The 1153433-nt window shown below is 42.4% G+C and overlaps 9 protein-coding genes, 9 long non-coding RNA genes, 2 other non-coding genes and 1 pseudogene across 78 annotated transcripts; 10 read left to right on the plus strand and 11 right to left on the minus strand.

The window, feature by feature from the left end:
* Positions 1-82102: 82102 nt before the first annotated feature.
* Positions 82103-91522, minus strand: LOC134472613 (uncharacterized). Its single transcript, XR_010042502.1, has 3 exons — positions 91428-91522; positions 83543-83794; positions 82103-83102 (listed from the first exon to the last, which is right to left on the minus strand). It is a non-coding gene; the product is annotated as an uncharacterized LOC134472613 (long non-coding RNA).
* A 25598-nt stretch (positions 91523-117120) lies between these two features.
* LOC101789310 (uncharacterized) lies at positions 117121-136929 on the plus strand. Of its 13 annotated transcripts, XR_010042692.1 has the most exons (8): positions 117125-117423; positions 118151-118282; positions 128179-128306; positions 128982-131250; positions 131781-132000; positions 132509-132597; positions 132921-133026; positions 133326-136929. It is a non-coding gene; the product is annotated as an uncharacterized LOC101789310 (long non-coding RNA). The 13 variants fall into 13 exon arrangements; XR_010042693.1 differs by lacking the exon at positions 132509-132597 and having other exon boundaries at positions 117121-117423; XR_010042686.1 differs by having other exon boundaries at positions 117138-117423; positions 132509-133026.
* A 12099-nt stretch (positions 136930-149028) lies between these two features.
* LOC111754477 (uncharacterized) lies at positions 149029-158459 on the plus strand. Its single transcript, XR_002789155.2, has 5 exons — positions 149029-151906; positions 152885-153165; positions 153416-153497; positions 156874-157012; positions 157937-158459. It is a non-coding gene; the product is annotated as an uncharacterized LOC111754477 (long non-coding RNA).
* LOC134472744 (uncharacterized) lies at positions 154797-156935 on the minus strand. The gene is made up of 2 exons (XR_010042694.1): positions 156387-156935; positions 154797-155775 (listed from the first exon to the last, which is right to left on the minus strand). It is a non-coding gene; the product is annotated as an uncharacterized LOC134472744 (long non-coding RNA).
* A 2837-nt stretch (positions 158460-161296) lies between the features above and the next one.
* On the minus strand, positions 161297-161436 carry LOC111754568 (small nucleolar RNA SNORA2/SNORA34 family). Its single transcript, XR_002789243.1, has one exon. It is a non-coding gene; the product is annotated as a small nucleolar RNA SNORA2/SNORA34 family (small nucleolar RNA).
* Positions 161437-185818: 24382 nt separating this feature from the next.
* On the plus strand, positions 185819-364799 carry Kif13b (kinesin family member 13B). 4 transcript variants are annotated; one of them, XM_063234516.1, is made up of 40 exons: positions 185819-185973; positions 203569-203662; positions 254082-254094; positions 258236-258296; positions 259985-260077; positions 261652-261832; positions 265570-265657; positions 267216-267350; positions 269456-269568; positions 270650-270761; positions 276625-276837; positions 278199-278309; positions 282455-282589; positions 287034-287164; positions 288043-288129; positions 289801-289991; positions 290294-290504; positions 291448-291610; positions 293899-294045; positions 295518-295667; positions 296126-296254; positions 299573-299746; positions 301181-301338; positions 302367-302499; positions 305017-305163; positions 305750-305779; positions 307161-307260; positions 307676-307802; positions 308489-308544; positions 309967-310091; positions 311369-311545; positions 313971-314063; positions 316694-316846; positions 317051-317128; positions 318125-318178; positions 326466-326577; positions 331912-332039; positions 355744-355806; positions 357964-358693; positions 361731-364799. In XM_063234516.1, exons 1-40 carry the CDS (start codon positions 185919-185921, stop codon positions 361994-361996), a joined length of 5517 nt encoding a protein of 1838 aa, XP_063090586.1. In that variant the 5' UTR covers positions 185819-185918; the 3' UTR covers positions 361997-364799. The 4 variants fall into 4 exon arrangements, with proteins under 4 accessions (XP_063090586.1, XP_063090587.1, XP_063090589.1 ...); XM_063234517.1 differs by lacking the exon at positions 355744-355806; XM_063234519.1 differs by lacking the exons at positions 357964-358693; positions 361731-364799 and adding an exon at positions 356928-357326.
* Positions 364800-366494: 1695 nt separating this feature from the next.
* Positions 366495-550282, minus strand: Hmbox1 (homeobox containing 1). 19 transcript variants are annotated; one of them, XM_063234526.1, is made up of 13 exons: positions 550007-550282; positions 520349-520478; positions 475011-475090; positions 473223-473318; positions 465951-466427; positions 457486-457571; positions 428021-428131; positions 417674-417827; positions 381975-382057; positions 380469-380564; positions 379108-379202; positions 378792-378863; positions 366495-377273 (listed from the first exon to the last, which is right to left on the minus strand). In XM_063234526.1, the coding sequence occupies exons 5-13, from the start codon at positions 466412-466414 to the stop codon at positions 377136-377138; spliced, it is 1299 nt and encodes a 432-aa protein (XP_063090596.1). In that variant the 5' UTR covers positions 466415-466427; positions 473223-473318; positions 475011-475090; positions 520349-520478; positions 550007-550282; the 3' UTR covers positions 366495-377135. The 19 variants fall into 19 exon arrangements, 16 of the variants coding, with proteins under 16 accessions (XP_063090596.1, XP_063090597.1, XP_063090598.1 ...); XM_063234527.1 differs by having other exon boundaries at positions 520345-520478; XM_063234528.1 differs by lacking the exon at positions 520349-520478.
* Positions 550283-550331: 49 nt separating this feature from the next.
* On the plus strand, positions 550332-646094 carry Ints9 (integrator complex subunit 9). 4 transcript variants are annotated; one of them, XM_003479703.5, is made up of 17 exons: positions 550332-550801; positions 573843-573970; positions 582015-582075; positions 585109-585171; positions 589491-589630; positions 591382-591468; positions 602054-602174; positions 602887-603021; positions 614989-615100; positions 617775-617955; positions 623649-623709; positions 628269-628440; positions 630553-630677; positions 632173-632340; positions 638829-638927; positions 639794-639931; positions 641079-646094. In XM_003479703.5, the coding sequence occupies exons 1-17, from the start codon at positions 550793-550795 to the stop codon at positions 641253-641255; spliced, it is 1977 nt and encodes a 658-aa protein (XP_003479751.3). In that variant the 5' UTR covers positions 550332-550792; the 3' UTR covers positions 641256-646094. The 4 variants fall into 4 exon arrangements, with proteins under 4 accessions (XP_003479751.3, XP_063090595.1, XP_023417366.1 ...); XM_063234525.1 differs by lacking the exon at positions 641079-646094 and adding an exon at positions 633535-633592; XM_023561598.2 differs by lacking the exon at positions 638829-638927.
* Positions 646095-647552: 1458 nt separating this feature from the next.
* On the minus strand, positions 647553-740690 carry Extl3 (exostosin like glycosyltransferase 3). Of its 8 annotated transcripts, none has more exons than XM_013143404.3 (11): positions 740609-740690; positions 706257-706393; positions 705430-705530; positions 703143-703204; positions 702625-702789; positions 674721-674810; positions 670041-672707; positions 660281-660408; positions 655560-655704; positions 651313-651441; positions 647553-650122 (listed from the first exon to the last, which is right to left on the minus strand). In XM_013143404.3, exons 7-11 carry the CDS (start codon positions 672186-672188, stop codon positions 649913-649915), a joined length of 2760 nt encoding a protein of 919 aa, XP_012998858.1. In that variant the 5' UTR covers positions 672189-672707; positions 674721-674810; positions 702625-702789; positions 703143-703204; positions 705430-705530; positions 706257-706393; positions 740609-740690; the 3' UTR covers positions 647553-649912. The 8 variants fall into 8 exon arrangements, with proteins under 8 accessions (XP_012998858.1, XP_063090590.1, XP_012998859.1 ...); XM_063234520.1 differs by having other exon boundaries at positions 703143-703210; XM_013143405.3 differs by lacking the exon at positions 705430-705530.
* Positions 740691-764083: 23393 nt separating this feature from the next.
* Positions 764084-764185, minus strand: LOC111754523 (small nucleolar RNA U13). Its single transcript, XR_002789201.1, has one exon. It is a non-coding gene; the product is annotated as a small nucleolar RNA U13 (small nucleolar RNA).
* Positions 764186-780056: 15871 nt separating this feature from the next.
* On the minus strand, positions 780057-865241 carry Fzd3 (frizzled class receptor 3). Of its 4 annotated transcripts, none has more exons than XM_063234971.1 (8): positions 865102-865233; positions 860786-860855; positions 855900-856418; positions 843220-843416; positions 835823-836840; positions 796502-796650; positions 794562-794795; positions 780057-790834 (listed from the first exon to the last, which is right to left on the minus strand). In XM_063234971.1, exons 3-8 carry the CDS (start codon positions 856086-856088, stop codon positions 790621-790623), a joined length of 2001 nt encoding a protein of 666 aa, XP_063091041.1. In that variant the 5' UTR covers positions 856089-856418; positions 860786-860855; positions 865102-865233; the 3' UTR covers positions 780057-790620. The 4 variants fall into 4 exon arrangements, with proteins under 4 accessions (XP_063091041.1, XP_023417235.2, XP_063091040.1 ...); XM_023561467.2 differs by having other exon boundaries at positions 860773-860855; XM_063234970.1 differs by lacking the exon at positions 860786-860855 and having other exon boundaries at positions 865102-865241.
* On the minus strand, positions 825108-834772 carry LOC134472577 (ragulator complex protein LAMTOR5-like; annotated as a pseudogene).
* Positions 865242-868596: 3355 nt separating the features above from the next.
* Positions 868597-925023, plus strand: Fbxo16 (F-box protein 16). Of its 6 annotated transcripts, none has more exons than XM_063234976.1 (9): positions 868597-868731; positions 880596-880631; positions 888589-888795; positions 889106-889180; positions 893142-893306; positions 898566-898786; positions 900186-900288; positions 912092-912120; positions 912525-912712. In XM_063234976.1, the coding sequence occupies exons 1-9, from the start codon at positions 868609-868611 to the stop codon at positions 912532-912534; spliced, it is 969 nt and encodes a 322-aa protein (XP_063091046.1). In that variant the 5' UTR covers positions 868597-868608; the 3' UTR covers positions 912535-912712. The 6 variants fall into 6 exon arrangements, with proteins under 6 accessions (XP_063091046.1, XP_063091047.1, XP_063091043.1 ...); XM_063234977.1 differs by having other exon boundaries at positions 912092-912131; positions 912525-912664; XM_063234974.1 differs by lacking the exon at positions 912092-912120 and adding an exon at positions 873104-873239 and having other exon boundaries at positions 868603-868731; positions 912525-925023.
* Positions 925024-953164: 28141 nt separating this feature from the next.
* On the plus strand, positions 953165-968998 carry LOC134472746 (uncharacterized). 6 transcript variants are annotated; one of them, XR_010042700.1, is made up of 6 exons: positions 953165-953214; positions 959764-959846; positions 960537-961206; positions 961881-962012; positions 962435-962685; positions 965397-968998. It is a non-coding gene; the product is annotated as an uncharacterized LOC134472746 (long non-coding RNA). The 6 variants fall into 6 exon arrangements; XR_010042698.1 differs by lacking the exon at positions 953165-953214 and adding an exon at positions 953316-954205; XR_010042699.1 differs by lacking the exon at positions 953165-953214 and adding an exon at positions 953316-954055.
* Positions 968999-1011529: 42531 nt separating this feature from the next.
* On the plus strand, positions 1011530-1013818 carry LOC134472614 (uncharacterized). The gene is made up of 3 exons (XM_063234545.1): positions 1011530-1011854; positions 1012212-1012528; positions 1013603-1013818. Exons 1-3 carry the CDS (start codon positions 1011680-1011682, stop codon positions 1013618-1013620), a joined length of 510 nt encoding a protein of 169 aa, XP_063090615.1. The 5' UTR covers positions 1011530-1011679; the 3' UTR covers positions 1013621-1013818.
* An 8288-nt stretch (positions 1013819-1022106) lies between these two features.
* Positions 1022107-1024147, plus strand: LOC134472615 (uncharacterized). Of its 2 annotated transcripts, none has more exons than XR_010042504.1 (3): positions 1022107-1022213; positions 1023194-1023377; positions 1023945-1024147. It is a non-coding gene; the product is annotated as an uncharacterized LOC134472615 (long non-coding RNA). The 2 variants fall into 2 exon arrangements; XR_010042503.1 differs by having other exon boundaries at positions 1023194-1023373.
* Positions 1024148-1031304: 7157 nt separating this feature from the next.
* LOC134472616 (neutrophil antibiotic peptide NP-3B-like) lies at positions 1031305-1035667 on the plus strand. The gene is made up of 2 exons (XM_063234546.1): positions 1031305-1031503; positions 1035443-1035667. Exons 1-2 carry the CDS (start codon positions 1031338-1031340, stop codon positions 1035547-1035549), a joined length of 273 nt encoding a protein of 90 aa, XP_063090616.1. The 5' UTR covers positions 1031305-1031337; the 3' UTR covers positions 1035550-1035667.
* A 42251-nt stretch (positions 1035668-1077918) lies between these two features.
* On the minus strand, positions 1077919-1086195 carry LOC134472747 (uncharacterized). Of its 2 annotated transcripts, XR_010042702.1 has the most exons (3): positions 1085772-1086195; positions 1079837-1079898; positions 1077919-1079512 (listed from the first exon to the last, which is right to left on the minus strand). It is a non-coding gene; the product is annotated as an uncharacterized LOC134472747 (long non-coding RNA). The 2 variants fall into 2 exon arrangements; XR_010042701.1 differs by having other exon boundaries at positions 1077919-1079898.
* On the plus strand, positions 1085721-1094006 carry Defb1 (defensin beta 1). The gene is made up of 2 exons (XM_003479705.5): positions 1085721-1085917; positions 1093797-1094006. Exons 1-2 carry the CDS (start codon positions 1085857-1085859, stop codon positions 1093937-1093939), a joined length of 204 nt encoding a protein of 67 aa, XP_003479753.1. The 5' UTR covers positions 1085721-1085856; the 3' UTR covers positions 1093940-1094006.
* Positions 1094007-1113749: 19743 nt separating this feature from the next.
* LOC106025577 (uncharacterized) lies at positions 1113750-1119216 on the minus strand. Its single transcript, XR_001199177.3, has 2 exons — positions 1118981-1119216; positions 1113750-1113985 (listed from the first exon to the last, which is right to left on the minus strand). It is a non-coding gene; the product is annotated as an uncharacterized LOC106025577 (long non-coding RNA).
* Positions 1119217-1126877: 7661 nt separating this feature from the next.
* On the minus strand, positions 1126878-1129028 carry LOC106025659 (uncharacterized). Its single transcript, XR_001199203.3, has 2 exons — positions 1128431-1129028; positions 1126878-1127118 (listed from the first exon to the last, which is right to left on the minus strand). It is a non-coding gene; the product is annotated as an uncharacterized LOC106025659 (long non-coding RNA).
* Positions 1129029-1153433: the final 24405 nt, after the last annotated feature.

The raw sequence follows: 1153433 nt of genomic DNA on the forward strand, positions 1-1153433 counted from the left end.
AATCCTCACACATGATCTCTGTCCTGGGTCCTTGGGACTCTGTACTGCCTGCCATCTCGTGTATCTTAGCCCAGCGAAGAGGCAGAGAGAAGAGGTCACATGTCAGTGCTTTTAAGAGTGTCCCAAAGAACCAGTATTGTGAAAATGGCAATACTCTCTGTTGTGGTTTATTTAAATGTCCCCCCACAAATCCTCATCCAGTCATGGAGGCAACTGAATCTAGCATTTGTGATTGGTTCATTGTCTAGTGCTGGGATTTGATGACGTGTTTCATCTGCCCAGGGGTGAAGCCAGTGCAGTGGCAGGAAGAAGGCAGATCTCTCTCTTTTGCTTTTGCTTTTGCTTTCACTTTTGCTATTTGCAGCAGCCATGAAGGGCTGCCCACCACACCATGCTGCCTTGGAGCCAACTGAGTGTGGACTGAAATCCCCAAGAACTAGAAGAAATAAACCTTTCTTTCCCTAATTTGGGGCATCAGGTATTTTGTTTCAGTGGGTGAGTGAAAAATAATTAAAACACCACCAAAACTGTTATACAGATTTACTGCAATTCTGATCAAAATACCATCAGCATACCACACAGAACTAGAGAAAACATTCCTAAAATTCATTTGGAAACAGAGGAGACCTGGAATGCAAAGGCAATCCTAGGCAACAAAGGCAAGGCAGGAGGCATCTCAATCCCTGATGTGAAATTATTCTACAAAGCTACTGGTATAAATCAGCATGGTGCTGGCAAAGAAATAGACCTGAAGATTAATGGAACAGAATAGAAGATGCAGACACAACTACAAAGACACTGAGCCACCTTATCTTTCACAAAGGGGCCAAACAGATTCATAGGAAGAAAGATGGCCTTTTTAATAAATGGTGCTAGAAAAATTGGCTTTTGCCATGCCAAAGACTGAAACTAGACCTATGTCTATCACTATGCGCTAACCTAAAATCAAAATGAATCAAAGATCTAAATATTAAACAATCTACTGGAAGACAAAGGTAGAAATCTTGATAACATAGGGATAAGTAAAGAGTTCATGAACAAAATGAAAACTGCATGGGAAGTACTTCAAAGAATCAACAACTAGGATGTCATCTTATTAAAGTTTTTGAATATGAAAAGAATCACCAACACAGTGAAAAAGAAATCCCACAGAATCAGAAAAAAAAAATTTAGCCAACTGTCCCTCAGAAAAAAGACTTATCTCTAGAACATACAAAGAATTGAAAAAAAAAATCATACCCCTCAAATTCAAAGAGCCAGTCCAAAAATGGGCATCTGAGATGAATATATAACTTTTCAGATGAAGAAATACAAATGTCAAATAAATATATGAAAAAATATTCAACAGCACTGATCATTCAAGAAATGCAAATTAGAACAACATTGACATTCCATTTCCAGGAAGAATGACTGTCATCAAGAAATCAAATGGTAATAAATGCTAATGGCACGGCTGGGAAACAGGAACCCTTCTCCATTGTTGGTGGGAATGTAGACTAGTGAAACCACTGTGGAAACCAGTGTGAGGATTCCTCGAAAAATGAGATTGGAGGGGCTGGGGATTTAGCTCAGTGGCATAAACACCTGCCTTGCAAGCATGCGGTCATGAGTTCAATCACTGGAATCAGTTTTCTAAAATGGGATTGGAGGTCCCATTCAATCCAGCTATTCCCTTTCTGGATTTTTTTTCCCAGAAGAATTGAAAATATCATACCACAGCAATATATGTGCACCCACATTTATAGCAGCACAATTTGTAATAGCTAAATCTTGGAAACAACCCAAGTGCCCATCAATCGAGGAAAGGATAAAAAAGATGTGGTATTTTTATACAATGGAGTATTACTCAGCTATAAACTTGAGGCTTTCATAGGTAAATGGATGCAACTTGATGCCATACTCATAAGTGAAATAAATCAGACTCGCATGAATAAATATATTGTCTCCCTAATTGTATTGAAAGAGTAAATAAGATCCAAAATATACAATAAATATTGTAAAAGTGAAATGGAAAGAAACTGCCCAAAACAACAACTGGGATGGGGAAGAAGAAAAAAGAAGGAAAGATATGTGAAATATATATACATATATTCATATATGTGTGTGTGTGTGTGTGTGTGTGTGTGTATATATATATATATATACATACAAGAGGCATAACTATACTAATCTCTATTAGTTCATCAAAAAAAAGTTCATAACAGTTTGTGCTTTCATTGTTCAATTGTTTGATCTTCTTTTATGCCTATATCTCATAATCTGAAAAACTACTTTAAAGATAACAATACACAATAGGTGTATCCTATTTTATTTTGAAATTCTGTATCATCATTTTTGTTTTTAAAAAAATAGTGTCCCAGAGCCAGGTGTAGTGGTGCATAGCTGTAATCCCAGCTCTCAGGAGGCTGAGGCAGGTCAAGACCCTTTGTAGTCTTGGCTGCAAAGTGAGCTCAAGTCCAGCCTGAACTGTATAGCAAGACCCTGTCTCAAAAAGACAAAGAAAAACATAAGTGTCCCAGAAGGGGCACGTGTCATTTTGACTCTTTCCTTTTACCTAATGAGACACTTACCCATCTCTTTACTGGACAATGAGGTTCTGTAGCTGAGCAATCGGCAGTTTGGCAGTTCTGGTAATGAAGAAGGTGTGTGACCATTCTTCATGATGCATCTACTTGACTGGATTAAGTGCCTAACAGATTAGTAAAGCACAGTTCTGCTGTGTCTGTGAAAGACTGGCATGTGGGCCAGCACACTCAAAGGGGAGGGCTCACCCTTTGGATGGCACCAACCACAAGGTTTGTACCTGACACAGAATAAAAAAAGAGAAAGAAGGAAGCATGCCAGTCTTTGCTGCCTGGTCTTTGCCATCACCACCTGGCATCCATCTTTCGTTTCATCATCCTTCTAACACAAGCTTGCACTGGTAACCATAATGAGCTTCCAGACCTTCATCCTTGGCCTACTGCTGCATCTTGAGCCCTTCTGTTCCAGGGCTTCCATCTGCTTGAGTTGAGTGGCTACTGGATGCTCCAGTTCTGCAGTATGCAGATGGCTATTATGTATTCTTTCACCTCTGATTTCACAGACATTCACTGTGGGCTTTCCCACATCTGGTCACGAAGCCTGAATAATAAATCCCCTTGCATAATTATACATTTATTTTCTATTGACTCTGTTCCTCAAGCACCCTAATATGGTATGAATGAACTTTGGTGGATAGTTGTCATAATCCACTTACATGGCCACCCAAATATCCATGTACTCTCTTATGACATAGAACACACTGTCTTCCAAGGGTTGGGGGACAACGTCCCAAGCAGTTATTATATCCAGCTCAAAGTCTGGAGATGTACGGTTCCATAGATATAACTATTCTGGTCCTGTGGCCTACGAAGTATTCCTTTCTCCACCCAAACCCCTAATGTATAATGACAAAATAGAAATATAAAAACCAATTTGAAAAAAAAAGTGAGGACAGAAGAGTACTCCATAAGCTAATCAATTGTTCCAAAGGGGAAACTTCAAAGATCACCTGCCCTGACCTTACTCCAGTTTATATTAACTGGAGTGTTTGCCTGGCTCTCTGGTTTTCTAGACTTACCATTCTTTACTACTCAGATCAAAATTCACCTTGCTATGATGTGGGGATGATCTAACTGGGTCTTCATTAAGCAGCATGTGTTGGGGGCTTTCCTCCAAGGATGGCATTACTGAGAGGTAGCTCCTCCAAGAAATCAGGCCTGAAAGAATTAATCTGGGTCAGTCGGGGTCTGCTCTCCCAAAAAGTAGCCCTTGCCTCAGCTCTTAGTTGAAGATATAATTGCTACTGTCTGTCCCAGGAGATGATGTGCAAGGGAAGCCCTCTCCCTGCAGCCCAGTTACACTTACAGACTTTGAACCTCTGAATCTGAGAGCTAAATTAAACTTCCTCTTCATAAGTAGCACCCGTGCCAGGTATTTCATGAAGTGATGGAAAGACTTACACACATCTTCTTTGCACAACCTTTCCTGATTGCATAAGAAAACTGGTCTTTCATTCCTTCTTCGGTTGGCCTCTAGCACACACTCAGGTGGTACATAACATACACTGTCTTGTGTTATTAGTTATCCAAAAAGATATACCAGCTATTGTGAATGCTTTATAATGTGTCCTTGAATTCCTTGACACTCCCAAAGGTGAATCCTGATTCCTCTTCTCTTACATTTTAGTTGGACTTTGTTTGCTCTCAGTGGATAGAATAAAGTGAGGGGGTATGTGGGTATGAGTGTGTGTGTGTATGACCTCTGAGGCTAAGTCATAAACGGTAGCACCATTCCTCCTTGTTTGCTCTTGGGTCACTCTTTCTGAGTGGTCATAGCATGAGATTTTTGGCCCTATGGAGCAATCTTGGAAGCTGACCTTCCAGCCCTAGACAAACTGATAACACTGTGATAACACTGATAACACTGATAACACTGATAACAACTTCACAAGAAATCTTGAGCCAAGTCCACCCGGCTAAGCTGCTCCCAAATTTCTGACCCACAGGAGCACAGTTATTCATTGTTTTTTTGAACTTCTTTTTAAATCTATAGCTAAATAATGAGATAATATTCTTTTGGAGTTCAAACAGCTTTCTTAGAACTCTCACAACTGATTTTACATAATAAAAACCAAAGTGTAGCTGAGAACAATGTTGCACCCCTATCATCCCAGCCACTTGGGAGACTAAGGCAAGAAAATCACAAGACCAGCCCAGTCTGGGCAACTAGTGAGATTCTACCTTAAAATGTAAATATTAAAAGGGCTAGGGATGAAGCTTAATGGTAAAGCCTTGCCTAGAATGTGGAAAGCCCTGGGTTCAAGCCCTATTACTACAAAAATAAAAATTAAAAAGTACACGGAACTGGCATTAGAATAGACCCCAGATTAGAATGGAAAGAGCATGATTTAGGGATGAAAGAGGAGACTAAACATTCTCATCCCTCCTTTGCCCCTGAGGTCAAGACATCCACATGGACTAGGGAACAGTCTGAAGATTTGGGAGCTAGGGCTGTACTTCCTGGAGTCTATCCCAGGACAATGTCTTTTTTTTTTTTTTTTGTCTATAATTTTTTTTATTTAAGGAGAAAAGAAAAAAAAACAGTGAAGGGGTACAAGTTATACAGATTTACAGAAGAAAAAAATAGGAAATCACTAGTTAATGGATTACATATTGCCATCTTAGAAATAATTGTTCAAGTCACAAAATTAAAGCTTGTAGAGTGGACATTCCAACAATGATACTGCAAACAGTTCTGTTCAATGATCCAATAAAACTCTGTGATATCATTTTCTATCTTATACACTTAAATATACATGCAGTTATATAGTTTAGAGCACTTTCTTTTCCTCTCTTTTGTACAATGACTATTACACATTTTGGGTTTCATTGCTCCCGTGGTTCTTATTGCTTTTTTGGAAGAGAGTAAAACCAAATGTGACATAACAGAACAGAATCGGTCAAGTCAAAAGGGTGGACATAATAGATAATGTGAAAACATAATACAAGGTGATCAACAATGGTTACCATAATGCCTCCCGCTATCTCTAATAGAATTGCCTATATCATTAGTTGTAATACAATTGAACAAAACAGTAAAGAACAAAACCGACAAAACCAAAACATTGGAGACATTGTAGGTCTTCAAAAGTAGATAAAAGTCAACGAGAATGGGCGTTATAATGAATCTCATTATCTTCTCAGCTGATGCCTAAACTTTCGAACCTGATACTATCCAGCAAAACAGAATAGAGGAACCTCAGTCAAAAACAAGATGGTGAGAGTAATACAGGGCTTCAAATCGAGATAATAGAAAGTCAAAGTGGGTTACTATATTATATCCTGCTATTTTTTTCCCTTTAATTAAACGGATAAAAATAAAAAAGTAAATAATGGAGTGGAGATTGAGAAAAAAGAGGGCATAACAGCGAAACAGGGCAGATCAAAACATAACCATTTAAGCAGAATAGTGTTTCACCACCAGATAATTCCGACCCAAAAGTAGTTACCATATAGACTCTTTCCTTGAAGTCCTTGAGTACAACTTCGTATACTGTAGCATTAAGTATATCAAAACAATGTAAAACCATTTAAGAGAATGACAGCATTATAGAGTATTTAGAATCCACTAACATGTCGATGTCGCTCCCGGCCGGCAGGAAGGACACACGACAAAGCCTGGCAGTGGACAACCTTTTCTTTTATTTTCCTTCTCCGTACAGCCTGCCCTGGGATCGCTCCCAGCCGAAGCCTCCTTTGGTCCGCTCCCCGCGGCTCCTTCTGGGCTTCTACTTCCAGGCTTCTCTTTCCCCCCCAGGGGTGGCACCAGTATATATACGGATACAGTGTCCAATCATGTTAAAGTAAGCAAGGCAAGCTGATTGGCTAACATCATCAGTTGCCAGGCAGACTATATTGTTGAGCGGGTTGCTTACGCGGTAAGCAGGAAACTAACGTGCTCGATGGGAGGGGTAATCTACCTCAGGCTTTACTCTTTACTACAGGCCTCACGTCCGCCAAGTGAGGCGACCGGGCTCGGGGCTGCGGCTCCCAACACTAACAGAAAATGAACAATGGTTTCTGTATATTCTCCTTGTCTTTAAAAGGTTTTTGTTTATACTATCGTACATAATAAAATCCAATAAGATACAACCTGTTTAGACCATTGGAGACAGAAGAACAAAAGCTAGATGAGACTTCAAAACAAGATGGTACTAAATCAGTATTACCTATTAAGATGTCATTTTCTCCAAAATAGCTGTTCCTATCATCCAATCTTCTCTGTCTCATTTCTGTTGAGCTCTTTTTCTGTCAGTAGCTGTCAGTTTGTCTTCTTCATTTTGTTCTCTGCTCCATTCGTTGTGGCCTCCCCACCACTATTTCTGGGTTCTTTGTATTTTTCTTTTTTTAGAATATCCTGCAATACTTTCTGTAGGGTTGAATTGGTGGTTGCAAATTTCCCCAGTTCCTCTTTATCCTGGAAGCACCTCGTTTTTCCATCAATTTCCAGGGACAGTTGTGCAGGATATCTCAATCTTGGCTGGAGATTATTATCTTTCAAAGCTTGAATTATTTCCCCCCATGCTCTTCATGATTTGATGGTTTGTGCAGAGAAATCTGCTGTAATTCTGATGGGTGTTCCCTTGTAAGTGGTCTGTTTCTTGTCTCTTACAGCTTTTAATATTCTGTTCTTGTATTGAATTTCTGGACTTTTTATTATTATATGCCTGGGTGTTTCTCTGTTAGGGTTGTAGGTAGCTGGGGTCCTGTATGCCTCATACATCTGAGTATCTTTACCTTTTGCTAAATTAGGAAAATTCTCCTGGATTATTTCTGTGAGTAGCTTTTGTAGTTCACTTGTTTGTGTCCCTACTTCTTCTTTTATGTTCTTAATCCTTAAGTTATGGCTCCTCTTATCATCTTCTTGTCTTTGTATTATTGCTGTTTGTTTCTTTGTTATTTTTAAGAAGTTTTTCATTTCATTCTCCCATATTACAAGTCTGCCCTCCAGTTCAGATAGTCTGTCCTTAGTTTCTTTCAAGCTGTTATGCCAGTCTTGAATAGACTTCTTAATTTCTTGATAGTCCCTTTGAACCTGCTTCACATACTCAATGCTTTCTCTGTTTTCTCCATCAAGCAATTCTCCCCTCTTTTTCTGTTCTTCCATTCTACCATCTGTTTTTTCCTGGGTGGTGCTTAGCATTTCTCTAACTATTCTGCATACTTCTAGCTTCAGGTCGTTGATAAAGTCATTCCTGAATTGGTCTATGAGGCTCTCTATATGGCGCTTAATGTATATTGGTGCAGTGTCCACTATTGCCTGTTTCTCAGAATTGGGGGCCGAGGAGCCTTTCTTGTTGCTTCCCTTCCCCATATTTTCTGTTCCTTATAAAATGCAAGCTTACATAGGAGGCCCGGCTTCCCTGCCTGTCAGCCACAGCCTGATCAAATTGCGCTGGCTATGTGTTCCCGCCCACCGCTGCGCACCAGGGAGTTGTGGAGGAGGCAGTCTACGCGGGAGTCAGTCGCTCCTCTGGGCCACCGTCAGGCTCTGGGATCTGGGTTAGGCCAGCCTACCGAGTCCGCCCGCAGCGTCATGCAGGCCAGGCACTTTTCACCAATCCCGTCCAAGAGGGGAATGTGTGGCTGGAGTCGCCACCGCGCCCTGCTCTTACAGGACTGCCCGAGCCCAGAAAGTCCTCCGCTGGAGTCAAACTGTGGTAGGGGGTCAGTTTCTCTCACTCACCTCGCCACCAGTCAGTTTTCGTGTATGCCTCCTTGTCCATCCTGTTTTCGACTCCGTTCGCAGACTCCCGTTCCCAGAGGTTCTGCGCGTCTCTCTTTGCCGAGCCGCTGTGGAGGCAGCCAGCCGCCAGGCGGCGGGAAACCCAAATCGCGGTTTCTAATGGCGCGGGGTCGAGCCTCCACACCGAGTCATTTCTGTTCCTATTTTAGCGCCAGGACTGTATTCTAAGTTGGTTTCTCTCAGCCCAGTTCGTTCCTGAGTCAGCAGAGCATATCTCTACCGGTTCATGTCTCCTTAGTCCGCATCATTCCTGGCCTCTGAGCCGAGCCTTTCAGAGAGCCTCCGGTAGTTGCTGTTGTCTGTCCGCCATGTTCTCCCAGAAGTCCCAGGACAATGTCTTAGACAGCATAGGTAAAAATATCACAGCATAATAAAATACCACAGACTGGCTGCCTTAAGAAAAAGAATTTATTTCTCACAGCTCTGGAGGCTGAAAGGACAAGATCAAAGCACATGCAGATTTGCTATTTCTCTATTTTCTGCTTCCTTCTGCACAGATGGCCATCTTTTCACTATATCCTCATATGACACAATGAGAGATCATCTCTCTTGGGTCTGTTCTTGTAAGGGCACAAATCCCATTCATAAGGGCTTCACCTTTATGACCTAGTTACTTCCTAATGGCTCTATCCCCAACGGCATCTCATTGGGTTAGCACTTCATGATAGCAATTTAACAAAAATACTTGGTCCATAGTCTCAGAGAGTAGCCCACGAGTTTGTAATGAAGTCAGCCTATTGAATTGGACCAACATGTTTTTATATAGAAATGGATAGAGTACTAAATTTCTGAATGTAGCTTTTGGTAAAAATAAAAGTTCAAGAGCCTTAATCTAGAGAGATTATGTGCCTTTCCCAAGATTCTTGCACTTGTTGGGACATGCAGTGTGGCATGTGAGCTGCAGGAGATGGAAATGGAGACACAACGGCTAAGATCCAGGTCAAGGCCAGGAACCTGAGTGTAGCCTCACAGGACCCTGAGTGACCAGTGTGGAGAAAGCCAGAAAGCACTCCCGAGCACTCCATAAGGTTTGGGGACATGGAAGAAACGAGAGAACCAATGTGCCCAGTAAAGCAGGAATTGGGGCCAGGAGACTCAGTTTTATAATTGATCTTAGCCGAAAGGCCAAGAAGTGAGAGGAGACGCAGTCTTGAGACCATGTGACCAGACACAGTGTCATAGGCCCCAGTGCGTAATAGCTGAAGCCAGCATGATGGCCCAGGGACTCACGTGAAGATATAGTAAGAACAGGGCTAAGCCAAGACACTCAGTGAGAATCCATGAGACCTCACTGGAGGCCATTTCTCCCAGGTCCCAGAGGCCATCTAGGAAAAGACAAAAGGATAGAGGCAGCCCTGAAGTTAATCCTAAAAGACTGAGCAGTTACCAAGGGGGTCTTTATTTTAATCCTGGAAGACACCAATAAATCTTGAGTGATTTTTTTTCTTCATTCTTAGAAAGGAGGGCCAAAGAGCAAGAAGAGGGATATCTCAATTTCTAATCTCTCTCTTAATGTCAAATTGTAGGCATCACTGATCTGATGAGCCTAGTCACACACAGAAACATTTCTATACGCTTAGAACCTTCAGTGCCAATTAATTTCTTTCACAGAATAAAATAAAAACTCCAGGGAAGAAAAACATGCTCCTTAAAGTCAAATGAAGACATTTTCATCTGTAAGAATTGGGACATCGATTGTTATATGAAATAGGAATATAACATTTAACTGAACTAATGAGGACATACTTGCTTCTCCATCCCAAATGTTAAACAATTTTTGCTGTGTTACTTTAATGTGTTAATTGCCCTTACATATAGAATGCGTTGAGATCATTTCCTCAGTAGGTAATTATTGCATTCATGCCATGTGCCAGGCACCAACGGGATCATGTGCCTGGAAGAGTCAGGTCTTCTCAAAAGCTCACATACAGAAAAGACGCAGCCTGAGCCAAGCCAGCAACAAACCATGCAAGGTGGCCCCTGGGCTCTCTGTAGCACAGTCAAGGAGCGGAGGGGTACAGAACAAGAAAACCAGGACCCCAGCCTCAGGGCTACAGGTCAGGGACATGGAGGGTCGCACACCAGGACTGAAACAGTGAAAAAGAGCACCAAGGCACAGGAGAGGAACTTGAGGACCAACTGTGTGAAAGAGTTGCTTTTATTATCCTGTGTGAAAAGGTAGTGGTTTCTGTCCCTCTAACAAGTGTTGAACAGCTACCTCTATTCTCTACTAAAACACAACCACTGCAAGAGTTCCCTGAAATGGAAATCAGGTTCTTTTGGCCTTTTTCATTAAAAAAAAAAAAAAAAAAAAAAAAAAAAAAAGACCACTTAACTAGTTAGAGAGACACTGATATAAGCAAGTAAACAAGCAGCTCACTGTGATGTTTTACATTTAAATACTTAAAGTCAAGTGACTTCGTGGATGGTCTATCTGTAAAAGATGCAGAGCTACTTAGAGCATTTTAATTAATCACATGGATTATTTTAAAAGGGAAATAGGAATAAGAATAACCATCATTAAGAATTGTTGAGCACGTATTTGATTGACATTAGTCATTTCTAACCTCCACTGGGACCCATTTTTACAGTTTTATAGGTGAGGAAACATAAGTGCAAAACAGCTACTAAAAAGAACCCGAATTCAAATTCAAATTTTCATGATTCCCAAGTTCAAGATCATTCTTTTACAGAAAAATAAATTGATTAAATCTCACTTTGCAAATTCTTCAACCCTTAAATATTTACTTATTAATTTACATATGAATGGAAAACAGAAAGGAATGATGTGGGCTAAAGGTAGAGCTTCAAGCTCAAGATCCCTCCTAAGAGATGACCAGCCATGCGCTAGCACCTATTTGCCCTTTCTTTGGTTAACAGTAGAGCCACCAAGTTGTAACTGGCCATGTGATGAGGTGACAGTCACTGAATGGGAACAATGGTACTGTGGACTGTTCCCAGATCACAATCCTAGTTAACACACTCTCTTTCTGACCCTTCTCCCATCCCATTGGCTGATACATGTTTATGACAGCCAAACTCATTAGCCACCGCAGACCATGGGATGGGAGCTACATTCTGAAGGTAGCAGAGTGACTGGGTAGAGAGACAGTCCCCAACATCATGACACTGCCTAGACTTGATGTATGAACTAATTCATTAGTGCCATAGATTGAAAGTCTGTGAGCCCCAAAACTCATATGTTGAAATCTTAACCCTCAATAAAATATCATTAGGAATGGGCATAGTGGTGCATGCCTATAATCCCAGCACTCAGGAGACTGAGGCAAGAGGATCATTGCAAGTTTGAGGACAACTGAGCTACAAAGTCAGCTCAAGGCCAGCCTGAACTGCATAGTGGACCCTGTCTCAAAAAGACCAAAAAAAAGATGGCATTGGGCGGTGTAGGTCATGAAAGTGGAGCCCCCATGATGGCGATTAATGCCCTTATTAAAGAGTTTATCTCTTTCATAAGATCTCATCTCCTCCATCCCTTCCACCTTGGAAAGTCATAGCAAAGAAATAGTCATTTATAATCCGGAAAGTGAACACTTAGCAATAATCTATCACCTTTAGGAATTACAAAATCAGGGTCCAGGCCTAAGACCACCAATTTCCTGCTCAGAGGTACAATGACAGAATAAAACACAGACAGAATATACATTTTCGTTACGAAGAGCACCACGATGATTAAAGCCCACAACAGGCTAAGATCATGAGGCATGGTGTCTTTGGCTTTTATTAGGTGTACAGCTTGATGGGGGGTGTGCTGGTGGGTTGCAGGAAGCAGTGGGGATGAACTGCTGATGTGGTCAAGGTTCAAGAATTGAGGAAGAATGCATTTTTGGGTAATTGCACAGGAAGAGATCTTGGTTAACTGGTAACCTGATTGTCTGCTAACTGGATTGCTGAGTCAGACAGAATTTGTACAAGTCAAAGTCTTCAGCTGCTGTATTATCTTGCTCTGAGGCACCAGAATTTCACAAGCCTCAAACCATTGGCTTAAAGATTAATCCATCCCTAAGCCAGTGAGGGCCTTGCCACAAGCCGTGTAGGCCTAGGCTCAGTTTATTTTTATGCCAACTTGTTACTGTTAGTTATTGCCTGCTTGTACCAAGTCAGGCTGGTCCTTGGCATTACAACTAGAATTTTTTTAAAAAATTTTTTTCTTAAATTGACATGGGTTCATTGTCACATTACACTGTGATTTCTAGGATTTCCTCTTCCTAAACAAAGTGTGTCATTGCAACAGATCCAAAACTACAGCCGTGCAGTTGAAAAATAGAAGACGAAAACTCCAAGGGGGAATCTTGAAATGGTGAGTGGCAGTAGTGGTCAGAGGTGACATAGGCAGGGGAGAGCTAAATACTGAATTCGGAAACCAGAAAACACACAAGAAGACGCTGTAAGAGAATGCGCAGGAGATGTTCACATGTGTGATTTACACTTCCCCAAGCCAGGCCCCTCGGAGGTGTCTGGTAAGAGACAGCTCTGCCCTTTGTCCCTTGACGGGGACCTGGGTAACTCACAAGCTTGCCTCAGCTGTCACCGACGCCCTCCCCCTCACTGCCACCACAGATGCCACACTTTGCAGCCACCATCAGAACATCTGACACTGCTGTCCTTTTGCTGTTGCCACGCCCTGGGCTCAGGGCTTAGCTTCCTCCACAGGGAGCCTCGGGCACTTTGAATCCCCGTGGAGGACCTGGGAGGGGTCAGAACCAGGCAGAGAACAGCTCAAGGACGGTGCTGGGCACAGCAGAGACTGAGGCAGACAGGCAACAGTGAGTGCTTTTCATGTCCTTGCCTACCACGTTAATATGGGCAGTGGTAGGATAGCTCCTGACACCTAGGAAGCCTTCAAAAAACATTCTCATCATTTAACAATTGTTTGCATTCAGCTCTTGATGTTTCATGCTTCTATGGACAAGAATATTTGAAACCTATATGTATAATCGACACCTGTCACTTTGGCAAATGTTTTACCAAACTGGTGATTTAAAAAGTAAATTTTAAAATATTAGCTGTGTTTATAATACACATCTAATTATATGGTCTTTGAAATCCGTCTCCTTCACCAGACCGTAAACTTTCCGAAGGCAGGGATTGTGTCCTTATTCTGCTGATCGCTGTGTCCCAAGTGCCTGCTAAGTGTCAGTCACACGGCAAGCATCCAGTCAACGCATGGACCAATCACGACATCCCCCAAGCCAGTCACGTGCCTCCCTAGGTTTTCCTCATCACTACTCCAGGATGCTTCGTGGGCTCCTCACAAGTAGGACTCTGGAGTCTTATTATCTGAATGCCTGCGGATTAGAATGCAGATTTAACTCCATCATACAGACACACACACCACCACAAAACCCAATCCCCAAGGATGAAGGTAAAATGTATTTTTGTACAATTGTAACTTGTCAGCACGGTTTCTTCTTTACTTACAAAAAATGTATGCGCATGACACAGATGAGACAAGCGAAGGTATCTAGCATACTGCCTAGCACCTGCAATAGCTGAGACTATTAACCAGCTTCGGTATGAAGGCATGGCAAGCCCAGAGCACTGACCTACCTCCTTAGGGACCAGGAACATAATAGCCATTTGTTGGCTACGTAAAAACAACTGGCAAGGTGAATAAGCACACAAGATGGGCCCTGGAGTAAAGTTTGTGATTAACCAATTCGGTGACCTTTGACATGTACGGTGCCTTCATTTGTCTCACCTGTGTAGTTGAGAGACAGGAAGGAGAAATCATACATTCCCTAATTTCACTGGATCACAAACTTTGTGAGCTCGGAGGACACTTGGCAGCCTTATCAGCTAGCAGAGAGTTCAACAAAATCACCCGGGGTCTAAAGGATAGGATGGCAAAGTCACCCAGTTTTAATAAATCAGGCTGTCTGTGCATCAGTGAACAAAATAACACCTTTGGGCAGTTGGTAGGATCTCAGAAAAGTGGATGTTGAATGAATGAAATTGTGACTGATAAAGTATTATCTCATTTAAAGCTGCTTTAAATAGGTTCTGTCAAACCTTATAAGGTAACTTGTTTATTTGGGACTTAGTTACAGTGATAATTCAGCTGACTACATTCACAAAGGTAGCTATTAACTTTGTTCACAGTACAGTCCCATTTTTCTTCAGTGGTACTTTAACAAAACACAGTTATTTTAGGCTTACTATTTTAAGTGTGTGGAAGTACATGGGGATGGGTGTGCCTGTGTGAGTAAAAGAAAGAGAATTGTTTAAAGCCCAGAAGAGTATATCCACGATAATATTAACTGTAAGGATCTCTGGGGATGGGACTATAGATAGCTTTCATTTTTTTCCTTCCTTCTTTTACAGTGAGCTTGCTTTTTCTTAATTCGGAAAGAGATAATAATCTGCTCGGTAAATATCAAATGGGCTGCACTCAGAGCATGTCATAAACACAGCTAACAAAGTTCCCTTTCTTTTTGGTTATAACTAAAAGATGTCCTCCTCTGAGCGAGTTGGAAGAGGAGCAGAGAGAGCACCAACTGCTTCGTACCTGGTAGGTCAGGGCTCCCCATCCAGCCTCAGGTGCCAGGGCTTCCCTGAGCTTTGTGCCCGCCTCCGGCTGTGAACCCAGCCAGTTTTCTCCATGCTGAGGGAGACTTCATTCACCACTACTGCAGCGTTCACTCCTTCCCCTCTCCGGCTCAACCAGACCCGGCTTCCCTCCAATAAGCGTGGAAAGGGAGGGAACCCACTTTTCTTCCTTTTTTCCCCTTTTCTGGGCTCAACACTTTAAAGACTGAAGACAGGGAGGAAGAATGAAGAGACAGACTGGCCTTTCACAGGTTCCTTGGATGGCCTCCCAGTTCTTGGCCACGGGCGCAGAACCCCTCAGTGGCAATGTAACTTGCAGACTCCGGGTTGTTCGCTCCAGAAAAACTTGTCCCAAGGCATGTAACTTGATGTGGGAGTTCGTCACCAGAAACTCCCGTGACTGCTATAACTGCTGTCCCCAGGAACCCTGAGCTCGAGAGCCTCAAGGCCAAGACGATCCAGCTAAGTGTCCTTCCAACATGTCCACAGTCCAGGAGCAGGGCACCAGGCTCCCCAACCCAGCAGTGGGACGTGCCCCTCCACCTCACCATCCTCCTGCTTCTTTCCACTTGCTGGAAGAACAGATGCGGGGTCGCCGGGCAACTCCCCTCATGCAGATCTGCCCCAGGCTTGGGCAAGCCCGATTCCTTCACCTTTGGAGATGGGAAGGGTCACAGGGCCTCCCCAGCAGACCATGTTCTCAGGACACTGGGGAGGTTTGGCCACTTTTTGACAAATTCTGAATACGCAGTCGGAGCCCAACTGTTTGAAGGCCTTTCTCCCACTCCCCGTGTGGGGTCTTGCAGCCATGTCTTTTGCACTGAGGTACATTTTCAGCCTTCTTTTTACTTTTTATTTTGAAGTTTCGCTAAGTCACTCCATAGCTCTGGCTGGACTCACACTTGTGACCCTCCTCCTCCGCCCCCTAGTGACAGCCCTTTTTTAAAATTTTATTTAAAGAGAAAAAAAAAAGCAGAGAAAGGGTACAAGTTATACAGATTTACAGAAAAAAATAAACAGTAGGAAATCACTAGTTAATGGATTACATATTGTCATCTTAGAAATAATTGCTCAAGTCACAAAATTAAAGCTTGTAAAGTGGACATTCCAACAATGATACTGCAAACAGTTTTGTTCAATGATCCAATAAAACTCAGTGATATCATTTTCTATCTTATACACTTAAATATACATGCAGTTATATCATTTAGAGCACTTTCTTTTCCTCTCTTTTGTACAATGACTATTACACATTTTGGGTTTCATTGCTCCCACAGTTCTTATTGCTTTGTTGGAAGAGAGTAAAACCAAATGAGACATAACAGAACAGAGTCGGTCAAATCAAAAGGGTGGACATAATAGATAATGTAAAAACATAATACAAGGTGATCAACAATGGTTACCATAATGCCTCCCGCTATCTCTAATAGAATTGCGTATATCATCAATTATAATAAAATTGAACAAAACAGTAAAGAACAAAACCGACAAAACCAAAACATTGGAGATGTTGTAGGTCTTCAAAAGTAGATAAAAGTCAACGAGAATGGCTGTCATAATGAATCTCACTATCTTCACAGCTGTTGCCTAAACTTTCAAACCTGGTACTATCCAGCAAAACAGAATAGGGGGACATCAGTCAAAAACAAGATGGTGAGAGTAATACAGGGCTAGTGACAGCCCTTTTTGACTGCTGAGGTCTCTGTTCCCAGGCCTGGGTCAGCTCGGCCAACTCCAAGGAAATGGGTGGGACCCCCTCAGCATCCAAGTCCACAATGTCCCAGCATATTCATGGGGGAAAAAATGAGAGAGAAATCACTCAAAAGACCAACCATGGTTATCTCTCTTTGATGGGACTGTAATTTTTATTTTTCCACTGTAGCATTCTATTGTAACATTTTCTAGTGTGAACAAATAGCACTTTTATAATCAGGAAGTACTTTATTTTACAAAAATAATTAGTACAGAGATGAGCTGTAGATTAATTTTTGAAAAGTAAGCAAACTATTTCCAACAGTTAAATTTTTTCTTTTAATTACAAATACTGGGTTACCTTGTTAATCTGCATTTTTATCTCCTTCGCTTTATTCATAGCCTGAAGAGAATGATACAATTTCTGCTTAATCAAAGAAAACTTTCTTCCCACACCTTCAGAAGAAATCAATGCTGTAAATAGCTGTCTACTTTTATTTTACTTTATTTGAATATGAGCTGTTTCTCTACTACGGAGAGTTTCTTTATTTGAATGAGAAATTATCTGCAGCAAATAAATATTTTTAAGTTGCTAACGAATAATTATATAATGTGTTATGACTTCAGCATAATGAGGGAATCTTTTCTGAATTCCTTTAGACCTACTTCAACTTTTATTGCCTACTTTCAACTTTTATTTAGAATTGTAAAAACGATCTGATGCTGAAGATTTCTAAAGGACGACTTTACTATATTTTTTTAAAGTAGGCATTGCAGAATGATCTAATTATTTAAATTTCCAAAACAGGTTAATGAAGTTTACTGTTTGGATGCTAATAGAATTAAAAATTAATATCACTAATTCATGTCTCTCTCTTTGAGCTCTGTTTCCTTTACCAGTTCCTACCCCATAACATATTTGGCAAATAAATTAAAGGAATTGCCTTTAACAAAGTTTGTATTTTATTCCTTACACCCTAAAATAATACAGAAACATGAGCTTGTTCCCAAAACTTTATACAATGCCAGCATCCATAGTACAAAAGAGCCACTTGAATGCATTCTACTGATGATGTGGATCTTCTTGGATCTTTGTCTATACTGATTTATTTTTAAATCACTATCTTAACTCTAATAATTTCAACTCTAGTTTTGACATGTAAATACCGTATGAAATGCATCTCAACTTATAAATCCTGAAGCTGTTTCAGTTTTTGCTTTTGTTTTATTTTGTATTTTACCCATTCTCCCATAGATAGTATGGAGAAAATTTCTAGGTCACAACTGTTTTTCCACAGCACATTTTAAAATTGTAACCAGTGATAAGATGCACAAAGGAAAAAGAAATGCATTCTGCCTTTGAGTCTGCCATACATTCTCTATGTCTGGTAAACCTGGCTTTGTGTGATACCTGCTTTGATAGGCTGCTATTAGGTAGAATGGACACTTACACACTCAATAAATATTTGTGAACTAAATTACATTTCAGTAACTATTCTGCAATTCTTACAACATGTGTTTCCACCATGAATTCTAAGAAAGCTCCACAAACCCATTGCTGATGTCGAGAGATACTGTGTAGCTTTTGTTGGTGGTTTGGGGTTCACTACAGAGAGCCTTTCCATTCCTCGCCAATCATTATGTATTTTTCCACACCAGATTTCTAAGCTAAAAGTCTCGACTGGGAATAGATTCATTTCCTTCAGCCATCTGGTGGCTCTCACTTGTAACTACAACGTCCATGGTGGCCCATCACCGAATTACCAGACCTGCCAGAGTACAGCAAGTTCTGTCATTTTGTCACTTTGTCTTTTACTTATGATGAACAGGTACCTCCCTTGCCCCAAGTAATGGTTAGATATTAAAAAATAAGGGAATTCTTTGTGGTTCTAGCCTTAGGGCCACTTTAACATCAAGAGAAACACAGTACAGTCCATGGATGACAGGACAAGAGAAAACACGAATTTATATAATCAGGCAAGGTTTGTTGGGCATCTTTTAATGTGCTAGGAATATGTCCAGACTTTAATGCTACAAAAACTATTAGGAGAGAGCTTGTGTTCTCTCAGAATATAGGCAAAATCGTAGTATATCAGAGTATTAAAATACCCATGATTTTCTTTACCCCAGACTGAACAGCAGAGAAGGGCTGCCATTCTTCCTAGAATAGGTAATACAAAAGTAAAATTGAAATTCCTTTTAGAATCAGCACATAGCATGATGGTGCTGCAACTGTATTGCACACGTTAATGTTTCGCCATCTACAAAGCCAAGCAAATGTGTATCTTTGTGCCATGCACGACCCTCAAAGTCATGTGACTCTAAGTTGGGTCCTAACTTGGGAGCCAAGGACTTAAGGCAGGTGCAAATCCAACCTGGCCAAGCCCCACCTCCACCCCAGCTCTCAGAGGAGAGAGAACAGCAAACAGAATCCGCAGCCTGCCCAGAAGGCTCTACATGTGCCACTTGGGCTATACCCATTCCCCTGAACAAGCAAGGGTTACTGGACAAGAGAGGGAGGAGCTCATCCTATCAGGTCACTCTGCCTGAGAGGCTGGGAAGTCTGAGCTGCACGTGGAAGTAGATAAGATTTCACAGGATAGAACAAGGGTACAACAACTCACTTAACAGGGACAAGTGCCAAATATAAGACATTGAGGTGCATTTGGTGACCTGCAGGTAACTCAGGACGTCCAGAAAGGAGGTTGTCAATGACAAGCAGTGCCAGCTACAGCTGCAAAGATGGGCAAGAGCCTCCTCCTGGGGAGAAGGGGAAGATGCCAAGGGATGAGACATCTTCCCACATTGATAATAGGGCCTCCGGAGGACTTTAAACAGGACAATGATATACTCATTTGCATTTTAAGAAGAACACTCAGGAAACAAGATTGATATTAGATAGAAAGAACTCACAACAAAGAACTGGAAGCCCTGTTAGATGACTCCAGGTCAGACATAAAGTTATTTTCCAGAAGCAGCTAGTGGGATTTGAGATACTAAAGCAGAGATGAGATTTGAGCAATACCAAGCAGGCAGAGTAAACAGGCCTTTGTGACTTGGATATAAGAGATGATGTATAAAGCTGAGAGAGTAGCTCAGTCATAGTATACTTGCTGAGCAGGCACACAGCCCTAGGATTCATTCCTTGGGAGGAAGGGAAGATTGACTTCTGGTCTATAAACCTCGAGAGGGAAGTATTTCACTGAGGTTCACTGGGCCCGTCCTGAAATAAACAAGGGGGTGGATGCAGCTTAGGGAGCAGGGAACAGGATGAGTTTTGTGCAGGAGGGGTTCACATCAGTGTTCCAGTAGAATACTGATGGCCCACAGGCAGTTGGCTGCACAGGTCTTAAACACCACATTACAAAAGATGCAAATCCGGAACTGCTCAGAATCAATGCAATGGGAAAGGAAGAGATGAATCCTGACCAAGAGACAGTTAAATAAATGGCAAGAGAGTAAGCGTGCATTCTTACATACACCTGAATCTACAGAGACCACCAAGCAGGACGGAGAGGAAGGATCCAGCCCAGTATTTTCTGCATCGTCCAGAAATGGGCTCCTGGTGTAAGGTACAGACCTGATGTTATGAAGATGCTATAGATAGTTCTAGCACCAAGGACTTCCATCAAGTGTGTATCTAACCAAATGAGCACCTAACGGTTAAAGTCAGAGTGCTAGGACATCTTTGTCCAGGGCTGGCTGTGGCTCCTTATCCTCAGCTGTGATTGGAGCTCTAAGCCCTGACCCAAGCCAGCACTAGGATGGCAGGCGAGCAGAGATCAAGGATCCTGCAGGAGTCAAGTCACAAACAATGTGCCTGTGCCTCTCCCAGCTTACTCAGCCTGGGCAGAAACTCCAGTCAAAGTTACCCTTGGGAAACACCAGCATCATTCATGGGCTGGAATTTTAAATTAAAAGACGGCCTAATGCTTGCAGGGGGGAGGGGATGTTTCCCTTTCCATCAATAAGTCAATTTTTTCCCTCTCATCTTCCATCTTATTATATTTTAGAAGAAATTCATTCCAGTTTTAATATGAAAATGAGAAGCCAGAAATGAAGGATGTGGAAGGAGGCTGTGCTAGTGATTCAATGAATCTGTCTGTTTCTTGAGGTATCAATAATACTGTCATTTAGATGTTGACCATATCCATTTGCTTGTGGAACAAGTCTGAACATCCTAGTATTATAAAGGATTTTAAAAACTCCATGTCACTTTTAGGGCCTCAGCAAAGACTGTCTGAAAGAGTAGAATGATATCCACACAGGACTGGTATTGGAATCAGTCTGATTCTTGTGGAAAATAATCTCAGCCTAACAAGAAATAAGCTATATAATCGGTTTATTGCTGCCCAAAAGTTCATCGTAGTTGTTCCCTAACCCTGGATGTTAGGTTAAACAAAACACTGAAATGTCCCAAATAATGCTGGATGCTGTGATGCATACATACCTGTAATGCCAATAATCTGGAGGCTGGGGCAGGAAGACCCCAAGTTCAAGACCTCTGGTCAACTTAGCAAGACCCCGTCTCAAAATAAAAAAATTTGAAAGTCCTGAGAATATAATTCATGGACAGAGTCATAATTTAAGTCACAGTACCACAAGGGAAAAAAGAAAATAAAGGAAGGAAGAAAGAAATTTCCCAAATAAGACTAGGCACTTTGTATAAAAATGCCTAATAAGCATTTTTAAAAAATTATTTTTCAAAATCGTCTTGGTTCTTCTTTACTGTTGATTCTTCTTGCTAGATTATTTAAATGAGTTTGGTCAATTTCCCTCAAAAATTGTTTGGGGGCTTTGATTACAATTATTTTGTATACCTTTTGCAATCTGGAGAAAACAGACATCTTTAGTCTCCTTATCCATGAATGTGATGCTTCTCTTCACTTAAATCTTTTGCCTTAGTGAATTTCAGCATTTTCTCTGTGCATGTTTACATATTTCAGTGAAGCTCATCCATTGATATTTTACACAGCTTGCAGAACTTACAAATGTGTCCAAAGGTGTAAGCCAAGGTGTCATACTTACCAGGACACTTAAGGAACAGAAGTAGTTCCAATATGGCATTTTAACAAATCATTGAAAATGCAACAGTCATCTTTTATTACAAAGAAACAGCTCATCTTAGGAATTTGCTGTGGTTGCTTTATGGAAATACCTATAAAATCACAGTGTGACCACAGCAAATGCAGTATTTTTGAAGAGCACAGCCTATTAGACCCATCTAATTTCCTTCTGGAGCAACCCAGCTGATTTTTAGATAAGGGCAAAGAATTATATGTGACATTCAAGAAGTCTTCAAGCTTTATTCTCACACAAAGAACATAGCGGACGTAGTCTGAAGCTGGCTGTGTTGGTGGTGCTCGTGTATATGAAAGGAGGCTGTCTTTTCAAATCTATGTTTATTTTTGATAAAATTAAAAGAAAAACAGCCTTTCTGGCAAACACGCATCTTTTAAGAGAGCCAAAATAGCTTTTTTTTTTTTAAAGAGGTGTTGTTGGTTGTGGATAAAAGCAGTGTCATCCTCTCAGTCTATTAGCTTAGAAAGCTGTCGCCTGAGTGCCTAACGTACAATTGTAGGTAGCAGACAGCATGACAACGTCAGTGGAGAACAAAGAGAACACCGTAATTATTTGACTTCATGTTTAGTCTCTTACAGATGCAAGAAACCCCAAATCCAAAGGAGGGATAGAAAACGGTGAGAGGCAAACACCTGGGGCAGAACACCCAACACCTGCAGCGTAAAGGTCTACTTTGGCTCATAGTTTCAGTCCATGGTCACCTAGCCCCAGTGCAGAAACAGCATGGCAGAGGGGCCTGGCAAGGGAAAAGGTGCTCACCCAGCAGCCAGGAAGCAGAGGGAGAAAAGAGGAGCCAGCAACCAGAAAACATCCTTTCAGATCACACCCCAGTGAGTCGCCTCCAGCCAGGTTCCACTCCTAACAGTGCATTCATCCATGAACCCATCGATGGATGGTGCCTCTGCTAAGCATAGCATCTCATCTGTCACCTTCCACACACATGAGGCTTTCGGGGGAGGTTTCAGATCTAAACCATAACAGGAAGGAAGGGATGTTCATAGATGAGCATTTAGACCCTCACAACATAGGAATGCTAATCTTTCCTCTAGTTTTTTGTAGAAAGCAACCGAAATGTATGAGGAACAGGTGGAATTTTTGTACACTGCTGGTAAGGATGCAAAATAGTGCAACCACTTTGGAAAACTTGGAAGTGTGTAACGTGTTTGGTTTCATAATTTCACAGGTAGCAGGAGTTTTCCTTGAGTCTGGCTCACATCTGATTTAAGTGATAGTTAGATGAAGCTCTGGATTTTTAGACTCAAGTTGATTCTGCAGCAGCTTGGGATATATGGGGCTGTTGAGACGAAATGATTGTAGTTTTCATGTAACAAGGACATAAAGTTTGGGGGGCTATGCACAAAATACCTTGGTCTGAATGTTTTTGTTCCCTGAAAATTCACACACTGTAATTCGAACCCCCAAGATGATAATAGGAGTTGAGGCTTTGGGAGGTGAACCCCTAGGATGAGATAAGTTTCCTTACCCAAGAGAGCTGTTTCAACCAGGGATATAGCTCAGTAGCATAAGCATCTGCCTGGCAATTTACAAGGTCCTAAGTTCAATTCCCAGTACCAGAGAGAGAGAAAGAGAGAGAGACAGAGACAAAGAGACAGAGAGAGCGCTGCTTTACCCTTCCATCACATGAAGACCAGCAAAAAGAAGCTATCTCTGACCCAAAAGCAGACTCTCACCAGGGACCAAATCTGCTGGTTTCTTAATCCTGGACTTCCCAGCCTCTGTAACTGTAAGAAGTAAATTTTTATTGTTTATAAACCACCTTTTCTACAGTTTTTTTTGTTTGTTTGTTTTGTTTTGTTTTGTTTTGTTTTGTTTTTTGTATATCAACCCAAACAGATTAAGACAATGTATATATCTGCCTTAATCATGGTAGCCAAACTTTGGAAACAATTCAAACATCTACCTGCTAATAAATAGATAAATACATCATAGTACAACTATACAAGAGAGTAGTGCTTGGCAGGAAAAAATATCAAATCATACAACATGAATGAGTCTCATGGAAACTTTACTTGATAAAACAGTCACAGTCATTAAATACTGAATAACTCTAATGATATGAAGTTCTAGAAAAAGCAAAACTATAATGACAGAAAATAGTTCAGTGGTTTCTTTAGCCAGGAATTGAAAGGGGGCTTGGCCACAGAGGAACACAAGGAAACAGTTTGGGTAATGAAATTGCTCTCTGTATTGGAGACTCCTCATATATGTAGGTTATACCTCAATGAATCTAGGAAAATATTAAATAACAGCAGAAAGTTGAATAGACGTATGTGAAGCATAACCCATGTTACACTGAAAATAAAAATATAATATTGAAAGCATAAAATTATAATGCTATATAGTACCATGGTGTAACTGGAATGATTTCATGTAAATAGCTGAGAGAGACTTTTCCCAATGAGCATACATTTTAAACAATTGTCATCTCCTTCCTTCATTGCAACAGAGTCAGCATCAACTTGAGAACTTTTTCTCACGTGAGGTACAGTATTCTCCCCTGCATGTTGTGGCCTCGGACTTGCTCAGACTGAAGCTCTTTCTGTAGCCTCATCCATCTTATTGCCTGAGGATGTTCACGGGTAGCAGAGTCAGCAGCCTTCTGGTTCCTGTCTGTGAGTACACAGGGCTTGGGACAGCAGAAACTTGGAACCCTGAGGTGCATGGATGCCCCACCCATCCCACCTCCAAAACTGCAGGTACTGTTACCAGGCTTCTGCAGTGTAGCGAGAGAGGACACTTCCAGAAAAGATCATATGAAATTTCACAATCAGAGAGGCTGGAGATATTACAGAAGGAAGGGAGCTCAGGTAGACACAGGGACTGAGGCTCCAGGCCACCAAAAATGCAACTCAGTCTGAGGGGCAGATGAAGACCACCTGCTAGCGTGTGAATGTTTGTTGCATCAAAAATTTGTGTGGAAATTAGTTGCTGTTGTGGTGGTACTAAGAGGGGTGACCTCTGGAAGATGCCAGCCCTTGGCAAAGCTAATGCCATGACAAAACGGTGAGTTCGGTCCACTTTTGTCCTTCTTCCTTCTAGCATGTGAAGATGCAATAAGAAGGCCTTTACTAGATGCTTGCACTATGATCTTGGACTTCTCAGTCTCAGATCTCTAAGCCAATAAATCTGTGCCCTTCATGAATTACTCAGTCCATTCTGAGTAATTCAGATATTCAGCTACTATAACACACCTCCTACCTAATTCTGAATGTCCGAATAGGTTTAAGTCAGGCCTAACTTCAGGCTTCTCTGATGATCATCATTAAGATAAATGATATTTGGGGCTGGGGATTTAGCTCAGCGCCATAAGTGCCTGCCTTGCAAGTGTGCAGTCATGAGTTCGATTCCTGGTACCGATAAAAATGAAAAAAAAAATTAAGATAAATGACATTCCTGTTCACTTGCAGTCACTTTAAATTTCTTCAAGAAGAGATAGTGTTTTACTTTCATATCCTTCATGCTCAAGTTTGATCAACAATTCTAAACAACTGGACCAATGTGTGTGTGGGTTCTGAGTTAAGATTGGAAGGCAAGTTTTATAAGTACCATAATTGTTTCTCAAAGGTGAGCACCATTGGCCTTCCATTAGCAAATCAACTCCCTGATGCTGTAATTCTGCTGTGCACACCGAGGCCTGGCTCAGGAGCTCAGCAAGATTCTCAGAATGTGAGCAGACAGGAGACCTAAGAGCAGGAGGCTCACTTCACTGTGCAAACACAGGTCCAAGAGTGAGGTGGAATCTTCCCAACTCCACTGCCATGCTCTTTCCATCTATAGCATGCTCTTTCCATCCACTGATGAAGCCCAATAGAACATGCTGAGGGAACTCTCCAAGAAAGAGAGGGAAGTCCCCACCCCTGTCCTCCACGTTCACATCTCTGAGTTCCTAGAAATGGCTACAGAAATGCATTTGGAGAGTTTGCTGAAAACTGCTCGATGGCTGTCCCAAACTCCAGGCGCGGGGGACCCGTCCCTTCTGAAGAGCACATGATCTCCTCTTCCTCCTCCCACCAATCTCTGCACATCTTCCCAGGACTTGAAAACACACTACTTCCTTTGAAAACAGGAAAAAATGGAACTTCCGTGGTTTGCCTCTCCCTGCCCTAAGAATCTCTCTGTTGGAAGTTGGGCCCTCTTATGTGGCAGTGTTGGAAGATGGGGGACTCTTTAAGAAGTGAGGCTCAGTGGAAGGGAATGAGGTCACTGGAGATGCTGCCCTTGGAAGGAGATAATATAATTCTCATGGTATCCCAGTTTGTTCCTATGAAGGGTGTGGTTATAAAAGATAGCCCCCGCCAACAATTCTCTACTTTTGTGTATCACCTTGGGATCTTTTTCTCCTCTTCCTCCCCTTCCTCCTCCTTCTCCTCTTCCTTCTACTTCTCTTTGGTACTGGGGATCAAACTTATGACCTCATGCTTGCCAGGCAGACACTTATGCCACTGAGCTAAATCCCTGGCTCTAGGATCCTTTTTTCATGTGTTCCCATTATGACATCATTCATCATGAGGCCCTTACCAGAGGCTACACAGATAGGGCTATCCGCTTACTGTCAGTCAAGGAGATTTTAACGTAAGTTTTTCTGTTTCTGTGTTTATAGATGTTATTATCCCTATTCGTCAGCCTGACTGCTTCATCCACCTATCAGGTATAAACTCCCAGGCAAAGCCACTGGACGCAAAAATACACTGAGGTTAGGGAAGAAACAGACAGAGAAGGGAAAGGAAGACTTCCCATTTGTACATTCATCTGGCTTTGCCATTATGGTTTGAACTTCTCCCTGAAAAAAAGAAAATGTATGGAAGTCCTAACCTTCAGGGTCTCGGAATATGACCTTTAGAAACAGAGTTGGTGCAAATGTATGTAAGGAGCTCAGATTAGCATACACTGGGATAGGGTGAACCTTTGAACCAACAGGCCCCAGAAAGACAAGTGAAATGTAGGGAACCAGCGATGTGACAATGGAAGCAAAGATGGAGAAGAGGATGACAGCAAGCCAAGGACCCCCAGGACTGCCACCACCACCACCTCAAACAGAAGAGAGGTACAAAGGACTCTGCCAGACTCTCAGAGGGATTGTGGCCTTGCTGACTTTTTGATTTTGAACTTGTGTCCTCTAGAACTGTGAAAAAATCCCTTGCTCCTATTTTAAGGTATCCAGTGTGTGGCAATTAGTGATAGTAACCTTGGGGAGCCTCACGTGACAATAAGCTGAAGGTTCTAGAAAACACAGACCATACCATGCTAATGTGCTCCCATTGGTATCTGCTCAAACCTATAGGGCTAGTAGAAGTGAGGCACTTATTGGGTACATACCCCAGAGCTGCTCCCTGGCCCTGGGTGGGGTTGGCACCTCCTTTGACACATAAATAGGGTGTGGTAAACTCCCTGAAGAAAGACTCCATAGCTTGTCATCCTGTATACATAAGATCCTTGAAGTGGCTTAGAGCTTTTCTGGGGTTGCATGGCTGTGGATGATTTCCATGTTCATCAGACCTTCCTCTGTGTGGGAACCAGAAGAATGATCTCCCACAGTACCCTGGGCAGAGTTCCACCCAAACTCTGCCACAGAGCGCCGAGAGCCAGGCAATGGAGTGCGGGTGAGTGTTATTCATTTCTGTATCTTACCTATTTCAGAAGCCCCAATACCCAGTGTCCAGTGCATAGTAAGATTCATGTGCAAGAATTCAAACGAGCAAGTCTAGTGATCTTAAAGTCTAGCTATGAATTCAGAGTAATCCTTGGTACTACGTCCTCCACCAGAGCAGCACTAGGGCTCAAAGAAGATTTTGTGTATTTTATAGCACCGGCTCTTAATAGAGGGCTGGAGAGCTGGCCCTGCTCATTTCTTCACAGTTTATTATGCGGAAAAATATAAGCCTTCTGTTTTCCTGGGTTGTTAACTTGGCACTTCATTGCATATATAGAACTTGCATTAAAAGACACTACCTCTGTGAGTTAATCAACCATTTAAAGAGCAAAAGTCCTATGCAGTCTGAGGATGCTCAGAGCTCATCCTCTGGGAAGGCTGATACTGAGGATGGGTGACACAGAGAGACTTGGGAGCTGGTGCCTGATCATCTAAGCCTCAAAACAATTTCCTGAAGCTGGTAGCAGACTCACTTCAGAGACGGTAAAATTGAGACTCAAAAAGTCAAGGGACAAGTCTAAGGTCCCAGGGGTAGTAAGGGACAGAGTCCAAACCAAGACAGGGGTTTTCTACACTTAATTCCTATATAAATTCACTCATTCATTTTAACTGTGACAAAATCAAGCTAATTAACATCTGTATTACCTCACATGCTTATATGTTGTGAGAAGAACACATTTAAAACCCCAGGACTTTTAAAGAACTCTATTCAGACTCTCAAAGAGATGGAATTTTAAGGAGAATTGCTTTTTTTCACAAAATGACTCAGAACTTTTTGTGCTAATGGATGATGTCCTTTAGAGCCTTCCAGTGAAGGGCTAAACAACAGCAGATTCTGCTGCTGATGATGAGGATGAGGATGAGGATGAGGATGAGGATGATGATTCCATTTTCGGAATGCCTCATCTAAGAGTCAGGTCCTCAGGGCCCAAGTGCAGGGCGTTCTGGGCTCTGGCGGCAATGCTTCCCCTCTGCAGACTTTCTGAACAAGCGCAGAGAATAAAGGCTGGGATGCACTCAGGCACGCATGATTGAGTGCAAGGACCTGGGGGGCTGTAAAATGGTGGGCAGACTTTCGGTGTAGATCTGCAGACAGCACGTATGAGTTCCTGGCCAGATTTGGAGCCAGGAAGAAAGGTCCTAAAAACCGTCTTGTGTGGGAAGCCGCCTATGAATGGCGCCCATTTCCTGCTTCCGGGTTCTTCCCGGCCTGAACAAGCCCGCCAAATTGTCATATCTGCCCAGTTACCCGTGACGCTAGCCTATCAGCTTGTTAGGCGCGCTTCTCTGTGATTGGATACTGCTTCCCCTTATAAGAGGTTGTTCCTGCCCCCAACGGCGGAAGAGGAACCAACGTTGAGGGTGGCGGACCTTGTCAGGTCCGGTTCGCTGTACGTAATAAAGTTTGAGAGCTGATCCTGCTCGAGTTTGGTCTCCTGTCTCCCGCGGCTCCGGTCATCTGGTGGCCGCCCGTTCGGGGAAAAAGGTAAAAGACTCAGCGACGTGCCTCTTCGGCTGGGAGGTGCGATTGCTGTCGCCTGCGGTACGACGGAGGACCTGGCCCAATAACAACGGAAGGCCGCGAGCACCTCTTCTCTTCACCCTGATCAGCTACGTGAGATACAGCGGTTCCCGGGACAGGTGAGTACTGGGTCACCTGGGTTGGGTGGACGCACCTAACAGATTTTGAGCGCCACACGAGTGGACGCTGGGTTTTTTTTTTTCTTTTCTTTTCCCTTTGCATCTGTTTTGCCTTCGCTTCGCTAATACAGCCTGACAGGCTTTTGATAGAGCTCGATTGGAATGCTCAGAGGAGCCCGGAGCCACTGCCGATTGTGGGTCTCCGGAGGACCCTCAGGGCTCTAATTCTGATTCTGATTCGGAAGGTTCAGAAGAGGAGGTTGTCTTCGCTAAACAGGACCCTCCTGCACAGCTTAAAGAGGAATTCAGGGCTCGGGAAGATAAAAAGGGGAACCAAACACCCACGATCACCCCCTTCAGGGCGCCAGGCCCCACTAAGCCCTTCCGCCCTTTGGCAAGTTCGCGAATTCAGGGCTCGGGAAGATAGCACCGCTGTGGCCGGAAGAGGAGTTGCTCCCTGGGCTGCCACCACAACCTATGGCACCGCCCTGGTTAGAGGGAGAGCTACTTCCTGGGTTGCCTTCTGCGCCCCCATCTGGGGAGGGAGGAGGACGTTCCTTCCACCAGAGGGTATGGTCGCGGCTTCCCTTTGAGTGTTCCGGTCTCCATGCATTCCCGGTACAAGTAGGAGGCAGGGGAGGAGGAGGATATTATGAGCCCTTAGAAATTAAACAACTTAAAACTATCAAGGACGCAGTTTCAGCTTATGGGCCCAATGCGCCATTTACCATGGCGCTTTTAGAGGCATTGGCAGGTCTGCTTTTAACTCCTGGAGATTGGACCCAGCTGGCACGCGCCTGCCTCTCCCCCGGACAATATTTAGATTGGAAGTCCTGGAATGAGGAATTCTGTGTAGGGCAGGCGGCAGCCAACAGGGAAAATAACCAGAGAGAGTGGAACAGGGATATGCTATTAGGGCGAGGAGCCTTTGAGGAAGATCAAACTCAATACCCTCGCCAGGTTTATGAACAAATTAGCCGCTGTGGCCTCCAGGCCTGGAGACGGCTGGCTGGAAAGGGAGAACATACGGGTCACCTTACAAAAATTATACAAGGGCAGGGAGAGCCATTTTCAGACTTTGTGGCCCGCATGCTTGAGGCCGCTAACAGGATTTTTCCAGATGCTGAGGCGGCTCACCCTCTCATAAAACAATTGATTTTTGAACAGTGCACTAAGGAGTGCCGTGATGTCCTAAGAACTAACAAAAATAGGTCCTTAGAAGAGTGGACACGCCTGTGCCGTGAATTGGGTGGCCACGGCCTAACGCCCAAAGGAAGAATATCATTGGCACTCTTTACCATAAATTTTTTAAACCTTAATCACAATAATCATTCCCCTGCCATGGAGCACAATAACCCGTCCCCGGCCGACAAAGGGCTGGTGAGATGGAAAGATGTCCTTACAGGACAATGGATGGGCCCGGATCCAGTGGTTAGTTGGACCCGAGGTGCGGTTTGTGTCTTCCCACAGGAACCAGGCTGCGAACCGCTGTGGGTCCCGGAAAGATTGACGCGAGCAGTAAACTCCCCACCAGTTCCTGATAAAGCACAGGAGGATAAGCCCACGGACACAAGTCAACTCGATGTCTGGTTTGGAGCTTTTTCTATTCTGTGGGTTCCTATTAATCACCCCTGTTCGCACAAATTTGACCAACACTGTTAAAAATATGACAGCTTGGCTGCAAGACACCTACCTACCTAAGTTTCACAATTTGTCCCTGACCGACTGGTCAGGAACTTGACAATATGGACGGTATCCAACTAGGTCCAGTCAGGTTCGATTTATCAACTTTAGGCAGTGTTATAGCCAGTTTGTGGGAACGCGTCACCTCCTGGTTCTCCTGGCCCAACCTGACTACTTGGATCCTAATTGCCACGGCTATCCTAGTAGGGCTTGTGGTTATCAAATGCTTGTTAGATCGCCTCATACAAACTCAGCAGCAGGTTAAGATCACAGCTATGGCAGCCATGCAAATGGCAGCAGGTGGTCCATCAGGCCAGCAGGCCGCCGCATATCTCCTTCACATTGCAGAACATCAGCTATAAGAGCTGAGTGGGCAAGCCAATGACGGGTAAGACGGGAAAAGCCCTCCCGGTCAACCTAAGACAGGCTCCACTCAGATATACATGGCCTTTAAGGCCAGGGGTCCCTCCCGGAGTCAAATTATTGGCATTGAGATGCGAGACCAAGGGTACTGCAGTGCCATCCGCCTCAAAGGTTGGGGGGAAGGCAGGAATGAATGTCTATATGCATCCAGGTTCGGTTCACAAAAGCCTGGCCCTGCGAAAAAATGAACCACTCACCTTGAGCATGGTCCTGGCGCAAGGATATGCACAAAACAGGGTGATGCACAGCAGGGTATAGACCTCTACATTCTCTCATGCCTCGGCCTACAAGGTAGGCCCACTCCTAGGTGTCTAACAGCAACAACGTCATAGACACCTTGGAGGGACATACAGACCATCCTATTTTAATAAATAAAAAAGGGGGAGATGTGGGAAGCCGCCTATGAATGGCGCCCATTTCCTGCTTCCGGGTTCTTCCCGGCCTGAACAAGCCCGCCAAATTGTCATATCTGCCCAGTTACCCGTGACGCTAGCCTATCAGCTTGTTAGGCGCGCTTCTCTGTGATTGGATACTGCTTCCCCTTATAAGAGGTTGTTCCTGCCCCCAACGGCGGAAGAGGAATCAACACTGAGGGTGGCGGACCTTGTCAGGTCCGGTTCGCTGTACGTAATAAAGTTTGAGAGCTGATCCTGCTCGAGTTTGGTCTCCTGTCTCCCGCGGCTCCGGTCAGTCTTGCCTCTGGCAGCTGGCCTTGCATGAACTCTCCATGCCTGTCTCCTCTCTGTGAACTCAGACTGTCACCCGTCCATAGAGTGGATGTAAGGTTTAAAATGAGACAATGCATATGGAGTAGTCACTAGGGTCACAACCAACCAAACCAGGCTTCTCAAAAAGTTACGAATAATATAAATAATATCATTGAACATATAGCTCATGGGTTAAAGGTATTCCAGTGATTTGCAGTGAGGTTCCCTTACATAGCTGCAGCAGAAAAACAATGCCACATTCAAGGCCTTACCATTCCAGCAAAAGAAACACACTTCTATTAAAATAAAAATAAAGCCTGTCTCTCTTTTTTTTTTAACCTTTTGCTGATACGGAGAATTGAACCCACACTGAACTTCATCCCTGACCCAGTTTTTACTTTTTATTTTGAGACACTGTCTCACCAAGTTGCCCAGGCTGGGCTCAACCTTGCAATCCTCCTGCCTCAGCCTCTCAGAGTGCTGGAATTAGAATCTATCTTTAGAAAGGACCAGTAAGTAAGAGGTCAGGCTACCTTCCTGGCAGAAGAACTGACACAACCAAGAGGACTGATTGGATCTAGTGTAATGAAAGAGAAACATGCTGTACAGAAAAATTCTCTTGGGATATGAATCCCAGCTGGCTAGTTGACTGCATGCAACTGGGGATCCACTGGGGGGTTCTACAATATCTGTAAACATGACCTGACAGAACTGTGTTATCAAGTCCTTGTGCGTACACCCACGCGCGTGCACGCGCACACACACGCACACACGCACACACAACCAGGTGTCACTGAGCCTCTCCATCATCCAGGGAAGGTGTAATTCAAGACTGACACTGCAGTCTCCAGCTACTTTCTGGAAATTCAAGTAGAATGTAATTGCCAGTTGTGATGAGTGTAATGAGAAGACAGTGCAATAGAGCGCACACATTTCCTGAACAGGAAACCCTTATGCTGGCCATACAGGACAAACAGAAATACAATTGAAACTACAATAATATATCTCTTAAGTCCCATCCGATCCAAAAGTTATAAAAGTGAGACATACCAAGTCCTGGCAAAGAGAGGGTGCAGAAGGAGTTCTTGCCTCCTGCTGGGGTTGGGAACTGTTTCTTTCTAACCTGATGCCTTGCTTGCTGCCTCTTGTCACAATCAGCTCTGAATTGCTAAGGTTTAGAGTCTGCAAACTGCATTCCCCAGGGAGCCCTGCTAGCACTAACTTCCTGTCAGTGCTACTGTGAAAGGCACTGCTGGAGATCAGAAGGCAGGAGCAAGAAAGAAGCCTTCTGCTTCTGGCTTTGACCTTCAGCACCAGGCTCTTGTGACACTGGCAGGGAAGGGAAGAGTAGCTGGGTGAAAAAGCAGCTCTTTCTCCAGTCCCTACCCTGCCTGAGGTGGGCGCAGGACCCAGCACAAGGTCAGGCCCTAGGCTTCTGGTTTCTGGTTTCTGGATTCTGGTGACCATCACCTCTTCCTTTGCAGCCCCCCACTTCTGCCTCCGTCCTGAGTCCTCCCACCCTGCCAGTGCTTTCTAAAGCAGTTCTGCATGTTTCCTTTCATGAATGTCTTTAGTTGGCAGCACGATGACTGCTTCAAATTTAAAACCTTTACCTTTCCTGGCCACTTTGACTTTGGGGAGGACCCAGGAGTCCCAGAGTGTCAGATAGTTGAGGACTCAGCATCATGCTTTTATTTGCAGAAATTGCTGTGAATGTTTAATCAAGCAGGAGTTATGAAAAAGTAGTGAACATTGCGATTAAAAATTTTATTATCATAAAAGACATTATTGCCATTAATACCCTCAAAATACTCCCCCTTGCTTCTAAACGCTCATCCCATCATTCTTGGCAATGTCTCCTTCTGTGGTAGATTTTTAATTTAAACATTCACTTTCAATCACCCTTTATATCCTCCATCAACACTTTGCCATGTTTGCCTTTTCCCTCTCTTCTTCTTTCTCCTCCTCCTCTTTCCCCTCTCTTGTTCTTCTGTCTCTCTGTGTGTGTCTGTCTGTATGACTCTTTCTCTTTCTCTCTCCAAATTGACACACTTTGCTCCATTTGCTTTCTGGTTTCCAAGTGCTCCCAGTTGCTATCTGCAATAGCTCAAAATGAACTATGGATATCTTGGCAGTTCATTCCTAAATACTCTAAAGAACAAAAAAGGAAAGGACATTTTCATACATAACTCTAATACCATTCACATTATTTTTCACTAACAATAATTCCAAAGCCAGGTGTAGTGGTGCAGACTGTAATCCCAGCACTCTTGGAGGCTGAGGCAGAAGGATTGCAAATTCAAGCCCAGTCCGGGCAATTTAGCAAGACCATGACTCAAAATGTAAAAAGGCTGAAGGCCCTGGGTTCAATTCCAGTGGGCAAGGGGTGTGAGAGGGTACACACTCTAATCAATATTCATGCCATATTCAAATTTCCCCAATTGTCCCAAATATGTCTTTTATCATTTTTTTCCTAATTAAAGATTCATGCATTGTGCCTGCTTGTTATGTTGGCTCAATCTCTTCTGAAACAACTTGGCATTATCTTCCAGAAATTCTTCCCCATTGCACCAGGAGACATGTAAAATCATCCATAGCAACATTTCTTGCGAGCATAAACATGGAAACAACCCCTTTGGGTGGCAGGGGAGGAAATGCAGAGTCAGAGATGGTCTCACAGGGTCTGGCTTGGGCAGCTGGGTGGACAGAGGTCATTCTACTTCCTGCTTTCCCTGAATGTCCCACATGCTCCATTTGCTTTCTGGTTTTAAAGTGCTCCCGGTTGCTATCTGCAATAGCTCAAAATTCACTCTCCCTACTTTGTGCCTCAAAAACATTAAGAGCATTTTTATTGCTCTGGTGATTTCTGTCTCTGTTTGCTTTTCAGAAAACCAAGAAAAGTAGCAAATACTGTGGCAGTAATTCCCTGGCAATACCAAAGGCCTTTTACCACGCTCACACTGCATAGCCCCAGAGCATTCTTGGATGGCGTAAGGGCCTTTGATTCCAAGGGCAGCTGAAAGACTCCCACATCATACAGAAGTCAGTTTGCTATGGTTCTGCCCTGTCTCTCACTATGAACCATCCTGCTCCCCATTCCCACTCTTTCCCTTGCAGCAGTGGGGGTTAAAAGCCACCTGCCTTTTCTCTTTTCTGTCTTTTTCCCTCTGTCAGTTACATCCTCAGTGGCAGGATGTTTGCTTGGTTTTTAGGTCCACCTCTGCACTGACAGGCAGTGAATGTAAACACTTGAGCCATGGACGGTGGAATGGCTTGTATCATGTCACCTCCAAAGGTCCTTCTGCTCTTTGGCTTGATGCAAGATTAACAAAGAGGAATCACATATTGATGGATGCCTTACGAGAAGTCGCTTAAGGAAATTAAACCCAGTGCAAGCTTTCTGCGTGACCTCTCAACGATTGCCTTGTATGAGCTGATCTTGCTGTCAGCCCTAAAAACCATTCTGTGATCCTGCTGACACTACCCATGTAAAGCATGACTGTGATGACTCTAATGGAATCAAAGGCTGGACACTGTGCAGTGTGCTCTGAGGCTGGCTCTGATCACTGAAAGACTAAGCACAAAGGTAGGGTCTGTTAAACTCATACTTGGCATAATAATTGATGGCCATGGACCCCTTTACTGGACTTCATACCAAAATCTTGGTCCAAGTATTTTCTAAGACTAGAAGTCTTTTCAAGTCTATCATAGTCTTCTAATAACTCAAATTGTTGCTAGTTTCATTTCTTTTGAAGGAAGTAGCAAATCTTTCTCTGGTCATGGAAGAAGAACAAATGGAATCTTCTAGCATTTCTGTACCAAGCATGTGAGAACAGGGAGATGGACCCCAAAAGTGATAACCCCCTGCCGATTAAAGTCTGCCCTCAGTAAAGGAAGAGGAAAGCTATGGATGAGTGACTCTTTTCTGTTTCCCAAATCACATATCACTGAGGTGACATCAGCTTTCTTAAGTTAAATCAGATTAGGATGATCAGGGACCACATTCACAGACATTGTTTTTACTTCTTTTCTTCTCCCTCTGTTGTAAACCTCCAATATTTCTCAAAACTTCCTTGCTTATTTCTAGATGCCTCATATATGCTAATAAAAGTACTTCCCTGCTATGATTGTTTCGATCCTCCAGAATTCATGTGTTGGAACTGTAGCCCTCAGGTCACGGTATTAGGAGATATGAACATTACAAAGTGATTAATGAGATAAATTTCCTTTTAAGGAGAGACACAGAGAGATTCCCGCACCTTTTCTCCACACGACAGTGAGAAGACCGCAGCTGTAAAGAAACAGTCCTGACCAGAACCAAATCTGCTGGCACTTTGGTCTTGGAATTCCTAGCCTCCGGGACTGTAAGAAATAAGCTTCTGTTTTTTATAAGCTACCCAACCTGTGGCATTTTGCTACAGCATCCTGAACAGACCAAGGTAATCTCAACACCAGTGAAGAAACTGCCGCTGGCATGCCAGCAGCTGTATCTGCCACACCCACCGCTCTCTGCTCACAAGCCCACGTGGAACTGCTCTAACTCCATTGCTGCTGCTTTTCCTCCTCCAGACCTATGGAGAAATCATGGATGTCAATGCCACTCCAGTCCTCGTCCAATGCCAGCCTTACCTCTGTCACTGGTCATGCAGTACTACCTTTACCACAGAATTCACAGTGAAGATGCCAACAGGACTCAAGGGCAAAAGGAGCAAACTGGGTTCCACTCTGAAAAGCAGGTTTGCCCTGAGTCTCATGTTCTGAGACCAAACCAGGGAGCCTGTCTGCTGCTGCTTTAGGACCATTCCATCTGGAGAGTTTATTAATTAATTCTCTTTTAAAATGGCCTTTAAAAAAAAGGAAAGGAAGAAATTTACTTCTGGGAGTCCACCCCAGCTCTCTGCATGTGTCCAGATGTGGCTGCTTCTCGGGGCTGAGCTCAAGTTAGATCTCCAGCAGCATCCACATATACGATGGGACTCCCTACCACCATAGCCATAAAATACTGTCTTATTGAAGCATTAAGGCTCATTATCTCCTACCAGTATTTTCATACAGAAATTTCTTGGAAAATTTATATTTCTCTGAACCTGCCCCGACCAAAGTCAAGAAAGTAGGAAAACATACTGTAATTCTCCGGTGAGAATTGATGCTTAATAATCAATAGATGGTACTGGTTTGAAAGATTCACAGGCACCAAGTTCAGAGCAAGGTCAGGTGGTGTTAGGGTTGACCAATAGAGCTCACGATGTAGCGGCATGCAGGAGGAAAGAGATCCCATTATTGGAATTGTTTACAGGCACCCTGGGTGACCGTGGGCTAGCAAGCTGCTAGCTGCAAATCATTCTTGCAAATAAATAAATATTACTAAATTTGCACACTTAAAATAAATTATATAATCCTATGAGTGGTTTCCTAAGAAATAACAGGCTTAGCAAACAAAGTAAGTCCTTAATTTCCTTCATATAGTACTGTTAAACTTCCTGCTAAGGAGACCCAAACCTTAGAGTATTCAAATGCTGGAGTTTTCCAGGGTGTGGCTATTCTCTATGGACTATGGTTTCTCATAAATATTTATCAGAAACAAATACGGAGAGCATAACATGTGAGTGTCGTTATGAAATGGTTCAAAAATCAAAATAGAAATTGATCTAAAAATTTGTCATCAAAAGCCAAATTAAGCTTAATAGCAAAACCAAAACTGGGAAAAGCAAATGAAATATTTTTATTATCAAAAAAAGAAATGAACTTAAGTTGAGCAGTATGAGGCCTGAAATCCAACTTAAAGATTATTTGAGACGTGCTCTTGACATTTCCACCAACATCAACACAAAATGAAAGAAATTTTTGTACATCTGAAATATTTGTCATGAAACACAGATTAAAACTATTGGAGAGAACAATAAATATTCAGTGTACTCTAAATTTTGCATTTGAGTTGAGAATAACAACTTCCAAATATTTGTGATATCTTTCACATTTTTAAATGGTTTCAATTTGATGTTTATTTAGTGCTAGTTTCCTTCTTCCTGTGGTACTTTTTAACCATCAAATGTTTATGTCAAATAAGTATCATTTTTATATATTATCAAAATATATAATCCATTGGATCAGTTACTATAAAAAAAAAAGCCATTTATTACATGGGATACTTTTTTCCACAGGGAAAACCTCTGAATAATCCCATAACAGGAATTCTGTTATGTAGTTTCATGGTCACTCATTATTACTTTTAAATTCACAAATTATATATAAAATGTTATACCAATTACAGAGACATGATTTTGGGAACTCCTGAGGATTCTTAGGGATTCCAATTTCTAATTCTCAAATCCTAAAAGTTAGTATCCGTCAAGAGTTTAGAAAAAAAAAAAAAAGCAATTATAAATCTATTTCCTGGCCATTTTTTAATGTTACTCAGCACGTCAGAAAGCGGCACCAAGTAGAGTGCATTAGTCAACTGAATGATATTTGCATATAGGTAAATAAGTAGGCTCTGGTCTTAATAGACTGTGTATTAACATATTCTGGTATTGGGAAATCCCTCTTTGCAAACTAGAATTTACAGAAAAATTGTTTTGAGGGATGTAGTGTCAGTGCTACACAGTAATTTTACAAACTTATCAGACTTTATATTCCAACATTTGAGATTTTGAAGACGGCAACATTTCCCAATGAGTCTTTACTTAAATGATTCAACAGATTCTACACATGGATTCCCTTTGTGATGAGATGGTCTCATGGTCAACAACATGGAGTCTGCTAGAAGAAGAGTGCACTCTTTGTAAGAGATTATAGTTCAAGAAATAATTCGATTCGGTTACACACATTTTGTTATAAAAAGTAAAATAAAAACTTATTTAGCATTGCAGAGGAGTCCATTTGAATCCTTATTAGTCTAGGGACGCTGTTGGATTAATATTCATTAATGTTTGCAGCAGTTTGTCATGACTTTATTGTCCCTCCCTTACTAGTAATAACTTGAATGACTGAGAGCTCTATAATAAATTTTGAAGAATAATACTTACCTAATGTGCCTATTATTCTGTATACCTATTATTCAAATATATTACTACATCTCTAATTAAGGCAAAAATTCTAAGGGTAAAATACTGTGTGAGCTTGAATACTCTAAACAGCAGAGCTTGAGGCAAACATTAAGCTCACTAGGCAGATGCAATCCCACAGAATTGTGAGGGGATGAAAGGAGAAGTGAGGCCAGGAGCGATGGATGGAAGCGGTGTTAGAGCCCACATGCTACAGTTCTGCCATGTGTCACAACAAGCTGTGGAGACTGAGACCTGGGTTTGTGATAGGCACGTCCGAGAACCACACGTCTCTTGTCAGGCTATTCAGAGAAACTCTGGGGTGCTGTGGGAGAACAGGGACTGAGTATCTATCTGCCTGGCTCCTACCTGGTTCCTGTTTTCACTGATAGAATCTGCCTTGAGGAGAATTAGTACCTCTGAACTTCTGAACTGTTCATCTGGTCCCTTTGCCTCCCGCTGGACAAGTAGGTAGCTCAGCCCACCACAGGAGTCTCATCCAAGCCCTAAAGGAGGGGAGAGGTCAAAGTTCTGCACCGGAGGGTGATTTGTAGGGCAATACAGCAGGCCCTGGTGCCTAGTCAGGAGCATTGACTTTAGCCTCAAACACTGCTTTTGCCAGGGTGTCAAGGACTGTATTATGCCCCCGTCACAGTTCCTGCACTGAAGGAACCCATCCTGAAGACACCTTCATCTCAGACTTCCATGCTCCAGAACTACAAGAAAATTAATTCCTATTGTTTAAAATGTCTGGGCTGTGCTACCTTGTTATGGCATGCGTCCCAAATACGCAGAGTGGAGCAGAAATGAACCAAATCAAATCCCACCCTGGCTTATTTTCAAGTTTGTCACTCATTTACTTCCCTTGAGGTCAATTCCTAGAGTGGCCAAATTATTAACTCTCTGCCTCTGCCAGAATTTCATTTTTTAAATCAAAATGAAAGTCTCCAATAAAGCATGAGATGTTTTTGCTGGTAGAAGGCAGCAACATATTCAAATTGGCACTATATGTTTTAATGAATAATTTATGGATTGTACTGGTATTAGCTCTGCAATTACCTTACTACCACTTGCTGAGAGCTAGTAACAATTATTAATATATTAGTGCACTGATTATTGAGATTGCAGAGCAACTTCAATCAAGTCAATAAAATAAAGGGAAAAATAATAGAAAATATAATGTGTTCTACAAAAAAAACTAGAATACGCCTAGGTTTTATTGGTCTTGTTTTCTACTGTTTTGTTCAACTTTATAATATCTAATGAGATAGGCAATTCTTTTTAAGGAAACAAGAGACATCGTTGATAACCATTGTTGATAACCTTATACTGTGTTTTTACATCATGTGCTATGTCTTTCCTTGGTTTTGACTGACAGCTTTGTTTTGCCATATTTGACTTTATTCTCTCCCCCCCCCCAAAAAAAGTAATAAGAACTAAGGAGTAATAAAACCCAAAATGTGTAAATTTTGTTGTAAAAAAGAGAGGGAAAAAAAAAGAGCTCTAAAGGCTACAGCAGCAAGTGTGTTTAGGGGTGTTAAATAGCCGACCATATTAATGTTTTTGGTTGAATCATTGAACACAACTGTTTGCAGTCTCACTGTTTGAATGTCCACTTTGTATTCTTTGATACTGTGATTTGAGCAACTATTTCTAAGATGACAATATGTAATCTATTAACTGGTGATGTCTTACTGTTGTTTTTTTTTTTTTTTTTGTAGTTCTGTATTTCTTGTACCCTTACACCGCTTTGTTTTGTTTTGTGTTTTTCTCTTTTCCTTTTAAATAAAATAAAAAAAAAAAAAACTAGAATACGTGGGATCCACAGTGAAGACTGATACCAAAAACTAAAAACCTAGAAAAGCTGAACTATCAAACATTTACATGGCTGCGATGAATGCGACTTTTGTACAATTATTGGTTTGTTCAGTTGCTGTTTTAAGCACAGAAAAACATCATGCAAACTGAACAAAATACATTTAAAATGATCAAAGGCAGGAGACCAAGGGAAGTACCAAAGGAGCAAGAAAACAGCAAACCAAAGCACGGCTCTGCTTTGACGCCTGAGCAGAGGATTTAGTAAGGCCCTACTCATGCGATTTAATTAGGCTCATTTATGTGATAGCAAGATAAGTAAGTATTGTTTGGTCTGCTGTCAGACCATATCGGCCTTCATTTGAGCACCATTGAAGGAGTAGGAAGGAGAAGATAAACAAAACCAGTCCCTGTCCTCAAGGTATTTCCTATCTAGGTTGCACAAGCATTTAGAGGGAAGGGCTGAGTGTCTTTCTCTCTCTGCAATGCCTGTGAACAGCAAATTGGTGCAGGATTTAAAATGTAGACCTTTGATGCCTAGCTCTCAGGACCTTCTCCCCATGGCCCTACCATGCTTTTTAAAAATAGAACCGAAAAATAAACTGTGGCACAGTCATACAATAGAAAACCACGAAGAATAAAGAATTTATAATCCACAACTACACTCGACAATATGAATGAACCTTACATAACGCTGCACGAAAGAAGGCAGACATTAAAGGGTGCACGCTGTGTAATTCATGTATAATGCAGCGATGCACAAAAGCAGGCAGAGCACAGCTCCATGGGAAGAAGTCAAGAAAGAGGTGACTCTGGGGGCAGGTAGGGGGAAGTACGGCTGGGGGAAGGGTGGCTAGGGTACCCACCACGATTCCTTCCTTCATCTGAGCACTGGTTTAAACAGGCGTGTTCATTTGTGAAAATTCACTGAGCTTTACACTTTAAAATGTGCACTTTCTCTATGTATGTTACATTTTAATGCAGTTTTTTAAAGTGCTATTCAAGTGTAGCCACCAGTACAAAGCTTTTCTAACACTGATAATAACTGTGCTCCCAATTTTCCTCATTTTCATAGATGCGGATAAGAATAATGTTATTTGGTGACCAGTGTCAAACAGAGGCATTACTTCAATCACAGTGTTGGCCAGGGTCTCTATAGCTCACACCGGGGTTCAAAGAGGTTGTGTAGCATAATTGATTTGGTTTTGTATCCAGCACCCATTTTGAATGGAAAGTTAAAAGCCACAGGAAATTAGGCTAATGTAACAAAAACAGTGAAGTTTGTCCTTAAAGGCAGTAAAGGGTGTGGGGATGACAAGAACTCCAAAGAGTGATAGCTGAGTGAAGAAAATGTCTTTTTAAATTATATATATTGCTTAGTGAAGAAAGTTACTCTTTAAAAATCATTTTTGTCTATTCTAGTACCCATAAAGAGAGAGAGATCTAATGATGCACACCTCTAAGTGGGAAGTCTACAACTTTTGAACACACACACACACACAAAAAGACAGCAAAGTACCTTGTTTAACCCATCAACACCAAAAAAAATACATGAGTCAATTGTGCCAAAAGAGCTTTTTTAAAAAAGGCCCCTTAAGGAACAAGACAAAAAGGGAAATCAATTGAATTTTATAGAAGAATGCATTTCATAAGTTAAGAACCATATTTAACTGGTAGGATTAAAAGCCTTTCTACCTGCTCTCACATTTATAGAGGCAGCATACTGTATTTAAAAGTCATTCCACAGGTCCGAGTTGCAAACATATAGCCACAGTGAAAAAAAAAATGATGATGATGATAATGTTTATCAATCAGAAGTAGACATCTTATAATCTGATTAGATACATACTAAATCATGGCATGACAGATATGAAATAAATCCATAGTATTTCCGTGATTTCAAAGAAGGACTTAGGAACATGGTTCTGAATATAAAATTATGGAAAACATTCTAGTACATCAAAGCAAAGCAAGTTTAATTAGGCTTAGTTTGATAATTGCTGAAAACAAAGAACCTGCCTCACAGCACGGCTGGTGTAAAAATCCAGCAGTAAGTCCAGTTGATCCAAATTAAAACCGCCCTATCTACCATCCCACATGGATCCTTTTATCTGAAGGCTACAGAGAACAAAGAATTACAATTCTGCCCAGAATTACACAGGGTCAGTCGTTTTCTCATCAGGATTTGTGCTTTGGTTATAACCTGGGTATGTATGTTTCATTTCTCTGTTTTTAAAATATGACATGGAAAGGCTAAGGGAAAATCCTAGAGACTAATCAATACTAGCAAAAGCTGATACTAGACTAGTATGTTTCTTTAGCATATTTGGCTTCCTAGACTCCATTTCTACTTTTCCCTATGTAGGAAGGGAAGAAAATCACAGTGTGGCAGCCAAATGCTTCTCTACAATGTTGATTCTCTTGACAGTAAAGATAGAAACTGACCTTGTGAGAGAATTGTGAAATATTCTCCAGATTTAAATAGCTTAGGAACATCATGCAATTAACTGGGGCAAAATGTGGTTGCTACGCTGATTTTTCAAAGTGGAAAACTGTAACAGAGAAGCCAGAAGCCAGGAAGGAAGCCAAAGGTGGAATGGAATGTGCTCGATCTCAGGTCCTGTCCTCTGCCCATTTCAGGCCCTCCCCATTTATCGCCGAGTCACCAAGGTGTCCTCTCTTGCTCCTCATGTCAGCCCCCCTGCAGTCACTCACTTCTGCATTCTCACCTGAATCACAGTTTTTAAAAATAAATATCATCAGGTCATTTGCCCACTTACAAATTCTACCGAAAATTCTAAAATTCAATACTTCCATGAGAAACATTCCACCGCACTAATAATAAAAATGCTAATTAAAACAGCCATTAAATATCATTTTCCCTTGTTAGATAGACACAAATGTCAAACAAAAAATGATTGGTACTGGCAAGAGAGTTACGGAAAAAGTACTTTCATAAATACTGTTAGTGAAAGTACTCATTAGAATTGGCTTTTTGCAAATCAATTTGACCAGATAAAATTATGAGAATTTTAAAAAGTCATACACTTAGACCCTATGTCTAAGAATTTATCTTAAAAAGTAATCCAATGCATGGACAAAGATTTATATAAAAGAGCTGCCGTGGCAGGATAAAACTGCTACCTTTAGTGGAGACATTAAAGATTAATGTTGAAAGATTAGATAAGATTAAATCATCTTTTGATTAAAGGGCACTTTGATAAGTTGGCCTAATTCCTCTTGTCCTTTGTACCAAAAGTTCAACTTTAGGAAAATGTGGCCATAAGCTCACCCAGGGCAGGCTGAGTATCCTAGGGCAGAACTCTGAGGGCAGGCTGTGCCACAGCTAGCTGCAGCCATGTAGATGGTCACTGTCAGCTCTCGGGGGACAATCAGACGCAAAGCTGACGGCTGCAGCCGTGGGCACAGAGCGGATAAGAAGGAGAGAGTTCTCCCATCTGCAGCGCCTTGCCAAGTTGCTGACACTGCACTCAAAAAATATATTGACTTTTTAATACTACGTACATATAATAAAGAATTCAAGTGATATAGAAAATACAAAATGAGGTTAAAATTTGAACATGAAATAAATCATTATCAATATTAAAGTACACATCATTCCAGGCAGTTCTCCATGCATAGATAAATACTTTTATAAAACTAGGATTATAATATAACTGCTATTCTTATTAAAAATATTACATTTAATTTTATTTTAACAGAAGGAATAGAAAATAAAGTGAAACTACAGAGATTGCTGAAGTCTAGACAAATATTTTTTTACCACTACATATTATTTCATAAAATAGTCCTCCAAGGTTAAGGGAAAGAGAGGCTGGTGTCATTTTGTTTAAGATCTGCATGTTTTAGGGCAGCATGTGGTGGCTCAGGCCCATAATCTCAGCTCCCCGAAAGCTGAGAGAGAAGGACTCCAGTCTTGGGTACATACTGAGTTTAAGACCAGCCTGATCCACTTGTGAAGACCCTGTCTCTGAAATATAATTATACAAATAAATAAATAAATAAATAACAGCATATGTTTTAAAATCTTAGACAATGCTAACACTGCCTACAAGAAAGAAATGAGCACCGTTAAATTTCCTTTTACTTTCTTAATTTTTAAAGCTATATTCTTCTTTTAATCGGAAATATATGTGATAATATTTACACTCTGTTCTGTCATCCTAATTGTTACAGTTGCGTGTTCATCATTTTATATTCAAGGTTATCACTCAAAGAAGCAAACTTAGGTGGTAAAACTTTTAAGAATCAAATAATACTACACATACGTGTCAAGAAACTGTCCTCTGTGTGAGGCTATAAATCATCCAACTGAGTTGCACGGTGATAGGTTCACACTGCTAGGGTGTTTATTTCTAGTATGTTTCTATGCAGCATTTAAAAAACTGGAGCCATATCATATTCAAAGTTGGACATGATTGATATAAACTTAGAACTAGATACCAAGCCAAACTTTCTTGCCAGGCATGGTGGCACACACCTGTAACCCCAGCACTCTGGAGGCTGAAGCAGGAAGATCACCACAAGTTGGAAGCCAGCCTAGATACATAGTGAGTTCAAGCCAGCCTGAATTACAAAGTGAACTTTGTCTCCAAAAACAAAGGAAAAACAAAAGCTAAAGCAAGAAAGAAAGAGGGAAAGAGGACCTATATGTCAGAAAGGACTGAAACAATGTTTTCATTAAAAAAAAAAGAAGACACTATAGCAGCAGTCCTTTTTTAAAGGCACTTCTAAAATATGTATATTTTAGGAAGAAGGAAAATTAACCCCAGAAACAAGATCTGAAAAAAAAAAAAATAGGAAAGCAAAGAAATTAATAAGCAGAGAGGCAAGTCTAAGCCAATCATTTCTGTTGAAAATGAGAGATTTCCCATTTCTTCTGTGAGGCCTGGTATGGCTTTGATATCAATGCCAAAATAAGGGAAATGTAAAGAATAAAATTTTATAAAAATCCCAATAGCATTTGTTGCAGAAATAGAAAAATCCATCCTCAAAGTCATATGGAATCTCAGGTGACCCCAGATGGACATAACAATTTTGAAATGAAGTGAAATTGAAAGTCTCATATGTCCTGATTTCAAATATATTCCCATGTCACACTTATTACACAATGGTGTCCTGCCGTATAGACAGGCATAGAGGCCAATGGGACAGAACAGAGATTCTTGAAATTAACTCCCAGGTAAATGGTCAGATGGTCTTTTCTTCTTTTTCCTTACCTTTACTGGTTCATTATAAATGCATTTAAAAGGGTATCGCTGAGTATCAGCTAAAAAGATGCACATGGTAAGGTACAGGAGAGGGGTAGAGAGGTTCTATGCCCTTTCCTGACCTGCCACCTCCTAATAATTTTCACACATTCTTCCTAACTCACCCAGACTCTATTCTGTGGGACTTCAAGACACAGGCCGTACCACCTGTTATTTTGAAGTTACTTAAAGGCTGCCAGCCACCAATCAACTCATTGTCATACAAGAAGACACATCGTTTGAAGATCTCAAACATTTTAGGAGTTGTGCACCAGGAAACAGGAAGAAGGGCAAAAATTTCACAGTATTGCAGCCCACCTCAGGTCTGCAAACACAGCTACTCCCATCAGAGGGGACAGCTAGGGTAGGGTCCTGTTCTGTAATTAGTGACGGGTGCAGTCTATCGTCATATTAAACGAAGCTGTCTCCCAGAGTGAGGCCAAGCAGGTCTGTAGCTTCCCATTGGACCTTGGCGAAGGCAGGCATGGCCTCAGCAAAGCTCCAATTCCACCCTTTCAGGCCTCTAGTGTGACTAGGAGATGGTGTCAGTCAGCTCTTGCTCTGTCCTTTCAAGGTGCTGCTGTAACACTAGACTCACCCCTAGCTCATTCATGACCTCCTTGGTCCTCCCCTTACCCTCCACTATTCCTTTATTTACACCCAAATGTTTCCTCCTCAAGAAGAGACATTGGGGGGCTGGGGATTTAGCTCAGCGGCATAAGCGCCTACCTTGCAAGCAGGCAGTCGTGAGTTCGATCCCCGGTACCGATGAAAAGGAAAAAGACAAAAAAAAAAAAAAAAAAGAAGAGACATTGGGTTTGACCACCATGCTCCTCTGAAGCAGTGTTGTAGCAGGTGCCTCCCTGCCGTTCCTTCAGACAGCGTAAGGTGACATAAGCACAGACTCATGGCCTATATTTACCACCAGGCAACACAGCTGCCTTCACTATGAATCCCAATTTTTCCAGAGTGGGTGGAAACACAACCACCCTCTAGCCAGCCTCCAGAAATTCTGACATGAGTTTTAAAAACATTCAGTTTCATGCTTAGGAATCATGCCTACTTCCTGCACTGATCCTGAGGCCATTGCATCACACAGGAGGAAAAAAAATTGAATATCAGGAAGAAAGAAAAATGACAGTCTTATTCTCCTTTTCTGGCGAGAGCTGCATAGTCATATCAGTCTCCTTCTGCACTCTTCTTCCCCACAGCCACAGAGGAAAAGAAGTACTCCACGGGGGTACTCGTCATGTCCCAGACTTGGTGACAAAAAACGCGTGTAAGTCAGCCCCTCATGCCGTAATCTCTCCCCACTCTGATGACCAATGTTTCAATTTGCCATTCACTGCGTCCCATGGAGGAAGGGCAGGGGAGATGGAGGGGCAGAACAAGAAGAGGCCACGCTCATTCTTCTAATCCGAAACCACTTCCGCAGCAAAGGTTCATTCCTGAAGGCTCCACCCCCATGACCCAACACCTCCCATTAGGCCCCAACTCCCAACACAGCTCCAGTGAATGTCAGTTTCCAACACAAGAACTTTGGGAGCAAGTGCCAACCTTAGGGTTAGGGTTAGGGTAGCAGTCACACAAAGAAACAGTATTTTCTTTTTTAATGAAATGTTCAAAAACAGTCAAAACTAACCATACATTTAAGTTTTTCTTGTAATATATCTTTCGCTAATTTTTCTGTTCCATTTGTTGAATTCATTGAAGTAAACAATTACACTGACTGGGAGAATCTTTGTCCTCTAATTATCTTCTCTCTAATTACCTTGATTTCTGACTCTTTCTTCCATGCACTGTGATTACAGTGTGCTCTGTATCAGTTATTTCACCTTTTAGTAACTTACTGCTGTCAATATTTTGTTTTGTTATAATTCTGTCTTATTTAATAATCCATTTTCTGCTTCTAAAACCTCTTGATTTTCTGTTTTCATCTTCCTTTGAGCTCTTCTTTTATTGAAGTCATATCCTTAAATTCTTCTATTATGTGAAGGCTTCTTAACAAATGTATTTGTGTTTTGGGGATTTTGTTGGTTATATTTACTTCAACTACATTTTCTTATTCTGCATTCTCTCTCTTATTCATATGTTTAGATGGCATAGGTGTCATGTCTTATCATTTTCACGCTTAATACAGACTTCTGCAAAACTACCTTGTCTACACAACACTTTTGAGTCCTTTCCCAGTATCTCTCTGGTATATATTTCTACTTTTTCCTTCCCACACATCTAATAACTTAAGGTGAGGGATGGGGACAGGCAGGGCTCAGCTGATTCTGAATAGAGACTTCCCAAGGTAATCCTGAGTGCAGTGTTTCCTCTGTCTAATTAGAGATGTGAAAGAAACTTTGAGGCTTCACTTCCAACAGTTAGCCCTGAATGCTCACTTCTTCCTATCTTACTTGCCCTTATCCCAGTAATAGAGCGAAAGGATAAAGGGATCCTCTTAATTCGATTGTCTCCAGATCTGGGCATATTTCAATTTATAGCACCACCTTCAGGAGGATGTGTACAGGGCTAGGATTAGGTGCTATGCCAGAATCCTTTTCCTGAGCTATGATGTTTTGATGCTTGAGGTATTGGGTGTTATCCTTTTTCGTACTTTCATGATGCTAATATTTTTAATTGTTTTTTTTTAATTTTTGATGTTGCTCATTTCATTAGCTTTGCTAGCGGACAATTCTGGGATTCGTTTCACTCTGCCCTCTTTTCTTATTTCTCTCCCATCGTCCCACTATTAGAATTTTGATGCTGGATCACATATGTTTAGAACATGCTAACGCTGATTTAGAGCTTCTAACGCATGAAACTCCACTAGGGACAGGCACATTCCTCTGTCATACTTTTTTCAGATTTAAATCCAGACTAGAATCAGAGCTGGGAAAGGAGGTCTATTCAGTTGTGTAGTCCGTCCTTAATAACCACACTGACAAATGTAGCAGTAAGTGTTGCCTGTGGGGCTTCGCTGAGGAGTCCATACAATTCATTTTTTTAAATTTTGGTAGGAATTTTTCATTTTAAGAACAAAACAGAAAGAGGATAAAAAATGATACAGAATTTCAAAAAATAGGAAATTAACACTAGTTAATATATTGCATATATTGAAAATAGTTGCTCATATTACAAGATTTAGGCATGAAAAAATGATCAGTCAGACAATAAAAATATAAACTGTTCTTTTTGATGAACTAACAGATCAGTAGTATAGGTATGCATCTTGTATATAATTACATACACATGCATACAGATGTATACGTATGTACATACATAATCTTTTCCTTTCTTTCTTTTCTCCTATCCCCTATCCACAATCCCTTTTGCAATGGTACCAAAGGGTCATTATTTAGAGTTCTTTGTGATCTGATCCGACTTTAAGTGTCCTTGTATTATAAGCACCTCGAGTTACAAGACCTTGAATTGATCAATCAGTTAGTGTTTGCTGAGTACCTACTATGTGCTCGACTGTGTTCCCAGAACTGCAGGAGACTAATGAAAAGCCTTAAACAACCTCTGACCTTAGAGAAACTACCAGTCAGGGAGAGAAGATGTGTGCCCCAAACAATGGTAAACCAGTTCAAACGGGAGATAAGTGCTCCTCTCTGGGTTCGCGCTCCTGTGCAAAGGTTTGATTAGACTGATTAAACCCATTGGCAAGGCTCTGAGAGGTCATTTTGTCCAACTTCTCACACTGAAGCACTCATCATAAATGCCTATTTGTTGAGCAGCCATTGCCGGCTGTTAACTGATAACTGCAACTGACACTTTAAAAATGGGAAATTATTGAGCCCTTTGTTGTAAAAGGTTTTTGAGCTAGCTATTAGTCCACCAGTCTTCCTTTCAAAGCACACAAAACTATCATTTTGAGTCACAGAGGGTCAGCCACTGGCCCGTCAACACTTCACAGGTGCAGGAGGCCAAAAGTAACCACATGCATGCACCCAGCTCTGCTGGCGTCTGATTTCCCTAAAACCCTGATGTGTACCTTCATGTGTGAATGAAAGTATTTTTAAACACAAATTTCAACTTGGGTAGAATCTAATATAAAAGGAAATGTGGAACCAATCCTGAGTTCAAATTCTACTATGCCATTTCTCTGCCTTTTATGATGAGTCCCCCAACTGCAAAGCAGATCTAAGAAGACCTACCTGTGGGATTGTCCTAGGGGTTAACACAGTGACAGAAGGAAAACACAGGGCACTGAGTAGGACCCAGTAACTGTGAATGTTCTTCCCATCTTTATGGGATAAGTGTCCTACATCGATGGTCTTATTGGAGCCACAAATTTGAGTGTTCTGGGATTCTGTGTATTCAGTCTTCACTAAACCTGTGATGAGTCCACAATAGTGTAGCAATCTAGAAGGTACAGGGAGAAATGAGATCCATGAGGACTTCATGAAGAATATGAACATCTAGAGCCAAACCTTAAGTATCCATACGGGCAGAAAAGGCCAGGATGAGGCAGAAGCAGGGCCTCCAGGAGCAAAGCTGAGGAGGCAGGAGTGAAAGCAGCACTGTGTTGTTCAAGGACACCAACAGCCTGATTCTGGCAAGAAGGAAGGCAAAGAAAGGAGGATGGTCTGGAGAACCTGCCAAGCACCTGCATGTACACGGTCCTCCCAACAAGCCTACGAAGGGGAGGCATTGGTTCATCCTGTAATTATCTATCCAGTGGCTATAATTTTATTTGTAAGGAGTTAGAAGTTAAGAAACCTGGGAAGCTGGGAATGTAGCTCGAGGGTAAACATTTCCCTACCTTGCACAAGGCCCCGGTTCCATCCCAGCACTGCAAACAAAGAAACTTGCTAAAGAACCTGCAGCCAACAGGCGGAAGTACTCCCCCAGCTGCCTGCACCAAGCTTATTTTTGTCCTACAAGTTGTTATCTCCATGGGAGGAGCAGTACAGATAATCCAAGTGAGAGAATGTGTTGGTCAGGATTCTCCAGAGAGTAAGAGCAGCATAGATAGAGAGAAGTAAGGAGACATACATAGACATAAATATCTGCTCAGAGCAGGAGAATTGTTCTAAGGTTTGTGCTCACACAGTTATGGAGGCTGAAAAGTCTGCACTCTGCCAACTGCAAGCCACCCACCCAGGAACTCGTGATGCAGTGTGGAGACCTGAGAGCCAAGGAGCTAAGGATGTAGGTTCCAGTTCAAGTCAGACAGCCTAAGAAGCGTGAGTGCTGAAGGTACGGGCAGACGGGTGTTCCATCTTCAGCGGTCAAGCTCAGAAGGAAATTTACTTTGTCAGCCTTTCTGACCTCTTCAAGCCTTGGACAGTGTGGATGAGGCCATTCTTACTGGGAGGGTCATGGGTTTTACTCAGGCTGCCAAGGCAAATGATAGATCTCTCCTGGAAACACTTTCGCAGACACACAGAAGTGATGTTTAACCAGATAGCTGGGCATCCTATGGCCAGGCAAGAAAAATTAGCCATCATAGGGTATACGACAGGGACCAGAAATCCAGGCAAATGCATCTATAATTCTTGCTGTGGACAGTCACAAGCCATCGTGTCGCTGGTGAGCTCAGTCAGAGGCCTGAAACATGGGACCTATCTGGCTTCATTTGATCACTCGATATCAACAGTGCAAGGAGAGGTCATGAAAATGGAAAAATGACCTCCCCTGGAGAGCACAAAAGTACTCCAATTTATACACCAAGAAGCACAAAAGCCAGGAAATACACATGTGCAAATTTAGACAGGCTGGCCCCCTAGACGACTGGGGGCAGGGGGTTTGGGGGCTCTACTCTCATCATGTTGGACCTGGAGAAATAACTTATATTGTTTTAAATCTAATTTTGGAGATCCATAATAACTTCTCAGTTACAATCAGAACATTCAGACAAATAGTAGGTGGTTATTCCAATACCCTCTTAGGTGAATTTTAAATACATAGCTAACCATGTATAGATGTATAACTTATTAGTACTTTTTTAAAAAAAATGGTAAACTATAGTGTCTATTAGCCCAGGTCAAAGGATACATGGCAACTGAATGCAATACCCAATCCTACACTGGATCCTGTACTTACAGAAAAAGAAATGTTTTGTGAAGGACATTATTCTGCTGATTGACAAAACTGTAATAAGAATGGTAGATTATATAAAAATATTCTATCAATGTTCAATTAGCTGAATTTGATGACTATTATGTAAAAGCAAGAGAAGAACTTATATTATTAAATATTATGAAATATTAAAGGATAAGGGATAGACTGTATGTCACTCACTCTTAATTGGTTCAGAAAAATTCATATGCACACATATATTTAGAAGAGAAAGAAAGAGGGAGGGAGGGAGAAAGAGACAGAAAACCAATGAGGTAAAATGTTAACTACAAGTAACTCTAGATAAAATACACTCAGATTCTCTTTGTACTATTCCTCACTTTTCTACAAATTTTTCCAAACAAAATTTCAAAGAAGAATGATGTGATATTTGTGGTCACTTTTATTTTTAAGACCTGAGAATATGTGCCTTGGTCAAATATAAGGTCTGATAATCAATTACTTTTAAAATAAAAATATAAAATAACACATTTTTCTTTTTTTAAAAAAATAGTAAATCTAGAGGCTGAGGCAGGAGGGTCACAAGTTAAACCCCAGCCAGGGCAACTTAGCAAGACCTGTTTCAAAACAAAAAAAGATTTAAAGGACAGAGGGTGTAACTCAGTGCAAAAGTCCTGGACTCAACTCCAGTACTAAGAGAGGAAAGTAAAATTTGTCTAGAATACAGGAAGAAAGGAGGAAACTTAATGAGTGTCTAATGTCTTCTGGGTCTTTGTTATTTAACCTTCAAAACAAAACTTGAAAGTGGATTTAATTCTCTTTTCCCAAATCATGAAACTGAGCTCAAAGAACTCAAAGGTCCTATGTAAGTGGCAAAAACTGGATTTGTATCCAGGACTACTCAATATTTATGGTGCCAAACCAAACACTCATAACTAAATATTTATTTGGTATCAAAATACCAAAATAATCTCATTATTTATATGTAAAATAAAAATGCATTTATATAAAACACATTACACCTGACATTAACCAATGCCTGGATTATCATAAAATCATCACTGGGATTACTTGTCATTAAATGCACTGACTAACAAATGTCCTCTGGGCCCTTCAAAGAATGAAAGCCAAATCACCAACTAACGATGCTGAATTATGGAGCCAAGAGAAGAGGACCTGCCACAGAAACTCGGGGCCAGAACCACAACTGACTGCATGTGTTCTCCTCAATCGTCAGTTCCCTAGCCTCACCCCACATGCACATGTGAACACACATGCATCCACATAGACACACTTACATGTACATCTATGCACATGCTCATATAGGCCCCACCTATGATTGAACTTAGTCCCTTCCTGTTTGAGTGAAGCTTCTTCAGAGAGACAGAACAAACGAGATATGCTATATGCAGAGAAAAATGTACTAGGAAGGTTGGCTCCCAGGGTTACAGAAGCCAAGAAGTCCCACAATCTGCTCTCTGCAAACCGTAAGTCCAAGAAAGCCCATAATATAATTCAGACTCAAACCCTCACACTGGCGACCAGGGAAGCCGATGAAGTACATCTCAGTCTGGGGTTAAAAACCAGAGAACCAGGAGCAGTGATATTTGAGGCAGAAGTTGGACACCCAGGCTCCAGAAGTTGGACACTACCCACACTCGCCAGTTGATCTCTGTTTAACCTAACAGATGATAATTTCTTTCAGAAACAGGATTATGAAAAATATCTGGGAAAAAATCTCCACACACATTCCAGAAATAATGTGTTACCAGCACCTGAGCAACACTTAGGCCAGTAACCCAGACACATAAAATTAACCATTACACTCCCCACCCGCTCAGAGCCACACACTCTCAACCTGAGCACTGTGCTTCCCATCCTGTCAGTGTGTGTCATCAGGTGCTTAGGGCCCACAGCAAATCAGGACCACGCAATGACCTCTCCACAGGTAATTTCACCCAACAATGCACCTCGCTGACTTGATTTCCTTTGTCACATTCCCTACTGTGATTCCAAACACAGTTAAAATGATGCTAAACTACCCTGAGAGTATGTTTGGAGATCATACAGAATAGATGGATGTAAGAAACATCAATTATTATAGACTTGACTTCATATTTTCCCTGCCATGATGGCATTTGAAATTTTTTTATTACTCATTTAAATTCCAATCTCTGAGCTTCCCTTTGCTTTCTTCCAGCTTCTAAGTCAAACAGATTTTTCTTAGCAAAATAACCCTTCAGTTACTACCAGGGACAGACTGGTATGTGGGCTACAACAGATGTACAAGACAAGCTCTACAGGCATTTTAAAGGGCTCAGTGTCAAGATAAAATTTATCTAATGTAGCATTTCCTCTCAAGTGCAATTTATCATCCTTTAGATGTTGAACCCCTTATAAATATTAGATTTTCTTTTTTCACAAACCTAGTTTGTTATTTTACCCTTGGTTCAGGACAAGCTTTGAAATTAGATTGACTCATTTCATTTCTGCTTGTCAACTCGCTTTCTTCCAATTCTAATTTTTTTTCCTTTTGCCTTGAAATTCAATGTATATTCTAACACTTTGAAAAACAATGTCAATTAGAATTTGGCACTTTTATGGAAGCTGTTTGTTCTAAAATGCCTTTTAGCACATTTATATTAATGAAATGTCTCTTGGTGCACCCACATCTAGGAAATTGATGTTGACTATAAAGACACCCTGTTTGTGCCTCTGGTGTGACAGTATCTCTGATGTCATGAAGCCTTTGCTTGGACTGAGCAAAGAGACCAGTAGCGTCTAAAGTCAAGAAGTCCAATAATCATAGATTGTGAAACTGTCACCTGTGCCAGCTGATTTGCTGGTGGTAAGACCCAAGAAAGCAGCAGTGCTCAAACAGCAGGAGCACAGAAAGTGGCTATGGAGTCTTGACCCACAGAGCCAACTGCATCTGAGCCAACTGTTAGGACCCCCATCATAGTAGGCCAACAAGGCCAGCACCTAAGACTTGGGAATACCAGTGCATAACCAATGAATTGCAGAGAGCAGAGAAGTTTCACTTGATGCCCTATAGGTCAGAAAAGCATACAAGATGGCCAGTAAGGTAAATGCTACATGCTGGCCAATGTCTTCTTTTGGTTCTGCTTCTTTTATGAGGACTTAGAGGGGGCAGAATACAGAAACTGACCAGCTGAGGCCTGCAGACAGGCAAGAGTATTTGGTGGTTTTCACAAAAGAAATTAATCACTGGCTCCAAAACTCCCACTGCACTATATTACCTTATTTACTGCCCTTGAAATAATGGATGTGAAAGTGCTTTGTAAACTGAAAACACTGTGCAAATATCAGATGCTGGGGGTTTGGCAGGGGAGCAATAGATAATGCATCTCTTCCATTCCTGAGTCAGGAACCAATTGAGAGAGTCGGGAGCCAGCCAGCCGGAGAGTGACAGACTTATTGCAGATAACAGTTGGCTCAGATGCAAGGTATGGTTAATTCCCTCATGCTTTGCCCAGAAATTAACCTTGTCCACCCAGTCAAGGTGACTGAGTTCATGCTGAAGACATGCTGACCAAGGAACCCACGCTTGTAGGAAGACCCATTCCTACTCTGCCCCAAGGTCTAAGCAAGCGGAAGTGCCAAGCCGGAAGTGTTACCCTGAATTCTTCCGGTGCGGAAGCGCCCAAGGAGAAACTAAAGGTCCTTGCACACAGAGAACTGTCTGGCCTTCATGCTTTGGTCCCATGTGTCTCCTTGGCAATCTCAGCGACACAGGCCGGCAATCGAGGGATAAATAGAACCTCATGGAATTTATAATCTAGTGGAAACTAGTTAGTGGTAATTCAAATGTGATGACCATACAATCACTAGGCAGGGCGGAGTTCATTTCACCTGGGTGAGCTAGGGAAGAGCAGATGATAATTAAGTTGACTTTGGAGTTTGCACAGAAGCTCACTAGATGGGGAAGAAAAGAAAGGGAATTGTTCTGAGGAAAAGAGGCAGCAGGGCAAAGCCACAAAAGCTCAAATCCTTTAGAAAAAGCAGTGAGACACAAACACACCAAGGCATTTGAGAATACAAAAATGTATACTACCATATCTTACTTTTCTCTATACTAAAATTGAAGATCAAATCAGATTAAATCAGATTAATATCTATGCTTTCTTAAATAGTGATTTTTCTTTATAATTTTATTTATTATATGTAATGAAAGCATTTTTGGAATTTGCTCTTCTTTCTTTTTCAAAAAGATAAGTCTTGAATAAGATGCAACCTATACAAATCAGAGACAGTCTTGGGACTCTTTACCAAAAACTGTAATTCAATAGACAATAGATAATAAGAAGGGATACCATTATTTACATTTCTTAAAACATTAAAGGAATTCTATGTAGTCTATAGCAACTCTTAATAAAATCCCTTTCTTATCCTATTTAATTCTGTCCTATTCCAAATGTCATCAGAGGCCCTCTTCTCAACAGTCTCTTCCAAAACAAAGCCCTCAGATAGGTGATGCAACATTCCCTCAATTATGTCCAAACTTTTATATTTGTTATACATAGATGATATGATATGCATGACCTACCTGGGTGAGCATATAAATTCCTATTCAATATGTAGAGAATGTATTGGTTCTGCAAGAATAAAATCCATATCCAGATATATTTCCCCATATGCATTGTATCTCATACATTGAAAACCAAAGTTAAAATACTGCTTTCTCCAATACTGCTTTATCTTTAGGATTCTCTTACGTGCATTTGTCAAAATTATGTTTCTGAATAGTATTCTTTATTTTAGGGAATAAAATTGCATCCATTGATTATCTAATTTTTTTTTCAAATAAGCTTACCCAAAGTCTAAGGATAGTCCTTCCTTATAAACTGAGACATCAGCCACTTTCCCTAACAGCTCCCATTTCATCCACTTTCATCAGGTTCTTTTCTGGCTTCCAATGAGACCTAGCTTTGTCTTCTCTCACTGTTCACCTGGCCTTGGTCATCTGCTCATGAGTTACCAGTTAAACCTCATGACTCAGCTGGGCTTCACATCAGCATCCTCAACAAACACTAACTGGAACTCTTGACCAGAATATTTCTAAATGTCAGCTTGTCCTCACCCTCCACATGGCTGTCACTTATGTTTCCAGGAGCCCATTGTTCTATGGCTATGACTCAGAACACTGAATTGTTCAAGGAAAAAAAATGCATTTGTGACAAAATGATAAGGAGTTGGTGATATATTTAATAGAGTGAAAGATGATACAAAAAGTTAAGACACTAGATTGATAAGTGGATAAACAAGCAGCCACCAGAATTACATATCAATGATTAACAAATTCAGGTGAAATTTGCAACTTTTCAAGTAATCAAGCAATACAAATGGAAACAAGAACAAGATAAAATTTGATAAGAAAAATATTTAAAAGATAATATCCTATTCTGTAAAGATTTAGGAAAACAAATATTTTCACATAGTATCTGGTAAATAGATATAATCTTTGGTGAATGCAATTTCAGAATATATGCTTCCAATTTTAAGGTTCTAATATAGAGTAAAATGAGATTTAAAATATAAATTCAAGGACACTCATCAATATTTGTTTTTCTCAAATTCAAAAAATTAGGGCTGGGGATATAGCTCAGTGGCACAGTGCCTACCTGGCAAGCATGAGGACTTGAATTTGATTCCTGGTACAAAAAAAAAGATTAGAAATAACTTTAAACAAACAAATAATTATTAATTCTTATAAAGATTTAATGCATAAGAAAATATTTGCGAGGCTGGGGATTTAGCTCAGCAGCATAAGCACCTGACTTGCAAGCAGGCAGTCATGAGTTCAATCCCCAGTACCGATAAAAAAAGAAAAGAAAATATTTGCATGCATGTGTAATACAGTTACAAAACTATAGATAGATAGATACAGAAAAATGAAAGGCAATGTAATAAAATTTTAACAATTGAGTTTACAGACAAAACTATGGGTGTCATTTTATCTTAATTTTTCCATGTTGCTTGAAATCTTCTTTAATAAGAACGGACTTTAGCTATAGTAAAAAGAGAAACTTTTAAAAAGATATTTGAATTGGGAATCAAGATTCCTGGCTTCTAGTCAAATTTCTGCCACCGAAAGAATTATGAAGTTTTGTATAATGTGTGCCACCTCTCTGAGCCTTATTTTTTCTATTCTGGAAGTGTGGTAGCTTTGCCATATGCCAACCTGACCCGACTGAACTGACTGCTAAAATCCCTTTCTGGGAGCTCCTGACTGGAGCTGGTCTGAGGTGGGGATGGGGGAGGAAAAGCTGTACTTGTGCTCTTGTGTTCAGCATGTTGGTGCAGGGAACCAGTCAGGTCACACTCAGTATCACTCACTCACCCAGTAACTAGTCCTGATGCTGCCCTGCCTCGACTCAGACCTTTAGTGGGCTCCTCCCAGTCCTGGACCAGTGGCATGTTTAGCTCTGTGATGAAGGGTGCTGGCTTCTCTGGGCAGGCAGACACCTGTATCTCAAGGTCCAGAGCCATATGTGACAGAGGCCCTGTCCATCCTCACTGGCACCTGCTCATGCCTCCGGGTTCCTGGAATTTTCATTTATCTACCCTGCCTGCTTTGAAAAATCCAAATCCCAAATCAAATACAAAAAATAACAACCCTAGAAAGACTTTTGATCACCACCCACCATTGCACAAAGCCGAATTCCTATAATAAGTAGACATATACACTCTGGCAGCTAGACCCCTCTGGTTAAATATGACTGACTGAAGTAAGGGTGGGATTTATACACTGAAGTCCAAATTTCTCTCCAGCGCAGAAGCAAGCTATGGGGATTTATTTATCTGAAAGTTGAAGATTCCTTCCAGCCCTAAACCAGGGGGTTTCAAGGTAAACTCGAAGTATTTCCAACTGATAAGCAATTGAAAATTTGAGGAGTCATCTCTACACGAAATTAACACTTATGCTGGTTTGACAGTTAAAGGAAAGGTTCTGAGCACAGCTGGGCATCCCCTCTCCTCTCAGAGTCATGGAGCCAGGAGCATACACCTGTAATCCCAGCTACTTGGGAGGCTGAGGCAGGAAAAGTACAAGCTCCAGTACAAGCCTGGGAAATGTACTGAGAACTGGTCTCAAAATTAAAACAAAAAAGGAGCTGGAGATTGCAGCTCCGTGGTAGAACACCCCTGGGATCAATCCCCAGTACTGCAATACATAAATGAAGAAACAAAATTTAAAATTTTTTAAATCTCCTGGGAACTATGGTAAAAAGAACTTAAAAGGTATAAATACAAAAGCCAAGAAAATGGAAGGTGTGCCAACAGTAGATGGATATTTTTTCCACAAATAGCTGGAAAGCACACTGTCATGGTTTATGTTTGTGTCCCCCAGGCTTCATGAGTTTGCATTGTTCATATGTGATGGTTCATTGTATAGTGCTTGGATTGATGGTGTCAGTGCTCCACCCACATAGGGGTGGAGCCAGGCTGTGATGTAATGGCAGGAAGAAGGTATGTCTTTCTCTTTGCTGGTTCGAGTTTGCTGTTGGCAGCTGCCATGAACTGTAGCCCAGCCATGCCTGCCTTTCTTGGAGCCAACTGAGTGTGGACTGAAACCTCCAAAAACTGTAAGAAATAAACCTTTCCTTTCCCAACTTTGGGCTTCAGGTATTTTGTCTCAGCGACGAGTAAAAAGTAACTAAGACACACACCCAGATGGAAGGACAGTGAAGAAGGAAGGATTTTGCAGGGCCTGCTGACTCCCCCGTCTGGACTCTGAAACAGAGCCCCATGTGATGGACATGGAGCCCTCAAATCCTGGCTGTCCCTTACCACAATGAGAGTAATCTGCTGCCACCAGGTGCTTCTCCCCCAGTAAAAACTGAGGAGAGACCTTGCTTGCTAGCTTTCAATTTTTTTATTATGTTAAAATGTTCCTAACATAAACATTTACCATCTTAGCTATTGTCAAGTGTGCATCCAATGTATTTAAATACACTCCTAGTGTTATGCAGCCCTCACCCAACCCTTCTTCCTACCTCCTTTTGTCTTATGAAATCCAAACTCCCTACTCTTTAAACAAAAGCTCCTTCCCCCAGATTCTGGCCTCCTCTTTTCTTCTTTTCGGCTGAGATTTTGACTAAGCATCTCACAAGCGTGGAATCACACGGCATGTGTCCTTCACACAGTGTTCCCCCTCCAAGCCCATCCATGTTGTTCTCTGTGGTTGGATTATCTTCATTTTTAAGTCTCACTGATACCCCATTGCATGTACATATAGTCCAAGACTTAGGCTTTTCTGACTTTACCATGGTGAGACAGTGACATACACTGAATAGAAACTTTTTGGAACTCGGTTTCGAACTGTAGTTTTTCCCCCCAGAACAGCGACGTGCAACCCAATATTCTCTTGCCGTGCTGGGCAGCGAGCTGAAGATTCCAGCCAGCCATGCAATCACAGGAGTGAGCAACTGGTACAGTACAGTGCATGGTGCTGCTAAGCTCCAGTGTTTGGAAAGTTTGCTGTACCAATTTCAGTTTTGATTTCTGATATTTTAGTTGATACTGGGTTTACTGAGACATGGTGCCTCCATTACAACCCAAGGAGTGCCTGTCTTCTCCCCATTTTGCTTAGCCATTCACCTATGGGTGAGTATGTGGACTGTTCGGTGTTTAAGCTGTTGAGAATGATGCTACTATGAAAACGTGTGCACAAATGTCTCCTCCAGAACCCGACTTCAGTGGGTCTTGCTAGATCACATGGTAACTCTATTTTCAGTACTTTGGAAACTGCCATCCTGGTTACCACGAGTGCTGTACCATTTCACATTCCTCCAATCACGCACATATTTCCAGTTTCTCACATCCTCACCTCCACCTATTATTCTATTTTTTAATGGCATGTACCCTAATGAATGGAGGGGAATTGTTCTTAATTTTAAAAACAAAAAGAAATAAAAAAATGTAAGTGGCTCCATGTGAGGAAAATAAGGACAGTGAATAAATAGAACCAGCCTAGAGCTAAAGCTTGGGGGGAGGGGGGGCCCGGGGAGGTGCCTCAGCGTAACACCCGCTCCCACCTGCCCTTCAAAGTCACATACCCCACTTCTGCACAGGGGCCTCCAAATTCACTTTCCTTTTCACTTTGATATTAAAGATAAGGGGGAGGGAAGCACCAAATGCTTGCAATGCAAATTTAAAAATCAAGCAGAAAAGAAAAAAATGATCCACCCAAAGAACAAGGACAATTTAGGACACAGAAGAGAACTAGAAAGACAAGTAAAAAACAAGTTCTGTAAAACCAAGAATTATATTCTTTGACTAAATAATCCAGGAGGAAAGCAGAAAGGGTTCTCAGAATTCAAAAATCTGGCTGCACAATTGCAGAAATTTTAAAAGTGCATGGGAAGGACTGAAATATAAATTTGAGTGTTATTGCTCTAGATAGAAAAATATGGTTTGAAAAATATGAGAGAATTTTTAAGAGCAAGAGATAAATCCACAAAGTCCAATGTCAGAACATGTTCTAAGAAGAGATCACAAAGAAAATAAAGGGGAAAAATTATCAAGGAAATAATATAAGAGAACACAGGTGTTTTGGTAAGGAGAGCTCCTAAGCCATGGCGCACATCTGTAATTCCACCTCAGCCTACCAAGATCACAAATTTGAGGCCAGCCTGGACAATTTAGCAAGACTTTGTCCCTAAATAAATAGGTGCTCCAGATCTGAAGAAAGAAGATTGAGTGCCCAAGTTGAGTTTCTGGGTTTGCCACCAAGAACACTGCTAAATTGAGCCCCAGAGCCTGTACTAGAAGATCACAATTTACAGCTGTCATTTTCTTTTCTTTTTTGTCTTTTTAGTTTTTATCAGTACCGGGGATCAAACTCATGACCACACACTTGCAAGGCAGGCACTTATGCCGCTGAGCTAAATCCCCAGCCCCACAGATGCCATTTTCCAACCTTCCAATCATTTAGCTGTGGAACGTCAGGGACACAAGAGTCAAGGACCATGTCACTACCTCTGCCTGTGAGAAACTGGGACCCAGAAAGGTAGGTAGTTTGTTCAGAGGACACTCTGAGGGTTAGTGGTAAGCCAGGACTGGACCAGGCTCATGGTCCCTTGGCCTTTGTGTTAACTCTTTAGGAGAAGGAAGGGGCATAACACCAAAATGGTAGCTTCAAGCATATAGAGTCAAAAGAGGAGCACAGAGACAGGAAGGTATCCCAGAGGGCTGATGCAGCACTGCCCCTGGGGCCTCCTGCTAAGACCCTCCTGAGTGTGGCCGGCTCCAGGGGGGTTCTGAGGTCCTGCAGAGGTTGAGATCTTGGAGCCAGAAGACTCAGACTGCTGGGGCTGTCACATCCTCTCTGCATCTTCTGAGTGTGCAGATCACATTCAGGGACCCATTGGAGCCACCCCAGTGAGCTGTAGCATCCTGGCACAGAGCAGGGCTTTCTGGGTCATTCTGTTGGGTTTGGAACTCTTTCTGGTCAAAGGAATTTTTATTATTTTTAAAAACCTCATCAATAATCCATTTTAAGGGGAAATGATCACACAAAGTATTAAAAGATCATATTAAAGGACCTTCTCAAGGGGAGGGAGACTGACCCTTGGTTCCACCCGCACACAGTGACCACCTTCCTTTCTTCACCCTCTGTTCTAACTGTCACCCACATATGCATGTGGTCTTGCCCCATTGTAATCCAAAGGAGCATTCAATTTTGAACAAATTTTGTACAAAAGCAATAGAGTTTTAATTACATATATATACAGAAAATGGCTACAAAACAAAATTCATGCAGGTTTATAAGGATGAAATCCATTTTAAAGAGGGTATAGGATAATCTACATTCTGGTACAGTATCTTTCAGATGGTGCTTATAAAGATTTTAATAAAATTCCTCCTCTTTCCTCTTTGTATTGTCCCTTAGCCAAATCATAATGGAATTAATTTTATATATGTGCGGCCTAGTTTTTGTACCATTTGATTTTTTTAAACATTCTTGATGCTTAAGGAGGAAAAAATAAAAAAGCATTGCTCTGGGTGCTAGAAAGGCCCTTAGAGATAATATTCCTGATCCAGTGAAAAGCAAATTGGCCACTGCATTGGGAATTATACAATCAAGGCCCAGTTTCTGTATCCTCTGTTTTGTCATGAAAATTCAGATGACCTCAAGCTAAAAGCCACTAAGCATTTATCTGCAATTTACCTTGAGACTAGTGCTGGGCATTATGAGATTCCCTAAATGTCAGGCCCTTTGCCCACCTGGTACTTACAAATTCCTTGAAACATCGAGGCCAAACTACATTAAACTGTCAGGGAATTGACATGCTATACTGCATGTTTCATCATCAGCTTGTTTTCTGTCTGTGTTCCCCTTATCTGCAAAAGACTTTTATTCCTTCAGTTCTGAAATGTGTGTAAGTCCAAGATGCGGGAGCTGACAGAGACAGATATTGTGTGTGATGTAGGAGGGAGAAAGAAGGGGAAGGAGGGGCCGGCAGGGGAAAGCAGGAAATCAGCCTATTTATCATGCATAGACGACTAGCACATAGTAATAGAACTGAGCTAATAAACTGCTGATAATATCTAGGCACAGGAGCAAAAAGCCATCAAAAGATGCCATGTCCCATTCTGTCTCATCGCAATATCTTCTGGTCCAAGCCACACTCTCCTTTGACCCATACATAGAATCTCTCCCTCCAAGGATGGAGGGCTGCTCTTGGTTTGACCTCCAGAGAGCCCTTTGTCTGGACAGGCCCAGGGACTCTGGTACCGTGGACTGCCCAGAACCTGTAGCAGTGGGGCAGGGCTCTTCTCCAGGCTCTGTGGTGTCACTCTGGTTTCAGCCCTTAGTTCCTCTGATCTCATCCCTCAGTCTCCTCATCCATCAGTGCACTGTCCGACCTCTGTGATTCCTTCCTGCCCAGAATCCTGGGGTGTCCTACTCTGCAAGCTACCTGGCCCCTACTGAGGCAGGAGATTAGGGCAGGGCCACCTGCTACATAAGTGGGTGTGATCTGTTAGTCAAGGAGACCCAGGACACATGTGCAGAAAACTGGCTCCCAAAGCCTTGTACCTGAGATCAATCAGCAAGTGTTATCTTCAATTCTTCTCAAGAAATCAAGCATGATTTTGATAGGATGGCCTAGATCTGTCATCAGCCTGCAGAATGGGGAACACAAAAGACAGTGGCCATTAACTTTATGGCTACTGTCAGCTCTTTCAGTGGCCCAGTCTGCACTCTGCAGAACATGCTTCTTTTCCTACCTTTAACACCTTTCATAAATGTAAAACCTCACTAACTTTTGCACTTGTCTTGACCAATTATTTGTTCAGAACAACAAGAACCTGGAGAGCCCACAGCACTCCCCAGAACTCCAGTAACCATCTTAGGCTCTGGGCTCCATGGTGACAGAGAACTTGGCCTCCTCCCTAGCTGGTCACCAGCTCTCAGCTCTCCCACAGAGCAACCAGGGTCAATTCACTGGGTCACATGATTTCTGTCCCACTGAAGCAAACCCCAATCCTGGGTGGATACAGAGGTCACCTCTGTGGCTCCTCGCAGGAAGTGTACAATCCCACTGAATTCGTCCAGTCTGGGCCATCTGGTTCCACTCAAGGACCCTCCTGGCCTGGCACAGACATTAGCAAATCTGCTTCATCTCCATTGATGCCCCAGGAAGTCCTCTCCTATAAGAGGACCACTTTTAGTCCACTTATCTCTCCTCTGTTCCATTCCTCCCAACTCTGCTCCCTGCCTTCTCCTCATCTCCTCATGCTCAGCCTGAGCATGAAGGTCCCTTATCAGGGAGCAGAGTCCTTGTGTGTTCACCCTTTGCTCAGATACATCTGCTGCCTGGGATTGAAGGATGCTCCTCACCCACCCAAGGAGGCACAGGGCAGAGGAGCCCCAGGGAAGGAGAGGAGGGAGACTCCGGCAAGAGGTTTTCTCCAGGAATAATGAGGGCAGGAAGTCAGCCGATGCCAAGTGTCAAAAGCCCTGAGGTGAGTTCTGAGAAGGGGCCCAGGCTGAAGCTTCCCTACCCTGACCTCAAGGACCCTTCTGTCTAGAGAGAGAGATGGGGATGTGAGACAGAACCAGCATAAATCACCCTGAAAAAATGCCTAATGCAGCATTCTGAGGAAGCTCCAAGTAAGCAGTCATTGATTCGGTCTGCGGAAGAAGCAAGATAAACACTCAAAAGTAAGTAAAATTTAAAGTCTTTTAAGAAATTTTACTTTTTTATTTTTGGCTTTGTTTTTGCTTTTCAGTACTAGAGGTTGGCCCCAAGGCTTCACCCTGAACTACATTTCCTGCCTTTTTTTTTTAATGGAAAATTCTTAGTAAGTCACTAGATTGCCCAGGCTGGCTTCAAACTTGCCATCCTCCTGCCCTCCTGCCCCAGTCTCCCAGAGTGCTGGGATTTCAGGCATAAACCACTACACCTGGCATCAGCTGTGGTAAACAGTAGTGACAATGTTTTGTACCTTTGCCACATGCAGCTTTACAAAGCACCTGCACGGTCTTTATTCCATGTGACTCCATTCCGTGTGCTCATTCATTAACAGTGCACTTAGTGTAAATAAGGACTGAAATGTATAATAGATACCGGGAAATGGGAAGAAAATGCTCAAATGGGCAGGAGAACAAGGGACGAGGGAAGGGGAAGGAAAGGAGGGACAAGAAAAGAAAGGAAAAACTGGAAGCAAAGCTTTTGTAAATGTGGAGAAGAAGAAGGGTTGAAGGGAGAGAAGAAAACTGGGCAAAAAGAAGAATCAAGATCCATCATGTACGGGTACAAATTCCCTGTGAGGAATGTGATCCTTTTGTACATCTAAAATGTGTCCATTTAAAAAATAAGAATCTTGGGGGCTGGGGATTTAGCTCAGCGGCATAAGCACCTGCCTTGCAAGCAAGCAGTCCTGAGTTCGATCCCCAGTACCGATAAAAAGGAAAAAGACAAAAAAAAAAAAAAAAAAAAGAATCTCCAAAGCAAACAAACAAAATTAAACAAGCAAAAAAACACACAAAACAGAATAGAACAGAACAAAACAAAAAACAGTGCACTTAAAACTGTTTAAGTTTTAACTGAGCCTGCTGTGTGCCCCTCACGGCTGTGGCTCCACAGATGGAAAATCAATGGCCATGGAAGGGTTCACCCCATTAGGACAGAAACACAAAGAACTCAAGAGTCAGCGCTAGAAATAACGGAGACAAGCTGGGATGTGGCGGAAGGACAAGGTAGAAAAAGAACATTCCAGAACCACCCAGAAGAACACAGTCAGAATATAGTGAGGGACTGAGGAAGATGAGAATCCCCCTCAGGACAACCTCCACCTACGAGCTCCTCCATTTCCAGATCCTCAGGATTCTGAGGGTCAGGTTGTGAGTTGGGGTCCACGGACCTTCAACGTCCTTTTGAAAATAAGAAAGAAGAAGGTCAGCATCGCTCCTTATGCCCAGGTCCCCCTGGAGCAGGCACAGAGGTGGGCCCAGGGCCACTCTCTGTCTCTTGCATTGTTTATCAGGCCTCTGCTGGATGCCCTCTCATGACCCTCAGATTCCAACAAGATTGCAACTCAGTGGCAGCCTTTCTAGTGGGAGAAAAAGAGCTTCTTTCCCAATGTAAAAATTAGAGTCCGTGAAGGCGTTGAAAGTATACCAAACTGTAAAAAGACTGTGTGGAATTTGTCAAATTACAAAAAGCATTGCATGAGTTATACATGGTGGTGCACACCTGTAATTTCAGCACTCTAGGAGGCTGAGACAGAAAGACTGCAAGTTCAGGACCAGCCTAGGCACCTTAGTGAGCCCCTGTGTCAACATAAAGTAAAAAAAAGATTTAAAGAGTAGAGGATGGAGCTCAGAGCGAAGACTCTGGGTTTCAATGCCTAGTAGCCACCTCCCCACCAAGAAAAAAAGCATGGCACGGTTGCTGAACAAGGTGTGAGGTGGTAAGTATGAGGGCAGGGCCAGAAACCAGAGTGGGGTGAGCCCTGGAAGGCCTTTCTGTGAAATATAAAATACTCCTTGTACTTTGGGAATCACCAGTCAGCTCTGAATCATTGGGCTTCTGCATTCCTAGAAATTTCTGTAATACTAAAAGTGTCACTTAAAAATTAAGTTTGGGAGGGGCTGGGGATTTAGCTCAGCGGCATAAGCACCTGCCTTGAAAGCAGGAAGTCGTGAGTTCGATCCCTGGTACCGATAAAAACAAAAAAGCAAAAAAAAAAAAAAAAATTAAGTTTGGGAGCCAGGTGTGGTTGGTGCCTGCCTGTCATCCCTGCACTAAGGAGACTGATGCAGGAGGATCACTGTGAATTTAAGGCCAGTCTGGGCTACAAAGTGAGTTCAAAGCCACTCTAAACTGCATATAGTGAAACCCTATCTCAAAAAGAACATTTGTCCCAATGATTAAGATAAAGACTATCTAGTGAACCATCTAGTGACACTCCAGAGAGTACAAGAGAATGGATTTGAGATCTGTTACAGAAAAGGACACTGGGGGTGCTCAGAGAGGGTGCATTAGTTAAAGAAACCTTTGCTTGCCACCACATTCAGCAGAGTGAATGTGAACAGTGAGAGAAAGTGGCCCGTGAATGTAAGTGAAAAAGTCCAGCAGCAGAGCAAAATTAACTTAGCACGTCCAGTGTTCCCATGTGTGTGCCATCTCTTCCACCACAGGGCAAGGTGACCTGAACCAGCCTCAGGGCCCTAGGAGGGCCCCACTCTGAATAATGTGAGCCTCTCAGCCCATCTCTGGGAAGAAAGAATGAATTGTGTTCATGCTCATTAACTAGTCAGAGCCTATCCCTTGGGCCACAGGTGGGGCTGATTCTGCCCTAACCATAAACTAGACTCTTCAAGCTAACATGTGGGTGCCATGAGCAACAGGGAATGGGAATTGGGTAATAATGGATTATTGTTCATAATAGAGGATAAAGAAAGGGGAGAACAGGCTGGCCCCAGACCTCTGGCTCCCATGATGGTGCGATCATCCATCCCCACCAGGGACACCAGAGTACAGGAGGGATAAACTGGGGGGTGGCCACAGAGAGGAGGAGGACACAAGTGTGGCATTGGGTTTGAAGTCACTAAAACACATCTAAGTGGAGACGGTTGATGTCAGCTCTGGAGCTTTCCCGTAACCCTACACAAGGGGAACCACAACTAAGAGGTGCCCTGTTTTTCACACCCCATGCAGCCTCTTTAGAGCTCTGAAATGCTCCCCATTATTGATTAGCCATTAGTGATTCCCTCTGCCCCTGCCTAAGTATTTCCTCTTCCTCTTTAATGTGGCAGCCTCCAAATGACTGGAAATGGGGCTGAGCAGGTGCAGATGGGAATACAAAACATTCCTCTTAATGTGAGAAATTAATTTGTAGGTCTAATTGCCTCAGACTTCAGATGAAAAAAAAACTCCATTCTTCCAGAATTCAAAATACAACAGGGCTTTATCTGCATAAATAAAATAATCTGTGGGGGTGGTAGAGGACTTATGGTGTTAAAATGTCAATCTAACCACATTGCTAAGGAACTGTGGCAAGTTTAATTACATCCAATCTGCATAGAATCATTTTCAAGCATTGTGCATCTGAGCCTAAAGGTCTGAGATTTCAGACTTGACAAGATACGTTAAACAAAAACAACACGGAAATAACAGAGTGTGCCAGGAGGGCCGCGAGACACAGTGCTAGATGGCAGCTCCACCCAGGGAGCAGAGGGTGCCTTTCCTATCTACAAAACTGTCACAGGAAGTTGAACCAAGACTCTTTTCCTGAAAATACTTTTTTGAAATTTTATAAAATTTAGCCTTGTTGGTTGTTCTATATCCCTGTGATGTATCCGCAGGGAAATGACTTGGAATTTGCCAATTCACAGATGTCAAGACAGAGGCCAAAGAAAAGTCCCTGTCAGTAATGGTACCAGAAACCACAGGTGACACTGGACTTCATGAACCAGAGCTATCCTGTGTCCCAGAAGCCAAGCCCCTGAACCATTAATTAAAAAATAAAAGGCAATTAATGCTAACTCCATGGAAAGCAGCCTACTTCTACCCCTATCCCCTTCTGCATCCCTCTTCTCCTCACCAGAAAATAGATAAATTAACTAAGGAAAAGTAAAGTATCTGCATACAAGGAAGTCTGTTGCAAATTAATCCCCACCCCCCTCCCAGTCCTCGATGGCCTGGTGATAAAGGCAGTAACCAAACACGCTTGTTTGCCTTCTCTCTTCCCTTCCTTCTCTTTCCATTCGTAGGTAAACCACTGCAGGAACTGTGTTCTCAGTGCAGTCTCCATTCCTGTCTTATAGCCCGTGAACTCTTTAGGGGCATAAGAAAGAACTGGGGGAAAAGGGATGCTAAGACACAGAAATATCCTGAGGCAGCATGCTGACACTGAGCTATAAACCCCAAGAACAATAGCTGGACAGATGAACACCCAGGCTGAGTCCATGATCCGAATGTTGCCTGCAGAGGGTTCCAGCAGGATCACAGATCCGTAGGACCTCTGAAAGGGGTCTCTGACTCAGGGCATTAGAAAGAAAACACAGATGTGTTGCAAATCCGTGACTGTACGCTGTGGATTGAGAACCACGTACAACTTTTGTCAGTAGTCCCCGTGCCATCTGCAGCTTTCCATTCTCCAGTTTCAGTTACCAGTGATCAAACAGGTCCAAAATGATCAAATGGAAAATTGCAGAAATAATTCATCAGGTTTAAATCATGCTCTACACTGAGTAGTACGGTGAACTCTCGCGCTGTCTCACTCTGCGGTGTCTGGGACGTCAATCCTGCCTTTGTCTGGAGTATTTGTGCTGTATGTACTGCCCTCTCGTTAGTCAGTAGCCACGACACTAATCAGATCAGCTGTCTCCTTGTCAAGTACTGTGTTCAAGTCACCCTCATTTTATTCAGTAGTGTCCCCAAAGTGATTCTGGAAATTTTATTATACTAAATTCTTATAATTATCCTAATTTATTATTAGTTATTCCTGCTCACCTCTTGCTGCCCTAATGTATAAACTTTACTATAGATACATACAAAATGTGATTAATACAGTAGATGTTTAAGTTTTAAAAAGTATCATAATAAAAAACACACAACAGGGGCTGGGGATTTAGCTCAGCGGCATAAGCGCCTGCCCACAAGCAGGCAGTCGTGAGTTCGATCCCTGGTACCAATAAAAACGAAAAAGACAAAAAAAAAAAAAAAAAAAAAAACACAACATCCTGAAAATCTTCCCCCTTTGCTTAGAATACACTTTTCCCAACATTCCTGCCACTGTCTGAAGCAGCTCTGGAAGTCCTCTTACGTTGGTGTCTTTAGTCACACTGTCATGGCTGCCTCAATATCCTGAATCGATTCAAAACATTGACCTCTCGTGGTCAGGGTGACTTTGGGGAACAGCCACAAGTCACATGATGTCAGAGCTGGTCAATAGGGTGGATGAGGAAGCACTGTAATGTTGTTAGCAACCTGCCTTTCTGTTGGCTGGCAATCGCTGTATTTTTTATCGTGCCTTCTAAAAACACAAGAAGAGAACACCCAGAACTGCCTCACAAAGTGGCCAGAAGGATGGGATATGTGTGTTCAAAGCAAGGAAGACTTTGCAGGAGAACTCATGGCAATGTGTCTTTTTATTGTTTTAAATTTAAACATTTACCATTTATTTTGAGCACCATTTGCATGTTCGGGGAAAGCATAGTAGACCCAGAGTGCGGTGCTATTGAGTTTCGTGCATCCATAGCAGAGGACAGGGTCATCTGGGAACAAATCCTGTGGATAAAGAGGACCACCATGGGATGATGACTGTTTTTTTGTTTTGTTTTGGTTGTTTGGTACCAGGGATCAAACTCATGACCTCGCACTTGCCAGGCAGACACTTATTGAAAGGGTTGCTGACCCAGACCGGACACTGTAGCCAGAAAAAGCCTCAGCCGGAATTAGGGAGCTCCTGTCTCCCCCACCCCTAGAGATTTACCTGTAATCCTATACCCCCACCCTTAGAAACCTGCCCCTGGCGCCAAACGTGTGCCAATGAAATACCTGTGCATCTCTAATGGCCTTAGGGCACTGCCCTAAGCTTAGGCTACTTATATTCCCCCACGCCATGTGTCCGTGTTAGAGAGATCGCCAGATTCCAGCGGCCAGCACACAGTCCTCTCTCCCCGTGTTCCCAGAATAAAGGCCTCTTTTGTTTTATACTCCTCATCTTTTGGAAATATTTTTCATCTTCTGGAAATAATCCTGTCACTTATACTGCTGAGCTAAATCCCCAGCTCCTATATAGAGTTATTTAAACATAACCATGCAAACAACAGCATTAGGTTCTGATGTTCTGATAGGAACTTCCAATCCCCCTCTCAAAGGAACTGCAAAAGCTCTTAGTCAGATGTGACCAGGTGTTGCTTTTGTCTGGTCCTGCAGGGCTTTACTTTCTTTTTTTGCATTATCCTGGCTCAGTCCTTGTCTATGTCCCAGGATGTCCTTGGTCATGCATTCTGTTCCAGAATGGGTGCTGCCTGATGTCACCACCATTGTTATCAATTTCACGAAGTATCTACCTCTTGGGCTGGGATTTTTGAGAGTCTGCATCTGGTGTAGTTTAAAACAAACAAAACATCCCTCTCTTCTGTCTACACTCTCTGTCTGATGCTTGGCTGCCAATCTTCCTTAACCTCAGAACTGGAGTCAGGACTGGCTCTTTCTCCTTCATGACATTGGCTGAGCACCTCTACCTGCAGTCTCTGCACTGCCCAGAATTCTAAAAGAAGATTAGAAATGTATACATTTGCTCCATTTGACAAGTAGCATGATTTTCTAATCTCAACAGAAATTGTTTCCCTTCCCCACCACTGCAAAGATCCTGACATCTTGCACCCTTGGACGTATCCTCGCCTGCAGTGGCCTTGGCTCTGATTATTGGACCTTTGCACATTCTCTGTTGTATTAGAACACACTTTCCAGCTTGGCCTCACCTCCTAACAAGCTCTCCCTGCACTAGACTCTGGGAAAGCCATGAAACTGCATCAAACGCTAAACTAAGACTGTAAACATTTCAAGGATATATTTAATCGTACGTAGGTCATTAATTATATGCATATGCACCTTTTACTTTCTAGATATTTGTTGATAATCTATACTGACAGAATGCTTTAGCTTTGACTTGGTTTAGATCTAGAAATGATATCTAAATATGAACAACCTGACATTTCTTTGTGGAGTGTTTGGGTTCTGGATATGTAACCCAGAGTTGTTATATAAAAACATAATAAAGGCCCACATGCAAACTTAAAACGTCAACAAGCAATATCTGTTCTTGACAAAAACAGGACCACTGATTATCTTTTCCTCACTGCTACAGTTCTCTTCTCCTACCCACTTGCCAGTATTCTCTTTCTTTTCGTGTGGTATTATCTGAGATGCAAACATAAAAGATAAATAACAAGTTAAGTTTTTCTTTAATATAAGTCACTTTTGACATAGGAGATGAATTCACATTTTCAGAGGAATTTTTTTTTTTTTTTTGTCTTTTTCATTTTTATCAGTACCAGGGATTGAACTCACGACCGCCTGCTTGCAAGGCAGGTGCTTATGCCGCTGAGCTAAATCCCCAGCCCCTTTCAGAGGAAATTTAACACAGATGGTATGGCCTGATGTCCAAGTTTGGCATCTTTGTCCCTGGGTGTGGGCACAAACACAAAGGATACCAATGCACACTCATAAGAGACCTTAGTCAATTTGTCTTCTTGCGTTGCCCTTTCTCAGAATATCCTGTTGTAATTTTCCTGCTGAGTTGCAATGACAAATGACTTCATTCACTCAATCACAAGTGATTGGAATGACCACCTGGTCTAAGCTGGGCCAATCCAGATCTCTCTTACAAGAAGTAATCATTGAAATACAGAAATTCTAACTGGCCTTCCTTGAGTGCTTTAATTGGACCATGGTGGGGACTGGGTAGATTATGTTGGGCCCTCATGGAAGTAAGACTAAGAAATGTGGGCTACACAGATACTCAAGAGAAGCAGAATGGAATGTGCGGGGTTGGGGATTTAGCTCAGCAGCATAAGCACCTGCCTTGTAAGCAAGCGGTCGTGAGTTCGATCCCCGGTACCGGTAAAAATGAAAAAGACAAAAAAAAATTAAAAAAAAAAAATGTGCATAAGAAGAAGAGGGAGGGGAAAAAAAGAATGAAGGATGGAGACAGAGAAAAGTGGGAGGAGAAGAAGGAAAACAGAACCAGAAAGCCTTCCTTCCAGGGGGATTTCCAATTGCTGGTTCTCGTCCTTCAGGAGACCCAGGAGAGTTGCTCTTTCCTTGGGTTTTGAAGAAATATTTGTATCCTTCTCATTATTTTACTTTTTTAAGCCATTTTAAATCTTAGGGGTTTGATTTGGGCCCCAAAATTCTTGTGTTGAAAATTTAGCCCCAATGCAACAAAGTTGAGAGGTGAGACTTTTAAAAGTGGTCTGGTCATGAGGGCTCTGCCTTCCCCATTCTGTTATTTCAGGAGTGGGTCCCTGACAAAAGGATGAGTCCAGTCCCTTCCATCGCTCTCACACACACCTTCTCGTCCTTCTGCTTTCCACCATAGCATGAAACAGCAAGAAGGCCCTCACTGGATGTGGCTCCTTGACCTTAGACTTCACAGCCTCCAGAACTATAAGAAGTAAATCTCTATTGTTTATAAACAACCCAGTCTCAGGTATTCTGTTATAGCAGCACAAAGCAGACTGAGACAAATTTTGTTTCTTGAAAACAAAAGGTCCCTGAGGCAATGCTTCTCAGCCTCTCACCCCACTGGGGGATGCCACCACCATCACCCCTAGAAGTCCCCATAGAGACCATGAATCCAGGGTACTGGGCACCCCTTAAAGAATAGATCCAAATGTCATGTCACCTTAGCATTAGTTATACCTGCAATATGCTGTTAAATTTCTAACAACCAGCTTTCCTAGAAGAGAAAATTCTTAGGATTGAAGCATTTGCCAATTTCAGTGGTGTAAGTAGTACCCTATTTACTGCTTCCAACATGATATTACTGCTTCCAACACATTATTGATGAACACAGAGTTTGGAAAAGATACCCACCTGGCTCTTAGGAGTGAAGACAGGGGCTATCTTGCTACATTTCCTGATTTATAGTAAGTACTTCCTAGCTCCCTTTCATTAATCCATTCTTGTCATCTCACTCTTGAGTTCATGATTTGGAGTATTATTAGCTCTGTCATTTATTCTGAACTGGTTTAAATCTCTTTTGGAGATGGCATAGTAAATTTATTTTTAAAATACATCTCCATTCCTCTCTAAAATCCATAGTTTCACTCTTCCTCAAACACCAAAAGAATAATAATTATACTTACATAGTGATTTACAGCATCTAAATTACTCAAAGTGGACTAGAGCACAGCTCAAAGGTAGCATTTGCCTGGGTTTGACCCCAGCCCTGAAAAAAATTACAAGTAAAGGACCTCAGTCCTGGCAAGAGTGTGAGCTCTGCCATCATCCTGGCCTGCTTCAGAGGGCCCATGTCATGTATCAGGTTGCTTTTCACCAAGGCCTCTGTTCTCTGCCCCAGGTCAAGTGTTGGTCATGTGCATGACAACCAAAGCCAGTGAAGACCCCTGAGCAGAGGTCGCCCATTTTCCAGGCTCAGTTTCCCCTCTCCTCACAGGAGCGACACCCCAGCCAAGGAGGAAGCAGAGCACACCTGATCCAGCCTTGGGACACCTCACCTCCCCCATGCGAGGGGCCAGGAAGTCAGATAACACTTCCTGGCCTTCAGGCCTCCTCATGTTTTATTTTGAGCTGAGCTTTTGTCAGCTGTGGCTTTGCTTTTAAAACACAAGTGGGACAAGCATTGTCTAGAATCAGATCCTTCTGTGGACATTCAAAGTAGCATATCACCCTGTCAGTGGTCAAAAAAAGAAATGCCTTTTGCTAGTATACAGGGGGGACTCTAGACGGTTCCCCATCACGTACAACCTCAGCACAAACCATTTCCAGTTTTGTCTTTCTGGGACTTGACAATCAGCCTCCACGCAATGAACTCAGCTTGGCTGACTCTTCCCTCCATTCCCCTCTTCCCGTCATCTGTCACCCTTGGTTTGTAAGTAACCCAAATGTCCAGCACCCACTAGCCTTTGGGAACCATGGTCATGTTAGACTGAGTAAACGCCCCTCACAGACCACCTGGAAAAGCCTCAGCTCTTCTAAGACCCCTCCCCATAGCCCTTGCGGTGCTCTTATATTTTGGACAGTTTCTCAAATATCTGAGGAACAGATTTCTTTTTATATGTATTTTACAGATAAATAGTAATTGTACATATTTATAGATTACAGTGTGATATTTCAGTGCATATATACAAGGTGTAACAATGACCAAATCAGGCTAACTGGCACATCCATCCTCTCAAACATTTATCATTTCTTTGGGCTAAGAATATTCAAAATCTTCTCTACTGACTATTTTGAAATATTCAGTCATCTACCATAGCTCTCCTCATGTGCTCTAGGATGTTAGAAGTTATTCCTCTTTTGCAACTGCACCTCTCTACCCCTTCACTGTCCCTCTGCATCTTTCCTAACCTCGGTGACCACTATTCCACTCTCCACTCCTCAGAACCACTTTTTCAGCTCCAGCCTACAAGTAGGAACACACAGTGTTTGTCTCTCAGACTGGCTTATTTCACTTAACATAATGCCCTCCAGGTTCACCCATGAGCAACAGACTGAAGTGAAATCTCACACACAAAAGTATTATGACAGCTAAAAAGCTGTTCCTCTATGATTTTTAGAGTCTTCTTGATTTTTTCAGAGCTCTGAAAATACTTTAAATGAAAAGTTAGAATTGGTTGAATGGTAATGAGAGCCCAAGAGACTCCTGTAGACTTTGGTCCTCGCTTGTTGCCAAGGTCTTCACTAGGGTCTGTGCAGCCAGGGCTCTGGGGCACAAGCTGGAAACAGCTTCATCCAGAAGCTCTTCCTTGGCCCTAGTACAAGTCACAAAGTGCGTGCAGAGCTGGGGGCAGGAAGCCCAGTGAGGAGCTTCCTACCCTTGCTCAAAAGAGTAATAAGAAGACCTGCTAGTCTAGCAGACGCCTCAACCACAATGTCACTGAGACTGATTGCACGTGAGTCTCAAGACAGGACAAAGATACTTCTGATCTTTCAAGCTTTCAGGATGAAGGATTTGCCATCAGTGGAAATGACTCTCAGAAAGAGAAGGAAATTATCCTTTTGGTTTGGGATGTGCCACATGTTTTGTTGGGACTAGGTTATTCTGTCTTTGAAGCACCGTAGGCCCACTTTCCTCTCCCAGAAGGAGGAAGTGACTGGTAACTAGGATCAAGCTTGACACCCTCAAGCCTCACAGGCAAACACTCAGGAGACAGAAGGTACAAAAATACACCCCAGTTGTGAGGCTATTGGACTGCAGGCTGTGAGGTCTACTTACCTAAAAGGCATAGACAAATGGTCAAGTTCATTCTTCCAAATAAAAATGGTTTGCATTCTGCAGGCTCAGCCCTGGGGAGGATGTGAACTGGCAGCATTGCTATCAAGCTGGGTGCTGTCAGGTCAGATCATTGGCAGATGTTTACTGAGGGCCTACTATGTTGGGTGAGCCTGGAGAGGAGAAATGACCGACTGCCCTTAGGATTCAGCTGAAGCACACAGATGGGGTCAAACAAATGCTGTTGGTTCTCCAGTGAGTTCATGTGTTTATCTCGGAGAGCTCCACAGACAGTGACTTCATGCAGCTATGACCAGGGACTCAGTGCTCCATGACCCTGGCTGGATGCACTTGGCTGTCACAGCTAGAAAGCTGCCACAGAAAGTTCCACCAATGCCAATCTTCTTTCTCTCTCTGTTTGCTACTGGATCACCCAAGAAGGCAGATGGTGCACTGCAAACATCCATAAACCAGGCAAATGTGAACCATGTTGATAATGGAAAGCTGAGCATGGGCAAGAAATCGCCAGGGTAGCTACTGCGAGGGGACCATGGTGGGAAGGCGAGACAAAGTCCAGCTCAGCTCCAGGAGGGACATCCTCAGCCTACAGCTTTCCTCTTCTCCTTCTGCCTGGTATGCAGCCCTCTTGTGCCAGCCACCTGCTGCAGAACCTCCCTGTGCCTCAGTTTCCACATCTTTCAAAAGCAAATAATGATGAATCCTGCTTAAAATGGATTTAAGCCACAGAGAGCTTTCAGCACAGCAGCGGCCACATACCCAAAACATGTTGCCTGTCATTCAATCCCATTTTATGAAGAAGTGGAGGCCCCAGGATGAAGAGTTGCCTTGTTACACAAATTCCCACCCAGAATTCCAACACCTCTGTCAATAACAATGCACACAGACTTCAGTGAGGCTAGAAAGTGGGCTCTGTTTCGCATCCTCGACAGCCATCTTCATGACAGACCGAAATGGGGAGCCCAGCTATATCAGAGTCATGGACAGCATCCTGCAGCCAACCTACCAACATTCAAGGGGCTCTTCTATGTCCAAAGCACCATGCACTATGGTCATAGTGCTGGGCAGGTTAAGCCCAAATACAGCAAGCTTGTGTGCACTCAGCTGCTGTGACCAGAGCTCAAGGAAGTCAGCAGGACATGGACAGGCTGCAGGTGCTCTTCAAACAAGGACTTGTTTTCCATTCCTGCCTTCAGGATTATCTAAGAGACCGGCAGGTCTGTCAGTCCTCCAGGCTGCTTGCTTGACCACGTACAACACCAGCTCTGTTCCCCTGCCAAGCAGGATGCTATTTATCACAACAAGGTTTTAAGGGGGGAAAAAATCTTTTCTTTCCATTTCCATTCTATTTCCTAATCAAGCAATGTATAATCCCAAGAGAAAATCAGCTCTCATTTCTCTCCTATCTCTGTCTGTCTGTCTCCCCCTCAGTCTCCTCTGCCTCCCTCTGCCTCCCTGGGTCTCCTTCTCTCCCTTGGCTTCCCTTCTCCCCACCCCCTCCAGCTTTTATCATTTTAAGCAGTATGCATGCCATTCTTCAGGGGATTAAAGTCAAATTTAGTCCTGTGCAATTGTTATTACCTACCCCTTGGCTTATGAGATGCATTTGCCTGCATTTGTAATGCATCAATAATTTCCACTCTCTTCTACTTGTAAACAATGCATTATATTAAATAGCCTGTGTCTAGCCTTGTATTGAAACAGACGATAAATTAGGACTTCCAGTTCTTGGTTTTTACTGATTCCTAAACCTGCCAGTTACATGCCTGTCCGCCCCACTGAACATTCTCTCTGAAGCTAAGAATGCACAAAGCCCTCGTTCACCGTTCCTCCTGTCTCCATCACTGCTGCCGGCTGTCAGTTTCACACCACCAAGCAGATTGTAATTGGCAGGGCGAGGTGCAGAAATGGGGAATGGTTTGAATATGTGGTTTTTAACACACACACGATCTCTCTCTCTCTCTCTCTCTCTCTCTCTCTCTCTCTCTCTCTCATACATACACACACACACATACACACATGCACACATACACACCTCTTTTTTTTTCCTGGCTCAGAGTATTTTGCAAGTATTTTAAGTACTTGATCATGAAGCTTCAAATCAGAACTCAAAAGGGCTGCCCTCATTTCCTAGTCTGTGAAATCAGAACACGAAACATAATGCAATCATCACCCAGTTTGGCCTAATCTAGAGCTCAGCCTGCTGGTCTCCCTGGAGGTTGCTCTGGGCATGCACCCTGCTGGGAGCCACCCAGGTGCTTTGTTGGGAGCCTGCCCTGGGTTCTGAGATCTGCAGGTTCCCCAGGAGACACAGTGGTCCAGCCCAGCTGTGGTCAAGGATGTGGACTTCCTGAAGGAGAAGGCTGCTCACAGAATCTTGGGTAGTCCTTGAGGAAGTTTCCCCCAGAGAAATCAAAACTCAGCATCCATCTCACTTCCCAGAAATTGGATCACTAGGAGCAAAGTTTCTCAGCTTTGGAACTTCTGGTGTTTTAAACCAGATCACTCTTTGTCCTGGGGATTGTTCTGTGTGTTTGTAGGATGGTTAGCAGCATGCTTGGATCTACACACTAGATGCCAGTAACATCTCCTCCAAATTGTGACAAACATGTCTGCAGACAGTGCCAAATGGACCCTGCAGGGAAAGATTCCCTTGTTGAGAACCATAATAACAGGGTTACATTTCATTTTGATGTCCACCCAGAGTTACTGGATTTCAGACCCAGTAAGGACTAGAGAGCCCTCTCTGGTCTGTAGGTCTTAAAGTGGGGTCTCCGGGTCGGCACCAGCAACATCACTTTGAAACTTGCTAAAAACACAGATTACCAAGCACCACCCCAGGTAGACTGGGTCAGAAAGTTGGCGATGGACACCAATATGCTTTACTAAGCCTTCTAGATGATTCTGGTGCAGACCTATCTCCTAGAACCACTGTGCTATTCCAACATTCCTCCTTTCACAGATAGAAAAACAGACCAGGAAGGTAAAGTGAGTGCTGCCACCAAAGCCACGCAGCTGCTTTGAGACCCTTCGAGACCTTTTGCTGCCCAGACTGAAGCACTTAGCACTCCCCACTCCCACGTCCGCCGCCCTGGGTAATGTCCCAGGCGTGGACTTCAGCCTGCTGCTCTTCTGCCTCCCTGACTTGCCTCTCTTGCCACTTCTCTGATTTGTACAACTGCTCACTTTCCTAGTCTTTTTCCCTTTGAGTTACTGTCCACTGGTTAGTCTGAGCTGAGCTGAACAATTTCTGTTCATGATCCTTCTGCCTGGCAGCGAGATGTGGCAGGTGGTGTCAGGGTGGCTCGTGCTGCCCGTGTCACTGTTTCGGGCTGGTCTCTGTCTAGACCAGTGTGTGTGCATCTCTGTGAAGGTAGCCACATGCACCCATCTTTGCATGTGTGTCTGAGGCATGAACAAAAATTATGGTGAATGTTTAATATGTTTAATTATTATAGTAAAAGACACATTCCCATGAATCCTACTCCGAATCCTCCTCCTCGCTTCAAACTCACATCTCCCATCTTTCTTGCCACTTTCTGAAGCAGCTCTAGAAGTCCTCTTTCATGACTGTCTCTAGTTGCGCTGTCATGGCTACCTCAAATGCCCTGAATTGATTCAAAACATTGAGTTTTCATGGTCATTTGATTTTGGAGAAGAGCCAGAAGTCACAGAGTACCAGGTCCAGGGAATAAGATAGATGAGGACACACCATGATATTCTCATGGTCCTGCCTTTCTGTTGGATGGCACCAGTGGCAAAATTGACTGCATTTTTTATCACAACTCATAAAGACACTCACGCAAGAGGACTTCCAAGACTGCTTCGGAAAGTATCCAGAAGAATGCATGAATAAGCGTGTTCAAAGTGAGGAGCGTTTTGAGAGGGCAGAGTGACAATGTGTCTTTCACTGTGATAAATTTTTCTTATTTAAACACATACATTTTTTGATCAGCCTTGTATGTGTATTAGTCTGCTTGTGCTACCATCACAAAATGCCACAGATGGGGAGGTTTAAACAACAGAAATGCTTGTCTCGTAGTTCTGAAGATTGATTTAAGAGGGAAGAATCTACAGATTTGGCTTCCTCGGAAGCCTCTCCTGGCTGTCGCATCCCTACCTCTTCACCTCTTTAGGGTCCCTGCCTCCAAATACAGTCACATTCAGAGGCAGGTTGGCTTGTAACTCCAACATATGGATTTGGGGAAAGGGACACAATTCAGCCCATCACAGCACATCCGAAGGGGACACAAAAGACACTGGCAGAGGAGGAGACACAAAGGACACACTTTACCCTTGAGGGACCACACTCCTCCTCTCTCAGGCCCACACCTCAGAACGCAGAGTCAGTAACCTGTGACAGCCACTGGCAGCCTGTCCCCTAGGTTGAGGAGTGGTGGCATGCATCTTGTCAGGCTGATTTCAGGCAGAAGGAAACTGACATGTTCCACCTTTCAGAAAGAAAATCTCTAAAAATTCATCTCTTGGGGCTTTCTGAAAAATGCACATGCTAAGCCAGGGTCACTTGATTGACTATTTTTGACTAAAATTCGAGCTGCCCCAGAGTTGTTAGAATTAAAAACAATAATTTTCACATCAGGTGGACAGAGCCTCTGACCCCTCATCTTATGTGAATAATAATAGTTTAAAAATAAAGAGATTTTCCAACTCAGAAGAAGCTCTGAACTCCAATTTAGATTCTGATCTTAGTCAAGTGTAGATACACTTCAGTCCCTGTAGAAATGCAGTCAGAAACCCAAACGGCACACAACTGCCACGGGGCTTGGGAAAGGATCCCAAAAGTCCTGGCTTCAGTCTGCACGGTTGTGTTCAGCCAGGTTTATCCAGTTTCCTGGGATGGGAGGACATGGCCTCTTGGCCAGGTTTCAGCAGCAACTCTGAAAGGCCAGGACGCAGAGCAAAGGGGCACCCCTGGGTCATCCTTCCCACCAGCACTTGAGTTTCTGTGAGCTTCCGGAGATGGGAGGGCTCTGTTCCCTGGGAACTGTTTGACATATCTGTAGGGAGAGGCTGAGATAGACACAGCCTCAGATAGAACAGGTGCAACCTAAAAGCCGAAATACTGGATTGGATCCTTTGAAATTCCTTTTTTCACCATCAGAAGGGGTAGCGTGTTGGTAAATTCACAGGTTCAGCTTATACCAGCCATGTGTTTGCCCGCAGCTGTCCTGGGGGCCCCTCGAGCATCTATAGGGCTCAAGGCTCTGCTGGAGAAGAGAGGAGGGGAAACACAAACCTTCAACATGGTCTACTTCCGGACTTGGACAACTAGAGGTTCACTCTTGTCTTAATCCTGAGTCCGAAAAATCAGAATGCAGATCTGCATTTCTCCATGGCTGCTTATCTGGACAGAGGAGTTTCCTTAACAGCAGAAATTATTACTTGATAAAACACACACACCTCTCAGGTCTCTGTTGATAACTAGCACTTATTAAATGTGTGTTTATTTTAAAATCATTGGTATTTCTAGCAAATGTAAAGCAGTTTAAGATAAACAACTTCCAGAGGGCCACCCAGCAAACAGTTTATTTTCTGCAAAAGGAATAGGCCACTTGGAGGACTCAAAAAAAATCTGTGTGCAGAAATCTGAGACAGATCAACTAGGTGAACCTGTGAGTTGGTGAGAGGTATAGGCCGTTTACTTGACTCATGACAAGAAAGTACAGAAATCGAAAGTCATCACTTATAAACACAGCAGTCTGATATTGTAGTTTTATTTCTGTTGACTCTAACAATAAAAACTTGAATATCTGTGCTTTTTATTTCATCTTTTAAAATTAGCCAATGTTATTCTATTTTACCAGAGTATCAGACCACAATGGACTGGAAATGTCTCCTGAAAGCCCTTCACTAGACATTTGTGAACACTGTTCCACAGGAAAGCAGATTTCAGCATACGTACATGACAATAACTGCTATCATCATGGTGTTTATTACACACCAGGGCCTGTTAGAGAGGCTTGCACCAGAAACTCTATAAGGTAGCAACTACGCTTGCTCCCATTTCACAGGTGTGGGAACTGAGGCACATAGAAGCTGAATTCCTTTCCCACTACTGTACAGCTGGTCAGCTGTAAGGCTAAGGTAGAATCTAGGCAGCTCAGATTTAAGCCCTTAGGACCAACCTTGCCTTGAGTTAAATATAAGCAGTGTGACTCTTGTGTAAGTGGTAAATATTTGAAATAACAACAAAACTGGAGAAAGAAGGGGTAGGGAGGAAGGCTGGGCGTGTGCTCGTGTGCACATGCACCAGGCTTCTGAGGCCTATGTGTGCCCTGCAAGGGGTCGTATATGGTGTGCTCTGCTGTTATTCTTCGATTGTACACACACATCTTACACTCACTTTGACACGTAGGATACATTTTGCAATTTAAAAGTATTTTTCTTCAAAGGAGTAATGAGCTGTCAATGGCACCCATGGTCCCTGGAAGCTCGAGCTCCCCATAGTGGAGAGGACAAGGACAGTTGTTCTCCACAGCCACTTGTCTGTCATACCTGTTCTCCAGGGCAGGTGGGAAGAAGAAAGACCTCGGTTGCCTTCTGCTGTCCAGAGTCTCAGGTGCTTCCTTAAATCTCACTGTAGAATTCACTGGGGAAGCGAACCTGTATCACCCCAGATGTGAGCCATCACTTCCGTAGAGCGTTGAAGAGTTAATATTTAAGGCTGATGGAAACGCCACACCTGAGAGAATACACAAGAGCATAATTTACAGTGCTGAAGGGTATTCAGGAGCTCCACGCTTCCTTCCTTCAGAGAGCTTTCCTTGCCTGTGATTTTTCATTAATCCTAGAGAGAGTAACATGGGGAGGGAGCACTCCAGCAAATAGGTGAAGCTACTTACTTCAGAAGAGACTGCAGTGAAATGTGTACTCATCCCAATCAAGAATCTTCTTGATGTGTGATCAGCTCACATTACTACCTAGGAGAATGATTTTGAGGATCTCAACAAGAACCATGTGAGATGAAGATCCAGCTCTCTATAATCACCAAGAAAGCTGGGCTGACGTGCTCAGCCAAGCATGTACCTGAGAGGCTGGAGATTTCTGGAACCCACACCAAGCCAACTGAGTCAGGATCTCTAGAGAGTAGAACCCAGAAATCGGTGTTTCTACAAATCTCACCTGTTGTGGTTTGTATCCGGATGTCCCCTCAAAGCCTCGTGTGGACACCAGCAGGGCCTTTGGAAGGTGATGGGATTAGAGGGGTGTTATGGCTGACTTGCTGTTAGAAGCAGGGATCTGTTCAGAAGAGGTGAGTCGCTGTCGGTGTGACCTGGAGGTTATATCTCCCTTCCTGGGTCTTCCTGTGATTGTCCCTGCTTCCTGTCCACCATGTGGTAAGCAGATCTTCTGTGCCGTACTTGTCTGTCATACCTTTCAAATTGTGAGAGTCAAGTATTGTGTCTCAATGACAACGAAAGTGATAAGACTGCATCCCTCACCTTGTAGTTTTAGAGGCCTTCTAGAGTTATATTAAGACAACCAAATGAATTCAAACCAAAAGTTTGTAACCACACAAACCTGGGCCGAATACTAGCTGAATGACCTGGAACCATTTTCCACAGTCCCAGTTGCAAAACTGGGTACTGATTTTAGCACCCAGAGCTAATGGAAAGATTTAACAAGCGATTGTACATAAAGTACTTGGGTCTAATAAGCACTCAAAATATTTAGCTATATTTATTTACTGTCATTTATGAATATCTACAATCTGCAAGGCAAGGTGGGAAAGGTAGAGGGAAAAATCCAAAATTCAACAGAACAGCACCTACCTTCAAGTAAATTAGAGTGAATTTGCTTTTAAAGTTTTCCTATAAATCTCAGCTTTTTCTAGTGTCATCGAGGCATTGCTAACCTAGGTGAAAACCACTTTAAAGCCCATGATCATATCCAGGAAACATCTTTACAAGTTGGAGTAGAAAATCTACTGGAAATGTGTATCAGCTAAAAAGCAACCCTCTCCTGAACCATATTGGAAGTTACGAATGACTAAACTATCAGTTGACCAAAAGTTGGCCAGCCTATTCCTTCTTGTTTGTACTCTGGGTTTGGTACCAGAAAGCATTACAGCCTTCATGAGATGCTTTCAAATTTCCCTGCATTCGGTACCAATAAAAAGGAAAAAGACAAAAAAAAAAAAAAAAAAAAAAAATTCCCTGCATGAGATGTGGGCTCTCGAACTCTGCTGACCTACAATTACAAGGGAAGAGGGAGCCTTTGAATTTCTGTCCCATATGGGGAGAAAACTGGTCCACAATGAAAGCCCCTCTGGTTTTTCCAGGTTCTGAGGGATAAGGTTTTACAACTATTATTCTGTGTCAAGGAAGGGATGTCAATAGCAACTTGATTTCAAAATGATCATGAATCCACAAATCATGTCCAGGGTCCTCAGATTCTACAATGCTTCAAAGAAATTACTCCACCGAAACTGATACCAGGAAAGCTAAAAGACTGTACCGCTGACCTCATCTGAACTCCACTCCTGAGTTCACTGCAGAGCCAAGCAGACAAGCCCAAGGTTAATGGAGAGAAATTTAAAGTGGGCTTTCTCTCTCCATCTGCCTGGGATTGATGCCCCCAGGCTTTGGTTCAAAAGAACTCCGTAGTAAAATTACAGACTGCTTGGAAGCAGTAAATGAAAGCTAGTGAATACAAAGAAGTAAGAACTTTATCAAGAATTATGTTAATTATGTCAAGAAGAAATTTAAATCAAGATTTTGCAAAGAGGAACAATAGTTGAATAATCCATCATCAGATAAGTGGCAGCTGATTATTAGGATAGAGTAAAGATTGCTAGTTATGATGCTTAACTTGGTGCCATGAGTCCCAAGAATCTTCTCTGTTGTTCTTTAAACTATTGATGCCAGACTCACCATCCACACTGATTATGTGAGAATTGCTGGGGGCATCAGAATTTTTCAAAAGACCCTCAGGTGAGTCTAATGGACAACTTGGATTGAAAACCTCTGTCTTAGTTAGCAAAGCTTAGTCACCTGAAGAGGTAAATGTTGCTTTTAAAGCAATTTGACTTTTTCCCTCGAGCAGCAGAAGAATCATGTTGATTAATTAACATTTTCCAAACAACAGCAATGAATTAACTGCTGCTAATGTTCAGGCCATGGAATTAGACACGACTCCTGCACATCGGATTCATCTCCCCAGACAGAAGCTTGAACACAGATTTCTGCAAAGGAGAGCTTAGCAAACGACAATCACAGAAAGCCTGACCTCAGCTGAGCAAGCACTGTGTAAGGAGCAAAAAGCCAAAACGCAAGCTCATTTCCACATCCACTTGTGTATGTATTAATTATGCCAGGTACTGTGCTGAGGGCCAGTGGGTCTGAGCTTCAGAGATGATGATCCGGGATTAGGGGCTGGGGATTTAGTTTAGCGGCATAAGCACCTGCCTTGCAAGTGTGTGGTCGTGAGTTCGATCCCCGGTACCGATAAAAAAAAGAAAAAGACAAAAACAGAGATGATGATCCATGAGTCCGTGGGAACTGACACTAATGAGGAAAAGGAAAGGCAGGCATAGTTTTCCAGCCATGCAGTATGCAACTGAGGCTCACAGCAGATCTTTGGGGAACCCAGAGAAGAAACAAGAAGCCTCGGGGTGACAGGTAAGGATTCCCAGAAAAGGCAACATAGGAGTCCTGTCTAGAAGGCTGAGGGGAGTCCGCTGGGTCAATGAGGACTAAGGCCTGGGCAAGAGTAAGGAAGCGGCACTTGACAGGTAACACTGGACAGACAGGCAGGAGGCTGTTTGTAAAGACCCTTTAATGCATCTAAGGCTGTTGGGTTTAACCTTGGAGGAGGTGGGAGTTGTTGGTGGATTTCAAGTAGGGGCACAGCATGATCACAGCCACATTTAGGGATGCAATTTATGGGACCTTGCTACTCACAGTGTGATCCACAGCATCCTCAGCGTCATTCAGGAGCTTGTTGAAAATAAAAATTTTAGGCCCCATCCTCAACTTGCTAAATCAAAATCTATACTTTAACAGGTACCCTCAGGATTCACACCACATGAAAGTTTGAGACACACAGTTAAAGCAGAGAAGATTTTGCGAGGAAGGGGGTGACACTTTAGAAAAAACAACTATGAGATGATATGAATAAATTGATAAACCACCTTGTCTTTAGCAATTGCCTCTAGATAACCGACCCTGTGGATCCCAGGCATAACTTTCAAGCAACGCTGCATGGCAAGCTGAATTTTCTTGTTATATTGCCTGCATTTTTTACCAGATTAGCCAGAATCCTACCAGCATGAGTGTGGCATGAGGACCATGTGTCACACACACTAGAATATGTGGTGACAGCTGCTCTGGCTTGGATATGCTCTGAGTGCGGCCCTCAAAGTTCAGGGGTTGGAAGCTCAGTCCCCAGCAGGATGACATTAATGGTGACATTAAGAGATGATGTTTAGTGGGAAGTGATGGTAGGAACTACCCTCATAAGAAATTTTTATAATTCTTGTGAAAAGTTTGCTTGCTATAAAACAGTAAGAGTGGCCCTTTGCCACTCTCCTGTCTCACCATGTGGACTGTCATTCTCACAGAGGCCCACCAGATGCCATTTACCCTGATGTGACACTACCAGAGGTGTTCACGACAGCCAGTGAAATGTGTGACATTCCACCTCCCAAACAGTGAACTAAATAAGCTTCTTTCTCCATAAAGTATTCAGGCTCAGTTATTTTGTTATAGCAACAGAAAACAAGACTAATACAGTGTCTATTGTGAAATAGGAAGTACAGGTCAGCTAAAAAGAGGAGAGGTCCCTTTGCTGGTTTTGATGGTAGATACCAGCCATAAGACCATCTATTACGTCAAAAACCATGATTAGCATGAATGTCACCTAGTGTGAGCACCCAGAGACACAGTGACAATGACGTATGGATTTTGGAGTTGCTGATTCCATGGGGGGGGAGAGAGAGAGAGAGAGAGAGAGAGAGAGAGAGAGAGAGAGAGAGGTCTTTAAAAGAGAAGTGGAATGGAAGAGGCTGTGTATCTTGATATCTTGGGACAGCCTCTGGTGGAAAAGAATCCCCACTGAACTCGGGTAGTAGTGATGGGGGGAGCTGTCCAAAGGAGCACTTTCCATCAGGAAATAAATAACCATCTCCCTAAAGTGAGTCTGGAAGAATCTGAAAGAGGGAGTGTGGCCTACTAGGTAAGAAGTGGGGAGTTGAAAAGGACACACATGCAATTAGTCTATAAATAAGCACAAGTGTACCTCATCTTTAACAATCAGCGTGTTATTGAACAGGGTGTACAAATTGGACTTGGGTTAAATTAAACCTATTTTAAGCCCATTCTGGGAATTTTCTATTTAAAGGAATCCTTTGTAGAGTGGATAATCACACACTAATGAAGCCTTTGTTAAACCTAGATACAAAGCTGAAGTTTCCAAACTGACTGTGCTGGGAAGATCACCCCAAAGATATCTGGCAAAGTGCAACTTGTCTGTGTGCCAGAGAACTGGGTCCAGGGGTGAGGGAGCCCTCAAAAGGATGTAGAGTCTTACTCTTGGGAAAAATGGTTAGGCAAAACAGAGAAAAGGACATATGATCTCTGGCTGGAAGAGTATGTGAGACCCAGGGGTCCATCAAAGCAGGCGGGCCTCATACAGAGACAGCAGATGGGTGAAGGGCAGTGCCCAGGAGACGGACCGAAGACAGGGTGAGTGAGCACAGAGGGCAGGAGTTTGTGCCTACATCACAACTAAGTCCTTCTTCATTCATTTTAAGGTTCCAGATTTCTATGCTAATACCCAGAATGTTCCTCAATGCTGTTCATTCAATTACATGTAGGGAATTTCTCAGTTCTTAACTGGCTGACTGGCAACAATGGAAAACACAAGTAATTTAGCATTAATCAAATGATCTTGCATATCTTGACTCTGAGTGCCTAAACAGAGAGACTTCTGGGCTCAATTTCTTGGGATGCCTTCACAGAAAAGGAGGAGTCTAAAGGGGGACTCAAACAATGAGAAAAGCTAGGTAATTTGGAAAGGAAGGCAGGAAAGGCAATTGGAGTTAACTCCAGAAACATAGCAACTTAAAGAAATCCATTGCTCTCTGTCCAAGCACAAGTCATAGACTCAAAAATAGAAAGATCTGTTGAGCCATTGCCTGGTGGGGACTCTAAAACAGTCCAGCACAAGGAGCTGGGGACAAGAAAGTTCTATTAGCCATCTAGAATCATCACGTCCTCCTCTGTGACTTAACTTCCTAGAGAACAGAATGTACTCTCCCTAGCCCTTCTAGCCTAAGGTTGAGGGCTGAATAAGAAAGAAAGTGATTATTTGTTCAACAAATATTTATTGAGCCCACCATAATGTTGTAATGGGAGCTTGAGAATTGCTCCTTTGTTTTTATATGGGGTTTTCATGGAGTGGGAAGATAAGGAGAAATGCTCAGAAACAGGGCTGCAGGTCAGTAATCTTAAGGAAGCAAGGCTCTAGTGAAGTAAGCTGAACATTATAAAACAACATATTTGATCCAAGGTTATCCGGCATTGCAATGGGCTCCCTCCACATTGTGGAAACAGAGGTCTTTCCAAAGGGAACATCCAAGTAACATGAGGCATAGGACAGGGCCCCTTGCAGAGTAGATGGACCCTCCTTAGTCTGGCTTGTCACCTGCACCATGCTGCTGCTGCATCTGTCCCCATTTTCCCTGCCAGTTCCCATGGAAGAGAGAGCCTGGGGTCTTAAAAAGATAGGAGACACAGAAGCCCCAGACCAGGGAATCAGAAAAGAAATCAAGGGATGAAATAGAATCCACTAGATGGGGCAGTGAAAGGATCAGAAAGGGGTTAAATGGAGTTGGAAAAAAAGGGTTCCATTTAGATTTCAGCCAAGATCAGTACCAGCTATTTCTCAAAAGCTTTTAAGAGTTCATGTAACTTAGCAACTGGCCTATGTTTGTTTTTTGTTTTTGTTTTATCCATGGCAGTTTCTTAGTAGTTACTGTCGGGGGGCGGGGCTCAAGACTGTGCCCTTGCTGAGAAATGGGAAATAAGGGGTAGAAATGGTCTACATCCTGTCTGGCAGGGTTGGGATGAGACCGGACAGTAAAAAGGTGGAAGTTCTGATCTCTGGATGCTCAGAAAACAAAGCAAGATTTGGCAGCTGTGCCTGGAATCTGGAGGTGCCCTCAGAATTGTGTCATGAACAAAGGCCCAGGCGGGACACATCCCCGAGATGCTTCAGGAAAAGAGCAATAGCCGGCCTGCCTCCCCCTCCCTCTGAAAACCAGCACCACTCCCACTCTGTATCCCACAGTTCCCGGGTGAGTGCTGCCCCAGGACCAAAGGGGCTGGGAAATGAGCTCAGGCTCTTTTGTCCCTGACTCCAGATCCCTGCAAAGACCCCAGCCCCTCTCCTTCCAGACCTGCTGTTTCCTCTAGTGAAGATTATTTCGAAAGTGCAAGGCCAGTGAGCTTGCCCCGGTGGCAGGGGTGTCTCTCACTGGAATAGTAAAGTCGCCTTGCGTTCTAAGGGTCACAGACACACACATTGCTTGCATGCACACTAGTGCAGCACACACTTGCACACCCACGCATGCACACGCACACACTTTGGCCTCTCCTTGCTGCCGCCACAGAGTCAGCCGCAGCATCTGGGGTGGCCACAGCCTGGACGGTGCCCAAGTTTCTCAGCATAATGCGCAGATCAGCACCACCCCGGCGGACAGCTCACCGCAGGCGCTGTTCAAATCTCTGAGTCCAGCTAGCCCGTAATCGCAGCACTCAGGAGGCTGAAGCAGGAGCATCCTGAGATTGACTGAGGCCTACCTAGTTAGCTCAACACCAACCAGGAGTGCCTACTGTCTCTAAAAAACAGATAAGTAAACAAACAAAACTCAGTCTTATGAGGAAAGCAAATTTGCCTGCTTAAGCTCCCCTCCTGCCACACTAAGGAGCACATAGCCTTAAGGCACAGCAAAGTTCTGCGACTCTGCCGATGGAGGGCTCTCAGCTCACTGTCCCCAAGAATTGCCACATAACTTTTCACTGTTGAGGGGTGGGCATCTAGAGGTAGGTGGCTATTTTTACCAGTTTAGACCTCAAAGATGCCACCAGAAATTCCATGAGTGTCCTTTCCATTCAGCCATCCTTAGGTTGCTAGGTTTTATAATCTAATGGTCTCAAGACAGCTGCACCTGCTCCAGATATCACATCCATGGTCAAGACAAATTGAAGGGAGGTCACTACAGCAACATCTGCCCATTTATAGGAAAATGGATTTTTTTCCCTCAAAACAGCCAAAGATTTCCAATTAGATCTCATTGGACAATACCGTCAGATGACCACTTTTAGCTGCAAAGAAAGAAGGAAGGAAGGGAGGAAGGTATAAAGGAAAAAAAGTATATAGCTTTTCCAGTCTTCATCATTAAAGAGGGAAAAGAGAGAATTAACACAGTCGCCCAATGTGTCTGCTATCAATAAAAACATAGGCCTTATGAGGCCACTTCCTCATCTACAGAGCAGACTTACTCCAGCACCTAACCCTATTTAATAGGGATGAGGTGACACTACGTGACATGCCACTCACATAGAGGCTCACCAGATCCCAGGACAAGCACTGGGGAGATGACAGTCACTGCAGGAGATAAGCAGGCAAAGCTCAGGGTAACAATGCAGCGCCCATGTCTGTGAAGAGCTTGCTGAGCTGGAAAGGTGCACATCGGTGTAAAAGTCAAGAGGCTCGAGTCCCCAGGGAGGATGCAGATCTGAGAGGGTCAGAAGGCGGTGTCAGCATCTTACTCATCCACCTCGAGGTCTCCAGGGAAATACAGAGCCCATGTGAGAGTGGCAGATGTCATTCAGAGGACAGTTAGTGACACTCATGGTGACATCCAGATGAGCTCTCTCAGTCCTTGACTTCCCAGAGATAAGAAAATTACAGTGTCCTTTGCAAACACACAGCCCCTCACTGCCTGCCATGTGCTCCCACAAGTGACCATGCTGCTGTTTCCTAGGTAAAACAGTGCTCTTACCTGAGAGCCGCTTTCGAATAATGTGCTCCCTGGGACGTCCAAGGGAATGAAACTCCCTCCCTCAGTCCAAGGCTGAATCCACATCAACGTACTGCTAGGCACATGGGAGAGACACAGAAACTTAGACAAGAAAGATGCAGAAGACAAATTCTACGGAGCACCAGCTTCATTTCAGTGCCATTAAGGGACCCCATGAAGTGGGGGTAACCCCAATGTTACCCATTAGATTTCAGAGGTCACTATCACAAAGGGAAAAATAACACATGGCCACGAGAAATTCAGAAGTCAATGATGACGATAATTACCATGATGGCTAATGCATCTCGAGTGTCTGCCATGTACCTGGCACTGTTCTGGGTATTCTGCATGAATTATGGATAGCATGCAGGGGAAAAGCTCTCTTCACTTCCCCTCGTCTCTTTCTTTCCCTAATGCTGCCAGCTTGTTTCCTGAGTTTCTTCCTGCTGTGGAGACCCCTGAGCCTGTTTTGGCTCTCAGTCCATAAAGTGATCCTGCAAAAAGGATGTGGTTGGTGGGACCCTTGAGAAGCTGAGAGCCCCCAGAATGGTGCAGATCGGTGCCTTGATCCAAATGGAGCCATCCAGGGAGAAGCACCAGGAAAAGCAGCTCCCTGGAGAAGGGAGAGCGGATGCATTAAGACAGGGGCATCCCTCAGAAGTCATCCATCACCATGACAGCAGAATGGAGCTAAGAAGAGGACAGGGACAGACAGAGGGAGCTCTGTGACTAATGCCCGGAAAAAAAAACTGGCTGAGCTTCTTACAGTTCTGTCTCAGACTCCCCAGCTTTTACCCTCAGCCTAGCTCAGGGTGGGGACCCCGAGTTTCAAGCCCAGTTAGAGTCCCCATTTGCTGCCTGATCCTTAATATTTCAGTTAGGGTCCATACAACCCCTCGCCATCTCCTTAGTTGAATCAGAAAATTCACAGTCATTTACCTGGGGCTGGGGATTTAGCTGAGCGGCATAAGTGCCTGCCTTGGAAGCAGGCAGTCGTGAGTTCGATCCCCGGTACCGATAAAAAGGAAAAAAGACATAAAAAAAAAAAATACCATAATCATTTACCTAAAGGACTGAGCTCCAAATCTTTGGACCAAGTACAAAAGGATGCTTTTGGGTTGGTGAGATTGCCATCCTCACTGCAAGTCTTTCTGAGGTTGTCTTGGGAGCCAGATTTATTTCCTCTTGGGTGTGAGTCATCCAGAACCTCTGATCTTCTGACCCCAGAATTGAGTCTTATCACAGGGACTCTTTCCTTCTGATGCTTGGGATTGGACCCACAGCCTCCTGAGGTAAGGGCTCCAGTAAGGGCCCTACCCCTGCACTATAGACTTTTTACTTAGCTAAAACCTGAGGGAAGCAGTCTTTAGCAGGAAGGAAAAACTGATGCTTGGTTGTGAAATAAAAATAATGTCGTTGCAGTTGGATCACCTTGAAGTAGTAGACGTAGAAGAGCCTTGTAAACTGTCAAGCGCTTGTGAATTGCAGTTGTCACTAAAGAAGCGTCATCAACAGGGAGGAGCCACTTTGCACGCATGTGGCCAGTGGATTACACAGTGAGTTCAAGGCCAGCCTGAACTACATAGGGAGACTTTATCTCAAAAAATCATATGAAACAAAACAAATACAAACAAATGGAAGAGAAAAGCAAATAGGTGAGATTAAGCAGGATCACAGCTATGGCTGCTTGGTCCTGGGCCTGGTCCACCAGCAGCTGGGGACTCCACTGCTGTGACAGGGGGACTTGATGTGGTCTTCATGAGACTGAGAATCTCACCTGGGTTCCTCCAGAAGCCATAGCCTCTCCTTCCCCAGACCCCTGCTTTGCTCCAAAACAAATGTTTTAAAAGCTGCTGCTGAACCAGGCACAGTGGCCCAGACCTATAATACCAGCTCTCTGAGAGGCTGAGGCAGGAGGATGACAAACTCCAGTCCAGCTTAGGCAACTTAGCAACTTAGTGTCTTGAAATAAAAAAATAGAAAAGGCTGAGGATGCAGCTCAGGGTGAAGGCTCTGTGCCTAGCAACACACACACATACACAGCACACATGCACACACGGAAAGCGGGATTAGAAGGGAAATGAGGATATGCAGGAAATCTGTCCCTTCCACTTCATTTTGCTATGACTCAAAAACTGCCCTAGGCTGGGGATTTAGCTCAGTGGCTCAAGCATCTGCCTGGCAAGCATGAGGTTGTGAGTTTAATCCCCGATACCAATAAAATAAAATAAAATAAAACTGCTCCAAATAATCAAGTCTAATTTAAACACACAAACAATACTGCTCCCAAGTGCCTCGGGGCACCTGGGGTTGTGGGAGGACCTGGATGCTGGACTGCACCCAGGAGCTGGCCCAGCCTGGTGGTCAGAGCCTGCCCTGCCTTATTCCCAGCTGATGTGGGTGTGGGGCACTCACTCGTGGCTCCGGAACATGCATGATGGTCCCCAAATGTCTTTGTCGTGGTTACCTTCTGCAGCTATGGTTACTTATGAATAAACTCCACGTGGAGGACAGAGAACCCATCTCCCTCAGCTCACACTGCAGCTGTCCCTCACACACAACAGGTCACATGGAGTGACCGGTGCTGTGCTAAGTCCTTCTCTGCCTCTTTGCAAAGGCAAGATGGCTTTAGTAGCCTGGAACGCACAGTGCTTATTTCTCTGGCCCATCGCCTCCCCCTCAGGATGCTCCAGGATGACCTGTCCCTTTGCTGTTCCCAGAATCCACCCACCTCTGGGTCCATGTGAATGCCACACTTGTCCCAGCACTATGCAAAATCCTGTCACCAACAAAGCTGGGAGAATCAGGATGTTCAGATCCTGCACCACCGAAAACAAAAATAGCAAGAATTGTTCAGCTTTAGCTGAGTAATTGCTAGAATTGATGCAAGGGATGGTGGGATAACACGTGTGGGGACTGGGTGGGCAGCCTCAAAAATAACCCCTGCATTCACACCCTGTATGATCACCTCCCCCGAATGTAGGTGGATTTACTGACTCACTTCCGAAGAACAGAATTGGGTGCCTGGCATGGTGGGGCATGCCTGTAAACCCACCACTAAGGAGGCTGAGGCAGGAGAATTGCCTTAAAGTCCAGCCTGGGCTACCTAGTGAATTCAAAGCCAGCTTAAATTATATAACAAGACCTTGTCTCAAAAATAAAAGGATAGACTGTGGCAGAAATGGCAGGATGCCACTTCCAAGACTCAGTACACAAAAGCTACAGCTCCTCTTAGGGGCTCGCTCTTCCTGTACCTGGAGGAAGGCCACTGCCAAGTCACAAGGCTGCCTTGCATTGCCCACTGTGTGCCAGCACCAGCAGACTGATCCTAAGCAGTGCCCGCCCTTCAAACTGGGCCTTGAGCCTCCCCTATCCCTGTCACCTCCCTACACTGACCACGGCCTCCCAAGGCAGAATCACCAGCTACGTGAAAGTTCCTCGCAGGTTCCTGAGCCACCTACAAACTGGGAAATAATAAACAGGTGCTGTTCCCAGCCACAGCATTGTGTGGTCTTTTATAATGCAGCTGGAGAGGACAAATACATGTGTGTGTGTGTGTGTGTGTGTGTGTGTGTGTGTGTGTGTGTGGCTTTCGTGCTAAACTACATCCTCAGTCCTTTTTTATTCTTATTTTGAGACAGGGTTTTATCAGGTCACTAAATTGTCCAGGCTGGGCTCAAACTTGCAATCCTCCTGCCTCTGCCTCCCAGAGTGCTAGGATCACAGGTGTGCGCCACCACATTCAGCCAAGGCATTCACTTTAACATTGCATGGACTCCATGGCTCTGACCACCTCTCTAGATGTTTCCTCATCGGTTTATGTGTTTACATACAAATTCATTCAGTTCCACCACAACATGTGTGTTGGTATTTCCTACACATTTGGATGCTAAACACAAAATATCATTTAAACCTACACAAGAGCTCTCTCACATGCTATCTTGCTCCAGGTTCCTGGGAACACAGGGCCTGAAGCACATCTCAGGCACCGAAGCATTTATTGGTGATATAATCACTGGGCCTGAGAGAGGGAGAAGGCTAGCAATACAGCTGTACCTCGGTTCTCATGGGCTTCGGTACTCATCACATTTTGACGAGAAAATAATGTCTCAGTGCTGGGTGCACCCAGCAGTGGCAGTGTCAAGTAGCTCTGGACCAGCACAGAGGCCCTGCACATCTCTGCTTTGCTGCCCTATGTTGCAAGCCACACAAAGGTTAAAAGTGAGACCACTAAGCCTGAAAGGCTTGTTAGCCCAGAAAAAGGCTAAAATTAGTCCAGCAAAATGTGAGGGTTCTGAGCTGATTACACTCTTTGTTAGGCAGAAGAAAACTTGTTCAGCACTCACTGGTTTTGTCCCCGGTCTGGAAGGAAGTAACTGTGAATATACAGCCAGGTGTGACTATGTATAGAAGGGATACATTACCCAGCTTCACAAAATAGCACCACCGGTTGCTCAGTCACAAGGAAGTTTTCAGAGATTAAGCCACAGTCTAAATGTGTGCGTCCTCCAGAGCTCGTGCATTGAAACCCTAACCCTTAAGGCTGTGGAACTGGGAGTTGGGGCTTTAGGAAAGTGACAGGGTCAGGAGGGTAGAGGCCTTGTGGATGAAGCTGGTGTCCTGGTAGAAGAGACCACAGCGGGATCATTCTCTTCTGCCAGGAGAGGATACAAGGAGAAGGCAGTCACCTAGGAAGCCAGGAGACCCCCACTGACATACACACACACACACCCTAGTCCTGCCAGGGCCTTGATGCCTGACTCCCCAGGTGCCAACTCTGAAAGAAGCAATGTTTCTGGGTATCAGCCACTTGAGCTATGGTGTTTTGTTGTAGCAGCCTGGGTTGACACAGACAGACTACACAGGGTCCAGGGAAGGGCGGAGGACCATGTAACTCATTGGCTTGTTAGTTCTTTCCTAACTCCTGTAACTCACCAGCACACTTCGTCCAATGGGATAGTATAACCCCCACACTTCTAGGCTGCGTCATCCAGCAACTCCAAAGCCATTGGGGAAACCAAGGCCTCTGCCTGTGGTACATGTCAAGTCACCCGGGGATACCGGGGCTGCTGCAGCTGGCACAGCAGCAGACATCCTAGGGGCCTTGCCAAACCCTGGCCCTCAGCAAGGGAAGGCAGAGACAGATGGCTGTGTTAGAAAACAGGTGACAGAGGAAGCAGCTGGGTCCTTGGTGGAAGAGATAGTCAAGAACTGCAGGGTAAGTAAGGCTGAGCCAGTCAGGAGGAGGCCAGACTGCACCTGGGCAGATGTGCACACAGCTAAACACCCGCTCTCTGTGCTGCTGACTTTGTGTTTGAATTACAACACATGCATTCGGATATCCATCGATTGAATCAGACGTGATTGCTTGTCCCCTGAATACAGGGCTGAGTCATGCTGGATGGAAGGCTTCGAAGAGGAGTTCGGCAGCTCTTGCAGCTCTGTATAAAACAAGCCATAAAGGAGGCTCCCTTATTCCTCCAGGGAAATTCACTTTCCTGGAAACTTAATATTGCTTAATTCCATTGTCTGGTTTCATAGCATGATGTCACCAAGAATACAGAAATATGGGAGCTGGCCCAGGATACAGATTCAATTGAGTCCCGAACCAATTTTTCTGGGGTTGGGATGGCTTTTCAGAGTTATCCCAAATTAAGACAAGGGGGATTGGCCTTTGTATTCAGCAAGTCACTAAGAGAGAGAGAGAGAGTGAGAGAGAGAGACAGACAGACAGACAGACAGACAGGCAGGCAGAGACAGAAAGAGAGAGACAGAGGTGGAATCTTTCGAGAGGCAGATCCCTGCAGCCAAGAGCCTGTCCCAGTAAGGACAGCCCTGCACATTCACCATAGGAAGTAGGAAAGGGAGCTGTGGTCCCCAAAAGAGAACCTGGAGAGAACACCACAGAAGTCACTTCAGTTACCATCTTAACTAAACTTCTTATGGTAAATGACAACTTAGCCTAACTCTGGTTTTTCCCCAAAAACAAGGTACTAAGTCATCTAGACTATTCCCAGGGTGGGGTGCAGGGGTATTGGTTTAAGGCTGCCAATCATCCTTTTAAAATGATCACATGACATCTCTCTCTGCTCTCTGCTGGCTCCCTGATTCACCAAGGCCCCAGGGACAGGAGCCAGATCACAGCGATTCCCTCACCTGTCATCTAGATGCTTCTAGGGTTCCTGCTAGAGACTGGAGGACCTTTCACTGTGCCCACACTAGTTGCCAGGGCCCAGGAACTTTCTGGCTCCTTCAAATCAGAGCTCTCCAAGTGCAGTCTGGTACTTTGGGGTGAGACATCGTAGAGAATATACCTTTCCTGCCTGTCTTCCAGAGCAGCTATCTAGCTTTTCATATTACTGTTGCCACTGTTGTTAATCTGCTTTTTACCCGGTTTATGTAAGACATTTTCTAAACAGAAGTTAAGAAAATACATCTGAAACTCTCTCATCTTGTTCTATATTCAACGGCTTGTTATCAGCACTTTTTAATTGACCTCTATTTCAGTAGCTGGGCTTCCTTATTCTAAACACAATCTCCTGTCTCTGTCATACTTGCTAATTTCCCATTTTCCCCAGGAAACTGTAGCCAAGGCTCTTAGCTGTATTTTGCTGGCATTGTATAACATGTTCTCTCATTGCATTCCTTTACTAAAATTGCCTGCTAGTGTGGTAAGCAACATTTGCTTACCATCAACACTTACGGCATGAAGTTTTTGTTTTAAATACATATACTTATGATGTTTTATATCCAGATGTTCCCCTAAAACCTCATGTGATTCTAGGCAGGCCCTTAGGAAGATGATTAGATTATAGGGGCATAATAGCTGATTGGAAGAGTCGGGTCACTGTGGGTATGGCCTAGAAGCTTATAGTTTTCTTCCGGGTTCCTCCCTTCATGTCTGTAAGCAGCATTCTCCGCTTGCCCCTCTGCCATGCTGTCCCACCTTGGAGCCAGCCAGCTTCACACTGAAATGTAAACCAAAATAGATCTCTCTGCCTTTTCGTTGCATATGCTGAATATTTTAATTCCAGTGATGATTAAAGTAACTAAGACAATAATTCAGACCTTAGGTGTGCATGTTTAAAGAAAAGTACCAAGTAAATAATACAGCAGTTGTGGCCAAAATCATGGAGGTGGTAGAGAGATATGTGTACCCACCCTGGGGCAAGTGCTTATCCCTGGATAATCTATCTGTTCCATCCAAATACAACCTGGCAAGGCTTCTTTATTGTGCATAAGAACCAGAGAATCTGGGGCTGAGGACAGAGCACCTGCTCAGCATGTTTAAGGCCCTGAGTTCAATTACCAGTATCGAAAATAAAACGAACCCCAGAGATCCTAATTCTGTAAGTTGGAGGTGAGCGCCAGGACCTCAGGTTATTTTGATGCCTGCTTATCTGCCCCAGAGGATATCATTTCTTTTTTTTTTTTTTTTTTTTTGTCTTTTTTATCAGTACCAGGGATCGAACTCACAACTACCTGCTTGCAAGGCAGGCGCTTATGCCGCTGAGCTAAATCCCCAGCCCTGAGGATATCATTTCTTCAACTTGCTAGACCAAGAGTCCCTGAAGGGCAAAGATTGTGTCTTCATACTTAGCTGTATAATTAGCACTGAACAGTCATCAAATAAATGTTTGTGCAATAAAGTCAGACTGTTAAGACAGAAATATTATGGATCAGAGATGCCAAACTGGGAAAGACCTTCATGTTTGTACAAATGAAAAGTGAAGCTCAGAGATGTTAAAACACAGAACTGATAGCCAGGCATTGTGGTGCATACCTGTAATCCCAGCACTCAGGAGGCTGAGGCAGAAGGATCATTGCAAGTTTGAGACCAGCCTGGGCTACAAGATGAGTTCAAGGCCAGCCTGATTTGCATAGGGAGAATTTGGCTCAAAAAGACAAAAAAGAAAGAAAGAAAATGGCAGAACTGAGATTGAAGCTGAACTTCTGAGCTCCAGATCGGGATCCTTTCTTGCAGAGCCCAGTCCACTGCCTCTTGGCTTTGGTAGCCTCCTAGGGTTAGAGCAGGATAAGGACGTAGATGATAAGGACATTAGTTCAATTCACCATGGCATACATAATTTAAGGCCTGCTTTTGGCAAAATTATAAGGGAAACCTAGATAGATCCTCATGGCTAGAGGAAAAGAATAAGCAAATTTCCTCCCCTAAGGGGTCAGTAGTGATGCCTTCAAAATGCATGACCAGGCATGGAACACAGATCAGAACCAATGAATGAAGTGGCTTGGTGACATAACGAGGCTGCATCCCTCCCCAATTCAGACACCAGGAGGACCTGTGGTGTCCCTCATGTCCTCATTGTTTCCACCACGCAGGATTTCATTAAACCCACAAGAGACAGAACAGTGCAGTATTTTGTACCGAGGCTCTGCAACCAGATACCTAGGTTCAAGTCCTGACTCCACTTCCTCCTATGTATAACAACTTACTTGATTTCCTTGACATTCTTCTGTACATCCATTCTCGCAACTGCAAAACTTGGATAGCAGTTCCTTTGTCAAGGGTCAGTACAGTGTCACCTAACCTATTGTAAGCATTTGGTAAGTGCTAATTGTTTCAGGAATCGCCAGGTGCATGCATCTGATGGAGAGAAATGCAAATGTACAAAAATAACTAAGTCATGCAGGGGATTTAGCTCAGAGGCACAACCACCCGCCTGGCAAGCCTGAGGTCATAAATTCAATCCCTGGTACCAAAAAAATAAAATAAAAAATAACTAAGTCACAGAGATGTAGTAGGGGTCACAAGAGTCACAAGGGCTGTGCACATAACACACAAGGAGAGAGTGCTGAGCTGCGAAGGAGAGGCCCAGGAATTCCACTGGACAAGCGACAAACAAAAGCGTAGAGTAGGTCTTATACATCCCCACCATCCCAGCAGTGGGTGCTTCGGCCAGGCTCCACACACCGGCTTCTCCCGTACAGCCTGTCCCTGTAACCATCACACAGGACGCACCTTGCCTGACAGCTCACTATACTGCAGATGTGACGTGTGACAGAGTTCTCCATTGTCTCCACCAATAGACCAACACTCTTCACTGTTAACCTCAGCCTCGGGATGCTCTGGGAGACCTGTCTCCAGGGGACCTCACTGGGTCAAATAAATCCCCACTGGGTATGCTGAACAGTCATTCGTGTAGTTAATTAGTTAATTAGCTAGCACATTTACAAATATGCTAATATGCTAATAATGCCTAATTACACCTGTTAATACCAACCCAATACGAATATCATGAGGCTGGAAATGGGTCACAGGCACAATTCTTTCCCTGGTACCTAGAACAGAACCAGCACCTAGTATGCAGGCTGTGAGTATCTCTTGAATAAATAAACTTACCCCTGGTTTACATTCATTTTCATGTTCAAATATCTTTGACATTTTTATGATTAGTGTTGTATTTGGTGTGTCTTTAGGTGCCTGACCTCCAAAGGAAATACAACTCTCCTAACATTAATGCAATGTCTGCCCTTTCCATCCCTCCATCCATCAAAGAAGTCCAGAAATCACAAGGAAATCTTATTTGCTATGCAGCTTTACCAGGAGACTTTTCTACCAGGAGCCTCAGAAAACACCTTTCTCAGGCAAGGAATACTGGGGCGACCTCGAGGGGGTGTTAGAAAAGCTGATGGGCTCCGAACAGAACAAAAATTCTATAACAAAGAACATTTCAGCAGCCTAATTAAGGACAGTGGACCAGGGAATTACAGATGGAGACACCTCTTAAAGGAGAAATTAGAACAAGTCTGAAACCAATGACCCACTTTTCCTATGCTATGATCTTTAGTCATTGCAGTCACGATAGAACTGATGTACCTTTTAGCTGGTACGCTGCTGGGAGAAACTGTAACCATAAATCCTACTCTAAATTATGGTCTGGCCTGCCTCACTTGCAAGGAAGGGTCTGCCCCTCTACAGTCAGAGTCCTGGGGAGAAATGCAAACCAAGTAACCAAGGAGAGATAACAAGAGACTGTTCACAAGGGCATTAGCAGGACTGGAAGAAATTAACAAGAAATGGCTACATCAGTACCATCCTTGGACAAGGGGACAAGGGGAGGTATTGGTTGCCCCAACATGGAAAAATAGCTGAATGGAGGTAGGGCGTACTCCCTAATAGCAGCTGTGGTCTTTGGTCTTTTGATACAGGTTGCAGCAACCAGAAAGGAAGGAACCAGGGGAATCAACACCCTTCCAAGCTCCTGGTGGTGCCTCCTGCTGGCTGAACAGAAGCCAGAGAGCAAGGATGAGCTCAAAGCAAGGTGGAGAATGGATCAGCATGGCAGAGGACACAGATGTGATGAGGTCCTTGAGTCACACACATCCCAGGTACATTTTCACCTGTCTCCATCGCATTGTCTGCTCTTATGGACCATGTGGAGACTTCCCATGATCTCTGGCAGTCGGGTTCAGCCAATGACAAACATAAGAATGTAATGGTGGGGCTGGGGATTTAGCTCAGCGGCATAAGCACCTGCCTGGCAAGCAGGTGGTCGTGAGTTCGATCCCTGGTACCGATAAAAATGAAAAAGACAAAAAAAAAAAAAAAAAGAATGTAATGGTGATGTTTGTTTGTCTGGTTTTCTCTAGCTGGGAGGCTGACTACGCAACCCTACAAGCCTGGCCCAGGAATATGACTCTCCTGTGACTTTTCAGATTAGCTCATGATGACTTTTATAAGGTGCCACTTTGCTTTAATAAGGTGATTTTTTTATAGTAACGCATCCCTAACTTTAATAGAAGTTAATAAGAAACTAGAGTTTATTTCCAGAAATCCATTTTCACATTTTGCAAACCTGTTAGAATACAGAAATTCCTCTGCATAAAGGATACTGAGGCAAGGGACAGCTTGTGATAATACATGTTTGTGCTATTATATGAGGAAGAGAAATGTGAGTCCCAGAGGAGCTTCCTTTCTCTAAAACACTGGGACGCTGCCACTGAGCTTGGGTAAGTGTTTCTCAGTCCAAATGTTAAAGGCAAATTTACGGGCTAAGGTGTAGCTCAGTGGTAAAGCTCAACCTTGGCATGTGTGAGGCCTTACGTTCAATTCCTAGCACCACAAAAAATAAAAAATAAAATAAACCCTGATTGGGTTATTTAATAAATGCAGATTAAGCAGATGTTAATATTAATCCAAAGAAGGTTGGAATTCTTATCATGTCTTTTTCATCTTAACAGACATTGTCATGGGGCTGGAGATTTAGCTCAGTGGCATAAGCGCCTGCCTTGCAAGCAGGCAGTCGTGAGTTCGATCCCTGGTACTGATAAAAACGAAAAAGACAAAAAAAAAAAAAAGACATTGTAATGGTTGTTCTTTGTGTCTTGAATAAAAGAAAGCACTAAGCATGAACTCTAAAGCCTCCTGAGTTCAGACTCCAATCAGCTTCTCCCCTTATCCTGCTGCCAAGCACCCTCACCCCGGAGAATGATCCTTTCCATCCAGATCTTGGTCTTTTCTTCTCTCTGGCCACCTTCTCCCTCTGTCTGAACCATGCTTTTCTTTCTTTCTTTTTCTTTTTGGTACCGGGGATTGAACTCACAACTTCTTGCTTGCCAGGCAGGTGCTTATGCTGCTGAGCTAAATCCCCAGACCCCATGCTTTTGTTTCTACTTGATACCCAGAGACTTCACAGCAGTGCAGTCTTTCATAGCCAGCAACTTACAGCTGTTTTCAGCAAGCCCAATGTCCCTCCATGGGCAAAGGGATAAACTGTAGCTCAGCTGTGTAACAAAGAGCATTCTGCTGACATGAGCAACAAAAAACCACTTTCCTCAGGGAGAGGGGTAGAAATGCACCCACACACTGCTAATTCCATTTTAAAAATTCTAGAAAATGTAAGCTAACCTCTGATGGCACAAAGGACATGGGGGCTGTCTGGGAGTGAGGGGAGAAAAAGGGAGAAGTTGTCAAGATGTTTAAAGACTTTGGAGGGAGATGAGGCTATGTCTTCTTGAGCACAATGATGTTTTCAGCAGTGCATGTGCATTACTCCAAAACTCACAAAACTGGATACTGTCAATATGTAGTCCACCGGATACCAATTATGCCCAATAAAGTTGTAAAACACATTGTAAACAAAGTTAAGATAAACCATAAATGAGAACAACTACTCCAGCAGATAACTAAACAGTGTTGTGTACAAGATAATAAGGGCCCAAAAGTCAGTTTAAAAAAAGAACTCACAAAACTGTGGAGAACGAGTACAGTAACAAATATAAATGACAAATATGCTGGGAAAAACTCTTTCTACCCCCACAGAAGGTAAAAATATGCTCTGTTCACTGAGGAGTCTGGAGAATCAGCCGTACAGGTAATGACAGTCAATGAGGTGAGACAGAAAAGGACCTCCCCAAGGCTCCCAGCCAAACCCCAACCCTTCTACCCTCCTCATTCTGGGCCCTGCATCCCCATGCCAGCTGCTTGCTACCTGGCAGGTCAGGACATCAGATTCTACGCAGAAAGCCGAAGCCCCTCCCCATGCCCTTGAACTGTGTCTTTCCCGTCCAATCCTTAATAAGAATATTTGCATATTCTGATCAGTTCCATGTAGATGAGTCTAGCCCAATGCAGAGCCAGGGTTGTGACTAATCCTCAGGCCAGCATAGAGCTGAGATTGATCACAGTCTGCAGCCTGCTACGTGCCTGGCATACCTAGCTCTCCTCCCGGAGTGAAAGCACAAATTCCTGCAGCCCCAGGGCGCCTCTGTTGGGCCCTTAGAACTGAGCAGAAGACCCCGCCCCCGCCCCTGCCCCGCATCCGGAATCACATCCTGAGTTTCATTATGACACAGTCCACAGCACTTCCAAACACACCTTTATTCAACTCTCACAAGAAGCCTGAGCCGGTGCCGCGATGAATATTATTATTATTGGCCTTATCCCTAGTTAGAGGAAGCAGAGGCACGCAGCTGGGTGACTGACTGTCCTCGAGGTTGTCCAGCTCATCAGAAAGCGGATGTAAGCCCGCACCTCCCCTCGCAGCGTTTCCCCGCAGCCGGCCCACTTCAGGAAGGACAGCTGAAGACGCGTGCAGCCGGGGACCGAGCCAGGCCGGCCTGGGACTGGCGGGATGAGCGGCTTCTCCCTGGTCTCTGCTGCGGCTGTTCCGCTGTTCCGCACGGTTTGCCCGCAGCAGAGTGAAACTGACAGGGCTCGCGGGAAAACTGCAGCAGAACCGGGGGGGGGGGGGGGGGGGGGGGATGCAGGAAGGGGAATTGGGGGAGGGGTAGTGGGGGAGGGGCGGCGGGGGAGGGGCTGAGGCCCGTGGGGACAGGACCAAAGGGCAGCAGAAAAAAAGAAAGAGAAACAGGAATATCCACACAAAGAGGAAGACAAAGAAGACAGAAAAAGTTGGAAAGCCAAGGAGACACAAAACGCGTGTATGCTGGTACGAAAGGGAAGAAAATTCCATGAGCAGAGAATGGTTTGTTTATTAATTATTAACAAACAAGTAGCACTAATGAATAGCATCATTAAAGGGCATTTTGTGAATATTAATGTGTAGTTATATTCTAAACAAGGGCTCGGTTCTCTCCCTGGCCAGCAAAAGGGCTTTCGCTGTCTGCTTCCAAAGTCACCAGTTTAATTACAGCCACCTCTCCCACGAAAACCCCTCAGTCACAGCCGGCCCCCGCAGCCTCCTCGCCTCATAATTAACTAGTGCTGGTCACATTCTGTCTCCCTGAGCTGGAACATATGCTTTTCCAAAGATGTGGATTTTGTGTGTTTTGTACGCTGATATGAACAAGCACGCAAAGCCCCGTAAACGGGAATAAGGATTTATCAAAAATGAAATGAAACAAAACAGAATAATAGTACACCGAGAGGGAGAGGAGTCTCATCCCTACACCACCGCCTACCCCCTGGAGGATTCTGTCTCCATCCAAGCGCTCTCTCCACCCGGAGCTTGCAGAAGAAGCAAGTGGAAATTGGGTGCAGCTGTAAGTCTGCCTTCCCCTTGAGCAGGCCTGAAGGACCCCATCTTGATGCTCCTGGCTGCTCCTCCCTGGTACCCTGAATCTGGGCAGCATCTCCCACCCGGGCCCAGTGTCAGAGGGAAGAGAGTCCAACGCTACTGTTTTGGAGAATGAGACTTGAGGAACCGTGAGTCACCATCCCAAAGGGGTCCACAGTGAGCCCCCCAAGGGCATCAGTCACTCTACAGAGGCACAGAGACTCTGTGAGGAGGTGGCCAGTGGCCTGAACCTTGATCAAGTGCCCAAAGGTGGCAGCTGTACCGGAGTCTCCAAGCCCTGTGTTCCAATTTCTTTTCTTCTTGCAGGTCTTTCCTTCCCAAGCTTTCAAATTAATTACTGTGCAGTGATCGCACAGCCTAGAAGACCGGCCCCCTGTCTGAGTGACTCCTAAAGATAAGGCCCCAGGCTGGGGATTTCAATCCTTGGGGAGCTGGGTATTGCAGAGTAGGACAACCTTGTTCAAACTCTGTTGAATGCTTTTTACTGAGAGCTATCAACCTTTTTGGCCCTCAGGACAGAGCAGAAGTCTGAAACTAGCAGAGGGAAATGACTGGCCTGGGATCTTCCTGTGGGTCCAGCCTGTAGGCCTCCGGGCTCTCTGATTCCTGACTGTGCCTGTAAGTCTCTCTTCCCTTTACATCATCGCCACTTGGGGTGAGCAGAACTGCACAGAAGGGAAGTTTCAGGGGTTTTTTTCTGGGTCTTCCTGGACCTAAGACAGCCTGAGATAGGGGCACCATTCTCTCCTGGACTCTTCCAAATAGATGAACCTCATCGTTTAATAGAAGCTGTCAGTGGTGAACTTAGATAAAAGATAAGAAATTTAATTCTCAAAACAGATCACAATGCCTTTCATCTTTGAGCATCTAATAGGTGCCAAGCACTTCTAAATATTTGTGTTCCGGTATAATCTACACAGTAATCCTAGGTTTAGCTCAGTGGCACAAGCAACTGCCTGGCAAGTGTGAAGTTGTGAGCTCGATTCCCCATATCAGGAAAAAAAAAAAGTTACAGGCACAATAATCCTGCTCTGGGGGGCTCAGAAAGGTTCTGTAGCTTACTAAGTATCATGCAGTCATTCCAATATCAGAGCTGCTGTTCAACCGCAAAGCCCAGAGTTTGGTTCCTGGCTAGAATGGGAAATATCAGTCAGGATGGAGAAAGAAAGAAGCTTCAGGCGATGACTTTCTTCTCCTTCTGAGGATGCCCACTCCACGAGGTCCTTTGTACCCCACATTTCAGGGTTAAGATTTCTACAGCTCCCGTTGCTATGGCATTCAGGGCTCTTGTCACCATTTGAAAACCCAGAAGAGGAAAATAAGAGGATTCAGCTCTTTGATTCAAGAGCTGACCAGTTCTTTTAAAAGATAGACTCAATCTGGCCCTTGAATCAGGATTAGAAATTGGAGACAGATAATGACACTTGTAAGCTTCAGAATTATTTAGCTTCTTGCCCCAAGAAGTTGAGTTCACTTTTCAGACATGATCTCATTCTTCTCCAGGGGGATCTATCTTTGCAGGAGACCAGAGAAGATGTGGGGACAATTCTCTGTGGGGTAAGATTAGGAATGAGGCTGGTGGCCCCACCCCAGTGTTTGAATTCCTGTGTCACACCCTAGCATGGTCGTATCTAAGTGAGAATTTTCCTGTGGGCCTGGCTTTGCCCCATCAAATTTAAAAGATTAAGAAATCAACTGTCTTCAAAGTTTGGGGACTATTACAACTGAGAGGGACATTATAGTTCTAAGCCCTGTCCCCTGTCCTACAGCCACTCTCCCAAGGAGCAAACAAAAGCTCAGAAAAATCAGAAGAACAGAGTCTGTGACCCCTTTTCACAGTGGCTTGTGTTAGAGCTCTCTCTCCTGATGCCAGTAAGAGCATTTGCCATGGCCTCCATGAGATGCTCAAAGAGGAATGCATCTTGTTGAGTCTTTGATTTTTTTTCTGTCCTACAATCTGTTTGTGACCCTCAATAATATAACCCCTCAAGAAGATGGCATTAGGAGGTGGAGCATTTGCAGGTCATGTGGTCGGGGGGTAGAGCCCTCATGAGTGAAATTAGGGTCCTTATAAAAGTTGATTCCTCCACTGCCACTGTGGGAGGACATACAAGAAGCGCCATCTATGAGCCAAAAAGTGAATCTGCTGACCAGACAGCATGGCCAGGCATGCAATCTGCTGACATCTTGAACTTCTCAGCTCCAGAGCTGTGAGAAATCTGTTTGTTTTCTAGAAGCTATCTGGTTTATGTCCTTTTGTCCCCGCTGCCCAAGTGGACAAAGGCATACTGTGGTTCATCCTGCCTTAGAGCTGGCATAGAGGTAGCAAAATGCCCTTTGGAATCAGGCATGCTTGAGTTTAGAGCTCAGCTCTTCCTGCGCTGATTAGCTGTATGATTTAGGCAAGTTCCTTAACGTTCTCTGTCTCAGAGCTTTTACTTACAATAAGGCATCAGCTTCTTAGTCTTTGTTTTATGCTTCATCGTTCTAACGGTCACATTTTGAATATTTTTACATACAGTTTTGAACTCCACATCTCAAATTTATCAAGTTCTTGCACTTAGGAACCATGTCATGAGTCCTGTTGACTTGTTCTCAGTGCAAAGGGATCTGTCGGGAGATCTCTGATGGGGCTGGAACTGCCAGCCTGCCTGAACTACTCCATGACTCGAGAATTTGCATGCTTGCTGTGCAATACTCAACTTCCTGCCTGGAGGTGAGACCTGAAGGTGAGCTTAGTCATCCATGAGGCAGTACCCTAAGTTGTCAGCCCTAACTGGGGGGAAAATTTTATTTGAAATGGCCCTTGGCAGCATATAAGCCTGCAAGAGAGAAATTACACCACAAGTGCAATTCTCAAACTTCCAAGTCCAGCACTCAAACACCAAGCACAGAAGACACTAGTGCCCATCCAGGAACTCATCCACATGTTACTTACTTACCTTTCTCATTAGAATTGGTCTCAAAGCCAGTGGACATTGGAGATCTGAGAGATATTCTAATAATTCAGGACTGTAAGTGTCCCTCCTAACAAATCCTTCAGGGCCCTACAAGCTTGAGTCAAAACCTTCATGCAAAGGTATCAGAAAAATGAGGTTAACAAACTTGAGGTTTAGGGGGCAATGAAAGTATACATGGCTAAGAATGGCAGGAGTGGCTGAAAATAGTGTTAATGGAAGAAAATCCGTGGGGCTGGGGATTTAGCTCAGTGGCATAAGCGCCTGCCTTGCAAGCAGGCAGTCGTGAGTTCAATCCCTGGTACCGATAAAAACGAAAAAGACAAAAAAAAAAAGAAAATCCAGAGAGATTATGTTGGGGTGCTACATGTGGGGCTCAAGTTTGTATTATGTCATTGACAAATGGCCTGGCCCCATTGCAGCAATGGAATGATTAGATGACAAGTGATAGGAATCCCTGTTCAGTCAGTAAAGAACTTCGTCATCTCACACAGCGGGAGGGCCACAAGAAGCCCATGCTTCAGAATGGACTGACAGGATGGCTTGGGAGGATCGCTAAGGACCCAAGTTCTTTTCCTCTCTATTATCCTCCCCATGGCTCTCATCTTAGGTGACAGCAGTTCTCAGCATCTCGTTAGGGATAGAGCACCTCTAAGGGGTAGAGAAGCTTCTCCAGGAGACTTTATGGCATTAACCACCAGCACAATGGAGAAGCTAACGTCCCCAGTAGAACTGTTCTGAAGCTGGACATGAGGGCAGCTTCCAGGCATGTAGCTTCATGGGGAATGGAAGACACATGAATAAAACTGGCTTCCCGCAGGAGAGAGGAAAGAGGACACTGATCATAACACGAACTGTGCCCAGACATCGTGGATGGCTGATGAGGGGGTCAGTGCCTATCAGCATGCCACTGATGCCTTCCTCCCCAAAAACATAGCCCCTCCCTTTGAACATATGTATCCCACCATGCTTGCTACTTTCTGAAGCAGTTCTGAAAGTCCTCTTTCATGAGTGTCGTTAGTTGTGCTGTCATGGCCACTTCAATGTCCTGGATCAATTCAAAGTGTTTACCTTTTATGGGAAAGTGTGTTTGAAGCAAGGGGGAGGACTTTGAGAAAGATTCATGGCAATCTGTCTTTTAATGTAATGAAATTTTAAAATTTAGCCTCTCACCGTACACGCTGATCACGAGTTGTAGACAGAATTGCATCATCTATGCTGAGCGATGGTCAGGCTTGCCTCCCCCAGAGGCTATACCAAGCCATCTTTCCTATGAGCTCTAAAGGAAGGTCACCCACTCAACCGAAGGCCAGCGGTGAGTGAAAGTGGCGTGCAGGCGAAGGAGGTGGAAACACGTGGCAACTATGAACACCAACACACCCACAGGCTTCTGCAACCTCCAATCGAGATGTCTCTCTGCCAGTGGGGAATGGTGTGGGGAGAATGTGCCACCAGCTCTTGCCAGCAGCACTGTGACTGCCCAATAAACCAAGGATGTCAATGTGAACATCCTGAGCTTATTAAGTAAATGGGAAACAATACACACTATTTTCAGATACCAGAGGCGCCAATGCCAAGTTCACAGGCAAAAGCCAACTCAGAGCACAATGACAAATTTCCCTTTGATTTGGCCTGGCATCACTACCCACCAGTCTGTGATGGGCGTGAGTTGACACTTTCATAGCCCACAGTGATCAGGAAACCAGAAATGCCAATTCCTTCCCATCAGCGACTGTAAGACATTGTTATTTTTAGCTCTTGTGTCTTACTCTACAATCAACAATACAATTTCCCATAAATGATTCCATTAATATTTACATAGTATGGTATTTGCTCTTATCCCCATTCATCACTTAGAAAATCGGGGCTTGAGGAAATAAGTGAACTGCTCAAGGTTACACAGTGGGTAAACAGTTAGCACTACACCCAGGGAGGGTTTTCGTAGAGGTACAATATCAAGTTGTCTTTATTGCAGTGTTTGAATCGTACTGGAGGCCCTGGAGATTCTTAGCAGTCACATCCCCAGAGCTGGGGATTTAGCTCAGCGGCATAAGCGCCTGCCTTGCAAGCAGGCAGTCGTGAGTTCAATTCCTGGCACCGATAAAAACGAAAAAGACAAAAAAAAAAAAAGAAGTCGCATTCCCCCTTCCCCCAAAATTGACCTTGAAACTCCCACCAGTGAATGGGAACATCCTACTGAACTGAGGTATGGTATCTCCAAAATATCCCTGATGTGCAGGTATTTCCTGGAATCCAATCCTCTGCCGCCACACTTCAGGGTACTTGCACATTTTCCCTGAAAGTCCAGGCTATATAGCCAGCTCTTTGTGGAACCAGAGAACCAGGTCCGTGGAGAGAAGACAGACCTAAAAGAATAAGATTAGTCCTGGGGAGGGGAAAAAGAAACTACAGATTTCATCTTTCTGATAGAACCGGGCAGAAAGAGGTGGATCAGTGCCTCAGTCAGCTGGAAAAGCAGATTTTAAAAGGAAAGGATTGAACCTGCAGGAAAATCCCAAGGAATCTGAGTGAGACCCCCTTCCCCATGCTGAGCCTTTCTTGAGGCCTAAGCATTCCCATCAGCTTGGCTCAGCTTGTACAGGACAGAACTCAGCTGTCTAAACAGTCACCGACAGAGGTCCCAGCTCAGCCGCGGAGGGGATCCTGGGGCGCTGTCTTCGGTGCTGAAGCGCCACAGGTTGGCTTCTGGGACTGCGGCAGTCAGGAGGAGCTTAGGCCGCTCCTCTACTTAGCCTCAAGGTCACATCCACACTCAGCCCCGGACCTCAGGTGTCCACATTTCACAACTGGGACAAAACACCTTAGATTCCACCTTCCCTTTTGCTTCCACCACCCAAACCAGCTCCTGAAAGGCACAGGAAAGCAGTTTTTGAAGCTTCAAAAATGTATCAGCCAAGATACCACTAATATCCCAAAGACCCAATTTCCATGCCTCAGTTTCCCTCCTGATAGCTCTTCCTTGCCCTTTCTTTTTTTAAAGAGGATAAAATCAAGGAAAATAAAACAGAATAAAACCAATAGAAAGTAAACCAGTATAAATGATACAGGACTTCAAAGCTTACAAAACCAATAACGGTTATCATAATGCCTTTTGTTGTTTTCAAAATAGCTGCAGATAATTTTGGACATAGTAAAAATAGAATAGAATAGAAACAATAAAGCCAAAACAGTGAATGCAATAAAGGATTTCAAAACAAGCCACCAGTAAATCCAAAATGGTTACCATGTTTTGCTATCTTTGTTTTTTTTTTGTTTTGTTTTTTTTTTTTTTTTTTGTCTTTTTCATTTTTATCGGTCCTGGGGATTGAACTCATGACCGCCTGCTTGCAAGGCAGGTACTTATGCCACTGAGCTAAATCCCCAGCCCCATTTTGCTATCTTTGAAATAGCTGCTCCTGCCATCAGATTTAGCATACTCAAACAAAACAAAAGAAAATAAAACCCAACTCAACAAAACAATGAAAATGTTATGGTTTCCAAGCTGGGACCTCTTCTTGGTGAGGCCTCGTTCTCTCCCCCTACAGTCTGCAAATGGCTCAGCCACAGGGTGTGTGACTGTCCCCACTCCGGCGGTGGCCGGCACATGGACATAGAGCTGCTTTCCAGATGGAGATCATCTCCTGGTGAGGTCCCTGGCTTTCTCCTTATGCAGTCCTGGAATCTTCCTTGCCCTTTCTCAAGCACAGCTCTTCCACACTGATCCTCTTCCACACAATTCACTCCCCAAGCCCAGTCTTGGAAGAGGGTCTGAAAGAAAGAGGACTTTCATAAAGCAGAGAGAATTGAGACGAGAGTGGGACTCCAGCTGGAACATGGCATGCATGGGATGGAAGGGTTACTGCTATTATAAGAGGGAACTTGGATGGCAATAAAGCAGGAAAGATTGCTCAAGGATCACAGGCAGCTTCTTAATGTCCTCAAAGATACCCAAGACACAGCCTGCATCCTCAAAGTATCCCTGATCTAGTTTGAGGCAGGAGAGGTGTACTGGGAACTAATTGTATCTATGTTAAGATTTGAGCCAAGTTTCCTGGGAACCCAGAGACTTACATCCTGGAAGATCTAGGTGGGGCTGGGGATTTAGCTCAGCGGCATAAGCGCCTGCGTTCCAAGCAGGCAGTCGTGAGTTCGATCCCTGGTACCGATAAAAACGAAAAAGACCAAAAAAAAAAAAAAAAAAGAAGGGAAAAAAAAGATCTAGGTGTGGATCTTAAAAAGAATTGTATTGGGGCTGGGGATTTAGCTCAGTGGCATAAGCACCTGCCTTGCAAGCAGGCGGTCGTGAGTTTGATCCCTGGTACTGATAAAAATTTAAAAACTTAAAAAAATAATTTTATTAGTTTAACAAAAGGGAAAAGAAAAAATGGCAGGGTGTTTTATTTGTTTTTATTGCTTTTTTGTTTTTTTAATTGACATGGTGGTCAAACCCAGAACACATGTCAAAGAAGCACTGTACCACTGAGTTATACCCCAGCCAAAAGTACAGGCTTTGAGGTTAGAGATTAAGATTCTAACTCTAACTCAACCCACTATGCTATGATCTTAGGGTAGTCACTTTAGCTTCTCATTCTTTATCTGTACAGTGAGAATAATAAGACTTGCTGAGTTTCTTTTGGGGTGAATTGAGACAACTGAAAAACAAACATACAGGCCCATAAACTGCAAGGCAACGTTAAGTAAAGACTAACCATATTCTGGCTGTTCAAGTGACAAAATCTAGGCTCATACATAAGTGCCATGAGGGCAGGGCTGGGTCCTTCTAGCTGGGGACAGTGCCAAGTACGGGATCATTTTCCTGGACATAGGTATCAAAGGTGTTTTGATTCCAAAGGAGCTCCAGCTTGGGAAAGAAAACATACAATGTTTGTCCTCAGTGGCCAATTCTGCCCAGGCCACTCCCGGGGTGCAAGGCTGAGAGATGCAATGGGAAAAAGATGGCTTTCACAGGAGGAGTTGGCCCACAGCATTAGCTCCAGATGGAATTTCAGCTGGAGGCATACAGCAGCAGCTGGGCTCAAAGCAGTAACTGAGGTTTTCTGGACCTCCTCGCTGGATGCCGAATGCGATGCATCTGAGAGAGATGGAGGACAGGTGGTGGGGGCAGAAGGGAAAGCGATGGGACTAGAAGAAGTGGAAGAGAGGTCAGCGGGTAGGGTCACATTCCCAATCTTTTGCCTGGGTGGAAATTTTCAACTAATACTACTCCTACTCGATATCACTATATCTTCACGAAGAGATAAACAGTTTTTAGAACAAAGATAACAACAGATTATTAAAGTTGAATGAGGGGCTGGGGGTTTAGCTCAGCGGCATAAGCACCTGCCTTGCAAGCAGGCGGTCGTGAGTTCAATCCCCGGTACCGATAAAAATGAAAAAGACAAAAAAAAATAAAAAATAAAAAAAATAAAGTTGAATGAGACTTGGTAAAGGAGCTAGCCCAGCATTCCCATTTTATAGCTAAGACGAGGGCCCAGAGAGGTGACGTTCAAAGCCTGAAAAATGAATCCCTAGAAAAAGCAGAACTAGGATTCAAATCTCCTGATTCTCACTACTCCATAGAGCTACTCTAACAAATACACGCAACACTGCAGCGACTTAAGAAGTGAATAAGTTATTTCCCTTTTGTCCATGTAGCATACACAACATGAGTGGCACATGGTCTGGGTTCTCTGGGAAATGGATGCACAAGGAGAGGTGCATGGAGGGATTTGCTAGAGGTGCTTTCCAAGCAACATCGGAACAAAGGGTCATTGCGGGTGCAACAGAAACTATTTAACAGGGAGCTCCAATATCCTTTTAGAATTGCCCCAAATTGAGGCAGGAGAGCCAGGCCTATTTTGCTCAGCATTCCTAATTATTGTGGCATGTTTGGAGGAAGAAGGCGAGACAGCTCTCCTAGAAAAAGAGCAATTCCTAAAGAACTCAAATGCAAGCCATCAACAGCCCTGCTCTCAGCAGCTGGGAGAATAAAGAGTTCAGAACTGCAGGGGGACCCAGACACCTCACCTCAGCACCCACTATAGCCACGCAGGTTTTGGGTGGAGCAGGACCCACAGTCTTGCTCCACAGAGTCATTCAAGAACCCAAGCACTGCTCAACCATCCTTTGGAGACTCATCATCCCCATGTCCAAAGCTGGGTCACTTTCATGTCAGGATTATGTCATGGAAAGGAGAAGGACACCAGCACCAGTATTTTCGTGAACACACCCAGAAGTGGCTTGGTTCCATGGACAGGATTTCAGTAACACGGCCACACTTCACGGCCAGGGAAGCTGGGCACTGTGACCACAATCCTGCTTCCTTGAAAGAATGTGTTAAAAAAAGAAAGCCCTACCCACTATTTATTTTTCACTGAATAAATGTTTAAACTGGTCTCTTGGCATGGTGGGTCTTTGTTTGGGACTGGCTAAATCTCTTCTAGTCTATTTTGTCCCTGAAACCAAATTTTCCCCCAGAGAGAATCACCCAGAAAATGGTCCAAGAGCTATTCAGGGACTTTTGTTCTGTTCAGGAGAAAGCCTGGGTCCTTGAGTTTCTGGTGCCCAAGGAAGTCTGTGGGGCACAGTGACTTTGCATCTCCAGCCCACCCTACATGTGCCAGCGAGGGTGAGCTACACAGGCTCACCCTAGGAATATGGCTTAAATCTTAACTTGAGAAGCTTTTATCGCTCTCCTGAAGTCACCTGATTGGGAGTCATAAGCACATCTTTTCTGGCTCAGCACCCACTCTTCAGACCCCACCTATTTCATATTAGCACCCTATGATCTCACTGCTGCGGAAGAACTGAAGTTGGGGGGTAGGGAACTTCAGTGTTTTCCAACACAGAGGACTTTTGCGTTTTACAACTGTCCTGGCAGAGGTTTGGTCTCTGCCATTCAAAAAGCCTTCTGAGGCTGCCATGATGAAGCATTTTTCATTCTTCCCATTTATAACCTATAGTAATTCTCTAGAACAGAGCTGTAGTCCCTGAATGTCTCTGATTGCCTCCTAGATTTGTCCCAGAGCAGGTTCTATCAGAAAGCAGTCTCCACTGTCTTGGATAGGGTGATTCTTCCTGGGGTACAGTTGACTTTAGAATAGAATGGAAGAAGAGCATATGTTACCCAGCTCCTAACCCACAAAAGATTATTTCTTCCTCCTCTTGTTCCTCCTCCTCCTCTACCTCCTCCTCCTCTTCCTCCTTTTCCTCTTCTTCTTCTTCTCCAGACAATTGGAATCTATGCTCGTGATGCTCCTAACAGTCACACAGGAGTCATTGCTTGAGTCCACAAGGTCTAGGTATGACCATAGGACCCGCTGATCTTGCCTGGGACTCCAGTCACAAACAGGAACAACCAGACCTGTTCTTATGAGCATCCTGCAATGGATCCTGTTTAAAAACTGTTCAGATTTCCTTTGAGCTTTAGGGAAGCAAATTCCCTGAATCAGCATCCGTACTCAGGTTTAGTCAGGGATTTGTAATTTAAAAGGTAGATTTACATCTATGAACTCAATGTTTCCAAAAACTGGTGCAGGCAGCTACTTTGAGAACTGACAGAACCATCCATTGAAGAGCAAGAGAGAAAATATCAGAGCCTCTAAATTATCTTAAATATCCAGAATAAATGAAGCTCTATTGAAGTTTAATACATGAATGGTCAATGCATGCCACTCACAGGAAATGCAGCCTCCCAGGGAACAACAGGAGTTCCACATTCGTGGAGTGCCAGAGTATGCAATCTGGTTTTAACTGAAGTAATGCCTCACGAAGGGATGATACTGCATCTGAAAGTTTCCTGCAAGGAAATCCCAAATGGAAGAAGATAGTAATAACACAGGTAGAGAAGGCAGAGCTGACATGTTCGCTCTTTGCATCCACACTTCTGGACCGAAACAATGAGGACCCCTTCACATGCAATGCAAAGTTAGTCAGAATTCTTTGGAAGTATCACCATTGCTTGACATATCATTCAGCATCATTAATAATAAACCTGATCCTAAGTGTATAATGTGACTTGAGATACTAGCTTATCACATTCATGCACCATATAACTCACAAATATATAAACATATATACATGGCGCAAAGTTTGGTAGATGGAGAACATATTGAAAAAGATGACTGGGCCACTGTCACAGACATCTAAATGATCTTTCATGGCCGCACTGCAAGTGATTTTATTTTACAGATGAGAAAACTGAAACTCAGGATGATGAAAAACTTCCCAGAGACCATCAGCTAATAAGATTATGTGGAAGTGAAGACTGGCCACCAATGCAGCTGGCACCCCAAAGCTGACTGAGCAATTCAGGGTGACATCTGCGGAAATTAAAAAGCAAACTCCCCTCCCATAGCACATGAGTCTTATGCTCTGCCCCATTCTATTCTCAACAGATTATGCTGGGAAAGCCAGCAGTGCTACAAAGCATAGCTCATCCCATCAGCCTGAGCCATCTTGCCCTGAAAACTGTTAAATCCACAGAAACATCACCCCTGAAGGAAAAAGCCAGACATTTGCCCTTAGATGCTTTAAAGACCCTGTCACCCTTGCCATCAACAAACACTTAACAAATGTCACCTTAGTGGATAGGTCTGAAACAGGAAGCAAGCTCACAATCCCAGATGATTAAAGATGATTGCACAAAGAGGGTCTGCTCTTGGCAAATGCTAAGGCTTCTCAAATCCATCCCTTTGCAGGGAGCAATGTTTCAAAGACAGTTTCCCCCCAACACAAACCCTCGATGGGTGGAACTAGCCGTGTCAAGAATGGAAACCCATTTTCCTCTGCAGCAATCCTGCCTGCCTCCCAAAGCTCAGAAATGTGCTGTGCTCAGCGTTCCTGTGTGGATGCAGCTTCCATGGTAGAAAGGCAGGGGCGGCGGTAGCAGCCGCAGCAAAGGCTCTAGGGGGTGGGAATCAGATTGCACCATTTCAACCTCCTCTGGCAGCAGAAGCACCGAGTCACAAGGAGGATGAGGAGGTAGTCCAGAGGCTGCTGGGCTGTGTCACTCTGAAGGTGGTGAGTAAATTGCTGTTCACTGGGGCCTCTGGTTTATGTGCTGCTTTCCCCAGTGAAGATGCTGGGTCTGGGACGGGTGTGTAGAGGTATGTGTGTGTATGTGTGGTGGCTGAACACATGTATGGGCACTTACAGTTTCCCTCAAGAGCCATCTGCAAAGCCATGACTGCAATAAACAAATGGAATAAATAAATAGGATATAGTATTTTGCAGCTGGAGGGGAGAATGCAGAGAAATCATGTATTGTGAGCCCCTTGTTTCGTAGAAAAAGATCTGAGGTTCAAAGAGGTGAGATTACAGAGACTCCTGGGTTTGTAGAGCTGGTATGTAGCCAGGTCTAGAATGCAGTGCCCTGGTTTCTGCCATGAGATTCTTCCTATTGCTCTACATGGGGAGACAGAGACTTCCTCTGTCCCAAGTGACCTGTATCCCTGGGCATGAGACTGAATCCCACAGCTGCAGTGGGAAAGTCCCCGAGACACATCTTGATGTCTGCAGTAAACATGGGAAGCCAGCATGAATTAACTGCAACCAGGGGTGCAGAGCAAAGCAGCAGTGCGTGCTTGCCATAAATCGCTCTAGCCCTAACAGCTACGTCCTCCCCAGAGGTGTTCCCTGGGTCACTTTGCACAGTGTATGTGGCACCTGGAAATCTTCCCAGCAGAGGTGAGGGGCCATGGCTGGAGTCAGAGAGGGGGCTCCATCAATAGCATCCCTGCTTTTTCAGAACAAATATCTGCTGAACGCCATCCCTGTGCCAGACACAGAGTGAGGTACTAGGACATTCTTTATCTCAGGGCTCGTCGCAGCTCCCTACAGCACCGCTCCCCATACCTGACACGTCAGCAGGCTGAGACTGGTAAGGTTAAAAAGCATGAGCTATTTTGAATCTTTCAAAAGTCCTAGCTTCCCCCCACCCCAAGAATCATGATTTTCAAAGAGTTATTTTTCTATGATCCTCTCAGCAGTATGAGTTTGCCTCTGAAATGGAAGAGAATGTTCTCTCCCCCATGAAAAGCAATTATCTACACCACCCTGGATCACACGTGTCATCAGGGCAGGGGAGATGGTGTTGAACGTTCGCACATCTTGACTCTCAATTAGACAGCACCTGGGCCTTTGGGGGTTCTCGGGGTTTTTTTCCTATTTCTCTGGGGTTCTGTCATGTTAAGATTATGCAACGTGCTTCAGAAGTTTGGCTTCTGAAACCATCTTTTCCCCTGCCTGTTTGATCTAAAGTAAGTACCTTCTTCCTTTGGTCTCACTCGTGCTTTTTCACAGCACGCCGGATGTAGGGCTGGCAGTGGAAGGAATTTTTTTTTTTAATCGGTACCGGGAATCAAACTCATGACCCTGTGCTTGCAAGGCAGTCACTTATGCTGCTGAGCTAAATCCCCAGCCCGGAAGGAATGTTTTTCAAACCTGGAAAGGTCATTGGCTGACAGGGACAGTTCTTCTCAAACCCCTTCAATAGTGCCCAGCAACAGCACCCTGTCATCATGAGTTCAAATTATTTTGAGCCAAGAGGGAACCTGGGGGCTGTAATCCAGCACTCTGGGAGGGTGAGGCAGGAAAGTTGCAAGATCAAGTCTCACATAGGGAACTAAGTAAGACCCTGCCTCAAAATTAGACACTGTGGTGTCTAATCAGTCTTCCATATCACAGTAACCTGAAGCATTTGAGAAAAACTTAGACTTTTAGTTGATAGAGAGCCAACTGAAATATCATTAATAAAATTTTAGTTTTAGGAAAAATTGATTTGATGTCCAGCTTTGTTACTATTAGGCATATTAGCTTGGGCAAATCACTTCATCGCTGAGTTTGGTTTTCTCACAAAATGAAGGTGTTAGACTAAATAATTTTCAAGTTTCCAGTTGGTCCTAGAATTCTATATTTCTGCACAATTGAATTATATTTTACCATGCTGTTGCTGGGAAGTATCACTAATGCTTTTGAAGCTATTGACTTTTTGTTGAAAATCCATAATTATTATTTTCAGAAAATACTTGACCTGCAATATGTCCAAATCCATTTAAACAAATCACTATATAACAAGAAAAAAATGAAAAATCACACACATGCACATACACACACACACACACAACACACAACAAAAGGGCAGGGGACATGGCTCAGTGCAAAGAAAAGAAAGAAAGAAAGAAAGAAAGAAAGAGAAAGAAAGAAAGAAAGAAAGAGGAAACCTGGCAATTTAGCATGACCTAGTAAAACATACCAATAAGTAAGAAAGCAGAAAAGTCTTTGAACAAGGTTGCCAGCACTCAAGCAAATGCCGAGGTCCTGCAGGTGACTGCACTACGCAGGCCGCTGCCCAGAGCTCTGGCTCCACAGCCCTCAGGGGACTGAAGTTTGCCAAAGGCGCCACCTCCTCAAGGAAACAGTCCTGGTCCTGGGGTGGGTGGCACCGCAGCCCAGCCCACTATCCTCCGCCTGTCAGTTTTGTCTTCCTCCCTCCTTTCTTCGTTCTTACCCTATTTTTCCTTTTAACTTCTTGTGTTAGACACTTAGCTGTCTAACCTTTGGCCTTTCTTCTCTACTAACATCAGTATCCGAAAGCTTTGAGTGCCCCGTAAGTATCGCTGTAACTGCATGATGGCGTTGTGATACCTTGTTGTTTTCTTGTGTGGTTTAGTTTTGAGCTTTATCGAGGAGAGTAGAGCAGCAGTAAAAGCTTGAGCCCAGGGCCTTTCAGCGAGATACATCTCCATCCTTTTGTGAAACAGGGTCTGCTAAAGCACTGGGTTGCCCAAGGCTGGACTTCAGTTCCACGGTCTTCCTACCTCAGCCTCCCAGCGTGTTGGGATTACAGACGTGCCATCATGCCCAGCTGATACATAATGTTTTAATTATGAGGACATTATTTCTTTTTGAACTGACAAGTTATTTAACATGTCTTCCTCCCCAAAATGTATGGAGAGAAATGTGTGTGTTGTTTTTTGTTTTGTTTTGTTTTGGCAGGGGGCTGGTAATTCCAACTAAATTATGTTGCTATTAAACAACACAGTACATATGACGTCATGTCTTAGCATTTGCTGAGCTTTCTTTTGTGGCGAGGATACATTTGAGTTTTATAAACGTCCCCTGTGTACCTAAAAATGTCACTTTTGTAAGTACTAATAAGAGATTTCTCCAAACTTGTTTGGTTTCCAAATTTCTTGTTGTTTTGTTTTTGGTACCCAGGATCAAACTCATGACTTCATGCTTGCCAGGCAGAAGCTTATGCCACTGAGCTAAATCCCCGGCCCCAAACTTGTCTGTATCAGCATGTTGTTCCAATATTCCACAGCTTTTCTTTTTTTTTTTTTTCCTTTTCCTTATAGTCTTGTTTTGTTTTTGTGGCACCTACAACCTTCACACTGAGCTATAACCCCAGACTTTTTTCTTTTCTTGAAGGCAGGATTTCCTTAAGTTGCCCAAGTTGGGCTTGAATTTGTGATCCTCCTGTCTCAGCCTCCCAAAGTGTAATTTTTTTTTTTGTCTTTTTCGTTTTTTATCGGTACCAGGGATCGAACTCATGACCACCTGCTTGCAAGGCAGGTGCTTATGCTGCTGAGCTAAATCCCCAGCCCCTCAAAGTGCAATTTTTTTTTTTTGTCTTTTTCATTTTTATCTGTACCGGGGATCGAACTCACGACTGCCTGCTTGCAAGGCAGGCGCTTATGCCGCTGAGCTAAATCTCCAGCCCCCAAAGTGCAATTTTTAAAATGAATTACGAGAAGATAGACATTGAAATTTTTTTCATTTTCAGTGTGGCATTTCCTCCCCCCCCCACTTTTATATTTTAAAGCTATTTCTAACAGTGTATAAGTTTACAATTGTTCTTGTACTCAGTTCCTTTTCTATTGCCTTTTATGTACAGATTTTTTTTTTCTTTTTTGGTTCTGGGGATCAAAGTCACAGCCTCATGCTTTGCCAGGTAGGCACTTAACACCACTGAGCTAAATCCCTGGCCCTGTACAGATCATTTTTATCACCAATAATGTTTTTTTGCCTCCTAGACTATTATATCCACATTAATAAGCAACACCAATTTTATGTTGGTCTGTATTTAACTGTCATTACCTTCCTATCCTTTTCGTTTCATATTTTCGGTGCACTATACTTCTTATAAACAGCAGATAATTGCATTTTATTTCTGAGTGTGCTGTACTTATTTCCTTCAAGCTCTACTATGTAATGAAAAGAATGTCCTTATGTCTTCTCTAAAATGCTTAGGTCTTCATTTCCAGAAAGGTTTAGCTTTCTTATTAGCAGAAAGAAGGGTCTCAGGTGCTGTTATTTAAGAAGCTTCATAAGGACAGTTGTTAGGTTTTTGTCCACAGGATATTAAAAACTGGAAGTTTCTCTTCCTTGGCTTGCATTGTCCCATCACATCAAGCACGTCCTTAATTTCATCTTGTCTCTGCCTGGCATCTGCAGTCAAATTTTGCAGTTTCTCTGCTTGTCATGCTTTGTGCTAATCCACTGCACCAGAAACAAATCGATGATAAAATAGACATTGTGTCACTTCCTTGAAAACAGACTTTGAGAATCAGGTCTCCCAAACAGAGTTCCCTAGATCCTTGGAAAATGAAGTTACTATTGACCTCCTCTGCTGAACCATGGCTCTCACAGCTTTGGGGCGATTCTCTGATTTTCACCAACAGCACAGCCAATTACACTAACAGTCTTGGCTTGCTGGGGCTTCTTTTCTTCCTTTTTCCGCCTCTTCCCCACTTGAGGTAAAAAGGTCTTTAGCTAGTATTTATTGAATACTTACTATGCCATGGCCCTCTCTTAAGTGTTTGGTCTATTGTATAACTTCATCCTGACAAGTCTGTAAGACAGTTTGTTTGTTTTGGCACCAGGAATCAAACTCAAGACCTTGCGTTTGCTAGGCAGGCACTTTGTCACTGAGCTATGTCCCCAACCCATCATAAGATAGTTATAACTGTTCTCCCTCTACAAGGAACCTATAAGTTTGGGATTCTACTAGGGCTAGGCTGGAGTAGAGTGAAAAAAGTGGCCAAGTCTCCCTGATATAAAATCTCTCCTCATCTGGCCTGGGCTCTGTTTTCCCATGCAGTCCTACGGATGACTTGTCTTTGATTTCTAGTCACCCAATAAATAATTCTGTGACCTAATTAATCCTCTAGGATTCAACTGCCTCATCTTCCAGCAATAAGTTCTCTGAGCACCCTATACACAATGGGGTCATGACTGGTGGTCAGCTGGGGAGACAACGGCCCCCAGCTCTTAGAGCTTAACCTTTTTGGGCATCTCTGAAACTCTTAACCCCACACCCCAAGATGAGCTGGAAGCTTACCTGGCTCCCTGCTGGGTACCTTGTGACATGGCCCTTCCCAGCCTGTGCTGCTCAGACTAGGCCCACAGGGGTGGGAGACAGAGCATGGCATGAAGGTCACATACTGGCTCCTCTGCCTCTTTGTGTTCTGGGGGAAGGGAGGAATGACCAGTAGTCTTTAGGGTTCATCTTGGCCCATCTTTTGGAGAGAAGGCAGAAGGATAGAAGCAGGTGTTTTTGCAGTAAACAATAGCCCTATGCTGTGAGCATGACAACTGTCCCCATACTGCATAGTTGCAGTCGCCAACTAGCCACGGGAGAGGCAGCACCTTTCCCTTTTTTTTTTTTTAATAATCGGTACCGGGGATCGAACTTACAACCGCCTGCTTGCAAGGCAAGTGCTTATGCCACTGAGCTAAATCCCCAGCCCAGCAGCACCTTTCCCAAAGGGCCTGGGGAGCCACCCCCTGTCTCCCAGAGCATCCATCGCTCACTGGCCTACAGGTTCCCAAATTGTAGCTCACTGCTGTTTGGGCCTTTTCAAAATCCCCTTAAGAGAACAGACGTCACCTTCACGAGGTACCAGTTGCTGAGTGGAGACCCTGCCCTGCAAGCAGACTCCAGGAGAAATCAGGACGCTGCTCACAAAGGAGGGATGGATAAGAAAGCAAAGAGAAAGACTGGAGCCCCCGGGGGCAGAAAGCAGCTTCTGCCTCCGTGGATCTGTGAGGCGGGACCAAACCTCCCAGAGGAAAGTGATTGTCCAAGGACAGTCCAAGGTCTGTAGCAAATCTAGAACTAAAACCTGGGCCTCTCAGTTCCCCAGCTGGTGGCCCCACAGCACACAGCATTTTGGTACAATGCTGGTTCCTTTATTAGACTGGAGACTCTCTTGGTAAATACTGAGGTTGCTGGCATATGGCTAGCAAGGGATTCCAAGTGACACAACACCTTACCCTGTCCTGGGGAGCTCAATAAATTACAACTATAGACCAGGGTTTAGCTCACTGGTGGAGTGGATTCCATCTCCAGCACCCAAAAATAAAACTAAAGATACATATTAAACAGAGAAGAAATCCCATAAAAATAAAATCCCCATCTTTCATTACTTTTTATTCCCACATATCTTTTCTATCACTGATACATTTTTATTTGGCATTATATTGCATCAGCCTGCGGTGTCAGGCTAGGACACCAAAAAAAGAAAAAAGAAAAAACAGGGGGCGTCACTGCCAAACAGTGTCTTGCCTTATCAGCCCTGCTTTTTGGGGTGTCTTGTCTTATCAGCCCTGCTTTTGGGGTGTCTTATCTTATCAGCCCTGCTTTTTGGGAGCTCACCCAGAAAGAAATGAAGTACATTCACCTTGATTTACAGCCTGCAGGGCCAGAATTTCCCCGGGTGCTCTGCTCCCAAACTGGCTACTAAATTCTCAATTTGCTGACACCCCTCCCCTTCCCCACCCCAGGTGGTGAAACGCTATGAATGTTGTTAAGACGCTGTTTAAATGCAGAATGTTATTATCACTATATATCATTCCGATCAGCTTTCCGAGTCGTACCAAAGATGTCAGGATGATGCAAGCCAACATTTTTATTATTTAGGATACAGTATATGAAGTTTATGTTGATTACTCTGAGTATCATCTTTGAAAGATAACTAGCATGAAAATGTTGAAAATGCCCCACTTTTGCAATCATATTTGCATAGTGTACAACACAGTTGAGCAGGAAAAACTATCTTAAGTGGTGTTTTTCATCTGCTGTCAGCTTTGTCCTGCTTGCTTCAACTGGGTACATGCGGCAGGACAAACGCTTACTGTTGGTTTTTCTTTTTAATATCAGCTTTACATTATGTAATAACACTATTCGTGTTCCTTCTAGAAGGCTGCAGCACGCAGTTGTAAGGAGCTGGCCAGACTTGAATTCCAATTGCAGTTTGCACTTGATAAAGTCATTTAACCACTCTGCAAAACAGCCACCTCTTTGTACAGTGGGGTTGTCACAGCTGGGAGATTGTAGATCATACACAAAACCCATAACTAGCACTGTGCGTGGCTCAGGATTGCCAAGCCATGATCCCCTTTGTTTTCTGTGCAGTGTGTTGAAATGCCCATTAACTGCATTTGAAAATCCAAAATTGAAAGGAAGCCCGCATTCCCCACACTGTACTTGCAGCCTGTGATCCTTTGTACCACCCCCAGCAGTGTTATATATGCAGATAATCTGTTTGAGGCTGCTGAATGCAGAGGGGACACTGACTTTATTTTATGAACAATAGTTAAATATCTCCTGAGTGCTGGCTACTGGGAAATAAATATTCTAGATTTCATCTATTCATTCATTCATTACAAACAAGCTATCTTCCCACTGATCCACTCCTTCTCCCTTTTCCCCTGTTCCTTTAAAAAAAAATTTAAAAAAAAAAAAAAAGTCCCCCAGGCCTCGTACGGTCTTTTTGCCCAATTGGATGCTATTTTTCATTTTCGTCTTGTCACCACCTAATGTCCAAATTTATTTAAATCATCCTCAGACACAATCCTATAAGATATGAATCACATTCAAGGCTTCTTTTTTTCCCTTCTAACTTGTCAGCCGTCTCACTTATGATTGACAAGATTTCCATATCAGTCATTCCTACTAATTCTGCTTCAAATCTGTATATTTAATGAACACACCAATTGGCACCTCATTATCACTCAGGGCCATTTTTTTGAGCATGATGCACTGATTATAGAACTGACCTTGCTTCATGGCTGCCTCAGGTTTAAATTTCAAAGAAAGCCTTGTCCAGCGTGCCTTAAAACAATATCTAGCACGTGGATCCAATCATTAGATCCTCCCTCTGGCTTCCACCTATATGTGTAGGAGCAGTCTTCCTGCTCCTGGCAGACTTTTAACACTTTCCGCCGGTTTGAACCACTGGTGGTCCATGCATGACTGTCCCATCAGCTGGGTGTATTGCTGGGAGTAGAAGTGGGACAGTCATCCAGGGGACAGTCATGCATGTGGAGACCACAGCAAGATACACAGATCACGGCCCTGTCATGAACGTGTTAAACACAGACATGGTTCTTCTCCTTATAAAGGTATGTTGAATTGTATAACTGCACAAAGACTAGGAGAAAACCAGAGTTTGCCTGCACCGAAAAACAGTCCCAGCTCTCCAATGCCAACACAATCTGACATATGCTAAAAACTGCCTGAAGCACTGGTGAGTTATAGTTCTTCTCCCTGGGGCAGATAATTCATTAGGAAATAGCCTCATGCCCTGCGTAGCAATTGAACAAAAATATTTACTTGCAGTAATATCAGATGATAAAGGTACAGGGTTGCTTTCAGAATGAGAGGGGGAGGGGAGGCCTGCAGTGGATGCCCATCATAAGCATTGCAAATGAATCATTAGTCTTCATCTGCAATCTAGGTCAGGCTGGGAGGGGGACTTGTAAATCTGCTCTCTGCTCAGGTTGAATCTGCTTATGTGTAGACACAGGAGGCAGCAGTTATGCCGTTCGGGAGCAGCCTAGAGGGAACAGGAAGATGCTTTCGCCTGCTAAAGGAACCACTACCTGACCCAGAGAGTAATCAGAAATAAAGAGGGTCATACTTTCGACGTATGTTGTTTACAGACACTAGTTTCCACTATGTTTCTCTGGTTAACTTTTCCGGCCTCAAGCAGTGTCTACCAGATTTCAAAAGGGAGAGAATATCTTCCAGATTCAGAATCATGTAGATTCCTTAAAAAAAAAAAATCATTCTTGCTGTGGGAAAAGGACTTTAGAAATCACCTAGTCATATTAAAGGAGATCTGATTCCAGAAGGAAAGGATTTTCCTTGCCCAAGGTCATACAAGGGTTTTGTACCATGCCAGTTTATTTTTCTTTTGGCTTTTTAAAAAAATATTCCTCTTCTTGCACGATATGACCAATTTACTAAATAACACTGAAACAAAAGAAATTGACGGGATGACTGCCTCCCAATAGGCTGATTTGGGATTGGAGACCCTACCCACGCCCTATCCCTTCTCCCAAAATGACTTAAAAAAAAAAAAAAAAGGATGCTAAGGGGTGAGGTCTTTCCTCAAAGTCTCCTGTGATAGCTTTCACGTGATTATTCTGGGGATATATTGTGGCACTTGATTCACTTGATCAAAGGGCTCTGATACTTCCTGTGGCTCCCTTCCTAAGCCTGAAGGTCACATGAGGCTTGTTGGGTATGTTTTCCTAAAAAGGCTCTGAAACGGTGTTGCAAGCAGAGAAATTTAAGTAGAAAAATGTGAATTTAAAAATTCAATCCAAACTAAACTCCAAGTCAAGGTACTTAATAGGGTAAGCTATTTCATTCCCTGTAGTACACATTTTTATTTTTAATTGACACATAATTTCACATATTTATTGGGAACAGAATGATGATCTGATACATGTGTACAATATGTGGGGATCACACCTGGGTAATTAGCACTTCTATGTCCTCAACAGTTTATTATTTCTGTGTTGGGGACCTTCAGACTCTTCTAGATATTTAAAAATATACCATAAATTATTGACAAAATATAGATACCTTGGGCTATTCTTTTATTTGCCAAAGCCATAAGAAAACTTTTAAAGTTCAAATAGGATGTGAGGAAAAAATACACAGCAAGAAAGGAAGAGACCCAGGTTTGTTAACTTTCCCTGTGAATTCACTACAAGACATCTACACGGAGCGTGGAAGCCAGGCTTCCACCTGGCTGGGCCTTAATCTCCCCTGTTTAGGAGGAAGAGAGGAGGAAGAACCAAGCAGTGTTTAACTCCAGCAGCAGCAGCACCATTCAAGGAACACCTCCAAAATCGTTTGGTTCTTTTTTTTTTTTTTCTTTTGGAAAACATAATATCTACAGCACTCTCTGCAGTTATTTCCAAAGATGTAACTGAACTGACATTCAGAGAACTCAAAAATGCTTCTACGTCTATATAAAGCTTTCAAAGAAGTAGTTTCACTATTGAAATAATTTTCCAAAACAGTGTCACTGGGCGAAACAGGCTGTATATCTAACCAGTATTTTCCCTGTTCAGATTGACGGATAAAGCTCCCCTCCACCCACCACTGCTCCATCTCTTTTTCTATCTCTTCTGTCTCTCTCCCTTAATTTTAAAACTATTATGAAGGCCTAAAGAGCAAGCGAGTATGCGCACACACAGATAAGTAAGAACAAGATTGGTTTTATTTGGCTGCATATTTCACTGGGACTGGAGTTTCATATTCTGCAACTGGAAGGTGATAGAATGTTCTATTTCAGGACATCTTTAGAATGGAGGAGTCTGCTTCAACGTCCTGCAGAATGTTATTTTGATTTCTGCCACAGGAGGAACCACTTCTCCTGAATGCAAACACCAGCAAAGAATGCGTTAGAGAATCCGCCATCATATTAAAAATTAAATCCGGCTGCATTTCATAATGGGCTTTCCTTTTTAAAGCACAGCTTTATCTTCTCACGGTGGAAATTGCGCTCGGATGGATGTTGTCTACCGTTGACACTGAAACGCTGGCTGGGGTCAGAGCTCTGCTTCTCTGAACAGGGAGCCACAAATGTCACCCACACATGGTACGCTTGGCAAATAATATATTTCTTTCCAGACGCCTATCTCTTCGGTCTGCCTGACTCAGGTCTTCTGCTCCTCCTAAGCAGAAGAGTTTATTACTCTGGTCTTCCTACCTTGCTTTGGTGGGACCAGCAGGCAGCATGCACTTTACAATGAATTCAGAAGGGCACCTCTTTTGATTTTTGTTGTTGTCTTTATTTTAACCTCCAAGAAGAGAGAGAGATTTAACTCAGTCTTCACCCCAGGCTAAGCTAATACTTAGGTCATGTCTGAGCTCTCTGGGGAAGTGCCGCTTTATCCCATCCGAGGGGCAATGGTCTTTTTAGTGGAGCAGTACAGCTGTCCAGCCATATGGGCCTCAAACAGCCCAGTCAATCGGATTTGGGGAGGTTTTACAATGTAATTTCTTAGCGTGTTAGTATTTGGGGTGAGTTTGATCAGGAGCATAGACAGCTCTTAAGCCCAAGGGTTTAGGTTTTAAGAAGCCATCACAAACGTCCCAGCAGCATCCGATCAGACGAGTTAAAAACAAGAGATCTGGAGCTGGGGGAGGGGAAAGGACGCCTCACCCCCTGGTCGGAGAAAGCCCCAGGGGTATGCGCTAACTATTAATTCAGCATCAGCTGCTTTTATTCACCCCCTCCCCTTTCTTTTTTAACCCGGGCTCATCATTTAAGGCGTTCCCACTCGGGCCTGTGGAGCCTGTTACAAAACCATCGCTCTGCTTCCCTCCCCCGCTGCCGCAAGATGAGAGCGCGAGGATCCTGCATTGCAGGAAAGGCGCTGGAGCGACCGCATTGAAACCGTCCTCCAGCTAAACGAAACCAGGCCCGCAAGCAACGCCAAGCAGAGGCAATAGCCCTCCGTCCCTCTCTTGTCTGACCTTCAGTGGAGAGCAACGAAGACGCCTGTCACTAGCCCCATCCTTCCACGTAGCAGGGATTCAGAAACTACCTGGAATTCGTAATAAATAGAACACAGTGGTGAATCTAAAACCCTGCCCAAAATGGTGGCGGTCTTGAGCCAAGGCGCCACCAATACAGTTTTTCCATCAGAAAAGTATTTTAGTGGAAGGGAACGTTATCGCAATGATTTAAGTTTTCCTCTAGAGAGATGGCTTTTTTCCAACCAGCTACAGCCTTTACATTAAAAATCTAGTGCATGGATGTTTCACACACACACACACACCCATACAGATTTCCGCTTCTTGAAATTTACAAAAACTGCTTATTTTCTAAGCTCGAAAGCGGTCCAGCCGTGCATTGTTGGAAAAAAAGCCAGCGCTGAGAGGTTTTGAGCTCACTATTCTTCGTTTAGGGCAGACACTCAATAATGGAGTAGAGCCGAGGTGGCCTGGAAGCTAAAAGGGCAGCGCCCGGGGCCGCCACCCGTTGGGCCCATACCGGCTGGCAGGCGCCTCTGCGGCCTCCGGAACCTTTCGGCCGTGCGCTCGGGCAGCGAGGTTTCAGGAGAGCTGCTCTGAGCTGCCTGGGCCTGTTCTCGCATCACTTTCTGTCCTGTATCCAGAGCTGCCTAAGAAACCCTTGGAATTTTTTTTTTAACATACAAAAACAGAAAGAAGGAAGGAAAGAGACAGAGAAAGAGACTGACCCGAGTGGGGAAAGCAGATGGCCCTGTATGTGCCTAAATATCCCTTTGGAGAGACCGCGAAGATCTCTCCTCCGGCGTGCGGGGTGGGGAGGGGGGTGTTACTGGAGGGTCAGGCAGGGGTGTGCCGGTCTCTGGCTTTTGCTCTTTGGAGCGGATTTTGAGTCCTTTACTTAAAGCGCTCAGAAAAAGACACCCAAACACCCGTACAAGCACCACAATAAAAGGCACTTCCCCGAGGTGTGTCCACAAGTCTGCGGGACTGGTGGCCCAACCAGGAGATGCACTTCAGAGCCTCTCTAATCTCCGACGTCCATCTGGCCCAGGCGGGCGCGCGCGGGCCGGAGGGCGCGAGGAGGGGCGGGGCGCGCGCGTTGCCAGGGGCGCGGGCGCGCGCGCCCGCTCTCCTTCACGTTCACCTTGACTGCTGGGGTGGGGTGAGCCTTTATCTCCCTACACACCTTTCTCCCCACCCCCAGCCGCTGTCCCGCCCAGACGCCAGCCCCGGGCGGGGTGGGAGGGGGAGGCGGGAGGCTGCTCCCGCGCTCGCTAGGGTCGCCGCAGCGTCCCGGCAGCCACGCGCTCTCCGCAGTGATGTCAACAGCATCCGCTGCAGTGCCCCCCAAACCCACCCGCCCCCGCCTCGTCTGCGCCGCGGCCTGTGAGAACCCCAGCCCTGGGGCGAAGGGCAGGCGGCTGCGAGACCCTCCCCCCTTCTCCGTGTGCCGTAGTGCGAAGCCCGCATCGTAGACCAACCGCGGCGCGGCGACCACTGGGGCGCAGGCGGAAAGGGACAGAGAGGAGGGGGCCAGGGAGACAGGTGTAGATTTGACACCCTGAGCGCCAGGAGGGCCCTGCCCAGGCCTGGAGCCTCCAGGGTGGCATGAGGAGGCCGGATGGCGAGCAATGAGCACTGCAGATGCGGCGGGTGGGGCGCGCGAGGGGAAGGCGCCCCCTGCTCCCGGGATGGAAACGGATAAACGGAAGCGCATGCGGGGGGAGGGGGTGCGAATCGCCACCTCCGGCCTTGGCTTTCCCGCTCTTCCGAGCGCTCCCATTTCTCACTTTCCCCAAATCCGCATTTTCCTTGGCACAGTTCTCCCAAGCACCAAGGAGAGAGAGGGAGGTGCCCGGGGGCAGCGAGAATGACGTGCGCTGGTGCAGAGGGGGTGGGGGCTGCGGGCCGGTCTCTGAGCTCGGGCTCCTAATCCTCTTGTTTCGGAACCGTCAGCAGATGCGGCTCCTCTCAGCTGAATAATCCATTAAAGGAATAATAATTTTTTTTTAAAAAAGGGGATCGATCTCACCAACGAGGACTAGGAACCAGATCGGGGCTTGGTAAGGATACGGGGGAAAAGGTTCCAAATTGTCTCCCGTTCCTTTCTGCCTTCCTCTCTCACCCCCCTCCAGTTCCCTCCTCCTCGCTCTCCTCCCCTCCCCCCCCTCCCCCATCCCCTGCAATCCGCACTCGACGCGAGTTCACGCGCAGGGCTGGATTTCCAGGCTGCACCGCAACTTCGCTGCGCGTTATTATCATCTGAGAGCGCTGCCTCCACAACCTTTGCCTCCTGCGCTCGCATCCTTCCCCCCCGGTTCCCGCTGCACGCATGCTCTGGTTCACCAAAGGGAGAGTCTGAATTTTTTTTTTTAAATCATGATCATCACCACGATGCCCCTTCTCTTGGTTATCATTTCCTCCTGCCAGGTGGGGCGACCACCAGCGCCTCCTCTGCGGGCTTGGCCCTTCTCCGGGCAAGGGAGCGATTTGGGCTCGGACCCAGCAAGGCTTCCTGGATGCGGGCTCTGCCTCCGCATTCCTCCCTCGTCCATCTGCATGTATATCATTCTCTCCATCCCTTTTATTCCAGTAGATTCACCGCCTTTGGTTGGGCTGGCTCAGATGCTGCTACGAACCACAGTCTCTTAAAAAGGAGGAAAAAAAAACAGATGAAGACCTTGGGTGGATGCCGGAACAAAGCAGCGTGGGCTCTCGGGCGAGAAGCGACGCGCTGGAGCCGTAGCTCCAGACTCCGACAGGAGTGATCTCCGCCGCACAGCAACGCCCGCGGTGCGCGCGGATCTCTCAGGGTATTCGGGATGAATTTTCTTGATCTTTTTGACATAGCTTTAAGTGCCAGGGTTAGAACTAGGGTTGGGGTTGTTGGTTTTTTTCTGGAGGATCAGTCAATGGAGGACAATTCGGAAGGATCTAACTCGGCTTTCCTGGCCCCCCCCCCCCCGCTTTGCCTTCTTCAGAGGTGGGTACTGGGAAAGGGGAGCGGGGACCAGAAAGCTTTGAAAAGCTAAACAGCAGCCGGACGTTGCTGCTGCTGCTCTACAGGGCTCAGGGCTGGTTGGGCGAGGTAGAGATGAGTAGGACGGGCCAGCAGAAGGGTGGCGGTCCAGGGGGGGCCGAGGCTTGCCAGGGATGGGAATCTGGGTGTCCACGGAGAGGACCTGCCCATGAGAAACTGCCGTGTCCCTCTCCGCGCAAAAAGAGGCGGCGGCTGGGTTTGTGTGTAAACAGTGGAGAGGTAGAGGAGGAAAAGGGTGGTGGGGGCTTCCAATAACGTCTTATTGTCCCTTTGATTCTGAGGACTCTCCTCCGCTCCCTTTTTTTAAACTCTGGGATCCGGCCACATTTTATACCGGTGACCTTTGAAATCTACGCCCACCTTTAGCCCGGTAAAGCCCATTGGCAGCAAGGGTGGGGTGGAGAGAATGTAGGGGTGTCTGTCTCCCTCCTCCTCCCTCCCTTCCCTTCCCCCCTCTTTTCCTCTCCCTCCCTCTCTGTCTCCCTCGGCCCCCCCATCTCTCTCTTCCTCCCTCCCACCTCCCTCGCTCCCTCCCTCCCTGCTACATTTTGCATGAGCTATCTAGGTCATTAGCATTTTAGCGTATGCAAGACTTGACAAAGCTGATGAGGGGCCAGATGGGCCTCGCTCTTATGGCTTTTTTTTTTCTCCCTCTTTTCCTTTTTCTCCTACCACTTGGGACCTGAACGAGAGGACTGCATCAGCAAGGAGGCCGCTCCCCAGATCCTGGCCCCGGACCCAGGCAGCTCGCCCCTGCGGCAGAACTCGGCCCGGGCTGCGTCTGGACTCAGCCACTCAGGTAAAGGCGGCAGCCCTGCGCCTTGTGCCCTGCTCGGCGGCAGCCGCTGATCCCCTGCTGCCTCCTGGTCCCCTGCTCTCCTCTTATCCCTCCTGATCCCCCTCGGTGTCCTGATCCGAGCTGAAATGGGTGGGCAGGGTTTTCTGCTCGCCGGGGAAAGATGGGGAAGATGTTGTTTTTTCATTGTCTAGAGCTGCGCGCAGAGGAGGTGTAGCGCGCGGGGTGAGAGCTAGGGGAGCTGGGGTAATTAACACGGGGGAGGCACCCACACCCCCAACCCCCACCCCTCCGCTTTGCAGGAAAAGGCCTGGATGCGGGAGAACAAAGAGCCTTTGGAAGACGTCGCGGTTATCTCATTGTCTGCGCGACTAGGGGAGCTGCGGTAGGGAGGGTGCTGCGGTCCTTTCCTGCCGGCGCTCCCCGCCCCCACCCCTCCCGCTGTCAGCGCGCACGCACTCGCCCGCTTTTTATTCCTCTTTCCTCTTTCCCTCACTCCTGACTTCTCCCCGCCCCCTCCCTTTCTTTCATCTTCCCTTACTTCCTCCTTCCCTTCCTTCCTCAGGATAAAGGCCTCTCTCTCCGTGTTCACAGCGGACCTTGATTTAAATGTCCATACAATTAAGGCACGCGGTGAATGCCAAGAATGGGGCTGGCTGAGCACCATGGGCCGAGCGCCCACCGAGGAAGGAAGGAGCCGCTGAGCCTGGCCGGGCTTGCCCACCTGGTGGCCCTGCACCAGACCTGGACCTGAGCCGTGGGGCGGGGAGGTGTGTGGCTCAACACCGAAAAGGGTTTGGAGAGCGCAGGGACCTAGGGAGGGAAGCAGATCTGGTCACAGACAGACCTGTGCTGGTGCAGATGGGGGTGGGAGGAGTTCCGCGAGCCTTGGCCAAGGACTGCTGTGCTGTTTCTCTCTGGGCTCCTGTGCCTAGAACATGGATGGGCACCTTTTTCTGTGGCCATGTTTTTGTTCTGGATTTAGCCTTTAGTTTGCCTTTTAAAATAACAATAATAATAATAATAATTTGACATTCAGGAGACTGGCAGACTGCCCCAGGATTGGGCTGCAGTAGATTGTCTTCTGCTTGAGGTTTCGGATGGGGATTATTTGCAAGGCAAGGGAGCTGCTTGTCACCCTTTGCTGTAGGCTGTGGGTACCTGAGGACCCTAAGGACCTCACTGGGCTCTGCAGACAAGAAGAAATAAGCTCCTGGAGGTTTCACAAGCTGCATCAGGGCTGAAAGCCCAGCAGTCCAGGGGCTCCAAAGAGCCCTCCCACCCATCTTGCTGTTCCTCCAGTTCCAGGCACATATCCAGGAGCTACAGTGCAAGGGAGAGGTGCAATAACCCACGCCTACCAAAAGGAGGGCTGCAGTCCTCCTAGAATCTGAACAGAAGGAAAAACAGCGTGTGTACAAGTGGGGGTCTGAGGAAAGACTTGTTTTGAAAGAGGCTGTCAGGGCACAGAGGGGTTAATCTCCCCTCATCTTGAAGACCCTCATTACCAATTCCAGCCTTGCTCCCATTGCAGTCCCCAGGCTGCAGCTGGTTCTGCAGACCCCATCACAGTCCCATCCCACCCCCAGATCAGCCAGCTGCGGCGGATGGTGCAGGATCCGAACTCATTAATTTCCAGGTGGAGAGAATGGAGGAGGGGTTGGTCCCCACAGCAGAGGGAAGGGCAGGGAAAGGAGGCCAAGACCCAGGAAGCCTGCCGTAGCCCTTCCCCCCTGGTGTGGCCACAGGCTGTCTGCAAGGCCAGGGCCACAGCGGATGCCTAGGAGTTTAATTTGATTCCTGATAACGGTAATTGAGGCCTACCCAAGTGTCCATAAAAGCTTATTGAAGGTCTTCTCCCCAAAGCCTCAGTCTAGCCCAGGAAATAAACTAGTATTCCACGACACCCGAGGGTCAGAACCCCTGCTGGCTGTTGTCATCACAGGTATTCATTTGAGTGCCGATGTGCCTGTCTTTGTGCAATTATTACATCTTAGGTTCTCTTGGCCCTCCTAACGGAGTGCTTGGAGTCAGAGAGGCGGAGACTAAGTGTGCCACACCCTACCTAAGTACCTCCTGAACCTTCTCTGGGCCTCAGAAACACACCCCATCCTCCTCCTTGCCCCTGCAGAGGGAAGGCTGCAGTGTACATCATGCGACTGCGGCAGCTACACTGCCCCCAGTCCCAGAAGGCAATCTTGGCAGCAGGACAGGGAGAGAGCACTGCTCTCACTCGAGCCTCAGCACAGATGATCCCAAGTGACAGTACCCACTGGCTCTACAGTGCACATCCCTGGACACCAGTGGCCCCCTCATGCTAGGTGCCTTCTGCCCTTTCTGGCTGGGGAAAGCAGCCAGTGTGCTTTTCCTTCCTGGGGGTGCCTCCTCTGACTGACCCCTACCATGCTCATAGAGAAGGCTGATCTAAGCCTTTGATGCCCTCGCCCCACAAAAGTCTGTATTAGCAAGTCCCTGCTCTAGCTTCCCTAAAATTCCTTCAGATGTTGCTGTACCCTCACGGATGGGCCCTGGAGGTACAGTCTCCCCATGAGTTGCCCTTTTAGGTGGAAACCTGACCTGCTGCTCCCAAGAGCTTTCCCCCAGGCGCCATGGGTAAGGCCTGCCTGCCTTTCTACCTACCGGGGTTTCCAGCGCAATCTACCCTGACAGGCATGAAGTTTTATATTTATTCCTTACATAAACTCATTCCAGAAAGCAGGAGTGGTGTGGGTTTGCTGCGTCTGAGTGCAATGATAAGAGTATTTGCCTGTGTCCACCATGTGGTTTTTTGTGGAGCTTTAATGGCCCTCTCTGCCCCCTGTGTAATTTCAAGGTCCCTTTTTGTGTTGACCAAATGAAGGATCAGCAAAGGTCAACCAGATCTGCCTCCGTTCCTCTAAATTCAGGGCCTATTTATGCCTAGAATAATTAAGCAGAGAGCCTAAAGATTCTGCTCTTTGAAGTTATTTCATCCTCAACATCGTCTTTTCTCCTGTTTGAGCCCTCAATTTCATCATACAGCTAAGGCCAAGAGTGAAATATGTATCGTTGGAAATGTAGGGCAGAATTGACGCAGTGCGCTGACCAAGTACATTAAGAAGGTCCCCTGGGTTCAGGTACACCGCTGGTCCTGTCCTCATCAGCGTGGGAGCACCTGTGTTTCTCAAGGTAACTGTGACCATTACTGGATAGATTGTGCCAAAGGGAAAATTGCTAATCTTTCCGCCAGAGACAACCGAGATCTGTTTCAGAGGGAGGGGGTAAAAAATTGACCCTTTAGGGGCTGGGGATTTAGCTCAGCGGCATAAGCACCTGCCTTGGAAGCAGGCCTTCGTGAGTTCGATCCCCGGTACCAATAAAAAGGAAAAAAAAAATTGACCCTTTATCAGAAGCTACGCTAAAGCCTAATTATTTGGTATCAAAGGGGGGAGGAGCTTCTGTGACCCAGCCAGGAGCTTTAACTGGAGAAATTGACCTTTAGGGGAGACATGAGCCCTCCAACAGATGCATACCCCCATTTTTCCCACCGGCTCATATTTATAGTAAGATACTTAGACACACACAAAAAACCTGGCTGGTCATAGTCTCCACGGGGAAATTTTCTTTCCTAGTTGAACTTGTGCCCACCCCCCACTCCAGCCTCAGCACACAGTTCTTGCTCTGGGGGCAGCTGCATATCCTTTTCCCTGGGACAGATGGAGCTACCCTTCCTCACTGGCTCTGTGGGTGGCTTTGGAGCCCTGTGAGTCAACACGAGCTGACTGGGGAGTGTGCTGGTGTGGTGTGTGTGTGTGTACGCACGCGCGCATGCACTTAGCCTTGGCGGGCTGATTCACACTGAGGAGGATGTCAATATCCACGATGAGAATAATGGTTCTAATAAAGATTTTTTTTTTCCACTTCCAAGTTCCATCTACAGTTCTTTCATTGTTTTTTTTTGTTTGTTTGTTTGTTTTTGCCAAATCTTACTCAATTTGATTTTAAAAAACATTCAAAACTTAATGACATCTCAAATGTGGACCTAGAAAAAGAAAAAGGACCTCAGATGGAGTTACTGGAGGCCATGGCACAGTGTCACTCTGGCCCAGGGGTATGAGGGAGCCTGGAGAAGAGGTCTTGAAACCCCAATTTTGGGTAGCAGATGGGACTGGAGGAGCCGGTTCTCCTGAGAGCAAAGAATGGTCCAGGTCTCAAAGTGTCAGCAACTCTCCAATACCTTCACCATAGCACTTCCTGATCCTTCTTTTGTCTTGAAATGTAAACGCTACCTTGAAATGAGGGCCTGGGCCATGCCACAGAAGCCCCATGGGACGCATCCCAAAGGGCTTTTGCCCTCAGAATTACAGTACAGGTGCAGGGTCATTTTCAATTCTAATGCAATCTATTTGTTGTTCAAGCATATACCCAGGACAACAGTAGGACCTGGGACCCAGGGGGCAGTGCGACTTTTACTACTTGTGTCGCCTTTTCATTTTCCGGAGCCTCGGGGTGCAAGGTACAACCTGTCAGGGATTCGATTTCCACCGCAGGATCCTCTCCTTTTTCCCCTCATGCACCTACACATAGCAAGGCAAAGATAAACGGCCCTTGGCTTTCCCTTTTCTCCATTTTGATTTCTTTCTGGAACTAGGCACACTTGGGACCCCCTTCCCCAGACAGGTCACCAGCTTTTCCCAAGGCTTTGGACTGAGACCTGGCGTGCGTGAATGCGAGTTTCTTTCCATCGTGTTCCAGAATGTGCCCCATCCTAAAGTCCTAAAGCTCGAGGGGTGCAGAGGAGTCGGCTCCAGCCCCACGGGGCCACCGGCAGGAGAGAACCCGGGGCGCCTGCGCGTTCTTTCTACGCGCACCCCCGTCCCCCCAGCTTCACTCCGGAGCCACTCAGCCCTGACGGTGGACTTTATGAGAGGAAAGATCAGGGTGAGGACGGGGCGGGGCGCTTCGTCCTCAGCTCCGAGAAATGGGCCGCGCCAAAGCGGAAGCCATACCGGGCGCTGCCCAGCAAGCTAGCGACTACGGCCGCGGCCTGGACGCCGCGCGCCCGCCTGGCCTGTGGTCCTTCTTTGGGTCGCTAGGCCAGCACCCCACTGGAGAGGCCACTTGACGATCTGACCCTCAGACAAGGCCATGGAAACTCGCTTCCGGAAACACCCCTCTTCCCCACCCCCACAACACCCTCCAAAAAAAGCTAAAACAACAGAAATCCTCAATTTGCACGACACAGGACGTGCTCCACTTGGGGCCTTGGTGGGTTGGAAGGCAGCAGAAGGTCCTGTCCTCTCGAGCCCCTGACCAGAGCAGATCTTTTTAATGAAGGAGGGAAACCCCTTCCACTTTCTCACTATGGGGCCCTCTAGGGTGCCGCGTTGGTGCTTCGAGTCCTCTTTGGAGCAGCCTAAAATAACCTCTACAGCCCTGATTCAAGGTCAGGCATGGCCTGCAGGGATCCCAGAGGTCACAGGGCAGGGCAGGAAGACGCTGACTCAGGTGGTGGCCCCAAAGCTGAACCTGGGGAATGTCCACCGGGGCTTCACTGCCCCCCCCCTGCAACGACTAATGTGACGATGTTTATGCCCATTTAATTGAGACATTGGTTTAATTTCACATAGCTTCGGTTTAAGGCCCAAAGGGGTTATTGGCAGCGCTTTTCCCCAGTGCTTACACGGAAACTAATTGCTGTTAATATCCAATTTTGGCCTTATTATTCATTAACCAGTTACGTACCTGTAGCCCCAGCCTTGCTGCTGGTTTAGAAAACACCACACTGGAGGCTAGGGATTTAGCTCAGCAGCATAAGCACCTTGCCTTGCAAGCAGGCAGTCGTGAGTTTGATCCCTGGTACCGATAAAAATGAAAAAGACCAAAAAAAAAGAAAGAAAACACCACACTGCCCCCCCCACCCCGCCTCTGCCTTCACCCTGGCCTGCTTCCGGTCATCACACAGAGGTCATCTGTCTTTTTGTCTCCCCACTAGCTGCATTAGGGAGGTTGCTTAAAGGGCTCTTTTCCCTTTAGAGGAAAATTTCTTGGCAGCTGAAGTAAATAATTTTCATTATTTTCATAAAAGAAACGTAAGTTCCCCCACAATTCCCTCACTGCTTCCAGACTCCTCCGGAGCCATTTGTAGAGTAGGATTTTTCCACCCAAAAAACCCCCAGGTGTTTCTGCCTTGGGAGGCTTCCACCCCGCCCCCACTCGGCTCCTCTCCCCTGGGAACCCCAATCACAATGTCATAAAACCGCTGAACCATAGGATTCCCCAGATCCAAAGAGTGTACTCAGAGGACATCCGTCCACATTCAGAAGGAGGAAACCTGGAAAAGTGATTGGAAGGGCTCGGCCTCCTCACACAGCCCTGGGAATCCAGGATCCTGATGCAACTGGGTAGGGCAGCTTCAAAAAGAAAGCGCTTTCTTGCCCTGGAAGGAAGCAGGCAGTTCTCCTGGCTCCTGCTTCAGAAACCAAAATCACAATGACAGCAGAAGATACTCCTTTGTCTGCCTGCCCCACTTCCCCTGTTTGGAAATAAGGCTTTCCATGCCATCACGCACCCTCTTAGTTTCCTGAGCAGCCCTGTGGCTAGCAACTCCAAGTGTCCGCCTCATAACCAACCAGATGAGGAGGAAAGAAAATGTCAGAGCAGCTGGCTTCACTGCCCTCCCTCCCCAGGCCACCTGGAGACTTACCCACCAGCCTGGGAATCCTGTGGTCAGATTTGTCCTAGGGGGAAGTGGGTGGTGAGTGTTGGGGGGTTGGTCTGGGACATTGTTAAGAAGGTGCCTTACACATAAGGCTCAATGAATGCCACCCAAATTAGACATAATTAAATTAGCAGCAGCTGTCCTGCTTTTCCTGCAGAAAAACTACAATTATACACGAGGCCTCTTGGGCAAAGGCTAGATAAGAGTGCTCCCTCCACGCCAGCAAGGAGCTGAAAAACATTCCCAGTCCCTCTCGTAGTCTGCCGCCAGATATGTGGAGTTTTATTTTCAAACCGTTCACACGTGGCGAAGCAACTGCAGGCTATGCTGCTTCCAGGTGGAATTTCTAAAGGAACAAACTAGTCTCTAGAACCCTTCCCTTCCTTGGAGAAAGCATTGTCCCTTCTCAAATCTCACTCAGCACCACCTGGATTCACACCTCACCCAAGGCTTTCCCCCTGAAAGATAGATGTTAATAATAAGCATCTGCCTCCTTCTCTTTGCCCCCCGAACAAATCTATGCTGTCTGTATTCTCTAAGAGGTATCAGGACAAAGGAGGACGGGACTCCTTTATTTCCCACTAGGATGTGAACCCCTGGAAGTCACTTTCCCAGAGATAGTTTTTGCTGTTGTTGTTTATTTTAGTTTCAAAAAGGCGCTTACTAGTGGTGAAGTCTAATTGCAGGAGTTTTTTGTAATAGCACTCAGTAGGGGCAGGCAGAGTGCCCTCAGCCCTCAGCCTCTCGTTGTTCTGGGTGAGAATTACACGGTGTCCCCTTTGCTCCAGACACCGCTCTCCACACTCAGCCCTGCAAATGCATCCCCGAGAGGTAACTAATAAGTAAACACACTGGAAGGACTCAAAGCAGACCCTGGCAGTTTGGTCTCTCCGCTGCTTTTGCAATATCAGTGAGGCAGGGTAGGGCACCTCAAGCCTGTGACAGTGGCATCTGTGACTTCACCACGTTTAATGTGCCTCATCAGCACATGTGTTGTTAAAGCTCCCACATCCTAGCTGAGGGGACTCTCACCCTTTCACATTATTTTGTGTACTTCTGATTTCAATATTTCTATGAATCATGTTTAATTATTTGATTGAATCCAGGATCCAGTGACACAGTGAGTCCACTTCATCCCAGCAGCCCAAATGGGGCTCAGAGTGGCATCAGGCCAAAGTGGCAGCCGGGCAGGACTGGACTTCAGTGCTTTCTGGTTCTGGCTTAGTTCCCTTCCGCCCTCAGCTAGCCCTTGCCTTGTGGAACCAGAGCTTCCTCGCTACCCAAGCAGGAATGCCAGCCAGGGTCCCACTCTCACAGAGCACTAGCATGTCAAGCAACTGCAAGGCCAGGCCCTGGAGCCAGTGGTTGAGGGCAAGAGGCAGAGCGTATTGGGATTTTTAGCGGGCAACAGCAGGCAGCAGATGCAGCGACTGCTTCCCCAGCTCCCCAGCAGCCCTTGAAAAGACCGTGGCCTGGGAAGTATCCAGCGTGTCTCCCTCATCCCCGATTCCCCTCCTACCTCTGTGTCAGGCTGCATTCCTCCAGACCACTCATCAACAGCACCAGCCTGGCACACAAGGTGGCAGTGTGGCCCTGCTCCCAGCCCACATGGAGTCCCCATTGTGTCAAGCCTGTCTGGTCCAATTCCTAGATCACCTGCCACACTGCAGACGAAGACCTATCCAAAGCAGCACCCGGGGCAGCGAGGCAAGTGATTTACTGTGACCCTGGGTCTCTTAGAAGCCTCTAGCTTCATCTTGCATTTTTTGAGACTCCCAGGATACTAATAAATTAAGACATGCCAAAGCAGAGGCACCGGAATTGTGGTACATTTATAACACTTCTCAGTTCTGTTAGTAAGATAGTGCTACATGTACAGCACCTTTTAAAAACATTGCTAAAAAGTATAGATTGTGGTTTTTGGTGTTTTGTTTTGTTGTACGAGGGATCAAACTCATGACCTCACACCAGGAAGATAATTGTGCCACTGAGCTAAATCCCTAGCAATACCCTTCACAATTTCAGCAGAGAGGAGCATGTTCAGGCATCAGCCCCAAAAGGGTAATTAGTGTTCTGTGACTACAAACTCTGTAAGGAGACCACTGCTGCTTCCTCCCTAGCTCACCACCAGGCTATGCAATTTTCAATAAGTTACTAAACCTCTCTGAGCCATCTCAGTAAAAACATGGGGGAAAATAAGGATACATTCTTCATAATGTTGTTCCTGGAATGAAATGAGATCATGTTAAAACATTCAGCATCACACACAGTTCTGTTCAATAGAAATGTAATGCAAGCCATACATGGAGTTTTGAATTTTCTAGTGGCCACAACTTTAAAGATAAAAAGAAATATACAATATTAACTTTAATCCTATATTTTACTTAACCCAATATATATAACCAAAATACCCCTATTATAATGTATATGCAATATAAAAATGAGTAAAATGTTTAACATTCTTTTATTCATGTCAAATTTCCCAAATGTGTATATTTTATATATATATATCAGCTCAATTCAGATGCTGCATGCTCACCAAAAATATTTGCCTCAGGTTTACTTTGGGGGTGTTTTGTTTGTTTGTTTTGCTTTTGGGGGGGTTGGATTGCTAGTTTGTTTGGTTTTGGTTTTTGGGATAGGGTCTCACTTTGTAGTTTGAGTTGGTGTGGAACTATGTAATCCATGTTGGCCTTGAACTCAAGGTGATCTTCCAGCCTCAGCCTCCCTCATGATGAAATTACAGGTGTGGACACCATGCCCAGCTTGCCTTGTATTAGATTTCATAAGGTTTGTAATTGAGAAGTAAATTCATATACCCAAGTCAGTTCCAAGTGTTCTTAAATATTCTCTAATAACTGAACAGTGGATGTCTCTAAAATTTAAATTAAATTTAGAACCCTGCTCTCAAGTTGCACTAGCTGTCTCTCCATGGTCACGGGACACCTGTTTCTATACTAAGTTGTACAGGTTTCAGCTGAATGCATGGCATGAAATAAGTGCTCAGTGGATGTAGTCATGACCCTGAAGGCTGCAGCCCTCCCTCTCCTTCCTTCCATTCCTTTAAGTGACAAATTGAGGACCAGGCCTGTCATTTTCTCCACATCACCCTTGTGAGATGTTGAACCCTGTTGCAGGGTCTCTTGTGCCTCCGCTGGGATGTCTTAGTCCATTCAGGCCATTATTACAAAATACCATAGACTGGGTAAGAAACTTTTCCCACAATTTCAGAGACTGAGAAGCCCAAAATCAAGGCCAACCTGCTGTGAGCGAGCAAAGGAGTTCTCTGGGCCTAGTTTAGAGAGCACAAAACCCCTTCACAAGGGGTCCACCCTTCTGACTTAACCACCCATAAAAGAGGTCTCACCTTTGAGACCTCTTTGATTTGGGGCCACACAAGAATCCAGAGCATGCTAGGATAATTTGACCTTTACAATGAGGTCATTTGCCAGGAACATCTTCTTGGGTTTCCCTGGTGTGATTCTAGGAAGGCTCCAGGATTATCTGGTATGTGTTTACTGGGGAATGGAGAGGCCTGGGCAAAGGGTTATTCTTGGAAATAATAACAGTGCATCTGGGAGCAGAAATGAGGAGGCGAACACGGTCACACAGTGACTGTGGTTTGTTCCCATGTATAGATCGACTCATATATGGGAGAAAATAGACACGAGTGTGGGACCAATCCCTCCATTTAATCTTGTGCTAATCTCTAATATTATTAATAAACATCAGCCTCCCCTATATTCATGTTTTCAACTATTATTGAAATTTTGCTGTGCATCAAACACTGATGTCGACTAGAAGGAATCTTCAGGCCCCTAAGACTCCCTCACAAGGAAAGCGTGGGTCCAGATTGCAGGCGGGAATTGCTGGATCCTGTGATGGCTTTACTTTTAGTTTTTTGTGGAACTGCCATCCTATTTTCGCTGTAGCTGTTCTGTGTCTGTATATCCTTGCCAACGCTTGCAGGTGTCTGTGTGTGTTTGTAGCCATCTCAAACGGCCCTTAGGTGGTTTAGATTTTCCTTTCCCTGAGGCTTGATGATGCTGATCCCTTCCCATGTGCTTACTGGCCATTTATATCTTCTTTGGAGAAATGGCTATTCAAGTCTCTTTAATTGGGTTGTTCCATTTTGTTGAGTTGTTGCAATCATTACTTTGACAAATACCAAGGGACTTTGGTAAATGGAGTGTACTCTGCTGTCCCTTCCCCACTGAATAACGTCCTGCCATCCTCAGCCTCATAGTGGAAGCCACGTGCCTGTCTGTGGTGCCCCCTGACACTTGGTTTCTTTGCTTAAATCTTCATGCCTGCTTCCTTGGTTGGGTCTCAGAAACCCTTCCTACTCTCATCTCTAAATCCTAAGAGTGATGCTTAGCCTCTGGAGGCTTGCATTCCAAATCTAATGAAGCAGTGACAACAAAAGTACTTTCCATCCCCAGCTCTAACCTCCAGTGTATTATTCTGACTTGAAGCAACAGAAACCCAATCCAACGCCCTTAAATGCTAAAGAGAGGTTATTATCTCCTGGGCTCCTGTAAGAGGTTCTAGTGGTGTCTCAGTGATAGGTAGAAATAGCAACCCCAACCTCTTTTTCAGTCCCTCATCTCAGCTCCTGTCTGCATTCACTTCATTGTTCTCTCTGCTCTGCAAGCCAGCCTCTGCTTCCCAGGCCCACACAGCAGGAAGCATGGTCAAGCTTTGCACTTTATGATCCAGCTTGAGTCAAGTGCCCACTCCTGGTGCAATCAACTTGACCAACAGGATGGAAAGCTTCAGTTAATCAGGTAGGGGTTAGGCATATGCCTGGTGTAACCATGGCAACTATGGATGGGAAAGGATGAGTGTGCCCTAGAACAAGGTGCCAGCCAGTACCACTGCATCCACTGCTGCCACTCGTGTCCTGGGGAGGGTACTTTGGTGCCTCTGTGCACTAGCTTTGTGGCGCTGGTCTTGTCGAACATCTTGTGTCCTGATTCAAAGCCATCAGATCATCATCTATCTGCCTCTCACAGTCGTGCTTTCCTACAGGCTCCTCCATCCCTGAGCTGTCACGTCCTCCAGGGCCCCATCATTTGAAACACCATTTCTTTTAACCTTGGGGCCAAGGTCTCTGCATGCTTCAGCCTCTAGGGTTAGTTCATGTCAAACGCTGGCTGGTAATTTTTTTTAAACCTCCTGCATGGCAGTGAGGTCTCTTGGTGCTTTTCACATTAGCACAGTGCTTCTGTTGTACTGCAAGCCACCAAGATTTTCCCTCCTCCCAGGAAAAGAAAAGAAGAGAGTACAAAGTAAAGCTAGACTCTTCTCTCCCAGAGATTCCTGGGCATTGAGCAGGTTGGGACCTGAAGACAATCCCATCGGGGCACCGTTGTCCCCAAGTGCAGCTAATTCTGAACTGAATTCTCCCCTGTGGGCCAGATAGCAAATTAATGATCCACCCATACCTTGCATTTCTCATTGTCTCATCTAATAAATGTTCCAGATCTGAAACTGTCTGAAACCCTAACCCTAATCCAATTAAACCCTGCTACAGCAACTAGACTTGAGAAAGACAAAAAGGTGGAGAGGTTAATAGCAGACAGACCTCCACTGACAAGCTAAATTAGCCTTGCCCACCTCGGGAGAAATGTTAAAAGTAGATTACTGCGACTGCCGGTGGTGATTAACATTTGCTCAAAATTCTAAGTAGCTGCTTTTATTTTTTTCTTTCCAAGTTAAATGTTAAGCTGCAGAAAGAGGAACAGGAGCGACAGGGAGAAGAGCTAAGCAGCAAACAGAAGGACCCACCTGCTGGTTGGATGTCTTCTACCCAAAGTCACTGAGGCCAGGAACACCGAGGAACCATCTCCCACTCATCCTTGTTTTCTTCTCAGGGAGGAAAGATGGAAATTTGAAGAGCATCCTTAAAGAGGAGCTGGGTACCAGAGTGAGACGGGAGGAAGGGAGGCAGCTGCGACATCTGAGCTTGGAGACGAAGGTCAGGAGCTTCTTGCAGGCCTTCTGGGTTTATACGCCTATGAACTGGCCAGTGGGTGGGTTTGTTCTGACACCACAGCAGCTAAGGCTGAAAAAGCAGCATCACTACCCAAGGTACCTAGGCCTGTGGTGCAGCCAGGTGATATTCTCGGTGCAGATAAATACTGGGATTTTCCTGGACTTCCTGCATGTAAAAGCCTCATGTTGGAGACCGTTGAAGCTGAATACACATGCAAGGCTGTGGTGTGGCGTGGCCTGAGCCTGATTGAACTGAAAATGAGGAGATACCTCAGGGGGCAAGGTGGGCCACAGCTGAGGCCACCTAGAGGCTTCCTGGATAGTTTTCCTTAATTAGCATCTTCTGTTGCTCTGAGGGGTCCTTGAACCCCTCCCAGATCCTGCTGCGGTTTCCTCCATTGTCCACTCAACTCCTTGCTTGTTCTGATTATATATGGGCTGGCCAGGGTCAGGCAGCTGGCTGGTAGCAGAGTTACAAGCTTTGCTGAGGATTTCAGTCCCCTGATGCCCTAAAGATCATGCTGCTTGTCTTATTCCTTTGGGCCTTTGCCGTGCACGCATCTGGGGGATTGGGGATCTAGGCACAGACCCCAAAAGCCTCATTCCTCACTCCTAGTGCGCACTGTTGGTGAGACCTCAGTGTGAAAAGAAATTCAGTCCTCCAACAAATCGTGAGGAACAGCATTAGCACACAAAGACACTAAAGATCTACGATGAGACAAACAACAATGTGACACAGACCCTACCTTTCAGGAGCCCATAATACAGGAAAGAGGGCTGGAGATTTAGCTCAGTGGCATAAGCGCCTGCCTTGCAAGCTCTCGGTCGTGAGTTCTATCCCTAGTAAGGAAAAAAAAATACAGCATGGAGAAGGCTTGTATAAACAGTTAAAAACATACCAAGAAACAATAACACAGTGTTGTTTAAAGGTGATGCAGTCGGCTGGGCATAGTGGTACATGCCTATAATTCAAGGATTTGAGGAGGCTGAGGCAGGAGGATTGAAAGTTTGAGCTCAGCCTGGGCAGTTTAGTGGCTTAACAAGACCCCATCTCAGAAAAGAAATGAAAAGAAAAGAAGAAAGAAAAGTCATATGGTCTCAGAAACATTCATTGGTAAAGCTGCCATGGAATCTTTAATGGCAATTCCTCAGAAAGTTAAATATAGAATTATCACATAACCCAGAAATTCCATTTCTGGTACACATCCAGTTCCTGAAAACAGAAACTCAAATGCATGTGACCACACCTATGTCCACATGGGCATGTTAGAGATTTTTGACCAGGGTTATTCCTGGTTGGAGTCTGGCTTCAGTAAACTTGGTCAGACCACAGCTGGGTGAATGAGTTGGAGGACAGCGAGGAAAGACTAGAACTTGGACCGTGGGTCGTTAAGGAAGGGCCCAGGTAAGATTTCTAGCAAGCTCTTCTCTGGGCTTGAAATGGCTCCTTTGGCATTTAAGTTTGGAAAAATATCCAAAACATCAAAAAGACTTCTTTGGATTGTTTTGTTGTTGTTGTTGTTTTATAAACAGGGTCTCAGTATGTGTCCCAGCGAGCCTTGAATTCAGCGGTCCTTCTGCTTCCATGTTCCGAATGCTAGGATTCCATAAGCACACAGGAGCCACCTCACGAGATTTTTATTTTTTTGGACAAAGTCCCATTAAATTGCCCAAGCTGATCCAGGGATATAGCTCAGCAGCACAGCGCCTGTCCCGCAAGTGTGAGGTCCTGAGGTTCAATTCCTGATACAAAAGAAAAAAAAAGTATGGTCAAATTGCCCAAGCTGGTCTCATATTTACCATCCTCCAGCTTTGGCCTCCTGAGCTGATGGGATTCCAGTCCTCTACTACATTAGGCGGCCCAAAGAGACTTTAAGCATAAAGAAGACACAATCTGTCTTAATCTGCTTTATGTTAACATTGCACTAGCTCTCACCTATTGAGGTCCCACTGCCTCAAGACCACCACTCCGAAGCCCATGCTTCTAGCACATGAACATTTGGGAAACACAACACATCCTAACCCTGGCATCTCTTACTGAGGACAAATGCTGACAACCATATGCTTTCTCCTCTCTCACAAATTTTGACTAATCCCACTCTGAATGCAGCCTCCACGCATCCACCTACCTGTGCTCTCCACATCCTCAGCCCTAGGGGTAGGGGTGGGGGTATATTGGGGTGGTTTGCACCAGATCTTGAGAGCTACTTAGGAATTTTGTAAGAACTATGGGCAGAGGCCCCACTGGGGACTATTTATACAATGGACGTCAGCCCACGCTAGGAATGAAGGCTTTTGTTTCTGGAAACCCCATTGGCCTGCACATCACAGGTATTAAATGTGTAAGGGCTTTATTTGGGAAAGTGCTGGTGGGAAGGAAGGCAAAAAAGGTAGAAAAGAGTGCCAGAGAGCTAGGAAATGACAGTGGGAGAGGAGGTGCCCCAGTCTGGCCAAAGAAGGCTCAGCAATGCCGAGAGCCAGCCTGTCTTAGATTCTTGCAATGCTCCGTTACTTAGTTACTTACAGGGAGCAGTCTGCAGGAAGCACAGGCTCAGTAGGCATTTTGACAGTGGATCACTGAGCTCAGCAACCAGGGCCCTTGTTCATTTATGCTCCCTGGAGGTAGTGGTCCTTAAGGTACATTCTTGTTACCATCACCGTCCACCCCTTGCAGCACACACATCTTCTCTGAGCAGGAAGCAGCGCTCCCGGATTCCCCTGGACCTTTCTTCTGGGCACTGTGTGCCTCTAGTGGGATGCTTTCTTCCAAGCCTCCATCACTGCAGTTGATCTTGGATCTACAACTCAAGCATCTCCAGCTTTCCTCTGCTCCTGGCTATCAGGTCAGCAGGTATTGGTAGCTTACCTGGTATGGCTGCCATTCTTCATAGGTCTAAGTCCGTGAGAAACAGCCAAGCAGAGCAGTGTACACTGGTAACCCCAGCTCCTCTAAGGCTGATGGATTCCAGCCTGAGCAACATAATGAGACCACAATCAAAAAACCAATTAAAAAAAAGAAGAACCAGGCGTGGTGGCACATTCCTGTAATTCCAGCACTCAGGAGGCTGAGGTAGGAGGATCATTGCAAGTTTGAGATCATTCTGGGCTACAAGTGAGCCCAAGGCCAGCCTGAATCACATAGCAAGACCCTGTCTCAAAAAGACAGAAGAACATAAAGGAGGAGGAGGAGAAGGAGGAGGAGGAGGAAGAGGAGGAGGAGGAGGAGGAGGAGAAGACGATGGAGGCAGGGCTGATGGCATGCACCTGTAATCCCACTACTCTGTGAGACTGCAGTGGGAAGATATATGGAGAGTTCAAACCCAGCCTGAACAACCTAGCAACTTAACAAGACCCTGTCTCAAAAGGACTGGGGATATAGCTCAGGGCAAAGGCCTTGAGTCCAACCCCCAACACCACAAACAAAATAAAACAGAAAACATTAAATCAATTTGGGGTAGCTACACATGTCCATTCCCAGTTACAGTGAGGCCGAGAGAATACCAGGAGAACACGCCAGTGAACCCCTTGGTTACCCACTGCCCTCACTGGAGGGAAGCAACCTGACTCCTGCTAGTCAGTAACGCCTGCCAACACAGCTCTGCTGTCCACATGCTGGTTCTGTGTTCAAGGAGTCCTATGCGTAAGTGTCCTGGTGGTAGCTTTAACGGGATGCAGCTTTAACCTGGTGATGTGGCGAACCCTCTTTTGGGACCAGAACTGCACAGCAAGCAGTACAGAATCGCCCAGTGTGTCCTTTAGAGTGGTGATTAGCAAAGTGACTTCTGTGTCTCCCTTTTTTACAGACTCGTGCATCTTTCCTCCTGGGGACACAGCGCCACCCATATACACTGAAGGATGACACCTCATCTTCTCATGGTGCTGCCTCTGAGCTGATATCTCAGCTACTCCCTTAGAAGGACACTCCAGAGCTCCATGAGGCATCTGTCCCAGGGCAGTGCAGAATGTGACACGATTAGTGAATCCCATGTCACGGTGACAAACTGTGGTCCTTCCTTTCTTGGACGCCATGCTGGGGCTGTGGGTCGGGCATTCTGTAAGCCCTCAGATAGTGGTGCTGGCAGAGGGGCTATGGTCAGGTACAGCAAATCCATCCCCAGGACAAGTGTAGACCCCCATGAGGACAAGCCATGGCCCTCAGTGATATATCAGTAACAGTTCTGTCACTGACAGAGGTGTCTGTGGCTAGCCTGGCCTCAGCAAGTCAAAGTCCACTCTAGGACCCAAGTGCAGCCTCCACCTGTGCCAGCCTCCCATGCTGTTCATGTGCCTGTTGCTGCATTTCCAGCATGGACAGCGACAGTGACCATCGCTGACCCAGTCATCTCACGTGTCCCTCACCCCTCACTGGTCAGTATGTCCTGGGGACAGAAAGGTGTGTAACAAAAGCCCTGACACTTAGTGCACACTTACACATGCACAGGCCACCACCCCAAAGTCCCTGAGCCAGTGCCCAGGACTTGCATAAATTCTCACCTCGGGCCACTTTCCTTCCATTGTACAGCGGCCAACAGGGCACTCTGTTCATTGAAACTTCCCGCCCTCACTGTCTTCACAGAGCACTCTGAAGTGGCTGCCATTCATTTCTGCTTTGCTCCCACGTAGCAAACTAACCCATTCAAAAATTGAAGTTGTGATTTTTCATAAGCTCTGCATTGCGTTGCTTCCCAGCACTGACACCCGAAGTGCCAGAGGCGGCTAGAATTTACAGCCCACGGAGCAGAGCAATTGCACCAGGACATGGGCTTGCAGAAGCACCCTGCCCCTCTGGGACTTGCTCAAAACTAGCTATACTCAGTGTTCCCCAGCCTTGAACCACAGCCATCCTCTTTGGTGTGCCAAGCCCAAAGAGGCTGCCAGGGCTGGGCTCCCTTCACTGGGCAGAGGATGCAGGATACACAGCGTGTTCTTTGCTTTGGTGGCCCCTGACCACTGGAGCCCTGAGAACCTCACTGGAGAGCAAGGGACTTTCTCCCCACCCCCACCCCCTGGGGTGCACATGTCTCAGACAGGCTTCCAGCATTCTGGCCCCTCTTCTAGTCCTGACCAGGCTTCAGGGTGGCATCAACCTAATGACACAATACAGAGCTTTAGGGACTGTTTTATGATGGAGGCCAGAGACAAAACCATGAATGACTCTTGCTGTCCACCCCCACAGGAATGCAAACTGCTTCTGGCCCTCTTTTTTAGTTAGGATGGAGAACACACTTACCGAGTAAACAGCCGAACACCATGCACCCTGAAGCTCCAGAACCAAGACATCATGCTCAATTGAGGAGTGGAAATCAAGGCATGGCCTCATCTGTGGTTGTCTCTGTTCATCCTCCAGTGCCTGGTCAGCTTTGGCAGGGCCCAGGCGGACAAACTAAGTGGACCATCGCTGCGACATCTTGTGATGCAAGTTCTTATCAGCCCCCAAAAGGACGAGATACTGCTGTGCTGTTTTGTTTTTACTTTCTACTCCTGGGAGGGAGGGGATCAGTTTTTCAGTCTGTGTTCTGTTGCTATAATTAAATCCTACAGAATAGGTAATTTATAAAGAAGAGAAGGTTAGCTGGGGATGTAGCTCAGTGACATGCCTTTCTGCCTTCACAAATGCAAGTTCATGAGTTCAATCCCTGGTACCAAAAAATTTTTTAAAATAGAAGGTTAATAGCTCATAGTTAAGTGTGTGCTTAGCATGCACAAGGCCCTGGGTCCTATGCCCTGTACCAAAACAACCCCAAAACAAAAGGGAAATAAAAGAGAAGGGAGGGAAAGGAGGGGAAAGGGAAGAGAAAAGTTTTCTGTCCCATGGTTCTGGGAGCTGGGAAGCCCAGGGGCAGAGAGCAGCCAGGGCCCTTGGTGTTGCCTCATAACGTGGCACAGGGTTGTTATGGTTTTTATCTGGTTGTCCACCCAAAACCTCATTCACTCATAAGTGGAGACTGGGGAGGTGGCTGGATACTTCCCAGTGGGTTGGTCTACCTGTGGGTTGTGGCCACACGTGGTCTTGGGAAGTGAGGTGTGGTCAGGAAGCTGTGTCGCTAGGGGCCGGCCCTGAAAGGTCTGTCTCCTCCTCCTCCCTTCTCTCTCACTGCCTCCTGCCGCCATGCCATGGACTGCTCTTCCTCTGCCATGCACCCTGCCTTGGAGTCAGCCGATTACAGACGGAAACTGCTACAAACTGTGAGTCCAAATAGGCCTCCCCAACTCCAGGTTTTGGGCACTGTGTATTGCACCTCAGTGAGGAGAAAGCAACCAAGACAAACGCAGAAAGGCGGGTGGCTTCTTACATCCCGGCCGTTTCTTCTCCCTTCCTTTTTATACAATCCCTTAACTTGCTCAAAACCAGTTTCCAGCTCTGATGTCAGAGTCCCACAAGGTGCCTCTGGCCCAGACTCCCGGGATGAGAGCACAGTGGCCTGGTTGTCAGTCTGGCATTTCCTACTGAGCTTCTGCTGTATACACACAGCAGCTTCTGGGAGCAGAGGCTGTGACCCCGCCTGCTGTCCCCAACTCTGCTCCACCAAAGAGCCGGGTCTAAATTATTCAGCAAGAGTGAATGGTCTATTTGGGGTAATTCTCATCACACCTCATGGTGACTGCTTCCATTTTTTAAAATAGCCTCAAGTGTGACTATTAATCAGGATGCTATTAAAATATTACATGTCAGGATAACATTCATTTCTATCCCACAAATACTGTCACCAGCCCTGAATTCCTTAACAATGGGGCATTTGCAGGCTGTCCCTGTTCCAGAAGGTTCTGTCTGGCTCCTCCCAAGCTCTTCCCCCTGCAGGGGTCACCATGCCTCTGACCTCAGTATTGGCTCCTCTGTGGTTGGCTTCTTCTACTTGAGTATTTTTTTCTCCCGGTACTGGGGATTGAATCCAAGACCTTCACTGAGCTACATCTCCAGATCTTTTTTAAGTCACTAAATTGTCCAGGCGAGATTTAAATTTAAAACCTTCCTACCTCAGCCTCCCAGAGTGCTGATATAATAGGCGTGCATCACTGCAACCAACTGTGCTCTCGTCTCTTAACAGTATTCTTCAACTGTGAGACAAACTCTTTAATGATTATCTTCCCTGAGGCATTATAAACTTCACAAGGCAAAAAAGGGGCACATTCCATCCTGCACTTCAGCTTTCCTTTGTATTTTAGCCTGGAATAAGAATGTGATGCCTGGAGATATGGCAGCCATCTTCTGATAATGAGGACAAAAGCAAATGAAGGAGCAAGAAGGGGCTTCGGTCTTAGACAATGCCTTGGGCTGCCTGCCTTCAAACTGGTCTGCACAAAGAGAAGAAATCAGAAACTGACGCGGAGTAGAGCAGAGATGAAAGGCAGAGGAAGTCCCCCACCTGTGGCTGGCTCCCTCCTGCCCTCACCCTGTCCTCAAGCATCGCTAGGTCTCTGGACCCCATCAGGAGCCACCTGCCCAAGTGAGTGCTTCTGGAGCCGTGTCACCACTGACCCCGCTGACCCGTCCAGGGAAGGTTATCAGTATCCTCGATGGGCTCTCACTGGTAAAGAACAGAGTCATCTCAGGGCAGCCGCAAGCCTGGGTTTGGGTGTGGGACCCTCCTGCAGAGCACCCACCCACCCGCGGTGTCAGGGCGTCCACGTTGCCAAGTCCCTCAGCGGCTGCTGCCAGGCTGGCTAAGTGGTGACACATGCGCACTTCTGTCCTAGGTGACCACGCGTGGAGGATCCTTGGCCCGCGCTTCCCTGCGCGGTCAGAACAGTCACGCGTTAGCTGAGGGTTGTCGCCACGGTAAGACTTCTGGAATTCAGGGCACTGGGCATAGCCCGGCAGCCCAAGGCTCCTCGGAGCTGGACAGAGGCGGTGACACCTTCTGAGCCGCGTGCGACCCAGGCCCTGCTCCACCCCAGCGGCCCAGATGCTGGCTGGGCCCGGCCACATGCAAACCCAGGACACAGATTTCCCGAAGAAGCAGCAGCAGCCCAGCAGGGACCATGCAGTCCCTGTCACCAGGAGTCCCCCGGACCATTGTTTAAGAAGGCGGGGACCCCCACTGCTCCCTCTGCCCCCTGCCCAGCACCCGGGCCCAGTGCCCCCAACACGCTGCCTTTCAGCCCCCAATTGTGAGGCTCTCCCTGGCGGCCTCGGCCTGTCCCATGCTCTTCAGCTGGGCTGTCTCCCCCGAACCCCGTCCTGCACAGCGCCCCAGGGGGCCCACTGGACCACATACCTAGCGGCCCCTAAGCCGCGGATGCCTGAGTCCCTTCTGGGAAATAGCATAACGCTCCTTTAAATCATCTCCAAAAGGCTTCTAATATCTAGCACAAGCCGGGCAGGACGCCACAGGCCTGCGGTCCCAGCCCTGAGGGAGGCTGAGGCAGGAGGTGTGGCTCAGCATAAAGGTCCTGGGTTCAATCCCCAGTTCCAACCACGAAAGATAAATCTGCCTTGCCACCCCAAGTTCTCCCACAAAGCTCAGCAGCGTATATGTTTGTTTGTTTATTTATTTATAAAAATAGGATTACTCTATGGATACACCTGCAGCTGATTTGTGTCGGAGACATCCCAGAGCTAGACTCCTGGAGAACTTGGTTCCTTTTTAATAGCTGCATAGTATTCCATTTCCTGATGTTTTGTTTAATCGGTGACCATCTGGGTAATTTTCAGTTCCTTCCAATCGTCATGTTCCAACAAACTCATCTTGGGGTTTCCTTTTTACATATTTATTTAGAGAAGGAAAATTTATTGCAGAAAAAGAATGGAGAAATGGGGAACGGGACCAGCTATGAGAGACAGGTGGGGCCCTCAGTGGGTTACAAGGAGCCCACCTCTCAAAGGAAGTTTTAAAGAGCAAAATCATGAGGTGGGTGTGACGCAGGTCAAAATTACAGTCATCCAGTAGGATCGCAAGTAGAGTGGCTTAGGTACCACTGATCTCACAGTAGCAAGGGTGACATCTTAACCTTGGTGGGTAATCTACAGTCGAGGCCTTGTCTTTAGTCTTAGCAGCCTTCCTTATGATCTTAGTCTTAGTAGGTAGGAGAGTGTCGATGTCGCTCCCGGCCGGCAGGAAAGACACACGACAAGGTCTGGCGGTGGTCAGGCTTTTCTTTATTCTCTCCTTATACAGTCTGCCCCGAAGCCTCTACCGGTCCGCTCTCCGCGGCTCCTTCCGTGCTTCAGTCTGCCCCGAAGCCTCTACCGGTCCGCTCCCCGCGGCTCCTTTTGTGCTTCTCTCTCTCTCGGGGGTGGAGGCACTGGCTATATATAGGATTAATAGCTAGGCAGACTACCCTGTGAGGCGGGAACTTAGTGGGGTGATAAGAAACAGGTGCCACACAGGCGGGCTCGATGAGAGGGGTAATCTAGCTCAGGCTTTTGTACTTTCCCACAGGCCTCGCAATCACCGCGTCTGATGACTTGACAGTGCCACGGCTCCCAACATCTCCCCCTATTTTATTTTAAATGATGGCTACGCGCATCGCAGCCCGTCCTGGATAGAGTGCAGAGGCCTATGCCCCGAACTGAGGCCCACCGTAGGCCCTTAGCGTAGACCCTGGTCGGCCGTCCCAGGGTCCACCAAGGCCCTGAGGCCCTCGTCCTTTTTTCTAGGGCCAGGAATGAACCGGACGGAACCTGGTTGCACATAGGCATGCACTCATTTCTCTCCACGAATCCCCTCGGAGAGAAATTTATCTAACAATCCAGCGGCTTTCGAGCGGAACGGGGTAGGGCCTGGCTTAGGTTGAGTCGTGCTGGGGAGGCACGCTCTTACCCGTCATTGACTCACCCACCCTGCTACATGTTGTTGTCTAGGGAGGAGAATGTGGGAAGCCTGTCACTTTTAAACGCGGTCGTAGGCCATGCGAGCGAGCCATGCGTATACAAGGGTAGCACATAGGGGAGCAAGCCGTTCCAGGCCCCCAAAAAGGGATTGTCCTGCAGTTCTTTTAGGGCTCATCTTGTTGTTGGGTCTGCGGTTGGCCTCTGGTGGAACAGGCCTGATCTTTAGTCGAGGGACTTGTCGCGTCAACCTCTCTGGGACCCACATTGGTTCTCGTCCCGATTCCTGCGGAAAGACACAAACCGCGCCTCGGCTTCCTCTTTTGTATCTCTGCCCTCCTTGACGGACCCTTCTCGGGAGCTTCCTCACTGTGCCTGTTCAAACACCTCGCGTACTTCTACAAGTTCTTGAGAGCTCCCCCCGTAACTACCCTCACTCTTTAGGCACGTGTGTATCATTTCCCACAATGGACGAGCAGAGACTGAAGCTCTACCCTCCCGCTCTGCTAGGGAAAGGTCTCTGCCCAACTTTTCCCAGGAGGGCAGGTTTACATGCCCTGTAGGCAGAAACCAGGGAGCAAAGCTGTCAATCTCTGCAAGGAAATTTTCTAAAGTCTTACGCCCCACCTTGAGGTCCTTGGACTTTAGGAGTCTCCGAAGGACCAACACCAAGGCTGTGTATCTTTACTTGGCATGTTTCCCATTTTTAATATATCTTCTGTTATTTTTACTTCTATGTTTATGTTTTACACTCTTTTATTACCTTAAGTTCTGGTGTTATGTTTCATACTCACCGCGTGAGGCCCAAGAAACCCGCCACTTACGCGTGAGGTTGAGAGGAGTCTACAAACCCTGTAGGTGCGCGCCACCCAGGGCCCAGGCTTATCCTCTACTCACCTGTCCTGCAGCTGCAGCACTGTGTAGGAGAATGCAGTCCACCGCCGCGTCTCGGGGTTGATCAATCCCCGTGCGGGCCACCAAATGTCGATGTCGCTCCCGGCCGGCAGGAAAGACACACGACAAGGTCTGGCGGTGGTCAGGCTTTTCTTTATTCTCTCCTTATACAGTCTGCCCCGAAGCCTCTACCGGTCCGCTCTCCGCGGCTCCTTCCGTGCTTCAGTCTGCCCCGAAGCCTCTACCGGTCCGCTCTCCGCGGCTCCTTCCGTGCTTCAGTCTCTCCCGAAGCCTCTACCGGTCCGCTCCCCGCGGCTCCTTTTGTGCTTCTCTCTCTCTCGGGGGTGGAGGCACTGGCTATATATAGGATTAATAGCTAGGCAGACTACCCTGTGAGGCGGGAACTTAGTGGGGTGATAAGAAACAGGTGCCACACAGGCGGGCTCGATGAGAGGGGTAATCTAGCTCAGGCTTTTGTACTTTCCCACAGGCCTCGCAATCACCGCGTCTGATGACTTGACAGTGCCACGGCTCCCAACAGGAGAGGACGTTTTAAATGAGTTACATGCACCCACAGGACTCCTATGCAATTCAACAGGAATTCACAAAATTGCAGTGTGAGAGGAAAGGTAAAAAATCTCCCTTCTCTCCTGGGTGTCCCCATCCTCCCTCCCAAGCATTCAGGATCCTCTAAGAGGTGATTAAGATCAGTCACCAGTTTCTTTTCTGTTTTTCTTTGCACTTTATTTTTTTTTTTTTTCAGAACTAGGGATTGAACCCTTCAAGGCCTTTGTCTTGAGCTGCACCCCTAGACCCTTCCCCCTTTTATTTTATTTATTTATTTATTTATTTATTTATTGAGACAAGATCTGGCTCTATAGTTCAGGCTGGCCTCAAACTGCCAGCAACCCTCCTGACTCAGCCTCCTGGGTGCTGAGATTACAGGCCTTCGCCACCATGCCCAGCTCCCTTCCTCTTTTTGAAATTCTTCATTTTGAGATAAAAGGTCTTGCTAAATTGCTCGATCTGGGCTTGAATTTGTGATCCTCCTGCCCAGGCCTCCCAGGTGCTAGGGATTACAAGGGTGAGCCACTCCACCTGGCAGTGTCACTAATGTCTTACCTCTCACCCGGTATTGCCACCATTGAGTGAATAACTGAGGACTAAATTTCTAAATTGATTCAAATTGTTGAGCCAGAGAGGGTAATTTTTAAGTTGATATTGCCAACGTGCTTTCAGAAAGGTTGCACTGAGTAATTAGTAATTAGTGGAATACTAATTGGAAATTAATAAATAGTCATTTACATTCCTCTCGGCAGTAAACAATGTTTATTTCCCTGCACCCTCACCCTGCACCCACCGGCTATTTTCAAACCAGTCGCACAGGCGGGGGGTGGAGGGGGGTCCGGCCTCTGACCCGGAGGGCCGGAGCTGTGACCAGGTCCCCAGCTCTGAGTGTCGGGAGCCCTCAACTGCTGAGCTGTTCACATTTCTCTGCCCGTGCCTTGGTTGACTTGTTTATGGTTTTCTTATTGATCTGTTCATTTTTCTAGATAACATCTGCAAATGTTGTCCCCGCCCACGCGCTGGCCATGAAAGGACATCGCTCAGCTGCCAGCTTCCGGGCCTGGCGTCACTCTCTTTTGCCTTTTCCACCGTGACAGTGAATTCCTGGAAACCAGGGACGGAGAAGCCCCGGTGGCCCCGGGGGCCCGCGCCGGGAACTTGGCCGCCCAACCCAGCCCCATCCCGGGCCCGAAGTGGCCGGCGGTCATTGTAGAAAATGTCATCTCCGCGCCTCCCGGAGTCGCGCCCTGCGATCCGCGCGGACGGGAACCACGCGCGCTTGCGCCCCGGTGACCTCGCGTGGCCTCTCCTGCGCGCGTTCCCCTGAACGCCCCCTGCACGCGCTTCCGCGCCGGCGCGGGTCTGCAAGGCAGTGAGCGAGACCTTCCGTTTCCAGGCCGTCTGCCAGCTTCCGGGCCAGGAAGGCCGGGCTGACGCTGCGCGCGAGGAGTTCTCCGGCTGCGCTCCAGGTGCCTGTGAAAAACACATTAAAATAGAGTTAAAATAGTACCACGACGCTCCTCTCGTTAGTTCCCAAATCTGTTTCGGTGTTTGTTTGAGCTCCTAATTGTGTTTTAGCACATACCAGAAAAGACCAAAGAGGACACAATGTGTATTCTTTGCCCCGGGGATTGAACTCAGGACCTCACCTTTGCCAAGCAGGCACTTCCACCACTGAGCTACACCCTGGCCTGTGATGAGCAACTTTAAAGGTAGCAGCTGTGCCTGGTGTGAAGGAGGAGCATGAAAAGGTCCAGACCGGTAAAGGTCCCTTTCCCACCGCGGGAGTGTGAATGCCGCCCTTGCTGTTGAGACAGTCACAGGCTTGTGTTTCTTGTTTCTTTTTGTTCCATCATCAGTTGACACACTCCTACCTTCTTCGTATTTTCATTTGGCTGGGCTGTTTTGTTTTGTTTTTAGACAGTCGCCCAAATGGTCCAGGATGGCCTAGAACTCACTGGGTAGCTCAGGCTGGCCTTGAAGTCAAGGGGATCCTCCTGCTTCAGCCTCCCAGTGCTGGGATTACAGATGTTTGCCATCACACCCTGCTTTTTCGGGTAGTTTTGAATGTCATATAAATAGATTAATGCTGTATTTTTTTTTTTTTTTTTTTTTTTCTTTTTGAGGTAGGGTCTCACTGTGCAGTTCAGGCTGGCCTTGAGCTCACTTTGTAGTCCAGACTAGTCTCAAACTTGAAGCAGTCCGAATGCTGGGATTACAGGTTTGTGCCACAGTACCCAGGTTGTGGTTTTTGTATTATGTTCTTTTCCTCAACATTAAATTTCTAGCTTCATCCATGTTTATTCTAGGCAATTCTGCTTTATTTGCTTTCTCAGTAATCTTCCAGGATATGACCATGCTACTTCTTTTGATCGCACATTCTACGGATGATGGGTGCACCAGCCAGCTCCCTAAAGCTGGGTGGTGTAAGCTTTTTTTAAAAAAAAACAGTTTTATTGAGATGTGCTATGGGTTGAATTTGGTTTGTCCATGAGGATTCATGTGCCAGAGGCCTGATTGCTGACTGAGAAGTGCTGGGCCTTTGAGAGGAAAGGTCCAGTGGTCAGGTCAGCCAGGTGCTGCTGAGGAGGGAACTAATGTAGCTCTCCAGGGAGCCCCGTGAGTTCTCACCGGAGTGGGTCCTTAGAAAGCCCCTTCCCCTGTGGCCATTTCTTTCTCTGCTTCTCCATCTTATACAACACCAGCCCGAGGCGCCCTCCACCCAAGACAAGGGGATGTTTAGTCTCTTAAACTGAAAGCAGATGGACCTTTTCTTTATAAAGTACTGGGTCTCAGGCATTTTGTTACAGACACAGAAATGGAATGAATTATAAGACATAATTCACACACCAGACAATTTAACCTTTCAATTTGCACAAATTAGTGGTTGTTAGTATATTCACCCAGTGAGCCTATACTACCACAGTTGATTTAGAATATTATAATTACAAAAAAATGCCCTTAGAAAGCACTGCTCAACCACTTCACCCACCCCCGCCCCAGTCCCAGGCAGTGACTGTAGATTGCCTGTTTTGGATGTTTCTATAAGTCCATCACCTAGCATATCTTCAAGGTTCATCTTCTTTTATTTTTGTATTGGGAATCAAACTCACGACCTTGCACTTGCCAGGCAGATGCTAATGCTGCTGAGCTATATCCACAGCCCGATTTGTCTATTTTGTAGCAGGTATCAGAGCTTTATTTTTATTGCCAAATAATATTCCATTTTATCAATATGCTACATTTTATCCATCCACTCATCATTTAATGGATATTGGGATTTTTCCTCCTTTTTGATGATTATGAACTTCTGCATTAATGTTCAGGGACAAGTTTTCTGGGGGTATATTTTCATTTCTCTTGGGGATATACCTAGAGTGGAATGGACGGCCAGATAATATGGTAACCTTACAATTTAACCATCTGAGGAACTGCCACGCTGTTTTCTAAGCAAGTTTCTAAAGAAGTAAAGAAGTTTTAAAAACTCATCAGTAGTAAATCATGCTTCCAGATTCCTCTACCTATTATCTATCTAATCGTCTATCTTTGTGGTATTAGGAATCAAACCCAGGGCCTCACACATGCTAGACAAGCACTCCACCACTGAGTCACAATTGCTCACTTCTTAATTAGGTTATATCTTTTTGTTATTGAATTACAAGAGTCCTTACATGGTCTAGATAAATTCCTTATCAGATATATGATTAACAAGCATTCCCTTCTATTCTTTTTTTTAATTTTTATTTTAAAGGGGATAAAATTAAACAGAACAAAATAGGACATAAGAAAGCAATGTAAGAGATATAAATTTCCAAGCTAGATGACCTGAGATCTTCACTTCTATCATATTGTCTCTTGTTTTCTTCTAAACAGTTGTCCATGTCTTCGCATACAGAGAATTCACACAAAACAGCATAGTATAAAACTGATCTGACGGGGCTGGGGATTTAGCTCAGCGGCATAAGTGCCTGCCTTGTAAGCAGGCAGTTGTGAGTTCGATCCCTGGTACCGATAAAAAGGAAAAGGACAAAAAAAAAAAAAAAAAACCACAAAAAAATAAATAATTAAAACTGATCTGAACAGAATGAGGAAGACATTTTAGGTCTTCAAAACCAGACAATAGGGAAGTCACCAATGGCTGTCATAGAGTCTCTCGTTCTCTTCAAAATAGCTGTCCATACTTTCATGCATATTGAAGTTCAACAAAACAAAACGGGGAGAAGGGGAGGGGGAGGAGTTGCTTGGCTTCCTGGCACTCCAGGTCCCAGCATGGCGCGGGTCCCAGGCCGCTGCAGCCTGCCACACTCACAGCCGCTCACAAGGGCAGGGGTGGGGGGGTTGCTTCAAGCTTTTTCTTTCTAATGAATTGACCATTTCACTGCGTAAGTTCCGAAATGGTCAACAGACCATAGAAAGACAACTCTTTAGGCTCCTGCTTGATGAAACCAACAGTGTCCGGAAGCTGCCAGCCTTGATTCAGGGCCAGATTCCCTTCTATTGTATGGGTTCTCTTCTCTTCTCTCTTTCCTTTTTAATTATTTCTGGTAGTTTTACTGTATATTCTTTTGGTTTTTTGTTTTGGTTTGTTTACTTTAAGGAGAATAAAATAAAACAGAACAAAGCAAATCAGAAGAATGCAAACAACACAGAACTTCAAAACAAGGCAACAGAAAGTCAGCAGTGGCTACCATAATGTCTCTTGTTTTCTTAGAAATAGGTGACCATACCTTCACACACAATAACATCAAATATTAAAAAATAGTATAAAACCAATCAAAAGAAGAAAGCATTACAGGACTTCAAAACCAGACAACAGGAAATGAACAATGGTTACTATAATGTCTCAAGTTCTTCAAAACAGTTGTCCATACTATCACACATACTAAAATCAAATAAAACACAACAGAATAGAACCATTCAAAACAAAGAATAAAAGCATTATAGGACTTCAAAGCAAGATGATAGGAAACCAGCAATGGCCACCATAATGTCTCATTGTCTTCAAAATAGCTGTTCATACCATCGCACATAATAAAATCAAACAAAACAAAACAGAATAAAGCCAATTAAACAAAAGAATAAAAGCATAATGCTTAATGAACATCTTAATGATCTTTAAAGCACAAAAATTTAAATTTTGATGATGCTTTTATTTCTACATTTTCTACTGTTCTACGTTTCTTATTCCTCAAACTTTTGGTATTTTATCTAAAAACATCTACTGCTTAATCCAAGATTGCACAGGATTTATAGCTGTTTTAGGAGTTTTTACAATTTTAGCTCTTCCATTTTGGTTCTGGTCCATTTTGAGTTAATTTTGTACATGATGTGGAGATGAGTCCAACACAAAACCTTTCTGCATGTGGATACCCAGTTCCCACCATGCCACTGGTTAAAACCCTAATGCCTTCCCCATCAAATTATCTTGACACACTATTAAAAATCAATTGACAAAAGACAGAAATCTAGAATGTTCAAGAACTTCTGCAAGGAAATGAAATTAAGAAAACAGCTCCATTTATAGTAGTATCAAAAGTAATAAATGTGTGGGAATAAATTAATAAAAAGTATAAAACATAATCTAGGAATTACAAAACATCATTGAAGGAGGTTAAAGAAGATGTACACTGATGGAAATAAATGTCAGGATTTCAGTCCCATCCCATTCATGTCTCTACCTTTACAACAGTACCACACTGCTTTGGTTACTGAAGTTCTGTGTTATGTTTAGAAATCAGGAATTGTGAGTCCTTGTAATTTTCAAATGAAGCAAAATAATTCAGACACAGAAACTTAAATATCTCATTTTCTTTTATATGAGAAACTCAATACATTAATAATTTTAAAAACAAAGTAAATAATAGATAACAGGAAACAGAAAGATAAGTCTTCTGCAAATGGGAAGGGGATGAGAATGGAAGGAGGTCAAAGGGATGAGAAATAAATCATTCGAAAGAAAAAAGCAGCAGTGATCTTCTCAGTGCACAGCCTAAGCATAGTTCTACTGTCTCTGATTCCACTGTTGCCCTTGAAACATCAGCTGTATTTCTTGTTACCTCTGCTTGAAGATAGCTTTTGTCTCTGGTTGCTTTTAATTGTCACTGTCTTGGTCTTCTGAGCTTCACTCTAAACTCCGCATAAACTTTTTTGTGTTGAACCACTTTGTGATTCATGGTTTTATCGCTTCCAGAAATCTGTTAGCCTTAGATTCCTGCTGCCAATATTCCTTCTTCTGATGATAGAAATTCAACTAAACATAAGTCGGACTTTTCCACTCTGTTGTTGTTTTGTTTGTTTTAATTTTTCCTTCTGGAAACTTTCAGACTTTTTTTTTATACCAAAGATTGAACTCACAGCTTTGCCTTTGCCAGACAAGTGCTGTGCCACTGAGCTAAATCCCCAGCCCTTTCAGATTTATCTTTAAGGTGATTAATTCTCTCTTCAGCTGTATCTATTCTGTTGGTGAACTCAGCCAATCAGCTTTTAATTTCAGTAGTGTGTTTCATTTCAAGAATTTCCATTTGGTTCTTTTTCTATTAAATGTGATCTTTATATTTGAAAAATAATAAATTTGATCTTTATTATGTCTATTTCTTTTCCTGTTCATATATTCAGGCTTAGCTTCTTCCTGTTTAACCATAGCAAGCACAGTTGTTCAGCTGTGCCTGACCGGTCTCCTTTCCCCCGGAATCCCAGTCTCCAAGTGTATCTCCGTGGGGTTTACCTGCTATTTCTTTGGTTCCCAATCATTGCTTTGTTCTCCTTTTGCATTGATTATCTTTGTGTGCTGCTGCAGTGCTTGAACTGTTGTTTACAGGAAGCAGTTGGATGAAGCTTCTTTTTCCAGGATGATTGGCCCTTCTCCTGCCTCAGAGGTACTAGCATCCCAGGAATGGCTTGAGGCTCCTAATCACCACGTCCACATAAACCCGCGTCCAATCCCTTTGAAGCCCAGTTCACTCTCATCCTGAAGCTGTGGCCACTGGAGTTTCTGATTCTGGTCATCACTCGAACTCTTTCCATGGGGGCATTTTCATTTTAAAAGACAAAGATGGGCACCGTAGCGTGTGCCTCTAATCCTGGCACTCTGGGAGGCCGAGTCAGGATGCCTACTTCCCGCAGGTCGCAGGATCGAACAGGGTGAGGCTGCAGGGAGGCCCTGAGACTGCAGCCAGGCAGAGGCCTCAGTTGTGAAGGCTGCTGATTAGGGAACTGGTCAGCCAGAGAACTGCAGAGATGTCGTGGCTTCTGCGTGGAGAAGGTAGCTCCGAAGCTAAAGGGATGTTCGGACCCTGAGGAAAGCCTAGGAAGGCACAAGCAAAACAAAACAAAAACAGAAAAACTAAAACAGGGTGCTCTGCAGAAAGCCTTGGAAACTGCTACCATTTTCTCCGTGAGCCGCCTTCGCCGGCTGCAGTGTCGCCCGTGGCCACTAGAGGAAAGCATTTACACATCCTCCAGGACACAGCTCCAGCTTCCTGCACCTTTTTTTTTGTGTGTGTGACAAGGTTTTGCCATGCAGTCAGGCTGGCTTTTGAACTCACTTTGTAGCTCCCAGTAACCTCCAATTCACAGTGATCCTTCCTGTCTCAGCCTCACAAGTGCTAGGATTACAGGTATGCACCTCCACGGCTTTGAGTGTAGCTTTTGTCTGGCAGATCAACTGATTTTTTAAAAATTACTCATTTTAAAGGGAATAAAGCAGAACACAACAGCAAGAACAATATTGGATTTCAAAAACAGGACAGAAGGGAGCCCTCTCCCCATGGTTGCTGTATTGCATACTGCTACTCTCTAATAAGGGCTCAGACTGCTGGCTTTAGGCCTGCAAAGTCCGTCAAACAATATGAGCATTAAGTTGTTGTTTTTCTTCACTTGCTGTCCTCTCAGCCTGTGCCCGGGGCTGGGCTCCCTCTTCCCTCCTGACCCGCCGCTTGGCTTCTTGGTTTTCCTCCCTGTTGTCATGGCTGCGCAGGCTCACGGGAGGGCGTGGCTTTTGCCTGCCAGATCAACTGAATTTATTAAGAAAGGATCAATTTAGGCTCCTGGTTTCTTAGCAGCAAAACTATGTGGCTACTTTGGGTTTTCTTTTAATTTTTATTAGTACGTGCTTGCAGCACATACGATTACGTTTTTCCTGGGGCTGCTTATAAAGTCTCTTAATTCTCCTGTGTTGCCTTACCCTCATCTGGTTTGTATTTATAAAAGCACAAGAAGCCACACCCGTTAAGTTTCCTAAACTCTGAGATAACCAGTGGTATAAAAATTCCAATCTCGGCAGCCATGCAGAAGCCGAGCAGGAAAAGAACCTAGAAGTGAGTCCGCCCTTCCCGGGAGCCAGCCGGTGCGGGACTGGGAGATAGTAAGCGCCCCCTCCCATCCCCGTGTAGGCAACCAGCTGACTCGGAGGAACTCAGGCTGGGGTGATACCAACTGAGGTATAAAAACAACTTAATGCCTGTATTAATTGACTGACTTTGCAGGCCTGGGGCTGGTAGTAGTCTGAAGATCTATTTAGAGGCTAACAGTATGCAGTACCGCAGACTTGATTTTTTACTGTCAGTATTATTATTTGTCCTCCACTGAGGATTTTTCTTTCTTTTTGAGGCAGGACCTCACTGTGTAGTTCAGGAGGGCTTCAAGCGCCTGAGAGGCTGAGGCCAGAGGATCACCTCTTCGAGGCCACCCTGGGCTATGTAATGAGCTTCCATCCCAAGAAAACAAAATAATACATTAAATTAAATTTTTAGAAAATGTCAGTAAGCCGCCTAACGAATAAAGAGCACCAAGTTTTCCGTTCTGTGATTGTAAAGGTACATGTGGAAATGGCAGTGTACTTTATGCCCATGGTGTAGGAATATGACTCATATTTAGTTCTAAGGTTAACACTTTAACAACTGGAAAAGACTCAGAGGATTTGGGCGAAAATATGGACTTCTTCATGCACTGCTGAAAACCCACCGCTGGCCCAAGTTGGCGGCAGTTAAAATGTTGGCCACGAGGTGGCGCTGTCGCCTCAGTGTGGCCCTTTTCCCAGTCCTAGCCCGAGCTGGCCAAAGAGGCTGCATAATCCCCGGGTGTTTTAACGAGTAAATCTAAGAATTTAAAAATAAAATTAAAATTAAAAAAAAGATAAAATCACAATCTTATTCCCCAGCAGGCTCCTCCGACACGCGATCTGATTTCGGAGGAAGAGAGGCACTTTACACGAGCTTTGCTTGGCTTTGGACAGGGTCCCCCTGCTTGGGCTGCTATTCAGGGCTGAGGGTCCTGGGGGGCCCGGAGTTGCCGAACGAGGCCTTGCTCCTCTGGTCAGGGAGGAGGAAGGGAAACCGGGCCTGCAGAGGGGCAGCAAGAGACCATGTCCTGGAGTTGTCCCTGTGCTCCAGGGCCCCGTCTGCCCCGACACAGAATTTACCAGCTGGGGCCGCGAAGTCGACTGGGGTCACAAGTCTGGAGAGGCAGCAGCATCGCCCCGCACAGTCGGTGAGGTCACAGCTGCAATCGGTACAAAGTCTCCATTGGGTGCACCAGCAAGGCCCCACCTGCCACCTCCCAGCACTTGGCTCAGTCCACCCTGGCCGAGGCCCAGGAAGGGTGGCTGCGTGCTGAGAGCGAGGGAAGTCAGCTCTCTGAGCTCAGGGCCCGGAGCTAGGAAGTGGTCGCTGAAGGCAGGATTCAAACCTGTTGGGCAAGCACCAGAGGGAAGTTCCTGACAATCTAGGAGGCTGCCTGGGGGTGTGGGTGCGGTTGGAATTTGGTTTACAAAATATAAAGCAATCATGCATTTAAAAATAAAAAACTGTCTAGTAGGTCGTGGTAGCACATAACTGTAATTCCTGAACTCTGGGAATTTGAAACAGGAGGATCGCTGCAATTTTGAGGCAATCAGCTAGGCGTGGTAGCATAGGCCTGTAATCCGAGCACTTTGGAGGCTGAGGCAGGAGGAACGTTGTGAGCCAGGTGTCTCGCTTGGTTAATTTTCTCTCCTTGTTGAAATAAAATACCCGATACCCAAAATGAAGGAAGAAAAGGTTTATTTAACTCACCATTTGTGCAGGTTTTAGTCCATAATCAGCTGGCTCCCAGGCAAGGTGGCATGTCACCAAGACAACACTTCAAGGCAAGAGCCAGCAAAAGCAGCAAAAGCCAGAGCAAAGGAGCGGGCAAAGCAAGCCTCTTTTCCTCCCTTATATTGTACACAGGCCACCCCCAACCCCAGGGCAGGTGTAGCTCTCACAAAATCCCTGTGCCCTCCTCTTGCACAGAATGTATAACATGGGGTGAGTAGTCCCTTTTTTCTTGAAGCCTAGCCTGCCTGCAGTGAATGTGCCTCCAGCCACAGCGCTCTGACCTCTGGAGGGCCCAGCCCTGCCTCCTACGCTATTTCTACCTAACTTAACTTAGCTATCCTACGTACACTAAGGGGGCCAGGCATCTACACCCAAGGGCCAGAGGCCTAGAGGCCCCACTCCAGGCGCAGCCTGCGGGGACAGGGACCATCCATGCTGCAAACTGGGCCCAAACCAACCACAGCCACCAAGCACAACACTGTACAGCCAGCACGTGCAATGCTTCCTTCCCGGGCCAGAGCAGCCTAAGGCAGGAGGCAGAGGCAGAGAGGTCACCAATGGAAGGTCTTGGAACAGCAAGAATGGTTGTATCAAACTAGTAGAAACCAAGACAAAGGTCAGCCTGTTCCCCTAAGACACCCAGGCGTATGCAGGTCAGAGCAAGGGACCCTGGCCTGTGTCCAGCCTTATTTACATAATGGTTGTTTTGTTTTGTTCTGTTCTGTTTTGTTTTTTTGAGCTAGGGTGTAATTACATAGCCCAGAGTTTGAACTTATGGCAATCCTCCTGCCTCAGCTTCCTGAGTGCTGGGTGCCTGCTGCCCCCACCCAGGTCTCTTTTATACTTGAAATCTTTCTTTCTCTTTGTCCTTCCTGCCTGCCTGCCTCTGCATGTCCCCCACTCCTTGGTAGGGATGGAACCCAGGGCTCCACACATCCCAGGCAGCCACTCCCTGAGCTACCAAGTGACAACCCTGCCTATGAGCTCTGTCTTAAGTACAATAGTTTCTGTTTTGTCTCCCACCACCATACAGGATCAATCTCCACTGTCACCATGATTGGATTAAGTGACACCCAGAGACCACAGTTGGTCACTGAGGGACTCCAGGAGGGTGGTTGCCAAGGGAGCCAGTGGCACCATGCAGGGTACCCCTCGGGGAGGTCCTTTTTGGCTATGTCCTGGCTGCCTCAAGGGATGCAGCCTCGCCCCTCTGCACCTTGTCTGCTGCCCATAGTGACAGAGTCAGCGGATCATGGACTGAATCCCTGAAACCGTGAGCAGAAATAATCCTCTCCTCTTCTGAACTGTGTCAGCCATGAGAAACTGGACAGCAAAAGCAGGTGCTAGCCGAGCATGTGAAGGCACTGAGCTCTGTACCAACCCTGGCCAGAGGGCCAGGTGAGAGTCCCAGGAGCCGGGAGGGAGCGCTTGAACTTTCAATCCTCCTGCCTCAGCCTTCCAGGTGAGTGCTGTAATGATAAGTATGTGCCACCCTGCCGGGCCACTTCACCCTTTTCAAGATAAAAACACAGTGGCATTTTTGTGAAGCCATCGTTACCTTCTATCTGCAGAACTTTTTTGAACCGTAAAACACAAACCCCGGGTCCAGGTGCAGCCCAACAGGTATGCAGTCTGGGTTCAATCCCAGCATCATGGAGAACAGGAAAGGGGAGAGGGAACCTGACTCCCGGCTTCTGGTTCTCAACCCCCAGCGCAGGCAGTCACTCAGCGTCCCTGACTCAGTGGGGCCACTCAGCTGAAACGCAGGTACTGGCAGGGACCATGGCGCTAGCCTTGCCTCAGCAGACCGTGCGCGCCCCCTTGCGGCCACAGGCGGCCACTAAGTCCTAAACTTCTCATGGCCCTGTAGACAGTCTCTCTAAATCGGTTGTTGAATGAATATACTCGAAAATTACATTTTAGCCTTCATATCGAGCCCAGGAGAACACCAATAAAGCCGGACCTGATCACACACGCCTATGATCCCAGCTCTCAGGAGGCTGAGACAGGAGAATTTCCATGAGTATGAGGCCAGCCTGAACTATACGGGAGATCCTAACTCAAAAACCAAAACCAAAACACTGATAGGGACAGTGTTTGCTGTGGGGAGCAGAAAGCAGCATACAGTTGGTGCCTGAGGTATGCATTATCTCATTAATCAAATGAAAGAAGCTTCCTTGAAGCCACATCAAAGCCTAGGCCAAGTGGCTCACGGGATAGAGAGGTCTTGGTTTGTTCAGGGAAAATTAGAGTGTTATTTAAAAGAAAAAAATAACAAACGTCTGACCTAATTTAAAGCTTTCTCTGGTCTCACCTTTGCAGAAAACTTGAGTTGCCATCTGTTTCATTACCACTGTAACAAACAACACTACGGTTTGGGTTTTTTTTTTTTTTTTTTTTTTTTTTTTGTGAACAACAGCAAAGACACACTTTTTGACAAGGTGTGGCAGTACTATAGACAGCTAAATTAGGCGGGCGGGTTCTGTGTTATGCGCAGGCAGACCCAGCTGGACCCTGGAGAAGTCAATGCAGGAGAGAGCTGTGGCTGCCGCATCTAATGAAGGTCAGGCTTCGAGAAAAAGAACGGCTCACTCATATACTTCCCCCGGGGCTGCCCCCTACTCCCACTTCTCAAGGGTGTTTATGGAGTAAAGCCAGAAGGTGAGTTGGCTTTGAGGAGCGACAGAACTATAACCAATCAATAGGATTACATGTAGAGTCTTGTAGGTAACATTGAGCCAATGGGAAATCACAGGATGGGTGTGAGGCGGGACAAGACTACGGTCAACCAATAAGGTACAGCAAGTATAGTTTGAGTAATATTGATTAAACAGGGCTCCAATGGGGAAGCGAATCATGTAGCAAGCGCACCTGGGCAGACAAGGACTTTCCTGGGGGAGGTGGGATAAGGTTTGGTTTCCTGCCTCCGATGTGATAAGGCCCATTTAGAGTATCAATCTTTGCTGTTCAGACCCGGGGGAAGTATATGAGTGAGCGGTCCTTCTTTTTCTTGATTCCTGACCTTCAGTGGATGCCGCAGCCACAGCTGTCTTTAACACTGACTTCTGGAGGGCCCAGCCCTGTCTGCCTGCCCACAATATTTCTAAATAGCTTTGCAACAGCAAGCAGAAAACACCAAATGACACCTAGGATTTGGAGCCAGATTTATTTAACATCAGATGGGCGGTGACAGGGAATCAATTGTACTTCAAAATGTCAAGTCCCAAAGGTTCAGGGAGGGAGGGTTTTATGGGATTGGTTGCGAAGGGAAAGTATAGAAGCAGAATACTTGGCTCTTTGGTTCTTCCAATATGCATTGCAGCGACCAGCCATTCCCGGAGATAGAAGCAACCAGAACTGCAACAGGAACTGTCACCTGGGTAACAAACAGGCTGGCTGGGGGCATTTTCTGCTACAGCTTAGCTACCATTTTCCCCTATTGTTAACATCTTGTACACTTCCTACAATTGATGAACCCAACAGTTACATTACTGTTAGCTAAAATCCATAGTTTATATTAGGGTTCACTGAGCTGGGATTCACCAATGCTTTAAATGTTTTTTTTTTTTGTTGTTGTTGTTGTTGTTTGTTTGTTTGTTGGTCTTTTTCTTTTTTTGTCGGTACTGGGGATCGAACTTGCGACTGCCTGCTTGCTTGCAAGGCAGGCGCTTATGCCGCTGAGCTAAATCCCCAGCCCCCAATGCTTTAAATGTAAAACAATAGATCTGTTTTCACAGATGAGATGTCATAAATAGAGAATCAGCAGTTCCTATGGCGGCACATAATTCCCAAAAAGTGTGGAATCTCCTTCCCCGGGCAGCACAGGTGTCAAAAAATTTTAAAAACAAAACAAAAGAAAAAACACTTTCAGAGGCAGGATTTCGGTTCTATAAGGATTTGGCTCTCTCCTAACAATTTGGAACCATGTGCGTTGGTGCATGCCTGCAATCCCAGTATTTGGGAGACTAAAGCAAGAGGATCATGCAAATGTGAGGCCAGCCTGGGCTCACTTACTCAGGCCAGCTGGGCAACTTAGACCCTGTTTCAGACAAACAAACAAAAAAGGCTGGGCTGTAGCTCAGTGGTAGAGCCCTCTTGTTGAACCCCAGCACTACCAAAAAGCAAAATAGAACAAAAAAGAAAACTAAGGTTGTACTTAATGCCACTTACATGGTCAGTTTTATGTTATGTATATTTTGTCACATAAAAAAACAGTGAAGGAATAGTCATGCACCCTTGTAATCCCAGCACTGGGGAGGCTGACGCAGGAGGATCACTGTGAGTTCAAAGCCAGTCCTGGTTACATACTGAGTTTAAGGCCAACTGAACCACATAATGAAACCCTGCTTAAAAAACAAAACAAGAAAAAATAAGAGAGAGAAAGAAACACTGTGAAGGAAATAGTACTCGAGAGCCCAGCCACAGGGGCTGAAGCTGTGAAGAGCTTGGTTCCAGCCGAGGTAACTGCTCCGCTAGCTATGCTTAGATTTAGTCCCCCAAAACCTGGCGCAGGTAGAGTGGGGCATGGCAGAGGTGATTGGCTTTTAGGCCAACTGACCGTCGGAAGGTGGCATCTGATTGGAGGAGGTCGCTGGAGGTGTGGCCTGGAAGCGTTTATCTGGCTGTCCTCAGCTCCCTTGCACTTCACTTCCTGCTGTGCGGACTTTGCCTTCCTGGCTCCTCTGTCCTGCGTCCTGCCCTGGGGCTGGCAGTCTGGACTGAGTCATGAGCCAACAATAAACCTCTCCTCCTTAAATCGTAGGTATGGGGCGCTGCGTCCCATGCAGAGGTACAGTTCAGCCTCAGGGAAGGAAGCCATGCAGCTTGCCTGCGTTACAACGAGGAGACCCCAAGGGGTTGTTTTTAGGCACTTGGACTTGGGACTTTCTCCTCCTTAAGTCAGCCAGCCATCAGCGAGCTGACAACCAGCGGGATGTCACCCCTCACCACCTGGGTGATCACGGCAGCTCAGAGTCCATCTGTCAGAGATCACACTGTCTCAGTTCTTTTCCCCAAAAGGCCAACAATTTCCATGCTGTTGGTGTTGACAGTGACCCGAATGTGTTTGTGGCCCTCTTGTCCTCTCCACAGTCACATGCCCGAGGACAGAGTGACACCAATGCGGACTCTACCACTCACAGAGCCTTGCCAACCCTCACTACCTCTGCCCCCTCCAGCCCTGCCTTTCCAAGATGGGTTTCTCTTCCTCACATGCCAAGATTCAATCACAGGGGTGACTATTGTTAAACTAAATGAGAAAGTCAATCGTGGTGCCATAAGCCTGTAATTCTACCTGTCAGAAGGCTGAGGCAGGCGCATCACCAAGATGGTTCAAGGGCAGCCTGAGCTATGTAGGGAGACCTTGTCTCAAGAGATGTGTGGGTGGACAGATACCATGCAAGTGAGAGAGCCTCATAGGGCCGGTGATAACACTTAGCAGCACAGTGCCTACCTGGCAAGCTTAGAAAAATCACATGATCACAGTTTTTGTTTTTGTAGCCTTGGTTTTGGTTTGATGGGGGAACAAGTAAAAAACTGTTTATTATTGTTACTTGTTATTATAAGAAATACTCATATAAAGATATTGAAGATGAGCATGGTGGCACAGGATTATCCCACTGTTTGCAAGGCTGAGGCAGGAGGCTTGCTTAGGCAACTTAGTAAATCAGTGAGACCCTGTCTCAAAATAAAAACTACAGAAAGAACTGGGAATGTAGCTGAAATGCAAACACACACACACACACACACAGGATTCTTTCAGTGTTTCTTTAAACACTATTTTTGTAAGGCTTGTTCTATAATTACTAGCTGATCATAAAAACAAAGAGACCCATAGGAGCAGTCATGCATTCAAACCATCTGGGGAGCTCTAAACATAACCAGCACCACCACCCCCAAATTCCAGCGTAATTGGCCTAGGGTGGGGCCAAGGCTGGCATTTATTTGTAAAGTGCCCAGGTGAGCCAGAGGGACCTGGTGGGGTTCAGGGTGCCCCAGGCCCTCGCCTTGCTCTTGGTGCAGCCGTTCCAGCCCCAGGGGTTACAGGGAAACTTCCAGAGCCACAGAAAAGATTGCATAGAAACCTCAGGTCCCAAACACCTTGAGTCACCTCCCGACTTCCTGGACTCCTGGTTTGCTGAAGGCTTGCTGATAACATCCAGCAGATAGAGAACCGGTTTTGATCCTGCCTGGCCTTCTCACCCCTGGCTTCAGCCTGAGTTTCTGTTCTCTGGGCCCCTGACACGCTGGAGCAAGGGGGGTTGACATCCTCTCTAGTTCTTGGTGCTTCGCCCCAGGCTGCCCTGAGACAGGTCCCAGACTTGAGGTTGCACAGCCAGCAGCATCCAGCTCAGGTTCTCACCCTGTCCCTAAGCCCCCGCTTCTCTCAGCTGTCAGCGACTTTATGTGCTCCAGCCTCCACTTTCCCTTGCAGTGGAGAGTGAGATGCTAAACACATTGAACTACAATGAAGAGCAGCCCTGCATGGTGGCACATACTTGAAACCCCAGCACTTTGGGAGGCTGAGGCAACAGGATCCCAACATCAAGCCCAGCTTGGGCAACATAGAAACTTAGGAAAACTGTCTCCCATCAAGGGAAACAGTTACTCCCAGCAAGGGTTCAACATTTTTAAAAGTCTTTCTTAAAGTCTTCTTGTATTAGTAATCTGGGAAAGTTTTGCAATAGACCTCAGATTTGTGATTTTTGAACTGCGTATGATTTATTGGTTGGTTGGTTTGGGGTTTTTTCTGCCTTGTTTTGAAATAGAATTTCACTCTTGTAGTTCAGGCTGGCCTCAAACTCACTGTGATCCTCCTGCCTCAGCCTCCTGAGTACCTGAATAACAGATGTGTGCACCACTATACCTAGCTGTTTTAGCTCTGTTAACTAAAACGTAAGTATATGATTTGTAACGATAAACACAGTGAAGTACTGTTTTAATTTGAAGACCCTCTGCTCTGCATCTTGGTGAAACCTTACACAAAAACCTTTGAGACTTCTGTTTCCCTTGATTTACTTCATTAAAATTGAAGATAATTTAAACTTTTAGCAATTGCTAGTTCAACCTTTATATAAGGGTATTTGATCTGGGTTTTTTTTTAATTAGCAGGGGGAAAATCTGTTGATTACAAAAGACCACAAAAATTTGAAAAGTGTACTGAAACTTCTAAATTAACCATAATCTTCCCACTCATTGTCACATACTGGGTTATTTGCTTCTAGCTTTTCTTCCAGTGCCACTGATGTGAGGGTATTAGATGGACTGTTTGGATAAAAATGGGATCCCTGCCACCTGTAGCCTGCTTTTAAAGTGACATTTTTCCACGCCATCTAATAATCCTCAAAAACATGCACGTTAAGGACCACATGAAATGACTGCCTCCCACTGCGAACTACACATGCAATTATATGCATGGAAAATTTTTATTTTCTTAATGTGGAAAGTTTAAACTATTTTCAAATTTGCATAAATATTAAAGGAGAACCCATTGACTATCTCTCCTCAAAAATGCCTATGAACTTTTCTAACTATGGAAGCTAAGTTCCCTGGGACTAGTGGCCACATGGAAGGTGTCAACACCTTTAAGTCCTGAAGTGCCCCGCCCAGGCCACCCGTGGTGACACACAGGCTCTTCCCAGGTGACCCGCAAGGGTCCTCCCCCAAGGACAGGGACAGGCCTGGTGCCGGGGCCAGGACCAGGTGGCCTGTGTGCTGAAAGCTCACATTCCAGAGCCTGCTCCACACCCCGCCCCGGGACACAGAGTCCTGACTTGCAGGACGCACGGCTGCAGCAGAGATGGCCCAAGTGCAGAATCCAGAGGTGGCAGGTACCCCAGCTGGCAGAAGGCAGCGGAGGTTCCCAAAGAGCCTCTGGGCCCTTTGTTTGTGCCGAGGGAGGTAGTACTGGTTTAATTTTTTTTTCCCCCCTTGGGTCAATGTAACATGATACTGGTTTAATTTTTAACACTGAGAACGTCCTGGTCTAAGAGTTCAGGTTACAGGATCCACTGCAAAGAGCGCCCAGCCGCAGTGTCACCAGGGGGAAGGACACAGGTCCCCAGGGAAGGAGGCAAATTGCCAAGGCGGGGGCCCCTGACAGTGCAGAGAGTAACTTGGGGTCCAGCTCGGAGAACCCCAAGGGAGCCTGAATTTCTGAGTCCAGATTGGAACAGCTGCAGAGCTCTCAAGCAGTGTTGGGTCTGTTTGCTTATTTTTCTAGATACCCTCCGGCCGAGGGGCAAGCGGTGGCCACTGAATTGGCGGAGGCTTCTGCACCAGGGAACGCACTTATCACCTGGTTCCTTTCACTGTGCTGTGAAGCTGAGGCAGTTTTCACTTCCCAAGGAAAGTGTCCGGGAGGTTGAGAGGAGGACACACATTTAGTAACAGATATGCTGGACTGGGGCTAGGGATTTAGCTCAGTAGTGTAAGCACCTGCCTGGCAAGTGTAAGGTCATGAGTTCCACCCCTGATATAAAAAAAATTCTTTTTTTAAATTTAAAAAAATTAAAATAAAAATAGGGCAAGCAATTTAGCTCAGCAGCACAAGTGCCTGCCTGACAAGTGGAAAGTTGTAAGTTTGATCTCCCAGTACCAAAAACAAACAAAATAAATAAATAAATAAAATGAGCACTTGGAAGGCTGAGGCAGGAGGATTGCCAAGGTTTCAAGGCCAGCCTGGGCTACACAGTGAGCTTAGAGCAGCCTGAGCTACACAGCCAGCCCCCACGTCATGTGTGTTTCCTCCCGGGAGACACCTTCGCCTGCTGGAGTCATCTCCAAATGCCAACATGGCTGGCAGGTGTTACCGAGGTGAAAGTGACTACATCATTCTATGGGGAGAGAGGCTGGGGACAGAGCCAGGGCCACAGCTGTCTCTGTGGTGGGCACTGTGGCACTGGGGGACACTCACTCCTAACCTTCATCAGGGAGAACAGCAACCAGCTGGGTCCCCCAAACTGCACACAGGAGAGTGAAGCCTACAGTGTTGCCTGTAAGTGGCTGTTACCCGGCGCCCAGCCGCAGCTGGTCTGGACCTGTCTAAGCACTTGAGGCCCAGTGGCTGGGGTGTGGTGACCACAGGTGACCTAGGTCACCTCCCCACCCTCCTTCTCCCCTCATCAGGAAGTTGCGCCTACATGACACTGCTGGGTCTGAGATGGCTCTGAATGGAGCCTCCTCTACCTCCAGGCCACTCAGCCCACTGCCTGCAGCTGTCCTAGCTGACCCCGACCCTGGGAAACAGCTTCTTCATTACCGTCTGCTACCAAGGGAGGGACGCCAAGGACACTGCTTCCCGTTTTGGCAGTAATAGTGATCTTCAATTTTTCGTTTTGTTTTATTTTGAATTTTGATTTTGAGGCAAGGTCCTGCTATGCAGTTCAGGTTGGACTTTGCCTCAGCCTCCTGAGTACTGGGATTACAGGCACACACCATCATGAATTTCTTTTCTCTCAGTTCTTACTTAATCTAGTGTTGCTTGGAAGAGATTTTTTCCTTCTCCAAATAGCCTTTCTTGGGAAAAAAAATAAAGTCAGTCGTTTTTCCCTAGGCCAGGAGCTCTGGGGTAACTGCTAGCTTCTCTCCTGCCAGTCTGTCAGCAAATTCCAGTAAATTCTAAGTGTTCTTTGTTGATGGACTGCAGAGCCCTCAGCAACCACATCACATTGAATCCCCCGGGCCTTGGGTCCCCAAGACAGCTGATGCATTTGTGCCACAGCCTCTGAATATTTCATTTCTGTCTTTTGTGCTCATTAATGGGGCACGAGCTGTGCTGTTGGCCTGGGCTGACGCCAGGAGCTGCGTCTGTGACCCTACTATGACTGCTGTCCCTGGTGACTGATGGAGCTGGACCCAGCGTCCTGCTCTTTCCTGGTGTCCTTCTTCAGGGATACTCTCCGTTGGGTTTCAGCACTTCTATGATTAGCAGGGACTTCAGTCCCCTCTGCCCCAAGAGGGCAAAGGGACATTCTAAAGATATTTTCCTATACTATCCTGGTTTATTTCACTTTTTTGTTTGTTTTTGAGACAAGGTCTCACTATGCAGTCCAAGCTGGCCTTGAACATGCCGTGACTCTCCTGCCTCAGCCTCCCAAGTGCTGGGATTACAGCAGGTCACCACGCTTGGCTGGTCCTTTCCTGTCATTCTGTGATACCAGGTGAAACAGTGGTCTGGAAGCCCTTTCTGTCCCACGCTCTGACCAGCTCCAGGCTGCTTTAACTGGGCCCTTGCCACTTACTGCCTATCAAGGGGCAGCTGCTCCTCCGTCTAGTACTGCTGACAGTGGGAAGCCTGGTTCCAGCTGCAGAGAACCGGAGACCGCTCGTATGCATTATTGAAATCAGCTTGTAACTCAATGCGGACACGGCTCAGAGCTGGAAGTTTCCAGAAGGGAAATATGAAATGCGGGGAGTGGAGGCGAGAGGACACGACTGCTGAAGGCTGTGCTGGGGCGGGGGAGCCAGCTTGCAGGGAGCCAGGCCCAGGACAGGGAGCTTCAAAGCCTGGCCTCCCCGCCCCCCTCCTCTGCAGACTTCCTCTCTTTTCAACCTTTGCCCAAGTGTAGACAAAAGTCCCTTCCTCTGCTTCCCCTCAGCATAGGTCAAATAAACACAAACGTAAGAGACATTTTCTCCCCAGATGCAGTGGTGCCTGCCTGTAATCCTAGACTGCCAGGAAGCTGAAACAGGAGGATTGCAAGTTGGAGTGAGACTTTTTGACTCCAAATGAAATTAGAAAATAAAGGATAGAGGCTATAGCTCGGTGCAAAGGCCTTGTGGTCAAGCCTTAGTATCCTAGTACCAAAAAAAAAAAAGAAAAATCCAGCAAAGACATGTTGAAAGAGAACCACAAGGAAGCTGATACATCAACAGGCTAGTTTCCGAGGTACACCTTGTTCTCTGGGGCTCCCAAACCCCGGTCCCCTCCACATGCAGTCATGGGATAGAAGGCCTTGCTAAGATCCACCCTGCCCAGCCCTTTTCAGGGACACCTTTAACCTCCAGTACCTGAGGGCAAGTTTACAATCCTTTAAATCCCTTATGATTGGGCTGGGGATTTAGCTCAGCAGCACAAGCACCTGCCTGGCAAGTGTGAGGTTGAGTTTGATCCTGGGTCTAGAAAGAAAATTCCTTAAGATCCCAGGCTGTGCCACTGTCTGCCTCTTGAGCCCGTGGTGCAGGGACTTCACCCTTTCAATCTACTCTCAGTCTCGTCCTTACCAGCGGGGCTGCCCCACATCGCAGCCTCTCTCTGAGAAGAATCAGCAGTCTTTGCTGCGGCTGTGAGCTGAGGTTTGAGTTCACGATGGCAAAGCTGGCTTTGGGAGCCCTCAGCAAGCTGGGCCAGAACCTGCTCTGCATTCTTTTTCTCTCCCGCCTCCAGTTCTCTTCCCATTTGGAAAAGCTCTATCTCCCTGTTTCCTGTGATGGATCTTTCATTTGCTCTTTATTTGGATTTTTGCTCTTTATTTGGATATTTAGGCTGGTGTGACTGAACTGTCTCACTTCACGTGAGGGTCGCAAGGTGCATCTGTTTTCTCACAAATGACTTTAATTCTACCTCAGCAAATGGGGCTGGGAAAACTGCCTATCCACATGCAGAAAATTTCCAGAAAATTGGAGTTAGACTCATATCTCCACCATGTAGTAGACTAAAATCAAAATGAAACAAAATAGTAAGGGGAAAAAAACCTTCTGGATGACAAAATAGGTAATACTTGTTAAGACATGGGCATGGGCAAGCTTCCCTTCCTTCTCCTCCTCCTCCTCCTCCTCCTCCTTCTCGTCCTCCTCCTCTTCCTTCTCAAGCAGTTCAGGCTGGCCTTATTCTCACTGTGTAGTGCAGGCTGGCCTCAGACTCACAGCAATCCTCCTGCCTCAGCCTCCCAGGTGCTGGGATTACAGGCATGCAGCGCAATTCCAGGCACAAAGGACTCTTTGAACAGAACCCAACTGCACAAGAAGTAACATTAAGAATCAGCAGACAGGATGACATCTTGCACAATGTTTGACTGCACAAACCACTGAAGGCGTAGACTGAGGCAGCACAGGTGGGGTGTAGCTCAAGACTGGCCTGGCCAGCCCTCTGCAGATCTCTTTTCTGACTTATGGGAAGTCACGGGCTGGGGGTTTAGCTCAGCGGCATAAGCACCTGCCTTGCAAGCAGGCGGTCGTGAGTTCGATCCCCATACCGATAAAAATGAAAAAGACAAAAAGAAAAAAAAAAAAAAGAAAAGAAACAAGAAAAGAAAAGAAAGGAAAAGGGAAGTCACAGAGCCCTCAGCAAGCTGGGCCAGAACCTGCTCTGCATACGCAGGGCTGTTCTTTCGAATCTTCTCTGTCTCTTAGTGGCCCCTCTATCTCCCTGGATCCCCTGGGAGCTGGAGGCTTGCATGAGGATCCTCAGCTTTGTCTTCCTGTGTCTCCAAGGCCAGACCCACTGCACCTCCTATCCCCAGTGTGCTATCTCTGCAGATCCAGTGAGCCACTGAGAAACCAAGAGGCAGCAGAACAACTGGAAGAAGTTACAAAATTTCCAGAAATCTACCCAAAGCTCCTGTCCTTAAGGTCCACTAACAACCGTGGCATCCCTTACACTCCCAGACTGCTAGCCGAATGCCAAGCATGCGGTAGGGAGAGTAGTTTGTTGATTGCACTAATGAGTTCATTAAAACAGGAGGAGAAAAACCAGGGGGAACAGAGAAAGAGATGGATCTCATAGAAACCACGGGCACCCAGTGCTTGCAGGAGAGGATGGTCAGCAGTACTGGGTGTCACCCAAGGGTGAGGAAAAGCGGCTCTACTGGATCTGCAGGCAGAAGGCCAGTGACACACTTTGGCCAGGGCTGCATTCCCGGCAGGTAAAAGTGGGCTAAATTAATGGCTGGCTGATGATGGGGAGGAAAGAAGCATGCAGAGTATTATTTGGGGCGCTTGGCCTTGGTGGAGGATGGAGGGAAACTGGGAACCAGGAGTGGACTCTGGTTAGGGGAAATCACCTTTGTTTTTCTCCACAAGTGTTACTGTATAATCTTGTGTTTCCCTGGGAGATTCACAGCTGGTAGGGAAGGACAGGCTGGGCTAGCCAGGCTGGAACAACTGATGGGCAAACACCTCCTGGGATGAGGTAAAGTGTGTGGGACCAGACCTTTGTGCTGAGCAGAAGACACCCACTTGCCTCTGCTGCTAGAGGAGGGAGCTTGCACTGGATCGAGTCTGAGACAATGAGGCGGGTGCAGAAGTGTGGGGAAGTCCCAGCCAGAGGTCAGATTTTTGCAGAATGTAGGAGCAGGTGATTTGGGAGTGGGTGGCTGATGGGCTTGAAGACAATTGGTGAAAGCTGGTAAAGACTTGGAGGAATAGACATGGTGAGCAGGAAAATGGTATCAAGTAGCTGAGTGTGGTAGTGGTTGCCTGTAATCCCAGAACTCTGGAAGGCTGAGAAAGGAGGATCACAAGTTTGAGCAATTTAGCAACATTACAAGATCCTATCTGCAAAAAAGGGTTTAAAAATATGTGTGGGGAGGGAATCAAGTGCTACAGGTGATTATCCTGGATCCGTAAGAGAAACAGACTTGTAAAAGAGCCACTGTGCAAGGCTGGGGGACTTCCTCTGGTGGGGCTACTGGTGGCATGAAGAGACCTGAGGTAAAGGAAAGTGATAAGCAGTTTGAATTCTTTTCTGAGCTAGAGATGAGGACAGGGATCTCACTGTGTTTCCCAGGCTGCCCGCAAGTGTCCAATTCTCCTGCCTCGGCCTCCTTATAGCTGGGATTTCAGGCAGATGCCAGCTTGCTAGGCTTTTTTTTGGATCTTAAATGTCTCCCAAGGATATGGGGGCTTGGTCCCCAGCACAAGGTGCTACTGGGAAGCAGTGCAACTTTCAGGAGGTTGAGTGTCCTAAAAATGTTAGGTAGTTGGTTGGAGGTGGCCTCTTGAAGGGGACATTAGAACCCTGGCTACTCTATCTTGCTCCTCACTTCCTGGCTGCCCTGAGATGAGCAGGCTTCTGTGCTCTGTGCTCCCACCATGATGGAATCTGCCTCGAAGGCAACAGGGCCAAGCAGCCATGGCCTGACCTTTGAAGCCAGGACCTTCCTGAGTGGATTCTCTGTTATGTACCGTAGCTGGGGACAGCTGCCTCCCACACATGGCTTCAGGGGGCTCGCAGAGCATGAGTGATGTTGACAGCAATCAAGAGGGAGGTTCCAGCCAGAGATGGAAGCAGATGAGTGAGGAAAGGGTAAACTGAGGCATAGGAAGTATAAGAGTAGCATATTGGTACCTGGGAGGCAGAGGGAGCCAACTGGAAGAGGCCAAGGTTATGGGCAAGAATTGTGCATTTGCTTCCTGGGGAGACACCCCAAGGCACAGTTCCAATCAGAAAACAGCTGAGTCCCCAGAGCAGGGAACTCCTGTTGGAAGCTGAGAATAGTTTGCCTGAGGAAACAATTAGCTCACTGCTTCATTTTCAAAGACAAAATAAAACAGAACTTGGTAAACCGCTTGTGGGCTTGTCAATAATGGGGTTATGAAAGTGTTTTGGACTGAGCACGATGCCACACAGCTACACTCCAGGCACTCGGGAGGCTGAGGTAGAAGGATCGTCGTGAGTTCAAGGGTGGCCTGGGCTATGAATCAAGACCCTGCCTCAAAGCAAAAAATTGTTGCGAAGTGGAATGGCAAGCAGTGGCTCTTCTGGATTCCCGTGGATTGGACAATGAGCTTGTGCTCTGGTCCATGGTGCAGAGTTGCAGATCGTTGTGGGGAGAGGGGAGGTTGTGATGCAGCGGTACTGACAGGGCCTGCTTCAGGAGTGGCCAGGGACTAGCAGGGCTGTCCAGGTAACGTGCTTAGGATGGTGGCTGACACACAGTGAGACTCAACATAAGTGAACCACCGTGGTCAGGGTCAGCAATGACCTTAAAAGCAAGCAGGCCTAAAGGCTTCCTCCGCTTCTGCAGGGCCAACAGGGACCCTGTTGATGAGCAGATCAGTGCGAGGAGAGTAACCTAGAAGTCGCTTTCGCAGTGAGTAGATTTGCAAAGTGTTGAGGCAAAAATGAGAAACATCCGTTGTAGAGGTACAAAACAAAGGAATGGCTGGGCATGGTGGTGCATACCTGTAATCCCAGCACGCTGGGAGGCTGAGGCGAAAGGATTGCCCAGCCTGGGCAACTAAGTGATTGACTGAGACCCCATCTCAAAATAAAAACTAAAGAACGGCTGGGCACGTCGTCGCTCCACGTAAAGGTCCTAGATTCAGTCCCCAGTACTGGGAAAAATGCAAAGCAAGGGCAGGGCCTTCCTTGTTCTTTCTTTTTCCCTCCAATAGTCGGCAAGAGAGGCAGCAGGATTTTCCCTGCTCCCTTGGCAGCTCCCAGAGCCCCACTGATCTGTGGGTCCCCACCTCTGGACTGCAGGTTGTCACTCGAGGCTCTGGCCTTTCTCTCTCACCTATCCAGGTAAGATTTTCCTTGGAGCTAAGAATCTTCTCTTTTCACTTTCACAGCAGAAGTCAAAGGGTAGGGTAGGCGGACCTGGGAAGGGAGAACCCCCAACAGGGGTTTCCCCTGTTGTTCCTAGGACAGCAACTGCCGTTTCCTTCCAATCAAAGGTTTCTAGGCCCATTTAAAGGGGCCTGGAACTTTACAGAAAATCCTTGTCTCTGGGAAGAGACATTGTCGCCCACCTTCAGCTCCTCAGGGGCTTTTTTCTCTTAAGTTTTAGCTTGAATGCAATTTTGTCAGAGAAACCATGTCCCCTTTTCTTTTTTCTGCATGTAATCCTAACATACCGGGAGGATGAGGCAGGAGTATCACAAGTTAGAGCCCTACCTGGACAATGTAGCAACCTGGTGACACTTTGTCTCAACAATAAAAAATAAAAAGGGGCGAGGCATGCAGCTCAGCCGGAAGGCCCTAGGTTAAATCCTCAGTACCAAGAAAAAGATTCAAGCTAGTTAGCACTTGCTTAGCATGTGCAGGCCCTGGGTTTGACCCCTAACATTGTAAAAACAAAACAACAAAAACACAACCCAAACCCGACTATCCAATGTTGTTAAAAAAAAAAAAGAAAAATTTTTTTTAACACCAAGTAAGAACAAAAGTACAGAAGTGAGGTTTTATTAATAAAGCCAAGAATTTCATATAGTAAAAAGATGCTTCCCTGCCTTTTAAAAAAGAATGATAGTAATAGTAGAGAGCAATTGTTACCCATATTCTTTTTAAAAATAATTTATTTATTTAAGGGGCTGGGGATTTAGCTCAACGGCATAAGCACCTACCTGGCATGCAGGCGGTTGTGTTTTATCTCAAAAAAAAAATTTATTTGGTAAAAGTAAGAAATTTGCAATTTGTTTTTGTTTTGGTACCAGGAATTGAACTCAGGACTTTGCATTTGCCAGGCAGGCACCAACCAGTACCACTGAGCTCTATATTCCTGGCTCTCTCCCTCCCACCCACCCCTTCTTTTTTGGTAGTGTTGGAAATTGAACCTAGGACCTTCCCTAGGCAAGAACTCTGCCACTGCATTATACACCCAGCCCTAGTGATCTTAGGTTGATTTTGTTGGTGGTATGTGTTTACTGGACTGTGAAAAAAAGGACTCACTTTTAACCCTTTTCTTGACAATGGGACAAAATACCTGATACTCACAACTCAAAGAAGAGGTTCAGTTTGGATCACAGTTTCAGAAGTCTCACCCATGGTCAGCTGCTCCAGGGTAGGAACAGGAGGGTAGAGGGGCCTGGCTACTGTGGTGTCCAGGAAGCAGGGAGAGAGGGTGGAGCTGGGGACAAGAGTTCACTCATACAGGTCACACCCCAGAAATCCACCTTCTATCAGCACTCTCAGCCATGGACTCATAGATGGATGAATCCCCTGGCGAGAAGAGTGTCCTATGGTCCCATCACCCCACAGACATACATGAGGCTTTGGGGGCATTTTAGATCTAAACTGTGACAGACCTGCTTCACTAAACCTATATTTGCTCCAGCCCTTCTGCAGCTCAGAAGGCAATTTCTAAATCAAATAATAAAAAAGTAATAGTTACTGGGAAGGCCTTTTTTTTTTTTTTTTTTTTTTTGAGATAGAGTCTCACTATGTAGTTCATGCTGGCCTTGAACTAGAATTGATCCTGTTTTAGTTTTTCAGAGTTCTGGGATTATAGATGTGTGCCTGGTTCTGTAAATTTTCTTTTGCCATTGGATTATTTTGCTTAGGATGTCTTGTGTTCATCATTTTTTTTTTTTGGTTTTTTTGAAATAGGGTCTTGCTATGCAGTTCAGGTTGGCCTTGGGCTCACTTTGTAGCCCAGGCTGGTCTGGAACTTGCAAACAATTCTCTTGCCTCAGCCTCCCAAGTGCTGGGATTACAGGAGTGTGTTTTTTACCTTTTAAAACTGTTTAACTGTTTTTGAAGAGCATGATAGTTTATGTTTTAAAAAACTGTACCATACTGATCATGATGATCAGTATAGAGGGCTTTTCTTTTGGATATTAACATTGTAGTACTTTCATATACTGAATTGTAAAACTGCTTTTTTGAAGCAGGAAGGTCACTCTGAGTTCAAGGCCAGTCTGAACTACATAATGAGACCTCTTAAAAAAATAAAAGAAAATAAAAAAAAGATAAAAGTGTTTTTTTATCCTCTCAGGACAACTCTATCATTTGTACTGAAGATCTTAAAACAGCAGGATTGTTGGCAGAGCAGCAAGTCTGTCCAGTTCTCTGGACTCACTCAACTCTGAGTTCTGCAAAGTCATTTAAACAGTGGAGTCCTGACCACATGAGGGCCAGGCACATGGGCAAATCCACCTGGAGAGGCTCACCTCTTGTGAAGCTGCTCCCTGCTATTCAGTCTCAGCCCTCTATTTCCAATAGCATGTCCCAGAATGACCTTCATGTGCTGGCCTGTGATGTCGGGCCAAACAGAACCTAGCTGCAGACTAGATCTGGCCCAGGGGCCCCCAGTTGGCAGATGAAGTGCTATTTCAGTTTGGCTTTTATTCATTCATGCAACAAATGTTTCTTGGGTCTCTACAGGTTGTGGGCCACACATGTAAATAAATCTTATGGTTTTAAAAACTGCCTATTCGAATCCATGTGTGGCAGCACACACCTAGATCCCAGCACCCTGGGAAGCTGAGGCAGGAGGATGGCAAGTTGGTGCCCAGCCTGGGCAACTTAATCACGTAGGGCGAAACTTGTCTCAAAATAAAAAGTTTTTAAAAGGGTTGGAGCTGTAGCTTGATGAGAAGGTCCCCGGTTTGGTCTTCACAGTATCAGGAGGGGAAAGTACCCACTGAATTTCTGCATTTTACATTTGAAAAGGGTAGCACTGGAGAGGCAATAATTCGCTCAGGCTCAGGGTCACACAGCTGGGACTGCTGAGGTGCTTGTGAACTTGGGGTGCTTCCATAGTCCCAGTCCCAGGTTTGGTCCCAGAGGATGAGGACGTAGGCTAGAGTCGATGTCCTTCCTGGAAGGAGAGTCTAACCTGTGGATCCGAGAGCCGGCTGTAGCACGCAGGCAGAGAGCACAGTGTGGGGACGAGGTCTCCAAGGCCAGCGAATCAACAGGCTGCCTCGCCGAGCCTACGACGAAGAACTGTTAATTACCACAGGGAGAGATGGGGCTCACAGGAGCCTCAACACCCGGGACAGGCGGGAGCGAGCAACGCTTTGGCGCTCCTTCCTGCGAGACGCTCTGCCCCGCCTGTGTGTGACCCTGGGGCACTACAGTTCCCAGCATGCCGCGGGGCACACGGCCCCGCCCTCCAGCCCCGCCCTCCAGCCCCGCCCCTCGGCCCCCTCCCGCCGGGTCAGCCCCACAGTGTCGCCCGGTGGCCGCGGCAGACGGAAGCGGACCGCGAACCCGGGCGGCGGCGGCAGGATGGGGGACTCCAAAGTAAAAGTGGCGGTGCGGGTTCGGCCCATGAATCGACGAGGTGAGAGCCCGGCCGCGGTGCCACCGAGGGGGAGGCGGCAGGTGTCCGGCGCGCGTCGCCCCGCGCTGTGAGAGTCCGGCCCCCCCTTGGAGGGGGGCTCTGCGAAGGCCGGGACCTCGGAGCCCCGCGTGCGCCTTCCCGTCGACGCGCGACGCCCCCTCCCGGCCCTTGCGTTCTGGGGCGCTGGGGTGGCACCCTCCTCGGCCTGCGGCTTCTGCCGCCCGCCCGCGCCTTTCGCCCCCGTCCTGCGCCCCTCGTCCCTGGTCCCCGCCGGCTGTCACCGCACCCCCAGGAGCCGCGCCCCGCGCGGGACCCAGTCCTGCCGCACCCTGGTGGCCCGCGCCCGGGCCGGGTCCTCTGTTCGCCTTGCCACTTTATATTAACTTTGACCTGTGTGGCCCTGAGGGGTCGGGGTTACTGCACTTTGATAGGCATTGGGTGAAAGCTATGCCTTTTTCCTTCCAGCGTTTGGACTGTCGAGAAGTTTTTGCTTTTGCTTGAAGTCATATTCGTCATCTCTCAACAATAAATAGTTTAGGTGCCAAGAGTCTTGTGAAATTGTATCGTTCAGACATTCGCTGAAGTCTGTCGGGAGGGCAGAGAAAGCAGATAAATTGAGACCTCTTAAACCATCCTTCTGCAGCCCCATTGAGCGGAGTTCAGGGCAGGTTTCATTAAATGTGATAATGGGTTTGAGAACGGGAGGTCATGTTATTGGGATCGCTGTTACAGTTCCAGGAGATGATTTTGCAGGTGAAAGACTCTAGACTAATTTGAACCATTTTAAACACCAGAATCATTTTCTAAACTGTTCCAAATCATCTTTGTTCCAAACCAAGCATTTCCTTTTATGTAGGACTTATAAGTTGTTTTCCTTCTCTTTGCTCTTTTTTTTTTTTTTTTTTTTTTTTTGGATTTGTATAGATTGGAATCTGCAGATCAACCTGTTGCCCTAGACTTTGTCCTTTTGTGGGAGGTTAGTTTCTGTCTTTACTCTTAGACTTGTTTTGCCCACCTGTTGCTCCTTGGACTGCTTAAGGCTTTTCAGGTGAGTTTTTTTTCTGAAGGGCCAGGTTTTGAAAATATTGAAATAACTTTAGTGGAACTATGAAAAAAGAAGCCTCAGTTTTTAAAAATTCAGGCATCATTAAGTTCACTTTAAGTTAATTGTAATCATTCATGATTAAAAAAAAAAAAAAGCAACCCAGGCCAATTGGAACACAACTTAACTGATTCTGAAAGATGGATTCAGCACATTCTTAAAAGTTCCTTCACACACAAAATACTTGGAAATGTCAGTGCTAAAAAGAGGCAGCTCAATCAACCACCACAAAATGACTCGGATATTTAGAGCTTTTTACTTTTCCTATAGTGTTCACTATTGATTGTAGTGTTTTGGGGGGTGCTACTGTCATTTTAACTCCTCACCTCCATACTTGGACTTAACCCAGGGTCTTTTGTATGTGTATTTTTTATTCTGAGATATGCTCTACCTAAATTGCTCAGGCTGGCGGCCTCTAAGCGCTTGTCCTTCTGCCTTAACCTCCTAAGTACCTAAGATCACAGGTGTGCACCTTGCGTCCTGCTTCTTGTTATTTTTAAATTGCCATTGATAAGAGTGTAATAATGGCCAATGTTAAAAGTTTCAAGGCACAAGGGCTGGGGATTTAGCTTAGTGGCATAAGCGCCTGCCTGGCAAGTGCAAGGTCATGAGTCTATCCTTGGTACCAAAAAAAAAGGAAAAAAGTTTTGAGGTATACACAGAATAATAGTTTCAACTGTGGAGTAGAAGTTAGCTGTTCTTGGCTTGAACTCACTTTAAAATGGTTGTTTATACATAGGTTCCATTATTCTGTAAATAGGAATGTGTTATTTGTGATAAAGTTTCCTCCGTTCGTTTAGTGCCCTCTTAACCCTCATTTATATATCTTGACATGCACATGGACTTCTTTTTACAGTGATCACCACAGGTAGTTAAAGCACACAAAGTTGTTTACGTGAATCTAAAGGTATTATGAAATACAGTAGAATGTAGTGGAATCTTAAGGCCCGTGATCGTAGTCCTTTCCAATAATTTTGAAAAGGAGGATATTACTTTGCAGAGTTATTACTTCTGTGAAAATTAATGTATTACTAGCATATAATTATGACAAATCAACTTTATACCTGGTTGCTTCTGTCAGCCTAAGTACAAAAAGTAGCCTGATTAATCGCGCATGAAGACAAGGTGAGATTGAAACATGGGGTAAGATGTAGTTTTGCTTATGGACTATCCTATTTGGGGTCATATTAGCCATCTTTGTAGAAAAATCTGAGGATTTCCAGAAACCTTTGGTGTGTTATTAAGTTCTGGTTAGGTGTTTGAATCTTGAAGTGGATGGTTTTTATTTAACATTTGTTCTGAAAGTGTTTTTGTTTTTCTGCTAAACTGTAGATTTGGAAAATGTAGTTACTTGGATGTTGAAGTAGGCCCTACTTTAGTAATAGCAAGAGTTGCAAGGGCTATTTATCAAGAATATTTTTCTATTTATGCATTGTAACCTACTAACAAAACAATCAAAAAATAGAAAGGAAAACAGTCTCCTACACCCTTTGTTCCTAACAAGTTTTCTTATTTCCATTCTAATTTGTGTTCACATGCATATGTAATTTTACATAGTTCTCACATTACACATTTTATTTTTGCTTTTCTTCTGAAAGATGAAGCTAAAGAGGCAGAGTTCTTGTCACAAGGCCTTGAAGTTCTACCTGCAGATGTCATTCGCGTTGTCTTTGTTGTCTGTTGGTCAGTACAGCTCTGCAGAGAATCTTTGTCTCTCTCTGTATTCTATGCAGAACACCTATTCAGCACTGTTAACCAATCTAATCATTAAAAGCTGAAAGTTTTATGAGCGTAATTGACATTATTAGTTGGATCAGCAGCACAATCCTTTTCAGGAATTTGACATTTTATAACTTTAGGTGGTTTAAAAATATTTAATTGGCTCCCCCCAAAAATATATATTTAATCGGCAAGTGAACATTTATTGAGTGTCTGCCAGGTTTCTAGCCTTGTGTAGATGGCTTGAGATCTTCAATCAAGTGGCTGCCCTTGTTTTAATATGCATAATATTGACTGTCAAAATAAATAAGTTATATAAAAGGTGTTTGGAAGATACCTTTGCCTAAGGGAGTGAAACAGAAAATTACACAAGAAACTGAGAGAGAAAAGTGAAATGGATTATTTCAGGGGTTGGGGAACATGGACAACACACTGATTTTAGCAGGTAGTTCAGAGGAGTTTACTTGGTTTTTGAAATTCTTGGTGCAGGCCAGGTATGGTGGCCCATGCCTGTAATCCCAGCACTTGGGAGGCTGAGACAGGAAGGATTACTGTGAGTGTGAGGTCAGCCTGGGTTACAAAGTGAGTTAAAGGCCAGCCTGAACTGCATAGTGAAACTGTCTCAAAAAAGAAAAAACAACAAAACAAACAAATGAAATTCTTGATTCTGTGGAAGACACAGTGTATGTAATCATTTCAAATAGAGTCAGTGCTTTGGTAAATCATAGACTGGTATCTCAGTGGAGGAATTATGTTACAGCCATGAAAAGTGATGATCAAAACTATAACAACAGGGAAGACTTTTTCTTTTCTTTCTTTCTTTTTTTTTCCAAAAGAGAGGTTTGTTTTGACTTGTGAGGAAGTCTTTTCTATGTTGGTGGGAAAAGCAGAATGAAATTATATGTGTAACTATAATTGAATCTAGTGTGTCAGAGCTAGAAAGAATCCTGAAAAAATGAAGTTGATGAAGTTGTTCACAGGGTTTTATTTGCCAAGAGCCTGGTTAGTATTGCCTGCTGTTAGCATTTTCATTTTCTTAAGGTGTGCTTTAGGGCTGGGACTATGGCTCAGTGGTAGAGTTCTTGCTTTGCATGCACGAGGCCCTTGAGTTCCATCCCCAGCACCACCGGGGGGGAAAAAAAAAAAAAAACCCACAAAAAGTGTGCTTTAGGGCCCCTGCTCACAAGGAAGGGACTCTCGTGTGCAGAGATAAGATGGAAAGGTAAACAGCTGTAGCAGACTGCTAGTTATTAAAGTGCTAGGTGAGTGACAGGGAAATGTAAGAATTGGGGGCGGGGCTGGGGATTTAGCTTAGCAGCATAAGCACCTGCCTTGCAAGCAGGTGGTTGTGATTTCAATCCCTGGTACTGATAAAAAGTTTAAAAAAAAAAAAATTCCGGGGCAGGAAGGCTCTAGAGGCCAGATGATTAGGGAGGACTTTGCTGAGGGAAGATGCTGGGACGGAAGGTTCCAGGGAAGTGTTGATGTGAGCGGGTGTGTGGTGAGCCTGGAGGTGGACAAGTGGGCTGGGAGCAGAGCTCCTTTAGGTGGCAAAGACCAGATTCACCTGGCTGGAGTGAGGATTCTGTAAGGTTGCCTGGAGAAGGACAGGTTGTGAAAGGCTGGGCGAGCTGCAGGAAACTGGGATGCTCTTTAGGCCAACAGCGAGCTTCAGGTGGTTGGCTGGCTGGCTGGTCTGTGCAGTTTCTGTAGCTTTTTAGCAATCTGTGTGGACACATAAATGAAAAATTAACCACATCTGATTCCTGCCATCGCTGGGCCGGATTTAAAAGGTGCATGATAGACATGAAGTTGTATGAATAAAAAGTTGAAGGAAGCCTGACAAAATGAAGTAAACAGCCCTGAATCAAAAGATCTAGGTAACGGCACACATCTGTAATTCCAGTACTTGGGAGGCTGAGACAGGAGGATTACTGTGAGTTCAAGGCCAGTCTGGGCTACATAGTGAGACCCTGTCTCAAAAAAAAGTAAACTCGAGCAACTGGGAGGAGACTTAGGACCCTGATTTCAGTGAGGAAAAAGGCTGTCTTTAGGCAGTGAGGGGGCAGGGAAGGCATTTTTGACCTGGGGCCATGGGGGTTCTTCAGCACTTTTGGAGATGACCGAGATGTGGATGGAGCTAAGGTAACTGTGGATGGAAAATTTTGAGTGTTTGCTGAAACAGAAGATACTTGTTTTACTAGTGTCTGCTTCATATGCTAATAGTGAATGAGGCACACATCCATTGTGACATTGTTTCTGCTGTCAAGTCAGTGACTGAAATTTGGAGTTGTAGGTTTAGAGCCAGAGGCTTTCTGGGGAGGCAAATCATTATAAGACACAGTTTTGTTGAAACTGGCACTTTTACCTGACCACTTCTGTACACAAAGGACTAATGCCTGACTTTTCCATTCAAGTTCTCAAGTGGAAGAATCCACTGACAAACTGTTACTTAGAGGAAGGAATTGAGTTGTGTGTTCAAGTGGAAATGGGTTTATTGGTCTCTCTGCTTGTTGATTGGGTTCCCCTGTATGGAGCAGAGTGCGTTTTTCAAAAAGTACTTGGCAGACTGGGATTTATCTCATTGGCATAAGTGCCTGCCTGGCAAGCCCAAGGTCATGAGTTTGATCCCTGGTAAAAAACAAAACAAAAAAAAACTTGTCAAAGGTCAGTAGCAAACTCTTTGGGGAAGTATACAAGTGGGTCCGTGGGACACAGATTATGGCATGATGATGCTGGACTGTCTCTCTCAGAGGCTGCAGAAAGGTATAGAAAGTGATATGCATCAGCCTACCTACTCAACCATGTTGAATGAAAAAAAATGTTAACTACTTTCTTCTTTTTTTTCCATCCTTGGGATCAGACCCATGGATGATCCCAGGTCCTCCCACACGCTAGGCAGGTGCCCTACTACTCATCCTAATCCTCAGCCTCCGTAGCTACTTCTGTGGAGAACTTTGTTCCTTCCCCACTTTTTTGCTGGTGATTGAACCCAGGGCCTCTCTACCACTGAGCTGCCCAACCCAGCACCAAGAGCTTTCTATTTGTGAGCTACAAAGGTCAGTGCTTTTTTAATTTTACCTTATCTTATTCTTTGAACCACTCTTTGAAAGGTGGTTGTAGAATTTTTACTTACTACAATCTCAGAGAGGCTAATTAACATTCCTAAGATTGTATAACCAGTATTTTGGAGCCTGCATTCAAAGCCTGTGCTTTTACTACCATATTGGACATGATGATCTTTCGGGGGACCTGGCAGTCGTGAGAGGTGCTGAATGTCCTGATCTTTGACTGGAAGAGCTCAGAGTCATGTCAGTAGTAAGGATGTGTTGTAAGAACATACGCTCATGCTCACAGCTCTGTGCATTATGAGCTAAAGCAGTGGGCTAGTATTTGAGAATGGCACAGAAGGCAGTGTGAATGAACTTGCCTCAGGTCCCGCAGGGGTCATAGGGGTGATTGTCGACCCTCAAGTGAGGTGGGTTTGGGTTGCATTGGAGGAACATTGAACTTGCAGACTCTGTGATGGAGGTTCCAATTTATATGACAGTGAAGTGAATGCTGGTGTCATTGAAATGGGAAGTATAGGAGCGGTAGTTTTAGGGTAAAGATGTGGAAAATGATGAGTCTTGGATAATCCTCAGCACTCAGGTGCCATTCACTGTTACTTTAACCGTGAGTAAGACACAGTGTGTGCCTGGGGGAAGCTCAGGAGGTGATCTGGAAGGCTTTTGTGTATATGAATCTGAAACCGAGTGACTGGACATACGTGGGATTGGGGAGCCACTACATAGGGAGAAGATAGAACTTTCCAGGGAAGAGGGGCACCCTTGGGAAAATTAGGTGAAAGTAATGCTGTGGAAAGCCAGGGGTGCCAGTGTGTCAGTGAATGAATGAGTGCTTAGCACTCAGGTGTCACAGGTGTGGTGAGTGTGAGTAATATGGAACCACGTCCAGTAGACTTGGCTTCACAGCCTTTCGTGGTAATTTTCAGGATGCTCTTCCGTGAGTGAATGAATCAGTGTCAGCATTGGCAGTGGGCTGGTGATCTCCACGAATGCTCCTGCAGGAAGCTCCACTTGAAAGGTGAAAGGAGAAGTAGGTTCTAGAGGTGTGGGTAGCTAGCAACAGCTGCTTTTGCTTTTTAATTTTCTAAATGGTTTTTAAATCTGGGGTGATGGCTGAGCTTTGTTATACACAGAGTCAGTAGAAGGACATTACTGAATATACTAAGTGGAGAAGAATTGTAATGGGAAAGCCTTGGGCCACTTCATTTTCTCGATGAGGCAGAACGTGAGGTCATTGAAAGTAAGCAGGATTAGGAGAGCCAGGATCTTGAGAATAGTTGGTGTATAGACAAGTGGTTGAAGGGCTCTAAACATGTATCTATTAAGGGTAGAAGAGTCAGTTTTATTTTTTTTCTCTTTTTGCTTCTTCTTTTCCCTTGAGATTTTATTTTTTATTTTTTAATTTAAAAAAATTTTTTTGGTACTGGGGTTGAACTCATGACCGTACGCTTGGCAGACAGATGCTCACACTGCTGAGCTACATCTCCGGCTCTGAGATGGGGTTTTGATGTGTTGCCCAGACTGGTCCGAAACTCCTGGACTCCTGCCTTAACTCTGCAGGTAGCTAGGGCTATAAGTATGGCCCACTATGCCCAGCTCTTCTTTTATTAAATACATTCACATACCAAAATGGTGCATCCTGCCAAGCGTGGTGGTGCACGCCTATAATTTCAGCAGTCAGGAGGCTGAGGCAGGAGGATGGAGTTGGAGACCAGCCTGGACTACAAAGTGAGCTCAAGGCCAACCCAAACTGCATAGTAGTACCCTATCTCAAAAAGACAAACAAACAAACATAAAACTCAAAAAACAGAAACAAAAACGGTATGTCCAGGGCTTTGCTATACTCACAGAGTTGTACAGCCATCAGCACCATGGTATTCAGAGCATTTTCCTCACCTCAAGGAGGAAACCCTACACCTTTAGACAATCACTGTCCATCTCCCTTCCCTTCCCCCCGAGCAACCACTAACCTACTTTCTAGCTCTGGATTTACCTGTTTTGCGTTTCCTGGAAATGGAATCATACAGCCTGTAAACTTTTGCAACTGGCTTCTTTCACTTGGCATAGGACATTTAGGGTTTAATCCACACAGTGGTGAAGCAGTGCTACATTCTTTTTATGTTCGAATTACAGTGTTCCATTAATGGGTATATACTGTGTTTTGTTTTGTATCCATCCGTCAGTTGTTGGGTGTCTTGTTTCCAGCTTTTGGCCACAGTGAGTAATGCTGCTATAAACATTGTGTACAGCTCTTATCTAGACATTTGGTTTCATTTTTTCTTGGCTGTGTATATAGCTAGGAATGGAATTGCTGGGTCATAGTACCTCTAACTTTAGGAACTCTTAGACTATTTTCTATTAAAGTGACTTCTTCACTTTACATTCTCACCAGCAATGTCTGAAGGTTCATTTTTTACCAATCTTTGGCCACCTTTGTTATTATAATGGCCTACCCCCTGTTCTAGGGATTGAATTCTAGGGATTGAACTCAGTTCCACTGAGCCATACCTCCAAACTTTCCTTTTTGCTCCTTGCCAGCCTAGTGTGTATGAAGTGGCATTTCTCTGATGGTAAATAGTGTTGGGCATTTACTATTGAGTTGTATTATATATATATTTTTCTCAGTACTGGAAATTGAACCCAGGGCCATTACACTGAGCTGTATCCCCAGTTCTTTATTGTTTGTTTTGATTGTTTGTTTGATAGTGTCTTGCTAAGTTGTCCAGGCTGGGCTCAAACTTGTGATTCTCCTGCCTCAGCTTCCCAGAGTGGTGGGATTACAGGTGTGTGCCACTGTGCCTAGCTCTGGAGGTTTTGAATGTAATGGGAAGTTGAGGTCCAACTTTACTCTTTCGCTATGAGTATCCAGTTGTCCCAGAATTATTTGTTGAAATGATTGTTCTTTCCCTCATTGGATTATCTTGGCATGTTTATCAGCTGACCATAAATGTGACTCATATTTCCAAATTATTTTTTTGGGATCTGAATTTCTTTTATCTGTGTATCTTTCTATCCTTGTAATAGTGCTACATTCTCTTAGTTTCTGTGACTTGTGCTAAGTTTTGGAATTGAGGAATGTGAGTCCTCTAGCTTTTTCTGTTTAAGATATTTTTCTATTTTGGTTCTGTCTTATCAGTCTTTGATTTAACTTAGCTTTTTCTGCAGTGCTAGTGATCGTACTCTGTGCCCTGTGGGTACTAGGTAGGTGCCCTACCGCTGTGCTACATCCTAGGTCCTGCCCTGGGAGTTTCTGAATGCCTGTTTCCTAGCTCTCTGAGGTGATTAGTTTTGTGAATGCTTTACATTTGTGTTATTATGATTATTTTTAACACTCTGTCCTGTCTTCCTCTGATTTGGCACTCCATCCTGCGTGTCTTTTATTGCTTCATTTTTCAATTGTACTAGAATGTAAGTTTTTTTTTGTTTCGCTTTAGTTTTGACTTTTGAGACAATGTCTTGTTATGTAATTCAAACTGGCCTTGGACAAACTGTGTAACCCAGGCTGGCCTTGAACTCAAGGCAGTCCCTCTGCCTCAGCCTCCAAAGTGCTGGGATGACAGCTGTGAGCCACCCTGCCCGGCTCCTTAATTATAGATTTATATTTATTGAATAGATGTTCATGTTTACTGGTAAAGAATAAAGGTAATGGTTAGAGTGTATTTATCTCTGTAGAAAGCAAGAGACCAGCTTGCTCTTCACTTCCATGGCAACACATAGTTTTGTTTCCTCTTGAGTCAGTGGACCTGGGTAAGCAGAAGAATCTGAGGACTCTAACAAGTGAAGGGGTTGAGCCCTATTTCCTGTCCAGCTGGTGAGAACATTACAGTCCAGTTGGAGAAACGAGTCCTTTGCACATGAATGATTAGTGAGCATTTTACAGACCAGAGCACGCTTGGACATGAAAGTAAGGGATGTGTGACACAAGTTACTTGAAAAATAGGGTTGTCTAGGGATGCAAACTATGAAATTTAATTAAAAAATTAAACCTTCCCAATATAATTGATTATTGTCCTTTTAAAAATGGACCTTAGTGAATTAAAAATAATTACAGTTAGCCTTTAGGAACATGACTGTGGGTAGAGGAAGGTTACATCTATGTTTCTGGGTGGTAGATTTGGTTTGCAAATTACTAATCTGTGGAAAGCTGGAGGAGCCGATTACTAACTGGCAGCTCAGTTCCTTTGCTCACACTGTGGTGTGTCTTTCCCGGTGGAACAGAGTTACCCAAGGGGAGGCTCCCAGGCCCTGCCCTGTTTTACTATGAAGTCATTGGAGTGCAAGCCATAGCTGATTTGTACATCAGAGAAAGACTGGTTTCAAGTTATTGCTTACTTTATAAGGTGACTAATACGCTGAATAAGCTGAGTTGTTAGCTGTTGGTATTTTAATATTTATCATGAGAAATTTGACCTGGAAAGGCACCTTGTTTGGAATATAATATGGATCTTTACTGTGTTACTAAATTTCTTCTGTCTCTCCTTTTTTTTAAGGGCTCATAGATATAAAGCCATTCATAGTTCTGTAAAACTTGATGGTCATAACATAAATTTAAGAGTACTATTTAAGATCATTCTGGTTTTTAATTGATTTTCAGACATAGTATTAATTAAATCCCCATCTCATTATTTTAGGCCTTACTGTGAATAAACTGTTGTCCATGTGATACTTATTATAATAATAAGTACTTTCTGCTATTTTTATTGTGGTAAAACGTATATGACATAGCGTTTATGATTTTAACCATTTTTAAGTGTGCAGTTCTGTGGCATTAAGTAATTTCACATTATTGTGTCCCCATCACCACCATGGGTATCTGGAACTTTATCTACCTTGCAAAACTGAGGCACCGTGATCATTAGACACCAACTCCCCACGCATGCTCCCTTACCTGCGGCCACCGTTCACTTTCTTCCCTATGAATCTGGCTCCTCTGAGTGCCTCATGTAAGCACAGTTAGGCAGTATTCTTCTTTTCATGACTAGCTTAATTCACTCACCATCATGTCTTAAAGTTCTGTATTGTGGCAACTGCCAGAATTTCTTATCTTTTTTAATCTGACTAATGGTCCAGTGCATATATACACCAGATTTTGTTTATCCATTCATTCAGCGGTGGACAGTTGGGTCACTTCCATCTCTGAAAGTGTAAATAATGCTGCTGCAAACACGGGTGTACTCACACTGTTTTTACAAGGCAGTGAGTTAGGGCTAGGTTCTTATCTTTCTAATCTAGGTATTCTGAACTAACAGGAAGATGTTTATCTTTTGGATTTTTGCTAGGTGGTGGTTTTTGTTTTTGATGTTTTCTTCAGGTTAAATGTAAGGCCTAAATCTGTAAATCTCTTGCATCACCAGGCTGCTTTCTAGGCAGTATAGAATAAGTTTTGAATGGAGAGCGTGTTATGTTTAGAATATTGAAGCAGTAGAATTTTTTTTTTTTTTGGTCTTTTTCGTTTTTATTGGTACCAGGGATCGAACTCACGACTGCCTGCTTGCAAGGCAGGCGCTTATGCCGCTGAGCTAAATCCCGAGTCCCTGAAGCAGGATAATTTAATTCAGCCATCTAGTATGGTTTGAGGGTATACTAGCTATAGTATTAAAATGCTGTACATGTATGTCACCCTTACAGTGTTTTCAGAGCTGACTGTGTTTGTTTCTTTGTTTTGTGGTACTCCGCAGAGCTTTGGTCCCAGCCCTTTTATATTTTTTATTTTGAGATCAGGTCTCTCTAAATTGCCCAGGCTGAGTTTGAATTTTTCATCTTCCTGCATTGGCCTCCAGAGTGCCGGGATTACAGGTGTCCATTCTGATACACCTGGCTTGCCCATGTTTATTTGCTTTTACTGCATTCTTGGTGTTCTGCCTCTCTGTGTTCTATTTCTAAACTGTCTCGGTGGAGGGAAAAATCCTTTTCTAGATATCTACCCAGCAGTGACAGAGGGTGGGAATTTTGTTTCAAAACAGTGAGCTATAAGGTAGGCATGGTGGTACACACTTGTAATCCCAGCACTCCAGGAGGTTGAAGCAGGAGGATTGTTGCAAGTTTGAGACTAGCATGGGCTACAAAATGAGTTCAAGGCCAGCCTGAACTGTGTAGCAAGACCCTATCTCAAAAAGACAAAACAAGCAAACAGAAAACTCCCCCCAAAACCCCAAAAATCAACCAACCAACCACACAAACAACAAAACCAATGAGCTATGGTTGTTCGTATATGGTGGTTCATATAAGGTTCATCTTTGGTGGGGTGTTAGATGTAGCGGTATTCATAAGTTGTCATCTTGAGGACAAAATGAATTTGTTAGATGTATTATTGTGTGTGTGTGTGTGTGTGTGTGTGTGTGTGCAGGGTTTTCTAGAGGCTGGTATTCATACTATGTAACATGTCTAAATTATTAGCTGTATTGTATTTGATGACCACATGGTGGGGGTGGCCTGACATAGAGAGAAGCTATTAAAGATGGTACAGAAGAAATGGATGCATGTTGGTGGAAAATGTTCTTTTCAATTCAAGATATTTAGTTAACACCCACGTTTTCAGGCATACAGTCTTATGAAACTAAACTTTCAGCTCCTTTGCTTTAACTAAATGTTCTTGCATAAAACTAACAACTGGTTTTGTGGTGGCTAGCGAGATAATAGATTGTCAGTCACAGAATTTCCGGAGAATTGATAATGAATTTATGTATAACATAGATTTGCCTGTAAGGGGCCAGATAATACGTATGGTTAATATTAGCCAATTAAGATGATTGCACACTTTATTGGGCTCTGAGCCCAAGGAAGCAAGGAGGTAATTGCATGGTGCAAAGGAAGCTGTAGTGTGACTGAGACTTGTTGCAGCATTTCGGTATGGGTCTAAAGCTGATGTAAACACAGAGCATTAGGAGTAGATTTTAAAGCTGACTGATCACAGCAGAACATACTTTGTAGTAGTCTTTTGGGGTTGGTTAGTCTCCCCCAGCTAAGTGAAGCTCTAAAGGCTCCCTTTCAGCTCTTGGCCTGGGAGCATAGGTCAGTGGTAGAGCATTTACCTAGCATGCATGTGGCCCTTGCTAGAAAAAATTGGGTCTTGGTACATGCTTGCAATCTTAACTGCTGAGGAGGTTCAAGCAAGAGGGTCATATGTTCAAGACCAGCCTAGGCAATTTGGTGAAATCCTGACTCAAAGAAGAAAGACAAACAAACAAAAAAAAGGACTTGGGATAAAGTTCAGCGGTAAAGCTGCTCTGGGTTCCATCGCTATCACCACAAAAACAGAACAATGAAAAAATATTCCTGGGGCTGGGGATTTAGCTCAGTGGCATAAGTGCCTGCCTTGCAAGCAGGCAGTCGTGAGTTCGATCCCTGGTACCGATAAAAACGAAAAAGACCAAAAAAAAAAAAAAAAAAAAATTCCCTTTGGCCAGGTGTGGCGGCGCACTCCTGTAATCCCAGCACTTGGGAGACTGAAGTAGGAGAATCGTGCAAGTTCAAGACCAGCCTAGGCTACAAAGTGAGTTCAAGACCAACTTGAACCACATAGTGAGACCCTGTCTCAAAAAAGCAAAAAACCTGCCCCCAAAACAAAAAGCTCCCTTTGCTTAAAAATGTATTGGTTGAAAGAAATACTAACTTCTTTGTATTTCTAGAATGTATCTGGAGAATAAAGTAGAAAAACTGATAAAAGAAAAGTTAAGTTGTGGCCAGCAAAGGGAGGGACATTTTTATTTTTTTGTTTTGCTTTGCATTCGTTATTTAAGTTCAAACGGATTTTTAAATTACCTTTTCTGACAGTAGAAATACTTTATAGCGAATGTGACATTGACATTTGGCCAAGGTTCTTTGGGAAACACAAGTGACTCCTTTCCTCAGACCTTATCTTTTGGCAGTAGAGATAAGGTGAAAAGAAACAGTTTCATACTTTGGGTCAGACAAGTAGGATATGGAAGTATGAGAACATAAATATGCTTTCTTACATAGCTGCACTGAGATATAATTCAAATTCATGAACTGCGTCCAGTTTATTGTTTTTAAGCTCACAGTTGTGCAGCCAACAGCACAATCAGTTTTAGACCATTTTCATCACTTTCAAAAGAAAACTTCACCCTCTCCCAGCCATCCATCTTCTCTCCAGTTCTGTAGATTTCCCTTTTTGGGTTCTTTCAACTCAGAGGAATGACACGACTTAGGGTCTTTTGTGACTAGCTGTGCAAGCATCCTTAGTGCAAGCATCATCCAGGTTGTAGTTTGTATTGTTGTATCATTTATTTTTTGTGCTGCACAGTGTGTCATTCGACGGATATATCCTATTTGTCCATTCATTTCTTCTTCTTTTTTTTTTTTCTTGGTACTGGTAATTGAACTCAAGACATTGTGCTTGCCAGGCAGGCACTTACACCATATCCTGGCCCTGTTCATTCAATTCGTAGTAGAAATAGTCTGGATTATTTTAGCTTCTTTAGCTTTATCCTGAATTTTATATGGACATAGTTGTTATTTCTCTTGGATGCATGTCCGGGAGTGGAATTGCTCGATCCTATGGTAACTGTAAAATGATAGAAAAGCTTTTGGCTTACCTGGGCCACAGTGAGGGAACAATTGTCTTGGACTGCATGTAAAACACATAATTAATGTGTATAAGTAAGAAAACTTCCTTTTAAAATATTTTAATTGTAATCTTTTTAGTATCAGCAGTGCCCTGTATGTAATTGTGACAGTATCATAGGCAAAAAAGTATTTGATACACTTTTGTACGTCTTAGAGCAAAGCTGCTAAAAAAAGTATTTTAATTTATTAAATTATTTAATGAAATAATGTACCCCACATTTAATAATTCAGTAAGAGGGCTCTGGGAGTTTAGCTCAGTGGCACAAGCGCCTTGCTTGGCAAGCGCAAAGTCTTGAGTTCGATCCCAGGTACCAAAAAAACCCCAAAAAGCAATGTGGGTAATAATTCAGTAAGCAAATTTACATGTCCTACCTGTGGGAACAGGAAAGATCTGTCTTGCAGGCGTGCACAGACAGGCAGGCAGGAAGGCAGAGCTGCTGTCGGGGTGACTCTGGGTCCTCGCTGCCTGGCCCAGCGCCCTGGTACACGACGGTTTCTGTTTGTGTGTGGCAGGCACCAAAGGCAGCGTGAGCACCCCACTGTGCTCTGCTCGACGTGGTGCTCCTGTCACCTGCGCAGTCTGTGCTCAGGCATCCCACTGTGAACTCATGAAGACAATTGCTAAAAATCACATCATAATGTGAAGTTTCCTTTTTTTTTAGTACTCAAGAGTACATCCTAGGTCTTTGTCCTGAGCTGCATCCCCAGCCCTTATTTTTATTTTGAAACACAGTCTTGCTAAGTTACCCAGGTTAGGCTCAAACTTGCAGTCCTCCTGCCTCTGCCTCCCAGAATGCTGGGAATGCCTACTTTTTGAGGAACTGCCAAATAGTTTTACAAAGACATTTTATATTTCTAACAGTAGTGCACCAAGGAAATAATTTCCTCACAAATTGATGTTTGTGTTATACATACATATATATATATTCTTTCAGTTTTGGGGTGCTGGAAACTGAACCTAGGAAGTGCTGAGCTACAGTCCAACCCTTTTTATTCTTTATTTTTATTTTGAAATAAAGTTTTGGTAAGTTGCCCAGGCTGGCCTGGAACTTGTAATCGTCCGGCTTCAGCCTTCTGTGTATCTAGGATTACACGGTACCTGGTCTGTTCCCTAACTTTTTGATTATAGTTATCTTAGTGGGTGTGAGGTGGTATCTCACTGTGGTTTTATTTTGCCTTTTGCTGGTGTCTTAATGATGTTGTGCGTCATTTCCTGGGCGTATTGAGCAGTTTTATGTCATCTTTTGGAGAGATGACTGTTTTCATTCTTTGTCTATTTAAAAATTGGGTTGTCTTTGTTGAACTATAATCATTTCTTAAAAATGTATTTTGATATAAATCCTGTATAGATATGTGATTTGTAGATATTTCATCATTTCTGTTCTCCTTATGCTATCTTTTGAAGCATGGATTTTTAAATTTTGATGAGGTTCAATTTTTTTCTTTTGTGCTCTTACTTTTGCTGTTATATCTGAGAAATCATTACCTAACCCAAGGTCACCTAGATTTTTGGTGATTTTTTTTTTTTTTGTACTGGGAATCGAACTCAGGATCTCATTCTTGCTAGGCAAGCACTTACACCACTGAGCTGAATCCCTGGCCTTGTGATTTTTTTTTTTTTTTTTGTACCTGGAATTGAACTCAAGACCTTGCACTTGACAGACAGGTGCTTATACCACTGCACTATATCCCCAGCCCCTTGTTTATGTTTTCTCCTAAAAGGTTTTTGTTTCTTTTGTTTGAGACAGGGTCTTGCTGTGTATTCCAGGCTGACTTAAACTCACTCTGTAGCCTAGGCTGGCCTCATACTCACAGCAGTCCTCCTGCTTTAGCCTCCATAGGGCTGGGTGGGGTTATAGGCATGCACTACTACGGCATTTTCTAAATGTTTTATAGTTTTAGTTCTTACATTTAGACTTTTCATCGATTTAAGTCTTTTTTTTTTTTTTCTCCCAGTCTCTGTAGTTAGTTTTCGAGCGTGGAATGTGGCAGGGCTTCACCTTTATTTTACATGTGGGTAGCCAGTCTTCCAGCACCATCTGTTAAAAAGGCTGTTCTTTCCTCATTAGATTGTGTTGGCACCCTTGTCAAAAGCAGTTCATTATAAATGTGGGCATATTTTTCTGGACTCTCAGTTTGACTCTATTGATCTAGATACAGTATCTGTGGTGTTCTGTGGATCTATGTGTCTGTACTTAGGGTAGTGACACATTGTCTTGGCTACTGTAGATTTAGTTTTGAAACAGGAGACTGAGTTCTTTTTCAAGATTGTTTTGACTATGCTGAGTGGTTTTTTTTTTTTTTTTTTTTTTTGAAAGGGAGTGCCGTGTGTGCTTGTGTGCATGTGAGCATGACCGTGCGTTGCTGGCAAGCTTAGCTAGGCCCTGTGCATGCTGAACACATGCATGCTGAGCTCCAGCACCAGCTGCTGCCTCCAGTCTTGTAGATTTAGACTGTTGCTGTCTGGATGGTAGGAACTGGATGCATGGACGGAGGATGTCTTTCTGTTTATTTGAGTGTTTAGTTTCTTTCAACAATGTTTTGAAATTTTCAGGATACAAGTCTTGGCATTTCTTTTACCTTTATTCCTAAGTTGTTCATTCTTTTGATGGTATTATGAGTAAAATTAGTTTCTTAATTTTATTTCCATATTTTTTTCATTGCTAGTATTTAGAAACTCAGCTGATTTTTGTATTTTCTTATTTCTTTCAATCTTGTACAAGCTCTTTCTTCTAATAGTTTCTTAGATTTGGTGGGATTTTTTACACACAAGATCGTATCTTCAGAGATAGTTTGACTTCTTCCTTTCCAATCTGCATGCCTTTTGTTTGTTTTTCTTGCCTAACTGCCCTGACTAGAATTTCTGGTACAATGTTGGAGAGAAGAATAGTAAACAGCGTTGTCTTACTCCTGATGCTGGAGGTTGGCCTGTTCATTCCTTCACTATCAAGTGTAATGTTAGCTTGTGGGCTTTTCTACATGCCCATTATTAGGTTGGGAAAGTTTTCTATTCCTAATTTATTTTTATCATGAAGGAGTGTTGGATTTTTTTGGCAAATGCTTTTCCTAAAATAAATTGCTTCTTTTTAAAATGACTTTTTCTTGTTTTTTTATCTGCAGAAATTGACCTGCATACCAAATGTGTGGTGGATGTTGATGTAAACAAGGTTATTCTTAATCCTGTAAATACGAACCTTTCCAAAGGAGATGCCAGGTAAGTTAAGAAACAGTGTTACATTCAGTGGAGTTTTATTGGTCTTTTTTTTCTATTTATTTTTTTGGAATCAGGAATTGAACTCAGAGCCTTGCACTGCTGAGCTACATCTCTGGCCCCCCAATGGATTTTTTTTTTAGTACAGGGGATTGAACTCACGACCGTGTGCTTGTAAGGCAGGTGCTTCTGCTGCTGAGCTAAATCCCCAGTGGCTCCCCATGGATTTTTTAAATAACCAAAAGCAGAAATGGCTACTGAATTGAGTTTACTTGAATACATGTGACTAGTTGTTGTAGAGACTTTGCTGTCTTCCAGGACTCATTGGAAGGGCTGAGGTCTGCACCGCAGAAAAAGTTGCTAGAGTGAGTGATAGAGATAGTAATTCTGTTAGGGGCTCAGGGAAGAGAGAGTTAGGTTCTGAGTTAACTGAGGCAGGCTTCTTCAAGCAGGTAGTGCTGGCTGAAGGATAGGTAGGAGGTAAATAGGAAGAGGAGGAGGAAGGGAAGGCTGTCAGGTAATTCTTTCATGAGGGGACTTTGTCCTTCTGCAGGTTCAAATCCTACCTGTCACTCAGAGCCCTCTCCTAGTCCAGCAGCTCTCAGTGATTCCTGCCCTTTATATACCTGTCAGCTATTACGGTGCTGCTGAACTTAATGTTAAAGCTGAGAATCCTAGTTCTATAAGATGGTTCCAGTCTGAGGGAAGAGACTTGGTTGGGGCTGAGAATGAGTGCTTGAGTATCTCTAGATTTGGATGACAGGATGAGCCAAAGGAGGGGAAGTGAACTGGGAAAGACTGAAGAGACTCATTAGGTTTTTTCCATACATGGGAGCTGCATTTGACCAACTAAGCTGAGATCAGATTTCAGAAAACCTGAAGGCAAACAAAGAAATTTGGCCTGGACTTTTATCAGTTGGACAGTGTCTTTGACCGTTTTTAAGTACTATGAGGTAGGCATAGAAGTTGGTTGTCAGTGCAGAGGATGGGTCATCATTGGGAAAGGCATGTTTTTTAGAGGTTGTGTGTCAACTTAGGAGGTGCTTTTGTACTGAGCTTGGGTTTGGAGAGGGCAAAAAGGAGAGACTGTGCCTGGCGTGATGCTTTGCACAAAGTAGATAGTCCATAAACACTGTGGAGACAGTATGATCCAGGCAACTTGCAGATGCTCTGTAGAACTGAATTGAAAAGGACACCAGATTTAGAGTTAGAAATCTGAATCAAATCCTTCACTCAGTTACTGAGGCTAGTTATTTTCAGCTTTTTTGAACTTTATTTGTGTGATGCTTGCCTTCTTTATCTCTTAGAGGATTTCCCTCCAGGGATCAAATTAGTGATTGGTGAAGTACTTTATGAAGTGTTCTGTAAAGGTTTATTGTTATTGATGCACAGGTATTTCTTTCTTTTTTGTTTTTTTGTGATACTGGAGGTTGAAACCAGGCTTTTGCACTGAGAACTACATGCCTAGACCCTTTTTCAGGTTTTACTTGAGTGAAGGTTTCGCCAAGTTGCCAGACTGGGCTTGAACTTGTCCCCCTGCCTCATCTCTGCAGAGGGATGGGATTACAGATATGTGCTGCCATGCCTGGCCCAGATGTTGCTGGATTTCCTCCAATTATAAACAGACAGTTGTAAGGGCTATGGAATGCCATGACAATAGAATGTGAAGGGTACAGTTATGGCAGAAATGATGTTGGAGTTTTGAACCCACCAAAGGAATGAACTGTTGCCCTGGGTAATTTTAGTGTGGGGGCTATGTGTTGCTCTCACACTTTCACCTAGGCCTGGCTAGGTCTAAATGTAAGAACTAAAACTATAAAACATTTAGAAAATGCCAGATGTAGTAGTGCATGCCTATAACCCCACCCAGCCCTATGGAGGCTAAAGCAGGAGGACTGCTGCGAGTATGAGGCCAGCCTAGGCTACAGAGTGAGTTTAAGCCAGCCTGGAATACACAGCAAGACCCTGTCTCAAACAAAAGACCACCATCTTTCCTCTTGGCTTAAGCCATCTCTGGGGCTGCTTTTGGACACCTTTTCCCAGGCTAGTAGCAGTGTCCTAGGCCAGCGTCCTGAGGGAGACCAAGCTGGGGGAAGCTCTTCTGCTTTGTGTGTCAATTTGGGAGTCATATCAGTTACTTCTGTCATATTTTCTTGTTCAAGCTTGTATCAAGCTCTGCATGGTTTAGAGAAGAGGAAACACATTCATTTCTCAGTAAAGGAAAAGCATCGTAAGAAAAGCATTTGATAAGTGATAAGCATAGTGGCTACCTTTGGAAAACAAATCTGTCATAAGTGTATATTAATACCTTCCTGTTAAGTTCTTGTGATGATAAATTGAGCACATAAAAGCTAAAAAAAAGAATGTTTTTTTTTTCCCTTTGAGATCTTCAAATCTTGGGGATTTGTGGAACAATTGTGTAGCACTTTTTGGTTGTGTGGAAAATCTTGGATAATATCTTTTCCCATATCATGAAAATATAAATTCAACATTGCTCTGTGTTATCGAGTTCTCTCCTTAAAGTTCCAAGAAAGACAATCTGTAATATTTTGTTGGTGAAATAGGGTTAAGAAACACAGCTTTAAAAAAAAAACTTTATTTAAAAAAAAACTTTATTGAACTATGTATAATAGAGTATATAGCTTAATTTTTCTAAACTTTACATACTCTTGTAATTGGCACCCAGGGAAAGAGAATATTACTAGGATGGCAAAAGACTACTTCATGGAAAGTGCTATTTTCTTTATAGAAATTTTGTAATGTAGCAGTTCAATGCATATATTGACTTTAGTTTGAGGAAAAACAGGAAGGAAATCACATGTGTTTAACTGTTAATGATATGAGATGAATTACCATCTAATTTGTAAAATACTTTCTAATCCATAAAATTGTGCTGTTATGGGTGCTAAATTTATAACTAGAGAGCTAGGAATTTGAAGTTAACATGAAAGTGATTTGAATCTATTTAAATCACTAGCTAGACTCAATTTATTGTGTTTTCTTTAAAAAGCTGGGGTTACAATAACTGAGTGGCACGCCTCTTGCCTGGCAAATGCAAGGTCATAAGTTTGATTCTGGGTACCAAAAAAAAAAAAAGCTATATTATCTCTACTTCTATGGTAGTATCCAATTCTATTAATGTAAAGGTGATTTATTTTATTTTATTATTTATCTTTTGTGGTGCTAGGCATTGAGCCCAAGGCCTTGTGCATGTAAGGCAAGAACTCTACCACTGAGCCACATCCCGGGCCCATATTTTATACATGTACTTTGTAACTCAAGTTATGCTTTAAAAAGCTAGCATATTTAAATTTTAAAATAATAGTTTATATATTTTCTGATTTCTGCCTGGGCTTCTGAAACTGTCATGATTTGATGTTTATGAAGACTAGGTAAGCCATAATTAATAGGTAAATCACTTGTAGTGTAACCACTTACGGAGATCTGGGAGCATTTTCTTGTACTATATGTGTAATTTCAAAATTTTTGCAAAATAAGACTTTTTAAACCGAGAAAATTAGAGCCAGGAATAGTGGTACAAAACAAACAAACAAAAATCAAAAATGCCCTGCATATGTCATACTGAGATAATTGGCATACCAACAGAAATTAAGTATACTGATTTTGGGGACAGACATTCTGGATTGAATCTCAGCCCTTCCACTTAACATATGTGACCTCAGGCAAGTTGTACCTCATCTGCCTCAGTTTACTCATTTGTCAAATAGAGTTTATAGTAGTTCTTGCTTATAAGTTCTTATGGGATAAATGTCACCTGGTAGTGCTGATGTCTAGTGAACGTACAGAAATGTTAGCTGGTGTCATTAGCATTTACAATTACTGCTTTGATAGCTGTATTTAAGTTGTAGCCTGTGCTGTCTTCAGTGAGCTGTAATAGAACCTAAAAATGCAGTAAATTTTGTAAAAAATCAAAACAGCCCTTGAGTAGACATGCTTATGCAGAAATTACCTAGTTCTAGAAAACTTTTAACTTTGTAGGATCAGAAACATTATTTTAATGTTATTTTATTGAGTTTATCCAGTGTTGATTGGCACTTAAGGACTAATTCATCTCTGTGTGTGTGGATGTGTGTGCATGCATGCGCATCCACTACTGAGGACTGAACTCTGAACTTTTGGTACCCGGCTACATGCTCAGCCCTGCTTTTCTTTGAGATAGGATCTAACTCACTAAGTTACCCAGGCTGGGCTCCAACTGTGATCCTCCTGTTTCAAGCCCCTCCCCCCATGTGTTGTGATTACAAGTGTGCAACTACTTCTGTGAATTCTCCATTTCCTCAAGAGACAGGACCCTTAATTTTATGAATATAGAGAATAAAAGATTTAACTATTTAAGCTAGGCTTTTCCTTGGTAATTTGGGGAACCAAGTCCATACTTTGTGAATATAGGGTAAGAACAAAGGGATGTTTTATCAAGAATGAAAAAGATGGGGCTGGGGATATAGCTCAGCAGCACAGCGCCTGCTTGGCAAGTATAAGGTCATGAGTTCGATTTCTGGTACCCTCCCCAAAAAAAGAATGAAAAAGCTTAATGACAAATTTCTTATTCCACAACACTCAGGTTGAAATGTTCTAGTGACTAAATGCTTGCTTCCAGCAGCTCTGTCTGTTTCTTATCTGGTCACACTGAATACACACTGATACATTTTATCTGTTGTCTCATGCACCATTTAGGTGCATAGTACTATACTACTAGTACAACTGATTGTCTTTCTGGAGTCATCTTCTTGCCCTGAATCAATGTAGTTTTCTAGACTGGTCCTTGGAAGCTTTTTAGATTTTCATCAGCAAGATAGTTTACAAACTTTTTTTAGTTAATAGATGACTGATTCATTAGGCAGTCTTAAATTTTGTACAAGTAAAATTCTTTGGTGTGTAATTCTTAGCATTTTGGAGCATCTTGGTATGAATGCTTTGTGTACCTACTTACAATAATACAATGCACAGCAGCCCCCTTTTAAATAACTGAAGCAAATCTTTAGTCTTCATATTACATGAACATTTTACCCTGTACCAAAAATGTTAGTGCAGGTGTCTGACATCATGGTAAGACAGAATGGTTTCTTAGGTCCAGTTTAATCTTATGCCTTTTGCTTCTTGGCAAAGTAAGGTATTTTTTCATGGAGAGTGGCAGGTTCCACTTTAAATCACCTGGGGTATGGAAGCTAATCCCCCAGCTTCCATAGAAAATAGAATGTATGTTCCCATAGGAACTGTCAGTGGTTTCTAGTAAAAGTGGCAGTCTATAGGAGAGCCCCAGGGGTCAGTGTTATGGATTAAGAACTGGTGGTCAATTTAACGCCAGCTGGATTACATCAGCATGGCATTGAGTGAAGATGTTCCACCTGAGGAAAGTTGCCAGGATAAATAGGTGGAGAAGAAGGGAGGTGTTGAGGGTTGAGGTGTTCAGGCATTAACGAGGCATTGTGGGTTCTCCTACGAGTTGCTGTCTGAGCTGTTGGTTCTCCTGGAAAAGCCTTGGTCCTCACATCGAGCATTGCTTCCTGGCTCCGGAGGAGAAGACGTGTCCTGCTTGGCCTCCGGGATGAGCTCGTCACACTGCTTCCTGGCATGTACCCGACTGTGCTTGTTGTCGGAGGAGCTCGGGGCCTCCGTGTCGCTGAGGACAGCTGTGGTGCCTTTCAGGATAGCCCTGGTCTTTGTTGTGAGTGTGACTTCTCGGCTCCAGCATAGAACCCTCATCCCACTAGCAGAGCTCCTTCATCCTGCTGGCATAGACTTTCTGGTTTCCACCGCTGACCCTTGGGTCTTCCTGGCACGGATCCGTAAAAGAGACTGGTGTGAGTCCTTCTTGTGGGCTCTGGACTTCCAGTTGGAATTGTGAGAGGCACTGTCCTGAGCTCTGGGTTTTTATCTGGACTCATGTGGGACATGTGCTGTGGGGTTTAGGGTCTTGACTAATCTATGTCTTTGGTGTTGCAGATAGATTTCCTGCATTTTCCTGTGTTAACTCCCGGTGACGATTATAAAAATAATAGTATAAACTCCATGTCTTGATCTTGATTGTTCTCTGTGTACAATCTCTGACTATAATAGTCAGCTACTTTTTGGTATTGGGGATCGAGTTCATCACCTCGCTTGCCAGGCAGGCGCTTATTCTGCTGAGCTAAATCCCTGGCCTCAGTTACTTTTAGTAAGTGTGCAATACAGAGGATTGAGTCTAGGGCCTAAACAATAAGCTACATACCCAGCCTTTTTTATTTTTATTTCAGTTATTCAATGGGTTTTAAAACCCATCTTTACTGAGTAGTACCATTGTCTACTTTGTATCAGTTTTGTTACTTTATTATGATTTCTGTCTCTATACGAATTTGAGATTTACCTGTTTGGGAATTCTGTAAATGGCACCATACACTGTATGGCCTGATTAGCTTATTTTACTTGGCATTCTGTTTTTGAGGTTTGTCCTTGTTGCAGCATTTGTCAGTATTTCTTTCTTTCTTTCTTTCTTTCTTCTTCTTTTTTTTTTTAATGGTGGCACACTTTCTATCTTCCTTCCTTTTTTTTTTTTTTTTTTTTGAGACAGGGTCTCACTTTCTGGTGCAGGCTGGCCTTGAACTCACAGCAATCCTCTTGCCTCAGCCTCCAAGGCATGGGATTACAGGCATGAGCTACCATGCCCGTTTTTATGCATCCATCAGCTGATGGACATTTGGATCATTTGCACATTTTTAGCTTTATGAATAATGCTACTTGTGTACAAGCCCTTGTGTGGATATATGTTTTCATTTCTCTTAGATACCTACGCATGGAATTGCTATGTCAACTGGAAACTCTGTGTTTAAGTATTTGAGGAACTGCCAAACTGTTTCCCACAGGTGGCATTTATATGCCCACCAGCGATGCATGAGGGCTCCAGTTTCTTTGGTTTGTTATTTTAAAGAACTGTCATTTACCTTAAGGATAACGGTGATACCTCTGGCTAATTGGAAAGTGCATGTTCTGCCTGAAGGCATTCAAATTGCAACAAAAAACCAAAACAAAACATTGTGCTGTCCAAACAAAACAAGCCTGACCAGCTTCAGGCCTTGGCTACTGATTTGGGGCCCCAACTTCCGGTAAACTAGATTCTAGTCACTTTCCTACTAACCCCTACTTCTTTGTAAGGTTTAGAAATAGTGGAGCAAAATTGAAAGTTTGATACACATAAAAGTACTAAAGAATAAGACATTTCTGTACTTGTCACTGTTTCATAAGTCATTACCCATACATTATAAATCTTTTGATTTGCTTCCCCTAAGCACCACAGTTACCTGCTTTCCTAAATTTGATTTTTATGTTTCCCTTGACTTTCATTACATTTTTACTGTGTGTGTTTGTAGATTGCACACTGCTGTGTGTGTGAGAATGCCTTTTTTTTAACAAAACAATCAGATGGATAACTCAAAAAAATCAATTATCCTTTGTGGAGTTAATGCATGATTTTAAAGGCAAAAAGAAAAATATTAAAAGGAGTCAGAAATAATATGGCCAATTTACTCTTGAGCAGGAAACCTACAACTTCTTCATCAAATCCCATTTACCTTAAAGACCTACCTAGAACAAATTTTTCCTCCCTCATCCTTTGCTTGTGGTGCTTTCTGAGTCATTGTGACACTGGGAATTGTATTAACATGCCTCCAACTCTTCGAAGAAATCGTGGAACAAGGATTAAACAGTCACCACTGATACTGAGAAGAAAAGAAGCACCTGTGTCAACCCCACTGTTCTGTCCCATAGCTGGTTAGGCCAGTTTCTTCTTTAGCCTTCTGCTCTTTGTTCCAAGTGTGTGGCACATGTGTACACGTGTGTGCATGAACACTGTGGTATTCAATACATTAAATTGGAGTTTCTCCTGTCATTCCGTTACCCTTCCTCGCCAAGTGCTGGATTTTAAGACAAGACCTTTTTGCATTTGAAAGCATTGGAGATTTAGATTACAAGATCAAAATTAACGTAGACACTGATTTTCCAGTGTTTTTAGCAATGACCTGTTCTTAGTACTGTGGGAGGGGGGTAGTGACAACTCCCCAGCAAGGTGGAAATAGCTGAAAGGGCACAGACACACAGGAATGTCTCTCTCTTGTTTTAGGGTAAAACTAGGTGCCACCTTCTCCTTCCCCTGCATGTTCATATTTAAACTAATAACCAGCACACAGAATGAAGGTTGCAGCTGCCAGTCTAATGAGAAGAGGGTCTGAGATGTTGCTCCTACAACCACTTAGTAAGGTGGTTAAAAACCTTTTTGTTCCTTTTGATTTTTTTCTAGACATCGGTTTAGTCACGTTCATTAGGTAATTAATGAATGCTTAATGCTAGCAAAGCACACCCTGCCTTACTTTTGCAGATCAGAGTGCTGTGATCCTGTTAGGTGTGCAGTTTGGAACTTATAAAATAGATGTCAAATTAAGGGAGGATGACTTACCCGTCTCACAGAATAAATACATTGCTGATGCTGCAGTGGGGAGGGCCTTATGCCAGTAATTTCTTTGAAATATATGAAGTCATTTTCCAGCTGATTCCTTGTTAGTGAAAGGCATCATTAGGTCATATTAGATAATGACTTTTTAAATTTCTCTACTGCTATATGGATGCTAATTTAAATTAAGATTTTAATTGAAGGAAGTCATGGACAATGTAATTATGCTATGCACAATAGACTTGCTTGTTCTCTCTGCTGTGAAATGACTTGAGTAGGGCTAATAATTCTGCCCAAATAGAATCTGCTTCTCTGGAGAATTGTATGTGGTCTGTTTCAGTTTCATAAAGAGGCTTTTCCCCAGGGAACTTGTCTACTCTAATTATGTCAGAGCATGGTTCTATGCATTCAGGAGTTGTAGATGATTGATTACTCAATCTGTCTCCCTTTTAAGAAAAACACTCTGATCATTGAGTGTGTAACTCATTTACTATTTTTGATTATAGTTGTGAAAATGGATCAGGGACACTAATGGGATAAAATATGGGTAGTTGAATATATATCATTGCATAGTTAATAGAAACACATGATTAAATTGTAAGTATGCATTTTGCAAAGTTTTAGCAGTAAAGTCTAGCAGTTTGGTAAAATAACTGACAGCTATCTAGTAAAGCCATCTGGACAAAAATTATGATAGACTACTGCTGTAAAAATTATGATATTTTAGCATTGTCATTGGACTCCTGTGCTGTTTTTATTGATCTAGTAATAAGAAGGACTAGACATTAAGAATACTGCTTGGATGCTAATGTTTGATAAAACGAGACTTAGACGAGTATAAAGTTACTAGCTCGAGATAAAGTAAGTTATATTTAACAGGAAATCACATACTTTGACTCTCCTCTGAACTCTGGATTTACCATAAAAAGGTCAGATGGTCAGATCTAGTTATAGATAAATTTAGGGAATACCCACCCCACTGTTGAAGGATTTTTTTATTTGGCTTTGTTCTTTGTTTGGCATCTCCTTTCCTCCTCCTCCTCTTCCTCTTCTTCCTGTTCCTTCTCTTACTCTTCCCTTCTCCTCATCTTTATTTTGTGAATGGATTAATAAAGATTATCCTCTCTTCATCTTCATCTTCTGGCTCTTTGTCTTAATCCCTGTGGGTGGGAGTTAATTGTTCTGTTCTGTTCTGTTTTGTTTTGTTTTGTTTTGTTTAGACAGTCTTGCTGTATTTGCCAGCTGGTCTCTAACCTGTGTGCTCAGGATCCTCCAGCTCAGTCTTCTGAGTAGCTGGGACTATTGGGCCTGTGTGTGTGCCACTGCCTTTGGCTTAGATTTCTGCTTTGATGTGGAGTGGCGTCCTCCTAGAAGGAATGTGATACTAGAAACCCATCCAGTTGCCAAAGCTGCTATTTCACAATATCTTTGGAATTTTTTTTGATCCATTGAACATCTGAACATTGACAGCATGCCAAGTTGATACTTGAGTTAGGATAATCTTTATTAATCCTTAGTTCCATTCAGTGATGGTGTTAATCATTTTTTGCACAGCGTGTCAGTACAAAAACTAGTAGGGCAAAAGCAAAGCAAATCAGAGAGCTGGAAAGTAGAGAAGTGAAATTACTCTCTTGTGGACTTCCTAAGTTAGATTCTACAGACTCATATATTAATTTTGAGCATTGTCCATTTTTGTAATTTAGACTTCTAGAGTCCTAAAATTTTATCTATAAATTTCTTTTAGAAAATATAGCTGGATGTGGTGACACATGCTGTAATCCCGAGAGGCTGAGGCAGGAAGATCACCATGAGTTCAAGGCCAGCCCGGGCAACATAGTCAGTTTAGGGCTAGGCTGAACAACAAAGCAAGACTCTGTCTCAAAAAAAAAAAAAAACAAAACAAAACAAAACAAAAAAAAAAAGAACAGGAAAAACAGTATGAAGTATAGGCATGTTATATGGAAATTTTCTTTTTGCTTCTTTTTTTTTTTTTTTGGTACCTTGTGCTTGCCAAGTAGGCACTGCACTACTGAAGTGTATCCCTGGTCCTTTTGCTTCAGTTTTTATCAAACCTAATTTTATATATATTCATATAAAAGCTTATGCAAGATGGGTCATCATTACTAAAACTAAAATAAGTGTATTTTGATATGTAAGTCAGCAATCCTTTTGTTCTCCTAGAAAAACTGGAAAACAGAATCTTAAAAAGAATCAAGCATGTAAAAGTTATATTTGCTCTTTGATTTAAAGCACTTTGTTATGGAGAATTTAAAGGTATAGCAATATAGTGAGTTTCTTAGTCACTTTCTTGTTCCTGGGGCATGCTACCTAACACCCATAAATTAAAGGAGGAGAACTTTGTTTTGGCAGTTTGGTTCTTACAGTTTTAGTCCATCTGGTGGTCAGATGGCTCCAAGGCAGGAAGGCACGGTGGAAAGGCCTGGACAGAGGAGAGCTGTTCATATCCTGGGGCCAGGAAGCTAAGAGCCAGCAGAGGAGCAGGGAAGGGAGATGAACCCTTCCAGTTTAGGTCCCAAGTGATCACTTCTAACTAGGCCCTATCGGCTCCTGGCAAGTCCACCATAGTGTCACATAATCCAGTCACCTCCCGCAAACCCCTTCTTCCCCATCTGAGCTCTAAGGGACCATCAGATCCAAACCAGAACAGCGAGTGGTCCTCGTGGCTTTACTCATCCTCAGAAACCACTAGCCAGGGCTGATACTGTCCTAGGTGCAGGTGCCTTTCTTTCTTCCTTATATTTTTTGAAGGAAATTTCACTTACCTGCAAATAGTTTTAATATGTTATTAAATGTATCCACAATATCACACCCAATTAACAATAGTAGAATATCCCTGAAAACATGAAGGAACATCACAATAAAAATAGTTATTGGAAACCTAATTTGAAAACATGAAATCTGAAATCCTTCAAAATATAAAACTTCAAACTGTAAACCCCCATACCTGACCTCATGTGACAGGTTGTAGTCAGGATGCAAGAGCACTAAAAATACTGTGCAAAATTACCCTTAGGTTATGTGAATAAGTGTATGAAACAGAAACGAGTTTCATTTTCAGGCTGGGCCCCATCCCACAGTCTCTTGTGCATGTGCACATTCCGCCATTCAAAAACCCTGCCATCTGAAATGTTACAGACAAGGGATACTCAACCTGTAGCATCATATTTTCAGTCGGGATCCAGTATCCAGCTGTCTCAAAGGTTTTTTCTCCCATACTTCTGAGGTGTATCTATTCATTTCAATTGTCCACTTTTTGATTTGGTCTAACTTTTTGAGTTTTTTAAGTGTTCTAGATATTGATCCTCTGTCCAAGCAATAGCTGGAAAATTTTTTTCTCCCATTTCATAGATTGTCTTTCTATTTTTTTTTGGGGGGGGGAGTTACCAAGAATCAAACTCATGACCTTCCAATTGCCAGACGGGCACTAGTACCACTGAGCTAAATCCCTGGTCCCCTAGGTTGTCTCTTTATTCTGTTGGTAAACAACTTGATTTGATATGATCCTATTTGTAGGATTTTTTTTTCATTTGTCTTTTTGAGATTGAGTCTCTTTCTGAAGGTCAGGCTGGCCTTAAACCTCCTTTGTAGTCCAGACGGCCTTGAACTTGCAGCGATTCTCCAGCCTCAGCTTCCTCTTTTTTGTTTTGGAAACTAGTATTTCTTTTCCTTTCCCTTCCTGCCTGCCTGCCTGCCAGCCTGTCTGTGGTACTAGAGATTGAACCCAGCACCTTCACAGTGATCTGTTTCCTTTACCCTTTTTTTTTTCAGTTGGAGACAGGGTTTCTCTAAGTTACTAAATTGCCCAGATCAAGTTTGTACTTGTGATTCTCCTTCTTCAGCCTTCCTAGACTGCCGAGATTATAGGCATGCACTACCATGCAAGGCAAGAAACCTTTGAGAAATTAATATTCTGTTTACTTTCATTAAGATGGAATTATTTGAATATAAATTTGCCAAATTTATAGTTTAGCAAATTTTACAGTATTTCTAAGTGAAAAGACAGATAGTTTGTAATTTCAGTTGTCAGCGACTTCCGGGAGAACATGGCAGACAAATAACAGCAGCCATGGAGGCTCTCTGAGATTACCAGTTTAGAATCCAGGAGCAGTGCCATGTGAGGAGTCCTATGTGAGGGGAGATGTACCCTGCCGACCCAGGAATGAACTAAGCTGAGAGAAACCAACTGGAAATGCAATCCTGATGCTATAACAGGAACAGATAAAATATCAATGGGGAAGCTGGATCCTGCGCCATTGGAAGATGCGATTTGAATTTCCTGCTGCCGATACTGTGTTCCAATGCACACGGCAGGGAGAGAGACACGCAAAAGCTCTGAGAGCTGGAATCCGTGAACCAAACGGCATTGAGAGCGGGACTGGCAGGGAGCCCTGCATCAACCTGTGGTGAGTGAGAGAAATGGGGACCCTTTCATAGACTAGGAGGCTCCAACAGAGGACATTCTGGGAATGGGCAGACTAGCCGGAACAAGGCCCTGCAGTGACTTTAGTCGCATATTCCCCTCTCAAGCGGGATTGGTGGGGAACGCTTGACCTGGTGGCGCCGTGGACTGAGATCCAGTAGGCTAGCCCAAATCAGGTCCCTGTGCCTGGCGGTGCACTCTAGCAGTGAAGCATTCAGTAGGTTGACCTGGAGGGGCGGGCCCAGCAGAGGCTGCCCTGGTCTGTGTCTCCCTAGTACACTGCAGTGGACGGGAACACCTAGCCGGCGGATTCAAACAAACTGTAACTGACAAAGAGAAAAAAAAAACCTGGGCCTCCTACATACGCTTGTATGGAAGGAACAAAAAGTATGGGAAAAGGGAGCAACAAGAAAGGGTCCTCAGTCCCCAATCCTGAGAACACTGATCCAGGAAAGGTAAATGCAAAAGAGAATGAAGACAGAAAACATGCAATATCAGACACGGCATCTATAGCCACAAAGCATTATCTCCGGAGCCTCATAGACGAGTTCAAAAATGAAGTATTTAATGAAATAAAGCAAGAAATAAGTAGAATAGTTAGAGAAATGCTAAGCACCGCCCAAGAAAAAACAGATGGTAGAATGGAAGAACAGAAAAAAAGGGGAGAATTGTTTGATGGAGAAAATAGAGAAAACATAGAATACGTGAAGCAGGTTCAAAGAGATTACCAGGAAACTAAAAACTTTATTGAAAGCTGGCATAATAGCTTGAAAGAAACTAAGGATAGATTATCTGAACTGGAGGACAGATTTGTAAGGTGGGAGCATGAAATGAAAAACTTCTTAAAAATAACAGGAAAACAAACAGCAATAATACAAAGACTAGAAGATGATAAGAGGATCTATAACTTAAGAATTAAGAACATAAAAGAAGAAGTAGGGACTCAAACAAATGAACTACAAAAGCTATTCCCAGAAATAATCCAGGAGAATTTCCCTAATTTAGCAAAAGGTAAAGATACTCAGATGTATGAGGCATACAGGACCCCAGCCACCTACAACCCAAACAGAGCTACACCCAGGCATATAATAATCAAAATTCCAGAAATTCAATACAAGAACAGAATACTAAAAGCTGTCAGAGACAAGAAACAGATCACTTACAAGGGAACACCCATCAGAATTACAGCAGACTTCTCGGCACAAACCATCAAATCACAAAGAGTGTGGGGGGAAATAATTCAAGCTTTGAAAAACAATAACCTCCAGCCAAGATTGATATATCCTGCACAACTGTCCCTAGAAATTGATGGAAAAACAAGGTGCTTTCAGGATAAAGAGGAACTAGGAGAATTTGCAACCACCAATTCAACTCTACAGAGATTACTGCAGGATATTCTAAAAATGAAAAATACCAACATTCAAGAAACAGTGGCAGAGAGGCCACAATGAATGGAGCAGAAAGCGAAATGAAGAGGACAAACTGACAACTAATGACAGAAAAAGAGCTCAACAGAAATGAGATAGAGAAGGTTGGATGGTAGGAACAGCCATTTTGGAGAAAACAAGACATCATAATAGGTAGTGCTGATTTAATATCCACTTCTTTTGAAGTCCCATCAAGCTTTTGTTCTTCTGTCTCCATTGGTTTTAACGTGTTGTATCTTATTGGATTTTATTATATGTGATAATATAAACAAAAACTTTTATAGACAAGGAGATTATACAGAAACCAGTGTTCATTTTCTGTTAGTTGATTCTAAATACCCTGTAATACTGTCATTCTCTTGAATGGTTTGACATTGTCTTGATATGTTTGATGCTACAGTATACGAAGTTATACCCAAAGATTTTAAGGGAAGAGACACTATGGTAACTACTATTATGTTGAGATTATCTTGTGGTGAAACACTATTTTGCTTAAATGGCTATGTTTTGACCTTTGTTGTTATGCCCTCTTTTTTATCTCAATCTCCTTTTTGTTACCTACTTTTTCATTTTTATCCTTTTAATTAAGGGAAAAATAAATAAAAAATAGCAGGATATATTGTAGTAACCCACTTTGATTTCCTGTTAACTTGATTTGAAACTCTGTATTGCTCTCACCATCTTGTTTTGACTGATTTTCCTGTATTCTGTTATTCTTGATAGTACCAAGTTTGAAAGTATAGGCAACAACTATGAAGACAATAAGATTCATTGTGACACCCATTCTAGTTGACTATTATCTTCTTTTGAAGTCCTCTAATGTCTCCAATGTTTTGGTTTTATTGGTCTTATTCCTTATTGTTTTGTTCAATTTTATTATAACTGATGATATAGGCAATTCTTTTTAAGATAGCAAGAGGCAGTATGGTAACCATTGTTGATCACCTTGTATTTTGTTTTTACATTATGTATTATGTCCATCCTTTTGATTTGACTGACTCTGTCCTGGTATGTCACATTTGATTTTACTTTCTTCAAACAAAAAAAAGTAATAAGAACTGAGGGAGTAATAAAACCCAAAATGTGTAATTTCATTGTACAAAAGAAAGGAAAAGAAAGTTCTCTAAAAGATATAATTGCATATATATTTAAGTGTATAAGATAGATAACCATATTACTGAGTTTTGTTGGATCATTGAACAAAACAGTTTGCAGTCTCACTGTTTGAAAGTCCCCTCTATATGCTTTAATTTTGTAACTTCAACAACTATTTCTAAGATGACAATATGTAATTAAAAAAAAATTTCAGTTGTCAGCAGAAAGTGACCACTGTGAAAGGAAAAAGGGTAGCAAGACTAATTATATATACATATATATATGCATATATATATATGTATGTACACACACACATACACATATATCTATGTATTTACTGTTTTAAAAAGAAATTTTACCTTATTTTCATAAACTGCCATAAGAATTTGTGCCTAAGTGCTGCCATTTGTAATAATTGTTCTTCATTATTTTATGAGACTTAATATTTCATCACGAAGGAAATTGCTTGATTTCGAATCTGGGCGGTGGGTACAGCACAGAGTTTTCTTGCGTGTAACCAAAGACTTTGCCTGTGCATCTATGCCTCTTGTGTGGTCACAGGTCTAGTGGTGGCCAACCTTCCAACCTGCTTTAGCTCGAGGGTGTGGGTATAGTATAGTATCATGGGAGGAGCTGGACAGGTTGCACATGTTTGGTCCATTTTGTGACTAATTAAGCTTTGTAGGTAGTCTGGGAAAACCCCACCCTATGTCAAGCCTACTTTGAATGGTAGATGTACTAGGCTAACCCGGATGCCAGCATTCATCTGTTTACACCGGCAAGGATGTTGAAGTATGGATACTGGGACAGAGACTGGTTCAAGATTAAGTGATAACTTGGGGATGAACTGGGCCATATTCTTTCCAGAAGCTTCACTTGAGAAGCTTCAATGAGAAGTTTCAGACTCTCATTCCATCCTTGTCTTCTGTATCAGACAACAATATGTGCCGCTTCAGATCCTCTTGGTCTCATCTCTCCCCATAGCTTTTGTTCACTTTTCAGCCCAAGCCTGCACCCTGATAGCTTCACGTGACTGCTATCAGACACTTCTTCGTGCCTTTCTTCCTCTCCCCTAGTCGTGGAATGTGCACCCTAAAGAGCCTTAGGCTTTGCTGCCTGGGGACTCCATGCCGAGGCATCTCTTTTTGTGCTGTTGTCTGTGTGCTGATGGATTCTTCTGTGTATGTGTTGAGTGGCTCTCAGTTGAGTTGACCTGCCTGGTCCCTTTGTTTCCCACTACTTCATACTAATAATAAAGACTTGAACTGAAAAATTAGAATGAAGATAGGCCTGCTCTTCTTAGGGATGGCTGATATTTTAATTTATTAATTCCATAAGCATTAGAAGTCTCTGGAATTTAGATTCTGTAAGTGAAGTTTAAACCATTGTCATGACTTATGGGGCTAGGAAAAAGCTTGAATTGAGTGGAGAGAAATGAGAGTTAGAGCAGGGAATGAGTGGGTCTCCCATTCACCAGCTGTGTAAATCTGGAAGCTCATATCACCATCTCTGAGCCTCATTTTCTTTTTCTGTGAGAAGCAGGTGATGGATCTTGCAGGATTGCTGTGGGCATGAACCAGTTATTTATGTAAAATGCCTGGTCATGGAAGGTACTTAGTAGATGATAGCTGGTTTTATGCTTAGATTTATTTATTCTGATCAGCTTTATGAAAATTTGGTCAAAATATGTCATATTTTATGTAATATTCTTGTAAAACACTACTGGCACATGCTAGGTGCTCAGTAAATACTTGTTGACAGAATTGGACGTGCAGGAAAGATTTCTTGTAACAAATATGCCCTGTTCTTAGCTGGTAGTGATCACAAGTGACTTAAACTGTAGTAAGTACAGTTTTTTAATCCTCCAGATGTCAACTACAAGATGGATATTTCAGGGATTGTGGGTTTCCTCTGGAGAGCATCAGTTTGAATAATATTGCTCAGAATTGGTTTTTGGATTCTTGGCAAAGAACTTATTTTCATAGTAAAGGAACTCAGTGGTCAATGTCTTGCAACATGCAGAAAGTGGAAGGAAGTAAGGCAGAAATAGCCTATAGAATTCTTCGACCTTCAAGAGATGAATACAGACTATAGTTTTTTTTAAATCTTACTTCTTATAAGTAAGCATTTATTTTTGGGCATTATTATTTATGTTGTGTTGGAGTCTTTGTAAGCGTACAAGTTCTCATGAAACCCTTTCAGCAAACAATGTAGGTACTACTGTATTATTAGCTAAGACATTTCAGAAGGTGAATGAGACTCATAGGCATTATGGGATCGCCCAAGACCACATGATTTCTAAGTTGCAGAGGTGGGATTTGAACATAGGTCTGCCAGGGTACATCTTGCAAAGCCACGTAAGCTCACTGCTTCTCACTGCCTTCTACAATTTCATAGAATTTCTTTTGATCTTACACTTTTGGAAAAATGTAATTGTTGAATAAGATTGCAACAAAAAGTATAAGCATTCAACAGTTACTGATTGAAATGTAATTTATGAGATCCTGGTGAGGTACGTAATATGGGAAACATAAAAAATACATGCTTTTTTCTTTTTTTTTTTTTTTAAAAGGGGTTCGTACTCTGGACTTAGGGAAACCCAAACACAATGACTTGTATCATTCATTTAGCAGCTGTTCATTGAGTGCCTTCTGTGTATGTCAGGATGGTAAGCCCCCTAAGAAAACACTGAGGAATATGAAGCCAGGGAACCTTGGTCCCTGGCTTTGGTCCCTGGCTTCATGAAACTTGATGGTCTAGCCAAGTATTGTGAACTGGTCTAACCCATTTTTGTCATTTATAAGGAGATATTAGTAATTATGATTAGAGTTAGCTGAGAGATTGGTAGCCTTCTGTCTTACCACACCAGCAGGAGGTGTGTTACGGTGAACCCTGGTCTGAATTCTGCCATTTATCTATTAGCAGGCAGCCATAATATTAGAGGCAGCTTCTGAAGGTGCAGGGACTTGATAGCTCTCAGCTAGCACCTTGATGGGAACTTTACCTTGAGACAAGTGAAGCAGGATTTACCTGTTTATGTAACCAAATCTGAATTCAGGTCAAGATAGAGTACAGGCAGAGAACACTGCTTACGTCAGAATAGGATGCTGGGTTTGCTGGAGTCTTAGGCTTTGCTCTTCCTGGAATGGGGGCAACCTGTATCATGTTTCCTGTCGGTCTAGTTTTAACAACATGCTTTTTTCTAGTGAAAAATCACTCCTAACATTCCTTTCGTTGATCAGAAAAAGAGATAGCTGAAGGCATGCAAAAGCTGCTTCTAGAACAGAAATTCTTTTCTTTTTTTCTTTCTTTTTTTGGGGGGTGGCGTAAATCTGTAGACTTCTCTGAATAATCTTTCAGAAATTTAAAATGCGTAAGATTTTAAAGGAAATCAAATATAGTTTGAAATATAGTTATTAGAAGTATTTAGGGGTGTGTAATATTGTAATAAGTGCTTATTATTGTATCAATACAATATAGTGTTAGAAACCATTGCTTAAGCTTCAGAATTGTGTTGAATATAAACAGTATTTCAGGGAATAGCTGATTTTGTTGGTGACAGAGTCACAGACATTGCTAGCACTATAAGTCATTACCTATAGCTGAAGAAATTACTAAATTTCAGTTATAAATTTTGAGGAATAAAAGCTTCACTTTTTTCCATCCATATTAAGACCCTCTCATTCCTGGTGTGCAGGTTACCAGTGCACACGCTTTTTAGAGTTTTTCTTATGCTACCTAATCAAACTCAGAGTGTGCATTTATGACTAGGATGTCCAATGCTATCTAATTATTCCTCTGTGTGGGTCAGAGCTCGTGTTCCCTCTGCACTCCTTTGGGTGTAGGTTAGTAGGAATGAGAAGACCGTTGTACATAGCCAGTGAGGATTCGTGATGAGTCCTGCAGGTGTGGGCTATGAAGGGTTATGGGATGATGCAGAAGTATTTTAAAGTAAGTGAAGACACTCTGGTGAGAGGGTCTGGATGATAGGAGTGTGGCTCACGTATGTGGGACTGAAAGTTGTCATTGCTGTTAATCATTACTTCTTTTTTTTTTGGCACCGGAGATCAAACTCACGACCTCGTGCTTACCAGGCAGGTGCTTATGCCACTGAGCTAAATCCCTGGGCCTCTATTGTTAATCTTTAAGATCAAAGAAGACAGTGCAGAAAAATACAGTGCAGGTATTGCTCTCTCAGTTCACAGTCCAATCTGCTTCAGATCTAGAGAACAACATGACAGTGGGGCAAGAGGCAGAAAGGCAGAATGCACAGGAAGAGCCCTTTCATCAGCGAGGGACAAAGGAACCCAGCCATGTTCGGAACACTTCACAGGTATTAACCGATGTGATCTGCACGACAGCCCTGGGCTGTTTGTTATTTGCCATTTGCAGATAGAGAGACAGACATGGAGAGATTAACTTGCCTAGAGTCAAAACTAGGCCTGTCTGGCTCTGCTGGGCTCTACACTACTCCCAACAAGATGGCACCAATGACAGTGTGGGAGGATAGGCTAGGCAGGAATGTGCCGGAAGACAGGACAGGGAAATGGAGCCAGAGGCTGTTAACATGACACTGGCCAGAGGTGGTCAGGGGTCCCTGGGTGTGGCGCAACTAAGTACAGGTGGAGAATTGTCCAGCCTGAGAGTCTACGTGTCTGTTTTCAACCTATATGACATCCACACAATAGGAAATAGGACCCACAAAGTCCAGTGTTGCTACATAGAGGCTTTTTTTTGAGATTGAATCTTGCTTTATTACTCAGGTTGACCTGGTACTTTCGGGCTCAGGCAATTTTCCTGCGTCAGTCTTCCCAATGCTCCAGTAGCCAGGACTGCAATGTGTGTCACTATGTCAGGCTGAGTCGAAATTTTTACCAGCGGTTTTATTTGAATCTCTGCACCTGACTAGACCCATCGCTGGGTTGCACTGTTGCTCCCCAGCTGAAGAATGTTCATTTGGGCCAGGATCTTACTGTATTCACCAGTTTACTTTTACCACCACTGTGGTCACCTCACTAAGTAGGGACTCAGTGACATGATTTCCTAGTGTGCACTGATGACTCAGCTTATAGTCACAAGGTACTTATGCCACGTCACAGCAAAGGAAATCTTCCAGTCTGGCTCATGTGCGTACCAGTTTTGGAGAACTCAAGGAGAAGCGAGAGGGAAAGTTTCAGGTCAAGAGCAGACTAGCAGTGCAGGCAGTATTTGAAGAAGGATTTGTCTTTGGTATAAAATGCAACAAATACTCCAGTATGTCCTGACTTCCAGATCCAGGAAGAGGCTCCTGGCAGCACAGGGAGCTCTCCCATTCAGGAAGGCATATAAGTGATTTGAATTTTTTTAAAAAAGTATTTATTTATTTGGATACCAGGGATCGAACTCATTACCTTGTGCTTGCCAGGTAGGCACTTACACCACTGAGCTAAACCCCTGGCCCAAGTGATTTGAATTTGCATAGACTTGACTGATGAATAAGTAACCTGAGTTTGAAGTACTTTACCTCATGGATGGAGTTTTAGACTGGAGCTACATATAAATTTTATAAAAAACACTTAAACCATCTTCCATGTTGATAGGCTCAATCACCTGTTTCTGGCCCAATCATTTGTTGACTGAGCTCAGATTCAGCTCCTGGTCTTGTGACACAGGAGCCTCTTAGTTTCACATAGTACCAAGGAGCAAATCCAAGGACTTTGTACTAAACTGTATGCCCAAGGCTTTTTTATTTTTTATTTCTTATTTTGAGCAGGATCTTGGTTAAGTCACTGAATTGCCCATGCTGGGCTCCAAGCTATGCTCCTACTGCTTTAGCCTCCCGGAGCCTGGGATTACCAGTTGTGTGCTGTGAGGCCTGGCACATGCACCTTTCTTAGGCCTGTGGGTGTCCTTCCTTTGCACTCCCACACAGCCAGTTGCCTTCCCTGGCAACAAAGAAATGCCTTATTATCTCAGGCTCCCTGAGATTTATGGTTGGGGTGGATGTTTTAAATCCACCATAAAGCAGTGAGGATTTTCAGGTTGGTGAAAACTGAATGTTAACATTTACACCTGCATGGGCTCTCAGAATTCTCATCCTATGCTGCCATCTTACATTTCATTTCCGTATTTAAATTTTCCTTTCCTATTGACAGACTCATAGTCTCATTTAAACAATGGTTTCTTAGTAAACAGCTGTTTGTTTAAATATTAACTCCAGTTACCAAGTTATAGATTTCTAGGCTGAAAGAGATAAGCAGATCTTTTAATCCATCCTTACTCTTCATCCCTAGTACAGGCCATTAATTGAAAGGCAAAGCACTTTCAAGTGGCCAAAATGGAAAACTAGAATTACTCTTCAAATGCATGGATGAAACTTTGAACTTTCCCCCCCAGATTTTGATGTATCTTATTTAGTGATGTAGTTAAAAACCTATTGTGATTAAATCATGCCATAAGATTATTTTTCAGTTACAATCAATTTTCATCTCATTCCCATCTATAAAATACTTAATATTTTTTACCACATATTGATAAAAAGCATTTTATGCTGCTATAATGGTTTATAGTGGTATTTTTTCTTTCATTAAATGCAAAGTTTACTTTCATGTTTAAAAATTAATACTTTCCTTGTTTTTATTGTCAAAGGTACAAGGGGCTGGGGATTTACCTCAGCGGCATAAGCGCCTCCCTTGCAAGCACGCAGTCATGAGTTCGATCCCCGGTACCAATAAAAAGGAAAAAGACAAAAAAAAAAAAAAAAAAAAAAGGTACAATATACCATGGTTACATTAGCCGAAGAAATACTATATCTTTATCGTATGTCTTGTTTTATAAACAGTTCCTAATTTTAGTTAAATATTTTTTATTGCAGATTACTGAGAAATTTTAGATTGATTTATTTTTTTATTCATTTAAAATTATTAAATTCATACAATTTAATTTAAACTTTTTTCAAATCTATTTTATTTCAAAGAGAAAAAAGTAAAAATAAAATTTCAAAATACAACCATCAGGGACAACAATGGTATATACATTGCACATTGCCATCCCCAAATTAGTCACCAAGGGGCAAGACATCTACATTCAATTGTCTAAAAAACTTACAAAATGTATCCTATAACCTATTTCTCTTTGAAGTGGATCTCAACACCTTTGTTTGAATTAAATAAGGACAGGTTTTTTTTTTTTTTCCAAATCTATTTTATTTCAATGACAAAAAGGAAAAAAAAAACCCAAAATTTCAAAAGATATCAGTTGGGGCAACAATGGTACATACATTGTACATTATCATCCCCAAATCATTCACCCAGAGCACAAGACATCTGCATTCACTTCTCCAAAAAATACTAACACAAATCTTTCTTTTCAATGAACTCAGAGAAATCAGTAGTATGACTATCTTAACTATGTATGTCTGATTCTATATGTATCTCTCTATATATATATACACACATTATAGTTGGGGGCTGTAAGGAGAACAGTTACATACAGGACACATCATTTATAGTATTATTTTACGATGATTACCAAGGAGTTAAATACAAAGAAAGTGTGGGAAATCTCCCCACACACTAATACTGAAGGAAATCCAGCCAAGGGCCTGGATCCCACAGCAATGTCCTGTATGACTCTAGCTGAAGACCTAGAGCCCATGACAGTGTCACCCATGACAATGACTCATGGAAGTCTGTTTCATGGATCTGGTCTGGAAAGGCCCAGAGGTCAGCAGTGGAAGCTAAAAAGTCTATGCCAGCAGGCTAAAGGATCTGTGCCAACGGGCTGAGGGTTCTGTACCTGGAGCCAAGAAGCAATGATCAAAATAAGGACCAGGGTGCCTCTGAAAAGTACCACAGCCATCCTTAGTGACAGTGAGGTCTGAACTCCTCTTGACAGAACAGCCGAGTACATATCAGGAAGCCAATGTGGTAGTCTTCTCCTGGAGATTAAACCACACACATCTTCCCTTCCAGAGCCAGGAAGAGATGCTCACAGTAAGGACCAAGGTTCCCCCAAAGTGAACCTTGCCACTTTAAGCAGCTAGGTTTCGAGCTCCTCCAGGGATAACAGCCAAGTTCATATCTGAGGAGTTAACATGGCAAGTTCTTCCCGCAGAACCAATCACTAAACAACACCACCACTTTGGAGAACTAATAATGCTGTTCTTCCTCTCCAAGTCTCCTTTTCATGTTGGCTACAGTCCTCAGGTGAGCCATTCATGTTCAGCGCTACGGTGATTCAGTTCAGCTGGTGTTTAAACTGACCACCAGTTGTCTGTCCACTATACATATACATATGCATATACATATGCTGTTTCTTTCAGGTTCTCACACTAGTGAGATAATATGATGTTTATACATTTGTCTGATTTATTTCACTTATGAATGTGGTCTCAGATTGCATCCATTTACCTATAAAAGTACCCAGTTTATCCTTCTGAGTAGTACTCCTTTGTGTAAAAGTACCACATCTTTTTTTTTCCATTCTTCAGTCGATTGACATTTAGGTTGTTTCCAAGATCTAGCTATTACGGATTGTGCTGCAGTAAACATGGGTGCACATTGTGGTGTGATGTTTTTAATTCTTTTGGGAAGATATGCAGAAGGGGAACAGCTGGGTTGAATGGGATCTCTAGTCCTAGTTTTTTGAGGAGTCTCCACACTGATCTCCACAATGGTTGCACCAGTCTCCCACCAGCAATGAAGAAGGATTCATTTTCCCCCACAGCCCTGCCAGCATTTGTTATTGGTTGATTTCTTGATGATAGCCATTTTTTCTGGGGTGAGGTGGAACCTCAGTGTTGTTTTAGCTTACATTTTTCGAATGACCATTGATGTTGAACGTTTTTTCACATATTTATTTCCTGTTTTTATTTCTTCATCTGAGAAGTGTGTATTCATCTCAGATGGTCATTTGTGGATTGGGTCTTTAAATCTGGGAAGACTGATTTTGTTTTTTAGTTCTTTGTATATTATTGATAGTAATCCTTAGTCTGAGGAACAGCAGGCAAACGTTTTCTCCCACATTGTGGGTTGTTTCTTCATTCTGTTGGTGGTTTCTCTTGCAGTGCAAAAGCTTTTCAATAGGATGAGATCCCAGTAGTTGATTCTTTTTTTTTTTTTTGGTGATCTACCGTAGTTACTATGCTTTCTCTTGTTATTTTCAATAGACTTGTCCACATCATCAGGCTTAATATAGTTAAAGCATAGTATTTCATAGCTATTTTTATAAAAACACAACTTTGAAGACATTGTAGAACTTGAAAGTGGTTAACAATCAAAATGGGTATGGATATCTTTTACATCTTGTCATTTTCAGAGTAGTTGCCTCTACTTTTAGACTTGAAACTATCAAGCATACCAAATTCGAATAAAATCAGCCAAGACAAAACCGCGGTCTAACAAACCAGCTTCAAATAAGATCAGTCATAGTAAGAAAATGTAAGTAATGCAGGGTTTCAGTTTAAGTTAATAGGAAATTAAGGATAGTTACCATGGTATAACCTGCTGTTTTTGGGTTAGATGTCTGTGCCCTCGAATCTGATATGAGTGGACAGATCGGAACAAAATAAAATCAAACTAAACAGAGCAGTAAGACTTCTGTGACTTTTAAATCCTGATATACTATTAACAATGACCTCTGTCTTCCTTTTTTAGGCTATTTTTTACCTTTCCAGTAGTTGATTCTTTGTGATAGTTCCTATGCAGTCGGGGTTTTGTTCATAAAGTTTTTGCCCACACCAAAGTCTTCAAGAGTTTTACCTGCTCTATGTGCCAGCAGATTTCATGTTGCTGTTTTAATATTAAGATCTTTGATCCATTCTAATTTTAGGTTAGTGATGGTGAAAAATATGGGTCTAGTTTTAATCTTCAGAATGTGTAGAGCCAGTTTTTTCAGCACCATTTATTAAAGAGGCCATCTTTCTTTAAGTGAATGTGTTGGCACCTTTGTCAAAGATGAGGTGGCTTAGTGTGTCTGGAGCTGTTTCTGCACCTTCTAATCTGTCCCACTGATCTTTGGGTCTTGTTTTTTTTTTTTTCCTCACAGTAGTTTTATAGTATAATTTCAAGTCAGGGATTCTGATGCCCCTATGTTGTCTTTGTTGCCCAGGATTGCCTATGCTATGCTGGGTTTCTTCTGGTTCCAGATGAATTTTAGGATTGTTTTCTCTAATTCTGTGAGATATGCTATTGGAATTTTGATTGCAATTGCATTGAATCTATGTAACAGTTTTGGGAGTATGACCATTTTCACTATATTGGTTTCTTCTACCCAAGAGCATGGGATATCTCCATTTTTCAATATCCTCTTCAATCTCCTTTTTCAGAGTACTATAGTTTTCAATGTTGAGATCTTCTACATCCTTTGTTAGATTGATTCCTAGATATTTCATTTTTTTCGATGCTATTGTGAAAGGTGTTGTTTCCCTGATTTCTCTCTCAGTGAGTTTGTTATTGGTGTACAGGAGGGCTATTGCTTTTTGAGTATTGACTTTGTATCAATCTGCAATACTGAATTTGCTTGTAAAATCTAGTAATGTTTTGGTGGGATTTTGGGTCTTCTATGTGGATTATGTTTTCATCTGCAAATAACAATAGTTTTTTTTCCTTTCCTATCTTTATTCCTTTTATTTCTTTCTGTTGTCTAATTACTCCAGCTAAATTTTCCAAGACTATGTTGAATAAGAGTGGACATCCTTGTCATATTCCTGGTTTTAGAGAGTTTTCAGTTTTTGTCCATTTAGTGTGATGTTGGCTGTTGGCTTTTATAGATGGCTTTTATCAGACCGAGAAGAAGACCATCTCTTGTAATTTTTTGTAGAGTTTTTAAAATCATGTATGAGTGCTAGACTTTGTCAAAAGCTTATTCTGTTTCTGTTTATTTATTTTATTTTTTTGTCTTTTTCCTTTTTATCGGTACCGGGGATCGAACTCATGACTGCCTGCTTGCAAGGCAGGCACTTATGCCGCTGAGCTAAACCTTCAGCCCCTATTTTGTATCTGTTTAGATGATCATATGATTTTTGTCCTTGGCTCTGTTAATATGGTGTATTACATTTGTGGATTTACATATGTTGAACCATCCCTGCATCCCTGGGATGAATCCCACTTGATCATGGTATATGATATTATTGACAGTTTGCTGCATTCTATGTGCCAGTATCTTATTAAGAGTTTTTGCATCTGTGTTCATTAGGGAAATTGGTCTATAATTCTCTTTTTAAAAAATTTTTATTTAAGGAGAAAAAGAAAAAAAAAACAGACAAAAGGTACAAGTTATACAGAATTTCAAAAAAAATAAACAGTAGGAAATCACTAGTTAATAGATTACATATTGTCATCTTAGAAACAGTTGTTTAAGTTACAAAATTAAAGCATATAAAGTGGGCATTTAAACAGTGAGACTACAAACAGTTCTGTTTAATGATCCAACAAAAACTCAGTAATATGGTTATCTATCATATATGCTTAAATATACATGCAGTTATATCCTTTAGAGCACTTTTTTCCTCTTTTTTACAATGACAGTTACACATTTTGAGTTTTATTACTCCCACAGTTCTTATTACTTTTTTTTTTTGAAGAGAATAAAACCAGATGTGACATAACAAAACAGAGTCAGTCAAATCAAAAGGATGGACATAGTACATAATGTAAAAACAATACAGGGTGATCAACAATGGTTACCATAATGCCTCTTGCTATCTTAAAAAGATTGCCTATAGCATCAGTTATAATAAAATTGAACAAAACAGTAAAGAACAAAAGCAATAAAACCAAAACATTGGAGACATTACAGGACTTCAAAAGAAGATAATAGTCAAACCAGAATGGACATCGTAGTGAATCTTATTGTCTTCAAAATTGTTGCCTGTACTCTCACACTTGGTACTATCAAGCAAAACAAAATAGAGTAAAATCAGTCAAAACAAGATGGTGAGAGCAATACAGGGTTTCAAATTAAGTTAATAGGGAATCAAAGTGGGTTACTATAATATATCCTGCTATTTTTAATTTATTTTTTCCCTTAATTAAAAAGGTAAAAATAAAAAATAAATAAAAAAGGAGATTGAGATAAAAGAGGACATAATAACAAAACAGCACAAGTCAGAACATAACCATTTAAGCAAAAGGGTGTTTCACCACAAGATATCTGGACATAGAAGTAGTTACCATTGTATCTCTTTCCTTGAAATCTTTGAGTATAACTTCGTATACTGTAGCATCAAACATATCAAGACAATGTAAAACCATGTAAGAGAATGACAGTGTTACAGGGTATAAATAGAACCCTTCTAAAGAACCAACTAACAGAAAATGAACAATGGTTTCTGTATTATCTCCTTGTCTATAAAAGTTTTTGTTTATATTATCACATATAATAAAATCCAATAAGATATAACATGTTAAGACTGATGGAGACAGAAGAACAAAAGCTTGATGGGACTTCAAAACAAGATGATATTAAATCAGCACTAGCTATTATGAGGTCTTATTTTCTCCAAAATAGCTGTTCATAACTTCCAACCTTCTCTGCTTCATTTCTGTTGAGCTCTTTTTCTGTCATTAGTTATCAGTTTGTCTTCTTCATTTCGCTTTCTGCTCCATTCATTGTGGCTTCTCTGCCACTGTTTCTGGAATCTTGGTATTTTTCTCTTTTAGAATGTCCTGCAGTAATCTCTGTAGAGTTGAATTGGTGGTTGAAAATTCCCCTAGTTCCTCTTTATCCTGGAAACATCTTGTTTCTCCATTAATTTCTAGGGACAGTTGTGCAGGATATATCAATCTTGGCTGGAGGTTATTGTTTTTCAAAGCTTGAATTATTTCACCTCACGCTTTGTGATTTGATGGTTTGTGCTGAGAAGTCTGCTGTAATTCTGATGAGTGTTCCCTTCTGTAAGTGATTTGCTTCTTGTCTCTGACAGCTTTTAATAGTCTTGAATTTTGATTATTATATGCCTGGGTGTAGTTCTGTTTGAGTTGTAGGTGGTTGGAGTCCTGTATGCCTCATACATCTGAGTATCTTTACCTTTTCCCATATTAGGGAAGTTCTTGATTGTTTCTGTCAATAGCTTTTGCAGTTCATTTGTTTGTATCCCTGCTTCTTCCTTTACATTCTTAATTCTTAAGTTATAGATCCTCTTATCATCTTCTAGCCTTTATATTGTTACTGCTTGTTTCCTTGTTATTTTTAAGAAGTTTTTCCTTTCATACTCCCACATTACAAATCTGTCCTGCAGTTCAGATAATCTATCCTTAGTTTCCTACAAGGTATTATGCCAGCTTTCAATAGAGTTTTTAGTTTCCTGGTAAACTCTTTGAACCTGCTTCATGTATTCTACATTTTCTCTATTTTCTCCATCAAACAATTCTCCCCTTTTTTTCTGTTCTTCCATTCCACCATCTGTTTTTTCTTGGGAGGTGCTTAGCATTTCTTTAACTATCCTACTTATATCTTGCTTTATTTGGTTAAATACTTCACTTTTGAACTTGTCTGTGAGGTCCCAGAGATAGCGGTTTATGTCTATTGGTGCCGTGCCTGATATTGCATGTTTTCTGTCCTCATTCTCCTTTGCATTTACCTTTCCTGGATCAGTGTTCTCAGGATTGGGGACTGAGGACCCTTTCTTGTTGCTCCCTCTTCCCATACTTTTTGTTCCTTCCATATAAGCGTATATAGGAGGCCCAGTTTCTTTCTTTGTTGGTTACAGTTTGTTTGAATCTCACTGGCTAGGTGTTCCTGTCCACTGCAGTAGGGAGACATAGACCTGGGCAGCCTATGCTGGGCCCGCCCTCCAGGTCAGTCAACCTGTGAAGGCTTCACTGCATTAGGGTGCACTGCCAGGTGCAGGGACCTGGTGTGGGGTAGCCTACTGGGTCTTAGTCTGTGGGGTCACCCAGGTCAAGCACTTCCCACCAGTCCTGCTTGAGAGGGCAATATGTGACTGAAGTCACTGCAGCGTCCTGTTTCAACTAGTCTGCCTGATCCCAGAATATCCTCTGTTGGAGCCTCCTAGTCTATGGAAGTGTCCCTACTCCTCTCACTCTCCGCAGGTCGATGCAGGGCTCCCTGCCAACTCTGCTCTCAATTCGGTTCGCTGATTCCCGCTCTCAAAGCTTTCATGTCTCTATCCCTGTTGTGCCGAATCAGATGCAGCAGCGGTGGCAGGAAATTCAAGCCGTGGTTTCCTGAGGTGCAGGTTCCAGCTTTGGCACTGAGACTTTAGCTATTCCAGTCATAGCACTGGGACTGCATTTCTAGTTTCTCTCAGCTTAGTTGGTTCCTAGGTCAGCAGGGTATATCTCCCCCTGCTTAGGATTCCCCACGCTGCACCATTCCTGGAATCTAAGCTGGCTATCTCAGAGAGCCTCCGTAGCTGCTGTAATCTATCTGCCATGTTCTCCCGAAAATCCTAATTCTCATAGTTGGGTTCTTCTCTGGTTTTGGTGTCAGGGTAATGCCTACTTCCAGGAATGAATTTGGGAGCCTTGCTTCCATTTCAATTTCATTAGAGTTTGAGAAGTAGAGGTGTTAGGTCTTTTCTAAATGTTTATGTAGAATTCAGCAGTGAATCCATTAAGGCCTTGGCTTTCTTTGTTTATAGGTTTTTAGTTACATCTTCAATCTCATTGATATTGGGTTACTTAAGATTTTTATATCTTCTTGATTCAGCTTTGGTAATTCATATGTATCTAGGAATCTGTCCATTTTTTCTGTATTTTCAAAGTAGATATAGATGATTTTCTGGATTTCTGCAGGGTCTTTTGTGATTTCACCCTTTTTATTTCTTTTTTAAAATTCTTTTTAATTTTACACCCTTTTCATTTCTAATTGTGTGGATTTGAGTCTTTTCTTTCCACTTTTTGATACGGGTTTGTCAGTTTTATTTAATCTTTCAAAGAACCAAGTCTTCAATTCATTGATTCTTTGTATTGTTTGTTTAGTTTCCAGTGTGTTAATTTCTGCTCTAGTCTTTGTCTTTTTGGGACAGGGTCTCACTATGCAGTTCAGGCTGGGCTTGAGCTCACATTGTAACCCAGGCTGGCCTTGAATTTTCAGTGACTCTCCTGCCTTAGCCTCTGCAGTGCTGAGATTACAGGCATGCACCACCACACCTGGCTTCTATCTTTATAATTTCTTCCCTTGTACAAAATTTTGGCTTAGCCTGCTCTTCTTTTTCTAGAAGCTTGAGGTTCATCATTAAGTTATTTTATATATGGTTGCTCTGTTTTCCTGATATGGGTATTTATTGCTATAAATATCCCTCTTAAGACTGCTCTGTGTCCCATAAGTTCTGGTATGTTGTGTTGTCATTATCATGTAACTGTAAAAACTGTCTAATTTCTTCTTAATTTCATCTGTGACCTATTGGTTGTTCAGTAGGGCACTATTTAATTTTCATGTATTTATGAAGTTCTTGTTGTTTATTTTGCCATGCATTTCCAATTGTATTGTCCTGTGGTCTGTTAGTATGTGTAGAATAGTTTCCATTGCTTTGCATTTACTTAAGTGTTTCTATGAGTCATGGTCTATTTTGGAGAATGTCCTGTGTGCAACTGGGAAGAATGTGTATTCTGATGTTGTGGGATAGAACATGCTATAGACATGTGCTAAGTCAGTTTGCTCAAAAGTTCGATTTATTTCTAATATTTCATTAATGATTTTTTGTCAAGTTGATCTGTATTTTTGTGACAATGAGGTAGTGAGGTCTCTCAATACAATTGTATTTGGGCTTATTTGATTTTCATTTATATTACTAATTATTTTATATAGTTGAGTGCACTGGTATTTGTTATGCATATATTTGATTGTTATCTCTTCCTGTTGGATTGTTCCTTTTATGAGGATATAGTGACCTTTTTTTATGTCTCTTAATCAGTCTTGGCTTGAAATTCACTTTGTCTGCAAATACAATAGCTACCGCTGCTTTTTTCTGGATTCCTGTTGCATGGAGTATTGTTTTCCATCCTTTGACTTTCAGTCTGTGAATTTCTTTTTGAATTAAATGTGTTTCTTGTGTGCATATATTGGTGGGTCTTGCTTCTTAATCCATTCTGCTTCTCTGTGTCTTTTTATTGGCAATAGTTATAGGTGATATATATTGACTTATCCTTGTCGTGTTATTTTCCTGTTGTTGGCACCTCTCCTTTTTTCCATCCCTCTAACTTTGCCTTCCCTGACAGATTCCTTCTGTTGGAGTTCATGGAGCTGTAGATCTTAATCTCTTTTTAGAATACCCTTCAGAACATTTTGGAATGCTAGTTTGGTGGTCATAAATTTCCTCAGATGTTCTTTGTCATGGAAGTATCTTATTTCTCCATCAACTTTGAAAGATAGTTTTGTGGGGTACACCAATCTGGGTTGAAAATTGTGTTCCTGTAGAGCTTAGAGTGAAGTACTCTCTTTGACTTGAGAATCTGTGCTGAGAAATCAGCTATTTTCTGATGAGTTTTTCTTTATATGTGATTTGTTTCTTTTCTCTAGCAGCTTTTAAGATTCTATTCTTGTGTTGAATTTCTGGAATCTTGAGTATGATATGCCTGGCTGTAGATTTTCTTTTTTTTTTTGATCATGGCTAATGTGAGTTTTATATGCCTCATTTATCTGTATGTCAAATTCTTTTACATGATATCTGTGAACCTTTTTTTTTTTTTTGGTACCACAAATCAAACTCACAACCTCATGACCTGATGCTTGCCAGGGAGGTGCATATGTCACTGAGCTAAATCCCCAGCCCTCTATGAGCATTTTTAAATGTCATTTGTGGTATCTTCTGCTTTTTCATTGGCTTTAATCTTAAGTTATTCTTTGTCTCATCTAGCAGATGCTGGATTGATGTCTCATGGTCACTTGCTATTTTTGAGAAATCTTTCTCGTCCTGGTCATTCACTGCAAGCCTGTCTACAGTATCTTGAGATCCTCTTCTCACATTAGCCTAATCCACTTTGAATACTTTCAATGGAGTTTTTATTCTCTTGGATATCTGCTTGAATCTGCTTTATGGATTCTGTTTCTTTATTATGCTGAGCTTCCATCGTTTTCTTACGTTTGTCTCTTTTTTTTTGTCTTTACTTTTAGCATTGCTAAGCATGGTATGTATTTTGTTAATCTCTGTACTTATCTAAGAGATGATTTCTGATTTCATTTTTCTAGAGCCTCATCTAATTGCTTTGTTGTTACCACTTTAGAGGCCTAGTGGGAGCTTTCAGATTGTCCCACTTCATTGCCCCCTTGATTTGCCTTTGGTGAACTGGATGTTTGGGGTTGCATTTTGCTTAAGTGTCTTCTAATTTTCTTTTCTAAGTTTTTTTAGTTTAATTTCTGGGGTGATGCTTCTAAGTTGCCTATAGTGGGTTGCTTTATTGTTAGTATTTAGGAACCTTGGGTGATAAGTACTTCTATGAGGTGTTTTCCATAGCTGGTTTTTGGGTGTTGAGTCTGTTGGAAGATCTTACTTCTTCAGTTTGTTGGAGATGAGAAGTTGTTGCTTGTTTGGCCTAATCTCTGGTTCTTTGGTGGTGATACAGTATTTTCTGTGACCCTAGTCAGCTTCAGTTATGGAATACCAGGACCAACAGCTGTTTAGAACAATTATGTCAATTTTGACAATAGTGGTACAAATAGCATCAAACGTAGCCTAGAAAATGACAAACTGAGCTAGCCCTTAGTTTGCCACTTTTAACTGTATGAACTAGATTTGGATTATATAACAAAATGTAAAGCAAGCCAGAAAATTATATGCAGTATGTAATTCCTTAATGTGTCAATTTTGCCTTCAGAAGTTAAAATTTAAAATGTATTAAACAGAAAATAGAAAAGTGGAAGAAGAGGAAGAGGTTAGAAGTAAGATTGGAGGACAAAAGGGATCACATCAACTTTAGGAAACTGCTGCAGAAGACGGAAGGAAAAAGAGATGGAAGAGATAAAAGGAAGAAAAGAATAGATTCACAGCCACAAAGAGGCTAGGTATCACATTCACATTCATATACAAACAATGAAGGAAAAAGAGAAAAAGGAAAGAAAGAAAGACAGACAGACAGTCAGTCCACTGCCAGGATTGTCTCTGGTTTCACTAGTAGACAACCTGTGGAGACAGTTTCAAATCATGCTGATCTATGTCAGCAAGCCAGGAGTAGCTTTTTGGTTGGGTAGTGGGTAATCTCAGTGGCCTACCCTGAGACCAAACACATTAGGCTTGCTACCGTCCACTGCTAGATGAAGCCGGCAGCAGTTCTGGGTTCTGACAGCTGGCCTGTCTCCAAGATGGCTCTTGGCCAATTGCTCTATCCTGTGGAAAGACTAAGTCCTCTACACTCACCACTGCCTATTGCAGTCCACTACTCCCTCTAGTGCCATGTCTCTCTACAGAGGTCCCCAAGCTGTCACCATCACTGTGACCGTGCATCCACTGGTTCAAACTACTCCTCTTGCACAGTGAGACCCATCTCAGGGAGAAGGTGTGTCAGCTACTGCCTTCTTCTTTGAAGTGTTTGTCTTCACTCTCTCTGTGGGCTTCAGTCTGCACTTCAGATTTTTCCTGGGTCCAGCAGACCTACTTCACTCCTCCTTGTCTTCCTCAGGATGCTAAATTCTAGCTTCTAGACCACAACTCTCCGAGAGGCTGTTTTCTCTGCTGTGATAAACACCATCTTGGTCTCTACTGCCCAGGACGGTTATTTTTACAGAAAATGTTTGATAGCTGATTATTTTGATAATAATTAAGGTTTGATAATACATAAGATAAAGAGTTTGATAATAAAGCCACTTTCTAGTTAGACTACATGGCAAAATTTTCCCTAAATTAGATCAGAAAAATATGGAGCTTCAGTATATTCAAGAAAATGTATTTGAAACATACCATATGATGAAATCATTTTGACAAATATGTCGGAGGTATAATGGCATTAAAAGTATTACATATTCTAAACTTTCATATTAAGAGGTTAAGCAAAGTGCTATTAAAGGGAACCGAGGCTGGCAGAACTACTTATGGTGAAGTCCAAGGGAACTGAGAAAAAGAATGTCTTTTGTGACGTGGGCTACAGCTCCTTTTGTAAGCCAAAATACTTTGCTTTCAGGAAATGTAATTGTTTCATTAGCCGATAGATCATTAAAGATCACTCTACATTTGAGTTTGTTTTGTTTGTTTTGGCATGTACCCTTTCGAAAGGGCAAAGATTTTTGTGTCTATTACAAAATCCTTTGGTTCCTATTCCTTTATCAGCACCTTGGTCCTGGTAGAGCTGTGGGAAAAGATGGCATTGTCTGCACTGGCCAGGTCCACTTGCTCCTCTCTCCTGGAAGGAGATTTAGGCACCAGAGGGCAAACTACTGCAGGGTAGGACGCGGCCAGAGCTGTGTTCCACCTGTGGACTGGTCCCTGCTGCGACACTTCACTCTTCCCCTCCTCAGGAGACACACCGAGGCAGCCTGGGGACATCAGGAGGGCTGCCTTGAGTTCCTCCAGCACAGAAACATGAACAGTTATTCTCATTAGGATAGCCATTAGTATCATAGTTACCTGCAGTAACCTAATATTCTCTCCTTAACACTCCCTAATAAATTGCACTGTATGCAATCTGTTTACCTGTTTCTTTGCTCTCTTAGCACCTTATGCCTTTGGCAGCCAGTCTTGCATACTGGATTTTTCTGAAACAGAAACACTAATTGGGATGTTTTGTTTCTTTAGTTTGCACCCGTACCTCTTCTCAAAGGTAATGTGCAAGCATACTTCTTGCATATAACACCAGCTACTATTATGTCATGTACAGTTGGGTTTTTTCTTTTCTGTACTGAAGATTAAACCTGAGGCCTTTATATTGAGCTACATTTTCAGTACCCTCTTAAGTTCTTTTTTCTTTCTTTTTAGGTACTAGGACTCAAACTTGGGACCTCTTGCTTACGAGGCAGGTGTTGTGCTGCTGAGCTATTTCCTTTCCCCCTGCTTTTTAAAAAAATTTTATGACAGGGTCTTGCTAAACTACCCCAGCTACACTTCAGCTTGTGATTCTCCTGCTTCAACCTCCTATCAGATGTGCACCACAATGCCTGTTTGCAATTGAGTTTTAAAATTGGAATTTATATCTTCATTTATTTTTTTACCCCAAGACTCCAGACTCACTTGCAAAAGCATGCTACTTTCTTTAAAATATTTTAGCGTAAAGAATTTCATAAACTTTAAAGGCAGACAAAGAGTTGGCTAGGTCTTGGGACATGAAATAATTCAAAGATTTCATTTTTCTCCCACCCAAGTCATTTCCCATGTCTTCCCCTGATCCCAGGTGTTAACAAGAAAATTGCTACAATCTACTTGCTTGTTAGTTAGTTGGAAATGTCTTCTACATGTATCCTTACTCCCTACCCTTCTTCCCACATACCACTTCTCTGCCTGGATCCAGGGGCTCATTTCTTCAGGGCTTTTACCTGCTAGGAAATAGGGCTTTGTGAGGTCAGGAACATATGTGAAACTCACACAGCTTGCAATCACACAGCTTGCATAGCTTAGGATAAAATTTGATATGACAACATGGTTTGGAGAAAATACACTGGTAATTCCACAAGGCCTGCATAGTTCTGCTTATGTCCCTTCCAGACAGTATTTGCTAGAAATAAAGATGCCTCCTGCCTTGCTTTGGGTCTCCAACCTGCTATTTAGTTGTTGACATTGAACAAGTTACCTTGATCCTTCAAACTTCTATTCCCTTAACTACAAAGTGCAGATGACACTGGGATCTGTGCTTTATTTAGGTTGTTGTGAGGATTAATCAAGACGATACATGGGGTATACTGAGAGTAGTGCATGGGGTGGGCAAGCGCATAGGCATTTATTGAGCATACATTTGGACTTAGGGGTGCCTGGGTCCCATGTCATAGCCTTTGGACCCCCACTTGATTACTAAAGAGCAGGGTGGCTTAGTGAGGCTCAGTGACTGCCTAAGATCCTAAGACCATGACCACAGAGAGCGTAGACTGAATGAGGGGCTACTAGCTCCTAGTATAGCATGCTTTTCTTTACAGCACCATGCCACAAAGGCAGTTTAATACCTTAAATGGCCCAATAAGGTTTTTGTTTCATCAACTATGTAGTTTTTAAAAAAATTTTATTTAAGGAGAAAAAGAAAAAAAAAAAGCAGAAAAAGGGTACAAATTATACAGAATTTCAGAAAAAAACAGTAGGAAATCACTAGTTAATGGATTACATATTGTCATCTTAGAAATATTTGTTCAAGTTACAAAATTAAAGCTTATATAGTGAACATTCAAACAGTGAGACCAAACAGTTCTGTTCAATGATCCAACAAAACTCAGTAATATCATTGTCTATCTTATACATTTAAATATACACGCAGTTATATCGTTTAGAGCACTTTCTTTTCCTCTCTTTTGTACAATGACTATTACACATTTTGGGTTTTATTGCTCCCACAGTTCTTATTACTTTTTTTGAAAGAGAGTAAAACCAAATGTGACATAACAGCACAGAGTCGGTCAAATCAAAAGGGTGGACATAATAGATAATGTAAAAACATAATACAAGGTGATCAACAATGGTTACCATAATGCCTCCTCCTATCTCTAATAGAGTTGCCTATATCATCAGTTATAATAAAGTTGAACAAAACAGTAAAGAACGAAACCAACAAAACCAAAACATTGGAGACATTACAGGTCTTCAAAAGTAGATAATAGTAAACCAGAATGGGCATCATAATGAATCCGACTATCTTCACAGCTGTTGCCTAAACTTTCGAATCTGATACTATCAAGCAAAACAGAATAGAGGAACATTAGTCAAAACAAGATGGTGAGAGCAATACAGGGCTTCAAATCAAGTTAATAGTAAATCAAAGTAGGTTACTATAATATATCCTACTGTTTTTAAATTTATTTTTCCCTTAATTAAAAGGATAAAAATAAAAAAGTAAATAATAAAATGGAGATTGAGATAAAAGAGGGCATAACAACAAAACAGTGCAGATCAAAACATAACCATTTAAGCAAAATAGTGTTTCACCACAAGATAATCCCGACATAAAAGTAGTTACTATAGTGTCTCTTTCCTTGAAATCTTTGAGTATAACTTGGTATACTGTAGCATCAAATATATCAAAACAATGTAAAACCATTCAAGAGAATGACAGTATTACAGGGTATTTAGAATCAACTAACAGAAAATGAACAATGGTTTCTGTATAATCTCCTTGTCTATAAAAGTTTTTGTTTATACTATCACATATAATAAAATCCAATAAGATACCACATGTTAAGACCAATGGAGACAGAAGAACAAAAGCTTGATGAGACTTCAAAACAAGATGATACTAAATCAGCATTACCTATTATGACATCGTTTTCTCCAAAATAGCTGTTCCTATCATCCAATCTTCTCTGCCTCATTTCTGTTGAGCTCTTTTTCTTTCATTAGCTGTCAGTTTGTCTTCTTCATTTTGTTTTCTGCTCCATTTATTGTGGCCACTCTGCCACTATTTCTGGATTCTTCGTATTTTTCATTTTTAGAATATCCTGCAGTATTCTCTGTAGAGTTGAATTGGTGGTTGCATATTCCCCTTTATCCTGGAAGCACCTTGTTTTTCCATCAATTTCCAGGGATAGTTGTGCAGGATATACCAATCTTAGCTGGAGGTTATTATCTTTTTTTTTTTTGGTCTTTATCGTTTTTTTATTGGTACCAGGGATCGAACTCACAACTGCCTGCTTGCAAGGCAGGTGCTTATGCCGCCGAGCTAAATCCCTAGCCCTGGAGGTTATTTTCTTTCAAAGCTTGAATTATTTTGCCCCATGCTCTTCGTGATTTGATTGTTTGTGCCGAGAAGTCTGCTGTAATTCTGATGGGTGTTCCCTTGTAAGTGATGTTTCTTGTCTCTGACAGCTTTTAATATTCTGTTCTTATACTGGATTTCTGGTATTTTGATTATTATATGCCTGGGTGTAGCTCTGTTTGGGTTGTAGGTGGCTGGGGTCCTGAATGATTCATACATCTGAGCATCTTTACCTTTTGCTAAATTAGGAAAATTCTCCTGAATTATTTCTGCGAGTAACTTTTGTAGTTCATTTGTTTGTGTCCCTACCTCTTCTTTTATGTTCTTAATTCTTAAGTTATAGATCCTCTTATCATCTTCTAGTCTTTGTATTATTGCTGTTTGTTTATTTGTTATTTTTAAGAAGTTTTTCATTTCATGCTCCCATATTACAAATCTGTCCTCTAGTTCAGATAATCTATCCTTAGTTTCTTTCAAGCTGTTATGCCAGCTTTTGATAGAGTTTTTAGTTTCCTGGTGATCTCTTTGAACCTGCTTCATGTATTCTATGCTTTCTCTATTTTCTCCATCAAACAATTCTCCCCCTTTTTCTGTTCTTCCATTCCACCATCTGTTTTTTCTTGGGTGGTGCTTAGCATTTCTCTAACTATTCTACTTAAGTCTAGCTTCAGGTCATTATTAACTTCATTCCTGAACTCGTCTATGAGGCTCTGGAGATACCGCTTTATGTCTATTGGTGCTGTGTCTGCTATTGTCTGTTTCTCAGGGTTGGGGGCCGAGGAGCCTTTCTTGTTGCTCCCTCTTCCCATATTCTTTGTTCCTTATATACGCAAGCGTATATAGGAGGCCCAGCTTCCTTCCCTGTTGGCCACAGTCTGATTGAATTGCACCAGCTAGGTGTTCCCGTGCACCGCAGCGCACCAGGGAGTTATGGACAGGGCAGCCTATGTGGGGCCCACCCTTCCAGGTCACCTTCAGACGCTGGGACCTGGGTTGTGCTAGTCTACTGGGTCTCAGCCAGCAGCGTCACGTAGGCTAGGCACTGCTCACCACTCCCGCTTGAGAGGGGGATATGTGACTGAAGTCACTACAGCGTCCTGTTTTGGCAAGTCTGCCCGGTCCCAGAATGTCCTCTGTTAGAGCCTCTGGACCGTGGAAGAGTCCCAGTTTCCCTCACTCACCACAGGTCGATGCACGGCTCCCCACCTGTCCCACTCTTAACTCTATTCACCGATTCCCATTCTCAGAGCTTTCGTGTGTCTCTCTCCCCATGCCAAGCCGATTCAAAGGCAGCTGCAGCAGCAGGAAACCAAATTGTGGCTTCCAATGGTGTGGGCTCCAGCTTCCACGCTGAGGCTTTATCTGTTCCTGTTGTAGCACCAGGACTGCATTCCCAGTTGGTTTCTCTCAGCCCAGTTCATTCTTGGGTCAGCAGGACATATCTCCTCTTGCTTAGGATTCCTCACCCCACACCATTCCTGGATTTTAAGCTGGGTCTTTCAGAGAGTCTCTGTAGCTGCTGCTATCTGTCTGCCATGTTCTCCCGGAAGTCCTTTAATTTTATTTTGAAAGTAGTAAAAATGCAATAGCACAAGACAGACCAAAGCCAATCGAGACAGTACAGTAAAATTGGTATAAGATTTCACGGTAGGATACTGGGATAGTAGTAACAGGTACTATGGTATATCTCCTTAACTTCACAATAGTTGTCCAGTCAATTAGGTATAGCAAAATCAAACCAAAAATAGAACATTATAAAACCAATTGAAAGTACTGAATAGAGCAAAAGAAACATAACAAAACAGTGAAAACAACCTTTGCCTTCAAACAGAAGGTAGAAGGAAATCCCACATATTTGCTATACTGCATATGGCCATCCTCCCAAGAGATGCTGAGACATCTATCCCCAGTAGCTATGAGGGGGAGGGGAAGAGTGCTTGATTTTTAGCCTGCATGGCAGTAGGCTCACAGGTAATGGTTTTCCTCTTGGCCCATGCCTCAGGCCCTTACCAGGAGGGTGGGTGAATAAGCTGTTTGAGTTTTACCATGGCCAGATCTCAGGAGTTCTGGTTCTCCTCCTGGCCCATGCTGCAGGCACTTACCAAGAGGGTGGGTGAATAAGCTGCCTGAGTCCCACCATGGCCGGATCTCTAGAGTTCTTCAACTGTGTAGTTTCCTGGAGCTTGAACTGTTACGTTCTTTTTTTTTTTTTTTTTTTTTTTTTGTCTTTTTCTTTTTTATTGGTACTGGGGATCGAACTCATGACTGCCGGCTTGCAAGGCAGGTGCTTATGCCGCTGAGCTAAATCCCCAACCCCGAACTGTTATGTTCTTGGTGCCACCTAATTATAGACACTTCAGTATTATTTTAGTAAATTAGAAAACTTACTAGAACAATGACTACTTTCCTATAATGCTTGAAGAGCGTGTGTTGAGTCATTTTGTATGAGCAGTGGCAATCAAAATATAATTTACTAAAACAAACTAGTACATTGTGAGCCTGATCCAGAAAAGGTTGACCTGAGTGTCAGATGAGCAGTTTGCCATGAAACAAGTTTGTGAAGTGTACAAATATGTATTTCCCATGTGACTCAACAGTTCTACTTAAGTATCCCAGGGAAATAAAAATGAACATCTTGCATGAAGACTGTGAAAGTGGTTAAGAGATAAAGGAACAGTACAAAATAGAGAAATCATTATGAATGGTGATAAGAAAGTAGTCTGGATTTGGCTAATTAATCTCTATAATATGTCTGATGTGCATAGAAATTAAATTGTGAAAAGTTTTTTGTTCTTTAGAATAAACTGTAACACATTTTTACAAGGCTCTCAGCATCATTGGTCTTTAGAGAAATGCAGCTTAACGCTGTGGTGAGATGTCCCGGCACACAGCAGCGAATGTTTATAAGTCAGAAAGGCACAGCATTGTTGAGAAGACTTAGAGCAGTTGTACTCTCATATGTTGCATGTGGGAATGTGAAAGGGTATATATACTTTGGAAAACAGTTCGACTTTCCTGAACAGTTAAATATACTTGTGGATATGAACTATGTGACCTAGTAGTTCTACTCTTAGATATGTATTTGTTCAAGAGAAAGAATAAGAAGTGTGTACACAGGATTTACCCTTGCATGTTTCTAGCATTGCTGTTGGTATTAACCCCAAATGTGAAACAGCTTAAATTTCTATTAGCTGATCAGTGGATAAACAAAATTTTTCCTTTGCCAGAAGAAGCAGAGTACTATACTGATGATATGTTCTTCATGAATGAACCTTAAGAACATATTCAGTGAGCCAGGTACAACGGTGTGTGTCTCTGTCCTTGCTACGGCAGGCTGCGGTAGAAGGGTCACTTGGCCCAAGGAGTTTGAGGCCACCCTGAGCAATATAGTGAGACCCCGCCTCAGAACAAAAAGTAACCCTTCCCCCACCAAAATGGGGAGTGTTAAGGTTTAGGTCCAGAATGTCCCTCCAAGCGCTCATGTACCCACTGGTGGGGCATTTTGGAGGTGATTGGATCAGGAGGGTACCACGGCTAAATGTGCTGTTGGGAGGTGGGGCCTGTGAGGAAGAGGCCCTACTGGAACCATGACCTGGAAGGGCGCATCTCTCTCTCTGGCTCCTCCCTCTCTCTCTGCTTGCTTCTTGGCTGCCGTGACCTGAGCAGCTTTGTTCCACCAGCCACCTCTCTTCCGTGCTAGTTTCTGCCTTGGAGCCAGCTATGCGCTGAAACTGTGAGCCAGAATAGACCTCTCCTTTTAAGTTGCAGGGGTCAGTATTTTGTTCCAGTGGGAAGGAAAGTGACTAAGACAGGAAAGCACAGACAAAGGGAGCTTCTAGTCTTTCTGTAGTGCTTGAGGTTCGTAGTGCATCTTCTCTCTTAAGTTGATAGTTCCTGGTGCCCTCCCCTTCTTCCTCTTCTGTCCATTGCTTTCTAGTCTATTTTGAAAGTACTGATTTTAGAAACACAAATTTGCAAGTTGATGTTGTTTGACTGTTGTTTTTCATTTGTATTTATTTCCCAGAGGGTTATTTCTTTTCTAAAATGTTAGCTAATTAGCCTACTGAAGAATACCCGCAGGAGCACAAAGAGGCCTCCTAATCAGAGCTTGTGATAGCAAGGAGTGCCCATTTTGGGCAGGGGAGGGTGGGCTAGGTGGATGCCATAGAGTGGAGAAGAGGGAGACTTCAGCTATACTGAAGTAGGGGCTGTTGGCATGGGGAAACCGGAAACAGGATACCCATAATTGGTGTCGTAGGTGGTTGCTATGGGAGAGTATGTTCCACTTTCTCCGATTTGGCAAAAACAGAGAAGCTGGGTGTTGTTGACCAGGCCCTAGCTATTCTGAGCTGATGATAGAGGAAGTTGTAGTCAGGGTTTGGTCACATATGGTTGGCCATTGTCAGTGTCCCCATCACACTGTCCCCTGTATTAGAAAGCTGTGTGGTAGATGCAGCAGGGGACAAAGGGACAGGGCAGTGTGTGCCATGGTCAGCCACATGGAATCTCCTTAATTCCACTTGGATGACTGTGTTCAAAATGTCATCCCTACCTCCTCTTCTGTACGTCCTGTCCACTTAATAACTGCTTAACTTTTCTCCTTAGCTTTACTGTATTACAAATTCATTCATTCTTTCTGTTATGATAGAGTTTAAGCTTCTACGGTGCTGAGATTCGGCAGATTATTCAAGGTAGTTTCCCCAGGGCTTAGCTTGGTGCCTGGCACATACTAGACACACATAGTAAATATTTGCTTCCCAAATGACTGTGAGGCAGAAAAAGAGAAAATGAGATTGACCGACATTACGGAGATGCAATCCCTGTCTCAGGAAAGGGCTAAGCACAGTGGCATTTGCTGAACTAATCACTTTCTTTCCTCGTGAGGAGTGAAGTGAGTGGTTGGGAAATGCTTCGAAATTGGATATTTACTCGTGGAACCTAAGGGAAGTTTCTTACTGAGCAATAAATTTGGGGAGTAATTATAATAATGAGCTAGAAACTGAAGTTTTTCTCAACCTGCTACCTGAATTAGACTTCAGACAGCATTGCATCAAGAAACGCAGCCACACTGATGATGGCATGTCACATTCACCAAGTGTGGTGGGCGTCAGAGTGCAGGACACTTCCCCTGTGTCAGTGTTTTTCCCTTTGGTGTTCCCAGGCTTGCCACCCGAAGTCTGAATTCTAGACCTGTCGCTGCTTATACTGAATACAGTGGCTTAGCTTTAATTTGACTTCTCAGCTCCTAACTGTGATGACATTACTGCTATGAATGACATGTTTGGGAGCCCTGGTTTAGAGTTTGGTAGCCAGGAGTGTGTGTTGGCATCTTAAAGTAGATCATGCTATTTAAAGGGGTGGATGCAATCTGTAATGTGGTCCTAACAGTTACTGTGATGTCTGTGTCAGAGTGTCAGGTCTTGGATTTGGAAATGTCTTTATGGGTATGAATTTGTGAGCCATTGTGCTTTCTTCCAGTCTGAAGGAAAGCTTTTTTCTCCCCCTCCCCTTTCTGTAGCAGGACTGTGAAACTGGCTGCCTAGTTTTGTATGAGACAGTGGTGGCTCAGATGCAGCTGTGGTTGCTGTGTGGGAACTGAGGCCAGTTCTGTTTACAGGCGGATGTGGAATTCCAGATTTCCTCATGTGAAACCTTCTAATTTTCCACTTTTGGTCAGTACAGTGCTGTAGGACTAAACACAGTGGATCCATGGGCTATATGGGGCCTGTGGGTTGGAAACTGAAGTACAAAGGGATAGGAGACTGGGGCAGTTAGTTTATTCACTTATAATGAAAGCGCTTCCAGATAAGTGCAGTTCAATCAAGAAAAAAATATTAATCTAATGAAGGGAAAATAACACAAATTTTGAGAAAAGTAAGAATTAGACCTTTCTATTCTTGGAGTCTAAGAATGCTTCAGTGGTACATCCTACTCTCTGTATATAACTTCAAAGTGATTTTAATTGTCAGTTATTCAAATGAATGTATGTTACTCCGTTAATGTGCTATATATTTAATAGGAAGCCCCACAAGTAAACCAGTATTCTTTGGCCAAATTTAAATGTTCTTATGAAAATGGATGGTAAATTAAAAGCCCATTGGGCCAGTGTGTTTGGCAGATGAGAAAAGGCAGGTGAATTGCAAGTGATTGACTGAGTCAGTAATGAGTGTAGGTTTTGAATTATTTGCCCAGGGGCTGGGGATTTAGCTCAGTGGCATAAGCGCCTGCTTGCAAGCGTGTGGTCGTAAGTTCAATCCCTGGTACCGATAAAAAACAAAAGAATTATTTGCCCAGTAAAACAGTTTGAAGTTATGTAATTTATAGAGTAGGCTTTTAATATTTCTAAGGTTGCAGGGTTGTGAAATATTTAAGTTGTGGCTCAGTAGTTACAGTCTTTGGATCCCTTTCTATTCTTAACCAGCAGTGTTTGTATGAATGGATGATTCCAGTAGAACAGGGTTATCAAACTGTCTTCTTGAATTATAGAAGTTTCCCCAAGGACCATATGAGAAATAGTAACCTGATTGTTAAGACGAGCATTGGAACTGGAGGGCCACCTACTCCTTCCAGCATCCTCTCACTTTTTAGGTTCCTTCTTTACCTTCTGGGAGGATATTCGGCACAACTCTTTACTGATCTTTTTTTCTTTCTTTTTTTTTGCATTCTGTGGAAACATTCTGTCTTTATGTCATATGCTTCAGTTATAGCTCCTGGTTTCACTGAATGTAGTTCGTATTCTGATTCTCATTTGCTTTAATGTTTTTAGGTGATTTTGGAAAGAAGAACAAATTGTTTCATTCTGTGTACAATACTGTGATTAAGAGTTATATAAGGGATATTTAAGAAAGCTACAACTAGGAAAATAATGAGTAAATGGAGAAGTTATAAATGAATAGCAGTTATTCATTTCAGTGCTTCATATGAATGAAGAGTTCAAGGTAGAAAGAAAACATTGCATGAAAGCTGCAAGGGCAATGGATACACCAGACCAATTCGAAAACTTTTGCCAGGCATGGTGGCACTTGGGAGACTTAAGGCAGGCTTGCTGTGAGTTGGAGTCCAGCCTGGCTACATAATAAGTTTAAGCCCTGTCTGAAATACATAGTGAAACCCAGGCTCAAAAAAATCAATAAATAAAGTATTTATAAAAAAGGAAAAACTCTTACGTTGGGAGAAGAAAGATTGGTACAAGATGGAATTGGAGAGGTGTGTGTAGGGCTATCAACCTAAAGAGCCCCAAAAACATTTGCTAAGCAAACAGAAAGCCTTGTGTTGGTGTCTCAGACAAATGAACACTATGCTTCAGAGACATAGGTTCTCTGAGATGACAAATACGTAAAAAGGTTTGTATCAGCTGGGCATGGTAGTACACACCCATAATCCCAGCATTTTGGAAGACTGAGGCAGAAGGATCACAATTTTAAGCACAGCCTGGGCAACCTAGCTGGGAACTAGCTTAGGGAAAAGACCCTGAACTCACTCCTGTTTGGTTTTTACCTTCACTAGTAGAGTTTTCACACCTCTCTACCTCCTGAATGTTGTTCTCCATAAACAATATCAGTGATGCTGTTAAATTTTATGCTTCATATTCCAGATGTTGCAGAAATAATGAATGGGGCTTTTTATGTATCAGTAACTTCTCACTGAGTTAGTAGCTAGATAAACAAAAGTTGAGAACTTCGTTCCGAGAATCTAATTGGTGTGTAGGTTTTTGGTCAGGTCAGTCCTATGCCTTGTGTGAAAAGGACACTGGGGAAGGGCGACCAAGACAAAATAATGATGAGCACACAGATTGTTGTTTGGTTGCTGGTACTGCCAGCTAATTCCGAAAAAGCAGCAGTATCATTACGCAGTGTGGTTGTACTAGAATAAGCTCTTTGTGATCTATACATCCTTTTTAGACTGGGTTGGCAAGGAATCTTGTTATAGATTGCAGACTGAGTTGGAATAGCCTCTAATGAAAACAGATTCCAAATATTTCTAATTGTGAAGATTTCAGCAACTTAAATTTTTAGAAATAAAAGAGACGATGGTGTCTGGATTTAACGTTTGATTACAGTGTTTACCAGCAGTAACTGATTTACAGTACATCGCTTCACTGATACTACTTTATGTTTTATACATACAGGACACTGGGTGGTTTGTTTTTAGACCTATGTTAGTCACCTTTCTGTTGCTGGGACGCCACACCTGACACTAGTAATTTAAAGGAAGGAGGATTTATGTGGGCTTGTGGTTTCAGTCCATAGTCTGCTGGCTCGGAGGCAGAAACTTCAAGGAAGACGAATTTGGCTGAGGAGCAGTGTTCACCCACTGGCAGCCAGGAAGCAGAGTGAAGGGGAAGAGACCAAGAAAAGATACACCTTGGAAAGCACAGTCCCAGTGCCTACTTCCCCCAACCTGGCCCTGCCTCGTAACATCCTGTTCAGCTATGAACTCATCACTGGGTTAATCCACTGATGACATTAGTGTTCTGATGACTCAGTCACCTTTGTAGTCCCCACCTCTGAATATTGCAGCACTGGGGATCAAGCCCTCAACATGAATGTTGGGGTCATGCTTCATATCTAAACCATAACAGGATCCAGTAGCAGTTTGAGTTTTGAAATGGTCAAAAGTATGAATAAAAAATATTAAGATCATCAGTTTATTGTAAAGTCATCACTAAATTTTTTTTCTTCATATTTTGGCATGCTAGAGATTAGGAGTATTGTTCAACTTATTTTTATGGTGTGACTTACTGTATTTAAATGGAAAGCGGATATAACCCCTAAACCAGATCAGTAAAAAGGAGTGTGAGATAGTAGCTATTCACAGATAACAATTCTTATTCTAACTGTACACCATAACATTTATCATATCTATTTTATACAAGTACCTCCATACGTGTCAATCCTGTTAACATTTCCATCCCTAGTAACAAGACAGTAACTGTTTGGGAGATGTTAGTCATTGAGAGCAAAAATCATAAATGAATGTAAAATTTGTAGGTGAAAGTCTTGTGACTATTTACTCAGTCTTGAAATCTTCCGCACAAGGTGCTTATGAATTACAGAGGGAAAACTGCAGTGTTACAGTGGGAAATGTAACAGTCATACCCCTAACCAAGTGAGCAGAAGTTACTTGAGCAGTAATGCGATAGGGCTATCAACTGCCTTCTCGCAGGGTTATGCCTGCTAGAATGCTAGCCTGAATTTAGTCATTGGGAAGCCTTAAGCAAACCCAGATTGAGCGATAATGTACAAAACAAGTGGCCAGTACTCTTCAAATGTCCACGAGAGATAAACTGTACTGGTTTGCAGGGAGGCATGACAGGTATAGGCAGTGTGCAGTCTTGGACCAGAAAATAGGATGTGGATTAGGGACAGCTGATAAAGTTTAGATAAATCTGCCTGAAAATTACTTAATAAACTGTGTGTTGATGGTTAATTTGCAGATTTTGGCCATTGTAACTATGGTTATGGAAAAATGTTTGGGGAAGCTTGATGAAGAGTGTGTAGGAATGGTTTGTTTGCACCATTTTGGGAATTTTTTTTTTAATTTGAAAGCATTTCCAAATAAAGTAAACCAACAAAACAAGAAAAGTAATTCAGCTCAGCTGAGGAATGAAGACTGTAAGACACCTATTTTATAACATCTCTTCTGATTGGTCAGGAGCTGGATTTCTTTGCTTCCTGAGCATCCACAATGATGTGGATAGGCTGAGGTTTCTCAATAAGGAATCTTGAGATCAGTGGTACATGGCTGTATTGAATTGCAAATACACTTTGAAAAGGTGTACTTAATTAATTAACTTATTTATTTGTGTGCCGAGCTATAATTACATCTTTGAGTGTCCCATGGCAATACAGGTTATTTGAGCTTTGCTGTGCTAGTTACCAGAATCCCTACTTGGAAACTTAGCTCTGTAATTAATTTCCTGGTTTGTTTCTGTTTCTATTACACTGTTTTGAATTCCGGTTAGTCCTATAGATTCTTCTGGAATGTGTCATGTATTATTGAATTTCACATTTGTGTATTGTTGGTTAGGAAAAGCTTATTACATAAAATACATAAACTTGAAATATCACAAATAACTTCTTTTTTAAAAGAAAAGGCAATCTTTAGTTTCATACATAGTACATAATTAATAGAAATGTACACTGGCTAACATACTTGTGTTGGATACATGTGTTTTTATTGGGTAATTAGAATGGAGGAAATTAATACATTGAGAAATGTTAGTAGAGACAGTTGTTAATATGTGACTCATGGGTTCTTAAGTCCGTATTGTTCTGACAGCGTGGGAGGGGAAAGGACCAGAGACCTGAGAGTCAAAAGACTTTGTTTTGCATCTCAGATTCATGACTGGTTATTAGCTTTCTGAGATGTAGGTTTCTCATCTGCAAAACAAATCACAATAGCATCTTGCAGAATTACTGTGAGGCTTAAATGAGGTAGTGTGCAGTGCACTTGGCCTGCTTTGGGATTGCAGCTACAGCTGGGCTTTTAACACTGCGGAGAGTCTGTGTTGCATCCAAAGATGAATAAAAAGTTGGTAGCATATGCTAGTAGATCTCATGACTGTTTTGGTCAGGAAATTTTCCACATCTCTTATTACAGAGAAATTATTTTCTTTTATGTGTTAGACACATTGGGTGTTAATCTTAAATCCATCATGCATATGTCACTTGTTTGCTAGACATTCCATGTTTTCATGTTCTTACCTGAAATCACTTGGTACAAATAGATGTTAAATGTCTTTTTTTTTTTTTTTTTTTTTTTTTGAGACAGGGTCTCACTGTGCAGTTCAGGCTGTCCTTGAGCTCACTTTGTAGCCCAGGCTGGTCTCCAACTCGATTCTCCTGCCTCAGTCTCCCAAGTGCTGGGATTACAGGTGTGCGCCACCATGCCTGGCTTGTGATGTTTCTTGTGAGAGAAAATTCTGTGAGATGAAGGCACAAGATGTACAGAAAACAGTTGCATGTACAGTTTGCTTTAAAGTTTCAGGTTGTAGTTGGGGAGTTTTGATTCTCTGGGAAGGATCAGTTATTGTTTCTATTTTATGCCAATATCAAAAATACTTTATTATTGTCTGATTTTGATACTATTCTATGATTGTGGAAGTGGGCATTGTTGTTTTTAAGAATTAAACCCTGGGCTATTTAAGGTGGAAGGGACATTTCTGTAACTTCCAAGTGGTCAGAAAACAAAATATGTGTATGTGTACAGTTTCTGTGGAGGTGGAGAAGGAAAGGACATTAAAATACATGTGGCAAAGTTAACTGTAGGTGAAGATCTATGAGAACTAGTGAATTTGGGTGAAGGGTCTCCAAGAGTTCTTTGTACTTTTCTCATAATTTTTTTAAGTATTTTATATTTTTATTGGTACATGTGCAGTACATAATGATTACATTTATTGTATTGGTGTATGTACCTAACACATATCAATTTTTCCTCTTCTCTTCTACTCCTCCTTATTTTATTGCCAGCATCAGATTCATTTATAAGTCCTTAAAGTTAATTATCATACATACAGATTAACAGCCAGATGCAACTTTTTTCTGAGTTTGAGATAGTTATACTGGATACTCACGCTAAGTTTGCACCTGTACCCTGAGGAGATACAAGCTAGTGGTAGTTTCAGAGGGAAGGTCGGGGGAGGTTAGTAGTGCCTGGTAGGTACAGAGATATAAGTGATGAGTAATTCGGTAAACTGGCAGGGGATTGGTTGTCTCGCTAACCTTTTTTGTAACCTAGAGCACGATTCTTTTTTTTTTTATAGTGGGGATCAAACTCATGACATCACGCTTGGCAGGCAGGCACTTTAAGCCTCTGAGCTAAAGCCCCAGCCCCTCACAATTCATTTTTTATAGAAGTGTCTGTATAAATAAGCAAGTAGGCTGACAAGCAGTGAGAACAACTTGAAGTGACATCAGGTGTATGAAGTAAAGATTTTTAAAATCTTTAAAATATTTACAAGCCATATATAAGAATAAACAAAAGCACAAAAGGCAGATAGATAGGGGTTTTGAAATTACCTTGTATTCAAAGAATCTTTCTCCTATGCGAGAGACACGAGTTAGATTTTTATAATGAGCATCTTATCCTAAAAGTTAATTTACCTTTCAGTTACTCTTTGGTTTCACAGGTAATATTTTTTCTTTACAATGTAACATCATGTTTATTATCTTTGTACCTTTCAAAAGGAGTTTTCTAAACTATTTTTCAAACTTTGTTTTCTTTCATGTCCATGGCAACATTTCTCTTGGAAACCCAGGGGTCAGCCGAAGGTAAGCGATTTGGTTCATTACTTGGTGCTTGTAAAGCTCTTCTGTTGTGTAAGCCTGAAGTACTGGAAGTTTTTTCCTCAAAACTGAGAACGCTTTCCCTGTTTGTTTATAAAAGCCCTGTAAGCTCTCAGCCTTCTTCCAGACCTGAAGCTGCTGGTTGGCATAGCAGGGGGCCAGAGGTTTATGGAAAGCTGTTTGCACTCTGACCAGTTCTGCCCAGTCTCCTAGCAACTGTAACACAGATTCCCTGTGTGCCATATTTTGGCACAAAACTGGTCATTCCAAAGTGTGGTCCCTCCATGGCTGGCTGACTCATCCCCCTGGTTCCCAAGCAAGGCCCTCAGAAACCTGCGGTGCCACCAACTCCAACTGGAGCCCTATCCTAACGCAACTTCTGGGGTGTGGGAGCAGTTCCCTGTCTGCCAGGGGATGGATGAGTGTACTAAAGTGGGCGCAAGGGCTGTATTTCAGTTGACCATTCTCTGAAGTTACTTGGAACTTACAGGAAATTCAGTTTTATCTACATTTTTGGGGTTTTTGTTTCAGAGGCTGTGGTTAAATTGTAATTCTGTTCTCTGTTATTATTACTAAAATATGGATAGACTTGTTTGAAACTCTGCTTGACTTAAAATATAGTTGAATACGGCACTGATTTCTTTATAAAAATTTCTCTCCTCTTTCCTAAGTAGAAGGTGCTGGGTTATTTTTGGTTTTTTTGTTTTTTTGGTGGTACAGAGGCTGGAGATTGGTGTAAAGAACTATTTCATGAAAACTGTCCGTGCTGCATTAATTCAACTCTGTCTCAGTGTTTAGAGAAAATGTGTGGGCCGGAATGATGGAAGGGTGAACCTACAGTCTCAACACAGTGGTTCCTCTGGGGAGACGTGTACTTGACGACTAGGGAGATTCTGAGTTCACTTAATGCTTCTGTGTTACTTGAGTTTTTTACTGTGAATTTTTAGTCTGTTACTTGAAAAAGTTTTTTTTTTTCCAATTTTCAAGAAAAATGTGTAGAAAGAGAGGGGTTATCTGCTTTATGAAATCTTTGGCTGGAAGATACCTATAATAATTTACACAATTGCTCAAATTTAAAGAGGATCACTTAGGATTATTCAGTACCTGGCTTTGAGCCCCAGCTGTGGCGCCCAGCAGTTCACACCCAGCAGTTGCCACCTGCCTGTGGTTTCAGTTATTAGAGGCGAATTTTGTCAGATTTCAGTAGATATTTTTGGAGAAAGAAACCACGTCCACATAACTTTAATTATTACACTATATCATCATGGTTGTTTTTAATTGTTATTTCTTACTATGCCTACTTTGTAAATTAAACTTTACTTTAGGCTTCTATGTATAGAAAAATACCATAAGGTTCAGTACTACCCATGTTTTTAAATGGTTTTAAGATTCTTGAGGTGGGAGGGGTCAGTGCCTGTTTCAGTTGAATGAGGCCCTCACGTGGTCTCCAGCATTGCTGTGCTTACCTTAATGATAGCTTTTCTATTGGAATTGTAAGAAATCTGATTGTTAAAGAAATTTCCAGCCAAAGACTAGGAAAACCACAATAATATTGAGAGCGGAGTGCCCTGCAGACCTGATCTTTGATAAGTTTACACGCACGGCCTTTGGAAATGAGAGCTAAGCTTCCAAGAAAAGAATCAGGAAACTTTCAGCTTAGCCAGCCTTGGAACAGAATTAAATTATAAAGGAGAAAGTTGAAGGCTAGACCAGGAGATAGTCTGAACATCACATTTCATTTACTCTTACCCTGCTGTAGTGATTCTCACCATGGGTGACAGACCAGAGTGTGCCGGCTAGATGCTTTGATGCACAGTCCTGTGGGCCCTGCTTCCGCTTCCTCCTCCTGCTCCCTTCCCAGCCTGAGCGCTGCTAACAGTGAGCTGTGGGGGAGGTGAGGCCTAGCAGTGCATAGTACTGCTGCTGGATGGTTTTCTTCGGGGCTCTGGGGCTTCTGCCTTGTCTTGGGGCTTGGCAGCCCTGGTCTGCTCACCTTCCTGGCCTCGTCTCCCACCATGGCCCCACCCAGAGACCCCATGCCTCTCCTGGCTGCAGAGTTGTTTATCTTGCCTTCCTCTTGAGTGCTGCCAAGATCCTCTTCTGCCTCTCCAATTGGCCTCCTCAGACTCTCCCAAAATTGCTCCTGTCCTTTGCACCTGTCTTCTGCAGAGTTGTCAGCTTGACTTCTCTGTGATCCCACCCTGACGCCCACCAGTCTCATGGCAACTGCTGTACTGTTTTTGGATTTCTCAATTCTGATCCAGGTTCAAGCAAGCAATCATGCTTTCAAGAATTGTTCTCTTTCCCCCACTTGTTTCCTCTTTGAGCCTTTTCCTGTTTCCCCCTCATCCCTTTTTTTTGTTTTGTTTTGTTTTTTTTCTTTTTTTATCGGTACCGGGGATCGAACTCATGACCGCCTGCTTGCAAGGCAGGCGCTTATGCCGCTGAGCTAAATCCCTAGCCCCCCAACTCCTTGTCTTAAAAGAAAAATTTTTTAGACTTCTGATCAAGATAGCCTGTGAGTTCACAGAGAAACATTGTCCCTGCCTATTCCAAGCATGTAACGGGAACAAATAAAATACTTTAAATTTTATGAATCATCTTTGATCTTAAATTTTATGAATCAGTTTGTACACTTTTAGCAGCAGTGGGGAGAGCTGAAGTAGCATAGTTGCTTGGCCTTGGTATCAGATATGGGTGCCCAAGGTGATTGAAGTTTGGCTGTTGCTGATCAAAAGGCTCTAACTAAAGGACGGGAGCCAAATTCACATGAAAACTGATTTGGGGAAGGTTCCTCTGTGACTTGTTGAAGGCTTAAAAAAGCTGAAAACATATTGGCCACCATTGTTTGTGTTAATAGGAAGGAATAGAGGTCCTGGGCCTTGGGAAGACAAACGTTTGGGCTTATGTAATGGAAGTTTTGATGTGAACTGGCCTTGTAAAGATGGCCATCGGAAGAGAAAAGGCACGCATCATGTAAGCTGTGCCACACACTCCTGGTTAGGGTGCCCTTGAGCCACCTTGTAAAGGCTCTAGAGGGGGACCAGTCAGGAGGCACAGCAGCAACTCCAGAGCTGGCAGTACTTGGTAAAAGGTGAACAGGTGAATTTTAAAGCAATTACCCTTAAAAATCCTTAAAAAGATTAAATTATAAACTGTGAACAAGCATATAGCTGATAGGATTCTCCAAAAATTAAAGGTATCATCGGTGAAGCAAAACTTTTAAAAGGTTGCAAAGAATTGTGTGCCTATTTTAGAAAGTGGCAGTAAGGCAGATCAAAATGCAAATCATCTTTTTTTTCCCTAAGTAGCATTTTTTTTTTTTTTGTCTTTTTGAGACAGGGTCTCACTATGCATTTCAGGCTGGCCTTGAGCTCACTTTGTAGCCCAGGCTGGTCTCGAACTTACAACGATCCTCTTGCCTCAACCTCCCAAGTGCTGGGATTACAGGCATGAACCATCACGCTTGGCTTTAAGTAGCATTTTTAATATAGGTTCTTACACTTTTTAGTCAGATTATCTTTTATAGAGATTTCAGTATAAATACAGTCATATTTCAGATGTATATAAGTTTGTCTTTAACATCATTTTCTTGTCACTAGGTCTTCTAGACTCTTAAATCCTATACAGTATTGCATATGGTGTTATAATTTATTTTAAAAATCTGCTATTTTATAACTATTTTCTATATGCTGTTATAAGCCTCTTCAAAAATTTTTTTTGGGTACTGAGAATTGAACTTAGGACGTCACACTTGCCAGATAGGTGCTATGCCACCGAGCCATATACCTGGCCCAGCCTCTTTAAATTTTATTGTACAATTATTTTTTATTTTCATTGATTCTAAGGGTAAAAATACAGAAAATTTAGAAGAGCATAGAACTGCTGATATCACTATGTAAAATAAACCTTGTGTTTGTAACTGTGTGTAATAGCCATTATATTACAAATTTGTTTTATAAACTTCCTTTTTCCACTTAACATTACAGTTGTCTGTGTAAAATAGAAGTCTGTATCACTCATAGGGTACTTAACTAGACCTGTCGTTTGATACTAAGTTGCTTTAACTACACTCTTAGGAGCAGTTCTGTCAGTGTTATGCACACTTGTGTTCACTTTTCAACAGGTGTTTGCTTATGATCACTGTTTCTGGTCCATGGATGAATCTGTCCGAGACAAGTATGCAGGTAACAGAGCACAGGGTCCTTTCACTGGTACAGAAAAGATGGTGCAGTGTAGCCTCCAAACGCTATTAGGGTGTCATTGCATGTAACTTAGGAAGCCTACATAGAGATCTTGGTATGAGGTGATAAAATGGAGTGCCGACGATGGTGCCCAGTGGAGCTGGTTTCACGCACATGGCCTCAGGTCTCACGTGGACCAGGAGTAGGCCCTTAGGTTCCCTGGGGTGCTAGCAACGTGGTGGCCATTGGGGGCGGGGGCAGGCTTCTGGTGGAGGGAAAGGAGTGCAGTGGCCAGGAGTAAAGGAATCCTAGATGGCCTGACCTTGCTCCTCAGCACACCTTTGAAGTTCAGGAAACTGCTGCACCTGGCAGAGCCCCTGTTTTCTCTTGCTAATGGAGTGGGTTGGACCAGCTTCCCTCCAGATGTTGTCTGTGCTCTGGAAGACAGTTTGGTCTGGACTATAACCACCTCAAGCCCCATCTCCCCGCAGAGTCAGGACTACTGTGACAGCCTTTTCTTTTTTTCTTACTGCTCATGGCACCTATTTCTAGGCACTTCCTTTTATCTTCTCCTTTCCTTCCCTTCTTCTGCCTTTTTTTTTCTTTTTTCTCCTTTTCTTCTCCTCTCCTCTTCTTTTTCTTCTTCTTCTGTTTTTGTTGATGAGGCCAGGCTTCACTGTCTGTCCTAGGCTGGGTTTCAACTCCTGGCCTCAAGTGATTCTGCCCACCTCAGCCTCCCAAGTAGCTAGAACTACAGGCATGCACCACTATGCTTGGCCTCCCTTTTGGATATTGACCATCATATTTTATTGACCTCTATTATGAGAAAGTTAATAATATACCGGTTTCAAAAGTACATTTGGTTGGGGCTGGGGATTTAGTTCAGTGGTGTAAGCGCTTGCCTGGCAAATGCCAGGTCATGAGTTTGATTCCTAGTACCAAAAAACCCCCAAAATAAATAAAAGTACATTTGGTCTTGCTGACTCATTGATGGCTTTAAGGATCACTCCAAGTTCAAAAGGGCAAATTACCTGGTAAATTAATAGAAAATGAGACAAAGTGGAATGCCTTACTTGAAGATAACAGCATCTAGAGGTTCCCTGTTCTGTGTGAGACTCAGTGAGGTAGATGGTTTGTCAGTTTCCTGTTTTGATTATCAGCAAATCTCATTTGGCCTGTGGTAGGGAACTTGACTCTGCCACCTATGTCCATGATTGAAAGCTGAGAGAAATGGGTCTTACTCCTTGTCCTAACTCCTCTGAATTGTAGATTTTGTATCTGGAAATTATCATCTAGGAAAAGGGGAGAGAATATTGTTGTATATGACTTTTTTTAAACTCATCAATCCATTAGATAAAAGCATTGAATGAGTGGTATATAGTTAAATTCAGGTACACTTAGGTCTCATATATATGTTTCTGATATTTATAATCATTGACTATATAATAAGCAGCTCCTAGCTCTCTGCATTTTGCGAGCTATGCATTATAAGGGACATGTGGGATTTTCTCTTCATGTCTAAATAAAAATAATCTGAAGAACACATAAGTATTTTGTCATTTAAAAATGTGTTTGGAGATAAATAAGCTGGTTATACATTCTGAGATTTTTCTTCCTTGAATTGTTCACATGTGGTCTTTTTGTTTTTTGTCTTTTTTCGTTTTGAATTAAAACATCCTTTTTTCCCTCAGGTCAAGATGATGTTTTCAAGTGCCTTGGTGAGAATATCCTTCAGAATGCTTTTGATGGCTACAATGCATGTATCTTTGCTTACGGACAGACAGGTAATGTTAAATACTGTGGATGTACAAAATCAAATACCTTTCAATGAAAGAGAAAATAGAACCACATTTACTGAGTAACCTATTGCTGGTTCATTTGTTATCTTCCTTTTCAAGAATTACTACAGATGATGAAAGTAGGCTATAAACGGTTTTTTAAAGTAAGTGTAATAAAATCAGGATTAAGGTCCTCTTTCTTTACTGATTTTCTCACAAGGCACTGATTGTGTGTTGTATTTTTTTTACTATATTACAGAGCTATGACTGTTGAATGTATTGGTAACTATGCCTGTATGTCATAGTCTCTAAGGAGCCTCACAGAAGAAATGCCAAAAAGAATACACTTAGTAGTAGCTTATTGCTTGTGATTGATAAGGAACCTTTTGGCTGCTGCAGTTATGTGATTTAAAGAAAGAAAATCTAAATTGAACTAGTTACTTTTATAAGAGTGTATCATATAGCTGTTCAACTCTAAACCACTCTTGACCACAATGCTTATGATGGTTTCAAGAAGCATTATACATAGTGATTAAGAGAACAGAAACCTCAAGCCAGGCCATGCCAGCTCCACTGCTGCCCCTGCAACTTGCCACCTGGAGCTCTCTGCCCTCAGCTTCCTCCTCTTTAAGATGAGGATGATAGGGGGCTGGAGATTTAGCTCAGCGGCGTAAGTGCCTGCCTTGCAAGCAGGCAGTCGTGAGTTCCATCCCTGGTACCGATAAAAAGGAAAAAGAAAAAAAAAAAAAGATGAGGATGATAGGCCTCATCACAGTATGATCATGACGAATTATCGTATGCTCACTTTTCTGCCTGGGATATTGGAAGTGGTACATTAACACTGATATACTGATGAAGTATCAGACAACAAAAGCAGCCATTTGAATGGTTTAAGAGCATATTTGCAAAATCATTGCCACTAAAAAGGAAAAGATTATACTTCAGTGTCAAAAATTACTTGTTTTAGATGATAGGACTATAGTAATTTATTTTTCCCTGTTTTCTTGAATTTTCTTTCATTATATTTCTATTATAATGGGAAAATAATTTATATTACAAAAAGATGATACATGGTACACACACTATTCCAAGATGGTAGTAAATTTATTTGCTGTAGGGCTCATAGGGAGAGCCTATATATTTTGTGCTATGATTAGTGGTTGGGAACAGACATAATATTAATCATATGAATCTTCCCAGTTTATTTTAGTAAATATTTTCAAACCTATTTCAGTTAGTTTAGATTTTTTAAAAAATAAAATGATTAAAGTAGGCTTATTTTTCTTTCTAAAATATGTTTATTTTTGACTTTCACATTTGCAATAGGCAAGCTTTTGTGGTTTTTTTGGTCTTTTTCGTTTTTATTGGTACCAGGGATCGAACTCATGACTGCCTGCTTGCAAGGCAGGCGCTTATGCCGCTGAACTAAATCCCCAGCCCCGCTTCTGTGTTTTTTGCTATTTGGAACATTTCTTACTGTATTTTGGGCTTTTTGTTAAGTGCTAACAATTTAAGCAATGGAAAAAAGGTTATGTAAACTTCTCAAAGTGACAGTAATAACTCTGATTTCCAATTTTTAGGGTCTGGAAAATCTTATACTATGATGGGAACAGCTGACCAACCTGGATTAATCCCAAGACTGTGCAGTGGACTCTTTGAACGAACCCAGAAAGAGGAAAATGAAGAACAGAGTTTTAAAGTAGAAGTGTCCTACATGGAAATTTATAATGAAAAAGTTCGAGACCTTCTTGATCCCAAAGGGTAAAAAGACTGAAGTTTTACTGTTCTAGCTTTCTGGGCTAGCACAGATGTGATTAATTGGCATAAGTGCAGTTTTGGCATTGAATTCAGTAGAGAACCATTTAGTTGTGGTCTGTGTGATTTATTGTTGGTTACATGGAGTAGCCTTCTGCAGCCAGTTCTGGGCTTTTGAACTTACAAGAGAGGCAGGGAAGAGTGAGTGAGCAGGCATGTACTTGTATTGTACTGCCCTTCTGAGATTTGCCCAAAGCCAAAGATAAAAATAGGTACTGAAGAGGAGTCATTTAGCATCAGCATAACTGGTACTAATTTAAACAATTTTTATTTCTTTTTACCAATTAACTTCAGGTGAAATTCAGCAGTTGGGTTGCAGGATGTGAATTGCATGAGAGGCATAATCAGAGATAGGAAACCTGATCTTTAGGATAGTTAATTTTCAAGCTTCCCAGAAAACAATTTTTTTGCCTATGATTTCTTAACATTGACATTGAAGGAGGGGTGGCTCAAAGTATTGACAGAAGTGCTGCTTTGAGCCTGTAGCATAGCTGAACTTAATGAGGACAGCAGGAGGTATCTGAGGCAATCTGTTCATTACAGAGTCCTCAAGTTCAGGTTTTACAGAAGTGCTATAGCAGAGAAAGAAAGAGTCAGAGATGATGACCACAGCCCCCAGCTTCCTCTTTTTTTTTTTTAGGAGAACATGTGAGTGGCTTTTCATTTTAAGACTGTTTGAAAATGTGAACAGCTTAGATACAGTTTCAGGGTGCCCTGGACACTGCCACTCTGCTGTGGCAGTGACTCTTAGTGATGCTCAGTCAAGAAAAAACAAGTGCTGTTCCTCACCACTATCTGCTTTCTTTGACAAAGACAGTGATCTGCAGGACTTCCTTGGAGACTGAGTTGGCACTTTGTGTTTCTGTACAGACTTCATCTGACATACCATGAGAGCGAGAGGAAGAACTCACAGTGTAGACAGAGCAAGTTATAGCACAGTGCAGTTTGTCTTGCTTTTGCCCAGAGTGAAGGAATGATTCTATATGCATACATGCTGGATTTTCCCACTGAGTATGATTTGTCCAGTTAAAAATTAGGTGACAGCCAGTCATGCAAGTGTTAAGAGAATGCCTGTTTGAGGATACCCAGCTGTTTAGTGTGGTTGAGGGTGGTGTGGCCAGAATGAGACAGATCAGGAGGCAGCCAGAGGTGGGAAGTCCTGGACCAGGTGCCTCTCCGCAGTGTTCTGTATGTGCTGTCCTCTGCGTTGACTGTTCTTTCTGCACCTTCAGTCTGTGAGATCGTTACTTCCTCTGAGATCAGCTCAGATACACCCTTCCCAGACTTTTCAGCAGTGTGTCTTCATGCCACTCATTCTTGGGTTTGCATTCCACAGTGCTGCGTGGAATAACTTGAGCTAGTCAGACTTGTTCATAGTCTGTAGTGATTTCCTGTGCTTCCTGTGTGTGGCTTAGGTCTTATCAGCATGGACTTTAGATTCACGTAGCTCTGGTCCTCTCCTTGTTACCCATGGAGCAGGTGCCTTTCACTTTTGTGGCCTGGTTGATCTGGGAAATGATGCCGTCATCCAGTATCCCAGAGGAGAGCAATGATAGATTGGTCTCAGGCCACCTCTTGGCACGCAGTCAGCGCTCTCTGTGTGGTGGCTGCTATTCTGTCTTCTCAAAAGTTTCTCTGGGCTCTGCTCTACATTTTTCTTTTTTCTTTAACTTCCCTTCCCCCTCTCCCCTTCCCCTTTCTCTCTTCCTTTTCCTCTCCTTCTCCCTCTCTCTCTCCTCTCCATTTCTTTTCTTTGTTAGTGTTTCTGAAGTCAAAGTAAATGGATTAAAAAGTAAAAGCTCTAAAGATGTTCTCATTTCAACCAAACATGAAGAGAACTTTTTTTTATGTACTTGTTTTACTAACTAAGCTTCTGTTATGTGTAGTAATGTAATTAGGTTTCTTTTCTCAAGACATACTATATTATACATTATCTTTAGGAAAAGGAAAAGGTTGAAAGGACACAACTTACTAATAGAATATATCCTGCAGTGAGAAGTGAGAATTAAATCATTTTGTTCTATATTTACTTTGTCTGCAGTCATATCTGACTTTATCTATACTAGTCTACTAATAAGTTACATTATTAGCTGGTTTCAGGGCACTAGGAAAGTCCAAATCCTTAGGAAAATTAAGTTATAGTCATCATACTAGAAGATAATAACATTTTACATTTGAGTCATTTCCTCCTTCCTTAACTGTGGTGCCTACGTGAAGAGTTAGTCTATAATTATTCATTATGTCATGTCAGCTTCTCTTCGTATTTTCTTTATCATGTGTAACAGTTTCTGTGCTGGTTGTTCATGGTATATATTCTTCAGATCTTTCCTCCCTTTCTCCTCCTGTCTGTCTTTGTTACCAGCACTCTGTTTCCAAATCATGTGTACGACGCATTGGAGTCCTCAGTACCACCTCTTCTTATTTTCACTGTTTTAAGCTAAGTTGATTTATTCCTTGTGCTGGGCGTCATGGGCCTTCAAACTAGGAAGATGTTATTCTTCTTCTTCTGGAGCCCAAAGTCCACTAAAGAATGAATATATGTAAACAAATAGCATAAAGATGAGGAGAATTTGTAAGAGAAGGAGCAGATTGTAAAGGAGCTTATATATTGAGCCCAGGAATGTAGACTTGATTTCTCAGACATCAAAGAATCACCACAGAACTTCAAGCATTTTGATTCATTACTTATTTTTAAAAGGCAGTATTTTGTAGTCAAAATGAATACATTCATGGTACAAAAGATCATAAAGTAGGAATCACCTGAAATCTCACCATCCCCAATTATTCCTTTTTAAAAGTTTTATTTTCAATTGGAAAAAATTACATGTCTGTGAAGCACAGTGTAGTGTTCTGATACACATGTCATTGTGGGATGTAAACTAATTAATACATCTTTTGCTTACACACTTACCAGATTGTATCTTTGAAACTTTGTACCGTTCAGCAAACATATCAACAAATACTTAATATTTTTTATTAATTATACATTACGTGTGCCATACTTATACATTAAGTGTGCCATATAATCTAGGTTTTTGGCAAATACTCTTCACTGGGTTTCTAGGTTCCTTTTTTCTAAGAGGTTCATTTTTTAAAAAAGTTATGAGAGAATAGATTTAATTTTCATTTTATTAAATCTTTTTTCATGCATTAACTGAAAGGGTCATACTTTATTCTCTACTTGTACTCCACTAGTGTGGTAAAGTCTGTGGATTTTCCTCCCCTATGTTAAAACAACTTTGTAACAGAAGGATAAACCCAGTATTATGTTTTAAAACCATTAGATTCATTTTGCTGTATTTGCTTCTTTGTCTTTGTGATTGAGCTGGGTCTGTAATTTTCCTTTCTTGCACAGTTAACGTTTACTGAATTTCCATCTTTGTGCCACATTCTATGATTTGACAAGTAGATTGTTCATATTTATTTGACTCTGCATTCTTTGTGGTAGTAAATAGGCATCCCACAGTTTACCCTTTTGAGTGACATGATATTTTAGCACATTAGAGAGTTTTTCTTTCCAGTGAAGTTTTGAAAGTTTAGTTTAAATTCTTCAGGGATCAAGTCAGTTGGTTTTATTTATTTGGGTCTTTCTTGAATTAAATATATATCTTTCCATGAAGCACAGTTGAGTCCTTTGAAAACAGATCGTTGTTAACAAATATTTCTTTGTTTCTCATGAACAGAAGCCGCCAAACGTTGAAAGTCAGAGAGCACAGTGTATTGGGACCCTATGTGGATGGACTTTCTAAACTGGCTGTCACAAGTTACAAGGTAACAATGTGCTTTCTGTGAACTAACTTTTGTGCAGTTTTCTGTTGGATTTTTTTAAAAAAAAATTACAATAATAGCATCACTATATATATATATATATGGGATAGATGTAGAAAATCATAGACTTTACCTCTTGTTGCTTTTCAGTTTTAATTCTTTGTAACATTTTTCTTTTTTTTTTTTCAGTTAATTTTTGAGGCCTTTTATTTATCATGTTGAATTTTCCTTAAACACTATTGTTTTTCACTTCGAATTTTGTGATGTTCAAAATTTTTCACATATGTATATCATTTTAGGATTATGGTCAGCTGCACATAACATAAAAATATACTAAGATTAAGTGTATCTTCAAGTGTCTAGAAAGTACCTGGAATATGGTACATGCTCTCCATATACATTTGAGTGAATTAATGAAAGAATGGTGAATTAAACAAAGATTTTCATGGAAGCTATCTAGAGGAAACTGCTCTAGGACTGGCATGGTGGCTGTAAGCTGGGGTTCCTTTCCCGCTCTGCAGAGAAGATGGTAATGACAGTGTTCCCGTACCTCAGGATGCCTCTTACAGTGAATCTGTGATCGCAAGCCTACTCACTTTCAGGAATCTGTATTGTACCAGTGCTAAAATTTAGTCCTGTGGCCAGGCCTGTGCTGCAAGGGAATCTGGGAGGCGCAGTGTCTTATCTCTGCCACAGGATGCTTAGTCAAAGACAGGATTCTGTTACAGGAAAGAAAAGACTGGATCATAGTAGGGATCAACAAATCCATTTCACACATAACCATTTTTCTTGTTTCTCCTGAAAATGCTTATATGGTTGGTTATTTTATTTACTTGTTTATTTTTGTGGTGCTGGGGATTTAACCCAGGGCCTTGCACATGCTAAGCAAGCACTGTATCATTGAGCTACACCCACAGCCCAGACAGATGATGCTGTAGCTTTCTACTGTTAGTAATAAAACTAAAATTATATTGATTAAATAACCAATTTTAGAGCTTATAACATTTTTAAAATGAAAATTCCGTGATTTGTTATGTAATGCTGTCTCTTTTATTTAACAGTAATGTCAACAAGTAGCAAAATTAGTCTCTTGATGTTTTTATTTTTAAGTATAGATCTGCTAAGCTACAATGACAGGTAGTAATATACTTGGGTAGGGATTACAAGTTATTTTTATTTGCTTTTTCTTATTTTTATAATTTGATTTGTTTTTAACAGTAAACCTGTAGTGTCTTTATAATTAAAGAGACTTTTTTTCAAATTTCTGAGTGTTGAGATGGAATATCTGTCCATCGTGTATGACTCAGTAATATAGCTTCTAACCTTTCCTGAGTCAAAGCTGCCTCTTTCTTCTGTACATACAGAAAATATTACTTGAGTTTAGTTTTAGAGATACTGTTAGCTCTTTTATTCTGTGGGGCTTAACGTTCATTTAAAAATAAAGTGTAAACTGCAAATATTGTTGACTAGTAAAATTTGTGATGCATTTCACAGTACTGCTGAGTTTTAATGTTTATTACACAGATAATGAACTGTGCATCTGTGACTTATTTCCACTTAGGATATTGAGTCTTTGATGTCTGAGGGTAACAAATCTAGGACAGTTGCTGCAACCAACATGAATGAAGAGAGTAGCCGATCCCATGCGGTCTTCAAAATCACCCTGACACACACACTGTATGACGTGGAGTCTGGGGTAGGTGTTCATGTACATTGATCTCTTTTAGTTTCTGAAGTGTTCATGGTTTATGCTGTTCTCTTGAGATATTAGATGAATTCACATTATAGGCAGACTTACCTATCAATTGGGCCTTTAGACAAGAAGCAGTAGCCACTTTAGTGCTCAGAAAGGGATTCAAAGGAGGTGACTAGAGAGTTGTCAGAACACCTGATGAGGAGTGGGTCCTAGACAAATGTCTCTAGGAATGATTCCCAGAACCACACAGATTTGGTCCCTAGGATGATGTGAGCTTTGAGGACATCCTAGAGCTGTGCGTTTGAGGTGCACTCCATAGCTACGATGATCAGGAAGCAGGAGTAAAGTTGCCCCTGTCAATAAGACAGGGTCTTAGCACCCTAGAGATTGGAGCATGTGCTGGGAAACTCCAACTTCATCTTGCTGTGATCCTGCTTACCAGTGCAGACAGCCAAAAAAGGGCCACTTCACCTCGGTTGTCCAGGTCTTCAGCAAGAGGATCTGGTGGACAGAACTTGTGCCCTTCCCAGTCTCTGCCTATGTGGAGGTGCTGTAGAGACGTGGGCTTTCGTTCCCACCTTCTGGAAGTGAAAGAAGAAGGAAGCGAAGCCATGCAGCTGACGACCTGCAGTCCCAGCTCGGCAGCTTGGGCTCTGACTCTGCTGGCTGGCTGTGTGCACAATAATGCTCCGGCTGATTTAGCAGAGCTGCTTCTGCTAAACAGTCAGGATTGGAAAGAATAACTTGCACTGAGGAAATTATACTGTAAAGTTACTGGATTTGGTAGAAAATTCTTTTGAGTGTTTGGTTTGGAACCTGGTGAAGAACAAACTGAAACTGAGTCAGAGATGTAAATGCCTGTGCTACATTGAAGACTTCTTTGGGGACCTGTACATTTCTGTTTTCTCTCTTTGTGGGAAATTTTACATATTTTGTTAGGATGCCTATTCCTTAATACATCAGTTTCAAATACCAGAAGCTGAAATAATCACACTGGCAGAGTGCTGTATTTTGGCAAGATTTTCATTTGCAGAAAGCATATTTTTCTCTTTTTTTACCCATCACAGTAAGATTAGTGTAACAACAAAAAGTTCTTTGTTTTCTGTTTCCTTTTCAGAATAAGACAAAAAACATACTGAGGACATTTCTTTTTTAGCTGAGATTACTTTTTATTTGGGAAGTTGAGTATCTTTTTCATCAATGTGTTCACTTTATGGAGATAAATATAAATGTATATTTTAAAGGAAAGTTTAGGAAATGATCCAATGTATAAATTTTGTCATTGGCGTTCTCTTTTTTTTTTGTTGGTACCAGGGATCAAACTCATGACCTCGCACTTGCAAGGCAGGTGCTTATGCCACTGAGTTAAAACCCCAGCCCCTATTGTTTTTACATCAGTAAGAATATTAGTATTTTGCTTCAGAATTACTGGTAAAGATGGTGCACACCTCCAATCCCAGCACTTGGGAGGCAGAGGCAGGAAGATCACTGCAAATTCAAAGCCATCTGGGCTATATAGTTCAAGACCAGTGTAAACTACCTAGTGAGACCCTGTCTCAAAAAAAAAAAAAAAAAAAAAAATACTGATAAATACAAAAATTTAAACATAGTTTCAAATCATATTAAAATTCATATAAATACTTTGGTAGACATTTTTTTCTTTGCATTACTGGCTATTGAACCCAGGAAATACTGAGCTACATCCCTATTCCCTTTTATTACATTATTTTGAGACAGGATCTCTCTGAGTTGCTCAAATTGGCCTGGAACTTGTGATCTTCCTGCCTCAACTTCCTAAGCAGCTGGAGTTACAGGTGTATGCTGCCATGTCTGGCTCTTCTCTGAAAATTTGCATTGGGCTTCCTTCCAAATGTCTTTATTTTGAGGGTACTGTTTTTCTGAAATAACTGTCACACTGTCTGGATTAGTAGAAATCTGTGGTATCACTGCTAGATCGTACAGTTTTCTTATAGTGTTCTATAGCAGCACAAAATAATTTTGTAATAGCAAATTAATAAAGGACTTAGATAATGAAGCCGTGCATTCACGACAGCCTGCCCTCTGCATTTTTTGCGTTGTCTTATTAGTATATGTTTGCTTCACAGACATCTGGGGAAAAAGTGGGCAAGCTGAGCTTGGTAGATTTAGCTGGCAGTGAACGAGCAACAAAAACTGGAGCTGCTGGCGACAGGCTGAAGGAGGGCAGCAACATTAACAAGTAAGTTTCCTGGAGCTTAGCCCCTGCTTTGTTGACCTAATGGGGGGCCATGGAGGGGAGCATTGGGGGTTATTAACATAAGGTGACTCTGGACTGATTAAAGCTGTGCTGTAGTTTGGATTCGCCTTGCATGTTCCATTGGCCTGGCTCTCCTTAGCTCTTCACAGTGTTGTGATGGGGTGGAGGCTCACAGCCTCAGTCAAGTCAGGTCCTCAATAGTGGCCCTATTGACCTTTGGGTTGGTGGATACTTCCTCCTGGGGTGCAGTGTGCTGCTCATTGTAGGGTGTTCACAGTGTCCCTGACATCTGCCCACTAGATGGCATTAGTACTCTCCCCACCCTGGCTGTGACCACCAGAGAGATTTGCAGTTTCCTCTGGGGGCTGCCCCCCTCCAGGGTACAACCATTGGTCCAAGGTATAGAAAAGGACATCAGTTGGTCTGAGAGGCCAGGTGGTGACTGTGACCCCTGTTGCTGTCTAAACAGACACTGTACTAACCACATTGGGCTGGCCCTTTCATAACTACTGTTGTGTTTGTCCAAAAAGCAAGGATTTTGTGAAGTAATATTTTGGTCATCAGGTCCTTCATGTGGTTATATTTTGTCTCTCAAGCTAAACTAGAACCATCCTGTGGCCTGAAGCCTATCTGTACACAGGGTCCTATAAGGATGTGTACTGATTCATTAGTGGCCAACTAGAGATTACAGACACCTCATCCAGGTGCTGTGCTGTCATTGAATCACACAGATGTAAATTTCACTTACCCTGGGTTTTTATTATTATATTGTCTGTGGCTTCTTTCTTGAAGATACGGTGTTTGTTTTGATATATGGACTTAAGTTTTATAACTCACATTTTTATCTACAAATATGAAAGAAACTGGTTAAGCATTTTTATTGCTTTGGCTCAGTGTTAGAAGAATAGCAGGTCTTTATAGAGTTTGTGTTTTCAAACTGAGCAGCAAATTGCTGACCACAGTGCTGTTCGTGTGAACATCCAAGGGCATTCCATCTTTGTGCTAAAATGTGACATTCTGTATGCTCCAGTTTTTTAATATTCTGGTTTGTTGCACCATGCAGGTCCCTCACAACCCTTGGTCTGGTTATCTCAGCCTTAGCAGATCAGGGTGCTGGCAAAAACAAAAATAAATTTGTTCCATACCGTGACTCAGTTCTCACATGGCTGCTCAAAGTAAGTTTTTTCCTTCCTTTTCTGACATACCTTTGGTAGTTGGCAAAACAGAAGAATAAATAATAAACTGTTAATTAATCTTTTCTGGTTATAACTTCCTCCATCAGTGTTCAAGTTTATAATGATTAGCTGTTACACAATTTTCAAGGACTGAGTGTGCAAGTTTTCTTCCTGGTATAATCATCACATCCCCTGGAGCCTGCATGTGAGTGGGCTGCTTGGCACAGCTGAGTCACACAGTTGCTTCTCAAGATTTGTGGGGAGGAAGAGGAACAAGGGCTCATGTGACAGCTGAGCGAGCCACAGAAGGGGAGTGGGTGCTGCCTGGTACACTCTGCCGAGCTCTCCATCTCATAGGTCCTTTCATAGTTTGATCCTTCTCTTCTGTTTAACTTCACTCGTGATCATTTAATTGGCTTTCTCTTTCTTAGAGGTGTTGCTGGATATGAAGTAGGTACACACTCACCAATTAATTCACTAATATGCATGCACTAGAGGTAGAAATGAGAAAGTCGCCCCCACATGAAGTGCTTCTGAGGAGAGTGGAAGGACATGCAGCCACTCCTTAGTCTCCGTGGCTCAGGGTCCAGGACCCTGCAATAAAATTAGAAATTTATAATAAAAGGATAAATTATCTGTGATCATTAAGAAGCATTTGTGAGTGTATATTACAATCATTTTATTCCCAAGGATTGTGTTAGGCATTCGCCTCATCATCTCACTTTTTCCAAAAGAAATCTTGATACTTCTTCTTCTCCACAGACACATTTCCTCCTCGTACAGGACTATTCCTTTGGTCTGCCTGGTTTGAAAGAGAGAATATGCATTATCCATATTGTTGTACTGTTGCTACTTCAGTTTATTGAAAACAATAGGGGCTCTTTTGTTAGTTTAGTTGGTAATCATTAATGGCCTAGGTAGTTATTGAATGGCCACCCCCTCAGCTGGGTGCTAGGAGAGCCAGTTTGAGCAGAATCAGGCTCCTGCCAAGAGCTTCTGTCTAGAGGCATGGCATTGACTCCTCAGGAGGTGAATGGTAGTTTTCCCATTCATCAGATGAGCAAAGGCTGCAGAATCTGCAGATGGCAGGGTCAGGCCTAGACTCCAGAGTGAGTTCACTCACTGTCCACCTATCAGAAGATGCACCAGTGTTTGATAAGAAATAATGAAGAAAAACTGTTGGTAATATTTTAAAAATGGAGCAAAAAACATCTTCTAAAAAGCTCAGTTTTTATTTTTTTCCTCTACAAGTTAACTTTTCCTGTATAATTTAGGTTACTGGAATTTTCATGTGTTAAGCCTCAGCTTAAAAAATAAATTAAGGGTTTGTTTGGCTGTTGTTTTTTGCTTCAGTTCATCTGTGAACTTTTTAAGATCATGTTTTACTTTTGCATCAAGAGCATAAATAGGGACACTTCTACAAAAGGTTCCAGAGCTTTGAGGTTCTCGTTGCTTTTTTCTCCTCTAGCTGCTGCTCTAACTCTCCTGATCCTCATGCAGCACGAATGGAGTTCTCATACTCCTCAGTGTAACTTCCATTGTGCTTACAAACCCACTCATCTTTTATAAAACTTGCAATTTCTTTTACAGTTTTTGTATTGTATTTTCATAGTAATTATGCCCTGCTCTTGATATTTGCACCCTTCTAAACCTCAGATAATGGGTACCTTTCCAGTCAACCTGCTTTGTCCATTCTTACTGCCATCACCTTAATGGAAGCCACTTTCATTTCTTGCCTAGAGGACAACATTGCCCTCCAGCTTCTTTAGTCAAATTCATTCTCTGGAGTTAACTTGCAACTTCTTTCTGAGTTAATCTTCTTACCCTTAAATCTCTGTGGTAACTGTCCCCAGGCCCTGGGAATCAAGTCCAAATTCTTTAACCACATGTGGCCTACAGTACACTTCATACCAACCCTTTCTTACTGCTAGTTGTTCCTCTTTTGCTTCCTGGTGTTGTAAATTCTAACTTAGGGGGAGGAGTGCGGAGTGACTTGTAGGGCTTCCTCCTTCTGGTAGGCGCATTCCCCCTCTGTCTCCTCCTCCCCTGCATAGTGCTTACTCATCTGAGGTCTTAAAGGCTACCTTCTCTGGGAGCCTTTCTAACCTCAGAGCCGGCCTTTTGACCTGTCTTTGTTCTCCCTGGTCATATTGTATTTAGTCCTATTTTAGTTCTTTTCATAGAGCACTTGCCTCTTCCGCTAGATGGTAACCTTCAGGAAGAGTTGAGTGATGAGTAATTTTAGTTCTCCAAACCAGCTTTATGATTTTGATGAGTCTACCTATCTTCCTGGGTCTCAATTTCTCATCTGTGAATTGAAGTAATTTGATGACTTCAGAGTTCATTCAGCCTTAAAAAAATTCTCCCCAAATTAAATCTTTCCAATGTCCATTTAATTTGCAGATGCTACATTGAAACAAAGCTCCTCTGATTTGCCTAATTAGACAATTAAAGAGTAAACAAGAAGCTTTATACTTTCTCCTTGAATGAGTGCCAGCTCTTTTGTTGCTGTTTACTTGTGCTAATAGTACAAGACCTTTTTTAATATAAGCATATTGTTGCTCCATGAACATGAACTTTTCACATATTGAGCATTTGCTGTTTGCCAGGTTTCCTCTTCTCAGGATAAACTGCAGTGTGAGACACACTGTTTTCCTTGGTAGTTGCTATTAGAACTCTCCTTTACCTGTTCCTCTTTGCTGTTCATGTGGGCTGGTGTTCGCAGAAGGCATTGGTGCACCTGGGGAACAGAACTGGAATACGAGATTTAATCCATGTGATCTTTTTCCATCCCATGTGAGTCTCATTAATATATATGGGACTCTGGATGACATTTTTCTGGAAGTTACCAAATTTGGGGCATCAGGATTGTGAGATAATGTCTAGAAGTGAAAGAACACCACAAGCAATTGTGGCTTTTACTTTCTGAAGCCCAAATTAGTTATTATATTTCCTGCCTTTGCATACCTCGAAGAGTATTTTCTACAATTTTGTTTCCTCCAGGAAAACACAATTTCAGATAGTTGAGTAAACAGACATTGTGTGTGATTATGTAGAACTGCTAGTAATACCTAGAATTTCTGACACAAGGACAAATTAATTTAGAATTGTGTGGGGATCATCTGACTTAATCCTCAGGTCTGAACTTTCTATGTGTGTATTGTGGCTATTTGTGGAGAAGTGGAAATATTAATGAATTACAAGCAGAATACAGATGGGCAGTAGATTATTATTTAGTTTACCAGTTCTGAATTTTTAGGGAGAGTATTTAACATCATTTCTCAGAACAAATCTTTTCTCATTGACAAGATGGAATACTAATGATTGATTTCACAAAACCCCTAAAAACTAAGTAAATTGTGTGCACCAAGATTGTATAAATCAGATCACTATAGCCAATTTTATATAAATTGAAATTGGAATGACTTTATATATCTTCAAAACTAATAATTTTCTATAGGTTAATGTTTCCCAAAAGTAGAATAGCTTTTTTTTTTTTTTTAAATAATGTAGTGAATTATCTATTACTGGCCTCAGGCATTTTTTCCTTCATCTTAAAAAAAAAAACTCACTCTTGCAGCTAGCCTTGAAGTTACTGGTGTAGCCCAGACTGGCCCCCCAACTTGTGGCAGTCCTCTGCCTCAGCCTCCTGGGTTTATAAGTGTATGCCATCATGCCTAACTTTTTCCTTTAACTTAGGCTATATTATTCAGTGACATTCTGTCACTTAAAAAGAGTCCATCCATCTGTCCTTCTTTTCCTTCTCTTCCTCCTCTCTGTCTCTGTACCTACCCCTGTCCCTGTCCCTGTCCCTAACTTTGTATCTCTGTATAACTCTTGTCAGCCTAGGGCAATATGTTAGTGTGTAAGTAGTTCTATTGTTCTACAACACATTACTGGAAAACTTAGTTGTGGGGAATGACAGTTGTTTATCATCTTGCAGTTCCTCAGTCAGCTGTGAACTAAGTGGTCTGGCTGGGGTCTCAGGTGGCTGCTGTTTGGAGTCAGCATAGGCTGTGGGCATCTCAGGCCTGGACCGGGAAGGAGACATCTGCTTGCTTACACAGTTGTGGGCAGGTCATGTCTGCTTCCAAACCCATTCCTGTGTGTGTCCTCAAGGGGTCACCCTCACTCCTGATATCTGGTTTCCTTCAGAGCAGAGACAGAAACCATCATCTCATTTTAGTGGCATCTCACAAGGGACATGCCATCACCTGCACTGTATTCTTGCATTACAGGATGGTCAGTACAGGCTGGCTACACTCACAGCAAGGGAACAATACCAGCTGGCAAGTCGCAGGAGGCAGGGATGACTGGGGGCTGTGTTACGGGCTGCCTGCCTCAAACAGGCCATAGTAGGCCTCTCTTGTGTGGTCGGGTAGACAGTGGGGTGGGCTTAATAGCCCAAGTTCACTTTTGAATTCCTAAGTTGTATCTTTTTCCCTTTCTTTGACCTGCTTGCTCCCTCTCTTGTCTTCCTCTCGCCCTTTGTTCTCACCTTGTGTTCGTTGAATCTGGGGGTCTCGCTCATATTCAGCAAGCTTGCTCTATCAATGAGCTGCATTTCCAGCCTCTTATCTCAATTTTAATTTTTTTTTCTTCTGAAGTAAAAGTGTTGTGTTGTTATTGTTGTTGGAAGCTAGTTCCAAAGCTTACTTATCTGGACTTACCAGTTCCAGTACTATAAAGACAAGTAATGAGTATTTTGTCTTAGTGGCTTTGTTTGAATTGTGAAAGCCATTGTGTAGATAGATGAGGGATCTCTCCAACCCCTGGACCACAGACCACTGCAGATCTGTGGCCTACTGGGAACCAGGCTGACAGCAGGAGACGAGTGACTGGTGGGGAGGTGAGGGAGCAAAGCTTCATCTGTGTTTGCATGACTGGCATCATGGCCTGGGCTTTGCCCATGGTCAAATCAGCGAGACATTGGAGTCTCATAGGCGCTTGAACCCTCCCCTGAACCACATACTCGAGGGATCTTGGTCTTCTCTCCCCAGCCCCAGGTCTGGAAAAAAGTCTTCCAAGAAACCGTCCCTGGTACCAAAAAGGGGCAGGAACCATTGGAGTAGTTCTGAAGCCTTGGTTAGTAGTTTCTGCCAGATTACTAGCAGTGCTATTGAAGGGAAGAAATGCAGTTTCTGAACATGGCATTTGTCTTGGGAGACTATAATTCTACCTGTGTCTTAAAAGCATGAAAGGTTTTTAGGGGACAGTACCATCAGGTTCACAGCATGGGGAGGATCTCGGTTCAGAGGTCAAATAACACTGCTCATTGAATTTCTCTAAGGGAGATGTCATAGGCATTTAGAAGTTCTTTTCATTCTGAGTAGTCTGCTCACTAATGTATCAAACTGCCTGTTAAATGAGACAAGTTGGTTTAGAACTAATTAATTATTATTCAGTCTTGATAGTACTGGCGATTGAACATGCTGTGCAGGTGCTGTAGAGCTACACCCTCAGCTCTTTTTTGCTTTTTCATTTGAGACAGGATCATGGTAAATTTTTCAGGTTAGTTTTGAACTTGCTGCTCTCCTGCCTCAGCCTCCCAAGTGACTAGGATTATAGGGTTGTATTGCACCCAGGTTAGAATTAATTTTTATTAAAGTGAAATGAATCATTTGACTTTCCAGTCCTTTCTGAAAAAAACAAAAGAGTCCCCTTTTTTGAAAAGTAGCTTGGCAGAGAAGACTCAGAGCCAGAACATCAAGGACCGGGGTCCTTGTCCCTGCATGTGAGCCCCAGCTTTGCCTAGTAAATATGTGTTTGGTTTTGGCAGTTTTTCTCTTGCTGATTCAGCTTTCTCATGTGAGATCTTCTGACTTTAAACTATTACCTACTCGCTTTTTTCTCCTCCTGGCAGGACAGTCTGGGGGGCAACAGCAAAACAGCCATGGTGGCTACAGTGAGCCCAGCAGCTGATAACTATGATGAGACCCTCTCCACTCTGCGGTACGCAGATCGAGCCAAGCACATTGTTAACCATGCTGTGGTGAACGAGGATCCCAATGCCCGCATCATCCGGGATCTCCGAGAGGAGGTGGAAAAGCTCCGGGAGCAGTTGACCAAGGCAGAGGTATGAGGCATGCACAACCTCCTCCAGCTAGGGCTTGAATTGCCTTCTCTTTGGCCTGAAGTGAGAAAGACACTACTAAGAATCTTTGAATTTCTCATGGGAAGAAAATCTGAGCTGAGTGTTAAGCAAAAGAAAGTTGTCATATTTAAAATGTTAAATTTGGTGAGATTAAACGGGATTGTAGAAGAGATAAAGGGAGTTGAGGAAATGTTCTTTTCCATTTCTATTTGGGCAGCAGCTGTGAGAAAAGGAATACTGGAACAGGGAGAGAAAGAGGTACAGGGAAGAGAGTGCATGTCATTTAAGTTTTGTGCAGAAAATGAGATTGGGCACAGAAAAATTGAAAGAGGAGTCAGCAGTTACTGGTTTTTTTGGGGTTTTTTTTGGCACCGGGGATCAAACTCAACCGCACACTTGCAAGGAAGGTGCTTATGCCACTGAGCTAAATCCCCGGCAGTAGTTACTTTTTCTCTCATTTGTTAGCTGAAAGCCAAAATAAGGGTCTTGCTCACTTTAACCGTATTAATAATTATTCATACTAATCATTTTATATTGGCTAATTTTGTTTGTAGACAATACACTATAATTGAAGTACCCAAGTACTTTAATGTAGTAGCAATGTTTTATCTATCTTCTGGGTATTCTAGAATGGGTGACGCTCATGTTCCATTACTGAATTTGAAAACCTGCACAGTTCTAGCCTACAACCAAGTGCTCCACCAGTGTCAGATCAGGACCCTTGTGGTGTTTTTGTCATACAGTCATTTAGCACTGTGAGGACTTCTTGGCGTTGGCACCTAGTTTTTTGATCCTAAACCAGTAAAATACATAGTCAAAATAGTTGGTCATGGGTTTGGCTTTTTTTTTTTTAAACAGGCGTCCTTTTACAATTTTTCATGGCCCTTGGGAATTTTGTGTCTGTCTTTGTATTAATAACACCAGGTTTCAACATGTACACATTTTTTCCATTTGTGCTTGAATGAATTCTTGAAGTCATCAGTAGCAACTAAAGTAAGTCATGTGTATGAACCTAGATATGTAATGTATTGAATTTAGAGTGACAAGCCCTAATAGTTCTATGTGCTTACCTCCTTAAATAAAAGGAGATCTTTACAGGAAGATAGAGGAAAGGGAGAAGCAAAGTCTTCCTTCAGAAGGTACTTTGGGTGAGCTAGTGGTTTGATCCTCACAGTAACCAGGCACCAGGGTCAGTGCTGGCTCACCGTTTCAGGCAAATGGAGATCTCAAGTGTGTCACAGCCCTGAGCAGAGGCAAGGACTAGCTTTGTCCTCCTTGAGTTAGCTGATTGCTTTTCTAGGGCACTGCCCAGATCTTTCATGAAGTAAACATTTTGCTTATAGGCAATGAAATCTCCAGAGCTAAAAGACCGACTGGAAGAATCTGAGAAGCTGATCCAGGAAATGACTGTGACCTGGGAGGAAAAATTAAGAAAAACAGAAGAGATTGCACAGGTTCGTGTTTCCTAACTGATCCAGAGATGGTGTTTCTCTGGTTCCTTTTTGCTCTACAGCTTTGCTGTTGGCAAATCTAGCACCATGAATAGGAACCCATATCCAAGACAATCTGTGTGTTACAAAAATAATTCAAAGGATAAAGAAGGTGTAATTGCAATGGTTTATTTTTTTTGCTATGGTTTATTGTGTAAGAAATAATCAATGTTTAATATCAGTAATACTTTTTAAAAAGTAAAATAACTGCTTGTACCTTCTGACTCTGAGACCCTCATTCTTTTAACTAGACTTAAAAAAGCTACTGAAATTATAAAATTATTAGTAGTAGATAGTTGGTAATAGTTAATCAATGAGCCTTTTCCCTTTGTAACAACTTCAGTGAAAGTAATACGAAATAATCCAGATCTGTGGTGACTCATTCTTGAAAAACCTAAAGTAGAGGATTGTCAGCTTTTTGGTTAGGAACGTTAGCATTAGTTTAAGAACACCAAGTCAAGTTTAGCATTGGGGAAAGGTGCCGAAAAGTCTTGTCTCTTAGAAAAAGACTCTGGCTTTCCTGGTTTGTGGTCCTGTACCCTCTGATTTAGAAATATATATGGAGGTGTGGAGCTCAGAACCTGGGCTAGTAGTCTTCTCATGACTGGATGACTCTTTAATAGTGTCTATTTGATTAAAAGCTTTGTTTTTCCATTTCTACTCATCTGTCCTTTGTCCTGTTCATGTGTAGTGACTCATGACAGTAATGCCAACACTTGGTGGATAGACTTCTGTATTGGGCACTTTGCAAATAAGCACTTATAACTAAAGTATTTTATGTAATCCTCTCAGTAGCCCCACAAGATAGGGACTGTTGTTATCCAGTTCAGTTGTTTAGCTATTTATAGTCACTGATCTGTCTCTTGACCTTTTCTGATTTAAGCCAATGTTTTAGCTACTCCTCATTTTAGAGAATTCATAGAACGCATGACATCTTTCATCATCCAGTGCATTTCTTCTTTAAATGTGCAATCCAGAATTAATTTATACTTCACATGTTGGAGGAAGGTACTACTCTTTCTTAGCATAAAGTGGCTGTTACCTTAGTGTGAACTAGGTTTTAATTTGATTTCAAAAACATTTTATCAAAGATACTTTGAACTAGAGAAGAATATAGTAAGTACACTGGTAGCCAACACCTAGTTTCATTATATGTCAGTATATGGCCAATCTCATTTCATCTGTGTCCCTGCCTGGACCCAGGTTACAGACAAGAAAACATACCAGCATATAAACACTTTCTCATTACCCCTGTCACTATATTTTTCATGAATTAGAAGTCCTCCTAGAAATCGTACAGTTTGGAATTACTGTGTTGCACCTTTTTGAGTTACCCTGACAGTGACCCTCTGCCTTTGAAGTGCTGTTGTGATGATGGACACAAAGCAGTTTGAGTCTAAGTGAGATTAGTGTTTGGGGCTTACCCTTGGCGTCTTTTCCTTTTCTGCCCGCAGTGTACCAATGGAGGACTCTGCTGATTTTTGTTGTTTTTTGTTATGTTTTTTTGAGATAGGGTCTTCACTGTGAAATTTGGACTGGCCTTGATCTCACTGTGTAATACAGGCTGATCATCGTGCATTAGCTGTGTCAGCTATAAGACTGGGATCCCGGGTGTGTATGTACCATCATGCCAGACTGCAAGGGCTCTGCTGATTCTATCCAACACCTCCTTCAGTATCTCAGCTTCTGAGCCCCCAGGCCTTGCTGCTGCTGAGCTTTTCCTGTCTCTCACTGATAAAATCTGGTCTGTTGGTCGTTTACCTCTTCCCATTCCAGACTGGCATTTAAAAGAAAGCTTTTTCGGGGGCTGAGGATTTAGCTCAGCGGCATAAGCACCTGCCTTGCAAACAGGCGGTCGTGAGTTCGATCCCTGGTACTGATAAAAAGTTTAAAAAACAAAAAAAAAAAAAAAAAAAAAAAAAAAAAAAGAAGAAAGCTTTTTCTGACTGTAGTCACAAAATATTAGTAAGTGTCTGGTCAGATAAGTCTGGCAAATCACAGGTAAACTGAGCATGTGTCTTTTCTGAAGAACTTCTCACGTCGTATTTGGGGCTGTTGCAGGCCAGGCACGCTCTTTGTTCTGGTGCTGCAGTGTGCCAGCTCTCAGAGGTGACCTGCGCTGTTTGATCAAATACATGCATTATGTTACTGTTGTTTAATTGGTCAGGATACTTTTATTCTCTAATGAGTTTGTAAGATTCTCAAGAAGGGGTATCTTTTAATTTTTAAGGAATATATTTAAAATGGTTTTAAATAAACAAATCAAAATAACTTTTCTAATTTCAGTGCCATATCTACTGTGCCAAATTGTCTGTTGCTTTCATTTTTTATGTTCCCATTAAGAAATGCATGCTTATGTGAAATCAAAAGTTTGAGACCAGAGGTTGGCAGCTAATTCCTGGGGGCTGTGCCTAGTCTGACACTTGTTTTGTAAATAAAAGTTTATTAGACCAAAGCTATGCTCGTTTATATATTATCTGAGACATCAACAGCAAAATGAATAGTTTAAGACACACAGAATAAAATATTTAATATTTAAAAAATAATCCTTGATACCAGAAATAGTATTTCATATCAATAAACATAACTGTAGGGTTTACTATGACATACAGTAAGTTCCTGATTTATGAACAAGTTCTTTTCCAGGAGAATTATTTGCAAGTCAGATTCATTTGTAAGCCCACAAAGTGAGTTTCACACAGTACACCTGTCAAAGTTCACGACTCAAATGTTCATAAGTTGGGGATTTACTGTACTTTTTATGAACCGATTCCTAATGCTATTTATTTTTAATTTATTTTAACTTAAAAAATTTCCAGTTGACATTTATAGTTTTTTATAGGGTAGAATGTGCAGTTCTTTTTGTTAGAAAAGACCTTTGATTCAAAGACCCAAAACTAAGACACCCCTTCCCTACTTTTGTAACAGTGTCTTCATAGGTGGGTTGCAGCGGCCATGTGAAGTAGGATGGTTCTCCTAGAATGAGTGAAATTCTTTTTCTTTTAATCATGCTGCAGACTTGCTATAGGGCCTTAGTTAAATGCCCTAGTCTCCTTTGTTTTGTCCCAGAAGCACATGTCCTCAGTGTCTGTGACTTCTCACATGCTCTTTACTCATAGTCAAAGACGTACCACCTGCCTTGATTCACCAGAATGTCCTGCTGGGAGGCTCTCATGTGTGTTTACTCCTATGTGGCATGGCTTTCAGAGGCTGACGGTTTCAGGGGAAGGAAAGGCTGATATTCCTGTGAATCTGGGCTGGAATGCAGTGCATCAGGGTTTCTTTGATGAGGTGACAGCACTCATATTTTGAGTGCTTACTCTGTGTCCCGCACTGTGCACAAATAGTGACCCATACTTGCAAAGCTTGCAGACTGGCATGAGGCACATGGTCAGGTAAACAGATGGTCGTGGAGAATGAGAACAAGCCTGCTCCAGGCAGAAGGAAGAAATATGAAGTCCCTTACCTGAAAGCAAGCAGAGCCAACGTCATGGTGCCTTCAAGGATCTGGATCAATGTTCCATGTGACTGCTGGCAGGGTTTGTGTGTAGATGTGGCAAGACATGAAACAGAAGGGGCATGGGCCAGAATGAAGGGCCCTTGGAACTTTACTGTGGGGCTTGGGCCTTTATCTTGACTAGGGAGTGCTTAAGGTATCAAGTGAAAACTTGGCTTTTTGGAAAGTTTGTAGTTGAATAAAGCACTCTCTAGTTAGCTCACATATACAGAGTTAAATGAGCTAACTTGAAAGTGTTTGATATTTTTCAGAATGAAATTTGAGAACTCAACTAGTTTACTTGTTTGCTATTTGTAGTGGACTTTATTCTTTAAAAACTTTAATAAGCACAGTAAAACTAGATAGTTTGGAAAGAACACGATGCAAGAAACTGCAGTGGTATATTAAAGATACCTTATTTGAATTATAAAGGTTGAATAATTTTTCTTTCATGGGGGTGCTGGGGACAGAACCCAGGGCCTCTCTCTTGCTGGGCAAGCATTCCCCAACTCAGCCACAACCCTAGACCCAAAGAGTCGTTCTCATGTAGGATCTTCTGTGTCTTGCTGCCTCAGTAGCCCAGGGACTACACACACCTCCACTGTGTTTGCAGGAGCGACAGAAACAGCTGGAGAGTCTTGGGATATCGCTTCAGTCTTCAGGAATCAAAGTGGGGGATGATAAGTGCTTCCTGGTTAATCTGAACGCCGACCCTGCTCTGAACGAACTCCTAGTGTACTACTTAAAGGTGGGTGACCTGGCTTCCAGGGCATTGTATGCTGCACAGTGCTTTTATACTCAAGAAGGCATGCTTATTCAGAAAACAGAGTTATCAAGTGGTTTTTGTTTGGGTAAGCTGGAATATAGAATAGTCTTTGGTTTCTAGGATCAGTTTCCCTTTTTAGTTTTGAGTGATGTCATTCAGCTTAATCCTATATATATATATATATATTGGTATTATTTTCAACAAGATAAACAGCTTACCTAACATTTTTGATAACTTACACCAGGGAATGATTGTAAACTTAAAAGATGACTTTTAAGACCAAATGATTCATTTAGTCACTGGATGAAAGTGACTGATTTATATGAAGGTTTTTGTGAGCATTTTTTGTTAGCTCATGAGAAGAAATGTTCAAAGAAAGTAAAATTCTTAGGACCACTTACTTTGGAATTTATGTTTCCAGTAACTATTAGGAAAATAAAAAAAATTTTCAATTTATTATTTGCAAGAAAAGAGAGAATAGGTCTCTGAGAAACTGAGGGAGTCAGGGTGCAGAACAGGAAAAAAAATATAAATATTGATATGTTAGCTTTTCATTGCTATGACAAAATGAGAAAAGAAAGTTAAAGGAAGAAATGTTTATTTTGGCTCATGGCTTTAGGGGTCTCAGTCCATGGTCACTTGGCTCCGGGCTGTGTTGCTTCTGGGGTAGTGGTGAGGCAGAACGTTGGAGCAGACCGGACAGTGAAAGAGAGGGGTGGGTCTCATGTCCCCTTTGGAGGCACCCCATGACCTGCTTCCTCCAACCAGAGTTCTCTTCAAGGTTCCACCACCAGCCAGGGACCAAGAGTTCAGTATGTAGACACTTAGGGGACATTGTAGAACCAAAGCATAGTATTGGTATACACTGAAATTTGTAAACCATGGGTTATGTTAGGATGACAAGACAGCTTTAGGAAAAGCATGAATCCTGAGATATCATACAAATTATGAGGAGTAAATTGCCTTTGTCAGATTCAGAGCATAAGTTAGTTTTGTTGTGGATTTTATTCGGATGTACTTTCTTTGCTTCTCATGAAGGTGGAATTAACCAATGTAGCTAGGAATGCAAAGCAGATGAGCTGATTAGGTTGGAAATAGCTTTAAAAAGAGAGACTCATGTGATTTCATTTGTAAAAAAGCTCATGTTGGTTGGCTTCCCACTTTCTATTCAAAGATATCCTTGAATAATTATGTGTCATTCTGATAAGCCCTAATTGATAATAAGTGTCTTATACCATGCTTGGTAATGTTGTGAGCTAAGTTGTGTATCTGACGCCTGGCATGATGTGTGCACATCTCAGACACTGTAGTACTGGGGCAGCGCTGCAGGAGGAGGGAGGTGGCCTAGGTGGTGAGTTCATGGTCAAGGCCTCTGCCCCTTCTCTCCTTCCATCTCCAGGCTCTTCCTTTGCAAATGCATGGGAGTTACTCTGACTGCTATGCTGGGTTAATGCGGGGATTTAATATGTGGAATCAACTTTATAAGCAAACACTATTTGTGTGGATTTTCCACATCGTACTTTCATTTGATACTCTGGGGTCTGTGGTCCCTTACACAAGTAATAATCCTGTCTATTAAGAAGGATGTGTTGTTGTGCTTCTGACCAGCATTGGCAACTTTTTGAGCTAGAGAGTCAGCAGTAGACATTCATACTAGAATGGGACTTAGTAGACCCAGACCTAGGAATTTTTTCTTTCTGATATGATATACTTCAAGTTGGAACACAAAGACACAAGAAAAAACCCTGATCATAGCTGTTCCTTAACTGGAAACTTGAACAAAGAAACCATTCAGAGATTTTTGAGAAGTCAAAACATTTCTGGTCATTTGCGTGGAGGTGTCTGGTTCCACTTCAGACTGTGTGGTCAGCCCCGTGTGGCTAGTGTTGGAGGCAGTGTCAGTGCCTTGACTTTCCAGGCGAACCTCACAACAAGGCTATATTCATGACCAAGCACATTCAGAAGGGTGATCTCAGTTTAAGAACAGTTTTCACTTCAGTAAAGTGACTCCACGATGTGGGATGGTGGAATTTGGAGACCACTTTTTTCTTTCTTTGCCTTGGGCTCCATGAGTTCATTGAAATGCTGGACATGTAACTCCAGAGAGATGACCTCACTCCTTCAGATAGCTTTAGCCACACCATCTGCAAGGAAGTCAGAGTCCCTGGAGTTCCTTCCAATTCAAGTTCCACAGCTTCTTCCTCTTCCAGAACAGAATCTTACTGTGTCTCTTCTGGAATGCTTCGTGCTGGTACACTTTAGGGTCCTCATGCTCTTACAAGGAGGTTGAACTGTGTGCCATCCCCAGGTCACTTGGTCTCCTTTTGCTTGCTGTATACCTTGCCGGTATCAGATGCCCACTAGGTCATCTGCTATGAGAAATTTTGTCTTTTCCTTGTCAGTGTTTGTATAATATTACCTAGAGTATAAGATAAAAAGCTTACTGACTTAAACTACACTGAGGCATTAGCAGAATGAGCTTTTTGATGTCAGAGTTTGAGATTCCAGTGCATTGTCATCCAATTGAAACAGATTATACCCTGAAATGACAGACTTAAGTTGTCATTTAAAATGTAAACTCTAAGATTTTTTTTTTTTATTTCTTTCGTATCCAACTAAAGGTGCTCAGTACATTAGATGAAGAATGAAATTTTTCTTCTGGAATTTAGATTAGACCAATGCCCAGTATATTTGGTAAAAAAATAAAGTTCTTTTTCTAGAATTCGGATTAGACCTTTGCCTGTCTGAGTTAATGTCTTCTGTCCCGATGACATATGATCCATTCTATCAACAGATGCTTAGCCCCCACAGTGTATTTTATGCCACTGGTGCCAGATGCAAGAATCTTGTATAGTCTGCTACCCAAAGAAGGTGGAAAGAGCATTTGTGAAATAGTAGGTCACAGTGTTTCCTGACCCACATGCACTCAGGGGTGGAGAAGAGAGGAATTGGAGTTTGGCTGAGAGAATCCTTCAGAGATGAAGTTCGACGTAGCTGTTGTAAGACATTGTGTATGCTGGGCAAGAGTCTCGCAGGGAGAGGAACAGCGCCAGAGGGCAGCTTCTGAAGGGGGTGACCCCAGCCTAGGGACCAACTCCAGGACTTTCTCTCAGTCACTACCCCTCCCCAGGACAGGAAGGATCCCCAGGGCACAGTTAGTACTCTACCCTACAGTTGTTCAGAGCAGGAGGAGGAGAGTCTACAAGACCTGGCCCAGAGGGGTTTCCTTCTCCCACAGTGGCCTCGGGCCCTTTTCTCTCAGGCCTGCTTTCCCACTTGGAACATGACCCTGCGGTCATGCATGAGTGAGCACAGGCTGGAAGCGAGAGGTGGGCATGGGGGTGAGGGAGCCTTCACTTCACACAGACGACAGACTTGTCACCTGAGTTATGGTTATGTCCAGCAGACTTGCCTGCTTGCCACATGGAGTCCACCCTGGTTTGTGTGGCTGCGAGCTAAGAGTCGGCCTTTATATTTTTAGTGGTAGGAGAGGAGTAGGAGAGGAGAGGTAGGTAGAGGAGTAATACTTTGGACATGTGAGCCTTTATATGAAGTTCAAATTGCAGTGTTCTTAAATGACATTTTATTGGAATTTAGTTCACTTTAGTCATTTATATACTTCCTGTCTGGTTTTGTATGGCAAGGGCAGAAAAGCAGCCTGTGTAAGACTCTGGTGTTAGCACCTGCAGCATAGTACACAGTGTGTGGTGGGGCGGGTGACAAAGCCTACTGTGTCTTAACATCTGACCGCTGACTCAGGGGTCCCTTAGAAAGAGAAAAGAACAACAAGGGGGCCTAGGGACACTGCCTGTCCCTGTCAACAGTCACGTGCAGTTATCAGCAGTTGTGGTGTGTGCAAGGGAGCCCACTTCTTACACAGTTTCCTCCATCAAGGACAGGTGAGTTACCTGCCAAAAAGTGGGTTAGAGGTGAGCAGTTGGGGTTCTGAGACCAGAAGAACCTAATCTGTAATGTGTCTTCTGTGAGGTTCAGGGCACAATGAGATTCATGTATAACTTGAGTCTTTTCAAACCCTCACATGCCAGTGGCTGTTTTCTGTGTCATGTCTCACTCTGATTGAGATAAGGATGTCCAATTGAGAAACTGGTTTCCAGACCATGTTTTTGGTACATCACTGACACATGGCTCATTCTCTGAGAGCAGTAGGAAACACTTATAGTAGAGTATGAGGTTTATGTTATAGCCATGAATACAAAATAATTTTAAGCTAAAAGGCACAACTCGGCTGAGTGTTATTCTTTATAAAGAAATGTAACTTATGGACTGAATTTAGAGAAAGCCTCCATTTGCCTTAAAGATCTTTCACCTAAGATAGTAAGTTAATGTAAAAGGGCTCATTGCAGGTGATTTTAGTTGACACACATTTGAAAATACAATATCATGAGCAAATTTGATTCTCTCTTAGGAGCACACATTGATAGGTTCAGCAAATTCCCAGGACATCCAGCTGTGTGGAATGGGAATTCTTCCTGAACACTGCATTATAGACATCACCTCAGAAGGCCAGGTTATGCTGACTCCTCAGAAGAATACCAGGTAATGTACTAGGATTTGTGTTTAATATCACAGCACTTTTCAAGAAGGAGAAAATACATTAGTGGCGTCACTTGAGACATCCAGGTCGATGCCAGTCCCTTTCTGTTTAAATTCAGTAACCCCTCTCTCTGTGTTCGCATTCGTGGCCTTGTTTAGGCCTCCCCAGGGCTGATCAGAGCCCCTGGGAACACCCTGAGCAGCTGCTTGATTCACTCAGGCGCAGCTGGCGGTCTAAGAGTCCATTATACCCCCCACACCCCCCCACGCAGCTCCTGCTTCTCAGCACCGCCCTTCCTTTGGCCTGGCTATTCTGTGTGCCCTTCAGGCTTACATGCTGTTATGAATGTCCTTTGGGAGGTCCCTGTTTACTGACACTTTCCGATGGCATCTGAAGTCATCCAGTCAAAACTTGGGTCTCACACTCACTGGGACACCTGACCATCCCTCAGTGTGAGTACTGAACCGCCTTATTCACCTTGCTAAGTTTCCGGTAGCCTTTGATTGGAGGACATTGACATGAGATTTTCAAAATTTTAATTTTTATTTGAAAGGTTTAATGTTACCTTTGGCAACAAGTGCTACTGGTTGTTTTCCTCAAAGTGACAGGCTCGCTGTCACCTCTTATACTTAGTACTGTAAACATTTTAGGGAAGTATGGATATTAAAATTAACAATTATTAAATTATTAATAAACAATTAAATTATTTAATAAAATATTAAATTAACAATTTAGGGAAGCCATGAATATTAAAATTCACCAAGGGCATGTTTTCTGGAATTATCATTTTGTTTCCCCTAGGAACTAGACTGTTGTAGTACTAGAAAATTAAAACAAGATGAGGAAATCATCACTCATTGCTTTTCTCTTCTCTCCACAGAACATTTGTAAATGGGTCTTCTGTCTCCACTCCAATACAGCTGCACCACGGGGACAGGATCTTATGGGGAAATAACCATTTCTTCAGGTATGACACTGTACAGCTCTTTGGGGCTGGGGATTTAGCTCAGCAGCATAAGCACCTGCTTTGCAAGTGCACAGTCTTGAGTTCAATCCCCAGTACCAAAAAAATAAATAAAGAAAGAAAGAAAGAAAGAAAGAAAGAAAGACACTGTATGGCTCTCAAAAAGGAAAAGATTTGCTGATTATGCTCCAAAATAGAAGCATTATACAAATTATGCATTATTTTGTATATTTGTGTATATGTTTGTGTTTGCTGTATGCATGTTTTTATGTTTGTTCACTATATAAATATGTCAGAATCCTAGGAACGTGGGGCTGCATACTTGAGAAAAATTCTTATTTTATATACGTTTTCTCCTTTTTCTTTCCCACTGCGTATTTTGCCATCTGGTATAATACTACATTAATTCTTTTTTGGCATGCTTATTTTTTATTTGTGTGCATATGTACCTATCTATAGAGAGACATATATATGCTTTTCTTAAAAATAATGGTCATCATTTTCTGAGGCATGAAATCAGGTTAGTCTTACCTTTTTGGAGTGCTTTCAGCTGCAAGTAATAGCATTCTTGGCAGTGATGGCATAAATAGATCAGTGTTTTCTCTGACAGAGCAAGAAATCAGAGGGGAGGTGATGATTAGTGTTGAGTGACCCTCTTGGAAATTCCTGGCTGTCACCTACAACTGTCATGATGCTCCCTATGGTCTCTGGCTGAGCTCAAAGGAGAAAAGGAGTTACAGGGGCAGCACAGCATGACTGTCCTCTTGAGCTCAGCAATCTTCACTCACATCAGATTTGCCTCCTAGCTGCCAAGGAGGCTCGAAAGGGTAGGCTATAACCGAGCCTGCACATGAACTGTTCCCCAGGCAGACTGATGTCGTCAGGAGGGGCAATCAGAAAGGAATCTGTGTAACATTAATGGCATCCTGGCATCCTCTTTCCATCAGCTGTTCCACTGACTTTTCTTGTCAATTATAGAGACCCTTCTTTGTAGGCCAGCTGGTCCTGTATTTTGCTTCTGAGACAAGGGTAGAGGAGTATAAAGATTGTGGACAGTTTTTCTCCTTCCCAAAATAAATCAAGTATAAATTGCCAGACTCAGTCATCAAAACCATCAGTGTTTGGGTTAAGTTGACTTTTACTCTGTGGCTCAATTCATGTTGTCCAGATTCTGTGTATTGTGGCATTTGATGCTGAAGCGCTCTGGAGATGAGGAGCATTTCTATTTTCATGTCTCTTCCAACACTGCACGCATTGGCTGACATTCACTGTATCCCATGAGGTTCAATGTGGATGGTTTCCTTTGCTACTTTTCCTTTACCATTCAACTTCAAAGCAGCCTCAGCTTTTCTTCCCACTCACTCCTAGCAGTCAGGGGGCATGTGTCACACTTTCCATTATGATTATTTGTGTACATTTGATTGTTTTACTTCTACTACTAGAGTACAAAGATCTGAAAACAGCACTTGTCCTGTAGTTCATGGTATTCTCTTGGGGTCCAGCAAATACTTGTTTAGGAATGAAATGATGGGGCTGGGAATTTAGCTGAGTGGTACAGGGGCCTGCCTGGCAAGTGCGAGGTCATGAATTCGATCCCCAGCACTCTCCTCCCCCCCAAAAAAGACTAAGTACAGACCTTGATTTTTAAAAAAAAATCCTTTTGTGCACTCTAAGACTCAGTTTGCCTAAAAAGAAGAAGAAAGTGGACCGGGAGGATGAAGAGCAGGATCCCTCCCTGAAGAATGACAGCACTTATGAGCAACTGGATGTGGATGGGGACTCCTCCAGCGAGGTATCCAGTGAAATCAACTTCAATTTTGAGTATGCGCAGATGGAGGTGACCATGAAGGCACTGGGCAATAATGGTGAGCAAGTCTGCCACGCACTGTAGCGTCTTCTCAAGGTGGTAGATGAGACCTTTTAAATGTTAGCAAAGAAAGAAAGTCTTGATACTGCTGATCTTGGGAGGTTTCTTTTTTCCTGTAGTGAACTCTATTCTTTTGTGTGTCTGGTTATGGTAATTTATTATATTTATAAAAACATTCTTTTTGTCTTCACACACAATGAGGTACCTGCAGAATTTGGACAGACAAATAAAACAGTGTAGAACAGTATGTGAAGTGAGTTGTACCTTTTGCTCATTATCTTTCTACAAAACCATGTTCAGACCCAATGCAGTCAATACTCAACAGCCTGGAGCAGCAGCATGAAGAAGAGAAGCGATCTGCGCTCGAGCGCCAGAGGCTTATGTACGAGCATGAGTTGGAGCAACTCCGACGACGGCTGTCCCCTGAGAAGCAGAACTATCGCAGCATGGACAGGTTCTCCCTGCACTCGCCCAGTGCCCAGCAGCGCCTGCGACAGTGGGCAGAGGAGAGGTAGGGGAAGCTGGGGTCACCACTGTAACCATGCAGGGAATAGGGGGACACTTTGTCATTATTTGCAAAAGTTTTATAGTACAGTGCAAAGAACTACTTTGCATTGTTATTTTCTGTTTTTAAATGGGGAATTGCCAGTTTATTAAAACTTTCTTTAGGGCCAGGGACATAGCTCAGCAGCACAGTGCCTGTCTGGCTAGTGCAAGGTCCTGAGTTCAATTTTTGGTACAAAAAAAGAAAAAAAACTTTCTTTAAAACTGCCCATGTTAGATGCTGCTCCATTTTCAGTATATACAGCTTTTGGATTTGAATAAAGAAGTATACTTTATTATTGTATTATGCTTTAGGTTCTGAAGCTTGGGTAGATGCTTTTTTAAAAAGGAGAAAAAAAGAGAAAGTTGGTTGTCTGTACTGATTAGCTCAGGTAGGTAAACCTGTGAGATGAGATGCAGGTTGTAAGTTTGACCTCTGTGCCGGCTAATTAGCAGTGCACTGAAATCTCTGTTCCCTAGGTGCAGACAGCCTGTCGCTAAGCTCTTGCTATTCAGAGTCTGGTCTGCAGACAGCATCCAGTCAGCTGGAGATTGATAGAAGTGTAGTTTCCAGTTTCCACTTGAGACTTACTGAGTGAGAATCTTGAGTTTATCCAGAACCCTGGGTGACGCACAGGCGCAGTCAGGTTTGTGAAGTGCTGCCCTGGTCTCCAGCCAGCTTGCCACACAGGTGTGCCTGTGCTTGTGATGGAGCCCAGATACAAGCATGTGCATGGCCAGTGCCCGTGGTATGTTTCCTGCGTGCAAAAAGCACTGATACAGCTTGGTTTGCGGCTTGGCATTGCCATGTCCCGACTGTGTAGTTTTCTAAGTGCTACTTAGTGTGCTATGTCATCCCCACCTTCATCCTTCCTTTCTTCCTTCCTTCCTTTCTTTCTTTTTTTTAAAAGAGAAGCAACATTGAATAACAGCCTGATGAGGCTGAGGGAACAAATTGTTAAAGCTAATCTGTTGGTGAGAGAAGCTAATTACATCGCAGAGGAGCTGGATAAAAGAACCGAATATAAAGTGACCCTCCAGATCCCAGCCTCCAGCCTGGATGCCAACAGGAAGGTGAGGTGGTGGTTCGTGCCACCACAAAGATGCCTTGGGATGAGGTGGCTTCAGGGGTCACCATGTGATAGAGGCGTTGAAACACACTTTACCTTGCCAGGTCCTGCAGTTCACTCAGCTGTCTCAATTGTTTCTGAGCAGTGTCTCCTGATCAGTCTTCCCAGAGTGGCTCTCCCCTTCATTTTGTTACCATTCCACAGCCTGTCTCCCACCGTTTACTTAGTCATTTACTTACACTGTGTTGTTTTCCACTTGCTGGTAGATTGCTCTGTAAGGCTCTTCATTAGTTGTTTGCTGTAAGAGCACACATCTTTCTTATGTATGATGTAATAATTTCAGTAAGATTTTGTGGGAAATCCCTGCCACAGTTTTCTTGACATTCAGTCGTCTTCATCCTTCCCCTAGGAAGGATGTGGAAACCTTAGGTAGAATTTCCTGTTTGGGTGCCCACAGTGTTTACCACAGCAGAGCCTTGATCAGCCCATCTCAGAAACTCTCTTTTGACAGCGAGGATCACATCTTCTTTTGCTTATAACATCATAGCATTAAGGCCACTGTTTTGCACAGAGTAGATGTTTGGCAAACGTGGTATTGTCTTGAACATGGTGTCATCATTACTGTTCAGATAATTGTCTTCTGATGTAGACTCTGTAGTATGAAAAATTTCACTGGCTTAACAGTTTATTTTGTTTATTAGTATTTGAAGGGGAAAGTCTAGATACAGTGGGGTGCACAGACCAGAAATGGGAGGTCAGTCTTGGGCACACAGTCTGGGGCTCAGCTTCTTCTGGAAGGCAGAGAAATGCAAGATCTTTCATCCTGTGGAGTTTGAGTTGAAAGGGCAGAATTGTGAGCATTTTTCCTGTGAAGCCTGCCTGTTTCCCTTTTTGCTGTACCTTGCTGTGAGCTTTATTTGGAAGGAGAGCCGTCCATTTGGAAGTGGCCCATCACCGTGGGGCTTTGTCCTCCCGCCTACCTGCTCACACATTCCTAAGGCTGCTGTTGTGGCTGGCGAGACGTGGGGCACTGCCCGAGTGGACAGCTGCTCACTCACCTGTTCTCACTGCTATACAGATAGGCATTTCTAGATCCCGGCTGTTGGTCCTGACTAGTGTTCTCCCCGAGAGGACCAGCACCCGTTGGTCACTAATGGGCCTTTTGTACTTACTCACTGGCTGATGGGAGATAAGGTAGAAGGCCTTGTAGTATGTGGAAGAATTACAGTTTTTGACAAGAATTACTAAAGTCTTGCTTTACTATGTAAATTTTGTTTCTTTGAAATGATTATATGCAAGATACTATAAATAAATATAAATATCAGTGTATTTCACAATTTACTTATTTTGTTTTTATTTTTTACTTTATAATTTTAAAAAGTTTCATGAAATTTTTCCATTGAAAATATTTTGGTTTTGCTGATGTGGTGGTACATGCTACTCAGAAGGCAGAGCAGAAAGATTGTGAGCTCAAGGTTAGCCTATGCAAGATAGCAAGATTCTATCATAAAAGAAAAAAGTGCTGGGGTGTGGTTTAATGTGAATGCTCTGGGTTCAGTCCCAGGTACTACACAAACAAACACTCTGTGCTTTTATAAGTTAAAAGTACTTTAAAGCAGAATACTGCTTTTTGAGGTAAGAGCCATATAACTACCCTGTTTAAAACATTCATAATGTTACGCAACCAGCAACTGTGTCCAGATCTCTATTTAATAATAAATTCAAACTACAGACATTTGGAAACAGGTATCATTCATTGCTTACAAATGAGCAAATGAGACATTTTCATGGTTTCCTCTTTTAAGCACTTCATAGTTACTCTTTTAAGCATCAAACTAGTATGTATTCAAATAAGAAGTAAAATTTCACCCTTTTGAAAGTAAAAGATAGTTTCCAGACTGAGTTTCTAGCATCTTAGTAAATTTCACTTGTCTTTTGGAATGTATGACTCCCTGCTGATGTTCTGTGCTTGTATGATGGCTTCAATAAAACATTTTCATTTCATCTTCCTATAAGATATAGTATCAAATCTTTGGAGTTTAAATTTGTTTATGTCTAACTGCAATCAAAGTGTACAAGTAAATTGATGCTTAACCCTAAGTCACTACTGATGTTTCAGACTGTGCTTGCAGTTGGAGGTAAAGGATAAAGCTCGCAAGAGCTCTGGGAAACTTAGTCATGCTCAGCACAGCGCAGTGTGAGCCTCAGCTGGTGGCTCCAGATGCCAGTGCTAGCATCACCGCCAGCCGGTGTTCTGGCATCCCACATGGTTCCCTCCTCTTGTCTTTGCAGCGGGGCTCTCTTCTCAGTGAGCCTGCAATCCAGGTGAGAAGAAAAGGCAAAGGGAAGCAGATTTGGTCTCTGGAGAAACTGGACAACAGACTCTTGGACATGAGAGATCTTTACCAGGAGTGGAAGGAGTGCGAGGAAGACACCCCGGTGAGCTCCGGGGGGTGGGGGTGGGGGGCAGCCACCACCTGAACAGTCAAAAGGGAGAGTTCGCCTGCTCGTCTTGGGAAGTTGGTCCTTTTCCCAAAGTTGTTGGACTGTTTGTAGAGTTGAATTTTTAAGAGTCTTTCTGGTGTGTGTGTGTGTGTGTGAGTTTTTTTTTTTTTCCTTCTCCCCCATTCTCTTCTCCAAGTTTCTATCAGATTCTCCCCTTTCCATGAGGCCTTCTGTTGGCCCACATGCATCTGTGTTCTGTCCTGTCTGGGATTCTCTTTAGAACAGAGATCAGACTTATCATCCCTCTTCCCATCAACACCGAGCCTTGCAGATAACCTACAGTACACACTGTTCAAATTGAACATCACTGGTACCTTAGTGTTTGCACTATTAGCAACATTTCTTTTAAAGAAATTTTGACCCTAGAGTAGGTACCATTTTTGTGCTCCTCAATCTGAAGATCTCATTTAGTTCAGGCCTCTATATACTTGGACATATTTAAAATAGAAAGCTGGGGCTGGGGATTTAGCTCAGCGGCATAAGCACCTGCCTTGCAAGCAGACAGTCGTGAGTTCGATTCCTGGTACCGATAAAAAAAGGAAAAAGACAAAAAAATAAATAAATAAATAAAATAGAAAGCTGTGTCATGTATTTTCAGTGCTGCAGGTCTTGCTTCCACATGGAGTTCTTTATGTAGCTGCTTTTTGGTAAAAATGTTTATTTTTCTAGATTGTCATCCATAAAATTTTCATCAATTTATATACATATTGCTTAAAATTCTCTTTGCTGTTCTGTTTCTGTTTTAACTTAGAATTAAAACAACAAGAATAAATATAGATGCCAGCTGCTGTCCTGAGGGCCCAGTTCTCATTCGTAGCAGTGTACCTAATGATTTGGTAGGAGCAGTAGGTGTAGTGAAGAGAGCTTCGGTACCCTGACCACTTTCTAGGCAGTGTATGTTGTTCCTCTGTTTTTGTGGCAAGATTTCCACATGAAGTAGAAGCGATAAAGTTATTCGGATTGTTGATGGGATTTTCTCCTTGTAGGTAAAGGACACTGATTATCATTCTAAGTTTGTGTGTGTGTGTGTGAGAGAGAGAGAGAGAGAGAGAGAGAGAGAGAGAGAGAGAGAGAGAGAAAGAGAGAGAATAGTGAATAGTACAGTACAGTGCTGTGCTTGAAGTAGAACTCTATTTTAAGCCTGGGGTGGTGGTGCATATTTGTAATACCAGCATTCGGGAGGCTGAGGTAAGAGAATCTCCATAGGTTCAAGGCCAGCCAGCACTACAAAGTGAAATCCTGTCTCAGAGAAACAAAATAAAATAAAACGAAACTTTATTTTACCTGAAGAGATGCAAGACTCATGAAATACAGTGATGAAAGCTAAGTTTAATGACTTTGTTAGAGTGTACCTGAAAGCAGTCAGCTGAATGGCGGTGTTTGAGGTTGTGTGCCCTGTCTTTCAGGTAACCCGATCTTATTTCAAGCGTGCCGACCCATTCTACGATGAGCAGGAAAATCACAGTCTTATTGGGGTGGCCAATGTCTTCCTCGAGTCCCTTTTCTATGATGTGAAGTTACAATATGCTGTCCCGATCATCAACCAGAAGGGAGAGGTTGGCTTTCTCTCTGTGCCTCACTTTGGTGGAGAGCAGTTCTGGGAACAGTGGGTGGCAGCAGGATGTTGTTGTTACTGGCTTTTTATTAGCGGTGACAGTATGTATTTGTGTTATGGATATTGTGTTCCCATAGGGCTTTGTGGCGATTAATGCCAGTAGTCTGAGAGCAGAGCAACTCTTAGAAACTAACAATGGAAGAGCTGGGTATGGTGGCACAGTCCTGTAACTCCAGCACTTGGGAGGCTAAGGCAGAAGGATTAATTACCATGAGTTTGAGGCCTGCTTGGGCTACATAGTGAATTCAAGGCCAGCCTGAACTATTTAGTGAGACTCTCTCTGAAAAAACTAAAAAATAAAGCCTAATACCTGGTAGCTTTGCTTTAATGCAGAAGAGTTCTCTCAGGGCAGAGGAACCATACATATCCGGACAAGTGTCTGCTTTACCCTTGCTCCAGGTGGCAGGCCGACTGCATGTGGAGGTGATGAGAATCAGTGGGGCCATCGGGGAAAGGATCGCAGGAGGGGAGGACCCTGCAGAGGTCCTCTGTGAGAAGGAGACCCAGGAAAACAGACTGATCTGCATGGTGAGTCCCAGGGTCCTTCAGACGCAGCCCCAGTGGGGCTGTTCTGAAGATGGTGGTTATCTGGGTAAGAATTTCTAAGTTCTTTTTAAAATTTTGAAAATATCTCTCCAAATATCTGAGAGTGCCTGGTATTCTGGGGACCATATTTTGTCACAAGTCCCAAAGCATTGGCTCAACACTTCTAGCAGCTTCCTGTGAGATTTGAGTCAAGTCAGTGTTTTTTTCCTTGGGCCATTTAGCCCCACAATCATGTGAGTCCAAGCACCACACTGCTCTGTGAGAAGCCGGAGCTTCCATTTTCCCTCTTGCTGAAGGTTCGAGTCTGCCAGAGATGGAGACTGGAGACACTTACAGTGTGGCATCCACCCCAAGCTCTGCTGCAGCCACTCTTCAGCCTCCCTGCATGTTCTCTGTGCTCCTTACTGCGGCCCAGTTCCCCGTCCCTCAGCCCTCGGCCCTCACTGTGAGCTCACCCACAAATGCCATTCATGCCCGTGCTGAGTGTCACCAGCCAAATGGCATGTCTGATACAAGATGGGTGCAGCCAGGCTCCTGCTGTCCAGCAGCTCCACCCAGCCAGGCTCCTGCTGTCCAGCAGCTCCACCATTGGTACAAAACTGTAGGGGACACACAGAGTGAATGCAGGACTTCAGTGTTGGGTGACACAGCTCCTCTGAGAGTAGGCACCCGAGGTCATCCAGACAACAGGCTGGGAGGAAGATTCCTGGTACCCTAAGGGGAGAGGGGTTGGGTCTGTCCCACCTGTCTCTGGATGCTGAGTCTCAAGGGTAATTGTTGGCTTGATGGGCTCCTGACTCTGGCTTAGGTAGAGCTACCTGCCAGTTACCCAGCAGTGGGAGTAAGCACCCCTAGCTGGCCAACAGCTGTTGTTGGTTCAGACCTTGGCAGGAAGTAGTCAGAAAGGTTATGATGACAAGAAATCAGCAAGGACCAGTGAAATGCAAATGAAGAAGCCTCAAGCCTTCTTAGGTCCAGTCCTTTTCCGGCTCAGTGCATCTTTCTGGAGTTAAGGTTGGGAGTAGTCAGCTGCATTAGCTCAAGAGTGAAGGGGCTACTGCTGGTAGTGTTGGGCTCTTTTCCATGGGAACTCACTGTGACTCTAGTGAATTCTGACTCACTAAGAGATTTGTCTGCATTGTATTGTACTGAAGTTTAGAACCTCTCCTTTGAGGCGTAACAGGTCATTATTGTGAGGGACAAGTAGGTCTGATGACTCCATATGGCCCATTAAAGGTGGTGGACTAGTAAATGTGACTTGAAAGGTTGTCTTTTACCATCAGAATAAGGTCAGCCATTCTTTCTTCCTCCTTCCCTCTCTCCTCCTCTTTCCCTCCTGCTCTTTTTCCTTCTTCTCTTCTGCCTTCCTCCCCCCTCCCTCCCAACTATCCCTGCCTGTACTAGAAACTGGGTTTGGATTGTTGCCCTGAAGTTTCTCAGTCTTTCTTTGGAAATTTACCCTTTTTTGGTACTGGGAATTGAACTCATGACCTCAAGCTTGCCAGGCAAGCACTCTGTTCCCCTGAGCTATATCCCCGGCCCAGGAAATTTATCTTTTATCACTGAAAGAGTAGAGTATCTGAAATAACAACCTCTGTGGTAGACACTGGTCTCATTCCTGGCCCAGACTTGGAATCAGCCAATTCTCCATGGAGTCTGCTTGCTTCCAAGAGGAAGCACCTATCAGACACTGTGCTCTCCCACGTAACAGCCATTTGTGTAAAAAAAGACAAGGGCAAACAAACTCTATGACAGTAAACAAAGCGTTGGGAAAATGAGAGAAACCAGCCCAAAGACTGTTAAGATATGGGTGATGAGTCACTGGCTAGTAAAAGAATTCTGGATTTATTTTTCTGTATAAAAATACGCATGTAGCCGGGTGTGGTGGCTCATGCCTGTAATCCTAGCACTCTGGAAGCTGAGGCAGGAGAATCGTTGGAAGTTCGAGACCAGCCTGGGCAACAATAGTGAGCTCAAGGCCAGCCTAAACTGCTTAGAGAGACCCTGTCTCAAAAAAAAAAAAGACAAAAAAATATGCACATACTAATGTTTTCATTGATAGTAGGTCAAATCAGTGTTTGCAAGTCTCGGACACAGTGATGCCTGCTGCCCTCTGCTGGCTCCTGTCTCCAGCAGCCTAGGCTTGGACTGCGTGGTATTCTGACACCTTGTGGTGGTTTTGATTTTTGTACACAGAAACTGAAAAACCTAAACAACCAATATTCTGAAAATCTAAATATTCCTCCTTCCTGATACTCTTCTTTCTTACTTATTTCAACCTTAAAATTGAGATTAATTTCTATAGGAAAAAGTGGCTTCCAGGTGGAATTAAGTCACAAAGTGATGTGTGTTGAACATCTACTCAATTTCTGGTTCTGTTTCACTCATTTTCTCTCTTTTCATTGATGTGGTCAGTCCTACTCCGTATAGTAGGGTAGCTGTTAATACTCCTATTTCTTCCAGGAGAAAGCTAAGTCCAGGAAAACTGAGAATGTAACGTATTTGTACCGCATGCACACTAATAAGCCCCAGGTATTTTTATTACTCTATGTAACTCAAAATCTTGTCATCTTCCCATGTACCACATTGTCTCACCTTAAAGTGAAAACATTTTTTAAAATTTATTTATTTTATTTTGAAGGTAGTAAAATACAACAGAGCAAGGCAGAATAAAGCCAATCAAGACAATGCAGTGAAATTGGTACAGCACTTCCCAGCAGGTTGCCGGATAACAGTAATAGGTACCATAGTGTATCTCGTTACCTTCACAGTGGTTGTCCTTTCAGTTAGGTATAGCAAAATCAAACCAAATACAGAACATCCTAAAACCTATCCAGACAGAGTATTGAATAGAGCAATACAATTAATCAAATCAAAGCAAAATAGTGATAACAATATTTGCCTTCAGAGAGACAGTAGAAGGGGACCCCCCATATTTGCTATAACTTTTGTTCTTAAGCCTTAGCCATGTTAGCCAAATTCATGTCATGGAATGGTGTTGATGTACAAGAATGTTGTTCTTCTGAAATGATGGTGATACCCTCATATGTTTTAAGAGGGCAGAATTTAAGTGCACTTTTCATCCTCTAAGTGCTTTACAGCAGCACCTCATTATCATGTCATTGTCACCCCATGTCATGTCCCTCATTGAAAGGCAGAGTCCTGGTCACCATTCAGATGCAAGACTAAGGTTCTAGCAAGAAGGGGATGTGCCACCATAAACCAGCACTTAGTGCTGTAGTCAGCACAGAACTCCTCGGAATTTTCTAATTAAAACACAGAGCCTTGTTTTCCTTTCAGGTTAAAATCCTCCAAGCCACTGGGCTGCCCCAGCATCTGTCCCACTTTGTGTTCTGCAAATACAGCTTCTGGGATCAGCAGGAGCCGGTGATGGTGGCACCAGAAGTAGACACCTCTTCCTCCTCGCCCGTCAGCAAGGAGCCGCACTGTATGGTTGTCTTTGATCACTGCAGCGTGAGTTTGTTTTCTAGTCCAGGTCAACGTTCAAATTACTCATGTGTAACCAAAACCAAAAATACTTATTTCTTTGAATAATTGTGCCCATATGTCTGAAGCAGAGTTTCTTAGGGTAGAGATGGAGTCAAAAACTAAAGTGTCAGTGCAGTAATTCACCCATAATCAAAGGTAAATTTTGTGTTAAAATTAAGAGAAAAGATAAGAAATCACTTTATTGGCTGGGTGTGGTGGCAAACATATGTAATCCCAGCACTTGGGAGGCTGAGGCAAGAGGATTGCTACGAGTTTGAGGTCAGCCTGAACTCAAAAAGACCCTCCCTTCTGAAAGAAATTCACTTTACCTGCCACTATGTTACTGTTTCATTTAGTGATGGTGCCGCTCTTCATAGTGCTCCGTTTGCTTCAGAGAGTTACAGTCCTTTTCCCTGTACCTAGTAACCAGCAGACCCTGGAATGGGAGGTGTGGACAATCTGTTGTCTTAGACAATCTTTTCTGCTGCTATACAGCTGAGTGAGATTTCTTTCTCATTTGTTTAAAACAGAGAAATATTTTTAGTGCATTAAAGATGGACAGAGGGAAGTACTATTAGAGATGAGAAATTCCATGTTTTCATTAATAAATACAATCCTAATTGCAAAATGCTGTCTTGTAAAGATAGGTGGGAGAGTTTTTTTTTAATTAGGTGATTTTTTGCACTAGTATTATCTCCTATATCTCCTATTACGACAGATAGTTAACGTCTTAAAAACTGTTTTCACAACATACTACTACCTTATTACATGTATAGTAGTAACTTTTATATCAAGACATATGTCATTATAATACTTAATGAAGTTATTCTTTTAAAAATAGCTACCAAAATATTGCCAACAAAATAGATTATATTGCTAGTCTTACGTACTACACTTTCAAAGTGAAAAGTTCAAAATTGATAGAGTTACAGAGATAACCTGTGTTCACCAATTGAGTTCTTTCCAAGATTCTGGTCACAAACAATTAGATGAGAATTGAATTAAATTCAGTAGGTAAGTAGGTTCAGTAGGTGTTGACCTATGGGGAAATTTGGTTTAGTTTTTGTCTAATTTGGTTTGTGACCAGAATCGTGGAAAGAAGTTTGTAAATCAAGACACCACTGTATCTTTTTTTTTTTTTTTTGTACCAGGATCGAACTCACATCCATAGGCTTGCCCGGCAGGCACTTATGCTGCTGAGCTAAATCTCCGGCAGCCACTATATCTTTACAGGGAAGAAACTTAGACCATCTGAGCATTCCTTATGGGTTTTCGATGACAGCTCTGTTCCATATCAAAAATATTTTGTTTTCTATTTCTTTACTCTCTGATAGAATTAAGCACATGATGTCTGGTGTAAGTAATCATATGATTACCAGAAAGTGCTTGCTATTTTGTAATGAACTGTTGTGTTTCCAGGAGTTTTCTGTTAACATTACTGAAGACTTTATTGAGCACCTTTCGGAAGGGGCCTTGGCAATTGAAGTGTATGGACATAAGATGAATGATCCTCGGAAAAACCCAGCCCTGTGGGATTTGGGAATCATCCAAGCAAAAACACGGAGTCTTCGAGACAGGTGAGTTTTAGGAACTGATTGGATTATAGTTATAATTTCAAAAAAAATACTAGATTCCTACTGCCATTTTTAAGTCAAGGTTTCTATCTCCTGAGCAATTCCAGGTCCTAGGAATAGATAGTATCTCCAGAATATTAATCTCATAGTAAAACTTCCTTAGCAGAGTGAACTTTGAAAAGTGTTGAAAGAAAGTGAAGTGTGTAGCTGTTTCAAAAGAAATAGTTTGGCTGTGCTTTGGGCTGCATGCCTGTAATCCCAGCACTCTGGGAAGCTGAAGCAGGAGGATCATAAATTTGAGCCAAAACTGAGTAGTTTAGGAAGACACTGTTTCAAAACTAAAACTAAAAATAAATTGAGGACAGAGATGTAGCTCAGTGTGAAGGCCCTGGTGTAATGCCCAGTATGGCTAAAGGAAAAAGGGAGAGAAAGGTGGATGAAGATCTTTGGTAGCATTTATTTTCACTCTGCCTGTAACTCACAGTTCAGTGAGAAGAGAAGGTAGGCTGGTTTGTTGATTTAAAAGGGAATGACTGAAATAGAAGATGTTATCACTTTCACCTAATTATAGATGAGGACCAGATTTTCTTTTTCTTTTTTTGCATTTAGAATATTTTAGCAAACCCTAAATGAGGAGGTGAGATTTTTATCTTGATTCTCTTATTGGCCCGTTTGTGAAGCTGGCGAAGGGTATGGTGCTCCCTTTCTCTATCCGTGGGAAGATAATCCCTGCACTTGATTCTGTACATCTGATTAGAATGTTCCAATTTTTGAGTAACTGCTTTGAAGCAGATTAGTCATCGTATCTTTCTGAATGGAGTAAACCATCTCTAGTCCTGATGTTAAGTTAGTTTAACTTTGCTTTTCATTATATTTACTGGTATATGCATTGAATTACAACCCATTCCCCTGACTTACTGTTTGGAGGTCATTTTCATTGCTTCGTTTCATATGTAGGACCCTAAGACACCTGCAAACAAAATATATGAAACAAAAATATATGATTTTCAAGCACTACAACTATTTCCTAGGTGGAGTGAGGTTACCAGGAAGTTGGAATTCTGGGTTCAGATCTTGGAACAGAATGAGAATGGTGAATACTGCCCCGTGGAAGTGATTCCTGCAAAGGATGTCCCAACAGGAGGCATCTTCCAACTCCGACAGGTAATGAGGTTGCCAGTGTTCACATTAGATCTTTGGCACCTTAATATTTAATACTAGATTTTTTTTTTTTTGAATGTGCATGGAGTTGAACTCATTGCTTCACACATACTAGCCAAGTTCTCTACTACTGAGCTACTCTTTCATCCCTTAATATTGGACTTTTTTTTTTTTTTTGTACTTTTGAGGCAGGGTCTCACTATGCAGTTTAGGCTGGTCCTACACTTATCTTGTAGCCTAGGCTGACCTTGAACTCCCAGCCTTCTTTGCCACCAAAAGTGTTGGTGGCAAAGAAATCTAGACTGGCCAAGTTCATTCTCATATTACATTCTTGGGTTTATTAGCAAAAGCTTTTTTGAAGGATGTGTATTGTATCAGAAACACAACTTACCACTTTGCACTTGCCAGGCAGGCACTGTAACGCTGAGCTATCTATACTCTCAGCTCTTAAGGATGTGTGTCCGAATCAGCAGGCTGGAAAATATGCAAGGTCTGGAAAGGTTTTTCCTGTACAGATGGCAAGAAGAAAGACCCTGTGTCTGAGGACTGGGGATACAGCTTAGTGGCACAGTGCTTGCCTGGCAAGTGTCAGGTCCTGAGTTTGATTCCTGGTAACAAAACAAAACCCTGCGGTTGAAATTGGGTCCCTCTGAAGTCACATGTAGAAGGAATTGGGAAGTAGGAAAACAGTTGCAGAAGCGTGTGTCAGTGAGTTAAGAGGCCCTTGAGCACTGGGCTCAACTGGGCCTAGCATTTGAAAACTGGGACATTTTGCTTTTGAACATGAATGAGGCAGAAGGCAACTGATTAAATTTAATCATATGTAATCGAGATAGGTAGAATGATAAAATATCAGCAGTCACAGGAAGTTCACTGCAGTGGTTGAAGTAGACTTTTCAAAGCTTTTCTAGGAACAGAAATCCATTCCCAACCCTTACTTTTAGTCCCTTTCCATATTCCAAATCTTTACTCACTGTGCGTATGTTACTTTTCACACCTTCATAGAAGGTCACTTTCTGGCTTAGGCGAATTTAAAAAAAGATAGCTTATTGAAATAATGTTTTAAGACCATTGAAATATTTTCTGAGGGATTTTTTTTCCCCACAAAATCTCAAATGCATAGTCTTTGGAAAATATTGAATAAGAAGACATCTGTAACCCATCCATTGAAATGTAGCCTGATGGGATCAGTGACTACCTAAGTAGATTTTCCTGATTGTGCTGGGCTCTTGGGAGCTAAAACTGCTAGAAGAAGACAAGAGTAATTGACTTGAAATCAAATATTCAAATTTTAATTTTTAAATGCTGTTTTTTCTTCCTAACATTTATAAATCAAGTTCGAGGCCAGTAATTTGGGAATACAGGGAATTTATAATGTTCCTTCATTGTACATACACAGTCACACCAGATTTATTCTGAAAACTTGCTTAACTAGAAACAGCTTCTTTCTGGTCAGTTCATTTTGCAGCTTAGTTTAAAACAATGTGTAAGCAGCATTAGCCTTTATTTGTAACTTAAATTGCCTATTTTTAAAAGTAGATCACACTATACTGACTGGTCATCTGATCTTTAACTTAATATGTTATATATGTTTCTTAATATGTTATATATGCTTCTCTACAGAATGATTTAATAACTATGTAGTGTTTTATTATATATGTCACAGTTTAAACAGTCACCAATATTAAACATTTAACTTGTATCTGAATTTTTTGTTATTCAAAGTGCTTTTAGATTCTTTCCATGCATGTTTTGGTGTCTTATAAATAAATAAAATATATCTCTAGAAAGCTACATTGCAGAGACAAAGGATACTTATGTTTCCAAGTCATATTGCCCTGTAGAGAACTTATACCAGTTTAAATTCCTGCTCTGTAGTGTATGAAATTGCTTGTCTTGTAATGCTTACGTGGAAAAAGCATTATCCCTTTTCAAATATAATTGCTACTTTAGCATATGAAAATAAAGTTGTATTATGCTTAGTTTAATTTGCATGTATTTGATTATCAATAAATTGAACTCTTTTTGTTACATAGCTGTTTGCATTTCCTGTTAGAATGTTTTCTTTTAGTAATTATTTTTATTGAAGGATATAAACTCGGGCCAGGGATTTAGCTCAGCGGCATAAGCGCCTGCCTGGCAAGTGCAAAGTCATGAGTTCAATCCCCGGTACCGCAAAAAAAAAAAAAAAAAGAAATATATAAACTCTTTATTCTGTATATTTTTGTTTGCTTAAAAGGGAAATAACTAGTTTTTCTAACTACTTTTGAGGAATTTTTTTTGTTTTTTGGTTTTTTTTTTATACCATGGGTTGAACTTAAGACCATGGGCTTGCAAGACAGGTGCTTATGCCTCTGAGCTAAACCCCTGACCCTTGAGTTTGTATTTTAGTGTTTAATGTTTATAAGGTACAGTGAGAGGTCTCCAGACTTAGATGTTTTGCTCAACATGAGCCTGTAGGGGTCTCTCTAACCCAAAATTCAGAAATCAAGAGAGTAATTTTTAAGACTCTTGGTCCAGGGGCAGTCCCGTCGAGTTCGAGTTGAAGTGAAGTCTGTGCAGGAGTCTGGGACTTTACCACTGATCGAAGAATGCATCCTGTCTGTTGGCATTGGCTGTGTGAAAGTGAGGCCCCTCAGGACCCTAAAGACGTACGAGATCTTCCATGTAAGTCTCAGTGGCTTTTCCGTGCTTGTTGAAAGCCAAAGCCAGACCAGAGAGTCCTTTAGGAGTGGTCAGAACACTGATTCTATGACCCGTTCTGTATTTGCCTTGGACATCATTTGTAATGCAGTGCATTTGGGAGGATCACTGTGGCCTGTAACTTGCGTTGCCCTACAGGCAAGCAGAGGGTTAAAATTTCTCAGCCTCCACAAACACCCCAGTACCTACAGTGATTACCTCCCAGCACCAACCACCTGGGCAGAAACCCCCCACTGGCTTGTAAAGCCTATTTGCCAGCAGGTGTCTGATTTCCCCTGGTGAGTGGACTATGAGCCCAGCAGGGAGAGCATTGTACTAGCTTGGAAAAGGTCAGACAGTGCTCTTCACTTTCCTCTGAGAAGCTCATAGTTTTCCTGAACTTCCTGAGGACTGGAAAGCTCAAGAGTGCAGTGAGGGAAAGTGGTGGTGGGGGGGCATGGTAATTAAATTAAGCAAATAAATTCTGGAGGAAGAATTCAGATTATATAGCATAGCCTGATTATTGGATAAATACTTACTTTGCTTCTATATGATGTAATCTTTCGTTTAGGAGGAAGAAGAGGACATGGACAGCTACCAGGTAATTGAGCACCTGTTAATCTCATCAAATCAACTTGATTAAAGTACATAATTACACATTCCAGGATCTTGCTGTACGGTTACTTAATAATTAAGCAATTTGATTCAAATAGTGCTTTTTCTTGAAGAAAAACAGAACAAAGAACTATGAGTATTGTTTCTCAGGCCAGGAAGGAAGGTGTTGAGGTAGGACATACCCAAGATGGGTGTCCTTTCCACCAGGCTCCCCAGATCCCTTTCCCCAGCTGCACATCCAGGCCCAGGGTCAGCGCTTCACCCGCAGCGTGCATCACACCTAGATCTTTCCATACATGAAGTCAGAACCCCCTGAATGCCCTTTTTCTGGAGTTATGCAGGGTTTTTGTGGATTTTAAGTTTTCCCTTCCTTTTGTTTTTCTAATCTGCCAGATTTTGTTTATGTCTGTGAAGTTTCATTTTGTTAGTCATCACTTACGACTGTCCAAGCTCTTCGGAGCCTGATTATGTCATCCAGGCTAGTCACTCTCCTGGTTTTGCATCATTGTAATTTGATAGAAATGTCTGCCTTCCTATAAGTCACTGATAAAGACATTGTACCAGATGGGGTTAGATGCAGAGTCGTATGGCACAATAAGAGAGACTTCTTTCAAGCTGACATTATTCCATTAATCACTCTCTCTGGATGTGGTGTTTGAGTCCTCTGTGATTTCACCCAAGTAGATGCATTGCATGTTTCTCCATCTTGTCCACAAGAATGTCATAGGCTATTTGGTTAAGTGCCCTGGTGAAACCCAGACACTCGACATCTGCAGCATTCCACTGACCTACACAGTCTCGTAACCTCATTACAGAAGGAAATGAGGTAGGATGGGTCTGCTTGCAGGTGTTGACTGGTAGTTGTTAGTCTGTGGATAATATCCCATCCTCTCACTCATCCCCAGCCCCCCAAAATACACACAAAACAAGGGAGAGAAGTATTGATAAGTTGTTGTTTTCAGAAGCCTAGCGGATCACACACGTCACAGGAGGCAGGAGTCATGAGTTTTAAAGGGTTCTTTTGGTGGTTCTGGGTATATAAATCAGAAGACTGTTGCTGATGGCTTGTGAGTTCCATCCAGCAAAGAGAATAGGAAGATCTCTACTGTGAGTGCTTGGAGTTCTACCCCTAAGTCATTAGAAATGGGATACTCTTTGAAAAACATGGCCACTCAACAAAATAATACTTTTACTTCTAAGTGTTTCTGTTCTGAATTATAGTAGTGTCACCTGGCAGTGCTAGTGAGGAAATGACTGTACAATACTTAGGCTTTTAAATCATGTTAGAGGAAGATAAGATAGAGCATCTGTTTCAGATGTACCATCTCAACACTGTATTGAATATGGTTTCCCTTATTCTGTACCAGGATCGGGATTTAGAGAGACTACGTAGAAAATGGCTCAATGCATTAACAAAACGTCAGGAATACTTGGACCAGCAACTGCAGAAGCTTGTCAGCAAACCTGGTAGGAAGAGCAGGTTGCATCTCCCTCCCCAAGTCAGTATAGAGCTGACCCTATCTGGGGCCATTTAAGTGAAGAACCAGATGGATGTGCCAGCAGTGGGCATGGCAGGCCTTTTAAGAGAACATGTACCCTGTGGGAATAATGTTTTAGTATAGCCCCCAACCCTAAGCAAAGAGAGAATATAGTGGGTGAGCCAACACTGCCCTTCAGGATACCTTGAAGAAGGTGCTGATGTGGCCTGTCCGAGGGGTGTGAACACTGCGACTCTGGCCTGATGGCCTGTGCAGCCATTGCCTCAGCAACATTCCTTTCTTGCTGCTGGCTGTGTCATCAGCCAGGAGCCCACATAGGGCAGGTTCAGTCCTTACCAGGGTTGGTGGAGTTTCGGATCTCACACCCACTCCCGATGTTCTAGATAAATCGGAGGACGATGCTGACCGGGAAGCGCAGCTCCTGGAGATGCGGCTGACCCTGACCGAGGAGCGGAATGCCGGCATGGTCCCCTCTGCAGGCAGCGGCATCCCCGGTGCTCCTGCAGAATGGTAGGGTGTGCACCACGGGGCAGAGCGTTTGCCAGGCTCCTGCTTCCGTGAGGTTTCAGGGGCTGCAGTTAATGGAAGACTCAGGATAACATGAGGACAGGGTTGTTTGAGCTTAAGGAACTGTTAAATTACTTTCATGAGTTGAATAACTATGGCCTAAAACTGTTTTATTAAATAACATTTTTATTGGCCAAAGTAATTATGCTTTCTGAGAACCCAAATCAATATTTAGTACCACTGCATTTGGTATTAAAAATAGTTGGCATAGTAATTAGTGGGATCACTCATCCCTGCACAAGAATGCTTGGTTGCAAGAGAAGTGCCTCCCCACCAGTTTTCGGTTCTGGTGCTGGCTTAAACTTTTCTGTCAGCAGATGTCCTGTGCCTCTTCATAACAGAACTAGTAATTTAAACCACATGATCAGCATATCAGTCACCAAGAAAGTGTGTTGGGCCAGGGTTCACTCGAAACAGCGGATCCTCTGAGGCTAGGTTGTGGTGTCACACGCATGGGATAGCAGGTGTGGTTCAATCTCAAGCCATCTCTCCTGTTAAGTCATTGGGAAACTGTGTGCCAATCTGTTGCCTGGCCTATGGCAGCCCTGAAGGTTCTGGGGTGTGGCCCAGTGTCTGAGCTGCAGAGGGTCTGCTGTGTTTTGAGGTGCCACCTATCTTTCATGTTTCAGGACCCCAGTGCCTGGGATGGAAACCCACATTCCTGTTATATTCCTTGACTTAAATGGTGAGTTGGAGGGGGTTTCAAAGGCTCGCCCAATAGGTCAGTGTGTGGTAGTGCTTAGACAGTGACCAAGTATGTTGTTAATTACACTGTCACCCCGAGGTGACAGTTTTGTGAATGCCCATACTGTGTAGAGACTGGGAAGTTTGGAAGTCACCACTTAACAGCTTCATGGCTGTGTTCTCTGTCTTGTTGCTCCAGACTCTGGGCCATGGGTTTTCTATGCTAAAATTATTTTCTTCTATAATTCTCAGGGAAAGACTTTGCCCTGCAAAGGACTGATAACTGCCAATAACTACGTGGCACATTTTCATAGCATTATTTAGTGCATTTCTCACCTTTCCTGTGAGTCCTTGTGCATTCATAGCTGCACTGCCCATTTTTAGGAAAACAGCTTGTTTTACACACTCACCCCACGCATGCGCACGCACATGCACCCATAATGTCTGACTGTAGGAGGAAAATAGAAGTGGAAAAGTAGGTAAGGGATCTCAAGGTAAGGTGAGTGTCAGCAGTGAGGTTCCTAAGCTTCTGTGGGGGTCCTATGTATTAGAATGGATGCCCCTGAGCAGACAGCTTCTGTCCTTGGTTGGGAACTGAGTTGTGATGCCAAGGGGGCTTCACATCCACTGAGGTCATGATGGGTGCACAAAGTTAGAGAATAAGATGGGGCCTTTCCCCCTCTCTAGCCACCTGCCAGGTTGGGATGTTTTGCTTTTTAGATAATGCAGGACTCTGTCCTACTTCCTTGGAGACAGGGGTGACTCTGGCCTGTTCGTATGTTAGTCTTCCTAGATAGGGAAGGGAAGGGAGTGGTGCCTAAAAAAGTAGCCAAAATGAACCTGGGTGTTTGAAGAGATAATCAGGACTCTGTTGAGCACTACATACATCCTTGGTCCACCCATGCCCACTTACTTTTGATGCCCTGACAAACTTAGACAGATGAGGAAGTGGGTGGGACCGAATAGCCACAGGGCCATGGTGTAGTTTCTAACTAGGGCTGCCAGTTTCTGGCTCATGTGGCCAATTAATCTTTTTGTTGTACTTAACAGTCAGGTAACTGGAATCGGTCTCACTTATTCTTTTTTTCAGTGCACTCAAAGGTGGGAAATTTGGGTTGTACTCCCATCATTAACATTTATGAGCAGACCCTGGGTAACCACTTAGCTATCTTGGCTTCATTTGCCTTCCACATAAAGCAAGGCATCAAGGGAACAGCTTGGCTAAGATAATTGCTCAGTGTACTCTCTATCTCTAAGATCTATGAACTGTTAAATGGTCATCATCAGTATCATGTGAGATTGTGGAGCAAAAGCAAATGAAATTTGAAATGGAAGAATCTTGATAATACGGACAGGAAATTTAGCTGGTAGGAGTTATCCTTGGAAATGATCTCTGTATTCAATGGAATCTCTTTGCTCTCAGCTGATGATTTCAGCTCTCAGGATAACCTCGATGACCCAGAAGCTGGTGGATGGGATGCTACCCTGACTGGGGAAGAGGAGGAAGAGTTCTTTGAGCTGCAAGTTGTGAAACATCATGATGGGGAGGTAAATCAAGCAGAACTTGTGAGGATACAGTAACAGAAAGTTCCCTTGACCTCTCTAGAAGCCCTTGGAAACAGTCGGCAGGATAATCATTCCAGCGCTAGTGTTTCTCAACACATATACACTAAAGACTTTCACTGACTTCCAGAAAGAATAGAGCTCAAATGTCACATTCCACCACTCACCCCTTCTCCTCACCCCCTCCTGGTGGAGGATTTGAGCCTGTGTGGTTGCTCAGGAGCTCTGCTTTGTCCTCAGCACTCAAGGGTGGCAGGGCAGGGGATGCTGATGGCACCATGTTTGAGATATGCTTTGAAATTATTTTGCAAGGACTTCTTAAAAAGGTGGAAAAGCACAGAGACAGGCAAATGGCCATGTCTTGATTTTAATGGCTGAATCTGTGTGATGGTAAATCCAGGGCATTTATTCCCTTGACTTGCCTGTGTTTGAAAAGTGATACAACAAAGTATTTACGGAAAGAAAGCTGGCTTGCTGCTTTGATGATGGCACATCATCACTGGGTAGTGTTTCAAGGATGCAAAACTTGAATCTAACACAAGAATACACTGCCACCAGCCCTGCACCCCAGCAGAAAGGGCACATAGTGTGGCAACCAGGTTCCCACGATGCGGCAAGAAAGGCTATGTCTGTGTTTCGGGTTAAAGGGGTGTGGCAGCTGAATGCGGTTTATCGTCCTGGGCTGGGAAAATGGAAAAATTTGTTGGTATATATATTTTTTTGTCTTTTTCCTTTTTATCGGTACCAGGGATCGAACTCAGGACCACGCACTTGCAAAGCAAGCGCTTATGCCGCTGAGCTAAACCCCTAGCCCCATGGAAAAATTTGAATGTGGACTCTAATAAATAATAGTATTGGGTTGATGTTAAATTTCCTAAAAATGACAGTTACCTCTCCAGCTTACTCAAAAGTAGTTCAGGAAATCTAATTGTATGTGTGTGGCGAGAAAAAGAAGTAAAAGTAGCAATAAAAATTCATAGTGTGTGGGTCTTGAGGAAAAGTGTTGTAGAGTATGCTGCACTGAATTTTTGCAATATTTTTTGATGTTTGAGCATTTGTTTTTTAAAAAAAAATGAAAGCACGCAAACCAGCCAGTGGAGTGTCATGCTGTGTACTGCCAGACTAAGGTGGCTGAGGCCACATGCTCGCAGTCCATGTCTTTCCAGTGCGGCACTGGGTTCTAGCCCTTCCCGCGGTGGGTCTCTGGTGAGAGGTTTGGTGCTCGGAGAGGAAGGCAGAGCTGTCTCCTATCTCATCTACAGGCCAGAGCGGAGGCCTCCTGGGACTCCGCGGTACACAGCTGCCCGCAGCTCAGCAAAGGCACGCCGGCGGACGAGCGCGTGTTCCTGATTGTGCGCGTGACGGTGCAGCTCAGCCACCCTGCCGACATGCAGCTGGTCCTACGGAAGAGGATCTGCGTCCAGGTTCACAGCCGCCAGGTGGGGCTGGGGTTCTCACTTAGGCCATGACTTTAACCACAGTCCGACCTCTGGCAAACACAGGTGGCAGAGCACTGAGCTTCGCTTTCCAATGACTATTAACATCCCGTCACTGAATGTGTCATCGACTTTCTCCTAGACAGTACTGAGTTGGCACCCTGAGTTTCCTAGTGGACTCACGCTGCAGCCATTCTTTTGAGTGCCTCACGGCCCTGTCCAGGGCAAACTCAGTGGTGTGGTAGTTGCCTTTTTTCCAGGGTCCTGCAAGAGGAGGCGAATGTTGCTAGCAGGTCAACAGTTAGATCTCTGGCAGCTTCTACTTACTCTCCTCTTTACAGGGCTTTCAGTCCTCGAAGTCTTTGGTTCCTCTTCTTGGCTTTGGGATAAAAGACAAAGGAAGCAGTCTGGTTTTCAAGGAGCCAGAGTGTGTGTGCGCCTGAGGGCTCGCATGAGAATTGGACAGAAGGACAAAGTATTCAGTGCAGGTAGCCGTGTTCAACTACACTGTACAGACAGGGTGTGGACAGGAAGAGGAGGCGGCAGCTGTGTCACGGGGAGGGTGAAATGCATATGCAGAAGAGGGAGGAGGAGGATAGGCAGACTGGGGAGCTAGGTCGATGGTGGATACCCAAGAATGAGGCCCTTCATGTGGCTGTGGTTGGATTTTGAAGGCCCCTGTGCCGTGTGGAAGGGTTTAATAGGAGGTATTTAGGGAGGAACGTAAACTTCCACTGTTCCTGGTTTTGTCAGTGAAAGAGTTTGGGAAGTTGACTCTGAGGATCCTACTTAACTGTCTTCCTCCCTTTCATGAAGCATTATTAGTACTAAATCCAGGGCAGAGGAAAAGAAATCTTTTCATTTAAAAGAGCACAGTCTTGGTTGACAGAACCCTAGATGTAATCTCCACCCCTGAAAATTAATCTTTAGTTCTAAATGCCACACTAATATCAATCTCAGAAATGAAGCCTGGCGATAATGCTGTTAAAATTGCAGCTGTTTAGTTTGCTGGTCCAACATCAATAAAACCCAGGTCCCAGGGTTAGGTGCAGATGTCCATGGTGTGCCTTCTATTCCTTCTTGCTGTCTCCCTGTCTCGTAAGTCTGGAAGGGACTGAAACGGACACACTGCTCTTGGAACACACTTTGCAGCAAGAATTTCCATTTCTGAATCAGCTGTCCTGGCAGCTAGGCCCTGAGCCCTGCCTGGCACAGCCACCAGCCCTGCACCATCGCCACAGAGGGACACACTGGAGTGACCCATTCTCACTGTCTGTTTATTTTAATAGAAGGATAATAAATTGCCACATTTCATCATGGTTGAAGTGCTTTGGAAATATGTGAAAGTTTACCATTTTCTCTGTCTTAGACATCTCATTCTTAAAAAATTGCTGCTTTACTCTCAGCCTTAGATGTTTAATTCTTTAAAAATTGCTGCTTTATGGTAAGAAAAATTATTTCCACAGTATTCTAATACATGCCATTCTGCATTGTTAACTTTGTGCTGTTTACAGATAACAAAAAGCAAGGTAGCAGTGCCCTCCACGCTGCCCTCCACCACCCGTAAGGTTGTATAGCTCAGCCCTGACTCTGGCTCAGCATAAGGCCAAAGTCAAGGCAGCAAAGGATGAAATAAAATAGACACTCTTTACATTCTGAGGAGCTCAAAAAGTTAACTAAATGTAATTGAATGGGAAATAAATTATTGTTAAGTAGGCTTGTGAAATTATGTATTTTTAAGATCAAATGAATTGATTTTTCTGTTTCCTTGAGGGGTTTTTGCATGTTTCTGCTTTCCCTTGTGCACAGGGAAGAAGGCTCTGGACCTTTTTCTTTTTCCTCCTTATCTTTATTCACCAATTGCGTTCTGCCCCCACTGCTGCTTTCTTCAGCCTCCAGGATGTGCAATCTTAGCAGCATCTCCAAATGAGTCATCTATGCATTAATTCAACAGTTCAATTCCTAACTGTGCAAAGAGCACAGTCAGCATAAACAATGACCAGGCACTCTTAAATCATTCTTCATAACGATCCTGTGTTGGTCAAGAATTTAATGCCCAGACTTGTCAATATGCATAGTGCAAGCTATCATCGTGCTGGGGGAAGAAAGTGAGAACATCACCAGTCTTTGTGTCCATCCGAGTTGGAAGGTCATCGTGTTTCTTTTGGTAGCATGGAGGCAGAGTCTATCCAGATGCCTGGTGCCAGGTTTCAGGCTTAGGAGCTGTACTTTCCACGCGTCGGGAGCGATGCCTGTCTGTCACGTGTGGCACGCATGTGCTCAGTTGGTTCCGTGCACTGAGATATGTGTTGGAGAGACACGGTTGTCATTTGGCTGGAGTAAATGCAGTGTCCTTTATGCTGCCTTCTGTCAATGGAAACTCAGTTTGAGAGATGAAAAACTTTATCTTCTATTTTGTATTTTCTAGGGTTTTGCTCAAAGTCTCCTAAAAAAGATGTCTCATCGAAGCTCTATTCCTGGCTGTGGAGTGACCTTTGAAATTGTCTCCAATATTCCAGAGGTGATGGATCACATGTGTTTTGAATTCACTAAAAATAAGCACTTAAAAAGGGCTAACCCCCTGAAAAGTCACCTGTCTGAGAAGTATATTTTAATAAAAAATGAATACTTAAGGAAATGCTATTGATTTTTTTCATGAATTTCCTAATCTTAACACATAGTGCAGTATAGTTATGGCCTTAATGTTTCACTTCAGTATTTTGGTAGATAACTTTCTACTGGGAGAAGTCACACAGGGACCTGCTCATACACCACCATCCCTGCCCTGTAACTCTCATTCCAGGCCTTTGGATTTGTTAACTGACTCTGTTGAGTGAGCACTAAGTGGACAGTGTGTTTTAATACAGAGGCTAGGTTTTAAAAAGAAAGTAGGTTGATCACAGCATGTAGGTTTTGAATTAAATTTCTCATGTTGTAAGATACTTTCTTCTTTCCAGAAGGGTTAAATAATAACCCTATTTTTTTCCTGACTTTTCAGTCAGACTTACATAATAATGATTAACTAATTTTAATTTGGAGCCTCCTGAACATTTACAAATTAAGTTGTTTGCAGAGGGACTAACTGAAAACCTTGGTCGGTAATAATCTGTGTGCTTCATTCACTGGGAGGATTAAAGTGAGTGTATGCATGTTTAGCTGGAGACTTACTGTCTAGTCTCAGAATTTTTTTCCCCAGAATTTAAATATTTTGTTTTCCAGTTGTTTTTCATCTTAACTCTGTAGACTTTTTTTTTTTTTTTTTGTCTTTTTGAAACAGGGTCTCGCTACATAGTTCAGGCTGGCTGTGAGCTTTTTAGCCCAAGCTTGCCTCAAACTCACTGATCCTCCTGCTTCAGCCTCCTGAGTGCTGGGACTGCAGGCATGCGCCACTATGTCCATGTAGATTTTTAATTCTCTAAATTGCTTTTATTGTTCAGGTGGTCCACTTTCAGAAGAAAAGAAACATAGGGGAATCAGTTGAAGGGTAAACATACTCTCACATGTTTGGGCCTACATAAAAATTGTCAAGCTTTGTTTTTTCACATTATCAAACCCTGATGGTAAAAAAAGGAAAAAATGGAACTCAAAAGCATATTGTCTAAACACTAGACTTTAAATTAAAAGGTCCCTTAATAATCAAGGCATTGAATATTCCTTGTGTTCCATTTTCCTAATGCCATTAGGAAGAAGTGGCCCAGACCAGAGAGCGACAGACACAGTTTCTGTCTTTTTCCTCACAAAAGCAGATGGTTTCTGTGCCATCAGACATGGAAGGGATTCCCTGTTGGGGGTGGTGAGGACTGTCCTTCAGGAGCCCTGGACTCTCCCGTCATCTCCTTTGTTAGCTTCATGGCTCTTCTGTCAGCTCTGGCTCCTTCTGGTTGTGGTTAATCCAGTGCCCCAAGGGAGACACATTTTTGTGAACTTAAGCCATCTTATAAATCTACCGTGCCTGTTTTATTTCTTCTGAGGCTTATTTACATTTAAAATATATATTTGAAGTTAGAGTGTCCTATAATTGATGGCATTGTAAAATTAATTGGCAGTTGGGTATGGTGGCAAACACCTGTAATCCCAGCACCCAGGAGGCTATGGCTGGAGGATTATTGTAAATTCGAGTCCATCCTGGGCTACAAAGTGAATTCAAGGGCAGCCTGAACTGCATGGTGAGACCCAGTCTCAAAAGGACAAAAAACAAAACAAAACCAAAAACGTGGCAGTCTTTTTTTTTTTTTAGTTGTGTATAAAATGTTTTTCAGTTGGCATTTAAGATGCAGTGGTATACGGATGTACATTTTGTACTTTTTAATATGAAATCACAAGTAAATAAAAGATCTGCTTTTCCCCAAGAGGTCATTTGTAATGAAGCCATTTTCCCCAAAATAATTAAGTACATTAATAAAATGCTCCCTGACTTGGGAGTTTTCCATTTGTACTCATGAGGAAGGAGGGCTCTACCCAGTGCACATAAGTGTGGTTTGCCTGATTCTTGTTTCTTGGTTGGCTGTGTTGACCACAGCCACTCCCAGTTGAGGGTGAAGACCCAGGAGAGAAGCCCCACATCCTGATTTGGGGTCCCAAGTACTGACTGACACCCCACTGTCTCCCTGCCCATCTCTCCACTGCCTGCTCCCAAGAGGTCATCGAGTTCCCCTTCCCTTCCTTGCTCCCGGGGGGTCTCGGGGTGAGCTTTTCTGGCTCACCTGCAGCATTTTTTTTTTTTTTTTTTGTCTTTTTCGTTTTTATCGGTACCAGGGATCGAACTCACGACTGCCTGCTTGTAAGGCAGGCGCTTATGCTGCTGAGCTAAATCTCCAGCCCACCTGCAGCATTTTTTCTAACCAGTAATTTTGTATAGTTTATTTGGTTTTTGCCATGAAAGTTGAATAAGGAACAATTTAGCTAAGAATGTGATGCATACCCTCTGTTTGAACAGCCTCAACGTTAGTCCACTGCCCTAATCACTTTTCCTAATTTCTGTGAAAAAACGCATTTTGAGTTCCAAAAGCTGTTGTTAACACACAAAACTGAGGATGCATCCTCTTTGTCAACTCAGACCTCTGAGTGAGTGAGAGTGTGTGTGGATCAGGAAGCTTCTAGAGCATTTTCTCTGGCAGGGTGCTTAATTTGAACACAGTGCTTGTCCTGCAGGATGCCCAGGGTGTGGAGGAACGGGAAGCCTTAGCTAGGATGGCAGCTAATGTGGAAAACCCAGCATCTGCCGACTCAGAGGCACACATTGAGAAGTACCTCAGGAGTGTGTTGGCCGTGGAAAACCTCCTGACGCTGGATCGCCTTCGCCAGGTCAGTGCAGTCTAATGCCACAGCGGCATTAGTGGTGACTCCATGCCGCGCAGGCTTGTTGTGGCTGACATCTGAAAAGTTTCCTCTAAGTCTGAGTAACTCTGAGCCATTGAAATTGGGTCACTCTGTCCTGTAAAGTACGGCCGTTGTCTTCGGGCAGCACTGTCTGGGATGCGACTCTCATGTGACTTCCCTGACCCCCAGGAAGTGGCAGTGAAGGAGCAGCTGACAGGGAAGGGCAAGCTAAACCGCAGGAGCATCAGCTCCCCCAACGTGAACAGAGTGAGTAGCACCTTGCCTGGGCTCTGCTCCTGCTCCTCTCACCCTGCTCAGGTTCCTGCAGTCAGGGGCACTTTCCCCAGCACTGCTTTGGACACTCTGGTCCCACACTGTTGCATCCGTGCCCACCCCTGCCGCGGGGAGCCATCCCCAGGGAGCCTCAGGGATCCCTTCCTCCTCCCTGCCCTAAGACAGCACATCCAACAGCAGGTGGTGCCCAGGCTGGTCCCATACAGGCCAGTGAGGGGGCGGGATGAGTGGACAGGGAGGGCTTCAAAATAGGGCTTGTTTGATTTTTCATGTGCGCATTAAACATGAAAACAGTTCTTCAGAAAGAAATTTTCTTGTGGTGCCTAGATTTCACCTTTCCTCACTTTTGATAAAGATGCATGTATGAAAAAAATATACTTTTTGTCCTAGCTGCATAAGAAGAAAGATCACAGAATAAGAGGTGGGAAGGAGCGCTGTCCCGAGCTGTGGGGTGTGGGAGGGAGGTGGGGGGCCCCAGGGAGGTTGTCCCTCAGGATGGCACCGGTGACCTCAGACCAGAACACTGGAGCCACTCAGTGTTGTGTAGACATGCTGCCTTAGCTCAAGGTCAGTACCTTCCCATTCCTTCAGAAAATGGTGTATTAAAATGTTCTGTACGTGCAGAGGTTTGTTATCTGGGATCCTGTCCTTTAAAATAAGGTTGGCAAGTTTTCCCTTGGTCCTGGTACCCAGAGGAAGGCTCAGGCTGTGGTAGGAACCCAGGGTATCCTTTCAATAAAGGGGGCTCACAGCACAACAGCCCCTGCTCAAGGCTAGCTATTATTGCCTCCCTGAAAACTGATGCCTAGATCTGCTAGAAAGCTCAGTGTTTGTTGTGTCCTGGAGGCCTCTGGTCTGCAACCTCGGCCTTCACAACCCCGATGCTGGCCCTGGGTCTTGGTGGCCTCCCCTGTGACCCTGTGTCTGCTCCCCCGAGCCTGGAGGACTGATGCTCTCGTTTCTCCTCAGCTGTCCGGAAGCCGGCAGGATCTCATCCCTCCGCACACTCTGGGTGGCAACAAGGTTGGTACCAGTCACGTGTTAGGCCTGTTCCCTGCGCTCCTGTTGCCTTCTCAAGCAAGTTTTGTCATTTCCGAGCGCCGGTGTACAGCCTTCTCCCCTGTACCGGTGTGGTCTGTTGGGAACATTCACTGCTTTTCATCTGCCACTTGGAGTAAGGTTGGCTCTACCCTCATTACTGGGATTGAAAAATGATGTTTTTGGCTAGCGCTCACATTTCTGCCTATATTTTTCTTCTGTGAGAGAGGAACTTCGTATCAGATTTTTAATAGTGAAGTATTGACATATTGATTGAGAATTTATGAGGAATAGGAAAATTACATCTAAAAGTTAACACCATTTCTCAGAAAAAAGAAAAAGGCACAGCAATTTTATTCACTAGAATTTATTTCATTGTTAAACAGAGGCTTAGACAAGTCAAAGCTCATTACCTGAAGAAAGCTTAGCACTTCCTGCAGCTTTCTTACCTGGATATCACAGGTCACAGTGCGTGCCTGTCACTTTCTGAGGGGCCCTGGTGTGTGCCTTGTGCTCTGTGTGGAGGGGGACCTGCGAGGAGGTCAGGCGTGTGTGTCGCCCTGCGGGGCCACAGTGATGTCCCTGGGCTAGGATAGATAATTATGACCATCTGTAATTATCAAGGTCAAGCGAGGCTCACGGTACTGCTCTTTCTGGACTTGTTCACTGTCCTGTGCTCGTGTTTTTGTATATATCTGACATTTTCCTTATGAAAACTTAGGACCAGCGAAGATGAAATTGATGAATCAATTAGACTCATTTTAAGATTTGGGTTACTAGTAGCTGTCTGAAGAGAAGTCAGTCTCTTTCTGTCTCTGTTTCTCTGTGTTTCTCCTCTTTCTGTCCTGTCTGTCTCTGTGTCTGTCTGTCTGTCTGTCTGTCTGTCTCTATCTCTCGCTCTCACACACACACACACACACACACACACACACAGATTGCTTTCCGACTCATTGCTTCACTGATGCACCACACGCAGGGACGTGGGTCTGTGTGAGGGTGCTGCAGTGTACTTCTCGTTCACACAGGAGCAGTGATAGGTTTGCATAGCTCACCTTGGCCCAGGTTATGATTATCTGAAGAGTGTAGAGTTTTCAGAAGCTTGATTATATAGTGATATTTAAATGTGAATAAAATAAATGTCGTAGGGGAAATATATTTACAAGAAAGAACACAACTTGCTATGGTTTTTGGGAAATGTGTCTAACCAAAATCTAAAATTTTAAGTTTCTTGAAGAAAATAGAATCTCTTCTGTGTTTCTGTTTCCCCCAATTTTCCTTGTGTTAGACTGGAGATGGTGGCGGTCCCCGCTCCTGCAAATAATGTGCCAGTTCTTCACACCAGGCAGCAACATGAGGGACATAGGCCCTAGGAACCCCTGCTTTCTTGCTGTCCTGTGGGGGACTGGAAGGGGATTCAGAGAGGCGGTGACGCTCAGCAGAGCCCAAGGGTGGCTCTGAGGTGCACATGGGCAGATGAGGACATGAAACCCCCAAGTTCCAGGGAGCATGCAGGGTGGAGCCGGGTGTGCCAAGCAACCATGGGCCAGGTGGCCCCTGAGGACCAAAAGCCAGGTTGTGGGTGCTGACTTGGGGCAGGATATCATCTTTGCATCTCCTTCTCACTTGTGAGGTTGTCCCTCTCATCAGCCTCTGGTCGCTGTGGCTCCATCCAGATCAGCAGGTGACAGAAATGAATCATTGCCCCTGTACCAGGGCCAGGCAAAGGAGAAGTGTGGTGGCGGCTGCTTAGGTTTGGGCCTGCTTAATGAAAAGTTCACTCAGATGGTGGAGGGGAGGAGACTGTGGGCCAGAGGCATTTGGGTCCAGTTCGCTCAAGGGGGAGAACAGAGTCGCTCCCCTCTTTTCAGTTGATGGGCCCCAGTAGACTTATCGAAAGGAGAATATGTTAAAAGAGTATTGGGGGATTCAAGTCTGCTTTCCTTCCTTCTTCCCTTCTGCTTCCCCCTTCTTTCCTCCCCTTCTCCTTCCTACTCTTCCTTCCCTCCCTTTTTCCTTCCTCCTCTGTCTTTCTTTTTTTTTTTACTGTACTGGGGATTGAACCTAAGGCCTTTGCACTGAACTACATCCTTAGCCCTTTGTTTATTTTGAGACAGGATCTCACTGCGTTGTTAAGTTGCCCAGGCTAGTTTCGAACCTGTGATCATCCTGCTTCAGCTTCCTAGAGTACTGGAATTATAGGCATGCACCACCAGGGAACAGTATTTTCAAAGTCACATCTCCTCCTGAGTGAGAAGAGAAACTTTTTCTCTGTAATAACAAGGAACAGAGGAGCTGGGATTTAGCTCAGTGGCTCAAGCACTTACCTTGTATAAACACAAGGTTGTGAGTTTGTTTGAACAGAGACTCACCTTGGAGCATTTTAAAGGACACATGTCATTGCATTGAAATTAGAATTATGAGTGCACCAGTAAGAGTGTCCCTTTGGAATGGGTAGAGTTTAAACTAACTGACCTACAAAAGGCTGAAGTACTATTAACCCCTGAACACAGCACTGCTTACATACACAGGAGGTGGCATATGTACACTGTGCCATTCTTGTAATAGCAAAAGAATGGAAACAAACTAAATGCCTGTCAGTGCAGTCTGGTTAAATGTGTTTTACTCGCACACAAATGGGTTAGTATGCAGCTATGAAAATGAGAACCCTTGAAGGAACTAATTTGAGAACACTGCCAGGCATCTTCAGTGATGGTGAGAAGTGAGGGCAGTAGACTGCTGTGTATGCTGTAAAAGATGGGGACAAGCGGAACGCGTGGCTGTGTGCAGATACACTTAGCAGTACACAGGATACCGTAGAGAAGTGAATTCTGCACAGTACCTGCCTGGGGAGGAGACAGAAGAGGGCAGGTGGCCAGGCTGCATAGGTGGAGCTTCTCCCTGGGAGCTCTTTCCTCCATTTTTAAAATTTAAAAATGTTGTTCTCTAACCTTTTAATTTGCTATATTTAGTGGCATGATGTGGACTCCAGTTGCCCAATTCCTAATTGGCGATTATCAAAGGAGCAGTTGTTGAAGAAGTTGTTTTGGAAATGCCAGTGACTCATGTTTGGTTTTCCTTTTCTTTTGGAGACTTCTTGGGTGCCTCAGTTTTTGGAGATTAGGGGAGAGGCTGGTTTGAACCTTGGTGGTACGGGTGTGACTGTCCTGTTGAATCCTATTGGGTGGCTTGTCCCACCCAGCAGTTTGTCGCACCCAATGGGACAGTCATACATGTCCCACTGGTGTTTCAGAGCCACCCGACAGTGAGACGCACAAAATATGGTCCATTGTGAATGTGGCCCCTTGAGGCCCCGGTCAGTGGGTGGGATGTAGGTACGGTCCTGCCCTGTGAACTATTCATGTGCTGTTGCCTTCACAAGATAAGTGCAGGTTGTGTTGCCTTCACAACACAAGTGCACTTTTAAGTGCAGGTTCCATAGGTGCTCAAATTGAACCCTCTTTTTTGGAGCAATAACTTTGGTGGTCGGTATCTGATTCTTAGTATTGCTTGGTACCTGGGCCCATGACTGTGTAGCAGTCTAAGAGGTTCTGGAGAGTGATGAGTTAGAGTTAATTCACATTAAATGTATAGCGCAGGTATCTGGGGACCTGCAGGCCTGGGAACAGAAACCTGAGGACTGTGCTCTGATCATTCTTTGACCCCAAGGTTTTGCAGAGAAGGACCATCTTGGTTTCTTTGCTCAGAGTATTTAATGTTCAGGAGAATTGAGTCAAATATGATTTAAACCTGGATCTGTCAGTGCTGAAAATGCTAGAAAATACATTTTGAAATAATAGAAAGTTGTACTAATAGATGTTGCGTGTACCTTGCAGACTTACGTGGGGCTATCTCTGGGTTCTCTGTTTCTGTTAATATACAAGTCTCCCCTGTGATGTGAGTTACAGATCAAAAGTAAGGTTAGAACCTGGAGTGTTGTGTGTGGCACACTTGCCCTGGCACAAGAGCATGCTGGGTACCACAGAGATTCTTAGGAGCAGGGAGAGACCACCAGACAGGCTTGCACCGCTCGTGGCCAGAGTGAAGCATTGTCTCTGGGAGCATTAATAGCATTAGAAGGGTGGCAGAGGAGCAGGAAAGGAGTGGCCAGTAGGGTTTGGGCTTCGAGGCGGTGAGATGAAGTGGACAAGCACTGGAAACAGACTCAGCGTGGCTTAGTGACACCTTGAACCTGGCCGGCCTGTTTTGCATACCCTTCTTTATTGATTCTTCTCACATAGCAGACTTGGAATTGCTTTACTGGACTCTACTAAGATTGAATTGATGAACTAATTAATCTTTAAAAAATAAATTTGATTATTCCACATTTTAAATTTATCTTGGGGCTAAAAGAACTCACTGTTGGGATGAAACTTTCAATTAAAGATATAAAATATGAACCCTAATTGAAGGGATGTTACTATTTACTGTTGCTAGGTGTTTCACTATTTTATAAGGGGATTTTTGTTTAATCTTTTTTTTTAATCAGTACCGGGGATCGAACTCACGACTGCCTGCTTGCAAGGCAGGTGCTTATGCCGCTGAGCTAAATCCCCAGCCCCTTTATAAGGGGATTTAAAAATAGTTATAATGAAAACTTAGCAGGCTTTATATGACTGTCTACCAGCAGATATTTAGGTGCAAAATTAATTTCAGCCTGTGGTTGGTCTTTCCACTTCAGAGTTGGCTGTGCATTGAGGTCTTTTGCAGTGAAAGGAAAGCTATCAACCAGAACATTGTTATTTCTAAAGCCATTTTGTAGGAAAGTATATTTTTAGTAAATGAATAAGGTACGTAGTTCACTTGTAATCTGATTGGAGTTTTTGATGGAATTAAAATTAGTCTACAACTTGAGTGATACTCCCTTGACAGAATCACACTGTGTGCTTTGGTCGTATCTCTTTCCCGAAACTGTCATTACTCAGCGTGACCCTTGTGTGGGCCTTGCCAAGCATGAGTCACTTCTTCTTCAGCTGCATTAGGTGCTACCTTTGTGCCTGAAATGTCACTGGCACTTTTCTTTATTTACCCCTTTGTCACTTTCGTGATCAAATAGGACCCTTTTACGGAAAATCCAGGGAATGTGCAGCTGGCAGAGGAGTGGGGACAGGAAAGCCGGGACCTAACAGTGTCTCCAGTGAGGGCCCCCAGGCTCCTGCCTTGTTGCGTGTCCTCTGAGCATAGTGTCTGCTCCAAATGATTGCTGTCCCAGCCAAGGACTATGTTTCTTTGTGTTCTGCCTATGGAACAAACAGTCCCTAATAGTTGCAGGGCTTGTCAGGGACTCTAAACAAAGCCAGCGTTTCTTTCTCTCTTTTTTAATTTTTTTTTTATTTAAAGAAAAACAAAACAGAAAAAGTGTAGAAATAATACATAATTTTAAAAAATAAACAGTAAGAAATCACTAGATGGTAATTACATATTGTCCTCTTACTAATAGTTGTTCAAGTTACAAAAGTGAAGCATTCAAAGTGGACATTCAAACAGCGAGACTGCAAACAGTTCTGTTCAACTATCCAGCAAAAACTTAGTAATATGGTTACCAATCCTACACACTTAAACACACATGCAGTTGTATCCTTTAGAGCACTATCTTTTCCTCTCTTTTTTATAATAGCAATTACACATTTTGGGTTTTATTGCTCCTATATTTCTTATTACTTTTTACGCTAGAGACACAACATGATATTTACAAATATGATTCTTATTTATTTCACTAATGAGGATAGCCTCAAGTTGTCTCCATTTGCCTATGAAAGCTCAAGATCATCCTTTTTTATAACTGAGTAATATTTCATTTTACACATCCTTAATCCATTCCATTATACACATCCTTTTCTTCTACTCTGCGGTTGACGGGCATCTTGATTGTTTGCAAGATTTAGCTATTACAAATTGTGCTGCTATGAACTTGGATGCACATATATCACTGTGATATGACCTTTTCAGTTTTTCTGGGAAAATACCCAGGAGGGGAATAGCTGAGTTGAATGGAACTTCCAATCCTAGTCTTCTGAGAACTCTCCATGCTGATTTTCTTAGTGGCTGCACTAGTCTACACTCCCACCAACAGTGGAGCAGTGTTCCTTTTTCCCCCTGCAGCCTTGCCAACATTTGTTATCAGTTGATTTCTTGATGGCAGCCATTCTTTCCGGAATGAGGTGAAATCTCAATGCTGTTTTAATTTGCATTTCTTGAATGACCAGTGATGGTGAACATTTCTTCATGTATTTATTTGCCATTTGTATATCTTTATCCTAGAACTGTGTGTTCATCCTCTCTTCTCTTTTCTGCGACCAATGCTGCTGATGTGCAGAATGTTAGAAACAGACACAGACCAGAAATTGATGTTTGAGATTCTGGGTCATGTGGGTGCATATAACTGTGATGGAAATTAAAAGAACAAAAACCAAAAGCACATTCTTTTACCTTCTGAGGCTGAGTTATCAGGAGACCCCAAAGTTCAAAGTCTGTCTTTTTCCTAGTCCCTAACCTTCTGAACTGTTTTCACTGAGTGTTGATTCAAATTATTATTATTATTATTTTAGCATCTCAGTGAAGGGAGGAAAACCACAGAGCAGCCAAGCATCTCAGGTTTACTAGAAAGACAGTACTCACCCTGCCCCTGGGGAAAGCGCCCTGGGTGCAGAGTTTGTCTCTGGCCAGAGAACAGATGAGTAATGCAGGAATGGAGAATGATGAAGGGTTTCATCACAGTGGCTGTGGGCTTCAGGCATCTGCTGGGGGAGGCAGGGCACCTGCTCATTTTGTAATTGGATTTGTGGTTCCCTGGGAAGCTGAGCCCATTCCTCCCTGGAGTCTTGAGACCCCATCTTTGGGCAGTGAAACTGGGCACAGGAATCCATGGGCTTCCTCTGGGCTGGTTGGCTGGAGGACAGACGGACAGAAGTGCCAGGTGATTTAGCTCTCCTTAGCTGACAGGGCCAGTGGCACCTAGGCACTGTCTAACCCTGTTGTGAGTTCTTGCTGGGAAGACTTGGGAGCCAGGCAGCAGCCTGTCTCCTCAGTTCCAGCTTTGCAGCAGTGTTGGGGAGTGCCAGCTGGGCATCTGAGTATGCCTTTGGGAAGAGGTGACACCTCTATTATTTGTCACTGAATGTTCTGCATCAGACAGCCCAGGTGCTGACTCCAAATCAGCTATTTGGTTTTCCTAAGGGATAGCGTGTGATATTAGCCTCCAAACAAAGAATAGAATCTAAAATATGAAAGCACACATATTCTTTAATAAGTAAGTTGATTTCAAACCACCTTGTGTGAACTTGACACTAACCTGAGTCTCCCGAGAATCCTTGGAGATCAGTGACCTTAGTATTCAGGCACCTGATTGCCACATCCCAGGGTTGCAGACCAGCAGCCTCCCAGACAGATAATTAAATTTAAACGCAAAAACATTGACAAAATATTAAATTATGTAAATCATCACATGCTCCATAATAACGCAACTGTGCCTACAGTGCAGCGTTGCAGCATTTGTGTTTTGCTGATTGTGTGTTCATGCCTGCTTTGTCTCCCTGCTTCCTACTGAGCTCCGGCCAGCAAGTGCTAGGCGAGGTCCCTGGGTAGTGGCGTCCTCGGAGGTAAACATGATCCGGATCACTTAGAGCTTATTGATTTTATGATCAGTGCTTAGGTTGTTGCTGAAAGCAGACACGTTCCCAGTACACACAGAAGCCGCCGCCCACCTTGGGGAGCAGCAGAGGTTGCTGTTTCCGCTCCACCTTTCAGGCAGGTCCTCAGTGGTAGGGCTGTTCTATGCCGAACACTAGCAAAGCTAACACTGTCACACGCCAGTAAGAAAGAAGCCAGAGTGTCAAAAGAGTGTCAGAGGAAACTCAGGATTTACTCAAAACACAAGGCTGCACCGGCTGAGCATTCACACCTGGGTGAGCCCCATGCAGCACAGTCTGGGCGGGGAAGCAGACCCTGCCGACAGTGGCCGCCCGGCCTCATCTGGAGGCCAACTGAAAAGATGGGTGTCTCGAGGCAGAGTGTGTGCTGGGAGTAGCAGGATGCAGTAGAAAGAGGATTAGGGCGGATTTGCTGGGGATTGTCAGTATGAGGTGGAGGGACACCTGCATTTGAGGTGGTTCTGTCACTGTGAGGGGAACTCATACTGCCAGCACGGTGGTCAGACGTATGTTCTGGAAAGAGAAGAAAGCTGTGGTAATGCAGAACACTTTTTTGTATGAATATCTTTAATTTTTATGTTAGTTGATTAATTTGGAACAAAATGACTGATTCCATCCTATTACAGGGCCGGTGGGAAAGTCAGCAGGATGTGTCCCAAACACCAGCTTCCGGAGGAGTAGCTCCAGTCCCCCCAGCCCTCTCTGTTTGTTCCCAGAATAACCATTCTCCGGATCCAGGTGAGTGTCTTTTCATCTGTCAGTCAGGATTATGAATTTGAGCATCTTTTAGAAGAGTTTAAGTCAGGACTTCTACTAGGCAGATGCTATTCTGCTAACATCCACTTCAGTTTTTCCCTTTCTTGACTAGGCATGTTGAGTGACCTTGGTTTTGAAGTGTTGAGTTTATCCTGCATCCCTCTGATAAATACTCTACTCTTAATCCTGGCGTTTTATCCTTTATGTTACTTGGCTCTGTTTGCTAATATTTTGTACATGTTCCATGTTGAATATATGCCTATAATCTGTTATTTTTTCATACTCATGTTTTGGTAGGTTTTGGTATCACGATTGCATTGGTCTCATAAAATGACTAGAAAAATACTTCTCAGATTTTTCTGGAAGGTTTTATATACATGTGGTGCTACACCTTTCTTAAATGTTTGATAGAATTCCTCAGTGACATTATTTGGATCTGGAAGTCTCTTTGTGGGAAGATTTTAAATTAAAACTTATATTTCTTTAATACAGGGTTGCTTCAAGTTTTGTATTGTGAGTCAGCCTTTATAAGTTACGTTTTTTTGGTGAATTTTCTGTTTCATACAGATCAGTAAATTTCAGCTAGGCATGGTGGTGCACATGTGTAATCCCAGCACTCTGAAAAGCTGAGGCAGGAGAATCACAGGTTCAAGTCTAGCCTTGGAAATTTAGCAGTTTTTGGGAGCCTTGCTCAGAATAAAAATTAAAAAGTGCTGTAACATAGCTTGTTGCAAAGACCCTGTATTTAATCTTCAGTTCCAAAAAAATTTTTTCGTATGTGTCAGTGTTACTGTATTCTTTTAAGATTTGTAAAGGATCTCTTGTGCATTTTCTTCTTTAGATTCTGATAATTATTGAGATTTTTCTTGAGTATGTCTATAACAGATTTAATGCATATATTGATCTCATAGAACCAACTATTTTTATTTTAAAGAAGATGAAACAATAAAACCAATCAAAGCAAACCAGTGTAAAAGATACAGAACTTCAAAACATTATGAAATCAACAATACTTACCATAATGCCTTTTGATGTCTTCAAAATAGCTGCAGATAACTTTGGACATGGTAAAAATCAAACAGAACAGAATAGAAACAATAAAAACAAAATAATGCAGTAAAAGATTTCAAAACAAGCCAATAGTACATTCAAAATTGCTACCATAATATATTTTGCCATCTTTGAAATAGCTGCTCATGTCATCAGATTTAACATAAACAAAAGAAAAGAGAATAAAACCCAACCCAACAAAACAATGGACATGATATAGAAATTCAAAACAAGACAATAGGAAATCTGCAATAGCTACAACCCTCAGAAGGAGATCTCCTCTAGATGCCACACTGCATACCGACATCCTTTGAACCCAGAGCACTGGCCCTAGACCTGCAATGTTAGTGCAACACCAAAGCACCACAAGCGTCCAATCGCATTTCACCATATGCATTTCCATAGCTCTCATCACAGCCTGTATTTCTCTGGATAAGTTGGTTGCTTACAGATTGTAAGGGGAATAATTGGTACTTCTTGTTTGCCAGCCTGCACGCTGGATGGAGCTGGGATCTGGCTATTCCCAGTCTGGTGGCAGCTCGCACATGGTGCTGGTTCCCAGCCTGGGCTTGCTTGCTGGTGTGGCCTTGTTCTCTCTCAGAACCAACTTTTGATGTCAGTTTTCTTTGTCACTGTCTATTTCATTAATTTTGAGAATTTCTGCTTATCATGTATTTTGTCATGTTTTGCTGTCATTATATTTCTGTTTAGAATATGTTTAGATTTCTTTCTAATTTCTTTGACCCGTGTGTTATGTGGTAGTGTGCTAATTCATTCTTAGATATTTGGTTTTTAAAAATTTTTATTTGGGCTGGGGATTTAACTTAGCAGCGTAAGTGCCTGCCTTGTAAGCAGGCAGTCATGAGTTCGATCCCTGGTACCGATAAAAACGAAAAAGACAAAAAAAATTTTTTTATTTAATTTTATTATGGGCAGGGAACAGTTTCTTCCATATTTTAATCTCTAGACACTATAAAATTTACTTTATAAAGTCTTTTTGTTCTCAACTAGCTATTGTCTTTTAAGGAAATTAAGCAAATTAAGGTGGTACTTGTCTCTTAAGGAAATTAAGTGGATCATGTTTGATACTTTTCCTCATATTTCAGGCACTATTAGTCCTTCCTAAAGATCTTGTTTTCATCTGGTCTCACTCATTATGAAAAATGTTCTGAAGAATTTCTTACCGTGCAATTCTCCTGGAGTGAAGTACTCTCTTTTGGGAATATCTGCGTATCTCTGGTTTTGTTAATTTATTTTTTTTAAGGCTGTTTGGGGTACACGAAGATCCTGGGCTGCTGGCTTTTCCTTCTAGCTGCTCATTCATAGCCCAGCCTTGTCTGCCGTGATCTCCCCAGCACTGTAACGTGCCTTTGTGTAGTTGGAACACTTTCAAAATTTTCCCTTATCTTTTTTTTAGCAGTTGACTGTGAACAGTTTTCTTACTATTCATCTTGCTGATGGTCTTGGATCTGTAAGTTAACATTTTCAACAAATTTGAGAAATCTTCAGCCAGTTTTTATTAAATGTAATCTCTCACTTCTTCTTCTGCAGCTAGTAACTCGCAGGTCAGTTGCCTGGTGTGGCCACACGGGTCACAGAGGCTCTCTTTCTTTGTGCTTTTAACCTTTTTATGTCATTCTCTTTGGATCATTTCATTTCTTCTGCCATTTCCAGTGTTCCATTGGGTATATCCAAAGAATTTAAAAAATTTCTGTTGCTGTTCTTTTCAGTTCTAGAATTTCCATTTGCTGCTTGAATGGTTTTAATTTCTCTGCTGGTATTCTTTATCTGGGCATTTGTTAAGGCCACATTGTTTTCCTCCTTGAACTCATTTTTAAAAACTGTCTTAAAGTGTTTGTGAAATCACACAAAGATCCAGTTTTTTTTTACTCTTTTCGCGACCATGGGTCATATTTAATAAGCTTAGTCCAGTGGATTTATTTGTATGCATGGGTATGTATGTGTGGGAGGTGCACACACACCGGAGTCCTGTCCTGCTTCAGGTGTGGTACATTCCCATGGCCCCAGGTGGCCCCCACCGTCAGCACTGTGCTGCTATCTGTCCCATGAGGCCCTGTGCGGCTGAATGTACCATGAGTGTACCGTGGTGTATGTGCTCTCAGTGTTGGGCTCTTGCTAAGCACATATGTTTGCCTTGCATAATGTTGGTGCCATGTGTGTTCATCCTTTTTCCTCCTGAGAAATACTTCGCTGTCACAGTTGATCTTATCCCAGTCTTTAATTGGTTCTACTGCCTATGGATGTTTGGGTTTTTCCAGTTTGGGGTTACTGTGTGTAAAGCTTGTTTTTGGATAAATCTGTTTGTGGAGTAAACAGAAGTGAAATTACTGAGTTATAGGATACCACCTAGTTTTGAGTTCCCTGAATGTGGTGGTGCTGTTACACTTACATTCGGTGAGCGCTGACTCAATTCACACACTTGTCATTTGGATTTGCTCATCATTGTTCTTGCATTCCACTCTGTTTTTTTAGTTTCTTTTGTAGCAAGTCATAGCCATTATCAGTGCTTTTAGCAGTTGTCTGTTAGTGGCAAACGTTTGATTTCTTTTAGATGTTAAAAGCTTTAATTTGGTCCCTCACTTTTGGAAACCCTTTTATTATGGAAAATATCAAACATACAAAAGTAAAAAGAGCACTGTGATGCCTCCCCAGGCATCTCCTGGGGTTTGGAATGAGCCTTCCTGCCCAGCGTGCCTGACCCGTGCACCCCGCCTCTTTCCCACCTGCTGGTTCCCATGAGGTGGCTGGCACATGTAGCCTGTGGCTGGATAGCGACTGGGTTAGTGCAGTGAACCTGTTAGGGCTTTCAGTGATAACACATAGCCCTGTGCGGCACGCGTACACCTCTGGGCAAGGTCCTCATTCAGATTCGGGTCAGCCTGACAAGATACAGTACTCTGCATTGTTAGTTTTTCTCGGCATTGATGTGCTTACATTCTCTGACTCTACTCATCTTAAAGCTTTTTCTGCTCATGTCCTTTTTTTGTTTCTCCTCTCTACATTTGCATTCTTGTAAAATACTTGCCTTTCTGAGCTCAGTTGTAATGTGTCTTGGTAGTGGAGCCATCTCACTTCATCTTTTGAGTGGTCGCTCTTATGATGACAATAGACATCCTGAACTGTTCACAGTTGGGCTATCTTGCCTTTTGTGTAGCACAGAAACCTTGCAAAGTACCAGCTTCTCCTGTGCTTCTCGGGAGTCGGGAGTCCCCATGGGCTTCAGTAGAGTAGAGGGCCCATGTCGGTTGTGCCCTTCCTTAGGGGGAACCTACGTGTTCTTCAAGGTGACTTCAGTGTTCTCTCAGATATGGTGTTTTATCATTTATGATTTGAATTAGATTTTCCTATAATTTGGTAACGAGAAAGAAATACTACTGTACCAAACGTATCATCAACACATCTGATCCAAGTCTTTGGTGAATGACAGCAGGGAAGGATGTAGTTATATAGACACTGTCACTGTCTTTTAAACAATAGCTGAACACCCTGAGTGTGCTGGTGCACACCTATAATCCCAGCACTCAGGAAGCTGAGGCAGGTTGCTATGAGTTCAAGGCCAGCCTAGGCCACAAAGTGAGTTCAAGGCCTGGCTAAATAGCAAGACCCTGCCTCCAAAAAAACCCCCCAAATAAATAAATAAAATTAAAATAAATAGATAGATAGTAGCTGAACATACCCTTTCCCCAAAAGCTCAAGATCACTGTTTCTTTTAGTTAAGAGCTATGCAAAGTTATAGTTGAGGAAGAGCTTGACATCTATAAGAATGATGTAGAGTGGATTTTGTTGATTATGTGATTTAAAATCCAGGGCATTTTCTTTTTCTTTTTTTTTTTTTTTTGTCTTTTTTGTTTTTATCGGTACCAGGGATTGAACTCACGACTGCCTGCTTGCAAGGCAGGCGCTTATGCCGCTGAGCTAAATCCCCAGCCCCTAGCATTTTAATTCTAGAGCAGAAGTTAGTCCTTGTACCAGTAGTGGGCAAGAACTAGGGCAGAGTACATTTCTAAAGCTGATGGAAACACTGATACTACCACCCTGTAGAGGGTTATTTAGTTGGTTGAAGACGTACCATTGTATTGGAGGATACTTATGATGATGGTATATTTTTCTAATTTTAATTTTTTAAGGGTAGCTTTTTAAAATTTATGTTGTTGGCTTAGCTTATAAATGATGAATGGCAGGTTTACAGGAAAGAGGATGAGTCTGTGACTGGTTTTGTCCTTTTCCCTTTCAATGTCCACACAGGACTCAGTAACCTTGCAGCCTCCTACTTGGCTCCTGTGAAGTCCCTGGTGCCACAGATGCCGAAGCTGCTGAAGTCTCTCTTCCCCGTCCGTGACGACAGACGACAGCCGCTTCCCCCTGCACATCAGGTAAAAGGCACGGTGAAGGCAATGGCTGTTTTCTAACACTTCCTGGCACAAGGGCCTGGGTGTCAGTGCCAAGGGGCTGGCGGTGGAGGGATAGCAGCAAGGAGGGCGTCAGAACTGGGCTTTTAACCCTGCGAGAGCTTGCGATGATTTCTCTTCCACTCTTGAGAGATAACAGAGCTGTTCGAACTTATTGACACGCTCCATCCTTTCTGCTTTTAAGAAATGCCAAGCACGCTACTAATGTGATTTATGGTAATATCACTTAGAGCAACAATAGTAAAATTTATGAAGTGCACTTAGTGTTGTTTGTGTATTGCCAAATAGAAAATGTAATTCTATTTTTAATTCTTGATTTCATTTCTCATTTCAAACAATTTTGTATCATGCCTGTCCTTCCCTCTCAACCTCTGTTTCCTCTGCTGTGGATAATCTTTTTTTTTTCATTGAAAAGTGATCATTTGTCTTACTTCCTTTTTCCTTCAGACTTTCTCCCCAACCCTGGAATAGGTGTTAAAGAAAATGTAAAGGGTTTTCTAAACAATCAGGAGGCTGCTCTTATGCAGTGGTGAATGGGAACTCTGTAGGAAATGGAATTTCCAGCCGTATATAGGTGTTAACTCAGCAGAAAATGATAAATGAGGATTATTTATATTCATTCAAAAACACATACAGTGCAAGTGCAGTTGGTGAAATAAGTCTTTTGACACTGGCTTGTCCATATTCTTTTTAACGAGTTACTGAAATGCAGGTCAGTAGTTATCTGAGACTGAATTGTTTACAGGAACTGTGAGTTTATGAACGTGTGTTTAAGGGAGACAGAACTGGCTCTGAAAGCTGCTGTGAAATGCATAATTTCTCAGTCAGCCTGTATAAGCATATACACCATTATATAAGCATAGACACATGTGGATAAACTAAACAGTGAAGCTTTGGAAGTGTTCAGGCTGTGGGCACATAAGGGGTGCTGGTGGTTAGTGAAATGCATCTGGGACTGTGGGGCGATCAAGGGAAGCAAAACCTGTTTTTCCAGTGGTTTGTCATGGGATATGCCATTCTGTTTGTAATGTCTGTGTCATTGTTTCACAAAGTACAGTTGTGAGTTCATGATGTGAGTTACTAAGGTGGCTTTGGAAAAAAATAGCTTCTCAGTCTATCCTAGTGGCCCATAGCCCACTTGGGGATGCTTCCTAGGCTGCACTTATAAGCACCCATGGTGTTTCTTGTTCACATTTAAGTTTAATAACAACTGTTTTTCAATTGCTGTTCAGTGAAGACAGTTATCTAAATCAAAAGAAATTGAAATCACATTAAGTTCATTGACTCAGCCTAACATAGTTATAATTTTTTTAAAGCTATTTTCAGTTTTTGATGTAGCAAGTCAAAACACTGCCACACAGGAGGATTTATTTACACTCCCATTGTTGTTGGCAGTAAATGATCAGCTTTCTGGATGTGGCAGGAATGTGGTGTGTTTGATGCAAACCTGGAGGTGGAAGAGAACTATGACTTGTCACATCCTGGATAAAGGAGTTACTTGAAGTATTTAAGAGTTCTCTAGCACTTTTTGCTCACTTACTCATTTGTACTTTTTGAACATTCTGGGCAAAGGTTTTGGGGAGACCAGCCTTGCAGAAATATTTCATATTTTATAATATGTAAAACTGTAGGCCTAAAACTGTCTCTAGTGAAAGTGCCCGGTGGTCCAGTGAGCTTGTGGAAACACCTGCTTCCTTTTTCCCAAGTTCACAGTCTCTGTCCTCACTGCATTGCCTGTATCAGCACAGAACTTTCCCGGGCCTCTCCCGAGACCGCTGCAGCCATCAAGCCTCAGGTGTCCAGTGCCCTGTGCTGCATCCTAGGCCCTCTGTGTTCCCCCAGGGCTCTTTCCATGGGTGACCTTTCAACCCTTTGGCCAGCGAGATCTTCCAGTGCTTCCGTGACTCCATGGCTTAGAACCTTCCCTAATGGAATCAAAGCCAAATGTCTTATTGGGCCTTCTGATGCCTGCTAGGATCTGGTGCACTGACCTTTCCCTTCACGCCCTTCCTTTCTCAGCTCAGCATGTCTGTCTTTACTGCCTTTTTATGTCACAGATACACAAAGCACACTTAAGCCTCAGGCCTTCAGGATCTTGGCCCTTGTCTTTCCTGCTACTGAGAACACTTGCTCCATAGTCTTGGTATGGCCTCTCAGTCTCTTACAGGACGTCTGCTTCTCGAGGGGTCACAGAAGACCATTCATACTCAGGAAGAGCAGCTGAGTTTATAGTAATATGGTTACTGTTTCCCTCAGCCAAACATGCATGTGTGCCCATACACACTGGCATTAACATAATTAATCTTGGATTTTTTGGAGGGAGCCAAATACTCAGTGCTGAACCCAGGGCCTTCCCACTGACATACACTCTCAGCCCTGTTTTATTTTCAGATAGGGTTTCCCTAAGTTGCCCAGCCTGGGCTAGTTTGTGATGCTTCTGTTCAGCCTCCCAGAGTGCTGGATCTGTGATTAATCTTATGGGCATTATTGTTGGGTTTATAAACCATCACCCCAATGATGCTCAGTGCACAGGAGCTACAGAGTGGGCATCAGCTGGCTTGGATCCATGTGCTCAGCTTGCGCAGTTGGACTGTGGCTTGGGTCAGGCAGCAGTGGAAAGCAGTGCTTTAGGGTGGAGAGGAGGAAATCACATTGGAGTGGGATTTGCAGGATCTGGACCTGCGAGTGAATTTGCTTCCTTAAGCTGCTGGAATTCCTCTGAAGAGCGTTCCTAAGCATGAAGAAAACTCCAGCTTTTCCTTTGGGGCTTGACTGAGCATTCAGGCTCCTCTCATTGTTACTTTCTCTGCTAAAGTCCTGAGAGAGGTGAATTATAATTTTACAGGGCAGCATCAGCAGAAGCGTTTCTCCCACTTGGGCCCCTTCAGTATGCTTTAAATTGTTACATGGAGTAGGGTTTTGTCCTTGGGAATGGAGCACTTCAGTACTGGGGGAATGGGCAACAGCAGTAAGAAGAAAAAAGGTTGTGTATGGCGGTGCTTGCCTGTAACCCTGCACTCTGAGAGGCTGAGGCAGGAAGATCACAAGCTCCAGACCAGCCTGTGAAGTTTAATGACCTAATGAGACCCTGTCTTGGAAGAGTAGGATGGTCGTGGGATGCTGGTCAGTGGGAAGGGCCTGCCTTTGGCCTCGGCCCTGAGAAGCACAGTTGGTCTGCATTCCTCCTTGTATGTGGAAATCTTCACTGTAGCAGTTTCATTCTCTAGAGTCAGAGTCGGAGGCTGCAGTTTGAGCTCCTGATGTGAAAATGACGGTCTTCTCTCCTTTCCTGTGTGTCCTCTGAGGAAAAGACCTTGCTCCAGCCGTGGCCTCCAGGGCCCCTGGGAGGTGCAGGCAGGGCTAGCCCTTGACTCACAGTGCCTCCAGCCCAGTTCCCACAACCCTGTGCCTTGCCGCTTGGTGCCTCGTCTCCCCTTGCCTTGAAAGGGAGTAGTTGCCAGCCCAGAAGCAGAGGTACTGTATCCTCATCTCACTAGTTCCCCAGGAGGTGAGCAAATTGTGTGGCAAATGTTTAATTTAAAAATTATTCCAATAAGACCCATTGTCATTATTCTCCCTTGCCTTAAACAGCCTTCTCCTGTCTGTCTTGCCACTTTCTGAGGCAGTTTTGGAAGTTTTCTTTCGTGTGTCTAGGAGATGCGGTAAAAAGTTCATGTTCGGGGGGCTGGGGATTAAGAAAAAAAAAAAAGTTCATGTTGGCACTGGAAAAGCAGTCTTGTGAAAACAGGGTGTGACCAGGAATGGTGGCACATGCCTATAATCCTAACACTGGGGAGACTGAGGCAAGACAGTTGCCACAAGTTTGAGGCCAACCTGGGCTACCTAGTGAGCAAGGCCAGGTTGAACTATATATCTATATCTATATCTATATCTATATCTATATCTATATCTATATCTATATCTATATCAGGACCCAGTCTCAAACACAACCACAACAAAAGTCTCCAAACAAAAATATCACAGTGTGACCTCTTCCAAGGGATCTGGAACCATTGATTTGTGACTGTTCCTGGAATCAAAATGACTATGAAAAGTAAGTGTTTTGAACCGAGTATGTGCAGATAGCTATAACAGTACAACTCAGGACGAGAAAGAGACATCCAGAACTGCTTCTGTGTGGCCAGAACAGTGGGAACAGTTTGAAATGAGGGGGAGGATTTTGAAGAGGATTAAGGACAATGTGTCTTTTTTTTTTTAATTTAAAGAGAAAAAACAAAAAAAGGGTAGAAATAATACAGAATTACAGAAAAATAAACAGTAAGAAATCACCAGTTGATGTTACATATTGTCATCTTAGAAATAGTTATTCAGGTTACAAAAAGTATGTAAAGTGGCATTCAAATAGTGACACTGCCAACAGTTCTGCTCAATGATCCAAGAAAAACTTAGTAATATGGTTATCATCCTACACACTTGTTTTTATCTTAAAGAGGGTAAGGTTAAACATATCAGAACAGAACAAAACAGTTCAAAAAGAAACAGTTTAAAGAAGTACAGATTTCAAAGCAAGTCCACTGGAGATCTTCACTGTCTATCTTATTGTCTCTAGTTTTCTCCCACATAGTTGTCCCCATATTCACACACATTGAATACATACTGCTTGTTATAGAACCAATCAAATCATTACAGGATGATGAAGGCTTTTTAGGCCTTCAAGATCTGACACTGGGGAAGACAATAATGACTACTATAGTGTCCCTCATTCTCATTGTAGTAGCTGTCCTCATCTTTACCTATGCTGAAATTGAACTTAAGAGACTTAGACTAACATCACTCTGAACAGTGAATAATAGTATTGCTAGATTTTATATCATAATGCTACAGAATTAGCATTGGGTTTCTTAGTGTCTTCTATTTCAGAGTATCTATTCATTACATCTTGTATTATATAATCTGTTCCCGTAAGTAGTTTAAAAAATTCTTCCCATGTGTGAATTTCTACATGTGTATCTATCCTTTCTATATTATAGGGAAAAACAAATCATAACAAGACAGCAAAACAAATTCCTAGAAAAGCATGCAATGAGGGGTTGGGGATTTAGCTTAGCGGCGTAAGCGCCTGCCTTGCAAGCAGGCAGTCGTGGGTTCGATCCCTGGTACCGATAAAAAGGAAAAAGAAAAAAAAAAGAGAAGAAAAGAAAAGAAAAGCATGCAATGAAAAAGACACATAAGACCACATTATTAGGTGATCTACCGTAGTTACTATGCTTTCTCTTGTTATTTTCAATAGAATTGTCACATCATCAGGCATTATAATTATATAGTTAAACATAGTATTACTTAGCTATTTTTATAAAAACACACCTTTGAAAACATTGTAGGACTTGAGAGTGGTGGTTAATCGAAACTGGTATGGATATCTTTTACATCTTGTCATTTTCAGAGTAGTTGCCTCTACTCTTAGACTTGATACCATCAAGCATACCAAAGTCAAATAAAATCAGCCAAGGCAAAACCACAGTCGAACAAACCAGCTTCAAATAAGATCAGTCATACTAAGACAGTGTAAGTAATACAGGATTTCAGTTTAAGTTAATAGGAAATTAAGGATAGTTTACCATGGTATAACCTGCTATTTTGGGGTTAGATGTCTGTGTCCTCAAATCTGATGAGTGGACAGACCGGAACAAAATAAAATCAAGCTAAACAGAGTGATAAAGACTACTGTGACTTTTAAATCCTGAAACACTATTAACAATGACCTCTGCCTTCCCTTTTTAGGCTATTTGTCACCTTTCCCCTTCTCAGGATGCTTTGTATGTTTGGGGTCTCATTAGCCCCTTTAGTTTTTAGATTAGGGGCCAGCCTGTTGTCTATCTGAATATTGCTGAACCTTTCTACCCCTGAGCTTGATCTTGAGCTGTACTCCTTTACTCACTAAAGTCATAGGGTTTTCCTTCCTTCCAGCTGTGTAGTTCTACATGCCCAAAAGTGACATAGCTTTCCAATCTATCTGTGGACAAATTGTACCTATTTCTCTCTGGTTTCCTGTCGCATATAGCTTTGATTTCTCCTCTTTGACTTGCAGTTTATTAACCCTCATTTGAGTTGAGTCTATTTCCCATTCAGAGCATCTCGATGGAGCCTGCCTCCTAATCTACTCTGCCTGTTTTTTTATTATAGTGTACCAAGCCTATCTATATTAAAGATTATAGCTTACCTTCTCTGCCTCATGTCTGCTACTCTACTTTATTGCTATAATTTGTCCACTTTACTCCCTCATTCCACTATCTGCCCTGTTCATTGAGGCCTCTCTGCCACTGTTGCTAGAATCCTGGTATCCCTTCCTCTCTCTATCTGGAATGGCCTTCAGCACTCTCTGTAGAGTTGGGTTGATGGCCATAACTTCCACAGTTCCTCCTTGTCTTGGAAACATCTTATTTCTCCATTTATTTTGAGAGACAGTTTTTCTGGGTACATCAGTCTTGGTTGTAAATTATTTTCTTTCAGGGCTTGGATAATTTCCCCCAGGTTCTTCTCAATTTGAGAGTTTGTGTTGATAAATCTGTTGCTATTTTGATAATTTTCCTGTTGTAGGTTATCTGCTCCTTTTTCCTGGCTGCTTTTACAATTCTGTTCTTTTGGTAGAATTCTGGAATCTTGATTATTATATGTCTGGATGTAATTCTGTTTTGGTTGTAGATGGCTGGAGTTCTGTATGCCTCATTTATCTGGATATCATTTCTTTTTCCTATGTTTGGGAAGTCTTCCTTTAATATATCTGTGAATATTCTTTATAGTTCATTTTTGTTTACTCCTGCTTCCTCAATCACATGCTTTATTCTTAAGTTATGTATCCTTTTGTCTCTATGTATCCTTTAAGTTATGTATTCTTTTGTTGTCTTCTAGCCTTTGAATTGTTTCTTTCTGGTTCCTGGTTATTTTTAAGAGGTCTTTTCTTTTGCTATCATATGTCATAAATCTCTCTTCAAGTTTCAAAGGCTAACTTTAGTTTCTGTCAAGGCATTTGCCAGTTTTCAATGGAGTTTTTAGTTTCCTGGTAATCTCTTTGGATCTGTTTCATGTATTCTCGGTTATGTTTAAATTCTTCATCAGAGGTTTCTCTTTCTTTTCTGATTTCCTCCATTCTTCCATCTGTGTTCTCTTGCGAGGGTCTTATCATTTCTTTAATTAATCTCTTTATATCTTACCTCACTTGGATCAGAAGTACAGTTTTAAATTCATCTATGAGGTCATGAAGGTATTTCTTTATATCTGCTGATGCTGTGTCTAGTCTCCTGGGCTTATTATTTTCCCAGGTTCAGCAGCTGGAGATTTTTTTTTATTTCTATTTCTTGTCATGTTTCTGGTTTCTTTCAGGTTGGTGTGTCCTGGGGGTCTCTGGCCCTCTCCATATTGCTTAGGGTCTTTTCTGAAGTGTGCTGACTGGAGTTTTTGCTGCCCTCCCCAATTTGCTGTTAACTGAGGTATATGCAGGGATGCAGGGATGGTGCAGGCTAGTCCAGCCTCTGTGCCAGTCAATCTGCAAGTTAGGCTATACCTTGTGGACGTCACAGAGTCATGACAATTTTGTATCTGCTTATTGGGTCCTAACCAGAGGCGTAGTTCAGCTCCAGCAGATCCTACCAGTTCTCTCTGCGCCAGGGGCGGCTGACTGATGTCACTACGGCACCGGTCTCTGCCTAAATCCAAGCTGTCCTTCACCTGACCTCTCTGCACAAGGGGCGATTATCTGATGTCACCGCAGCGCCAGATTCTGCCTGACTCCAAGATGTACTCCACCAGACCTCTCTGTGTCACTGATGCTGCCACAGCGCCAGGCTCTGCCCAATTCCAAGATGTCCTTCAGCCAGCAACAGCAGCTGTGGGACCCAGTCTCTAGCACTCACCGAAAATCAATGTAGATCTTCCTCTTGGGTCCACTGCACACTGCACCGTATGTCTTCACTGGACAGCACAGATCAGTTAGAAAACTGTGCGGTGTTCAGCTTTGGAGCCCAGGAGCTTCACGCAGTCTCTTCTGGCACTGCCAGGTGGCTCCGGGTGCTCTGTGGTGCCCTAATACCCAATTTCCAGTACTCACCGAGAGCCAATAAACCTATCCACCTTGGCTCCACTCCACACTGCGCCGCGTCCTCCCGTCAAGGGCCTGAGATTCATCAGCTTCCGTTATCGGCAGCTGCGGCTTCAGCACAACTTTGGATCGTCTGACTCTAGGGTGCGCCCAACACAGCGCGGAACGGGTCTCAGTGAGCGTGTTGGGCTTCAGCCCTCCACCCGCACTTTTCCTTCCTCTTCCTAATTTTATTTTTCCCTTTGGTTTCCTCCTGGCTTAATAAGAGTCATTCTCCAATCGTCTGGCCCTCTCCATGTTGTCAAATTCTAGCATCTGAGTGATTTTCCCTGCAGAGGTTCTCTATCCCAGCTTCCTAGCAAGCTGCCATTTTTTCCCTCCGAACGATGTGTCTTTTTTTGAAGCACATTTAAAAAAAATTTAGACAGTCACTGAACATTTTGATAATTCCTCTTAATTAAAGGAAGAACTTCAAATTTTTTTTTTTTTTTCATCCCAGGAATCAAACTCAGGACCTTCTGCTTGCCAGGAAGGCAGATTCATTTCTAAAAATTTTGATTAACATTCTTGGGGTGTCAAGATCTTCTTGAATTTTTGATTTAAAAAAATATATATACACCTATGTATATACATATATAGATATTTATTTTAGAAACACATTTTAACTACCGCATGCATAGTTTTTAAAGTCAATGTCTGTGTTTGAGTTACAAACACAAAACGTCACGGGCCCAGAGTGGCGTCCCATCATCTGCAAGAAAGCCACTCTTCAAGCCATAGAGTGACCAGCATCGCAGTTCAGCTCTGCAAACCCGACAGCTCCCATTGCCAGCCCCATTTCCTCGCTTTCTACCCACGAGATCAGGGAGGCTGTGATAGAAAGTGAGCCCATCTTTCCTGTCTGGAAAGCCTAAAACGAAATGAAATCCACTGGTCCCTCTGGGTATCTCCATCGCTGCTGGCCCTCCCTGGCTCTGATGCAGGTGTCTCAGGTTCCTGTTTGCAGTGGCCTGAAGAGACACATGAGGACCCTGGGGTTCCTCTGCTTTGACCTTGCTGCCGTATCTGCGAGCACGTCCATGTGCATGGCCTGTGTGATGTCATTACATACATGCAACCCAGCATTTAGATGCTCAGAACAACAACTAGAAATCAGTGCATCTGCATGCCAGGAATCCAGGCTATAGGCAGGAGGGCTAAAGACTATTACTATTGCATGGGTGCTTAGATGCAGTAAAGAGACAGCAATGCTGCTGTAGGTTTTAATGTGAAACAGTACAACTGGTTCAAGAGTGCACTGTGACAGCGTGCCGTCACCACACAGCTCCTGTTTAGTCACGTGGCCCCCTCCGTCCTCACTCTTGCCTTCTCTTCTCACCATTTGAAACACCATTTCTGTCTCCATCTCTCACCTGTGAAGAAAGATTTAGCTAGGGACTCAAACCTCTGACTCTGAGATGGTCCTAGCCGTGAAGCTCTCACACTGCTGCCATCCCTCTCTTTGGGGTGAGTGGGCCATATGGGTGCTCAGTGCTGGGATCTGGATGTCACTTCTGACGCATGGTGACCCCATGAAATCATCTCAGAGGACAGCACCACCAGTGCACTGTGAGGAGGCCAAGCAGCACCCGACGGTGGCCGTGTCAGGAAAAGAAGCAGGGCCCCTGAAGGGCGCTTTTGCAGTAGTAAGATGACAGTCACGGAAAGATGGAATTAAAATTAACAGAGAATGGTGACAACGGGGAATGAGCACCATGATTTATAGACAGCAAGGCACTCTCTAAAGACATCCGTGATATTCCTGTCACTTCTGCTCTTTAAACACAGGGCATTCATAGGAATATGAAATAACGCAGCTGAGGACCGAGAATAGACGAGTTCTGTTTCTGCAGCCATCCCTCACACTTCCGCAGGTAGATTGGGAGAAGCACAGGTTGTATAATGACAGAGTGATTATTACCAAAAGACACTTTTAATCAGAGTGTCCTTGACATTTTCAGACAGCTTGATCGGTTCCTCCCAGGCCTGTGAGAAAGGAAAGTGTCTTAGCCAGGTCTTTGTAGTCAGCAGGCTCTTGGGCAAGTGTCACATTCAAGATTGAGTGTGGGGTGGATTGCAAAAGATCCTTGGGTCTTTTCTTGCAAGATGGAAGTTAAGACTCTTCTCCTAAAAACAAAGACTCTTGTAACTTAGAGACTGTTGGAAAGTTTGAACATATTCATAAAGAGTTAGGTTTCTTGTTTTTATGGAGATTGGTTCTGGTTGTAATCAATTTCTGTCTGAGTTCCAGAAATGCAAAGATACTGCCCTGAAAGAGGTGGCAGCTGACAAAATTGCTGTCTTTGACCTTCTGATGCAAATTTACTAATGAATCTGGAAAATAATGAACTGCAATTAAGGAAATCTGCGCTCATATTCAAGTGTATTTCTCAGACAGCACATAAAATAATGAAAGAACTTCCTGCTCTCCAATTAGTTAGATTGAATTAATTTGGTGTGATAGCTTTCTTCACATATCTGGAAGTCTGTGTTCAGATGAACTGTTTATGTGCTTCAAAGTTCAGGACTCCGAGTGGCAGCACTGATTAACCTGGGCAATTAAAGAGTTACAGTCAGATTTAATTTCCACCCTCAGAGGCACAGCCATGTTTTGGCCTTCTTTTGCATGTCTGTCCCTCTGGTCAGAGTGGCCTTATCTGCTTCAGGGTAATGTCTTTCCTCCTTCTAGACCCTCCAGTGTGACCGCCCAGCCTGGGATGAAGACCTGGGCCGCAGCCTCTGTGCAGAGGGCAGAGAGTTCGGAGATCTTCCGTGTGGGAATTGGCTTGTGAGCATGTGTGCTGCTCCCAGCGCCTTTTCTGCACAGTTGTGCTCTGTCATTGCACCAGGGCTTCCTTGGAGCAGTGAACTCCATAAACACCCTGTATCCTGAGAAGGGTCCCCATCTTACCAGCTGAAATAAGAAAACAGTGTGTTCCACATCTTGCGGCCTCTGTGTTCCTTGACCATGGAGTTTTTTCCAAAGTAACCCAGCTTTGTCTTTTTTCCCTCTAAACCGATCCCTGGATAAATGTATGTGTATACTTGGCTTGTTCTGGGTGTCACAAAGGAAGCATGCAGAGGTCTGTGAGCTTGGGCTTGATTTTTTTTTTTTTTTTTTAAATTTTCAAGTTTCTGTGCTGAGTATAGCACAGCAGAAGCGTACCCTAGGGTGTGATTTGCATGGCTTCTGTCCCTAGCATCACAAAATGACATTTAAATTTAAAAATTTAAGACTGATTTTCTTTCAGTTGCTGTAGTATGAATTTTTAAGCACTCTCACCACTGTTGGAACACTCTTCTAAAATCGGAACAGTTTGTAACCTATTTTTGCTCCAAGAGGATATAGCAATGGACTGAGGCACTGTGGGATACTGGTTACAAAGTTGCCTTCAGAATCAGGTGTAATGGCTAATCTGAGAGATGATGATTATAATGGAAAGGGAGAGTGTCCGAGGCCGTGGAGGAAAGCAGTTGGCAGCCTGTCTGCTGGGTACTCCTCAGAAGTGAATGTTGTATACTTCTGTTGCTGGATCCTCTAGGCCACAATTAGGTTTTGCAGGCCGTGGGCCTCTGAGAATTGGCCAGAGACAATAGTAAGTAAGTGAGGCCGGTTGTGTTCCAGTAAACCTGATAGTACAGTAATTTAAAATTTGAATTTCACACAGTTTTTACATCACCATATATAATTTTTCCCATGATGCATTCTTTTGATTTGTTTCAAACACTGAGAATATAAAGGCTGTAAAGGCTGTTTTTTAGCTCACAAGGCAAACAAACAGCTGTCAGGTTGGATTTAGAGCATATATTTTAAGGTTTGTGGATCAGCATTCTGTGATTAAGGTAAACATCCTTCAGGGACAGTTAAAAAACAACGTCAATTGAAGTGCATATTTTATCTTTTTTCAAAATACATGTAACTTTTTTCTTTTTTTTTTTTTCACTTGTGCTGGGAATTGAACCCAGGACTTTTCACTGAGCTACTTCCTTAGCCCTTTATTTTATTTTAAGACAGGTCTTGCTAATTTGTTCAGTTGCCCAGATTTGGTTCCTGCTTGTAATCCCCGTTTCAGCCTCTCAGATTGTTGGCATTATACATATAAATTAATAATTACCTTCTAAAAGTTTTAGAAATTACCTAACTGGATTCTAAAACTCGGAAGCTATATCCTTTACCAGAAATTCTAGAGATACTGGTGTTTACCATTTCACTTGTGTAAGTTATACTAATGTGTAATATAATGAAATATGCCTGTTGGGATGGAATTATTCACTTCTATCCATTTTAAAGTCATTTGAGTGATTAAAATTAAATAGGAATATTAGGTGCTAGACCCTGAGTGCCTAGATTTGGTTTTATGCACACTGTACCCCTAGCTCCTGGTACAATCCTGGGAACATGATTGGTGTCTAGTACAAATCTGTGAAGGAATAAAGTAATGAAATCTCAGATTATTTGCTTGAGGGGAAATAGAATTAATGTTGCATCCTGAATGGCTTTCAGACTAATAAACACAATTAGAAACTTTGGATTTCTAGATCAAATGTAATTATGGATTGCTTAAAAATATGTGAGGCAGTTAGAAATACCTTGAAAGGCAATACACACAACTCTAAGATTGTGAGATAACTGAGACTTTCCAAATGTGCCTGGGCCCGTGCCAGGGCTCCCTGTGCTGTTCTCCACATCGGTGCTTTGGGACCAAGTCTGCCCAGCACTGCGTAGTTGAAATGCAATGTGAGCCTTGTGAGTATTAAATTTAAAACACTGAAAAGAAAGTCGAATTAATTTCAATATTCTTTAAACTGGTGTTTTCAAAGTATTGTCATATCAACCTAAAGTCAATACCAAATAAAATAAATTGAGATGCATCCTTTTTCTGTACAGAGATCTTAAAATCATATGTGTGTCATATTTCTAGCACATTCCAATTCCAGTGTTAAATTTTCATTGGAAATACTTAACCCACCTCTAAAGTTAATGAAATTTATTGTTGAGAAGTAGGTCCATGTGCCCAAGCTGTTTCAAACATGCTGAAAAGCATTTCCCTTTTTCAGTATACATTTTATCAGTTAGCATCAAAGCAAATAAAACCCTGACTTTCTTCATCACGTGAGCTGTGTCCTGTGTGCTCAGTGGCCAGGTATGGCCAGTGGCTTCCATGTGGAATGATGACCTGGGACTTGGGTGGGTCAAGCGCTTCCATCCTGTTGTAGAGCCTGTGGGGCAGAGCTGAGGTTTATGTAGTGAGAAAGCAAGACTCATTGCACAAGCCAATTTTAAGAGACTCAGCTGAGTTTGATTAAAAATAGCAGAATGAATACATTGTAGAAGGAATGAATCAGTGATCCATTAGAAAGAGGGACTAGACAAGCCTCAAAAATGTACCCAGCAGGGCCTATCAGAGCCTTCTTGTCTCACCTGTTTCTTTCTAAAACATTCCCTGTGGGCAGAGGGAGTCATTCTCAGGCTGCAGCAGAGATGGCGAGGTCACATTTGTGAGTTGGAATGCTCCCCTGGTTGTAGTGTGGAAAGGGTTCATTTGAGGAAAAGGGAACCAAAGTCTCTTCAGTATGCATGGCCTGAAAATGCAGATCAGGGATCAGGAGTTGCCTCCCTCTGTTGTGACGACATGCTGACTGATGCAGGCACCTCTAGCAAGGACCAGCTAGTGGCCACCATTCTGCTCCCTCTGGGGTGATGTTGCTCTGAGACTGCACATGGACAGGAGTACCACTGTCCAATGTGCGTCCGGGCCACATCCTGTCCGATGTGGCCAGGTTTACACAAACGGGAGACTGGTGTACCCATCAGAATGCCAGGTTCTTGTTTAAAATAAACCCAGCTGCCAGATGGACAGAGTGCCAGCGTCATTATGGTCAGATCAGCCTGGCTCATGGAGTCGGAAGCAGCAGGCAGGGAGGAATGTGGGTGGGTGGTAGCCAGGCACACAGAGCATTAGGTGCCACCATGGTGCCACCTGGCTCTGGCCCAGGCTGGAAACTCCCCCCAACCACCTCCCCAGTTGGCCTCTTCTCTTTCTTCCTGATGAACATGCCTCCCTCCTCAGCAGCGGAGGGGAGAATGGCTGAGGCTGATGACTACCTGCAGAAGGGTTTTATGCACTGGGCCACTTCTGTTAGAGTGATTTGGAGGGTCAGGCAGAACTTGCTACATACATTGCTGCCGCTTGCTTGTGTTGCTTCTGTTTTTCCCACTTTGGCAGCAAGAAACTGAGAGGTTGGCTCTTGGTTACTTGTAACCAAAGATAAAACTTACATTTCCTGTCAAAATACTTTCTTGTACTTGGATTTATTCCATTGGTTAGTGTTGTTTTCCAAATGACCTCCAAGACTATATTTAGGTGCCCTTAAAAATGACATTTAATGCCCATCAACCACAGAGTGGATGAAAAAATGTGGTATTTTTATACAATGGAATACTATTCAGCTATAAAAAGGATGATTTTGAGGCCTTTAAAGGTAAATGGAGGCAACTGGAAAATATCCTCATTAGTGAAATAAAGAAGACTCACATAGTAAATGTCACATTGTCTCTCTAATGCAAAAAATAGTAACAGAGAATAATCAGATCCAAAAAGTATAATAGATATTGTAAAAGTGAAAGGGAAGGAAAGTGCTCTAAGGGATATTACGGTATGTATAGTATGTAAGATATATGAGCAAATTACTAAATTCCTATTAGATCATTGAACAGAAGAGATTGCACTGTCAAGATTTGAGTGTCTAGACATTTTTTGTGCTTTGATTTTGTAACTTTAACAATTATTGTTAAGATGACAATATGTAATCTATCAACTAGCGATTTTATGTTAATTTTTTTGAATCTATATCCTACTTTTTTTCTTGTTTTTACTATTTTGTTTTTTTAATTTTCTTTCTTTAAATAAAATTTTTAAAATGACATTTAAGAAATGTAGCGTGAGAGAAAAAATGGCAGCTTGCTAGGAAGCTGGATAGAGAACCTCTGCGGGGAAAACTGCTCAGATGCTAGAATTTAACAACATGGAGAAGGCCAGACGATTGGAGAATGACTCTTATTAAGCCGGAGGAAACTGAAGGGAAAAATAAAATTAGGAAGAGGAAGGAAAAGTGCAGGTGGAGGGCTGAAGCCCGACACGCTCACTGAGACCCGTTCCACATTGTTGGGCACACCCTAGAATCAGATGATTCAAAATTGTGCTGAAGTCGCAGCTGCCGATAATGGGAGCTGATGAATCCCAGGCCCTTGATGGGAGGACGAGGTGCAGTGTGGAGTGGAGCCAAGGTGGAGAGCTTTATTGACTCTTGGTGAATATTGGAAATTGGGTCTTGGGACCCTGCAGAGCAGCCGGAGCTGCCTGGCCGCGCTGGAGGCCGTGGAGAAGACCATGCACCTGGGTGCCAAAGCCGGGCGCTGCGCAGTTTTCTCAAGAGGCAGAATCTAGACGTGTTGATCTAGACGTGGAAAAACCATATCAAACTAGAATCTACCTCTGCGGAGGAAGGAAAAAAGCCAGTGGAGGGCTGGAACCCTACACGCTCACTGAGACTGGTCCACACTGTGCGGAGAATGACATGGAGACAGGCAATTCAAGGTTGAGCTGAAACCATGGCCGCTGAAAACAGGAATTGTTGTGTCCCGAGCCCTTGGCAGGAGGACCCGGTGCAGTGTGGAGTGGAGCCAAGATAGAGAACTGCATTGATTCCTGGGAAGTGCTGAGGATTGGGTCCCGTGGCTGCTGTCCCTGGCTGGAGGACATCTTGGACTTGGGCAGAGCCCAGCTCCAAGGTAGTGTCAGTCAGCTGCCCCTGGAGCAGAGAGGACTGGTAGGCTCTGCTGGGGCTGTCCCAGTAGCCAGAGACAAAACTGTCAGGACTCTGTGATGTCCAGAAGGTACAGCCTAAGTTGCTAAAGGAAATTGCGGGTCCACTGGTGCAGAGGCGCGAGGCTAGCCTGCATCATCCCTGCGTGTACCTCAGATAACAGCAAATTGGGGAGGGCAGCAAAACCCCAGTCAGCACGTTTTGGAAAGACCCTAAGCAATACGGAGAGGGCCAGAGACCCCCAGGATACACCTGTCTGAAAGAAACCAGAAACATGACAAGAGATAGAAATAAAGAAAACCTCCAGCTGCTGACCCTGGGAAAATAAGCCCAGGAGAGGTAAATACAGAAGAGAACCAGTGCAGTAATTGTGCAATATTAGACACAGCATCAGTGGACATAAAGAAATACTTTCACAACCTCATAGATGAATTTAAAACTGTACTTCTGATCCAAGTGAGGCAAGGTATAAAAAGATTAATTAAAGAAATGATGAGACCCTCCCAAGAGAACACAGATGGAAGAATGAAGAAACTCAGAAAAGGAAGAGAAACCTTTCATGAAGAATATAAACAAAACCTAGAATACATGAAACAGATCCAAAGAGATTACCAGGAAACTAAAAACTCCACTGACAAATAGAGGCACTCCACTGATAAATGGAAACTAAAAACTCCATTGACAGAGGCAAAATGCCTTGACAGAAACTAAAGTTAGCCTTTCGAAACTTGAAGAGAGATTTATGATTCGTGATCATAAAAGAAATGATCTCTTAAAAATAACAAGGAACCAGGAAGAAACAATTCAAAGGCTAGAAGACGAGAAGAGGATTTATAACTTAAGAATAAAAAACATGCGCGAAGAAGCAGGAGTAACCACAAATGAACTACAAAGACTATTCACAGATGTAATTCAGGAAAACTTCCCAAGCATAAGAAAAAGAAATGATATCCAGATAAATGAGGCAGACAGAACTCCAGCCACCTACAACCAAAACAGAACTATACCCAGACATATAATAATCAAGATTCCAGAAATCCACCACAAGAACAGAATATTAAAAGCAGCCAGAGGGGCTGGGGATTTAGCTCAGCGGCATAAGTACCTTCCTTGCAAGCAGGCGGCCGTGAGTTCCATCCCCGGTACCAAAAAAAAAAAATGAAAAAGATAAAAAAAAAAAAAAAAGCCAGAGATAAAAAGCAGATTACCTACAAAGGAAAAATTACCAAAATAATGACAGACTTATCAATACAAACTGTCAAATTGAGAAGAGCCTGGGGGGAAATAGTCCAAGCCCTAAAAGAAAATTACCTCCAACCACGACTAGAAAAACTCCACATCCACAACACGGAAAAACTCTCTCTCAAAATTAATGGAGAAACAAGATATTTCTAAGACAAGGAGGAACTGTGGGAGTACATGGCCACCAACTCAACCCTACAAAAAATACTGAAGGACATTCCAGAGAGAGGAAAAATACCAGGATTCCAGCCACAGTGGCAGAGAGGCCTCAGTGAACGGGGCAGACAGTGGAATGAAGGAGTAAAATGGACAAATAATAGCAGAAGAATAGCTTTGATACACTAACAAAAAAGAAACACAGGCAGAGTAGATTAGGAGGCAGGACCCATCGGGTTCTGCATAGGAAATACACTCGACCTGAAAGAGGGTTAGTAAACCGAGAGTCAAAGATGAGAAAACAATGCTCTATGTGACAGGAAACCAGAGAGAAATTGGGACAACTCATCCACAGGCCAGATAGACTGGAAAGCTATGTCACTTTTGGGCAGTGTAGAACTACACAGCTGGAAGGAAGGAAAACCTTGTGACTTTAGTAAGTAAAGGAGTACAGCTCAAGATCAAGCTCAGGGATAAAAAGGTTCCGCAACACTCAGCTAGATATCAGGTTGGCCCCCTAGTCTAAAAACTAAAGGAGCTAGTGGGACCCAAAATATACAAAGCACCCTGAGAAAGGGAAAGGAGAGGAATTGTCTAAAAAAGGAAGGCAGAGGACATTGTTAATAGTGTATCAGGATTTAAAAGTCACAGTAGTCTTATCGCTCTGTTTAGTTTGATTATATTTTGTTCCCGTCTGTCTACTCAGATTTGAGGGCACAGACGGCTAACCCCAAAATAGCAGGTTATACCACGGTAACTATTCTTAATTTCCTATTAACTTACTCTGAAACCCTGTATTACTTACATTGTCTTAGTATGACTGATCTTATTTGAAGCTGGTTTGTTAGACCGCTATTTTGCCTTGACTGATTTTATTCGAATTTGGTAGGCTTGATAGTATCAAGTCTAAGAGTAGAGGCAGCTACTCTGAAGATGACAAGATGTAAAAGATATCCATTCTGGTTTTGATTATTAACTGCTTTCAAGTCCTACAATGTCTTCAAAATTGTGTTTTTATAAAAATAGCTATGTAATGCTATGCTTAACTATATAATGCCTGATGATGTGGGCAATTCTATTGAAAATAACAAGAGAAAGCATAGTAACTATGGTAGATCACCTAATAATGTGGTCTTATGTGTCTTTTTCATTGCATGCTTTTCTAGGAATTTGTTTTGCTGTCTTGTTATGATTTGTTTTTCCTTATAATATAGAAAGGATAGATATACATGTAGAAATTCACACATGGGAAGAATTTTTTAAACTATTTACAGGAACAGATTATATAATACAAGAGGTAATGAACAGATACTCTGAAATAGAAGACACTAATTCTGTAGCATTATGATATAAAATCCAGCAATGCTATTATTCACTGTTCAGAGTGATATTAGCCTATTATGTACAGTTTCAGCATTCGTAAAGATAAAGACAGCTACTACGAAGAGAATGAGAGACATTATGGTAGTCATTAGTGACTTCCCCAAAATCAGGTCTTGAAGACCTAAAAAGCCTTCATCATCCTGTAATGATTTGATTAGTTCAGTATATATTCAATGTGTGTGAAGATGGGGACAACTATTTGGAAGAAAACTAGAGACAATAAGATAGACAGTGAAGATCTCCAGTGGACTTGCTTTGAAATCTGTGTTTCTTTAAATTGTTTCCTTATGAATTCTTTTGTTCTGTTTTGTCATGTTTAAGCTTACCTTCTTTACCTTCTTTAAAAAAATAAGTGTATAGGACTGATAACCCTATTACTAAGTTTTTGTTGGATCATTGAGCAGAACTGTTGGCAGTGTCATTATTTGAATGTCACTTTGTATGCTTTAATTTTGTCACTTGAACAAGTGTTTCTAAGATGACAATATGTAATTTAACTAGTGTTTTATTACTGCTTATTTTTCTGAAATTCTGTATTATTTCTACCTTTTTTCTGTTTTTTTTTCCTCTAAATTAAAAAAAAAAGAAACATAGCAGGTGATTATTAGGAAAACTTTATTTTTAAACAAAAAAAATGCACCTGAAAATTCAGTGTCGGGAAGAGTTTGGAATGATTATTTTATTCCTTCGATCAATTGCTTTTCTTCCCTTCACCTACCATTATTCTCAAATTTCAGTCTTGGGTTTTTTTCCCCCAAAATTAGATGTCTGTATATAAGTCAGTCGTCTTTGTGCTACTTGTTAAATAATTCATGTGGTTTTTATTCACTCAAGTAAGAAGCATGCCAGCATGATAGTGCACGTCTGTAGTCCCAGTATTTGGGAGGCTGTGGCAAGCAGATTGCTGGGAGTTTGAGGCCACCCTGGACTATATAATGAGACCCTGTCTTAAAAAATGCAATAGGTTAGTACTTTATGCATGTCTAATTGCTGACCTTCAGCACTGGCCTGTCTGGCTTCAAAAAGTTTCTTAAACCACAGGGCCAAAAGTTAACACACGTGTAGGATGGCATTGGCAAAGCCAGAGTGGGCATTCCTTTTAGGCTGGGAAGGTGGGCCTGTGTGCACTGAGACTGGGGGTGAAGAAGTGCTTGCCTGGTGGATGTGTTTTCTGAGGGCAGGAACAATGTGAGGAGGGGTCGGAGAGCCTTGTATTCTCATGGGCTGTGTTTCAGTTACTTTTTTTTTTTTCTGAGAAAAATACCCATCATCCACACATTAGGAGAGAAACGGTTGGTTGAGCTCACAGTTGGTAGTGAATTTAGTTCATAATCAACTGGCTCCAGGTAAGGGGGCATGGAGACCTCGCAGAGGAGTGAAGTTTATGGTAGGGAGAAGGTGGCAAAGCAAGGGGCCAGACCAGCCTCTCTCTGTCCCTCACAGTGTGCCCAGGCTCTGGGATTAGGACCAACTGGGATCAGTGCAGATGAGTCCTCACTCACCCTAATCCCAGCATTGCCAGGTCAGCCCCACAGCAGATCCGGCCCCTCTGAAAAGCCCTATCTATGCCTGCATGTGGCCTGGGAGGGGGCATTTAGGCTCAAATCACAACAGGAGGGAAACAAGCAGGATGCACACAGCCTCTGGGCCACGGCCCGTGCATGTCAAGGGGATAGTGTGCTCCAGGTGGAGGTGCTCCGGGAGGGCTTCTATGCTAGGCCCTGAATTCTGAGCCTGTCTCCCCATCACGTGGTGTGTCAAGGCCAGAGCAGCAGGTGTGCGATCCTCTGGCTCCCTGGAGCATGATGAGCTGTCCTCCTGCCTGGACCCTTGTGTGTTGTGCTTGGCAGTGCCCAGCCCTCTCCCGGTGCCCTCCTGCATCTGTCACTGCTTGGGGGCACCCTGAGAGGTAAGTGCGCTCTGGGCATTAGTTTCAGTGGTATGAAATGTGGGTAATTATATTCACTTGCCTCCTGGGACTTCTTAATATTTATAGCTGCAAACTACTTTGCAGTCATTTTTATTAATAGTTACCAGATGTGTCGTAAAGATTAATGAACTTAGGATCCGAAATGTTTAGAGCTCCTGAAAGAGGCGATGCCTGTACAGGGGGCGCGAAAGAGCATTGAAATGCAGACAGTATGCATTTGGAGATGGAGCTGTTATGTGTGAAGAAGTGGCACCGCTGAGGTCCAGCATTCTCCACGGATAGATCCGCGACCCTTGAACCACAGCTGTGTCCTACCTGGCAGTCGCTCACCTGGGTGACCTATATGCATGCGCACACACTCCCAAGAAGTGCGCCCGTGCCTCTGACAGCGCTTGCCCAGTTCTTGCGGCATCTTTGTTTTGTTTCCCCAGCCTCCGCAGCCGCTTGTGTTGCTCATGTCTCTGAACTTGCATCTCCATTTCCTGTCTTGTCCAAATTCAAGCTCTTCGGAGTTTTCCACAGAATCACTGAAGCTATTAATTGATCTCACTGTGTTTAGCGTCTCCTTCTCCTCAGAGTTCACCTTTGGGAGCCCAGATCTTACCAGAGCCTGCCCTGCAGCCTTCACCCACTCTGTTGCCTGTGAAGTTCACAGGAACTCTCAAGACCTCTGCCCTGCACCAGGTCTTCCTAAGACCTGCAAGGGGGGTAGCTTTTAGGGGGCAGAGGCACTTCTGCCTTGTGCTGCTGTGTGGCTTACCAGTCTCAATATACTATCACCCCATATGGGTATCCGTCTGTGATCATTTCTCCTCTGAACTTTCTCTGCTTTTAAAATGTCCATTCCAGAGCCAGATTGGTGGGGAGTACCTGCTGTGATCCCAGCACTTGGGAGCCAGAGGCAGGAGAATCACCATGAGTCTAAGTCTGGCCTGGGTTACCAGTGAGTTCAAGGCCAGCCTGAACTGCATAGTGAGACCCTGTCTCAGGAAGACGAAACCAAACAAAGAGAAACATCCGTTCCAGTACCCCTGCCTTTTCTCTGCTTTGTCATTTGTTCACGTGTCCCTTCCCGAGGCTGGACAGTTCCTCCAGAGCATAGGGCATACCTGGCTGGTCGCTGTGTAGCACAGGGCCCAGGGCTTAAGGCCTGGGCATGTGAGACCCTGGGAAATCTGTGCCAAACGGGGTTTGGTCCTGGGGAGTTAGAACCAGTGTTGCAGGCAGTCTGGTCCAGAAATTCATTTTAGCAAATACTTCTTGAGCATGTGCTGGACTTAATAACCATACAAGTCTACTTGAGGGAAGGACAGTGTCCTCCTAGAAAGGATTCCATCCTACACATCACCCTTCTGTCTCTGGTGGGGTTTCTGCCGTTTCGTGCTTGGGAAGGGTAAACTTCACCTTGGAGGGAATGATTGTCCCCTGGTCTTACCTAAGTCAGCTGTGACTGGGGTGTGAGCACGAGAAACTTCCCTGTCTTTATGCAGAGGTGTCCTCCTAGCAGCTTCCCGTCTGTGGGTGGTGTTAGACACAGGGGAAGAACACGGTGATGGCAGCCTCTGCCTGGTGCCTTGGGGCCAAGTGCCGGCGGCTGCGAGTGGCTGCACATCCTTGGGAAAGGGCCAGACTGCAAGGAAGGATCCCCGAGAGCTGCAGAGCCAGGTCCTTCCTGCTGAAGGGGCTCCTGCTGAGACCCTGATGTCCATAGTGGGCACGCTCCCTCCTGTTACCTTCGCCACCACAGTGCTTTCTGGAAGTGGCTGCTGCGGCAGCCCCCATGCTGGGTAGAGTGATGTTCCCTTATCTGGTCCTCCTCTCAGCTGGTTCTTCTGTGCTCTCCTTGAGTCTCTCTCCCTGGGCCTTGACCTCAGTCCTATCTCTCCACCCGCTCTGCTCCCCAGGATTTGTCTTCCAAGCAGCCCTAGGCATACATGGCCACACGGTTCCCTTTGTGGAAGGGGAACCCCATGCTTGCAGCTCTGACTGGCACCTGCATGCTTCTCCTCCAGGCAGGTCTGGGTTGTGGGCGGGAGGGACAGGAGAAAAAGCCATAGGCTGGACCATGCTGAGTCTAGACGGTGGACATTGTGTGGGAGCCTCAGGCCCAAGTGTACCCTGGAAGCTGCAGCAGTGGGATCCAGGGGCCTTCCGGATGTGAGGTCTCTGGTGGAGCAGCCACCACCCTCTGTCTGCTGTGGGCCCCATGAAGGGAGAGGAGCCCTTCCTATGTCCATTCTGCCAGGACAGGGCCTTGCTCCTGAGCTTACAGGATGGAGAAGGGTGCTGCAAGGAGCTGGAGCAGCCGGCAGGCAGAAAGTGGTAGCACTAGTGTGTCCCCGAGACCTTCACGCTGCACACGAGCTGCTGTATCGCATGGCCCAGTGGCTATAAACAGTTTCTGCTCCCTTCCCTTCTGATGGCCTTTCCTTACCCTGGTTCTCATCATTTTTGTCTTTTTAATCTTCCTTGAATCATGTGTCTGTAACTCCACCAGTCACGAAGTTCTTTGACATGACATTGTTTATACCCACTAATGCACATTGTCCCCACCTCCAGGCTGCTCAGTTGCCCTCGTGTCTCCTTGGACTTTATTTCTTCAGCCAGCTTGTGTTCTGCTGCCATCGCAGGCTGATTTTCAGCTGCTGTCTCTGCTCAGAAATCTGGTGATCCTTCTCCATTGCCAGTTAGGATGATTTCAGGCCCACAGCTTTCTCTGCACCTGGTGCTTGGCCCAGACGGCCTTCCTATGTTCTCCTTTCCTGTGGTTCACTGGCCAAGAGCCCTCATCCTTCTAGGGTTTCCTGGGAGTGCCGTGCAGCCCTTGAGGGCCATGCATTGTGGCTGGAGAGAAGGGGCTGAAATGCCAGCACCTGGCTGTGGCAGTGACCTGAGTGTGTGTCTTGTTTGCCTGGCTGGGTCCCTTGTTTCCCATGCGGCCTGGGCAGCAGGGGTGCTGGAGTCTGGGGCCCCTCTGATGCCTCTTGGTCTGTCCAGGCCTCTGTGACCCCTGACCGGCACACTTGTCTCCTCAGCCCGTGCCCCGAATCCTGGTGCAGGCCCTTCTCCCAGACACCCAGGCAGCCAGGACAGAGCAGGTGAGTTGCTGGGCTGGGGCTTTGCCCGGCATGGCGGTGCTGGTGCTGGATTGCTCTGTCTACATCTGTGCTGTTTTTTCCTTCGCACTCCTGTTTGATAATTAACTACGTACGATATAGGTCACTGTCTTCTTCCTCCATATTTTTCCATGTTACACTTTCTATTTTCAACGTGTTAATCATATGATTGCTAAACTTTGGATGCTTGACTGCTAATGTAGTCTGTGCTTTAATGGCCCACTGCTAGGCAGAGGGGATTTCTATAAACAGAATAATCTCGTTCTCCTAAGTGTTTGCTTAATTTTCAGTTTCACATTTCATTCTGATTCATGAGATCAGCGTGAAAAGACTGGCGCTAAGCTGGGGAGAACAGTCTCTCATGGCCTCCCGCGGCTCAGCAGCACTTCACACTTGTGAGCAGGGCATCCACTTTCCCCCACTGCGCCTCGTTCTCTTAGGAAATGCTGGGGCTTCATGGGAAGCTTTGTGTGTTAGGACAGTCTTGAAGTCTCCCCCTGGTCTGAGGAGCTGGTCACACCTCGCTGCCCCTTGTTTCTGAAAGAGCCTTGCGCCAGGTGTTTCCAAGGCTTGTGAGCTTCCTGTGGCCATTGTGCGGGTCCCTCCCTGATGCAGGCCGGGTGTCCAGCCACGAGTGGTGCTGGCAGGGACATCCATGTACCCAGGTTCTGGAATGGTGGCCAAGCTGCCACCTGGGTCTAGTGGCTTCCTCAACAGTGGCTTCCCAGAGCCCTCTGGAAACCTCTCCTAGTGACATCAAAGACAGCAGCCTGGTGTCAGCTGGCCCACCTGGTGCAGCGTGGGGTGCAGAACCAGAGTGCACTTCTGGTCCTCAGCTCTGGTTTTCTCCTTCCTGGGCCCTTGGATGAGTCCTTCAGCTTCCAGGGCCAAGATATAACGAGTATGCGGCCACCACTGGGAAGGGACAGACCTCGTTATGCATGCGAGGAGGGCTGTGTGCACAGAGCATTTCCCCTGGATGGAGTGACACTGACCCTAGGTAGAAAGGAATAAAGAAAAGGCACGTAGGGCCCGGGTGAGGGGGGACCGCCTGGTCTTACCGTGTTTACACTGACGGCAGTTACTGATCTATTGGAGAGCAGGTTCCACAGCCCAAGAGCCATCACGGAGGTGCTGTTCCTCTCAGCCCTGCAAGCAAGCCTCTCGGGGAGGGGAGGCCCTAAACTGGGGTAAATGACAGTTCGCTGGAAAATGGGTGATTTATCAGCCTGCGGCCTTGGGCCAAGGAACTGTGAGAGCCTCATAGATCTCAGCTGTTTCCCAGTTCAAATAAATCCTATATTTCAAATGGAAAATGACCATTCCTGTAATATAAATAATTTTCCGTAAATATTGGGAAACATATTTCTTCTGAGCAGCTCGCACTCATCTCATTCCTCGCGCTCGTCTCCCCCGACCCCGAGGGCAGGAGCGAAAGGAGAGCAGCCTTTGGGCTGGTTCAGCTGGAAGCCAGGAGCTCCTTCCCGGCACCTCTGGCACACTGGGATTTAGACAAGCAATGGCTGTCAGTGCCACCCTGGAATGTGGCTACTGTGTGTTCTCTGCTTGGTGACTCAGAGTGGCATGAGGGGCAAGCGCAGCCCTGCTGCCCCCATCTGTCCTCTGCCCAGTGGCTGTTCTGTCCTGGGGCCCCGAGGTGGCACCAGCCCTCTATGGCAGCCAGAGGACGCTGCTGCTCCCCAGAGGGCCGCGGTCCGCAGGTCCTTGACCCCTAGCCAGGAGCACCCAGCGGGGTCAGCTCCTCTGGGTGCCTGAGCATCTTCTCACCCTCTGATGAGATCGTCTTTTGATTTTTCTGGAGGAAAGCGCTCTTGAAGCCTTTCCAGTGAGCCACCCTGTGAACTCATGGTGGGCAGGGGAAGGTTTCCATGGGAACGGGTACTACACCCACAGCCCGCTCCCAGGGTGAGGCCTGTGTATCCCGCAGCCTCCGGCCCTGGCCCCAACTCCAACCCTGCTGGTGGGCATGAGTGCCTGTCAGTATGAAAAGGGAGAGGCAGACCCGGCACAGCCAGGATGCAAGCTCAGGCTGGACAGCGCCGGGCTCTGTGCCCCTCGGATGCGGTATCCCAATGTCCCGGTGCCACCCTTTCTCAGATGTGCTTCCTTCCACTGCAGGCTCAGCGAGGGAGCCCAGGGCTGGGTGTGGCCACAGAGACCACGGTGCCCACAGCAGCCCATGCACTGAAGGCATTGGACAGGCCAGCCCTGCCTCACACTGCTGCCATCACCCCAACTCTGGAGGGGCCAGATGGCCCCCCCAGCCCCCCGAGCGAGGCCTCCAGCGGCTACTTCTCACACAGTGTCTCCACTGCCACCCTGTCAGATGCACTTACCTTCAGCCTGGACACCACAGGCTCCAGCGGGCAGACGCCCAGCTCCCCTGCTGCGCCAGGCCAGGTCCCGGAGGTGGAGCTGACCTCTCCCTCGGGTGCACACAGCCCCCAGCCAGTCCAGGATAAGCATCCGGCACAGCCTGCCCCCCGAATGGAGCTCGAGTTCCCCAGGCCCATGCTGCCACCAGAGCCCCAGGCACCCGCATCCCCATTCCGGATCCGCAAGGTGCGCACCTCGGAGCTGAAGTCCTTCACGTGCATGCTGGGGGGCGGCTGCTCAGGGGTTGAAGAGGACCTGCCATCCGCCTCCGGGCCCAGCAACCCTGGCGAGCAGGCTGCCAGGAAGCCTGAAGTGGCATCTGACTCCGAGGAAGCCAGCGAAGTCCCCGAGTGGCTCAAAGAGGGGCTGTATGTCGCTGTGGGCACTAACAAAACGGGCGTGGTGCGGTACATCGGACCCACCGACTTCCAGGAGGGCACGTGGGTTGGCGTGGAGCTCGACCTGCCTTCTGGTGAGTGCTGGGGCGTGGGGTGCCGGGGCTTCAGGTTGGGTGGGACTAGCAGGTCGGGCTGTGCTCTGGACCCCCCAGCACTGCCATCCGCAATCAGGAATCACTACCAGGTGAGAATTTGCGTGTTTAATTCTGGAAACTCGAGGTGGGGGCCAAAAGTTACTAGACATTGATGGCTTTGTCTGTTTTTTGGAGCTGGGAATGAACCCAGGACCTCTGTACTGAGCTACATCACCAGGCCCTACGTCTCTACGCTGCCCATTGGGACCCACACTTGTGATCTTTGAGCCTCAGCTTCCCAGTGTGGTGGGACAGCAGGCCTGTGCCACTGTATCTAGTTTGATAGTTTTGTTAGACTAGACTTTATGTCCCCCCTTTTTGCAATTGGGGTCCTTCTATATTACCCAGTCTCCTCAAACTCCTAGGCTAATGAGAGCCGCCTGCCTCAGCCTCCTAAGCAGCTATGAGGACAAACCTGTGCCAGCACATCATCCTTAAATATACTTTTCATGTGTTTGGAATAGTACGGTAACTTAGTCTTGGGAGAAAGGTGGAGGCTGTTGTGATTTCAGATCTGCCATTCCTGCTCTGAGACTTTCTGGGCGCTTTGGCCCCATGTGGAGGAGCTTTGGCAGGAGACACAGGTGCTTTGTGGGCGCTGGTCTCCCAGTCACCAGAGCAAGGCTCCAGGCAGTGTTCCACCTCTCAGGCCTTTTGGGTGTTGGCTTAGCTCACTGGGCAGTCGTTCACACTGGGAAGTTCTGCCCAGGGTGTCTTGGTCCCCTGGTGGCCATGCCCTGTACAGCGCTGGGTGGCCCTGCTTGGCCGCATCCCCGGCTGCCGTGTGGATGTCTCCTGGGTGCCCATCAGGTGCAGTTCAGCAGTGTCAGGTCTGTCACTGGACAGGCTCCGCCCTCCCCTGGGCCGCTGTCCTTGGTGGCTGCGCCAGGCAGTGCAGGTAGGGAGCTCGGCTGGCTGGCTGGCTCTGTCAGGACCCCTGGGGCCTGGCTGTGGCCTGGGGGTGCAGCAGGAGCATGAGGCCCAAGCAGGGCTGAGCCAGGAGGCAGGGTTTGGGTCCTGGGAAGCCACCGTGGGCGGCGGCCATGCCAGCGGTGATGACACTGTGTCTCTGCGCCCTGTGCCCCTGTGAAGTCACTTGCCACTTCACAGAGTCATGACTTGGCATGGGATGGCTTGACTTGGAAGTGAATCTGGAAGATTAATGTCATACAGCTGGGAATCTGTTTTAAATCCGCTTCTGAAGTGTAAAGGGGAAGTGAGAAGAAAGTTTATGTCTGCAGCTGAACTTGAGAATTAAAGGGAGATTAGTAAATAATTTAATTGAGGCAGTAATTATATAGTGCGTTCCAGTTCTGGTCTAGATTCTGAAGACACTGCCAAGCCCCCATGTAACTAGACTAATTTTTGAGAGGAGAAATCACTGAGTAAACAGCTAAAGCCTTGACTGCAGCAGCGATGGAGAGGGATGAAGCATGGGGGAGGGGCAAGGAGGGAGGGAGGTACCGCTGGGCCAGCAGGGAGGCTGCAGGAGCCACGTCCTCAAGGGCCTTGTGACCTAGGTAAGGAGTCAGGTGAGCTAGAAAGCATCTGAAGGTTTAAAAGTACCTGTCTTGGAGAACAGGTGTTGGTGGAGAGAGATGGTGAGGAGGGTGCCCAGGAGTTGCTGCTGGTGTTTAGGGTGCCAGGTGAGGTGGGACACAGCTGTAAATCACAGCACTCAGGAGGCTGAGGCAGGAGGAGCACCAGGAGGTCAAGGCCAGCCTGGGATGTACAGCAAGAAGACTCTGCTTCAAAAGAAGGAAACCAATAAAATCAAAAATAACAAACTCCAGATACTCAAGTGGAAAGGAATCAAGGTTCAGTGGGTGGTAGCCGTGCAGGTTGTGGACATAGTTGGATGACAGGAGGCTACAGCTGGTGGACAGAGGGTTGGACAGGTCCTTGAGAAAGGAAGAAGCCAAGGACCAGGCCTGGGTACAAGATAGTACAAGGACAGGCTGAACTGCGTGGCCTGGCAGGTAAGCACCAGCGTGAGTCTTGTGCATATGGGGATCCCGTCAGCGAGGGGCCTCAGGTACCTGAACTGTCCTGTCACTGGTGCAAAATATCTGACATCCATAACTTAAAGGAGGCAAGGTGTAGTGTCAGTGGGTTCAATCCATGGCAGCTGGCTCCAGTCCTCCTGGAAGACAAGGTGCTCCACACCCTGGTTGCCAGGAAGCAGGACGAAATGGGGAGTGCTGGGGACAAGTGCATGTCCTCCCTGGTAACCCTAGTGGCTGCCTCCAGCCAAGCCCACTGCTTACAGCTCAATGGGCTGTGAACTCGCCCATGGATGAATCTGCCCATGAGTCAGTCATCACCTCCCTAGAGCCTGCCCCTGGGCGTGTGAGACTAGGGACACGGTAGGTCTGAACTGTGGCTTTCGTGGGGCCAGGAGAGCTAAGTCGTGGCCCTCCAGCAGCTGGCTCTGGACAGGCCAGGAGGGAGAGAACTCGGCAGTTGGAGTTCTTCCGCTCTGGATCAGGGGTGGCAGATCCAGGAGAGGTGAGGTCTGTTGCAGATGCTGCTGTGAGGGGGAGCTGGAGCTGCTGCTGCTGGAGCAGCTGCGTGCACCCCAGAGGGTGTGAGTTGCAGGGTGCAGGAGCTGGACGGTTTTGCTGCAGACTTTGGGCTGCGTCGCTGATGGCCTCTGGTACAGATGTCCGTGACTTTTCAGTGCTTCCCCTACAGCTGCACCTCGGTACCCAGCGCTACTGAGTAATTGGCCCACTACTCTATGGCAGGTTCACCGGTCGTTCCACCTGTGCCATCCATCTGGATGGAGTCATCCGTGTCACTAGAGGGCAGGAACTAGCACTGTTTCTGCATTTCCCTCCATGGGACCTCAGGACTCGGGGTGCCATCCCTGTGCCCATGTGCCCTGGTCCCAGGCAGCAGTGCCTGTGAAGCCCCAGGGAGGGAAGGGGCCAGTTAGCGGGTCACCTCCCTGACGTCCCTTCTCTGCTCCCTGCAGGAAAGAATGACGGCTCAATTGGCGGGAAGCAGTACTTCAAGTGCAACCCTGGCTATGGGCTGCTGGTGCGGCCAGCCCGGGTGCGCAGGGCCCAGGCTGCTGGGCGCAGGCGCAGCGCGGGGCTCCGGGCACAGGGGGCCCCCGAAGCCCGCCGGAGTGCCACTCTCTCCAGCTCAGCCACCAACCTGGCCTCGCTGACGGCTGCGCTGGCCAAGGATGACAGGAGCCCCAAGAACACGGAGAACCGGAAGTCCTGGGCCAGCTGAGTGCAGGCGCCTGGCAAGCAGGGAGGGGCCAAGGATGATTTTTGTATGACACAGGGCTGGTGACACCCCAGTTTCTGGCTCCCTGGGACTCCAAAAGCTTTGCTTTCTTCCTTTCCTCGGGTGGAAGAGGGCGGCTTGTGGAAGCCCAGAGGGGCTGTGGGACGGTGGCCGAGGCCCTAGCTGCACCACCTGGGCTGGGGCATCCCTGCTGGGTTCTATGATGCCCACCTGTTCTCCACTCTGTGACTCCACTAATGTCTTAATGTAAACCCCAGCCCTAGCCGTCCTCACTGTGCCGAGCGAGGCCTCTGCCCTCTTCCCCAAGTGCCAGCTCCTTAAATGCATCTGCTCATCCTGTCCCACAGGTCACTGATGTCCCGGCGTCATTTATTCCCTTTGCAGGACGCTTGGAACATATTTATTTGTATTTATTTTTCTGATTGAAATCCCTCTTGGGCCTTAGTCGTGTCCGCCCAGGCTTCTGCCTTTGTCCCTGGCCACAGCCTGAGGTGGTTCCCTTGTTGCAGACACCCAAGTGACCTTACAGTGAGGGGAGCTAACCCGGACAGGGTGGCCTGCCTGCTGGGGTGACAGTGGGGTATCTGATGCCCTGAGCCGCGCTGACCTCACCGTGGTTCCTGAGCTCTGACCGCAGCCTGGCAGGCAGTCATGTGGGGACAGCAGCTTGGCGACATCTCTGGGCCCAGGCCCAGCTTCGAGTCCTCCTGGCTTGGCTTCCGCCTCTGAGCCTGTGGTGTCAGCTTCATTGTGGGGAACAACATGTGTAATGGGGACCAGAGTCTGGCCTGGGCCCCCTCAGTGCCTGCTTCTGCTTTCTCTGCTTCCTGAACCTGCACAGAAAGCTCGAGTGGCAGGATCCCTGGTTCTCGGGAGTCTGAGCGGGTGGCAAGAAGTGGTGCCAGGCCCCTGGCTCTGCTGGGTATGACCCATGCAGTGGCTTCTCAGAGCACTGAGCCTCAGGTCCCTGGCCCAGCTGATAGCCTTGGCTTCCTTAGTGTCACTGACCCACGAGTGTCACCACCCCCGGGTGGGGTGGTTGCAGCCACCTTTGTCCTGCATGAGACCTAGGCTGTGGACACCAGCGTCTTCTGTTTCCTAGGCGCTGAGGCTGGACACCAGGGCTTTGGGCTTAGGAACCTGGAGGGAGACCATCCTGAGGGACAGTGGGGCCATCTGTGGGGAGCCCTTACTAGAAGCAGGAACTAACTTGGCTTCTGGCTTGTCCTCAGCTGGCAGTTAGGGGACAGCTGTGGTCAGTACCATCAGTGTGTGGGGCTTCGTGTGTGCCCCGCCCAACCAGCACAAGCCAGGACAAGTTGGATTTGGTCTTGTGCCAACTGTTCCTTGCATGGCGTTGGCCCACGGTCTTGGGAGGAATCAGCACCCCAAGAACTCCCCAGGAAGGCCAGGCCAGAGGCTGTGTGGAAGCATGATCATGGGGTGTCGCTCGTACCTGGTGATGGACTTGTGGAACTCGGCTGTGTGGTGCTGCGGGAGCAGTGCCAGTCACCAGGCAGGGTGGGGCCGTCATGCTGCATGGCCCGTTGGGGTGACTTCTTGGGGAGCAGGCCCTGAGGGGTGCTGGACCATGGCTGCTTGCAGTGCAACTTGTTGGTGCCTTAGGTGCAGGCTGCCTGGTCCTGGCCCAGTGGCGTGATCTGAGGGCCTTGGCCACCTCCGTTGCTCCCCCATCCCACAGTTGCCCCAAACCCAGCCCAGCCCTTGTCCTGCTATCCTCAGTGCCTAGGAACCTTCTTCACTTCCTGGGACACTGCTGCTTCAGGGTCCCATGGGTGCTCTGGACCCCTGAGAGCACCCAGGCCTGCAGACGCCCCTCATTGCCAGCAGCTCCCACAGGCTGTGCTCCACATTCTGAGGGTGGGCTGGGCTTTTTTCAGAAGCGTGGTGGGGGTTGACTGGTCCTGTCTGTGTCCTTGGAAGCAGCCCTGGGCTGGGGGAGGGGATCCTGTGAGGGCAGCGGCCCTGGTGCTCAAGGGCCTGCAGGCTTTGCTCCCACCCCTCAGGTCTTGCACCTTGATCTGTGCCCCCGCTTCTGCCTTTAAGGAGCACTTGTCATGCTGACCACAGTGGGCAGTGTCACTGCTGCCACCCTTGCCTTATGGATGGCCTTAGTGGTCTCAGCCCTGCCCGTGGCCCAGCCAGCAGCCATGGTGTCTATATGAAACCTGTCCAGGGGCGCAGGTGGACTCTGACTTGTATGAGGATGCAGTTGCTCAGTATGGGGCCAAGGGGCCCAGATGGGGACTCAGGTGAGACCAGGGAGGCCGAAGAGCCCTGGCCCAAATTCAGAGAGAGGGCAGCCCCGCCTTAGAAGGCGCCAAGGTCTTGCGCTCCCTGGTGACTTCGTGGTGGACAGAGCAGCCCTGGGCTGATGTCTCCTACGCCTGCCTGGGGCCACCTGTGTCCCAGCCCCGTAGCCCAGGCCTCTCGGCCAGATGGAGACCTGGCCCTTCACATCCTCCTGGGGCCAGGCACAGCCACTGTGCCTAAAGCAGCTGCTCAGGAAGTCCCAGGGCCTCCCCAGAGGCTGCAGACCTCGTGTGCTGGGGTGTGGATTTGTAAATACAGCGAGTTCGCATGTAAGGAAGTGGGGTTGGGGTGAGCCTGTTTGGTACACTTTAGGAGGCAAAGAAATCCAAAGACTAATGACTTGTAAAGACTTTGATGGACTAAACCTCTGTCATTTTGTACTGTGTGTGCCTTTCCACCAAATGACCAGCCGCTTCTAAATAAAACCAAATGATTTCTTGCCTCTTTCTGAGCTCTGCCTCACTGCTTCTCCTTCCCAACCCCAGCACGGCTCAGGCTCCAGGCAGACCCTGCCCCACACCCCACAGTGGCCAGGGGTTTTTCTGGATGGAGACCAGAAGGAGCAGGTGTGGGAACAGTGGCCCCTTGGGCACACCCCTGGGGCTGAGCTGACCAGGATGGAGCCCAGGGCCCGGGACACCCACAGTGTGGCTAGTCTGCAGCTCGTCACATGAATCAGCCTCAAATAGAAACCAGGAACTTTTGGAGGCTCAAGAGCCAGGAATCGGGAGCCAGCGTGTGAGAGTGACTGTCCCCAGCACACCCAGCCTGTGTGACAGACCCACTCCACACTGGGCCAGGCACAGAGACTGCAGAGAGTTCTGGGACAGGGAGTTTCGGGAATGGGGATGAAGCCTGTGGTGGTGGCCTGCTGGGAGGGCCTGGTCAAATCCCAGGGGACAGTGAAACTTGCCGTTTGTCTCGGTGGTCCTGTGTGCTGGTGAAGCCACCTCTTGCAGACCTCCAGCTACATGCCCAGCAGAGCACAGAAGAGTGGTGGGTGTGGCCTGTGGGCTGGGCAAAAGCCTCTTCTGTCAGGCCTTGCAGGGGGGCCCCCAGGCCAGCCCTGGACTTGATGTGGCTTCATGCAAAGGGCCCCTTTTGTCACAAGGTCCTTGCGGACGTGGGCCACAGCCCCCTGACAGAGGAGGCTGTGAGTGAGCGCGTCTATGCAGGGCTCATTTATATTCCCAAGTGCAGGACAGTTGTCTCAGTGCACAGCTGCCTGACAGGGACAGGTGTGGCAGCCAGGAGGGGCTCTGCTTGGAAGGAGCCAGGGCTGTGGATGGGGCCAAATGCTTCTGCTTCCACGTGTAGGATGTTGTGGCTTCCTCGTAACCCTGTGGCCTTCTGTTGTCAGCATCAGGCCCTGGGGTTTTTAGTTGTTCAGCCCCAGAGTGACATGGGTCACTGTCCACGTGCTGTACAGAAATGTCTGCACCTCTCCTGGCCTTGCCTTGTGCTTTGGGTATTCTAGATTGGGGACAGGGCGGGCTGTGGGATGAAGGTCAGAGCTCCTGCTTATGCCTAGATAGCAGTTTGGGGTCAAAGCAGAGTGGGGGTGGGGGCCACCCATTTTGTGCTCTGCTCCCAGTGCCAGTCCTTGCTGCCTCCACTTGGCAGCGGTTTATGGTCTTAAAGCGTGCACTGAGGGAAGAGAAAAGGCCCTTTACTTGGGGTTTGTTTGGGAGGGGATGGCGTTGGACTTTGGAGCTTTTCGCAGAGAGACTGATAGGGCAGGCAGAGCTTGGGGAGGGGCTGGGTGACAGCACTGGAAGCCTGTGAGAAGTGGGCGACAGCTGTTGCTGCTTTGGGTGAAGCCCCAGGAGGCTCCTGTAAAGGAGGATGGGGAGGAATCAAGGGAGGGTGCAGGTGGGCCATGCTCATGTAGAAATCAGTGGTTGCAGGCGCTGGGCAGGTGGCTTAGGGGCCCCTGAAGGGTCCCTGAGGGTTACCGTGGGTGGGGGTACAGACAGGAGGCAGGACTTCCCAGAGCCACCCACTCCACCGGCGGGACTTGGTGTCCTGATCCTTTCCTCACGACTCCGGGCTGGATGCCTAAGCCCAAAGGGACCTGCGTCCCCTGTGGTGTCGGACACTGCACACGAGCATTCATTCAGCCAGACCCAAAGAAATCCCAGGCAGCTTTGATTCCGTTATACATTTTATTCTCTAATAGGTACAATACTAAAATAAACACAAATTAAAAAAAAGTTTTATTAAAACAAAACTGTACAAAAAAGCAGTATACTACATTTTAATTACAGAACAGTCTACTGTCCAAAAGGCACTAATCCAGAATAGGAGATACAATGATACAGGACTCATTGGAACTATTTTAATCAATACAATGGAGCGCTTGTTTCTCTGACTGCTGCCACCCAGAAACAAGGGCTCCCCACTACAGTCATCCCGCACTGCCGAGGCCGAGTCCTATGGGCGAAGCTGCAGTATCGCTCTCCCTGGGGGAGCACCCGCCCCAGCCCGGCTGGTGGTCCTGGGCAGCCTCGTGGCCACGGTCCCCCTCTTGAGTTTAGCACCGGCAGAGTGGGTTTGGTGATGCTCCGGACCAGGCTGGGGTCTGGCGGAGGAGTGGCAGGAGGCCTGAGGCCCCTGATCGAGGAAGGCAGCGAGGGCTTGGGGGAGTGGGGTGCCATGCCAGGCAGAATCCCCTACTGCTCCCAGGGGCAGCAAGCAACCCTGTCTTGGTTGGGGACAGCCTGTGTCCCTCCTTCACAGACCCTGGGGAGTCTGCACAGGAGGGAGCCAGCGGCACCTGTCGGGAAGTCGTTTTCTATAGTGGTTTTGCTTCCCAGGGGCAGGCAGGACGCCAAGCCCACTGGGCCATGGGGGTCCCGGGCTGCCTCAGCGCCACCTCAGGACCACAAATGGTCCCCTCTCTGTGTCAAGTGGCCACAAGTCTCTAAGGTCCAGACTTGATTCTCTCCAGAATCTGGCCCTACAGAAGAGAGATACTGCAGCTTTCCAAACAGTGACATACACAGAAGACGGAGACAGGCATCTGATGTTAACAAAAATAAGTAACAAAGAAATAGGATTAAACCAAATCTCTTCTCACAGCATCCTATACTACGTCCTCCTTCTGCTTAGCAGAAAATTGTACGTACACAAAAATACAAATACACAATTTTGTAGAACAGTCTGATTTTAATATATTTATATATATTTATATTTATACGAGTGGCAGGTTAGTTCATTATATAGAGCTTTTTGCACTTTTGGCTCATATGCAACAAGGCTTATAAATTCAGCTTTAGCTTTCATTCAGATTTTATAGCTTTTGAACAATTGTTTTCACATTTAAAGCAGCATCCAATTTGCACTAGGATTTGTGGTGATTACAAGGAGACATGGGGTAGGCGGGCTACATTCCAGTGTGTGGCATGGAAGGAGGGTTCCGTGTGAGAGCTTACCATGGTGACCCTTGAGGTAGACTGAACACCTTACAGCAGACTCAGACACAGGTGTGACGCCCTCAGGGACACATGGTACACAAGGTGAGGACAGAGACCAGGGAAGACACCAGAGGGGAACCGAGACAAAGACAGGACAGCCACGGCCTCAGCTGAGAGCTACCCTATGCGACCTCAGGCACGCTGTGTCCTCTGTGCCAGCTGGGCCCAGGACCCAGCTGCACACAGAGCGAGATGGAGCCGTGGCTTGGCACTCTGCTCCCACTGTAGTGTGGCTGCAAGGAAGGGACAAGCAGCCAGGCCCTCTGCCGCTGCTGGGTCTGCCCCTAGCCAGGACCTCAGCTACATTCATCTCTGCTCAGTCGCACGGGACTGAGGGCCTGGCCACAGCAGTGCGCTCTCCACACTGCCCTGCTCTGAGGAATGTGCTCGCCCACGCGTGTCACAAGCAGATGCCATGTTTGGGCTATACCACTGTCTGAACAAAAATGCTGGATTAGTAATGAAAATAAAGTGCCGGGGTATGGATTGTTCCATTTTGCAAAACCTTTTAACATACCCACAAATCAGTGAGTTGCTGGCGATGGGATCTGAGCAAGCACGGTCGGAGTCATCTGTCCTGTGCTCCCCACATAACGAAGGCCCCAAATCTAGGTCACTTCTATGACCTTCAAAAGAAGCGAACAGCCACACACTCACCTGCACAGATTGCACATTGTATCTGGCTGACGCCTACTGGTGGCCCTGCCAGCAGGCACCCTGTCCCCTACGTCTAGAGCCAGAGGGGCAGGTGGCCCCAACTGGGGCGAGTCATGCTTTGCTGTGGAGTCTGGATACCACCCCACGGCTAAGACACAGACTTCTGGTTCCAGGCTGTCCCGCACTCCTGTCTGCAGTGGCCACTGAGCTCTAGCTAAGCGGATGCCTGAAAGGTGTCTACAACCTCAGAGGATCCACAGAACCAGCGGGACCAGTGACCAGTGACGGAGCCTCCTGATGAGCCCAAGAGCCCTCCCCACCCCCAGGCTGGGCCATTCTGCCTGCAGAACGGCAGGGAATCTGGGGGTGAGGTGCCTGCCCCAGGCTGAGCGGGGGTGGGCAGGGCAGCGCTAACTGGCAGGGTCCAGAGGTCTGTGGCTTACTTAGGCACTTAAACAAGAACTCGTCCTGGGAAGGGGCTGCTTTCCATGTGACTGTGGCGCAGGAGGATGGCAGGCTTGGCCAGGTAGGCCTCAGATGCCAGTGGGGGACAAGCTGGCTAAGGGCCACTGAGCTGGCAGGTGGGCCCTCAAAAGTATGGACAGGGTGGCAGGAGGTGCAGGTGATGCCTGGGTGCTATTGCACACTCAAGTGTGACGAAATAAATCGCTGGAAAAAGAACGGGCTTTACGTAGCTGGGTTTGGCAAAACTGGAGTGTGAGGGAGAAGCCCTGCCCACCCACTTTGATTTTGTCTCCTTGGTGCCCGCCTAGCCCAGTAGAGCACCTGGGGTCTCAAGGCTGGCCAGAAGCAGATACCCCCTGCCTGAAACGCCGGGCGTGGGGTAGCCACCCTAAGAGCATTCATGCTCGTTTTCCAGCATAACAGCTTCAGGGAACAGCAAAGCGGCACATGACTCCACAAGTGTGTGCAGGGCTCTTTCCTCCAGAAAGGCAAAACTGGGAACTCGTTCTGTGCACCACACAGGAGACTCAAATTCAGACGGCCTGAAGTGCTGGAAGACATCCTCAAGGGAGGCTGAACCTCACTGGCTGGCTGTGGCTCAATGCATCTTTTGTCCCTAACTCACCCCCAGAGGGTCCCTTGTGGCGACCGCTCCAAGCTGTGGCCTGTTCCTTTCTCGAACTTCACGGGCACCAGGCAAGGATAGAGAGGTTACAACACTACCAACTCCTGTTTCTGCAGTACCAGAAAGGTCAGAAGGAAGGCGTAGAGTGTTCACAGGCCTTCAGGTCAGCTTGGGGCCTACGTTCCTTGTCCAGTTCCCTGACCAGTAAATCTGAGCCGCCACATGGCCCAGGGCAGGGCCCAACCCCACCAGGGGGAGCCTGCTGTCCTGGACTCCGATCTTAGAGGTCCCTAGGCTGGACTTCAGCCTGCACTCCTGGTGAGGAGCAGCAGAAGCAGCCACGACAGGGCGGACACTGACACAGCACCAGGGGCACTGGAACCCACCTGGCCACTGTCACTACTGTGGCAAGGACAGCAGCACACTCTGCTCAAGCTTGAGAGCTCAAGCACCTGGGATGCCAGCAACTGCCCAGATGGGCGACTGCCACCTGCGATTTTCTCACGTCCTGACACAGCCAGCAGTTTATGTCCCTGTGTTCGTTACCTCGATGACCAAGCAGCAAGGCTCGGGAAGGTCTGTGGAGAAAGCCAGGCTGCAGGGTCTCTGTCCCCTTCTGGCTCCCCTGGGACAGTAATGAGTGCAATGTGCTGGCAATACCAGGCAGGCTGGGAGTGACTTCCTCGAAGCAGTGGCGAGTGAGCTGACTGCCTTCTTGCAAGGTGCCGCAGGCTTCAGCTGGGGTGGCACTGCTCAGGTGGGCCGTGCCTGGCTCCTATGACACTGACTGGGAATGGTGGCATCTGGACAGTTTGCTCCACATGCCCACAACTAGGTATTTCAGGGTAGCACGATGTATCTTTGTTGATTCCCTCAGGTGGTTTTTCCCTGGTGGGGCAGGGCTGCTGGTGGAAAAGGAAAATTGGCTGTAAGGAGGTTGGTTCACAGTGCCCTCTGGGGACACAAGGAGCAGGTGGCGTCTCCAGCACATCTGGTACTCCAAGCCTGAGATGGCACAAGTTGGGGCACCAACTACAGCATGGATCCTGCATCCTCTGAGCGGGAGCAGATCTCGGGTCATCTGCTGGCTTCCTTAAGAGTGTCTCATGGGCACCACATTACCACAGCTGCTCAGTTTTCCGTCTCTAGGTGGCCTTTTGGGGAGAGGATCTGCCCTAATCAGAGCCGTTACCCTTCCACTGCAGGTGTTGGGGAGGGCACAGCTACAATCCCAGGCCAGAAGCGCTTCCTGTACACCAGTTGTCTGGAGGTGGAGGTGAATAGGGCACTGTAACCGCGCATCCCACAGCCCAGGGCTCCTGCTGCTGGGGAAAGGAGAGACCTGCACAAGGGCAAGCAGCAAAACAGGAGCAAAAGCCAGAGCCACACTTTCCTCAGTGGCTGCCATCCAATCCCACGTGTAGCCCAGGGAAGGGCGGGGCCCGGCTCACCCACATGCCCCACAGGCCTGCTGGGCAGGAAGCGGGTAAAAAGTCCCTTGGCTGCTCCCGTAAGTGATGGGAAGACCCCACCACACTGCAGAAAAAGACTAGCGAGTGAGGAGGAGCTCCCCTGCCAGGGAGGCCTCGGGATGGGTTAGGCTTAGGCCAGGGACCCTGCAGGTGTCACAACCACACCACCTGACAGGCCAGGGTCACAGAAGAGTGGGGAGGCCGGAGTGAGAGAAGGGAGCTTGTAAATCGGGACACGGCACGGAGAGCACGGCTGAAGTGAGGCTGACGTGAGGAGGGTGGCGCCCGCTGGGCAAGCATGGTGTGAGGAAGGCCGGGCACACTCGAGTGCCCTTCGGCTTCCACGACGGCAGCACAGCGGTCCAGTCTATCACATCTGTGTCCCTGTCAGCTTGTCTGCTCTGGATCTTAAGATCCAACACTGCCATTTGGTGACCATGGTGGCGATGGTGACATCAAGTGACCAGAGGAGTCTGAAAAGCCCAGGTGTGTGGGGAGCGCATGACATGGCCGGCTGGCGGCCTCAGTTTGGGCCTCTGCCTGGTCGCTGCTCAGGGTGGAGCTGGCTGTGTCACGCTGAGTGGCCGGCAGGCTCACAAGTCCCATGGGGAGTGGGCATCGAGGCTCCTGGCCCTCTTTCACTTGGGAGATTAATGCTCCACCATTACCGAGGTCTACCATGCTGCCATTCCCAGTGTTCCCGGGAGCATCAGTGCTACAGGGAAACGGGGGAGGGGAGCGCTGCTATTTCAATCACACAAGGACAGAAATCCTCTTAATTAAGACCATGCCAATCTACATCCTGCTCAAACAGCTAATTACATGTCAGGAGGACACTCAGTCATTCAGAACAATCGCCATTATATTTTTATGCATTCATTCTGTGCCACCCCTTCAATTACCATGGTTACAATTTGCAAAGATTCAGCCAAAGCTCCCTTTGATCGCAGCACACCAGTGTGAATCTGAGTTAATTACAGCTATACACAGCCAGTCTTTTTAAAGGCGAGAAAGCAGCATGGAGTCCGGACGGGTTTCTCAGGTGCGGCACTTGGGGCAGCCCCGGGGCATGGCTGCGGCTGGAGGACAGACAGGGTAAACCCACCAGCGGGGACAGCAGAGAGCACTGGCCCTGGAGCCTGCCCGGTGCAGTCAGGCGGTGGAGAAGCACCAGGCAGCTTTCAGCGGCACGGCCTCCACCCGAAGGTGAAGAGTGCTGAAGACGTTAGCTTGGGGCACTCCCACAGCCTGACCTCCGTCCGCGCTGGCCGGTGAGCAGGGCGCCCCAGGCTGCCCTCCACTGCTCTCCTGCGCCCTCCCTTCCGACTAGAGATCCAGCACTACTGGCAGTGGGCTCGGCTTGGCTTGCTCCTCACTGTTCTCACTCCCCCCAAGAGTCACTGTTCTCACTCCACCCAAGAGTGACGAAGGCCACACGGAAACAGGAACCCTTTCCACCGCAAACCCGCGGGGCTGCGTTTCTGAGAGGAGTCAGACCTAGCGGGGGCTGAGGTGGTCCAGAAGTGGCGGCCAGCGGCCTGGGCACAGCACCTGCCGATGGCGGGAGGGGAGGCGCTTCCGCAGCCTGGGCCGGCTCCGCCATGAGAAGTCTGCAGCGAGTGGCGTCTCTACAGCCAAGCCAGGAAGGCGGGCGCCCGTACGGTGCCAACACCAGCCCGACGCTTTGGAACCAAGGGCCAGTGGCAGGGCTTCAGGGCACAAGGCTCCACTTGCCAGGTTCGGTGTGCCCGCAGCCAACCCCAAGGCCTGAGCGCGCGGCTTGCTAGTTAGGGAACATGCACAGGGAAGGCCAGCCCCACGGCACAGCTGCTGTGAGCCCCTCACCCGGAAAATCTGGACAAACAGATCCGGCTCAGTAAAGCTATCAATACATTTGGCTGGTCTCGATGCAGCCCCAAGAACACAGTAGTGAAACCAGCGATGATCACAACAACAAAATGACTGCTCTGGCTTAACATTTAAACCACAGAGGTGAACACAGAAACCAACGCACACCATGGGAGGTCAGGAGTACTTGTGTGGACAGACTTTACTGAGCACAAGATCATCACCACAAGAAAAATTATTGCCTACGAATCTGTTGAGGCTTACGGGGGGGAAAAACACTCTGGTTGTGCTCTGAACAAATGATAAAAAGCATTTTTAAGAGGCAGAGCCACGAGTTAGATGGGAAGACTCTTCTAACTAAACCCTTCTAAGGGCCAGAGAGGGGTTAGGGCTGGAAGTTCACATTCTCAGGACAGGGTGGTGAGCGTCTGTGTGGAAGGGGTCATCCCCGCAGCTGTGGGCCACACCAGGACTGCCGGCTGCTTGGGGAGCCAGGCCTCACGGGATGGGACAGCATGTTGTGTTCTCAGGCAGCTGAAGAGGGTGCTACCAAGCAGGAGCAGCACCCCTGCCTGCTGCACAAGACAGTCTCTAGCAAAGCCAACTCCAGACCAGGACACAGCAGCGGAGCCCAGAGAAACAGAGCACTGTTGGGAGATGGAGAGAAGCGATGGCAGGCTGCTGACTGAGTCTGATACTCGTTGCCTACCTTGGGTATCCAGGAGGTGCGTTTCTGACAGGAGTTCCTGAAAATGAAGGCCAAAGTGGGAGCGTGCAAACAGCTCTCAGCAGATTCTTCATGACTGACTCTTTGAGGTAAGAATCCACCCAGACATCGGGACTAAACAGGTCCTACTGAAAGCAAATCTGCTGCCCACTGGAGCACCAGGTTTGCCGACTCCAGCATGAACGAGCTGCTCCCTCCCCTCCACGCTGCTGGGGTGAAAGGGACCTTGGAAAGGCTGCCTCATCCTGTGCAGGGCACGTCAGGGGTCGAGGCCGAGGCAGTCTGCCTGATGGGGTACTCCAGTGTTCCAGCCCTGCTGGAATGGATCAGAATGTCTGTGTGGCACTGAGCAGCACTAGGCGCTGTCAGCGGTGTCCTTGCTGTGCTGCCCACCTACTTCTGCCCACTGTTGGCGCTGGCCGCATACAGGCTGAAAATGCCTTGGATGAGGACCTTTGTGAGAGGGTTAGGGGAAAGCTTGCATGTGACTACAGTAATTCAATTACAGTATCTTTAAATAAAAAGGACAGATGAATTACATGAATACACCCCACACTTTGAAAGAGTCTTTCTTGACTAGAAGGGAACAAGGCTCTAAGAGTCTTCTGGGGCCTGAAGGAGAAAAGCGACAGTGGGTTCAGAGCCACCAAGAAGCATGGGATGTGACTTTCTATTTTAATACTACACCTAAAACCTGAAAAGGCTCAGGGAAAAGATTTCCCACCCAAAATACTAGAAACCAAACAGTGGCAGCTGTATCTACCATTACAAGCACTAAGGTAGTCTGGACAAGACAGAGCAGAACTAAACCTGGTGATGACAAACAGAAAACCAAAGAAGAGAGTTAAATCTGGATCCCAAAAAAGCAGAACAGTTCAAGGTGTCACCAGTCACCAGAGCTGTGGGCGGACATCCTTCCACGCCCCCCCCCCCCCCACCAGCTTAGCAAATGACGTCCTGTCCTGCCCTGGCAGCACTGCTCCTGCGGGATCACCATGGCCAGCCCGCCCAGTGCACCCTGCAGATGCCAACCCCTCTTAACTCTCCCTTGTACTTTCCCTCCTCATAAGTCTTAAAACAGCAAAGCATTTCAGCTCTTCCCTGGCAATCACTGGATTTCTTTAGAAACTACAGCTGGCTTAGCAGTTTGCGTCTGTTCCTTTAAAGACTAGCAAACAAATGACACTAGGAATCCCATCCTAAAGAAGCTATCAATTATAATAATCTCCTGACGGACAATAAATCACGGATGCGGCTTGTCAGAGAATACACTTTCCCCCCCTCCGTGTTCTTTCTGATTCAACTGAGAATAAGCAGACAAAATTCCACCAAACTGGAGAGAAAGACATTTCTTCTAAGTAAAATAAGAGGAAAGGAAGATAACAGAATCTCACGACAGAAATAGAAGTACAATAAACAATCCGAGGAGTGTGTGGGGGACTCATTCCTGAGAATAACAAATGCTACTCTTGAATTCGTTGGTTCAAGTAATACAGTAACACAGAGAAGACGGCTTCATTTCACTTCGACTCTTGGAAGTTGGGGAAAACGTGTACATTTCCCCCCTGAAATCCAGGGACAGGGCAGGATCTGGCCTCGCCCTCATTCTTTTAAGTCACAGACATAGGAAGGTGGCACACTCATGCCCTCACAGAGACTTCCGCAGCTAAGGGAATGATCGCGTCAGTGTTGCCGTAAGTGCAGAGACCAGCTGAGAACTGGCAGGCGCGCAGCATCCCAACAAGGGAGGGAGACACAAGGAAGGTCAGGAGTCTCTCTCCAGTCAGGCTGAGCAGTGTGGGGAGGGCAGGTGGGGGTGAGGAAATGGCATCTCCCTTCTACCTCAGACTTTCCAGTAATGGACAAAGACAAAAGCCTCGTGTAACAGCGGCGCCCTCCCCCTCACCTGCGGCTTCCTCAGACACACACAGAAGGGGTGGAAGCAGGCAGGACAGGCGCGGCTGCCGGCCTCTTGCGCTGCCCCGAACCTCTGCACTGCAGGCTGCTGCTTCTGACCCACAGCGACGGTGTGTCATTCAGTCGGATATCAGGAGATCATTTTCATACAAGGCCAGCAGATGTAATTTTCTGGGATGCATGAATAGTTCATTTTGCTACCAGATGACAAGGTGATCACAGGGTGACTTTGTAACACAAGTTCACTGTTTGGTATTTTGAGTTCTCAAAATGAAAAAAAGATTTATCAAATATAAATATCTTTAAAAAGTAACAAAAGTGCTACATATGTGATCAAGGAAAAAAATTCCATTAGTTACTGCTGCTTAAAGTAGATTAAACTTTACAAATATTACCACATCCATTATCAATATGGCTTCCAATTATTAAATAAATTGCCTGTAGCAATATAGCTTTTCACACCTCTACAAGGACAGAGTAAAGAGAACAAGAAAGCAGTCACGTCCCACTGTGTCTCGCATACCCACAGTGAAGTGGGAATGTCCCCTGCTTTTTTCTGCTCCTATTTAGGCAAGTGTTTGCATCTGTGATAGTCAAGTCAGCAAAATCCCTTAAGTCCTCCGTCGATTCAGACTGAGGGGGCTTCTGCTAATGGATACAAAGACTGCGTTCTTTTACTCATTTTTGACCTTAGCTCCATCCTTGAAAGACTTTTTGGTAGCAGGGAAAGAGGACACCAGGACAACCTCCAAGACTTTTCCAGACAGGCATTGGTAACTGTGCCATGAAATGTACAGTGATTCTGAGGACTGGACTTAGCATCCATTAGACATTCAGCTCACACTTTTTCCAATGCTCTCAAGCTGGGTTTGTTTTTTCCATAACTTTTTTTTGTTTTGTTTTGAATCATGGTCCCAAAGGTTGAAGGCAGTATTTTATCTACTAGGTTACACACAGCTTGTGAGAGGAAAGGATATCTGTGTCAGGCATGTTAACACCAACCAGATCTGAGCTCAAGTTCGCATGGACATTCTTAGCACAGCACCCAAAGAAGTGTAGTCTAGCCACAGTGTGACTGTGAGGCACGGCTTATTGCAGCTGAAATCAGTGATTCTCACGCTGAGGTGGGGTTCTAGTGTTCTTTTCGCTCTGGATACTCCCCAAGTGGTGTCTGTCAATCCTGTGCCATTGCCTCAGCTTGCATCCTATCAGTCTGGGGAAGGAAAAGGGGTACAGACTAGTGTTACATGTATCTAAAGGTACCCAAGATTTTACACACAGCCTAATACTTGAGAACTGAGGTCTATCTAAATACCTGGAAGCACTTTTTTGGAATGCTAAGACGGAGCAGCAAGATTTTCTAGCCTCGGGGGCTGGGACAGGGAAGTTTGGTTGGTTGGTTATTATTTACTGGGAATTAATACTGAGAGAGTATATGCAAAGGCTGAGGGCACCATGCCATCTTCACAGAACAAGACCCTAACGGCTACCTGACATACAAGAAACTGCAAGTTATACTGTAAGAACACATGTTAAGGACCAAGGAAAGTCTGCTAAGGTGCTACGTCTAAACTAAGTTAACTGTGTCTGCCCTCCCTCATCAGTCATCATCCAGGGCCTCTGTCTTGATTTCGTTGGTTCCTTGTTGGGCCAATGCCAAGATAGTATGGTTGACTGCTGCCATTTCCACAGCTAACGAGATGGGGTCTTGGTGGTCACTATGGCTCGTGCTGTCATCCTAGATATGCAGAAAGAAGAAAGCCATGTTATTAGTGGATGGCACAGTCCTCCAGCTCACAGAGGCATGCAGGGCCACTGGGAGGAGAACCGCGTGGAAGAAGTGATGAGCACCTCATGGCAGAGTGCAGGTGAACTGTATTTAAGTAGACACTGAATGGATTTCGGTTCACAGACTCCTTGTTGACATTTTTATGACTGAACAGGTAAAGAGTAAAAATACTTTTTATCACCAAGTATTCATTCCATCAAAAGCATTGCTTGTGGTCATCAAACCTGGATTGACACATACAAAGCCAACAATTTGGATCTTCTGTTAAAACAAATATAGCACGAATCACTGAAGCTATTAAATCCTGGATTTATACTTATAAATAGGTTATGAGAATCTATGGTTATTTCTCTACTGAGCTGAGAAAGCTAGAGACAACTGCAGGCACCAACATCTTACAGAGAAGAGAAAAATGTGAGCTCTCAGTTGGGAGACAAGTGATGTCACCTAAATGGCTACGGGAAGCAGTGGTGCACTCCTGCCAAGGGTGCAAAGGAGTCTGACTGAGAGCCCAACCTCTTCCCTCAAGGTGCACTCGATAAACAATGAGGGTGTGAAGAAAGCTGGTGTCACACAAGGGGTGCGTTTCTCACCTGTCACATCTTCAAAGAGTTTTGGAAAGGGAAAGTCCCTTGGGGGAAAAGCACGGGATGTGCTACCCTCAGGGCATCTGCAAAAAAAGATGGAAATGATCCATCTGTAGTGGGTGATTGAAAACTAACAGGAATGTTGCCAACTAGAAAGACAAAACATTCTCTGAGTAAAGGTGGGCTATGACTTGGAGTCCTAAGGGGGCATGTGGACTACTGTTTCCCATTTTCACAGACTAGTCTTGAGGACTCAAAGGGGGATTTGCCTGGAATTCCACTCACTCACAGAACGGCTGAGTACCAGCTGATAAACAGGCTGTCAAGCAGCTGGGAGGCAGAAGAACACAGTGGGCTACATTTACAAACTAACTGGCTGAGGGGCCAGGAAAACGACCACAGGAAAGAGCAAAAGCTTTCTGGCTGGAGTCTGAGGAAGGGACCATATGTTGCCCATGCTTTCCAAATGGAAATGAAACTTAAACTCTATAAAAACTGTAATGAAATCTGTCAACATGTATGTGGGGGCAGAGCTCCCACAGGCTTAGTTACTGAATCACTCCATGCAGTGGCTACAGTTAAATACATTTTCCCCAAGCAATGCAGAATAGGACAGGCGAGATGAGCAGGCATGCGGGTGTCGTGTGTATGAGGATGCGAGGTGTCAAGGTGCCGGAGACTGGAGGAACCATGCCTCCGGGCACAGGGTTTTCGCTGCAATGGGGCCGAGTGGGTGGGCCTCCCATTGTGCCCTGCTCCAGTACATGTGTGGGCAGGGGTCACGGCTGCCCAGCTGCCCCTAGTGCTTCTCAAACACTGAGTGTGTGTGGTGAATGGTGTAACTTGCTTGTTTGGATCAGATCCTCCTCTCTTCTTCTACCTTCTCTGCTTCTCTGCCTCCCTCTGAACTTCTTCCCTCCTCCTCCTCCCCATTGCGTACTTGCCAAGTATCCTGTTGTATGACAATAAATCCATGTGGGTGGAATAGCAATTTCTCAAAGTCAGCAGGACAACTGAATCTTACCACATTCCTTTCAAATTACATGACAATCTAACTAGACACATGAGCAGAGAGAGGGACACTAACTGTTCTCCACCCCTCCCCACCCTGTCACCCACACCCCACGCCTTCACGGGGCTGTCACCCTGTCCCACCACTCAGTCCCAGGAACCTCGGCCCAAAGCCAGCCGCTCACCTGCTCAGAGTAGTCGTTCCCATCGACGTCATCACTGTTGGAATGGCCGCCTGGACTCTGTACGTCTATCCCATGACTCTCCAGGATTGCTGCTTCTTCGACAAAAGCAAAAGCAAAAGCGAATATGCCTTATCATAATGGCACCGCACAATTTCTGTGCTGAGGGAATTAGGATGTCATCACTCACACTGGGACATCTTGGTTCTGAGACTGCAGATGGGTGAAATTCTAATGCCTGCAACCTGGGGGGACACACACTCCCACTCTGGAGGCTCCATACGTGACACTGGCCGTCTCACTGTGAACTGTTTCATACAGTTTGCTAATAACTGAACGGCTCACCCATCTTGGTGTTCTGTAAAGTATTTGAGAACTACAGTGATGAACTGGAAGTGTGTTTATGAATGAAATGTATCTTTAGAAGCTTAAAACCAATGCTCTATCCCTATGTCAACAACTCAAATGTTTTTCATTTTTGTGTATCCTAAATGGGAAGAAAGGCTGTATTTTTTTCCAGTTTATATTCATAGTTCTTCTTTGTGTCAGCATTTTCTTCTTTTTCCTATTTTTCTATTATTAATGTATATATTACAAATAAAACTATATATTTAGTTGAGCATGGTGGCACACACCTCTAATCCCAGCACTCTAAGGAGGCTAAAACAGGAGGATCACCAGTTTTAGCCAACTTGGGTAACTTGGCAAAACCCTGTCACAAACAAACAGGGCAGGGAGGGCAGGGGATATAGCTCAGTGAGAAAGCCTCAGGTCCAATCCTCAGTTCTGAGGGGAGAGGTATATATTTATGGTGTACAATGAGACATTTTGAGATCTCTATACATTGTGAAAGGGTTAAATCCAGCATTCAAACCCCTTAATGTTCTTTTTTTCCTTTTTCAGTGTTGGGGATCAGACCCAGGGCCTTAAATGTGCAGGACAAGCATTCCTTACTGAGCCACACTCACAGCCTATCACTGCCTTTTGCTGTGTCCCTGTCTATTCCAATTTTGTTAGTCTGGTATTGGCTATATCTAAGCCAGCGCTGGGTAATAACAAACAGGTTTAGACCACATCACAATTCCTCTCTAAACCCTACCAGCATCTTTAATCTGTACCATGGGGCAATCAATTGCTCAGAATCTGTTTAATTCTACATTTTAGAATATTAAGAACAATGAATTTTATAAGTAACAATGTCATTATTATAATACAAATAATGTAAATAATACTAACTTTGGGTTATTAAAAAATGAAAACATAGGGTGATTTAAACCTACAGTTCCTAAATTGAAGTCACTCCTAAAATAAACATGATGTCCGGAATTTTCTCACACAAGAAAGCAACTGTTCTGATACATTACCGATATTGGCTCTCCTCTTGATCTCCTTCCGTCTATTAGCAAACCAATTATATACTTTCAGGGAGGTAACTCGTTCCAGATCAGACAGTTTTTTGCCTGTGAATGCATGCAATAAAATTCAGGTGATCTACATCTGGGACTCGAGAATGAACTAGTTTTAAAGAATAACATTTTAAAGTTGCTTTTGATTCTATTTATTAATGAAACAACAAATGCAGGGGGAATTTTTTGTATTATTTACTACTCTGTACATACCCACAGAAACGAATACCCAAAAAGCAACTAATAATATACTTCAATTTATACACAACAATTAAGAATTCCATATAGTCAGTTTTCTAGGGCGCTAGATCAAAGTTCCATGATAGTACCAGGGAGGCTTCATTCATTAGCACCATTCTAGAGGGACACACTGTTCTTTTTAAGGCCTTGTACTACTTTTCTGGGTCTTAAGACAGAAGCCATAAGACTTGTTTCCTGGAAGGCCAAAGGCCCCTGTGACCATCCTTACTGAGACTATGCTGGAATACAAGTACTGCTCAGGCCACATTAGCTTTGTCTTCTTAGATGTCAAAGGTGATTTCTTATGGAAAGCAACATGCGTGCCAGTAAGGATTCCCGGTAACATTCTCTCCTTTCCTGTCTTTTTCTGTTTCTCATCCATGGTGGAGAGAGAAACCAGAAACCAGATGTGTTAGAGTCTTGATATAGGGGTAAAAAGGGAGACTTCAAGTTCCAATGTGGCTTTTGGCTTGTGTAACATAGGATATAGATTCTTTTCCTATTATGTGTGGGTGAAGCTGGGTTTGTAGGGTCCACATGGCCAGAAAATCTGGCTTCTGGATAAGGGAAAATAAATATCTGCTTTGTTGTTATAGAACACATACTTCTGCAAAGTCTTTCAAATATTCAAAATAACTGGCCAAATAGAAATCAGCTGGATCATCTTAACTGAGAATGGTTTTTATCTTAACAAAATCTGTAAAATGTGAAACCGTATTTAAGTACATCAAATAAAATACACATGAACTACATAAATTGTTCTGCTGACTTGCACAGGAATACCCAGACTTCAAGATGCTATCAACGAACCCAAGTTTTTCCTGCTTAAGCAGAAGTTACCCCAATGTGAAGGGAACACAGAAGCCAAGTTCATAAAGAATTCTTTCCCCCAAAAGGAATATAGAATCACATAATTTACGGCAATTGGAAAAAAAATTCTATGTTAATCTTTTTCTTAAAAGAATTTGCTTAAATATCTCAAACTTTTTTTTGGGAACTCATACTAATTTTTTAGAAAAAAATTTCTACATGTAAAAAAAAAAAGCAATTTTAAGGTCTTATATGTTATGCAGAGCACATCTTAGGAAACTCACTGACTGTGAGTGTGCAGTAGTACCTCTCAGAAGCACTGTTTGGACAGCACAGCTGACCAGACACGAGTGGGAGATTTCATGTCCTGACTGCAAAATGACCTGAGCAGCATGCACAGCTAAGCCTCCTTACCTGGCTTCTGTATGACTGCATTGCAGGCATTTGCAATTTCTTCTCGCTTTGCTTCATCAGGGTACTGATTCCCATTGAAGTAACTGCAGAGGCAAACAATACAGACATACTTTTCACTTTTTAAAAGATATGCTTATTAGAACATCAACTCATTGAAAAGTAAGTTCCTTAAATGTAACATTTGACTGTCTAGTCCAGGTTACCCAACAGAATTTTCTGTAGGATAAAAAAGTCTCTTCTGTGCTGTTCACTATGGTAGCAACTACTCACATAGGGCACCAAGCACTTGAAATAAGAAGTAGATTTAAATTTAATTCACTAATTTAAATTTAAATAGTAACATGTAATTAGTGGCTGTTATAGACACTGCTGTACTTCATGAAAAAATGAGATAAAAATTATTTTTGGTATGTATGAGTGGTTAAAGTCAGAGTCATGTTATTGAGGCACCAATAACAACAGGATTTTTTTGGTTACACTGTTTATAGTAACTAAAATTGAAAATTACCCAATTGTCCAATAACAGGAGAATGGCAGAACAAATTATAGGACATCTATATTTATACACAACTATTTAAAAATGACTATGGGAAAAAAGCAAGTTAGAACCCTATCCATTGACTTGAGGGAATGTTTACGACCTATTCTAAAGTGAGAAAACAATATGCGGAATACATACACAAAAATGCCACTAACAAAATTAAAAATTCCTGTCTGTGTGAATACCAGTTTGTATGGTTAACAGTGGGAAGAGTATGTATCAGACTGATTACTGGTTGTGGGGGAAGGGATTTGGTGGTAAGATATTCAAACATTTTATTTTTCATATGTTAAAAAAGTAGTTATTACTCTTGTTCAATAGTACTTTTAAAAATTAGGGTTGCTGAACCTTTTCTTAGAATTATCAGATTCAGAATTATGAGTATTAGCAAGTATGCTTATTACTAGTGCTAGTGCTACTTGTTCAGTTATTTATGAGGTTAAAAAAAAAAAAGCCATGCACGGGGGCGCACACCTGTAATCCCGGAGCTTGGGAGGCCAAGGCAGCAGAATGGCCATGAGTTGGAGGCCAGCCTGAACTACGCAGCAAGACCCTGTCTCTAAACACCAAGAAAATTATTAAAAACAGTATGCCTCCAGCCTAGTGAATTAGGACTGAAGATTCCAACACTTGCCATTCTTTTGCTGTTCTCCCACCACCCCTGCCCTGCAGGTCCTGCCTTATCCAGGAGCCCCTGAGCCTGACTCCTGCTGCTGCTTCCTGCCAGGCTACTCCAAAGAACACGCTTGCATGGCGGTCCTCTCTCCTCCCACCTTCCCGTTTCTAAAACAGAAGCCATGAAGCTCTAGCCTCGCAGTCTTGTCAACAACAGCCCCCTTTCTACTGTGTCCCATGGTTAATTAAGCATGTCTTCCTATGTGACTTTCTGCTGTCATATTGAGGCTCCAGGGTTTACACCAAGGCTCTTTCTGAGCCACTCTCCTCATATCCACGAGTGTGGGCATCACGAAAAATTACTAGAAAGTCAGAACCTTGGACCTCATCTCGGGCTTAAGCAGAGTCCAAATGCTACGAAGACAGCTGGATGGGTCTGTGAACACAGAGGCCATCTGGGATGTGCCAGCTGCTTCATTCACTCTAACTTCAGCAAGCAGAAATTATCTACATAACGTACTTGGTGCTGTGGGGAAAGGAAGATTCCCTCTCACACTATGGAGTTCACAAGCTCCTTGGAGACCGCAAAAGGCCCAGGGCCGGTGGATGGTCATGTGCACATCCAGTGCCTGGGCAGGGGCTGGACAGGGCCCCAAGAAGTGCCATAGAGTTGGGTCCCAAGGGTGGGCAGGACATGGCAAGGTAGAGAAGACGAAGGAAGAGTATTCAGTGTGAAAGGGAGCAGCACTGGAAAGGAAAGATGGTAGACAACAACCTTGATTACTCTGGGCACTATAATGAGTCCCTGGGCGCTGCACATCTATAATCCTAACACTCTGGGAAGCTGAGGCAGGAGGATTGCAAGTTTAAGTCTAATCTGGACAACTGAGCAAGACCCTGTCTCAAAATAAAAAACACAAAGTGTTGGGGAGGTAGTTCAGTGTAGAGGCCTTGGTTCAATCCACAGCACAGAAAAACAAACCAAATCACACCACAACAAAACAAAATCACAAAACCACAGCAGTCATATAATCATACAAGGAAACAAGATAGGAGCTTGAAAATGTGACATGGGCCAGTTTGTAATGAGCCTTATCTGTCCTCTAATAAGTAAAGATTTCATCATGAAAGAAATGGGAACCCTGAGAAATTTTCAAGCCACACAGACACACTCTTATGCGTGCTTTAGAAAAACTCATCTTTAAGACATTGCTCAGAACTCTACCTCCCTCCATGACCCTAAATCCTGAAATTCCCCGTCAACTTAACTACTCCAGAACTTTTACCTTCTTTATAAAATTCTTTAATCATCAACCTCTCCACTACTACCTCCTAATTAAGAAAACTCACATTCGTCTATCATTCTGCTGGCCTCACAGCTCATTTCTTGCTGAACTCTCTGGCAGGCAGAAGCAACAACCTCCCCCAGCAGAAACTAGATTGCTGCCCTTTCCTGTCCTTCCCCATACCCGCCCAGGCAGTCTCTGCCCCTGCAGAAAGCACTTTCCACTTTTCTTCTGTCCTCCTCTCAGGGTACCAAGTGAGCCTGGACAAGGTCACAAGTAAGTCAACTGGCTTCTTTATAAATCGTCACTTTTTAATCTGTGCCCCTCATTTCTGACAATTCTTTTATGTCTCACTCACCTAAAATCATTTTACTCTTAAGTCTCAAGCCCTTAAACCCACCACTGTCAATCTTTTTTGCAGATGACCTTGCCTTCTATTTTATGAAGGCAGGTTATTTTATATCAGTTTACTTAATTTTTTAGTTTCTCAGCTTCTCTGCTCCATTATTGATTTGTCTAACACCATTATTTATTTGTCTTGTAACAGAGGTAAATGAATACCTTGTTCTTCTTTTCAAGTTCAACTTCGCTGCCACTGGTTTTGATCTTGTCCCCCATTCTTTTCCTTTTCTTCTCCCTTTTCCCTAGCATATGCCATCATTCTCTGTGCCTGTGCAATGGCCCCATTTCTCTGATTTCATGATGCACATCTTTCTTACTGTGATATTTGAAGTCAAGATACACAGCATAACTGATAATCTCTTAAACTTAATTGATGCTTGTTTCTCCCTACTGGCATGGAAAATATGGTAAGCCTTATAATCAAGGTCTTCTCAGATGTACGGAACACGGTAGCTGCTGAGATCGAAGGTTTCATTTAAGTAACAGCTCTATGACCAAGTGTGCTTCACTATGATAACTTTCCACGCAAGTGACTGCAAGGACCGTGACTGACACTAGACTCTTCCAATGTCCGATTAATATTTCTAACGCACACCTCCTGTTCAAAAAGTTTCCAAGGTTTTTTGTTAGAGGTATTCAGAGTCCTCCCACATACTACTTTTGCACCTTTATCTCCTGCTGCTCCCTGGGTGTGCTACAGCCCAGGACAATGAGATAACCTTGTAAAAGCTGTGTTATCTGCCTTTCAACTGCTATTTTGTCTTCTCCAGTGCTATCTTATCTGTCTTTCAAGGTAGAGCTCAAATATTACCTCTTGGCCTGTCAAATGTGTTTTCTCTACATTATAAATTCCGCAATACCTCATCTGTTCTTCTCTTACATCTCAGCTGCTCTTAGAAACATGTCTTTCCTACTACAAAGAAGGTCACCCGAGGTCAGGGTGCAAGTCTGACTCAACCACACCCGAACTCCTTTTTAGTGCTGGGCCAACAATAACAATGAATCAAATCATCACCAATCCAGTGTGGGGGCCTCCAAAAGACATGGATCCCATGGCATATGGACTACTGACAAGCAGGGGTGCAAAGTACTCCTGAACAGGCCTTGAAACATGTATACTGTGGTGTTAGAAATGCCTGTCTTGGGTAGCAATAATGCTGGGCAAAGGTAGGAAGCAGAAAAATGTTGCTGGTTTTAAGACTGACTTTCAGTTTGTTTTATGTACTTCTCTGTTGGACTGTTGAAATAAACACACACCATTTTTATAAATTTCTATGTAAGGAGACAGTGGAATAACCAATGATTAACATAATTCTGTAAATAGTTTAAGTGTTTCAAAAATGCACTAGGATCAGGTAGAAAACATTAGGATTGTTGTGAGTGCTCTCTAGTGAGTAATGATTTTTGGAAGCCAAATTATAATTCATAATTACTCACATATAATGTTGTGTCACTTTAATAGAAGTTTTAAATTTTATTATTAATCTCTTATAATCTAACAAAATAAAACATGAGGGAAAGTTAGTAACTTTAAAATCGAAAGCAAGAAAATAAGTATTCAATATTGTTTTAAATGATTAAGCCTAGTTTACAAAATAATCCTTTTTTTCTCTATTAAAGACCTCTTATTTACTTATTCATCTAACCATCTATTCATTTTTACAATACTGGAGACTGAACTCAAAGCCTTGCATTGAGCCATATCCCCTGTATGTTTTATTTTTTTAGTTTGAGACAATAAATCATTAAGTTGCCTAGGCTAGGCTAGAACTTATGATTCTCCTGTCTCAGCTTCCTGGAGTCTTGTATTACTAAGGAATTGGATACTAAGCCCAGCTGAACATCTACTATTTTTAATCACTAAAGCTCAGTTTAAATTCAGTTTTATTTGTATAGCTCAGTCTACCAAACATTAAAGAATTGGTAACAATTCTTAAATTATCCCAGAAATTGAAGAGGAAAGAACTTTTCCAAAATTATTCTATAAGGTTAGTATTATAGTGATACCAAAAACCAGCCAGGGACACAACAACAATAAAAATAAATACGTAAAGCTACTGCCCAATACCCTTATGAACACAGATGTAAAAATCTTCAATAAAATCTAATAGCACATTAAAAGGTTATTTACCATAGTCAAGTAAGATTCATTATAGAGACGCAAGCATGGTTCAACATGTGCACATCAATAAACTTGCTACACTACATCAACAGAATGAAGGACAAAAGTTATATGATCATCTTAATAGACGAAGAAACAGAATTTGATAAAACCCAACATTCCTTCACAATAAAAACTAGAAGAAGTCAGATATAGATGGAATGTAACTCATCGTAAGACCATATAAAAGAAGTTAGCAGAGAACACATCAGCTAAAATTCTGAGTCCCTTATACACTTTATGAAATGATAATTCATTTTTTAAAAAAAACTCAAGCAGTCTAGTTGGCACATAACAGGTAACACAAGGCATGGTCACAACATACAATGCTCAAGTTTAAAAAATTTATTACAGTAACATACACATTGCCTTAATCCCCCGCAAACACTTCCCCTTGCTTTGAACACATTCATCCCATCATTCTTGCCACTTTGGAAAGCGGATCTCGAAATCCTCCTTTACGAGGTTCTTTACAAGGTATAATCAAAAATACATTGCATTTTGCTGCCAAGTGCCACCCAATGAAAAGACAGGCTGGTAAAAACATTATGGTATTCCCAGTACCGAGAAGCCCAAACACAATACCACATTATGGTGTGTTACCATCCGCCTTGCTCATGGGACCTGGCAGCATACAATTTTCAGTTCTTCCTCAGAGTCAAAATGACCATGAAAGGGAAATGGTTTGAATCGTTCAGAACAGCAAAGCAGCTATGACAGTGCAACTAGAGACATGAAAGCTTTCAAAACTGTTTCCAAAAGTGGCAAGAATGATGGGAAAAGGGTGTTCAAAGCAAAAGGAATATTCTGTGGAGGATTAGTGGCAAAATGTCTTTTACTGTTATACACTTTAAAAAATTTAAACATTTACCATTTTTTTAGGTCATACAGAAATATGTTTGACTTATAAATAACTGAATAGGTGAGTACAAGGAATAGATGTATGAAAGAAGGAAACAAAAGTAAAACACAGAATATACTAGTTCCAGTGAATGAAGGCTTTTAGAGGAAACCTGTAATTATCTTTTTAGGGGAAAGATTATTAGTATTTCACTATTTTTTAGGGGAAAAGATTATTAGTATTTCACTATTTTTTCCTGGTACATTTGGTGGTTTTAGTCTACAATAAAGCTGAAAATAATTATATAAAAGTAGTATTTTTTAACTATATTAACCACTCTATATATATCCAAGGAAGTAGAGAAATAATTCATGATTTTTTATTTTGCATATAATTATTTAATCACCTACCCAAAAGTACAGTGTCCTACTTCATGCCAGGCAATTAACTTCAGATGAACTGGACAAAACTTTCCAGTAGAGTCACCCAGAGATACAGGTAGGCACAGGAACACATTATAAAGAACCACATTAGCTGTATAAATACAGTACTGTGGTAGAAGATAGGAATTAGTATTTGTGCAGGGTCTTCCAGAAAGAGCAAGGATTTTAAGGGCAGGGAAGGCAGGCATAGTAAAATTAATGTGAGACAGGAAATAATATGTACAAAGGAGTCACCAGAAATCTTAGAATTTTCTGACATTAGGAAGGAGTTCAATATGGCTAGAATTTATGGGGCATGAAATGGAGTAGTTGGGGATTGAACCAGAGAAAAGGACTGGGTGAAGATTTTAAGTAGAGGCAGTTAATTTTTAGGCATCCTGGCCCACGGTTTGATCCAGGGTTATTATTCTAGGGGTTAAACTTGTGTTACAGGGCAGCACAGTATCTGGTCACACTTGAGGTAGAAGCCAGGAAGGCAGCTGCAGCCATAGCTTAGGAGAGAGGCTGATGTAGGCTGAAGCATGGAGAGAGGGGATGAGACACCTTGGAATGATACTCAATGCCTTTAAGACCATCCTAGGAACAGCAAATAATATTTATTATTCACTTCCCAGCATTTTAACTTTTAGATTTATTTCAAAGGTAGACATATTTCTACTGTGTCTACCATGTGGGATATACTGCAGGAGAGCTGGCTGTTAGTTTCTACAAAGGACCTATTTCTAAAACGACACTGAAGCCCCAAATGTACTTCTATTCCATATAAGAATGTTAATGGCCCTAAAAGTTTTCTAATGCAAAAAAGAGAGAGAAATATAAACAGAAACTTACAGGTAGCAATAAAACAGTAATAAATCGTGAGGACACTACATTTTTACAGACAAAGGACAGTCAGCTGAATGATGGTGAATATCTTCACAAGAGGAAACTAAATGATTGTTTTGTTAGACAATGACAGAGAAGAATTAAAATGAAAAGTGGCAAAATAATTTACCTGAGATGAGAAACCATAAACTAGTAATAAATGGTAAAGTCCTTGAAGAACTTTCTTTTCAACAACACTGCAGCTGGAGAAGCCCTCCTTCTATGTCTTGGTGAGCACGCAGAAAGAACAGACTGGCCCTGAGCAAGGACACAGCCGCGTACACGAACACTTTCTTTACACAAGCTGTCTGAAGAAGAGACACTTCAGTCTCATTTTGGTTATTCACATAATCATTCAGGATTGCCAGACATTTCCTATTACCTACAATTCAGTGCCTGTTTCTTCATCACTAAGTACATTATTGGGCAGTGAACATCAATGGTCTGCTTTCAGAAGACGCAAAGAAGATGGCAATAAACTCACTTACTCTGGAACCTACTTGTCCATTTCCTGTTGGCATTATCTATGTGTAAACTGACCTTCAGCAACAAATAAAACAATTTAAGTTTCTACCATCCTTCTTTTGTTTTTACATTCCATGGGCTGAAGGCAGAGATGAAACAAATGGGAGAACCTTCTTTAAATAAGGCACTTATCTGTTGCTATTCCATAAAGGCCCAAGGAACACACTGTTTACTTATAGACCAGAATCTTTAATCCATGGATATCAAAGTCCCTATAATAGTAATTATACCTTAAAATACTCCTGTGAGACAATCAGGGGCCACAGAAAAATACAAAGAGCAGAGCTAGAAATAAGCTATGCACAAGACTTGTCATCGTTTAATCTGGAATTTCAGATAGCCAGGGACCATTACAATTAGTCCCTAATCAACTTCCTCATTTGAGAAATGAGGACAATGGCAAGTGGTCCCCAGGTGACAAGCTGGCTAGGATCAGAGCCTCTCGGCTTCAGGTACCATGTTTTCCACCACTACTGCTTGCTACGGGTATGCACAGAACGCAGACATGCCTTATATGAATAGGTAATTGTGGTAAGGATGAAGATGAAATCACACTGAGCCTTAAACCCATTGAGCATATCTTATAAAAAGGGGTTGGGAATGTAGCTCAGTGGTACAGATGTGTCCAGTAGGCAGGAGGCCCTGGGTTCTATCACTGGCACCACAGACATTAATGAAATGACAGTATTCATTAAGAGACAGAAACTAACACATAAACACAGAGAAGGCAATGAGGAGATGAAGAGTCATTGGAGTAATGTATCTTCCAGTCAAGGAACACCAAGAATGGTTACTAGTAGCTGTGAAAAGCTGGAGCAGAGGCATGAGAGGTAGGGGGTATTGTCTTCTCTCTCACAGTCTTCAGGAGGAAACGACCTTGATTTTAGATTTCTGGTCTCCAGAACTAAAGAATAATAAACTTCTGCTATTTTAGGCCACCCAACATGAAGCTTTGTTTTTTTCTTTTTCTTTTTGGTACTGGGAATCAAACTCAGCCTTGCGCTCACCAGGCAGGTGCTGTGCCGCTGAGCCATATCCCCCGGTGCTAGCATGTGTTAGTTAAATTTCTGTATCAGCCCCAGGAAATTAATATATTAGCTAAAAGGAGCTAGTATAAAAAGAATAGCATGGTCTTAAGATGCAAGGGGGTTCAACTACCACAGATGAACCTGATTCCCCACAGAAATAGATCTGACAAGTAGACTGGTATAAGCAGATATTTCTGTAAGTAGTCTGTCAAATACAGAAAAGGTCTGATGTTGGTTCCTTCTTCCTTCTGTAATCCAACTTTAAGTTCTATCACACAAAATTCTGATTTCAAAGCTTTACTGAGAATTTTTAGATTGGCTAAGATAATTTTAGTCAGCAATTGGTGCAGTAAAATCAGTGCACTAAAATTAAAATTAAGTGTTGATCTTAAAAATCACAGAAAACTAAGCACAAATGGGTATTTCTGTAAAACAACAAAGTTTACTGATACTAAAAATCTGCAAGGTGAGCTGAGGGTGTGGCTCAGTAGTAGAGCACCTGTCTAGCATGTGGGAAGACCATGGTTTTGATATGGGTTTGATTCTCAGCAATACAAGAAAATAAACAACAATAAGGCAACTGCTAGAAGATGTGTTTATGAAACAAGTATAGCAAACTATTAATGGTGTCTAGGTGGCTGACAGACAACTGTAAAAGGTTTTCAACTTTTCTATTTGTTTAAACATTTTCATAACCTACTGGGGAAAATAACTACTAATATCAATAATTAAAGATGGAAAGTTTGTCCTATGCTTCAAATTTTTGACAATAAAAACTAGAAAAACATAATTTGTAACATTAATAATAAATGGTAAATTAGCATTATCTTCATCAAATCAGAAACAAGGTAACAGAGTTTACTATTTTCATCACCAAGTTTTTTCAGTGGTACCATTTATCACTTCTAAAAGTACTACGTAGTCTCTAATAAAAGACATGAAACAATTAAAAAATAAATTTGGAAAGAGGGTCACAAAATTATCATTTGCATATTGCACAACACCAAGAATCAGAGATAAGCTACAAATGCCTCAGAAACAATCAGAGTAAGGTACTAAATAAGCAAAATAAAAAATCAAACCTGTTATGTTAATTAGCAAAGTTCAACCACTCCCTATACAGAAATAAACCACAAAAACCCACTTTCCTATGTATGACTAGTAACTGTTCAGTAAATTTAACAGAAAAAAAATTCATAAGAGGAAAAAAAAAAGAGAATTAAAATAAAAAAATCTAACCCATGAACAGTGGCACATGCCTGCAATCTCAGCTTTTCTGGGAGGCTGAGGAGGAGGGTTGAAAATCTTGAGGCCAGCTACTCTTTGCTGAGATTATTCTATAAAACTGTGCAAGTAAAAAAAAAAAAAAAAAAAAAAGCAAAAGAAAGCTAAAAATCTTTACTTACAATTATATAAAAAATGGAGGAAATGGACAAACATGTAACACATCCCTAGATAAGATTAAATAGTATAACAATATTTGTTTTCTCCCAAATTAAGTTTTTAGGTTTAATGTACTTCAACCAAATTAAACACACACAAAGTTTTTCTTAATAGATGTGTTTGGGGTTGACAATATAATTTTAATGTCTGCCTAGAACAACCATTTGAAAACAATTAATAATATCCTGAAAATAAATAGCAATAAATGAGCCTTATATCCTTGAATATTATAAAATTATAAAGTTATAATAGTCAAAAATAATTGTGGCTCGAGGACTGATAATTATCAAAGAGAACTAACAAATAACATTAGGAATGAGAAAGAAATTCAAGGGAGAGGGGAAAACTGGCTATGTAGAAAATGGCACTAAATTAGATCCCCACTTTATGAACAAAATATATATGGTTAACTACAAAAAGTAAAATCATTAAAAACAAAACAAACAACAGAAACAAAAGAAAATCTTCGAATGTGGAAGTATAAGTAATAGAGGCAGTCACATAATCTATTGGATTTATTTACATTTAAATGAAAAGTAAAATAAGTATAAATAAATGCAAGTATATTACACAGAAGGTTAATAATATCACTGAGTTACCATGCAAATTGGAAAGAATACATCAATATACAACAAAAAATAGTAATGAAAAAGAACACCAAAAGATGAAGTATAATAATTAATAAACATGTAGAAATGTTGAGCCTCATTTGTAAATCAAAAAAGCTTAAATGTAGGCAAAGACAAAACACTGCTTTTCACACACTGCAGAGGCAAAGCAGTCAATATTCACTTAACAAAAAGACAACTAAACAGGCATGGAAAGGTGCGCTGGGGGAGAGAGCTTTGTGTTCAAGGGCACTGTTGTGCCAAGGCTCTGTGGCAGTCCCATGTCAAAAGTATCATTATTCTTAAGACAAAGGTAAGTGCAGGGGTGGGGTGTCACATCAGTTCTGTGTAACAGTGCAAAACTGGGACGATCTTAGTGTGTAGTAAAATACTAATAGTTAAATAAACTGTGGTATAGTCATTTGAAGGGAAGAAAAAGGGCTATTAAAAAACACCACACTGGCTAGGGATTTAGTTCAGTGCGTAAGCACCTGCCTGGCAAGTGCAAGGTTCTGAGTTCGATCCTTGGTACCAAACAACAAAAACAACAACACAAAAAACCCCACCACACTTTCCATTTTAATGAGAAAGAAAAAACTGGTCACCAAAAACTGGTTACGTGTCCTCTGTTTATGAGAGAAAAAGGGAAGGGGAGCAGAGAGACAGACACACAGACACCAGGACCCTAAGTGTAAATGTACCAAAGTATTGTTTGGCATAGTATTTTCTATTTCTCTGTTTACAGATACACTGATTATTTCTAAATGAAAACAAAATTTTCTTCTGTTTTCCAAATCCTTTACAATTAGTAATATTAATTTTTTTAAAAAGTTACTTAAAATAAAAACTAAGTGGGTTATATTTATGAAAATATATTTTTATGAAAATATATATGATGGTTAATTTTAAAACTTTCTCGAAACATTTTCTTTTTCACCATTCTTTCACACAAACCAACAACTCTTAGCAATCCTCCTGCCTTAGCCTCCGGATTACGCATGCATCACCTCACACAGCAAGCAAGCCTCCTTTGATTACAAACTTGCAACACTCACAAAAACAAATGAAAAGTACACCAAATGTTAGTGATGATTATCAGTGATTAACATAATGAAAGGACATTCTGTAATTGTTTACTTTGTATTTTCTTGCATTATTTTATATATGAAGCAAGTGCTAACTTTGTAATTTAAAAAAAAACCTCTTATTTTATTGGAAAATAAAGTCTGCTGTCTCTAAGTATAAAAAAAAAGGACATTACATATTATTCTTAAAAATAACTGTCTTACTTTAATGTACTTTAGTAACAATGTACATTTTAAGTTTGTTTCACTAACACTCTACAGAACCAAAGGCTTTCCTATGTTAATTTTTTTATACAAATGAGTTCATTAACTTTGTAAACTCAATAAAATAAACAATGGCTCTCTCCACAATGGCCTTTTAAAAGGTGTGAGTGTAGGAAAAAGCTAAAATATAAATGAGTTCTATTATAAAGAAATTAGAAGTTTATATGACTTTGCAGTTAAATTTAAATTTTAAAATATGAAAGTTATAAAAAAAAGGAGCTATAAGAAGAAAAATTAGTTCTGGTATACATAGACTAAAGAATTTATGTAGGAGAAGTTGAATTTGCAAATCTTAATTTGTAGTTGTATACAGAAACCCATAACCCAGCTTAATACAGAGAGATTTAGAAAATCATACAGTACAGACTGACAGAGAATCAAAGCTGAAAGGGGAGACTGCAGTGAGCACATAAACCAGAGAGGAGAACTACCTCGTTCAGGATGCACAACCTGTACTCAGATCTCCTGACTCAGTTCACTGGCTTCAAGGTCTAACAGGAAGAGCCATTATTCAACTAAGATACAGTGTTGTTACCAATTTCATTTAAAATATGTAATTCAAGTCCCTTGGCAATGAATTGTCTAGACCAAGCTCCTGTTAATTTCATTAAGAGTTTCCAGAAGCCAAGATGTGATGGCATCAGAAAGAAACCCAGGATGATAACCCTAGGACCAGAGCCACCTCTCACCCAGATGCTGTTCTTTCTCGGGAAAGGAAATCTAGCTGTTCTGGGGCAAGAGTAAGACTGACCTACAGTTTTTAACTAAATACAGAGCCAAACCTTGGAACTTCTCACTTAAAGCATAACATCAATTTACACTGGAAGGCCCTTCCAAGGGCCTTCACTATAAAGATTATATGTTTAAATGTTTTATTTATTTGCAACATAATAAACGCTATTGGCCTCTACTTAGTACTCGATAAATAGGCATCAGTGATTAACACTGGATTTAAGAGCCACGTTTTATTTACTTATTTATTTTTCCAATTTTTGAGAGAGCATCATGTTATGTAGTTCAGGCTGGCCTTGACCTCACTATGTAGCCCAGGCTGGACACAAACTCATGAGGATCCTCTTGTGCTAGCTCCCCCGTGCTATGGACCTCAGGTACACACTACTATGTCAGGCTTAAGAGCTAAGTTTTGACCACATTTTATCCTATCATGAAGCTGCAGAAAGAGCACAGGCTATCATCTGTCCCATGGCCTGAATCTGGAAATGAAGGACCATATTAGACAGTGACAGTTTTAATTATGTGGCAACTGAAAAGCAAATTTTCTTTCTAATGTGTATTCTGTGTTAATACTATGTTTTTCTATGAAGACCATGACAAAAATGGAGACAATTTTCTGGAGTTGTCTGGAAAAAACAGTAAAACTGGTCAGTTCCAACTATATTAAAGAAAAACTCTAAGGAATAGTGCTTCTCTTAACTGAATGCCACTAGCTTTATCAAATATCTGTTCCACTCTTCGTTTTAGCATGAAGAAAAGCAACATGGTGAGAAGGCAGTACTTGGTATTGCTGCATCACGGAATTCCTGGGTCCCTAACAAAACTACAAATGTGGGTGCTAAGCTGGCGGCAGTGCAAACCGCAGCCCCTGGAAAAGGACCTGCGGTTAGGAGTTCACAGGCCCTGAGCACTGCAGAGCTGGTTCTTTCTTCCACTTGTTTCACGTCTGGCTGGTGGTAGCTGCATTGTCATCTATTTCATCAGCCTTTGCTGGTAGGAAGGAGGTTTATAAAAGGGATGTGCGAGGTGATCTGGAATTGTGAAGTTCCTTATACTTGGTTGACCAACAATTAATAGAAAGATCAACAGAGCAGGATAGATGGGGATCACTTCATTGTCTTCCTGCATGGTTTTTCTGAGGATTGATACTACGCCTCTCTGAAAAATGACTACCTCATGTTAAAAGGATATTGTCTGTATCTAAAATGAGAACTGGTTTTCCTAGGGATCCATCCAAATTCTTTTTTTTTGTCTTTTTCGTTTTTATCGGTACCGGGGATCGAACTCACGACTGCCTGCTTGCAAGGCAGGAGCTTATGCCGCTGAGCTAAATCCCCAGCCCCAATCCATCCAAATTCTTGACCTCAACAAGTAGCAAACTGAACACAGACAACAGCATACATTTGTTTCTTCTTTCTTTTTTTTTCTACCATGTAGTTCAGGCAGGCCTTAAACTCACTTTGTAGCTCAGGCTGACCTAGAACTCACAGTGATCCTCCTGCCTCAGCCTCCCGAGTGCTGGCAGCATATATTCCTGTAAGAATCAGGGATGCAGTAGTGGCCTGTGATTATCCTGGTAACTTCCCTGAAAATAAAGGGGAAAATATAGAAGTACTTGCTATTTCTTTTCTTTTTATTCTCTGTCTCTCTTTTCCTTTTTTTTTTTTTTTTAAAAGACAAGAGTGTTGTTACATAGTTCAGGCTGGCCTTGAAGTTGCTGTGTAGCCCAGGCCGGCCTTGAAATTGCAGTAATCCTGTTTTGTTCCTCCCAAGTGCTGGGATTACAGGTATGCACTACCACACCTGGCCTAGTGCTACTTTTTCTTAAACCTAGTCTTTTACTTCCTGTGTCTTGAGCTTGATACCATATGAGACAACTAGGAGTGACTCTTCAATTGTCTTTTTTTTTTTTTTTTTGGTGGTACCAGGGATTGAACTCACGACCTTGCACTTGCCAGGAAGGTGCTTATGCCGCTGAGCTAAATCCCCAGCCCTCAATTGTCTTTTAAAATGCCAAATTAATTCTGATGACATATGATAAAATACATACAACTTATGTTAGTAATTTCAGAGCTGAATAGTTATTTACGTCTTCAAAGTGACACTATCAAGCAAAAGTATTCTGATGACAAATCACGATTTTTATTCCCAGTAAGATGACAATTATATGACAGTCTCAAGATGATTAGAAACATAGCTTAATCTGGCCATTTAGTGGAGGGGCCAACTCTGCTCCTACAAAAGAATGAATAAAACAGAGCATCTGGATGAGACACTACCATGATCAGTATTTCTGTGGCACATCGGTTTTTAAGTATAGCTGAAAGACCATTTTTAGATGTTCTTCACCCCTGAAATACCACAGTCTACTGAAGCTTCAATTAAAAGAGGGCAGTGTAGGCTACTCACAAATTCATGTCCTACCAATTGGAATTTTCAAAAGGCAAACACATATGTAAACCTTTGTATACTTTGTGAACATTTTGTGTAATGACAACTTCTTAATGTACTACTGTAACAACCAAGATCTTATTTTATCTTATTAATTACTATATCCCCTAGACACTAACACAATGACAGATACAAAGGAGAAGGTTAACTATTTGAATTTAAAGAAGAAAACAGTCATGAGTGTTTTTGTAAAGATTTCCCCGTTATTTATTAAATTAATCTCCCTCATTGTTTACATTTATAACATGATGCTTATAATTCAGGTTCTAAAATGAACTTGTATACCTCACTGTGATACATTACATATGACACCAATATTTATCTAATGTCTTACTTTCTTAGTCCCGGTGACAAAATACCCAGCACCTACAAATCAGAGATTTATTTGGCTCAGGCTTTCAGTCCATAGTCCACTGACTCCAAGGCAGAATGGCACAGGGGAAAGACAGAGCAGAGAAGCTATTCATGTCACAGTAGCCAGAAAGTAGTGAAGAAAACCCAGGAGGGAGATAAACGCCAGCATGTCACGCCCCCAGTGACCACCTCATCTGACCAGGCCACTCCTAACATCAGTCACTATAGCACCCCCACAATTCAATCACCCTTCAAAGCCATGACTATGAGCCCATGAGGCTTTGGGGAAACATTCAAATATAAACCAAAACATATATGTTTCCTTTCTTTGCAGACTGTGGCTATAGAATGGCATGAGGAACATGGAGTCTTCTGACCTGCTTAACTGGCTCAGAGCCTAGAGAATAGGGGCATGCTGTGTATGCAAAGTGAAGCTGCTGGCACAGCAGCTATAAGAAAATGGGGAAAACTTTAAATCTGCCTCAAAAACATCATAATAATTTGTCTTTCAGCTATTTCTGTTTGACCAAAAAGGAACCAGGAAGTATAATTTGCCAATTTTAAAATGCATTTAAGGACGGTTCATCTTCTTACAGGCTATGAGAAATGGATTGGGATAACTTTACCTGTCAATAAGTGGGAAAGTTTTGTTGTTTTTTCCTCAAATAGTCTAATGGATTGAAATGAGGTCATGTCTAGGCTCCTGCTGTCTCATATAAATGTTAAGAACTTCCTTCTATTTACAGAGATACAGGAGGTATAGTTCATTATGTTCCACTCGAGTCATTTCACAAGGATATAGAGGAGGATAAGCTCTCTTTACAATTCAACTTCCTGTAACTATTAATTCCAAAACTTGCAATGTATTCTCCCATCATTTTCTATCTTACAACAGTAGTGACATCAGAAGAGAGGCAAAGACAGAGCAGCAGGCGAGGGCTGTAGTGACGGCAGAACAAACTGAGTCAGGGCAGATGTACATATCTCAGTCCTCATTTGCTGTAGAACAGGGCAAATACTACATTTTTGTTTTGTTTGAAACAAGGTGTTGCTATGTAGTCCAGGATCAACTTAAAAACTGCTATGTGGCCAAGGCTGGCCTCAAACTTGAGATCCTGTCCCAGCATTCTGAATGCCTGCATTATAAGCTTGTGCCATGATGCCCAGGAAAGATTACATTTAAAGGGCTGAACGCTGCTCCCACAAAATACTTTTTATGGATGAAAAAAAAGCACAACAACCTGGCTAAAAGAAAACAACCCTAAGGCACTTGAAAGCGAAGGGTTGGTAACTTTAACACAATTAGATACTGTACCGTACTACTCTACCCACATAGCTTTCCCAGGCCCCTGGCACCTAATACGTCTGGTAGGGGAAAAAAATGGGGCACTATTTTCTAATTTTGTTAGATTTGTAGTCTTGCCAAATATTTAGCTGTATCACACTGTAGCAATATCTGCTAACACACAGTATCACTGGCTTCATGCACAGCCCTATTCTAACCTGTATATAAACTGGGTACAACCAAATCCTAGCCTAGGAGCACAGAGCATATACCCCTTAAATACCAGGTAAAATTTTCTTAGCAGATGGTGAAATTCTGGCAAAGATGTTGCCTACATTCTCATACCAGTAGGAAAACTGAATTGTGTAATTTTTTTTGTCTTTTTTTTTTAAATCAGTACCAGGGATCAAACTCATGACCACACACTTGCAAGGCAGGTGCTTATGCTGCTGAGCTAAATCCCCAGCCCCAAATTGTGTAATTTTTATAAGAATGAACTTTTACAAGTCAGGAGAAAAAAAACATGATTTTTTAAAAAAATTGAAAATGGCTAGAATTTCAAGATATTTCCTTAAATGTGTAGAAAAGGGAATCTCAGGGTATGGTGGCACACGGCCACAATCCCAGTCACTTGGGAGGCTGTGGTAGAAGGCTCTTAAATTTGAGGCCAGCCTGGCAACTCAGATCTAGTCTTGGGGGTAAAAAAGGTTACATATGTAGTGGTATAATTCTTGCCTGTCATGTGCAAGGTCCTGGGTTCCATCTCTAAAACGTCTCTTTCCCCAAAGGGAATCTTACTTAGGTTCTTATCTTTAAAAACAAAGATCTAGAAGGATTTTCAACTCTCTTTCAAATTTTTAACTCCCAATATGTTTTAAAAGTACTAACATAAAATCCATCCTCACCTCAACAATAATGAGTCATAGGCATAAAGTGCCCATTATCTGGGCACTTTATCTACTTTATATATGGGAGGAAAGTGGCATAAATTACTTAGAAAACAAATCAGGAACTTTTTTCAATTATTACAACATCTTGTAGCATGAATACAAACAAAATTCCTTTGAGAAAAAACAAACATTACAACTGTGGTAAGGTCCTTTTCCACCTCGGGTACAATTTACTCTCCTGCTTCACCGACACATACAGTACTACACTCTTCAAGCCGCTGTGCCTTTGCACATACTGCTCCTACTGCCAGCCACATTCTTTTTTCTCTTCTCAACCTCTCAGAACCATTCTGCTCTATGGGCTCCAATGTACCACAATTTTTCCTTTCCCCATGTAATTTTTCTATTCCCCAATACAGCCTGGCCCCACTTCATTCTTTTAATTTTTAAACTTTGATTAGTACATGTTTGCAGAACATAATGATCACCACATTCATCATGGTGGGTTGGTACATGCAAATAACGCATCTTAGTTCTTTTTACTTCCTCTTCCCCACACTTCCTTCTCTAATTCATCCCGTCTTGGGAAATCCTGGTCCTTCCCTTGGACTGAGACCATGAGGACTAGAATTGTACAATGTTTGGCACTCAAAAAATGAGTGACTTTTTTTTTTAGATGGGGGTCTCACTATGATAGCTAAGCGACCCTCAAACCTACCGTGCCTAAGTGTCACCAGTGGCTGTGACTGTGGATCACCATGTCTGGCTTGAATGACTTTCTTTGAAGTAATGAAATGTGAAGGGACTTTCACTGGTTGAGGCTTAGAATGCAAAAAGCAACTCTCAGAAATCCAGAAGTCCTTCTGAAGGTTGCTACTTGTTTAATATTTTCATATTGAGCATTTAGTAATAGGCCATTATATGTGCACATGTGTCATGTACTGTGCTGAGCACCGTACTGTCATTAAGTCACAGTCCTTTCACAGACAGGCATGATTAAGGTGGCCATGTTATAGCAAGCAGCTTGATTTGGGATGTTTTGCTAGTAAGAGAGACAACAGTGAGGCTCCACTTGTTCTAACTCCAAAGTCTGCTCTCTTAACCATTATGTTATCAGACGCAAACTAACAACAAGTAGCACAAAAATGTATAAACTATTCAATATTTAAGACAACTTGTTTTAATACCTCTAATCTATATATTTATGGCTTTTTACTTTATTAAAATAATAGAATTTTTTTCTTAAACATTATTTCAATTTTTAAAAAATTTAATTAACAGATGTATCATTCCTGATTTAGTCACTTGTTAAATGTCTTTGTCAAAAGTTACTGTTACTGAGGTGGAGCAAAGATGGCAGATAGATAACAGCCTGCAACAGAGGCTCCCTGAGATAGTCAACTTAGAATTCAACATAATACAGCATGGGGAGTCCCAAAAAGAGGGAGATGAATTCTCTCGTCCCAAGAAGAAACTAAGGTTAGAAAAATCAATCAAGGGGCTGGGGATTTAGCTCAGCGGCATAAGTGCCTGCCTTGCAAGCAGGCAGTTGTGAGTTCAATCCCCGGTACCAATAAAAAGGTAAAAGACAAAAAAAAAAAAAAAAAAAAAAAGAAGAAGAAGAAAAAGAAAAATCAATCAAACAAACAGTCCCAGCTGGCCGTGCCACCAATACAGCCCTGAGCACCTCTGGGCCGCCAGCGAAACAGGCCATCCCGCGCGACCCCCGAAACTGTCGCTGTGGGCCCGTTGGAGGCTGGGGCAGTGGAGCGACTCAGCACCCAACAGCTGCTCCCACCTTCACTGCTTCCTCCCCAGACCCGGGCTGCGTCCCAGAGGGCGCGAGGAGGAGGGCGCCTTTCGGCATCCCAGATGGGGACCGGACTTGCTAGGACGCATCACCACCTTTGCCCTCCCTGCTCACTGTAAGGACTCGAGCCCATGGCGCCAGAGCTGAGTGGGCCCCTGCCGCTGGAGCAGCTCCGAGGTCCCGAGGTGGGTGACTGTGTCTTTGCTGCCCCAAAGCCTGCGCAGCTGGAGCCCCATGGAGCTGCCCCCGCAAATGAAGCCCAGAGAATCTGCTTATGAAAACACCTCGTCAGACAATAATTAAAAATACAGAACCAGAACCTTCGGATTTCCTGCCGTGCTTGACCAATTACGGGGAATTGGGCCTGCCTGCCTGCACCCTGAACTCTAGACTGGGCGGCCTGGGATGAGTGTCCCCACATGAGCCTGAGCCCCTAGGAGGGAGTTTAAGATACCTCAGATAGGGGCTGGGGATTTAGCTCAGCGGCATAAGCGCCTGCCTTGTAAGCAGGCAGTTGTGAGTTCAATCCTTGGTACCAATAAAAAGGAAAAAGACAAAAAAAAAAAAAAAAAAAAAAGATACCTCAGATAACAGCAAATGGGGAGGGCAGCAAAAACCCCAGTCAGCACACTTCTGAAAGACCCTAAGCAATACAGAGAGGGCCAGGAACCAACCCCCCCCCCCACTTGTCTGAAAGAAACTAGAAACATGAAAAGAGACAAAAAACAAACAAACAAACAAACAAACAAAAAACCTCCAGCTGCTGACCCTGGGAAAATAAGCCCAGGAGAGGTAAATGCAGAAGAGAACCAGAGCAGTTATCATGTAATATCAGATACAGCATCAGTGGACATAAAGAAATAACTTTGTGACCTCATAAACACATTTAAAACAGTACTTCTGATCCAAGTGAGGCAAGACATAAAAAGATTAATTAAAGAAATGATAAGCCCCTTCCCAGAGAACACAGATGGAAGAATACAGGAACTCAGAAAAAGAAGAGAAACTTTTCATGAAGAATATAAACAAAATCTAGAATACATGAAACACATCCAAAGAGATTGCCAGGAAACTAAAAACTCCATTGAAAGCTGGCAAAATGCCTTGATAGAAACTAAAGTTAGCCTTTTGAAACTTGAAGAGAGATTTATGGTGTGTGATCGTGAAAGAAAAGATCTCTTAAAAATAACAAGGAACCAGAAAGAAAAAATTCAAAGGCTTTAAGACAACAAGAGGATTTATAATTTAAGAATAAAAAACATGAGCGAAGAAGCAGGAATAACCACAAATGAACTACAAAGACTATTCACAGATATAATTAAGGAAAATTTCCTAAGCATAGGAAAAAGAAATGATATCCTGATAAATGAGGCATACAGAACTCCAGCCACCTACAACCAAAACAGAACTACACCCAGACATATAATAATCAAGATTCCAGAAATCCACCAAAAGAACAGAATATTAAAAGCAGCCAGAGAAAAGCAGCAGATTACCTACAAAGGAAAAATTATCAAAATAATGACAGACTTATCAACACAAACTCTCAATTGAGAAGAGACTGGGGGGAAATACTCCAAGCCCTGAAAGAAAATAACCTCCAACCACGACTGATGTACCCAGAAAAACTCTCTCAAAATGAATGGAGAAACAAGATATTTCCAAGACAAGGAGGAACTGTGGGAGTACATGGCTACCAACCCAACACTACAAAAAATACTGAAGGACATTCCAGAGAGAGATGAAAAAATACCACGATTCCAGCAACAGTGGCAGAGAGGCCTCAATGAACAAGGCAGACAATTAAATAAAGGACAAATAATAGCAGAAGAATAAAATAGCAGAGATGAGGCAGAGATGGTAAGCTATAATCTTTAATATAGATAGCCTTGATACACTTAACAAAAAAGAAACATAGGCAGAGTAGATTAGGAGGCAGGACCAATCGAGATGCTCTGCATAGGAAATACACTCAACCTGAAAGAGGGTTAATAAACTGAGAGTCAAAGATGAGAAAACAATGTTATATGTGAAAGGAAACCAGAGAGAAATAGGGATAACTCGTCCAGCAGCCACAGATAGATTAGAAAGCTATGTCACTTTTGGGCAGTGTAGAACTACACAGCTGGAAGGAAGGAAAACCTTGTGACTTTAGTAAGTAAAGGAGTACAGCTCAAGATCAAGCTCAGGGGTAAAAAGGTTCAGCAACACTCAGATAGATAACAGGTTGGCCCCCTAGTCTAAAAACTTAAAGGAGCTAGTGGGACCCAAAATATACAAAGCACCCTGAGAAAGGGAAAGGGGAGGAATTGTCTAAAAAAGGAAGGCAGAGGACATTGTTAATAGTGTTTCAGGATTTAAAAGTCACAGTAGTCTTATCGCTTTGTTTAGTTTGATTATATTTTGTTCTGGTCTGTCTACTCATATTAGATTTGAGGGCACAGACAGCTAACCCCAAAATAGCAGGTTATACAACAGTAACTATCCTTAATTTCCTATTAACTTACACTGAAACCCTGTATTACTTACACTGTCTTAGTATGACTGATCTTATTTGAAGCTGGTTTGTTAGACTGCTATTTTGCCTTGGCTGATTTTATTCGAATTTGGTATGCTTGATAGTATCAAGTCTAAGAGTAGAGGCCACTACTCTGAAGATGACAAGATGTAAAAGATATCCGTTCCTGTTTCGATTATTAACTGCTTTCAAGTCCTACAATGTCTTCAAAGTTGTGTTTTTATAAAAATAGCTATGTAATGCTATGCTTAACTGTATAATGCCTGATGATGTGGACAATTTCTATTGAAAATAACAAGAGAAAGCATAGTAAGTACTGTAGATCACCTAATATTGTGGTCTTACATGTCTTTTTCATTTCATGTTTATCTAGGAATTTGTTTTGTTGTCTTGTTTTAATCTGTTTTTCCCTATAATACAGAAAGGATAGATATAAATGTAGAGATTCACACATGGGAAGAATTTCTAAAGTATTTACGGGAACAGATTATATAATACATGATGTAATGAACAGATACTCCAAAGAAGAGACACTAAGAAACCCAATGCTAATTCTGCAGTGTTATGATATGAAATCTAGCAATACTATCATTTACTGTTCAGAGTGATATTAGTCTAGTCTCTTATGTTCAATTTCAGCATTCGTAAAGATAAAGACACCTCCTACGCAGAGAATGAGAGACATTATGGTAGTCATCATTGACTTCCCCAAAATCAGGTCTTGAAGACCTAAAAAGACTTCATCATCCTGTAATGATCTGATTAGTTCTATAATGTTCAGTATTTATTCAATGTGTGTGAATATGGGGACAACTATTTGGAAGAAAACTAGAGATAGTAAGATAGACAGTGAAGATCTCCAGTGGACTTGCTTTGAAATCTGTATTTCTTTAAATTATTTCCTTCTAAACTGTTTTGTTCTGTTTAATCTTACCCTCTTTAAGAGAAAAAACAAGCGTGTAGGACTGATAAACATATTGCTAAGTTCTTATTGGTTCGTTGAGCAGAACTGTTTGCAGTGTCATTATTTAAATGTCACTGTGTGCTTTAATTTTGTAACTCGAGCAACTATTTCTAAGATGACAGTATGTATCTTATTGACTATGATTTCTTACTATTTATTTTTCTGAAATTCTGTACTGTATCTACTTTTTTTTTTGTTTTTTTGTTTTTGTTTCTCTTTAAATAAAAAAAAAAAAGCTACTGTTACTAGTATCTAGTTGAGTATGGACTTGAAACCTCCATAAACTGGAAGGTAGCTGGGGATTTAGCTTAGCGGCATAAACACCTGCCTTGCAAGCAGGCGGTCGTGAGTTCAATCCCTGGTACTGATAAAAATGAAAAAGACAAAAAAAAAAAAAAAAAAAAAAAAAAAAGCCAGTTTAGCCATAAACTGGAAGGTAAATAATAACCTTTCCTTCTTTCATTTTGGGTGTTGGGTATTTTGTCCCAGGAACAAGAGAAAAATAACCAAGACAATTATCATACTTAAATGTAAAGAAGCTGAAAAAACATCATTGAATTTCGGACTCTGGGAGAACATGGCGGACAGACAACAGCAACTACTGAAGGCTCTCTGAAAGGCTCGGCTCAGAGGCCAGGAATGATGCGGACTAAGGAGACACGAACCAGTAGAGATATGCTCTGCTGACTCAGGAACGAACTGGGCTGAGAGAATCCAACTTAGAATACAGTCCTGGCGCTAAAATAGGAACAGAAAAGTCTCGGTGTGGAGGCTCGACCCCGCGCCATTGGAAACCGCGATTTGGGTTTCCCGCCGCCCGGGGGCTGGCTGCCTCCACAGCGGCTCGGCAAGGAGAGACGCGCCGAGCTCTGGGAACGGGAGTCTGCGAACGGAGTCGGAAACAGGACGGACAAGGAGGCGTATACGAAAACTGACTGGTGGCGAGGTGAGAGAGAAACTACCCCCTACCACAGTTTGACTCCAGCGGAGGTTTTTCTGGGCTCAGGCAGTCCTGTAAGAGCAGGGCGGGGTGGCAACTCCAGCCACACATTCCCCTCTCGGAAGGGATTGGTGAAAAGTGCCTGGCCTGAGTGACGCTGCTGGCGGACTCCCTAGGCTGGCCTAACCCAGATCCCAGAGCCTGACGGTGGCCCGGAGGAGCGACCGACTCCCGCGTAGGCTGCCTCTTCCGCAACTCCCTGGGGCGCAGCGGTGGGCGGGAACAACTAGCCAGCGCAATTTGATCAGGCTGTGGCTGACAGGCAGGGAAGCCGGGCCTCCTTTGTAAGATTGCATTTTATAAGAAACAGAAAATATGGGGAAGGAAAGCAACAAAAAAGGCTCCTCGGCCCCCAATCCTGAGAATAAGGCAATAGTGGACACCGCACCAATATACATTCAGCGCCATATAGAGAGCCTCATAGACCAATTCAGGAATGAAGTTATCAATGACCTGAAGCTAGAAGTATGCAGAATAGTTAGAGAAATGCTAAGCACCACCCAGGAAAAAGCAGATGGTGGAATGGAAGAACAGAAAAAGAGGGGAGAATTGCTTGATGGAGAAAACAGAGAAAGCATTGAGTATGTGAAGCAGGTTCAAAGGGACTATCAAGAAATTAAGAAGTCTATCCAAGACTGGCATAACAGCTTGAAAGAAACTAGGGACAGACTATCTGAACTGGAGGGCAGACTTGAAACATGGGAGAATGAAATGAAAAACTTCTTAAAAATAACAAAGAAACAAACAGCAATAATACAAAGACAAGAAGATGATAAGAGGAGTCATAACTTAAGGATTAAGAACATAAAAGAAGAAGTAGGGACACAAACAAGTGAACTACAAAAGCTACTCACAGAAATAATCCAGGAGAATTTTCCTAATTTAGCAAAAGGTAAAGATACTCAGATGTATGAGGCATACAGGACCCCAGCTACCTACAACCCTAACAGAGAAACACCCAGGCATATAATAATAAAAATTCCAGAAATTCAATACAAGAACAGAATATTAAAAGCTGTGAGAGACAAGAAACAGATCACTTACAAGGGAATACCCATCAGAATTACAGCAGATTTCTCTTCACAAACCATCAAATCACGAAGAGCATGGGGAGAAATAATTCAAGCTTTGAAAGATAATAATCTCCAGCCAAGATTGAGATATCCTGCACAACTGTCCCTGGAAATTGATGGAAAAACGAGGTGCTTCCAGGATAAAGAGGAACTGGGGGAATTTGCAACCACCAATTCAACCCTACAGAAAGTATTGCAGGATATTCTAAAAAAAGAAAAATACAAAGAACCCAGAAATAGTGGCGGGGAGGCCACAACGAATGGAGCAGAGAACAAAATGAAGAAGACAAACTGACAGCTACTGACAGCAAAAGAGCTCAACAGAAATGAGACAGAGAAGATTGGATGATAGTAACAGCTTTTTTTGGAGAAAATGACATCTTAATAGGTAATGCTGATTTAGTACCATCTTGTTTTGAAGTCTCATCTAGCTTTTGTTCTTCTGTCTCCAATGGTCTAAACAGGTTGTATCTTATTGGATTTTGTTATGTACGATAGTATAAGCAAAAACCTTTTAAAGACAAGGAGATTATACAGAGACCATTGTTCATTTTCTGTTAGTCGATTCTAAATACTCTATAATGCTGTCATTCTCTTAAATGGTTTTACATTGTTTTTATATGCTTAATGCTACAGTATATGAAGTTGTACTCAAGGACTTCAGGGAGGGAGTCAATATGGTAACTATTTTTGGGTCAGGATTATCTGGTGGTGAAACACTATTCTGCTTAAATGGTTATGTTTTGATCTGCCCTGTTTCGCTGTTATGCCCTCTTTTTTTCTCAATCTCCACTCCATTATTTACTTTTTTATTTTTATCCATTTAATTAAAGGGAAAATATAGCAGGATATAATATAGTAACCCACTTTGACTTTCTATTATCTCGATTTGAAGCCCTGTATTACTCTCACCATCTTGTTTTTGACTGAGGTTTCTCTATTCTGTTTTGCTGGATAGTATCAGGTTCGAAAGTTTAGGCATCAGCTGAGAAGATAATGAGATTTATTATAACGCCCATTCTCGTTGACTTTTATCTACTTTTGAAGACCAATGTTTTGGTTTTGTCGGTTTTATTCTTTACGGTTTTGTTCAATTGTATTACAACTATTGATATAGGCAATTCTATTAGAAATAGCGGGAGGCATTATGGTAACCATTGTTGATCACCTTGTATTATGTTTTTATATTATCTATTATATCCACCCTTTTGACTTGACCGATTCTGTTCTGTTATGTCACATTTGGTTTTACTCTCTTCCAAAAAAGTAATAAGAACCGTGGGAGCAATGAAACCCAAAATGTGTAATAGTCACTGTACAAAAGAGAGGAAAAGAAAGTGCTCTAAACTATATAACTGCATGTATATTTAAATGTATAAGATAGAAAATGATATCACAGAGTTTTGTTGGGTCATTGAACAGAACTGTTTGCAGTATCATTGTTGGAATGTCCACTCTACAAGCTTTAGCTTTAATTTTGTGACTTGAACAATTATTTCTAAGATGGCAATATGTAATCCATTAACTAGTGATTTCCTACTGCGCATTTTTTTCTTCTGTAAATCTGTATAACTTGTACCCCTTCACTGTTTTTTTTTTCTTTCTTTTCTTTTCTCCTTAAATAAAAATAAAATAAATAAATAAATAAATAAAAAAAACATCATTGAATTTCATATCCAAACATAATCAGTATCTTGGTCAGACACATATGAAGGAGATATTTTCTTCAGCAAAGTTCACTCAATTCAGCAGCACCACAGTAAAGAAGAAAATAAAATGTAAGTTTCTTTATAACTATAAAGCACTGAAGGAAATTTCAGAGATAATCTGAAAAACAAATCAATTTCTTTTAAAAATGTAAGTTTTCAATTTTCTTATTTTATAAGAAGTAAATTCTACCTGCCTACACTACACTAATATATTTTATGTTTATAGTATGGTTTTAGTTTTATATTATGATCAATTAAGCAACCAAGCACACAGGCTTAAAAGCAACATGTGAGAGGCAAAAAGAAAGAAATGTTTAGATGTTTTTCTGGCAAACTGAAGAACAGAAAGCAAAGAAGAAGATAAAAGTAAGCAGGTAAGGAGAGAAAAAATTATGGGGGCTTAAAAGTCAAGTGATGGCTGGTCCGATGGCAGTGGGTTATCAGAACTTATTATCATTAGTGTCACTAAAGTTGGTATACCACCCCCCTACTGCTAAATTTGACTGGCTTTAAAAAAAAAAAAAGTCAAGTGATGAAAAAGAATTCCATTTACCTACTGATGGTAGATAAACAATGGCTTCTTCATCTTTTCAGAGTATAAGACTTTCCAGGTATTTCATTAGTATGGAAACTGTACAACCATACAATAAGTAGACTGCTAGGCAAGACACCAAGATTATGAAACTATGCATAAAATATGACACCAAGATATGAAACTATGCATAAAAACCCAGTCCTGGGAAACTGATCTTCTAATACAGCTTTGTTATCACATGGATGATTTTGTTCTTTGAACAAAATTTGTTCATATTGTTATGCTAAGCACCAGTTATTTTTGAAAGATTTAATTCTAGGGTAGGAAATATTTTCCTATCCAAAGCCACAGAGTCTCAAAGGGAACAAAGGATCCACACAAACAAGAAATTATTTAGAATCACAGTGATACAGTTTTAGGAACATGAAGGACTGTTAGAATTATATAATATTTATTAGCTGTTAGAAAAAATATACATTGAACAATTTTGTTTTTAAAAATGAGATAGGAATATCATACTTTATTCAAGAAATTAAAAAAAAAAACCTATGGCCAGGTATAGTAGTGTACACCTATGACCCTAGCACTGTGGGAGGCTGAGGCAGGAGGACCGAAAGTTTGACGCCAACTTGGGCAACTCAGCAAAAACCTCTCAAAATAAAAAAGGCTAGGGTTGTAGCACAATGGTAGTGTTTGCCTGGTATGTAAGAGCCACTGGGTTCAATCCTCAATACTGCAAAGAAACAAGGGAGAAAAACCCACAACAGTAATATATTTTAGTTTTATATTATGGTTTTAGTTTTGTATTATGATCAACTAAGAAGCAACCAGGCACATAAGCTTAAAAGCAACATGTGAGAGGCAAAAAGAAAGAAATGTTTAGATGTTTTTCTGGCAAAATGAAGAACAGAAAGCAAAGAAAAAGATAAAAGTAAGGAATTAAGGAGACAGACTATGGGGGATTAAAAAATCAAGTGATGAAAAAAAACACAGAGGAAAGGAACTAAGAGTTAAGAAGGCCTTGTGCCTTATTCATATTTGCATTTCAATTCTTAGTATAAATCTTGGCACACACCAGACAATAACAATGAAAGGCTGGGTTCAATGGAATAGGCTCCATAAAAATTCTGTTTTTTGTTTTGTATGACTATAGTTTCAACAGCTTGGGATAAACAATGACCTGCTTGAACTAATATTTGGGGTTTCTTTCTTATTCCTAGCAATATTGTTGACAAGAAAAATATATATACTAAAAGAAAATGTGGCTTTAAGAAATGAAGGCAGAAGTGGAAAGGACCTCCCAGGTAAATTTTTTCTAAATGCCACAAGTGTAATTAAAAATAATAAAATAACAGGAACCAATATCCAGTCAACATTATTTGGAAACTGCTGTAGAAAGACCAAGAAGAAACCAATCTTCTAGAGGCACTTCAAGCTTGACTCTATGAGTCTCTTTTGTTTCTGTTTTAGTCACATATTTGTAAGTACAAACCATATATGTATCATCACAATTCAGCACATTTTCAGAGTCAGATGACTAGGAAAAGGAACCCTGTCCTTGTAGGTCAGAGTTTTGATGGCCAGCAAAGCACCAGGCAAGCTTACAGTTGTCTAAACCACACCCAGTCTGCAATTAAATATAGAATTTTGTTTCTGGAACTACTGGTCTTAACCTTCACAGTCCATGTATTCTCTAAAATAAATTAAAAGTAAAAAGGAGAAAGAAAAGAGGCTGAAACCAAAATCCAAGTACTAATAAACTATCCTGGGAAGAATTCCAAACTGCAGTAAAGACTGAGAGAATTAAATTATAGAAACCTCAAGCAACATTCTAGAAATGTGTTATAAGCCTATTTGTCTCTTCCATGCTATTTCTCCCAGGATGTACAACACACACTTGTATAATGCATATCTGTGTATCAGACACATGTCCTAATTCAGATTCCTCACCTGTCAGGTTAGTGGCAGGGACATTAACTTTGGAAGTATGATTTAACTATGGTTTGTTACAGTGCCGTGGTTGTGATGCTATTTTGTTCATTAAGACACACTTATTTTTTTTTTGGTCTTTTTCGTTTTTATCGGTACCAGGCGTCAAACTCACGACTGCTGCTTGCAAGGCAGGCACTTATGCTGCTGAGCTAAATCCCCAGCCCCAAGACATACTAAAAATAGGTTATTTTTATTTTTATATGCTTAAATTTTGGGGAAAAGACATATTTTCAAGCTACAGTTAGTTCTTAACTATGATTCCATGCCTGCTGGGGAGAATATATGGAATTAACTTTTAAAGCTAAAATTCTTAAAGCTGTTTGGAGATTACAAATGTAAAAACAGCAAAACCAAGGTTTATTAACGATTTAGTTATATATCTCTCACTGAAGATGAACATAAGAAAAATCTAAGAGCAAAGATAAATACTACATGTATGCTGTGCCATAAGAAAAATCAAACATGCAATAGTTTTAATTAGAAACACACAGAGATATTCACTTGTGCTCATTTGCATCTTCCTGGACACATCCCAAATACAGAGTCATCATTCAGTCACTTTGATTAATAACAACAGAAATTAAGTAATGTTTCTTCACAAGTCTGACTCCAAAGTGGTAATCTAACCATTCCATGCCAGTGTTTCCATCCACTACTGCTATATCTTCTCACACTTGTACCTTTATTTGGTCCAAGTTGCTCCTTTTTCATCTGGATTAACTGTGTTGAACAATCAGTACAAAGATTTGATTTCTACTAAAAGATCCTCTCTTGAGATAAGAATGGAGCGGTACAATAGTCAGGTCTCACTCTTCTGTGTGCTAGTCAGAAATCCTAACATTGCACAGACATACCTGTTTACTGAGCTCAAGGAACACTCAGCCCAAACTGCAGAAAGGTTAATTTCATCAAAGGAACACATCAGAAGCCTCCCCTTAGGGCATAAGGCCTCCTGAACTTCTGCAACAAACTCTGCTCAGGCCTAGTAGGCTCTAGAGAGATGACTCTGTTCCTTTCATCCTGAACTGTTGGATATAATATATTATATCTATCCGTAGCACTTCACTGCATAGCTTGGAGCTCCTTTACTGAACAAAAGGACAGTGTTTATGGACTAAAAGTCACAAAAGTAAAAAAAAGACTGTAGTGAGGATTGAACAAGGAGGGAAATTTATGAGAAGCTCTGATTAATGTGCTGAATGTTCCTTTTTTAAAGCAGCTTTATTGAGATACAATTTACATATCAAACAACTCATCTGTTTCACGTACACAGTTTAATAACTTTTAGTATAAAGTTGTGCAAGCATCACAATTGATTATAAAATTTTTCTTTAACCCTAAAAGAAGCCACACACTGCATAGCTGCTTCTCCTATTCCCACCCCCAGGAAACCACTAATCTACTTTCTGTTGCTACAGATTTGCTTATTCCGGATATTTCTTATAAATGGAATTCTACAATATTTCTTATAAATGGAATTACATAAAATTGTGCTTTGTGATAATAAATGTTTCTGGTACTGAATACTTTAAAAGTCAAACATGTGGAATAGACAATGCAGTAAGGTCAGAGAAGAGGAAAAAAAACAAGCAGCTATACACCATTCACCAAGATACATGCATATTATTGAAGTGCTTTGGATATGGCGAGAGGCAGGGAACAGTGTGTATTGCTGTGTATGTGTGTACATCTGAGCAAGTAGATAATTTGCAGATATTTTCCTTGTCCAAGTGCCTTACTTTCCTCATTCAAAAAGGAAGGAAGGTCATCAAGAGAGTGACAGGGAATTTGCAGAGAGAACACAGTATGAAATAATCATATGGAGAGAGGGAAAGAATGAGCCAGAAAGGCATAGTATGATTGCCTGGCAGTATTAAAGATCTAGTTGAGGTTCATGGTCATGAATTTTAAATAAGATAAGTCAGCAGGGTTTTAGGGTTTTTTCCACCCACATTTAGCTGTAAAAATGCAGAGATTATATAAGCAGAGAGATTTAACTGGTGTTCATTCACTAGCTTATGACTTTAACTACCTAATTTATTAATGACTCCCAAACCTGCATTTTCTACTGCTACTAAAAATCTCCGAATACAGAAACTTTAGGCAACTTCACAGTCAAAGCACTAAGCTGGACTGAAAAAGGAAACTGGTTCCACAATGGTTATGAAGAAGGCATTTTTATATATATTATCTCAAATAATTCTCCCAACTCTTTATAAACAACCATCCCTACACAACAGAAACCTGAAATCCCCAAAGTTGAACGTAAGGTGGTTGAGACTAAATTTTAAGCCTGTCAAACTCTGAAGTGATTCTATTTTTACTTTATTGATAGACTTAACTATTCTTTTTATCAATATGGCAATTGGAGTCCAGATGTGTTGAATAATTAGCCCAAGATCAAACAGTTTTCCAGTGGTACAAATGCCATTTCAGATGAATATTCTTTCACATTTTGATGTTAGGCTTTCTTGCACACTTACTGTTCTGTAATCCTATGTTCAACCTATAGCTAGCTGGGCGGTTTCTTTCTTGAAAATCTTCTCCAGGATACTTTGTGTGTCCCTCCCGTGCCTTCATACTACAGTGCAGCCTGCAATCAGTCATGCTGGGTTACTCCAACAGGCTCCTATACTGACCTTCATCTATTCCCTTCTCTAATCCCAATTTAGAGGTAATCACTTCCTTTCCCTGACTCTCATGAATAAAACATCTATAGTGCAGAAATATGAAGATTAAATATGATCAATTTCATATAATTATCAATAAGATCAATAATAACATACAAGTAAAATCCTACTTAAATGTCAGCCGTATCAAAGGATGCTCAACATCCTTTGTCAGGCAGACACGTAGCTGCAGTGACAGATCACCTACTAGGATGGTTATAACCAAAAGACATGACAGTTTTTAGTGAAAAACTGCAACTCTCGTACAGGGCAGGTAGAATGTGAAATGGTATAACTTTAGAAAGCAGTTTGGCATTTAATTATATTTGTAAGTATTTATATATTTATATGTATATACAAAATCACTCGGCAATTTCAATAGTATACATTTTGAATAGCACCATTATTCAAAATAATCAGAAAGTAAAACAAACTCAAGGGTTCATCAACCAATGAATGGGTGAATAAAATGTGGCATATCTATGTAATACAATATTATTTAACAACAAAAGGGAATATAATTACCAACATATGGTATTTGGTATAGACTTTGAAAGAAGTCACAAAAACATGTATGCATCATGCATAAAAACTGTAATGTCTACAGTGGGCAAATTTATACAGGGAGAAAGATTAATGGGTACATACGGGAAGAAGAGGGCAAGAGAAAACAAGAGGACTCTAACTGGGTACAAAGTTTTTTTGCTGCAGAGGTGGTAAGTATAATTGTGATGCCAAACATGGTGGTACGTGTCTGTAAGCCTAGCACTTGGGAGGCTGAAGCAGGAAGATCACTAGGTATTTTAAGTCATTCTAGGACTTATATCTAGAACATATAAAAATCTGAAAAAAAATCAGATCTCCCCAAATTCAAAGACACAATCCAAAAATGGGCACCTAAGATGAATACATACTTCTCAGATGAAGAAATACAATTGACAAACAAATACATGAAAAAATGTTCAACATCATTGGTCATTCAAGAAATGCAAATTAAAATAACACTGAGATTCTATCTCACTCCAGAGAAAATGGCTATGATCAAGAGGTCAACCAATAACAAATACTGGAGAGGCTATGGGGAAAAAGAAACCCTTCCGCACTGTTGGTGGGAGTGTAGACTGGTACATCCACTGTAGACATCAGTGTGGAGATTCTTTGAAAAAGTAGGATGGGAGGTCCCATTCAATCCAGCTATTCTCTTTCTGGTTATTATTCCAGAAGAATTAAAAACATCATACCCACAGCAATATATGTGCATCCATATTTATAGCAGTACAATTTATAACAGCTAAATCTTAGAAACAACCCAAATGCCCATCTACTACAGAATGAATTAAAAAAAGATGTGATATTTTTATACAATGGAGTATTACTCAGCTATAAAGAAGGATAAACTTGAGGCCAATTTTGGTATATGGTACAAAGAATGGAATAATTTTTGACTTTTATGTTATACCAACATATCTGAGTAAGGTTTTCTTTGATTTTACTATCTGTGCATTATGTATTTATTCATCCATTCAGTCTAGGCAAAAAACATTATGTGTTACTCTAAGACTAGACAATAGAAAATAAAAAAACACCACTTTCACAGAATGAAAATCCTACTGTGACCTTCTGTACTACTGCTATTAACTCTTTCGAAAAGATTTCTGTAATTTTCAACTGTTGGAATAAACCTTATCCTTTCTTTCTAGGTATGCCACATAAGATACAATTAAATAAATACAAAAAATCTCCCAATCCGTGGGTTAAAGATATTTATCAATTAAAATCAAGGTTAAAAATATAAATTACAAGGGGCTGGGGATTTAGCTCAGCGGCATAAGCACCTGCCTTGCAAGCAGGCGGTCGTGAGTCCGATCCCCAGTACCGATAAAAAGGAAAACAAAAACAAAAACAAATCTATAAATTACAGCTAAATGTAATATAAATGTTCACCTTTTTCTCTTGGTGGTACTGGGAATTGAACCCGGAATCTTTACACTGAGCTACATCATTTTTTTTTTAGTTTGTGACAGCATCTCACTAAGTTACCCAGGCTGGGACTAAGCTGACAATGTTCCTGCTTCAGCCTCTAAAGTGCAGGGATTACAAGTGTGCATCATCTTACTCGGCTCAACAACTTTTTAAAATGCAATTAAATTAGTATGACTCTGTGGCTTATTGTTATCTTAGGAAATCTAAAGTCTTTGAGGTTCCATTCTGAAAATGCATTAGAAAAAAATTTAAAAAGCATTTTTTTTGAGACCAAGTCTAACTATGAATTTCATGCTGGCCTTAAATTCACTATGTAGCCCAGGAACAAAAGTTTTGAATTCTTTCTCACATTTGACATTGCATGCTAAATAATGTTGGTATCTTCATGAAAAAAAAAATCAGTGGTTAAGGCAGCACCTTCAGTACTTACCCCAACTAGAAACTAATACCAAAGCTAGTTTTGTTACCTAGAGGAATATATACAGTATTACAAATAATTTAAGTTACTTATTATTTTAATTTTCAGCTCCTATGTGGTAAGTTCCAAATTTTCAAAAAGAACCAAAATTTCCACATAAGAAAAATAGAGTTGATTACTAATGCCAGGTCTCTATAGCAATGAAGTCTCATTTTTTTACTTCAACCACTTAAGCATAAAAAGATTCATTATTCAATAAATAGCTCCTGTTCGTATTTATAATAAAGAATGCAAGGAAAAGAATAGATGAAAATATCAATGGATAATCTATATAATCTCATTTTAGCTACTGGATCTAACATCCTATTAATTTCACCTATAGTACAAAACTAAAAACATGGTCTGAATCACAACACTATAAACCTCCCAATTTTTTAGGCAATAACTTTAATGAGCTGGCAAATAATAATAAACAAAAAGAGGTAGCAAAAGTCCTAGATGACATACTGGCTACTTAAAACTTCATTTCAGAGATGAGGAAGCTACATTTAAGAGTTTGAGAGCTGAACAGTTAAACAGGTCTCAGAGCCTGAGTCATACTATACCAAGTATACCAGTCTACCACTCTGAAATGGAAAAAAATGTACAGTTGAGAAATTGTTGTTTTTCTGTTTCTACCTCTCCACTGAAACAAAATCCTATAGGCACCACTTAAACGTAGGTGACTAAAAGGTTAATTGTACTATAGGAGCTATGGTAAATACAGCATCTGTACCATTTCAGATAGGAAAAATGGCACTAAGATTAAAAACATACTGAATACCTAGCATGGAATAAGTACTGGTGTTAGAGTAAGAGGATAAAGTTACTGAGTTAAAGTAAAAAATACTTAGTCAAGTCTCACTGGCTTATGTAATCCTTTAATATTTCTGATGAAAATATGATTTTAAAGATTGTCCTAAAGTATAATACAAAGATCTAAACTCAAAATACTTTTTCTACAGTTCCTTAGAACTTGGTAGATGTGAACTACAGTTTTGTGAATTCTCACTGTATAATCAATTTGTGTCAATAATACAGCACTTACAATACTCCATAATACTTTCAAGACAGAACTTAAATCCCAAATTACTTGTTGGAAACAAAAACTGTTCCAGTTTATTCCAAGTCTGTCTCCTTCTCATATGAAAAGAAGATGTCTACCTACCTTTCCATGACAGCCAGGCACTCCTTTCTCCAGGTAAATCGGCTCCCTCTCCGCAGTCGTAAGGTCCCAGGTGTGGCAGACACAGGGGGAGGCGTTTGTCTCCACTCAAGGTCCTCTATTGGAATGGGGGCTGGTCTCATACTCAGTGTTGCCCCTGAAATAAGACAGTATTTAGCAAACATCTTGTAATTTATTAAAACCAATACAACATAGAAACCACAAAAGTATGAACAATGAACATCAAGACAATGTATTTTTGTCCTATTGAATCTTGCAGGGCAATATATTTAGTATGTATATTTAATTTTTTCACCCAAATAAAGATGTAAAGAGGTAGAAATACCTCCTTTGAAAAGTCTATCATTAGTTACTTTATCACATCATTCTTCATCACTTTGTCTTTTATCTATTATGCCATTAAAAAAAAAAAAAGCACAGAATCCTCCTCCTTGTGGGAAGAAGGAAGTATGGTCTTTGACTTACTGATGACTTAGTGTAAATTCCTCTTAAAACCTCTCTTGGGCCAGGGATATAGCTCAGCAGCATAAATGCCTGCCTGGCAAGTGCAAGGTCCTGAGTTTGATTCACAGTACAAACAAACAAACAACTGCTCTTGAAATTCCTACACAACAGCTATAATCTTTGTGATCAATACATTCTAGCTATCCCGAATCTTTCATTAGTATTTAGATTTAGAAATCCTTATAGAATACATTCAATGAGATGAACTTAAAAATAACTCCAATTATTGTAAACTCTTAAAGAAAAAAGGCAGGCACAGCAGCACATGCAGGGAGGCTAAGGTAGGAGGCCAACATGGGCTACAATGACAGCCTGTTTCAAAAGAAGTCAAATCAAACAGTAAAGAAAACAAGATGGTATTTGATATGCATTGAGTGTACCACTAAATCAAGTCTTTAAAGATTTACTTACTGATACTACACTATATTCTCTTCTTCCTTCAATGTAATAAAACTTCAATAACACTGTATAATTCAGGTATTTTATTAATTCAGCCTAGCCTTTTCTCAAACACACTGAACTGATGGTCATTTATTTATTCATTCACCATTATCAGATCTCTTTCCTATGGCTTTATTCTATCTCAAAGCTAAAATAAAACAAGAAAAGTCACACTGACTTCTACAGACTTATTTCATATAATTTGAATAGAGCTTGGTATGCTGCCATAGCATTTAATCTCTGGATCGTCTATTATTCTTTAAATACTGTTAAATTCATCTTTCCAAGCGTAATTATGATCATATCACTTTTCTCACCAAAAACTTTAAAAAAATGTTGGGTACAGTGGCACACACCTATAATCCCAGTGCTCAGGCAGGCAGTTGTGCTTCAACTCTGAGCTCAACATGGGCAATTTAACAAGATCCTACTCAAAATATAAAATGGCTTGAGTTGTGGCTTGATGTGAAGGCTCTAGATTTAAGTCACAGTATCACCAAAGCGGGGGAGGGGGATCTCAAGAAATTCCCTCTGCCTGTAGTTTAATCCAAGCTCTTAATATAGCCCTAAAAAGAGCTCAGAGGTTGTATTACACACCTATTAATATATTAGACACAATAATCTTATATTACTAAGTATATTTCTCCATAATAGGAATTATATTCTATCATACCTTTAACGATACCAAGAAGTGTTTCTATTTCAGTACTTACAGGTACAAGTCCTCTCTCTTTCATTTGTAATTTTTTGAGACACAGTCTTGCTATGCTGTCCAGGCAGCTTCAGACTCTAGGCTTAAGTGATCCACCTGTATCAGTCTCCCAAGTAGCTGGGACTAAAGGTATATACCACCATGCTTAGCTCACTTCCATCCTTAAATGGTTACATTTTTATCTATGTAGTTTTTTACGTAGACATCTAGTATCCTAACTAATCCTGGTTTTTCTTTTCAACTGATTCTGATTTTCCTTTTCTAGAGTCTTTCTTTCCAATCTTAGTAAACAGAATCCTATTCTTAAAAATTATTCATCTCAAAAACCTCAGACTTCTCAAAAACCTTTGACTTCTCTTTCCAATCCATAGGCAGTTTTATAAATTTTATTTTTTAAAAATATATTTAGAGCTGGAGGTTTAGCTCAGTGGTATAAACGCCTCCCTTGCAAGCACAAGGTCATGAGTTTGATCCTCAGTACCCCCCAAAAAACATAGTAAGAGCCAGGCATGGTGGTGCACTCCTGTAATCCCAGCACTAGGGAGGCTGAAGCAGGAGGATTGTTTTGAGTTTGAGACCAGCCTGGGCTACAAAATGAGCTCAAGGCCAGCCCGAACTGCATAGTGAGACCTTGTCTCAAAACAAACAAAGAAAATACTATATATATATATTTTCAGTGTCAGACCAATTTTTATTATCCTCACTGTTACCAATTTAGAACAAGCTGGCATCATCCCTTACAATCATAACTTCCTAGCCTAGGTTAAAAAACCACATTTACAATTAGTCACCCCCACTCCCAGCAATCATGCCCTTAAATCTGGGTATTAAGTCTTGAGAAGAACATGTGAAAAGTTCAAGGCGAGATTATAAGAAGCTTGGCAGCTTCTTCACAGATTTCCTGGTGTGCTGGCTCCTTGCCTTATAAGAAATCTGACAAACAGAGGACATAATGCCCTAAGGAAACTCAAGCTAGCCATGTGGAGAGGCCACGGGAATGCAAGATATCTAGTCAGGCTCCAGGAGCTCTGTCACTTAGGTGTCAGCCAAGTGAGAGTAAAAGCCATCTTGCATATTCTAGTCACAACAGACATCTTGCAGAAAACTCTAGAACATCTAGAACCTACCTGACAGAGAAACAAGGCCTGAGACACACAATATGATATAGCCTTGTGGCATCCAGGAACCCTAGGGATCCCTGCCACCTAGTAGGCACCCTTGTCACTTTGTACACTGAATTGTAATTAGTCTACGACCAACAGCATGCGGTAGTAATGGTACATCACTTCTAGGATTAGATTAGGAAAGACAGTGGGGCATCTGTCTCTTGGGTCAGCCATCAAGGGAAAACTAGCTACCAGAAGTCTTTGAAGAACAGCTGTCTCTGGCAGGAAGTGGGACCTACCAGATTCCAGGTAAAACATCTTGCAAGCAGATCATTTAGTCCCAATACCCGCAGCCCTGATAACATTAAATGTAACCTCATGAGAACTCTGAGTCTGAACCACTAAGTCCCATCACTCCTGAGAAATAAATATCTGCTGTGTTAAGGTGCTAAATTGTGGGGTACTATGTTGTATAATGACAGAAAATCAGTAAAATCATCTCCAGTTGTTTATTTCCCCACAACTTTCAAAATACTAAATGATGAGTACTATTTATTTAAATTACAAATGTAGTATCAAAAGCTTTCTCTTTAAGAGAGATTATGTAAGAATGAGCACCTTTCCCTCTTTACTGACCATTCTATGTTTTCCGTACCTTTTATCCTTTTTTCTTTTGTGTTATCTTATTGATATGAAGAACCCACATAAAACTGCTAGTAACATAGATTACAATTATGTTTTCCAGTCTGTCATTTGTCTTTTTTTAAACCTGGCCCTATCTCATCTCAGCAGTGGTAGAAAAAATAAATAATAAATAAATAAACTTGGCCCTGTCTTACATCTTTATTCATATATATTATGTGATCTTACTTTTCATGCAGTCAAATATGTCAATCCTTCTTACATGGCCAGTAGGTTTGAATATCATTAGGATATTTTTTATAGTTTCTCTTAGTATTTTGGCCCTTCATATATATGTAATTCCATGTGAAATATTTCTTTTTTTCCCCTCAAATGATCAAATGTGTCATTTAGTGATTCATGGTTTAAAATAAGAGTTGGCAAACTAGGGCCTGCTTCCTATTTTTGTAAGGTTTTAATGGAATATAGTTATGCTCATTCATTTACATATTGTCTGGCTGCTTTTGCACTATAAAAACAGAGCTGAGTAGCTGCTACAGAGATCATATATCTACCAAACCTAAAATATCTGTTTTCTACAGCCCTTTAGAGGAAGAGCTTGCTGACATTAGCCTTCATGTATTTCTGGCCCGGTCAGTAAATACATGAAAAAATGTTCAATGTCTCTGGCCACTAGAGAAATGTAAATCAAAACTACACTGAGATACCAAGAAAAAATGGGTATGGTCAAAAAAATCATAGAACAACATATTCTGGGAAAGAGGTAGAGAAAAAGGAACTTTTTCTACATTGTTGGTGGGAATGTAAACTGGTACAATCACTATACAGATCAGAAAAACTAAAAACAGAAATTCTCTTTGACCCAACTTACTTTCTAAGTATCTTCCCAAAGGAGGTAAAGTCATCACATTCCATAGATACACACATGTGCATGTTCATAGCAGCATAAGTTATACCAGCCAGATCTTGGAAACAGTGTGCATGCCCATAAACAGATGAATAGATAAAGAAAACATATTTATACACAATGGAGTACTAGTCTGCCATAAAGAAAGACAAATGAGACATTCATAAGCAAATGGATGCAACTTGAGAACTCATTAAGTGAAATAAATCAGATATATAAGTTTAACTATTGCATGGTTTCTCTTATATGAAAAGTACCCTCGCTATCTCTCTCAGAAAAAAAAAAACCCTCCTGGCCTATCCACTTTGAAACTCTTTTTTTTTTTTGTCTTTTTCCTTTTTATTGGTACCGAAGATCGAACTCATGACTGTCTGCTTGCAAGGCAGGTGCTTGTGCCGCTGAGCTAAATCCCCAGCCCTCACTTTGAAACTCTTAAACTGACATTTTTCTTTAAGCAGTTCAAGAAAAGGGAATATCATTATGCTAAAATAACATGGGTACTTGTCTGGGCTTAATTCATTTAACAAAGTTTAGATTTAAGTGGGAATTAGGAGACAGATTATGGTTGATCAAGATGGTGTCAAAAATAGAGCGAATGAGAAAATAGGTTCTCTCATCCAATGTCTGCCTTTGATTAAGCGATGGGAGTTTCAGGATGCAGGGTATGCAAAAGGTCAGTGAATTCCAACTGACAGGCTATGACTCTAATTGCAGAATGCTTTGTTAGGTGAGCAGGAGGATGGACACACATAAATAGGATACAATTTTAAGATTAAGTAACCTTAACTGAGAATGAAATAAACTAGCTAATAATAATGGTTCTCAATATATTATTAAGCACTTAAAAATAGTATCTTGTAAAGATTTTCTATAAAAAGAAAATTTAGGTAAAATTGGTCACGAAGGAAAAAAAGGAAAAGATACGGAGAGAAACAGTGGTTTGGTTACTTAGAAAAAAATCAAGACAATTTGTATAAAGAAGGAAAAAACTGAATAATTCTAAAATTATAAACATAATTTGTATCACATTAAAAATTTATATCACATTGCTTTGGAGAATTTTTTTCTTGCTGACAATCAAGCAGTTCTTTAAAATAGCACAAGCAGCATTCAAGAAACACATCCAATAAACATAGATTTCTTCTAAGAATTTTTGTTCATCTTGCTTTGGTTAAAATAGGTGAGAGAGTAATGAAGAATCCAAGAACGGACCCAAAATTTTTGACTCTGACAGAAAAATACAAAGATACTTGAGTATAAGAGAGATGCAGATAAACCTAAGGCTACTCTGAAGATAAATACAGCAGTTTTGGGCTTGGCTGAAGGTTCATACAGGAAAAGGAGACTGTTTCCTTACAGAACCATTCCCCACATTACATCTGAGCTCTCATTAAAACAAAACTTCGTACTTTCACCTGGCAAATCTAACTAAACCCAATGCTTCTCCAGGTCATCTGTCACCTTCCCCCTGCCACACGTGTTACCCCAAGCTCTGCGTGTAAAGGAGTGGGCACCTCTTAGTTCTGCCTTTATCTCACACACTTGCTGTATTAGCCTCTTGGCAAACTTTTACTTGTTTAATTTAGAGGTATGCAGAATCAGTGCAATGAGCCAAGAGGTGCTCAGCAAATGTTATTTGCTGTAGTACTGTTTAAATTAGATAGGAGCAAAGACTTTTGAGCTTAATTCGATTAAATAAAGGCTATTTTATGTCCACTGTGCTCAGTTTAACACTTCTTTTTGAAGAATAGGGTTTTTTTGCAAATGTTTCCATAACAAACAAGAAAAAATGCATCTTATTAGTTTCTACCAGTCTGTTTTATTTGCAAGTCTTGGCAGGCTTTGAGTTAGGCTGGGAAATTCTGATGATTTTGTTTATCAGAGAACTACACTATATCTGTAGCCATTGTATTATCAGTAAAAATAATCTAAATATCTTTTTTTTTTCTTGATGAGTTCACAAAAAGAACTTTAGAAAAAAAGGAAGAAAAGAAGGAAAGAAATGACAGACAGCCAGGCACGTGGAACATGCCTATAATCCCAGCACTTGGGAGGCTGAGGTAGGGAGTGCTGTGAAGCCAGCTTGGGCTACATAGTGTGTTCAAGGACAGCCTGAACTACATGGCAAAGCCCTGTCTCAAAAAAACATATACAAAAACAAAAACAAAAAGGGAGAAAGAGAAAACCTTAATGTGATCTAGAATGAAGAGGATAAAAACTTTATTCAAGGTATACAAGGAATAGTGCTTTTAAGTCAAGAACAGAAACAGAATTTATAAACACATTTTTTTTTTTTACTTCGTTGGTTTTCTAAATCCTAAATTTGCAAAGGAGAAAAATTAGTTTTCTGTCTTGTGATTTTCCTTATTTTACAATTTTTTCTCAGAGCATATCTTCATTTCCCTTGTCCTGGACAGATAAAAACTTCTCAAGAATTACCTACTAATAAAAATTACTTACATTTTATTTTCTTTAAAACTGCTAAAGCAGGTCTGAAAAAAACAAAAACAAAGCAGCAGATCTAGATCATATGAACCTAGGTTCTTTTTAAATCCTGAAATTAACAAAGATGATTTTTTTCTTTTGGTCCTTCTTCTTTCCATAATGGTTTATGTATATTTTTACTATATTATTTTATTTTTACTTTTGTTTTGGTTTTGGGACAGGACCTTTGCTATGTAGTTCAGGCTGGCCTCAAACTCACTGAGATCCTCTTGCCTCAGCCTTCTGTATGCTGGTGTCGCAGGAGTGTGCTGCTTTGCCCACCTTCACATATATTTTTAAATGTACGACTAGATGGTACAAACTTAGAAAGCTACAGAAGACTGTGTGGTTAATGGCCTCCCCACCAGCCCTGTAGAACCATCACTCAGCTCCTTTCCACCAAGCCACCCTTGCCACTTCCTAAGCTTCCAGCGAGCTTCCACACTTACATGTGATATATGGTATGTGCATGTGGGTGTATTCCTATAGGTAAACAGTAATATGCCTTATCCTGTTTTGTGTCTTATTTTAAAACCTGAATTACGTATAACCACATAAAATTTTGCTTTATCCAGTGTCTATACAAATAGCTGCATCGTTCTATAGTACTATATTCCATTGTGTAGATATCCCATATTTAACCTGTTGGATGGATATTAATCATCTCTGCAATGACTTGCAAAGAATGTTATGTAGTAAAAGTGACTACTGACCAGCTAGAAAGGGGGTAAGCTGTATTTACATGGCACCCTCTTTTCTAAACAATAATAGTACCTCCAAAGTATCCACAAAGAAGAAACAATATTAGCCAAATTCGAAGGTTGTTTTAAAGTCAACAAAATAAAATAAAATTGCATTTATCTAAAAAGAGTTCTATGCCACATCAACTCTACAGAAATGCACAGAAAATTTTTTTAAAAAAAACTTTCAATTGCTAATATTCAATTATTGTAGACAAAAAAATTACTTGCTGGCAGTTATGAACTTACCTTTTACAGCTACTTTTAAATTACATCCTAAAGAAAACTTAAGAGAGTATATAAGAATTTGGTTTTCAAACAAAAAATAGAAAGTTAGGATGTGTTGCCGCACCACACTTTTTCCCCCTCAATAAATGACTAAGATTAGTCAAATCTTGGGTGGAATGGCAGGTCCTACATTTGGCAACTCTTAGCATCTGCTTTCAGCTCTGGTCTCAGAGAGTATAAGAAAGATACTATGGGCTCTTCTTTCCACCATCTATACATATTACTACTCTCCAATCCACATAATTTTCCCATTTTATAGTCAAAGTCCTGTTATTGGTGGGGTGAAATAGGGCCTATATGTTTCTTTTGTTCTATCAATGTATTTATTAGCAACAACACTGAAATTATTACAGTGGTAATAATAAGGCATGATCCAGTGACTAAAATGTGGGTGAGTCAAGGTTGTGGGGTTATCTGTATTAAAAGTCAAATTCTAGAGTTAAAAGTGAAAACAATGCAACTTCCTTGATACAAACACATGCAAGTAAGGGAACCTGTTGTTTTGTTGGTGGTGGTGGTATTTGGAAACAGAATCTCATTATGTTGTCCTGACCAGCTTTGACCTATGTGGTCACACTCTTGTGTCAGCTTTTTGAGTGTTGGGATTACAGGTTAAGCTACCACAATCAGCAAAGGGTACATTCTGGGGGTTGGGGAGTACTGGACATTAAGCCAGACCTTTTCACTGAACTAAATCCCCACTCTATTTTTCATTTTATTTTGAGATAGACTCTCACAAAGTTGCTCAGGCTAGGCTCAAATTGCAATCCTCCTGCCTCAGTCTTCCACACACTGGGATTATAGGGATGTGCTACCATGCCTATCTCAGGGAACTTATTCTTAAAAGGAAGCATTATCTCAGAGAAGGCAACTGTTAACCATCAAAGAGATGAATGTTCTTGGTCCTTTTCTATTTCCGCACCCTAGGTTCTACTTCCTTCAATTTCCCAATAATAGGTAGTTTAGTTCTAGTTCTGAGAATTTTAAATATAAAATAATGTAAAAGGCAAAACAATTTTAAAAAGCCAGCTCTAGAAAACTACTTCCAGCCTAGTGTTAAAAACTGGACTCTAAGAATAGAAATTCCTCATTCCTCAGTGTTACAGGTCAGCTCCAATAGTGCCACAGTCTGAAAGCAGCACTCAGTCCTTTTTCCAGTTTCCTAGTCCCTGCCAGATCCCAGAGTCTGCCCGAAACTCCAGTGCGGAACTCTGCCTCAACAACTATTATTACACTGTATGTCAGTTCTGTTCTAAATGCCAAATCAAGAGACAAAAGTCTCTTCTCTTGCAGACACTGGTTGCCTCAAACAGTTCATTTGTGCCTGTTCTTCAAATTCTTCACTCCTCCCCTCTACATATGGTGGGACACTCTGATCAGTCCCCTTGAGGTCACCAATCACTACTGGTTTCAATGACTTGTCTGGAACATAGCCAGATTTCTAAAACCTCTGGGCATGGTTCCTTGGTTACCCAACTGAACCCTTGATATCAGCCTAGCCTGTTAAACAGATTAGGTGCTAAGTCTGTGCCCCTGTCCATCTGACTCGCTCTGCTCTGAATCATGGGAGAAGTGATGTCTGTTATAAAGATTGCTTAGCACTGAGTTCACAGTATTGCTTCAACTGTACCTTTAAACTGTGCTGGCCTTGCACGAGCCCTTGAAATACGGCTGTTTGCTTCCAAAGTATGTTTTTTTTATCTTTTCAAAATTGTTTTTGAAAGGATTTTGCCCTAAATGGGACGATACAGAGGTGGGAGGCTGGGAGGTAGAACCAAGGGGCTCTATCTTGAGGTCACCTTCCCTGCCCCTAGGCAATTTACCTGTGGCTTGAAATGAATTCCAATGGGCTACCTGTGAATGCCCTTTAGGCACCACCCCAAACCTAAGCTATATGTATGTCCCCTCCACAACACATGCCTGGCAGAGAGAAAAGGCAGACCTCAGTGGTCGGGGTTCTCTCTCGGCGTTCTTAAAATAAAGGCCACTTTTATTTCATATTTCTATCTTTTTAGCTGCACCAAAAATTCTATCAGTTTTAATGACTTCAAGTCTTTTAGACTTTCATAGAAAATTGTTATTCTCACATGTTTCACCTTAAAATGTTTCCTGAAAATTTTAATTTCTCTGTAACATTTTCTAGTTTTCTGTATATAGGTCTTGTAAATTTTATGGTGAGATTTATTACTATCATACATTTTAATACATTTGTAACTGATGTGTTTTGTTTTGTTTGTTACCATGAGTGGAAGTACAGCTGCTTTTCAATAAACATTTACTAAAAAGAAAGAAATGTGGCTGTTTGAAAATACATTATAATATATACTGAATTTCAAAGAATCAAGACAAGCAAAGGATTAAAAGAAAGAAATCTCAATTTTTAAATATCGATCCAGTAATGAAGCAGCAATATACTTACTAAAATATATTATTAAACGTCAGTGAAATAATTAATTACATTTATTTTTCTTCAGACACAATAAGTAAAAAAGAAATTATGTTTACCAGGGTTTGTCTTCTCAAGTTGATACCATCGGTAAAATGCTCTTTTCTTCTGTTCACTCAGGTCTGATCCCAGCTGCAACAGCCAATGAGAGATCCGGCTCTGACTGATACCTATGTAAAAAAGAAAAAAAAAAAAAAAAAAAGCTTTTGTGGAGCACTGAAATGACAGTGAAGTTAGTGAAGGTTCTGATGGTTCTTGGTTAAAAGGTTTATTTTTTGTGTCACTCTGTAAGGACAATGCAACTTGTGGCAACGCCTTCATGGTAGCCTGACTATCCTGGCTACGCCATATTCAGAGATTATTTACTAGTGGACAAAGCATTTTATTAACCAAGATTTTACAGTGGCCTTTGAATTAAGCTCCAAACCAGATCCATGAATATGGGATAAGTGGTGAAATTCTGAAATAATTATTATTCGCCAAAAGCTTATCCTTCATGTACTGTAGATGGCTGCCACCTTTTACTGTTCATGCTGACAAAAAAAAGGAGCTAGTAAGCCTAGTATGGTGGTACACACCTGTAATCTCAGCATTTATGAGGCTAACCACAAGGACTGCTTTGAGTTCGAGGTTAATGGACTACACAGTGAGTTCAAGCAACCTGGACTACATAGTGAGACCCTGTCTCATAAATAAACACATTAAATTTTACAAAATTAGGAACTAAGGAGAGGTCACTGAAAATACTGTCTTTAAAGAAGGTTTTTGACATATTTGTCAAATCATTTAGGCATGTTTAAACTCTATCATTAGTATAAAAAGGAACTGGCAGACTTTTAGACTTATGCTGCACTATGAATTCTGAAGAAATGCCAGCAGCTAAAAATGTTCCTCTAACACATATACTCTCCCACAATGGAACAGAATATAGTTTTCTGCTGTCATTAAAAAGCTTTTGGTAACAATTAAAAATGTTAAGAATCTCTACATTGAAAATGAAAAAAAAAAAAAGCATGTCTAAAATTTAACTAGTATATGAAATCACTTTTTTTCCTGGTCATTATAGCTATTTCAAAAATGAATAATTTAGTACGAACTGGCAAAAGCAGAGAGTATGGGGAAAGTTCACAAAGTGCTTTCCAAAAGACCATTCAGCTATAGAAGAGAGCATTCAGCAATAACTTAAGCCCTCCAAAGCAGTTACTTATGGTAACTGGTTATTACTGAATACCACCTGGGCCAACACCTGTTTAAAGTTGTAATGTACAACAGGAAGAGTGGCTACCACAAAGTAATCACACTCCTAACAGGAGAAAAACCAGGAGGTTTGCTAATCACATTTAATTCATTAAAAACAAGCATTAAAGGTTCACACATTTACAGCTGCTTGTTAAAGAAAATTTGAGGAAATGGGGGAAGAGTGTTAAAAGGAAGACTGTAAAGTTCCCTGACAGGAACTTTCAAAGGGCAAATTTCAAATAGTTTTCTAATAGTTTTCAAATAGTTTTCTCAAGTAATTCACAGATCAGTTTTCCAGGGGATTAAGGATCTATGCAACACAGGTGATGGCAGCTAGAACTGTATACTTGTTCTAAGAGAATGCTAATTATTCCAGGCAATTAAATCATGTATTTTAAATCATGTATTAAGTCATGTATTTTTGTAATACTTTCACCAAAAGTATAGTTTAAGACATTAAGGCATTTTTAATATTACTTTTAAATAAGAATTTTAAAAAGCAATTATTTATTACTATGAAATCAAAATTGATTTTCGATCCCCAGTACCAACCCCCCCCCCAAAAAAAACAGCTATTTTAATGCATTCTTCATGTTGGTATCATATAACTAAAAAAAAAAAAAAAAAAAAAAAAAACAAAACCAGGGCATTTAAAGAAAGTATGTTAAGAGAAAAATATGTAGCAGTTGTTTGTATCAATATAAATGTTTGCTACACAGTGAGATCACACACAGAACAAACCACAGGGCCCAATAGCTATGAGAGCTCTCCAGGTTCTGCTATGTTGTGGAGAAAAGGTAGCAAAAATCCATGAAAAGGAAATTATGGTATCTTTAAATAACCAAAATTAATGTTTTAAAAAGCTATTAAATAACTAAAACAAAACCAAAAAACCATTAATACTAAGTATATGGAATATACAGAACTCCAAAATGGCTTTGGAAAACTGTTGGACCATATCAGCTAAAGCTAAACTTGCGTATACACTGTGACCTAGCAAAGTGTTTACTAGGTATACACACCCACAGAAACATTCACATATATAAGAGAAATGTGCAAGAAAGCATGTATGAGAAGGTTAACACAATGACTACTTTCCACACTAGTCTCCAATTAAAAAAACTAAGTGCCAGACCTGGGAAGATGGCGGAACACTATGTTGCAGAGTAAACAGCCTCTCTGAGAGAAACAGCCCAGATGCTGTAATAATAGCATTCTGGCGAAGACAAGAAGAAAAGAAGTGGGTCCCCTCAACCCAGGAAGAAACAAAAGTGAGAACTGAAGCCCACAGAGAGAATTAAAAAAAAGAAAAACTGAAGGCAGTAGCTGGCAGTGCTTTCACCAGAGCCATTTCCACTGTGCCAGAAGCATTGTTGGAACCCGGAGATGCACAGTCACAGTGAAGCTGGTGGCTGGCAAGCCCGAATGCCTCGGTGGGGAGATGGGGTGGTGGAGGGGTGCAGTGGACCAGAACTGAACTGGCTAACAGTGAGTGTGGGGGACTCAGTCTTCCCACAGGAGTGGGCTATTGGCCAGGTACCATTTTGGTGTTGGGCAGGATAAGCCTGGAACCAGAACTGCAGCTGGCTTCATTCAACTGCTCGGAGGAGACTGGTGGAAATTGCCTGGACTGTCTGGTCCAATAGCCATTGCTAAGGTTTCCCCTAAAGCTATCCTCAACCAGCTCCACCCACCCTGCTTGTACTTTATGCACTTTAACCTGCCCAACCCTTGGTGAAGGCTCCCTGCTGTTACCCACCCTGAGAGGGAGGAGGCAGCCTGCCCCACCTCTACTAGTACTCCAGTAGATACCACCATGGGTTCAAAAAGGCAAACAATCATAGTCAACAGCAGGAAGTGCAGGGGACCCCACTGCCCATTTGTCTGGAAACCAGAAACATGAAAAAAGAAAGAAGCAAAAGGCAGTCTCGGTTTCCAACCCAAGCAGTACTGATCCAGGAGATGTAAACACAGAAGAGACTGGGAATCGCATACCTGCAGTTTCTGAAGCAACAACAACTGAAGTAAAAAAACAACTTCAGGGGCTGGGTATTTAGCTCAGCGGCATAAACACCTGCCTTGCAAGCAGGCAGTCGTGAGTTTGATCCCTGGTACCGATAAAAATGAAAAAGACAAAAAAATAAAAACAAAAACAAAAACAAAAAACAACTTCATGAGGCTATTAAAGAACTTAAAATAGAAATACTATGCCAGGTACAAAAAAAAAAATCAGAAACCTAATAGAAGAATTGCTAAGCACCTCTAAAGAAGACACAAGTGGAAGAACAGAGGAGCACAGAGAAAGGAGGGAAACCTTCAATGAAGAATATAAAAAAAAAATTAGAATGCATGAAACAGATTCAAAGAGCATACCAGGAAATTAAAAACTCCATTGAAAGCTGGAAAAACTCCTTGAAAGAAACTAAAGATAGACTATCAAACTTTGAAGACAGGTTTACAGCTAATGAACGTGAAAGGAAAGATCTCTTAAAAATAACAAGGAACCAGGAAGTAACAAGGCTACAAGATGACAAGAGGAAGTATAACTTAGGAATAAAAAATGTGAGTGAAAAAGCAGGGTAAGGGGATTTAGCTCAGTGGCATAAGCGCCTGCCTTGCAAGCAGGCAGTCATGAGTTTGATCCCCGGTATCAATAAAAAGGAAAAAGACTTAAAAAAAAAAAAAAAAAAGCAGGGTAATCACAAATGAAATACAAAGGCTATTTATAGAAATAAAGAAAACTTTCCAAGCATAGGAAAAGGAAATGATATTCAGATAAGTGAAGCATACAGAACTCTACACAGCTATAACCAAAATAGATCTATACCCAGACAGAATAATCAAGATCCCAGAAATTCAACACAAGAACAGAATATTAAAAGCAGTCAGAGAAAAGAAACACATCACCTATAAAGGAAAACCCATTAGAATCACGACAGCCATCTCAGCACAAACTATCAAATCAAGAAGAGCTTGGAGTGAAGTATTCCAAGTCCTGAAAGAGAATAACCTCCAACCCAGATTGATGTACCCTGCAAAACTGTCTTGCAAAATTAATGGAGAAACAAGATTCTTCCACAACAAAGAGGAACTGGGGGAGTTCATGATCACCAAATCAACCCTACAAAAAATACTGAAGGACATTCTACAGAGAGAGAAAAATGACCACGATTTCAGGAACAGTGGCAGAGTGGGCTCACTGAATGGGACAGACATTGGAATGAAGGGGAAAAGTAGACAACCAAAGGCAGAAAAACAGCATAGCAGAGATCAGAGATAAGGCAGAGAAAGTTAGCCATAATCACTAAGATGGATGGCCAAGCAAAGTGGATCAGGAGATAGGATCCCTCAATATGCTCTATATAAGAAATACAATTAACCCAAAAGGGGGTTTATAGATGGAAATCAAAGATGAGAAAACAATGCTCTATATGACAAGGAAACAAAAAAGTGTGGGTAGCTTGCCCATCAGCTGCAGATTGGTTAGAATGCCATGACACTTTTATATAATGGAAAACTACTTAGCTATAAAGAAAGGAGGCTCTTGTAGGTAAATGGATACAACTAGAGATCATGCTCAGGGGTAAAATGGTTCAGAATCACTTAGGTGAATAATGGGTTGCCTCCGTAATATAAAAACTAAAGGAGTTAGTGTGATCCAAAATGTACAATACATTCTGTCAAAGTGAAAGGGGAAGAATTGGTCACTGTTAATTTATGATCATGATTTGAAATCCATATTGTTTTCATTGTTTTGTTTAGTTTGGTTTTATTCTGTTCCAGTTTGTTTAATTGTATTAGATTTGATGGCATGGACAGCTATTCCAAAGATAGCAGGATATATTATGGTAACCATTTTTGATTTCCTATTAACTTGATGTGAAGTCCTGTATTGCTTTCATTGTTTTGTTTTGACTGATTTTAGTCTATTCTGTTTTGTTTGATAGTACCAAGTCTGAGAGTATTGGCAACTACCTTGAAGATACTAAGATGCATTACAATACCCATTGTGATTTTACTATTGTTTTCTTTTGAAGTCCTATAATGTCTCCAATGTTTTGTTATCATTGGTTTTGTTCTGTACTGTTTTGTTCAGTTTTTATTATCCCTGATGATATGGGCAATTCTTTTGAAGATAACAAGATGCATTATGGTAAAAATAAAATAAAAACTTAAGTGCTCATCAGCTTAAATTGTGATACCCAGGGCTGGGGATTTAGCTCAGAGGCATAAGCGCCTCTTTGCAAGCAGGCAAAAAAAAAAAAAAAAAAAAAAATTGTGATACCCATATATTTTCCTTAGCCTACTCTACAACAACAAAAAAGCATAAATTACTGCTATATACAATGATCTGAATAAACTCACAGAACTAACGTTACCAGTCACACACAATAGTCATACATAAACATATGATTCATCTTTCAAAAAGTTACAAAAGTAAATAATTAATCGGGATAGAAATCAGAACTGACTGCTGATGCAGAAGGAAAAAGGCTGAGGACAAGGAGTTGAGGTGAGAAAAGGTAATATGGAGATAACAATGCTCTTTAACTTGATCTGAGGGTGGGTATGTAAGTGTCTTCGTAAGTTGAAGGTCATTAAAGCTACCCTATTCTGTGCAGTATCTTAAAATTTTTGAAGTTCCCCCCAAAGTTTTTAAAGCTCTATATGGTTTCAAAAAACTAAACAGAGATGTTATCATTACAGAAAGACATCTACAATATAAAATAATATTTTATATACTCTGTATTCTATCTTATAGAACAAAAACTTTTATATAGACATTAATATGTATTTATAATGCAAACTTTTCCTACATTTCTACCTCTATATGTTTTTAATCTTTCTATAAATATGCATTAATTTAATTTTTAGGTTTTCATCCTGAGTAGTACATATTTTATCGGTTGTTTTTATAAAAATTCCAACTAAATGAAAGAAATGAAAAAATAAAAAATTAATTTCTGCCTTTCCACAATAATTCTACACTCTGAGGAAAGTAATAAGAACTATTTATAAGGGGCTGGGGATTTAGCTCAGCGGCATAAGCGCCTGCCTTGCAAGCAGGCAGTCGTGAGTTCAATCCCTGGTACCGATAAAAACGAAAAAGACCAAAAAAAAAAAAAAAAAAAAAAAAAAAAAAGAACTATTTATACAAATGATGTTTCATAATTTATGTGCAATTATGAGTTTAATAAGATAGAGGAAGCTGATATATATTATGTCTTGTATCATCTTTTGCATGAAGAACAACTTTTTTGTTGGTTGTAGTTTTCATATAATTAACATAGAAAACAAGACAGTTTTTCCAGAAGATATACTATAACAAATAAAAATATAAAAGGAGATGTTTTAAAGTAATTTCTCTTAGCAACTTGATGTTAAAGTTCTATTAACTTATCATTCCAGGGCTAGTTTGAAATTTCAGTTCAGCTTGGTATTCAGAGTTCCTGTAGATTTTCTTTACCATCAGTTTTGCTTTGATTTTGCTACTTCCCTTTAGGAAATGAGCTTAGTATATTCCCTTCAGGAGCAAATTTCCCTGACTTTCTCCCTATGTTCCACTGCTGAAGAAATCTCTTTGTCCATAAGATTTAGCTCCTCAAAATCGCTTTTCCATTTTGAACAGGCAGAACAACAATTTACATATAACATACCTCAAGAGACTAAAACTGATCCTTGCTTCATTTCTCTCCAGTAAGAAAGTAATCACACTGAACTCTGCGGAGGAAAAGCCGTTAAGTCAGCACCATCTACATTGTTTTTTGAGTGTCAGCTTTATCAGACTTTTTCTAGTTTTTCAAATAACATGCTCCCCTCCACTAGAGGGCTCTCCACCATAATCCATTCTTCTCCAAGCCTCTTAAATTGCATTATAAATTCACGTTTCAGTTTCTCCCGCTTCCTAGGGAATGTGTCACTGCTGACTACTCACATCATCCTTGGAATACTGATGCAACTCCTGGTAGGCATTTGTTCAGTCCACTTCAGGGGCTGTTTTGCTGGCTTCCTACACATTAGTACAGTATTTTTTACTCATTGAATACAATGTCCTTGGGTTATCTCATCAACAATCATGGTGTAAAATGTCACCTAAATGCCAGAGTCTTTCAGGCACCAGACTCTTATTTCACATTTTTTACTAGATAGCATCAAAGAAGATTTCCCAGAAATTCTCAATATACTAAGCTTAATTCATTATCCTCCCTTAATCTGTACTTCTTCCTGGGTCCATATGTTCATTTTATCTTTCACTCTACACATTAACTCTTACAAGTTTACTAAATACAATCACTTTCACCTTCCTAAAATTTTATTCATGTTCATTCCAGTTCTCATTCCAGCAGGTGGATGCTCAGCTTCTTTTACCTATATAATTGCAATAATGTTGATGGAAAAAAGGCCATTTAAGAGCAACAAAATATAAAATCTTCATGATTAGCTCCTTTTTAATTAGGGTATCAATTTACAGTTGAAAAAGTGAAACATCCTTCTTCAAGCCAATTTTCTACTTGAAAACTGCTATCAACTATAATTTACCTTCCAGAATAGGAGCAAATTTATGTTTAAATGTCTTAAATTAAAACATAATGATTCTTTATAAAAGTTTAAATAAGTCATCAATGTAGAGAAAAATTCTTCCTTTTTCTCACTTTTCCTATTTTCTTGAGGTGTCTTTGTTTACTTAGTGTGTACTCACTTTTCCAATGTATTTAATACATAAATACATATATGTGTACATATACACACGTTTTTAGAAAATACATTTGAGATTCTATACATGCTAAAAATAATCTACTTTTCTCAAATAATGTCTGGGAATTTTCTCATGTAGAATATTATAAACTTTCCTCATTCCAATAACTACATGGCAGACATCACTTATTAAGGCACTAAGACACCTATTACTGGATATTCAATTGTTGCTGATACTGTGCAATTATAAATGATGAAGTAATGATACTACCTTATATAAAGATGCTTTCTTTATTCACATAAATATTTCTTTAGAGTTGATTTATAGGAATGTGATTTTTGAGGCACAGTACAGCAGCACCTTATGCCAAAGATGACACAAAATTGTCCCTTAGAAAATACCATATTCAGTTTTATACTCTAAGAAACAGTGATGAGAGTACTTCTTTACCTCTCACCATTACTGGATATTTTGTAATATTTTAAAATCTAATTTTCTTTTTGTGAATATAATACATATCACTATTTTTTTTTTTTGTCTTTTTCTTTTTTATTGGTACCAGGGATCGAACTCACGACTGCCTGCTTGCAAGGCAGGCGCTTATGCCGCTGAGCTAAATCCCCAGCCCCCATATCACTATTTTTAAAACCCCACAGAATTCACAGGAAAAGAGCAAAAATTAAGGAGAAAGCTTTAAACACACACACACACACACACACACACACACACACACACACACACATACACACACACACACGAAATCAAGACAGGCATGATATAGTTCACAACTATAATTCTAGCATGCTGAGGTCACCTTCGACAACCTAAGGAGACTCTGTTTCAAAGGCATGGTGGAATAGTATAGTTTAGTGCAAAGACCCTGAGTTCAATTCCCAGGACTGCCAAAGTAAATAAAAATACACACCCGAATTATCACCACTTTGAAATAAGCAACAGTCATCCCAATATCAACAGACACAAAAAAGAAAATATAAATCAGATCACACTATAGATAGAATTTGAAAATATAAAAACATTAAATTTTTAAAAAGTAAAAACAAAACCACAGCCTGGTGTGGTGGCCCATGCCTATAATCCCAGCTCTTGGGAGGCTGAGACACAGGAGGATGGCTGCAAGTTTGAGGTCAGCTTAGGTTACATAATGAGTTCAAGACTAGCCTGCACTACATAGCAAGATCCCTTCCAACTACCATAAAACCCTAGGATGAAAATGAAAGCTCCACCATGGTTTACTATGAGTCCTCTAAAGCACAGGAGATTATTAGACAAAAACCATACGTAACTAGGATGCATTTGTTTTAAACTTCTGGCAGCATAGTATGGCTACTCTTGGCTCCAAAAGCTGAGGACATGGCAGAGCACAATAAGCATCTGCAAGGTGATTCTTGGTCTTCCTTCTTTAGCATAACTCCAACACTATGGCAGGATTGGTTTAAGCAACCAAAATGAAGAAATGAAGGTTTGTGATTTCTGAGGTTACATCACGAAAGACGTTACAAGGTATGATTAATACCGTTATGTTTAAAGTTTTAAAACCTTATTACAGTAAAAGACACATTGTCACCAACCTTCCTCAAAATACTCCTGGCTTCCAACACAGCTATCCCACTATTCTTGTCACTCTCTGAAGCAGTTCCAGGAGTTCATTCTTAAAAATTTAGTTGTACAGTCCTGGCTGCTTTGATGTTCTGGATTCAAAATGCTTTATGTTACATTTTAACTTGACATGGGGTCCATCATAACAGCATCATAGCAGCCTTGAAACTCAACATTACTAAAGTTGCAGTGAAAACCAGGTGTCTTGGTTACTCTTTTTCTTGTTGTTGAGACAAAATACCCAACACCCAGAGTGAAGGAAGGAAGGGGTTATTTAGGTCACAGTCTGTGGAGCTTTCAGTCTGTAATCAGCTGCTTCCAAGGCAGAGTGGCACATGGCAGAGGACAACAGTTGATGGCAGTGGAAAACAGCACAAGCAACAATAAAAAGGGACGAGTGTGGAGAGGACTCTGTCCCTTATATCATATGTAGGCCACACCCACTTGGGTGTAGCACTCATACTCACAATCCCAGCATTGGACCATGAGTCATTTATAGACTCTAGAAGTCCACCTACATGACTGCATGAGGCTTTGAGGGGACATCTAGACATAAACCATAACACTACATAAAGCAATAAAGAGGAGAAAATAGCTTTGGAGTTTCCCAAACAGTATTCTATCTTTAATTGTTTTGACTCAAACATCACTCAAGTGTGAACATCCTTTTCCTTCTACAGGGTAGACAAAAGGAAGGTAATTTATTGTAAATAGTCTATGGCCAACTGTTTAACATTATCATTGCTTGAGATAACAACTGATGTGAGCAACAACCTGCCTAAAATACTTAAAAAGAAAAGCTGAGGAATGACCTGGTGTCCACATAGAACTTCGAACAGCTTTCCCAGGAATCTAGAAAGCCACATACATGCATAAGACTTTGTAGATGCCTAGGGTTATGTGGATGCATAGTAATGACCTCTGAAGATCACAAAATTTTAACTTCTCACTGGCTTTGCAACTCAGTACAAAAAGAAAATAAAGGTCTGGCAGATTTATATTATATACATAAACAATTACCTGAGTGTTAAAAGTGTATCCCAATAAACATATAAAGCACCTTAAAAAAAACCTGAGAGATACATTTGCTCCAGAGATTTACCGTAAACTTTGACTAAAAATTAGCTGGCCATTAGGCTAACGAGGAAAAGAGTCCAAGATGGGCACGGTGATGAATGCCTGTAACTACAGTGCTTGGGAGACTGAAACAAAAGGATCACCCTGACTTCAAGGTCAACCTGGCATACACACTGAGTTCAGGCCAAGTGAACTGTAAATTAAGACCCTATCTCAAAAATACCAATAAAAAGCCCCAACCCAAACAACAACAACAACAACAAGCCCCTAAAGAAATAAGTTCAGTACACATAGCCAGACTTAAAAGTCAAATGTAGTAGTACAAATCTATAATTCCAGTAGTATGAAGACTGAGGCAAGAAGATCATTACAGCTTTAGAGCAGCTTGGACTATATATGAGTTAAAGCCAGTCTGGACTAGAGTGAGACCTTGTCTCACAATAAACAAACAAACAAAAACACAAGAAGCAACAACAACCCATGAACTGACTTTAAATTCAGAATGCTTTGAGCAACTATCTCTAAGACGATAATATGTAATCTATTAACTGGTGATTTCTTACTGTTTTTTTTTTTTTTTTGTAGTTCTGTATTACTTGTACCCTTACACCGCTTTGTTTTGTTTTGTGTTTTTCTCTTTTTCCTTTTAAATAAAATTTAAAAAAAAATTCAGAATGCTGACTTAATTAAATTAAATCAAGAAATTGAGGGCCAGGGATTTAGCTCAGTGGCATAAGCACCTGCCTGGCAAGTATGAGGTCCTGAGTCAAATCCCTGGTAGAAAGAAAAAAAAAAAAAAAAGAAATTGACCTAATAAAATATTAGTCCAAAAGGAACACTCTCATTTCCAGAGTTATCATGTTATATTTAAAATATATAGTTTCAAAAACAAAAATTTATGAGACATATGAAGAAACAGGAAAATATGGACAATAGATCATAGATGAAATCAGTAAGAAATGTCCTTGAAGAAACTTAGACACTGGACTTCCTAGACAAAGATTCATTTTGTTTTGTTTTGTTCGGTTTTGTTTTGGAGAAAGGATCTCTATGTAGTTTTGGCTGGTCTTGAATTCAGTATGTAGCCCAGGCTGGCCTAGTAATTCACAGCAGTTCTTACTCAGCCTCCAAAATGCTGAGATTAGAAGTGTGACCCACCATACCTGGCCTAGGCAAAAATTTAAAACAAGTATCTTAAATGCCTAAAAGAAACATTTTAAGCAACTAAAGGAAGGTATGAGAAAAATATTTCACCAAAAATAAAGTATCAGTAAAGAGAATTAAAAGAAGGAGCCAAATAAAAATTCTGGAATTGTAAAATCCAAGAACAGAAATGAAAACTTATTATTAAAAAAAAGAAGAAGATGATGGATCAAGGCTTCAAAAACATGGGGGATAGTATCATACATGTCAAATCCACATAATGAGAATCTCAGAGAAAAATGAAGAAAGAATATCTTGAGAAAATAAGTGAAAACTTCCACAATTTGATGAAAAACAACAATCTATTATTTAAGATGCTCAAGGACCTTCAAGTAGGGTAACTCAAAGAGATCCACACCTAGAAACCAAAGGTAAGTAGAACATTTGAAAACAGAAGAAGTAAATGATTAGTTATTAGCAATACTCATAACATCTGATAAACTTGTACTCTGTTCTACACCATGTGCTACGTCTATCCTTGGTATTGACTGACAGCTTTGTTTTGCCATATTTGACTGTATTCTCCCCCCCCCCCCAAAGAAAGTAATAAGCACTAAGGAGTAATAAAATCCAAGATGTGTAAATTTTGTTGTAAAAAAGAGAGGGAAAAAAAAAAAAAAAGAAAAGGAGCTCTAACGGATATAACAGCAAGTGTGTTTGGGGGTGTTAAATAGCTGACTTTATCAATGTTTTTGGAACATTGAACACAGCTGTTTGCAGTCTCCCTGTTTGAATGTCCACCTTGTGTTCTTTGATACTGTGATTTGAGGAACTATTTTCAAGAAAATAGTGTGTAATCTACTAGCAGGTAATTTCTTACTGTTATGGTTTTTTGTTTTGTTTTGTTTTGTTTTGTTTTGTTTTGTAGTTCTGTATTGCGTGTACCCTTACGCCGCTTTGGTTTGTTTTGTGTTTTTCTCTTTTTCCTCTTAAATAAAAAAATTAAAAAAAAAATACTCATAACATCATCTCTCAGCAGAAGTCATGGGAAAAATACAACAAGACATGGCCTAATAAACAAAACTTCAGAGAACCTGCTGCAGCAGGCAGTAAGAAATACTAAAAGGAGTCTTTCAAGCTGAAATGCAAGAATGTTAAACAGTAATCTGAATATGCATGAAGAAATAAAGGTTCATAGTAAAAAAAAAACTTCATAAATACATAAAAGACAAGTAGGTATGTTTTAATCTATCTAGTAGGTGAGTTTTTAATGTCCTTTCTACCTCTATTTTATTTAAAAGAAAACTATATAATACAATAATTAGAAAACTAAGTTAAGAGTACACAATTTATTAACATGTAATTTGTATTACAATACTGTCACAAAAGAGAAGGAAGAAAATGAAGCTAAATTTATCTTTTGTATTGAAATTTTAAAAAGGCAAATGTAAACTCCATCACAATTACAATACATTTAAATGGACTAACACTCCATGGGAAGATAGACATTAGCTGAATGGGTGAAAAACATCTAAATGTATGATGTCTATAAGAGACAGAATTTTAGATTAAAAGATAGGGTAAAAGCTAAAGAATAGAAAAAGAAATGTTATGTAAACAATACCCAAATGAAAATTCAAGGGTCAGTAAAAACCAACACCAGAAAAAATAAACTTTTAAGATAAAACTTATTACTATATAAAAGATAATTGTTAATGACAAAGGATCAATTCATGATGAAGATAAGTGTTTCAAACATTATGAAGCAAAAACCGACAAGATTGAAGTGAGAACAGGTAATTCAACAACACCAGTTGGAGATGCCCATACTCCACTTTCAAGAGGAAAAACAACTAGGCAGAAATCAGCCAGGAGAGGAAACAGAAGACATCCACAACAGTAAACAAACCTGACCTAACAAACACCCTTAAAACATTCTACTCAACAACAGCAGAAAACTCATTATTCTTAAATGTATATGGAGGGAATATTCATTCTCTTTAAGGAATGAAATGTCACCCAATTCTTGAATAAAAACTAAAACTAATTAAGATCTTTAAACTACAGGAGGAAAAGCTGAACAGTCTCCAGAATATGTCAGCCCACAGAACCATCTCAAAAAAATTTTTAAAGGACTGAAATCACATAAATTTCATTCCTATTATAATGCAATGCCATTAGAAGTCAATAAGAGGGTTTGAGGTTATAGCTCGGTGGTAAAGTGCATGCCTACTACACACAAGGCTGGGGTTCAGTCCGCAGGAGGGGAAAGAAAAGAAAAGAAAGGAAAGGAAAAGAAAAGAGACAGTGAGAAAAAGAAAGAACGAGACAGAGAGAGGGAGAGAAAAGAGAGGGGGGATAAAAAGAAAATGTCTCAAAAGAAAAACCTTTAAAAAAAAGTGAAGATGCACCTCAGTATAAAGGACATGGATTCAACCCCCAGTTCCTCAAGAACAAAAGACAACAACAAAAAAGAGCAACAGTAACAAACAAAGAACAATGCTGGAGGAGCCACATTTCCTGATTTCAAAATTTACTATCAAGCTACAGTAACTAAAACTGCATACTGCCAAAATGATACAACACAGATCAGTGGGACAGACTGACAGTCAAGAAATAAATCTGCAAATTTATGGTCAGTTAGACTTCTACCAGCGTACAGTGATACTTCGGTTTATGAACTTAATTCTTTCCATGGTTCTGGTCACAGAACTGAGTTCATGAACTGAGGTACCACTATATTAGGAACAGGCAAGTAGCAGTCTTTTCAATAAAAGGGATTGAAACATATACTTCTAAAAGATTAACACTGGGGCTGGGTGTGGTGGTGCCTGCCTGTAATCCCAGCACTCAGGAGGCAGAGGCAGGAGGACAGCCTGGGCTGTAGAGTGACTTCAGCCAGACTGAACTGTCTTGTGAGACTCTGTCTCAAAATACCAAAGAGAAAAGAAGTTTAGAAGAATGATACTGGATTATTTCTTCACATATACCACACAAAAATTAATTCGAGTTGGCTCAAAGACAAATATAAAAGCTGAAAGTGTAAAATTCTTAAAAGAAAAGAAGGATATAAATCTACTCAATATGTATTAAGCAATGGTTTCTCAGCTGAGATACCATAAGCACAAAGAACACAAATACAGGCTTTATCAAAACCAAAAGCTTGTGTTCTTACAAAGACACTATCAGGAATATAAAATGAACACTCAGGGGGCTAATGTAAGAGGATTGTGAGCTGGTAGCCAGCCAGGCCTATGAAGGTAGATCATACATTCATACATCAAAACAAACAAAAACCAAATAACCAAAAATCTAAAACAAACTAATAAACAACAGAGTCGCCACTAAAACAAGTTAAAAGAGAAAAAGCAAAATAAACACCTGGCTACTTGTTAGGGCAAGACAGAGGGTCACAAGTTTTAGGCCAACCTTGGTAATATATTAAGAATCCATTTCAAAAAGGAAAAAAAAAAAAAGGTAGGGATGTAGAGGGCCAAGAATATAGGTCAGTAGTTGGCTGCTTCCCTAGCATGCATGAAACTCTGGGTTCAATCTCCAGTACCACCAAGAAAAAAAAAAAAAAAAAAAAAAGGTTTTAGAAGAAGATACATTGAGAATTGAAGGAAAATATCTGCAAATCTGAATCTAGCAAGAAACTATTTTCTTTGATTAATACAATTAAAAATGGACAAAGAATCCAACTAAACATTTCTCCAGAGAAAATAACAAAAACTCCTTATATGTCGATAGTGCATTTGTGAAATGGCAAACTATAGCACGGTATGGTGTCACATTGTAATGCGTGAGGCAGAGAATCCTGAGATTGAGCCCAGCCTGAGCAATTTAGTGAGATCCTTTCTCAAAATGATAATCAAAAAAAAATCCCCAAACCCAGAACAAACTATCAAAACCAAAGAAAGGGCTAGGGAGATAGCTAACTGTGTAGGCTGTGGGGTCAACCCCAAGTACTGTGGAAGGCAGGGAGCAGTTTTGGAAGTCCTTCTAAACATTAAACACAGAATAGTCTATAGGTTATGACCAACAATTCCATTCTTGAGTATATTTTCCTGAGAATTTGTCCACATGCACTTGAACACAAATATTCATAGCATTTACAATATCCAATAGGTGGGAACAATTCAAATGCCTATTATCTGCTAAACAGAGAACTAAAACAAAGCATATCCACATAATGGTGTATTATTCACTTACTTAAAGGAACGAAACATTAATGCAGACTTCAACATGGATGAACCTTGAAAACACACTAAATAGAAGTAAGCCATACATAAAAATTCACATCTTGTATAATGTCTAGATACCTATACATAAATCTACAGGCAAAAAGTAAATTAGTGCTTGTCAGGTGCTAGAGACAGGAGGAACAGGGAATGACTGCTGATGGGATTGGGATTTCTATACTAAAGTGCTTCTATACAGGAGTACTCCCATTGTTTTTCTTGGCCCACTTCTTCAAACTGTTAGCCTTCAAGCAAAAGATCACAGATCAGCCTTTCATAATTAAGATTCTTTCAGGGAATTAGTTCCTACCAGATGATGGAGGTGGCATTTGTCAGTCCCCATTATATTCCATTTTGAACTGGCATTCTTATTTGGTTTAATTTGTTTTAAGGTTTCACTATTGTTTCTCTGAAGAGAAGTTTTTCTTCTGTTTTTGTTGTATTGTTTTTTCAGATAAGAATGGCCAAAAGTGGACCAGAAGTGTTTCTCAGTCTTTAAATGTTTGTTGCTATGATGGTCAATCCCTCATTACCTTATAATTGAACTGCTATTTAATTTTCTAAGGGGCTTCAAATCCTTTCATATGTTTACTGCATGCAACCCTTCATGTTTACAGGCCATTTATATTTTGTCTTGTGTAAGTTATTCACTGATATCCTTTACAGACTTTTTAGGCAACTTGCTGCTTTCATAATAATTTTAAGAGCTCTTTTGACATATCTTAAATCCCAAGATTTTGCTACATGCTACAAACACCTTTCAGTATGACTCTTGCCTTGAGTATCATTTATTAGATATATGCTTAAATTTTTTATATAGTTAAATTTATATTTGGGATTATATATTAGAAAAGGCTTCCTTACTTCAAAATAATAAAAATATTGAGTATTTTCTAATAGTAGTGTAGAATCTTTTCTTTGTAGTATTAACACACATACACATGTATTTAGTTCTTTATACACAGAAACTGAGTTTAGTTTCTGTTTGGATTTTGATATGTATTTTTTTCAATAAATGAGAAAACATTATTTTCTGACATATCTGAAATGTTTCCTTTACTTAAGCTGAATTCTCTTATTTCCAAGGGTCTACTAATAAACCCTGCTCTGTATAACACACAGTACCATACATTTATCTATATGACAATGACCCTGTATTATCTACTCTCTGGAGGTAAAATTTTGTTCAAATTCTTTCCCCCAATTTCTTTAAAGATTCGCTTGGATACTCTTTTTTTTTTTTTTTGTCTTTTTCTTTTTTATTGGTATCGGGGATGGAACTCGCGACTGCCTGCTTGCAAGACAGGCGCTTATGCCGCTGAGCTAAATCCCCAGCCCCCCGCTTGGATACTCTTATTATGTATTTTTTTTTCTTACAGATAAATTTTTAGAAGTAAAATTAACGAATTCTTATTGTGGTTCTAATTGATATCAAAAATGGAGTATCACCTTAAACCTTAAAACAGATTAAACCAAATAAGAATGCCATTTCAAAACAGAGTATCAAAAAGACAGCAACAACCCCACTCCTGGTACCAAATTCTGTCTTAGTTACTTTTCTCTCATTGTTGAGACAAAACACCTGACTCCCAAAGTGAAACAAAGAAAGGTTTATTTCTTATGGCTTTGGAGGTTTCAGTCCATACTCAGCTGGCTGGAAGGCAGGTGGCATGGTAGGACAGCCACTCATGGCCACCACAAACAGCAAGAGCAAACAGAGCAAAAGAAAGAAAACATGCCTTCTTCTTGCCCTTAGACTGTATGCTGGTTCCCACCCTGGGCGAGTATAGCACTCACACCACCAGTCCCAGTGCTGGACAATGAATCAATCATTCAGCCATATTCATGACTGCATGAGACTTATGGAGAGGCCACCTAGACACAAACCATAACAAGAAGCATTAAAAAAAAATATGTTAGTCATACAAATGTTTGTGTATTTTCAAGAACAATAAAATTAGGGACTATAGGCATACTTCAGTGGTAGAGCACTTGATTAGCAATTCTGGGTTGTATTTGTAGTACCATTATCCCCCCCCCCCATATACACACATACACACAAAAGTCAAGTTAAAATCTCTATCTAAAAACACTATCTTTAATGTATTAAACAAGTATATTTAGCTCGTGCTTACTACATATAAAAAAAAATTTTTTTTTTTGTTATTGGGGATTGAATTCATGACCTCGTGCTTGCCAAGCAGGCACTTATGTTGCTGAGCTAAATCCCTGGCTAAATATAAAATTTTAAATATCTTAAATTACTAAATTGCTAAATGTTAATAGTTGATAGAAAATAGTATCTAAAAGATGGTTATACCATACACTTTTTTTAGAAAGCAGTAATACTAGGTAATTTCCAAGTTTAAAAAGGTATGGGTAGAATATAATACATGACATATCACCTACCTGGCACAAAATGAGAAAGGAACTATGCATATATTTATTTGCTGATAAATACATAAAATATCTCTGAAAAATTAATGTTCATCTCTTCTTGGAAGGAAAACTATGAGTGAGAGATTTAGCACCATTATAATCTTCTGAAGGTACTTCAGAATATGTATTTTCTCATATAAAAAATAATTTAAGCTGGGCATCATGATGTGCATCGTAGTCCCAGCTACATGGGAAGCTAGGCAGGAAGATTACTGAATCCAGTTTTTTTTTTTTTCAGATCCTGGGCAATATAGTGAGGTACACCTATAATCCTTGCACTAAGAAAGCTGATGCAGGAGGATAGCCATGAGTTCAAGGTCAGCCTGAATAGTATAGCAAGACAGTGTCTCAAAAACAAAAACTAAAGTAAAAACAAAAACAACAAAAAATATACTGTCATGGTTTATGTCTGTGGTCCCCAGGCCTCATGAGTTTGCATTGTGCATTTGTGATTGGCTCACTGTCTGGTGCTTGGATTGATGGTGTCAGTGCTACACCCACATAGGGGTGAAGCCAGGATGTAATATAATGGCAGGAAGAAGGTGTGTCTTGCTCTTTTGCCGGTTTTGGCCTTACTGTTTCCAGCTGCCACGAACTGCCACCCTGCCTTGCCAGCCTGCTTTGGAGCCAACTGAGTATGGACTGAATCCTCCAAAATCTGTAAGAAATAAACCTTTCCTTTCCCAACTTTGGGCTTCAGGTATTTTGTCTCAGTGACGAGTAAAAAGTAACTAAGACACATACATTTGTTAGCCAGACATGGGGTGCATGGAAGCTAAGGCCGAAGAAATGTGAGTTTGAGGACAGCCCAGGAGTACATAGTAAGTCTGAGGCCAGCTTGTACTACACAGTGAGATGCTGCCTCAAAAATAAAAACTAAATTAAGTGTATTTTAAAATTATTTTTCACAAGCTCACTGGTAAGCAGACAACAGCTTTAAAAAAATTGTTAACATAGTCTCAGGAAGCTTAGCTTTGCAAAAAAGTTTGAAGAAAGATGAATGAGAAATAAGTGAAAATTATGCAGTTGTAACAGTTACATAAATCACAAATAGGAAATTTTCTGTGGTGTTTACTATATGTCATTTGATACTGAGATAGCTCGGATCCTGGAATAAAATCCAAGGAAGCAAGGAATTAAGAAATTTGGAGCAAAGGCTTTTATTTCAGGCGTGGCGATACAGCCCCCTTAGGATGGACCCAGAGACTGCGCCTCACAGACTAAAGAAGGGATTAAGGCAAGAAAACAAAAACAAAAACAAAACCCCACAGAGCTGAGCTGTTAAGCTGTTGACTTAGTCCTGACAACATCTGGAAACCGTAAAGCTGTCGACTTAGTTCTGTATCATCTGGAGCTTTTGGTGCATTTAGTTACTCTCACCCTGCAACAGCACATCTGCAATAACATGCTGAAAAGAAAGTAGAGAGTTAATTATCTCAGAACAGCTTGTTAGCAATAACATGTGGAAGGGGGAGGAAGTTAATTATCTCAGGACAGCTAGTTAGCAATAATATGTGGAAAGGGGTAGAAAGTTACAAGAAGCCAGAAACTTAAGCTTTTACAAGGATTAGAAACTTAACCCTATCAGCGCATACAGCACAAAAGGAGGCGCATTGGTTAGAGTTAAGCCATAATAATACTTTACACTAACTCATTTAATCCACTCTAAAACCCTTTGGCCAACCATGCTGGTATACACCGGTAATCCCAGCTACTCAGGAAGCCGAGGCAGAAGGACTGTAAATTCTAACCCAGTTTAGGCAAATTAGCAAGATCTTCCATCAAAATTAAAAATTAAAAAAGAGCTGTAGATATAAATCTGCACTGACTGGGTTCAATCCTCCAAACTCCCCAAATCAAAAAGGAACTTTCTTTGACCCTGGCACAGTGGCATATGCCTGTGATCCCAGCTATGTGAGAGGTTGAGGCAGCAAGACTGCTATAGCACAGGACTTAGGGGCCAGACAGGGTAACATAGGAAGATCCCCCAACAAAACAACCAACCAAGCTGAACTCTTTTAGGTAGGTACTATTACTCCCATTTTTCTAGAGAAGAAAGCTAAAGATAAGGACATTTGTTCAATAATTTTTTTTCAGTTACATAACTAGTAAGGGTTGAAATCAGATTTTGAATCCAGTAGTACACTCTCAAAGTCCTGCTGTTGGCCACCATGCTATACTGTACTTCCTCTTCATACTGAATTACTACGTTAGGAACATTGGTTTTGCAGAAAAAGAAACAGTAAGCAGCTGCATGACTACTGGAAAATAAGTCAATCTCCTTGGTATTCTTATCTTTAACTGAGAAAGTTAACACCTGCTTCTCAGATCTGTAAAACAGTTAGCACAGCATCTAGCACTTAGTAAGTGTTAAATAAATTATAGCTAAAAATAAACCTCTGCAGAAAGAAGAGGTTCAGCTAAGATGATGCGCACTAGTAAAAAGCAGAGTCACTAACTATACACAGTTCGCTTTAGTGGCTTTATATATCCTGTTAGAGATTTAGAATGATAAATAAAGCTGAGCCAAAATAGAAAACAATGTGGTCAGACAATGGCTTACCAGGTATTCTTACTTAATGTTAATATTATGCATACTTATTTTAAAATCTAGCATTCAAACATTTTGAAGATACTATCTGTCTTCTGGAAAAAGTCAAGACAAATTAATAATAAATAAATCTTCCAAAAAGTATCAACAAAAGTCTTCATATCAAAGAACAATCTCCATTAAAATTGTCAAAGGAGAACACATAAGAAAATAGCATTAGTGGTGCATATCTGTAATCCTAGAATTGGGGGAGGTTGAGGCAAAAGGATACCAAGTTCAAACCCAGTCTATACAACTTAGTAAGACTGTGCTCAAAATAGAACATAAAACACAAACGCAGGGTGGAAAGAGGTTGGAGATATAGCTCAGTGCAAGAGCCCTGGGTTTAATCCCATACACCAAAAGGGGTACTGGGGTGGGGAAGGATGGATGTATCGTTTTCTAGTTCCTAAAAATGATTCAAAATATTAGACAGATGATCACTTTAGGAATGTTTCATAGAGTTTCTCTTCAAAAGAATAACGACAGTAAGCCTGAGGTAATGACATACTGTGACATAACTTTAAAACAAATAGGTTCAAAACCAATATATTTTCCACAGATGTGCTTGGGAGATCTAAAAACAGGTTACTCAATATTTTTTAAACTGCTACAGGAAGTAAAAATCTCATAGCTTAATAAGTAAACACTATGTTCTTTACTCAGCTGTCACCAGAGCAAAAGGAAAGGGCCACTACTGTATCTAAAGCTAATTCAATTTAGTTTGTGGTTTGTAATTCTGTTATTTTAAGAAACTGACAGGAGAAAAATATTGTTGCCAAAGGTAAAATCACTTAGGAAAGAGCTAGAAATTCAAGGTATTAAGAAGCCAATAAACTTGGTGTGGTGGCCCATGCCTGTAATTCCAGCTACTTAGGATGCTGAGGCAGGAAACAACAAATTGGAGGGTAGCCTGAGAAATTTAACAAGACTCTGTCTCAAAATAAAAAAGGAAAGGGTTAGGCATGTAGCTCAGTCAAAAAGCACTTGCCTGGCATGCCCAAAGGGAAAGAAAAAAAAAGGTCTAATGATGTCTACTGCTTTATATCTTATGCCGCTGACTTCAGTACAGGGAATAAGCTTTACAGGAATAGACTTAGGTAATAAGTCATGACCAGAGTAAGATATTCACCACAATAAAAAAGGCAGTCTCAAAGTAAAGAAGGAAGAAATCATACCAATTCTATTCTAACTAATTCAGAAAATACAACAGAAGTGAATACTTTCCAACTTCATAGATAATGTTCCCATGGATAACAATACTAGACATGGACAAACAAGAATACAAAAAAGCAAAACATTAATCCAAAACAATACCTCTCATGAACACAGATGCAGTAAGTCTTAAGAAAACAGCAGGGCCAGGGATGTAGCTCAGTGGCACAGTGCCTGACTGGCAAGCTAACCCTGAGTTGGATTGCCAGAACCAAAAAACAAAACAAAACAAAAGCTGTCAGAAAATTGAGTCAAACAATATAAAATGAGTACAGTATCATGACTGAAAGGGTTAGGGTTAGGGTTAGTCAATGTAGTTAAATATAAGTAAGAATGCAAAACACAAAATCACATATTCATCTCAGTAGGTGGGAAAATAAGCATCTGACAAAACACAACATCCAATCACAATTTTAAAACTCAAAATTAGAAACAGAAGGACACTTGCTTTAAAAGGCCTCCTGATAAAGGGCACTTATGGAAAGCCTACAGCTGTGATCGGAATGGTGAAAGACCGCTCCATTCCATGATGTCTGCTCTCATCATACTGGTCAAGACTGAACTGGATGGCCTGGTCAGTGCAATATGGCAAGAAAAAGAAATACACACCAAAAAGAAATTACATAAAATTATCTCTATTCACAGATGATTACATGAGCAAATTTCAAAAACATTTTTAAAAATGACTAGAACAAACACATAGATAACCAAGATCACAGAACTAAGATCAATATACCAAAATCAGTTGTTCTATGATAAACTGGGCATCAAAATTAAAACTATTAATATTACACCAAAAAATATAAAATACTTAGAGAGGAATTAAGGAAAATATGTGTAAGACCTAACAATGAAAAGTACTAACATGGATGAGAAAAAATAAAGAAAACTTACACAAGTGGAGAGATATACCATGTTCATAGATTGAAACTCAATACAGTCAAGATATCAATTCTTAATGCCAGAAAGACTACACTGTATGTTTAACACAAACCCAATCCCAAACTCACTACAAATATGCACTTTTGTAGAAACTAAGAAAGCTGGTTCTAAAATATATGCCGAAAGCCAAACATGGTGGCATGCGTATGTAATCCTAGCACTCAGAAGGATGAGGCAGGACTGCCACAAGTTAGAGGCCAGCCTGAGCTCCATAGTGAGTTTATGGCCAGTCTATACTATATGGCAAGACCATGTCTTAAAGCCAACAAACAAACCAACCAGTCAACCAAAAGTAAAGAAACAACAGAAATGCCAAAGACCTAGAATGCCAACAGTGATGCTAAAAAAGAAAAATAAAAGTTAGAAGGAAATGTACTTTAAGATTTCAATGCACTGTTATGTCTACAATAATCCATAGTTTTAGATTTCCATAAGGATAGAGATAAACATCAATGGAATAGACTAGAGAGCCCAGAAATAGACCACACACCACATTTTTATGTTCGATTTATTTTTCACAAACATGGTAATGTAATTGAAAGGGAAAAGGCTAGAGTTTTCAATAAATGGTGTCCCAATAATCAGACTTCCATATGGAAAAATAAAAAGCTTCAATCCTCACCTCACACATATATAACAGTCAACTTGAAATCATCCACAAAACCAAATGTAAGAACTATGGTAAAATAAAACGTCTAAAAGAAAATATAAGAAAAAAAATCTTTGAGACTTTGTTCATCATTTTTAGGACACAAAAAATATAAACCATAAAGAAACAAAAAAAGATAAATATAACTTCCTCAAAATTAACCTGGGTTAAAAATGGTGGGCAAGGCCAGGCACAGTGGTACATGCCTATAATGGCAGCACTTGGAAGGCTCAGGTAGGAGGATCACTGCAAGTTCCAGGCTACGCTGGGTTACAAATTGAGTTCAAGGCCAGCTTGAACTGCATAACAAAACCTTATTTCAAAAAGATAAAATAATAATAATAAAATAAATAAAATACAAATGGTGGGCAAAAGATTTGACATGCATGTCAAATAAAAAGATAAAAATAGCTAATAATCATATAATGAGCCACTGAGAAAATATAAGATAAAACTAGAATGAGTTACATTACATATGCACTAGACTGGCTAAACTTACAAAACAGCACAAACACCAAGCACTGAAGAAAGCATGGAGCACCTGGAACACTAATCCACTGTTGATGGGAATGCGAGATGGTATAGCCATATTTAGGAAAATAATTTGGCAGACCCTTAGAAAGTTAAATGTATACTTACCAAAACCCCATAATCCCAATTGTACGTTAACTAAAACATATCCCACATGAAAACTGGTAGATAAATGTTCATATCATCCAAGTGCTGGAAATAATCCAAATGTCTACTAACTGATAAATAATAGGCAAACTTTGTTCTACTCATTCAATGGAATAGGACTCAGTATTTAAAAGTTATGAACTAATAACATAAGAACAGTAATTAATCTCAAAAGCATCATGCTAAATGAAGCCAGAAATCAAAGGTATGTACTGTACAATCCCATTCACATAAAACTTCTCCAAAAATACAAAAGGCAAAACAATAGGGACAGAATGCAGGTAAGTGGTTGCCAGGGATTAGGAGGAAGGAAGCATTTGACCACACACAGGACCGAAACCACAGGATAGAATACGGAAGATGTTCTATGCCTTGATTTTGGTAATTACTATACCACTGTGTAAATGTGACATAACTCAGAGGTCTGTACTTGTAGGCAAATTTTATCTCAATAAAAGGTAAAGAAAAAAATCCACCGTTGACCTGTATACCTCTAAATTCATTTTGGGGATGAAGGTGTCAAATTATATAGTTGAATTTAACTGAGGTTGACATATTCTGATATTAAAAGCTTTTGTAATTTTATTAGTTCAAGAATCTGACTAGATTTGGTAACTGCTCAGCTGAAGACACTTGAAAACCACTATGTTCTGAGTGTTTATGTCTCCCTAAAATTCGCATCCTGAAACTGTTGTCCTCAAGGTGAGGCCACCTTAAGAGGGGCACCTTTAGGGAGTGATTAGGTTGTGTGGGCCAGAACCTCAAGAATGGATTTAGTGGTGAGGTGGGGATAGGGGAGAAGAGAGATCCTTCACCCTGCAGCAAGAAGGGGTGAAGCAAGCTCTCACTAACACTGAACTGGCTTTGATCTTGGTCTTTCCAGTTCCCAGAACTATGAGACTCTATCCAGTTGAGGTATTTTGCTATAGTTGCCAGGCCAAATGGACCAAGACAAAAGCTACTTGATCAAAGCATCTCTTCTTAGAAATAAGAAAATGAGAATCAGGTCATAAGGCAATCTAATGCCAGCAAGACAGAACCCTGGAATTCTGCTTTTCTACTACACTATCACAATTTTTAAAAATATAAAACTGTAATGTTTCTTAAAATCCAGAGGTGCTAAATGTTTTTTTTCTTCCATATATTTATTCTTTTCTAAGATATGAACTCAAATAGTATATTTCATGGGCTTAAAAGCATTCATCAAGTTCTTCCCAGTTACCCATTTATTCTTTGGGCCTGATTTTTTCCCAGAGGTTGTTTTCTAAAAATTACGTTTTAAGAATCCATAAACAGTCTAGGAACACAGTTTATCCTGAAAGCAAATATACAATACATGTGTTTATTACTAAAGTAAAGGTTATGCTCACCGCCCCATCATCATTGTTAGTGAAAATTTAGAATCTTGGCCAACCTCATACAGAGGTAAAAATTTACCCTGGGCAGGAGCAGCTGTAACTGTGAAGAAAGCTACAAATAACATGCTGGGAATTCAGCAGGCACTGTTATTATATCCTGTTTATACTGTCATTTTTCCTATCAGTAGGATATTATTTATACAGACCCCACCCATGAACTTCTTGTTTATCTTATTATAGAAATCCTCCAAATCTATAAAAAGAAATGTCTATTTGTTTCTGGAACGGCACATGTGTTATAATTTTGCACCTCAGTACACTTTGTTATTTAGCATTTTCTTTTGTTATGCACTATTAGTTCTCATTTTCATATCAAAGTTGATTTTCACATGTTAGAGTTGACCTTAAATGACTTTCGGGGGATTTGTTAAAGGACAAGATTCTAGAATACCACATTCTAAACTTTATTTTAGGGCTGATGTCATCACATAGATATTCTTTTAAGATATACTTGACTAACTTGTTTAAAGACAGAACACTGTGTTTATATACCAAGATACTTCAGGGAACAAGCTTTAGGTGACTAGATGGCTTTCTTATCCAGGAAAGTCCTTATCCTCACTGGATCAATTATGAGGCCAGACTTCATTTAGGTTCTCATTAATTCACTATTCTCTAACAAGACCTCATCTCTGCAATGAGCTCTGTTTCTCTTAGATTGAGAGCTGGACAGGCTAGATAAAAATCATAACATATTTAATAATACGCGAGAAACACATGAATTCAGTGAGATGACCCATATAACAAATAAAATGAATCTGTTACCAATTACCCTCGTTTTCCAGCTTTGCAGATAAAAGAAAATTGCAACTTCGTTATGGGTATAACTTCCTGCAGCATTTGTTGAGCAAATACTACTCCTGGATAAGTTATGTTGGACAACTCTTCACATGTATAGTTTGTGTACTCCTTGTTTGTGGTACAATACTCCTCTTGCATCATGAAGCAGTTCTACAAGGTAACTGGGTAAACGTGAAATGTTCATGGTACATGTGCACGGTACTCAGCACATGTAGGAAAAAGTCACAGCTTTGAAGAATATTTCACTAAAATGATAACTAAGAGAAGTACTAACCTCAAGTCAGTGAACTGGATCTAATTAATCATACTTACCATTACATTCAAACCAAATGAGGATAATAACTAAAGGTAATATTAGTTAAGAGGAATTGACAAAGCTGTGATGAGGCCTACTAGGTACAACTGAGGATTTAGAAATATTCAAGTGAACAGAATTCTAAAAATTTAAAGAAGCTGAACTCAGAAAGTATACTGAATAGATGGTAATAAAAAAGGAAGCCAGAATCACATTTTAAGGAACTTCTTTTTCAGTTCGTGCTTTGAAAAACAGATCAGTACATCACCAAGCAAGGCAATGTTAGGTAATTTCAGTTCACTGAAATTAAGGTCAGGAAAGTTTACCAGTCTCCTAGAAAAGTATTTTCAAACCTTGAGAGTTGGGATCTTACAAAGATGTAAATTCTATGTTTACAGGTATAGAGTACATTCTAATAAGCTTCTTGATAACACCAATCCTACTATTTCATGGACTACATTTTGAATAGCAAGATGTGAAAACATCTTCCAGTTTTCCTTTCCAAAATGACAACATTTGATGTAATATGTTCAGCTCATTATGGTACATCTAGTGCTTTTCAAAGGTAACTTATTATGACTTATGTCAATGCTGGATAGGTTTCAAAGCCACTGTTTGAAAACTCCAAGATGATTCAAGATTCAGTGCATTCAACCTACTCAGAAATATTTCCACCTGAATAAAGCAACTTTGTAATTCTGGTCTATAAGACTATAATTTTGTTTGTCTTTTTTTTAGGCTTGCAAACTTAGAAGACAGTATTGCTTCTAATCATGGAAGCTGAAATAAAAGTTCAAAAAAGGCACCATTCCATGTCTTTCATAGCCCAACATATCAGTGAGTTTCACTAAAATCTGTATAACTTGCCCTTATATGGTCTCTTAAACCCCATAATCCTTCAAGATGAAGATTAAGAATCTAAGCCAAGGGCTTGGAATTTAGCTGAGCAGCAGAAGTGCCTGCTTTGCAAACACGCAGTCATGAGTTCGATCCCCAGTAACAAAACAAAACAAAAAAAAAGGATTTAAGCCAAAATAAATCTTTCTTAAAAAACCTGGAGACTACAACAAGTTAAAATCATATATTCTTCTTTGGTTTTAAGACTCTTCTATGAAAGGGTATGTCTTAAAAGTCTTTTATCATGAACAAATGGCATTTATAAAACATATTACTAATGTAATACACATATAAAAGATTTTGAAACTGGGCATGGCAGTGCATCTCTCCATTCCCAGCACTTGGGAGGCTGAGGAAGGAGGATCACTGCAAGTTCAAGGCCTGCCTAGGCTACATAGTAAGTTTAAGGCCAATGTGAACTACATAGGGAGAATCTGTCTCAAAAACCAAAGCCAAGGGGCTGAAGATTTAGCTCAGTGGCATAAACACCTGCCTGGCCAAGTACAAGGTTGTGAGCTTGACCGCTTGTACCAAAAACAAAAACAAACAAACAAAAACATTAGGTGAGCTTAAATATTTGAAATGAAATTTAACACATCTAAATTTCAAGTTTCATTTTTAATGTAACTAATGGTCAGCAACATTACAGGTATGTAAGTTTCAACTATCAATGTGTACAGAAGAAAAAGAGTATCTTAAAATTGTAAGGTACTGTTGAAGACTAGATCCAACTGTTTTAATAATACAAGACAAATAAGGTATAGAGGCCAAAAATCCATTATATAACTTCTTAATGCATGGCATGTTTAAAAAGAAAGAGGGAGAAATCAGATTTTATATTTACCAATGTAAAAAGTACAATATAGTATCTACAAAATGGAGTTGAAAGAGTTTGTTTTCTCTAATGACTAAGGCACGCTTAATATTTTGGGATATCATTAAAATCCAAGAAAGGAAGACCACATACTAACAAAGAAAAGACATGCTACGCCCAAATTTAAGAACTTCATAAAAAAATGCAATCTGGATAGAGAGTGACATATATACACCACATACTAGGGATGGGGCTTGGACTAGGGTAGAGAATGGGATGTGATATAAAGAACAAAGAGAAGACAATGGTAACTCTCATCTTCTCAGCAATCGTTTGAGGAAAAGCATTCACATACAGAAAAGTGGTTAAAAAAACAACTTTCTTTACCTTCATGAATCACTTTTTAACTGGTAAAAATCAGGGATTAGATTTGAAGGACTGCAAAGCTTTTAAAAATATGAAATGCAAATAGCAGTTGGATATGCGTGTGTCATAAGCTGTTTCAATTAAAAGAAAACAAGAGAAATGCTGTTTTAGTCACTAAATAGGAAATTTTTTGCTTATTATGAATGCTATAAAATTTACCAGCACAAGAAAAAAATCACTGGGGAAGTTCCGTGATATGAGAGACAATGGTCTTAAATCACGGGCATACATTATGCCTAAATTGACAGATCTGCAGTGCGATGCAGAAATGCAAGCAATATTCAACATCTGCACCGAAGGCAGAGAATAGATATGACTCCAAAATAAAGGGCTCTTCAGCTCTTACCTGTTACCTGTGCAACAACTGCTTGGGAAATCCTCCGATTGGCAAGAAAGGCTTTGATTTCCTCTTTTATCACACTGCTGTCCCTCCTAACAAAAACAGAAGACAAGACCAACAATGTATGTTGAAGGCAGAAATCCTCATCTTTGCCAAAAGAAAGGTGTAGCAGAGAGGTGGGGAGAACACAGAAAGAAAAGACACAAAAATAAAAGGTAAACAGACCAAACTTGTATGAAAATATGAAATTACAACAAACCAAGAAACACCAAATATTCAAGTGCTAAACATCACACCACCAGACAGACATTTTAGTGAATGCCACCATAGATTTAAGTCTCATACCAGAGGATGGTTAAATACATGCTGTATTTAATTCACATTAGGAACAGGGCTGTGATAAGGAATAAATAAAGTTTATTACTGCGGAATGAATATATCTTACACAGAAATCCTAGAAAAATAAAAATCAGTTGTGAGAAGCTTGTGGGTTTGCATGTTAACTAAATAAAATTCATTTAAAATATTTTAAAAGTTACAGAAATAGAAATCATTACTCTCACAACTAAAAATATGAGCCATTTAATAAAAGGTTTATCATGTAACTCATTCCTCCCTCCCACTGTATAAACAAAAAAAGTGCAAAGTGGGATGGCTGAGTATTCAACTTCAAAACTGAAAAGTCATTTCATTTCCTGCTGTATATAATATACAGAATATTTAATACTCAAAGCTACACTAAGGTCTCTGTCCTCAGAATTACATATGGTAGATCCCAACCTTTCTCCAAGAGGTTGTTAAAGTTTTTTACTTCCTTAAAAATGTAACAAATTCTCAAAAGATCAGATACTGAAGATTGACAAGTGGCAAGACTTTTCTCTCCACAAGAACAGAATATTTAAATAAAAATTATATTTAAATCCTTAAAAATGACCAAATTTTCTCAAATACTTTATCTTCATAAAGAATACAACAATAGAACAGTTTTATTCAAACTCAGAAGTAATACAAACCAGTGATAATTTGTCATACAGGGTCAGCAAATTATGGCCGAGAGGCTAAATCTGTCCTGCCATCTGTTTTCATAACTTTTGAGATAAGAATCCTTTTCTCAGAGGGGCATTTATAAATAAGTAAAATATTATAACCTATGTAATTCTAACTATGGGCTTATATTTTAAAAATTTTTATTCAATTATTATTCTGTATATAACTTTGTCAATAAAATGTTGTGGCTATTTGTTTCTCTCCTGTATATAAGTATCTACACTTTGGTTTCAGTTTTGTCTCCTATCTGCAAAGTCTAGACTGATTACTATGTAGTTCTTTACAGAAAAACTTGGCTGATCTTTGATTTGAGAAAGGGATTACAAAACCTTCACAAACCTGGCAGAGTGCCACGTGCCTGCAATCCTGCTATGTGGGATGCTAAGGCAGAAGGACTCTAATTTCAAGGTCAACCAAGCAAAGTTGTAAGACTTTGTGTCTTAAAAATTAAGTCAAGTGCGATAATATATTCCTATAATCCCAGCAGTCTGGGAGGTGGAAGCAAGAAGATATCAAGTTTAAGCCTGTTTGGGCAACTCAGCTAGCTCCTATCTTGAAAAAGAACTGGGAATGTAGCTCAGGAGTAGAGGGGCCTCGAGTTCGATCTCCAGTACCATCAAAACAAAACATATCTTCACAAACTGTGAATGAACCATTAATTTTTTTTTTTTAATCGGTACCGGGGATCGAACTCACAACCACCTGCTTACAAGGCAGGTGCTTATGCTGCTAAGCTAAATCCCCAGCTCCAAACCATTAATTCTTTCTAGAGGTTTAAGTTGCTCTGTAGATTAACTGGAAAAAAATACCTAACCCCAAAAAATTGAACCATAATTTAGATAAGGTACTTCAGACCCCAATGAGGAGGAGTTACACACTCAGTGGACTCCATGCTCCTCTTTGGGAGGAGAGGTAATGGTGATGAATTTCCTCTCCATACCTTTACAGTACATCCTGATGTATTGGATGGAGACAAAAATGTGTTTTTGTGCAGAAAAATAAGCAAATGGTATTTTATTGACTATTGGCTTAAATTAGAATATAAATCAAACTATTTTAAATCAAATTCTCCTAACATAAGAGATTATTTCAGTAAGGAATAAAGAATATCTAGGTTGTAAATTATTCAGTCTTATAGTAAATTATGGACTGAAGTAAGGAATCCCAGGTCTATAAAATAGCAATTTCACCTACCATCTTATAGACTATATTTTCAGATATTCTAGAAGTTTCTAATGTACCTATAATAAGCTACACACACACACACACACACACACACACACACACACACACACACATACTGTCTCTCTCTTTGTCTCTCTCTCTCTGTTTTACCAGAGAGAAGTTTCAGTAATCAGACACAATCAGAAAAAGACTTAAAAGATAAGAGGAACCAGGGAGCATAGCTCAATGGTAGAAGGCTTGCCTACCATGTACAAGGTCCTGGGTTCAATCTCTGGCACTGTCTAAACAAATAAACAAGAATAAAAGCTATGCATGGGCAAGTGAATTAATAAAGTTGCACTCTGCTGTCCTCTGTAGGTAAAATATCCCCTTCAAAAAGTTTTTTAAAGCCTACCCAAGGCAATGAAGTTAAACAATGAATATTTTTAAAATGAATACATGTATGTGCATAATACATAAAATATTCTTCAATGTGAAACACTTCAAAATTGTAAAACTGCTTCATAAATGCTATTATTCAAAATAAAACTCAAAGGGCTGGTGATGTAGCTCAGTACAAAGGCCTTGGAGTGGCTGAGAGGGAAGGAAGGAAGGAAAGAAGGAAGAAAAGAAAGGTAAGAAAAGAAAGAATAAAAGACAAGTACAAGGTACTTTAAAGCACCATGCAAAGAGCTCTCTAAGGTCAATATAGACACAGGTAGTGATGTGTCATTTACTTAGTTTTACTAGATGTTTTCAAAACAGTAACAGTATTCAACTTTCATTGTATCTAAATCTCTTAAGTATTACAGAATCCATTCTACTTGGTTTTCTTTGTTCTTTAAACTTTCCCATATTTCTCTTTACTTTTGCCTCATCCAGTCTTCCTCAACCATGTGCCTCTTGCACTACCTCTGTATGATGACCTGACCCTTTGAAAAAATTTCTAGTTAGTATGAAAACTATTTATTCCAAATCTAATTCTTTCATTTTCCCCTTCAATGTCTTCCCTAGAAAGAATGAATCTCTTCTTTTTCCTTTCACTTATAAAACCTTAGACTACTCAAAATCTGTATTCAAGTCTACGAACTAAAGTGAAGAGCAGGCTGATTGCTTCTTTGATTTTATGGCTTAATTCCAAGTCAGCTATCCTGTGATTTGCATCTCACCACTTGTAGTCCATGCCATCTTTTCTTGCTACTTTTTCAAATACTCACCATGTCAGATTCATGTGGGGACTTCCACATCAAGATGAAATTCTTCCTTGCCATTCCCTATTGCCAACAATAATTTGTTAAACTTTTTAACTTGCTAAACTTTCCACTGTTACGTATACAACTTTCTCCATAACTGAGGAAATTCATGAGCAATGTCTCTGTCAAATCACCTTTAAGACACAATTTAACTAGGGGCTGGGGATTTAGCTTAGTGGCATAAGCGCCTGCCTTGCAAGCAGGCAGTCGTGAGTTCGATCCAAAAAAGACAAAAAAAAAGACAATTTAACTGTCATCTGTTCTGAGTTCTTCTCGATCTTTACAGCTAACAAAGACCTCATTTCAAATGGCTATTTTTAATATTTTAATTACACTATTCACATGCTAATATAGTAGTACACACTATTCTGTATTATATTATAGTTGTTTCTACTCTGTAACATCTTTCCTACTAGTCTGTAAAGTCCTTTAGCACAAAGATTATTTCTTATTCATCATGGGGCTTGCATATAATAAAAATTTGTGAAATGAGCAAACAAATCAAGAGACAAAAAGTTGTAAATGGAAAATCTGATCTAGATAATTTATAAAACAGCTTTAAATTCTTATTTTCAACTATCTTTAAATTTCTCAAGTAAAAATAGAAGGAGTTATTTATTTATGGCAGTTCAAAATGAAACTGCTTTACTTTCTCAAATAAAAGATACTAAAGTCCAGGGGCCGGGGATTTAGCTCAGCGGCATAAGTGCCTGCATGACAAGCGCAAAGTCATGAGTTCGATCCCCGGTACCAAAAAAACAAAACAAAACAAAAAAAGATACTAAAGTCCACATGTTTAAATATGGTATGTTTTAAGATCTGAGTCTCTTAGTTAATATAAACTAAAAATTCATTTAGGATTTTTAAAAGTTGTCACCTATTTCAAAAAACACCAAGACATGAAGCAATATTTATCAAGATGGTCTATTTCATAATCTGAAAAATACAATTACATACAAATGTCTTTCACACTTGAATGAAAACACTCCTGTAATTTTTCCCCCATGAAGATACACAAAGTGTAGTTTTAAAAGATAACACTACAAATTATCATCAACATGGTTCTTATATATCCTAACAGTTCATCTTGCTACCCATAGAACAGAAATATCCTACCCACACACATAAATACAGGCTGAGTATCCCTTTTCTGAAGTGCACAGAATGAGATGTGTTTTAGATATTGAATTTTGGGGTGTTTTGGAATGTGTAGATAGGTTTCAAGAATCTTCCACCGGTGGCATCATAAAAGTATTTACAAAGTTTTGAATTTGGAGCATTTCAGAGTCCAGGAATATTCAATCTATAGTCTATTGTTAAGTCTATACAACCAACTAGAAAACAGTCTCAGAATTTTGTAAGAAATACAAACATACTAGCTAGGGAGAACCACTTGGGAGGCCAAGGCAAGAGGATTGTAAGTTTGAGGTTATCCTGTGTACCTTAGCAAGGCCCTGTCTCAAAATAAAATAGAAAAGGGCTAGGATGTAGCTCAGTGGTAGAATATTTTCCTAGCATGTGCAAGGTTCTGGTTCAATTCCCAGAACAGCAAAACCAACACAAAAAACTCCAAGCCACTAACATAATTATAAAATTTAGTACAGAGGTAGAAAGAACATACTTTATGTATAGTACTATTCATTCTGATACACTTCATAATACATACATAATAGAGCAAACATTAAATGTATACTTATTATATGAGCAGATATAAACACACCCTCCTATACATATATTTATGTTAGTAAATATACTTTTTAAGAAATTAAAATGTGAAACAAGCCTTCATTCTAAATTTAAAGTCCTTCCTAAAATGTTGTATTCTATGACTTACTAACAAACGCCAAAATAAACCCCTTCTTTTTAAAACAAAACCAGAATTGGTTGGGAATTCATATGCTAGCTGGCCTTTCTTTTTATTTAATTCTTATTTTAAAAAATGGCAACATAGCAGTTCCTTGTTTCTTTGTGACTCTTTCTTAGCAAGCTGATGAGGCACAGTTATAACTTGATGAGGTTCTCCAAAGAAACCTCTGTTACATATCTTGAAATTATTGTAATTCACTAAAGAATTACTGGATTATGAGATTGGAAACATATGACTTATGGATAAATGCCTTGGAGGTTGGAGAATGTGAGCAAGAGGTAGATTTTATATACAAAAAAATGGAGGCAGGAAGGCATCCAGGGACCCATGTTTCCCACTAGAGATCACCAGTTCCACTTCATTCTAATATCACGGGTGTGGAGGGGTCAGCAAGGGCAGTATATCTGTAGGCGGGTAGAGAACATATATTGTTCAAAGAGTATCTCTAACATCCCATCAAATAAAAATTCTTCTGAGTAGTAAGTGATTTGAAGTGGTAAATTTATGGGGAAGGAAAGTTGCAAGGCTAATCTATTTATACTCTCAACTATTTTTCTAAAGTCTTATTAAAACCTATAAACACGAATAATTTATTAACAGAGAAAATACAGACAATAAAGCAATATACACAATAAAGATATAAGTTGTAATTCCGGCTATGGTACCTAATATCCAAGTTTACTTGGGCAAATAACTTATTTTTATGAATCTCAATTTTCCAGATTAAATTTACAACATGGTTATAATAATTAAAAGTAAGAACAGTCATTCCATAAACTTCTCTTTCTGACCTAAGAAGAATTATACTCAGAGGCTGTGGGGATTGGAAAGAGTGAAGAGGAGAGGCAAATTGGAGGAAAGCTTAAGTGCTGGAGTGGAGGAAGGTACAATGGCAGAGGGCCAGAAAGAAGGTCCAAGGAGACCCCTGTGTAATTAAAGGACACCAGAGGAGGAGCAGTCCTAAGAAAGCTGGGAAAAGGAAGAAGTAGTATCCTGATTATGAAGAAGGTAGCATCCTAATTGTACTACAAGCTGTCGTACACAAATTAAATATCAATTACAACATATAAACTATATACAGTAAATACTGAAACTCAAATGAGTGTAATTATAGGATTGAACTACAAATCTTAGTCACTGCTAACAGGTGTTCTGTCTGAGATATACAGAGATAACTTGGTTGTCAAACAGCTCCAAGCTCAAACTTTCTATTACTTGAACAGTAAAGTCTGGAAAACTTCTTGGTGTTCAAAATTTTGCTTCACAGTCAAACTGAAAATCTGACTTCAAAAGATCTGTACATCTGGTGTCTTGCCACAAACACAGAGGTGTGATGCTTCAGATAACATATAGTGCTTATGTTAGTGTGTTAAAACATTTATCAGTGTGCTTTTTTGTTTGTGCATTTTATTCACGTAAAATATCATAACCATGGCTCCAATGAAAGTTGATACCAGCAGTAAAGCTAAGAGAACTCTGAGAATCACAATAAAGAAAGAAATATTGTGAAATTTGGAAAAGTACTATAGAAATGAATTTGTAAGTGTAATTTGTGGGCCTTAAAACTAATTATTTCATTTTCCATTATTTCCTGTGGGAAAAATATGTTTAGTTCTTAAACTTTTTGGTGTCTGAACATGAATTTGAAACTAACTGAGTCTGACAACAAAGGTATTACTGTAGTTTAAATAACGCATCAGGCCCAACTACATGTTAAAAGTCAAGTATTTAAACTCTTATTAGACTTTTTAGCAAGTATTCTGTTAAAAAGACAACTTAATGGTAGCAAATGTTTGTAATCCAGTACTTAGGAGGCTGAGGCAGAAGGATCAAGAATTTGAGCAACACCTATGCTATTACATAAGGAGTTCAAGGTCAGCCTGGACTACCTAAAAATACCTTGTCTCACACACACACACATACACACACAAACACACACAAAAGATGAAGACAATTTTCTGTACTTTTTTTTTTTTTGTCTTTTTCCTTTTTATCGGTATTGGGGATTGAACTCACGACTGCCTGCTTGCAAGGCAGGAGCTTATGCCGCTGAGCTAAACCTCCAGCCCCTGTACTTCTTGTTAATGTAATACACATTTGGGGATTATTATATATAAGCTTATCAAAAATTAATAGCAACAACATATAATTGAAAAACTACTTCTTCTGCTTAAACACTCTATTCAGGACAATTTAAAAGCACGTCTTTCTATATTCCAATGAATGAAAAAACTTTCATTTGGCCAAATGGGCCTCCCTTTTAATTTCCACGATGACAGACTAAATTCAAAAACAAGCAACATCTGGGGCTGAGGAAGTAACTCAGCCTTTCATCAGGCTGAAAATATGCCTTGCCTTCTCTGACACCTTCTAGGAGTCTCTTAGCTTTAAACAAAGTTTCTATATTTCAAAACAGAGGCTACCTTTAACCTTAAGTCAAATTCATCCACTCAAAAAATTAAGTGGTAACTATGTGCTAAAGTAAGTTGTAGGTTCTAAACAAGCAACCATGAGAAACACAGGGCTGATACACTCAGTGTTGCAAATCTGGTATGAAGCTTTTCTTAATTCCTCTGTTGGAAACAGGTTTCTTTTCTCAGGTGTTTAAAACCCTCAAGTGTACACATGTGTGCATGCATGCCTGTGGGTGTTACAGCTATTGCAAAAATTAGAACTTTCGCTTCTTTGGGGCAGAAACACTAATTTTCATCTTAAAAATTATTTCTTAATGTAATACTTGCTCAAATTACTTTTTTATTGGAATGATAAAGAGAAAAAGGAAGTATAATACATAGCATGATAAAATTACCTTATCCCTCAGGAATGTACTCAGAAAGACTTAAAGAGTAGACTAACTTCTGTTAGTCACAACCTTGGTGCTAGAGCGATAAAGAGAAGGTTACTCTTTGATAAAAAGGCAAAATAGAAAAGGGTTATGAAGTAGTAAAAAGGGCTGAAGTAGAGAAGAGAAAATTTCAGTTAAAAACATAGAATTTATATTTTTTATTTCTTTTCCAAAGAAGTGAGGGAGAAATAACAGTTCTTAGAGGCAAGGTAAGTGACTAAAATACGGCTTACTACTCAAAAGCAATCTAATAATATAGTTATTTTGGAAACTCAGAATAAGCAAAGTTACTAACCTCATTAGTTCTTCTACTTTATCATCTACATCTAGGTCCTCTTCTGAGGCTTCAAAGCTGTATGTCCTCTGACCCATGCTATTTGCGTGGTAGCGAGTTGGTGACATCTTCCCATTGGATGTGGATAATCGCTCACTGTTCTCCCTTCCATTTTGATTGGTAGTGCAAGGCTGTGGGGAAGTATCATAACTGTTGCTCGGTGATGGGGACATTCCCGAATGCTGGGTCTGTGTAGAAGCTGTAGCTGTGGAGGAAGATGCTGGAACATTGTGGGTATTGTTCCCATACGAACTTCCTCCATAGCTGGACCTTCTTCCAAACTTGTCACTATGCTCTTGATCAAGACGGTCCAAAGTTTCCAAGGCATGGAGAATTTCATGTTTAGTCATTCCAGTACGCCGTAGGCGCTGAAGTAGATCTATTTGTTCTATGGTAAATCTGGGTTCATCTGTATAGTGAGACATGGTTTCCAGCAAACTAAAAACAAGAAGAAAAAAAGATAAAAAGGGGAAAGTCTCTTAACTGACATCTACCAAAGAACCTATTATAGAAAATATTTAGCAGATGCATTATTTCTATATCAACATTTTTATTAAAAATAGTAAGATATGTCCTATGCTAAACTTGTCATAATAGATTGGTGCAAACACTGAGTTTATTAGTAGAATGACATAAGACATAATATGAGGCAACAATTATAGCATATAATTTACACCGTCAACATTGGAACTAAAAGTTTAAACAGTGATAACCAAACAACAAATTATGTACATAAGGTGCAGTAGAGACTATCCATAATCTTTTTTAACTAAACTATACTCCAATACAGTATCAGTGGAAAGCTGCTAAAAAAACAGTATTTATTATCTTGCTTAAGAGTAAGCATGAGCAAAACTGACCTAAACTACTGTAACTCAATTCAGTAAAAACAAATGATTTGCTTGGCTAAGCCCAAGCAAATATTAATAACTAGCAAAGACATTTAAGTGAAAAAGACAGGTATAATAACAAAAAAACTTTAATAAGCACGACTTCATTCACTACTTAGCAATTTTCTAAATTTTAATCTATGCATCTTCTCTTAATGTTTACCCTGAAAATGGATCTTTTGTGGTTGTAGCCAAATGAAGCTACTCATTTTTCTTAGGAAATTGCTTCTACATTTCTGCTGTTAACTAATACAAGATACTGAAGCACACCAGAAAATGTCTTCTCAGAGTGAATGACAACATTTAGTTCAACAGAAATACTAAATCATAAAAATTTTTATTACTTAAGATACACTTTTAAATACAACCTGATTTTCTGAATACAAGATTTTAAAAGGTAGTAATCTTTTCTATTTTAATTTTTATTGCTCTAGCACCAAACAGGATTCATGGCATACAGCTGGCACTCAATAATTTTTTTTAATTTTAAAGAGAATAAAACTAAACAAAATAAAACAGAATAAAGCCAATCAGAACAGAACAATGAAAGCAATACATGGGCCAGGGAGATAGCTCAGCAGCCTGCCTGGCCAGTGAGAGTTTGCGAGTTTGACCCCCGAATACCAAGGGGAAAAAGAAAGGGATACAAGACTTCAGAACAAGATAATAGGAAATCAGTGACTACTATAGTGTCTCTTGATTTCTTTAAAATAGCTGTACATATTCAATAAATATTTGCTAAGAGAAACAGAAGTCAAGTAATACTCTCATGTGTGATCTAGGCCAAGCCCCTTAACCTGCTGTCGTTCTGTTTCTCCATTCCTCTATACTGTACTAAGAATTTACTGAATCTTCATTTCTAGGCTGAAATTAGAAAAGAATTTCATACAATATAGTATCATCTAATCTTCAGAGTAACTCCCTGTGGTACATATTAATTTTATTTCATTTCATGCTGATGTATTCACTGTAAGGAAACTTGAGGCTCAGAATATTTTCGAACCTTGCAAAAAATCAGAATCAAAAGCAGAAAAATGTATTTTAAGCTTACATCTTACTAACTCCAAAACTACATATTATTTTGCTTGCCAATACACTGTAGGACTTACTAGAATGAAAGGATTCAGGATATAGGCTGTTGTACTCCTTTAAGTCTTCAGTTAAAATAGTTTACATAAAGTCACTTGATTGAGGAACTAGCAGTCCTAACAATTAAAACATCAGTTCAATTTTAGAATTTACATTTACTTCATGAGTGCAAAAGGATTTAGAATTTATTTCTTTGCTAGTTGTCCAATATGCTTTATTGAATAATGCACTTCTTCCCTGATCTGAAATGCAATTTCTATCATATACAAAATTTCCATATGAATCTGTAACTTTTGGAATCTCTACTTCATTTCAATGATTGTTTTGGTTTCCAAATATTTTTTAAAATAAGCAGGCAGAATTTTTATGTGACATTCTTGTTTTAAAAATAGACTCAATAAAAATTAGACTTAAACACACATTTTAGGAATACAAACATGCAGCAGATCATCTGCACCTATGGGCCCCAATATCTGCTCTGCAATTAGACACATTATGATCTGCTTTCTTCCAATACTCATTTGTGTCAAATTATCCATTATAAAACAAAGACCTGTTTTCATGATTATTGTTTCAGTTTTGATTGCCTCAGTATAGTTTCCATTTTATGAGAAATTTTAAACATATAAAAAAGTTAAATTTATAGTGAACATCCCATATACTACCTAAAATTTATTTTTCTCTTTTTACAATTATTTGAACCAATACATATATATCCATTCATTTTTAGATGCACTGCAAAATCAGTTACAGACATTGGTACACTGTCCTCTAAACACTTCGGCATGTATGTCATTACTAGAGCTTACTATTTGGTCTGGTTGTTTTCTCTTAAACATATTTTAACCTATTTAATATATTTTATGCCTACCCTTTGAAGAGTTTTGAGAAGTACACACCAACTGAAACTGGAGTCCATCTGAAGATACGGAGTATTTTCCATCACTCAAGAAGTGCCCTCTGGCATCCTCCTTGTTAATCCCTGTTCCTTTCCCTCAGAAGCAATCACTGTTCAATATTTCCCACATGATAGTTTATCTTACAAACCCTTATCTATACTCTTATTTTAGTCAGGAGTTGCAAGGAGAACAACTACAAACAGGACACAGGATTTATAATATTTTTTTTATGATGGTCACCCAGAGTTAAATACAACAAAGTGCAAGAAATCTGTCCTCAACACTAAAGACCTAGAAAATCCAGCTGAGGGCCTGGATCCCGTAGCAATGTCCTGCATGAGTCTAGCTGAAAACCTAGAGTCCATGACAATGCCTCCCACAAGTCCACCTGGAGGTCTAGAGTCCACAACAATGACTCATGCTAGTCTATTTTATGGATCTGCAGTGGGAAGGCCCACAGGTCAACAGTGGAAGCTAGAAAGTCTATGCCAGCTGGGTGAATGCTCTATGCTAGTAAGGGTGGGGGGTCTACAATGGAGCCAAGTGACACTCAAAATAAGGACCAGAGCTGCCCTGAAAAGCACCACAGCAACAATGAGATCCCAAGTTCCTCCACAGACAAGAACAGTAGAGTACATGTCAGGAAGCCAGTGTGACAAGCTTCTCCTGGAGATTAAACAGCACACATCTTCCCCTTCAGAGCCAGGACGCATCTCAACGTAAGGAGCAGATCTCTCCCAACGTGAACCACAGCCACTCTCAGCGACAAGGTCCTGAGCTACTCCAATGATAATGGCTGGATTCATATTGGGGTTCTACACTGGAGCACGACAAGCTCCTCCAGGAGAACCAACAGCTCCAATCAACAACACTTAGGAGAATCCACAATGTCCTGTTCTTCCTCGCCACATCTTTTATGCTGGCAACTTTCCTCAGGTGGGCCATCTACATGCAGCATCATGCCAATTTAATTCAGCTGGTGTGAAGTTGATCACGTTTTCAATCCATAACCACCATTGACTAGCGTGTGTAAATCTCATCGAGCTTAAAGTATTTGAGATTCAGCGATGACATTGTAGGGCTGGGGATCTAGCTCAGCGGCATAAGCGCCTGCCTTGCAAGCAGGCAGTCGTGAGTTCGATCCCCGGTAGATAAAAAAAAAAGAGAGAGATGACGTACATTTTAGCATGCTTGTTCCTTTTTATGGCTATGGAGTATTTCACTGTGGAACTAGACCACAGGTTTACTTATACATTCTGCTGATGAACATAAGGATTGTATCCAGTAACTGTATTAGCTATTTTAAATGGTTATTATAACCACTGTCTCAAGATTTTCTTTTTAGCTCCCTCTCATAATATATCATCACCTCTCTGCAACAGGAAAAAAACTTGCAACCAGACTGACTCACTCATTTTCTCCTGACCAAGTTAAAAAAATTCTCTGTACTTTGTTTAATACCAAAAATTTCAGCCCAGTATGTAGCACACATCAGTAATCCCAGCATTCTGGGAGGCTAACTTACAAGTTTAAAACGAGCCTGGGTAACTTCAACTATGTTTCAAAATAAAAAATCAAAAGCGCTGAGGATGCAGCTCAGTGGTAGAGAATTTGTATAGCATGTGCAAGGCCCTGGACTCAGTGTAAACGTAAAATGTTATGTAGGGTTACTAGTTTTCTCTACCTTGATCTACATGCTCATTGTATTACACAGGTGTATTCTCTTTGGAATTTCATCAAAGTTAAGACGCTATTGATTTATGTACTTCAAAAGTGTATTTTACGTAAATGAAAAGTTTCTTGAAAAAGTTACGTGGACATTTTCTTAACAGCTTATATAAGACACTTAACACTTTAGTTTCTACTTAAAACCTTAGTCCTAGGGGCTGGGGATTTAGCTCAGCGGCATAAGCGCCTGCCTTGCAAGCAGGCAGTCATGAGTTCGATCCCCGGTACCAATACAAAGGAAAAAGACAAAAAAAAAAAAAAAAAAAAGAATTATCTTACAATATGGACAAAAAAGCAAGCATGATATTTTTCTATCCTATTTATATCAGAGCAGATAGTAATTTCTGTACAATTCTTCAAGTCTCTCCTTGTATGGAAGAGCACTGTGTATTAGCATAAAATAAAAGTAAATCATATGAATTCCATCAATTATTGAAAAGCACCCATCCTAATGTTTAAAATAGAAATGATAAAACTAAAGCATCTGAAACAATAATTTATATCATTTTGGAATCACAGACAATTGGAAGTTATTCTTATTCCAAAAGTCACAAAAGGAGAAATAGTGGTCATTTATTACTTTTTATTCCTAGAACAAGTTATTGTTTTAAAGAATATCTTCTGGGACTGGCACTCAGTAACATTCATCTTCTGTGAAATGTGTAGGCATACAAGAAGACCAAGTTTTACCCTCTTCAGATTTTGTTAGATTAGGGGTAAATGGGATTATCATTATAACTGTGCTCAGGTGCAAGAAGATGTTAAGTCTGGCCAATTCTTTGCTGTGTAAAAGCTAGTTTGTGAGAGAACAATGAAAGAAATATAGAATATTACCAAGGAGAAAATTCTCAATAGATGTTCCAGTAATTCCTAACCCTTATACATACCTGTTCTTCTATTCTGATAGAATAAACCTCCCTTTATGTTTACCTTGTTTAAATTATATGTTTATAACTTGTAAAGAGAGGTCCCTAATCCAAAGACACATGTAAAGCAAAAACACTCACAGATACTAAAATGGAATGGAATGGATGATCACTCTAGAGTGGAATGACAGCATAAAGAGCAGGATCAAAACATGCATGATACTGAAGATAACAATATCTTACTGAGAAAATACCAAGATTAGAAGCTGTCTTGGATATTGAGAATAATAATGCAATGTGCATTAACATCAGCAAAGGCATATACTGTGCCATTTTCAAATTTTCTTATGATAATGTACCTACATTAAGCACTTAATCAGAAAATTACAGTAGTAAATGACCTATAAAGGTCATCTAAGTTCAAAAATTTTTATACAAAAAGGAAAGATAGCATGAAAGAATTGAATTAATTTTTCTGTACACAAGGATTAATCACAGGACAAGCCACATTTTTCACTTTAAATTACTAACCTGAATGCAGGTTCAGTTCAACAATAATTGAAAACGAGAAGAATTTTAACACTGAAATAACAGACAATGTTTAAAAGTTAAAGAACAATTAAATTCAAGAATTATGGTTCAGTTCATAAACTAATGCCTTAGATTGTATCATGAGATTAATGATATTTTCCAATAAATTTTAACACTACTTCAGTCTTCTTGGATAAAGAATGAGGTCCTCAATATATGTACTTTATAAACCAAATCCCACAAACATGTAAAGCAAAGAGGTTAAAGCATTCACAAATGATCAACCCTGAAATTCCATGGGCAAAAAAGGTCATTACTACCTTACTTGTAAAGTACCAACAGTTAGTAAGGTTGTACTGGATAAGAAAGCTTTATTCTTAAACTAGATTCTGATGCTTCTATCTTTTTATGTAGAATGACTAGGCAAAAGTTTTTGTTTTGTACATGTGGTATTTACTGCAGGATGATTTAACACATTCTAGAGTCAATAATAATATTCATCAGCTGAAGAGGCACCCAGACCTTACTATTTATAGCATGCTGGTCTCTCAGTTATTACTACTGCCAAAAGAGTAGAACTTTTAAAATAAGAAAAAAGGTAAGAAGTGAAAAACAGTAAGAAATGAAGATTCATTAGGTACTGAGATTAACAGTGTAGAAAAAAGATTCTATAATTCAAATCAAGGCAGTACTAACTGAAGCATAAAGTAGAGACCATGAAACAGGTAAGGCCCATAATGTGTCAATCACACTTTAATAGTTTTACAATTATTGCTGATTGAGTTTTTTCCCTTTACTGTAGTCATCTTATGGACATTTGGGGGAAAAATCTGTTAGCATCTCTGAAATGGCTCCAAATACTGATTTTGCTCTATGAATAATACATGGTATATGTTCTGCTATAAGAATAAGTTCTGCTATAAGAAGTACTCCTTTATCCCTTCCAGCGTGTGATGTCTTACCAGATCTTACATGAGAACTTGGAGCTACTCCTTCTTATCTTGAAAATATTAAGTCTCATTACACCCTTATATGTGAGGTCTTGGAGTCTTATCTCTTTTTCCTTATCAACTCTCTCTTCTTTCAGGAATGTTGCTACCCACCCCAGCAAACCCCTTCATGTGAATTATGGATGACTCCCTAACTTCAAAAATACACATAAACTCGGGAGCTTGATAGATTCTTTTGATAATTCTAGCTGTCAGAGACCTCAGAGTGTTGAAGCCTCACCTGCCAACAACAGCAGTGCCCTCTACTATGGAGTGAACTTATGTGTCCTCCAGTCTTCTCTGATCTCCATTGTGGTGGTCAAGGTGAGAACCGCTCCTACAAAGGTATATCTCATCTTAGACTTTCCACAGAAGTCAATATCCATCCTAAATGAGCAACTAGACTTGGATAATTTTGGTACTCCCTTCACTAGTGGTTAAAAGTCCTTGTGTATTAGTGCATTTCCTATGAGTTTTGTTCTCATGAATCTCCCTCCACATGGTTAGGCACTGGGAATCTGAAGAAAAAATTCTCTTTCTATGCCAATAAGTAATGTGATTTATGAAATCAAACTTTGAACATCTCCATATTTCTACCTTACGTGACAAAATCCAAGTAGCAATATCTAAGTTTATAAAAGGAGATATAAATTTGTTGTGAAATCAGGGAACAGGAGACCACTTAGGTAAAAATTGTTTATTCAATTGAGTTTCAATTACATGTGAGGTCCTCTGGACTGTGTCACAGAGGACGCAATGAGAAACAAACCAGGCAAAAATTCTTGTCTTCATGATGCTTACAACATATTGGATATTGAGCACACCTACTGGTAAACAAATGATTTAAGAGCCAGGAGTGATAGTATACTCCTGTAATCCCAGCACTTAGGAGGCTGATGCAGGCAGATTGTGGCAAGTTTGAGACCAGCCTGGGCTACAAAGTGAGCCCAAGGCCAGCCTGAACTGCATAGTAAGACCCTATGTCAAAAAGATGGAAAAAAAAATTTTTTTTAAGAAAAGGGAACCGAGGCTCAAAAAGATTAAGTACTTTTTTTTTTTTTTGGTCTTTTTCCTTTTTATCGGTACCGGGGATCAACTCACGACTGCCTGCTTGCAAGGCAGGCACTTATGCCGCTGAGCTAAATCTCCAGCCCCAAGATTAAGTACTTTCTCAAGGACACAGCTACTTAGGAGAAACAGGCTTATTCCAGAAACTTTTCACTAAATCAAAGACTGAGTGTTGGGACTGACTTTAATGAGAACCTAAACAATATAGAAAACCTCTATCTCTTAATTGGATTATAGAAGTGTCAACCAAAATGGAAAAAATTTAAGTGAAGCAGATTCTACCAAATTTTAGAAAATATTTATGCTGAAGACACTCTGCACTAGACTCTAAAGATGTACTTAATGTAATATCTGAAGTTCCCAGAATACTTGTATTACGGAGTTACTTAACATGAACTGGTGGTTACAGTTCATATTCTAGCACAAAAATGCTCTTAGCATTATATTACCACCTTGTTTTGTATTTTTTTCTTTTGGTCTGACTTCAAAAAAAGGTTAGCAACTACATTAGCTAATAGGCTTAACTGTATTTCCAACCTTAGTAGCTAAAGAAAAATAAATAGGTTGTAAAGAGTTTGCATACAAAAAGGCAGCACTAAGCTAACAGGCTTCCAGCATTCTCTTTCTCATAGTCTACACTAGTGTTCTCTGACAGTTAGCTATCTATCTTACAAGGCCATTAAGCAGTTAAAAATGATAGTAATTTTATGTTGAATGGGAAATTAATATCAAAATCCAAAGCTGAAACCAGGAATGACAAACAGAGATTGATTTGAAAATTCATTCTTCACCATAGGATTATGACAGTTGTTCACTTCAGTATCAAATTGATACAACATTTGATTCTTTTTCTTAAAAATTCTTTCAACTCTACAAATGTCTGTTGTCAGATACTAATCATAACCATCATGATTTCTTTATTAACCCAATTGAGAGGATAAAAACAGGACTAGATACTTACGCCACTGGAAAGGAACTGAGCATACTTTACATGAGGCGGATCAATATCCTTTCCAGAGATGATCAACGTTTTTTAGCATTCTGTAGAAAAAAAAATAGAAAATTGAGAAAATTTAATGTTACTCAAGGGTTAAAAAAATATTTAACTGTATTAACTTACAGGTAGTAAGAGTTAATATTAGCTAATCATGTTTCTAAAATCATTTTGTAATTTTGAAATGGAATATTGGTTTGAAGCAGTTTAAAAAAAAGAAAATAATATTGGTAGCCTTTCAAATATTCCACTTTATTTATTTATTTTTTACCTCAACTTGTAAGAATGGAAAATATTCCCCTTTAAAAAAAAAGAAAATTATATCCTTGAAGTTTAATTCACTATCAACAACCACTCAGAGAAAGAGTTAAACATGCAGTAGAACACAGTGCTGACATTTAAGATAATGCTTCAATAATAACATCAGAGCATTCACAAAGAATCCTATAAACGATAAGCCCTGGTATGTCTCAATTTGGCAAATTTTGGGATCTAATTATAAGTACATTATTTTTTGTTCCTGTTAACATAATTGTGAATGACTACATTTCCCTAAACTTCAATTTCTGTATCTGTAAAACAGGGATAATGGTAATTACTTTTTAAAAAAAATTAAATAGGATGGTGAAGCACTTCACAAACTACCTTTAAACAGCCCTGTTACATTTCAGAGGACCAAATACAGTGCACATTAACAACAGAGGGGTCTAGTACTTCCACCTGCCACTGCTTCACTGGCAATGAAGACACTCTGACCCATTCCATTTATACACAGGTCTTTAAAACAAACAAACAAACTGAAATCTATTAATGGACTAGGAAACAAAAAATTGTAACAACTAAACTTATTAGTAGTTTCAAAGTATAATCTATATAGACAACTATTCCTATTAACTCTAAGTTAAGATTACAAATTAGACAAAAATTAGAGATGCTGGTGTAAAAAAAAACTCATTAAAATGTACATTTAGCAATGCAAAACCAAAATGTCTAACAGTGACTAATGATATATGTGAAATATACAAGGTAAAGTTAGAAATCTTTCACATTTATGTATCCTAAAATGTAGCATTAATGAAGTTCTTGCTGTAATTTCCCTGTTGATTTAAAAACAAAATCTGTCCCCCAAAATAGATGTAAAATATAAAGAAACTCCACTGAAAACACTACTGACTGAATTGTCTTCAATGTATTCACATTCCAGGCAGATGAAATATAAAGGTAAAAAACAAAACAAAACAAAAAACCCACACACATCAGCATATTTTATAACAAAATTTAGAAAACAGGTTATATACACATTCTTAAGGCCAGGAACAAACACACAAAAAAGATAAATGTAAAAAATTAAAATTTTCCTACTTTGGTAAAAACTAAACTAAGCAATTCAATCAGGAAAAATATATTTGACATGTCAAGAAGCAGAAAATCCAAGGAATTAAGTTTACAAAACATTCAAACATGCTAGAAGTATGGTCAGGCATGGTGGCGCACAGAGCATTTCAGAGGCTGAAGCAGGAGGACTGCTGCAAGTTCAAGGCTATCTTGGGCTACATAATGAGGTCAAGGATTGCCCATAACTACACTATGAGACTCTGTCTCAAAAAAACCATCCCCTCCCCAAAAAACACACTAAAAATCAATAAAACAACATTTTAACAATGCCAAATCACCTTAGAGGATATTGAAAAGATTGATATCTCTTTAAAAGATTATCATCACATTTTATTGGTCTAAATGTGACATTTCTTTGAAAAGGAAACTAGCAATATATTAAAATTTAAAGATTTTGCAACTTTTAACTTAGTAATTCTACTTTTGAGAATTTACTCTATAGAAATAAAATTACTTGTACATAAGGATATATATATAAATTGTTTATTTTCAATTTCTTGTCTCTACAAAGAAGTATTTCAATTATTACAAGAATGGCTGAATAAACCTACAATATATTTCAACCAATTAATACAATGCAATCATATTCTTAGGTGACTTGGTGGCATTTCTATAGTACATTATAAATTAGCAAAATGCAATTTAAAAATTATATAAATACTAGGCTTTTAAAAAACTACAACCAAAAATATCCCTTTATGACATGCTTATGTCAACATGTAACCGACATAGATATATACATACACATATACATACATATCCATGTACACGAGCACAGGAGAAAAACAGATGATCAATAGGCAACGGAAATAAGAGTAAAAAATGGTTGTATGTACAAAATGGATCAAAAAGGATATGTGAATGGTTTGGAGAGATAAAGAATAGAGGAAGTAAATAAAAAATACTGAGGGAATAAAAAAAGACAATGATATATGTGTATGTTAGGCCAGGGATTTAGCTCAGTGGTGTAAGTGCCTGCCTCACAAGCATGAGGTTGTGAGTTTGATCCTTGGTACCAAAATAAATAAATGTAGTGAGATATGTGTGTATATATAATAGATAAGTACATATATATTCTACAAAATATTCCACCAGCAGAAATGAGCTCTTAATTACTAAAGAATTAGTTAAGGTTACTAAAATATTACATAAAGTCAGACTCAGCAATGAAGAAGAAAGTTCAGCAATGAAGAAAAACATATTCAAGAAAATCCATTAGGAATAAGAATCTACACACACTATGTTACAAAGGTAGTAAGCAGGCTCTTTTCACTTTAGTTTATCTTTTTAAAATAAAAAGTACTAACTGAAGTAGAGATGCTCAATTTGTGTAAAATAAAGGTAAACATGAACTTCGGAAGACATAATAAAAGGTAGATGGGTCTCCCACTCTAAAATTTTTCTAACCAGACACCACTTTTTTTTAGCACTCTGCTTTTTGGATATGTGTTTGTACTGCTGCAGAACCAGGACAAAACTGGATGGAAGATATGCAGCACTGAGGCACTTGGAAGGCAACAGCTGTATTATGCCAGTGGGCTGGTGGGAACCCAGTTCAAAATCACTAGCCCCAACTTGGGGTTAAACAGACACTTATATATGTTGCAAGCAGGAAATACAAAAGCTGATAGTGGGTTATTTTATAACTGGTTACATATTTTGACATATTGTTTGGTAGATTCATTGCATGCGGGTTTAGTGTGTGGGGGTATTCTTATCATATAGTAGAAGGTCAAGGGCTTGGGCAAATCCGTAAACCAATCATGTCTTTGACTGAGTGAGTCTGTCCTGGGTGGTAAGTCCTTGAAACAAGTTAGCACTATAGGAAACGCTACCTGGCTGGGTAGTATAGCTGAGCTACATTATCTCACAAATTGCAGCTGGTGTAGTATGTCAAGACTAACTGAGTCCAACAGTCCAACTATGAGATGAGCTGGGCCTGCATATCTTGTCCTTAATAAAGCATCAGGCTGTGAGTTTTTAAAGTTTCTTTTACAGTACATGTATGAATCTATGTTTAGGATAAATTCCTAAGGAAGGAATACTGTAACAAAGTAAACATTTTTGTTTGTAGAGCTAGACATAAAAGTATATAATATAAATTATGATGGATTATTAACATCTGCCTAAGAGGCACTAATTTATTCCCCCACCTTTGAGAAATGCTGAATTGTGACAAGCAGTTACAAAAGAATTTACATTTTACAGCCTGGCATGTATCTGTTTCATCCAATAATAGTAAACACAGCCAGGTATAGTAGCACACATCTGTGATCCCTGCATTTAGGAGGCTCAGGCAGGAGGATCTTCACAAGTTTGAGGCCAGGCTGGCTACACAGTGAGTTCAAGGCCAGCCTAAACTAAATAGTGAGACTCTGCCTGAAAAAAAGTAAACACAAAAGGAGGAATATTTAAATCGAGAAAGATAGAAATTAGCAAAAAAGAGTGTAAAGCTTTAGAAGAGTATAAAGTATAAAACAGAGGTGGAAAAATAGGCTTACGTATAGCAGCAAGCAAGCTATCCTGAGAGAACTAATAGGAGACAAAGCAAGGTTCAAAAAAAGCAGAAACAACACAGAGTAGATTAGTTATTTCAAAGTTACTCTGTTAGGTCAGGCAATGGTAGTGCATACAAGATCACAGTTACTTGCGAGGCTGAGGTATAATCAGAATCACAAGTTCCAAGTCAGCCTGGGCAATTCAGAGATACCCTGTCTCAAAATAAAAAAAAAAGAACCAGGAATATATATCAGTGCTAGAGTGTTTGTCACTCTAGGTTCAGTCTCCAATAAAGCCTTTGTTTCATTCCCCAGAACAACAAAAACAAACCTCACTCTCCTTATAAAGCAGGGAGAGGAAGACAATGCAATAGAACAACTTATTGCTGCATTTCCCAGCATCTCCATCCTTCCCCCCCACCCTAATTTTGAGACAAGGTCACACTAAGTCCCTAAATTGGCCAGCCTGGCTCCAAAGTGGAATCTTCCTGCTGCAGCATCTGAGTGCTAAGATTATAGGCATTTGCCATGATGCCTGGCTTTATTTTTAATTTTTATTATTTCCTGGCAAGTAAATTTTAATCCTGACAGGTGTTGTGCAACAAGCTGAGCACAATTATGATTCATGCAGATCATGCAGCTTTTTATTACAAAAGAATAATTATACATATAACTTGCCAAAATTTTATAGATTTATGGATAAAAATGTATCTTTTCCCACAACTCTAGTGACAGAAATGTTTCATGGAAGGCTTTATGGATACAGATCTTCCTTTCATCAAATTTTTTCTTAGTATTGGGGACTGAAACCGGGCCTTCACACTCTGAGGTACAATCTTGGTCATTTTTTATTTTTTGTTCTGAGACAGGGTCCTCGCTTAGTCACTAAATCCTACACCCCTAGGTCCAGAAATTACAGATGTGGACCACCATGTCTGGCTTAAAAAACAGAAACTAGTATCTGTTTGAATTGCCCAGGTTGGTTTCAAACTCCTTTTTTCAAGGCACTCTCCTGTCTTAGCTTTCCCAGTAGCAGGAGCCACACACATACACAACGCCCAATTCCTTTCACAGACTCGAAAAACTTTCCTGTACATTCAACCTCTTCACCTGGCTTGATCAATAAAGACTAAATTTTCTTTTCCTGAGGAGCTTTTTAACTAAGTATCATGTTTCTAAATAGTCTCCCGATTGTAGTGTATATAGCCTCCTCATTTGTTGTTAACCTGGACTCTTTCCTTAGATGAATGCTTGTCAAAATTTCCTCAAAAAGTGACTCCCACATGGATGTGGTGGTGTGTGCCTCTGATCTCAGCACTTTGAGAGTCTGAGGCAGGACAACCTCAAATTCCAGCCTCCTTTAGGCAACCTAGTGAGACCTCGAGATCTGGTGAGCCAGAGAACCTCATTACAGCAGAAGGGATGGAAACTATTAATTTTCTTGCCCAGAAACTAAAATAACATTAGATTCTTCCACTTCTGATGTTTTGGTTTGTTTTGTTCTTTTTTTTTTCTTTATTTTTTAAAATTTTATTTAAGAAGAAAAAAAAACAGAAAAAGGGTAAAAGTTATACAGAATTTCAGAAAAAATAAACAGTAGAATATCACTAGTTACTTACATATTGTCATCTTAGAAATAGTTGTTCAAGTTACAAAATTAAAGCATATAGAGGAGACTTTCAAACAGTGAGACTGCAAGCAGTTTTGTTCAATGATCCAACAAAACTCAGTAATATGATTACCTATCTTATACATTTAAATATACATGCAGTTATATCCTTTAGAGCACTTTCTTTTCCTTTCTTTTGTACAATGACAATTACACATTTTGGGTTTTATTACTCCCACAGTTCTTATTACTTTTTTTTTTTGAAGAAAGTAAAACCAAATGTGACATAACAGGACAGAGTCAGTCAAATCAAAAGGATGGACATAATATATAATGTAAAAACAAACTACAAGATGATCAACAATGGTTACCATAATGCCTCGTTATCTTAAGAAGAATTGCCTGTATCATCAGTTATAATAAAATTGAACAAAACAGTAAAGAATAAGACCAATAAAACCAAAACATTGGAGACATTAGAGGACTTCAAAAGAAGATAATAGTCAACCAGAATGGGTGTCACAATGAATCTTATTGTCTTCATAGTTGTTGCTTATACTTTCGAACTTGGTACTACCAAGAATAACAGAATAGAGGAAAATTAGTCAAAACAAGATGGAGAGAGCAATACAGGGTTTCAAATCAAGTTAATAGGAAATCAAAGTGGGTTACTGTAATATATCCTGTTATTTTTTAAATTTTCCCTTAATTAAAAGGATAAAAATGAAAAAGTAGATAATAAAAAGGAGATTGAGATAAAAAAAAGAGGCCATAACAACAAAACAGTGCAGATCAAAACATAACCATTTAAGCAAAACAGTGTTTCACCACAAGATAATCTCGACATAATAGTAGTTACCATAGTGTCTCTTCCCTTAAAATCTTTGGGTATAACTTCGTATACTGTAGCATCAAACAAATCAAGACAATGTCAAACCGTTCAAGAGAATGACAGTATTACAGGGTATTTAGAATCAACTAACAGAAAATGAACAATGGTTTCTGTATAATCTCCTTGTCTATAAAAGTTTTTGTTTATATTATCACATATAATAAAATCCAATAAGATACAACACGTTAAAACCGATGGAGACAGAACAAAAGCTTGATGGGACTTCAAAACAAGAGGATATTAAATCAGCACTACCTATTATGATGTCTTGTTTTCTCCAAAATGGGTGTTCCTACCATCCAATCTTCTCTGCCTCATTTCTGTTGAGGTCTTTTTCTGTCATTAGCTGTCAGTTTGTCCTCTTCATTTCGCTTTCTGCTCCATTCATTGTGGCCTCTCTGCCACTGTTTCTGGAATCTTGGTATTTTTCATTTTTAGAATATCCTGCAGTAATCTCTGTAGAGTTGAATTGGTGGTTGCAAATTCCCCTAGTTCCTCTTTATCCTGAAAGCACCTTGTTTTTCCATCAATTTCTAGGGACAGTTGTGCAGGATATACATACTGTACCAAAATTCCATGGTAAATACTTACTTAACTAAATGAATTCAATTAGTTATTCCTCCTTTTCCTTCCTGCTATCTTCAGTGAACTCTTACTTACAAAACAGCAAGTACCCTTTACAAAATTCCCTGGTAGAACAGGATCAAAAATATTTCTATTACTCTGGATTATAATAATTCACATATATAATATGAATTATATAAGTAATCTTCTGTGCTAGAAATATGAGGTTCATAAGAGTTTATAAATTACTGCACTTTCACCCTTTCCCCTACTCGGATGGCAACATCATAAGCACTAAATACATTTTTAATTAAGAAATTTTAAAATGTCTATTTTCAAGTCTTAGTCAAATAAGGTATTGTAATCTTAAAGCTCCCAGCCTTAAAATTCAGCACCAAAACATTCCATACTACTAAATTTTTTAAAAAATGTACTGTAACATTTTTAAGAGACTTACCGTCTATGAAATAACTACTATAAGTCAAATGCTAAGGATATGAAGATAAATAGGCCTTGTTTTTCAGTCAGATAAAGAATATGTGTTCCCAGAATCAAAGATACCCTACTTGTCACTAGTTTATAATCTAAATACACAGTACCTTTATAGCCAAACTGTATTAAGATTATACGAATTCCAGAGGCTAGAAATACTATGCAGAGAATTCAGAAGTTTGACAACTCCATGTTCCTTAACCAATGACAGTTCTTCAGAATTTGCTACAACACAAAAACTTGAAAAGTATTAATAGTGTGGTCTCCTCTCACCATTATACATAATTTAAAAGGGACTCTTACCTGAAGGAAAACAAAGGACCATTTCTATCTGGATTGGTTTTGTTGTTTGTTTTTATAATAGGGCTGAACCTAGGGACTTCACACTGAGCTGCAAAACTCCAGCCTTTTTAAATTTTGAGACAATCTTAAATTGCTAAATTGCCCAGGTTGGGCTGGAATTTGCAATTTGCCTCAACCTCCCGGAGTGCTAGGATTACAGGCATGTACCACCACAGTGGTTTGAAATACTTTGATATTGGGGCTGGGGATTTAGCTCAGCGGCATAAGCGACTGCCTTGCAAGCAGGCGGTTGTGAAAAAAAAGAAATACTTTGATATTAAACTACTAAATTTACCCAAAAACCAATTCATATTTATTATTCAAACAGCTATTTGGAGCTTCTAAACTCTCTTTTTAAAGCAGTATGTAATATACAATAAACAGTTACTAGAGCAAAAAAAATTATCATCCTGAATTTCTAGAAGATGCAATATCTTCGTTCTCATTTTGTATTTCCCTTATCCTAGCAGTTTACCAATATTTAATAATAAAAATAATTATAGCATTAGACTAAAAGATTTCATTAAATTAGAATAAGGTTCATCAGCAGATCTTATAATGAGTTAGAAACTGATGTTAATGATCATGTTTTCTAATCACAACAGTTTACAGATTTAAAATAAAAATTTTGATACTGGTGAAATGTAGCTCTTGTTCTTTGCTTGGTGGGCTACAACCAAAAGGGCTTACAATTGTAACTATGTAATTTCTGCAGCTCAAGAGCTTGTCTCATGAATAAAACCACCAAAAGCATAAGATCTCAGTTTCCAAGATTTCATGGAAGGACAGAATTCTGTTAGTCCATGCAAACCCCAAATATCTACACCAACCAACCCTTTCTACTTCTTAATTCTCTGATTCTGAGCACCTGCTCCCCTTCATTTACTTGCTTTTAAATTGGTTTTCAGAATCACAGGACCTAATTCTGTAGGCCATGTAACTCAAGAGTTACTCTACCGGGGCTGGGGATTTAGCTCAGCGCATAAGTGCCTGCTTGCAAGCAGGCGGTTGTGAGTTGGATCCCTGGTACCAATAAAAACGGAAAAAAAAAAAAAAAAAAAAAAGAGTTACTCTATCAGGGATAAGCCTAAAAATAAAGAAAGAAACACAAATGGTGTTAAGAGCTGGTTCAAGTTCAACAGCTAGTTAAACTTGGAAATGCAAAAGTAAACAAAAGGAGGATTGACTACAGAAAGAAAAGAGATAAAGTCCGTGCCTTCCAGGAAAGAAATTTATTAGCACTTACAGACCATAAATTGACATGTATGTATAAATACTGCACTGTTTCTCTGGTGTAAGAAACTGTTGGTGTAAGAAACTGGAAGTGTAAATAAGGACCAAAATATACAATAGATACTGTGAAATGGAAAGAAAATGTTCAAATGGAACGCATAACTGGGGGGGGGGGAGGAAAGAAGGAAAGGGAAAGGCAAAAAATAGAAAAGAAGGAAAATGCAAACAAAGCTTTTGTAAATAAGGAGGGGAAGAGGGGTTAAAGGGCAAGTAGGGAAATGAAGAGAAAAAAGAATCAAGTTATGTCATGTACAGATACAAATTCCATATGTAATCCATATGATGATTGGTACTTATTGGTACTTATAATATACCAATAAACTTAAGTAATAAAAAAAAAGAAAAAAATGTTATCAGGCAGAGTATCTTTCCCTAGCCTCCAGGCTGGAGAAAGTTTGAAATGTTTAGGATCTAATCAAGTAACTGATTTTATTTATTTATTTATTTATTTATTTGTCTTTTTGAGACAGGGTCTCATTATGCAGTTCAGGCTGGCCTTGAGTTCCCTTTGTAGCCCAGGCTGGTCTCGAATTCACAAGGATCCTCCTGCCTCAGCCTCCAGAGAGCTGGGATCACAGGAGTGCGCTACCAGGCCCAGCTCAAGTAACTGATTTTAAACTCAACAAAGCTTCCTTAGCTTTTCTAGAAAATGGCAAAACACAGAAAACACATAAGACTTCTATCCTCTCTTGGTGGCTACCCACCAAGAACTTTTTTTCCTTATTATTGTTTCTAATAAACCCTTCTAAATGCCTTGTTCTTTGTGATTTTATTATTCAACTTTGAGACAATGAACCCAAATTTATATATAATTAACTTCTTCACTACTTCCTTTACTTAGTTATATTTATTAGTCCTCTGTCATATGGGTTTTTTTTTCTTTTTTTTTTTCCCCAGTACTGGGGTTCGAACTCACGACCACACAATTGTAAGGCAGGCGCTTTTGCCACTGAGCTAAATCCCCAGCCCCTGTTATAAGGGTTTTGATTTCAGGAATGTGAAGGCCATTTTTGCCAAAAAAACACCAATTCTTCAAATGGGCCTGTACAAGTGTAGTACAGGAGGCAAATAAGTCCACCCTCACATCATGCTAGCACCGTATTTTGAATAGTGCATCAAAGAGAGCCATGAAGAGTGACTACACAAGTGTAGACCACTGATTATTACACTTCCAATCACCTTTGGGCATATCTTAAGTCATTTTGCTTCTTTACTCCATAGAAATTTCCAAACCCTACCCTTGGGGAGGTAGAGTTGGGTTTCCTACCTCCCTGTCTGGCAGCTTTGTGAATAAACTCTTTCCTTTTGCAAAACTGGCATACAATGTGGCAGTCAAAATGGGCCTGATTCAGCAGTAACAGCAGAAACTGGAAACGTTATTCTCAACTTAGTACATGCACTGATTTATACAATGAATAAAAGCAAAAATTCCAGACATTCAGAAAGATAGGGTTTATTAAATGCCTGCTGTTGAAGGCTTTGTAGAGTTTAGAATTGTTACAAATGTGCAGTCTTTCACAGTTAAGGAAGGATTTTTCTGAAGAGGGGAAAGCAGTAAAGCCTGTTAATATATTTTCTAAACTACAATAAAAAGAAAATGGGGGCAACTGACATCACTTTTTTATAATAGCACTTTTTTAATGCCTCAAATCCTACAGGATCTTGTATTCATTCTTCAAATATTTACCGAGCACCTAATACAAATTAAGCACTTGGTGCAGTGAGCAAAATTCTTGCTCACAGAAAGCTTACATTCTTGTGGTAAAAGACAGGACAAAGAAAAAGTTCACAGGTACAGAATTCAGATCATAACGAGTACAATAAAAAAATCAAGTTATGAAAGAAGAGACTGAGGGAATAGGATTACAGTTTTAAGTAGGGTGCCCAGAAAGTCTTAGTGAGGAAATCAGATTTGAATGAAGACTTAAATGAAGTTAGGCAATAAATCAGATCTTGATTACTTTAAAATGTGGCAGTTTCTGCTGTTACTCAATATGTTGCCCTAGGTGAGACACACATTTTCAAATTTCAAAACCCAACTCAAAGCCCTAGTTCTTTCTCTCTGTTAGCTCTGACACTTTTCTCTCTCTGTGCCATTTTCTTATTTCTGCTAGCACAAACTGACTTGCTTTGAGCACACCTTCAACCTGTTAACTACAATAAGCTTTGCTGTTTTTTCTTTATCATCCTGTGATAACCTGTAGTTCTTACTCTTCTTGCACAACAATCTGGAATCGCCCCTGGGAATCCATCACCCACTACATCACTACTGCTTCTATTTTACTTGAGACCTTCGTCTTTGTTGCATTAACACAACTGTCCTCCTTCTAGTCATATTTTTAACAAAATAATCTTTCTAAAATGCAAAACCAAGAGGGAACAATGAAAGAGTTCATTTTAAATAAACTCAAGTTTTTTGTCTCATGAAATTGAAGAATAAAGTTGCATATAAAAGTAGGGAGACAGGAGAATGTTTATTGGAAATAAGCAAAAGAAAAAAAAAAAAGCTTAGGAAGTAGAAAATGCCAATAAGGTTTTTTTGTTTTTTGAGACAGGGTCTTGCTATGTAGTCCAGGGTGGCAATGGAGTCACTATGCAGTGATCCTCCTGCTCAGGCCCCCAAGTGCTGGCATTACAGGCATGTGAACACCACCTCACCAGGTCCAGTCAAGATGCTTTGTATTCACCTGACACTTTTCTTGTCTGTACCTTATACAGGTAAGTAGAGCCTGGGGAATTGTTTTAAACAGTCAGAGCTTTATGGGTTTAAGATTTAGGGGAATTAGTTATTTAGCTGGTTCACAGGAAACTGGGTTCAAAGAAAACTGGTTACTCTGCTTTTCTACGTATTCTCAAGTCCAGCCTGGAGGTTAGGGAGGTAGCAACTAACCTAGCATCTTTTTCCTGGAAGGAAAGATCCTTTTCTCTCCTCATATTTTAACCTTTATTCTTTTTTCCTCTGTGTGTGTGTGTGTGTGTGTGTGTTAAGGTTAACTAGCTGCTTAAATTACTCTAAACCTGAGCAGTCAGTTTCTTTTAGCTATTTATAGGCTCTTTCCTGAGATTTGGAGCAAGACTTTGATGTTTACAATCTGAGCTTCCCCTCTTGTTAATAGTTTGGTTTTGTATAAATTACTTAATCTTGTTAAGCACAGATTTCCTCTTCTGTGAGTTCTGACAATGATACCTACAAAAACACTACAAGGCCTAAACAAACTGGGCCTAGTAGCACATGCCTGTAATCCCAGCACCTAATAAAGTGAGGAAGGATGATCACTACTAACTAATTCAAGGCCAGCCTGAGCTACACTGTGAGTTCAACCCTGAACTACGTATTGAGACCCTGTTTTAAAACCAAATCGAAAAACAAACAAACAAGAAAGACTAAACAATATATGATACAAAAAAAATGTCTTCAAGGTGGCATCCACAAATGTTAGTTCCACAACCACCTTCCCTTGCAGGTTCCAACCATCAATCTTCCTCAGAAACTATGGCATGCTTACAAGGAAAAGTGATTTGAGCAATGTAAAATCACAAGACACTACAGTATCTGTATCAACACATACACACACACACACACACACACACACACACACAAAACACAGAAGGCTTGTAATGAGAGCACTCTCCTATTGGAGGTATTGGAAGACCAAGTTATGATAAGAAAGCTGAGAGTTTGCATAAACCCAGAGAGAGTCAGTTAGCTCTCAGCCAAGAACTGCTTGGACAAAGCCTGCTAGGACAAGGCTTTAAGTCCAGTAACTGCAGGACTCAATGTCCCCAATTTCTTTCCAAAACTCAGTTTTTCCGCAGTGCCTCTAACACACCTTTTATTATGAGTAAATGACTGTTGGGAAAAAACATTAAAGGCAGTAGTTTCTAACTACTCTGAAGAAAATATTTTTGCTCCCAAAAGATAAGCCACCACCTTTAATGAAGTGAGGACAGGGTTAGTGGAAGTCTCTGAAAAGCAGGGAATAGTGGCAACTACACATGCCTCTCCAGGAAGATTTTCTGAAAAATGGAACAAAATACAAATGCAGCAGAAGCACTAAAAACTGAAAATTGCTGAGGAAGCCACATCTGCACCGATTAAATATTGTGACTGTGAAGAGACCAAATTTTACAGATTAACAGCCAAAGTTATCTTCGGCAATCTTTAACCCCCTTTAATAGTCACTTACTATACATTTCTGGATCAGATCCAACATAACTCTGAATGTATCTGTAAGCTTGGCATACATCTAGTCTCCACCAGTCCCAGAGCTAAGAATGTTACAACACCTGAAAACTATGTAAGATTGTCCCACCTCACTGCAATTGCCTACCTAATGTTCCCACCAATATCAGGGCAAATATATTAACTTATGACTTTCATTTTATGGCTACAGAAGCTCGTGTATAGCCAGCCATGGTGGCACACAGCTGTAATCCCAGTTCTCTGGAAGGCTGAGGCAGAAGGATTACAAATTGAGCCCAGCCTGGGTAACGTAGTAATTTACCACTTGATGTTATTTTACATCAAAAAGGGCACCAAGTAAGAGTTTTTAAGTAGATGGGAACCATAATCCAAGGCTTGCAGACTTTGGCTCAATCTATTAATTCATTTTCTAATCATTTACAGAACCAACCACATTTTTAAAAATGCCATGAGTAATTTCAGAAAGAAAAATGTTTCCGGTCAAAATTTACTTTATTAATAGTCATAATCATGTGGAAAGTGCTTTGGTAGAGATCATGGAGACCAAATAATGAATATCAGTATTTCCTGCTCCTACCTAGAATAATTCTATCAGGCCACTCTTCCTAATGTTAAAACATGCTTTTTAGAGCCATAGGATAGAATAAACGTTAGAGATGTCATGAATAGAAATGTGATATTAAGATCTCATAATAATTCTGTGTGTTGTATGTTGCATGTTGTGGCTAGAAAACATAAAGGGTAAAGGGATCAGCTGGATGAGGAGGTAGGAAGATCTCAAGTTCAAAGCCAGCCTTGGGCATATAGTGAGTCTGAGGTCAGTTTGAACTACATAGTGAGAACTCTCCTCAGAAACCCAAATTACAATTAGCAAGGGAAATACAATCACTGGGATCTGAAATTGAGACATGAGGAAAACAACAGCTTGGTGAAATTTAAAAAAAAAAAAAAGAATTAAAAAGGATCTGATAGGAAAACTAGAAACTACAGAGAAACTGCAGAAACTGGCCACAACACAGACAAAAGAATGAAGCAGGCTAGAAACCTAACCCCAGTTCCTAGGGAGGGAGACATGTCTGCTGACATGAGTTAAGCCTGGAGAGGGCTGGCAGCTTCAGGAAAAAGGAACCGACCAGGCTGGCAGCCCTAGCTCTAAGAAAAGCCCAAAGTTACTCAAAACTGCAAAATACAGTGTGGGGTTTGCTCTGAAAATGACTCTTGGATAGCTAGCTAGGGTTGCACAAGAAATTCAGCGCAATGCCTGCCGTATTTGAGAGGGCATAATCAGGAGACATTTTGGGCTCAGCTACAGCACAATCATACTTCTGGGTTTCTGGAGGCACTCTACCACAGTGACTGGATGGAAGATGGTCACAAGAGACAGTCATGGAGTGGGTGTAGATTAGATATAGACCCCCTGAGAAGTCTAAGCTCCAGCTGAAAAGTGCATAGGGGACCTGCCCTCCACAGTGAGAAGCCAGGCTGGTTTTGAGTCACTTTTGGCGAGGGGCTGGGTCTGAAAATGTCAGCATTATGTCCAGAGGACTGCTTGACATTCCACCCCACTCCACTGTATATATCCAACACAGAGCTCAGTGGTCTGGTTGCTTTCTCCATCTGCCAACATGATCAGGGATTTGCCTCAGCTTGGAAGGGTACCATAGCTGAGGGTGTATGACCAAAGCAGCCTCTGGAGCAGGAGAGAACTTCACAAACCTACAGACTGTAAAGCTAGGCAGAGACAGCTATGACTTGGAGCACACAGTGACACAGAAACTGGGAGTACTTCAAGTGAATACAGTCTTAGTGTGGACATCACTGACCAGTCATGACCAGCAAGAAAGACAGAGCAGGATTTAATATTCACATATAAAAATGTGAATGTGGAAATAAAATAGGTCTTAGTGACTAACCATCCCTCTCCCACATCTGGTAAATTCCAATACTGAATACTCTGAGAAAAAATCACTCACAAACAGGAATTTGGGGGATTCACTTTTCCTTTTTTCCATTTGTTTTTTGGGATTTGCACATTTTCCCCCTTTTCTCCTCTTTCCTTTATTTTGCTCTGTTTTTTCTTTTCTGCTATTTTGATCTAATTCTGTTCATTGTCTTTTATTCATTAATTAGATCCTTAGGTAGACATGGTGTAATCCCAGCACTCAGGAGGCTGAGGTGGGAGATTCCACTGAATTTGAGGCCTGCCTGAGATACATAGTGAGTTCAAGGCCAGGCTGAACAACACAGTGAATTCAAGGTCAGACCCTGCCTCAAAACAAAAAAGACAAGACAAAATCTCACTTTTCTCCTCTCTCTCATCTTCATTTCTTTATTTTTCAAATTTTACTTCTTGCATTGGTACCCTTTCCCACTACCTTCATCTTTACAGTTAAGATGAATGGACAAAGAAAATGTAGTATTTACAAACAATGGAGTACTACTCTGGTATAAAGAAGTATAAATGGATCATCTGGAGGAAAATGAATACATCTTGCAACCATAATATTAAGTGAGATAAATCAGACACACAAGCTTAACTATTCCATGGTTTCATACAATAAACTCAAAGTATAAATAATTTAAAGAGCAAAATAAAAGACAAAAGGAAATAAGGCAATAGATCTTTTCCAAAAGTGAAAGGGATTTGGAAATGAAGGGAGGGGATGGGATTAGAGGGAAAGTAAAAAGAATAATGATGTGTTACGTACATATACCAGATCCTCACAATGAATGCAATTATTATATAGTGCAAACAGGTACTAATCAAATTTTTAAAAGAAAAAATAACCAAAACAAAGTGAAGGAAGGGTGGAGCAAAGGGAACTCCAAATAAATATTCAAGAAGATAGACAAGACTGACATGCAGATTTGAATATTTTAAAGTCAGTGGAACATCTAGAAGCAGTATTGAGATGACAACAGATGATGAGATACCAAGAAAGTGTGAGATGTCAAAAGCTAAAAAAAAAACAGATCAAGGAGCCGCTTCTACGTATGCAACAGAAAGAGCACAAACTGGCAGTTTGGAAATAAAAAAATAAAAATTATAAAAGGCCATTATGATTAAACTCCTGCACTGGGCCCCAACACATCAGGTGAAGAATCAAAATGGAGCCATTTACTCTTAAAGTTTTTGAAACTAAACTGTTTATCTGACTTTCTGAGAAACCAGAATTTGAAAGATAAACACTCAACTTTCCCAAATAGGACAATTTCTACTGGCATAATTAACTTCCTTCTTCAGTACTTTAACCCTTACACCAGAAAAAGGAAATCGTAAGGAGCTCGATGTTAACCAAGCAATTATTTTTTTGTCTCCCTGTCCTTGCCTGACAAGGAATAAGTTTGAAATGACCAATTTACTTTTCATTTTCTTTTGTCTGCCTTCTTCAATTCTTTTTCTGTCTACAAAACCAAACTCCTCTGCTTAGCTCCCTGGAACACTTACTCAATTTTATGGAATAAAAAGCTGTCAAAGTCTACACTCAAAATATAATACCAATCGATATCTTTAAACCAAACTGTCCTAACTTTTGCCTTTTGATAAGGGTTTGGATCAACCTTGTGGATGCATCTTATTGAACCACACAGTATTTAAAAATTGAGAGACTGAATGAAGTCCCCATGATACACCTCCTGCTCTAATATCAGATATTGAACACAACCTCTTCACACTGAGTTACATCCCCAGTTCTTTTTTTAACTTTTTACTTTGAGACAGTGTCTAATCAAGTTGCTAAATTATCTAGTCTGGTTTCAAATTTGCATTCTTCTATGCAGCCTCCAGAGAGGTGGGATGGATTGTAGGTATGTGTCACCACAACCCAGCTTGAGTGATTCCTTTTGCAAGAATTTGTAATTCCTCAGGTAATCTCTGTATCCAGAGCATGTACTTTCTAGTTTAGGACAGGACAGGGTATCAGCAATTATCAACTGACATTTCTCACTGAACTTATATTGTGCTTTGTCTCATAACAGAGAAGTAATTTTTTATACTTATGTGCCTATGAGAAGTGTTGATGCAGTGTAGGCATGCCACCTCAAAATACGCTGCTTTGACATACTAATTACTTTGAGTTAAGGGCACTTGAAAAGCGCAGATTCAAGAAGGCACTCTGACTTTTTTTCTTCCTGAAAGTAGGAGATAAAACTCACAGGAGAAAGATGTCCTCCCTGTACCAGGAAGAAGGAAGACATTCTTACCACCAGAGACAGAGAGCACAAGATGAGAGAATCTATACAGATAAACCTTGTTAAACCAACCCCTAGTCATTTTCCTAAGATTAACTGGTCTAGACCCTTTTGTTTTGTCACATTTTCACAATTTACTACAGTTTGCCAAACCCAGTAGATAAGCTTTTGGGCCCTATCTGCTTCTCAGGGTCTTTATTTTTCTTGTGGGGCTCATGAAAAAATTACTAAATAAAACATGTATGCTTCTGCGCTGATAATCTGTCTTCTATCAGTTTAATTATTAGGCTCAACAAGTGATTCTAAATACACAGGAGAAATTTTACCTCCTCTACATTGTGAAACAAAACCTTCATTTTTTTCCTCCTACTTGGTCTGCGTATGATGTTAAGCTAATTCTCCAAAATGAGAAGCAGAGAGTATACATGACAAGTAACAACAATAAATCCAAATCCCTCAGTTTGGTCATCGTAAAGATGGCAGGATCCAAATTGGAATGCACATAACCTTTAATCTAGCAGATTCAGTTCTACCGATACAATCATACAGGAGCTAAATAACTTATGTTCAATGTTGTTCTCTGTAGCTCTATTTGCTAAGAGCAAAAGATCAGTAATAACCTAAGTAGTCACCACTGGAGGACTACATAATAAATACATTATGGTATGAACATACAACACAGCAATAAAAAATAAAGAAGAGTACAGTGTTTAAATTATAGGAAGAGAAGTTGGTAACTTAGGGAAGAAGACAAAGACTTTTCATTGGCTATGGTTTTATAACTTGAATTCTGCAGCAGGTAATGACACCTACTCAAAAATTATTTTTCATATATGTAACAAGTTAGCTGAGCTGGTTTCAAGTATGATTAAGAATTCAGCAACTATTAGAAATAGCGTAGCAATGACCTTTCTCCTCTACATATGTGCTATTGTGCCTTAAGGTTTAAGGATACTGAAGATTTCAAGTTGAATCTAGAGGTAGTGCAGGGAAGAAGAGAAGAAAATGAGATGAAGGAGAATGAGACAGTGGAAGAAACAGCATGGTGTGCTTTTCCATCTGCCTCTTTGAATTGGTTGTAGGCCCAGAAAAAGTAAAGGGTAGATCCAAAAGATAAATCTTTTTGAGAGATTGTGAAACTGTGGGCACCAACTGCTGCTTTGGAACTTGGGAACAAAGGGTGGCATGGAGAGAAGAGGATGGCAGCTTTCTAATTCATCCTTCTACTCTAAAGGCCAGCAGCCCTGAAGCAGGATCCCCAGCACTGTTACATCCCTCACAGAGGACCCAAAAGCAGTGGCAGTGATGAGGTACCACATTGGCATAGCCATAGGGTGGATGGACTGCCTGAGGTGGCTGCAAGGAGAGAATATTCACTGTTCCTGAGTCATGCTACACTCCATTCAAGGACTCCCAGAAATACTTTGGAGGGTTCTGAAGGGGCTTGTGGGTCTTGTGTAAGCAGGAGAGAAATGTAAGTCAGATGTTCCATCTGTCTGCATTGACACAATTACAATACAAAAATATAGAGGTGCTATGAAGAGAAATGAAAGAACAGAAAACAACATTCTGCTAAGAGAGCCAAAAGGAAAATCTTATTGGATTTTTGAAACTTAGGCTATTGCTCACTGAACAGGAAGTAGAAGAGGAAAAAAAAAAACATGAGGATGGCTGGAAAGAGGTTACTCAAGGCTCTGCTGGGAACCAAACACACTTAGTTATGCAGCACCTATTTTCCAAAGTGAAATCTTTCAAATGCCTTAAAATGTTTCTTTTCCAAGCCATTGAAAGCAATGAGATCATGTTCTTGATTAAGTGCCAGCTTTTTATCCCCTGCAACCCAGATTGCTGAAGTTAAGAAAAAAAATTAGAAGAATAAAATAAAAATGTGTGAAGGTAGGAAAACTTAGGAACAGAAAACAGGGAAAAACAAATATATTTTAATAACCTGATGGTAAAACAATATGGGATAATTAGTTTGTTTTTAAAGTTAATAGCATCTTGCTTTTTTCTAAAAAATAACAAAGTACTCATCTCAATTCATTTAACTATTTTCCTATTCCATTTCACCCAGAGTTAAAGTAACATGTAGAGTTTCGTTATGCCCTCAGCACAAAAGTAATAGATATGAATATGCAGGTGAGTCATTTATGAGAGAATTTGCACTAAAGCACAGAGCTTGTTACACCATTAAAAAGATATTTAAGACTAGTCTTTGGTCATTTTGGTTCACATGCATTTCATAAGTGAAAACAAATGATATGCCCTACCCTAAACAAGTAATAGCAAGAGTTAATATTTCTAAGATAAGCAACTAGTCAAATATATAAGAACAAGAAATCAAGCTTTGTCTTGAAACAGTTGTAAGATAAAATGGTACCTATATCAGTAGCTATTTAATGTAATTTTATATTTCAATAGAGCCTTTATATTTTTCAAAGTACCTTATGTTTATCATTTGATATTTAAATGCTCAACATGGTAGACAGGCCTGATTTCATTTAGTTGTACAGATGCTCAAATAGACATATTAAAGTTGAGATAAATTAGAAGATAGAAACAGAATGCAAAGTTCAACAACTCCTGACTCAATATTGTCAAAAAGTTGTGTGCAGATCATTACTGATCTACCCCCTTTATATTTATTAAGCAAGAACTGTGTTCCAGGAACTATCTTAGCCCTTAGGAATATAGTTTCTACCTTTATGTAGCTTTCAGTTTAGCAAGAATCAATACGTAAATAGTAATAGTCATGCAAATAAATGCAAAGCTACACTTACAACAAATAGTATAATGGGGTAGTGAATGCTAAAAGAACATATACTGGGAGGAAACTTATCTTGTCAGAGGGCCCAGGGAACGATTCTCTTAGGATTTTATGAAGTTCAAATCTGAAATTCAGACATTACATAGACAAAGTAAACAACAAATCAGGGAAGGGAAACGTGCAAAAGACCTATTCTTGTGGGAGGAGCTGAACAAAATCCAAGAGACTAAGGGAAGAACAATATAGTTGACACAAAGATGACAACTTACTAGACTCAGAGCATCTAAGAGAGAGGCAAGGGTATTTTTATTTTGTTGCCATTTTTGTTTTTTAATAAGCTTCCTATGTAATCTTAGACAAGTTAAGGTTTGAGTGACTCTCTAAACTAAGAAGTTGCATCATATCTAGATGCTTCACTCAGAAACTGGGGGTAAAATGAAAACAATTCAAAAGTAAGAGAACTGTTTCATCTATTCCAAAGTCACAAATTATCTGTAATCAGGTCTTATATCACTTTTAATTTAGGGAATAAAGGAAGAAATCATAAGCTGGCAAATTTGACTTGGTTTTTCCAAGTGGATTTAATGTCTCTAAAGAAGATACTCTCCATAAAGAAATGAAGACATTGAAAAGATACATAGGAGTGTAAATATTTCATTTAATGTAGCCCTTCCTTAGTGGCATTTGTTTCTAAAAATATTCCCATACTATCTTAAAGTCACAGAAGTCTGGTAACTTATAAATCTTTATTTAATTTTATACTCACAACAAATTTTATTAGGCTGCAAGGGGAGATGATTTCTCTATTTTGTAGATAAAGGCAACTGAGAGAGACTGACCCACACAATCACATTTCAAGACAGCGCTTTGCTTTTAACATACAGATTACTGGCCATCATGATGTTCCACATGTATCTGTTTGTTATCTAAAATACGGGGAACTGAAGTAGTCCTGAGCCCTTAGATACATCAGAACTCTACTATAATAAGTTTACATAAAAGCCAATTATCTTGGCTGTAAGTAAAGGTAATGAGCAAGAGGTCTCAAGACCTCAGACAGATACAAAGAGAAAGTAACAGAAGGAGGGACACTGGCTGATGCATTCCAGGGGCACTGAGTAACTGTAATATGAAAGAGAACAACTTGTGGGGCGGGGTGGGGGACTAAACAAAGTAGGCAGCACAACAGAGTATAGAACAAAAATGAATACACGGAACATAGGCTTTGGTTCAAATAGCAGTTTCTAATGTTTTAAAGTGATTTTCAGTTTTATGCAAGATATTGCCTTCAGGAAAACTGCTGATCACAATTCTAAATCTATGGTGTTTTTAGCCATCAACAATATTTATCCCTTTTTTTCCAGTATCAATATGATATAGTCTTGCTTTTAGTAAATATTAATTTTCTACTTTGTGCAAAATATTATGGAAGATCAAAGTCAGGGTCCTCAACCTGAAGGTTTATATTTTAGCAACAGCAGCAGATACTATGAATACATCATAAAATAGATTCAAGAAAAATCTTTGGGACATACTATGTTCTTGACTGCTCTCTTTCCTTTTTTCCTCACTTCCTTTTTAATCCCCCCCCCCCCGTTTTGGTTGTTGTGACAGTGGTACTGCTGAGGACTGAATCTAGACCTTTCACCAAGGGCTCCAACCTCAAGGTTTATATTTTGGCAACATCAGTAGGTACTGTGAATACATGACAAGATTGATTCAAGGAAAATTCTTGGGATATCTTTCCTTTCTTCCTTGCTTCCTCCCTTCCTCCCATTTTTCCCTCTTTTCTTCTTCTTGTTTGGGGCTGTTGCGGAATAGGGATAGTAGTGCAGGGGATCAGGTAGGTGTTGTATCAGTGAGTTCTTGTTTCTTCATAAACAGTTCTTGTTTCTTCATAAACAGAAACTACTTTTTCTTTTGTTCTTGCATAGAAGAATAAAAACCTCAAAGCCATGAATAGGAGAATTCCATGGAATACAGAAATTGATTCAAGGAAATTAGACACTTCTGGTTTATGAATCTACCTGGCCTACAGGAAGTACTTTATGAAGTGATGTTACACATATAAAGATAATCTTCCTTAAAGATATCATAAAATTAGAAAGTACAGAATAAAAATAATGGCTAACTGCCAATGTGACAAACAAACGCTCAATGAGTATCGATAATAAATAATAACATTACTTACTAGACAGTAAAAGATTTAGGACAGCTGGGAATGGTGGCACACACCTGTAAATCCCAGCACTTGGGAGGCCTAAGCAGGAGGAATCCCTGTCTCAAGAATAAATAAATAAATACATACATACATACATAAGATTTAGATCATTGGTATAGAAATGCTTACACTCATTTAAAACTTGGGTGGGGGAAATAGCTCAGCAGCGCAGCACCTGCCTGGCAAGCACAAGGCCCTAAGTTCAATTCCTGGAACTAAAGGAAAAAGATCCCCCAAAATTTGCAGAGTCAGTTTATAAATCTCTTTCTAATTCATTATACCATCTTTAATGTTTTCCTTTCTATTTAGTTGGCTCAAAGGTGATACATCAAAAAAAAAAAAAAAAAAAGGTGATACATCAGTAACTCAAAAAACAAAAATAACTTTTTTTCCATCTTTCCTGTCTACTACCTCATATCCCACCTACCTAAAATGAAGAAAACTATATTAAGTAAAATTTTATATGGCTTTTTTTTGGGGTTAAAAGTAGAATAGATACAGTATTTTCTCTTTTCTTGCCCCCAAGCCCTTAATTTGACATTGTGAAAGTGGCCTAGGTTGCTGTTGTCTTTTAACTCACAGGTTCAGTGATCCTTCATAGAAAAAGATTCCTAACCTCTGTAATACAGAAACTTTAAATTGACTGAAAGGGAAAAACTGTGCAAGAGAAATTATTCTTTTTAAAACTTTGTTCTTTCGAAACTGCCTAGCTCTGTAACTGCTTCATAGTTTTATAATTATTTTCTTGGGTCCTATAACCAGGAGAGCATAACCAAACAGGCAGGATACCTGATGGTACCATTAAACCAAGCTTCACAAATTAACTGATGATCATTAATCTACCCTTGTAACTGATGATCTCACCCTGCTAGCTAATCAGAACTGCAAGGCTGTTCTATCTCGCCTTTGTAGTCCTTTATACCTACTGCTTGTGCATCATAAAAAGCCCTAGACCACCAGAGATCAGTGCCTGATATTCTGGGAATGATCCTTATCAGTGCCCATCAAGGTAAACAAATCTGCCTCCACCTCCTGGGTGTAGTTTCTGTATTTCTGCTTGCCATTGCATGATAATGAATGCATCTCCAATATTAAAACTCTTGGACATTAAAATAACTCATTTTCTTTGTACAAAGACAAGTGGATTTGTGAAGCCACAGTTTGTCTCATTTGGCATGAAATCATTCTTATTTTAGCTCAAAGCGCCTAGTATGTTCTCATAAAACACTTAACTATCTTTCATTTCTCACAGAGGATAATTATATGTTTTAAAGTGTAACTGAATTTTGTTAAAGCCAAGAAAGTTCATGGAGGAAGTTTCCAAGCAAAAAGTACACTCGTGACTAATCAGTTTTATTATTATACTTTTTATTCTCCTTGAGATAACTATAATTTGTGTGAAAAAAAAAGTTTTTTTCATACTTACCATTTATCAAGGGGAAAAACTAATTAGGATTAACTATGTCTAAATAACAATACACTAAATAATAATAACAATACTTTATATGTATTTTATATCTAATATCTTTCATAAATGTCACAGTTAGAATTATAGGAAAGGCTCCTGAATATAAGCTCTGCATTTTTTTCTACACTACACTAGGTTGATGGATTGCTAAATCAGGTTACAAATTACAACCATCTTAAAAGGCACAGCCATTTGTAATTGGGACCTTGTTGCTCTTCATCAATGCCTTTAGAAGAAAACTCAATTTGATTAAATGGAATTCATCGATATTCTCCAGTTTTTCATGCTTTTGGGTTCCTCCCTAAGAAATCTACCCTTAGGAAAGTTATGTTTCCTTCTGTTTCTTCTAAAATCTAGCTTCAGCTCTCAGTTTAGGGCTATAGGCCATTATCCATTCATGTTCACTGCTGTCAAGCCAAGTATCTGGGTCTTCTCCCCTTCCTCCTCACATTAGAATACTTGTCCTTCACCACCATTTGTTTAACAAATTACCTAGGCACCTTTGTCAAAAACCAGTTGACCATAAAGATGAAGACCTTGCTAGACTATATTCAGTGGATCGATCCTCATTTTAACACCACTCTCATCATTACCATCATTTTACATATGCCAAGTCAAAATCAAGTTGTGTAATCCCTCACAAATTGGTACTATAAAAAATTAGGTTATTGTGTATTTTCTGTATTTCATATATATATGGCTCAGCTTACCAAATCCAAAAAGGGTGTCCAGATTTTTTATTTACGGCACTGTGGCCTCCCATATACTTACAAATGTTGTGTCATTACATTCCTACTCCCACTCCACCCTTTTTTGTTCAGGATGTTTGGGATAAGATCTCAGTTGTACTTGAATTTTCAGTAATCCTCCTGCCTCAGCCTCCCATGGTGGAATTACAATGCGCCACCATGTCCTACAACCCCATTCCTTTTCAGATACTGGACAGTGCTGCTCAACTGTCAGGGATGACCTCAAATTCACAATCCTCCTGCCTCAGCCTCTGGAGTAGACATGCACTGTTTAGTCTATAGGTTAGTGTGAGAAAAACTAAAAACTAAAATGTCTGTATTATTGAATCTTCTAACTCACCAATATACTGTATTATATATCTCCATTTATTTAGATCTTCTTTAATTTATGTCAGCAGTGTACTGTAGTTTTTAGCATCAGGTCTTCGCATCAGGTCTTCGCATTTATTATTTATTCTTTATTTTTATTTATTTTTTTTTGTCTTTTTCCTTTTTATCGGTACCGGGGATTGAACTCACGACTGCCTGCTTGCAAGGCAGGCGCTTATGCCGCTGAGCTAAACCTCCAGCCCCTATTATTTATTCTTAAGTATTTCAGGTTTTTGGTGTTTTGTTACTGCTGTTTGCTAGTGCTGGAGATAAAACCCAGCAACTCTGGAATGTCCTCTACCTCTAAGTCACTCCCAGCCCCATTTTTTGATTCTATTATACATAGCATTGTTATACTTGTTTTTAAGTTCTGTTAGCATGAAATATGAGGATATAAAATTAAAACTGATTTCTGCATATTGATTTGATGTGTCCTGTTACTTTGCTAAACTGAATAGTTCTAGAAGCGTTTTTAATGGATTCTTTAGGGTTCTCCTCAAACACAATCAGATTCTTAATTATAGGAGGAAAGAGGAAAGCATTCAGTCTTTTGGTATGATAGTTTTAGGCATTTTACAATTTTTTTTTTTTTTTTTTTGGTCTTTTGAGACAGGGCCTCACAGGGACTGTATAGTGCAGGCCAGCCCCGATCGCATTATGAGGCCCCAGCTGGCCTCAAACTTGCAGCAATCCTTCTGCCTCAGTCTCCCAAGCACTGGGATTACAGGTCCGCACCACCACACCTGGGAATACTCATCATTTTAAGAAGCTCTTTTCCTATGCTTAGTTTGCTGAGTTTGGGCTCTTTGTTTTTAAAATGAATCATATTTTTCTGTATCTAGTGAAATAATCACATTATTTTTATTTACTTTGGGAAGTGCTAAACCAATCTTAGATTTTTTTGTCATTACATTTTTATGATATATTAAGCATTTATTGTATTGATGGATTTAATTGGTTTGTTAATAATTTCTTAATGTTTTAAGGATTTCTGAATATGTTCCTTAGGGATACTGGCCTATAGATTTCTTTGCTTGTTATGAACTTGATTTGCCATTAAAGTAATTCTGGCCCCACAAATTGCGTTACGTGCTCACCTCTATTCTTTCTTTTTGTCTTTCTGAGGTAAGGTTTCACTATGCAGTTCAGAAAGCTCTTGAACTCACTGTGTAGCCCAGGCTGGCCTCGAATTCATAGTAATCCTTCTGCCCCAGCCTCAAAATTGCTGGGATTACAGGCATGCACCACCATACCCAATCTCACTTTGATTTTCTAGAAGTTTATGACAATTTGTTATTTCCTGGGAAGCCACCTGATTTCAAATTTTCTTTGTGAAAAGGTTTTTAATTACAAATTCAATTTCTTTCTTTTTTGTCATTTTGAGATGGGGTTTTGCTGTGCAGTTCAGGTTAGCCTTGAACTCACTTTGTTGCCCAGTCTGGCCTCAAACTCAGAAAAATCCTCCTGCCTCAGCATAACAAGTGCTGAGATTACAGGCATATGCTACCACACCCAGTAACAAATTCAATTTTGTTAGTAGAAAAAAAGGTTTTCAGATTATCTATTTCTGCTAGAATGAGCCTTTATAATTTGTCTACTCAGAAATCTGACGATTTACTCATATTGTCAAATTTACTAGCAAAAAGTTGCTCATATTTCTGTCATTATTCTTTTGGAGGTTCTAACAGGAGAGCAGAGCTACTTGTACACCCTTGAAAAGAAAACTGTCCTTCTCTATCTACTGGGGATGGTCATCCTCTTCCATTGAGCATGCAGGAGGGACGCACATGGAGTGGTGAGGGAAGAAAGGGACACCCATGCAGGCAGAATCAACCCTGGCAATCCATGAGCTGACAGACTTCACAGCCAAATCGCCCTCACATCCTCTTATTATTCTTTTAATGTTTGTAGGATCTGTGGTGATATCCCCTCTGTTATTCTAAATATTGATGATTTTTATAAATATATTAACAGAAATATTAAGGATTACATCAGCATAATATATACAAAAGCTATAGAAATGTCTATATATTAATTTAACCACAAAACATTACATAATTATGAGGAAGACAAGAAAAAGAATATAAGAAAACAAAGATAATATACCACAGTAGCATTGGGGATGTAGCTCTGTCATACAGCACTTGCTTAGCATTCACAGGGTCCTGATTTCAGTCTCTAGCATCCTATTTCCAACTGAGTGGGGAGACAAGTTTGGTCCTATATCAAGCTAATCAGTGAATTCAGCTCTGAATCAGAATCAGAAGGAACTTAGTATCTACATCCTTTCTGTTTTTCTTAAGATGCTTTCAAACTACCTTCTTAATAAAATGGTGAAGATTCTCAGTAAGATGAGCAAGTCCTTTAGAACTAAGCATTACTGCCCATAACAAAACATACTTGTGCTTGTAAAATACTACTGAGTCCCTTTGGATCACACTGACTTGTAACAGAATTCCTAGTTGGCCAAGGTATAGTTTTCCTTCAGATGTCAGATATCCGTCAGCCTCAGCAAGAGTGGTCCTGCAGCAAATAAAGACTGGTAATTTGGGCCTTCTTTTTTTCAGTCAACCTAGATGTTTGTGGATATTATTTATGTTTTTCCCACAGCCTTTGGTTAAATTAACATTGTTTTCTATTTCACTGATTAACTTTCTTTTTTGCTTATTTTGGACTTCCTTTCATCTTTATCTAGTTTCCCAAACTAGAAACTTACATCAACATTTCAGCAATCTTTTTAGTTCACAGGTCTCTGCTACAATAGATGATTAAGTTTAAAGAGCCTGATTCACATGGGAACCTAAAACAGAGCAAGAGAACTTGAATTTGGGAAAGTATGAACATATTTTGCATACAGGAGTGTAGGAAGCCTTTGAAGCTGGAGATTGATCACATGTGTGGGGCTAAAGCAAGGCCAGCCCAGAAAAACAGAAAGACCAAAGTAAGCTATGTAATCAAGTTGTTCCAGCACCAGGAAGGCAAGGGGCCCAGGCCTGCCAAGCAATGGGCTGCTAGGCAGAGGGGCTGAAATTGACATAATCTTTCCCAGTATATAAGTACAGGTGCTACAGCAGTGAGCAGTTCCTTTCCTCCCAGCAGGAAGGTAAGGGCTCCAGATGACCCCAGCTTTGTCTTTTGTTTTTCTCATCCTCTTGCTGGTCCTTAACCCCAAGAACCTGAGGAGCCGCATTGGGTCCTGGCACAGGAGTAGTATGAAACACTCAGTCCACAAGGGGTGGACTGCGCTAATTATTTTCATAGAAGGTCTTAATAACTGCTTCCTTTTAACATAACTTTGATCTTCCTGCCATCCAAAAATAGGACTGGAACTTGGCTTTTACTCACTAGAAGTGAGGTTACATGACTTCAGAACATAAAGTCTAAACCTCTACTAACTTTAGTTTTCTACTTTAGAGAACTACTCTTAGGTCATCAAGTTAAGATAACGGTCTAGTTTACTGTGAGTTGTAGAGAAGGACCACAGTATTCTAAATGACAAACACGTAGTTAAGGTCACCCTGGGCATTCTAGCCTAGCCAAACCTCTAGTGGAGCCAAGTGCATAAGCCCAGGCAAAATCACAGAACAGCAACCCAGCCAATCCTCAAAATCATGACAAATAATAAATACTTGTGGTAAGTCACTAATTTTTGAAATGGTTGATTACTCTTACCCAAAAACTACCCAGCACTGACAGAAAAATAGATGAAAAAGTTTTTCCCTTGAAGGAGCTTATAATAAGGATACTATATATAAAGGATTAAACTCTACTGAAATACTGCTAAAGTTAGTTTTTAAAAAAAAATCACAAAAATAAAGGGGGAGGTTGAGGTAGAGAAACTTAAATAAGGCCTTCCTATAACTTATATGCTAGCTTTGCATTACTTGTCAATGTTTTCTAGTCCCTGCTCTGTTTAGAAAACAGAGCCTACAACTCATTCTCAGTGTTAATATTTTTAAACTATAACTCAAAACTTGTCATATTCCTATTAAAATCTTGCAATACTACATAAAGTAAAATTTAAATTTCCTTTTACAATGTACACTGTCTTACAAGATTTGGTCTCTACCCATTACTCATCAGACCCTAAGCACAAGATTCTTCTTTCTGATCCTTGAATACCCAAAGCTCATACCTATTTTAGAGACTGGTAATACTGTCTGAAACAAGCTGTTCATAGCCGGTTCCTTTTATTGCTGAAGTACCAAGTTTCTAAAGAAGACTTCTCTCAAGCACCCAATCTAAAATACTACCATAACTCTGAGTTATATTCTTCTAACATTTAACTACCATCAAAAGTTAGCTGTTTGTAGTACCTGTCTTCCTAGTTCTCTCAAAGGAGAGATTATCTCAAGCCTATTCACCATTATATCGCCAGGATCCACAGCGCCCAGCTCACTGGAAGTGGTTAAACATTTATTTTCTAATGAAGTATGTAAAGGCAAGACATTAATTTTGGACCTCTCACTCCTCTCCCACTGGAGAAGTAACATCAAGCTCTCCACTAATGGTAATTATTCTGAAAGTACAAGAAAAATATTACTTAATAACTTGTCATCCTTAACTAAATGGGCTCTAGGCCGGCGCAACCCCTGTATGTTGTGCTACAGGAACAGTTTACACTTTAGTTTTCTTTCTAGAAAAACTAAAAACACAACATAAACCTGAAAGCAAGTTTCAGGCTTACCTGGAGAAAAGGCAGTGAGATAGATGTGTTGAGTCCTAAAGGAATCTTTAGGTGTGAGACAATCACTTCTGTTGAAAACATAGAATCTAAGAGTGGGAACTCACTCTTTTTTAGTGGAATGCAGGAGAAACATACATGTTCATCAGTCTTACTAATCCTCAAACATAATCTCATCTTTGATCATGAGCTTTTTCCCATGAAAAAAAGTTACATGCCGCGTTTTTCATTTTTTAAAAATCAATTCCACTTCTAGAAGTTTTGCCAAAATGCTTTCAGAATCAAGTGTTAGAAAGTATTACACAAAATGGTGGCTGGTGGATGTCGCTCAGTGGCAGGGAACTTGCTTACTATAGGTAAGGCCCTGGGTTTGAACCTTAGTCACACACACACACACACACACACACACACACACACACACACAGAGGAGGCATTATTTAAAATAGTTTAAAATACAAAGACATTTATTTCACGCATTGAGAAGTTTGAGCTGGGAGTGGTGGCATATACCTATAATTTCAGCTACTGCTGAGGCTGACACAGAAGGCTCACCATTTGCAGCCCAGGCTGGACAACGTAGCAAGACCCTTTCTCAATGTAAAAATAAAAAAAGGGCTGAGAATGGAGCTTGTTCCAGATTCTTCATTGAATAAGGCAGCTTTGGAATAATCTAATTGAGAACTCTTATCGAAGACCCAATCTTTCCCTTTTCCCACTCTTGCTATACTCGTCAAAAAACAACAGCTTAAGTGTTGCTAGGGTATCGATAGAGTCATGCACAGGTATGCCAACCTACAGAATAAGAAAACAAGACTGTTGAAGGGCAAAAGGAGGAAACCATTGATTAGGCAGTTACTATTAGGAAGGTCCAACATAAATATTGGTATTTTAAAAGTCTTTCCTGCATATTCCTATCTTCTACAACATTTCATGATTAGTTTAGATAACTCACATTTTAAGCTATGCTTCTGATGTAAGATTAGAAATTATTTTTACTAATACTATACTGGAGGAATGCACCAAAGCAAGTTTATTTTACATATATACGAAGACACTCATGGGGCAAATATGAAAGTAAAACTATATATTTACATAAAAGCTGTTAAAATTTAGTATATATCTACATTTACACAAATATATGTAAATCTTAAGTCACAGGACTATTTAGAATAATGAGATAGTGGAAACAACCCACATGTTCAGTAAAAAATTACTGCTAAGTATACTACAACACAGTTACAGAATTCATTAATGTACATTTTTAGAAAAAATGTGAAAAATCAATCCAGTAACAAGAAAAATGTTCACAATATCATGTTAAAAAGAGAAAACAAACCATACGTTGCTTCTTGTTGACTTAGAGCATCTGAGCAAAATGACAGAATAATTACGTCACAATCGGTAAAATAGTCATTTGAATCTTAGTATCCTGGCCTTAAGGACGCAACTACAAATCAAGGTCAGATAAAGGAAGGCCTACAGTTACTATCAGTTGATTAATAAATGTTACAGTTATAAAAGGCTACTCTGACTTCCTGGCTTGATTCTTGATCAATAGCTGCTACTTGTCAGGTCCCTCTGTGTCAGCCTGGCACTATAAATTCCGAAAAGTGTAATAAATACAAGGAAAAAATCAGGATTGGAATATAGTCTGTAAAGCGCTTGTCTACCATATTTAAGTTCTTGCATTCAACCTTCAGTACATATATGCATAAACACAAAACAAAAACAAAAGCAGGTTAGTTATAGGTCCCATTTACAAGTTTATTTGAATTTTCTCCTGTTTGGTGCTTTAGGTGCACCTGGAAACTTTCTTTTTGTTACTCTGATGCTTTCTTTTGTCACACTTTAGTTTTCCCTGTCACTCACTTGTTAGTATCTTTCCTTCTCCCACCTCCGGCTTCTTTTCTGTAGTCTGTAGAAACTTGGTTTTGCCACTAACTGCAAAAATTACCTTAAATCCTAGACCTTAGTTGTAGAACTAAAAACCTATGCTCTGTTCTACATCTTGCCTACTATGACCCTGCCATTCAAAACAAAACTGCTTTAGTGGGGGAGTTCTTTATTCCCTCAATTCAGTGAGCCTTCACTATGCTTTGTGTACTTTCTCATGACTGAATGCAAACTAATTTCATAAAGCCATCTGTGAAAGTGTCCACTTAATATCACATATAAACATTTCTAGTGCCTTTCACAAAAGAAAAAATCATAAACAAACATGTCAGGTTCAAGGATTTTCAGTCTTAAAAAGTTGTTATAACTTCTTAGAATAGCCAGGTATGGAGTACTCAGGAGGATGAAGCAGGATGGTAAGTTCAGGCCAGCTGAGACTACATAGTGAGACCATCTTTTTCTTTTTCTTTTTTTTTTTTTTGATGGGAGGGGCACTGGGAATTGACCTCAGGATCTCACATTTAACAGGCAGGTGCTGAGACACTGAACTAATCAGACCCAGTGAGACCATCTCAAACAAATAAAAAGGGAGGTATGGTAGCAGATGCCTGAAATCCCAGCACAAACAAAGGCTGAGGTAGGGGATCAAAAGCTTGAGTCTCACATGGGCAACTTAGTGAGACCCTGTCTCAAAATAAAAAATATTTTAAGAAATGAAAAGGGTTGATAGACTTCTGGGAGACCATGGCGGACAGATAGCAGCAGCTACGGAGTCTCTCTGAGAGACCCAGCTTAGAATCCAGGAATGGTGCGGAGTGAGGAATCCTAAGCAAGAGGAGATATACCCTGCTGACCCAGGAACAAACGGAGCTGAGAGAAACCAACTGGGAATGCAATCCTGGTGCTATAACAGGAACAGATAAAGCCTCAGCGTGGAAGCTGGAGCCCATGCCATTGGCAGCCGCGATTTGGGTTTCCTGCCGCCGCTGCTGCGTCTGAATTGGCTCGGCAGGGAGAGAGACGAGCGAAAGCTCTGAGAACGGGAAGTGGTGAACGGAGTTGAGAGCAGGACGGGCGGGGAGCCGTGCATTGGAAACTGGAACTCTTCCACAGTCTAGGAGGCTCCAACAGAAGACATTCTGGGACCGGGCAGACTTGCCGGAACAGGGCGCTGTAGTGACTTCAGTCACATATCCCCCTCTCAAGTGGGATTGGTGAGCAGTGCTTAGCTTACGTGACGCTGCTGGCTGAGACCCAGTAGACTAGCACAACCCAGGCCCCAGCGCCTGGAGATGCACCCTAGCGGTGAAGCCTTCAGTAGGTTGACCTGGAGGGGCGGGCCCCGCATAGGCTGCCCAGTCTGTAACTCCCTGGTGCGCTGCGGGGGGCGGGAACACCTAGCCAGCGCAATTCAAACAGACTGTGGCCAACAGGGAAGGAAGCTGGGCCTCCTATATACACCTGTATATAAAGAACAAAGAATATGGGAAGAGGGAGCAATAAGAAAGGTTCCTCGGCCCCCAATCCTGAGAAACAGGCAACAGCAGACACGGCACCAACAGACATAAAGCGCTATCTCAGAGCCTCATAGATGAATTCAGGAATGAAGTTATTAATGACCTGAAGCAAGACATAAGCAGAATAGTTAGAGAAATGCTAAGCACCACCCAAGAAAAAACAGATGGTGGAATGGAAGAACAGAAAAAAAGGGGAGAATTGTTTGATGGAGAAAATAGAGAAAACATAGAATACGTGAAGCAGGTTCAAAGAGATCACCAGGAAACTAAAAACTCTATCGAAAACTGACATAACAGCTTGAAAGAAACTAAGGATAGATTATCAGAACTGGAGGACAGATTTGCAATATGGGAGCATGAAATGAAAAACTTCTTAAAAATAACAAAGAAACAAACAGCAATAATACAAAGACTAGAAGATGATAAGAGGATCTATAACTTAAGAATTAAGAACATAGAAGAAGAGGTAGGGACACAAACAAATGAACTACAAAAGCTACTCGCAGAAATAATCCAGGAGAATTTTCCTAATTTAGCAAAAGGTAAAGATACTCAGATGTATGAAGCATACAGGAACCCAGCTACCTACAACTCAAACAGAGCTAAACTCAGGCATATAATAATCAAAATTCCAGAAATCCAATATAAGAACAATATTAAAAGCTGTTAGAGACAAGAAACAGATCACTTACAAGGGAACACCCATCAGAATTACAGCAGACTTCTCGGCACAAACCATCAAATCATGAAGAACGTGGGGGGAAATAATTCAAGCTTTGAAAGATAATAACCTTCAGCCAAGACTGATATATCCTGCACAACTATTCCTGGAAATTGATGGAAAAACAAGGTGCTTCTAGGATAAAGAGGAACTAGGGGAATATGCAACCACCAATTCAACTTTACAGAGAATACTACAGGATATTCTAAAAATGAAAAATACGAAGAATCCAGAAATAGTGGCAGACAGGCCACAATGAATGGAGCAGAAAACAACATGCAAAGGACAAACTGACAACTAATGACAGAAAAAGAGCTCAAGAGAAATGAGGCAGAGAAGACTGGATGATAGGAACAGCTATCTTGGAGAAAACAACATCATAATAGGTAATGCTGATTTAATGTCCTCTTGTTTTGAAGTCCCATCAAGCTTTTGTTCTTCTGTCTCCATAGGTCTTAACATGTTGTATCTTATTGGATTTTATTGTATGTGATAGTATAAACAAAAACTTTATAGACAAGGAGATTATACAGAAACCATTGTTCATTTTCTGTTAGTTGATTCTAAATACCCTGTAATACTGTCATTCTCCTGAATGGTTTTACATTGTTTTGATATATTTGATGCTACAGTATAAGATTTCAAGGAAAGAGACAATATGGTAACTACTTTTATGTCGGGATTATCTTGTGGTGAAACAGTATTTTGCTTAAATGGTTATGTTTTGATCTGCACTGTTTGGTTGTTATGCCCTCTTTTTATCTCAATCTCCATTTTATTATTTACTTTTTTTTTTTTTTTTTTTGTCTTTTTCCTTTTAATCAGTACTGGGAATCGAACTCACGACTACCTGCTTGCAATGCAGGTGCTTATGCTGCTGAGCTAAACCTCCAGCCCCCAATTATTATTTACTTTTTTATTTTTATTCTTTTAATTAAGGGAAAAATAAATAAAAAAACAGCAGGATATATTATAGTAACCCACTTTGGTTTTCTGTTAACTTGATTTGAAGCCCTGTATTGCTCTCACCATCTTGTTTTGACTGATGTTCCTCTATTCTGTTTTGCTTGATAGTACCAGGTTCGAAAGTTTAGGCAACAGCTGTGAAGATAGTGGGATTCATTATGACGCCCATTCTGGTTGACTATTACTACTTTTGAAGATCTGTAATGTCTCCAATGTTTTGGTTTTGTTCTTTACTGTTTTGTTCAATTTTATTATAACTGATGATATAGGCAATTCTATTTGAGATATAGGGAGGCATTATGGTAACCATTGTTGATCACCTTGTATTATGTTTTTACATTATCTATTATGTCCACCCTTTTGATTTAACCGACTCTGTTCTGTTATGTCACACTTCGTTTTACTCTCTTCCAAAAAAGTAATAAGAACTGTGGGAGTAATAAAACCCAAAATGTATAATAGTCATTGTACAAAAGAGAGGAAAAGTGCTCTAAACGATGTAACTGCATGTATATTTAAGTGTATAAGATAGACAATGACATTACTGAATTTTGCTGGATCAATGAACAGAACTGTTTGCAGTCTCACTGTTTGAATATCCACTTTATATGCTTTAATTTTGTAACTTGAACAAATATTTCTAAGATGACAATATGTAATCCATTAACTAGTGATTTCCTACTGTTTTTTTTTCTGTAATTCTGTATAACTTGTACCCTTTTTCTGCTTTTTTCTTTTTCTCCTTAAATAAATTTTTAAAAAAAGAAAAGGTTTGGTAGAGTGCTCCAGAGTTTTGAACCTTGATCCTGAAAAAAAAAAAAAAAAAACTTAGAATAAACACTTCAGAGTATTGGCAGGCACTCAACACAGATTACATTTCTTGAATTTTGTTATGCCAGGAACAACAACAACAACAAAAACTGACAGTCACCATTACTTGCTCTGTTGGTATCACTTTTGTTATGGCTCTTTTAAGTAAGTAAAAAGAACACAGTAGTGTGGCTGAGTGGTCTAAGTAAAGAGATAATTATAGAAAATGTGGCATTTATCTTCATCCTGGCCAAAACTTAATGGAATGAGCAATACTTGAGTACTTAAACTGCAATGCACACACACAATACAACACTTTTCAAATGGAGGAAATTCTCTATGTATCGATATAAAATATCCACTATATAGTCATCAAATAAAGCATGTAGAATGTGGTACCTTTTCTAAAAAGGAAGTCAAAATAGAATATGTATGTGTTTCTTATAAGAAGGAATCTAGTGGCTACAAGGCAAATACGAGGAAGTTCTACTGTGGCTATATAATTTTATATATATATATATATATGTATGTTATTTTTTAATTCTGCTAAGTATTATCCAGTAAATAATAAAACTCGATAGCCTTAATTTTTTCACCTGAAACAAAATACAAATTAAACTGGGCACAGTGGCATGTGCCTTTAATCCCAACACCCTGAGAGGCTGAAGGAGGATTACAAACTCCAATCCAGCCTGTGCAACTTTGTGAGACCAAACCCCAAAATAAAAAATAAAAAGGGCTGGGAGACAGCTCAGTGTGAAGGCAGTGAGTTTAATCCCTAATATTGAAAGGAAAAACAGTGCAATAAGTTGTTTTATTTAAAATGTCACGCTGGAACTCAACATATTAACAAAAAAAAGTATATGGGGAGAAGCAGCTGCAAATTTTCCAAAAAAGGGTTTCTGGTGACCCTCTAGTATCACATTACATCATAATCATAAATCATTTAACAATCATTTATTTACATCCAGAACACAAAGACAGGTGCTGGCTGACATGTTCTCTATTGTATCCTCAAATTTCACAAATGTCAAGATAAGAAAGCAAAACAATTTAAGGAAGAACAGGCTAAATGCCAAATGGCATGAAAAATGATAGAATGGTTTTAGAGAATTTAAAGATCACAAAGACTCAAATAAACAAAGATTTCATTAAACCCATAGGAATTCGAAAAGGAAATAGAAAAGGAGAAGAGTCCAGAAAAGGAGGATTGCTTAAGAAAGATACTAAGTGAGAAAAACACAAAGTATGCTCAAGAGTACTGACCAGACAAGTTTGAATGAAGCCTGAGGCCAATAAAGGTAATAGTGACAGGAAAAAAAAAAAATAACTACAGTAACATTTGATGTTTGGACAGTATCACATTTACCTCATTTGAGAACTGTGTGAGAAGGGTAGTTGGAGAAAGTTTCTAGTGTCAGATTATGAACAGCTAGTAGCAGTATCTAAGTATCTAAAATGGACTATTCCATCAATAAAAGGATAAAGAAACTAGGGTTGGGGTACAGCTAAGATAGGGCACTTGCCTAGCATGTGGAAAGCCCTGGGGTTAATCTCCAGCACCAAAATATAAAAATAAACAAGAAAGAAAAGATGCCTGTAGGCCAAGCATAGTGGTGTATACCTATAGCCCCACGACTCAGTAAATCAGGTCAGCCTGGGCTACAGAGAGAGATTCTATCTTTAAAAAACCAAGAAAGAGGGGCTGGGGATTTAGCTCAGTGGCATAAGCACCTGCCTTGCAATCAGGCAGTCCTGAGTTGGATCCCTGGTACTGATAAAAAGGAAAAAGACAAAAAAACAAAACAAAAAACAAGAAAGAAATTAAAATAAGCCTATAATCCCAGCATGCTGGGAGGCTAAGGCAGAAGGACAGAAAATGTGAGTTAAGCCTGGGCAATTTAGTGAGTTTCAGTCTTTAAAAAAAAGGTCGGGGGAGAATGGGGATGTAGTTCAGTGATAATCACTCCTGGTTTCAATCTGCAGTTCCCCAGTATCAGAAAGATGATGTAGAGGAAGAGAAAAGGAAAGAATGTGAGAGAAAAGAAAAGACACTACAAGCAGGGGGATTTGTTAGGAAGAGAAATGCATAAACTAATGAGAACCTCAGAGGAAATGACAGCAGCAGGAACAGAAAGAGATTTGTACCTCTGTAACAGTAGCTATGGAAGAAGGTAAAAGGCTACTGCAGCTTAGTTCTCAGTTAACAGGAGAATGATGATGTAAGTATAATTGAGAGGATATGTAAGACCAGATGGGGAAAGAACTATTTTTATTATTACAGTCTGGTTCCAGAAGTATTGAAGTTTGAAACAAAAGCAACACATACAAGTTTCTGGAGTGTCTAATCCCTCATTTCAAGAATCTTTTATGCTTACTGTTGTCCTTAGCAAGACAGACATGTTTCCCCACTATTAGACCCAATGGCTGTCAGTCTCAAAAAGGACACCCAAAGAGTGACTGCCTAATGGCTTCAGGTTCTCCTTTGGAGATTATGGAGTCATTATGAAACTAGAAGTGATGGTTACACAAATTGTAAGCACACTAAGTGTAATGGGTGTACATTTAAAAATGGTTGATTGTATGTTGTGCGCATTTCACTTCAATTAAAAAACACAACAAGCCAGGGATAGTGGTGCACACCTGTAATCCCAGCTCTCAGGAGGCTGATGCAAGAGGATCACCACAAGCTTGAGGCCAGTCTTGGCTACAAAGTGAGTTCGAGATCAGCCTAGACTACTTAGTAAGACCTGTCTCAAAAGCAAGCAAACACACACACACCAGTAAAATGGGAGAGTGGCCTCAAACTAGGACCACCATGACTTGTGTCCTGCTGCTAAAAGTCCATCCCCAGAATGCCCTGTACCTTTCTGCCAATTCATTCTATTTATTCCTCTCTGCCTCCTAAACATTCCCAATGTGCCTTTACATTATCTCAGCAATAACTAGGAAAATTATATCTTCTAACCTTTTTCTGAGGTCTTTCTCCTTATTTTAAAACACACTATTCTTTCCTGAATACTGATGTCAACTGGTGGCTGCTTTTTTTCTCTCTTTCTTTATTTGGCCTTTCTTTCCTTTTTTCAGTACCAGGAATCGAACTCAGGACCTCACAGTTGCCAGGCAGGCACTTTCACCACTAAGCTATATGCTCAGCTCTGGTGTTTTCTTTTTTTTGTTGCCGTTTTCCATTTTTTCTCAAGTTGTCTTCATCTGAGGCCAAGAGAAAAAAAATTGATTTCTCTTATTACTGCTGCCATTTCTTTTTTTTTTTATTTTTAATTTTATTTAAAAGGAAAAAAAAGAAAAAACAAGACAAAACAGTGTAAGAGTACAAGTAATACAGGATTACAAAAAAAGTAAGAAATCACCAGTTAATGGATTACACATTGCCATCTTAGAAATAGTTGCTCAAGTCACAGGATCAAAGCATACAAAGTCAACATTCAAACAGTGAGACTGCAAACAGTTGTGTTCAATGATCCAACAAAAACTCTGTAATATGGTCATCTATCCTAACACACCTAAACACACTTACTGCTGCCATTTCTTACCAATATTCGTTGACCCCACTTTCCTTTAGCCTGCAACTTTGGTATCTAGTTTGTAATCTTCTTTCCCCAAAACTTCATCATACTATATAATTTTCAAATATTTTCACAATACTATGCCCTCAGGCCACCTCCAGCGACATTCTCCTTCAAGCCACTTCAGCTGTCAACCAGGTACTAAAGACTCTGATTACCATTCAAAACTGCTCTTCCACCAAAATTACTAATTTAGAAATCTTACCATAGTATTAACCACTTTTTCTATGTATGACTATACCTGAGCTGCCAAGTGCCTTCTAGAAAAAGTACTCCAAAAAGCAAGCTGGTTCCAGTACAAACTCACAACTGATTTCAAATGAGCACTCCACACAAGGTAACAATCTTGTGCCTCCCTGGTTATTTCATCCTTTCACACTGACCCATGGCTATTGCAAATCTCCTTTTCCTCATCCAAGTGCAAGCTGCCTTCATCTGTATTTGGTTGATCTTCCTTTTCACTTCCTTCCTCACAACAATCCTCTACAGAGCAACCAGAGTTAGATGTTTGAATATACCCTTCGTCTACTTAAAAATACTTCATATACTTCTAATGCCCTTAGAATAAGCACCAATTTCTTTGAAACATGTCACAAAAGGCCATGGGTTATCTGATCCCATCCTACTTTTCAAACCTCATTTTGGACTACATCTTTCAGATTATTTTATTCTTCAGCTTTAATAAGATATTGACATAAATTATATATTTCAGGCACATAGTAGGATGTTTTGATACACATACACTCTGTGAAATGATTATCGTAGTTAAGCTTATTAACTATTAACAATAATCACTTCACAGTCCAACTTGTGTGCACGTGCATGTACATGTGTTGAGATTACTTAAAATCTACTCTCTTGACAAATTCAACTATACAGCACATTATTGACTACTGTCATCATGTTGTATATTAGGGCTCTAACATTTATTCATCTTACTACTGAAATTTGTATACTCTTTGACCAACTTTCCAATGTTCCTGGCTCCTTATATCTTGTAACTACCCTTCTACTCTGTTTGTGTTTGATTTCTATAGATTCCATATGTAAGTTTAATGAATAGTGTATATCTGTCTTTCTATTCCTAGTTTACTTCACCCATGTCCTTCAGGGTGTTTATGTTGTCACAAACAGCAAGAAATCCTTTTCTAAGGCCAAATGGTATTCATCGTATATATCCACATTTTCTTTATCCATTCATCTGTTGAAGGACACTTAGGTTATTTCCATCTTGACTGCTATGGATAGTACTAAAGTGAACATGAAAGTGCAGATATCTCTTTGGGATAATGATGTCCATTAAATATGTCCCCAGAAGAAGGAATGCTGGATCATGTGATAGTTCTACTTTTAATTCACTGAGCAACTTGCATATTATTCTCTATAAGAATTGTAACCAACATACGCATCAGATTTATTGACAGTAATAATATCCTCTGATCTTTATACTTGTCAGACTTCAACTTACTAAGTGGCTTCTGTTTAGTAGTTTTCTTTTCTCTCAGAGGGGTTAACTTTCAGATCCCAGATCAAGGGCTACTTTCTCTGTTACTCTTCACTGACTTCCTAGATTAGGTCAAGGTGGCATGCATATAGCATTACCAACTTTTCTTTAGTTCTTTATAACAATTGTTCCAATCTGCCTTATAAAAAAGTAGTCACAAAAAATTTAATATTGTTGTACTTATAGTAGCAAAATTTTATTTTACAAAGTCTATCCCAGTAAATTACAAATTTAACTCTTTTTCTTAAGCTAGATCTGAACAAGTCACAAGGTTGCTAGAAGCACTTATTTTTCTCATCATCTGAAAGGTAAAATCTAAAAATTACAAAGATATTTAAAATAATTAGTTCACTGACCCTCTAAATGAATATGTATGTATATCTTTTATATATACCTACTATACACACAATGTATGGGTATCTATAAATCCTATGTATAAATATGTACTAAACCCCAATAAGGTCATATAATTCTTTCATACTTAAATTTAAATTAGCTAAGTATTTTAACAAACTTTAGAAGGCAAGCGACATATTTAGCTTCATGTTACTGTAATTCTTTATCAAAGAACTAAGGTGGATGAATTGTTTGTGTTTCATCTGAGTAAATAAATTACATTTTATCATCCAAATATGAGGCTTTAACTACCTCAACCTTCCATTTCTAAGAATCTGAAAGTAGGAGATTCAAGGTCACCCAAACTTAACATCTGAGAGAAAAGCCACTAGCTACAAAAATTATTGTAAATATACAAAATTATTGACTTTATAAGGGCTAAGTAAAAAGTTCTTTGACATAAAAAAAATGGCTCCCATTAAAAAATCTAGCAGTAGCATTATGAGAGAGAAATAAAATACATCGATACCTATAAAATAATGAGGTTTTCATTGTTAGGGTCAAACCATCAAGGCTAGTCAATATTTTCTGACAGGGTGAAATTGTTTTATCTGCAGCACTTCACTAATAAACAACGAATTTCATTTTCACCTATAGAATTCTGTGTACTTTCAAAATATTTTCCCTATCATGAGCACATAACTGAGAGCAACCAATAATAAACGTACTGTTTGGCAACAAACCAAAGAAAGAATTAAAACAGTATGTTATTCTATTTTTGAAAGAATGAACAAAGAATAAGAAGAATATCCTGAAGGGAAAAAAAAAAAGTCTACTTTGGCTTCTTCTATCTTTAAAGTATTTTTACTCAGGGGCTGAATTCTTAATCACTGATGCGGGGCCAGGGATATAGCTAAGCAGCATAAGTACCTCTCTGGCAAGTGCAAGGTCCCAAGTTTGATTCCTGGTAAGGACAGATTTATTCTTATTTATTTAGTAGCCCTAGCATATAGAAGACAACACATAATTCATACATTTCACGTGTCTTTTAGAAATTATAATCATAGGGCAGGGGATTTATCTCAGCAGCACAAGGGCCTGCCTAGCAAGTGTGAGATCATGAGTTCGATCCCTAGTACCAAAAAAAAAAAAAAAAAAAAGGAAAAAAAATTACAATCATGTTTTATTTAGATTAAAAAGTCATAATCCATCAAATGATGACAAAATTCATGACAATATAATTTAAAAAATTAAATGATTATGAATAGTTTCTTTGCATCACATTATAATTTCTCCACAGCCACTTACACAAATCATATTACAATCCATAGTTTTTGTCTATTTTTAGTCTAGTTTATCTAAAACTAAATTATTCTTTAATTGGAGACAGAAAATAAATCTCTACTTCAGATAGCAATATCACTTACCCAAGATTCTCTACTATTATTTCATCTGCTCATTACTTTATAGAAATGCCTGGCCTCTCAAAAGATGGATGATACCTTTTCTTGATATTCCTTTCAAAAATCACAGCAGATTAACCATTTTCATCCTTTTTTATCACCTTAAGAATATATCTTTTGGGGCTGGGGATTTAGCTCAGTGGCATAAGCAACTGCCTTGCAAGTGTGAGGTCATGAGTTGGATCCCTGGTACCAATAAAAACGAAAAAGACCAAAAAAAAGAATATATCTATTACAGTAAAAATCATAGTGCTTTGGTTCATTTATATTCCTATCTCTTTCATCAGACAGTAAACCTTTTAGAAGATTGTAGAATTGTGTTTCACACATATCATTTTTTCCTGAAACCTAAACACTGTGTCTAGAATAGTAGTTCAATAAATATTCATTCCTTAGCATCTTTATGTAAACACTGATGAATAAATATACCTATATAGAATCATTAAAATAAAGCTCATCAATGCCAGGTGTGGTGGTGCACCCCTGTAAATCCTAGCTCTCGGAATGCTGGGGCAGGAGGATTGCTGTGAGTTCCAGGCCAGCCTGGACTAGAAAGTGAGTTCAAGGCCAGCCTGAACTGCTTAGCTAAACTCTGTTTCAGAAAAAAAGAAAGTTAGTTAGTTCATTAAAATAAAAGATAAGTAATACTAAGTAGGGAGACAGATCTTTTCAAAGGGGAAGGGGATCAAGGGATGGAAAGGAGAGGGAAGGAGAGGAGATGAAAAGCAAAAATTAGGATGTACCAACTTCATACAAGTAATGTAAACATTATGTACTACAAATATATACCGATTTTTTTTAAAAAGGAAGAGGATTAAGGGAGGGAGGGAAGAGGGTTAAAAAAAGAATTAAGATATGTTATGTACATGTACCAACTTCTGCAGCTGGGGATTTAGCTCAGCAGTGTGTCTGCCTGGCAAGCGTGAGGTTGTGAGTTCGATCCCCGGTACCAAAACAAAACAAAACAACAACAACAAAAAACATGTGCCAATTTCCCACAAGGAATTTAAATGTTATATGCTACACAATAAAATAAAATACTAATAAAATAATTTTATTTAATACCAATAAAGTAATTTATTTTAATACCAATAAAGTAAAACCAGAAAATGAAAAAGCTACTAACTTAATCTAGTCATAGTAACTTATTTTAACAATTACTTCTTTTCCATTGAAGCAGCACAGTGATGGGATATATGTTCAGAAGTACCAAAGTAATTTATTTCCTTACAATATTTCAAATAAAAAGGACCATTATCTTTGCTCTCAAAAAAAAAAAAAAAAAAAAAGGAACATTGGAGTCAAAGTCATCTAATTATCTAGAAAAAAATAGCAACTAATTATTGTGTAAAATCACTATCATTTAAAGGGTAAATAAAGATGGGACATGACATATATGTAAAAAATACTAACTTTGTATCAACTCTTTATTGTTTTGTTTAGGAAGAAAGTTCCTGATACATACTACAAAAATAACAAGAAAAATAATTATGACAGACATTGTTAATTGCTTATTGAATATCTTTTTTTCTTTATTTTTACTAATAAAATTCTGAGTTTGCTTATGGTGGCAGTTGTTAGCCTCTTGAAATTCTGGTTTATGAGACGGAGGTACGGTGTGTTAAGTCAGAAAAAGAGGGGAAAAAAAAAAAACAGTCCAAATACAACTAAGATAGTAACACAGAAAATAGTTCAGTTGCAGTAAAAACACATTCTGTAGAATTATTCTTTTTAAAAATTAAAAACCAAAAATCACTTATTTTCTGACAATGTATTCACTAACATAGTAATTGCTAACAATAACAGAGTATCTTTAAGTTGTATTTAACATCAAGTAATTCATTTAACTGCAACTTTATGATGCAAGGATCTGCATAAACTTGCTAAATAAATATAGTATAGCTAAATATAGTATACAGTAGAACCAGAGTGGAAACTTAAGTAACTTAACTCCAAAGTTACTGTTTTATTGCTCCACTGCTCTATTCTAACAACAATCTTCCCAATATGCCAGTAAGTCAACAAGGATAAGTTTGAGACATTTCTAGGTAAATGCATACACCTTGAGACTGTTCTGTTAAGTGGAAAAAATCAGACACATGTGTGTAAATACTGCTTTATTTCTCCAGTGTAAGAAACTGGAAGTGTAAATAAGGACCAAAATGTATAATAGATATTGTGATACAGGAAGAAAATGTTCAAATGGAAGGGGAACTAGGGAGAGGGTAGAGAGGAATAACAGAGGAGAAAAGAAAAAAATAAAAATAAATCTTTTGCAAATAAAGAGGAGTAGGGTTGAGGGGAGAGGAATGGGAAAAAAGAATCAAGATATATTATATATAGGTACAAATTTTCTATGATGAAAGTGATCATTATGTGTATCTAAAATGTACCAATAACTAAGAAACTGCATACATGCTTCAGCAGTTTACCTACTAATAAATATCTGGAAGCTCTACAATTACAAGAGGTGTCTGAGCACCTCTGCTAATTGTAGAGGCCAAAGGTAACTTGTATGAATCATTATGATATTTCAATAAAGTTAGTATTAAAATATTTATACAAGTTTTTCTTTTCCTGATATGTACATTTTTTGGTGGACTCTATGTACAAAGAAATGAATATAAATTATTACTATATAGTGTATATCACTCATCAGAAAATATTGACACAAAAAATTTCATAGTAATAAAACTAGTAATATATTTAAACTTTAAGGAAATATTGCCTAATGTTTTATTTTACAGGTAAATATGAAGGACTTACTAACTTGGCATGACTGCTTCTGTATTATTAAGATTGTATTTTGAGGTGCTGCCACAGTCCACAGTCTTGCTTCACAAGAGCAACTCAATAGAGATTTGACGAATGAGTGCAGAGCTATAGTTTGTAAAAGGTATCTGGAGTCAATAAAAAAAGAATATAAATAAAAGGTTAATTAGATAAATGCGCAACTGGAGCTATTGTCAAGCTTATTTGCTTAAATTGTGGAAGAAATTTAGAAAAATGCTGAATTTGTCACAATAAATATAATTGCTATTGCTTCACATATCAAGTCTATATGCAGTATAACTTGCTTGTTCTTTATAATATTTAGTTTTTGAAAGATCTGATTAAGGTTTTCCTTTTAAAATTATGGTAAAATTAGCTGACAAAACTGTTATTTACCATTCTATTTTTAAAAAGATAAACAAAACTCACACTTTTTTTTTCAAAACTCACACTTTTATAAAACTGATCTGAGTGCTCATTTTGCAAAAGACTTAAAATAGGATATTTTTTTAGCAATAAAACTTTACTTGAAACTTTCGATTATATACTACATTCCCAAGAAAACATTTGTTTTCCTTAAGGAGTTTAAAAATGAATGGATGTGTCTATGCACAATTCTGACATCCAAATTACAAGCACATTATTCAGCTTGCGGGCTATCTTACATCTTCTGCCTGTAACTATTACCAGTTTTTATCCTTTACCATGAAAACTAAGTTGTTTATGACACAATAAAAGCAACCTACACTCTTGACAATTTCTTTTCTGTTAGGAGTTGGACCAAAAATGATTACCTCATTTATTGTTTAATTTTTCCGTTTACCATTCATAGCATAAGTATATGCCTTAAAGGTCAATATGTGAATAATGTCTTTAGAAGAAGTTCTTAAAGTTTAAGTTGCATTATCATGTCTGGAATACCCACTAGATGCAGGTACACAGGACTTTGATAGTATATCCTAAACATCAGAAGTAGACTTTTTGTAATGTGTTCATTCATGTTTTAGAAAATGATTGCTTCTGAATGAGCCTGATTCTACTATTTTTAGACACTTATGATAAATGAAAGGCTGGGAACATTTAAACTTGGTGTACTGGTAGTAAAATGATATTTGTATATTCAAATGAAGCACAAATCATTCAACAGTTACATTTTTTCTGACAATGAAAGAGGTATCGCTAGAGACTAAAAGGATCAGTCAATACTACAAGCAAGTCTTTGTATATAAATTTAAGAACTTAAATAAAATGAACCAAGCCCTTGAACACAGACTAAGAGAAATAGTCTAAATAGTCTTTATAGTTATTAAAGAAACTGTGTATAGTTATAATATACCTCACCTAAGAAAACTCCAAGCCTGGACGGTTTCACTGACCATTTTGACTATACATTCAATGCAGAAATACTGCCAATTCTATTCAATCTCTTGAAAAAATATACAAGAAAAATGTGTCAAATCATTTTGAGGTAAGAATTATCCTAACATGAAGCCAAAAAATTTACTGACAAGAAAACTACAGACTAACATTCCTTAGATTAAAAAAAATCCTCAGGGCTGGGAATTCAGCTCAGCAGCATAAGCACCTGCCTCGGCAAGTGTACAGACTTGAGTTCAATCCCCGGAACCAAAAAAAAAAAAAAAAAAAAAAATCCTCAATAAAAGAGTAACCATAGGATCCAGCAATATATTAAAGATAACATAGCATGCAAGCTTTATTCAATACTCAAAAGTTAATCAGTGTAAGTCACCATAATAACAGACAAGGATCATCTTAATAGATGCAGAAAAAGGATTTGATAAAAGTTGACATCATACTCATGATCAAACTTGGATCAAATAAATAGAAAAGAATTTTATAACCATTATGTATATGTAAAATGTATCAATAAACTCAATTAAAAATAAATTGAAAAGGAAATTTTTTACTTGATTCTATTGTTAGCATCATAATGAAAAATGGAATGGTTTTACCTTAAAACTAAAATCAAGGTGTCTGCTTTAACCATTACTAATTAACATCGTACCAGAAGTTCCGGTCAGTACAGTTCAGAGAGAAGAAAAAAGAAATTAAAGAGTATGAACATTGAAAGGAGAAAAGTAAAATGGTTTCTATCCACAGATATGGCTGTCATATAGAAAATCTGAAGGCTTCCACAAAATATTCTCTTCAAATACATGATTTTAGTAACGTTTGAAGATACAAAAACAATATAAAAATTAGTTATACTTTCACATATTAATGACAAACTAGAATTTCAAGAGGTTTTGTTTATTTTGTGTTTTTTCCTTTTGGTGGTGGTGGAGGGTGTGTATGTGTATATATTTGTATGTATGCGTGTATGTGTTATCAGGGACTGAAGCCAAGGTCTTTGCCCTGTGCTATATCTCTAGGCCTTTTAGTTCTTTTTTAAAACTTGAAACAGGGTCTCACTAAGTCACTAAATTGCTGAGGCTGTGCATAAAAATCAATTTGTGATACTGTAGAGCCAACAATGCTGGGATTATACCCATCACATGCAGTTAAAATCTAATTTTTTTCTTTTTCTTTTTTGTGAATAGTACCATTTATAATAGCACCAAAACTCTGAAATACCCAGATATAAATCTAACACAATAGATGTAGAATTTGTATACTAACAATAAATGGGGGAAAGCCAAAGATCATATAAATAGAGACACAGCATTCATGAATAAGATTAAACACTGTTACAATGTTACTTTTCTGCAAACTGTCAACACAATCCTAATCAAAACCCTAAAAAACTTTTGGTAATTGAAAAGCTACTTCTGAAGTCTGTACAAATAGATAAAAGATTGTGAACTGCTAAAACAATTTTGACAAAGTTGCAAAGGCAATTCAATGGACAAAAGATGATCTTTACCATAAGTGCAGCTTTAAAATATGGAAACCCATATGCAAACAATTTAACTTCAACATATACCTCAATATTTTATTAAAAAAATAACTCAAAATGGATCACAGACTTAAATGGTAAACCTAAAATAAAACTAAAATATCTAGAAGAAAATATAGGAGGAAAATGTTTGTGGTCTTAAGATTTTATCCCAGGTATGTTTCCTGACTAACATGTACCATTTGGTTTATCTTATCTCTGCCACATGACAGCACCCATGAATGGATCTTGGTGATATCTACTGAGGAATAAGAATTTTTCCCATAGAAAGGAGCAAGTGAAAATATTCTTTTCTTTCCCCCTAAGAACATGAACAAGAAAACCCGTATGTCTACTGAACACATGTGGGCAAACTGACAAAGAAAGCTAACTTTAAGATGAGGTAGAAACCAATACTGCTGTCCTACGCAATTACACAGTGGTTACTGTGTCTTTGAAATGTACCTCGTGCAAACTGAAATGTGCTGAAAGGATAAAATAATGATTTTGAAGACTTAGCTAAAAAAGAATGTCAAATATATGTATAATTTTTATACTAATTAAATGTTAAAATGGCTATGCCTTAGACATACTGAGCTAAATGAACAAGTTCACCTGTCTTTTTACTTTTTATTTTAAATGTTGAGTTACATTATATTTTTATTGGACAAAGTTGCTGCAGGAAGTTGAGAACACAAAATAACACAACAACAAAAACACAAGCTACTGAAGACATCTTAGAGCCTCCAGATTTACTGTTGCTAGATGTGTCCTGCCATTGGATTTTTCTACACATAAATATATTATTTTTAAAAGTTGTATTTTAGTTTCTCTAGAATTTATTATTTTGCAACTGAAAGTATCCTAACTCAAACTGTAGTCCAGCAGTGTTTCTTTTACAGTGGAACTTCCAATCATAATCAGCCTCACATATGAACAACCTGAGTTACAACCAGAAATTTATGTTTAATTTATGACCAAAGTCTTCAGTTACCACCCAAATGCTGGCTGCCTGTGAGGTTGTAAACAAAAACAAAGACTCACAATGCCAGAAAGCCTATGTAAGCCTCAGTAAGCCCCATCCGCTTGTTTATGGATGTGATTTTGGTCAGAATTTTATATAATCGCTGCAATTACTGCTATCAAAATGGCCCCCAAAAAGCTAGAAAAGAAGCTAAAGAAGGAAGGAAAGGTAACGAAATCACAACTGAAAAGAAGGAAAATGTGGAGAAATATGAGTGGCATTTGTGTGATCCATCGTGCTTATATATATAGCATTGTTGAAATCTATCATCATGACAATCTTACAGAGAAAAGATTGTATAAAGAAGCCAGTGTTTCTAAAGATGTTACTCAAATTAGTTAAGTCACAATCAAGAGTTTTAGACAAGGCAGAAGGCTATCAGTGTGCATAAATGAAAGGCAGATGGCCAGTTATATAGTCTGAGCCTATAATTGGTGAAAAAGCTGGGGCTAGCTATAAATGCAGATTTCACAAAGGATAATCCATTCATGAGTGATAATGGTGAAACATTTGGTGTCAGTAAGGGATGGTTTCACAATTTTAAAACGAGAACTGGGGTCTACAGCATAAGTAGGCATCGTTGTGCAGCCAGTGCTGATAAAAGGGCGGCTGAAAACTACACACACCACTTCAAAACAACAACACAGAAAAATGACTTTTGCTTGACTCATCAAGTTTTCAACTGTGATGAAACTGGCCTCTTCTGGAAGTGAATGCCCAGGCGAACATACAGTAAATTATTCAGGAAGAGAAGAAAAATGCCAGGCCATAAGCCTACGAAGGACAGGCTAGCCTTATTGCTACATGCCAATGCAAGCGCCTCAGGATAAAGCCTCTCTTGGTTGATTACCCTGAGACCCCAGGGGTGTTCAGAAAACATAAAGTCATGAAGAATTGGCTAGGGGTCACGTGGAGATCTAACACAAAAGCCTGGGTAACAGGAATACACATTCTCTTGAGCAGATCAGGGAGGCTTTCTGTCCTACTACTAAGCAATATCTAGAGGACAGAGGTTTACCATTCAAGGCTCTCCTTATCATGACAATGCTCCTGCTCACCCATGAGATCTGGAAGAGGAACTGGCTGAAGAATTCCCATGGCTCTCAGTCAAGTTCCTCCCACCTAATACAACTCCTCCACTGCAGCCTACGGACCAGCAGGTTATAGCGAGCTTTCAGAAGCGATCCACCAAGAAGCTGCTCCTGCAGTGCTTCCAGGTGGTCTCAGATACAGGTGTAACCTTTAAAGAGTTCTGGAAGGAAAATTACATCCTTTCCAGTGTGCGGTTAGTTGACAAATCCTGGGCCATTGTGTATCTAAGGACCCTGACATCTGCCTGGAACCACATGTAGCCTAAAATTACACAGGAGAGACTCTGAAGGGTATACAGAGGAGCTTGAGCCTTCAAGTGACCCTGTGGTAGACCACACTGTCATGACAGCAGAGCCCACAGGCTTGCAGGTGGACAGTGGTAATGTCGAGGAACTGGTGGAGGAACACTCTGGGAACTGCCTATGGAGGAACTGCACCAACTTCTGGCTGCCAGCAGAGAACGGCAGTGAGGAGCTTTCTGAAAGATGGGGGTGGGGGGCATTGACAACCAGTTCAGCGAAGTTCTTCTTCTAAAATAAGGGAAATCCTGAAAAAATGCACAGAGCTTTAAACATTTGTAGAGAAGACCCACCAGACAGAGAAAAAGCCAATCGCTTATTTACTTGTTAATAAGGTCATTTCATACTCCAGACCAAAAAGAAAAGAAAGACACAGGCCAGTTTTTAGCTCTGAAGAGGCTGAGACCTGATGAGCCAGAAGCAAGGCCTAGTAGGCTGCAGACTCTCCCAAAAGAGAAAAGACACCCGAGAGCAGATTCCTTTTTTTTTTTAAACTTTTTTTTTTTTTCGGTACCAGGGATCGAACTCACGACCGTCTGCTTGCAAGGCAGGTGCTTATGCCACTGAGCTAAATCCCCAGCCCCGAGAGCAGATTCCTGATGCTGTGGAAGAACTCTGCTTCCAAACAATGCCCACCTCCCATTTCATCCTCCCTTTCCGCCAGCCAAAAATGTCAACTTGAAGGTGAGTACAGTATGAAACTGCTGTTTCTGGTAAATTAGGCACATTTTATAACTTTGTGATGAATACATTAGGGAAATTGTTGGTGTTACTGGTAAATTACATATATTATACAATCCTCTATTATGAAATGGTTAGTTAAAGGTGTTTGGGAGGATTGAAACACACGTTGAGTATTTCCATTATTTCTTATTTGGAAATCAGTTGACTTACAACCAGCGTGAGTTACAACCAGTTCTTACGAATGAATTGAATTCATAAGAACCCACTGTAATCTCTGAAGAAATCAAAATCTGTTCAGTAGAAATTTCTTTATGATTCTTTCAGGTTTTTTTTTTTTTTTTTTTTTGTCTTTTTCCTTTTTATCGGTACCAGGGATCAAACTCATGACTGCCTGCTTGCAAGGCAGGCGGCTTATGCCGCTGAGCTAAATCCCCAGCCCCAAATCCTTTCAGTTTATCTGTATGTTTACAATGTACTCATTGGTTTTTATGAACTATTTCATTTTCATAATAGGTATTAAAATGTAACACTTTTCAAATTAAAAAGCAGTAAGTTATAATAATAAGAAATAAGATTAGAGGAAAAAAGTTTTCACTAAAATGAAAACCACATATTAACTGTGTTAGGTTTTCATTTCTGTGACAAAATACCTGCGAAAAACAATTATTAGGAAAAGAATTATTTTTTGATCATGGTTTCAGTCCACAGTCACTTGGATCTGTTGCTTCTGGACATGTGGTAAAGGAGAACATCATGCTGGGGAGCAAATGGTGGAAAACAACAACTCTGCCATGTCAGAGAGGAGGCAGCACGAGGAAGGGAAAAATACAAAACATACCCTTAAAAGGAAGGCCCTACTGACCTATCTTGCAAGTAGGCCCCACCTCTTAGAATCGCCACTTTCCAAAAGAGCCATCCATTAGGGACCATGCCTTCAACACATGGGTTTTTGGGGGGTCATTTAAGATTCAAACCAAAACAAATAACTAAAGCTGTCTGTAGGAAAGAAAAATATGGTACAATCTAGATAGGAAAGTAATATTGAGGGAGCTTATACTATCTTTTTCCTTTCCAAGACGAAAAACATTTGAACTTCTTTTAATACTTGTAGGAGATAGTACTGTTCCCATTTAGAAGCCTGTAAATGCTAGATATCCTTTTTAATTTAAAGAGAGGAAAAAAAAAAAAAACCAGAAAAAGGGTAGAAATAATACAGACTTTCAGAAAAATAAACGGTAAGAAATCACTAGTTGATAAGTTACATATTGTCAACTTAGAAATAGTTGTTCAGGGGCTGGGGATTTAGCTCAGCGGCATAAGCGCCTGCCTTGCAAGTGTGTGGTCGTGAGTTCGATCCCTGGTTCCGGTAAAAATACAAAAATACAAAAACAAAACAAAACAAAAAAAGAAATAGTTGTTCAAGTTACAAAATTAAAGCATACAAAGTGACATTGAAATAATGACACTGCAAACAGTTCTGCTCAACGATCCAACAAAAACTTAGTAATATGGTTATCAGTCCTACACACGTTTTTATCTTAAAGAGGGTAAGATTAAACATAACAAAACAGAACAAAACAGTTCATAAGGAAGCAATTTAGAGAAACACAGATTTCAAAGCAAGTCCACCGGAGATCTTCACTGTCTATCTTATTGTCTCTAGTTTTCTTCCAGTTATCCCCATCTTCACACACATTAAATATATACTAAACAATTTAGAACTAATCAGATCACTACAGGATGATGAAGGCTTTTTAGGTCTTCAAGACCTGATTTTGGGGAAGTCAATAATGACTACCATAATGTCTCTCATTCTTTTCGTAGTAGCTATCTTTATCTTTACGTATGCTGAAATTGAACATAAGAGACTAGACTAATATCACTCTGAACAGTGAATGATACTACTGCTAGATTTTATATCATAATGCTACAGAATTAGCATTGGGTTTCTTAGTGTCTCTTCTTCTTTGGAGTATCTGTTCATTACATTGTTTATATAATCTGTTCCTGTAAATAGTTTAGAAATTCTTCCCATGTGTGGATCTCTACATGTATATCTATCCTTTCTGTATTATAGGGAAAAACAGATCATAACAAGACAAAAAAAAAATTCCTAGAAAAACATGAAATGAAAAAGACATATAAGACCACAATATTAGGTGATCTACAGTACTTACTATGCTTTCTCTTGTTATTTTCAATAGAATTGTCCACATTATCAGGCTTTATATAGCTAAACATAGCACTGCATAGCTATTTTTATGAAAACACAACTTTGAAGACATTGTAGGACTTGAAAGCAGTTGATAATCAAAACCAGAATGGATATCTTTTACATGTTGTCATCTTCAGAGTAGTGGCCTCTACTCTTAGACTTGATACTATCAAGCATACCAAATTCGAATAAAATCAGTCAAGGCAAAATAGCAGTCTAACAAACCAGCTTCAAATAAGATCAGTCTTACTAAGACAATGTAAGTAATACAGGGTTTCAGTGTAAGTTAATAAGAAATTAAGGATAGTTACTGTGGTACAACCTGCTATTTTGGGGTTAGCTGTCTGTGCCCTCAAATCTAATATGAGTAGACAGACCAGAACAAAATATAATCAAACTAAACAGAGCGATAAAACTACTGTGACTTTTAAATCCTGATACATTATTAACAATGTTCTCTGCCTTCCTTTTTTAGACAATTCCTCCCCTTTCCCTTTCTCAGGGTGCTTTGTATATTTTGGGTCCCACTAGCTCCTTTAGTTTTTAGACTAGGGGGCCAACCTGTTATCTATCTGAGTGTTGCTGAACCTTTTTACCCATGATCTTGAGCTGTACTCCTTTACTTACTAAAATCACAAGCTTTTCCTTCCTTCCAGCTGTGTAGTTCTACACTGCCCAAAAGTGACATAGCTTTCCAATCTATCTGTGGCTGCTGGACGAGTTATCCCTATTTCTCTCTGGTTTCCTGTCACATGTAGCATTGTTTTTTCATCTTTGACTGTCAGTTTATTAACCCTCTTTCAGGTTGAGTGTATTTCCTATGCAGAGCATCTCGATGGGTACAAGCATGTACTAAAACAAAATAAGAATGACAAAAAAGTATCACATGGAAAAAAATTCAATAGCCAACAAATAGCTGACAGACTCATGACAAAGCAGAAGCAAAGTTGTAGAAGACCTTAGAGAGACTCTGAGCAGCCTATCCTGAGACACACAAATCACCCACTGGACTGACAATTTTTATATTACCTGATGAGACTGGGGTAATATAAACTATATAATGAAGTATAAAAACAAAGTAATAGAGTACATATAAAAAGTAATGAAAATAAAAGAAAGAATTACTGTCATAAATGAAGGCCTATTCACAACAAGGAAGTTATTGAAATTCCCCATGTCCATCACAAATTTGCAGAATTTAACCACAATGAATAACAGTTTCAGTTCTCCATGGAAACACTGGATAGAGTGAAAAACTAGGAGATTTCCGCCTTGGAAGTAACAACATCCTTTCTTCATTTTCTTATTGGACACAGATGATAATATGGATTATTTCTGATTCTTGCCGGTCAAGAATTCTGTACTACAGCTTGTTGACTGAAGCACCAACAGTACAAAACACCACTACCACATACATGCAATAAAATGTTTTAAGATGTTATTGTGGGGACTGGGGATTTAGCTCAGCGGCATAAGCACCCACAAAAAAAAAAAAAAAAAAAAAAAAGATGTTATTGTGCCTCTTCTAAATTGGACTCTATGCATGTAGTTCTTTGCAAAACAATCTTTCATTTAGATCTTTTAAAGAAATTAATTTCTCCCTAAAATCCATTTAATACTTCTTCCAAATAATGCTAACACTTTAAATGTATTTACTTCATTTAACTTACCATCCTGATCAATTTGAAATTATTGGATATTTATTTAAAAGCACCATTTTCTTTCTGTTTTTCTGGGTTTTTGAGATGCATAAACAGATAGGTTTATTAAGCAGAATTAAAGAAGGGGAATATGGGTTCCTAAGCAGTGAAGTGAATTATGGTCTGGCACTGAATGTATTTGTCTTCTTGGAGATACCTTTTAAGATAGGTGATCTAAGGTATTGTCCCTAAAAATTCTTGAACCCTCTGAATCTGTTTTTTCATGATAAGGTCACCTCCTTCTTGTTGTTTCCTTTTACCTTACCAACTAAATTAAAAGTCATCATTTTCAAAAAGCTTTTCCTAAGAATTATTACACGTACTATTATACTTGAAAAAGTGTTCTAATTCAGTGTCTGTCATGTAAAAAAAAAAACAAAAAACAAAAGTTCTAAATATTTTTATCTTATAGTTTCTCTAAATAGAGAAATCACCATTATTAGGAGAAAATGAATGAAAGAAAAGCAAACACTGTCCCTAATAACTATGGGAACAGTAATTAACAACTTTAACAGACCTACTTAGGTTAATTTACCTTAATCCTTAGCTTTGAGAACACAAGCCATTCTTTCAGGTTAGATTTCCTGCTAAGTGTTAGATTCTAGATAATTCATTAGGATTTCTAAAATGTCACTTTCTGGGCCTCTCTGATTAGTCTCTGATTAAATTCTAAATAACACTTTTTAATAGGTAATGAGTCAGCCTGCATAAATTCATTTAGTCAGGATTATGCATTTTTTATCAAATTGCATATAATCAAAACTGAAAACTATGCTAGTAAGACAAAGATTGGACAGAAGACAAAAACAATCCTTCAACTGGCAGGGCCAAACCTGATACCTTGAATCAAGTTGTTTTAAGAACTGAAAGTTGAGCTGCTGAGTGTATTTTAAAGAAAAAAAATATGATGATTAAAAGGCAGGACCCTGGCTGATAGGACTTTTACAAAGCTCTAAAAGCAGGTATTCCAGAATCAGACAACACTATGGAAATTAGCCTGTTTAAATAGAGTTTTTAAGCAGGATAAAACCAGCTGGTAGTAGCCACTGAAACGTGTGCACACGCACACACACACACACACACATGCACACACACAATTAAATACATTCTATGAACAGACTATGTGCTTAGCATGCAAGATACTGTAGGTCCAATCCCCAGCACTCCCTTCCTCTAGACAAATTTTATAAAAGGGACTGGCACCCAGCAAAATAACTGAATAACTTCTAGATAGGTAGAGATTTCTGATTATCTCAAATACTTAAAGATTCAACTAGGCATGGTAATACATACCTGTAATCTCAGGGTGGCTGAAGCAGAAGAATCTTAAATTCTGGCCCACCAGCATGGCAACTTAGTGAGACCTTGTCTTGAGATAAAAAATTAAAAAGGACTAGGGATGTAACTAGGCATGAAAGCCCTGAATTCCATCTCCTGTAACCTCCCCCAAAAGAAAATTCTCTAAAATTCCTATCACCAAAGCACATAATTTAAGAGTAAAGAGCATATTCTCTTTTAAAGAGTACAAATGGCACCTTTGCTGTCCTTTTTCTTCCCAAATTCCCTTTTAAATTCTACCAATTTGAGGCAGAACAAAATTTAAATGTAATCTAAAATTATGCTTATAAAGTTTTTTTTTTTTTAATTTTTGCTTTTCTATGTATGTGGGTTTGGAAGCTTGTTCATTTAAGTAAGCAACAGTTATCAGTAAACTTACCCTGAGAATAATTCTTTTCAATAAAATCCTTTGGTTCCCTTCAATGAAATCCTTTGGTTCCCTACAGACATGGTGAAAGAAGCTCTTGGCCATCCTCAACTTAACCATCTAGGTCAACCCATGCACTCTAGATTCCTCTTCTAAAGCAAAGTGAAGAAGGCATGCTAAGTAGACTGATACTGTTTATTCTTTGTGGTGTGCTAACCAAGAGTAGACTGGCTTATTCTCATTACATGCTAGTTGTTCTTGCAATTGTGGAATTTAAATATACAATATCTAAACTAACAAAATGAGTGTTAAGACTTGTATCTATAAAAAAAGTAGGCTGAACAAAAAAATGGCCTAAGTGTTTTGGTAGAATTTAAGATGATTTATTTAAAAAAGAAAACTGCTATTGAATTGCAAGTGACTGCTATTGAATTGCAAGAGACTACTGCAAACTTAACACTTAGAGAAAATAAAACACAATATTAAGACAAATCAGATTACGTATGTTTTTAAGGTCTCCCTTCATTTTAGATAAATCAAAAGTTGAAATCGTAAGTAACACAGTACAGGTATAGTTTATGCAAGACAACATGATGTTGAGTGACAATCCATGGATTCATAGATCAAGAAAAGGCCTTTGCCCAAAGATCAAGTTTCTTGATATCATCACTACTGACATTGTGCGTAAGGGAATTCACTGTTGGAGTTGGGAAGACACTGGCATGCATATTAAAGGACATGTAGCCACATCTTTGGCTTCTTTTTCACCCACCAGATGACAGTCCTCTGACTCCAGTAATGACCATCAAACATGTCTGCAAACACAGCTGAATCCCTTTGGAGGATCAAATTACTCCAGGTGGGAGGAATCAGCCCTGAATCAACTGCTGAGTCCATGAGTACCTCTATACTTTGATTAAAGTAAAACAATTTAAGTACTCAGTTCTTAGTGATTTATACAATATCAACTTTGTTTTTATTAACTGATGGTTACTATCTCAAATTAAGTCATTTACAATAGCTTTCCAAACCTTAACAGAAGACAAAAACAATCCTTCAACTGGCAGGGCCAAACCTGATACCTTTACTTGGTATACACTAATTTTCAGTTCTTTCTTACTTTTTCTGAGACCAAGACAGAAGCATAGGATTACTGAATAGGTCAGAGCAAGGAAAGAAAGAAAAAGCAAAAGAGAAAAAGATATAACAGTTTCCAGATGAAAGAATAACACATAAGCAAGCTTTTTATCTCTTGGCTACTTAGTCTCATTCATAGCAATATTTACTGCAAGCCCATTCAACAGTAGTCAAAAAAAAATTTCTACACATAAAAGCTAGAACATTTCAATGTCCACTAGCAGATAAACTGTAAATGATTCATTCATTTATGATCCTGAAAAAAAGATACGTGTTTAGGTGTAGACACCAGGGGTGCTTAATCAAATGGACTTGGACCTAATTACTATACATTTCCTAGTAAGTTGTAGCATTGTGCCACTATTAAATAAACATTAGGGAATACGATTTTTTTCATGCAAAGAAAAACACCTGAAAGTAAATGAAACTGTTAATTGTATAAACCTGTGATATGAAAGACTGCATTTTCTATAATTGCCACAATACTTCCATCATATACCCGCTTCAGGAATCTTTCCACTACCTCCTACCCTGCTACGGCTGAACCTGGGCAGGCCTCCATGATTGCATCCATGAGTAAAATGCTGTGGAAATAACACTGAAATTTCCAAGTCGAGGTCACAAAAACCAAGGAACCTGGCTTTTTTCCTCTCCCAGCCCATGTGCCTTTGGAGTTCTGAAATACAGTTCAAATACCCTCGCAGCCACTATAGTGGAGAAATCCTACAGAGACAGATGCCTAAGAAGATGCAGCTGTCCCTCTGCTCAGCTCTGACTTTCTCCCCCAGCTGAGCATTCACAGGTACACGTGTGAGCTAGATTGGGTGACTGGCCCTAGTACTATCAGATTGCCCATGCATGACAGACTCTGAATCGGAATCACCTAAGTGGGTCTCCTCAATCTCTAGAACCGTGATAGAAAATAATAAGATGATTATTGTTTTAAGCCACCCACTTTCAGGTGGTTTATTAGAGCCAAGGATGACAACACCTGGTATGTTGGGAAGAGAAATAGTTGACTACATCTGTTACTATAAAAACATTTTGGGGGGAGAGGTACATACTGGAGACTGAACCCAGGGCCTTCCCACGAGCTACATCCCCAGCTCTCTTTTGTTTTTTACTTTGAGACAGAATCTCACTAAATTGTTAAGTTGCCCAAGCTGGACTCAAACTTCTAATCTTCTTGCCGCAGTCTCTTAGAGGGTTGCAATTATAGGCACACACTACCACACCTCACATGTCTGAGTGTTAATGAATGCATGGTGAAAATAAAAGGAGGAAAAATAGAGGGGGCAACTTAATAGGAGATTAAAGAACCTAACCTCAATTTGAAATCCAATTAACAGATTCGATGAAAACCCCAATTATTTCAAATGTGACATACAAGTAAATACAAAAAAGTTAATAGTGCTGAGAAAATGTCTTCTCAGACAAAAATTACATCTTTCTGTCTGATGTAACAGAGTTTTAAGAAGAAAGTTTTAACTGGCAAGATAAAGATATACAAACATGGGTTGGGGATATAGCTCAGTGGCATAAGTGCCTTGCTGGCAAGTGCGAGGTCATACGAATCCCAGTACCAAACAAACAAACAAAAGATATGCAAACATGTAAGTGGGTAATGCAGTAAATACCAAGCAAAGAAAAACTGAAGACATACAGGAGGAGAGGTAAATTACTTGAATATAATATAGAAAACATTTTTAGGAAAAGAAAGCAGAAGGGAAAAAGGGAAGCAAGAAGAGAGGGAAGGATAAGAGAGGATAGAAAATGTTAGAGAAGCTTTAAAAGGCAGAAAAATTAAAAATAGCACCATGTACACTAAAGCATAGTAATTTCCTGCGTGGCTTGATGAAAAGTTTGATGAAGTCTTATGGGATGCCACATGTTTATAATCCCCCCAGTACTTGGGGAACGGAGGCAGGAGAATCACAAGTTCAAGACTGGCCTGAACAAGAGATAGCCTGACAAAGCCTTTTCACAAGACTTAGCACCACATAAAAAAATAAAAAAAGACGGAGATGCACTTCTGGGTGGAGCTTCTGAGTTTGATCCTTCATACCTACTAAATAAAAGAATAAATGAAGTGAGGTGGATAATGAAAAACATCCTGGGCACCCTGGAATAGAGCAGGTAAGAGGCAAGGAGGTCAGTTTTAAGTGTAGAATCATCACCAAGAGGTGGCAAGGATGGCAACTATAGAAATAAAAAGAAAAAGAAGCTGAGCGCAGTAGGATACACCTATAACTCCAGCACTCTGGAAGGCGGAGGCAGAAGAATCACAAGTTCAAGTCATACCTGGTCAGCTAAGAGACAGTTGCTCAAATTTCCAAAAAAACTGAGAACACAGCTAAGTGTGAAGGCTCTGGGTTCAATCCCAAGTACTACAAAAAAAAAAAAAATTAAAAGGAAAAGAATGATAGAAGAGATGTATATGAGGGTGAAAAGACACGAGTACAGATAGTTTTTCTTCCGGGAGAACATGGCGGACAGATAACAGCAGCTACGGAGGTTCTCTGAAAGACTCGGCTCAGAAGTCAGGAATGGTGCGGAGTAAGGAAACATAAGCCGGTGGAGATATGCTCTGCTGACCCAGGAACGAACTGGGCTGAGAGAAACCAACTTGGAATGCAGTCCTGGTGCTAGAACAGGAACAGAAAAGCCTCAGTGTGGAGGCTGGAGCCCGCGCCACTGGAAGCCGCGATTTGGGTTTCCCGACGCGCAGCGGCTACTTCTACATCAGCTCGGCAAGGAGAGAGACACGCGGAAGCTCTGAGAACGGGAATCTGCGAATGGAGTTGAAAACAGGTCGGACAGGGAGGCGTGCACTGACTTGTGGTGAGGTGAGTGAGAGAAACTGACACTCTACCACAGTTTGACTCCAGCAGAGGACATTCTGGGACTGGACAGACTTGCGGGAGCAGGGCGCTGTGGCGACTTCAGCCACAAATGCCCCTCTCAGGCGGGATTGGTGAGAAGTGCCTAGCCTACGTGATGCTGCTGGCAGACCCAGTAGGCTGGCCCTACCCAGATCCCAGGGCCTGACGGTGGCCTTGAGGGGCGGCCCAGCGTAGGCTGCCTGGTCTGGAACTTCCGGGTGCGCTGCAGTGGGCGGGAACACCTAACCTGCGCAATTCAATCAGACTGTGGCTGACAGGGAAGGAAGCTGGGCCTCCTATATACGCTTGCATATGTAAGGAACAGAGAATATGGGAAGAGGCAGCAACAAGCAAGGCTCCTCGGCCCCCAATCCTGAGAAACAGGTAATAGAGGACACCACACCAATAGGCATAAAGCACCATCTAGAGAGCCTCATAGATCAGTTCAGGAATGAAATTATCAATGACCTGAAGCTAGAAGTAAGCAGAACAGTTAGAGAAATGCTAAGCACCACCCAAGAAAAAACAGATGGTGGAATGGAAGAACAGAAAAAGAGGGGAGAATTGTTTGATAGAGAAAATAGAGAAAGCATAGAATACGTGAAGCAGGTTCAAAGGGACTACCAGAAAACTAAAAAGTATATCGAAAACTGACATAACAGCTTGAAAGAAACTAAAGACAGACTATCTAAACTGGAGGGCAGATTTGTAATATGGGAGAATGAAATGAAAAACTTCTTAAAAATAACAAAGAAACAAACAGCAATAATACAAAGACAAGAAGATGATAAGAGGATCCATAACATAAGAATTAAGAACATAAAAGAAGAAGTAGGGACACAATTAAATGAACTACAAAAGCTACTCACAGAAATAATCCAGGAGAATTTTCCTAATTTAGTAAAAGGTAAAGATACTCAGATGTATGAGGCATACAGGACCCCAGCCACCTACAACCCAAACAGAGCAACACCCAGGCATATAATAATAAAAATTCCAGAAATTCAATACAAGAACAGAATATTAAAAGCTGTAAGAGACAAGAAACAGACCACTTACAAGGGAACACCCATCAGAATTACAGCAGATTTCTCTGCACAAACCATCAAATCATGAAGAGCGTGGGGGGAAACAATTCAAGCTTTGAAAGATAATAATCTCCAGCCAAGATTGAGATATCCTGCACAACTGTCCCTGGAAATTGATGGAAAAACAAGGTGCTTCCAGGATAAAGAGGAACTAGGAGAATTTGCAACCACCAATTCAACTCTACAGAGAGTATTGCAGGATATTCTAAAAAAAAGAAAAATACAAAGAATCCAAAAATAGTGGCAGGGAGGCCACAACGAATGGAGCAGAGAACAAAATGAAGAAGACAAACTGACAGCTAATGACAGAAAAAGAGCTCAACAGACATGAGGCAGAGAAGATTGGATGATAGGAACAGCTATTTTGGAGAAAATGATGTCTTAATAGGTAATACCGATTTAGTATCATCTTGTTTTGAAGTCTCATCAAGCTTTTGTTCTTCTGTCTCCATTGGTCTAAACAGGTTGTATCTTATTGGATTTTATTATGTACGATAGTATAAGCAAAAACTTTTAAAGACAAGGAGATTATACAGAAACCATTGTTCATTTTCTGTTAGTTGATTCTAAATACCCTGTAATGCTGTCATTATCTTAAATGGTTTTACATTGTTTTGATATATTTAATGCTACAGTATATGAAGTTGTACTCAAGGATTTCAAGGAAAGAGACAATATGGTAAGTACTTTTATGTCAGGATTATCTTGTGGTGAAACACCATTCTGCTTAACTGGTTATGTTTTGATCTGCGCTGTTTGGCTGTTATGCCCTCTTTTATCTCAATCTCCACTCCATTATTTACTTTTTTATTTTTATCCTTTTAATTAAGGGAAAAATAAATAAAAATAGCAGGATATATTATAGTAACCCACTTTGACTTCCCATTATCTTGATTTAAAGTCCTGTACTACTCTCACCATCTTGTTTTTGACTGATGTTCCCCTATTCTGTTTTGCTGGATAGTACCAGGTTCGAAAGTTTAGGCAACAGCTGTGAAGATAGTGAGATTCATTATGACGCCCATTCTTGTTGACTTTTATCTACTTTTGAAGACCTGCAATGTCTCCAATGTTTTGGTTTTGTCGATTTTGTTCTTTACTGTTTTGTTCAATTTTATTATAACTGATGATATAGGCAATTCTATTAGAGATAGCAGGAGGCATTATGGTAACCATTGTTGATCACCTTGTATTATGTTTTTACATTATCTATTATGTCCACCCTTTTGATTTAACCGACTCTGTTCTGTTATGTCACATTTGGTTTTACTCTCTTCCAAAAAAGTAATAAGAATCGTGGGAGCAATAAAACCCAAAATGTGTAATAGTCATTGTACAAAAGAGAGGAAAAGAAAGTGCTCTAAATGATATAACTGCATGTATATTTAAGTGTATAAGATAGAAAATGATATCACTGAGTTTTATTGGATCATTGAACAGAACTGTTTGCAGTATCATTGTTGGAATGTCCACTTTACAAGCTTTAATTTTGTGACTTGAACAATTATTTCTAAGATGGCAATATGTAATCCATTAACTAGTGATTTCCTACTGTTTATTTTTTTCTTAAATCTGTATAACTTGTACCCTTTCTCTGCTTTTTTTTTCTCCTTAAATAAAATTAAAAAAAAAAAAAAGAAAGAAAGAAAAGACAGAGTACCAATTGGTGTTAAATCTAGGAACCAAGATCACATGTAATTTTAACAGGAAAGAATGATAAAAAGGCCTGAATGCAAAGAATTTTAACTACAGGACCTAGGCACTTACACCAAATGCAATTAAGATTTACAGAAGGAAAACTGGTAAGAAATACACACACATAAAAATAAATTAGCCCACTGTAGCAAAGCACATCTATAGAACAAACTATTCTGAAGGCTGAAGCAGGAGTGTCACTTGAACTATAGAGTTCAAGATAAGACTAGGCAACACAGCAAGAGCCCATCTAAACAAACAAAAGCAAGGAAGGAACTATTTGCAACTTAAGGAGACATGGAAGGATTAAAGAGGGGAACAGAAGAACAAGATAACCAATAACAAGATAGTAAGTACTATCTTTTTTTTATTGGTGCATATATTTAAGCAATCACATAACATACTTTGATCCTGTCTACCCACTATTTTCCTCTTTCCCCTTCCCTCCCTCTTTGGCCTATCCTCTGCCTCGTCTCTAATGGTGTGTCTTTTTAAATATGTGCCAACCGTGATTCTAATCACCTTGTAAATGTTACCGTGCATATTCACAAGAACTCTACTGTACAGATACTTTTATCCCCAGTTGACAGAAAAATTGAGACACTTTATAGAAAGTTACACAGTAAACCAGGCGTGGAAGTGCAAGACTGTAATCCCAGCATTCTGGGAGACCAAGATAGGAAGATACCAAGTTCAAGTCCACCATGGGCAACCTGGCAACTTAGCAAGACTCTGTATCAAAGTAAAAGATTAAAGTGCTGGCAATGCAGTTCTGTTTAAAGGCTTAGGAGTAGGGTTGGGAGGTAGTGGGGTATTACTGAGTAAGTAGTACAAATCAGATTTACACCAAAACAATCTAACTCCAAGGTCTAAACTGAGAACTGAATATTCTTGGGATAATTAAGACTCTGAGAAGAATGACAGGTCTTTAAAAAAAAAAAAAAAGACGAGAAATTAATTTGTGAGGGCTAAGGTTGAAGACAGTCAATATTCCAGGTTGAAGATAGTTAATATTCTGTATTTTAGTGTGCATGTTCATTTTTAAATGAACTGATGTGGGGCTGGGGATTTAGCTCAGCGGCATAAGTGCCTGCCTCGCAAGTGTGTGGTCATGAGTTCAATCCCAGGTACTGATAAAAAAAGAAAAAGACAAGAAAAAAATTAAAAAAAATAAAAAATAAATAAAAATGAACTGATGCTACCATAGAGACTAGATGTTTGGACATAATAGTGTTACACATAACATACTGAAAAATAACCATGTTTGCTGGACATAATGAAGCATGCCTATGATCCCAATTACTTGGGAAGCTATTGCAGGAGTATCATAAGCTTGAGGCTGGCCTGGGTCATTAAATGAATTTGCCTCAAATTTTTAACTTTACAAAAGTTATCGGGGCATGGTGGCATTCAGGAGGCTGAGGCAGGAGGATTACCACAAGTTCGAGGGCTGCACAATGAATTCAAAACTAGCCCAAACTACACAGTGAAACCCTGTCTCCAAAAAAAAAACAGGGAAGGGGCTTAGTTCAGGGCTATAGTGCCACCCAACATGCATGTGACTCTGGTAAAATCCTCAGTATCATAAAAACAATAAAAATAAACTCATGCTTATGTAAATCATATCTTATGCCATGTAGACCCATTATAATTATCTGGTTAAAATTATGAAGAAGGCCAGGTATAGTGGTACATGCCAGTAACCCTAGCACTTGGAAGGCTGGAGTATGAGAATCACTGTGAGTTCAAGGCCAGCCTGGGCTACAAACTGAGTTCCAGGTCACCCTGAACTGCACAGTGAAACCTTGTCTCAAAAAGCCCCCCCCCCCCCCCCCGCAAAAAAAAGTTATGAAGGAGGCACACTCCTGGGCCCATCTCAGATTTTTTTAGGAATCTGTGGCTAAAGCTCAGGACTCTAAAATTTCAATACATTTTTTAGATATTTCTTCTGCATAAGAGATACACTGCCTTCCTCCGTTATAGTTTACATGCTTGGAATTCTTTGATTTCCCAACTGTTTTATATCCTGTTTCTCCACAATGTGACTCAGATATCCTAGGTACTTTGGCTGCTCACCTTTGACTTGTGCTTATTTCTAAGTATCTCATCCCCAGGTAAGGTGTGGTGGCATGCACGGAGCCTATAACTCTCATCCCAGCTAAGAGGCCAAGGCAGGAGGATTGCAAATTAAAGCACAGCCTGGACAATTTAGTGACTTAACAATAACTTGTCTCAAAACAAACAAACAAACAGCACTCCAAAAACAAAATGAAATTTAAAAACACATCTCAGCCCCCGTTTGGCAACAAAATGAAGACTTGGCTTTGGAGCTGTTAGCCCTGAAACTCAATATTGACAAAGGAAAAAAAGTGTTAGTTTTTTTTTCCTTGACATTGTGGTGCTTCTGTTAAATACAACATAAGGCGCTGACTGGATGGACACTGGTTTGACTCAGTCAATTCTTGTGTCGCCAGATCTATGTAGAATAAGACACTCACTAACACAGAGTCTCTGAAGTGCTGTTTATTGACTCTAACATAGAATGCACAAATACACTGTTTTTGTCTTGACCTACTACAAAAGCTTATTTGGTATAAAGACATTTTCTAAGACAACAGTTATTACTATTTGGAGAGTGAGTATGAGAATGTTCTAGTTGCTAGAAAAGTAAAGAAATAAGCTCTAAAATCTCTTGAGCCCAATGATGGACTAAAAAAGCCTGTATACTTGAATGAGGTAGAACTGAAAAAAAGAGCCCCTTTATTAAAACAGGGAATGCTCCTTGACAGTAGCCACCAGGATCCTGAAAAATGACTTCCGGACACTTTTACGCTTTATTTAGTAAATCTGTGATCCAAATTGTAGACAGAATACATCCAAGTCTCTAAGGTTCCATCTGGTTATCGTTCCTCAACCCTTACAACCCTTTGTCGGCTTTTTGCTTGTCTGAGGTGACTAGCACAGAAAGCCAATGCTAAATTATAGAGGCTGTCTTTTGCCATTACCTGCAAATTATTTGACCCTTGAGGGAGAAAAGGGTTCAATACAACTCATTTTCTGATCCCAGAGTACTTCAACAGGCAATGCTTAGACTGATATTTTTAATTCAGTGCCCTATTCAACCCCTACAACAAACCTTGCACATACAGAGCACCCAAAAATATTAGATTACATAAAAGTTAACTTCTCTCCTGTGTTCCACTCTCCTCTACCAAAGTCATTTAATAGGGATAGACATCTGCTTCATAGTCATGCAGTGCATTTATTACTCTCTTATCAAATGAATTACAAGAAACACACTGTCAGAACTAAGGGATAAGCCTTAGCTGAAAGAACAGTTCAAATCAACATCATACCAAAACAAATTCATTCATGAGTCAAGATCATGAGGAAGCAGAGACTAGGAAAAACTAGAACAAGACAAACAGAAGTGGAAGAGAGAAGTGAGAAAGACAGATGTGGCAATATGGAAAAAGAACCTGAGACAAGAAAGCACATATCCCTGGAACAAGAGGCAGAGAAGCTAGCCTATCGGGTTACGGACACTTCTTCCTTTCACTCAAGGTCTGCTACTTCATCAACCCCAAAAGAGCTAGGTCCCCTCAAAAGCTCCTTAAAGCCAAATGATTCCTAATTAAAACATTAGTTTTTAGAACATATGCCAAGACAAATTAAAGCGGGAAACTGTTAACGTCAAGGAGAAAAAATATATATAGCAGAAAGAAACTGAAGTCACAGGAAGTCAAAAAGCTCAGTAAACATGAAACTGACTTAATTAGAAATACCACTAATATCTATCATATCTTGCCAGTAAAACAACTTAATCTTTGGTCTTTTTCCATAGCAAGTTATCACACTGTCTCAAATTCAGAGGAGATGGGGCTGGGGATTTAGCTCAGCGGCATAAGCGCCTGCTTTGCAAGCAGGCAGTCGTGAGTTCGATCCCCGGTCTTTATAAAAAGACCAAAAAAATTAAGAGGAGACAAAAATTAAATGACCTATGTTTTCTATGCTGATTCTTTACTCCATGGATGACACTGGGCGGTAAAGTGTAACCAGCCTGTAACTATTTTTTCACTTGTTGTCCTTTCTTGTACCCAAGTAAACAATAACAGCACCCAAATTTTCCCTTTTTCCTAAACATATCCTTTCTAAAGAACAACCTTTGAACCTTCTTTCTTTGAAGCTAATTCCCTTGTAGCAAGTCTTATAAGCTCACATCAATTCAGCTAACAAGTTGGAATCAACACTATCAAAGAGCAAACTAGTATCAGGATAGCCGTACTTCTGACGTATTTTCTCTTTGGTAAGAAATTTATCACTTAAGCCTTGAATTCATTTTAGTCTTACATACTTTATTTGCAGAATTTTTTTTTTTTATTGGTACCAGGATCGAACTCACAACTGTGTGTTTGCAAGGCAGGCGCTTATGCCACTGAGCTAAATCCCCAGCCCTATTTGCAGAAAATTTTAATGTTATTGTTAAATTTTACTAGAAAAGTTTAATGGGTACTAATGTTATAATTCTTAATTTAAACTGGTATGTGAGTGTGTATGTGATAGTACACACCTATGATCCCAGAACCTACACAGCTGAAACAGAAAGAATGCTGTTAAGTTTGAGACTAGTGTGAGCTACACACTACAGTGAGTTTAAGGCTAGCCTGAACTACACAGCAAGTCCCTGTCTAAAAAAAAAACAAAAAACAAAAAAAACAGGGGTTGGGGATTTAGCTCAGCAGCATAAATGCCTACCTGTCAAGCTTGAGGTTGTAAGTCTGATTCCCAGCACCAAAACAAAAACAGTGTTGGGTATGGTGATACACAGCAGAATATGACTGATAAAGCATGACAGCATTTGGTAGGCAAGAGGATCACCAGGAATCTGGGGCCAGTCTGGGCTACACAGTGAGTCCAAGGCAAACCTAGACTACACAACAGAACCCTCTCTCAACAAAATGTAACAACAACAAAACACAAAGACACAAAACAGTTCATTTAACAAATATTAAAGCTTGACAATATTTAAATTCTCATAAGAGTAATTCTGGATTGAAATTCTTCAGAAAATTTGCAAAGATTTCTGAAAGAAGAAGAAAAGGAGAGGGAAACATGGAAAAAAATCAAGACATTGTTAAATGTATAGTTTACCAAAATGAACTTTATCACTTTGTATTACCAATATGCACTAATGATAAATACATAAGAATTTCTTATATTACAAAAGGTAAGAGGGAACTTACTGCCCAAATAATTTGTATTCTTTTATAAATACTGATAAAACAATAGAATTTATGAAGAGGGGAAATACTCAATCTTTTTGCTGATAGGATAGTCCTGTACTGTGATGTTGGTTACATCATCTATATGTGATAAAATGGCATAGGACTATATATACACATTGTGCCAAGGTCAATTTCCATATGCACAACATAACCAATAGGGGAAACTGGGTGAAAAGTACAACATCCCCTCAAACAATTCTGCAGTTTCCTCCAAATCTATACAATTATATGCCAAATGTACTCACCAGCATTTTAAGGGTTCACAGTAATTCTATGAAGTAAGTACTCATTCCACAGGTGGGGAAACTGAAATAGTCATTTTAAAGTACTTGCTCAGGGTCACACAGTACCAGAATCATGATTTGGAAACAAATGAAATGATTCCTAAAGTTTGGATTATATGACTCAATTTTGGAATTTATTTGCAAGGTTGGGAAGCTACTGCAATATTATAACCGACAATCAAATTCACATTTCATTCTGCTAAGATTCTTCTGTGTATAGAATTAAAAATGGAAAAAAAAACATGAAAGCAACAAGATTACTTAAGAAATTGAATAATAAATCAGAAACAAAGCCTGAACTAAGGGAATAGTAACAGAATGAAAAGAAACAAATATAATGAGTGAAGTGAAAAAGAGAGCAAACCTACTTCATTTTATGACTGGATAAAGAATGAGTATGATTCCAAGCCTTGTCTAACTAGGTCCCAGGGCAATAGTTTCACATTTTAACAATATTATTACCTTATCCAAATCTTAAGGCAGATATGTTCAGTACTAAACCACTCTCATTTCAGTAGTACCCACAGCATTTGACTTTTCTATAAAGTTTATAGTTCTTCCTATAAAAACTCTCTATAAAAAACTATCACTATATATGTTCAAGTTTCTGTCACTTAGCAATTCCACAATTTAATGTGTATATTGGTTATAAGAGTTAGTAAATGTTTTCAGTACAGCATATATAGACCATCACTGGACATAAATTGGATAGAGAAGCTAGAGAATATATCCAGTATGTGGAATTTAGTAAATATTTCATTATAATCAGCACTGTAGGCTTACAAAAAACCTAAATCACCTTTGAGTAAATTAGAACCATTTTATCATTTAAAAAGAAGGGGTCTAGGGCCATCTGTTTATGAGACAAAACAAAACTTAAAATGATTATATAAAAGCTAAACCAAACTATTGTTATCTTTTTACCTTTTGTTCACAAATGTGAAAAACAAACAAAAACTCCACATACAACTTAAGAATCTATAAAAATAGTACATTAAGATTGTAACAACTGCTTGAAAAACAGTGTACCTTCCAGCTTATTACCACTGTGAGGGTAAAACTACTGTGAAAGCCAAGCCCTTCCAGTAACTGAATGCTCTTGGAAGGTGTTCAAAATAATGTTATAGTAAATTTCCAACTTGTTTCATCTAAGGTCAAAGAAAGTAAGTTTTCTAAAACACAAGATTATGTTTAAATAGATGTTAGGTAAAAGTTTTGTTGTGGTGATTTTTTTGTTTGTTTGCGTTTTGTGATGCTGCTGGGGATATAAGCACTCTATCACTAGCCTACACCTCAAGCCCAACTGAAAGTCTTACCGAATAATTACTTGGGAAAATCTTTACCCTGTGCCTCTAATGGACCATAAGTCTAGTAAGGGTCATCTAGGTACACATAGGATCCAACATCACACATTAATTACTAATGTTATTTTGAGAAAAATCTCAAACCAGTCACACTCATTCTGAATGTTGGCAGAATCTGCTAGAATGTTGCAGAACCCCTGCAGAAACTAAATGAAGATGCTTTGCACCAAGGAGTTGGAAGGCAATTGTTCATTATGTCTGTGGGGCTGGTGGGAATCAGCTCCAAATAACCAGCCCAAAGTCAGCTTTAGGGCTTGGTTATATAGATTTGCAAACAGGAAGTACAAAATCTTGAAAGAGTGGTTAATTTTCATTGGGTTGGGTTAGTCATTGTCTATTGCTGGGTAGAAAGTCCTTGAAATATGTTACCAAAAAAAGGATATATTTTTAGGAGGGAAAACACAGACACTGCAGCTGGACATGGTCAGGTTGACCTCGGTTGGGCTATGTATGAAAAGCAGCTAGATGTAGCTAGTCTAGGCTGACTGGGTTGAGCAGTCTAGTTACATGATGGGCAGCATAAGCATAGCTTGTCCCAATATGATATTAGGCTGCTAGTTAGTTTTAAAATTTCAAAATTTCTGTCATGAAAATAGAGGTTTATAATGATACTGAAAATCTCCAAGCTTCTACATTTTGGATAGCATGTGCTAGTGGTTACTGTTTGGTTCCTAGCTTAAGCAAATGTTTAGACTCCTGCAATTTTAGCTCAGCTTGGCTTGTATGTGCTGCATGTCTGATACACACATAAAAAAAGGTGCCTCAGATATATATGACCATGTGCAGATATACATATATGACACTCTAGAGAAGCTATGTTTCACTTACAATAATTTTTTAAACAAAGTTCTGCTAAATTGAAAAGGAAAAGCCAGCAGTTACCAGAAAAACCTACCAAAGAAAATAGTAAAGTGATTTTCTAGCTGCCAAAAAACTTAATAAAGCAGGTACAGAAAACAAAATCATCACATTTTCACTGAGTACTTTTATCTATAAATGTTCATGCTTTTAAAAAGTTGAGTAGTATGCCAACTTTCCTTTATGAAGAATAACATTCTAAGATAAATTTATAATTCTCAGGAGAAATAATTCAAGTTTAAAGAATTACATACAAAAATAATAAAAATGACAACTGCAATATAAAGAACAGAAAACAGATACAGTATGCTTTTATAGGAAACATGATAGCTGTCTGAAAATTTAAAACTGAGATGGACTGCATATAGCATATAAGAGACTCAAAAAGAACAAATTGAGATGAATATCCCCACTGCATCCAACATACACAGAAACAAGCAATAGAATTCCAATCAACACTTGCCACCAAAATTGCTAGCATGAAATGGTAAATTTGTTGCAATGTATCTTAAAACTTATGAATACTGAGTTATTAAGATTCTAGTATAAATGCTTTAAGGATTTGCCTGAAAGACTGAAATTTGCCCAGCAGCAAAAATAAAGCCTCACTGAAGGCACTTATTCAACAAAAAGCTAAAGATGCTTTTTCCCGATGCACATTTATGACCACAAAGTGTTCTCTATATGCTGTACACAAAACTAGCAGCAGATTGGTTTAAGACAGTTTGGATTTTCAACTTCCCATAATAAAGGCAACATTTTTAGAAGTAATCATATTAAAATAAATGTCTCTACAGTTATGAGACGAAATTTAAAGCTGGACAGGCCCCAATGCCCTGGTTTTCTACTTTTTCGTAAGCCATATGACTTCCACATGCTGAGAGTGTTTTATGCTTTAACCTGCAGTAAAGGCTTTACATCATTTTAATGCCTCAGTGCTTAAAATGTAACAGAATCAGCCCAATAGATGTAAGGAATATTTTGGTATACATAAAATGATTTTGATCAGAAAGTTTAATAAACATTTTTCCCAGTAAATATTTTGCATCTCCATAGATATAAACAAAAAGAAAGGGTAGGTAAACCAAACACTATTTTTTCTGCTCTTAACAAACATTTTATTTTTGAGATCATTGTTAAACATTTTTAAATGCAGTGACTATCACAGTGTTTCACAAAAACCAAAAATAAACACTATACAATATAGTTACATAGCATTTTTCTCCAGTTTTTGCAAAGTAATGTTTCAGTTTAAGGTGCAAGCTTAAAACAAGTAATTCTTGAAATCCTAACATCTAACAACTAAACAGCTTTGGAATAACATATTCTGTATATTAAAGTTGGGATTTAGAAGACACATACATGGTTTTTCTATTCAGGTCAATCTATATATGCTACCTGGTGCTTAGAGTCCCCTTATCTGTGTGAATACCAACTGCAGAAATGTCAAATCAAAGGTTACAAAGCCTACTATAAAATTATACAGCGTATCTATGTAACTTTCAGTTTTTACAGAAGCTAAACACCATTATTGATAGGTAGCAAATTTAAGAATTGGTAAATTCTCAACCAAATGACATAAATACATTAAATTCTCAACAGTAAAAATAGAAATTATGCCAATGCCTTCATTTAAAAGTCCACGACTCTAAAAACCGTCACATAAGAAAGGTTATTGAAGAACTTATATTCAGATTGAAGGAAGTACAAAATATATTATCTTAAATTCTCCTGGTGTAATGTTATTAAATATTAAAGACTGTGAGAAACAAGAGATGTTGCTCTCATTTTCCCTTTAACTCTAATTGAAAACTGAAAGAAAATCAAATTTTCTGGACTTATAAACATAATTCAGCTAGATCTAGCAATTTATTTGTGCAATTTTAACAAGTTCAATGCAAAACGCTACAGAACTGATTACCTGCAATAATTACCTATGGCATAAATGCAAAATAAAAACAAACACAGGTCCTTTTCACTTGATGCATTTTAGAGTAAAATCATTAAAAGCACAACCATATTAGTACAAACTAGAAAGAATGACACAGAAGGTATTCTATCAATCAGGAAGAGAAATATCTTGTACCTAGGAAGGAAGAGGGAAAGAGGGAAGAAGGAAGGATATAAGGCAAAGAGAGAAGGGAGAAAGAAGGTAAAGGTTTCTATACTTGCAGGATCCTAGAGAAATGAACCAGTCACAGCACTCTACCCTATCTGATACATGTGGATTTTTTCTTTTTTAAAGCTTCAATCTATACAAAAACAGCAATCACTTTATACTATTCAACTTCACATAGTGTAGTACCTTTTCTGCCAAGTGCATTCTTCCATTCACTCACCCAATGCTTCCTCACTCTTCCATAAGAGCTTTCAGGCAAATGCGAGACAGAACAGGGTGGGGTAGAAGAAAAACACCAGCAGCGCCTTTCGGTGCAACCCCTCTTTCCCGCTTATAATTTCCAATAGTTTTTAAAAAATTATTATTACTACAAAAAATAAGTCGCCCTATCTTAGCACACACACACACAAATTCAGTCTCTTTAGAAGACACAGACATGTATACAAACCACCACTCCCCGATTCTCACGTCTCTGAATTTTAAGTAATTATCTATTGAACACAAAAATGACAAGACACCCCTACCTACTGTTTCGGGGTAAAGAAGGGTGGAGGACGCCTTTCAAAGTAGCCCCAATCGTGTAACCAAAACACGGTTCCGGAATAAAATATTAAGAAACACTTTTCCTTTCCCACCTCTATCTACTTGAGGGTGCAGAGATCCATCTCCACATCACATCATCTTCATAATTCTCCCGCACGGAGTTTGGGGTGGAGATCTGTCTAGGGGAGGGGACGGAGGCGGGTGCCGGAGTGCGAGCGGGCGATGGGACACAAACGAGTTGCTGAGCCCAGACACCCCGCAACACGTCCCCAGCCCAAACGTCCAGCGCCTGGACAACACGCACGCCTCCAGCCCAGGCCCAGGCAAAGCTGGAACTCTGGCTATCTAACTTCCCATCTCTGCACCTTCCTCCAAGACCAGCCCGACATACGAGGACGCGTCACACAGTTTAAAACAGTTATACCCCCAACAAACCGACACCTCAAAACCACCTCATACTTTCCCAAACTCCACGCAGGAGACCCCATCTCCAGAATGCAAACCTTCTGCCCACAGTGAAGGAAACCAGAACCAAAGAGTAGGGGAGCAGTCGACGCCTTTCCATTACCGCCCCCACAAACTGCCCCACCCCACACCCTGCGTCCGGGTCACCCACTCCGAAGCCACCCCCCACCCCGCGCTTCCTCCCTCCTCTCTCGTCCGGCTGTTCAAGAGACCTATCCTGGCTCCTACTCACTTTCTCCCCAAGACCCCTCAATTTTTTTTTCTTTAAGTAAAGAGAAAGAAGAGACTTGAGGTAGTCTGGCTTCAAACCGCACGACTCACCTCAGAATCCTTGCTGAGTTCTCTCCGCCCGGCACAGCCCCCTCCCCAGCGTCCCAGCGCGAAGGGTTGAGGTAGGGAGGAGGGAAGCGGGAGGGGGAGGGGTGTCTTCCGCGCGGGGCACCCGACGGGAGGGGTTAGGGAGGACTTGAGGCCGGCGCAGGAAGAGGAGAAGGGGGAGGGGAGGTCTCTGTCTCCCAGTCTGCCCCTGAAAACCTCCCTTGTCTCAATCACATCAGACTGACTGTCTTTGTCTGGCTGACAACCGCCATATTGATATCAACAGCCCCGCTCCCACCTGCTGCAGCCAGGCATCTCTGGGAGTTGTAGTTTCTGCCTCCCTTGAGTAATCGCTCTGGTGCCTGCATCTAGAGACCACCGGGAACTACAACTCCCGGGAGGAATCGCGCGCAACCACCTTCCCACAGGGAGGAGGGGAAAGGCAGAGCCGGAGCTGCGGGGACTACACATCCCAGAATACCAGAAGACTCAGCCATATATGGGGGACGTGATATCATGCTGGGGTGGAGAGGGAAGATGAATTGGCGGCGGAGATAAATTTGAGTTGACGGAAGGAGGTGTTCAGAAAGGAAAAGGAGGAAAAGGAAAGACGACCACAGTTCCCATGGTGCCTGGAGGACTACACTTCCCATGATGCCTCGAGAAGGGGCGTGAGAAAAAAACTTCAAGTTCCGCGACGCTCTCCGCGGCTGACGGCGGAGATTGGACCGGAAGACGCTTCCTGAGTTTGAGAAGTGGAGACTGATATCAAATATCCTAAAGTCCGACATGAAACTGGTAAGTCTTTGATGCTCGGTTAGAAGGTGATCCCATAGCCTTGCGGAGTTCGTCGTTTCCACCTTGAGCAGGGACCCTTCGCAAAGGAAGGGTGGCAGCTGGAGATCTGGATAGAAACGTGGACTGAGGAAAGCTGCTTTTTATGGTTGAGGTTTGATTTTTGTCTCTCACTCTGCAGCCCTCAGCCCCCCAGAGATCTTAATCACTCTGGCGTTTCCATGAAGTCAGACGTGAGATTGACTGTCACATGTCTTCACCTGTGAGCTAAGGTTAGGTTCTGTGAATTGAACTTGGTTTTGGGTCTCAGCTTCCACGCAAGTGTTACAATAGGTTGTTAACAAACTTTCCAAAACCCAAGAAGCACTTGAGTAGCTTATTTCCCTGTAGTTGTTGAGAAAATGGATTCAATCAGCACAGAGCTGAAAATAATGGGCATTACGTGGTCACTTGTTCAAATTTCCAACTACAGACCCTCAACAGCCTTAGAATTCAGATAGCTGTGGCAAGGATGTGCTCTTGAGGGATTTGAGTCTTAAACTTTACTGAGGATTTGGATGGGCAGAGAGGAAAGTGTTGAAACATTCCATTTGAGGACTTTAGGGACCACATGAGACCAAGCTGGATGGAACATGTCTGTGTTCTTAGAAAAGAAAGTCTTTGTATCCCAAATACTTGGCTTATAGGAAGCTTTTCAGACCTATATGTTGAGCCATTTTATTCTCACTAAACTGAATTGTTAATCACTTAATTTATCCCAACCGTATTGAATTACTAGCAGTATACTTAGAAGAATAGAAAAATAGTTGTGAAATGCTGTGTCTCAGCCTTTGAAAGTCCATAGTATTCCAGCCAAATTATTGTTAAGCCTTCTTTTCTGTAATCGCTATATAAAAAGACTTTCTTTTTCCTATTTGTATAATTATTTAAATATGCTTTCACAAAACACACAACGTGGGGCTGGGAATTTAGCTTAGCGGCATAAGCACCTGCCTTGCAAGCAGGCGGTCGTGAGTTCGATCCCTGGTACCGATAAAAATGAAAAAGACCAAAAAAAACAAAAAACCCACACAACGTACTCATCCTCACTTGATAATCAATAGGTTTTTTTTTTCCTGAGAAGTCAGAGAAAGTACTAAAAAGTAGATTCAACTCTAAAACACTCCATTTAAGTCATTTATAACAGGAAGAATGTAGATCAGTAAACTGAGAATATCAGTTTGCCTTAGAATCTCTGTGCTATACATACAATGCAGAATTGAAATTTACAGTCTTTGATCCAAAGAAACAGCAATCTACAGAAGATGAGAGAAAAGCTAGCCAAAATTAGAATGAACTACTTTCATGGCAAAATAAAGGCATTTCAAGATTTTTGGAACTGAGACTACAGATAATTAGAGAAGTCAGGAAAGTGTCCTGGAAAGATAACTCTTGAACTGTTAAGTGTAAGTAGGGCCTTACAGAAACAGCTCAGTAGTAGAGTGCTTAGTTTGGTATACACAAGGCCCTAGGTTCAATCTCCAGTTTCAAAAAGAAAAAATAGGGCCTTCCATGACGAGAATTCAGCTTGTAGGATCAAAAGAGCTTGGCACCTTAAAAGCTGAACACAGATCCTGTGTCCTCAATAAAAAAAAATTATGTTTGGTATACACAGTTAAAGGAAGCAGGGTAGTATGGAAAGTCTTCTGTTGATGCTACCTCATTCCTTACCTTCAAACCATCTCTTATATATTTAAAGTCATTTGGTATTTAAAGAAGGATCTGTAATGCAGAATTCTTGTTACTGGTCATGATTGAAAAGGAGGCTAAGCTAAGTATTGCAAACACATAGACAGGAAGACTTTAATTCCAAACTAATTAAAAAAAAGAGGGATCAGGCTACTTTTATAACAAAGGGAACAGCAAACTTTTATTCATTTGTTTGGCTAGGCTAAAGTCTAGTAATGTTCCATAGGCCAGGAATTGCTGAATTACTTTTGTATCTTGTGCCATCATCTTGTGCAAACATCCTGGCCTTGTGATTTAGTCTGGGCCTTATGATGTGACTGAAGAACTTTAGATGCTCGGCTGTTGAAGCTACTAATAGAGCATACGGGTAGCAGTAGACAAAGAGAAAGAAAAGATCTATACCAGTTGTAATAGGCAATCAGCATGTCTGTGTATCGAGTGGCACAGAATGTGGCCCAAAGGTTAAAAGGTAGTTGAAGGAGCAGACACAATATGAAGACAGAGATGCTAAGGCTTTATCCCATTCCAGTCACCAAGCAAATATCTGTAGGCCAAAATGTGTCGTCTTTCTCAGCAAAAATTCTTAGATTCATGGGAAGTACCCTAGACAACTATTTATGATAGCACTGGTGTTATCTACAGCAAAGCTAGCGAGAAACTAGTAATTGATTACTAAGTTATATAACCTCTAAAACTAGTTATTATCTAAATCCAGCCACAGGATTTATTTAGGTTTTCTACAGTAACAGTTTTATCATCCTGTGTAAATATTCCGCTTTTGCAGTTTCATCATGGTCTCATGAAGGATCTATTGAAAAAAGCAGGGCTGAGAAGCAACATGCTATCCTTTAAAAGGTAGTTGTTTACTGTGTCAAGTCTTTTAACCCTCTATGGTAGTTCCTTACTGTTTCACTATCAGTACTCCAGAGTGATCTCAAAGCATTGTTGTGCAGTAAATTACATTTATGTGTTGTGCTTTCCAAACTGTTGGGATAAATCTTCCCAAGGCCTACTTTTTTCTATTTTAATATACTAGTATATATTAATAAAGGAAATATAAAGAAATACCCCTCTTTCTACAAAAAAATAAAATTTTGTAACAAAGTAATTTGAGAATGGCAATAGTTAATGTACTGTATCATAATCTTAAAATAATAGCCAAAATATTACTCAGAATACAAGTCATACACAAAAAAGATTCTTACAAAGAAGAAACAGATAAAAGCACAAAACTTTCTCTTCATTGAACTAAAGGAAACTAATAGTATAAACAAAGCAAATTAGCATATATATTAACTTTTTTTTTCCTTTTTATTAGTACCAGGGATCGAACTCACGACTGCCTGCTTGCAAGGCAAGCGCTTATGCCACTGAGCTAAATCCCCAGCCCTATTAACATATTTTTTAGACAATGGAATAGATGATTTGTGGAATTACTTGAACTTCTTCCTTTTTATCATTTATTGTGCATATATGTGTGTGTGTGTATGTTTCTCATGTAAGAGCAACCATATAGTATTTAAGCTTATTATATTCTTAAGCTGTATCCATTTGCCTGTGAATGCCTCAAAAGTTTATCTTTATGGCAGAGTGGTACTCCATTGTATATGCATACACTTTCTTTATCCATTCATCTGCTCATAGATATATAATATATATGCTGCTTCCTCTGTGTACTGCTAAGGGATATGAGGTAGAATGTGTTTAATTTTATGTCTAATTTTATGTCTTTAGGGTCTAAGGATGTACTTCAGTGATAGAGTCCTCAGCATGTGCAAGGCGCTGGGTTTTATCCCCACCACCACACACACACGCACATGCACACGTTTTGTATGATTATTGAGCACATTCTTATTTTTCAGATTGACTTTCGTATCTTTAAATTGTATAAAAACTTAAGTCAAACTTCTTAACAAGGTTGGCTTGGCCCTGAAGTATAAGGCCTTGCGTGTCTCTCCTCCCCATATCTAGCCCTCTCTTCTTTTACTATCTTTGCTCCAACTGTTTATCAGACAACTTCCATCCAGTTCCTTGAATCTCACCCTTTTGTTGTCGCTGGAAATCTGGATATGTTCTATTATCTGCTACATTCACTTTTTTTTTGTTCTGCAACCTGGCTAATGTCTTCATACATTTTAGGTCTCTGCTTAGGACTTTTTCAAGGTTTCTGTGAATTAGGTACCCTTATTAATATGCTTCCATAGCACCTTTGCTGTTTGTAGGACCCTTAGTGGGTTTTGTGTCTGTCCCTTTTTATAGACTATAGTCTGACACCTAGTGTGTTGGCTTTCCTAAATAGTTGAATAAATAATTTTGAAGGTTTGTCAAGGGAAGTGAATACTGTTGAGGAATGATCACAGAGTAAAATGAACAAAACTACAATAAGCAGTGACCTTGAGGAAAGGATACTTAGCTGAGCATTGTGGCACATATGTATAATCCTAGCACCCAGAAGGCTAAGGCAGAAAGATGGCCATGAATTCAAGGACAGTTTTGGCAACATAGTGAGTTCAAGACCAGCCTGAACTACATAGTGAGATCTTGTCTCAAAAAACCAAAATGAATAATAAGAATGATTGCTACCTATTATTGCACAGTCATTGTGTACCAGGCAGTATGCTAGACACCTGTTGGGCAGCATCCCATTTAATCTTTTCATCTACATGACAGTATTTCCATTTGAAGTTAGACTGCACTGTAATCTCAGCACTCCAAAGGCAGAGAAAGAAGAATCACAAATTTGAAGCCAGTGTGGGCTATGTATTGAGTTCAAGACCAGCCTGCTCCACATAGGTAGAGACCCTGTTTCTCATAACAACAAAAAGTATTCCCATTTGACAGATGAAAGATGTGTACTTTGGAAGGTTACATAGATTAAATAGTTACACAGATAAAAAGTGATGTCATTATCTGAACCCATATCTCCCTGATTGAAGTCTATTGTTGAGTGATGGCAGGGCCTGACCCAGTATTAAGATATCTTTTCAAGAAAGGAAGGTAGAATGAGTATTGAGAATTTGTATCCAAGGTTATTTTTAAAATAGCTCTAAATTTGTGTTTGGTTCAATTAAGATCTTTTTTATTTTATTTGGTACCAGGAATCAAACTCAGGACCTCGTGCTTGCCAAGCAGGCACTACACTGGTGAACTCTATCCCCAGCCCCTCAATTAAGATCTTAAAAAGGGTTATTGCCAAAGGGGAAAAAAAAAGTTTTTACTAGTTAAAAAAAAAAATCAAATGTGGAAATTTATAACCTAGTGGTGGTTCCCATGCAAGAGCATACCAGTCGGGCAAAATTAGATTTTTATTTATTTTTGATTTGTTTTGCTTTTTGAGACAGGATCTCACTATACAGTTGAGGCTAGCCTTAATCTTACTGCATAGCCTAGGCTGACCTAAAATTTGCAGTGATCCTCTTGCCTCAGTATCCTGAGTCCTGGGATGACAGGCATATACCACTATGCCCGGCCAAAATCAGACATTTTGCTTCCGTGTTACCATTTATAGTTCTCTTAACTCTGCACATCACTTTCATGGTGGCTTTTCACACACCTATGCAATGACTGCCTATATTTAGAATACGCAGTATTCTGGCAGGTTTATTTGACAGTATTCAGGCAAGAAACTTCATTTGGTATTTTCAATTAGAATCATTTTAGAAAGAACAAGAAAATTGGAGATATCGCTTCTAAATTAGCACAGTTTAGATCTTGGCTTGGGTATGCATGTAGGTTGAGCCTAAATGGGTACACTCTGATAGCCACTATAGGAAAGAAACTATAGAGTTCAAATAATCATGAAACAAAAAATACTAAGTGTACTGACAGTGAGTTTCAAACACCGTGGTCAGAAATCTAGTCATTCAAACATATGGAGATTAACCTGAACAAAATAGTAAGAAAGTCAGGAAGGCAGCATGTTCCAGAGAGTTCTAGAGATGGAGAAAACCTCTAGCTTACCCAGTCAATAAAGTTTCATATGCAACCATATGCAATAAAGTTTCATATGCTGTTCAAAGTTTCCTTTTTAAGTGTTACATCTGACCTCAAAGATCTGTGACAATGGAATTATTTATAGTGTGGCGGAAGCACAAATTTGAAAGCACAAATTTAAGATTAATGATAATCTTTTGCAAATGAGACTGATTGCCTCAGTGTCTGGGGCTTTTTACAGAGCTATTGTTACTCTTATTAAAGGTCTGAAAGAAAAAGCATCTAAGTCTGTATTATACTACATTTATTGATTTGATGGAAGAAATTTTATGCTGTAGTTGTATGTACACATTTAAAAACTTGAAGTATATTGTGTGTGCTCCTTTTTGTCAATCTGTTACATTTCTACTGGTGCAAGTTTTTAACTCATCATTAGTGTACACCTGGGAAAACAGATGGAGCAAAGAAACAAATTCATGGCCTAGTCCCAGTGCAGGACAAGGAGAATATCAAATGCAATGGTAGATTTTATAGAAGATCTCTGCCTGAAAGGGGTAGATCCTGCCCCAAAGTCAGTTTAGTAAATCATTAGAAAGAGATGTGTGGTTAGTCATTACCCTGAATTTGAAAGTGTTACATTCTTTCTCTCCAGTTTACAGAGCTGCACAATTCGCTTGGCTTGCTAGAATTTGGATCATGAACAAAAAATCTCTTGCAATAAATTATAAGCATTTAGATTTTTACCAGTCCTTGATGCAGTATGATTGTTAAAATGTCAGCCGGATTTCTCTTTCCTGTGTTTCTCCTTGCTAGTTGATTAGAGTGCCCTCATGTGTCTTTATGATGCAATGTCATTTCAAGCCTTTGAAAGGTCATATTTTATTGCACCCTCTGTATGACTAGTATTTTTCTTTCATGATTTCCTCCATCACTGAAAAGCTGTGTATCATGTAACGGCAAATTATTTAACTTGAGGGCCCTGTGGCAAAAATGGGTATTTTACTCTCAGACATTTCAGTCTTAAATCTTTACTCTGAACATTAAGGCTTTTTATATTTACTAATACAAAACAGGCAAACATAGAAGGTATAGTAATGATGATTTTTTTTTTCAGTAACAGTAGTTGAAGTGAAGAAATAAAGTTTGACCTACCTGTGGTTACTCAGCAAAGCCAGAATCTTTTCCACTAAAACAAGCATGATGCTTGCTTCAAGAGTAGTACAATTTTGTTACTAGTTTGCGCTGAGTATTCAAATCCCTCTGCCATTTGCTCTCATGATCAGCAATATGTATTTGACAAATAGTTCATAATACCTAGTAATACATAATGGCCAATGAACTCAGTGAAATCTAGCCAGCCACTCCAAATGAAAAATTCCCTCTTCGCTTGCTAAAAGCATCAATAGAGATCCAGGGATAAACCAGCTCCCAGCGCTCTATCATTCATTTATCTCCTGCCTATGTGGAACATAAAACTTAGTGAGTTTACAATTCAAATAATGGCATAATGTAGAGATATTGTTGGGTATTGGCTCAAGTATTTTTCTAATGTAATGGTAGAAAATGGTTTTAACTGTATCCAACCATATGCTGGCTTTAAATTTTAGGATATAACTGAGCTACATGTAATCCCAGGTACTTGGGAGGCTGAGGCAAGAAAATCACAAGTTCAAAGCCAGCCCGGGCAACTTAGCTAGATCCTGTCTGAAAATAAAAGACTGAGGGTGTAGCTTTTTGGTGTAAGAGCTTGCATAACATGCTCTTGGCTAGGTTCAACCCCCAGTAACAGAGGAAAAAACTTAACAGATAAAGGCATAGTGCCCACGGAGTTTCCATTGTACCAATAGTGTACAAGAAAACATTTCCCCACTTTTGTCAGCAATGCTGTTTGCTCTGTCTCACTAATGTAACTTCATTCTTTCACTCTCCTCACACCCTCTCCATCTACTTTTGTCATACTTAGTCAAATGTACTTATAGTGGTGATTGTGGATGTGGTAAATTTACCAGAAAAGGCAGTGAATTTCTTTGCTTGTAAGTGTAGGGCTATAAGGAATCTTTAAAAGGAATTTTGCTTTGAAAAATGTTGATGTGTTGAATTGGAGTGGTAGTGGATGGTAGAATTGTGGAATCCAGGAGCTGGCCAAGTTTGGAAAATAGCAGTGCAGATTTCTCCAGGAAAGGGCTGACCCATGAGATAAAGCTAGCAGGTGACTAAGAAAGGGGTACATGCCAGAATTTGCAGAGAACAAGAGAATAAGTCAGAATGGGAATAGAAAGTACAGGAAAGGGGGCTAGGGAAAAACCATAGAAGAAAAATGCCTGAAAACCCTAAAGCATTCAGTAATCAAGATTAAGAATTTACTGTGAAAAGATATTTAAGTTGTCTTTGACTGTATATAGTAGGTACCTTACAGTCCTAAAATATGTAAGTTTATTGAGTGAACAACTGAATGAATTTCAGCACTCTGAAGGATGGGTAATCATACAGATGATGTTCAAGATTCTTTAATAGGAATTATAAAACTAATGTCTTTTGCCTTTAAGTAGGTTTCTTTTTCATCATGCATGTTTATGAAGGGGTTGGCATTTATAATAAAATGTCTTGTATAATCTATTTCTCAGATTCATGGTTAAACAAAGATGTTCTTTTCCTAAATATAGTATTTTTTAGTTTTTTTTCTGTTAAAATAAAGATAAGTACATTAGATGTTCTAGTTTAAATCTTTCTTCCCATATTTTTTTCCCAATCCATGGAAATAGAAGTATAAGGCAGTAGCTTTAATATTTTTTTTTTTCTTTTTACCAGTACCGGGGATCGAACTCACAACTGCCTGCTTGCAAGGCAGGTGCTTATGCCGCTGAACTAAATCCCTAGCCTCCTAGCTTTAATATTGTCGAAGACATATCTGGGTGTGGTGGCACATGCCTATAATCCCATCACTTGGGAAGCTGAGGCAAGAGGACTGCCAAAAGTTCAGAGCCAGCCTGAATTATGTATGATACCCTGTCTCAAAAAACAAAAACAAAAAAATAATATAAAAAGACAATATTACTATGCTTACTTATTTAATGGTACTTGGGATTGAACACAGGGCCTTCATACTGAGCTACATCCCTACCTCAATTTTATATATATATGGCAGGCGCTTGTGCCACTGAGCTAAACCCCTGGCCCTATATTTTATTTTGAGACATGGTTTCATCAAAATGTCCTCTCTAGACTCCAATTTAAGAAGCTCCAAATTCAGCCTCCCAGAGTGCTGGGATTATGGACATGTGCTACTATGCCCAATTTTTTCCCCCTGCTAATAACTTTATTGGGTATAATTTATATACTGTAAAATGCATGCATTTAAAGGGTCAATGCAATGACTGTTAATAAACTTGAAGCTATACAGAAGTTGTCACACTCCAGTTTTAGAATATGTCTATCTCCACAAAGATTCTTCATGACCATTAGCATTCAGTATCCATTAGTACACCTAAACCTAGGCAGCTACTAATCTGCTTCAGTCTCTGTAGATTTGCCTTCTTGGTCTTTTCATGTAAATTAATTTATATGCTATGCCAGATGTTCCAACCCATGGTACTGCACAGCTAGCAATATGGCCCCATGATATTGTAAACTATTATCTTTAGTGTATGGTATTTTTAATGCTGGATTGTGTCTTGCTGGAGCGTACACTGGATAGGAAGCAAGGGAGTATAAGGAAGGGCACCAGGGTAGTGCTAACCCTACCTCTCCTGCATGAAACTTACATGTGTCCAGTGCTGAGGCAAAATACCAGACACTCACAATTTAAAATTTGGCTCTGGCTCTCAGTCAGAAATGGCATGGTGGCCGGGCCTAATGGAAGAAAACTGCTCATCCCGTGGTGGCCAGGAAGCAGAGAAAAAAGGGGGAAGAAATAAGAATGCTCCCTTCCAGGTGATGCCCAACGACCTACTTCTTATCTTCACCTAAGAGCTCATTCATCTCATTAGTGGATGAATCCAGTGATGAGTGTAGCACCTCATGATCCAGTCACCTTTCAGGAGCCCCACTTCTAAGCACTCAAGGCTTTAGGAAACATTCTGGGAATAGAAGATAGAATCCAAGACCTCTGCACAGAGTGGAGGCCCAAGCTCCTGTTTGACACTGGATCTCACAAAACTGCTGAAGCCAAGTTTAAATTTGTAATCCCCTGCCTCAGCCTCTCAGAGTGCTGGGATTGCAGACCTGAACCACCATGCTTGATAAATCCATACCTTAAATTTACAAAATCTAGGGAGAGAATTTACTAATTTCTTTCCATATGTCTTTAAGAACAGGAAATGTCTTTTTCTTTACTTAAAACATGTTTTAATGTCTCATTTTAGAACTTAGTATAAATAACTTTCCTATTAAATATATAGCTAAGTAACTTTATCTTCCTGTTACTGGGCTAGAATCTTTCCCCATGTAGTTAATATATAAAACACTGTTTATTTCTTGCATTCTCAACCTAGCCCCTTGTTGAATTTTGTTTTTAGTAAGTTTTCCAGATGAGTTTTCTTTTTTTTTTTTTTTGGTCTTTTTCCTTTTTATCGGTACCGGGGATCGAACTCACGACTGCCTGCTCACAAGGCAGGCACTTATGCCGCTGAGCTAAATCCCCAGCCCCCAGATGAGTTTTCTAAGAATATAACTCTGCAGATAATTTTCTCAAACTCCATTCTTTCTGTGGTGTAATTGCCTTGGCTCATGCGTGCAGAGCAGTTAGAAATAGGGGTGGTGGTGAATGGCATCTCAGTTCTATTTCTGGTGTGAGTGGATGTGCTCTTTGAACTCAGCCTATCACTGTGATGCTTTTGACTTGAAATTTTTGTATATTTTAATTTACTGCTATAGCTAGCTGCTTTTTTGTTCAAAAATATTCTAGTCATCAGTGCAATGAAATTATTTTACATGGCCCAACAATAGGTTATTTTCTAAGGGGAAGATCTATTTCTGTTTGTTTGTCTTAGGCAGTTAATTATATCTTGTATGCCATTTCCAGACTTTTGAGTAAACAATGGGTTTTATAACTTAAAGTCTTAGGTGGCACAAAGTAGACTCATAGAAGTAATAGAATTCTGTGACCTTAAAAGAAATTGCAAGGTTTCCTTGGGAAACAGAACAGCCAGAAATAGTTTCTCTGTACTTCAGAGACAGGCCTGATAAAGCCAAGAAATGTAAACAAATCAGTCTCTTAAAATAAACATAATTACCACACAGCCCCCCCAAATCATTGTAAAAACAAAAGGACCCAGAACTTTAGGTGGTGGCTTGTTTATTTTTAAGGTTATTTAGTTCAAGCTATGTAGATCCAATAGGAAAGAGCCACTGATAAACAATGATATGATAACTCTAACAGATAAAGAAAAGCAACAACAAAATTCCATTTTTTGGTTATACAGTTCAACAAACGATATTAAATGTTTGTGTTATACAAAACATCTTTAGTGCTGCAAGATATTCTAAAGATGAGTAAGATATAGATCTTACTTATTACTGACTCACTTTAATAAATTAGAGACACAGCATTTTGGTGATAGACTATGGATATCTCTAAAATTAGTTTCGTGAAAGAGAAGTTCCAACTGGAGAATGATAATTTTTCCAGAAGTCCCCAGCTGGCTTTAAAATGTGCTTTGAGGGCAGGGATCTAGCTCAGTGATAGAGCACTTCCCTAACATGCCTGAGGCCTACCGCAGAAAATAAATAAATGGCCTTTGGCTGACAAATATGTCTGAATAAAAGAGTTATGTCTTATTCGTGGCAGAAAGAGCAGGTAAAAAGGATTTGACAATTGAGGTGCTGCTTCTCCACTGGTAGGTAAGTACAGTCTGTGTTCTACTGTGTTCTACTGTGCAGCAGTGTGTACAGAAGTGGGCGCGCTGCTGCCCTTAGGATTTTATTACTCATTTATTACTTGAAAATGTCAATATTCTCATTATACATGTGTTATAAATATCTGAGAGATTTGCATTTAATTGGAACAGCAGATCTTTTTACGTGGAGCAGGACCAGACTTGCTAAATATTTTAGGGGGGAACCATGGAAAATTAAATGCAAGCCATCACAGCTGGACTCTCACACAAGACTTAGTGGTTTGAACAATTTACAGCCTTAAGATTTTTTTTTCAAGGAGTGTCAAGAAAATCTATGAGTTTAAGAATTTGGAACATATGGAGCCAGTAAATTTGTACTTATGGAAATCTAGGACAAAGAATAAAAAGATCTATATTTTATACAACTAAAAACTTTTGGAATGAGAGGTGAAAAGAATATGACTTCACTGATTTTACAAAATATTTTGCAAAATACTATGTAATCAAAAGAAGGATTAGTATAACACTGTGTGAACTCAGTCTCCTCTTGAACAGTTTGATTTCTGTTTCTCAGTGACCCACACAGTGCTAACGAGAGCAATACTGTGTTCGTAGGCGTTTTGCACCCAATATTTCCTTAATGTGAATTTCCAAGTAGAATTGCTAGTTCAGAGACTATGCAAACACATTTTAAATTGTGATCCAGTATTGCTTGTAAGAAGTGCTTTCTTTTGTTTGGAGTTGGCTTGTTTGTTTGTATGTTTGTTTCTTTGTAGTTTTTAATTAGTTTTTATATTTACCAATGGAGCAACCAAACATTTAATCTTAATGTAATTTTATTTTTGCATTTTTATTTCTACCAATTCTGTATTTTTATCTTTTGTCTCTTTATATTTGTTTGTTTTATTTTATTTATTTTTTATTGTGATGCTAGGGATCGAACTCACAACCTTGCACTTGGCAGACAGGTGCTTATGCTGCTGAGTTAAATCCCCGACCCCCTTTTATATTTATTTTGTCCCTTTATAGTCCATGAATTACTAGTTTGTGTTTTGCCCATTTTTTTCCATTAGAATCTGTCTTAGTCATTTGTTAGAGCTCTTTATATATTAAGGATATCAGTTATTTGTCCTGGTTTAACGAATATTTTTTAATTTATCTTTTGTCATGGTTGAAGTAGTCATATAAAAGTTCTCAGAGTAAATCAAATCTATTGGCATTTTCTCCCAAGATCATAGGTTTAGGACTGTACTATAAAAATTGTATGTGAGTATGGTGGAAATGATTTCTTTTGTTCACAATCCATAATAAAGATTTTCAGAGAACTGCCTCATCATGAGCCATGGCAAATTGAAGACCAAAATTTAACTACTCGTTCTGATAATTTTTTTTTTCCTTTCTCCTCTTACTAATTAGAGTTAATTAGTAAAGAAGCTGTTTCTTTAATTCTCTCCCAAGGTTCCCACCAAAATCTCTATTGTTTACTAACCCTTGTCTTGAAAAAAGTTTCGCCTTGGTTACTTTTCTTATTGCTGAGACAAAATACTCAAAGGAGAGAAGGTTTATTTAGCTCACAGATTGTAGAGATTTCAGTTCATAGTTGGTTGGCTCCAAGAGAGAGTGGCATGGCAGAGGAATTGCAGAGGAGAAACAGTTCATGGGAAGGCAGCAAAGCCGTGAGGAAGCAAGCAGCAAGGGGCCACAGCAGCCCTCTTTCTGTCCATTACCTTATACCCAGGCTATTCATACCCTTAGGGCAGGCAACACTCACACCCAGGCTGCCTTCCCATTATCCACACTCTGAATTATGCCAAACCAATCAGGGGACTAATCTAGTGATCTCACACCCTTAATCCCAGCATCACAGACTCTAGATTCAGCCAGCTCTGAAAAAGCTCCGCCTATGACAGGATCAGGCTGTGGGGAGACATCTAGACACAACCTATAAAGCCTTTTCCAATCACCAGAACATTATCAGTAAGCTTGGTTCTTGTCCTTATGTAAATTCATGTGACAAACCCAGCATGAGTTAAATGCTCAGTAAATGCTAGCTGTTTATAGAAACTTCTCATCAAAACCTATAAATTCATTTCTTGAAACTTTGCAGTTACTGATCAGGTTTTAGTTTTTCCTCTGATCCACCCAGAAATGTATTCATTCAAGATTTAAATTACAACTGCTTGCTGATATGTTTTACATCTGGGTACCTTCTCCCTAAGTAGAACACTTTTGTCTTCCTGGCTTTCACTTGAATTAATATTAGGCTAATAAGTTTCTTTCATTGGTGCTGTTCCTTTACTCAGAAGTTTTAACCATTTAGTTAACTGTTTTACTTCTTTCCTGTACTTTGTCATTCCTGCAAATTTTTGGCAGTGTATAAATTAATAAATTCCTTTCTTTAAATTTTGGGTTGTCAGTAGAAACTTCTGTGGTAATGATTACTTAGTCCAAAGGTGAAAAATATTTTACTGATTCTTTTAAAATGTGTTTAATATAGTAGTCAAGCATACAGACATACCTAAAATAATAGAAAAAGTTCCAGTCTTGCAGCTGTCCTCTCCATTGAGGTGACCACTTTGACTAGTTTGGTGAATGTCTTATTTTTTTTAACATACATATAAATTTTGTTAGGGTTTGTTTTTTTGTGTAAACCAGTCACATACATAGTGAACTTTTCTCATCAACTATAATTACTTTTTCACATTTATCAAATGCTGGTGCCAGATAGCCAACAATGTTGGTTTCCAAGCCACCCCCAACCTATCTTCCTTCCTTCCTTCCTCCCTCACTCTTAATTGTTTACTATCAACATTTCCACCCTTCCTGTGCTTCCGCTGAAGACAGTTTGCTTTGTGTGTGTGCTCTTGCTTCTTTACTCATTTTCATAGGAATGCGAGGCAGTGGATAAGCATGGGGAGCAGCCTGTAAGTGTCAGTCACTCCCCAGCCCCAAAGTGGTTCTGTATTTCTGGATCTTGTGCGTTAGATTTTCTGCACAAGAAGAAAAGTATCCCTCTGCTTTATTCAGCTGTGTAGTCTCTGTGACAGAGCACATTTAACAGCTCTCTGCAAGATAGGATCAAGATGCAAGGCAGAAGAAAGTGAGACATTACCAAATAAAATTGAAATACATTTATGTAAGTACCTGAATGTTAGAGGGGCTGGCCCAAAAATCTTAGCAGAGGGAACAGTTCCTAATTGGGCAGTTGGCTAAGTACAGACTAGTAACTCAAGACTACGGTATAGAATAAGTCAGGGATTCTCAACAAATTGCACGCTAGATGTCTTCTTATGAGCCACAGTTAATTGATGGTAGTGTACAGGCAAAGAATGCTTCACAAGCTGGGAAAGAACTAAATTCCCTCATTTTTAAACATTTTGCATTAGACAATCTAATTTTCCCCACCTCATACACTGTGTAATTTCTACATTTTTAAAAAGTCAGTTTTAAAAGAACACAGTGATACAGACATGTTTAGACAACAGGCTATATAAAAAACAAAGAGGTTTTAGTCAACCCAGTAACCAGTTGAGGGATGAGAAATCTCATTTGTCAGATGAGCAATTTGAGGCCCAAAGAATTTAGGGTTTTATTCATGCTTAATAATACTTAATAGACAAAGTTTCAACAAAACTTTATGCCTAGGTAAAAAGTGATATTGGACACTATGGCATGGAAACCAGGAAATAAAAACTGATGCTGGTTTTTTAAGCCAAAAATAAATTTCCACTTTGGAACAGTTTGGTAGTTTCTTATAAAGGTAAACATATACTTAACCATATAAGGCAACAATTCTTAAATACTTACCCTAGGGAAACAAAATGGTATGCCCCTTTAAAAACTTGTATGTAAATGTTTATAGCAGTTTGATTCATAATCATCGATAACTGGAAACAACCCAAATGTTCATAACATGGTAATGGATAAGCAAATTAAGGTACATCCTTACAATGGAATAGATAGCAGTTACAGTAGAATGGGATAGCAGTAGACAGGAGCAAACATCGATACATACAACAACCATAATGAATATTAAATTGTGCCAGTAGTGCATGAGATTTCTGAGTGCTCAGCATCCCTGTCCATACTTGTTGTTCTTTTTAATCAGAGTGCAGTGGTATCTTGCTGTGATTTTGATTTGCATTCCCAAAGGATTAATGTTGAGCATCATCTCATTTGCTATCCATGTCTCCCCTTCCGTGTGTGCCTGTTCAAGTGCTTTGCTTGCTGCTATTGAATTGTGCTTTTAAGTGAGTTATAAAACAGTCCCCCCCCCCATATTCAAGTTTTCTGTCAGATAAGTATCTTAAAAATACTTGCCTTCAATTTGTGGGTGATCTCTCATTTTCCTAAGAGTATCTTGTTAGTTTTTTTTTGTCAAGATAAGATCTCACCTCATCACTAAATTGCCAATTCTGGGCTCAAACTTGTACTACTCCTGTCTCAGCTTCCCAGAGTGCTGGGATTACAGGTGTGTGCCACCACAGCTGGCTAGAACTGGTCTTTTGAAGACCAAAGTTTTAAATTTTAAGTAAGGTTAATTAAATTTTTATGGTGCTTTATGTGTCTGAGTCTAAGAAATCTTTGCCTTACTCTTTTTGTATCTTTTGTAGGAAATCTTTGCTTGAATCTGCATACAAAGATTTAATTGATTAAAATTAAAATTTAAGGGCTAATACTGAGGATTGGGGATGTAACTCTGTGGGATAGTAGATGCCTAGCACACTCAAGGCTGGATTGAATCTACAACAGAAACAAAGCTTATTCACTTAGAGAATTTTAAACATGTTTGGAAGAACTTAAGTGAGTATGTGGATCTACTTTTTATACTAAATTTTATGGAATCAGGTATATCTCAGGTTATTTCCCAGATGGAGATTTAGCATTTGAATTAAAATGCCCTATAAGGGTCACATCAGATTTTTAAGGCTGTATAAATAATATAAAATGTCTCTATTTTAGTATTGATTATATGTTGAAGTGATAATACAGAATTAAAGTTAATTTCACTTGTTCCTTTTTCTTTAATTTGGCAATTAGAAATGTTAAAATTGTATACCTAGTGTGCAATGTATTTTTATTGAACAGTGTTTTTCTAGACTTTCATTATTTTAGCTCTTCCATTTAGTTGTGATTCATTTGTGAGATCAAAGTTCCAATATCCAAATATTTTATCCAAATATTAGGTAAAAAGTCTGATGAGCATAAGTAACGCTGCAACTAAGTAAAACAATTTGTGGTTTTATCGTTAGGAAATACCATGTTTAAAAGTTTTAAAATATGCTCTTGTACAGTGTCTCAGGTATACAGAAATGACTGTCAGCAGGCTTTACTCACTGAATACACTCCCTTCTTTGTCTATTCCAGCTCTCTTCTGTGTAGCGGAAATTAGATAGCAGCACTATAGCAGGAATATGATATTAGGGAGAACTTAGATGATTAGGAAACTCTGTTACTTTTATTTATGAGAGTTTAAATATTTTTCTAATCATGCTCTCCAAATTAAACCTTTTACTCTTTGTATAGTACACAATTATAGTTTTTCTTCCTCGTATATCATATAGAACTCGTCCAAGTACAAGCTAAGTCTGTTATTGCTGTGTGATCTTAGCTAGCTCTCCATCATTAAGATAATATCAAGATTATTTACATAATTCAGTTGTTTTAAAAGATGAAATGAAGGGATATGAATTTTTCAGTTCCTATTCCTTTTTTGAACCCAGGGACAGTGCTGGGCTATAGCCCCAGGCTAATTGTCTCTGTCCCTCTTCCCCCTTCCTGTTTTTTAACATTTTGAGACAGTATCTCTAAATCACCTAGTTTGGCCTGAAACTGCATTTCTTCTGTCTCAGCCTCCTGATGGCTGGTATTGCAGGTGCATGCCACCACGCCCAGCTCTGTTCCTATCCTTTCTAAGCTAGGATTTACTTTTATTTTTAGAATTCCTTTTCCAGTATTATAGTGGTTGCTTTCCTGTCATTTAGACAAAATACCTGACACCCACAATGCGAAGTAGGAGAGATTTATTTTGGCTTACAAATTTTGAAGACTCCATACATAGTTGGCTGGCTTCATGACAGGAACATGGTGGAAGGGCATGATGGAAGAATGCTGCTCAGCCCTGTGACAGCCAGGAAATGGAGAAAGAAAGAGCCTGAGAAAAGAATATACGCTTCTGACTTATGCCCCAAGAAACTCACCCTTTCCAACAAGCTGCACCTCTGAACACAAGATTTTTAGGTGACGTTTTAAATGTCGTAATATGCCAGCCATGTACATTTCCACTGTAAAATATGTTTAGTCCATCCTTACGAGATGCAAAAGTCTTAACAGTTTCAGCATTGTGGAAAAGCCCAAGTACAAAGTCTCCATTGAGACTTAAATGTTTACCTGTGAACCCCTTAAACATTAAAAAAAAAAAGTTACATGCTTCCAATGTACAGTAGCAGAGTACACATTTTTCCAAAAGGGAATAGAAGGGAATCAGACCAAAGTAAGACCAAAACCCAATATGATAAGCATTAATTCCTATAGTTCCATATCTGGCATCCAAGGCACTGAGGGTAGAATGTGAGTTCCAAAGGGTTTGGGTAATCTTATCCTATGGCTTTGCAGATTGTAGCCCACATGGCCTCTCTCTTGGGCTGATTTCACTCACTTCCTGTGACTTTCTGCAGTAGATGATCCACATTCCTGGCATCTCCAAATTCCTAGAGTCTCTATTGCTCCTTCACTCTCACAGCTTCACTGTTCTCTTGAGCACATTGCTTGGTGTCCCTGACCTTCCTCTGAAATCTAGGTGGGCACTTTCATGACCCTGTAACACTTGGATTCTGCATTCCTGAAAAACCTGTACCACGTGAATGATGCCAGAGTTTCCTACCAGTGAGAACAGTAGCCTAAGCCCCCTTGGACCATGGCTGCAAAAACCTTTGAATACCTGCATGGCCGAACTTGAGGAGAAACTTCTCTTATCACTGAATGAGCCGTACATCCTGAGACTCCTTTTTCTTTCTTTCTTTCTTTTTGTCTTTTTCCTTTTTATCGGTACCGGGGATTGAACTTGCAAGGCAGGCACTTATGCCGCTGAGCTAAATCCCCAGCCCGAGACTCCTTTTTCAAAGCAAAATCTTACAAAGGAATTTTCCATTTTCCATTCTTCAGTCTGTAATGAGTGGAGTCTGACTATTTCCAGAAATGCCCTTAAGTCATCTTTCCTATTGTTCTCATGTAAAGTAAGTGACTCCTTTTCAGCAGTTCTGATTTCTTTAGCACTCATATCTACCTTTGCCCCAACTTTATACATGACCCCATCGGAGACAAAATTTAAATCTTTCAATTTTTTTCCTCTGCTTGTGTGTGTGTGTGGGGGGGGATATGTTTGAGACAGGGTCTTGCTGTGCAGTTCAGGCTGACCTTGAGCTCACTTTGTAACCCAGGCTGCTCTCAAACTTGCAGTAATCCTCCTGCCTCCGCCACTCCAGTGCTGGGATTATAGGTATGTACTACAGTGCCCTGCTTTCCTCTGCCTTTTGCCTCAACTTATCCATGTCATAGACTAAATGTTAGGCTGTCTTGAAGTTTTCTCCAGATTAGTCAGCCACCCTTAATCTTAAGTCTTTTACAAATTCTCAAGACATGGTCAAAGTGTAGACAACTTTTCTGCTAAGAGTGTAAGCTTCTAGGCCAACTGTCAGTAGAGTCCTTGTTCGCAACCAAAACCTCTTGAGTGTGGCCTTTACTATCTGAATTCCTGTCATCATCCTGATCTTCTGAGGCCCAAATGAATCATCCGTCTAATTTAGAATCACCCATCAAGTTCTGTTTATAACATTCTTGTGCTTCTTCATCTCCTAATTTTTCCAAATTCCGCTAACAAACTGCCTACCTTGATAACTCTCAGTGACAGTGAGAAGTGGTCTCCAAAAAAAATTTTAAAAGTTGAAAAGGATCTTAGTCCCATGCTTTGAGTGTGTTGAAGTCTGATTCGTATGCTCCCTTACATGTTCAGGCTATGAAATCAACATAGAAATTGGTCTCAAAATGGTGACATTTGGGGAAGGAACTCCCTAGCCCATTCTTCAGAGAATTTCCAGAGATAAAACCCCACTAAAGAGGAGCTTGCTATCTGCAATATTAAAACAACGGTAAATAATGAAATGGATCATGAGTTAGAATCAGTAGTTGTAGCAAGATTCCCAGGACCATCATACAATTATACAATCCAACAGAAACTCTAAAATTAATGCATAGTCAGGCATGGTGGTACATGCCTATAATGCCAGCACTTGGGAGGCTGAGGCAGAAGGACACTACAAATTTCAGGCCAGCCTGGACTACATAGTAAATTCAAGGCTAATCTAAACTACATAGTGAGACCCTACTCAGAAAAACCTAAATAAATAAATAAATAAAAGTAATGTGTGAGAATGATTAAAGGGATATCTAAAGGGACCAAATCTTTCAAGATAACAAAGCAGCATACTCACAAAGGAAGGAGAAATTTTAGAAATAAAAGACATGGTCATTGGAAAGGAATTTCAAATCAGGTCAAGTGACACATACCTGTTATCCCAGCTACTCAAAAGGCAGAATGATAGTTTAAGCGCAAGTGATTAAAGTCCGTCTCAACAACATAGTAAGACCCTGTCTCTTGCAAAAATAAAATGAAAGGCAAGAAAATTTCATCAATTTAATCCATAGACTGCTAGCAGATATGATGCTACTAAACAAAGAATTAGCAAAATAAAAGATAAATCTGAGGAAAATACCCCAAATGTACTGTATAGCGCTAAAAACTAAAATTATAAGAGGAGAATTTAGTTGAGAGGGTAGGAGAGTAAAAGACAGTATTACAACATTTCATTTAATAGGTATTCCTGAAGTAAAAGCTACAAATGGGAAAGAGACAATATTCAAAAGGGACAGTGGCTGACAGTTCATTTTAAAATTGTGAAAAAAGCAAGAATCCTCATATGTTAGAAACATAAATCAAGAATATCTTACCTAACTCTAAGATATACATACATCTTAAGGTACTAGTAGATGTCCACTGTAGAATGTAAATTACTCCCCAGACTTAGGGGATCTCTTCTGCCCCTCGACGATACTATAGCAAAAGCAACTAAAAGTGAACACACACAACTCTTAAGAGGATAGGTTATAGTCCTGTGTCTCACAGATGAAGAAATTGAGTCTCTGCAAAATCACACATTAAAGATGAGTGTGACGGGGCTGGGGATTTAGCTCAGCGGCATAAGCGCCTGCCTTGCAAGCAGGCAGTCGTGAGTTCGATCCCTGGTACCGATAAAAAAGAAAAGACAAAAAAATTTTTTTAAAAAAGTGAGTGTGACAAGGATTTAAGGTCAGGCAAACTCTGTCTTTTTATAATTTTACCATACTGCCTCTCAAAACTAAATCTGTTTATCAGATAAGTGACTTTCCTTGCCTTGGGCAATTTAATTACCTCCATATAGCTATTGCTAAGGTTATTGCCGCATTTTGGTGAGGATGTAGACGGTTTTGAAGGTAATGTATGAGCAGCAGAACAGATCTGATACATTACCAACAATGTAAATAGGTACAGCCTCTTTTGGAAAGCATTTTGGCAGCAGGTTTCAAGAGCCATAAAACACTCATATTTTTTGACCTAGTTAATGCTACTTCTGGGAATCCTCTAAAGAAATAGTCCAATATGGAAAAAGCCTCAGCACTGAAGTGATGACCACAGTTGTGTTATACAGTGACTGGAGGCCACCTACATGTTCAGCAGTAAGGTGATAACCGAATTTTTAAAAAGGGACATTAACTTAGCCAAAAATGTGACATATGATACAACATAGGTGAAACACAGTCATGAGTTTCAAAGGCAGCACACAAAACTGTATGTGTCCAAAATTAATGTATTACAAAAATGAAAGGAAATACAAAAACAAGTGGATTGCTGTGATTATAACTTTACTATTTGTACTAGTATTGAAGGTTTTCTTAATGGTAGGCTTATTTCTAGCTTTTAAAATTAAAGTCACATGGTAGGATTTTGTGCATTAGCTTTATAACTCTCACTAGATGGTTGGCTGCCTATTGAGAAAAAGCAGCGTATTGGACTTAGCGAGAGCATTGTTGGAGGCAGCCAGGCTGTCTCTGGATGTCTCCTTGACAATTGTGTGAACCAGGCAGTCACTATACCTGTGGACCTTTTCAGACCATGAGTTACGAATTTTGGCTTGGTAAAATAATCCTCCTGCATTAACTTTGAAGAAATAAGCTTGCAAAGCACCCACAGATTCTTGGCTCTGTGGTCTTATCAGTTTTAAGAACATGCAATTTAAAAGAAACCATCAATTTTTGTAATGTCCTCTGGAGAAAAGTAGAAAAATCCATGCCATACAGAGAAAGAACCAACAGAGCAACAAATGTCTAAAAGACTTGACCAAGCAATGGAGCTAGATGATATTATAGCAGTGCTCTGTCTTATCCTGTCCTACTTACATCAAAAAAAAAAAAAAAAAAGCGGGGGGTACCTGCTGGGAGTTGAAAACATTGATCATTCCATTTTCTGGGCTTTGCAGCGTAAGGGAATCATCTGTGGAATGACTTGCCAGTATCTGTGATGGTGGGTGTCTTGGCTTTTTTTCCCCACAGTACCAGTGGAATTACTTTTTTTTTTTTTTTTTTGTCTTTTTCGTATTTTATCGGTACCAGGGATCGAACTCACGACTGCCTGCTTGCAAGGCAGGCGCTTGTGCCGCTGAGCTAAATCCCCAGCCCCACCAGTGGAATTACTGAAGGTGACAGGGTATCTCCCGTAGAGAAATTTTCAGTGTGGCATGTCTGTCATCTCTAGTGCATTGAGGAGGACATGAGAAATGTTTCAGACCAATATATTGTTTTGCCTCAACATTCCCCTTTTTTACCCACTTTAGGGATTGTGTCCTTGGACTTCTGAGACTCACTGGCACAAATGAGAAACTTCTGATTGGTTGGCAACAAGATAATTGCACCCTCATGCTTACTATGTGCACATCAGGGAACCCATTCTTTTGAGCTATTTCACCTGAGCCATAAATCTTTACTTGTGTATTGGTTAACCTTTCCAAGCATTTCCTCTTTTGGGGGAGTCACTTGACTTGTCTACAGAAGAGAGAAACCAAACCTAGGACAGAATCTTGAGGATTCAGCCTAGAGTTTCATTGACTGCCACCAATTTAGGCAATGACCATATTTACATGCTGCTGGGACAGTAGGAATTTGGAACTAGCACATAAAAGCCATAACCTTGAAGCTTTCTATTTTGAACAGCTGTGGCCCCCCCTTAAAGTAGCATATAACTTGGTGTCCTACAAGAAGCCAGGTGTGCTCTGAGACTTCTGAGTATTTTGCACTGCTAATGGAAGTAACAGCCAAGCAGTAAAAGGAAGGAAGTCACATGGTAGAACATTAACTGAATTTACATGCTATTATGAGAAAAGATCATCAGTTTTATATAGTTCACTTCTTGAGCATTTTCTGTAATTGATTATTGATAAAGTGATTTCATTTTTTTTCAGTATTGCCTGTCAGGGCACCCAACTTTACCGTGCAACATACTCAAGTTCAAATCAACCACCATTATGCTGGACTGTGGACTGGACATGACTTCCACCCTCAATTTCCTTCCTTTGCCACTTGTTCAAAGGTAAATGCTGATGCATCCTGAGACAGATGAGATTCAGTGTGCTGAAAATGGTATCCATTAATACCAAAATCATCAGTGCTTGTGTATTGTCCCTTTAGTTTACTTTGTCCCCTTGAAAATGTTCTTTATCAAAATAATTTTCTTTGGCTGTGTTGGTAGAAAGTGTTCTATTGATTTATTGATTGACTTCTTTATTATAACTTCTTCTAAGCTTCTGTAAAATGTTCCTGCAACTACTTAGTGCAGCTGAGGTCATGTATATTTCATCTGTATTGGTAGTTCGTAAGAACTAATAAATGGCCAGCTGATGAGCCCAAAAATTGAATTCTAGGATCACTTAACTGTCTTTGCAAGGACTTTCTATCATAGAGTCGGACTTTTTTTTTGATAGGTATCTGGCATTATTTTCATATTTGTCAACTGTAGAACTCATATAACCATATAATGTAGCCCAAATACGTATGTTACATCAGATAGATTGCCTTGGGCCTACAGACAGCACTGTTGATATTTAAGATTTTGTTTTAAGAAACTGGTTTCCCAGATTGCGCCTGCTTAGAAGCACAAGTTTATAAGAAAAGGGACTAAGTTTTAGAAATAAGTATATTCACAGGAGCAAAAACATAATGCCACATAAAGTAAGGAGCTGAAAGAACTATCTAAAGCAGATTGAAAAGCTTAAAAGCCTAGCCTGCTGAGTAAACCATCTAATGTATCTCAGTCATTCCTGAAGACATCTGAGTACCATGATTATTCACAGTGATAACCCCATGAATCATCCAGAAAAATTAAAATCAACTATTGATTTTTCTGAGCTAAAGGATACAATAAGGTGGTATAGTGATAAGGCCAGAGATAATTCCAGATTGCATTTACTGCAGAGCTGATGGGATTCAGTTATGATCACATCCAGCTCTTGGAAATCCATTTTCCATCCATTGGTATTAATCAACATGGGGGAAGGGGTGGTGTTTAACATGGCCAACAGATTATTGCTTATTAAAATAACCTAATACTATTTTTGATTTCCCCACAAAGAACAAATTACTTATTCATTTGGTGTTTACTAATAATCTATCCTGTGCTGGATGGAAATACTAATATTAATAAGACTGCTTTCTTGCTCTCATAATACTTGTCTTTCAGGGGAGAAAGACAGTATACAGCTGAAGACTTAACTGTGCTTGTGATAATTACTTTTAAAAATAAAGTAAAGGATGTTATGAGAGGACCCAGTCTGCTGTGGAATTGGAGTCCAGAGATGTAGCTCAATTACAGAGCACTTACCGAGCATGTGCCAGACCCTGTGTTCAGTCCCTGGCACTGCAAGGGAAAAATAGAGAACTGGAATTGATCAGACAATCCCTGCTACATGCTTTCCTCTTACTGTTCATTCTTTTCGTTCTTCTGTGCTCACAACACTGACTCAAAAGTAGAATCTACTTCTGCTGTCTCCTTTCTTGCAATTCTTTTACTCTCAGAGGAAAGTTATACTAGTGGCATGGATGCTAATTTGTGTAGTTCCTCAGAAAATGTCTTGTTGAGCTCTGGCCAGAAACCTTGGAGACTTACTTGTTCAAAATGGTTTCCTCTGCCCTTCTCCATTCCCTTCTCCTGCTTTAGTTGTCTCCATTGCACTTGTCATTACATTATACATACATATTTAATATATTGTTTTTCTTCTCCACAAAAGTTATTTCCTAAGGGCAGGGATTTTGTTTGTCCTCCACTATATTCCCAGAACCTAAAACAGTTTTTGCAGTGTAGTAAATATTTACTGTATGATTGAATGGCTTTATCTTCTCTGATTCCATCTGTCCTTTCATTAATATAATTCATCAATTATGTTATTCAGTTATTTATCTTTCCATCATGACAGTCTTTTCCATTTAATTATGGTCAGTCATATCTAATCTCAAAATTTTTATTTTTGTGGTCCTAGGGATTGAACACAGGGCCTTCTCATATAGCTGCATCTCCAGCCCTTTTTTGCTTTTGTTTTTATTTTTGTTTTTCATTTTGAGACAGGATTTATATTGCCCAGGGTAGCCTCAAATTTGTGATCCTCGTGTCTCAGTCTCCCAGAATACTGGGATTACAGGCGTGCACCACATTATCTGGCTTAACTTAAAATTTAAGGCAGAATTTTAATCTTTTCAACTCCACTTTCTCCACCAGCAGTCTTTACTCTGCCTGTATCCTTCACTGCAAGGAGTTCACCAAGGTCACCAATGACTTGACATCCAGCAGCACTGGCCTCCACACTAATGCATTCCTGGCTTTCTTTTTACCTGTATGACTTCCTTTTTTATATTTAGGAGACTCCTCTTCCTCCTAACTGGCCATCATACACTACATTGGAATTCTTCAGTGTTTAGTGCTTGACTATTGTGAGCTCCACCAAGGAAATTTACCAAGACCCAGGGCTTCAGTGACCATCCCAAACAATAACTAAGCAATGTGAGTCTTTAGATAACCTCTTTTCCCTCTGGATTCATGTGCTCTTCACAGTTTCTCTGTTTGGATGTGCCTTTGTTTGACAGCACCTAGAAGTCAATGTGTCCTAAAATACATTTATGATCAAACTTGCTCCAGAAAAGAGCATACTCTTTCACACCTGGTTGTTTTCCCCAAGTTCTCTATCTTAGCAGTATTCTGTTAGAAAAGAAAAGAAAACAAAACAAAACCAAAAACCAGGAGTTCACATGGATACACCCCACTTTCTCTCATTAAGTTTTGACATTTTTACCTTCCAAATAGTTCAAGGACCTAGGCACCTCTCTTCACTGTTCCTGCAGTCATGATTGCCTTTCATAGGGGTGCTGAAGACTCCTAACCAGATTTTTCAAGTTTGACCTCGCCTGTCTGCATCCAGAGTCATATTTTGGTATAACTTTTTTATTTGGAAATCTTACAGATTTTCAGGAAATTGGCAAAAATAGCACAAATTTCTAGTTACTCTAGCAATTGCTGGCATTTTAACAAATTTATATTCTTTTATATGTATGCATATTTTTTCTGACCCATGTAAGAGTATGATGTAGACGTGATGCTCCTTAACCCTTAAACATTTGAGTACATATTTCCTAAGAACAAGGACATTCTCTTACCTAACTATGATATAATCAAAATTTAGAAATTTATCGTGTAGCAGTATTATATGCTTCATTCATATTTTCAGTTTCACCTTTCATACTTCACTAAGAAACAGAAAAAAAGAAAAACATTTCTGGCCCACCGTCATATTTCAGACTACATGTTGCATTTAGTTACCATGTTTTTAGGCTCCTTTAATTTGGAAGAGTTTCTCAGTCTTCTTAATGGCCTTCACATTTTTAAGAGTACAAGCCAATTATTTAAGGTAATATTTTGTAATATGGTCTGTCTGTTTCTTCATGAAGTGGATCAAGATTTATTATTTTCAGTAGAAATCTAATCTTACCTCTCATTTGTTTAAAATCTCTCAGTGGTTTTTCATTGCTCTTAGGAGACAACAAACACATCTTAATATATTAGGTGATGCCTGCCATTTTGTATCGGCTTTTCACTCTACCTCTTGCTCTTTGTTTCCTTCTAGAATTTCAAAGAAATCTTGTCTCCTGCCTCAGAGCCAGCACATGCATTGTTCGTCAGCCTGGAAGACTCTTCTCTTCCTCTTTCATGCCGCCTTCCACAAACTGCTTAGCAGGAGCTCTTCTCTTAGAGCTTTTAAGATAGCAGTTCCTGGGCCAGGGACATAGCTTAGTGGTACAAGTGCCAGGCTGGCAAGCACAAGGTGTTGAGTTCAACTCCTGACACCAAAAAAAAAAAAAAAGACAGCAATTCCTATTTTAAAAGGATGTGGAAAAGGTACCATGATAGTTGGATGAGGAGTTAGAAGAGAATGTATGGGATTCTTTACTGAAAGGTGGCCCTGCCAAGGACTGATGAAAAGGACAGGAAGAAATCACTGGGACGGGTAATGTCGTTTTTTCTCTGCCCATCTTGCCCTGCCCTTTGAACAAGTCTTCTCCTGACTCTGCTGTGTCCAGATCTCAGCTCAGGTGTATCCCTAGGAGGGGTGTTTTGTTTTATTTGTTTGTTTGTTTGTTTTTTGGTCTTTTTGAGACAGGGTCTCACTATACAGTTCAGGAGGCTGGCCTTGAGCTCACTTTGTAGTCCAGGCTGGTCTCGAACTTGCAACGAACCTCCTGCCTCAGTGTCCCGAATGCTGGGATTACAGGCATGAGCCACCACGCCTGGTGGAGGGTCTTTTTCTTTGCCTCTAGTACTGGGAATTGAACCCAGGGCCTTGTGCATGTTTGGAAGGAGCTCCACCTCTGGGCCACATTTCCCAGGCACCCCAGGGAAGTCTTTAAAGCTGTCTGGGTTGGTCCCTCCTTACCTTTTGTGGTACAGTACTTGTTACTACTGTAGCACTTTATCATTTTGGACAGCTTGCTCCTGTTCATTTGTGTGATTGCTTTATCCGTCTGTCTTGCCTGCCTTCTCAGAAAGACAGGTACATTTTGCTCACAGATATATCACCAGCAGCTAGCCAAGTACTGGACTCAGTAAAGACTCCTAAGTGAGTATACTTAACACTCCTTCACCCATTCAACACTGCACCATGTAATGCGGCTCACTTGTGTGTTCTTTTTCAGGAAAGACCTTCTTTATGTTCACCTCCTAACTCCTGTTCACTGCTCACTGCCACACTGTAAACTATCAAAAATGCTTCTTACTCTGTTCTATTGTAGTTTCTGTGTACTCTCTCCTTGTATTAGGTTGTATTTCCTAAAGCATAGATGGTTTCTTTATTGTTACCTCAGCACTTTGCTCAGAGTAACTAGCTATTGTAAATATTTTTTAAGTGAATAAATGAATGTAGTCCTACCTCCTCTGTTATTATTTTTTGACTATAAATTTAATATATTTCAGGCTAGAAAGATTTTTTTTTTTTTTTTTTTGTGGTACCAGGTATTGAACTTACAACTTCGTCTTACCAGCAGGCACTTATGCTGCTGAGCCAAATCCCTGGCCCAGGCTAGGAAATTATTAAAGTGAAAAGAGTAAAGAGCCAGGCATGGTGACACATTCCTGTGATCCCAGCACTCTGGGAAGCTGAGGCAGGAAGATGGTGCATTTGAACCTATCCTGGGCAACCTGGTGACTTAGTGAGACCCTGTCCCAAATGAAAAATAAAAAAGGGTATAGCTCACCACTCCCTCCCAGGTTCAATACCCAAGGACCCAGCCCTAAAACATTTGAAGAAAAAATAAATTGCATATTATGGGCCAGGTGTGGTGGTACACACCTGTAATCCCAGCACTTGGGAGGCTGAGGCAGGAGGATCACTGTAAGGTCTGGGCTAGCTTGGGCTACCAAGTGAGCTCAAGGACAGCCTGAACTGCATAGTGAGGCCCTGTCCAAAAAAAAAAAAAAAATGCATGTTATGTTCAATCCACCTTTCAGTATTTTTATAGGCAAGAGATTACTTAGAGAGCTTTATGTTACGTACTTGTTTATACAAAGTTTACATATTTTTCCAAAATAAATACCCACTAGAAAAGTAAATTTTGTATACATGTTTTTTTCTTTGTTTAAATTTTTTCAATAGTAGCCTTTTGTCTAACAAAAGGTTATAAAATAATAAACACAAAGATGTGTTCATTTACAATCATAGTTTTTCTAATGTTTTTACCCCTGATATTGAAGTAGATTTCTGTAGGGAAATCTCTCTCACCATTTTTTTAAACAAATTTTACCTACTTGAACTTTGCAATCATTGGCACAAAGTAGGCAATTCCTCAATTTCTTCCCCTTTGATTGATTAAATTTTACTAACTCTTTATGGTTTTTTCATTGAAGCAAAATAATAAAATATTTTCGTCTCTGCTATCAGCAGCATCCCTTTGTTATTTGGTGGTATATTTTGAGTCCCTTCATCTTTAGCACTGTAGATTAAATATCCCTAATCAGAAATGTTCCAGAATTCACAGATGTGATACTCAAAGTTTTGGACTTTTGGAGCATTTCAGAGTTCAGGTTAGGTATATTCTACCAGTAAAGTGTATGCAAATATTGCAAAGTCCACATGATTAAATCTGAAACATTTCCTGTCCCTAGCATTTCAGCAAGGTGTGTTCAATCTGTGCTGTCACCCTGCAATCATGCTTTCCTTTGAACATTTAGTCCCATCAATGTCCCAAGCCCAGAGTAACTAGAAAGGCTTAGTAGGAGGATTTGCCACAGAGGGTTTAGACTGCAATCCCTGAAAATTCCACTTTTTAAAAAATGAGTTATTTTCTGATAAGTAATGTAGACTTCCTAATCATTTGTTGACATCTAAGGCATCAGTCATCTGATTTGTGTATGCCTGATGGAGAAGAGACGAGTGCATGTCCTTTGGTCCAGTCCTCTTTGTAAAGGGAGTAGGTGTTTACAGCCTTGTTTTAGAGAGTTAGCATGCATGAAATGAGAATGGTGTCCACATTGTCTTGTCATTACATTGGTATTAAAGTGCCTATGTTTTAAAAGAAGTAAGACATTTACAAGTAAAGGCATCTGTGACTATGAAACAAGATGGAAATCAATGAAATATTGTGATAAGAAGTTAGAGCAGAGAACTCAGAGTTTAAAAAAAGAGGAAGTTTATCAGGTATAATTTGTACCAACCAATTTTGATTCTTTTTTTTTTTTTGTCTTTTTTTTATTTTTATCAGTACCAGGGATCGAACTCACGACTGCCTGCTTGCAAGGCAGGTACTTATGCCGCTGAGCTACATCCCCAGCCCCCCAATTTTGATTCTTATAGTAGTGCTTTTCATTCTCAAGTACAAATTTGGGTTAATAAAGCAAAATACAAACATTAAATGAATTGAGTTAAAGGATATAGATGGTTTTGTTGTATGTGTATTCTTGAAACTTTTCTGTAAGTTTAGCATTAATATGAAAATTGAAAGCTGCTCCCCAAATTCATTTTTTTTGAAACTAGATAAACATATATTTTATTCAGATTTTTCTGAGTAAAATCTTTCCAAGGAGGTTGAAAAATATCTATTTTTCAACTTGTATTTCTCCTTGATTACACAGTCAGAATCTATTAAGTTATTCAGGAGAAAAAATAAAATACAGACTTTGTGTCTGATAACACAGTAGTCTTTTTAGTCACACCCTCACACCCTTACTTTACCTTTTATTTTTACTTCACAGACATTAACTTTGAAACGAGCTGAAGTCGTCTTGGCATTCCACTTGTGTTCCTGATACACTTTTTCTTCATTCATTGGTCCTTCTTTCATTTAACCAATATATTGTTTTTTTTCTCCCAAATTATTGGCATTTTCCATTTCCAGTATAATTCTTATTACAGATACTACCCAGTGAAGTCCCAAGATCACTAAATGTGAATGATGTTTTAATTCTAGGTTTTTAATTTCACCTTCTACAAACTGTTCACCTGGAGAGGCTGTTGTTTTGTAGCACTTGTGAAAGCTGGCTTCATTTCCCATAATTGGAAGCTCAAGCCTCAGGTGATGAGTGAGTGATGCACTTGTCGGTGCTGACTCCGGAACACGGTTTGAGGAGAACTCAGGTATTCATGTGCAGCAGGAAAGTGCTCTTACTGGAGCCCTAACCCGAGCCTGTCTCCCCACAGGCACTGCGGTGTACCAGCCATGCCGCCTCCCTCAGGTGTATTGGCAAACCCAGCTAAAGCTGGGGCACCTATTGGAAGGTTCTAAAATGCCTAATGGTTTATTTATCTTTTTTCTTTATTATTCTTCACAGCATTCCTCTAATCCTTTTAATTTTGTGCTAAACTATTTGACCTTCAGATATTCTATTGCCACATAATTGTTAAGCTCAATACAATATGGTAATTTCTCTCTCTCTCTCTCTCTCTCTCTCTCTCTCTCTCTCTCTCTCTTTTTTGATAGTTATTTTAGGTAAGCATCACTGCCAGTAATTTCAAACTGTTGTAAACATTATAGAGACAGTACAGTCACCATGAAATCACTGAGGATTATAATCTATTTAGGATAATTTAATTTTTGTTTTGCAGTCCCAGGCTGTGTAATCTTCCTGGTTGGTCCCTGAAGGATGGAAATGCTTTCTTAGACAAGGTAATGTCCAAGACGAAAAACTGAAGCCTATCTACACCCAGTGGAAACCATCTTGTCCTACCAGAGCCACCCTGTAGTGATGTGACTCATGAGCTCATGCTTTATTTTTTCATGCATAGCCTTCTGGATGGCAGGGGGACAACAACAATCATGCTGCGGTCTTCGGTCCTTGATAATTATTGTTTTTGAGCACCTTTAGGTGCTCAGATATGCTCAGTATTCATTTTCAGATCCAATTTGTGCTTGTGTGGAAATCTATGTGCTTCTGCTATAAATACTTTTCATTATAAAAGAAAGCTGTTGTTTCTAAAAATTGTAGTTATAGTTTCAAAGGTGATACTTTTTAAAGAGCTCAATCAACTTATTAAATGAGACCAAAGTTACAAAAATGTCAAAATGATAATTCAGTCAGATTTTTTAATAAAAAAATTCCGGGGTATAGGGAGGTTAAACACTGTAAAGCTTCTGCATGCACTTCTTGGCTCTTTAAATCATTATTTCTCTCCTAATTTCACAACTGAAAACTGAATGAGTTTAAAGATTCTTAACATGATTCATCTGAATAATACGTTTCCTTCTTATAAGAGATATTGTTAAATAAAGAGATGCTTTTTTCAGAATTAATTCCTGTAACTGCACCTCAAATCAAGTATAAGCCAAATGCATAATTTGAAACCAGATTGCTCTCATAGCTAACTGTGAAATTATGTGACATTCAGGAAACTGCACACCTGATTTTCAGCCTGTGTCTCCTGCGGACTATAAATCATTGTTCCCTGAGAAGGGCTCAAAGCATCCCATTACCAGTACATTGTGAGGGAAATGACTTGCATGTGGATGTGGGAGTGGTGAATAAAATACAGTGACATTGTAAGTGTTTGGAATGGCAAACAGGATGAGTGCCTCAGAGGAAACTTTATCATGTCAGGCTCTGTTCCATGGCAGTATGGGAGGAGCATTACATAGCCAATCTGAAGCCAGGCAGAATTTCAAAATTTCCCAAGATTTAGCTTTAATCATTTTTTAACCCCATCCTAAGGGAGTTGGGAGGGTTTTTTTCCCCATCAAACATAATTGCTTATTTGTTTTTAGCTGCCAAGTACTGTACATTGTAATTAAGAATTATTTTTAGCTGGTGTGGTGGTGCATATCTGAAGTTCCAGCACTTAACTCAGGAGGCTGAGACAGGAGGATCACTATGAGTTTGAGGTCAGCCAACGGTATATACCGAGTTCAATGTCAGCCTGGAGTACATAGTGAAACCTTGTCTGGGGAAAAAAGAAAAGAAAGAAAACATACCCACAAGTTTCAGTGTCTCGTTGGCTCACTTTGTCACTAGTTAAACAGTACTCAGATAAAGGGAGGCATCCAAGTGTACAGTGTACAAGGGGCAGAAGTATTCTATCAAGGCTGTCATCTGGCACTTGTAAAATTTGAAAACATAATGATGTGGTTAATGCCCTATTTTCAGATGAGACTGAAAAGAAAATCATTCAGACTTTATAAATTTAGATACATGTATATGTGAATATATGGAAATGCATATTGCATGAACAGTGAAAATATGATAGAACAAAATTATAACAGTATTTTCCCTTTCTGGAAAGAGCCAAGGAAACTGCCAATCAAATTCTGACTGATTTAATTGTAAAGTCACAGGTAGCTTTAATCTAGATGACAAAAAAGTCTACTGTAGACTTGTTTCATGACCCTCCAGAGGCGTTGTAGCAGACCCTGTTGGTGGATGCCTGTGTCTCTCTGGCCTTTCCATTTTAGCGTGCTCTGGTGTCACTCCAGTTGCCAGTGTCTATGTGGCTTTGCCTGAGAGTTTTTTCCTGACACTGCAGTGTTTGCCAGGGTTAGTAAATGTATTCTAGTCATCTTGTAATAGGAAAACTCTGAAGTGTACATTTTATGCCATTCTCAGAGTTCCCCCATGAGGGTAAGATCCAGTTGTCCAAAAGGAAACATGGTTTTAGTGACATCTGTTATCAGCCACCTTCTTTTCTAGGTATCCCTTCCTCATTTGCTTAGGAAGCACTACAAAAACAGTATCTCCCGTATGAAGTCCTTGTTCTCAAACCTTTTTGTCAGGGTCAGCCTTTAGGAGAATCCAGACTACGACCAGGTCATTCAATACAGTAAGTCGTGGGAAGTGATACTATATTCTGTTTCTTTACATACATGCTTTTTTTGAGTAAATAATCCTTGGTTTATAATTATAAATAAAACATGTTCTGCAAGGATAAGCATCCCTTTGTGATGGTAGTGGGTGTTTAATCCATATTCCCTACTCTTGATCCTTCCTCCTTTTTTTTTGTTAATCAGTACCGGGGATTGAACTCATGACCATGCACTTCCAAGGCAGGCACTTACGCTGCTGAGCTAAATCACCAGCCCTGATCCTTCCTCCTTACTTCTACTTTTCTCCCAATCGTTGGTGGGTAGAAAAAGGCTTTTGAGTAATTTGTGTAGGGCTGTGACTCCTAACCTGATTGTATAGCAGAATCACTGAAGGTACTTGTCATAAACAAAGACTGCATTCCCTCATCCCTAGTTTGATTGCCTAGATGTTAGATAGGGCCTAGCAAACTTTGATTTAATCAGTGCCCCTAGGTAATTCTGATATTGTTGCTCTGGCCTTCATAATCATTACTTGGAGGCCATTGGATCGTGGGTTATGGAAGCAGCATGTGTCCTTCTTTAAAAAGGCATTAAGAAATATGCATTTGGGGCTGGGGATTTAGCTCAGTGGCATAAGTACCTGCCTTGCAAGCAGGCAGTCGTGAGTTCGATCCCCGGTACAGATAAAAATGAAAAAGACAAAAAAAAAGAAATATGCATTTGAATCCTGAGTCTGCCAAACAAGCAGCATTTTTACCTCAGTAAGACACTCGACCTACCTCAACGTGGACAGGGGCGATTAGCCTAAATAACCTTCCACCTCTGAGGTATGGTTTAGAGATTTCATTTCTCTGCTGTTGTATCAATTGGATGTCTCTTACTAATATCGTCCTCCTTTGTCTCTTGTAGGAGTTAAAGGAGTGCTCAGGTCATGTATTTGTGGATTCTGTGCCTGAATTCTGTTTACCAGAGGTAAGATGAAAGTGAGTCTTACTGTAGAAACTATGCATATTGTGTAATCTCTCATGGTGAAGTCAAGGAATAATTTTAAGGGGCTTAGCTTCCTGTTTTCAAATTGAAATGAATTTATTATTCCTGGCACATTGTTACACAGCTAAAGCATCATTTAGAAGCTTTTTATATTGTCTGTAAATCATTTAAGTTACTCTGTTGTTATTTCTAGCTCTTTCTGTAATCCCTAGTAATACTTTTCAGACATAGTTTTGAGCAAAGTAAGGAAATAATTTAAGCCATTTGGTTTGGTAATTATAATGCCTTTGTGCTTAGATTAGCCATACTTTTCCTACTCTTGCTTACAGTGGATAATTGGCTATTATTTGCCAGTGCTTGTAAACTGTAAAACTTCTGGTGACTTAAAATGTATTAAATATTGCTTGAAATTTGTGGTATTTGGACTGAGCCATGACTATCTGATGATTTATGGCAGTGAGATTTTTATTGGGATTTAAGAGTAGTTTCCTCTTGGTTTCCATTAGTTTTAAAGGGAGGTGACCTCAACTGACAGGCCTAACCCCCAGAGAACCTGCATTGGGCTCTCAACAGACAGATGAATATAGGAGAGCCAATGGCTTCTCTGGGGTCCTTTGGAAATCAGTGAGAAGTTGCCAAAATCCAGCAGATTCCAGTGCCTGAAGAAAGCATGCTCATAATCAGTTTATACCACTACTTCCCTTATTTTGATCCTCTCTTCCTTCCACTCTTCCCATTTCTATACTTTGGAACTATAAACTGCAAACTTTCTCTCTCTCTCCCTCTCTCTCACTGAAATATATATATGCGTCCTTTGTGAGGACCCACAGAGAAGAGAAACAGAAGGATATTGTAATTGAAGGTGGCAGATAAGGGAGGGAGTTTGAGATCTAGTGGAGCGCTCAACTTTTATATTGGATGATTACCATGTCACAGTTCACCTTTGGCTGAGCTGAAGTGGCATTGCTATACATAGAGTTCTAAAGCTATAGAAGGCCCTTTAAGCAAGTGTTTATGGCACAGGTGAGTCATAGTCATTATGTTAAGGTAGAACCAGGCCATTGTAGGACAGGGAAAACAGCAGTGTAATGGAAACAAGAGAGGGACACTGACTACAGTCTGGTTTCCACTGGCTTGTGGACAAGCCCAGCTGAAGCAACTCCTGTCCTTATGAAATTTGTAATCCAGCACAGCTATCTAAATATCTTTGTATACTCCAAAAGCTATACCATAAACTGCATACATGGTCTGGCACAATCTAGGGAGTAATCAATAAATTATGATTGATTCATTAGTTTTTATTGGGTCCCACAGAGTGGAAGTCAATAAATATATAAGTTGTGTATGTGTGTGTGTGTATATATATATATATATATGATTTGAATGCTAAATTAATTGTTTTAGGGGGAAATGTTATGTAAGCATGTATTCTCAATATATGAGATGTGATAGAAAAATATGATATTTCTCAAAAAATTATAAAATTTATTATAGTAGAAAACACATTGCCATTAATTTCCCTCAGATATTCCATTTTGTTCCAAACATACTTATCCCATGGTTTTTGCCACTGTCTAAGCAGTTTTGGAAATCCCCTTTTGTCAGTGTGTTTACATGCACTGTTACAACTCCCTTGATGTCCTGAATCAATTCAAAAAGTTTTCCTTTCATGATCATTTTCACTTTGAGGAAGAGACAGAAATGTGCATATCTGCTGAATAAGGTGGGTGAGGGCACCCCGTCTGGTTTCTACAAGTCTGCCTTCTGTTGAATGGCAGCTTTGCCGCAGTAAGGAAACTCACAAGAAAGGACCTTCAGAACTGCTCAGAAAGTGGCAAGAATGATGGGATAAGTATGTTGGAAGCAAGGGGGAATATTTTGAGGTGATTAATGGCAATGTGTCTTTTATTGTAATTTTTAAATGTATATACTCACCATATATTTTGAGCATTGATTGTGTATACGTATACACACAGGCAGAATAAACGTATTTTTTCTTCCAGCTGTGCACTCCAAATTTCTTGTAATTACAGACCCTGTGGGCTGATACTGGCTTTTTGAGATAGGGCTTCACTATGTAGCCCAGGTTGGCTTCAGACTTGCAGCAAACGTGCCTCAGCCTCCTGAGCATTGGGATTATATTTGCCTCACCATGCCCAGCATGATTTTTATTGTTAAAGAGAAATTTCAAGTTTTATCACCCAGTATCTATATGCATGAGGAAGGTGGTAATGTTTTTGAGCATTCTTGTTGTTTCAGCTGTCATTTGTATCATTTTCTTTTTTTTTTTTTTTTTTTTTTTTTTTGTCTTTTTCATTTTTATCGGTACCAGGGATCGAACTCACGACCACCTGCTTACCAGGCAGGTGCTTATGCCACTGAGCTAAACCCCTAGCCCCTTCATTTTCTTCTGGATTTGAAACTCTGCCACACTCTTAATTTCTTTATTTGTTTAGAAATAATTCTAGAGAGGACAGGAAAAGAGAATTAGTGGTGTTGTGTGACTAAGTAGTCATGGCTGTCATCTTGCAAGTGCAGTCACAACATGGAGTTAAGGGTGATCTCTTTGGGTTGTTACGGTCTCTAGGCATATTAGTCACATAAATGCTGCTGCCCTAGCAGTGAGGTGCTTGGCACCTCAGCTCACATGCTGTCCTTGGGAACTGATGCTGCCTTGGCAGTTTTAAGTTATTTTATATGCAAAGTTGTTTGTTTAGCTGTGAAGAACTCACGGTCAAAATGGCATGATGCCTCTTACATTTGCTTGTGTCTGAGATCTTTATTACTTTTTCTCTACAGGGACTTTGTTACTTTATGCATCACTAAGACACAGTAGCTGACACCAACTGTAAGGGGGAGAGGTTTATTTTGGCTCCCAGTTTGTAGGGATTTCAACCCCGAGTTAGATGACAACAAGGTAGGCAGCATGGCAGAGGTGTGTGAAGAGAAGTGGTAGCTCTTGGCATGGCTGTGGGAAGCAGAGAAATAAAGGAAGAGCGAGGAGATAGAGCCTTCCAGGCTGTACCCTCAGTGACTCCCTGACCAGCATCACAGTCAGCTATAAACACCTCAGAAGACTAACTCATGGATGCGAATCACACCCTGATGACCCACCCACCTCCCTCAGACCTCCCCACCTCATGAGCACATGAGACTGAGGGGACATCTCCAAATAAACTACAAACCCATTCTCTTCCCTGAAATGCCTCCGTGACCTGCCTGTGCTTGTCCTCATGGCACAGTGAGGGGCGCTTGTGAGGGGCGCACAGAGTGCCAGAGACTTCCACAGATGTGGCCTTCACTGCCGAGTCCCTTCTGCACCAGTGCGCCAAGGCCTCTTCCGTGCTGCCTGCCACCAAGGGTCAGGGAACAGGCCAGGTGTTGTTCTGAGGTGCCATTGTGCAGAGTGCTATCACAAGGGGATACACATAAAGCACTTGGGGGTTCAGAAGAGCCAATGGGTCCTTTCATCCAGGCACATTAGGAAGGTCTGGTAAAAGAAGAGAATGGAGCCTTAACGAATAGGCAGGGCTTATACTTATAAGAGAAATTTTTCTTCTACTGAAAGAATTTTCTTAACATTTACCAAACTTGGGTAGCAATTCCACTTGCCTGCTAACCTTTTTATTTCACATGACTGTGACAGCAGACTACAAGGGCAGATTTGGGATAAGATTAGGATAGAATGTGAACTTCTCATTCCTTTTTTAAAAATTGACTCCATATATAGAACTAATGGTTAAAAGTTGCCTCACTGACATTTGATGAGCAGGTTTCTGCGCATTGCTCCCCACTTCCTGTAGGACACCTGAGAACATAGATTGTGCACTCTCACTTGATGTTACCTGGTTCACCTGCTTGGCAACAGCTTTGCTGTGTCCTGTTGTCATTAGCCTCACATTAGCTCAGAAAAACTCTTCTAGTAGAGTCAGTGTGCTGATGGGGGACCATTCTTGTTAATCCTGTCTTGCTGCTTAATGTCGCTATTAGCAAAATCCCACAGTGAGAAAAAGGGAGATTGGTGGGGGAAAGGCCTCATTACTGTGAAGTATGAAAGCCATTTCTCTGCATTCCAACAGCACTGTTTTCAGTCACTTCACTAAATGATGCTATGGTTACTTTCAGTATTCATCTATGTCACCAAGACCTGATTGGGAATGGGAGAATGGGACAGTAGAACCTTCTCAGAGTCAAAGACTGTACATTTTTACTCATTAGAGTGCGATGTTTCACTGTCACTGATGATGTTTCACTGATCTGTGTGCCCTACCAGAGAAGTCTCATCACTCCCTTCTTTGCAGACCGAGCTAATAGACCTGTCTACAGTAGATGTAATTCTCATCTCTAACTATCACTGCATGATGGCACTGCCCTACATCACCGAGCACACAGGATTCACAGGCACAGTGTATGCCACGGAGCCCACTGTCCAGATTGGCAGGTGAGAGCAGACCACTTAGGCCTCTGGGATGTGGCTGTAGTACCTCCCTTAGCGGAGACAGGTTGCTCCATTCTGGCGCAGCTAGTGACTTTAGATAAAGAACGCATCACTGAAAGGTGACACTGTGGGTGGTCTTGTTAGTCATTTTGTTGTAATGTAAATTGAAGGGCATATACAGACAGATGGTATCAACCAGAAGAGGTGAAGTTTGGGAAGATGCTACAAAGATGCAAGGTAAAGAGCTTCAGAAGAAAAAATTTTATTACTTTGCTGTCAGGATAGTCCTTCTTATGCTTACTGCATAATAATAATACAAGATACTGCTTATAGAAAACAGGCCATAGGTTAGTAAGTAGCTGGTGACAGTGAAACATCGCACTCCAATGAGTAAAAATGTATAGTCTTTGACTCTGAGAAGGCTCTACTGTCCCATTCTCTGCACCAGTCAGGCCTTGGTGACATAGATGAACTGAAAGTAACCATAGCATCATTTAGTGAGAAAAATACTTACGTGAAGGAAATTAGTCCAGGAAAAATACCTTTTAAATTATTGTTTTGATATAAATCAAGTATGTTAAAACTTCAGGACCTCATATACAGGATCTTGTCTCTGAGGTTGGATTCTGGATCCTACAAGATGGAATGACTAGCAATCTGTTCTGTGCATGAAATCATTCTGCCTGCATAAGGGATCCCAGGTGGGGCCATTATAGAAAGTAAGATGCTCAGTGAAGGATCAGTTCCAAGGTAGGGAAGCTAAAATGATAGGCTGCATTCCAGAGAAGTGAGAGCATGAGGATAGACTGTCCTTAAGAAAGCTATAGCCAGAACAACAATGAGCCTGGCTCCCACATCATGGGATCCTGGAATTATTCTGCTGCTCTAAAATAGGAGGAAGAGCTGGCAGCTGGACATGGAGACGGGGCTGAGCCAGGAGGATTACAAGATGGAGCCCAGCCTAGGCAATTTAAAATTAAAAATAAAATTAAAAAAGGCTAGGGATGCAGCTCAGCACAAACTTCCTAATGTTAAACACAAAGCCCCCCACCTAGAGGAGATGGCATTAGGATTAAGCAAAAATGAAAGTGAGGTGAGATGAAGTTGTTCAGTCATTAGATGCTTATACATGGATAACTTGGCATTATCTGTACATTAATATGGAGGGGATTTACGTCAGTGTGAATCATCCACATTCGATTAGGAACAAGATGTTGAAGACATATTATTAGCTTTTTGGTCCAGGAGTTCTCACAGTTCCCTATGCCGTGAATCCTGAGAATATGTGTACCCCCGATCCATCCGAGCAGCCTTTATCAGATGCTTTCAACTGCAGTTCTGTGATTCCACCTTGTCATTGCACACAGATTTACTTTTTGCTGATCCTTTCATTTTTAGGATAAAATTGTCCATTTTATTGTCAATTTTAAAAATTGTCCCCAACCTTGCTGTCACAAAAATTGATATATCACATTTTAAAATTTCTCTTATAATAACATAAAGACCAGAATCCTAGAATGACTTAAAATAGGCTTATGTAGTTAGTGTTCAGAGATAAACAGGCAAGTAGTGTCTTAAAGATTGAATCATTTTGGTTCAAAATTTGTAAGACAAATTCACTGAGAAGGCTAGGTTTTTGTCTCAATGTGAAATGGTGTCTGAGTGGAATGGGGGGGCAAGTTCATTTCTCCTTGCTACAGGATCAGAGCAAGGTGTTTTTCTAATAATCTTTCACATCTTTTATTTAAACTCAGGCTTCTCATGGAAGAGCTGGTGAATTTCATTGAAAGAGTGCCGAAGGCTCAATCTGCCTCCTTGTGGAAGAATAAGGACATACAGCGGTGAGAAATAGTACTCTTCCTACTTACCACAGAGCTTAATGCCTTGCAAAACAGTGTCAACTGATTTCTTATTTTATGCCTCATCACTGACCTTGTTAGCATTAAAGAGTCTTCCCAGTATATGAAAGGATTGTGTAGGCCAGGTGTGGTGGCGCACACCTGTAACCCCAGCACTCAGGAAGCTGAGGGCAGGAAAATCATTGCGAGTTCAAGACCACCTGGGTTACAAAGTAGACTCAAGGCCAGCCTGAACTGCATAGCAAGACGCTGTCTCAAATAAATAAATAAATAAATAAGTGGATTGTGTTTAGATCACGCAATAAGGTTTTGTGCCAGGTATAGGAGGCTTTTTGCTTTTAAATAACACTTGGTTCCATCTCTGAGGTACTCAGAAATGAATAGAAAAGCCGATGATTTGACAGGTCAGTCATAGTCTCGCATGACCTTTCAAGGTTTGAGATGTTTGACCACAGTGCCGTTGACAGTGAGAAAATTATCTCCTGCTTAAGGAAGCTGAGGAGGGCAATTCTTAGGTGAAAGTGGATCTGGAGCAAGTAAAGGACTTTTCTAGGAAGAGAAGGTTGGGAAAGGGCCTGTGCATGGTGTCACAGGACACAGCATATTTGGGCCCATTGAGAAGTTGTGTGTGGTTTAGCTCAGGTAGTGAGAGAGGTGAAAGATGAAAGTTGAAGGGTACATCAGTGAAATCATGCAGACTCTTCCATGAGACATGACTTTTACATTGAGAGCACGCAGTTTGCCAGCACAGATCTATAAGGAGAGTGACATGATTGCCTTTGTTTTAGAGAAAGGAACTCGGTGCATGTGGAGGATAGATGGGAACGTGGACATGGGAGCAGGGAGGCCAACAGTGGGGCTGCTTGAGAAACAGATGGCAAAGACCTGGAGTGAGGCAGTAGAGACAGCATGAAGAAATCTGCTTTGTAGAAGAGAATTGGTAGGAAGTGCTTAAAAAGACTGCAGAGAAAACATGGAGAGCTGAGTGTGGTATCCAACACTCAAAGGAAGTTTCTAAAAACATGAGCTTGCCAGTGGTCTCAGAAATACTTCCAGGTACACTGGCGATGAGGCCGCTGGCTATGGAAACTGGGAAGTCCTTGAAGTTCCCAGAGAGCTTGGCTTGTAAGAAATTAAGTAGAATACCTTAGACAGAGCGAGGAGGCATCTTGATTCTTTACGTTGCCTTATTTCAGTAAGCATCAGAGGACACACGTCAGTCGTAACTTGGTTGACTTCCTTTAACTTCAACAGCTACTTCCTTCTGCGCCCTCCCTATATCAACATGCTGGGCCTTCTGGAAGGTCTTAGCATGGAGAACCTGGTGTTAGCACCAGCCTTTGACTTCCTAGGTAATTAGTGTTCCTACCCAAGTCCACTGTTTCTCAATTATTTTGCAACTGACTTCCCTTTCCCCCTGGATCAAAGGTAATGGTAACCATCTGTTTATCTCAGCTTTAGAATGTCTTCGTTTTTACCTGTCTTCTTTCTCCAAGAACACGTTCACATAGCTAAAGGAACACACTTTGTTTCTCCATCGTGCCTGTTGGAGCATCTGAGCCTGTGTATCCCTCTATATGCCTTGGCATGCACAGTAGTTATTTTGCTTAGTTTTTGCAGCACTTTGTGTGTGTCAACACTATCTAAATATTTTAGTTGTGTAATCCTTTAATAGCTCTGACATGAGTAGTGGCCTTCCTCCCATTTCACAAGAGACAAAAGTGGCAAGAGGTTTAGTAACTTACCCAAGGCCTCCAGTTAGTTAGTGGCCACAGAGTCCATGTACCACACCCCTGGGCACACGTGTGCAGTAGTGTGGGATCCCCTTCTCACGTGAGTGGGCGGGGAAGTGTGTTTTTGTATACTTCCTCCTGTCTTTTACTGTACAGCGCTTCTGTGTTTCCGTGTTTGGGGATGTTACATACAGCGGACTCTCCTTATGAAATGCTTTCTGCAGGTGTACTTAGCTGAGTTCCGTGTCTCTGAATGCCTTCCTTGATCTGATCTCTCTCCCTGCACAGTACCCAGTTGCTCCTTTCCCCTCGTGGTGTTCTCACTCAGCTGTTTTCTCTTATGCTGGCCGAGCCATCTTCCTTCTTGTCTTCCCCTCTTCTTTGCACCCACCGGACCACATAGGATGCCAGTTCCCTGTATCTCCTCCTTTAGAAACTTTAGGACATGTTTCTTTTCTTTCCCTGTAGAATACTTTTTCTGTGGCTTCCCTTACTTACTCTTTTTAAATTTATACCCTTTATAGTATTTTGCCACAAATAGTTTTGGCACGCCAGAAACAGTACTCAAATGGCAGGATTTCCTGACTTCCCAAACCCTGGGCCATGTCTTAGGAAGGCCCAAGTCATTTGCCTCTTCTGTGACCTTGGGCAATGTCCTTGGCAGTTCTTTGCCTCTTGTTTTTTGTAAAATATAACACAATAATTGGCTCACAGAAAGAGACTTCATCATATATACTAGGAGAAAATGTGCTGGGAACCTGAAGAAGGAAAAGGTTAGCCTGAGGCCTGAAAAGTATTTCATAAAATGCTTGGGAAATTTTGTTAAAACATGGTAATTGAAATAAAATCTCGAATTTCCATCTCACTACTTAATGGGAAAAAATTAGAAACCAGAAGTTAACTTGATAGAGAAGCTAGAAAAATAACATGCACCACTGACAAAGATTGGCTTTCTTTTTGACCCTGGTCAAGTATTATCTTTTGACCTTTGAGCGTGAGACACAAGCCTTAATCATTGACAGAGAAAGGGGAGATTATGATCATTGAAAAGAATATATGCCGTATTAGGCATAGCAAGAAAGCTGTGTCCTTTGTATCTCCTAGATAAACTCACATAAATACTAGAATTGTACAAGAATTTGAAGACCTATTTATTCTTTAATTGGCATCATATAAAAACAACTTTTGAAATAGTCACCTTAAATTGGACAAGAGTTCTAAAAGTGCCTCATTTGGGCAACATGGATACTGAAAGATTCACAGGTGTTACTATTTCATATCCCAGAATACTAGAGCATTCCGCGTTGGGAAACAATCTTTTACTGTCTAGTTCATTGAAATCTTCCCAAGTGAAACAGACCACATCTTATTTTTTCATTCTTTTTCCTCTTAATTCCTGCACTTTCTCTGCTTAGTTCTACTTTGGAGGAACCCAGCTTCTGCAGATCATAGCCCCTGAAGAATGCTGAGTGCCAAATCTTCCTTTCTTTTCCCTAAGAAAAGCTTAGGGGAAATCTGGATGTTTTACATGTGATTTTTTTTTTTTAAATCTTTTTTTAAATGTTGGCTCAACCATTAAAATTGTGTATAATCCAAGCAAATCCTCAGTGAGCTGGATTTGAGATCCTGGTTTTACTTACACTTAAAACTTACACAAGCATTCTCAAAGTAATTCTTGGTCAAGTGCCTAAAATTAATGCATCTTTGTAGCTTGAGTTACTAATAAGACCATCAACTAAAGAAAATAATAAATTAAAATTTTTCAGGCTCATTGTCAAAAGAATCTGACAAATTCCCTTAAATCATTTGAAGTTAGTATAAATTAGCATTTGATTTATTATTAGTATGTATACAGAAGAAAACAATTCTTCTTGCTTTTTGACAGTTGTGTGACTCTCTGCCTCAATTGATGCTTCTCCTGGAGATTTATTTCAAAGAAGTTAGCCATCCTTCTTCCTCATTTTGACAATACAGTTTACACTCCTAGAAAAAGAGATGAATTTTGAAGGGAAAGAAAATCCTGCAATGTAATTTTTGAGTCTCTGATTTTCCCACACTTGCTTCAATGTTTAAATTTTTAATGAGATTTGAGGGAAAGGTAATTAGGGTCTCACTGTGTGGTTGTAGACTGGCCTTGACCTCCCTACATAGCCCAGGCTGACCTCAAACTTGTAGTGGTCTTCCTACTTCACCTTTCTGCTAGCATCACAGGCATGCACCATCTTGTCCAGCTAATATAGAAGTTTAAAGCATAATATTCCACTTAGTAACCCAGCCTCAAGTATTTTTTATATAAGGCTAGAATGTTTTTATAAGAGTAGAAATCCAGAGTTTAAAATAAGGATACATCATTATAAGATACTGTCAAAATCCTCTCCAAAGCTCTGAATTTAAAATGAAGGCTCATACCTTAAAGCAGACTTTAAAAAAAAAAAAAAAAAAAGGTATTAAAGAGGCTGTTTCTCTACTTTGTTTCTCATATGCTTTGTGGCTATATGTAGAGAAATTTATTTGTAGAAAAAGAGCATTTTAAAATATGAGCTTAGAAGGTTGACCTGGTGACAAACCCCCTAATCCCAACTCTGAGAAGCTCCAGCAGGAGAATCACAAGTTCAAGCCTCATGTAGGCAACTTAGTAAATTAGTAAAACTCTTTCCCCAAATGAAAACGGCTGGGGATAATGCTCAGCACAGAAGTCGTAGGTTCAGCCTCCATTCCTGCCAAGAATAAGAAACAAAAGTACAGGCTTAGGAGTTAAATAGACTGGTTTTTAAATTTCAGATGCGTTTCAATAGCTATAGCAGTTTATGTCTCCTAGGCTGTTTCCTCATTTGTAAAACAGCCCCTTCCTGGGACTGTTGTGAGGCCTAAGTCAGTAACACGAGTGCAGTCCACAAAAGTAACAGGCATGGAGCAGGTGCTTAGTGAAAACCAGCCTTCGCCCCTTTAGAAGTAGAGTTGGCTTGCAGGGCCTCCCTGTAGCACCCACAGCACATCTCCCTGCTGAGCCTGTTCATCTTCAGGCCCCGTCCTGGTGAAAGCCAGGCAATCGAAAGGAAGCTGTTTTCTCACCCACTGCTGCGCCTACTCTTCTGTCATCCAGGCTACGGTGCAATCTCCTTTGCTGTAACATAAGAGAACTGAATTAAATTAGCTCTAATTTCCACTGATGGTGCCAGGGCAGCTTGTTCAGCCTTGTGATCCCAGACACGTCAGCCTTTAGGGCCTGATGCCTGCTTATCCAGCTCCGAGGACATTGACTAACAAACAAAACCCCCTTTAAGCACTTTGTACAGAGACATGTGGCCACCTCAGAATCAGTGTGGTTCATCTCTCTAGGACTCTTGTGTTAGTGAACAAGTCCACTCAGTAGATCATATTATAGATAAAAGGGTTTTTGATAGCTATACAAATAAAGGAGAGATGGTTTGGGCATTCTCCCAGCCTTGTTCTGACCATGCCTTGGTAGCCAAAGTAATTGCCTTTTTATTGTTAGAGATAATTTGGACTAAAACAAAAATCAGGGATTACAGTGCAGTTTCAGGTTAACATCAGCAAGTGCCTGATTGTGAGTCTGCACCTTTGCTCCGTTTAGAGCATCTAACACATCCCCATCCCACCCCTCCTGTGTGTTACCTATGTGCTCTTTGCTATAATGAAGGGCAAGTGTCTCTTCTTGTGTGCTTTATATTCAACTCACATGTTGATTTTGTCCGTTCATTCATTCAGCACTTAGAGCTCAATCATTGTTTTACTTACCAGCATTGAAGTGGTCCTTGCAGCCTTAAAAGATACCTGATCTCCTGCTACCAATAGGATGTGGGAAGACACAGCAGAGCTCTGGTATTGAGCACTGGGACAGACCTTTAATATGATAAGAACAAACAAAACAATGAAATCTTATGAAAAATTTAGATTGTGAGAACTTGACTTTGATAAATTAGAAAGTCAGAAAACACTAGTTCCCTCTGGTTCGCGTATCCTACTTATCCTACATCAGCCAATAATTCTAATGGCTGTAAATGGCTCTGTAAATGCCTGCTGTTATGACCTCAAGCATGAGCACAATTTTAGAGAAAGCTAAGCTAGACAAGATGTTTAGAGATAGAAGTAACAATCAAGTGACCGTCTAGGAAGAGTAAAAATGGATGTTAGTAAGAAAACCCTAGATATAAATACGGAATTCAGAGTACTTTAGACTTTGAGCATCCACCAAGGGCCTGGCATAGAAAAGTGCCCCTAGAAAGTTCATGATACAGTTCCTGTACTCATGGAAGTTGTTGGCAAAGATTCTGAGGGGCAAATCTGGCTGGGCTTGGCAATTTGGAGAGGGTTTCAATGAGGTAAAAAGAGCTGTTCAGAACAAAGATGGCAACGGCCTGATGGAAAGGAAAGGCTTTGTTAAAACCAGCCAGTGCACACCAGGAGCTGGACATGAAATCTTAGCATTAGACAAACAAATAACCATTTTTGTTCTTTAAAAAAGTCAATGATATGTTTTACGGATCCCTCTTTAAGTCTTCTATCTAGCTAATAAAAAACTACCTAAGGAATTTGTGAAATACAGTTATCAGACTTTTTAAAAAAGGAAACCTGTAGTATTTCCAAACTGGGAAATGACAAGAGAATTGGCTTTAGATATATAAAATGACAGAATAGTAAAATCCTCAAAGAATGTAGGCACAAGTGTGAGGGGGGATTAATACACACCGAGCATGCATGTGTATGTACTTGTGTGATGCACACACATATTCAGGGCACATTTATTTATATATCTAGCGGACCTGTGTATCTGAATTCTGCTATATAGATTCAACTGACCACTGATGGAAAATATTTTGGGGCAAAATTGTTCTGTACTGAACATGTACAGACTTTTTTGGTCAGCAGTCCATAAACAATATAGTATAATAACTGTTATGAAGCATTTACATTGCGTTAGCTCCTGTGAGTGATTTAGAGGTGATTTAATGTGTTTGCAGGTGCAGTGCTGCAAGTTATATTCCCAGTACTTGGGAGGCTGAAGCAGAATTGTTTGAGCCCAGGAATTTGAGGCTAACCTAAGTTACATAGTGAGACCCCCTTTTTTTTTTATAAAAAATTAATTACAAAATAATAAAATACACAGGTAACAGGGTAGGTTACAGTGGACCCTTGATCTGTGAACTCAGTTCATTCCCAAGATGGGCTGTAACTCAGGTTGTCGATTGAAGGCTCGGGTTCCTCTACCCAGCCTTCATAGTCTCTCCTGTATACAGGCAGATCTCAGGGCCTTAAGAAGACATTGGTCCAGGATTTTCAACCCCAGACAGGAAAGGATGTTGTAATGTTGCAGCCAGAATTCAGTTCATAACTCAAGACTTTGGTCGTAAGTTAAAACTAAAATTCCAGTCATAACCCAAGTTGTTTGTATGTCAGGCCAGTCATAACTGAAGGGTCCACTGTATATACAAATACTGCACCATTTTATGTAAGGGACTTAGTAGATTTTGGCATCCATAGGGTGTTCTTAGAACCAGTACCCCATATATACCGAGAAGTGATTATATTTCTTAATGCAATAAACTGATATATTTATGTATATTATTCATCTGGTACAATCTTTGAGTAAGGTGTGTTACCCTCGGTATAAAAGTATAGAAGGAACAAAGGTTACATGAAGTGCTCAGTGTTGCAACCAAAAAAAGCAAAAAGTCAACATTAGATTGTATATAAACAGCCATTTCCTAACTGTTCTGTGCAATTAAGAGTTTGTAAAAGGAGACTTAAAAGTATTAGATCATTGCTTCTACCCAGGATCAGAAGCACTGTACCTGACTCCTGCCTGGATCCTGGGTCATCCCTCTCTTCCAGGCTCAGAAGGGAGGAGCCCTTCTGGGCTCAGTAGCCTGGTTATTTTGGCTAATGCCTCCCTGAGGTTGTCACGCATGGGTCCATGCATTGAATATTGTGGCAGGCATCCATCTCATAACCTAATCACTGTAAAGTCAGCCCATCACTTTTTTTATCTTCTCACTAAAACCAAGGAGGGCCCTGCACAGGGGGCTGAACCCTGAGGGTGGATCCCTGGGAGCCGGCCCTAAAACTCACCACTGAGAAGCCAGACTTGGGACCAAGCTAGTTGGGGCCTCCGTGGCTTTGCTTTCATGGCTTTCCTTTTCGGCTCCCTGTTGAGCTGCTCCCCGAAGTTTTCAGCACCTCTCAGGGGTGGAGCTGCCCTCTCCCCACACTTGCCAGTGTAATTCAGCGGAAGTCATTCCCTTACTGGGCTTGCTGGCTCTTTCCTGGGCTGGCTGAGAGCAGGCTGCTGTATTCAGTGTGAGACGTTACTGTGTGACCCATAGGGCAGAACCAGATTGAAAGGTGGGTGCGGCTGTTTCAGGGGGCATTAACCAAGTGAGAAGCAAGGAACATTCTCCCAACAGTGCTGTACTCAACTGGTTGTCAAAAACCATCCCCCGTGAATGTTTTTGTTTATAAAAAGCTTTCTCCAGTTTCTCTCGAACCTAAGTTCATGATTTTTAGGCCATTTATCCTGAAGTAAAAGATGGGAAGAAAGCCAACCTGAAATATACCTGAATTTTTCACAAGCTTTTTACTTTGCTTAAGTAAATTGTTCCCCAGGCTGAAACACTCCAGTAATTTCTCTGGAAGTAGAGTCTGAACAGTTGAAGTGGTAGATATTTTCCTTGTTTGTGCTTCCTGCTCTCCCTGAGGCTCGGAGCATTGCTTGCTTACTCTGCAGACTGAGTATAAAATTGTTTAATATCCAGCAAGAGTGGAAATACTAAAATGACCGATTCTTCCTGCTGGGAAAGACTGTTACAGATTTAAATCTGCCTGATTTTCACAGGACATCATCATAGATGAGCAGAGAAAAGGGGCAGTCAGCTGGCAAGGGCCACCAAGAGAAGAGGTGGCAGAAGGCAGAGCTTCGCCTTGCTTTGGGCAGTGGCGAGTGTCCCTTATGACCCTTCCTGCTGCCCAGCCACACTGACAGTAGTCTTCCAGCTGTGACGTAAGGTCAAGCAATCCTGCTTCTGCCCTACCAAAAGCATAAAGGCTTTATTTTCTGTAAAGGGCAGCTCAAAGAGACCAGGACCCAGTGTCCCGATCCTGGGAAGCAGGAGTCACTAGGTTCCTCCTTGAGCACTGCTAGAGCAGTGCGCAGGCACTTGGGCTCGCACCTGTTGCAGCATCCTTCCCAGTGACATTCTGCTGCAATGTGCTGGACAGTACATGGGTCCCTGAGACTGCATGCCTGAAGCTTTGAGACAGGGTTGGTGACAAACTTTATTCAGCGTCTTTTCTTATGCTTTGTATTATTTATCCCGTGCAGAAAAACTCTAAAAGGGAAGGTAACATCCTCCCCTTTTTATATATGAGGAATCTGAGACTCATAGGTAAAGAGGCTCATGTGGATGTAAATCCTGTTTGGCCGTTGTATCACAGAACCCCTGAGAAAAACCTCTCCTTCCTCAAAGCAGCAAGGTACAGGGCTGGGAAAGGGAGGAGAACCAGCTGCCAGTAGCCTCCTCCTCCGAGCACTTCCAGATCACACCCAGCACTCAGACACCAGCTGGCAGCTTCCCCAAGAGCACACAAAAGGCCCGGCCTAGATAGTGTCACACGAACTGAGAAAACAGGATGAACGGTGTAGGTCATTAGCAGAAGTTAGTGTGGCCCTCCTAAACTGAAGGAGGACAGAGGAAGCAAGTAGATGGGTGCCAGGCATGAGGGAGCCTGGCTTTGCGAGAACTCAATGTGTACAGCTCAGGAAGAAGCAGGACCAGGAAGGAGGACCCCATGAACAAGTCAGATGGGTAAGAGCCATGGGTTTCATCCTGAATGTATTGTGAGCCCCTGAAGTGCAGAGGATGGAAGGGAATGCTCTGCTGCTGTTTGGTGTATTTCAGGAGAGAGGAGCAGCTAATGTGCCCTACCAAATGGGCAATCTTAGGGAGGTCCCACTTCCAGATTCTTCCCTCTACTTTTAGAGCAAATAGTAAAATATTTTTCCATGACACTTTGTTTGTTTAAAGGAAATTTCCGTTGCTGCCTGAAAGATTACAAATCATGTCTCTTACGCCAAGCCCCATCTGTATTAAACTCAGTCCTTCTCTCCAGTCCATTCCCTGTGAACAGGGAAGAGAATATGAAACATTAAATAAAAATGCTCAGGCGGAGGTGTAACTCAGAGGTAAAGCATTTGTCTAGTATGTGTGAGGCCCTTTCTTGATTCCTAGCACCAAAAATAAATAAAGTTCAGATAGAAATGCTCTAGAATAACTTAAGGAAATAGCTCTATTAATAGTGAAAAGTCATTAAAGAAATGAAAATGCTGCATCAGGAACTACTGTACAAAAGAAAGTGGTAAAGGAAGAATAGAAGAACAAAAGACAGAAAACAAACATTAAGTTGGCAGACTTTATCCAACTCTATAATAACAAAATTAAATGTAAATGGACTAAATAGTCCAATCAGATGGCAGTGATTATCAGACTGGATTTTAAAACAAAAAATTCTGGCTATGTACTGGATAAACAAAATAAAGAATAAAAATACTCCAGAAAAATCATTAAATCAAGATAGTATAAAAAACGAACACAATCAACAATCTTTACTATGATCAACCAGGGGGGAAAACTCAAATAACTAGAATCAAATGAAAGTACCATCCTTACAGAAATAAAAATAATTATTTAAAATCGTGTAAACAATCACATGCTGAAAAACTTGACCAACGTAGATAAAGTGGACACATTACTAGGGAGGGAGGCTCTGCCCTGTGAGGAAATGTTCACCTAGGCATTGACACTGTGCTGTGTTTACAGGCTGCTGCCTTCTCCTCTCAAGGACGCAGTGGAAGTGTCAACCTGGAGACGATGCTATACCATGCAGGAGGTGAACTCCGCCCTTAGTAAAATCCAACTGGTGGGATATTCTCAGAAAATCGTGAGTGTTAATGTATCTTTATACATCATTCATGAATGCTTTCAGCTATCGTTTGAGAATGCTATAGTTCCCTTCTGTAAGCCATTCTGTCTCTGAGAATCTTGTGCAAAGGAAAAAGCATCTGTCATTTTCCTCCAACCCTCCCAGGTTTCTGTTGGTGCCCATGCCTAGCCTCACAGTCCTGTCATCAGCAGGCATTCAGTGGGCCAGCAGGTGAGGAGTCGGGAGAAGGGCATCTGTGTCATCCTGTTGCGGGAGCACAGCAGGCTGTAGTTTACTGTGCTGGGATGAGAGAAGTAGGAAACAGGCATTTTGGCAAGAATAACTTGAGCTATGACCTAAATGATCAGAGTTCCTAAATGGCCCGGAGCCATGCAGTATAGAATACTTAGCCTAAAATAGAGAAGAAATAACCAAAATATTTGAGTCCTCGTTCTGTTTAGTAATGTTACCTCTGCCTTGTAGTGAGTATTGAGTGCCTGGTGACTACAGATGAGATAAAACTTTCAGATGACAGGTAAAGACCATGGGATTGTTTCCTGTGTCCATCACATGGTCTCCATAGTCTTTGTGTTTCATTCCAGAGCTCCTGGTTTACTTTAAAGTAATTGCTTCTGAACTAAGAAGAATATTCCTGTTGCTTTTCCAAGAAAACTTCCCTGCTCTGAATACATTGTGAATGCTCATATGTTATTCTTGCGGTTCTTTTTAGGAGCTTTTTGGTGCGGTCCAGGTGACTCCCCTGAGCTCTGGCTATGCCCTTGGAAGCTCCAACTGGATTATTCAGTCCCATTATGAGAAGGTTTCTTACGTCTCTGGATCTTCCTTGCTTACTACACACCCCCAGGTAAAGATAAATTGTCTTTTACCAACTCAGTTTTATGGTTATTTAATCCAGGCAGAATATATGTGGTGTACTACTGGCCATTTTTAAATCTTCTAATATTGGTTTCTTCAGATAATGTAGGAAACTTAAACTGTTAAGTCCCAAGACTGCATTCTCCTCTGAAAGAATTTTGCAACTTTTAGGGTCATTGCCAAGATTCCAACTTCCTCCAGTCCCTCTAAAGACTGAACGCTAGAGGTTTTTCATTTACTCAGCACAGCCTAACCATTGAACTCTTAGCAAGGGTCAAGGGCCAAGCATTTATCTAAGTAGAGGGACTTAAGTGGAACCAGGACCCAGGCAAAGTCTGTTCGTGAATCCTTTGTTCAGGTGATATATGGGGAGAAAACAGTGAGCAGGGCGTAAATCAATAAATTAATGAGCAGGATAATTTCAGATGGTGGTAGAAGTTCGGAAAACAGAGCAGGGGTTTTTCTAAAGTGACCAAAATTAGCTGAGTGCATGGTCAGGAAAACCCTATAGCTGTCATCTCAACTGAGCCCAGAGGCATGAGCCATAAGGCCCCAATGACACAGCACTAGCAAAGGTGGAGAAGAGCTGAGCAAAGACCATCATGATCCCAGGGAACTGGGGAGGAGGAGCCCAGGAGAACAGCAGTGGCCAGAGCGGGTGGGGCTTTGTGGACCACAAGGAGGAGTTCAGGCTGTTTTAATATGTGGAAGAAAACCAGCAGTAGTCATTCCTCAGAGCCATACTTGGCAAGAAGCTAAGTGCCTGAATGTTACTGTGGATATAATATTTAATCCTTTTGGGGTATTGCTAAAATACTGTATTGCTATTATTTATTTCATAAATCTTCATTGTTTCCATGTTCATAATGCAGTGGGGAAGTTTAGATAGCTAATTGATGGGGAGATAGATACATAGATAGCTTGTGGAAGTCCACATCCTATTTTATGTGTAAAATCTATTGATTTGTGAACATGGCCTCAAGACCTTATTGTCTTCATAGTGAAGCAGAAGGAAAAGCTTAAAACTGGATCCCATAGTCCTTCCTTCAAAACACTTGCCCCTCTCCAGAGGGGCAGGTCCTTTCTCGGACCTGCACCTGGACTCACAAGCCATGCAGCCTCAGCACCATCTTCTGTGCAGTGTTAGCCTTTTTCCAGAAGAGACGTGGTCTGTCCAGGCAGCCACTCTCCTTCCTGTTAGAGATCTGCTTTTCCTGGTTACACAGGAAAGACCCCTCTCTCCGGACTTACAGTATTTCTCTACAGGCTGGTGCTTGGCGCCCTTCTTATTATAGTAAGCCTATGCGGTCTCTGCGAGGTTTTAGAAACATTCACTGTGTTGAAGGGAATGTCCCTATCAGAAAAAGAAGACTTTAACTGACAGAAAGGGTCTACTATATTTATGACAGACAACATGGTATTTTGGTCTAGGAATATATTGTGGAAGGGCAAAATCAAGCTAATTATCACATGCCACGCTAATATGGGAATAGAATGCTATGTTCTGGTGTGGACTGCAGAATGCCTCTCAGCTGCCGTTTGGTATTCTGTTTTTTATACCTTCTTTTATAACCAAATTTACCTCAAGGTCTAGAGGAGGCACATTGCTGGTTTTTCCTGTAGCTAGCAAACCTGAGCCTTTTTGCTTATCGAAATCAAAAGCCCGTCAATGTCATCATTAAAGCCTGTCTCACTGAATCAGAATTTTTTATTGGCAGCTTTTCTCATCTGCGATACATTCTTCTATAAAGACAGAAAGACAACTTGGCTGCCAGCTCTTCCAATTTGTCCTGCTTGTTTGAAAGCATTTATGGAACTATTGATGTGATTTCCAGTAAATTAGTCTCACAAGGTTCATAGATTCAAAGGGAAAATAAAGTCTTCAAAGTAATGAGCAACATACCTATATAATCAATTTTAATTTCTAGCTGGCAACCTGTGTAATATGTAAAAAAGAGAACACTAGATTTTTCTTTACCTGTATTATTGGATTCTGTATTCAATTTGCAGAGGTAAGAAAAGTTTTGGCTTCGAAAATTTGTCTACTATAGAGGCTGGCAAACTGCAGCCTGAGGACTCTACCTTGCTCTCACCTTTTCTTATAAATAACCTTTTGTTGGACTGCAGCCACACCCATTTGTTTGTGTATTTTCGATGGTTCCATGCCTGTTATAATGGCAGAGCTTTACTTTAAAGTTACGCTTTACAGAAAAAGTTGCTAACTCCTGGTCGACTTGATTAGAACTCTTAATAGCAAGGAATAGCATGATCTATTGTGATCTTTGACTAAGCCTGGATATTTTTCTATCATTTAACTCAAATATTTGCTATGCAGTGCTTTGTCATTCATCTCTAAATAGATTAAAATGTTCATTATTAAATGATCAAAAATTATTTTACAGTATTTTTTAAAAATTTATGATCCAGTCATCCAATTTGGTTAGACTTAGGAATAGATAGAATTTTTCATTTTATGTATTTACACATAATAATGAGATTCATTGTGATACCTCTATACACATACTGTGTGCACTGATCATATCCAACTATTCTTCCCAATCCCTAGTAGTCACTCTTTTACTTGAAGGGGAACTTTTAATTTTGGAGTTCCATAAATGAGGAAGAATGTGTGATATTTGTCTTTCTGTTACATGGCTTATTTCATTTACCATAATGTCTTCCCATCCTATATGTTTTGCTCCAGATAGCTGGATTCCATTTTCTTTGGGGCTGGAAAGTATTCCATTGTGCATGTGCACTCCACATTTTCTCCATCCAGTCATTCCTTGGTCATAGGCTGATTTCACCTCTGGCTGTTGCAAATGGAACCACAGTGAAGTGGGCATACAAGTGTCTCTTTTGTATGCTGATTTCATTCCCTTTGGATAACAGGATTTGGATTCCCTGTTCTTAAATCTCTCGTTTGGTCAGTAGAGCAAGCTGTCCTGTAAAGCTTGAAACAGGTGGTTAGGTCCATTTACAGAAATTACAATAAGGGAAGGGTGTATGCCTACCAAATGTTTCTCCAGGGTACAAGTGAATGGTTCTTTAGGGTTAGCTAGAAAAACACCAAATTCAGGCAGGTACATCCTTTGTGGCTAGGGAATTGAGGGACCCCATTGAGGAGTGGGATCTCAGTTGATCTTGAAGCCGGGCTTGGTGGCACTTACCTGTAATCCTAGCACTTAGGAAGCTGAGGCAGGAGGATTAGCATGAGTTCAGCCTGGGCTGTATAGAGAGTTTAAGGCCAGCCTGAATTACAGAGTGAGACTCTGTCTCAAAACACACACACACACACAAAAACGATTTTTTAATTAATTGATCTCGAAAACTTAGAGTATAATGTTATGCTTCATGATCCCAAATGTATTTCTTTCTTTCTCTTATGAAAGAATTGAAAGGATTATATAGGTCATTGAGCCTTTTAACATTTTCACTGATACCCTCTTTCTGTTAAATAAATCTTGTGTCTTAAATGTGGGAAAAGGCCTTAAGACAACTGCCTCATTGCCAGACTGCTGTTTTTTCTGTCTCCTAATGGCAATGTGTGTGCGTTGTTTCTCCCATGCGCCTTGCTCAGCTTGTCTGGGATACCCTGCTTGGTTCCTGTCTTGCCTCATTGGTCCGGTTTTACTCTCAGTGAAATCACCATCTCTGCTTCTAAGTGACTGGCTTTGGCCAGACTTTCACTTTTTCTCTTTCTCCCAGTGTCTCTCAGCTGCATGAGTCAATCTGACCAGTTTCCTGTGGTGATCTTTTTTTTTTTTTTTTTTTTTTTTTTTAATTTTTATTTAAGGAGAAAAGAAAAGAAAGAAAAAAAAAAACAGTGAAGGGGTACAAGTTATACAGGTTTACAGAATAAAAAAATGCGCAGTAGGAAATCACTAGTTAATGGATTACATATTGCCATCTTAGAAATAATTGTTCAAGTCACAAAATTAAAGCTTGTAGAGTGGACATTCCAACAATGATACTGCAGACAGTTCTGTTCAATGATCCAATAAAACTCTGTGATATCATTTTCTATCTTATACATTTAAATATACATGCAGTTATATAGTTTAGAGCACTTTCTTTTCCTCTCTTTTGTACAGTGACTATTACACATTTTGGGTTTCATTGCTCCCACGGTTCTTGTTGCTTTTTTGGAAGAGAGTAAAACCAAATGTGACATAACAGAACAGAATCGGTCAAGTCAAAAGGGTGGACATAATAGATAATATAAAAACATAATACAAGGTGATCAACAATGGTTACCATAATGCCTCCCGCTATTTCTAATAGAATTGCCTATATCATTAGTTGTAATACAATTGAACAAAACCGTAAAGAATAAAACCGACAAAACCAAAACATTGGAGATATTGTAGGTCTTCAAAAGTAGATAAAAGTCAACGAGAATGGGCGTTATAATGAATCTCATTATCTTCTCAGCTGATGCCTAAACTTTCGAACCTGATACTATCCAGCAAAACAGAATAGAGGAACCTCAGTCAAAAACAAGATGGTGAGAGTAACACAGGGCTTCAAATCGAGATAATAGAAAGTCAAAGTGGGTTACTATATTATATCCTGCTATATTTTTCCCTTTAATTAAATGGATAAAAATAAAAAAGTAAATAATGGAGTGGAGATTGAGAAAAAAGAGGGCATAACAGCGAAACAGGGCAGATCAAAACATAACCATTTAAGCAGAATAGTGTTTCACCACCAGATAATCCTGACCCAAAAATAGTTACCATATTGACTCCCTCCCTGAAGTCCTTGAGTACAACTTCATATACTGTAGCATTAAGTATATCAAAACAATGTAAATCCATTTAAGAGAATGACAGCATTATAGAGTATTTAGAATCGACTAACAGAAAATGAACAATGGTCTCTGTATAATCTCCTTGTCTTTAAAAGGTTTTTTCTTATACTATCGTACTTAACAAAATCCAATAAGATACAACCTGTTTAGACCATTGGAGACAGAAGAACAAAAGCTAGATGAGACTTCAAAACAAGATGGTACTAAATCAGCATTACCTATTAAGATGTCATTTTCTCCAAAAAAAGCTGTTCCTATCATCCAATCTTCTCCGTCTCATTTCTGTTGAGCTCTTTTTCTGTCAGTAGCTGTCAGTTTGTCTTCTTCATTTTGTTCTCTGCTCCATTCGTTGTGGCCTCCCCGCCCCTATTTCTGGGTTCTTTGTATTTTTCTTTTTTTAGAATATCCTGCAATACTTTCTGTAGGATTGAATTGGTGGTTGCAAATTCCCCCAGTTCCTCTTTATCCTGGAAGCACCTCGTTTTTCCATCAATTTCCAGGGACAGTTGTGCAGGATATCTCAATCTTGGCTGTAGATTATTATCTTTCAAAGCTTGAATTATTTCTCCCCATGCTCTTCGTGATTTGATGGTTTGTGAAGAGAAATCTGCTGTAATTCTGATGGGTCTTCCCTTGTAAGTGATCTGTTTCTTGTCTCTTACAGCTTTTAATATTCTGTTCTTGTATTGAATTTCTGGAATTTTTATTATTATATGCCTGGGTGTTTCTCTGTTAGGGTTGTAGGTAGCTGGAGTCCTGTATGCCTCATACATTTGAGTATCTTTACCTTTTGCTAAATTAGGAAAATTCTCCTGGATTATTTCTGTGAGTAGCTTTTGTAGTTCACTTGTTTGTGTCCCTACTTCTTCTTTTATGTTCTTAATCCTTAAGTTATGGCTCCTCTTATCATCTTCTTGTCTTTGTATTATTGCTGTGTGTTTCTTTGTTATTTTTAAGAAGTTTTTCATTTCATTCTCCCATGTTTCAAGTCTGCCCTCCAATTCAGATAGTCTGTCCTTAGTTTCTTTCAAGCTGTTATGCCAGTCTTGGGTAGACTTCTTAATTTCTTGATAGTCCCTTTGCACCTGCTTCACATACTCAATGCTTTCTCTGTTTTCTCCATCAAGCAATTCTCCCCTCTTTTTCTGTTCTTCCATTCCACCATCTGCTTTTTCCTGGGTGGTGCTTAGCATTTCTCTAACTATTCTGCATACTTCTAGCTTCAGGTCATTGATAACTTCATTCCTGAATTGGTCTATGAGGCTCTCTAAATGGCGCTTAATGTATATTGGTGCAGTGTCCACTGCCTGATTCTCAGGATTGGGGGTCGAGGAGCCTTTTTTGTTGCTTCCCTTCCCCATATTTTCTGTTCCTTATAAAATGTAATCTTACACAGGAGGCCCGGCTTCCCTGCCTGTCAGCCACAGCTTGATCAAATTGCGCTGGCTAGTTGTTCCCACTCACCGCTGCGCCCCAGGGAGTTGCGGAGGAGGCAGCCTACGCGGGAGTCGGTCGCTCCTCCGGGCCACCGTCAGGCTCTGGGATCTGGGTTAGGCCAGCCTAGGGAGTCCGCCAGCAGCGTCCCTCCGGTCAGGCACCTTTCACCAATCCCGTCCGAGAGGGAAACGTGCGGCTGCAGTTGCCACCGCGCCCTGCTCTTACAGGACTGCCCGCGCCCAGAAAAACCTCCGCTGGAGTCAACCTGCGGTAGGGAGTCAGTTCCTCGCTCACCTCGCCACCAGTCAGCCTTCCTCTCTGTCCGTCGCGTTTCCGACTCCGTTCGCAGACTCCCGTTTCCAAGCCTCTGCGTGTCTCTCCTTGCCGAGCCGCTATGGAGGCAGCCGGCCGCCGGGCGGCGGGAAATCCAAACCGCGGTTTCCAATGGCGCGGAGTCGAGCCTCCACACCGAGATTTTTCTGTTCCTATTTTAGCGCCAGGACTGTATTCCAAGTTGGATTCTCTCAGCCCAGTTCGTTCCTGAGTCAGCAGAGCATATCTCTACTGGTTCGTATCTCCTTAGGCCACATCATTCCTGGCCTCTGAGCCGAGCCTTTAGAGAGCGTTCAGTAGTTGCTGTTGTCTGTCCGCCATGTTCTCCCCGTCCTCCTGTGGTGATCTTTATGGTCTACGCTTATGGCAGTTGTTGTTGTTGTTAGTATTTTCATCTTGTTACTCTACTTGATCTTTTGCTGCAGTATTGGATGAAAAGTATCAAAAAATTATCTTTTCTGATCTCTACATTTTCAAATAAGAAAGCTCTTCACTGCATTTTGTCTTCCTTTCTCCTCTTTGTCTTGTGGCATCTGTTAAGCTTTAGTCCTAGGCCTGCTGCTCTCTTCTCATTGTGGGACAGCTGACATCACTTGGGTGAACATAAGCAGCATGTCCCACGGCCTCAGCATCACTCTCGGAATAAGTGCACGAAGCGTCCCTGGAGCATGTGGCATCGCCTCCTTAGAGGTCTCCTCAGTCATGCATCTTCCTCATTTCCCATAGACTAATGCTAACGAGATTTTGAGGTCCTCTGAAGGTCTTGCACTCTCCACTGTCCCCTATATCCAGGCCCAAATATCTTAGTGTTCTCCTGGGCACCTTAACCTCCATAAAATTACAGTGTTTTCCCTTTATGTCTGAGCTGCTGTATGGCCTTAAAAATGCCCTGAGTGCCAGGGATGGTGGTACATGCCTGTAGTCCCAGCCCTCTGGGAGTGGAAAGCAAGAATATTTTAAGTTCAAATCCAGCCTAAGCAGTTTAGCTAAGCCCTGTCTCAAAACTTTAAAAAAGGCAAAGAACATAGCTCAACAGGAAGGCCCTATTTTTATTTCTTCCCTAGTACTGCCAAAAAGTAAAACCTTCTTTATTTGATCTCACCTTCAGCCTTTATAATCTTCTGCAATTATTGTTACTAAAATGCTATTCCCTGCTTCACACTTGATTTCTTTTTGCCCAGTTTATCAGTCTGTATGATTCTGACTCTGTAAGCCGTTCATGTGTGGTACTTCCTAACTTCTTTTCTCTGCCTGAGTGTAGGTGCTCCTTTCAAGCCAAATGACTCCCTTTGGCCCCCATCTTGCCTTCCTCTTCTCTTAGCCCTTCCCAGCTCCCTCCCATAGCTGACTTGCTTATCCTCGCCTGCCTGGCTTCTAGCCATCCCTTCCCGGGTGGCACATTTGCACACTTCCTTCCATGTATTCATTTATTCAGCCCATGTTTATTTGGTCTTGTATCATTTATTCAGCACATGTGTATTTAGTATTTTTGTCCACCAGGCATTTTGCCAGGCAACAGGGGTACAGAGTCCTTGGTCTGAGGACTTCACAGTCCTGTGGGGATGTGGACAGGGAAGTAGGCATTTAACCATTTGGTGTGATCAGTGCTAAGACAGAAGGTAGTGGAGCCCTGGGCCCTCCTGAAGGAGGGACATCTCAGGACGGGAAGAAGAGGATGTCACAGACATGTTCCAAAAGTAGTGAGTGAACACTCCGTGGCCAAAGAAGAAACTTAAAACCAAAGCTTCATTTGCCAAAAAGCTATCTATGAATGACCTCACCTCGGCCAGTAGCGTCTCTACTCCTCATTCCTTTTGACATTTATGTGCTCAGTACAAACTTTTTTTTTTTTTTTTTTTTGTCTTTTTCATTTTTATCGGTACTGGGGATCGAACTCACGACCGCCTGCTTGCAAGGCAGGTGCTTATGCCGCTGAGCTAAACCCCCAGCCCTCAGTACAAACTTCTAACATTTGCTTTATATTTTCTACAGTTTGTTTTTTGTTGCTGTTTGTTTGTTTGTTTTTGTTACCAGGGATTGAACTCACAACCTTGGCTTGCCAGGCAGACACTTATGCCTCCAAGCTAACTTCCTGGCTCTTTCTATAGCTTTTTGAAAAATGCTTTTTTATTTGTTTTTTATTTTTTTGTCTTTTTCATTTTTATTGGTACCGGGGATTGAACTCAGGACCGCCTGCTTGCAAGGCAGGTGCTTATGCTGCTGAGCTAAATCCCCAGCCCCGCTTTTTTATTTTTATACATAAATATCTTCTCTACAACTGAATCATAATGTTTCACAATTGCTTTCTCAACACGGGGATACAATGTCTGATACCCAAAAGTTAAAGGATGAAAGGTTTATTTGGACTCAACAGTTTGTAGAGGTTTCAGTCCATAGTCACTGGCTCCAAGGCAGGGCAGCATGGCAGAGGAGAAATAGCTCATAGGTGGTAGCAGGAAGCAAAGAGAGATCAAGGAGGGAGGAGACAGACAGATTTCCAGGTCACACCCCCGGTGACCCACCTCCTCCAACCAGGCTTCACATTCCAGCATCATACTTACCCATAAACTCGATAGTAAATTAATCAGTTAATGAGTATCACACCCTCATGATCATCACCTTCTCCAAAGCCCTACCTGTGAGCACATGAGGCTTTGGGGACCCATCTAGATATAAACCATAACAGTCTTCTAGGACCTTCAGAAGTAGTCTTCTTTTTCTGAGACCTGTGTAAAATATGCAATAAAAATTACTCATGAAGGGCCCCACATAGTGGCCCTGGTAGTCATTATCAATTTTGTAAGGTGTTTTTGCTTGATTCATGAACAGGATGGATCCTCCTTCCCGTGTGTGTGTGTGTGTGTGTGTGTGTGTGTGTGTGTGTGCACGCACGCGCATGTGTACATGAAATGTTCCATTCGAAGCACTTGGTGAGTGGCTATCAACACCCGTAATACATGCCTTCACCTCTTACCTGTGGAGAGGTCTGAGGTGCAGCAGGCTTTTTAAACCTGTTGCTGTGCTTGGGCCCTGGCATCTCACACTGGCTCTGAGCTGTGGGCTAACACGCAGAACACACAGTCAAGCCGACTGCAGGGTTCCTATGACCGCCCTGCTCAGTGGCTGTGGCTCCCTTTGCTTGTCTGTGGGCATTGAGTTTTCAAAAGAAGATGCTGATGGCTGATGTCAGAGATAGTCTGGACCACAGTTTGCACCTTGTTACGTATTGTAGTCATTCTTAGCCATTTTGGGGGTCCTGGAACTTGTCTGCCAACCTAGTTATCTATGGAAAAATACACATAGTCACACACACAAAAATTGTATACACCAGTTCAGAGGGCTCATGGGTCCTGTGAAGTCTGTCAACTCTATGGGCCTAACAAGAGCTCTGTAAAATTTTTGTCATTTTAAGCTAAGCATGTCACCTAACCGATGCTTTTTTTTTTTTTTTTAATGAAACAGGGTCTCACTATGTAGTTCAGGCTAGTCTTAAATTCACTATGTAAGGGGCTGGGGATTTAGCTCAGCGGCATAAGCGCCTGCCTTGCAAGCAGGCAGTCGTGAGTTGATCCCTGGTACCGATAAAAAGGAAAAAGACAAAAAAAAAAAAAAAATTCACTATGTAGTTCAAGCCAGACTCAAACTTGTGGCAAATCTCCTGCCTCAGCCTCCCAAGTGCTGGGATTACAGGCATGCACTGCCACCCCTGACAATGTGTGGTCTCTTTTATCCCCATTCTAGTTTTCTTCTGGTGCACAAAGGAAACAGTTCTAGGCTCATTAGATCATCATGCCTTTAAATTCCTGTATCTCCTCCTCCTCCTCCCCTAAACCACTGCTTTTCCTAGATAGTCTTTATAGTAGAGCAGTGGTTCCCAACCTTTTTGGCACCAGAGTTGGTTTCTGAAAGGCAATTCTTGCCTGGATTGGAGTAGGGGGTGGTTACATGATTCGAGCATATTGTATTTATTATGTACTTTATTGTCGTTACTACATTATAGTGTATAGTGAAGTAATTACTCAACTCACCATAATGCAGAACTAGTGGAGCTCTGAGCTTGTTTCCCTGAGACTAGATGGCCTCTTCTGGGGGTATGGGAGATTGTGGCCCCCAAACTTATGTCCAGTCGACTCTATAATGTCATTTTGGTTGCTGTCACTGCAGATACTCTGCTTCACAAAAACAGGATGTTAGAAATGGAGGCAGGCTTTTCCATGCTTTTGTGACAGTCACTGGACACATGACTTTAACCTGAAACAATAGAGATCTAATATTGCCTCAAACATACTTTCAAGGCCACCATCATTCATGAGTTTAAGCAGCTGATCCTCTTCTAACATAGACAGAGCCGAGTCACTGCCTTATTCATAAATGGGTTGCAGGCACATTGCTTCCTAGTTCAGGGGTCTGTTGTGGTTGAGATGTAATGCTCACTCCTTTAGAAGCTAAGATAGGTTACCATGCACTAACTGGGAGAAAGAAAGCTCAGTCTCTCAAAATGTTTGCTGATGTTTGAAACACATCAGAAACCCCAGTGTTCGCTTACTGCTTGTACTTTACCTGCTGACTTGGACACAGTGCAGCCACTTAACCTGCTGACTTGTCATTCTCCCCGAAAGTGATAGGTTGGGTTCACTGAGCAGGTTGAATATGTCTCACAAGTAAGCAAGTTTTGCAACCCATTCTTTGTCACTGAAATGTGCTGCCAGTGGTGACTTTTTCTGAAAGAAATCTCTGGAGCAGTTCTCATAATTCAGAAACTCTGGCCAGTGCACTCCCTTTAGAAAGCCATCTCAATTCTGGGTATAAGGGACAGTGTGAATGCTCTGCAGCCAGCTCCTCACAGAGGGGCATGCACAGACGTGTTAGAGACATGTCATTCATGTGGTTGATAAGTTTAATCACATCCTGAAACGTGTTGGTTCACGTGATGTATTTCTAACAAACTGCACTTCCTTGTAGGTAGAAAAGCGTGTAGATTCATTTTCAGACGTGACTTTGTCCCAGGTAGTGAAACCAGAAGGCTATGTGGTTGTGGCAGCTGCTCAGTCCATGCATACACCAGCACTTCTGCCCAATCCAGTTCGCATTTAAAGACCAAACTAGTTCTGCAATCATGGTGTTGGCTGGCAGCAGACTGCACATAGCACCTCCTCATCCCCGTCTGACAGGGCAGAGCTCAGGCAGGCAGGACGGATGCTACAGTAAATGCAGTGATGCTGGCTCCTGCTCCCTCCACGCACCCTCTGTGCAGCTCTGGACCCCTGCAGTAGAAGGCCGGAGGATGGGTAGATGTCAAGGAGCGCTTGTTTCTTCCCTCTTTGTACACTGCATTCCTTTTTAGATTACTAAATAAACTTCTCTTGTTTTCAGCCCATGGACCAAGCTTCTCTCAAGAACAGCGATGTTCTCGTTCTGACAGGGCTTACCCAGATCCCCACCGCCAACCCCGACGGCATGGTGGGAGAGTTCTGCAGCAACCTGGGTAGGTTAGCCCTCTTGTGTCCAGAGTTGGTGACGCACTTGGATTTGTTTTTCAGTTCCTTGTTTCTGAAGTACTCTTTGTCCCTTCCCCTTCGTAGTCACACCCTCTGGTCAGTCTGTCTGTCTGTGTGTCTCTCCCCACTGCTCCCTGCCTCTCTCCCTTCCTTCCTCCCTCTTTGTGGTACTGGGGATTAATTTAAGGGCTTTCGCATTGAGATATTACCCAGCCATTTTTTTGAGACCATGTCTTGCTAAATTTGAACCCAAACTTGAGATCCTCTGCCTCAGCCTCCTAGAGTGCTGGGACTGTAGGTATGCATTGCCATACCCAGCTTCTGATGTCCCTTTTAAAGCCATCTTCCTGATATTTACTTCCACCCTTTCTGTGCATTCTTCAAAGTCTGCTGTTGCCAATAGGAACAATTTAGCATGTTCTCACTGGCTTGAACCACTGGTAGTACACGCACAAGTGTCTATGAGATGGCTTGTACCCCTGGCGGTAGAAACAGACCTAGTTACCGTTATTGGTCTTGTTAACTTAGAAAATTACTAAAAAGCTTCTGATAGGATAGTCATGCATGTACCATCAGTGGATGGAGCTGCCCTGCAGCTAAACATGACAGGCCCATGGCAAGCCTGTTAAATCTGAAAGGAAGATGAAGAGTAGTTGTTTTAACAAATTAGACTTGGTAGCGCATCATAGGACAAATATTCAGCATTCTCCACAGGTGATTTATTTAATCCCCTTGCTTTTTATTGGGATTTGGTAGGGAAAGTCTGCTTACAGGGTAGCATTTGACAAAGAAATGATGAACATCTTTGCTTTACAAATAATAGCACAGAAAACACTGTTAGATTGAGAACCCTGTAGGATGTCTTTTCCTTTGGATATATTTGTCCATAAACTCTAGACATCTTACTTTTTTCTCAGAGGTTTGGTTACCATCCTCATAATTTCAGGCTGCTGCGATAAAGTATCAGAGACTCAGTGGCTCAGCAGTAGACATTTCTCTCTCACAGTTCTGGAGACTGAGAAGTCCAAGGTCCAAGTCCCCCTTGCTGTTGCTGGTGAAGGCCTCTTCCAACTTGCAGGTGACAATCGCTTCCTGCTCTGCCCTCACATGGAGAAAAGAGGTCTCTTCCTTCACTTTTTACAAGGGCACTCCTCCCAGTTTGGGGCTCCACCCCCATGACCCAAACCTAATTACCCCCCAAACGCCCTATCTCCTAACACCATCATATTAGGGCTCAGAGGAACCATATGTAAATTTTTGGTGAGGGGAACATTAACATTCAGTTTGTAAGTTATCCAAGAGAAGCTGATGAGCTCTACCATAGAAGGAGAAAGTGCTCATTTTCTGTTGACAAGGCTCTACATCTAATCCACTGCTGCTCAGCATGGGACCATCCACCCACCTGCCTCAAGATCAGTGAGGCCCGCTTAATAAAATGAAGGCTTGGGGACCCCCACAGACTAAGCTGGAACACCTAGGGAGAGGAGACTCCTTTGTGCCCTGGGTAGTTTTTGCACAAGTGGAAGCTTGAAAATCACTGATCCTGTTTATTCATTTCATATAACAGCTCAGGAAACAGTGGCCGAGCCAGGTTGTATGGCTTCCTTGTCCCAGAGCTTGGGCACAGGCAGGATTAGAGACAGCCCTTGAGTAATGACTACTACTGCTGCTTTTTTTCCATCGTACCATGCTTATTAGTAGTAGTCACCAGTTCTCAAGTTAGTGTATCCAGTGAACTGCACATCACAGTAGGAGTGGAGCAGAAATAAGGCATCAAAAGTTCAGATTCTGTACCCAAAAGCCGCTTGCATCAATTTGTTTTGGAATATAAATAAAAAATGAACTTGAGTATGCACCTTGTTTGCTTCAGTCAGTCATACTTATAGTAAACCCATAATTTGCAGTTCTTAATTTAGTAACTAAGTATGACGGATTGAGCTAAGTATAGTGATGTGTGCCTGTCACCCCAGCACTCTATGAGGCTGAGACGGGAGGATCACACATTTGAGCCTAGGCCAGACATATTGCTCAGCAGCATGAGTGCCTGCCTGGCAAGTGCAAGGACCTGAGTTTGATTCCCAGTACCAAAAAAATTTTTGTAGCCACCTCATCTCAAAATAAAACATAAACAAAAGCCTTGGGATGCTGCCCCTGGACAAGGCCCTAGGTTCATTCCTCATTACCATAAAAAAATAAATACAAGAAGTTTTTCTACAAACATGAAAAGAAAATGCAATTAATAGTTAAACAGAAACCTTGGCCTATCCTTATAGTTCATTCGGCCATCATCAAAGACCTGAGACAAATCCAGCACATTTTTTAAATATTTATTTTTTTGTACCAATCGAACTCAGGACCTTGCACTTGCTAGGCAGGCACTGTACTGCTGAGCTATATCCCCAACCTCCAGCACATTTTTGAACAGGGCTTAAAAAGAATGTCCTGAAGCTCACTTGCCATTGAAACCTTTAAAGCCCAAACCTTTGCTGCTACTCTGTTTCAAGTGAAACAGTCCGGCCTCTGGATGCCCCATGTGGCCACATTTCTCCCAGGGAAACATTTACTATGCTTGTGAGCGACCTGTGAGAACGCAGGTGTTAGTTGTGGTCTCCTTTGCAACACTGACCTTGGCACTGCGTTTCCCCTCTGGCTTCACACTAGCCCTGACTGTCCGGAATGGAGGTAACGTGCTGGTCCCCTGCTACCCGTCCGGCGTGATCTATGACCTCCTGGAGTGCCTGTACCAGTACATCGACTCAGCTGGCCTCTCCAGCGTCCCCTTCTACTTCATCTCCCCCGTGGCTAACAGTTCCCTGGAGTTCTCCCAGATTTTTGCAGAATGGTAAGTCAGTCTTGTTCTGTATGAGGTGAGTGTGATTTAGTACATTCAAGCAGGAAGAATGAAAGTCATCCTGTTTTCTCTCATATTACCGTGAGACACTCATTTCAGTGTGTTTCTGTGTCTATAATGAGAAAATTGTATTGCTGAAAGTCAAGTTTATTGCATTACTGGAGTTTGGAATTATAGTTACCAAGGAGGGCAAGATGAAGAAGGGCTTATCTTGGCCTGCACTTTATTTTTTTTTTTTTTGTCTTTTTCGTTTTTATCGGTACCAGGGATCGAACTCACGACTGCCTGCTTGCAAGGCAGGCGCTTATGCCGCTGAGCTAAATCCCCAGCCCCTTGGCCTGCACTTTAACAATTAGTAGCAAAAGTATTACTTTCCTTCTTAAAGCTACTGTCCACCTGCTGCTAAAAGTGAGGGTACATTCTAAAAATTTAAAGCCTTCAAACCCAAGCCCATATTATCTAAAATATATCACATTTTACATTTGACAAAACTGTGTTTTATTACAGAAATTTTAAATAAGATTCCTATGGAGAATAAATTATGAACAATAAGAAGTCATTGAACCTTTTTAAGATTATTTAAATGCATGTTTGAATCTCATTCCCCTGTCTCTCCCAAAAAAAGCTGTAACACACACAATATAGGGTATGTCCCGTCTCCTTTAGTTGTGTGGAGGCCAAATGGATACAGCAGTCAGGTTTCTCATTATACCATATCCCAGCATTTTACTGCCTCCTGCCCAGGGCTTTTAAGTACTTTTTTTCCACATATAAGTATTGTTTTTTTCACACGCCTCACCATCCAGGTGTGGAACTGTCCTTGGAGATGGTTTTGGCCACCTCTCACCATTGTGCACAGGGCATTTCCCAGGATAGGAAGGTCGTCCTGAATAAGTTGCGTTCTGCTGAAGATTACTTGCAAGTTTAATCAGCAGATTTTGAGTTTCTTCATCCAGATCCTCAGGAAAAGTATTGCAAGAAACACTAGACCCAGTCCTGTCACCCCTGGGCACTCTCCCCTGGGCCTGTGGCTTCCGTCTGGTCCACCCGTCACGTACTTGTCATCCTGTTGGTACAGCCTGCTGGGTTGAACTGAGGACTGCTAAGCAGAGAACTAGAGGGTGTTCCTGCTTTTTAGATACTTGTTTCTAATGTGTGTAATACAGATTTACTATAGAAAAAATAAAAGCTTTCAGAAACTAATAAAAAACACTGAACTCATAATTCCAGTCTCTAGAAATGGCATCACTGTTAGCATTCTGATGTATTTCTTCCATCTACCAAAAAAATCATGCTGAATATTTAGTTTTGTCTCTGCTTTTAAAAAGTTAATTAGATTAAAGCACGATAAAATCTTTGAGACATAACTTTTACTTCACTTCAGTATTTTAGCATTCATATACATATAATTTAGTGTTTTCTTAATATAATAACTTTATTCTCTTTTTGCTTTTAGTAGTAGGTCATCAATTAATACCATTCTGTGTATATAGCATGACATCTTTTGCTCTGGGTGAATTACTAAAAGTGGAATTACTGGAAAAAAGGATATAAATATTTCTTAATGTTCATTTATGAATCAAAACTGCTTTCCAGAAAGATTTTATGTAAATTGTTCCTTTTTTGCCCATTACTTCTTACAGATTTTGTATTTCTCTTACATTTTTGATACATTTATGAATATATCAAAGGTCAAACTTCGTGTTATAACAGATTTTTTTTCCCATTTTGGCCCTTGTCTGAATTTTTTTGGAGTTTGGAAATAATATTTTGGAATAATGTTAAGTTTTCAGAAAAGGGTAAGACTGAAAAATTCCGTATTGTTTCACTAGGTTTCCCCTAGCAATGTATGTTTGTCAAAATTAAGAAATTAACGTGAGTTCGTGGAACTTGTGCTGGACCTGTTCTGGCTGCACCAGGTTTTCTCCTCATAGCCTTTTTCTGTTTCAGGGTCCATTCCGGGTTTCACAGTGCAGTGATTCATTCTTTCTTTCTGTCCTTTGTTTTTCTTTCTCGCTGAAGCAGTGTTTTAGTTTTAAGCTCTTTCCCTACTTTGCTATTTCTTCTCTTATGCTTTGAACATTCACTCCCTTATGGTGTCACATGGCTAAACACTTTCGTTATGGTTTCTTTCTTCTGTTTTACCTCCCCCTACCCTTAAGTATTTTATTTGGAGTTCGTTTAGCATGACAGAATTAGTAACTTCATTTTCTCCAAACAGTCAAGTACTTACATATCCATGTACTATTTATCAAATAACCTTAACCTTCTCAGCTGATTTGCATTGGTTTCACATGCTAAACCTTGATGTGTATTGGCTTTTATTCTAGGACTACTCTTTTTTTTTTTTTTTTTTTTTTTTTTTTTTTGTCTTGTTCCTTTTTACCAGTACCGGAGATCGAACTCCCAACTGTCTGCTTGCAAGGCAGGCACTTATGCCACTGAGCTAAATCCCCAGCCCCTTAGGGCTACTCTTTTAATCTTTTCTGTGGCCAGGGGGTGCCACTATATTTTAATGACCGTGGTTACTTTTATAATATTTCTCCCCAGTCAGAATTCCCCAAAGTATTATTGCATGACACCTGTTGTGTATGAGCCGTAGGATCACTTTATTGATTTCTAGAATATCCTTTGAGTGTGTATGTCCTGTGTGCTACAAACTGACATCCCTGTGGTGATCCTTCGAGGCGGAGACCTGAGAGGTGTCTGTCTTAAACTTTCTCAGTATCTCCCTCGGATTCTTACCATACTGGCAATCATGTATCACTTCCTGTTTGCGTCCATAGTTAGTTTGGTCCATAAACATCTGATAAATGCTGTCCTTGGTAGAGTTCTGGGGATCCAGAAGGACCTCTGGGCTTGAGGAACGTGAACCTCAGGAGGAGGCAGCTGTGTAACTCTCCCCCCACTGTGAGTCCAGCTGAGTGAGACTCACACACATAGGCACATGCACACCTACATAGGAGCGCTTGTTCTGTCCCGAGAAGCCAAAGCATCCCCAGCTGGGATTCAAGAAAGGCTTCCTGGAATAAGGCACTCCTGAGGAATAGCAGGCAGACAAAAAACCTGTGAGGATGAGCCAGGTGGGCTGCTAGGGATGGGTAGTGTAGGGCGAGTGGGCGACACAGGCCAAGATACACATGGACGGCTTCAAGGCTTTGGCTTGCCCAGAGAACTGTCTGTAGTTCATTGTTACTAGGGAACTGAAACATGGGGAGCAACAGGATATGAAGCTAGAGAAATCTCCACAGTGGAGGCTCACTGAAAGACTTGAAGCAGATTTGCATTAGTCCCTTGCATTGCTCGCAGGTGTTCCTGTGATTGTGGGATGTTCACAAGGACTAGAAGGAGTATAGAAGAAATGCAAGGCCAAGAGAGAGCTAAGACTCCCTTGTGTGTTACCCTGTGGGAGTGCAGGGCAAGCGTGTCTTCGAGAGGCGATTGGAAATGTAACTGGCAGGACTCACTAGTTTCTTGGTCCAGAGATGTTAGCAGTGAAGATCCACTCCACATTTGCTAGTGTGGCTGTCAGTGGTGACCCCAGTGAGCCAGGTCCTGCCAAGGAGGGGCAAGTTCATACTGCAAGTGTTGTTGGTTTTGTCCTTGAGGCGCTTGTGGCAGTTCAGGGCAAAGCATCACCAACCCAGACAGCTGAGAAGCCAGGGCTGGAGGTGCAGGCTGGGGAATAAAAAAGAAAGAAAATGAAGGGCTTTGTATGTGCAGTATGTTCTTCCCTCAATTGATTTACACAGCGTATTTTTGAAAGGAAAAGGATTACGTAAGTTCTACCTAGTGTGACCTCTGGGAAGTCCTTGGGGCCCCTCCCTCCACCTCTGAGAAGCAGCAGCTCCTACCAGAGAAAGTTGAGTCACCTGGGAGGCTGATCTGATCTCATTGGTCTGCAGCAGCAGAGGCTTTGAAGCGCCCACCAAGCCATTCCAGCATGGATTGGAAGCTGGTAGCACTGTCCTAGAAACTGTCATGAAACACTTTGTGCCTGCTGGTGTCAGGAGTGGGCCAGGTTGTCTCAGTGACAGGTGCTGGCTCCAGAGTTGGGCTCACCGCCATTGCTGTGGAGCCGAGTGAAGCCAGAACCACAGCCCATGCTTGGACTTCTACTGTTGCTCTGGGTGGGCAGCCTGGGTCTGCGCACAGGCCCTGCACCATCCAATCTCGGGGCTCTGCTCTGCTCTGCGCTCACTCGGCCCTGCTTTGCCCCCTGGGAAGGAAGCCCAACTCCTGGCTGGCCCAGTGTCTGGTCCAGCTTCAGAATAAGGGCTCATGGCTTGCTTGGCAGGTGGATTTGTTTTTGCTGAGGCAGGGAAATGGGAAAGGTGGCTCCCAAAGAGTCTCTGATCTCTTATTCATCAAGCAGTGCCCAAAAGACTAGCACTTGAGGATCTTGGGCTCTCAACTAGACATGATTCTAGAAGCGTCTTTATTCTTTGCTTTTCTGATAACCCACGTCTGTCTGTGAGTCTCCTTTTGAACTCCAGCAGCCCCAAAGAACTAAACTGGCCCCATCAGCCTCCCAGAAGAGGCCTCAGCCTGCTGTATCTACACAAGGGCTCTGGAGGAGAGCGTCGGGGTCCAATAGCAGAACTGAGACTCCTAAAGCCGGGGTTTCATCCTCATTCTGATTGTAATCTCTTCAACATCATTAATGTCTCGAAATGAAACATGTAGCATAACATCCTGTGCAAAAATTAAGTAACACCTAAAGTAAGCACTTAGATTGTTTCGCTTCCTGTGTTAGAAAGAAAAAAAGAGCTGGGGTCCATTTGTACATATTTTGTTTCCATAGTTTTGTCTCTACCAGAAAGAATATAAAGTGGTATTTTTGAGATCAAAGTTAAAGGAAACTAAGTGTAGGGGGAAAAAATACATGGATGGTATAAGGTTAATACAGAACCCAAACGCTGAAGCCCTGCACACCTGCCTTTTTCCGTGTCTTGACAGAGTCCTCAACGGCAGCTCTAACGCCATGTTTTCCCCTTTTGAGAAAGTGTTGATTGAGCCACTGCAAACTTTGTCACTTTATCTTTATGAGACATCTCGGTGTGTCAAGGTCATGCCCGTCCAGGGAAAAACTAGGGTGGCCTACAGTACTCACTGTCTCCAGACCAAGGTCCTCAGTTCAGCCCCAGAGACTTAGCAGGGCCGCACCTAATGTGATCTGATAGTGCACGTGCAAAGCCAGAGAACCAGGTCTCTGCGGTAGGTGGGGCGCAGCAGACTGCCACAGCAAAATATAGCATCGTGTCTTGGGGTCAGATCCTGGAACAGAAAAGGACACGAATGGAAAACCTGATGAAACCCAGGCAGTCTGGAGTTTAATAAATTGTAATATCCTAGTGTTTAATTTCTCCGTTTAAGGAATGCACTGTGGTTGTAACATTAACAGGAGCACTACTGTTTTTACAACTTCTCTGTAAATCTCAATTTATCCCAAAACAAGACATATATTTTCTTAAGAAAAAAGTTATTGAGGAATTTTAAAGGTTTAAAAAATTATATATTCCCAAATGCTCTGTTTTTGCCAGCTTTTATTTTCAGTGAAACTCACTGGCCTGGGAATTATAGAATACATTTTAGTGTTTCATTTTGCACTGCTGCCACTAGGTGGCAACAAACGCCTTACTGTACACTTTCTAACAAATTGATCTGTTTTCCCTCTTTAAAAGGCTTTGTCACAACAAACAGAGCAAGGTGTACCTTCCAGAGCCACCTTTTCCTCATGCAGAGGTAAGAAAACAAAATGTTGGGGTCAAGGTAGGGAAGAAATGCAGGTGGCTTGGTGCAGCTAGAGTGGGCCATGAGATTGCAGCTACTCCTGTGAAATCCCTTTGTGTATCCCTTTGCCTCCGGAGTAAGGTGACAGCACAGTGCTCAGCTCAGATTCTGTTGTTTCCTCCTGTGTGTCCATGGCTCGGCCTTCCGTTGTCCTGTGACTGCAGAAGCAATCACATTCTAGCATCTGTTTTAACTTTTTTGAGTCATAGATTTTTATTATAAAAGTGTTTTTTTATACTGTCAACCATATATGTAAATGGTTAGTCAAGAAAACAACATTTCAGTTTTTTAAAAACTAGAAAAATTCCCCACCTTTCACAGAACTGATGGGTATTTTTATTTGGCTGAATACCCAGTTTTGTTTCCATTGCTTTTTTTTTTTTTTTTAACAACTGATGTATCTTGGACAGTTTTCTTTGTGCCTCTTATTATGCTTATTGTTTACTATAGTGTTAATACCCCTTTATAAAAAAGATTTTTAACTGGGCCTGGAGGCACATCCCTGTACTCCATGAGTATCACAAGTCCCACCTGGGCAGCATGGCATGTCCCTCTTTCAAAGTGAGAAGGGCTGGGGATGTAGGTCCATGGTAGAACGCCCCTGGGTTTCATCCTCAGCCCCATACATACAAAGGAGGATACTTAAATTGGTAAACTACTCGAGCAGATCATTTGGCTAGATCTGTGGAGTGTGCTGTATGCCTGAGCACTTTTGTTCTGAAAGTACATACTGAACAGAGGAAGTACATAGGCCAATTACCAACAGACAGCACATGCAAAAACCTTGGTCACCATGCTGATTACCCTCCATCCACCACCAGATGTGAAGTGGGTTTTGTGGTATGGTCACCCAGTGGAATAGCGTGCATTCATGAGAACGAATTGATTCCAATTACACACAGCAGCACTGATAAACTTCACGAACATAATGTGAGTAAAAGGAACCAGACAGAAAAGGAGATATACTGTGGTCTTATGTACAGAAAAGTTCAAAAACATTACAAAATAATATATGGTGTTAGAACCCAACATACAGATTGTTTTGGAGATAGAGGAGGACAGTAGGGACTGGAAGGAAACAGGAATTTCCAAGGATCTGGTTATGCTTTGTTTGTTGATGTACATATGGGTTTATGCGTGGGCTGAGTTTGGTTAAAAAAATAATCATCAAAGGTAGGAGATAGCATTATAAAAAGAGCAAAGGCTAGATTTAATCTTGTGAGACTGGATTGAATCCTTGGTATACATATCCTCAGTAGGCATGGATAGGCAGATATATGTTAATGGATTTAGTTTTATTTTATAATTTATTCTTTGACACGGTAAACTGCAACAAATCATTGCTAATTATTTTACATTGAACCACTTTTCATACTCTAAAGGATACGTTAGCTGGGATGCCAAGTTTAAGGTTTTGAAGAAGTCATTTTTTAGTCCCCATACTTTAATATTATAGCACGTGGTGTTTTCATAATCTGTCATTACCTCAGTGAAATTCAGGCTAGCAATGCAATAACATCAGGGAATTCGGCTCAGTGACCAAGTGCTTGCCTGGTGCACACATAGCCCTGGGTTTAAGCCCTAGTGCCACTAAGACCAGACTCAGTGTGGGAAAATGTATTTTGTTGGTGTTCATTCCATCAGTACTGTTCTTACTCCATCTACCTGTGTGACAGCGATTCATGATAGTGCCATAATTCATAGGTCTTGCTGCCAGCCAGCTCTGATTTGAATTCGGTCATTCCTGCCAGCTCGAACCACCGTGGTACGTGTGTGACTGTCCTGTTGGGCAGCTTGGACCACTTTTCAGGGGCTCTTTGATTATAATAATGCAAAGAAAGGCAGTGAGTTACAGACCAGATGTCATCATTACAGTTCTTTAAGGAAACCATTAAAATGATACTAACAAATTATGACACAGCTCATTTGTGGTACAGCAGTTGTGTATATTACGTGCATCAGCAATGGAGTACTTGTAAGATTCCCATGTTAAAATTTAGAGAATTGTTAACAAAACATAAATTAATTTAATGAAATAACTGTACTGATAATGGTAATGATTTTAGTTGTTATGGATACTATTAATATTTGGGTAGTAATTATTTAAATTTAAGCAACTAACTGAATTCTGACCATTTATAGGCTTCTATTAATTTTTATTAATTTTATTGGTAAAACTGACTAGATCCATTTGTACCACGAGTGGGTCAAGCCACGTAACAGGATAGTCACACGTCTATCTGCAGGAACGTATTAAGATCGGCAGTGTAGGCCAAGGATTTAGCTCAGCAGCACAGCACCTGCCTGGCAAGCACGAGGTCATGAGTTTGATTTGTGATACAAAAAAGAAAAAGATCTGCAGGGTAGTGCTACAGTCTTCCTAATAAAACCACATGTCTCCAGTAAAAGGTTAAGTCTTCAAAATGAGGAGTTTGATTTTTGGGGAACATCCTCACTTTTGTGGTGATGTCATTTGGACTTGAAGTTGCTGACCGGTCCCTCTCACACATTATGGTTACTGCTGCACTAAGCCATGTCACAAACCATTTCTTTGTCCATTAAAAGGAAATGTTTCCTTTGGACAATTTGATGTTTAGGGGCTGTGCCTGCTAAACATTTGCCACATGGCCTTTGGTTGCTGGAATAGGAGGCGGGGTGGGCCTGGGCAGCAGAGCTGACTGAGCAGTGTCACAGAGGCCTTTTGTGGTTGTGACTGTGCGTGTCGTTGCCTTGTGACACGCCTGATATCAGGAAAGCACTGTCAAATGGAGATTCTCAGGGCTCAAAACATAAAACTCTAGATAAGTTCAAAGCCGTGTGTCCTAAAGTTCCAAAAGCTGAATCGGTCTTTGAATTAAGCTGCTGCTTTGCCTCATCACAGTCTGACTCAGGCATTGCTGTGGGTAAATAGCCTCCCTTGTGAGAGGGATCTACTGGTGTCAGAGCTTGGTGCTTCATACATTATGGCTTGTGTCTAGATGTCCCCCCAGAGCTTCATGTGGTCATACCTGGAGCTTTTTCAGAGGTGGCTGGATCTAGAGTGTGTGACACTGGGATTGATTCATGGTGTACCACCAGGATTGGGGGTACTGGATTAAGGGTGTGAGTGCTATCTGCCCTAAGGAGCCTAGATAAGATGTAAGGGACAGAAAGAGCTATGGTTGCCCCTTGTTGCTCTGCTGCCTTCTTCCAGCCATGAACTGTTTCTCTACGAAGCCTGTCTGCCACCCAAGGCACCTTAGAGTCAGCTGATTACACCTGAAACCTCTGCAAACTGTGAGCTAAATAAACCTTTTCTCCTTTAACTTGTGGCTGTGGGATATTTTGTCTCAGCAATGAGAAAAGTAAGTAAAACACACAGGTTGAGAAAGTTACTTGGCTTTTAAACAATAGCTGATATTGAGGATTTCAGGTGGTGGTTAGAGTGTCAGGAAGCTAGAAAGGAAACATTAGAGGAAATCAGGCCAGAGCAACCTTATTAAAAGTTTCGGGTATGAGGGTTCAAGGGTGTAACGTAGCTCAGTGGTAGACAGTATCTCTGGCTCTCTGTGTTGTGTTCTGTCCCCTGTGCCACCGAGAACAAACAAAAAACAGTTTCAAGTATGTTATTACTGAAGGGATTGACTTTTCCATCTATTCTGAAAGTCACATAATAGGAATTTTTATTTGGACTACTTTTACTGACAGTTCCCAATTTAGAGTGGTGCCATTTTTAAAAATTATTTCACTTTCTGATAAGAGGTGAAGACCACAGTGTTAGGTTGAAACCGTACTTCAGACTGGACCTGAGCTGGCATGACAGGACAGGAGAAGTACTGGGCAGTGCCTGTGCCTGCAGCTCCCGCTCCTCCAGGTCCAGTTGTTTCTAGGCTGTCTGTGGCTGGGGTCATACAGCACGCTGACTTCCTTCACTGGGCTTCCTTCACTGGTTCTTCTGTGCTGAACAGCTTCACACGGCCCAGTGTTCCAGTTTGTTGTTTACTCAGTGAAGGACATCTTGCTTGTTCCCAAGCTCTGTAGCGAATGTGAATAAAGCCACTACAGATATCTGTGTGCAGGTTTTTGTGGAGATTGTCTTCAAGTGTCTTAGGTAAATATCAAGGAGCATGGTTGCTGATGCTGTGCTGAGTATTATACCTGCTGAATTTTGTTTAAAAAAAAAAAAAAAGAGCCAAACTGTCTTCCAAAGTGACAGCACCAGTTTGCACTCCCAGCAGTGACTGGGGGCCCCGTCACCCCCCATCCTCATTGGGATCCGGTGGTCAGTGACCCAGATCGTGGCCCTTCCAATAGGCATGTAGCAGCAGCATGCTGTGATCTCCGTTTCCCTCTTGACTTCCGGTACTCGGCGTCTTCGTGACAGTTATGCTTGTTTCATGGGCATGTTCTCCAGGTGGCTTGGCCTCTCCATTTGTGTTTTTAAGTTACTTTGCACATCCCCCTGTGCTGCGGTCCTCCCTTCAGCCCACACAGGCTAACAATTCCTCCTATGTTGTCCTCTCATCTTGCAGCTTATTCAGACCAACAAGCTGAAGCACTACCCCAGCATCCACGGAGACTTCAGCAACGACTTCCGGCAGCCGTGTGTGGTGTTCACTGGGCACCCTTCGCTCCGGTTTGGGGACGTGGTCCACTTCATGGAGCTCTGGGGAAAATCTAGTCTCAACACTGTCATATTTACAGGTAATTTACAAAATAAACTCACCCCTGTGCTTCCCTGCCAGGCCAACAGTGGCTGCAGCAGGCAAACCAAGGGAGGGATCTGCCAGAGGCAGGAGGTGTTGGCCCTGGCACTATCCCGCTGAATGTACCAAAGAGCCACGAGCATCAGGACAGGAGGAAGGTGGGGTGCTGCCCGTGATCCTGAGCACCTCTTTGCCAGTGGAACTCTTCACCTAGGTGGAATTCTGCTGAATTGCTTTTCAGCAGATTTCTCTACAAGAACTACATAACTCCAGTACTTGCTCTTTGCTTTACCTTTAGGAGTTGTTCTTGTCTGTGGATCTTTCTCCTTTGTAGTTTACTCTGGCTTGAAGACCGACCTTCAGGGAAAAGACATCCTTTTGTGAGGTCAAGTAAGAGATTGACATAGATAATTACAGCATTATTTTATCAGTTTATAGGCTTTACACTGACTTGGGTTTTAGAAGACTCACAGGCTAGAAAGTAAACAGTTGATCTGAAATCTGGCACAACTTGCTCTATCGGCAGCATACCCCTGCTGTGGGGGGAGCTCCCAGCTGTTGCAGGCTGTTTTTCTGTCTCTGCCATGGGTGAAAGGCCGCAGCACTGGCTCCCAAGACACTGTTTCATGGTACCTAGGACTTGGCCCTCCCTAGGAAGGTGTCCAGGGACCGCAATGTGGGCAGGGCCAGGCTTGGCCCCTCCCATTCCTCAGCTGTGACTGACATGACAGTGGGTGTGGTATTGGCACAGGCACACCCTGAAGTGTTGGATGTGGTACAGATGTTCTTTGAGCCTGCTAAGAAGTCAGAGGCTATGTGACCATTCATGACAACTCTGAGTAATGACTTTATATTTAAAATGGTTTGTCAGAGCGGGGTATGGTGGCTCACACCTCTAACCCCAGTACTTGGTAGCCGGAGGCAGGAGGATTGCTCAGTTCTAGGCCAGTCTGGGCTTCATAGTGAATTGAAGGCAACATGAACTACATAGTCAGACCCTGTCTCAAAAAAGTAAAGTAAGGTTTGTCAGGCTTCTACAGCAGTTTCCAATATCCACTAGTGGGAGAGGGACTTGGGGCCTTTTCAACTGGTGTGATGACTGTTGTCACATTAGAAGAAGTCAGTATTCCCTCTTCTTACTGCATCTGGGAGTTCTGGAAATTCTTTGGGAAATGTGACCCGCTGGGGTACTTTAAGTATCTGGTCATTCTGGAGCCTGGCTTGCTGGTGCAGGCCTGTAATCCCAACACTGGGAGGCTGAGGGAGGAGGGCTGCAAGTTCAAGCCCAGTCTAGGCAACTTAGCAACTTAGACTCTTTCTCAAATGTTTTTTAAAGTAGATGGGGACATGGCTGGGATATAGCTCAGCGTGAAGGCCCTGGGTTCAGTACCCAGTGCCACCAAAAAAAATAAAAATTTGCATCTGAGATGTCAGTGTGCCAGTAAGCACCAGCCCCACAAGAGACGGGGACAAAGGAGCGAGGCCCTCAGGGCTGCTGCAGGACAGCAGGAGCTGAGCGGTACCTCTCGGCAACAGTGAATCGGCTCTTGGGCTCCAGGCAGCAGCCTCTCTAAATGGAGCGCAGTCCCTGCCATGCCGGCTACAGAGGCCCCAGAGGAAAAGCGGGGCCACATGACAACGGTTCAAGGACTGGTCCCTGTTGGGAGTGATGGTCCAAGCAGCACGTGCTGTCCGGGGGTGGCTTGGTGGTTTGTCCCAATGCTAGCATGCTGGTGTGGACAATGCAATGCTCACAGGCTGGGACACGGCCTGTGGGGCACTGGGAGACTCGCACATGTCCCATTCTTCCTTGACTGCGTGCATTAGCAGGTCCCGATGATTCTGGTCAGAGCACATCTGTGTGTGAGTCTTCGCTGCACATTGCTGGCTGGCATCTTGCTGTAAAGCAGAGCTTTCTCTTCTCTCTTGAGGCTCTCATCCATGCTTCATGTTGAGCACTTGGGGTCTGCACCTGTGCCTCCAGACCTTCCACCCACAGGGATCACCCAGCCCTCATGGCGACTGCGAGCCCCATTCCACACTCCTCCCACCCCACAACCTGTGCCCACTCCCAGCTGCATGTTAAAGCGCCCTCCTGTGCTCTCCCTAGAACCCGACTTCTCCTACCTGGAAGCACTGGCCCCCTACCAGCCTTTGGCCATGAAGTGCATATACTGCCCCATCGACACGCGCCTCAACTTCATCCAGGTGTCCAAGCTGCTTAAGGAAGTGCAGGTGACGAGGGAAACGCCCCAGGGGTGGGGGTTGCTGCATTTGAGCACTGTCCTCCCCAGATCCCACCCAACTGTGATGCTGGGGCTGGTCCTGCTGACCCTCAGACTTGAGGGATGGTCTTCACACCCTGACCAAAGTTTCCAGCTTGGAAAGTCAAAAATCCAGAGGAAGAACATGCAGTTACCCTGAGGCTCAGCTGTACTACCTAAAGCAGAGTGTCCCCTAAGAAAAGCCGCTACAGAAGCACAGTCACTAGACTTAAAGGCAGTTTGATTGTAACCCATATCGGGCCCTTGTGATGTAGGCAGCTTCATTTTGGTTTGTTTGATTCATTTTTCATTTTCTGCCCTTAAGAAAGGGAAGTAGTTGGGGTAAATGGTAGATAAAAGGACAAGGCTGCCAGAAGGAAACCGCGGTGCAGGGGATGGAGGACACAGTCACTGTGCAGGGTGGCTAGGAGGTGTTCTGCGCTTGGTGCTGGAAGGCCAACAGGAACAGGAGCAGGGCACGGTGCCTGGCCGGCTGTCCCCTCTGAAGTCACAGCTCAGTGTGCTGAGGGCCAGGCAGGCCGCTGCCTCCACACCTGCTTGATGAGTGGTGCACGCTCAGCCCTGTTCATTTCCCCAGTCAGAAGTTCCCTTTCCTCCTCCTCACAGAACCCGGGGTGCTGGGAAGAGAGACCCCTATGCAGAGTGCTCAGGCAGGCCCTGGGGGAGGCAGGAAGCTGTGCTCTGGATCGACAGCTCACCTCCCCAGCAAGGAGAGAATCTGGGTCTTCTTGGGCCTTAGGAACATTGGCTTGGGGCCTACAAGGAGGGACCCAATACCAGCTCTGCTTACCCTGGAGAGCGGGCTGGGAGCCTGGTGTGTGAGTGATGTAGGTGCCAGGCCTAAGCCAGCACTGCCCAGCTGCCGCCATTCAGGACACCTGCGCGGCCCTGGGTCCGCCTGCCGGCGTCCCCAGTCAGGATTGGTGGCTTAGCCCAGACCCTTACATGAAGGCAGATAGGGCAGTAGCCTCGCGGGTCCTCAGCTTTTGTTTCCAGTTGGGTGGTATTTGTCCAAAATAAACTTTGGTTTACTAAGGTTATTCTCTCAAGAAACAAGAGGAAACTTTTAAAGTTCCATATCTGATTTGTCATCGCACACAGCTGAGCATGTGACCCCTAGGCCTGCTGGTAGCATAAGCGAGGGCCCCGAGGAGGCTGCGCCAAGGAGCCCAGGGACCAGCAGGGAGCTCAGAGCCTGAGAAACTGAGAGTCTACCTTGGCTCACACTCTGGCGGGAGGCTCACGGTCTCCCAAGGGCTTTTCTGCCACCCTGCTTGGTGCTAGTCTGTGTCATGGGTCAGTTGGGCTTGAAGGCAGGAGGGTGCCGTGTGGCCTGCTGGCCTTGCACGTCCAGGACACTGGCACCAGAGGAAGCAGCAGTGCTGTGTTCCAGCTGCCCCCAACCCAACCTGACCTGTCCCTTCTGTCTGTCCTTGTGCCCACAGCCCCTGCATGTGGTGTGTCCTGAGCAGTACACACAGCCGCCACCGGCACAGTCGCACAGGATGGACCTCATGGTGGACTGCCAGCCCCCGCCCATGGCCTACCGGCGCGCCGAGGTCCTGGCACTGCCCTTCAAGCGTCGCTATGAGAAGATTGAAATCATGCCCGAGGTGAGTGCGCCCCCACTGGTGACTCACCCTTTGCTGCTGGGGTCTCAGACAGCCACCTGATGGGCACTCCTCAGGTTTGTATCTGCAGAGTCACGAGAGAAGGGGAGCAGTGTGGGCTCCGGGTTCCAAGGCCGTGCCTGGATGGGGGTTCAGGGGAGGGCCCTTACTGCACCCTCACGGCCTCCTGGGCTGCAGGCAGGAGAGTGGGGAGAGTGACCAAGAGGAGGAGTGTGCCCTTCCTTCCGTCCCTTTCAGCACAGCTTTGTGGTTTTGGCCTGTGAGTCTAAATATTTGTATGTCTCTAAAATCCTAACTTCTGGTTGGGTGTGTTTGTTTTAGCTGTTTTTATTGCCATACTGGGGAACTGAACTCAGAGCCTCATACATGCTAAGTGAGCGCTTTACCACTCAGCTACAACCCCAGCCCTTTTTACTTTTGAGATAGGGTTCCACTAAACTGCTGAGGCTGGCTTCCACCTGGGAATCCTCCTGCCTCAGCCTCCAGCGTAGTGGGAATCACAGACATTCAGTACCATGCTGTTAGCGTATGTTTTAACAGGGAAGAAGTGAAAAGCAAATTGTGCATGTGAACAGCTGGGGCAGGTTGTGCTTAAGCAACTCATCCCTGGGGAAGCAAGAGGGAAGGGGCTCTGAGGTGACCAAGCAGGCTCTTCCGGCTTCCTTCTCCTCTTAAGATGGCTTGGACGGATCAGAATCGATGGATGAGAGAAATAATAAAGCCTGGTGCTAAGCCAGCACCCGGCGTTCTTAGTGGACTTGGGTTTAGGAAGTGCCCAGACCTTGGCCCCAGGGCTGGCGCACAGCGGCTTTCCACGATTCCTCTCCATAGCTAAGCAGAAAGGTGGTCTCCTTACTGAAGGGCACTAGATGAAGCAGAGTAAAGCAGTTTGGATAATTAAATTGGGTGAACGATTCAACAGTGCAAAGCTAAGCAGTATTTGAATGCAGGCAGCCCCACTTCTGTGAGTAGGTGAGCCCTGTGCTGTATGGCCCTTCTGTCCCTGTGGCCGGTTCGTTGGCGCTCAGGCTGCAGGAGCAAGACCAAATGGCAGTTTCAAAGCAATGATGATTTTCTTAGAAGTCTTAAAAGTGGATTATAATTTAGAAGACATTAGAAGTCTTACAAATGGATTTTTATTTTGTTTTGTTTTTGGTGATGGTGTTTTTGAGACAGGATCTCACCATGTACTTGGTCTGGCCTCGAACTCATGGTGATCTTCTGCCTCAGCCTCGTAAGTACTGGTACTTATCACACCCTGCTACAAAGGTTTTCAAGAAGTGGAGGGGTCATATACCTGCTAAGCAGTGAACTGCTGGAATGACACAGATAGCTTCTCAAGCAGACTGCCTTGAAGGCCATTTGGGTGTTTGTTGATCTAATAATTCTGTAATTGGAAAAACTGAATTTTTAGTTGGAACCTGTAAATTCAGCACTTTAGTCTTCTCTAATTAACTGACTAACAACTGCTAATTATAGCTGGTTTGGGAGGGAGGAGGCCAGGATGAGCAGGTCAGGCCCCTGCAGCCCTCCAGTGACTGGATAGGCCCCCTCTAGTGCAGCCAGAGGGCTTCCTGAGCAGTGGTCCCCCCAGACTTGTCCTGGAACTCTGAGTAATGGCCCTTCGCTTTCCCAGCTGCCCCATCCATCTAGTTAGTATCGCTTAGATTGCAGTGGTCTTATTTCAGTAAGCTGACATTGATAATGATGTTTTTTAATGAGGGACGCAGAAAAGCAAGTTTCCACTTCCAAAGAAGACCAGGGTTTTTTGTTTTTAGCACTCAAGGAGTATAAACCATCCCTGCTTCTCATTGTACAGTGGCTTCATGTATTTTTATGATTTTGCTTTTCATTTTCTCTACATTTTATTCTTCTTACAGTGAAAGACATTAGCCTGGTATCTTTGGATTGTTGTTTTTTATTATTCCCTGTTTGCAGTACATCAGTCTTGCGAGTGGGCACAGAGACATGAGACAGCTTGCTGCTTTTTTAGTCCCTTTTCCCCTCCCTCTCCCATCCTCCTTTAATTCTCTTTCCCCACTTCCATCCTTTCAGGTACTGATCTTAGCACATGTTTGTGCTTACAGTGTGTTTCCATTCACGGAGGTTATCCTGTATACGGTGCACCTCTGTTCTGCTTGCTTCCCCTTCGCCTGTCCCTCACCCTTACCCGTGGGCTCTCAGACCCCTTCCCATTTGCAAGACATCCACCCTCTTGTCTCCTTCCCATTTTTATTCTTTGCTTTTATTCCCTGTACTCACAAGGAATGCCGTATGGTATTAAGCTTATGTGTCTGGTTTTACTCAATGTATTTTCCAGCATCCATTTTCTTAATAAATGCCTGAAATTGCCCTTCTTGACAGCGGAGTAGTAGTCTATTACGGGCAGACCCTACAGTCTCTGTGCATTTGTATGTTGGTGGGTAAACAGGCTTCTGTCAGGATTTAGCTACTGTGAACTGTGCTGCTGTAAACATATGTGCATGTTTTGTTGCAGTACGATGTGTTAAGCTCTTGGGAATGACACCTAGAAGGGGATGGCTGGTCTAACTTTTTATTTGAATAACTCTTACATGCAGTACTGTAATCTACAGAAACAAAATTACAGTACTGTGCAGTATAATCAAAGAATTACTGTATAAACAAGGCATACCATGCAGAAACGACAGTGAGGCTCTGCAAACAAGACGTACAGAACTATACAAAAAAAAAAGCCACCCATCCGGTACACGAGGACTGCTGCCACTCTGGCGGGTTCAGCTGTGTGCCTGGGAGCTGCTGCTCCCGTCGACGTGCTGTTCTGGCAGCCGTGCTTTCCTGCATGCTCAACTCTGCTCCTATCTGGGACGTTTCCTGCTGACTTGGTGAACGTACGTATGACGTCATCTGTGTCACCTTCCCAAGTGTCATCTGACAGCTGCTGGATGGTCCTTCCTTGCTGTCTTTTTTTTCTTACTTTTTTCCCATAATTTACCATTTTGCACTTAATTTCAGATACTCTGTCTTCATGTTGGTCATTTCTACAATTTATGAACCGTTTACAGTTCACTTCAGGCACTTCTGCCTAACATCTTTTCAAGGATTCTGTATCCCTGTTGAACTGGTCTTTCACGTTTTGAACCTTTTTGGTCATGTCATCCAATTTTTTACATATTTCCCCTATAGTCACCTTGGGCACAGCAAGTGATAATGATGAGAATTTTGTCATGTTTCCTCTCCGAGCTCATCTAGATTGTTCATCCCTTCTGTGAGCTTCTCTTTGCTCTCCCATTGGCGACCCCGTGCTGTGTTTAGAGAGACGGGATACCATGAGGCCCCGTGCATGTCTCTGTCATTGTTTACGATTCCCTGAACTCCAGATACCAATGTGGAGGCAAACAGTTATTAGCCACTGCTGTGTGATCGTTGTGGTAAATTCAGTGGCATCACATGACAGCTGGCCCTCACCAGCCCCAGAGCTTCTCATAGGCAAGCCTGAACCAGAACTAAGGAGACTATGGCTGTAGTGCAGACAGCCTGTGACATTAGAGGCCTCTAGGGTAAGAGCGCGAGGTCAGAAATATCACCAGCCCGTCTGCCTTCTCCAGGGCCGCTCCCCAATGATTTCACCCCCGAGCCTGGCCTCCCTCAACAGGACACAGCCCTGCAAGCACCCGGCCCTTCGAGGTCTCCCAAGGTAGATAACACAATCTCCTGGGTGTCAGTCGGTTGTCACCACTGGTGCCCTGTCCTGAGGAGACCACAGAAGCAGACCCCAGCATGCACTTGATCCTGGAATCCCTGGAGCTGGGCCTTGAGTAGGCTGGGGTGGGGCGGTCCCCTGGATGCTCCCAGGGTCTCTTGCTGGACACACTGTACAGACTGTACAGGCCTCTTTTGTATTATTTTTCTCTAGCAGCTGGCAGTGGCTGGAGATAAAGGCCTAGGCTTAGATTTCAGCACCCCAGACAAGCAGTCCTCAAACTTCGTGATTTCAAAGCATCTTAAAAATTAGAATGCCTAGGAGCCTTTGACTGTGTGTTTTATTTATTGGTATTTGCTATATTAGAAATTTTAAACGTTTTTTAAAACAGCTCATTTTAAAGTAACATTATAAACTCAAGATGTTAACATAACTAAAGGATAAAGACAAAAGCAAAAATCCATCTTAGTCACGACACTAGAGGTAACTATTTTGAGGCCTGGGGTTGAGACAGGGTCTCACTACGTAGTTCGGGCTGGGTTGAACTCATCACGTATCCCAGGCTGGCCTCTAACTCAAGGATCCTCCTGCCTCAACCTCCCGTGTGCTGGGGTCACGGGTGTGGTGGTGAACTAATTATTCTACTTAGGCTTTTGTGTATTACCTTGTCCACTGACAGTGTGGGTGTGGTGTGCATAGTGGAATCATAGCTGTAGACTTCACCTAACCCCAAGTATGTTCTGTCCTTAAAGATATTTCAAGCACTGTAAATGTGGTCCAGTGGTAGAGAATGAGGCCTGGGGTTTAATCCTGAGCACCGAGAAAAAGAAAACTCGGAAGCTTCTGTTTTAATGGCTGCATGAGCAGACTGTATCTAGCTGTGTTTCTAGCCTAAGCATACTGGAGTTCACTGTTCATTTGCTGGTGCACATCCATCGTTTCTCTAAACGCTTTCAGGAGCACCTTTTATTTCAGTCGTTTTCTGTTTTGTTTTCCTTAGGAACTTTGTGAATTTGGCGTCTCCAGCTTAAGGTTTAAGAGCAAGCTGTAGCTCCAGGTTACACCTGCTGCCCTGTGCAGCCCAAGTGTCCAGGCTCCTGGGTCCTTCTCTTCTGCCCTCAAACTGGAGCCAGGGGAGGGTTTCCCAAAAGGATCTTGCACATGAGTGGACAAGAGAAAGCAGAAAGAATAGCGTTGTCCTCAGAGCCCCGAATGGGGTCTGGTGGCCCCGGGGCCCTGAGCTCTGGGGCAGGGCGTTATATTTGGGATCTGACTTAAGTCTTCTGAGCAAGAATAAACAGCTCCCTTGGAGAAAAGCCTGGGCTCCAGGAGCAGCACAGATCAGCGATGGGCAGCAGACTGAGCCCCACCCCGCAGCTGTCCCCTCTGGTTCCTGCGCTGTTCTCAGTGCTCGACCCTGTTCTTGGAAGATGCTGCCATGGCCCTAAGTTCAGGGGGAAATAGAACCATTTAAGCGCGTGCCTCGGCAGTGCATGAGTGCAATGAAATGGTCAAATTCCAGTGCTGCTGTTTATTTGGCCTCTACTAAAAGGGGTTTGTGTTCGCCCAAATGAAGCAGCCTCAAGCTCCTTTATGGATTCCCCTTCCAGTCCTTGGATCCAGCTCTCAAGGGAATCACTTCCAGGGTGCGAGTTGCCACCCTCCCTGTGGCTGCTGAGCTGCAGTTCCTATGCAGCCCCAGCTGACTACAGCTGCCCCACCCGGGGTCTCCTGGGAATCCTTGCACAGCTGCCCAGGGAGAACCTCTTCCTGCCCGGCTCCACGCCACCCAACCTGAGCAGGGAGCCGCTGGGTGCAGAGAAAAGTGATTGAGGGTGCCACAGAGGTGAAGGGCAGGAGGCTGGTGCAGTGCTGCTCTCGCAGGAAGAGGCACCCCCTCACCACCATGCTTTTTTATGGAGCAGACCTCACGCGTCCAGTTCCCTGTGTAAAACACGCAAGACACCTGGCACGGTCATCTTTGTAGTGGTGCTGAGCACGGCTGCTTCCGCTCTCCAGTGCAGGTGACCTGCTGGGTAGGAGGCTGATGTCCTCGTCCATCACCAGGTCGCCAAGGCCTCAGCTCCTGTGCAGCTGCACAGCAAGGAGGCTGGGCCAGGGGGCTGGAAGCTGGATGCTCGGCCTGTTGCTGAAGCAATGCACTGGGAGAACAGTGCACATTGTCGCCTGTCATCCAGGGACTGTGTCCCAGGAGCCTGCTGGCCTTGGGCTGGCTGGATGGCATGTAGCACTGAGGACAGGGCCCAGGCCACTCCAGCTGGAGACAGAGCCTTCTGGCCACAATCCCTAGGTCCGAGAGGCTTGGTGAGGCTCAAAGGAGTTTGGACACTCGGGCCACATATGTGGGGAAAGCACTGGCACTGTTCCCTGTGGCATGATGGAGAGCAGTGCCATGTGGCTGCCCTGACGGAGCCCTGCTGCCATCCCCATGCAGAGCCCAGGAGGCGCCACGTCGCTGGACACTTGGCCTATTGCTGGGTTCTCACCCTTCCCACCCTCCCTCCTGTGCGTGGGTGCAGGGATGATTGATGCATTTCTCTCCTTTAAAAAACTGGGTTGTCTGTTTGCTTGCTTGCCTTTCTCCCTTAAGCTGTGTGGCCATTGAGCCCTCACTGACGGATACAACTGCAGGCGACCAGCTCCACCCTGGAAATCCTGGCCCACACTGTTGCCCGAGGGGCAGCCGGGCTCCTTGCCCAGGGGGTGTGCTGAGGCCCAGTGGCCGTGCCCCTGCTCAGGGAGCCCACCGCAAATGGTTTGCTTTCAGCTCGCCGACTCCCTGGTGCCCATGGAGATCAAGCCTGGTATCTCCTTGGCAACCGTCTCAGCCGTGCTGCACACGAAAGATAACAAGCACGTGCTTCAGGTACCGTGAGACTTGTGGGAGGGAGCCCTACCCCCAGGAAGGCCCACTTGCTGACAGCTGCCCACACCACAGGCCAGAAGCAAGGCGAATCCCAGACAGTGGGCCCCTAGTCCAAATTCTCCGGCACATGGCTCAAAGGCGGGTGGGGAGAGAGACCTGTCACTGGGTTGGGCCATGTATCATTCTAGATGGCTTCTGCAGTTGGTGACACTCCAAGCTTTTGTGCTCACGTTCCTCACATGAGTACTGCAGGGCAGGAGAGGTGCTGTGGGGACCAGAATAGTAGTTGACACAGCCCTTTCCTTGGAGGGCCAGGAAATACACAGCCTGAAACCAGTGAGGCCTGGGGCCTTAAACATGGGAGGTACTGCCCCCTCAGCAGTCTCAAATGCCTTTCCCACTCGGACTCAGTTCACCATCGCTGGCCCTCAGAGTCCCCATGAGTGCTTCAGGGGCAGCGCACTGTGAAGAATTACTGGACTGAACTGGATTGATGGGACGTTAATAGTTAGATCTTGATTTTTTAAAAAAAAGCACAGATCTTAGCAGCCCAGGGGTGGTGGTACCCGTCTATACTCTCAGCACCTGGGAGGCTGAGGCAGGAGGATCACCTCGAGTTCAGGCCAGCTTGAACTATCGAGCAGGGCCTTGTCTCAAAGACAACAAAAGACAGGTTTTAGGCAGGTAAGGTGGGACCCACGTGGACAGCTTGCATTTGCCTGGACTCAGGTGCTCACTGATTCTCACACTCTGGGTGGCTCTCGGTGTTTGGGGCCCCTTGGCCTCTATCACAGGAGAGGCCACTCAGAGCAGGGCAGGGCAGGTGACTCGCGTCCTTGCTGAGGCCCTGCTTCCACTCTGCTCAGCCCCCACCTCGGCCGGCACAGCCCACCAGCAGCAAGAAGAGGAAGCGCGTGAGCGAGGACGTCCCGGACTGCAAAGTGCTGAAGCCTCTGCTGAGTGGCTCCATCCCCGTGGAGCAGTTCGTACAGACCCTGGAGAAGGTGAGCAGTCGCCACGGCCACCATGCACCCTTTCTCCGAGCCAACCTCGGCGAGGGGCACGGGGCAGAGGATGGGCCAAGCGCCATCTGTCACAGACTGCCCGAGTGGAGCTCAGTCACTCAGTCTCAGGCCGGGGAGATGGGGGTGAGGTGGTCTCTCCCACTTCCGTGTCTACCTACACTGCAGCCCACAGACCACATCTCCCAGAAAGGAGACTGTTATCTCCAGTTGGCACGGTTTCACTGGTGTGAGCTGCCAGTGGTACACACAGACCTGATCACGTATTGGTCTTTTCACCAACAGTGTTAACACAAAGCCACCTGATGGGACAGTCATGCATGCACCACCAATGGGTCCAGGTACCCAGCAGTGTGACATGAATTATGGCCGTGTCGTGGGTGTTGGAAGACACTCAACCTTAAAAGCTGGAGTTTGGGCTTGGCCAAGGGCCTTCAGCATGGGGACAGGAGTCTGCTAGGAAGGGGAACGCACTGCTGCAGGCTGTGGTCCACACCACACCAGTGCCAGTGAGACTGCCCTGTGTCCAGCCCATCTGAGCTGCCTAGCTGCAGGCTGCGTCCTGCCCACAGGCTGGCTATTCCCTGCCGGTCTGCCAACTTCCCCAGCTCACCTGGGCCCACCCCGTGTCCTGTGGCCATTCTCAGGCCTGCGCAGGAAGCCTGCACTCTGCCTTCCTCCCCACCGCGTCTGGCAGTGGGCAGACAGCCTGGTCACTGCTCTTCACCTGTGCGTGTCTCTCGTAGGCACATCTGCCCCTTCCTACCTCTTGCTTCAGTATGACATCTGCTGTGTGGGAATGGTCTGCAATTAGCACAGACAGAGCTGGAGGCCGGCCTGCTCTGCGGCTTCTCCCTGAGGCGGATCTGCCAACAGCAAGGGCGGCGGTGCCAGCTGTGAGCGGGGCCTCCTCCCGGCACTGCAAACCCCACTCAGCCCAGTCTGCCTTGGCAGGCTGCGGGCCTTCTGCCCTGTTGTATGAGCTGGCCTTGCTCCTGCAGAAGTGTTTGAGGGATGTCAAAAATTCCAGTTCCTAGAATGTCCCGTTGAGCCCGAAATAGCTCCCCACCTTTTCAGTTGGCCCTCGAATTTCAAGGTGTTCACCTCTCTTTTCTCTCTTCTGGAGCAGCATGGCTTCAGTGATATCAAGGTGGAAGACACGGCCAAGGGCCACATTGTCCTGCTGCAGGAAGCAGAAACGCTCATCCAGATCGAAGAAGATTCGACCCACATCATCTGTGACAATGATGAAATGCTCAGGGTGCGGCTGCGGGACCTCGTTCTCAAGTTCCTGCAGAAGTTTTGAGGGGACCTGGAGCCATTTCCTCTCCCCAAACATGGCCCCCAGACATGCTGAGGAAGGGGGTGACGGCCAGGATGCTCATGGTGTCCTCTGGCCTCAGGAAGCACGTGGCTCTGGCTTCTTGCCTTTATTTGGGCGAGAACTTTCCCGTTACACCTAAGAGTCCTTGTCAGCCCCAGCCCTCATGACCACTGAGGGTGACATGAGCATGGACAGGGCACAAAAGGGTGGCCAAGCTCCTGTGGTGTGGGCCGTGCTCCACTTTCAGGGCTGCAGGCCTCCCCTCGGGAGCAAGTCTTCACTTACCTGCACAGTGCTGCATCTGAAAAAAAGGCGATCCAGAAACTTGGGTCTTTCACACTGCAGCCACTCTTAATAAAACTTATTTTTATACCAGTATGCGTGCACTGTCAAACCTCACATCTGAAGGAAGAATGAAAATACAAAGACCATAAACTTAGAAAAATACCACAGCGGATGTCAGCTGATGTATACATTAAATCCGGTAATGCTGCATTGTTTGTAAAAATACAAAGATTTCTTCTTAATTTGTATGAAGTCCTTTAAGTTCTGCTGCATGAAAAGCACTGAGACCAGAACCCCAGCCATGACCTCTGGGACAGCTCCTCGCAAGCAGCCTGTGTCACATCACCACGACAGGGTCGCAAGGTCCAGCGGGGGCCCCAGGACTGCATCACCTGGCAACACTGAGTGCACCTTGCCATGTCCAGACAGCGGGGTCTGTGCGGGTGGTTCTCAGAGCATGTGCGCCTTGACGGTCTGCTAGCGGACCCTGCCTGCCACTGCCTTTCCCTCAGATGCCCGTGGACATGTAAGGAGAAGTGAGGCTTCGCAGAAAAGTAACCTCACACCACAGCTGCTTGTGATCCCAGCACTCTGGGAGGCTGAGGCAGGAGGATCACAAGTTTGAATTCAGCCTGGGCACCTTTGCAAGACTCAAAAATAAAATGGGTTAAGGATGCAGCCAGGCACAAAGGTCCTAGGTTCAATCCCTAGTCCTTTCCACCCCACAAAAGCATTACTGCATTTGAAATAATGCTATCTAACAGTTTAAACCTGGTATTTGCCTGGCCACATCAGGTGTAAGGTAGATACACAATAAATTCCAGGGTACTAAACACATTATCACCTAACATGTTTGCTAACAGTGTTTAAGTTATGCACTGTAAATTTTTTAATAACCACTTATGGTTTCCACACTTCATGAGCTCCTCCAGGCATGAGGACCCATGCCTTTAATCCCAGCATTCTGGAAGCTGAGACAGAAGGATCACCCAAATTCAAGGCCAGCCTGGGCTACATAGTCCAGAACCATTCTAAACTATGTAGCAAGACCTTGTCTCAAAAACCTAAAAAATAAGGAGCTGTTATGTTAGGGCCTTTTCTAATCATCAGTACCTTCTCATCACTGGTGATGTGTGTCAGCCGCTTGCGGCTCTAGTGCACTGTGCTGTCTCCAGTAACTTGGCCAGCCAAACGGAGTGATGGACAACAGGTTTCCCTGAACATCACAGATATGAGGGAGCAAAGTTTTAGGACGTGAGCACCTCAGGAACAACGTCCATTCTCTACCTTGTCCTGCCGTGAGGCTGGAAGAAAGAGCATGACATAAACTGTCAGAAATCCATAAAAATCAAGTGGTCCTGGTACTCGGGAGGCTGGGGCAGGAGGACGATGAGTTAAGACTGTCTCAAGCTTTTAGTAAGTGCAGACCCTGGCTTCTATCTCCAACATAAAGGCGATGGGGGTGAACGGGCTGGAGCACAGCGCCAAGGCTCTAGCATCCGTCTCCATCTCCGTCTCCAGTACTGAGGGAAAGAAAAGCCCAAGCCCTAGAAAGCTGTGTTAATCAAGTCAGGGTGGTGCCAGCACCAGGACTGCGGAACCGGGACAGCAGGAAGACGGCCCAGAAACGGGATTGCTGTCTTCCACACTGTCCCCGAGCCCACCGCACAGAAAGGAGAGTCTGTAACAAATGCCACCAGGAAGGCCTCACCAGCAGAGTAAGGCTCGGAGCCAAGGCCTGTGCACACCACACCCAACCCGAACAGGACCAGGACCTCACACAGGCGTAGTAAACACTGTGGGAGACGTTCTTTGTGACTTCAGGCAGCCATGCATTTCTTGAGTCACAGAAAACCCTAACAGAAAGGATACAGTCTATCTCATCAAAATGAAAACGTCCTGCTCATCAGATGATACCACAGAATGGTGGCGAAACTATGGTCTGCAGGCCACAGTGGGCACAAACAGCCCCCTCTCTCACCAGCTGAGCCAAGTTACCCTAGCAGCCAAGCACTGGCTAAGAGTTATTTTTTCTAAATGAAAACCTTAGCATTTGACTTGTCAGTGTGCTTTGGGTTGCAGTTTGGGCACTTGATCTCTAAAGGGTTTGACATCACTGCCACAGAAGAAATGGGATGGAAAAGCCACAAATTGGGGAAAATACTCTGCTCCATAAGATATACCTGACAACAGAGTAGCATCAATGCACAGAATACATACAACAATACAAGAACACAGCGATGAACTAATGGTCAATTAGTACACCCAGCCGACCCAAGTGAGCATGGTGCTGGGTTTGGAGGCCCCACCTGAGGATCCAGCAGCATAAAAGGAGACCTTGGAGGGGAAGGTGGTGTGCTGTCGATTCTCCTGGAGAAGCTGTCACACTAGTTTTCCTGACATAAACTCAGCTGTTACCATTGGAGGAGTTCAGGTCTCTGCTGTCGCTGAGGAAGGCTGAGGTTCCCTTTGAGGGAGCGCAGGTCCTTGCTTTGAGCATTACTTCCTGGCTCCAGTGCAGATCCCTCAGCCTGCTGGCACCGACCCTTCACCCTGCTGGCGCAGACTTTCCAGCTTCCACTGACCTTGGGATCTTCCCAGCTCAGATCCATGAAACACTGTCATGGACTCTGGGCCTCCAGCTGGACTCATGTAGGACGTTGCCCTGGGATCTAGGCCCTCAGCTGGATTCTTTGGGTCTCTAATGCATGAACAGATTTCCTGCACTCCTCTGTGTTTGACTTTTTGGGTGACTATTACAAAATAATCCTATAAATTATGTGTCCCATATTAAATCTATTCCCTTGCAAACCCTGACTACAACAAACATGCATGCTATGGAACTTTATTCAGTCATTAAAAAGTAACAGAGCATCAAAGCCTAAGAAGATAAAGGAACTGTGACTGCAGATTATTCCCAAAAGCCGATCTGAAAAGCTTCCCACTGGTTCCAACTTCAGGGCGTTCTGGAAAAGGCAGAACTGCAGAGTACAAAGTGGGGGGTCAGCAGCTGAGTGTGGGATTTCTTGGGCAGTGAAACTGCCCTGAATGAAAGCGTGACCATAGACAGGCGTCATCACACCTTCACCAAAAGCCATAGCACATGCCATTCAAGGAATGAACCTTAATGGAAACAAGTTCAGTGACTGTCAGGACTGTGTCAACTGTAACAGCATGTGTCACTGTATTAATAAGGGAAATGGGCAGTGAGATGATGAGATGGGAACACTGTTCTCTGCACTGTTTTTAATAAACCAAAAACTGTTCCAGAGCTGGGTATTTAGCTCAGTGGCATAAGCGCCTACCTGGCAAGCACAAGATCATGAGTTTGATCCCTGGTACAAAAAAAAAAAATGTTAGCACATGCCTGTAATCCTAGCACTCTTTGAGGCTGAAGTAGGTGAGTCCATCAAAAGTTCAAGCCCAGCCTGAGCAACTTAGTAAGACCGTGTCTCAAAAACTAAAAGAGCTGGCAATGTAGCTCCATACATTGGCTCTGGGTTCAATCCCTGCTACCAAAAAAAAAAAAAAAAAAAAAACATGAAAAATATAAGGGAAGAAAAGCAGTACTAAAAACAACTCATTTTATTGGACATTTTGTTCAGATACTAAAGGAAATACACAGAAACATTATAAACACATGAAAAGGTGCTTGACATCATCAGTCATTAAGGAAATGGAAGCCTATATTCCCAGCACACAGGAGGCTGAGGCAGGAGGACTGCCATGAGTTTGAGGCCAGCCTGAGTTACAGCTCAAAATCCAGTCTCAAAACCAAATACAAATGGAAACTGAGACTGAAAGTTACCACTCATTCACCAGCACTGAAGACCGGAGCCGGATGCTTCTGACCAGCGCTGAAAGCACAAAGCCAATCACTGGAACAAGGGTTAGCAGTTTCTTACAAAATCATACATTAAATTCACTGTATCGGGGCTGGGGATTTGGCTCAGCGGCATAAGTGCCTGCCTTGCAAGCAGGCAGTCATGAGTTCGATCCCCGGTACCGATAAAAAGGACAAAGACAAAAAAAAAAAATATTCACTATACCCCCGGCTCACTGGGGGGTGTCTGAGAAAAAGAAATCCACACAAGGACTCGCACAGAGGGTTCACAGTAGCTGTGCAGAGTAACCCAAAGGCTGCTCAGATCAGCCCCAGTGCCTGCCAAGCAAACGGGCACGCTTTATGATGTCCACACAAGGACGTCCTGCTCCACAGCAAGAAGTGACAGCTGGTGTGCACGGCAACCCTGGTGGATCACATTAAGCTTCTAGAAGCTCTACGGAAGGCGAACCTGATGGGAAAACTAACCCCAGGTGAGAAAAGACCGTGGTCTCAAGGTCTCGGGGTATAGGTGGGGACTGGCTGAGAGGCAGCAGCAGGGAGCGTGCGGGTTAGCAATGAGGCCCTACATCTCAACAGGAGTTTGGGTTACTCAGGTATTTGGTCAAAATTTGAGGATACACATTTTAAGATTTGTGTATTTCACTGTGTATATTTTTCATTAAACTACAGAAATAAACACTGACCTCTAACTGATGTGTATTCTTAAGTATTCGGAAATGTATTAATGTCACTACTTTCTTAGGAATGAAACAAAGCTGAGCATAGTGGTGCACGCCTGTAATCCCAGCACTCAGGAGGCTGAGGCAGGAGGATGGCTGTGTTTTAGGCTAGCCTGCTCTATACAGTAGGATGCTATCTCAAAAAAACAAAACAAAACAAACTGAGATAAAAGTGTGACCAGAGATAGAGGACAGAGAGATCAGTGGTTATAAGGCAAAGTACATACCATAAAAAGGTTATACAGTTTATCACAGAAACCTTTGTTCAACCCTACTGTATGTCTAGAAGTTTATATAATAAATTGTTGGCATCAACAATTTAAATAAATGGAATTTAAACAGCAGAAGTCCTAACATGAGAGCTCTACAGTATGACTAGGATTTTAGCTAGGCAAACAAAGGTAAAACAAGAAATAGCAAGTGGAAGCTGGCCCTGGCAGGCTTCCCACCCTTCCTCAGTGATCTCTGCACCTTCGATCAGGGCAAGCTCGGATCTCCCCCCCCCCCCCGGAGCGATTTGCACCGACCTGGTCTCACCGAGTTAGCTGGATCCAGGGAGAACTTCAGAGCCCCTCACACCAGGCCAGCTGTCAGCTGGGATGCTGAAGGGGCTCTGTGCAGTTCACCGAAGCATCCATGAGGTGTGGGAGGCAGTGGTAAAGCATCAGCGAGCAGGGGAGGCCAAGGACAGTGGGGAGAAGGGCAGGGACAGCCTCAAGGAAGCATCCTGAAGGGGACAGCGCCATGACCTCGAGAACAAGGCCTGGCCACTCAGAGGGAATGCAGCCCCCAAGCACAGAGGGGTTGTACCCAGTGTTCACCTCCATGTGAAGCCAGGACTGTCACGTGACTAACAGATGGCAGAATTTTTGCTGTTTGAAAGGTGAGACTAAACCTCGAACTAATGGCCTGCTCTCCATGGCTTGTCTTGGGGCACCAGGACTTGGGTGCACCTCGCCTCCTGAGCTCAGACCCTTAGGCGCCGCAGCAGCCACCACCAATTACTGGCTCACCTGGGAGGCCCGAGCTACAACAGCCCAGAAACAGCTGAGGCCTGCGCTCCTCTGGGAGCTGCATTGTGGCAGGGTAGTGGCTGGCTTTCAGGTGCGGCTACCCCAAGATCATCAGTGCCCCGAGTCTCCACCTCCACCCAGCTCCCGCATGGCCCATGACTCAGCGACAGCTCCATAGCCCACAGCCACCAGGAAGCTCTAGGATTGAGAGCGCTCACAGTGACTCCTGTCAGGTGACGACTGCCACTCAGCAAGCCTGTCCCCCGCCACTGGACATGCACTAAACCCCCACGGAAGGCACTCTGCCAGGATTTGCATCCCACCGAAATGAGTGATGCCCTTGGGCAGTCTGCCCAGGCACGGTGTGGAACCAGGCAGCACCTTGCCGAGGAAAATCACAAGACTTCTGAGCTGCTTGAGTTAAAGTCTCCATTTATTTTTTTTTCTTTTTTGTTTTTTTACAAAAATCCAACATAGGACCATTGTGCTCATGTTGAAGGGTGGGTGACAGACGTGGTGTGACAGAAAAGCGCTCCCTTACAAGGAGTGCCTCAGACCAGGCAGCTGGGGGACAATGCTCCTGCCCCCCAAACAGGACCTGTCCTCCATCTCCCCGACGTAGGAGCCAGCAGTCCTCAAGGGAAAGCTGAGGTCAGGTGACAGACTGTGACCTATGGACAACAGGGAATGGGGCAGGGGGTGGCTCTCCTGGGTCAGTCCCTGCTGGTGTCCCCTGGTGAGCAGTGTCAAGATCCAGGGCCCTGGGCCACCCCATCCCGCCTGGCGGAGTATCAGCTTTCATTCCCAGAAGCACCTACAGGGCCACACATACTGTCCCACTGTTCATCTCCTGTGCCAGGCAAGTCCTTAAGGACACACGGTCACGTCTACCATGGCCTGCATCTGGCGTCCTTAAAGCTAGTGCCTGTCCTGGCAGGTCCAGATCATGCCATCCATGCCTGTCCCGATGTGACAGCCACCCTGCAGCATACAGTGATGGCATCCACTGAGTGACAGATACTCAGAAACTCCTGACCCAACCCCAGAAGAGAGGCTCCGACCTGGGGTCTGCTTCCCCACACAGCCTACTGTGCCAGCATCAAGTTCTTCGCATTAAAGGAAACCTAAAATAGCAGCCACGGGTACAGCTCAGAACAGCACGCTCTTTAGCTCCCCTGAGGGAAGGAGGCTACTCTTTAGAATCAAGTCCAAAGTCAAGAAAGGGCAGGTAGAGAGCAGGGGCGGGGGCACGGAGCCTCAGCCAGTCACAGAGAAGTGTAACTCGGGTCCCTGGGCCCACCAGACAGTGGGGAGCCCAAGGGAAGGGCCATTCAGACAGGAGGTGTCAAGGTCCAGGGAAGACGGCGGGCTTAAGGCATGTGCATGACCAGGACAGACCTGAGCTTTTGTTCCGTTTCTAGAAAACTATTCTCAGCTCTACTTTAAGAAAGTAGGGCTCAGAAAAACAGAAGTCAACAGAGGCCAGATTTCTGACAAACGGCAACTCTTAGTTTCCCTATGCTACCAAGACCAAAATGAGCTTATTTCACTTCCACCCCAGGGAACAGAAATTCAAACCAGTAGAGGAAAATGGCAAGATGAGTGCAATGCCTGCAATTCCCAGCACGCTTGGCCTCCCACCGTCCTGGCATACTCCGAACCCCAGAACCCAGGGGTGCTGCTGCCAGCCTAGATTTGGGCGTCCGAAGCCTCGGGTAACAGTAGAGGCCCAGGCAGCAGAGGGGGAGGCGAGGTTCCCCAAGGGAGCTCCCCTGTGTGCCTTCCCGGCCAGCGGGCAGGAGCCTCCAAGGACCGCTCGCAGCCTGCAGGGCCCTGGGCCTACCTGGCGGCACAGCCCGAAGCTTCCGCTCACCCATCAGAGAGGAAACCTGCCGAAGAGCCCGACACCAAAGCTAGTGTACTACTCACTCCGCTCTCTTGTTCTCCTCTCCCAAACAAGCGTGAGAATGGGAGCGGGTGAAGTACCTGGACAGTGCGGCCTAATAAACTCTCCCGACCCCCAGGCTGTGGAAGACCATGCACCGCCCAGAGCAGCAGGTCCTCCCCGAGGCCACCTGAGGGAGGAAGAGCCAAGTCACAGGTGGACAACTGCAGGGACAGACACAGACCAAGGGGGCTTGTCTCATCCACAGAGCCCTAAGAGGCCAAGTCCATCCCTCTCCTGTTTCAGGGATCAGATGCCCCAAAAGCAAGGAGATGAAAAGCAGAAGCCAGTTGGCACTGGCCAGGACCCACCTCCACTGAAACACGGACCGTGAGGGCCTGGGTCCCTCCTCTGGAGAGACAGGCAGTGACTTCCAACTCCCTCACCATATATATTGTATATATATGGATGTATATGGGTGTGAATGTGTGCATATATATGTATATATATGCATATATGTATATACACGCACACTTATATAAATAAGCCTCAAATGGCAGATCTGGAACTTCCTTTTTAAATAATAATAGTCGATACTGATTTTAAAAACCACAAACCAGTTGTCCTGGGCTTAGGAACTCACAAGTGACTCTCCCAAGTCCCCGAGTCCTCAGTGTACGATATCAGTCAGTGCCCTGTGTAGAAGCCCTGGTCTGCTGACGAGGGCTCCAGGCCCAGTGTGGCCGACTTCAAGACAAAGGCAGCTACCTCCCCTCCACTCCTCCTGCTGCCCCTCCTAGCAGAGGTGTGGGCCACCAAGGGCCTTCGGCGCCTGGAACCTTGGGAGCCACCTCCCTCGCTCTGCCGCCTTCCTGCAGCCTGCAACGCCCCTAGATGAACTTGAAGCACTTGGTCCTGTCGTGGGGCAGGCGTGTCTTGAACAGCACGGAGTCCACCCGGAACTGGGTGTACAGCAGGGGCATGTAGCCGTACACCCTGACAAAGAAATTGATGCACTTGTGCCGCTCGTGGAAGTGGGAGTCATCATGAGACAGAGCCTGAGGGCACCCTGGGCATCGGAAAGTCCACCTTGAGGTCACCTGGGAAGCCAGAGAAAAGCACAGTGACCATCATGGTGCTGAGACCAACAGGGAACTTGTGGATGTATCCACTCAGTGACCGGGTGAAGCCCCAGGCCTACAGACACACCAAGTGTCACCATCTGACCCATATCCTCCTGAAACCTTTACTCCTCTGAAGGCATCCTTGTCCATGGCCAAGGCTTCCCAAACAGCAAAAGCCTCAGGACACGCAGCGTGATCTAGCTCGGTCAGCCCACCTCCACTGTTTATCTCGGTTGCACAGCAAGATACTGGTACAAAGTGCATTCCACCGTGTTTTTAATAATGAAATACTGGACACCATCCAACACACAGAAACTCAACCAGTGCCTGGCCTGCGCCAGGGGAGGGAAAGGTATCCAAAGGAGCTTTCTGTCCTGAGTGCAGCTGCCTTCCAGTAGCCCAAACCTACTCAGTAATTAAGCTCAAGTGTCCAGATTTCTGAGGGTACTTCCATTTCCGAGTAAATGCCTTATGTAGTACTTACCTACAGGCCAGGCACTATTCTTAGAGCTTTGTATGTCTCAGCTCAGGCATTTTTTTTTGATAGACACACCTACTGTACCCTCCCAATCTGATGAAGCCTGGACTCCTCCTAATGTTTTTATGGAAACGATGCTAAAGCATAATAATATACATGCTCTCTTCCTATGCTGTAGCTAACAAGCTGTAAGGAAAGGCTCATGACACCTGTGTTACAGCAACGGTGGACAGAACTCTGCTGTGAGCCACTACAGCCAATGTGATGCAGAAGTAGCTGAGATTTCTGCTGGTGACAAAGCCGTGACTGCACATACTCTCAGGAACCTTAGTCTGTTTCTATTTTTTTTTTTTTTTTTCTTGTGGTACTGGGGATCGAACTCATGCCTTTGTGCTTGCCAGACAGGCACTTAAGCCACTGAGCTAAGTCCCCAGCCCTTAGTCTGTTTTATAACTGAAGGTCACAGGTGAATAAAACTAAGATACCTGACTTCATGTGGCTTCCAAACCCTCTGGGGCCCTTCCATTGGACCTAGGAGTTCAGAGCCCAGCAGCATTCACTTGCCTAACCCATGACGATCTGCAGAGGTAGGTGAGGACCCCTGAGGTATGAGGCTGTCGCAGACTTCCACAGCCTGCCGGGAGAACGCTGTTTGCACATGTGCAGTCCACAGGTCCCAGGCCCTCACCTTGATGGGCGGCTTCCGAGTGACGTGGGAGACGAGGAAGTTCATGGCGATGTCCTCACAGTTGATGTATTCGTCCACCATGTCCCGGATGGCCTGGGGCATCACGTAAGAGTACAGGTAGGCGTAATACTGCCAGGAGACAAGCAAGTGCACACTGTTAAGACAGGTTTTCAGCCTTTAGCAAAAACACACCCAAGGTCTGCAGGCTGGGGTTTGTATGTGGCGGGGACTGAGAGGCACCAACTGTGTTTAGGGGGCTGGGGCTGGGGCTGCCGCGTGTCTTCCAGTGCAGCTCTTCTGCAGGGAGCAGTTATTCTGACTGCCAGCGTCACCTCTCTGGGAAACAACTGCACAGAGCCTTGCCGGTGTCTCACAAAGATGGAAGCCAATATACAAACTTCTCAGACCATGGGAGACCCTGGTTCAGGTGAACAATATTCAGCCTCTGACAGCGGCAACAGGCGGTGAGGGGAAACAGCTAGCTACTGCCTCAGACCTCAGTCACAGGCATCCGGTCTGTCACTGCCTCACCCGCCCCCGGAGTCCCGAGTTGCAGAAACCATTTATTTCTGGGTGACTGCCCAAAGTCTCATGCAATCACAGGGGAGAGGTGATAGCTCGCAGGGTGGGATATTCATCATGGACCCATCCGTCCCCTAGAGTTTATAGCCAACTATGACACTGCAAGGAGGTGAGTCACAAGGGGCATGGCCTGGAAGGGTCCATCTCCCTTATTCCTCCACCAACCACTGCTTCCGGTGCCACACCAGGCACGAGCTGTGTCTCCTCTCTGCCATGCTGCTGGAGCCAGCTAACTATAGACTGAGCTTCTACCAACTGTGAGCCAGAATTTTCGCACCTTTCTTATCGCTCCCTGAGCGATGAGAAAGTCCAACAGTCACTTCTCACCACGGCCAAGCACAACTTCCTGTCCCTGCCACCCTGCTCTGCCCGCATGATTCAGCCTTCTGCAGACTCCCTGCGATATGTCCTCCTCCCGGCACTGTATTCTCAGCACAGCAGTGGCCGAGCCACAGCAGGAAGGCAGCTAAAGATGCCACACTCTTCTCCCTGCCCTCCGAGGGCTTCCGGTCTCTCTGAGAAAACAGCTATAGTCCTGCAATCCCCAACTGAGCCAGGCACAGTGGCACACAGCTGTACGGCTGCGGTCCCAGCTACTGGAGAGGCTGAAGCAGGAGGAGAGCAAACCTAAAGCCAGCATAAGCATCTCGGCGAAACCCTGTCTTAAAAAAGAAAAGTCCCCCAAAGTGATGCAATGAAGCCGGCACCTGCTCACCGGTTCTAACCACAGACTCTTCAGGAACCTTGTGAACTGCTGTTAAACAATCATTATTAAGACAGTAATTATGTAAGCTCAAAATGCAATCAATAGATGTCCACAACTTACCACTTCTTACTGTCTGTGTCTGCAGCAGACACTGCATAATGATGCAAAGCTGCACATTCCTCCCCACGCCCTCCCCAGTGCCTCACACTGATAACCTGCCATCAACAAAGTGCAAAGACCCATAGCATCAGGCTTGGCAAATACCATAAAGTAAGGAAGACGTCAACTTCAAGGTGCTGCAAGAGCCCATGACAAGCAAATGAAGGAAGGAGGAGCCCAGTTAAACTGACTTTCATGTTTCATCCCCTTAGTAAATCTATACAGAGGAATCTTCATCACAAAAAAAGTTTAGCAGAATAATGTGCTGGTCAACATGCAGAGAAGTACTTTAGGGGTAGTGATCCCAAAAAATGAATTCTACTTTTTATAAAAAGATTTAAGATAATTCTAATTTGTTGATCCTTTAAATGGCCTGTGGCTATCATTAGCATGCTAATGAGAAAAAGTGAATTAATTAAACACTATCCGTTCCTTCAAGGAAAAGTTAACATTTTAACCATTAGGCAACAGCAGATTTAAAACAGAAAAAAAGAAAAAAAAAAATGGCGAAACCACCATGAAAACAAACATTTGGAAGTACTTCCAGTATTAAATGCTTTTGTTGCCAAAATATGTTTTTACATTAATCTAGTAAAACATGTAGCTGTGCACTCAAAAAAGAAAATCTTTTCTAACCTCTTTATTAAAAGAAAAATTTAAAAAAAAAAAAAAAGAAAAATTTTTTAAAAATGCAGCTCAAACCCAGGATCTCATATATACTCTGAAAGGGTTCCACCACTGAGCTACGCCCCACATCAGAATCTTTTAAATGAAGTTTCAATGAATTCTTTTGTTTTTTAGTCTTTGTGAGACAGGATCTCACTATGCAGTTCAGGCTAGCCTTGGGCCACTTTATAGCCCAGGCTGGCCTTGAACTTGCAAGGATCCTCCTGCCTCAGCCTCCTGAGTGCTGGGATTACAGTAGTTTACCACCAAGCCCGGTTAAGTTTCAATGGATTTAGAACACAAGCACGCAACACTTTTCCATTTGTTTGCTAAATGAAGTTTGGTATGGCACCACAGAACACAGAAATTAAAATTCCTAAAAAAAAAAAAATACAATCAAGTTGGTAGATCACACTATAAAACATGAGCATTATGATTTAAGCACAGCAATAAGGTACTTTTTCCAGGGACAGTGATTAAAACAAACCATAAAAACATTAAGCGAGGCAAGATGGTGCATACACAGAGGCCCAGTAACTCAGAACACTGAGACAGAAAGACTGCTTGAACCTAGGAGTTAGGGACCATCCTGGGCAACATCACAAGATGCACTCTTTGAAAAAAGACCTATGACTTACTGCAACACGCAGTATAAAATCAGTATTTTCAAAGTTAATAAAACGCACTCAATTATACTGCTCTCTCTAAAACTGAAGAATTCAGGGAAAACATCTTGAAACTTCACTTCTAAATATCTCAGCCTTCAAAAGATCTCTGCAAATACAGCAGTATACACACGTATAATTTATAAATAAGCATTTATGTTAGGTACATGTTCAAAACATTTTACTAATGGGCACTTACAATTTTTTTAAAAAGTCTTTAGTGCTGTAGGTTAGGGAACATCAATAACTCCCATGAAGGGAAATGAGCAAGGCAAGTGAGGGCCACACTACACTAACATGAATGAGAGCCAGGTGCTGGGCACGTGAGCATACGCAGTCCTCTCCACGAGCTCAGGCTCCAGCCAGCTGCTGCCAAGCCCACAAGGGTCCCATCTTCATCTGCACTGCAGTCCAGACCTTGTAAAATCCTGTGATTTTTAAAAGCTGCCAGTGTCTGAGACAACACTAGAGACCCAAAATACTTCTGTGAGCCAATGCGGCTCAACGGCTAGTCTGCCACCTCTGCTCCAGATGTTCAAATTGGGAAAAGCATGAAGCTTCACTAAGTAAGCTGCTTCTCTGAGAGTAAAGGGATCTGACCATCACTTTCAAAGAGCAATCAGAGCTTGAACAGGCAGATCCCTCGGCAAAGACCAAACTGTCAAGGTAGGAACAGACACTGAGAGAAGCCCCGCTCCTGAAGGGAGCAACTGGAGAAGTGACTGACTTCGTGTTAGGCCTGGTTTCCCAGACAACTACCCTCAACTCCCTGGCCCTTTCCCCAGCCTCACCACGGTGCCAAGTTAGGAGAGGAATGAGCTGTGCATGGCAGCCTCACACATTTAGCTTTAAAGAAAAAAGGAAGCTGAATATTTTGTGACTCCATAGTCTAGTTCAAAATGCCCCTAAATATACTTGAAGGCTTTGTCCTTGTTGGACCCACGGTGAGGCAGCACACGGCAGCAGGCGCTGGCAGCAGAGGCTCACCTGATGGTGGAGGAAGAAACAGAGATAAGGGGGCTAGGCCCACCCACAGTGACCTACTTCCTCCAGCAAGGCTCACCTCCTGATGCTTCCTCCACCTCCCAAATGCGCCATCATGGGGGAGCTTTGGGGACCTTCAAGATCCAAACCACAACACCAGCTTCAGTGCCGGGCCACCTCGGGGATGGCAGTGCAGACACAGAAGGTGTCTGGCCTGTGCCCTCAGGTTAACAGAGGGAGAGCCAACTCAGGAAGAGAAGCCAGTGCCTCCTCTCTGGCCTGCATGCACCTCTGCAGACAGCCACTGTCCTGACTTTTTTTTGCAGAGTTGCTTTAAGCATTTTGATCAACGTCTTTAAAACCAGGAATGCCCTCCAGCATAGAAAAGTCACAAGAAGCACAGGAGGAAAGCTAATGCCCAGTGGCAGTTCATGCCGCACAGAGGATCACCTCTTCCTAAGGGGAATGTGCCACCAGCCCCTCACCTTGTGAAAGAAGGCAGCGCCCGTCAGCACCATGGACAGCTCACAGGAGTAGTTGGAGTTGTAGAGCCAGGACTGGTGAGGGAGGTCCCACGCATGGTACCGGCCAGGGAAGCCCACGATGCGGTCCCGAGCTTCTCTCCACACCCTCAAAAACACAAGTGTGCACACACCTGAGTACGCAGCTCTCAGGCTGCCAGGACTGTGAAAATGACTGCCTCTATCCTGCAGGTTTTGCTGTGGTTTTTTTTTTTTTAAATAAAATCAATCACAAGGCCAACAGGATAAAAACCAATAAACAATATCATAGAAAGCTTCCTTGTTAAGTATCTGTTTATTCCCCCCTCATTTTGTCAGCTATCACCTCTCCAGTCTGATGGGAAGACAAACTGAGGTAACCTGGGAAGAAATTTCCAGAATATGGTAAGTATAACGATCTGCCAAGAGGCAAGAAGAAGGCATCAGTTTCTAGCTCTTACTTATTTTTCTTGAGACAGCGTCTATGTAATTTAGACTGACCTTGAACTCACGATCCTCCTGCCTCAGCTTCCCCAGTCCTGTGATTACAGTCATGTACCCCTAATCTGGTTCTAATTTAATAAGCAAGATCTGTTAGTCCAATTGGACACACAGTCATGTGTGTAACGTCTGGACAGTGCACACTTAACTTTTCTTCCTCTTGGAGGGCACACAATGACATGAGCTTAAAGACCCTTGCCTGGGACCAAAGATGGCCCCTGCAGGAAGAGCACTTGTCCTGAATCCTAATCTGCACAGGGCTGAGGAGGAACCTGCTTAGAAAGCACCCCACAGAAACACACGAACAGCAGAGCTCTTTAAATGCAAGACACGAACTGAGAATTCAGTATGTTTCAGCAGAAACTCATCATTTCCAACTACAGGTAAGGCAGAACAAACAAAATCAGTCCCCAGTTCTCAGGCTGCAAGCAGAAGCTGAAGGCGCCACAGAACCCAGTGAGTCCTGCAGGGCCAGGACACTGAAGCTGCCTGGGACCCCTCACCACCCACAGGGAACTTCAATTCCCAGAACACAGCAGCTTCTCTTCCACTACATTTGAAAGCAGCTAATCCAGCTGAATTAACAGAAAACAAATTACAACTTGTGGCACAGTGTAGTAGCCTTTTGTAGGCTCTCTAGTCACAGCTGACTTTCTTCTTGTGCCTAATATGTACACAGCAAATAGCATTTTAACCCTTACGGACACATCAAGGCCATTAAAGATATCCACACTGCAACCAGCAGCACCATCCATCTCCAGAACTCTTCCATCTTCCCACACTGAAACTATGTCCCTCCACAGTCACCCCCAGCCCTGACCCTCCCCTCTCCCCTTCCTGTCTCCATGGCAGATTCTCTAGGGGTCTCCAGGAGTGGAGTCGCTCAGCATGGCCCTCGGGGTTTCCTCTGACCAATGCTGCTGCTATGATCTATGATCACTCGCAGCGGCCCTGTGGGTAAACGTGTTTTCCATTCTCTCACATGTCTGCCTTTTTCTTGACTACTTGGGTGGAAGTTAGTCAAGGTCTACATTTTGCCAGAGGAAATAATTCTTACACTCAACTGTTTTCTTTTTGAACTTAGGTTCATTTCACTCTCATTCCAGGGAAATAAGTAAATTGGGGAAATTAATAAGGATTTTAGATCAAGGGATGTTCAAACAGGTGAGAAAAGCAGCAGTGGAGAAAGGTTTAGCTGAGCCAGAGACAATGCACCAGTTCCACTACCCAAAGCTAACCTCCAATTCCAAAGGATTAAGAGGCACATTAAGAGGCATTGCAGCCAGGCCTGGTGGTGCATGCCTATAATCCCAGCCCGAGAGGCTGAGGCAGGAGGATTGCTATGAGTGAGGGCAGCCTGAGCTACATGGTGAATTCAAGGCCAGCCAGAACTACACAGCAAGACCTTGTATCAAAAAAAAAAAAAGAAAAAAAGCCATTCGATTATTCTCTCATACCTGAGAAATCTGTAGAAAAATGCCAGAGAAAAGGTCAAAAGCCTTCTAAACCAGGAGCCCTGGGAAGACAGGATATGCTAGTATACTAATGAAATTCTAACTCATCAAGGCAAGACTCCCTTCTGAATCACCCTCAGGTGCGAGATAGCAGCCCTCCTGCTGACACCACAGCTCTGCTCACAGCAGTCCGAGCCTCAGCAGACACCACGTCAGGCCATACCATGTGTCAGGCCACACCTCAGCTCCCTTCCTCGCCACCGGTAACAACCTCTGCAGCAGCAAAGACAATTCCAGAGCTGTTCCATCACGCCCTCCCTTCATGAAAACAGGGAGCATGTGCCAGCTACTCATTACCATGTATACGGGAATACACCCCAGTCAGGCTAGATTTTATTTTAATCACGACTAGCAACTAACTTTGCTTAAAAATATACTAGGAGGCCAAAGAAAATGTAGAGGTTGGTGGGAGGAGAGAAAGAACAATGTTCCAATCTGTTGGAAATGTGTCAAATGATCCTTTACAGATGGATTTAAGGTGGATCCAGCAGAGAAGTCGCTGCTCCTTTCATCTCTTCATCTGTCCACCTCTGCTTACAAACTCGAGCCAAAAGAGCTGAGCACTGGGCAGGGCAGGGCAGGGCAGGCCAGGCCAGGCCAGGCATTGAAGAACAGAAAGGACACACACAGAAAACATCTCTCCCTGAATCAACCTTAATCTGAACAAAACCTCCAGTGCCTCGCAAACTTTCTATGGTCAACAAGAAACTCACTAAAGACTAGTTTTTTACAAAACACTATTCAAATGAACTGTACAGATTCTTTTTTTACGGGGTGGGGGTCTCGCTATATAATCCAGGCTGCCCTTGAACTCACAGCAATCCCCCTGCCTCAGCTTCTGCAGGGATGGTATTATAGACATACGCCACCACATCTGGCTTGCATGGATTCTTAAATATGATACTACAGAACAAAGAAAACATAAATAAATTGGCCTCCATCAAAATTTAAAACTCTGTACTTTAAAAGATACCACCAAGCAAAGTGAAAAGATAGCCCACCAAATGGGAGAAATTCTTTGTAACTCTTATTCCTGATAAGGAACTTGCATTAAGCATATATAAAGAACTCTCAAAAGTCAGTAATGAAAAGGCAAATCATCCAAACAAAACTGTGCAGGATCTGAACAGACATCTGTTCTAAAATACAAAGGGTCAACTGGTCCATCAGCACATGGAAAGGGATTCAACATCCTTAGTCATCAGCAAACAAATCTAAACCGCAAAGCGCACTTCACACCACCTGGCATTGACAAGATGTGGAGAAACTGGAACAAAAAGTGACCCAGAATGTCCACCGATGAGTGGGTGAACTAAATGCAGGGTGGCCGCATCAAAGGATGAAGACCTGGTGCGAGCTCCAGATAGATGTACCTTGGAAACACCCTGCTAAGTGAAAGAAAGCAGTTTCTACATAGTTTCATGTATATGAAATGTGCACACAATCCACAGACATGAGTTTAGCCTAGGACTTAGAAAGGCTGCAGGAAAATGGGAGTGAATACTCACAGCCACAGGGATTCTTTAGATGGGGATAGGGTTTTTCACCACTGACTGTGCTGCTTATAGTAGAAACCAATGAACTGCATAATTAAAGGAGTTAACTGTGTGGTATAGGAATTTGTCCAATAAATGGTACCAAAAGATACGGAATTAAAAGAAAAATCCTAAACTTCTATGTCACTGCAAAATGTCCAACTGCTATACAAGTTACAGCCAGGCGTGCTAGTGCACACCTATAATACCAGCATTCAGGAGGCTGAATTAGGAGGACTGTTGAGAGTTCAAGTGCAGCCTGGGCTGCGCAGTCAATTTAAAGTCGGCCTAAACAACACAGCAAGACCGTGTCTCAAGAAATAAACAGACAAAAAGGTACTAGACAGGTTTTGAAATACTCGCCCTCCCTTTTGGTACTCACCTCCCTGGGGATACATAACAGACTGACTCTGGCACCACACAGCATTCCTGTCCCTCCATGCTCTCCCCACTGTACCCTCACCAGAATGCCTGAGCCCTAACAGCAACCAAAGCCCGAGAGGCAGAGGGCAGCAGAGTGCCGTGGCTGAGGGAGAGGGGATCCCAGCCTGTTCACCACTCATCCACCGTTCACTCCGGCTTCCCGGCTTCACTCTGCAATCCCAGGTACCACCCTGGGTACAACCACCTCCACTCGGATTCATCAAGGACCAGTGAGGAAACTCAAAGTGCTAGGCTGGTCCTTGCCCGACACTCTGGACTCAGCACCAGCACAGCAGCCACAGTGGCAGCAGCTTCTCCCCCATCCCTTCTTCCCCCTGGAGCTTTGTTTCCGAGCCCACCCGCTGGCATCTCTGTGGGCCCCTGGACTCCAGCCCCGTTCCATTCCTCTACACAGAGCAGCGTGTTTCTTCTGCCTGCTCGGGAAGTCAGTTCCCATTCCTCTGATCACAGAGAATCCCAACTTCCTCTACAAAACTACTCATCCCACAGGGTTTGCATTTGAGAGTAATGATGCAGCTCCAGCACACCAGAGAACCCCACTGTGCGTCCTGGGGAAGAGCCCATGTGAGCACAGAGCGAAGCAGGCGAGCCCATCCTATATCAGCCCTTCTGCATCTCTCCACCCTGGGACCACACATCCCTGTGCCACCACAGCCAGGCCAGAGTTCTGCCTCCTGGAACCAAGCGTCTCTGAACAGAGACTCGCCCTCACCGAAAGCCAAACATGATCTCATCATGGCGGAGGTGGGCATCATCATCGATGGACAGGATGGCCTCTGTCTCGATCTCATTCCAGGGCAGGAAGCGATTGTTCAGACTGTTCTTCTCGGTCCGGACCACCTGCAGCAGGGGAGCAGAGGCGCAGGAGTCAGCACTGCGGAAGGGGAGGGAATTGGGAAGCACCCACAGCCCAGGACCGCAGCAGTGCCTCAACACCATGACTGGGCCAGTCCAGCACAGGCATTTCAAGAATACCCCAACCTGAAAACTCAAGAAATGGAGCATAAAGATTTCACACTGCAAGCCGTATTCAGTAACTGATTTTCCTGTGGAAAAAAACTAATGTGAGCATTATTTTACAATAAACCTTTGTCCAGGGAGACTAAAAGTAACCTTTTCAAGAGAACACAAGGAGGGGCCAGGGGTACAGCTCAGTGGCACAGCATCTGCCTGAGAAGTGCAAGGTCCTGAGTTTGATTTCTTTTTTTTTATGGAGACCAGGATCGAACTCATGACCGCCTGCTTGCAAGGCAGGTGCTTATGCCGCTGAGCTAAATCCCCAGCCCCCTGAGTTCGATTTCTGACACCAAAGAAAAAAAAAAGAAATAGAGTGGGAAAGCAAACCAGAACACACAGTAGCACAGCAGAACTGGGACTGCAGGTGCCTGCTCCTGACTCGCCCTGCTGACCCAGCAATTCAGAACCAAACTCAGAAATCCATCCAGTCTGTATCCTCAAGGCCTTTTTTGGCAGTTAAACTGACAGGGGATAAAAGCAGAGACTATCCTGTTGATATAACTACTTCATATCCACAGTACTGACTACACACACAAAGCTTTTTGTGCTTTGTTTGTTCTGTTTGTTTGGTTTTTTTGAAGTTTTTTGAGACAAGGTTTTGCTTTGAACTTCAGGCTGGCCTCAAACTCACTACGTACCCCAGGTTGGCCTCAAAGTTGCAACAATCCTCCTGCTCAGCCTCTGTAATCTGGGATTATGTGCACTGTCGCATCTAGTTTCTCTCTTTGTAGTTTTATTTTGGCACAGGGCCTTGCTAAATTCCCAAGACTAGGCTCAACTCAATATCATCCCGCCTCAGTCTCCCCGTAAAGGTAGGGTTACAAGTGTGTGCCACCATTCCCTGTACTCTTTTTGTCCTTTAGCTAAACCAACTAACGAGCCATCATTTTTATTCTGAAAAAGCAAAGAGAATCTCAAGGGGAACCACCTCTTTTACAAAGCCAAAGGGGTCATCTTGCTCTCCACAGGTGGTTGCACTTGTTACTAACAGGCAGCCCTCCGTGGCTGATGCGCTCCTGGGCCCTCAGTAGCCTCTTCAGCTTCAAACACCTCTCCTTCCATTCTTGTCTCAAAACCACTCTCCCAGAAGACCCAGCTAAGAGCCTCTTACCATACACACCCCATGCCTGCCACTTATCAGACTGAACACTTTTCCTGTGTTCTTGATGCAGAGAACTCATACTTCAGTGAATTCATTCTAACATCCTTACAACAGAATTTACTCAGATAGGAGGGCCCTGGAGATAATGTGGTCCAAGCATCGCTTTGTACATGGAAAAGCTAAGGCCTAAGATGACTGTTATCATGCAAGAGGCAAGCTGCAAGCACCTCCACTCTCCGTGGGACCAACTCGCTCCAAACCCAGCCCTTTTACTGCTATATCGATGCTAACTTTTTCAATTTCAAACCAAAGCCACCTTAAAAAAATTCTTTCTTCCCTCTTCTATCCCTGTCCTAGGGATTGAACCCAAGCCCTTGGGCATACTACAAGCACTCTGTCTCCAAGCTAAACCCCCTAGCCCTTTTTTACTTTGAGACACTAAGTTGTGGGCCTCAAACTTGTGGCCTCTTCCTGCCTCAGCTCCCCAAGTGGCTGGGATTATAGGTACATGCCACCATCCCACCCCCAAAATACATTATTAATTTACATTCCACCAAGGAAAAACGTGCTGCTGATAATGAAAGCATGTGGTCACCTGGAATGTTACTCCATCAAAAAGCTTTTCTTAGACTTTGTCTCAGCTCCACAAAAGTACCAGCCCAAATCAAGACAAAGGAGGCTGAGTAAGGCTCAGTGGCACAGCACTTCCTATCCTATATGAAGCTCTGAGTGCGATTCCTGGCATGAGCAGACAAGAAGACAGTGAGGAAAAGGACCTAAGTCTGCAGTGTGACAACACCAGACGTCCCAATCCCGTGCCACATGCTGAAGACCACCTTCCTCTGCAGCATGTCTGACTGCGGGGGAGCACAGGCTGAGCAGAGATGGAGCAACGACAGTACAAAGGAACCCAGGTGGGGTCAGGATGCAGAGCGGGGTGGCCACCAAATCTCCACTCCCCGGGAGAGCAGGGCGGCTGAAGGGTCAGGAGCCGAAACACATGCCCAGTGCTAGTCGAATGCTGTCTTAAGAAGCAGCCCAGCCCCAAAGGCGTCAGCATGAGTAGTTCCACCTTAGATGGCACACAGGATGGTAGCTGTTCACGTGAACTCCTCACACCACTCATTTTCCTTTCTTACAGCACTCACTTCAGGCAGAACTACAACTCCGCCGGGTCAGCTACCCAGAGTTCCGCCTCAGCTCCAGCAATGAGTACTCAGAGCTCAGAGTCCAGCACTAAATATACACAGCTAAAGACATCTGAAAAATCTGATTCTTAGCCCAGTGTGGTAGCACACGCCTGTGACACCAGCACTTAGAGGCTGAGACAGGAGGATCACTGCAAGTTTAAGGTCACCCTCAACTACACAGTGAAACTCTGCCTCAAGGAAACAAAACAAAAATTTCAATTCCTGAATATGCACTTGTAGATTATTAATTTTGTGGATGAATCTCCAAGAGGATTATCTACAGCAAAGTGAGTAATCCAATGAGGACTCAGTGTGCATTTGCCTTATTCAGTTTTTTGTGTCTTTTTGTTTTATCTTTTTGGTATTGGGAATCACAGTAATGACCTCACCCTTGCCAGGCAGGCACTTAAGCCACTGAGCTAAATCCCAGGTCCTCAGTGTGCATTTGAGTTGCAGAAATCCTGTGCAAAGGACAAAAAGGGAGACTCTGAAGTCAGTAAGAAAAGCTTGGGCTCAGTCCGATTCCCCTACTTACTGGCTGTGTGTACATAAGCAATCGGTCTGCTAAATCACCAGAGTACCATGCTGTCTGCAAAAATACAAGTTACTTATCAGCCACACTTGACATTCCTGTAAAAACCCCAGCTCCAAATCTGAAAATGAGAAACCAGAGATTCTAAAATGATCATGATCTGCTAACAAGGGCATATCCAAAATCACCTGTCCAATTTATAAAATGAACCAAATCCAGAGAACCCACTGTGTTCTTTAAAAACCTGGCTGGGGCCATAATGCTGAAGGTCTAATAGGAAAAGTGGCTTGGCTGAGATTTCACACCAACTGTTTTAGTAAGCGCATGAAAGCCCATCACTTGGGCATCAAGAGACGTGAACAGAGCAGGCTCTGCCACTTCCCGGAACACAATACACCTGCCTCTGCTCATCCTGGCACAACTTGTCTGGGCTCAAAATAAACAAGATGCAATCACAGAAAAGTTTTAAGGATTCACGAAAACACACATCAAGTATTACAGCTTATCTGTGGTTAGCTGACCAACAATTGTAGTCAATAAAACTGAAGCAGGACTTAAAAAGAAAGTTGAATTTCCTCAAACCACCTCCTCCCTACAGCTGTTGTTCTTTGTTCTGATACAAACAAAAGCAGTAACTCTGTCCCTGTAAGTAAAGTTTTATAACCTCCTGTTCTCATAACACGCTGTTGTTACCCAACCGAAGCCACTGGGCACAGCTTGACAAACTGCCTTTGTTCTGCTTGCCCACCAAGTTACATACCACTAGACCAGCCGCCATGGCACTGTGTATAAGACCGGAGCCCTCGGGGCTGGGATTTAGCTCAGCGGCATAAGTGCCTGCCTTGCAAGTAGGCAGTCGTGAGTTCGGTCCCTGGTACTGATAAAAATGAAAAAGATAAAAAAAACAAGACCGGAGCCCTTCCACTGTTCAGTACTCAGTCATTTTGGACATAAGTCACTGGGGCCAAGTAAGTTCTCCTGAACCTCCTGCTACCTTCCCAGTCTCAAACTCTGCAACAAAACACTTTAAGAATTTAGAGCAGTAGTTCTCAAACTAGAATGATTTTGCTGCCCTCCTGGGGGTGGAGGTGGGGCTTCAGAAGACACATTACCACTGGGGAGAAACAAAGTGAGCTACTTAGACCTAGTAAGTACAGGTCTAAGGGATTCTTAGAGCACACAAGACAAAGAATGATGCAGCCCAAAATGTCACGGGTGCCACTCTGAGATATGTGACTGAGTCAACCCCAAGAGCTAGCAGAACTACAGTACTTCATGAACAACTTACATTTCCTCATCCCAACGCAATCATCTCTTCCCCAGAACACTATTTCTACCCTTATAGACTTTGCAGATACAAACTAAAACTCAGGCTGAAAAGTAAGCAACAGAGAGCATCCACAAGGGACAGAGGAAGGGCAGCAGGGAGCTTTCTTCTAACACTTTGGCTTCAAAGCTATAGTGCTTAATGGCTAGACAAAAGCACAGCAAACTGTTACTGGTTTTGGCATCCAAATTAGACAACCAAAAAACTCAAATATTTCTAAACAAAGACACATAGGTCAGCACCAGCCTCCAGGAGTGTGAGAAAAACAGATATAATACAAAAGAAACAGGTCAACCAGAAGTACTACGTGACATTACAATTTGCATTTTTATTGATGTTGTTTTCAATTAAAACACTCCAATGCTATTTCTTCATGCTTCCACAGTATAATACTATTAGAGACCTTTTGATTCACTTTAGTAACTGGTATATATGATACCTGATTTTCGAATTATTACTTTAATTACTGGTAGGACATTGATCAGAATGAACAGAGTGTTGTGCCTGGCATATAGCAGGCATACAACACATTTTATGAATGGCAGGACATAAGTTAGCTATTCTACTTTCAGAATATGGACTAAAGACCTGAGAAGTTTATAGATCAAAACTAACAAGAAATTTCCAATATATTTAATAATAGTAAGGAATGAAAGAGAGGAATTAGGAAAAGTCTTACTACTTAATCCTTTTTCCTAAAGCAAAACTATTCATCCAGCTCCATCAGTCAAGCTGGAGCTAGGCTCCCCACCATTCACTCCCGCTGCACCCTGATGACGTCTCACTGGTTCATCTATCTCACCACCTTTCTTCTCAACACAATGGAACACAATCATAGACTAGACCACTACTACATTCAAACATTTACAACATACATACCTAAAATAGTATACCTTTTAGATAATACTTGGCCTGGTCAGGCCCAACAGCTCCAACCTCCAATACCATACTTCTCTTCTGAATCCACTAAGAATGAACCTTATTTCAGGGCACTATGCAGGCAAGAAAGAGTATCAGCAGCTGATGTTAGCCCTTGGCCACCCTCTCCTTTAATTCAAAAAGCAGCCCACTGTAGAGCTGGAGAATCAAGAAAATGAGAGCCAAGAGGAGGCCTTGTGGTGCACTCCCACAGCCTCAGTTCTCAGGCAGCAGAGGTGGTCGGTAAGTCCACGAATCTGAGAGTCGCCTGGGCAACAGGAGGAGATCCCATCTCAAAACAAACATGCCTCAGCCTCCCCTCCCCTCCTTTCCTGTCCAGCTCAGCCCAGAGGCCCCAGGGCTGCATCCTTCCTGCCTCTCCACTGCCATCCTCTCTAGATTCACACAACCCACACACTCAAGTTTCCCTCAGAGATCACTGTCACCTCTTCAAAGAGCCCATGCCAGGCACTCTGTGTAAATGAGCTATGTGTGCCCTGTATGGAGAAGAGAATGACAAAAATCAGATTTTTGGATTGGTTATCAAAAAGACTGTTCTAGAAATGATTGACTCTGCAGTGCAGAGGGAAGCAATGTTTTTAGTGAGCTTGACCAGCTGTAAATAACTGAAAGATGTCACTTTCATAACAGACTAAGTTTTAAACATCTAAAGGTCAGCTCTTGAGAGATTCATTGACACAGAATACTCTAAAAAACTACCCATGCTGGGGATTTAGCTTAGCAGCACAAGCGTCTGCCTGCCAAGCGCAAGGTCATGAGTTTGGTCCCTGGCACCCACTCTCCACAAAAAAACCTACCCTATATACTACTACATTCCAGAATATAAAGAGTAACTCACACCAAAATCTTCCGTGGGACAATATCAAAAGGGGATTATCTGGAGTTTGCACTTCTAGGAGCCTAGGACTGGATCCACTTACCAATGACACCATAATGCTGGACAAAACACAACTTCCTAGAGAACACAATGAGGAGAAAGCACTCTGCAGCACTGCAGCCCCAGGGAGTCACTGTCACTGTGACCCTGAGAGCAAGCCAGAGTTAGCATCCCAATCCCAAAAGACAGCTGGGAGGGACTCTCAGACAAACCCACAGCTGTCTGGCCTGAAGACCAAATAGGCAGACACTGCCCACGGAAACAGGAGGAAACTAGGACACAGGACACAGGATAGAGGCAGAGACAGAAGCTCCACACACTGTGTAAGCTGGCAGGTCTGTGGCTCCTCCCACATCATGTATGCCCGGCACATACTGCAGGCTGACCAGCTAAATATAAAAGTAAGCAGCACCAAATTAACCGCCTGCTGAAACACTTTTCAGAATAAAAATCAAAGAAAACCATGCCAAGGTACATCCTAGTCACAGTGCTGAAATCCAAACAAAGAAAAAATGTTAAAAGCAGCCAGAGAAAATCCACTCATTACAAACAGGAAAAGAAAAATCCGAAAAGCCTCTGACCTAACACCAGACACAGTGAAACAGATTTAAGGTGCCGTGAAAGTGGTAGTTCCCAGTCTGGTGGGGAACTGTTCCAAAGACAGGACAGCACAGCCCTTGGCACAGAACTGCTCTCTCCATCTGACTTCCATTAGGCATCTGCAGCTATATGGCTACACTTGAGGCACTAAGGTACCTGACTCAACAGCTGACAGGGTACACAGGGGACAAGGAGAGAGAAGCCAGCCGCTAACATACCTCTCCAGCAGTCCTGCACCATTCAGATAAGAGCCACCCCCCTTCCATCGCTCTGCAGGTCCTGTCTCCATGCCCAGCCACTACTCCATCTGAGCTGAGAATGTCTTTACTTCAAGTATGTGGAACCAGAGTATCCAAGGGTGGTGGCATAAAGATCACACTTGTTCTAAGCCAGGTCTCTGTGTTATGTAAGTAATTATTAGAAAAGAATGAGGACCTTTAATACCTACACCCAATCAGGTACCCCTAAGAAAATTCTTCTCCACTTAAATAGCTAGGGCTCAACAGATTTCACAGCCCACAAACACCTAGCATTTATGACTATTTTACTTAGTCTGGAAACAAAGTATAAAAGAGGCACAAACTGCCAGTGCATTTTCTGAAATAACACAGAGGTCCTCGGGTTGGCTCAATTAACCAATATGCTGACTTCAAATCATTTTCGCTGAAGGACTGGAATCCGCCAGACTGCCTGAGAACCAACTATTGCTAATTTTATAAAGACCTGTCCACATGCAGATGGAAAAGGTACCTTGAGAAGCATCATAATGCTGTCTTCCTAAAGACAAGAGAGCTACCAGTCTCGCTATCCCTGGTAACCAGCTATATCCAAAAGGTCAGCAATTCCAAGTACTGCCCAAAACACCTGCCTCTCTTAAATCAAAAGCACAGTAAAATATTTACAGAATGGAGTGTGATTCTCCAGTTTGAAACTGTTTCCAGGAAAAAAAAGAAAGAAAGAATATATTCCTAATGTGAAACATTTTTAGAATAGCCAGTTCATTTGGAACCTTTCTGGCATTTCCAACTAGGTACTGCACTGTTTCAAGGGTTGTCATGTAATCAAAGAGGACTACTTACCACTGGAGTTCAAGGATGGATTTGTTTTAGCAAGTCCTCTAACGGATTTTAGTCACTGTTCACAAGGTGGCATCAGCTTTTCCATATTCCTACCAATCTCAAAGAAAATACAGGAAAAACACAAACCAAAGGCTGCTCGCTCACGCAGCATCTGCCTGCCATGGACCCTGCACTTTCCTCAGTGGCATTTCCGAAGCTCTAACTGAGAAAGGAAATAAACAAAATTTTGGGGGAAAAGAAATTTGAAGAACTGTATCTACAGAATTTTTAGTAATACAAAAAATAAACTCAAATCAAAAGTTTTTATAATAGTCTTTGAACTGCCTCAGATTATTAATTCAACTAAATAATTAAAAAGGTTGACAGTAGTTAAAAAAAAAAGTTTGGAAAAGACTGCTAGGTACTCTGGGCAAGAGGAAATAAGTAGTTATACGTATGGAGCAAAGGGAAATTATGTAGAGGATTAGTGAGTCAGTTAAAGTTACCTATAACATAGCGGGATGTACACCAGCTTTCCATCTTCTTTGATTTTAAGGGGTAGGTAGGAAACAAATAATCACTGATTAACCTGTTAGTAGTTTTTTGTACTACATAGATTTCTCTTTAGCCCTGAGCTCAGAGAAGCCAATCAACTTATTAAAGCTCTCAAAATGATTATTCATCCCCAGGTCTGCATCACCTTGGAACTCAGACTTTGTCCATTACTACATGCTATTATACAAAAAGTATTTCACATGAATCAGTTCTCCAATGAAGTATTAAAAAAAAAAAAAAAAACTCGACCAGTTCAAACATCCTTTTCAGACTGTCCCTAAAAAATACTAATCTTCTTAAAATTCTAGTAACATATAGCCCATCAGATCTGCCGTTCTTTACTACCTTTTCCTGGAAAGTATCTTTCAGAGTAAGTAGGTAACAGTCTGCTTAAGATCAACTCTAAGGCCTGTAAGAAAAAGTTGGGCTGTACTTCTAGATTGCCAAGTTTAACTTACAGCCCTCAGAAAGAGTGCTCTATCCTGTATTCTTAGCTGTTGTTTTTCCTATAAACTACATCATCTAATCCTAAGAGATGGAGAAAGAAATCAGAAAGAACCTTCAGGACACTGTAAAAAAGAAGGTCCAGGATCTTCAATTTCAAGCATCAAACTCCAGATTTCCAGCAGACTTCCACAGGACCCTGGAAAGCAACAGGGTCTCCTGGTTAAAACTGCAATTTCTGGAATTAGACGCAATAAAATAAATAAGTGCTCAGAGTTCATGAGCACTTCCTCCCTCTTGTAAGCCAGCATCATCACCATGAAATGCTCTCTGGGCACGTTGCCTCCAAGCACTGCCTGAAACTCCTTGCCACTCCTCCGTGACTCATGATGGCCTTGAGGAAATTAATTAACCTCTCTAAGCCTCAGTTCCCACAGATATAAAATGAAGACATGGTGATAACGACACACATCACAATTACTAATTATTATGCCCAGGTCTTACACTCTTCCTAAATGTGAGTTTCCCCATCACTGTTAAACTCATCAGTTTGAAAGAAGTCTATGGGACAACTGGCAGGGTTTATAAACCTTCCTGGGGCCAGCACCAATTTCTGCTGTCAAGGCCTTGGATGTGGGAAGTGAGAAGCAGCAATGGATATGGCAAGCAGAAACTTCACAGGGAAAGAAATGCACACCAGTTTAAAAACAAAGGTGTATGCATATCCTTCTCTACTAAAATGAGAACACGTCAAGTAAAGAGAGCTGGAAAAGGCATCAGAAGTGAAATACCATTTCACGCAGTAAAACAAACTGCCCATTCTTCCATTACCATGATGGGAACTCCAATGTCGGGCCACAGAAGGTCCTCGGAGGGTAGCTTGGGGGAATTCCATACCACCACCACCTTGTTCAGGTAGGGGAGACCATTCAGTCTCTCCAGAGAGTTCATGAGCACTTCCTCCCTCTCATAAGTCAACATCACCACTGTGAACTGCTCTCTGGGAACGTTGCCTCCAAGTGCTGCCTGAAACTCCTTGCCAGACCCCCCAGCTCCGCCACCAATAGGCCGAAATCCAGTTCCTGAGCCCAAGAACTTGGCCTCTGAGGGCAACACAGGGTCAAACGGTGTGTGGGGGAAAAGATGGAAAGGCCCTGGCGCTGAGTTCCAGCTGCGGTAGAAGTCGGTGACGGTGAGAGTGAAGTTGCGGAGGTATTTGGGGGAGGCGTAGGGTGGCTCGGTCTCTACTGGGCCCAGGTCCAGGTCCCCATTGTCTGCCATGTTGGGGTCCGTTCCAGCAGCCTTGCCTGAACGATGAGGGATCTCAGCTGCTACCTCTTCCCGTATGGGAGCAGCTGGGATCTGTATGCGAGTCCTAATCATAGCCAGCACAGTATTAAAAATACTGTCAGTGGTAGAAAAGTACGTCTCCCAGAGAAAGCGGCCTTGGCGCCTCATGGCCAGGAGATCACTGTCAGAGAGACTTCGTAACAAGAAGTGAACCTCCGTAACACGTGGCTTGGGCACCACCAGGGCCGCCTCGTTCCACTGCAGCATGTCTTGGTACGGAAGTTGCACTTGCTCCCCCAGCACGACCGGGACAGCACCAACCTCCAGGGCTTCAAAGAGCCGTGTGGCACACCCAGAGGAAATCACCAGGCGAGGGTCCCCAGGAGTGATGATGAGGGCGAAGGTGGAGAGCTTCAGCAGCTCTAGGCGGTCCTCCCGTTCCCCGCACAGTGCCCACTCAGTAGGCAGACTTGGCTTTGGCTGGTTTTTGCAGGTAAATTCTACCAGGACCTGATCCAGCTTGCTGTCCTGAACTGCCTTAAGGGTGGCAATGATCCGATCGTCATAGTCCGCAGGGGGGTCCCCCTCCATTTCTTCTTCAAAGGAGCGGGCCTCCTGAAGGCTGGACCGCAGGGATTCAATCTTCTCACCCTGGAAGGTAAAGAGATACTTCCGCTTCACTGGCACCTGTGGCGGGATTTCCATGAAGTTAGGTTCTGACATGGCATGAACTAGAGGAGAGACTACCAAGTCAAAGCCAGCCCTGTACTGGGCAGCATAGAAAGTGGACTGGGCCACCATGGCACGGCCTGTACTCACGTTGTACAGTAAATTCTGGGTGTCTGACTTTCGGGATAGATTGATGATGACATGGTTGTGTCCATCTGTCCGCCAATGTGGAAGAGAATGCAACTGCTTCTCAAGGTCAGCAGGCCGCAGCACTACTGGCTCCTGCATCTCTCCCACTAAAATCACATAAAGACAGGCAACATCTGCATTCTCTGTAACATAGATGTTAGTGCGTGTGGTTGCCTGAAAAGCCTGCTTAACCAAAGGGTCTAAGTAGTTGCCAAAAGCAAACTGGTCACTATCATAAACATACACTGGAAAACCAGAAGTAAGAGGACAGCGAGAATAATCAAAACAGTTATGCAGCCGGCAACCCGACATGGCCTTTGGAGGAGGAAGACCAGCATCGTCCTTTTCGGGGAGCAATCGGATGGGCAGAGAGAGTTTGGGCTGATTCTGGGCCATCAGCTCTTTGTAAGAATGCTCCGTCTGGCTGATGACATTCTTGAGCTGCAGCAAGTCCTGCTTGGCATTCTCAATGCTTTTCTTACAGGCTTCGATCTTCAGGTTCAGCCTGGCGATCTCACTGTTCAGCTCCTGCCTCTTGGCTTCCAGCTGCAAGAGCTCCTCGCTCACAGACTCACGGATGCGGCAGAGATCCAGCACGTGCTTCACCTCACAGAGCTCACTGCCGGCCCGGGGGCCAAAAATCCGCTTGCCTGCCTCGTCTGCCTCATCCAGAGTGGTAAGATAATAGTGAGCAATGAGGGGGAAGAAAACCAGGATGATGAAGAGCGTGAAACTGAGCCACGTGAGCCGGATGCGGTTGGACCAGCGTAACATACAGGTCTGACCTCCATTCCCCGCACCCCCACTCCGCAACATGGCATAACCCGTCATGAGTTCTTTGAGGCACTTGCCCTCTCCAATCACGGTGGGTCACTCGCCATCACCATGAGTTTTGATTCGGCAAAATTCAACCTCTTCTCACTCAGATGTTTCCAGAAGAGTTAGTGCACTCCCCGTACAAGGCACCAAGTAAAACTGAAATTCCATTTTCCTCAGCTGTGACTGAAACAGTCTCTGACCCTGTTCTGGTTGCTTTTAAATTCCACTTGTTGACTAAAGAGCATGCTTTTAATCTTCCTCAAATGAAAAGTGCCGCAATGTTGCCAAGGTGAAAGGGAGGAGGTTCCTGATGATGAAACCCAGGAAAAATACCTTGGAATCAGACAGATCTTTTCAACTGCCATAGCTCTTATTCTTTGGTTTTGCTGACCCACACAAACGCATAGTTTCTCTTCACAGTACAGTAAATTCTGAGTGTCCAACTTCCAGGACAGATTATACAGTAGCTGGTTAGAACAGCTGCGGTTAAACACGTCAGCCTCTTATCAATGTCACTGCCAACAATCAGGCCTGCAAAAGAAAGAAAAGCATGTCAGTTTTGAAGAGATTATGTTCAATAACAACTACCCCAGTACATTTAGAGAAAATGCTTAAATCTGCTATGGTGAAAGTGACTGGAACTGGTGTGTCTCGAAGAACCCTCTTAAATCCAAAGCAGAGCTTCTCTCTGGTGTGGGCATATTACTTGTGGTTGGCAAGAAAGGGACACAAGCCCCTAAAGAGCTGCAGGCTGTATGCCTCTACCCAGCCTCTTCTTGTATCATTCAATCAAGAATGGTATGAGAACTCTGCACAATGATGATGTCTACTAAAATCAACAGTGGATGAAGATGTCTACAAGACCAATTTGTTATCTGAGGCCTGGGCATCATCCTCAGATGGAGAGAAACACTCTCCTATCCAACCCTGGTGCTACATTCACTCTGAATATGAAAGTTTCCTTTTCATCTACTTAGCAAAAGAAAAAGACTTTGAGAAGCTCACTTTAGACTGGAAAAGAGTTAAACAGAATGCTTTTGTTCTTCATCCAGTAGCAGGGACAGGAATCCAGAGTGAAAGGTATTTCCCAGTTTGCTTCTATTTATCTTTCATTAGCAGACATCAAGTCCTCCTCCTTAAAACAGAAATAGTAACGTAGTCTTTCAGAAGAGCACTATATTTAGGAATGAGAGGCATGACTTCATACCCTTGAGGGTCAGATTGTCATCAGCCCTCATTCCCTAGTGTCCCAAGCCTCCGAAATGGAGACAAGTGCATGGGGATAAGACAGTGCGCTGCAATGAAAATGGACTGAGAAGATGGGCAAGCACTTTAGGCCAGTTGATCATGAAACAACACTGCCAGCCTTGTGCTCTCACCAAGCATTGTGATCACAGCTTTAAAAAGGTTTTTATCTGCTTTCCTCTGGAACCTAATATATACAGAAATCAATCACAATATGCCATGCAAAGAATATTCTCTATGTTCATTTCTTACACACACACAAAAAAAATTCACCACACCCTTAACATATCTGAGACAGCTCTTCGTCTCGGCCACCGACATGTGATCCAGACTAAGAAAGACCTAGAAGCTTCACGGCCATGTAAGCCAAGGCCCTGGCCATATGGGCAAGCACCAGAAGTGCTCGGAGGCCAGTGTAATGCTATAGGCTGACAACACCACAGGATCAACTTCAACAAATACCACCCGCTTACTCTCAGAAGGCTGGTATGAGGCATTACCACTTAGAGAGAAACCAGCTTCTGCCCAGCTGTCAGCCTTGATAAACTGTGGATGTTGGTCGGTGAGCAAACACAAGTAAATGCTGCCAAAAATAAGACTGGAGTAGCTCCCATCACTGATGTTGTACGACTGGCCTACTACAGAGTTCTTGAGAAGGGAAAGCTCCCAAAGCAGCCTCTAGCTATGAAGGTCAAATTCTTCAGCAGAAGAGCTAAAGAGAAGATTCAGGGTGCTGGGGGCAGGAGAGGGGCTGCTGTGTCCTGGTGACTTTAAGTCACAGGATGGGGGACTCACTGAAATGCTAACAGATAGCTTTAAAAAAAAAAAAATCCCACTATCCTTTTGATTCAAGAAATCTCTCTTTTAAGGAAGGGAAAGTTTTTTAAAGAAGAGAGAAAGGAAAACACAGAAACAAAGCTTTGTAAATGGAGAGAGGAAGAAGGGATTGCAAGAAGAGCTGGGGAGGGGCTGGAGGTTTAGCTCAGCGGCATAAGCACCTGCCTTGCAAGCAGGCAGTTGTGAGTTCGATCCCCGGTACCGATAAAAAGGAAAAAGACAAAAAAAAAAAAAAAAGAAGAAGAAGAGCTGGGGAATAGGGAGAAACATTATATCAAGTACAGATACAAATACAAGGAATGTGATCGCTATGTATATCGAAAACATACCAATAAAAAATCTAATTTAAATAATAATCTCTCACAGCTGCATTGATGGTCAAATCATAACAAGTAAGACTGGAAAGGAAAAAAACAAGGAAGATAAAAATCAAGACAGTACAGAGAGCCCTCCCTTTCTTACCCTATGTGCCAGGATCCTTCCTTCCTCTGGCTTATGCAGCATACTTCCATGTAAGACTTCCTGAAAGAGTGAACACCAGGACCTGCTCTCCTGATTTAAAAAGAAAACAGAAAAGTGTCATACCATTAGAAAAATAATACTAAAGATACTGTCACAGAATTCCCTTACTATCCTTCTGAAAAGGCTTTCCTTACGTATACATATGGCAACGTTCCAGTTTACTCCAGAGATGCCAATAAAACACAGCAGCACAGCAGGTGGAAAGTGGGACCTTCACAGGCAAACTAAGCATACAACACCTACCATGTGCTCAAGAAGGGAACGAGGCAAAATACTAAAATGCCTTGGGGCTCTGAGGAGTGAGACTAGAACCTAGATGGAGGTGGTGAGGAGTACCTAGAGTAACAGATGGCCCAACTCCAGCCACGAACTGACTGCCATTCATGTAAAATGACAGGTAAACGTGGAGGTTTACAACAGTATGTGCTCTGCTTCTGGTTGTTTGAAATTTTTCAAAAATTACAGAATCTAAACAAATATTTTTCAAAAGTCATTTGGAGACTATTCAGTCTAAAATTTCTGGTGCAACCAATTTATATGCAGAGCAGAGTGTGAACAAATGCTCTAATGGAAACCAATAATTCAACAATGACTCAAAAGAAATGTATCCCTATTAAGTTTTATCTTTTACTGGAATAAGGCAAAAGTGTCATCAGTGTCCAATGGCATTAACTTACCATCCTATACAGCTAATTAAATTATTTCAAGTACAAAAGAAAAACAGCCCGGAGAGTCTCCCCTGTCATTCTTCGGGAACTTACAATGAGCTACTAGGATGGAGGAATACATGCAGCACTGCAGCACTGATAAAGAGCACTCTCTGGAGATGCTTGTCTTTTAGAGACAGGATCTCACTATGTAGCCCAGGCTGGCCTTGACCTCACAGCACTCCTCCTGCCTCAGCCTCCTGAGTGCTGGGATTACACCAGGCCCAGCTTCTAGAGACATCTGATCCAACACAGTATACGTCTTTCTAATTCTCAGGCACCACGGCACCTTAGCAGCTGACCTCCATCCTTGTTCCTGCAACGCATCCCACACACAGCAACTCGAACCCTCTCCAAACACAACTAGACTGCCTCACCCTTCCCCACACATCTTCAGCGGCTTCCTGCTGCACCGCCAGGCCCTTCCTGAGCATCCTCCGATGTCCAGTCTCACCCACATCATGGCCTGCCTCGCTCACTCAGCTGCAGCTACACTGGCCACCAACTAACTTCTCAGCAGCACCAGAGTTCTGAACCGCCCCAGAATCTTTGCCCTTGCTGTTCTTCTTTGTGCATAATACCCACTCACTCCCAGTCCTGCTTTGTCCTGGTGACTCCTACCTTTCAGGTCAGTTTTCTTGATGTTTTCATGTCTGATGCTTTCTGGCACTAGCTTACTGATTTGATGCTTTCTGGCACTAGCTTACTGATTTCCTTCATAGTTTCTTTCCTTGCACTCATCCATTATCACCTTCCTCACCAAACCTACTTCTTGAGGGCAGCAACTCTGTAGTTCCAACCCTGCTGCATCACCAGCACCCAGCATTGAGTCAGGCCGTTCTAAGCAGCGAAGTGAATGATCACTTCCGCATTCGTGTTTTGGTGTTCCAGCCACACTCTCTAACTCGTGTTCCCTATCTGCTGGGGTCACTTCCTTCCTGAAGGATCTCACACCATCTGTTTCCCAGTGCATCTGCTTTAGAGGCTTCCCCCATCACCATCATCCCCTCCCCAACTCCAAGCCTCGCCTGTCCACCGTCTGTCGGCTGTCTAGCGCCTGTCAGCCACCTGCCCCCTTTGACCCTTTTTATTTGACAGTGGTGCTGGAGACTGCGCGGCAGGGAAGCGCTCTACCCAGCTATTCCCCCAGCACATTTGTTTGTTTGTTACATCAGTAGAAAGGTAACACCTATGTTCAGGACTGCTATAAAAATCAGAGATAGTAACACTGCACAGTATCCAGCACAAAGGAGGTTACCCACGGGCAACAAGCCTCGGAGTTATTTTTAATTCCTTCAATTCCTTGCATTCACATCTAATCTCCTGCTAAATCCTGCCAATTCATGCTTGAAACAACTATGTTTGTAATAATAATTATGATTTATTATTTATGCCTTTCTTTTGACTACCTTCACCATAAGTCCTGACCCCCAAGTCACAATGCCAAATCTTATACTCCCCATTAATTTGTCCTTTGTATTATTACTCTAAATCAGTTATTTTATATCACCTAATAGTGCTTCAGAATGAATAATTTTAGTTCATCTATCTTCCAGCTCTCTAATCTACTCTTCAGTCTATTAATTCCACCAAATAAATCCTCAATTCCGGGCATGATTTTTTTTTTTAGGTTTACAATGTACATTGGACTCTTTTTGAGACACTCCGTTTTACACCAGAAATTCTCATCTATTTTTTCTCCTATCTTTCCTTTATATATATATATATTGGGGGCGGGGGAGATACAAGGTCTCACCATGTCACTAAAAGCTGCCCAAGTTGGGCTCTAACTTGATAGACTCCTGCATCAGTTTCTCAGAATACTGGCTAACAAGCCTATGCCACCATGGCCCAGCTTTCTTCTATTTTCTTTTGCATATTTATATGAATTAAATTTTTTATCTAATTTCAATAACTGGGCCACCTGTGACACAGTGAAAGGAACCTTAGCCAGAGCCAGCACTATAGTGTTTGGACTTTCAAACTCCAAAAATATGAGCTAAATTGTTGGGGTTCTACAAGCAAAGGAAAAATAAAGGGTCACACACACTAAGGGTCAGCAAAATGGCTTCCACCCGGCCAGCCTAAGCAAGTAGCTTTTATTGAGATAAAGAACAGAGAATCTCAAATTGTGCATGCTTAGGTTACATAACTTGTTTGCTTCTTGCCACTCCAGGACCTCATGTTTTTACCTTGGGGTGGGGGCAATGTTTCAAGGCCTGCACTTTTTCCCATGACACTGTCGACCAGATGTGTCCAAGGCAAAATGGAGTCAGTATGTCTCTACACTAAATAAATTCCTTCAAACATTTCTCAGCTGCAAGTATTTCATTACAGTAAACAAGCAGACTAATACAGTGGTGTAGGTAATCTACAGAAGGCTGAATGTACACAGGAGGATGTGTGTAAACAAATGCAAACACTGTGCCATTTTAACACAAACAATCTACATTGCTGCACATGTTGATATCCACAGGAGATCCTGGAACCAATTCCTTCCCAGGGACTGTATTCAATTTCTTTTAGTGCTTAACCTTAAAGTGTATCATGTATTCATCCATCATTAACCAGGTAGAAAGCTTAATAATATTTCTAGTATTTTCTCTCTCTGCTCAATTAATAAAAGACTCTTAGAACACTACCTACAATCACCTGGACCATGTTATATGGCATTATTAACTAACACCGTAGCCCTACTTCATTTCTGTCACTCTATGTTTCAGCAGCACAGTCCACGTCTGCTTAGATTTTACCCACACACTGACCAACTTCCTTGCTTGCTAGTAGAGACCTTTTTGTATTTCATGCCTTCCTTCTGGTTGTTTCCTTTTCCCAGCAGTAGTTCTTCAGTGAGGAATGGTTTCACCCTAAATCTCGAATGAAGTCTTAGCTAAATATATAAGGCTAGCTTTTACTTCTCCACTGACACTTTGGAAATCCTCTGGATTTCTTTACTGCCATGGAAAAGTGAGACAGCAGTCCAACTGTATCTTGGGGGCAATCTGACTTCTCATTCTTTTAAGCATCTTTTTGTCTTGGGGGGTCTTGCAAAGCATTAACTTACAAAATTTTGTGGGTTTTTTCATTTTGGCTTTGGCTCCAGATTCTTTAACTTTTTCAGTCTTAGTATAATTCCAGCACTCTGAAAGGCTGAAGTAAGTTAGATCATAAGTTTGCACCCAGCCTGCATAACTGAGTGAGACTTTGTCTGAAAATTTCAAAATGGGTTGGGGTGGTAGCTCAGTGCAAAAGCCCTGGGTTCGGTGTGCAGTAAAACAAAATTTCCATGCCCTTTGCACTATCTTCCAGAAATTTTCTCACATCTAATTTAGGGTTGGGATGCCTTTTCGTTAAAGAGATACACAGTTAATATTTTAGGCTTTTCAGGCTACACACAATTTCTATAGCATATTTTGTCTTTTCTTTCAAAACAACCCTTTAAAATGTAAATGTAAAGAACATTCTTACCTTGTAAGCTACTAAAAAAACATGCCACTACCCAGATTAGGCCCACTGGCCAAACTTCTCATCTAGTTCATTAATTCTTCTATGTGGAAACTATTTATCCTACCTGCTGGGTTTTAATTTTAGTAACTATTTTACACTTCCAGAAGTTCTGCTGACTTTTAAAAACACGACCTTTTTTTTTTTTTTCATAACAACGCCTTGTTCTTTCTCATGTTTTCCATTCCTTCTCTTTATGGATTTACTTTGCTCTGTCTGCTGATGCCTGATTACAGTCAGAAGGTAGACTGTTTTCTCTCAACTTTGTAATTTTTTTACAGAGTTCCTCTTTGGGTGATTTCTGAAAAATACTTTTGCCCTAGATTCAGAATGTATCACTGTGGCAGAGTTTTTGTTTGACAGATACTTCTATCATAGCATCAGCTATAGACTACTTTTATGTCTATTTCTCCATGTGGAGGCTCCCTGCATAAGTGTAACTGTGAATCCATGGCAGAAACCCGTGGTCCTGAGTTCTCCATGGGTATCTCCTTCCCACCAATCCAGGGTCCAGAATAAGACAGCCTTCTTTATAGGTGAGCATAGTGTTTTACAGTCCATCTGTGTGCTAAACATTCAGCCTTTTAAAGATCCAAATCTTGCCTAGGATCTCAATTCTGATGCTCACAGAACCCAAGTCTTTACCACTTGGTTCTGAAAAAATTAAAGCACAAGTTACTAAAATTAAAGAAAAGCATAATTTACCAAAGCATGCAGCATCAAACTGCTCACCAGATACTTTGCTTTTCAACCCCAACTTTCCCCTACTCTCTGCTTCTTTACTTTAATGAGGATTTACCTTTCTTTCAGGAAAGCACAATATGCACTGGGAAGTAGGGGGGCTATAGTTATCTACTGTGCCAAAAGCAGAGGTTTCCTCTCTTTTATTCTACTTATAGACTTACAAAAATGGGACACCATATGCTGTTTTTTATAAGCTGCTTTTTTTCTTTTCTATCACAGTCTACTGCCCCACATCATTAGCAGCTGAATATCCTCTCATAATACAGAAAGACCTATTTAACCTGTCCTCTTTCATTCAATATTCAACTTGTTTCCAATTTTTCATTATTATAATCAGTGCTTATAAGCAATAGTCCTATAACTATCTTTACATATTCATGGAATTTTTTAATGTGAAACTGCTGGGTCAGATGAAGATCCCTGTTATGGTTGTGTCTGGATGCTCCCCCCAAAGCCTCACGCAGTCATGGAGGTGACCAAATCTAGCGTTTGTGATTGGCTTGTTGACTAGCACTGGGATTGGTGGTGTCAGTGCTGCACTTGCCCAGAGGTGGGGAGTCAGCATACAATATAAGGGAGGAGAGGAGGAGTGCTTTTCTCCTTTTTTACTCTCAGCCACGCCACCTTGCCTTGGAGCCAGCTGAGTACGGACTGAAACCTCCAAAAACTGTAAGCTAAATAAACTTTTCTTTTCCTAATTTTGGGCATCAGATATTTTGTTTCAGCAACAAGAGAAAAGTAACCAAGATGATCACTAAAATTTCTTAGGTTACTGTTTCCTAGGAAGATGACAATCTACCTTCCTAGCAGCAGTATAGATCACATTACCAACAGCATGCCAATACTGACATCACAGCAATAATCGTCACTCACTAAGTATCTTCTTGCTCATTATATTTCCTATTCTGTCTTACAGTTTGGCTGCACCAGTTCTTGCCTGTGGGAAGTGACTAGAGCAATGTGTCACTCACAGTACCAGGCAGTTACCAACAAGTATGGACTCACTCTCTCTGCTCCCACCTGAGAAACTGAAAGCACCAACTCCAAAAACATGAAGGGGCAAGTTAGAAGCTACCCAGACCCTCTACTCTTAAATCCCTGTGTAAGACTGTTTTCTCAGCTGGGCATGGTGGCCAGAGCCTATAATCCCAGTACTCTCAGTACTCCCAAGACTGGGCAAGCAGCACTGCTGAGAGTTTGGGACCAGCCTGGGCTTCATAGCAAGTTCAATGCTAGTCTGAACTCCATGAGACCCTGTTTCAAAAAAGAATGCTTTCTCTTTTTCCCCCATCTGGCATTACAATCCAGATACCAGGTCTGCTGAAAGTTGCACACATTGTTCTGTCATCAGCACAACCCTTCCAATTAGGTAAAAAGGCTGCTGCAAGCAGTACTTTTAAGGCTTTTGTTTTGTTTGAGACAGCAGCTCAGACTGACTTCAAACTCACAGTGGTGCGCCATCATGCCCTACTTTTTTTTTTCTGTAAATACTAACAATCCAAAAATAAATCATTTCCTGACTTCATAAGCACTGAAATGATAAATAGTCTGTCATATCAAGGTAATACCTATTTCAGGAAATCAGGAAGTAGGCTAATAAGGACTAGAGGAATTCCCTAAAACTATCATTGTTAAGATTCTGACCTTTTTCTCATTGTTTAAACAAACAAAAGGCACTTTCCTAGGAAGCTAATTATAGGTAAACAACGCTTGTAAAAATTGAATTAATGCCATTCACAAGTTAGGGAAGATCAAGACCATGTCTTTTTCACAGTACAACCAGGTTTATTATACATAAACTTAACCTTGGTGGAAAAAAAAGGGAAACAGAAAATCATCAGCAATTAAAAACCCAAATCAAACATGAAAATTGGTTGTGCCTTGTCATACTGAATCAGAATCAAGACAATATCATCAGATGACCATAGAGTCAAGCTACTCTTATGAGAGGAAAAAAAAATTCTTTTTTTTGGTACCAGGGATTGAATTCACGACCTGACACTTGCCAAGCAGAAACTTGTGCCACTAAGCTAAACCCCTGGCACAAGAGGAAATTTTAGAATGGAAAAAAAAAAAAAAATACAGATATTCCTCATTTAACGACTGGCATGTTAACAACTGTTTGGATTTAAGACCAAGCCTTTGCTAGGTGTAGTGGCACATGCCTGTAATCCCAGCACACAGGACTCTGAGGCAGGAGGATCACCCTGAGTTCAAGACCAGCCTGGGTTACGTAAGCAACTTCAAGACCAGCATGCACTACATTTTGAGATCTTGATTCAAAAGAAAAGAAAAGACAAAACGAAGCCTGTTGTTCAGGCTTACCTTTTTTGTGTGCAGTTTTTCTCATTCATGGAGCCTCAATGTACATCTTGCTTATAGGGCACTGTAATTTTTGCTAATTATACTGTACTGCAGTTTCAGGTTCTGATATACATTACAGTACTACATGTAAAAGGTATGCAAATAAAAGCAAAGCCATCAAATTGGAGCTTCTTATGACCATTTATTTGTTTGAAATATTGTAATACACATTCTACATACCATTTCCCATTTAGGGACCCATTCACTAACAACCTATTCATAGGACCCAAATTCAATAAACAAGGAATGTCTTATTCTTTGGGCTCTAGAGCAAATTTCAAAGATCAGAGGTTTTCCACAAATGTAATTAGCAGACAAATCTCAAAATACACAAAAGGAACCCACTGAAAGGTAGACTTCCTCTGTTGCTCAATTCTGCATAGGTCTCAACAAGTAACCTGAGATTACTGGTACTGTTCAGGTACCAATAAAACTAACCTAACCCTGGAAATCTACTCCCAGGATAAGTCCTCAATTTAAAAACTAGACCATTACTGTTATGTTTCCCTCTCTCCAGTTTCTTAACACCAAACAAACCAAAATCTTATTGTCTGACCAATGAGTTTTTAACTAGTTTCACAAATCATTCAGAACTCACTTAACGGATGTTTTTCAAATTATAAACTCAGCCCCCCTACATTTCCTGAATCAGAATTCTCAAGGGCAGGACCCAGGCTTTGAAAGTTCGGTAAAGTTCCCAGGTGATTTTAATGCAGAGCACACAACTCCAACTCCAAGAACACTGGTCTAATGCAGAACTGCTGGCATCTGAATCAACAGACAGCAAGGACCAGCAGCAGCGTACCGAACTCACGGAGAGGAGAAAGTCTGCAGCTACGGCACGGCCGCGGCTGACTGTGGAAGGCATGACGGTACCTATGCTTCAGGTGCCTTCAGTGCGACAAGCAGGGTGCCTCAGGTAACAGGCTTAAGCATAGCACCCCCTCTTGTCAGCCACATGGGAGTGGGTGTTATTTCTACTTCACACGTGAAGGGCTGGGAAATCACAGAGGTTATTTCTACTTCACACGTGAAGGGCTGGGAAATCACAGAGGTTACCTCTATTAGGTAATTCTTCCAAGACAGCAAGCTGAGCAGCCAAGACGGCAATCAGGTCTCTATGAGGTCTCTATGACGTTGGGCCCAATCCAGCACTAATCACTGTCTACTTGCTTGCTTTATAAACTATATTTTATCTGAATTCTTTTTATGCAATATGTATTATTTTTGAAATTTAAAAAAAAATATCTTGTTCTATATTAAAAGGATACAATGGTAGGCATTTAATCAATAATGTCATTATCATCTATTTAGAAAAAAATCAGGTTTCTTGATAAAAAAAAAAATTTAAAAATAAGTCTCAGCTGGGACTGGTGACATATTACCTATAATCCCAGAAGAGTGAGGCAGGAGGATACTAAATTCAAGACCAGGCTGAGAACTTAGACATAATCTTGATTTTTTTTTTTTTGGGGAGGGGGGGGTCTTTTTGACACAGATGCATGCAGTTCAAGCTGGCCTTGAGCTCACTTTGTAGCCCAGGCTGGTCTCAAACTCAAAAAAATCCTCATGCCTCAGCCTCCCAAGCGCTGAGATTACAGGTGTGAGATACCACACCCAGCTAATATTCTTGAAATTTAAAATAAAGTCTACAAATGTAGCTCAGCACTTCCTGAGCACAGTCTCCAGTACTGGGGTGGAAGTGGGGGAAACAGAAGAATTGTAATAAATGAACTACAAGAAGAAAAGGAAAAAAAAAAAAAAAGAAAACAAAAGAACATGTAATTAATTTCATCTCAAGAGAAGCAGAGCCACTTTCCTAGGAATCCAAGCAAAAGCAGATTCCATAAAAGTTCAGATTTGAGTATCTGAGAATCACAGGATTTTTTGTTATTTATAAAGGAGAAAAAAACCCTGAAATTTATTTAGAAGACTGGGGAAGTATCTGCAACATGACCCAGTAAAAAGAAGCAAAAGCAGTACAACAGTCAAGGGATACAGACAAGTTACACAGGGGTTTGAATGATAAAACATTTAAATGTTTAACCTTCCTAACAATCAAAGAAATGTACATTTCAAACATGATACCGAGTCACTTTCTACCACAAGTCAACAAACAACTGTGAATTATTACATCTGGTGCTACTCAGGTCCAGGGCAAGCGTCCCCACACCCTCGGCAGGGCCTGCAAGCTGGCACACCTTTCTAGGTCATAAAGCCACTGAAACTGAGCCTGCAATTCCACTTCCAGAAATTAGTCTTAAAAACAATCGTGAATGAAAAAAAAAATTTACTTCAAACAGTCCAGTATGTTGGCACACATCTGTAAACCCAGCACGAGAGGCAAAAGCAGAAGAATCACTATGAGTTCAAGGTCAGTCTGAACATGCAGTGAGACTTTCTCAAAAAAGAGCATTCAAGCAAAGGCAGTGAAGCAGAGCACATCCCTAAACTCTGCTAGCAGCTAGTGTGACAGGTCTCTTGCCTGTGTTAATAAGGAGGCAACTGAAAAGTCACTTCCCCTTTGTGACAAGTAAGATTTTTGTATCTTTGACAGCAATTTCACTTTCAAAGAATGTGTTCTAGGTGAACAAAGATTTGCGTATAAAGATGCAAACACTTCAGGCAATCAGCACAAAACGGACAGTATATAAATTAACTGTTCCGAAAAAGAAGAGAAATCAAATATAACGTCAATTAATATGACCATCATGCTGTCAGTAAACTCTTCAATGATTTTAAATAAAATGGAAAAAATGTTCAGAATATAATGTTAAGTGGAAAAATACAGATATAAAAACCATGTAACCATCATCATAAAATATGTTCAAAATGTAAATTTTCTGAGCACAAAAACAAGTAGAAGCAAAAAGATCAAAATGGTACTTCTAGATTATGGAATTATAGGCAATTTTATACTCTTCAAAATTTTCTCTCTCCTTCCTAAAAATGAGAAGGTACTGCTTTCATAAACAGAGGGAAATATATAGAAATAAATTAAGAGAAGAAGGTGGCGTTTGCAAACGTATTTTCCCAGGACTCTAACTTGATGTCAAGTGCCTAGATTATGAACTGACCTCTCCAACATTTCCATTCTCAAGAAAACTTGGGTTTTATGTTATGCTGTAGGGGCAGACAATTGATATTAGTGTTCTTGGCCTCCCTAAAAGGAAGAAACTAAAGCAAAAACTTGCTAAGCCATACATAAATCAGCTTATGACACAGGCAACCTCCTTGAGCTTCCATGCATGAATTCGACTTTCGACTCCAGTTTTGCCCTCCCTGTATCATTCCTGTTTTTCTGATCCACAGAGGCTCCTAACCTCATAATTTCTTGCTCAGAAGCTTCGGGTCCTTTTTTAACTTGTAAATTGAAGGGTTGCACTAGATGACCTCAACAATCCTTTTAGGTTCTAAAGCCTCACCATTTACAACTGCCTTGCACCAGGAAACACAATTTGATGAGGGAAAAAATTCACCATCATATAGACTCAAGTAGCAACGCTATTTCCAACATTTTCTCCTCCTTTCACTTCCACGATCTCAAACAATGCTTCTCTTTAAAGGCCTCCCCTTAATTTTCCACTGAATCCATTAAGAATGGCTTGGGACCTTGTCAACTATTTTTTCCATTCAAAACCACAGTACATTTATATTTTACAACTTCAGAAATAAAGGAAGTTGTGCTGGGAGGAGTAATTCAGATTGAGAGGAAATCCAAGATACAAGAAAAACTTTATCAGTCTGGAATTTCTATAGAGGAAATTTAATAGAGATAAAGACAGAGTTCAGCACTGAGCTCTCAAAATGACATGGAAATGATTGAGCTAAACAGTAGCACAGCACACACAAGGCTGTGATTTCAGTGAGTCCAGTATATACAACTGCTGAGGCAAAAAACCTACCAATTTTTGTTTTGCTTTTATTGAATGCTAAGGGGAGTGTGGGAAAGGAATGAAGGTGACCGTCCGCCAGCATCATAGATGGCATCCTGTACTGCTCGGAGAGCCCCACTCCAAGAGGGCCATTAGCACAATAAATGAGGGCAAAGGCCTCCGAAGCTGGCAACCAGACTTAAACCTGTAAAATCAGAAACCACTGATGAAAAAAAGAGTATTTAGTCCAGGGAACAGAGGACCAATGAAAGGATGGCAATCTCGATGACTATGGAAGCCCCAAAGAGTCAAGTAAATGAGGGAAGTTGACTGATAGGGACCTGGCAAAATGAAGAGTCTATTTAATGCCTAAGGGAGATTACTGGCACCAGAAATATATGCTATGCCTCCACAAATCTTCAAAATCTGAAGAACTGCCGCAGGGAACAGGAATACATTTGTTCTATATGGCCCTAAAGAACATTTTTAGGGAGGCTAACCACACCTCAATCTAAAGAAAAGTCTCCCAGAATCCAGAGCACATATTGAAATGGGCTGCCAAAAGGTGGTGACATCACTAAGAATTCACATGGAAAGCCAGCTGTGGTGACACATGCTGTAATTCCAGCACTTGGGAGGCTGAAGCAAGAGGATCACTACAAGTTCAGGGTCAGCCTTGAACTACATGGTGAGCCCATGTGCCAAAAAAGAAAAAAAATTTACATGGGGACAGGACAGTAAATATTACTGACCAGTTCAAGAATTCTGTCACTTTCTACTTTGGTCAAATAACCAAATTCAGTTCTCTTTCCTATTTCCTCTTGAAAAAAAGAAATATGTTAATGTTTATCCTCCCATCTCTCAGTACTTTAAAGATCAAAATCTGTGTAAGAAAAAATGTGGCATGAAGAAGATACCACATTGCTAGAGTGCCTGCCTAGCACTCATGAAGCCGTGGGTTCAATCCCCAGCATCCAAAAAGAGAGAGGAGGGGAACAAGAGGGGGGAACAGAATGACAAACAACTTAAACAGCCATTCTTGTAATCTACTGTTATAATACTGTATGTTTGTGTGTCTCACCATTCCTATGTTAAGAAAAGATTACAACCTATTTCATTTTTTTTATTTTTTCCTTCCTCAAGATGTTGGAGAAAAGGGTTAAAATGATGACAATGTGACAGACCAAGATAACAGTGAAAATGTCAATGAAGCAAACAACCGCAACATTAATCATTACTATCACGCACTAGCCTAAAACTTATCAGACCCAGTCAAACGGAAGAAAAAGTATTGGGGGTGAGGGGGTGCTGTGATACTCTAGGGCAGGCTCGGGTAAGCTCCAGTGACTGCCTGGCTGTCTAAGCAGAGCTGCCCTGGAGTGCAGTCTCCTCACTCACTTGATTGGGACTACATGGAGCTTTACTGCATAAGTGAAGTTAGGTTCCCTATGACACAGACACTGCTTTCACTATGGCTCCATCCTGGGACCCAAGTTTGGACACCTCTGAGCAGTACTCTGTACCATACACCCCAACCTAACCACAGAAGATGCTTGTTACTCTATCAGTCTCCAAATTCCTCTTCTTCTTGCAACATTACATGCTTTAAAATCCTGCTTCTCTTCAACCTAATAAGATCACCCAAGACACCTGGCAGGCTGAAATCGTAAAGGTGCCTTGGACTGGTTGACACAGGAAACAGTCAAAGGTGCCCATAGGTACGCACACCTCTCCCCATTGAGAACTCACTGCCACCTCCCTGAGGTTTGCAATTTTCATGGAACCTTTCTCTCCTTGTCTAAGGCAGGTTTAGCTGCCTTGTCATCCCAAGCTTTCCAAAGAAAGTTACCAAAAATTAGGAGGAAAAAAAAAAAGGAAAGAAATACATTAAGAGAAATTCTTTGAGCCAAGAGCTTCATTTGGAGCAGAAATCAGTAGGCTGTTCCAAGCTTGATGAAAGGTCCCTGCTTCAGACTGTAGTGGGAACTAGGCAGACACCCACAGCCTGACTTCTCTCCTGGCTCTGCCTAGGGCAATACTGACAACCACTCTCCGGAAGGCAGGTCACCAATCACAGCTGCACAGGGACAGCTGCCATCGCCTCCCCCATCCCACCCTTCAATGCCACTCACCCCACAGCTAGCCTCATATCCTGAGGACATGGCCTTCTCTATCGCCAGACTCTTGTGAGGGCTTCAAACCCTGTCAGATCATCGCCCTCTCCTGGAAAATTCATTTCCCTTTCTAGCTTGTTCAATCAGTCTTTACTCACAGGTGAGAGCTCTCAGAACTAGGCCAGTATGGTGGTGCCTGCCTATAGTCCCAGCACTGGGGAGGCTGAGGCAGAAGGATGAGTGCAAGTTCAAGACCAGCCTGGGCTACAAGGTGAGTTCAAGGCCAGCCTCAACTGAATAGTGAGACCCTATCTAAAAAAAAAAAAAAAACTTCTCAGACCTAAATCCTAAGACAGTCTAACTACACACCAAATATACTGAATATAGTTTTTGCCCCCAGAAAACTGAGATGAGGGAAGAAAGACCAAGCTTGTTAGGCATTCTGTTAAGTAAGTTCCTCTCATCTCAATTAAATACGTGTTATTAAATACGTGTTTCAAAAACGTTAAAAGGCCACACACAATTCTAGTCCTCTTCCAGAAAACATTCAAGCTAGCTTCTTACAGTGGTATTTACTCCCCAGGCTACCTACAGGCAAGGGATCAGGAAATTCCCACAGGATGAGGTATTTTTAACACGCCAGAAAGAGTTTAGGCACAGAGCCGTAAGGCAGCTGAGGATACCTATCTGTGCTCAGGATTGTCACTGCCTCACGCTTTACTGGCTGTCCCAGCTGCGGACAGTTACACAGCAGTCCCTAGACCAGAGGGCAAGACGAGCTGATGGACGACACGCGGAGAAGTGCAGGCAGCCTGCAGGACTGCCACACGATAGGATTTTTAAAAAAGAAAGAAAAAGAACTCGCCCCATCTCCCTGGGGTGCGAGGAGGAATCCGGCCTTCAAAAGCGAAGCTACTTAAATTGGAAGAATGACAGGACTAACCGGAGAGAAGAAATGCTAAACATACCTCTTAAATAAATAACATATGGGAAAGAAAATACGGACCCGTGGTGTTCCGCGTTTCCTCCTCCACCAAAGGAGCCGGACCAAGAGGACCTGATGAAGCCTTCAGAACGTTTAAAATAAAATTAAAACAAACAAGTAACAGTCCTGGCTGCGGGGAGGAATCCTACCAAATTCTGGTCTGCTAAGGGCCATAGGGAGCTGAGAAGGAGCTAAAAGTGGGCACGAAAGAAAGCAGCACGCTGGTCCCGGCTTGCGCCCAAGGGCTCCGGCCTAGGACCCTGGCCTTGCACCGCTGGGGTGCGGACGGCACCCTGTAGCCCCTCTCCCAAGGCTCAGAAACACCGAGCAGCAGCACCTGGACCCCTAGACAGGAAGTGGATCTCGGAGAGAAAAGGCGAGCTCAGGAAGGCGAGCCCGGGGAAGGGTGGCTGCAGGCGGCCGTGCGTGGAGCAGCCGGACGGAGGTGGGAGTGTGCACGGGGAAACGGGGGGCCGAACAAATGTCGCGACAAGAGATGCTCTCCGGGAGCAGCCCCAGCGCCGCAGCACAGGAGAGCAGGGCGGGGGGGTGCTGAGGGAGCTCCGACGCGGGCGACCGATGCAGAGCCCCCCGGACGGGCGGAGGTGCGTCCCGGGCCGGGGCTGGGGCCAGCGCCGGTGCTCCCCATCCGGCCGAGGCCTCGCGTCTTGGGCCAGGTCCCAGCGACAAGGAGCAGGCCTACTCGGCTCCGCAGCCGCCGCCGCAGCCGCGTCCTTCCCGGCCCAGCTGCTGCCCGCCGCTCACGCCCTCCGCTGACCCTCCCGGACCGGGTCCCCGCTCCTCAAGCTCCCGCGCCGTCCGGAGCCCTACCGGCTTCCAGTTCAGGGACCAGCTGCCGCTGCTGCCGCTCCGCTGCCGCTGCTACTGCCACTGCCGCCGCTGCCGCTCCCGCCGCCGCCGCCGCCGCCTGCGCGAAACTCGGCTTCCCAGAAGCCGCTCTGGCAGCCGGCCGCGCGCCTCCCAGGCCGCGCCGGATCTGTCGCTCCCCCTGCCGGCAGACAGCCATTTCCGACAGGCGACTGCGGAACTTGCCGAAGTGCGCCAGGCCGGAAATGGCCGAAGCAGTGTGGGCGAGCCCGCGGGAGGGGGCGGGAACGTTCGGGGCTTTGCCGACTGCGCCCGAAGGCCGCTGCAGGGCTCTTGGGGTCGAAGCCGCAGGGCTAGCGCGGGGGATTGTGGGAGGCGCGGGGCTGTGCGGGAGGGAGGGAGACCTTGGGGCGGGGAGGGGGGGGTCCTGCAAGTAACACTGCCCACTCACCAGGCTCAAGAAACCCCATCCGCGAAGTCGAAGAGAATAGACCGTGCTGGACAGCTGTAGAAGCAGGGCTTAAGCAGGGTCGCAGGGGGCCTTGATCCAGCTGGGAGACGTTGAAGTCACCCCGCCCCAGTCTAAAAATAAACCCACCCCGGAAGCGACCCTTACTAAAAGTGGCTGCAGTTTTGAAAACGGCGGGCCTGGATAATCCCGGGACTTTACAAAAAAAAAAATAAATAAATAAATAAAACAGGATAATAAGCTGCGTGGCTTAAAGGATAAAAAGGCCACCGTTAAAATTCCTAAGAGCCAACCCCTCTGAACCCAAAAGTGCACATCTGCTAACCCCAAGGAACTCATCACTGTTTTTGTCCACGGTTGGACCCAGGGACCCCCTCAGATGACAGGAGCAAGGGGTTGGAGTAGACAGGAGGGCAGTTTACCAGTCCTGAAGGAGACCTGCGCACGACTGTTAATTTAGGATTGAGTTATAACCATCTTTTAAAATGTACAAGTGCAGGATAATCTAAGATCAAATTTACTTCAACGTGTTTTTTGTTTTTTCCAGAAGTTTTAATCCCTAAAGGACAGAGTTTCCTCCCCAGGAAGCCCCAGACACAAAGCCAGGTTGGCTAAGGTCCCTGTGCTTGGGTGGTCTGGTACTTTAGGAGGACTGCACCCCAGAGAGCTCCACAGCTTCCGACCCATGGCCCTGTTGGCCCAGAGTTTAACCAGGAGACTGAGAAAACAAGGAAAGTTGGCTGCCTTCCCACGGGGGACAGTTTGGGTTAAGGCTTCCATTTACAAAACAAAAGTGCTAGCAACCTGCCTCCCAGAGCACCCGCCTCAGCTCTCCCAGATCAGCCCTTTTTTTGTCGAAGAACTTTTTTTCCTTTCCTGACATCTGGTTACTCTGCCCTCTCCTATTCTAGCCTCTTGCCTTTGTTACTATAAATAAACATACCCTTTGTAAGTACAGCCATCCTTGTATATGTACAAAAACACCACTTTTACCGGGTTTTGTTTTGGTTTGTTTTTTGAGGAGAGCCAGACCTGTAAAGCAAACTTTACAAACCAAAGAAGCAATCCAAAAAAATGAAAATGGGAAAACCGATCCACACAATATGAATCAGTTTTTCTTTATCTCTTCTCAAGAGAGCCCCTACCCTGACTGAGCATCTGCTTGGCTGGCCTCCAGCGAAATGTGGCAGCAGCAGGCAGGAGCCTGGCAGTGTAGGAGGAGACCTGACAGAGCCAGGGAAGAATTTCCAGGTGTTGGTTCACCTCCACACTGGCTGGACATGCAGATACCTGCTCCCTAGGGGAGTCAGTCATCTTAAGCAGAAAGCAACTTAACACATCACTGCCCTTAAGGCCGACTTACTTGATTTTAACAAAAACCTAGCGTCACAAAGAAATGGATATTTACCAGAAACTTGGAAGAGCCATAACTTCACTGTCTTTTTGCTGCTTCAACCTGCGGCCAGGCATCACTTCTACCTGCAACAGATCCCTTGCTCCAGTCCTGGTTTTCCTGTGGGCCTCTAGATAGCATCACAGCTCCATCATCCTATTACTGCATATTTTATGAATACTTAATTGTCAGGCAATAAGCTACACCCTTTATATGCACAGTCTTATTTTAATCTTCCTGGGAGGTATCCATCTTTAGACAGGGAACTGAAACTTTGAAGAAGCTACATGAATTGGGGCCCACGACCACAATTTTTGGTGCAGAGTGCAGATGGGTTCAAAGTTTCCTCTAAATTCCATCATTTTTGTTGTTGTTGTACTGCGGGTTAAACCCAGGGCCTTTTTTCTTTTTCTTTTTCTTTTTTTTTTTTTTTTTTTGGTCTTTTTCCTTTTTATCAGTACCAGGGATCGAACTCACGACTGCCTGCTTGGAAGGGCCTTTGCACTGAGCTATATCCCCAATCTTTTTAAAAACTTTGAGCCAGAGTCTGACTAAATTGCCCAGGCTTGGGGCTGTGGATTTAGCTCAGCAGCATAAGCGCCTGCTTTGCAAGCAGGCAGTCGTGAGTTCGACCCCTGGTACCGGTAAACGAAAAAGACAAAATAAGTAAATAAATAAATAAATTGCCCAGGCTGGGCTTGAATTTGCCAACTTTTGCCTCAACTTTCCTGGGTGCTGGGATTACAGGCATGCACCACCACATCTGGCTTCTTTATTCTCTTTACTTTTTTTAAGCACTGAGGATTAAACCCAAATCTTCATGCATACTAGGAAAATGCTTTACCACTGAGCTACACACCCAGCCCTTTTTATTTTGAGGCAGGTCTCACTATGTTGACAAGGCTGGCTTCTGATTTGCCATCCTGCTGCTTAAGGCTCCCAGGTAGCTGGCTCCCAGGTAATGCTACCACCTCTGGTTGTATTTGCAAGTTCTTGATCAGTCATCTAATAATCTCACCTGGATGTTAAACTCAGTGTGTCACACTGCACCTTTACTGTCCATGAATGTCCTTGTTTATGTTTCCAGTATCTTCCCTAACTGAAAATCTAAACTGGCATCACTTCTGCCCTCTCTCTTTATACCCATTCAGTCAGTTTCCAAGAGTTAAAGCCTTGGCCTTCTGGTCTCTCCCATCCATCTTCTGCAGTCCCACACCTGCTTCACTGCCTCCTCATCTGGACTGCTGCATCAGCACCAAAGTTCCTGGTTTGAAAAGATGATCATATTCACAGTATTTCTCCTTAAGAAAAAAGCTACTGCAACAGGACACACAATGAAGCTAGTGTCCACTGACTGTACCATATTTGGAAGTGTTATGGCATTTATTTTGCTATTTTTAATTTTGGAATTTAATTGAAGTTGTTTGGCTGGGGATTTAGCTCAGTGGTGTAAGCAACTGCCTGGCAAGTGTGAGGTCATGAGTTTGATCCCTGGTACCAAAAAAAAACTAAAATGAAGTTTGACAGTCAGAGGTAGAGATCTTTATCGGCACTAAGAAATTCAGGAAGAGTGGGATCTGCTGTATGTTTGGCTTGTAACAGCAGGAACCCGTGAGTCTTCTCTCCATGTAATCATAGGAGCCCAGCATCGAGTCTCCAGTCTCTTTTCTTTCCACTAATTTTAAATCTGTAGCAGACAGACATGATTGACCCAGCTTGGGTCACATGCCCTAGATCAGTCAATTATGGCGAAGCAGCAGGTCACCCAAGACTAAACATGACTACTGGGAGCCTTGCCTATAAAAGGGGCTTATTCCCAGAAGAGAGAAGAAAATAGAGCCCACATACAGAGGAAGCAAATAAATCCAGGAGAGACAGAGGAAGAACCCTCAGAGGATTTCAATGCTTGTTATGGTTTAGATCTAAAATGTCCCCGCTGAAAGCTCACATGTTGAGAGGCAGTGCTTTTGGAAGGTGGTTGGATCATGAGGGCACTAACTTCATTAGTGGGTCCTAATTTGATGGCATTACTGCGAGTTAATGAAAATATGAAGCAGGGCCTACTTAAAAGGAGTGGAACATGGGGGTGTGACCGTGGGGACTATATCTGGTCCCCAGCTCCTTTCCTTGGGGCTCTCACCCTCTCTGTTCCTCCTCCCAGGGAATAAACAGTTTTGCTCCATCATAACTTTCCATCTTGACATCTGAACCTCAACACAGACCTAGAAGCAACAGAACCAACTGACCATGGACTGAACTGTCTGAATCCACAAGTTAAATAAAACCTTCCTTAAATTCTTTTCCTTGGGTAGTTTGGCAAAAAATGGACTAACACAGCTCTGGTCTCCATATGCCCTGCTGTCATCAGATGTCCACGAGGTTGCATATGGAGCCTTATTGTAAAATATATCCTTTGTAAAAAACACTATTTAAGCTGACATGGATAGTTGTCTATTCCTGACAACCAAACATGCCTTGACTAAAGTTCTAATACTCTTCCCTGAAAAAGACTGAGTTGTTATTGTGTGCCAGACACTGCTGTGGACACGCATCATATGCTATGACTTAACCTAAAATGCTGCCCCCTTCTGCTGTCTCACGTGTCTGGAAGGTAATTAGATCATGGGGCGCTGTTCTCATCCATGGACCCAACCATTGATGAACTCAGTAGCTGAATGTACTGCGGGCCTGGTTGGAGATGGGTCATGGGCACAGGGCTGATCTGGAAAAGTGCTTCTTGACACCAGCTCCTTCCTTCTCTTTTTGCTTCCAAGACACTATGACTTGAGCAGCTTTATATCCACCAGGCTCCTCTGCCATCTGTTTCTGCTTTGGAGTCAGCTGCCCATGGACTGAAACACTGAGCCAAAATAAACATCTCTCCTTTAGCTTATGGATATTGGGTATTTTGTCCCAGTGATAGGAAAGTGATTGTGGCATCATATTATCTCAGGTAGTCCTTTAACAGCACTACCATGGTTATTTCCACATCACAGATGAGGAAACTGAAACCCAGAGAGGTTAGGTAACTTGCTCCAATCTCCCCTGCTAAGTGGCGGGGTCAGGATTTTGACCCCTGCAGTCTGACTCCAAGAGAGCCTGAAACATTAACAACTGTGCAATATACTATAGTTAAGAAAAATATTAATAGCTCTATGAATTGCATGCTGCATTTATGGATTTGATTAAAACATCAGATTTGCTCAATGAGTTCAAATGTAGAAATGATACAAAAGACTGTCTAGAGAAACTGATAAGCATTTAAGTTTTTCACAAGGGGTATGGTTTGAGTTGTAAGTGTTAGAGAAATATAAATGCAAGGTATAGCAAAATTGTACTAAATAAAACTGTTCTTTGGGAAATTATTTTATAGATTTCAAGGGGGAACATAGCTCTTTGCAGGAGGAGGTTCTCATTGATTATTTTTCCTAAAATCTTTAAAATACAGCAAAGGCCAGGGATAGTGGCATATGCCTGTAGTCCCAGCACTTGGGAAGCTGAGGCAGGAGAATTGCAACAAGTTTGAGGCCAGCCTAAACTATACAGCGAGACCCTGTCTCAAAAAATAAAATAAAATACAGCAGAACAGGATTTTAGTCCTATGCAAGGTGAACTTGATGACAGAAGTTCCTCAGTCTTAGTGAGGCAGGCACCAGTGGTCACCTTGCATGATAAGAGCTGCCAGGTGCAAAAGCCACTCAGCAGAGCTTCCAGATCAACCACAAAAGAAGCCATTGGTGACCCCCAGGCAACCTTCAAAAGGTCTGATTCAGGAATTATCACTGAATTTAATCAGATAAGAACTTGTCCAATCTGTAATGCTTTGATTTCAACAGAAAGTGCTTATCACCACTATTGGGAGATCTTTTCTATATACAATGTATTCAGCAATTTTGTGGCTTATAATTAGAACAGTGAGTGACAATGTCTAGACTGGGGACTAGGAGTGCTCTTCTCTTCAGGTGATCTGTGCCAAAAGAGACAAAAAGGTCATCTTTTGAGGTTGCAGGGACAGCACTTACTACCTGCTACAGGGTTCACCCTTAAAGTCCTGGCTTGGATGTTACCTTTTTTTGGTAGCTTTCTTTTGTTTGGCAAAAGGTTAGACCAGTTTGGTTGGTTCCCGAGAATTTGTGGTAAGAACATTCAGTTAACTCCAGTTCTAAGACAAAGCATAATTTATTGTCAAAAAAGCACGTATGAGCTGGGTGTGGTGGTGCATACCTGTAATCCCAGCTCTCAGGAAGGCTAAGGAAGAAGACTGAGTTCAAGGCCACCCTGGACGACATAGTAAGACCCTGTCTCAATCAATCAATCAATAGATAAATGTGGGCTGGGGGATCTAGCTCAGAGGAAGCCCTGATGCCAACCACTGAATAAAAAAATTAAATTAGCTATTACCAACAGTGGCTATCAAAATGCCACCAGCACTTTCTGAGCTTGATGCTAGAAATTCTATATAATGATACAAATGCTCCTCCAAGGAAAACATAAAGGCCCCCAACATTTCTGTTGAATTATATCAGTGAGTAGCAAAATGTGCTGATTTAGACACAACATGGTTGGATTGTTTGGAGGATTTAGTGCCACAGCATAAGCCAGAGAAAGAACCAGAGAAAGAAGTAACAGTGAGGCAGTATATCGATGCCCGAGGCCCAGTGTCACACTTTATATGCAGTCATGTGACTCCAGGAGTGTCCTTACACCAAAAAAGTTATCCACAGATTCAAAAAAATCTGGCTTTCTCTTTAAAATGCCTTGTCTGAATGAGCCATCCAATTGCAAAATACCACAAAAGTTCTTTAACATCGGTTAACTTCTTAGCTAACCAATTTGGCTGTAAAATCAAAATGGAAAGCACAATCTTCGAAAGTGATCTTTCAAAATATATATAAGGTAGCTGGGCCTAATAGTGCATGCTTGTGATAACAGCACTCTGAGAGGGGAGGTTAGGGTTGCAGGTTGAAGCCCAGCCTAGGCAATGTAAGACCATCTCATGATAAAAAACAAATAGGGCTGGGGATACAGCTCAGTGCAGAGGCCCTGGGTTCAATCCCCAGTATCATACATACACACATGTACATGCACACACACACACATACACACATACAAAAAGGCTGCTCATACATGGAATATATTAAGCAATCATGAAAACTCTGTAAAAGTTCAAGAATCACAAGAACCACTTGTCTTTTTTTTCTGTATATATATTTTTATGTTTTTTAAAGAGAATAAAACCAAGCAAAATAAAACAGAACAAAGGCAATCAGAACAAACCAGTGTAAGTGACACAGGACTTTAAAACAATATAAAATCCACAATGGTTACCATAATGCCTCTTGTTGTCTTCAAAACAGCTGTAGATACCTTCAGACATACTAAAAATCAAATAAAACAACAGAATAAAAATGAAACAATGAATGCAATAAAGGACTTCAAGACAATAGTAAATCTAAAACTGCTACCATAATATATATTATTATCTTTGAAATAGCTGCCCATGCCATCAGATATAACAAAAATCAAACAAAATAAAGCAGAATTAAGCCCAACCCAACAAAACAATGAAAATGATACAGGACTTCAAAACAAGACAATAGGGAATCAACAACAGCTACCTTCACAAGGAGATCCACCAAACACCACAAGCATCAAATTGCAATTCACCTCAAAGTGTTTTATGTGTGTGTAACTGTGCTGGAATGGTGGTTTATCTTTTTTATTTCATATTTAATTAGCTCAAATAATAAGCATCTAAATATTAGTAGGAACACAAATAATAGTTTAAATAAACGTATTTGCCAGCTCTGCAACTAGCAGCCATGGCCATACTTCTGTAAAATTTCTATCTCTACGTATCAAACACTTCATTTCCTTCATGTACTTGGAACAGACTACAATGATTCTCAGTCATTTTGAAAGGTACTAGCACATCCCAGGGTCTAGCTGAGGAGATGCTTTGCTTTGCTTTGTTTTTGTTGTTTTGTTTTCTTTAGCTGAGTGGTTCTGCGTAACAGTTTGTGGCCCAAGACAGGATTAAGTTCCCATCAGCCCACTATTACCTGAGAAAAACAAAGACCAGCTAATGAGTTGGTTTTTGGTCTTTTTTTTACTGGAGATTGAACCCAGGACTTCACATGTGCTAAGCAAGCATTCTATCGCTGAGCTACATCCCCATTCCTGTTTGTTTGTTTGTTTGTTTTTGTCAGTCCTGGGGGTAATATTGAGGTCCTTGCCCTAAGCTATAGTCCTTCACCTTTTTCTGTTTTTGAGACAGGGTCTTGAGAAGTCACTAAATTGCTCAGGCTGGGCTTGAATTTACAATCCTCTCCCCTCAGTCGCCAGAGCGCTGGGATAAGTGTGGGCCACACCTGGCAAAAAATACCTTTTATTCTGAAACAATGTCCTTTTCTCTTTCTTGCCTGACACAATACTGAAACATACTTACATTGATTCCCTTGCTCTGGTAAATTTTTTACTGGTCCATTAAATCTAAGAGTAGGATAATTGCTAATCTGTCAAAATGTTATGATTTACATCGAAAATGTCCCCAAAGGGTTCATGTATTTAAAGGCTGAGCGTCTAGAAAGTGATGGGATCATTAAGGCTCAAACTTCAATCAGTCAATGAGTCCACCGGTAAGATAATAATTTAATGGCATTATTAAGAGGTAAAGGAAACAGAAGGTGGGGTCCAGTTGAAGGCAGTGAATAGTGAGGTGTGACCTTTATCTGATCCCCTTCCCTTGCTGCTTGTCTTTTGCTCTTTCTCTCCTGGTCACTATGAAGTGAGTAGCTTTCCTCTGCCACACTCTTTTACTTCACCACACGCCTAAAAGCAATGGAGCCAGGCACCATAGACTGAAGCCTCGGAAGCCGTGAGCCAAGTTAAACTTTTCCTTCTTTAAGTCGTTTGGGTCAGGTATTTGTTACAGAAACTGAAAGCAAACTAACACACCACCTATATTACTCTGTGGCATTCTAAGGCATATAGCACCTACTCCTGCCCCCCAAAAAGTCACTGGAAACAATCCTGTGGTAGGCAGCCTCTGTAGCAGCCCCCACTGTCTCTGCATCCTGGTGTGCAAAGCCTTCTGTTGTCTCTGACACACTGTGCCCAACAAAACACACTGAAAGTGACAATATCAACTCCCAAGGTAAAGCGACATAGAGCACTTCAGCTCCATCCTGCTTGCTCTGGCATAGCCAATTACCATATCACGAAAGCACTGTGGGGAGACCCCATGATGAGGAACTGAGGCTTCCTGTGAAGGGCACACCTGTGAGATCAGAAGCAAATCCCCCGGCCCCTGCAAGCCTGCAGATGACTGCAGCCTCATGAAAGATCCCAAGCCAGCGTGACTGATAAACTGTCACTAATCAAGTAAGTGCTCTTTCGCTCAATTCAGACAGAAATAATGAATTGGCAAAGTGTAGCTCTGCTAGTGGCCCTGACACCAGTTAAGCCAGACACACTGTTTGACTACCAAGTGCTGGTCTCTGTTGCTGATCTTTGTTGGCACTAATTTCTGGATCTCTGCAGGGCTAAAGGCTCCTAGTATTTATTGTTGTTGTTTTTAGTCTACACTCTATCCAGGCTATCTAGCCACTAGCCAGGCTAAGATTCCCAAGCAGATGTACAGGGCCTATGGAGTCCACACTACACAAGAAATAAATCTGTGCCTAGATCCCCAACCCCCCAAACAAGTGCATGGTGAAGGCCCAAAGGAGTGAGACAAGTGACATGATCTTTAGGGCTCCAGGGAGACTAAAATCCTCAGCAGAGCTTGTAACTCTGCTAGCTGGCCAGCCCCAGATGACCCCAGGAGACCCGTACTTAATCAGAACAAGCAAGGAGTTGAGTGGAAAATGCGGGAAACCTGAGCAGGATCTTGGGAGAGGTTCAAGGACCCCTCAGAGCAACAGACGATGTTAATTAAGGGAAACTATCCAGGTGGCCTCAGCTGTGGCTTATCTTGCCCCTTGAGATGTCTTCTTGTTCTCAGTTCAGCCATGCCCAGGCCACGCCACAGTCCTGCACATGTATTCACTTCGGTGGTGTCAACAAGAGCTAATGTGCAGGCCCAGAGGAATGAGGCTTTATTTGCACAGGGAGGTCAGCGCAGCCTTAGGAGCCCTCCTAGACCAATCCAAGGAATATGAGGAGAGTGCTTCTTATGTCACCACTGAGGCCTGTGGTTGATCTGAATTTGGGTCTGCTGATTGGTCCAAACTGGTGTAACTCACACTTCCCAATTCAAGCCCACTGACTTCTGTAAATACAATTCTATGATTCAGTTTACTTCTGAGCCTGATGTGGTTAGGGCAGCATCCTCCAGAGCAGGTACAGGCCATTTGGGATAGCTGCAGTTGTCATAGCAACAATTCCTCAGACTGATGGTCCATGCAGGTATTTGATTGACAGCTATCATGTCTCTGTGAACATGGTGGGCTGAAACCTGGGAATCTTCCGGTAGCTAGCTATGACAATCATAGTTTATGGAGGATGGGAAGGCTGGGGTTGTTAATAACAGGCCTGAAACTCTCTTGGATCTCTGCCAGGTTAGGGACAGTGTCTTCATCACTTCAACATCTACTGAGGCAGGAGTGGGGAGGGATGCCAGGACTGAAAGCCAACCTCCACCTTTTTTCAAAATGGCCCAGGGAGCAACCTTGAAGCCACATCAGGGGTGACAGGAAGACACTGAGGAAAGAGGCAAGTCGTCCCAGTCCACCCAACAGGGCCCAACAGGGAGCCACAAGAGGGGCACCTCCTGCCCTACAGAGACTATGGGATGATAAATGTCTAGTTTTTTGTTGTTTGCTTGTTTGCATTTGTCTTTTTAAGACAAGATCATGCTATGCAGTTCAGGCTGGCCTTGAGCTCACTTTGTAATGCAGGTTTGGTCTGGAACTCTCAGGGATCCTCCTGCCTCAGCCTCCTTAGTACCGGCATTCCAGGCATGCACCACCACACCCACCTCAAATGTCTGTATTTTAAACCACCAACATGGAGACAATTTGTTATGGAGCAATGCATCATTAATACAGCTCCCATATCCTATTTCCACACAAGTGGGTATCCCTTGTGCCCCCAAGAGTGCACTGTTGGAGCCCCCTGGCACAGATTGAGGCTTTGCTAGCAGGGAGAAAGGACCGGTGGACCCTGATCCCCATTACTACAACTTTGGTTTACTTTGACTTTTTCCTCCTCCTCTGCTTTTCTATTTTTCGCATATTGACCAAAGTACTTGGCAAACTGAGTGCTCCATCTCTAGCAGCAGAATCAATGCCACAGGTACACAGGCTTCACGAAAGAATCACTCTATGTAAATATGGTATTTTATGAAAACTTAGAAATCTAGTAAATTTCTGTTGACAGAATCTCTAACCCCAGCTGTCCAAATCTTTACTAGTGCCACGCTTGGCTCAGTAGCGGAGTGCATCTCATACGTCACTGAGAAAACAGAAGACAACAGCCATGATCTCTTTTAAATACTTGCTTTTGACTTTTCTAGCTTGAGACATAAATGCATGCACCTTGAGGCCACACCCAAGTGAAATCAGACACACATGTTCAAATGTTGCATGGTTTCTCTGGTGGGAGGAACCGAAAGTGTAAATAAGGACCAAAATATATAATGGATATTGGGAAATAAGAAAATGTTCAAGTGGGGCTGGGGATTTAGCTCAACGGCATAAGCGCCTGCCTTGCAAGCAGGCAGTCGTGAGTTTGATCCCTGGTACCGATAAAAAAGGAAAAAGACAAAAAAAAAAAAAGAAAGAAAGAAAATGTTCAAGTAAGGGGAGCAGGGAGGGGGAAGAGAGAAAGGAAAAGAAGGACAAGGAAAAAAATGGAAGAATGGAAACAAAGCTTTTATAAGTAAAGAGAGAAAGGTGTGTGAGGGAATGGGGAAAAAATGAATCCAGACATATCACGTACAGGTTCAAACTCCCTATGACGAATGTGATCATTACGTCTATCTAAAATGTACCCATAAAATTAAAGTTTGAAAAAATACTTTCTTTCTAACCATAAGCCGATCCGAGGTACTGAGGTAAAACTATACACATTATTTTAGCAGAGGGCAGAGTACCTCCTAGGGATATGAAACATTAGTTAGGGAGCTGCCTTGTTGTGACACTCTTAAGTACGAAAGAAGAGAACAAGAGGAGAACATGGATTAGCACAAAGTTAGGAAAAAAAGATGCCTAAACAGATCTACATTTTAAAAAGTCCAGAAGTGTAGAGCCTGGAATAAGGAGCAAAGATGGGGCTCAAGTCACGGGGGGAAGCTTGTATCTTGGGCACTGTGATATCTATGATCGGACTTTATTCGTGTCGCTAAGGACATAAATCCTCCAACCCAAAGTGCCAACACTTTGTGTGAGTGAACCAGGGAGCAATCAAGGCAAGAAAAAGAGGTGGTGGGTGTGTGTTCTCCACAGGGCCAGCCTGGGACCAAGGACTAGGAACCCGAAGCGGGCTGAATTAGAAGTGAGATGAAGAATTTAAAGGTATCCTAAGGAATCCTAAGGAATCCTAAGAAATGAGGAATCCTAAGAATCCTAAGAAATCCTAAGGAGTCCTAAGGAATCCTAAGAAAATGAGTGTCAAGGAATTCAAAGAATCTTGGATTGAACTTCCCAGGGGACACAGAAAGGGACTCTAAGCCAAGGTACTGAAACCTTCACCAGAATGTTGTTACCTTAGGTGACATCTGGTTACTTAGTGTGGGATTCTCCTTTCATCTGTTCTAGCCTTTGACAAATGGACGTCCTTACTTCCTTTCTAAACCCAGGTGCTCCATTTTTAAAGTGTGATTTAATATCCTTCCTTTAGATGTTGCCCCATTACTTACTGTCTTTCCGGTACCTTTACTGTAGAGCTGGCACTCGCCTCACTCCAGGGATTTTCCTGCCTCTGGTGAGAGACTCATGGCCCAGCTGCCCCATCTTGCAATGTGGGCTTTGAATCCAGAAAGATTTAGATTTGAGTCCTTGTTGGAAGTGTTGTAGAGATCATTCTGGAAAAGGCATAGAAATTGTTAGCCCAGGTCTTTTGAGGCCTCCTTTTGGAACAAGGGTTCCACAGAACTGATACACCCATTTTCTTGCCTTTATTTTAGGTCTCGCTATGAGGTTTAGGCTGGCCTTGAACTGGAGGTCCTCCTGCCTCAGCCTCCCAGAGTGTTGGGATTATAGGCCATGCACTAGCATGTCTGGACTGTCATCATTTACCAGGACTGTTCTTGGCCAAGTTATTTAATCTCTGTGGCCTCAGGCTTTTGGCAATAATTAAATGAGACACAACATGAGAATGGCTCGCATTCAAGAAGCATTTCTCTGCATCTCCTTCCTTCTGGGTTTTCACCATTACCTGGGGCAAGACGATGTCCATTCACTTCACTGGTTTGGCTTCCCTTTGTCCTCCAAATTGTTCTACAGCTCATTTTTTAGGGCAAACAAGAAAAAAAAGTCTGGTATCATCAATCTGTGGCATAAAAATCTTCACCATTTTCTTTTTTCCAGTAGAACAAACCCCAATTCCTTAACACAGTGTAAAGTTCCAAATGCTTTTCTGGTCCCTTCTTCTCCAGCCTAGTTATTCCAAAACATGGGTCACATGGGCCATTCCCCAGCCACCCCGAATCCACACTAGCTAAATCCTGTGCCTGCTGACCCTCTGGTTGCAATGCACTTTCCCACATCCAAGTTCTGTCCAACTGGCAAGCTTCTTTATCCCCCAGGACCACATTCAAAAATTGTCACTTCAGAGATGACACCTGCTCTTAACTCATTTGAATTTTCACAAAAACCTCTTTCACCCATACACAGGCCGATAAAGGAAGGAAGGGGCGGGGATGAACAGTGAAACAATTGTGACCAAAAATGTGACCAAAAAATTGGTGACTCTAGTTAAGGATAACTGCAAATGTATTGGAAAGTTACACAATGCTACATAATTCTGGCAACTGTTCTGTAAATTTTAAATTATTTCAAAAGAAAAGAAAAATGACACAATCTAACCATGAGGAAACAATCAAGCGAACCCAAATTGAGGAAAGGTTTTTACCACACAACTGGCTACATTGTAAAAGGGTCAGTATCCTGAAAAAACAGAAAGAAGGGAAGGGTGGAAGGGAGACAGAGAAAGAGAAAGGAGGAGGGAGGAAGGGAAATTGAACTAAATCCCAAGTGTGGTCCAGGCTGGATGCTAAATTGGAAAAATACTGGTATAAAATGTATTACTGGAAGAGAAATAGTAAAATTTTAAAATGGATTTTTTTTTTTTTTTGTACTAAGAATTGAACTCAGATCTTCACACTGAGCTACATCTTCAGTTCTTTTTTGTTTATTTACTCACTTAGGTACTGGTTTTTGAGACAGGATCTTGGGAATAGGCTAAGTGGCCCAGGCTGGGCTTAAACTTGTGAATCTCTCTTTGGGAGACATCTGTCCCAAACGCTGCAAGCGCTAGCAGGTTATGCAGTCTCTAGCCACTCTCCTGTGCTAAGGGGAAACCGAGTTGAGCTGAGAAATTCAATCCACAGAGGAAGGCACAAGAAACCTACATTGGCCTTGGGCCCACAACGCTTCTCCAAGCAGCTTCCGCAGCAGTAAACCTGATCTTTTAATCCCTGTCTGACTCCTCTGCCCCTGTCATCTAGTTCCAGAATGGGGAAGGAACAAGCCCTCTGAGAATCCAGGGGTGCTTTCTTAAGCTGTGGCTCCTGGGCCTCTCACTCTCTCCTAAAGCCTCAGTGATTTTCACTGTGCAAAGCACAGAGTGTATGGTACACAGGCTTAGGGTTGCTCACAGCTCTGCTCCGGGTGGCTGTTTTGCTGCAGCTGTGCAAAGAGGTTCTTGAAGCTTTTCCTGTTTGCCAGAGGGCACGGAGGCTGCAGGGAAGCAGAGGCACGATGGCTGCGCCTGTGCAGTGCTCTGATTGCTGTGCCAGGGAGTGACATCCCCCGGGAGCTGCCCACAGCCTGCGCCAAAGCTAGCAAGCAGGAAGGGGGCAGGAACACAGTTTGTCTGTGATAGTGATCAAACATTGTTTGAAATTCCCCTTGATCCTTGAAATACTTCACAGGGTCACAGATGTACACATTGCCCTCATTCAGCCACTGAGACATCGTAGCTTTGTGGCTCCACAAGCAGAAAGCACAGGGCTGGGAGGCCTTCGGCACTGCAGGAGGGCCAGGAAGGTGAGGGATGTCCCAAGGATTCAGGAGAGCTTCAAACCACCAAAAGAGGGGCAAGCAGCAAGAGATCACCTCCTCCAAAGGGCTTTTGGTTTTGTAAAGTGGATTCATAGCCTCTTAATCCATCTCCATCTCCGATTCTCCATCACCCCATTCCTGTGACCCCCTCTAACAGTGATCTCTTTCGTTCATTACCCCTCTCGCCTCCAGCATGTCCCACAGCTCCCTTTCTACGGCAGACTGTAGCTTGAACTATAAATGTGCGTGCCCGTCTTCCATCCCAGAACCACCCTGTCTCCCTGCCAGCATTCCCCAAAGTCGGGTCGGTGCACCAGCAGCCTTAGCATTGTACACTGGAACTGTGGGTCTCAGGCCCCACCAGACCTCCGGAAGCCAAGTCTCCATTGTGGGCTCCAAGAATCCTCCCTCTAACCCCTCTCCAGATGATTCTGAGACACCTTGGATCTGAGAAGCATCATCTTCACCGTCTGCATCCCCAGGGCTCAGTTCTGGGCTTCCCCTTTCTTCATATTCTTTGTCATCAGCAAACTCAGGCCCCCTAAAAATTGATTTGATTATTTGACTAAGCACAGGTAAATCTAGGCCAGTGGTTCTCAAATCTGTGCCTCCTTCCTCAGCCTCTCCTCTGAGCCCCCAGAATGTCCAGTGGCATTCTCAAGTCCATCAAACTGTTGCTCAGTTGTCTCAACTCAGATGTCTAAAGAAAACTCAGGCCTTCCTCACCCTGCTCCACATCTGTGTCCACCATCTGAGCTGTGCAGTGGCACCACCAGTGCCTGGCCTCTGCCACCTTGGGAGTCCCGTCACTGCCACTGCACCCAGGACTCACAGTTCACAAGACTGCAGCTGGCACCATAAGCTCTGGTCTGCAGGCAACAGCCATCACAGAGCAGTTTTTTTTAGGGTTCTCTTAAAGGACTCCTGGGTCCCCCAAATTGATTCCCCCCTCAGATCTGACCTCACACCACAACCTTATTCAGCTCTCAGTTCCTCTCTCTGCACTAAACCAAGGCACATCCAGCATTCCGGTCAGCCCACAGCAGGGCATCTTCCTGTTCACGTTCCAGCCAATGAAGCAAGAAAATCGCTGGGGTCCTGTCCCACCCCACACTGCACCCTGAAATGCAGGCTCCCTGCTGTGTGAACCCGTGTCTATACATTCAGCCCAATCCAACCCTATCCGCTCCACCATTGTCCCACCCATCCCCTAAATTTCCATCTGTGTTAAGTTAGAGAATTCCTGTGAGTCACCTGTGTACCTCACCTTTAGGGATCTGCTGGGACTTGATTCTTCTGATAGAAGCAAAGAGTGGTGGCCTCCAGGGCAGACGGCATTGTCCTGCACAGAACGCTCTCCACTGGAAAGGTCTAGACTGGTGTGGGCAGGCGGGGAGCCCTTTCCTGCCAGGGGGTGGGAAAACCTGTCTCATTGGTCAAGAAGACATGAGAATGACATGGGCTCATTGTCCCCCAGCTTTGTTAGGGTGCCACGTATCTGCTTCCCATTTCTTAATCAATGCTCTCGCTTTAGCAACAGACACTGCAGGCTGGAAGCCCAGCTTGCACTGTCACCGAGCCTGTGGCAGGAGGTTCTGGATTTGATTCTCAGATGTCGCAGACCTTAGGCTAAGGAAGGTAAGGGGTTCTCTCAAGGAACACATAGATGTCCATGGCAACCAAAGGGTTAAAACCTAGCAGCTGGCAGAACTTTTCCACAGAAGTCACCCTGCCCCAACCCACTGAGTCACGGAACACTAAGACACATTCCTTCTGCCTGAGGAGCCCAACCTGCCTTCTCTAGAAAATGGTTGTGTACAGAGCTCCCCATCTAAAGCTCAGAGGCCTTCTGTGAAGCCATAGGAAATGATCTCAGCAGAGCATAACACAGTGCAGGTATCCCCATGGGGCCTGAAAGGAGTCAGCGGGGCCAGAGAAGAATTATAATTCAACAAACCAAAACATTCTTGGGACACTTAAAGTTCGGTGCCTGAACCTTTTTCCCACGTCCTTAAATGTTTGCCCTGATCGCGCACTTCCTCTCCTTCCATTGTTCCCTTAACAGTGTCCTCTGACCTGAATCAGCTTGTCTCTTGACGCCTATCTTTACCTTGTAGATTCTCCACCTCTGTTACCAGCCACGTAGGCCACTCATGTCATTCACGAGGTGCTTCCACTGGGATTGGAGTCCCTGAGTCCTCGCTTTTGTTGGGTGAGAATGGGGGCAACCACGCAACGTAATATAGTTGGTAGTTTCTTGAAAATGTCCAGAAGTCATTCAGTGTAGTGTGTATCTCTATACACTGTCCAGGTTTTCCAGAGAAACCAAATCTGAATGGGCGAAGGAGGGAGACAGGGAAGACAGAGCTCGCTCTGACAGAGGCTGGGAGCCCTATGAGCTGCTGTCTGCAAGCTGGAGACCCAGGAGACCAAGGGCTGTAATCCTAAAGGGATCCGAGACAGGCAGGGACATAAATCGTATCTGACAGCCAAATCAGAGATGAAATATCTCAGCACAGCAGGTAGGCAGGAAACAAGAAAAGGGCAAATTCCTCCTCCTTCCCTGTCTTCATCTGCTCAGGCTCTCAAGAGATTGAAGGACGTCCAGCCGCACCGGGGAGGGTCATCTCAGTCCACTGACTGCCATCTTACATACCCTGAAAAGAGTAATGCTGAGGAGCTGGGTGTAGCTCTAGTGTAGAGCCCTTGCCTGGCATGCATGCATAGGTTCCACCTTCCATCGCACATGTACACACGCACGCACACACACATGCACACACAGTTCTGGGCACCCAAGGGCAGTCAAGTGGACCTGTAAAACTTTCACAGACACACTTGACTAAACTTTGCAAGGCTTCTATTCCCAGCCCGGTGATGAAAACACTTGTGCGTTGCAAGTGTAGCTTTGATGTTTTCTAGGGTTATGGCTTGTGACCTTTCTAGATTTTAGGTCAGTTTTGAGACCTGTGCATCCCCACCAAGCAACATAGCTGCAAAAATAGATCAGTGGTGTTCATCCTTGAGCAGGTGTGAGAGCCACCTGCAGGGCTTCTGATCACACAGATGTCTTAACCCTACCCATCAGGTGTCCCATCCAAGCAGGTGTGCATGGTACCGGGATGTTCCAGTCCTAACACATTCCCAGATAACACTGATGCTGCCTGTGCAGGGACCAATAAATTCAAGACTGTAATTGCTACACTTGATAATCTCTACCAAGAGAGATTAATCTAATCTGCTTAACATACCTGTATTGTATCTACACTGAAAACCCCCAAAACTCTAAAAGACTACTAGATTTAATAACCACATTTGATAGTGTAACAGGAAACACTCAAAACTCAATAGCATTTCTGTACACAAATAACAATCACAAAGCCAATATCATATCTTGCAGAACTAGAAAAAGCAACCTAAAACTCAGGCAGAACCAGAAGAAACTTAGAATAACAAAAGCAATTCTTAGAATAACAAAGGCAAGGCAGAGGGTATGACAATCCCTGACTTAAAACTATACTACAAAGCTACTGTGATAAAAACAACACGGTGGGCTGGGGATTTAGCTCAGTGACTCAAGCGCTTATCTGGTAAGCACAATGTCATGAGTTCAATACCCAGTACCAAAAAAAAAAAAAAAAAAAAAAAAAGACTGGAGGATCAGTGAAACACATTAGAAGACACAAAAACAATTCCAAACACACTCAGACACCTTATCTTTGACAAAGGAACCAAACACATTCATTGGAAGAAAAACAGCTTCTTTAATAAATGGTGCTGGGAAAACTGGCTTTCTATATGCCAAAGATTAAACCTACATCCATGTCTCTCACCACTCACTAAACTAATGGTAAAATAGAGCAAACATCTAACTATTAAAACAGAAACACTAAGTCTGCTGGAAGATAAAAGAGATAAAACCCTTGACGACATAAGTCTAGACACAGACTTTACGAACAAAACCCCAATCACACAACAAATATTACAAAGAATCAACAGATGTGATCTCAAACAGGGAACAAAAGAGGCAGAGGGGAAGGCAATAAGGGAAAAGGGATTAAAAAAGAAAGAAAAGCAATGTAAATGAGGAGGGGAAGCAGGATTGGAAGGAGAAGAGGTGTGGAAAAATAATTAAGATATATTATGTACAAGTATGTATGTCCTATGATGAATGTGATCATTACATATGGAAAACACATACCAATAAAAACTAATTAATATAAAAATAAATGAGGAAAGCTATGAAAATTAAAAAAAAAAAAAGAAAACTGTTATAGCCAAGCATGGTGGCACACAACTGTAATTCCTGCACTCTGGGAAGCTAAAGCAGGAGAATTACAAGTTAGAGTTCAGACTAAGCAACTTAGTGAGACCTTGTTCTCAAAATAAAGAGCTGGGGACATAGCTCAGTGCAAAGGTGCTAGGTTCAATGCCTAGTACCCAAACAAAGTACGAGAAGTAAAGAATCTTTACAATTGCTGGGGCTGGGGATTTAGCTCAGCGGCATAAGCGCCTGCCTTGCAAGCAGGCAGTCGTGAGTTCGATCCCTGGTACCGATAAAAAAAAAAAAGAATCTTTACAATTGCACACCTCCCCTCCCCTCCAAGCTACTGACAAGAGGAAGCACTAGCGAGTATCAGTGAACACCCGAGACTGGGAAAGCAGGAGAAACAGAGGTTCCAACCACAGATCCTGTCCCGATCCTGTTCTGGGAACCTCTCCGCCGAGAGGCGGAACACAGGACAAATAAATCACACTGTCTCCCAGGGCTCTTTTCTCCTCACAGCAGCACCCTGGAAGAGGCACTGCAGCAGCTCCTTGGTCCGGGCTCAGTGACCCATGTGGCAGCGCCATCAGGAGAGCCAGGCTGGAGGGACCCACTAACCTTTCCTTAGCTCCCTTAGGGCAGGAGCTGTCACACTGAACCTGTTCCCTCTTACCATTTCTAAAAGCTGAACGGACAGTCAGATGCCAAAAAAAAATACAGAGGAAGCACTTTGTGATCGTTAATTTTTTTTATTTCCTTCTTTTTTGTATTGGGTATCAAACCCAGAGCCTTCATGCTAGTTATATCCCTAGCACTTTTTCTATTTTTTTCTTTTAAGACAGAGTCTTGCTAAGTTGTCTAGGGTGGGCTCAAACTTATGATTCTCCTGCCTCAGCCTCCCAGAGTGCTGAGATTACAGGTGTGCACCACCATGCCCAGCTGTGAGAGTAAACTTTATCCGTTAACTTGACTGAGCAATGAGACACCCAGATATTTGGTGAAACATTATTCTGAGTGTGTCTTTGAAGGTATTCTGCATGAGAATAACAGCAGAATCAATGAATGGAATAAGGCAGCTTCTTCCCTAATGTGCACAGGCCTCAACCCAAACAGAACAGAGGGCTGAAAGACAGTGTTCTCCCTGCCTTCAGACTCAGACTACAACATCAACACTAGGCCTTCTGGAGTCCCAAAACTGTAAGCTTTCCAACTAGAGCTTCTGCCACTGGCTCCTGGAGTTGCCAGCCTGCCAACTGCAGAACTTTGTACCCGTCAGCCTCCACTACTGACAACCTGATCAACTCCTTGTAATATGTGTCTTTAGTCTCTTTGTCTCTGTATCTGTGTTGTATATTCATATAGAACTGGTTTATTGTCTCTAGAGAACATTAATACAGCACAGAACAAAATATTCTTTCCAAATCATCTGTTTTCGGCTTTAATTCTTGCATCACTAAGAATCAACATGTCCCTAGCACCCTCTTCCAAAGTCCTTTTAGAGGACATCTGTGTCTTGGTGTCCAGCAGAGGGATTCAGCTACAGTGACTCAGTAGTGATATCACTTCTGTTGTCATCATCGGCTTGGGAGTGAAGTCAGGGCTGTGCTGGCAGAAGACAGACACCTACCGTAATCCTAGGTCACACTCACTTTCCTCTGTCGTCATCTAAAAGCCAAGAAGTTTAAGATGATTTCAAAAGCAGAAACAGCATCCACAGTCTCCACGGTTAGCAGAGACCCTGCAACCTCTCCATCTTTGTGTTGATCTCTATGCAGGCAGCTATAGACACAATAGAGGCTTCTCCTCTCCATCTTCCCCTGATTTGGAACAATGCACACAACAGCCCTTCTCAAACTTCTGAAAATTTTCAAAAGCAAAAAGGCTAAAGAGTACACACTAATTAATGAGATCGAGAGTGTCAGGCAGATACCAACTTGAAGAGAAGCATTTGAGGGCAGAGAAGAGCAAACAAGGTGCATAACATTAACACTCCGCCCCAATTTAAGTTCTAATGTAGGTAACTGCTGTAATAATTATGCCATTACCTGGGTCACACCCCTGGCTGAGACCCAATAAGTTGTCCCAAACCAATTCCCTACGTGCAGCGCACACTAATGCAGTGAAGGCCCCCGCAGGTTGACCCAGAGGGGAGGGGCCAGCATACACCACCCCTGTTTGCACCTCAATAGCACACTGGAGTGGGCAGAAATACCTAGCCACGGCACTTCAGAAGAACCATCACCAACAAGGAAAGGGACTGGGACCTCCTCTATACACTTGTATGGAAGAAACCAAAAATATGACAAAAGGAAGAAACAAGAAAAAGCCCCCAGCCCCCAGCCCTGAGAACATCGATCCAGGAGAGGTAAATACAAAAGAGACTGAGGGCACCAAACATGCAATACCAAACACAACATCAGTGGGCATAAAGAGATATCTTTGGGACCTCATAGATGAGCTCAAAAGTGAAATATTTAATCAAGTAAAGCAAGATATAAGTTGATCAATAAAAGAAATGCTAAGCACCTCTCAAGAAGACACAGAAGAATGGAGGAACACAAAAAAAAGGAGAGAAACATTTGATGAAGAATAAAAGAAAACATAGAATACATGAAGCAGGTTCAAAGAGATTACCAGGAAATTAAAAACTCCACTGAAAGCTAGCAAAACTGCTTGAAAGAAACTAAGGATAGATTATCCAAACTGGAGGACAGGTTTGCAATGTGGGATCATGAAAGGAAAAATTCCTTTAAAATAACAAGAAAACAAGCAGTAACAATACAAAGGCTAGAAGATGACAAGAGAATCTGTAACTTAAGAATAAAGAATGTGAATGAAGAAGCAGGGGTACAAATGAAGGAACTACAAGAGCTATTCACAGAAATAATTAAGGAAAACTTCCCAAGCATAGGAAAAAGAAATGATATTCAGATCTATGAGGCATACTGAACTCCAGCCACCTACAACCAAAACAGCCATACCCAGACATATAATAATCAAGATCTCAGAAATACAATATAAGAACAGAATATTAAAAGCCATCATAGGGATGGGGATTTAGCTCAGCAGCATAAGTGCCTGCCTTGCAAGCGTGCAGTTGTGAGTTCGATCCCTGGTACCCCCCCCAAAAAAAGCTGTCAGAGAAAAGAAACAGATCGCCTATAAAGGAAAACCCAACAAAATCACGGCAGACTTTACAGACCATCAAATCAAGAAGAGCTTGGAGCGAAGTATTCTAAGCCCTGAAAGAAAATAACCTCCAGCCCAGATTGATGTACCCTGAAAAACTGTCTCTAAAAATTAATGGAGAAACAAGATGCTTCCAAGACAAAGAAGAACTGGGGGAATTCGCGAACACCAATCCAACCCTACAGAAAATACTGAAGGACATTCTAGAGAGAGAAAAGTACTGGGATTTCAGGAACGGTGGCAGAGAGGCCTCAATGAATGGAGTAGAAAGTGGAATGAAGGAGAAAAGCAGACAACTAATGGCAGAAAAAGAGCACAACAAAAATGAGGCATCTAATATAGATGGCCTTGATACACTAAAAAAAAAAGAGAGAGAGAAAGAGAAACACAGGCAGAGTAAATCAGGCGGTAGGGTCCACTGAGATGCTCTTTATAGGAAATATAATTAACCTGAAAAAGGATTTACAGACCAAAAATCAAATATGAGAAAACAATGCTCTATGTGACAGGGAACCAGAGAGTAATAGGGGCAACTTGACCAGCACCTGCAGATAGGTTGGAAAGACAGGCTTTAATAGGTAAAGGAATACAATTGAGATCAAGTCCAGGAGGGAGAAGGTTTGTAACCACTTAGGTAAATAGCAGGTTCCCTCCCCCAATCTAAAAACTGAGGGAGCTGGGAGACCCAAAAATGCATAGTACACCCTGGGGGAGTAAAAGGGGAGGAACAGTCTAAAAAAAGAAGGCAGAGAATATTGTTAATAGTGTGTCAGGATTTAAAACCCACATTATGTACACCAATCTGCTTAGATTATATTCTGTCCCAGTTTGTCTACTTGCCCTACATCTGAGGGCACAGACAGCTTTCTCAAAAATAACAGGATATAGTACAGTAATCATCCTTAATTTCCTATTAACTCAATCTGGAGCCCTGTATAACTTATACTGTTTTACCATGACTGATCTTAGTTAAATGTTTGTTTGATTGCTGTTTGGTATTGACATATTTTATTCAAAACTGTTATGATTGATAGTATCAAGTCTGAGAGTATAGGCAACTACACTGAAGATGACAAGATTCACTACAATATCCATTCTAGTTTGATTATTACCTGTTTTTGAAGTTTTACACTATTTACAAAGTTTTGTTTTTATTAATATTGTTATGGACTGCTATATTCAATTATAATACGTCTGATGATATAGACAATTCTATTGAGGATAACAAGAGACAATACAGTAACCACTGTAGAACACCTTGTACAGTGGTTTTATATGATTTTTTCATTTCATGTGTTTATAGGAATATGTTTTGTTTTGTCTTGCTTTGTTGTGTTTCTCCCTCTAATACAGAAAGGATAGAAATACATGTTGAGATTCATCCATGTGTAGAACTTATAAACAGTTTACAAGAACTGATCTTATAACACTTGATGCAATGAACAACTATTTTAAAGAAAAAGAGACACTACGGTACCCAGTGCTAATCCCAGAGTGTCATGATGTGAAGTCCAGCAATACTATTATTCTTTGTTCAGGGTGATTTTAGCCGGCTTTGGTTTGCTTAATCTTAACATAAATGAAGATATGGATAACTGCATGTATGTTTAAGTGTATAGGGTTAATAACCACTATTACTAAGCTTTTTTTTTTGGATAATTGAACAGAACTGTTTGCAATCTCCCTGTTTGAATCCCCACTTTGTGTGCTTCACTTTTGCAACTTGAACAACTATTTGTAAGAGGACAATATGTAATCATCAACTAGTGATTTCTCACTGTTTATTTTTTCTTTGAAAGTATGTATTATTTCTACCATTTTTCTGTTTTGTTTAGTCTTTCTTTAAATCAAATTTAAAATAAAAATAAAAATAATTATGCCATTAAAAAGAGTGTTCCAGTGGCCTGGGTACTTGTCTTCAGTGTAATAAAAGTAAGGTATTTTCCTTAGAGTTAGTGCAGTGTGAACCAAGAAAGCGCCACTCTGCTCCAGTGGAAAGAAAAAGGGGTGCACTATTGGTGGTTGGTACTTCTGAGATGCTTCCCAACCCATAAGCCCAGGTAAACCTGTCCGCTTACAAGCTGTAACATATGGATATGTTGGGGCGGCTTCGGGAGGCCCAGATGGTGTGGGTCTGCATCACAGTGATGTTAACATGCGTGGCAGCTCGCATTGATAGAGCAGTGATAATGACACTAGTTACCCACCGGGGGAAGAAGGTGTCGGGAGCAGGCGCTCATCATACCATACCCTACCCGGGACTAAGGACCACGCCAGCTTCCGCAATGCACTACGTCCCTCTCCAAATTAGCCACCCCGTGCTCACTTCGTATTCGCCCTGTGCTGACTCTGTGGCAACCCCTGATTGACCACAGCTGGGTATATTAGCCAGAGCCCGCGTCTCATTCCAGCCCTTCCTCCTCGTGGCAGCCCTCGTGGCAGCCTGATTGGCCACAGTCAGATATATAAGCCAGAACCCGCAACAATAAAGTTGGCAGTTACCTGTTACCCACAAGAGCGTCCTCTGTCTCATTGGGGGGCTACACCGGTCAAGAAGGTATTTTCAATTAGAGTTAACAAGTAGCACAGATGGGATCTGATTCCAAGGCCTATTACTTTTATTTTTTAGAACTCCCCCTTTTCAATGTTTTTGAGACAGAGTCTCAGTAAGTTACTAAAGTTCCTAGGTTGGATTCAAAATCATGGTCTTCCTGCTTTGGCTTTCCAGAGTGCTAGAATTATAGGCCTCTGCCGTGAGGCCTGTCTCCAAAGCCTGTGCTCTTAACTACAATGTAATTCTGTTTCCCAAAGCTCATTTCATTTAGAAATGAGCACTAAGGAATCACCACCAGTCAGAACTATGCAAAACACCGAGACAGCAGAGGCCTGAGTTCAAATGTAGGAGGCCAGGGATCCCAGGAGCAAATGAGACTCCCTCCTCTGAGTCATCTCCTCTGAGCCAGGCCTCCTCACTGGCCTGTCATCTTCAGGCTGCTGAGTAAGGTAAGCAAGAATCCACCTCTATGATCCCTGTGTCAATTGGTGATGTGCTACTGTGACAAAACACCTGAGAATAACAATGTAAAGAGTAAAAGATTGATTTTGGCTCACAGTTTCAGGGGTTTCAGTCCTGATCTCTTGGCTTCGTTGCTTCTGGGCCATTGGTGAGGCAGAAAAACCACAGCAGACCTTGTGTGCTACAGCAAAGCAGCTTACCTCACGGCGGACAGGAAGTGAGAGGAGATGCATGGATAAGACACACCCTTCCTGGTTACGGACCCTAGTGACCCACTTCTTCCAAGGAGGCCCCATTTCCTAGACTTTCTGCCACCTCCCAAAAGTGCCATCAGGCGTTATGGCTGAGATCCCAGATGTCTACCAAAGGCTCGTTGTGTTGTAGAATTGGGTGCCGGTGGGCCTTTTGGATCTTCACTATTGGATTAGTGGGTTAACCCACTTCATTGCTGGATTAATCCACTGATGAGAACACAATGTGATGGCAATATATGAAGCTGACAGAAACAAGAGGTAGTGCCTAGCTGAGAAGAGTGGAGCATGGGGGTACAAACTTAGGGGCTACATCTGGCCCCAGGCTGCCCTCTCTCAAGCGCTTCTCTCACTCTGGGTCCCGGTGGCTATGAGGAGACCAACATTGCTCCCTCCTACCACCATGTTCTGCTCACCTCCTGCCCAGAGCAACAGAACCAGCTAACCATAATGGGGACCTCTAAAACAGGAGCCAAAATAAATCTTTCCTCTCAGTTCTTATTCTCAGCAACAAAAACCTACCAACACAGCTGGTGACCAACCTTTCAAAACATGAGCTTTGGGGGCACTGAAGGTCCAAACTGTAATAGTAGCTAACAAAGTCCTCTTATTTGGTTCCCTTTTCTGTCCACTGGTTACCCCAATATCCTGCCCACTGCCTACAAATCCCCAGCTCCTCCTGTTGTATTCAGAGTTGTCCTGACTCCAGTTGCAGTCTTCCAAGGTGACTTAATTGCCCAGTGCAATTTTCCTTTTTCAGGCCTGGGCGAGTACTGGAGAAGCCCTGACAGTCAACCCTCTCATCCTCATGGTCCCAGCCCATCTGTGAATGGGCCAACAAATCAACCATTCTGGGGAGTCCAGCTGCCAGGAAATGGGCCAGGCTGCGGGTCTGTGGGACCCTTTACGCAAGATAAAGAGAGAGCCGGAGGGCTGAAAGGGAAGGAGGGAAGTGGAATACAATCTTAAACCAAAAAAGAACCTCCAGCCTTCCAGAATAAACAGATGAACTAAGACTCCTTCTCTTCAAGAGCCCACGGAAATGATGAGAAAGATTGTTGGACAAAGAATAAAATAGTAAGAGCAATGCAAAACTAAGACAGGCTGCCACACACAGCCCAGACATCTCAATGGCTCCTAGAGGTAGAGACCTTAGGTGAGATTGACAAGGCCCCTGCCCAGGAAACCAGGAGCTCAGGTCTTGAAAAGAAACCCAGGGAAGCTTCAGATTTCCTTTGTGTCAACAGAGAGAGAAAAGGCAGGAGGGAACCACAACTACTCATCAGCAGCATGGTTGGTCAAAGGGGCATCCTGAGCAGCCGCGAAGTTGGGTTTTCCACCAAAACACACCCCACCTTTGCCCATCCACAGACCACAGAAGACTGATCCAGAACAGAGCGCTCGGCAATTAAGGTAGGATTACAGGAGGGGAAACCCAGTAGAGGATAGGCTTGATGAGAGCGTGCACAGGTAAAGACTGTGATGGGCGCTCAGAACAAGGAGCAAAGAGAGGAGCAGGTGGGACTAGGAAAGAAAAGACCAGGCCCGTGGCTGCCGGCTGCAGGTGGCCCTGTGTTCCTCCCATAGGGATCCCAAAGGGAGAAGGAGAAATGAGGAAGGGAAGAAAATCATCGAAAATGTAAGAGAAGCCAGGTGCAGTGGTAACAGCTGTAGTTCCAGCTGCTTCAGAGGCCGAGGCTAGAGGACTGGGTCCGGGAGTTTGAGGTCAGGCTGGGCAGCACAGCAAGACCCCATAGCAAAGGAAAAAAAATACAAGAAACTGTCTCCAAGCCCAAGAGAGACTGAGTCTTCAGATGCAGAGGAACTGGGACAACTGGGCAAGGTGGTGCACACCTGGAATTCAACAGTTGGGAGGCTGAGGCAGGAGGATCACTGTGAGTTTGAGGCCAGCCTTGGGCTACATAGAGTTCTCAAGGCCAGCCTTGGGCTACATAGAGTTGTCAAGGCCAGCCTGAACTACATAGTGAGTCCTTGTCTCAAAAAAAAAAAAAAGTCAAAAGAATAAAACCCCTGCTGTGTTGGGGTACAATTAGAGAACACATCTGGAAAGGTGGAAGGTGGAAGAGATTAGGATTTTAAAGCCTGTGCTCTTCAAACAGGGGTCCACAAGCACTTCTGGCTGTGTCCAAGGGCACAATCGTGTCACAGGTACTCAGCTCACCTCCTCCTTCCCTGTGAGCTGGCCTGTGCAGGAGGGCAGGCTCTTCTTCACCCCAGTGGTCCTTTCTCACTTTGCAGAAGAACATATCCCAACCCCATGACACCCTCGATTTTTTGGGAGTGGGAAAGGAAGTTAAGACAGGGTCTCGCTATGTAGTTCCAGCTGGTCTTGAACTCACTATGTAGCCCAGGCTGGCCTCAAACTCCAAGAGATCTTCCTGCCTCAGCCTCCTGAATGCTGGGGTTACATTTGTGTGCCACCCTGCCCTGCAAGGCCCCGTATCACCTCTCACATGACCACGGTGGGGGCCTCACAGGAACAAAGCGGGATGCGTTGAAACTACATCCAAGCCCTGGCAACTGATACTTCTCCCCCATAGGAGCAGTTCCCCAGCAATTTTCACCCAGAACATGATTCATGCTAAGTGCAGCAGGAACCAGACCTGGATGCACACCAACCGCAATAAAAACCCAACCGTCTCACTAAGGAATGTGTTTCCACTAAAACGTAACTTTATACTTAGTAAGAATTTATTGGAGCTGGGGATTTAGCTCAGCGGCATAAGCGCCTGCCTTGTAAAGCAGGCAGTCGTGAGTTCAATCCCCGGTACTGATAAAAAGGAAAAAGATTAAAAAAAAAAAGAATTTATAAATTTGAAATACATCTAGTTGTTTTGAAGGCAGGGGTGGTGGCATACAGTTGTAATCCCAGCACTTGGGAGGCTGAGGCAGGAGGATCACCATGAATTCAAAGCCAGCCCGGGCTACATAGTGAGTTAAGGGCCAGCCTGAATTACATCGTGAGAGCCTATCTCAAGATGAGACAAAACAAAAAACCAACCCAAACTAAGTGTGCAATCCCCTCCCCCAAGACATTGGTACAATCACACTTTCCTGGTGGAAGTATAAATTGCTACAACCCCCTGTGTGGGATCTGGCCACAGAGATCAAACTTAGAAATCAACACGTCCTTTGACCCAATAACCTAACTTCTGGGAATCTATCCTTTTGTCACACTTTAGATATAACATCTATTCAAAATTATTCTTTGCAACATTGCTTAGAATAGACATGGAAAGAATTCAAATACCCTCGAATAGGGGACTGGTTAAATACATTATCTTCCATTTATACAATGGAATATTTTGAAAGTACAAAGATGCATGAGGGAGAATCCAATGTACAGATTTTTTTTTAAAATTTCCAAGATGTATTAAGTGAAAAAAAAAAAACCCTCAGCAAAATGCAGAAAATGTATATAAGACACTTCCTTGGTGGAACATAACTACAGCCTCTGGGAGGACAAGGCATGAAGATCCCAAGGTCAAGCCCAAGTACAGCCTGGGCAACTTGGCAAAATCGTATCTCAAAATAAAAGTTTTTTTTTTTAAATGATACTTCCTTTTGTTTACAAAAGGAAAACTAAGAATATGGCTTAAATCTGTAAGGTCTCCCAGAAGTCTCATGCATTCAGATGACTGGATCACGATCACCATGCATCCTTTTGTGAGTTGAGCGGCTGGATGTGCTGTTGGGAGGTGGGACCCAGCAGGAGGTGAGTCACTGCAGGTGTGGCCTGGAAGGGTGCATTCTCCACCCTGCCTCCCTTCTGGCGCTGCTTCCTGGCTGCCATCAGATGCGCCGAGCAGCTTTCTTCCTCCAGGCCTTTCCAACATGTGAGTTCTCCCCTGGAGCCAGCCTGCCACGGACTGAACCCACAGGAAGCTATGAACCTCTCCTCCTTCAGGTTGTGAGTATCAGGTATTTTGTCCCAGTGACAGGAAAAAGCCAAATAAAAGATTATACACGTGTGGGCTTTAATATTCATAAATAAAATCCAGGTGAACACACACCCACCTACATGTGCACCCATGTACGTGTGCATATGCACACACCCGCACGCTGGTTACTCGGAGTGGGCTGAGGGAGGATGCTGGGTTTGAACATGGTTTGTCCTCGCTGACACTCATGTTGCAATTTAAATTCTGTTATCTGAATGAGAAGTGAGGGGCAGATGATTGGGCTCTGCTCTCACAGGCAGGTTAATCCATTCATGTAATTAGCAGGAGCTAATGGCCAAGGGATATCTAGAGAGTGGGTCTGCCATGAAAGCCATTGGGGCCAGGCCCCTCACCACGTGATACCCTGTGCCACCTCGGGACTCTGCCAGTGGGAAGGCAGATCCCACCCCTAGACCCTTGACCACATCGGCTTCTCCATAACTTGCCCAGGGTGTGGTTCTGTGCTGTTGGCCACAAAGCACATCCACCTCTCCCAGCGGTCCCCCTGCCATGTTGCTGGTGACTTCCTCTCTTGCCCTGGACCAACAGCCTCCCACAGTGGCTTTCATCCCAGCTATCAGAGAAGGGAGGCTCAGGGACATAACTCCTGTCAAAGGAGGAGGCAGCCAGGAGGCGACAGAGCCTGGCAGTGCCGATCGCTCCCGAAACCTGCCACACAGCGCTGAGCCGGGTGTGAGGGTGCAGCTCCGAGTCCAGTGATCATGGCGGGGGCTCTTTTTGTCTTTACACTTTGATGCGCCTTCCAACTGTCTTTTAATGAGTCTAGATGACTATTATAAACCAAAACAGTATGATATAAAATACAAAAGATGTAGAGCTTGAAAAACAAAGCCAAACCGTAATCCTTCTGTAGCCCTGAAGCCTTGTAGGATAAAGAAAGCAGGCTTGGATTGGTGGCGTAAAATTGTCACACTCTTGGGCTCAGGGAGACCACATATGCATAGCACGCGAGGCCCTAGGCTCTGTCCCCTGCACCAAACATGGAAAAAATGGTTGCCACAACTCTAAATGGTACAAATTAAAATAATACAATTTGGAAGGGGTAGCGGTGTAGCTTAACAGTAGAGCACCCAGCACCAAAAAACAAACAAATAAAACACTCTAAGAACAAATCTTACACTCTAAGAACTGTTCCTGTATTGCTGAAGATGTCATCAGGCTGGGGACCAGTGTGACCTGGCCAGGTGGGCAGAGGGGACCTGTCCAAGATGCCAGGCCAAGGAAGAGTAGCTAATGTGGTGACACTGCTGTCACTAAGGTGCTCCTAGGGCAACAGCTTTCCCTCCGCAGTCCATACTCACTGGTTTTGAAACTCTGCATCGAGCTCCAGAAACACCCTCCTCCTCCACCTCTCTGCCCAAATGATGGCGGCCACCTTCACCCCAGACCCTTCTCCTGGTATTTAAGTCTTAAACAGGGTTTCTTCTCAGCTTGCTCATGACTGTGGGAAAAGCTTGTTCAATTATTCAAGTACATTTAGTCTCATTTGAAGTCAAATGAGACTCACAGTTTCCCATCATTTTAACCACAGCTTCATACAAAGGGAAGCCAGTAAAATTGTAGAATCAAATTCTTTGGAGCTTGAAAAGGTACAGCTCTTGACATTGGCAAGGTATTATCCTAAAACCCTCTTGAAACCCAAGTTTGAAAACAGCACAAAACCACTCCTGCTCCGTATCCTCAGAACTTACCTTTCCCACAGGGGAGGTCAAATCCAGGGACACTCTACTGCTGAGCTACATCCTCAGCCCTTTTGATTTTGAGACAGGGTCTCACTACCTTGTTCACACCAGACTCCACCTTGTGAGCCTCCTGCCTCAGCCTCCCAAGTAGCTGGATTACAGGCATGTGCCATCTCATGCAGCCTAGTTAGAACACTTGACAGTGTATTTTTGTTGTTGTTTGGCTGGTTTTGGTTTTCTGAGACAAGGTTCTGCTATGTAGCCCAGGCTGGCGTCGAATTCACGGCAATGGTCCCATGTCTCAGCCACCCGAGTGGTGTGCCACCATGCTTGGCTTGAAACACTTAATTGTAAATGACAGAAAGGGGTGTGTGGTGGAGAACAGAATTCAGAGAATACTAGAACAACCAAAGCAAGGGAAGTGCAGGGGGTACAGCAGGTTCTACAGAACCAGGACCTGGGATGTGTCACCACCAGGACCCTCTCTACCTTTCCATGATCTTTTCACTGTGAGACTCTTCCACACTCACCTCCACCACCCAGCAAATGCGGCCACTGAGAGGTGGAGGTGGACTTCCGAGGAGTTCTGCAAGCCCTTCCCAGCTCTGAGTTCAAAAGTCCCAAGATGAGTGCTGGCCAGCTGAGTTAGCCTGGCAAGCTGTCAGACCACGGCAGCTCCCCCCAGGAACAAAGGGTGGGTGGCACGAGACAGGACAGGCCAAACCATGTCAGTCTGTACACAGGGGATGCTATGGCTCGAATACAGTTTGTATTGAAGAGACTCTTGTTGAGTCTCTTGTAGTTTGTATTCTGAGACTCTTATTGAGACTTGATTCCTCCATGAGACAGAGCTGCAATCTACGCAGCCGCAGCGCTGACTCCATCCAGAGCAGAAGCAAGAGCACCTGGCTGCAGACCACATGGCTGCTGTCTTCCAGCACCGAGGACATCGAGGAGAACTGACTGTGGGTAACACTGAGTCCCGCCACGGGGGTGTCCTGCTCTTCCCCCAGTTATCAAATGCAAGGGTGGAACTGCAGACAGTGTGGTGCCCCTAGCACCACCACCACCCCACTCCCACCCCTGGCCAGCTGCAGTGCCCAGTACAGGAAGGACGGAACCAAGCTTGCCAAGAGGCCCTTGCTGAGGACAGGAGAACACAACCTCTACCCCTCCCTCACAGAAAGTGCCAACAGCCTGGCCTGTTCCACCAGCACCTGCTAGCGGGATGGCACTGTGCCATTGTGGAGCCCAGGTCCTCCCCGATGGGGACCACGACCAGCAGGACTGCTCGAGTGTAACCAGGCAGGCACTGTCCGCTGTCTTCTAAGCTCCGAGCAACCACATCCACCCTTGCTTCCTCAGTGACAAGAGAGATGGCGCAGAGCCCTTAGAAACGGGCGGATGCCTTCTCAAGGAGCAAGTTCTAGCTCTCTCTCCCACAGGCCTGGATTAGTCGCCAGGGACCGGGGTGCATAAAGCATGTCCACCTTGCACACTTTGTCTCTCTCACTCAGGACTCTCGCTCTTCATTCGCTGCCACCTTGAGCTGAAGCATGATGAGTCCCTGACCATACGCAGCTGCCGGGTACTGACATCCCAGACTCTAGAATGGTGAGCCAAGACAGACCTTTTCTCTACAAATGACTGGTCTCCCAGACTTGGGAGGCTGAGGCAGGAAGGAAGCCTTAAATTCCAGGTCAACCTGGGCTACATAGTGAGTTCAAGGCCAGCCTGAACTACAGAGCGAGACCCTGTCTCAAAAAATAAGATAGAATGGAATGGAATAAAATAAAATGCACGCTGGATAACTGAAAATGGAAAGTGACACTTCAGGTTTTCATAAGAGCCACTTTCTGTGCAGCTGAGCTGCAGCAAGACCCAAGGGTTGGGGGCTCTCAGGAACAAGAGCTTCCGTCCACACCCCAGCCTCACGGCCACACACAATTCATGGCCACTCACCTTGGCAAAGCCCAAGCTGTGATGGAAATTATTAGTGACAAGAGTCCAGCATGCCTCAGAGAAAGTACCTTTAACGGCTGGTGCCTCTCGGCAGTGGATAGATTCACTGTGTAAAAAGGCAGGAGGGTTTGCAGGGAGCCTGAGTCCTGACCATCATGCTGCTTCCCACCCCCAGCTCTTCCATCACAGCGACCTCCACATAACCCTTCTTCTCTGCCCACCATAGCCTGGCGGAGAACGAGTCATGACCAGGTTGGCTTGTTCTGTATAGCAGAGCGAGATACAGATATCCAAGCCCTCGTTAGCCAAGGAATAAAAGACGTCTGAGCCCAAGCGTATGTAAGTGAAGCCAAGATTAGGGAAAATAACAACATAAGACTCAGATAGTTCCAGCTAATTCTAGCTCACTCATTTACTGAGTAACCATGAAAACTTATTCTCTGAGTCTTACTGTTTAAAATAAAATACACACTATATTGTTTTGCAGACTTTTTTTTTGAGACAGTGTCTCGCTATGTAGTTCAGGCCAGACTTGAACTCACTGTGTAGCCGAGCCTAGCCTTGAACTCAAAGCAATTCTCCTGCCTCAGCCTCCAGAGCACTGGGATTAGAGGTGTGTAACACCATGCCTAGCTATGTTGCAGACTTCTTATAAAGATTAAACCAGGTTACAGTTTTCAAATGTCGAGTGATATCCTTAATTCAACTTGAATATCCCTCGTCTGAAACATAATATTTGGACAAAAAATGTTCCTGACTTAGGAGTTTTCTAGATTTTAGGATATTTGCATATGCTTTACTGGTTGAATATGCTTAATCTGAAAATCCAAAATTTCAAATGCTCCAAAATTCAAGAGTTTTTTCCTCATTATGTTAGTGCTCAACTTTCAGACAGCAGAACATTTCAGGTTTTGGGTTTGGGACTTTAGGACTAGCGACACACAACGTGTACAAGCTAAAAATATTAAAGAACTCCTGCTAGGCTTCCATTAAGTCGGTAACCAAATGCCACAGGACTGAAGAATGAAATGTGTCACTGTCTTCCCACCTTGCTTTGGCATCCAAAGACTCATTTTTTTTCCCCCTCTAAGCCAAAAGTTTGACTAAATACTAATTCTGTTTTCCTTGTTGAGCAGTGTCATGATGGGGAGCTCTTATCTGGTGTATTCGTTTTGGGACTGGGTATAACCAGCCTCTGTATTTAACAAGACAGAAAACTTTGAGCAGGCGAACTCCCCAAATGTTTTAGTTAAAGTCGGCAATGTGCACAAGGCCCTCAGCCTGAGTACGGTGTGTGCAGATAAATTCCAATGTCTGAAGAATGGGAAGTAAAAACACAGGGCTTCACAAAGGTGAACAGCTTACAGTTCCCGGCCTGGATTAGAATACAGTACCGATTGAAACACAAACATGAAGACAGTGAAGGAATTAGAGATGTTGTATTAGTTAACAAAAACAGCTTATAGAATGTTGGTTTTTTGTTTGTTTGTTTTTGTTTTGTCTTTTTGAGATAAGGTCTCACCATGCAGTTCAGGCTGGTCTTGAGCTCGCTTTGTAGTCCAGCTTGCAATGATCCTCTTGCCTCAACCTCCTGAGTGCTAGGATTACAGGTGTGCACCACCATGTCCGGCTCCTTTTTTTTTCCCAATCAAACTCAGTATCAGATAAATTAACATCATCATGAGCTGCTAAGCATGAGGAAGTTAACAAAAGCCCCTCAAAATCTGAAAGCCAGACAATTTTCTATTTTTTTTAACTTTATTCAAGGATCAAAAAAAAAAAAAAAAGACTAAGGAAACCAACTCTAGCATAAAAATTAATGCTATGTTTCATTCTTCCTTTACAAGTAAAATTTATAAGAATCTCATGGCCGGGGATTTAGCTCAGTGGCACAAGCACCTGCATGGCATGTGCAAGGTTGTGAGTTCGATCCCTGGTACAACAAAAAAAGAGTACATCTCATAAAGAAGCTCCTCTACTGTAGTCCAGACATGCAACCACCTTCCCAGCAATTTTCAGCAAAGAAAATGAAACAAACACTGCTGGATGAAATTAAAGATCCAAATAATTGGAGGATTTCCAGTGTTCGTGGACTGGAAGCCATCAGTACAATCCATTGAGAACAATACAATCCAAAGCAACACAGAGATGCAAACAACCTCTATTAAAACCATCTTTATAGAAATAGAAAAGTTCACCCTAAAATCCAGCTTTGCAGGGGTCCTAGAGGGCCTTTAGAAAGAACAACAAAGTTAAAAGACTCAAACTTTCTGAAGGCAAACTTATTACAGAATCACAGTCACCCAGACCATGATCTGTGCAGAAGGGCAGATATATGGAACAACACAACAAAATTCAGAGCCAGAACACCCCCTCCACTTCTACAGACAACTGATTTTGACAAAGTTGTCCAAACCACTTAATGGAGAAACTGAATATCTATATGCAAAATAAGGAAACTGAGTCTTTCTTTGTATTTAAAAATTAATTGAAGGTTGATCACAGGCCTTGAATTAAGAACTGGACTTTTTTTTTTTAGACAGGATCTCACTCTATAGCTCTGGTTGGTCTTGAACTCAGGATCTTCCTACTTCAGCCTTTCTCATGCTGGAATTATAGGCAGGCACCACCACGCCCAAGAGCTGGACCTATAAAATTCTTAAAAGAAGACCAGGAATGGAGGCACACATCTGCAATCCCAGCACTCAGGAGGCTGAGCAAGAGGATCACCACAAGTTCAAGGTCAGCCTGAGCTACACAGTGAATTCAAGGCAGTTTAAATACAAAGCAAGACCCTGTCTCAAAAACAAAACAATCCCAAAAAGAAATTCTTAGAAGAAAATAGGAGCAAATTTGTATGACCTTGGATTAGGCAATAGTTTCTTTTTTTTTTTTTTTTTTTTTTTTTTTGGTCTTTTTCCTTTTTATCGGTACCGGGGATCGAACTCACAACTACCTGCTTTTAAGGCAGGAGCTTATGCTGCTGAGCTAAATCCCCAGCCCCTAGGCAATAGTTTCTTAAGTCTAACACTAAAAGCACAGGCAAGAAAAGAAACAGACAATCTGGAGTTCATGAAATGAAAATTTTTTGTGCAACAAAAGACTAGTAAGAACAGGAAAATATAAGCCTCAGAATGGCAAAAAATATTTGTAAATCATATGCAGTAATAGTCTAGTAGGCAGAATATATAAAGAACAGTAACAACAAAAAAACCAACCAATTTTAAAATGGCCAAAGGGAGAGGAGGAGGGATGAATGGGTAGAGGGTTTTTAAGGCAGTGAAACTATTGTCTGCTATTACCCTGTGACACACATCCTTCTGCATTTTTCAAAACCCACATACTGTGATACCAAAAATGAAGGCCAACGTAAAACCATGCTCCCCAGGCAATACTGATGCGTCAGTGTAGATTCGTCATTGTTAGCAAACACATACTCAGGTGATCAAAGGGGCATCTTGAATAGAAATTTCCTGTACTTTCTGCTCAATTTTCCTGTGAACCTAAAACTATGGCCAAAAAATACTAAAGGAGAAAGAATGGGGCAAAGCATTTGAATGGACTTTGTCCCAAAAAGCAAAAACAGGAAATGGGCACCTGGAAAGAGGCAACACCATTAATCATGAAGGAAATGCAATTCAAAACCTCAGTGAGATTCTATGTAGCATCTGCTTTTTTTTTTTTTTTAAGGAAAGTAAGTATTGAAGAGGCTGTGGAGAAACTGCATCTAAACTGGTACTGCCACCGCAGAAAATGCTGCATGATTATTCAAGAAGTGATACCCAGAAACATCACATGAGGCAGCAGTGCCATTGTGGGTGAACAGCCAAAGGCATTGAAAGCAAAGCCTCAGATACTCACACATCAGTGTCCCCAGCAATGTGATTCACATGAGCCCAAAACAGAAGAGACCCACATGCACAGCTCTGGATGGTGGAGAAGCAAAATGTGGTCTCCACACACAATGGGTTTTATTCAACCACAGAAGTTTAGTAACTCTAGAGAATGCCCCTAAATGGGCTGGGGATTTAGCTCAGAGGCATAAGCAGCTGCCTTCAAGCAGACGGTCGTGAGTTTGATCCCCGGTACCGATAAAAAAGATCTTGGCATCACTGGGATGCCTGTACAACAGCATGAATGCAATCACGGCTGCTGAGTTACACACAAAATGAGTAATGGGGCCAACTTTAAGTTGTTTGGATTGTATCATAATTTTAAGAAAAAAGTAATCTCTGCAACATGTCCTGTAAATACAGGAATCAGAAACTGTTGTGAAAGGATATTAGGAAGGAGAGTGTCATGGTTTAGATTTGAAATATCCCACAGGAGTCTTTGGAGGTGGGGCCTGGTAGGAAGGGGAGTCACTAGAGGGATGTATTTTCTCCAGATCCTTTTTTCTCACTCTGTTTCTGGGATGACATAGGTTGAACAGTTTTCTTTCACCAGACTCCTTTGCTAAGGTACCTCTGCCTCAGAGTCAGCCTACCATGGACTGAATCCTTCTAAACTGTGAGCCAAAATAAACCTCTCCTCCTTTCTGTTGTGTATTAATCATCTTTTTTATTGCTGGGACACAATAACTGACTCCTGAAAATTACATGAGGAGAGGTTTAGCGTGGCTTACAGTTTCAGTGGGTTCAGTCCATGACTAGTTCCAGGGCAAGAAAAACATGGAAGAACCACATGGTGGAGAAAAACTGTTCACTGCGCGGCAGCTAGAAAGAGGAAGATGGAACAGGGACAAGAAGCCACCCATCCAGTTCACGCCATTAGTGACCAACTCCTGATCAGGCCCTAGCACCAAATGTGAGAGTTTAGGGGTATTTCAGATCTAAGCCATAACAGACAGTGTCATAATGTCCACTGCAAACAGAAGCATGGTGGTGTAGACGAAGCCTGAAAAAGTACTCAAGATCAAGCATCTTGCCTTCCAATGCTGAAAAAGATGATTCTAAAGTCCATATGGAAGAACAAAGAACTAAGTGAAAGGGTTGTTGACCCAGACCGGACACTGTAGCCAGAAAAAGCCTCAGCCGGAATTAGGGAGCTCCTGTCTCCCCCACCCCTAGAGGTTTACCTGTAACCCTATATCCCCCCACCCTTCGGAACCTGCCCCTGGCACCAAACGTGTGCCAATGAAATACATGTGCATCTCTAATGGCTTTAGGGCACTGCCCTAAACTTAGGCTACTTATATTCCCCCACGCCACATGTCCACGAGAGAGATCGCCAGACTTCAGTGGCCGGCGTGCCAGTCCTCTCTCTCCGTGTTCTCAGAATAAAGGCCTCTTTTGTTTTATACTTCTTATCTTTTGGAAATATTTTTCATCTTTTGGAAATAATCCTATCACTAAGAATGCCAGAAAATAATTGTGAAAAAAGAAAAATAAGATAGGCCACCTCTCCCTATGAGATATCAAGACTTATGATAAGCTTTAATATTGACACTGTGATATCAGTCCAGGAATGGATAACTAGATCAATCAGCCAAAGAGGCCCCAAACAGACTCTAAGCTGTATAGACACTTACAGAGAAAAGACATGATAAATCAGTAGAGACAGAATAGACTGTTCAACAAGGTACTAGGTCAACCAATTATACTTGTTAAGAAAAGTGGATCGTACTTTACACCACAAAACAAATTTTGAAATTCAAGAGAAGTACAAAGGGAACTTAACTACACTTCTGTTTTGAATTACACGTGTGTGGTGGGTCAGCTTGGTTGTCAATTTGATTGGACTGAGAAGTGTCTAAGACATTAGTGACACACACCTTTGGGTGTGTCTGTGAGAGTGTTTCCACGATGATCGGCACATGGTATAGCAAGCTCAGAGGAGAGACCTATCCTGAAGGGGAGGCACAGCATTCAAAAGCCTGGGGGCCTGTATGAATAAGAGTAAAAGGAGGAAGGAGTCCTCATGCAGAGCCCCCCTCATTTCCTGATTGCCAAGAGGTGAGCAGCTTTCTTCCTCCACACCTTTTCACCAAGATGCTTCTGACTCCACAGGTCTAAAAGTAATAATAGTGGCAGCTGACCATGGACCAAAACCTCTGAACTCATGAACCAAAGTAACCTTTCTTCCTTTAAATGGTTTCCTCAGGTACTTTGTCACAGCAACAGAAAACTAGTTGACATAATGTATATTTTATAATGCTTACATGCTCTATGTGAAAAATAAAAACTTTTAAAACTTAGAAACTATATATATACTATAGTATGATATGAAATAATACATGATTTGGGAGTAGAAGGTGAATATTTTTTTTAAATTTTATTTTGAAAGTAGTAAAAATGCAACAGCACAAGACAGAACAAAGCCAATCAAGATAATGCAGTGAAATTGGTACAAGATTTCATAGTAGGATACTGGGATAGCAGTAACAGGTACTATGGTATATCTCTTTAACTTCCTAATAGTTGTCCAGTTAATTAGGTATAGCAAAATCAAACCAAAAATAGAACATTCTAAAATTAATTGAGAATACTGAATAGAGCAAAAGAAACGTAACAAAACAGTGAAAACAACCTTTGCCTTCAAACAGAAGATAGAAGGAAATCCCCCATATTTGCTATACTGCACATGGTCATCCTCCCAAGAGATGCTCAGACATCTATCCCAGTAGCTATAGGGGGGGAAGGGGGAAGGGTGCTTGATTTTCAGCCCGCGTGGCAGTAGGCTCACAGGTAATGATTCTCCTCCTGGCCCATGCCGCAGGCCCTTACCAGGAAGGTGGGTGAATAAGGTGCCTGAGTCCCACCATGGCCGGATCTCGGGAGTCCTGGTTCTTTCTGGCCCTCACCGCAGGTGCTTACCAAGAGGTAGAAGGTGAATTTTAAAAATAAGACTTGAAAGCAAAATAATGAAGAAATGGCTGAAATAACTGGCTACATGAAAATTAAACTTGCTTGTACATTAAGACAAAGTAAAAAAAAAAAAATGACAAGAGACTTGGAGGAGATTCTGCACTGCAGATGACTGATAGAGGATTAGTACCCAGAATACACAATAAACCCCTTCAACCAGGAAGAACAATGACAAAAAATGCAATAGATAAAAAAGCAAAAAACAGAAACAGATAATTCAACAAAAAGGAGAAACACATGGCAATAAATCCATGAAAAGGTGCTCACGCTCATTAATAAGCAGGACCCTACAACTGTGAGCCACTATTTCACACTCTGTTAGACTGGCAGAAAAATCTCCAGAGCCAGACAAGAGCTAGCTGACTGAGGCCGGGCAGAAGGAGAAGCTATCCCGCACCCCAGCAGCTGGTACAGCTGCTGTGGAGAGACATGTGGCCCCCTCGGTGTGGGCACACTCTGACCTGGCAAGGTAGCTCTGGACAAAGATCCCAGAGAAACCCCGGCACATGTGGACATCCCCAGGAAACGGTAGGAAAGTGTGCCTCATCACCTGGGCACGTGCACAATGGAGCCACAGGAAGATGGTGAGCGAGGGATCTATGTGAAATTGGAAACAAGAAGCTTTAGCCATGAGCACTCATGCATATATGTATGCATGTACGCATGTATGTGTACATTAATGTATGTGTTTTTAAAACATCAGGAGCAAAAAGGCAAGACATGAAGGTGTGTCAGAGCTAAGTGGCTGGGCGAGGTAGTGGAGGCCACTAATCCTGGAACTCTGGGAGGCTGAGGCAGGAAGATCTCAAATTCAAACCCAGTCTGAGCCACTTAGCAAGACACTGTCTCAAAATGAAAAATAACAAAGGGCTGGGGAGGGAGCTTGGTGTGTGAGGCTCTGGGTTCAATCCTCAGCACCAAAGGAGGCGGGGAACAAGCAGTCAAGTGGTAAATTCATGCTAGCATTCCTTATGCTCTTCTAAATACTGCAAGCATCACCTAATAATAATGTATTAAAACTCCAACACCCTAAGCCAGCTGCACCGGTCAGGACACAGCCCGCCATAGTGCTGTGTGAATTTACCTGCAGTCCCACCCTTGTCCGGAGGTGCTTAGCAGTTACCACCTCCCACCACCCCAGAGTTCAGGGTGGGCAGGCAGCGTGCATCTGGGTCACAATGAAACCAGACAACTCCTGTATTGTACTGATCACTTCACAAACGGAGAAACAGAGACCCAGATTTAGTTCCCCAAGCTTGTGAAGCTACACAGTGCAACCAGGTGTTGGATGCAGATGCGGCAGGGTTAATGACTAAGCTGAAGGCTCACTCAGACTCTGGTAGTGATGTGGATCCTCTGGGGAGCTAGGGAAGGGCGCGAGGTTACCCTGGTGGGCAACAGGACTCCTGTTCTAAGCCAGGAGTGGCCCTGGCACATACTTTCATTTTTGCAGTGCTGGGGACCAAAGCCTGGTCTCACCCATGCAAGGCTGCACCCACCACTGAGCTACACTCTCCAACCCCTGGGGGTGGTAGAGAGGTGAGGGTCTTGGATTCTCTGCATTTTACAGTTACCGGACAAGAAGCGGAGAGCTAGATGTCAAATGGATGGAAAAAAAAAAAAAAAGAAGCGGAGAGCACAGAGATCCCAAGGGTAAGGGAGAGTTAAGTGCGTTAATAAAGCCTGAGGTGCCTGTTCTTATAAGACTACAACAGAACACAGGTTTTCATTCCAAATTCCTGGCATCCAGTGCAAAAGTGGGACCAGAGAAGGAACGTGTTCCCTTTCACAAGACTTCAACTGGTAACAGAATTATTTACCCACAACCAATCGCTTCTGAGGAAAATAAGCCATACAAAATACTAACGATAAAAGAAACTGGTGCATTCAGAACACTTTTTTGTTGTTGTGCTGTTTGGGGACAGGGCTTCACTATGCAATTTAACCCGCCTGAAACATGTTATGTAGTCCAGGCTGGCTCCAGTTTGAATCCTCCTGCCTCAGCTTCAGGCTAGGATTACAGGCATTCATCACCACACCTGGATTTGTAGGTGGGAGTAGCAGTGCATGCCTGTAACCCCAGCACTGTGGGAAACTGAGGCAGGAGGATCACAAATTCAAACCCAGCCTGGGAAATGTATTGACTTAGTATGCCTGTCACCAGAAAGAAAGAAAAATTTTAAAGGGCACAAGATATTATTCAATGTGAAGGCACTGGGTTCAAGCCCCAGTATTATGAAATATGTATAAGAAAATAGAATACAAAGCGCTATTTGGACAAAGCGCTATGTGATGGTAGACAGCAATAGTCCTAGGGCAGGAAGCTGACGCAGTATGATTGTTGAGTTTGAGGTCAGCCTAGGATATCCTGGGAGTTTCAAGTTGGCTGGACTCAGCAAGATCCTAGCTCAAGAATTGCAAAACGCAAGGCAAAGCAAAGATGAAACTGGACAAATTGATGTTTGTCATGATTTAGATTTCTAAAGTCCCCCAAGATGCTCAAGTGCTCAGAGGCCGAGCTTCTAAGAAGTGATTGGCTGATGCGGCTACATTCATTTGTGGAGGTGGGTCCTCGTTGGCCACGATCACTGGGGGCGGGGTCTGGAGGAGGCTGCTCCCTCCCCTTTCTCTCTGCTTCCTGTGGGCCATGCTAGGCGCCGTCTCCTCTGCCACTCCCTTCCGTCTCCTCTGCCACTCCCTTCCGCTAAGGCTGCCCGCCTGCCTGCCTTGGAGACAGCTGACCATGAACTGACACTTCTGAAACTGTGAACCAAAATAAACCTTTCCCTTAGCTTGTCCCAGTGACGAGGAAAATGATCACGAATTTACCAGTTAAACACATATATTTAGTGACTTAGATATTATTTTAAGAGGAATTCCATTGTACTTTTATGTTAAGTTTCTATGATAGAAATTTTAGGTGTTTCTAATTCTTCACTCTAAACACAAGGCTGAGGGCCAGGGGTAGAGCTCAGTGGCACAGTATGTGCTTGGCCCTCGGGAGGCCTTGGGTTCAATGCCCAGTATCAAAACAAAACCACACAAACAGAAAACCCAGGCTGAGACAAATATGCTAGAGCCATCTTTTGGTCTGTGTTTCATTATTTCCACAGGATCAAATTCTGGAGTAGACTTGCTGGGCCACAGGGTCACATTTGGAATTTTTAAATGAAAGTACAAACACCTGTTTTAAATATATTATAAACTTGTGTTTATTTTTTAGTTTCTTTTTTAATGTCTAATATCCAGCATGCCCCCAACAGTGCTTAAGTGAGTGCCTCTTTCTAATTGTCCGTTTTGCCATCTCTTTTCCAAAAGAAACAAAACATCCCACGTTGAGGAGGAGGAAAGAAGCAAGTTGTGGTGGTGTACAAGTGTAATCCCAGCACTCAGGAGGCTGAGGCAGGAGGATCACTGCAAGTTCAAGGCCAACCTGAAGTACAGAGCAAGACCAAGCCAAAAAAAAAAAAAAGAAAAAGTCAGATAAAATAACACAATAACGTTTGACTCAGAGTGAGAAAGACCAGCTGACTGGCCCACGTGCATGGAATAAACTCTAGCAGGAGAGGCACATGCCAAGTGCTGCACTGTAAGAGCAAAAAGAAAGGAAACCCACAGGTTCATCTTAGCCCCCAGAAAAATCCCATTCTAAAGTGAAATTATAACACAAGAAATGATTCAGAAGCACAGAACAAGTCTGTGTGCATACAGGAGGAAGGCAAGTAATTCTCTGAACCAAAATCATCAGTTAGAGCAAAGAATCATGAAAAGACAAACTGAATATTTCCTTTTAAATTAACACATGTAGGCACAGTCTCTGAAAAGCTAAGGCATTTCCTTTAAAAAGGAGTCTACTAATTGGAATCTCATTATACTTTGGTCAACTGGCTCCACTTTTGGTTTCCCTAAAAAATAAAAAATAAAAAAAGGCCTTGAGTTTGATCCCCAGCACTGCAAAAATAAAGTAAAATTTGTTTAGTTTTTTTTAATTTTAAAGGGAATAAAACAAAACAAAATGGAACCAAACAACAGTGAAAACAATACTAAATTTCAAAAACAAGACAGAAGGAAGAATGCCGCATTGCATTCTGTTAGCCTTTATAAACAGATGCTCAGGCTACCAGCTCTACACCAGCAAAGTCAACCAACAACACAGCATTAAGTTGTTTTTTATTTCAGTAGCTATCAGCTCAGTCTATGTTCCTCTGAATCAGCCTGTTGCTTACTGTGGTTGGTGGGGAGTTCCTGGATCTTTTTGTCTCCCAGCCCACGTGCTGCTGGCTCATGGAAGGGGGTTGGCTTCCTCGTTCTCCCCTCAGCCCTCATTAGTTCTGTTTAAGACAGAGTCTTGCTATGTAGCCCATGCTGGCCTTGAACTTGAAATCCTCCTGCCTCAGCCCCTGGATGCTGGGATTACAGTAATTCCACCATGCCTAACTAAAAATTACTAAAACTATTTTTCAATTAAATTTTATAAATTGAGAAATTAAAATTTTTTTAAATTCAACTATTCTCTCTCTCTCTCTCTCTCTCTCTCTCTCTCTCTCTCTCTCTGTGCATCCCAATTCTGTCACAATTGGTTTAGGGTTTTTTGTTGTGGTCGTTTTTTGGTACCCAGAATTGAACTCATGACCTTGCATTTGCCAGGTAGGTACTGTACCACTGCGCTACATTCTCAGCCTGTTACAACTGTTTTCAGAAAATTACTCTAAATGCAGTGGATACAGTGGTACATGCTCATGAATCCAGCTGCTCAGAAGGCTGAGGCAGGAGGATCCCAAGTCCAGGTCAGCCTAGGCAAATTAGCAGGATCTATCTTGAAATTTAAAATTTTTCTTTAAAAGGTTGGAGACGCAGCTTAGTGGTGGACCACTTGCCTAGCACATGGGAGGTCATGGTTTCAATTTCTAGCAACAAAAGAGGAGCACAAAACCCACACCTGGTTTTTGTAGAAGTAATTTTATAAAAAAGCACATTGTCACAGCTCACAGAGGACCCTGGTTAGGAGGAGGAGCCCAGCTGGCAGAAAAGCAAAAGCAGCTGCTTTCCCAGGGCACGAGCCTCCCTTGGATCCCCCATCACCACACCCACACAGCATTCTCCTGAGGATGAGCAGGAGACCTCCGACCCCACTGCATCAGCCCCATCCAGGGGTGGGACCTTCAGGCAGCTGTGACCTCCCCTGCCTCAGCCTCCCCAATGCTGGGATTATTGGCACTGTGTTCCTTGATACCTGGCCCTGGCAGCCATTCTCTTAAGAGACAAAACAACACAGATGTAGCAGACGTGATTAAGTCCTTCCCTGCCCCAAGCCTCGAGGATTCAGCTGAGAGAGGTAAGAGCTTGTAGAAGACACCAGGGCGGAAGGACCATGCTGGGTGGCCATTTGCCTTTGTGAGATGGTCTCACTGGGTATCCAGGCTGGCCTTGAACTCGCTGCACAGCCCCAGCTGGCCTTGGCTTCACAATCCCCCCTGCCTCAGCCTCCCAAAGACTGGGAATACAGGCCTGTGCCATGGCGCTTGGCTGCTGTTTGTGACTTTCAAGCTCTGTCTTTGGACTCTATCTGCTTTATCTTCAATAAATCTTCTGATTTTCTCAGCCCTCCTAAAGGTCTCTCTCTGAGTTGCTCTGTAGCCTTACGTCACAGGATGTGCCAGCCAGGCTGAGAGGTCCGACACGGGTTCTGTCTGAACAGTGTAGCCTGTGGGAGGTGGGCATCACGTCCTGAATTACTCAGTTTTGTGATAGCTCAGACCCTGGAACAAAATCCAAGGAAGCAAGAAATTAAAATTTAGGGAGCAAAGGCTTTATTTTAGGCCAGGCCTGGCGACACAGCCTCAGGGAGCCAATACGGAAGACTGCATGCCTTACAGCTAAAGGGTTGGGTTTTTAAAGCTGAAAAACCACAGGAATGTTGCAAATTTTGACACAGTTTGATAGCATCTGGGCTTCTTGGTATCTCCTGTAATTTCCTTGTGGTTAAACATTTTCCGGTAACAGCACACCTTGCAGAAGCATGTGGAAGAGGGTGGGGGGATTTACAAGGAGCTGAAACTTAAGTCTTTACTGGAAATGGAATTTTAATCTCTATTGAACTGGCACACACAGAACAGGAAGGAGGCACATTGGTTAAAGCTAGGCCACAACAGTTTGCTTCCTAAAAACAAACACTTTGCCCTGGACTGTTTTCCTCCTGGGCTTCCCTGCCTCATCTCTTGCCTGTGTTTTCCAGGTTCCAGAACCAAGGAAGCTCATTCCTGCTGGTCCTGCGGAAAACTCTTGAGTGTCTTCCCAGCCTCCATGCATTCCAGGCTGCTGTGGCCTGGGAATAATAGGAGATGCAAAGAGTAAAACTTTACCCCAGCAGGGTGTGGTGGTGCACACCTGTGATCTCTGCTCTCAGGAGACTGAGGCAGGACTGCCATGAGTTCCAGGCAAGCACAGGCTACACAGTGAGACCAGTATCAAAAAACAAATGAAACAACAACAAAACACTTTTCTCTTTTTTGTCTTTTGCTCCTAACAGAAAACTGGCATTATGCTCACACTTCATAGTAAATGCTCAATCATGACATGAATGAATTCTTTCATTTCTTCTTTTGCTTTCCTTCCTTCCTTTTCTCAGACCTCCTGGAAGTAGATAGGTCTGAATAATGGATAACCACTCCCCAGTCTCCACCCACTTTTTAAAAAAATTATACACACATTTTGAGGCAGGGTCTCACCATGTAGCCCAGGCTGGCTTCAAACTCACAGTGATCTTCCTGCCTCAGCCTCCCAAATTCTGAGACTACAGGTTCATGCCACTATGTCCAGCATTTATTTTTAAACTGGGGGTTAAGCCCAGGGCCTTTGCCACGAGCTACGTTCCCAGCTCTTCTTATTTTTATTGTAAGATAGAGTCTTCGTTAGGAAGTGTCCAAGCTGGGGTCCAACTCCGGATCCTTGGGCCTCAGCCTCCCAGCATGCTAGGATGACAGGCGTGCATCCCCCCACACCCAGCCCTATCTACTCTTATGCACCCTTGTGAAGAGTCAGCTTGGCACAGTACTGGGATGGCCCCCCATGAAAACTAGGCTCTTTCCAGATGGCACCGTGCCTACATCTCACTTGGCGTCTTATCCCGCCTCGGAGCATTGCTGTGCACCTCTGTGACCCTGAGGCAGGCGGGCTCCTCAGTGCCAGCTGTCTGCAAGGAGGACAGCTTGGGGCCTCCAGCCCCACTTTGCCTGCATTTGCTCGAGGCCCTGAGGAAGTGACTCCTCACCCTCGGCTGCTCTTATCTCAAAAGTGAGGGTTAAACTCTTCAGTATCTGTGCTGTCTCCAAGCCCTGCCCTCTGTGACCCACCCTGGAAGGACCCAGCTGCACTCCTCCCCTGCCTGGGGGCCGGCTTCTAGAAGAGCTGTTCACTTTTTTAAAAATTCCATTTCCTGTGCTTCCTTAGCACACACTGATAACAGGGTCCTAAACCCTGGCAATCTGAACATAAAGTGGTGTTCAACGGGGCTCTTCCTGTGCGTAAAACACACCCAGCGTAACACTGACCACCTCAGCAATGATAGTATCGTGGTGCTCACCTGTCATCCCAGCACTCAGAGACTGAGGCAGGAACATGACAAGGTTGAGGTCAGCCAGGCAATGGTGCTGAAAGTTTGGCTCAAATTTTTAAAGAAGTGAAAGAAGAAGGGAAAGGTGGGGCTGGCTAGGGGTAGCTCTGAGCAGAACATTTGCCTATGAGAGTGAGGCACTCCGTGCCATCCCTAGGACTGAACATAAATTCGTTTTCTATTTCTACCACATTTTATTTACCATGCATCCACCCACTGATACTTGCACTGCTTCTGCCTTTTGGTATCATGAATAACACTGCCATGAACCTGAGCATCCAAACATCTGTCCAATGCCACTTTCACTTCTTCTAGATTTAAACCTAGAAGTGAGGTTTCTGTTTCATTTTCTGAGGTGCCGCCTGCTGGTTTTCAAGGGGGCTGTAAATGCAGTTGTCGAGGTCTGCATCTTCTCGCCCTGCTCATTCATGTGAAATGGTTCCTGGGATGCGGATTTGCCCACAAGCCTTGTCTTGAGTTCCCTCCACCCACCCCCACACACAACTCAGATGGAGGCTCCACTGGACCCCGGAGGAGGGGCAACCCAGCCCCTGTTCTTTTTCATAAGGATCAGGGATAACATAACACAAAGCACCTAGGTAAGCGCTCACAAAAGTTTACAGTATTCATCTCAGCCTACCAGCTGTGTCTTAGTTACTTTTCTCATTGCTGAGACAAAATACCCAACACCCAAAGCTAAAGGAGGAAAGGTTTATTTAGCTCACAGTTTGTAGAGGTTTCAGTCTACAGCCAGTGGACTCCGAGGTAGAGCGGCACAGCATCTCAGAGGAGTTGTTTAGGGCAGGCAGAAGGCAGCAAACCACAGGCAGCCCTCTTCCGTCCCTTATTCTATGCAGGCTACCTGCCCTGAGCTCTCACTCCCAGAGTGGGGAACCCTTAACCCTACCCAGAACTACGTCAAACCAATCAGAGGACTAATGTAGTAATCACACACCCTTGACCCCAGCATGGCACACTTGAACCCAGCATCACACACTCTAGATCCAGCACCTCTGAAAGCCCCAGATAAAACCAAATGAGGTGTGGGGGGGGCATCTAGAATCATAATCAACTGCAAAGGGTGCTTACAAAAACCATACCAAATGCTTCACACAAAAGCTGGAAGTGGCTGCATTCTTGCACCTGCTACCCCTCTCCCTCATCAGCAGTCTCTCGCCTCCTCTTCCTGGATCTTGCCTTTGCTAGTTTACCTCTGTGATCCTGCTCCAGGTGTCTCCTCTCACTTCCCGCTGAAATAACCTCAGCCGTCCTTTAACATTGACGTCAGGTGCTGGCTTCTCCTGAAGTCCTTTCTCAGCACCACCAGACTGGAACAGAAGCCCACAGCCATCCCAACAAACCTATGCCCTCTGGTAATGATGTCATGACCAGGGTGCGATAAAGGCTTTTGCATTCCCCATCCCAACACAGGCCTGGGCTGTCTCAAGATCTGGATAGGAGAAACAGCGTGGTGTTTCCCAGAGGTGGCTGGGGAGTGCCCAGGCGATGGGCTCTCATCCCCAATAACCACTTCCCACCCATGCTACACAACTTGCTAAATGAGTTAAGTCTTCATGCCATACTGCTCTTCCAGTACTGCAAACACGGAAGCCAGAGGAACATCTGGAGACATTTTCTCTACCCTTTCTCCCCTTAAAATCAACCGTGTGGACTCAGTGGTACAGTCTGTCCAGGATGCCCAAGGCCCCAACTTCAATCCCAGGACTAAACCAATCAATCAGTGGTGTGTGTATATGTACTAGGGGAGAGTTGTTTTGTTTTGTTTTTGAGACAGGGTCTCACTATGTAGCCCAGACTGGCCTTGAACTTCCGGGGATCTTCCTGCCTCAGCCTCCCAAGTGCTGGGACTGCAGGCATGCACCACCACATCTGACTTGGTGTGTTTTTAAATTGAGTTACTTAGGTCTGGATGGTTCCAGAGATGCTTTGGCTTCCTAGGTGCCTGAGAAATGCCCTACGTCCTGACTTGGGAGGTCTTTGTGACACGGCCCTTTTACAGGTCCTATGTATGGTACTGGCCATTAAGAGTGGACCATGGCCGAGGCCACTCAGAAGTGCTTGGGAAGTACCTGCTGCACAAATGACTGACAAGTCACAGGATGTGCAGTCTCCCGTAAAGTCGTCTGTGACTGCAGACTGGTTTAAACTAGGTAATCCCAGCACGCAGGAGGTTGAGGCATAAGGATGGAAAGTTGGAGCCCAGCCTTGGTAATTTAGTGACTTACTGATCCCGCCTCAAAATTAAAAAAAAATAAAAGAGGTGAGGATGTAGCTCAGTGTGAAAGCCCTGGTTCTGATCCCCAATCAGCAAACTCCTTTAAAAATAAGGTGTCTTTACACTGAGACCAGGGATCATAAGACTAAGCGCTGGGCTCCAGAAAACGGGTAGAGGGGGGCTATCTCCGCACTGCACCTGGAGGCTCAGGATGGGACCAACGCTGTACACAGGGACCCCACGTCCTCGGCGACCCCACAACCTTAGCGACCGGGCGCCCTCGCCGAAGCGCCTCCCGCCTGCCGAGCGGTTTTGCTGGTCCCTGCGAAACCAGCGGGGCCGCGCGATCGCGGGGCGCTCAGGCTGTGGGACCCGGGGTCCCCCCCGCACCATGCCTGGGCGGCAGGGCCGGGGCCCCCGAGAGCCAGAGGAGCAGACCAGACAAAGAGTTTCGGGAGAAGTAAGCGCCGCGCCGGAGCTGCGGTAGCTCCAAGCTTCTCCAAACCGCACAACTAAGAGACTTCGCGCCTCGGAGAGGGCGACGCCGGACAGTCCTACCTTGCTGCCGCTCCAGGCGCCCAGGTCTGCAGCGGCCCGCGACGGAGACCTCGGCTCCCGCCCCTGCCGGACAGCCCCGCCCCCACGGAAGGCCCCGCCCCGCGACCTCTTCCACAAGCCCCGCCCCGACAGGCAGGCCACGCCCCTCCGCGGTTCTAGCCGCGATCGCCTGAAGCCCGGTGCATTGTGGGCCCCGCAGGCCAGTTGCAAGCCTGCGCTGACCTCTGGCGGGCGTCGCTGCCACAACACCCGGAACGGGGCTCTGCCCGCCTCAGGTAAAAGCGGGGAATTGTCTGGGGTCTTCCACTTCCATAAGAAATAAACAAATCCCGGGCCTACAAAGTTGCCAGGAGCTGCAGGTGGTGGCGCACGATGGTAATCCCAGCACTGTGGGAGGCTGAGACGGAAAGCTGGCTGATGGGAACTGAATCTTACCTGTTTAGCGATTCACTAAGGCCCTGTCTCAAAACAAAAAAATAAAAAGAGCTGGGGAAGTAGGCAGCTCCCGGAGGGCCCTGGATTCAGTCCTCAGCCCTGGGGAAAAAATTGGAGCCAAAAATAAGTTGCATAAAGATTAGAGGAAAAAATTAGAAAATAACAAATGAGCAAATTAGAAGATAACAAAGCAGAATACTAAGTAGCCATCAAAGTGTGAGAGCATTGTCACCAGGTAAAGATTCTTCTATCAAGTGATGTTAAAGGACAAACGCAGAACCCCAGAAAGCTCATGGTCCATGATTCCAACTGTGGGCAAAAATGTGTTGCCAAATACGAAGGGCACTTGGGAGCCGTGCAAATAGCTCCGTGTGTCTTCCCTTCCGTTTCCATTACACGACTTTATAAACCCGTCCGAGCTGCTCGGCCTAGTCCTCGTTTTAAATGGCTCTAATTCAGTTTCCCACACTCTTAGTGACCAAGAAACACAATTTACAGGGAGATCCTGCTGAGGCTTCCCGGAACCACACAGTTTACCTTGGGTGCAGACACTGGTGGACACAGAAGGTGGGCAGAGTGGCCTTCTCTGGGAGACCACGATCCTTTGCTAGACCCTGACAAAGGACTTCAAGCCGGGTGACTAAGGTGGCACAGATCTGTCTCACGGTCCTGGAGGCTGGAAACCCAGGCTGTTCTGAGGGATGGGTGGGAAGTGCTCACCTGTGTCCAGATTTCCCTCTAATCATCCCAGGCAGGGGTTTCATCTGCAAATTCCAAATAAGGTCCCATTCTTTTGGGGTTAGGGCTTCAGTGTATGAACAGTGCTGTGACTGGTGCCTCGATGTCCCCAGAACCTCATGCAGTCATCGACAGGGCTTTTCAGAGGTGGCTGGATTTAAAGTGTGTGATCATCACTAACGTAGTCCACTGATTGTTTTGGCATAGTTCAGAGTAGGATTAAGGGTGCCCCACCCTGGGTGTGAGTGTTGCCCACCTGGATAAAATGTAAGGGACAGGGAAGGGTCACTATCCGCCCTTGTGCCTCGCTGCTTTGCTTCCTCACTGCACTGCTCTGCTGCCATCTGCCCTCATGAACTGTTTCTCCAGGATGCCACCTGCCTGAGAGCCAGCCAACTGAAGCCTCTGCGAACCACGAATGAAATAAACCTTCCCTTCTTTAACTTTGAGTGTCAGATATTTTGTCTCAGCAACAAGAAAAGTAACTAAGACATACCGGGTAGGGGACACAATTACGTGATTCAAACCTTAAAGAGAGGAGGACTGGGAATTCAAAGTGTAATCTTACGATGGCTGCAAATACCAAATGAAGAAAACTAATAAGTCAGACAACCTTAAATGGATCAAAATTCAAAAAACAGAAGCCAGATGTGGTAAAGCACACGTGTAATCTCAGGACCTATGAGACTGAGGCAGGAGGATCACTGCAGAGTTTGAGGCCAGCCTAGACTACACAGTGAGACCCTGTCTCATGTACGTACGCACATGAAGACCAAATGGATTGCAACCTTTTTCATTCTGCCCTTTAACACTTTCTTGGCCGTGGCAGTTGAACTGGACCTGTGCTTGAGGTAGCAGAGACAGTGGCTACCCAGGGGAAGGCAGCACGTCCCGCATTTAAGCTTCACAACACGGGCGGAGAGGATGTGGGTGACAGCCTTGGACAGCAGGGTCCCATTGCCAGCGGACACACACTGGCCCGCAGGGACAGAAGTCTTCCCCAGCAGTTCACTCATTTTCACTGCTCGACCAGCCAGGCCACGGTGTAAATGAAACATAAGCTCCAAGCTGTGTTTCACACAGGGCCTGCGCCGTGGACTCTGCCCCGGCTGAGTTGGGGGTGCCCACCCAAGGACGCAGGCAGAGCTGGTCCCCCGAGCACCTGCAAGCCCAGGTGACGGACACAGGACTCTCAGCAGGGGCTTTGGGGATGGTGGTGTGCAGAAGCAGAGCTTGTGGTTCAGCACAGAGTGCAGGGTGGCGATGCTTGGGGAGCCAGGGACAGGGGAGGGGAAACGGACAGCAGCCCTGCCAAGATGACAAACGCTGTGACAGGCACTGACCCAGAACGTTCCCACAATATCAGGCCCCCATCTCTGATGGGCTAGGGCTTAAGCAAGCAGGAAGCACAGAGGCAGAATGGCTTGTCAGGTCGGGGTTGGTTTATACCACGTGCATCACAGTGACCAGCTGTTTCTAAGAGACAGGGGCAACTGGAACCGGAACAGGAACTATTTATTGCCTGGAACTAAGAAACTGAAGTAGGCTGGCGGTGGGGGTGGTTTCTGCTGCACCCTGTCTCATTGCTCTTGGGGTTCACTGTCTGCTGAGAAGACCATGTGGGGAAGGAGACCCCTGAGCTCACACAGGTGGCGTCTGGCACTAGGGTCACTTCATGTGGCTTCCCCCCAGCCCAGGGAGCCAGTCTGTGGCTCAGCCAGCAGGCTCCCGTGGGTCCCTCAAAGCCTTTGAACTTTGTTTCTTTTTTAATGCAGCACTGGGGATCACCCTCAGCTCCACCCCAAACCCTTTCCAATTTTTTATTTCTTTCTTTTTTGTGTGTGTGTGTGTCTTTTTCATTTTTTTCGATACCGGGGATCAAACTCACGACCGCCTGCTTGCAAGGCAGGTGCTTATGCCACTGAGCTAAATCCCCAGCCCCCCCAATTTTGTATTTCAAGACAGAGTCTCACTAAGTTGTTCCAGCTGGACTTCATCTTGTGGTCCTCCTGCCTCAGCCTCCCAGAGTGCTGGGAACACACATGGGCATCACTGTGTCTGGCTTCATTGGAACCACTTCTAAGTGGAGAATTCAGTCATGTTAACTACATTGACCCAGTCACCCAGCCATCACCATTGTTCCCAGAACTTTTCATGAGCCTTAGCAGAAACTGTACCTACTCAAGGAAAACTCCTCATGGCCTGCATCCTCTGGACACTGGTGACCTCTATCTGTTTTCTGTCTTTATGTGCCGGCCTATCCGAGGTGCTGCTTACAAACAGATGCAGGTGGTATTTATTCTGCGTCTCTGGCTTTGTATCTTTTGCTGGCAGCTGCTTTCCAGGTTTATCTGTATCGTGCATCAGAACTTCCTTGCTCTTTGTGGTGACTACTCCACTGTGTAGACAACTTGTTCTGGTACCCAGGCCTCTGCTGACGATTTCCACCTATGGTCAGCTTTGCAGATTGTGAATAATTCTGCTGTGAACTTTGGCCTGAAGCTCACATGTATTTCCCACACCATCTGATAGGAGTTTATTTCCACCGTGGCCCAGCTTCTACCAATCTTTCAGAACGTTTTGTAAAATAGGAACCCAAACCCCAACATTCTGATGAGGTCAAAGAAGAAATCTCAAGCAAATTTTTTGTTTTGTTTATTGAGGCAGGGTCTCCCTATGTACTTCAGGCTGGCCTGGAGCTCACTATCCACCCAAGGCTGGCCTCAAATTCACAGCAATCTTCCTGCCTCAGCCTCCTAAGTGCTAGGATTACAGAAGTGTGCCAATATGCTCCAAAATGTTTCAAATATTTTATAATAAATGAAAACTAAAATAGAACTTAGCAAAATCTAGAGGCTGCAGTGAAAACGAGTAGAAGGAAATTTCTACTCATTAGCATTGAATGATAGGATGTATAAGGGGAGAAGAAAGCTCTAAATGCTTGCCTTGGGAAAGTTGAAAAAAATGAGCAAATAAATCCAAACTAAGCAGAAAGAAAGAAATAATAAAGTTAGAGTAGGTATTAATGAGCTTGAAAATAGGAAATCAACAGAGAAAATCAATGAGGCCAAAATCAGATTCTCTGAAAGATAATAAAATTGATAAACCTTTGACCAAGGTAGCTAGGAAAGAAACAGAAAAAATACAAATGGTTAATACCCGAAATGCCAAAAGGGCCATCACAATTGGTCTCATGGACACTACCAGGACAATAAAGGAATTGTATGCATGATACTAAGCCCACAGATTTGATAACTCAGGTGCAGTGCACAGCTCCTGGGAAGACGCCGTCCGCCTCGCTCACCTGCAGAACACCAGAGTCCTAACTGGGCTTTCTCTGCCCAAGAAATCGGGTCGATAACGAATGACTTGCAAAACACAAAGCACCAGACCCCGGCACCTTCACTGCTGAATTCTAACAAATCTGTAAGGAAGAAATCGTTCCGATGCCTTGTGTTTCCTTCCAGAAAACAGAAGCACAGGTGCGCACCCTGCTTCATTTTGTGCAGAGAGCATTATCCGAATACGAAAGCTGACCCAGATATGACAAGAAGGCCGAAGCACAGAGATGGGGTGGGCTGAGTGCCAGAGCAAGGCCTGCTTCACTCTCCAGGAGCACACGCGTGTGCACATGCACTCACACATGAAACTCAGGGATGCAAAATAACACATTATCAGCAAACTGAATCTAACAGTGTAAAAATAATTATACAACACAGCCAAGTGGGATTTACCCCGAGTATACAAGGCTAGTCCGACATTTAAAAAAAAAATATCCAATTCATGACATTGACAGCTGATGAAGAAAAATCATCTGGGTATGGTGGCACATATCTGCGATTCCAGCACTCCAGGAGGCTGAGGCAGGAGGATTGCTGTGAGTTCGAGACCAGTCTGGGCTACACAATGAGTCCAGGCCTGCCTGAACTGCATAGTGAGACCCTGTCCCAATAAATAAATAAATACCCCAAAACCACAAATGCCACTCATTTAAATGCATTCAGAATCCAGCATATTAGAGCCCGATGAGACCACAGAATCCATTCTTGCCATCTCGTTAAATAAAGGAAAGAACCGCAGGTCAGAGAGATGAAGAGACTGTGGGAAGGGCACGCAGCAAGCAGAGGCCACACGGGCCCACTGGACCAAGTGGGACGAAGGGATCCCCTGACCTGAGCTCCTGTTTGTTCATCTGCAAAATGGGCATCACAAGAACCAGGCACAGGGCAGAAATGAAGACAGGTCACACCCAAGGGCGAGAAGCCAGCGCACCCGCCCTTCCCTTCCCCCTCCCCCTCCCTTCTTCCAGCATCTGGTTCCAGTGACAGCCACCAGCTATATCTGCAAGACTGGGTCAAGTTGGGAATGAAAAGCACCCAGAGGCAGCTCTGTGGTTCATGAGACACTGAAGTGGGCTTAGCTAACCCTCACCAGAGACTGGGGGCCCGCCGGTCCTCAGACCTCTCCCCTCCGCCCAGAACTCTGGGCTGACACAGGCACGGGCTCCCAGGCTCCTCGCGTGAGCGCGCTCAGAAGAGAACTCGTGCTTCCTTCCTGGACACCCAGATGTTCTGCTGCAGTCATTTTCATCATCTCGGAAAGGCAACAGGCCTGGATGCAGCGATCCACACCTGTAACCCCAGCACTCTGGGAGGCTGAGGCAGCGGCACTTCGAGTACGAGCCCCGCCTGGGTAATTTAGTGAGACCCTATCTCAACATAGAAAATAAAGGAAGGGCTGGAGTATACTCAGTGCAAAGGCCCTGGGTGCTTTCAATCCCAGCACTGGGTCAGGGAGGGAGAGAAAGGAAAGGAAGGGAGGGGAGATGAGGGAGGGAAGGAAAAAGGGGCCACGTGGTCTGCTGAGCTGCTTAAGCTCACAACCCGGGAACTTTCCTGTCAAAGAATTTTCCAGCTCTTTTCTGTGAAGCCCGAACCCAGCACACACCCCAGCCCTTCCCTTCCCCCACTCCTGTCTCCACTCCCCACCCAAGTCCACCCCAGCCCACTCCACCATCGCCCCTAGCTTTACCCCACAGTATCAGCCTCGCTGATCTCTCCTGCTCCAGTCCTGTCCCCTTCACAGAACTGCGAGTGACCTTTTAGAATACATGCCATGCACCAAAGGATCCCTAGGCTTAAAGCTGCCCAGGGATTTCTCACTGTGTGTAGAATACTGTCCAGACCCTGTCCTCTGAGCCACAGTCTCTAGGATCTGGCCCCGGGGTGATCTTCTGACCTGCCTCACACTGGCTCTCTGTCTGTCCACAGCACTCTGGACAAGGCAACTTTGTTTCCATTCCTCACAGAAACCCAGCTCACCTTGCCCCAGGGCCTTTGCACCAGCCAGGCGCCTCCTGGAATGCTCCACACATCTCTGCATGGCGGGTCATCACCTCATGTCTCCCATTCAACTCAGCACTGTGCCACGTTGATTAACTTTGGGTGTGGCTCTTTTTGCTGCCTTTCTAGTTGATTTCTCTACCCTGTCAGACAGCAACCAACTGCTGCCTGGAGCAGATGCTCAGCAAGTGTGTATAGGTTGAATAGATGAAGGAGCTATGAGGCATCAAGAGCGATAGTGAACTATGTTCCGGGCCTTGCCAGGCGCATCCTCTAGGTAAGAGCAATCTATTCCCCCAGTGTGGAGGCTAGAAAAGAAGTGCTGACTCCGGTGAGGCTTCTCCTGCTGCAGTGCCTGGAGCAGTTGCGGAGGGAAAAGAGAGCATTGGGTCTGGTCATGCGACCTGTAACCCCAGCACTCAGGAGTCTAAGGCAGGAGACTCTGAGGCCAGCCTGAGCCACACAGTGAGCTCCAGGCCAGGCTGGACTACCAGAGTGAGGCCTTATCTCAAAACCAAACAAGTGAAAGAGACACAGACAGCAAGGCTGTAAAAGATTTGACTCGTAGCTTCAAGCCCTTTTATAATGGCGACCTCACGAGGGCGGAGCCTCAGAACCTAAGCCCCGCCCCAACCTGCTGCCCAGCTTGGCCTCAGACTCACCACCCTCCTCCTGCCTCAGCCTCCCGAGTGCTGGGATTAGAGGCCGATGCCACCACCTCTGTGCTCCACAGCCAAGCAGAGCTGATGCAGAAATGAAAGTCCATGTAGATGCCCGGCGAATCCACAGCGTGTGCAGGTGCATGTGTGACTGGCCGAGCGGTTGGATTTTAGAGCCCTACTAAGAATCCTTTAGACATTTCTTTTGCACTTGAAATGTAAATGTTTTTCTTTTAACTGCTAATCAGTTCAGAAATTTCCAGGGTCCTCCCTGGGGCAGCACACGTACTAAAAACTACAGAATGAGTTTACAGGAAAAGTGCAAAGAGAAACTAGGGCAGTCGTGGAGACACTAACGCCACTCCTCTGCAGAGACTTGCCCTGCTCAGGGCTCCGAATTAACTCCGTTTCTGTCACAGGGTTTCTGTTACACAGCCGCCTAGAATCAGTGCAACAGGGAACCGACCAAGGCGCTGAGCTGCGCGCTGCTCTGCTCTCTCATCGTCCTGCCTGGACGCTGGCCAAGCTCAGGGTGGCTGCTGTCGCAGAACATAGAAATCTGCTGCAGGCTGAGCTTGCAGTCCCGCAGGGGTCTTTGGTGCTAAGCCTCCCTGGAAGCCGACAGAGCTAAATTCACCCCCTGGGGCCAGGCAATGTTTGGGGGTCTTCTTCTTTTTACCCACAACCTTTAGTACTGAGAAAGGAGGATCACTGAGAGTTCAAAGCCAGCCTGCACTACATACGTGGTGAGTTCAAAAACAGCCTGAAACATGGAGTCAGACCCTGTCTCAGCAAAGCAAAACAAGCTGGGGCGGGTGGCATATGCTGTAATCCCAGCATGCTGGAGGCTGAGGCAGGAGGAACCTCACAAGTTTGAGGCCAGCCTGGGCTACATAGTGAGTTTCAGAGCAGCCCAGACTACACAGCATGATGATGTCCCAAAAAATAAACAAAACCAAACATATTCCCCCCAATAACAATGTGTGTTTTATATAGTATGAGCAAAACATTTCACAAGACAGGACTTAGCTTTAGCGTGCATGCAGGGATTTTCTGGTCTTGACCCAGGATGTCAGTGCTGTGTCCACTAATAGGTGACAATGCTCTGCAAAGCCCAAGCCAAAGCTGAATTGTGCTGCACAGCAGGGGGAAATGAGCCAGCAGTTCCTGGGGAATGAGGGAGAGGAAGACAGGATAGGGGAGCGGTGCACAAGTGAAAGCCAGGCTCAGGCTGCTGCACCCAGTGCTCTGGTGACTGAGCCTCTGTCCATCCTGGGGCCTGGCCACCCCACTCCTGGACACTGCTGGGGTTCCCTGCTTCAGCCTCCTGAGAGCTGCTTCTCGGTGGAAACCAGGCAAAGCCAAGTGGAACCCATGGGGCAGAAGTAGACAGAGCCCACAGGATGGGCTTGAGCTGATGGGTTAGCAGAAATGAGGGTGAACTTCTGGATGCCCCACATTTGAGCCAGTCTGATCCCCTGAGGGCAGCGTTAGGCCAGGGCCATCAATCAGCATTGCACTAGAATTGTCCCCAAAGCTTCTCCAGCCAGCTGCAGATTCGAGGAAGACAGGGATGCAAGGCAGGTTGGGAAGGGCCACTGTGAGGACAGACAGAAAGGCTGCTGGTCTTTAAGCTTAGGGCACTCAGCGGGGGGAGTGAAGGGCTGAGACAGAGGCAGGAGGAAAATACGCAGGGTGATCTGTGCACAGGGCGTCCGCCTGTTATCCCAGCACTCAGGAGGCTGAGGCAGGAGGATCTCTGCAAATTCAAGACCAGCCTGGGCTACAATGGAAGACCCTGTCTTGGAAAAGCCAGAAGCATGAAAGGAAAAAAAGAAGGAAGAAACCACTAGGAACGAAGAGCGCTGTGTCAGGAGAGGGCTAGAGGGGAGCAGGGAAGACTCGGTGGGCTCAAAGAATGGTGAGCAGATTTGGGTAAAACTCTGGAAGAAGGGAGAGAACCCGAGGGGACATGGTGGTCATACATGGGAAATGTGGCCACGCCGTAAAGATTGACCTCAAACAGAACAAGAGGCTGCACGGGACCGGGAGGCCCAGGGCTTCCTCCCTGACCTGGGGAACTGTTTCTACCCCCGGAAGCAGAGCGGGAAAACGGGGTCATTTGGGACTGGCTTGGCTCTGTCACGCTCTGGCCGCTGTCCCGCCCGGCTCTTGCCACCTTTGCAGCCGTGACGCCCCAAAGACCACCGGCAGCAGCCCAGGGCCTTCTCTGTGAGCTGCTCTGGGTGTCACTGTGGATAGGGCGACAGCTGCTTCCCCCGGGTGCTGTGCACAGTTCCGGGGCCAGTCTCTCGCCCTGGTGACATCAGGAGCAGGTCCCCGAGCTGCAGGGCGGGCGAGCTGGGAATCTCTGCCCTTGGGATCCAGGCGCAGTCCTGGCACAGAGGCAAATGCGGGTTTGATGGCAGGCAAGACCGAGAGGCCGGGATTTCTGTCTGAGAGCCAGCGGGACGGCCTGCTCCAGAACCGCGTGGCATGGAACCAATTCTAGATCTTACGTTATTTCTTTTCTTTTTTTTTTTTTTTTTTTTTTATCGGTACCAGGATGGAACTCACGACCACACGTTTGCAAGGCAGGCGCTTATGCCGCTGAGCTAAATCCCCAGCCCCTTCTTACGTATTTCTAAACTTAGAGTTTCTTATGGAGACATCAGCGAAACAAAACTCAAAAAATAAAGATCATATGAGACCCGCTCTATCTAATGGTTCCGTCTCGAAGAGCCTCCTAGTGCCCCGGTGACATGTGTCACGCTGTCCTGGGTGCTGCCTCGCGAAGCCACTGCCCCGCAGACCAGCAAGGTGCTGAAAACCAGGTGGCTCAGGTCTGGAGCTTCATTCACCTGCTTCACGCGAGCTGCGTGCCGCCTACACAGCCGACACTAGGGGGCGCCACTGCGCTCAGATGCCTAACAACGCTGGGTTCACAGCCTCAGGCTCGGAGAGGGGAAAAGCAGTGATGGTGGCCGCCTGTGATCCCGGCCCTGAGGCAGGAGGATCACTGCAAATTCAAGGCCAGCGTGGGCTACAAAGTGAGCTGAAGGCCAGCCTGCACTGCATAGTGAGACCCTGTCTCAAAAAGACAAAAACAAACAAACAAAGCAATAGACATAGACAAGTAATAAGTCACCTAGGACTACAATTCTTAAAAATTATTTTATACATTATATATAAACGTTTTAATTTTTATTTTTATTAGCCCATGTTTGCAATACCTAATGATTCCAGTCACCTTGGGGAACCAGTATGGGTATAAATTACATCGTAATTTTTACCTCATCTCCCTTCCCTCCCTTCCCTTCTCCTCCTCTATTGTTTGGTCCTCTTTCAGTTTCAGAAGATCTCTGTCCTTGCTCCTGGTCATCTCTCTTTTATTTTGCTCTTTGGTTTACTTACACTTTGAGACCCTCATACAAGAGCCACCATGCAGTTTAAGGTTGACTTATTCCACAGAATAGTACGGTCTCAAGGTGCATCCATTTCCTCCCTGAAAATTCTTTAGGACCAGAAATGTGATCTCCGACTAAGGAACAGGCAGCAGGGAGGCTAAATATTTACTGCTCCACGTGGCACAGTGATTAATATCGAGCTTCCTGGGGACCATTTTACAGAAGGGGAAGGGAAGCCAGCGTGGGGCCTAGAAGCAGAGAAGGGAGGAAAGCAGAGCAGGCAGGGAGAAGACAGAAGGGCGGGGGGCAAGTGAGGGCGGAGGAAGAGGGGGGCCACCTCCTCCCTGTCCTCACCCTGTCTGTGTTGGGAATGGGAGAAACTGCAGTGTGGGTCCCTACAACAGAGGTTTCTAGACTCAAGCAGTCTGTGAGCCAGAGGCTAAGTATTCTTGATCCACAGAAGAGACCCAGGATAGCAACAGCAATCCCAGGCAACATGACCGAAGCAGGAGGCATCACAACCCCAGCTTTAGGTTACAGTACAAAGCTACAGTGATAAAACCAGCATGGCATGGGCACAAAAGCAGACTCTTGGATCCATGGAATAGAGCAGAACGTGCAGAAACAATCCCAGACACATTCAGCTGTACCAGAAAAGGCCCCTCCAGCCAGTATGCTTCAGTTTCTTAGTTGCTCAGGGAATAAATAGTTCCTGTTCCAGTTCCGGTTGCCCCTGTCTCTTAGAAACAGCTGGTCACTGTGATGCACATTGTATAAACCAACTCCGACCTGACAATTCGCTGCTTGCTTAACCCATCTAAGCCCTGGACCACCAGAGACGGGGGCCTGATATTCTGGGAATGATCCCAATCAGTGCCCATTAACATAAACACACCTGCCTCCAAATCCTGGGTGTCATTTCAGTGTACAGCCATCTAAACTTCCATGAAGGGGCCAAAATCACACACTAGATGAAAGACGGGCTCTTTAGCGAATGGTGTTGGGAAAATTGATTGTCTGTATGCAGAAGCCTGAGTATCTCTTACTGTATCTCTTACTGGCATCTGTCCTCCACCTGCCGCGTTTCTCAGGAATTACATTTCTTAAACATGGGGGAGGGGGACAGGTGGCCTCCTAGAGAACAGAGGCTTTGTCCTGGACAAGGTGGGGAAGACAAAGTCGGCCTTCAGGGATAGGAGGGTGGGTGCCAGGTGTACAGGATGAGGGAGAAGGGAACAGCTCAGGCATGAAAGTTCTGCACCAGACACCTGCTGTGAGCATCCTGCCAGCTGACTGATGCTGTGAGGACACCGGTGCCCCCCCACCAGAACACCCCTGGGCCAAGGCATGGCCTGCTGCTCCCTAGTTGGTCCAAGGGATGCGGGGAGTAGCTAGCAGAGTGGGCTGAGGGGCGAAGCTTTCAGAACAGCCTGGACACCCGCCTAGCCTTCTGTGACACAGAGTGCCTGGGCATGTGAGAATCCATCATGTGGTCTTGGGTCAAGGCACCAGAACTGAGTGTGCTTTTAAGAGCCACAGTCTAGTTCTCACTGTAGACTTTCAGCAGTCTCTGAGGTAGCTGGGAGTAGTGATGCATGCCTGGAATCCTTGCACTCTGGGAGACTCAGGTGGGAGGATGCCAACTTCAAGCCCTGTCTAGGCGATTTAAAGAGAGCCTGCCTCCAAATAAATCATAAAAGAAGGATGGGATGTAACTCAGTGCAGAGGCCCTGAGTTCAATCCCCTGTACCCACTCCTGACACGTAGAAAACCTCTGAGGAATCTACTTTTCATAACTCCCACCTTCCTCATGATGTTTATTCAAGTAAAATCTTTCTCTTCTTTCCTTTCCTTCTCTCCTTCTTTCTTTTTGCAGTACTGGGAACTGAACCCAGGGGTGCTTTACCACTGAGCTACATTCTTAGCCCAGTTCGTTGTGAGACAGGGTCTTGATGTTGCCAGGCTGATGTTGAACTTGAGGTCCTCCTGTCTTAGCCTCCGGAGGCTGAACTACAGGCATGAGCCACTGTGCTTGGCCACGCAAGTAACATTTGAGTGTCTCTGTCTGGTAGGAGCCCCTCTCTGGGATCCAAATGTGGGTTTCTAGCTGTGCTCTTCCTCAAGCTAACTGGTGTCAGGTTTATCATCTGTTGGTGGGGTCTGGGTTGGCAAACTCTCTTTCTCCAACCAAATCTAACTGACTGCCTGTTATATAAATGAGATTTATTGGAGTGAGCTCCACACATTTGCCTGCATACTGTTATAAACAACACAAGCACAGGGCATCTGCACAACTACAGTGGAGGTGAGGAGCTGGGACACAGTCGGCCGCAATCCGAGCACCTGCAACATGGCCAGGCCCTTCCCGGAGTTTGCCTGCCCCTGCGTTAAATGACTTCTAAGGAGTCTTTAAATCCTGAGATTCTTTAGAAGACTTTGGCTGCTGTCTTAGCTATTTTCTCTCATTGCTGAGAACTACCTGACACCCAGAGTTAAAGGGGGAAAGGGTTAGTCAGCTCACAGTTTGTCGGGGTTCAGTCCCTGGGCAGCCGGCTGCAAGGCAGGGTGGCATGGCACAGGGGCACCTGTTCATGGCAACTGGGCTGCAGAGGACAGCAAAAGCAGCAAGAGCAAAGGGAGAAACAAGCAAGCCTCTTTCTGCCCCTTCTATCTTATCCAGACTGCTGCGAGCAGGGCAGTGCCAACCCAATCAGTGAAACGATCAGTCACCCAGCCTTCACCCCAGCACTGCACCAGGAATCAGTCACACACTAGCTTCAGCCACCTCCGGAAGAAGCCTGCCCCAAGACCGCATGAGGCTCTGGGAGGACATCCGGACACAAATCATAACAGGTGCGTGTTTATATTGTTTCCTCCGTCTTCCACCTGGCTAGGGGAAGGGCAGGAAGTCGGAAATAGAAGAGGAGGAAGGTGATGTTTGCAGTTTGAGCACTCGATCAGTGCCCAGAAAAGATAAGCAGAAGGGGGATTTAGGAGAAGCAGGGACCCTGTGCAGAGCGCACCTCGAGCCCACCCCGAGTGGCCCAGTAAAGACCCAGGAAGTAGATGGCAGAGTAGGCATCATCTGGTGGGTGTCTGCAGCCCTAACACATTTTCCCAGGTTGGAGCTTGTGTCCTCAGGCTCATCCATGTGCTTCCCTCTCTATCTTATCCATTCTGGAATAAAGATACTAATCTGTAAATTAACCTGCCCTGATAAACTAATGGGGAAGAGAAAAAAAATCCCCTTTTTAAGTAGAAAAAGTACACTTTAATTGCACCTCTGTTATCTAGTGGTTGAATTGTAACCCATTAGTCATTGTAATGTGGAGAATTTCAATGAAATTCCTTTTTTTTTTTTGGTACCAGGGATCAAACTCACCACCTCACACTTACCAGGCAGGTGCTTATGCTGCTGAGCTAAATCCCTGGCCTGAAATCCTTTTTTTTTTTTTTTTTTTGAGACAGGGTCTCGCCATCTGGTTCAGGTTGGTCTTGGGCTGACTATGCAGTCCAGACTGGTTTCAAACTCATGTGCATCCTCCTGCCCCAGCCTCCCAAGTGCTGGGAATACAGAGGTGCCTCACCAAACTTTGTCAATTTAATACATTAATTGAGCACCTACCACTTTCCAGGACTTGGACCAGGTACCCTGCTCTGATAAGGAGGGCATCGGCCCTCCCTCTCGGCCTCTCCCCTTTCTTGTTACACCCACAGCTCTTCCCCGTTCCATCCCTCTTTCCTGCTGCAGGGACACAATAGCCAACACCCACAACTTCATGGGGAGCGGTTTACCTGGGCTCACAGTTTTCAGAGGATTTAGTTTGTGGCCAGCAGGTGCCAAGGCAGAATTGAGGGGGCTGATGGACATGGCAGAGGAAAGCTGCATAGCCCATGGCATCTGGGAAACAAGGAGGGCGAGGAGGAGCCAGGGACAAAAGGACCCCTCCTGGCCGCACCCTCAGTGACTCCCTCCCACCAGACCCACGCTCGCAGCATGCTCCGCCAGGAGTACAGCCACAGACAAATCCACTGGTGAGCAGAGTGCCCACGGCCATCACCTGCCACATGCACCAGGCCTCAGAGGACACTGTAGACCTGAACCAGAATGGCAGTGATCACCCCTGTGACCTCACAGCCTCACCACCATGGCTGTCTCCTCTGCTGCGCCAAGGCCATCCCTTTCCAGAGTCCTACTCTGGACTTCTTGCCCCTAGAAATCAGAGCCTAATTCAAATCAAAGCAGTACAGTGCCCCCAAAGCAGTGTCCACTTAGGAAACTGTTGCAGACTCGCCCACAGGCAATCACTTACCGTGAGCAACCCACTTAGCAAGCCTCCCAGCCAGCAGCTCACCATGGAACCTCAAGCACATGGCACGTGGCAGGGGAGCTGAGTCCACTGGGTGAGGCCTTGCACTGGACCATCACCCGTGGGAGGCTCCTTGTGGAACCACTAGGCAAGGAGAGGAGACGACCGGGTTCTGAAATGGTGCAATAAAATCCACTAATACTTTCCAGTTCAAGTGGCATTTTGAAAATACTTAGTCTGTGGAAAACACAGTTGTGTCAAATTACAGATCAGTTAAATGTCAATGGTAAGATGCATTATAAGACATCACAGAAAGTAAACACAAATTTTTGGCATCATTCTATTGTGTGTGCGTGTGCGTTGGTACTGGGTGTACCCAGGTATCACACACTAAGCGAGCGTTCCACCACTGGACTACCTCACCAGCCCATCTCGGCATTGTGTTTAACCACCTTAAGTTAACTGTCCTTGGAAAAAACCTCATCTAAGTCACTTTTCTCCTCACTGAGACACAATACCTGGCACCCACAATCCAGAGGAAAAGAGATTAATTTTGGCTCAGAATTTCAACCCTTAGATGGCTGACTCCAAACTCATGGCAGAGGGACTTGGTGGAGGACAGCTGTCATGCCATTGTGGCCAGGAAACGAGTCAGTTAGGGCCAGGGCTAGGGCTTAGGAGTTAGGGGTTAGGGGTTAGGGCTTAGGGCTCAGAGTTTAGGGGTTAGGCGTTAGGGGCTAGGGGATTAGGATTATGGTACAGGGTTTAGGAGTTATGGGTTAAGGGTTAGGGCTCAGGGTTAGGGTCAGAGTTTCCAATTTACCAGATGAAATGAGTTGTGTATGTGGCTGAAAATGATGGTTGCAAAAAACACGACTGGATTTAATACCACTGAACTGCACATTTAAAATGGCTACAAACTGTCAACATTATGTGGACTTTACCACTATTTTAAAAAAACAAACAATTACAAAAACGAATTTCTAAACTTGGATGCAAGCCAGGCATGGTGGTGCATTCCTGTAATCCCAGCACTTGAGAGGCTGAGGCAGGCACATTGTGACAAGTTGGAGACCAGCCTGGGCTACAAAGTGAGCCCAAGGCCAGCTTGAACTGCATAGCAAGACCCTATCTCAAAAAGACAGAAAACAAACAAACAAACAAAAAAAAACCCTTGAATGCAGAGAAAGGAACTAACTGAAGGACCACCACAGGTGGTCGAGCCCCTAGTCATCACAGTGCGGACTGCGCATGTGAGGAGACCCACTGGGGTTGTAGCTGGCTTCCCTCGCTGGGCGGCCTCAGTCAGTGTCCTCTGTGCCAAACAGACCCATTCAGCATGAATGTTCTTATGTCTGTGTAGGGTTCTGTTCAGTTTTCCTCAGATTTGCGGCTGTCTGATTTGGAGAGCAGGCGTGAAATGTGCCTGGCTGAGATGCTCTGATCTCTTCCCTTGCAGGAGGGTTATATAAATCAGTCTGCTTACATCTGTGTTTCACGGGCAGGGCTGCTGGCTAGTTCAAGAGGTACCCTCTTGGGAGTAGGGGTACCTTTGGGTTAGGGGTAGAGGGAGGAGCTGTGTGTTCTTGGACTTAATGCTTCTCTTTTGTCCTGTTAGATGCTAACATTTCCCCTCCTGATAATTTCACCCCTTTATTGCCCAGTTCTCAAAGGGCATACCTCCCTCCTAGCCCATTATTTTAACTTTCTCTGCCCCCATCAAGATAACCATTGGCTCCCCATCTCTTGCACCTCTTTTTAAGCCCCTCGAGCATCTGATCTGGCAAGACCTTTTAAAGTATTTGACGTGGCGTGTGACTTTAGCTCAATCTCTGCTTCTTACTTAAGTGCAGCTTTTCTGGACCTCTCTCCACACCCCAGCTCGCTGCAAAGTTTGACAGTGGTACATCAAGAGAGATCTCTGTTGTAAAAGAGTGTTAGAAACTTCGGGCAATCTGAAACTTGTGATTAATGTTTATCCTCTTGTCACACAGAGGTGTGTGATTTGCACAGTGTTATGTTCTTCCCATGGAGGAAGAAGAGGAGGATATGGAGGGTTTAGAGGAGGTGGCTATGGTTACATCAGCTACCTAGAAACTTACTTCAGCCCTCAGGCTTGAGAGATAGTTTTGCTGGGTTATAATTCTTAGTTTATGTTTTTTTTCTCTTAGCAAATTAAGATATTCCTGTCTTCTGGCTTCTGCTATTGCTGTAGATAAATCAGCCTTCAGCACAATTGTTATTCTTTTATGATCGATCTGTCTCTGCTCTGGCGGCTTTATTTCTTCCCCTCTGGCATTCTTCAGCTTTCCTGTGAGATCTAAGTGCAATTAAAAAAAGAGATCATCTTAGGGCTGGGGCACAGCTCAGTGGTAGAGTGTGTGTTTATCCTGTATAAGGGCTTGGTTTTGATTCCCAGACTGATAAAAAAAAAAAAAAAAAAAAAAAGAAAGAAAAAAAGAAAAAGATTGACTGGGCTCCATAGATTTGATGATTAGCATCTTTCAACAATTCTAACAAATCCTCAGCTATGAATACTTTCATTTCTACCATTAGTGTTTCAAGAATGCTGACTTAGTCACTCTCTCCTCCCTGGGACACAATGCTCAACACCCACCGCTTATGGGAGGAGACGTTTACTTTGGCTCATGTTTCAGTGTCCGGGTCCTCAGTCCTCACATGGTGGGCAGGCTCCAAGCCAGGAAGGCAGACAGCAGAGGAGGCTGGCAGTAGAGACTGATTCATGGCTTGGCAGACAGGAAACAGAGAGATCAAGGGAGGAAGATGCACTGTTTCAGGCTACACCCCCAGGGACTCACCTCCTCCAACTAGGATCCACCTTCGAACATCACATTCAGCTATGAACTCACCAGCGAACTAATCCACTGGTGAGTGTTATGCCCCGCCCTCCCCCTGTGATCCAGTCACCTCTCTGATCTTCAGTGTGTGCATAAGGCTTGATGGGATCATCCAGCATAAACCATAACTTCACCTGTTCTTATTGTCTGCCTGTGGTGCATTTGGGGTACTTTCTTAAAAATAATCTTTTTTTTTTCTTTTCATATTAGGGATTGATCCAAAGGCATTTGGACTAACTTAGATCTCCAGCCCTTTTACTGTTTCTAAATTTTGAGACAGGGTCTTGCTAAGTTGCTCACACTTGTGATTGTCCTGCCCTGCCTCCCAGCATACTGGAATTCCAGGCATCTCTGCATTATTCATAGATGTATAATAAGGTATCCCAAAAGTTAGCAGCTTAACAAAGCACACACTTATATCTCACAGTTGGTGAGAGTCAGGACCAGGAGTGGTTTGGCCAAATGGCTTAGCCAAGTCCCTTAGTGGCCTGGGCTGTGGTCATGCAAAGGCATGACCCAGGATGTTTCTCTGCCAAGGAGCTTCACACAGGAGCCTCTGTTCCTCACTTGGGGACTTGCCACAGGACTGTCTGCTGTCCTCATGGTAGCTGGCTTCCCCAGGAGAGAGAGAGAGAAATGAAAGATGCCACAGGGCCTCTGTGACCCCAGTTCCCCAATCCCCCGGCCCCCGCCCATTCTGCTCTATCCATTTCCTAGAAGCGAGTTACTACATTTAATATACATATAATAGAAGAGGAAAATGAAGCCTATCTCTGTTTGTTTGTTTGTTTTAGTTTTTGTTGTTATTGTGGGTTCTTTTTTTGTACCAAGGGTTGAACTCACAACTTTGTAGTTCCCAGGCAGGTGCCTGTTCACTTAGCTAAATCACTAGTTAAGTCCATCTGTTTTTCTAAATTTTATTTTAAAGAGATTAAGACAAAACAGGACATAACAAAGCAGATCAGAACAGAATAATGTAAGCAACACAATATTTCACCAGAAGACAACCCGTAATTAACAATGACTACCATAATGTCTCTTTCTTTGAAATAGTTGAGCATAACTTCATACATAATAGTATCAAACATAACAAAATACTATAAAACCATTAAAGAGAATGAAAGTATTACAGGGCATTCAGAACCAAATAACAGAAAATGAACAATGGCTACTATATTATCTCATTTTCCATAGAAAATTTGTTTATACTGTCACACATAATACAACTGAATAAGATACAACATGATAGAACCAAAGGAAACAGAAGAGCAAAAGCATGGTAGGACTTCAGACTGAGATGATATTAAATCAGCACTGGCTATTATAATGACTTGTTTTCTTCAAAATAGCTGTTCATACCATTACAGATAATAAAATTAATTAAATAAACTAGGATAAACCCATTCCAACTAATGAATACAATCATTATAAGACTTCAAAGCAATGTAATGGGGAATCATAATTACCATAAACTCTTATGTACTCTTACCATTTCTTACACTAGGGAGACTACATGGTATTTATACATGTGAGTCTGATTTATTTCACTTATGGGTATGGTCTCAAGTTGCGCCCATTTATTTATAAATATCTCAATGTGATCATTCTTTATAGCTGAGTAGTACTCCATTGTATAAAAATACCACAACTTTTTATCCATTCCTCAGTTGATAGACACTAAGGTTGTTTCCAAGATCTGGCTATTACAAATTGTGCTGCTATAAACATGGGTGCACATATATCACTGTGGTATGATGTTTTCACTTCTTTTGGGAATATGCCTAGAAGAGGAATAGCTAGAACAAATGGAACTTCCAATCCCAGCTTTTTAAGGAATCTCCAAACTGACCTTCACAGTGGCTGCACCAGTCTACTCCAGCCAACAGTGCAGAAGAGTTCCTTTTTCCCCACAGCCTCTCCAGCATTTGTTGTTGATAGTTTCTTGATCCTGGCCATTCTTTCTGGAGTGAGATGGAATCTCAGTGTTGTTTTAATTTGCATTTCTCTAATGAGTAATGATGATGAACATTTTTTCATGTATTTGTTTGCCATTTGTATTTCTTCATCTGAGAACTGTGTATTCATCTCAAATGCCCATTTTTGGAATAGGTCCTTGAATTTTGGGGATCCGATTTTTTAAATTCTTTATATGTTTTAGACAGAAGTCCTTTGTCTGAGGGATAGTTCACTAAGTTTTTTTTCCCAGTTTGTGGGTTTTCTTTTCATTATGCAGAAACTTTTTAATAAGACATGATCCCAGCTATTGATTCTGGAAGTAGTTCCCATGCGGTTTGATTCCTGTTCGTGAATTTTCTACCTACTCCTATGTCTTCAAGATTTTTACCTACTTTATCTTCTAACAGATTTAGTGTTTCTGTTTTAATATTCAGATCTCTGATCCATTTAGATTTTAGATTAGTATATGGTGATAGGCATGGGTCTGGTTTTAGTTTTCAGCATATAGAGAGCCAGTTTTTCTAGCACCATTTATTAAAAAGACTGTCGTTCTTCCAGTGAATATGTTTGACCCCATTATCAAAGATAAAGTGGTTGAGTGTGTTTGTAGTTGTGGTTGTATCTTCTAATCTATTTCATTGATCTTCAGATCTGTTTTTATTTCAGTACCATGTTGATTTTATCATAGTAGCTTTGTAGTATAACTTCAAGTCAGGGATTGTGATGCCTCCTGCCTTGCCTTTGCTGCTTAGAATTGCCTTTGCTATTCTAGGTCTCTTTTGGTTCCAGATGAATTTTAGGAGTGATTTCTCTAGATCTACGAGGTATGTTGATAGTATTTTCATTGGGCTTGCATTGAATCTGTATAACAGTTTTGGGAGAATGGCCATTTTCACAATATTTATTCTTCCTACCCATGAGCAAGGGATGTCTTTCCATTTTCTGAGATCGTCTTCAATTTCTTTTTTCAAGGTATTATAATTTTCCCTGCATAGATCTTTTACTTCTTTCATGAGATTAATTCCTAAATATTTCATTTTTTTGGATGCTAGTGTGAAGGGTGTGGCTTCTCTTATTTCTCTCTCCGTGATTTTGTTGTTAGGATGTAGAAATGCTATTGATTTTTGAGTATTGATTTTGTATCCAGCTACATTGCTGAATTTATTTACTATATCTAGGAGTCTTCCAATGGAGTTTTGTGGGGTCTTCTATGTAGCGTATCATGCCATCTGCAAATAATGATAATTTAACTTCCTCTTTTCCTATCTTTACCCCTTTTATTTCTCTCTGTTGTCTAATTGCTCTGGCTAGTATTTCCAGTGCTATATTGAATAGGAGGGTGATAAGGGACATCCTTGTCTTGTGCCTGGTTTTAAGGTAAAGGCCTTCAGTTTTTGGGCATTTAATATGATGCTGGCTGTTGGTTTGTCATAGATGGCCTTTATCATATTGAGGTAAAGACCATCTATTCCAATTTTCTGTCAGGTTCTTATCATGAATGAGTTTGGACCTTATTAAAAGCTTTTTCTGCATCTATAGAAATGATCATGTGATTCTTACTTTTGGCTTTATTGATATGGTGGATTACATTTATTAATTTACATATGTTGAACCATCCCTGCATGCCTGGGATGAATTCCACTTGGTTATGGTGTATAATCTTCTTGATGATTTGTTGCGTCCTGTTTGCCAATATTTTATTGAGGATTTTTGTATCTGTGTCCATTAGGGAGATTGGGCTATAGTTCTCTTTTTTAGTTGGCTCTTTCTCAGGTTTTGGTACTAGAATAATATTTGCTTCCAGGAATGACTTGGGAAGAATTGCTTCTCTTTCAATTTCATTGAAGAGTTTGAGGAGTGTCAGCATTAAGTCTTCTTTGTACTTCCTGTAGAATTCTACAGTGAATCTGTCTGGGCCTGGGCTCTTCTTTGTAGGTAAGGACTTAATTACATTTTCAGTCTCATTAATAAAAATTGGGCTATTCAGCAGTTTTACATCTTCTTGATCCAGCTTTGGTACTTCATATGTTTCTAGGAATCTGTCCATTTCTTCTGTGTTATCAAACCTATGAGAGTAGAGGTTTTTAAAATAGGTGTTGATGATCTTCTATATTTGCACAGAGTCTAGTGATTTTGTCTTTTTCATTCCTTATTGCATGAATTTGAGCTTTTTCTTTCCTTTTTAAAATTAGAATGGCTAGGGGCTTATCAATTTTATTTATTCTTTTAAAGAATCAACTCTTTGATTCATTGATTCTTTGGGTTGCAATCTCAAACATCCAGCCCATCACAAGAAAGCCATGTACATAGAAGAAAATATATGCCATACACCTGAAATACCTGAAATAAAGAAGCAACTCTGGGAAGCTTTAAAGGAATTCAAACTAGAAATAATCTCCAAGGTAAAAGAAGAAATGATAAAAGTAATGAAAGATGATGAACACATCTAAAGAAGACACAGTTAAAAAATTTAGAGGAATAAAACAAAAAGATAGAATCCCCGGATGAACAACATAAAAAACAAACAGAATATATAAAGTAGATTCAAAGAGATATACAAGAAATCAAAAATTCCACTGAAAGTTGCCAAAACTGCCACAACAAAAGTGAAGATAGACTTTCAGATCTCGAAGACAAGATTGCAGCTAGTGAACAGGAAAGGAAATATCTCTTAAAAATAACAAGGAATCAGGAAATAACAATTCAACAGCTGCAAGATGATTAAAAAAAAACAACTTAAGATTGATAGGGATAAATGAAAATGAAAGGGACAACACAAATGATATCAAGTAATAGCTGAAAATTTCCCAAACATGAGAATGGAAACTGATATTAGGATTATTGAAGCATATAGAACTCCAAATAGCCATAACCAAAATAAAACTACACCCAGACATATAATAATCACCATCCCAGAAATCCGACATAAAAATAGAATATTAAAAGCTGTTAGAGAGAAGAGACAGATCACCTATAAAGGAAAGCCTATCAGAATCACAGCAGACTTCTCAACATAAACAATGAAGTCAAGAAGAGCATGGAGTGAAGTATTTCAGACCCGAAAGGAAAATGATTTCCAGTCTAGACTGATGTACCCCGAAAAAACTGTCCTTCAAAATGGATGGAGAAATAAGATACTTCCATGACAAAGAACAGCTGAAGAACTTCGTGATCAACAAGCCAACCCTGCGAAAAATATTGAAAGACAGTTTAGATACACTTAGGAAAAAACCACCAAGCAAAGCAGACAATTAAACAGAATGGAAAGATAAAGATGCAACAGCAAACAGATAACATGTCAACAATAAACCAATATATAACAGTTATAACCATTAATGTAAGTGGTCTCAATTCACCAGTTAAAAGAAACAGATTGGCAGAATGGACCAAGAAACAACATCCAACCATATGCTGTCTACAAGAAACCCATCTAACCCAAAAGGAAACTCACAGACTGAAAGTCAAAGGATGGAAAACAATACTACATGCAATAGGAACCAAAAAAAAAAAAAAAAAAAAAAAAAAAAAGGCAGGGGTAGCTATTCTGTTTGCAGACAATATGAACTTCAAACCAAGAATGATCCTAAGAGATAAAGAAGGTCACTACATACTGGTTAGGGGAAAACTTCAAGAGGAAGAGATAACAATCAAATACATATGCACCAAATTCCAGAGCATTCAGTTATACAAAGCAAGTATTAATAGAAATGAAAAATCAAATTAGCAATAACACAATTCTTTTTTATTTATTTATTTATTTTATTTTTTCACATCAGATGGGTAATGTGCCGAGGTCATAACAAGGTTCAAAGGAGGCACATGTCATGCATGGAGCATGAACACCCAATCATCACGCTTATGAACCGGAGGATCGCAATAACACAATTCTAACAGAAGATCTTAACACACCATTGATACCAAGGGACAGATCAACCAGACAGAAAACCAGCAAAGAAATAACAGAACTGAATCACACCTGTGAACAAATGGACTTGATAGACATATACAGAGTGTTCCATCCAACATCAGAATATACATTCTTCTCAGCAGTACATGGGACATTCTCTAAAACAGACCACATACTAGCCCACAGAACATATTTAAATAAATGCAAAAGAGTTAAAATAATCCCATGCATGTTATCAGATCATAGTGCCATGAAACTAGAAGAGCAATCAATGGGTCACAGGGGAAATTAAAGAAGAAATTAAACAATACCTACAAGCAAATGAAAATACAAATACAACTTACCAGAATCTGTTGGATGCAATGAAAGCAGTCCTCAGAGGAAAATTTATTGCACTGAAATAAACAACCTGATGCTATACCTCAAACATCTAGAAAAAGAAGAGCAAGTCAAGCCCAAAGCCAAAAGAAGGGAAGAGATTACAACAATCAGAGCAGAAATGAATGCAATAGAGGCCAAGTCCATCTCTTGAAGAAAATGAATCAAAAACTTCTGGACACTTAAAAATCACCTTGTTGGGCTGGGGATTTAGCTCAGCGACATAAGTGCCTGCCTGGCAAGCACAAGGTTGTGAGTTTGAGCCCCAGTACCAAAAACAAAACAAAAACAAAAACAAAAACAAAAAACAAAAAACACAAACAACCCCCCCCCAAAACCACAAAAAACCACCTCATTTTATTTCACTAATTGATCCTTGGCATTTAATTTACTGTTACTAAATTGTAATTGTCCACACCTACGTATTTAATCAGATCTTTCATTTTTTTATTTTATTTTTTCAAATCTTCCTAGTGATTTTTTGTAGCCTCCTATTCTTGTACACCTAGCATCTTAGTTTCTTTAAATCCATCAAATTGTTATTTTGCATTCTGTATTTATTGCTTCTAAAACACAAATTTGGGCCCAGGGATATAGCTTAGGCACGGCACCTGCCTAGCAAGCCCAAGGTCCTGAGTTCGATTCCTAGTACCAGAAATAAACACATTCATTAAAAAAATAAAACACAAAATCCTCAGAGATAGGCTCTCTGATGATGTTATCTTCTCTTGTGTATTTTGCTGGTTTTGACTATGAACTGTTCATTTATCTTGCATATTTTGCTGTAGAAATTCTATGACATCTGAATTAAAAATCTATTCCTCCAATGCAAATGTCTTTTTTTTTGCTAATTGCACAAAATTAAAGCAACCCAGAACCCTTTGAGTTATATTCTACATACAGACAACAGAATATTTGCACAAAAATGTATACAGTGACAGTCAGGATTATACATCCTCATGGGAGCGTCTGCTATCCTGCTGCTGACCAGAGCTGACTTTGAAGCAGTTTCTCTGATGCCCTGTCCCCTGTCCCTCTCCTTCCCACGAGAGAATGTAAAACTCTTTGGGGTCCAGCTTTCTGCAGAAGTCTCCTGCTCCCCACGTGCTGTGCTCAACAGAACACCCACAGCAGAAGCTGGTGGGACCCTTATCACTAATGTTTCTTCATTTTTACCTGTTTATGACTTTGTTGATGAGATCATGCCAGCTTAGCAAGACAATTACAAAGGAGATTTCTATTTATCATTCAACATTTTGGGGCTTTCACTGGGAAGGTCATTGTATGCATCTAATTTTCTAGGTGCTGGAAATGCAAGTTCCCCATGTAATCTTAAATCTACTCCCAGCTGGCTTCCTTCCCAGTCCACTCAAGTAGTTTTTAAAAATAACATCCAGTTTTAAAAATAACATCAAAGCTAAAGGTCTTTTCCAGTTGTCAGCTGCTGTGCTTTTTTGTTTGTGTTTTTGAGACAGGGTCTCACTATGTAGTCCATGTTGGCCTTGAACTCGCTAAGTAGCCCAGGCAGGGCTTGACCTTGCAGTGATCCTCCTGCCTCTCAGCCTTTTGGTGCTGGGATTACAGGTGTCTGCCTCCATGCCCACCTCATCTTCTTTGGTCTGTAAGCATCATTTGGCCAACTGAACTTCTTTTTTTGAAAAAACTTTTCTCTTCTGGCTTTATTGATAACACATTCCCTTGGTTCTCTTTGTACCTTATTAGCTTCTTGTCTTAGTTACTTTTCTCTGGTTGCTGGGACAAAACACCCAACACCCAAAATGAAAAGAGGAGAGGTTTATTTAGCTCACAGTTTGTGGAGGTTTCAGTCCATAATCAGCTGGCTCCAAGGCAGGGTGGTGTGGCACAGGCACAATATTTCAAGGCAGCAGCCAGCAAAAGCAGCAGGAGCAAAAGTGGGGAGAACAAGCCTCTTTTCCTCCCTTATACTGCAAGCAGGCCACCCCCACCCCCAGAGCACACTTGTTTGTCCAGCTGCTTACCTAATATTTTCCTCTTGGCTCACTCAGGGCACCTGGAACCTAACCAAAATAGATCACTGCAATTCCTGCCTTGAGCATCTATTCTTCCCCAGTCTTCTTTTTTCACTAAGTGGCACCAAATTCACCAGGTTCCTCTGGGCAGAACACTAACTCATATTTTATTCCTCCTTTCCCCTCACCTGTCACATCCAGTAAGTCTTGTTGACACTGCCGTCAAAATATTTCTCGAATCTTCCCTGAATGTTTTACCCATCTCTACAACTATCATCTAAATGCAAGATTCCACGTATTAGGAGAAATGTGATGCTTGTCTTTTGGAGCCTGGCTTATTTCACTTAACAGGGTGATCTCCAGTTAATTACACCCTTCTTTGTGGCTGAATAATACTTCACAGTGTATATATGCATTTTCTCTATCTCCTCATCAGTTGGTAGCATCTAGGTTGGTTTCACATTTTGGCTACTGTGAATTGTGTTGCAATGAACACATGCAAGTACCCCAATGGTATGTTGACTTTAATTACTTCAGGTATATAGCAAGGAATGGTGTAGCTGGGTCACATGGTAACTCAGTGTTTAGCTTACTGAGGGACTTTAAAAACCTTCCATAGTGGCTGCACTAATTTACATTTCCAGGATAGAAAGTCTCTTGCTCTGCATCCTTTCCAGCACTTATTGTTTGCTTTTTCTTTCTTTCTTTCTTCCTTCCTTCCTTTCTTTCTTTCTTTTCATTCTTCCTTGTCTTTTTCTCTTTCTTTCCTTCTTTTTTAAATTTTATTTAAAGAAAGACTAAACAAAACAGAAAATAGGTAGAAATAATACATTCGTTCAGAGAAAAAAATAAACAGTAAGAAATCATCAGTTGATGTTTACATATTGTTATTTTACAAATAGTTGCTCAAGATACAAAAATGGAACATGTAAAGTGGGAATTCAAACAGCGAGACTGCAAACAGTTCTGTTCAACTGTCCAACAAAAACTTAGAAATATGGTTATCAATCCTATACACTTAAACATACATGCAGTTATCCATATCTTCATTTATGTTGAGATTGAATAAACCCAAGCAGGCTAATATCACTCTGAACAAAGAATAATACTATTGCAGGTTTCACATTATGACACTCCAGGATCAGCATTGGGTACTTTAGTGTCTCTTTTTCTTCAAAGTATTTGGTCATTTCATCATGTGTCATAAGATCAGTTCTCATAAACTGTTTATAGATTCTACACATGCATGAGTCTTAACATGTATTTATATACTTTTTATATTAGAGGGAGAAACAAAACAAAGCAAGACAAAACAAAACATATTCCTATAAATGCATGAAATGAAATAAACATATACGACCATTGTACAAAGAGTTATACCATGGTTCCTGTGTTCTCTTGTTATCTCCAATAGAATTGGCTATATTATCAGATATAGTAATTGAATATATCAGCACATAACAGTATCAATAAAAACACAACTTTGTATATAGTATAGAACTTCAAAAACTGGTAGTTATCAAACCAGAATGTGTATCGTAGAGTCTTGCCATCCTCAGTATAGTTGCCTATACTCTCAGACTTGCTACTATCAATCATATCAGTTTTGAATAAAATCTTCTCTGCCTCATTTCTTGCTATCAGTTGTCTGCTTATCTTCATTATGTTTTCTGCTCCATTCATTGAGGCCTCTCTCTGCCACTGTTCCTGGAATCCTAGTACTTTTCTCTCTCTCTAGAATGCCCTGAAGTATTCTCTGTAGAGTTGGATTGGTGGTTGCAAATTTCCCAAGTTCCTCTTTGTCTTGGAAGCATCTTGTTTCTCCATTAATTTCTAGAGACAGTTTATCAGGGTATATCAATCTGGGGTGGAGGTTATTTTCTTTCAGGGCTTGGAATATTTTGCTGTAGACTCTTCTAGACTTGATGGTTTGTGTCAAGAAGTCTGCCGTTATTCTGATGGGCCTTCCTTTATAGGTTATCTGTTTCTTGTCTATAACAGCTTTTAATATGCTGTTCTTATAGCCAAGTGTGGTGGCTCATGCCTGTCATTCCAGCACTCAGGAGGCTGAGGCAAGATCACTGTGAGTTTGAGACCAGCCTGTTCTATAAAGTGAGCTCAAGGCCATCCTGAACTGCATAGCGAGACCCTGTCTCAAAAAGCCAAAAAAAATTCTGTTCTTATATTGAATTTCTGGGATCTTGATTATTATATGCCTGTTATTATTATTATAGCTCTGTTTTGGTTGTAGGTGGCTGGAGTTCTGTATGCTTCATATATCAGAATATCATTTCCTTTTCCTATGTTTAGGAAGTTTTCCTTAATTATTTCTGTGAATAACCTTTGTAGTTCCCTTGTTTGTACCCCTGCTTCTTCATTCACATTCTTTATTCTCAAATTGTACATCCTTTTGTCATCTTCTAGTCTTTGTATTGTTATTGCTTGTTTCCTTGTTATTTTAAAAAATTTTCCCTTTCATAATTCCACTTTGCAAAATTGTCCTCCAGCTTGGATAATCTACCCTTAGTTTCTTTCAAGCTGATTTGCCATCTTTCCATAGAGTTTTTAATTTCCTGGTGATCTCTTTGAATCTGCTTCATGTAGTCTATATTTTTTTTAATATTCTTCATCAAATGGTTCTCTCCTTTGTTTGAGTTCCTCCCTTCTTCTGTCTGTGTCTGCTTAAGGGGTGCTTAGCATCTCTTTTATTAATCTTCTTATATCTTGCTTTACTTGGCTAAGTATTTCACTTTTTAACTTGTCCTCATTCTCCTTTGTATTTACCTGTCCTGGGTTGTCTTAGTTACTTTTTACTCATTGCTGAGACAAAATACCTGAAGCCCAAGTTGGGAAAGGAAAGGTTTATTTCTTATAGTTTTTGGAGGTTTCAGTCCACACTCAGTTGGCTCCAAGGCAGGTGGGCATGGCTGGGCCGCAGTTCATGGCGGCTGCGAACAGCAAACAGGAACCGGCAAAGAGCAAGACACACCTTCTTCCTGCCATTACATCACATCCTGGCTCCACCCCTATGTGGGTGGAGCACTGACACCATCAATACAAGCACTAGACAATGAATAAATAACAAATGAACAATGCAAACTCATGAGGCCTGGGGGCCACAGACATAAACCATGACATGGGTCAATGTTCTCAGGGTTGAGACCTGGGAACTTTTTGTTGTTGCTTCTTCTTCCCATATTTTTTGTTTCTTCCAGGAGGCCCCAGTTTGTTTCTTTGTTGATTATAATCTTCTGAATCAAGCTGGTTGATGACCCTTTATGTTAAACAAACACTCTGAACAAAGAATAATAGTATTGCTGGGTTTCACATTATGACACTCCAGGATCAGCACTGGTATTTTAGTGTCCCTTTTTCTTCAAAGTATCTGTTCATTTCATCATGTGTCATTGATTTCAGATAACCTATTGGGTCTCAGCCAGGTCACGTGACCCAGGCCTAGCTCACTCCAACAATCCTGTTTGGGAAGGGAACAATTGACTGAAGTTACTGCTGCCCCTTGTACTTGCCAGTCCTGCCTGGTCCCAGAATGTTGTCTGCCAGAGCCTCCCTATTCATGGACTGGCTCCACTCCCGTCACTCACCACAGGCCGATGTAGGCACCCTGCCAACTCAGCTCTCCATTCAGCTTGCCAACCCGGAAACTCAATGTAACTGCACCTCCAGTGAGTCGAAGCAGCGGGGACCTCGGACTGCTCGGCAAGTCGCCCGCTGCGGCAGTAACACTGAACCTTTAGCTGTTCCAATAATAGCACCAGGACTGTATGTTTGGTTGGTTCTTCTCACCTTAATTTCTTCTTGGGACGAGAGAATTGATCTCCCTCTGTTTGGATCTGCCCACTCTGTATTATGTTGAATTCTAAGTTGACTATCTCAAGGAGCCTCTGTAGCCAGTTCCTTCCTTCCTTCTTGTAGGTTGCAACTATGGCTTTGAACTTGCCATGTATGTATGGCCTTGAACTCTTTTTTTTTTTTAACCAGGAATCAAACTCATGACTTCATGTTTGCCAGGCAGGCACTGTGTAGCCTCAAGCTCTTATAATCCTCCTACCTCAGTCTCTAGAGAGCTGGGATTACAGGCAGGCCCCACCAGATTTGGTCCTTCTGTATTCCTGAGGCTAGTCATTCAGACTGGGGTGAGATGGAATCTCAGTGTAGTCTTGATTTGCATTTCTCTAATGGCTAAAGATGTTGAATAGTTTTGTATTGCCTATTTACTGATTGGGCTGTTTGATTTTTGGGTTTTTTCTTTTAACTCTTTGTATTTTTCTGATTATTAAACCTGTTGGAAGAATAGCTGACAAAGATTTTTTTCTCCTACTGTTTAGTCTGTCTCTTCATTCTCTTGGTTATTGCTCTTACTGTGCAGAATTTTTAACGTGATGCAGTCTCGTTTGTTAATTCTTGCTATTTTCTTTGCTATTGGCGTATTATTCAGGAAGTTTTTGCCTCTGCCTATGGCTTCTAGTATTGCTTGGATTTTTTGTTTGTTTTTCTTAAACAGGATCTTGCTATGGAGTTTAGGCTCTATTTGAGCTCAATATATAACCCAGGCTGGCCCCTAACTCACAACAATCCTCCTGCTTCAGCCTCGTTAGTGCTGGGATTACAGGTGTGCACCACCATGTCCAGCTACTCTGTTTTCTTTAGCAGTTTCAAGTTTTCAGGTCTTATATCTGGATCTTTGATCCATTTTGAATTGACTTTTGTAAAAGGAGACAGGGTTCTAGTCTCATTTGTCTACATTAGGGTATCTACTTTCCCCAGCACTATTTGTTACGGTTAAATAAATCATGTCCCTGAAGACACAAAAACAAACAAAAAACTACTGATCAACAGAACAAGGTAAATAAGAGACTTTTAAAGGATTTAGTTTGCCCTTTCCTGAGTTCTCTGGATTTGCTACTTAATTTTAATGCTACAGCAATGGCTCTAGGAATAAAACCAATTTCTCAAAGCCATGAGGCTCATACAATCTTGGGAAGTTTCAGAAATTATCATCACACATTGAAAATGCAAGGGATTGTCTTTATTATCATGGCCAGGGTTCATCTGGACTCCACTAAAGTGATGGCTACGGGCCCATGCATCATCCCAGCCCTGAGAACTATCACTAACAGTTCCTTTGAACTGACACAACTGTTCCAATCAGTTGCCAGAGAATAACTTTCCTCCCTGCCCTTCTGGCTAGCAGACATATGGGAAACCAGAAGCTCCTTAACAGATATAGTACACGGATTTATTTCCCATATTTAGCACTTTTCTAACAAGTTTAGTGTTAAAAATTCCTAAAATAAAAATATACTTTGTCAATTCACTGCATGTTAAATGTTCAAATACTTCTGTTGTGTTTATTATTGCATAGTAGCTCATGTAATATTTTTGAGATTGGTGAAGAATCTCTGTTAGTCGTGTGTGTGTGTGTGTGTGTGTGTGTGTGTGTTAATGGGGATTGAACTCACAACCTTGCTTTTGAGAGACAGGTCCCCGGCCCTCCATTAGTCTTCTAGAACTTTTGGACTTGAGCTGTCTACAAAGAGAGTTTCGGGGCTCAGCCTAATTGTCCAGCTGTCAAATAGATAGATGATGGTGACTCATCTGTACCTTAGCCAACACTTTTGATATTTTAAAAATATTTCTGAGTGACTGATTTTGTGGTTTAAAAAACAGATTTGCAAATAGCTGTCTTGGGTCTTGCTCAGCCAATAGACCAATGTTCCCAATCTAATACTTGGCACTTTGAAAATCTCAACATCTTCCCAAGGTGTGACTTGATCCTTGTCTCTTTCTGACAAGTGAGTGGGTTTGCTGGTGGGAATATGGGCTGATAAAAACACACTTGACTGTATTAACAAAGAAAAATGAAGATCCATTTTAAAGAAAGTAGGATGTGTTGAAGAAGATATGGGAATAAATGGAAAGAAAACTGAAAGAACAATGGTGAAAAATTAAGAGATGAAATCAGATGAAAGGCACAGCGATTATGAAACCTCAACACCTCCTCCTTTCTCCACCCCAGTCTGTTTGCTGGCTGCTGGCCAGCACTGAGGTGTTTCTGCTTCCTAATGGATTCATTGGGCCACTTCCCATTCCTCACTTGTTTACCATCTCCATTTTGCAGACAGAGGTGTGAGGTTCAGTGTTTTTATTTTCTATTGGTGCTATAACAAATTATCCCACAGTTACGGGTTTAACCAACACAACTGATGATCTGATAGTTGTGTAGCTTAGAAGCCTGACATGGATTTCATAGCCTACAATCAAGAGGTCAGAAGTTCTTTTCTGAAGACTGTATACTTGATTTCTTTGTTCACTCTGGTTGTAGACAGAATTAAGTTCACCACAGTTGCAGGACTAAGATCTGGTTTCTAGTGGTTGTCAGCTGAAAGCCACTTCCAGTGTTGAGAGGCCGTAATGCACGGCCCCCTTCATCCCTCTTGAAAGTCAGGGACAGCAGGTTAAGTCCTTTCAGCATCACCTCCCTTTTTGACCACAGCCGGGGAGAGTACCCTTCCACCACATAAGATATTCTCTGCTTCTGGCAATCACAGTAGACATCTTTGGACATCTGAGAGTGGCAGCTGGTCTGGGAATTTTGGACTAGGGAGGAGCAGACTGGGCATTGAGAGGTGGGAGGATTATTTTCTTTATATAAACTGTCTTGTTTTCACTTGAGAACATGAAAATAGGACAGCCAAATAAGAACTGAAGGATTTCTGGGCAAGAGGCTCTTTCCAAATGTAGTGTCTCTTTAAAACAACAAATGCCAATGCATTGTTAAAAATTAACAGAAGAAAAAGTTACTTAGAAAGTAAAAGGGGTATGAATCATAGAATTTTAGAAAAGGACAGAGAGATGATCTTAAAGAATGTATTACACTTCTTCAGATAATTATAAATTTGAGTACAATTTTAAGAAAACAATCCCTATGCCCATCTTATCCCAATGGTAACACTGTTTTGGTAACTGGCATAGGTAGTTGCTCATCGCGTGACACTCATTTCTGTGGGAACTCATTTGGGTGGGTGTGTACCTATGGTTCTATGCAATTTTATCAGGTGTAGACTCCAATGGTCATCATAGTCAGGATTAGTTCTATTCACAATGAGCTCTTTGAGCTGTGAGAGATCTACTTGCTGCTTCAAGGGATGCAGCCCAGAGGTGACGGTTGGGCCAAGTAAGGGGTATGCCAAGCACTTTGCTTTCTCTTTAAACAGAAGTCTGATATTATCTGTTTCATTTGCTGAGACTACATGCACTGAATTGTCTGATGAAAAACTGTTGGCTTGGGCCAATACTTTTGCTTTGAATGAATAAACTGTATGCATGTGTGTTTATGGGCTGTAGCATGTTCATCATAATTAGTAGCACTGGCCTACATTAGCCAATGAGCAACATAAAACATTAAAAAAAAAAAAAGACAAAACAACTCTCCACCCCACCTCCCTTCAGATGGGAACACCTTAAATCCAGAAACCATAATACAATCATGTAGAAAATTTTTCCATCTTAAATATTTTGTTCATTTAGAATTGAGTTGTCAGGAGGTTAAGAGTTTTATTTGACTCCCTGCCAGGTATGTAGTATATAATCAGTCAGTGTCTTGAGGGAATATTTGACTTTAGTTGTTAGTGTGGAAAACTCAAACATGTAGACATAAGTAACTTCACTTTTTGGATAGCTAAGTCCTTCAGTCATTGGAAGGAGATGGTTTCTGGGTAAATTTAGAATTAATAGAATAGTGGACAGAATTCAGTGTACAATGAATTGTTCACGGATTTTGTAGCTTTTGGGCAAAACATTTAGCTCTGAGAAATTTAAAAGAAATTTAACTACAATGCTTTGGAGAGTTAGTAGTCTTTGAGAGTCTGACAGGATGTCACAGGAGAACAGGACGTGCCTGCAGACAAGAGTTGAAGGAAACAGGACACCTTTTTTGTGTCTCGGAAGTGGTCCTAGGAAGAATGATAGCATAATAGAATTATTGTAGAACAGTAGCAGTGAGAAATGAACAATATATTTTACATTCAATATACAGAAAGCTCCCATCCCCTTTTTGAGGTAGGGTCTCACTATGTAGTCCAAGCTGGTCTTGAACTTGGAGCAATCCTGCCTCAGCCTGCCAAGTGCTGGGATTACAGGTGTGCACCAGCATGCATGGCTGGAAAGCCTTTTGTAAGGAGAACTGCTTTGGCCAAGTGTGGTGGCACATTTGTAACCCCAGCACTTGAAAGGCTGAGGCAGGAGTTTGCCTCAACTTTGAGGCCAGTCTGAGCCACACAGTGAGTTCAAGGCTAACCTGCTAACCTGGAGTATATAGTGAAACCCTGTCTCAAAAACAGGAAAAAAAAAAAAAAAAAAAAAAAAAGAATTGTTTCAAAATGGAATGGAAGTCCTCATAGAGTGGTGAACTTCCTGCTACTGAAACCATTCAAGCTAAAGTTATTAAAGGACAGTTTTGAGGAATTTCTGCGTGAGAAATTAGTCCTTTTGACTTTGTGGTTCCCTTCTGACTAAAAGTTATATGATACAGTGTAGAAGACCACATGATAATGAGGATCCAGGCCTAATTGACCTACTCTGTGGACACCAAGGAGCAAATGAGTGGGCAAATGAGCAGGCATGTTAGCTCTTGCAAGTTCCAGGGGAAGAGTGAACACAGCTGAGATGCAGTTGCTTACCTGGTCATGTACGATAGCTAACAGGAAGCAGATGAATCTTGTGTGACTCTAATTGCTTGCTCCCATGTCTAAGTGAGGTGAGCCAAATGTTCAGGGCTCTTGTTCAGGGCAAGAGGTCCTGGGTCCTCTTTTAAATTAATTCTGTGCATTTTAGTTTTTCTTTTTCCTTTTCTTTTTTATCAATACCAGGGATCAAACTCACGACTGCCTGCTTGCAAGGCAGGTGCTTATGCCACTGAGCTAAATCCCCAGCCCCCATTTTAGTTTTTCATTCTTATTTTCCTCCCAGTTTGCAAAAACTTGTAGGCTGGGTCCTATAAGTGGTGCCCGAACAGGGACCCAAGCAGGGAAGGTCTGCTTGGGTGTGTAGTGAGTAAGCAACTACAGTTGCTTTTTCACAGTGGACAGGAGCCAAGCGGGCCAGCAAAAGAAAAAAGAAAAATGATAAAGGGAATGTGCATGCCCACAGAAAACCTTTTCAGCAAGGATAATGGGGCAGAATTTGTCAACTGAAGTAGTTTTATACACCTTCATTGGAAATTCTGTTGTGCGACTCTGGAGCTCAACTTAGTATCCAATTACTTTTTCATGTATTACAAGACATTATCAAACATAATCTTTGGTCTCCTCAGAGTGGCATAGTTGATGTAGAAAGTTAGCATCAAGTGGGAGAAGGCTGAGAGCATGGCTGCACTCAGGACTGTTATATCTCCTGAAACTTTCTCCTTATGGAGTTTGAGCCATATAGTTATTTGTTCCTTAGCCTCTGGAAAACATCCTACACTGAGTGCACCTGAGAGAAGATTAAAAATGAGGGTGAAGAGCTCAGGTCCTCTTCTCTTTCTCCTCTTCTTCCTGTTTCCCTTTTATCTGTGGTTGATAGAGAAGTCGTGTTTCCTTTATCAAAGATTGGTTAGACAGGCTTCACTTAACAGAGAGTATTCTGGGACATGTGTGGTCCCAATTAATATTCATCCCAAACTTAACAATCCACAACAAAATGTTCATAAGCAGAATATTCTTGAGTATAAGTTGCTTAAAGAATTAAAATCCACTGTCATAAACAATGGGGTTCAAGCACCTTTCATGTCAGGCATGCTGGAGTTTGCCCTAGGAGCTTTATGCTTGGCTCCTTTAGACAATGAGCATTTGGCTAGGTGCTGCCTTTCTGCAACCCAATATTTAAATTTCCATGTTAATTTTTATAATGGTTGATACACTGTGTCAACTTGAGAAGTTTCCAAGTTTAAGCAACTCAGCAGGGAGCTAGGGTTTTTACTTTGTAAATATCTTCAGCCTGTGCCACAAGTGGGCACTGAGGTGGTGTGAGTTTGCTACACCTGTCCTGGGTGGGTGGTAGCCTGCTTACATATAAGGGAGGACAAGCGGCTCGTTCTCCTCCCATTTGCTCTTGCTGCCTTCTCCCACCTTGAACTACTGCCCCTGTGCCAGGCCATCCTGCCTTGGAGTTGGCTGATTATGGACTGAAGCCTCCACAAAATGTCAGCTGAATAAACCTTTCTTGCCTTAATTTAGGGCATCAGGTATTTTTAGCAATGAGAGAAAAACAAGCAGGACAGTCTTGAAGAATTAGCAGCTTAACAACAACAGAATTAAGGGGCAGAACATCCTGTGATTACTGAGGATATGCTGTTAGGAACAGGTCCATACTCAGATCTAGTTCCCAGTTAACCCTTCCAGACCAGGTTGATCAGCAAATAGCTCTCATGATGAACAATCCTGGGCAACTTTCCTGAGGAAAGCACTCCCACTCAGTCCTTTTTACATATTCTTCTGGGCTCATGGGAGCCTATGTCCAATTCTTACCCCGGTTACAAGGAGGTGCCTGGTGAGATACCTCATGCCCAAGCAGCAAAGAATTTTGTGTTGCAGGTGGCTTTTGAAAATGCTAATAAGGACTGTGAACAAACACTAGGGGCCATCTGAGCAACTAAAGATCTCTGAAACTATTGTAAAAGTATGCCAAGATATGGGTACTGAAGGTTGTAAGTCCTTTATGTTTGCTCAAATTATGTTTGGTTTAATTAAATAAAATCAGGCTTCTTCAAAAATACAATGTTTTGGTTATGGCAAAGCAGGGCATATCTGTAAACAGTGCATCCAGGCAAGAAAGGTACAATTGCCCCTCTCTCCTGGAGGGGAAAGCGCTGACCCCTTGTCCTGGATGTCACAAAGGAAATCATTGTCCTAATCAATGTCACTTTATTATCGAGATGGCATCTCACAAAGGGGTGGGGAGGGAATGAGCTGTAGGCCTGACCCCCAGGCCCAACAAACAATGGCTCAGGCTCACAGCTCCAATCCTCAGTGGGTCTCTGGAGGACAGTTGAATTTCCTATCACCCCACGAAGGACAGGAAAAAACCTTCCCACTGCAGAACCGGTGACTTCAACTGGCCGACATAAACCTGTTAAAATCTGGGAACCTTTTCTCTTAGATTCTGTGGGTCTAAAGGAAAAAAAGTAGATTAAACCTACAGCGTGTTGAAATATTCCCTGGAATTATTGATTCAGATTATTTGGGAGAAATTCAGGTTGTAGTTCACTCATGTGATGTTTGGGTTTTTGAACCAGATTATATCGCTCAACTCATCAACCAGCTCTCAGAACTACAGTTTTAAGCTGAGAAGCTAACGACTTAACTGCACCTCCCTTAAAGAGATGTTCTTTACTAAAGATATCACAGGCCACAGGCCCACGAATACTGAGATCAAAGGAAAATGAGCCAGGTGTGGTGGTGCATGCCTGTAACCCCAGCACTTGGGAGGCGGAGGATTGCCATGAGTTTGAGGCCAGCCTAGACTACATAGTGAATTCAAGTCCAGCTTAACTACATAGTGGGACACTGTCTCAAAAAAAAAAAAAAAAAAAAAACAAAAAAGGAAAATGTTTGGAGAGCTCATGGACACAGATACAGATGTAGGGATGGCTTCTTCTCAGTGATCAGCTGTGCAGCCCACAGGAACAGCAGCCACTTCCCTGGTGGGCCTCAGATCGCCCACATTATGCAGAGTGCTACACCTCTACTTTATTGTAAACCCTGATAGCTGTAGGGGAACCTTTCAGCTATTTATTTATTGCAGGGATTCCAGTCCATTTGGGGGGCAGGGATCTGCTGAGAGAATGGTAAATTCCATATTCATGAGGCAGTCCCACAGCTTGCCGTTCCCCCCTTCATGTCCACAGGAAAGGTCAGTTAGTCCTCAATCCCCATTTTCCAGTCTCCTAACAGCTCCCCCTTTTTGTTTTTGTAATAGCAGTGACTGACTATCCATCACTGCTTCTCATCCTCAGGGTAAGTAAACAGGTGTAGTCATTCTATCTTTTGTCTTGAGGTCTGGCCTTTAATGACTGTGCCTTCACCTACAGTTGAATCTGTACTGGCTCCTTGTGAGGGCCTAGCCCTTGTCTTGACTGCCTGTATTATTTATAACTAACTTAGCTGGCCCCCCTCCGAAGAAGCATCTCTAATGGTCTCTGGGAGGCAAGGGGTGAAGACTCTTCTGGCTACTTGTGGCTAAAGAGGGTCATAGTTGTGATTGGCAGGCAGAGATACTCTCCAGAGGGCTTCAATAGAAATCAGCCATTCGTAATGTGGGCAGGCATGCAGTCTTGAGTGTACTGTGATATTAATCACAGCAATGAGATTATCTGGTGTTCTGGGAAGGCTTTGACAGTGGACAAGTCATCCTGCCTTTTCTTCAGATGTCATCTGAGAGGTTTTCACTGATGAGAAGAGCAGAGCTCCACCGTGGGGGGAGTTCCTCCACGATCACATGCTTTTACAGGGGACCCACACCTGTCCATTTCCTGCAGTGACACAAGCAAATCTCTGAGTAACCAGTCCCTCCCATTTCCCCATCTCCAGGGACAGCTATAATACTCGTGCTTTCTCCTTTTTCCCATGTTCTTCTACTTTTAACCAATGTAATTCCACTGGGATGCAATCTATATCACCAACAGAATTCAAAAAATTAAATGTAAGCAAGCTGTTACCCCTTTGGCAAATGAGCAGGCATGTTAGCTCTTGCAAGTTCCAGGGGAAGACTCAACAGAGCTGAGATGCAGTTGTGTACCTGGTCATAGCTAACAGGAGGCAGATGAATCTCATGCTACGCTAATTGCTTGCTCCCATGTCTAAGTGACTAGAAATGGGGTGAGCCAAATGCCCAGGGCTCTTTGTCCACTAGACACAAGAGTTCCCAGCCCTTCTTTGTAAATTAATTCTGTGTCTTTTTCTTCATCCTTGTTTGCCCACCCCCCGCCGTCAGATACAAACTTGTAGGCTTGTTCCTACAATATAGGTAATATATATTTATAGAAATATTAGTAATAGTATCCTAAATTCTAGTTTACTCTCCTATGTATGAAAAAGCAAAATACCTGATTATTCGCTTACATAAGATTCCTTAAGAGAAAAATAGATACACTTTTCCAACAGACATTTATTGAGCTTCTATCTTGCGCCTAGTGGTGTTATTGTACTACATGTATAACAATGACCAGAGGTGGTTCTTACCTGTATTGACAAAGTGAGGATGAGAGCAAAGGATGTGATACAGGACGGTGGATATTTATATATGCATCTATGTCCCATAGCACTGATTCCTATATGATTATTAATTTAATATTTAGTAATACTATAAAAATATAAAATCTAATTTAAAAACAGAAGTGTTAATATTTTAAATAGACCGAGTCTGGAAGAAGACACAGAAAATTATATTTAATCAGATACTAAGGCCAGAAAAGAGAACAAATTATTTAATTTTATTAAAAAGTTCCAGTTTATAACCAAAATATACAACCACTACATTTAAAAGTTTGTACACTCACAGTTAAAGTGCTAAGAAAAAACATTTACAAAAACTGACATCAGTCTACTGTAAACAAAATGAATCTACAAGAGCAGAGAGCAAAGCACACCCGGCTGTGTGAGGGACAATTCATGCTCTAACCAAGCGCACTTGCCCTGTTCAGATCCCAGCAACGGCAACGTTCCCACTCATCTGGAAATGCATGAACACTCTTGATAAATGCAGAAAAAAGGAACAGGAAGAACTAATGCCACAAAAATACAGTCTTCAGTGTAAACATTAACTAGATGTGTATATGATAAAGCAAAATTAAAATTCCAGAATCAATTTTGAATCACCTCAGCAATTTAATTCAGTGTAGGGTTTAAAAAAACTAAATTGCTAAGTACCAGCTATTTAGAAATAATACTCTTTTAGAGTGAGAAGGATCATCTTTCCTGCCCTTACATCTCTTGACCAATTGTGGGCTACAGTAAAATGGGAGCTTAATTTTACAAGGACGGATGGTATTTACCTGTAAATTTCCTACCAATGAGCAGAGCTGGAAGAGAGACCTAGCAGTGAGCTGAGGTAGAATGAGATGGAAACACAGTCTTATATTTGATGAGGGGCCGGGGATTTAGCTCAGCAACAAAGTGTCTCTAACAAGCACAAGGTCCTGAGTTCGATTCCCAGTCCAGACAAAAAGACTCTGATGAGGGAAATCTGGGATGCACCAGACATCCCTTTACTGAAGGAGAAAAACAGAATCAGCAGCCTGATTTCACAAGACCCATAAATACAGTGACCCGCTCCCTTCTTCAAGGTCACTGAAAGCATACAGTACTTCCAGATATCACATGGCTTCAGGGTAAGGGAGCAGAGTTCTAAGTTAGGTCACTTTGTGGTATTTCTTGCCTCAAAAGAGCCTCACCAACACTAACAAAATAATTTTCACTTTTGTTTTAAAGTTCAATATTTTGCTCATTGAGGCTAATTTGGGCAACATCAACAAGTTTGCTTTTAAATGCAGATTTCTATAACTGACATAAAAGGCTAGAGTCATTAAGGTTTTAATATGAATGGGTTAAAGCAAATTTCTACTTCTGAGCATGTGAAATGGTCAGTTTGGAAGTACTCATACGGACATTAGGGATGCAAGAGGTGGACAGAAAAGTTTCGGGGATGCATCCGTTGAGGAGCAGGTCAGACACAGTATGCACATGGGCAGGGAGCAGAGTATCATAAACACACTGTCTTGGAAGAAGTACACTGAACAATCATTGAGATTAAAGTTAGCTTTCTCCACTGTAAAAAGTGAACCAGAAACAAGATGCCTGCAGTAATTCTAGAGTGTACTATGCACTAGATTAGCTTTTGTTGGCTGTTCTCCTTATTATTCATAATAATCTAATTTATTTGGGGAGACATAATCTAAGTTTGGAACAACCTAATAAAACAACTTTCTAGATCAAAAAACTGAGTTTCTTGAACAGGAGCTTCATCTTTTTATATGCATTTTTATACTCACAGACTTTCATTCTTATACCATGAAACATAAGTGTAAAGAAAATGTTTAAGTGAAACTTTATAGACACTTGACTATATAACATAGTATTCATTATTTTATAGACTGTCTACCAAGAGGATAAAATTCTTAGTAAAATTTGAGTCAACACTAGAAGTAAGGAGTTACTCTGCCTCTAAGTGATACAGACTAATACGTACTTTGATTACTCTGATAACATCTAAGCTTGAAAACTATACATGGATTTAATGAAAGGTGTATATAATGAAAGGCGAAAGATAGTGCTTTAATTTGATAAAGTACTTTTAAAGACCCAAGAATTTATAGCAATAAGACAAAGCAGAATTTTCTTGAAAAGACTGGTTTTCTGTAGAGTCTCCTTCATAAAGCCTGATAGGCAATAAAAAGAGCTGGGATGAGAGCTTAATATGAATATTCTAAAAGACCTTTTGTTTGGTTGTTTCTTGACTACATATTATGAAATTGTTAACATTTGGTCATTTTTGACTTAAAACTGGCAATTTCATATAGCTCAGAAATGCTGCTTAACGATGTTCCTGTAGTAAGAACCTCCTTGGCTTGATTCTCAGACAAAACAAGTAATCTACAACAGTTACGTACTGAGAGAGGACCAGCAACCCATCTAACTTATACAATAATATGCAAGGCCAAGACAGAATAGAAAAAGGCTCAAAAACTGGCTCAGATTAAATAAACATGAGCTCTGGGTATGACATATTACAGAAAGTGAAGTAACTGAAGATCACTATTAACTGTAGATAAATATATATTTACTATCAGATTGAAGTTCAGAAAAGTCTTTTTGTAATTTAAACATTTTAAGTCCAAAGAAACAGCTTCCACAGCTATTTGAAATAACAAAATAAGCAAGTTTAATTTAGCTTTGGAGTTGTCAATAAACTTTTCTTGTCAGGGTTGGAGGAAAGGACAGTGGTAGTGATATCTTCCTCCTGCAAAGTGTTTGTCCAAACTGCAACCACTCCCTCATATGTACAATACTCTTAAGCTTCAATGAGAACTCAAAAAAGATTTGACAATTGAAAATAAAAACAGGAATTGTGTGAAGTTAGTGTTAAAGACATATGAAACAGGATTATCCCAGAGAAGGGAAGGATTACAACAAGATGAATGATAAAACATTCAGGGTTGGCTTGATAACTCACAGCTATGGTACAAACAGCACCTGATGACAAAGAACTTTCAGATTGAGGTTTTTACATGAGAAGAGTCCTTTTCATGAGTTTTAAAATTTGAAGTTCGCATACAAAGAAGACACATTATTATTTTCAAGTATCTATTCACTTCAGCTTACTATAAAAAGAACTGCTTTATTGATCTTGTCAGGAATAAAGTATTTCATGTGCCCCATTGACAAGATTAGTTCAAGGAAAATTTATCTGAGGCAGGAATAAGGGAAGATACCTGTCAATTTCCTTTTCAAAACTGAAAACTGAAGGAGTAGCTAGATAAATAGGAAATTGGTGGATAGATGAATATAAATCACCCTATGATTACTTGGCTTATCTTATAGAATATCTTCTTATCAAAACCCAGAAAATATTCAAAGAAACCACATCTTGGGTCCAAATTTAACAAATATGACGATGAAGACTTGCAAAGCCAGAAAATGGAAAATTTGTTGTCTTTATGAGCACTCTCAATAGCATGACAATATGGTCACGTGTTGTTTATAAAGTGGACACTGTCTGAGAAAGGTGTTGCAAAGCGATTTTGTCTGAGTGAGTATCTCTGGGTATACGCACAATCTAACAAGCCTCTGAGGTCATTATAATCTTATGGGACCATTACAGATGTGGCCTGTCCCTTACTGAAACATTGTTATATGACATGAACATATAGGCATCTCTAATTAAAAGGGTGGTATCTAATTTAATATCTGGGAGCCAGAAGGGTTAGATGATCCAGTGAGATGACATAAGACAAGGAAACAAGTGTAGCTAAAGATATCACACTAGAAGCTCATATACCTTCCTGTTTTAATTTTGTACTATTCTCTCTATATCACACCTCGAACGCAAAACCTGTATTGTAAATCTGAAGACCGGAGTGTTCAAAAGATTGAGATGAGCTAATGTAGATGATCAGAGTGAAGACCATAATCTTTAAAAGGAATATGAAGCTCTTTGGCCTTTTTTTTCAGAGAACACTATTAACCTGCAAGAGAATACTGCTGAAAGATGAACTAAATGGAATCTCGATACTCTACAATAACTGAGGAGCCTTTCTGGAAACATCCTGCATAGCCAGAAAAAATAACAAACCTCACTAATTTATATCTAACTATTTTAAGCAGGACATTTACTTGCCCATGACTACCCAGAAGCTACATTTATTCAAAGAATATAAGAATGCAGTTGAAGAATAACTATAATGGAAAACTTCTATCAGTTCCTTTATTAATTTCTTTCAGATTTTATAATTATTTTAATGTTGGCCAAAACTTACATTTTAAAATGAGAAATGAGCTCCAGTGTTATTACTTAATTGTTCATTAATTTTATCCTGAATTCAGTGCTTAGGATCAAACCCAGAGCCTTGCACATGCTAAGCAAATGCTTTAGCCTAACCTCTGTGAGTTTATTTGTGTAAAGCTCAGGCTGATGAGACATTTTTGTGTAAGAGAACAAAGACCACCAAGTTTTATGACTTTCTTTTCTGTGTATCAATTTCAGGTGCTTACAAAGACTTTTCCCATAAAAAAGGTCAAGGACATTATTTATAACTCTTCACTTTTCTTATCTCTAATATAATCATCCTTTTAAAAAAATTACTCAGATCATAGATGGAAAACAAAGTTAACATATCTGAATCCTATCAAGGTAAGTCTAAATTTCATTAAGAGTACACACTAATCTAATAAATATGGTTCATGGGAAGAACAATAAAAGTAGCCCAGAATTAAAATTATAAAATAGTCAAAGGAGAACCAAATTAGAGCTGGGTGAAATTTGATACAACCTAATCTGATTTCTTCATTCTCTTCATTTACAGGCAAGAAAATAGAGGCTGTAAGAGGTAAATGCTTTGTCCAAGTTATATAGCTCACTGAAAAGAAAGGCAAGACGAAATATACGGCTACCTGACTCAAAATCTTGGTATACTTTTAAAATAATGTCATGTATTTTTAGCAGTCCTTAAAAACCTTTTCCAATTTAGAAAATAGAAACTATTAAACTCTAAGTTAAAAAACAAAATGTCAATAAGCATAATACAAAGAAATATTTACAAATTATGTAAGTTTGTTACATGACAAAAACCTTAGGGTAATAAAAATAATAAAATAATTATCTAACTTAATAATATTATCTATTACTTTTAAAGTATATGTCAGAAAATGTAACAAGCTTGAAAAATTTAAAAATATAACTTTACTGGTTAATGATAACTAGCAGAATCATAGAATACTGACTTAAAATTCTTAACCATTATAAGGTAAAAAATTTTTTCCCTATATGAGAAAACTGGTGTAGTACTTAAAGGGAGAGTAAATTATGAACAATGGGATCAAACCAATAAAAATATCCATAAAGGACACAACAGACTAAGGTGACTTATTTTAAGAATATAATGTAAAGGAAATAATCCCTCAATGCATTTACGTAGATTGAATTAGTTTATATTACAGGGAGCAACATTGTACTGGTTTAGGGTTTGATTAAAGTATTAGTGAAAACTTTACTTTCTTTTATATTTATAATGACAAAGTTTTTACTTTTTAATTAAAGCTCACCAAGTAAGAAATATGCTTATTAACTTACATTAAATCTTTACAAATCAACAAAATAAGAATGCTTACAAAGATGACTGGTTCTGGATAGATTTTAACATTTTCTTTCCTAGAAGCTGTGGATCCTGAAAGAAAGTATAATCCTGTATCAACATGACCATTAAAGAAGTATAGGGTTAAAGTTAGAAAAACCCCAGGAGACTGACTTATAGTCAGATGGAAGGTGAAGGGCATTTAGTCTTCCTTTCCCAAAACTCGTAACTGGAACACAACCAACACACACACGCACACATACCCATGAGGAGAATTAAACTATAGAGATGCCAACATATTTTTTTCATATAAAATAGATCAAACTTACATAAGAATAATGTATGAAGCTGAATAACTAATAGCAAACTGCTATTAGCTACATAGCAAACTGAATTAAATGTAAATATTGTACTTTTTCCCATTTTAACTAGTCATAAAAAGGTTAAAAGAATCAAGAGTTCCTTTGTAAACCTTCGGTCTATAAAAATGCTATACTTTGTGTGTGAAAACAGAACACAGGTTTTTAAAAAAATTCACATATACACATACACATTCATTCTCAGTGCCATAATTTAACACTTAAAGTCTGATGATGATTAAAATCAACAAGTTATAGTAATCACCTTTCCAAAATTTGTTCTTAACCAGAAAGGATTAAGTAACATAGTTAACTGGACTCAGAAAAAAAGTTATAGGACCTAGCTTTCTCTTTATATTGTTACAAATTTGAGTCGAGCCAACCTAATATACTTACACAATTCCATATAAAAGGTAATGTATAATGGAGATCCCCAAATTTCTGTTAGAAATGACCTGCAAATTCAACCTTATAAAATTTGAGTATACTCTGGTGTAACACACACAGAGCAAAATAATTCAAAAGAATAGTTATTCTTGAAAAAAAACCTTAAAACAAAGAAGGTTAACAGGGCCACTGAGTTAAGGGTTAGATGAAATGAATATTGGTCTAATTGCCTATTTTGTTGTGACTGCTAACAGTAAATACCACAGCTGGGTGTGGTGGCAAATGCCTGTAATGCCAGCATCTGTGAGTTCGAGGCCAGCCCTCACTACACAGTGAGACCCTGTCTCAAAAACAAAAACAAAACAACAAAAAATGCCAAAATACTACAGAAGACCATATTCTTGTTTTCTATAATCACCCTAAATTCTAACAAAAACAGTACCAGTCCAGCAATTTTTAGGTTATGAAACACTATAAATGTTATCTCATTTGATCCTCACAATATCCAGTGAGGTAGGTTTGGACCAAAAATTGTCTTCTACTCATTTTATACTGAAGAAATCATAACATAAGAAATTAAATGACCAGTCCACTTGATATCATAATTATGGATCCTTAAATTCCCAAGCCCGGTAGAATTTTATTATGTTAGATTATGTAAGTCATTCAAATATGATTATACCTAAATGCATCTTTGGCATGTCAAAAAGCAATATAAAAAAATCACCAGAAGGAAATTTTGGTATAATAATGTCTTCTAAGTTCTAGCCAATGATCCGCTGTTTCATCAAAAATTGTAGTTACACTTATATCATGGCCATAAAGTCTGATCTACAATGGATACAATTTCAGTTATTTCCAGGAGGTAGGAAGTAACTACCTCTGATGAGATTGGTTAAAATGCAGTGAATTTTTCTAATTTGAAAAGATTCTTAAGAATTTTTATAAATCGGCTTTAAAAAGCAGCAGAAAGGTGTGCTAGAAATTTTATTCACTTAAATGGTGCACAGAGCTCTAACTTAGCATGAGCCTAACAAGAGCTTAATCTCTTATTTCTGAGAGTCACTATTCACTTTTAAAAACCAATTTAAAAGTTTAGCAACATGTACATATATTTCTTTCATTAAAACAGTAATATTACTCTAGGAGAAATAAGCTTCATTTGGTGTAATTTAAGCATTTCTAACTCATTTCACTTAGTTTAAATTTAAGTCTCATGATGTGGGGCTGGGGATTTAGCTCAGTGGCATAAGTGCCTGCTTTGCAAGTGCATGGTCATGAGTTCAATCCCTGGTACCGATATAAAAAAAAAAAAGTTTCATGATGTGAGCTGTTCATGAATTTAAATACTTATTAAAAACCTTACTACATGCTAAGTTCTGTGCTGGTTGTTGGGTTGTTTTTTGAAACAAATTATTGTTTTGAGCCAGTACTGTCTTAAATCTTTTACCTAATTCCTGGATAAAACAATATTACTGAAATCAAAGTACTTTTTAAAAACTTTTAGATTATATATTAACTTTCAAGAGAAAACTATTGTTTCCTTAGTTGTCAACTGTACAAATAAAACATTAAACACAAATTAAAGTTAAAGACATGGCAATAAAACTCTCCTGACTTGTTCAAGTTGGCTGAATCCAGTTGAGACTTAATATTGTTGTTTTGCAATAGTCCTTCGATGGTCTCTTTAAAAAGAAAAATTAATTTGAACACTAGCTTGACAATAATATAGTCCAAACTGTTTCTTAAAACAATGAATTAATAATGTCATATAAATTTTGTAGAACAAAATTAAAATACTACTGAAAGGTCAATATAGCATTCACATATATACCAACAATTTGTTTAATAGAGAAGATACAAATAAATGTATCAAATCTGGAGGCATAAAGTTAAGGTTTTCATAGTAGTATTCACTTAACTGTTTATATACTTGGCCCACTTACACAAGAATACCAATTAACATTTTGGCAGTTAATAATACAATGCAGATGGTGATGGATGACAACATCTTTGAGCTCAAACTGGTAACTTCTATTTTAACCGCTTATTTTTGTTTATGGATGTTTGTTTTGGTTTTTCATGCTTATGATTATCGACAGAAAGCTTCCTGAATTATTGACTTATTTATCAATAAATTATAATTTGGGCCTTCAGAGAAAGAGTCTACTGTCAGTTATGAGGGAATTCAGAAATTTTCTATTTGAGTGCTAACTGTAGTTCCAAGAAGACAAGGACCAAGTAAAAAGTATAACATTTTGGGTCAAGTGTGCAAATATATCTTAGGAAAAATTAATGTCAGAATTTATGTACTTTGAAGGAATCAACATGATACAAAAATAAATTATAGCTATTAGAAAACTGATTTTTCTGCCTCATAAAAACTTTTTTCCTGATACCCAATTTCTTGGTAGCCTTTGTCTTAAAAGAGGGAGGGAGAAATATACACACAAACTAAACCTAAGTCAAGAAATGTACTACTATGGTCCTCAAATAAACCTCTTAGATCATTGGTAATCTGAATCCCTCATATTTCATAATCCTTTACAAAGTTTTCAAAAGAACTTTTGCATGATTGTTTTCATTTGACCTTATTAATTTGTCAACTTTGTGAGGTAGGTAGAGTAGAAATTTATCTTCAATCTTCATTTTCAACAAGGAGACCCAGGCTCAGAGAGGCTTACTTGTTAAAGGTCAAAAACTAGCGTATGGCAGAGCCAGGCCTCCCTAGAGGCTGCAATATTTTTTCTAAGTGTGATTCCTGGATTACCTGTGTAAGAATCACTTGTTATTTTTATAAATATAGATTTTAAAGTCCTACCACCTTTGGCTTATTGAATAAGAATCCCTAGGAGTAGAGCTGAGAATTCTGCACTTTATAATAATAAAGTAGAAAACAACTGTGTATCAAGTAATGACATGTAACCATATCATTGAATCCAGCTAGATTTCATGTAGTTCAGTGTGATTCCATGAGATCATCACCAGGCAGGGCAAGTGAGTTTAAAACAACAGGTTTCAGGCCTGGCTGCAACTTAGAATCATCAGGAAAGTTCATTTTCTTTTTTAAAAATTGAACTAATATCTTTCCTTAAGTCATCCTTACCTGCAGTCGGGGTTGAGGATCACTTGCATTTTCTACATAATACATCCAACGTTTTCCAGGAATTTTCTATTCTTTCTAATCAGTTTCATGCCTCATAGAATTCACCACCACACTGTAAGTTATTTAAACTTTACAAGATAAAATTTCAAACTTTTTGACTTGATAGTTTTAAGATTACTAGATATGCATAGCAAGACTAATCATGCTCCATTTAGCTACAATGATTTTCAAATACCCAAATTAATCACCACTTTTGGCTTAGAGAATATATTTCAGCTTTAAAAAAGGATGGTCCAGAAACTAAAATTAGGGATGTGGAGCAAGAGTTGCAGCCCACTGGCTACTGGCAATGCAAGAGCAGACGACCAGCTCACTACAGGAGGGGCCTGGGTACCAGGGTACAGTGGCTTTGGCAAGGTCACTGACATCACTGTAGAAAAGTACAACAACGAACACAGAGAAAATATTTTGCCATTTTGTAACTGTGATTATCACAAAAAGCCTTATAATGTGTGATGCTTATTACATGCCTCACAGCATATCTGAACATGAAGTTTTCTATGAATCAATAATGTAACCTGGGAAAAGATGGCTACAAACTAAAATTTTTCCATCATGCAAATGGATAAGTTATAAAAACAGCCAGTAAAAGTAATATTTACAAAAGTAAAAAAACCAACACAATTACAGGGGGAAAATGCCCATCTCCGCTTTTATTCCACTGCTAAACCAAATCTTGAATATCTCCAAATGAAGTATATTTTGACAGAATTTTGAGACTAACCAGATTCTTCTGTTGACTTAAATTCTATTAGTGAAAATACCCTTGCTGATTTATCAAATTCTCCTATAGTTTAAAAACAGTTCTTTTCACTTAGTGGAAATAAAACTACAAAGACCTGCTATTCATCTGAGAAATAAACCTTGCATAGAAAATTTCTTTAATTCTGAAACTTTGTGTTATTAACAGAGCTACCAGAATGTTATCTCACAACTAGTTCATCTTATACGAAAGTTCACTACAAAGCAATCACCACACATTAGGATCTTTCTAAATATAAAATAAGTGGGTTTATAAAAATGCTTACCAGACAAATAATTATCTCTTCACAACCTAGAAAGAATTATTTCTGTGATGTAATTCTTAGTGTTTCGGATAGCTTGATGTTCCGAGTTTGACTCAATATAAAAAGCAAAAATTTACCTTCCCGATGGACACACGTTGCACCTGACTGAAAGGAGGGTAACAGTGAGTTACAGCCACCAGTCATGCAAAGGCAAAGAACAGAATCTGCTTTTCATGTAGCACGACTTTTCCACCTTAGACAAGACACCTTAAGCACTGGTTCCATCCTCTTCAATAACCCGATTCATGCTGGTGCCATGTGTGATGTGAGTCATGGGATTGTTGCTGAGGTCTCTGATGCTGCTGTGCCGCGACTGTTCGTTCAGCCGGTGGGAACTGCTGTGCCGGGAGTGGTCCGTCAGGCGGGACATGCTGCCGTGAGGTAGTCTCTCCTCCATCCCTCGGTAGCTGCAGGGGGTGTACCTGTGGTGGGAAGGTTGATTTTGAAGCAGGTAACAGAACACACCAGAAATTCCCATATTTTTCATGAAATGAGTAAGAAACCAATCATGGGAATGCAACAACCATTTTTGATTGCTACAGGTTTATTAAGGCTGTATAAACTGTCTGACATGGATAACAAAAAAGGGGAGTAACCTCAGATTCTGGGATAAGGCTCTATTGCCTGCCAAAAGACAAATGCTCAGGTTTAATAAAGCTGACTCCCTGGAGCTTTACTAAGTATGGATACTTTCTCCTTGAAGTAGTGGGGTAGGTTGAGGGAGAGGAAGAACACCAGCAGAACAAATGAGGCACTGCTCTGAGCAGTAGAAGACTGGTTATGATCAGCAGACATGCAACCTCAGATTTACTACAAGACGAGGGCCGGAAGACAGACCATGGAGAATCACAGGTGAAGTTAGTGAATGAACTGGCAAGTGCGGAGGACAGTGTGTGCCAATGGCTTCTTTCTGGACAGCCTGGCGAACAGTGGAACTGGCCACCTTAGGGGCCCCGAGACGGTGAAGACCGCTCTCACCGAAGCTACATCCTAACCCTGAGCCTACTGCACAGTCCTGGCAGCCTTGAGAAGTCCACTTTGAGCTCTGAAGCTCCTCCACACAGCGTGTTCCCATTTAGACTGAAAGGCAGCACTGCGGCCGTCACATTTTTTCTTCTTGAGATCCTCACTCACTGAACCCCTCCAGAGGCAAGAATATTGTAAAATTCCCGGTCACAACGAATGGGGTGTTATTAGGTCTAGGCCCATCAAGGTCAAGAAAGTCAGCAACAATCTTTTATTAGTCCTTCACTTATAAAGCTAATGTGCTATTTATTAATCTTTCTGGTTTGACCGCAGACTCTCTCAGGGTAAGGGCTGTATTTTATTTCTCTTATAATCTCTACTGCTTCAAGAAATACTTTTCTAAAATATTTTCTGTTCACATGCTCATATATTCTTTTACATTTAACTTAGGATAATAAAATGCAAATAAAATGGAGTATAATTTATAATTTCAATGAATACATTTTTAGTTTTGTTTTATTTTTGCAGTGCTAGGGAGCCACCCAGGACCTAGAACCTGATATGTAGTTTTCTCTGGGAGTCCTCTTGATGGGTTCATAGGTCTTTCTCCTTTAAATGGCTTCATGAAAATCTATTTCTAATAAATACAGCAAACTACACAGTATTCCAGTAATGACAGAAAATCAGTTGAAAAATAAGAACAAATCACCATTTGAAAGTATGGATGGGTATGTTCTAACAATATATGTTGCAATTATAAGTAAAACTGAAAGTATATTTTTTACACTAAAATATATATATATATATATATATATATATATATATATATATATTTCACAAAAAGTTCTTCAATATGAACAAATACCAAATATGAACATCCTGCCTCTGGATAATTAGGAATCAACTAAATAGAAAATTAATTAAAGTATTTAATCTAAATTGTGTATGTAGGAATTAACGAATTTATCTTTTGAAAGTCATTTAAATTAATGTGACTATACATTCTAATATGTAATATGAGAATACAGTAATTTTAATATAAGCTTAGGCAAAACAATGAAGAGGCTCATTTTGCTGTGGCTGTTAAAAAGATATTATTGGACACACTAAAATCAAAATGGTAAGACTTGGAGATGATTTCTTTTTGATTCTCCATGCCATCTGCTCCTGCTAATCTAGATACCTGGATTTACAGTAGTTTTGTGATGTCTCGTTAGACACTTCCTGGCCTTCCCTTGGCATGTCACCTACTTCCCCACCCTATCACTTTCTCCCAAACCTCCACTTACTTACTCTGCCATTTTCTCTGTTACCCACCCTTCATCTCACTGACAATTAGTTATTCTTTGAAGTTGACAAGAAGAGTGTAGGTGTGCTGTACACAGCACAAGACCAATAATTACCATTTAGGATTCTGTAACAGGGTAGGTGCTGGGGTCTGAGTCCCACAGCCAATATATCCCGAGATGATGACAGGGGCCCAAAAGATAGCACCACACGTCAAGTCAGCGTTAACTGAAGCAGAAAGAGGTCTCTAGGAGGTGGCTTTGGAATTATGAAAATCCTTGGTCAGACTTTTAGGTTCAACATAATCTTGATCTCTCCAATCTTTCCTGAAGGTCTGAGTGTGGCAGAGGGTTCTAGAGTAGCAGTTCATGTACCATAGTTCAGCAGGCCGCTCTACAGTTTGGGGCCCTGAATTTCTGGGAAACTCCCATATTACTCTTGAAGTCATTATAAATACATATGTGTATCTCTCTATCCAGTGCTGTGCTACACACCGAAGAGGAATACAGAGGTGTATATCATCGACTCTCATTCTCCAGAAGCTACAAATTTGGCAGAGGAAAGAAACTACTGAAAGCAGCATAACCAAAAGAACGATAAAGACAAAAACCAGAAAATTAACTGCCACAGAAATTGGAAACCAGGAGCCTAGAGAATGGGTGTGATTCTGATTAAGCAGAAAGGCAGAAGTCGTATTTTGGTCTCTGACTCTCACACCATGCACCTGTAGCACAGCTTTCTTTATGTGGCTGTAAGCACATTCTTTGCCCACTGTTTTTCTTCCTGTAATTCTGAGAAAACTGAGGTTGCAAACACTGCGGCTTTTAGGTACTAGTATTTTCATTCAGTTTCCCAACCTTATAAAAAGGGAAGAAAAATCTTTTTTCTAGCAGCTAATATGAATCCGTCACCAACACCCATCATTTCTTCTATGTATCTTTGCAATCAGTTCTTCCTCTCTTCCCACTGTCACTGCCTGCAGTACACTTGGTCACCTCTCAAATGTCTTCCCGCGAGGCTCCGAAGCAGTTTCTACTATCATTGTCTTAATCCTCTATATTAACAAGACAGACGTCCCACAAGTGTTCTTCTATAAGCAGTGCCTGAAACACTCTCCCCACCGGAATACTCACTCCCTTTGTTCTTCTACTGTGCCTAATAAACATGGGCCAGAAAACCATGGCCTCATGGCCAAAGCTGCGCTCCGTCGGATTTTGTAAATAGTGTTCCTGGGTTATAGTCATTCTCATTTGACTACAAGCTGCTTTCAGGCCACAACAGCAGAAATGAACAATGAATGGCCACAGACACAGGTGACTCACACAGCCTAAAATGTTTACGATCTGGTTCTATGTTTGAAACAGTTTGCTGATTCCTGGACTCTACTATGGGACCTACATTTTACTTTAACTAAAAAGTGCTATTCGATAATTGTGGTAGTGTTCCAAGTGACAAGGTGGGTTTCCTTATTTAATTTTTATATTACAAAGGGTCAGATGCACTATTTCTATTTGGTAGATCAGGAAGCCGAGACTTACTTTTCAGACTCATGCACTTAAATCACCACGTTGGCTACACCAGCTTTCTAAACAGACTGGGAGCTTAGGAAGAGCAAAGATCATGCCTCAGTCATCTTTGCATTCCCAGGGGCTAGCACAGGCAGGTATTTTGTCATTTTTACTGAATTAATCTTACTAATCTTTTCCCTGCTCAGCGCCCCATGATGACTCCATATTGCTTACTTTGCTGTATCTAATCTAAGTTCTAAAGTCCTCTAACTGGCTTTATGTCTGAAAATAATCTGGGCTGAGTCTATGCAGCAAAGTTGAGAAGCCTTAATGCCATTCAGCCTCTGCTTCCATGTCGGCCACTCTTCACTCAGCACAGGAGACCCACCTGCCATCACGCGATCGGTGGAGGCTGCCATGGTAGCTGCTCACTTTGCTGTGGACACTCCCTGCTTTGCTCCTTTGGTCATCCACCATAGCCAGCTGAGTTGAAGATGCGTGTGTGGATGTTCCCTGGGTGGATGTTCCTCTGGATTTTCTTATAATAGGAGTGTTTGGGTCCCTCAGGAGCGACTGGGCGAAGTCAGGCTCCTGGAGCACCTGCCGGCTCTCATTCACTATCCTAGAAAATACAATAATGTGTTTAAGATACAGACTAACAACCCAGTATAACAGACCAAAAATACTGCTGTGCAACACTGACACTATTCTTGAAATTAATTGGCCTCCAAATTAGGCCATTAGGACCAATTCAGGGTTAACAGAGGAAAGAATTACAAGAAAAACCCATGTCCATTTGTGCCCTAAAGTGCCCTAAAGTGTCAATTTGTACAATGGAAAGAGGCCTGTGCTAGAAAAAACAAATCAGGATTTTAGTTCCAAGTCTATCAATAAGTATGTGATTTTAGGCAAATCACTATCCCTTCTGCCTTCTATTTTCCTCAACTAAAAAATGAAGGTATACCCTAACTTCACCCTTTCTAAAAAGGTCTCTTGTTTTTTTTTGGGGGGGGGGTTTAAAGGTCTCTTTTTTAAGTTAAGGAATTTTATAATTCTTAGGACACCAAAACATTACAAAGACTAAGTTCTAGGCATACTAAAAGCCAAGGAAAAAAATATTTAAAGGGATGAATTATTGTCAAGAGCAAATTTTTAACTGCTATGAAAGGGTTAAAAGTAAATGTTTATGACAATGAACAGCAATTAAATAAAAGCAAATTAAATAGATCTTTACGTGTGTGTTTGTTTATGTAAGTGACTCCCTATGAGAACCAGAATTAAAATCACATAAACAATCTCACTAAAAAATAAGACTCCAACATGTACAGACTAGATCACATATTGAGAAAGTATATTCTAATTTGCAAACTACAAAAGTTTTGCTGTTATTTTTGGTAATAGGGTAGAAGGGTTGGAGAGCCACTAATATTTGTTGACTATAAACATTCTCTGATTTTCTTGATAATGTTATTTTTAAAATTACTGTATAATAAATCACAAGTAGGTAATGATTAAGTCCTTATACAGAGAAAATATACCTTTGTTAATCCCAAAGCCAAATGCTTAATGGAGACACCAGAAGCCACTAGATACTCTTTTTTTTTTGGTACCGGGGATTGAACTCATGACCTCACACTTGCCAGGTAGGTGCTTATACCGCTGAGCTAAATCCCCAGCCGAAATATTCTTATTAAAACCCAAAATATAACAGTATGTAACTGCTATCACTCTTAATTAGCCTTGTTTCAACAGCTCCAAACTGCAATTAGACAGAAGAAATAAATTAAGGTTATAATATTTTTACGTATATTAAGAATAGAATAATAGTCTATCTGTCTATATCACTTTTGGTATATTTGGCAGAATAATAGACAAATGCAAGTGAAGTTTATCTCTCAACATTAAATACCTGTGTGTCTCTGGCCAGGTACTTAACTTCTGTCCTATCTTTCTTACCTGTAAAACAGAGTTGAGAACACACACCAACTTTCACAGGACTATCAGGAGGATCAAGTAAAAACTTATAGAGAAGAATTAATTTGTTTTTAATTTTAACAAAATTATATTTTGGATTTTTTTTCACAAAGATCAGCTTTGCTTCAGATATTCTGAATTAGTAAAGGAATAGACCTCAGGCATGGCTCCACTTGGCCATCTCAAAATCAGACTTTGGATTTTAATTATGAAATGATATTGTGCCAATCATAACTGGTGGCTGCTGTCAAAATTACAATCTTGTGTGAACACTTAATACTCCAAATCCAAACTGTTTTAACATAAGCAACACGAAAAAACTGACTTGTGAACACTGAGAATTTATCAACTTACTCTTTTTTCCTACGGCCATGAAAAAAACTGGCCCATTCAAAGCATGTCTTTTTGCTTCCAACCCAAAAAATTGAAGGAATACCAACTATGAGAGCCATCAGGTACTTCATCAGAAAGAGAATCAGGTCTGGACGACTCATCTGAGTAACCTGCAAGAGGGCAGAGAAAAATCTCTCAAATATAGAAAATGAACTATTAAAGGCCGTTCTAAAAAATTTAAACAAATTAAGTGACAGTAAAATAATTCTACAGATTTAACATTTTCACTTATGAGGTTCTGTGGTGATTTTATGATATACCCCCCAAAATATGACACTAAGCTTATATTCTATGTATTCAACTATACTCTAAACATATTTTTGTATTTTTCTTATTGGCTGACAGTAATATCTGCTGAAGAAAGTTTGCTCATGTAGAAGATAACCCTTGGGGAGGCCTAGACAGCTATTTCTGCTTGGCCAGTATCACCAGTAGAAAAGCCTTACTCTCCTCCCCCACCTTATTAACTGTTTTTATTTTCAATCTGCCCTCCCTTCTCCCTTATGTCCCATGTACTCTGTAGGCTTTTTTAGAGTTCCTCATTATAGACCATGACTTAGTTAAGAGTACATTTTCTAGTTCCTAGTCAGTCAAAGTTTTCTTGTTATTGCTCATTTCAAGTTTAATTACTATAGTCAGAGAATATGGTGTGTATGATTCTGGTTACTTAAAATTTTCGAGACTTCATGATGACTTAGGACACAGTTAATTTTTGTATTTCTTGGGGGCTCTAAATTCTCTATTGTAGGGTAAAAAAATCTATATTAGATTAAATTTATTATTTCTGTTGTTCAAACTTTTTTTTCAAACATTTTACATAGATTTTCTGATTTTGCCATAACCACATGTTATACTCAGGGTTTGCAAGGAAACAGATTGAATATAGGACAAATAATTTATAGAATTATTTTATAATATTCATTCAAAGAGTCAAAAGCGGAAGAGTACAACAGAATCTGTCCATGTACTAGAGACCCAAAGAATCCAGCTGTGGGCCTGGACCCCATGGCAACGTCCTCCATGAGTCCAGCTGGAGGCCTAGGGCCCACATGTCTCACGCAAGTCTGTTTCCAGGATCTGTGCTGGAAAGGCCCAAAGGACAGTGGTGGAAGCTGGAAAGCTTGCATCAGCAGGGCAAAGAGGATCTGTGGCAGCAGGCTGAGAGGTCTGCACTGCAGCTAGGAAGCAGCGCTGAAAGTAAGGACTTGGCGCCCCAGAAAAGAACCACAGCCAGTCTCAGTGAGGACGCTGAGGTCCTAGACTCTTCTGACTGTTAGAACAGCCGAGTCCATACCAGGAAAACCAGCGTGACAAGCTTCTCCACAAGAATCGATAGCGCGTCTTTCCTTCCAGTTCTTTAATGTTGTTGGCAACAATTCTCAAGTGGGCCTCCACGCCCCGCACCACGCTCACTCAGTTCAGCTGGATTTTTTTTTTTTTTTTTGTATTTTTCATTTTTATTGGTACCAGGGATCGAACTCACGACCACCTGCTTGCAAGGCAGGTGCTTATGCCGCTGAGCTAACTCCCCAGCCCCCTGTTCAGCTGGATGTTACAACTTGATCATTAGTCAATGCAGCACACCATGCCTGTACAGTATATTAGTTTGTTTACTGAGCTCCTATGCAATACACAGTTCCACAATTCTCAGCATGTTAACTGAAGCCTTGTTGAGTAGAACAAAGGTACTATTGATGATCCGGTGAGGGTAAAGGAATTGCAGCACTGGGCTCACACCACTCAGACACCTGATCCCGATGACAAACACCAATTTGGATTGTGCAGGTACACAGATGTTGCTTGATTTTCCCACCATCCTTGCCATTCAAGTCTCAGTTCTATACATCTGTCTATGCTTCTAAAGACAGCCCTTGGCTTTTTCACAGATGGGCTTCCTCCTCGCCTTTCCAAGCATTTTGAGGGTAAATTTCTTTCTTAGGCACTTTACCTTCACCTGAAGAATGACTTCTTTGCTTTTTCTCAAGAGTTGGTAGCACGACAAGAAGATTCTTTTTCTTCTCTTCAACACTTTCAACTTCCCAGGTGGAAAAGAGCTCTTTTACGTTTTTGTTTTATAGTTGCACTGCACTGAATGTTTCTCATTGCGGCTGACTTTTATTTCTCCTGTTTAGTATTCAGATTTTACTTTTAATCTGAGGACTCAAGTTTTCAACTCTAGAAAATTGTCAGATCTTGGCTTTTTGGCTGTTGCTTCTCAGTCATTCTTATAGGCTCTTCTACAGTTCCTATTTATTGTACACTAAAATCCCTCAACATCCCTTAATTACATAATTACGTGATCGAGGGGTGTGTGTGTGTGTGTGTGTTTTGGTCTTTTTATTCTATTTACTGATATAATGTCTGTAATTTTATACTTCACTTTTTTTTTTTTAGATCGGTACCAGGAATCGAACTCACAACTGCCTGCTTGCAAGGCAGGTGCTTATGCTGCTGAGCTAAATCCCCAGCCCCTATACTTCACTTCTAAGATGTCTTATCAGTTCTTATACTCATCTATTCCAACTTTATTTCTGGTTATCATAATTTCTTTTTCTTTAAAGTGGTTTTTATTATTTATATTTTGGAGAATCTTAACCATAATTATTTATAAATAAGTTTTTAATAAAATCAGCCTATTCTTTCATCTGATAGTGAATCTATCTTCATTATTTATTCTGTTAGATGTCTGTTTAGCTTTTTTCTTTTGCTTTGGGATTACAGTCTGCAGGTCTGTTGAGAATTCTGTCTTTCTTTTTATCTCACTCTTCACATTTCCGTAACTGTCTCTTACCCTTTCATTTGTCTTTATCAGTGGGGCCCTGGTCAAAAAGCAGCTCACCTACTACTGGTGACTAGATTTCATCGGTGTCATTGAAGTTTGGCTCTAACATTGATCTTCAGGCTCTCCCATGTCTCTAGGACTGCATTTTTGGTTTTGTTTTAATATATATATATATATATATATATATATATATATATATATATTCCTTGGGGAAACTTTCATATCTCCTGTCCTACAGGAGCAGAGGTGTCCTACTTGCAATTCTTAATCAGTGGGCTAATTATGGCCTCCTGATTTTCATGTGATCTTTCTTTCTTTCTGTCTCTCTGTCTACCTTTCTTGCAGGGCCTTCATACTTCACTACATCTTTAGCTCTTTTTAAACTTTTTGATATAGGGTTTTGCTAATTGCCCAAGCTTGCTAAACTCAAACGTGTGATCCCTCTGCCTCAGTCTCCCAGAATGCTAGGTGTATATTCATCATTCCTGGCTTTCTTATTGTTTTCACTTTATATTACTGGAACACAATGTGGCTGGTCTAATAAATTAAAAAGATATAAATCTGAAATTAACTTCAAAGTTTCACATAAAAATCACCCAACAAATACCTGTGGATAGTTTACTACTCTAAGAATAACCTGATAGAAGAGAGGTTTGACAGGTATTCTCTTCATGCTGGTAGAGGAAATACAAATAAAGAAGGCACAGAATTAAGAACTACAACCAGGTAGATGAAACAGTTCACAAACTTGTTAGCAAATACAATGGTTTATTTTTGGCACATCTTTTCTAACATTTCTACAGATACCAGTTATCAATGATCATTTTATAGTCTAAAACATTACATCTCCCTGACTCCCCACTCCTGCTCTTTCTCTTACCCTCTTCTTCCCTACCACTCTTCTGTCTATATATTCTTCACTGATCACTTAGAAATCATCTAGTTGTAATCTTCACCTAACAAGTGAATTTGCTTTCAACTTAGCTTTGTTCTATGAGTGTAAATGGTGTACAGTGCTGATAAAATACAAGCTTGCTGTGTCCGTGTTCAAACAGCTCCTGATGTTCTGCCCAAATGCTGTCCTGAGAGCTGTAAAGAATAAGGCTACAGCTCCCATTCCAGAAGTCCTAGTCAACTCAGTAAGATACTGTGCCAGAAACAAAACTAAGAAAATACAATTAAGTATTAACAATAAAACGTGGTGTTTTAAATAAATGGAACATGATTGTTTAATAAGGGATATTGGAAAGGTTTGTGATCCCATACTTTTGGAAACAAAATAATTCAGATGCCACCTTATGTAATTTAAAAAAAGACAACAGGCTAGCCAGAAAATCCAAAGACTTAACTGCATATCTAAGAGAAACAATCAAAGTGCTCAGTAAGTAAAATGGACAAGATAAAGAAAAAAATCATGTTCCCTTACACATCATCAAAAAACAGTTATGAAACATAATGAAAATAATTTCATTTATAATATCAACAGAAATTATAAAAATCCAGAAATAAAACCAACAGGGAATAAAAAGAAAACAATGATACTCTACTGAAGGACATAGAGAAAACCTGAATGGAGATCTATTTTATGTTCCTTCATACACAGATTGAATGTTTTGAAAACATCAATATATCTACTCCCAAATTAATCCTGTGCACTGAATACAACCCCACAAGATGAACAGAATATTTTCACAGAACTTGGAAAGTTACGTATATGGCAAAATGTGGTATTTCAGAAAATAGACTAAGACTGTTTAATACAAGTTACCGGGAAAGCTTGCAAGCCAGTACTTTTAGAAACAAAATAATGTAGATGACACCTCACACAATAAAATTCTACACTGAGAGGAATAAATCATAAAAGGATAAAAATTTCTATCTAGAGTGATGATGCATAAATTTTAAAAAAGTAACATGAAAATAAAAAGCCATAAAAGAAAGATAGATTTGACCACTAAAAATTTAAGACTTCTTCAAAATAAGAAAGCATCAAATTAAGAGACTAGGGCTACAGATGGGGCTCAGTGGTAGTTCTTGCCCTACATGCACAAGGCTCTACGTTAGATCCCCAGCACCACAAAAAAACAAAACAAGCAAACAAACAAATTAATAGACTAGGAAGTAGAAAACCAAGTGTATTATCAATTAAAGCAAATCTAAAGAAAAGAAAATGACTTTTGTATCAAATGTAAGAAACCAGACTTCCATAAACCCAGTTAGTTATCTATAAAAATGATAGACAATTCTCTAGCCTGATCAAAACACAAAAGGAATGAAAACAACAAAGACGGACAGAGGCAATGAGGAAACAGGTATAAACTGAGCAAAAGTAAACTAAAAGAACCTTGTTAAGCCAGGGATATAGCTCAGCAACATAGTACGTGCCTGGCAAATGTGAGGTCCTGAGTTTGATTCTTGGTACTAAAAATAGAAAACAAAACAAAAAAGGAACCTCATTAGGATCACTTTGCTCAATTTTAGGCAACTAAATTTGAAAATTAATGGAAACAAATGGTAGGAAAATGTAATTTAACTACAAAACTGACTTCAGAGAAGAAAGAAAATTTAAACAGGGAAATTATAGAAGAAATACGGTAATCAAAGAGCTCCCTTTTGGACCAGGGGTGTAGCTCAGTAGTAGAGGACTTTCCTAGCATGTGTGCAGCCCTGGGTTTGATTCCCAACACTGCAAAGAATACCAAAATCAAAATAGCAACAATACTGCCTCGCCTGCACACATGCATGTGTAGGCGTGCTCGTGTGTGCCCACACACACATACACACACACTCACACACATACAATCTGTTCTACCAAAGCACTAGACTCAACAGTTTTATAGAAAAGTTCCTATGATCCATTAAAAAATATACATTTACAAGCCAGAGCAGATTGCAAGTTCTAAGCCAGCATAGGCATCCTGGCAAGATCCTATCTCAAAAATAAAAAAATAAGAAGGGCTAAGCTTAGGGGCAGAGAATTTGCCTGGCACATTCAAGGCCCTGGACTTAACCCTCAGCAACACCTCCCTGCATAATAATTCCAAATTACCCTAAAAAATGTAAGGCTGTAGTTAACAAAAGACTCCATAAACAAATTAAAAGAATATATTAACAACAAATATAGAAGCACAGGGATGGCTCAATATTAGTAAATTTATTTATAAATTTTCTATAAGATCAAAGGGAACATAATGTGAACATCTTCATCCAAAAGGGCATTTTATAAAATTACTCACTCTAGATGTCTCAGAACTGTACTAAAACATAAAAGGCATAAGTCTTTAAAAAGACAAAATATCACTTATCTCAACACAAAAACTAGTATCATAAATTAACAGTCACACCAGGAGTCACTAAAATATTCTCACTCAAATCAGGGACATAAGACTTTCTCCTGTCATTCTCTTAGCCTTATTTCCATAGCTCTGGACAAACAAAAACAAAACAAAACAAAACAAAAAACAAGCTATAACAACTGGCAGTGAGAATATGATCATTATCAATAACATGACTTTATTACCTAGAAAAACGGACAATAAACTATTATAAACAAGCAAAGTAATTAGCTACAAAATGCAGAAATGATTCCCGATATGTATGTATATATCAAATAAAATATATATCAAATTATATAAATATTAAAAGTGATATATGAAAGGAAAATCCTTTTTCATCATGATTAGGGGCTTGTTTCCCTACCTCAAAGCTTCAAGCTCCAACTTGCAGCTCCTCAGAATGTAACTGTTTGCACACAGGGCCTTCAAAGAGGCAATTAAGGCTGAATGAATAAGGTGGGTGGCTCCTAATCCAACCTGACAAGTGCCTTTTAAGAGGAGGAAATTTAGACATAAGCACCAAAATTATGCACACAGAGAAAGGAGCACTCAATCTTCAAGCTGATGAGAAAAACTTCACAGGAAACCAACCACACTGGCACCCTGATCCTGGACCTTTAACTTCCATAACTGCGAGAAAATAAATTTCTGCTGCATAAACTACCCGATCTGTGGTATTTTGTTGTTGTAACCAAGCAGTCAAACACAATCTAGTAACAAAAAAGTTGAAATAAAACAAAAACAAAAACCCCTGGATATAGATAAATGAACAAGCTATTTGAAGCTGATTGAAAAGATATGCCTGTAACACATATTCTTAAGAAGCATTATTATTAAAATGTAGATTCTCCTTGACTTAAAAATTAAATTTAATACAATTACAAAATACCAATGGAAATACAAACAGGGCTATCTGGAAGTAGATAACTCTAATGTTCATGTGAAAAAAACAAAAGAAAACAGGGAAATTCTGAAAGAAAAATAAATCTGTAAGCTACTGTAATTTTAACCATGTAATAGTGGGGAATGGGCAGTTTTAGTATTTAACATAGGCAGTATTCGACACCATTCAGAAAAAAAAAATTCATCCAGTAAATAAAGTTTAGACAGGTATCTAGAAAAAAACCCCAGAACTGAAGCCATGTCATATTTCATATCAAAATGAATTTCTAAGTAGATAACAAAATATAAAAAATTTTAAAAGAAAAACATAAATTTCTAAAATATGAAACCTTTTATATCCTTGGGGTAAATTTCAAACAATGTCACAAAATGTAGAAGACATCAATGTAAAGAGAGACAAGTGTGACAACATAAAATTGTATTTCTGCATGGCCATAACTTCCATAAACATGGTCAGATGGTTTTAAAAAAAAAGCTGGCATAAAATCATTGCAAATCTTATGGCAGATAATGGCACTAATTTTGTTATGAATAAAATATTTCTACCATAAAACGAAAGTTCACAACTTAAATAGGCAAGACATAGATAACCTACAGAAAACAAAATACAAATAGGAACCGAGCCAGTTAGATTACATATTGCTTTGTGTGTGTGTCTGCGTGTGTGCTGCTGAATGGAGAGGCCTATAGAGAATGCTAGTCAAGCATCCTAAGTAGTGAGCTACACCACCAGCCTGCTGGTTCTATTTTTAAAAACAATTAGTAGCTAAGATCTGAAAGTCTGACAGGATACTGTACGGTCAAGTGTGTGGAGATGTAGATACTACTATACATTGAAGATCAGAACATTAATCCATGCGTCTCTATACAAGACAGTTTGGCTGTATCTGGCAAACTATATTCTTTGACCAAGAAATTCTTTTACAAATTTATGCTACAATCAGGTATGGTGGTGGTACATGCTGTAATCCTAACATTCTGGGCAGGCTGAGGCACAAAGATCACAAGTTTAAGCCCAATTTGAGCAGTTAATAATAAAAGGGCTAGAAATGTAGCTTAGCGTGAAGGCCCTGGGTTCAATCACCAGCACTACAAAAAGAAAAAAAAGCGTGTTACAGACACATTCACATATATAAAGTGAGGTATACACTAGTATGATTTACAGGTGTAAAATGTTAGAAATAGGACATATGGTCAATAGAATACTATGGGAATATAAAACAATATAAAGGCTTTTTCTCTTTAGGTACTGGCTTCCAAGATACAGTTAAAGGAGAAACACAAAGTAAAGAGGTATGTTTTATAACTACTATTTGAGTAAAAAAAAAAAAAGGAGAAAAAGGAATGGATATATCTACGCATATACATTGGTGAAAGAAAATATAAATTCTTTGTAACATTACAAATTACCTCTGGGAAGGATGCTGGAAAACTCAGAAATAGGGGAGATTTTTCCTGTATACTTTTATAATGTTTGAGTTTTTAAATATTTGAATATATCTATTTTGAAACTCTAGGAATAATAAAAAGACAAAAGTTTGTAGTATGAATACTTCAAATATAAAAACTGCTGAGTGGTGTATCAGGAAATACCCTTCTTGTTGAGGGGATATAAATTGGTATAATTTTACCATTATATGATCTTGCAACACTTATCAAAATTAAATGTGTATTCATTTCATCATGTCCTAAAGAGATAAAAGGTCCGTAATAGATTAAAATAAATTATAATATATAATCAATCACTCAACAATGATACTGTAATTGAAAAATGACATAGAAAGTAGTGTGCTGGTAAAGGTTTAACAAGTGATCAAAAAAAAAAAAAAAGATAAAAGCAACTGATTCTCTGGGTGGCAGGAGCTTTGGTTGGTAGCATCTGCCAATTTCCACAGCCATTTTCAGGCCACCATGGTACTGTCACCAAATGTAGAGTCATGAAGAACTGCACAGTTACCTCAGAACCAGTTCCTCCAGCACACAAGTAGGCGTGGACTAATGTGTCAAATACAGACACAGGCATGCTTTAAAATGACAGAGAATGCCTATCATGTATAACATTATATATACACACATTGAGTATAACTTTTTGGTGTTCTGTCGCATGCTATTCTAAGTTGTTCTGGCTAGCTACTGCTCTGTAAGAAACTATACCAAAACTGAATGGCTTTTTAAAAAAAATGTATTCTCTCTCACAGTTCGAGTAGAAGGGGCTCAGCGGGGTGATTTGCACTTGGGCTCTTGTCAGATGACTGCTGACACTGGAACCATCTGAATGTCAGATGTCAGCCTATACAGAGAAACATCCATGATGCAAGGTGCTTCTTCACTCAAATTCAGCCTGATATCTCAACCAGGATGCTAGAAAAGGTAGCAGCAAGCTATAGAAATCTTTCCAGGATTCCAGGACTTTCTCTCCTCCCGTTCCTGGCCTTCCTTAATAGTTTACAGCCGGCCTGGGCATCGAGGGAGTTGCATGGTAGTCTGGCATCTCACTAGAAGTGTGTGGTCTCCCAGAGTAAGAATTCCAGAACCTGGCCACGGGTTGCAATGCTTCTTATGACACAGTCAGTGTCACATACTCACGCTGCTACATTCTCCCAATTCAAGGCAACTCAAGGCCAGCCCAATTCCAAGGAAGCAACTGCACAGAGCAAGAGGTACAGTTTATTGGCTGGAGGCAATAGGTGTGTATCTCTGAAAAGTGGCTGTTATAAGGACCACAATGAATAGGAAAATATACAGCAAAATGTCAATCATGTACACGAGGGAGAGAGGCTTTTCCTTTCAGCATGTTTTACTATTTTTTCAGATATTTTAATTTTTTAAAAGTGGAAAAGACTATATCATTTTGATTTGTATCAAAATTGACAAAACATTTAACTAGGAAAACTTCTTTTTTTTTGTCTTTTTCCTTTTTATCGGTACCAGGGATCGAACTCACGACTGCCTACTTGTAAGGCAGGCGCTTATGCCGCTGAGCTAAATCCCCAGCCCCACTAGGAAAACTTCTAATGTATTGCTGAAATGCCAACAGCTCATCAGTTATAACATAAACCTGGAATATATCAATGTATGTTCTACAAATGAATTGCTCTAAAATTATCAATAATTACACTGAGATGTAATCTGCCAACACAGCATATGTTAATATGTAAATCAATGTATAGAAACAGATCAATGACCAACTAGATAAAAATATGATGAATCGATACCTAGGACTCAGTCTACATTTATACACACACTCAAAATTCCGCATGTTCTCCAAAGTGCTTCTTTACTATGGCATATTATTTCTTAAAGGAAGATTTCCCAAAATTTTAGGAACAATGGATATCATATAAAAGACGTAAAGTACTTTGTACTATGCTTGATACCTAATAAATGCTCCCAAAATGTGCTCCATAGAGCGCTACTGTTCCAGAACATACTAAAAGGTAATCCACAGTAAGACAGTCTGTAGTAAATGGATTATGCACCCATGTTGTGAAGATTCTGAGAAGTACTAAAGCAAGGAGATTGTGTACCTCAGGGTTTTCGAAGCTCACAGGCACTAAGAGGTCATTTAAAAAATAACTAGAGTTTGCTCTAGCAGTGTATACAACTATTAATCCAGACCAACTTCACAGGAGAATAAGATACAATTTTTTTAAACACCCAGTTTTTCTAAACTTGTTTTCCTTTCTGTGATTTATTAATATATCATTGTAGTCAATATGCATCATTAACTATGGTTGAATTAAAAAAAAAATCTCTGTAAAGGCAGGGTCAGGCAGACGGAAGGGTGGACCAACTGAGAAGTAGGCTTCATTTGCTTATATTCAATGAGTGATCAAACAAGGACTAAAGCAAAATTATGAAAATGACTGTTTATGAATTCAGAAGTAACTTGCATAAATATTAGTGAAGAGGAAGATGACCAACAACTTACAACTTAAAACTAGCAAAACCGTAAACAAACAAGTACAGAGGAGAATCTCATCGTGCAGGTCAACACAGCCAGAGGCACTGTGGTTTCAGGGAGAGCACCGGCTTGAATCTGGTTCTGAGTTGACTGGTACTTGCAGTTTAAATACTCTTAGGGATTATAAATAAGACCTTGTTTTGCATGTAGGATAAAAATCTAGGGACATAAACTGATTTGTTCAAGGTCTTACAGCTGTTTAGTTGAGTAATACTGACTATCACTGTGTACTGATATAAAAGATGGAGCAGGGATGTGTCAGAAAGATCCCTGCTCTTGTTGAACTGACATTCTAGAAAGGGCTGCAGGCTGACTGCCATCAATATACAAAAAATAAAGAAAGCTTAGCATTTCAGGTAGCACTTAGAACTAAAGCAAGGTAGGGAGCAATGTTTGGGTTTGATGAGGCACAAGAGGCATGCGATTTTGCCCTCTGGATCAAATTGGGCAGTAGAGGTCTCTCCATGGAAATATCGTAAGAGCAGGGACTTTTGAGTATATTTTGGACTATGAGTATCTGAAGCAAAAAAAAATGGGAATAACAACAATTCCAAGAGAACAAATGTACTGTCATTGATGAAAACCAAGAAGGCTAATGGGGTGAGAGCTCAGCACTGGGTATGGGGAGTGACGGGGTGTTATGACGGGAGGAGATGAAGTCAGGGGACAGCAAGAGCCAAATGATACAACCTCTCAGGCAACATAAAAAAAAAGGATTTTATCTTAAGAGTAGTAGTCACTGGAGGGATCTGTTCAAAAAGGCAACATGATCCCACTTATGGCCTTAAACCATTCTGGCTATCATGCTAAATGGTTGGAAGATGGCAGAGCAGTAAGCAGCAGAGAAAACAGCCCTTCTGAGAGTCACTGTCCAGATGCTGGAATAGAGAGAGCCTCGCGAGGAAGATAAGAAGGAGGGCAGTGGGTCCCCTAGATTCTTCCCCCGGAAGAATGTTAACTGTGAATTGAAGCCACAGAGAGAGCAAAAAGAAAAACTTCAATGAAGAAGGCAGTAGCTGGCTGTACCTTCGCTCAGAACTGGACTCACTGTGCCGGGAGAGAAGCTGTTGGAACGAGGGCCCACACAGTCTCTGTGATGGTGGCGGCTGGTAACCCAGAAGCCTCTGCAAAGAGAGGGAGCAGTGGAAAGGAGCAGCAGCGTGGAGGACCTGTGCAGAGGACTTAATCCTCCTGTGGGAGACAGCCGTTGGCTGTGAGCCATTTTGGAGATGGGCCAGATAAGCCCGGAACCAAGGCTGCAGGCTTCCTCCAGCGGCTCCCAGCTGGGCACAGGCCCTTAGGAACTGCATGGACTGCAGCGAGCCCAGTGAGTCTGGTGTGGGGCAGGCTGTAGGCTGACCACCAGTCCACCATAAAGCAATGGCTGCTTGCGGGGATACAGTGGCATGATTCGGGACTCTGTCTCCAAAGGCTGTCTACTAGTGAACCCAGAGAGAATCCTGGACATGGACTATTTGTTTCAGTTTGTTTTGTTGTTTTTTCTTTCTCTTTCTTGTTTTTTGTTTTACGAGGGTGACAGTGGTTCCTAACCTTTTTGTGGGCTGGGTTCTGTTTTGTTCTACTTTTTATCTCTTCTACCTCTCTTTGCCTTCAATCTTCTGCACCAATTTCCCCAAGTTGGTGGGATCCATCTTTCTCTTCCAAACTTACTTGTAATCTCTTTCTCTTCTTCCACGTCTCTATTTTCTCCTTAATCCATTTTAAATTTTAACCCCTGAGGGCAAAATTGGCACTTTATATACTTACATGTTGCATATAATTATCTGGTTTGTTTTACATTTTATTATATAATTACAAATCTAGTTCATATGGTTAAGTGTAGCAAATTAAGGGTTAGCTCAGTTGTTTTGCAGGCTGTGTTTGATGCTATTGGTATCACTACCGCCACAACTGACATAATTGTTCTAAACGGCTGTTAGCCCTGATAACCTATGACTGAGATTGATTAAGGATCACAGAAAATACTGTGGCACAGTGCTAAAGAACTAGGAACTAGGCTAAACGAGCAACAACTTCTCAACTCCAGTAAACTTAAGAGGTAAGATCTTCCAGCAGACTCAAAACTCTAAAACCAGCTACACCTAGACGATATCTCAGAAGTAATTATCACCTAAGTATCCTAAATACCACCAATATAAAGCAACCCACCATTGGCACCTTACAAGCATCACCCCAGGAATTAAACTAAAAAAAGAGAAAAACTGAGAAGACACTTAAGCAAAATGCAACTGCAGTCATCTAGTCACCAAAGGCAAACCCAGGGGGCCATGAGGTGGAATAATCCGAAAGCCCCAACTAGATCTCTCCAAAGTGGAAACAAAATAGCAGTTGAATGAAGCTCTGGAAAAAAAATGAAATCATAAATAACCTCTCAAATAATTGCAGAAATTACCAAAATACACATCATGCTTAGGGACCTTAGAGCAAACATAGACAAACAAACAAACAAACAAAAAAACCAGACAAGCTTATGCAAATTAAGGAAGTACAGCATAGGACACAAATGGAATCCATAAGGCAGATTCAAGCAGATATCTAGGAGAATAAAAGCTCCACTGAAAGTATTCGAAGCAGATTAGGCCAACGTTAGGACATGATCTCAAATATGGAAGACAGGTTGCAATTAACAACCAGGAAAAGAAAGATTTCTCAAAACTAGCAAGGGACCATGAGAAATCAAAGCAGTAGTTGCTAGATAACACAAAGAATAATTTAATATTAATTGAAGTCAATGAACAAGCAGGAGATACCACAAATGACATTAAAAACATGTTCACAGACATCATGACAGAAAATATACCTGGTAGAGAAAACAAATTTGATATACAAATAAATTATGCATATAGGACTCCAATTAGCAATGATAAAAAAAAATCTACATCTAGGCATATCATAGTCAAGATTCCAGAGAGTCAACACAAAAACTGAATTTAAAAGCTGTTAGGGAAAAGAAATCACTTATAAAGGAAAGCCCATCAGAATTACAGGTGACTTTTCAGCACAAACTCTCAAGTCCAGGAGAGCTTGGAATAAAGTACTCCAAATTCTAAAGGAAAACAACTTTCAACCCAGACTGATATATCCTGTAAAACTATTTTTCAAAATTGATGGAGGAATAAGATACTTTCATGACAAAGAACATCAGAAGAAATTTATGACCACTAAAACCAGCCTCCAAAATATTCTGAAAGACATTGTAGAAAGAGATAATAAGGACTACAGCTCCTTAAACCTCAATAGAAGGAATCCACGAGGATAGGCAATTAGAGAAAAGGAAAAAAAGGGGGTGGGGGAAGCCAAAAACAGAAAAGTAACATGACAAGGATAAGTCAATACGTAGCAGTTTTAACCATCAATGTTAATAGTCTCAATTCACGAGTCAAAAGACTGGCAGAATGGATCAAGAAGTAAGATCCAACAATATGCTGTACACAGGAAACACATTTAGTTCAAAAAGAAATTCACAGACTGAAAGTGAAAGGGTGGAAAATAATATAACATGCAACAGGAATTCAGAAAAAACCAGGGGTAGTATTCTATTTGAGGACAAGGTGAATTTCAAGCCAAGACTGATTAAGAGAGATAAAGAAGGTCACTACATCCTTGTAAACAGAACAATTCAAAAAGAAGAAATAACCATAAATATATCTGCAACAAATGCCAGTGCACCCAGCTATATAAAACAATTACTAATGGACATGAAAAATCAAATAAACCCTAATACAATTGTATTGGGAGACCTCAATACCCCACTGCCACAAAAAGGCAGATCAACTGGACAAAAAAAATCAACAATGAAATATTAGAACTAAATCATACTTTTGAGCAAATGGACTTAGTAGATGTCTATAGAATGTCCCCACAACATCAGAATACATATTCTTCTCAGCTGCAGACGGGACATTCTCCAAAATAGACCATGTACTGGCTCATAGAACATGCTTAAATAAATGTAAAGGAATTGAAATTATCCCATGTATACTATCACACCACAGTGCAATGAAATTGAAAATCCATGCCAAAGGAAACCACAAGAACTTTATAAACACATGAAATAGCACTCTGCTGAACGAATGAGTCATAGATGAAATTAAAGAAGAAATTAGACAGCTTTTACAGTTGAATGATAATGATAATACACATACTGGAACTTGTGGGACACAATGAGGGAAATTTATAGCAGTAAATGATCATATCAGGAAAACAGAACAAGCACATACAAACAACTTAATGTTGAACCTCAAACTGCTAGAAAAAGAAGAGCAGGCTAAACCAAAAGCTCCTACAAAGGAGGAAATTATAAAAATCAGAGCAGAAATTAACACATTGGAGACTAACAAAACAATGCAAAGAATCAATGAATTGTAGAGTTGGTTCTTTGAAAGGTTAAATAAAATTGACAAACTCTTAGCCAACGTTATCACAAAAAGGAAAGACAAAACTCAAATCCACCAATTAGGAATGAAAAGGGCAAAATCACAACAGACTTGCAGAAATCCAGAAGATCATCTACACCTACTTTGAAAACTTGTATTCTGGGGCCTGGGGATTTAGCTCAGCGGCATAAGCGCCTGCCTTGCAAGCAGGCAGTTGTGAGTTTGATCTCTGGTACCGATAAAAAGGAAAAAGACAAAAAACCAAAAAAACAAAAAACCACTTGTATTCTAATAAGTTGGAAAATACAGAAAAATGGACAGATTCCTAGATATATATGAATTACCAAAGCTGAAACAAGAAGATATCAAAATCCTAAATAACCCAATATCAATAAATGAAATTGAAGATATAATTAAAGACCTATCAAGAAAGAAAAGCCCAGGCCCTGATGGATTCATGGCTGAATTCTACGAGAAATTTAGTGAAGACCTAACACCATTGCTTCTCAAACTCTTTAATGAAATTGAAAAGTAAGCAATATTCCCAAATTCATTCCTGGAAGCAAGCATTAGTCTGATTCCAAAACCAGAGAAGGACCCAATTAAAAAAGAGAATTACAAGCCAATCTCCCTAATGAACACTGATGCAAAAATCCTCAATAAGATACTGGTAAACAAACTGTACCAAATCATGAAAAAGATTATACACCATGATCAAGGGGAATTCATCCCAGGATGCAGGGATTGTTTGATATATGTAAATCCATAAATGTAATATACCATATTAACAGAGCCAAGGAAAAAAATCATATAGTTATCTCAATAGATGCAGAAAAAGATTATGATAAAGTCCAGTATCCATTCATGATAAAAACCCTACAGAAAATTGGAATAGATGGTCTTTATTTCAATCCAATAAAGGCTATCTATGACAAACCAACAGCCAACATCATACTAAATGGACAAAAACTGAAAACTTTCACTCTAAAGTCAGGAAAAAAGACCAGTTGTCCACTGTTTCCACTCCTATTCAACACAGTCCTGGACACTTTAGCAGGAGCAATTGGACAACAGAAAGAATTAAAAGGAATAAAGATAGGAAAGAGAGAAGTTAAACTATCATTATTTGCAGATGACATGATATTCTACTTAGAAGACCCCAAAAACTCCACCAAAAGACTTCTAGATTTAATAAGCAAATTCAGTAACATAGCTAGTTACAAAGTCAATACTCAAAAATCAATAGTCCTTCTGTACACGAATAACAAACTCACTCAGAGAGAAATCAGGGAAACAACACCTTTTCCAATAGCATCCAAAAAATGCAATATTTAAGAATCAATCTAACAAAAGATATAAAAGACCTCTACATTGAAAACTACAGAACCCTGAATAAGGAGATTAAAGAGGTTATAAGAAAATGAAGAGATTCTCATGCTCTTGGGTAGGAAGAACCAATATAATGAAAATGTCCACATCTCCAAAATTGTTATATAGATTCAATGCAATCCCAATCAAAATTCCAACAGCATATCTCACAGACTTAAAGAAAACTGTCCTAAAATTCATCTGGAATCAGAAGAGACTTAGAATAGCAAAGGCAACCTTGGGCAACAAAGACAAGACAGGGAGCACCACAATTCCTGACTTGAAATTATACTATAAAGCTCCTGTGATAAAAACAGTTTGTTAAGGAAAAAACAAAAACAAAAACAAAAACAAAAACAAAAACCCAGACCTGAAGATCACTGGAATAGATTAGAAGATGCAGAAATACCTACAGACACACTAAGCCATCTTTGAAAAAGGTGCCAAACACATTTACAGGAAGAAAGATGGCCTCTTTAATAAATGGGGCGGGGACAACTGGCTCTACACATGCTGAAGATTAATACTATGTACTCAGCTAAATTCAGAATGGATCAAAGATCTTAATATTAAAACAGCAACATTAAACCTGCTAGAAGATAAGAGTAGGTAAAACTCTTGAAGACATTGGTGTAGGCAAAGACTTTATGAACAAAACCCATGTTGCACAGGAACTATCACAAAGAATCAACAAATGGAACCTCACCCTACTGAAAAGCTTTTGCATGGCAAGAGAAACCACCAACAGAGTGAAGAGACAACCCACAACAGGTGAGAAAATGTTTGCCAACTCTTCTTCAGGCAAAAGATTAATATTTAGAATTTATAAAGAACTAAAAATAATCACTACCCCTAAATTTAAAGACGCAATCCGAAAATGGTCATCTGAGATGAATACAAACTTCTCAGATGAAGAAATACAAACAGCAAGTAAATACATGAAAAAATGTTCAACATCACTGGTTATTCGAGAGATGCAAATTAAAACAATACTGAATTTCCACCTCACCCTAGAAAGGATGGCTAGTATCAAGAAATCAACCAGTAACAAATGCTGGAGGGGCTGTGGAGAAAAAGGAACCCTTCTCCACTGCTGGAAGGAATGCAGACTGGTGCAACCACTGTGGACATCAGTGTGGAGATCCCCCAGAAAACTAGCATTGGTGGTCCGATTCAACCCAGCTACTCCTCTTCTGGGTATCTCCCCAAAATAATTAAAAACATCATACCACAGTGATATATGTGCACCCAGGTTTATAGCAGCTCAGTTTATAATAGCCAGGTGTTGGAAACAACCTAAATGCCCATAGGCTGAGGGATGGATTTTATACAATGGAATACTGCTCAGTCATAAAGAATAATAAACTGGACACTTTTATAGGTAAACGGATGCACCTTGAGAACATACTCAGTGAAATAAATAAGACACTTATGTGTAAACATCGTATTGTTTCATTAGTGTGACAAGCTGAAAGAAAAAACATGTGTATGTGTATGTATATGTATATAAAAAAGTAGTTAAGATAGTTATACTTCTGATTTCTCTGAGTTTGCTGAAGGGAAAGATTTGTACTGGTATTGTTTGGACGGCTGAAGGCAGATGTCTTATGCTCTGAGTGAATAAATTGGGGATGACAATGCACAATGTATGCAACATTGTTACTCCCTGACTGATATGCTTTGAGATTTTATTGTAGTTTTCTTCTTTATTTTTTTCTTTCCTTCTATGTTTGAATAATATGGATTTGAAAAAAAATAAATGGCAAAAGAACAAAAGTAGAAGCTGGAAAATGAATCACAAGATCTCTGTGGACCAAGAAAGCGATGCAGGTGGTAAGAAGCTAACAGACTGAACATAAGGTATGACAGAAGAGAGAGCTCAAAGAGCTCCAGATTTAATGTGAGCAAATGGTGAATGATGATGCAATTTACTGAATGGCGAAAAGAACGGGGACTGGCTATAGGGAGCAGGTTTAGGGAAAAAGTTCTATTTTAGGCAAATTAAGCTTAAAATGCCTTGGAAATGAAACTGTCAAGGAAATCAATTTGGGGAGGGCTTATATATTCTAAGCCATGGGCCCAGGTAAAATAGTCCAGAAAGAAGGGGAGGGAAGGCAGGAAGATGTATGGGTAAGAAATCTACTTTCCACCCTTTATTCTTTAGTGTCTTAAACCACATGGTATTCTTTTGTAAATTAGCACTGCTCACATAACAAAAATGACTGAATTAAAGGGAAAGTTCTGAAAAACAAAATTAGTAACAACAAAAGCAACAAGATAAACCTTCAATTAGGTAAGGCTGAATACAGGTTTGAAGGATAGCAGGGAGGCAGGATGGAACATTTTGTACTATAAGGCTGTGGTTAAAGCCATAATTCCAGGAAGACAAGTCAGCTCCTGCCAACGTAAGGATGCAGCAGGCCACGTGTTTAGTGAACATGCCACAGGCAGAGTGTCAAAGCCTGACGCCCAAGACACAGAAGAATGGCAGGGAAGAAGTTTTCCCTTATAAATCACACCAACAACTCAGAAGTACAGAAGCAGCATGTCAAACAGGTTATATACTACTAGAAAGGCGAAACCCACTAAAGAAAACTATTTATACTACTAGAAAGGCAAAACCCACTAACGACCAACAAAAGCAACAAGATAAACCTTCAATTAGGTAAGGCAGAATACAGGTTTGAACGATATTATTTGGTACCAGGAATCGAACTTAGGACCTTGCACTTGCCAGGCAGGTGCTATGCCACTGAGCTGTATCCTGGCCCTTAAAGAAAACTATTCAAATAAAGGAAAAAGGACAGTTTTTCAATTATTTTAAACAGCCCTCTAATGAATCAAATGTGTACAGATTTTTAAAGGAAAAAACTTCACAAAATAAATCAGTTCTTTGTATGTCAAAATGGGCAAATGAGGCAAAGTAGTCTTTTTTTATAAATGTCCCAAAGATACTATATTTCTCCTGTTGTTACAAAATTAATTTAATAACTGAAAAACTCACCTGATATGTTCCTTTGACCTATCGGCTGGGATGAAGGCAGATCCCAGGCAAGGGAGACATTAACATCTACTGTAAAGCTCTGTTCTCCTGACTGTTCTTGTTCTACAGCAGCCTTGCTAGCTGAACACGGTCTACATGCACTGGCTTCTCAACAACTGATCACCACTAAACCTCTCTAATTTGAAGCATAAACTGCAGTATGATTTTATTCAATCTTAATATGGAAAATACTGACTCACATTTTGTTTTTCCTGTTTAGATCCATAATCCACCAAAGACCCTGGGACTTAAGTTCCTTTTAAACAAAAAATTGCTAAGGAAGAAAAAAAGATTTGTAGAAAAAATCATAAGGAATATTTATGGTTATTTGGTAGCCTAAATTCAATTTTTGCTTCTGAGACCTCATCTTTGAATCCAGCTGGCAAGAGCACTTGGCTTCTTTCCTTACCATGTACAATCTATACTTCACTAATGGAGACACAAATTGCATTAGGTTTGCTTTTATTTTTTAATAAATTCATTATAAAATGTTGATTTATATCAAGCCTGTGGTCATTTAAATCCCTTGTAAAAATGAACTATCGATTCAGGCTCACGCAGTCTGTGGCTCAAGGGATAAGTAACAACAGTTCCTGAGCAGAGGGTTTTGATTTCAACTATTATGCATTTTTTAAATTATATCGCACTATATTGCTTTATAGTCTTTACTTTTATTATGCTTTGAAAAGTCACCCACTTTCTTTTTTTTTTTTTTTACACATTTTGGATTTTATTACTCCTTAGTGCTTATTACTTTTTTTGGGGGGGGGGGAAGAATACAGTCAAATATGGCAAAACAAAGCTGTCAGTCAATACCAAGGATAGACATAGCACATGGTGTAGAACAGAGTACAAGTTTATTAACAATGGTTATCAACGTTGTCCCTTGTTTCCTTAAAAAGAATTGTCTATCTCATTGGATATTATAAAGTTGGACAAAACAGTAGAGAACAAGACCAATAAAACTTAGGCATTGTAAACATTACAGGACTTCCAAAGAAGACAATAGTCAAACCAGAATGGGTATCTTAGTGAATCTTATTGTCTTCAAAGTAGTTGCCTATGTCTTCAAACTTGATACTATCATATAGAATGGAACAGAGTCTCATCAGTCAAAACAAGATCGTGGGAGTACTACAGGACTTCAAAACAAGTTAATAGGAAATCAAAAAGAGTTACTATTTATATATCCTAATTTTTTGAATTTTTTCTTTAATTAAGACAAACATAAGAAATGGCTAAATAATTTTTTTAAAACAATAAGGGGGAGATTGAGATAAAACAGGACATAACAAAATAACAATAGAGGTCACAGCATGACTGTTTCAACAACCTAGTACTTCACCACCATATAACCTGACTTAGTAGTAGTTACCATAGTGTCGAAAAGTCACCCACTTTCCCTATCAAACACGAATGCCAGTTTTATATTGCTAAAGTGATTAAGACACTGTGTCAGGAGAGATAAGGAAACTGTTCCTCGTGGAACAGAGGAACAAGACAAGCTGCACATGTGGAAGAGACAGCGTTACAGCTCAGAAGAGAAGGATGGGCCAGCAAATGAATGGTTCTAACTTAACGTATTTAAAAAACAGTGCCCCCCCCAACTAGATACAAATTCTGCACACTAAAAAGCCAAACCTAAGAAGCAAAATCTTAAAACAGCTGAAGAGAAAACATGTTTAAGATCCTGAGAACAGATTTCTTAAAAATATTTTTTAAAAAGCTGAAGTGGTAAATGATAAATTATACACTAAAATGTAAATCTGAATAGCTAATAAGGTAAGAAGCTGACTTTCACTAGCAGGGAAATACAAATTAAAATAGCAGTGAAGACTGTCAATACAACTAGCAAAATTAAACTACCTAGTGATGGTGAGACGTAGAACAGTAATTCTCTACACTTTCATCCTACACGGGATCCTACACTGATAAACCACTTTGGAAAACATAAGTAATACCGAACAAAGCCGAAGAAGATTCATGTATCTTATAATCCCTTAAATTCCATTTTTAGGTAACAACTTCAAAATTCACATGTATGCACAAAAATATTCATAGCAAGGGCTGGGGTTTTAGCTCAGCAGCATAAGCACCTGCCTTGCAAGTGTGTGGTCGTGAGTTCGATCTCCGGTACCGATAAAAAAGAAAAAGACAAAAAAAAAAAAAAAAAAAAAAGAATATTCATAGCAGCATTATTTATAATGGAGGAAAACCAGAGAAACAATCTAAATATTCACTAAGAACGTGATATTTTCATACAATAAAATGCCAGCAGAAAAAGCAAAAGAATACATACATGTATATTACCATAGACCAGCAGTGGTGAACCTAAGGCACGCATGGTGCAGCTGGCTGTTTGCAACCACTGAAAGCTTGAAAAGGTTCACCATCACCGCCATAGACAGATCTCAAGAACTAACAAATGACGAAGGCGAGCTGTAGAAAATACATACAGCTTTGAAACTATGGAACTTAAAACTAAGACTCTATGTTGTTTAGGAAAACAGTAAATGGATACGTGAATACACAAAAACACCAAATTCTGGATAATGATGGAAGGGAGATATGATCAGGGAGAGGGCAGCCATGGGTTTTGTTAGTGAGTTAAGTGAGCAGTACACTAACTAGAATTCAATGTATTGTTCTTTTTTGTTTGTTTGTTTGCTTGTTTGTTTGAGAGAGGGTCTCCTCATGCAGTTCAGGCTAGCCTTTAGCTCACTTTATAGCCCAGGCTGGTCTCGAACTTGTAATGACCCTTACCTCAGCCTCCGGGCTGTGGGGATTACAGGTGTGCGCCACCACGCACGGCTCAATGCATTATTCTTTTTTTTTTTTTTTTTTTTTTTTTTTTTAAAGACGAGTCAAGTGCAGTAGTGAGAAGGGGGGAAAGAGTAGAACAAGGAGTTCAATCTGTACTGACTGTGAACAATCAATTGAGATAACTCACTACCTTCGGACCAGCCCAATGTATTATTCTTTATACTACATTATCTGTATATCAGAAACATTTATAATACATTTTTGTTTTTCTCTCACTTGTTTTTTATTAATACATATCTGTTATACAGATGAATGGGCTTCATTTTGGCAGATTTCTTTATGCCCATTATAACACTCTTTAAAAAGAGAAAATAAAAGGAAAAACATATGTGCAAAAGATGTTTCAAGGCTCCTATAATCACAATATACTTTATTTCTCTCAGCGAAGCGATGGTTTTTAATTAAAGGAGTACCACTGGGATAAACAGAGCCAATTAGTAATTCAACCCTTTAGCTCTATATCTATCTTTTCATTTTGTCTCTAAATTTATATTTTACTATCTCTGGCCCCTCAATTTATATATAACACTATGAAAAAGTAAAGATAGAATTTCAATTCCCAGGTTTTCCTTCAATCACTAGGAGAAAAATAAACATAAATTCTGCACTTAATGTTTTACAAATAATCTCATTTTTTCCCTAAACAAAGACTACCACCTTAAAATAATTCTTATAAATTTAAGAGTGGTTAATGGCAGAAGAACGTTAAACAACTTAATTCTAAATAACTTCATCAATGACTGCTATATAACTACATAACTTTAAATGAAAAATAAATCATTAAGACTTAAGAACAAAGATTTAACCTCATTATTCAAGGACACACAACCACCTGAAAGAGACTTAGAGACAGGCAAAGAGATCAGACAATAGCCTATGCGTAAACTGGCAGAGCCTGCCTGATTTGGAAGGAACTGTTTGCTATACAGCACTAGAGTTCAGAGAAGTAACTACAGAATATTATCCCAAGGATTTATCACAACACCTGGATATAGTGTTCCTATTAGTTAACCTCACAGAAAACTCATAAATTAGGTAATAAAAAGGCTTAAAGCCAAAATTCACTGAAGAATTTAGAAATAATACAGTTATCTCAATTCTATTCTCTAAATCCTTCATTCTGCTAGCATTATAAAACAGAAATTTCTTCAGAAGTTATATTGTATTTGTTTAAGCCAAGGATATCACTTTGAACATTCACCCAAATTAAACCAGGTGTGGTCCTGATCATAATTTGATATCACTTATAACCAGAAATAATTAGAATATAGAAAAATGTATGGTATACATTTTATTTTTTTTATTTTTATTTTTATTTTTTTGTGGTACCGGGGATCGACCTCATGACCCTCATGCTTGCCAGGCAGGCCCTTATGCCACTGAGCTAAATCCCTTGCCTTACATATATCATAATCAATGCAACAATAGATGGGAAACAAATTAATTAAAAATCTTGTAGATTTAAAAAAAATCTTGTAGATTTATGCTTAATCTTGATGTGCATGAAGAATGCTAATCTTCATTCACTGTGAAACAATGTGTACATATATGTGAAAAACAATTACTCTTTCTCAAACTAAAAAAAATAAACTACTGCTCTTTCTCCAGGGAAATTACATGAAATGTAAATCATTTTGAAAAGTTCCATTCTCTTCCAAATATGAGCTGAAGACTAATCAGAAAAAAATAAATTAGTTAATTAAATATAGGACAATAAAATAGAAAACATGGCTTATACTTTGCCAAGCATTGCTTTTATAACAGATCAACTTCCTTGGCTCAATAGAAATGATTTAAAGAAAAGATCATATTCAGAAATGAGTTTTTAAAAATTTCTCAAAATTGTTTCTGCAACCTCATGATTTACAAAAAAGAACTGAGGATACAGTTTTATAGTATGTAATACAATTATTTTTACTTAGAAAAAAAATTGCCCAGCTCTCCTTCCTAATTCCATGAATATCACATTCCTATTCACTTTCCAGTAAAAGCACACAGGGTTTTATCAGCTATATTCACATCTTTTTAATTATTAATCTTTTTAATTACTAGTGGGCCAAGTGCTAGGAAAAGTGCTCTCAACTTTTCATGAAAAATAGGACAGACGCCAGGTGTGGTGGCACATGCCTGTAATCCTACCACTCTGGGAGGCTGAATCAAGATGGTTGTAAATTCAACAAGTTTGGCAGCTTAGTGAGACCAGCTCTCAAAATTAAAAGGGTTGGGGAAGGAGGTCAGTATGAAGGCCCTGGGTTCAATCCCTGGTACCAAACCAAATCGACCAATCTAGAATATACCTCACCGGGCTTGGGGAATGTAGTATACGTAGCTCAGTGGGAAGGCTCATGGTTAGCAGGTCAGTTGTGGCTCTGGGCCAAGCTCCAGCCCTTTCCCCAAGACACAAACTACAGTTTCCTGGGCACAATTTGTGGCTGCACATATTAAGCAAAGCTTACAATGTTCAGCAGCAAAATACATTGCTAACCATCCTTTCTGCATTTGAGTGTCATACACGGCTTAAAGGAAGAAGAAAATTAAAGTTAGTAACCTCCTACTCTTTTAAGTACAACTGTTTCACCCTCAGAACATGGGATAAAGCACGGAAAGCCACCTGAGAAACTAAACATGGTTACTAGTGATATGGAAGGTGAGAATCTAAGGAATGTGGGAAGGAGTCGGCACTTCACAATCTATATTTTGTTTCTAATATTATTGAGCTGTGCTACGATATCACACCTATTTAAAACATCGAGTTACAAAACACAATCAGAAGAAATATAAAACTCTAAAGAACAGGAGAACTGAGAGACCCAAACCAGAAAAGGAGGGAAAGGGACAATCTGTCAGTTCCAGATCACCATCAATTAGCCGAATTCCACTGCAGCTCACCGATGTGAGCCCCAAGCTGATTCTGGCCTAGATTTATATTCTTTTATTCTGTTGGATTTTTTTTATTCTATTCTGTTGGATTTTGAATTCATTTTTAAGCCACCAAACTGGACACTGTTACTAGTATATTATAGAAACAATATTTGATTCATTGTATGTACATACTAGCTTTTATCTAAGACCACTCTGTTCTTCATGAAATATAACTCTTAGAAGTTCCTCAAGAACAAGCCTCTTAGTGATAAACTCAGTTTTTGTTCACATAGAAATTGTTTCAGTTTTATCTTTGTTCAGGAGAATAAGACTGGGTTTCCCAGGAGATGCAGAAAAGGGTTGGATCCAAGATGTTTATTAGGAAATCACATCCAGAAGGAAAGGGGAAGAAAACAGGATTACGCTGAGAAGAAACTCAGCTGCCATATACTAGCAGAAAAGACTCCACCACACTGGTGGAGAGCACTGGGCAAACAGTAACCTCCCAAAAGGTCCTGTGTTGGCCTCAAACGCCCAGACCTTTCTGGTCCACTGAACAATGGCTGGATGCAGGCTGCCAGGGAAGCATATAACCTGACAGGGCAGAGTCTGCTGGCCACAGTGCCTGCACAGAGCAGACCTCCCTTTTCGGGAAAATCTGGCTCCACGCCTGCCACAATTCTTTTGCAAGTTTGAAATTTTAAGTAAGTGAATGTTTCAATATTTCAAAGATATCTTTTTCTGTCTTCTAACTTATTTAGGAGCCAGTGGTCATTCTGTTGGTCTTTTTGAGATATTCTGTCTTTGTTTAGAAACTGCTGCTTCACCAAAAAGTAGATTTATTTTTGTTCTCCAGCCATACAACAGTTCCAGCTCCTTAAGGTGCTGGCTCCTAATCACGATGATTTTTGAAATGGGGGATCTTTGGCGAGTTCCTCTACATCATGTAAGGCCAACCATGTCTGAAACTGTGTCTTTCTAGTCTCTAACTGATTTAGACCTTAACTATTGGTGCTCACAAAGACACTGTGAGAAGCCATATTGTTAAGGAGACACACAAAGCTGGGTGTGGTGGTGCCCCCCTGTAATCCCAACACTTAGGAGGATTGCTGCAATTAAAGGCCAGCCTAGACTGCAAAGGGAGTTGAAGGCCAGCCTGAACTGAGACCCTGTTTCAAAAAGATCCCCTCCCCTCAAAAAAGACAGGAGTATGTTATCTTGTTTCCAACTTTCTACTTTGAGGCAAACTTGTTAGCTTGTCAGCAAATTTACAAAATATTAGTTAAGTCAATGACCTTAACAATCTATAAAGTCATTGACAGACTATACATGAATCATGTAAGGAGATAAAGTGAAAGATTTCAGCTGAGATGACTAAATAGATGGCTAAAAAAAGGTATCTACAAAAATCACAATATATTTTAATTACCTGATACAAATTTAAGCCTGTGACAAAATATCTGAGATAATAAAAGGAGGACAGGGCCAGGTAGGGTGGTGCACTCATGTAATTCCATAACTCTGGGACTATGAGGCTGAAGGATTCCAAGTTTAAGCCCAGAAACTTAGCATGCCCCTGTCTCAAAAATAATGGGCTAGGAATGTAGGTTCATCCCCAGTACTATAAAAAACAAGGGGGATGGAGGACAGGGGAGGGGAGGAATGAGAGGGGAGAGAAGGGAAGAGAAGGTACAGGAGCAGGTTGGTTTATTTTGGCTGTTTCAGAGGTTTCAGTCAGGTCGTGTTTGGCCGTTGCTTTGGGCCTGTGGTGGGAATGTTTGGTGGAGGAGGCTGCTCATCTCATGTTGGTTGGGAAACAGGGTGTGAGAGGATGGAGAGACAGGGAGAGAGGCAGAGGAAAAAGAAGAAAAGAGGGAAAGAGGAGTGGGGCACAGAGAGGGAGAGGAGACAGAGACAGACAGGGCAAGAGACAGAGACACCAGGGTCTCAATATACCTTCCCGTGGCACGTCTCTAGTGACCTAACTTTCTTCTATTAAAGCTTCTACCACCTCCCAACAGTGCCACAGGCGGGCAATCAAGCCTCTGTTCACCATGAGTCTTTGGTGGACATTCAACATCCCAAGGGTAGCATCTGCCAGACAGTATTCCAGTTTTTTCCCGTATCCTACACTTACTTGTGATCCATGATTTCAAAATTGATTACTTTAGAGTTAAGAAAACTTAAATATAACTAAAGCAGTCTAAATGCAAAATCCTACATTTTTACAATTCCCTGAACCCAATTACATCCTCAAGACAGGACTGAATTTAGGGCCTTGTGACCTAATAGTAAATTATATCCCCAGTCCTTTTAAATTTTGTTCTAAAGTACAGGAGATCTTACTAAATTGGCCAGGATGGCCTTGAATTTACAATTATCCTGCCTCAGCTTCCTAAGTAGCTGGGATTATAGGTGTGTGTTACTACATTCAGTTTAGTTATTTTGAAAATTTATCTTGCTCACATCAATTTTACCAACATTTTTCTAAACAATTTGCCTTTATCGAGTATATCCAAAACAATAAGCTTAGTTTTCATGAAACACTGCTTTTATTTCCAATATATACTTTATTCACCTACCAATATTTAATTCAATTCTGTATTTTGCTGATACACTGTACTATCATAAACTTAAAACATACACAATCAACTATTACTACATACATTTTACTGATGGGAAGAGAAGTATGGATATTTTTCTAGAAATTGGCCATCTAGATGAAGCATCAGCTTGCCTCTGTTGTCAGTTTATTTTAAAGAAAGCTTGAGAAGCTTATTCTAAGTCAGCAAACCAGCTAACTGGAAAGTCAGTTATTTTGGGTATAACTAGTATTTGTTTATCGTACTCTACGATCTGAGTCGTGCCTCTTGGTTTGACTTCTAACAATCAGGTGTTCTGTCGGGAGTAAAAGGCAAAATTGAGTTCTTGAGTGGACAGACAAACCACTGCACCAATGGATGGACATTTATAGGAGGAGGAAAAGAAATGTAAAGAACTGGGGGGGAACTCTAAATGCTGCTTTCCGCCTTATTAATATGTTCCTTCTGCTAGGAGGACTAGAATGTGAAGTGGGGGCTGGGAGGAGGCGCACAGAGGTAGCTTATGAAGTCTGCTTTAGGCCTTAGGGAAAAGCTGAACATTTCCAGATTTTCATCTACTTTCTCCATCCAATTACAGTGCAAGTGTAAGCTTCAGAGTAGGACCAGGACCAGAAATAGACGCAGGACAAAACTTCTAGAAAGACAGACATGCAAGCCTTCCGAATACATGGAAGCAACCAATCAGGCTTCAGATTTGCAGCCATCATTCTTTCTATCAGCCATGCAAAGTGTGACTGTAAGACACACAAAAAGAATATGTATTTGAACACAAAACGCTGTCCTACATCATTTTTATTGTTTTCTTAGTTTCCTTTAGGATTAAAATGCTGTGTTTTATTTTAGAATAGAGATAATGAGACTTTTTGTCTGAAAAACTGTTAAAGTAGCTACCTGGCTTTTTTGGGGGTGGGTAGTACTGGGGATTGAAACAAGGGTCTTCACAATGGGCTACATCCCAAGCTGCCTGCCCCTGCCTCTTTTCTGTTTAATTTTGAGGCAGGGTCTTGCTAAACTGTCCATGCTGTGCTTGAATTCATGATCCTCCCACTAGAGTCTCCCAGAGGGCTGGAATTAACAGACATGTACCACCATGGCTGCCAATTATTTCTTAACTTTAATATCTGATGTGTTCTCTACTCAGCATGTAAAAAGACATTTTAACTTGCCTAAGAATTTTCATTAGGAGTGCTAGAAAAATAAATGTACTGTCCTAAGTTAATGTTTGCATAATACTTACTAAACAACTCTATTTTTAACTATAGGGTAAAATCAATATTATGTATCCTTTTAAACTGCTTCCACGGCTTACCCATTATTTTTTGAAGGAAGACAATGAAAATGTAAAACTAATTGTGCTTTAGTCACAGGATCGCTAATTCCCACATTTCTTTTCTTTCTAGGCTACGAACTTCTGCAAGGCAAGACTTGTGCTTTATTTATCCTTGAGTCCTTAACAATATACCAGAATAGTAAATAGATAATAAATGGTTTTGTATTAATGAAAGTTTTATAAAGGAAGGGAAAATAAGTTGTGACTTAGAGAAAAGCAGTTTCTAGATTCATTTAGAATTAGAGAACAGCTTTTGAGATTATTCAATCCAATCCCCTAAAATTTTAAAGCCAAGGAAATTATAAACTAGCCTAAACATAAAAAACTAGTCAGAGCTACAACCACAAATAATAAGCCTCCAAATAAGCCTATCAGTATTTGTGCATCCAAAGATATAAAATATTATTTTCTATAGCTCTATCACTATATGACTAGATAAACTGTGTATCAGACTAAGTTTCCCAATTTTTTTTTTCTTTTTCGTTTTTACTGGTACCAGAGATCGAACTCACGCCTTCACACTTGCAAGGAAGGCGCTTTATGCTGCTGAGCTAAATCTCCAGCCCCAAGTTTCCCAATTTCTAAACTGAAGTTAAATCTTAACTAAGATACTGTGCTAATGAAATTATTTCTTTAAATTAGTAAGATGAATTTATATTTTAGTGACATGTCCTTTCAAATGGTATACTAGAGGTTACTTTTATTACTATAGTGATGTAATAATACTGGATTTTATTGAATATCTTTATTATCATAAAACATAGTAGAATAAAATGACCCTCCAAAGCCATAATGGGAATACAACAGTAACAGTTTACATGAGACCGAAAAATACCACTGTTAGGAAAAGAATTATCAAATGTGACTATACAATAATGCTTGATATAGATTAGGGGCTTGCAGACAACAGCCTGGAGTCCAAATCTCTGCAATGCTTGGTCTGTAAGTAAAGCTTTGTTTACTGGAACACTTTCTTTTTTTTACTTATTGTTTATTCCCTATTTTACAGCACAGCAGCAGAGCTGAGCAACTGTAACAAAATCCATATGGCTCACAGAGTCTAAAATATTTACTCTCTGACTCTACAGAATATTTGCTATGTCCTGCTGCAGATCATGGCAAGTACAATTAATTACTTCCTAAAAATATAAAGCCTTTTGTACACCAGGCATAGGTTGCACTTAAGACAACTGAACACACAGTTTAGGCAACTCTGTTTAACAGATGCTAGAATAGCAACAACTTGTATGCATTAGTGCATTTCTCCAAGAGTGCCATTTGACAGTATTTTTCAACTTTATCAGAATAGTGTTAATAGTTTCTATAAACGCCTGTGAAGTACCTTTTTTTTTAATTTTTAAGACAAGGTCTCACCACGTAGTTCAGGCTGTCCTTGAACTATGTAGTCCAGGTTGTCCTTGAATTTTTGCAGTTCTCCTGCTTCAGCGTCCCAAGCACTAGGATTATAGGCGTGCACTACCACACTAGCTATAAAATTCTATTTCTGTAATATTTTATATTTTTCTATAAAACAAGAGATTTAGAATATTGTTTCAGGGACTGCTTACTCTTCCTCTATCACACAAACAATTCTGAGGAAAAATTAATTTGGTCTTAGGAAGTTATATGCAGAATATTTACCATTAAGAGCCAAATTGGGCAGGGTGGAGCACGCCTACCACCGCAACACTGAGATGATGAAGCAGAAGGATTTCAGGTTCAAGCCCCACTTGGGCACCTTAGCAACTGTAACAGTTAAAGTGGGTTGTCAATTTGAGTAGCTTCGGAGCTGCCAGGAGATCAGTAAAGCACATTTCTAGGTGTGTCTGGCGGGCCATGCAGGTGTGACCCCGAAGTCTGTATCTGGTCCTGGGCCCTTTCTGTCTGCTACTGTTCACCAACTCTGCTTCCCAGTCACTGTGAACAAGTATATTTGCTCCTCACGCCCTCCTGCCCTGATGTTTCTGCCTTGGAGGTGGCCAACCATGAACTGACTGAAACCACAGTCAAAAAACTAATAGTGATTTATAGCAAAACCCTGTCCAAAAAACAGGCCTGGGGCTGTAATTCTGTGTGAAGGCCAAGGGCACAATCTTTAGTGTTGGGGAAGAAAATTAGTAGCCAAAAAGAAATTAGTAGCAATAATGTATTTATATGGAAGTATTCATTGCTTTTAACGATGGAAGCTTAAAATATACCAGATTTCCCTGATGATCCTTTCATAAATAATGCTGATTCTTTTTGGAACTGCCTGTCTGGTAAAGAGAAACACACATCAGAAAAATATAGCTAGAATCATAACAAATTAGGCAATGTTATTCTGCTATTTTTGTATTTTTCTAAATCAAAATTAGATAAACAACAGATGTGTGACTAGAAAAATAAAAAGATGTTTTGTTTTCCTAAAAAAATAATTTTTAGAAATCTACAAATGGCTCTGGTGTGAAATTGATAGACTCAGTTAAATTGCTATGGTAACATATTCCTATATTGAAACAAAAGTTTTAGTGTCAAAATTCCGTAGGATGTAATGCACTGGATAAGTGGATGAAAGAGATTAGAACAATGAAGGGGCACTTTATAACTTTGAAAATCATTGTTTAAATTAAAGAAGATTCTACTGCAGTATACAGGGATGATACTTTTTCAAATCTCAAGAATTATAGTTTCACGTCAAAAGTTAGTACTGAAATTGTACTTTGTGCCAAGCATTCCGGTAAGAGGTTTAAATTTATCTTATTTAATCTCCATAGCCACTCATAAGGGAGTCATTACTGAATGTAACATATCATTTCCTGCAATTTTCATGATAAAGCCAGGATATAAACCCAACCTGTACGGCAGTGAGCCCAGTTTCTCCTTCCTGTTTTCCTGTGCCAGTGATCAAACCTAGGGCCTTACACATGCCAGGCAAGTTGTCTAGTACTAAGCTACAACCCTAAAGCCCAATTTTTACAACAGTGTTAAACTATATTCAAAAGTTATTCTAAAAATATCAACAACTACTGAGAATGGTAACTTTTAGTTACTTTCCCATTGCTGAGAAAAATACCTGACCCCCAAGTTAAAGGAGGAAAGGTTGATTTGCTTCAGTTTATAGAAGTTTCAGTCCCTAACTGGCTGGCTTCAACAGTGGGTGGCTTTACAGAGAATAGTTCATTGTGGGCAGAAGATGGCAAAAGCAACAGGCAAGGAGGAAAACAGAACACTTTCTGTGTCTTAAATTACACAAACAGGCTACCTGCCGTGGGGCAGTGCAGCACTCAACCCTTAATCTTAGCCAGAACTATATCAGACTAATCAGTGGGGTGATTTACTAATCACACACCTTTAATCCCAGCATCATACACTCTAGAGTCCGCCACTTCTGAAAAGCCCACCCCCACATTACTGCATGAAGCTTTAGGGGGACATCTAGGTATCAGCTCTAACAGTAACGCTTCCATAAAATGCTTTGAGTCTCTCAGAAGGTGTTAAATAAAGAATTACTACTAAAAGAAAAAAAACCCTGAAATATCTGGAAAATTACTACTGTTATTTAAAAATACATATGAGTCAGGTGTGGTGGTGCATGCCTGTAACCCCAGCACCCTGAGAGGTTGAGGCAGTAAGACAGTTTGAGCCCAACCTGGGCACCTAGCATGACCCTGTCTCAAAATAAAATTTGAAAAAGGTTTCATATCTGGAAGTGGAAAAAATGCAAGAAACAAATAAAACAAAATAAAACTTCCACAAATAATTTTTTTGTCTATGCAGGTTTACTAAATATAAAACTCTCTACACAAAGTAACACCATCCTTTCCTACCAGTATTCTGCTAGGTTGGTTAAAAAGCAACTTGCTCTAAAATAAATAGTGTTTGATTCTCAGTATCAAATATAAATACATAAATAAATAAACAAATAAACAAACAAACAAATAAACAAACAGAAAAATGCCCAGTGCACATCAGATGAATGGCCTAACAACACGAACCGTAATAGTCTTGTTTCTGGTGGGGCTTTTGTTTTGTTTGTTTTTGGTCTTTTTGAGACAGGTCTTCACTATGTAGTTCAGGCTGGCCTTGAGCTCACTTTGTAGCTCAGGCTGCTCTGAACTTGCAAGGATCCTCCCGCCGTAGCTTCCTCAGTGCCGGGATTACAAATATACACCACCAGGCCTGGCTGTAATAGTTTTACAAGATAATTAGGACTAAGCCTCAGTGAAGGGGTGCTGAAGCACTGACAGGAGACATCAAGAGGCCATTTTGTGCACTGCCATTGCGATGCTATCGTGTTTCTGGCTCATAAAGTTCCTGTTATCTGATTCCAGACACAGCACAGGAGTATCAGCAGGGTCGGAGGTCAGTTTAGGTGCTTGCGGAGCCAGAAGAGATATCAACCCAGCACATTCACCCACCAAGAGTCCCACGGCAACCTAGTTTAAGTCCTTGTGCATCTGTACACGGGACTCAAACAATGGGCAGATTGTTCATTTTGTCCTCCAAGTGCTGCTCTAAAGTTGCCACTGGCCGTCTATCCCCGCAAAGAAAAGATATGAAAAAATTCTAGGAATAAATTTCACTACATTTAAACTGTAAAAATCAAACATCACTCTTTTGAACAAGCCACGTTCAACTCTGCATATAACTGGGGTATATTTAATTAATTCTGAATTTAAGCACCAAATATCACCTACAAACATTATTTAATACCCATTAAAAATGAGTGTTCTAGCCAATAATGGCTGTCATAAAATCTTGGAAGCGATATTGTCTTTAGCAAGAATATTCATTTTTTTAATGATTTTAAAATACTTTATAAGCAGCTTGTTTTTCTCCAAATTACAAACTTACATATATGCAACTTGCATTAAATCAAATTGGTATTTTGAAATGATGTGACAGACTTCACAAACTGATTTTTCAGGTATTTAAAATCTTTGGTAATATTAAATGATTATAAAGCAACCTCACTATTTTTAATCAAATATATTCAAATATTATTTCCTCTTTCAAAGCCATCTAAAGAGGCTATTCCACTACTGCTCCATACATTTAAGCACTTCTCATTAGTAATTATCATCAGCACCTCTTCTGTGCCATTAGACATGCTGAATGGTAACCAATCTTGTTCAATTTTTTGTGGCTATTCAAAGTAAGAATTTAATATCAAGGTGTTTAACTTCACAAGTCTATATAAGATTCCTCTAAAATAAAATTCTGTATGACAACTAATATTAACATCCTAGTACTGAATATTAAAAAAAATCATAAAGTAGAACAAATACTGTATAATGTCATATAGTATACTGAGAGTAATCAAATTCCTAAAGCCAAAGCAGAATACTGGCTGCCATGGGCGGAGGTGGAGGAGGAGGAGGAGGAGGAGGAGAAGGAGAAGGAGGAGGAGGAAGGAAAGGGGGAGGGGGGGAGGAGGAGGAGGCGGAAGGGGCGGAGGAGGAGGAGAAATGGAGCCACTGCTTAATAGAAATGATCACTGCTGGGAAGATGAAAAAGTCTCTGGAGATGCATTGTGGCAATGATTTTACAATGTAAATGTAGTAACTCAGAACTGGACATTTAAAAATGGTTAACATGTTAAATTTTATGAAACAGTTACACATACATATATAAACATATAAGGCTACACACTATAAAAACAAATAAATGGTTGGCCCTATAGTTCATCACTGAGATACAGGACGGGTGGGCTATAGTTTGCTCTCACCTCAACCAGCTGACTCTGTAAACCACTTTAATTCTTTCTGCTCCAAAGGCTTTAGAAGGTTAAGGAGTCACGTGAATCTAAGTGTGAGAAACTAGGAGGTAGGACAGTGAGAAACACCCCCTTTATCAAATTTGGGAAAACCTTCCTATGCAGAGAAAAAGGTTGAAGATTCTTCAACTTGAGTAAAAAAGTTATCAAGAAAAAAAAATATTATTATAGAAATTAAAAATTTAAAACCTAGTCATCTTCTATAACTTCTTTTGTGTCTTCAGTGATACTAGCACAGACTTTTACAGGAAGATGTACCAACTCTCTGAAAATACAGACACCTCTTACATAAAATATAACAAAGCCAACAAGAGAGGAATCTCCTTATTTGCAGAAAATAAGATTTCTATGATAAGTAGTCCATACATAATTATAACTAGTGAAAGAGTTCAGCAGGGATGTTCAAAGAGTGATACACTAAATCCACTGGCTACATTCTTGTACATCAGCAATAACCAATTTAAAACGCAATAGAGATAACATCTCACAATTATAACAAAAACTATTAGGTATCTAAAAACAAATGAAAGAATAAAAACATAAAGATATTAAAACTCAGCATTGCAAAGATGGTAACTTCCCCCAAATTCATTTATAAACAATTTTAATCAAAATCCCAACAGTATTTTTCATAGGAAATTGATTCTAAAATTTGTATAGAAGAGCAAAGAGCCAAGAGTAACTAAAACAATTTTGATAAACAAGGTAGAAGAAATGTGCAGCTGACACATGGTTAAACAAATAGACCAATGAAATAAAGACCTTAAAAATCAACAAACTTGGTACCTGACAGAGACTGTATTATGACTAAATAACAAGGCAGAAAAAACTGCTTACTTATATAAGGAAACAAAATTATGCTCTTTATAATACAGACAGAAAACCTCAAAGGATTACAAATATGAATCAAAAATTATAAAAACTGTTAGAAAAAATAGGGTAGATGACTTTCATGATCTTAGTGGCATGAAACAGTTCTTAAAACGTAATAGAAAGCACAAATAAAGTCTAAGTGAGAGATTAAGAGATGACATCTGCTATAAGAATAACTGACAAATACCAAGAATGCATCAACAACAGCAGCAAAGAGCAAATAACAGAGCAATGGACAAAGCTGACACACAGACAAGACACAAAAGGGAAACCCAAAGTGAGAAACGCGAAAACATTCAATCTTATTAGTGAGAAGGGGAGTGTACATTACTAAAGCACTGAGACACCATTTCCAAGGCTAGCAAAAACTTAAAAGTCTGGAAATACCAAGATGGGGAAGAAAGAGAAACTCCTACTCTAGTGTGAATACAAATTAAATTACCACTTTGGTTGGAGATGCTTATGTCTTACATTGCAGTGATTCCACTTCTGGTGAACAACTCATAGAAACTTGTACACAGGAAAACAAGTATTACCAGAATGTTCACTTCAAAATAGCAGAAAAATTAGAAACTACATAACCATGGATAAAAAATAAGTGAATAAAATGTGGTACTTTTCCACAGTAACATACTACTCTAGCCAACACAAACAAATTAGCAGTACAGAGATCAAAATATGTCACCTCAAAAGCAAAACTAAGTGAAAAAAGCAAGATACAGAATGACCCCATTTATATGCATTTTAAAAATTTCCAATGCTGCAAGTTTTATGGACACATACATATTCAGTAGCCGTATAAAATATTTGAGAGAATAATAAACACTGTATTTTATGAGAAGGGTTACTTCCAAGAACAGAGATAGGAGGGGAATAGGAATATGGAAGGGAATGAAGGAAGCATCATCTTTATCTTTTACACCAGACAGGTGTCAATGTATTCGACACAATATTAAGTCTTTAGGATAGTTAGGGTATTTGTTATTTTCTATATGTCTATATATTTGAAATACAGCATAAACTTTCTTAATAGGAAACACATTTTAAAATGAACTACAGCTACAGTATTAACATCAATACATCTCAAAAAAAGGTTAAGTTAAAAAATCAAGTAGAAGAAACACACAGACAGTATGGTACCATTTATATGCTACATACAACGGTTTTTAAGCTGGGCACAGTGGTGCGTGCCTGTAATCCCAATTACTAAGGAGGCTGAGGTGGGCAGATTGCAAGTTTGAGGCCAGCCTGGGCAACCTGGTGAGATCTTGTCTCAAAAAAATTTTTTTTCTAGTAAGCACATATATATTTGTATATAGACTAAATCTGTACTTACTTTTTTGTTTTTTAGGCAGTATGGGGGATCAAATCCAGGACCTCACATACTCAGCCACTCAAAGCCATATCCAGTCCTTTCATGAAGTTCTGAGACAGGGTCTCTCTAACTTTCTCAGGCTTCCCTTGAGCTTGTGATGGTCCTATTGCAGCCTCCTGAGAAGCTGGGATTACAAGGCTGTGCCATCATACAACTGGATTATCGTATCTTTTAAAAGATACAATAATATTTCATTTGCTAAAGTTTGAAACTGGATGGTTTTTTAAAAATTATATTTAGATTTTATACGTGTATAAATAACAATAGCAATAATAGGAAAAGGAGTAAGAATACAGCTAACATTTGAGCACTGGATGTATAGAAGGCACACTTGTAAGTGTTCACATATATATAATCCTAAAAATTACCCAAGAGGCAGGTTATATTATTATTTTCATTTTACAGATGAACAGAGAACAGAGAGGTAAAGGTGATTCAAGGTCATAAAAATTCAAGGTCATGAAAAAAGTAAGATATGAATCTAGGATTCTTGCTCCAGAATTTTATATCTGTTATTGTATCACTCCTTTCTCTTTAATGTATGTTTAAATACTTCATGAAAATGCTTTTAATCAATGGCTATAAAACATACATACACATATTTATATATCTAAACTGGAATTATCTAAGAATGTTTTGAAATGAGCAAGGTTTGATAATTTTAAAGATTATTTCGTAGTCATATATTATTTCTTCATTACCCTTAAGGTAACATGTATTTCTAGATAACTTATATGGGGGAAGATTTGACATAATTCCATCATCTTTCTCTTTGTCAAGATAAAATTCAATTACTTACCTTCTGGTCTGAAAACTCATTAAGAATTTTTAGTAAGCAACTGTGGCAAGAAATGTAATAGAATTTCAATTATTAATTTTTTACTGGTCTCTTTAATTTTGAGTTGCTTACCTTTAAAAAATTACAATAAAAACATCATTTGTACAGTCCTTTTTACATCACAAAGCAACAAAAAAAATTGGCATTCTCAGTCACTGAATATGAGCAGTGACCATGTGTTAACCCCATATTCCATGGCCCCTTAAGGTTACCATTTCTTTTAAAGTATCTCTTCTCAATCCACAAAACCACAATGTTACTGCTAGTTTACTAACCCACAGCACATGTATTCAAAAATTAAGAAGAAGTTCTCATTTGCAAAGAGTTTATAGCCTAGCAAGGGGAAAAAACAAGGGAATAAAAATTATCTATAATATGTCAGTACTTTTTAAAGTAGTTAAGCAGTGTTAGAAAAACATAAGCATTGAGGGAGATGTAAATAGTCAGTGCACTTTCAGAATAGGAAACCTGGGGCATGATGAGCAGGAAAAATCTGGTGAGGATAGAATATTCTTTGAAGAAAATTTGTTTTCAAAGGAAGAAGAGGGTAACAGCTAGAGGTACAGGCTCTAGAGAAGTATTTAAGCAGGACTGAGACATACTAACCATCGATTCCTTTGAACTATTTTCCTTTGCTCCACTCCTCTCCTAACAGGAAATCCCAGCTGGTCATTTACTAAGCACCGCAAGCCACTTAACATTTTTAAGCTTCAAAAGAGATGACTGTTTTAAGAACGTTAAATTAGAAAGGAAATTCAAATAAATGCTCTGTAAAGTTCTTTTCTAGAACTAAAATAAAGAACTATTCTGTGATAATGAAAACACTGCTTAAAAGTGAAGCTTAGACATGTAAATCATCTTTTAAAATAAAGTCTTCAGAAGTCTGTGTATTATGGACTTACATTTGCTGTCTTTGCCCTAAAATCTTAATGTGCAAGTTGAAGGGTTATGAAGGTTTTTAAAAGAATAGTTAGTAATATGCCTTTTTCCACGATTACACATTGTGAAATTTATAACAAGGTTTCCCTTACCTGATATGGACATGGAATGTGATATTCTCTGCAGCGTTCTTGTATCCATGTTGTTTCCCAGATGCCACGGTAAGCTTGCTCATAAAAGTAGCATCCAATTACAACCAAGAGTGGTACGAGATACAGAATGCTGAAAACACCAATCCGGATCATAAACTTCACTAATTTATCTTGGTTTTCCTTTTCTAATGGAATCTCAATGCGAACTCGGTTTAGGGATATAATGCCGGCTAAGAGGAGAGAAACCCCAACTACCACGTACAGGCAGAGAGGGGCAAGAACAAAATATCTTAATGCATCAATATCGTAGAGGCCAACAAAACACACGCCACTAATATTGTCACCTTCAATTTTATTCATCGCTAAAAGGATGATAGTCAGAGTTCCGGGAATGCCCCATGCACTGGCGTGAAACAGCAGTGCTTTCTTCTCAATAGCTTCACTACCCCACTTTGGCACCGCTGCTAAAAACCATGTGATGGTAAGAATTACCCACCATACACTGCCAGCCATCGTGAAAAAATAGAGTACCATAAAAAGCATGGTGCAGGCTTTATTATGAGATCCTTGAGTCACGGTAGAAGCCTTATACTGTGCAGGGCTGGAGGCATTGCAGGCTACTCGGTCCTCAAGCAAAAACCCAATGAAGAAAATTAACGACACCATCATGTAGCAGACTGCATAAAATATAATAGGCCTTTCAGGATAACGGAATCTTGTGACATCAATCAAAAAAGTTAAAAAAGTAAACAGTGTGGCAGAGAGGCAAATGATTGAAATCAGTCCTATGAAATAGCGAGCGAATGATAGTTCTTCTCTCCTAAAGTACATGTTGGGACAAGGAGGTGAACAATCACGCACGTGCAAAAAAGAATAACCAAGATCGGGATCAATTTTCAACTCTCGAGGACACCAAAAACCATAGTCCCTCTGCACTGCCACTGGGGCTCCTTCTGTTGGATCTCCAACTAAATTCAGATCCACAAGGCGAGGATATGGCTCATCACAATCTGGAAACCTAAAAAAACACAAGATAAGAACCACTTTTACTTCCAGGGAAATCTTCTGCCACCTAACAATTTGGATTCTGAAATTTAGCACTTATGGCCTTACTTATTTCTAAGTTGTTAGAGGGCAACTGTGTAACCAGAAACCAGTGTTGATAAATTGTTTGTAGGCCATACAATCATGTTTTTAAGTAGCTTGCCAAAACATGACACGGTTTTAAGCTGTTTTTAAAAACAAACAAACAAAAAACAAACATCCTTTTTTTTTGGCCTTCAAAATCAGCATTCTTTATTAGACAAATTAAACACAATCATCAATTGTGTTTAGTTAGGACACAGTTTTAGAGGATGACTTTGAAATCTAAAAATACAGGGGTATAATTATATAGCTCCGACAGAACAGCAGCTAGAAGTTTACGCATAAGAGTTAAAAGTCTTCCCTAAATGTTCAAGGTACTGTGAGTTATAACAGATTAACTATCCTTACAAGTGGCTGGCTGTTAGATCTCACTTCACATTCTCCCTCTGCGTAGCCTATTTACTGACTAGGTTCGTAAGGTCTCCAAATGTCACTTAGTTCTTTCCTACCATCCCTGATTCCTCCCCAGCTCACTGTACTCTTTAATAGTTATTTTCAAACTTTGAGGTACATTTTAAAAAAACTTGATATTTCTAAAATCCAAATTATTAGTCCCCTAACACTACAGATCATATTTCAGAATTCTTGTGGTTGTAAAATAAAATCTGTATTTTACACTTATGTTTTGGATTTATCTCATTTAACATTATGTTCTCAAATTTATTCATTTGTCTATGAATGACTCAAGTTTACTGCTCTCCTTATGAGAAACTAAAAAATATGTAAATATATATTAAATATATGATTTAAAATAGGGATAGAAGGAAGGAAAATAGGCACATACAAATACAAGACAGGGGGAAGTTTAAAAAACTAAATTATTCTGTTGTTTCAAAATTTTTTTTTTTTTGTCTTTTTCATTTTTATCGGTACCAGGGATCGAACTCACGACCGCCTGCTTGCAAGGCAGGTGCTTATGCCGCTGAGCTAAATCCCCAGCCCCTGTTTCAAATATATTTTAAGGTAAATGCTAATTTGTTTCATTTCAGTTTCTTCTGTTTATTTCTTCTTTGTGAGAATCTTTTTTGTTAGTGTCTTATATTCTGAGTGACACCAATGCTGAGTAAGAATGGCTAAAGCCATTCTTTTGAGATCATGATACACACTATATTAACCATTGTTATTCTCTATTTTGTTATTAAGTTCTGTTTTACTTTTTCACAGAAAAGTTTTTATATTTTCCTTGTTAAAATCTACTTGTATTACATTAAAATAAAAAATATAAAAAATTTTTTAAAAACTGTGTTAACAGGCTTCCAAATGAACCACAGACTTCAGAAAGTGTAATAGCCTCAAGATAAAGGAAACAAGTTTTGTTGCAGGTATATTTATATGATTAAGGACCCATTCTCACAAATACTTTCAACTTCCTTGCCAATTTCAGTTTCTAAGACTTTAGACTCCCACTTACTAGTCGTTTATTGTTTTATATGCATCAAATGCTTCCCAGAAATTATCACAGATGTTAAGTTTGCCAAATCATGCATAACATTAACTGATCAATATCTTCAAATCTTTTTCTAATACAACTATTTTCTTCATTTTCTAATACAACTATTTTCTTCACAGAACTTGGAATTATAAGGCCAAACTACAGAAGTTTACTGCATGGTATCCCAGGCCTAACAATAAAATTAAGACAAAAACATAAAAAAACCAGGAGAGTTTATCTTTTGGCCTAGAAGGAGACAAAAACTTTTAAATGTAACACAAAATATAGCAGTGTTATGTGTAAGGCAATTACTATACAAGATAAAAAATGACAAAATAATTAATTGTATCAGGGAAAGCTGTTGTGAAAGACTTTACAGAATGAGTCCCTCTCTACAGGCTCTGAATCAGTATTTCCCAGGATTAATACTGTATAGGCCAATCAGTATTCTAAGAAGCAAATACAACCAAACTCACAGTGCATTTTGCATTACAGGACCACGAAGTGTGCATGAGTGGCAACAAGAGACAAGAGTACAGAGATAATACATATTGTAAAAATATGTGAGCACGTGAACCACTGATGTAAAATTAAGTCACACAAAATAATGCCACCTATCTCCTATGAGCATGGTTGTATATCCAACCATTAATGTATACACCCAGATGTCTAATGGGCACCTGATCTATAACCCTTCTAAAACCAAGCACGTGACTTCTATACCAGTTTTTCCACCTAGATAAATGGTAACCCCCATTTTCTAGCTGTTTTGGGATCTTTCTTGAAGTCCCTTGTCTCTCATCTGCAACTAACAATCCATGCCAGTAATTCCTGTCAGTCTATTTGTTTGGATCTGAAATTTTCCCCAAAGGCCACGTGCTAAAGGCTGGGTTCCCCGTTTATAGCACTGCGGTTGCAAAGCTGGAGATGTTAGGATCTGAGGGCCTAAATGGAGGACTGACTGCAGGACTCTGAATGGTTTATTTTGTCTCTGGTTCTGTCTATCTCTTTCTCTTTCTCTCTCCTTTCACTTCCTCTCTCTATCTCTTGTCTGACTTGAACTGCTGTGCTCCAAAACATGTTCCTCTCTCGTAGCTATATCTCACTGCAAGCCCAGACACAATGCAGTTAAGCCACTATGGACTGAACCTCTGAAAAGATGAGCCAAAATAAGATCTTTCTCCTTTTTTTTCCAGTGTATTTTATCATGATGACTAACATAGAGATTTAATTCAGAATCTGACTGTTTTTTTTTCCACTGCTCTCCTTGTCCAAGCCACCAACACCTCTTCCTTGAACACAACAGCCAGTCTAAAAACAGCCTTTCTGCTTTGTCTTGTTGTTATTGTGCTGGGGTTTGAATCTAGGACCTCATACATGCTTGGGAAGAGCTGAACCACTGAGTCACGCCCCAGGCTCACAATGGGCCTTCGACATACATTTCTGAATTCATAATCATGGCTCTTCTCAAACTCCTCTTCCTATCTCATTCAGAGGCAAATTCCATTTTCCCTGCAGTGCTCTGCAGACCTCCTGCCCTAGTACCAGTTCATACTTCTTTCCATTCTCCCTCATTCACTTAGCTCCAGTCTCTTTGGTCTTCTGCTTTTCAATGAATTTGTCAAGCAGACTGTACTTTGAACTTCAGAGCCTCTGCACTTGCTGCTGCTGTTTCCTCTGACTGAACTGCTCCTCCTCAGAAATCTGCTTCATTTGTTCTCTCATTCCATTCAGGGCCCTAGTCAAGATCCTATTATTAAAATGCCCTTTTGCATGACTCTATAGAAAATGGTCCTTCTGCTCCCCTCTACTGTATCAGTACCTCCTGCCTCTATTCTTTCTTGTTAGAATTCATGACTATCTGACATCAACTATTTACCTGCTACCTTTCTCCATTTACCACCATCACTAGAATTTTAGCTCCATTAGAACAGGGACTTCCTTTTATTCACCGCTTACCTTCAACATCTAGAAAAAGTGACTGTGGCACAAAGACATTCCTTGATATTTGTTGAACTAACAAACACTAAATGAATATATTCATATAATCCTTACCTAGGTAATCAAATAGATATCTAGAAGCAGAATGAAGTCAGGTTTGAGCTGAGTAAAATCCGTGGCAGAGAGATCAGATGAAATGCATACACTTTTAAAATAAGTAAAAAATTAAAAAAAATAAAGCTACTGAAGCTAGTCCGATGGCAGTGGGTTATCAGAACTTATTAACATTAGTGTCACTAAAGTTGGTATACTATCCCCCCACTGCTAAATTTGATTGGCTTTAAAAAAAAAAATAAAGCTACATAAGGAATGAGATAGGAAAGTAGAGAAAAACCAATGGAATTTTAACTAACTGGATATGAGGGTTGAGATTAATGGGGAAAATACCACAAAATGACTTTCAAGGAATTTAAAAAAAGAAGAGCAAAAGAAAAAAATTAATTTTGGACATATTGAAACTGAGGAATCTGAGACAAATACAGGCTGATTTCCAAAAGCTGATGGATATGCAGGTTTAGAACTTAGCATGGAAATAACATGGCTTCAGATTCAGGTTTAGGAGTCAATGGTACATAAAGAGTTAGAATCCATGAGATGAGACTCCAAAGAAAGCTGTGGAAAGAACAAACAAAACAGGAACTGAACTCTGAGGATAATAAGGGACAGAAAGGGGAAGAAGTTCCAAGAAAATTGAGAAGGACTGATCTGAGACACAGTAGATCAAACACTCTAGTCTAAATGATTTTCAGTAAAGGAAAAAGGCTAAGGTTAACAGGCAAAGGGAATAAAGCGGAGAGTGACGTAGATTTGTGACACAGATTTGGTACAAAGACTGCGGTAATGAACCAAATTTTCCAGAGCAAGATAAACAGTTACAAGTAACAGAATTTCTACAGTTTAAGAATCATTAAGTATACAGCATAGTTAACTTGTAAGAAATTGGCTAGATCAGTCTATTCAGGGGTCTGAAAAAGTACAGTGGAAATACTAACCCATTGGAATATCTAACAAGTTGCCCTCTCAGCAGCACCATGCCTGCCTGGCAAGTGTGAGGCCATGAATTCGATTCTCAGCACCAAAAAAAAAAAGTATGAGGAATAACCAACAAGTTATTTTACGTGATAGACCAAAAAGTTTAAACTAAAGAAATAAATGAGATTAGTTTCAGCATATTGGGGGATTGGGACTGTAGCAAATGTAAGGACATCTTCAATCTCATTTATTTCTTTAGTTTAAACTTGTCTTTGGGGGAAGTTATTAGTTCCTGGAGGCAGAGCCTTTATGGATTAATGCCCTTGTAACAGAGGCTTCTGAGACAGAAATCCCCCCCCCCCCACTCGCTTTCCAGCCCTTCGGCCCCATTCTTCCATTAGCAAATGCCAGGTCACAAGCAAAACTGCTTTTTTTTTTTTTTTATTTGTCTTTTTTTTTTTTTCATTTTTATCGGTACCAGGGATCGAACTCGCGACCGCACACTTGCAAGGCAGGTGCTTAAGCCACTGAGCTAAATCCCCAGGCCTGCAAAACTGCTTTTAAAAATGAATGTTTTTTGTAACGAAAACCTGGGAGCATCCTAAATGACCAGTAGGAGACAGCTAAATGATGATGTTACTATAATTACTTAATGATATTAAGTTTTAAGTAGCAATTAAAAAGAATAAACCAGACCTAGAGATATAAACATAAACACACATAAAACAAAAATAAAAATCTTATGTTGTTTGTATTTGGCATACAGGGTATGGTTGAGAACTATGGTAATCATTTCAATTTTTAAAAATTTTACTACACTGAAAGACACACTGCCTTCAATGCCCCTTGCTTCAAATATACTTATTATTCTTGCACCCTTCTGAAGTGTTCCTGAAGGTCCTTTCATGTCTTTAGTTGCACTGTCATGGGTGCCTTGATATCCAGAATGGATTCAAAATATTTACTTTCCCAGGACTTCCAGAAATGTTAAAAAACTGGCAAGAGTTGGGCTGGGGTATAGCTCAGCAGCACAGCATCTGTCTGGCAAGCATGAGGCAGATTCCTAGTACAAAATTTTTTTTAAAAAGTAGCAAGAATGATGGGATAAGCATTTTGAAGCAAGATGGAATATTCTGAGAAGGATAAATGGCAATATGTCTTTGACTGTAATTTTAAAAAGTTAAACATCTTTTGTATATGTAGAACACACTTCATAACTGTAGTAAGTGCATAAAAGCAAAAACAGAAATGATTACAAACAAGTCATGCCTGCGTATTTTATTTCTTAAAACAAAATCTGAAGCAAACATTACAAAATGCTAAGATGAAACAAAGCTAGATAATTATAGGCACACAGATATTCAACTTACTATTCGTTAAGACAGTGTATTATTAATGATACTCACTCATATAAAACTATAAGAATGTCTAATGAATCCTCAAGCCTTAGGAAATCCTTACAGTCTATGTGTTAGATGTGAGGTAAAATGCACCTAACATTTTCTGGATTTGGTGCATTAATAAATGATGGAAAAGAAATCTGACAGACAACTTCAGTCATTAACATATCTAAATCAAAGGTCTTTAAACCACTAGTGATAAGGTAATGAATATTTTCTTCTTTGTGTATTTGCTAATTTTCCATGATGACATTATTTTTATAACCAGAAAAAATGTTTGAAAGAAACAAAAACTAATTGAATATCTTAATTACATAATTCTTAATCCTTTAAAAATTTTTTTGATATATGTATGTATATATCTTTTAAAAATAGATAAAAAGACAAGTATTTTCAAACACATTGTAGCAGAAAAAATGACCCATGAAAATGTATAATTTCCATACCTACTGCATTCCATATCCTCAGGCCAAGGAACACCGAACATCTCCATGAGCTTTGAACACTCACTGTAGGCCCGCTGACACAGCCTGCGACAGGGAAGGGTGACCCGTCCATATTCCATACAGATAGGAGCATACAGTGCACAAAGAAATGGCCGGAAATCTCGAGAACAATCCAGATTTACCATAGGGTGGAAGGGCTAGGAAAATAAAATAAAATAGAATAATTAGATAAAAAGTTGTATGTAAATTAAAGCTTTGGTAATATTTCAACTTAGTTTTTTTCATCTTAAAAAACTTCTGAAGGTATTAAAATTTTTTTGAAGAAGAACAAGATAATTAATCTTGACTGTTACTTGACTGGATTTAGGAAGAGCTGAGAAAGTAATGAAGTGTACTTTTGTGTGTGGCTGTGAAGCTGTTTCCAGAGAAGCCTAGCAGGAGGGTCGCCATGCAGAGTGGGAGGTGGACAGCACCATCAGTACCCTGGAGTCTGTGAGTGCATGTTCTCCTTCTCTCTGCTCCTGGGCTGCCACCAAGTGAGCAGATTCTTCTGCCACACCCTTCTACCACGGTTCTGCACTCCTGCACGCCTAAAAACAATGCAGCCCGCTGATCACAGACTAGAACTTCTCAAACCGTGACCTAACATAAATCTTTGCTCTTTGAAGCTGTTATTCTCAGGGATTTTGTCACAATGATAGAGGCCAACACAAGGAGTTCTTGTTTTTTTTTAAAAATAAAATCCTCTTAGCTTACCCCTGGATCCCAGATTCTGTATGTATATTTGAAACACTGCACGTGACATTAATAATGAAGCAGGGTTGAGAATGAAGAGGAGGAAAAGCAAGAGAAGGAAGGTGACAACAATCATTCCAAATAGGGATGTTGAAAAAACCCCAAAAGCTTTGCACCAAAGCTCCAAACTGTATGACTACACAGTGATAGGATTGTAAGAGACTTTTCTTTTATATATTTCAATTTTCATGTTTTCTTTAATTAACATGTATCAGGAGGAAAAAAAATAAGCAATAGAAGCAGGGAAGGAAAGGAAGAAGTAAGTAATTACACTTAGTAGTTGTTTGAAGGGTTGATGTTGGGAAACAAATCATCTTTGGCTAAAAATTACTTACTCTTTTTACATTTTTGAAAAAGGTTTAAGCAGTTCTTTAAAAATGAAGACACATGTTGTAATAGAAGCGAACAATATAACCTGATATTAAGGAAACAAAAAGAAAATAGCAGCCCCAAACACTAAAATATACTAAAATAACCACTTTAACCACAAGAATACAGATCACATAGCCCAAGAAATGTGTACCTAGGTTTTTGATTACTTAATTTCCCCCCACTTGTTTATATAGTGGTTTGAGTCACAACTGATTCTGAGGTGTTAATAAAGTATTCTTACCACCATCCTTTTCCACTGAGTAGAAACCAAGTTATTTCTAAACTGAGTTTAATATTTTCCAAAGGTCTCCCACACATAATGCTATCAGAAAATCAAGAGTCAGTTAAAGGAACTGATGTCAGGGAAGTTAACTATATACTGGATGGGATAACACAACATAACAATACACTATCTGTAGCTATCAAACCGTTACATTATGTTAATAGAAAGCCAAACCTTCACCTGTGAGCCCCATAAATTACAAATTCGATTTGAATGACTACTTTGTGCTGCTTGTTCTGAACCAAAAGCTACAAGTTTATGTTTCTGCAGTTCACTAGTTCTAAGTTCCTTGTCGGGCTCTACTTTAGGTAGCATTTTCTGATACTTCTTGTCAGGCAATATTTAAAGTACCTTAAAGTATTTTCTCATTTCTATCTCACAATCCTATAAAGTAGGTACTATTATAATTAATCTGATTTTGTAATCAGATTAGAAAGACACAAAGAAAGTGAAGAAAATAAGACACAAAGTTAAGTAACTTGTCCAAAACGACACAGCTGGAGATGGACCCAAGAGTCAGTTAAACTTTGGTGTGTATGTAGAGACCCTACACTTAACAATGTGTTCTGCTTAGCTGCTCTAATCTCTAGTTTCCTCTTCTGGAAAATGATTTTAACACTTAAATAAAAACAAGTGGATAATATTGGGAACAAAATCAATAAATGATACTTTAAAAGTGGTTTAAGGAATAGCTGCAAGTAAACAGAGATGTAACAGGCCTATTTGGTGGCATGAGGAACACCACTAAATTTCCCATTTTCAACTGTCAAACAAGAAAGTCAGCAAAATGACACTTCTGAAAAGCAGAACAAAACACAGAAAGTAGCAAAATCACAATGCTGGGTTAAAAAATAAAAGCCAGATTAAAGAAACCAGACACAGAAAAAGATTGTGTATGATTCTATCTATATAAAATTCTGGAGACATTACACCTCAATAAAGTTATGACACCCAAACAAATCAAAGTATTAATACTCTTAACTGCCTTAATTTTAATCTTAACGATTTTAAATCTCAAAAAAATCAAAATAAGGTAGCCTGATTCTTTAAAAGTTGAGAACAAATATGTAACAACAGGAATACTACTAATGCACTATGAAGTAGAAAAAAGGAATTTTAGCTGATTGAATTTTAAAAGATCCTTATTATTGCCCTATACGGTAGTACTTTTGTCTATTCAATCAAGACCAGGGTATAGGAAGTTTACAAACTGGAAAGTAACTTTCTAAAATTAAATTTCTAGTTTATACAACAAAGGTGCACCACATGGAACCTTAGATTCTTTGTTCAAATTCAAATCAACCAATCCTTTGTGCTCTCATTCTTTCTTCTTACAATTTTCTATCTCTGTTACCATAGGAACCTGCTAGCCGACAACTCTTCAAGCATAGCAATAGCCCAAGCCTGGAAAGGAGTGGGTAAAGGGGACAGAGTCAAAGGCCAAAATGTGACTCAAGAGAATCCGAATTCCAACTTTTGTCACCCTACAAAGGGTTCAGTAACCACAGAAACCATACCCCATGGGGTTTGGGAATCTTACAACTAAATTCACTAAACATGAACCCAAATGTGGAATGGCCATGAAAATTCAAAGATGGTATTCACAGCTATTTCAGATCCAAATTAAAATAAGCAACTATTCAGAAACAACTTTTTAGAATAATTTTAAGCAAAAAAAAGAACTTAAAAGAACTTTCTGTAACAATAAAGTTTCTAAGGAGAAAGGTACAAAACTTTTCAGAATCATTTTGTAACTAGGTTTATAAAAATATCTTTAGTCTCATAACCTTCTTTTTCAAATTTTTAAAAAAATGTTCCATGGCACTATATTAAACAAATACTTTCCAATAGTCTTTTGGTAGGTTAGTTTGAAATAATTAAATAGATCACAGAAACCTATGGAGTTCCCATAAATTTGACTTTTCAGAAATAAACTTTTGGGCTGTGGATACAGCTCAGTTGTGCAATGCCTGTCTGACAAGTGTAAAGTCCTGAGTTTGATTCCAAGCACCAAAATACATACATACGTACAAAGAAATAAACTTTTAACATTTTCAGTATAATGGACAGTTTTGAATTATGGCATACCTCAAAATATAAAACTCTACAAAGCAAATTCCAACTATAATATTTTAATTTGAAGCAAGTATTTTAGGGTATTCTAAATTGATTCATCACACAAGGATCATTAAAATTTTCAAAAGCTGTTCTTTTTCTTCTAAAATCATAAATGCAGTTCAGTTCTCTACTAATTGTATGTACATTTTTCAACTTAGAAAAGTTGTACTTTTAGCTAGTTTATGCCAGTCACAAAACTGGGTTTTGCAGCCATTTCAGGGCTAGGGCTAGGGCTAGAGCTGAGTGCTAAAGCTTTTGCCTAGAAAACATACGAAGCCCTGGGTTGAATCCCCAGCACAGCAAAATTAGTGAATAAAATAAATGAAAAAAGTCTCATTAGATTGTTGTTTGTTAAAAAAAAAAACCCACTTTATTAATTTTATATAAACAAAAAACAATATGGAATGCATATCTACTGGGTAACACGTATTATACCTAAAACCAAGAGTTCTAACAAAAGAAATTTTGTCTTCTAAAAAGCTTGTTCAAAACTGTGCATGGTGGCACAGGCCTATAATCCCAGCACAAGGAGGCTGAAGCAGAAGGATGACCTTGAGTTCATGGCCAGCTTGGGCTACAAAGCAAGACCCTATTTCAAAAATCCAATCAATAATCAATCAATCAAAAGCCTGTTCAAAAAATGGTAATAATTATTGTTATGTGGGATATCTTATATTATTTTCTTAAAAAAACCAAACCCAACAAGCCATCAGACCTTCAAGATCCACTCACTACCATCTGTAACCTGAAGCCTTTCCTGCTGACCTCCACGCATGATCCTTCTTACTGCTTTGTGCCTTTTAGGTGCTGTGTACCAAGGTGTACACATTTCGGTCACTCAATCCAAACATAGCTAGCATTTAATACATACTAAACCTTAAGCTGGGCATGGTGGCACATGCCTGTAATCCCAACTCCTCAGATGGCTAAGGCATGAGCCATGAGTTCAAGGTTAGCCTAGTACCACAGCTACACTCATGGCTCATGAAAAGAAAAGAAAAGAAAAGAAGCAAAGCTAAATCTTAGGCTCTGCCCCAAGGGCCTAGGCAAAAAGGAGCAGTTGAGATTTTTCAAACTAATGTTTCTTTACTAATTTTGGTACTTTTACAACACTATGTATGGGCTGGGTGCAGTTCCATTGTAGAGATTCTTGGGTTTTTACTCCAGCAAGAATTAGAATTATTGTATGGTCTGCCAATTTAACTTCTGGGGATACACTATATCCAAAAAGAAATGGAAGTAGAGACTTGGACAAACTATACATCCAGGTTTGCAGCAGCATGGTTCAGACTTGTCAAAATGTATACAGAAACCAAATGTTCATTAAGGGCTAAGTACATAAAATGAAAATTGATCATATATACAATGGAATCAGTCTTAAAAAGGAAGGAAATGCCTTCACCATGGTACAACATGGATGAAGCCTGAAAACATGCTAAGAGCAATGAGGCAGTTGCAAAAGAACAAATATTGTCAGACTCCAATTATATAAAGTCACTAGGGGACTCAAATTCAAGGCAGAGAAAGTAAAATAGTGGTTGCCAAGGATGAGGGGGCAGAGAGTTGATGATTCATATGTACAGAATTTTAATTTTGGTGGAAGGTGAAAAGGTTCTGAAGATGAAACTGTAAATTTTATGTTATGTATATTTTACTAGAATTTTTTAAAAAGTAATGCAGAATATCTATGAATGCTACTATGGAATATCCAAGATATGTTGTTAAATGAAAAAAAGCAAAGCAAAGGGAAAAAAAAAGTACATCCTATCATAATGTGATACCATATTAAAAACAAGGTGGAAGAATCTGCTGAAGCTAGGTGTGAATAGCACACAACCATAATCCCAGCACTTTGGAAGGCTGAGGCAAGAGCTTCACAAGTTCAAATCCAGCTTGCACAATTTACTGACTGAGCAAGGCCCTATCTCAAAATAAAAATATAAAGGGCTGGGAATGTAGCTCAATGCAAAGGCCCTGAGTTAAATCCTCAGTGCTAAAAAAAAGAAAACAAACAAAACCTATCTAGCTAGAGATTATATAAACATTTTTTTAAAATTTTATTTATATAAACATTTTTTTTAAAAATCAGAATTTTAATGGAAATATAGACAAAAATTATGAGTTAAGTGGAAAGAAGTGGTAGAGATGACTTTCAAATACAATCCCTGGTGAGACTATCCCAATGGACAAAAATCAGCATAAAGAAATCCTAAACTGCTCTCAGTAATCATATTGTTAGTAACAATATTGCTATTTTTATTTTTAAATTATGTAACACATATATACAATACAACTTTAGTATAAAGCAAGAGAAAAACAAAAATAAATTCAATGATGTTAAGTAAAAACCTTGCATATTATAAAGTGAAAGTCATAATGGACTTTCTCTTTTTAAAAAAAAGATTTCCTGGCTCTGTCATAAAAATGCCTAAAAATGACTAACCTAGGAGAAGCCATGCTGAGTCTGAGAGGAGTACAAGAAGCCAATTCATGCAAAACATGTAGGACCCAGGAAGAGAGAAGCCAATTCATCCTTCCTGTGAGCTGACTGGCATGCAGGCTGAGAATAAAGAAGTGCCACATACACACCCCTACCGCCATATGCACTCAGCTGGTTTGCAGGACAGGCTGAGTTGACAACAATTGAATTATAAAAACTAAATGCTTATATTGTTTGTTTGACTTTGTAGGTCTCACGCCAGTAGTTTGAGCATCTATTAGGAGAATAACAGTATGCAATATAGCGAATATAGGGGATTTCCTTCTGTCTTGTTTTTGAAATCCAATATTGTTCTCACTGTTTTGTTTTGTTCCAAATTTACTGTTTTGTTTTATTTAATGTTCTGATGTTCTGATTTGATTGGTTTTATTCGGTTTTGTTTTATTTGATTTTACTATGTCTGATGGCATGGACAATTACTGTGACAATAATAGGATAGATTATGGTAGCCATTGTTCACTTTCACTGTTTTGTTTGACTGGCTTTATTCTGTTTTATCTCTTGGATTTTACTCTCTTTAAAAAAAATAATGACTAACCTAGGATCAATAGACTCAGCACCCAAATAAGGATTCCTAAATATAATTTCTGGTTCTAGGCATTAACAATTCAAAGTCCAAAGTGGATTTATAAAGTAAGCCCGAGAGGTATCAGAAAGCAAGAAGTTTTTAAACTCATGAGGGTGTTAGCAAATCCACTAAGGAGCCACCAGGTGGAGGGTCCATTACCACAGATGGACCATTTTGAGCCTCTGAAAGAATAACAACTGTGAAAGATTAGAAACATAATACATACTTTAAATTCCCAAGTTTGATCGTTTTCTGGCTTATATACTTGAAGATTGGATTTTCATACCATGGTATAAAATGTGTTCTAAGGTAGCACAGTACTCATATGATGTGAAAAAAAATCTTAATTCTTGAAAATAGTTTTTTTAAAAATTCCTAGTCACCTGTGATGTTTGGTTACCAACTCATTATTCTAAAAACTAATAAAGAGGAAAGCACAAGAATTTTTTGCGTCTTTCTTTTCTCCCTCTCTCCCTTCCTATTCTTTCTCCTCCTTTAATGCTATGCTGGCTCAAACCCAGAGCCTCATGCATGCAACCACAGACCTACATTACCAGCCCTTTAAGCAACTTTTATTAAGACACAGTCTCACTAAGTTGCACAGGTTAGGCTTGCACTTTTGATTCTCCTGCTCAGGAACGTATCACCTTTCCCAGCTACTTTTCCCATGTTATTCATGCAACTTCTGCATGAAAGTCACTCAGTAGTTAATGAAGAAGTTTCTATAAAACATTTTAGTGGAGAAATGGAAGAACGAGCATCACCTTTTTTCAAATTCCCAATAAAACTTAATCCAGGAAATGGTCAGTGGCTGCTAACGTTGTAATATTATGTGGTTCCTGGTAGAAGTACATCACATGATCTATGAAATATTCTTTCAAAAACTAAAAACAAACAAACCTGAAACTAATCAAGCCTCTACACACCTGTTAACAGACAAGACTGAGGACCACTGGAAATACCACCATTAGGATGCAATCAGGAAAATAAAGACTATGGGAAACTATAGAATAAGCATTGTATAAGAAAAAATAAAAGGGGAAAGGAAATTTAAGGGTCCTAATAACTGAGTGTAAAGTATGGACCTTGATTTGAAAAAGCCAATGCAACAACAACAACAAAAAGCTGTGAAACACTGGAGAGTAATTTCAACACTCACTAGATTCTTCATGATAATAAGAACGTGACTGAGGTACTCTGTTCACCTATTTTTTAAGAGACTACTTTTCAGAGAAAATTTCAACAGTGAAAAGTTTCTTTAAAAACTAAAATTTGAGTTCAGGTAACTGGGAGACTGGTTCAATATGCACAATTAAAGATACCAAAGACAGAGGCTACCAGAGCGTGGGAAAGGTGGGTGCTAGAGGGATGGAGAGAAGACGGCTGCTTAGAGGGCTGCAGCTGGATAGAACTATCTCAAAATAACAGGTAGAGAGCACTTTGAATGTTTCCACATGAAGAAATGAAAATTGTTCAAGGTGATAGGTATACCAATTGCACTGATCTGATCATTACACACTGTATACATGTACTTACTGAAATCTCACACTGCACTGCATATGCATAATGATCGTGAGTCTGCTCAAAATTAGATATTATATAATATTAAATATTACATCAAGGATGTTCAGGTTTTTAGACTCTGTGTTTCTACTAGGATCTATCTTGCTGCCAGTTTCCCATGCCCCCATTATTAGAAAACTTTCAATAATAAATCTTTAATGAGAATGACAAAGGAAAACAGAACACACAGGCAAATACAAACCATCCTAGAAGTTTTTCCTGTGATTATTATATAAAGGTTCAGTTTATTAAAAAAAAAAAAAAAAAAAAAAAGGAGACAAGCAATCAACAGCCCTAAGAGATTAAAGATTGCTCTTCCACACCATAACTAAAAATAAAACAAGGTGAAAGGCAACAAATAATCTCTATACTTACACAGCCCTTTTAACTTTAAAATTCTTTAATATGAGTCACTTATCTCTTGACTTTAACAAAAATCCTGTAAAAGGAACAGGAAAAAGTGTCATTTCTTAAAGAAAAGTAACACAAAGAGGTCACAAAATGAGTTAATGGCAGAATCCAGGTCTCTCTATCCCTATTCTAGTGCTTCTTCCATTTACAAGTTTCCTTCTTATCCAATTTGGCTTAATTACTCGGTATAAAAGAAAAGCCTGCTCAGATCTCTTTTATTAGCACTATAGTTAGAAATACCTGATATGTGGCTCAGTAAAGAAAATTACTGACAATCTGTTGAGTATTACTCCATGCTGGATAGTTCCCAAGAATATAGTTAGTAGAGACTGCTCAGAATGGTTTGGAAGAGCCAGAAATTAGGACACACCCACCTATCAAAAACCACTGATAGGGGAAAAAGAGAAATATCACATTATGTTTTTGAACTTAAAAAATTTGTGTATATATGTATAAAGATATATATGTTTTGGAAGGCAGGGATAGAAAGAACCTTATGTTTTAGACAGGAACCCTATTTTGTTTTCCAACTTAATAGATTGACATTTATCCCATTTATTTAAATATGTCCCAACTTTAACTGAAAGTACAGACTAGGAATACTGTATACAAAATGTGTGAACATTTATCTTGTTAAATGTAAATAATCAAATAATAACTCAGATTTGTACCTTTCCATCTACTTCGACTCAGCAAAAGTACAGCAATAGGTCCTACATAGCCTGAGAGTGGGTCCACAAATGCTGTACTTTAAAAAACTTGTTCCCGTCCTCATTGTGGTCTAGGTTGGTTTATATTTGTAATCCCATGGAGAAGTGATTGGAATTCTAGCAAATTAATTCCAATCTACCACTTCCAGTACAACCCAAAGCAAGAATAAAAACACTAAGACTAATATATACAGTCATGGGGAATCAAAGGATACTAAGTCCAACCAAGAAGATGTTTCACCTAAACAAACCCAGAGTCCTTCCCAGGTTTTACTAGTTCTCCATGAGGGGACTGGCTCAGGGATGAGTGAGAGTGAAAGTGGCAGGAAATAGGTGACTGCCATGATTACCCTGAGCTGGACTGGATAGGAGGTCTGAGATATCCTCTGCCCTAAGCAGAGGGCAAGACATGCTGAGAAAGCACATAACATAACTGAGGTAGCTAATAATCTGGGGTCGGTGCCTCAGTTCTGATGTATAGTTCTTTTTGCCGTGGGAAATCATCCGTCTCAGGTGACGGCTCTCCATCCTACCTGGCTCAACCACATATTTGGAGAGTCACTGGGCGGGTAACACTGACCTGTCTCTTTGCTTTAGAGACTACATATCACCTCCTCAATCAGCCTAATTTATACTGCTTAAAGCCAATTGAAGGGACAAATAAATGGCCTAATCAGCTCTGTACATATCAATACACGGAGACACCGCTGAGTTTATCCAAAATGAAGATAGTTGCTCTTCTTTTCAAGAAGAGTCATCTCTGTGGTTCCTCCACACTGTTCCTAGGAAACTTTCAGTTCATCCACTCTCATGATGAACACTCAACAATGTCATGGACTACTTGCTCCAATTACTTTTTCCAGGTAAACACCAGAGGACACATGCAAAATTCCTTATCAGTAGAGGGATGGAAGTAGAGGTGTCATCATCAGCTTTGAGCGTACTGTGCTGCCCATTTGAGCGTACTGTGGTTCCCATGTCCTTTGCTAATACAGAAACTTTATGCTTTCAAACTGTCTAATATTTCTTCTTTCAACTGTCTAATATTACACAGTGGCATCACTGTCAATCATGAAATGAGCAGCCATGCACAACATTACTTCAAATCATTGGAGCTTTGCCTTAGAAACTTTTCCACTTAGGGGTCTCCCTAAAATGTCTGAAACTCTATAGACAAGCCACTGCCAATGAAATATCTAAACTATTTAGGCATACCTGAGAAGAGGAAAGCCTACCAAACCATCATTATGAATGCCCCACGAACCTACAACTATTTTAGTTAAAATACAAATTGATTGGGAGCAACCTCTTTCTAGTCATTGTCTCTGGATAACTTAGACACAAAATTTGGAATAGAATTAACATTTACATATCACCTATTGATATGTACAATGAATTCTGCTACCTACTTTATAAATCCTCTCATTTAATCCTAATACTCTTCCCATATTTTCACTATAATTCTCCTCTGATAAATTAATAAAACAAGATTGAATAATGTTAAATCACTTTAGTAGAACCAAAAGTTGACCCTAAGTCAGTAAAACATTGTTATGACTTGTTCATATTAGCCTGTTGGCTTTCCAAAAGAGTTACGACTTACAACACCACCCGAAATAAGGGTATTTCTTTTTTTTGTCTTTTTGTCTTTTTCCTTCTTATTGGTACCAGGGATCAAACTCATGACTGCCTGCTTGCAAGGCAGGCACTTATGCCGCTGAGCTAAATCCCCAGCTCCTAATAAGGCTATTTCTCATAGAATTTTTTTAGTGGAAAAAACTAGTAGTTCTAATACATAACAAAGTCTACCAAGGCTACCATAACTGAAACCAATTTAACTGCATTCAGTAAGTTCCTCTTTTCATATATCCTAAACTGGCAGTCCATGCCAAATCTCTCTTTCCAACAGCTGGACTTTGTGTGGTAAGAGAAGAATAATGTTTTGTTCAACCATAGCATCTTCAAATATTAGGTATACGGAAGAACACCACTCAGATTTCAAAATCTATGAGTAATATTTTTAGAAATTTTCCCAGACAGATTTATGCTAGGATACCTTAAAGTAATGAACATTTGAGTTTTACTATAATATGAAGAATTCCAAAACATGTAGGCTTCTATTTACTGAAAGCACTATACAAATGGACTTAACAGTAACACATAAAAATTTTCCTCGGGACTGAGGATTTAGCTCAGCGGCATAAGCGCCTGCCTTGCAAGCAGGCAGTCGTGAGTTCGATCCCTGGTACCAATAAAAATGAAAAAGACAAAAAAAAAAAAAAATTTCCTCTAGCCAGGTGTGGTGGCACATGTCTGTAATCTCCGCCACTCAGGTGGCTGAGGCAATTGCCACAAGTTCAAGACCAGCCTGGGCTACATAGTGAGTTCAAGCTCAGCCTGAACTGCCTAACAAGACCCTGTCTCAATAAATGAATAAATAAATTTTAATTATAAATTTATTATACATTTTATTATATAACCACTGGTAAGAAAATATGGATAAGTTCTCGACTTACTACATGCCAAATGCTTTACAAGTATCTTTTCATTTTGCATACAAAAGCTAGTGTGATTATCATCCTTATTTTATAAACAATGAAATATGGTGAGAAGCCATATATCTTGGTCAAAGTAACACTGCCTCAAAGTGGTGGAGCAAGAACTCAAATCCAATCTGTCCACTCCAAAGCCCATGTTCTCTGCCATCACTGTTCACTGCCCTTCCCATTTTTATTTGGTAAATATATTCTGGTCCTTAATTCCAAAATCACTAGACACTCATGGACACATACTTAAACCTATTTTTAACTACATCCATTAATTTGCTATAGCTTCTAAAGTAAAATTATTAAGAAGTACCTGAAGATTTGCCATCAGAAAAATTCAAATAAAGCACAAACATTCCTAAAATTCTGAGAGGTCCAAAACAGACAATTCACAAAACAAAAACTTTTTCAATGGTTCAGAGTTATGCTTACATTATGAACATAGTATGACCAGGAAATCATCTTAAGAAAATTCAGTAATTTGTTTTTTAAAAAAATCTCATTACATTAAATACTTCATGACTAAACTGCACATTAGATTTTGCTCTTTTATCTGAAGTTTTATACTAGCCAAGTAACAGATGTAACTGTATTATAACTAGAATAATTTAAAATTTCTTAATTGTGTTTATCTCCTATAATCTAGTATTTCAAATTTAATAGCATTCTCCAAATATAAATCCTTCAATCTCTTAGAACATGAATCAAAATACATAAAATTTTTAATGCACAGGATACAGTTGAAAATAGCATATTGACAGGCAACATAAAAGTCATATTTTTAAGGTAAGTCAAAGGAGAGATTAGATCTTACCTCCATTGCTAAAGCTGCCGTCTGTTGGTCATAATGATTCAGAAGATTAGGCATGAAGGTAGAATTATAAGGCAAATCTTGGCACATCCTCAAGGTAATAGGTTCACAAGAAAATAAACTGTGCCCACCTATATGCCCCACAAGCACAGTCAACAGCCAAAGGTAGAAGACGATCCAACTTCTAGCCATTCTTCCTGGATCTGCTGAGATCTGGATGGTCAGGCCTACTCAATATGTATGCTAGGTCAACATATGACTGCAGGACTCAGCTTGAAAGTACTCCTGTACTTCACTGTTAAGTTCTTCGAACAGTTAAATACTCTGCACCATCAGAGATTTGTTAGCTTGGTCTCACAAAAGGCATTTGTTTTTGGTTTCACAATATGGGAAAATGACATCATCTTGTCTCTTCATTTTATTACAGAGGGCACATCTGGCCAACATGTCAAGTTGATCAACCACATTCCCAAATCACAGATTCCATCTTAGGAGAACTATTTCTTCCTCTGATTGAAAGATCTGAAAAGTATTATTTAAAGAGAGAGATATTAGTCATTTCTTCTCAAAATATGTCACCTTGATATCAAAATCTTTGATGAAACATCATGCACACCTAATAGATAAAAATACACTTCATGAAGATACAATTTTTCTACTTCGTCATTTATGCTATACACATACTAAAACAGTCCTAAAATAGCATTTTCTCTTCTTAGCTCTTGTATGACACTTGGTTTTACTTCTTGTCTCTGATGGTAATTTTTCATTTGTCACAAGATATAACTGATCCTTTTTGAAAAATTCTTATGGTTTTTCCCTAAATTTAAATAAAATTGTTATAACCTATATTATTGAAAATCTATTGTGTGCATTAATTATTAATTGTACATTTTTTACATGAATCAATATGGCAGAAGGCATCTGTGAAACATCTAAAAAACTAATCAAAAGATACATTTGAGGGGCTGGGGATTTAGCTCAGCGACATAAGTGCCTGCCTTGCAAGCATGCAGGCGTGAGTTTGATCCCCAGTACCGATTAAAAAAAGGAAAAAGATACATTTGAGCCTCTTACAAGCTGTATGAATGTAAACATACCACTTAACTTCACCAAACTCGTAATTTTTCTTCCTGAAAATGATTCCAGTAACACCTCTTTCACAGAATGAATGATATATTAATGAATTAAGAGAAAGATAATAGGGGATAGGGATATAGCTCAGTGGTACAAGTGCCTGCCTGGCAAGTGCAAGGTCCTGAGTTTGAGTTTTAGTACAAAAAGGATAAATAAGTAAAAATATTTTATAAATAATAAAACAGTATCAAACACTGGGTACTTTTATTATTGAGTTACATTTTATAAAAACTTACAAAAAGTTACATTTTATAAAACTCTATTAACTAATACTGTAAAACAGAAGGTTCTAAAAGTAGTATCAGGCCAGGCCTGGTGACACATGCCTGCAATCCCAACACTTGGCAGGCAGAAGCAGAAGGATCCCTGTGAGTTCGAGGCCAGGCTGGACTATGTATTGAGCGCAAGGCAAGCCTGAACTACATAGTGAGATCCTGTCTCAAAAACAACAACAAAAAAAACCAATCAAAAACCTAGCATCAGGCAATTTTTCAACATTATATCATTTCTTTTAGATAGCATAAAATTTAATACCATAGAGTTAGCCCTTGATGAGAACCACTGAACAAACAAATGGTCACAGCACACAGTCAGGTTGCATAGAGAATAGAAATCATCCCTAAATCATACTAGCAATATCAATGATTCCCAGTTATTTCCGAAGAGCTTACAATCTCTGCCTTTTCCCTTCTTTCACGGAGACAAAAATATGCGTAATTCTCAATTAGGCATGTGAGCAAAGCAGAGGACAGGTGTGGTGTGAAAAGGCATATTCTAAGTTATCATATTTGATTTGGATTGGTATTCATGTTTATTTGGTTTTATTAAATTGTTTTATATGTACTGGATATTCTTGCATCTGCCATAGACAGCCTAAATGAGAAAAGACGAGCAATTCAGGTTCACAAATTCTCAGAGACCCAGGTTAACAAGACAACTGAAATAATGGCACCATCATAGCTTAGACCTTGAGACCTGCAACAAGGTTGGCCAAACCAGGGAAAGACTGTCCTTTACGCACTGATCGCCAATGACTGGGACCTCTGTACCCCCAGCTTCAGTTAGGAGGCAGAAAACTATTTTAGAAAGTAAAACAGGCTGAATCTTTCCAGATCCTAGGAGACAGTCTTGAGTGGTGGGAATGAAACGGAGTTTGGACTCCAGAATTAGCAACACTACGGTAATAAGCAATCCCTGATCAAAAAGTCCAATTCTCCCCAGACTACACCAGAGATTTCTGTGGCAGCTTCCCAATCTGCCTGATCTTCCTTTCGGGTTTGGTCCTAATAAAGTTAGGTCTGGCTATAGAAAACAGTTAAACACAAATTTAAGCTTAATTACTTTGCACCATGGTAATAGTCATGCAATTTGTTAACTATATGTCAAATAATGGTTAAAAGCCTTGTAGTTTACTGTTTATGCAGCAACTTAAAATTAAAGGGACTGTTGTTTCTACTTCATATACAACACGAAGAATTTCAAAATTTTCATTCAGATTAATTTCTTTCTTAAGCAGTTATGAGTTTCTTTTTCTTTTCTTTATTTCTTTTTCTTTCTTTTGAGAGAGAATTGTAAAATTATGTCCTCTGCTTATGTAGCTCAGGCTGGCCTCAAACTCACAATAATCCTCCTGCCTAAGTTTCCCAAGTGGTGGAATTACAGGTGTGTGCCACCACATCCGGCCACTTACGGATTTCATATCCATGGTTCAAAGACTACTTGAAGACTAAAACTAGAAGAAGAAACTGATCCAACCTCATAGTGTTTTTGAAATATGAAATGCCCTTTTATACTTCTGTCTGCTTCATCTATTTTACCTGATTTCCTCTCAGTTGCAAGTATCCTACATTCTTATAAAAGTGCTTCCAATGCCTGTCATCCAAATTACCTATATTAAAGTATTTTTATAAAATTTGTTAAACTGCAGACAGAAAATAATCTTAAAATGACAAGATTATCGTTCATGATTATTAAAAAGGGGGAAAGGAAGAATGGAATGTGGTAAACATAGAGAAAAGCACACAGATTAAAGTTTTTAAAGAATTTTCACGCCCCCCTCCCAACAGTGGTTCTCTACTGCAAAGTGTAATGCATTCAGGAATCCCTTCACAGGTCTAATAAATCTGAGTCCTGGAGAATGATACACATTCCAGTGACTCCCTTAGGTTACAGGTTCATCTTAAGTCAGATCTGGAGAAGCACTATACCAAAACAGAAAAATTCTAAAAGTAAAAGTATATAGTATATAATAACATACATAAAATGAGTTTAAAAATAAAAGCAAAATTAGAATTTTCTATTTTTAATAGAAGACTAAGCAGAGGCCATAAGTTTACAAAAGAGATACAAACAGCCTGTAAATCTGTGAAAAAATGTTTAACTTTACTAATAATAAAAAATGCAAACATAACACTTTTGACAGTCAAATGAACAAAAATAAAAATGATAGAACACAGAACAGGGTAGGCTATAGGAAAAGGAACATTTTCAACATCTTCTTATACTTTGGCTCAGAATGTAAACTAGATGATACTTTTTAAAGAAAAGGACTCTAGCGGACTTATAGTTTCTTGGTCTTTTGGCTAAAGACAATCCAGTATCTGTTTTTAACACTTTAAAAATGGCTATAGCTCAGCGGTAGCACATTTGTCTAGCATGTGAGGCCATGGGTTCAATCCCCAGCACCACAAAATATAAGTAAAATTTTTAAAAAACCATTTTTTGAATCAAAAGTCCTTAAAATATGTACAACTTGACCCAGAAAACTTTTAAATAATTTATTGCAATAAGCATATAATTACATATTTTGCATAACTAAAATAGTAAAGTAACACTGTTTATTACAAAAAACTGGAAGCAACCTACAAGTCTACCTGTGAGGGACCAATTAAAGAAATCATAGTAGAATATTATGGAGTCACTAAAAATAATGAGTGTAGCTCAATAGCAGAGTGTATATTTATCATGTACAAGGCCCTGCATTCACCCTCTGACACCAAAAAAAAAAAAAAAACCAATGCATTTATTGCCATGGTTATAAAAAAATTAAATTAAAAAAGTTTTAACCAACAGGGTGTGTATGTATTTATAACCCACTTTTACCAGAAAAAAATATATGTGAGGAATATAATTAAACTATTTCAATTATTTAAAATAATATAAATGTGCTACAGAATTTTATAAAAGAACCAATTTTATAAAAGAACCATTATTTTGTGTATGGAATAACTGCTAAATCCATGAATGTCTGCTGACTAGCTGACAAAAGTAAATACTAACCGAAGGCTTCAACCAGTTGACCTGCTACTTAAAACAAGCCAAGGGACATTACTTGTCCTACTGGAGGTAGTAAAAAAAGCAAAAATGTTATGATCAAATTAATATAATTCAAAACAATTTTTCAACACAAAAATAGATCAACTGAATCGAACAGTACACATATTTTTTAAAGCTTCTGACCCATATTCCAAATCACTCTTCAATAACATAAAATAGCTACTTCTAATCAGGACCATGCAAGTGTGGCATTTTTCCTAAGGTAAGGTCATCCAAGGAAAAGCTCTAAGTTCCAGACCTGCAGGATGTAGACAAGGTTCTGCACTGCAAAAGATCTTGCCAACATACAGCAACTCATTAAATAAAATATAAGTTAAAAAAAAAGAGTTGATTGGGCATTTTTACTGATACCATATTTTCATTCCAAGAATCTGCAGTATTTCAGCTGAAGAAAGGGACCTACCTGGTTAACATACCTGGAGTGAGCAGTTTCAAGCATAAGGCCCAGGCAATGGGAATGCTACGCCAATGCTGCTCATCCACTATCTGTGGAAAAAGAGGCACTTTCACTTCTCCATGAGCTACGTAAAATATTTGGAAAGCTGATTTCAGGTTAAGTGGTAGGTACTTTCCTAGTATTCTCAAGGACTTAGGTTTGAGTTTTCTTTTATTGATAATGAGTGAAAGTCCTTAAAGTAAGATCAGCTGAGCATTTGTCCTGAAGGACAACAACCAAGGCATGGGATGCAACTCTGGGAAGTTGCAAAGCCGGATCCAAAGAACTCAGGAACTACAAAGGTGAAAGCAAGCTGAATCTCTGAAGAAACTATAGGAAAAAACGGATCCTAAGGCCTCATGAAGAGGGTGTGGCAACAAAAGACTACATCCAGCAATTCCATTCCAATATTTTCTCTACAGAAAGGTATCTACTTCATTATTTTCAGTTTAGATGTCATTTTTTATATTGTTGTTTTGTGAGACAGGGTCTATGTAGTTGGGCTAGCCTTCAACCCGCTATGTCACCCAGCCTAGCCTGCAACTCTTGGTGGCCCTCTTGCCTCAGCCTCCCAAGCGCTGGGATTATAAAAGTGCACCACCATGCTAAGCTACACACAATTTTCTTGATACTGTGAATAAATAAAAATTTTGCATTTCTAATTCAAAACTATCATTTAAATGTCTCCAAGTACAGTAAACACTGGATATACACTCAGTGTGGCTATCAGTGGGAAAGTAAGGGATATTCTTTGTCTTTCACATTCATTTTCCAAGAATGCACTTGTAAGGAGTAGTGATCTTTATCTCTAGGAAAGTTTCTCCTCTAAAAGAAATTATTGTCTTATTATGAGATGAAAAATACACTCAAAATACACTCATTGTTCCAGGATTACTTTCCTTTTCCTAAATCTGTATGGAAACATAAATTCATTCTCAAAATACTGCCTCTTGGTTGCTATGACAGTGTCTGTAGCTTCACACTTAATTCACAGGACCTAGATTCCTACTAACCTCAGAGCATCTTTTCTGACCTTTCTTATTCCATATCTCTAATTTTCAAAGCCCATCTTCTCACCTGCTGATTACAACAAATCTAATCTCATGATGAATGGTAGGCTTTAAAAAAATAAAAACAAAGATATACAGGTTCACAATTAAAATGAATCATAAGCATCAAAGTTCAGCCCAAATTATAAATTATTAAATACTAAAGCTAAACAAAGCAGAAGATCTTTTAAAAATTAGCCTAGAAGGCCGGGAACTTAGCTCAGCAGCACAAAAGCCTGCCTGGCAAGCATGAGGTCTTGAGTTCGATCCCCAGGACCAAAAAAAAAAAAAAAAAAAAAATTAGCCTAGAAACAAAACAAAGTTAAAGGATGGATTAAATCCTGCACTAAAAAAAAAAAATTAAGAAAAAAGGAGGTCCAGAGGTTCAGTTCAGTGGTTTAAGTGCCTGCCAGGCAAGTGCGAGGTCATGAGTTCAATTCCTGTTACAAAAAAAAAAAAAAAAGCTCAAATTCCAGCAGTTTTCTTTTCCACCTAAAATGTTTATCAGAAAATTCTCCAAATTTTCATCAGAAAATATCAAGGCCTTGAATTTTCTCCCCCTTAATGAGGTTATATGGTTTGTATTCCTTGACTAAAGAATAACTTTGGTGAGGTAAAACTTAGAAACCTGAATCTGCTTAAGTGCCCTAGCCTAGTTACAGGCATCTGAAATTTCATTTGCAATGCATCCTCGAATTCACCAAACTGTCAACAGTTCCCAGCACGATGAACTGGAAAGCCAAGAGACAAAATTCATCTTTAACACAATAATTAAAACTCTTTCCTAGCTAGTGAAAAGCTGTTATCCTTCAAATATTTATTCCTAACCTTACTGAAAACCTCATTTTCTTTCAAGACTTTGGTACATGCTTCCCCTATATGGAATAATGTCTATATGGAATAATTTCTCCAGTACGCAATTTCCAAGTCACTCTTTTTTACTCACTGCTCTTTTCTGTGCACAGTTGCAGCTTTAAGCACAGGAATTCTAGAGTTTGGGGTTAAAGAAAAACTTGAGGCCAACACCACTCTCTCTAGTGATTGAAGCTAAATCTATATTAAGAACCACTTGTCTCCTAAGGAAAATAAAGTCAACAATAGTCCAATATCAATAAACTACCATGCTAAGAAGTTTTGAGTATAAAATCTTAGACTTTTACTAACAAACTAATATGAAATATTAGTGGGATGATATTTTTTCTGGAGGTCAAGTGCGAAACAGACAATGCATTGTGAGTAAAAACTCCTCTCTGCTTCCCCATGATAAAGCTTTTGCATTGTACTATGCAAAGAAAGAATGTGCACTCTACTATTAAATGCCTCTCAACCCTTTCTACTTCAAATATCTCAATCATGCAACTCCCCCCCAAAAATCCACCCAAACGAACAAAGCACAATAATAACGCTCAAAGACCAGGAAAGGAATTAAAAGTACCTAAGAGCCCACAGTCTGTCTGTCTGTCTTTTTCTTTCTTCCTTTCTTTCAAACTGGGAGACTGAACCCTGGGCCTTTCCACTGAGCTACATCCCCAGGCCTTTTTAGGTCATTAAGTTACCCAGGCTAGGCTGGAACTTGTGACCCTCTTGCCTCTGCCTCTGAGAGGCTGGGATTTCACTTCCTTTTATTAATGGGAGTGTTACAGATTTAGAAGCAAAATGGAGATAGAGAAAATTAGCAGTGAATGAGGGGGAATAGTAGAAGGAAAGGGAAGGTAGAATGGTAGGCTCTATCAAAAATTTACTTATTTTCCTACGAGTTTCAAGCATTTGGAGGCTGGGAGAAACACATTTTTACTAAATACAGAGAAATAAGGTAAGGGCTGCATGTAAGTTATAGTTTATTTTCAGTCCTACTTTCCCAAGCTCACCTAGTCAAATTTTTACATTTGCTTTTTAGACTTCCTTACTCTGAGTATTTTTACATTTATGCTTTGGTTTGATACTTCAAGTAGATGTTTTTTGTTTCCTGGAGGAAAATGATAATATTGATTTGCTTAAAAACAAAGATGGAAAGCATTATCTTTGGGAGTACCTGCTTCTTAGTAGCAAAACTAAGGGTTTGTCTATTTCTTTTCTAGCCTACAATGCATCCAGCATACCCCTAAGGGCTAAGAGGTAGCCAAGGAGGGACTTAATATCTTTGATGTCAGTCATGTCTTTGTTTCCTTGAGCCTTACACATTGGCTTTGCAAAGTAACCCAATTCCCATTAACAAACATTCCAGGTCTCTCAAAACGATTTTTCTAACGTAAGATTAGCGGGTAGTCGGCTCTGTTGCCTAAATCTTCGTTTTAGCTTGAGGTTGGGGGTGAGGGGGCGATCTCTTTCAAATTTTTTCTAACTTTAAACTCTACTCTGCCTAAATTAATAGCATGTGCTTTTATTTATCCCTTCCCCCCTGCCCCTTTAAAAAAAAGAAAGCCTTTTTTCTCATACAAGGGGAGGCATCTAACTCCAAGACTCCTATGATGCAAAAAGCCTCTAGGATATTGTTTACTTTTCTCGAAGCGACCCAAGACTCCTCAATCCTCAATTACTGCTAGCGATCGGGGCGCCTTTATTGCGGAGATCGCGCACTCTTCTAGGTCCAGCCTTAAGACCCACATCCCCAGCTCAGCAGAGGCGGCTGGCGGGGAAGACATTGGGGAAGGAGCCACCGACTTTGCAAACTGATGGGCTAGAAGAGACAACTTTCAGGCACCGGGCGGAGAAGGTGTGCGCGATGCTGACCGGCACCCGGCCGGGGGTGGGGGGTGCCGTCCCTGCGCGTCCCGGTCGGTAGCCGGCGGCGCGGACGCGGGGCGCATTGTCCTCGCACCCACGTCCCCGCGCAGGGCTCGGCCGGGCGCGCTCGGGTCCCCCGCGCAGGTCGGGCCGCGGGTCGAGTCCACCGCGTCCACACTCGCACAGGTTGCCCGGCGCGGGCGGGACGCACCGGGCGAACCGTCTCCCGGGGCATCTCCCCCACCTCCACTCCCGACCCCAAACTCAACGTCGCCGCCGACCCTTGCAGCCCACCGCGGGCCCAGCCGGCTCCCAAGAAGCCGCCCCGACCCCCAGCCCGGCCCGGCGCCCAAGGCTTTTGTTTTGGCCGCGACGGGAAAGAACGACCCTTAAAGAGGAGGTGCCGGGCTGCTGGCGGCTCCTCAGAGCGGGGTTAGGCGGAGCGCAGGCAACCACCGCGGTGTCTCCTCAGCCTCCGCACTCACCGCTCCCCTTCCCGCCCACCCGGCTCCGTGGGGCTCACCTCACACCTGGAGACTCCGGGCTCCCCGGGGCTGCAACGCCGGCCGCTCGCGGCCGCTGGTCCCTGAGGTACCCGGAGCTGCGATCTCCGCCGGTGCGCGCCTCGGAGCAGCCGCGAGCTTGCGCGAGCGCCGAAGCGCGCGGTCCCTGGAGCGAGTGCGCGCGCACGCACTGCGCAGGCGTGCCGCGCACGCGCGATGGAGCCTTTCATTTGGAGTTAGGGTTGCTAGGTGCTTCGTTGTTCTCACGTCGGCGCCCTGGGTGACCCTTTGAGAGTCCTTCACCGACGCAGTAGTTCCTACCGCTGGAAGCTTGCGACTGAAATGAGCTTTGCACTCTTTGCGAAGCAGTCTTTCCTCTGTTGCAACGGCGGGTCTCCCCACGATCGTCCTAGCCTGGGAAGCTAGAACTGCAACACCCCAGCACCTGCTCTGAGAGTCCATGTGGTGACCTAGGGACCCGCGGTCACGGGTGCTGCAGGTCACTGGTGCAGGCAATACGCCGCGCACTTAGGCGTATAGCAGCGCTCCACACTGAAACAGAGCTGCAGACAGGGACGGAGTACTCGCCCAGGGAAGTTACATCCTCTTTATCAGGACTTTATTAAAAGTGGTGGAGCCTGTGGTTTTGATGGAGAGCCCCATCTTTTGCTCCTTAGGAAAGGTTTCTCATCTCCTTTTCTACGTAATGACTTGAGAACTGAGAGAGTCCTTAGAGAACCTGGGTTTTCAAACGCCCATGAATGTTAGGTGGCTTTCGCTTAGCCACGCTGCCTTCTAATGACAGTCTGCACTCAAAGCCATGGTTGTTTTTCTCTTTACTACACAGCTTTGCCTAGCTTGCTTTCTTTTCCTTGTCATCTCTTTTCAAATTAGTATCATTTTGTCCAGTTGGTAGCATACAGGCCTTAGTAATATTGATCCTCTTACACAGCATGAATGTACTTAACACTTAAAAATGGATAAGATGGTGACGTTTATGGATATTCTGGTTTTTAAAAAAAGTTCTCGAATATTAAGTATTGAAGAGTCATGAGCTTAAATATCAAAAGTATGTTTTGTGAACAAGCATGATAAGATCTGAAATGACAGTTTTCTTAATAAATACCCACCTGTGCAGTAATTCTTAAACAGTAGTATCGATCCTATCTGGGTGGATGATTTTAATCACAGTCCATGAGAGACAGAGGCAGGAGCATCTTGAGTTTGAGGTCAGCCTGGATACCTAGCAAGGCCTTGTCTCAAAATTTTAAGCCATAAAGGTAATACTGATCCTTACTCTGATTCTAGACTAGGTAATATGGATCCATAGGCTGATTCAGTGTGTCCTGGGAAGCCAGCAGTGTCTCTAATGAGGGGAACATATCGGACAGGGTTTGGAAGATTTCTGTGTGCCTGCTTTGTTTTCTTCCAGATCCACCGTGGCTGAGAAATCGCTGGAAATCTGCTGCTAGGTGCATTTTTATTCAACTTACAGATCATCTAATAAACACTGTCAGACATAGGACATACCATAGATCACATCCAGGGATTACAATGATGTAGAAATGATCATAAATATATCACAATCAAGTCTCAGAAATACATTATTTAGTGAAAAAACAGACTTCAAAATATGTAAATGATGTCTTTTTTTAAAGCCTAGTCTGAAAAAGCAAACATTTATTTATGTATTGTTTATATTTATCTCTATATAGATTATATATATATGATAAAAATAAGCAAGAAGGCTACCTATTAGTTTCCTAACAATGACAACCTCTAGGCAGATACGGTAGGGGATAGATTGGGGAAGTCTCCAAAAGGGGCTTCCACTGTATCTATTAAACACACACAAATGCACACCCAGTGTAAAAGTTAACATTTTAAAAATATCTCCACAGTGATTCCAAGTGTTTCTTATGAAGGTCTCTAAGATATTCTTTATGTTCAAGTTGTTCTGTATGAAAACAATACTGAGTATTACAGACACTGAGCTACAGTCTGTGTGCTTAATATGAACACACAGGGAATGGGTGACTCACTTCCCTTTGGGGGAACAATAGTCAAACAGATGCACTGCAGGGCAGAAGGAGGTCCAGAAGGTGCTGTCTGGACAAGAGACAAAAGGGACCTTTTATCGAGGATAAAAATATGCAAGTCCCACAAGGCTAACATGAGATGCTGTCTACGTCTCTTGCTTTCCTTCATCAGTAGAAAGTCTTTAATGAGCTGGAACTTCACAGAGAGGCACAGGCTCTTGACACTGTTAAAACCGGCTTCTTTCTGGATGAACTCGTTCTGAAACCATAAATGTTAACTGGTAATGCATGGTAATTTTGTATTTCACGAACCTACCTCCCTGCACCACCCCCTCACACCCCCAAAGGCTTTGTTTATTCATTTCCATACAACCTGGTCATGTGGAAAAACCACGAGGCTAGAATTCACACAACCTAGGTTCTAATTTCAGTTTGGCCACCTTCTAATCCTTTGTGAACTCAGGAAAAGCATCAACCTCTATGGGCTCCACTTTTCTTCTATTCAAATGGGAGATATTTAAATGCTGCCTGCTTAAAAAGTAGGAGACACAACATAAACACGAGGTTTGTATATTTGCTTAAACTGAAGGAGCATACACTATTTTAGGAAACAAAGATAAAGAGGAGGGTTGTTATTTTTGTGGTTGGTATTGTTTGGGGATTTTGTGGCTGTTGTTATTTGCCATCTGCTGCAGGTGGGAACTGCTGTGCATTAACTGACAAAGCCTGGTTCTGGGAAGGGGACCTTCGTTGTATTCTTGCATATAGCACAGCTGTTAAGACTGTAAAGCCTTCCATTAGTTAGTTATACCCCGCATTTTCCAGTTTTCTTCATTAGACTCCGCCCCCATATTCTCATTCTGATCATTAGAGAGTGGGTGTGCAATAAATTTAATTAATTAAATTAGACCAGGTTTTTAAGAGCCCCAAATTTAGAGTTACTCTAATCTTATTAAGGCATGGCATCAGGTGGTTCCCTCATGTACCTATCACCCTGTCTGAATTTCATAATCCCGATAAACTGAAATCGTGCAGAAGCACTTAGTGTGTGTGTTTGGGGCAGTTCTCTCCTGTCCTCCCACTTCCTGCTGCAGGTGCTATTCTTCCCTTGAACCACACTGGAATTCTCTTCCTCCAGCTCTCTTACCTCTCGGTCACTCTTAAAACCTGGCAAAGTGGAGTTTGCATTTCGGAGTTCTGGAATGCCAGAACAATGAGACTGGACGAGCTCAATGGATAAGGGCTGATTCGGAACACAACGATCACTTGTCTTGGAGCAAAGTTTTCAAAGCCACGTGTTTCAGGGCTGGGTGCGTCTTAGTCGTAGCAGTGGGAATGTCGCGGCCCCTCCCCCTCGCTTGGTGCCCACACCTTTTCCTTTTATCTCTGAGCCCAATTTTGGAGCCAGCCCTCTAAGATGCCCTGGCCAATCAAGAGACCACACATTGTTGCCTAAGAGACCCCGGATGCCAGAGATGGGATTTCTAAATGATGATTGGACTACTGGAAACTGGGAGGTGGGAGCTGGAAGCAGGCAAAGGAAAAGCTGATCGGGTGCAGCTATGGCAACTCCAGCGCTTGAGGCTTGAAGAAGGAGCCCTGCTACCAGAGGTGAGAGCAGCGGCCGTGCATGAAAAAGCTGATCTTTTGGAGCGCTTTAGGGCCTCCCTCAAGCCGTGTCAGTATTCGGGGATTACTGTTCCGTTGCCAAACGTGAAATTAACACCTAACAATCACATCCCTATGGAGCTAGCACTTTGGACCGCATGATAGTTCTTGCTTTGATTTTAACTGGTTGAGTATAAGATGCATTCATATGTGAATCTACCCACATCCTATTTCCTGAGATTCCCTTGCCTAATGATATTAGTGTATGGTGGGCGAATTATGTCTTAGCAGAGAAACTCAATCCTACTCAGATCTCTAAACTCCAAATAAAAATCTGGTAATCCTGATTATCACCCCAGTTCCCAGTTCCTAATGTTCTGAGTTCTGCTGTACAATTCCACTGGCGTTAATCTTTTCACTGCTACCCCCTCTGCTGCTATATTGATTCTTTTTTATTGATTTAACAAATATTTATTGAGCTTCTGCTATGTACTGTTGTGATTAGGATTCAGATGACCAAGGTCAGAAAGAAACACATAGGCAGAGAAGCATCAAGGTTTTAGGCCATGTTTTCAGTGCTAAGGTGTTCAGTGTGTCTGGAAAGAGCTATAAGAGAGAGAGGATGATGCCTGAGGAGGTTGAGGAACAGTCCTAGTGGACTCTGACTTCTGTGCTAAGGAGTCTGGATTTTGTCACCATTAGCAAGCCTCAAAATTTTTAAATTGAAAGGTGACATGATCAACCGGCCTTTCAAAAACTTGCTTCTCTCCGATGAATGAACTTTCACATGAAAGTAGAAACTCATCTTTGTACCCCTAACTCAAGCCTCATAGATCCTAAGTAAAGTTGTTGGATAATGGTTAGCATGTAGCTGGGCAAGGTGGAGCACTCCTAGCACTCTGGGAGGCTGAGGCACGAAAAGCACAGACTTGAGCCCAGCCTGAGTAACTTAGAGAGCTAGTGAGAACCTGTCTCTAAACAAATAGACAGACAGACAAACAGTCAAGGATGTAGCTTAGTGAGAAGGCTTCAGTGTCCCGTATCAGCAGAACAACCAATAAATGAGTAAAGAGCAGTGCCTTGAAGAATTGCTTAGAAGACCAGACAGGAAGTATGTGACCACAGAGGACCAAGCCTGACTGTTGAACATGGAGCTCGTACCATACACCGTGGGCAAGGGCCTTGGGCCCTCTTTGTACATTTTATCTCAAGAAACATTCAAGGGAAGTCATTATAAGAGGTCACAAGAAAGCTGTAGTGAGACCCATCTGTGGAGGGATAGACAACTGGCTTTGTCTGTTAACAGAATGGCTCGATTTTTGTGCATGTTGTGTAATAGTGCCTGGCGGTCTATACCGTGAACATGTGTGTATATGCAGATATACACACTACCCATCGTCTGGGGTGAAGAAAGGAAGGAAACATTTGAAAGGATAACACCAAGCTGGGCATGGTGGTGCATGCCTGCACTTCCACAACCCTCAGTGCTGAGGCAGGAGAATCCCAAGGTAGATCTTAGTCTGGGCAGTTTAGTGACTTAGAAAGACCCTGCCTCAAGAAGGGAGAATGTGGAGTGGAAAGGTAGCTCAGTGTGAAGTCCCCAGGTCCAATCCCCCATTACACACACACATACGGATAATAACAAAAGATAAGGTAAGGCAGCCCCCCCCCCACACACACATACACACTACTGGAGGACCCTGTCTTTAAGAGTAGTGCTTCTGGCCTTCTGAAAACCATATCCTCCTCTAGCTGCTTTAAGGAACCCTAATCCAAACAATTTCTAGCACTGAGGAACCAGCAGAAAGAACACATCCAACATAGACCCTTGGGGTATCACGAAGAACCTATATATTTCATCCTCATTTAGACACGGTGCCTAGAATAAGTTAGAGGGTTTTTGATCCAAATGAGGGGTGGAAAGCTTCTCAGTATACAGCAGGAGCTTTTAATGTGGAGAATTAGAAGTCAATGCCTTAAAAAGAAGAAAAGTAGAACATACCTAAATAACACCAACAAAACCGGGCGTGGTGGCTCACGCCTGTAATCGCAACACTCAGGAGGCTAAAGCAGGAGGATCTTTGAGAGTTTGAGACCAGCCTGGGCTATAAAGTGAGTTCAAGGTCAACAACCTAAACTGCATAGAGAGACCTGGTCTCAAAAAGACAAAAAACAAACAAACAAAAAAACAGGTCTAGACTCAGTGGCCTTACCTGGCTCTGTCATTCATCTGATCAGACATACTTTTGTCAGTGGCTGCCAATTAATTAATCCTGTTCTGACATCATCTCTTTTTTTTGGTACTGAGGATCAAACTCACCACTTGCGAGGCAGACACTTACAATACTGATTCAAATCCCCAGCCCTCTTTTTTTTTTCTTATACCTTTTGTAACGAAACTGAAAACTCAATAGCTTGTATAATCAGCCATTAGGGTCTGAGACGAACCCCAGGGCTAACCTGAGGTCCCTTCTTCCATGGTGTGGTGGCAGCAGGTAACAGTGGGAGGCATCAACTAACCACCCCATGAGGGTATAAAAACATTGATTCCATCCTCAGCCACAGCTTGAATCTGAGAGAAAACTTATGTCAAGTGAGGGCCCTGAAGCTTCAGATGTAGTATCTGGGCAACTCCCATCTGAGGTGAAAAACAGTGATTTTAAAAAAACTTGGGGCTGGGGATTTAGCTCAGCAGCATAAGCGCCTGCCTTGCAAGCAGGCAGTCGTGAGTTCGATCCCTGGTACTGATAAAAAACAAAAACAAAAACAAAAACTTGTCCAGCGTCCACTCTGTAGGGTCATTTGTGGAACCTCTAGATCAGGTGGCGGTCAGTCACCTCCTCCTGTGTGGGCAAACCCCATTCAGAGGCAGACAAGGTAAAAACAGGGTACACACTGAACTGCTCACCTGTGTTCTCTGTTTCCCACCTTAAAATATGTCATCATGACCCCCCAAAGGACAGGTCCCAGGCACTCTGTGAAACAAGGTCTACCAGAGGCTGCGGAAGGTTTCCATGCACTGAGGCCACCCAGCCACCATCCACTCTGCAGGACCTCTCTTCCCTCTGTCACCACAGCAGTCGAAGGTGAATGGGTGCATCCTTACCGTACAGATGAAGAAACCGGGTCAGATAGGTTGATTAACTGCCAGAAAATTACACACTCAGTGTTAGAGCTAGGATTAAACCTATGTATGCTAAAATTTTTAAAATGTTGATTGCAATACCAGGAAAACATTCTGGCTAACAGGAGCAAAAGAAGCAGCTTGTTGCAAGGAGTTCAGGTAGCTCACAAAACGGAACAAAAGAACACAAGGCTTTGTGTTTGGAGTGGGGGGTAAAGTAGCAGGGACAACATAGCAGTTTGCTCGGGGCACTAGTGCTACCTGGAATGGCCACCTCATCTGTAAAATAAGGATCAGCTATGGTCCAACAGCACTGTGGTCTCATCATCACCTCTTTTTTAATTTTTAAAATGTGATGCTGGGGTGAAACCCAGGACCTTGTGCATGCTAGGCAAGGGCTGTACTGCTGAGATACATCTCTCACTCTTTTTATTTTGAGAAAGGTCTTGCTAAGTTGCCCAGGCTGTCCTCTGTTTTGAAGCCCTCCTGCCTCAGCCTCCTGAGTAGCTTGGATTATACCACACCTGTGTTTATCACCACCTCATGGCAGGGGAGGGACTACAGGTGGTCCCAACATACAGGTGAAGATGAACCCCTGCACACCCCTAAACCTTGATTAACCAACTCAGCAAATAATAAACCATTTGGGAAAATAATTCCTCTTGCAAATTAAAGTGCTTTAATGCAAAGGAGGCAGACTGTATATGAGACAACTAAACCCAGAAGATTCCCCCACCCAAAACTCAAGTCTGTCCCTCCCCAAAGCCTTGGCTTTGTCCATTATACCATTCCACCTCTTAAATGTGCAGTGGACTATAATGCATGTTACATAGATCTCAGAAAGTAAGGAAAGTGAACAGGCATGAAGTATTTTACATGGCATGATATGATTCTAAACTTTAAACACTTCCCTCCAGCCGGTGAGGTATGTTCTTAGGTAGGAGCAATTCTGGCTGTCTCTCCCCCGTGATATAGTGAAAGCAGAGGTAGCCTGACCTTGGTCTGAGTCCCAGCCTTACTGTTTACTCGGTATGGCCTTGGGCAAGATCATAACTTCAGCAGATCTTACTGTTTTCTCCATTTGCGAGATGAGCTAACATCCTCCACTGCACCAGCTTATGAGCCTGGATTGAGCTGATGCAAAGTGCTCAACAGAGAAGATGCCCCCCAAAAATGTTCTTCCCACCTGTCCCCTCTCAACATTCCAAAAAATTTACATTCTGAAGACAACTGGATTATTTGTTCTTCTAGGTGTAGCCCTTCTTATGGAAGAACACTCTGTTATTTCATGATGGCATTTGCCCCTCCAAAAAGCATAGGTGGCCCCAAAATGCAGACAAAGATGAGCACATGGACACCATTAAACCATCAGCTGTTGAATGATCGGGTAAGTGGCCAGAGGTATTTTATCAATTGGATCCGTGCCTTAAAGAAAAATAATAAAATTTTGCTTATTGACATAAGCACAGGAATTGCTTAGGATTGTACAATGGATGAAGAAAAGACTAAAGCATTTATTTAGAACAACTTTTACTCACTGTCTGCAGTATGGGCAAAGCCAGCCACAGACACAGGCTCACTGCCTGAGAAGAAAATGCCTTTGATTTGTTCTTTCCTGCATGGTCACTTCCCCTGTCTCCTATCCTGTGATGTCTTTCTCCATTACTGGTTCTTCCTCTGGGACCACTGAGATTGAGAGTGGAGTCTGCAAGGAGTTTTATAACAACAGGTTTTCTAGCCGGACTTGGTGGCCTACACCTGTAATCCCAGCACTCAGGAGGCTGAGGCAGGAGGCAAGTTTCAGACCAGCGTGGGCTACAAAGTAAGCCCCAGGCCAGCCTGAACTGCATAAGAGACCCTGTCTCAAAAACAAACAAACAAACAAACAAAAAACAATAACAACAACAACAAAAAAAAACCCTAAAACAGGTTTTCTGGCTGGAGTTGAGGTCACTGGGTAAGGCTGAATGTAGAATGCAGCCAGTATAGAAAATGAGTTAATTTTTTTGTTTTGTTTTTTGGTACTGGGGATCGAACTCACAACTTCACGCTTGCCAGGCAGACACTTATGCCACTGAGCTAAATCCCTGGCATGAGTTAATTTCAACCAAGTACTTACAATACTCAGAGTACTCTGGTTCTCCTAAAAAGTTTGTTTCCTGGCTGCCTTCCGGCGAAGCAGGAATTCACCAAGCAAAGGAGTGCAGTGTCTTGCTGGGGTGTAAGGTTGGCCAGACTCTGGGAGTTTTATTCCTGCTCCCTGGAGGGCCAGAATCTCGAGCTCCTGGGAGCAATGCCTGTATATCAGGACCACATCCAATTGGCAGTAAAATACAATCAGAGTGCCTAGAACTGACCTTGTTACCTTACTTGCACACATCAGTTTCTCTTCCTGGAGAAAACAAACAGCCCTTTTCACCTAGCTACTCAAGCAGGAAATCTTTTTCCTCAGTGGGTCTTGGATTTGATTTCTCCCAGTTTAATAAGTTAATATTTAGCTTTCATTAATGGAATTAAGAAAGTCATCCTGAGGCCCAGGATGAGCCTCCCAAAAAAACCAGCCCCATTTTTCCCACCCCAAAGGATAAATACCAAACCCCATGGGCATCATTGAGGCCCCATCATGTTCTACCTCAGCCAGTCTCCTAGTCCACCCACTCGTGTCTCCACTCCTCAGGCCCCAGGATCCCCTGAACCCTGCTCTGACACAGTCAGGAGAGTCAACTCCAGTGTATCTCCCCTCTGCTGCCCTCCCAGGCTCCCCGCCTCCTGTTCGCGGGCCTCCTATTTGTAGCTTCCTCCTTCCCCTCAAAATGCTTTGAAGTGAGCCCAGCATGGTGGCACACACCTACCTATATTGCCAAACTTGGGGGCCCAAGGTGGGAGAATCACAAGTTCAAGGCCAACCTGGGCTATTTAGCCTAAACTACAGAGTGAGACCCTGTCTCAAAACAAAACAAAACAAAAAAAACACCCTGGGGACCCTTGTTTTTCTTTCTTTCTTTCTTTAAACCTCCAGGGCCTGATTTGGCTCTTGGAGTACAAGAGGTGGAGCCAGGGTCCTCCTGATATGATTTCACTGACTGTCACCTGGTTGGCTCCATCTGCTTCCTTAGCCCAGAGATGGACCTTTGCATCTCTAACCCTAACAGATGTGCGCATCCCCCTGGCAAAGCTGGCTCCTCTTGGTACTCTCTCTTTCTACTCCCCTTATCTGAACTTGAACAATTTCTAAGAGACCAGGGAGCCAGGGCAGGCATTGGAATGGTGAGAAATAAAATGAAGAAGACCTAAAATAAAAAGCTGAGGAAATGAGGAGAGGACAGAGGAGAGAAAGAAGCCAGCCTGCATCTATAGCTATGAATATCAGTCTATTAAAATCTTGTTCCTACAGCACAATGATCATTTCCTGAGCACCTGTTTGCAACGTTTTCCGACAGTTTACATAACAGATGGTCTGCTTCCCCCCCCCCCCAGACTTAAGTGTTTTGTTTTGAAATCTGTTTTCCCATAGAACTGTGAAGGTTTTACACGTGTGAAAAAGGGACTTGAATTGAAATTCAAATTTGTTACATGCTTTCATTTTCAGAAAATTTCCTTGAAAAAGTAAGAGGCTTGGTCCTTTTAACTGCTATGGGGAGGGGGTTGCTTAACAACTAAAAGATTGCTTAACAACTAATTTAACAACTAAAAGATTACCTGTTGTAAGCTGAATGACTAGGAAAGCAAATTCTTTTTTTTTTTTTTTTTTTCTTCTATTTCGTTTTGCCTGTGTGGTGCCAGCTACAGAACCCAGGGCCTGGAGTATGGCAGGCAGCTGCTGTAGCCGTGAGCTGCACCTCTAACCCCAAAAAGCAGCTTCTGAGGTGAGCTTGTGTGACCAAGCCCAGGGTAGGACAGGGTAGGGGAACAGAAGAAGAAGATGTGCAGTGATATAGTCTCTACAAGGTCTCCCTTGATCCTGGGACACCCCAAAGCCCGCCTGACCTTACAACCAAGTGAGTACACAGCCCGTTCTGTGGGTGCTAGCTGCCCCCCACACCAGGAGCTGGCATCGGCCCAGGCAGCTCTCTGAAGCTTGTCTTGGTCGCCCAGAAGCCTCGCAACAGGTGCAGGAATAAATCCTTCAGTTCTGGGGGAAAATTAGTACAACATGGAAAACATTACATTGTCCAGTCTTTGTCTTTGTTCTTTAAGGGATTTTGTCATGCTTAGTGATGATTCCTAGAGATAATTTTATTTTATTGCTCAAAACTTTCACATATTCCAGAAAATCTAGTTAGATTGCAGTTTGGAGTGAAATTATTTTTAAAAACCTTTCCATGCGTATGTGCACATGAGTGTATCAACATACATGTAGACACACACATAGACTTTGCATGTGATTACATCAAACTGTTAATACTACCCACCCCCACACTTAGATAGTCATTGGTAGTTGGAGGGGAGGGAGCTTTAGAAGAGACAGCCTTTTCTTTTTCTTTCTTTCTTTTTAAAATTTTATATGGTATACCCATATTTCAAATTTTAAATTTAAAAACAAAGCCAAATAAAAGCAAACAAAGGACAATAGCTCCAGGAATTGAAGACTTGGTTTCAGATCTGCTGTGCCAACCATTTCTTGCATGCGTTGAGTAAGTCACTTGCCCTCCGGGCTTGATCCTCCTCTACAAAAAGAGGCTTGGATCAGATGACCTCAGAGATCCCTTCCACATCTAACCCTGCAGTCTGAAAGGGTTTAAAAATAGGTGCTCAAGGACTCATCAGTTTGAAGACATCCACAGAGATGAGTTAAGGGGTTTTCTTCACCTGAGAAACAGTATTGTTACCAGTAATCAATGTAATTGTGAGGTCTTGTTTTGTGTGTGTTTGAATTTTGTCTTTCTTCTCCTGCGCAATAGCACGTGAAATATATAACTACCTCAGACTAAAATAAGAGTCACAGAATTTTAACTTCACTGCAGGCTTTCCGCAGAGAGATTGAATTCAAATTTAGAAGCTTTAAAACAAAAAAGTCATCAGGATAGGCAAATGCAGTAGATTACAAAGTAACTCAGGCACTGAAAATTGAGAGGAGGGAGAGTTTTGAACTATAAATCTCTTTGCCACTCAGTGTTGTAATTAAAAGCAGTTCTCCCCACACACATTCAAGGGTAACTATAGACAGTGCTGAATAGGATAATTTGCTTGACTTTAGTAATCATTTCAGTGTATAGATGTATATCAAAATATCATGTGGTATACTTTAAATATATACAATTTTAAAAATGCAAGTGAGCCACATTTCTTTGAGAGTGTAATCCACAACTAGTACAGTACATATGAAAAGGGTGTTCTGAGAAAAAAGCACTTTGTAGTCAATCAGTCATAATTTAGGAAGCCTGGAATCTCTCCCTTCTGCACTGTAATGATGTCACATGGAGAAATATGTAATTTCAGTGTCAACAGACTAAAATAACAACCGTGGGATTCTGACTTAACAGCAGGCTGTGGGTAAACTGTGATACAAACAAACTGCACCATTCTGCAAGAAAGGAAGATCCATTTTAATATTTCCATTTTGCATAGACATTTTGTTTCCCAGCTCTTTAGAAGAACGAATCTGATTGCAAATCATTGAAATGAAGTTTCACTGCAAGCCAAGGAATATAAGACTGCCAGTCAAATGGAGGACCTGCTTGTGAAATGATTTGCACAAATTCTGCTTCTTGTCATGGGTAGAGTCCGAACCTGATCTGAGGTCTCCTGACGTCCAATCTCTTTTATCCCTTCATTCCCAGCATTTCTACTTGGGTGCAGGTGCCTTCTGATAAACAATTGGATTTGCCTGGTCCCTGCTTTGATGTTGCCTTTGCTTTAGCCTGCATGATAGTCCCCAGTTCCTACCCCTTTCCCTTCCTGCTACCTGTTTGTGAACTTTTCCCTCCAAATCAGTGTCCTCCGTTTCCAATGAGCCGAACCCCCAATGGGCACCATGACCGTGCAGTCTCAGCCTCCTTTTGAAAGTGTGCTCAGGTGTGGTCCCAGGACATAATTTCCTTCCCAATCTCAGGCCAAAGCATGAGCAGTTGTTCGTAAAGAAGATAAGACTTGGAACAGGTGCGTAGCTCAGTGCTAATGGCCTATCTAGCACAGGTAGGGACCTGGGTGCAGTCCCCAGCACCGAAAACACTGTCAGGGCGGAGAAAACCAAGATTCAAGCGAAGAACCAAGAGCACAACTGAGCTGAACAGATAGTTCAAAAAAATTCTATAAATAGAATCTCTTTGGGCCTCTGACCTTTAAAATACTGGAATTGAACAAAAAGATCCTTAGGATTTCTTTTTACTCTGAAGTTCTGGGCTGTCTGGAGCTTTGTTGGGGTAGTTTTTTGTCAGCAGTGTCTGTGGAGGGCCTGCTGAGAAACTCATTGCTGTTTCTGGGGAGCAGGTAAGAGGAAGGGGTTGTCATCTGTAGGGGGAGATCAGATTAACAGAGACCACTAGAGAGCCAGTGCGAGCAGTGGAAAGCCAGCAGAGCATGCCTGGAAGTGGAGTGGGAGCGAAGAGGGGTCGCTGCACGTGTGAACCCTGACGGCAGCGGTGGCACGGGTTGGATGATGGAGAAAAAGAGTTCAGACAACACAAAATGTGTTTTAAAAAAATAAGGTGAATGTTTCAGTTTTTAAAATTCATAAAAGGCACATTGCCGTGTGCCCCTCAAGACCTGCCCCTCACTTCGAACACTCCTCCCATCGCTCTTGCAGAGTTCTGGAGCAGCTCTGGAGGTCCTTTTCCGTGAGCGTCTTCAGCTGCACTGCTGTGGGTGCCTCAGTGTCCTGAACTGAGTCAAAACACTTCCCTATCGTGGTCATTTTGACTTTGGGCCAGAGCCAGAAGTTGCAGGGTGCCAGATCCAGTGTATGATGTGGATCAGGACCCATAGTAATGTTTTTATTTGACAGAAATTGCTGTAAATGGTTGTTCATTGAGGGGTGGGGAAAAATACAGTGAATGTTTAAATAAAATATCACTACAGTAAAAGACATCTTGCCATTAATCCCTGTCGAAATAGCAAAAATATTCCCCTTGCTTCAAACACACAAACACGCTGCAAACAAAAATGATGTCCCATCATTCATGACAATGTATCATTCACTGTAATAATTTTTAAAATTTTTAAAAATATTCACTGTAGTTTTTGATTCACCCCTTGTATTCTAGTGCAGGTTTTTTGATTCTTCTGTGTTCTGTAGCTTCTCTTCTATTCTCATTTAAATGTCCTACCTGTTGCCATTTCCTGAGGGTCTTGATACTCCAGGTGACACAGGGGAAGCGGGCCTTCTTTTTCTTCTCTAATGGGTTCTAATTGCTTGCCTACCTGTAATGGATGAGCTTCCCCAGACAAGAGCAAACTCGACAGCTCTCCGGCCCAGATGCAGCGTTTAAAGCAGTTTTTTAGTTCACATTTTGTATGTCCTTAACAACCAGACTTTGAGCCTGAAAAAGAAAAGAAAGCATTCTCTGCTGGAAGCAGAAAGCCGGCTTCTCATCCTCCTCCACAAAGAGGGAAGAAATAGATCTGAGCCACCTCTCCAAGCAGGAGTGTTCTTGCAGAACTGGAGAGTTTAGGCAGCACCAAGAGGGAGGAAAAACATCTCTCCCGACTTGGAAGCTGGCAGAGGGTGTGTGTGCTGGAGCGGGAGAGACAGTGCCATATGCTCAGTGCTCCCTTCAGGACCCCTCCTCTGCCACATATACCCGTGTTCCTTTTTCCCTTCTCACTTGCTTGTGCACTGATGCTCAGATAAACACCTATTAAACAACACAATCACATCCCCGCTCTGCTTCTACATCCAAGTGGATATTCATCCCCACGACCTCATCAAATTCCACAAACATAGTACTCGTAACATGGGATGACATAGGACACTGCCATCAGTGACACATGGATTCTGTCCTAAATAGTCTGTTAGTATAAGTCTCTACAGATCAATCCTCAGTCGCCAGCTTGGAGGAGCACAAATTACTAAGCCTACAAACACAGAAGCACTCAGACACCCAGTTAGATGTGTATACACTGAGATACAGTGATAGAATCATTGATTCCTAAATTATAAATTCTCAGGCCATTAATGTAGACATATTTTAGAGGGGAGCTCTATTTTCCTGTTTTTTCTTAGTTTTTCCTCTCTTTTCAAATTTTAAACTCAATGTCTTTTTATATTCCACTTTGTTCTTTTTTTCTTTTAGTAATAATTACTTCTTATCTTGTGAATTATAGTATTAAAAATGGAGAAACTGAAGAGGGAGCAAGTGAGAAAGGCACAGAGGGAGGAAGAGAGGGAGAGATGGAGATGGAGAGACAGGGAGACAGAGAGAGAGAGACAGAAAGACAGGGAGACAGAGATACAGGGAGACAGGGAGATAGAGAGACAGAGAGAGAGAGGGAGAGAGACAGAGAGAGACAGAAAGACAGGGAGACAGAGAGAGAGATAGGGAGAGAGAGACAGAAAAACAGGGAGACAGAGATACAGGGAGACAGGGAGGTAGAGAGACAGGGAGAAAGCCAAAGAGACAGGGAAATAGAGAAACAGAGAAACACTAAAGAACTTAACCTGAGAAACAAGTGAAGTGCCCTCTTAGCAATGAATCTTCATACTTAGTTGATACAGGGAATTTACTGATTTTGAAAGATGTTGTTCTTGGAAATGGATATTATGAATCACAATATATGAAATGACTCATTTTCTTACTTACTGCAGGTATTTGAAGAAAGAAGAGCTCTGCTTGGAAAATGGGTAAGCATTTAAAATATTATACATCTATGTCTGCATTATATTATCAATTTTAAGCTGTTATAATTTATAAGAAAACGATGGACCAAGTGGCTTATAAACAACTGACATTTCTCTCTCACAGTTCTGGGGACTGAGAAATCTCAGATGAAGTTTCCTGGCAGATGCAGTGCCCTGTTTATGGGCAGCCTGATAGGGCAGAAAAGGGTAGAGATTTCTTTGGGCTCTCTTTTATGAGGGCACTGATTCCATTCATAAGGGCTCCACCATCATGACCTAATCACCTCCTTAAAGCCTCCACCTCCTAATATCCTCACACTGGAGTGAGGATTTCAGTGTATGAATCTGGACTAAGTAAGGTATGCAAGCATTCAGTCTGTAGCTTTATCACAGAGCTGCCCCCAAGAATTCGGGTTGGATTTAAGGCTGTGCATGACTGATGCTTTCTGTATGCGCAATTAGGGTTCGGTCTGGAAAAGAGAAATCATACATTAGTTTAACAGACAGAAATTAATAAGAAGGGCTGGTTAAATAGATACTGGAAAACAGAAAACAGAAAGGAACACTGGGGCTCTATGGAGATAGAACTGAGGGTGCTACCAGCTTTACCCGTTCTTCAGGAGCTCAGAGTGAGGACTTCAGATCCCTGAGAGGATCTGGACTTGTAAGGAATGAAGTAGGTGATGTCACAGCTCATTCTAGTATATTCAAGGAAGTATGACAGTTCTGTGTCTTTGGAATAAAGCTGGGCCCTGGAATCATCAGGATGAGTTACATCTTCTTTTCATCAGTCTCCCTCCAGGGCCAGCCTCCCACCTGGCAGCATTTAGCAGGGAACCAGATGTGTTTGTGGAGCTCCAACCCTCTACATGCACAAGTGCAGACTAGGATTTAGATCTGAGGGTAGTGTAGTAACCAACACAGTCCACCCCTCTGGGACTCCCCATCCCTGGTCCCCGATTCATGCACTCCTAAATGTTCACAGCAGAATTCTAACAGCTTCATGGTTTTGCTGAACATGATACAAATATTCTTCATCAGAAGTGAGGGCTTTTTCATCTGATCCTCATATGAGAGACACATGGTCATCAAATTATCATGTGGTAGTCAAATTATCAATATCTGATTAATGTTTATTAATCATCAAATTCCTCTTCGTCCCTACCTAAATATTTTCTGTGACCCAAGAGAACTGAAAGCTACAGTCACACAAAAGCATGCACACAAATATGTGTAGCACAACATTTCAAGTAGTCACAAGGCATAAATAATTCAAGTGTCCATCAGTGGACACTGAATAAATAAATTGTGGTATATCCATGTGATGGAATATTACTCATCCATAAAAAGGGAGGACATTCTGACACATGTTACATACAACATGGATGAACATTGTGCTCTGTGAAATAAGCCAGTCCCAGGAGGATAAATACTGTATAATTCCACTTACATGAGGAATAGGCAACTTTGTAGACACAAAGCAGAAGAGCAGTTACCCAGAACTGGGTAGTGGTGGGGGTTATTGTTCAGTGGACACAGGATTTCAGGTTAGGATGATGAAGAAGTACTGGAAATGAGTGACAGGAATTGCTGCACAATGGTGCAAGTGTACCTCATGCCGCTGGACTTTTCATATCTAAAAAGGTTGAAATGGTAAATTTTAGGTATATTTTACTAAAATAAAAAATAAGGGGCTGGGGAGTTAGCTCAGCAGGGGCTCAGCAGGGGCTGGGGATTTAGCTCAGCGGCATAAGCGCCTGCCTTGCAAGCGCGTGGTCGTGAGTTTGAGCCCGGGTACCGATAAAAAATAAATAAATAAATAAGGATAAGAAAAGGAATGAGATAATATCATACGATGTATATAATAAACCTTGAAAATGTTATCTAAGTGAAAGAAGCCAGACAGACAGACCACAGTGTTTGCCTTTAATATGAAATGTCCCGAATCGGCAAATCTATACAGACACGAAAACAGATGAATGGTTTCCAGGGAATAGAGGAAGAGGGAAATGGAAAGTGACTGTAATGGGCATGTGTTTCTCTTTGAGGAGTGAAAATGTTCGTAGGTTAGACAGTGATGATGGCTGCATGACCTTCTGAGTATACTAAAACCCAGCCAAGTCTACATTTTAGAATACTGAATTGTGTGGCATAACATATATATCTCAATTTTAAAAGGGTATACCTAGGTTCTTTAAAACAAAACAAAATTTAACATGGGTTTCTCCAACCTAACATGTGTCATGATCTTGAAGTATTCCCTTTGTTGTTTTGTTTTGTTATTTGAGTCAGGGTCTCGCTACATAGTTCAAGATGATCTTGAATTCACTATGTAGCCTCAAACGTGTGGTGATCCTCTTGTGTCAGCCCTTTGAATACTGGAATTACAAACATGTGCCATCACACCCCGAGTTATTTTCTCCTTAAAGTTTACAGTCCATACCTGTCTGCCTTGGAGAGTATCTTTGCCCTGGACTCTAATGGAAAACAGATGCTTTCTCCTATCAGTTACAGAAACTCACTTAGCTGAAGACTGGCCTAAAGGAGCTGTTCTAGTGTTCTAGTTTGCCTTAGTTGTTCACCACATCTTTCCTCTGTTGTTCTACCAGCCCAGACTAAGGATATTTATTAGCCACTAAGTTTTTAAAATCATATTTATAGTATTACTGGAAGGAGCCACAAGGAAAGGGATAATCTGGTCATGGAAATGATCTTGTTTTTAATTTGTGGCAGTTAAGGCAGAGTGTCAACTCGACTGGCTTTGGGATCAACCTGGGGGATGGGTGGGATACACTTCTGGGTGCATTTGGGTGGTTATGGGGGTGTGGTCTTGGGGTCTGTGTCTGGTCCCTCACCTCTTCGTCTCTGGTGCTGTTTCTCTGCTTCCATGAAACAAACATCTTTGCTCTGTCGTGCCTTTTTCCTTGATGTTCCTGCCTTGAAGCCAGCCATGGACTGAGTTCCCTGAAACTTGAGCCAAATCAAACATCTCCTCTTTTAAATTGTGCGTGTCAGGTTCAATGTCTCAGCCATGCGTGAGCGGAGTAACATGCAACTGATCCCCTATTCTTTTGGTACTGGGGTTGAACTAGGGCTTTCCCACTGAGCTACATGCCCAGTAATTTTTTATTTCAAATTTTCATATAGGATCTCTCTAAGTCACTAAGTTGCCCATGCTGTGCTTGAACTTACGATCCTCCTGCTGCAGCCTCTCAGAGTGCTATCCTCCCATGTGTGCCACTACATCTGTGGCTTTTAACGCTTTGTACCTGATGTTTTAAAACCATGTAAATGTGTTTTCTGTTCAAAATAACATTTTACCTAAAAATATACAAAAAGTTCAGAAATTAAAACTGCATTTTTACAATCTGGTTGATATTTTATTTTTCTATTTTTTAAAAATTAATTTTGCACATTTCCAATAACTCATAAGGTGAGTTCTTTAGAATGACCAATTTCTGTATTGTCACTTGGAGTTACTATAACCAGAGCCAATGTTCAGCCCATGTTTGTTGGTGTGGCTGGCTACTTTCCTTTGATGGCATCACCAGTTATTAAATATTTTTAATATTCTAAATAAAATTTAAGATCTTTAGATTTTTTTTAAAAAAGATTCTTTTCATTCATTTGCCATAGCTAATAGAAAAATTACATTTGCAAAGATCACTGTTATCTGTCTTCTTAAAGAGAATAAACTAGAGATGTAGGATGGCTTCTATTGTGTTGTAATTTGCATCCCCTGATACTTATAAGATAGCACTTTTACATAAATAAATGATATTTATTTTTTGTCTTTTGCTTAATCGACTTATTGCATAATTATACTGAATTATATGGAAGTCTATGTACACACATAAAGCCTAATGTAAAAGAAATGTTTTAATGGGAGTTTTCTTGTAAGAATCAAATTTTGGCTTTAAACCTTATTTTTGCATTTAGAAATAAAGTCATTTTTTAAAAAGTCTAGATCATTCTGTATATCCCTATAATTTCAGCACCTGGGATTTGTATAGCAAAGACAAAATAATTGGGAGAACCCTAAAAGATTTCCTGCTTTACTGTTTCATCCTACTACTTAATCCCTATTCTCTCAAATTGCCTTTGCCCTTCAGTTCATGTTAGAAAAGGCAAGAACTTCCCAAATCTTCAGAAAACACCAACAGGAAATATACTTGAGTTTAAAAGAAAGCCTGTCAAACTTTAAGCTTTTGCTATGTTGTTAGCTTTCCTGTTGCTGAGACAAAATACCTGACACCTAAAACTAAAAGGAGGACATGCTTATTTGGCTCACTGTCCCGGGGGGTTCAGTCCATGCACAGTCAGCTGGCTTCAAGATAGAAACATGGAGGAAGGGCAAGGGGTAGGAAAGGTGCTCAACCCATGGCAGCCAGGAAGCAGTGTGAGGGGAGGAGCTGGGAGCAAGAATATACCTTGCCAGGTCACAGCCCCAGGACCCATCTCCTTCAACCAGGCCCCACTTCCTAACAGCCCTTTTAGCTCTCAGTGGATGAATCTGCTGCTGAGTACAGCACACCCATGACTCACTCATCCCCCAGAACTCCACCTCTGCACACATGAGATTTTGGGGGACATTCTAGATCTAAACCAGAAGGCAGAGTTTAAATTCAAGAGAGAAACAGAAAACCATTTTATGAATTCCATGATAGAGACAGGGTTAAAAGGGCTGGGGAAATGTATCTCAGCAGTAGAACAGTTGCCTAGCATGAGCAAAACCCAAGGTTTAAACGCCAGCACTTTTAAACAAAAGTGCCAAGTTGAGTGCACACCCAATGGCTACACTGAGTAGATCGTGGGGTACCCCTCCTACAATGAATGAATGAGAAAACTGTGGTCTTGAGTTCATTATTATATCAGGACTTCTGTGGCTGTATTTTGTTTTTTTAGAGTGCTACAGGGTATTCCGTGGGATGGTTATGCTCACTTTAATTGCTTCTGACTTGATGGACACATGTATGTATAAATACAAAGGCATGAAAATGAAACTTTGAAATTGGTTGTTTCTGGGGAATGAAGTAAGAGTTGACGAAGACGCCTGATTGGGACTTTTGCCTGATTTCCCCAAATCTGTTTGAGACTTTAAAAACAAGAACACAGTCATACTTTAATTGTGAGACTGAATCTTTAATTATAAGACTCAGAAATTCAACCAAACCAAGATGTAAAACCAATCAACAAAACATACCAAGCCTCCCTCTCTACCCTGCTCCCACACGCACCCTGTTCTCGCCTGAGTGCGATGAGTGGGACCTGACAGTTCTCCCAACTCTCTTGGCTTCCTGGAACTACAGAAAAAATCGTGTATCAGCCACTCTAAAAATAGCGTCTTCACAGTGAAAGTGAGTCAGGCAAGCCCTGGGAAACAGCACCCTTGGAGAAGGAGCTGGGGAGGGAGGTGCCACACCCCATGCTAGAACAGAATAGTAATGTTCCTCACAGTTTCTCAGCCTCACACACTGGATCCCTAGCTTTTATGTGATGATGGGTATTTTCCCCCTGAGACATGATGTCAGAGGTGTGAGAGACTGTCACCTTCCTGTACAGTTAACTCTGGCATGGGCTACCTACTTTCTGGATTATTCCTAGGGCCTTCTAAACCCCAGAGGGATTCTCCTACCATTAAGCTTTCCTGTGACTCATCTATCCACCTTGAATTCAAGGAATGCAAATTTTTTTCTATTAGCTTAAGCAAACACAATTACAAAGGTAAATCCCTTAAGGCAAGAATGCCTATCAAAGCCAAATATAAATTACCTTTGGCCATGGTAATCAGGGAAATAAATGAGGAACCAATGTAATTATCTTTTTAATCTCTGGAGGAAAGTGTTTTAATGTTTTCTGTTATAGAATTCTTCGGTACACATTTTATAACCCTAATGTTCTTTTATATTCATTCTCAGTCACTCATTCTGTAGTCTGAGTACCTGTTCTTAGTGGGCGGCTAGGAGAGTAGGCCAGCTAATCTCAGTCATTCTGATGTGACAGTTTGATGCTGTTTACCTTAATTTTTGCATATTACCTTCTTTAACCTTGATTTAACCACATACATATTATTTTTAATGTTGTTATGCCACTGTATACTAATGGCTGTTCTTTCTACAATGAGTCATTGTAGACGCACTAGGAAATGTGTATATATATATACATACATATACAATACACATGTATATATTTTACATAGTATTTGATCCTCACAGCAGATATAATTATTGTTATATAAAACGAGGAGATTTAGGGTGAAATACTTATAGGGAGTATTAGAAATAGTAAAAAATTGAGAGTGAGATATCCAGTATTCACTCCTGTCAGTCAACCCAAAATTCAGAAACTGTAAAATAATATTATTTAGGAGAATACTTAGTACACAATTCAGGATACACAGGTTCAAATAGCTGAAAATCAATGTTCTGAAAAAGGTAGGGAGCTTATACAGGCCAAAAACATCTTAAGCCATTATAAAATAATTCAAAGTGTTTGGAGAGAAACTCCTACTGAAGTTGGAAAGAATGCCAGGGCTGGAGGGGCAGGTCCTAATGTGACATTTGCAGTCGTGTCTTATGCTCAAATAAAAGCAAACACACACATGTACAGGCACTCACAGAAGTTTTGCAAAAATTACTTGACAGGGCTTGATAAGGGCTTGATAACCTCTGGACCCTGAGTCCAGCTGTCAAAGGATGGCGATTACTGCAACTCTCATCCCTAAGCAGCAGCTTGAGATCTGTCCCACTATGGGCCCCTGGTGCCATTCTGAAAAGCTCTTCCATGTTGTTCATTTGTGTTTTTGTTTTTGGTGCTGGGGATCAAACCCAGGGCCTCACACATTCTAGGCATCAATATTGCTTTTCCTCATGTTTTCCATTTATTTTCACAGTCTTTTAAGCTCCCATCACTCCTTCCCAAGCACACCATGCTGCCACGCTATTCCTGTCATACTGATACACCACAGTTGGTTCAGCTGATGCTTCTGTAGGCATTTTGCATTCTCTCTGGTTTCTTACAGTGACACTAATTATCTCATTTTTAAAAATCTTTATACTGTCTGTGGTCTCCATGTAATTCAGTCTCACCAGGGTCACATAGAACTGCCCAAAAGTAATTTAAAAAAACTAATTCCAATATTCATTTTGCTTCTTAAAGAAAAATCACAGGAGTCCAGCTCAGAGCTCATAACAATAACAATACTCCTCCAATCTCCACTTTCCTCCCCAGTCCTCTTACACTGCTTCCTACTGAAGCCCTGTCATTGTTGCTATAAACCCCATAATTTGCATTGAGTCACAGCCTCAGAGCTTGGACTCTATCTCCTCAAACCTCCCCTTTCAGCTTCTTATGCTTGGTCCTTCCCTCTGCCGCAGCCTTAATGTTCCGGTATCTCTGTACTCATGACACTCTGTCCCAGAAGAACTGGGAGTTGGAGATAAGAGTTGTGCAGAAATCAGGGGGCACCACATGAGTTCTATTCCTGTGGTATTTGAAGTTATGGTTTTTGTTTTTTCACTTTATTCAGGTTTTTTCTTCATCCTTTAATCATAATCTCCAATGTGAGATTCATTGGTCATTGCAAAGATTGATGATAGCAAATAGATTTAATCAAAAATTATTCCTACTAATTTTAAAAATACATTGTGTGTTAGGCTGAACTCAAAAGGTTTGAATTGAGCTTGGATGTGGTGGTGCACACCTGTAATCCCAAACATGGGAGGCTGACACAGGAAGATCACAGAGACACTGAGATCAACCTAGGTTGCACGGTGAGTTCAGAGACTGAGGGAAACCTAGGTGGTATAGTGAGTTCAAGGCCAGCCTGGACTATATAGCAAGACCCTGCCTCAAAAACATGGAAGAATGCAGGAAAGAAAGGACTAGACTGTATCCCCATAATGAATCTCTGCTGTCCGACTAAACCTGAAGCTCCTTATGTCCTGCTTTGCTTTTCCAGTTTGACAAGTGGACAGACTCTCAGAGGAGGAGAATCCTCATCGGCCTGTTGGAGCGCTGCTCGCTGTCCCAGCAGAAGTTCTGCTGTAGAAAGCTTCAGGAACAAATCCCAGCAGAAGCCCTGGACTTCACTACCAAGCTCCCCAGGGTGTTGTCCGTGTACATCTTTTCCTTCCTGGACCCCCGCAGCCTCTGTCGCTGTGCACAGGTAGGCACAGAGCAGCGGTGTGAGCACGACCTTAGGGATCTGAAGTCCCAGTGACTTGAGAGGGAAACTCACGCACGGGTATGCACAACACCGGGCGATAGCTGCTGAGTCTGGACAAGCCGAGTGATTCTCCACCTCCCTTGTATCTCACTGGATTGAGGGAACAAGGGGAGGAAAAGCCTAGGACACCAGGGGTGTTCACAGAAGAGTACCAGCCAGTGGGAGATGCAGATGCCTGTGAGCAGTGGTTCCTCAGCAGGGTGGGTTCTTAATACGAAACATTCTGCTGTAGCGTGATCTTAAATTGTAGACTGCAGGCCACGCACGAATAGAAAAGCTTCAAAATAAGGTGCCCGAAGATGTGAGCGAGACAGAAGAGACTCAGGTGAGCAGAGCAAGGTGCTGGCTATTATTTTCTTTAAAATAATTGTGTAAAAAAAATTCTGTAATACATTAAAGCAAAGTTAAATTATTTAAGTTATAAACCTGATAGTCGTTTCTGACAAGTTTTTTTTTTTTTTTTTCTTTTTCTTCCTTTTTTCCCTCTAGTTACTGGGGATTGATTCCAGGGCCTTCAAACTGAGCTACTTCCCCACCTGATTTTTTTTTTTTTTAAATTTTTGAGACCAAGACTAGCTACATTACCAGGCTGGGCTGAAACTGGAGGTTTTCCTGCCTCAGCCTCAGAGTCCTGGGATTATGGATGTGTACCATCACAACCGGCTGAATCTTGCCCTAGAATTTAGTCAAATCAGATATTATCTGCTACAATACACATATAATGTGTTGCTTTGGGTTTTTAAGATTCAGAAAATAAATGCAGTCAGAAGCAAATTGGCATTGTGACCTTTGGGTAGGGGCATAGAAAACAAATGCCAGTAGAAGAGGAGTTAATATCACACCAAAGGAAACCATCCACACACTTGAAAAGAAAGAAACAAAACAACACAGAACCAGAGGCTTTTATGAGAATTCTGCAATATCCAGAAGCCTTAAAAGAAAATGTGCAATTTCCAGCCTTGCTTCATTAATTTTCCACATTGTGAGCAGGAATGAAAGTGGCAAGACTTTAAATTGTGACCGTAAAAAGAAGAAATATTCTGCATTGGAAAAAAACCCCATCATAAATCAAATAGTAGGTAGGGAAAATATGTATTTCAAACAAAGGGCTATTTCCTTATTTTAAAAAATATATGCATATATATGCATATATTTTTAAATATATATATATATATATATATATATACATAAATGAGAGAAAATACTCAACCCATCAAAAAATGAGGAAAGAAATCAACCAAGTGGTTCACACACACACACACACACACACATACACACACACACACACACACACACACACACAAACATATATATGCAGGTGTCTCTACCATACTTGGGCTGCTCAGTCTCCTGTCTGCCATTTTTCGTGGCTCAGCTTGGCTCTCTGTTAGTGGTAATATTCTGCATTTGTAAGAGCTGGGGAAAATAAGAACTTGATGCACACTTACTAGACAAATTTGTACAACCACCATGGAGAAGAACTGGGTAGTGTTAAATTTTCCGACAAGAATTTCTTTTAGCGTGATTTGAGCAACTATCTCTAAGATGACAGTATGTAATCTATTAACTGGTGATTTCTTACTGGTTTTTTTTTTTTTTGTAGTTCTGTATTATTTGTACCCTTACACCACTTTGTTTTGTTTTGTTTTTTCTCTTTTTCCTTTTAAATAAAATTTAAAAAAAAAGAATTTCTTTTAGCACAGCCATTCCACATATGGTGGGTCTGTTTGTCAGATGGGTTAAAATGATTTCTCTGTGAAGATATTGCAGCACTGTTTGTCATAGCAGAAGGCAGCAAACCATAGGAAGGGCCACCAGTTGGGGACAGGGTAAATAAATTGCAATGATTGCCTAATTAGGGTACCAAGGAGAAAAAAGCAAAGCAAAGCTACAGAATAGGAAAGTTTTGTTATTTTGGAAAGAAACAGAAGAGATAAGCATTTGTTAATATTTGCCTAACATATTTCTGAACTGACCCATAAGCACCAGGCAACAGCAGTTGTACCCAGAGTTGCAAATGGAAGCTGGAGAACAGGTATGGGAGAGAGACTGTGTGTTCCTTTGCCTCTTTGAACTTTATATTACTGTACACATATTATCTTTCTAAAAATGACAGAGACATTTAAAAGAACATAGTAATCCAAATGTTCAGTAATAGAGTAACTATGGGCCGGGAGGAGAAATAGAAAATGCCCTTCCCGTGAGCCAGCTGGTACACAGGCTAGGAGACAAGAAAAGCCAAGCCCGCCCGCCCCCCAGCCCCAAGCAACCGGCTAACTCAAAGGAACACAGGCTGAGTTGATAGCAACTGAGGTACAAAAACAACTGAATGTTTATATTGTCTGATTGATTTTGCAGGCCTAAAGCTGATAGTCTGAGCTTCCATTTAGAGGACAACAATATGCAATATAGCAACTAGGAGGGATCTTCTGTCTCGTTTTTGAAATTCAATATGATTTTCACTGTTTTGTTTTGCTCTGTTTTACTGTTTTGTGTTATTCAATTTTAGTATAGGTGCTGCCAAAGCCAGCACTGTTTTGTTTATTTAATGTCTTGTTTTGATTGGTTTTATTCTGTTGTGTTTTGATTTTGTTATGTCTGATGGGATGGGCAGCAATTTTGAAGATAACAAGAGGCACTATGGTAGTCATGGTTGATTTCCTATTATCCTGTTTTGGGATCCTGTATTACTTTTGTTATTCTGTTTTGAGGGACTTTATTCTGTTTTATTTTGTTTGGTTTTGTTCTCTCTAAAATTAAAAAAATAAAATGTTCAGTAATAGGTACACATACAGCTATGTGATGAATTATTACAGCCATTAGAAAAGCTGTGGAAGAAGAGAGGCCCTGTGGCATTGAAATGCAGGAGGCAAGGTTTCATTGTATGTGTGGTTTCCCCATTTTGTTTCATACATGCCTTAGAAAAAACAACACTAAAAACAGAAGAACTTATACTGGTTTGTCAGTAATGATCATCTCTAGCTGATGAGGTTGTAGGTGTTGTTCTTATTAAAACATCTCAGAATTTTCCAAGTTTTCCACCATGGGGTTGTGGTCATTCGACAGAAATGCGATTTGGCCTAGCAGATTCCATCATCTGTATGCACTGTTCTTCAGTCTTCTTTCCAGCTGCTGAAACTTTTATCTTTTAACTTGCACTCCTCTTTCCCTGATTTCTTTCTTCAGCACATAATGCAGCACTAAACATGGCTGGAATCCCATAAGTGGGGGGTGGAAGGAGGGAGAAAGAGTAGAAAAATGGATGTAGGAAGTTGGGCATGGTGGCCTATTGGTAACCCCAGAACTCTGTGAGGCTGAGACAGGAGGATTGAAAGTTCTAGCTCAGCCTGGGTGACTTAGCTATTTGGTGAGTCCCTGTCTCAAAATAAACCATTAAAAAAACAAGAGGCTGAGGATGTAGCTCAGTGCAAGGGCTATGGGCTCAATTCCCAGTAATGCACCCCCCCCACACACACACGTATGGATAACAAGGGCCATTATAGAAAACAATCTGATTCTTGAGGGGGCACTTCACAGTTATTGATTATTTAACTTATCTTGAAAAGAAATCAGTCCTCCAGGGTGAAATTTAGGTTTGAAAATTAGTCGTCTTTGCAACTGTTACAGCTTAGCAGCAGAATCCTGGTCTCAGCTTTATATATGAGCGTGACCTTAGTTCCTAGTAAGACTTATCTGGGATAATTGCTGTAAATACTACCACTCAAGGCAGGGCCACCTCCCCCATTTCCTGGATGCATGGGACCAGCCGTAATACTAAGGGTATGGATCCTAAAGTCTTCATGATACACGCCGGGCAGTATTGGCAGTTGTGTTCTGTTTATAAAATGTGTGTTTAGAGAAACCGAAGAATGGAGGAAAAAGATGCACATCATGAAAGGAATACAATGGGCAGGCCCGAGTCTAAGCTACCTTCATGTGACTTTCATCTGACTTTCAGGACTCCTTTGGGAGTTTGCAAGTCTCACTGAGCCTAAGTGCCCTCATTTGCAGTGTGAGAGTAATAATTACACTCATCTCCCTAGATTGCTATGAAGATGGTTAATAGGTGCCTGGTAATCTTAGTAGACTCTAAGTCTGAATTAGCATTTAAAGTAACCCTACTCCAGGTAGGAGGTAACTAAGCTGTGATTTGGAGGAAAATGACAAAAAGAAAAAAAAAACAAAGAAAAAGTGTGCGTGAGGTCCAGAATGACAGTTAGGAACCTAGAGAAGTTGGGCAGGGGACCGAGGGAGACCTTTCTGTTTAATTGTCATTGTTCTCCCAGGTGAGCTGGCACTGGAAGAACGTATCAGAGCTGGACCAGCTGTGGATGCTGAAATGCTTGCGGTTTAACTGGCGCCTTGATTTCTCCCCGAGTCCCTTCGAGCAGGGGGTGTGGAAGAAGCACTATATTCAAATGGTGAAAAAGCTCCACGTCACCAAGCCCAAGGTACGCTTGGGAGAGAGCACGGCACACTCACGGACATCAGCTGTGATACAGTCTGGAACTAGGAATAAATGATCAAACCTGAAGCTGAGGGTTGGTGATAGCTCAGAGGGTGTTTCCTTCCACTACAATTCCAAAATGCTCCTTCTCTGAGGCACCAAAGCCCTTTTGCAGATGCCCATGTTAACTGAGAGCCCTCCCTTGCCACCTTCAGCCCATGGTGACCTCTGTCTGTCCTGGCCCCTGACGTCTGTTCCTTTAGCTCAGATACGATCTGACCTAGGAACTCTGAGTAATGTGCAGTATCTGTGACCTGTAGCCATCATATTTTACGTTACTAATTCTCATTTTTCTGTGATCCTACAAGGTGAAGTGGAGTTTGTTTTTAACTTCTATTTATTTATCTCCTAGAGTGCTGGGACTGGAGCCCAGGGTCTCACCCATGCCAGAGAAGTGCTGTACCATGGAGCTGTTAGCTTGGAATTTATTTGTTTGTTTATTTATTTATCTATTTATTTATGGTACTGGGGATTGAACCCAGAGCTTTATTGCTGAGCTACATGCCCAGCCCTTTTTTATTTTGAGACAGTGACTCCCTAAATTGTTAAGTTGTTAAATTGCTGGGTTTGAATTGAAGATCCTTCTGCCTCAACCTTGAAGGGGACAGGGATTACAGGCAGGTGCTACCACTCCCAGCTTGAATTTTTATTTTTGTATCATTTATAAGGGACAATTTTCCAATAAAGACATTAGTTAAGCAGAGGGGATAATAAGAGTGTAATGAAAGATCATTTTTAAAAAGTTTAGACACTAAGCAATGCACAGCATTTACATGAAATCAGAAAAAGTAAATAGTGAGGGATTAATTTTTCCTAGTGGCTTTCAATGCATTAAAACCAGTGTTTATTTTCACATTTACAGTCACAGCTAATCAGATAATTTATTAGAAAATTTTGAGTGCCTTTGTGGATGGCATTGTCTATAAACATGCATGGTTAGGCATCATTTTGTAAAATAGATGAGCTCCTAAAAAGTTATGTGTAAATTAATTTTTAAAATAATTTTAAACCTCAAGGGTATCACAGTCTATAAAAAAAACTGCAGGGAATCCTTTTAAAATTGAAAAAGCTTTTTGAAATATGAATAGTCAACTCCTAGGTTTGCGTTTCATTGTAGTTTCTTAAAGTACTCTAGCTACACTTAATGTAATAATAAACTATGTGTAATTAACATTGTTACAGCGGTAACAATAAAAGTGGTCTTTCTGATGTCAGGAGCTTGTGTGCCCCATGAGGCTTTATTTTTCAAAACAGATAGTATTTATTTATTTATTTATTTACTTCTTTAAAAAAATGTTTTTGAAATGGGATCCTGTTATGTTACCCAGGCTGGCCTTGAATTCACAGCAGCTGGGATTACAGGTGTTGTCCTACCGCCTGCTAAAAATATAACTTTAGATGCAGAATCTTAGAAGTTTTCAGAGCCACCCGGGTTAGGGCTCCTTCCCTTCTCAGCCTTTTCTGGAGTCTTGTTCTCAGACTCAGGGAGTGGCTTTCAGTAGCTGAAGCTCAGGCTGCCATGGGCAGAGAGAGGAATGCGATTAACTAGTAGACTGTGAAGGAATTTTGAGTGTAACATGTAAGACCAGCTTTATGCTTTGTCTTCAGAACAACAAATTTCCACAAAACGCTTATGTGTAACTATGTTTAAAAGTAGTGGGTAGGTTTTTTTTCCAATAATGGGTAGTTTGGATGTAAAACAGTTGTTACTCTTTGTGTGTATTAAATTTCTGTAGTGGATACACTGCTATATGAAAGAACTAAAGCTAAATTAGAAAGGCTAAGGTTAAGAAAATCAACTAATAGCTGGGCACAGTGGCACACACTTGTAATCCCAGCACTCAGGAAGCTGAAGCAGAAGGATCTCAAATTCAAGACCACCGGGGACAATATAGTGAGACCTATTATAAACAACTTGTTATCACTAAATTCAACCACGTAGATGAAGGACAAGATCCTTGAAAAACACAAACTACCATAACTACTCAATAAACAATAGAAAACATGAACAAATCTGTTCATTTTGAATTAAAATTGAATATATGGCTGGGCATGGAGGCACATGCCTGTAACCCTAGAAACTCAGGAGGCCAAGGCAGGAGGAGGATCATTATGAGTATGAGGCCAGCCTGGGCCACACAGTCAAGACCAGCTGAACTGCATAGTGAAACCCTGTCTCAAAAAGACAATAAATAAGCAAAATAAATAAATAAAAATATAAGTAACATAATTTTAAAACGTCCACCCCAATCCAGACTAGACAGATTTACCAGTGAATTTTCTCACACATTTACAGAAGACGTAATACCAATTCTGTGTAAACTCTTTCAGAAAACAGTGGGAGAAGGAACACCTCACAACTCATTACTCTGCTACCAAACTAGACAGAGACTTTATAAGAAAACAAAACCACAGATCAATATCTTGAACACAGAGACAATTTTGAACCAAACAGGAGTACTCTTCAAGGAATTAACAAATTAAATTCAGGAATAGGAAAAAAAAAAAACCCCACCAGGACTCGTGGGGTGTCCCTAGGGGGGAAAAATCATATTGGCCTAAGAGTCAAAAATCAACAGGGCTGGGGATACAGTTCAGGGGCACAGCACCTGCCTGGCAAACGTAAGGTCCTGACTTCAATTCCTGGTTCAAAAAAAAAAAAAAAATCAATTACTATAATCCACAGGTTGAAAGAGAAAAATATATAATCATGTTTGAGAGGATCTTAATGCTGTCATCATTTTTAATTAGTCTGGGTGGCTAGTACGTGATGATTGCTTTCCCAGTGGGGTGTCCGTGCATGTACACCACATACACACACACATATCAGTTCTTTTTATACCCCCTCCCTCACCCTTCCTTCCCTCTTGATCCATCTCTTAGTCCCCTTCTCATTGTGAAAGATGAATCATTTAGCTGGACGTGGTGGCCCATGCCTATAATCCCAGAATTGAGGAGACTGAGGCCAGAGGATCTCTGTGAGTTCAAGGCCAGCCTGGGTTCCATAGGGAATTCAAAGCAAAAAAAAAAAAGTCATTTGTAGGGGCTGGGGATTTAGCTCAGTGGCATAAGTGCCTGCCTTGGAAGCAGGCGGTCGTGAGTTTGATCCCCGGTACCGATAAAAAGGAAAAAGACAACAAAAAAAGAGTCATTTGTAGGAAAACAAATGGACCTTGAGGCCATAATGTTAAATGAAATAAATCAGACACACAAGCTTATGTATTGTGTGGTATTTCTTCTATGAGAAACCAAAAGCCTTAATAAATCACATGATCATTTTAATATGTGTATTCAAACAAAAATCATTTAACAAAACTCAACAGCCCTTTGAGATGAAAAAAGAATCCTCAGGAAGACTACAGGGCAGAGATGTAGCTCCCTGCAGAGCAAGTGCTGGCCTAGCGTGCTAGAGGCGCTGGGTAAACAAACAAACAGATTCTGTGATGTAAACAAAAATTTGGTTTCCTTCACATAAAAAATTGTCACAGATTTTGTTTTGTGCTTTTCAGATTTTTTTCAGCATTGGGGATTGAACCCAAAGGCACTCTTATCAATGAGCTACCTTCCCAGTTGTGTTTTATTTTGCAACAGGGTCTTGGTAGATTGCCCGGGCTGACCTCAAACTTGTGATCTTCCTGCCTCAGCCTCCCAAGTAGCTGGGATTATAGGCACGTGCCACCACATTCAGCAAAAGTTAATCATTGTTATATATAATTACTGGCATTTATATCTGAACATTTTCCTCTGAAACTCTTTTTTACATTACTATGTATTATTTATTTTTAGTAGTATTTCACTCAACCTCTTCCCGAGAAATGAGATGAATGTCCATTCTAGATGAGACCTGCTGGAAATACTGAATTAGTATAAAATGTCTTCTTAATCACTATTAGGTTATCATCAATCATTGAGTGAGTAAATATTTATGACACACTGTTGTGTGTGAGGTGCCGAGAGAATGGAAATCCTAACCTGCTTTCCCAGAGTCTAGTCTAGTGGCCTGGGACACAGAAACAGAACCAGAATCACAACCTGGAGCGCTGCATGGATCCCGCGATGGAGGTGCGGGAGAGTGATCCAGGCAACAGAGGGCTGAGGGTGCCTCCGTGCTGTCTTTTTCACTCCTTCTTTTCTCATCTTCCTTGTCTTCCTCCATGCCAGCGCCTTTCTGTCTCTGTTTCTGTCTCTATCTCAGCCTGTCTTTCTGTCTCTCCCTGCCTCTCTCTCTCTGTCTGTCTTCCCATCTGTCTTTCTGTCTGTCTGTCTTCCTGTCTCTTTCTCTCCCCATCTGTCTCTGTCTCTTCCCATCTGTCTCTCTCTTGCAGTCTCTCTCTGTGCCTCTATCTTGCTCTCTCCCTCTCTCTCTGTGTGTCTCTGTCTCTCAGTCTCTGTCTCTGTCTCTCCCTTCTCGGACCCAGGGCCTGGCACATACTAAACCTGCTGTAGGTTGTGCTATATCCCAGGCCCCAACTGGGGAATTTCTGGATTTTCACACACAATTGAAACAAACCAATTTACCAAGAAAAGCTTCCCTAATCTCTTAATGAACAAAAATTAAGCTCTTAATGGCATCCCAGCATACCAGTACCATTTCCCTTAGGCTATCACACGTACGTATAACCCATATGAATTTTACACACAAAAGGCAGACTTTCAATTTTAGAAAATAAGCAGAAGTGTCCTTCGGGAATGGTTCAGTTGCATAGCTGATGGAATTTATAATCCATTCCTGCTTGGTTCATAATTTATGTCAGAGATCGTTAGGGCCGGAGCACCTTTTTTTAATTGCATCTTTTTATGAGTAAAATGACTAGATAGACAATGGTATGGTAACAAAGCTGGCAGTGTGGGATAAGGTTTAATGTGTGGGCTCAAAGAAGATGGTCCTGGATGCAAATTCAAATTCTACTTGGTTGTAGTAAGAAAATTAATCAATTTATCTTGTGGTCAATTTTCTCTCCTGTGAAATAGGAGTAATACTGATGAACTGTAAAGATACTGTGAAGGTTAAATAATATAATGCCTGAGAACTGCTCGGGACTGCCTGGCCCATGGTCGGGTCTCTGGGGCTCAGGCTGCCGTGATCACCATCTCATATCCGTGGTGATGAGATGGCGATGCTGATGACAATATTGTTTGTTTTATTGTTGTCATTATTAGCATAGTGCTTTGGGAGCAGAAATAATACATTTTCTACTCTTAGACACCTCCAAAAGATGGCTTTGTAATCACCAATGTTCAGCCAGTTGCAAGCAGCTCTCCAGGGGATAAGCAGTCCCCTTTCCGGTCCTCCTCCACAAGAAGAAAGAATAACCTGGGGGAGAGAGAACTTCCACCCTGGCGATCCTCTGACAAGCATCCAACGGATATAATCCGTTTTAATTATCTGGACAACTGTGATCCCTTCCAGCCCGGCTCCCAAGGGTAAGAAGCCCTGTGTCCTTCTCATCTTCCCTCTTGTTCAAAACAATTTATGGACATTTCAGTAGATGAGAAGGTGAAAAATAAAAAACTTGCTATGAAACAAAGATTTTTCAACACAAAGAAGCAAGAAGCTATTGAAAAAGTAAACTAACCATTCTTAGGAAAGTTGCCCTTTGAATCATGATTTATTTGCAATTTATAGCTGTAATTACTTAATGTGGTGGTCTCATTTGATGTTTTAATATTAAATTCCAAACCAGCACCATATGGTTCAGCACCTTTTTCATGGGTAAGTGAGAGGCACACTTAATCAGTTACATTTGCTAAGATAGATCGATGACCTGCTGAGGTTGTTGTCACTGTTGTTTTTGTTACTGTTATTTTGAGATAAAGTCTTGCTCTGTAATTCAGGCTGGCATTAAACTCACTATATAGCCCAGATTGACCTCACACTCTCAGCAATCCTCCTGCCTCAGCCTCCCAAGTGCTGAGATTACAGGTGTGTGCAACCACACGTAGCTTTCTCTTGACTTTTCTATGAGATTCAAACACTTGTGACCAAGGAAACTTGAGAGGATGGGGTGGACTCTTAAAAAGATAAATCAACCTAGCACTAGGAGATGTACATCTCTAATCCCAGCTACTTGGGAGGCTGAGATGGGAAGATTGTAAATTTGAGCAAGACCCTGTCTCAAATATTTTCTTTAAACAGAGAGTTGGGGCTGTAGCTCAGTGGTAGATTGCTTGCCTAGCATGTGCAAGGCTCTGGGTTCAATTCCCGGTATGCTAAAAATCAAAATCAGATCTAGCTGGGCATTGAGGGGCTTGCCTAGCATCTCAGGTATTTGGGAAGCTGAGGCAAAAAAGACCACAAGTTCAAAGCCAGCTTGGGCAATTTATTGAGACCCTACTTCACAACTTAAAAAATAAAAATGGTTAGGGATGTAGCTGAGTGTTACACAGCTTGAGTCTCCAGAATTATAAATGCTAGTAATAATAGTACTAATTTTAAAAATTAATGTACAAACAAATATATACATAAACATATGCATATATGTACTTTTTGAATCTCCTCCTTTCTGAAATGTGTAGCATATAGTAAAACATTCACCTTTCTTTATCTACTTTTTTCCTGTAACATTATATCCTGGCGCTCACTCTGAAGTCATCTATAGGAATATTGTGGCTTTCTTCTTACAGCGCATAATACTCCATTATGTGTTGTCCCAGAGCTTATTCAACCGGTTCTCTATTGATAGACATTTGGCTTATTTCCAGTTGAATGCAGACAGTCTTTCAAGTCACAGGGCAAAGAAGTCAAAGGAACAAATATCTATGTATGCCACCAAAGTTGTAAAGTGACAATTTATACTTTTCCCCCGTGCCTTACAATTTACAGAAGAAGAAAAAGAAATGAAACGACTCCAGATTTCAGCCAACAGTCACATAATAAGAAAAACAAACTTCAGGACCAAGCTAGGCTAAGAAAAGCACAGTCCTTGGTAAGTATTGCTTATAAAAGATTCATCACCATAACCATTTATGAAAATTGCAGCATTGCTAATCATGTTTGGAAATGGAATTTGTTTTTGAGATTGGAATCATCGAGTGGTTATTTAAAGGCTGGGCTCTGACACTGACTGACCCAGGGACAGCTGTGAGTCCTCGAAGACTCCCTTTATTTAATCTTCCTGAGTCTCTGACCACTCATCTTTGTTTTTAAGAAACTAGTGAACAGAGAGGGATGGAACTGCTTTGAAAACCATACAGGATAAAGGGAGTATTTTCAGTGCTGGTTCTTTCTTCTGCTGTGTCCTTTGGGACAGGGCTGGGGGCCACCAGAAATCACTTCTGGAGTAAAGGTTCCCCGCCCAAGAGGAAAGTGAGTTTTCCTGAGCTCCCGCTGCCAGCACAGCATGATTAGAAAAGGCCACTGCAAGTGACTGCAGAATGATAACTTAAGAAATCTTCTTTCTCTAATTAAAAAACAGCAAATTGATTGCCTAATAAAGCCAGTAATTGTAACATGGGAATATCATCGATTCATAGTACAACTTCCCAAATAATGGTTCTGACCCCCCAGCAAGTCCCTTCTAGCTCATGGTGAGACTTTTTGGAGCAAAGATGGGATAAAAAGTTCCCGCCCAGAGATAAAGATTTAGGATGGGCCAAAGGATCTGCTCAGAAAAATAAATGTCGTGTGCACATCAGCTGGGAGAGGAGTGTGATACTCATGAATAAATCACTTTTATGGCCCTGCTTTAGAGCATTTTACTCTTCGAATAAATGTATTTTCAAGTGTTATGTTCCAAAAATAAAGATTAGGAAAATAAGAGAGCTAAAGATGAGTGTTTTAAAATAGAGCAGTCTGTATTCTGAGGCCAATTTTGTTGGACTGGGAAGGCTCATTATAGATGCCTATGCAGGGGCCCCAGGGAATGAGGTAGTTTGGAGAGAAGCAGTAAAATTGTCAGTGAAACCATTAATTGCAAAAAATAACTTTATGAGGCTTATCACACAGCCATTAGGAAGGACTCCCGCTCGGTTTGTGCTCCTGGTGGCCAGGAGTAGACGTTCATGAGGAAACGGAAGTTGAGGACCAGTAAATGAAGGAGTGGAGTTGAGGGTGATGTCTGCTTATAGGCCATCAGCACAATCAAGCATTCTTCCTGCTTTAGAACATGAAACCCAGTATCCAGGGATGGTACCACTGGGGAGACTGAGGCAGGAGGACCACTGCAAGTTCGAGGCCAGCCTGGGCTACATACATAGCGATTTCAGGAACAACCTAAGCCACAACGGTGAAAACCTGTCTCAAAAAATAAAAAACAAAACAACAGCCAATTCCCCCTCCCGCTAAAAAATGAAGCCCCACAAAACCAAGGGCTAACCAGAAGCCATTTGCAGGAGCCTTTGTTATTAATTAACCATGTCAAATGCTGGCAGATTGGTTAAATTGAAGTATTTACTGTAAGTGAAAATGTGGTGGTGATTAAGGCTGAAAGGGAAACCAGGTAGATGAAACAATGACAGAAAGCAATTAGCTGTCAGTAAATAAAGTATGTGAGCCGGGCTGAGGTGTGGCACGCCTGTAATCCCAGCACTTGGGAGGCTGAGGCAGGAGGATCCTTGTGAGTTCAAGACCAGCCTAGGCTACAAAGTGAGCTCACGGCCGGCCTGAACTGCATGAGTGAGACCCTGTCTCAAAAAGATGAAAATAAAAAACAAGTGCATGATTGTAATGTATCCACCAGTTTTATTTTTGTGTATATACTAACTGTAACAGTATATATGCTTATAGTTTTGATAAAGAGCAGAAGCATAATTAATCCCCCCCCCAAATATGCTGTCGCTTTTGCTGCACGCCTAGGATGTATTTCCCTGGGACCAGCCTGGCTGTCCCAAGGCACAGGGCTGAGTGCAGTTCAGGTCCCCTCAGGGTGGCAATTTGTCCTTGCAGTAGGCCATGGATCTCGGAGGAAACCAGCAGCCCAGGTGATGCAAGCTGATTGTGGCAGTGGAGAAATGCTGGCTGTGAGCTGGGGGAAAGAGGGAATGGGCACTGAGGGGTCCCCAGGAGAAGGAGGAGGAGGAGGCGGACAGTGGTAGCCTAGACACAGCCGAGGTGTGATTCCCTTGGAGAAACTCGGGTGCTCACCCAATGGAAAGGCTCTGTGTCATTTTAACGTGTGTAACTTGGGGAAGCCGGTGCTATAGGCAAGTGACATGTCCCCAGGCCTGACTGGGGGAGACACTTGTCAAAATGTCCAAGGCTACAACACTTGCTCTTATCCTGGGAAAACGGCGCAGGTGACAGTTGGAGACACTAATGTTTTGTCAAATGCAGAGACTGGAAGAGAAAAAGAGCAGAAGCAATAGAGAGCAAAAGACAGGGCTCCCAGGGGCCCCAGATCCTGACTGTCAGGCCAGGAGGTCATCTCCCCTTTTCCAGAGCCTTCCCAGGTAGTTCAGCTGCAAAAAGAAATGTCCTCGGGGAAACATTTTCAAATTTGCACATGCGGCTGTGAGCTTGCCTGGTTTCCGTTATTTAATAGGTGTGAGTTTGAAAGGGCAGCTAGTTTTCGCCTCTCCTTTCAGTTCTAGACCAGATCCCCGCGGGCTGCTTTAGTTACAGCCTCAGTTACAACTCGCTTGTCTCACCACTGTATGCCGTGAGTGACTGGCAGAAGGGGTGAAAGCTCAGAGTGGATTGTTCATGCTTTACAAGTTCCAGGACTTAATGAGATTTTATAAATATCATAAACTCCCATGACTGTTAGTTATGGTAATAAAGACCCACATAAGAGAGAGGATTTTATATATATCTAATGCAGTCAGATGTCATCCTTAAAGATAAAAACACACATGTGTGCATGCATGTGTACACACAAACGCACACACAATTTTTGGTAAAGACCCTCCTAAACATGGTAGTACATGCCTATAATCCTAGCCTCCCAGGAGGCTGAGACAGGAGGATTCCAGTGCAAACAAAACAATTAAAAAAGATCTTAACAGCTGGCCTCACAATTCCTCTTAGGAAAGAAGGGAGCCATCTGGTGGGGGAAGGTAGGGAGAGAATAAATCTTGAGGTTTCGGATCTTAGCAGGGACCAGGGGACAGAGTAGAGGACCTACTGTACTTGAGATTAGGAAAAGAATCTGTATTTTGTTGTTTCTACTTCTGAAAGGGGAGGAGGAAGAGAAGGAGCAGGTAACAAAGAGCTAAGAGAAGGAGAAAAGGAAACCCACTAGGTAGGGGAGAGGGACTGGGGTGGTAGTGATACCTGAGCTCCGATTTAGGAGGATGTGAATGTCCCTTTCAGCTCTGGGAAATTCTGCTCAGTTTACACAGGCAAGCTGAAGGCCCAGTAAACAAAAGGCGCTTGGGAAAATTCATAAAGATCAAGGAAATCGGATTTCCTGGGCCCTTGAATTTGACTCAGAGCACTTTGCCTCACATCTTCTTTTGCCTTCCTGTTTTGACCACATTCAGTAGAAAAACAAGTACCTTTTGTCTCACACTGAGCTTGTACTTGGGAGGCGGAAGTCCCTACTTTCTAGGTCTGGATTTGGTTGTGGGCTTCAAAAAGCTTGCTGTTTCCAAGTTGGCCTCTGCCCAAGCAGCCAAAGCCTTCCAGCACCTGCTTTCTCTGATGCCTTAGATAGGACTCTGTCTCTTCCAGCCCTGGAAATTACCTTCCACACCTCTCTTCAAGGCAGCTTTACTCTGAGCACCCTGATGGCTTTGCCCCAGGAGTGCAGGTAGCAGAAACTCCTGCCTCCGAGTTTCCCTTTCTCTATATACAGATTTTGCTGCCTTCAGGCCCCATATGCGAAGGACAGCCATTTTGAAGTGACTTTAGACCGCTGAAGATAACCCATTACGATTCTTGGGTTTTTGGAGTCCATAACAGTTACTTTCCTCGTGGGGAACTGATACATGCACATAACACATTTCAATTATTTTCTCATTCCTCTCAAGTTGTTTGTTTTGTTTTGGTCCCAGGAATCAAGCTTGCAACCTGGTGTTTGCCCTGATAGGCACTGTGCCCGAGCTATATTGCTGGCCATGATATATATTGATAGTACATATTTAATAATTAACACATTTGTGTTTGCCCCATTGAATACCATCCTATTTTTGTTACTTTGCCTTCTAAGAGCACAGATTGGAATTCAGAAAGCCTTGTTTTTATACCTCTTTCCCTTTCCCAGGAGATCTGTCTCCTTCTTTCCTACTATCTAGCTTTTGTTTTACCCTTTATTCCTACTTTGGGTTTCTTATAGAAGAGAAATCATGCACTATTGAAGCCTGTGTGCCTGGTTTACTTCACTTAACATTATGGTCTCAAAGTGTATCCATTTCCTACAAAGGACTCAGGTTTATTCTTTTAGCAGAGTAGTACACAATTGTGCATAAATACCACATTTTTATTTTTCCATTCGTCTGTTGTTTGTTTTTGAGGCAGAGCCTCACTGTGTAGTGCAGGCAGGCCTTGAACTCGCTTTTGTAGCCCAGGCGGCCTCAAACCTTAAAGGTGATCCTCCTGCCCCAGCCTCCCGCGTGCTCGGATTATAGGCCCTGTGCCATCATGCCCACCAGCACTACTGTGCCCAGCCCAAATTCTGAAATGCTCTAAAACTCAAAACTTCTCAAGCACAGTCATAACGCCACAAAGTAGAAAATTCTGCACCTGACCCCATGTGATCAGGTTACGGTAGAGACGCTGGTGCACAAAAGCGTCCTATGAGCTCTCCTTCAGGCCGTGTCGGGAAACACATGGAACCTAAATAAGTTTCCAGTTTCCACGTGGACCCCATCCCCATTCACAGACACACTCCAACAGCTGAACATTTTCGGTCCCAAGCAATGGTGACAAGGCCACCTCAGCCTGTAGTAGCAACAGCAGTGAAATCACCCCGCATCTCTGCCTGAGACCAGGAGGAAAACACAGTGATCTGAGCCCGGGCTGCTGCAGGACAGCCCAGGAGGGACAGCTTGGCCTGGAAGCCATGGCGGGCTCCATCCCTTTTCCCTTTATCTATCTGTCCTGCCGTCGCTTTCTTCTGTTCTCTTGTGTTTCCTTCTTCCTACAATCAGTTTTCACTGTGTGAAGCAGGGCCACAGGGCTGGGGGGTGGAGCTCAGCAGCTGAGCTCTGTCTTAGCACGTGCGGGCCCTGAGTTCAGTCCCCCATCCTGCAAAAGGAAGCAGAGAAGGAAAGAAAAGGTTGCATCTATTACTACTGGCAGTGTGAGCTCTGCATGCTCCTGCCTGCACGACTCCTACACGGCTGTGTTTGCTTGCACACTTCCCTGCTCCCTGCGCTGACCCCTCGCGCTGCTGTTTTTCACTCTGAGGCAGGAGGGTGCAGGCGGGTGGCACTCCTGCGCTAGCTGCAGGCTCAGTAGAGTTCATTTGGAGAACAAAAAGGAAAGGGCCCCATTGCCAAGGACCCTTGGGCAAAGCCAGGCCTCCCGGGGGACCCCTGTGGCGTCTTTACACGTCTCCCTTGCTGCTCAGAGAGCAGTTTACTTGCCCTGTCTTGTTCCTCTTCTTTAATCCTGCTAAAAGTAATAAATTACGTAGGCGCTTCCAGCGACTGTGAACGTATCTGCTTTGTCGTGGAACATCAGACAGGTGCCAAGGCCTACTGTTTTTCATCCAAACATAGCAGCTTTCATTTAGGGTCTACCAGAAGAACCATGTTTGTGAATTATTAATTATATATTAGTGATGACATCTTTTATTCTTATTTTTGAGACAAGGTCTTGCTCAGGTTGGCCTTGAACTCACTAGGTAGCCCAGGCTGGCTTTGAACTTTGAGGTGACCCTCCTACCTCAGCCTCCCAAGTACTGGGAACGCAGGTGTGTGCCACCATGCCTGGCAATGCTGGGATCACAGGCAGTGTTTTAATCACTGTTGTATAGGGTTTAGAGTGTGTATGTGTGTGTGTGTGGCTTTTTTTTTTTTTTTTTTTTTTTGTCTTTTTCAGACAGGGTCTCTCTATGCATGCAGTTCAGGCTGGCCTTGAGCTCACTTTGTAGCTTAGACTGGTCTCAAACTCAAAATGATCCTCCTGCCTCAGCCTCCCGAGTGCTGGGATTATAGATGTGAGCCACCACGCCTGGCTATGTGTAGCATTTAGTACAGTGATATTTTACCGCCAACTACACCAGAAGCCAATTTCGTAAGACAGGTATTTTGAAATGCAAGTGAGTTCATGACCACTGCCAACAAACTACCCAGACTCTGCGGCCTGTGCCCATTTTGCAACACAGCTCTTGTTTATTTCACCCACTTGGATGGCTGACTGGTGGAGGCAGGGAGGCTTGGATTTCCATTTCAAAACCCGAGCTAAAATTGCTTCATCTTTCCCTGCCGCGGACAGTTTTACCCTGAGATAAGTCAGGAGCACAAGCCTGGGCACCTTCAGAGCTGTACCAATTATTCCTCCCATACGTCTCGCTGCTGTTTCTTGCAGAAGAAGTGAGGAGGAAAGGGGAAGTCGAGCTTCATGGGTTTCCCCCCACAGGGCCCCAGGGATGTGGCTGCATAGATCTCCGCAGGCTCCTTGGCAGGGGAGACCCCGGGTCCTCCCCTCAGCATCGCACACGGGAAAGCGGGAAGTGGCTCCACACCGGAGTTGACGCCAGGACCCCAGCCACCCTCTTCCGTCCTCCTCCCTCTGAGCCTTTCTCCCTGGTCATGGTCTCTGAGGCACCGCCCCACCCCGAACCTGTGCCTCAGTGATCGCCAGGGGTGAGTTTCAACTATGCTTCCCTGACTCAAACAAAAACTTACCATTTTGTGATTTTCAAATAATAATCTGTATTTTGATACAGTATTACCACATCATCTGTGCAGTGGGTGTCATCTAAAATAATGCAAATTTTTAAAAGTGTGTGGGGTTCCTTACAAAGTGATGACTGTCACTGTCACCTTATTTGCTTTGAGAGGAGGATCTCATTATGTTGCCCAGGCTGACCTTGAATCCCAGGGTTCCTCCTGCCTCAGCCTCCCAAGTAGTGGTGACTGCAGGCACACACACTACTGTCTGTGGCTCTGTCACCTTCTTTGCCTTTCTTTTCCACCTCACAGAGGCGCCAGGAAGATTAAACGAAATAGTAGATATGTAATTCAGCCAGTGGCTGGCGGTCAGAGCTTTGCAGGTGTTGGTGGTGTTCTTCCTGGAACAGTGCTGTCCTGCAGTTTGTGTGTTTATTGATCATATTTATCTTGTTTCTGTATTTATTGATTTGTAGTTATTGATGGGTCAGTTCTCATAATTGATCCCTGGGTTTTTCCAGTGTTGTTGTGATCGTTTGCAAGTGTCTGCTCATAACTTAATGGGAGACAAACACACCCACAAATCAATAATGGAGCAAAAAGCCCAGGTCCAGATGGGGTTCATGCATTTCCAGTTTCTCTGTTTTCTTGGGCTTCAGTCTCCGGAGAGCCCTACCTCCTTGGGCCCCTCAGCTTTAGCAGCCTCTTCAGGATTCTCTGTCCTTTTTCTGTACCTATCTGCCTGCAAATAGATACTTTCTATTCCTGCCCTAGAATCTCCCTGAAATGAAAGAGAAGGAGGAAACATCTGTCTGTTTCCCACACCCTTGACAAATGTCTCGCAGGCCCCGGATGCACTATGACAAAATGCAGCGCCTGCCTTGCTGGGCGTCATGATACACTGAGTAAGGTCAGCTCCTAGGTTTTGGAGGTGGGCATCGTCCTGACATCCATGCCACTCACTACCGGGACTGAACGCAGCGGCGTGCGTCAGGTTGGTGGGACCCGTGAGACTGTGAACGTGTACCCACAAAGAGCTAAATTTGTGAGCCAGGAGCTCTGTGTGGAGAAAAGCCAGGGAAGTGGGTTCCCAGTGGAAGACTGCCTGGAAACAGGCCCAAAACAGGACTCCAGAATTCCAGGAATGCCAGTGTCAAAAAGCATGGCTACAGATTTCCCTACTTCCTTATGTTTGAAGGCACAGGCCGGGTATGATGACGCACACTTGTAATCCTAGCATTTGGGAGGCTGAGGCAGGAGGAATGCTGAGAGTTCAAGGCCAGCCTGGGCTGTGTAGTGAGTTCAAGGTCAGCCTGAATTACATAGCAAGACCCTGTCTCAAAAAAAAGGAAAGAAAGACACAATAACAATATGTAGGGATAATATCTCTATAAAAAGAAGAATATAAACTGTCCCTAAATATGTAGGGAAAATATATAGTTCAACTGATGATGAAAGTATCTTTAAATGATCTGGTTCTATGTTGGAGGAAAGATAGCCTATTCAGAAGATGGTATTAAAAACAGGAAAACTGTTTGCAGAAGAATAAAACTAGACCCATATCTGTCACCATGTCCTAAACTAAAATCAAAATGGATTAAGGAGCTAAGCATTAAAACAGAAATATTGAACCTATCGAAGATAGGTAAAATGCTTGAAGTCATAGGTGATAAGAAAGGATTTTGCAAACAGGCCCCAGGTTGCACAAGAAATAACAAATGTAATTACGTCAAATTAAATAGCTTCTGCACAGCAAAGGAATCAATTAGTAGGGTGAAGAGAAAACCTACAGCTATACCTCAGACAGAAGACAAAATCTAGAATACATAAAGAACACACACACACAAATAAAGCACCTAAAATAAAAGACTCACTCAAGAAATAAGCAAGAACAGACACTTCTCAGATGAGAAAGTACAGACCTGGGTGTGGAGGTGCACACTTGTAATCCCAGCACTCTGGAGGCTGAGGCAGGAAGATTACATAGTCAGTTCAAGGGCAGCCTGAATTACACAGAAAGACCCCCCCCCCAAAGAAAAGAGAGTACAAATGGCCAGCAGATATCGGAAGAAATGTTCAAGATTGCTGACCATTAGAGAAATGCAAATTAAAACAATTCTAAGACTCCATCTTATACAAAAAAGAATGTCATCACTAAGAAGCCAAAAAATAACAAATGCTGGCTGGCTGCAGTGGAAAAGGAATTCTCCTACATTGTTGCTGGGAATGTGAACTAGTACAACCACTACAGAAATTAGAATGGCACTTTCTCAAAGAACGGAGATTAGAAATTCCATATGACCCCACTATTTCCCTGCTAGATATCCTCCCAGTACAGCTAAAACATGGTACTACAGTGATACATGATATATCCCGCGCTTATATCAGCACAATTTAAAGCAGCTAAGTCCTGGAAGGAGTCCATATACCCATCAATAGACAAAATGGATAAAGAAAATGTGGTACCTATTCATAATGGAATATTACTGGGCTATAAAGAAGGACCAGTTTGAGACATTTGCAGGGAAGTGGACGCACCTGGAAAATACAATGTTGGGTGGACTAAATGGGACATACCAGCTTAGTATCTGTCATTGGAGTGAGGCAAAATACACAGAACATAATAAAGGATGGACCAAAGGAAGCAAGGAGAAGCACTCAGGAGACCGAGGGTCAGGAGAGAGGTCAAGGAAAGGGGAGTACAGATGTGTCCGGTGCAGGAACCTAATGATTTTCATGAACGGAAGCGCACCAGAACATGAGCTGAGATTCCTATCAAGCATGGGGCCTGGGATTTAGTTCAGCAGCCTAAGCTAAACTAAACTGAATTAAGCCTAAGCTGCCTGGCAAGCATGAGGTGGTGAGTACCAAGAAAAGAAAAGAACAAGCATGAACACAGGGAAAGGGGATTTAGAGGAGTTGGGAGATGCGAGGCCTGAAGAGGATTTAACAAAAAAGAAACCGACCGTGTTCTTTGTGTGTATCTACTCCGCGAGAAGAACCCAAACTTTACGCACCACCAACCTGTACTGATGGAAAGCAGGAGGACAGTGTGCATGGCCCGGTGCAGGACAGGCTGCTGTGTGTGCCAAGAGTGCTGCACGGTCCGATCCAAGAGGACAGACAACGGACAGAGGGCTTAGCGCCAGCATCGGACACTCGCTGGCTCAGGCACTGTCTGTGAGAGCAGAGCGTGGACCACAGCTGCATGTCAGCACAGTGCATCTGTAAATGAACCGTGGAAAAAACGCATGCGCATGCTTGCACACGTGCACACACGCACGTGCACGCACACGTGCACACACACACGCTCCCTCAAGCACAGACTGAATAAACAGCGTGGTGTTCACGCTCCGCTTAACTGTGTGAAAAAGGAGAGGGGCGCCTGCAGCACGTGCGCTGTTGTGAACCGGCTCGTACCTAGTGGAAAGAGGGTAACCCTCGTTGCCTGGCACCCAAGAGGATGGGGCCTTGGAGGGAAGAAATCAGGGATTTTATAAATTGAATTGAATTGAATGTTGAAATATGTAGGAAAGTAACCGATGCCAAAAAAGAAAGAAACCAAACCTGCCTTTTTAAAACGGAGACATCGCCGAGGGGCTACAGGACGGACGCGAGGCCCTGAGCCAGGCGCGCCCGGTGGCCGAGAGGGGGCGTTCCCGGAGGCGCAGGGATCCGCGGTTCAGCCGAGCCTGGCCGCGACCTCGGCCGCCTGCTGTGCTCCTGACCCGCGGGTTTGTTTCCCGCTGCCCCGGAGAGCTCGCTCCCAGCGCAGGCAGAGGGGTCAGCAGGAGCAGACAGCGGGCCGCCGGGTGCGCACGGCTCCAGGAGGGGAGGGTCCCCTGGGCAATGGACAGCAGCCGGGCCTGCCTGGGCCTGGGCCGCGGGCTCGGGGGAAGGGGGCAGGGTCCCCTAGGCAGAGAGCTCTGCTGCTGGCGGATTAGGTCTCCAGGGCTGTGGCCTGTGCTTGCTGCCCCGGGAGCCAGGCTCTTTCTTCAATTCGCCTTAGGTCTCCCAGTGCACTGAAAATGCTTATTCCGTGGGATCTTAACGCTGAAATCCTTACATGAGCAACGATTATTTACTCCCAGTTTCCCTTTTACTTCCCAGGTTTGGAACTGTTTTGTTAGGCGTTTTGTTTTGTTTTGTTTTGTTTGAAGCAGGGTCTCACTATGTAGTTTAGGCTGGCCTCAAATTCAAAGCAATTCTCCTGCTTCACCCTCCCAAGTATCGGGATTATTCCATGTGCAGTTTATCCTCTTGATAATTTAACACCATTTTTGGCCACTTTTTTCCAAGACAAAATCACCATGAGCCACGCAGGTAGGGACCTCCTACAGCAGGCACCTGTAGTCAGTGAAGTAAAGGATTCCAGGTTTGCTCCCAGGGAGCTCGCCGTCTCATAGGAGACGGAGTGGACATTCAGGTGTGAACAGTAGCATCCACGGGGTGCTGGATGGTCAGTGTGATGTCCAGAGACTTCAATGGTTAGGGCCTCAGGGACAGAGAAACCCCGGAGGATGAGGCATTCAAGCTTCTGGGAAAAGGTGGGCCTCTGCCAGGAGCATCTTGGGCAGGTGTGTGGGAGGGCGGGACCCACCTGTGTGATGCAGCCCCATTATTAAGGGACAGGAATGACCGGGAGGAAGGCGCAAGAAACAGCAGTCATGGGCTGATGCCAAGTCTGAGGCCATGAAAGTCAACTGAGGGCTTTGCCCACATCCAGAGGAAATTCAGATAGAACCGTCAGGGCAGCAGAGATGTGACAGGAGACTTGATGAGATTGGAACTCGCCTCCCAGCAGAGGAAGAGCTGGCGGGGTGGGAGTGGGGGTTGTATCCACAGGAGACTGGGGTCCACTCTGCCAATCCTCTGAGGTCTCACCACACGGTGGGAGCCAGGCAGGGCCAAGTGGAAGACGCCCTTCGCCTTCTCTCCCTGCAAGCCCAGCTCCTATCATTTCTGTTTCTTCTCTCCCCGCTCTTCTCTCTTTCCTTTCCTGGACGCGGCCAGCTGGCACCGAGGAGCAATCGTTTCTCGCTGTGAGTCTGGGGTGCGTGTGCATGTGAGTGTGTATGTGTGTACCTTTGTGCAACTGCGACATCTCAGCTGTGTGAGCTTGGGCTGTCACTGCAGGGCCTGTCCTTCAGTGGCATCTATTTGTCAGGTGAAGAGTACCACTCTCTTCCTGCCTACACACCTCGGGTGATTGCTTGAGGTTCAAATGAAACAGCTTCGATGAGTGTGCTTTGGAGATGGAAGAATTTATCCCTAGTGCAAGGTGAAGATTGCATGCTGCGGAGGGAGGAGGATTGGGAAATCTCAGTAAGGCCCATCAGCCCTGTGATTTCATAAAGTTGTTTTATATTGTTGCAAGAAGTGTAATTAGGATGCTTCCTTTGATGTTTAAGTAACCTCCCTTTAATGATACCTTCTTCCTCTCCAGATGTCCCTGAGTCCCAGTTCACCTCTAGGAGCCCCAGCTCATCGTGCTTGGCCTTCTCATCTGTTTGTGGGACCCCCACCACCCGGAGCGGCAGCTGAAACCTTCGAGCAGCAGCTCCAGAGCACCCTGGGCGACAGCCACTCCCCATCCAGGTTCCCGAAGCCAAGCTGATCTGAACACGGGAAAGGACTTTATAGTAATGAGGAGGTTCTCTACCTGGTACAGAACTGGCTTCCACCGGGCTGTTCCATTACAGACCTTTTAGATTGAAGGACTTTGTGGTGAAAATGAGTCCCGCAGTATTTCAATTAAAAAAAAAATCCACAGTACAAGCCAGTGTGGTGGTGCACACCTGTAATCCCAGATGCTCGGAGGCCAAGGCAGGAGGATTGCAAATGCCAGCCCAGCCTGGGTGACCCTGTCTCCAAGTAAGATGAAAAGGACAAGGATGGAGCTCAGTGCTGAGTGTTTGCCCAGCATGTGAGAAGCCCTGGTTTGATCCCATGATATAAACTTTGACCAATAACTTAGAACACCGAGGTAGGTACATTGGGGCTGAAGAACGGTCGTCAGGAGGCCATCGGTACTATCCAGTACACAGTGCAGTCAGGAAGGAAAGACAGCACCTTCAGGGCTCCTTGGACAGCTTCAGGTCAAAGCTGCCTGTCACAGGGGCTGTGTTTTCCAGGGCACCCACAGACAGCAGCTTTGACAATGAGAGTTTGCTTCCTCACAGTTCTGGAGGCGGGAAGCCGGAGAGCAGGGATCAGCAGGGCGGCTTCTCCCGAAGCCTGTGTGCTTGGCTCCCAGACAGCCCTGGTCCCCTGTGTCTTTTCATGCTCTCTTTGGTATATGCCTGTGTCCTAATCTCTTCTTCTAAGGACCTGGCCATACTGGATCACCTCTCGGGGCCCTGGGGACCTTTTAAGGCCTCTGTCACACACAGCCCCCTCCCTGCATCACCTGCAGGAACGTGATGCAGCCCCTAACATGCCTCTTACAGGAGTCCAGAGGGTGGCGAGGGATCCGGGCACTGGCAACAGCAGAGGTCACGAAAGGTACAGAACGGAGGTCCTGGAACCAGTCATGGGGTGCAGGGCCAGAGCTGAGCAGGGAGGGAAGAGGGGTGCAACCCAAGCTGCTCTCCTCTCATACTTCCCTACTCTTCCCCTCACCCAAATGGGTTCAGAGTCAATGGAGAACAGAAACTGTCACTTAGTAGTTCCACACTGCAAACCAACCTACCTGCCCCTAGAGCCATAGCAGTGCCCTAGCAGTTGCCATGCTGGGGGACTCATTTACCAGCCTCGCCATGTGACCCCTTCTGTTCTTGGACTTGAAGATTGTGGGTGAATTCTGACTGGTTTAACGGCAGCCCAGGAGGTGTAGCACAGGGCATAGTGGTTTGGATGTCTAAATGGTGGATGGGGCAAAGCCTGGCCAAGTCACCACTGATTTGTTGAAACCACCCAGAGTGACACCGGCACTGACACCCGTGTCCTTCCCATGGCAAAGCAGATGGCTAGCAGGAAGGGCATCTACCCCCAAAGACTGAGCTGCATGGTCTATCCCAGGGAGCCAGGGGCAGACAGACATGGAAGCTGCGGTCCCTTGTGTTTGTCAGCTTTTGGCCCAAGACACCCTTAGATTAGGTCAGGAGTCAGTCACATGATGGGCAGATAGTTGAATGGGACAGACTGTAGTCTGGTTCCTTGTGGAAGAAACCAAGACTTCTGGGTCAAAAGCTTTTCAAGAGAAGAAGACCTCGACCAGAACTAGCAGTGGCATCTTGTCTTCAGCTACCTTTATCCTATTCTTGTGGGACAAGCCAGCCCTGCCTTCCTTGCTGCTCTGAGAAGTCAATTATTTTCCCCCAAATCAATGTTTTGGACAAGGTTCTGCAGGAAGCTGGCCCACCCGGTGTGGTCTGGGCCTTCTCCACAGAAGGCCAGATGCTGTACTTCCAAGATGGCGGCAGGCCCTGACTGGAAGGAGACAACATCTACTAAGGCTCTGCTCCCTTCCTTGTGGCCTGGGGCTCTCACAGAGTGGGAGTGGGCCAGGTAGAACCCATGTCCCTTTTCAGGTCTCAGTCTTGGGAGTCTCATAGGGTCATTTCCACCATCCCAAGCTAGAGAGATTCGTCCAACTTTCCATCTTCAAAAAGAAGGGACACAGACTCAGGAGGTTCTGCGAGGTTCTAGAAGAACACGTGGGATGGGAAACACTTGTGCAAACTTTGTGGAATAGACTTCTGTCTTCCAGATGGTTCTCTGTGCGACCCTTACCTGTCCATAGGTCAGGACACAGTGACATGAGCTGGATGGTAAGTGAAAAAGATACTGCTGTTCATTAACTCAGCAAAACTTTAAATACCTACTGTGTGCTGGCGCTTAGTTTTGTTCTGGGAACACAGCCGGCCCTCAGTGTTTTGTTTTAGCGCAACCATGGCCTCATAAATCAAATGACACTCAATTCTCTTATATGCAAATAGCAAAACTATTTGCACATAGCTTGCCCATATCTGCTCATATACTTTAGTTTTCTTTTGGTGCTTCGGATTGAATTCAAGGTCTTTTGCTGCTAAGCTCTGGGCTCTACTGTTGAGCTATATCCTAGCCCCTCCCTTGTACTTTGAATCATTTCTCGATACTTTTATTTATTTTTCGGTTCTTTGAGACAGTCTTGCTCTGTAATTCAGGCTGGCCTTGAACTCACTCTGTAGCACAGGCTGACTTTGAGCTCCTGGCAATCCTTTGGCCTCAGCCTCTCAAATGCTGGAATTACAGACGTGTGGCACCCACACCGGCTCCAGATACTTTAGAATCGCTCCTACAATGTAGGTGCTATGGGAATTGTTTTTTCAGCTGTTTTATTTAGGGAACAGTGACAAGAACAGAAGCACCCCCCTCCCCCCGTTCAGCACAGCCGTAACCCTGTAGAGAGACCTCACTACAGCACACACGTCAGCAATAACATAACTGGCTCTTCCTAACTTTGCGATTCCTGGTTGGTTGAGCCTAGGATGAACACATGAAATCAGACAGCGTGCGTGTGGGTTGTGAGGGAAACACCTGTCCTGCTTCTCAATGGGCTTTTTATGCTGGGAAAGTTGAGTGGCTGCTGGAATACAATGCTCGCTGCAAGCAGCAGAAGCTCATCGCAGGGACAAAAGAGCCACTCGAGGCTGAGTTGCAGAAGAGACATCCAAGCGGCAATTCAGAGTGGAGTCTTCATGCTTAGCAGCAAACAGAAAGAGAGGCGGGGCAGGGGAGAGGCACCCTTGAGAAGAACTAAGAGATTCAGACCTGCAGCTCAAGCATTCCAGTTTGCCCAGGGCGGTCCTGGGTTTAGCACTAAACCTCCCCCCTAGGGAGCCCCCCAACCCTGGTGAGTTATCCTTGGGACAGGGACTGCTCCCCCAGGACCAGGGTTTGCAGGAGTGGAGAGAAAGGAAGCTGGAAAAGTATCCAGGAGCCCTCACAGGAAGCCAAGCCGCGCTGAGGAGGTAAGGCGCCGTCCTTGGCAGTGGAACAGTCATCAAGGACTTCCACCCGGCAGGGTGACTTGCTGAGACTCGCTCTGCTCTGCTCACATTGCTCTGCTGCCTGGGGACCATCCTGAAGCCTGCCCCCTAGGGGGAGCCACCCTGCTTTTCCAGGAAAGAGACAATAGTGACTTGTACCAAAGCAGCCCAAAAGGTGACAGCAAGAACCACAAGGATGTGGGCCATTCTTCAGAGCGAAGAGCAGAACTTAGAACTTCAGAGATGGTGGCTCTGAGAGGAGAAACCAAGAGTGCCTCCCGGATTGCTAGCTTGAGCAACTGGGAAAAGTGTCAGGAATCAATTAGGAAGGTTTGGAAACACCTTCCCGCACCATCCCACGCCCGAACGTGAACAAAGCGTTCATTCTCCTCCCACGGGTGCATGCTGTGCAGCGCCTTCAAGGCCGTGGTTCAGCCGGGAGCCGCACAGGGACTTCAGGATAAGCAGGAGGTTTGGGGCTCCAGGGGCAAAGGAGACTGGGACTCATCAAACTGGACAACTGATAAGCTGTTTCATACTTGATCTGGTTCACTTTCCATAAGACTCTTCTGAGGGAGGTGCTCTCGCTTTATAGATGCAGTTTGGGATAAAATAACGTGATCAAGATGGCTATGGTTACAAGGAGCAAGGCTGGCATTTCATCCAGGTATGTCTGACTCCAAAGAAGCTCTCTTTCAAACTGAGCATCATCACACATACCATAATCCTAGCAAGCAGGAGGCAGAGGCAGGAGGATTTCCGGGAGTTTTCTGTCAGCTTAAGCCACATCATGAGTTCAAGTCCAGCCTGATTACAAGGTAAGATGGAGTCTCAAAAACAAAACAAACAAAAGAACTACTCTTTCCACCTCACAGCTTCTGTAGTGGACTCTTACTCCTCCTTGGCTGTGTCCTCCCACACACAGCCATGGCTTGAGTCCAGCTCCACTCAGCACTGGGCTGGGAAGGGGACAGCCTACAAAGAGAGGTCAGCACTGTAGGTGCAGAGAAGGCTGCTGACCAAGGGACAAGATGTCACCCCTTCGGGCTCTAAGAGACCAGTTGAAGGCCACATCTGGGAACAGGGCTTTCAGGAGAATTTCTTAATCCTTTACACTTGTCCTGAGTCTGGCAGTCTTTGCAGAAACTCTAAAGCCAGAGGACTTTTATCATTTTCATTGTAGGCATCAAGGCTGAGGGATGCTATGAAGAGGATTGTCCTTCTCAACTGCTAATTTAGGAAAGAGGTAGTGTCGGGAGGTAAAACTCAAGAGATAAATAGAAAGGAAATGAAATCAGTATGTTGAAGAGACATCTGTGTTCCTGGGCTCCTGGCAGCACCATTCACAATAGCCAAATATGGGATCGACACAAGCGTTCACGACACACGAATGGATAGATGATGTGGTGTATGTATGCGATTGAATGCTATTCAGCCAGGAACAAGGTGAGGTCCTGCCATTTGTGACAGTGTAGATGGAACTAAAGGGCATCATGTTAGTCAAAATAAGCAGGAACAGAAAGACAGATCCTATAATGTCTACAAAGATTATTTCATAGAAGAGAGAACAATGGTCCCTAAAGGCTGGGAGGGGGGAGACATCTAGATAACAGGCACTGAAACACAGTTAGAACATGGCATGGTGGTGTGTGCCTGCAAGCTCGTTACTTGGGAGGGCGGGTGAGGCCGGGGGACCTTGAGTTCAAGGCCAGCCTGGGCAACACACAAGACCTCCACTTAAACACATATAACATAGATAGGAAGAATAAGTTCTAGTTCTAGTCTTTCACAGCACATATATTGTATAAACATCTAAAAGGGAGAAGTTGGAAGGTTCCCTGCACAAACAAATGACTAAGGGGCTACAACTGCTAAATATTTCAATTTGATGGCTCTACATTGTATATGTGTACTGGCCTCGAATTCAAGATCCTCCTGCCTCAGCCTCCTCAGTAGCTGAGATTACAGACAGACATCAGCATGCCAGGCTCTTACTGTGCATTAGTACATACTGTACTCCATAAATATGTAAAATTTAAATAAATAAAATAATGTTGAACAAAAGCAAGGCAGCTATGGAAATGGCATGATTGGGAAGGAAGGAAGGCAGAGTGCATACCGACATCAAAGGACAGAGCCGCGCCGGGAGCCAGTCCAAGCCCCCAATGCACTGGATTGGGCCGTCAACAGTGACTGCAGTACTGAAATGTGTCCTCGGCCGGCTTTTTTAATTCACTGACACCAGCAAGGAACGGCCACTGGAGGGCGCGCCTGCCCGCCTCTGAGTCCGGGCGCTGCGCCTTTTCAGTCCATTCAGTCCTCCTGCAGCACTCAACCCAGCAACAGCGAGGTTGCTGGGAAATCAAGTTTTCACCACTCTGGACCAGGGACTTTGGGGAATTTTGAATCTGTATCCCAACCCTGTCAGGGAAACACTTATTTATTCAGCTTGGGCCTCATTTTTTTGAAATCAAACAAATACGTTGTCAGTTTTTTTAAAAACCCATTTTAATGAAGGAACATGAATTACAAAAAGTCACCAGCCTATCACCTATCAGATGGTCTGTGATCAATAAAAACAGAAAGAAAACAAGTTGTCAGGGAAGTGGTGAAATTGCAGGTAGAATTTGACTGGTACCGGAGGTGCGTCCCGGGGGAATCTCGCCAGGATCTCGGGGTCGGGAACAGAGAACTGAGTGAGACACAGAAAAGGGAGTGAGGTACACATTCACTGAAGGGTGGAGACACACGCTCTGCAGGGACAGCATAGTTGGGGTCAGACTCCTGGCAGCTCCAGCAGAAGGGCAAGGGGGCTTTTGGAGCTGCAATTCCTGGACTGACTTCTTTCTCATGCAAATAAGCCTTTGGGACATTGTCCTATCAGAAATGCACTGGAGCTGAAGCCAGGTTTAAATCTCTCTATGGAAGACTTGCTTGGTTTCCTGTGGATATAAATAAAGACTTGCAAAGAGGGCTTTTCTGATTGGTTCAGTGTGCAGGACCCAGGCGCTTCAGGGGCATCCTGGAGCCTGTGTTCTGTGCATGCACCGAGTTCTTTAAGACTTTGACAGCTTCCTCCCAGCAGGTTTGCTCCAGCCCTAATCTACCTCAGTTCCCTCTGAGGGACAGAAATCTCCAGTTCTTCATGGGATGCTGAGGCAGCACTGGCCTCTTCTTACAGCTGCTTCCTGCTGAAAAGGCCTGCAGGCCCTACCTGCTGCTGGGGGACCTGTGCTCTCTGACTACCCTGGATGTTGGGCTCACTGGCTGGGCTGGCAAGAATTTGTCAGAAGACAAGGAGAGGGCTAAGATTTTAGCTCAGTGGCACAAGTGCTTGCCAGGCAAGCACAACGTTGTGAGTTCAGTCACACACACACACACACACACACACACACACACACACACACACAGAGACAGAGAGAGAGAGACAGAGAGAGAGAGAGAGAGAGACAGAGAGAAAGAAAGAGAGAGAAGGAGAGAAGAATCTGCCTGGCCAGTGGGAGAAAGCTGTAGGAGAGTCATGGGCTGGATCATGATCTGAGGATGGATCTGTTGAAGCCTTACTACAAGGTTTAAGAGCCAGTAGCCAAGTATGAGAAGGAACAGGTCAGAATATTTCTTGGTCTCTCTCTTTAAAAGTGTACTATGACTGAGCCAGCAAAAAGACAGTGTTTTTCCTTGCTATTATTTGAGACATTTTCTAGGAGTTTTATTTCCACGTGTTTTGTGGACAGGAAAGTGTTGCGAAGGGATATTAGGCTACCAAGAGCCTGAGAATGCAGCCCTGGCAAGATTACCCAGTAAAAAGCAGGAGTCTCAGTACAGGTGCCCATGTAAGCTGTGGGCACAGTCAATCCCCCGGTGCCATAAATCATTCACACCAGCCACCTGCTACATGGAGCAGGGCCCGAGTGGCTGCCTCGTATAGTTGCATGCCCAGTGTCCAGATTCCTTGCGTTTAAAACCGTAACTCTTTCCTTGATTGGTCCTGGGTTTCCCTTGGACAACCTGGATGTGCTTGAGGTACTGCCACTTATGACAGTACATTTTGGCCTGCCTTTGCTCTTGGTTCCTCTCCTATTTATCCTCCTCTAGATCACGATTGAAAAGGCTGAGTTTCACAATGGGGCCCCAGGGGTCCGGGAACTCATCTGAAGGTTTTGTAATTTGTGCCAAACAGCTGGGGCCAATTGACAGTGAGAAACACTGTCCCACTGGTACCTGACCTTCCCCTGAAGTCAGAACTGAGTTCATAAATTTATGGAAAGCTTCTACTGATTGACTAGGAGAGGCAGCTGGATTGTCCTTTTTGCCCTGCATGACCTCTCTCACCTTTTCATAATTAACAGGTTTATTAATGCATCTTTTTATTCCCATAAGAGCAGTAATTATTTTAGACCTCATTTCCAGTCCTTCCCGTTTGCTTCTGCCGGGAGGACAGCGCCCTCTCTGGGGCGACTCTCTGCTCTTTCCACAGCACACTGCTCATCTGCGTACCTCCCAGCCACCTCTAGGAGTCCTCATGTTTTTATTTAGGGTGCAGCAAGTGGACAAATTGGACATCTTGCTATGCAAGGTTAAAGACAAGGGTCCAAGTCTGAAGCCCCACTTTCTTGCTTCCCGGGCATCTTGGTGGCTGCTCTTTGTTTGGGACAGTCACCCACCTAAAGCAGCAAGATGGTGGCTGCAGAGAAGATGAAAGAGCCTCTGGAGTCCATCAGCTCCAGGCTCCGACTCGTCATGAAAAGTGGAAAGTGCACAGTGGGGTAAAAGCAGACTCTGAAGAGTACTATGCCATGTTGGCCAAAGCTGGCGTCCATCACTACAGTGGCATAATATTGATCTGGGCACAGCACGTGAAAAGTACTACCGAGCACGCACACTGGCGATCACTGATCCAGGTCATTCCGATATCACTTGAAGCATGCAAGTACACACTGGGGAGAAATAAACCATGCAAAATTCTTCATTGATATAACTTGCTACAGCTTGTTTAAAAAAAGAAGATGGAAGCCCATCTCCAAACCTATTAGGATCTCCTGAAAATTGGCCTGACTCTTCCTTGCATTTTTGGAAACCTGCCATGGAAGAGGAATCTGGACTTGAGTACTCCTGGGTATCTCTTAGGAGCAGGATGTGAGCTGGAAACTCTATTCCACATGGGTCCTGTGGGGCTCGGAGCCATCTGAGGAGCAGGAGGAGGGGTCTGAGGAGTCCTGGGTCTTTCTAGGGAGTGGCAGATGGTAGAGTTTCTGAGTCACTTGAGAGGGTGGCCCTGATTTACTGACCTGAGGATGGAAGGAGGTGGCTCAGGAGACGCCTCCCCCAGTGTGGCTGTTTTCATGAAACATGAAGGGAGACCCACATCTCCCTGAGAGACAGGCAGGACCTGAGGAATCATCAGCCATCTCAGCCTCTTCTTCAGGGGTCTCTTGGGCCTTTGCAGAGGATGGTTCCAGATAGAACCATGAAAACCTGGACAGATGGGACTTTAGCCCACTTTCCTTGCCTTCTATGGGAAAGATCTAACTGAAGAAGAGCATTATAATTTATAGACTTTCTGTGCCATTCTGTGCTCATCTCTCACCATTTCTGAGTTGATGTGGAAGCCAAACAGTACCGCCATCGAAAGTAAGTTGTTTTTTCCTCAGGGTCAAATGTTTCCATTTTTGAAGCCTAATGGTGAGGTCTCTGGGATCTTTGGATGTGGGAAGCCGCCTGAGATGGCGCCCATTTCCTGCTTCCGGGTTCTTCCCGGCCTGAACAAGCCCGCCAAATTGTCATGTCTGCCCAGTTACCCGTGACGCTAGCCTATCAGCTTGTTAGACGCGCTTCTCTGTGATTGGATACTGCTTCCCCTTATAAGAGGTTGTTCCTGCCCCCAACGGGCGGAAGAGGAACCAACGTTGAGGGTGGCGGACCTTGTTAGGTCCGGTTCGCTGTACGCAATAAAGTTTGAGAGCTGATCCTGCTCGAGTCTGGCCTCCTGTCTCCCGCGGCTCCGGTCATCTGGTGGCCCGTACGGGGAAAAAGGTAAAAGACTCAGCGACGTGCCTCTTTGGCCGGGAGGTGCGATTGCTGTCGCCTGCGGTACGACGGAGGACCTGGCCCAATAACAACGGAAGGCCGCGAGCGCCTCTTCTCTTCACCCTGATCAGCTACGTGAGATACAGCGGTTCCCGGGTGAGTACTGGGTCACCTGGGTTGGGTGGACGCACCTAACAGATTTTGAGCGCCACACGAGTGGACGCTGGGTTTTTTTTTTCTTTTCTTTTCCCTTTGCATCTGTTTTGCTTTCGCTTCGCTAATACAGCCCGACAGGCTTTTGATAGAGCTCGATCGGAATGCTCAGAGGAGCCCGGAGCCACTGCCGATTGTGGGTCTCCGGAGGACCCTCAGGGCTCTAATTCTGATTCGGATTCGGAAGGCTCAGAAGAGGAGGTCGTCTTTGCTAAGCATGACCCTCCTACACAGTTAAAAGAGGAACTTAGGGCTCGGGAAGATAAAAAGGGGAACCAAACACCACCCTGCCCGAGCTACTCCGCCTTACGGGAGGAGCTTAAGCCCTTCCGCCCTTTGGCAAGTTCGCGACCCACGATCGCCCCTTTCAGGGCGCCAGGCCCCACTGCACTGCCGTGGCCGGAAGAGGAGTTGCTCCCTGGGCTGCCACCACAACCTATGGCACTGCCCTGGTTAGAGGGAGAGCTACTTCCTGGGTTGCCTTCTGCACCCCCATCTGGGGAGGGAGGAGGACGTTCCTTCCACCAGAGGGTATGGTCGCGGCTTCCTTTTGAGTGTTCCGGTCTCCATGCATTCCCGGTACAAGTAGGAGGCAGGGGAGGAGGAGGATATTATGAGCCCTTAGAAATTAAACAACTTAAAACTATCAAGGACGCAGTTTCAGCTTATGGGCCCAATGCGCCATTTACCGTGGCGCTTTTAGAGGCATTGGCAGGTCTGCTTTTAACTCCTGGAGATTGGACCCAGCTGGCACGCGCCTGCCTCTCCCCCGGACAATATTTAGATTGGAAGTCCTGGAATGAGGAATTCTGTGTAGAGCAGGCGGCAGCCAACAGGGAAAATAACCAGAGAGAGTGGAACAGGGATATGCTATTAGGGCGAGGAGCCTTTGAGGAAGATCAAACTCAATACCCTCGCCAGGTTTATGAACAAATTAGCCGCTGTGGCCTCCAGGCCTGGAGACGGCTGGCTGGAAAGGGAGAACATACGGGTCATCTTACAAAAATTATACAAGGGCAGGGAGAGCCATTTTCAGACTTTGTGGCCCGCATGCTTGAGGCCGCTAACAGGATTTTTCCAGATGCTGGGCTCACCCTCTCATAAAACAATTGATTTTTGAACAGTGCACTAAGGAGTGCCGTGATGTCCTAAGAACTAACAAAAATAGGTCCTTAGAAGAGTGGACTCGCCTGTGCCGTGAATTGGGTGGCCACGGCCTAACGCCCAAAGGAAGAATATCATTGGCACTCTTTACCATAATCATTCCCCTGCCACGGAACATAGCAATCCGTCCCCAACCGACAAAGGGCTGGTTAGATGGAAAGATGTCCTTACAGGACAATGGATGGGCCCGGATCCAGTGATTAGCTGGACCCGAGGTGCGGTTTGTGTCTTCCCACAGGAACCAGGCTGCGAACCGCTGTGGGTCCCGGAAAGATTGACGCGAGCAGTAAACTCCCCACCAGTTCCTGATAAAGCACAGGAGGATAAGCCCACGGACACAAGTCAACTCGACCCTTCTGGGACCGACGCTCAGCGCCCGAGACCATCTACAAACTAAAATGTCTGGTTTGGAGCTTTTTCTATTCTGTAGGTTCCTATTAATCACCCCTGTTCGCACAAGTTTGACCAACACTGTTAAAAATATGACAGCTTGGCTGCAAGACACCTACCTACCTAAGTTTCACAATTTGTCCCTCATAGTCGGTCAGGAACTTGACAATATGGACGGTATCCAACTAGGTCCAGTCAGGTTCGATTTATCAACTTTAGGCAGTGTTATAGCCAGTTCGTGGGAACGCGTCACCTCCTGGTTCTCCTGGCCCAACCTGACTACTTGGATCCTGATTGCCGTGGCCTTCCTAGTGGGGCTTGTGGTTATTAAATGCTTGTTAGATTGCCTCATACAAACTCAGCAGCAGGTTAAGATCACAGCTATGGCAGCCATGCAAATGGCAGCAGGTGGCCCATCAGGCCAGCAGGCCGCCGCATATCTCCTTCACATTGCAGAACATCAGTTATAAAAGCTGAGTGGGCAAGCCAATGACGGGTAAGACGGGAGACGTCCTCCCGGTCAACCTAAGACAGGCTCCACTCAGATATATATGGCCTTTAAGGCCAGGGGTCCCTCCTGGAGTCAAATTATTGGCATTGAGATGCGAGACCAAGGGTACTGCAGTGCCATCCGCCCCAAAGGTTGGGGGGAAGGCAGGAATGAATGTCTATATGCATCCAGGTTCGGTTCACAAAAGCCTGGCCCTGCGAAAAAATGAACCACTCTCCTTGAGCATGGTCCTGGCGCAAGGATATGCACAAAACAGGGTGATGCACAGCAGGGTATAGACCTCTACATTCTCTCATGCCTTGGCCTACAAGGTAGGCCCACTCCTAGGTGTCTAACAGCAACAAGGTCATAGACACCTTGGAGGGACGCACAGACCATCCTATTTTAATAAATAAAAAAGGGGGAGATGTGGGAAGCCGCCTGAGATGGCGCCCATTTCTTGCTTCCGGGTTCTTCCCGGCCTGAACAAGCCCGCCAAATTGTCATGTCTGCCCAGTTACCCGTGACGCTAGCCTATCAGCTTGTTAGACGCGCTTCTCTGTGATTGGATACTGCTTCCCCTTATAAGAGGTTGTTCCTGCCCCCAACGGGCGGAAGAGGAACCAACGTTGAGGGTGGCGGACCTTGTTAGGTCCGGTTCGCTGTACGCAATAAAGTTTGAGAGCTGATCCTGCTCGAGTCTGGCCTCCTGTCTCCCGCGGCTCCGGTCATTTGGAAGTTTCCCATAGCACATCATGGGGCTTATGGAAAGAGAGTAGCCAGGTCTGGGATTCTTCTGAGGGTGGCTCTGCCAAGGGACAGAGACTCATGGGGCTGATTTCAGTCAGTGCTTTGTATAATCACTACAATTACTGCTTTCAAGTAGCCCGCAAAAGAAAAAGTAAAGAAGCTAAGTAAAGAAGGGAAGGGGAAAAAAAGCAATCACAATTGAAAAGAAGAAGGAAATTGTGGAGAAATATGAGAGTGGCTTTTGTGTAAACAATTTCACCAATATGCACAGCATGTCAAAATTCGCCATCTCCACAATCTTACAGAGAAAAGATCTCTATAAGGAAGCTAGTGTTGCTAAAAATGTCACTCAGGCTGGGGACTTAGCTCAGTGGTGCAGTGCCTACCTGGCAAGTGTGAGGCCCTGAGTTCAATTCCCCGGACCCCAACCCACCCCCAAAAAAAGGTGTTACGTTAAGTCACAATCAAGAGTGTTAGACAAGGCAGAAGGCTATCAGTGTGCATAAATGAAAGGCAGATGGCCAGTTATATTGCCTGAGCCTATAATTGGTGAAAAAGCTGGGGCTAGCTATAAATGCAGATTTCACAAAGGATAATCCATTCATGAGTGATAATGGTGAAACATTTTGTGTCAGTAAGGGGTGATTTCACAATTTTAAAACGAGAACTGGGGTCTACAGCATAACTAGGCATCATCGTGCAGCCAGTGCTGATAAAAGGGCGGCTGAAAACTACACACACCACTTCAAAACGACAACACAGAAAAATGACTTTTGCTCTCATCAAGTTTTCAACTGTGATGAAACTGGCCTCTTCTGGAAGCGATGCCCAGGAGAACATACAGTACATTATTCAGGAAGAGAAGAAAAATGCCAGGCCATAAGCCTACGAAGGACAGGCTAGCCTTACTGCTACATGCCAATGCAAGCGCCTCAGGATAAAGCCTCTCTTGGTTGATTACCCTGAGACCCCAAGGGTGTTCAGAAAACATAGTCATGAAGAATTGGCTAGGGGTCATGTGGAGACCTAACACAGAAGCCTGGGTAACAGGAGTACTTTCTCTTGAGCAGATCAGGGAGGCTTTCTGTCCTACTGCTAAGCAATATCTAGGGGACAGAGGTTTAGCATTTAAGGCTCTACTTATCGTGACAATGCTCCTGCTCACCCATGAGATCTGGAAGAGGAACTAGCTGAAGAATTCCCATGGCTCTCAGTCAAGTTCCTCCCACCTAATACAACTCCTCCACTGCAGCCTACGGACCAGCAGGTTATAGCGAGCTTTCAGAAGCGATCCACCAAGAAGCTGCTCCTGCAGTGCTTCCAGGTGGTCTCAGATACAGGTGTAACCTTTAAAGAGTTCTGGAAGGAAAATTACATCCTTTCCAGTGTGGGGATAGTTGAGAAATCCTGGGCCACTGTGTATCTAAGGACCCTGACATCTGCCTGGAACCACTTGTAGGCTAAAATTACACAGAAGAGACTCTGAAGGGTACACAGAGGAGCCTGAGCCTTCAAGCGACCCTGTGGTAGACCACACTGTCATGACAGCAGAGCCCACAGGCTTGCAGAGGTGACGTCGAGGAACTGGTGGAGGAACACTCGGGGAACTGCCTATGGAGGAACTGCACCAACTTCTGGCTGCCAGCAGAGAACAGCAGTGAGGAGCTTTCTGAACGATGGGGGTGGGGGGCATTGACAAGCAGTTCAACAAAGTTCTTCTAAAATAAGGGAAATCCTGAAAAAATGCACAGAGCTTTAAACATTTGTAGAGAAGACCCACCAGACAGAGAAAAAGCCAATCACTTATTTACTTATTAATGACAAGGTCATTTCATACTCCAGACCAAAAAGAAAAGAAAGACACAGGCCAGTTTTTAGCTCTGAAAAGGCTGAGACCTGATGAGCCAGAAGCAAGGCCTAGTAGGCTGCAGACTCTCCCAAGAGAGAGAAGACACCCGAGAGAAGATTCCTGATGCTGTGGAAGAACTCTGCTTCCAAACAATGCCCACCTCCCACTTCATCCTCCCTTTCCGCCAGCCAAAGATGTCAACTTGAAGGTGAGTACAGTATGAAACTGTTGTTTCTGGTAAATTAGGCACATTTTATATCTTCCTGGTGAATACACTGGGAAAACAATTGGTATTTCTGGTACATTACACACATTATACAACCATTTTTATTATGAAAGGGTTAGTTAAGGGGTGCTTTGGGAGGTTCAGAATGCATTATGGGTATTTCTGTTCCTTCTCATGGGAAAAATAATCTTGACTTACAAACAGTTTGAGTTACAACCAGCCCTCAGAATGAATGAGTTTGTAAGTCAAGGGTCCACTGCTTGTGGAAACAGGATCCTTTCCATTTATCCTGATAATAAAAGACTGTGGTGATCAATTTTTTAAGGCAGTAGAGGTAGAAGCTTATTTTTTTCAGCATTAAAGAAAAATCCTTGGAAAGTTCCAAGTACAAAGACTGGTTTTGTTATCTGCTGACTAAAATATCGAAGCTCTATTTCCACAGACTTACCAAGGGGGTGAGGTTCGGAGCCCTCCCTTTGTTCCACCCAGGCCCCAAGGCACGTGTTTCTAGATTACCTGAGTTTCTCTCAGCAGAACTGATAGGATTATTTCCAAAAGATGAGAAGTATAAAACAAAAGAGGCCTTTATTCTGAGAACACGGAGAGAGAGAACCAGCACCCCCGACTGCTGGAGTCTGGCTTTCTCTCTGGCGGACACGAGGCGTCGGGGGTATGTAAGCAGCCTCGGTTTGGGGTGGAACCTTAAGGGGGCATCAGGGATGCACAGGTAGCCCATTGGTCCTAGGTTTGGCGCCACAGGTAAGTTCCCAGGGGCGGGGAAGATGACATCACAGGTAAATTCCGAGGGGTGGGAGAGATAGGAGCTTCCTGGTTCCAGTTGAGGCTTTTCTGGCTACAGAGTCCTGTCTGGGCTGAAACCCTTTCATATCTCGTCTTATGATTATTATTATGAAAAGGGGGGAAGATTTTTTAAACTATTTCCTGCTGGCAGGGGGCGCTGTACTGGAGTCTAGGGGAGTCGATGGGGTGACGCTTGATGCCCAGGTAGACTCTGGTGCCAGGTGTTTTAGCCAGGACAACTTCACTGGTGAATACATGTATGTTAGACTGGAAAAACAAAGAGACATGATGTTATGAGGAGATATAGCACTGTCATATTTAAGGACCCAGGTGAGGTAGAGGGAAAGGTGCCTTTGATTTTAGACATGTCATTATATCAGGATGACGTTGAGATAGGATCATTGTCACGGTGAGGTAGAATTCTGAAAATTAAGTGTGAGATTAGAAGAAGTAATGTTATGAGAGGTGATTACTCCCCCATCTGAAAGCATAAACTTAAGAGGGTAGGTGTGTAAAACTTGTCTCTGGTCCAGGAGTTGAACTGGAAAAAAATAGGGGGAGTAGGGAAGGTGGTGGCTGTACCAGTATAGGGAAGGTAAGAGCTTAGGCTTTCAGGGATGTCACGCTTAACCAGACAGCTGAGGGTAGAAAGAATTACGACAGTCATCGCATAGAACATCATGAAGATTATCTTATGCATGATGTGGCAGTCTTTGGGAAAGACTGTCAAGAGTCCTGCTGTAGAAATGATCATTAATAGAATGTAAGAAATTAGGAACCAAAGTGGATAACAAAACATGACTTAGCCTGTTAACTGTGGCTGCGAGGCCTTCATGAAACGGAGATGGGTGGGTGACAGAAGATGAGGTGACCACTCAGAATGATCAGATTTAGGGCTGGGAGGGCACCTCTTAGCCTGAATGATGTGAAACCAGGATGGGAGTTCAGCAACTTTGACCGCTGTAGGGGTAGCCAAGTAGACCAGATAGGGGCCCCTCCACCTTGGTTGTAGTCCTGTGGATTTAGAACATTTGAGATAAATTAGATCTCCTGGGGATATGGGAGGATCTGGTTTGGCTTCTCCAGAGGAGAAGCCAGAGATCAGCGGAAGGCAGAGATCAGCATGTTGTCGCAACAGGTGTCGGAGGAAAGAGAGGACTGGGACATAGTCAGCCAGGGGAGGGAGATTTTGGGGAGTAGGAAGATTGTGGAGTAAGAATGGCCTGCCATACATAAGTTCAAAAGGACTTAGGAAAGTAGGAGCCCGGGGAAGTGCCCTGAGCTTGGCTAAGGCTAAGGGCAAAAGTTGAGGCCAAGGTTGATGTAGTTCTAAAGTGAGTTTTGTAAGGTGTGTCTTTATGAGGCCATTTGCCTTTTCTAACTTTTCTTGAGGATTGTGGATGGTATGGGATGTGTAGGTGCCAGGTGATGCATAAGCTCGAGGATACTTGTTGAGTGATCTGAGAAATAAAGGCAGGACCATTATCTGACTGAATACTCTGAGGTAGACCAAACCTTGGAATGATTTCTTGTAATATGACTTTGGTAACTACATCAGCAGTTTCCCTGGTTGTGGGAAAGGCTTCTATTCATCCTGAAAAGGTACAAACAAAGGTGAGAAGATATTTGAGAGTCTTGTGGTGGGGCATGTGTGTAAAATCTATCTGCCAGTCCTGACCAGGAGTGTGTCCTCGAAACTGTCCTCCTTTCCTACAAAGGAAGGGGGTGCCATGCGTCCCTGAGGAGAGGTCCTGGCACAGAGATCACAGGTGTGAGTATTCTTAAGAATGATAGCTTTGGAGTTTCTGGGAGAACATGGCAGACAAATAACAGCAGCCATGGAGGCTCTCTGAGATTACCAGCTTAGAATCCAGGAGCAGTGCCATGTGAGGAGTCCTACGTGAGGGGAGATGTACTCTGCTGACCTAGGAATGAACTAAGCTGAGAGAAACCAACTGGAAATGCAATCCTGATACTATAATAAGAACAGATAAAATCTCAGTGCGGAAGCTGGATCCCGCGCCATTGGAAGCTGCAATTTGAATTTCCTGCTGCTGATACTGTGTCCCAATCTGCACGACAGGGAGAGATACGTGCAAAAGCTCTGCAAGCTGGAATCGGCAAACCAAACGGCGTTGAGAGCAGGACTGGCAGGGAGCCCTGCATCGTCCTGCGGTGAGTGAGAGAAATGGGGACCCTTTCATAGACTAGGAGGCTCCAACAGAGGACATTCTGGGAACAGGCAGACTAGCCAGAATAGGGCCCTGCAGTGACTTTAGTTGCATATTCCCCCCTCAAGCGGGAGTGGTGGGGAGCGCTTGGCCTGGTGACGCCGCGGACTAAGATCCAGTAGGCTAGCCCAAATCTGGTCCCAGCACCTGGAGGTGGACCCTAGCAGTGAAGCCTTCAGTAGGTTGACCTGGAGGGGCGGGCCCAGCAGAGGCTGCCCAGGTCTGTGTTTCCCTAGTACACTGCAGTGGGCAGGAACACCTAGCCGGCGGATTCAAACACACTGTAACAGACAAAGAGGAAAAAAAAAACTGGGCCTCCTACATATGCTTGTATGGAAGTAACAAAGAGTATGGGAAAAGAGAGCAACAAGAAAGGGTCCTCAGTCCCCAATCCTGAGAACACTGATGCAGGAAAGGTAAATGCAAAAGAGAATGAAGACAGAGAACATGAAATATCAAACACGGCACCTATAGATATAAAACGGTATCTCCGGAGCCTCATAGATAAGTTCAAAAATGAAGTATTTAATGAAATAAAGCAAGAAATAAGTAGAATAGTTAGAGAAATGCTAAGCACCACCCAAGAAAAAACAGATGGTGGAATGGAAGAACAGAAAAAAAGGGGAGAATTGTTTGATGGAGAAAATAGAGAAAACATAGAATACGTGAAGCAGGTTCAAAGAGATTACCAGGAAACTAAAAACTTTATTGAAAGCTGGCATAACAGCTTGAAAGAAACTAAGGATAGATTATCAGAACTGGAGGACAGATTTGTAAGGTGGGAACATGAAATGAAAAACTTCTTAAAAATAACAAGAAAACAAACAGCAATAATACAAAAACTAGAAGATGATAAGAGGATCTATAACTTAAGAATTAAGAACATAAAAGAAGAAGTAGGGACTCAAACAAATGAACTACAAAATCTATTCAAAGAAATAATCCAGGAGAACTTCCCTAATTTAGCAAAAGGTAAAGATACTCAGATGTATGAGGCATATAGGACCCCAGCCACCTACAACCCAAACAGAGCTACACCCAGGCATATAATAATCAAAATTCCAGAAATCCAATATAAGAACAGAATATTAAAAGCTGTCAAAGACAAGAAACAGATCACTTACACGGGAACACCCATCAGAATTACAGCAGACTTCTCGGCACAAACCATCATATACGAAGAGTGTGGGGGGAAATAATTTAAGCTTTGAAAGATAGTAACCTCCAGCCAAGATTGATATATCCTGCACAACTATCCCTGGAAATTGATGGAAAAACAAGGTGCTTCCAGGATAAAGAGGAACTAGGGGAATTTGCAACCACCAATTTAACTCTACAGAGATTACTGCAGGATATTCTAAAAATGAAAAATACCAAGATTCCAGAAACAGTGGCAGAGAGGCCACAATGAATAGAGCAGAAAGCAAAATGAAGAGGACAAACTGACAACTAATGACAGAAAAAGAGCTCAACAGAAATGAGGCAGAGAAGGTTGGATGGTAGGAACAGTCATTTTGGAGAAAACAAGACATCATAATAGATAGTGCTGATTTAATATCCTCTTGTTTTGAAGTCCCATCAAACTTTTGTTCTTCTGTCACCATCGGTTTTAACGTGTTGTATCTTATTGGATTTTATTATATGTAATAATATAAACAAAAACTTTTATAGATAAGGAGATTATACAGAAACCATTGTTCATTTTCTGTTAGTTGATTCTAAATACCCTGTAATACTGTCATTCTCTTGAATGGTTTTACATTGTCTTGATATGTTTGATGCTACAGTATACGAAGTTATACCCAAAGATTTTAAGGGAAGAGACACTATGGTAACTACTATTATGTTGAAATTATCTTGTGGTGAAACACTATTTTGCTTAAATGACTATGTTTTGACCTGTGCTGTTTTGTTGTTATGCCCTCTTTTTTTTTTATCTCAATCTCCTTTTTATTATCTACTTTTCATTTTTATCCTTTTAATTAAGGGAAAAATAAAAAATAGCAGGATATATTATAGTAACCCACTTTGATTTCCTATTAACTTGATTTGAAACTCTGTATTGCTCTCACCATCTTGTTTTGACTGATTTTCCTCTATTCTGTTATGCTTGATAGTACCAAGTTTGAAAGTATAGGCAATAACTATGAAGACAATAAGATTCATTGTGATGCCCATTCTGATTGACTATTATCTTCTTTTGAAGTCCTCTAATGTCTCCAATGTTTTGGTTTTATTTGTCTTATTCTTTACTGTTTTGTTCAATTTTATTATAACTGATGATTTAGGCAATTCCTTTTAAGATAGCAAGAGGCAGTATGGTAACCATTGTTGATCAACTTGTATTTTGTTTTTACATTATGTATTATGTCCATCCTTTTGATTTGACTGACTCTGTCCTGATATGTCACATTTCGTTTTACTTTCTTAAAAAAAAAAGTAATAAGAACTGTGGGAGTAATAAAACCCAAAATGTGTAATTGTCATTGTATAAAAGAAAAGAAAAGAAAGTTCTCTAAAAGATATAACTGCATATATATTTAAGTGTATAAGATAGATAACCATATTACTGAGTTTTGTTGGATCATTGAACAAAACTGTTTGCAGTCTCATGGTTTGAAAGTCTCCTCTATATGCTTTAATTTTGTAACTTCAACAACTATTTCTAAGATGACAATATGTAATTAACTAGTGACTTACTACTGTTTTATTTTTTCTGAAAGTCTGTATAACTTGTACCCTTTTTCTGTCTTTTTTTCTTTTTTCTCCTTAAATAAAATTTAAAAAAAGAATGATAGCTTTTAGAGAAGGGTGTGTGACTATTGGTGCTAAGAGTTTGTATAGGGCCTGTGATCCTATATGAAAACAATTGTGTAAGTCAGTGATGATGTCTAAGGCCTGTTGATGTGGGAGAACGAGTTTAGATCCCTGAAACCTCCATCCCTGAGGGTTTTGTGTGTAACCTGGTTCATAAAGTTGCTGTAACTGTTCTGGTGAATAATTAGGCTGAGGTAGACTGTTTGGGACTAACGGGAGAAGATGAGAAGGGCAGGGCCTTTGTGCAGCTAACTTGGCTTGTGAATCTGCAAAGGCATTGCCTTGAGCAATAGGATCTGTAGAGCTTTGGTGTCCTCTGCAATGGATGACTGCTGCCTGCTTTGGAAGTTGGGCTGCCTCTAGAAGTTTAAGGATAAGAGGAGCATTAATGATGGGGGTTCCCTGAGTGGTAATAAAACCCTGTTCTTGCCAGATAGAGGCATGAGAGTGTAAAATGCTAAATGTATACTTTGAGTCAGTGTATATATTTATAATCTTGTCTTTTGCTAGTGTAAGAGCCCTTGTAAGGGCAATAAGTTCTGCCCTCTACGACGAGGTGCCAGGTGGCAGTGGATTTGCTTCTATAACTTTTGACTGGTTAACTGTTGCGTATCCTGCCTTCTTTTGGTTGTCTGTGTTTGCTGAACTGCCATCTATGAACCATGTGTCAAAGGCCAAGGAGAGAGGTGTGCTACTGATGTGAGGGAAAGGGGTGGAGTCATCTGTAGGAACTCAATACAGTCATAGTGAGGATGGCCCTCTGAAGTGGGAAGTAAGGTTGCCACATTAAGAGGACCACTAGTTGCAATAGAGATGCAAGGGTCTTGACAGAGAGCTAAGTGTACCTGTTGAAGGCGAGAAGGGGTCATTAGGGCAGGGAGCACCTTATGTGAGATAAGCTCATGTAGGTGATGAGGTGAGTGTACTGTAATAGATTGCCCTAATGTAAACTTTTTAGCTTCCTGTGTCAGGAGGGCTGCAGCTGCAAGAGCTCGGAAACAAGGAGCCCATCCTTCCACTGTGCGATCTAACTGTTTTGACAAGTAAGCTAGTGCTTAAAAAGAAGGTCCTTTTTTGTGTCCTAGTACACCTATAGCATTGTGGCCCTGAAAAGTAGTGTATAGGATGAAAGGTTGGGTGGGATCAGGAAGGGTAAGAGCTGGAGCTTTTAGGAGAGCCTCTTTTAATTTTTGAAAGGAGGCATGTATGTGCCTAGTAGAGTCCAGGGGTTCTGATAAGGGACCATTAGTGGCTTTGTAGAGGGGTTGAGCTAGGGCTGGAAAGTTAGGAATCCAGAGATGAAAGAAATTAGCTAAACCTAGGAAAGATGTAACCTGCTGTTTATTTGTGGGCATCTGGAGATCATGAAGAATTGCCTTAGGATCTGAGGTGATGGAGCAAGTAGAGGGGGTGAGAGCGAGACCTAGGTATTTTATTTTGGGGAGGCTAACTGGGCTTTAGCAGGAGACACCCTGTATCCATGACTAGCAAGGAAATTAAGAAGACTGGTTGAATGGTGTATGGCTAACATATGGGATGGAGAACATTAATAGAAGATTATCTATGTATTGAAGAAGAACACTAGGTTTGAGATCAAGTTCTGTGAGGTCAGTAGCGAAAGCTTGACTAAAGAAGTGGGGACTATCCCTGAACCCCTGGGGGAGCACTGTCCAAGTAAGTTGTTGAGACCTGAGAGTGTCTGGGTCAGTCCATGTGAATGCAAAGAGGTTCTGGCAATCAGGGTGTAGGGGGATAGTGGAGAAGGCATCTTTAAGATCTATAACTGTAAAGTGAGTGGTAGAGGGAGGGATATGAGAGAGCATAGTGTAGGGATTTGGCACGACTGAGTGAGTCGGGGTAACAGCACTAGTATTACCCTAAGGTCCTGTACCAGGTGATAGGACCCATCAGGCTTGAGTACCAGGAGACTTGGAGTATTGTGGGGTGAATGGGTAGGTTTAAGAAAACCATTGTCTTAAAGCCACTCAATTATGGGTTTAAGTCCCCTTAAATGTTGGGGAGCTATGGGGTATTGGGGAACGCAGGGAAAAATTGAGGGATCCCTGAGATGGATTAAAACAGGCTTGGCATGTGTAGCTAGAGTGGAATTAGATGTGTCCCAAACCATGGGGTCAACCAGAGAAGGAGGAAGGGGAGGGAATGGCTTTGTGACGCATTGTGAAGCTGTTTGGAGGATTAGGGCTGGAGGGAGAGAGAAAGTGAACGAAAAATTAAGCTTTTTAAGAAGGTCTCCACCTAAAAGGGGTGTGGGACATGTTGGGATTTCTAGGAAGCTATGGGTAAAGAAAAGAGTCTGGAATCTACATGGGACAGGCCCAGTCTGCAAAGGCCGATTAGGCTGGTCATCAACGCCCACAACAGAAATCAAGGACTTACTACAAGGTCCTGAAAATTCAGGAAGTACACTATAAGTCACCCCCATATCCACAAGCAGAGATATTATCTTACCTGAGCCCTCCAGTGAGACTCGGGGCTCTGACAAGGTTACCGGAGTGGGGGCTGTGAGCCCCGAGCCCTGTCAGTCTCCGCAGCAAGTCCGAACAGGTCAGTCAGTGACGAATCTGGCATTGACGAAGTCTCCTGTGAGGGCGAGAGATTAGAGGATGGCTTACCCGCTCACTGGCAGCTAGGACAGTCGCTCTTCCAATGCCCTTTAAGGTTGCAGTATGGACAGGGTCCTAGAGGGATGCCAGGGTTAGGGCAATCTTTTGCCCAGTGTCCTTGTTTGCTGCATTTGAAGCATGGTCCAGGTGGGACTCGGGCAGCCACACCTTGTTGTGGATTTCTTGTCTTGGGAGCTCCGAGTGCCACTGCTAAAAGGTCAGACTGATAATTAGCAAACTTTAATTTTTGAGTTTGCTTCTCCTCTTTTTGAACCTTATCTCTGTTGTTGAAGATACGGAAAGCTAATTTAAGCAGATCCTCTTGTGGAGTCTGAGGGCCATGTTCAACCTTTTGTAATTTTGCATGAATATCAGGAGCAGACTGGGAAATGAAAGAAGAGTTGACAACAATCATCCCTTCATGAGAGTCTGGGTTTACATTAGTATACTTAAGTAATGTTTCCCGAAGCTGATTTAGGAACACAGCCGGGTTTTCATTAGCCTCCTGGACCTGTTCGAAAAGTTTGTTATAGTTAGTATGTTTGTGAGCAGTATTATTAAGGCCCACAATCAGACACTCAATCATCTTATGTAATTTTGATGAGCCTTGTCCATTCTGATAGTTCCAGTTAGGATCTTGTTGTGGCACAGCTACAGGCCCAGGGTTGTTATCAGCGGTGTTTGCCTTATGCCTGCAGTCAGCTTCTTCTCGAGCTGCTTGCCACAGCTGATTTCACTCTTGTGAGTCAAGGGTGATATTTAAAATCACATAAACATCCTTAAAATGTAAATCATAACAATTAAGTAATAAATTCAAATTGCCTGATATAATTCTGTGGGTCACAGAGAAGCTACCTAATTTATGGGTAATCTGGGATAGATCAGAAAGGGAGAAAGGCACGTGTATATTAACCAGTCCCTCGGGGGCCAGCTTGCTTCCAAAGCGGTAGCAGAGCCTGAGGAGAAGATTGCGGAGTAGAGGGCCATTGGGCAGCCATCCGTATGGTAGACGCGTATGAGCAATCGTCTGTAGAGCGGCTACAGAGCAGCTGCCGGTCACCCTGGGACGAGGAAACACAGGCAGATGGCCTCTCACTGTGTGCTTTGCAGTGAGAAAATTGCTGTCAGCAGCACAATGAAGCATCATGTGCATTGCAACAGGGCGGCTGTTGCTGTTCACAAAAGGAGCCACAAGGGGGCGCCCATTGACCGTGAGATCCATCCCCAGGTGGCGGCGCCATCAGGTGGCTGAGGGTTGTAACATGGTGACCGTTCCCGGCACTAGCTGAAAAAATCCCGCAGCTTGCCAGAAGGGCACAATGACCAAGATCGGGTATGGTGAGCGGGCAGCGAGAATGCTGCAGAGGTCAGAGAATTATCAGGAGAATTAGTCGGAGACTTTGAGGAAGCGCTAACACAGTGATTAGAGCTGCTGAGAGAGTTATGGGTCCCGGGAGACGAAGAGGAAAATGGTCGCACAGCGGGAGGCAATTGAGGCGCAGAGGGACCAGGACTGCTGAGAGAATCAGAGATCGGGGAGGGGAGGGCGGAACCATGGCGGGAGGTAACGGTGAGGAGCGAGTTTGGGGGAAGGTGGGTGGCGGTCGAACATCGTCCAGCAAATCCTGGCAAGAGGAAACAGTTTGTGTCACGGCAGAGCTAGCCAAAAGTATCTGGGTGGGAGTACAGGACTTAATGAGAGACGGACATGTTCTCAGAACCAGGAAGGCCGAGATGTATGGGAGTTCTATCAACCTGTCGCTGGCCCGGCAAAAATCCTAGAGATTTTTGAGAATGTAGGCGTCAAATGTCCTCTCTCTGGGCCAGTGGTCGCCGCTAAGTGGATAGGTTGGCCAGACCTCCTGGCAGTAAAAAGTTAATTGTTTAGTCTTTATGGTACTTTTAATCTTGACAGTACGTAAATTGGGAATTAAGCATTGTAGAGGCGTCTTTTGGGAGTTAGAGAACATGTTTCCCATAACTAATTTAGGCAAGAAAGCAGTCGTGGTCCCAAAGGCAAGCCGTCACTTGTTTCGTGGCACCACATGGCAGGTAAGGTTCCAAAACTCATATATTCCAGTCGTCACTGAGAGATGTATGAATGGAGTCCACGTGGGTCAGTAACAGTTCTGCCCGTGAGTGTGTGAAGCTTTAAAGGGAAGTGAGGGCCCCCCAGTGTGGGCGGTCCAAAAGCTCTGCCTCAGGCTATCCCAACCCAAAGAACAAGAGATTTGTGGACACAGGCTTGCCCAGAAAGACCCTGCCCTGGGCTGTCCTAAGGACATGGAAGCGTTACAGACCCACGCAAACAGGGCGGGGGGCTTGCCTGGGGTGGAGCCCAGCGCCAAGGATTTTCCAGAGAGTGCTCACCTGAAATTAATTGGCTGTTGTTGAGTGCAGGTAGGCGGTGACAGGTTAAGATCCTGGGAGAGGAAAAGTGGCAGGATTTAATCCAGTTTGAGAATCGGCTGGTGACTCAACTGGGTGTGCCCCAGGAGTCAATCGCCTGCCGATCGAGTCACGGCACCAAATGATAGGGTTACTTCCAAAAGATGAGAAGTATAAAACAAAAGAAGCCTTTATTCTGAGAACATGGAGAGAGAGAATCAGCACCCCTGACTGCTGGAGTCTGGCTTTCTCTCTGGCAGACACGTGGCATCGGGGGTATGTAAGTAGCCTAGGTTTGGGGTGGAACCTAAGGGGGTATCAGGGATGCATGGGTAGCCCATTGGTCCTAGGTTTGGTGCCACAGGTAAGTTCCCAGGGGCGGGGAAGATGACATCACAGGTAAATTCCTAGGTGTGGGGGAAGATAGGAGCTTCCTGGTTCCAGTTGAGGCTTTTCTAACTACAGAGTCCTGTCTGGGCCCAAACCCTTTCAAGAACCAGGGAGGGATCTACCCAGATCAGGAAGGGAAGGGAGGAGGCCTCCCAGTACCCTCAAAGCAGACAACTCTACTCCTATCTCTAAGGCCGAGATGTCCTAGTGTCCATGAGGACAGGTGGAAACTTGGAGGAAAGGTGACCCTGGGTGGCTTCTTGAGATTCTCAGAGGTAGGGCCCTGCAGCAAGTGGCTCACTAAGGACAGCCAGAGGTAGAAGGTCATGGCGGGGGGGGGGGGCCCAAATGAGACTTTGATCGTGGTGCACACCAAAAGGGCCAGGCTGGGAAAAAGGTAGCAGGGTGCACACTCACTGAAGGGGGGACGAAGCCCACTCTGCAGGGGGAGCGTGGCCACGGTCAGACTCCCGGCAGCCTCCAGCACAAGGGCAAGGGGGCTTTTGGAGCTGTGATTCCTGGACTGGCTTCTTCTCATGCAAATAAGCCCTTGGGATGTTGTCCTATCAGAAACGCACTGGGGCTGGTGGCAGGTTTAAACTGCCCTGTGGAAGACTTGCTTGGTTTCCTGCGGATGTAAATGAAGACTTGAAAAGAGGGCTTTTCTGATTGGTTCTGTGTGCAGTGCCCGGGAGCTTCAGGGTCATCCTGAAGCCTGTGTTCTGCTCATGTGCTCTAGGTCTCCAAGACCATGACAGCTTCCTCCCAGCGGGTTTGCCCCAGTCCTAATCTCTTACCTTAAAATGTTGCAGCAGATATGTAATCAGTGACAGTTCTTCCAAAAAATTAAACATAGAGGGCAACCCCCAGTGCTGCAAAATAAATAATTTAATTGAATAATAAATATAGAATTATCATAGGAACCAGCCTCTGTCACTGTTCCATGCGTGTCCTAGGTAACTGAAAGCAAGGACTCAAACTTACATGCATGTTCACATGCACAGCAGCACTGTTCCAGAGGCTAAGAGGAGGAAGCTGCCACCATTCGCAGATGACTGGATCAACAACATGTGCTCTGCACACAGAAGGGAATAGGATTGGGGAGGGAAATTCTGACTCATGCTCCACGATGGATAAACCCAGGGCCATTACACTAAGAGAAATCAGCCAAAGGACACTGTGTGATCCCACTTGTGTGAAGTACTTAAAGCAGACAAATTCATAAACAGAAAGTACAATCAGATCTGCCCAGTCCTGCAGGAAGAAGAGGACCAAGGAGGTAGTGTTTATTAGGGATGAAGTGGAAATGTTCTGGAAGTGGATGATGATACAGTTGCACAACTATGGGAACATTTTTAATGCCAGGGATCTGTGGCATGTATGCACAATGGAGCACCACTCTGCCCTAAAGAAGGATAAATGAGTCATGTGTAGAAAAATGGATGCACCTGGAAACCAAGTGTTAAGTGAAATAAATCAGACATGCAAGTTTCAATACCCAAGTATAAATAAATTCAAGAATAAAATATCCTGGGATTGGTGTCACATACCTGCAATTCCAGGACTTGGGAGGCTGAGGTAGGTTCATTGCAAGTTCGAGCCTGGGCTACAAAGTGAGCTCAAGGCCAGCCTTGTGGAGCAAGACCCTGTCTCAAAAAGACCAAAACAAAAACAAACAAACAAACACAAAGAATAAAAAAAGAACAAAATAAAAGATAGATGATAGGAATCAGAGAGATCGATCTTTTGCAAATAGGAAAGAAGACCAAGAGAGAAAGGTGGGAGGGGAAGGGGATGTTAAAAAAATTGAGTTGGGTTATGTGTGTGTTCCAACTCCCCATGAGGAAGAAAACCATTATGTACTATAAACATGGACTAATACAAAATAAAAACATGTGAGGGAAAAAAAGGTTTTCCTTTCAGTCCACTTTTAGCTACAGCCTTCTTCTCTTCAGCTGCTGTGCCTCAGTGGGACAAGAAGGTCCCCCGAGGGGTGGGGGGTTCCACACTGGGAAAGATTGTGGCTTCAGGCCACGTGGCCCTGGCTCAGCCTCCTCTCCCACCACCCAGGTTGCTGATTTTACCTCTTTTTGCCCAGGACAGGATCTGGTCTTCTCCATGAAATCTTTTTCATGTATTTTACATTTGACATCCCAGACCTTTTAATACTATTTTTTCAGTATTTTTTAAAATTTGGAGGCTGGGCCTCACTAAGTCACTGAGTTGCCCACGCTGGGCTAGAGCTTGGCCTTTGAGAGGGCTGGGATGACAGGTGTGAACCTGGGCATTTGACTGCCATCCCACACCTGAGAACCCATCTCAAAACTGTCACCACTGGAGTTAGTCATGTTACTCTACTTCTGATCACCAAAATGTTTCCCTGAAAATCACTCCTGTGTCTTTCTTGTGTGCATCAACATCCAGTCCAGTCTCAGGTTTGCTTTGGTAATCCCCTCCCCTTAGGCTGAGGCAGGTGGATCACCTCAAATTCAAGGCCAGCCTGAACAACACACCCTGTCTCAAAACAGAGACACAGATGGTGAGTATTTAAGTATTTAATTGAGGACCAAGTGCTTGCAAAAATAGTAAAAGTTCTCAGTTAGAGGAAGGAGACGCTCGTCCTGATGTTTAGCTTTAGTCTTGTGCAGGGTTACTGATCCTGAAGGCTGGCAGGAGTCGTGCAGACGCAAGTGAGGAGAGCAGACGTCTAGGAAGATGAGTGGTTTTTAAAAAATGTAAAAATGAACTTTAAAGTCCAGGGGGTAAAGCAATAAAGTTGGGAAAACTCTAAATAGAAGTCTGGTACGTGTGTTTGGAAGCTCAGCACTTTCCTTAAGCGGTTCGTGATGAAAAAAATCAGTTTCAGATATGATTCATTCCATCATCAAAAACTAGCGACACCTTTAAAGAAAGCAATCACCTACCCGATTGGTGTGCGGAAGCAAAATCCCAGTTAGCGGTCCGTGAGCCATGAGAGAAGCCAAATGAGGAGCCAAGCCACTGACGTAAGCCTCAGCGCTGGGACGGCCAAGCCGTTAATATTTATTCGCTGATGTTCATTTCTCTCGCCTACTGATGCCGGCAGCTAGAAGCACGCATTCCGACTACCATAGAAAAACAAGTAAAGGAAAATGAAAATTTCCAAGCTAAGAAAGTTCTAGCATGCAATGTTTTTCTCTCTGTGAATTAAAGAAAGCAGACTGTGTGACAGCAGGATGAGGGCTGAGAGCCACCACCATGCTCAGAGGGGACAGCATCCGTTCCCAGGGCCCATGGATTAAACCGAGCATGACCGTGGGGAGCCAGATCCCTAAAGGACGCACACAGCTTTCAGTCAGAGGCCTCCAGGGCTGTAGGCCGGGTGGCATCCAGCAGGAGACAGGAAGACGAGATTACAGAAGCAAACAGCGAGAATCCATCCTCCGACTCATGTTTACACAGCAGCCCTCTATGGAACACGAATTCTTCTCATGGGTCCTCCTTCAAGCAACTAGATGAGGTCAGGAGGGTCATAAAAATAATCGTGGGTTCAGTGTAAAATGTGGTTACCTGAGAGCCATTACAAAGGAAAAATTGGGTAGATGGGATTTAATGTCAGTGTGGTAGGGACAGGAAAGGAACTGGGGACTGGACCGTCCCAAAGACATTAGGCCTGGGGGCCACAGAAGCCCACTCCTGTGTGCAGGGTCCACAGGAAAGAGTGGTATGGCCAAGGGGGTTGTGAGGGTGAATTTTCTATTTATTCTGAAGCAATTTCAAATTTACAGAGAAAAGGTATAGTAAAGAATAAGATGGCTGGGCATGGGGGCCCACCTGTGTAATCCCAGCAGGCAGGAGGCTGAGGCTGGAGGATCACCTTGAGTTCAAGTCCAGCCTGGGCTACAAAGTGAGTTCAAGGCCAGCCTGAACTACAGCATGAGACCATGTCTCAGAAATACAAAGCAAAACAAGAAAACAAAAAAAATAATATGGCTAGGTGTGGTGGCACAGACCTGTACTCCCAGTATTTTGGGAGGCTGAGGCCAGAGGACTGAAAGTTTGAGCCCTGCTTGGGTAATTTAGTAATTTAGCAAAAAACTAAAAAGGGGCCAGGGATGTGCTTCAAATAAAAAAAGGCCCTAGATTCAATCCCTAGTACCACCAAAAAAGAAAAAGAAAACAAAGTACAAACGACTCTCATACTCCCTTGCCTAGAGACTCATTTAGCGTCTCACCCTTTCCAGCAAAATGGGTGCACAGCACCAGTGTTTCCCTGCAGTCTCTTCACCCCTCAGGGCCCTGACTGTTCCAGGTCATGCTGCGAGCTGTCCCTCCACTGGGGAGTGCCCAGTGACCCTCCTGATTAGGCCCAGGTTCCACAGCTTTGAGTAAAATCACAGCAGGGACGCAGTCACCTCTCCTCACATCCTGTCCGGTGACACAGAATGTCCACTCGTCCCGTCCTATGAGCCATGGTGTTAATGTTTGTGACTCGACTCCAACGGGCTCCCTGGGTTTGTCAGGGCTGAACACCTGCTCCCCTGGGTGGCTGCTTGCCCTTCTGCACTCAGAAGGGCAACTTAGAGAGATCCTGTCTCAATCACAGGAAAAATTTTAAAAGGGGTTTGTATGGCACTTAGTAGTAGTGTGCTTGCCTAGCAAGCACAAGGCGCTGAGTTTAATTAGAGGAGGGGGCAGTTTCTCCAACAATCAGAAAGACCATGAGCTAAGCACATTCCCTGCAGGGATACAGACAGATGTGATTTAAAGTAGGGGAAAGGGAAGCCCCCAAATGGGAGAAGAAATGGGCAGGGCAGCATGGGGCAGGGGACAGGACCAGAGGGGATGGAATGGAGACCTGATGTTCCAAACCCAAGGGTAAGAGGTCTTATGAGGGGGAAAAACTGAGGGTTGGCTTGAGGATGAGGGACCAGGTGCAGGCATGGCCCCAGGCCCCCATCAGGCACAGGGCTTCACTGGGCGGCTCCAGATCTGGTTCAACCTCTGCTGTCCAGGCTCTGAGTCTCCCTTTAGGCTGGGCCCAGAGCTTTGGCTTTGCATGGGTCACTGCAAATTATAGCACAGGCCCTGGGTGGCCACCTCTTCTTGCTCTTGGGGATGTTTCTGGGTGACAGGGAGACGGGGGCAGAATCTTGTCCCGCGGGCATCGTGAAAGTCCAATTGGACCTTGGCCTGGACAGGACGCAGGTAAAGAGCAGCGGGCAGTGGGGAGGTGATAGTCGCCCTCTTGTGTGTGTGTGTGTGTGGGGGGGGGGTGTTTGGAGACAGAGAAGGCCAAGGAAGGCCAAGGACAGGTTCAAGGCCTTTGGGACAATAGACTGCACCTTACAAAGGCAGCAGGGCTGCGAGAAAGTTGTTTCTCTTCTATTTTATGTTTTGTAGTTCAGGCTGGCCTTGAACTCACTATTTAGCTCAGGCCGGCCTCAAACATGCAGCGATCTTCCTGCCTCAGCTTTCCTAGTGCTGAGACAACATGAGCACACTGCAGGATCCACCACAACCGGCAGAAGACAGGAGGAAGTGGGAACCCAAAGAAACCAGAGCATGGCCTTGCCACTAAAGCGGCCACCAGAGCGGCTCCGGATCCAGGGCTGCCTAGGGATCCACACCCAGGCCACCTCGCACAGCCGCAGCTGGGCCCTGGCGATCCGACCAGCAGGCCGCGCAGACTCTGGGGCAAAAGGCCAAGCGAGCTGTCTGGGGAGCGGGCAGGGGCGGCTCTGGGCTTGCGGTGGCCTCCGTGGGGCCCTGCACGTCCGCGCCGCCGCCCTGAGCTGCGGGGGAGGGGAAGAGGGAGGGGAAGGGGGAGGGAGGGGCCTCCGGCAGCTGGCCGCCCCGGGGTGCGCGGTAGGGGGGGGGGGACCTCCGCGGCGCTCCTCCGTGCCCACCGGGGCCCTGTGCACCCTTCGGAGCGGGCCTGGGAGGAAATGAGCCTGATTCAGACAACTGCGGAGGAAGTGGGGTATCAGGCTGTCCTCACCTGTGCTCCTCACCCCAAAATAAAGCTCAGTGCGGGAACCCACAGAAGTGGAAGGGTGTGACCAGTTACACCACACCTTCCCCCAAGGCGCCCACAATTCCAGCCTTTTCCTTTAGGGATAGTTCCAGTTTTGCTGTGTGTCTTTCTGTTTTTGTGTTTTGATTTTTTCGGGCTGGCTTTAAACTATGGAGCCCAGGCTGGCTTCAGAGATGCGGGGATCCATCCTCCTGCTTCAGCCTCAGCTGGGATTACCGGCGTGCGCCGTGTGTGTTTCTCTTTAGCACTTGACACTTTTGTGCAAATCATTCGGTGCCTTGCTTTTCATACTCACTATCTTATAAACGTTTCTCATTTCCTGAGATACATTATAAACACGTCTAGTGGAGCTACGCTAACGCTGCACAGCCTTACCCGAAAGTAACATTTTCATTTTTTACAGGGTAAAAGAATACAACTGTTGGGGCTGGGGATTTAACTCAGCGGCATAAGTGCCTGCCTTACAAGCAAGCAGTCGTGAGTTCGATCCCTGGTACCGGTAAAAACGAAAAAGACAAAAAAAAAAAAAAAAAGAATACAACTGTTTTTACAGTTCTTGATTCATTTTTTAAAAAACGCACATGTTTGCAGTCTATTCCTGGTGTGGAGTTGGGGTAACACAGCTTCATTCCTTTCCCTTCTTTCCCTGGCTCCCCCTCCAGATGTTGGAATTTATACTTCCAGTTCCCCTGGCTGCATGGCCTGAGGGTATTGATCAGGGAAAGACTCCATCTCTTCTGCTTTGGCCCTAATCTCTGCTCTCCCTTCTGCCCTTCATTAAACTAGAAAAGCAATTATGGCACCAGAACTGACACTTATAGCCTAGGGCGACTCTGGCCAGTTCTTGTTTTTCAGCCCCTTCCCCCATCTATTCCCTCAAGCACCAAACGGGTATCATGAGATCAGGGCTGAGAGAGCAAGCAGAGGGATGGACAAGTGTCTCCTCTGGAGACCTGCTTTCCCCTTGCCTCTGGCAGGTTGATAGATACACAGCTCCCAATGGGTCAGGCCCAAGGATAAGTCAGCTGCGTAGTCAGTAATTATCCTGTTAAGAATCCCCTGGGAAATTGGCCCTTGACTGCCAGCCTCTCTGAGCAGAGCTCCTTGGCAAATCAAGGTCCAGAATTTATGCTCCAACCCCCGAGCGTGCAAAGGGACTTGAAGCAATGTCCGAGTTGGAGATTGAACATTGCACTGTAAGAATCACCAAACTGGATGCGGTGGTGCCTGCCTGTATCCCGCAGTTTCAGATGCTGGAGGCAGGAGGATTACAACCTCAAGACCAGCCTGGGCAATTTAGACCCTTTCTCCATATCAGAAGGGCGGGCTGAGGCTCTAGCCTTACGGAGAAGGACTTGTCTAGCATGCAAGAGGCCCTGGGCGCAATCTTCAGTACTGAATAAGAGAATAAACACTGATAAGCACCCAGCCCGCAGCTGGGTTCTCATGAATGCCGCTTAGGCCACAGCCACCGTTTGAAGAACGCAAGTCACAGCCCTCACTTTACAGATGAGGAAACCGAGGCCTGAAAAGATTCTATCTGACTGCTGGACGCTCTGTTGCTAAAATCATTGTTGCTCTTTTGACTCTCTTCCCAGTCCCGTGGGGAGAGAATGAATCCAAGCAAAACTGCACTTTTTCTCCTGTTTTAAGCTCTTGCATGTCACATGGATGCAATCGCAGCCTGCACCACTTGGATTAAAAAGCACGGCCACAGTGCTGCTTTTCACATTGACTTCGTCCATTTGGCACCAAAATCACCATCGTGTAGTTTCAGATTCTATCCCGGAAGCCTATCTGCTTGTCCAGAGCCTTGAATTCAGCTCATGGGTTGCATGCAAAGCCTCCTGCTTTGCCCGGGTCTTTAAAGTCAGTCCTGCTCTGGTGTCTCTCTGGTGACTCCCAGAGGATTCCCAAGACCATTTTCCCTATTGGACAAGCTGCTCTTTTTTTTTTAAATCAGTACCAGGGATCAAACTCACAACTGTGTGCTTGCAAGGCAGGTACTTATGCCGCTGAGCTAAATCCCCAGCCCCTAGTTCCTTTTCTCTTTGAGGCCTCCTTAAGGCTGTTGTCCTTTTCCCCAGGAAGGCCTCATCCACTATCTGTTCATCATTTTACAGAAGGGGCAGTCTGGCCACACTCAGCTACTTGTGTCACCAAGGCTAGGATGCAGGCACCCTGTGTGGCACTTGTAGAACATGCAGCCTCTGGTCCTTGGCTGAGTCCCTGACTCTGGCCCATGTTCCCTGACACCCTTCAGGCCATGGAGAGCCTCTGCCTCCTAGCTACTCAGCAGGGCCACTTAGATGACCTGAGATTCTTATTTTGGTTCAGTTTTTTTGAAACAAGTTTTCACTATGTAGTTCAGGCTAGCCTCAAACTCATGGCTATCCTGCCTCAGCCTCAGGAGTGCTGGGGTTACAGGCATGTGCCACTATGCCCGGCTCTGACCTAAGATTCTTGGAAAACATGGATTTGGCCTATGAGAGCTCTGCCAGCTGTCTTGAGATTGCACTGCCCGAGCCCCTGACCTTTGCAGTGCGACAGGGACCAAGCTGTACAAAGGACCCTCAAGGGCATCATACCTAAAAGCCAGGTGGAGGAACAAGCCTCCACCTTTTGGCCCATCCTAAATTTCCTTGTAGCTGGTTAGCGCCTCACTTTATTTTGCTTTTCAAATGATTTAAAATTTATTTATTTATTTAGGGGTTAGGGAGATTCAATAGGGTGACTGAAAAATATGGTGAGTGCTTAAATATTTTTTAAAATGTCTTAAGTAAAAGACACATGGCCAAGAGCAATGGATGAGAGCATTCAAAGTGAGAAGGGGTACCCTGAGGAGTATGAGGGGGGTTAATGGCAATCTTTCTCTCACTAGAATAAATTTTTAAAAGTCAAATAGGCTATGCATGGTGGCCTGTGCCTATAATCCCAGCGCTTGGGAGATTGAGGCAGGAGGAACACCATGAATTTAAGGTTAACCTGGGCTAACTTAGTCAGTTCAAGGCCAGCCTGAATCACATAGCAAGAGCCTGTCTCAGAAAGTGACTATATAGACAGTGAGACACACATGTCCCAGGAGTACATTTTCCCAAGCCAGTCATCCCCTATTCAGACCTGTATTCAGACCTGGACATGGCATTGCTGCCGCCTGGTTCACAAGCCTTCCCTAGAGCTTGGTGGTGGGTGTTATTCTCTTCCCTCTTGTCTGAATTGTGCCTGAGGTAAAGATGAATTTTTCCCTTACAGACAGTGTGGCCTAGCTTCCCAACGTGTGCCTGGAGACACAGCTCTTGCCTGCTCTGAAGAGGCCCTTTCTTGTCAGTGGAAGGCAGAGCTCCTCCAGCCCAGGAAAGCCACACAGACTGAGTCCATCAGAGCTGACCGACTAGATGAATGTGAAGACGGCATTGCCAGGCACACTCCAACCACTTTCTCTTTAGCACTCCTGGCTCTCTTGTGCTTCTTAGAATGAGAATGCTTCAAGGTCTTGGAGCTGCCTTTGTCCACTAAAATACACTGCAATTTTTCTCAACCAGAAAAAAAAAATAAAGAAGACAAAAATATGCTATCAATATCAAATTAGTAGCATTGTCTGAAATTCACACCCTGGATTGAGATTCCGGCAAGAAAGCTATGTTTAAAACTGTTGATCAGGGCAGTAACAATGGCCCTTACTCCAGTGAATGAAAAAGAGGATGACTGTCAAAGGGGGCCTGATATCCTGACGCCCTCCTTCAGGAGCTAAATTCTGTCAGAGGGAGTAGGGACTAAAGAAGGGTGGAGGAACCTGGTTTGTAGGTAACTTTTCGGTTGTTGGATGTCCTCCAGGAGCCTCGTGCTCTTGTAGGCTGGGCTTTTGGAAGGTGATTAGGTTTTAGGGTCTTGTAGCCGACTTGCTGTTAGGAGCTGGGGTCCCATTGGAAGAGGCAGGTCCCTGGGGGCATGGTCTGGAAGGGTTTGTCTACCTCTTGATTCCTCCAATGACTGCCTCCTGGACGCCATGAGGTGAGCCGCTCTCCTCTGCTGAGGCCCTCCCACCATGCTGTTCTGCCTTGGAGTAAGTCAGATATGGACTGAAACCTCTACAAACTGTGAGCCAAAATAAACTTCTTCTTTAAGTTTTGGATGTTGGGTATTTTGTTCCAGTGACAAAGAAAGTGACTAAGACAGTTATCTAATTAGAGCCCTTGATTCATAGTTATTTACTGCCTTTTGTATGCTAGCAGCTAGACAATGACAATGCTCTTTTTTTTTTTTTCCTTGGTACTGGGAATTGAACTCAGAACCTTGCTCTTGCCAGACAGATAACTGTGCCACTGAGGTATATCCCCAGGCCTAGACAATGTTCTAGAAGCCGACAATGTAACAGTAAGGGACAACTAAGTCCCTGTTCTCATTGAACTTACAGCCAAATAAGCATGGAAGAAGCAAAATTCCTGACAAGGGAAAGATTGTCTGGTGCCAAGTGTAAGGAAGAAAAGGTGGATGAAGGTGCAGTTGGGGGACGCTACTGTGGACACATTGGACAGGGACTGTGTCTCTCCTAGGTGCATTTGAGGAGGGACCTGCAGCGAGTGATGCAGTGAGTGCGGGCAGGTCTTGTGGCCCAAAGCAGTGGTCTTGGAAGACAGAGTTGGGAGTGGGTCTGTGGGCCAGGCAGGGGCCCATCAGCCTGGAGCAGCAGGCTCCAGGGAGGAGTGGCAGGTGGGGGAACCCGAGAGTTGTTTAAGCCAAGATCAAGTAGAGGGGAAGCTGCTGGAATTTTTGAGCAGACGAGTGTGTGGTGTGATGCAGGTTTTAAAATAATTGCTCTGGCTGCTGAGGGTTGAACAGTTTATAGCTGGGTGCCAGCAACAGCAGGAAACATGAGCCTGCTGCAGGAGGCCGGGTAGGCGAGACGGTGGCTGAATTAGGCAATGGTGGGGCATTACTCAGGTAGCGCATAGGTGAGCCAACAGAGTTTCTTGATGGTTTGTGGTGTGTAAGAAAGAAAAACGAACCAGAGATGATTTCAACCTCTTTTCTGAGCAAGTAGGAGAATAGGACTCTTATTTACTTAATGAAAGGGAGCAGATTTTGGAGGGGCAAGAGAAATGGATTTGGAGATGGTAGTTTTTGATTTGTTTTGTTTTGTTTGAGTTAGAATTTCACTATGGAGCCCATGTTGGCCCGAAACAGGTGAGCCTCCTGCCTCAGCTTGTCAAGTGCTGAGATTAAAGGCATGTGCTACCACGTCTGGCTCACGACTCACTTGAGATCTGATTAGACATCCAAGTGGAGGTGCCAAAGTGGTAACTGGTTATAAGAACCTGCAGTTCAGGAAAACAGGAGACGTTTATAAGTGGGGGCTCGGGTGGAACCCAAAGACTCCACTCATTTTTAAGTTTCATCTTGCTCTCCAGAGATGGTCTTCAGGAGCTGTGGGAGCTGTGGAACATTAGGACATGCTCTGAGTCAGGGATCACCAGAACTATGGAATATCTCTACTCTGTCCCTAGGTCCAGTCAGAGACTCATCCTTAAGAAACCCTTGTGAAGGGCCTCCTGCAAGCCCTGCCAGACGGCAAGCGTTGGATACACATACAGTGAAGAACAGGCCACAGTGGCTGTCTTCACAAAATGTTTCCTAGGGGATAAGGCCAAGAGAATGGAGATGTTAGTACAACGATTCAGGGGTAAGATGTGGATGCTGTTGGACACAAAGGAGGGGCATGGCTACCTTTTGTGGGGCCAGAAAGAGCTTCCTTGAGAACATGCTACGGGTGAGTAAGGGGAGCTGGGTAAAGGGGTGAAAGGGGGCATGGGGCGTGTTCTAGGAGAGGCAGCAGCACGGGAGCGCAGGGAGTCTGCACCGGTGAAGGACAGAGGGAGGGGCAGTCTCAGACTCAGCACCCTACTAGTGAGCTAGGGATGTGTCCACATAATATGAGGCAGGGCCCTGGTCTGTTTTGCTTAACCTCCACTAGTGGCAGATACTCCCCAGAGGGCCAGTTCCCTTGATGGAGATGAGGGAAAAGACGCCAAGACCTTAACGTGTGTGTCTGTGTGTGTGTGTGGGGGGTAGGATGTGGGAAAAAGCAGGGTGGGGGGTGTTTCTGAATGGGATGCACCCCGGGGTACAGCAAATGGTAGTTGTGGGGGAGGGATGTATCAGGCACAGGAGTGGAAGCCAGCAGTGAGGCTCTGAAGGGTGTAAGGCGTGTGCTGAGCAGTGTGAGTTCAGGAAGGGCTCGGATTCCACGTCACGGAGCTGATTGCTGGCCGCGTGTGCTTGTGGGACTGGATGTGTGTGATGCGATGTTCTCCCCGACTCAGTGTGGAGGTGCAGAGCTCTGGAATGCATGCCATGCAAGTACCTACCTGCGGGAAAGGGATTTGCATCCAGCCTATGCTGTGAGCGTATGCCTTGCGTGGCTGGGGTTGCCCAGACTGCATCTCAGAGTGAACAAGCTACTGGGGCTGCTGGGGACGGGAGAGGCTCTGGGCTCATTCAGCACAGGGCAGGCACGCATGTAAACATTTTGGTTTTATTAGTCATTTTAGGAAACGTATAGCTTTGGTTAAAAGTTTGCACTAGATATTTTAAGAAAAATAAATTCACAGCCAGACACCAATATCTGTTTAGAAAATCAAGGGGTTTATATCCTGTGATGGAGCTGAGCCGGAGCCCTACTTCAAAGTCTAAAACTTTCTCCATTCTGTTTCATTCAACAAACATTTCCTGAACATCTCAGCCCACAGGCAAGACCTGGGCTTTGCTGTAGGGACTCGGTTCCCTTCCCTCTGAGCCACCTTAACCTGGGTGCTGCAGTTAAAGCTTAGTTCTGTGTTATTTGTATTGTTCCTTAATTGTTGCAAAGACAGTAATTCCCCTCCTGGGTGGGTGTGTGACCCTCAGGACAGGGCCTATGCAGCAGAGTTTGAGAACAAATGGAAACATGGACATGAAACTGAATGGATTAGATTTATTCCTTTCATAATAAAATCTAGAATCCTAACTTGCCATTTCTGGGAAGGAGGAGCTTTGCGTATTAATGGAATTGGTACGGTCCCACACCTTGTTCCTCTTAATGAAAAACAGAGCTCTTTCCTTTAGGATGACAGTTGAAAGGTAGCAGGAGGTTTTGACGAATTACTCCAGAGCAGAGTCTTCCTTGGGCAGGACAAGTCAGAGAGTGGCCCTACTGACCTTTTAGACCAGGCCACTCTTTGCCCTTGGGGCTGCCTTGTTCCCTAAGGAAGTTTAGTAGCATCCTAGGCTCTGTCAGCCTAAATCCAGTAGGCGGCATTTCCTAGCAGTTGTGACAATCAAAAATGTCCCCAAACATTGCTAAGTGTGCCCTGAGAGCAAAATCAGCCCCAGTTGAAAACCCGCATCCTCTAGGAATTTTGGTTCGGGTAATTTTCTTATTTGGCACATTGTGGGAAACAGGGGAAGTACTGTTGGTGCTGATTTGCGAGGCACCATCTCTGCACGATTTTATTTCATCTTCCAGATAAAGAGGCTGATGTCCCAACTTGAAGGCCCTGCTGAAGGTCACGCAGCCAGGTTAGCGGTTCAAGCGGGTTTGCCTTTGCTGAAGAAGCAGCAGGCCTGAAATTGTCCTGCGGTTTCAAAAATCAGGTCGGAAAATATTTTTAAACATTTTTTGGGTGGGGAGGTATGATTCCTCTTGTATTCATTAAATTCACAATATAAATATATAGTGTGCCCTCAAAATAGACACCCTGGTCCCTGTACTACAGTTGAGGCTCTTGTCTTACCTAGAAAAGACATCTGAGCAACACAATGGAAGGGCTTCAATTCTGCTTGTTACCAATTATCCAAAAGCCAGGGCCTGATGGTGCCAAAAGCAACCAGTATTGTTTACATAAAGGTTGAAGGCTAATAGTTAACTTTTCCAGAATCGGTAAATAACGCCTTGCCTTATAACTACAAACCAGGGAGATGTCATAAAGTGGGGAAGAGAACACTCAGAAGCAAATGGAAAGGTTGGTTTTCCTCCCTCCCGCTGCGCTGTCCCGCGCTGCTACCGCGGCCTCAGGCCCCCATTGCCTGCTCCAAGCTCTGGTCCCCCAAGCCAGCCAGCCCGCAGTTTTCTGGCTTCCTTTCCCGCCCTGGGGCAAGCTCGGACTCTTGGAGAAGCCTGTCCCGGAGCCAGGCCTGGAAAGACAACAGCGAGAAACTTTAGCACGGTTTGCAGCAGCTCAGTGGAAAAAAAAAGAAAAAGAAAAAAAAGAAATGCACACCCTCAAGTTTGGTTCGGGGCTGCACCTGCGGATTCCGATTTGGGGGCGGAGGCGGGGGCGGGGGGTGGGAGATCGCCACTCGGTCAGGTTCAAGTGCGCATGTGCCCGGAGGGGCCTGGGCACTTATTGAGCGCCGACTGTCTACCCCGGAGGGTGCCTCTCCGGCGCGCGGAGGTGGGGTTCGGGGTCAGGGTGGGCGCGCGCCTGGGGCGGTGGAGGGAGGGCAGAGGTGGGGGAAAGGGACGGAGGAGGAGGGAGTAGGAGGAAGGGAGGCAGGGGCGTGCCCCCGATCCGGGCTGGCGGGCAAGCCGCTCCCTTCCCGGGCCCGCGATCCGGGCCGGGTTGTGGCCGCGGCCGCGTACGTGAGCGCTGTGTCCCGGGTAGGGAGGGAGGGAGGCCGGCCAGGTGGGCGCGAACGGAGCCGGCGGAGGGCGGGCGGCCGGAGAGAGCGAGCGGGCCGCGCCGGGGGGCGGAGGGCGCGGGGCGGGGCGGGAGGGGCGGCGCCAGCTGCAGCCGGAGCGGAGCGCGGGGAGGTGAGCTGCGCGGGCCGCGGCGCTGCAGCCGGGCTTGGGGGTGCCGAGCGCTTCCCGAGCTTGTGCGCCCGGGGGGGGGGGCGGGGGCCCTGGGGGGCCAGGGGCGGGGCGCGGGGGGCTCTGTGGCAGTGGCCGCGCCGGCCGGGTGGCCGATGGGTGGGGGCCGTGGGGGCCGCCTGTCCTCTCCCGCGCCGCCTTGTTTATCTCGCGGGCGCCTGCGCTCCCGACCGAGGACCCTCCCAACTTTGAGCGGGGGTTGGCAGTCGCCTCTCCAAAGGACCCTGCACGGGGAGCCCAGCCCTTCCATGCCCCTCCCCCGACCCTTTCCGGCCGGGCGCCCCGCTCGCACCTGTCCACTCTGCGACACACCCTCCTCCTGGCGGGTCGCCCCGCACTCTCTCTCAAGCCCGCTTTGGCCACTACTCTCTCTGGCCGTGTGCCTTCAGCCTGGCTCCCCTCACCCCATGTGCTAGGCCAGGCGGCCTTGCCAGGCGGTGGCACTTTGGGCATCGGGGGTTCCCGGGTGGGGGCCTGGACGGGAAGTTTGGCATGTGCAAACAATTTCAGAGGCAGCGTTTCCTTCACTGCCTCGGAGTTTAGATCTGTGCCTTCCATTGCGGCTGGTGGAGAGATCTAAAGGAGCCCACCTGCCAGGTGGTGGGCACTGCCACGCCTTCTGTTTGTCGGCAGCCCGGCCAACTGGTTCTGGGGCTCTGGAGATTCCCCAGGCTCTAGCACTCCTGCAGTGCAGCTGGGCAGGCGCTGGGTATCTGCAGGCCCTCACTGCTTTCTTCACACCCGCTGTGCAGGAAGATGTGACTGGGACAGTTTGCTTCAACAGGTATTGGAGGTCTTGGGACACTTTACCAGGTGTTGTGTAAACAGAGCCTGAGGAGCCTTGAGACAGAGCGGTTATGTTGGACTCCACCGGTCCTTCTGGGAGCTGCTGTGTTCTCAGCAGGACCCCCGGCTTCCTGGGAGATGTCAAGAGGTACCCAAGAAATCTAATGCCCCAGGAAGCCTATTCTGCTAGGTAGAAATGCCTTTAAGAGCTCAACTTCAGATGCATGAGCCATGGCTTCCCGAGTTGGTGAAGGCCAGGAGCCACAGCAGAGAGAGGAAAAGTCCGAGTTGGGGCAGGCGGTCTAGTTTTGGAGGAAGGTGTGCCTGTGGAGGATGACTCCGTGGCAAGACCCAGAGTCCACAGGAGTAGTAGGTAGAAAGGGCCAAGAAAGGAGGATCAGAGGAGCAGTTATGGAGGAGGGAGGATACAGAAGATAAATGAAGCTGGCATGAAGCACAGCAGTGATGCCATACTTGCCTGGCATGTGCAAAGCCTGGGTTTGATCCTTGGCCTTGGGACTTGTCATCTTGTGCAAAGCACGGGAAGATGGGCAGATGGGAAGACCTCCAGATAGGACACATGAACTGTGTGGTGGGCAGGTGCAGACAAAGGTGCTGTTGCAGGTCAGAGGAGGGCGTTCTCGGAGACCCTCGAGAAGGCGACAGAGTGACCATGAGCATGGCCTTGGCATCTTGCGTGTTTCCTGAAGATGGAGAGAACAGTGGTTGAGATTGTGCAAGTCCTAGAAAATCAGACTGGGGAATTGCTGTTCTGTCTGTGTGTCCTGGCAGACATTAAAAGTTTTAGGGTCAGGGAGGACTGCAAGGAAGGGGTGTTTGGAAAGGATTTTGAAAGTAATGTTAGGAGACAGGTCAGCTAGTAAGCTGCTGCATTCCAGGAGTGCCCAGGGTTTGCATTGGATTTAACTGGAAATGAAAAAAGGGTGAGTGTTAGAGATATTACCGTTGACATACTCTGTTGACAGGGCCAGGGTGAAGGGAAAAGATGAATGGAAATTAATTCTTTGTGGAAATGGATTATATGCCAGGGTCTTAGAGCCACTGTAGCTGGCAACTCGAGAAATCGGAAATGTGTGTTTTGCAGAGAAGTAATTGATACTCAGGCTGTGTGGAAGTTTCTGTGTTTGCCAGAATATCCAATTGTAAGTGCGCTGCCAGCAACTGCTGCACCGGGCTTCTTGGGAACCCCAGGGATAGAGTGTTAGAGAGAGCAGGCCTTCAGTGGTCAGAGAGGTAGCTGAGGATGTCCGGCCTGGGAGGTCTGTTTGTTGGGGTTGGGATCCTGCAGTTCAGGCTGGCCTGGAACTCACTGTGTAGCCCAGGCTGGCCTTGAACTCATGGCAATCCTCCTGCCTCTGCCTTCCAAGTGCTGGGATTACAGGCATGTACCACCTGTCATTTTCACCTCTTTGTGTTGCTGCCATTTACATGACACTGCCTGGTCTTGACCTTGAAGTTGGAGAAACAAGTCTGAAGATTCGGGGCTTCTGGGAAACTGGGGCCATTTATTCTTCTAGGCATGAGGGTGCATGCAGTTGGAGGTTGGAGAGAAGCAGCATAGGATTTGCTAAAGGTGTATAATGTTGGACTTGGAAGTGTGTTGAACTTTAGACTCCACCAGGATCTTCAGGCTGGTCCCATGTTTCATTCCTGCAGGGGAGAGGGGGTGGGTGGAGATTTGTCAGTGGAGGTATTGACTTCTCTAGGGCTTGGCTCTTCCTAGCCCATGCCATTGCCCATTCCCAGGAGTCTGAGGACCTGCACACAGAAGGGATCGGGTGCTTTTTTTGCTGAGTACTGAATTGTGCTTTCTTGTTGCACGGCTGACTTAGGGTGATTTGCTGAACAAATTCCCCAAGCCTCAACTTGCAACATCTGAATTTGGAGGATGATTGCAGAAGGCTGCAGAATGAGCCGAGAATGTAATTAGTGACTTAGCCTCCTTGTTTCTCTGAGCTGCAGGGTCGGTGCACTGGTAGGGGAACAGGACTTAGGGGAGGAGACCTGCAGGGGTGTGGATCAGATTTTTTTTTTTCTTTATGGCAAATATCTGACTGTGTGAAAAATAATTGCATGTGAGTGAGCAGTGGTTGAGCTCACTCATTCTAGAGCAATGTTTTCTGTACCATTCTGGCTCTGACCTACATTAAGAAACAAAATTTACATTATGACCCTGTACATACAGCATGTATGTTACAATCTAATTTCAGTTCATGTAGGACTACCTCCCTTTGGGTGGTCCCATCTCCTTGAACATTTTTTGGGGGCGTCTGTTTTATTGTTTTTCATTAGAAGAGCAATTGTTAGCTGGGCATGGTAATACAGGCTTGGGAGGGAGGTTGAGACAGGAGGATTGAAAGTTCAAGGCCATCCTGAGCAACTTAGGGAGACCCTGTCCAAAAATCAAAACAGCTGTTGTTCCTAAGTTCATGGAGTTATTCTCTCATGAAGTAGTGGGTCACAATGCATGAACAGTTTGAAAAGCGCAGAGAGAGTTTTCACATTCAGTAAACATTTATTAAGTCATGTATGTGCGAACATACCCTTCCCAGTACTGAAGGTAGAAAGGTACAAATGAGAGATAGAAACTGTTCAATCTTTTTGGAGGTTTAAGGCGCGGCTTGGATTAAGGAGCAGGGCGAGATGATTAAATGCCAAAAATGAAAAACAAATGCCTGCAGTGTATGAAAACGGGGTGGTAGCCAGGGATTTAGTTCAGTAGCATAAGTGCCTGCCTGGCAAGTGCAAGGTTGTGAGTTCAATCCATGGTACCAAAAAAAAAAAAAAAAAGGAAAAAGAGATCATGATATGTGCAGTGTAGATAGAAAAAACTCTTGGGATGAAGGAAGTCTGGGGTGAACAGTTTGGGTGTCTCAGATGTCTCATAGGAGAAACTCATGTGTGCAAGTTAGGAGTTAGGAGCGAACATAGCATGTGTGTGTGGGTGTGAAGAACATGGGACTCTTGTGATAGCAGGGGGAAATTAGATTGGAGAGGTAGGAAGTATAGGTCTTTATTAAGGAGGGATTTGTAGAAATTTCCAGGCCTTTATGCTGTTACAGTTTGGATAGCATAGAGGTTTTTAAAAATTAGGAATAATCCAGAAACTTGTGGGCTTTTTAAAAAGACTCAGATCTGACCGTTATTTCCAGCAGAGAGGTGGTCATTGCCTATGGAAAGGGTCAGGCCTGCTGCTCCCAAGCATGATTCCAGCGTCCTCTCTTGCCTGCCTGGGTCCAGTTGCTTGGCATTCCTCGCTGTGTCCCATCGGCATTTGGCTTTGTGACCTCAGTTTTCAAGTCTTGGATGCCATGCTGGAGAATGTGTGCTGCTGTCGCAGGCCATGGGTGCCCCCCTCCCCACCCCAAGGATTCTGGCAGGAGCCAGAGACTGTGGAATCCGAGGATTCCAGCGCCATGCTTTGCTTTAGGCCAGTGAGCAGCTCTTGCTGGGGAGCTGCTGGCTGGGCCTTGGAAATATTTTCATGATGAACAGCATGGTATTTACTAGAGAGGGCTTTGCCTTGTCATCTAGAAAGCGATGCAGACTTCTAGTGATCTGAAGTTCTCTCCTGCCTCTACTTCTGGCTGGTGTGATTAGATCTTGGCTCCTGGCATGTCACTCTGAAAGGGATGTTGGGGTTATGAGTTGGTGAGTTGTGAGTCACAGCTGTCAGTTGCCTTGCGACATTAGATTCTTTGGTTCTGTGGGCCCATAAAAGAAGACCAAGGAGAAGGGGGAGCCCCAGCGGGGAAGGGTGCATAGTCTGGAGAGGTTCATAGTGGCTGCAGAGTAGCTGGCTCAAGCCCAGATATTAATGCATATGGCTACAGAAGAGTAGGTGTGTTTGGGGCAGCTGGTGTGGGAAGTCTTTATGGCTGAGGACACTCTGGCTTTTCCTGGAGTCCTAACTACCCACCATTCAGAGCTTCTCCCAGGTGAGCTGCAGGTGACAGGGGCTGACCAATCATTTCCCTGCTTTTTACAGGTAGGACAAAATTTACCTAAAAGTATTGTTGTTGTTTTTTTTTTTAATAACACACAGATACAAGTTAGGAATTTTCTTAAAAGCATATGGCCATAGGATGCAAGGGTACCTAGAAGTCAGCTGAATTATATCAACTTGAATCTATTTCCTGTTTTATGTGATGTTTTGCTTACTAAACCAGAAGGGAATGATGCAGCAGCTCTGGTATGTTTAGTTTTAGTAAAGTAGTTCACAGTTTCTTAAGATACACTTGTCCGTATTAAATCATAAGTAGTAAACTAGGGGCTGGGTGGTGGCCTTGGTTTAATTTAGGGATCCTATGCAAGCACTGTTAGTTACTGGCGCAGAGTCAGCCTGGGAGCAGGTCAGAAAGTGAGCACCACAGGGCTCTGATTTTGGCTTGGGTTGGGTTGAGTATAAGGAAGATGTGTTTGTCTGATTTGGAGGCACAGAGCAGGGAAGGACTGCTTAGTTAGATAAATCAGATTCATCTAGAATGAGGACCTCAAATTAAAAAGAAAAAGAGCTGGGTGTGGCGGTGCATGTCTGTAATTCCAGCTAATTGGGAGACTGAGGCAGGAGGATTGCAAGTTCTGGCCCTGCTTGGGTAACTGTGAGCATCTTTCTCTATAAATAAACAAATGGGGCTAACTAGGGTTGTAGCTCACAGCCCCTTCCCTCATTTCTGTAAAGAATAAATATAAAGCGTGGTTTAGTTTTACAGATTTGAGACGATATCTCAAGATGGCCAAATAGTGTAAGTAGATAATTATTCTTCTAGGGATGTAGCTGAAACAAAACATGAAATATAGATGATATTTTTATGCACCCATCATTCAGATTTTTTAAAAACTCTAGTAAAAAATTGGTAGCAACCTATATTTCCACTGGTGTGGGCTGGAGACAGTGGATAGGTGAATTCCAGTGGATGTATCTTTAAAATGGAGGTTTATGAAGTTATGCAAAATAATATTTAGGAGCAATTTAAAAGATAACCAGGGAGGATGTTTCTGGTAAAAGTTACAGTGTGCCTACTATCTAATTCCAAAGGTTTAAAACACATGCCTAGAAAATAACTGGAAAGAAGTGTCCTAATAATACCAAACCTCCGATGTTTCTAGATGGGTTGAGCTAAGTGACTTTCTGTTTTTCATGCTTTTAAATTTATTATTTGCCAGTGGGGGAAAATACACTACTTTAAACACATCTTATTGTTTGAGGACAGGATGGGAGTAGTTGATTCATGTGGAGATTATTGTTGAGTACCTACCTGCCCCGTGTCAAGTGCTGGCATAGATACCATGCTCACAAAATAACACCCAGCACCTGACTCTGGCACAGGCCACTGTGGAACGCCAGGCTGTCTGGTGGAAAGTCTTGTGTTTTTTTCCCCTGTCATTTATGAGTTCAGCGTGGAGTCCTCAGTGGGCTGAGCCTTTCCAAATATCAAAGCCAGTGGAGAATCCCAGAATCCAGTCTTAATGACCTTGGTCATATGACCTTTGGACTCCTGGGGTGATTTCAAAGACACCTGAGCATCAGGACTTGATCCACAAAGGGAGAATAGGGTGATGGAGACTCAGGAGTGACCGGTGTGGGCTTGTGGAGGGGGTCTGCAGTAGTGCCTATAAAAGGCTTTCATGGTTGTCAGGTGTGGGAAGGACCACATGTGTTCATTTTTTTGTTTTTGGTACCAGGAATTGAACTCATGACCTTGTACTTGCCAGGCAAGTGCTTGCACCGCTGAGCCAAATCTCTGGTCCTAGGTTTGGTGCCATAGGTAAGTTCCCAGGGGCGGGGAAGATGATGTCACGGTAAATTTCTAGAGGTGAGGGAAATAGGAGCTTCCTGGTTCTGGTTGAGGCTTTTCTGGCTACAGAGTCCTGTCTGGGCCACAACCCTTTCAATTTAATTTGACATAATCTCTTTAAATGGTTGGCAGCGGTCATTCCATACAGTGAGGCACCTTGGGAGAGCGCCCCACCCCATCTCTCTCCAGGGATGTTCAGGGCTCTGCCAGCCACCTCAGCACGCTTTTGTGCAGTTAGGAGCCATGCAGCCGTGTTCCCGTGGCACAGCTACTTACACATCTTTTCTGAGCCTCACTAGCTTATTCTCCGTGTGTTTTGTTTCTGTAGGCAGGGGCTGAACAAGCGTTGTTTCTTTTCACTTCAATTAGATTTTATTGGTACATTTGGGACATACCCAATGATCATCTTAGAGGATTTGTACCTATACATGGTACTGTTTTCTTTCCCATTCCCCTACCCTCCCTTCAATGTTCCTCCCCTTATCCATTTACAAAATTTCCTTTCCACGTTTTCTTTGTTTTGTGTTAAGTAATCAGATTTACAGTCTTTTCCCCTTTTGCTTCTTGATTTTTGAGACATAATCAGGAAAGACCTGTTGAGTACATAGAAAAAAAATCACCCAACGCTTTTTTAATATAATCGTTTGTTTCTGCCATCAGTTGCTGATCCTTTTAATCCACACTGTGAATAACGAGGGGAGGCTCCGTCACCTACAATGCCAGCCACCTGCCACCGCGGCCCTGGCTCTGAGGTGACCCGCCGCACCCTGAACTTCGACACGTGGCCCTGCCCCACCCGGGCGAAGGGGCCAGCCAGGCCAGCAGCCACGTAGCGGCGTGCCAAGCCTGGTGCCCAGGTCCAGCGGTGAAGGCGCCTGAGCTTGGTGCCCTAGCACGGCTACTCGCTAGCCTTGCTCTGCGGCCGCGGGGCCCCGCCCCTGGCCGCGTTCATTGGGCGCTCCACCCGCCGGCCACGTTCATTGGAGGCTCCCGCCCCGCCCCCGCGCTGTGCCCAGCTTTCGCCCCGCCCCCTCTGTGAAGGCTGCGGCTTTGTGGTTGTCCTGGAGACCCTCTGTTACCTATGTTTATGGTTCATAGCGCAGCACGAAGCGGAAGGTGTAGCTGTGCGGTCCTGCCCTCTGCTGCTACTGGGAAAGACTTTTTGCCATTGCCGGGTCCGGCCCGGTCCGGCTGGGTCCGCAGGGAGCGGTCCTTCACGATGGACACAGTATCAGCCACTGTGGCCGTGGTCTTCGTGTCCCCGGGCAACCCCGAGCTGCTGAAGCCCCTGTCGAAGCTGTATGTGGCCCTCGTATCCCTGCTACTGGAGGTGAGGCGGGGGAACCAGGGTCGGGCAAGGGGTGCCGGTCGCCCGACAGTGGGCCAGTGGGGAGGTCCCTTCGGAAGAGCCGTACCTGACGGGCAAGAACGTGGTGTGTACTGCAGAGGGCTGGGCTGTCCTGAGGGAGCGGCATGGGGCGAAGCCAACCATCGCCTTAGGAGCCACGTTCACGCCCTACCTGTTTTATCGCACAGATGGTTTCGTGAGGGTGCAGCGAATTGAGACGCAGCATCCTAGAGGAGTGATGCCTGATTTGTGGCCATCATTGTCATAGTGCTTTTGTTTGCAGATGCACAAACCGATGGCTTCTATCATGTATTTACAATGTGGGGTGTGTGTGTGAGAGTGTGTGTGCATGCGCGCATGTGCAGTAATAGAAAACAGCTCACCTAAGCATGATCTGGGCCATGTGTGAGACACCGCAATGAAGAAGGGCCTGTTGGCCAAGTGGGAAATAGGCTCAACTCACTCCCTAAGTTTAGAGACTCCACATACAGTACAAGAACGCGAGCCTGCCTGTATCCCCTTTCTGGAAGTTTCTTCAGGGCACCTGAAAGTTGGTTTAGACTATTGAGAGTAGATTGAGAGTATCTGCGATGATCCTTTGTGATTGCTCCCCCAGTTCTGTTAACATTTCCGTTATTTGTGCCCTTCCTTTTCAGCTGGTTGCAGTGTTACCTGAGGATCTCCAGCCCGGGCCTGACTTTTATGGGCTCCCCTGGGAGCCTGTGTTGCTCACTACCTGTGCTGGAATCCTTACGCTTGCGATTTTCTTGTGGAGGTGTGTTCTTCCAGTGAGTGAATTAACTTGTTCTTTGACTTCTGAATATATTGAGGATTCTATATATCATTGGCCCTTTCAGTTATTAACATAAACAAATCAGTGGTTATAATTCAAGTTAGTTTTCTGAAATGTAGGGAGCCGAGTGACAGGCATTGCTGCCTCGATGTCTCTCTCTCTCTCTCTCTCCTATGGGCACTGCGTCTGCCTACATTAACCATAATCCTCTTCTGCTTACGTCACGTATCCGGATGTGATGGTAACCCTGTTGTATTCTTCTGTTTAACCTCTTCCTGTCCCAGCTCCCGCCCTTAGCCTATAAAAGGTGTGATTATTTTCTGAATAAACTGGAAGCTTGATCGGATTATTTTGTCTTGCTTTCGTCTCTCTTTTGTCTCCCCTATGTCTTTTATTTAATCCCCGTTTCCCCTCCAGGAGTTCTGAACTTGTTGATCTGCAGGCCGGATCAAGTGGCGCTCAGCGTGGGAGCTCCTGGCATGGAGAAGTTAACGAGGGAGCCGTTCGAGAGACAGCCGGCTTAAACTGAAAGTAAAAGCGAATTGAACCAGAGACCTCGGCCGAGGAGTGAGTAAACTGAATCAAAGATTAAAGCTTAAAGCAACAGGACATTAAATTAAGTACCGAGACCTGCACAGACGACTACCCGACGTCCTGCCCGAGTCACGGTGAGTGAACGGCAACCCCATTTCCCTTCCCGGACATGGGTCAAGTATTGAGCGAACATGAAGTGTTTGTCGGAGGCCTTATAAAGGCATGAAAGACAAGAGAGATAAGGGTTGGAACAAAAATTATTACAGTATTTTCAATTTATTCATAAGGTTCCCCCTAGAGGGTTCTATAGATACCAAGAGGTGGAATAGAGTAAGAGATGCTTTAAAAGATTATTATAGAGTTTTCGGTCCAAAAAAGGTTCCTGTGACCACCTTTACATTTTGGAATTTAATCTCTGAGCTGCTTGCCCAGAGGCATGCAGACCCTCAGGTTGAGGAGACAGTTGTACTAGGTGAGGCTGCCTTGCGCGACTCTGTTAAATCTACCTCAAAACCATCCTCAGAAAAATCTGAAGCCTCTGATTTCTCAGATGCAGAGAATGATGGCCTGTTAGAGGTCCTTGTACATGGTGATCTGCCACCACTTCCACTTGTTGACATGATCAGCAGGTCCCAGGATGGCAGCCCGCCACTCCCTGTGCCTCTATGGCAAATTGGGGATTCATATAAGCCTTTAGAAACAACCTTAACTCTGAAAAGCTTGCAGCCGCACAGCAGCTGGTGCAGGACCAGTTAGATGCAAGCCACATTGTTCCTAGTAATTCCCCTTGGAACACACCTATCTTTGTTATCCAGCAAAGGTCAGGAAAGTGGAGGCTGCTACAAGACCTTAGGGCAATAAATAAGACAATGGTCTTAATGGGGCCCCTACAGCCTGGCCTCCCCTCACCCAGTGCCATTCCTTTAGGATTTTTTAAAATTGTCATAGATCTTAAAGATTGCTTTTCTCTATTCCTTTACACTTCATGACTTCCAAAAACTATTGGGAGACATTAATTGGCTCATACCACTAACAAAACATGATTTACAACCCCTTTATGTGCTGCTTCGGGGAGACATAGATCCAACTTCCCCTCAAGAGCTTACACCTGATGCTAGGAGAGCGCTCAGTAAAGTAGAAGAGGCTATTGCTCAACAAACTGTTTCCTTTATGGACTACAATGAGCCTTTACAGTTTCTCATTTTTAATACAAAGCTTTGCCCCACAGCAGTGTTCTGGCAACAAGCTCCCCTCATGTGGGTCCATTTATCAGTCTCTCCAAAAAGAACACTTTTGCCTTATTTCCAAGCTGTCTCAGACCTAATAATCCAGGGTAGAAAGCAAGGAAAATGTTACTTTGGCAAAGAACCAGACATTATCATTCAACCTTTTACAAAAGACCAAATAGATTGGCTACTTCAGAGTACGGAAGTGTGGCCTATTGCCTTAGCTTCCTATTCAGGGACTATTGACAATCATTACCCTCCAAATAAGCTAGTTGACTTTGCTAATCGTCACTCATTTATATTCCCTAAAGTCACAGCTTTGCAACCCCTTCCAGGTGCCCTGGTTTTATTCACTGATGGCTCATCCTCCTGAAGGGCTGCTTATGTATCTCAAGACAATGTTTCTACCCTCCAGGCAGATACCTCCTCTGCACAATTAGCAGAGTTAGAAGCTATTCTTGCAGCCTTTGCTGCTTACTCTAACCAACCATTTAATTTGTATACTGACAGTGCTTACCTTGCCCAGTCTGTTCCATTATTAGAGACTGTTGCTACCATATGTCATGCTTCCCCAGCTGCAAATCTGTTCAAACAATTGCAATGTTTCATACGGCTTCGCCGTCATAAGTTCTTTATCGGTCATCTGCGAGCCCATTCCAACCTCCCAGGGCCTCTTGCCCAAAAAAATCATTTGGCTGATGTTGCTGTACGAGCACAGGTTTTTATGGCTCAGGACTCCAAGGTGTCTAAGGCCCAATAAGCCCATCAGCTACACCACCTCAATGCTCACACCCTCTGCCTTCTCTACAAAATTACCCGTGAGCAAGCCAGACAAATTGTAAAAAATTGCCCATCTTGTGCTATCCACTTACCTGTTCAACACCTAGGAGTCAACCCTAGAGGTTTAATTCCTAATGCCTTATGGCAAATGGATGTTACCCATTTCAATGAGTTTGGCAATCTAAAATATGTACATGTCATTATTGACACTTATAGTGGCTTCATTTTTGCCACTCTCCAGACTGGAGAAGCTGCTGAACACATTATAGCCCATATGCTGTCAGCCTTCTCAGTTCTGGGATGTCCTCAACAGCTCAAGACTGATAATAGCCCTGGCTATACCAGTACCTCCTTTGCTCAATTTTGCAAGAGCCTTAATATCCTCCACACTACAGGTATACCTTATAATCCTCAGGGACAAGGCATTGTTGAACGTGCACATTGTTCCCTTAAATTCACCATAGATAAAATAAAAAGGGAGACATGGTACCCCACCCAGGGGTCCCCTAGAAATGTCCTTTCACATGCTCTTTTTATTTTAAATTTTCTGACCCTGGATGCTTCAGGCTGCTCCGCAGCATCTCGGTTTTGGCATACTCAGACTCAAACACGGTTTGCATCTGTTTTATGGAGAGACCCACTAACCAATGTGTGGAATGGCCCTGATCCAGTCCTTATCTGGGGACGAGGTTCAGTGTGTGTTTACCCTCAACAAGATAGAGAAGCTAGATGGCTACCTGAATGCCTCGTAAAGCAAGTAGACAGTTCTTCAAAGACCCCATGTAACGCCCAGGAATAATGTTATTTCCTGAGGCACAATCCCCTGTGTTCTCTTACAGGTGACACATCTCCCTGGAGCCTTATGCTGCTTAGCCAGCCTTCTTGAGCCACACCACACCCATGGTGGATTTTGACCCCTGCCAAACAGACTACAACTGCTGACAGCCATGCACAGAACCCCATGACTGTGGAAGAGGCTCTTCTCGGTCTGGAGGAACATACACCAGCCAAATAGACTGCATCCAGTGTTATGCAAGGCATGCTCCAACACAGGAGAATGACTTCATACAGAGACACCAACAAATGGCTGTCAACCCCTTCTCCTTGATTTGGGGGGGGGGAGTTTTTCCCTTACCTAATGCCCCTTTTGGGTCCCCTAGCTGACCTATTGTTTCTCATTTCTGTGAGTTCTTGTATTTTTCAGAGGATTATGATGTTCATTAATAACCGGATAGACGCATTTATGGCAAAGCCCATTCAGGTACACTATCATCAGCTGGAGATGGCAGATCAACAAACCTACAGGGAAGGAATTCCCACGAGTGGCCCATATGACCATGCGGCCTAACTGCCCTGGAGCAATGGACAGGCAGTCAGAGACGGGCAACTAGGACATGCATGTTAATTCCAACGGCCACCTAAGACAGGCACAGGACCAACTGCTGTTCTGCAAGCCCATGACGGGTAAGGCCTGGTTGGGTTCATGCAATGAGGTCCTTGACCTAAGACAGATGCTGTCCTCACAGGGCCTGCCATACTCTTAATTAAATAATATAAAAAGGGAGGAGATGTAGGGAGCCGAGTGACAGGCATTGCTGCCTCGATGTCTCTCTCTCCTATGGGCACTGCGTCTGCCTACATTAACCATAATCCCCTCCTGCTTACGTCACGTATCCGGATGTGATGGTGATCCTGTTGTATTCATCTGTTTAACCTCTTCCTGTCCCAGCTCCCGCCCTTAGCCTATAAAAGGTGTGATTATTTTCTGAATAAACCGGAAGCTTGATCGGATTATTTCATCTTGCTTTCGTCTCTTTTTGTCTCCCCCATGTCTTTTATTTAATCCCCGTTTCCCCTCCAGGAGTTCTGAACTTGTTGATCTGCAGGCCGGATCAGATTATTATCTTTCAAAGCTTGAATTGTTTCCCCCCATGCTCTTCGTGATTTGATGGTTTGTGCTGAGAAGTCTGCTGTAATTCTGATGGGTGTTCCCTTGTAAGTGATCTGTTTCTTGTCTCCGACGGCTTTTAGTATTCTGTTCTTGTATTGGATTTCTGGAATTTTAATTATTATATGCCTGGGTGTTGCTCTGTTTGGGTTGTAGGTGGCTGGGGTCCTGTATGCTTCATACAACTGAGTATCTTTACCTTTTGCTAAATTAGGAAAATTCTCCTGGATTATTTCTGTGAGTAGCTTTTGTAGTTCATTTGTTTGTGTCCCTACTTCTTCTTTTATGTTCTTAATTCTTAAGTTATAGACCCTCTTATCATCTTCTAGTCTTTGTATTATTGCTGTTTGTTTTCTTGTTATTTTTAAGAAGTTTTTCATTTCATGCTCCCATATTACAAATCTGCCCTCCAGTTCAGATAATCTGTCCTTAGTTTCTTTCAAGCTGTTATACCAGTTTTCAATAGATTTTTTAGTTTCCTGGTATTCTCTTTGAACCTGCTTCACGTATTCTGTGCTTTCTCTATTTTCTCCATTAAACAATTCTCCCCTCTTTTTCTGTTTTTCCGTTCCACCATCTGTTTTTTCTTGGGTGGTGCTTAGCATTTTTCTAACTATTCTGCTTATGTCTAGCTTCAGGTCATTAATAACTTCATTCCTGAACTTGTCTATGAGGCTCTCTAGATGGCGCTTTATGTCTATTGGTGCGGTGTCCACTATTGCCTGTTTCTCAGGATTGGGGGCCGAGGACCCTTTCTTGTTGCTGCCTCTTCCCATATTCTTTGTTCCTTATATATGCAAGTGTATATAGGAGGCCCAACTTCATTCCCTGTCAGCCACAGTCTGATTGAATTGCGCTGGCTATGTGTTCCCGCCCACCGCAGCACACCAGGGAGTTACAGACCAGACAGCCTATGCGGTGCCCACCCCTCCAGGTCACCTTCAGGAGCTGGGACCTGGGCTGTGCTAGCCTACTGGGTCTCAGCCAGCAGTGTCACGTGGGCTAGGCACTGCTCACCAATCCCGCTTGAGAGGCGGATTGGTGACTGAAGTCACTGCAGCGCCCTGTTCCCGCAAGTCTGCCTGGTACCAGAATGTCCTCTGTTGGAGTCTCCCAAACCGTGGGAAGAGTGTCAGTTTCTCTCACTCGCCTCACCGCAAGTCAATGCACAGCTCCCTGCCCATCCTGTTTTCAACTCTGTTCGCCGATTCCCGTTCTCAGAGCTTCTGCGTGTCTCTCTCCCTGCCAAGCCGATGCAGACGCAGCCACCGCGCAGCGGGAAACCCTATCACGGCTTCCAATGGCGCGGGCTCCAGCTTCCACACTGAGGTTTTATCTGTTCCTGTTATTGCACCAGGATTGCATTCCCAGTTGGTTTCTCTCAGCTCAGTTCGTTCTTGGATCACCAGGGCATATCTCCTCTTGCTTATGATTCCTTACTTAGCACCATTCCTGAATTCTAAGCTGGGTGTTTCAGAGAGCCTCTGTAGCTGCTGCTATCTGTCTGCCATGTTCTCCCCAGCTCTAGATATTTCCTGGGGAAAGGATGGTGAGAGGATGAGAAAATAAAGAGGAGACAAAGTTGGGGAAGGAGGAGCCCTTATCCTCCTGATGGGAGGAAAGGTGCTGTTCCACCACTGTAGCTCCTTTATTCACCTCCAAAGAAGAATGTCAGTTTCAACCCCACTGCCTAGCAACTTGTTTGAATGGCTGGCCAGGGCCTCTTTCCTTCTTGGAGCTGGAACAGCTTGTTTATGTGGCTCATTCTGAGCTCTTTGTGTTTTCAGAGCTGGTCTTGCTTCAGTCCCACACATGTGATTAATATCCAGCATCAATGGCTCCCTATAATACACAATTTCCTTTTATAACATAACATATGGGTCCCCTAACCCTTGGTAACAGAGCAGTACTGCAACCAAGTCAAGACAGACCATATAGAAGGAGGTGGGCATGGATCACAGGCAAGGCTCCTTCTGCATATACTGGTGTTCATCACTCTCCTTATTGCCTGATTTCCACTGTGGTTCAGCTCAGAGGCAGCACTAGATTCTTGTGGGGGATGAGGTGTCACTTTGTAGGCCCAACCCCCTCTAACCTGCAATTTACAATAGCCGCCCTGGTATGCGAGAAGGAGGTAGAATAGGAATGCCTGTTCTCAGTGAGACCCCTCACCCTCTGGAATCCATACTGTGAGCTGGCTTTGTTTTGCAGAAGTCTTGAGGAAGTGGCTGGCCACCCTTTGTGACACTAACAGCAGACAAATTAACAACATTCTTGAGCTAATGAATTTCTTCCTGGGCTAGAGAAGTTATGAGAACTGGTTGTGATTATTTACTTCACTTAGATAGTTTTAGAATAAACATTGTAGTCTGTCACGTTGTAGCTTGCCACAAAGAATGCCTTTTCACTACTTAATTATCTGGGCTCTGTGAACTGATCGGGTTTACTATATATGAATCCTAAAATAAAGATTGTGCGTGCAGTGCAGTGTAACGCGGTGCAGACAGTAAAGGTGTCTCTCCTGTCTTTCTTTTCCGAGCACTGTACCCCCCGTGTCCCGATCAGGCGTGTGTGCGTGTTTACCTTGCCCGGAGTTCAGAGTGCTCTAAGACACTCACGACAGATTCTCATAGGAAAGCAAACCCCACAATGAATAGTGCATTTGAGGAATCTCACTGTGAACTCCTCTGAGTTACCCCAAACCATCCTCACAACACCCTCCACTTCATCCACAGAAAAGCGAAAGCCATTCATGGTGCCCAAAAAGTGTGAAACACAGTCATAAAGTCTCCGTGTCATGTGTTCTATATTTGGTATTTTTCATCTTTGCCAACATGCTGGATGGATTCTTCTTCACTTTTATGGGCCCTCATAATTTTATTTACACCTGCACACTTGCACCCTATTCCCAGTCTTTGGGGAACAGTTCTCAGGACTAAACTGGTCTGTGGGATCAACTGGCAACTGTGTATCATTTCACCCACAGATGATGGTGACTCCCTTCCATCCACAGCACTGGATCCCCTGGTCGAACCCTGATTTTCCATCACCTGGACTACTCCCTCTCTGAACACCAGCTTCCCAGCTGCTGGTCCCTGCCCTAAGTCTCCTTTCAGCCCTCTCAGCTCTTCAGCTTCCCTGATAATCAGCACAGGAAGGTGCTGTTCAACCTTACCTGAGCCTTAGTCTCCTGAGCACCTGATGTGCAGGCTGCACAGGAATAGCTGGGGTCTACTCTCAGCTTCCTGTCTTGTACCATAGAAGTCCCCTGCCATGTGCTCTGCCTTTGCTGGTTTTCAGCTATGTGTTACTTGATAACTTGGATTCAAATCCTGGTAACTACCAGTAGTAAACACCACATCAACACTCCCATCCCTGGAGATTTTTAGGAGAATCTTGACTTCTGAAAGACTTTCATCGAAGCACAAGAGAAATAAGTGAAATTATTACTGTCACCTTTTCTTCTTTTACTTTCTATTGATTTATTTTGGCATTCACCTCATGCAATGGAAAAATCAGGGCAGGACAACTTGACACAGCCTTGTAGCTCAGGTACTGGAAAGAATATTGAAGCATTTCTGTTGCTCTGATGACCTCCCAGGGAGGAGGATATGACCTCGAGGCAGGGAATTCAATCACATCTGGGTTCCATGCATCATCACTGGAGGAATTTAGACTAAAAAAAGGAGAGAAATTTCCATCTTATGTTCCAAACAGCCCAGAATCTTATGTCACTCAAACACAATGTGTGCTGTCTTAGGTTTGAGAAATAGCTTATTCAAACCTATTTCATTAATAGGCTTGTTAGGGTTGATACAGTCTGTCAATTTGAGAAGTTTAGAAGACTGAGTGACTCAGCAGGGGGCAGGATCCTCACTCTGTAAACATCCTGAGCCTGTGCTAGAGGAGAGCAGTGTTATAGATTGAAAATTGGTGGTCAGTTTAACAACAGCTGAATTCAATCAGCATGGTGGGGCATATCATGGCCCACCTGAGGAAAGTTGCCCACATGAAAAAGAGATATGGAGAGAAAGAGAGTTGGCATCGTGGGTTCTCCTAAGAGTTGCTGTTTGGAGCTGTTGGCTCTCCTGGAGGAACTTGTCACACTGACTTCCCTGATATGAATTTGGCCATTGTTGCTGGAGGAGTATGGGACCTTGTTGCTAAGAGTGGCTGCAGATCACTTTGGGGGAGCTCTGATCCATATATTGAGCCTCACTTCCTGGCTCCAGAGGGGAAGATGTGTGCTATTTAATCCACAGAAGTGGGTCGGACTTGCTTCCTGATATGTGCTTGGTGGTTCCCATTAACAGAGGACTTCAGGACCTCATTGTCCCTGAGGATGGCTGTGGTACTTTACTAGGCAGTGCCAGTCCTTAATTTTTAGCGTCACTTCTTAGCTGCTGGATAGAACCCTCAACCTACTGGCTCAGAACTTTCACCCCACAGGCATTGACGGTCTAACTGCCATCGTTAATCTTTGGTCCTTTCCGACAAAGATCCAAAAAATGCTCTTGTGTGAGTCATTGTCATGGGCTCTGGGTCTTCAGCTGAACCCATGTGGGACACTGCTGTGGGATCCAGGCCCTCAGCTGGAGTTTCCAGATGTTGTGAACAGATTATTGCACTTGCTTGTACTTAAATCTTTATGACTGCCATAAAATAATATTATAAATTCTGTGTCCTACATGTAATTGTTCTCTTTGCAACCACTGAGTACAACAGCAGGGAGATTTCCTAACTGCTTACAATATAAAGGAAAGGAAGGAGAAGAGGCTTGCTCTCCTTTCTTTTTGCTCTTGTTGTTTTGCTGTTGTTTGCTGACTTAAAGTGTTGCCCCAGTGCCAGCCATCCTGCCTTAGAGCCAGCTGGTTACAGACTGAAATCTCCACAAATTGTGAGCTAGATAAACTTTTCCTTCCCTAATTTTGGGTATTGATCATTTCGTCTCAGCAATGGGAGAAAAGTAACCAAGACAATGCTGGAGTAAGTAGAATCTACTGCAAGGATAAAAGCACAAATCCAACCTCTGTCCAAGACTGAGAAAGTGTCCTTCCTGTATACCTGCTAGCTTGAAGGAAACCACTCCATAACTCAGTGCGCTCAAGCAACACACATGATTCCACATGCATTTTTACACTGCCAGCATGGGCACTGCTCGGCAAGATTGGTCTATGGACCTAATCAGTGGTTCTTCCATGATTTATGGTTCAGAGGCATCACCACATGCCTGGAGGTTGGCACAAATAACAGTAGGAACTCAGACAGGGCTGCACCCTGAGACTGTAGCACTGAGGGGAATGTCAGCTGAACTGGCTTTGAAAGTCACTCAGGAAATTAATAAAGCACACCTCTGGGTATGTCTGTGTGTGTCAAGAAAGCATGAACTTGGCCCCTTCCTCTCAGACACTGTTCCCTGGTTTCAATTCCACATGCTAGGAATTAATCATCATTGCCCACCATTCCCTTCTGTCATGGTGCTCCTCCCTCAGACTAAAAGCAAAAGAAAAACTTAGAGATCCTCCCTGGGCTAACAAACAAACCATAGGTTAAATTATACTTCTCTTCTTTGATTTGTGAGTATTGGGGTATGTATTCCGCTGGAAAACTGTTGAATACAGTCAATTAGCACTGAAGAATTGAAGTCATTTTTGACTACACATGACCATGTTTTTAAAAAGCATTTGGACCTTGTTTGCACAAGGCATTTGGAAAGGTTTGGAGAGGGCTTAGGATGCTGGAGCAAGAGTTCTAAAGATAGCAATGTTGATAGAAATGAGCCTGAAAAGGCCAGGCCAAAGAGATTATAGTTCAAAAACAAGAACAGATTATGTATTACATGTATGATCCAACTATCTAAAATAACTAACTTTATATATACATATGTGTGTCTTCATTTTTTCCATTTTTTAAGAAATTTCAACAAGTGAGAAATATCCACTTTCAGATATACAACTGAGGAATATCCTCTTCTAGAGAACTGACATCCACTTGGAGAAACAATGGAACCATCAAGACATAACAAGAGAGATGAGGCATTTGCCCACTGCCTGTACCATCAACTTGGCTCACATCCAGAAGAGGAAGGCCAGGACTGCAAGCTAAGGATGGACGCTGCAGGAGGACACAGCAACCAAGCCCTGGGCCTAGAGGGATCCTCTATGGGGGGCCAAACTCCCTTTCTTTTGCTGTGGTATTAGCTACCCTTTACCTAACTGCGCCTATAGGAATCCTCTCTCCTTTTTTCCCTCTGATCCCTTTTGGTCCAGGGCCATGACTATGACTACCTCAAGGAGCATATAGAATATTATGCCAGAGGAAGGGAGTCAAAACCCCTCCTCATTAATCTCAACAAAAATCTAAACAACATTTGGGAAGGGAAACATTAATCTCTTTGATAAATATCCAATTTTAAAAACTTGTCCATATAAGAGAATGAAAGTGTTAAGGAAAGCTAAATATAAATGTTGAAAAAAATGTTATTCCTTAAATGTTTGAAAATATTATTTTACCTTTATTAAAAACAAAACGACTCTAAAAATCACCTAAATTCTGAAGAAACGAGGTAGTGTTTATGAAATTGGGGCCATATTGGCAATCTGAAGATGTCCACAAGTTCAGAAATTCCTTCCTGTTTTAAACAAACTCAGATTTCTTTCCTTGAAACACCTCTCTGGGAAGGAAATACTAAGGCAATGTGCTCAGGGACCAGAACCTGACGCTCATCTCTAACCTGTTAGACTCCCTGCCTGCTGCACAGTGCTTCTCACTGAGAAGCAAACTTGATTCTCAAAGGCAGCACTGCCACCTGCTCCGCCCAAGACATGGTACCATAGGGACCTCTGCCCAATTTGTCTGTAGGGCTGATTCATCAGTGAGGGCAATGGGCACTGGGTCAGCATCTTATGACAGAAGAGGCTTCAGTAGGAAAAGACATCAGTGCTACAAAGAAGAGGATATTCAACCGCTGGTCCGACAGACCACATTTCAGTGGAATCTATTTGCCTGGCACTGCTCACACCTAGATATGGGAGTAGACACTGGGGTGAACAAAGAAAAGCACAGAGCAAAGAGAAGTTCAGCATGCCTCAGGCACTGCAAAGCATTCTTTATAAATCATGGGAGAACAATGCACTGATGGCTTAAAAAGGAGGAATGTACACTTGTGCTTCACTTGTGCAACAAAAAGCAGGATGGCAGAGAAATGATCCTTCATAATTGTATTTAGATGTCAGCTTTGCATATATGTAGGGGGAAAGAAGAGAAGCAGGGATAAAGACGGAGTACTAGTAACCCACATATGTAAGACTCTGATGAGGTTTGAAGATCACAGTGAGTTCAAAGAAATCTTTGATGTTGCACAGATCCAGAACTCTATCTGGTACTGCACACTCCATCTATTTACTTGGTACCATAACTTATTCCATAAGGTATTGTGTAAAAGTGATAAGCCTCCTGTGTAAATGCTCATCAATATTTATCTGCATAAATATTTGTAAATGTCTATGTGGGCTGCTTTGCATTACAAAGGGTTATTTGTAGAATAAAGTAAGAACACTTCTTAGTTCCAAGATAAACTACAGAACTGGCCTTTAGATAAACAGTGATAAATACACAGAAATATATTATCACTTGCTCTGGTCCTGGAAATAACACCGTTCTCACGGAGCTACCTGGACCTGAAAGTACACCAATGCTTCCCTGACCTCTCAGTGACAGGGACCCTCCTCACTCTCCTTTCCATTCCCACGCTCAGCCTTGATCATAACCTCAGTCTTTTGTGGCCTGTGCTTGCTCTCATCTGAAAACCCTAGCGTCCCGTACCACCTCACCAGTCTTCAAGCTTTCTCACTGGGTAGCGTCACCAGCCCTCTCACCACAGCACCACTGCAGTGCGGTTCCCACAAGCTCCACTCTGCTTCAGTCTTCAGAGATGTTCCTTGACTACCACGCTGGTCCAGGTTCCATCCCATCACTCACATCCAGACCACAGCTCAGTCCCTTTTCCACCTGCCCCTTATCCACCCGCATAATTGTTTAATGCCAAGAAGAAGCCAATTTCATATTGATGTCACAATCACTCTCTTGCCAAGAGAAGTCCTGAAGCTAGGGTCAATCTGAATCAAGTGCACTGGGGTCTTTGCTCTACCCAGAAGTTTTCCAAAGGTTAAACTCAGTTTCCCCAACCTCAAAGAGAAAATAAAGTGACATCACGTATTCTCAATTCTAGAAAATCTCTTTGAGAAATCATGTGAGTAATTTTTGAACCATGGAGAAAGAAATCCATTTTATAACTGGCAAGAACTTCAACTGTAAAAATGTACAAAACATCCTACCACTATCATACAGAACAGCTATTTAAAATCAAGGGTTATTTTTAAAAATTGTTATGAAAAAGAGGCCTAAATAATAATGTGAAACTCTAGAAACAGAAAGAACAGGTCAGTTATTCATGTTGCATAAACCAATTTTTCATGGAAAATTTTAGAACAAATATCTCCCCAACTGTCCTGGTCAAGGTCTACACTAACAGCTTGATTCTCAAGCAGTCAGAGACAATTCACACCGTTTTTGGGCCAAACTATTTATAGACCACAGACACTGAGAGGAAATGTAGTTGGTATCTGTTCTTTGATTTCATTGTGTCTGTTATCATATCTTTTTTACTTCTTACTTTCCTATATAAATGCCCAGTGAGGCAAAACTCACTGGGCACAGCTGTCTTTACCACACTAAGAAGCTTCTTGTTACCCCATGAACTTCTTCCCTTCCAAGCTGCGGGCCCACGCCCAGGATCTCCACATCCTCACCAGCACTTCCCAGTAAACTTCTGATTCTAGCTGTCCTGGTGGTGAATGTGTAGGAGCTCTTGATTTGTATTTTCCTACTGAATGATTATTTCAAGTATATTTTCACATGACAATTGACTCTCTGAATATTTTCCTTGAAAAAGTTATTTTGAGATCATTTGCCAATACTTAAATGGAGTTTATTTTCTTAATATTATCAACATAGGGGTTCTAGATTTATGTCACATCAGATATATGATTTCTAGACTTTTTTTCACCCTTCTGAATTGTCCAATCATTTTGTTTTCTTTCTCTTTTATATTTTTGTTTTGCTTCTGTTACTGAGGATTAGAGACCTGAGTTACATCCTGAGACCTTTTGTTTTACTCTGACATAAGATCTTACCAAGTTGCTCAAGCTGACATGGAATTTGCCACTGTCCTGCCCCATGAGGCCTTTGGAGACCCTGGAATTATGATCAGTGGTCACTGTACTCAGTAATTTTCTAAAATGCAGCAGCTTATAAGTCTGTTTGTACATTTATATTTCCCTTTGTTGTTCACGCCTTGTAATTCTATCTTGGAAATAATCATCAGGTACAACAAGTCAGTGTTTAACATCAGGTTATCTTCCAGGAGTTTTGCAGTCTAAAACCAGAGGTTCAAGTCTCTGATTCATTGGAGATGAATTTCACATAAGTTGTAAGTTAGAATCCAACTTTACTCTGTTGTTATTGACCAGAAACCATTGTTTGAAAGACATCTTTCCCGATGCAGAACTATTAATATTCCTGAAGCAAAGCAGTTCACCATGAGCACATTTCTTCTGGGGGAACTGTTAGATGCATTCTGTGTATCCCTGTACTTACCTCTATGCTAGTATCTCATGGTGAGGATTACCACACTGGGTGCTAAGCTTCAAATTACAGCCACATTTTCCTTCATCATAAGCTATTGACTAGTTTATGTTTCCAGAAATTCCAAATTTTAAAAATCAGTCTTTTAGCTTTCAACAAATACAGCAGCTGGGATTCTGAAAGGAAAAGATTTGCCTCAAGATTAATTTGGCAGAATTCTCATCATGATATTAAGTTTTCCAAAGCAAAAACATAAGACAATTTCCATCTACTTGCAAATCTTAAAATCTTTTTCAACAGTATCTTATACCTTTCTAGATTGAGTGCTGCATTTTTAAATTAACTATTAGTCCATTGTTCTTTTCCATGTTATTGTAGTCAGAATTTTTTAACCAGATAATGACTCACTGGCACAGTGTATAAAATGTCAGTGTTGGTGCCTTGATCTTGTTTCCTTCAGCAGTATCAAACTCGTCTGTTCACTTTAATAGTTGTTGGCTGATCCCTTGGAATTTTCTACATAAAATGTGCCCTCTTCAAACAGAGATCCTTTTCTTTCCAGCTGGGGGTATTTTACTTCTTGGCCCTGCCCAGCAGCCCTGGCCAGGTGGAGCCTTCCGCACACCATGAAGTGAACTTGTAACTGTGGATTTCCCCTGTTCCACGCTGGCCTTGAGGTGCCACAGTGTCTCTGCCACTGGGCACCAGCGCCTGTGCTTGTGGCACCTGCATGTCACACTGAGAAGTTAAAGCCACCTGGTACTCTCTGTGTTTTATCAGAGAACAGCTGAATTTCAAGTTGCTTCTTCTGTGTTGATTGATGCCAAATTGTGGACTTAGTTATTTTAATTTTATTAAATTAATGCAATAAAATAATGTTGGTTTTAACCACCCTCATTTTTATCCTATACTTTTCCTGGACTGCAGTATCCTTGTGTGCCTGTGTATTTGTTTGTCTCTCTTTGTTTGGGGCGTAACGGGGACCGAATCCAGTGTCTTCACACTGAGTTACATCCCAAGCCCCATTTTTGTGTTTGTTTATGTCTTAAGAGAGCATCTCACTAGGTCACTGAGTAGCCTGGGTTGGGAACAAAATTCAGAATCTTCTGCCTCAGCATTCACAGTTCTGGGATTACAGGTGCACACGATTGCATCTGGATTATTATTCTCTTTATATGTAGTTAGGTGGTTTGCTATTTGTTATTGGGGATTTGAGGATCCATATTCATCTACAATATTAGAATGTGGTTTCCTACACTATCTGCTGCCTTCGTTTTTAACGATTGATAGATTTTATTTTACATTTATTTTTAAAAAGAAAAACAGAAAAAAATATAGAAAAGGTATAGAACTTCAACAAATAGTAGGAAATTAACACTGATTAATACATTGCATGCTGTTATCTTAGAAGTAGTTGTCCAGGTTACAAGCACAAAGAAATGATCAAACAATCAAACAGTGGAATTGCAAACCGTTCTTCTGGATGAATTGACAGATTAGCAGTACAGCTATCTCTCTTGTATGTATACGTACACCTATGTACATACAATCCATTCCCTTCTGCCATCTCTCCTTTTTCCTGTCCCAATTATTCTTTCCCAGTCATTAACACCATGTCTCTTGTACATTTTGGATCTTACTACTCTTTTAGGTGTTTGCTTTATACTTTTTACTTTATACTACTATTCTCTTTATGAAATACTGAAAGTATTTATTCTTCTACTAACTTAAGAGGACGTTTTAAAGAAATGTATTTATACTTCTTGAAATGTGTGCTAGAGTACACTGAAGCTACAAGCAATGGACATTTCTTTGGAAGTAGGATTTTAAGGTAAAACTCTTTCTCCTCAAAGATTTTACTGCTAAGTAATCACTTATGAAGCATTTGGTAGTTTATGACTCAGAAATTATCTCCTGGCAGCCCTTAAATTATTAGCAGTTTATTTTTTATATATTTGGTCACAATACTATGCTAAGAATTTCTTAAAAGAACCACTTAAATGGGATTTCAGTCACCTCTCAGTTTTGAGCTGTAGTTCATGTAAAATTCCAGTAACTTTTGTAGTTATTTCAAAGACCCAGCTTTTGGTTTAATTGATTCTTTCCAGTAGCTTTTTATCCTGTTTTCGGATATGATTCTTTTGTTTTTTAAATGCTTAATGTTTTATCACATCTCTAGTGAAAAATTAGATTTTTGGCTTAAGATTTGTCCTTAGTTCACTGTACGTATTTATAGCTATTTACTGCTTATAAACACTCTTATACCTTAACATATATAAAATTCTGATATCTATTTTTATTTCTTCTTGTAGCCACAGCCATAGATTTGTAGAATGTTGCTTAATTTTCAATTATTTCAGTTGAAATTTTCATTATGCTTTTGGTTGCTACTTTAGTAGAAGAAAAAATATTGAGTTAATTGCAAAATTTTCAAGTACAAAATATCAAATAAACAGAGAGATACTGCCTGAAAAGGAATCAAATAATCCTCAATGAAACACAGTGAGAAGCACAAGAATACAAATGAACAGAATTACAAAAGCAATCGATGGCATTAATAATGAATTCAAATAGCAAACCAAACAGGAACTCTGGACTCAAAATTTCAATGAATGAATTAAATAAATACAGCAAAGGGGACTGGGTACATAGCTCAGAGCATAAATGTCTGCCTGGCAATTGCGAGGTTGTGAGTTTGATCCCTGGTACCAAAAAAAGGCAGGGAGAGAATCTTCACCAACAGACTAGATACAAAGAAAGAAATTTCAGAATTTTAAGATGCTTAAAATAACTAGGTCAGAAAAAATGATTAAAGGCTAAAGACAGGCAAGAAACTAAATGAAATTTCTGGCACATTAAACAAATATTCCCACCAAAGATGTTTTATAAGAAGAAAACACAGATAAAAACACACAAGCTTTTGAAACAAAAGAAGTTCAGAAAATATCTCAGAACGTGAAACCATCCCAGATATCCAAATCCATGAAGCTTCTGTCGCTTGGAGAACGGTCCCCAAGTGCCTGTCTCAAGTATGATTAAGCCATCCAAGCTGAAGACAAAGCAACCTTACAGCAAGAAAAAAGGAAGTCACATTTACCAACAGTCACATAAGATTGTTGACAAGTTTCTTAGCATAAACTTTTCAGGTTAGGAGAGAATCAGATGATGTGTTCAAAGTGCTGAGAGAAAAAGACAAACGACCACCGAAGAACATTCCACCTATTAAGGCTACCATTCAGAAACAAAAAGAAAGACTATTCGATACAAGACAATGCAAAGTGAATTCATGGCCATTGTGTTGACCTGCTAAGAACTGCTTCAAACGAACATTAAACAAAGATAATTACTAACATGAAAGACAATTTCAGTGAAGAGGTAAATTCATAATCGAATTCAAAATACTCTGTTACATAAATGGTATTATATACACTTTCAAATCTGTAGCATGAAACTTCAAAGTGGAAAGAGATCCTGAAGTTATATCTACCTAAGCTATTAAGGAGCACAAAAAGTGTAGGGTTCTAAAAGAAGGCAAGAAAATTAGGAAAGGTAAGATTAAAGCAAATTTCAGAACTTTTATACCCAGCCAAAGTTAAGTAGAAGGCAATCTGAAATAGTATACTATTTCTAAAATTTTCTACACAAACCCACAGTAATAAGAAAGCAAAAAAGTACAGCAGACATACTACAATGTAAAAAAATGGAACTAATGCCAACCATTGCTGAAAACTACAAACAGCAATGCGAAGGAGAAAAGAAACAGAAAAAGAACAATGCCAAAAAAAAAAAAAAAAGAATATTACTAGAGAAAGGCCAGAAATAAGTTATTATTTATCAGTAACAAGCATGGCTGTGAATGGGTGAAACAATTGAACTGAAAGATGTAGGCTCACTGAATATTTTTTTTGTTTGTTTTTTGTTATGTTTTGTTTTTCTTGTTTCTTTTTTTTTTTGTACCAGGGATTGAACTCATGACCTTGTCTTGCCAGGAAGGTGCTCGTGCCCTTGAGCTAAACCCCTGGCCCGCTGCATGGATTTTTAAAGATGAAGCATATTACTACTGTATGCTGCCTACAAGAAATCCACTTCCCACATAAACATGACAGAGACTGAAAGTGAAATGACAGAGAAGAGTGTTCCATGAAGATGAAAACCAAAGAGATGAGGAGTAACTTCATTTATATCAGATAAAATACACTGTAAATCAAAAATGTAAAATGCCAAAGAAAGAAACTACTAAAGCATACAGTTATCAATACTGCCACAAGACATAATAATTGAAAAGATATATGCACTCTATTCCAGAGAATCCCAAGATGTAAATCAAATATTAATAGACCAAAAGGGACACAGACTACAGTAGACTAGCACAGAACTTCAAAACCACACTTCCAAAAACAGACAAATTATCTAGACAAAAAATCACCTAAAAGCTCATCTGAGAAATTAATGATTTACACTGCAGTGTAGATGAAAGGGCTTCGCCATGTCTTTAGAGAACTTTCCGCAGCTCTCCAACAGCGAGAGACCACAGTTGCTTCTGAGCAGCACAAGAATTTTCTCGAGTTTACACTGCATGACAGATGAAAAGGCAGATCTTAAAACAGTTTTATAATTTAAAATCATGAGAAGTGTATGTCTCAAATACTTACAATCAAAGTACAATTCGGCAATAAAACCAGTAACAAGAACTTGGTAAATATTCTTATGCACAGAAAAGGAGCAAATCATAGTTGAATGACGAGATGGTTAATCATGAAATTGAAAGGAACTTGACCAATTCCTTGAGAAAAATTAGAGTGGAAACACAACAAGCAAACCTTAAGAGAGGTAGCAAAATCCAGCCTACAATGATTAGATCATGAGAGCATGAGAATGTGTAATTTAAAGAAAGATAAATATGAATCATTCGTAGAAAAATGAATGCATCTTGGGACCATAAGAGTAAAAGAAATGAATCAGATACGCAAGCTGAAGTATCACGTAACTCATAATTTCTCTAATAAGAGAAACTCAAAATATAAATAAATTAAGAAGCAAAATAAAAGATACATAATAAGCAACAGGGAGATCGATCTTTCGCAAAAAGGAAGGGGATTAAGAGATGGAGAGAAGGGGAAGGGACATGAGGGAGGGGCATAAAAAGGATTTGAGGAATGGTTTTACACCAAATGCCACAAGGGATGTGATCACTATGTTCTGCAAACATGCACTAGTGAAAAATCAGAATTAAAAAACAATTAAAAAAAGAAGCAAAGAGAACCTGAATGTGTGAAGAATGAGGGAGGAAACTGACCCAATATGTAAAAGTCTGGTGACAGACAAGAGACCAGGATGGGGAGCTTCACTGCTGAGTTAAGCAAATTATTTAAAGACAAACTGATAATGTTATTTGAAGTTATTTCAAATATCAAAGAGAAAAGATTCTGACACTTTCTTTTTTTAATATAAATATGCCAATACTCAAGCAGATGGGATGCAGGAAAAATCGTGGTGTCCTTCAAATAATGGTCAGTTTCATCCAAACAATAATCAAAGAGAACACAGTGACATCAAAGTATCTCAAGAACACAGGCAACCCTCGCCCTCCATACCAAACACACACCTCCCTCACTCTGCCCTCAGGCTCCAGCACTCTCCTGACTCACCCATAAATACCAGCGACTCCTCACTCCCCACACACTGGGATCTTGCTCTCCTCTAGTGACCCCCATCATGCGGACTCTCGTCCTGTTAGCTGCGCTCTTCCTCTTGGCCCTGCTGGCCCAGGCTGAGCCAATTCCAGAGAAAGCTGAGGACATCACAGAAGAGCACTCAGAGGATGAGGACGACTACCAGAAGGCCTTCTCCCATGAAGAGGCCGAGAGCTCTGAAGAGGCTGGTACCCAAGGTAATGGAGGCATGCACCCTACAGATGAGGGTCCAGAGGCAGGCTATGGGAGCAGGTCCAGGAAGCTCTGCCTCGCTTAGCTGACTGTTTTGGACTTCTATGGGTCTTGACTTCCTCAACCACAAAATGAGGAATGGGAGCAAACTAAATCAACACATGTTCCTATTCTAAGGATTTATGGTTCTTTCTCAAATTCACTATGCTTACCATGTACACAGATATACAGAAAACTTCTTTCTGTATCACAAGGGGAAAATAGTTACAGAGAATATTTTTCTCTATTAGAGGAGATTTTAGAAACTAGAAGACACTCCCCCAAGGACTGCCGAACCAGGACTAACCCTAATCCTAACCCTAACGCTAACACTAACACTAACCCTAACTCTCAACCTAACTCAACAGCACACAACCCAGGATCACCACACCTGCCTGAAGAAAGTCCTCTCCTTCTGAGCCCTGTACCTGGACAAAGACCTCAGCTCCAGGGTCCTGAGCTTGCACAACAAACCATCCCTGTGAAATCTATAATCAAAACAGCAATTGAACTCCTGCCTAAGATTTTGCCCCAGCTTCCAAGATTTGTTATTGTCCGCAATAGAAAGCAAGCCCAATATCCTGGAGAACAGGTAAGCCTCCAAGTCAGCTGCTTTGGGGAGAAATATTAGGTGGTCCAATATGTTAGCTCCATGGAAAGCCCACAGCTGGGGTAAACTAAACACAACAGCATGGGGTTTACCCCCAAAAGACTCTTTTTCACAGTAGGACAGATTTCCAGAAGAAATCCAGTGCTCTGCCTAACATCCTTCCAGAGAGAGCTCAATCAGGCACCACTGTGGGAAAGGGTTGGCTAGCACTGAGCCACAGAACACCTGGGCTACAGCATGCCATGTTTGTACAGCTCAGTTTTCATAGCTCACCTTGGGAATGGCCTAGAATCCCACCCACAGGTGAATGGATAAAGAAGATATGTACCTGTTCTGAACAGGGTGCTACTCTGGTATAAGGCAGGGCAAACTTGAGGCAGTCAAAAGTAAGTGAATGTACCTTAAGACCATGATATTAAATGAAAGAATCATTCACACAAACTTAAATGTTGTATAATTTCTCTAATACCAGAAACCACTAATATAAATTGGGAACAAAATAAAACACAGATAATAGAAAGCAGAAAGATCTTTTTCAATGGGGAAGGGGAGCAAAAGTTGGAGGAGCAGGAAGGGAGAAAATGAGATGTAAATAAATAATTTACCTGGAGAAAATTAGAAACAGAGCATTTTCAACTGGGGAGGGGATCAAAAGACAGAAGGAGCAGGGGAAGGAGGAGAGGGGGAGGGATGAAAATAGAACTAAGATGCATCCCGTTCATGTCAGTGTACATTTTCTTCAAGACAAACACCCTCAGGATACACTGTAGACACCTCTGCACTAATACAAAAGAAGAAACTGGGTCAGGTGTGCGCAGCTGTTCAAACATATGCATGCTGGGTAAGCACAGAGCCAGACAGGGTCAGACACACGAGGCAATGTCCCCACTCCTGTGAGTGGCCGGCACTGCCCTTGGGTGTGCATTCCCAGACACAGCTATGATTTGAGTTGCTGAGTGTGACAGTGCCAACATGCCAAACATTCAACTCAGCATGGACCTCCCTAAGGCTTTGCTTACCTGCCGACCCTAGAGTTCAGTACTCAGTGTTGTCTTTGTTTCCCCAGGACCAGCAGGGAATTTGATCAGGAGTTGCAGAAGCTTCTGTTCTGAGCACAGATCTGGAACTTGCTTATGGGTCTCAGATGTGGCGCACTCTGTGATCATTCCGTATGACACGGAAGCCTGCAGAACACTTTGTCACCCCTCTGCTTGATCTCAATGTTCCTTCTCTATTTCAAATAAATTCCTTGAAGCAAGTCCTCTGTTGGTGTTTCTGGATGCTTGGTATGTATCTCAGACAGAACTATTTACTTTAACTACAGATCTTTTAAACAAAAGCACATAGTGACAAGAAAGACCCAATGAGGCTCATCCCTCTGCCTCCCCTTCCTATCTGCTAACTCTGTCTTCACTTAGATCACACCAGCTCTCCATCATGGCAGATCTCCGTTAAGCCACCTAGTCAAAACATCATTACTTATCAGAAAAACCAGCTTCCTCTTCATGACATGTCAAGGTTTTACTTAATTGTCGAAGAGGAGACGTTTGTCTTTTAGACTAGAAACTTCATTAGCTCCACTAAAACGATATTCAACATGGAATGATTATCTAAAAAAAACCATAATGAATACAACAATGGTTAGACTCTATTGGACTCCTTATGGAGTAACCAGGACTTCAGAGATTGATACATAAGTAAAATTAATCTTCACAAACACAAAATGAAAGAAAAACCTTCCTCCTGCATGTTACAACTTGTACACACCTGAGTTGCTTCAAGCTGTTGAGACCCTGACACGCCCTGGGACAGTGAGCAGGCCTAAGAAGTCCCTGCATGCAAGCAAGAGTCCCCATGTTGTCTCAGGGTGTGAGGCTCTGATTTCAAAAGGATCACACGTGACAGGGCCTGCAGGCAAGAGCCGATATCTGACCCAAAGACAGCCACATTACTGGACCCTCAGATCCATGGATACAGCTCTGAGCTGGCGACAACCCCCTCCTGCACTATCTCCAGTCGCTCTTCAAGCCAACATGCACAGCATTTAAGCATTACGCCCTAAAAATTCTGTCCTTCCATGGAAGAGCCCAGAATCATTTGTAAACCTTATGTTTCTGAAGGGCCAGTTTGGTGTTGTTGAGTTTTTTTTTTTTTTATTTAAGAGGAAAAAGAGAAAAACACAAAACAAAACAAAGCAGTGTAAGGGTACATGTAATACAGAACTACAAAAAAAAACATAACAGTAAGAAATTACCTGTTAATAGATTACATATTATCATCTTGAAAATAGTTGCTCAAATCACAGTATCAAAGAATACAAGGTGGACATTCAAACAGGGAGACTGCAAACAGCTGTGTTCAATGGTCCAAAAACATTGATATAGTCAGCTATTTAACACCCCTAAACACACTTGCTGTTATATCCGTTAGAGGTCTTTTTCTTTTTTTTTCCCCTCTCTTTTTTACAACAAAATTTACACATTTTGGATTTTATTACTCCTTAGTGCTTATTACTTTTTTTGGGGGGGGGAGAGAATACAGTCAAATATGGCAAAACAAAGCTGTCAGTCAAAACCAAGGATAGACATAGCACATGGTGTAGAACAGAGTACAAGGTTATCAACAATGGTTATCAACGTTGTCTCTTGTTTCCTTAAAAAGAATTGTCTATCTCATTAGATATTATAAAGTTGGACAAAACGTAGAGAACAAGGCCAATAAAACTTGGGCATTGTAAACATTACAGGACTTCCAAAGAAGACAATAGTCAAACCAGAATGGGCATCTTAGTGAATCTTATTGCCTTCAAAGTAGTTGCCTATATCCTCAAACTTGATACTATCATACAGAATGGAACAGAGTCTAATCAGTCAAAACAAGATCGTGGGAATATTACAGGACTTCAAAACAAGTTAATAGGAAATCAAAAAGAGTTACTATTTATATATCCTAATTTTTAAAATTTTTTCCTTAAGACAAACATAAGAAATGACTAAATAATTTTTTTAAAAGAATAAGGGGGAGATTGAGATAAAACAGGATATAACAATATAACAATAGAGGTCAAAGCATGACTGTTTCAGCAACCTAGTACTTGATCACCATATAACCTGACTTAATAGTAGTTACCATAGTGTCTGTCTTTTTCCTTGAAATATTTGGATAAAACTTCATATACTCTAGCTTCAAATATTTCCATATCAAGAAGCCCAGAATAAAGCCTTTCTAATTAATGAGTGAAAACTTTATAAGGCTTCAAGGCCACATAATGGGGAATCATGATTACCACATATTTTTATATATTTGAATCATTACTTACATTAGGGAAACTATTCGGTATTCACACATGCAAGATTGATTTATTTCACTTATGAGTATGGTCTCAAGCTGTGCCCATTTATTGATAAATATCTCAATGTGATCCTTCTTTATAGCTGAATAATACTCCATTGTATAGAAATACCACAACTTTTTTATCCATTCCTCAGTTGATAGACACTAGGGTTGTTTCCAAGATCTGGCGATTACAAATTGTGCTGCTATAAACATAGGTGCACATATATCACTGTGGTATGATGCTTTCAGTTCTTCTGGGAATATGCCTAGAAGTGGAATAGCTGGAATAAATGGGATTTCCAATCCCAACTTTTTGAGAAATCTCCAGACAGATCTCCACAAAGGCTGTACCAGTCTACACTCCCACCAGCAGTGCAGGAGAGTTCCTTTTTCCCCACAGCCTCTCCAGCATTTGTTGTTGGTTTTCTTGATCCTGGCCATTCTTTCAGGAGTGAGATGGTATCTCAGTGTGGTTTTAATTTGCATTTCTCTAATGACCAATGATGATGAGCATTTTTTCATGTATTTATTTGCCATTTGCATTTCTTCATCTGAGAATTGCATTCATCTCAGATGCCCATTTTTGGATTGGATCTTTGAATTTTGGAGGTCTGAGTTTTTTTAATTCTTTATATGTTTTAGACAAGAGGCCCTTGTCTGAGAGAGAGTTCACTAAAATCTTTTCCCAGTTTGTGGGTTTTCTTTTCACTATGCTGGAGATTTCTTTTGACATGCAGAAACTTTTTAATAAGAAATGGTCCCAGTTATTGATTCTGGGAAGTATTTCCTGTGCGGTTTGAGTCCTGTTCATGAATTCTTTACCTACTCCTATGTCTCTAAGGTTTCTACCTAATTTGTCTTCCAATAGATTTAGTGTTTCTGTTTTAATATTCAGATCTTTGACCCATTTAGATTTTAATTTAGTACATGGTGATAGACATGGGTCTAGCTTTAGTTTTCGGCAAATGGAGAGCCAGTTTTTCCAGCACCATTTATTAAAGAGACTGTCGTTCTTCCAGTGAACCTGCTTGGCTCCTTTATCAAAGATAAGGTGGTTGAGTGTGTTTGTAGTTGTGGTTGTATCTTCTAATCTATTCCATGGATCTTCAGTTCTGTTTTGATTCCAATTCCATGTTGATTTTACTATTGTTGCTTTGTAGTATAACTTCAAGTCAGGGATTGTGATGCCTCCTGCTTTGTCTTTGCTGCTTAGAATTGCCTTTGCGATTCTAGGTCTCTTCTGGTTCCAGATGAAATTTAGGAGTGATTTCTCTAGATCTATAAGGTATGTTGATGGTATTTCTATTGGGATTGCATTGAATCTGTATAACAGTTTTGGGAGAATGGCCATTTTCACAATGTTTGTTCTTCCTATCCATGAGCAAGGGATGTCTTTCCATTTTCTGAGATCATCTTCAATTTCCTTTTTCAGTGTATTATAATTTTCACTGTATAAGTCTTTCACTTCTTTCATAAGAGTAATTCCTAAATATTTCATTTTTTTTGGTTGCTAATGTGAATAGTCCAGTTTCTCTTATTTCCCTCTCTGTGATTTTGTTGTTCGTGTATAGGAATGCTATTGATTTCTGGGTATTGATTTTGTATCCAGCCACATTACTGAATTTATTTATTGTATCTAAGAGTCTTTCAATGGAGTTTAGGGGGTCTTCTATGTAGAGTATCATGTCATCTGCAAACAATGATAATTTAACTTCTTCTTTTCCTATCTTTACCCCTTTTATTTCTCTTTCTTGCCTAATTGCTCTGGCTAGTACTTCCAGTACTATGTTAAATAGGAGTGGTGATAAAGGACATCCTTGTCTTGTGCCTGATTTTAAAGTAAAGGCTTTCAATTTTTGGCCATTTAGTATGATGCTGGCTGTTGGTTTGTCTTAAATGGCCTTTATTATATTGAGGTAAAGACCATTTATTCCAATTTTCTGTAAAGTTCTTATCATGAATAAGTGTTGGACCTTATCGAAGGCTTTTTCTGCATCTATAGAAATGATCATGTGATTCTTATTTTTGGCTTTATTGATATGGTGGATTACATTTATTGATTTGCATATGTTGAACCATCCTTGCATTCCTGGGATGAATCCCACTTGGTCATGGTGTATAATCTTCTTGATGATTTGCTGCATCCTATTTGCCAATATTTTATTGAGGATTTTTGCATCTGTGTTCATTAGGGAGATCGGTCTATAGTTCTCTTTTATAGTTGGGTCTTTCTCAGGTTTTGGTACTAGAGTGATATTTGCTTCCAGGAATGACTTAGGAAGGATTGCTTCCCTTTCAATTTCATTGAATAGTTTGAGGAGTGTCGGCATTAGGTCTTCTTTGTATTTCTTGTAGAATTCTGCAGTGAATCCATCTAGGCCTGGGCTCTTCTTGGTGGGTAAGGACTTAATTACATTTTCAATTTCATTAGCAGAGATTGGGTTATTCAACAGTTTTACATCCTCTTGATCTAGCTTTGGTACTTCATATGCTTCTAAGAATCTGTCTATTTCTTCTGTGTTATCAAACTTTTGAGAGTAGAGGTTTTCGAAATAGGTGTTGATGATCTTCTGTATTTCTATTGGGTCTGTAGTGATTTCTCCTTTTTCATTTCTTATTGCATGAATTTGAGCTTTTTCTTCCCTTTTTTAAATAAGATTGGCTAGGGGCTTATCGGTTTTATTTATTCTTTCAAAGAACCAACTCTTTGATTCGTTGATTCTTTGGATTGTTTTCTTAGTCTCTATTGCATTGATTTCTGCTCTGATTTTTATAATTTCCTCTCTTCTTTTGGCTTTGGGCTTGACTTGCTCTTCTTTTTCTAGCTGTTTGAGGTGTAGCATCAAGTTATTTATTTGTATTCGTTCTGTTTTCCTGATGTGGGAACTCAGTGCAATAAATTTTCCTCTCAGGACAGCTTTCATTGCATCCCCCAGATTCTGGTAAGTTGTATCTGCATTTTCATTTTCTTTTAGGTATTGTTTAATCTCTTCTGTGATGCAATGATTGCTCAAGAGTGTGTTATTCAGTTTCCATGTGTTTGTGGAATTTTTGCAGTATCTTTTATCATTAATTTTTAATTTCAGAGTGCTATGATTCGATAACATGCAAGGGATGATTTCAACTCTTTTGCATTTGCTTAAATATGTTCTGTGAGCTAATATATGGTCTATTTTAGAAAATGATCCATGTACTACTGAGAAGAATGTGTATGCTGATGTTGTTGGGTGGAACATTCTGTATATGTCTATCAAACCCATTTGTTCACAGGTGTGATTCAGTTCTGTTATTTCTTTGCTCATTTTCTGTCTGGTTGATCTGTCCCTTGGTGTCAACAGCCTATTAAGGTCTCCTGTTACAATTGTGTTACTGATAATTTCAGTTTTCATTTCTGTTAATAATTGTTTTATATAACTGGGTGCTCTGGAGTTTGGTGCGTATATATTTAAGATAGTTATCTCTTCCTCTTGGAGTTTTCCCCTTACGAGTATGTAGTGACCTTCTTTGTCCTTTATGGTCATTGTTGGTTTAAAGTTCACATTGTGTGCAAACAGAATGGCTACTCCTGCCTTTTTTTGGATTCCTGCTGCATGAAGAATTGTTTTCCATCCTTTGACTTTCAGTCTGTGAGTATCCTTCTGGGTTAGATGGGTTTCCCGTAAACAGCATATGGTTGGATTTTGTTTCTTGATCCATTCTGCTAGTCTGTTTCTTTTGATTGGTGCATTGAGACCATTTACATTAATGGTTATTACTGTTAAATGCTGGTTAATTGTAGGAATGTTATCTCTCTGCTGTTGCATCTTTATCTTTCTGTTCTGTTTAATTATTTGCTTTGCTTAGTGATTTTTTCCTTTGTGTATCTAAACTGTCTTTCAATATTTTTTGCAGGGTTGGTTTGGTGTTCATGAAGTTCTTCAGCTGTTCTTTGTCATGGAAGTATCGTATTTCACCATCTATTTTGAATGATAGTTTTGCAGGATATATCAGTCTTGGTTGGAAATCATTTTGCTTTAGGATGTGGAATATTTCACTCCATGCTCTTCTTGACTTTATCGTTTGTGATGAGAAGTCTGCTGTGATTCTGATAGGTTTTCCTTTATAGGTGATCTGTCTTTTCTCTCTGACAGATTTTAATAATCTATTCTTGTGTTGGATTTCTGGGATGGTGATTATTATATGTCTGGGTGTAGTTTTATTTTGGTTATGGCTATTTGGAGTTCTATATGCTTCACTGATCCTGATGTCAGTTTCTGATCTCATGCTTGGGAAATTTTCAGCTATTACTTCTCTAAATATCCTCCTGACATCCTTCATGTTGTCTCCCTCTCTTTCATTAATCCCTATCATTCTTATGTTATTCTTCTTTGCATCGTCTTGCAGTTGTTGAATTGTTGTTTCCTGATTCCTTGTTATCCTCAAAAGATCTTTCCTTTCCTGTTCACTAGCTGCAATCTTGTCTTCAAGGTCTGAAATTCTATCTTCACTTTCATTAAGGTGGTTTTTACAACTTTCAGTGGAGTTTTTTATTTCCTGTATATCTCTGTGCATCTGCATTATGTATTCTGTTTCTTTCTTATATTGCTCGTCTAGGGATTCTATCTTTTTGTTTAGTTCCTCCAATTTTTAATCTGTGTTTTCTTTAGATATATTTAGAATCTCTTTCATTTCTTTTATCATTTCTTCTTTTATCTGGGAGATTATTTCGAGTTTGAATTTCTTTAAAGCTTCCTGGAGTTGCTTGTCAATTTCAGCAGCTATTGTGTCCATTATATGAGGTGGATGGGATATATTTTCTTCTATATACATTGCTCCTAGGGTTTCTTGAGATGGGCTGGAGGTTTGAGGTTGTAATTTGGTCTTTCGTTTTGTCATTTTCCTATATTTCTGTGTTTCAAGTGTTATTTGAAAGCTTCCTCAGGATCTGTTGAAAATCCCCTTCTATGTTTGCAGCTACTGAGACTCTGGCACCGCGCTACCCCAAGCCATTGGGCCTACAGAACCAGTGGCCCTCCTCTGCCTGCTCAGAACTCCGCAGTTCCAGACAAGCTGGGCCTCAGGGACACTGTGTGCCCACCTGCCCCTTGGAAGCTCCACAGTTCTTCAATTGCAGCTGTGTTAGGGTACTCACCACAGGCCTCGGTGCCTCAGGAACCTGTGGTCCCTCCCTGCTTGCATGGATATCCACAGACCTCCAGACACACGGAGAGGCCGATGCAGGCACCCCAGATCTGCCCAGCTCCTCCTCTGTACACCGATGGCTAGGCGTGGCCGCAAAACAGGCTGGGCTCCGCTTATAGTGTGGGCCCGCCCACCCATCGGGAGCTCAGCAGTTCTCCAAGTGCAACAGGAATGGGGAGGCTGATGTGGAAGCCTCAAACCCACCTCTCCCCTTCACTGCACCTGGAAGCCTGGGGGGACTCCAACAGTCTGGGCGGAGGTATCCAGAGTCCTCCAGACACGTAGAGAGGCCGATGAGGGCACCCCAGATCTGCCCAGCTCCTCCTCTGCACACCGATGGCCAGGTGCGGCAGCCGAAGAGGTAATTCATAATTGAATTCAAAATACTCTGTCATATTAATGGTGGTATACACACAAATCTCTAAGCATGAAACTTCAAAGTGGAAATAGATCATGAAATTACATCTACCTAAGCTGTAAGGAGCACACAAAGTGCAGGATTCTAAAAGAAGGCAAGAAAATTAGGAAACACAAATGGAAAGAAAACTTCAGAGCTTTTGTATCAAGCCAAAATGAAGTAGTAAACAATCTGAAATAATATACTATTCCTAAAATTTTCTACACAAGCCCACAGTAATAAGAAAGCAAAAAAATTACAGCAGATACTACAATGTTAAACAATGAAATTAATCCAAATCACTACTGAAAACTACAAAACCACCAAATGAGAAGAAAAGAAAACAGAAAAAGAACAATGCCAAACAACAAGACTACTGGTGAAATGCCAGGAGTAAGTTCTTATTTATCAGTAACAACCATGAATGTAAATGGGTGAAACCATTGAACAGAATGATGTAGGCTCACTGAAAGGATTTTTTTGTTTGTTTTTATTTTGCTTTGTTTTTCCTTTTTTTTTTTTTTTCAGCCGAGGGTCAAACTCATGACCTTGTCTTTCCAGGCAGGTCCTCGTGACCCTAAGCTAAACTCCAGGCCCCGCTGCATGGTTTATGAAAGATGAAACATACTACTACTATATGCTGCCACAAGAAATCCACTTCCTATATAAAGATGACAGAGACTGAAAGTGCAATGACAGAGAAGAGTGTTTCATAGAGATGAAAACAAAAAGATGCGGAGTAATTTTATTTGTTTCAGATAAAGTAAACTGTCAATCAAAAAATGTAAAATGAAAAAGCAACTACAAAATCATAAACTTATCAATGCTGCCACAGGACATAAGAATTGAGAAGATATATGCACTGTATTCCAGAAAATCCAAATATATAATATTCAAATCAAATATTAGTAGACCAAATGGGATATAGGCTACAGTAGAATAAAGCACAGAACTTCAAAACTGTGATAGCTCAGACCCCGGAATAAAGTCCAAGGAAGCAAGAAATTAAATTTGGGGAGCAAAGGCTTTATTTAGGCCAGGCCTGGTGACGAGTCTCTGGGCGCCAATTTGGAGACTGCGCCCCCAGAGACTGAAGAAAGGGATTTAAAAAGCAGGAGTGGGGGGGGGCACAAAGAAACCTGCAGAGCCGTCAAGCTGTTGACTCAAGTCTGGAAACTGTAAAGCTGTCCACTTAGTTCTGATAACATTCGGAGCATGGCGCCTTTTAAGTTACTCCCATTCTACAGATAAGCATTATCTTGGAATAGCACATCTGCAATAACATTCAGAGAGGAAGGTAGAAAGTTAATTATTTTGGGACAGCTTGTTAACACTAACATGTGGGAGGGGGTCGAAAGTTACAAGAAGCTGAAACTTAAGTTTCTACAAGGATTTGGAACTTAACCCTTTTGGTGCTTATAGAACAAGAGGAGGCGCATTACAGAACAGAAATACGGCAAGATTACCTTTTGGTGGGGGAAAGAACAAGGTCAGGTAAGGGTTATGCTAACAAGCAAGTCTCCCTGCATACAAGCAAGTTACCCTTTAAACAAGTTTAAATTAGGAAAACATCCTGGTTTCCTCAGCAGAGAATGGGGAAGCCTAGGAGTAATTAACAACTCTCCTTAGCTTATCTTAGCACCGCATCTGTTATTTGTAGAGGGCAACAATGGTTAACATATCAATTAGGTAAGGTTTTGCAATTCTTTACAAAGAAGAGCATTGATTAACATATCAATTAGGTCACCCAGAGGGAAAAGGAAAACACCTTTATAGTAAGACCATGTTACAGGTAATTTGTTATAATACAAATATAACAAAGCTATTTTTCTTAGAGTACAACAAAAACCACACTTCCAAAAATGGACAAATTATCTAAACAAAAAATCAATTAAAAGCTCATCTGAGAAATTAGTGATTTACACTGCACTATAGATGAAAGGGCTTCGCCATATCGTTAGAGAACTTTCCATAGCTCTCCAACAGCGGGAGCAGCACACAATTTTTTTCCAGTTTTCACTGCGTGACAGATGAAAAGGCAGATCTTAAAATAGTTTTATAATTTAAAATCATGAGAAGTGTATGTTTCAAATGCTCACAATCAAAGTACAAGTCGGCAATAAAACCACTAACAAGAACTTGGTAAATACTGTCATGCACAGAAAAGGAGCAAATCATAATTGAATGATGAGGTGGTTCATCAGTGAAATTGAAAAGGAACTTGACCGATTCCTTTAGAAAAATGAGTTGCCTTCAAGCTGTTGAGACCCTGACAAACTGCGAAGTGAAGTCCTGAAGGGTTTCCTAGGGACAGTGAGCAGGCCCGAGAAGTTCCTGCATGGAAGCAAGAGTCCCCATGTTGTCTGAGGATGTGAGGCTCTGATTTCCAAAGGATAACACATGACAGGGCCTGCAGGCAATAGCCTATATCTGACCCAAATACAGCCACAGTACTGGACCCTCAGGTCCATGGATACTGCTCTCAGCTGGCCACAACCGCCCCCCCCCCGCACTATCGCCAGTCACTCACCACCCCAACATGCACAGAATTTAAAGTTTAGACCCTAAAACTTCTATCCTTCCATGCAGGACCTCAGGATCATTTGTAAACCTTGTGTTTCTGATAGGGCCAGTTTGGTGTTGGTGAGTTTTAGTGTGTATTATGGCTTCTTTCAGTGCCCACCCCCCAGCCTCATGCAGTCATGGAACGGGCTGAGTCTGGTGACTGTGATTGACTCCTCGTCTAGCAGTGGAATTGGCAGTGTGAGTGCTGTACCCACCCAGGGTGGGGAGAGATGGCATACGATTCAACAGAGAAGAAGCTTATTTCCCCATTTTTGCTCTGGCTGGTTTTTCTGGCTGCCACCTTGAAGTGGCCAGGCCACCTTGCCTTGGAGCAAGCTGATTATAGACTGAAACCTCCACTCACAGTGAGCTAAATAAACCTTTCCTTCCTTCATTTTGGATGTTGGGTATTTTGTCACAGCAACGAGAGACAAGTAAACAACACAGTATGATTCTTCCTGCTGTCTGAACACTATTCCCTCTCAAGATACTGACTGGCACTTGGACACTCATTCCTCAGTTTCTTCAAATAACTATCAAAGGATGAGTTTAAATCCTTGATATTAATTGTATCTACTGTACTTCAAGTGCTTCCATATCCTTCCTGCTAAGGATTCCATAGCAGAAGTCTAGCAAAAGAAGATACCATACCAATCTATGCATGCTGGACTTAACTTTTTGGTCACCAGGAAAATTTCCCAAATGTTGGTACAGAGACAGATAAAATATAGTCTGCAGGACAAGAGTCAGTGTTTTAGGAGAAATAATTCAACACACTTTACAAAACGATCTGATGTACACAGACATAGCTGTGACCACCAGCATCATAAACACGCACATACACACACATTGTCAATACTTCCAGAGACAAAAATCTGCCCTCCTGTTTCCATTACCCCCTGCATTCTGGCTCTGAGAAGGGTTTCAGCCCCTAAGTGAGTAAGTGAGCAAGGTTCTCCAAGGTTATAAAGTACAGATAGAACAGGATTCCACACCCAGAATTGTGACCACTTCGTGACATGGAAACACAGTAGGGACACCAGTGAGGATAGAATGAGTTTGTGGGGCTGACACAGGGGTGGACCATGTCTTCCACTTGTGTGAACAATGAAGTAGATAGGTATTGGGGTGGGGAAAGGCACGCAGTCTTCTCTGGGCTCCTGCAATTACCACCAATGCAATGTTGTTCTGTTGAGCTGGTAACCAGAGTCAAGTTGTCACTCTGGCATGGAAATCTCCAGGTTCACAATAAGCACAATGTGGACCTTTCTAAGTACAGATTCTAACCTGTTTTCCCAGCAATGGATATGCGCCTGTTATTTCCTTATTGGTAGATTAACTAAAGTAAGCACAAAGCCATACTTCCCAAACTCAATATTTTTTCCTCAGAATATAAAACAGATCAACAAAAGAAAACTACTTTGAAGAAAATATCCCTCCGGGTTGACTAATACTCTAGACTGTCTCTAAAATTGTGTTTTCACATCAGCATCTAAAGACTACTCAAGTATCTGCTAACATCAAAACCAGGATAACTGATTTAACTTGTACTTCTCCTTCACATGACAGGTGCAGAAGCAGATTCAGGCTAATCACCCAGTTTCAAAGTCCTTCCTGGAGGGGGTAAGGAGGATACTAAATCCTTCAGGTTGCTGATTCAGTCTGGTGTCTGGTCACTTTTGCTTTACATAAAGAAAGTGTTTGGACTGGCTCCTGCCAAACACAGGCAAGATGGCTCCATCTGGACCTGATCTTACAGTTCCAAGCTCAAGGTACCCCTCTTTGTGTCCTTCCTGTTTTAACTTTTTCTATGCATTTAGGGACTTTGTGATCTCAAGTGCCTTTCCAATTTCCTTTCAATATTACTAGAGACTTCTTGGAACCACTCCTAGAATGTGCTGTGTTGATGAGACTCAGCACCCCAGTGCCACACACTCCAAGGAAAATTTATACCCAGAACACAGAATTCGAGTGATAGCTCCAAACTGTGCCAAATCTGAACCCTCACATGAATGTATTTTCTCAAATGTAAAATAAATGTAGTCTTGTTTTGCAGTTTCGTAAGTGGTTTCTTGTAGGAACATACTGTTCTTGGCATCAATTCCCTAAGATGCAATTTTCATATGCTATAGTATTCTGAAAAGAATGCAATGATCTCAGAACCTTTTCCTAAGCACACAGCATTAGAATGTGAGTTAAGATCAGGTCCTCATCCATGAGGGAAACTACAGGAGTCCTTCATGTAACAGTTTTTGGAGAATGGCCATTTTCACAGCATTTATTTTTCCTATCTGTGAACAAGGGATTTCTTTCAATTTTGTGAGATGCTCTTTGATTTCTTTTTCAGGGTATTATAATGTTCCCTGCACAGATTTTTTACTTCATGAGAGATAAATTCCTAAGTATTTGATTTTTTTGCAAGCTAGTGTGAAGGGTGTGACTTCTTTTATTTCTCTTCCAGTGGTTTCATTGTTAGTGTATAGAAATGCTATTGATTTTTGAGTGTTGATTTTGCATGTAGGTATATTGCTGAATTTACTTGTTATACCTAGGAGTCTTTCAATGGAGTTTTGGGGATCTCTTATGTAGAATATCATGTCATCTGCAAATAATGATAATTTAAGTTTCTCTTTTACTATAGTTACCCCTTTTATTCCTCTCTCTTGTCTAAATGCTCTGGCTAGTATTTCCAGTACTATGTTGAACAGGAGCAGTGATAACGGACATCCTTGTCTTGTGCCTGATTTTAAGGTAAAGGCCTTCAGTGTTAACCATTTAATGTGATGTTTACTATTGGTTTCTCACAGATGGCCTTTATCATATTGAGGTAAAGACCATCTATTCCAATTTTCTATAAGGTTCTTATAATGAATGAGTGTTGGACCTCATCAAAATACTTTTCTGCATCTATAGAAATGATCATGTGATTCTTACTTTTGGCTTTTTTGATATGGTGGATTTCATGTATTGATTTACGTAGGTTGAATCATCCCTGCATGCCTGGGATGAATCCCACTTGGTCATGGTGTATAATCTTCTTGATGATTTGCTGCATCCTGTTTGCCAATATTTTACTGAGGATTTTTGCATCTGTGTTCATTAGGGAGGTTGGCCTGTAGCTCTCTTTTTTTAGTTGGGTCTTTCTCCGGTTTTGCTACTAGAGTAATATTTGCTTCCAGGAATGAGTTAGGAAGTTTTGCTTCCCTTTTGATTTCATTGAAGAGTTTCATTAGAGTTGGAATTAAGTCTTCTTTTATTTCCTGTAGCATTCTGCAGTGAATCTGTCTGCGCCTGGGCTCTTCTTTGTAGGTAAGGAATTAATTACATTTTCAATTTCATTAATAGAAATTGAGTTATTCAGCAGTTTTACATCTTCTTAACCCAGCTTTGATACTTCATATATTTCTAGATTCTGTCCATTTCTTCTGTGCTATCGAACCTATGAGAGGAGAGGTTTTTGAAATAGGTATTGATGATCTTCTGTATTTCTACAGAGTCTATAGTGATTTTGCATTTTTCATTCCTTATTACTTGAATTTGAGCATTTTCTTTCCTGTTTTTAAATAAGGTTGCCTAGGGGCTTATCAATTTTATTTATTCTTTCAAAGAATCAACTCTTTGATTCATTGATTCTTTGGATTGTTTTCTTAGTCTCTATTGCATTAATATCTGCCCTGATCTTTGTAATTTCCTCCTTCTTTTGGCTTTGGCCTTGACTTGTTCTTCTTTTTCTAGATGTTTGAGGTGTAGCATCATGTTGTTTATTTCTATTCATTCTGCTTTCCTGATGTGCGAACTCAGTGCAATAAATTTTCCTCTAAGGACTGCTTTCATTGCATCCCACAGATACCTGTAAGTTCTATTTGTGTTTCCATTTCCTTGTAGGTATTGTTTAATTTCTTCTTTAATTTCCCATGTAACTCAGTGATTGCTCGAGTTTATTATTGAGTTTCCATGTGTTTGTGGGGTTTTTCCAGTATCTTTTAGTATTAATTTCTAGTTTCATGGCACTATGATCCAATAACATGCATGGGATAATTTCAACTCTTTTGCAATTATTTGAATATGTTCTGTGGGCTAGTATATGGTCTATTTTAAAGAATGTCCCATGTACTGCTGGGAAGAATGTATATTCTGATGTTGTTGAATGGAACACTCTGTATATGTCTATAAGTCCATTTGTTCACATGTGTGATACAGTTCTGTTATTTCATTGCTGATTTTCTGTCTGGTTGATCTGTCCCTTGATGTCAATGATGTGTTAAGATTTCCTGTTATAATTGTGGTATTGCTAATTTGATTTTTAATTTCTATTAATACTTGCTTTGTATAACTAGGTGCTCTGGAATTTGTGCATATATTTTTAAGATTGTCATCTCTTCCTCTTGAAGTTTTCCCCTAACTAGTATGTAGTGACCTTCTTTATCTCTTTGGATCTTTCTTGGTTTGAAGTTCACATTGTCTGCAAACAGAATAGCTACCCCCCCCCTTTTTTTCAGTTAATGTTGCATGAAATATTGTTTTCCATCCTTTGACTTTCAGTCTGTGTGTTTCCTTTTGGGTTATATGGGTGTCTTGTAGGCAGCATATGGTTGGATGTTGGATGTTGTTTCTTTTTTTTTTTTTAAACAAAGAACAAAACAGTAAAAGGGTACAACTAATACAGAATTTCAAAAAAATAAACAGTAAGAAATCACTAGCTAATAGATTATATATTGTCATCTTAGAAATAGTTGTTCAAGCTACAAAATTAAGCATACAAAGTGGACATTCACACAGTGAGACTGCAAGCTGCTGTATTCAATGATCCAACAAAAACTTGGTAATATTGTCATCTGTCTTACACACCTAAACACACTTGCAGTTGTGTACTTTAGAACACGTTCTTTTCCTCTCTTTTTTACAATAGCATTTACACATTTTGAGTTTTATTACTCCCATAGTTCTTATTACTTTTTTGGAAGAGAATAAAACCAAATGTGACAAAACAAAGCAGTCACTCAAAACAAAGAATGGACATAGTACATGATGTAAAAACAGAATAAGCCTCAACAATTTAATTAGAAATAATTATTGTACCCATGTTCACCTTAAACCTTCATAAAGGCAATTTGCATAACTATGTATCTTTACTTATTAATGTACTGGACTATTTGAACTTGCATATGAATTTACAGTGTCACTGTGGTTTGCTGTTTATACAGTAGCAAATATAACCTTTCACTTGTGATTGAATATTGCATTAAATACTTCTTACTGGGCCAATCTAGTGGTCATGAATTCTTGATGCTATTGTTTGCAAACACTCTTACTTTTCCTTTTTATTTAACTTCTGAGGATAATCTTGTTAGGTGTAGAATCCTTGAGTGGCAGGTTTGGTTTTGGCCTTTCAGCATTTTGACTCACTCTCTCCTAAAGTGTAAGGTTTTTGCTGAGACACATGTGACAATGAATTTCACTGTGTGACTCATGCTTTTCCTTTGCTGCTCATAGAATTTAATGTACTTAAGTTTTGATAGTTTGATGCTATCAGGCCTGAGAGAAGATTTCTGTGGGATAAACTTTGTTTTTCAGTTCTCTTTTTTAGGTAGTATGTGTTTGTAGTATGAAATGATTACATTTCGCAGAGAGAATTGATGGAGACCACGATGAAGCAGCTCTGAGCAGGATTTAAATAAACTAACTGTCTTTCTCTGTTTATCTGTGGTCTGTCTCAGGCCTAGGCCTCTTGTCTGAAGATGGGCAGCAGATCCATAGTAAGTGAACCTGTATGAATCACAGGCCTTGACTGAGGTTGGTGGTAGCCTGTGATGGCCGTGACACCTAAAGGACAAGATAAGGCCTCAGCTGAGGACACCTAGTTCAAACATCAGTTAAGTAGAGAGAGACTTAGCTGCAGGCATCTCACTCCTGCAGTCTCACTCCCACTGTAAATTTCATCGTGGAGATGAGACGGCTCTCCTAAAATTGGCATGATTTACTACTTGGAGAAGACGCTGAAGTGACTCCCAAGGTCCTTCTCAGTTTCTGAGCTTTGCTCAGTATCCCTTCTCTTGTTTGAAAACCTAATAAATGGGGCTGGGGATTTAGCTCAGTGGCATAAGCACCTGCCTTGCAAGTAGGCGGTCGTGAGTTCGATCCCCAGTACTGGAAAAAAAAAAAAAAAAAAAAAAAAAAAGAAAAGAAAAGAAAACCTAATAAATACAGGCCATACAGAGAAGCTCTTTGTCTCAGCTCCTAGAGTCTTGAACTCTGCTAGTGGATTTTGATCCTCCTGGAGCCCTAAAATCACACCACTTGTCTCATTTATTTAAGCCTTCACTGTACACTTGTTCAGGAGATTGGGGATGGATAATTGGTCCATGTATATAATACATATTAATTATTTTACTTTCCATTCCCCTTCCTTCTCATTTCCACTTTGCTTTTCTCCCTGTCTCTCTGTCTCTCTGTCTCTGTCTCTGTCTCTTTCTCTCTCTCTCTCTCTCTCTCTCTCTCTCTCTCTCTCTCTCTCTCTCATTCTCTCTCTCGCTCTCTCTCTCTCTATATATATATATATATTCACATCTTCTTTATCCATTCTTCTCCTTATGGGCATATAGACTGGTTCCTTAGTTTAGTTATTAAAAATTATGGTGCTATAAATGTCATATGCATATATCACTGCAATATGATGACATTAACTCCCTCAGGAAGATAATTAGAAATGGTATAGCTGGGTGAAATGAAATTTCTAATGCTCATTTCTTGTGGAATCTCTGTGCTTTTTCTGTATCAATTGTACTAATTTATATTTCCCTTAACAAAACAGGACACTCTGACAAATTTTCCAGTATTTTTACACCATTCTTACTGGATTTTAATGGAATCTTAATATTGCTTTTCCTTTCTGTAGTGGCCAAAGACTTTGGAAATAGGCTCTTTCTCCCACATCCTCAGAGAAGCAATGGCCACACAGCTTCCACTGAAAGTCCGCACAGATTGAGAAGTGGAGCCCCATGTTCATGCCTGGAAGGGGTCAATGTGAAAGCAGACATTCATAGTGTGCTAACGCATTCTCTAATGTTTATGTGAGCTGGAATTAATGTATCTACCAAAGAGAAAAGGGTTTTTAACCACAGGCAAAGTTGTTCATTAAAGTGTCTATTTCCCACCTAAATTTTTCTCGCCTCAGTGAGTTATAGATTCTCATGCCACATGCCCCTCTTGTACATAGGAGAAACTGGCACACCGACCTGGAGCTTGTACCCACAACCCTGATGTAGGCAAGAAGGCTATGTATGTTCATGATTTTCAGGACTCTACCAATATTCTAGAATTTTGAGGTCTACCCTTGAAAACAACAAGAATTTGCAGTCCACTCTAAATTAACACAAGTAATCCATATATCCGGAGGTAAATATTTATTGGGAACAGGGATGATTATCAGGATTTGCGTGATAACATACCAGGAAGTGACAAGCTCACACAAAGAGAGGGAATGTGTGGAATAAGTGGAAATCTTACATCAGCAGAACACCGGAGGGCTTCAGGGGCAGCACAGGAGCTTCCTGTACTTTATTTCCAATTTATTTTCATCCTCCCCTAAACTTGCATAATGTAAATACTGAAGTGAAAAGCTTGTTCTTTGAGTCCCTGGTAAGTATCAAGTTCCTGTGACCCCGTGAGATGTAGGCATGTCTCACAGTCATGAGGACTTGATTTCTGTTCCCTGTCATTCTCTGTTTACTACACCTTCCTCTCGCACATCTCAGCTTGAATAATGGACAAACATGTAGGAGAATCCTACAGATGCAAGTGCGATCTGTTCAGGACCAGAGCTTTCTTTTGTATTCTCTGCCTATGTAGTTTCAGTGTATTTCCACACTAAAGTGTCCTCAGTCATTAGACACCCCTGGATGGTACAGTACTCCTGGTGTAGAAGGACCTTCTCTCCAGAAAACTGAGCAGTGACCCTGCAGTAGCACATCATGGACAGAAGGTGGCAATGCCCAGTTTTAGGAATCAAGTTTGCTTCCCTGGGCTAAGTGGGATTCCTGAGTCTCAGAACCCTAAATGACAAATAAGATCTTTCAAGGACAAAGGAATGTCCATGAAGGAAGCTGAATTCATGAGTTAATGGATGTTGAGTGAGGACCAATGCAACTCTGGCTGCCCAAAGAAGGCACAGCCATTCTTTTCTCCAGAGAACTTAGGTAATTTGGGAGCCTCTGCTGTTGACCAGTGAGACCCTGTGTAAACGCATATCTTGCCTACATTTCAGGGTCCTTGTCCATGTAATATGTAATACCTTGTGTGTTCAATTCCTGGTGCTTTCCTATGCATTACTTAGGATAATCTGTATGAAGGATTATTCATAAGGGCTTAGAGTATTAAATGATATCAAAATTAAATGATAAGATACCTATCCCAAGAATGGCATGTTGATACTGAAACCCAAAATATATCATCTTATTTTACCTTGGAGGAAATATACTCACTTAAAGATACAGGTCTAGCACACATTGGAAATAACATGGCAGCCATGGCTTTTGGTTTTAAGACCTCCAAAGAGTTCATCAATTAGAATGTTAAAGATTAACAGTGTGGCACATAATTAAGAAGGGCCCAAGAAGATTTCATTTTTTTTGGAGTCAGCTCTCCTGTGCTTGAAGACATTAGGGACCATGAAGGCCCAAAAAGTATGGAGAACCTTAAAGCAGGAGGACGGCTGGAGGGTGGCCCCGAGGCTGTAACAGTAAGGCAGGATCGGAGCCCCTACGCTGTGTTTGGAGGAGGCAGGACAGATGCCCTTATCTGTGAGAAGCAGAGGTGGGAACCCAGAGACCAGATGGCCTGGGTCTGTTCTGGCAATAACCCTAACCCTGCTCAAGTTTACAAAATAGAAGCCTTCGGGCCAAAACATCATTCCTTTCCTGAGGGTCTCAGAAAGTGTTTGATGTTGGTGGGTGGAGCCATGTCTGGGTGTAGCACATCCTTTTAGTCAAGCATGGTGAATAATCTCCCTTGAAACTGTCTCTTCCCAGTGCACTGCAGGTTTCTTGTCGCTCTCCGCCTCCCAGGACATTCTGTCAGTGACAGAACTTGTAAGCAGAGCTGCGGATGGAACTGACATCTTCTTTTCGTAGATTTCTGCAATGGAATCCTCATGGTGATGTACTGAAGCCAGTGGCCATACCACCTGTCAGCGTGTGACAGACTTGTGGCACAAGTGCCTGAGGGTTGTGGAAGGTAAAGTGAGGTCAGACAGAAGGAAGAGTCACAGCACAACCCACAGGGGCCACCTCAGAGACACGGGGCTTAGACAGGACCCAGAGCTCCTGCATGGACAGAGGAAGGCAAGTTGAGGCAGGAGTGAATTCCAGCGCGCAGTGTACAGGTTGGGGTGGGCAGCAGTGGGAACAGAGCAGCAGGGGGCGCTGTGGCATACCCCGCCCAGGCTCTGCAGACCTTTGGTGTTTTTCTGCTGCCATCTTTGTCTCAGTCACCATCATCATGACTCTGCCTGCATTACCCACAGTGCTGTGCAGCAGCACAGAATCTCTTGGTTGGTAGCAGAAATGCTTTGGGATTGTTTACGCTTCATGAGGCCCTGCAAAGCTCCACTTTCCAGCCAGCAGCAGGCTCTCAGTAGCTGAGACAACTTAATAGAGTGCGTGCTGAAAACTGCGCTGGGGGCTGTCCGTCCGCATTTTCTGATTGTCAACACGATTGCATGTGTATATCAAATCCTATCTTATGCGACATGACTTGTTAATAATGGTAATGTCTATCGCACAGTACAGCTTTGTGCTTTTATTATCCTATGCCTTTCTTAAAAACCCATCCCACTTTGAGTATGATTTAAACGGAGCTGATACAGCCCCAGGTTGATGCACAAATGGCCCATCTGGCCCTGCTCTATGAAGACACCAGGCTGAGTAAAGGAGCAGTGGGAAGTGAAGCTGATGCGATGTATGAACTTAACATGCAGGGACAGGGACCGAGAAAAGCCCATCACGAGGTAGGAGATGCGGAGGGGTCAACAGCTGCTGCATTTGACCTCCCACTTTGTGTTCAGTGCCTGTTGGCATCCTTAAAATTTCTGGTATTTGGAGCCAGGATTTCATTCAAAGGCTGTTGTTTAAGATCCTTCAAAGAAGGCAGACTGAGACTACAGCATACATAAAGAAGCATGAAGAAGGAACTTGCTGAAGGGTATTTATCTGAGAATGAACATGCGGGACAAGTGGAGAGTAGAAACTGTGGGGACGTGGAAGGAGGTCTTGTCTCTGCTGTGGATGCTCAGCTACAGCACAAGGCTCTCTCCTTGTTGCCCATGAGGCAGGTTCCTCTTCTGGTCTCAACAGCCACTTTGTCTGCAATAGCAGGTGGATGGTATTTTGATGACCTCGGGAAACAGATGCAGTGAGGAGCGTTGAGGACCGGAGGCAGTAGGCGGTGGGAAAGAGAACCCTGAGGGCAGCCCAGGCTGAGCTGCATGGCTTCATCACGCTAGCACCAAGCGCCCAGCGATGTGAGCAATACCTTCGCAAAGAAGTAACTAACATGTGGCCATGTTGGCCAGCAGGATCTGAGGCCACTTCCCACCCATCTTCACAGCTGTGTGACGCTGGCCAGCACTCTTACACTGAACTGATGCTTTTACACCCTTAACCACGTCCAGTGCTTAATGTGACTTCTGGCAGGCAGTGAGGTTAGCATCCTCTCTAGAAGGAAGAATACCTAGTGTGATCCAGAAAGTCCGTATGTCTTGTCCTTATGTCAAACACAGTGATTTGGAGAAAGTGTTAAATGTCTTTGGAAGAAGAGCATCTTGCGATTCATTCTTTAACTTTTCAGTAACTCAGTTAAAGTTCAAAGAGTTAAATACAGTTGCATAAGTGATACAGAGGATTTTGGACCTTCTTTTCTAGAGTCTGCACCTCTCTCCCTTGGGTCTCTCACCTACATCTTGAGGACCAGAGCCCTCAGCCTGGTCTAGGAGATGGTCATATCATGGTCTTCTTCCTCTGAGTCACGCTCTTCTGGGACATCCTCAGTTTTCTCTGGGAAGAGGTTCAGCCTGGGCCAGCAGGGTCAGCAGGAAAAGGTCAGTGAGGAAGGAGAAGGTCCGCATGGCTGGGGGTCACTAGAGGACGAGAGAGAAGGATAACAGTGTGTGGGGAGCAAGGAGTCTGCTTATATATATGCGTCAGTTTGGAGAAGGCTTATCAAAACTTTGAAGGCATTAGTTCCATTGCATCTTTGATCTGAAGGGCCACAGCTGCAGAAAGCCTCATGGTCCTTTGATGTTCTCGTGTTTCTGTTATTTGGTGTCTGCTTGGTTGAAACTGATGGTGGTGTTTAGTACACTGCTATCTTTTCTTGGCTCCCATCTGCTTGAATATTAACACTTGTAATAAAAAAGTAAATATTCAAAAGGAAAAGAAACATGGAGAGTACCTTTCTCTTCATTAGTTGGAATAGTTAGAAAACATTTGTTTAAAAAAATGCTTTGTAAGATATGGAAGTGAAAATATTCTCTCTTAGACTTTTCACGGGTGTGAGGTTTTTAATTAATTCTTTTATTTTAATCATTATTTGCTGTTTAGATTTTAACATCTTTTTGATACAGTTTTATAGGCTATTTGGTCTAGAAATTTGTCTGTTACTTGCAGGTTTCCAAAACCTTTGGCATATAGTCTTTTATAGTAATTTGTCACAATCCTTAGTATTTCTATACTATCAGTGGTGATGTTTTTAAAAATTATTTTAAAAATATTTTTAAGAGTATAAAATCAAACAAAATAATAAAACAGTATGAAGCTAATCCAAACAAAACAGTGAAGGTGATATAGGACTTCCAAACAGGATAGTGAGAAACCAACAGTGACGGCCATAATACCTCTTGCTTTCTTCAAAATTGCTGTCTAGACAATCAGAGCTCATAAAATCAAAACAGAACAGAATAAAACCAATCAAAACAAGACAATGAAAGTGACACAGGGCTTCAAAACAAGATAATAGGAAATCTATAGTGGCTACTACTGTCTTAGTTACTTTCAATCATTGCTGAGACAAAATATCTGATGACCAAAGTTGGGAAAAGAAAGATTTATTTCTTACAGTTTTTGGAGGTTTCAGTCCATACTCAGTTGGCTCCAAGTCATGCATGGTGGCATGGCAGGGCTGCAGTTCATGGCAGCTGCAAACAGCAACGCAGGAACCGGAAAAAAAAAAAAAAAAAAACGAGCAAGACACACCTTCTTCCTGCCATTACATTACATCCTGGCTCCACCCATTTATGGGTGTAGCACTGACACCATCAATCCAAGCTAGACAACGAAACAATCATAAATGCCCAATACATATGTATGAGGCCTGAGAGCCACCGTCATGAACCATGACAGGTACCATAATATATCTTGTTACCTTTGAAATATTTGCCCATGCCATCAAATATAGTAAAATCAAACCATACAAAATGGAATAAAACCATTCAAATCAAAACAATGAAAATGATATAGGACTTTAAAAACAAGATAGGGAATTAACAATGGCTACCACCCTCTGTTCTTAGAAGTCTCCTCCCCTTTCACTTTCATAATATCTGTGGTACATTTTGGATCCCACTAACTCCTTCAGTACTAGGGAGGCAATGTGATGTTCACCTATGTGAGTCCAAATCACTTCACCCAAGAGCATGAGCACAAGTTGCATCCACTTACCTAAAAGAACCTTGTGATTATCCTTCTTTATAGCTGATAGCTTCCCATTGTATAAAAATGCCATATCCTTCTTATCCATTCTGTGATTGATGGGCAAGTTACCCTTGGTTTTTTTCTGGTTCCCTGTCATATGGAGCATTGTGTTCTCTCCTTTGGCTTTCAGTCCATCAATTCCCTTTTGAGTTAATGTGTTTCTTGGATACAGCATATTGATGGATCTTGTTTCTTAATATACTCCTTCTTTTTATTGGTGAACTGAGGCCATCTACATGAATATTACAGCCAATGTGCACTGGTAGATCCCTGCCACGCTTTTTTCCTGCTATTGGCTCCCTACTTTCCCCCTCCACTCAATTGCCAGCCCCACTTGGTGATCACCCTGTGCTGCTGTTCCTAAAACCATGGCCATCTTTATCTCGTTCTAGAATATTCTTCTGTACTTTTTGTAGGGTTGGTTTGGTGGTAACAAATTCCTTCAGTTGTTTTTTGTCATGGAAGTCTCTTATTTCTCTATTAATTTTGAAAGATAGTTTTTCAGGGTACATCAATCTGGGCTGGAAGTTTTTTATTTCAGGACTTGAAATATTTCACTCGCAGATGTTTTTGACTTGACGGTTTGGGATGAGAATTCTGTCATTATTTTATTGAGTTTTCCTTTATAGGTAACTTTTTTCTTTCTCTAACAGCCTTTAATAATCTGCTTTTGTGCTGAATTTCTGGGAACATGATTATTATATGTCTGGGCGTAATTTATTTTGTTATGGCTAGTTGGAGTTCGATACGCTACAATTATCTGTATGTCACTTCTTTTTCCCATGCTAAATAAGTTCTCTGGTAGTACTTCTGTAAGTAGTCTCTTTACATCATTTGTGTTGATGCCTGCTCTTTTTTTTCGGACACCTATCAGTTTTGAATAATTTGTCTTTGCATCTTCTTGCAGCAGTTGAATTGCTATTTCCTGGGTCCCTGTTATTTTAAAGAGATCTTTCCTTTCATGATCACTAGCTGTGATCCTATTTTCAATGTCTGAAAGTCTATCTTCAGTTTCTTTCATGCAGCTTTGCCAGATTTTGATGGAGTTTTTAATTTCCTGGATAGCTCTTTGAGTCTGTTTCATGCATCCCAATTCTTCTCCATATTGTTCATTCAAAGTTTTCCTCATTTTCCTATGCTCTATTTTTTTAATCTATGTCTTCTTTAGATACACTCAGCAACTCTTTTATTATGTTTGTCATTTCTTTTTTTCCTGAGATACTATTTCTGATCTGATTTCTTTTATAGCCTCATGAAGTATTTTCTTTACTTTAATTGCCATCATCCCAGAAACTTCAGGAGTGCAACTTTCTTTCATGACCATGTCTCCTGCTCTGTTTGGACTGGAGGCTAAAGGTTGCCTTTTGCTCCTTCATCTTCCTGGGTTCCTCTGGATAAGTGGGCTGTTGAGTCCCAGGCACTTCCCGTGTTGGCTACTCTTCCACAGTGTAGGAGGATGGGTCAGGCACCTGGGTTTTTCCTAACCCAAGTTCTCAGGGAGGCAGCAGGGTACAGGGTGTGCTTCTCCAGACACTCATAGCTTCTCCAAGGCTTGGCTGGCTGGTTCTCCTGGCCAGCACTGGCTATAGGTACCAGGTTGCAATGGCAAGCAGCATGCTTGTAGGGACAGAGCTTGCTCTAGTGTTTTCTTTTATTGTCTTCTGTTGTATTTATTGTTTTAATATCTACTATTATTTGCTTATACCATCTAAAAGTACCTCATGTTTTAACTTCAGAAATCCAACTGATTCATTGCTCTTTTATATGTCTTAAATACATAAAATGTATATATTTTGTATTTGTTTGTATAAAATACAAATGTATTTCTTGTTTTTATCTCTTTCTTGTTTTTATCATATTTTTCTACCAATTTTGAGCTTAGTTTGTTCTCCCTTTGTAACTCACTATAGTGCTATGGTTGATTTCTTACTTGGCTTCCTCCTACTTTTCTGTTGTTTTATAATCTACATTGAAGGAGATTCCATGGTGTTCAGGAATAAATGCATTCTTCCACTCTTGACAGACTGGGAAGTGCTCTATCTGTATGTTAAATGTGCTTCGTTAATAACAGAGAGGAAATCAACCAAAATCAATTGATTTTGGTTGGAGGGGTTCTGGATTATTTATCCATTTCTGAGTGAGGTCTTTAATCTCTGCTATCACTCTTTTGTATTCTTTCTGAAAGTATATTATATTGGATTTGTAGTTTTGGGTCCTATGGTATTGAGTGCATCTATATTTTCCACCATTAGATACTGCTGTAAAACTGGCTTCTTTGTGATTATGTAGTTTCATTGCTTGTTCTCTTTCAGCTTTTGTTTTTAAATTTATTTTTATAAAAGTTGTTTTATATGACATAGGCAAACTTATTCCTGGTTTCTTTTAGTTTCAATTAGTGTGGAACCTCCTTTCCCATCACTGAGACTCACAATATGATCCAGCATGTTTTCTTTTTCTTTTTGAAATCTATTATCTTTTAATTGGTTAATTTCATAAATTTTCATCCACAGACTTTTATTTAGGTAAAAATTATACTCCTGGGATTTTGTTAGTAGTCTTCGTCTTTTTTGTAGTTGTTTTCTTTTTGTCATCTTCATTTTGTAGTTTGGTGGTTCTCAGTAGAGGTCAGCACTGAAGGCTTTGTTTTTCAATTTTGTTCAACATTTTATTTGATATTACACAGTTTTCAGCAACGTTATGAACCATTTTGGTTAGCAACTACTTAACTTTGGTTGAATAAAAACTGAAATTTACCCTGGATCCATTGTATACATATTTTTTTCTTCCAATAGATCACTGTATTTTATGTGTCCTTAACAACTGAGGTTCATGTATTTTTTGTGGTCCATTTACATTTTGAGCCTTTGTACTATGAATTTGAGAAAAATGAATACCACTATTAATACAATGGAACATGTTCAATTTGAATATGAATTTCCCCTTCCTTGAAGTTTGTTAGCCTTTGAATGATAGCTTTATCACAGGCATAAGCAAAGAGAGGGAAGATGTAGGAGACGTGAAAGCCCTTAGGCCAGCAGAACATCTCATACTTGGGGCACAATGGCTCAGGACACAGGTTTGTTCTCCCAGGCCTTCAGAAAAGCAAGGGGCTGGAGCTTTCTCCGAGAGTCCACTGCTGAGTTTCCTACAGAGTGGAGAACGTTCACACTGCATCCATTCCTGGAGTCCCCATTTCATTTATTTCAATTTGGCATTATTTTTATAATCTGAGGTGCTCTGATCATCAGGCATAGTTTCTACCAAAATGTGCCTTCTTGTCATGACAAGTTATAGCTGTCCATGACACTACTGTCATGTGCATGGGAAAGACAGTGCTCATGCAGCTCCTGGACACCCTGCCCTTGAGCTCCCACCGACATAGCCTGGTGGGTCCAAGGAGGACTCACACTTTGACACATACATGAGATGTTACCTAAAGGATAAGTCTAGAATTATGTGTTCACGTTGGTTATCACGTTGATAACCATTGTTGATAACCTTGTACTCTGTTCTACATCATGTGCTATGTCTATCCTTGGTTTTGACTGACAGCTTTGTTTTGCCATATTTGACTTTATTCTCTCCCCCCCCAAAAAAAGTAATAAGAACTAAGGAGTAATAAAATCCAAAATGTGTAAATTTTGTTGTAAAAAAGAGAGGAAGGGAAAAAAAAAGAGCTCTAACGGATATAACAGCAAGTGTGTATAGGGCTGTTAAATAGCTGACTATATTAATGTTTTTGGATCATTGAACAAAGCTGTACAAGTCGGCAATAAAACCATTAACAGAAAAGGAGCAAATCATAGTTGAATGAGGAGATGGTTCATCAGTGAAACTGAAAAGGAACTTGACCGATTCCTTTAGAAAAATTAGAGTGGAGAGACAACAGGCAAACCTTAAGAAAGGTAGCAAAATCCAGACTAGATCATAAGAGCATGAGAATGTATACATTAAAGAAGGATAAATTTGAGTCATTTGTAGAAAAATGAATGCATCTTGGGACCATAACAGTAAATGAAATGAATCAGACACACAAGCTTACATATCACATAACTCATAGTTTCTCTTATAAGAGAAACTCACAATATAAATAAATTAAAAAGCAAAATAAAAGATACATAATAAGCAACAGGGAGATTGATGTTTCACAAAAGGAAGGTGACTAGAGGTGGAGAGAAGTGGAAGGGACGTGAGGGAAGGGCATAAAAAGGATGTAAGGGATGTTTTTAGACCAAATGGCACAAAGGATGCAATTGCTATGTGCTGCAAACATGCACTAGTAAAGATCAAAATTAAGAAACAAAGAGAACCTGAATATGTAAAGAATGAGGGAGGAAACTGACCCAATATTTAAAAGTCCGGTGACAGACAAGAGACCAGGATGGGGAGCTTCACTGCTGAGTTAAGAAAATTATGAAAGACAAACTAATGATGTTATTTGAAGTTATTTCAAATATCGAAGAGGAATGATTTCTCTACTTTGTATCTATTTTGAATATAAATGTGTCAATACTCAAGCAGATGGGATACAGGAAAACACAGTGATGTCCTTCTTCATGGTCAGTTTCATCCAAACAAATAATAATCAAAGAGAACAGAGGGACATCAAAGTATCTCAGGGACACCAGCATCCCTTGCCCTCCAGATCAAACACACACCTTCGATCACCCTGCACTCAGTCTCCCAGCCTTCTCCTGGCTCACCATAAATATCAGGGACTCCTCACTCCCCACACACCGGGAGGGATCCTGCTCTCCTCCAGTGACCCCAGCCATGCGGACCCTCGCCCTGCTTGCTGCCCTCTTCTTGTTGGCCCTGCTGGCCCAGGCTGAGCCAATCCCAGAGAAAGCTGAGGACATCACAGAAGAGCACTCAGAGGATGAGGACGACTACCAGAAGGCCTTCTCCCCTGAAGATGCTGAGACCTCTGAAGAGGCTGGTACCCAAGGTAATGGAGGCATGCACCCTACAGATGAGGGTCCAGAGGCAGGCTATGGGAGCAGGTCCAGGAAGCTCTGCCTCACTTAGTTGACTGTTTTGAACTTCTATGGGCCTTGATTTCCTCACCTGCAAAATGAGGAACAGGAGCAAGCTAAATCAAGAGATGTTCTTCTTCCAAAGATTTTTGATTCTTTCTCAAATTCAGTATGTTTACCATGTACACAAATGTACAGACTACTTCTTTCTGTATCACAAGGGGTAAATAGTTACAGAGAATATTTTTCTCTATTAGGGGAGATTTTAGAAACTAGAAGACACTCCTCCAAGGACCAAACCAAGACTAACCCTAACCCTAACCCCCCAGGGCACAGGCCAGGACCACGACCCCGCCCTCCACGGCACAGACAACATCCCTGCCCTTTGAGCCTTGTACCTGGACAAAGACCTCATCTCCAGGACCCTGAGCTTGCACAAGCCAGCCCTCTGAGCTCTATACTCAGACCACAACCAATAGGACCTGTCATTATCCGCCCTATACCACCAATACGACCTCCCCCTCGGCCTCCTATATTACCTCGCCCTCTGCCTCCTATACCTGGACTAGGACGCCAACCCGTGCGCCCCAAGCCAGTTGTTATTGTTGGACCCCTTAGAAAGCAAGCCCAGTGGCCTGGAGAAGAGGTAAGCCTCCAAGTTGGCTGCTTTGGGGAGAAATAATCGGTGGGCCATCAATGCTAGCTCCATGGAAAGCCCACGGCTGGGGTAAACTAAACACAACAGCATGGGGTTTACCCCCCCCCCCCGCAAAAGACTCTTCTTCACAGTAGGACAGATTTCCAGAAGAAATCCAATGCTCTGCCTACTGTCCGGACAGAGAGACCTCAATCAGGCACCACTGTGGGAAAAGGTTGGCTGGCACTGAGCCACAGAACACCTGGAATACAGCATGCCGTGTTTGTACAGCTCAGTTTTCATAGCTCACCTTGGCAATGGCCCATATTCCCACCCACGGGTGAACAGATAAGGAAGATATGTACCTGCTCTGAACAGGGTATTACTCTGGCATAAAGAAGGGCAAACTTGAATCAGTCAAAAGTAAGCGAATGCACCTTAAGACCACAACATTAAATGAAACAAATCATACACATAAACTTAAATGTTGTATGGTTCTCTAATATCAGACACCAGAAATATAGAAGGGAGTAAAATAAAATACAGGTACTAGGAAGAAGATAGATCTTTTTCAAGGGGGAAAGGGAACAAAAGATGGAGGGAGCAGGAAAGGAGAAAATGGGGTGTAAATAAATAAATACCTGGAGAAAACTAGAACCAGAGCATTTTGAAATGGGAAGGGACCAAGAGTCAGAAGGAGCAGGGGAAGGAGGAGAGGGGGAGGGGATGAAAACAGAACTAAGATGCACTGTGTACGTGTAAGTATACCGTTTCCAGAAGACAAACACCCTCAGGATACACTGCAGACACGTCCGCACAAATACAAAAAGAAGAAACGGGGTCAGGTGTGAGCATCTGCTCAAACCTGTGCATGCTGGGTCAGCACAGAGCCAGACAGGGTCAGACAGGGGAGGCATGGACCCCACTCCCGTTGGTGTACGTTCCCGGGCACAGCTATGGTTTATATTTCTGGGTGTGGCAGTGCCAATATGACAAACATTCAACTCAGCATGGACCTCCCTAGGGCTCTGCTTACCTGCCAACCCCAGCATTCAGTACTCAGTGTTGTGTTTGTGTCCCCAGGAGCAGCAGGGAATTTGATCAGAAGCTGCAGAAGTTTGTAGGCACAGTGCTCAGGCACAGACCTGGAACCTGCATATGTGGTCCTACACACGGCATACTCTGCTGTCATTCAGGATGAAAAAAGGTCAGCATTGACACTGATACCTACGGAACCCTTTGTCAACCTCTCCTTGATCTCAATGTTCCTTCTCTATTTCAAGTAAATTCCTTGCAGCAAGTCCTCTGTTGGTGTTTCTTGATGCTTGGTATGTGTCTCAGACAGAAGGACTTACTTTAAAAACAGCTCTTCTAAACAAAAGCACTTAGTGACAAGAAAGATCCAACAAGGCTCATCCCTCTGCCTCCCCGTCCTATCTACTAACTCCCTCTTCACTTACATCATACCAGCTGTCCATCACGGCCCATCGTCATTACAGCCAGGCAGGCGTAACCTAAATACTTGTCAGAAAAGCCACCGTCCTCTTCATGACATGTCAGGGTTTTACCGAAAGGCCAAGAGGAGTTGTTTGTCTTTTAGACTAGGGATTTTATTGGCTCCACCGAATCAATATTCAACATAGAATGATTATTTTAAAAAAACATAATGAATAAAAGAACAAGGGTTGGAATCCCACAGACTCTATTTGACTCCTTATGAATAACCAGGACTGCAGGATTTGATACATAAGTAAAATTGATCTTCACAAACAGAAAAATGCAGAGAAAAACCCTCCTCCTGCATGTTACAACTTGCACACCCCTGAGTTGCCTTCAAGCTGCTGAGACTTTGACATCCACTGCAAAGTGAAGCCTTGAAGAGTTTCCTAGGGACAGTGAGCAGGCCCCAGAAGTTCCTGCATGCAAGCAAGAGTCCCCGTGTTGTCTCAGGGTGTGTTACAGTCAGGGATTGTACACAGAGAACAATTAGAAATCAGCACATGGAGTTTATAATATTTTTTTAATGGTCACCAGGAGTAAACACAGGAAAATGCAGGAAATCTATCCACAACACTAAAGAAATAGAATATTTAGTGAAGGGCCTAAATCCCACTGCAAGGTTCCACATGAGTCCAGATAATAACCCAGAGCTCATGACAATGCCTCCCACGAGTCCAACTGGAGGTCCAGAGCCCACAAGAAGAACTCACATCTGTCTCTTTTACAGATCTGTGCCGCGAAGGCCCAAAGGTCAGCAGTGGAAGCCAGAAAGTCCATGCCAGTTGGGTGGAGGAGCTGTGCTGGTGGGATGAAGGTTCTCTGCTGGAGCCAAGGAGTCATACTCACAACAAAGACCAGGGCTGTTCTGAAAGGCACCACAGCCATCCTCAGTGCCATGGAGGCCCTGAGCTTCTCTGACTACAAACACAGTCGGGTACATGCAATGAAGCTGCGTGCCAAGTTCATCCTGGAAACCAAGAGGCACACGTCATCCCCTCTGTAGCCAGGAAGCAATGCCCAATGTGAGGACCAAAACTTCTCCAGTAGAACCAACAGCTCAAAGAGCAACATGTAATAGAACCCACAATGCCACAATTCCACAATTCCTCAACGCATTAATGCCTCAACGCCTAAACAACCCCTTCGTCTCCACCTATTTATGCTTGCAACTCCTCTCAGGTGGAGCATCTTCACTCAGTGCCATGCTGATGTAATCCAGCTGGGCTTAAATTGACCAGCAGTTCTTAAACTATTACAGGGTGTAAGGCTCTGATTTCCAAAGGATCACACGTGACAGGGCTTGCAGGCAATAGCATAGACCTGACCCAAAGACAGCCATAGTACTGGACCCTTAGCTCCATGGATACTGCTCAAGCTGGCCACAGCCCCCCTTCTGCACTATCTCCAGTCGCTCTCCACAAACCGTGCACAGCATTTAAGGTTTACACCCTAAAACTTCTGTCCTTCCAGGCAAGAGCTCAGGGTCATTTGTAAACATTGTGTCTCTGAAGGGCCAGTGCGATGTTGGTGAGGTTTAGTGTGTGTTATGGCTTGTTTTGGTGCACACCCCATCCTCATGCAGTCATGGAACTGGCTGAGTCTAGTGTTTGTGATTGACTGGTCATCTAGCACTGGAATTGGCAGTGTGAGTGCTGTACCCACCCAGGGTGGGGAGAGATGGTATACGATATGAGGGACAAGAAACTTGTTTCCCAATTTTGTTCTGGCTACTTTTACTGACTGCCACCTTGAAGTGGCCATGGCACCCTGCCTTGGAGCAAGCTGATTATGCACTGAAAGTTCCATAAACAGTGAGCTAAATAAACCTTTCCTTTCTTCATTTTGGATGTTGGGTATTTTGTCACAGCAATGAGAGAAAAGTAACCAACACAGTATGATTCTTCCTGCTGTCTGAACATTATTCCCTCTCAAGATACTCCCTGGCACGTGGCCACTCATTCCCCAGTTTCTTCAAGTACCTATCAAAGGATGAGTTTAAGCTCTTGATTTTTAGTAAAGATTCATTTTACCTGCTGTACTTCAAGTGCTTCCAGCTAAGGATTCCATAGAGAGCTCTAGCAAAGGAAGATACCTTACCAATCTATGCATGCTCGACTTACCAGGAAATTTTCCCAAAATGTGGTACAGAGACAGACAAAATATAGTCTGCAAGACAACGGTCAGCATTACAAGGGAGATAATTGAACGCACTTCACTGAAACTATCTGATGGGCACAGACAGAGCTGTGACCACCAGCATCATAAACACACACATACACACACATTTTCAATACTTCCAGAGACAAAAATCTGCCTTCCTGTTTCCATTACCCCCTGCATTCTGGCTCTGAGGAGGGTTTCAACCCCTAAGTGAGTAAGTGAGCAAGGTTCTCCAAGATTATGAAGTACAGATAGAACAGGATTCCACACCCAGAATTGTGATCACCTTGTGACATTGAAACACAGCAGGGACACCAGTGAGGATAGAATGAGTTTGTGAGGCTGACACAGGGGTGGACCAGGTCTTCCACTTGTGTGGACAATGAAGTAGATAGGTATTGGGGTGGGGAAAGGCACGCAGTCTTCTCTGGGCTCCTGCAATTGCCACCAATGCAGTGTTGCTCTGTTGAGCTGGTAACCAGAGTCAGGTTGTCACTCTGGCATGGAAATCTCCAGGTTCACAATAAGCACAATGTGGACCTTTCTAAGCACAGATTCTAACCTGTTTTCCCAGCAATGGATATGCGCCTGTTATTTCCTTATTGGTAGATTAACTAAAGTAAGCACATAGCCATGCTTCCCAAACTCAGTATTTTTTCCTCAGAATATAAAACAGATGAACAAAAGAAAACTACTTTGAAGAAAGTATCCCTCTGGGTTGACTAATACTCTAGACTGTCTCTAAAATTGTGCTTTCACATCAGCATCTAAAGACTACTCTAGAATCTGCTACCATCAATACCAGGATACGTATGATTTTAACTTGTACTTCTCCTTCACATGACAGGTGCAGAAGCAGATACAGGCTAAATCACCCAGTTTCAAAGTCCTTCGTGGAGGGGGTAAAGAGGATACTAAATCCTTCAGGTTGCTGATTCAGTCTGGTGTCTGGTCACTTTTTCTGGACAGAAAGAAAGTGTCTGGACTGGCTCCTGCCAAACACAGGCAAGATGGCTCCACTCTGGACCTGAACTTACAGTTCCAAGCTCAAGGCACCCCTCTTTGTGTCCTTCCTGTTTTAGCATTTTCTGTGTGTTTAGGGTCTTTGTGATCTCAAGTGCCTTTCCAATGTCATTTCAATATTATTACTAGATCCTTCTTGGAACCCCTCCTACACATGTGCTGTGTTGACGAGACTCAGCACCCCAATGCCATATGTGCCAACAAAATTTATATCCAGAACACAGAATTCGAGTGATAGCTCCAAACTGTGCTAGATCTGAACCCTCACACAAATGCATTTCCTCAAAGGTAAAATAAATGTGGTTTTGTTTTGCAGTTTTATAAGGAGTTTCTAGTCGGAGCACACTGTTGGCATCGATCCCCTACGATGCAATTTTAATATCCTCCAGCCTTGTGAAAAGAATGAAATGATCTCTGAACATTTCCTAAACACACAGAACTAGGCATGTGAGTTAAGATTAGGTCATCATCCATGAGGGAAATCATGGTAGTCCTGAATGTAATGAGGCTGCAAGAGTCTTTATGAAAAGGAAATATGTGCATCATGTAGTTTATGCTTCTTCCCTGAGAGCTGGATGTGAGAACCGTGTGCCCATCAGGACAGAAATGGCTCTTTGGTATTTGTATGTATGTGAGCATGGGGGAAGGGAGACATGGGGAGATATGGAAGGCGGCAGCGTGAGCTTCCTCTATTTACCTCAAAGCTCTCAGATGTTCTGCTGGCCTAAGGGCTTTCACGCCTCCCACATGTTCCCTCTCTTTGCTTATGCCCGTCACTACTTGATAAGCTATCATTCAAAGACTGACACACCTCTGAGGTGCTTGGCAGTATAACTACTTATCTCGGGTCACATGGATTCTTTGTGGTACAGTGGGTTACTATTTTATAAGCTAGGATTCCCTAGTTTGCAAGGGTGAACACATAATTCTAGACTTATCCTTTAGGTAACATCTCATGTATGTGTCAAAGTGTGAGTCCTCCTTGGACCCACCAGGCTATGTCGGTGGGAGCTCAAGGGCAGGGTGTCCAGGAGCTGCATGAGCACTGTGTTTCCCATGCACATGACAGTAGTGTCATGGACAGCTATAACTTGTCATGACAAGAAGGCACATTTTGGTAGAAACTATGCCTGATGATCAGAGCACCTCAGATTATAAAAATAATGCCAAATTGAAATAAATGAAATGGGGACTCCAGGAATGGATGCAGTGTGAACGTTCTCCACTCTGTAGGAAACTCAGCAGTGGACTCTCGGAGAAAGCTCCAGCCCCTTGCTTTTCTGAAGGCCTGGGAGAACAAACCTGTGTCCTGAGCCATTGTGCCCCAAGTATGAGATGTTCTGCTGGCCTAAGGGCTTTCACGTCTCCTACATCTTCCCTCTCTTTGCTTATGCCTGTGATAAAGCTATCATTCAAAGGCTAACAAACTTCAAGGAAGGGGTAAATTCATATTCAAATTGAAAATGTTCCATTGTATTAATAGTGGTATTCATTTTTCTCAAATTCATAGTACAAAGGCTCAAAATGTAAATGGACCACAAAAAATACATGAACCTCAGTTGTTAAGGACACATAAAATACAGTGATCTATTGGAAGAAAAAAATATGTATACAATGGATCCAGGGTAAATTTCAGTTTTTATTCAACCAATGTTAAGTAGTTGCTAGCCAAAATAGTTCATAACGTTGCTGAAAACTGTGTAATATCAAATAAAAAGTTAAACAAAATTGAAAAACAAAGCCTTCAGTGCTGACCTCTACTGAGAACCACCAAACTACAAAATGAAGATGACAAAAAGAAAACAACTACAAAAAAGAAGAAGACTACTAACAAAATCCCAGGAGTATAATTTTTACCTAAATAAAAGTCTGTGGATGAAAATTTATGAAATTAACCAATTAAAAGATAATAGATTTCAAAAAGAAAAAGAAAACATGCTGGATCATATTGAGAGTCTCAGTGATGGGAAAGGAGGTTCCACACTAATTGAAACTAAAAGAAACCAGGAATAAGTTTGCCTATGTCATATAAAACAAATTTTATAAAAAATAAATTTAAAAACAAAAGCTGAAAGAGAACAAGCAATGAAACTACATAATCACAAAGAAGTCAGTTTTACAGCAGTATCTAATGGTGGAAAATATAGATGCACTCAATACCATAGGACCCAAAACTACAAATCCAATATAATATACTTTCAGAAAGAATACAAAAGAGTGATAGCAGAGATTAAAGACCTCACTCAGAAATGGACAAATAATCCAGAACCCCTCCAACCAAAATCAATTGATTTTGGTTGATTTCCTCTCTGTTACTAACGAAGCACATTTAACATACAGATAGAGAACTTCCCAGTCTGTCAAGAGTGGAAGAATGCATTTATTCCTGAACACCATGGAATCTCCTTCAATGTAGATTATAAAACAACAGAAAAGTAGGAGGATGCCAAGTAAGAAAACAACCATAGCACTATAGTAAGTTACAAAGGGAAAACAAACTAAGCTCAAAATTGGTAGAAAAATATGATAAAAACAAGAAAGGGATAAAAACAAGAAATACATTTGTATTTTATACAAATAATGTAGAAAATATATACATTTTATGTATTTAAGACATATAAAAGAGCAATGAATCAGAGTTGGATTTTTGAAGTTAAAACATGAGGTACTTTTAGATTATATAAGTAAATAATAGTAGATATTAAAACAATAAATACAACAGAAGACAATAAAAGAAAACACTACAGCAAGCCCTGTCCCTACAAGCATGCTGGTTGCCATTGCAACCTGGTACCTGTAGCTAGTGCTGGCCAGGAGAACCAGCCAGCCAAGCCTTGGAGAAGCTATGAGTGTCTGGAGAAGCACACCCTGTACCCCCTGCCTCCCTGAGAACTTGGGTTAGGAAAAACCCAGGTGCCTGACCCATCCTCCTACACTGTGGAAGAGTAGCCAACATGGGAAGTTGCTGGGACTCAACAGCCCACTTATCCAGAGGAACCTAGGAAGATGAAGGAGCAAAAGGCAACCTTTAGCCTCCAGTCCAAACAGAGCAGGAGACATGGTCATGAAAGAAAGTTGCACTCCTGAAGTTTCTGGGATGATGGCAATTAAAGTAAAGAAAATACTTCATGAGGCTATAAAAGAAATCAGATCAGAAATAATATCTCAGGAATAAAAGAAATCACAAACATAATAAAAGAGTTGCTGAGTGTATCTAAAGAAGACATAGATTAAAAAATAGAGAATAGGAAAATAAGGAAAACTTTGAATGAACAATATGGAGAAGAATTGGGATGCATGAAACAGACTCAAAGAGCTATCCAGGAAATTAAAAACTCCATCAAAATCTGGCAAAGCTGCATGAAAGAAACTAAAGATAGACTTTCAGACCTTGAAAATTGGATCACAGCTAGTGATCATGAAAGGCAAGATCTCTTTAAAATAACAGGGAACCAGGAAATAGCAATTCACCTGCTGCAAGATGATGCAAAGACAAATTATTTAAGACTGATAGGTGTCAGAAAAAAAAGCAGGCATCAACACAAATGATGTAAAGAGACTACTTACAGAAGTAGTGCCAGAGAACTTATTTAGCATGGGAAAAAGAAGTGACATACAGATAATTGTAGTGTATCCAACTCCAACTAGCCATAACCAAAATAAATTACGCCCGGAAATATAATAATCATGTTCCCAGAAATTCAGCACAAAAGCAGAATATTAAAGGCTGTTAGAGAAAGAAAAAAGTTACCTATAAAGGAAAACTCAATAAAATAATGACAGAATTCTCATCCCAAACCGTCAAGTCAAAAACATCTGCGAGTGAAATATTTCAAGTCCTGAAATAAAAAAACTTTCAGCCCAGATTGATGTACCCTGCAAAACTATCTTTCAAAATTAATGTAGAAATAAGAGACTTCCATGACAAAAAAAAAAAAAAACTGAAGGAATTTGTTACCACCAAACCAACCCTACAAAAAGTACAGAAGAATATTCTAGAAAGAGATAAAGATGGCCATGGTTTTAGGAACAGCAGCACTGGGTGATCACCAAGTGGGGCTGGCAGTTGAGTGGAGGGTAAAAGTAGGGAGCCAATAGCAGGAAAAAAGCGTGGCAGGGATCTACCAGTGCACATTGGCTGTAATATTCATGTAGATGGCCTCAATTCACCAATAAAAAGAAGGAGTATATCAAGAAACAAGATCCATCAATATGCTGTATCCAAGAAACACATTAACTCAAAAGGGAATTGATGGACTGAAAGCCAAAGGAGAGAACACAATGCTCCATATGACAGGGAACCAGAAAAAAACCAAGGGTAACTTGCCCATCAATCACAGAATGGATAAGAAAGAAATGGCATTTTTATACAATGGGAAGCTATCAGCTGTAAAGAAGGATAATCACAAGGTTCTTTTAGGTAAGTGGATGCAACTTGTGCTCATGCTCTTGGGTGAAGTGATTGGGACTCACATAGGTGAACATCACATTGCCTCCCTAGTACTGAAGGAGTTAGTGGGATCCAAAATGTACCACAGATATTGTGAAAGTGAAAGGGGAGGAGACTTCTAAGAACAGAAGGTGGTAGCCATTGTTAATTCCCTATTATCTTGTTTTTAAAGTCCTGTATCATTTTCATTGTTTTGATTTGAATGGTTTTATTGTTTTGTATGGTTTGATTTTACTATATTTGATGACATGGGCAACTATTTCAAAGGTAACAAGATATATTATGGTAGCTGTCATGGTTCTGTCGGTGGCTCCCAGGCCTCATACATTTGCATTGTGCATTTGTGATTGTTTCGTTGACTAGCTTGGATTTATGGTGTCAGTGCTACACCCATAAATGGGTGGAGCCAGGATTTAATGTAATGGCAGGAAGAAGGTGTGTCTTGCTCTTTTTTTTGCGGGTTCCTGCCTTGCTGTTTGCAGCTGCCATGAACTGCAGCCCTGCCATGCCACCCTGTATGACTTGGAGCCAACTGAGTATGGACTGAAACCTCCAAAAACTGTAAGAAATAAATCTTTCTTTTCCCGACTTTGGTCATCAGATATTTTGTCTCAGTGATGATTGAAAAGTAACTAAGACAGTAGTAGCCACTACAGATTTCCTATTATCTTGATTTGAAGCCCTGTGTCACTTTCATTGTCTTGTTTTGATTGGTTTTATTCTGTTCTGTTTTGATTTGATGAGCTCTGATGGTCTAGACAGCAATTTTGAAGAAAGCAAGCGGCATTATTATGGCAGTCACTGTTGGTTTCTCACTATCCTGTTTGGAAGTCCTATATCACCTTCACTGTTTTGTTTGGATTAGCTTCATACTGTTTTATTATTTTGTTTGATTTTTATACTCTTAAAAATATTTTTAAAATAATTTTTAAAAACATCACCACTGATAGTATAGAAATACTAAGGATTGTGACAAATTACTATAAAAGACTATATGCCAAAGGTTTTGGAAACCTGCAAGTAACAGACAAATTTCTAAACCAAACAGCCTATAAAATTGTATCAAAAAGATTTTAAAATCTAAACAGCAAATAATGATTGAAATAAAAGAATTAATTTAAAACCTCCCAACTGTAAAAAGTCTAAGAGAGGATATTTTCACTTCCATATCTTACAAAGCATTTTTTTAAAAAAATGTTTTCAAACTATTCCAAATAATGAAGAGAAAGGTACTCTCCACGTTTCTTTTCCTTTTGAATATATTTTTTTATTACAAGTGTTAATATTCAAGCAGTTGGGAGCCAGGAAAAGATAGCAGTGTACTAAACACCACCATCAGCTTCAACCAAGCAGACACCAAACAACAGAAACATGAGAACATCAAAGGACCATGAGGCTTTCAGCAGCTGTGGCCCTTCAGATCAAAGATGCAATGGAACTAATGCCTCCAAAGTTTTGATAAGCCTTCTCCAAACTGACCCATAAATATAGGCAGACTCCTCGCTCCCCACACACTGGTATCCTGCTCTCTCATCCTCTAGTGACCCCCAGCCATGCGGACCTTCTCCTTCCTCACTGACCTTTTCCTGCTGGCCCTGCTGGCCCATGCTGAACCTCTCCCAGAGAAAACTGAGGATGTCCCAGAAGAGCATGACTCAGAGGAAGAAGACCACGATATGACCATCTCCTATGACCAGGCTGAGGGCTCTGGTCCTCAAGACGTAGGTGGGAGACCCAAGGGAGAGAGGTGCAGAGTCTAAAAAGGAAGGTCCAAAATCCTCTGTATCACTTATGCAACTGTATTTAACTCTTTGAACTTTAACTTAGTAACTGAAAAATTAAAGAATGAAAACCAAATGAATCGCGAGATGCTCTTCTTCCAAAGACATTCAACACTTTCTCCAAATCACTGTGTTTGACATAAGGACAGACATAGGGACTTTCTGAATCACACTAGGTATTCTTCCTTCTAGAGAGGATGCTAACCTCACTGCCTGCTAGAAGTCACTTTAAGCACTGGATGTGGTTAAGGGTGTAAAAGCGTCAGTTCAGTATAAGAGTGCTGGCCAGCGTCACACAGCTGTGAAGATGGGTGGGAAGTGGCCTCAGAGCCTGCTGGCCAACATGGCCACATGTTAGTTACTTACTTGCGAAGGTATTGCTCACATCGCTGGGCGCTTGGTGCCAGCGTGATGAAGCCATGCAGCTCAGCCTGGGCTGCCCTCAGGGGTCTGTTTCCCACCGCCTAGTGTCTCCGGTCCTCAAGGCTCCTCACTGCATCTGTTTCCCCAGGTCATCAAAATACCGTCCACTTGCTATTGAAGACAAGGTGGCTGTCGAGACCAGAAGAGGAACCTGCCTCATGGGCAACAAGGAGAGAGCCTTGTGCTGTAGCTGAGCATCCACAGCAGAGACAAGACCTCCTTCCACGTCCCCACAGTTTCTACTCTCCACTTGTCCCGCATGTTCATTCTCAGATAAATACCTTTCAGCAAGTTCCTTCTTCATGCTTCTTTATGTATGCTGTAGTCTCAGTCTGCCTTCTTTGAAGGATCTTAAGCAACAGCCTTTAAATGAAATCCTGGCTCCAAATACCAGAAATTTTAAGGATGCCAACAGGCACTGAACACAAAGTGGGAGGTCAAATGCAGCAGCTGTTGACCCCTCCGCATCTCCTACCTCGTGATGGGCTTTTCTCGGTCCCTGTCCATGCATGTTAAGTTCATACATCGCGTCAGCTTCACTTCCCACTGCTCCTTTACTCAGCCTGGTGTCTTCATAGAGCAAGGCCAGATGGGCCATTTGTGCATCAACCTGGGGCTGTATCAGCTCCGTTTAAATCATACTCAAAGTGGGATGGGTTTTTAAGAAAGGCATAGGATAATAAAAGCACAAAGCTGTGCTGTGCGATAGACATTACCATTATTAACAAGTCATGTCGCATAAGATAGGATTTGATATACACATGCAATCGTGTTGACAATCAGAAAATGCGGACGGACAGCCCCCAGCGCACTTTTCAGCATGCACTCTATTAAGTTGTCTCAGCTACTGAGAGCCTGCTGCTGGCTGGAAAGTGGAGCTTTGCAGGGCCTCATGAAGCGTAAACAATCCCAAAGCATTTCTGCTACCAACCAAGAGATTCTGTGCTGCTGCACAGCACTGTGGGTAATGCAGGCAGAGTCATGATGATGGTGACCTGAGACAAAGATAGCAGCAGAAAAACACCAAAGGTCTGCAGAGCCTGGGCGGGGTATGCCACAGCGCCCCCTGCTGCTCTGTTCCCACTGCTGCCCACCCCAACCTGTACACTGCGCGCTGGAATTCACTCCTGCCTCAGCTTGCCTTCCTCTTTGCATGCAGGAGCTCTGGGTCCTGTCTAAGCCCCGTGTCTCTGAAGTGGCCCCTGTGGGTTGTGCTGTGACTCTTCCTTCTGTCTGACCTCACTTTACCTTCCACGACCCTCAGGCACTTGTGCCACAAGTCTGTCACATGCTGACAGGTGGTATGGCCACTGGCTTCAGTACATCACCATGAGGATTCCATAGCAGAAATCTATGAAAAGAAGATGTCAGATCCATCCGCAGCTCTGCTTACAAGTTCTGTCACTGACAGAATGTCCTGGGAGGCGGAGAGCGACAGGAAACCTGCAGTGCACTGGGAAGAGACAGATTCAAGGGAGATTATTCACCATGCTTGACTAAAACGATCTGCTACACCCAGACATGGCCCCAACCACCAACATCAAATACTTTCTGAGACCCTCAGGAAAGGAATGTTTTGGCCCGAAGGCTTCTATGTTGTAAACTTGAGCAGGGTTGGGGTTATTGCCAGAACAGACCCAGGCCATCTGGCCTCTGGGTTCCCACCACTGTTTCACACAGATAAGGGCATCTGTCCTGCCTCCTCCAAATACAGCGTAGGGGCTCTGATCCTGCCTTACTGTTACAGCCTCAGGGCCACCCTCCAACTGTTCTCCTGATTTAAGGTTCTCCATACTTTTTGAGCCTTCATGGTCCCTAATGTCTTCAAGCATGAGAGCTGACTCCAAAAAAAATGGAATCTTCTTGGGCCCTTCTTAATTATGTGCCACACTGTTAATCTTTAACATTCTAATTGATGAACTCTTTGGAGGTCTTAAAACCAAAAGCCATGGCTGCCATGTTATTTCCAATGTGTGCTAGACCTATATCTTCAAGTGAGTATATTTCCTCCAAGGTAAAATAAGATGATATATTTTGGGTTTCAGTATCAACATCCCATTCTTGGGATAGGTATCTTATCATTTAATTTTGATATCATTTAATACTCTAAGCCCTTATGGATAATCCTTCATACAGATTGTCCTAAATAATCCATAGGAAAGCACCAGGAATTGAACACACAGGGTATTACATATTACATGGACAAGGACCCTGAAATGTAGGCAAGATGTGCGTTTACACAGGGTCTCACTGGTCAACACCAGAGGCTCCCAAATTACCTAAGTTCTCTGGAGAAAAGAATGGCTGTGCCTTCTCTGGGCAGCCAGAGTTGCATTGGTCCTCACTCGACATCCATTAACTCATGAATTCAGCTTCCTTCATGGACGTTCCTTTGTCCTTGAAACATCTTATTTGTCATTTAGGGTTCTGAGACCCAGAAATCCCACTTAGCCCAGGGAAGCAAACTTGATTCCTCTAACTGGGCATTGTCAATTGCTGTCTACTATGTGCTACTGCAGGGTCATTGCTCAGTTTTCTGGAGAGAAGGTCCTTCTGCACCAAGAGTACTGTACCATCCAAGGACCCAGTCAGTGTCTAATGACTGAGGACACTTCAGTGTGCAAATAACAGAGAATACAAAAGAAAGCTCTGGTCCTGAACAGATCGCACTTGCATCTCTAGATTCTCCTACATGCTTGCCCATTATTTAAGGTCAGACCTGCGAGAGGAAGGTGTAGTAAACAGAGAATGACAGGGAGCAGAAATGAAGTCCTCGTGCCTGTGAGACATGCCTACATCTCACGGGGTCACAGGAACCTGATACTTACCAGGGACTCAAAGAATAAGCTTTTCACTTCAGTATTTACATTTATGCAAGTTTAGGGGAGGGGGATTTGGAAATACAGTACACAAAGCTCCCATGCTGTCCCTGAAGCCCTCTGGTGTTCTGCCAATGTAGGATTTCCACTTATTCCACATACTCCCTCTCTTCGTGTGAGCCTGTCATTTCCTGGTGCATTATCACACAAATCCTGATAACCATCCCTGTTCTTAATAAATATTTACCTCTGGCCATATGGATTACTTGTGTTAATTTAAAGTGGATTGGAAATTCTTGTTTTTTCAAGGGTAGACCTCACAATCCTTAAATGTTGGTAGAGCCCTGAAAATCACGAACACACATAGCCCTCTTGCCTACATCAGGGTATGTGGGTAAGAGCTCCAGGCCGGTGTGCCAGTTTCTTCTGTGTACAAGTGGGGTACGTGGCATGAGATTCTATAACTCACCGAGGCGAGAAAAATTTGGGCGGCAAAAAGACACTTTCATGAACAACTTTGCTTCTTTTCTTGGGTAGATACATTAATTTCCACTCACATAAATATTAGAGAATGCATTAGCACACTATGAATGTCTGCATTCACATTGACCCCTTCCAGGGATGAATGTGGGGGCTCCACAGCTCTCTCATGCTGTGTGGACTTTCAGTGGAAGCTGTGTGGCCATTGCTTCTCTGAGGATAAGGGAGAAAGAGCCTGTTTCCAAACTGTTTGGCTGCTCCAGAAAGGTAAATCAATATTAAGATTCCATCACAATCCAGTAAGCATGGTGTAAAAATGCTGAAAAAATTGTCGGAGGAAAAAGAACTCCTGTATACTATTAATGGGAATATAAATTACTATGATTAATACAGAAAAAGGAAAGAGATTCCACAAGAAATGAACATTAGAAATTGCATTTGACCTAGCTATACCATTTCTAGTTGTCTTCCTGAGGGAGTTAGAGAGAGAGAGGGAGGGAGGTTGGGAGGGAGGGAGAGAGAGAGAGAGAGAGAGAGAGAGAGAGAGAGAGAGAGAGAGAGAGAGAAGCAATGGAAATGGGAGGGAAGGGGAATGGAAAGTAAAATAATTGATAAACATTATATACAAGGACCAGTTATCCATCTCCAATCTCCTGAACAATTGTACAGTGAAGGCCTAAATAAATGAGACAAGTGGTGTGATTTTAGGTCTCCAGGAGGCTCAGAGTTCAAGACTCTAGGGGCTGAGACAAAGAGCTTCTAAGGATGGCCCGTATTTATTGGGTTTTCAAACAAAAGAAGGGATACTGAGGAAAGCTTGGAAACTGAGAAGGACCTTGGGAGTCACTTCAATGTCTTCTCCAATTAGTAAATCATGCCAATTTTAGGAGACCCATCTTAGCTCCACGATGACATTTATGGTAGGAGTGAGACTGCAGGAGTGAGATGTTTGCAGCTGCAGTCTCTCTCTACTTAACTGATGTTTGAGCCAGGTGTCCTTGCTGTGGCCATACCTTGTCCTTTAGGTGCCACTGGCATCACAGGCCACTACAGGCCTCAGCCAGGGCCAGTGATTCAGTGAACCAGGGCCAAGGTTCACTTACTATGGATCTGTTGCCCATGTTCAGACAAGAGGCCTCGGCTGCGCCAGACTCACAGATAAACACAGAAAGACAGTTTATTTAAATCCTCAGAGCTGCTTCATCGTGGTCTCCATCAATTCTCTTTGCGAAATGTAATCATTTCATACTACAAACACATACTACGTAAAAAAAAGAACTGAAAAACAAAGTTTATCCCACAGAAATCTTCTCTCAGGCCTGATAGCATCAAACTATCAAAACTTAAGTACATTAAATTCTATGAGCAGCAAAGGAAAAGCATGAGTCACACAGTGAAATTCATTGTCACATATTTCTCAGCAAAAACCTTACACTCTATGGGAGAGTGAGTCAAAATGCTGAAAGGCCAAAACCAAACCTGCCACTCAAGAATTCTACATCTAACAAGATTATCCTCAGAAGTTAAATAAAAAATAAAAAGGAAAAGAAGGAAGAGTATTTGCAAACAGTAGCATCAAGAATTCATGACCATTAGATTGACCCAGTAAGAAGTGTTTAATAGAATATTCAATCACAATTGAAAGGAAGATATTTGCTACTGTATAAACAGCAAACCACAGTGACACTGTAAATTCATATGCAAGTTCAAATAGTCCAGTACATTAATAAATAAAGATACATAGTTATGCAAATTGCCTTTATAAAGGTTTAAGGTGAACATGGCCACAATAATTATTTCTAATTAAATTGTCGAGGCATACCAAAAATGTAGTGATCTACAGGAAAGCAACAAAATAATGAACCATGACTGAAGAGTAAATACAAAATGGTTATAGTTAACAAAATTAAGATGTTTAGCATCCTAAAAGTGTGTATTTTAGCTACAAAAGTTTGTAGGAAGCCCAAAGGAAATAACAAGGAAAACAGTAGAACCTACACACAAATATTAAAAATCAAACAACTAATTCCTTTCACTACTAAAAGCCACCAAACCACAAAGTGAAGAAGAAAGCAACTAACAATGTAATACAGAGCATTCAAAAGACTGGTAACAAAATGGCAAGTGCAAGTCCTTACCTACAGGACTTGCAATAATCATCAGTGAAGGAAATCATTCAATGAAAAGATACAATTAGGGGAAAGGATTTTTATAATGGCACCTTTGTAGTACCTACAAGGAATTAACCTCAAAGACTCACAGAGACCAAAAGAGAAAGGATAGGAGACGGTATTCCAGGAAAATGGAAAAAGAACAAGACAAGGAATACACTTTTTAAAAAATCTTTAAATAAAATGTGTAGGAAAACAAAATAAGCAATCACAAAATGTTAAATGCATCAATTCTGTGAGAGCACATACCAATTAAAAATGTATATGCAGTCAATACCAAAGAACCCAAATACTGACAGACTTCAGGAGAGAGAAACCATAACAGAAAGATAATAGAGAGCTTCAAAACCCCACTTTCATCAAAGGACAAGTGCTCCAGACAAAATCATCTGAGAAGTAATTGATTTGCTCTAATTCTAGGCCAAGTGGGTTTAACGTGCATTTAGAGATCCCTCAACTCAACAGTAGAAGGACACACTTTCTTATCAGTAGCATGTGGAAACTCAACGCTATAGGTCACATACTAGGTCACAAAACCAGTTAGAGGCACATTGTTTATACCTGAAATCATATCAGTTTTGTGTTTTCAACACAGCACAATTAACTGGAAATCAACACAAAAATCACCAGAAGGAAGATTTGGGGAAAAATGCACAAATATGGAAATGAAACAGCAGACTCTTCAACGGCAGCATCATTAATTGCATTAGAAGAATGCTGAAGAAGTTTTTGAGACAAATGGAAACAAGAAACACAATGTATTATACTTAAAGAATAAACACACAGCTGAAGTAGCTCTGTTCTCTGAGGTAGCAGACAACAATACAATCCTACTTTAAATAAGTAATAGGATCTCAATAAGATCTCCCCAATTGTTTTAACAAGAACAATTAAAGCACAAAATCAAAATTAATAAAACTAACATAAAGTAGACCCCAAATTAAAAAATAGAAATTTAACATGCATATAAAAGTTCAGTGAAACATTGTATGACAATACCACATCTTTTTATCCATTCCTCAGTTGATGGGCATTTGGGTTGTACATAAATAACTTTATGCATGCATATGTATGCAAAATAGATAGCTATATTACTACTCTCTGTTAGCTCATCAAAAAGAATGGTTTGTGCTGTCATTGTTTGATGGTTTGATCGTTTTTATGCCTAGATCTTGTAATTTGAACTACTTCTAAGATAACAGTATGCAATACATTAACTTGTGTTAATTTCTTACTATTTTTTAAAAATTCTGTATCATTAGTATCCTTTTTTCTGTTTTGCTTTTTAAAATAAAAAAGTTCAGTTTAACAAACAATGGCATATTGTTAAATAATATCAACATCTAGCAGACTAAGAAATGGAAAGATTCCAATAAGTAAAATCAGAAGTGAAAAAGTAACCTTATAAATGACACCAAAGAAATAATAAGAACCATAAGAAATTTCTATGAAACACTATATTGCAAAGGTTTCAAAAACATAGAGGACAATGAATAAATTCCTGGACACAGCATAATACAAAGACTGAATCAGCAGAAATAAAAACCTAAACATTCCTATTGAAATGAGGGAGGAAATTGACCCAGTATTCCAAAATTCCCACCAAAGAAATCTGAGATAGGGATGAGAAGTCTTCACTGCAGCGTTCAAAAAAGCATTTAGGTAAAGCTAACCACAACTATTTCCAAATTATTCCATATATGGAAAAAAAGAAAAATAACCCTCCAGTTTCTTTTCATGCAAAACTCGGTACTGAAGCAGATGGGAAGCAGGAAGAAAGAAGCACCCTCAATATCAGCTTAAGCATCAGACCAGCACAGATGACAAACAGAGAACCCAGGGACGTCAAAGGACCATGAGGTCAGTGCCAACCCTCGCCCTCCAGATCAAACACACATCTTCCCTCACTCTGCCCTCGGTCTCCCAGCCTTCTCCTGACTCTCCCATAAATACCAGGGACTCCTCACTCCCCACACACTGGGATCCTGCTCTCCTCCAGTGACCTCCAGCCATGCGGACCCTCGTCCTCCTCACTTCCCTCTTCCTGCTGGCCCTGCTGGTCCAGGCTGAGCCTCTGCCAGAGAAAGCCGAGGATGCCCCAGAAGAGAAGCAGTCAGAGGAAGAGGAACTGGATATGACTTTTGAAGGAGCGGAGAGGTCTGGTCTTCAACACAGAGGTAAGAAGCCCAATGTGATGGAGGCGCTGCGCCTAGAGGGGAGGGTTCAGAGCGGGGCTATGGTCCAGAATGCTCTATATCACCTCCACAACTAGACAGGTATTTAACACTGCAGGCCTTTTCCTCAGTAAAAACTGACACATGAGAGCAAATAAATCAAGAAGAGTTCTTCTGAGACTTTCCACGCCAAGGCATGTCTGAAGTTCTCAGGGTTTAATTATAGACAGGTGTACACAGAAACTATTCCTTTATCTAGATTATTAGATGTGGTTGCACAGTAGGTACTGCTTTTTTCCAGAAGTTGTTAGAAACCTGAGTTAGCTGTAAGCTCCCATTCCACAAATGCCCTGTTGGGAGGACATAGCTGTCACTACTAGCTGGAAAGTTTCTCCATGGGGGGAAGGCGCCTCCAGCCATGCTTCCTCCTCTCCCTCATTGCTGAATTCAGGGGAAGGGAGGGGAGGTGACAAACCTGCCCTGACTGTGCTCGAGGTTCTCCGAGGACCCCTCTGCTGACCCTGTACTTAGAGTCTGCCACTCTTTTTTTTTTTCATTTAAGGAGAAAAAGGAAAAAAAAACAGAAAAGGGGTACAAGTAATATAAAATTTAAAAAATAAACAGTAAGGGGCTGGGGATTTAGCTCAGCAGCATAAGCGCGTGCCTTGGAAGCAGGCAGTCTTGAGTTCGATCTCTGGTACCGATAAAAAAAAGAAAAAGACAAAAATAAAAATAAAAATAAAAATAAAACAGTAAGAAATCACTAGTTAGTAGATTACATATTCTCATCTTAGAAATAGTTGATCAGTTACAAAATTGAAGCACATAAAGTGGACTTTTAAACAGTGAGAGTGCAAACAGTTTTGTTCAATGATCTAAAAAACACTCAGTAATATGGTTATCTATCTTATACACTTAAACATATATGCAGTTATAGCCTTTAGAGCACTTTCTTTTCTTTTCTTTTGTACAATGACAATTACACATTTTGGGTTTTATTACTCCCACAGTTCTTATTACTTTTTTTGAAGAGAGTAAAACCAAATGCGACATATCAGAACAGAGTCAGTCAAATCAAAAGGATGGACATAATAGATAATGTAAAAACAAAATATAAGGAGATCAACAATGGTTACCATACTGTCTGTTGCTATTTTAAGAATTGGCAGTTATAATAAAATTGAACTAAACAGGAAAGAATAAAACCAAAGCATTGGAGACATTACAGGGTTTTAAAAGAAAATAATAGTCAATCGGAATGGGCGTCATAATGATTCTTATTGTCTTCACAGTTATGCCTATACTTTCAACCTTGGTACTATCAAGCAAAGCAGAATAGAGGAAAATCAGTCAAAACAAGATGCTGAGAGCAATACAGGATTTCAAATCAAGTTAATAGGAAATCAAAGTAGGTTACTATAATGTATCCTGCTATTTTTTATTTATTTTCCCTTAATTAAAAAAATAAAAAGAAAAAAGTAAATAATCTTTAAAAAGGGGGGAATTGAGATAAAAGAGGGCATAACAGCAGAACAGCGCAGGTCAAATCATAACCATTTAAGCAAAACAGTGTTTCACTACATAGAAATAGTTACCATAGTGTCTCTTTCTTTGAAATCTTTGAGTATAACTTCTTATACTGTAGCACCAAACATATCAAGACAATGTAAAACCATTCAAGAGAATGACATTATTACAGGGGATTTAGAACCAGCTAACAGAAAATGAACCATGGTTTCTGTATAATCTCCTTGTGTATAAAAGCTTTTGCTTATATTATCACATATAATAAAATCCAATAAGATACAACATGTTAAGACCGATGGAGACAGAAGAATATAAGCTTGATGGGACTTCAAAACAAGATGATACTAAATCAGCACTAGCTATTATGATGTCTTGTTTTCTCCAAAATAGCTGTTCCTACCTTCCAATCTCCTCTGCCTCATTTCTGTTGAGCTCTTTTTCTGTTGTTTGTTGTCAGTTTGTCATTGTTCATTTCGTTTTCTGCTCCATTCATTGTGGCCTCTGCCACTATTTCTGGAATCTTGGTATTTTCTTTTTTTAGACTATTCTGCAGTATTCTCTGTAGAGTTGAATTAGTGGTTGCAAATTCCCCTAGTTCCTCTTTATCCTGGAAGCATCTTGTTTTTCCATCAATTTCTAGGGACGGTTGTGCAGGATATATCAATCTTGGCTGGAGGTTATTATCTTTCAAAGCTTGAATTATTTCCCCCCATGCTCTTCATGATTTGATGGTTTGTGCAGAGAAATCTGCTGTAATTCTGATGGGTGTTCCCTTGTAAGTGGTCTGTTTCTTGTCTCTGACGGCTTTTAATATTCTGTTCTTATATTGTATTTCTGGAATTTTGATTATTATATGCCTGGGTGTAGCTCTGTTTGGGTTGTAGGTGGCTGGTGTCCTGTATGCCTCATATGTCTGAATATCTTTACCATTTGCCAAATTAGGGAATTTCTCTTGGATTATTTCTGTGAATAGCTTTTGTAGTCCATTTGTTTGTGTCCCCACTTCTTCTCTTATGTTCTTTTTTTTTTTTTTTTGTCTTTTTTTTGTTTTTATCAGTACCAGGGATCGAACTCATGACTGCCTGCTTGGAAGGCAGGCGCTTATGCCACTGAGCCAAATACCCAGCCCCTCTCTTATGTTCTTAATTCTTAAGTTATAGATCCTCTTATCATCTTCTAGTTTTTGTATTGTTGCTGTTTGGTTTTTTTTTGTTATTTTTAAGAAGTTTTTCATTTCATGCTCCCATATTACAAATCTGCCCTCCAGTTCAGATAATTTGTCCTTAGTTTCTTTCGAGCTGTTATGCCAGTTTTTGATAGAGTTTTTAGTTTCCTGGTAATCTCTTTGAACCTGCTTCATGTATTCTATGTTTTCTCTATCTTCTTCATCAAACAATTCTCCCCTTTTTTTCTGTTCTTTCATTCCACCATCTGTTTTTTCTTGGGTGGTGCTTAGCATTTTTCTAACTATTCTGCTTATGTCTTGCTTCAGGTCATTAATAACTTCATTCCTGAACTCGTCTATGAGACTCTGGAGATAGGGCTTTATATCTATTGGTGCCGTGTCTGCTATTGCGTGTTTCTCAGGATTGGGGGCCGAGGACCCTTTCTTGTTGCTCCCTCTTCCCATATTCTTTGTTCCTTATATTTAAGCATGTATAGGAGGCCCAGCTTCCTGCCCTGTCAGCCACAGTCTGTTTGAATTGCACCGGCTAGGTGTTCCCACCCACTGCAGTGTACTAGGGAGACACAGACCTGGGCAGCCTCTGCTGGCCCATCCCTCCAGGTCAACCTACCGCAAGGATTCACCTCTAGGGTGCACCTTCAGGTGCTGGGACCTGTTTGGGCTAGCCTATTGGGTCTCAGTCAATGGTGTCTCACAGGCCAGGCACTCCCCACCAATCCCACTTGAGAGGGGGATATGTGACTAAAGTCACTGCAGCTTCTTGTTCCGGGAAGTGCTCTGTCCGAGTATGTCCTCTGCTGAAGCCTCCTTCTCTGTGTAAGGGTCCCGATTCACTCACTCACCGCAGGTCGATGCAGGGCACCCACCCAGTCCTGCTCCCAACTCCTTTCAACACTTCCCACTCTCTGAGCTTTTGCACCTCTCTCCCTGCTGTGCTGACCAGGATGCAACAGCGGCTGCAGGTAATTCAAATCGCAGTTTCCAGTGGGGTGGGTCTAGCTTCTGTGCTGAGACCTTATCTGTGCCTGCTGTCTCACCAGGATTGCGTTTCCAGATGGTTTCTCTTAATTTAGTTCCTTCCTGCGTCAGCAAAGAATATCTCCCCTTGCCTGGGACTTCCTGTCCAGCACCATTCCTAGATTTCAAGTGCAGTTTCTCCGAGAGCCTCAGAGGCTGCTGCTATCTGTCCGCCATGTTCTCTGAGTCTGCCACTCTTTCTGTGTCCCCAGATCAGATCCTCACTTGCCGCTGCAAATTTGGAAGTTGCCGTCCTCCAGAAACCAAATATGGAACTTGCTACAAGAATGGTAAAATGGCTAGACGGTGCTGTAGCTGAGCATCCAGCAGAGCAAAGAAGACATTTCATGCACCTTCAAAACTATCAGAATCTTTATTCTTCCTGCTTCATCTCCATGTTCTTCTCTTCCTCTATCTCCAAAACATTCCTGAAGTAACCTCTGTGTGCGTGTTATGCATCTGTGTCTGGACCTCAGATAGCAGAATGTGAAAGGATGGGATTTTACATAAAGCCCAGGCTCCATGTTTGAGGAAATACAGAGAGGAAGACAGGCTTCCTGTACCAGAGGAGAAACCTGGCTGCCGAAGAGAGGCTTGATGTTCCTCTCCCGCCCAGCCATTGCCTTCTTTATCACAGGACTCGGTCTGGAGTCTTTGCCAGGATGCATCAGGGTCACTCACCCTAACTGTCCTTCTCAGGAAGCCACTGCTCCAGCCCAAGGATGACATTTAATTAAATGGCTCGAGACAAATATTTGTCATTGAAGCCCTGGGCTTGGATCAGCTCCACTAAAACACATTCAGAGTGTAGCGGGGTTGTAACACAGATAGAGAGAGCAGAACACAGCACAGCACCAGCACAGGGGCACTGTAACCATTAGCACTACGAGAATGTGACACCCAGGATTGGGGGGGGGGTTGGAAAGTGTCAGCCATAGGATGAGTGTGCAAATTTTAAAACTTCACTGTAGTAAAAGACACACTGTCACCCCACCCTTCAAAACACTCCCCTGTCCTTTGAACACACTCACCAGTCCTGCCCGCATCTCACAGGAGCACAGGGCTTCTGGAAATTCATCATCCTGAGGATGCCCAGTTAGTACTGCTATCTTCACAGCCTCAGTGTCCTTAATGGAACCCAAAGCTTTCCCTCCCTGGGCATCTAGATAAGGAGAGGGCCTCAGGGAGGAGGGTTCCATTCATGGAGGAAAGTAGGGAGGACCCACTGGGAAGAGGTACTAGCCTGCCTTTCTGTTGGAAGGAACCATGTGGTTCCTACATTTTTGTCACAAGACACCCATGAAAGAGAACTTGGAGAAAAGCTTCAGGAAAAGGCCAGACTGATGCAGAAGTGTATTCAAGGAGAAGGGGATTCTTTCGAGGCAGTTACAGGAAATGTGCTTCTACTGTAATCACTTTTAAATTACCCTTTTACCATGATTTTATCACTTATCTCCCACTCAGCTTCACAAAGGGAAAACACAGAGAAGCAACCCGCAGGTGCCCCCTGTAGCCTACACTCTCTAGGGCCTGGGAAACACGGGTTCCAAGGTACTCCAAAGCAAAGATGCAAAAAGCAGCACTGCATCCAAGCCCGAGTCCCTGGAGCCACTGCAGCCCTCGATGCTGGGGTTCTGAGGGGGTCGCACATGATGGTCATGGGTGCTGTGGGCAGGGACTGGGTCTGCACCATGGACAGCAGCATGGCGCCCCCAAGCACCTCAGTCTCTATTTGGGTCAGCCTTAGTGCCCCCACCCACTCCGCCTGGTCCCCAAGGCTACTGCTGTGCACTCTTAGGGGATTCGGGGAGCTGGAGTCCATGTCCCTCTTCCCACACAGGGGTCAGGGTGGCGTCTACCCTCATGGTGTCTCCAATGAGCCAGCCTGGCATTCCTGGTGTGGTGCAACTCTTCCTCCTGACTTCCCCGCCCCTCCCCTAATCCCTAACCCCTGGACCATTTTCCAGTAGATGTTCTCAGAACCTGAGCAGAAACCTGCAGGGCATGTCCACAGGAACTAAGGCAGATAGATGGTCTGCAGCTGGGGCTCCCAGCCAGGTTTGGACAGACAGTTCTGCAACAGCCCTGGTCATCCTGGTTGGGTTGCTCCCTGAAAAAACCCCGATGGAACTTACATTGACAGCGAAGCTGCGTCCTGAGGGAAAGAGGCAGTGTCCTAGAGGGCTGTTCATCACACCAGACCAAATCTCTCTGTGAGCGCACAGAAAGCAGAGATTTCCGACCTCAGAGTCACTGTCCAGAACCAGCGACAAAACATCATCCAGACTCTTCTGTTCCTGTGTTCCATGCATTCTGACTGTGAAGTGGTCCCAGCCTCGCAGCGGGGTTCACTCAGCCTACAAACAACCCTCAGGACACAGACCGGGGCCAAAAGCAAGATAGAAAATTCCAGATACCAAACAAAAACACTGTAGAGCTTCCACATAGACTCTTTTGCTGTATCTCCACCAGGCGGACCTAGATGATTTCTGGTTCAATAATTGATAAACTACTGTAAACACATAGCCACACTTCAGAAATAGAGAATATTTTGCCTTGAATAGAAAACATGGGGGAGGTTGAGCAGCCTGCAGTAAGTATCTCTGCACAATGCCCAGAACCGAGGGAGTCTGGGATCCTTGCTCAGCCTGGCCAGGGAACTTTGCAGCGTCCTGCTGCACTGGACCAGCTCAGCAAGTCTTGAGCCCATCTGTAATAACTGCCCGTCCCATGCTGTGCTTGGCAGATTCTGGGATCCCTGGCCTGCCAGCACCCTAAATTCTGGAAACGAGGCAGCCTGAGGTGAGTGACACTGCACCATCCCAAACAGGGAGTTTGGGATTGTTGCTCCTACCAGACAAGAAACTTCATTTGCAGCTTCCTGACACACTCAGCCTGTACCACAGGGCTTGGGCCTGCCTGCCCCACCCCCAGTGTCCCTCTTTCAATCCAGGGAACTGGGTGGCCAGAGTCCCAGGAGCTGAGGGCATAGAAGAGGATTTCCAACAGGCCCTGGGGAAGTCTTGGAATAACACTTGAAACATGGAAATAGAAAAAAATGACAAAAGGAAAGACCAAAATGTAATCTCAAACCTCCAGCCCATCCCAAGAAAACCTAGGAGCTATGTACACAGAAGAAAATATATGCATACACCTGAAATACCTGACATAATAGTGACTGAAATAAAGAAGCAGCTCTGGGAAGCTTTAGGGAATTCAAACTAGAAATAATCTCCCAGGCAAAAGAAGAAATGATAAAAGAAATGAAGGAGATGCTAAGCATATCTAAAAAAGACACAGTTAAAAAATTGGAGGAATTAAACAAAAAAGATAGAATCCCTGGATGAACAATATAAGAAACAAACAGAATACATAAAGCAGATGCAAAGAGGTATACAGGAAATCATAAATTCCACTAAAAGTTGTAAAAACTGTTTCAATAAAAGTGAAGGTAGAATTTCAGACCTTAAAGACAAAATTGCAGCTAGTGAACAGGAAAGGAAAGATCTTTTAAAAATAACAAGGAATCAGGAAATAACAATTCAACAGCTGCAAGATGATGCAAAGATAAACAACATAAGACTAATACGGATAAATGAAAAAGAAGGGAACAAAATAAAGGATGTCAAGAGGATATTTAGAGAAGTAATAGCTGAAAATTTCCCAAACATGAAAATGGAAACTGACATCAGGATCAGTGAAGCATACAGAACTCCAAATAGCCATAATCAAAATAAAACTACACTCAGACATATAATAATCACCACCCCAGAAATCCAAAATAAGAATAGAATATAAAAAGATGTCAGGGAGAAAAAGATCACCTATAAAGGAAAACCTATCAGAATCACAGCAGACTTCTCAGCACAAACAATAAAGTCAAGAAGAGCATGAAGTGAAGTATTTCAGGTCCTAAAGGAAAATGATTTCCAACCCAGAATGATGTACCCTGAAAAACTGTCCTTCAAAATGGATGGAGAAATAAGATGCTTCCATGACAAAGAACAGCTGAAGAACTTTATGATCACCAAGCCAACCCGGCAAAGAATACTGAAAGGCAGATTAGATACACTTAGGAAAAATCCACTAAGCAAAGTAGGCATTTAAACAGAATGGAAAGATAAGGATGCAACAGCAGAAAGATAACATGTGAACAATAAACCAACATAAACAGTTATAACCATTAATGTAAATGATTTCAATGCACCAATTAAAAGAAACAGATTGGCAGAATGGATCAAGAAGCAACATCCAACCATATGCTGTCTACAAGAAACCCATCTAACCCAAAGGGATACTCACAGAGTGAAGGTCAAAGAATGGAAAACAATACTACATGTAACAGGAACCCAAAAAAAGTGGGAGTAGCTATTCTGTTTGCAGACAATGTGAACTTCAAACCAATAATGATCAGAAGAGGTAAAGAAGGTCATTACATACTAGTTAGGGGAAAACTTCAAGAGTAAGAGATAATAATCTTAAATATATATGCACCAAATTCCAGAACACCCAGTTATACAAAGCAAGTATTAACAGAAATGAAAAACCAAATTAGCAGTAACACAATTCTAACAGGAGACCTTAAGAAACCATTGATACCAAGGGACAGATCAATCAGACAGAAAATCAGCAAAGAAATAACAGAACTGAATCACACCTGTGAACAAATGGACTTGATAGACATGTACAGAGTGTTTTATCCAACAACATCAGAATACACATTCTTCTCAGCAGTACATGGGTCATTCTCTAAAATAGAGTATATATTAGCCCACAGAACATACTTAACTAAGTGCAAAAGAGTTGAAATTATCTCATGTATGTTATTGGATCATAGCACCATAAAATTAGAAATTACTGATAAAAGATACTACAAAAATCCCACAAACACATGTAAACTGAATAATGCACTCTTGAGTAATCAGCAAGTCACAGAGGAAATTAAAGAAGAAATTAAACAATACCTACAAGTAAACGAAAATATAAATACAACTTACCGGAATCTGTGGGATGCAATGAAAGCTCTCCTCAGAGGAAAATTTATTGCACTGAGTTCCCACATCAGGAAAACAGAACCAATACAAATAAATAACCTGATACTATACCTTAAACATCTAGAAAAAGAAGAGCAAGTCAAGACCAAAACCAAAAGAAGGAAGGAAATTATAAAAATCAGAGCAGAAATCAATGCAATAGAGACTAAGAAAACAATCCAAAGAATCAATGAATCAAAGAGCTTGTTCATAAATAAAATTGATAAGCCCCTAGCCAACCTTATTTTAAAAAGGGAACAAACAGCTCAAATTCATGCAATAAGGAATGAAAAAGGCAAAATCACTACAGATTCTGTAGGCATACAGAAGATCAACACCTATTTCGAAAACGTCTACTCTCAAAGATTTGATAACACAGAAGAAATAGACAATTTCCTAGAAACAGATGAAGTTCCAAAGCTAGGTCAAGAAGATGTAAAACTGCTCAATAACCCAATTTCTATCAATGAAACTGAAAATGTAATTACGTCCTTACCTACAAAGAAGAGCCCAGGCCCAGACGGAATCACTGCAGAATTCTATAAGAAATACAAAGAAGACCTAAATGCCGACACTCCTAAAACTCTTCAATGAAATTGAAAAGGAAGCAATCCTTCCCAAGTCATTCTTGGAAGCAAGTATTACTCTAGTACCAAAACCTGAGAAAGACACAACTAAAAAAGAGAACTACAGGCCAATCTCCCTAATGAACACACATGCAAAAATCCTCAATATAATATTGACAGAATACAGCAAAGCATCAAAAAGATTATACACCATAGCCAAGTGGGATTCATCTCAGGCATGCAGGGATGGTTCAATACACATAAATCAATAAATGTAATTCACCATACCAATAAAGCCAAAATTAAGAATCACACGATCATCCCTATAGATGCAGAAAAAGCTTTTGATAAGATCCAAAATTCATTTATGATAAGAGCCTTACAGAAAATTGGAATAGATGGTCTGTACATCAATATATTAAAGACCATCTATGACAAACCAACAGCCAGGATCATACTAAATGGCCAAAAACTGAAGGCCTTTACTTTAAAATCAGACACAAGACAAGGATGTCCCTTGTCACTGCTTCTATTTAATATAGTACTGGATATGCTTGCCAGAGTAATTAGAAAAGAGAGAGAAATAAAAGGAAGAAGAAATAAAAGGAAAAACGGAAGTTAAACTATCATTATTTGCAGATGTTATGATTCTCTACATAGAAGATCCTCAAAGTTCCATTTTAAGACTCCTAGACATAATAAATAAATTCAGCAATGTAGCTGGATACAAAATCAATACTCAAAAATCAATAGCATTCCTATACACTAACAGCAAAATCTCTGACAGAGAAATAAGAGAAGCCACACCCTTCACAATAGCAACTAAAAACTGAAATTTTTAGGAATTATTCTCAAGAAAGAAGTTCAAGATCTTTATAGGTAAAATTATAATACACTGAAAAGAGAAATTGAAGAGGATCTCAGAAAGTGGAAAGACATCCCTTGCTCATGGATAGGAAGAATAAATATTGTGACAATGGCCATTCTCCCAAAACTGTGCACACAGGATCTTCACCATCCCCAAGGCCTCCCAGCATAAGTGATGTCATTGCATGATTACAAGAGCCACTTCTCTGTCATAGGGTAAAGTTGAGGGTCCTGATCTTGTAACCTCCCCAGAGGGCTTCATATGAGAGTTCAGAGTTCCAGGGCAACTCCCAGCAACTGCCCTCAGGGAAATAAATTTTTCCAGGTATAAAATAAGTACAGGCACATTTCACCAACAAGCTCTGTATCTCTAGTACTAATGCACCGTGTTTGGCATAGATGTTTTGTAATGCACTTTGATGGTCCACAGTACTCAACAAACAGAACAGTTCGGAGCTCACTGTTGACTTACAAAGTAATCCACTCTGGCTCTAGTAATTATACGTATTATAAAAAGAATCTGAAGCAAGGGTAGGATTGTGCTTGCCAAAGTCTCATGTGGGATCCATAAGACACTCCCAGTAGCCAAAATTCTCTAGGAATAAGTAGAATTGTGCTTAGGTGACCATTTTAGGTTGAAACCATAACAACATCAGCATTTTTCCTGAAATGCCCTGAGGATGAGTTCTCTGCACTGTGAAAGAGTTCTGGATTCCATAGATACTGCCTGAGGTGTTTCAATTGTCTCTAGATACCCATTAGTGTGCTAATGCCTTTGGTTTTCACTTAGCTAAACCTGGAATTAATGACTCTGTCCAGGGGGGGTCTTTCATTTTCAGGCCAAAACTTTAATCATATTTTCTCAAGCCTCTGAAAACTTTTCTTGTCCATGAAGTTATAGTTCTTCACATCACTAGAACCCTTTATGGATGGGAAAGAAAATAATTACACTGTGACCTGTATGCCTTACCATAGAGCTGTTACTCACATGGCTATTTATATGCTATGATGTATCCAAGAGGGCCATATATCCACGTGGATTTATGATACCTTATTGCAGAACATTCTAGAACTATGTGGTCTAACCTGGGAACCAGAAATGGTTCCAATGTCTTTTAGAACAAATAGAATAAGCCACAAAGAATAAAGAGACAAATATATTACATTTGCCACAAACAACCATAAAACTGGAGAACTGTGATGCCTATCTGGTGTCATATCATAGCTTATAAAAGACTCAATCAAAGAGATGGAACATATGGTAAGCAGGAAGCCTCGCTCTGTGAACAGAGCGTGCTGTGTGCAGATGTCAGAGGATCACGTGATTTCCTTCCAGCTCTCCCTCTCTCCTTCCCCCTACTCACATAAACGCAAATGCCAGAGTGAAAAACTGTGAAAAGCACATAGCCCTCACGCCTTGCAATAAACAGCATCTTTCTGCCATAAAGTCCACCAATGCCACTTCTGCCTTGGTGCCAGCTGACCATGGAAAGGACCCACTGCAGCCATGAGCCAAATAAACTTTTCCTCATTTCAACCATGCATCTAGCAATGGTGATGAGAAAGTGGCTAAGGCAAAAACCCTTTGCTTTCCTGAGAACACGGAAGGAGGAGTCTGTGAATACCAAGATCCTCTAACTCAGAGCAGGTGTCATGCAAGACACGATTGCTGAGATCCACTCCACAGTGACTTGGTTCAGTAAGTCTGGGTGAAACCTAAGTAACTACAGTCCTAGCATGGTCCTATGTTACCTGCCCTGGTTGTGAGAATGACACTGCCCAAAAAGCATCACCTGGACCTACCAGGTAGCATGCTCCATCCTTATCTTTAGATATCTTTTAGAGAAATGTGTACTGAGATTATATGCCCATCCTCAAATGGAGTTTACTTTTGCAATCTACATAAATTCCAAATACCTGTGAGTTTATTAGGTCTACATAAATTCCAAAACCCTATCTCATGACATTTGTGATTTGAAAATCTTTGCTCTCAGGTGATGAGCTGTTCTATCCTTGATCCTGTCATTCAAAATTCAAAAGTTACTAATCCTAAAATGACTATTTATATTTTTTGTTGCTTATGACATTACCTTTTAAGAATTGACTATCAGGTATAAGATATGAAGGCTTAGCCCTATGTCTTTTTCAATGAGTTTGATAATTTGGGATTTTATATTTAATTCTGCAATCCATTTCGAGTTGCACCTCTTTATTAAAGTGTATTGGTATGTTTTAGGAGAATGTAGTGATCACACTCATCACAGGGAATTTGTACCTGCACGTGATGTATCTTGATTATTTTTACCCCAGACCGTACCATCTCGTCAACCCCTTTTCCACTCCTGAGCCTGAGCACAGCCAGCCACCCAGTGACCTCAGCAGCAGAGCACTCTTCTTCACCGTGGTGTGCGGTGTGAGTGACTGAGTGCAAGCTCTACTTACAGGGAAAAGTGACCTGTGCCTCTTAGTGCATCTGCTGACATCATTTGTGTACTTGGTTGATTGTGGATGCTAAATAGACCTTCGCTTCATCGGATAGACGGTACTGGGTCATAGTACATTTTTGCTTCTGCATGCACTTGACCTCAACTTGCTTGTGTAAGATGGAGGGTTTTTGTGTCCATATTCATCTATAACAGCAGACTATACTGTTCTAGGTCTGTGATATTTTTTATTTTGTGCCTCAGTAAAATTGATGTGATGTTGTCCTCAGTGAATAAAAAGAAATATTTTTGCTTTTCTGATTTAGGAAGAATGTCTCTGAAGGGATATATTAATGATTCTTCCAAATGTGTAGTAAATACCCTAAAGCCATGAGGAGTGGCTATTTATTAGAGAATAGCTTTTAAAATAAAACTCTGCGTGACTTTGATCAATGCAACACCCTTGAGAAACAGGTCAGTAGCCAACCCGCTTTCTGAACCCCCTCTGCCTCTCTTAAACAGAAGCTGTTTTCTCTCAATCAGTTCTTCCCCCGTGTCCTCAGCTGTTATACACCTCAGTGCTCCCTGTATCTTCTCATTGCTTGTCTGGTAACTCCGACCTTCTTGGAAATTATCCATTTCATTCATTATATTTTTCTCAAACATTTTCTCATACTAATTCATTAATACTATTTAGTGATTTCAGAAAGAATTTTATTGTTTCTTACTCAAGAAATGTAAACCTCTTCTCTCTATTTTTATCAATCAAACTAAAGTTTTAGAAATTCTGTAGATCTTTTCAGATAATCATCTTTTATTCGGTGATATTCTCCTTTATTTCTTATCTCCTGTTCAGATATTTTCCACGGTTATCTTTTTTACATGTTTAACTTGTGTTTTAGATTTAATTTCATCTTTTTAAACACTGTTAGGCCAATGTTTATGAGTATGGAAGCACTCATGTCTGTGCATCTCCTGAGTCTTACTTCATTGTATGTATATTCGTATTTTCTCTTAATTTTTTGCTTTGAACTATTGTCTATTTTCAGAAAGTGGTTTAACATTCATAAGTTTCCTAAATTTTATTTTGCTATTACTAATTTCGTTTCATGTGGCCTGAGGATATGCTTCTTTATGAATCATATAATTCTCAAGCACAAGAATCCAAACAAATAGCAATCTATTTTTTTTTTTTTTTGGTACTGCAAATCAAGCTCAGTACCTAGGCAATACTTTGCCAGGCAGGAGTTTATTCTGAGCTCTGGCCCCAGTCCAGAAATAGAAATTTAGAAATCATCTGAAAAGCAATCTGCATAGTGACCTCTGAGAAACTCAATGAGACACAAAAGAATACCAATAAAAGCAATTCATGATCCTAATGAATTAAAAAATAAAACCAAGCAGAACTTTTCAGATTTGGGATCCAGAGAGTGAGAGAGAAAAAAATACAACTTCAACACTAAAGACAATAAAAATGGAGAAGTAATGTTGGAATATGAAGGCAAGAATTTTAACAGAACCCAGTCAGATGACAAAAAGGAAAATTCCAAAAAAGGAACCAAACATGTCTACGTGACTAACAGAGAACAATTAATTGGACAAAAGTTCCCATCATAAGAATTTCAAAGGAAAAGTTAACTCAGAAAGCTTAGTTGGCATGACAATTGCTGAGATATATGATATCTTGTGGGTGACATGAACTTCGGGATTTATGAAATTTAAAGGTCAAATAATATTCATCCCACGGAGATCTTCTCTCTGGCATACAATAATTGAACCATCAGATCTTAAGGCAAAGAATTCAAAAAACAGTGAGACACAGTGAGGCAAAAAATGCGTAAGTCCTATGTGTTGCAGTATATATTTCATTAAGAGATTTCTCAGCAAGAACCTTGCACCTTAGGACAGTAGTGTCTTCAAAGTTCTGAAAGAAAACAAAAATAGACTAACCAGTAACCTGTCCCACAAGAACTCTCTATCCAGCAAGGAGATGCTTCAAAACAAAGATTTAGCAGACTAGAAAGAGCAGAGGGAATTCATAACCATTACATTGGCCCTGGAAAAAATGTTTAAAAGAGCGCTTTGACCACAAGAGAAAAGAAAATGACTCCTAACATGAGAAAAGGCAACCTCAGGGGGTTGGGGAAGATTAATAACCAAAACACTTCATCACATTAAGAGTGGCACACAGTCTTTCGGCCTCCAGGATAAAAATTCACAGTGGAAATGGACCAAGATAACAGCATCTACTGAAGCTAGAAAGAAACAAAATATGAAGATTTCTAAAGGAAGCCAGAAAATGAGGACTAACTTGGAGGGCAAATTTCAGAAGTTTTATACAGAAACTTAACTTTTGAGCAACCCAAATAGTATATTACATCCCTTAAAATTCTACAAAATCCAGTAGAAGCCACACACACACACACACACACACACACACACACACACACACAAAAGAAAAACAAAAACAAAAAAAAGAGGACACACACACACATATGTGCACAATTATTCAGAGCAGAGAAATTAAGCCTGTCACTACTAAAAACCACAAAACACAAAATGAAGAAAGAGGAAATCAGAAAGAAGAAACAAAGAAAGACAGAGGGAAAGAAAGAAAATAATACAAAATATCCAGAAAACTGTTAACAAATACCGGGAGTTAGTTCATCTCTATGAAACATAACCATCAATGTAAATGAACACTTGATTAAAGAGAAAGTTTAGCCAAAAGTATTTTTTACAATCATGCAATGATGTGCAGTCACCAAGAGATTCGCCTACCCTGTAAGGACCCACAGAATCTAAAGGTGAAGTGACAGAAAAGAGTGTTCAGTGCAAACAGAAGCCAAAAGAGGCAAAGACTAACTTTAAATGGACTCCTTTTGTGTGGGAGGGGGTAGTGCTGGGTTTTCATTTAAATAGACAGTTCTAACATACAAAACAAGCCAAGTTTTTCCAAGTAGGTTAAGCGTACTCTTTAAATATTAAAGAAAAGTTTTGGCATGGTTAAATGGAACTGTTCTCCAGGAGCACTCAAGCAGGTGGATGTGCCACAGACAAGCTGTCACAAGTACATCCAAACAGCCCAGGACAGTGAGGTCCCGCTCCTCATGCCTCAGCCTCAGAGACTGGGCTGGCAGGAGAGCCTGTCTGCTCTTAGGCACAGAAGCGAGCTCCCAAGGGAGCACCAGGTTAGAAACCCAGTACCCTGTTAGAACCCCAATCAAATGCTTCTGCAGAACAGCCTGAGCCACAGTGAGACTCCCACAGTGAGCTGCGAGTCCCAGAGTGAGTGATAGTCACTGTGCAGACACTGAGGCCACCATCACCCAGGATGACTTCTGCCCCCAGAACAGCCAGGGGCACCTCAGCGCCTCAGGCCATGAGGCCAGGAGGTCACAAGAGCTTACCCTGCCTGCAGCCTTGCCTCGGTACAGCAAGGCTTTCTCATTCCAAAACAACACAAAATCAGCATGCATGAGGGCAAGGAAGGCGCCACATCACGAGAAAGGGGTCACTGCTCCACAGGTGCATAATGCCTGAAAATTGTACGTGCGTCCAAAAGAGTCTTGAAGACAAGAAGCAAGTATTCATAGACCTAAACAGAGAAAGAAATGACAAATAAATGTGAGCAAAGAACGTAGAAATTTCACTTCCAAAAATAAATAAATCACCCAAATATTAGCCAGAAAGTAATTATCTCATACTGCATTCTTCATCAAGTTGCCTCCCAAAAAATTGTCAGAACATGGTATCTGCTGAAAGCTCAAGGGAATCTCCAGTGTAGACTAGGTGATAGGTCACAGAACCAGTCCAACAGATGGTTAGCAATGAAAATCGCATCAGACCCACGTTCTGAACATAATGCCATACAACTATAAATCAACTCAAAACTATAGTAGATATTGTTAAAGAACTTGAGAAATCGTTGCATGCAAGAAAATGGAATGACAGGCTCTGGAGTGGTGAGAGATTCAGCAAACAAACTTAAAATAAATAGAACATTTTTAAAAAGGTAAATGTAATAACAACTGTAGGAATAATAAAACTCAAAATGTATAATTGCTATTGTAAAAAAGAGAGAAAAAGACAGTGTTCTAAAGTACATAACTGCATGTATGTTGAATTGTGTAGGATTGATAACTACATGACTAAGTTTTTGTTGAGCTGTTGAACAGAGCTGTTTGCAGCCTCGCTGTTTGAATGTCCATTTTGTATGCTTTCATTTTCTAATTTGAACAACTATTTCTAAGAGCACAGTATGTAATTTATCAACTAGCGATTGCTTCATGTTTATTTTTTTAAACTCCTGTATTATTTCTACCCTTTTCTCTGTTTGGCTTTTTTTTCTCTTTAAATAAATCTTTTTTAAAAAAGGTACATGGAAATGGAAGCACAATGTAACATACTTAAGAAATGCACAAGAAGTAGCTTTCAGAGGGATGTAGGCAACAACAAAAGCCTTACTTCATACAAATAGGAAAATCTCAAATAAGCAATCCATTGGTATAAGAAACTTCGTGACAAGAAAACGTAAAATTGAAGTTGGTAGGAGAAATACATGACAGTAAGACCAAAAGTTAAGGAAACAAAAGACTATTTAATATGTACCTATAATCAATAAAACAGACAGTCAGGTTTTTTGAGAACAGCAAATTGACATACTTTTAGCCAGACTCAGAAAAAGAAGGAATGAGTCAAATAAAGAAAATCAGAAATGAAAAAGGAAACATCATCACTGATACCAAAGAAATGATCAGAATCATGTCAAACTACCTAGAACCACTATATGCCAAAAATAGAAAATACATATAAAAATATTACACACAAAAATTGATCAGACAACCAAAATGCCCATCAACCACAGAGTGGATGAAAAAGATGTGGTATTTTTGGAATATTACTCAGTTATAAAAAGGATGATCTTGAGGCCTTTTAGGTAAATGGAGGCAACTTGAGAATATCCTCACAGTGAAATAAACAAGATTCATACTAGTAAACATCACATTGTTTCTCTAGTGTAAAAAACCATAAGAACTGGGGTTGGGGATTTAGCTCAGTCTTCACATCACCATCAGGTTCAGCAAACACAAACCCTAAACAGAGGACCCAGAGACATCAAAGGACCATGAGGTCAGTCAGTGCCAGCCCTCACCCTCCAGATCAAACACACACCTTCCCTCACTCTGCCCTCCGTCTCCCAGGCCTTTCCCGACTCAGCATAAATACAAGTGGACTCCTCACTGCCCACACACCAGGATCCTGCTCTCTCACCCCTGGGTGACACGCAGCCATGAGGACCCTCGCCCTCCTCACCGCCTTCTTCCTGCTGGCCCTGATGGCCCAGGCTGAGCCTCTGGCAGAGAAAGCTGAGGATGCCCCAGAAGAACAGCTGCCAAAGGGAAAGGACCAGGACGTGGCCATCTCCTTTACAGAGCCTAGGAGCTATGGTCTTCAACGTGCAGGTGAGAGACCCAATGTGAGGGAGGTATGGACCCTAGAGAGGAGGGTTCAGAGCTGGGCTATGGAGCAGGCCCAGGAAGAGCGACCTCACTTACGTGACCATGTTCAATCTCTGGGCCTTGATTTCCTCAACTATTAATTCCAATGTGAGAACCAGATGAACCAAGACATGTTCTTCTTCCAAAGACTTCGAACTCCAAGATAAGCCCCAAATTAGCATGTGAACAGACACACTGACTAGTTCATTCTGGATGGCTGGTTATACAGACTGTAGGACCCCATCTATTAGAGAAGATTTTGGAAACTGGGCTTGGGTGGGAGCATCTGTTTGCTGTATGTATGATGGGTGAGGAGCACAGGGCCACAAAGAGAGATGAAGAAGGTCCCTGACCTACATGGCCAGTCCTGACCACACATACTGCTGCATACAATGGAGCCAAGGTGACAAACCCACACCACCAGCTCTGAGTGTTCCCAGGATTCATTTCTCCACCCACTGCTCACCCCATACTTAGTGTTTGATGCTTTTTTGTGTCTCAGGTCGAGCATCGATCAGGCTCTGCTTCTGCAGGACGCGTGGCTGTTTATCTCTAGAAGTCCAGCTTGGCAAATGTATTCTGAATCGGAAAAGCTGCTCATTCTGCTGCCTCCGCTGAGTGTCCAAAGCAGAGCAGACATGACCACTGACTTTCAAATCTACACAGAAATTTTACCACACTTTTTCTTGAGCTAAAATGTTCTTACTTTTATCTCAAATACATTCCCTAAAGTGAGTGTCCTGTGTGCCTCTCTGCGTGTGCTATTGTCTCAGCTGGGGCTCTGGTAATGGAGTCTGAAATCTTGAAATTTTAAAGAAAATCATGGCTCCCTCTCCTAGGAGCCCAAGGGTGATCCCAGGCTTCTGCCTCAGTGATGAAGGAAGAACCTCAGATCGAGCTGCTGAAGGAGGCTCTGCCTTTCTCCTGCCCTGCCCCTTTGCCTGCATTTAGACTGATCTCCCTCAGTCGCTGCCCGGGGGCATGATCCTCACAGCTCCTTCTGTCCAAAAGCCATCAGCTGCTTCCCCAAACTACCACTAACCCGACCAAGACTCCCAGTTTTCACTATCAGGAACATTGTCAAGAATTTGCATGGTCAATCCTGGGAAGCCAGCCAAAAATCTTGATTATTTGTCCCTAGAATGCCACAAGAGAAATAAAAAACAGAAACAAGTCTCATATCCCAACAATGGCTGGGAAGTCAAAGTCTCTGTATCCAAAGAACCCCCTACTCCCAAAGCAGCCATATTTATCCAGTCATAGGTGGGGCTAGCAAAAGGATTACAGTTCATCCAAAGACTCCTACTCCAGAGGGCATAGGTAATCTTGTGTTTGAAGTATCCTGACCCCAGTATAGTCCTGTGATGATTTAAGAAGCCGTAGATAATCTTATGCTTAGGAATATTTTATCCTTGAGTATAATCCTTAGATGATTTAAGAAAGCACAGATGATATTAAGCTTGGAAGAAAAAATGGGAAGTCCCAGATGGGTGGTACTAACCATCCCAGTCTTTGTCCTTTCATCCCACAGAGAACTACACAAAACCAGTCACTGTAAATTTGTGGTCCCCAACACCAAAGTGTGGTGGTTTCATGAAAGAGGCCAGGTAAAAACCATGGTTTAAGACTTGGGGTTTCACCATCTCCACTGAAACATTCTTCAGAGTGAAATTATTTTTCCACACAGACATCCTGAACAGAGCAAAAGGCCTAAGCATCCTATGCTGTGATGTATATATTATTACTGACAATATTTTGTCTAGTAAAAGTGCAATTTGGTAAATACAGTGTATCCAAGGGGTCTTCACAAAAGCAAAGTCTAGAGGTCCAGTTCTGCAACTTCTCTTTGCATCACAAACCCTGGTTTGCTTTTCTTTATGTTTTATCTTTGTGTGTTTGGTTGGTTGGTTGGTTGGTTTGTTGTTTTCAATACTCGAGGTTGAATTCTTAATCTTCACAGTGAGCCACATTCCCCAAAGCTTTTGAATTCATTTTAAATTTGGGACAGGGTCTTGCTAACTTGTTACCTTCCCTACACTGGGCTTGAACTTGCAACACTTCTACCTCATCATCCCAAGATCTGGGGTTACAGAAATACGCACTCTCCTAAATTGTCTAATAGCTGCTGAGAACCTGAATTTGCTGGATAACACAGCACTGAAGGGGAGTCTAGGACAAGTGACACAAAACCGTTCTCTAGTGAACCAAGAGACCTATCATGCTGAGGGTGTGGGGCTTGGGCTTCAATGGATCCTATTCCAGGGGGCTGCAGGCAGGATGGGATCAGAGCGGAGGCCAGTAACAGTAGTGGCCGTTAGATCTTCAGCAGGGCTGAAGGGTTGGCCCAGGTGCCCCTGCTGATCCATCTCCTACTGCTGCCCGCCCCAGTCCTGCCTCAGCCTGCCTGTCTCTACCTGTGCAAGACCCTAAGGTCATGCCTCAACCCCATAGTGCCAGCCTGACATTGGTTGTGTAGGTAGGACTCTTCCTCCTGTCTGATCTCTTTCTCTCCCAGACACCACTAACTGGAGGGCCTCCTCTGTATCCTTTGAATGCACATCTCCAGGTGATCACAAACTCCTGCAAGTGTATCCAGCATGACCAGAGAGTCTCTGTGTTGGCCCTGGCTTCAGTATTTCCTGCTGATGACTCCATAGGACAGCTGTGACATAAAGACATGGCAGGCTGTCCATGGCTGGGCTCACAAGTGAGGTCACTGCGAAAATGTCCTACAGGGAACAGAGTCCAACAGGGTTGGAGAAACTGCAGTCTTCAGGCAAAGGGTAGGATTTCAGGAGTGATTTTTCACCAATGCTATTTCCCACACATGCTGGACATTGAACCTCACCCACAGGTGAGTTTGTTCCCTCAGAATAAAACAAGTACAGGCTTGTTTTGATGGCATATTTTGGGTTATAAATACCAACATACTGTTTTGGGCATGAATGGAAGAAACTATGCATTATTTTAAAATCATAAGGAGCAATGTGAAGCCTGATATGAATTATCTGATCTGACCCATACAACAACACTAGAAATACTGTTTATACAGAGAGAGAGAGAGAAACAGACAGATAGACAGAGACAGAAAGATAGAGAGAGACAGAGAGACAGAGACAGAGAGACAGAGACAAAGAGAAAGAAGGGAAGAGAAGGAGGAGAAGGAAGGAGAGAGGGTGAGAGGAAGGGAGGGAAGGTGGGAGGAAAGAAGGAAGGAAGGAAACTTTATTTTGCCCTTAGCCCTGCTATCCAGGAAGCCAACCTGGGCACCTTACAAGTCTGGTTCCAAATGGAAAAGAACTGTGGATATAGCTCACTGTTTCTTGTTTAATTCCCTTGTACAGTAAAACAAACGCAGTTATCCATATCCTGAGCAGTAACCGGACACTCTGCCCATGTTTGTGAATTAAGCGGGCTTCCGTTAACCCAGATCTGCTTCATTTTTCTTTGGGAAATCTGCCTTGGGACTAGTGTTGCAAAGAACTCGGATTCAGATCACAAGTTGGTGCTCACCCATCCAGCGATGCTCCCTGCTCTGCAGGCCCCCTGGGGATGCACACTTGATTCCTAGGGTGGCTTTGCCACCTGCAGGCCAGCGGGTGCTACTGGGTAACACACACCCCACTGTGTGGAGCACATGTCCTGCTCTATGCTGGGGGCGAGAAAGGGGGCACAGTGTGGGCACTGGAGCTCATCTCCTCCCTGAGGGCGTTTGGTGGGGGGACACCCTGGAACCCAGGGATAGGAGAGCAGGTGGCCTTGTCTGAGTGGACAGCACTTAGGTGACTACCATAGATGTGGGAGCACTGCTCAGGCCTAGGGGTGGGGAGGACGGTGGAGAACGGCAGATTACACCTAAGGTCCTCAGGCCTAGGGGTCGCCGTAGGAATCCTCTCCTCTAAATGGGCTTCAGGGGCCTGATGTTTTGAGGAAAAGGAAACGGGCTTATCCTGGGACTGTACTTGTTCACCAAAAGCAGAGTATCAGGGAAACAGGTCCCTCAAAAGAGGCTGGGACCTCAGTGTGAGCAAATGTGAGTACAGAGAGAGGGGAAGGGAACTTACAGGAAGTTTCCACCCTGTCCCCAAAACCCTTCGCAGCTCCTCTGAGCTAGGACTTCACCTCACATTCGCATGTGGGGTCTGTTGTTACTGAGTTAGCACAAATCCTGATATATTTCCCACTTTCAAAGACATAACCCATAATCCCACAATTTTGCTTTAGATAAAGTCCCATAATCCATGGAAGGTTTACAAATTTAATTCATTCCATGATTCCGGAATAGATGGTGATGTGTGTGGTTGGGCAGGAGAGATGGACATGTCATGTTCCATACCCCATGCAGAGTTCACACATAAAAGCAAAATTTTGTCAAGCACTTCTGTTTGCAAACCAAACTGTTCACAAACAAAAGTGTTCGTGACGCGAAGTATCACAGTATATGGTCCTCCAAGGCATGTGGGGACATCTGAGTAACAGATCCAAGGTAGAACGTCCAGGGACAGTGCGAGCATTACCCTGCTGTGCACAAGGTGGCAAGAAAAACAGAACATTGTAACTCATAAAGCCAAGAAAAATTGCGGGCTGAAAGAGAGCAAATTATATGGATGGGGGCTTAAAGACCATGCTGGGTAAGGTAATGCCAAATCCCAATAAATATGAAGCAAATGTGTTAGCAAACTCATGGGTACCATAGTCGAAGAAAGCCCTCTGCAGACGGCCTGAGAGCTCCATAGCCCTTCCACTCTGCCTGAATCTCCACCATGGCTCTCGGGAGAAAGCTTCGATGTCACTGCTTCCCTGAGAGAAGAAGCCCATGTCTTGAATCTTGGTGGCCCAAGTATCCATATCTTCTAATTCAGAACAAATGCCATGGGAACATAACTGCTGTGATCTGCTCCATGCAGGGCGTAATTTGGGTTTGCAGCTTGTTCTCAGATGGCACACATGCTCCTGACACAGCACCAGCTGATCCTGGAAATGACACTGCTCTCCCACTGCCACATGGGTCCAAAAGGTACACAGCTCAGCCCCGGGGACCCTCCGTTCTGGGGACCTTCCTCATTCTGTTCTGCTCACGCACTGGTCTGGAGTCACTCTCCTGCTGAGAACCTAGAGCCCAGCATCCCAGCGCACTTCACCACAGCCTCCAAGCTTTCTCACCCAGCAGCCACAGACCCCGCCCTCCGAGGCATCCACCTGCCATCCTCAGTAGCCCCATGACTCCTGTTTGACTGCCACAGTGTGTCTTCTGAGTCCTTCAGCTCCAGACACGGCTACAGCTGCACCACCTCACTTCTGTGAGCACAGGAATCCCTTGCCCACATCGTTCTGTACTCCCGGGCACACAGGTGCAAGCCCACACCAACCTAACTTTCTCCTGCCCTCCCCTACACTTAGCAAAACCTCACTAACCAGCCCAACCTGACTTGGGCCAACTGACTTCGCGGCGCTTCCTAGAAACCTTCAAAGCTCGTACTTGGCTTTCCCAACTTCCCAAAGAAAACACCGTTTCACCATATCCTCCTAATCCTCGAAACTGTTGGGGGAAATGTGCTTGACTTGTTTGACATTAAAAGGAGAAATCACCTTATAACTGATAAATTCATTCAACTGTAAAATACACACAACAGGTAAATTCTAGGACAATCCTATAACGAAGTATTTATAGAACCCCACCCGCTGGAGAAAGAGCTGGGTGTAGCTTTGGAGGTCAGAAGTCAGAGAACACTCAAACGTGACACACAGCGACAAACACCTGGTGGAGGTTAATTTTAAGCATAATTGTGTCAGGACCACATGACCCTAGAGTTAGTCAGACCCAGGTCTGAGGCTTCTGTGATGGTGTGTTTTTGGAGGGAATAAACATTTACATTAGTGAACTTACTTCAAGTAAAGCAAATTCTTTTCACAATGTGGGTGGTCCCCGTCCAATCAGTTGAAGTCCTGGATAGAGCAAAGACAGATTCTCCAGAGCCAGAGGAAATTTTGTCAATAGACAGCTTTTGGCCTTGAACTGCAGCTCTGCCCTGGGACTCCAGCCTGCCATCTCCCCTGGCAGATTTTGGACTTTTCACCTTGTGCTCACATGAGCCAACTTCCTAAAATACAAGAATGGGCTCTGTTTCTCTGAAGAACCCCAACTAGTACACACCCAGATCTGAGTAAATGGTGAGGCCCCGGGGAGGGGCTACAGCTGTCGGGGGTCTGCAGGGCTCCCAAGCCTTCTGAACCGGGTTTACATGGGACAGTCCTGGAAATCCTCCAGGTCTCTCTCCAGCCCTTCCCAGAAATTCAGCCACAGCTGAGAATGGGTGACCCCAGAGTGCCTGGCCTGTGGGCCCTGACTGTAACTGCATAAACCACAGGTGTGCAAGTCCACTGGAGAGTCAGACAGAGGCTAAGAAATGCATGGCTAGGCCAGAGTACTAGGTCCATGGAGTCCCCAGGGAGCTGGAGGCCAGAGCTGCAGTGGGGGCAGAGAGACAGGAGGAGATGCTCATGGAGAAGGGAGGCCGGGGTGGCAGAGAGCCTCAGGGGGAGGGGAGCCACACACAGGCTTCCGAGACACCCACGGGATGCTGTGATGAATGTCGGGGTCCCTACGCCTAGCGGGCCATCAGCTGCATGGCCTCGTGTGCCTCTGCTCAGGCTCAGTGCTAAACGGTCACCACTCTTACCCAGGCATGAAGGGTTAAGGGAAGGAAGTGAAGCAGGTACACAGGGGAAGGCAAGGGAAGCAGGGACAGCACCAGAGCAAGGGCAATGGGTAGCAGGCACAGAGCTCTCTGCAGTGTCTGTCCCTCCTCAGCCTGCACGGTCCAGGCCAGCGGGCCAAGCTCAGCCGGGAATACAGCTGTAAGGGTGATGGTTCACATAAGCAAGTCAGAGGTTAGATATGCAGCAAGTAAAAGGATGAGAGGAAAAATAAAACCCTCACTTTTTTGTTTACAAGTGTTGTAGTCAAGGGCTGCGCATAGAACAATTAGAATCAGGACATGGAGTTTATAATATTGTTTATGATGGTCACCTAGAATTAACACAAGAAAATGTAGGAAATCTATTTATAACACTAAAGACATAGAATATTTAGCCAAGGGCCTGAGTCCCACAGCAATGCCCTATATGAGTCTAGATGAAGACTCAGAGCCCATGACAATGTCTCTTATAAGTCTAACTGGAGGTCCAGAGCCCACAAGAAGGACTCACGCCAGTCTCTTTTACAGATTCGTGCTGGGAAGGCCCAAAGGTCAGCAGTGAAATCCAGAAAGTCCATGCCAGCAGGGTAAAGGAGCTGCGCTGGTGGGATGAGGGTTCTAGGCTGGAGCCAAGAAACCACACTCATCATAATAAAGACCAGGGCTGTCCTAAAAAGCACCACAGCCAACTTTAGCAACACAGAGGCCCTGAGCTCCTCTGATGACAAGCACAGTGGAGTACATGACAGGAAGCCAGCATAACGAGTTCATCCTAGAGACCAAGCGGCACATGTCTTTTTTTTTTCTGGAGCCAGGAAGCAATGTTTGATGTAAGGACTAGAGCTCTTTTAGGAGAATCTAACAGCTCAAAGAGCAACATGTAGGAGAGCCCACAATGCCTCCAGGCCTCAATGCATTAACGCATAACTTTTTTATATGTTTTAATTTATGTTGGCAACTTTTTTTTAGGTGAAACATCTATGCTCAGCTGCATGGTGATTTAATTTTGCTAGCAGTAAGCTGGCCACCAGTTTTTAATTTATAACAATTTATCTCTGGTCAACTTGATAACCACACACACTTTTTAAAAACTATAGTCCTTAGTGGAAGATTTGTGAAAGTTATCGCATCTTGCTCTATTTAGATTTATATTAATACAACAATTACATATATACAATTTTTTATACTTATTTCTGCACCAAAAACAAATGTAAAAGACCAAGGTTTAACATTAAAACACAATACTTTGATTAATTAACCTGGTTACAAACATATAGAAACATTAAAATCATACTAAAAAAACAATTAAAATCACAGTCTTTGCTTTTTATTAACTTTTAATGTGGCATGGCAAGACTAACATATAAGGATTTCCTGCAATTTAAATGTACTCTTGATTTTTTTAATGTCCTATTTTTTTAAACAACCATGTTTTCTGTTTTATCTTTGCAACCCACAGTTTTAATGGAGCTTTCTTTTTGGCCAAATGTTTTAAATAATTTTATTGGCTCTTTGTTCTTAATTTTTTATCACAGATCTGGTCAAAAGCTCCCAGAAGTTAACTGTGCTACTGATACAGGGTAATGAGACTCCCAACTACTATGTCAAAGAGTTCGTGTTCTCTAAAACTGAAGAATGAATTTTAGGAACAACAGAGGTGAAGAGTAGGATATATTTACCGAGAGAAAGAAAGCTTCTGTCTGAAGAAAGACAGAAGGGGTCCCGAGCGGGTTGCCAGGGACTCTGTCTTTTTCAGGGACTTTCATAGACTAAAACCACAGGTTTAAGGTGGGGGGAGGGGGGATGGGTACTCACAAGGCAGATGGGCATAAGGTGGGACATAACTATAGTTAGCCAATAAAATCAATAGTTCAGGTAAAGTTGATTACATTAAGAACAAATAGGAGGGGGCTGGGGATTTAGCTCAGCGGCATAAGCACCTGCCCTGCAAGCAGACGGTCATGAGTTCGATCTCCGGTACCGAAAAAAAAAGAACAAATGGGAAAACAAGTCAAGGAGGAAGCGGGCATTCTTAGAGAGCAGTGACTCCTCCCTAGGGATTGGAATGGTGATTCTTGATTTAAAAATAATCCAGACTTAATCCCTAAGGATTATACTTCAGGGTGTGGTTGTATTGTTTTGCCTTCTGTCTTGAGATCTGGCCCACAGCAAGAAGTGTGTGTCCCCTCTGAGGTCATCAGATACCTGGTGCTCTGGGCCGGTTTCCTCAAAGGCCTAGCCCTGACTGACTGCCTATAGTATTTCTAACTGGCTCAGCTGCCTGTAACAATATCATCCCAACAGTAGACCGCACTGAAATTTTCCTGCCACCAGGTAATATCTCTAGATACAAACAAAATGAAGACCAACTTTCAACTGAAGCACAATACAGCGTCGTTGCAGTCTTTCCCAAGAGAAGCTTCCTAAGCTTCCTCTTAATTGGCAGCATTTTTATCAGCGCTCTGATTTATCAGGCTCTGACTAGAGTCTCCCATATAGTTTATAACACACAGGAGCTGTCTCTTTATCAGTCTCTCAAACACTTTTTAAATTAATTTTTAAGGTTTTGAAGTCATATAGCAAGGCAACATAACAATAATGGCCCCATTCCCAGGACCAACTTCTGTTGTAGTCAGGGGTTACGCAGAGACCAATTAGAATGAGGACATGGAGTTTATAATATTGTTTTATGATGGTCACCGAGTTAACACAATAAAATGCAGGAAATTTGTCCACAACACTAAAGACATAAGATATTCAAATAGCCAAGGGCTCCAGCATAGTGAAAAGAAAACCCACAAACTGGGAAAAGATTTTAGTGAACTCTCTCTCAGACAAGGGCCTCTTGTCTAAAACATATAAAGAATTAAAGAAACTCAGACCTCCGAAATTCAAAGATCCAATCCAAAAATGGGCATCTGAGATGAATATGCAATTCTCAGATGAAGAAATGCAAATGGCAAATAAATACATGAAAAAATGCTCATCATCATTGGTCATTAGAGAAATGCAAATTAAAACCACACTGAGATACCATCTCACTCCTGAAAGAATGGCCAGGATCAAGAAAACCAACAACAAATGCTGGAGAGGCTGTGGGGAAAAAGGAACTCTCCTGCACTGCTGGTGGGAGTGTAGACTGGTACAGCCTTTGTGGAGATCTGTCTGGAGATTTCTCAAAAAGTTGGGACTGGAAATCCCATTTATTCCAGCTATTCCACTTCTAGGCATATTCCCAGAAGAACTGAAAGCATCATACCACAGTGATATATGTGCACCTATGTTTATAGCAGCACAATTTGTAATCGCCAGATCTTGGAAACAACCCAAGTGCCCATCAACTGAGGAATGGATAAAAAAGTTGTGGTATTTCTATACAATGGAGTATTATTCAGCTATAAAGAAGGATCACATTGAGATATTTATCAATAAATGGGCGCAGCTTGAGACCATACTCATAAGTGAAATAAATCAATCTCGCATGTGTGAATACCGAATAGTTTCCCTAATGTAAGTAATGATTCAAATATATAAAAATATGTGGTAAGCATGATTCCCCATTAGGTGGCCTTGAAGCCTTATAAAGTTTTCACTCATTAATTAGAAAGGCTTTATTCTGGGCTTCTTGATATGAAAATATTTGAAGCTAGAGTATATGAAGTTTTACCCAAATATTTCAAGGAAAAAGACACTATGGTAACTACTATTAAGTCAGGTTATATAGTGGTGAAGTACTAGGTTATTGAAACAGTCATGCTGTGACCTCTATTGTTATATTGTTATGTCCTGTTTTATCTCAATCTCCCCCTTATTGTTTCAAAAAAAATTATTTAGTCATTTCTTATGTTTGTCTTAATTAAAGAAAAAATTCAAAAGAATTAGGATATATAAATAGTAACTCTTTTCGATTTCCTATTAACTTGTTTTGAAGTCCTGTAGTACTCCCACGATCTTGTTTTGACTGATTAGACTCTGTTCCATTCTATATGATAGTATCAAGTTTGAAGACATAGGCAACTACTTTGAAGACAATAAGATTCACTAAGATACCCATTCTGGTTTGACTATTGTCTTCTTTGGAAGTCCTGTAATGTTTACAATGCCTAAGTTTTATTGGTCTTGTTCTCTACTGTTTTGTCCAACTTTATAATATCTAATGAGATAGACAATTCTTTTTAAGGAAACAAGGGACAACGTTGATAACCATTGTTGATAAACTTGTACTCTGTTCTACACCATGTGCTATGTCTATCCTTGGTATTGACTGACAGCTTTGTTTTGCCATATTTGACTGTATTCTCCCCCCCCCCAAGAAAGTAATAAGCACTAAGGAGTAATAAAATCCAAGATGTGTAAATTTTGTTGTAAAAAAGAGAGGGAAAAAAAAAAGAAAAGAAAAAGAGCTCTAACGGATATAACAGCAAGTGTGTTTGGGGGTGTTAAATAGCTGACTTTATCAATGTTTTTGGAACATTGAACACAGCTGTTTGCAGTCTCCCTGTTTGAATGTCCATCTTGTGTTCTTTGATACTGTGATTTGAGGAACTATTTTCAAGAAAATAGTGTGTAATCTACTAGCAGGTAATTTCTTACTGTTATGGTTTTTTGTTTCGTTTTGTTTTGTTTTGTTTTGTAGTTCTGTATTGCGTGTACCCTTACGCCGCTTTGGTTTGTTTTGTGTTTTTCTCTTTTTCCTCTTAAATAAAAAAAAAAAAAAAAAAAAACAAATAGCCAAGGGCCAGGATCCCAAAGCAATGTCCTACGTGAGTCCAGATAAAAACCCAGAGTCATGACAATGTCTCCCACAAGTCCAACTGGAGGTCCAGAGCCCACAAGAAGCATTCACCCCAGTCTCTTTTACGGATCCGTGCTGGGAAAACCCAAAGGTCTGCAGTGGAAGCCAGAAAGTCCATGCCAGCCAGGTGAAGGAGCTGTGCTAGTAGGTTGAGGGTTCTATGCTGGAGCCGAAAAGTCACACTCATAACAAAGACCAGGGCTGTCCTGAAAAGCACCACAGCCACCCTCAGCGACATGGAGGCTCCAAGCTCCTCTGACGACAAGCACAGTCAAGTACATGTCAGGAAGCCAGAGTGATGAGTTCATCCTGGAGACCAAGCGGTACATGTCTTCCCCTACGGAGCCAGGAAGCAATGCTCGATGTGAGGACCAGAGCTTCTTCAGGAGAACCAACAGCTCAAACAGCAACATGTAGGAGAACCCACAATGCCTCAACGCCTCAACGCATTAACACATAGCTTTTCCTTTTCCACATCTCTATTTATGTTGGCAACTTTTTTTAGGTGAAATATCTATGCTCAGCAGCATGGTGATTTAATTTTTCTTGCCTTAAGTTGACCACCAGTTTTCAGTCCATAACAACAAGCTTCAAGAAAAAGTGGACAAGCACTTGGCTGACAGGATTATCCAGCTGATTCAATGGCTCCAGAACTGAGCCCCAAGCATCTCTGGATGGGAGAGGGGCATAAATGTGGGATCTTCTCATTACCTGGAGGACAAGGCTGGACACTGGCTTCTCAGGGATGTGGAGACTTCATTCTGCTCTCCAGAAGATAGCTGCTGCATCCCTGTGGGCACCCAGGGTTGTGTACAGGGGATAGGCACCTCTCCATGCACTGCTGGAATTCAGTTTGCTACCTTGGACCTCCCTGAAGAGAAGACACTTCCTAGAAACAGTGGCATCCATATTCTGAGGGGACAGGCAGGCCAAGAGATACTGCTGCCTGGACCTGGTGGCACTTACCTGCCATCCTGCTGTTGGAATGTGACTTCTATGCCCCCTCCTCTCCTCCGTGCTGTCCTGCACAGATGCTGAGGAATTCCCTGATTAGAGCCTTTTTCTTCACTGTTTCTTTCCTCTAGTTTACAGAACTAGTAACATTTTTTAAAAACATAAATAATTAGCACTAGTTTTATTATTGAATTCAACAGATATAAAATCATGCATTACCTCAGTAAAGTCAGAACAAATACATACAGCAAAGAGAAAAGACAGTTATCCACATTGCACCCTTGAGTCATCCCATAGGCATTAACCAGATGGTGTTCTTGTCACCTGCATCTTCCCCCTGTTCTAATAAACCATCCTGTGTATGCTCAAGAGAGTCTATGATATAACCCAGTGAACTTATTTTACTATCTGTAAACCGAGCCTGAAATAAATATACTAATTTTACTTCCCTGTCTTAATGTTAAGCTATAAGTTATAGGGGGGGAAAGGTGTGAGGAGCGTGAGAGCACTTGCAGGAGTGACCGAGTCTTTAAGACACAGTCTTATGTTACAAGCTCCTGAGCTATAGCCAACAAACCCACCTTCGTGTCATTCTGCAGCATGACCTCCAGGACGAAGCTGGTAAGAGCCTAGGTCCTGTGGCTTTGATGGCCTGAGATGGAGCCTGAGGAACCATGGAATGAGAAGGAATCCCTCAGGCACTGCTGCAGAGGGTGGCCCAGGGCAACTGCCTGTGGATCTGGCTCTGCTGAGGACTGGTCTGGACCTGCAGACTGGACAGGTGAGTGGTTAAAGGAACCCAGCCATGCTGACGAGAGTGGCTACCGATATGCATCCTGAGGGCTTGGGGGAAACTTAGGGGTGGGCTTTGTAGACAAAGTGAGGGGCTGCAGCTGGGAAGGCCACTGTGGAGCAGGCACCCCAATACGTACTACACCAGAACATCCTCTGTGGAGGGCTGGGGTCCTGAACCAGAGCCTTTGTTTTCTTATTTTCCCCAGTGCAACTTGAATCACTGCCTTCTTTCTCATGACTAAAGGGCAGGGGTGGATCATGTCCCAGGAAGTCACCCGTCCCTGGGAGATGTGATGAACAGGGAAAACAGGCACAGGCACTGAACACAGAAAGTGGACCACGAGCTGTCACATGTGGGCACTGGACCATGTGCTGGGACAGAGTAAGATGCCCCTTGTTCTCTGTGCATGCTGCCTGGTGTCTCCCAGCCATAGAACAATCAGAACTTGAGTGTTTTTATGAACGTTCGCCGCCCTCTCTAGGAAACTACAGCATCTAAGGAGTCTATGTCAGCAGAAGACCACCCCACTTCCACTTGACTAGCGCTGTCAAGGTCCTGCCTTCATGGACCGTATCATGGTTGGTGGAAGACCTTTAAAGCTGCCCTGTCAACCTGTCTGGAATGCGGAAGGCTCTACACTTTCAGTGAAGTGCTTCCTGGTCTATTTTAGCCATGGGTAAGCCAGAAATGTGGTTTTGTGAAAGACTGGCATCTTCCCAAAAAAGCTGAGTCATCCAACTAGGCCACACCCCAACAGAAAGCCACCCCAGAGTTACTTAGTGCCCGTATGTCAGTGATAGCTGTCACGTAACAGCCCTATCTTGTCATCTTTTGTACCTGCCACCTGGAGGTTGTCCCTAAGCTTCATTGAAACTGGCCCTGGCTCTGTACTCGACCTAGTTCCTGTCCAGGGCACACTGCAGGTCAGACCATCAGCAGGCATGGGTGACCGGGGTGCGGGGAGAGTCCTGAAACCGCAGCTTCTGCATAGAACGTCCTTGTCCAATGCTCCTAGTCATCTCTTTCCATTGTCTAATAACAAAGCAGTCATCCCGGACACGGGGCACTGGCTTATTTGCTCCAGTTTCGGTTGGTGCATTACACATATTCTCCTGTCCAGTTCACTAATGCAGATATGGATATGGGACTTCTTGCACTGTGAAGACGATAAACTGACTCACAGAAAGGTAAAGGAAGCTGCACACAGTTACACCAAGAGTGCAGCGGGGCTGGCGTTTGAAGCTAAGCCTGGGGTGTTAAGGGCCTGCTTTGCTGAAAATGCAAGCTCATTTGGGCACAAACCCTCAGACTCCAAGGCCTCCCATCAGCACCTTCCTGTACACCTCCCTGGGAGTCTGTCTTCCCAGAGCCCGAGGCACCTGCATTTCCTGTCTCATCAGTTGCCCCAAAGGCAAGGACAGGGTCTCCTCTTGGCAGCCACTGAAGTATTCACTCCAAGAGGACATCTGTCCAGCTATTTGATATATCGTGAAAGGAAACTCCAGCCCACAACTCTCAGACTAGGAGCTGTAATACTGACTGTCTTTCTCGAGGTACCTGCCTTGGAGGTTCCAGGTATTTAAAAGTGTAAACAAACTGACTTTAATCACTGTGCAGGAGCCTGTGTCATCACCACAGCCACCCAGTGTGTTTCCTTGTATCTCTCCTTCCGTCTTCCTATGCACTTCCACCCATCCTTTTCAAAAATAGACCGGATCACGTGCTCCTCAAAACTTCAAATGGCACCCACTGCCCTTACAAAAGACTCAGCCCCCTGGAACAGCTTCCAGTCGGACCCCACTCAGTGCACTGTTTGCTTTCCCCACATGCGTCCTGGACCCCAGTGCTCTAGAGGTCTCTGCTCCCTCCATTCCCACCTTCCCAGCCAGACGCTCACCAGGCCACCAGGCCTCTTTCAGACAAATGCCCACATCACTCTGTGGACTCCGCTTTCAACAGGGGGGAAGCATGACCACAGCCACGTTGGAGGCTCATTCTTCCCCTCACGAAGCTCCTTTCTGCAGTAGCTCAGGGAAGGCAAGGGAGCCCCTCAGAGGGGCCCTGTCTAAGAGCATTGCTGCTCTGGGCAGGAGCCATCACTGCTTCTGGCTGACAGATCCCTCCCACCGCTGCACCCAGCCCCGTGCTCCCCTCCAGCTCCACCCATGGGTGATCGCCACGGAGATCAGCACCCTCCCCTCTCCTTGGATCGCTGACCATGATCCTTACAGAGTCCCCACATTGGGCTGAAATCAACCTGCAATGCCAGCAATTTGGGGGTCACATGTGTTTCTGCCCTGCTGCTCCAAGGTTTCCCCTGGGATCTCTATGTCATGTCTGGGCCATTCGGAGAACATGGTGAGCTCACTCTCTCTGACAGGTCTTTTTCCACTGGAAACTAAACCACCTGCTCTGAGGGCTCCCCTGACTTCCTCACTGTGTGTCCCAAGCCCAGAGCTTACTGAGGGAGATACACACATTTCCAGAGAGAAAATTACATCAGTGCCCTATGGAAACATCTGTAATAACGTGTGTTATCGTGATGCTTTGTGCATCTCTCCCCACAGCTGGACTGTGTTCCTAAATGAAAGGATCTATGTCTTGCCCTGTTTTTACCCCCATGCTCCTGATAGAGCATTCACAACTCACTTGCTCCCTGTGCTGACAGCAAAGTAAAGGAATGACCTCATCCCCTCTCCCACCTTCCTGCCCCGCCTCCTCTGCTGGAGACAAGATGGAGGTGACGGAGACACCCTTCTCTCTCTGCAGTGCCGCTGCAGACTGTCACAAAGGCTGGAGTCCCAGTTGCACCTGCACAATGCTGACTAAAATAACATTTACTCAAATAGGCAGTTAAGCCAACAAGGAGAGAGTTGATGGCTCCAACTTGTGCGTGTCTTTTTAAAATTTTTCAGATCATGTGCCAAAGGCAAAGTTTGTGAAGCTTTGACCACACTTGGTATGACACATAATAACAAAACAAAGTCCCAGATTGAGCTTCTTCCCCACTTAGTTTTGGCCAAGTTGTTGGCTAAGGAATTTTTAGCCTGTTGATGGAACAAATGAACTTGACATCTCCATGAATGTAACACACGGGTTTCTTTCATGGTAGGCAGACAGATGATAGTCAGATGGATGATGGACACATGATACATAGAAAGATAGATAGATAGATAGATAGATAGATAGATAGATAGAGATAGATAGTAGATAGATAGAGATAGATAAAGATAGATAATAGAGGAGGATAAATAGGTAGATAGATAGATATAGATAGATAGTAGATAGATAATAGAGGAAGATAGATGATTGATAGATAATAGAAGAACATAGACGGAGATAGATATATAGAGGAAGACAGAGATGTTGGACGATAGATAGATACATAGATAGATATGATGAGATAGAAGATAGATAAAGATGTTAGATAGATAGATAAGCTAGATATGATAAGTAGATATGATATAGAGGAAAATAGATACGTAGATGGAGACAGATAGATAGATAGATAGATAGATAGAGGAAGATAGAGAGATTTTGAAATTAAACTTGTGTTCTAAAGCAGTGGTGACATTGTGCATGCATTACAGAATTGCAGTACTGCTACTAAATCGTGCTCATCCTAATTTTTCCTTGAATCTGGTTGCTTCTCAGATTTTCATTAATTGTTTTAGTTAATAATTTTCAAATGTTTGCCATAACCGGGTTCACACTGGAATGCACCCTGAGGTCACTGTGACCTATGTAAAGGAGAATCAGGAACATAGTCTCATAGATTTTAGAGTTGTTTGTGCATCTTCCCAAGGACAAGATGGGTACCAATTTCCCTCACCTCTGAATTCCCACAACATCTGGTAGAAAATCAGCACCCAAGAGTTTTTAGTCACATGTATAAAACAGTTCACCTGGGCTTTCGGCAGAAATGCAGAGCCAAAACTGGTCCAGGCCGAGTAGGTGCTGCTTTGCAGTTAGAGAAAATGTGACCGAGGCCCCGGTCACATGCAGCATCAGGACCCAGGGTCCAGGATTCCTTCGACATCGTGGCCGGGAGCCCCAGGCACGGCTGGGATTTACCACACTGGCCAGCACAGCAGAGCCCTCACTCATGCAGCAGATGAACACAGAGGGAGGCAGAGCTCGTGGGCCGCAGGCTGGCTTCCTCCCAGGTCTCCCCAAATCCACCCTGTGGCCTGGACCTGCCATCAGGGTGCCCAGAAGTGGGAGGCACCCTTTCACTCCCTGGATTCCAGGTGTGGGGACTCTCAGCCCATACTGAGCAGGACTGGGGACGAAGATGGCCTTGCAACATGGCCAGTCACCCCTGCAGCCAAGGCTGAACCCCCCCCCGCCCCACCCACCACACCACAATCTGGGTGCCTGCAGCAGTTGGCCAGGGAGGCAAGGGAAGGGACCTGAGTCAGACAGAGCCACCGTTCCTCCTCCACGCTGTGAGTCTCTGCTGCTCTGCTGTGGAACTCCCAAATTCCCAAGCCCAAAAGCCCTGAGAATATTTCCTCTTAGGGGCTCCAGCCCTGACCCCTTCTCCTTAGCACCCCTGTGGAAATCTGGCCAGCAAGTAGCAGTGGATAAAACTGCAGACTAAAGGAAATGCCAGCTGGTGTGTGTGTGTGTGTGTGTATGTGTGTGTGTGTGCGCGCGCGCACCTGTGTGCTGCGTGTATTTGTGTCTGTGTGCATGTGTGTGTATGTACCTGTGCACAAGTGCACAAGCATGTGTCCTTGTGCTTATGACATTGGCAGCTGATCATTAACCAGCTCTCCGCCCAACCCTCTAGTGCTCCCCCTTCACTTCCAAGTCGGTAAAGCCCCCTCCAGTCGCCCCCTCAAACCACCTCCCTCTACCCCAGCTCCTCCATCCTCTCTGCCGCTTAAGGTTTATCACACACTTTTCCTGCCACGGTATCTCCATGCACATGCACACATACCTGCACACGCACACAGACTTTATGGGTTTATTACCCTTCTCTCCCACAAGGTTAACCCTTAACAATAAAGTGAAAGTTGCAGCAGGGAAAGGACTTTTCTGTTCCTGGCATCTGATCCCTTTGCCTGTCCTGGCCGGGGGAGGCGGGAGCCCTGAGCTCCAGGCTGCCATCCTAGAAGGCAGAAGCGCCCCACTACTGCGGCCTAGGGCCTTGCCAAGCTCACGAGGACAGCTGAGGAAAGGACTCACTCTGTCAACTTTCCACATCTCTTCCAGAGCCCCTGACTAAGAGGAGATGGGATCGGGATGTCAGGTCCAGGAAAGGCGTCCTGCTGGTCTAGGAGTCAGAAGTGAGAGCTGCTTGGAATCCGAGTGAGTGGATAAATGAAGGGGGAACGTGGATGTTCAGGCTGATTAGAATGACCTGGAAATTTGACAGATTATGGTTTCCAACAGCTCATCATCCCAGCATATTTGTCTGGACCTGGGGTCAGTGAGACACACAGTTGCCCAATTTCCTGGCAGCACAGTTGGTTTAAATGTGTGTGACTTTATCTGTGAGGCCTGGGTGTTGCTCCAGTCTTCAAAAGGAGGCAGGGACAGTGTGTGGGAGTTTCCACCTGTCCTTATCTCCCTCTGTGGTGGGCAGGCATCTGTTTACCTTCTCGGCCACCTGTAGCTTCCAACATGGGGGTTTGGACCTGTGGGTCTCTAAGATGCACCCACGCAGCTGGGCAGAGGGTAGGAATGCAGTCTCCAGCTCACAGGAGTGAGCACAAGGAAAGACTTCTGCACGCCTGGCTTCACTGTTAATCATCTCTGGTGACACCCAGGCTGTGTGGGCCCAGCCCACAGTGCTGTCCATGCTGTACTGAGCGCTGCGCCCTGTTGGACCAAGGCATTCGGTGACATGGACAGCAGGCGAGACAGTTCCCACCCCTACTGGAACCTGGTCATCAGTTACTCGAAGCCAAAGGAGCGCCCCACCTTCTCAGCCAAGTGTTTCATCTGGGCTCTCTCTCCACTTCAGCCCAGGAACCCTTTGCATGGGGAGCAGTCCTGAGCCTCAAAGGGTATTAGCAGCACCCGTGAGCTCTACCGATAAGATGGCAGTAACTTCCCCATCTGCTGGGACAGCCCAAAATGTCCTCAGATGTCCCTGGAAGGCAATAATCATGCTGACTGAAAACTGCTGTTGTAACTCAATATAAAAAGCTGGAATGAGCGGTATTGGGATGCAGAATGCTGGTCAAAGCATGAACAATTCAGTTATATTGGAGAAGCAAGTTCCAGAGATCTATGCAGACATAGTGACTTGCTTTGATAATCATGGATTGTATACTTGAAAGGTGCATAAAGAGTAGATTTTAAGTGTTCTCACTGAAAAAAGGATCTGAGACAACACATGTGTTAATGTTTGATTTAGCCATTCAACAGTGTAGATCTGTTTCAAAAACATGATGTCATCATAGATATGCAATCTTTACTCATCCATTTAAGAAACTAGAGTAACATATTTAAAATGGCATTCTCAAATGCTTTAATTTATTAACTCTATCTTTCCCTCCCCAGGATCAGGAATTGTAATTATTTCTTGTCTTCAAGATGAGAGTGCTGAGCAGCAACCAATCCAAGGGCAGTGGACAGAAAATCAAGACGAGGGAATAAAACCTGCCTTGATTTTAAGAAAGTTGCTTTGCATCTCTTCATTCATCCAAGAACTCCCCTTGGGACCCATCCCTGTTTGCCAAACTCCTCTCAGCTCCGGGGAGTGCAGAGGGGAGGTCCGGCCCCAGAGACCTGTGCTTAGAGGTGCAGCAGTGAGGGGGCAGGAGGAGGACAGGTGGGGACACGGGTTTCCAGCTGTCTACTCGGGTTTTTGACAGAAGCACAGATTTGAGGGCTAAAAGAAAGCAAGGCTGCCTGGCAAAGTTACAGTCAGGTCCATCCACTTCGATCTGAAAGTACTGCCCCAGCTTCTCCCACTGGAAGGACTGGAAGGTTCCTCTTGGGGTCAGAGCTGCTTCTGCTCCCTCCGTGCTCTGTTTCCTTGCGTGGGAAATCAGAATGGTGAGAGAAGATGTGCTCTCTCTGTACACAGGTAGATTCCAGGCTTAGAGAGCCCTTTGCACCCCGTCCGGTGCCGCACAAGGATTTCCACCCACCAACCTCACAAGCCACTCTCTGAGTCCTTCTTGAGCCAGCATCAGCCCCTCCATGAGCTCTCCCGGGCGGTCGCCAGGCTGGGTGCCACGGCAGGTGCTCAGAGCGCTGGTGCGAGGGGAGGCTTCCAGGCAGGTATCAGAAAGGGATCTCAGGGGGAACAGGGCAAGAAAAGCTCTCCACAGTAAAGCAAAGTGATAAAACTGATTCATTAATCCAACTGTCACCTGAACACATTCACATGAGAAAAACAAGAAAACAGAAAGCCCACATCTGTGTGCAGGTTCCCATGTACAAATGCAAAGAAAAAAAACCTGGCATCTAGGGTGCAGAAACAGAAAGAATCACCTTTCCCACAATACTTCTGTTCCATTATTATCTTTGACTGTTTTACCAGCATGATGTCACATATTACTAGAAGATTTCCAGTGTAGATATGATTTTGATAAGCCTGGCTCAGCTCTGTTTAGCTATGCATTAATGTTAACAAATCCCATGATCACATGCAAATGAAAACATCTGCACATCGTTATTATACTTAATAAAGAAATGAACACATGTATGTTCATGAGAAGAAATAACAGTTACCCAAAGCTGATGGTGAGGCTGGGAAACTCCTAAGATCCTCAAGCTCCAGCTGCAGCGCTTGGATTCTCTGCATTCAGGGTCTACATCCTGAGCCAGGGGCACTCAGCTCCCAGAATTAAATGAGGACATGGACCTCAGCTCAGGGGACATCACGAGAGCTCAGGCCACACTGTGTACAACTCGTAGGAATTCAGACTTGACTCAGTGAAGCCCCGGGTTTCAAGGAGCATGAGGGGCCTTCAGAAACTCATCCATAGAGTCTTGAGTAACTGGTTCATGGTGACAGGGAGGGCACTGGGTTCCAGTCTCTGGATTGTGTGGCTCGCCCTGTGATATGAATGGCCTTGCCCCATAATCCAGACCAGGGTTGGGAAAGGTACCAAGGTGCATGGCACCCATGGGAGGAGATGGTGCTTCCTGGATTAGATGAGGAGGCAGCGCTCAGGAGGGAGACAGTGCAGCCCATTACTCAGTGCCTAAGACAAAGCCTGGGTGACATCTCTGGCTAGCCCTTGTTAGCTGGAAATGCATGTGCAGCTCGTGGACACAACCAGAGCACTACCACCACTGGAACCCTGGTCCTAAGCCAATGGGGGCCCTGCAGCTAGACAACGCCTTGCAAGCTCCAGGAACCAGAAACTCAACCCCCATTCTGGCCTACCTCAACTTACCGGAGGGAGGCGTGGGGGTGATGGGACATCCCCTTCTGCCCTGCTAGACAGCTGTCACTGGCCATTCTGAAATACTTCTCCATCAATACATCAATGCATTAAATAAATAAATAATAAATAAATAAAGCCTGCTTTGACTCTGAACACTTCTAATGGAAATGGTGATTTTGAAACCTATGTGTGAAGGTGGAACCAAAGTTTGTGGAAGTCCAAAGGAAGACCTGCTTCCCACCTGGCCAGGCGCTCAGCTCAGAGATGCAGAGGGCCCACACTTGCCCATGCCTGGGCAGCCTGGGTGAGCTCCAGAGCAGAGTTCCTCTCCAGGAGGCTGCAGGTGCCCCACGGACTCTTCCTTCCCGCCACTGCTCCCAGGAGCCTCTCCCCTCCTGCCCTGTGTAAATCTGTGCCTTTTTCCTCCCTTAGACTCTTGGAAGCACCAGAGCCCAGGAATTAGACCTGGTAATAAAGAAGTACAAACTTGAATCTTTTGTAGGAAAAGGGACAGCTGCACCTGCAGATGGATAAGTAAAATAAATCAGACACACAAGCTTAAACAAGTCTGAGAGAAACCCAAAGTACAAATAAATTAAAGAACAAGATAAAAGACAGACAATAGGAAACAGGAAGATAAAGCTTTTGCAAAAGAGAAAAGGACAAAGATAAGATAGGAGATAAGAGGGAGGGAGGCTGTCTTAGCTACTTTTCTCACTGCTGAGACAAAATACCTGACACTCAAAGCTTAAGGGAGAAAGATTTATTTAGCTCACAGTTTATTGAGGGTCCAGTCCATACTCAGCTGGCTCCAAGGTGGGGTGGCAGTGGGGCATTGCAGAGGAGAAATAGCTCCTGGCAAGTAGAAGACAGCAAAAGCAAGCCAGCATCCCCCAGGAACAGTAGCAGCCTCTTTGTGCCTCCTCCTGTATCCTATCTAGGCTACTTGGCTTAGAGTGGGTGCCCAACCAATCAGTGGACTAATTTAATAGTCACACACCCCCAATCCTAGTGCCCTTCATCCTACTGTTGCACCATGAGTCAATCACTCTCCAGACTCAGCCACTTATGAAAAGCCCCACATGTGTCTGCACTAGGCTTTGGGGAGACATCTGGACATAAGCCATGACAGAAAGCAAGGACATGAAAAAGGAATTAGGAAGCATGGTGCACATGTACCAATTCCCCATGTACTCATGGCCTCCAAACATATATTAATAAGAAAAAGTTCACAAAGCTGGGGGAAGGGCAGTGTAAATGCAGGAACTGAGAAGCCAGCTGAGTTGGTTCACATGGTTAGATCTCAGTTTCCTCATCTAGAAATGGAGAAGACCTGGGGACACTCATATTACAAGGTCACAGGAAAGCATGAGCCCAGCAGAGCTCCGACTCACTGCGCATGCCTGCCAGGTTGGGAGCACTGGCAGAGACGGCTGCCAGGGGGTGCAGTAGAGGAAATGAGCAGCTACTTAATGAGGTGCTTTTTGCACACTAGTCAACAGAATAGTGTTTACCAGCAGGAGACTTAACCCCAACCTGAGGTCAGCTGCTCACACAATGAGCGCATCAATAAGCCTGAGAACACTGCATGGATGTATCTGAAATCAGCAGGTAGCTGCTGAGGTTCATTATGTGCCTCCTAATGTCATGGGTTTAGTGAAGATGAAATCCAAAGGCTGCTTGCCATTTTGTTCCAATACCAAGGAGATAAAGAGACAAGAGTTTATGATTCAGGCAGACACAGAAGAATCAGGAAAGAACCATGAAGTGCAACAAATACTGGGAACTGTCACATCATTGCAGGTGGAGGATCAGGAAAGGTTTGCTGGCCTGGGACGGACACAAGTTCTCCTTCCTCCTATGTGGTGAGGCAGGGGCAAGGACTGCCCTGGGGCAACAGGCAGGAGGAGCAGGGTTGTGGTGTAGGGTGGGACTGGGCATGGACACAGGTGACAGTGGGGGGCAGGGGTGAGAAAACCTGATGAGATCCACAGAAAGAGCAGATCCGCTCTCAGATCAGGAAGGAGCATAGGTGCTCTTCCGAGCACTGGCCTCTTCACCAACCCCTTTTCCAGGAAAAGCAGGCAACCATTTCCTGTTCCCATCAATAATTCCTGTCACAGTTCATGACCATAGATAGCATGGGGCAGGGACAGATGATTAATTATGGATGACTCAGAGTCAGCGTCCACCACATTCCAAGAGGGGTGGCCACTACCCGAGACCCCTTAGTGTGAGACAGTTGGGTAAGGACAGCCCAGCCTGAAACCTCCGTGGCTTTTCATGGACAGAACCAGAGAGCAAGGATCAAAGAGAAATGAAGGGCAACTGTGCAGGCACTCACAGAAGGGACAGGGAAGGACAGGGTGTTCTGTTAAAGGACCGACCTTGGGGCCAATCTAAAACAGGCCGGAGCATTCATTCCTCAAGGCAATGCATTTTGATCCTATCTGGACTTGTGGGCCCTGGTCTTTATCCTTTCATCTCTAACCATGTACTCCAGGAGGTTTGGAGCACCTGGCTCCAAAAGTTCCTTACCCCTGCATACCTGCCTTGTGCAACCCTCTGGCCAATACCCCTACAATTTTGCTGCCCAATCACAATTTACTTCTGCCTGATGCATATGATCCCTTTCCCACCTGAATGAGTCATTAGCCTCTGAAACAGTGTCCTTGAGTATTAAATGGAGGTAACAATACCAGGCTCTTAAGGTTGTACATCTGTGACCACAGATGTACAAGTATCTCTCTAGGAGAGAAGGATCTTTCCATCTGTGTCCAGCAGGAGCATTCTGTAGACCCCACCTGGGATGAGGAAACACATCCTGGAGTGAGCGGGCTGAAGAGGCCTCCATGTGTCTGTAGGAGCAGGCAGCCGTGGTTCTCCAGGCCCTCAAGGCCAAAGCTGAGCCCCAAGTCTGGACCTCCTCTCTCCTGCCACTCTGAAACCAAACCTGGGAAGCTGTCTGCAGGTGACCTGGGTGTTTCTCCACAGCAGAAGATGCCAGTCCCTCTGCAGAATCCAAACTCCCTTAATGTTCTGAGAGCAGATGGTGACAGTAACATTGCCCAACTCCCCAGGGTGCCTCTGTTGTGGCTTGCTACAGAACAGGGAGAGCAGGAAGCACCCACAGGGTCAGGAAAGTCACTCCGAACCGACAGGACCTTGGCCTCAACTCTGGCAACCTCCTCCCTTCTCTGTCTCCTCCCAAGGGCAGAGCTGGTGGGTGGTGTTGGGTGTCAGCGGCCACAATGTGTCACTTTGGAAACAGGGAAGAAAAGGCTCAGAGATGGAGCAACTAGGCCAGGAACACAAAGGTGACCCCTTTGTGGGCAGTCTCTGTTTCCACAGCCACACAGCCTGCCCCCGAGTACACCCACGCCCCCATCCCTGCCCTGCCCCATGTGAGATCCATGCTGTTAAAACCAGCAAGCCCTCTTCCAGCTCTCATGTCACCATTGTTTCCCACAAGTGCTTCTCTGCCCATAGCTGTCACAACACCGTGATGCTCTGCCTGGGTCCCCCTTAAGCTCTGTTTGTCATGGAGGTTTGTGTGTCTGTGGGCGACTCACAGATGCCAGGGAGCCTCAGTCCCCCTGGTGGGGCAGATGCATCATGGGGATTTGTTGTCGCAGTCACTTTGGGGGAGTTCTGGCCCCTGTCATAAAGACACCAATCAATCAGATCCGATTCTAGAATCCAAGATGACAGCAAAACAATGACTCCAAAGAAAGCACAGTAAAGAGGTAAAAAGAGTCACTGAGGGAGAAAGCACCGGGGACCGGGTCCACTAGGTACTCGCTGTTGCTGGTGACTGAGGTAGCTCCCCTGGACCAGGGACACCACAGCCACTCAGAATCTCATCAATGCTCTCGCCTTTCACTGGGCACCTGGCTCTGGGGAACCATGCACATCCCGTGGGTTTTGATGGTCACCCTCGGCTGGTGAATTTCTCATCTGAGCGCCCAGCTTAGACCTGAACTGCAGCTGTGTACCCTGTCCATATGGATGTGTCCTTCTCAAACTCCACGCAAATGGGCACTTCAGGGGTCCTGATAAGGGCAGGCTCACCCACCCAGCTGCTCCTTGCTGCACTCCGCTCCCTCCCTCAGGGCCCACATCCAAGTACAGCCTCTTGGGCCTCTTCCTGAGGGGCTCTGCATGCTCCTGTTCCTCACCATCCTCACTGCCCTGCCTGTACGGGGTCTAACTGGATACACAGGGGTAGTATGCACAGCTAGGGAACTATGATTCAAGACCACAGATGCACCCAAAGCCACACAAGGATGAATGTTCCTGATGTAGTGCTGAGTGAAAAGCCAGGCATAAAAGGCAAATACTGTATGATCTCATTTATCTGAGGGCCCTAGCATGGCCAAATCCACAAAAAACAGAAACCAGAATAGAAATGGTCAGGGGGCAGGGAAGGAGAAGTGGGAAGCTAGTGTCTAACAGGCAGAGTGTCAGTCTAGAAAGTTGAAAATGTTCTGAGATGGTTGACACTCTTACATAATAATGTGCATGTGCTGAATGCCACTGAAGTGTATAGTTAAAACAGTCAGAATGGCAAATATTAGGTTATAGGTAATCCACCACAGTGTCAGAAAACAACAGTGTCATGAACTGGTAATGATTTCCCCTGGTCCCTGGAGGAAAGCCTCAGCTCTCTGGGGGACCTTCCCAGCTACTATCATCACTCTCCAGCTACCCTGCTGTCTTGCAGTTCTGGCTGTGATGCACCTCCGTCTGTTCCTGGCATGGAATGTGCTAGGGCTTCAGCTCCCTTGGCTTAGGACAGTCATAATCTCTCCTCTGCCTCCCTTTCCCCCCATTTTCCACCTTTCTCTCTATACTTCCTGTACCCCTCCTTTGCCTATCAATCTTCTAATCATCTTTTAAATATCAGCTTCAAAACTCCACTTCTGAAGAGACCTCACTCCAACCCAAGTGAAGCTGGTGTCTCTGGTGTTACACAAATACTGTATGTGCTCCTCCTCCTCCATGGAGAATTTTAACACTTGAAGTTGTCCAGCGTGCACACTCCATGCTAAGAATGAGGGTTGTGCTGTCCTGCCTGTGACAGCGCACAGCAGAACATGACAAATGTCACCCAGCTCATCCTCTAGATAAATAAACACATGGATGACATGGTCTTCCCTTGGCAAGCCTTTGACCCTGGGATGCCTCTGTAGGCTTGGGACACAAAGCAAAAGCAGAGTAAGGGAAAGAGAACAGGGTGGGTCCTTTCTGCTCATCCCAAAGGACCTACAGTGTGTTGCAACCCAAGGAGTGACCATAGGGCAGCTCCCCTCCAGCCACTCCTCCACCTCCACTTCCACCTCTGCCTTCACCAAGCAGGGCCAGACCACATCATCTCTTTCCTCCAAGATAACACCCAGACTTCTACCCCGCTTCCAAAGAGGCAAAGACAGTCAGCCCGTGTAGCTCTTGGATGATACTAACTTCTTCATTCCAGCAGCAGCCTGGCACCAGCAGCAAGACACCAAGAGGGTTGACAAGTTTTCCCAGGGTGCATTGGGAACCCAGGACATCAAGCATATTTTCTGCCACCAAAATCCATGACCCATCCCTGCAATACACTCCCTTGGCTTTGCAAGATGCCAGTGCTCAGCATCCTGTTTGGATGTCCTGCTTGGCGTTCAGGGCTCTTCCTCTGCAGAGCCTGTGACAGTCCCACAGGACCTGATCCCTCCTCTCCCACAACTCCTAGAGACTAGCATTGGGTCTAGCCATGGATAAAACTGACACTCAGCTTCCTGAGGCCCTAGACTCCTGAGGATGTGGACCAGGTCTTTATTTTCCTTTCCTTCACTGGAAATCAAGCCCAGCCCTTTCCACAACAGAGGATGGTTCCCCCTAACTTAGCTGTGCAAATTAACTGAAGAATGAGGTGCCTCACCTACTAGAAACTGCTTCTGTAAAGAGGGGATCATTCATATGCATGAGGCCACCGCAAAGCTGGAAATGAAATACAAATTTTCCTTCATTCAAAATACCTGTGGATGTTGGTTTCACGATGTGTTACACAATGGTGGGGAGGGGAAATAATCATTTCAATTATTTATATCATTATTAGATTCATCTTAACCTCAAAATGTTAAAACTAAGACAGTGTGTGTTTTCAGATTAGAGCGTGTAATTCGGCGTGTGAAAGTGCAAAGCAGTGGCCTCACCCCAGCTGCTCACCCAGGGAAGGTGGTGACAGGACCTGTGCTTTGGGTCACTGTCGGCAGCCCTACTGCAGGGGCCATTTCAGGAGGGCCCATTGAAGGCCTGGGGGATGCTAGACACTAACATAATAAGAAAGAAAACTTCTCCTCTTCTTCTAAAGGAAGGAGCCCGAGGGTGGCAGATGGTCCAGAATTTTCCAAGGACCCTGTCCAGCCATCTTCCCAAGCCCTGGCTCGGGCAGGTTCCACACCCCTTGTCCCCGGGCTTCCCACTGACTTCCCAGGTCCCAGGTTCCACCCAGGCTTCCAGGTCCTGGTGACTACAGCAGCCCCAGACTCCTCACCTGGTGGCTGTTCTCACGTCTGGAAAATCAGTGGAGAAATGAGTGTTACAGCCTGAAGTGACTGGGGAGGATTTCCGATGGAACTGAGCTGCATGGGCTGTGGGTTTTACTTCCTCGGAGGCTAGCAAAGCATATTACCTGGATCAACAAATCGTCCCATCCCTTGTCCTTCCGGTTGCCTTTATTTCCAGTAAGAAACACCCTCGGGGCTGAGGTGTAGTCAGTGGTAGAGTGCATGATGGGCACGTACACGGCATGTGCCCAGCTGTGTACAATCCACAGCATTAAATACACACGTGTATGTCACAGATCATCTAACACAGGTATACCAACAGACAGACAGACAGATACCTTCAAAGAAACACTCCAGTGGGTGTTCAACAAAAGGAGAGTCACGATCTTACTTGACATGAAACACATGCAGATCCCTTTAGAGCAAAGGTCTTGGGGAGCCCTGAGTATGCTCAGGCTTCCGAGATTCCCAGAAACCAGGGCAGGGCTCAAGAGGGGAAAAGTGACCTCAGGGCTCCCCGTCGGCACTGTCCCACCTCTCCCAGGGGAGTGACTCTGCTCGGTAGGTGCACACAGGCAGGTTACAGCCTGTTTACCGCAAAGCTCACAGAATCCTCCGTGTTCCCACTAGAGCTGAGGTTCCTGCTGTTGTCTGGAAGGCCTCCACCCCAGGGAATCACCTCCTGTGTGTGTAAAATGTCTGATTGTGGGGAACCTCGTTCACCTTCTCCTCACTTTTTAAAACTCCAAAAACACTTTGTTACTCAACAGCTCACTCAGGAACCTGATGCATGGGGTGGTTGTGTGTGTCCGTGGCTGTTCAAGTTGAGGGCAGTAAGGTCACAGCCCTGGCTGGTGCCTGGCAGGGCGCCTGTGCCCTGCACAGGGCAGAGACTCAGCTCGAATACTCCGATTCAAATTGGCAGAAAGCAGCAGCCCTGGGCACAGGCCTGTAGGTCGGTGTCTATGATGGCCGCAGCTTCCTTGGCAAAGTCTGTCCTCAGTCCCATGGGTCAGCACACAGCCTGCAGCCACCTCAGGAAACCAGTCCTTCATGACTATAAATCCTGTCCCACTCCAAGCATGGCTTTAGGCTGCGAGGGACACGTTCCAGCACTCAGTCCTGATAGAGATATTACTGTAACACACACTCGGAGGGCGAGTGGGAGGTAAGCTGGAAGGAAAGAGACCATCCCCCTCCTGGCCACCTCTGAGACTTGCCCATGAGGTACAGGAAGTGGTACGGGTGCGCAACAGAGGGCATCTGCTGGGTAGAGTTTCTACGGACTACATGCAGCATAACACCCTTGTGTTCCTTCAAAGAAAACGTGGTGCCTCCAAGAGGACCAATTAAAAAAATACGCCCATATAACTATTTTAACGAATCAATCAGAATTGATTAAAACACCAAGATTGTATTTCACAAAGGATTTTAAATAGGATTTTCAGTATCTCCAAATAGTATTTACTTCTCAAGAAAACCTTGATTGGTGTCTGAAAGCACCAGGAAATGGACGAGCCACCACCGTGCGGACCTGGGCGCCAGCATCCCAGCTGTGAGACACACTCACATCACACACGTGTGTGCCCCACACACGGCACAGAAGCAGCTGGCTGCAGCCCCGGTGCCCACAGCCCATCCATCACACCTCACCCTTGAGAGGACTGAAACTCTACGCCTGCCTGGGACACTGTCGGTCTTCTGCCCTCCACGGGGCCCGCAGATTATGGACAATCCTAAAACACTAAAGAAGAAATTTAAGGACAAGCTCGAGGGGAAACGATGGCTCTCATGGCACTAGGTACTAGGCAGCGAAATGGTGCTGTCCTGGATGGGTAGGAGTCCAGGGAGCAGAGTCCGGCTGTGCCAGCTCCCTGCCTGGAGGGCCTCGGCCCAGTGGAGCCGCAGGTTCCCTGTGCCGAGGAGACACAACTAGGAATCGAGGTGGACAAGGGGTGCATGGTTCTGGGGAAACAAGCAGCACAGGGAGCCCAGAGAGGGCAGAGACTCTCACTGTACGAGTGCACAGGGACAATCCAAAACCGAGGGAGAGATGGGGAGGACTTACCATGGGTAACACCCGGCATCAAATGAGGTGAACTCACAGCAGTTGCCTTCTAAATCTAAACTCTGCATACAAAGAAGAAAAAATGAGGCAAAAAAACATTTATGAATTTACACTGACCCAGAAAAACACTGACTTTAACAAAAACATTAAAGTATAAATGGTAGTTTTCGCTTTGCAAGGTGAACATTACACGGGGGAGAGGAAATTGGTGGAGATTATATAGCAGTGTGAAGACGGTTAAAGCCACAATGCTGCATGACTTAGGATCATTACGGTGACTGAACATTATGTACCACCTTTCACAGTTTCAGAGTTTATTTTTAGCTGACACAAGGTAATTGTACATATTTATGGGGCACTGTGATTTTCCATACAAGCATACATGTAAAGAAGAGATCAGGATGACTGGCATACCTGTCACCCCAATCTTTTATATTCCCTTTTGTTGAGAATGTTAAAATTGTTGTTGGGCCATGTTCATTGGCTCCTGGGCTTCCCGCCTGTGAAAGTGCAGGGCTCCCCAAGCCTTCTGCAGGTTGGGTTTTGGACCCACTGCTGCTTCCTGTCTTTGGGGAGCAGGAGCCAGTGATGCCATGCTGAGCGAGTAGAAGTAAGCAGTGTTAACACCTTGCATTTGTTAATTACTCCTCCTCTCTCATTTGAATGTGAGGTGTCCACACAACCCCCCAGTGTGACTGATGGAAGCTGTCAGGTTCCCTGTGGCTCTGGCTCCAGCAGAAGGACAGAGCTGAGTCCAGTCTAGGGGCACAGGGACAGGCCTCACTCCCTTCAGTCAAGGCCTCTTCTGGCACTAAGGAACAGATGTGTTTACAGTGGCTTGGAGCCTGGCCTAAGCCCGCCCTCTCACTAAGGAGCCAATTCCAGCCCCAGCCAAGATTGACTCTCTAAGGGCCCCCTAGCTGGGCTGAACTGCCTCAAACTGGGTCTGTTTGATATTTAACAGGAGCAGCCTCAGGCAGGGGCCACCTGGCTTGATCCCTGCCACACCCCAGAGTTCCCCTCCCTCTGCATGCCCAGGTCACTTATTCTGTGGTGTGACAAACTCCTGAGGGGAACAGCACCTGCTAGACGCACAGCCTGTTGGGCCCGTCCTAGAAAGCAACAACCAAGGACACAACTCTGCAGACCACACTCAAGGTCACCAGAAGAGGAAGGGGCCAAGGAGAGTTTTGGGCGTTGTGCAGCCTACCACTCCTGGGTTGTGTACAGTTCAAAACAAAATGAAACAAGCATAACCGAAAACCCCTCCCTGGGAAGAGGCAAACTATAAAATATTACAGTTCTCCCAAAAGCAATAAAAGTGCCCAGGTTTCAAATAAGACATGTAAATACACAGCTGTTAGTTTGTTTCTGGAGTGGCAGAATGAGTGCTGCTATCATAAAATTCAAAGTTTGGATGACAAGACAGGTGCAGGAAAGAGCAGGCCAGGAAACAAGAGTGGGGTGCAAATTCATGCACTCGTTTCGCCATCGCAAGCACCCCAGGCTGGCAGCTTGAAGGACAGAAATTCATTCTCTGTGACCTGAAGGGTGGAAGTCCCAGATGAAGGCATGGGCTGACCTGGCTCTGCTGTGTTTTGCTCAACAATCACACTGAGGTGAGAGAGTCTACGTGAGGATCTGCAGTGGGCAGGCTCAGCCCCCAGCAACATTTTCATTCATTCATCTCTCTCAAAACTAGTTATTCATGCCCAGCTCTGTTTCCCCTATGGGAGGAGAAAATGGGGTTCCCCTCAGTTCTCACCAAGCCCGAGAACATGGCAGCCACCATGGGGGGCAAAGCAGAAGCCAGTGGTACTGGGGAAGCATCAGCCAGTGTTAGGGCAAGGGTGGAAAGTAGGGAGGGCTTCGTGGAAAAGGGCTGGGGCAAGACAGTGACTCAGAGACAGGAGCTGGAGCACCCAGAGAGCAACACATGTACCCCGCTTCCCTGCGGCTAGAGCACCCCTACCAGCTGTAAAGGTGCTGAGACGGCCCAGCCCCCAGCCCCTTCATCAACACAGCGAAGGACTGGGAAGAAGGACCTGAAGCAGAAGCTGACACAGGGCCAATGAGGAATAAGTGGGCACAGAACCCCCAGGGGCTGGAACAAAGGAAACACCCAGAGCCCCAGTGGGGAGCATCATGGACTGTGGGGAGCAGGTGGCGTCTTAGGCACTTTCCCACGGCAGACACTGACACCCACAACTCAAGGAGGAAGAGCGTATTTAGCTTGAAGTTTTAGGGGCCCCAGTGCTGGCAAGGGAGAAGCAGCAGGAGGAGAGATGCTCACATCATCGTCTCAGAGGCCAGGAAGCAGAGAGAAGGGCAGAGCTGGGGATGGCGCTGCACCTTCCAGGCTCACAGCCCAGTGCCGGGACTGCCCCCCGCCCAGTGCAGGCTCTGACTTCTGCACAGCACATCTAGCCATGCATGCACCAGCAGATGAGTCCCCAGCGAGAGTAGCACCCTCATGATGTAGTCACCTTCCAGAATCCTGGCGTCTACACACAGGAGGCATTGAGGTCCCAAAGGCACCAAGGCTGGACATTTGGTTACTCAGGCAGCCCTGTTCACTTGGAACCCGGTGTGTATGTAAACCAGTTCTGTGCTGCCAGCAAGCCAGGCTTGGATGCAGCAAACGCTGGGCATGCCCCCAGGGCTCTCTCCTCCACCTCCCCAGGACAGCGGGTACCCTCCTCTGACCCACCTATGACCCAGGCTCTCCTCACAAGAGGAGGACAATGGGACAAGGAAGGAAGAGCAGTCCAGAGGGGACCGTTCAGCTTCTGCCGTGCAACCCCATTTCCCCAGCCCAACCCCAGGCCAGCACTGGTGACAGCTCCACCTCCCAAGCCTGCTGGCCCTGGCTCTCAAGCTTCACAGACCTTGGTTGGAGGTCTCCAATGTATCCCATAACTGGCTCCTTTCCTTAACCACACGCAGCCCCGACTGGAACACAGAACACAGAGCCCAGAGCCCTCTCCTTCTCCTCCGTGAATTGTGGTTCTTATTCCATCTCCGGCCTCATCACCCATGCCAGGGACAAGAACGCATCACCCTCTCCAGAGTCCCATACTACGCCCTGTGTCATGGGCCGTGGAGCCCTGATCCCAGGGTAGTTCTTAAGTGCTAACTGGTGCAGTGATGTTCACAGACTCTTCCAAAGCCTCCTAAGAAGGCTTTTCTTGCCTAAGAAGAAAATCACAGCTCTACATTAAGGCACACAAGTGCCTGAGCGCATGCACATGTGCACACACGCTGCCTTCTGTGGTCCTGAACAGTCCTCCCAATACGTCTCTGTCTGCTCACCTCTTTTCTGCTCTCAGAGCTCATCTCAGCCTCACCACCCCCAGTAGACCATGTCTCCTACCTTGTGTAGCCTCAATGTCCCCCCCACCTCCAGAGCTGTCAAGGCCCTGAATACATTCCAATGCCCAGGCACACGTGGAGCACTTTGTCAGTCTCCCCACTTAGGAAGCTGCGATGGCAGAGGCCAGCCACTGGGATTTGGGAGGGACAAACACCCCCACCCTGTGTCACCCGCACACACATGGATGCCATGTCTGGTCACACGTGAGTGCTCCTGGTCACCTGTTACTGTGGTGACCTCCACCCTGTCAGCACGCGCTGGGTTCCTCAGCCTTCGGGGAAGGTGACAGCGCCTCAGTGTTTTTCCGGGAAGGGTCCAGGGAAGGAGCTCTGCTGTCCCTTGGGTCTACTTTCGGGGGTCATGGGGCAAAACTGTGATGCTCCTGCACTGATATGCAGGCTGCCTTCTGAGAAACAGAACAGCAAGTTAGTAGCAGGGTGGTGAGATGCTCTAGAAAAATCCCTGAAAACACTCGTCCAGGGTCAAAGCAGAGTTAGTCCTACAACTTAGATCTTTCTTATAGGTACTGAGCCCTCTCAGGCCCTGCATCCATGGACATAAAAAGCTTTCATGCTGGGTGCAGCAGGAGAATCCAGAGATTTTGTGTTTCTCCATCTTCTTCATTCCTCACTTTGATAGCCTGACTAGGTCACCATGTCCCACTTACACCAGGATAAAACCACTGCACGACAGGGAACAGAAATGAATTACCCAAACTCACACAGCAAGCTAATGGGAAACCAGGAACAGTCACTGAGGAGCCTGTTTATCTGCCTTCTGCCCTAACTTCCTCCCCGAGGGCTTACAATAGGTACAGGAGCAGAGAGAATCCAAGAAAGTAAAAGCCAAGCCGATCTCCTTTGCACACCTCCTTCAAGTTTTCCTTAGGGGAAGTTTGCATTTCTCCAGAGGTCTCCATAACCAGCTCCCAGCAGGTCCAAGGACTTCCCTAGAACTGGCTCACAGGACCTGGCATGCAGCTGCAGGCACTCCACTCCTGGGGTGTCACCTGCCAGCGGCTCCCAGCATGGTCCCTGCGATGCCCCATTAGAGCCCCAGGCAGCTCAGGGCAACTCCCTGTCTGCTGTCCCCTGCCCAGAGGACTTTGTGGGGAGGCCATCACCACAAGGCTGGTTTCTCACTGGACTTCAAGGCACTGCAACATTTCTCATCACATAAAAGGAACCAAGCAAATGTGCTCAAATCAGAAAAATAAAAGAATGCATAAGAATATGTTCTAGGGTTTTCTTTCTTTCCTTTCTTCCTCCTGGTTGTTTTTGCCCACAGGATAGCTCACATGATTTGATTTGACTGTTTGGGGAATTCTCACTTTCAGAGCTGAGTGAGAAAGAAAAACAACTCAAATAAATTCCCCACATTCTTCCTTCCCATCACCACTTTGCCGCTGGTCATGTGACAAAGACCTCAATTTAGTCATAAAATCCAGACACCAAACACCAACCAGGAATACAAGGGGGATGGGCCAAAGGTCATGGTAGCTGGAAAAGGGATTCTCTCTTCTCCCTCCCTTTTATCTCCCCCTCCCTTCTCTTTCTCTCTCTCTCTCTCTCTCTCTCTCTCTCTCTCTCTCTCTCTCTCTCTCACACACACACACACACACACACACAAGCACACAGGGGAGCTTGGTGCAGAAGGGCAGTCTGCTGGTGGGGTAGTGGCTGCTGTTAAATCCAGGTCAGTGTTGAGTCCACTGTGGGTGAAGCCCAGGGTCCTCACCAGGCCAATTCTGTGGCCTGGGTGGAAAACTGGTCCTGCAAGCTGAACCTCAAACCCAGCTTTCAGCCCCTCTGTGATTTGGTGACCAACTTCATAAACATCTTTCTGGCTAGATCAACCACAGCCTGCTTCTGATGCTTCCAGTTAGGCCCCTGATTAGATAGTAGGACATGGTTCAAAAATTGCAGTGGTCAACAAAAAGTAGAATATTTTAAAAACATTTAAAATTTGTGGACCCTCAGAGACGGGCTCCTGAGAGACTGGCTGACACCAAACTCCAGCTGGACAGGGCAGCTCCCACCAAGCCCTCTGTGGTGGACTGGGGGCTCACCCCCTGGGGGCCAAGGATGAAAATCCCTAGGACCTCATGTCCAGCTGGATAAACAAACCTGCTGTTGGCTCCTCAAGGTGAAAGTATTACAGAGCAGAGAGATGGAAAGCAGCCTCAGCCTAAGGAAGAACTTCCATCCTGGGTAAAGGGCGAGCTGAGGCCACCCTCAGGGACACGGGGAACTGACCCAGCCTGGACCCAGCCAGCCACCTGCCAAGGCTTCTTTTCTCCTCATTTCAGTCCCTGAGCCACAGCCACAGGTGGGCCTGGCTCCACAGAAGCTGGAAAACAAACAGGCCTGGCTGAGGGACCGACTTTGGGTTCCCAGGCTGAGAGTCAAGTCAAGGCAGAGCCAGACAGAGACCACGTGTCCACCTGACTTGGAGTCTATTCAGATCAAATGACAGAAGAGTTAGCGATTACAGCTCCACTCTAGATTGCCCCACCTCCCTTTAGGGGTTGTGCAATCCTGCATCTCATAAATAGAGCCTCACCCCAGCCTCCGGAAGCCTCTGCCAGCCCAGGTCCCAAGGGAACCTCTGGTCCTCTCCAGCCTTAGGTCCCAGCCTGCAGACCGCCATGAGGACCCACTGCCTGCTGCTGCTCGCCTTCTGCTTCCTCTTCTGCCAGATGGCCCCAGGTAACCCTAAGGACACAGCAGGCACTGGCAGGGGGCGGGGTCACTGAGGGCAAGGAGAGCGGAGGACCTGAGGCTCAGGGTGTATAGGGGCCAGCAGCAGCAGAGTGTCCTCTGGTCCAGTGGCCTGCAGCGCCAGCCTGCAGGGGTTGCAAGCAGTCCTCCGGGCAGCAGAAAAGCAAGCCAGATGAGGACACAGGACTGGGCTGCTGCTTCAGTCTCCTAACCCCTGCATTGGCCTAGGACACCTAGGGCACTAACCCTATGTGGAGGTACTTCAGGAAGTCTCCTCACACCTGGAGAGGCCCCCTGGAGAGGTGCATCGCCCCCCTCCCCAGGTCACTGGCTGGTCCTTTCTTGTGGTCTGCTGCAGGCAGTGAGATACCAGCCCTCCCACCAGACCAGCTCAGCCTCTGTCTGGGACTCAGCCCTCTGCAGGCCTCAGGGGACCACAGGCACCCTCCCCTTCCTGAGGAACCCAGGTCACTTCTCCAGGCCGGGTCTCCCCAGTTCAAGGGAAGGTAATTCAGGCCCCAAGATGCCAGCTTCTCTGGGACAGAACAGAAGTGTCTGGATGTGACAGAAGGTGGGCGCTGCAGAGGGGATGTAGGACACATTTCCATCCCTATTCTGTCACAGTGTCTGTAAGCCTCAGTTTCTAGAGCCAGGAAACTCTTTGAAGACCCCCTGTGCTCTCTTCTGAGTATGGCGTTCTGCAGATTTGTGGGACTGGCTTCCTTATGACTCCCTTTCTCATCTGAAAACTGGGTTCCAAAGCCTCCTAAGTACTAAGTGTTTCAAGCTGCATCACAGAGGGAGAGAAATCTGTTCAAGGAGTCTACAGGAGCTTTTCTTTAAGCCTGGAAAATGCTAGCACAGGCTGGTGGTGGAAGCACATGCTCTGGGGTGACTCCTGCCCTGATTTTGTGTGAGTTGTTCATGAGTAACAAAGAGAATCTCTTCCTTTACTGTCTCAGCTCAGAAGAGTTTGAAATCAGCTTGTCTAAGATTGTGAGATTTCCTTTTAATCTGCATCATGTGATCAGAGATCACCTATCTAACCTCTTCCTGGGATACTGCACCCATGGCACCCGCTCTGAGCCCCCTTGTCACAGGCTGTGTCCACCTGTCTGTTCTGGGCATCTTAATTTGCACCAGGATGAGGTGACTTTAGAAAGCTAGGGGTGAGGAGCAGGTAGTGAGGCAGACAGCATGGGTGACAGCCAGAGATAGAGTAACAAAACCCGCAGTTTTCACTTGCAACATTTCTGCTGAGCTGCAGCTGCAGCCCCTGAAGCCAGTCCTGGCGCCCAGTACAGGGAGCTGTAGGTAAGTTGAAAGCAGAGAATCAAAGGATCAGGAAGACTTTGCCCAGCTCAAGGACCAGCACAATGCCACTGTCACAGTCGTTCCTGCCTGTGTCTCAATCGTCAACAGTTCCTTGAGAAGTTTTATGTTTGTGGCTTTTTTATATAAAGGCCCTCTATTTCAAAGCAGCCTTGTCCTTACTCTCATTTAGGCCACTCTTCCTTGACCCACCAGCTATGACCTGGGCTAGGTCCCATTTCCTCTCAGCAATGTGAAAGGTCTCAGTGAGCCCTTCCCCATGCAAGCTTGCCTCATGATGGAGCCACGGAAATCTAACCTGTCTTGTTTTCACTGCTACCAATCTTCTCTCCTCTCTGTCCTGTTCTCAGTGATGATCCAGCAACACTCACATCCTGGTTCCTTTTCTGCAATGATGTGACCATGTTGCCCTTCACAGAACCAACACATGCTGTGAGCCCTGGCAGAGGAGTGGTTGGTGTCACTGCAGCCCCAGGCAGGGTCACGGCTGTCCAGCTGTAGCCAGCCTAATCCATGCATTTGGTGGAGTCCCTGGGCACAGCATGGAAAACAGCACAGTCCTGCTCTCCAGACTCCCGCCCCCACCACCTCTCCCCCTTCTCCTCTCTAAATTCCTCTGGTTCTGAACCCTAACACCTATTGCAGGCTCCAGCTCAGTGCCGACAAGGGTGAGAATAAGTGCCAGGTGAGGACAGGGAGGGCATCTGGGGCCCAGTGAGGAGCAGAATGTGGCCGTGAGTTACAGGGACACTCGGATCCCATGGGCAGAAGGGGCCCTTGCAGGCAGGAGACGGTGCCAGAATCACAGGGCACGAGAGGTTCCCAGCTCTGGGACATGAAAATGACCTCCCAGAGGAAATTCTTTCAGGTTTTACTTTTTGACTTTCTAAGAACAGTGTGCCTTCGGGAAGCTCATAAAGCATGGGGGGCAGCTTAGAGAATCATGGTACAGGGAGCCCCCAGGACCCCAAGGAGGTCAGGAAGAACCCTGAGCTGCCCACAGAGCCCAGGAGCCTCTCAGCCCAGCTCCCTCTGCCCAGGGTCACTGTGCTGAGGCCTTTGTGATGAGGACTTCCTGCCTGCCCACCTGGTCACCACCACAGTTCACACTGCACAGCAAGGCTGCTTTGTGTGTGCGATTCAGATGGCAAAATGTGATTATTTGCCTTTATTTCTATATCCTGAAAGGCAGGGTTGTGTCTCATGATATGCATATATTCAAATTTAATAGATAACGAATGTCAAACTGTTCTCCAAAATCATTTACATTAATTTACATTTCCTTGATCAGCAAATGAACATTCCCATTGATCCACATAATCCTCAGCACTACATGATATTGACTCCCTTAAATTTTGGCCAGCTACGGCGCTGTACCGAACTCTATCTCATTATGGTTTTAATTTGCATTTCCCTGATAAATAATAAGCTGAGCGCTTTGGCATACAGTTACTATGCGTGTGGAGATCCTTTGTGAAATGCTATTTGTGCTAATCCATTTCTTCTGTCAGGTTTTCTGTCTTCATGTATGTATTGGTGGTGGCTCTTTTTACATTCCAGACATTGTTATGTGCATTCAGATATCGCCTCTTGCCATGGGTCTTTATTGTTTATTCTCTTCACGGAAACTCTCCTGAGAGAGGTCTCATCAGAATTTTAACGCACATGAAAGTGATGTATCTTCTCCCCTGGGGTTAGTGTATTTCTATCTTAGAAATCTTTCTTCTCTCAAAAACATAAATGGTCTTCAAGATTGTCTTTGAAAACCTTGTTTTCCTTATATGTTCAGGCTTATAATCCAACTGGCAGTGGGGGAGAGGTGTGAGTGTGTGTGAGTGTGTGTGTGTGTGGAGTGTGCTTGTGTATTATGAAGCAAGGGTCAAGCTGCTTTTTGCAGTATGAGCACCCCCTCACCCCATAACTGAGGAGACTTCCACAGCTCGCTGCCTACCACTGCTGTTCCACATCAATCCTCCACACACGCACAGGTCTCCATCTACCTTTCTGCTGTTGCATGTGTCTGTCTGTCCTGTGTCATCGCCACACTGTCTTAATTACAGAGGCTCTATGATTAGTAATCCTGTAAAGCCAGTCCTCCACCCTCTTCTCCTCCATGACTTGCTTAACCCTTTGATTCTCCAAACAGACTTTATAATCAGTTTGTCAACCAGTACTGAAGGAATCCCTGGAGACTTATAAGGTATAGTTTGGAGAACATTGGCATTTTGCATGCATTTTTCAAATGTTTTCACTTTTATAGGTTTTCATTAATTGATTTCAAATTGTTTCTGCCCTTGAATAAGAAGTATTGCTTATGCTTCCTTAGATTTATAACGAGGACCTGACGCACATGCCTTTCTGTACGATTATATTCATCTCATCTTGCTGTGGGTCAAATCTGCCCCAGAGAAGGCAAATGTCACCAGGAGAGCAACTTAAGTGCTTGGTGACAGTCAGGACTGGGAAGGCCACATGGATATGCTCACAGGGAGGACCTCCAGCATTCTAGATGAGGCTGTCCGTGTTCCCTAACCTGGCAGCTTCAGGCTGGGCTGTGCACTTGTCAGAAGCAGAAATGACCACCCATCCTGGACCCACAGCCTCAGAAACCCAGGGCAGGGCAGACAGGCTGCAGGGTGTTAACAAGCCTTCCAGGAGATTCAGACACCTGCCAGAACCAAAAACATAAGATTCTTACGTATTGTGCTGCTCTAGAGCACGATTTCTTAACCTAGGCACAGCCGACATTCTGACCCTGCTAATTCTCTGTCAGGGGTTCCAGCTTTGTCAGGGTTTCTAGCAATGTCCCTGGCCTCCCCCCAGCAGAGATCTAGGACATCCAGCCCAGCTGTGACAGCCACCACTGTGCCTTCTCTGGGCATTACCAGTTTCTAGTGCCCACAGATCCCCACAGATCTAGGCTACTTACTCCTTCCCTTAACTACCCAGGTTGGCGAGGGAGGAGTGTTCACCTTCACTCCACATCCCAGGCACCCCTTTGAGGCCCACCTCGTCCCAAAGCTTGCTCAAGAAAGTGATGTGGCAGAATATTTAGGAATGAGATAAATAATTAAGAGTGAGGTAAAAGAAATATTTAAGAATGAGGTAAAACATGTTCTGGGAGTAGTGGGATCACTGACGCTTCATTGGACCTCCCTGACCCAATCTGCCTGCCTGTAAGGTGGAGCGGTGCATTCCGTGGAGAGGAGTGGGCGTACTGTAAGTGTGTTAGTCACTTCCTGAAGGGAAAATAACCGGCTGAGAAGATGGAAATGGGAAGGTTGGAAATGAGAACACGGGGTCAGCTGAGACGCTGGACTACAGCCAGGCAGAGTACTTTAAACCAATCACACTCTACTTAGTTCTGGAACTCTCAGCCCAGCCGAAGCACCTGCATATTAAGCTCGTCACTTTTTTGTTTGTTCAGGTAATTTATTATTCTGTTGAAACTGATCCCAGGAGCTAGCTCTTGTTAGCTACCTTGCTATTCTGTCAAGCCCCAGCATGCTGAGAAGGAGTGAGAGCTCAGGAAGGGACAGGGTCCTTCCAACCTTTCCTGGTTTCCTGTGGCTGGCTGCCTGCACTCTCCGGGGACACCACAGGACCTCACTTTCTCCATCTGGGAAGCAGATGAAAGGGAAGGTAAACTGCAGGAGCTCTGATGTCCATGTTGGCTCTGAAAAGCTGAATTATATTTGGGCTTCCTTGTCTTACCAGGGCAATAGAATCTACACTAGAATCTGCATTAGGATCTAAATTAGACAAAGAGATCACCACTTTTATTGAGAAAAGCGATGAATAGTAAAGAGTGTAGAACTCCCAGATTCACACAAGCTGTCAAACCTGTAGTTCTGCATGTTTTCCTAGCAGCAGGATCCCAGCATGCTGCAGGGGTCCAACTGAACCTTCCTGCAGAATCCAGCAGCTCAGGGAGCCTCCAGGGGAAGCTGGACCTGGACATCCAGAAAGTCTGGTTGACCACGATCTTACTGGAGTTCAATGCCATTCAGAGCTACCAAGACTCAGAGCTATCTTGGACCCCATCTCTAGTAACTAGCATGGTGGGGAGGGACGCTGAGCTTCTCTGCGTATGAATGGGGCAGGGGAGCCAGAAGGATGGTTCTCAGTCTCTGTGGGATTGCCATACAGCAGAACATTCCTCGGCTCTAAAAATGTGCACCATTCACAGCAGGAAGGAGGAGCCTGTGTGGCTGGCTGGTGAGCACTTGCCATGGGGCCCCTGAAGTCTCACTTCATTTAAATGTGAGCAGGGGCACTTAGCTACTTGCAGCCACATGAAGCAGCCCAACCCCACAGCAGACAAAGCAAGAGGAGTGGAGGCCTTTGCCCTTGGTGGTTGGAATACACTGATGGACTTGCATTTGCCCAGGCCTCCATCTTGAGAAAGCCTCTTGAAAATGTGAAGGGCGGTGAACTTGACCAGGGGAGCCTAGCAATGAGGCATCAAGAAAAGTGGGAGAAAGGAGTTTCTAGAAAGTGAAATTGCTAACAAGGAAGTAGAGATTAGGCTTAACTTCACAGAGCAGGAAAAGAGTCCCAGGCTGGGAGTCCCTCAAAGGTCAGTCTCTCCAGCTTGGGGAGCAGACACAGGAAGTCACAGTGTGCTGCCTCTTGGCGTGGATGATGAACTGTGCAAGCCGCCACAGCAAAGCCACACCGAGCAGGCCTTGGCCAGCACAAAGCGCCTCCTCATACTCCTGCAGGCCGGAGGTCTGAGGTCAAGAATGGTAACAGGCTTGGCCTCTCTGAGGCCTCCTGCCTTGGTAGGTAGATGGCGCTTTCTCCTGCATCCTTACGCATCTTCCCTCTGTGCAGTCTGTGTCCTTGTGTCTTCTGGTTTTTGGAGGTTTGGGTTTTTTTTTTCCTTTTGTACCGGTAATCGAACTCAGGACTTGTGCTTTCCAGCATTGTGCTGCTGAGCTATAGCCTCAGCCCCCCATCTCTTCTTACAATAATGCCAGTCACTGGGCCTTAGTGAACCCTTCAATAGCCCTGGCTCCAAATATTGTGTCCTGTGGCATAATAGAGGTTAGGGCTTTCCAGGATGAATTCTGAGGGGCAGGAGGCAGCCTCCATCACCCACCAGGGATATCAGAGAGTGGCTCTGCTCCCTACTGGACCCAGTAAAGACTGGTCTCCAGGTTCCTCTAATAATGAGGTTCTGTGCCACTGGGCAGAAGGCAGAATAAATTCCGGTGGAGCAGCCTATGACGTCTCTATGGAGGAACTGTAATTTCATCCTGACAGGGGAGGATCAAAGGACTCCACTGAAACGGGGGTGGGAAGGCGCCAGAGTTGGGATTTAAAGCAGAGGGAGCAGTGTGACCACCGTCACTGAGATGGGAATGTGTAAGGTGTGTGTATGTCCAGGCAACACTTCATTTTAAAAATTTTTATCAATTTTATTGATGCTGTTTAGATACAGATAATGATCACATTCATCATAGGGAACTTGTACCTGTCCATAATAAATCTCAGTTCCTCTTCTTTTTCCCATTCCCCTCCCTTGAACCCCTATTCCCTATTCACAAGGCTTTGTTTCCATTTTATCATTTTTCCCTTCCTCCCCACCCCATTCACCCCTCCTTTTGAACAATTTCTTATTATTTCACAATGTCTATATTATATATTTTGGTTCTTAGTTACACTTTTATTCGCTTACACCAGAGAAACAATATGATATTTTCATGTGTATCTGTCTGATTTATGTCATTTAAGAGTTTGGCCTCAAGGAGCATCCATTTACCTAGAAATGTCTCAAGTTTATCCTTCTTTATGACTAAGTAGTATTCCTTTACATAAGAGAATCACATCTTGTTTATTCATTCATGGGGCATATAGGTTGTTTCCAAGATTTAACTATTACCAACTTTGTTTCCACAGACTTGGGTGCATATATATTATTGTGGTGTGACTCTTTTAATTGTTTTGGGAAGATACCAAGAAGGGGAATAGATGAGTCAAATGGGTCCACCAGTTTCAGGTTTTTTGAGGAAACTCCACCCTGATTTCCACAGTGGTTGCCCAGTCTACACTCCCAACAACAGTGGAGAAGTTCCTTTTCTCCCACCGTCCCTCCAGCATTTGTTATTGGTTGATTTCTCAATGGTAGCCATTCTTTCTGGGGCGAGATGGAATCTCAGTGTTGTTTTAACTTGTGTCTCTTGAATAATCAGTGATATTGAACATTTTTCATACATTTATTCAAGCAACTTTGTTAGCATTTTTAAAATAGAGGACATGAATTTGGAGAGAGGCAAGAAGGAGTAGAAGATTGAAGAGTAACCTTAGTTCTTCCATGTCTTAAGGTCTCTGGGCAAAATAAAACCCTGTCCTACCTGTGGTTGCTCCTTGACGATGGACTCATCAAGGGTTTGATTTCAATTATGTGCACTCTTCACAAGAGACGGTTTTCCCATGTGCTTTGCCCGTTGTCGGTTCTCCCTTCCTGAAATATTCCAAAGTCATCACAGCTACGAATCAGGAGTCTGACGCCTCCGTTCTCTCCCTCCAGGTACCGCTCTCACAAGTCTCGGCCACAGATCGGACCATTACCAGTGTGTGAGGAACGGAGGGTTCTGTTTGTACTCTGCTTGTCCCATGTTTTCCAAAGTCGTTGGCACCTGCTACAACGGGAAGGCGAAGTGCTGCACCTGAACCTGAGTGACCGGGGCACAGCGGAAGGATGTGAAATACTTCTTTTAATAAAGAATGCTTGTTTCCACTTTTGGAAAGTGCCTCCATGCACCAAACTAAGTATTGTGTCTCAGTTTGGGAAAGGTTAAGACAATCTGGGCTTAGAAAGGGAGGCAAGTCTAGTCACAGCCTGGTCCAGAGGAAGCATGACCAGGGTTAGGGAAGGTCTCTTTTCCCAAGTTTACCATCAGAACCAAGACATGAGTGATGCAGAGGGTCCCCTGAGATCAAGGATATGTGCTGAGCTCAGTGGACGCAGTCACAGGGGCCTGGCAGAGGTAGACTCCAAACTCTGGGATGTCAAAGAGTGTCTGTGACAGGGTCTGTCTGCAGAGCCAAGACTATGGGCCCTTCTTTCTGAGCCAGAGCCATGGGTGGCTCAACGGTAGCAATGAGAACCTCTCCTGTGACCATTTAAAGTATCTGAACCCACACATGGCAGCACACACCTGTAATCTCATTACTCTGGAGGCTGAGGCAGAAGGATCGTGACTGTGAGACCAACTTATGCTCCATAACAAGTTCAACTCCAGCCTGGAACATGGAAAGAATCCTGTCTCAAAACAGATCAGCATTTTGCACTCCACCGCAGTCACAAAACCTAGTTGTACATCACAATGCATGACAATGACTCAGCCACATGTGTCTCACCGTTGGGTCCTCACCACAGACCCTCTCCCTGGGGGGAGGAAATCTGGTCACCTCGCTTTTTCCAATAAGCCCATTAATGCTCAGGATGATGGGGTGCAGGATGCTATCAGCCAGCCCCTTAATCTGTGACAGCAGCAATTTTGGCTCCACTTCTGTCAGTTGTAAGCAGAAATGAAGGTCACTTGCTATAAAGCAATCACCGGGCCCAGCAGTGGACATGCTGTACTGCTCCGCTTCCTACAGGGCAAGGCTGAGAGGAGAAATCTGGTGTCTGTGACAGATGCTAACTCTACCCAGGCGTACAGTGTATCTCAGACATGGGTGGTTTTATCACAGGTGTCTGGGTTTTTTCTTGTCTTGAAAACCTAAGAAGCAATGCAGGACCAGTCTACTCTGGTGTGGCCTTGTGGGCAGCCAAGGTGACAAATTTTACCTTTGTAGGAAATTAAGAACAACTAGCAGGCACACATCTTGGTGAGCAGGCTGCACCCGCCTGGCCTGTGATGATCATGTGTCCATGTGTCATTAACATGAGCACACCATGTGAAAATCTAAGCTTTGCTTTTCAGAGAAAAGATCATCAGGATACAGATCTTCCACTAAAACAGATTAGGAAGCATAACCTGCCTGCCTATCACACAATGTGGGTCTTCACCCTTCAGGGCAAACAGGCAACCAAGACAGCAGTGATGGAAGAAGTCCTATCGCACTAATACAGATCATCTCTGAAAAACGTCATCCACATGGCAAAAATAAAATGTTCTAGAAGAGTAAAGATTAGAAAGAAGGTATTAGCCATTTCAGAATTACTAACAGAATAACAGTTTTAAAATGAAACCTTAAATAATGAATTTAAGTGAATGCAAAAAAGGATCAAAAGATGAAAAACTGAATAAAAAGGTAAAATACACTGATGAGCTAGTTAAGAAGTTCTCTTATTAAAGGAGTTACAGAAAGAAAATACAGAATAAACATAAGAATTAATTATCAAAGATATATGAAATAAATTTTCCCAAGAATAAAGGAACATAATTTCTGAACAGAAAAAATCTACTAAATAGCACAGTAGCGCTGGGCAAGAACCAAGAATAACATCTAGGCACATCTCAAAAAATTTCAAAACACACACTAAAGAGGGAAGATATTAAACTTTCTAGAGAGAAAGAAAATATAGGATGCTCCACAAAGAGATATAAATCCTTTTGGCATCAAGCTTTTCTTCTACAAGAATAAATTCCAGATAATCATAGCTAAAATGCATGAACTCTCTCAAGGAAAATGACATTAAGTTTAGAATCATCTGAGCCAATATACAGGTCATGTAAGTGCAAACAAGGTGTTTTCCAACCCAAAGGATGAGACATTTTTGCTCTTACTACCTACTGTCTCTCGGGAAATGTCTAGAGGAGGGCCTTTCACCAGACTGTGGAGGAATTGATAAAAGCAGAAAATGCTATGCCACAGAGGCAGCTGCCTCATCTTTCCGAGCACACAACCCCTCCAACTCAGGCTGCATTCGTCAATAAGAAGTGAGCAGAACTGACATGCATCCCTCCTAGGAAGAGCAAAGGTAGGTGTCTTCTTCTCTTTCCATGCTGAGGTTTGATGAGTAGTTTCCTAAGACATAGGAATGACAGAACTGTGGGTGAGTAAAACTTGCACCCTAAAGAAGGGAAAACAAGTTCCCTAATGTCTAGAACGATCCTCGGTGAGATGCCGCATGAGCCCAAGAGGGAGGATCCACTCTGAGGATTTATTTGCGATCATGACTAACATTGCCCTATCTCTAGATACAGGCACATAAACAATCTGCAACTGCAGGCTGATAAGAAGCGAAATGCCCAGTTAAAAACTCCACTCAGGAACTCAGGAACATGCAGAGCCATCTGAAGCGGGAAGTCTGTGTTCTAAAGCAGGTAACAGTCGGTCCTCTGGATCTGTGGGGTCTGTCACAGCAGATGCTACCAACTGTGACACACTCATGTCGCAGAAAAAATGGTGTCTGTACTGAAAATCCCAACACACTTTTCTTGTAATTAGTCCATAAACAAGGAAGCTCAGCATCTATATCCACATTATTCACATAGTATTAGGTATTTTACACACTCTAGAGATGATTTACAGGGTACAAGAAAATGTGTGAAAGTTCCATGAAAATACAGTGCCATTTCACAGAAGGGCTCGGGGCATGCATGGACTCCGGTGTCCTGTGGGTACCTAGGGAGGACCACACATAGGAATGGGAGGGTCTCCATGTATTGTAAACAGCTAGGTAAATTTTTTAAAAACTAGTAAAGCTTTTTTATCAGTGTATTTCATAAGGCATGAGAAGAGCACTGCAGTTTGGCTGGAGAATACCCAATGTTAAAACGTCCTGAAGCTCACAGCTCCCTCCCAAAGACACCCCCCCAAATAAAGGTCACAAAGCCTCAGCAGCAGCTGCCTCAGAGTGGGGGCATGAGTGTCCTCCACACTGCTCCTATATGAAGGCCTAAAACTTTTCTAGGTAAAAATTAAGACAGGCAAAAATCATCACAAGTGCAAACATTTTTCTGCATAAGAGAAATGAAAGTAAAATTAAAAGGTGACATTTAAATTTAGAAGCCTTGTATTGGAATTGGAACTATCAGTGTAAATCACAGCCTTTTTCTACTGCAGTGAGAGTACAGTAATAATAAGCAAACCTGGATTCCTGGCTCCTGTCCCTAAGTAAAGTTTTTCACTGTGAACAACCAGAGTTATTGAGAAAAATGGCAAATACCTGCCCAGAGGATGAGATGCGCAAGAAAAAGCCATGGAATGTTTTCCTGCCAAAAAGCTACAGAAGCTGTCGAAGACAGGTGGCCCATGTCAAAGGGAAATCAGCTTTGACTAAAGAGGCATCCGCTGGCCATAGATGGGCATTACAAAGAATAATAACCACAACTTAGAAATACATATAATATATAAAAATCCAATTGCTCATCAATTCTTGAAAATCTGATTTGTTTACAATTAGAATTTCAGGGGCTGGGGTTTTAGCTCAATGGCATAAGCACCAGTCTGGCAAGCATGATGTCAAGAGTTCCATCCTTGGTACCAAAAAAGAAGAATTTCATAAAGTGCCAACTTGTCACTTTGGAAACTGACTAACAGAACAAAAACTAAAGCATTTTCTGATGCAAAATGTATTTTAGGGTAAACAATAGGTAAATTAAAGAAATATCTTCTTTATTAAAAATTGCCAGCTTATGTTTCAAGAAACAATAGAATTGTAACAATGCCATTTTGCAGTCTTAAAGGAAAACTGATCGAAGACATGCACCAGTTGATTGTATAAAAAAGTGCAGTGACCAGCTCAGCCCAAAACTGAATAAAAGAAAATTAACATGCTGTCACAGTCACCTTCCTTGTCACTGGATCACAGAACCTAAGTCTGAGACTTTGAGAAGGTGATTTTTGTTTTGAGCATGTTCCAGTTCATCCTCCATCACTCACGGCCTTATTCTGAAACAAGCAGAACGCGGCACCTTCCATGAAATTTTGTGGTCCAAACAAGAACTTGAAGTTGGTCAAGTGTTTGAATCTGAATAACAATTTATATATAACATCAAAGTGAGAAACAAGTAAAATACACAAAGAAGCATTCATTCAATCCAGAAGATGAGATGTCCAGTAGGAAAATGACCTTTTTCCTCTCACAAAACAATGGTATTAAAAAAAAAAAAAAAAGGAAAAAACTATGACATAGAAAGAAGAAAACCAGTGTGTGGCCTTGCTTGGGTCTGTGTGGAGGAGACTTTCAGCATCAGTAGAGCATAGTTTCATTTCTACTCAGTGCCAAAAATGGAGCAACACTGCAGTGGTCACCGTGTGAGATCAGAGGTTGATACCTGTAGTGTAAATCATGGCTGCTGCTATGGTGTATATATAAATTATTTCCCAGTAATCTCATGGTTTCGGAAGGTGATTGAGTCGTGAGAAAGCTACATGCATCATGGACTCATCCCTGGGTAAGTTCACTAGCTCGGTGAGCTGTGAGGAGGAGGCTTGCTGAAGGTGAGTCACTGAGGGCATGACCTGGAAGGGTGCACTCTCATCCCAGCTCCTCCCTGCTCTACTTCCTGGCAGCTTACGTTGAACAACTGTCTTTAGCCATGCCTTCCACCATGCTGTGTCTGCCTTTGAGGCAGCCAACAATGAACTTAAACCAGGAACCAAAGGGGCCTTTTCCTCCTTTAAGTTGCAGGTGTCAGATATTTTGTCCTAGATGGAAAATCTGACTAAAACAAATTTTGGTGTAGTAATAGGATTATTGCTATGACTGTACCCGACTATGTAGTTTAGAAACCTTTGAAACTGGTTTTCAGGTGGGGCCTGGAAAGGTGTGAAGATGCCTGCTAGAGAAACTCTACAATGCTGCAAACCCAGTTTGATTGGAAATTCTGGTCAGAGCTCAGAGTCCCAGATGCAGGTAGGAATTCAAACAGCAAAGGCAGAAGGTATGAATTGTAATAAAAAGACTCTGTTTGCAGTTGAACTAGAGGCCACGTGTGTTATACCCTGGCATAAAATTTGTCTCCAATTTGCCCATGTCCTGAGACTCTGTGAGAGACTGAGACTAATTGATCTGGTGGGGGAAATCTCAAGGCAACCTAATGCTCAGGTTGTGGCATTGGTACAGTTGGGTGCTTTTAACCAGACCTACAGTGAGAATTAAGAGCATAAGATGAGCTGATTTGAAAAGCTGCTAGTTTTATCAGAAAGGAAGCTCCTGCAAAGTTGGAGCAAAGGAGAGTATGGTTCCTTAAAAAAAATTCTTTTTACTAAAGAAACCAAGAGGCCACAGCAGAAGCTGTGACAATGATGAAGAAAGAGCTGTGGAGTATGCTTTACCTTTCTACTTTAATGGAGTATAAATTTCTTTAATAGAAACAGAAAGCAAATTTTACCCCACTTCAACCTCGACCTGAGGGGGAAGGTGAGAAGAAGACAGCTGAGTTCCTCCCTTAGCACCCAGCCCAGAGCCCTGAGAGGAAACCTGAACCTGAGGAAGAAGAAGCAATTTCCTTTTTTACCCACAGCTCCTACTCCCTCACTCCTCCACTCATCTTCCCTCCAAACCCTCTCCATTCTCCTTCTCTCAGGTCATGAGAGGAGGAGAGGAAGATACCAAAAGCATCTTAGCAACATGACAGTTTGCTCTCACTGCTGGTGGTGGTTGTGGTGGTGGTGATTGTGCTGCTGCTGCTGATCATGATGATGTTGCTTGCCCTCGAAAAAGACCTTTCACTATGCCTAGGAGCAGCCATCAGCTCTTCTGCTCCTTCTTTTACTCCTCCATCACCTACACTTTCATTGTCTTTTGTATCACCAATCATAGCTCCAGGAAAGGAATTCGCTAATGAGGAGTAGGCAAGATGAACTTTGGAGACGTCAGTTTTTGTATGCATAATGTAGATATTGAAGACATTATGGTTTACAGAGAAGATCTTTACAAATTAAATCCTCAGTAACCAAGAAAACAAATATCAGAAACTAAGAGCATAGAATATCTTTTTTCATCAGTGCACAAAAGCCTGATACTTCCATCAAACACAGAGAAATGACCAAGCTTGGCACAGAGCCACAGAGAAAGTCAACAATTTTTTGAATGACTGAGACCATAACTGGGTCCAGTTCTATTAAGTTGAAGAGATAGACAAATGCCATGAAGCAAACCAAGCCAAGATCACATCACTTAGACACTGAAGAGATTTCCACACTAGTGATGATAGACAAATGCCATGAAGCAAACCAAGCCAAGATCACATCACTTAGACACTGAAGAGATTTCCACACTAGTGACGAAGTCTTTCCATTCTAATGGATTCTCAACTCTCAGCATGAAAGGAATAAGAATCTGAGGAAACAAGGCAATAAAATGCCTCCAAAAGCTCCCAACTCCCCTCTCTCGGGCATATCCAAGGGTGCAGGTGGGAAGAAAACAATGAACAATGGAACAATGAAATTGTTAAATTATACAAAACAATGAAAGAAGGAACTTGGGAAGCTCAAAGATGATGTAATTACACAGATAAAAGACTTAAAATAATGAGTTTAAAGATGATACAGAAGCGAAGTGGGTTTACCTCTCATACTGTTCACTCTGAAAGTGGATGGCCCAAGGTAGCAGCCACTGGTGAGATGGGACTGCTCACATTTATACAATCGGGGACCACATTAGCCATGCTGCAAGCGCTCAAGAGCGGTATATGGATTTTGCACACTGCACTGGTCGGCAGAACACAGAAATTTCCATCACTCTAGAATGGTCTCCCAGACCATACTGAATTAAGAATCCTTCCAGTTGTTCTATCCCATCCTGCACTCAGTCGGGCATCTTGAGCCAGAGCTACTCAGATGCACAGCCTCCTAATTTCCAGCTTGGTCTCTTTCTGTACCACCTTGACTGCAGCTGACACTGTCCACAACCACCCTAGGTGCAGACGGCTGCACCACCTGCAGGTCCCACAGTCAGAGAGACTCTCCCCGAAGTACCTAGTTCCAGCTTTTGCCTCCTTTTCTGAGAGGCTCTCTATGCAGGCAGGATTCTTAGGGGTGCTTGGTCCACCTCCACAGCACTGTGGGCTCCTTCCTGGGATTTCCCATTTCCAGGAAGACTTACTGAGCTAAGAGTGTGAAGGATCTTTGAGATCATGAAGGTCTACACATCCTTTTTCTTTTTTTCTCTCTCAATAATCAAATTGTAAGAATATACCAAGTCTTTCCTTTTCCTGGTGCCGGGTGAGTTGAGAGGACCACGTGTATTACAGTATTTGGAGCCAAGATGGATTTCAAAGCTGTACTGATTCAACTTGCCGGTGATCCTCTCTCTGAAGTGAGTTTTCTAGTCAATATAGGAATCCAAGCAGCCAAACTGATAAATTTTGGGATTCTATTACCTGAGCTCAGCAACCACTCATGTAGACTCCTGTTCCAGAGTCCAACCAAGTGGTCCCATACTGGAGGGTTACAGAGCATTTAAAGCAGAAAACCGCAAAGCAAGATATCCTGTTGGAAACAATGTAGTTAGACTCTTACATTAATTTTGGTTGACACTTGTAGCCCGGTTCTTTGTTGAGCAGGTTAATTTTTCTTGGTTATGGGTGCTGCTCATTTTGCTTTTCTCATAGGATTTGTACCCTGAGTAATTTTTCATTCTATTGGGTCAAATACGGGGTACAAAATGGCATCAGTTATGCCAAGCTGCAACATCTCCAGATGGATGACCTGGAGCCCTGTGCTGTCAGGGGCCACAGGATGAGAGGCAGGAAGGACACAACGTCTCCAACCTCACCTCAGCTCTCTTCTCTCCTTACTTGGTGCTGCTCAGTGTCAGTGTCTTGGTTCTGAGAAAGAACTGACATCTGGCACGAGCCACAGTGATCTCAAAGAACAAAAGCTCCAAATACCAATGAATTTAACATCCATGTATCGTAGCTGCACTTTGTGTCACTATTAGTTTTGTGATTAATTTAAGGCAACACATGTGTTTGACTGCAGACTCTCGAATTGACCTCTGGGGGCGCTGGAGTGTCTGGTCTCTCCCTGTCCTAACATCCTCCTCTCTTTTGCCGCCAGCTCTTTTTCCCTTTTTTAACCATAAAACACACCCAGGGAGACAGGGAAGCCCATTGTCTCACGACAACTAAAGTACATCCTGCCTTCATTTATGTTCCTGTTTCTGCCTCATCAACTCCCAGGAGTATGCTGTTTCTTAGACAGTTTTTGTAGACAAGCTGGGCTTCATTGGCTTACAGAGTGAAGGGAAGTGGTGATGAGAGCACCCCGGTGGCCTCTACTCATCCCCTTCACCCAGCTCCTCCTGCCTCCCTATCCTCTGGGTGTAAATGAGAGGAAGTGATCTTGGAGGTCTGCATCAGTGGGTCACTCCAGAGCACAGCTTTGATTTTCATGGATCGCCAGAAAATCAATCTGCACAGTGAGGAATGCACAGGGGCCCTCTTACCATTGACAAGGACTGTGACCCTGTGCACAGGGAAGGCACAGAAATTAAATGTTGCCGGAGTCTCTCAGAGCCTGGGAGGCAGGGAGGGCAGAGAAGTGAGAAGGAGCCTGTGGAGCTGGCTGCTGCTGACGGATCCTATGGTCCTTACTGGCTTCGCCATGATCCCAACTCCTGGCGTGGTCACCAGACTGGCTTTGCATGGCACAGTGATAGCTCAATGTGGAATTTTGCAAGAATATTACAAGAGAAAATGGGAGAATCATTAAGAGAAAAATAAATTCCCAGGAGAGGATAATCAGCCTGAGATGCAAATGGACTCCCCAAAGGAAGTTTGGAGAAGATGAGGCTTGATCTGGATGCCTCCTGGCCACCCTCCAGGCCTGCAGGCAGGGGCGGTATCAAGGCACCAGGGCTCGAGGTCAGGATCTCCAAACTCACAGAAGCAGATGATTGAGCTGTGGAAGAAGAACCCAGATGGGGGTCTGAGGGGTACTTGACTGCAAACCTTTCCACAAACTGCACACAACAAGTGATCAACAGATGGACCTGGCAGTGAACAGCCACTCCAGAGCTGTTACAGGCAGGAATTAGTGGTCAGAAACTTTGGAACTTGGCAGGTTAGCAAAAACCAGTTGGTCACAAGAAGGAGGTGGGTGGTCAGTGTACTTGGGAAGAGAGTGAGCTTCTCTACTGGGGGGATTGAAGTAAAGGATGATGGACAGGGAGAAGGTGTAAATACAGTCAGCCATGGCTAGAGAGCACTGGACTGTTTCCATGGATCTTTTTGACCATGCCTAGGGTTAACAAGCCACTGTCATGCGCTAAATAACAAAATTCCAAACCACATCAGAATATAACAAAAGAGACAAGGCATTTTCATCACTCTATCATGGTTTCAGCGCATGTGTGGCCTCCACATACTGCAAACAGCTGCCCACAGGGACCCTGCAGGGCCAGCGTCTAAGGCTGCAAAGTGTGTGTTTTCAGATGGACACAGAGGTTACAGCAGGAGGACTCCAGGAAGTTGGTGCCAGAGGTCAGATAGAGAAAGTAAATAGAGTAACTTATAGGAATAGAATTCCAGGGCAATTGAGACACACAGGCGCAGCCAGGGGAGGTTGGAGAGGGGTTCTTGTTTTCTTCCTCTGCATCTCTGACTTTCACACATGCTATCTCACCAGCCACCTGTCCTGAGAGTTTCCACACCTGTCCTCCATCCGGGGTGCAAATTCAGACACCTGGGCAGCCAGGCAGATGGCAGGCCTGGGTCACATAGGATCAGGGAAAGCAAGAGAGAGAGCTGGGGCAGTGCTGTGAATGGGGTGTGTTTCTGTGGGGTGGACTGTGCTCCACAGCTGCTCCCTGTGCACCTGCAGGCAAGGACTTTGTGATGCACCCACCTCCTGCAATGCTCTGCCCCAAGCACAGGATGCCTGGGCCAGGGCCTGTGCATTGCCAGCCTTCCCAGCCCAAGGCAGTGCCTACACAGAGCAGACATGGACTAAGCCTCATGCTGTCTTGTGTCCAGGGACATGGCCTACCTGTCCCCAGGTATCCCAACCTGGCCCCAGGCTGTGTCACAGCAAGGCTGTTTGCAGGAAGTGAAAGGGGCAGCCCTCTTCCTCTGTGACAGGAGGAAAATGCTCCCCCTGATCATCAGGTCTTGGTCCCTGCTGCTGGGGGTCCTTGAGCCTTGTTTCTCCATGGGTGACATGTATGGGCGAGTTCTTAGGAGACTGAGGTACAGAGATCCCCTATGGGGCTCAGGGGTCTTTGTGCCTGCTGGGCCAGCACCACCTTCGAGGTACAGCACCAGGATCTCCTCTCTGAACTCCGGGCTGGTCCAGCAGACTGGTATCGGCAGGGGCAGAACAGGGGCTGCAGCACCAATGGAGATGTCTTCAGAAGCAGGTGTATTAGTTTAGTTCTAAAATGTCCGCACGGAGTCACACCTGTGTGGGAGGAGACGAAATCACAGAAGTACTGAATTCATCAGTAAATTCTTTCCACAGTGAGCTCATGGCTGGTTGTGTGTTAGGTGAGGTCGGCTTGGAGAGGCTCACTGGGTCCGTGACATGGAAGGGATGGAAATATGTCCTGAATCCCTCTGGAGCACCCACCTTTGATCATATCCAGAATACTGCTGGTTTGTCCCAGAGAATCTGGTGTCCTTCTTGTGAACTGGGGGGACCAAGTCTGGAGAAGACGCCTTGATTCCCCAGGAAGGAGGAGGGGGCCTGTGGTCCTCTGAGGCCTGCAGAGAGCTGAGTCCCAGGCAGTGGCTGAGCTGGTCTGGTGGGATGGCTAGCATCTCCCTGCCTGTAGCAAATCCTCAGGAGGGACCAGCCAGGAGGGACTGGGGAAGAGGGAAGTTCCTCTGGGAAGTTGACTTCTTGGTGTGAGGAGCCTCTATGCAAGTCAGGGGGATTCCTTTTACAACACAATGTTTTGGTTTCCAGGGAAAAAGAACGGTCCTGGAATTGTGATCATTGTGCTGAACTTGAGAGCCCAGGGTCCAGCCATCCAGTCCTGCTGGCTCCTGGTTGCAGGTCACGGAGCCATAGGAAACACTCCTGCTGCAGACCACTCTGCATGGGGAGCAGAGCAGGGTCCCTCCATGGGCCTTTGGGACTCAGCACAGCCTGAGGCTTACCTGGGGCAACATAGCAGGCAAGGAAGCAGAACAGCAGCAGCAGACAGCAGTGAGTCCTCATGGTCCCCAGTTGGCCTCACCAGGATGTGGGAAAGCAGGCGCTGTTCCCTCTGCGCTTGAGCCAGCACAGGCTTGCAGAGGCTGGAGCACGGTGGTATTTATAGGGACGCAAGATTGCACAACTTCATAGACAGGCTGGAGGAGGTGTTAACATCCCCAGTGAAGCTCTAATAAATAAACTTCATGTTCTTTGCCCTGAGCGGTCTCCAAGACCCATGGTCACATTGTGCCCCTGCAGTTCAGGCTGAGTTTAGCTCCCATCATGGAAACCCAGACTCACACCTCCTGCCAGGCTTGTTTGTTCTCCAGGTTGGATGGTACTTAGGGCTTTCTCAGAGCAGCTTAGAATAGGATCCCTCCTGCAGCAATGGCTGAGAGGCCCTGGCTGGAGGCCACACCCCAAGCCGGTTCAGGCTGCTACTGATCTTTCCCTTGAACTGTCTCCCTTGTTCCTCCCTCTGTGTTGCTGTTCCCTTGCTCTGTTTCCTGGCTGCATGAGCTAAGCAGCTCTCTTTGCTGTACCCCTCTGCCTTGAAGATCCTGCCTTGGAGCCAGCTGACCAGGGCCTGAGAGCCCTCAGACCATGAGGCACCTAAATGTCTCCTCTTCAAAGAGGAGGGAGCCAGCTGTTTGGTCCCAGTAACGGGAAGCTGATCAGCACACAAGGACTCTAACTCCAGCATCACTAGCTGAACAGGACCCATGGGTTCCATCTGAGCATCATTTTCCTTGGCAACCCTGGAAATCATTCTTACAGAAGAGGAGTTTGATGCCAGCCTAATTTATGTGCCTTTGCAGAAGACACCATGTTTCTTTGCTCATTAGAAAACTGAAGATCAGTTTGTAGTTTTTGTTGTGATATTTTATGAAACAATATCTACATATTGGTAGTTGTTCTTTCAGGGCCTTCTTGGCATTTGATAGGGTCTTTTACTTTAGAAATTCTAACAGTCTCATATCTTCCCTCTGTGGATGTATCATGAACATATTGTACCTTTTCTTCTCATCTTTCCTAATGTGTCTTAGTCTTCTGGGACTTATTAAAATGCTTTACAAGTTTGATTAAAAATTTTTATTGCCAGTAATTCTGTACAGGCTCATATCGTCCTCCTGTTCTTGGATCTCCCAGAGCATTTCACTGTTTTCTTAAGGATGCTGTTTGTTAGAAGCTATTTGCATTATGTAACATGGCATTCTCCATGACATGAGCCAAGTCCCTGATGTCTTGTTATTCTTGGCTGTGTATTTGCATTGGAAGATGAAGAGCCCTGCATTCTAGGGAGGCAAGGTGTGCTTCTTGAGGTATTTTACTGGGTGATCTGTTTTCCTGATAAGTTCGTCTTTGAGAGACACAAGCAGTTGGAACTTTTGTGATGTGAAATTTTCATTTGCAGGTGCAGTTGTGTGGAACCTGCCAGGCAGAATGTGCATCTCTATGGTTCCACTAAGGGTCCTCAGAAGTTTAAATTTATTTAATACCTTGTTGGACCAAGGCTAGAGACAGAAACCCCGTGCAATGTGGCTCTGTGGAAACCCACGGTCCTGCCCCAAGGTGCTTCTCTTCAAGCACTCACAAGAGTGAAGGCTTGGGTGATAATGTGCGTGACATTCTGGATACTTTTATTAAACAATAAGTGTGATAGGAATGGAGAGCTTCTGCTAGTATCACTGGACACAGAGGGAGAATAAATGGATCACCAGAGTCCAAATTCCCACCCCAGAAGCTACAAATTTGACAAAAAGTCCCAATGTCTGTCCAGATGGAGACCATCCATCCCTTCCAGAAGCAGAAGACTGAGATTTCTGTTAAAAAGTGCTAATACTGGTGAACTGACACCTGGTAATGGTGTACATTCTGGGGATACAATATAACATTTTGATACAAGTAAACAACACAGAACAATTAAACAAAGTTAATTCACATATCCATCACATCATTTCCTTATCTTTTTGTGATGAGAACATTGAAGTTTACTATCCCAGCTCTCATGAAACATAAAATTTTTATTGTGATGACAAGGGCCAAATTGTCTTGCAATAGATCCCCTAATTTATTCCTTCTAACCAGAACTGTGTAGTTCTTTGACCTAATCTTTGTGTGTGGGTTTGTGTCTAGATGTCCAGCTGTAACCTCGTACAGTCAGTCCTATGGCTTTTACAGAGGTGGCTGAATGGAGAGTGTGTGGTGCTGGATCAAGAGTTTGTGCTTAGTAAATCAGTCCACTGGAAGGTTTGGCATAGCTTGGACTAGGATTAAGGGGGTGCATGCTGCACCTGCCCTAGGGCAGGTAGCCTGCATACAATGCAAGGGACAGAAAGAGTCTCCTTTATTTCTTTTATTTATTTTGCTGTCTTCCACCACCATTAACTTTTGCCCTCTCCATGAGCTACCCTACCTTGGAGCCAGTGATTATAGACTGAAACCTCCACAAACTGTGAGCTAAATAAAACTTTCTTCCCCTGAATTTAGGGGTTCAATATTTTGTCTTAGCAACAAGAAAAGCCAGCAACACACTTCTTGTCTCCTCCACTTAACCTCTATCTACTACTATCTACTTTTCTGCTGCTGTGAGTTTGAATTCTTAGGTTCCAAATGGTTGAGACCATGCAGTACTTGTGGCCCTAAGACTGGCTGAATTCACTTAGCATAATGCCCTCCAGGCTCACCCCTAACTTGCAAATGACAGGACCTTATTTCTTTAAATATCTGACTGGTGCTCCCTTGTGTGCCTGTGTGTGATATTTTCTGCCATGATACTTACAGTGCTGCACAGTTAGTTGATTCATTACTTTGTCTACTGTCAATAATGTTGCTATGATACTAAGGGCACATATGTCTTTCGCAAATTTACTTCACCTCCTTGGTAGAGTATACAATAACCATAGTGGGAGTGTTATTAATGTAGTATGATTTATATATACTGTCTATCTTTCTCTCTCTCTCTCTCTCTCTCTCTCTCTATATATATATATATATATATATATATATTGTTCTTCCAATTATTTATACATTGGGCTTCTCACATGAAAGAAATCAGGCCATATTTAAGCTTGCGTGACTGATTTATTTCCCTTAACTTTCTGGTTTCAAGGTGCATCGGTTTTCCAATAAAAGATTTGAATGCATCTTCTTCATTGCAGAATAGCATTCAATGGTGTACACATGCTATACTTTCTTCATTTCAATATTGTTGGACATACAAGCTACTTCCAAGACTGAGCAATTATGAGCTGTGGTGCTACAAATGTGCTTATACAATAATCACTGTAATATGAAGTCCTTAGTTCTCTCTGTAAGATTGCTCAAAGGGAAATCACTAGATGGATGGAATTTGTAGTTTTAGTTTTTTGAGGGATCTACATTGATTTCCACAGTGGTTGCCATGGTTTTATCTCCAGCAATAATTTAGAAGTATTCCTTTTCCCACGCAGCCCTACCTGCCTCTGCTACAATTTAATGTCTTGATGAGAGCCATCCCTCCTGGAATAACTTAGGATGAGTTTTAACTTAGATTTCTCCAATGGCTGGAGATATTGAACATGTTTTAATATTTTTATTGGCAGTTTGTGCTATTTCTTTTGAGATGTGTTTATTCATTTCTGATGAGTCCTTTTATCTCATTTATTTCTTGCTTTATTTATTTTAGATAGTAGTCTTCTGTCCAAGGAAGACCTGGAAAAATCTTTTCCCATCCTCCAAGCTGTCTCTTTATTCTATTGGCTGTTTCCTTTGCTGTCAGGAGGTAAGTTAAGCTAAGCTGATTTGTAGAAACTTGATGATGTTCCTTGTGAAACTAGGATTCTGTTCCATAAGTTCTTCCCTATGTCACTGATAGTTTTGCATATATTCCAGCAGATTAAGTGTGTCTGACTTCATCTATAGGTCTGCAATCTATTTTAAATTAGGTTGGTACATGGTGAGTGACATGGCTCTAGATGTTACCTTCCACGTGTGCATCATTTCCTCAGCATCTTCTGTGTCATGGCCTGCCTTTCCTTCAGCAGGGTTTTGTCTCTGTTCTCAAAGGTCACACACTGAATGTGCCTGGGGTGCTTGCTGCCTCTTCCTTTACAGTCCAGTAATCCACATATAACCTCACAAAGTAGTACTATGCTGGTTTCTTTTAAAATCACTCTAGGTTTGTACCTTGAAAGAGGCATTGTGATGCCTCTTTCTTGGGGTTGTTGTCCAGGATTGCATTGGCTATTCTGGGTCTTTTCAGGTTCCGTTTAAATTTTTGGATTTTTTTTCTTAAATTGTAGAAACACTTTTGGAGGTTTATTTAACATCTGTTGAAAGTATTTTTTTTCTGAATTGTATTAGGGTTAATTAATGAAACAGTATTGATTTTTGTCCTACTATTTTGGTGCATTTCTTATTAGTTTTTATTAGGACTCTTTCCATGGAATTTCTTGGTGTGTTATGTAAAGGACCCATGATGTGTGGCTTAAGTGATTTGACCTCTTCCTTTCCTGTGCAAGTCCTTTAACTTCTCTCTCTTGCCTGGTTGCTCTAGGGAAAGTAGTAAGTACAGTACTCTGCAGTGGTGGTGACAGTGGAAATCCATACCTTCTTCCTAATTTTAAAGGAAAGACCTTGTTTTCTTTCCCCCCACCATTTCATATGATAGCACGTTTTTCCTAAATGGTTTTTATCACTCATTCTCTACCTACTTTCAACCGGGTTTATCATTTGTGTATCTTGAGTCACTCTTTCTTCTCTGCAGTTGAGCCTACTCTGTCATGATGATTTTATCAGTGATTGGTTGCACTCTACTTGCCACTGTATTGTTGAAATTTTTACATGTATCTTCACTGAAGAGATTATTGGCCTGAATTTTTCTTTATATTGCAGTGCCTGTTTTGGAATCAGCGTAATGAATGTTATTGTTATGGATTCAAGACTGGTGGTCAATTTCACACCAGCTAAACTGAATCAGCCTGGTGCTGAGTGTAGATGGCTCATTTGAGGAAAGTTGCCAGCATAAAAGGAGCCATGGAGAGAAAGAAGTTACATTGTGGGTTCTCCTAAGTGTGGCTGTTTGGAGCTTTGGTTCTCCTGGAGGGGCTTCCCTGATATGAATTGGCCAATATCAGTGGAAGAGCTTGAGACCTTGTTGGTGAGAGTAGCTGTGGTTCACTTTGGGGAGTGTTGCTCCTCACATTGAGCATCGCTTCCTGGCTCAGGAGGGAGAGCTATGTGCTGCTTAATCTCCAGGAGAGGCTTGTCACACCAGCTTCCTGTTATGTACTCAACTGTTCTCATTGGAGAAGGTTGGGACCTTCTTGTCACTGAGAATGGCTGTGTCACTTTTCAGAAGAGCTCAAGATCTTATTTTGAGCATCGCTTCTTGGCTCCTGAGTGAAACCCTCCACCTACTGGCACAGACCCTTCACCCACTGCTATAGACTGTCTAGCTTCTAAGATTGGCATGCTTAATTTTTTTGATGTGGGCATTCACAGCTATAGTTCCTTGCTCACCACTCCTTTTTCTGTTCCATGGTTGTGGTTGTGCTGGCAGTATCATTCATGTCTGGGAACTGCCTCATTTCCTCTATGAATGTTTTTGTTATCTGCTGACCATTCATTGTTTAATCCTCACTTGTTTGTACAACTTCTGCAGTTTCTTTAGCCATTCATTTCTAGTTTTATTGGATTAGGATCCAATAAGATGCATGGAATAGTATGTCTGTTTTTGCTATCAAAATTTATGCATTTGAAGTTAAATGTAAGCCCAAGGCAGTTATATACAGATTTCTCTGAGAACTTGGTCTTTTAGATTTTAAATTCAAGTTCACAGGAAAATTAGAGTTCATTTGCTTGTGATATAAGTGTCCCAATTTTTTGCAATCTAATCCAATCAGTGACTGAATTATGACATAAATTGAATGCTCCGAGTAGAAGAGAATTACCACAATGATGGCATGGATTGAGGAGGAATGTGGTTCTGAAATCTAAAATGTGTATATAAGAGAAGGCTCATGAAGGTTGGACAGTGAACTTTTAAATTCCAATGAGTTTAACTCCAGATGAGTCATTTGCCCTGTTCCCGCACCCAAGCAAATGTACTCCCCAGGCTGGGTGATGGCCTCCTATAAGAGTGCTGTCATGCAGGACACTGCCAAGTGCCCCCGGGACCATTCCCATCCTTCTAGATCAAGAGTGACATTCATGTCCAAGCAGGCTTCCAATGGTGGAAAGTTAGCTGTGACCATGAGGTGCTTCACTACCTTCCAAAATTTTTTTTCGTAAGCAGATATTTGGAAATACATGTAAGAATTCATGTTAAATTATGAGATAATGGTGGTGGTGGGGGAAGCCACTAGGTTTTACTAGGTCCAAAGAAACTACTAATGAGTGTACTTCGAAGCTAACAATCAAACCCAGCCTTCATGACTCCTCGGTGAGGAAGACAACACTGCCTGTCCTCCCAGCTCCAGGAAGATCTGGAGACATGGGGACTTGAAATCAGAAACTCTGCATTTTATGCGGCCAATGAGGGAGTCAGGAGTCATTAGCAACAGATTCTGCAGACTTGAGGACTCCAGTAAGTAAGGAGGCCCACAGTGAGCAGACTGGGCAAGTTTCTGGAGGGCTGCATGGCCCAGGGTGCCCAGAGTGTGAGGGTGGCACTGTCACTTCAGCACCCACTGTTCTTCCCTTGTCAACACTGCCCACCTCCAGGAGTATCCTGGGGACATCATTTACCACAATGTTGAGAAACAAATTGGTGAAAGGAGCCGATGTGCTTGAAGAGAAACACTATACCTGTGTGTTTGGCAGGCTCTGTGGTTGCTGAGGGTCTAAAATGGAAGGCCAGGACAATAGTTCCCAGGAGGAGAGGGGAGGTGATTGTGAGGGATCCATGGAGAGCAGAGTCAACATGACAGTAAGAACACCTAGACGTGTGACAGTGTTAAGGTCACTGCATTGTTGCAGAGAGTGAAACGAATAGGAAGCCTGGTCAGGTCCTGTTTGGGCTTTAAAAAATATCTGAAAGTTGTCAGACTGAAAACCCAATGCCTTGTGTAAATCCTACCTAAGTAAATAAAGGAATTAAAGTTGGAAGCTCGGGAGGAAGGGATGTTACACATGGGGGACAGATCCCACCTTTCCCAGTATACTCAGGGTTTGTGTCAAGATGGCATGGAAGCCAGCACAGATTTTGTAAACTATTTCTGCAAGGATATCCGCCGAGAAGCAGGCTGTGCAGTCTCTGGCTGATGCCAGTGTTGATGCTTGTCATCGGGACCAAGGCTGACTGTTTCTGAATGTCAGCTGACCCCCTCCTCACTTGGTCTCTAATAGACCATTGTCTGCACCTGTTTGAATATGCCCACAGAGGACTGTGGGGTGCCTAGCCCCAGAGCCAAGCTCTGCTATTCTCAAAGACCAGTGCTTTTTAGAGCTTCCATACGATTTTTCTAAATTCATGCTGACATCTACATCAGTAGCAAAGTTCTGAGTGAAAGACATATCTTCCTTGAATCATAAACTCAAAGTCATGACTGCTAACCCACCACTAGGCTCCAGAGTGCTCTGAGACCCGGAATTCCCTGAAGAAGGTGGAGCTAAGGCTCCTGGAGGATGGACACAAGAACATATAATGACATCCCCTGTGTTTGCATGCCTGGAAAGTCCCGGTTAAGTTAACAGCTGTACAGATCCTGGCCTTTTCTCCTCATCCTCTGTGTCCCTTGCACAACAGGATGGCACACTAAGGGTTATTAGTGGGACTGGAGATGCAGGCTTTACCATGGGTGACTGTCATCTGTGTTGACAGTTGCTAGAAGTGGAAGAGGTCATTGCTGGTGGAGATTAGCAGCATCCCACACACGGTTAGGAGCATTGAGAGGTTTATGGGAGGTGAGGAGTTGACCAGTTGTCCTACATCAGTCTGCATTTGGAGACCCAGCAGCAAGAGAGGACTGAAAGCAGATGTCGACCAAGTGGTGTGATGTACAGCTCAGCCTGTGGTTTTGGCAGAGTGAAGAAGCTGGTCTGGAAAGCAGAAGTTAGATGTCAAGAGTGAGCCTCCAGTCGGAGGATGTTAATGCTCACATGTGAGGCTCTCGTTGCAGAGGGGAAGTTGCCCACTACCTGCAGCGCAGAGGGACAAGGCAGAGGCTGGGCTGTGTAGATATTCAATCTCCCTAATCTTCACAACGAGCTGGCATCAGGGTCTTCCAGGCCCAGGGGTCCTGCAGCAGCATCCAATGGACTGAGCAGGCACCTCCAACCTCACAGGAGCCCACTGTGTCCCCCAGTGGAGTGTGGGGATAACAGCAAGGGGATGTGGTTTCACCTAAGACCTGGTCATCCCTGCCCAGAGCCAGGCAGGTGGGACAGGTTTCTCTCTTTCCATGCCCCACACCTTCTCACCCTCAATCATACTGACACAAGAGCCATGCTGGTCTGAGTGTGAGATGCTTCTGGGAGACTTGTTTATTAAGAAAGTGATCACACATCTGAGGCCAAGGTGCTTTGCCTCCAGGCCACCCTCAGCTCACTTGCAGCAGAGGTCCGTTTCCAGGCCACAGGATCCAATGGCATCATAGCTGGCAGGGCAAGCATAAGAGTAACAGTTTCCTCCTTGACTGACGCACTGCAGGAACAGGTTACGTTTGCTCAGACCTGCGAGAATGCTGGCACCTGCAATGAGGGAACAGAGCTCTCCAGACCTGTCGCGTTGGCACACTGCTTTAAGACATTGCTCAGCCCATCCCCCACAGCAAGATACAATCTCTCCAAGAGATTTCCTATTTCTAGGAACACACCTAGAACCCAAGGTTTGAAAGTGCTTTGAAAGAGTAAATGCTCACCCACCCCTTTTATTGTTGATTTTTGAATAATCAAATTCTTGGACTGTGAAAATTCCTTCCCTTTTCCTTTGAGGGTAAACTGAGGAGGTCCACATATAACAGAGATTGGAGAGGCAGGTTGGACCTCATAGCTCCGCTGATCTATTTCCATAGGACCCACTCGCCCAGCATTGTCCTGGGGCTGGAAGACAGCCTCAGGCCGAGGCAGGAGGGAGCAGAAGTCTCCGAACCTCTTCAGTCCTTCAGAATTTAAATAGTTCAGGAATGTGGAACCCAAAAATAAACCTCTAATAAGAGTCAAGCTTGCTGCAGCCACACCTTCAAGGTAGTGGGGAAGGGATGGCGCTCACTGCAGAGACTGTTTATCAGGGTGGGGAAGGGGGACATGTCCTAGGGAAGTCTTGATTTCAACACAGTTAGAGTAAGTAGCACCTGTCTATCAAGACCACTAATGAAGGGAAAGGAACAGAAAACTACAGATAAACCCCTTTGATGTAAACGCAAAAATCGAAAATAATTGCCAAACTAAATTTTAAAAAACAGGCTCTGTTTACTTTATAAACCAAATGTATCTTTTAATATCAGAATATCAAAACTATTACCTATAAACAGCTATAAACTCATATCATTTTTATTTACAGCAAATATATTGTAGCAAATTGATTAACTGATTGATTTGATCAGTTTTAAACTTTTAAAAACAACAGAAATCAAGGAATCTTTGTGTATTTGATAAAGAATAACTGAAGAATCTTACAATAAATTTGTGTTGCATGATCAAATAAAAGCTTTTCATTTGCTACTGGTGACAAAGTCAAAGAATAGATTCTACCAATTCCTGGAGACCTTGTGTCTGAGGTAACACACACACACACACACATCCCTCCAAAAGTATGAGAAATAAGCATAGGAAGAAATAAAACTGTCACAATTTGCAGGCCTAATGATTATAGCCAAAGCAAAAAGAATTTTGAAAAGTAGTTTGGAGAATATGCTGTGTATGATATCAATAGACCAAAAAGAACCCAGAGGAAAACAAAATCGATCAATTTTAAATCAGCACATTAGCCACCATTACAAAATAATATTAAAATAAAAGAATCACGTGTAAAAGCGTGAAGTATCCCATGCCCACTTACAAAGCTAAACACACCTGTTCAAGCTAAACACGCTTCTGTCACAAGACATAAAACAATTGGAACAGGAAGACCTGAAGAAGGGACACAGCCACATGCAAGCATCTGAACACAATGTGCCCCGCAGGCCCTGTGATTCCGCTTTCCAGCTCGTAGAAACACAGGCAAAGGAGGCTTTTCTGCTATCTGAATCGCACACACAAAGCAGCCTTGCTGTGCAGTGTGAACTGTGGTGGTGACCAGGTGGGCAGGCAGGAAGTCCTCATCACAAAGGCCTCAGCACGGTGACCCTGGGCAGAGGGAGCTGGGCTGAGAGGCTCCTGGGCTCTGTGGGCAGCTCAGGGCTCTTCCTGGGCCTCCTTGGGGTTCCGGGGGCTCCCTGCACCATGATTCTCTAAGCTGCCCCCCATGCTTTATGAGCTTCCCAAAGGCACACTGTTCTTAGAAAAAGTAAAACCTGAAAGAATTTCCTCTGGGAGGTCATTTTCATGTCCCAGAGCTGGGACCTCTCGTGCCCTATGATTCTGGCACCGTCTCCTGCCTGCAAGGGCCCCTTCTGCCCATGGGACCGGAGTGTCCCTGTAACTCACGGCCACATTCTGCTCCTCACCGGGCCCCAGATGCCCTCCCTGCCCTCACGTGGCACTTATTCTCACCCTTGTCCGCACTGAGCTGAAGCCTGCAATAGGTGTTAGGGTTCAGAACCAGAGGAATTTAGAGAGGAGAAGGGGGAAAGGTGGGGGCAGGACTCTGCAGAGCAGGACTGTGGTGGTTTCCACACTGTGCCCAGAGACTCCACACTGTGCCCAGAGATTCCACAATGCATTAGGCCAGTTACAGCTGGACAGCCGTGACCCTGCCTGGGGATGCAGTGACACCAACCACTCCTCTGCCAAGGGTCACAGCATGTGTTGGTTCTGTGAAAGGCAGCGTGGTCACGGGCTCCCAGGAAAGGAACCAGGATGTTAGTGTCGCTGAATCATCACGGAGAACAGGACAGAGAGGACAGAAGGGATCATAGCGCTGAGCACATGGCAGGCTTGATTTCTATGGCTCCTGAAAAGTCTGCTAAGGAAGAGTTCACAGGGACCCTGGTGTCACGGAGAAGACACATCTAGCACTGTGGTCTAGCACAGTGCAGATGCTGGTGCTTCCAGGAAGAGCAACTGAAAGGCCAACCGTGAAGACGATGTCCTAACCCAGAGAGGAAGCTCTGGTCCTGGGAACAAGCAGGGAAGCACAGTGGCTTCAGATGCCTTCTGGAGAGCAAGGGCAGGAGTGAGTGGGAGGATGTGCGTGTGAGGGCCTTGGTGATGGAGATGGGAACTCAGCTGTCTCAGCTCTGCTTTACTCCCCCCTGAGCCATGTGGGCACTGAGTTGGCCCGGGTGAAGCAGTGATAGGTGTGCCAGGCCCATCACAGCCACATGTGGAGCAGCACAGTGCAGGTGACAGGAGCTGGGGAGCCTGCACGTGCTGCATGGCTGTAGCTCCCTGTGGCTGGGCCGATGTGTTGCCACACATTTTTGTGTTTTCCAGAGCAGATAAAAACCTAAATTTCAGGTGATGAAACTCATTGACGACATTTTGGAAAGGAAATGAATTTTTAAACCAAGTTCACACACAAATCACCTCCAATCCCCATTCACTACCGCCTGAAACAAGCCTCAGACCTGTTCTGCTCTCTCTCTGGCCCCCTCTGGCCCCTCAGCTGCCCCCTGTGCACCTCCCAGGCAGGGACTTCCTGCTGGCTCACCTTCTGCTCTGCTCTGCCCTTAGCCTGGGAGGTCTGGCCCAGGGCCTGGGTGTTGCCAGCCTTCCAGCCTCAGGGCAGTGTCTGCACAGAGCAGATGTGGAGGAAGCCTCATGCTGGCTTGGTGTTCACAGACACAGGCTACCTGGCCTTATCATCCTGGCTGCAGGCAGTGTCACAGCAAGGCCATTTGCAGGAAGTGAGAAGGGCCGCCCGCTTCCTCTGAGATGGGAGGAAAATGCTCTCCCCATCATCAGGTTCACCCCCTGCTGCCTTGGCCTTGTTTCTCTGTGGTGATATGGACCAGTGAGCTCTGAGATCAGGTTTCAGGGATCCCCTACTGGGCTCAGTGGTCCTGGTACCTACTGAGCCAGCACCACCTCCAAGGCAGAGCACCCAGAGCTCCTCACTGAACTCCAGGTTGGTCCAGCTGAGTGGCGCAGGCAGGGGCTGGCACAGGGCTGCAGCACTGATGGTGACATCAGCAGCAGCTGTGTGTAACATGTGGGGTCACCGGGGTGAGTTTCCATGTCACAGTGTGTGTGATGCAGGAAGGTATCATTTGTTGCTCACAACTAAGAAAAAACCTTAGAAAACCATGAGCACCAGGTTAGAACATGCAGCAGAGTGTGTGTGGACTGTGGACGGCGTCCCCGCACACATGTATGGAGTGTGCGGCTCTAACCTGACCAGTGCTAATGTGTTCCATGCTTTTGTGTAAGGGCAGAATTATAGAATAGCAAATTTATAGATGTTTTATAGTAGAACCTAAAAATTAATTAGTGACCTATAACTGTACTCACACTGCCTGTCAGAAAGACTGCTAAACTCAGCCTTGACTGCCTGCATCCAGCTGTAATGTCTGCATGTTCCTACCTAAATATACATATGTAATTTTTCCAAGTTGCTTCAAGGATTTCCACATATGGAACAGACCAGCCCAGTCAGGGATACATTTAACTCTATTTCTTTCACTCAAACACTCCACCCTCCCAGGGTGTTCTTATCTTATTTTAAACAATTCCTTATAAGTAAATCTGCTTGAAACGAGTCAGCTTGACAACATATGACATAATGCATGTAACCAATCATGTAATAATCTATCAGCCTTGTACTCCCTGCTTGCAAAATGAATTTCAACTGAACTGCAGAATAACTCAGGGCTGGTGATTTGGAACTGATTCCCATCAGCCCTCTGGTAGAAATGTTGCCTTCTAAACTCATTGGAGTAGAGTGTCATCCTTTGAGTTCAGTACCAGGGTTCTGCAACATTTGAAGAAAAATATTGGTAGCTCACTAAAGGATCTCTCTCTAAAGGTCACAGGTGACAGTGCAGAAGCTCTGTACTTACACTGCAGCTGTGCTCAGGGCTCTAGTGGTAAAGGAAGGACTAAACGGACTCAGTTCCACAAATCTGCACAACAAGCTCATACCCAGAGGAGAGTAATGGGGTCTTCAGATAGTTTCTTGGCTGTGAACACTGAGGCTCACAGACCAATGACTTTCTGAGGTCACTGTAAATGACATAACAGAGACAGAAATGTGACCTAGACCCCCTAGGGAGTACCCAGCTTCTGTCATATCCGGATAACTCTGCTCTGTGCCAGAGAAACTGAGATCCTGGGTCCTAAATCACCCTGTCTTGAACTGGGGAGTCCTGGTCTGGAGAAGGAGCCTGGGTTCCCCAGGAAGGGGCAGTATTTCTGTGGTCTCCTGAAGCCTGCAGAGAGCTGAGATGTAGACGCTCAGACCTCTTCCCTGGGAGGAGCTGCTCAGAAGCACTGTGCTAGATGTGCCTTTTCACCTCAGTGCCTGATGCTGCTGGAGCTGTGCCACTCAGCCTCATGTGCCGTCCTGTCGCTGGACCCTGTGCAGCTGTCCTCAGCTATCACATGCTGCAGCATCTCCCACCGGACACCACATGTCCCCAGGCTTACCTTGAGAGAGGAGGAGGCAGCACATGAGCAACAGAAAGCAAGGAGTCCTCATGGTGACCTGCAGGCTGGCTCGGATGCTGAAGTGGGGAGAAAATTTCTCCACAGCTGGGTCCGCAGAGACTCCCAGAGGCTGGAGTGCAGCTGTATTTATAAGAATGCAGGATTGTGCAACCTCAGGATGGGCTGGGAGGAGGTTGTGCAATCTACAGTTAGGTTCTAGTAAATATCTCTCCTGCTGTTTGCCCTGATTAGTCTCCAAGTATTGTGGTCACATTGTCCCTATGTAGTGTGGGGTGAGTTTTGCTGTCAGACTGGAGATTAAGAATTGGCACCTCCGCCAGGGCTGTTTGTTTTCCAGGTTTGTTGGGGGGAAGGCAGCTCATAGTAGGGTCCGTTGAGTGGCAATGGCTCAGAGAGGCCCTAAATAGAGGGCAAAGCTGGAGCATGTCCTGACTTTTAGTCCTGCCTGCAGTTGATCCTTGTGTTTAGTTGTGTCACCCTCTCCCTGCGTAAAAGCTGAGCTGGTGCAGAGGGGGAAATTTGTCTTCAGCCTGAGGCTTTGTTCTCCTTCCTCTGCCCCATAGAACTCACTTCTCCAGGGGCCAAAGCTTCCTTCAAACATCTGGATTTTCTGACCATGAGTCCCAAGATGATATGACAAACTGTGGAGCTGCCCTAGCATAGCAGTTGGACTGCTATGGTAGCTGGCCACTGTGGATCTCTCATGGTCTCAGTGATTCTAAAGTTGTTGTGAAGTCTATGGTCATTAATTTTCACTGCAGAACTTTGAGCATCTTAATCGCATCTTGATGAGTGCGCTGATTTGTAAGCAGTGGAAGCAGGCTCTCTGGTCACGGAGGAGAGGAGCTCATTCCGAGCACACTGAGGAGCCCATGCAGCCTTGCTGTGGCTGAGTACGTGACTTGAGGCTCAGCTACCAGGGAAACTGGCTTTGTTGCCTGTAATGTTTGTCTTGTCTGTGGTGGTGAAGAAAAGTAGAATCATCTAGAAGAGACACTGTGCCATGGCAGACCCCTTGTCTAGACAATGTTCCACGGCAGACCCCTTGTCTCAGCTCTCCATGCTCTAAGTTAAGGCTGTTCCTGAGCATGAAACCAACTCACTCTCCTGCTTTCCATTGCCATGAGACAGGAAAATGGGTCTCAGTTAAAAAGACTTTTCTCTCTGCTCTGAGCACTGTTTTATCCCATGTTCGCTAGAGCCTGGCAGAGCTGAGGTCCCACCTCCTGACTTACTGGATAAGGAAGCCAGGCGTGTGGAGATGCTGGCTTAGCAGCCTGGGATCCTTGTGAAGGAGACTGGTTTTAGCCCATGTTGTTCCTCCTCATAAGAGCGGTCTTCCCATGGAGCTAAGATTTCTAGGCCAGCAGGGTATGAGGCAGTGGGCACAGGAAGCAAAAGTTTTTTGTTTTTTTTTTTTGTCTTTTTTCATTTTTATCGGTACCGGGGATCGAACTCACGACTGCCTGCTTGCAAGGCAGGCACTTATGCCGCTGAGCTAAATCCCCAGCCCTAGGAAGCAAAAGTTTTGCTGGTGTCACTAGGGGTAATGGTGAGTGGTAACATTCCCCAGTTTTCCCCCTGTTTCCTGTACTGTGAACCCTGGCTATGGGAGACATATTATTAGATGTTGACTTGGCATATATCCAGCCTTCTGGAGAACCTTGGCCCAGTCTAGCAAGTTACTGCTATCTACCTGGCACTGGAATTTCATCTTAAAAAGGCCATTCCACTGTTCGTCAGTCCAGTTGCTTCTGGATGGTGGGAGACATGGTAAGACTGATGAATTTGGTAAGCGTGAGCCCACTGCCACACTCCTTTGGGTAACCTGCATTCATTGGGCAGAAGTAAGGTGTGAGATACCATGGGGGCAGATGAAGCGTTCTGTAAATCCATGAATGGTCATTTTGGCAGGTGCATTACCTGTAGAGAAGAAAGACCCAGACCTGGAATGTATGTCTATTCCTGGAAGGTTAAAGCATTGCCATTTTGATGACACAAGTGCCCCAGTAGAAACCAACTAGAAAGTTTGGTGTGCCCCTGTGCTAGGACCATGGAGGTATATATAGAGAAAAAGTCATTTTCCAACCTGATAGATGTACGCAGACCACTAGAAGATGCGTTAATTGGCTCAAGTGAGGAAACCACGGGCAGAACAGCTGCAGTTGGTGTTGTCCTTGGAGTAAGTCCCTGGGAGCTCACTGTCATTCCCCAAGATCCATTCCTCTTCTGCACAGGCCAAGTGGAAGAGTTACATGGGGATTAGGAGGAACCACCACCCCTGCATCTCTGAAGTCCTGTGTGGTGACAATCGTTGCAATCCCTTTGGGGATGTAATATTATTGTTCATTTAGTATTTCCCTGGATGGAGGATATTCTATTGATTTTCATTTGGCTTTTACAATCATAATAGTCCCTGCTGCATAATTTCAGGAACCAATATGAGGATTCTTCCAAGTATTGTATCTTTCCCAATTATGCATTTCGTAAATGGGGATTTATAAAACTACTACATTTTAAGAATCATTATGAAATCAGGTTGTTTGTGCCTTAAGCAACTGATATCGTTATTGTCTGCAGAAATGAAAGACATGCCTTCCACTTTGCAAGTGTTTTTCCCAGGCGGACATGGGTTTTATACAGTCTGTCTTGGCAGGAGCAGCTGTTCACCTGCATCTCCCACTTGCAGCCCTTGCCTATTCCGTGCCTGTGACTGTGACTCATTGCTTTGCACACAGTCTGTTATGTGAGTGGGGAGGCTTAGTAGATATCATCTGCTGTGGACTGAATGTCCCCCTTGATTCACCCTGAGCCTGTACACTCCTAGTGTGATGGTAGGAAGCTGATCTCCTGCTGTGATTACATGTGAAGGTGGAGAATGTTTGGAATCTGAGCCTTCTGCAGGGTCCCTAGTGGCTCTCTCCACCTCTGTGATGCCTGGGGAGAAGGCTGCTGCCCACCTCGGGGTGGGGCGCCTGCTGATAGCAGACCTCAAGTCAAAGTCCTTTATCCACAGTGGTGGAGCTTCATGTCTGCTGCTGAGGCCACCCCAGCCTTTGTGTTTGTGTTACTGTAGCCCAGACAGATTCATAGCGCCCAGTCCTCTTCTGAGCTTCCGAGGTACTATGGGTGTTATAGTTTAAAGTGTCCCAAGTGGTCATGTTTTCAGTGGTGGAGACTTCAAAAGTGATTGCATAAAGAGCACTCTAACTTCACTAAGGCACAATGCACTGGAAATGCTGTAATTGTGGCATTTCTGGAGATAACTTACGAGGATTAATGACATTTTAACTCACACAGATTGTAACTTCAGCATCACTTGCCTTGAGAATTCCACATTCGTTTATGATCTTCTGGAATTCATAGTTATAGAAGAAAAGTCAGATGTCAGAATTCTTTATGCACTTTGAGAAAAATTCCATATTTTCTTTCCATCATGAAAAGTCGGACTCTTTCCTTTTTATTTTGTGTTATGAACTTTCTGATGAGGTCTAGATTTCGTTTTATCATTCAGGTTCTTTCTTGACATTTGATAGACTATTGCTCAGAAAAAAGGAGATATGTATTTCTTTATCTTTGGAAAACTTCTATATTTTTGAGAATTACTTACTAATTTTATACTGCCTTCATTTTATAGCTTCTTTAATGAGATAGATGCATGAGGCTATCTTTAATTTACTCTATTTTTTCTCTTCCTTATATGTTTTGTGCTTTTGGACTAACTCAAATATATCTTGTTTATTTTATTTAAAACAAATGCTTTTGGCACTAATTCATAAATGGATAAAAACTTACTTCTACTTCTGGTCTTTACCAAGAGCATTTTATCATTGTGTTATCAGTGCCATTTGTCAGAGGCCATTTGTATTTGTGTACTTTTCCCATCATCTGATGAAAGTCCTGATGTAATATTATTCTTGTTTGTGTATTTACACTGAAGAATCAATGATGTGTGCTAGGGAGGCAGATTGTACTTCCCAAGCTGCTTTATGGGAAGATCTGTTTCCCTGATAAGAGCTTCTCTGAAAGGCATCACCAGTTTGCAATTTTGTCCATAGGGAGGTCATGATGATGAGAAATTGTCATTTTCAGGTGCAGTGTGTAGATACTGCCCAGTAGACTGATCATTTTTGTGGTCTTTGAAGCTATTCTGAAAGTTAAAGTTATTTGTCATTTAGGCTTCACCAGAGTTACTGGGTATTTGCTCAAAAATTATCCACACCATTTCTGGGGAAGAGTAATTTAGATAAGGTTCATATGTGTTCTACATGAGTTTATATCACGGTCAGCAATGAGTGTCCACAAGAAGACCCAAGAAGCTCAAGAGAACAGACTTCATAGTGCTCATGGGGCCCAGAGGCAGGAGGCCTGCAGACCATCCAGCACTGCATGGGTAGTCGCTGGTCATCAGGAGGTGAGGACAGGAGCCAGGTGCTATGGAAGACAGCGCATTCTCAGAACTGCCATGGGAAACACAGGCACAAACCAAGCATTCAGCGTGGCCTGGTTTGGATCATATCTGTGGTTTTAGTCAGCCAAGCGGCCCCTCATGTCTTGTCCCTGAAACCTTTAAGACAAAGTCTATCCAAGGCCACTGATGAAGTGTCCTGTGTCCTCTGCATACTGTTAAAGTATCCTGTGCTACATCTAAGAACTGGCTAGTCCTGGGAGAAGCACTTCTGTTCCTAGCCTGAAAGATTCTGTGGTTTTTACAATGTTAAAACATCATAAGATGGAGACACTAAGGTTTATTCACCTTTAAATAACACAGCAAATCACTCTCCCTTGTGTGCATGAAGCTTATTCAGTGAATCGGTTAAAGATTAGCAAAATCCAGACTGACCCACTCTGAAGACAGGAGAAATTCTGCTAGCACAAGAAATTCTGCTTACAGCACAATGCTTCCCTGAGCCTCCAGCCTGCCATTCGCCATCAGTGCCCCAAGCCATCCCATCCCTGTGAGCTGATTCCATACAGTAACAGCCTCTGCACCCATTCCTTCTTGGAGAAGCATTCTAGAATAGACTTTGCTGCTGAAGGTGAGGTCCTTTGAGATAAATAGAATCCTAAATTTGACTTTCTGAGGGGTTTTGGAGTTGCTGGAATGGGGCCTGCAGTCAGATGAACTCAGAGAAACTCATGGGTCTGTTTCTAGCAGGCTGGAGAATGGTGCCGAAACTTTTAGAGCTGTCAGTGGCAGTCAGCACCTGTGGAGTCCTGCGTGCTAGAGGCTCAAGACCACTGCTCTAGAGATACACAATGTCACCAGTGGATGTGCTTCTACACGCTCCTGGGGCAGAAGGGTCCCAGTAATCAGCACCGCGGCAGGGCTCTTTGATGGGGGCACAGGCTTGCAATGCATAGTGCTTCCCTCCCACCCAGGGCTGAATGCCTACACACTTCACCTTCCCCACTGGCCTGGCCTGGATCTGTCACTTCCTCTCCCTCCATCCTCAGATCCCCTTCCCATCTTCCTTCCTTTCTGTGGCTCTTTACTATGTTTTTTGGTAGTTTTTATTTTGCTTATCTCACATTACAGAGATCACGTAATATTTAACCTTTGTGGCTGACTTATTTCCCAAGCATTATGGGCTCTAGTCCCACCCACTTTCCTACACACAAGTCCACTTTATCTTCCTCTGTGGTGGAGTGGTATGACATGTGCCAGTACTGCATCTCCTTCCTCCATCTGTGGACTGATGGACCTATGGCCACTTTCCTGATCTAACTCTTCTGAGTTGTGTTGTTACAGACGTGAGCATGTGTCAATGCAGTGGGATGGCTTTTTGTTTCTCCGAGAAGACACCAAGGAATAGTTGGGTCAAGTGGAATTTCTTCTTTCAGTTTCTTGAGAAGCGTCCACATTGATTTCCCCAGTGGTTTGAGAATGTCTTTTGACAAATTCTGCCTGTTTGACTTGGATTACTCTCTTGCTGTGAAATTATTTTAGTTTCTTATTTACTTTGAATGTTAAGCTCTGTTATTGCCTGTGTCTAGATGTCCCCCTGAAGCCCCATGTGTTCATAGGTGGGGCTTTTAGGAGGGGGCTAGGTCTAGGATGTGTGGTGCTGAGATCAAAGGTGTGATGATGGAACTGATTCTTGGTGTGATGCTAGGATTAAGTGTGCCCTCCTTGGGTGTGAGTGCTGCGGTCCTAAGGGTGGGCGACATGGGCTGGTTAGAAGGGTCAGAAAGACAGTCACCTGTTGATCGTTGCTATGGTTTGCCGTTTGCTGCTTTTGCTTCCTTCAGTCAGCTATGGACTGTTTCTCCTCTGTGATGCCCCTCTGCCATGCCAGCCTCCCTCAGAACCGGCCAAGTATGGACTGAAACAGCTACAGACTGTGGGCCAAATAAACCTTTCCACCCTTAACTTTGGGCATTGGGGTTTTAATCAAGACACACTGGTACCTCTTTTCTCTTAATTTGTGGCTTTTTTCTTTATTTTTATTATTGTATTTTAAGAGCAGAAGATTTAAACTACGATACAGTGTTGTCTATTTCTGATTTAGTTGACTGTGTTTTGGGGGATCATAGTTAAGAAATTGTTGCCCAAGCCATGTTATAACACTTTAATTGTATGATTTTTCTAATTTTAAATTTTACATTTAAATTCTTTAGGATTTTGAGTTGATTTTGTGTATGAAAGATTAAAGGGATGGAGAATTCTGAAAACTGAACCTAGAGTCTTTTTCTGCAAGTGGCTATATCACAACGAAAATCGAACTCCTGGATTCACAGCATGTAGTCCTGTAGCAAAGGTGTTCACTGGGAGAAATAGAATCCTAAATGTGAAGAAGCTGGTGTGCAGGAGGATTGCTGAGGCTAGTGCCCGTGAGCCCCCAAATTCTGGAGTTTTCTGCCGGTATAAATAACCTCTCCTTGCCACCTGTGGCTGTCACACCTGCGTCACTATGGAGGTGGCATTGTCACGCCCTGACACAGGTGCCCTGGGGCACACTGGGGAGCATCTTTGCGGCTTTCTCACTTTTTCTGTGATTCATTACCTGTGATGAGACTCAAAACCCCTAAATGTGAGGATAAAGAGTGACCCTTGGAAAAGTGTCCATCAAAAAGCTCTTCTATTTTTCTGACTTATGGAAAAAGAAATCTGGGATATGAATATGGGAAAAGATATTTGGGTATAGAATAATGGAAAAAACAGAAAGGTAGGTCAGCCCATTTTATCAATGATTGATGTTTTGTAGAGCTGAGAAGATCAAACCCTGGCTTCCCCCATGCTAGCAGGAAGAGCTCTACCCATGAGCTACACCCCGAAAGAGTGAATGTGGGTTTCTAACCAGAGTCTGTGTTCAGAGTTGAGGCTTAGTGAACAGGAAGAACTGCAGCTTTGGCTGAGAACAAACGCCTTTATCTGGAGTAATTTTTATTTATCTGTATAAATGACAGAAGCAGAAGGTAAAGTTCGTTTCAGATTAAGCTGATGGAAGGATCAGCACCCCGTTAGGAACAGAAAATAAACTTCCTAGGAAAAGGGAGGTTACTAGCTGCACCCCTCATGGTGTCTGCAGAGAAACAGGGAGGCAGGGCCTGGAGGCAGCGAGGCCTGCTTGGAGATAACTTTAATAGCTACAAAGAAAGCTTTCCCTGCTGAGGTAGGACAGCCCATTGTCAAGCCCTGGGGCCAAGCAGCTGTCTCAGGGACCTCAGCCAGCATCCTTGATCTCACAGGGACCCTCTGAGTCACCCACCTGTGTTAGAGGAAGTGATTTCTTTTGCACCATGACCATCCATTCTCTGGCCCAAGCAGGCTTTGTGGACTGGGTTGTACCTCATTCTAAACCCACACGCTCACCCCAAGCTTTCTGAACCTCTTCCTAACCAAGACACAGTAGGTATTGTGGCCTGAAGATGATTGCTTCCAGAAAACCTTTATTAAATCAGTGATTAGATATCTTTCACATGGCTTCTGCATTTTCTTTTCAAATCACTGCAGGTTCAGGCACAGCACTTGGCTTGCCCATTGTAACAGGTACCAACGATTTGAGAATAGATGGGGCAGTTGTAATAGACACAGCTCCCTCCCTTCTGGACGCACTTTTCATTGTCAGAGGTACTTTCTTGACCACTGTTCAGGCCAGCCAGGATGCCAGCACCTGGAAGGAGGGAAAAGGACAGCTCACACTGGGCTGCTGGTGACAATGACTTAGGATTCGGGAAAGGCAGGCAGACACCTGTTTGAGGCAGGTGGGCTTCCTCTCTTTCTAGGTTTTCATGCAGAGTCAATTTTGGCCTCCAAATGCTGTAGCTGTGTGAGGTGCTCAGTCCTAGGCATGGACCCTATGACTCTGGTTGGAGTTTCTTCTGCCAGAGATGCTAAGTAGTTGTGACCTCACGGTACCATTCTCCAAACTACATTCTCTATTGATAAAATACCAAAGCTCTTTCCTTTCCAGAGCACAGACTACACTGGCTGCCTCAGGTCCTCTGTCACAGGGTCCCTCTTATCTGAGCCCCTCTCCCCCACCGTGGACATCACCCTTCTGCTGGAAACAGAGATATTTTGCTATCAGGGCAAGATTTAGGCTGCTGCAGAAAAGGTTTTTGAGCTTTTTTTCTGTTGGAATTCATTCTGCCTTCTGCCCAGAATCACAGTTTCCCAAGGCTTTCTGCCATATCCCAGAGGGAGCAAAGGTTCCCTGTGCTGTTCTAGTGAGTGACCTCCAAGCTAAAGGGTCTTCAGCCTCTTGATGGGAGTCCCAGGCCAATCTGTGTCCTGTCAAAATCACTGTGTCCACCTCCACCCCCAGACACTCAGATTACGACTGGACATTCAAAAGGACAATTTTATTTGAAGATCGGCCATTTAAGAGGTGAACTACCGTCCAATGAGGTTGTTAGCATGGGTTCTAACCAGTGTGAGTGCTGTGCTTGTGAGGAGAGATGAGAATACAGACAGGAGGTGCATGGGTGGGGAGCAGGAAGCTGCAGGCACAGATGTGGTCAGCTGGCAGCCTTCAAGCTCCCAGAAATACAAGAGAATCGTAGGAGGCCCCAGCCTTACACTACAGGGAGCAGCGAGCATTGTGAGGCTGCCTGCAGGATCCCCAGCACACACAGATGGGAACCTGCAGACTCAAACCCAGGAGACACATGGGGCATCCGAACCTACTCTCTCAGACTGGTGTGGCATGGGAAGTAGACCTCGTAGCGTGAGGAGACTCCCTGCAAGTCAGAGGGATTCCCTTTACATCATGAAAGTTTGGGTTCTCAGGGGGAAAAAAGGGCCCTGGAATTTTGATCCTTGTGCTGAACTTGAGAGCCCAGCGTCAAACCGTCCATTCCTGCCGGCTCCTGGTTGCAGGTCACTGAGCCATAGGAAACACTCCTGCTGCAGACCACTCTGCATGGGGAGCAGAGCAGGGTCCCTCCATGGGTCTTTGGGACTCAGCACAGCCTGAGGCTTACCTGGGGCAACATAACAGGCAAGGAAGCAGAACAGCAGCAGCAGACAGCAGTGAGTCCTCATGGTCCCCATTTGGCCTCACCAGGATGTGGGAAAGCAGCCGCTGTTCCCTCTGAGCTTGAGCCGGCACAGGCTTGCAGAGGCTGGAACACGGTGGTATTTATAGGGATGCAAGATTGCACAACTTCATAGACAGGCTGGAGGAGGTGTTAACATCCCCAGTGAAGCTCTAATAAATAAACTTCATGTCCTTTGGCTTGAGCGGTCTCCAAGTCCCATGGTCACATTGTGCCCCTGCAGTTCAGGCTGAGTTTAGCTCCCATCATGGAAACCCAGACTCACACCTCCTGCCAGGCCTGTTTGTTCTCCAGGTTGGATGGTACTTAGGGCTTTCTCAGAGCAGCTTAGAGTAGGTTCCCTCCTGCAGCAATGGCTGAGAGGCCCTGGCTGGAGGCCACACCCCAAGCCGGTTCAGGCTGCTACTGATCCTTTCCCTTGAACTGTCTCCCTTGTTCCTCCCTCTGTGTTGCTGTTCCCTTGCTCTGTTTCCTGGCTGCATGAGCTAAGCAGCTCTCTTTGCTGTACCCCTCTGCCTTGATGATCCTGCCTTGGAGCCAGCTGACCACGGCCTGAGAGCCCTCAGACCACGAGTCACCTAAATGTCTCCTCTTCAAAGAGGAGGGAGCCAGCTGTTTGGTCCCAATAATGGGGAAGCTGATCAGCACACAAGGACTCTATCTCCAGCACCACTAGCTGAACAGGACCCATGGGTTCCATCTGAGCATCACTTTCCTTGGCAACTCCGGAAATCATTCTTACAGAAGAGAAGACTGATACTAACCTAATTTATGTGCTTTTGCAGAGGACACCATGTTTCTTTGCTCATTAGAAAACTGAAGATCTGTGCGTAGTTTTTGATGTGAAATTTTATGAAACAACATGAACATGTTAGTGTTTGTTCTCTCAGTGCCTCCCTGGCATTTGATAGGGTGTTGCACTTTAGAAATTCTAAAAGGCTCATATCTTCCCTCTGTGGATATATCATCAACATATCGTACCTTTTCTTCTCAACTTTCCTAATGTCTCTAAGTCTTCTAGACTTATTAAAATGCTTTACAAGTTTGATTAAAAATTTTTATTGCCGGGTCTGGGGATTTAGCTCAGCCGCATAAGCACTTGCCTTGCAAGCAGGCAGTTGTGAGTTCGATCCCAGGCACAGATAAAAAAACAAAAAAATGTTATTGCCAGTAATTCTGCATAGGCTCATATCATCCCCCTGTTCTGGTATCTCCCAAAGCATTTCATTGTTTTCTTATGGATGCTGTTTGTCGGAACCCTTTGTGGTTGTGTAAAATGGCATTGTCCCTGACATGACATAAGTCTCTGATGTCTTGTTATTCTTAGCTGTGTATTTGCATTGGAAGATGAAGAGCCACACTGCATTCTAGGGAGGCAAGGTGTGCTTCCTGAGGTATTTTATTGGGTGATCTGTTTTCCTGATAAGCTCGTCTTTGAGAAACCCAAGCAGTTGGCACTTTTGTGCACAGGTAGTTCATGGTGATGTGAAATTGTCATTTGCAGTGTACATTGCAGGGTACAGAATGTGCATTTCTATTGCTCCGCTAAGGGTCCTCAGAAGGTTAAGTGTGTTGAATACCTTGGTGGCCCAAGGCTAGCAGATACTTGATCACGCATTATTCTGGGAAAGGCTCATCTGGGTGAGGTTAACATGTTCCTATATCATGGACCATCGCGTGTGTCCACAAGAGGACCCAGGAGAAGATGAGAAGGGTTCAAGGTCCCAGGCTAAATGCTGTGGAGTCCTACGTGGGGTAGCACTGGAGAGACAGGAGGTGGAAGATGGGAGCAAGAGGAGGAGGCAGCAGGCGGTGCTCAGCTTCCTCGAGGATGTCAGGCAGGGTGGAGACTGGGGTTGCCCTGGTTCGGTCCTTGCTGTGAACCTTGGTCTGTGGATGGTCCCCATTACTGTCATTTGGCTTTCTGATAACTGCAGTAGAGGAGTCTCTTTCCTGGGAACAAGGGCCTGAGAGGAAGGAAGGTCTGGGTGGTTAATTTGCATGTCCCAGGGCCTCTCCAGGAGGGCACTGTGTTCCATCCAGGAGGTGGGCAGTCGTGGACAGGCACTGCCCTGACCGCAATGGCCTGCCTGCCTGCTTCCTTGCTTCCTTCCTATGTTCCTTCTTTACTTCTTCCTATCCTTTTCACATTATTTGCTTCCTTCTTTGTCTCCTCATGTCCTTCCCTTCTTTCCTTTCTTCCCTCAATCCATTTTACCTTCTTTCATTTCTTTTTCCTTTCCTTCGCGCATTCTTTCCTCTGCCATTCCTTCTGTCCTTCTTCTCTTCCTTCTCTCCTTCTTCTCTTCCTCTTCCCCCCTTCTTTCTTCATTCTTTCCCTCCCTCCTTTTCTCCATCTCTTTCTCTCTTTCTTTTATTTTTGCTGATTACAATACCAAGACATCATAGTGTGTAGGAAATAATAAATATTTACCACAATGTGTGAACTCACAGATGTGTCCTTTCGTTACTTGCCCCAGTGAAGGTGCGATTTGTGCAATTAGAGATTAATTGAACAAAATCTGACTTCTTAGAGGAGAGGATGACTACTACCTCCAAACAGGAACAGAGACCCGTGGCTCTGTGGAAACCCAAGGTACTGCCCCAGGATGCTTCACTTCAAGCACTTTCAGGAAGCGAAGCCCTGGTGATAGTGTGGGTGACGTTCTGGACTCTGTTGTTAAACACTAAGCATGATAGGAATGGAGCACTTCTGCTAGTAGTCCTGTACACAGACGGGAAATGAAAGGATCACCAGCGATCTAGTCTTCCTCCACAGGAACTAGAAATTTGACCCAAAAGTCCCAGTGTCTGCCCAGATGGAGAACATCTCTCCCCTCCAGAGCAGAAGACAGATTAAAAAATGCTAATACTGGTGAACTGACACCCGATAATGGTGTACATTATGGGGATACAATGTAACATTTTGATACAGGTAACACAGAACAATTAAAGTTAATTCACATATCTATCACATCATTTTCTTATCCTTTTGTGATGAGAACATTGAAGTTTACTATCCCAGCTCTCATAAAATATAAAATTTTTATTGTGATGACAAGGGCCAAATTGTCCGCAATAGATCTCCTAATTTATTCCTTCTAACCAGAACTGTGTAGTTCTTTGACCCAATCTTTGTGTGCGGGTTTGTATCTAGATGTCCAGCTGTAACCTCGTACAGTCAATCCTATGGCTTTTACAGAGGTGGCTGAATGGAGAGTGTGTGGTGCTGGATCAAGAGTTTGTGCTTAGTAAATCAGTCCACTGGAAGGTTTGGCATAGCTTGGACTAGGATTGAGGGGGTGCATGCTACACCTGCCCTAGGGCAGGTAGCCTGCATACAATGCAAGGGACAGAAAGAGTCTCCTTTATTTCTTTTATTTATTTTGCTATCTTCCACCACCATTAACTTTTGCCCTCTCCCATGAGCTACCCTACCTTGGAGCCAGTGATTATAGACTGAAACCTCCACAAACTGTGAGCTAAATAAAACTTTCTTCCCCTGAATTTAGGGGTTCAATATTTTGTCTTAGCAACAAGAAAAGCCAGCAACACACTTCTTGTCTCCTCCACTTAACCTCTATCTACTACTATCTACTTTTCTGCTGCTGTGAGTTTGAATTCTTAGGTTCCAAATGGTTGAGACCATGCAGTACTTGTGGCTCTATGACTGGCTGAATTCACTTAGCTTAATGCCCTCCAGGCTCACCCCTAACTTGCAAATGACAGACCCTTATTTCTTTAAATGTCTGAATGGTGCTCCCTTGTGTGCCTGTGTGTGATATTTTCTGCTGTGATACTTACAGTGCTGCACAGTTAGTTGATTCATTTCTTTGTCTACTGTCAATAATGTTGCTATGATACTAAGGGCACATACGTCTTTTGCAAATTTACTTCACCTCCTTGGTAGAGTATACGATAACCATAGTGGGAGTGTTATTAATGTAGTATGATTTATATATACTGTCTATCTTTCTCTCTCTCTCTCTCTCTCTCTCTCTCTCTCTATATATATATATATATATATATATATATACATATATATATATATAACTTTGTCTCTGTCTTTTTTTTAAATATTTCTACTTTGGGCAAACTTTAAATCTTCTAATACACATCTCCAATGCATACTGATTGCATTCAGTTTGGAAAGTTGATTTCCCTGCTACATATTAATTTTTCCTGCCTCTTCCTCTTCTTATTCTCACCCTCATACCATCTCTTCATCCCTTTTCAATTTGAAAAATATTGATCTTCTTGTGTCCTATTATCTATTCTTTATTTTGTTCTTCCAATTATTTATACATTGGGCTTCTCACATGAAAGAAATCAGGCCATATTTAAGCTTGTGTGACTGATTTATTTCCCTTAACTTTCTGGTTTCAAGGTGCATCTGTTTTCCAATAAAAGATTTGAATGCATCTTCTTCATTGCAGAATAGCATTCAATGGTGTACACATGCTACATTTTCTTCATTTCAATATTGTTGGACATACAAGCTACTTCCAAGACTGAGCAATTATGAGCTGTGGTGCTACAAATGTGCTTACACAATGATCACTGTAATATGAAGTCTTTAGTTCTCTCTGTAAGATTGCTCAAAGGGAAATCACTAGATGGATGGAATTTGTAGTTTTAGTTTTTTGAGGGATCTACATTGATTTCCACAGTGGTTGCCATGGTTTTATCTCCAGCAATAATTTAGAAGTATTCCTTTTCCCACGCAGCCCTACCTGCCTCTGCTACAATTTAATGTCTTGATGAGAGCCATCCCTCCTGGAATAAGATGGAATCTCATTGCTTTTTTAACTTAGATTTCTCCAATGGCTGGAGATATTGAACATGTTTTTAATATTTTTATTGGCAGCTTGTGCTATTTCTTTTGAGATGTGTTTATTCATATCTGATGAGTCCTTTTATCTCATTTATTTCTTGCTTTATTGATTTTAGATAGTAGTCTTCTGTCCAAGGAAGACCTGGAAAAATCTCTTCCCATCCCCCAAGCTGTCTCTTTATTCTATTGGCTGTTTCCTTTGCTGCCAGGAGGTAAGTTAAGCTAAGCTGATTTGTAGAAACATGATGGTGTTCCTTATGAAACTAGGATTCTGTTCCATAAGTTCTTCCCTATGTCACTGATAGTTTTGCATATATTCCAGCAGATTAAGTGTGTCTGACTTCATCTATAGGTCTGCAATCTATTTTAAATTAGGTTGGTACATGGTGAGTGACATGGCTCTAGATGTTACCTTCCACGTGTGCATCATTTCCTCAGCATCTTCTGTGTCATGGCCTGCCTTACCTTCAGCAGGGTTTTGTCTCTATTCTCAAAGATCACACACTGAAGGTGCCTGGGGTGCTTTCTGCCTTTTCTATTCCAGTCCATTAATCCAAACATATGCTCACATGATAGTACTATGCTAGAGTTTTTTTTAAATCACTCTAGCTTTCTACCTTGAAATTCAGGATTGAGATGCCTCTTGCTTTAGCATTATCATCCAGGATTGCTTTTGCTATTCTGGGTCTTTTCAGGTTCCATGTAAATTTTAGGATTTTTTTTCTCAATCTCGGAGAAACGCTTTTTGTGTTTTATTCGGTACTTTATTTCTATTGAAAATATTATTTTTCTGAAATTCTTTCTGTTAGAGTTAATTATTGAAACAGTATTGATTTTTGTCCAAGTATATTGCTGCATTTTTATTAGTTTTTATTAGGACTCTTTCCATGAAACTTCTTGGTGTGTTATGTAAAGGACCCATGACATGTGACTTAAGTAATGTGACCTCTTCCTTTCCTGTGCGTGTCCTTTTACTTCTCTCTCCTGCCTGATTGCTCTAGGGAAAGTGGTAAGTACAGTACTGTGCAGTGGTGGTGACAGTGGAAATCCTTACCTTATTCCTAATTTGAGAGGAAAGACCTTATTTTTCTTCCCCCCACCATTTCATATGATAGCAGCTTTTTCCTAAATTGCTTTTATCACTCATTGTCTACCTACTTTCAACAGAGTTTATCATTCATGTATCTTGATTAATGTTTTCTATTTAGAGCAAAAAATATTAAAACAGAAAAAAGGGTAGAAATCATACAGAATTTCAAAAAACAGTAAGAAATCACTAGTTGATAAACTATATACTGTTATCTTAGATGTAAGTAGTTGCTCAAGTCAGAAAATTAAAGCATAAAAGGGGAAAATCAAACAATGACACTGCAATGATAAAAAATTCCATTTGAAGAACTAATAAAAATTTATGATTCTTCATCTTGCACACTTAAACAAACATACAGTTATATCCTTTAGAACACTTTCTTTTAAACTGAAAGAGTAATGAGATCTTGAAACAGTTTTGCATCTCTGCAATTAAGTCTTCTTAGTCATGATATATAATTTTTACAGTGATTGCTTGCACTCTGTTTGCCTCTATCTTGTTAGCACTTTTTCATCTGTCTTCATTGAAGAGATTATTGGCCTGAATTTTTCTTTATATTTGAGTCCCTGTTTGGTTTTGGAATCAGGATAATGAATGTGACTGTTATGGATTGAAGACTGGTGATCAATTTCATACCAGCAGAAGGAAATCAGCATAGTGCTGAGTGTAGATGGCCCACCTGAGGGAAGTTGCCAGCATAAAAAGCAGACATGAAAAGAAAGAGAGGAGCCTTGTGGGTTCTCCTGACAGTGGCTGTTTGGCACTGTTGGCTTCCCCGGTATGAACTCAGCCCTTATCAATGGATGAGCTCAGTACCTTGTTAGTAAGAGTGGTTGCGGTTCACTTTAGGAAGTCTTGGTCCTCACATTGAGCATTGCTTCCTGGCTCCAGAGGGGAAGATGGTGTGCTGTTTAATCTCCAGGAGAAGCCTGTCACGCCAGCTTCCTGTTATGTACTCAACTGTTCTCATCATTGGAGGAGCCTGGGACCACCTTGCTGGTGACGATGGCTGTGGTACTTCTCAGGGGAGCCCTGGTCCTTATTTTGAACATCACTTCTTGGCTCCAGTGTAGAACCCACAACCTACTGGCACAGACCCTTCACCCAGTGGTATAGACTTTCTAGCTTCCACCACTGACCTTTGGGTCTTCCCAGTGAAGAACCATAAAACAGACTCACATGAGTCATTGCGGTGGGCTCTGGACCTCCAGTTGAACTTGTGGAAGGCATTGCAATGGGCTCCAGGTCTTCATCTGGACTCATGAAGGATATGCTGTGGGATACAGACGCTCAGCTGGATTTTCCAGGTCTTCAGTGTTCTGGACAGATTTCCTGCACTTTCTTGTATTTATCTCTGGGTGGCCATCACAAAAGAATATTATAAGTTCTGTGTCCTATATGTAAGTGTTCTCCTTGCAAATCTGACTACCACAGTGACCTTCTAGAATGACTTTAGGAATATAACTTTTATTCAGTGATCTGACTACCACAGTGACCTTCTAGAATGACTTTAGGAATACAACTTCTCTTCAGTGTCATTAAAGAGCTTGAGGATTCTTGGCATGAGATCTTCCCAGGAGTTCTTGCAGAATTCAGTGGTGAATTCACGATACTCATGACTTCTCTTAGTGGGCAGGTTTCCATTTCACTATTACTGCCTCAGTTTCACTCCCTGTTACTGCACTTTCACAGATTTTGTGTCTTCTTGATTCAGTTTTGATAACTCTTTATGTATTTCAAAATCTGTTCATTGCTTTTGAATTCTCCAAGTACTGGACTCTCACTTTTTGAAGTAGTTAGTAATAAATTCAGTGATGTCCATTGTGATCTGGGCTTTGTTTCATTTCTAATTGCATTTAAATGAGCCTTGTGTGCTTCTTTTCTCAAGTTTGGTTAAGGCTTTGTCTGCTTTGTTTATTCCTTTGAACAGCCAACATTGCAATACATGACATGATTCTTTCTATTGACTTTTTTCCTTTGGTCTGGGTCTCATTAGTTTTCTCTTTCTAATTTCCTTCTTACAATAGCTTTAAATTTTGAATGGTCTTTTTTTAAGACCTTGAAATTGATCATTTGGTTATTTACTGGGGTTTGCTCAGTTTTTTTGACATAGATATTCACAGCTAAAGTTTCCCTGTTATCACTGATTTTCTGTGTTCCATAGATTCAGATGGTTGTACTGATATGATCATTTGGGTCTGGGAACTGTCTCATTTCCTCCATGAATTTCTGTGAGATCTGCTGATTATTGGTTGTTTAATCATCATGCATCTGCACATTTTCTGCAATTTTTAATTCACTAATTTCTAGCTTTATTGCATTATGATCTGATAAATGAATGGAATAGCATATGAGTTTTGGCAGTCATAAATTACTCTTTTGAGGTTAAAAGTAAGCCTAACGCAGTTGTCTACACATTTCTCTGTAACCATTATCTTTCAGATTTTAAATTTAAGTTCATAGTAAAATTAGAGTTCATTTGTTTCTGAAATCTAAGATTTTCAAAAATCTAATCTTATCAGTGATTGAATTATGGCATAAATTAAATGCCAAGAATTGAAGGGAATTACTACAATGACAGCATGGACTGAGGAGGAATGGGGTCCTGAAAGCTAGAATGTGTGCGTAAGAGAAGGCTCATGAACCTGCAGAGAATGAGTGCCTAAATTTGGATGAGTTTTCCTCCAGATGCGTCATTTGCCCTGTTCCCCCACCCAAGCAAATGTACTCCCCAAGGCTGGGAGAAGGCCTCCCATAAGAGTGCTGTCATGTAGGCCACTACCAAGTGCCCCGGGGACCATTCCCATCCTTCTAGATCAAGAGTGACACTCATATCCCAACAGGCTTCCAAGATTGGAGTCGTCAGTTGTGACCCACGAAGTACTGCACAGGCTTCCAATTTATTCTCCTAAACAGAAAATTGGAAATACATGTAAGAATTCATGTCAAATTATGAGAAAATGGCGAAAAAAGGTATTACTATGTTTAAAGTAACTACTAACGAGTATGCTTCAGGGCTAACAATCAAACCCAACATTCATGACTCCTAGGTAAGGAAGACAACACTGCCTGTCCTCCCAGCTCCGGGAAGATTGGGGACATGGGGTGTTGAAATCAGATTTTCTGTACTCTATGCAGCTGATGAGGGAGTCAGGAGACGTTAGCAGTGGACTCTGCAGACTGGAGGACTGGAAGAAGAAAGGAGGCCCACAGTGAGCGGACTGGGCATGTTTCTGTAGGGCTGCAAGCCTAGGGTGCCCAGAGTGTGAGGGTGGCACTGTCACTTCAGCACACACTGTTCTCCCCTTGTCAACACTGCCCACCTCCAGGACTATCCTGGGAACATCATTTACCACAATGTTGAGAAACAAATTGGTGAAAGGAGCCGATGTGCTTGAAGAGAAACACTGTACCTGTGTGTTTGGCAGGATCTGTGGTTGCTGAGGGTCTAAAATGGAAGGCCAGGAGAATAGTTCCCAGGAGGAGAGGGGAGGTGATTGTGAGGGATCCATGGAGAGCAGAGTCAACATGACAGTAAGAACACCTAGACGTGTGACAGTGTTAAGGTCACTGCATTGTTGCAGAGAGTGAAACGAATAGGAAGCCTGGTCAGGTCCTGTTTGGGCTTGTAAAAAATATCTGGAAGTTGTCAGACTGAAAACCCAATGCCTTGTGTAATTCCTACCTAAGTAAATAAAGGAATTAAAGTTGGAAGCTCGGGAGGAAGGGATGTTGCACATGGGGGGCGGATCCCACCTTTCCCAGTATACTCAGGGTTTGTGTCAAGCTGGCATGGAAGCCAGCACAGATTTTGTAAACTATTTCTGCAAGGATATCCGCCGAGAAGCAGGCTGTGCAGTCTCTGGCTGATGCCAGTGTTGATGCTTGTCATCGGGACCAAGGCTGACTGTTTCTGAATGTCAGCTGACCACCTCCTCACTTGGATTCTAATAGACCCTTGTCTGCACCTGTTTGAATATGCCCAGAGAGGACTCTGGAATGCCTAGCCCCACTGTCAAGCTCTTCTCAAATACCAATGCTTTTTAGAGCTTCCATACGATTTTTCTAAATTCATGCTGATATCTACATCAGTAGCAAAGTTCTGAGTGAAAGACATGTCTTCCTTGAATCATAAACTCAGAGTCATGACTGCTAACCCACCACCAGGCTCCAGAGTGCTCTGAGACCCAGAATTCCCTGAAGAAGGTGGAGCTAAGGCTCCTGGAGAAAGGACAGCAGAACATATAGTGACATCCCCTGTGTTTGCATGCCTGGAAAGTCCCAGTAAAGTTAACGTCCTCACAGATCCTGGCATTTTCTCCTCATCCTCTCTGTCCCTTGCATAATAGGGCGGCACACCAAGGGTTATTAGTGGGACTGGAGATGCAGGCTTTACCATGGGTGACTGTCATCTGTGTTGACAGTTGCTAGAAGTGGAAGAGGACATTGCTGGCGGAGATTAGCAGCATCCCGCACATGGTTAGGAGCATTGAGAGGTTTATGGGAGGTGAGGAGTTGACCATTTGTCCTCCTTCAGTCTGCGTCTGCAGAACCAACAGCAAGAGAGGACTGAAAGCAGATGTGGACCAAGTGGTGTGATGTACAGCTCAGCCTGTGACTTTGGCAGAGTGAAGAAGCTGGTCTGGAAAGCAGAGGTTAGCTGTCAAGCATGAGCCTCCAGTCGGAGGATGTTAATGCTCACAAGTGAGGCTCTCATTGCGGAGGTGAAGCTGCCCACTACCTGCAGCACAGAGGGACAAGGCAGAGGCTGGGCTGTGCAGATGGACTGTCTCCCTGATCTTCTCAAGGAGCGGGCATCAGGGTCTTCCAGGCCCAGTGGTCCTGCAGCAGCATCCAATGGACTGAGCAGGTACCTCCAACCTCACAGGAGCCTGCTGGGTCCCCCAGTGAAGTGTGGGGATGAAAGCAAGGGGATGTGGTTTCACCTAAGCCCTGGCCATTCCTGCCCAGTGCCAGGCAGGTGGGACGGGCTTCTCTCTTTCTGTGCCTCACACCTTCTCACCCTCTTTTGAACTGTGACACAAGAGCCATGCTGGTGTGAGAGTGAGATGCTCCCAGGAGACTCTCCCTTTATTAGGAGAGTGATTGCACGTCTGAGGCCGTGGTGCTTTACCTCCAGGCCACCCTCTGCTTACTTGCAGCAGTAGTCCCGCATCCCACTGCAGAATCCGATGTGTTCGGAGCGTGGAGGACAAACCCAATCATGACATTTTCCTCCTGCCTTGAAGCACTCCAGGAGCCCATTTGTTAGATTCAGACCATTGAAAAGGCTGCCAACTGCAACACCTTCAACACCTGCAAGGAGGGGACAGAGCTTTCCAGACCTGTCATGTTGGCACACTGCTTTAGGACTCTGCTCAACGCGTTACCCATTGCAAGACACAATCTCTCGAAGGGATTTCCTGTTTCTAGGAACTTGCCTAGAACTAAAGCTTTGAAAGAGTGAATGACTACACACCCATTTTCTTGTTGCTTTTTCAATAATCAATTTCTTGGGCTGTACCTGCAATCCCAGTACTCAGGGGCCTGAAGCTGGACGATCCATGCAATTTCGAGACTGCCTGGGCTACAAAGTGAGCCCAAGACCAGCCTGAACTGCATAATGAGACCCTGTCTCAAAAAGACAAAAAATTCTTGGGCTATGCAAATTCCTTTCCTTTTCCTTTTGAAGGTGAGTTAAGGAGGTCCACATATAACAGAGATTTAAGAGTTAGGTTGGACCTCATAGCTCCACTGATCTATGTCTGTAGGACCCACTCACCCAGCATTGTTCTGGGGCTGGAAGAGAGCCTCAGGCCTCGGCAGGAGGGAGCAGAAGTCTCCTCAGGTCTCGGCAGGGACATTAGAGAATTTAAATAGTTCTGTGCCTACCAGTGATATGGGGTCAAAAAATAACACTCTAATAGAGTCAAGCTTGCAGCAGCCACAGCTTCAGTGCAGTCAGGAAGGTCTAGTGCTCACTGCAGAGACTGTTTATCAGGGTGGGGGAGGGGGACACGCCCCAGGGAATTCTTGATTTCACCACAGTTACAATAAGCAGCACCTGTCTATCAAGATCACTAATGAAGGGAAAGGAACAGAATACTACAGATAAACCCCTTTGATGTAAAGGCAAAAATCTTAAATAATTGCTAAACTAAATTGTAAAAACCAGGCTCTGTTTATTTTACAAACCAAATGTAACATATAATATTAGAATATCCAAGAAATTACCTATAAATAGCTAAACTCATATCATTTTTATTTGCAGCAAATACATTATAGCAAATTGATTAACTGATTTAATTAGTTTGAAACTTTTAAAAACATATGACAGAAATCAAGAAACTTTTGTGTATTTGATAAAGAATAACTGCAGAATCTTACAACAAAAGTTGTGTTGCATGATCAAATAAAAGCTTTTCATTTGCTACTGGTGACAAAGCCAAAAGAACAGATTCCACCAATTCCTGGGGACCTTGTGTCTGAGGTAACACACACACACACACACACACACACACCCCTCCAAAAGTATGAGAACTGCATAGGAAGAAATAAAATTGTCACAATTTGCAGGCCTAATGATTATAGCCAAAGCAAAAAGAATTTTGAAAAGTAGTTTGGAAAATATGCTGTGTATGATATCAATACACCAAAAAGAACCCAGAGGAAAACAAAATCGATCAATTTTAAATCAGTACATTAGCAACCATTACAAAATAATAATAAAAGAATCACGTGTAAAAGCGTGAAGTATCCCATGCCCACTTACAAAGCTAAACATACCTGTTCAAGCTAAACACGCTTCTGTCACAAGACATAAAACAATTGGAACAGGAAGACCTGAAGAAGGGACACAGCCACATGCAAGCATCTGAACACAATGTGCCCCGCAGGCCCTGTGATTCCGCTTTCCAGCTCGTAGAAACACAGGCAAAGGAGGCTTTTCTGCTATCTGAATCGCACACACAAAGCAGCCTTGCTGTGCAGTGTGAACTGTGGTGGTGACCAGGTGGGCAGGCAGGAAGTCCTCATCACAAAGGCCTCAGCACGGTGACCCTGGGCAGAGGGAGCTGGGCTGAGAGGCTCCTGGGCTCTGTGGGCAGCTCAGGGCTCTTCCTGGGCCTCCTTGGGGTTCCGGGGGCTCCTTGCACCATGATTGTCTAAGCTGCCTCCCATGCTTTATGAGCTTCCCAAAGGCACACTGTTCTTAGAAAAAGTAAAACCTGAAAGAATTTCCTCTGGGAGGTCATTATCATGTCCCAGAGCTGGGATCTCTCGTGCCCTATGATTCTGGCACTGTCTCCTGCCTGCAAGCGCCCCTTCTGCCCATGGGACCCGAGTGTCCCTGTAACTCACGGCCACATTCTGCTCCTCACCGGGCCTCAGATGCCCTCCCTGCCCTCACGTGGCACTTATTCTCACCCTTGTCTGCACTGAGCTGGAGCCTGCAATAGGTGTTAGGGTTCAGAACCAGAGGAATTTAGAGAGGAGAAGCGGGAAACGTGGGGGCAGGAGTCTGCAGAGCAGGACTGTGGTGGTTTCCACACTGTGCCCAGAGACTCCACAATGCATTAGGCCAGTTACAGCTGGACGGCCGAGACCCTGCCTGGGGATGCAGTGACACCAACCACTCCTCTGCCAGGGGTCACAGCATGTGGTGGTTCTGTGAAAGGCAGCGTGGTCACGGGCTCCCAGGAAAGGAACCAGGATGTGAGTGTCGCTGAATCATCACGGAGAACAGGACAGAGAGGACAGAAGGGATCATAGCGCTGAGCACATGGCAGGCTTGATTTCTATGGCTCCTGAAAAGTCTGCTAAGGAAGAGTTCACAGGGACCCTGGTGTCACCGAGAAGACACATCTAGCACTATGGTCTAGCACAGTTCAGATGCTGGTGCTTCCAGGAAGAGCAACTGAAAGGCCAACCGTGAAGACGATGTCCTAACCCAGAGAGGAAGCTCTGGTCCTGGGAACAAGCAGGGAAGCACAGTGGCTTCAGGTGCCTTCTGGAGAGCAAGGGCAGGAGTGAGTGGGAGGATGTGCGTGTGAGGGCCTTGGTGATGGAGATGGGAACTCAGCTGTCTCAGCTCTGCTTTACTCCACCCTGAGCCATGTGGGCACTGAGTGTGGCCCGGGTGAAGCAGTGATAGGTGTGCCAGGCCCAGCACAGCCACATGTGGAGCATCACAGTGCAGGTGACAGGAGCTGGGGAGCCTGCATGTGCTGCATGGCTGTAGCTCCCTGTGGCTGGGCCGATGTGTTGCCATACATTTTTGTGTTTTCCAGAGCAGATAAAAACCTAAATTTCAGGTGATGAAACTCATTGACGGCATTTTGGAAAGGAAATGAATTTTTAAACCAAGTTCACACACAAATCACCTCCAATCCCCATTCACTACCGCCTGAAACAAGCCTCAGACCTGTTCTGCTCTCTCTCTGGCCCCTCTGGCCCCTCAGCTGCCCCCTGTGCACCTCCCAGGCAGGGACTTCCTGCTGGCTCACCTTCTGCTCTGCTCTGCCCTTAGCCTGGGAGGTCTGGCCCAGGGCCTGGGTGTTGCCAGCCTTCCAGCCTCAGGGCAGTGTCTGCACAGAGCAGATGTGGAGGAAGCCTCATGCTGGCTTGGTGTTCAGAGACACAGGCTACCTGGCCTTATCATCCTGGCTGCAGGCAGTGTCACAGCAAGGCCATTTGCAGGAAGTGAGAAGGGCCGCCCGCTTCCTCTGAGATGGGAGGAAAATGCTCCCCCTGATCATCAGGTTCACCCCCTCCTGCCGGGGGTGCCTGGGCCTTGTTTCTCTGTGGTGACATGGACAGGCAAGCTCTGAGGAGACTGAGGTACAGAGATTCCCTACTGGGGTCAGGGATCTTTGCACCAGCACCACCTTCGAGGCACAGCACCTGGAGCTCCTCACTAAACTCCAGAATGGTCCACTGGACAGGTAGGGGCTGACACAGGGCTGCAGCACTTATCACTTGTCTGCCACTGATGTGTGTAACTGGTTAGCAGGTGATGCAGCTTAAGCACACAAGTCTCATGGCCTCCGGACTCTTGGACTTAAGGGCAAGATGTCCAAAGCTCTCCTCAAACCCAGTGTCCTCAGCTATGGTACAGGTGAGAGACAGTTCTCAAGCTTACCTGGGAGGGTCTGCAGGAAGAAGAGGCAGCCCACGAGTGGCAGCAGGCAGAGAAGCCTCATGGTGACTGGCAGGAGGGCCCAGTGCATGAGAGGATGAGAGAAGACTTTAGGAGTGGAGTCAGAGCTGCCAGAGGCTGCAGTGTGGCTGTATTTATGGAGATGAAGGATTGCACAACCTCAGAGTCAGGGTGAGGGGAGGTATCGTAATCCAGGTGGCTGTTCTAATAAACAGCCCTCATGTCATTTGCTTTGAGTGGTCTCCAAGTCCTGTGGTCACACTGTCCTTGTGTGGTGTGGACTGAGTTTTGATGTCAGCCTGGACATCTGGCCTGCTTACTCTCCAGGTTTAGTGAGCTGAAGGACTCCAGGAAGGCAGCTCCCACAGTGTTCTCTCTTGAGGCAAGTGTTCAGGCAGGCTGCAGGAGGAGGTCTGGAGCTCCAGAAGGACCTGGGTGGTATGGACACCCCTGTTTAACTGAGGCACAGGGCAGCTACAGACTCTGCCCTCTGCTCACCTGAGAGCCTGACAAATGCAGGGGCCGTGCTTCTCCCTCAGGCCAAGGCTGCTTTTCACCTCCTTCCTTCTACAGAACTTTGTCCTTAAGATGCTAGCTCCTGCCTCAGTCATCCAACCAGACATATTTCTCAGTATTTCTGAGCCCTGGGTCCTCAAGAACGAGTCCCCAGCATGCCCAGGAGCTGCACTATCAGCTGTGAGGGGTGTTAACCAGTGTCTGAGGAGCTCCCATGTCCAGCAAGTGTAATTTATATCTTTTCACTGATTTCCACTACCATTTTTAGAGCAGCTTCCTGCCATCTGAATGAAGATTCTAATGCTCACACAGCAGAAGCAGGCTCTTTCCACTTAGGGCAGTGGAGTTCATTAAGCTCACATTAAGGAGCTCAGAGAATCGTTGTTGCTGCCTAAGGACTTGAGGTTCAGCTTCCCGATGTACAGCCTACACTACGGTTCTGGGGAGGAGGCCAAGGAGCTGCAGGCACTGTGCACTGTGCGCCAGACTCAAGAGTCACAGCACTCATCAGCACCACCAGGAGACACAATGACCCTCAGGTATCTCAGGTCTAAAGGGTGGGATGAGAAAGGAGAGAAGGATACAGGAGAGGAGAGGAGAGTAGGGAAGGGAGACGGAGACTGGCAGAGACAGGGAGAGAGAAAAGAGAGAGTGAGGGTCACAAAGAGATAGACACAGAGAGACAGCCATGCCCTGTTCATTTGAACTGAATCGGTACCTCAGCTGCCTCTTCCTGTAGGCCTTGTTCCCTGGAAGGCCAGGAACACACAGGCTCTGCCTCCTGTGAGGTAGAGGTGCCTGCTCAGTCCACTGGATGCTGCTGCAGGACCACTGGGCCTGGAAGACTCTGATGCCCGTCCATCACAAAGATCAGGGAGATGGTCATTCTGCACAGCCCAGCTTCTACCTTGTCTCTCAGCGCAGCAGGTAGTGGGCAGCTTCACCTCGGCAACGAGAGCCTCACATGTGAGCATTAACATCCTCCAACTGGAGACTCACACTTGACACTTAACTTCTGCTTTCCAGACCAGCTTCTTCACTCTGCCAAAATCACAACCCCAGCTGCACATCACACCACTTGGTCCACATCTGCTTTCAGTCCTCTCTTGCTACTGGGTCTGCAGATGCAGCCGGATGGAGGACAACTGGTCAACTCCTCACCTCCCATAAACCTCTCAATGCTCCTAACCGTGTGCCAATGCTGCTAATCTCCACCAGCAATGTCCTCTTCCACTTCTAGCAACTGTCAACACAGATGACAGTCACCCCTGGTAAAGCCTGCATCTCCAGTCCCACTAATAACCCTTAGTGTGCCACCCTATTATGCAAGGGACAGAGAGGATGAGGAGAAAATGCCAGGATCTGTGAGGACGTTAACTTTACTGGGACTCTCCAGGCATGCAAACACAGGGGATGTCATTATATGTTCTGCTGTCCTTTCTCCAGGAGCCTTAGCTCCACCTTCTTCAGGGAATTCCGGGTCTCAGAGCACTCTGGAGCCTGGTGGTGGGTTAGCAGTCATGACTCTGAGTTTATGATTCAAGGAAGACATGTCTTTCACTCAGAACTTTGCTACTGATGTAGATGTCAGCATGAATTTAGAAAAATCCTATGGAAGCTCTAAGAAGCATTGGTATTTGAGAAGAGCTTGACAGTGGGGCTAGGCATTCCAGAGTCCTCTCTGGGCATATTCAAACAGGTGCAGACAAGAGTCTATTAGAATCCAAGTGAGGAGGGGGTCAGCTGACATTCAGAAACAGTCAGCCTTGGTCCCGATGACAAGCATCAAGACTGGCATCAGCCAGAGACTGCACAGCCTGCTTCTCGGCGGATATCCTTGCAGAAATAGTTTACAAAATCTGTGCTGGCTTCCATGCCAGCTTGACACAAACCCGGAGTATACTGGGAAAGGTGGGATCCGCCCCCCATGTGTAACATCCCTTCCTCCCGAGCTTCCAACTTTAATTCCTTTATTTACTTAGGTAGGAATTACACAAGGCATTGGGTTTTCAGTCTGACAACTTCCAGATATTTTTTACAAGCCCAAACAGGAACTGAACAGGCTTCCTATTCGTTTCACTCTCTGCAACAATGCAGTGACCCTAACACTGTCACACGTCTAGGTGTTCTTACTGTCATGTTGACTCTGCTCTCCATGGATCCCTCACAGTCACCTCCCCTCTCCTCCTGGGAACTATTCTCCTGGCCTTCCATTTTAGACCCTCAGCAACCACAGATCCTGCCAAACACACAGGTACAGTGTTTCTCTTCAAGCACATCGGCTCCTTTCACCAATTTGTTTCTCAACATTGTGGTAAACGATGTTCCCAGGATAGTCCTGGAGGTGGGCAGTGTTGACAAGGGGAGAACAGTGTGTGCTGAAGTGACAGTGCCACCCTCACACTCTGGGCACCCTGGGCCTTGCAGCCCTCCAGAAACCTGCCCAGTCCACTCACTGTGGGCCTCCCTTTTTCTTTCAGTCCTCCAGTCTTCAGTGTCCACTGCTAACGTCTCCTGGCTCCCTCATCAGCTGCACAGAATGCAGAAAATCTGATTTCAAGACCCCATGTCCCCAATCTTCCCGGAGCTGGGAGGACAGGCAGTGTTGTCTTCCTTACCTAGGAGTCATGAATGTTGGGTTTAATTGTTAGCCCTGAAGCACACTCATTAGTAGGTACTTTGGACATAGTAAAACCTAGTGGCTTTTCCCCCAGTATATCACAATTTAACATGAATTCTTACATGTATTTCCAAAAGTTTGCTTAGCAAAAAATATTTTGCAGAGCAGTGCGGCACCCCATAGATCACACCTGATCACTCCAACCTTGGGAGCCTGCTGGGACATGAGTGTCACTCTTGATCTAGAAGGATGGGAATGGTCCCCAGGGCACTTGGCAGTGTTCTGCATGTCAGCACTCTTATGGGAGGCCATCACCCAGCCTTGAGAAATACATTTGCTTGGGTGGGGAAACAGGGCAAATGACGCATCTGGAGGAAAACTCATCCGAATTTAGGCACTCATTGTCTGCAGGTTCATAAGCCTTCTCTTATGCACATTATAGATTTCAGAACCCATTCCTTCTCAGTCCATGCCATCATTATGGTAATTCCCTTCAATTCTGGGCATTCGATTTATTGTCAATTTCAGTCAATGATAAGAGTAGATTTCAGAAAATGGGACATTTATACTACAATCAAATGAGCTCTAATTTTGCTATGAACTTTAAAATCTAAAAGATGATGTTCACTGAGAAATCTGTATATAACTGTCTTGGGCTAACATTTAATCCCAAAAGAAAAATTTATGACAGCCAAAAGTGACGTACTATTCCATTCATTTATCAGATCATAATGCAATAAAACTAGATATTAATGAATAAAGACACTACAGAAAATGTGCAAACATGTCAAGATTAAACCAATAATCAGCAGGTCACACAGGAATTCATGGATGAAATGAGACGGTTCCCAGACCAAATGATGATCCCAGCACAACCACCTGAATCTATGGGACACAGAAAAGCAGTGATGAGACGGAAATTTTAGCTGTGAATATCTATGTCAAAAAAACTGAGCAAACCCCAGTAAATAACCAAATGATCAATTTCAAGTTCTTAAAAAAAGATCATTCAAAATTTAAAGCTATTGTAAGAAGGAAATTAGAAAGAGAAAATTTTCTATGAATGAGATCCAGACCAAAGAAAAAAAATCAATAGAAAGAATCATGTCATGTATTGCAGTGTTGGCTGTTCAAAAGCATAAACAAAGCAGACAAAGCCTTAACCAAAATTGAGAAAAGAAGCACACAACCCTCATCTAAATGCAAGTAGAAATGAAACAAAGACCAGATCACAATGGACATCACTGAATTTATTATTAACTACTTCAAAAAGTGAGAGTCCAGTACTTGGAGAATTCAAAAGCAATGAACAGATTCTGAAATACATAAAGAGTTATCAAAACTGAATCAAGAAGACACAAAGTCTGTGATAGTACAGTAACAGGGAGTGAAACTGAGGCAGTAACAGTGAAATGGAAACCTGCCCACTAAGAGAAGTCATGAGTATCGTGAATTCACCACTGACTTCTGCAAGAACTCCTGGGAAGATCTCATGCCAAGAATCCTCAAGCTCTTTAATGACACTGAAGAAAAGTTGTATTCCTAAAGTCATTCTAGAAGGTCACTGTGGTAGTCAGATTTGAAGGAGAACACTTACATATAGGACACAGAACTTATAATATTCTTTTGTGATGGCCACCCAGAGATAAATACAAGAAAGTGCAGGAAATCTGTCCAGAACACTGAAGACCTGGAAAATCCAGCTGAGGGCCTGGATCCCACAGCATATCCTTCATGAGTCCAAATGAGGACCTGGAGCCCATTGCAATGCCTCCCACAAGTTCAACTGGAGGTCCAGAGCCCACCGCAATGACTCATGTGAGTCTGTTTTATGGTTCTTCACTGGGAAGACCCAAAGGTCAGTGGTGGAAGCTAGAAAGTCTATACCAGTGGGTGAAGGGTCTGTGCCAGTAGGTTGTGGGTTCTACACTGGAGCCAAGAAGTGATGCTCAAAATAAGGACCAGGGCTCCCCTGAGAAGTACCACAGCCATCGTCACCAGCAAGGAGGTCCTAAACTCGGCCAATGATGAGAACAGTTGAATTCATAATGGTATGACAAGCTTCTCCTGGAGATTAAACAGCACACCATCTTCCCCTCTGGAGCCAGGAAGCAATGCTCAATGTGAGGACCAAGACTTCCTAAAGTGAACCACAACCACTCTCACTAACAAGGTCCTGAGCTCATCCATTGATAAGGGCTGAGTTCATACCAGGGAAGCCAACAGCGCCAAACAGCCACTGTCAGGAGAACCCACAAGGCTCCTCTCTTTCTTTTCATGTCTGCATTTATGCTGGCAACTTCCCTCAGGTGGGCCATCTACACTCAGCACTATGCTGATTTACTTCTGCTGGTATGAAATTGATCACCAGTCTTCAATCCATAACAGTCACATTCATTATCCTGATTCCAAAACCAAACAGGGACTCAAATATAAAGAAAAATTCAGGCCAATAATCTCTTCAATGAAGATAGATGAAAAAGTCCTAACAAGATAGAGGCAAACAGAGTACAAGCAATCACTGATAAAATTATACGTCATGACTAACGAGGTTTAATTGCAGAGATGTAAAAATGATTCAAGATCTCACTGTTCTTGCAGCTTAGGAGGAAGAAAATGCTCTAAAGGATATAACTGTGTGTTTGTTTAAGTGTGCAAGATAGATAAACATACACTAGGTTTTTGTTTGTTCATCAAACACAGTGGTTTGTAAGGTCATTGTTCCTTTTTTATGCTTTAATTTAATTTTTATGGTTGAGAAACTACTGACATCTAAGATAACAGTAATTTATCAAATACTGATTTCTTAATTTTTTTGAAATCCTGTATTTTTTTAACCTTTTTTCTGTTTTGCTTTTTTGTCTAAATGAAAAAAAAATGATTCCAGATACACAAATCATAAACTCTGTTGAAAATAGGTATAGAATGAGTGATAAAAGCCACTTAGCAAAATCTTGCTATCATAATAAATGGGGGAAAAGGAAAACAAGGACTTTCCTCTAAAATTAGGAAGAAGTTAAGGATTTCCACTCTCACCATAGCTGCTAAGAATGCTACTTAACAGTTTCCCTAGAGTAATCAAGCAAGAGAGAGAAATAAAAGAAAGTGCACAGGAAAGGAAAAGGTCAAAGTACTTTAGCCACACTTTATGGGTCCTTTACACAACAGACCAAAAAATGCCATGGAAAGAGTCCTAATAAAAACTAAAGCAAAATATTAGGAAAAAACTAATACTGTTTCAATAATTAACTCTAACAAAGAGAATTTCAGAAAAAAATAATACTTTCAAAAGAAATTAATTATCTACTAAAATACCAAAAGCATTTCTCAGAGATTGAGAAAAAAATTCTAAAATTTACATGGAACCTGAAAAGACCCAGAATAGCAAAAGCAATCCTGGACAACAACCCCAAAGCAAGAGGCATCACAATCTTGATTTTCAAGTCACAAATCTAGAGTGATTAAAAAAAAAAAACAGCAGAGTACTACTGTGTGAGCATATGTGTGGATCAATGGATCAGAACACAACAGGCAGAAACAACCCCAGGCACATTCAGTGTGCGATCTTTGAGAAAACAGACAAAACCCTGGTGAAGGAAAGGCAGCCCGTGTCACAGAAGATGCTGAGGAAACGATGCACATGCAGAACCTTCTAGAGCCATGTCTCTCACCATGTACCAAACTAAAACTAAAATAGATCACAGGCCTATAAATGAAGTCAGACACACTTGATCTGCTGGAAAATGAGCAAAACTCTCAGTGACATAAACATAGGGAAGGACTTATGGAACAGAATCCCAGTTTCACAAGAAATACCATCCTGAGTCCACAAATCAGCTTATATTAACTTAGAAAGCTTCTGACAGCAAAGAAAACAACCAATAGAATGAACAGACAGCTGGCAGAATGGGAAGCAATTTTGACAGCTCTTTCTTGAACAGAACATTAATATCTAGAATAAACAAAACACAAAAAAATTAAATAAAAGGTCTGATCAAAAAATGAATAAACGAACCAGCAGTGTCTCCTGAGATCCACGCCATGTTGGAACTTAGGACTCTGGGAAGCCAGGCAAGCACCTCCCCTCCCTGGTAAGCGGTGGTGGTCTGGCTGACTGCAGCCCTTCCAGGGGGAGAACCAGCAGCAGCTCCTGAGATCAGTGCCATGTTGGAACTGAGGACACTGTGAAACCAAATGACAATCGTGCCTCCCTGCTAAGCAATAGTGAACCTACTGCTACATGACCTAGGGTCAAATATCCCACTTCCCCATCCTCTTCTCCTTCCGTCCCCCCCCCCCCGCCATTAGCAAATGGGAACCCGAAATCTGAGCATATCCTGGGAGGTTGACAATAGCAAATAGGGGGGACTTCCTTCTACCATTTCTTTAAGGCAAATATTTTTACTACTGTTTTGCTCTTTTCTGATTAATGGTACTGCTCTATTCAATTTTCTGTTTTGATAAGTTCTATAGTGTTCTATCTTTCATCTCATTTTGATATATGTGATTCAAAGAACAACTATTATAAAGATAACATAATATACTGTGATACCTACTACTGTTTTTTTTTAATTTTATTTAAAAGGAAAAAGAGAAAAACACAAAACAAAACAAAGCGGTGTAAGGGTACAAGTAATACAGAACTACAAAAAAAAAAAAAAAAAACAGTAAGAAATCACCAGTTAATAGATTACATATTATCATCTTAGAGATAGTTGCTCAAATCACAGTATCAAAGCATACAAAGTGGACATTCAAACAGTGAGACTGCAAACAGTTGTGTTCAATGATCCAACCAAAAACATTAATATGGTCAGCTATTTACCACCCCTAAACACACTTGCTGTTGTATCCTTTAGAGCTCTTTTTTTCCCTGTCTTTTTTACAACAAAATTTACACATTTTGGGTTTTATTACTCCTTAGTTATTATTACTTTTTTGGGGGAGGGAATAAAGTCAAATATGGCAAAACAAAGCTGTCAGTCAAAACCAAGGATAGACATAGCACATGATGTAAAACAGAGTACAAGGTTATCAACAATGGTTATCAACAATGTCTCTTGTTTCCTTAAAAAGAATTGTCTATCTCATTAGATATTATAAAGTTGAACAAAACAGTAGAGAACAAGACCAATAAAACTTAAGCATTGTAAACATTACAGGACTTCCAAAGGAGACAATAGTCAAACCAGAATGGGCATCTTAGTGAATCTTATTGCCTTCAAAGTAGTTGCCTATACCCTCAAACTTGATACTATCGCACAGAATGGAACAGAGTCTAATCAGTCAAAACAAGATCGTGGGAGTATTACAGGACTTCAAAACAAGTTAATAGGAAATCAAAAAGAGTTACTATTATATATCCTGCTAATTTTTTTAATTTTCCCCCTTAATTAAAACAAACATAAGAAATAACTAAATAATTTTTTTAAAGAATAAGGGAGAGATTGAGGTAAAACAGGACATAACAATATAACAATACAGGTCAAAGCATGACTGTTTCAGCAACCTAGTGCTTCACCACCAAATAACCGACTTAATAGTAGTTACCATAGTGTCTGTCTTTTTCCTTGAAATATTTGGATAAAACTTCATATACTCTAGCTTCAAATATTTTCATATCAAGAAGCCCAGAATAAAGCCTTTCTAATTAATGAGTGAAAACTTTATAAGGCTTCAAGGCCACATAATGGGGAGTCATGATTACCACATATTTTTATATATTTGAATCATTACTTACATTAGGGAAACTATTTGGTATTCATACATGCGAGATTGGCTTATTTCACTTATGAGTATGGTCTCAAGCTGCGCCCATTTATTCATAAATATCTCAATGTGATCCTTCTTTATAGCTGAATAATACTCCATTGTATAGAAATACCACAACCTTTTTATCCATTCCTCAGTTGATGGACACTTGGGTTGTTTCCAAGATCTGGCAATTACAAATTGTGCTGCTATAAACATAGGTGCGCATATATCACTGTGGTATGATGCTTTCAATTCTTCTGGGAATATGCCTAGAAGTGGAATAGCTGGAATAAATGGGACTTCCAATCCCAGCTTTTTGAGAAATCTCCAGACTGACCTCCACAAAGGCTGCACCAGTCTACACTCCCACCAACAGTGTAGGAGAGTTCCTTTTTCCCCACAGCCTCTCCAGCATTTGTTGTTGTTGGTTTTCTTGATCCTGGCCATTCTTTCAGGAGTGAGATGGTATCTCAGTGTGGTTTTAATTTGCATTTCTCTAATGACCAATGATGATGAACATTTTTTCATGTATTTATTTGCCATTTTTATTTCTTCATCTGAGAAGTGTGTATTCATCTCAGATGCCCATTTTTGGATTGGATCTTTGAATTTTGGGGGTCTGAGTTTTTTTAATTCTTTATATGTTTTAGACAAGAGTCCCTTGTCTGAGAGAGAGCTCACTAAAATCTTTTCCCAGTTTGTGGGTTTTCTTTTCACTATGCTGGAGATTTCTTTTGACATGCAGAAACTTTTTAATAAGAAGTGGTCCCAGTTATTGATTCTGGGAAGTATTTCCCATGCGGTTTGAGTCCTGTTCATGAATTCTCTACCTACTCCTATGTCTTTAAGGTTTCTACCCAATTTGTCTTCCAATAGATTTAGTGTTTCTCTTTTAATATTCAGATCTTTGACCCATTTAGATTTTAATTTAGTACATGGTGATAGACATGGGTCTAG

Source organism: Cavia porcellus, unplaced genomic scaffold (assembly GCF_034190915.1).
Source record: "Cavia porcellus strain 051 isolate PalLab524CR breed Dunkin Hartley unplaced genomic scaffold, mCavPor4.1 scaffold_24, whole genome shotgun sequence".
NCBI classification, from domain to species: Eukaryota; Metazoa; Chordata; class Mammalia; order Rodentia; family Caviidae; genus Cavia; species Cavia porcellus.

What these genes read in the sequence shown, in the direction of transcription:
- Kif13b (XM_063234516.1), top strand. Translation starts at nt 185,919, where the DNA reads ATGGGGGACTCCAAAGTAAAAGTGGCGGTGCGGGTTCGGCCCATGAAT. An exon ending in AAAACAGACTGATCTGCATG is followed by an intron (nt 296,255 to 299,572) that starts GTGAGTCCCAGG and finishes TTTTCCTTTCAG; the next exon opens with GTTAAAATCCTCCAAGCCAC. An exon ending in AGACGTACGAGATCTTCCAT is followed by an intron (nt 305,164 to 305,749) that starts GTAAGTCTCAGT and finishes TCTTTCGTTTAG; the next exon opens with GAGGAAGAAGAGGACATGGA.
- Hmbox1 (XM_013143395.3), bottom strand. Translation starts at nt 475,033, where the DNA reads ATGCTCAGTTCCTTTCCAGTGGC. An exon ending in CTCAGTTCCTTTCCAGTGGC is followed by an intron (nt 466,428 to 475,010) that starts GTAAGTATCTAG and finishes TCTTGTTTTTAG; the next exon opens with TTTGCTGGAAACCATGTCTC. An exon ending in AGTTGTTGCACAGGTAACAG is followed by an intron (nt 428,132 to 457,485) that starts GTAAGAGCTGAA and finishes TTTTTTACATAG; the next exon opens with GTATCAGTCAGAGCCGGATC.
- Ints9 (XM_003479703.5), top strand. An exon ending in GAAATGCTTTCTTAGACAAG is followed by an intron (nt 582,076 to 585,108) that starts GTAATGTCCAAG and finishes TGTCTCTTGTAG; the next exon opens with GAGTTAAAGGAGTGCTCAGG. An exon ending in CCCACTGTCCAGATTGGCAG is followed by an intron (nt 589,631 to 591,381) that starts GTGAGAGCAGAC and finishes ATTTAAACTCAG; the next exon opens with GCTTCTCATGGAAGAGCTGG.
- Extl3 (XM_013143405.3), bottom strand. Translation starts at nt 672,188, where the DNA reads ATGACGGGTTATGCCATGTTGCGGAGTGGGGGTGCGGGGAATGGAGGT. An exon ending in ACATTGGAGTTCCCATCATG is followed by an intron (nt 660,409 to 670,040) that starts GTAATGGAAGAA and finishes CCCCTGCTGCAG; the next exon opens with GTGGTCCGGACCGAGAAGAA. An exon ending in CTCGGAAGCCGCCCATCAAG is followed by an intron (nt 650,123 to 651,312) that starts GTGAGGGCCTGG and finishes CTGGCTTCCCAG; the next exon opens with GTGACCTCAAGGTGGACTTT.
- Fzd3 (XM_063234970.1), bottom strand. Translation starts at nt 856,088, where the DNA reads ATGGCTAGAAGTTGGATCGTCTTCTACCTTTGGCTGTTGACTGTGCTT. An exon ending in CGGCAGCTTTAGCAATGGAG is followed by an intron (nt 843,417 to 855,899) that starts GTAAGATCTAAT and finishes TTATTTTCCTAG; the next exon opens with CCCTTCCACCCTATGGTAAA. An exon ending in CATGGCCGTAGGAAAAAAGA is followed by an intron (nt 794,796 to 796,501) that starts GTAAGTTGATAA and finishes TGTATTTTCTAG; the next exon opens with GATAGTGAATGAGAGCCGGC.
- Fbxo16 (XM_063234973.1), top strand. Translation starts at nt 868,609, where the DNA reads ATGATGATTGGACTACTGGAAACTGGGAGGTGGGAGCTGGAAGCAGGC. An exon ending in GCGAGACAGAAGAGACTCAG is followed by an intron (nt 889,181 to 893,141) that starts GTGAGCAGAGCA and finishes TTGTTCTCCCAG; the next exon opens with GTGAGCTGGCACTGGAAGAA. An exon ending in TAAGAAAAGCACAGTCCTTG is followed by an intron (nt 900,289 to 912,524) that starts GTAAGTATTGCT and finishes CTTCCTCTCCAG; the next exon opens with ATGTCCCTGAGTCCCAGTTC.
- LOC134472614 (XM_063234545.1), top strand. Translation starts at nt 1,011,680, where the DNA reads ATGCGGACCCTCGCCCTGCTTGCTGCCCTCTTCTTGTTGGCCCTGCTG. An exon ending in TGAAGAGGCTGGTACCCAAG is followed by an intron (nt 1,011,855 to 1,012,211) that starts GTAATGGAGGCA and finishes CTAACCCCCCAG; the next exon opens with GGCACAGGCCAGGACCACGA.
- LOC134472616 (XM_063234546.1), top strand. Translation starts at nt 1,031,338, where the DNA reads ATGCGGACCCTCGTCCTCCTCACTTCCCTCTTCCTGCTGGCCCTGCTG. An exon ending in GTCTGGTCTTCAACACAGAG is followed by an intron (nt 1,031,504 to 1,035,442) that starts GTAAGAAGCCCA and finishes CTGTGTCCCCAG; the next exon opens with ATCAGATCCTCACTTGCCGC.
- Defb1 (XM_003479705.5), top strand. Translation starts at nt 1,085,857, where the DNA reads ATGAGGACCCACTGCCTGCTGCTGCTCGCCTTCTGCTTCCTCTTCTGC. An exon ending in CTTCTGCCAGATGGCCCCAG is followed by an intron (nt 1,085,918 to 1,093,796) that starts GTAACCCTAAGG and finishes CTCTCCCTCCAG; the next exon opens with GTACCGCTCTCACAAGTCTC.